The sequence below is a fragment of the Pleurodeles waltl genome, chromosome 3_1 (genome assembly GCF_031143425.1).
Source record: "Pleurodeles waltl isolate 20211129_DDA chromosome 3_1, aPleWal1.hap1.20221129, whole genome shotgun sequence".
Classification (NCBI taxonomy): Eukaryota; Metazoa; Chordata; class Amphibia; order Caudata; family Salamandridae; genus Pleurodeles; species Pleurodeles waltl.
In genome coordinates this window covers 1,930,349,787-1,931,503,219 of record NC_090440.1, presented here as the reverse complement: position 1 = coordinate 1,931,503,219, position 1,153,433 = coordinate 1,930,349,787, and the positions used below count along the sequence as shown (strand labels likewise).

Genomic DNA, 1,153,433 nt, shown 5'->3' with positions numbered 1-1,153,433 from the left:
TTGGGGGCCAGGCCTGGGCAAATCAGGATCTTGTGAACAACAGAGACTTCCCTTTGAAGTTTACCTACTTCAAAAGCCAGAACTGGTATAACGCTTCTAGATCAAGAGAAACCTCTGCCAAGGAGAAGAGCTCGAGGAGGAGTTCTGCCCCTTTGCTGTGTGTGCTTTGCTGGGTTGGCTTGCAGTTACTGCTTCTGCCTTAAAGAGGACAAAGACTGGACTTCGCTGTGTATCCTGCTTGTGAAGTTCCTCCAAGGGCTTGCAGTAGAGCTTGCCTCCTGTTGGAAGTATAAGGAATATCAAAGACTTCAGATTTATCTGCCTACAGCACTCAGAACTGTGTGTCTTTTGCTGCAACAGAAGAAAAACCACTGCAATGCCATCCACGGCGCCGCTGACTGCACCGTGACATGACTATGCCACACAGAGCTGTGCCCCATGTAGCCCGTAACCGAAGCCGCTGCTTGCACCGTGACCTGTGAGCCCCGCACTCCTCATACTGCAGCCTTGGCATCCCCAACGACGACATCCCACACTGACACCACTGCCTGCACCGTGGCCTGAGGACACGGCTCATGAGGTACAGAGAGCACCGTCCTGCCCCGCACCGCTGCCCCGGTCCATCAACTCCAGTGTCGTCAGCAGACGCCCCTGTCTGCACCGCGACCCATGGGTGCCACACGGAGCCCACGCCACACTACTGCCTTGGGCCTACCAACGACCGTGCTTCAGCAATGACGACGACGCTGCCTGCACTGTGACCTGGGGACACGGCACATCGCACCGCCCTGTTTCACACCACAGCCCTGGTTTTACGGACGCTGTCATAGAGCTGCTGCCTGCACCGTGACCTGTGGGCACTGCACGTTGCATCGTCCTGCTTGACACTGCTGCCCCAACGCCATCCACGCCAGCGCTCCTGACTTCGTAATCAGCCCGGAGTTTGATCTGCAACGCATGTGACTTCAAGGGCCCGACAACCCCTGTACCGACCTCCGGAACCGACGTTTGTGACACCGCACTCCATGTCTCATCGCAAGTATAGGAAAGTACCCTCTTTTTGGCATGGTTACCCCTACTTTCTGCCTGCTGTCAGTATGCTTTGACTGTTTTCACTGGGATCCTGCTAACCAGGACCCCAGTGATTGTGCTCCCTCCCTCTAAATTTGGTTACCTAGGGCATTGTACTCCCCACAATTGGCATGCTAGTGCCCCCATGTAAGTCCCTAGTATATGGTACTTAGGCACTAGGGTTTCCCCATGAGCTGCAGCATGTATTATGCCACCCATGGCAACTCATGCAAAATGTGTCTGCAGGCCTGCCATTGCAGCCTGCGTGAAAAGGTGCATCAACTCTTTAACTACAGGTCACTGTACCAGGTCATTGTAAGTCATCGCTATGGTAGGCCCTCCTAGCCCAGATGGCAGGGTGAAGGTCCTTGTGTGTGAGGGCACCCTTGCATGAGCATAGGTGCCCCTACGCACTCCAGCTCCATTACACTGGACTTCGTAAGTGCGAGGAAGCCATTGTACCTGTGTACTGCTTTGTCCAGCTACATAATGCTAACTCTGAACATGGGCATGTTTGGTATCAAACCTGTCGGAATCATACCCCAATAATGTTGCCAGTATTGGTTGTATGATTCCATGTACTCTGTGGGCTTCTTGGAGGACCCCCAGAATTGCTCCTACCTTTCGTCCGGGGTTTTCTGGGCAGCCCGCACTTCTGCCACCCCTCAGATAGGTTTCTGCCCTCCTTCCTTCATGGGCTATTTAGGGTCTTCCTCTTGGCTGGGTCCTCAGATTGTATGTGCAAGATTCCAGCAGGCCTCCTCGCCATTGGTTTTTTTCATCTTCTGGCCACTGGGACTGCAACTGGACCTTCCAGGAACCAATAATCTGCAACATTGTTTCTCCGGATCCTTCAGCAACTGCAACATTTCCCCGGCTGTGCATCCTCTGAGGGAAGTGAGTCTTCAGCCTCCACAAGAAGTAAGAAGGAGTCTCCCTTGGAGTGAAGGAGTCACTCCCTTGCATCTGCAGGCACCAGCTGCAACGGTGAATGGATGCGTGGATCTTCTCGCCTCCTGAGCTGCGTGGATCATGCATCACAGGTGGTGGTCTGGGGTCGTCCCCTTGGTCCTCTCTGCCAGCTGTCCAACTTGGGAGACAGTAAGCGCTTGCCTCTCCTTGCAGGACATGACCCCTGTCCACCTAGACTCTTGCAGCTACCAAGGATTGTTTGGAGGCTGAACAATGGATCTTCAGGCTCCATGTAGCTCCGCCCCCCAGCACTCCTTCCTGTAAAGCACAGTCTCCTGCCTGCTGCTCCAGCTACGTAGAACTCCTCTTCCGGTGTGCTGAGTGGGCCTCACTGTGACTCTAGTGCCTGCTGCCAGTGGGGCTGCCTCCTCTTCTTTTGACTCTCCCAGCTGCTGAGGGTCATCCCGGATTCTCCTCCTTGGGTCGAGTCCCCTGGACCTTGCTGGTTGTCTTAATCCATGCAAACCTTCTTCTCCGTCTCTTGTATTTGACAAGGCTTGTTGGTGGTTTTCCAAAACCACTAACCGACTCCATCTTGACTGCCGACGTGGGACCACACTTGCATCATTTCTGGGACTTCTCTTCATCTCCTGTGCTGCACTGCTGACCTTCTCGTTCACCGTCGGTCTGGTCCTGCATCCACAGAAGAGTGGGTAGTGGCTCCTGCAACAACCGCACACTCCAACACAAACTGGACTTGGTCCTCTTCCCCTGTCAGGATACACTTTTGGATTCTTCCGGTCTTGGTTGGGTCTTTCATAATCCTTTTCTAAAGGCCTCCTGTTGGTTTTGGGGAAAACCAGGTACTTACTTCTGGTCGCTGGGGGTCACTCTGGTACTCACCTCTTGGTGTTCCTAGTTCCGCCAGCTCCCGTTACTGATTCCACTTCTTTGGGTGGGGGACTGTTTTTCACATTCAACTTTTGTAGTACATGGTTTAGCCCTCCCCTAGGGTCCTCCTTGTTTACCTATACTTTTGCCAATGCTTATTGCTTTCTATGCTCTTTACTGATATCTAATATGTATATAATAGTGTGTTTACTTATCTCCAGTCGAGGGGACTGCCTAACAGTATTCTAGGGTTTATGTTACCATAATAAAGTACCTTTATCTTTGTAACACCGTGTGGTTCTTTCATGTGTGATAGTGCTGTATGACTGTAGTGGTATTGCATGTCTCCTAGATAAGTCTTGGCCTCTCATCCACAGCTATCTCTAGAGAGCCCGAGCTTCCTACATACTGCCTACACTACATTAATAGGGGATACCAGGACCTGGTATAAGGTGATAACACCAGAGGTGCTCACCACAACCAAGCTAGCTTCCTACAGCGAGGATCACAACAGTGTACATTTCCAAGGTAATGTTTGGGGGTCTTCCCGATACCGTAGGTGGCCCACAACGCCACTGCCGGCATGCACTGTTAGATTTGTTGTTCACAACGACGTGATAGCCGCAGACGGAGCTATCAACTTCAAAGAACTGTATTTTTGAGTTAATTTTTGCAAAATTCATATCTTTATTGTTGTATGTTGAATTTGGCTCATTGTGATCTTGTTTTCTACATATAAATATTGGCTATGTTTCTAAAACTGGTGTGGTGTCCTTTTGTAGCGTTTTCACTGTATTACTGTGTGTTATGTGCAAATGTTTTTACACATTACTTCTAATATAATCCTGACTGCTCATGCCAAGCTACCACGGGGTTAAGCAGGACTGGGTATCTCCCTTATCCTGACTAGAGCGAGGGTCCCTACTTGGATAGGGTGCAAACCGACTGCCAAATAGAGACCCAATTTCAAACAACCCCAAATCAGGTTGCACAACCAGACAGATGTCTCAATTCAAGTGTGGAGGGAGGAAGACCTGAAAAAGTACTCTGGGTAGGGCCTCTGCAACAATTATTACAACCCTGAAGAAACTGTTGAGACAGTGCATCTGCCAGGAGCTGACTATGTAGGTGAGAGGCTGAAGAGAAGTAAAGCTTCTCTCTTCGCGTTCAAATCACCTGCGCCAGTACAGGGGCAATCAAAATGGCAATGTGCGCATGCGCGCAAAGTCCTCTTTTAGAGCAATGAAAAGGGACAGTGCGGCTGCTGCTGCATAGTCGCAGTTCCCTTTCTCGGCTCCACAGAAGCAAGCGCGGGCAGCACGCCACCCCGCTGTGAGGAAGAGCACTCCCCAAACACCGTAAAGCAAATGCTGTGGGTACAAAGACCAAAAAAACAGGCTCTCTCCGGAGAGCCAAAGCACACTTTAATGGGCCTGGATCGCAGTCAGAGCACTCTGCTTTCTGGACACACTACCCTGCAGTACCAGGATTAGAACTTTGAACCTACAGGGTGACAGCTCATGCCAGGGGCGTAGGAGACAATACATTTCTGGGGGGGGACAGGGACAGCCTTGGGGACTTTCAATCAACCCTATACAAATCACTCGTTGTTTACGAACTGCAGGCTCCGATAAATATACACAATCATATATATTGAAAGTAAAATAGGGAGAAAGGAAGGCATGTTTACACAGTCTGAAAGTATCTTTTATTGTTATTTATATTCACAAAATAATTAGCTCAAATGTGAAAATAACATGTTGATTAACCTTGCATCTTCATGCACCAAGCAAATCAAGGTAGGAGGGTAAAAAGGAAGAACATTCCCTTTGCGCCCCACACCCATCATGCCCTTCGCCTCATGCCAATTGGAACCGCACTGGAGAGATCAAAAGCGATTAGGTACAATAGTTGTAAACTGTGCTCGAAAACCAGAGTTCTAATAACACTTCTACTCCTGTGTGTGATTTTGGGAAGCTCAGTTCCACATCAGTCATAACTAGAAGCATTTCAACTGAAGAAACTCTTGGAGTTACAGTCTATATAAACATGGATTCTCTAATCTCTGTATAAACTGTAGTCACTAATTTCTTTAGAAACGTCTGTTTGTGATGCACCAAGTCACCGCGTGTAAAGAAAAGACATTCACTGATTATAAATAAAAGACATCAGAAAATGACTATGATAGGGTTATTACAGTCGAGTTCTGACATTACAATGCCTTCTGTCAGAGCTAGCAGCCAAAGTAAAAGGCAGATCAGGTCAAGGAGCATATTTAATAAAGCTGTTTAAAGCAAAAAATGTAATGTTGCTTTTCTTTCTTCTGCTTTACTTTAATAGCTTGGAATGACAGAACCTATGCACTAAGGTTTTAAGTGGTTTGTGGGAAAGTTGGTGGTGTGACCATGTATTATATGGGGTAAAATACCCCCTGTGTACATAAGGATATTGCAAGTCACCTTAAAGTTCATACCTTATAAACAAGCAGTGGCAAAGCCAATAGGTCTCGCCTATGTACATTCTATTGCCTTTGCCAATGTGTTTTAGCCATGCTGTACACTAGTGAGACTACTATTCAGCATGGCTCAAAGTTAATGGCATAAAGGAGATTGATGTGTCATCGAGTGGTGTGGCATAGTATCATGGAGTAAGTAGAGTGTCCTAGAATGGAGCAGTAAACTTAACTTTGAAGGAACAGGGGTCCCTGGGAAAAAAATGCAACACCACTGCTATAAACAATGATATTAAAGTAGTATGCAAATTGAATGTTTTATGCATTTATTCAATCAAAATATAAAAGATCAAATTTAGTGGGAAAACATCAACAGGGGAAATCGAAAGACTGGTATTCGGGCATTACACAAGTTATGTGGATGACCCAATGTCACCAATTACAAGAATATTTTTTAAAGTAACCTATATAGTACAGTGGTTTGGAGGAGGCTGGCCTGGTTTGGAGTGGGTACCTATGGTACTTACACCTTATACCACATCCAGTTATCCCTTATTAGTGAAATGTAGGCAGTGCCTAGACGCCAGGCTCTCTAGGGTTGGCTGTAGCCAAGGCTCATATAGGAGACATGCAAAGCTCATGCAATACCAGTGTAGTCACACAGTACTCACACACATGAAAGAAAATACTCAGTTTTACAAAAATAAAGGTACTTTATTTTAGTGACACAAGTGCCAAAAATACCATAGAGACTATACTCCCTTAGGATGTAAGTAATACACCAATTATATACACTAGTATGCAGCAATAGCAATAAAAAGTTAGAAAGCAGTGCAATTAGTGAAAATCACAATGGTTAGAAATGGGCCTAGGGGAAACACAAACTATGTACTAAGAAAGTGGAATGCGAATGTCGGTTTCCCACCTAGGCAAGTGTGGTCTGTAGAGGGGCGCCAGGAGTATTAGAAAATACCAAAGGTAAGTAATAGAACCCACCTCAGAGCCCAGGAAAGCAGGAGTAAATCACAATAACTTTCCCAGAACACACAAGAACACAAGAAAGAAGATAATGCAAGAACCAGAAGATACTTCAAGACACAAAGGGTGGATTCCTGGACCTAATGACCTGTGGAAGAATGGGACTAAGTCCAAGAAGCACAGAAGAGTCCAGGGAGGACAGGAGCCACCGCTAACCTGAATCAAGGTGCAAAAGAAGAACCACTGGTGAAGAACAGCAGTCAGTACTGCACCCAAGAAGATGGATGCTGGTTGGTGCAGATGATATCCCACACCGGATGGATGATTGCAGTCTGGTTTGCATCGCTGGATTCCACCAACAAGCCTTGGCACAGGCAAAGCTCATGGTTAGTGGGAAATGGCACTGCCCGGGACCAGGAGGGACCTGGTGGACTCTACCCAGGAGGAGGAGGAGTAGTCAGAGGGGGCTCTCAGCAACTCAGAGAGCCCACAGAATACCAGCCAGCACACACAGGAGTCCCCCAGCACGGGGACAAAGTAGTTCCAAAAGGAGGCTCACGCAGCACAAAAACAAAGGATCCAACGCCGCCAGACAACCACTCAGGAAGCTGTGCATCTCAGGAAGGAGTGCTGGGGGCCGGAGCTACATTGTGCACAAAGAATTTCATAGAAGAATGCCACACGCCTTGGCAACTGAAAAACACGTGGTACTGTCTTGCGTGAGAAGGCAAGCTCTTACCTCCACCAAAGTTGGACGTCAGGACCATCGGGACCACTTCAGTCTACCACCCGAGATGCAGGATCCATGCAACTCGTCAGGAGAGGGGACCCATGCAGATGGTCATCATTGCAAAGAGGTGCCTGCTGAAGCAAGGGAGTGACTCCTTCACTCCAAGGGAGATTTGTTCATTCTTCTGGTGCAGGCTGAAGACAGGCTGTCCTCTGAGGATGCACGACCGTGAAACAGCTGCAGTTGCTGGCAGGAGCTGAAGTTACAATGTTGCAGAAGTCGTCTTTGCTTCGTTGTTGCAGTTTAGTTCCTGGAGGGTCCAGATGCAGTTTCTTCGGTGGGAAGGTGAAGTAAAGGATGCAGAGGATTCCTGCTGGAGTCTTGCAATCTGAATTTGAAGATCCTCCCAAAGGAGAGACCCTAAATAGCCCTGAAAGGGGGATTGGTCAGCTAAACAGGTAAGCACCTATCGGGGACGGCTCTGACACCACCTGCTGGCACTGGCCACTCAGATGCTTCCAGAGTTCGCTGCCAAATTGGAATCCAAGATGGCAAAACCCAGGGACCCTCTGGAGGAGCCCTGAGCACCACACCTGGGTTGGTGATGGACAGGGGAGTGGTCACTCCCCTTTCCTTTGTCCAGTTTCGTGCCAGAGCAGGGACTGGGGGTACCTGAACTGGTGTAGACTGGATTATGTAAGAAGGGCACCAAATGTGCCCTTCAAATCATTTCCAGTGCCCTGGGGAAGGAAGCTACCCCTTCCAAACATATTTCCAAAGGGAGAGGGTGTTACACCATTCCCCCAAAGGAAATCCTGTGTTCTACCTTCCTGGGCTTGAGCTTCTCAAGCAACAGGAGGGCAGAAACCTGTCTGAGAGGTGGCAGCAGCTGGGGCTGCCTGGAAAACCTCAGAAGGCTGGAATGGCAATACTGGGGGTCCTCTAAGGAGCCCCCAGAGTGCATGAAATCATACAACCAATGCTTGCAAAAGCCTTGGGGTATGATTCCAACATGTTTGATACCAAACATACCTATGTTCGGAGTTACCATTATGTAGCTGGGAATAGGGAGTGACCTATTTCCAGTACACGTGTAAAATGGCATCCCCACACTCCTGAAGTCTGGGAAAAATGGTACTGGAGGTCGTGGGGGCACCTCTGCTAGTGCAGGGGTGCCCTCACACACAGGTACTCTGCACCCTGCCCTCAGGGATGGAGGCCTGCTATAGGGGTGACTTATAAGTTACTTAGTGCAGTGTAACTGGCAGTGAAAGGGTGTATGCACCTTTTCACGCAGGCTGCAATGGCAGTCCTGCAGAAGAATTTGCATGGGCACCCTATGGCAAAAGAAATGCTGCAGCTCATAGGGATCTCCTGAAACCCCAATGCTCTGGGTACCCAAGTACCATATAATAGGGACTTATAAGGGGGCACCAGTATGCCAATCTTGGGTGAAATACTGAGTTACCAGTATGCAACAACCATAATTTAAGGGAGAGAGCATAACTGTTAGGGTCCTGATTAGCAGGATCCCAGTAGACACACTCAAACACACTGGCAAACAGGCCAAATGTGGGGGTAACCAAGCTAGAAAGAGGCTACTTTCCTACAAGGTAAGCATCCACAATAATGATTTACAAGCTTTTATACACCCACTTTTACATGAATGACTCAAATAGTGAATCAAGAAGTCATTAGCTCATAGTACCTATGCCTATGCCAACTTATGTACAATATCACAAATTCAAGTCAAGGTTTTTTGGCCGACGATATTTTGATCCCCTAGACAAGCATCAGGATCATCCGAAGCCTTCGTTAAGCTTGAGTTAAAAGGGTTACTGAGTGCTTGTAACCAAAACGGCCAAGATAAATCTGACTCACGTCTCATATGAGTGACAAGGCAATGAATGGAGATCTGAATCTATAATCAAGCGCCAATGCCATAAAGTAATAGTAGAGTGGAGTAGTGTCACAGTGTAATAGAGTGTCATAGAGTGGAGTGGCAGAGTGTCGTAGAGTGGAAAGGCATAAATATGAGTGAACTGGAGTAGAGTGAAGTAAAGTAACGTGAACTTGCATAGAGAAAGTTGGGTAGAGTGCTGTTGAGCATAGTACATTGTTGTATAGTGGAGTGGCATAGAGGGTTGTGCAGTGGCGTTGAGTAGAGTATCGTAGATTGAAGTGGCATAGAGTGGAGTAAAGTGTAATGGAGTGACGTATAGGGAGTTTAAGAGTGGAGAAAGTGTTAGAGTTTAATGGAATAGAGTGTCAGAGTCTAGTATCATGGAGTGTAATGTCTAAGTGAAGTGTCATAGAGTGGAGTTGGGTGGTCTAGAGTGAAGTGGCATAGAGTACAGTGGTGCAAAGTAGATTGGTGTAGAGTGTGGTGGTATAGAGTGCGTTGGTTGTGAGTAAAGTGGTGTAGAGTGCATTGACGAAGACTGCACTGGTTTAGCGTACAGTGCAGTAGAGTGGTGAAGAGTAGAGGGGAGCAGAGTGGAGTGGCTCAGCATAGATTGCAGTGGTTCAGAGTGATGTGTCATAGAGTGATGCAGTGCATGGTAGAGTGGAGTGGTGCAAGGTAGAGTAGACTGGTGCAGAGTGCAGTGATGCAGAGTAGAGTGGCATAGAGTGTAGTGGCATATAGTACATTGGTGTAGAGTGCAGTAGAGTGGCATATAGTTGAGTGGAGCAGAGTAGAGTGCCGTGGTGCAGAGTAGAGAGGAGTATAGTTCAGTGGCAGAGTGCAGTGTTGCAGAGCAGAGAGTCATAAAGGGCAGTGGTGTAGAGTAGAGTGGCATAGAATGCATTGGTGTAGAGTGCAGTGATGTAGAGTAATGCTGAGTAGAGAAGAGTGGCTTAGAGTACAGTGGTGCAGAGTAGAATAGAGTTGCATAGAGTGCTGTGGCATAGAGTAGATTGCTGCAGAGTACAGTATAGTGGTGAAGAGTAGATTGTTGCAGAGTGGAGCATAGTGATGTAGAGTGCAGTAGCATAGAGCAGTGCAGAGCAGATTGGAGTGGCGCAGGGTACATTGTAGTGGTGCAGGGTAGATTAGACTGGCATAGCAAAGAGTGGAATTGCGTAGATTGCAGTGGCATAGAGGAGATGATTACAAAGTAGAGTGAAGTGCCTACAGTGTAGTGGTGTAGAGTAGATTAGAGTGCCGTGGTGCAGAAAAGAGTACATTGGGACAGAGTACAGTGGCATTGAATGCAGTGGTGCAGAGTAGAGTGGCGTGGAGTTCAGTGGCAGAGTGTAATGTTTCAGATTAGAGGGTTGCAGAGTACAGTGGTGTATTGTAGAGTGGCATAGAGTGCAGTCGCCTAGAGTGCTGTGGCGCAGAGTACAGTGGCATTGAAAGCAGAGGAATAGAGTGCTGTGGTGCAGAGTAGATTGGCATAGAGTGCATTGGTTTTGAGTAAAGTGGTAAAGAGTGCACTGGCAGAGTGCAGGGGTGTAGTGTAAAATGGTTAGAGTAGAATAGCATAGATTGCAGTGGCGTAGTGTAGTGTGCTGCAGAGTAGAGTGATGTAGAGTGGAGTGGTACAGCATAGATTGCAGTGGTGTAGAGTAGCACAGAGTGAAGAAATGTTGTATAGGGTGCAGTGGCATAGGGTAGATTGTTTCAGAGTAGAGTGAAGAAAAGATAAAGAAAAGATAATATACTTCAATATGCTTAAGTATGTAATGATAACAACAACATAAACAATAACACTAGGCATAACGGCCCAAAATGAAATATGGCTTCTCCCTGTTAGCCACGCTATAATCAAGCCCTTCATTACCTAGATAAAAAAGCATTAAGCATAAATCTTAGAAAAATATACCCTTCTAAAACCTAAATTGTTGCGGGAAAGGGTAAAATCTGGGCCCAATTTCGACTTCACTGTTTCACCGACTGGTGTGATCTTAGGCAAATACAAATACTGTGTTTCACAGTCTCCTTTCTAGCCTGCAGGCACCAGGCTGAGTGGGACTCTGTTTCCTCTTTAGATCTTCCTCATTGTCTTGCAGCTCCTCTTGAAGGCCTGTAGCTCTCCTCTTCAAGGCGGCAGCAGGTGATGCAGACAGTAATCATCCGAAACTCTTCTCCTCCTTGTGCCCTTTGTTCTTATGAGCACCCTTAATGCCCACAGCTGTGAACAGGACAAACTAAATGGCAGAGGGCCTCCTGACTCACCTTCATTCTGTTACCATCAGATTGGAAGTTGGTCCCTACAGGGCTATTATAAGTAGCGCTTTTGTGCGCTAATGGCCCTCTGAATAATAGATGTAAAAGGGGAAATTATTTTGTCCCCTTGTCCGCCACCCTCCAAAATCTGGGGGGGATACGTCCCCCACACTTCCTACGCCCATGCGCTTTACCAGCAGGCTACCAGTGATTCCAGGTTTAACGCTGAACCACTCTGGCCGCGCCTAAGGCGAAGGGGATTAATCGACACGTTGGCTGTCAACCGCGATAGCAAAACCAGCAGACTGAGCACATTGCTTACCTGGCTAATAAGGCAACGAGCGCGCACTGCAAGTATTTAACTCATACTGAACGAAGCTTAGCATGCAAGATTTATCTAGGGTATGTCATATGAAAATTACATATGGAAGGCACAATCATCATATCACTCCTTCAAAGTAATAACATTCCCTGAGTGAAGGAACAATCATCATATCACTCCTTCAAAGTAATAACATTCCCTGAGTGAAAACGATTATACTTAACTGAAAGTGAAGCAGCAAAGAGAGACGAGTTGTTATTACAGTATGAGGAGTATATAGGGCTTGGGCTCTATGGTTGGACATGTGACTATGGGGTATTCAAGGGATATACAGTGTTTTAATCAAGTTTTGTTTCATAGGTTGCTGAAAATAAACATTGAAGAAAGAGGAGCATATTCAGAGACTCGATTCCTGACATAAAATTGTGTGTCCATCAGGAGTTTCTCCGTCCAAGCTACTAATCACCAGTAAGCAATTTATTCACTATAGCGCACTTCAGGCAGAAGGGACGCACCAACCTACCCCATAAAAATCATCCTTTAAAATGTTGTTATTCCAAAAACCAAACCTCACGCTGAACTTGAGTACACCGGTCCTTGTTGCCTGGGGATCCTTGCCAACACTCCCCTTTAGCGTAGCTCTCAGGTAGGCAGGGATGATTTCTCTAAACCCGGCAGAGAAACATATAATCCCCGCAATGAAGGAACTCAATGAAAAGCAAGGACTTCAGCATTCCCTTTCTGTGTCCGAAGGACAGAAAGAAAAAACAAACCCGAAAGTCCTGGAGGAAGGTTACTCTGTTGTAGTACCCAGTTCATGGTGGGTACCTCATAGGTAAGGACTCGGTCGAGGACAATGAACGTAGAGGTAATGCCTGGCTTGATGCCTGTATTCCCCAGGATTTCTGCAGAGGACACTTGAGAAGTACCCTGTTGTTGAGTTCTTAATTAGACTATGTAACGTTGATAGATTGTGATGTTTAACATGTAAGCAAAACGCATGTAGATTGACTAAAGAGAAATTTGATTCCGTTTCTTCCCTGCATGCTTGCTGTGAGTATGTGTTGAGCGAGTCATTTGAAACGTTGCCTGGGAACAGCCTCAGTCTGGTTGTCCTGTCTGTCGGAGGAACACAGATGTGTGACACTTAGGGGTGGGGTTGCTGTTTGGTTTCTTATCTCATGTGCCCTTCGTGTAATCTGCTTGCCTTTATCTAGCATTATGTGTCCGGTTGTACAATTTCGATGAACTCTTCATTTTTTTATGTTAGTCCCATCTGCGTGAGTCAGGTAAGAAGAAAGTGGTTAGACCATCCTGAGCCCCTTGCCAAGTTGAGATTTTGGTTGTGTTTTCCTTCCATGTAAGTTTTCCTTTTCTGGGTGTACCGCATCAGTCCTTTGTAGGACTGTTGTCGTTTCTCGCTAGGATTTACTGCTCGAGAACATCATACACTGCTAGGTTCTTGTCTGTGGACCACAGCATTCTATTTTACTAGTAAGTTTAGAGGAAAAGGACAGTCTTGATTCTCCCACGCAGTGGGGTAGTTATATATGTCACATTTGTTGTGCTTAGTAACCCATCGCTAGAGTGTTCCTTTGTAACAATGAACATATGTCCTAGCTCACTACTAGCTTTCTGCAGGTTTGAGGGGCAAGATTCTTAACTAGTGCTTGAAGAGTGGGACATTCTGGATCTGAATTAGGCCAGCCCCAGTGAACTGTGCTGACTGTGCCCAGCTAAAATTTGCCAACACCGGGGCACCCGCTACAGCACCCACATTTTATGTGGTTTGTATTCAAAGCAGCAACTTACATTAGGTGAAGGAAGTCTCTTATTTTCAATTCCAGCTGAGCCCAACAAAATGCCTCACTTACAACTTGGTATCAACGCATTGGAGGAAACAACTCAGCTTATTCTTACTTCACAAGTGCTTTAAAGACAAACTATGATTTGGAGACCAATTTTGGGCTTTTCCAATCTGTGTGTGAGAGATATGCATGCATTGGTAGAAGGTTTAATATATCTGTTTATGGAAATAATAACTCTAATACCGTTTATATAGCACTAACTAAAAAGGTTTTATTACTATCCAAATTAACACTTATTTTATTCAGCCTCACAATAATGAAAAATTGAGGAGAAAAGAAGTCGGTGAGTTTCTAAACTTCTGCCTAGCAGCTTTTCATGCAGCTCATTGATAATGGCTCATAACTCACTAAGCTGTTTTACGGAGAACTGTAGCTTGTGAACTGCAGGTAACACAATGTACTTTGAAACAACTCTTCATGATTCTCTTATTAGCCCTATCTCCTTGCTGAGATGTGCATAGACCCATGTGACCTTTCACTGAATCAAAAAGCACCTGTTGAACTGTACAGGAAAAGCCTGGCTCTTCCCTCTCCAGAGTGTGTCCACCCAGCTTATTGGGAATGCAGTAATACACAAATCTGTCTGCGCGGATTTCTCAATCTCTTCTCCATGTTTCACCATGCAGGCCGGGGTCTCAGAAAATGGAACCCATGGCTCTGCATGTATTGTATCATCCACAGGCACACATGCACCCTCTGCATGTGTTCAACTTACACACACTGCACATCACTGTATCCTTTATGTTTTGTACCTCTCATAGGCACACATACACCCAGCATATACATTTAATATGCACGCACTGCACAGCCCTACATCCTCCATGTACTGTACCACTAATAGGCACACTTACACCCAGCGCATGCACTCACCATGCACACACTGTTCAGTGCAGCATTATCCCTGTTTTGCATCCTTCCCCGGCACACATATAGCCAGTGCAGGTATACCACTCCTGCACTGCACAGCACTTTACAACAAACTGATGTAGGCCAAGGATGACTTAAGCACACAACAGCAGAATTAAAAAAAAATAGTGAGTCTGAAGGCATCGTTCGAGTGACACAGGTTGAAAATGGTACTTGATATGTTGCCACCACTGCAGTCATGCTGCTTAACTCCTGGTGAAGGCATTAGCATCTCACCACCGTGAGGGTAGCGATTTGGACGTCCCTCCCATTCCAACAAGATTGCAATCCTTGAGACAGGCCTATGTCATAGCCCACACACATGATAAGTGTTTGCCTATGACAACAAAAATCATCATTTGGGATCAAGACATCAGTGCAGTTGGGCACTCAGAGCAGGGGTGCACATCCACTACCATGAGGAGTCATCAGTCCCAACAAACACCGTATATGTATACTGGAATAATACCTTTCAGATACAGGCAGCAACATTCACATAACTGTTTTAACAGTTTGTCTGGATTCAAAGAAGGCACTAGATAGAGCTAAACTATTTCTGAACTTTTATTCAATGATTTACGATTCCATATTACAAAAAAGTGTGTTTTTCCAATGTAAGTTATTTACTATGTGCAAATGCCTTAAATATTTTTCATCATACAAATTGACATCTGAAGTAGATTCAGGTAGCTGCTCATATATGTAGCTTTATAATTATGCAGATTTAGAGTCAAGTGCATTGTTGGAAACTGGACTCCTATGTATTTTAAAAATCCTCGAGCTTACTTTGGGGGTCATTCTGACTCCCGCCGGGTGCGGTCACCGTGCGCCCGGCGGGAGCCGCCAAAATACCATACCGCGGTCGGAAGACCGCAGCGGGTATTTTGAGTTTTCCCCTGGGCTGGCGGGCGGCCTTCAAAAGGCCGCCCGCCAGCCCAGGGGAAAACGACCTTCCCACCATGAAGCCGGCTCGCAATCGAGCCGGCGGAGTGGGAAGGTGCGACGGGTGCTACTGCACCCGTCGCGTATTTCACTGTCTGCTATGCAGACAGTGAAATACAAGCGGGCCCTCTTACGGGGGCCCCTGCAGTGCCCATGCCATTGGCATGGGCACTGCAGGGGCCCCCAGGGGCCCCGCGACACCCCCTACCGCCATCCTGTTCCTGGCGGGCGAACCGCCAGGAACAGGATGGCGGTAGGGGGTGTCAGAATCCCCAAGGCGGCGCAGCAAGCTGCGCCGCCTTGGAGGATTCTGACGGGCAGCGGAAAACCGGCGGGAGACCGCCGGTTTTCCTGCACTGACCGCGGCCAAAGCGCCGCGGTCAGAATGCCCTGCGGGGCACCGCCGGTCTGTCGGCGGTGCTCCCGCCGACCCTGGCCCCGGCGGTCTGAGACCGCCGGGGTCAGAATGACCCCCTTTGTCTCTTCAGTGAAATGCAGACTCATTAAGGTCTCGTATGTTTTCGGTTCCCGTTAAATTGTGGACCTTGTAATTATATATTTAACACTTCATCTATAAATCAGAAGTACATGCAGTTTATTTGCTTGGTAGGCCATATTCTTAAGTATCCATGCAGTATGGTAATTGTGGTTATTGAAGTGATAATATATGTCCTCACATTTTGATTTGAATGCCAAGTTTGATATTATGTGACTGGTGGTGGAAGAGAGAACGTACTGCACAAAAGTAGGCCAGCACTTTTCTTGATCTGTTTTTGAGTGGTGTGCACGGGGCACCAGTGAGAATCCGAACCTACCCAGGCATGCGTGGGAGCTTTTCTTGGGCTCTTTTGAGCCCCGGAGTAGGTAGGCCACCCAAGACCACTCCCTGTGGCACATGGGGGCGGGCATCAGCTCTCCTGGCCATTCAGTCTGATTTTCCACGTTAATCAGAAAATAGAGATTACTTTTGTATGGCCTCTTCACCCCAGGAAGTTTACAGCAAATGACAAAAATGTGTATATATATAATTATGGTACTCCACCAGACTGAATGAAAACGCAAAGTACCCTTCAGATTACTATCAACATATGCCAGTAGAAGATGGTGTAATTTCGATTTTGACAATTTAAATTTAAAATCTAGAATAGTAGTAGTGTACATTGTTTTCGAAGAATAATTTTGTATAGGAAAACAAATGTTAAACAAAACACAATTTCCAAGCATCACATTTCTCACATCAATAATATCCCAATTCATCTAGATAAAAACAGCACAAAGCTCATGTTATATCAATAGCATCTTAAACATTAATCATCTCATTTCCAAACATCATAAAACAGTTTTAATGTTTCAACCTCATATCAAGAATCTGACCAGTAGCAAGTAAACTTCACACATTTATCTGGTACAAAAATTTCAAGACCTGGTACGACAATTTCAAGACTGTGTTAAAACACCCTTCTTTATAAGAGCTGAGTATCTCTTGCAATTCCAATCTCAAATTACTTTATTTGCAATTAAGTGGCTTAGACATCATTTTGTGCTCTTCTTCCATACTACCTTAAGACAGGACTCTGTATCCTTTTACTTTCATACAAAATCAAAGTGTAATCTCAAAAATATAAAATGGATTACAGAATATTATTGTTCAACTCACAAAAACAGCACCCATTGTTTTCCAGAGCTCTTTTTCTGTGACCGGAAATTGTCCAGCCCTTGAAGATGGAAAATAATATCGCTTATCTGGGACCTGGGACACATATATAAAAGTCTTGTGTCTACCCAGTTAAATGGGCGAATGAGTGTTTCTATGCAACTTTCGAACGATCCCTGACCCCTTCACGAAAGACTCTCCAACATACAATGATACTAAATCCTCTGTCTCAAAGATGACCGATCCTAAGTGTACGCCTTTACCTGCAGACTTATTTGGTGAGAAAAATCATTTAAGGATGAAATTATATCCAGCAACATTAAACAAGAAAGATTCTCTGTCATTACATCCATTGATTCTCTAGGAAATTAAAGTTTCTCTTTGTCATTACATCTCTTGATTCTGTAAAGAAATGTTAAGATGCATGAGTTAGCGAGCAGATTCCAAGGATCTAAGGATAACTCAAGCCTTATTGCCTGTATCATTGAACTCCTTGGGAGACCTAGGCGAGTCTTTAAACATAGTCTTTGCTGTGTATTTCATTTAACACACCAGCCCAATGCAGCAAGCTCTGCACCATATATTGCTTGTGGGATTAACTTCCTTGCTACTGCCTTCATTAGAGGATCAAGAGATAGGCTCCCAAAGAGACCTAAGTATTCATAAACAATGACCTGCTCTAGAGGAATATTGTTTCAAAAAGCAAGTTTAAAGAATCAAAGTCTTTTCTTTTTTTGGGCACCATTGTTGTTAGGCAGTTTTTCTCACAGTCGGAGTGAAGGGCTTGTTTGCGTCGCAGCCCTATAGGAGTGTAATGCAATAAACTATATTGCCTGCTAAATGAGGCAATGTGTGAGGACTCCTTTTTTTAGTTGTAGAAAAATTGCTGTATCCTAAAGCAGCCAGGAGGTCAGAAATAAAAAATAGTAGGGGCCCCTATCCTAATCCGTTGTCGAAAGGATTTTTATCAGATAGAATGCCTGACCGATTCGAATCTGCCTGAACCTAGTTGTTGCCCTGCAGTTGTTGAATTATGAACAACAAATATTTTGCCATATTTCACCTAACAATTTTTCCCCACAGAATGCCACAGTCAAACGCTGCCTGGAAGTCAACAAAACAGCAGCAGAGTTTGCCCGTTGTTATTGATGGCCGCTTAGCAGTGCCCCAGAGTACAATGCAGTGGTCACCTTGTAATGCTTTTGTCTAAAACCTCCCTGCTCTTTTGGAATTATCCTGGACCCAAATGCCCAAACCTCAAGGGATATTAGTAGGGTTGGAGTATAAATTTTAGATGATATACCCAACAAGGAGATTAGCCAGTGATTGGCTGGATCATTGGGGAACGTTAAAAAAAAAAAAAAAAAGTGTTATTAGTGCCCCTTGCCAAGACTCTTGGATAACCCCAGTACACAAGACCCATTTGGGCTAAGGACACCTGCCCACTAAAGCGGATTAGTTTTATATAGTACTTCAGTCAATCCATCAAGGCCCCCAGCCCGTGATGACTTTAAATTACAGATTACTGCCAATATTATTCCAGATTTTTGTACTTGCATTCTCTGGGTCCACTCAATTTCAGAGACACTGCAATCATTTACAGCTGTAGCACCAGGCTTTATTTAAGTTCAGATATGAACACAGCTCATTGAGATTCTTAGACCTGACCTTCAAGACTTGAAGGGAAGACTTACAGTACACGGTTTGCTAAGTGCCAGAAATGTTTTGCATTATTTTGCATGATGACATCCTGCATTTTATTCCGGTTTGCATTTATAAAAGCTTTTCTTTTTAGGTTTGATGTGTAATGGCATACCATTCATGACAAGATTATCTCAACATGTATACAGAATACATCTATACATTAAGGGGCAAAATCCCATCTCCGTTGCAACCAATGCTTACTTCTTACGCCATTCACATTAAGTGAATGACGACGTTTTGCCTGCCCACATGTGACTCCATACGGCAAAGGGGACTCTATATACTATTCTCTTCTGCTTACACAATTGACTGTACTGCAAGTCTGCACCATAACATGTTGCTGCAGTCTAAGCGCTTTCAGTTAACATAACGCACAACGATGATCATTTGTCAATATTTCTCCCGTATGTGAGCAGCACTAATCTGGGTATACTCTATTGAGCTGTATTTCCTCTGTGCAGGCTCGTCTCATGTGCCTCATTAAGAATTCTCCTTTGAGCAGTTACTTTTCTGCCTTATGGCCCCTCGAGTAGTGCCTCCAAAGTCTACCCTTCATTAAGCAACGGCTCAACAGTACCCCCTACTGTTATGGTCGAATCTTTCCACTTTAAGATGAACAAAGGCACATAAGTTCTTCTGCCCATGAAGGAGGAAGTTTGTGTCTTCTTAGTGAGGGGATGTCTGTGCTGTTCCAGTTGGCTAGCCACGAGTGAGTTCTGCTTGTAAATGTAAACCTTGTCAGGCTTCATATTTTGATGATCACCTGGCATGGAGGCAAATTCAGGACAGGACTGTAAAAAATTCAGGACAAAGGGTCAAAATTCAGAACAAAGGGTCAATTTTACAGACCCATCCGAGGTGCAGCCATACCCCACTACTTTATCAATGCATTTATTTACTATTTTTTAAATTGCACTTATTTACTATCTTTATGCACTGTACGATATGATTGGTTATAGGTATGCAACATTCAGATGGTGCATAACGTCCTTGTTCAACAGTAAATTCATATCCCTTAGCATGGTGTCAAGGGCATCAACCCTACCCAAATCTTCCCACTCTTTCTTGGAAAGAAAGGAGGAGCAACAATTTGATTATGTTTCTAAACATTTCAATACACGTGGAAAACATTTTGGGAAACATTAAGGTTAGTGACACTTTTGCCATCTCAAGAGGTTTTGTGTAAGCTACTCTTGGAATGTAAATCAGGTTCCCCTATGGATCCCTGCCCCCCTGCCACCCTCCAATTAGTACCAGAGCTAGCGGTATCTATGCTGGCCCCTATTATTCAGGAAGTTCTCACAACGGGCTTGTATCCTAGGGCATGGAAAGAAACTACTATTATTCCACTAAAAAAGAAGGCAGCTGGCAAACCTGATGACCTGACGAATCTACGCCCAATAGCCCTTCTCCCCTATGCGGCCAAAATCCTGGAAAAACATCTTAATAAAGAATTGGTTGATTTCCTGTCTGCCTCTAAGGGCTTAGACAGCTCGCAACATGGTTTTCGGAAATCCCACAGCACTGAATCAGCTCTCATTGCATCATCTGACACCATACGCAGATTGGTGGATAAGGGGCAGGGGGTCTTTCTGGTGCTATTGGACCTGTCGGCAGCATTTGACACCATTGCTCCTCACATCCTGCTAGACCGTCTTCATCAGGTAGGCATTAGAGACCAGGCTCGTAAGCTGATTGAATCTTTTCTATCAGACAGGTGGGTCACAGTTAGCAGTGGCGACTTTAGATCCCCTGCCTACCTCTTGCCGTGTGGGGTCCCTCAGGGCTCTTCTCTCAGCCCTACGCTGTTTAATGTGTATGTGGCACCACTGGCAGAGCTGGTTCGCTCCTTCGGCTTTATTCCTACTTCGTATGCAGACGATACTCAGATTATTATTCCTATTAATAAAGATCTGGAGGAAGTGGCCATCCGCTTCAACGCCTGTATGACAGCAGTGAATAACTGGATGAAGACCAACTGGTTGAAACTCAATTGTGAAAAAACTGAGATTCTGTGCTTTGGAATTGGAAGGGAACATTGGTCTTCTAGCTGGTGGCCTGAAGAATGTGGAACTCTTCCTGTACCACGGTCTACCTCAAGAAACTTAGGATTACTGTTTGACGATCAATTGTCATTCAAACCTCAGGTCAATCAGATAATCAAGACCTGTATGTGGACTATGAAGAACTTAAAAAAAATATTTCCTTTTATTCCACAACCTTGCAGAACTACTGCCATTTTGGCTTTAGTCATTTCCAGATTGGACTATGGGAATGCGCTTTTGCTCAACCTGGATAAAGAATCACTGAACAAGCTACAGTTGATGCAGAATACTGCTGCTAGGCTTTTATTAAAATTGCTTCGCGGGGCCTCTGCTAAGAGGTGCCTTAGAGATCTACACTGGCTTCCGGTAATCCAGCGGCTCTCTTTTAAGGCTCTCTGCATCACCCATAAGGCTGTCCATGGGATTGGGCCTAAGGCTTTAACCACCAAGCTGCAATGGTACAGGCCTAATCGGCTGTTGCGTTCGGCCTGTGCCTATCAAATTCAAACATCTCGCACTAAGAAAGTGAAGTGGGGAGATAGAGCATTTACCATCACGGCTGCTAAAATCTGGAACTCTTTACCATTGGACATAAGGCAAGAACATAATTATCTAATATTCAGGAGACTGGTCAAAACTTGGCTTTTTCCGCAATAAGTCTGGTAGTCCCCTTGTCAAGTCGACTCGCCTCACCCAGTTAGCACTTCGATGCCCTTGGGCCGGAATGCGCTTTATAAATACTCAATACATACATACATACATACATACATACATACTTTCACATTCTGCTCACCTCCCCTCCACTAGACATCAAACCTAAAATGTGAATGAGGCAGAGCAGATGGTGTGGGTGACAGTGTCACACCTAATGGCAGGATGTGAGGTACCCACCACCTTTCTGTATTCTCACAACACCAAGAAGACCCAACTGATACATTAGAGTGTGCGTCAGGTACTCTACATTTATCTCCGAACTGGGAGCCAAATCACCAGACAGAATTAAAAAAGCAGAATGAAATCAAGATCAGGTGGGAGACCCATAGCAACTGATTCAAAGGGTCATTGCTAAGAACTGGACAACTAGGGAGAGAACAGGTTGAGACAATTCTTTAAATCATATGGGCCCTCCCTGAGTAGCGGAATGTATTGCATGGAGAGTAGTCTCAGCAAAGTGGCCATAAACAGAAGAAAGACTATCAAGTGGTAGAATAAGCAGCACCCACCCATCCTCGCATATGCTGCCTATACGATGGTCCATTGGTGACGCTTCTGGAGGGCGGGCAGAGGGCTGGGCTTTTCAGAAAGTTGGACCATGAGCAATTGTCCACTCTGTCCATGTCTTGAAATGGCTCTGCAGTTGATCCAACCCCGAACCAATGGCCTGCTTCATCCCCAAGTGCTAAGAACATGTAGCATCTTCAGAATAATTTGGATGCCTATTGCACAACAACAAAATATAAGAACATGATAAAGACTTTAAAATGTTGAAAGTGTTTCTTTAACACATGGAAGTTTAGTATATTAGATCACAATATTCCACTGATAATTATTTGAAGCGGAAGTTTCTAAACATGAACTTTGAAACATTTATTAACCCTTCTTTCTGACAAAGCCATGAGTGGACAAAATTAACCAATTGTCTGGTGTTCCCTATATCATGAGCAATAATATTTTTATGGCTAGTGGAACAGTACAGACTATTAAAGAATGTACAAGTGAGATTTTTGTATAGGATCCATCTTGAACGGAATTACTTGAAAGTGCTCTCAAATGAAGTAAGTTGATTTTACTTAAATCCCACAGTTTAGTCATGTGGGTGAGCTGGGATTTGAACCCAAGTTTCCTGGTCACACATAGTGTATTTAAGCAACTGACTAGATTATTTTCTTTCTCAATCCCCTGTAGCACCAGAGGGCAGTGGTTTTGTACAATTCTGTCAGATGAACATTAGATTAAGTTAATAGAGATCGCAGGTTAATTTGACACACTATCTAAAAAAGGTACATAGTGAAAGTGAGGGATTATGGTAAACCATATGCTAACAACACTGGCTTTCTCAGACTTAACATAGCTAGTCAACGCAGCAGTTTAAGTGCATTAAAAAAATGTATGGATCCTAAGTGACGGGGTCGGTGAGCGTGGAAGCCGAATTATAAGTGACGCTAAAAAGAATAAAATATTCTGTGACTATTTTGCTGATCTTTCACCATCTGGTAATTGCATACAAAATAATTCACACCTTAAATGAAAAATAAATGCAAGTTAATCTAACCAGTGGGAAATACACTGTTTTATATAATGAAATCTCTGTTTATTAATGTGATCACTGCAGATGTATATGTGGACAACAAGGGGCACATGGAATTGAATCTTGTTGGTTAGCAGGGAATGCCCGGTTACCTACTGGTAATCTTCATTACTTCGAGTCCTGGTTTTCCCATTCAGTTCCTTACACATGAGCAGTTCTCCTGCTCCACAGAAGCCAGTTAGCGAGCTGAGGTCAAAAACCTCCCCCCACTAAGGTTCCAAGCCACCCAAAATGCACAAAGGGGGAAGTACATCATGGAGATATCATGAGAATACCATTGCTACAAACATAAGAAAAGAAACAACCACCTGAAACATGAAGTGGCGGGAGGGACAGGCTCAGGAATGGAATGAGAAGACCTGGACTCAGGTTAATGAAGATTACCGGTAAGTAACTGGCATTACCCGCTCAGCAGTCTTTCCTCTCCATTCATTACACATGAGCCCATAACCAAGCTCATGGTGATTGGTTCAAACACAAGAACATAACACCAATCATAAATCATGTACAGCTGATAAAATACAGGAACAAAAATAAATGATGCAGCCATTCCCAACTGAAGCCGGTAATGAGAGACAGATGTGTTAGGGGAAGCCCATGTAGCTGCAGTACAAATGTTTTGGAGAGGAGCACCCTTAAACATTGCCCATATTGAGGACATGCTTCGTGAAGAAGGACCCTGGATAAAATGGTGAGCAGCCTCATAAGAATGAAGGATAGCCTATTTCACCCAATGAGACAAAGCAGACAAAGAGGGATTAAGACCCCTGCCGGAGAGACCATCGGTGACGAACAGGGAACCCACCTGCTGAAAAGAACTAGTACAGTCTAGGTTGATCCTAAGGGCTCTGAGAACATCCAGAAGATGAAGCTGTTCCTCTTCGGGAGATTCATTATTATTTGGTAGGGATGTGTGAATGACAAGGTGTAATGTAATCATCATAAAAGCTCAATAAAATTTGTAAAATAAATAAATAATAATGATCAATAGTTGGGAACCCTGCCATACTTGAAGAGGCAGCTGACTCCATTACCACCAACAAATCAACACAGGTGCTTCCTGCATCTGTTTCTTTCTATAGGAATAAAATCATGCGGCACCTGAACTCTTGCAGTAGTTGCCCTGAAAATGCAGGAAGTGCTTGCGTTGAAAAGGACACTGCAAATGTGTGGCGGTTCCTAAAGTAAAAGCGAGTGCCATGGAGCAGGGAGAAAACCCTTCCAAGTCCATTGAAAGAAAACCGCCTGTCGGCGGCGGCCACAGGATGCACAGAGTGAAGAAAATGGAGATCCTCAAACCTGTGGCGGTTCCGAAGCAGGTGAAAGGGCACTGTGCACCGCAGCTTCAGAGATGACCAATGCCTGCTGCACTGGGCGGCCAGGTAAGGTAAACGGGCAGACTGCTATAGCAAGTCGTAAGGTAAATACACTGAAGTACAGAAATACAAAAAAAAAGCATGAACACTTAACTGACCGTTCTAGGCAATATACTTCTGCAGTGCAGAAAGAAAGGAACAGGATGTCTCCATGACTTACTTCCCCCTTTATGCATCTCGGGTGGCTTTGCGCCATATTGAGAGAAGTTTTTTTTACCTCGGCTAGGTAATTGGTTTCTGTGAGCAGGAGAACTGCTTTTGTGTAAGGAATGGAATGGCAAGACGGTGATAGTGACTAGTGTATTTTTAGTACTAAGAAGTCCCTGTCCCTCACAGAAACCACTGTGAATGTGTAAGTCAATATTTTAAATTTGCATTACACACAGTATAAGATTGGTTGCCACAAAATGTGGAAATACATTTAGGTTAAAGACAAAAAAGTGATTTCAAAGTGTAGAGTTTTACAGATTGCATCTCGTGCAAACACTTCTACGACTATCCATTAAAAGCACACACTTAACAGCTCAGCTTGGACACCTCAACAATACAAATCTTTAGGGTCAGGCAGCATAAAGTGAACTCTATCAATTAACACCTGTAGGGGCATTCAAGCACCCTTCACATACTCAGATTAACCAGTTGCACACATTTACATTTGTTTGAGGCAGCCAGCACCCTGGCAAGAAGGCTGGTTTCTAGTTTAGCTGCCTGCCCCTCCCTCTGGATCACTGCATAGGAAGCCCCCCTCCTTTCTACTTCAGCTGAGTTTAATTACAAATGCCGTCCATGGAAACTTTCTTCGCGGACAATGGACATTTAAGTAAATTCATGGAGTCAGTGAAAATTATGGAAAGTTGGTCACCTTAGTTCATATTGCAAAACTATTTATCACAATCTTTTGGCACTAAACATTATTTACTGGTGATCCTTTGTGGTATTCATGTGGTGATCCTTGGAGACTTGACCGTATTTTACAAATAATTTAGCAGTTATTTATTATGACATATAACATTTTATTTGCTCTGCTAGTATAATTACACCAATCAAGTTTGTTTACAGTTATCTTGAAATGACGTTGGAATTACTGCCTCCATTCGATGGCCGTCACTCTTTTCAAGGGCATAGCTACCAGTGGTTGCAGCAGGTACAGTGTCACCAGGACCAAGAGGCTTTAGGGTCCTACTGAACCCTGCTTATTGTTGTATTTTAGTAGCAATAAGGAGTCCCATTCGTCCTTGCTTGTACCTGGGTCAAGGCACCCTTTCCCAAGCCATTGTTTTACATCCTTGATTCTGAATAGGCTGGATCTTTCTTTTACTGTGGTTTTACGGCCCTAGGCCGCTGTGGCCCACTTTTACCCGCCATCTCTTTACCGCCTCCACGTCAAGTGCTGAACCCCCTCTTCCATTCATATCGCTCTGCTCTGGTTGTCACTGACTGACAGGCTGCAATTGGGCAGGCCACCCACACATGTTTACTTGCATGATAAGGATAAAGTAAATAAAAGGTCACTGTCCTTTAATGCTTTGCCATTTTCTTGTCATGGTGTAAACCGACACAGTGGACCGTTCACCTGAATATATGATCTTCTATTGCAAGGTGTTGATGTGTTCACCTAGAATCTGCACCGCACTCCAACGCCCACAGCTAGAAATTGGGGATCACTTCAGCTCTGCCTTGGCACATTGTTTTTGAATTACAGAAATGTTTCAGTCCGACCACGCTTTAGTCTTCAGATTGCACCACTTTCTTTATTTCATTGCTTGCTGTGTGCAGAATTGCCTCAGATTAACCTTTCATCGCCTTAATAAAGAGCCACACTGTATTATTTGTATGTTCAATGTAAACACGGGAAGCTTATCCTAGAAAGGTTTCCTGGAGTACATTTTCGACACTTTCGGGAGATGCTTCTTTGATACCTAAGTAAAGCCACTGTAATATGTAAAGACTGTTTTCAGTGGGAAGTAAAAGACGCATAGCTAACTTGATACTTTTCAGTTGCTGTGAATAATGTTTCAGAAGTGTGCACCGGAAAATGTTTGTGTAAACTCCACCCACTGCATTTTTATACATCTCCTAAGATTGTTTCTTGTTTCACTGAATGTCTGACAGTGCTCTGCTGGTCTTGTCAGTAACCTCGAAAGCTTCTTCTATATAATTAATAACCAAATGATTCAAACTCTCTAAATAGTGTGCCTTCCAATGTGGCTCATTAATGCTTTGGGCCATTGGGGTTCAATACTGTACTCAATGCTTGTTGTTTGTGTGCATGGGTGCTGGTACATCTGGGTGCGTACATATCTATGTTTGCATATGTGTGTGGTTGTATAATATATGTGAATCTCTGACTGGATGGTGTGTGGTCGTATGCATATTTTCCTGCAAATGTCATCCAAACATCAAACCAACTGGCTTTGCTAATACTTGTTTTGTGTTAGGATTGGTTGGTAAACCTTTTTCTGCTTCTAAATTCTTGCATATCATTTTTACCATCATAGGAAGATGTTCTAAGCTTCAGGCTACTTAAGTCCGTTCGCAGGCCCTGAAATTCAAACCAGCTGATACAGATCACCCTTCACTCCGACCAACAATTCTTTTGGGAGTAAATATCTTTCTTAAGAACATTAAGACTTGATTAATCAACCTGGTATACCATTCAATGGTATTTTCTCCAGTGTATGTGCGGTACTTATAAACATTCATCTTTGATAACTCACAGAAAGTGTCATCTGTAATTGAGACCCTTATTCTGTGTTTATAGATGAGTGGTAGAACTAATTTTGGTTCCCAGTTGGGATTGAATTTTTACTTAAACACCAATTCCATTGATAGATGATCACTTACCCCTTAATCCCTCAGCTTAAAGTTTTCAACTATTACAAAGTGTCCTGATCTGATCTGGTGGAAAAAAGATGTAATATAGAGGGGCTTGTTTTCTTTCATGTCTGAACATAGAAGCATCAGAGCTATCGCTTAAATGCGACCACTAAGTTGATGAAATTATGCCTGGCCAAAAATGATATAAACTGATTGTCTCTCCAAGACTCCCACAATCCATGCAATTGAAAAACGGCGATGTGGATAGATTAAATAAGCCCCGTCCCAGGTTTACCAACTCGTCTTTAAAATAGATACTTTTAAGAGGTTGTATACATTCCAACAGATTAAAATCTAGAATATGTTCAGTTGATTTGAGTTGTAAGAAGTTACATTTGAAGTTTTCAAAAATAGGATGTGCTTTCATATACATATAATTTTTCAAAAATAGCAATAACCTTCTGAACCCATACCTGATTTTTATAATTAGTTTGTAGGGCAGATATATGAACGTGTGTTCGAGAGTCTGAATTTATAAATGCATTTTCTGAGGCGAAGTGCTTTTGAAGGACTTCTCCCCAGAGAAAGACGTTGGCGAATTGCCTCGATCTACCAAGATGTTAACACTGTGGGTAGGATACAAGGATGTGTCCCTGCTTGAATAGAATCTTCTCCAGCAGTTTCCTAAGAAAGAAGATTGTGGTTTACAAAAAGAGAATTTTACCCAAAGATGCTTTTTAGGCTCGAGCTAGCAAGCGCTCTGGCCTGTTGTAATCTCTCTGTGGGCTTTTAACCACGCCCACTTTTACTATTCATTCTTTGTTGTGTTTGTTTAAAATGCTTCATTTTTATTGGTGTATTTTGTGAAATGTCCAACATTTTTATTGGCCATCACACTACATCACGCTCCCTCCTGTTGCAGCGTGTGCTGTCCCCTCCTCCGGTTTCGCTTTGCCTTTCATCCCAGCCACAATCCTTTTTAGACATTCACGCAAGGAGCCAATAACTCTCACGCTCCTGGCGGCTGTGGCACTTTGAATTGACTTGCTTATGTCAACTGTTTTACTTTTAATTTTCAATTTTTGTGGCAAGAAAAGTCACACATTGCTGAAGTGAATGCCCAGCACCATTTTTGTCACAGTTCCAGGGGAAAGCTCACATTATTCTCCTGCCTCCCTTGCCTACAGGTTCTATACCCTCATACCTTAAGTTCAGCACGTTGAAGATTGCGCTCAGATGCCATTTGCATTTAAATCAAGTAGGTGAGCCATAGTGTTCAGATGTTACTTGGGTTAAGAACCCCTGGTTGATTTGCCCCTGGGTCTTTCTGGGAAATTTCATGTCACTTGTCTGACACCTTAGGAACTGAACTGTGACACACCCTGCATAGAACCGTGAGAGTCTGCAGCGGAGTAAACTAGCTTTCACTTTACAGCGTCACATTTATTTTAGCCTATGCTCTCGATTTTTCTCCCATTGATTCCAGCCTGCTTGAGGGGTCATATCGGGAACTATTGTCTCCTCAAGCCTGTCCAAAAAACTGTATCATAATCGGTAGTGAGGAATTTTCATATTAAACCTTCTCTTGTTGATAATGCCAGTTCTTCAAAGTCTCTTCTTGGCAGTGTTCTCCTCACGCAGTATTAAGTCGGTTACCAAGACGTGGAGCTAGTCTCTGTGATTGGAGAAGGGGGCAATTTCTCTCTTTCTCTTCTTCGCCATTCCGACTCTCGCACATACTTTGTTTTTGTCATTTAGAATTTCAGTTTGTTTTTGTCATTTAGAATTTCAGTCTTTGTATGTGACCGTGCATACTGTTTCAGGATACAATGGGCGTAGGCCACTTGATTATAAAAAAAATGCAAAATAAAACCATGTAATATTGAAAACAAAAAATACATATATAAATTATTTTTAGAGGGCACATTTGCCACTATTGAAAGGATAGTAAATGCACAATTGAAATATGTTTACCTTTCATTTGGATATAAGCATGTGGTTCCTATTTCTTTCACTTCTTCACAGATAGGCATATTTTAATGTTTGAGTAAAATGCTTGTTTTCTATGTTCTTTGTGCTTGGGAGCTGGAGTTGCTTTGGTGTGATGCCTAGTCAGGTTGCTTTCTGACAAATGCAGTTGGAAGGTTTGTATTCTGTTCGCTGTGTGGCATTGATTTCCATTCCATGGGAAACCAAATATATTATGATATAAATAATCTATATCTCTTACTTTTCAATTAGGATTTAGAAGTACTACAGAGACCAGAAATATTTAAAGTTTAGACTGGCTGGCCACTGGGGGGATATCCAGTTGAAATGTCTAAGGCTAGTGTAGGAAGTTGGCTCTGTGCATGCTATTTCTCACTTTGAAATAGTACATACAGAGTCCAAGGGTTCCCCTTAGAGGTAAGATAGTGGCAAAAAGAGAGAATTCTAATGCTCTATTTTGTGGTAGTGTGGTCGAGCAGTAGGCTTATCAGAGGGTAGTGTTAAGCATTTGTTGTACACACACAAGGAATAAATGAGGAACACACAGGCAATAAATGAGGAACACACACTCAGAGACAATTCCAGGCCAATAGGTTTTTGTATAGAAAAATATATTTTCTTAGTTTATTTTAAGAACCACAGGTTCAAGATTTACAAGTAATACTTCAAATGAATGGTATTTCATGTAGGAACTTTAGGAACTTTGAATTAGCAAAATAGCATATACAGTTTTCACATAAATGACATATAACTATTTTAAAACTAGACACAGTGCAATTTTCAACAGTTCCTGGGGGAGGTAAGTGTTTGTTAGTTTTTGCAGGTAAGTAAACCACCTACGGGGTTCAAGCTTGGGTCTAAGGTATCCCACCGTTGGGGGTTCAGAGCAACCCCAAAGTTACCACACCAGCAGCTCAGGGCCGGTTAGGTGCAGAGGTCAAAGTGGTGCCCAAAACGCATAGGCTTCAATGGAGAAGGGGGTGCCCCGGTTCCAGTCTGCCAGCAGGTAAGTACCCGCGTCTTCGGAGGGCAGACCAGGGGGGTTTTGTAGGTCACCGGGGGGGGACACAAGTCAGCACAGAAAGTACACCCTCAGCGGCACGGGGGCGGTCGGGTGCAGTGTGCCAACAAGCGTTGGGTTCGCAATAGGATTCAATGGGAGACCAAGGGGTCTCTTCAGCGATGCAGGCAAGGGGGGGGCTCCTCGGGGTAGCCGCCACCTGGGCAGGGGAGAGGGCCACCTGGGGGTCGCTCCTGCACTGGAGGTCGGATCCTTCAGGTCCTGGGGGCTGCGGGTGCAGAGTCTTTACCAGGCGTCGGGTCTTTGAAGCAGGCAGTCGCGGTCAGGGGGAGCCTCAGGATTCCCTCTGCAGGCGTCGCTGTGGGGGCTCAGGGGGGTCAACTCTGACTACTCACGGTCTTGTAGTCGCCGGGGAGTCCTCCCTGTGGTGTTTGTTCTCCACAAGTCAAGCCAGGGGCGTCGGGAGCAGAGTGCAAAGTCTCACGCTTCCGGCGGGAAACGTGTGTTGTTTCAAAGTTGCTTCTTATTTGCAAAGTTGCAGTCTTTGTGGAACAGAGCCGCTGTCCTTGGGAGTTCTTGGTAGTTCTTGGTCCTTCTAGATGCAGGGTAGTCCTCTGAGCCTTCAGAGGTTGCTGGACCCTGGGAACGCGTCGCTGGAGCAGTGTCTTTAGAAGTGGGGAGACAAGCCAGTAGAGCTGGGGCCAAAGCAGTTGGTGTCTCCGTCTTCTCTGCAGGTTTTTCAGTTCAGCAGTCCTCTTCTTCTTAGGTTGCAGGAATCTGCGTTCCTAGGTTCTGGGGAGCCCCTAAATACTGAATTTAGGGGTGTGTTTAGGTCTGGGGGGTTAGTAGCCAATGGCTACTAGCCCTGAGGGTGGCTACACCCTCTTTGTGCCTCCTCCCTGAGGGGAGGGGGGCACATTCCTATCCCTATTGGGGGATTTCTAAAAGTCAGAGTCACCTCAGCTCAGGACACCTTAGGGGCTGTCCTGACTGGCCAGTGACTCCTCCTTGTTTTTCTCATTATCTCCTCCGGCCTTGCCGCCAAAAGTGGGGCCGTGGCCGCAGGGGCCGGGCAACTCCACTAGCTGGAGTGCCCTGGGGTGCTGTAACAAAGGGGGTGAGCCTTTGAGGCTCACCGCCAGGTGTTACAGTTCCTTCAAGGGGGAGGTGTGAAGCACCTCCACCCAGTACAGGCTTTGTTACTAGCCACAGAGTGACAAAGGCACTCTCCCCATGTGGCCAGCAACATGTCTGGTGTGTGGCAGGCTGCTAAAACCAGTCAGCCTACACGGGTAGTCGGTTAAGGTTTCAGGGGGCACCTCTAAGGTGCCCTCTGGGGTGTATGTTGCAATAAAATGTACACTGGCATCAGTGTGCATCTATTGTGCTGAGAAGTTTGATACCAAACTTCACAGTTTTCAGTGTAGCCATTATGGTGCTGTGGAGTTCGTGTATGACAGACTCCCAGACCATATACTCTTATGGCTACCCTGCACTTACAATGTCTAAGGTTTTGCTTAGGCACTGTAGGGGCATAGTGCTCATGCACTTATGCCCTCACCTATGGTATAGTGCACCCTGCCTTAGGGCTGTAAGGCCTGCTAGAGGGGTGACTTATCTATACCTGTAGGCAGTGTGAGGTTGACATGGCACCCTGAGGGGAGTGCTATGTCGACTTAGTCTTTTTATCCCCACTAGCACACACAAGCTGGCAAGCAGTGTGTCTGTGCTGAGTGAGGGGTCCCCAGGGTGGCATAAGACATGCTGCAGCCCTTAGAGACCTTCCCTGGGCCCTTGGTACCAGGGGTACCAGTTACAAGGGACTACCTGGATGCCAGGGTGTGCCAATTGTGGAAACAAAAGTACAGGTCAGGGAAAGAACACTTGGTGCTGGGGGCTGGTTAGCAGGCCTCAGCACACTTTCAAATCATAACTTGGCATCAGCAAAGGCAAAAAGTCAGGGGGTAACCATGCCAAGGAGGCATTTCCTTACAGCTAGCAATAGCAGGCTTCTGCGTTATGATTTATATTTGATACTAACTATGCACTGGGGTACATGGGGTGGCAGTGTGCGAACAACAACAGGTTATGTTATTTTGCTGATTTTTCAATGTACAACTGTTACTATGAAAAATTAATTAATAAAGATGTTTAGAAAGATTTTAGACTGGCAGATAGCTAAATTTCTGTAAGGACCTTGAATAGAGATAGCAGAATTAGAGCAAACTACATAAGTCACCACCGTTTTGCCTCTGCAAGTACATGCACATGAAGATAGCCTGGAAGCGTGGCCATGTTTATTTGCTGCTTTTCCAGGCTTTCTTCATTTACAGGCAGTCCTCAAAGTGCATTAAAAAGTATGGGCACTGTTGATCTGAAGTACCGTGATGGGAGGGGAAGGTGAAAAGTCAGTGAGTGGGGCGGCAGGGTCAGAGAGGTGGCTAAAAAGAAAAGGACGAAGTATTTTGTTTTTTCACAGTCGGATAACTGCATATAAAATAATAAGACAGCTTAATTAAAAATCAATGCAATTTAAACTAACCAACGGTAAATGTACTCTTTAAGGTTATAAAACCTTAGTTGGAAAATACAATCACTGTCTGTGTGTGTGAAATCTGAGAGAGACACAATCGAAGGCGCACTAGGGAATAATGACTTTTGTATTTATAGTGCTACGCGTTCTCAGCATGTGACGACGGAAAGCACTGTGAATGTGTAAATCATTATTTTGAAATAGTATTAGACACAGTCCTAGCTAGGCAAGGCTGCAAATTCATGCAGTGTTTGAGATCAAAAAACGTGCTTACAAAATATAGTTTTTTTAGCAATAAGTAATCAGATTGTACCTAGCGCAAACATTTTCATGTGTCTCTCGAAAATAATTAATCTTTGCCACTATGAAGCTTTAAGCAGGGCCACTGGAATGACGCTGCAGGAGAGGACCAAATTGTGCATCGGGATTGACTAAATTATGCTGCACAAAAAAGTAAATTATGCAGCGTAATCGGGCACATTTTGTAGTTAGTAGTATTTCATTATTTTGTCATTTTTATTCATGGTTAGACTGTCAGAGGAACGACTTCACCTTACTGCTAACAACTTAAAACCCAAATACAGCAATAAGCAACTGAAAGATGATCAATCAAACTTTGTGATGGATCTTCCACTGCTCAGGAACGCGTCGCCAAATGGTTAGTAACTTTTTAGCTGTTTGAACTAGAAACATCCTTTTTTTGTTAACATCTGGCAGATTATGCAGCAGATAACAGATTGTGTAGCAAAAGCAGCGAACTCGTTATAATGCGGAAAATGCTGCTGCAGGATCTGTTAATTCCAGTAGCCCTGGCTTTAAGTGACTCAATCAGTTAGCAGCTTGTAAGAAGGTTGGTTTCTTTAACTCTCTGCACTAGTACTCTGTTGTCGCTTTCAGGAGGAGGCACCTAACCATTCAGGGGCAGTTTTTTTTATTTTTATATAAAGTGAGTTCACTGGGTGGCAGGGAGCAGGCTACCAGGGTTGTATTCAGATTGAGATGCAGATCCCTGATCCTCTCAGCCCCTGGGGGAAACGCCCAGAACAATGACTCCGGAACAAATTACGTTGACAATGCAGCCATAACCACGCTTGCATGAACAGCGACTCCCTTTTTCTCTGCCTTAACCACGCATGTGCTGAACAACGGATATGTGTGGTTAAGACAGAGAAAAAAGAGAGTGCATCGGTTTGGTTTTTAGGGGTGAGGTGGGGGGGGTTTCAGGATAGATTTGTTTTGTTTGCTTTTTTTAAGGGGTGGGGTTGGGGTAATGTTGTTTTTAGGGTGGGAAGGGGGCACAGTAGTTTGGTTTTTAGGAGTGGGGGGTCGTGGTAATTTTGTTTTTAGGGGCAGGGTGGAGGGGGTGGGATAGTTTTATTTTTTGGGGTGGAAGTCGGTTGTTTTTAAGGTGGGTGTGGGGCCGGGGAAGATTTTAGGGCTCAAGGTGGGTGGGGGTATCGGGGTGATTGTGTTTAGGGGTGGGGGTAGGGAGGTCGGGGTAGTTTTGTTTTTAGGGGCGGGGGTTGGGTAGTTTTGTTTTTAGGGAAGGGGTGGGGGGTTGGGGTAGTTTTGTTTTTTGGGAAGGAGAGGAGGGTGGGGGAGTTCGGTTTTTAGGGAAGGGGTGGAGGACGGGTAGTTTGGTTTTTAGGGATGGGGTGGAGGGTGGGATAGTTTTGTTTTTTAGGGGTGGGGCGGGATAGTTTTGTTTTTAGGGGTGGAGGTGGGGGATTGGGGTAGTTTTGTTTTTAGGGGTGGGGAGGTCAGGGTAGTTTTGTTTGTAGGGGCAGGGGTGGGTAGCCGGGTAGTTTTGATTTTAAGGCGATTGGGGGGTGGTTGTTTTTAGGGCCGGTGAGGGTCGGGGAAGGTTTTAGTGCTCATGGTCGGTGGCGGGTGCTGGGGTACTTTTTTTTAGGGGCAGGGGTTGAGGGGTTAGGGTCGTACTATTTTTAGGGCTGGGGTTGGGGTAGTTATGTTTTGAGTGCGGCGTGCGGGCGGTGACATGCTAGATCCACACATGCCGTTCCCACACATGCCTTTACTAAGCATGCTTTTACAATGAAAAATCGTTGTAAAGGCTTGCGTGGTAAAGGCATTTGTGGTAACAACGCTGTCATTGTTTCGACTGCATTGTTCAGGCATGCGTGGTTCTCACATAAGTTTGTTCCATCATATAATCGGATTGTGGGAGAACTGAGTGTAATTCCGCACCGTGTGACAACTGTTGGCCTAACCCTTCTGGCCAGCTAGCAGTACCTCACTAGTACCCAAGAGTAGAGATGAATGTGGCAGCCATGCGCATGACATTCTGATTTCTCAAGGAAATGGTGGTGGAACAGGTATCATCCTTTTCTCTCAGTTAGATTTGTCTCACTTATGGAAAGACAAACGGAAGCAGAACTTTGTTCAATGTCTTTTATTGAATCAATTGCATTCCAGATAAAATGGCATGTACTGCAATGATTAGGATAATGAAACATAATAATAGCAGAGCGGTGACCGAGAAAGTGAAACATAAGAAAAGTCCCACCATGGCGTAAGAATGCTAAGTATTACAATTCCTACCTACACCACTAAGGTTCTAAAATAGAGCACAGCAGTTTTAGCCCTAATCCGCCCTTCAGGACCCCTGGGAAGACACCATACCTGAATGTGGTAGTAGTGAAGAGGGATTTTGGTCTACCGAGAGTCCTCTCACATGTAGGTGGAAAAGACGTCAAGTATCAGCAGACAGCTGCAATGAAGCTACAGCATGCGGTGGCAGTTTCTGGCTGGAACTTCCCTCTAACATATACAGAACAGAGAGATGTTTTATAATAAAACAGCTAGTGTTCTAAGAAAACTGCCCTAACGTAAGAACAGGTACGTTTCCATGAGGGAATGTTATATTCTACTATGTACTGACAACAAGATTGTGCACAGCCTTGAGCAAGCACAGGATGAAGATGTGCTAAGAAATTAAAATAATTCCCAGGCAGAGTGAACAACAGATAAAGAAATAAAAACATCACCGCAAAATTATGTATCTGGTAAAATAATAAAATGAATTATTACACAGCTAGAGGGCACAAGCTGCAGGCCTATGGCTAAAATAACGTGCCCATAAAATGACACTAAAATAACCTCATGACAGAGGAAAGGACAGAGATTCATGAATATTGCAAAAAAAGTTGCTAAGAAGAGGGAGCACTGCATGGGGGCTCATTTTTCATTTACAAAATGGCCAGAGACAGCTTCCTGAGAGAGATACCTCAAGGAATAGAACAATAGGACTTTAAAAAAATAAAATAAAAAATAAAGGCCATCCCATAGAGCAGCAAGTACTGCTGCCAAGTGTGTACGTGGCCCCTGCTGCTTAATTATCGTGCCTTACCATCAAAAAGTGGAGTGAGGGCCCATTTTCCTTGCTAGCATTGGAGCCTACGTCACCCTTGCTCCCTTTTAACAAAAGGGCAGAAAGTATCATTGGTGCTGCAGGTACAGTGGTGCCAGGGCCCAGCGGTATGAGGAGCCAACTAAATCCCAGTTATGGCTATTTTACTATCTTTCCTTGCTTGCATTGGAGCCCACTGCACACTTGCTGTGCCAGTGATGATTTGTGCCTCAGAGCAATAGCCCACAGGAGGGGAAAATTAAAGCAAAGGAGAGACCTTTGTTTGATCTCGGAGAAATGGCAGAGACGGGATGTGACAAGATGGAAGTCTGTTTTTAACAAAGGGCAGAGAGAACTGCCCCCTTTGCAAGGCAGTAGCTTTTATTGGTAAAGCAGGTGCAGCAGCAATTGAGACCAGGGGTCTGAGGGGCCCATTACATCACAGTTATGACTGTCTCATTTTAAAAAATGGACGTGGAAGCTTATTTCCCTTTATAGCTTTATGATAGAGGGCACTTTTGCAGATAAAAAGGAGATGACGTGGGACAGAGGGCCTATTTTAAGATTGCAGGGATGATCAGGCATAGTGGGGACAGGGCGAAGGAGGCAGTGGAGATAGGCTGCTACTCATGACTGCAGTTATCATTAGTGTAGCAGGTGCAATTGCATTAGGGTCCAGGAGCGCAAGGGACTCACAGCACCCCAACTATGGGCAGCAGTATTTTTTGTCCAATAACTGTTTTTGCTTGATGCATTTGCTGTTTTCTGTCTCACATGTAATGTGGTTTATGAACTATAGAAAAAGTACTCCTGAAATGATCTCATAAGCCCACCCCCTGCGCTCACTCCTGCCTCTCCCGTCCTCTAATCCTTGCCATAAAGTTTTGCAAACTGACATGACTTAAAACATTTTGCGTAGAGGTGCTCAGAGCAAAAATGTTTGAAGCCTACTGCTCTAGAATAAGGTAAAGGTGTTCCCTGCCCTTGTGATTCTAGAAGAGCAGTGCACCTAATAAATTTAGTTTGCCACAATAAGAATAAAGGTGGCCCAGAGTCCACCACCATTTTGCAATTAGTAAACCACTAACGGCCATGACATTCATTAGCACCACCCTATATGTACTAGTCGTCGTCGTGGTAGGATGTGGTTATTATGGCACTTAAGTTAGACACGTACTGTTACCCTTTGCAATGTTTCTCCCAAAAAAATCAGTAATACTGAACACTTCGTAAATATGTAACCAATATCCACATCGAAATACCCACCACGATAACAAGCTGCTGAAGTCCTTTGTCCATGCAGCCATGTAGGTTTACAATATATATTGTTAATGTGTGGTGATTTGAAATCCCGAAATTGGCGGGTCGCAAATACCGAACAAAAACAAAGCTTAGGTTTGCATTTTGCTCTCTCCAGGCAGCGGGCAGCAGTCGGTTACCGGAGTGACCTCAGTGGATGACGGCAACAGTTACTGGAGAATCCGAGGGAAGATGGACACTGTGTGCGAGAGAGGAACAGCCATCCGATGCGGACAGGTCATCCGAATCACGCACGTCAACACGGGGCGGAACCTACACAGTCACCATTTCACTTCACCGCTCTCTGGCAACCAGGTGAGCAGGGTGCCCGTGGCCTGTAAACGGGGCAAGCAGAACGCTGTCCTGTAAAGAAGAAACATTCTGCTCATTCTCTTGGACCATAGTAGCTTTTAACGCGCATCTTAACATATTCAGCTGCGTTGTCTCAGCTCAAAAAAACAATGCCAGGGCCAATATCGGGGGTACGACAAACGACTGAGAAAAACCACCCTGTTAGTATTATTATTACATTTGTAAGCAATGCACGGTGTATCATATTTCCGGATATTTCTGTATGTGGGAGATGGGACATTCGCAAGAAACCCCTTAACATTCTTTTAGAGCTATTTGCAGACCGTTACCGGCTGCAGAATTTCTGTTTAGGATGGAGACTTTGCATGCGGCATTCTGCTTTAACTAGTTGTCTGTCATATCGCCTTTTTCCATATAGCAAGTGTAAGTTGCAATTTATTAGCATTTTTGTGAGTGGAGAGGAGACAGGACTCACGAGAAGAGGCGCCTTTCAGGCCTATAATATGTGAAATAAATGGCATGTTACTCTCAGAACTGCATATGTAGTTTAAGCCATTTTTTAAAAACAATTCAAGGAGCCATATTTACGTGAAATAAAACCTAATTAAAAAAGCATTTTGCCTGTAATCCAGATGTAACAGGCAATATATGAAAAAATGATATTCCAGTAAATTAGGCGGTACTGAAATAATAACAATACATATACCTTTGCACTGTGTACATATATGGCTGCAGGGTACAAATAAAATGTTTTTGAGGCATATTTATTTTCACTGGCTTCTAAAACACAGTTAATGTGCAGTTATGGTTATAAATTTAAAATTGAAAAACTATTGAAATTTGCAAGTTATGCTTGAGTCCACAATACATCGCTCTCACACAGGACCTGCACACCACAACTTACACACCAAAAGCATTGCTTATGACCTCACCCTTGATGTGGCAGATGCTATTACAAATATTGTAAATAAGCTTCTTACAGGTGAGATTACGTATTGCATTGCCTGTGACTCTATGAAAGAGATGCCTATTAATCTAATATTATTTATTGTTTTCAGTATTTTGTTCTTTTTGAATTACTTTGCACTTGTAGGTATTTTTATTATTGGTATAAATATTATGAAATCAAAACATTGCATTTCTTGTGCAAGTTATGAATTGCCAACCTAACCATACATAACTTGGGAATCTCCACTTGTCATGGATTTCCAGACCCTTCACCGTGGTTAGCTTGTCATGGATTTTCATAGGTTATAAATGCAAGTACTCCCAGTTCAGAGAGATAAGATGTGGTCAAAATCAGGATCCGTATCCACATCAGACTGATGCTGCCATAGCTCACTATGTGAGCCGACAGCCACCTAGGATTTTTCTTTGGGGACGAAGGGAGTTTCAGTGGTCAGGAGAGCTTGAGTAGACAATGGAATGAATGAGAATATATTATCGTACACCAACGCATCTAGGCATTCTAGTTTCGTGGAATGAGTTTTTAGCAAAAGGAGCATTCAGACTATTAAGTCCACCAAGGACAGAGTCTCCTGTTGAAACTAACCATCTTCTGCAGCCAAACGTATGCTGGACCAAGAGACACAATCCAGCCATGCTGAGTACAATGAACCACACAGCAAGTATATTCTACCCAGTAGGCAAGGAACACCCATTATGTAGAAGTAGTATTTAACTGGCCTCTGGAGAGGAGAGTAAGAAGGCAACCTGCAAATAAAAAGGCCTACACTGCATAACTGGGATCACTGCCGGTCACCATATAGCCAGGGGCAAGTGAATACTATCCATCCTCCTCCTGTATGTAGTCTACTTTGAGTTAACCAGTGTCAGAACCTGCTGAGGAGGCTACAGGGAAGATTGGGACGATTAGGCCCCAGCCGTGGTGATTGAGGCAATTTCCCCATGATATCCTGGACTCCCTCCTATTATGGCTGTGCAAACTGGGCCAAATGAACCCCTTTCTGTACGTTACTGTTAGGTTAGCGAGGAGCAGCAGTCAAAGTCTTATCAAAGAAGTAGTGTGCCTGTGCAAGAGCTCAGAACTCAGTAGTCAACCAACAGGCACAATAATTGTCTCGTCTAGCCTAATCCTTATCTTAGAAAAAACAGAGTACTTTATTAGTACTGCATACTATAATACCACACAATTGAATAGGGCTCAGATGCAACCACATTTGCACCACCTATAAAAGCGCCCCTCCCTCCCCCACCAAGGCACCCACTCTTAGTGCCAGGAGTTCTTATTGTGTCCTTAGCTCTTTCATTCTAATTAGGTGCAGCTTTGTAGGTTTCCAGTCACTTTGAGCACTTCGCAGTTTACTTCAAAAATTTGTACCTAGATTAAATAGATAGTTTTGGAAACAATCGCTGTTTCTATTACAATACGTGATCTGCATGTCTATTGTAGTCTCTCCTGTAAGGCCCTATTACCTGTTTACATTGTCGCGTCGCAGTCAATCGGTGCTGGTGGGTTCGTTTTCCTTTGCTCCTGCCTGCACTTGACCGCGGCAGCACTTTCACTTGAGACTAGAGATACAGTGAGAAGCAGCACAACAGGGCTGTCAGTGAGTGCCCGTTCTGGCAGATGCAGCCTCTAGGCCGAGCTACGTCAGGTGCTCATTTTGTAGTGTGGCCTCCTGGGCTGGTCCAAACAAGGGTTGTCTTTTATTGGTTAATTGCGGCATCCAAGCAGGGAACTGCTCTGGCACTGACAACTCTGGGGTTCAGGCAGCAGCAGCAGCAGCAAGCCTTCGGGAGCCGAACAACAGAGGATGACTTATTGGCTCAATTTCTGACACAGGTTAGCTCTGACTTCGCTCTAAAGGGGCATTTAGCAACTTTTTGCTGTTCCTAACGTCGGGAACACAGCTGGCTTCTAATGGACAGCATCTACTGCAGGATCAGCACTCCTTCCATCTCAGAGCCGACAGGCAGACTTCTAGGTGTTAAGCAGACTAACTTCTCCAACAAGTTGTGCCGATTTAAGGTGATGTCCTGTCATGTTTAGACTTGGAGACTGGTTGTCAAGCAAACACCACCATGGTTGCTCAAAAGATTTTCAAGTACTCTGCAGAGCACGCACTTCCTTCGCCAAGAAAAACTTGAAACTGGAGCAAAATGGGAAGGTGTGTCTCCCACTTCAATAAACATTTTTCAGACCAGTAATCGTGGTTCCACTGTATAGAGCTTCAGAAGCAGTTTGGGTTGACTCGAATTAAAATGTTACTTTCTTTCTGCTCTTCAGACACCACCAGTGTGCAGGCGATGGCTCTGACAGTTCTTTGCAATGGGACTGGCTACAAGCAGGAGTATTCAGAACAGGGGTACAATGAAGTGCGAGCTCTCTGCTCCTGGTTGTCATTAGACATCCTGAAACAGTAATTAGAAACAGATACAAGAGGAAGGACTGGCTAGAAGCTTCCTCGCCTTATAGAACATAAACAGCAGAGCCCACCCACTTTCACCCTTCCATAAACAGAACGGCAGTGCTCCGGAAGAAATATTCAGAAACCCTGTCTCCATCCAGGCGCAAAGGAGCGATGGCTCCATGTCATAACAGGGTCTGGACCTCACATGACCAAGAACAAGGAGGGGCAGGGGCAGGGGCAGAGGCAGAGGCAGGGGCAGGGGCAGGGGCAGGGGCAGAGGAAGATGGATAGGGAGAGAGACACATCCCAAAATAAAAGGCAGGATACCAGTGTCCTATGCAGTTTGGCACTACGGAAAGGGGCAAAACCACTTTGGCCATGCGTGGCAGATTCCTATCTCAACAGACGGTCCTTCTGGGCAGACTACCTGAAACTTTAGGCCAGCGTTTGTCGAATCAGCTAAACAGACGGGTAAGTTGAACTGGAGAGTCATGATTCATTCCACTTTGTGCTCCACCAAGAATTCTAGGCCTGGTAACAAGAAAGACCATCTCAGCAACTTTGGATTGTCACCCTTCATTGCTAACATCCACATGAGTGATTTGTGATCTGTCTGACCTGCAAAGTACTACCAAACAAGTATGGCCAGAACCTCTTCGTAGCCCATTCTATTGATCTGTTCGCTACGGCTGATAAAGGCCACTGGATGCTCTCTACATTAAAGTCAGCCAGTATTGATCCATATCCTTTATCTGAGGTGCCCATCTGTACAATGAAGGGTTGACCTTAGTAAGGAGACTTCAACACAGATCCATTATATAGTGCTGCCTTCAGATCCTGAAAGGTCTTCTGTCCATACACAGTCCAAATCACTCTGTTTGACTGCTTCTTGAATGTCAGGACCATCAAGAGTGCAACTTTTGTCCCCCTCATTGGCTACCATTTAAAAAATGTTTTTATTATATTCCACTACAGCAAACAAGTAGCAAACAAGTAGTACAATGCGCATATAACTAAATGCAATGCCTCTATCTTGCAAGTCGATGTTTAAATTCGATAACAGGAGAGGGCACAGTATTAACATTGATCAAATACACATTTCAATTGTCGTCGGATCGTCAGATGTTCCATTGTGGATGCTAATAAGACTACCAGTATTTTCCATTAATTCACTCTACAAAAGGATGATCAATCACAATGCGCTTAAGTGAGCAAAATCCAATAGACTAAGCATCAGTCACAAATACACTGAAAAATTACCTAATGTGTCCATGGGTACAATAAATCAAAAAAGCATGCCTATGGGCACGGTATGTAGTCCAATAGATGTTGATGTAAGCTAACAAGAACATTACAAAACAAATGGAAATAATCCTAGCTGAGAGGCTGGGGACTGTCAAACGTTGAAAGACTTTATTACGGGTATCTCCATTAAGTCCTCTGAGCAAAGCAAGGCTGATTACCACCTCCCTAAAACAGCTAAACTGTCAGTTGCAGCATTGGGCTCTACATCCTCCATTTATCCAGGTGCGATGACACCCTACACCCCCATTGAAAAGCTGTTGAGGGCGCATGATGGCTCCTGGGGCTTATATCTAACATATACTGTATGCTGCAGCACTCTACACCCCTTGTACACATTCATATCAAACAACATGACAGTCTACCCCTACTGAGGGCATTTCCCCTAAGCAATTGGATACCCTTTGGCGGGATATACCCAAAACCTTTTGTAGTCTGTCTCTTCGGGCGACGGCATATAAGCTCATGTTCCAATGGTTTTATATGCCAGCCCGCCGTGCCACCATATTCCCCTCTACATCTGCCCTCTGCTGATGCTGCAATCAGATGGTAGGGGACGTCTGTCACATATGGTGGTCCCGTACCCTCTCTCACACAGAGGACAAGGAACGCGGTCAAACTCCCTGTAACATCGGAGTAGATCACCGAATAACAGGCACAAAACAGTTGTTAAAAATTGCCCTCACCCACTAATCGTGGCATGCTTCATCATCGAGCTACTGTTTCCACATCCCTACGTTACCAGCAATAGGGACGGAGCAATAATGGAGGGGAAACAAAACGAGACAATACAAAACCAAAGAACAAACTGGGATCTAAACTGCAGAAAATCACTAAAACTGTCTCATGGGAGTCAACTCCAAATCTTTATTACAGGACTCACTGGGCAAGATTAAAAGGATAGGCTCATGTTGGTGATCTTGGGCTACAATCACCCATTCACCCCAAGTCTCTGCTATCAAGTCAACATGTTTCGGCCGTTTCCTTTGCCCACACAGGCCAATCGGCCTTCATCAAGACTCTTGATCTCCTATAGGTTTACTCCCCTACCTGTTGTGATACAAGCCTTTCAATCAAGAGGAGTGCTTGGGCTCAACTGTCCCCAATTGCCTGTGACAATATTTTTATATTTGTGTGTTTGAATTATCTACAAAGAAAAACAGACAGAATCTGTGTACCGATTGGGGACAGTTGAGCCCAAGCACTCCTGTTACCATACAATGACACACACTGATAAATTGATTAGTCATTTGCTGCATGCGGTGAGGCAGCTTGTTGCGCCGACTTGGAAAAAGCCTACTGCCCCTTCCCTTGCCCAGGGGTTCACTCACCTGTGGAACGTGATGGTGATGGAACAACTTTCTTACAAACACCGAACACAAGCTCCAAAAGGTTTGGTGCCCTTTGATCCAGTACTGGTCGCGGATGGAGTTTACATGTTTCAGCCTGCCAAGACTGCAAGCATTACAGTTATTTGAAAGAACCCCTCTGAGACCCTGCCCTTGGTAGCTAGCCCCTCCTTTACCTTTTTGACAGGCATCACAATATCTGCACTAGTGTGTGACATTGTCTAACTTTTCCAATTGTGTCCAAATACTTAAACCAGGAATTGTTGAATTTTGTTATACTCCTGTTTCTCTTTTATACTTTGTTATATGACATATTGTGGCTGGCCCCTTATTGGTGTTATCTGACGCATGTGTGATTCTCTGTTTCCTTGGAATCTATTATTGATCCTATGCTATGAGATATTACTGTATATCGAATGGTCTCCTGTTACGCTATGCTGGCATATGGCGTTCATGTCATCATGTACTATTTTTGGAAAAATAAATTCAATAAAAAGATTATGAGAAAAAAAAGAAAGAAATGGAAGGAAAACCAGAAACAAAAATTAAAAAGGGGAACAATGCAAACTACAAAATGTGTGATTAACCTAGGGGTTTCAATCTACAGGAGTTTAAACTAATGTGTATAGTTATCTCCTACCACAGAACGCGCAGGCCCAGTTAGGTTCCCTCCACCCCACCAACCAATGGCATCCACATGAGGTATCGGAAGAGTAAAGTTACTTCGGGGTTCATTCACCTCATCCATTGTGGATACATGGGCTCATCCTCCTAGAACGAATTCTCCAAGGATCTTGGGTCACAGAGAACTGAAGCTTGGATGAGTTTGGGAAGGCGGTCAGAACCCAGGCCAATTTTACCCTGGATTTTCATAAATGTACAGAATGGTGCCCATATTTTCTCAAACTTGGGGTCTTTGTCCCTTACAACAGCTGTCAATTGTTTCATAGAATATGGAGACCACACTGTGAGCCTCCATATTTGGATCATGGAGGGCACCTGAGCTTTCCACTGGCAGCCGATTATTTTTTGTGGGGCAAGGAGGACCTGAGGAAGACATCATGCCCCGTCCAAGGGTTGTTAGTGGGTAGTAGGACTGTTTGCCTGTGTCACCTAATGCTAAAGTTGTATGGTCCATATGTAGAGTAATATTTGTTATGGCCTTAATCAGTTGTAGCACATCTTTCCAGTACAATTGAACTCTGGTGCAAAACCACTACATGTGCACCATTGTACCTCGATTGGTCTTAAAGTGCCAACATTCTGGGTTAAAGCATTGGATAGCTGCCAACCGAACTGGTGTGAGATACCATCTCAAGAGAATCTTTTTACTGTTTTCTTCACAAGTGGAATAACTAGAAGAGGTTGTGGCCCATGCTAAAATATGTAACTATGAGGTATCGTCTAACGTGATTCCCAGTTCCTCTTCCCATTTAAGGGCATTCCAAGGTTTACTGGCTGAAGACTGAGTAACAGCTGGTCTACTAACTAGTCCGTTTTTTAAATTGGTTGTGCATCTGTCATGGTCACCTCGCTGATTGCCAGGTAGCCCTCACAAAACACAAATCTGTGGCTCTTTGCTTAGGCACCTGTACCACTGGACTGGCCAAAGGTCTAAAGGCTTGCACAATCACTCCCAGGTCTAACATCATTGCAGCTTCTGTCTTGATGGATTGTGAGTTTTGGTCTGACATTATATAATCCATGCTGTTGTCACACAGACAGGTGTCAACCCTGGAGAGAGTAAAAAGAGTTGGGAAATTAAAACAGATTCTTTATACTCTCTCTCTGCTAATCTGAAGTCAGTTCTTAGACAAGTTGGAACTGTCTATCTCATCACTGTAACATAGATCAGAAAGTTGCTCACTATCTTCCTAAACCTCCCCTATCAGTGCCATGATTTTCATTGTAAAATCTATCCGGAGGCAAGGCTGAAGCCAGTTCTCAAGAAACACCTCTTTGGCCCCCATGTGGCACCTTTGTCCACCAAGTAGTTTGCCTCAGATACCTTCTGCATTACCCTGTGTGGCCCAGACCACTTATCCTCCATAGCACTTGTGTGCATGCACTTTAGCACCAACCTCTACTTATCCTTCTGGTACCTGATTAGTGTCACTTTCTGATCATACCACTCCGACACCAGCTGTTATCTTGCCTGAAGGTTAATCTTCACCTGACGTCTGTATTGCACCATCAACTTCCTCAGGCCAATCAAATAGTCCACCATTTCTTTTTGCAGTAACTCTGAAGTTCCTTCCCACCCTCCTCTAACTAAAGCGAGTGGGCCACACACTGGTGCCCAAAAAGAAGTTTAAAGGGGCTAAACCCAATTGCTTTCTGTGGAACACACCTGGCAGGAGAAGATTGCGCCTCCTCCTGAGGTCCCCTGGCAGAGTTCACAATATGCTCTTAAAGAGTATTGTTAGAATTTTCCACCAAGTCATGGGTTTGAAGGTGCTATGCCAGGGAGACCCGGTAGGTCACACCAGCCTTCTCCCACATTTCTCACAAAGTTTGTTCCCCCATCAGAAATCTCTGTCTAGGAAATCCAACCCTAGAAATTATACCTATGCGTGACCTAGCTACTATCTTCACAGTCGTGCTCTGCATTGCAAAGGGACTGTCTCTGGATACGCGGTGCCTAACTTACCACTCTTTTGAATATAGGACCGGTTATACAGGATCTCTTTTCATCTGGACAGGACTGTGTGGAGACAGAGAGTCCAACCTGTCCTGAGTCTTTTTATGCCCAATTATCTTGCAAGGACACCTCATGAGCTAGTGACAACAAGAAATGCCTGTGTGTTAAGGAAACCAGTAGCCTCTGGCTAGCTCTGGGTTCAGGATTCATGGGCTCATTATGTAGCAGTCCATCATAATGCCCTCCAACCAGTTTGGTGCTGATCTGAACTTGAACAATTCTTTTGAAGTCCCACAAGTACAGGGCACTCAGCTGCGCATGGTAGAATTGTTCCCCAGGTAGGTCCCCCCTGATAGGTCCTCCAGCAGCTTGCAAGCCTTGTAGCTCTGGCAGTGACCCAGTTTCCAATGCCTGGTCTCCTTCAAGTATCTCTTTTTTCTCTCCGTCTGGAGATCAGCATGCTACTGTTCTCTGTTCCTTCCAAATCTATTATGGTCCTAGTCTCCTGTGACATGCAGCTTCTGCTCAACACAGCTGACTTGGTCCAAAACAAGTAGGTTTTTGTTCCTGGTACTAAATCAGGGGCATTCAAATATTATCCCAAGAGACATCTAGCTCATTGTTTTTTTTCTCCCACCTCTACATTGAGCGTAGCTGACTTGCCATCAATTTGTACCTCAACTCTGGCAACCATGTACTCCATGTTGGCCCTAGGGAGAATCTCATAGTGTTTGAGATTCTTCTCCTCCACTATAGTCTGGTAAGCACTTGCATGCCTTGATGCAGGAACCTTCCTCCTATTGATACTGGCTTTCTCCACAAACATGGTACTTGGGTTGCTCAAGGGTATCTGTTTCCCTTTCCCACTTTTTCATTTCTACTAGGTTGAGCACCAGAAGGCTCTTCGCCCATTGTCAATGTGGAAAAGTTGGTACAGGGATTTTCCCCTGGAAGTCCATTTTGTAATGCCCCTTCTTGAGACAAATATAACAAGTAAACATTTTGAACTTGCAAGAATCTTCCTGTCCTCACTTCTCCTTGTGTTCCTGACTTTAAACTCAAGTATCTTTTTGCCTGTGTCCTCCCCTTATTCCAAAGGAATTGCCATAGTGCATATTCTCCGGTTTGGAAGCTGTCAGCTGAACATTTTTTCCTTTGGCATAGACCTATGACTCTCCAGCCCTTGGTGATCCCTGTTAGCTAACTGCATATCAGCTAACATAGCAACCTTCCCTAGATCCTTTTCTGTCAAGTAGGGCAGGTATCACCTAACTGGGGGTATAGCCCTCCTCCATGAGCTGCACTCTCACACGTAACTGGTCAAGGACCTTCTCCTCCATTCCTCTCACCCACTCATTCCGTTCTCACCAAAAAACATGAATCCATGTTTTAAAAGAAACGCCATCTGCTGCCTTGCTTCTTTTGAATCTGTGAAGGCTCTGAGCAGTCTTCTTCAGGCTGAACCAACTGGTTAGAACTTTGTTTATTCGCTCATAGTTCATTTAATCCACCATAGGCATTCTCCCAATTATTGCTATTCCTTCTAGGAGCAAGTGACTATCTTAAACCCATCATTAAAAGCCTGCACACTATAAATGATATAAAAAAACTCACAACAAAGCATTCAAAAATATCCAGGCCTTCCATAACCATGCGCACACGCTATTTTGGAAACTTGGTAGGTACTCCTGCAAAGTTGGAGGTGGAATTACCTCTCCCAGACGTAGCTGTGACTGCTGGCATCCTGAGCTTTTACCAAATTAAGGCAGTCCTCTCTCCAGTTCTTTTTCTCTTTTACCCTTTCTTGCCTTTCCCTTTTTTTTGTCATCTCGGGCCCAATTTACTGGTGTCTTCCACCTCCTTTTCTCTTGTTCCTGGTGACCACTGAAAAAGAAGCCAGGCAGAGATGTGAATGAACTGAAAATCTCCAGCCCATCTCTTTATGATCAGCTCCAGATAAAATATTAGAAAAACTTTTCAAGAAAGAATTAGCCCTTTTTCTAAACAATAATAAGTGCTTAGCCTAATCACAGCATGGCTCTAGGGACAATCCTAGTACGGATACTGCGCTTCATTCAGCCTCCAACTATATCAGACGCCAGGTAGATCAGGACAATGGTGTCATTCTTGTCATGCTAAACCTGTCTGCAGCCTTTGACACCATTTCACCATCTTTAGTGGTGAGTAGACTGCAACATGCTGGCATTCAAGATAGGGCGCTATAACCGCTAGACTCCTTCCTTAGGGATAGGACTAATAGTCCGCTGTGGAGACTTTAGAGCTGCCCCTTTTCAGCTGCTGCGCGGTGTCCCTTAGAGATCATCCCTTAGCCCAACACTGTTTAACCTGTATGTTGCACCATTAGCACTCTTGATAAAGTCTTATGGTTTCTAGGTGACTTCATACTCTGATGATACTCAAATCATGGTGCCACTGGGGAAAGATTAGACAGTGGTGGCAGAGAGATTTAGGGCCTGTATGGCGGAGATCAGTGGTTGGATGAAGAGGAATTGTGCCAAAACAGAAAGTTTGTTTTTTGGGGATAACACTGATATGAATATCAGTTGGTGGCCTAAGGTGTGTGGCTCTTTACCTACCCCAGTAAAGGAAGCAAAAGCTCTTGGGGTGATTTTCAATGTAGGATTGACCTCTGAGAGGCAGGTCAGCAGTACTGTGAAGACGTGCCTCAAAGATTCTAAAAATTCTCAGGAAAATCTTGGAGTATATGTCGCTGGTGTTGAGGGTGCCAGTGGTCCTGGCGCTCATCACCTCACTATTGTAATTCTCTGTATCTAAACGCGGCCAACTACTCCCTTAATAAGGTCCATATGATCCAAAATGGGGCAGCTAGGTTGGTTCTTGGGCTCCCGAAAAGGAACTTGGTAAGGGAGGGACTGAGGTCACTACATTGACTTCCAATCAGAAAGATAATACAATTTAAGGCAGTTTGCGTGGTTCATAAAACACTGCAGCAATCTGGATCAGGACATCTGAGAGATGCATTTTCTTGGTATGTCCCCAGAAGATACCTGAGATCTTAAAGGAGCATGAAGGTTTCTTCCCTCAAATTTTGTAAGACCAGATGGGGGTTGAGAGCCTTCTCAGTGGTATATGCTGCCGCCAGAGGTCAGAAAGATGGGCTGTCTCCTGAAATTCCATAAGGCTGTTAAAACTTGGCTTTTCAGGACTGATTAAGTTAGTCAGGGCTGGTCTTGGTTTTTGGTTTGTCCGGTTGTGATAGGTTTGTACTCACCTAGCACTTAAATACCCCTGGAGTTGCATGTGCTTTACAAATGCTATCATAACATAAGCTGATCTCACTCCTTCCTTTTGAATAATTCTTCTCTTGATTATCTGGTTTCTGGAAAGCCAAGTTCAGAGTCTGTCACAATTAAGCCACCCAAGGGAATGATTGCTGGAGTCTCTGACAGTGGGACCTTTGACATTGGAGTTAGGAGCCATTGTGCAAATGTGGAGACGCAATCAGGGTGTGTCTGGGAAAAACCTTTTTTAATGGGCTAAGAGAGCCTGACACCATAATACTCCCTCAACACATTCCTAACACGGTGCCCTTTGTAGAGTCTTTCACAGATTTTTTTCTTATCATCCAGTTTCTCCAACTGGTCTTTAACAAACCATACAAGTATTTCCCTATCCTTGTTTCTGGGTGCCCTCCACCCTCTCTAAGCACAGGTCTCTTAACTGATATAAGGACATAGTATCACGGTCTACTCTCACCTGCTGTAGTACTGTGTAGGTAATGTGTTTTAAGCTGAACTTACTGTCCTGGTCAAGGTATATCTAAATGCTAAAGCTAAATGTCCGACCCCGTTCAGGTAGCCACAGACTGAACTGAGACAACTTGTCCCTCACCTTGGTGGCTGAGCTAATTTGCCACTGGTGCTCTGGGTACCTCCTGCTGTGGTTCTGCAAACTGGACCAGGTACACTCCTTTCACATCGGACTGTCAAGGTAGCGACTAGCAAGGCCTCTTGGGGATGTAGGATGGGCTGCACAATTTCAGATCTCAACAATCAACCAACAGACACAATAATTCGTTTGTCAAGACCAGTGCTTATCTTAGTAAACCTAAAGTGCTTTATTTCACTGCAGAATGTAATGCAACACAAATTAGTGTGAATCAGTTGCAAATTAGAAAAGCATCCCACCTACTATGGGGCCCATTACCTGTTCTAGCAGTTTTGATAAAGTATGTAACTCTTGTTGTACTCTAATCATTGGAATTGATAAGGCACAGGTGCTGTTCATTAGGTCTCCCCTCACTAAAAGCTGTTTGCAGTTCAGTTCAAGAATTAATATCCAACATAAATTAATCTTTTAGGCAACAGGTACTGTACCTGCTGTAAAATGCAGCCTGCATGTCTGATTTAGTCAGCTATTTCCGCACGTGGTCGGCCTGTGCTGCTGAGTACTGCTTGGGCTGGTGTTGTCAGCGGCGTCTCCACTGACCTGCTCAAACCTGACTGGACTGCTCTGTGGGCACATTCTGGCAGATGCAGCCTCCATATCAAAATCTGTTTGGTGCTCACTGTGTGATTGCAGCCTCCAGGCTGTGTTCAAATGGGGTTGTGGCTTCCAGGCTGGGGTCAGCTTCTGCTTTGGTGGTGACGTCTGCTTCTTCTCACAATTCATTGACCACAGATGTGCTGAACAGAATTGGATGACTTCTCAATTTGATTATTGGGTGCTGTGCACTGCATGTGTTGCAATAGGAGCCCAGGAAATCGCTCATGACACAGGTCCCTTCTGGCTTTGCTCCCGAGAGCAGTCAGCAACATCTGATTCTTCATACTGGGAACACAGCTGCCCCCCAACCCCTTTTTGATCACACAGCATGATTCTAGGTGTTAGGAAGACTGACATCTTCTCCAGCAAGTTATGAAGACTATAGGTGATGTCCCTTAACCTCACTGATACTGGCTGTCACGCAGATACCAGCCTTTGTCACACAACCCTGGTTACACAGCAGCTCTTCGAGTACTCTGCTGGGCACTCCTATTTATTGGTCACGAAGAGCTTAACACTAAAATAAAGTGGTGGGATCCTACTTATCCATACAGAGCCTGTTTGGGTTGGTTCTCTTTCAAATGTCATTTTCTGTTTGCCCCTCAGACACCATCCTTTTGCTAGGTGATTGGTCTTATAGCAAGTAGCAGTGGGGCGGGCTCCAACAAAGCCACAATGTAGTGAGAGATCTCTGCACCTGTTTGTCATCTGCCTTCTTGAATCGGTTTTTAGTGTCAGAAAAAGGGTAGGACCTTCCTAACAACTTGATGACCTCGAACAACTGAATTTGCAGTCCCTTCCCACCTCTCCTATGTAAGTGGTGCTTACAGAGAACTAATCAGCACTTTGCTAACAAGGTACTAATTGAATTTCCAAGACAAGACCTGTCTCCATTCTCCCTCACGTCAGTGTCTGGGTCTCTTGCCACACAAAGGCAGGCAGTGCACTTCAACTGTCTGAGGAAGCTGGCCTCATCTGCCATCTTGTTCCATGCTACGTCATGATCATCAAAATGGGTCCCAATGGCTCTGGTACTCAGACCCGCACTACACAAGCTCAATTCTTTTACTGTACATGTGTTACACACTTGCAGCATGCAGATATACTTGTTACACACGGAATCTCATTGCAAGTTTCTGGGTCTCATAATAGCAGAACATCATATGAGATGGGCCAGTTGGCTCTCTTCTCCTTTACAGAGAGAAAAAGGTATGGTAGTACTACTGATCCAAAAAAACATAGTACACTGCCACCACCTCTTTAAAGCATGGACACTAGCCCAAATCCCCTTATTACAGCAGGGTTGGTACACCCTTCCGGGTCACAGAACAGGTTCTAGATCTCATATTAGCAGGAACAGGCCTAGGTCTCTGCGCACATGCCAGGTGAGAGTGACCCTATGTTTAAAATAAAAGTCAGGATACTAGTTTCATACACAGATCCTCAGGGCAGGGATACATGCACGTTGACCATTCAGGGGACATTTGCATTCCAACGACCACCATGCTTATCTCTACTGACAGAAAAAATCGAATAATAATGTTACCTTATGTTTCACCTCTAGGGGACTTGCACACATAGTTTTGCTGAAAGAATGCCATAGATTGGCTAGAAGAGGATAGCACAACATCAGAGTCATGCAGAGGACGTTTTTCCCAATGGGTGTGAAACTCCCATGCCAGTAGCACCAACCCTAAGACACTTCTAAACCTATGAAACTGTGATAAAGCTCTTAGAGGCTTTCCTTTTATTGTAATAACTACTGCAAACGTTGCTTGCCTGAGTCTGATTTCCCTATGATGACCAGAGAAGATTGCTACACTCGACAATTGCTTCTATTGCAGCTATGGCGCTTTACTCAGAATAACTGTTCCAAAGGTTTGGGACATTTTAGGCCCTAGAGGATGGGAAATGTCAACTTTCATGTAAGAAGGGCCAGTGGAAGTAAAAAAAAAATACAATGATGATGAAAATAATAATACTAATGTCTCTTACACATCATTACATTATGTGCCTATCTTAAAGTTGCATGGGGTTTTCATAGTGGGAACTACTTTTACCCATCCATATCTGAGAACGATTGGAAATAGAATACGAAAGGGCATACTCAGAAATATATCTGCAGTTAGAAGGGATAAGAGCTTCTAAAAATGTAAGTCCTGCTCTTCATATTCGTGAGAGATCATTGCTTTTGTGGGCAAATTGTGTCAGGGATTGACTGTTTTTACTCTCCTTCCTTCCAGGAAGTCAGTGCTTTTGGAGATGGGGGAGAAGGCGATTACCTGGATGACTGGACAGTGCTATGTAATGAAGACTACTGGGAGAGGGACAGCGAAGTTCGCTTTCGACACACTGCCACAGACGTCTACCTTTCCGTCACTGGCGAGCAGTATGGACGCCCCATCAACGGCCAAAGAGAAGTAAATGGCATGGTTTCCTCCAGCCAGAACAACTACTGGAAAGCCATGGAGGGCATCTTCATGAAACCCAGTGACACGCAGAGGACAGACTTCAATCACTCAGAGCTCTAACAAGTCCAACAGGACTTGATATCCCCAAGACTCTCCCTTTCACATTACCACACAGTATTCGACACACCCCTGTATATGAGACTCGAAGTTTTTGTATGAAACCATATTCCCACACCAGAAGAGTTTGAGACAGTGTTTCTAGTATATTTTGTATTCCCTGGCTCACGGCTGGTGACCGCTAAAAACAAGGTTACGTGAAATACTTTATCCCCTGCTATTCGAAACATGTGCCCTTCTCAACAATGTTTTAGCACCCAACATAGTTGATTTGATTGTAGGACATCCTATATTTGGTACCTCTTTTTGGTATCCGAACATGCTCCTTCCTATGGAAGTTATTCACGCTTGAGCATCTTTGCCTTACAAGGGGAAAAACACATTTTTCTATGAGTGGCTTGAAGTGCATAGATTGGCTTACAACCTATTGATTTTCCTACTTCCTGAGTTGTCTTTCTCTGCATATTACCCTTTATCGAACCAATTGATTGCTATAGAGTATATTAATTTCTTTACACGATTTGACTCGAGGTCCAAAATTTCATCCAAAATGATCTTGTTTCAGGAAAAGGATAAAGTACACTTTATGTTGAACTTCCAAGTTGAAATCAAGTATGGCATTATATGTGGATGCCACATGCATTTCTTCGCGAAAGGTGTCCTACAGATCGGTCACAGTCGGTCTGACTTGTCTTCCCCCAACCCTCCATTTTTCACATAGAGTGCTCTTGGCCCCCACCCTCGGGCAATAGCCTGGACTTGAAAATCTGGCTTTTTATTATTGTATTTGCTTTTAAAAAAATGATCATGTTTATACTTTTCAGAAGAGCATCTTCTCTTGTTTCTGCTATTCCTACAGAGCCAAGTGCAATGAGATTACAGTTCCTCCTTCTGTACTAACAGTGCATAAAGAAGATACTCTCATTCACTCTTGTTAAATGCCTGATCCTGGTGCATACTGGTCTGGGTTCCTCATTATGTACTGTGATATCGTAAGTGCCTGGAGAGTAATGTGACACCTGCCTTGTTGGCACAATTTATTCTCAAATGTGCATCTTCAACAGCATCTCATCCTCCGTTTCTCCTCATCATTTATGAACAATATCAAATTGTGAACAGCCAACAGTCCTTCCAATGCAGACTGGGGAAGATGGGCAGCTCCTTCAACTGACAGCTGATTGTGCGATTTAAAATATTGTATGGGTAGTTTGTGTGGGTGTGTCTCCCAAAAGAGCTGTTTGAATAAAAGTGGTTTGTAAGAGGAAGGGCGCTCTTTTGAATTCCTGTGTTCAAGGGGTTGTTTGTTCACAGAGGATGTTGTAGAAGGGAGCCTACTTCTGAACCTTAGAAGCAGTCCGTCCCGATGTGGTAAGCAGCCCACAAGGGAAGAGCAATCATTCCGGTTAACACAAGTTAATGGTTTTTAAGCCTGGTTACGCTTTGAACTCTTAGAGTGCATCCAAGCAGCGTTACAGTGCACTAAGTTCTAATGTCCTGGTCTAGAAAACGGTGATACAGGTTAGAATGCATTGACACAGGGGTTAGAGTAACGGTGTAAGATATATGCACTGATACAGACTTTAGCAATTAACAACATAAAATCACAAATAAATGATGCAGATTAGAGCACATAGATGCCATGATTTAGAAATCTTACATGCAGGATAAGAAAATACACCCCTCGCCTGCAGTCCTTATTTTTACTCCTCAGTATTTGCTTGTATTGGGGGGGGAAACCGTACCCAACTTTTCCTTTTGACTATAACCGTCTCTTATGCTATATGGGCGCCTTAACTTAAACGTGCTGTTTTTTCCTGATTGCATTTCTGTAATTTATTTTTATTACCACAGTATTTGTCTACTGATGTTGTTTACATATTACAGTGATGACACACAGAAAATATGAAACAGTAATACATGGATGAAAAAAAGTTTACTGTTCGTAATTGCAACTCTTTATAGTTAGTCCTTGATATATTGACATGGCAACACAGGGTAGGCAGAAGGGCAAGCAAACATTGTGCTGACCTGTTGTCATGGTATCATTAAAATGTGTTGCCAGTACAACTGGAGCTACCATCAGTAATAGCAGGACCAGCCTGTGAGCTGAAAATATCGAGAGACAATCATGTTGAAAATCAACAGCATTTACTTCAAGATAAGCGTATACCAGAAGAAGCAACAGAGGGTTGAGAGTACAGGTGAGTTAAATCCAAGAAAGGAGCAGAAGGCTTAAGCAGGACATTTTGTATTTGTGTGCAGAATAGATCCTGTTGGCTGAATGCTGTTAACTTGGGGTCTGATTTAGATATTGGCGGAGGAGTTAACTGTCAAAACAGTGACGGATATCCTGTCCACCGAAAATGAAATCCATTTATAGCCTATGGGATTTACATTTCAGCGAACTGAATATCTTTCACCCCTTTGCCAATATCAGGTCCTTAGGCTGGGACTTATAGTGGTTCAGCCACTATGAGAGTTCTGCGAACCTCACTGAGTCGTGAACAGAGATTTCCTAAATGCAAGTGGTCAGTGGAATCTCTTGACTCAACAGGCACAATTGTGCATATCCTCTCATTGCGCCCTGGGTATGAACTGTCATTAGAACATTGGAATGTTGGGGGTTTCATTGCAGACAGTGGAGTGCTCTGGGCTTTTACCTGCTGGTAAAAGCCCGGAGCGTCAACATTCCAATGTTCTTTGCTCACAGCATCAGCTGTGAACAAATCCTCACGGAGCCAGAGGGGATTTTAATCCCCTCGGGCTTCCTGAAGAATTTGTTTTATTTGATAGAACATTCTGCCCTCTAGTGACAGAATGTTCTAATAGCCTTAGAACCCGCCGTAGCGGGCTCTACCGACCATTAAAGGCCATTTCCCTTTGGCTCGGCCATTTATCGTGGGAGCCGGCCTTTAATGGCCGGCAGAGCACGCTACAGCGTGTTCTAAGGCTATATTTTGTCACAGGCAACCTAATCGCTTTTTTCTTGTGTGATTGAGAATAACCTAGGTAAACAATGTAGCCAGAGACTATAGGATTGTAGGAGTACCACAGAAGGGAAGAAAACAAGTTACTTACCTGTAACTACAGTTATCCAGTATTGGTAGCTTTCATAAATTCACATGCTTGTATCATCCCCGTCGTTGAAGTGGGAGTCCCACGGTATATTATAAAAGCAGTAAGTAAAAATTTCCATAAGCTAAAATGCTAGCAAACTCACACATACAGCTTATCCATCTCCTTTTGTAAAAAGAACCAAACTTGAGTCATGACCAATCAGGCTTCAGCACCCTCTAGAACAGAAGTCTTCAAACTGGGGGGCCCCAAGTGATCCCAGGGGGGGCCCCAGACTCTGGCCAAAATGAATATTATACAGATAACAGGCCTTTGTTTTAAGCAGAAGCATGTTATTGCAGTTTAAAAAAGGTAACAGTACTTAACTGCAATGTTTAAATAGGTTTAGACAATTTAAACATTGCCATGTTTATAAAATAATTGTGAAAAATTCTGAGGGGGGGCCCAATGATTTTTATTTTTCAACTGGGGGGCCGCGGCATTAAAAAGTTTGGAGACCTCTGCTCTAGAATATTCCCCAAAGAGGCTCATTCCCTCAGATTTTCTAGCACTAGAGTGAAGAGTATGTAATGGAAAGGAAATGCGAGCCTCAAAGGGGAGGAGGGTGGGTCGCATGTGAATTTATGAAAGATACCAATACTGGATAACTGTAGTTACAGGTAAGTAACTTGTTTTCTTATCCAGTATTGAATCTTTCACAAATTCACATGCTTGAATCTGAATAGCCAGCAGTACTCATAATAACCGTTATGCATGCATTGGATGGTGGGTGCGAGCATTGTAATCCTTCTAAATATAAAATTATATAACATATCTATATCAATATATAAATATATATCTAGGCATATAAAGTAAAACAAGTCAAACAATAATTGCATAAGAATTATAAACTTACTGTATATAGAATAAGGCATACTCATTCAAGGAAAAATCTCACCTCAATGAAAAAGATGATGTAGGACCGCCTGACCAACAAGAGAATCAGCTCTTTGTGTTTATTCCAGACAGTAATGCTGCGCGAAAAAGTGCATAGTCTTCCACGTTGCAGCCTTACATATCTTGTCCAAGGCGATCCCTTGAAATAGAGCAGCCGATGTGGAAATCACCCTTGTAGAATATGATTTCGGGCGGTTAGTTAATGGTTTTCCCACCTTTGCGTGGCTGGATGGTGGATGCAATCCAACGAGCTATCGTAGCCTTAGTGACTCCTGTACCTTGACAGCCTTTGGCATACAAGACTAAGAGCTGGTCTGTCTTCTGGAGTTGTTTAGTACTCTGAAGGTAGAACTTCAAGCATCTTTTGATATCCAATGTGTGGAGAGTCCTCTCCGCCACCGTTGATGGATTCGGGAAGAAGGTTCTTAATATCACTGGTTTATTCAAATGAAAAGCTGAAGGCAGCTTAGGGATGCATCTCGGGTTTGTTTGAAGAAGGACAAAGTCATCTGAAAACATAAGATAGGGCTCTTTAATGGTAAAGGCCTGTATATCACTGACTCTTCTCGTGGACGTCAGAGCCAGTAGAGTCGCTACCTTCCATGTCATGTATTTCAGCTCTAGTCTGTGGATAGGTTCAAACGGGGCTTTCATTAATTGTGAAAGAACTACATTTAAATGCTATTGGGGCGGAGGTAGTCGCACACCGGAAGGAAAGTGCAAAACAGACCCTTCATAAACTGTTAAATTAGTCTGGATGAACCAAGAGAGGGCGTATCCGCAGAGCGTCTACAAGATGATACAGCAGCCAAATGGACTTTTAACAGATGCATGACAAAGCCCAGCCTTTGACAGAGTGAGAAGGTATGATATATAATTTGCTTTGGCAAAACTTGTAACTGATGCAATTTGTTTTGATGGCACCAGATACAAAACCTCTTCCATTTGAGCCTGTAAGTCCCGTTTGTACTGTCAGCTCGTGCCCTAGACAAAATTACTTACCATTCTTCATCGATGCTCATGCCCTGAAATTCATGGAATTCAGGAGCCATGCGTGCAAGTGGTGAGATGCTTGATCCGGATGGAATATCTGACCTTGAGTCTTCGTTAGAAGGTCGTGCTTGCTGGGAAGACGTAGGGGATTGGCCACTGATAGAAGAAGGAGTTCCGTGTACCAATATTGTCTGGGCCACTTGAGTGCTATGAGTATGAGCTTGCAACCCTCTGATTTAATATTCTTCAGAAGCTTGGGAATCAATGGGAAGGGGGGAAAAGTGTATTCAAAGATCCCAGACCATCGCATTGAAAGGGCGTTCCCCCACGACCCTGGGAGCGGATACCGACTGGCATAAAATTGGCATTTGGTGTTTTGATTGGTGGCAAAGAGATCCAGGGTTGGCAGTCTCCAGCACAGAAAGATGTTGTCTAGCTCCCTCTGATTGAGTTCCCACTTGTGGCAGTTGTCGTCCGTCCTGCTGAGAGAGTCCGCTAGGGCGTTGTTGACACCTGGCAGGTGTTCCACTCTCAGACAAATCTTGTGAAGCGTGAGCCATTCCCACAGAGATTGAGCTGCTCTTGAGAGGGAAAGAGATCTTGGGCCAGATGTAGGTACTTTGCAAATTGCGACTTGCGAGTCGCTATGGGGTTGCAAAGACCCACCTCATTAATATTAATGAGGTGGGTCGCAAATTGCGGCCCCATAGCGACTATGGGCACTCACTGACATGGAGGCCTGCTGTAGTCAGCAGACCTCCATGTCCGTGACTGCTTGTTAATAAAGCAGTTTTTTTTTTTCCAAGTGTAGCCCGTTTTCCTTAAAGGAAAACGAGCTGCACTTAAAAAAAAAATCCGAAACCTTTTGTTTCGGAATTTTTTCAGGGCAGGTAGTGGTCCCTTGGACCACTACCTGCCCTGAAAAAATATTTTGGGGTCCATTCACAAAGGGGAAGGGGTCCCATGGGGACCCCTTCCAATTTGCGAGTGGGTTACCATCCACTTCAAGTGGATGGTAACTGCGACTCCATTTGCAAATGGAATTGCATACCACTGCGAGACGCAAATAGGAAGGGAACACCCCTTCCTATTTGCGAGTCGGAAATGTATTTTGCGAGTCGGTCCCGACTCGCAAAATGCATTTCTGCATAGCAAACTCCGGTTTGCGACTCGCAAACGGCAATTTTTGCCGTTTGCGAGTCGCAAACTGGTTGCTACATCTGGCCCCTTGTTCCTCCCTGTTTGTTGACGTAGAACATGCTTGTAGTGTTGTCTGTGCAGACCAACACAGAGGATCCTGCAATACGCGGAAGGAACGCTTTGAGTGTAAGAAAAATAGCTTTTAATTCTAGCAGATTTATATGCAATTTTCTCTGCGCAATCGACCATTTCCCTTGAATGCACATGTCTTGCAGATGACCTTCCCAGCCCTCCAATGAAGTGTCCGTTGTGATAATGAAATCTGTCATTGGAGTCAGAAAGGTCAATCCCTGAGAGAGATGGCCGATCTGAGACCACTACTGCAGAGTCTCCACCGGCCTTGGTGTAATATTTATTGAATCTTCGAAGGATCCTTGAGATTGAATCCATTGTTGCTGCAATTCCTCCTGTAATGGTCTCATATTCAACCTTGCTAGGTAGACTAGGGTGATCGGTGAGGAAATCATGCCTAGGAGTGACTTGAACTTCCAAACTGAAACAGACCTTTTTGAGACCTTGATAGCCATGTTGGCCAGTTTTTGTTGTTGCGCCCTTGAGAGATAAGCCTTGCTCTTGATGGTGTAGAGTGCCGCACCTTAAAAGACTATTTGCATGTAGGTAGAGTGAATGATTTTTGGAAGTTTACTGTTAGACCTAGATTGTGAAATCGTCCTAGGCAGGCGATGGTAGCTTTGGACGCCAGCTGTGACATAGGAGCTTTTATTAGCCAGTCGTCTAGATATGGGAAGACTTGAAAACCCTTGTTGTGGAGGAAAGCTGCTATCGGAGCGAGATATTTTGTGAAGATTCTTGGTGCTGACTTTAAGCCGAATGGGAGGACTTTGAATTGGTAATGGGCACCGGCTACAGTGAAGCGGAGATATTTGCGATGCTTTACATGTATCTGTATGTGGAAATAGCCATCCTGGAAATCTAATGATGTCATGTAATCTCCAGTGTTCAGAAGGTGCAGTATATCTGACAGTGTGATCATACGAAAGGATTGTTTCTTTAGAAACCTGTTACATTTTCTGAGGTCTAGGATTGGTCTCCATTCCCACGACTTTTTCCTTATTAGAAAGAACTGGGAATGGAATCCGAATCCCCTGTGGTGCATAGGCACCTCCTCTATCGCCCCTTTGGAGAGCATTAGGAAAACCTCTTGCTGCAGCAAGTGAAGATGAAGTGGATGCGATTTTACTGGCAGATGGTGTGGTGGTTTTTGTATAAATTCTAGTGTATGACCTTGAGCCACTATATCCAGCACCCATTTGTCTGATGTTATATTTTTCCAATTCTGAAAGTTGTTTGAGATGTTCGCTCCCACCTGATGGAATTGTGGAAAATGTGGAAGCGTAGCCGGTGCCCGACAAGGATCATTGTTTGCGGGGTTGATCCTGGGTTTGACAGCTTTGTTTCCTTCTCCCACCTTGTCTGGTGTAGGAGGCCGTAGATGGTTGTCTGTAAGTCTGTTGATGGGCCGGTCTATATTGGGGCTGCTGGTCTGCCTCTGGTAGGAGCCACGCAAACGTAGAGAGACCTCAACCTCTTGCTACCTGAAAGGGCTGTTTCCTGTACTGCAAGGTACCCAGAGAACAAGCAGTGTCTGTGTCAGTTTTGATGGCCTGTAGGGCCTCATCTATATGCTTGCCGAAGAGAGACTCTCCGTCATAGGGCATATTTAATATCCTGGACTGGACTTCTGGCCTAAAAGATGTTGCTTTCAACCATCCCTGGCTGCGCAGTACCACTGCTCCTGCCAGCTGACGAAAGCCTGTGGAGGCTATGTCCAGAGCGCAGTCAATGATCTCTTCTGAGATACGTTCTCCTTCCTGAAGAATTTTTCGTGCCTAAGGTTGCTGGTTCTCAGGAATGAGCTCTAAGAAAACGTTCATGTCAGGCCACATCTGGCTATCATAGCGACCCAAAATCGCGAAAGAGTTGGCTGCACGGACAGTTATAGCTGACATGGCAGAGAATCTCTTGCCCACAATGTCTTGGCACCTGCCTTCCTTATCTGGAGGAGTTGATATAGTCGTCGACGGATTCTTAGAACGCCGTTGGGCGGCTTGGGAAATGACTGAATCTGATTTAGGATGCCCTGTTAAACACACTGGAGAGTCCTGTGTAGCCTTGTATTTCTTATCCAACTTTTGTGGAACCAGTGGAACAGTAGCTGGATTCTCCATCATCTTAATACCTTCACTCCAAATAAAGCCTACGATTGGAATTGCCCTCACCGACTTTCTTGCCTGTTTTTTGAAGTCATGGAGGAAGCACTCCGACTGCGAGACAAAGGTTGGTAAATGAAACTGTGTGGCTGCCCTATCCGTAAAGTTATGAAAACCTCCTATATCCTCCGGTGGAGAATCTGATGGACGGAGGAGGTGGTGGTGATGAAGTAGGAGCTAACTAATCATCCCATTCATCGTTAGGATGCTGGGGTGTTGCAATTTTTCCTTCTTCTCTTTCATCCTCTGAAGAGGAGATGTCATCTCTGGGAGGGGCGGCTATTATAGACTGTGGTGTAAGTCTGGGAGTTGCTGGAAGTGGAGGTATACTCCTTGGAGTAGAAGGAGAGGAAGAGAGAGGCGGCTGCGTCTCAGCTGCGGTTGGGAACCTCATCTTATAGTCCTGCAACATAGACTGCAAATCTTGAATCAGAGAAGCAGGCATTTGGACAGTGTCTGTCGGCTGCCGTAAAGGCTAATAATATCGTCTCTGATGAGAATAATAAGATTGGTACTGTTGCTCGTACTCATCCTCATCATACTCTTCCTGATACTTGACATGTAACTGGGATGGACTGTGCGCATCACCAAAGGGCCCTTCATCTGACACTTCCCAGTCTAACAGATGACTAGGATGTAAGGTTGTTACCGTACTAGGCGATGTATCTGCCGGATAAACAGTAGATGTAGACATCGTGGTAATTTTCACTGTGGCGTGAAGGTCGGGAGATCCAGAGGAAATGGGGATCATGCTACCCTGATTCATAGGAACAAGTGGCATCGTCAACGATTTTTCCATCGGCAACGGTCTCGTCGACTGTACTCTCGTCAACGACGATGCTCTTGTCGATGATGATGTAGACGACGGTGCCCTTGCCGTTGATGTTCTCGTCGACGTACCTTTCAACGAGGAGATCTTTTCTAGAGCCGCTTTCGTCGACCTCTCCAATGACGGATGCGACTTATCCGTGACTCTAATACAAGGAATCAGAGCCTTTATAACAGACATCGACGTGGTCGCAGTCGACAATGGTCTTGTCGATGAGAAGGTGGAAACGGTAGCTGTGGAAACCGTCATTGTCGTTGACGGTAGTGTCGTCGTCGGCTTGAATTTTAAGAGAAACCTTTCTAGAAGTGGAAGGCTCTGATGAAGGAGAACAGTGACGGGACTCCTTTTTGCGATGAGGAGAGGATGGCTCAGATGGAATTGAGCTTTGAATGTCCTTGGCAGCCTCCTTATGGTGCTTCTTGTGGTGTTTTCTGGACCTTTTATGAGGCCTTTCAGAATCACTCTCCTCGCCAGAAGTACAGGATTTAGCCTGTAACCAGATTAACAGTCTTCCTTCTCTGGCTCTAAGGGTCTTAGCAGAGAAGGTGTGGCATATCTTACAATCTTTTACCTGTTGCACAGGATGTAAGCAATATAAACAGTCCTTATGTGGATCATCCACATGCAACCTTTTCTTGCCACAGGTCTTACAAGGGCGGAAAAGGCTTTTTCTGGAAGAATCAGACATTTTTCTGAAGAAAAATCTTTCTTGAGAGGAAAAAACTGAGCAGAGCTCAGAGAGACTCCCTTCACACGATGTGCAGTAGAAAATCTGAGGCAATGAGCCACTTTGGGTAATATTCTAGAGGGTGCTGGAGCCTGATTGGTCATGAGTCAAGTTTGGTTCTTTTTACAAAAGGAGATGGATATGGTATATGTGTGAGTTTGCTAGCAATATAGCCTATGGACATTTTTTCTTACTGCTTTTATAGTATACCGTGGGACTCCCACTTCGACAACGGGGATGATTCAAGCATGTGAATTCAAGCATGTCAATTTATGAAAGATCCAATACTGGATAACTCCTTTTTTTCTTAAGGATCACTAGTCTAATAAAAGCATATGCAGCTACTTAGAAGATTGTGGGTAGGTACACTGAGCAGGAGTGGGGCAAGCTCTTTTTTTTTTATAGGCAGTACCTGGAACATGGATGAGATCATGACTCGTAAACAAAAATTAGAAAAATCCCAAAGTAACATTTAACCATAAAGTGACATGAGGAGGCCATAAAATACAAAACGAACAGATGATGGACGGAATGCTGAACAAATCAAACATTGACTTCCAATCAGAAAATCTGGGTTAAATCCATCGTTCTTTTTGCTCACCATGCTAATCCAGTTAGGACCCAGCCATATGCAAATCCGTCTTGACCCTCCACCCCATGGGATCAGTCCATCTGAACTGCCAGGCAAGGACCTCCGTGGACTGGAAACACACATCCTGGGACTGGTTTTGGTTTATCACCCCTCATCAGCCAGGCTAGCTTGAATACAGTGGCATAGCTAGCACGGGACCCGTGTCTGGGCATACCCTTCCCACTTGGGATGACAAATGCAAAAAGAACAGATGATGGTCTGAATTCTGAACAAATCAAACATTCAGCCCCAGTCACACGGCCAAGAATGTCAGGTTAGATAGTATAAAGATACATTACAAATACTGAAATATCAGATTAGTCATATGAAATATGAAATTGGAGCATACTCCGGAACTGCACCTACACCACTGGTTCCTGGTTCCCCACCCCCCACCCCCCGGTTACCAAAGATTTTGACTATGTCAAGATGATGTAGATATGCTGCTCATACCTCCCTCAGTGAATGGAAATAGTTTCCCAGTAGGTACACAAGCAGGTGGGGCACCACAGTCGGGTGGAGCACAAGTAGATGGAGCACAAGCAGGTTCAGTTAGCATGAAGTCTGCTTGTTCAGGGACGTAACAAGAAACAAACACTATGACACCTCTTTTACCATCTCATGCTAAGGCGTGGTCAGTACATCTCCACAATGAAAATAGCGATTAGAGTGGATAGGCAGCTAGCCTTACTGTTACACATGATGGTCTTAGAAAGAAAATAAAAGAAAGCTATAATGAGGTTACAGAGACATAGGGTTTGTTAAGAGGGATCCTTCCACAAGCTAGAAGGACAAAGAGGCTTCCCCACATAAAATCACAAACCTGCAGCCCTTATAGAAGTACATTGGTGTGAGGAATGTGAGGAAGTTCAGTTTACGGAAGAACCCCAGACTATCTGACATAGAAGGCCTTTTGGTAACGAGACTCCTAAGGATGACAGTCCTTTAAAGGGAGCTAGAGACATTTTTGTCGATGCAGTAATATGAATATGCCCAACAGAAACTGGAAAATTGATAGTAAACAAAATGAATTGGAATTCCCATCTGATTATGTAGACCAGTTAAAAAACCTAATTGACAATCAGGCCTCCGAAATGCTCCTGAGTCTGGGGGCTGCTTTTGTGTAGAGACCACTCACTTAAGTACAAGAGCAGATGTGTAAAATGTGCGCGAGTTGTCCAAATTAGTTACAACAGTTAACTATTAGTTGGCAACACATGAGAAATCCATCGACCAATGTGAGACTCAGTTTCTCCTGCCTAGTGCCTGGATACCATCACAGGTGATATGTCGCACCCTCAAATGCATTGACGGAACATTCCATCTAGACTAACCCTAGTTGGGTGATCCTTCTAATGAACCAAACATAAATTAGACCAAAGACTCATAATTCTGAAAAGTATGGAAGTCAGATGTGTGTGTAGGTCTTCCATGTTCAACCACTCTGGGGATTTGGTATTAGGTTCTATAAAGTAATGTGGCTTAACATACGCTGTTTCTCCCCATCCTTACCTCTTTAATTTCTAGGCACAGAATCCATTGCTAAATACCCAAGTTCTCTGTTAGTTTAGTGAACTTCCTCAGAATGACAGACTGCAGGATAACTTTTCTACTTATTCTTTTCAGTGTTCTTGCATGATGAATATCTTTTTATGTACTTGTAGAATTGGACGCCCCACATATTACTTCTTAAAAAGGCAGATAAAAATATTTATCACATACTCGCTCACAGTTATATGCTCCTTTGATCTTTCAAAGGGACATATTAAAAGGTGAAATATACTCTGGTTTGTTCAATCCTCTTGATGTATCTTTTTTTAAAGGTTACAGGGTCTTATTTGGGTCTTTTTTTTAGTATTGTGGGATCAAGTTTTATCAGGTGCCCGTACTTTTGCATTATTTTTCAGATTAGTATGTAGTGACCAATCTGAAGTGGTATTTACCCCCATTTGTGGTTACCCTTTTGCGTTTTTAAATATATTAAACAGTAGGCTCTCCCTATTTCCTTAAGTGTCTTTATTTGTGGGTTTTTACACCGTATGCCCCGAGTAACCCCTCTCTTCAAACCTTCTTGTCATATCTTCTTGTGCTTGATGGCTTGCTCTTTCTTGCTACATTTGTGTCTCTTGTCTCAATCTCTTACCATATGGTATACTGCTTTTTAGCTTCTTATTGTGCAAATTACTGATGTTTAGTGTGGTGTTGCCTGCAATTGGCTTCCTATATTTCTTAGTTTCTAATCTATTCTCTTTTGAATAAACGGTCAAAGAAGTTTACTTCACTCTTATTGTGCTCATGAAGTGTAGATCTAACGTGTTAGCATTTAATTTCCCCACAAAACTAGCAGCATTCTCAACCAAGCCTCTACATATAAAGAAGAGATTGCCAGTGAATCTTGTCCAAAGGACAACATGCTTCTGACACTCATACATAAACTGAAGTTGGGATACCTACTACTCCCACCAGCCCAAATGCCAATTTGGATAGCTGGGAAGATAGCAGATGCCCATTGCTGACCCCCTTATCTGTTTGTAATATTCTTGATTGAACATAAGGCAATTATTTTACAAGCACCAATCTTTCATAGATAACCACATTTGTGTATGCTTTCATAACTTCAGTGGTCTTGAATTCAGAAAATGATCCACTGCTTTCAAACCATCTTGGAGATTTATGCTAGTAAGTGACATGTAATCGTTCTCCGAAGGTATATCAAAGAATTGTTTTAAAAAGTCACCAGTGTCCTGTATCTACAAAGGTAACTCTTGTACATAGTCTCGCTGAGAAAATAGTTTAGACATTTATATGTATTTAAAACAATGCTGCCTGCAGCTGCAATTATCATTAAATAGATAATTTTTGTGTAACCTGTTTTATTACCCAGGTGTTTATTGGCTTCCACCTACTAGCACCTTAACAACCAGAGGATAATATTGCCTCCTTTGTCCGAATTTCTTATTGCACAGGTTTATCTTTCCTCTAATTTATTCAATCAAAGTATTCCTTCTTCTGATTTGTTGATATTTTTTGGCTTTTATGACTGGTTTGCAATTAAAGATATTTTTATGTCTTGTGTAACCAAGTCTGAATAGATGTCTATTACATTTCTTTGCATCATGAGAAAGAATTTGAGTAGGTGTTTGAAGCTAGTGGGAGCTCTTCCATAGACTTTCAAACCCATTTTCTTCTATTATTTCCTCTTCTGTTACTGGGTCGTGACACTCCAAGTTTCATTCTTCACTTCTTGCCATTCCCAAATCAACCTTTAATCCGCGACCAAAAGACTGTTCTCATAATCATTGAATGTGTTTGTGATTTTTATACTTTGATTTGTTCTTGTTGCATTAAACTTTCATCATTTTGAGCTTTCTATCAAATCCAAACAGCTCTATTCTCTTTTGAGTATAATTTGTAGATCTTGCGTGACAAAGATAGATCTGCTGATAAAAGCCTTTTCTGTTTGTTTTTTTGTTAGATTCACTGTTAACTTGGTGGTGTGTTTTATTACTACTTCTTCTATCTCATTTGTTTCCCTCTATGGTAATCTTTTCTTCCTGTATCTCCTTATCCTTTGACTTCTCCTCTTTTTAGATTTCCTTGATTCGTTTGCCACCTTGATCTCAGGTTTATTGGCCTGCCCAATCTTAAAAAACATAATTCATCCACCACTGATTGGATTGATTCTTTTTCAGTTTTATTTGCTTTATTAGCTCCTCCCTCCCTGTCCGTATCTTTTTCTTAAGTGACATCAGAATAAAAAAAACTCTAGCTTAGGCAATAAGAATTTTCAATTCTATTAATGACACAAGGCGAGGATTATGGGTGTCTCTTTACTGTAAACAAATCAGCAGCCAATCACAATACAATTAAGAAAAAACGACATTACCCAAGTAAAAATGTCAACCATATCACGTGCCCCAATCACATAAGAGAGGCCATATAAGTACAGAAAAGTCCATTTTGTCTCCTCTTTCTTTGCAGAATGAAGTCATAACATCTAACTGAACAAAATGGATAATTCAACTAGAAAAAAAAATAAGCGACATCAGGAATCCACATCCAAAGGGGATGAAGAAGGAAGACCTTCAAGGATCCGTTTGAGACTCCAGTAACCGAAGAGGTCAAACATGTCGTCAGAAAAAGACCATCTCTGTGACGTTTCTGGTTGTTGCTTGGAAAATCAGAGAAAATAAGCCCTACTGTTTACTATATCCCCCCTACTGTTTACTATATTTATCAACGAAGTAGTAAAGGCTGTGTCCACAGGCCAGAATGATGCCCCTTCCCTGAATACACAAAAAATCCCTATCCTGCTCTTTGCCGATGATTCACTCCTCATTTCTAAGACACCAATGGGGTTGCAGACCCTTGTTGACCGGTTTAACCAATTCTGTAGCGATTATGGGCTGGAGGTTAACATTAACAAAACAAAATTGATGGTCTTATCCAAGGGACCTAGGAAAAGATGTTCCATCCACATTGAGGGAGTACCGCTGAAGGAAGTAAGCTCTATAGATTACTTGGGAGTTAGGTTAACCAGTAAACTACTATGGGAAGAGCAGATTACGAAAAGTGCAGGGCTCCTTCAACATAGAGCCTCATCCATATTGCGTTTTTATCAAAGCTCCTTTACAAAGGTTGTTTCCCCAGCAATAAAAATTTACACGGCTAAGGCTCAAAGTGCAGCCCTGTACGGAGCGGAGGTATGGGGTTACGCTAACTGCAATAAGATCAGTGTGGGGGAAAACAACTTTGCAAGGGCTTTAATTGCATGTCCACGCACTACACCCTTGCTTCCATTATTTCTAGATCTGGGGTTAAGCCGAGTAGCAGATCTAGCTACTCTAAGACCTCTCCTTTATTGGATTAGATTATGGACAACCCCCGAACTAGATATATATAAGACCGCATTACTCGATTTACTGAAATGCCAAAATGCTAATACTCTTCCCTGGATTCGCCATGTGGCCCATTGGCTTAGGCTTTTGGGCTTGGGCGACTATTGGGAAAATCCCCACAAATTAGAGAGACGGCACAAAAATGTTTTAAAGTTAACCTATTGGTCTTATGTTAAGGACAACTACATAATCCATAAATCCCATGGTCGCTTAACTAATTCCTTTACTGATATTAAATGGTCCCCAAAGTTTGAATCCTATTTGGATGTGATACCGGACTTGCAAGGCAAGAGCTTATACGCAAGGTTTCGTTTTGGCTCACTGCCCCTGATGTCATTGATTCATAGGTGGGGGTCGATTAATCTTCCCGATACATGCCCTGCCTGTGGCAGTATTTTTGAAACCATTGAGCATTTTATGTTCTTCTGCCCAGCCTATGCGATTCCGCGAACAAAATGGATCCGCAAGATTTGCAGGGACATGGGATTCAAGAATTGCTCCTTGGCTCTACGGGTTCTAAAAAGCCATAATTCAGCTGACGTAATTCTTTCAGTAAGTAAGTATTTAGCAACAGCTTGGCGCATACGTTGCCATCTTCAAAAAGTTATTTAAGGTCTTATCTCTATATAGGTAAGATTTAGAGCCATATGTGCAAATCAAGTTATTGTTTTAATATTTTACACCTATTTACAGACATGTATTTATTTATTTACTTAAGAATTATTATATTCTGTTTTATGTGCTTTTATGGTCATTGATGAACTAAATTGATGATGAAGATGATCTGGATGAAGTGGGTTGGATAGGGCTTGGAATAGATTTTTCAGACATTATGTAGGTAATCATTATGTGTTTCTGCCATTTTAACACTAGTTTTAGCCATAAAGAGCTATTTTTTATGCATCTGTCTGGTACTCGTGCCATTTTAACATGAATCCGATAACCATTTTAAGTTAATATATAAGCTTTTTATCACACTGTGCTTGTGTCTTAACGACTTGACAGTGCTTAAATTTGCCAAATGATTGTGCCGGTAGTAGGCTCTTTTTGTTAAAGTATGCCATCTAAATTATTAAGGAATTATATTATTATGTAACATCAAATCAGCACTTTACATTTTTACATCTTGGGTCGGATAGTTTGTATTTATCTTGATGATGATACCATCTGGGAAATATGTATTTTGAAATCACCCCATATTGTTTTAAGAGTTTTAAATATTTGTACTATTTTAACGTTATGAAGCAATTGTCTCAGAAACCCTGGTATCTAAATGTTAAGTTATGTATCGGGATCAATGGTGGATTATAGTAGGCCATTGCCTACAGAAGCTTTTCCTATTCTCAACCTTACTATTTTCAGCCAGTTTAAAAGTATAATGAAGAAAACGTACCTTTTTTGTACAATTTAATATGTAACTTTTATGACCTATGGTCGAATAAAGTATATGATGATGATGAAGCCATAATATATATATATATATATATATATATACACACACACACACACACACACACACACACACACACACACACACACACACACACACACACACACACACACACACACACACACACACACACACACACACACACACACACACACACACACACACACACACACACACACACACACACACACACACACACACACACACACACACACACACACACCCTCCCCCCCGTACCATTTGACAAATAATAAGAAAGTATATACTTAGCCCATGCGCAGATAAAATATTGCTACATCTTCGGAATAATCCTCTGTGTCCTTAAGAGAACTGAAAGTTCTTATCGCCTAATTTTTATTCTTTGTCAGTACCAGAGGCTCTGATTATGCTTTTTGCAAAACTGAGTTACCACCACTGAAGCTGTGTCCACAATCGGTTTGTAGTAAAAGGACTTGAATGTCGATTCTGATGACCTGCCCACTGCTCTCAAAATATCCTCTAATTTTCAGCTCAAAGAGAAAGATTTTTGTTAGCCATAGATCCTCGGGCAGAAAGAGCTCAGAAAATGGAAAAATATTTTCCAGCTTCGGTCATTAACCAATGTATCTATCTAGCCAAAGTAGCAGCTGCAACTGGTTTAAACGGCTTTTAAAACACAATGAGAACGTGACCTTGAGGATCTCTTCTAAATTCGCTCATGATGACTTCATAAGCTTTAAGGCAATGAACCACACACAATTTAGTGTTAGAAGGAAACACTGGATCTAATATTGTCCTAGTGTTAATTTTAGACTGCCTGAAAATGGAAAAAGAAACTCAGTTTGGGAAAATATTCTGCAAGACAGATCCAGAGCCCTGACACCAGAGACTCATTGAGATGATATTAAGCAAAGTCAACTTGGCAGTTAGTTGCTTGCTGGAAAGATACTATTCTCTGTGCATTTTTCTAAGAATGATAAAACCACATTAACATCCGAAAGGGAAGAGTGTCTGGGTTGAGACAGTTTACAAAAATGTATGCCCCTCATAAGTTTATACACTATGAGGTGTTCTCCCACTGGTTTTCCTGAAATAGGGGGATGTCCATCTGAGATGGCCAACCTATAATTGTAAATCGACCTATAAGCAAGGCTGGAGGCTGCCAAAGAAGCAAGGAAATTAATCACCAAATTAACATCTTACTTAAAGGGATCTGAATCCCGTTCTTCACATCAATGCACCCATCTGCGCCATGCTGAAGTATAACATTTGTGGGTGCCAGACGCTCATGCTTGGTTGACGTGGAAGGAATCTTGTGGAGAAATGTCTGGCATTTGCCAAAGACTCCAGAAGCTCTCCAGGCTACCAAGCGAGGATGACCCAAAAGCATCAACAGATGAGCAGTCCCTTCCGGGTCCAGCAGCAGATTGTGTCGAGCAGGATTCAAGGTTGGGGTGTCACACAACAACTCCAGAGCTATTGTGAGCCAGGGCTGTGCTCTCCAGAGCGGAGTCACTAACACTCTCCGCTTTCTGATGATACACCTGAGCCAGAACTTGCAGGATTATACTGAATGGGGGAAATGCATTCCCCTGATGGAGAGACCAATCCTGCAGGAAGGCATCCGTTGCTGAAGCCTCCGGATCCAGACTCCAGCTGAAAAACAGTGGGAGATGAGGCAAAGAGGTCCACTTAATAAGGGCCCCACTTGCGATTGAGAAATTAAAACACATTCTGGTGGAGCCTTGAATCGCTGAAGTACCAAAGAAATCGGTAATGCCAACCCGCAACTGAGTTCCTTTCCCCTGGAAGCTATTCCGCTATCACTGAGATCTTTTGCCGAAGGCAGAAGTGCCATAAGTCCTTGGCAATCTCTGCTAGGAATCCCAATCTTGTACTGCCCAACTTGTTGATACATCTGACTGCTGAGATGTTGTACATCCACAGCATAATGCAACAATCTGTCCGATGAGGGGAAAGATTCTTGATTGCAAAACAGCCTTCCAGAAGCTCCAGACAGTTTATGTGGAGAAGAAGCTCTATCTCTGACAAATGACCTCCCGTGGTCACTGACCCACACCGGGCTCCCCAACCCCACCCCATCTGCTGGACTGCGACTCCAGGATAACATCCGGGTAGCTGCTTATATCGCCTTGCTGTTCCAGGCATCCATGTGGTCAAGCCACCACGTCACCTCCGTCCTGGCCTCCTCGCAAAGGAGAATCTGAGCTGAACAGGACAGGCCCTTCTGCAGATGTAATATCTTGAGCCCTTGGAGGGCTCTGTAGTGAAGGGGGTCCTGATATATTGCCAGGATGGAAGAATCCAAGAGAAAGAGCATCCAGCAAATCATGCCACTCCTGGGCCTGGGGGACACTATTGCCGTTATCGTCTCTGACTGTCACTGACAATTTTTCAAAGGCCTCTGTATGGGGCCACTTTTGGGCCTTACCTTCCTCTTAGAACATTTGCCCAGAGCAGTTTGTGGGTCATCCGAAGGTGTAAGAGGAGAAAGCCAGCCCTTTTGACGGGCAAAACTTTTAAAGTATTGGGTAAGGGGACCCAGAGCCTTTGCCAGGACTTTATTAACTGACATTTGGACAATATTGTCCAAGGCACCCACCACACTCTCTTCCAATGAAGGTTAAGCCTCCTCCTGATAGAATTCATTGTTGTTGAAGGCTTCAAATTGAGCCATGGTCTCCCAACTTAGTAATAACTCACTCAACAAGGTGCTTCAATCAGGGTAGCTGAGAGCTACAATCAAGGGAAGTGCACAACCCCGGCAGGCGATATAACTGCAGAGTTATTAATTTTATAGAGCGTGGAGGGAGTCACCTTCAGCACTCTAGGCAGCGGATATGTAGTACCCTAGGTGCACCAGGGTGTAGGGGGAGCATACTAGTTTCCTTGCGTCAGCAAGCTTTGAGAATCAGCAGTGGGAGACACACACTGCAGTTTCACCTGGTATTCAGCAGTGGAAGAAACGCGCTGCTAAAATTAATTAGGTAAAGCAGTAGGATGAGAAGGAAGGCACAACCGCTCTCGCCTTACTGAGTGCTCAAGGGCCTGCAGGGCTGTCTGCTACCGCTCCCATTCCACAAAACTGAGCGTGTGGGTGGGATGCACGCTCGGGAGGCCGTAGCGCTCCCTCTGCAATCGAAAAATTAGCCAAAAACAGTATGCGTCAACCTGTCTAACAAGCGCCGCTATGGCAGAGCAATATAGCACACTTTAAAAATACTGCAGCAATCGCTAAATGAATCGGGAAGCACACAGAACAATGAATACATGCAATATCAAAATCGTAATTAGGCCTGGGTGAAAAACCCTGCTGCCGGAGTTTGCCGAATTCGGCAACTCCGCATTCTGTGAAGAATGTGGAGTTACCAACAGACTTCGCACTCCGCAACGGAGTGGAGTCGTGAGACTTCTGGTCACTCGCAAGCACAAATTAGATTTTTTTTTACCCGCCCACGAGATTTAGCGCCTCGCCAGCGACTTCCTGCGCATCTTTTGTGACATAGGCAAGTGGGAGTGAGCTCAATTGACCGCGGCTGCAATCTGGCAAAGCTCAAGCAGCTAAAATCTCCTCAAAAAGACAACTTTGAGTTAAAAATATTCTCTGATGGACTGTTCAAGTTGATTTTTTCTTGTGCAAGGAGTACTCTTACATTTTTTTCAACAACAGGAAGTGTCCCAGAGACTCCAACGTCCTGTTCCTGTCCAGCAGGCTCCTCCCATTGATTTGTCCATCTCCTGGTCACTTTTCATTTGGATTTTGAGCTGGAAGGATCACTTTTTTGTTTCCTGGATGTTATCATTGGATTTAAGGACTTTGTTTGTATTTGAGATTTTACCAGTAAGTTCAAAAACCCTTGTATAAGGGTGTTGTACAACTTGTTTGTTTGATGGAGGGCATGCAACAGGATGTAGCTGTACTTTTATTCTATTTTTTAAAATTTATTGTAGTTGGTGGCCTGCATTTGGGGCGTTGTTATAGTTTTACTTGTAATTTTTCTTCTATAAAGAATAAATGTTTTACAATTCACTACATTTTCTCCATGCTTTGTTTTTTAAATTTGCAATATTAATTTAATTCACTATGTTAATGTTAAGTGGCCTTGTCTGCTTCTGGAATACTTGATGCCTTTTCATGATGTGTGTTGTTATTGTAAAATGTTTAGCCCCTTTAATTTTCAATTTTGGAATTACTGACTTACTTCGGTAACACTTTTTCTGGTGGATACAGTAGCTACCCGTGGATTCCTCACCTTATGGATTCTCCTAATGCGCCAGCATTCAATGGAAACTTTCTTCCCAGCTCTTCATGTCGACGAGGACATCACAATTGCACGGCTCCGCACGCAACTCTGTCTGACGTCATCGTGGCAATAAGAGGTCCTCGCTGACGTCAGTGTCACCATTTTTCACCTGCCTTTGAGGCGAACAAGTGAAAACCGACCCCACAAAAACAACATATATATACCAATCTGAATACAATATAAACACAATATTTATATAAAAACACCAAAAACGTATATACATATATACATATCTAGCAAAAGAAGTCTTGGTATGACCAGACAGGCAACGGAGAGGCAGGTGGGACTGTGAGGAATCCACAGGTAGCTACTGTCGCCACCAGAAAAAGTGATACCAAAGGTAAGTAACTTGTTCTTCTGATGGATACAAACACCTGTGGATTCCTCACCTTATGAATATAATCCGCAATCACACCAAGAAATCCTGCAACACAAAACGTGCAAAATGGCCGTCCCTCCTAACTTCCGAATTGGAGCAATAATGCTTTGCAAAAGTGTGGAGGGAAGCCCAAGTTACTGCCTTACAAATAGCCACAACTGGTACACCTCTAGCCAAGGCCGAAGTGGCAGACTTAGCTATGATGGAATGGGCTCTAATACCCTCTGGAGGAACCCCCTTTGCCAGTGAATAACAAATCTTTATGCAAAGAATGACCCACCTGGATATGGTTATCTTGTGGACGGCTTTGCGCTTCATCTTGCCCACATATCCAACCAAGAGTTGGTCATCAACAGGAAAGTCTTTTGTCCTTTCAATATAAAAACTCAGAGCTCTTCTCTGGTCTAGGCAATGAAGTCTTTCTTCCTCCTTTGAAGGTTGAGGAGGAGGGTAGAAGGATGAAAGAGTTATAGACTGCCCCAAATGGAAGGGAGAGACAACCTTAAGAAGGAAAGCCGCACTGGTTCTCAACACCACCTCGTCAGTATGAAAGGATGTAAAGGGAGGTTTGACACTAAGAGCCTGGAGGTCACTCACACGCCTAGAAGACATGATAGCTATGAGGAAGACTGTTTTCATAACTAACTGCCTCAATGAACAAGAATGCATAGGCTCAAACGGTGAACCCATTAAAAAAAAGTAAGAACCAAATTCAGATCCCACTGAGGCATGAGAAACGGAGTGGGAGGAAAATTGTTTGTCAGGCCTCTCAAGAACCTGACAACTATAGGAGATTTAAACAAGGAAGGTTGATCAGGAAGGCACAGAAAGTCCGACAGCGCCGATAAGTAACCCTTCACAGTCGCAACTGCACAACCGTTCTGTGCTAAAGAAAGGGCAAAAAGCAAAACATCAGATAAGTGGGTCCCAAAGGGATCAATGTGCCTCTCTCCACACCAAGTAACAAATTTCGCCCATCTGTTGGAATAGACAGTTTTGGTGGAGTGTCGCCTGGCCGATAAAATAACATCCACCACTTCTGGAGGGAGAGAAAAAGAACTCCGATTTCCCCATTCAATCTCCAGGCATGAACATGCAGGCTCTGTAGGTGGGGGTGTAGGACCTGTCCCTGAGACTGCGAGAGGAGGTCTACCCTGTGAGGAAGACGGAGCAGAGGGAACAATGTGAGTTGGAGAAGGTCTGAGTACGACACCATTCTTGGCCAATCCGGAGCTATTAAAATGACCTGAGCCCGGTCTTGGCGAATCTTCCTCAGAACCTGAGGAATCAAGGGTATGGGGGGAAACCTGTAAAGTAACTGGCCGCACCAAGACATCTGAAACACGCCCCCCAATGCTCCTTGCACCTAATACTGGAGGCTGCAGAACGACGGGCAGCGCGCGTTCTCCTGAGTGGCAAACAGGTCTATCTGAGGAAAACCCCACATCTGGAAGATGTGAATGACCAGGTCTGAATGGAGACGCCACTCGTGATCGGCCGAGAAATTCTGACCAAGACTGTCCGCACGTATGTTGAGAACCCCGGCCAGATGGTTTGCTACTAAGCAAATCTGATGGTCCTGAACCCAGGACCAGAGCCGCAGAGCCTCTCTGCAGAGAATGTACCACCCTACTTCCCCTTGCTTTTTGATGTACCACATCGCGGTAGTGTTATCCGTCAAGACTTGAACTGACTGACCGCGAAGGGACGGGAGGAAGGCCTTGAGAGCAGATGTATTGCCCGCAGTTCTAACAGATTGATGTGAAACATCTGTTCCACTGGAGACCAATGACCTTTGATCTCCAGGTCCCCCAGATGAGCTCCGCACCCTAGAGTGCAAGCATCCGTTATGACCGTGGCCACTGGAGGTGGTAAACAAAATGGCCTTCCTTAGGAAAGGTTGCCATCCACAGCCCACCATCATAGATCCGTTGCAGGGTCTCTAGAGATCGTTATCGACTCTTCGAGATCCCCTTTGTGTTGAAACCACTGCTTGCGGAGGCACCATTGGAGAGCCCTCATGTGCCAATGTGCATGAGTGACCAACAGAATGCAAGAAGCGAACAGACCGAGCAGACGTAGAACCTTGAGGACCGTCACAACCACTCCATTTTGAAACACTGGAATCAACGCCTGAAAGCCCTGAATCCACTGAGGCGGAGGATAGGCCAGATTCAATGTGGTATCCAGTACTGCCCCTACAAACAGGAGACGTTGAGAGGGCCTCAGGTGAGAGTTCGGCACGTTCACCGAAAAGCCCAGGTTGAACATCAACCTTGTTGTCATTTGCAAGTGATGCAGCACAAGCTCTGGGGACTTGGCGTTTATCAGCCAATCGTCCAGGTAAGGGAATACAGATATTCCCTTCCTTCTGATGTCTGCTGCAACCACCGCCATCACCTTCGAGAAGACCAAAGATGCAGAAGTAAGATCAAAAGGAAGGAACGCAAACTGATAGTGTTGTGACCCCACCACGAACCGGTGATACTTCCTGTGCAGCTTCAGAATGGGAATATGAAAATAAGCATCCTGCAAGTCGACAGACACCATCCAGTCGTCCTTGTTCAACGCCAGAAGCACCTGTGCTAGAGTCAGCATCTTGAATTTCTCCTATTTGAGGAACCAATTCAAAATCCTCAGGTCCAGGATAGGTCTCAGTCGACCATCCTTCTTGGGAATCAGGAAATATCTTGAATAGCATCCCTGACCCCTTTCCTGCTCTGGAACCAACTCCACTGCACCTTTTGATAAAAGGACTCAAACCTCCTGTTTCAGCAACAGGAGATGATCTTCTGAACAAAACAAATGACGGGGAGGGATGGAACGGGGAAACTCCCGAAAAGCAAGGGCATAACCTTTCCCCACAATACTTAGTACCCGAGAGTCTGATGTGACTAACTCCCACTCATGGAGAAAATGAAATATCCTGCCGCCTACGGGAAGATGGAAGGAAAACTAGGGCTGCTTTCCTTGTTGTGTTCCCCAGAGGAAGAGGATGAGGTAGGGTGTTGCTGGGTGGCTCCTTGTGTCCTAACCCTCCCCTGCCCTCTAAAAGATCTATAGAGAGGGTTGGCAGGCTGTTGAGTGCTAGACTGAGGCCTTCCTCTATAACCCGATCTACGGCCAAACCCCCTAAATCTCTGAAAGGATCTGAAGGGAGTAGATGCAGAAGCCTGTAGCCCCAAAGATCTTGCAGTGGCCCTGCTGTCTTTGAAACATTCTAAAGCAGAGTCCGCCTTGGACCCAACAACTTTTCGCCGTCAAACGGGAGGTCCAATAAAGTTGCTTGAATGTCTGTTGAAAATCCAGAAGACCTTAGCCCCGCAAGCCTCCTGGTGGCTGTATCCACTGTATCCAGACCAGACTGGATGATCTGCTTGGCCACCGCTTAGGTGTCCAAAAGGAGCTCATCAAACTGCCCCTGCATATTCTGAGGCACGTTAGGCACCACAGCTCTAGCCGTGTCCATCAGGGCATGAACATACCTACCCGGCACACAGGTAGAACTGACTGATTTTAGGGCCATACTACAAGAGGAGAAACTCTTCTTGGCTGCTTGCTCCATTCTCTTGGACTCCCTGTCCGATGGAGTAGCATGAAAGGAGCCAGGTGCAGAACGTGCAGAACAAGAAGCCTGGACCACCAAGCTCTCAGGAGTTGGATGTTGGGATAAAAATCCAGGATCCCCCGGAGCAACCCTGTACCTCCTTGCTACAGTCCTAGACATCGCTGGAGATGCAACAGGCTTTCTCTAAGTGTCCAAAATAGGCTCAGTAAGAGCATCATTGAAAGGGAGCAGGAGCTCCGCAGAAGTGGAGGAAGGATGGAATACCTCCGTCAAAATTTTTGTCTTTACATCCGATGATGGCAATGGAAGCTCCAAAAATTCTGCAGCCTTCCTTATGACAGTGTGATACAATGCTGCCTCCTCTGTAAATTCACCCAAGGATGAAAGATTCCACTCAGGGGAGGTATCCAGTCCACTAGCTGAGTCCAGACCCTGAAACTCTCCCAAAGGCTCAGAAATCTCTCCTTCCTCTAATAATTGTTGCTGGTATTCTTGCTCTTCCAAGAGCCTCAATGCTCTCCTCCTCGATCTCAGTCTGGCCTCCAATCTTGGCATCGACAGAGAGTTAGCTGACGACGCCAGCTTCAAGACAGATGGACGTGACATAGGAGATGATGGAGATACACTACATCCCGACCAGGACCCATCCAGAGCCGGTATTGACTCCATCGGGGCCGTCGGCATCATTTGAGGCGACTGTGTCATCAGCGCCGAACCAGCACCCTCAGCCTGATAGAAAGGCACAAACGGAGCCGACTTGTATGCAGCCAGCAAACCCAATGAGAATGCTAATGGACCAGTGGGACCAGCTGGTACACCAGCAGGGGCCATAGCTTTATTAAAAAGGCTGAACATAGCATATAGAAAAGCCGCCGGATCCGAGTCCGAAAGGCAGGAAACCTCTGTTCGTCTTGTGGCGCTTGGGTCGGATCCGAAACCTGCACAACCGGCTCCTAAACCAACACATGGGAAAAGTGAGTCGGAGGACTCGCCGGGACTCGACCACCCCGCTCAGTGATGGCGCCGGAGAAGCCTGAGGACTCTGAGGTTGGTGAGTAACAGTCGGACTGACCTCCCACGCCATACAACATCATCTTGAAGGGGGCCAAGATCGAGACTGATCTCTAGAAGAACGGAGTTGAGAATCGTGCCGGCACAGCTTCTTGTGTGATCTCGACGACTTATGAGATGAAGAGTCCCTTGTCTTAGATCTCCGATGACTCTTGTGTCCTCTCTTAGCTTTTGCTAAGAAAACTTTAGCCTCTCTTTCTTTTAATGCTTTTGGATTAATCCTCTGGCAAGACACGCACCCTTCCACGTCGTGGTCCGAACTCAGACACCACTAACAGTCTTCGAGAGAGTCCTTGACTGACATATGACCCCCGCACTCACGACAGGGCTTGAAACCTGATTTCTTAGGCGGAGAGATTGTAACAAGTACAAGAAGACACCTTTGAAACAGTAGCTGATCGAGAGCTAGGAAAAAAATGTTAGTGTCGAAGGCACGGAAAAAAGGGAACTGACATCAGCACACCAGTGAGGACCTCTTACTGCCAGGATGACGTCAGATGGAGTCGCTTGCAAAGCCATCCAATTGTGACGTCCTTGTCAACGTAAAGAGCTGGGAAGAAAGTTTCAGTCGAATGCTGGCGCATTGGGAGAATTCATAAGGTAAGGAATCCACAGGTAGTTGTATCCATCAGAAAATGTTTTTTTTGCTCGTATACCAATGCCTTCTTTGTCTGGCCATTGCATGAGAATGTTTGCCATAGGCCACCAATTGTCTTGCTTCCCCATGCCATGTGGCCAGGAACCATTTTTGTATAGTCAAGAATAGTCCTATACCTACATGTGTTTTTTGTTTTCTTTTTTTCCTGGTTGTTGTTTGACCATGTGGCTGGTGACAATTTTGTGTTGGAGGCAAGTGTTCTTTTAGGCCTGCATGTGTTCTTCTTTGTTGTAGTGGCCATGCTTTCTTGCGGGTCGTTATTTGACCATGTGGCTGGCGGCCATTTTGTGTAGGCAGCCAGTGTGCTTTTAGGCCTGCATGTGTTCTGTGTTATAGCCATGCCTCCTTGCTGGTTGTTGTTTGACCATGTGGCTGACGGCCAATTTGTGTGTTATGCTTGAGGCCTAGTAGATCAATGCTTATTACTAAATGTAGTGTATGAACAGTGTTTTATATTTTATTGTATACTTTTTTGCATTTTTCACCTGCACCGCTCCTTGCCTTCAAAATCCCTGTGGTTTTCATGGTAGTCCCCTTCCCTTAGTACATCAGCAATTGAACTGTATTCTTTTAAATGTTATTCTTTTTTTAAATAATTTGTTTCACAAACTTGATTTTATTTAGTTTTATTATAATAATAATTAATAATTCTTTAAAACAATCTTTTTTGTTGATTTTAGATTAAAAATGGTTTTTTTACAATTTTGTATGTCATATATTTATTATTTTTCCATTTTCCCCATTAGCCCCATGTCTGCCATAGGTGTACAGCTTCACTACATTACATTATTCAAGGATTATTCAATTTGTCACCAGCCCCTCCCTGAGTGCTACATGCCAACTTGATGCACATAAAGCTAACAGTTACATTCTGTATGTTGTAGTTGTTGCTCTTTCTTATCCTTCCTGGGTGTACATGATAATGAAAGTTAATGTTGGTGTGGTTTTACGAATGGAACCACTGTATTATTTCATAAATATTTATAATTTAAGTAACCACTAAATTATATTGTTTCTACTACTAATGCAACAGCAACAATGCCACGTTTCACTGATATCATTCTTGCATGTTGCTTTTAGGTGCACGAAGAGAAAGAGACATCACCCACAGTACTGCCAGACAGAAGGCCTGTGCACGACATGACGCATGACCACACTCACAAGAACATCTCTTCAGCTTGTGAAGTTAAGTGTACCTGTCAACTGACAGCTTCAAGATGCCCTCAAAGAAAGGTGCTACCAAGAAAGTGGCCAGTGATAAAAAGGAGCTTCCCACCATTGGTATGTTGCCCCAGACCTTTTTTGGGCAAAAACGTGTGCTTGCCGCACCGGCCTCTGGGGAGCAAGCTAGGAGCAGCACTCCTGCATCATCAGCCCCACTCCAAACTAGGCGCAAGCTCATTTCTGCCACAGAGGCAGCCTCTCTAATCACAGCAACGCCGACGAGCAGTGACGTTGAATTGAACTTATCTCTTTCTCGAAGTAGTACCCAATCATTGCCAGAAACTCAGGCTAGTGGACACAACAGCCACAGCCAGCAATTGCAGTTCTCTCAAAATAGAGGCACATCAGGATGTTGAGCTTCATGCTGAGGAAACTGAAGAAGCCCCTTTTTCACAAGATCCACTGTCTACCAGATCTCCGCCATCTTCTTCAAGCCCCCCTTCTGATGATCAAGTCTCCACTTGGATGCCATCTCATTCTGTGACACGCCAGGAGAGACAAGGAGTGAAAAGGAAGGTTCCTGAAAGTCTTGGAGTTATGGATGAAAAAGAAAAGGATGACGAGTCTGATGATGAGCCAATCAACATGGATGTTAGCCCAATTCCAGTGGAGTCTGACATTACCCCATCTTCTCAACCTGCTCCGAGGGATGTGGCACAGATACCACCACCTCCACCAGCTTCCATTTTTACAAGGCCCCAGCAGCGACCTACATCCACAGCCAGCTCAGTAGAAGTAGGCGCTTCAGAGAGGCAAACATCATCAAAACAACACCCACCTACCACCACTTCACCTGACATTGGCAGTAGCACCAGTGTTAGAAAGCTGACTTCCCCAGTTTTGGACTTCTTTACTGTTAGTGAAAAGGAACCAAACATTGTCATATGCTCCATTTGCTGAGCAAGTGTTAGTCGGGCTAAGCTTGGCAGAAACTATGGAACCGGAGGCCAAACAACCCGTTTAAGAAAAAGGCCACGCAATCCTCTGGGAGGCACACCTTAGCGGCCAAAATCCAGGCTACTATTACTGCCATGTTTAGGCAGGAGGGGCAGTATGAATGCAACCATCCAGCGACATGTTTGTACAACGGGAAGCCGGCTAAAATTTTAGCGTTGGACCTCCTCCTTTTTTCTTTTGTGGAAGGAGTGGGTTTTCTAGAATTTGTGGTGGCCATCTGCCCGAAATGGAAGGTTCCCAGCCAGACCTATTTCACCAGAGTTGCTGTTCCAGCACTACATCACGATGTGCTGGAATTGCTTGGACAAGCTTTGCAGCAGAGTGCTGGCCACACAATCCACCCGACGACAGACATGTGGACCAGTTGTTGATTACATGTGCATCACTACACACTGGATCTCTTTTGTGGGGGCGCTTGGGTTGGATCCGAAACCTGCACCACCGGCTCCTGAACCAACAGATGTGAAAAGTGAGTCGGAGAACACGCCGGAGCCTCGACCACCTCGATCAGTGATGGTGCCAGAGAAGCCTGAGGACTCTGAGGTTGGGGAGTAATGGTCGGACCGACCTCCCATGCCATACAACGTCATCTTGAAGGGGACCAAGATCGATGCTGATCTCTGGAAAGAATGACGTTGAGAATCGTGCCGGTGCAGCTTCTTGTGTGATCTCAACGACTTATGAGATGAAGAGTACCTTGTCTTAGATCTCCGATGACTCTTGTGTCCTCTCTTAGCTTTTGCTAAGAAAACTTTAGCCTCTCTTTCTTTTAACGCCTTTGGATTAATCCTCTGGCAAGACATGCACCCTTCCATGTCGTGGTCCGAACTCAGACACCACAAACAGTCTTCATGAGGGTCTTTGACTGAGATACAACCCCGCACTCACAACAAGGCTTGAAACCTGATTTCTTAGGCGGAGAGATTGTAACAAGTACAAGAAGACACCTTTGATACAGTAGCTGTTCGAGAGCTAGGAAAAAAAACGTTAGTGTCGAAGGCACGGAAAAATGGGAACTGACGTCAGCATGCCGGTGAGGACCTCTTACTGCCACGATGACGTCAGATGGAGTCGCGTGCGGAGCCATGCGATTGTGACGTCCTTGTCGACGTGAAGAGCTGGGAAGAAAGTTTCTGTTGAATGCTGGTGCATTGGGAGAATTCATAAGGTGAGGAATCCACAGGTAGTTGTATCCATCAGAAAATGTTTTTTTTGCTCGTATACCAATGCTAGAATTTGTGGTGGCCATCTGCCCAAAATGGAAGGTTCCCAGCCAGACCTATTTCGCCAGAGTTGCTGTTCCAGTGCTACATCACGATGTGCTGAAATTGCTTGGACAAACTTTGCAGCAGAGTGCTGTCCACACAATCCACCTGACAGACATGTGGACCAGTTGCCAAGCCACTGATTACATGTGCATCAGTGCAAATTGGATCTCTTTTGTGGGGGTTAGAGAAATTATATCTGCAGGTGTTGAAACTGCTGAAATGTTTTATGTTGCTCTGAAGCATGCAGCAGTAGCTATGTTCGCCATGGAGAAATCCCATAAAGCTGCAAACATCTTGGATCACTTTAACAACAAGGTCTTTGAATGGCTGCGCCCAAGCGGGCTTAACATTGGATTTGTTGCCACGGACAATGGCAGTAATATAGTTAAGGCCATGTCAGATGAAGGGTCCTATGTTTGGCACACTGCATAAACATCATTGCACATGACTTTCTCAAAAAAGAACCCTGAGTCAGCAACTTACTATCCACATGCAGAAGAATCTGCACTCATTTAAGCCACAAGCTGCTGAGGATTATCCAGTATGATAATAGAATGTCAGTTAAATCCCTCAAACAGGAGGCGCCAACACGGAATTCAACTTATTACATGTTGCAACATCTGTTTGAGCAGTACAGACCGATCAGTGAATGTCATGCAAACAGGGGATGCCACTGTGAAAGGAATGATGATTGAGATGGACCAATGGGGCCTGGTCAAATGCCTGACAACGATGCTGATTTTTTTCTTAATTTTCACGCAGGAAGACAGCAAGGAGGACTGTACCATGGGCCAAGCTAACCCAATGGTGTATATGCTGCAGAAAAAGCTAAAGGAGGTGCCTGAAACTTACACAGGTGTGGATGAAAAAACAGATGCGCAGGAGTTAGCGGACAGCTTAATCCTTCCCTTATCTGTTAATGCAAGGTTGCAAAGAGACATTTTGTCATTCAAACATTACATCTGTGCCACAATTCTTGACCCACGGTGCAAACAATTACTGGCCACTTTCATTCTTTGTTCAGATGGGGATGTTACAACCTACGAGATGTGTACTGCTGAGCAAGCAGAGTCCTAGGAAAAGAACGGCTGGGAATTAGAGGCCCACTCACAGGCAGAAGTTCTGGGGTTCAGCCTACAACTTCCATAGAGCCTGCGGACAGTGCTGTTGACTCATAGCAGTCAAAACCAACACCAGCAACAGGAACAAAAGCAGCGGCCCACAAAATCTACATTTGATTGGTTTCTAAAGGCAGGGCTTATGGCCACTGCAGAGGCGAAGGCAAAAGAGGTTTAGCAAGGTGGAGCACCAATGACTATTGAAAGGATGGTCCAGGCATACCTAGATGACCCAACGGAGGTCTATCTGGATCAAAACCCATTGGTGTATTGGTATGGGAAGAGGCACCAATGGTCAGTGCTGAGCAGGCTGGCAATAAAGTATCTGGCTTGCCCTGAAGCGAGTGGGTCTATGTGTTCAATGCAGCTGGTGCAGTTGTCACAGTGAGAAGGACCAGTCTCTCACCCCAAAACATCAAGAGATTGACCATGATCAAAATGAATCAGCACTTGATACCCTGAATACAGCATACCTGAAGTACAGGTAGGTGAGGGTGATTGGTCAGACTCAGGTCATGGTAGTGTGTTAGCTGACCAACGTCTGGGTGAACCACCTGAGTCTGAGGACGAACTCTACTCTACTTCCCTGACTAGACCTGGGGCACCATAGAACAAGGATATTGCTAGCTGGGGGAACATTATTATTTCACATTGTTTGTTTCTGTCTCAATGACTAATGAACTGCAGCCATTTTAGGCACATGTATGGCCGTATTGGAGTTGGACCAGTGTGCAGTGAAGAAGCCCCCCCCCCCTCAAAATCACTTCAAAGGGTTAGAGCGACAATGCCTGCCTCCATTCTATGCCTAGCCTTCCTTTTTGTCCCCTAGCAGGACTGCCCCAGATATTTGATTTACAACTTACTGGCCAATGTGTGTTTTGTTTTGTGAATCAAAGAGGATCAGCAATGTACCACTATGCTTGACTGGAACAGTTAAGTAATGCTATATGCCCCTACGACCGATATGAGAGATTCTTGTTTCAATGTTAAGATGGTTCATGTAACTCATGTTTAGTGGTGGCAGATAGTTAAAGTGGGTGTTTATTGCTTAACTATAATTATTACGCTTGCTTGTGTTTGTGTTGTGGTTGATGTGCAATACTGGTGGCCTAATAATGGATGATAATTTTTTCCTGAAGGTGATTTTGTTTCCTTCCCCTTTGACACTTAGCGACATTTGTTTGCTGGCGGTTTCACACTGCTTTGTTTTCTGGTGCTTTTTTGCTGGTTCACATTTGTCAAAGAAGACCTGACCAGTCCATTTAGCTAACAAACACAAATCTAGTCTACACAAAATAACCACTCAATATTTCTGTTGTTGTTAAACACAGCAATTCACTACAGGTTACTCTATCTCAATTGGGTCGAGGGAGTGTGACTCTCAGGAGCAGTTGGTATGGAGTTGGACATAATCTTTAATCAGAGTCTGGAGGATGATGGAAGGAGTCAGCATGAATTGACAACTTAAACAACTGCCAGAAGAAGGAAGTTATCAACATCATGGAAATGAACATGAATGATGATGAGTCTAAGAGGCCTACTCCAATCTGTGGACTGGAGATGAGAGATGCGCAGATTACTTGATTTGGGATGTGCAACGTGTGTGTGTGTAATGGCTGGCTCAACTTTGAAACTGTGGCTGGGTGGGGGGCCCTGTTATAGGTAACTGGAGAGGGCAGAAGTGACGGATGATGTCACGTTATGCACGTGCTCTAGGCTAAATGTTATGATCATGACAGTTACGAGTTTGATCATCCCGATACATGCAGCCACTTGTCTGTGATTGTTGGTTGTTATAATTGCTCTCACTTAATTGATCGCAAATCAATTGTAAAATTAACGATTGCAAAGGACTTTGCCACCTCTGAGTCTTCTTGGTATACTAATCCTAATGAAGCTTACCTTCCATTACTTGATGATTCAACAATATCATGATAATCATTTCTGTTTTACAATCTGCAGGTCTTCTCATCTCCTGCCCCTTAACACTCATGCTTACCTTATCGGACCGCTTCAGGCAGGCACCCAAGAAGATTGACGGGGCAATCCAAGATGGACCACCCAATTTGGCAATACAGACTAGTATAATTTTTCTTTCAATAATCTTTTTTTAGAATTATGGGGGTCATTCTGACCCCGGCGGTCTAAGACCGCCGGGGCCAGGGTCGGCGGGAGGACCGCCGACAGGCCGGCGGTGCCCCGCAGGGCATTCTGACCGCGGCGGTTCGGCCGCGGTCAGAAGAGGCAAACCGGCGGTCTCCCGCCGGTTTACCGCTGCCCTTAGAATCCCCCATGGCGGCGCAGCTTGCTGCGCCGCCATGGGGGATTCTGACACCCCCTACCGCCATCCTGTTCCTGGCGGTTCGCCCGCCAGGAACAGGATGGCGGTAGGGGGTGCCGCGGGGCCCCTGGGGGCCCCTGCCGTGCCCATGCCAATGGCATGGGCACGGCAGGGGCCCCCGTAAGAGGGCCCCGAAAAGTATTTCAGTGTCTGCTAAGCAGACACTGAAATACGCGACGGGTGCAACTGCACCCGTCGCACCCCTGCAACTACGCCGGCTCAATTCTGAGCCGGCGTCCTCGTTGCAGGGGCATTTCCTCTGGGCCGGCGGGCGCTCTTTTGGAGAGCGCCCGCCGGCCCAGAGGAAATGTCTGAATGGCCGCCGCGGTCTTTTGACCGCGGTGCGGTCATTCAGCGGCGGTACCCTGGCGGACGCCCTCCGCCGTCCGCCAGGGTCAGAATGAGGCCCTATGTGTGTTAGCTTCACCCCAACATTACTTATATTTACTATTTTGCAAACGTAGGTGACCGAACATTTTAGATATATAACACCTTGGGTCTTACTGGGGCTGACAATGTAAAGTTAACTGTGTCATATATACTCATTCATTCTATTCCTCCCACAATAGACTGCTGATCATTTCACAGATGAATATTGGTTTTGTGTAGTGTTAGTCTTTTTGTCACACCTTTCTCTAAATCCCTTTCCCATCCATTCATCAAATCCCTAACCCTTTCCCCCGGGCTGTGTGATTTATTGAGGTGTTACTTAATAATTTACACCATTGATTAATCACACACTTGGTGGGGAGGATATGGTGGAAGCAATGCCAACTCTGTGTGCAGGGTCTTCATTTGAGTTCACTTAGGTGGAGTGAGACCTCTCTTCCGATGCCTTCACTTTTAGTGCGCTAGCATGCTACTATTACACCACCAGGGTACCTTGAGAAACCATGCAGCCCTCGTTTCATCTATTCAGTAAGAGGACTATGAAGCGTTGTACTTTTAGTGTAGGCAATATAATTGGAAATGTTAAATCTCTCCGCCCCACTCTTTATGGGTCAAATATGTCTGCAGAATGCACTGCTGAGACTAGGAGAGTAGTAGAACAAGGGTACTTAACCGCATAATTAATTGTTATACACTGTCAGCAGATTTTAAAACATGCAGCTCTAAATGGAATACACTATCAGCAGATTTGAAAAATCACTAAAAGGCAGCAGTGCGAAGTAAAACACCCCCAAAAAGATTTTAGGCATAAACAACTATAAATAAATATTTATTAACACATGTTCCTAACAAAAAGAATAGAAACCCACCTTCTACTCACAACTGGCCCACCCCTATCCCTAAACAAATCTCTCTTTCCACAACCAATGTCCAAAAAACCTGTCCAATTGGCCATTATAAAAGAAAACAAAGTGGAAAAGTCCTAATCCCAAAAACCCATTCCCATCCTCTCCACCCTCAACAAGTCCCACCCACCCACATATAAGGTTAAAAAAGGGTCAGATGAGGGCACTAAAGGCGGGCCAGGACTTGTTTGAGGAGCCCTCTGTGCATGCCTGCCTGGTTTCTATTTACGCCAGCCTTCTAAGGATGTAGCATTGGAAAGCTGTGTGCGTGGGTGGCCCTAGTGATGGTATGGTGGTGGGCAGCTGCCCTGGAACTGCAGCACTGGGGTTGAGCATGGACTGGACAGTGGGGGATGGTTGGGGCCCTGAGCATTGACAGCCACTGCTGCTTGCGCCTCCTCAAGAACCACAAACTGCTGATACTCTGCCCTGATAGCCTCCAGCTTTTGCCACCACAGCTGGGCTGCTATTTCCTGCCATGATGTTGGACCAGCAGGAATAGCTATATCAAGGACGAAGAAAGAGAAATTGTAAACAATGCTCTGAGCAAGGCACTTGTTTAAAATCATGTAGTGGCACAGTAGCAGTACATTAGCTGGTCACCTCAGGCCATTCGATTTTAAGGTGATTAGAGTCACAGCCATTATGAACTATGCAGTACAAGTATTATTCTCTCACCTGCCTTGCTAAATTAATGGTGGCATGCCAGCTCAGATGGTCCTAGTCATACCCATTACTGTCTGCAGCTGTATTAGAAAATTCTTGTATTTCAATGGCCCTGCTCTTCTCCCAAATAAGTGCCTTTCAATTGTACCCGGACTACAAGGCTGATGAACACTCAGAATGAAATACGCCATGTAGTATAATAAAATCAATCATGCAGACATCCTCTCTGCCATAAGTAGATGGTGGAAAAAGCGATGTACTGCAGTACAGGGAAAGGATTAAGGAATGGGATATATATAGACTGTATTTGGCACATTCGTCACAGACTATCCCATCCATGAAAATCAAGGCACTTACTTAGTACTACTTTACTCACTGTCCTCATCACCCTCCTCCACCACACTTTGTAATAATTATTTTTTACATTTGTGTTGCAGTAAGGAAAGGAATCTTCTTAACTGACTCAACTGCAGGGTAAGGTACAGAGGATTAGGCTGGGTAGTTAGAGTACACACTTTACTGATCAATTCCTGTTGAAAGGGAAACATTTGAACAGAAGTAAATCTGTTTTGGAAGCCATAATTAATTCTATTTATAATTATATAATATATCACTTGGCTCAATAAAATGTGATGCAAGCAAAGAATAGATTTTTCAAATTATTCAGAAGGCTGGGACAGAACTTAAGAAAGATTAAATGAGTGAAGTAATAGGAAGTGACTGAGCGGGCACTGGGAGGTAAGGGAAACAACTTATTTTTGCATTGCCTTGAAAACTGTTTGACACATCAACTTAACTTAAGCAGACAGACGCACATTGCACAGCCAACATTGCCATGCCGATTCTGACAAATTGAACCATGCCGCTGTTAGGTAATTATGGGTGGCCCTAGCGAGGGAGGGAGGTGATAGTTTATGGATGCTGGGATACATATTACTTGCCTTACTTGAAAAATACTGTGAGTCAAGGGAATAGTCCAAAATATCACCCAACCCTTTGAAACAAACCTTTGATAAAAAACATTCCAAGCAAGTAAAGTAGGTGAGAAGAATGCCCCTATCCAGAAGTGCTTCCTTATTTCTTCATTCCAAGAATTTATCTATTCATCATTGCACATTTGTTCTTCTAGTACTCTTCTTCTTCACCCTTGGCTTTGATACACACCATTTAAGCTCTGCATTCTCTCATCCAGTCCTTCGTCATTTTAAAACATCCAAATTACAAACATGGCTCTCAACTAACCTTTCACTAACATCCATTTACCCAATACCCAGCCATGCATCCTTTCACCCATTCACCCATCCAAGAGATCCAACCCACCGAGGATTCTGTTCACCAATCCAGGAAGGCATCCTTTCGCCCATACCCTTTCACCCACCTGGGCAGGGATCTTTTCACCCATATACCCTTTCATCCATTCTTCACGCACCTATATGATTATTATGCACCCTTTCGCCCACACATCCTTTTACCCATCCTTTTTCCTTCCATCCTTCTTTCAATTTTGCAAAACACATCCTAGTTCATTCTATAAACCTTAATTTGTTGAGTTGCAGATAGAAGAGGCCATTAATACTTAACTCCTGCTGTATCAGCTAAAGCAAGGTGTTGTTGAGTGAGTCAACAACACTAGTACACCCTTGAAGTGACTATATTACTAAGTGTCAATAAGTAAGCAATATGACTAACCACCACCTGCCACTGCCGAGACTTGCCCCTCATCTGATGCTGTATCTGTGCTGTTGCTGTAGCTGCTGCCCTCGTCACCGGTGGTTGGTGCAGCTAGAAAAAACATTACACATTTTAGACACCAGATATGCCTCCCCTTATGGTTTTTTTAAATAGCAAAATACAACCGCACTACATCACTATATTTCGGTTACAGACTTATCTTCCATCAAAATATCAGGTAGGCATTCTGTTGGTTGGCAATTTTTTTAAAGCCAGGTAGTCAAGCCAAACAAAAACTTTCTGTAATGGAAGGGCGGAACTAGCTATTGATGAATGTGAGTTTTTCAAGAGAAATAAAAGGGTGCAAGAATTGGTCAAAGAAGGACATATGATCTTGGTTGGCTAATGTAATGGGGTCATCCTCCTCATACTCCCAACAATGGAGCACGGTCATCAACTGCTACTATACTGTAATAATACATACACAACATTGAAGGGTACAAACAATTACATGACCGTGTTCTAAAACACTTTTTCTTTTTTCCTTTTTTTAAATTACTGTACTGGAGCAAGAAAAATAAAGCCTTCTCACGAAACATGCATAGAATACCTTACATGGGAATGCAATCTTCAGTACATGGGTTCTCTGAACCTTACTACCAGTCCACAAGATATATAAGGGGAGAGGGAAAGCTCATTGACAAAGCAGAAGAAAGAAAGTTACAGACAGACTAGTACAGCCAGCCAGTTTGAAGTAAAGAAACTTGAAATAAGAAAATAAGTAAATAGGATAATGCAGTGATAAGAAGAATTTACGAAACAGATAAATCGAAGTGGAGTAGGAAAAAAATTAGGAGACAGGCACAGTAAAAAGGTAAAAAAGAATTCTAAATGTGGAGCGGTAAAAGTTAGGGAAATTGATATTAACAACAACAGGAGGACTTACTGGGGCCAGTAGAGTCATCTGCCCCAATACTTATGGAGGGGTCACCTTGAGCTCCCTCACCAGCCTCTTCTTGGCCCTGGATGCTGGATGATGTAAGGAAAAAAGAGTAGAAAAAAAATGTGGTACCGTTAATAAATAATCTCTCCAAGAATATTATGTTTTTTGTAAAGGAAAAGGCAAATGCAGTAACATTTCTACATCAGAGGCCTGTAATAATACTAGTATCATGGACCATCCTATTCTAAATTTCCTAACTCTTTTCCAAATTTCCTAGACTACATTTTGGAATTACTAATAAATTGCAGTGAATGATTTCCACAGTTCTTATCTCATTCAGTCTCTCAATGCATAGATTGATGCATGCATGCAAAAGTACATATCACTTGGAAATTGCTTGGCAGTTGCCACTGCACGAGCTACAGAATATAAAGGCACAGAAAAGTGAGAGAACATAGCATCTCACTAATACTAATGTTAACTATCACTATCTTTGACAGGACATGAAAGGAGTCCATGCATTACTTATTAATCAGCCCAAGTAAACCCCAAAATCCAGTAAAATTAGGTGGCGCCGAGCACCTGCCTAGATGATGAGACAATCGATCACATAAAATTATATTTGTAACATAAAGTTAACTTACCTGTGTGTAAGCAGCATGCTTGCTATTTGGGAAGAAACTATTAGCATTGAACACAACTAATAATTAATTATTTACTCACCGAGCCCTTCAACCTCTACGCCTAGCAGGTCTGTTTCAAGGTCCAGGATATCAGCCCACCGGTGTATTAGCTGTTGCTGGGTGCGCCAGACCCCAGAGCTGTGGCGCAAAGCCCGCGGCACCCTCTACCAGCATTGCCAGCACTCCTGGAGGATGTACCCAGACCCAGGCCTGCCTCCTGCTGCCAAGGAGGAGGGAAGGTGGTGCTGAACATACAACACCAATGCTGCCACCTCCACCTCCGAAAAAATGGTGCAGGGCTACACCCCTTCATGGCAGCGCTGCCCGCAAAGAAGGTGACTGCCGGTGGTGGATGGGGGCCTGGCACTGCCGCTCCCCTGGTCTGACATTGTGCTGGAGACTTCGGGGGAAGAGATAAGAAAGGAAACAAAGGAAAAAAAAGAAAGTAAAGCAAAAATTTTAAAAAGTAAAAAGTCACAAAGAATTATAAAAAAGTAGGAAGAAGGTTAAAATATAAAAACATAAAGACAAAATGTAATATAATAAGCAAAAATTATGGGAAAATTAGTTTTAAAAGTATGGATGGGACAGATAAAAAAGGGATAAAAGTAGGCCCCAGCACCATAACAAATCAAAAAAACAAGATGGCCGTGCCCATGCGAAGTGTGTGGTGCCGTTTGCTCGAGAATTCCAGCGCAATGGCAAACTTCACATTGCCAGTGACGTTAAACGTCACACGAACGGGCACAGCAAGAAACTCTGCCCACTAGCGGACTCCACGTAGCGCGATAGAGTTTTTTACAACTTTGCGTAGTTCCACATAGCGCGGCTACACAAACTCCACCCAGTCCTAAGGGACTTGACTGGCTGCAAAGCATCAAAGAAAAAGGACACAAAATTGACTCCTCTGTACTTATATGGACTGCTCTTATGTGATTGGGGCATGTAATATGGGTAACATATTGTTACATGGGTAATGTAGTTTTTTGCAATAAGTATATGTTGAGATATCACTGTAAAAGTGATATAAAGTGTCTTTAGTCTTTTAAGAGCAATAATTGTCTCTTTGAAGCACAAAGTACCTGGTTCACGGTCAAAATCTCCACAAAGAACCTCAGAGGAGGAGATGCGTGGAAAACAAGGGGATGTGCGTTGATTTCTCGGGCCACACGGCGATGCGTCGTTTAGTTTTCACGCAGGGATGGCTGTGCGTGGATTTCTGGCACTCGTCGTGGATCCTCTTCGGGTTGTGGGGTTTTCGGAAGCCCCGGGGACGATGCATGGATTTACGGCACTGACAGGGCGAAGTCACAGGGGCTGCGTCGATCCGGTGGGTGTTACATGGAAATTTCTACTGCACGGCAGGTGCTGCGTAGATTCCTCTCTGGAAGTCAGGCTGCGTCGTTCCCGCTCGGCTGTGCGTTGATCCGGTGGGCCGTGCGTCGAATTTCCGGTCGCTACGCTGGCCCTGCGTCGATCTTTCCATTGTGAAGTCAGGCTGCGTCGTTCCAGTTCAGCGTGCGGTGAATTTGTCACTCCGATGCTGGCTGTGCGTCGTTGCTGGCAGGCTGTGTGTCAATTTTTGCTGCACAAGGAGTCCTTCTTGTAGAGATTAAATATTTTTAGTCCTGAGACTTCAGGGAACAGGAGGCAAGCTCTATCCAAGCCCTTGGAGAGCACTTCTCAGCACAGCCAGAGAGCAGCAACGCAGCAGGGCAACAGCAAGGCAGCAGTCCTTCACAGAAAGCAGTCAGGTGAGTCCTTTGGGCAGCCAGGCAGTTCTTCCTGGCAGGTTACAGGTTCTGGTTCAGGTTCTCTTTTCTAGGAAGTGTCTGAGTTGGTAGGGGCAGAGGCCCTGTTTAAATACCCAAATGTGCCTTTGAAGTGGGGGAGACTTCAAAAAGTGGCTTAGAAGTGCACAAGGTCCCCTTTCAGTTCAATCCTGTCTGCCAGGGTCCCAGTAGGGGATGTGGCAGTCCTTTTTGTGAGGGCAGGCTACTGTTTTTTTACATGCAAGTGTCAGGCCCTCCACCCTCTCAGGCCAGGAAGACCTATTCAAAATGAAGATGTGTGTAAGTGAGGCTGAGTATCCTATGTTTGGGGTGTGTCTTGTGAATGCACAAGGGAGCTGTCAACTGAACCCTGCCAGATGTGGATTGTAAGGCACAGAAGGATTTAAGTGCAGAGAAATGCTCACTTTCTAAAAGTAAAAAAAAAAAATTATAATAATACTATATGGTCACTCCAAGGGGGAAGTAATCCTAAACTTCCGCAGTAAATCGACTATAAACAATTGAGTTCATCCAATCTTTGTTCAATTACTTTTAGATATTTTATTTCTTTTATTAACTTATTCAATTCCTTCAAAAAATTATTCAACATTCAATGCACAGTATTAAAAACAGGTATAGAGTTATTTATAATTATAGGTGCTCCTAAATATTGAAACACAGTGAAAGTGAATATTGTGAAAAAAAGTGGTAGTGTTATCTACAATATATACAAGACGTGGTTAAAAACAATGTGAACTCCTAAAGGCTCTGTCAATCTAGGAAGCCTTGAAATCACTACATAACTACGTAAGCCAAGGAAATGTCATCACAGACAGTCTCCTCTCCGGTCCGACTAAACACGTCATCGGAAATAGCCAATCCGCATGTATTACAAAATCGGCAAGCACGTCCTATCCAAATCCATTATTTAGAGTCATATGGAACAACATGCGTGAATGAGCAGTCATCTACAATTGGGGCTTACATAACGTCACTAGATCTGAGCCTCCATATAAATATGTATTGTAATAGATTAGGGGACAACATCTCTAATCGATTCTGTGTATAGTTAATTGGTGTTATATTCATTCCACAGACAGAAAAATGTGTATAACTACATTAGTCATCAACCGGATTATGTTCTTATCAAGCTATTTAGAAAACTGTCATGAGAGACAAAAGTTCTATCAATGTAGTGTTATCATGATAGTCCCCCCGGGCTGTCACCGATGATGTCTCCAGCCCATATTTAACAAGTTATTTTAATTAGACCAAAACATATTAACTATATCTACAACTGATTACTATAGCATCATTAAACACCAAATCCCTGGTTAAGTAATCAGAGATTATATAGATAGTGTGTAACTATAAGGAGGCATGACGCCAATCTTCTAGAGTATTCAATCCAGCACTTATGGTACCACATTTTTCCATCCAGAACAATTCTCGCTTAGTAAGGACATAGTCCTTGTCTCCTCCCCTCGGACCCAGCGTGATTTGTTCAATAATTTGGCATTTTATGTCTTCACAGTTATGCTGAAGTTTTTCAGAATGTTCCACTAAGGGAGCTCCCACTATTTTCTATTTAATTCTACTTTTGTGTTGCAAAATCCTACATTTTGCCTTCTGTGTCGTTTTTCCAATGTATAGGAGCTTACACAGACACCAGATTGCATAAACAACATCCTGTGTATTGCAATTAGTAAAAGTGAATAGAGAAATTACATTCTCTTTATGGCAAAATTCCGTTGTATTGAGATTAAAACTAAATTTGCATGCCTCACAGTTACCACATTTATAATGTCCCACAACTGCTGGCAAACCCCATAGTGTGTTCTCCTTCCTTTTAGGTATCTGGGGTAAAAGTGCACGTGTAAGAGTATCTTTCAAATTCCTCCCTCTCTTAAAAGAGAAGAGCGGGGGGTCCTGTGTATGGAGATGTTCTCTGATTACCCAATGGTGTAGAATTATCTTTTTGATGTTGTTGCTGGCCAGGTTGTATGTAGTCACCCATGCTAGTCTCTTGTCGTCCTCTTTTAATGGTTTAGGTTCTAAGAGAACTTCTCCATGATTATACCAGGCTTGTTTTCTTGGTCTTTTGACTAATCTTTTAGGATATCCCCTCTCTAAAAGTCTCTGTTGTTGTGAGGTTATTTTAGCGTTTTAATGCAGGCACATTTATTTTAGCTTGGGTCTGAGACCTGTGCCCTCTCAGCTAGTCGATTGCCATCTTATTCATATTATTATTTTAGCCAAGTTTCATTTTAGTGGCAATGTTTTATATTTTTATATCAGTTGCCCTTCCACGCAGAATTGTTATTCATTTCTTTGCACAACATTTCATCCTGTGATTACTCAAGGGCTATCCATGATAGTTTACCGGGTATTGCTGGTCGAGAGTGCAATGTCTACCTTACACAGAGAAGATGCATTATCATGTCTAGGCAGTTCTCAGAATACCAAAATGTTTTATTATAAAACAACAGGCTGTCAGAAGAAAAGGCAGAGGGTGCATTCCAGCCAGCTTGCCATCTCCTGCTGCACATCATTGCAGTTTCTGCTGAAACCTCATACTTCCTCTTTGTCTATGTGAGAGGACTGCCAGCAGACTAACAGACCTCTTTGTAACCTCTAACACAGGTATGGTGATTGGACTGCTTTCCTGAGACTAGATGGGTGGATTAGGGATACCACTGCTATTGCTCTCATATAGAAACTTAGTAGTGTATTTAGGGATATTAGGGACACTATTGTGACAATATGGTGGGACTCTTCCTGTGTTTCAGTTTCCTGGTCACTGCTGTAATGGTGTTGTGTTTCATTATCCTCATATTTGTATATCATGCCTTTTTAGGTAGAATGCAGTTGATTCAATAAAATATATAATGAACCAAGATCCTGCTTCCATTTGTCTTTGCATGTATGAGACTTGTATGTCTGAGAGAAAGGGGTATGATCTGTTCTACCATGACTTTCCTGAGGAGTACCGTTTGGTATTGGTGAGGTGCTGGGACTAGCCAGAAGGGTTAGGGTGGCAGTTATCACACAGTGTGCTTGGTGGTGCTGCCGCCCAAAATACAGCAGTCTTGTTACTACAGTGGAGTCTACGACAAGCACTTATTTTACGGATCACCCAAGTATCTCTGTCACATTTCATGCAAAGGCACCCTAACTACCTTATATAGACAAGCTGATAGTATTAGGGAATATCCTCCACAGCTAGATAGGTAGTACCTATTTGATGCTGTAGGTTGTTTAAGCTTGAACTCTTAAAAGGATGACCCAGTTGGTGTTTCTATCTCTGAACAATTAATTTCCATTTTAAAAAATGGTGGACGAAAACAGGGTCATCATTACAGCAAACATTAGACTCACTCTCACAACACATTAATTAAATAATGGCCTCACAGATGAGGGAGGAGCAGTTACATTTGTCATTGAGGCTAATGACAAGTACAGAACAGAACATTTTTACTCTTGGGTCACATTTCGAGTAGCAGATGGGAACACACATTTCATCACTACTCTCCAGCGCACGCACCTGCACAATGCAGATCCTATGCATATTTAGAAATGCTGCTATCTTATCAAGAGCACAAAAATTGGCTTGAAGTTGCCCTACCCCACGTTCCACAAGATGTTAGATGAGGTCCTTTAAGTAATGAAGGAACCTACATGGCCAGAATTGGCAACCTATACACCAGACCCTAATGCAGGTGCAATGCTTGTAGCGGAAGTACGCCACCTATACACTAAATTAGTAAAAGAATATTGATGATTAATACAATTTGTAATGTGGATTTTGAATACTGCCCCAGCAAGGGCTGCTTCAATGCAACCACATGTGGCCACAGAGGGCATTAACCCTGCTACTGTGCAGTACAATATGGGTAAAGTACCCGCCAAGCGTGAAGAGATACCGTTTTGGTTAGCACAAAAAATTAGTGCTCTGGAAGCAGTGTTTCTCCATACGGCACCCCAAGATAAACACAGGATTCTCAAAATGTGCTTGCCATTCAGGATGGTTCCCTGACTGGACAACTGCGCCACTTGGGAAACAGTGTTTGCTGCACTCTACCGTACCGCACACATTAAATCAACACTTGCAAATCTTCCAGAAGCGCTAAAATAAATACAAGATGAATATCGGGCTGTCCCACCCCTAGATTTGGGGATGCAATTGATGGGCAATTGTCCCACAGTATCCTCAATAATATTAAGTAACCTTAAAGGGGAAGCTGTAGCATTGCCAGTACGCCAACTGCTCTGGGATGTTTCTGTACAGCATCAAGAACGTGAACTGCCAAAGATTATCTCCAAAACTTATAGCAGTATAGGTCACGATAGTCTGGTAACAAGACCAGGTAAACCACAATTATAAGTTCAATCCAACAAGGATTCTGCCAAGCAAGCAGCTGAGGGTTCTAACAAATGCTGGGATAAAAAAACAGAATAAGGATAATGTAAAACAAAGAGGAGAATCTCGGCAATCAGAGACCTCAGAGAAACAATACAATTTAAGAAACAGAGATAGTTTATTGACAGATGCCAATCTCATTCCATTGAGAACTTGCCGGCAGTCAGAGTGGAGGGCACTCTGAACAACGAAACGAGTTTGAGTATGTGAAACCAAGAAAAGACTCACAATGCTCATTTGAACTTTCCTTAGAAAAGGAAGAGAAACGTCCCCAACAGAAATCACAGTTTAAAAAGAAAAAAAGTGATAGCAAATTCAGGATGTGATAGCAACTAATGACTTTTTAGAAATCGAAACTCTGGACATGCACATTTCCCCCCTCCACCCCCAGATAGGGTATATAAAATGGAAATACTACTTGAGGGAGACATTGAGCGCACAATTAAGGTTATATTCTGGGAAAAACTATAATTGTGTTATAACATCTTTTTGTTAGAAAGGGATTGGCTACCAGAGTTTGTCCGTGATCTCTCACTAGGGGAAGATGTCATTGAGCACTCTTTCTCAGTCCCTGCCCTGGAAGAATTAAGACAGGCTTATGCAGTAGATTGGGCATTGGCACAAGCCCTGGCACGGTATTGCAACCATGTAGGATGGTTTAAAGACACATAATACCAGTAAGATTGACACCATTACCTCAACTACAATACCCCATTAAACATGAAGCTGAAACAACAGTGAGAGAAATACACAACTTGAGTACCGAGTGTAATAGAACCCTGGGCATCCCCAATGAACAACCCTTAGTTCCCCGTAGCTAAGACGGACTATTCATATAAAATAGTCTTAAACAGACACTTAAACAGCCACACAAGCACGTTTGCTATACAAAATGCACACAGCACAGATCTTATCAACTATTTAGTGCACAAATAATACAAAATCACCTTGGATATTTTCAATGTTTTTTTATGCCAAAATATAGTGCCTGAAAGTGGGGATTTGCCCGCCTTCAGCACATTAGGATCACCCAGGACATTTTGTCAACTCCCACAAGGGTTTAAGAACAATCTTGGACTATTCTCAGCATGTGCAACACCCATACTACACAACAGTGACCCTGAGATGTCCTTTGAAGATGACAACTTTCGGACAGATGACAACCTGGTCACACACCTAAGACAGGTGGACCGCATTGTGGTGGGTTTTGCTGAAATAGGCTACAAATTTGACTTCAAGAGAACAAAGATTACCTTTTTCAGTGTCATGTTTTTGGGATAAGAGTTAACAGATGAAAGAAAGAGCCTGGCGCCTCACTTTCTGGAAAATTGTGTGCAATTACAACCACCAAACACCATAAAAAAGATACAGGGGGTCATTCTGACCTCCGCGGGCGGCGGAAGCCGCCCGCCTGGCGGGAACCGCCAGAAGACCGTACCGCGGTCGAAAGACCGTGGCGGTCATTCTGAGTTTCCCGCTGGGCTGGCGGGCGACCGCCAGAAGGCCGCCGCCAGCCCAGCGGGAAACCCCCTTCCATGGGGATGCCGGCTCCGAATGGAGCCGGCGGAGTGGAAGGGGTACGACGGGTGCAGTTGCACCCGTCACGATTTTCAGTGTCTGCTTTGCAGACACTGAAAATCTTGGTGGGGCCCTGTTAGGGGGCCCCACGACACCCGTTACCGCCAGCCAGGTTCTGGCGGTCAAAACCACCAGAGCCAGGCTGGCGGTAAGGGGGTCGGAATCCCCATGGCGGCGCTGCCTGCAGCGCTGCCATGGAGGATTCCCCAGGGCAGCGGGAAACCGGAGGGACAACGCCGGTTTCCCGTTTCTGACCGCGGCTGTACTGCCGCGGTCAGAATGCCCATGGGAGCACCGCCAGCCTGTTGGCGGTGCTCCCGCGGTCGTTGGCCCTGGCGGTCCATGACCGCCAGGGTCAGAATGACGCCCACAGTCTTTATTGGGCTTTTTCTATTTTGGCAGAACTTACTCTCCAGCTCATGCACAATTCATAAAACCACTTTATGATTTGATACGTCCAGACTTTTCAATTACATATTGTACAGTTGAACATATGCATTCTCAGAGCATTACAGCAGAACATGCTTGAAGCAAAACATTTGCACACATGTGACAACGAAACAAACTTGGTCATCAGAGTAGCTGGTGCCATCGGATTCACCTATGTAACATTCAGTGACGGTGATACAGTTCGAATAGCAAATAAATCACATTTATATCCCATGGCTGAACAATGCTTTTCTCCCACTGAGGAAATTCTGACTGCTGTTCAGATGGCTTTCATAAAAGAGAGACCTCTGGCCCAGCGGAAACGCACTGTTGTTGTGACCCCAATCCTAGCCTTAGAGGCTGTCACAAAAGCCAGTGTTCCAAATGCAAAAGCATTACATCCACATTGGATTTAATGGACAACATCTCTGATGGCCACTGATGTTGATTATGTTTTTGACACAGTACTCCAGACCCAAGAATTCCTTCAATATGAAGATGAATATCCAACACCTACAAACATTTTGTCTATTGATCAATACCAAATTATCATTTAAACTGATGGTTCAGCGCGACCTGCAGTTAGCACCAAACAACAATACTCCTCTGCTTGTGCAGCTATGAGTGGATGCATGAGGGTTGGCAAGTGCCATCCTCAGAATACATACATGGAGACACTACGTGACTGCATGACAAAATTGGCAGAGCTTAAGAGTCTAATATTGGCACTGGAATATGCAGATCCTGAACTTTTAATAATCATTGTGTGTGATTTGTATTATTGTGTTCAGTCCTTTAATGAATACCTGCATTACTAGTGCCAGAATGGGTTCAAAGATTCAAAAGGGAACACCATAAAACACAGACTTCTGTGGGAGGAAGTAGCAGCTCTAAAGGAGAGGCTACCAAATACCGATGTAGTACATACAACAGGCCATCAACATGTAGGAATACACGTTGCAGGAAACACATGGGCATCCAAGTCAATAGTAGGCATGGCTTCTGTTGCTGCCCTTACTTGTCCTAGGACTAGGTTGGATGATGAAACACTGGCTGCTGTGAAAGCTTTGTCTGACAGCAAGCCCTTACCAAAGGCACCCGCGCCAAATAGTCCTACCATCGAAGTGCCCAAAATGTTGCATTCATGACAGTACCAGGGGTGGGTGATCTTATGATCTCCAACCATGACCAGAGATTAGATCTAATAAAAGCAGCACATGAAGGGGCTGCTTCTGCTCATGCAAGTGTGGCGGTTACAGTTGCGTTATTGCAGAAATGCTATTGGGGACCAGGTCTATACAAACACAGCAGACACTATGGCCTTCATTATGACATTGGCAGTGAGTCCTGCTTACCGCCATGCTGACTGCCGCCAACATATCGCGACTGCGGCGGTTTACTGCTACGCGTATTATGACCCACCCATAGAAATCCGCCACTATACAGACACACACACAAGTCCGCCACACCAAAGGTCAGTAATAAACTGGCGGTAACAAAACCCACACCATTACGCCAACAGAACTACGCCCACAGCATTATGACCCACGAATCACTGTGGCGGACATTCAACCGTGGTAAACCATTGGCGGTGCATACCGCCACGTTCAAAATACACACACACTAACAAAACAACACCACATTGGTCAATTTGAAGAACACACACCTGACACACTTACACACACCACACCCACACCACTATAAAAAACACACCCACATTACCCACAACCCTTTACCACAACAAACAATTTACAACAGAGAGAGAGACACGCCAGAAGCACCCACAGAACCAGAGCCACAGAACACCATCACCCATACACCATCCACGCACCTCACAGCACACGCCCCAACACATCACCCCACACACACTCACACACACCGCACACACTACACCCATGGCACCACAAAGACACCCCAGATTCTCTGAGGAGGAGCTAAGGGTCATGGTGGAGGAAATCATCCGGGTAGAGCCGCAGCTATTTGGATCACAGGTGCAGCAGACATCTATTGCAAAGATGATGGAGCTATGGCGGAGAGTCGTGGACAGGGTCAACGCTGTGGGACAGCACCCAAGAACAAGGGATGACATCAGGAAGAGGTGGAATGACCTACGGGGACGGTACATTCCGTGGTTGCAAGACACCAGTTAGCAGTACAGAGGACTGGCGGTGGACCCCCACCTCCTCCTCCACAACTAACAACATGGGAGGAGCAAGTCTTGGCAATAATGCATTGTGAGGGCCTGGCAGGAGCAGCAGGAGGACTGGACTCAGGTAAGTCAAATCTTTACTACTTTCACCCCCCTACCTGCATGCCATAACATTCCCCCACCCTCACCCTCACCCTCACTCCCATCACTCCACCACCTCTCCCACACCCCACCATCACAACCCACCCCTCCCACAACCAAGCCCTGCATGCAACACCAATGCATGGACACCCATCACAGACCTGCATGGACACCCATCACCAAAGCATGCACAGTAGTGACAATTACTTAGCCAACCAAATTACAACTCACACAAGCCAAAGCTGCCTTGGTAATAACAACCATAGAGGGAAACACACCCATGCACCATATGTCACACGCAGAAACAATAACACTGCATTTACATACCCACAGGACCCCCATACAACGTCACCGGAGAGGAGGTGCCAGCAACATCCAGTCCACCCCCAGAAGAGACCCACTGTGATGACAGCAGCTCTGCACGCCTGGATATGGATGAACAACCTGGCCCATCTGGGATCTCTGGATAGTCGGTTACCCAGCCACAGTCCCATACCAGCACAGAGCCTCCCCCCTCAGGAAACACCTGCACAGCACCCACCCAGCGGGCCCATACCACTGTACCCAGGACACGTCAATCAGCAGTGTGTCCACCACCTCAGGGACCCCAGGCAACCTGACAAACACAGGACGACCAGAGACCTGGGGTCAGTGGCAGTGGGAACACGGTTCAGGGGACAGAGGCACAGGACAACAGGGAAGCTGGGAGGACTGCTGTGCGACAGGGGGAGGACATGCCAAGGGAACCGACCCTCCACGAGGCACTTGCAGGGATCCTGGGAGCATACCACCATTCCCAGGAGACCATAGGCCAGATACTGGCCAAGTTGCAGGAGACCCAGTGGCTGCAGGAGGGACAGTACCTGGGGATCAGGGAGGACCTCATGGACATCCACACCACCCCGTTCACCATTGCAGGGGTGCTGGCAGACATGGCCAACACCATGAGTCCGGTAGTGGCACACTGACGGGCCCCTGACACTAGCCACACCGATGAACATCCCTCCACCTCTGCCAATGCTAGTGGACAGGAGGCCCGCCAAAGGAACAACAGGCCACCAGCACCCCACCCCCTGCAGAAGGAGAACCACCCCGCAAACGGTCCCTGCGATCCAGGCAGAAGCCAGAGAACACTGCCAAGACCCCTGCCAGAAAATAAGACTCTCCTGATTGTCACTCTTCTGTCCCACCCTGTCACCCTGTCCACCTTGAACCGCCATTGCTCCACTTCCTATGCTCCCTTGGACAATGCACCTGTGATACCAATAGACTGTACCCTATCCTGGACTCTCCTCCACAATCACCCAAGCCCATTGCACATCCCCATTTACTTCTCAGCACTGAAATAAACACCCTTGGAAAAAACATGTATGGAGTATGTCAAATAATTTAAGGATGTAGTTGTTTAACAATCTGTAGACATTGCAAGTACAGTGATGTAAACATAGTTATGACCTGTAATGTGCTGCAGTCAATACACCAGGAGCCACTGGAGGGCACAAATATCTGCAAATAGACATGTTAAAGGGTACAATAAGTGGGCTGTGTAGTGGGAACAGCAGCCAGCCAGAAAATATTCACGTCACAAAACAGCAGTGGAAGGTGAAGTTACAGTGTCTTACCTTTGTGTCACTGGAAGTACTGTTGTATTATAGTTGTTCTGTTGTCCACATCCTCTTCCTCTGCCTCCTCTTTGTCACTGTTCACAGGCTCCACAGCTGCCACACGACCATCTCCAGCCTCATCCTCCTGCAGAAAAGGCACCTGGCACCAGGTTGTGCAGCATGAAACATGCAACGATGATCTGGCAGACCTTCTTGGGTGAGTAGCACTGTGATCCACCTGTCACATGGAGGCACCTGAACCTGGCCTTCAGGAGGGCAAAGGTGCGCTCAATGATCCTCCTTGTTTGCCCATGTGCCTCATTGTAACGTTCCTCTGCCCTTGTCCTGGTATTCCTCATTGGGGTCAGTAGCCATGAGAGGTTGGGGTAACCAGAGTCACCTGCAAATACCGAGGGATACCAGTTAGCCAGACACTCACCCTTAGGGCCAACCCCACACCCATATACCAACATGCACTGGGTGGGGACCATGCTCTCACCTATTAGCCACACCCGGTGCCTCTGGAGTTGAGCCATCACATATGGGATGCTACTATTCCTCAGGATATAGGCATCATGCACAGACCCAGGATACTTTGCATTCACATGGGAGATGTACTGGTCTGCCAGGCACACTGCACATCCATAGAGTGAAAGCTCTTTCGATTTCTGAACACCTGTTCATTTCTCCGGAGGGGGCAACGGCAATATTTGTACCATCAATAGCACCAATGATGTTGGGGATATGTCCCAGTGCATAGAAATCAGCCTTCACTGTGGCCAAATCCTCCACCTGGGGGAATAAGACGTAGCTGCGCATGTGTTTCATCAGGGCAAACAACACTCTGGTCAGCACGTTTGAGAATGTAGGCTGTGACATTCCTGCTTCCATGACCACTGTCTCTTGGAAGGAGCCACTTGCCAAGAAATGGAGCACTGATGGAACTTGCACAAGAGGGGGGATCCCAGTGGGGTGACAGTTAGCTGAGATCAGGTCTGGCTCCAATTGGGCACACAGCTCTTGGATTGTGGCCCTATCAAGTCTGTAGGTGAGGATAATGTGCCTGTCCTCCTTTGTTGCCAGGTCCACCAGGGTTCTGTACACGGGGGTATGTCTCCATCTCCTATTCATCTGCAACTGTTGAACTCTAGGGTGAAAAACGGTGAGCAGATGGTCATATTCAAACATATGTAAAATGCCTTGCATGTTGTGACAGAAACAGTATGTAAATGTGTAGTTCCGTAAATGTGCCTATGTGTGCTGTGATGCAGTTAGGTGCCATAGCCTGTTCCCCCATGAAATGGCGGCTGCCTGATCTGTGCGAAGGGAAAAGTGGAAATTAGGTAATTCCGCTGACGTGCGTCGTTGCAGGAGGCGGTGGATGACCACTGTGCAACACCTCATTGGTTATCATTGGGCCCTCTGGGTTCCAGTAGCCAATGATGATGTACGCCGGCGGTGACGGTACGCACCACCACGGACGTCACCGCCATTTTCTATCTGTTCACTCACTTGCTACCTGACCTTCAACAGGAGAGGACCTACACTGCATGTGCTGCTGTGACCTGTGTCTGGAACCGACCATGGCTCGTGATACTGGGGAGTTGGATGGGGTCCTACCCCACTACAGTTTACTTTATGGTCCTCCAGACCAACAGGTGAGTACACTGTGAGCACGATGAACGGGGTATAAATGCATGGAGTGTTGTATGTATAAGCCTCGTGTAAGGAGGGGGTGGCTAAGGGGTCCTGGGCAGAGTGCTGCATGTCTGGTGGTCAATGTCTGTGAGTAAGAGGATGGGTGGGCCATGAGTGTAGTAGGCTGGATGGTATGACTAATACCTTTTTCTATGTATCTTTTTATGCTGGTCAGCGCCCATCAGAAAAAGGGTATTTGGTGTGCCATCGCCAAGGATGTGCGGATCCTGGGGGTCTTTGACAGGCGGAGCACCCACTGTCACAAACGGTGGGAGGACTTGCACCGCTGGGCAAGGAAGACGGGGGAGGCACAGCTGGGGATGGCCTCCCAACGAGGAAGAGGTGCCCGTCGTACCCTGGCCCCTCTGATGTTCCGCATTCTGGCGGTGGTCTATCCGGAGTTGGATGGGCGATTGAAGGCATCACAGCAGCCACAAGGGGGTGAGTACAGTTTCAGATTCAGAACAGTGCGTGTGTTGTGCTGTTATCTGGGTGGGGAATGTGGGTCTGTGGGTGTCCCTAGGCCAGTACGAACATGCAGGGTAGGTTCCATGATGGGCAGGGTCTGATGCACTCCAACCCCAAATATGCTAGTAGGCATCTCCTACTGGGCAGGGTCCTGTGGGTTTCAGCTGTGCTGCTATTGGCGTTAGGCATTGTACTCCATGGCCTAGGGACTAGCATTGTAACTGGTAGTGCATGGCCTACTGCACAGGGCTGTTCCCTGTGTGTTGTGTACACCAACGGTGTTGTTGCTGGCATTGACCAAGTGTATCCCCTTTCCCTTCCTCCCTCTTTTTGTTTTGTCACCCTGTCCTTGTGTGCATTAGCATCATCTGGCGGAGGAGCAGAGGCACAGGCGACGGAGGGAGCTACATCCTACATGGCCCCTGAGGCCGAATCCACGGACGTGAGGGCACCAGTGGGACAGAGGGCAAGGGGAGCACCACGGCGGAGACTGGAGGGGACAGTTCTGACAGAGACACCTCCTCCGATGGAAGCTCCCTGGCAGTGGCAGACACCTCTGTGGCCACCCCAACTACAGGTGCAGCCGCCACCCCCTGTACCAGCACCGCCCTCCCAGCAGCCCTTCAGCATGTTTCCCGTGCCCGCTTACCCAGGACGGTGGGCATCTCCTTCGCCCCAGGCACCTCAGGCCCTGCCCCAGTTAGAACTGCTGCCCTCAGTGAGGAGTCTATTGACCTCCTGCAATCCATCGCTGTTGGGCAGTCAACCATAGTGAATGCCATCCAGGGTCTGGCAGGGCATTTGCAACAAACAAATGCATTCCTGGAGGGCATTCACTCTGGCGTGACGGCCCAACAGAGATCATTCCAGGCTCTGGCCAACTCTCTGATGGCAGCCATTGTCCCTGTCTCTAGCCTCCTCCTCCAACTTCCTCTACCCCATCCCATTCCCCTCAACACCAGCCTATCCCAAGCACACCTTCAGACCAGTATGCACCCAAATCAACACACAGAAGTGGCTCAGGCAAACACAAGCACCACACTTCATCTCACAGGCACTCACGCAAGCACCATCCAGATGCAGACACAGCAACATCCACTGCCTCCACTGTGTCCCCTTCCTTCTCGTTGTCCACCTTCCTCCCAGTAGCGTCTCCACTCACACCTGCATGCACTACATCCTCATCCACAACCCCCATCACCATCACGCCTATCACTACACGCCCCTCACTGGCAGTCACCATCCCTACGTCCATGCACACGTCCCCTGTGTCCTCTCCCACTGTGTCTATGCCCCCTCCTCCCAAGGTACACACACGCAATCACTCAGACACCCAACAGCCATCCACCTCACGACAGCATCCAGCCCATGCACCTGCACCCAAACACAGCAGACAGACACCTCCTACCACCACTTCCTCTTCCTCCACTCCCAAACCTTCACCCTTTTCCAGCTCTGGTGTCCCTAAAAAGCTTTTCCTCTCCACCCTTGACCTATTCCCAGCCCCTTCCCCCGTCCTTCACTTCGGGCCAGGGTGGTCAGGACCCAGACTAGCACCTCAGCCACCCAGTCCACGGCCACTGTAGTTTCTGCAGCCACTGCAGTTTTGAGAGGCACCGTGAAGACACCCGACCACACAGCCAGTGTGCCTGCACCAGCTGCCAAGGGCAAAAAGGGAGCACCAGCTGGCAAACGCAAGGAGGCACCACCAGCTGGCAAACGCAAGGAGGCACCACCAGCTGGCAAACGCAAGGAGGCACCACCAGCTGGCAGAAGCTAGGAGGCACCACCAGCTGGCAGAAGCAAGGAGGCACCACCAGCTGGCAAACGCAAGGAGGCACCACCAGCTGGCAAACGAAAGGAGGCACCACCAGCTGGCAGAAGCAAGGAGGCAACACCAGCTGGCAAACGCAAGGAGGCACCATCAGCTGGCAAGGGCAGTAAGGGAACACCAGCTGCCAAGGACAGGAAGGGAACACCAGCTGCCAAGGACAATGAGAAGGCACAGACGCCACAAGCATAATGGATATGGAGCCTGGTGCTGGAGCAGCATCTGGGCACACAACACCAGCCATGGCATTTCAGCCGTCCAAGGCTGTGGGAGAAGGGCTGGAGCCTCCCCGCACCGCCACCAGCACCACTGCCACGACCACTGCCAGCAGCAGCAGCCCCAGTGGGCAGCCGTCCGAGGCTGCGGTGGAAGGGCTGGAGCCTCCCCCCACCACAGGCAGCCCAGCCGAGAGCACCACCACCAGCACCACTGCCACAACCACTGCCAGCAGCAGCAGCCCCAGTGGGCAGCGGTCTGTGGCTGGGGGGGAAGGGCTGGAGCCTCCCCCACCACAGGCAGCACCGCCGCCAGTCCTGCCACTGCCATCACTATGCAGCCGTGACCGCTGGTGGGCAGTGTGTAGTCGTGCCTCCATGGGCTGTAGTGTGTCCTGGCCCGTGCAACAACTGTAGGTGTGACACCCAGGTGAGAGACTGTGACCTTGCACCCTCCAAGATCTGCATCACAGGGCACAAAGCCCCCTCCAGAACCAGTGGAAGAAGGCTTCCACTCACTCCCTCCTTGCCAGGATAAAGCACACTGGGCACAAAGCCCCCTCCAGGACCAGTGGGCAAACCACCCACTTGAGAGACTGTAGCTTTGTACTCCCCAGGACCAAGCAGTGGGCAAACCACCCGCTAGAGAGACTGTGGCTTGGCACTCCCCAGGACCAAGCATTTGGCAAACCACCCACTAGAGAGACTGTGGCTTTGCACTCCCCAGGAGCAAGCAGTGGGCAAACCACCCACTTGAGAGACTGTGGCTTTGCACTCCCCAGGACCAAGCAGTGGGTAAACCACCCACTAGAGAGACTGTGACTTTGCACTCCCCAGGACCAAGCAGTGGGCAAACCACCCACTTAAGAGACTGTGGTTTTGCACTCCCCAGGAGCAAGCAGTGGCCAAACCACCCACTTGAGAGACTGTGGCTTTGCACTCCCCAGGACCAATCAGTGGGCATGTAGCCCCCTCCAGGACCAGTGGCGTTATACCATCTTCCGGCTGAGGTGCCCCACCCTTTCCCCTTCCCCCTGAGGGTGGATGTGATGTATTTTTGACCTGATGCCCCATCAGTGTTCTCTCTGTATTGAGGCAGGAGTCAAGTAGGGCCTTGGCCTATGTAGACTGGGCAGTGTCCCTACATTTGTATATATTGTAGATACTTTCTTTTGCTTTGAGGATGTATTTCTTGCAATTGATATTATTACAGTGACTTTACTTACTTCCTTTTGTCCTTGCGTTACTCCTGAGGGTTACGGGGTGGATATGTAATATTGTTGCATCTATTTTTGTGTATGGTGTTGGGGGTGTTGCGTGTGTGTGTGTCACTCTCTTTTTCCTCCCCCCTTCCTTGTGTGCTAGGTGCGGCACTGACTGTGGTCGTCTACACCGCTGTTCATGTTCCTGGTGGAGGAGGAGGTATACCATCATGGGTAACACCTGTAGTTCGGGCTCCATGGCATCATGGTTCTTCCTTGAGTGTCCAGAGGTGAGTTGTTTCCCTTCTGTGTACTGTTTCCGCCGTGCTTTTGATGGCGTTCGTACTGCCCCGAAAAAGCTGGCGGATTGGCTTGTTGTAATAGGGTGGGCGGTACATTGTCTTCCACCTGGCTATTGGCGGGTACCACCGTGGTGCTTGGTGCTACCGCCGTAGCGGTCGGAGTGTTAAAGTGGCTGTCTGTGTTGGCAGTTTCCACCGTGGTCAAAATTTTTTTTTTTTTACTGCTGGCCTGTTAGCGGTATTACCGCCGCTTTATCACCGACCACCAGGGGTGTAATGAGGGCATATGTCCTTTGTTGTGACATCTGCCCACAAATAAGAGAGTCCACCGTGAAGCACCCACAGCAGACACCCCTCCTAATTTCCAACAAACCACTGCAATGTGTATACCTGGACCACTGTGGTCCTCTAACAACTGATGGTGCATACAAATACATCATAGTCGCTGTCAATCCTTTCTCCAGATTTCTATGGGTGTGTCCACAATGATCCGCTGGCGCCCAAACTATTATTAAAGATTTGCAAGTCTTCATTGGGACATATGCAGTTGCGGCATTCGCTTCAGACCAGGGCCCTGCCTTTGCCTCCAGGGCATTCAGGGACATCATGACAACGACGGGTATCTAACTCCATTTCTCTTCTCCCTATTAACCTGAGGGAAACACAGTGGTGAAGTGGAAAAAACTAGACTTAAAGCAATCCTTAACAGCAAGGGTACTAGATACAGGTCATAGCTGGCTTAGCCACCTGTATGGAGTCCTGAGAGCACTCAATAATGTGCCCGGAATGTCCTTGAAAGGGCACATCCCATATGAGGTCCTGTTTGGCATACCTATGTATGTCCCAGATCTTGATGGTCCTGGCGCAGTGGCAGCAAATACACCTTTTCACATAAATGAACATGTTCTTGTCTTGCAGGAATTACAACAGTTCTGTGATGAAAACTGATCTGCATGTGCCGCAACCTTGGGAATGAGAGATTTACCAACAACATCAACCGGCTGGATTTCAAAAGTTGGGGATCAGGTGCGCAAAAAGATTGCTGTAAAAAAAGAATTTGGCACTGCATATCAAGCACCGGTTCCAGTCCTGTACACGGTACCATAACTGTCATCCTACTACCACTGCCTTGTACTAAAGAAAACCGCTTTGTATCAATCGACAATATCAAGTTACAGCATGTGGCCAGTCCTGCACAGTAGACCAGGGCTAAAAAAATCTACTCAACCACTCAATATGGCGAGTTTTATTTTATGACATCGAGCTATTTTTAGATTCCACTCGACCCTTCTGGCCATTGGACAAAGAACAGGTGTTCTGTTCAGTTAGAAAGTGAATTTGCAATTAAGATGCCTTTAAATCATATTCTTGTCACATTTGCTCTGTGTTCAGAGTCAGAGGTCAAAAGTCAGTTTGTCTTCTTGCAATGCATATACTTTTCCTTGTGTCTGCAGAGTTCCAGGATTTTGTAGGGTGAACTGTCTGATCTATGTGAAATGAAAGGCTTTTGGTATCAGGTTTTTCCTAACACACAACATTTATATAAATAAGTCAACTTTACAAACATTTCAAAATACATTTCAGTAGCTGTGAAAGATAATTTTTTGTACTTCTGTGTGATGGAAAAAATATTTTAATAGGATGAAAAAAGTCAGAACACTTTACTTGATGATGTGCAAATAATAAATGTTTTCTGAAACCCAATTTTCACAGATTACTGTTAATACACTATGGGAGTCATTACGACCCCGGCGGTCGGTGGTATAGTGGAGGTATTACCCCAACAGGCTGGAGGTACCTACCTCCACTGACCGCCACAGCATTAACGACCGCCGGCCTGGAGACTTCAGTCTCCAGCCTGGCGGCCGTCACTAGGCTGCCCATGGCATTATGACCCCACCCACCACCATGGTTTCAGTGGTTTTGGTACCGCCACTGAAACCATGGCGGTAGGCACTATCAGTGCCAGGAAATCCCTTCCCTGGCACTGATAGGGGTCTCCCCCGACCCCTCCCCAGAATCCTCCCACACCCTCCTTCTCCCTCTCCCGACCCCCGCACATTTACACACATATATGCACATACATACACACACACATACACACATTCACCCACGCATTCATACATTCATACACACTCACAGCAACACTCACAAACATACATCCAGGCACAGACACAATCTCACAACACAACATGCACGTACACTCACACCCACTCATGCACACATGCATTACACACACATGCATGCATTCACACACAGTCACACACACCCCCACTCACGCACACAACACCCCACATCCCCCTCTCCTGTCAGAGAACCCGACTTATCAGCTTGCAGGGTGTCCTCCGGCAGGAGACGGGATGCGGCGCTGCTGCCAACAAAACACTGCCATGCCGTATCATGGAACATGATACGGTAGGCAGTATTTTGCTGGTGTGACCTTAGCGCCGTCATGACCGTAGACGGAATACCGCCAGCCTTCTGGTGGTATTCCGTCTACGGTCACAATGCCATGAACGGTCGGTAGCCAAGGCGACGGTATATTGGTGGCCGTCGCCGTGGCGGTAGGTGGCATTTGCCACCAAGGTCCTAATGAGGGCCTGTATAGTTTTATCAGTAAAGTTGCAAGTTAGTGGGAAGGTTTTTGGACATTTCTTGGAAATGTACTATCTGTAAATGACAGTGCGCTACCACATCATGCTTTAGTAATATATATATTTAAAGTGAGTGTTTAAACATAAACTGAGAAACACTCCTGCCCTAATGGCAAAGCTATCAGTAAACTAAGAGGCAAGTCATGCATGGATCATGTGTACCCCTTATGTGGGCTAGATTTATATTATACATGGAGCAAACGTTTAATGTATTTAATCAAACAAAATAGGATTTTTTTACAGCAGAAATGCTGAACTCACATATTTGAAGGTGCACTCATTTGTGAAAATGATGAAAAAGGTGACTGTAAAATACAATATTTGCCTAGGATCACAAAATTTGAGACTCGTTTCCAGGTCAAGTACATTACAGTTAGGTTAAGTAGATTATTCAAGCTACGGGACCTGCAGGTCTAGTAACATTTTAATTATTTTTTTAGGCCTGTAGACCACGAGGACGCCTAGGCAGTACCCAAAACCCTTTCACTGCCAGCCAGAATGTGGCTCTTCAAAACTTACCAAACAGTGATGAGACGTCACCGAACATGGGGAGGGTGGAAAATGACCTTTCATTAGTACCTGTCTCTACATCATCGACCAGAGATGTCCAAAGTTCTGAGTTGTCTTTCTCCAATTCTACTCAAACGGATGGAATCATTTACTATGAACTACCACTGGATACATCTGCCAGTTCTCCCTCTCCAACGCCGGCTCCAGTCTGTGCATGCACTGCCTCTGGATATTTTGCTGCATCTTAATGTGCACCTGTATCAAGAAAATTTAAGCTGTTCAACTGGCTTAAAAATAACTATCTGATTCATCCATGGAACTATTTATGGGTCCTGTTAATTGTGCTTGCCTTCTATCTTTGGATTGGTTTTGTCATTGTTTTCTTTCTGCTGATACATGATCACTATCTTCCTGAACGCTCTGCTAATGAACTTGTGGATGAGGTTTTGAAACCTTACCTATCCTCACTTAAGGTCTGAAGGGACTTGTCCCTAATGAACTTTTCAGCTATTCCGATTCCTGATAGGATTGTTTGGGATAAAGTTTGATTTGATATATTCGGGCCAACGGAAATGATTCAAATTAAATATGTATTTGAAGTTCCAATGAATGATGTAATAACACCTGGGTTGTTTCTAATGATTGGAATGTTAAAAAAGTCGATTCTATGCTTTCTGAGCTTGAATACTATACTGTGTTTGAAAGTGAAGATGTTTACCAAACAACAGCAAACTATGGGGAAATGTTCTCTTACCATCATTTCGGGCATTGTTTTATACATAAAGCCAGCATCCTGAGAACTGTTTACAAAGACGCACAATGGGAACTTTGTCCAGCTCCGCCAGTGGGGAGTTGTAAAACATATGTAGAAAAGCTACCATATTTTACAGGGCATGATGTTAGAAATGCTGAGTCTTATTATTTTTTACAACCTCCTATGAAATCGACAAACGTCTTGTGAACCAACACAATATTAATTTCTTTTGAGTCTTTTGTTTCCTAGTTGGCTATTGAAGGCTGTGAGTTTTGGTTGAAGTCAATTGACTTAAAGAGTGTTTGGGGAACTAGAAATTGGCAAATACAGGGACAAGAAGCTTTATTTAGAACATGTTTTATTCCATTGAAAATGATATTTTTAAATGACACAGTACTACAAACAAGTTGTTTAGGCTTAGCAAAGATTAAGGAATTGAATGCACACAGTGTACCATCACCTGCTAGATTTGACAAATCGCAAATGACTTTAAATGTCACTGAAGAACAGCTTTACATTTAACTCAACACTTTCTAGTCCGAAAGGGTGGTTATTGTAGCCAGTGGACACAAATGGTTGTCATGCACATTATGTAAACTCCCAATGGGGTTTTAGAATAAATAGACCTAACCCTCGTTATATCTCAAAACAACACTTCGACATCATTACCACATATAGCGTGGGCAAACTATGTCAACAATGGTTTAAATCTTCCACACTAGCAGCCTGTGGTGGGTTATACCCTGAATGAATGGGTAACCAGACGGGTTTAGGGTTAATGATGGGTGTTTTTATTTTTATTTTCTCTTTTGAATGTCCCATAAATGTCCTGATTATCCTCGTCTATGTCCACTCCGGAATACATATAGTAATTTTCTCTTTTTCGCTTATCTCTTTAGGCTGGAAGATGTAGTCTGCGGTCCTCGTTTTACTCCCGCCAGTCCACCTCAGAGGAAGAGTGAGAGATAACAAAGAGCCTGGTTCAGGTAAGTGCTTCAAGGCTTAGGATATGGGTGGGAAACAGGGAAGTGCTTGTGAGGGGCAGGTGGGGGTCTTCAACTCCCTGTGCGGTGACTAATTGTGCGGTTCCATAGTGCCTGCGTAACTTAGATGGGTGCCCTCCACCGGAACCCAAATTGCCACCCTTAAGGTCGGGTCTCCCCCCTTTTCTCTTAACCAGCCTCCCCTGCCCGGTTTATAGTCATGTCTCTGTGCCAAAAAGCCCGTACCTTGTCCAGCCACACTCCTCCAGGGACGTGGAGTGGTTGTCGGGTCAAAAATCCTCCTCCGTCGCCTGTCCAGCCTGGCTCACACACACTGTTACCCCTGCGTCCCCGTGGTTGGTCTTGTTACGTTCGTCTTCTTCCTCCGTATTGGGTCCCGCGTCTTCTCTTTTGCGCATCCCTGATTCTGCTGGTTCGAGTCCCCGTCTTCTTTGCTGGGCATCCTTGGTCCTGCTGCCTCTGGTCCTGGGTCTTCTTTTTCATCTCACTGACCACCTTCGATGACCTCCTCTTCCTCGATCTGCTCCTTTTCTTGACTGTGTCGATTCCGGAAGCAGTTCTCGTTTCTGGAGGTTCAGCTCTCCAAGGTTCCCCGGGGCACCAAGAGGGGTTATTGCCAAACCACGCTGGAGCTGCACCTGGAAACCCGTCACACACCTGTTAAAGAACACCTTAGTACCCTATCAGAAAATACAGACTTACAAGATTTCTTGTTAGGTCCTAGAAAACCACTCACAAAGCGCTTCGTATATGCCGTATATAATGAAATATGGAAACTTTCACAAAAAGAAGCTGCCGCCTGGTTGAGACAAATAGATCAGGAAAACCTCCAGAAAGCTCTACCCATTGTAGATAATGGTATGAACACTTTGTTCAACAGCATTTACACCTTAAACAATATAATTTCATCTGCAATTGAAATCTTAAAAATGAATTGTACTTTTTTACACCATGGGCAGAGTCAGTTTAGATCCATTGTGCAGTTAGGTTGGAGGTAACAGATACTGATATGTTACAGATACTGGCAGCACGTCAGCTTCAGGGCCTTTTTTCTGCGTTTAATTTGACGTGAAAGCAACAAATAATGGTTAAGGAAGAAGCAACGTATATTATGTTAAACACTGAAAAGTTTGAAAAGTTGCCTTTCATTGTGTTGGAAATACGATCTGCAGTTTGGGTAATACAGGGTTATTAATCTTCCCATTTCAACACTTCAGTTCACCTCGTGTTTAAAGCACATTCCTGTGGGCAGATTTGAAAAACTAGGAGATAGTTATGTCCATGAGGTGTGGGAGCTACCCTTTATGTATAAATGTTTCAATTACATGAAAGAGGTATTTTTTAGAGGTAGCAAATGCAAGACTTCTGTGAGCTATTCAATGATTTGTACAGAGCATGTAATGCTTCACCTGCAAATTTAGCCAGTTATCTGAAGGGTGTTTCTATCCCTTTGATTTGTCTAGTGTTCCAGGTGCTCTTGAATGGGAGTTATTTGATGCTGAATGGAGAAAGCTGTTGTGGAATGCAAGCCAGAATTGCCTAATTATAATTGTCAAATTATAACATGTTACAGAAACGTGCTTTTTCCCACCACAAGAGAGATAAAAGTAGCACAAATATCGCTTCATATTGCCACTTCAAATGTAAATTTTGACAAGGTAAACAGACTGAAAGCTCTTTTGTTTCAAAATCATGTGGCGTTTACGTCTGCCTACAAAACCTATGCTCTCCAAGTAGCGAGGCCATCCGCAAAGACACAGGCGGTCATTCCGACCCTGGCGGTCATGGACCGCCAGGGCCGGGGACCGCGGGAGCACCGCCAACAGGCTGGCAGTGCTCCCAAGGGCATTCTGACCGCGGCGGTACAGCCGCGGTGAGGAACGGAAAACCGGCGGTGTACCGCCGGTTTTCCGCTGCCCTGGGGAATCCTGCGCCGCCATGGGGATTCCGACCCCCATACCGCCATCCTGTTCCTGGTGGTTTTGGCCGCCAGGAACAGGATGGCGGTATGGGGTGTCGTGGGGCCCCTGGGGGCCCCTGCAGTGCCCATGCCAATGGCATGGGCACTGCAGGGGCCCCCGTAACAGGGCCCCACCATGATTTTCAGTGTCTGCCATGCAGACACTGAAAATCGCGACGGGTGCAACTGCACCCGTCGCACCCCTTCCATTCCGCCGGCTCCATTCGGAGCTGGCATCCTTGTGGAAGGGTGTTTCCCGCTGGGCTGCCGGGCGGCCTTCTGGCGGTCGCCCGCCAGCCCAGCGGGAAACCCAGAATACCTGCGGCGGTCTTGTGACCGCGCAGCGGTATTCTGGCGGCTCCCGCCGGCCCTGCGGATACCGCGGCCGGCGGGAGTCAGAATGACCCCCACAGTCCTTTTTAAATACTAGCTTTCTAAATAGTGCTTCTACCAGCTCAACTGGGTTGTGAACGCATGATGCTGCCACCTTGGCCAGAGCTTTGATTGAGGCAACGAAACATGAGTGCTCCCTCACTTTGCTTGTCTACAACTTGATTACTTTTTTACACAGATTTTATTGTTTCTCAAAGATACATACATGGTGGGCATCCCAGCTTTCCAATCAACTTACAAAACACCAAAAAGAACCAGCACTGTCCCAACTCCCCTACCCCAGGACAAGTAGGTCTACCTCCCTCATCCAAACACAGTTACCTCAAGCTGAAAAAGAACAAGAAAAAAGCGTACCCACTAAATATTCAAGTGAGGGAGTCTATGGTCAGCTGGCCATGGCCTGCCCGGTTATCCCCACCTGCTTATGATTATGAACATAAGACGCTAACACAGGAAAATCTTGAGGCTCCTAGCCTTGGTAGTGGTGAGAACTGGGCCACCCCTCTGGGGCTAAATAAATCTGAACAGAGACATCTTTGTGCCGTCCCACAAACGCAGAACATTTGGTCAAGTGGGATAGCTCAACTTACTTCTCTAGAAGACGTTGTCTGTTGTTCGTGGTGTAATCACAGGCAGCGCCTCATCTGACATCTCTGAGGCGCTGTCTATACTGAAGTAGTTCGAGCCCTTATCCTCCTCTGCCTCTACGGATGTAGGTGTGCCTGCTCCTCCTCCTCTCATGGCCGGAACCGCTGCTACTGCTTGGCACTGATCGATGTGGGCTTCCACATCTGAGGGAGTTCGACTGCCAAGGGCGCGCCTCCGCTTATTCCTTTGTTGCCCCGCCAGTTACCCCCTCAAAGGAGCTCCTGCCTATGGCGGTCTTGCGTGTCTAACCAGTCCCAAATCTCCCAGGGGGTCTGAATGATCAGTGCACCTCCCGGAGTCATTACCCGCAGCTTTGCAGGGAATAGCATGGCATACTGCAGTCCCATCCAACGTAATCTTTTCTTAACATCAATGAACATTGCCTGTTGTTTAGGTAGTGATCTATGTCCAGTACACGCATAAGATGGCGTCCCCGCACTCACAAATCCAGGAAAATGGGCCTAGAGTTTGTGGGGGCACATCTGGTAGTGCAGGGGTTCCCTCCCACACAGGTACCTGCACCCTGCCCACTGGGCTGAGAGGGCCTACCACAGGGGTGACTTATAGTGACCTGGTGCAGTGATCTGTAGCGAAAAACGGTGCATGTACCTGTTTCACGCAGACTGCAATGGCAGGCCTGAAGAACCCTTTGCATGGGCTTCCTATGGGTGGCAGAATAACTGCTACAGCGCATAGGGATCCCCTGATATCCCAATGCCTGGCTATCTAGGTACCATATACTAGGGACTTACATGGGGGCACCAGTATGCCAAATGTGGGCTGAAAAAGGTTCCAGTAACCAAGTTTAAAGGAGAGAGCATAATTACTGGGGTCCTAGTTAGGAGGATCCCAGTGAACACAGTCAAACACACTGAGAAACAGGCCAGAAAGTGGGGGTAACCATGCTAGAAAGAGGATACTTTCCTACAGTGTTGTGTTTCATAATCGCAATTCATGCCTTTTTATGTAGAACACTTGCTTCAATAAAATATATATTGAACCAAGATCCTGCTTCCATTTGTCTCTGCATGTATGAGACTTGTATATCTGAGTGAGGAGTCTGAGTGTCATGCGATAGGCTGCCACAACTCACTTCTACCTTTGGTATTGATGAGATGCTGCTAGCTAGCTGGAAGGGCGAGGCTGGCAGTTGTCACACAGTGTTGGATCAGACTCAGTCCCCCATACTCAGTGGTGCTGCCGCCCAAAATTCAGCAGTCTCGTTACTACAACGGGAGTCTACGACACAACAGGTTAACTGAACTTGAATTGCATATTACAAATTGATGGTAATTTTCACGGGAACCTATTTTACAGGGAACTTCAACCAAAACTGGATTTGTACTCTGCTTAATTGATATAACTTCAATTTGGACTTTCTTACCCCAAGAGGGGAAAGTTAGGGTCCTCTACTGTTCTCACAGTCTACCTCTATAACTGTGCCATTGCGGGATTCCAGTCAAAGGGACTATCAAAAACTGGAAATTGTTGGAGATTGTCAGCAATTATGAAAGGGTTTTGCTGAATCTTGGCGTTTGGGTTTAAACTGTATCTTCTGTTTGTCATGTTTTGTTGCATCATTTGGGTTTGGGGCACATTAACAATTCATGACCTTAGAATGTGCATATGCAACATTGCCATTGCAGTCATATTTGGCATTTGAGCATTATTTTGCACTACATCTGGATTCCACTTGCATTCTCTTTCTTATGGCCAACCAGGTTACAAATATGACAAGCAGTAGTTTTCTTCAACATGTTTGTGTACACCCCTACATTCGAGTCGGCAGCCATCCCTCGGACTCTGTCTTGCAAACTAATATTCTGTTCCTGCATCAGCTGGGCACCACCATGCAACCCAACTCCTGTACTGACACCAGAAACAGAATTTAATCCTGACTTCCGTCACAAAAGAACCATTCTGACATACTTTCTAGTCAAACTTAGTGTGTGCTAACCTAAATTTCCCTTTATTCTTCTGCTTTGCTTCCTGATTCTCACTGCAATATTTTGCCTACCTAATTCCATTTAAGGACTTTGAGTACCAACAAATAACATTCAAATAACCTCCACTGAACTGATACAAATCGATCCAGAATGCAGCCGCCAGACTGATCCTCAACCTACCCAAGAGAGCCCACATCCCCCAGCACCTGAAAGATCTCCACTGGCTCGCGGTCCAGGAGAGGTGCCAATTCAAGCTCCTGACCCAGGCCTACAAAGCCTCCCATGACAAGGGACCTGCCTACTTGAACCACTGGATACACTTCCACCACCCTTCTAGGAACTTCCACTCCACACACATTGCCCTTGCACAGATCCCCCACTCATGCCATTGCCGCACCGGAGGACGCTCCTTCTCCCATCTTGCCGCGAAAGCCTGAAACACCCACCACCTCCACAACTTGCCCTCGCTGACCAACTTCAGAAAGGGGTAAAGCCCTGGCTTTTCAAATAAGACCCACAGCAAAGTGCATAGATACCTTTGCGGGTGATAAGCCGCACTATATAAATACAACTTGATCGATTGATGCTGCTGTATCTGAGAGCTAATCTATGGACGCAAATAGAGTATGAAATGAGATTCTGTATTTTCAACATCACTATGCTGTCTGAAAACTTCCATCAACCTCTCATAACAAGCATGTATAGACTCTTTAGTCTCTTGGGTGGTTCTTTGTTATTTAAGCTAAGCCACCACTTTCTACGGAACCTGTGTTTTGTAATTGACTATCACATTGGTATACTTGTCTACGGCAGTAGGGGAAGGGTCAGTTGTGTGGGCCTTCTTCGACTGCTCATCAACGGGCCAACACACAATCACTTTGCATTCTTTCCCCAAAAACTATATTCAAGTCTACCCAAAGCACTTTTGAGCTTGTCACAATTCTTTCTTTATCAGTGTACCATTTGTCAGGATTCTCGCTGAGCTTTGGAAACTGATTTGTGAATGGGAAAGATCAGAGTAACTTTAGGGCACATGCATCCCGCTGCTCCTCTTGCAGCAGGAACTGGCCAGCCTATCAGTCACTCACTCTAGCTCACCCTTTTACTCTTCCTGTGCCCTCCTTCTTTTTCTTTTCATTTCCTTCATGCTTAGCCCATCAGTCCATAAACCTTTGTAATTTTCCCCACTTCTTAGTACAGTTCACAAACTCCTTAACATGCACATTTTCAAACTTCGATGGTCTAATTTATTTTTAAATTCAGCATCCTTCATCACCATCCTGGAATTCTTTTGCAAGTTCTTATTTTCACTTACACTAATCCTAAACTCGTCAGCCAATTCTTCCAACTTGGCACGTGCCTCGCAGGCGTATTTTGGGGTCTCTCTATTCAGAATCTCAAGCTCAGCCTCATTGTATGCATTTATATACTGTAGATGAAGATACCTCTTTACAAGCTCCTCAAATTCTGCATTTAATTGTACTATATTCATCTCTTTGACAGAAGCCTCTTCTGATTGTGAATCTGAAACTAACGCTGTAGGGATGACAGATGTATGAGGGACTTCCAGAGATGGACCCGAAGTGGCAGGATGTAAACTTCCCACTGGGGGCCTTGTGTAAGAGATTCACTCACTCTGTCTGCTAAGTCAGATTCCCTCCTCCTGCCCCCAATTGTAGTGGCGGTCTCACTACACGTTGTAGGACAATATTATATGGAGGTCGGGAATTCAGCAGATTATCCAAGAACTCATCTTCACTACCACTGTAAATCTGTGGCTCTCGCTTGTCATACCCACCTCCCTTTTGTGATTTTTTAGCCTCTGTCTCCTTCTTTACAATTGCAGGGAAAACACCTACCCCCTCAAGCATACTCTCTTGCCACCCTTTTGGTCTCACATTTTATTTTGACTTCATCCTCCTATAGATTTTATTTCTTGTGTTTATAATTCAGTTTTTTTCTTTTTGTGTGTCGCGTGCTCCTGTACATTTAACCCTTCAAATTGAACAGGCCTAGATTGAGGATTCATCTCATATGTCACTTTGTTTCTGAATTTTCAGTCTTTCTAACATTGAAAGTGCCATATAGAGGAATCTGCAAACACCTATCTTTCGCTGTGATTGTATACCATTGTATGACCCAAGCACATGTGTGAAGTCTTATGATCACTCGTGTGAGCATGCCCTCTGAAGGAACTTCCTCACTCTGACAAAAAGGTGCAAAAGTGTATTTCGACATAGCTACTCTCTTCTTAAAGAACATCATCTCACAATTCATGAAAAATAAATAGAATTTGTTAATTCCAAAATAAATGACTAACAATTTCCAGCAAATCACAATGGAGTACTCAGTGACCAAAACACCCAATCCTGGTGTAACTCTACAAAACCAACTACTTGTAGTGTATCACCAAACAATGTAACAACACATCCCAGAGTGGCACACAAAATTGAAAAAAACAATTTCAGGGCAACACCTAATAACTTAGCTCTCAACACAGCATACAGCGATTCTCACTTCACTTTAATCTACTTAACATAAGCAAAATAACAAAAAAGTATGACAATCCTTGTCTGCGTTGCATAAAGAAAAATGGAATCGGCAAACGCTCTAAGGGAACTAGGGGATAGTACCCTGCCCAGTACTACCAAACATACAAAGGCGGTCATTCTGACTTTGGCGGGCGGCGGAGGCCGCCCGCCAAAGTCCCGCCGTCAGAATACCGCTGCGCGGTCAGAAGACCGCCGCGGTAATTCTGAGTTTCCCGCTGGGCTGGCGGGCGACCGCCAGAAGGCCGCCCGCCAGCCCAGCGGGAAACCCCCTTCCATGAGGATGCCGGCTCCGAATGGAGCCGGCGGAGTGGAAGGGGTGCGACGGGTGCAGTTGCACCCGTCGCGATTTTCAGTGTCTGCTTGGCAGACACTGAAAATCTTGGTGGGGCCCTGTTAGGGGGCCCCTGCAGTGCCCATGCTATTGGCATGGGCACTGCAGGGGCCCCCAGGGGCCCCATGACACCCGTTACCGCCAGCCAGGTTCTGGCGGTCAAAACCGCCAGAACCAGGCTGGGGGTAAGGGGGTCGGAATCCCCATGGCGGTGCTGCTTGCAGCGTCGCCATGGAGGATTCTCTTGGGCAGCGGGAAACCGGCGGGACACCCGTTTCCCGTTTCTGACCGCGGCTGTACTGCAGCGGTCAGAATGCCCATGGGAGCACCGCCAGCCTGGCGGTGCTCCTGCGGTCGTTGGCCCTGGCGGTCCATGACCGCCAGGGTCAGAATGACCCCCAAAGTGAGCTCTTGATCGGAGGGAACCCACCCAGACTAGGGCGGTCCGGTCTTGTGCACAAAGGAACAACTGAACACCAATATCAGTTATTACAACCTCAGAATTGAAGTTTAGTAAGTCTTTATCTTTGGTGTGGCTTTGGTGCCTCACAGTCAAACGCAGCAATTCAAAAATAAAAAAAGTCATTAAAAAAACAGAAAACTATTGACAACTTACAATCAAAACCGCATAACTATTGACACACCGCCCTACTTATACTCACACTCCTAGGATACCACAATTGCTTTCTGGAACGCTGGCCCGCTGTCAATAATCCAAATGGGACAGTGGGCAATCTGCAAGCTTCAGGAGTGAATGTTAAGCCATCCAGGAATACTTAGTATGCATCCTCTGCTACCAGATTCATTAGCTCTTTTTATGGTGATAAACCAATAAAGGGTTTCTCCCAATTGACTGAGAGGTGGGGTTAATGCCTAAGGAGTTTAGTGCGCCACACCTGAGGTTTAATTTATAGGAAATCAGTTAATTTTTTTTTTTTTTATAAACTGAATGTTATTGATTTTAAAACATACAACAATTCACAACATTTGCACAGGCCAGAGTGTGGAGTAAAACCACAGAGCGTACACCAACACACTACTTAAGAACATACAGATCAAAGCATCCCATGATATGCCACCCACTTTCCACAGACCTTTGCATGTTTTTAGGGGCATCACCTAGCCATATGCACATCTGTCTCCTGCATGGCACACCAATCCATCACCTGTTTCCTGGAAGCTATTGGAGGGGAACATGCAAACAACCTCCAATTAACAATATCTTTCTTCACCAATTCCACTTCAGTCCCTGCCAAAGTCTTGTCCCCAACTGCTTTACACACCTCCTCCAGGACTCCAAACTGAACAAGTACTGGGGAGCTCTAGATAGGCTTTCAAAGCACCTTGGACATGGTGTCAAGTGTCCTACCCCAATACCCCCTGATCACTCCCTCACCTAAGTTAACAGGTGTTCCTGAGCAGCGCCAGTGACTCCAGAACGCCCGTGGGCCAAAGCTGTTCACACCTCATGTAGGTCATGTATAGGTAGTTGAACATTGGTGCCATACAGGCATTCCTCATGTCAGAATCAGCCAGGGGCCCCACACACTGTTCCCTTCAGGCCTTAAGGGGCGTAAATAAATGTGGAGAATTAACTATGAGGGATTTATAAATCTGCGAAATCCCCTTCTCCTCAATGGTTCCCATATCTACTTGGGACCCCTGGGGGCTGCTCTCAGGAACCTTACCCAGGAAACTGCGGTGTTGCTCCACTGCATGCTGCAATTTCAGGTATCTAAAAAACTAAGACATATGCAAGCCATACTCTTCCTGCAAAACTGATAGGACTTAAAGTGTGTCCCCACCACACATCGCCCACCTAGAAGATTCTTATCCAAATCCCAGCCCCTAAATCCCACTAAGGAGGAGGCCTGATGCAACCAACCACCCATTCAGAGGGGGCCGCAAGCATAACCCGCTGATCCCAGCCAGTCCATCGCAGTGCCATATGCCAAGTGCCACGATCCACCCTTGCAAGCTTGGGGAGATGGGATGGGATAGGATTGCCATACAGCAGCTCCTCAGTCTTTTCTAGGCCATTCCTAGCCACCTCCAGCTGAAACACTGGATCTCCCCACCCCCTACTCATCCAATCATTAAACACCAGCAGCTGAGCCATCCAGTAGTAGTACAAGAGCACATCCACCATCCCCGTCCCCTGTCCAAGGTTGACTGGGTATTTTTCCCATAAGCTATTTGAGGAGTCCGATTAAGCCATTAAAAGGCCTGGAATTTGGCCTGCAGCTGATGCCACCAAAGGTCTATCAAAAGCAGGGGATAATTTTGCAATGTGTATAATAAGCGGGGGAGGGCAATCATCTTAAACAGTGCAGTACAGCCACTGATATTAAGAGGCAACTTAGCCCACCAAGTGAGGTCTGTCATTAAGCTGGACAATAAGGGTCGGATATTCTAGCTTCAGGTCATACACGGTTCCAGAGCTATGTACATTCCAAGTAATGAAAACTCAGTCTGTGCACCATAAGCCGTGACAACCATTCTGTGTCAATCAGCGGCCCTTTTAAGGGGACCAAGGGGGTCATTCTGACCTCTGGCCTCGTACACAAGTTTCTCCCGCTGCGCACACCAATCCACTCCCCGTCTCCACTTAGCCAGGGCCGGAGCCACCCTGGCCTTCCAATCTGCCATTATGTCCCTTTTGGCCACTAGACACGCCACCCCTAAGAAGGACCGATCTGCTCTTCGTAGCTCTGTATCTCCCATGACCCCGAGAAGGAGGGGCAGTGGTGACCTCTTTACCTCCTCCTGTAGGACCTCAGATATCTCTTGCACCACCTTTTCCCAATAGGCCATTATAATCGGGCATGTCCATACCATGTGGTAGAAATCCGCTGTATGATACCTGCAGCGGGGGCATTCCGCTGTGGGGCGGAGGCCTGCTTTATGTAACATGGCGGGTGTGAGGTATGCGGCATGTAGGAAATAGGATTGTATTAAACGGAAGCGTGTGGCCATTGTTAGGGAGCGTGGGGCCATTAGTGCTTCTGTCCAGTCCGCTTCCTCCATGGATCCCACCCAACTCTCCCACCTTTGGCGAAGCTCTCTTAGGGGTCCCCCAGTGGCGGTGATTAAGGTGCGATAAATCTGAGAAACCCCTCCCCTTCCCAGGTCTCCCATCAGTGCCTTGGCTTCCATGGTGCTGTTCTCGGGTATGGTGTCTCCTGTCTGCAGGTGAACTAGTAGGGCATGGCGTAATTGGAGATATCGGTGGAACTGTGTTTTGTTTAAGGAATATTGTTTCTGGAGGTCTTGAAAAGATCGTATATGTGTCCCTCTCCAAACATCTCCCAGCGTGGAGATCCCTATGGTGTCCCATTTCTGGAAGCCCTCCAGACCTGCCACATGTATCAGCTGCTTCCCATGCCATAGCGGGGTTTGTTGGGTTAGACGTCCCCACCACCCCGTCGCTTTCTGGGCTGTACGCCATCCCAGTAGTACCACTTTGGTCACATCTGGAGTATCCCGGGGTATCGGGCTCCCGTAGAGTATGTCAAGGATCCGTGGGTAGCCCATTGTCTGTAATTCTAGTTGGTGTGCGGGATCTGTCCATCCACCTCCCATCCAGTCATTGATTACAAGTGTGTGCATCGCTAGATAATAGTATTGAATTTTCGACATGCCCAGTCCACCCTCATATACATCCCTCTGATAGGTTTTTAGCGACAATCTTGTACGTGACCCACTCCATATGAATTGGCCTCTAAGCCACAATTATTGCAATATTTTACTACTAAACAGGCACTCACAAGTGCAGTTATCTTGCTGACACCAGGGTCATGATTTGAATGGTGCAGTAGGTGTAGTGGCACCGGAGCCAAAAGTTGTCATAACTCCTCTAAGAACCAAATATTGCAATATTTTACTACTTAAGAGGCAGTCACAAGTGCATTTATCTTATAGGCACTAGGGTCATGATTTGAATGGTGCAACAGGTGCAGTAGCACCAGGCCCAAATGTTGTCACAAATCTTGTAATCACCAAATATTGCTATGTTTTAGTACTAAACCGCCAGTCACAAGTGCAGTTACCCTGCAAGCACAAGGGTCATGATTTTAGTGGTGCAGCAGGTGCAGTGAGACCGAGGCCAAAAGCTCTAGGACCCCTCTAAACACCAAATGTTGCCATATTTTACTACTAAACAGGCAACCACAAGTTACAGGCAATAGGGTCATGATTTGAATGATGGAACAGGTGCAGCGGCACCAGAAACAAAAGCGGTCATAACTCCTCTAAGCACCAAATATTGCAATATTTCACTACTAAACAGGCATTCACAAGTGTAGGAACCTCACTAAACATAAATTGTTACAAAATGTCACTTCTAAACAGGCACAAGTGCAGTTAGTTTGCAGTTAGGTTGTCATACCTCCTCTAAACACCAAAGATTGCTATATTTTACTACTAAACAGGCAGTCACAATTGCGGTTAGCTTGCAGTCAAAAGGGGCATGATTTGAATGGTGCAGCTGGTGCAGTAGCACTTCACTAACTACACATTACTATACTCTAATACAATGCCATATTAAATAATGTGCAAATTATGTGTTTGGAACCCTGGTATATTAATTCAACATATATCGCAAAATAAACAACTATTAATAGTTTATCAAATTTAAAACAAACATTATTATACTCTTTTTCTAATATTTATAATCCAGTTACTAAGACAGAATGCAAAATAAAAAACTACGGTGAAAACTACTGTCTTTGCCAATGCTTGTTTCAAGTGCAGCTTTGCCTCTTCGCACCATAACAGGTGTGAGTATATCCAAATGAATGTCCTCATTTTAACTAATGTCTAAGGGTAAAAGGCTGTATATCCGGCACAGGTACACGTGTTACCGAACTTTCTTAGTAGCTTAATTTTTACTGTAACTAACAATGATGCAGGCCCATCCATGCACTCACTGCCTGCAGCAGGCCTTCATGGCAAGACTCCTCTTGGCAGTACAGTGGGTTTACATGTTTCTGCAAACAGGTTTGAGAATTAAGGCATTAGTCATGTCCTTTTCTCATAGCCTTTTTTGTTTCATAGAGCTCGAAGTCCACCTGAAGGTACTGGAGCGCTTTGCATGATCACGAGTTCAAGTTGGCAGTTACATTATACAAGGGCATTTTTTTTAAGTGCTAGAAGATTATGTGATTTTCCCAGGATCACGGGATGTTGAGCCGATGTCGAGACTCGAACCTGGCTACATCCTCTACCCATCTGCTTTGCATTTTTTCACATGAAAAGAAGGTAAAAGAACATTGCCCTCCATAACATTAGAATGTGCGCGGGACTTACAGAATTCACTCTGTCGACTATCCTTTGCCACAATTCCATTTTCCTGGCGATAGTAGTGTTTTGGACATGGTCTCCAAATAAATGTGGCTCTACTCTTATGATTTTATCCACCATGACTCTTAACTCATCTTCAGTGAAACAGGGATTTTTCTAGGGTGACATGGTATTGATAAAAAATAAGGAGCAAGTTAACAGGTGACGGTGAGTTTATGAATTTGGGAAGTGCAAATGGTTGTGATAGAAAATAGAAGTGTGTTGAGGGTGTGGATATGTGCTTAGGGGAAGTTGGAGGGGTGCCTATTCTTCAGTTTAAGATTGTTTGAATGCCCTCTAGCTTCTGTATTTGGAGATGCAAAGTATTGTGGTGTGTGAAGGGGTGTGTTTTATAGTGTGCTTTGCAGGTCTGTCGAGTGTGGCAATGTGTGTCAGCTATGTTGTTTTAAAATCCATCCAGGTGATGTTGTGTATTACTTTGGTAGTCGCGTACCGCCGTGGTTCGGACCGCCATTGGCAGATCGTCATGGCTGACCGCCACTGCAACTTTTCACCTGTAATACGGTCGGTGGTTACTCAATGGGCTGTCAGTGATGGTGGTCGGACCGCCTATTTTCCACCCTCAATGGTACTGGCGGGCTGGCATTTTTGGCTGGAATTTGGCAGTCCTTCCTGTGTAACCTGTAATAGGGTGGTCTGTAAGACCTCCAATATGGCGGTATTTTGCCGACCACCACTATGGCGGTCTGGCGGTCCGACCGCCAAACATGCAATGAGACCCAATGTCTCTACATATAGCACTAGCATGTCTATGTGTTAATGTTGTGTAAATGCAAACATTTTTAATATATAAAAACAAATATTATTTGGTAGAAATTGTTGGGACAAATGGAAAGGCCTTTTAAAACTGGAACTGTTCCCGCAAATACTTGGTTAGACTACTCATGGCCCGAGGAGGTTACTTGAGGCTTGAGTTTCATTTTCTCCCCTGATTCTTTCTCATTGATGTGTGTTGCAGTTAACATAAGGGAATACGCAAGCGGACAGTGATCCAGCAGATACTTGGTAAATTACATTTGGCCATTGGCTTACATTGGGTCTTCCAGCCATGCACTACATCGCTCACTCATCCATCCATGCACTCACTCCACGCAGCTCCTAAATTTCCCATGCCCATGAGTGAGAAGCTCATACAGCTCACATATTTGCTTTGCATTCTCAGACTAGGGTTGCCACCTGCCTGAATTTAGACAGGAAGGGCCGTATTTACAGTGCTGACTTGGGTCACCCAAGTTTCAGCTGTTTTGTCTAGATTGTAGGCCATGCGTAGGAACTTCAAAAGTTTTTACTGTAACTTTTGTGTTGCAACAGCAGTGATACTTGAACAAGAAGAAGGGGGATTCATAGCCCAATTTTTTTATGAATTAATTGATAGACAACTAGAGATGCCTTTTGTCAAGAGGTGTCAGGACAACAATGCCCCTCACTATGCCTCCAAACTCAATAGGCCTTTAGGCAATATCTCTAACTTACCAAGAAACAATTCACTATGAAAGCTTTGAACTCTCTTTAAAAATTGCAAAGGATTGCAAAAGAAAATACATGTGATCATAGTGATCATACTGTAACTACAAGGGTAGACGGCAAAATTTGATTTCTGCAAGATATGCAGCATCCTGCCTCCCTAAAAAAATGTACATGCCTATTTGATACATTCAGTGTAATGCTATGTAGCATCTGCATGGGTGTGGTAGTGCATAATTATACTAATAACATCAATTTGTATAGCACAAAACATAGCCAACAGGATAGCTCAGTGACCTGATCACCAAGTGGTATGCAAGTATGTATATTACAAGTGTGAGTCCTAGTAAGGCCAACTTAACCTTCCTAGATTGCTAAATTGTGTACTAATAAACTGGATAATACAACCACCTAATATTTATAGTGCTTAGAAATTGCAGTAGTGTGGTATGATATGCTATATGCCACAATTAACACATAATTGAATTACTTTAGCACATAACATTAGATGTGAATTACTGGTCAGCCCAATAACATTTATTTTATTTGCCTCAATATAACCGCTGCAAGGTTTCAAAAGCATGCCTTGCTGGTTAAAAGCAGATTATTGCAGCAGGTACATATCCACAATAGGAACCTGTGGAATGCCGGTTGCATAAAGATGTTGATGGATTAGGAATGAGCCCAGCATGGGATACGGGCAAGTATCTCTGACCTAAGTGACCCAACTGCATGTGAAACTGCTATTTTCACTTTTTTTCCGGCCCAGCTAACATGCTAATATAGTTTGTGTGCTGAGACCTAGACCTGTCCTTGGTCATTCCAAGGTCCCGAATTGGTTCTGTGACCTGTAGAGGCGCATCAAGCATGCCTTTTTAGTTGACATGAGACTACTGTCCATGTCCTGGGTTGTTGACTTGAAATGTGGTGGCAGCATATGATTTTTGCAATTGAATAGCCCTCACCATACCACTGTCTTGTGTCAAAAAGGAGTGCAGCCTACTAAATCCACTCAGGTAAAAGGTCTGCTTCAGTGTGCTACACAGGCCCTTTCTGACATTCATAGTGTCTGCCAAGTACTTGTGTATATTATGGAAGTGTGGCCAATATGTGACGAGTCTCTGTTTTTCAGCATGAATATGTTTTTTGTCAAGTACCTGGTGGTGTAGGAGGAGAGACTATTCAAAAGGAAAAACACAGTCATGGTCCTAGTGTGGGATACCCAGAAGAAGCCGATTGCTAAGTGGGAGCATCGCCAGGGGCGACCTGTGAACTGCATAAAGAAATTTTGAGCCACACAACAGTGAGCCCTCTCAGCCAGATGGACTGCCATTTCTGACATCTGGTGCAATCTCTAAGGAGTCATTACTGCCATCGAACCAGGAAATCTTCCCCACCCAGAGGACACAACTGCCGAACTTGAAGATCCGCCAGTCCGGCCTGCCATGCTGATATCTTCGGTTTTCGAGATACAGGAGCAAAGTTGCCATCATAGTCTAGCAACACCAAGGAATATATGACAGAGTAAGATGACACATGCGAAGCTTAAACTCCACTGAGCACGTAATGTGAGACTCTGCCATTATAGACTGAAAGAATTTCACGCTTTTGCACAATGATAAACCTGCAGTAAGAAGTTGTCCATTCATTTGGCTAAGAACTGTTCAAACTGACCTACTAGTTGCTGGTGGAGGGACAGCTTAGAGAAGTGCTCCTGTGGCTAGTCTTGCATACAACTGACTTGCATGATCATCACCACAAACCTTGGGGGACACATTAGAGCAGTGAGGATGGCACCATAGAGGATGTGAAGCTTCTTTAACCTTATAGTATTGCCCCTATCTAATTGTGTAGTATTCCATTCTGAAGAGGGGCAGCACTTGGGGGTTAGGACTCATACCAGGAGAGAGAACCTAGCAGCAGGGTACAGCACAGCTCAAGTTGAAACTAGCCAGCTGGGCAGTTGCAGGGAGAGAGGAGCTCCAAAAGCTTATTGTGCCCCTGTCGCTCAAACAGTATGTCAACAAACTGACACTTGGAGTCACTTCTGGGATCTTGGGTTCAAAGCAAGCAGGGCCAGTCTTTCTTCGGCTTCTTCAGACAGTAGGACACTTCTGATCCACACAGGTCCACCAGTGTTCTGAAAGGAGGTCTGTGAGGCCCACCTCTAGGCCTAGTGCCAGCCTCTGGGTGGAGGGCAATTCTTTCGCTTCCCTATAAACCAGTTCAGGTCACATTTGGTGCCAGCTTTACTAGAGAGACAAAGGACAGACAGGCCCAGATGTGAGCATCTGCCAGTACCAGAACCTCCTTTGAAGCCAGAAAGGGGTTAGTATAGCACCCAGACCATCCTTCGACGCTCAAGCAAGGAATGGGTACAACCCACTAGGCCATCCTGTTCAGGAGAAGAACACGCCTCTCCACACCCCAAGGCCCTTTGACCTCTGCCTGGAAGCAATACACATAACACTCCAGGGAAGCTTTCAGGGATCTGGCGACACTGGCAGAAAGGCACATTTGTCTTAGGCAGGAAAATGACAACATTCTAGAAGTGTAATTTCCAAGATCGTAATATAAAATCTGAGTTTCCGATTCAGTTGGATTTTACATTCATATTCAAATGGGTCTTTAATCATGTTTCTAGCTGCAGTTAAATGTTATAAATTGTTATAATGTAACTCAGTGGTTTCCAACCTGTGGCCTGCGGACCACCAAGGGTCCGGGACACATTCCCCGGGGATCCGCAGGCCTGGGCCAGGAGGAAGGCACATCTCCAGCTGGGGCCTCAGACAAACATGTGCATGTTTTTGTATTTATTACTTCCTTTGTGCAGCAGCTTTAGAAGCACTGCAAAGTTCCTTGTGTATCAGCTTTCAGGTATAAATAAAAGAGTCAAAATAACTTTAGTGATTAATGTAGCTGCTGGAGAGTGATGGGAGTTTTGTTTAGTAGCAGTTTTGACTCAAAGGTAGCTCACATGGTTAATATGCCTGCTGCAAAGAACATGTATTATGCAAAGAACAGTATTTTATGTGCATAACACAGTTATGCACATAAAATACACGGTTACTGCTTTTGTCACTGAGATTCTTTTGTTACTGTGCAGTTCATAAGTTACAATCGTAATCTAGCACAGTGAGCTATGAACTGCCATTAAAGAGCTGTATGCAAACTGCATGGCACAAATTAGAAAGTTTTTTTTCCTCAAGTCTTTTATTTTCCTTATGCTGCTACAAAGGGTTTGCTTGAGTAGAAATACATTCTTATTATTAAAGTCAACGCTAACCACTGTGTTGTGTTCTGAATCCTGAGTTTGTGCTACTCCAGACCACACACTCTTAGAAAATGCCTACCAGTGTGAGTGACATGTGAATCCTACACCTTGTAGTTCCCTGTAAAGTGCTCCGATACCCCTACACTGATACGAGAGGTGCTGTAAAACAAATGAATTACACATGAAGAGAGGCTATGCAGAGATGAGAGGCCCTTATGGTTTTACTTCCTTTCCCCACCACATATTTATGTGAAAAAGCTTTCTCAGATCTTATGTACCTAAAAAATAAAAACAGAAATTGCTTGGGAAATGTAGAATCTGACCTTAGGATTCAACTTTCCTAAATAAAACCAAACATTGACAGGTAGTCACCAACCTCCCCATTAAAATGTTTAGATTTTTGCATATTTTTTCAATATTAAATAATTATAGTTTTAGCAATTCGAGTATTTGTAAGGTGTGCACGTTTGTGTATTTTTTTGCAAATTACTGTTCTAGTGTTTAAAATTTAAATAATACAAATTGCTTGGGGGTCCCCGGCTTTCAGTAATGATTCAGTGGGGAATCCCAGGAATCAAAAAGATGGGAAGCACTGATGTAACCCATTGTTTTTCTATTCAAAAGTCAGCCTTGCCACAGTTAAATACGACCTTGTAGGTTTTTCACTGCCAGGACATATAAAACCTCAATTATGCTTGTCCTACATTTTACATACCTCGGACTGGGCCCCAGGGGCATTTAGGGCCTTCCTGAGTGGTGAATTATAAGCATTAGAAATGAAGGTTTAGATCTTGAAAAACTGCATACACTGGCTGTAACGTCAATCCTGGGGACATGCTTTACAGTGCTACTTTAGTGGGTGGCACAATGAGTGCTGCAGTACAAGTGTAACATTTCACTTACAGGTCCTAGGTAGATGTAGTACCATCTACTAGGGACTTATAAGTACATTACATTTGCCAATAAGATGTATGACAATGTTATATGTAAAAAGCGGAGCACAATCAGTTTACCACTTGTTAGCAGGAGTAAAGTTTGCTGAGTTCTATGGCCAACAAAAACAAATTCAGCTAAAAAAGGCAAAAAATCTGGGAGAATGCTACGCAAATGATGGTAATGTACAACAAAGACCCTTAAGAGCATGATGGGAAGTCTATAAGACAATCTCAAAAGGAAGTGGGGTCTTCTCTTGCCATGTGTCTTATTCATCTGCAAAGAAATTCCACAGAAATCAGTTGGTTTCAGTCCCATTAAAGTTGTTTGGGCACCTAGTTTTTGGCTCACTCAACTTAATCAGAGAAGCATGGAAATTAACTTCTGATTCACCCTGGGATGGTGTGGTGGACTACTGACTGGCCAGAGAAAGGTGGTAGTGCAGTGCATGTGTCAAGTAAAGAAAATCCTTTAGGCAAGACAAGAGCTAATGAAGGAGTGAGATTACCAGAAAGCCTTAAGATTGGGTACCAGGAAGGTCTGGAGATCTTAGCTCTAAAACCCGTTTATCCCAAAGCTTTGGGGGAAAAGTGGTGTGGGCCGTACAAAATACTACAGGCTTTTTCTAAGGTGAACTGTCAGGGTTTAAGAGTAAGATGTAATCCCCAGGAGGAATATAGGTGACAATTCCAACCCTTCACCAGTTCCAAACAAGGTACTCAATAATAATGTGTAATTTAGGCGCCTGTAGAAAAATGGGGGAAGGGAAATGACACTAATTAACACTAGTTACAAATGGTTCCCACAGCAACCGAGTCTGTCTCAGAACCACTGCTCGGACATCTTGAATAAAAGAAACACAAACTACAATGTAAGACTTATGCAGTACAAAACATACACAGGACTATTTACAAAGATAAGTTACACATGTGAGTAATTTACAGATGTAACTTTACTCTTTCACGTTTGAGTCATTTTACTACTTTTGGCAATTAATAAATATGAGACTCATGTCTCCACAACCAAAAATGGAGGGGAGGCCATCTTAGACTTGTAAATTACTACTAAAAAACAACAACCAGATGTACTGTAACACCCTCCCATAGAAAGTAATGGAGACAGGGACATAAATGTGAACCTCCTAGGAAATAATATTAATTTAAATTAAATTACTTAAAACTATGAGTACACATAATTTAATGTAAAATATAACATATATACATACATATATATATATATATATATATATACATATACATAAAGTGTACACATTTTATACAAATATAACATGCATTAATAATCTTTTGTATTTTACAATTAATGTAAAAATAAATTTATTGAAATATGACTAAATTACTTGAAATTAATTCTATACATCACTTTTAAGAATTATTAATGCAGAATAAAAAATGACATTGTTTACTTTCGTTTGGAATTTCGTCTTTAATTTAAACTTGAAAAAATAATGTTCATGTAATTTAATATATTGAAAGTAATTACAAAATTATTTATTAGTGTTGTAGAATTTTGTTTTAGTTGTACTTTTAAAATAAGCATATAAAATTCATGTACATTAATATTTAACATGAAAAGTTTTTAGTTTCCACTATACTTTACTATGCATATATCCTTGCTAAAGGTGGGCAGATCTCCCTATATTAAACTGTAGGGAAATTTGTCCCTATACTTTATGAGATCTCAGCCCCACCTGTGGAATTCTCCCTATTCTCCCTGTCCTAAAGACCTGGCTGTTCGAGCTGCGATAACCACCCCCTTTGTCCCTAGCGCCTTGAGACCCGCACGGGTGAGTAGCGCGCTTTATAAATGCTAATGATTTGATTTGATTTAGAGAATATACTTTAGCATCTGGAGATCTCTGCCCTGTCTACAAAGTCTACCAATGGTAAAGCATAGGGAAAAGTAAATAATTGTATTAAACTTGAAAAAAGTTTGTAAAAATATTTTTATGATAAATATCAATATAGCTTAATTAGATATATTTATTTGAAGTTAAGAACTACATAAAACAATTATACAACACTATTAAATGACTGTAAAATTAAATCTTAAGTTAATGTAAGTATATTAAATGTAAAAATAAATTCAAACCTAAAGTAAAAAAAAATATTATGCATCAATAAATGTTAAAAGTGCTGTCTAGATTTACTTTTGTGTGACTGAAGTATATTTCATAAAATGACTTGTTAAGTTAAATTTTAATGTAAAAAATATTTTATAATTAAATTATTAACGTGTACCATACTATTTTTATACATGTTTTTCAACAATAAATTATAATTATTTTTACTTTCAGCTTTTTAAAATAAATTAATTTATTTAATTTTATTTCCTCTGGTGTTTTATTTTGAGTCTCTAACTGTTTTGATTTGTCTGGGAGGGTGTTGCAGTACCAGCGGTTGGTGATGTGTAGTACTTGACTTACTTCAGTTCCGACTCAGAGTCCTTTACTACCAATTTGGGTCCCTTTTAAGACGTTTTAACTTAAGAAGTGCAGTTTGAAAACAGAAATGGGCTTACTCTTTTGTGGGTAGGTAAGTCCCCTCCCTAAATACCTCCCTGAACCTCCCTTAAATCCTTCTTACTCCACCCTATTCCCTTCCCCTTAAGTATTAAGTATTGTTAATTTTCCAGCCTCTCCCCCTTGCTCTTTCCATATTTACTCCTAAAACGTATGTGTTTGGAGACTAGGGGTAGAGATCCCATACAGAAAAAGATGGAAATGGAGGCGTAAACTTCCCACATAGGTTTGTGTGTAGCATTTTCTAGTAATATACTACAAAATACAGTTTATTAATAGGGCCCACAATCTGTAACGTATGCAGTACCAATGTGATCATAAGACTTACCATTAACTTAGTTAGGAAATACCATGACTAGCCCCAGCCATAAGCGGAATGGGGCCTAGAGATAGGTAGCCAACGAGAGGCTACGGGGCCGCTGAGATAGAGGAAGGTGATTCACTAGAGGGGCAAGCAAGTGTGTCAAGTAGTTACTGAAATATATAACATCCATTGAAGAGGCTGCCAGGAAGGTGAGTGGCAGTACTTGTAGAAGAGCAGTGAACACAAGAAGAGTGTAGTAGGAAAAGAAAGGATACAGAAAGTGAGCTGGAGGAAAGGCAAAGGGGTTTGACAGTAAAAGAACTAGAGGGATCAAAACAACAAAGGTGAAGGTACACAATTCTAAGTGACAAGCTGAAAGAACTGGGAGATGTTGCGAGGCACTGACCCTGTATCTGCACTGAGGTTATATAGTCAGTGTCTCACACAAGCCCCGCTCACAACTTTGAAGTGTCCATCAAGCTAGTCGCAAGGGTCCTGTTCTCCATATACTTTAATCCTGACCTATTCTAAACTTAGATGACGGCTAGAAGCCTGAATATCTGAATAGCTGGCCTTCATTACCAAACTTTTTCCCTCTAACTACTTGGTAGGTCCGCTGAAACCCAGAAGAATAGTCCATGTGACCCAGCTGAAGACATACCTCAGGAGAAAGTTTACTGTGAACATCCTGGTAGTGATAAAGGAGACATCTACTCCTCAACCTATTGCACAGTGATGAGAAGGATGGTTTTGTAAAAGGGGTACAACTTGCCCTTGAGTTCAGTCATAAAGAGAAAGAGGAAGAAGAGTGTAGAGAGGTACCGGGATGATTTTCCCATGTCTTTTTGCTGAGCACAGGTTGACACCTGTCTGTGTGCATGACATAGCTGAAGGGGACAACTTACCAGTGAAAAGCAAGGTCTATGGAATATCAGACTAGGTTTAACAGTGTCTTAAAGCAGCGGTTGCTATGATGTTGGTCCTAGGACTGATTCAGGGTTACTATAATCATGGGGCCAGTCCAGTTTTGTTGGCACCCGAGCAAAGGTTCATAGACCTGCACCTTTGTGTGGACTTCTGGGTCCTTAATGAGGTGACCAAGACTGATACACACCTAATTCCCTTAGCCGATAATCTGGTGAACCGTCTGGGTACTGGCTGTTCCCTGAGCACCTTTGATCTGGCATTGGCTACTGACAGTTCACATTGGAGCCTAGTTCTAAGGTGAAGAACACATTCTTAATAGCAGAAGGCATGTACCAGTTTATGGTTATGCCTTTTGGCATTGAGAATGGTCCTACCACTTTTTTGTGATTGGTGAACTATGGTCTATCTGTTTGAAGAGCTCTGTGTTGCCTACCATGATAAATTTGCCATCTTTAGTAATTTGTGGGAGGACCACCTGTGGCACCTAGAACAGGTACTGCTATGAACTTTATTTTATTGGTTTTCAGAGCAAATGAAAAACATGCATTCCATGTTGCAAAAACATGTGTAACCAAACTAGACAGTGTCATGGAGTAATACCACCTTCTAAGGAGAGGCAAAAGGTAAATCAAGACAATCAAGCTGCAGGGATTGTCATACATTTGGAATGTCAACTCAGAGATCAATGCAATTGTTCGGAAGTGGGAGATCCATCCATCAACCCATAGACCACGCCATCTAGCCAAAAACGTGTCTCTTGCTACCCCCAAAGAGTCCAATACACATATGGTCGTCACAATAGGCATTCATATAATCCGCCATTCCAGATTTCACTCTTGCTCCTCAACCAGGAAATCGGAACTGGAACCCTCCCATTCCGAAAATCGATCAAGTAGCTGTCCCCAGGCCAGTATTTCAGCTGGTGCTTTCACCTCTGTGCACGCTAAGTGCATGTATTGTTCCTCCGTAGCCCCCCACTCTATGAGGTCCTTCAACCATTGATGCACTAGTGGTCTCTGGGTATCCATTGTAGAAAAGTACCCCATTTTTGCCTGTTGTCAATGTGTTTTGCCTGTGTTCACTGGGATCCTGCTAACCAGGACCCCAGTGACTGCTCTCTTCCTCAAAATTTGGTTGCTTAGGACTTAGCACACCCCACAATTGGCCACAAATGCTCCCATATAAGTCCCTAGTATATGGTACTTAGGTACCCAGGGCATTGGGGCACCAGAGTTCCCCATGGGCTGCACCATGTACTGTGCCATCCATGGGAGCCCATGCAAAATGTGTCTGCAGGCCTGCCATTGCAGCCTGCGTGAAAAGGTGCATGCACCCTTTCACTATAGGCCACTGCACCAGGTCTCTGTAAGTCACCCCTATGGTAGGCACTCCTAGCCCAGAGGACAGGGTGCAGGTACCTGTGTGTGAAGGCACCGCTGCATGAGCAGAGGTCCCTCTATGAACTCCAGCTCCATTACACTGGACACTTACTACCTATGTCTAGCTACATAATCGTAACTCCGAACCTGGGCATGTTTGGTATCAAACATGTTGGAATGCTCTGCAACATTGTTTCTCTGGCTCTTTCCAGCAATTTCAACATTTCCCTGGCTGTGCATCCTCTGAGGGTGACTAATCTTCAGCCTACACAAGAAGTAAGAAGGAATTTCCCTCGGAGTGAAGGAGTCACTCCCCTGCATCTGCAGGCACCAACTGCAACGGTGACCGGCTGCGTGGATCTTCTCTCTACCGGAACTGCGTAGATCCTGCATCACAGGTGGTAGTCTGGATTAGTCCCATTGGTCCTCTCTACCAGCTGTGCAACTTGGGAGATGGTAAGCCCTTGCCTGTCCTTGCAGGAAAGAACCTCTGTGCACAGCAACTCTTGCAGCTACCAAGGCTTGTTTGCTCCTTCTCCAAGGGATCTTCAGGCTCTGTGTAGCCCCGGTCCCCAGCACTCTTTCCTGCAAATCACAGTCTCCTGTCTGCTGCTCCAGTGACGTGGGACTCCTCTTAAGGTGTGCTGAGTGGGTCTCACTGCAACTCCTGTGCTGGCTGCCCATGGGTTGCCTTTGGGGGCTGCCTCCTCTTCTTGCAACTCTACCAGCTGCTGAGGGTCACCTTGGACTCCCCTCCTTGGGTCGAGTCCCTTTGGCCTTGATGGTCCTCTTCAGCCTTGCAAAATCCTCTTTTTCGACTCTTGCATTTGCCAAGGCTTGTTAATGTTTTTTCAACACCACTGACTGACTGCATCATGACCACTGACGTGGGTAATCACTTGCACCACTTCTAGAACTCCTCTTCAGCTCCTGTGCTGCACTGCTGATTTTCTTCATCCACTGTCGACCTGGTCCTGAAGCCACAGAAGGGTGGGTAGTGGCTCCTTCCACAGCCGGACGCTCCAACTCAAACTAGACTTGGTCCCCTTCTTTTGCGTTTTTTCTTCTGTCAGGATCTACCTTTGGTTTCTTCCAGTCTTGTCTGGGTCTTGCACAGTCCTTTTCCAGAGTTCCCCTGTAGGTTTGGGGAAAACCAGGTACTTAACTCTTCTCTCCTGGTCGCTGGGAGGGGCACCCTGTTCTTACCTTTTGGGGTTCCTAATTCCTCCAGCTCCCATCTACTGATTCCACTTCCTTGGGCAGGGGACTGCCTTTCACATTCCACTTACTTGGTATATAGTTTGGTCTCTCCCTAGGGCCTTCACTATTTGCTATTGTTTTTATTATTTGCTTTTGCTTTCTATGCTAATCACTGACTTCTAATGTGTATATAAGAGTGTGTTTACTTACCTCCAGTTGGGGTATTGCCTATACAGTATTTTAGTATTTGTGTTACCATAATAAAGTACTTTTATTTTTGCAATACTGTGGGGTTCTTCAATGTGTGTAAGTGCTGTGTGACTATAGTGGTATTGCATAAGCTTTGCATATAAGTGTAGATAAGTCTTGGCTGCTCATCCACAACTACCTCTAGAGAGCCCTGACTTCCTAGAGACTGTCTACACCTCACTCATAGAGGCTACCTGGAGCTGGTATAAGGTGATAACACCATAGGTGCTCACCACACACCAGGCCAGCTTCCTGAACCCATCCACCCTTATCACAACCCTTGACTTAGCCTGCAACAAGGCTAGCTGGGCTACCTTAAATGGAACCTTCCCTCCCTTGGGTTTGGTAATTATTCACAACATGTAAGTTTTCCGGTTATGTGCGAGAGTCAACTCTGTAGCCGCCGATATTTTTGATACCACCTCCCTAGAACAGGTATTGTTGATGATACAGAGCACAAAACTGGCCATCAGTGCAATCAAGTATATGGTGGAACAGTCTTCTGTCACCATGCGGGCAACAAGAAGACCCACCGATTAGGTGCTAAGATACATTCTGTTTTTCAATGGGAAGCATTACTACCCAGAGGGGAGCCTGTTTATGACTCATATGATAGTACAGGTATTTTGTGACCAACAATGGGTCCGCCGCTGTGCCCTTGGCAGCCCTGACAGCAATGAAAAAGTCTGAGAAAGTGATAAGGACTGTGGAGTGTTATAAGGTCTTCGATGGCCTGCGAGCAGCACTGTGTAATTCTCCTGTGATGAGGGCCCCTGACAACCGTCGGTACTTTACTGAACTGACCAAAGCTTCTGACAAAGGAGTCAAAGTGGAGCTGGCTCAACTTGATGGCAATGTTAGTGAGTGATCCATGGCATTTGTCAGTAACAGACAGCTTCCAAGGGAAAAGAACTAAGCTGACATTGAGAAGTAATCATTTGCAATAGAGTGGGGCCTATGGAGGTTCTAGTCTTACTTATTTGACACCAGGTTCGTTGTCCAAACAGATCACAATCCACTCAGTTCACAATAAGGTGCAGGAATGCCAAGTTGCTAGGATTTGCTATCTCATTTTAACACCCGGATTTGACTGTAGAGCATAAAGCCAGCATGGAAATGCAGATGGACTTTCCTACTGATTTTGCCAATCTGATGACTGAATTTTTCCAGTAGTAGAGTAAGACGTCAGGTAGTATGATTTGGACTGGGAATATCTCCTGAATAGTAAATGGGTGTGTATCCTTGTCATGACTGACCCAACTGCATGTGAAACTGGTATCCTGACTTTTTTTCTGGCCCAGCAAACATGCTAATCTATCATGTGCGCTGAGGCCTAGGCCTATCCATGGTACTGCCCAGATCTAGAGATGGTTCTGTAATCTGGAAGGGTGCGCCAAGCATGCCATCTTTTGTCAATATGAGACTGCTGACAATGTCCTTGGCTGTATGAGGGCTTTTTAGCAAGGGATTACTAGTTAGATTTTTCTGAACACTACCATTTGGTGGATGGTAGGGGGGAGAGGGTTAGTCAGCAGATTTTGTTGTTCAAGGTGGGGAAGCTTCTATGCTGAGCCTCCCCTTCTGTCTGTCCCTAATTGTTATTTCAGAATTGCTGCTGTCAGTCTGGTGAAGATATTATGTCTATCTTTTGGATAGTTCTGCTTGGAGCTAGCATCATTACTTCCTTGCTGTAAGAGCCATCACTTTGCACAAATATGATGTCTCCACTATATATAGAAATTGACATTTGAACCAGAGCTACCACACACTGGTACGAGGACCTTTGAAAGTGGGTCTAGAAAATTAGCATAAAGGAATAACTCAAACCACTCAACTTTGTTCTATTTCACTTTCTCATTGACCAAGAAAGGGAGTGCTCTACAGAGTATTTCGAATAGCTGCCCTGAGCCCAGGATTGGTGTCTGCTTGACAGCCAGTCTTCCAGAGATGAGGATTTGAAATGTGTGCAATCTGCTGGAGAAGCTGTGGGTCTGCCTAACACCTAGAAGCTTGTCTGCCTGCCTTTTCAGAAAGAGAAAAGTGTTGGCCCTGTAGGAAGAGATAATTGACTATCAGGAGAAAACCAGCCATTTTGGCAGTGTTTGTGGTACCCAGAAGCAAGAATACGGCCAAGTGGGAACATCACCGGAACCAACTGTGCCGTGTAGGTCATTCAGTCTCCCGTAGTATGGTTCTTGTCATGAATGGTGTAAAGAAATTTTAAAACATGCCCCACATGATACCTGGCATCCCTGTAAACTTAAGGCCTTATTACAACATTGGAACGCCAATGTCGCAGTGGTGGTCAGACCACGGCACTCCAGCATTACAACCCTGGCGGTCGGTTCACCAGGGGATCACCGTCCCTGCCAGGAACATGATTCCCGACGGGCTGACGGTGCCACCACTCTGCTGAGAATGAGTCACCTTTCTGCCAGCCTTTCCATGGCAGTTTAACTGCCATGGAAAGGCTGGCAGAAATTCTGTGCTGGGAGCCACAGTAGGGCCCCTGCACTGCCCAGACCCATGTCGTGGGCAGTGCAAGGGCCCCCCTGACAACACCCTCAGAATGAGGGCTGTCTGCTTTGCAGACAGTGCTCATCCCGAGGGTGCCGTAGTGCTATGGTATTGGCCTTGGCTATCTTATGGGTGCCGAGACCTATACCGTAGCACTGTTCTCGCTGGGCTGACCAGTGGGGACGTCATAATACAATGTTTCCACCAATCAGCCCAGTGGGAACATCGTAATATGAGTGGGGCGGGGGGTGCAGCGGGTATGACGGCTGCCTTCAACCCGCTGCTTTGGCGATCGGGTAATTCCGACCGCCAAAGTGTAATGAGGCCAGAAGTACTGGTGATATAGCTGTTGACGTGTGTAGCAGTCTCTTAGGAGCCAACGCTGCCACCAAAGCAGGAGATCTGTCGAAGCTCAGAGGCTGCAGCTACCGAACATGAGTGGCAGCCAGTCTGGAATGCTATATTGATACTATCAGTAGTTCAAGAGAAAGGACTGAGACTGCTGTTGCGGTCAAGCAATCAGGGCCGTAGCCAGGAGTATATATTTTGGTGGACACTGCTCCCAGCAAAGTCAAAGGAGTGCATGTGGAGAGGAGAGGAAGGCTGGACACAAAGGCATTTCAAATGGTGCTGTATCGACAGTGATAATCTAAAACACACAATGATTATAAAATAATTATAAAATGATTTTTTTATGCTGTTCTTCCTTGTCAGAAGTGAAAATGGATGACAAATGACACATTTTCAAGCATGTTAGTCACAAATGAACATGGTTCAAAAACATCCATAAAGAAGAGGTAGAAAGTACCCTCATGGAACAGGTGAGTACGTAGAGTCGAGTGCTACACATTATAGCACCTTGGGCCAGTACACCTGGCCAGAACTTGATAAGAGTTAACTGTAAGAATGTTTGGAGTTTCTCCTGCAATGGACTCTTATCATGAATAAAATGGAATCAATCACATTAGTCAAAATGAGACCCAATTTTAATACAGTTTTATAGAGGATTTGCTGATTCTCTCCTCAGGGGTAGTTTGAGAAAATTGTTGCCAATGACACATTTTGAAGTACAATTGTGAGTACATTAATAATAATGAAAACTGAGTAGTATTAACAAAACCTTCATAGGTAAGGTTTGGAGTTAGTACTTTAAGGAATCAAAGAGGTGATGTATAGTAATGTTGGACAAAATCATCATGTCCCCTTCAATATGGTTTAGAATAAATGGAACTAAGATTGATAGGCTCAAATGTTTGGAATTGATGCTCAGTAGTGCAGACCCCAACTGAGGGCTCCAATGTATTATGACCTAGTCAGCGATTATGTACTCCTACACAAATTGACACATCTGTGCCAATACCCTTTACCAACCTCTGTTATTTTTCTGAAGAAGGACGCACTTAACAATACATTACAGGTCCATATTTCCCCACATTGGCACAGAATAGCTCCACCATTGGTGGAAATATGCAAACGCAAGGCTTGAGGCCTGTTCCAAAATGTGCACAAACCTTGCGGAGGTTTCACATTTTAGTTCTCCTCACAGATCTTCCCCAATCTGACCACAATGATCTGTGTATCCTGAACTACTAAATAAACTCCTACAGTGCACCAGACATAACAAGCTTCTAGACAAGATAGAATGAAGATTTAACAGAGGCTTATAGGTGAATACCAATAAAAACAGTGGCAGCTGCTGATGTTCCAAACTATTGTGGTGTAAATACTCTTGCCTCAGACACCTCAGAGCGAGTGGGGATACCCAACTCTCCCTCCTCCGTCGTCCCATCCCAGTAGGACCAAATAGTGCATTTTATAAATGTTTTACAAGTATATTGGATTCAAAGAAATAGGTACTGAAGGAGCACTAAAGAAATATTCCAGTTCGTTCATGGTGTGCTGAACACGTCTGTCCCACCACCTCGGTTTTTGCAGTTTACTTGCACCAAAAAGCATAGAGGAAATGCAGGGAAAAACATGCATTTTCCTGTCCAGTTGACATAACAAAGGTCAACAAACGCTGTGAGGGGGGGATGCATTTTAGAAACTGCAAATTCAAAGGGCATATTCATTGTTAAAACATTTTGCTTTACTTCTGTTTTTCACTTACTTGCCGCTTTCAAATCTACTACACAAATCTCACAATCTCAGGCTGTAGAAAGCAGAGCTGCACATGTTACAGACTCATAAAACAGAGTTGTATGTTTTGCACACCTACATAATTTACAGACCCAAAGAACCACACAACAGAACTATTGCTTAGTTTACAGAGCCTTACAGTGAGGCCAGTACACGTATTCCACCAATCATACAAGCTACAGTCTCGAAAAGCAGCCACAATTATAAATCTAATGTAAGTTGTAAATATATATTTAGATAATAATAAAACTGATATTGAGGCACAGTATTTTGGGTTCGCACCTAAAACCAATGAATGCGAAAATCAGATAGTGATGCATAATGTCTCATTAAAGCCAAAAGTGTACTGTAACACATTAGATTCATAGATAAGGGTCTGCATTCTGCAAGTGATGCAACAAAAAACATGAATGGCATTGGGAGCTAGAGATATATAGTCACTGTAAGAAGAGATGAGAAATTGACAGAAGGCCTGAGATATTGGGGGTAACTAAAAACTAAACCTACAAATAGTGAGGATGTGTCACAATGTTCAATAGCTAATGATTTATGATTAGCTTGAGTTTAAGTTATGTATTAAGGAATTTATAAAAATGTTTAAATATATATATATTTATTTTATTTTACGGAAAAAAAGTTACGTTAGGTTGTTGTTTTACCCATACAAAACCATAGAAATTCAGCAGTTATATTTAGAGTTATACTTATGTTAAGAAACTATAACTTGTTGCCCAAATTTACTTTCCAGCATGAGTTATAGTTTCTTCATATAAGTATAACTATAACTGCTGAATTTCTGTGGTTCTATATGGGGAAAACACCAAACTACCTATAAAGTTCTCGTAACCTTTGGATTTTTCAGTTAATTTTTATGTTTTTTTTTTATGTGCATGTTAATATTCCTTTCAGGTTGAGGCCAGTCAATCAGGGCCTTGTTTTACCTCTGGATCTGAGGAGGATCCGAGGATCCGCTAATCGGCCCAAAAAACATTGGTCAATTTTTTTTCCCATGGGTCTCTTCTATGTGTCCTATGGGGTCAGGATACCTGTATCCAGACCCCTTATATGTTTTTTACACAGTTTTTTCACGCCTTCCAGCCAGTGTGGGAAACAAAATGACTGCTGCAACTTTCTGTCAGGTTGCAGCCAGCCAATCGGGGCCTTGCTTTTCCTTCAGATGCGAGAAGGATCCACGCCTCCAATATACTAATTTCTTTTCCCTTTAATAAAGTCAAAGCTACTGAACAGATTTACACCAAATAACATAAAGAATGCTTTCTGGACCAAAAGCTACCTTTCTCCCAAATTTGGTGGAATTCTGTCCAGCAGTTCGGGCTGTTGTCATGTTAAAAATTCTTATGGAAAGTAAAATGGGAAATGCACTTTTTTGACCCCCCCCAGTCCCCGCTTGACGGACCACCCGAAACTTTCCATGTACAACAGGATCCATGGGCACACTTTTTTTGAAAATTTCTTAAAGATTCATCAAACGGCACCAAAGATATAGGCAAGTCAAAAAAATGCTTTTTCAATGGAAACTAGGTCCTAGCTATAACTACATACCGACGACCGGCTGTAAGTAAAATGTGTGTGTATATATATATATATATATATTCAGTGAAAAAACAAAATTACAGGGACATTGCAGTTAGGAAATAGAATCAAAAAAATAAATAATTGAAATTCACCTAAAAAAAATAAAGGTTACAGGGATGTTAATATTTAGGTTCTGCATTTACTCACACAAAACCAGAGAAATTCAGCAGTTAAAGTTATTTCAAGTAACTATAACTTGCGGCCTAAGTTAATTATAACTTGTGCCCCCGCCATGCAGTTTTGTCTTCAATAATTTGACTTCTAATGTTTTATTGATATTTTTATTGACGTTATAAAAGTTGTCATGAGTGCTGTAAAATCTTGGGTGATTAGCAGTGCATGGTGAGGGCACTAGTTACAGTTACCTTAGCTGCCCTCCCCCAGCCAATTTCTGCCCGGACCCCCACCCCCGGGGCCCACCTCAATTCAATGGGGGCAGGGACCACGTGGCTCCCCCTCCCTCGGCCTATTTCAGCCACCAGGACTCCATCCCCGTGGCCTACCTCTATTAAATGGACATCCACAGGTCGATTTTGGCCCCAAAAACCCCATCTCCTGGGGCCCAATTATCTTTCCTGGGTGACCTGCAGGGCACACAGTGTGAAATGTAATCTTCTGATTGTCCCTTCGCCTTTTTTCTTTTAAAATTTCTTTCAAATTACCCATTCTTTCCCTTTCATTCTTTACATTCCCCCTCTCTCTGAACACACAGTACTCTGTCACATGCATGCTTGCCTTATTCTCTATTATTAATGTATGTCTGCAAATTGCCCACAAATCATTTACAAGATCACAATATCTCCTCCTTTCGCTGGAAGTCATACCTTTGCAGTCTGATCAACAAATGTCAAGGCACTCGTGAATCAATAAAAGTCAGAAGTCCATATCCATGTACAGTAGAATCCTCTTCCAAACAATCAAGTACAGCGTGGACCGAGAGGTGTTCAGCATGAATCCAGTTTATTGTTGAAGTCTGATAACAGAAAACAGCCAACACATGTTTCGTCTTAAGAGAAGATACTCTCTATGACTTCCTCAGGGCTCGATGAACTGTTGAAAACGTAGCAAATATAAAGACGCTCAGAATTCTTTCTTTATTTCCCTTAAATATCAATTCCTAAGTATCTGATATCGAGGTCTGCAAATATAAATCCTCATTGAGACGCTAGGGGTGTGTGTAAATACCCCTCCACATTTTATTGCATTGAAGGTGTATGTATAAACACCTCCATATCTCACAAATAGTCAGAGTACACGGAGTAACGTTTCCGCAAAGTCAAGTCGAGCTGTCCGGTCGGCGAAAAGCATGTTGACATCACAGACATCCCACTATCCCAAGCCCTCTGTGACAACCTCACCACCTTCTTCCACCACAAGATCTCCAACATCTATGACACCTTCCCAATACAGGACCCACCAGCCACACCCGCAACCACCGTACCAAAGGTTCCAGATCCCAGCTGACCCTGGCCAATAGGACCACCCTCTCCACTGAGGACACCCTACATATCATGAGGACTGTCCACTCCGGAGCCCCCCATACCCTTGTAGCCACAACCATATCTTCAACCTAACCAGCGACACCATCGCCCTGAGCTCTGTCGCACCATCAACTGGTCCATTGAGACCGCCACCTTCCCTGAAGACTGGAAACACGCAGAGATCAACCCCCTGCTGAAGAAACCCTCCGCAGACCCAAAGGACCTCAAGAACTACAGACCCATCTCTCTGCTCCCTTTCCTGGCCAAAGTCATTGATAAAGCCATCAACACCCAGCTCACCAAATTCATTGAGACCAACCACATCCTGGACCCTTCTCAATCCGGCTTCAGAAGCAACCACAGCACTGAGAGTGCTCTACTTGCTGCAACAGATGACATCCAGAATCTCCTCGACTGAGGAAAAACTGCAGCCCTCATTCTCCTTGACCTCTCGGCTGCCTTCGACACCATCTCCCACCACACTCTGCACAAGACTTCATGACGCTGGCATCCATGGCAAAGCCCTGGAATGGAACCTCTCCTTCCTCACTGGCTGAACGTAGAGAGTCAGGCTCTCACCGTTCACACATGAACCTACCGAGATCAGCTGTGGCACCCTTTTCAACATCTACATGGCCCGCTAGCAGACATGATCAGAAACCACAGATTCAATATTGTCTTGTGCGCTGAAGACAGTCAGCTGATCCTCTCCCTCACCAACGACCCTACAGCCGCAAAGAACAACTTCCACAATGAGATGAAGGTAGTTACTGCCTGGATGAAAGACAACTGCCTCACGCTCAACTACAATAAGACAGAAGTCCTCATTTTGGTCACCACCCTCTCCACCTGGTATGACTCCTGGTGCATCTTCTCTCGCGCATGTTTCTGTGAGACCCCCAGGTGGGCCAGCTCCCAGGGGCATTAACATTTTTAATGCAGTGGGCCCTCCAGCCTCTCCAGCCCCAGGGACCGCCACCTCCCTGGGGAATTGCTCAGATTGTGTGCAGGGGCCACGCGCCTTCCCCCTGCAGCTCTGGGACTGCCACCTCCTCAGGTCATTTTCAAAATTAAGTGCAGGCAACCGTGATGCCCCGTAGCTGCCCGGGGACCACCACCTCCCCAAGGCAAATATAAAAATTAGAAAGGAGGGCAGTTTCAGACCCACGCAGCCCGGGGACCACCATTTCCCCTGGGCTCTTTTTGTGGGAGCGGGGGCCTGCTATGTCTCAGGGTGCCCATGCCCGGGACATAGCTGTTTGTTGTGGCTTGGTGGCAGCTTTGATAACTATAAAATAATTAGGCCGCGCCCCTGGGGATGGGGTTCCCAGGGCCAAGATCAAATTACCCATTCTTTCCCTTTCATTCTTTACATGCCCCCTCTCTCTGAACACACAGTACTCTGTCACATGCATGCTTGCCTTATTCTCTATTATTAATGTATGTCTGCAAATTGCCCACAAATCATTTACAAGATCACAATATCTCCTCCTTTCGCTGGAAGTCATACCTTTGCAGTCTGATCAACAAATGTCAAGGCACTCGTGAATCAATAAAAGTCAGAAGTCCATATCCATGTACAGAAGAATCCTCTTCCAAACAATCAAGTACAGCGTGGACCGAGAGGTGTTCAGCATGAATCCAGTTTATTGTTGAAGTCTGATAACAGAAAACAGCCAACACATGTTTCGTCTTAAGAGAAGATACTCTCTATGACTTCCTCAGGGCTCGATGAACTGTTGAAAACGTAGCAAATATAAAGACGCTCAGAATTCTTTCTTTATTTCCCTTAAATATCAATTCCTAAGTATCCGATATCGAGGACTGCAAATATAAATCCTCATTGAGACGCTAGGGGTGTGTGTAAATACCCCACCACATTTTATTGCATTGAAGGTGTATGTATAAACACCTCCATATCTCACAAATAGTCAGAGTACACGGAGTAACGTGTCCGCAAAGTCAAGTTGAGCTCTCCGGTCGGCGAAAAGCATGTTGACATCACAGACATCCCACTATCCCAAGCCCTCTGCGACAACCTCACCACCTTCTTCCACCAAAAGATCTCCAACATCTATGACACCTTCCCAATACAGGACCCACCAGCCACACTCGCAACCACCATACCAAAGGTTCCAGATCCCAGCTGACCCTGGCCAACAGGACCACCCTTACCACTGAGGACACCCTACAGATCATGAGGACTGTCCACTCCGGAGCCCCCCATACCCTTGTAGCCACAACCATATCTTCAACCTAACCAGCGACACCATCGCCCCGAGCTCTGTCGCACCATCAACTGGTCCATTGAGACCGCCACCTTCCCTGAAGACTGGAAACACGCAGAGATCAACCCCCTGCTGAAGAAACCCTCCGCAGACCCAAAGGACCTCAAGAACTACAGACCCATCTCTCTGCTCCCTTTCCTGGCCAAAGTCATTGATAAAGCCATCAACACCCAGCTCACCAAATTCATTGAGACCAACCACATCCTGGACCCATCTCAATCCGGCTTCAGAAGCAACCACAGCACTGAGAGTGCTCTACTTGCTGCAACAGATGACATCCAGATTCTCCTCGACTGAGGAAAAACTGCAGCCCTCATTCTCCTTGACCTCTCGGCTGCCTTCGACACCATCTCCCACCACACTCTGCACAAGACTTCATGACGCTGGCATCCATGGCAAAGCCCTGGAATGGAACCTCTCCTTCCTCACTGGCTGAACGTAGAGAGTCAGGCTCTCACCGTTCACACATGAACCTACCGAGATCAGCTGTGGCACCCTTTTCAACATCTACATGGCCCGCTAGCAGACATGATCAGAAACCACAGATTCAATATTGTCTTGTGCGCTGAAGACAGTCAGCTGATCCTCTCCCTCACCAACGACCCTACAGCCGCAAAGAACAACTTCCACAATGGGATGAAGGTAGTTACTGCCTGGATGAAAGACAACTGCCTCACGCTCAACTACAATAAGACAGAAGTCCTCATTTTGGGCACCACCCTCTCCACCTGGTATGACTCCTGGTGCATCTTCTCTCGTGCATGTTTCGGTGAGCCCCCCAGGTGGGCCAGCTCCCAGGGGCATTTAAATTTTTAATGCGGTGGGCCCTCCAGCCTCTCCAGCCCCAGGGACCGCCACCTCCCTGGGGAATTGCTCAGATTGTGTGCAGGGGCCACGCGCCTTCCCCCTGCAGCTCTGGGACTGCCACCTCCTCAGGTCATTTTCAAAATTGGGTGCAGGCAACCGTGATGCCCCGTAGCTGCCCGGGGACCACCACCTCCCCAAGGCAAATATAAAAATTAGAAAGGAGGGCAGTTTCAGACCCACGCAGCCCGGGGACCACCATCTCCCCTGGGCTCTTTTTGTGGGAGCGGGGGCCTGCTATGTCTCAGGGTGCCCATGCCCGGGACATAGCTGTTTGTTGTGGCTTGGTGGCAGCTTTGACAACTATAAAATAATTAGGCCGCGCCCCTGGGGATGGGGTTCCCAGGGCCAAGATCAAATTACCCATTCTTTCCCTTTCATTCTTTACATGCCCCCTCTCTCTGAACACACAGTACTCTGTCACATGCATGCTTGCCTTATTCTCTATTATTAATGTATGTCTGCAAATTGCCCACAAATCATTTACAAGATCACAATATCTCCTCCTTTCGCTGGAAGTCATACCTTTGCAGTCTGATCAACAAATGTCAAGGCACTTGTGAATCAATAAAAGTCAGAAGTCCATATCCATGTACAGTAGAATCCTCTTCCAAACAATCAAGTACAGCGTGGACCGAGAGGTGTTCAGCATGAATCCAGTTTATTGTTGAAGTCTGATAACAGAAAACAGCCAACACATGTTTCGTCTTAAGAGAAGATACTCTCTATGACTTCCTCAGGGCTCGATGAACTGTTGAAAACGTAGCAAATATAAAGACGCTCAGAATTCTTTCTTTATTTCCCTTAAATATCAATTCCTAAGTATCCGATATCGAGGACTGCAATTATAAATCCTCATTGAGACGCTAGGGGTGTGTGTAAATACCCCTCCACATTTTATTGCATTGAGGGTGTATGTATAAACACCTCCATATCTCACAAATAGTCAGAGTACACGGAGTAACGTGTCCGCAAAGTCAAGTCGAGCTCACCGGTCGGCGAAAAGCATGTTGACATCACAGACATCCCACTATCCCAAGCCCTCTGCAACAACCTCACCACCTTCTTCCACCACAAGATCTCCAACATCTATGACACCTTCCCAATACAGGACCCACCAGCCACACCCGCAACCACCGTACCAAAGGTTCCAGATCCCAGCTGACCCTGGCCAACAGGACCACCCTCACCACTGAGGACACCCTACAGATCATGAGGACTGTCCACTCCGGAGCCCCCCATACCCTTGTAGCCACAACCATATCTTCAACCTAACCAGCGACACCATCGCCCCGAGCTCTGTCGCACCATCAACTGGTCCATTGAGACCGCCACCTTCCCTGAAGACTGGAAACACGCAGAGATCAACCCCCTGCTGAAGAAACCCTCCGCAGACCCAAAGGACCTCAAGAACTACAGACCCATCTCTCTGCTCCCTTTCCTGGCCAAAGTCATTGATAAAGCCATCAACACCCAGCTCACCAAATTCATTGAGACCAACCACATCCTGGACCCATCTCAATCCGGCTTCAGAAGCAACCACAGCACTGAGAGTGCTCTACTTGCTGCAACAGATGACATCCAGATTCTCCTCGACTGAGGAAAAACTGCAGCCCTCATTCTCCTTGACCTCTCGGCTGCCTTCGACACCATCTCCCACCACACTCTGCACAAGACTTCATGACGCTGGCATCCATGGCAAAGCCCTGGAATGGAACCTCTCCTTCCTCACTGGCTGAACGTAGAGAGTCAGGCTCTCACCGTTCACACATGAACCTACCGAGATCAGCTGTGGCACCCTTTTCAACATCTACATGGCCCGCTAGCAGACATGATCAGAAACCACAGATTCAATATTGTCTTGTGCGCTGAAGACAGTCAGCTGATCCTCTCCCTCACCAACGACCCTACAGCCGCAAAGAACAACTTCCACAATGGGATGAAGGTAGTTACTGCCTGGATGAAAGACAACTGCCTCACGCTCAACTACAATAAGACAGAAGTCCTCATTTTGGGCACCACCCTCTCCACCTGGTATGACTCCTGGTGCATCTTCTCTCGTGCATGTTTCGGTGAGCCCCCCAGGTGGGCCAGCTCCCAGGGGCATTTAAATTTTTAATGCGGTGGGCCCTCCAGCCTCTCCAGCCCCAGGGACCGCCACCTCCCTGGGGAATTGCTCAGATTGTGTGCAGGGGCCACGCGCCTTCCCCCTGCAGCTCTGGGACTGCCACCTCCTCAGGTCATTTTCAAAATTGGGTGCAGGCAACCGTGATGCCCCGTAGCTGCCCGGGGACCACCACCTCCCCAAGGCAAATATAAAAATTAGAAAGGAGGGCAGTTTCAGACCCACGCAGCCCGGGGACCACCATCTCCCCTGGGCTCTTTTTGTGGGAGCGGGGGCCTGCTATGTCTCAGGGTGCCCATGCCCGGGACATAGCTGTTTGTTGTGGCTTGGTGGCAGCTTTGACAACTATAAAATAATTAGGCCGCGCCCCTGGGGATGGGGTTCCCAGGGCCAAGATCAAATTACCCATTCTTTCCCTTTCATTCTTTACATGCCCCCTCTCTCTGAACACACAGTACTCTGTCACATGCATGCTTGCCTTATTCTCTATTATTAATGTATGTCTGCAAATTGCCCACAAATCATTTACAAGATCACAATATCTCCTCCTTTCGCTGGAAGTCATACCTTTGCAGTCTGATCAACAAATGTCAAGGCACTTGTGAATCAATAAAAGTCAGAAGTCCATATCCATGTACAGTAGAATCCTCTTCCAAACAATCAAGTACAGCGTGGACCGAGAGGTGTTCAGCATGAATCCAGTTTATTGTTGAAGTCTGATAACAGAAAACAGCCAACACATGTTTCGTCTTAAGAGAAGATACTCTCTATGACTTCCTCAGGGCTCGATGAACTGTTGAAAACGTAGCAAATATAAAGACGCTCAGAATTCTTTCTTTATTTCCCTTAAATATCAATTCCTAAGTATCCGATATCGAGGACTGCAATTATAAATCCTCATTGAGACGCTAGGGGTGTGTGTAAATACCCCTCCACATTTTATTGCATTGAGGGTGTATGTATAAACACCTCCATATCTCACAAATAGTCAGAGTACACGGAGTAACGTGTCCGCAAAGTCAAGTCGAGCTCACCGGTCGGCGAAAAGCATGTTGACATCACAGACATCCCACTATCCCAAGCCCTCTGCAACAACCTCACCACCTTCTTCCACCACAAGATCTCCAACATCTATGACACCTTCCCAATACAGGACCCACCAGCCACACCCGCAACCACCGTACCAAAGGTTCCAGATCCCAGCTGACCCTGGCCAACAGGACCACCCTCACCACTGAGGACACCCTACAGATCATGAGGACTGTCCACTCCGGAGCCCCCCATACTCTTGTAGCCACAACCATATCTTCAACCTAACCAGCGACACCATCGCCCCGAGCTCTGTCGCACCATCAACTGGTCCATTGAGACCGCCACCTTCCCTGAAGACTGGAAACACGCAGAGATCAACCCCCTGCTGAAGAAACCCTCCGCAGACCCAAAGGACCTCAAGAACTACAGACCCATCTCTCTGCTCCCTTTCCTGGCCAAAGTCATTGATAAAGCCATCAACACCCAGCTCACCAAATTCATTGAGACCAACCAAATCCTGGACCCCTCTAAATCCGGCTTCAGAAGCAACCACAGCACTGAGAGTGCTCTACTTGCTGCAACAGATGACATCCAGAATCTCCTCGACTGAGGAAAAACTGCAGCCCTCATTCTCCTTGACCTCTCGGCTGCCTTCGACACCATCTCCCACCACACTCTGCACAAGACTTCATGACGCTGGCATCCATGGCAAAGCCCTGGAATGGAACCTCTCCTTCCTCACTGGCTGAACGTAGAGAGTCAGGCTCTCACCGTTCACACATGAACCTACCGAGATCAGCTGTGGCACCCTTTTCAACATCTACATGGCCCGCTAGCAGACATGATCAGAAACCACAGATTCAATATTGCCTTGTGCGCTGAAGACAGTCAGCTGATCCTCTCCCTCACCAACGACCCTACAGCCGCAAAGAACAACTTCCACAATGGGATGAAGGTAGTTACTGCCTGGATGAAAGACAACTGCCTCACGCTCAACTACAATAAGACAGAAGTCCTCATTTTGGGCACCACCCTCTCCACCTGGTATGACTCCTGGTGCATCTTCTCTCGCGCATGTTTCTGTGAGACCCCCAGGTGGGCCAGCTCCCAGGGGCATTTACATTTTTAATGCAGTGGGCCCTCCAGCCTCTCCAGCCCCAGGGACCGCCACCTCCCTGGGGAATTGCTCAGATTGTGTGCAGGGGCCACGCTCCTTCCCCCTGCAGCTCTGAGACTGCCACCTCCTCAGGTCATTTTCAAAATTGGGTGCAGGCAACCGTGATGCCCCGTAGCTGCCCGGGGACCACCACCTCCCCAAGGCAAATATAAAAATTAGAAAGGAGGGCAGTTTCAGACCCACGCAGCCCGGGGACCACCATCTCCCCTGGGCTATTTTTGTGGGAGCGGGGGCCTGCTATGTCTCAGGGTGCCCATCCCTGGGACATAGCTGTTTGTTGTGGCTTGGTGGCAGCTTTGACAACTATAAAATAATTAGGCCGCGCCCCTGGGGATGGGGTTCCCAGGGCCAAGATCGGCCTGAGGTGTGACCCCCTCTCCCACAACGTAAATTAAATGTTTAGTCCAGAGCCTGGGGGATGGGATCCCCGGGGTGGAGATCACCCTGAGGAGAGGAGGAGGCCCTCCCTCCCCAATAAAATATTTAGGTCGGGCCCTGGGGGATGGGGTCCCTGGGACCAAGATCAGCCTGGGGAGTGGGGGTCATGTGGGATTGGGTTGTTATAGGCATTGGCTGCAGGGCCTGGCCGCATGCCAAGCCCTGCAGCCACTCCCGCTGTGCATGGCCGAAGGCTGTGTGCATTACAAGAATGGGTGGTTATAGGGGTTGAGTGCAGGCCCAGCGGCCATCCCCCTCCAGTGTGGGGTTGGGTTGTTATAGGTGTTGGTTATAGGGCCTGGCCGCAGGTCAGACTCTGTGGCTAACCGCCGCTGCTTACGGCCAAAGGCCGTGCGCAGTGGTGGTTTTATTAACATCTAGTAATGAAAATTAATTTACGTTATAAAAACCATAGGAAACTGAGCGTCACTTTATTTGTTTTCCTTCTTTGTTCTTTTTTTTTTTTTTGTAGCTAATGTGGTATATTCTAATTTTCAATTATTGTTCACCTGTGGTGCATCGATTCTGTCAATATATTGCGATAAGTATAGAATTACCTCCCTCAGGTGATGTAACCTGAGACACTAATCTGATAGCATACTGTACTCACTGTATAAGATTTGATAATCATAATAAACAGATTAATAAATAAATAAAATAAAAAAAACATCGGAATTCATTGAAAAAAACAAAGGTTATAGGGACTTTATAGTTAGGAAATAGAATTGAAAAAAACTTAGAAATTCACTTAAAAAAACAAAGGATAAAGGGACGATATAGTTAGGTTCTGAATTTACTTGTACAAAACTATAGAAATTCAGTAGATATAGTTAGAGTTTTTTCGAGTAACTATAACTCGTGCCCTAAGGTAACTATAACTCATGCCCCTCATGCCCTCGCCATGCTCTGCTCATTACCCCATATATTACAGCAGTCATGACAACTTCTACAATGTTCTTAAAACTATAAATAAAACATTAGCAGTCAAAAGATTGAAGAAAAGTCTTTTGCCATTTGTACAGCAAAATCTTTAAGCATAGGATTGGCCCAGTGCCATCCTTACCGAGATGTAAAACGACAAAAGCCTTTCACCACTCCAGGCAGAGCATTACAGTTTGGGACTGGTATGATAATAACAACCTCGCATTTGGGACATTTATAAATATTCAGCCATGAGGCACATTAAACTTTTATCAGACATAAACTGTGTTTGTGCATTCCTTTATACACTTGGCATTTGACTGTAATGGTCCGAATGGCTCCTACAGAGTACCACCTTACAAATAGCATTCAGAAAAAAAATTGTCATGTAACCGCTTAGTCAGCTCCTAGAGGGCATAATCACATGAAAAAAGAATGCCAAAGACCATTGCAGTGTAACCATATAATCAGCCCGTTGAGGGCATAGTATATTACACATTTTCAGGCCTAGCAGGCCTTTTAAATATTTAACTATGGAGTCAGTGACACAGGGGTGCAGTGCCATAGGTCGTTACTATATGTCCCTGTAGAGTCAATATCAGAAGGTGCAGTACCACTGGTGGTGGCTAGATGTTTCTGAAGAGTCAACAGCAGAAGGTGCAGTACCCCTGGCTGTGGCTAGATGTCCCTGTAGAGTCAACAGTAGAAGGTGCAGTACCACTGGTCATGGCTATATGTCTCTGTGGAGCCAAAAGCACTTAGAGTACAGTGTTACAGAACACTGCCAGAACTTCTTCTGACATCAGAAGCTCAGAATATCCCCCAAACCCAGAAACAGCTTGAGAAGTACCGGGTTCTCAGTGAAACGGCTGAAATATTGAGCCATGCCTGAGAAGTACCATGGTCTCAGTGAAATGGCTGAAATATTTAGCCATGCCGCTCATTAATCCTTTATCAGAAATATACTGTGTTTGTGCATTAGCAGAAGGTGCAATACCACTAGTCGTGGCTAGATGTCCCTGTAGAGTCAACAGCAGAAGGGCCAGTACTACTGGTCATGGCTGGATGTCCCTGTAGAGCCTACTGACTCAGTAGTGCCTTGGGGCAACTATCCTTCAGCCCTTGGAGAGCATAGTGCATTATACATTTGTAGGCCAAGCAAGGTTATCAGAATAATATTACAAACAAGGTCCTTATAACACAAACTCCTCTCAGCTATAAAAAACAAAAGTTTCAGCTACGAGAGAGTTTAAATATACATTGAATGGTGGAAGAGGTTATGATTTTTGGGCCCCCTCTAATCTTATGGGTTTTGGGACCCACAAGATGACCTGGACAGAAGGAGCGCATAATTCTGAATGTTTTGGCGGTGGCTCCATTGCCCTAGGAACACAACAGGTTGAGTTATGGCCAAAAATGTGTTGTAAAAGGAATGCCTGCAAAGCATTATGGGCTGAGTTTCCCCGAGTGCAGTGAATATTGTAGTATCGGCTCTCCCACCTGTGAGGGGAAAGCCGTTGTTGAGGATTCAATACCTGGGTCGATTTCATGCTATATAAAGCCACAGAAAAAATGTACAAAACACACACATAAGGCACAACTGCATGTATTTACTGATTATGTAAAGTAAGGACCAAGTGAAGGGTAAACGCGGAAAACGAACGGCGTGCATGAACACGAGTGTTTACTGACAAACACGAGAGGCAGGAAATAAAAAAACAGTCTGTCCAAACAACATAAAAACAATGCAGGTGTAATGAAACTGTACATGGCTGGTGCGCCTCAGCCAAGTACAGGAAGTGACATATCAGCTACCAAACTAGTTAGGAGGCAGCAAAACAGCTACACTGCCTTCAACCTATGGTAAGTGGCAGGCAGCGGCGGGCGGGATCAAAGTCCTATACTCCTTTCAACAGGTCTTGCAGACAGCGCATCCGCAATGCATAGGCTCAACCTAAAAGTATCATGTATCATGGATTTCCATATGCCTCATTACCCGATGCAGCGATTTTCTTAAGAATCCCAACTATCTTAATACGGGGTGCCTTGAGAAGAAAGTCATCCTATCTCGCCGTTCCTGCAGTTTACATTATTTTAACATTCTTTTTCTGCAGGTGATTTTTATTTTACTCATTGTTCCTCTGTATTCCTCATGAGTCTCTAGAGGAAAGTACTTAGGGACATAATACAATAAATATACTTGAATTTTGATGTGTGCTTGCTGATAGTGCTGGTTGTTGGAACTTATATTTTTCCCAGAACGTAGAATTTTAAGTGCCATAACATACTTTACTGCTTGTTACAATGCCCTCAGGCAATGTTTGGAATATTTCACCCCCTCACCCATTTTTATCAGCTTCTGGAGAATCTTTGGGCAAAGAGGGGAGTCTTTTCTTCAGGAGATGATAGATATTGTCAAGATGGCAGAGCTGACTTGTAGATATGCAAAAGCTGTGCTGTCTGCAAGGAAAACAAAGGAGAACAATTCTGTGTTTGCCAAAATAGGAAATCCTAAAATCTCTTCCTCTGGATCTGTTGGGAAAAGATTTCAGGATAGGTTACACAATGAGAGGAAACAAACCCCTGCAACTGTTAGAAAATGCTGTAGATGTGGAAGTGCCAATCACCTGGCTAATGATAAAAGATGCCAAGCATGCAAGCAGAAATATTCTAAGTTGTGGTATTGTGGTACATTATTTCAAGGTTTGCTAGAGGAAATCTGGGAACTCTGTTAAGAGTGTAGATCCTGATGTTGAGTTTCAGTTCAGTTTGTCGGATGATACTGAACTAAACATGTTGAATAAAGATGCTTCTATTCTGTGTGTGGATGGAAAGACTGTGGTGTGACTGTAACTGTGATGTACCTAATGGATTCATGGGTACATCACAGAGAATATCTGCAACCAGGCAACAAGGGGAGTTGGAAAAAAGGAGCAGGAGCAGGCTCTGTTGTGGTTCTGTTGTGGTGGCTATTTCTGACAAACTTGAAGTTTACTAAAAATGCCTGGAACATGAACTGAGCATTGTGCTGTTTTTCTTAAAAGAAGCCTATGTGTGAAATGTCCATTCGGGGTGTGGACATTTCCATAGTGGCTGACTCAGGTTCACTATACACAAATTTAAATAAAAACGTATTATATGACAGATTTGTTCTGGTGCTCCGGTGCTAAGAGAGAATCTAAAAAAACAGATATTGCACCTACGACATTCACGGGTGAGCCAATTGACAGAGTTGGATACAGAAAGTTGTTATTTAAATTTAAGAACCGAGAAACGTATGGCCAATTGTATGTTTCCACCACTGGTCCATCAGTACTGGGTTGGATGGATCAAGGGGGCTGAGCATAACATCTGATTCTAATAGCCCACAAATGGTGTTGCTATTACACCCTGTGGATGAATTTAGTATAAATAGTTCTAAGGAATTTCCTAAGTGTTTTTCAGGAAGAATAGGAAAACTTAAGTGTTTCCAACATAAAATACAGTTGAAACCTGGCGCTGAACTGTGTATACATAAAGTCAGGAATATTCCTTTTTCTGTAAAGGGAGATGTAAAGAAAGAACTAAAGAAATTACAAGAAGCTGGTCTTATCGAACAAGCTGTTTCAATGGAATGTGTGGCACCCTTTATGGTAGCCAGACGAGTGAAAGGCAAATTGAGATTATGCATATATTGTTTTAACGGCTGCATACACTCAGGTTCCTTTGCATTCCGATAGCAAAAACCTTACTACTTTTGTAACTCCATTCAGCTGCTTTAGGTTTAAAAAAAGTACCTTTTAGCCTCTGCAGCAGCCATGTTCCAGAGACTTATGTATATCATTTTCAAAGATGTCAAGAACTTGTTATTTTTCCAAGATAATATTCTGGTAATGGGTAGAACCAGAAGACAACAGGATCGCAAGTTCATGCTTTCTAGAAAAAAAGGTTTAACAGCAGTATTCGGTAAGTGCAGGTTTGCGAAAGAACAAGTCACTTACCTAGGACATGACGTCACTAGGAAGGGCATCAGACCTAAAAGAGAATTGTTAGAGGCTATCAGAAAAGTACCAGTACCTATATACAAAGTTAACGTATCAGCATTTTTAGGGTTAGTGAAATATGTATGAGTTGAGACAACTACTTAAATTGAAAAATAAATTTGAGTCATCTGAACAATGTGAGGAATCATTCTTGTCCATTAAATTAGACATTTGTAATGCTTTGTCCTTCCAGCGTTTTGACCCTGCCATGCACAGAGTGTCATCACTGATGCCAATGGCAGAGGCATTGGGGTTGTCCTAACGCAGCGGGATGTAGGGAGTGTAGAAAGAACGATTGCATTTGCAAAGGAGGGAGATGTGTTGTGATGTTGCTTGATAGTGGTGTTCCATCTAGGCCACCCTACAGTAATGTCAACTTTATATTGTGAGGTTGACATCCTCTGATATGAAATCTGGGGAGTTTGAGATTCTAGAATGGGGAGGTGTAGTTAGCCTTTAAGAAACGATGTTGCTGCTGTGTCTGGAAAATGTGTCAGAGCTTTACATTGAATAAAGGACACATTCTTCAAAGGACTGCGGCCAGGAATTCTTTACACTGTCTCCCACACTGCTTCGTCCATCACACTATGCTGGAAGCTGACTCTTTATATAGTGGACCAAAAAGAGGTACAATGTGTAAAGAGTCCAAGCATCTCCCAAAGGAATTACATAGGCACAAGTTGTAGTGTGTGGGCGAGCAGTTAGGCATATCAGAGGGTAGTGCTAAGCATCCGTTGCAATTGCACACACAATAGGCATTAAGTGAGTCACACACTCAATAAAGAAATCCAACACCAATTTATAAAAATAACACATACTTTTATATAAATGTTGATACCAAGCTCATCGGAATCAGGTGAGTACTTTTCAAGTTATGAATTTGTACAGTTTTCAAAAGTTGACTGCAATTTTTGGAGCAGTAATCCTATCCTATAGGGTGAAAACATATATTGCGTACTAATACTTAACAGTGACATACAGGACCAATCTTCTGGAGTTAAGGTAAGTATGGGGCAAGGTCCAAAGCAGCACCAACAGGTCTCTTCGGGAAGCACTGGGGCATCCGGGTGCAGAGATGCTTTTCAGCGACGGGTGCCCTAATGTTGTCCTATGGGAAAAGAAAAATATACTGCATTCGGGCACTTAGCGTCGACCTACAGGACTTTTCTTCTGGAGTTAAGATAAGCATGGGCAAAGGTCCAAAGCAGCACCAACAGTTCACTACGGAAGGCACTGAGGGGTCCCAGTGCAGTGCAGAGGTGCTTCTCAACTTTAGGTGCCCGAATGTTATCTTATGGGAAAGAAACAGAGTACATACAGATACTTAGCAACTACTTATAGGACTAGTCTTCTGGACTTGAGGTGAGTATGGGTCAAGGTCCAAGGCCACACCAACAGTTCACCTCGGGAGGCTCTGGGGCATCCAGGTGCAGAGTTGTGTTATGGCGTTGGGTGTACCATTCACTTCAATGGAGATAGGTCCAGTCAGAAAAAGGCTTCATGCAGGGACTGGGGGGGGGACAATCCGGGGGAATCTACAGGGGGGCTGTAGGGCTCGGGTGCAGTGTTATCTTTTGGTGTCAGGTTCCAGTGCAGGGGATACTTGCAGTTAGAGGGGGCCTGCAGAAAAGAGGCTGCAGGAGGTGTCGGAAAGTCCACAGGAGGTAAACTCAAGGTGGACTTTGTCTCTGGAAGGCCTGGGAACCACGCTGACAACTTTGCCCCACTTTAGCTGCTGCTGGGAGCTTCAGATGCAATGGTGATGTCTGGCGTCGGGTTTTGAGGTTCCTGGGTCCTCAAAGTTCTTCTTTAGTTGCCTGCATGTGCAGGTAAGCAGCTCCTCTGCTCCAAGGGAGTTCTTCTTGGTGATTTACGAAGCACTGGCAGCTCTCCTGGTTGCAATGGCAGGACAGGCAGTTGCTCACCAAGGGTCAGGTGCAGCAGGCAGGCTAGCAGGTTTGGCGACAAGTAAGTTGTGCTCCTCAGTTCTCGGTCAGCAGTCTTGTTGTCCTCTACTTCTTTTGTATCCAGCAAAGATCTAAAGTCCTTGGACCAGGGGGTCCCGTAAATACTCAGTTTAGGGGGAATTAAGGGGAGTGAAGGGTAGTAGCCAATGGGCTACTTACCCTTGGGTCACTACAACCCCTAAAAAAACACTTCCTATGAGGGTGGGCATCACCCTGTCCTGGAAAACCTAATTACACCATATACAAGATGGTGGAATTCTGAGGCTGTCTCTATGGGTCACCCTAGGTGTGTGTTCAGCCTGTAAATGTAACACACCTCTTGTATAGCTAATTTTCCCACCTGTTCAGGTGCTAGATGGGCCTTGGGATATGGGTGTCAACATCTCCCTCTGAGGAAGGCATGTTCTGCAGACCAAAGGCTTCTTTGAAGCTTCCTGCCTTGGAATGCAAATTTGCAGGTCATCCCTGTTTGGAGGGGTGTGATAACACCTCTCCCAGAGCAGGCTTCCAGAACAAAAAGGCTCTCACCCTTGGGGGTCAGATTCTCATCTGTTGGTGGCAGACTGGTTGGAACTAGTCAATGAACTCACCAGCAGTTGGTAGGTTTTCAGGGGGCTCCTCTGAGGTGCCCTCTGGGTGCATGCATTAATAAATCCATCACTGGAATCAGTGAGGGTTTATTAATATGAGATGGTTGATACCAACGTTCCTCTTTTCAGTGAAGCTATCATGTAGTTGGGGAAGTAGTATTGACCAGTGTCCAGCACATTTACTTAAAATGACTTCCCGGTTCAATTACTATGTCTAATGTAAGGAAATGCCTCCTTTGCATGGTTACCCCCTGACTTTTTGCCTTTGCTGATGCCAAGTTATGATTTGAAAGTGTGCTGAGGCCTGCTAACCAGGCCCCAGCACCAGTGTCGTTCCCTAACCTGTACCTTTGTCTCCACAATTGGCACACCCTGGCATCCAGGTAAGTCCCTTGTAACTGGTACCCCTGGTACCAAGGGCCCTGATGCCAGGGAAGGTCTCTAAGGGCTGCAGCATGTTTTATGCCACCCTGGGGACCCCTCACTCAGCACAGACACACTGCTTGCCAGCTTGTGTGTGCTGGTGGGGAGAAAATGACTAAGTCGACATGGCACTCCCCTCAGGGTGCCATGCCAACCTCACACTGCCTATGGCATAGATAAGTCGCCCCTCTAGCAGGCCTTACAGCCCTAAGGCAGGGTGCACTATACCACAGGTGAGGGCATAGGTGCATGAGCACTATGCCCCTACAGTGTCTAAGCAAAACCTTAGACATTGTAAGTGCAGGGTAGCCATAAGAGTATATGGTCTGGGAGTCTGTCAAACACGAACTCCACAGCACCATAATGGCTACACTGAAAACTGGGAAGTTTGGTATCAAACTTCTCAGCACAATAAATGCACACTGATACCAGTGTACATTTTATTGTGAAATACACCCCAGAGGGCATCTTAGAGATGCCCCCTGAAAACATACCCGACTTCCAGTGTGGGCTGACTAGTTTTACCAGCCTGCCACAAACCAGACATGTTGCTGGCCACATGGGGAGAGTGCCTTTGTCACTCTGTGGCTAGTAACAAAGCCTGTACTGGGTGGAGGTGCTTCTCACCTCCCCCTGCAGGAACTGTAACACCTGGCGGTGAGCCTCAAAGGCTCACCCCCTTTGTTACAGCACCCCAGGGCACTCCAGCTAGTGGAGATGCCTGCCCCCTCCAGCCACGGCCCCACTTTTGGCGGCAAGGCCGGAGGAGATAATGAGAAAAACAAGGAGGAGTCACTGGCCAGTCAGGACAGCCCCTAAGGTGTCCTGAGCTGAGGTGACTCTGACTTTTAGAAATCCTCCATCTTGCAGATGGAGGATTCCCCCAATAGGATTAGGGATGTGCCCCCCTCCCCTCAGGGAGGAGGCACAAAGAGGGTGTAGCCACCCTCAGGGCTAGTAGCCATTGGCTTCTAACCCCCCAGACCTAAACACACCCCTAAATTGAGTATTTAGGGGCTCCCAGAACCTAGCAAGATAGATTCCTGCAACCTGAAGACGAAGAAGGACTGCTGACCTGAAAACCCTGCAGAGAAGACGGAGACACCAACTGCTTTGGCCCCAGCCCTACCGGCCTGTCTCCCCACTTCGAGAAAAACTGCAACAGCGACGTGTTCCACAGGGTCCAGCGACCTCTGAAGCCTCAGAGGACTACCCTGCATCTAAAAGGACCAAGAACTCCTGAGGACAGCAGCTCTGCTCCAAAGAAGAAACAACTTTGCAACAAAGAAGCAACTTTTAAAGACCACACGTTTCCCGCCGGAATCGTGAGACTTTCCACTCTGCACCCGATGCTCCCGGCTCGACCTGCGGAGAACCAACACTACAGGGAGGACTCCCCGGCAACTGCGACCCAGTGAGTAGCCAGAGTTGACCCCCCTGACCTCTCCAGCGATGCCTGCAGAGGGAATCCAGAGGCTCCCCCTGACCGTGACTGCCTGTTTCTAAGAACCCAACGCCTGGTAAAGACACTGCACCCGCAGCCCCCAGGACCTGAAGGATCCGACCTCCACTGCAGAAGCGACCCCCAGGTGGCCCTCTCCGTTGCTCAGGTGGTGGCTACCCCGAGGAGCCCCCCCCCTTGCCTGCCTGCTTCGCTGAAGAGACCCCTGGGTCTCCCATTGAACTCCATTGCAAACCCGACGCCTGTTTGCACTCTGCACCCGGCCGCCCCCGTGCCGCTGAGGGTGTACTTTTTGTGCTGACTTGTGTCCCCCCCGGTGCCCTACAAAACCCCCCTGGTCTGCCCTCCGAAGACGCGGGTACTTACCTGCTGGCAGACTGGAACCGGGGCACCCCCTTCTCCATTGAAGCCTATGCGTTTTGGGCACCACTTTGACCGCTGCACCTGACCGGCCCTGAGCTGCTGGTGTGGTAACTTTGAGGTTGCCCTGAACCCCCAACGGTGGGCTACCTTGGACCCAACTTTGACCCCGTAGGTGGTTTACTTACCTGCAAAACTAACAAACACTTACCTCCCCCAGGAACTGTTGAAAATTGCACTGTGTCTAGTTTTAAAATAGCTTATTGCCATTTTTGTGAAAACTGTACATGCTATTTTGCTGATTCAAAGTTCCTAAGTTACCTAAGTGAAATACCTTTCATTTGAAGTATTACTTGTAAATCTTGAACCTGTGGTTCTTAAAATAAACTAAGAAAATATATTTTTCTATACAAAAACCTATTGGCCTGGAATTGTCTTTGAGTGTGTGTTCCTCATTTATTGCCTGTGTGTGTACAACAAATGCTTAACACTACCCTCTGATAAGCCTACTGCTCGGCCACACTACCACAAAATAGAGCATTAGAATTTTCTCTTTTTGCCACTATCCTACCTCTAAGGGGAACCCTTGGACTCTGTGCATGCTATTTCTTACTTTGAAATAGTACATACAGAGCCAACTTCCTACATCTAAGAATCGACAAAGACATAATAGGAGGATATCTGCTCTTGCAGATACGTCCACACACGTAATATAATGGACCCTGCCTTAGAGATGTAAGGACTGCAGTAGGGGTAACTTATAAATATTACATGCAGTGTTTAGGGGACATGGCACACAGGCTGTGTGCCATGTTGTGTTTTCAATTTTGGGAACACCTTGTAACGAAGCCTGCAAAAGCAGTCTGCATGAGGTTGGTGATGGGTCACTTAGTGTGCCACAGGTTATGCTGCAGATCTTAGGGACCATCATTAGTACCTAGGACCTAGATACCAAAGGTGCCATTTACTATGGACTTACAGAGTTGGTAAAGGGCCTGGCCACTTGGGGATCAAGTGACCAGGTGTCTTATTTTGGGGAAGGAACACTGGCACTGGGAACGTGGTTAGCAGGAACCCAATGCACTTCAGTCAAAGTACATCAAAAACCAGGCAAAATGTGGGGGGGCTACTGCAACCAGAACCCAGCTTCCTACACTCCCCGCCCCCGATCCAACAGGCCAGGAGACTCATCCACAACCTGGGAGAGCTTCCCTTAGTCTGTCAGGCAAGGAAGAGTAAGGAAGCAGGCTGGATGGTTGCAGGGCCTACTCTGCCTTACATCCTCCTGTCCAGGTAATTTCCATTGGAAGCTGAACTACCGTGTGAGGACCCCAGTTAAAATGCTCCTTGTCTGTTTTTTTTCAGTTTCCTCACCCATTCTCCTTTCTTTGGGATGAGAGGTTTCCACCTCTGCCAATCCTATCTTAGCCAGGGAAACCCCTAGCTTACCCAAAGAAGTTACCCACAACTTGAGTAACCCCACCATGACCAACAGGGTCAGGGGGCCTAGCTTGCTGTGTGATATAGTGTTGTAAAGTCTCCTTTTTGAATGGTCACCTCCCATTTTTGCCGCCTGATGCTGTTGCTTTTGACTAGGCCTTGGCAGCGTTCACTTCACTATGCAGAGCTACACGAAGTAGAAAAAAAAACGAGTGGGGGGAGTTTCTTTTGGTTCCCATTTAAGTGACATTTAACGTCACTGCCTAAACGAAGTGCGTCCTCGTGCTGGAAATCTCTTGAGAACGGCACCACGCGGTTCCCATGGGCGCGGCCATCTTGATTTTTGCTTTGTAATGATGGTGGGTCCTACTTGTTTCCCTTTTTAATCCCTTTAATCCTACACTTTTTTTAATTCATTTTCCCCTAATTTTTATTAATAATCTTACCTTTTCCTTTTGTGTTTTTATAGTTAGTTTTTTTCTTATTTTGTTGTGTCTTTTTGTGTTTTTTGAACTTTTTAAGTTTTTTGCTTTACTGTCTTATTTTTTTCCCTTCCTTCCTTTTTCCTATCTTCCACCCAAGTGCCCAGTGCCATGGCAGATCAGGGGAGCGGCAGTGCCAGACGCCCCTAACGTTTAGCGCCACCTCCCCTTCACCCTGGCAGCAGGCGGCAGGCCCGGGAGTGGGTACTGCCGCCGGAAGCATAGCCAGCGATGGGAGGGAGTGCACTGCAGCTCTGGGGTTGGGAGTACCCAGAACAGCTTACGCACCTGTGGGCAGACTTCCTGGATCAGGAGACGGATCTGCTGGATCTGCTAGGTGTGGAGGTTGCAGGGCTTGGCGAGTAAAATATTAATTATTAGTTGTGTTTTACGCTAATATTTTTTCCCAAATACCAAGCATGCTACCAGTGCTCACACGCAGGTAAGTTAACTTTGTTACAAATATTATGTGATAGTCATCTAGACAGGTAGTCGCGCTACCTAATCGTACTTGTTGTTGGCGATCGCTTGGGCTGATTATTAAGGAAATAATGCAGAGACTCCTCCTGTGTCCACTCCTGTCACTAACTAAGTGAACTAAGGTAGTGATAGTTATTAGTATTAATGAGTTGGCAGGTTCTCTCATTTCTCTATGCCTTTATTTTTTGTAGCTCCTACAGTGCCAAGCAATTTCCCAGTGATGTTCAGTTATGCATGCAAGCATCCATCTATGCATTAAAAAATGCAGACTGAGCTGGCCCATCAAAGGGTGTTGAGCAATTGACAATGAAATGAGAAGCAAAAAAACATTAATCACAATTTATTAACAATTCCAAAATGTAGTTTAGGAAATTTGGAATAGGATTAGGAAATTTGGAATAGGATGGTCCACGATACTAGTATTATACAAGCGTTCTGAGTTTGAAAAGTTTAATGTTACTGCGTTTGTTCCTTTCAAAAAATATTTTTGGAGAGATTTTTATTATGAACTGTACCACTAATCTGTTTAAAGCTTTTTCCTTCCTTCTTACATCATTCAGCATCTAGGGGCAAGAAGAGGGCTGGTCAGATGGGTGAGAGAGCTGGAGGTGCCCCCTCGGCTCAGCTGGCCCCAGTAAGTCCTTCTGTTGTTAATATTAATATTGATTTCCCTAACTTTTACTGCTCCACAGTTTATTTTCTACCTTTATACTGTACTTGTATCCTGATTTTTTTCCAACTCCTCTTCGATTTATGTTTCCTAAATTCTTCTTATCCCTGCCTTATCCTATTTATTTATTTTCTAAATTTCAAGCTTCTGTATTTTACTTCAAACTGTCTGTACTAGTCTGTCTATACTAGCTTCCTTTCTTCTGCTTTGTCAGTAAACTTTCCTGCTCCCCTTATATTTTTTGTGGACTGGTGGTACTAAAAGGCTCAGAGAACTCATGTACTCTACTGTGAAGAATCAAGATTGCACCCCCAAGTAAGGAATTCTATGCATGTTTGTTGAGATGGCTTTCTTTTTGTTGCTCTAGCTCAATCAATAAAAAAAGAGTGTTTGGACATGGTCATGTAATTGGTGGAACCTCCAAAGTTGCGTATGTATCATATTATTATGGTATACCAGCAGTTGATGACCGTGCACCATGGTTAGAAGCATGAGGAGGACAGCCCCATTGCATTTGCCAACCAAGACCATATGTCCTTCATCGACCAATTCTTGAACCCTTTTATTTCTCTTTAAAAACTCAGATTCATCAATAGCTCTGCCCCTCCGTTTTTGTTTGGATTGAATACCTGTAGGAGGCTAGCCTGGTTTGTAGTGGGTACCTTGGGTACTTACACCTTATTCCAGGTCCAGTTATCCCTTATTAGTGAAATGTAGTAGAGTTCTAGCAGCTTAGGCTGATAGAGGTAGCTATAGCAGAGCAGCTTAGGCTGAACCAGGAGACCTGCAAAGCTCCTGCAATACCACTTATAGTTACACAGTACTTATACACAAGTAAAGACAATACTCAGTGTTACCAAAAATAAAGGTGTTTATTTGGGTAACACAGTACCAAAAATATCTTAGAGACAATACTCCTTCTGGAGGTAAGTATTATACACAATATATACACTAGATAACAAAATTAGACAAGTAAATAGTCATAGAACAATGCAAACAATAGGAAATGCTATAGAATACAATGGGGAAAAAATAGGTCTAGGGGCAACACAAACCATTTACTAAGAAAGTTGAATGCGAATTACAAATTCCCCCCTAGACAAGTGTAGTGTGTGCAGAATCGCTGGGAGAGTAAGAATACAGTAAAGGTAAGTAAATTACCCCACCCCAGAGCCCAGAAAAGCAGGATTAAAGTACTGCAAGTTTCCTTAGGACACACTACACCTCGTGATTGGGATTTTGCAGCATCCAACCAAGTCTGCAAAGAACAACTGCTGGATTCCTGGACCTGAAGACCTGCAAAGGAAGGGGACCAAATCCAGAAGTCGAAAAAAGTTCCAGGAAGGACAGGAGCCTCTGCAAACCCAGAAGAGGGTGCAAAAGAAGAGTCCACGGTTAGTCGAAGACTGCAGAAATGCACCCTAGGAATATGCCAGCGGGTTCCTGCATGATGCAAAGGATGTCCCATGACATGAAGATCGTTGCAGATGTGATTTCGTGTTGGAAGTCAACAACAAGCCTTGGCTATGACAAAAGAGCATTTTGTGTCAAAATGGTGCTGGATGGACCCAGGAGGGACCTGGGGGTCTCAACTCCCTGTGAGGAGGAAGAGGGACCTCTCAGCACTTTAGAGAGCCCTCAGAAAGCCAGCCAGCACCCCCGGAGGTCCCAGGACACGGGGACAAAGGAGGTGCAAAATGCAGTTGATGCAGCACAACAAAGGAAGGTCCCACGCCAGCGAGTTGAGCGTCGCAGGATGGAGTGCTGGGGACCTGGGCCAGGCTGCGCCTGAAGGAATTTAGCAAATAGTGCACAGAGGCCTCAGGAGGTAAAGAAGACGCAGTACAAAGGGGAACCGTCGCTCTCTGGGAAGGCCAGGTCTTACCTCCTCCAAATTGCATCAGCAGGACCTCAGGGCAGTCTATGTCCACCCTCTGTGTCCTTAGGAGCACGCTCGTCACTGTGAGAGGAGTCCAAGGGTACCGGTCATCGTCTTGAAAGGTGCCTGCTGGAGCAGGGGTGTGCCTCTGTCACCCCATGGGAGATTTCTTCAGTCCTTCTGGTGCAGGATGACGACAAGGAGTCTTCAGAGCGTGCACACTGTGGAAACTGTTGCAGTTGCTGACTTGGAGCTGAGGTTGCTGAAGAAAAGTATCTCTGGTGGATACTTTGTTGCAGTTACAGCATTTCTTGGGGCAGGCTGCGGTTGATCCAAGGTCAGAGGAAGCTGAAGTTGTTGTAGAGGATCCCTGAAGGAAACTTGCAAGCAGAATCTGAAGAGAACCCACAGGAGAGACCCTAACTAGCGCTGAGAGGGGGATTGGCTACCTTATCAGGTATGGACCTATCAGGAGGGGTCTCTGACGTCACCTGCTGGCACTGGCCACTCAGAGGCCTCCAGAGTGCCCCCACACCTTGCAAAGCAAGATGGCTGAAGTCTGGGACACAGTGGAGGAGCTCTGGGCACCACCCCTAAGGTGGTGATGGACAGGGGAGTGGTCACTCTCCTTTCCTTTGTCCAGTTTCGCACCAGAGCAGGGAACAAGGGGTCCCTGAACCGGTGTAGACTGGCTTATGCAAGGAGGGCACAGATCCCTTCAAAGCATTTCCAGAGGCTGGGAGAGGCTACCCCTCTCCAGCCTGTAACACCTATTTCCAAGGGGAGAGGGTGTAACACCCTGCTCTCAGAGGAAATGCTTTGTTCTGCCTTCCTGGGACTGGGCAGGCCAGACCCCAGGAGGGAAGAACCCTGTCTGTGAGGTGGCGGCAGCTGTAGCTGCAGTGGAAGCCTCAGAGAGCTGGTTTGGCAGAACTGGGGGTCCATGGTGGAGCCCCCAGGATGCATGGAATTGGCTCCCCAATACCAGATTTGGAATGGGGAGTCAATTCCATGATCTTAGACATGTTACATGGCCATATTCGGAATTACCATGTGAAGCTACATATAGGTATTGACCTATATGTAGTGCACATGTGTAATGGTGTCCCTGCACTCACAAATCTGGGGAAATGGCCCTGAACTATGTGGGGCACCTTTGTTAGTGCAAGGGTGCCCTCACACTTAGCAACTTTGCACCTAACCTTCAGCAAGTGAAGGTTAGACATATAGGTGACTTATAAAACACTTAAGTGCAGTGAAAATGGATGTGAAATAACGTGTGCGTTATTTCACGCTGGCTGCAATGGCAGGCCTGCGCAAGGGTTTGCCTGAGCTCCCTACGGTTGGTAAAAGAAATGCTGCAGCCCATATGGATCTCCTGGAACCCCAATGCCCTGGGTACCTAGTTACCATATACTAGGGACTTATAAGGGGGGCCCAGTGTGCCAATTGAAATTGGTAAATTAAGTCACTAGCCTACAGTGACAAATTTAAAAGCAGAGAGAGCATAAGCACTGAGGTTCTAATTAGCAGAGCCTCAGTGACACAGTTAAGCACTACACAGACACACACATTAGGCCATAAACTATGAGCACTGGGGTCCTGACAAGCAGGATCCCAGTGAGACAGGCAAAAACAAACTGACATACAGGTAAAAATGGGGGTAACATGCCAAGGAAGATGGTACTTTCCTACATTACCATGCTTTTCAAAAAAATTGCCAACCAACAAAATGGCCACCTAATATTTTGATATAAGATAAGTTTGTAACTGAATTGTAGTGATGTATTGTAGATGTATTTTTGCTATAAAAAATAAACAATAGGGGGAGGCGTATTGGGCATCTAAAATGTGTACTGTTTTTCTCTAGCCGCATCGACCACCAGTGCCGGGGCCAGCAGCGAGAGCGCCAGCACAGGTGCGTCAGCATTTGAAGGGGGAGTCTCAGTGGCGGCAGTGACGGGTGATGGTAAGTCATATTGCTTGCTTATTGACAATTAGTAATATACTCACTGCAAAGGTATAATGGACTGGTGTTGTTGTTGACTCACTGGTGAACACTCTGCTTTAGCAGATACAGCAGGAATTAACTATTAATGGCCTCTTCTATCTGCAACTCAGCAGACAAAGGTTCATAATGAACTTTACCTATGATGGGTTTATGGAAAACTGAAAGAAGAATGGAAAGATAAAGGAAGGGTGAAATATGTGAGTGAAAGATTGTGTGGGTAAAAGGATGCATAATAATCATATAGGTGGGAGATAGGATGCATGAGTGGGTGAGAAGGATGACTGAAAGGGTATGCGGGTGAAAGGATGCCTGCCCAGGTGAGTGAAAAGGTGTGGGTAAAAGAATGCCTGCCTGGATGGGTGAAAGGAATCCTTGGATGGGTTGGCTCTTGGATGGGTGAAAGGATGCATGGATGTGTATTGGGTAAATGGATGCTGGTCAAGGGTCCATGTTTGGAATTTGGATGGTTTTCAATGGTGAAAGACTGGATGAGAGAATGTAAAGCTTAAATGGCATGTGTCATATCCAAGGGTGAAGAATCAATCAATCAATCAGTGTTTTTAAAAGCGCAGCTACTCACCGGTTAGGATCTCAAGGCGCTGGGGGGAGGGTGGGAAAGTGTAGCATATACCAGTGAGGTGGATTAAAAAAGCCATGTCTTCAGTTCCTTCGAAAAGCTGAGGAGGGAGGTGGTTTGTCTGATGTGGATCAGTAGGGCGTTCCAGGTGGTGGCTGCGAGGTAGGAGAAGGAGCGTCCTCCTGTTCTGGTTTTCCTGATGCAGGCTACTTCTGTGAGAGAGAGCTGGGCTGAGCGTAGGACCCTGTGGGGTACTTGGAAGTTGAGTCGCTAGTTCAGGTGGGCTGGTCATGTGTTGTGGAGGGCTTTGTGTGCATGGGTGAGGATCTTTAAAGGGATTCTTTTCTCTATGGGGAGCCAGTGCAGTGTACATAGGTGTTGCAAGATATGGCAGTGTCGGGGTTGGTCAAAAACCTGTCTGGCAGCGGCGTTTTGGATGTTCTGCAATTTGCAGGTGAGTTTTTTGTTGATTCCGGCATACAGTGCATTGCCGTAGTCCACTCTGCTGGTGATGAGGGCGTGTGTGACGGTCTTTCTATGTTCGAGGGGGATCCATTTGAAGGTCTTGCGTAGGAGGTGGAGGGTGTGGAAGCAGGTGGAGGTAACTGAGTTGGTTTGATGATTCATGCTGAGGTTGGGGTCCAGGATGATTATGAGGTTGCGGTCTTGGCTGGCGGGGGTGGGCGTGTTTCCGAGGGTGGGTAGCCACCAGGAGTTGCTCCATGCATTGCACTGAGGGTCCATGATGAGTACTTCTGTCTTGTTTGTGTTGAGTTGAAGGCAGCTGTTTCTCATCCAGTTGGCAACTGCTTTCATGCCTTCGTGGAAGTTGTGTCTCGCCTTGTTGGGTTCACTTGAGAGGGAGAGGATGAGTTGGGTGTCATCTGCGTAGGAGATTATGTTTATTCCATAGCTTCTGATGAGGGTGGCTAGCGGGGCCATGTAGACCCTAACTTACCCTGCAATAGAATAAGTTAAGTTTCCTTCCCTTGCTGCCAAGCAAATGTATTTTGTTGGAAAAAGGTAATTATTATTAGAAAGTGTAGTGGAGGAGAGTGATGAGGAGAGGACAGGGAGTACAGTGGGACTAAGTAAGTGACTTGATGTTTGCGGATGGGATAGTCTGTGACGAACGTGCCAAAAACAATCCATATATCCTGTTCCTTAATCCGATTCCTTTAACTGTATTCCAGTACCTTACTTGTCCCACCATCTACTTACGGCATACAGGATGGCTGCATGATTGACTTTATTATAGTATGTGGTGTGTATCATTCTTAGTATTCATCTACCTTGTAGTTAGGATAAAATTGAACAGGGCCAATGGAGTAAAATAATTGTCTACTACAGCTGCCCCAGCTAGACAGTAATGAGTACGATTATGGCCGCAGATGCCAGCTGAGCTAGCATCCCTCCATTAATTTAGCACACCAGGAGAGAGAAGAATACTTGTACTCCATAGTGCATAATAGCTGTGACTCTAATCACATCAAAATCGAATGGCCTGCAAATGTACTACTGCTGTGCCACAGAGCGTTGTTGTCACGGTTTTCAATGGGCTTACCGTCGAAGTTGAAAAGCGTAGGGGAACGGCCCCGGTTCCGGCAGGTTCTGCTCTGTCCGAGGTAGGGGCGACCCCTTCCGGTAGCCGCAGTGCTGTTTGGCAAGAGCAAACCACTACAGTCCGTGCCCTCCAGAAGGAGTCCCAGAGGAAAAACCCCAGTAGGGTAAAAAACCTCCACAGGAACTCCCTGAAACGAAAGGAGGACACCAAGGCGTTAGGACTGAAGATCAGGAAGACTGGAGAACAAAGACAGGTTAGGAAACACTGGATTCGCAGGAAGAAATCAATCAGAGCGTGAATACCACCAAGGAGTGTTGCAACGCAATGAACAAGCAGCTGAATTCCCCTTATATACCCCTAGGCAGGAAGTAGGAAACAGGAAGTAGAAATACCACCATCTTGGATTGGGGAAAAGAAAGCCATAGTGAATCAGGTACATGCACCTAAAAAAGAGGAAACAAAGCATGCTGGGAAGAGAGGAAGTGGTCAGCATTCTGGGAAAGGAAAAGGCAGGTACAAAAATACCACCATGTGCAAGGGTTCGGCTTTTGACTGGGGACATTGGTAAGTGGTGAGCAGATGTGAACGCAGAATGCAGGGAGATAGATGTAAACGCGCATAATGCGCTACACGCGGCCAGGCCTGAAACCCACTCGGGGTATCAAGCCCTGCCGCGTCTGCCTTTATGGCAGAACTTAAAGAAAGGGGCGCGGCGCGGGCCGCGACCCCTAACCAGGCTCCTTGAGGCACCCGCAGCCTGCGCGCCGGCCGCGGCGTCCCCCGCGGCCTGCGCGCCAGCTGCGGCGTCCCCCGCGGTCCGCGCGCCAGCCGCGGTATGTATGGAGTGCCGCGCCGCGGCGACCTGAGCCTGCAGCCGCTGCAAGAGCCGCGGCCGCCGCGGCATGACAGTATGCCCCCCCGAGGCCCCAGGTTTGTGAGGGAAGAGTCGAAAAAAGCGACGGACCAAAAGAGGGGCATGAACTGAAGAGGCATCCTCCCAAGAACACTCACTCATAGGGTATCCTTTCCAATGAATAAGATATTGGAGGCGCCCATGGAAAAACCGAGAGTCACAGATTTCCTGGACCTCGTACTCAGGCACATTATTAACCAACAGAGGAGGTGGACAGGGTAAGTGCCTATGAAAAGGATCAGGACGGTAAGGTTTCAGTTGAGAGACGTGAAATACAGGGTGGATCTTCCACGTCCGGGGCAGGCGAAGACGCACAGACACTGGGTTGATCTTTTTGAGAATTAGGAAGGGACCATAAAAGCGAGGTTTGAATTTGTTCTGAGTGAGTCGGAGAGGTAGGAATCTAGAGGAGAGCCAGACCTTATCATGAACCCGATATTGAGGAGCCGCACAGCGTCTCCTATCTGCTATCTTTTTCATGCGGGACTTAGTGGCCACAAGGTTGGAATGGATAACTCGTTGTATACCCCGTAGCTGTCGAACATAGGAGGAGATGGCAGGAAGATTGGAATTATCTCTCAGGGGAGTTGGAAAGGCCTTGGGATGGAAACCGTAGGAGCCATAGAAAGGAGAGACCTTCGAGGCACTGTGTAGGGAGTTGTTATAGGAGAATTCTGCAAGCGGTAAATAGGTAGCCCAATTACTCTGTGTAGCATTGCAGAAGCTACGTAAATACTGTTCGAGACCTTGATTGAGTCGTTCCGTCTGTCCGTTGGTTTGAGGGTGGAACCCAGATGATAAGGCCACCTTGATTCCCAAGGTCTTACAAAATTGATTCCAGAATCGGGAGATATATTAAGGACCCCTATCCGATATAATGACCTGAGGTAACCCATGAAGTCGAAAGATTTCTTGAGTAAAGATTTGACCCAATTCTTTTGTTGTTGGTAACTTTCTTAAGGCCGAGAAGTGAGCCATCTTGGTGAAGGAGTCCACGGTTACCATTATTACGTGGTTTCCCATTGAGGAAGGTAATGCGCACATAAAATCTGTGGAGATAGTGTGCCATGGGCCTGGGGGAACTGGTAATGGGCGGAGTAATCCTACTGGTCTGGTACGGGGTGTCTTGGCTTGAGCACATATAGGACAAGATGACACATATGCCTCAGTATCAGCCTTGAGAGTTGGCCACCAGAAGGAGCGAAGCAAAAGTTATTGGGTAGCTTTCATTCCTCGATGACCTGCGATAGGGGAATCATGGCACATATGTAAAGCTTCAGTTTGTACTACTTTAGTGGGTAGAAACAGGGCCTTGTCATGATAATAATAGCCATGATCTGTATGCAGTTGCGGACGCAACTTATTCAGCTCTGTTTTGTCTAGACGGGCATATTCGGACTTGACTTGGTCTAAAAAAGTTTGTGCTACCCCAATGATCTTGTTGTTGTCAAATAAGTTCTGAACAGTAGAATCTCTGCACTCAGGATAACGTCGGGACAAGGCATCCGCCAGGATGTTCTGAGAACCAGGGATGTAAGTGATATAGAAGTCATATTGGCTGAAAAAGAAAGCCCATCGAGCCTGCCGGCTATTTTGACACTGAAAGTTTCTTAAGCATTGTAGATTTCTGTGATCTGTCCGGACTTCAAAAGGTTCCTTTGATCCCATCAAAAAGTGTCTCCATTCTGTGCACGCGGTTTTTAAGGCGAGTAATTCACGTTCTAACACGGAATAGTTCCGCTCGGAATCAGATAAAATGTGTGATAGGTAAAATACAGGGTGTTCTAAATCATCATCGTCTTGTCTTTGCAATAGGGCAGCTCCGATGGCCCTATCTGAGGCGTCTGCGACAACAATGAATTGTTTGCTGGTGTCTGGGTGTCGTAGGATAGGGGCTTGAATAAAGGCTTTCTTTAATTCCTGGAAGGCTATCTCTGCGTCTTGTGTCCAACAAAAACCCTTCTTTAGATTTTCCTTTTTAAGGGTTTAAGTAATATAGCTGGTTCTCTGGGCAAAGTCTGCTATGAACTGTCGATAGAAGTTGGCTAGTCCCAAAAAACACTGAGTCTCCTTGATGGAAGAAGGAGATGGCCGATTCAATATAGCCTGCACCTTGTCTGAATCCATGGCGACTCCGGTCTGGTTTATGCAATATCCCAAGTATTTTACTTCCGTCTGATCAAATTCACATTTTTCAGGTTTGCAGAACAAATGGTGTTGTCGGAGTCTCTCTAAGACTTGGCGAACATGCTTGGAATGTTCCTCTGGATGAACAGAAAAGATTAGAATATTGTCAAGATACACCACCACTGTTTGTTGCAAAAGATCAGAAAAGATAGAATCCATGAACCTTTGAAAAATGGAAGGGGCATTAGTGAGCCCGAATGGCATTACTCTATATTCGTAGTGACCAAAAGGTGTTCTAAAGGCGGTCTTCCACTCATCACCTTCTCTTATTCTTAGAAGATGGTAGGCTCCTCGGAGATCCAGCTTGGTGAATCTCTTTGCTCCTCTGACTGCTTCTAAGATGTCCTTTATGAGGGGTAACGGATACCGATCTTTAATAGTGATCTTGTTTAACCCTCTGAAATCGATACAAGGACGCAAGTCTTTAGTTTTCTTTGGTACAAAGAAAAGAGGAGCCCCGGCGGGTGAAGAAGAGGGAGTAATCAACCCGCTTTGTAGGTTCTCATCAAGGTACTCCTTCAGAATCTGTTTCTCCGGTTCTGTGAGAGAGTACATCCGCCCAAAAGGAACCACTGTATCTGGTTCTAAAGGAATGGTACAGTCGTATTCTCTGTGGGGTGGCAGTTCAGGTTTTTCTGGCTTCTGGAATACATCGGCATATTCCTGATAATGCCTGGGAACTCCCTGTAGGACGTTAATGGAGCATCCCACCTTAGGAGGTGCTGCTGAGAGACCTTTTGGGGACCAATAATCCCCGGCGTGATAGCAGTGGTGTTGGCAAAAGTGAGAGGACAAGGAAATAGTTGTGCCGTGTGAGCCATGGAATTCCCAGGATCATGACGTGGTGTGGTGATGAAATTAAATCAAACGAAAGATTTTCTTGGTGTTTTCCAAACTGTAGACAGCAGGTAGGGGTGGTATATTGTACAGGTCCAGAGGCCAAGAGTGATCCATCCACGGTGTGTACCTGTTCTGGTACTTCCTTAGGTATTCGTGCTATCTGTCGTTCTTTGGCCCAGGCTTCATCTAAATAGATGCCACTGGCTCCGCAGTCCAATAAGGCCAAGGTTCTTTCTTCCCGGCCATCAGTTAGATGAAGGATAACTGGTAAGAGAAAAAGAGCAGTTCCTTCCTCCCTGGAAGAGCAAATAGAAGGTATGTCACGATATCCCGTCCTCACCCTTCTTACTGAGGACGGGAGTTGGCGTTTCCCAAGGGCTTGGTTGGACGAATGGGGCAAGTGCGAATTAGGTGACCAGCTGCACCACAATATAGACAAAGCCCCTTCCTTCGTCTATGTTCTCTTTCACTGGCTGATAAAGGTCCTCGAGCCGTGTCAATCTGCATTGGTTCTTCCTCGGTACTCCCCTTAGGTTCAGGACGGACTTCCTCGGTACGATGAGAGAAGGAACGAGACGATACTGAGTGAGATGGCAAACTACTCTTCTTTTTCTCCATTCTTCATTCATTCAACCGATATTCTATCGTCAGAGCTTGGTCCATCAATCCTTTAAGGTTCTCTATTCTAGCAGAGTGCACCAGTTCATCTTTAATGTCCTCTCTGAGACCTCTACGGAACAGTGTCACCAAGGTACGTTCCACCCAGGTTGTTTCAGCTGCTAATTGTCTGAAACGGATGATGTATTGTAATACATCTTGATTCCCTTGTTGGACTTCGCAAAGAGCTTCTTCTGCTGACGCCTCGAGTCCAGGGCGTTCAAACATCTGTTTAAAAGTAGTGATAAAGGTGGAATAATTAGATAGGCAGGGATCGTTTCTGATTACTAGAGGAGTGGCCCAAGCCAAGGCTGGCCCCGATAAGGCACTAATCAAATACCCCACCTTGGTCTTGTCTTGTACAAATTGCGAGGGGCGAAAGGCAAAGTAAACCGTCAAGGCATCCAGGAATTCTTTTAATTTGTTAGGATCCTCGGAAAAACGAGGTGTTGTGGCAGCTACTGAGGGGACATCTGTGGTCCTGGATGCAAAGGCTTGTCGATAGACGGTATTTTCAGTATGTAACTGTTGGAGTTCTTGAGCCTGTTGTTGTATCGTCATAAGCAGGGTCTGGCTTGTAGGTTCCGTGTTTGCCACTGGATTATCCATGATACCGGACTGCAACTGGAGTTTTTGGCGTTGCAATCTGTCACAGTTTTCAATGGGCTTACCGTCGAAGTTGAAAAGCGTAGGGGAATGGCCCCGGTTCCGGCAGGTTCTGCTCTGTCCGAGGTAGGGGCGACCCCTTCCGGTAGCCACGGTGCTGTTTGGCAAGAGCAAACCACTACAGTCCGTGCCCTCCAGAAGGAGTCCCAGAGGAAAAACCCCAGTAGGGTAAAAAACCTCCACAGGAACTCCCTGAAACGAAAGGAGGATACCAAGGCGTTAGGACTGAAGATCAGGAAGACTGGAGAACAAAGACAGGTCAGGAAACACTGGATTCGCAGGAAGAAATCAATCAGAGCGTGACTACCACCAAGGAGTGTTGCAACGCAATGAACAAGCAGCTGAATTCCCCTTATATACCCATAGGCAGGAAGTAGGAAACAGGAAGTAGAAATACCACCATCTTGGATTGGGGAAAAGAAAGCCATAGTGAATCAGGTACATGCACCTAAAAAAGAGGAAACAAAGCATGCTGGGAAGAGAGGAAGTGGTCAGCATTCTGGGAAAGGAAAAGGCAGGTACAAAAATACCACCATGTGCAAGGGTTCGGCTTTTGACTGGGGACATTGGTAAGTGGTGAGCAGATGTGAACGCAGAATGCAGGGAGATAGATGTAAACGCACATAATGCGCTACACGCGGCCAGGCCTGAAACCCACTCGGGGTATCAAGCCCTGCCGCGTCTGCCTTCATGGCAGAACTTAAAGAAAGGGGCGCGGCGCGGGCAGCGACCCCTAACCAGGCTCCTTGAGGCACCCGCAGCCTGCGCGCCGGCCGCGGCGTCCCCCGCGGTCCGCGCGCCAGCCGCGGTATGTATGGAGTGCCGCGGCGACCTGAGCCTGCGGCCGCGGCCACTGCAAGAGCCGCGGCCGCCGCGGCATGACAGTTGTTTACAATTTCTCTTTTTTCTTTCTTGATATAGCTATTCCTGCTGGTCCACCATCATGGCAGGAAATAGAAGCCCAGCTGTAGCAGCAGAAGCTGGAGGCCATTAGGGGTGAATATCGGATGCTGGTAGTCCTGGAAGAGGAGGAGGCAGCGGCTGCCAATAACCAGGCCTCCAGCCAGCCCCCAGCACCTCCTGCCTCTCAACACCGGCACAGCAGTTCGCTGGCAGCCGTCCACCACCATTCCATCACTGCTGCCCAACCCCCCCAGACACAATTTTTCAATGCTGCGTCCTTAAAAGGCTGCGCAAACGGAAGTCAGACAGGAACGCATCGAGGGGCTCCTCAAACAACTCCTGGCCCGCCGTTAGAGCCCTCGTCTGCCCTTTTTTAAACATTTGTTTTGGTGGGTGGGACTTGTGGATGGAGAGCGTGGGAATGGGTTTTTGGGACTGGGTTGTTGAACTTTGCTATTTTTTCTTCATGGGAAATAGAGGGTTTTTTTGGACATTGGTTGGGGACAGGGAGATTTGTTTGGGGAGAGGGGTGGGACAGGTGCAGGAAGAATTGGTGGGTTTATACCTTTTATTCTTCTTGTTAGGGTGAATAAATATTTATATAATGGTATTTATATCTAAAATATTTTTGGGGTGTTTGTTTTACTTCGCACTGCTCCATTTTAGCACAGCATGTTTTTAAAATCTGCTGATAATGTATAACAATTAGATATGTGGTTAGGTACCCATGTCCTACAACACCCCTAGTCTACTCACTGTAGTCTGCAACTATATTTGACCCATAAGGAGTGGGGGGGGAGATTTGCTATTGTTTATTATACTGCCTAAGGCTAAAAGTAAAACAATGCTCCATAGTTCTCTTACCTGAATATATGAAGTGAGGGCTGCATGGTTTCCCAAGGTGCCATGGTGGTGGTGGTAGAAGATCCTGCACATTGAGTTAGTGTTGCTTCCACCACATCCACCCCACCAAGTGTGTGATCAATAATGGTGTAAATTATTAAGTCATACCTCAAATCACACAGCCCGGGGGAAGAGGGTTAGGGATTAGATGAATGGATGGGAAAGGGGATTTAGGGAAAGGTGTGACAAAAAGACAAACACTTGGCAAATACAATGTTCATTTGGGCAATGATCAGCAGTCTGTGGTGGGAGGAATAGAAATGACTGAGTATGATACAGTTAACTTAAATGGATTGCAAACATCATGTCAGCCCCAGAAAGACCCAAGTTATTATAATATATCTAAATTTTCTGTCACCTAGGTTTGCAAAATAGTAAATACAAATAATGTTGAAGTGAAGCTAACACACACATTTAAAAAAAAAGATTATTAAACGAAAAAAATTATACTAGTCTGCATTGCCAAATTGGGTGGTGCATCTGCATTTTTCTTGGATTTCTCTATCAGTCTTGAGTGCCTGCCTGGCTGAAGCGGTCTGACAAGGTAAGCATGAGTGCTATGGCGCTTTTGCCTTTTGTGCAGAAGAAGGGAAGGCCTGCAGATTTTAAAAGTAAACAGAAATGATTATATTGTAGAATCAAGAAGGATAGAATGGAAGGTAAGCTTCATGAGGAGTAGTTTACCAAGAAGACTCAGAGGAGGCAGAGCAAGAGCATAGACCTTTGTAATCATTCATTTTATGACTGATGTGCGATCAATTAAGTGAAAGCAATTACAACAACCAACAATCACAGACAAGTGGCTGCATGTATATTGGGATGATCAAACTTGCAACTGTCATGATCATCATCATCACCATCATCATAACATTTAGCCTAGAGCACGTGCATAATGTGATGATGCATGTGACATCACATCATCCATCACATGTCTGTCTCCTCCAGTTACCTACAACAGACCTCCCACCCAACCACATAGTTTCAAATTTGAGCCAGCCAGCACACACATGCAGCAGCATTGCATTTCCCAAATCAAGTAATCAACGCGCCTCTCACCAGTCCACATAGTTGAGTATACCTCTCAGACTTGTCATCATCAATGTTGCTTTCCATGAAGTTGATACATTTCTTCTTCTGGCAGTTGTTGATGTTGTCCATTCACGCTCTGAGTCCTCCTACCATCCTCCTGACTCTGATTGAAAACTATGTCCAACTCCGTACCAACTCCTCCAGAGAGTCCCAGTCTCCCGATCTAATTGATATTGAGATAGAGCGACCTGTAGCACATAGCTGTGTAGGCTAGATTTGTGTGTGTTAGCTAAATGGACTGGTCGGGTCTTTGAGGAATGTGAACCAGAAAGCAGGCAGTGTGAAACCGGCAGACAAATCTCCCTAAGTATCAAAGGGCAAGGAAAAAAATAAAAATCATCTTCAGGAAAAAAAAATATCCATCAACAAAGTAAATCAATCACAAACACAAGCAAGAGTAATAATTATAGTTAAACAATAAACACCCACTCTCACTATCTGCCACCACATGACATGAACCATTGCAACATTGAAACAAGAATCACTCATTGGGGCATAGCATTACTTACTTGTTGCAATCAAGCATGTTGGTACACTTCTGATCCGCTTTGATTCACAAAACAAAACACACATTGGCCAATATGTTGTAAATCAAATATCTGGGGCATTCCTGCTAGGGGATAAAAGAAAGGATAGGCACGGGATGGAGGCAGGCATTGTCTCCCCAGTGTCCTTGAAGGGATTTGGGGAGTAGGGAGGTTTCTTCACTGCACACTGGTCCAACTCCAATCTGCCCATACATGTGTCTAAAACTGTGGCGCTTCATTAGTTAGTGAGACGCAAACAAACAAAATAATAATGGTCCCTCAGCTAGCTATAGCCTTTTTTTTTTTTTTTCCTCAAAGCAGTTCATCGATAGAAAGAAGAAAGCTCTATGGTGGCCCAGGTCTACTCAGTAGTCGGGGAAGTAGAGCTTGTCCTCAAACTCAGGTAGTTCGCCCAGAAGTTGGTCAGCTAACACACTACCGTGACCTGATTCTGACCAATCATCCTCATCCTTCTCCTGCTGTACTTCAGGTAGGCTGTAATTCAGGGGTATAAAGAATAAAGATTCATTTTGATCATGGTCAACCCCTCAACATGTTGAGGCGAGAGACTGGTCCTTCTCAGTGTGACAACTGCACCAGCTGCAATGAACACATGCTCAGAAGACACACTGTCTACAGGGCAAGCCAGATACTTTATCGCCAGAATGCTGAGAACTGACCATTGATGCCTCTTTCCATACCAATACACCAGTGGGTTTTGATTCAGATAGACCTTCGTTTGGGTCATCCAGGTAGGCCTGCACCATCCTTGCAATAGTCATTGGTGCTCCATCTTCCTCAACCTTTTTTGCCTTAGCCTGTGCAGTGGACTTAAGCCCTGTCTTTAGAAATCAATCAAATGCAGATTTTGGGGCTGCTGCTCCTGTTCTTGTTGTTGTTGCTGGTGTTGGTTTGGGCTGCTGTGAGCCAACAGCACTGTCCGCAGGCTCTATGGAAGTTGCAGGCTGCACCCCAGAACTTCTGAGCGGGCCTCTAATCCCAGCCGTTCATTTTCAAGATCGCTGGCTTGCTCAGCAGTCCATGTCTTGTAGGTTGAAACAACCCAGTCTGAAAAAGGAATGAAAGTGGCCAGTAATTGTTTGTACTGTGGGTCAAGAACTGTGGCACAGATGTAATGTTTGGATGCCACTATGGGACTCATTACAAGTGTGGCGGTCTACAGACCTCCACACTCTCGCTGGCGGTCTGACCACCACATTACCGCCAGCTCCAACAGGATACATGATCCCGGTGGCCTGGCAGTGATGGAAATCATAATCCGCCAGGGCAGTGCTGCATGCAGCCCTTCGGATAGTGACCTTGTTCTCCCCCAGCCTTTTCATGACGGTTACACCACCAAGAAAATGCTGGAGGAGAACAGGTGCAGGGGGCCACAGGGGCACCCCTGCCCAGCACCATCGCAATGTTCACTGTCTGCTTTGCAGACAGTGAATATTGCGATGATGCAGGAGCACCCTGCTGGCTACAGCATTGCTGCCTGCTGGATTATGAGCTGGAGACAATGCTGTAGCCTGTTTCTGGGGTTTCCACCCGTCCATCTAGCGGGAAACTCATAATAAATCTGGCAGGGAGGTCACCACGAAGGCGGCAGCCACCCTTTCAGGAGTTTGGTGGATAGGCTTTCCCGTCTGCCAAACTCGATATGAGGCCGTATGTTTCTTTGCAGCTCTGTATTAACAGATAAGCAAAGGATTAAGCTCTCCGTCAACTCCTGGGCTTCTGTTTTTTCATCCACACCAGCGTACATTTCAGACACCTCCTTAAGCTGTTTCTGCAGCATCTGCAACAATGGGATAGCTTGGGACATGGTACAATCCTCTGTCTTCTTGTGTGAAAATTTCAAAAGGAAGCAATTTCTCTGTTAGGCATTTGACCAGGCCCCATTGGTCCACCTCAATGATCAGAGAAACGTCCTCAACCACGTGTTGTAAACAACGCAGACGTTTCCCATGCAAGCGTAACCACGACTGTCTAAACAAGGCATTGCTGTTTCTGTGCCTTAAGCACACATTTGCTGAACTACGCATATGCGTGGTTAAGGCACAGAAACAGCCATACTTTGTTCAGTTGAGGACATGGTGAGGTAAGTGGGCTGGAACAGCGGTGGGGGGTGGATTAAGGGATTGGGGAGGGTGGGGGGTATTTGGCTGCAGGCTATTTTTTTATTAAGGGGTGGGGGTTTGGATATTTGTTTTAAGGAATTTCGGTGGGGTTGGGGTAGGGGTGGGAGTGACGTGCTGAAGTAAATGGGGTTGGGGCAGGGGTACGGTGTGGATTAAGGGATTGGGGTGGGTGGTATACTGAGGCTGGCCTTTTTTTTTTTTAAAGGGGGGTTAGGGGTTTGGGTATTTTTTAAGGAATTAGGGTAGGGGGTTTGGGCTAGGGGTCAGAGTGACGCGGTGAAGTAAGTGGGGCTGGGGTGTGGATTAAGGGATTCTGAGGCAGGCCATTTTTTTTAAGGGGCCAGTGTGGAGGGTTTGGGTATTTTTTTTTTAAGGGCTTAGGGTGGGGGCTGGTTTATTTGACTTTTTAAGGGGTGGGAGTGGCAGGTTTGGGAATTTATTTATTTATGGTGGGGGCGGGGTAGTTTATTTCTAAAGGGGTGGGGGAAGGCTTAAGGGAGAGAGGAGGGAGGAAAGAAGAGCAGGAAGGATCAGGAGAGGACACGGTGAGGTAAGTGTGGTTGGAACAGGGTTGGTGGGTAGTTTTTAGTGGTGGGGTAGATTTAGGGCTTAGGGTGGGTGGGGGGGTCGGGTAGTTTATTTTTAGGGGTGGGTGAGTCTGGATAGTTTTTATTTAGGGCTCAGGACAGGTGGGATGTCAGGGTAGTTTATTTTTAGGAGTGGGGGAGTCGGGATCTTTTTTTTAGGGCTCAGGGTGGGTGGGGGGTGTTGGATAGTTTATTTTTATGGGGTGGGGTTGGAATAGTTTTTTTTTAGGTTTAAGGCGGGTGTGGGGGTGTTGGGATAGCTTTTTTTTTTTTTAGGGTGGGGGTAAGGGTAGTTTAGGTATTAGGGGTGGGGGTAGTTTTGGGCCACAGGGCAGGTGGTGGGTGGTATGATCGAACCACGCATGCCGTTTTGCATGCTGTAGCCACACATGCCTTTACTAGGCATACTTTTACAATGAAAATTCGTTGTAAAGGCATGCGTGGTAAAGGTATGCGTGGAAACAACGCAATTGTTGTTCTGACCGCGTTGTTAAGGCATGCGTGGTTCCAGCATTGCTGGTTCCATCATACAACCCAATGATCATGCCTTTCCCAGTTGCATCCCCTAAATGCATGACATATTCATTGATCGGTCTGTACTGCTCAAACAAACATTGCTGTGAGAAAATAGCCTCTTTCAGCATGGTTACCTCAATTTATGGTCTGTTTGTCAGTGTTCATCAGTGTGTTTTTACTGTCTTATTTGGATCCTGCTAGTCAGAACCCCAGTGCTCATAGTTTGTGGCCTACATGTCAGTATATTTTACTTTTTCGTAAGAATGCTTGACTGTGTCACTGGAGTCCTACCAATCAGAACTCCAGTGCTTTGCTCTCTCTGTTTTCAAATGTGTCACTATAGCCTAGTGACTTCATATTTCACTCCAGATTGGCATACTGGACCCCCATTATAAGTCCCTAGTATGTAGTAAATGGTACCTAGGTACCCAGGGCATTGGGGTTCCAGGAGATCCTTCATTGGTGCTTGAAGTCTTGCTTGGTTTTTGCATAATTCTTTATCACGACTTCTAGTGTGTTCTGAGGAAACTTGCTGTACTTTACTCCTGTTTTCCTGGGCTCTGGGGTGGGGTACTGTAGTGAAAATAATTATGTTTGACCACTGACTTTGTGTTTCACCACTGTGCATATATTAGTTGTTCAATGTTCATCAGTAGCACATTACATTTTGTATTCAGTTTAGCTGCCTATTGGCTTTATCGTGGCATTAGACATTGCAGTTGAGACATTGCAGATGAGCTGTGTTTTTCCACATGGTAAACTAAGCTTGTGTTTTTGATATTTTCTCTTATCGAACACGATAGCATGATAAGGAAGCGCATATTTTGTGTTTTTCGGCCTTGGGAGAGACAGCCTTGAGAACTTGGCCAACTTTCGACGTTGTTTCTTCCAACTCTGACCTACAGTAGCCAGCATGTTTTGAATATTATAAAATGTGTCCCTGGGCAGCAGTGAAGGGGAATTTTCCGAGACTTCTGTCATGATTGGACGTCAACTGCCTGACCTGTCCTGTGAGGGTGGAAAATCTCTTTCTCGCAGTTGAACAGGGGTCATCAACTTGCTGGCATGAGAAAGATGACGAGCAGTGATAGGCCCTACGGTGATTAATTTTGACTTTTATTCTTTGCTTGACAGTTATGCTATAATATAATCATATATATTTGCTGTGTACATTGCCGTTGAGAACCACTTTGATATATTTTCCTTTCATTGCTGTGACTATTTTTAAACGTGTGCATCCAACCTACTAATCTCCTCTCTCAGGAACCTCGTGGTGAAGTAATAATAAATGTCTTCTTTAAACTAAGGAGTGCATTCCAGAGATTTTTGTCATCTCGGTCATTAGTAAAAGCATAACAGGTACTTTACTTACCTTTGGTGTTTTCTTACACTCCCAGTGCCCCTCTATACACTACTCTTGCCTAGGTGGGGAATCGACTCTTGCATTCCACTATTTTAGTATATGGTTTGTGTTGCCCCTAGGCCCATTCTAGCCTATGTTGATTTTCACTATTTGCACAATTGTATGACTGTGTACTTCCCTGATTTTAGTTGCTAGGGTATATTTTGTGTATAATAGTTACCTCCTAAGGGAGTATAGCCTCTAAGATATTTTTGGCCTTGTGTCACTAAAATAAAGTACCTTTATTTTTGGTAACACTGAGTATTGTCTTTCTTGTGTGTGAGTACTCTGTGACTATAGTGGTATTGCAAGAGCTTTGCTTCTCTCCTAGTCCAGCCTTGGCTTCTCTGCCTACAGCTACCTCTAGAAAGCCTAGCTTCTAGACACTGACTACATTTCACTAATAAGGGATAACTGGACCTGGTATAAGGTGTAAGCACCTTTTGGTACCCACTACAAATCAGGTTCGCCTCCTACAGTTGCCACATGTAATAGGTTCAATTCCAACGTTCTGACCTGACACCTCCTATATGAGTGCTTTAACTGGCATTCTATCATCACACTGGAAATCCTCAACAGCTTCCAGGCTTTAAAAGAATGGCTGAAATGAGTGCAGATTCTTCTGCATGTGAACAGTAAGTTACTGACTGAGGGTTCTTTTTTGAGTAATTCCTGTGCAATGATGTTGATGCAGTGCGACAAACACAGGACCCTGAAATAGCAACCATCTGACATGGCCTTAACTATATTTCTGCGATTGTCCGTGCAACGAATCCAATGTCAAGCCCTCTGAGGCTCAGCCATTCAAAAACTTTGTTGTTAAAGTCATCCAAGATGTTTGCAGCTGTATGTGATTTCTTCATGGTGAACATAGCTACTGTTGCATGCTTCCAAGCACCATTAAAAATTTCAGCAGTATCAACACCTGCAGACATAAATTCTCTAACCCCCACAAAAGAGATCCAGTGTGCAGTGATGCACATGTAGTCAGTGGCTTGGCAACTGGTCCACATATCTGTTGTCAGATGGATTGTGTATACAGCACTCTGCTGCAAAGCTTGTCTAACCAATTCCAGCACATTGTGATGTAGCACTGGAAAAACAACTCTGGCAAAATAGGTTTGGCTGGGAACCTTCCATTTCCGGCAAATGGCTGCCACAAATTCTAGAAAACCCATCCCTTCCACAAAAGAAAAAAAGAGGAGGTCCAGTGCTAATATTTTAGCCAGCTGCCTGTTGGGTGGTTGCGTTCGTACTGCCCCTACTCCCTAGACAAGCCAGTAATAGTAGCCTGGATTTTTTTCCTTACTGGTGCCACTGATGCAGGTGACTTCTTGAGAGCAGAAGGTGGTGTTAGGCTCAATGTGTGTCTCAGTGATGGAGCCACTGTATGTTCTTGCCTTGGTGTCTCAAACTGACTCTGAGTCGTCTTGTGCCATTGTGATGTTGCTGATGTGGATGACGATACCACTGCACTGCTGGGGACAGGGCTGATTTGTATAACGGAAATGTCACCCACTTCTTCACCTTCCACCATGATTGGATCAGATTCCCTGCTCTTACCAATTGCACCAACACCATTCAAAGGTTTTTGGCCGCTAAGGTGCACCTCCCAGCGGATTGCGTGGTTGTTTCTCATATGGGTTGTTTGGTCTCTGGTACCATAGTTTGTACGAAGCTTACCACAACTAACACTTGCTCAGCAAATGGAGCATATGGTAATGTTCGGCTCCTTTTCACTAACCGTAGAGAAGACTCAAACTGGGGAGGTCAACTTTCTAACACTAGTGCCAATGTCGGAAGAAGTGGTGGTAGGTGGGTGTTTTGATCACATTTGCCTCTCTGCAGTGCCTACTTCTACTAAGGTAGCTGTGGATGTAGGTCGCAGGTCGCAGACAGAGCCTTGTTTTAAATATGGAAGCTGCTGGTGGTGGTGGTGGTATCAGTGTGACATCCCTCAAAGCAGGTTGAGAAGATGGGATGATGTAGGGCTCCACTGGATCTGGGCTAACATCCATGATGGCTGGCTTGTCGTCAGACTTGTCATCCTCTTCTTCTTCATCCATAACTCTAAGGCTTTCAGGAACCTTCCCTTTTACTCCTTGCCTCTCCTGGGGTGTATCAGACTGAGGTGGCATCCAAGTGGAATCTTGATCATCAGAAGGGGAGCTTGAAGAAGATGGCGGTGATCTGGAAGACAGTGGATCTTGTGAAAGAGGGGCTTCTTCAACTTCCTCAGCATGAAGTTCAATATCCGCCTGATGTGCTCCTACTTCGGGAAGAACTACTAGAGCTGGCTGCTGCTGTTGTTGTCCATCGAGCTGAGTTTTCCCAATGATTAGGTACTATTTTGAGAAAGAGATTAGTCCAATTCAATATCACTGCTTGTCGGCGTTGCCGTGATTAGAGAGGCTGCCTCTGTGCCAGACATGGATTTGGGCCTAGTTTGGAGTAGGGGCCGCTGATGCAGGAGTACCGCTCCCAAGGGCCGATGCAGCAGCCACACGTTTTTTGCCCGAAAGAGGTCTGGGGCGACATACTAGAGGTGGGAAGCTCCTTCTTATCACTGGCAGCTTCTTCATAGCACCTTTCTTTGGGGTCATCTTGAAGCTGTCAGTTGGCAGTAGCACTTAGCTTCACAAGCTGAAGAGATGTCTGTGTCATGAGTGTGGTCATGCGTCACATCGTTCACAGGCCTTCTGTCTGGCAGTACTGTGGGTGATGTCTCTTTCCCTTCATGCACCTGGAAGCAAACCTGCAAGAAGAACATCAGTGAAACGTGGATTTGTTGCAGTTGAATTAGTAGCAGAAACAGTATCATTTAGTGGTTATTTTAATTAAAAATCATTAACAATACAGTGTATCCATTTGTAAAACCACACTAACATGAACTTTCACCATCATGTACACTCAGGAAGGATTAGAAAAAGCAACAACTACAACAAGTAGCTGTTAGCTTTATGAGCATCAAGGTGGCATGTGGCATTTAGGGAGGTGCTGGTGTCAAATGGAATAATCTTTGAATAATGCTGTGCAGCTGTGCACCTATGGAAGACATGGGGCTGATGGCAAAAATTGAAAAAAATTAAACATAATTTTAAGAAACTTTAAATTAAAAAATAGAAAAAAATGAAATGAATTTTCTTTTAAATATTCTAAAATAAACAAAATAAATCAATAAATCAAACAACAACAACCAGCGAGGTGCCATGGCCACCACAACAGAGAAGAAAACATACAGGCCCACTAGCTGCCTACACAAAATGGCCACCAGCTACATGGTCAAACAGCAGCAAGCAGAAAGGAGACATGGCCACCACAACAAAGAAGAACACATTGCAGGCTCACTGACTGCTTACACAAAATGTTCGTCAGTCACATGGTCAAAGAACAACAACCAGCAAGGAGATATGGCCACCACAACAAAGAACACATGCAGACCCACTGGCTCGCTACACAAAATGGCCGCCAGCTACATGGTCCAGCAACAACCAGCAAGGAGGCAGGGCCACCACAACAAAGAAGAACACATGCAGGCCCACTGGCTGCCTACACAAAATGGCCACCATCCACATAGTCAAACAACAAGAACCAGAAAGAAGGCATGGCCACCACAACAAAGAAGAACACATTCAGGCCCACTGGCTGCCTACACAAAATGGCCGCCAGCCACATGGTCCAGCAGCAACCAGCAAAGAGGCACAGCCACAACAAAAACACATGCAGGCCTAAAAGCACACTGGCTGCCTACACAAAATCGCCACCAGCCACATGGTTAAACAGCAACAGCCAGCAAGGAGGCATGGCCACAACAAAGAACACATGCCAGCCTAAAAACACACTGGCTGCCTACACAAAAATGCCCACGAGGCACATGGTCCAACAACAAGCAGGATGAATAGAAGAAAACAAAAAACACATATTGGACTATAATTTATCATACAAAAATGGACCCTGGCCACTTGGCATGGGGAAGAAAGGCAAAATGTGGCCGATGGCAAACACTCTCACTCACTGGCCAGACAAAGGAGGCATTGGTACAGGAGAAAAAAAACAGCATGAAGTCAGCAATTTAAAAAAAAATGGGCTAAAAAAGTACATTTTACAACAACAAGACACATCGTACAAAGGCAACAAATCCCCCACCATGCACTGTTTGCAGAAATAAAAACATGAAATCCGGCCAAAATACATTTTGTAATTATTTAATCTAATGCCACCCATGGTCTAAATGATGTTTCGGTCCAACAGACACCACAAACAGTTGTTTCATCATGCACTTATGACTAGTACTGGCCTGGGCCTACAGCTGGAAGTTCTATTCCATTAGCAGACTAGGCCACATAACATAGTGAATTAAATAAATATTGCAAATTAACAGAACATGGAGAAAATGTACAAAACTGTGAAACATTTTTCCTTTAAAGAAGAAAAAATACAAGTAAAACAATAACTACTAGGCCCCTACTGATACTGCAGGCCACCCACCACAATAAAATCTAAAACAGAATTAAAGTACAGATAAATCCTGGTGCATGCCCTCTATCAAACAAACAAGTTGTATGACACCCTTGTAGAAAGTGCCTTATGAAATCTCAAATACAACAAAGTCCTTAAATACAATGATACATCCAGGAGACAAAAAAGTGATCCTTCCAGCTCGCAATCTAAGTGAAACGTCACCAGGAGATGGACAAAGCACTAGGAGGTGCCTGCTGGACAGGAACAGGAAGTTGGAGTCTCTAGGGCACTTTCTGTCATTGAAAGAAAAGTTTAAAAAACTCAACGTGTGCGGTCCATTAGAGAAGGTTTTTAACTCAAAATTGTATTTTTGAGGAGATTTTAGCTGTTTGAGCTCCGCCAGGTTGCAGGCGTGGTCGATCGCGCTCGGCTACGACACAAAAAGACTCTGGGGGTCATTCTGACCCTGGCGGTAAAAACCGCCAGGGCCAACGACTGCGGGAGCACCGCCAACAGGCTGGCGGTGCTCCCATGGGCATTCTGTACCGCCGCGGTCAGAAACGGAAAACCGGCAGTGTACCGCTGGTTTCCCGCTGCCCTGGGGAATCCTCCATGGCGGCGCAGCTTGCTGCGCCGCCATGGGGATTCCGAGCCCCATACCGCCATCCTGTTCCTGGCGGTTTTGGCTGCCAGGAAGAGAATGGCAGTATGGGGTGTCGTGGGGCCCCTGGGGGCCCCTGCAGTGCCCATGCCAATGGCATGGGCACTGCAGGGGCCCCCGTAACAGGGCCCCACAAAGATTTGCACCCTGCCTTAGGGCTGAAAGGCCTTCTAGAGGGGTGACTTATCCATAACATATGCAGTGTATTGTGGACAGGGCACACAGAGAGTGTGCCATGTCAGGTTTATCCTTTTAAGGTTGCCCCAGTACACTCAGCCTACAATGGCAATGCTGGGTGCATCTGGGTGCAGGGCCCTTGGGGGTGGCACAATCAGTGCTGCTGCCCCCAGGGGCCTACTCTTAATATATCTTGCCCTGGGTACTGGGGTACCCATTTACTAGGGACTTACAGGAGTTTTTAAGAGTGTAACCAATTGTGTCAAGCATCACAACAGTTTTAGGGAAAGAGATCTAACCCAGGGAACCTGTTTAGCAGGGGCCCTGGGCACTACCAACTTCTAGAACATATCAGCATCAGGCAAAAAGTGGGAGAGGCCTCCCCTCACACCTGCACCAATGCACACACCTGTGCATTCCACCCCCCTCCCACAGTGAAAAACTGCACAACGGGTCAATATTGTGCCAACAGGACTGCTGGGCACTAAAAGTTACTCCAACTGGATTAAAATGAAATGTACAAACAAGACCATAGGCCAATCCATGTGTATAAGCCCCGGAAGGGCAAATATAGGCTACACTTGCCTCCTATGATGGCAAAGGAAACTCCACTGAGAAGTGGCATCTATGGGGCAGCCAGGCACCTCAGGGATCAGGGGCAGGGGGTAGTGAGTCAGGTTTTGAAGGGGGGGTCTTGGGCTTAGGTTTAGAAGGTAGAGGTGGAAAGGGTTTGGGCTTGCCCTTGGAAGGAGGGGGAGTGGACCTGGACCAGGGGTGGCAGAGGGACCATGTGCAACATGGGGCTTCTTCCTCCCTGGGGAAGGTGCATGGGAATGGGAAGGGGGGACTGGTGAGAACTTTGAAGAGGAAGGAGTGGACTTTACGAGAGCATGGGAACGTTTACGGACAAGACAGGGTGGGCCAGTGGGTTTAAACAGGTCTACACAGGAGAGGAAAAGCTTCTTAGGTGCAGTTGGAGGGGTTTTGGAGCAACGTCTGGAAGTGGAGGTTGAGGGAGTGGTGGTATGAGTTGTAGGTGTACTGGACGCGGATGCTTATTTATGGTTTAGTCTGCTTATGTATGGTGGATGTGTGTTGTGTGTATGAGTGTGAGTGTTTGAGTGTTTTGGGAGGAGAGGGGGGGTGGACACCGTGGGAGAAGACATACTGCCAGTGTATATGAATGTTGTGTGGGTGTCTGCAGGTCTGGTGAGTGTGCTGCAAGTGTCTGTGAATGTAGTCGTGGTGAGTGCAGGTGTGGTGTCTGGGGTGCATGACTGGATGTCAGCTGTTGTGGTGACTGCAAGAATGGGGGCAGCAGCAGTGACTGAGGGTGCACTGCATGTGGGTGTGCATGGTGAGGTGACAGACAGGGAGGTGGGGGAGGTTGACACAGTGGAAGAGGTGAATGTTGTAGTGTCTGCTTTGGTATGTGGTGTGTGTGCCTGCATGTGGTGTGAAGTGTGGTGCCTGTGTTTCTCTGTGTGCTTCTTGTGTGTTGATCTGTATGCATGGCTGTCTGTATGTGTGATTGGGATGGGTGAAGGGAGTGGGGTGCTGGAAGGGGTAGGAGTAGTGGGAGGGACGATGGAAAGACCAAGGGACACTTGCTGCCGTCAAAGAGGAGGCCAGAGCCTGAAAAGATCTCTGTAGGCCAGACATGGCACAGTGAATGCCTTCCAGGTATGCATTGCACTGCTGCATCAGGGATGCTAGCCCCTGGATGGCATTCACAATGGTTGTCTGCCCTAAAGAGATGGTTCTCAGGAGGTCAATAGCCTCCTCCACGAGGGAAGCAGGGCTGACTGGGGCAGGAGACGGGCTGATTGGGGCAGGAGATGAGGTGCCTGGGGCGAAGGAGATGCCCTCCCTCCTGGGTGAGCGGGCAACTCGGTGGGGAGCTACTGGGAAGGCGGTGATGGTATGGGGGGTAGCGGATGATGGCAGAGAATGGGTGTGCCCAGTAGGGTCCGCCACCACTAGGGAGTTGACATTGGAGGAGGTATCGTGGTACTCCCCTCGCCCGCCAACCCACTGGTCACCTTGGCATCAGTGAGCTTTGCCAGATGGGTCCCGTGGGCTGCAGCATCCCCACTCACCGGTGCCTCATCTCCCTCGCCAGATGTTGCAAAAGTACACAAGGACACAAGGGCACGGGGGGAACAAAACAAGAAAGATGTCAATTCCAGGAAATATGTACAAATTAGGGCACATACACTCCCACCCAGCTCAGGCACTAACCCTCAGCAGACAACACATGTTATGAATGTGCCCCTGACTGGTAGGCATGACCTCACAGTACACTACATTCCCATCCTGCCCCACTACTCTGATACACTTTGCAAAGTGAACTAATGAGAGACGATGCCAAGACAACACATCTGCAAGTCCATGAGGCTACATTGCATACAATGGCCCAAAAAGGGGACCCCCTCACAGGCCTAGAGACCCAGCCAAAACTACCTAGGACACTAACCCACAGACGTGGAGGGGGGCAGGACTGCAGGGATACACGTGTCTATGTGCCTGGCACTACTATGCACCTAACTACACTCATCATAGTGGCATCACAACAGTGATGGTACTCACCCCCTTATGGCTGCTGTGCTGCCTTCAAGCTCCCATCCAAATCCGGATAGGCCACCGCCAGAATGCGGGCCATTAGGGACGGTCAGGGTCATTGTGAGGCCTTCCCCAGCTGGGCCTCTCCGGTCTTCCTGGCCCAGTGTCTCCGGTCCTCCCACCACTTCCTGCAGTGGGTGCTCTGCCGGTTGTAGACCCCCAGGGTCCGGGCTTCCTTGTCGATGGCTTACCACAGTCCCCTCTTCTGATGGGCGCTGACCTCCATGGGACACATAGAGTAAAGAAAAAGATGTCAGTGTGAGTACCCCATACACAAATGCCATGCCCGTTCAACATGATATGGCACATGAAGACATACATATGGACAATTTCCAAGCAAAAACTGCCAGACACACTACGGGTGAGCATTCACACAGCCAACGAAAACGCATACAGGCATCCGCCACATTCACACACATCTAAGGAGGACAAATAGGAACTCACCTGCTCCTCTGGTACCCCATACAGCTTGGCATACAGGGGTAGGACCCCGTCCACCAACTACTCCAGCTCCTCTGCGGTGAAGGCCGGGGCCTGTTCCCCTGTAACACGTGCCATCTCAGGGACCAGAGTCAGGATATGGCAGCTCACGCAGTGGAGTTCTTCCCTTCTCGTAGCGAAGGAGCCAAGGGCATGTCAAAATGGCGGTAGATACCACGGCGGTCTGCACCGTCACCGCCGGCGGGGATCATGATTGGCCTTGCTTCCCCATTGACAACCATGTTATCCAATGATCAGGTGCACGGCGGTGAACACCGCCTACCGCCATGACGAGTAATGCCAGAGGAATTAAGTCATTTCCACACTACACTGCCTGTATGGCAGGAGGCTGCCATTTTGCATCCACCACGCCTCCATAGCCTGGTCGGGGGTCTCATCCATGGCTCCATTCCTTCTCCCCTTCGTTGAGTACTGACATGAGTACTGGTCCTCCACATGGAATCATGGTGGAAAATGTGTCTACCCTGTGATGCCATTATGACTGAGACACCCCACCACACATTAGCCTGACAGGATTACTTACTTCTTTGTGTCTGTGTGAGGTACCTTTGTGTCGCATGTAAAACATGAATTCTGTCACCATGTGAGGCAAGTGTATGTCCCAACTCAATGTGTCTTCCTTTCTCCCCCATAGGTACAGACCCATGTGGTGAGGGAGAGCCCCATCTGTGTACAGACCTCTGGTAGATCTGGCCACCATGGAGGAACGTCACATCATGATAACTTACTGCCTGAATAGAGCTACAATCCTGGAACTCTGTGCAGAAATGGAGCCTGTTCTGATGCCAGCTAATAGGAATCCCCATGCCATACCTACAACTGTGCAGGTACTATCTGCGCTATATTTTTTGACCACAGGCTCATTCCAAGTGACAGTGGACATGGCTGCAGGGGTATCTCAGCCAATGTTCAGCCACATACTGTCTAATTTCCTAAATGCATTTGTGCGACACCTGCAAAGTTATGTCTAGTTTCCCCAAAGGACTGATCTCACCACCATCAAATCTAGATTCTATGCTTTTGCAAACATCCCCCATGTGATAGGTGCCCTCATACCCCCAACAGTAAATGAACAGATGTTTCGGAATCGTAAAAACTATCACTCAATGAATGTCCAATTGGTGTTTACTGCTGATCAGTACATTTCCAACGTCAGTGCAAAGTTCCCTGGTTCTGTCCATGACTCATTTGTCCTGAGAAACGGCAGTGTGCCACACATGATGGGACAACTACAGGGGGACAGAGTTTGGCTCATAGGTGAGTGTGTATGACACTGGATCAGTTACATAGCTGACAGGCAGGCTGTTTTGCAAGTAGATCGTTGTGTTTTAACCCTCTTTCACCCACTTTTGCAGGGGATTCTGGCTACCCAAACATGCAATGGCTCCTGACACCTGTGGGAAATCCCAGGACAGATGCAGAAAGGTGTGATAATGAGGCACATGGTCAAACTAGGAGGGTGATTGAGCTGACCATAGGACTCCTGAAGGCAAGATTTTGTTGCCTGCATCTCTCTGGAGGATCCCTGTGCTATGTCCCTGACAAGGTATGTCAGATAGTGGTGGCCTGCTGCATGCTGCACAACTAGGCTCTGGGGAAAGCTATCCCACTTCTGGAAGAGGAGGATGCTGTCCAACCAGCCCTGACACCTCAGAGGAGAGATGAGAGTGATGGTGAAGAAGACGGGGAAGACATCAACTCCAGGACCCAGCTAATCCAGTTATACTTCCAGTGACTCTCGGGTGCCACCTTGCCTAACCAGAATAAGAGTAAACTTGCAGAGCTTGCCTGCTCGAGTTCAACTCTGACTACACCAAGTGTAGGCAGAGTCCGTTCACTGCCATAGCACAGGTCAGTCACCCTTAAGGCAGGCCTCCTATATCCCAGCAGGCAGGGTGCACTGTGTTATGAGTGTGGCCATATATGCACAAGCATAAATGACTCTGTGATAGCATTTAAAGCTTAATGCTATCACAAATGACCAGGGGTCCATAGGATAACATGAGCTGGCACCGGGCAGTCCCCAGATGTCCAGCTCTATGATGGCCCAGCTTGGTATTAAACACTGTGCATTTTACCTCTGAGCATGGTTCTTGTGCCCAGGGTTAGTTGGCGTGTAGCCTGGTGGCATGCTTAGAGGATACCCACCAAGATACCAGATTTCTCCTGTCTTGGCGGGCTCTCCTGAGCCATTTGCTGCCAAGACAAGAGTCTGCCCTCCTGCTGGTCGTGCTAACGTTCCCCCAGGATGGAGACAAAGGACCTGGTCAGGAAGCAGGTCACACCTCCTCCCTCCCAGGAAGGCTAGTGTTTACAGTAATCAAGGTGCTGAGCCTCAAAGGCTTCACCGCCCTTGATGTGTAATCTCTTGTGCCCCATTCGAGGACAAAGTCCTTTTCTCCCTGGCCAAGCTGGTAGGTTCAGGAGGCATACACCCCACAAAGACTTGCCACACCTTTAGGGTGGGCTAGTAGGTTTTCACAGCCGAAGAAGGGTTCTGCCAGATTGGCAAACCTTAGGATTAGTGGGTTCTGAGTAGAAAAGTGACGTACTCCCAATTTTTTTGATTGTTTTCAAAATCAAGTTTAATTGAAATTGCTAGGACCCTGTGTTACATCCCCAATCAGATAGGTTTCAAAAAGCTTTATACAATTCAAAAAGTATCTCGGTAGTTAGGTAAAAGTATTTTAAACAGTTTTAAAAAGTACCCAACTCTATATATAATCAGTGCACCATGAAGAGTATCCTGAACGTCGATCAGCCAATCCTCTCCATCCTCAAGATCAAGGATCTGAGGGCTTTGTGCAAAAGTAGAGGCATTAGCTTCAGGGCTACTGTCAAAAGAGAGGACCTTATAGAGGCCCTCATCTCATTTGACAAAAACAGAGCTAGGGAAGAGGCATCTTCCTCAGAAGAAAAACACATAGGGTTGGGAGTAGGAGCCCTGGCCCCAGTAAGTGAAGAGGAAAGAGATGAGGACCATGGTTCTCCATCTTTCTCCAGACCACCTTCACCAGTGGGAAGTGTCTAGAGTCACTCTAGCAACCCCCTCATTGGAAGGACGGGTAGGACTCTTGAGAACAGGCTTCAGAAGCTCTCCCTGGAGGAGAGGTGACTTGAGCTCGAAGAGAGAAGCCTAGCCTTGGAAGAGAGAAGGACTAGATTGGGACTACTTCCCAAGGATGGTGGAAGAAAAATCAAGAGGGAAAGGGAGGGTTCTTGTGACTCTAAGGTCCCCAAAGGGATTGCCCCCATGTACAATGCAAAAGATGAGTTTGATAAATGGTTTGCAGCCTTTGAGAGGTGATGCAGAATGAGGATGGTATGTCCACAGCACTGGGGCTCTATACTTTGGGAGTTATTCACAGCTAAGGGCAGAGGTAAACTTCTGACCCTTCCTGAGGAAGAGTCCTATCCCCACATGAAAGAGATCCTCATAGAATGGTTTGGACCCACAACAGAGGAGTGCAGAGTCAAGTTTAGGGTTCCCCAAAAAAGTTCAGACCAAACTTGGGTAGACTTTGTTGACTTCTCAGTCAAGGCACTAGAAGGCCAGATAAAAGTCAATAATGTTGGCACAAATGAAGGGCTGTATAATCTTTTGATGAAAGAGCAAATCTTAAACAGTTGCTATACAGAGAAATTGCAACAGCATCTAGTGGATTCTGAGTTGTTTTCTTCCAGAGAGCTCTGAAAGATAGCTGACAAATGGGTCAGGTCCAGGGTTACCCAGAACAAGGCCAATAGTGGAGGTGACTCAAAGAAGTGTGCTCAGACTTCTTAACAGGGGAAGGGGAATAGCACCGACAAGGGTGAAAAGAAATAGTCCTCTTTATGCCCCCAAAAGAAATCTAAGGGGGGTGGGACTCAAGACTCTTCCTAGTCCAAAGGAAAGGGGTATCAGCGACAAAACTGGGATCCCAAGAAGCCTGGATCATGTTTTGAATGTCAGCAACCAAGGCACAAGAAGGGTGATGCAGTTTGCTCCAGAAAGTCCCCCACTAAGGGGCAGTCCAAGGGTGCTGTTAGTATTTGGATGGGAGTAAATGTGTATTCTGGAGAGGCCAGAGGTCACACTGAGGCTATTTTGGTTTCCCTGGGAGGGGTGGACATTGAAACCTTGGCAGTCTTCTCTCCAAGTCCAGAGAAGTACAGACAAAGGCCAAAAATCAATGCCAGTGTCACCATAGTGATAGCCAAACTGGTTTCCCTGGACCAAACATTCCCTGGTGCCAGTCACCTGATAACCAATTTTGAAAACGAGACTAAGCTCAGATCAATCAATCAACAAGCATTTATAAAGCGCGGCTTATCACCAATAGGGTCTCAAGGCGCTATCTAGTGGATGCGGGTCAGTCGAAGAGCCAGGGCTTGAGGTCCTTCCTGAACTGAGCCAGTGATGGGGACTGCCTGAGATAGAGCGGCATCGTATTCCAGGTCTGTGCGGCGAAGTAGGAGAAGGAACTTCCTCAAGCCGTGTTCTTCCAGATCCTGAGGTTGGTAGTGAGGGCCAGTTGTGCTAAGCGGAGTTGCCTGGAGGGGGTGTAGAAGGAGAGGCGGTAGTTGAGGTAGGCAGGTCCGATGTTGTGGAGGCCTTGTTTGAGTGGGTCAGGAGTTTGAAGGTGATGTATTTGTTGACGGGGAGCCAGTGTAGGTCTCTCAGGTGGGTTGAGATGTGGCTGTGGTGGGGGATGTCCAGGATCAGTCTAGCCACGGCGTTCTGTACTTTCTGGAGCCCACCTTGGAGTTTTTTGTGGATTCCGGCATGAATTGTATTGCTGTAGTCGAGTTTACTGCTGAAGAGTGCCTAGATGACTGTTCTCCTTGCGTCAATGGGGATCCACTTGAAGATCTTCCGGAGCAGGTGAGGGTGTGGAAGCATTCTGAGGAGACGGAGTTGACTTGGCAGGCTACGGACAGTGATGAGTCGAGAATAATGCCGAGGTTGCGGATGTAGTCGGTCGAAGGTGGGGCCGTTCCGAGGCTACTGGGCCACAAGGAGTAGTCCGCGGTCAAAGTGACATGCCCCATAATGAGGATCTCTGTCTTGTCTGAGTTGAGTTTGAGGCAGCTGTCCCTCATTCAGTTGGCGTCTGCCTTCATTCCGTTGTGAAAGTTATTTTTGGCTGTTGATGGTCCGTCGGTGAGGGAGAGAATGAGCTGTGTGTCTTCGGCGTATGAGATGATGTTGAGACCGTGGCCTCTGACAAACTCAGCGAGCGGGGTCATGTAGATGTTGAAGAGGGTGGGGCTCAGGGAGGAGCTCTGGGGAACTCTGCATCTGGTTTCCGTCTGCTTTGAGGTTAAAGGTAGGAGCCTGACTCTCTGGATTTGGCTAGTGAGAAAGGAGCGGATCCACTCCAGGGCTTTGCTGCGGATGCTGGTGTTGTGTGGTCTGGTGCAAAAAGGGGCGTGGAAGACGGTGTCAAAGGTGGCAGAGAGGTCGAGGAGGATGAGGGCAGCTGTCTCACCACAGTCCAGTAGGGTGCGGATGTCGTCTGTGGCTACCAAGAGTTCAGTTTCAGTGCTGTGGTTGCTCCTGACTCCGGATCGGGAGGGGTCGAGGATGTGGTTGATTTCAATGAACTCGGTGAGCTGTGGTTTAATCGCTTATTCGATTACCTTGGCTAGAAAAGGGAGCAGTGAGATAGGTCAGCAGTTTTTCCACACCATTGGGTCTGCAGGACGTTTCTTCAGGAGGGGCTTTATCTCTGAATGTTTCCAGGCATCTGGGAAGGTGGCGGTTTTTATGGAGCAATTGATGGTGCTGGCTTGATTAAAGATGTGGTGGGGGCATGGGTCCAAAGGTGCCCCAGAGTGGGTGATATTCATGAGCTTGAGTGTGTCTTCTGGGGTGAGGAGGGTCCAATGCTTCACAATTGGCTGGTGATAAGTGTCCGTGGAGGTGCTGGTGGGCGGGGGCGGTCCTTTCCTTGTGAATCCTTTGTAGATGTTCTAAATCTGCCAGTAGAAGAAGGTGGCGAGGCTGTTGAAGAGGTCTCGGGACGGTGGGATGTCTATGGTGTCCATGCCGGGTTTTGTCGGGTTTCACTATGGTGAAAAGTTCCTTGCTGTTGTGCCTGTTGGTGTTGAGTCTCTCCCAGATGGCTGATTTCCTAGTCGATCTGATGAACCGGTGGTGTGGTGTGATGGCATCTTTGACAGCTTTGTGGTGTGTTGCGCTATCACTGTTTCTCCACTTTCTCTCGAGTTGTCTGCATGTGCTCTTGGATTCTTGGAGGTTGCGGGATGACCAGCTCGGTCTCCTGTGGTGATGATTGCCAGTGGGTTTCCTTAGGGGGCTAGGGTGTTGGCGCAGTCGGTGATCCATTGGTGGAGGCTGTGGACCGAAGCATTGGCGTCCACAGTGTCTGGGGGTGGGGAGTGATGGAGCGAGGTGGTGAGCTGGGCTTTTGTGACTTTGGTCCAGTTCCTGTACGGGGGCGGTGGGCTTGGTGCTGTTCAACCGTCTTTGTGTTCCAGGTCTGCGCGGCAAGGTGAATGAGAAGAGGACACAGGGGTGACGGGTCCAGTGGGGTTCGGAGGTGTGTGAGAAGGAAATGTGGTTTCCGGTGGAGAAGACAGGGTCGGAGGTATGTACTGCTGAGTGCGTGGGGAGGTTGACCAGTTGCTTTAATCCAAGTATGGTGAGGATCTCCATGAAGGTAGAGGTGTTCGGGTCGCTGTGGTTGTCGAGGTGAAAGTTAAGGTCGCCAAGGGGTATGTAGTCCGTTGAGGTGAGGGAATTGGGGGATGAAGTCTGCCATTACTGTGGATGGGGTCCCGAGGGTCTGTAGATGATTGTTCTGCAGAGGGTGGTGTTAGGATTAGTCTGGATTTGAAAGTGAGGGAGTGTTCAGTGACAGGAGTCTGAATATCAATTCTGGTTGTGAGGCAGAGTGATTTTTTGTGAGCGATGGTGACACCTCCTCCAGGTAGGTTGATGCGGTCTTAAGGTCTGATCTTGTAGCTGTCGAGGATGGCAGCAGCGATGTCCGGAGATGAGGAGATGGTGATCCAGGTCTCCATGAAGAAAGTGATATTGGGGTGATGGAGTCAAGGAGGTCCCAAACTGCTATTGCATGCTTGATGAGGGAGCGAGTATTGAGTAGCATACATCTGAGGTATCCGGGAGGTCCATCAGAGGTGGGATTTAGGGTCAGAGGACAGGTGAAGGTGCAAATGCAGAAGGAGAATGGGCCTTGGGTGTACTTTGGTGAGGCACGGTGGCAAGAGATTGAGGCTCTGGTGTTGAGGGTGTGTAGGGTCCTGGCATTGTATCAGTGGATGGAGTGGGAGCCAGGGTCTGTGATGCTGGGCGTGGTCCAGGCGCAGACGGGCACAGACAGGCTTGCCTTTGGCATGCCTTTGGCCCACCAGCAGTACAGCCATGCAGCGGCAGCCATTAAGAAGGGTAGGGAGATAGGAGGGGTCACTAAGCTGGGAGGCAGAAGGGCGGGAAACACGGCTTTAGGGGGAGGGTGGGGCCACTGGGGCAGCAGCGGCAGAGGAAGCATGGGGACCAAAGAACAGAAAAAAAAGACAAAAGGAGACAAAAAAACAGAAAGAAAGGCAACAGAGCAAAAAAGGGCACAGAAAAGGCAGAAGACAGCAGAGAGAGAGAGAGACAGAAGGCAACCACTAGGCCACCCGGGATGAGATGCAGGCAGGAGCCTGCAGTTGGAGGACGGCCTCGAACACAACGAGCCAGGCAGGCTCAAAGAGTGAAAGGCAGCAGCAAGAGGTGGTGCTGCACCGGGGAAGCGATGCTAGCACTGACCAATGGCTTTGGAAAACTTAAAGTGGGGAGGACTTACTGGCCCAAAGAAGGTGAGGCCCTGCTGCCTGAGGAGAGAGCTGCAACCGAAGAAGCCTGGTCTGACCTGGCACAACATCTCAGTGCAGGAGGACCTTCCAGAAATGAACTTTTCCAGGAGCAAACAAGATGCTCTAGTCCTGAGAGCCTCAGGCAGCAAGCTGCCAGGCAAGAAGAGGGAGGTGTCAGTGGCACTCACTGGGTTTACTGGGAGGATGGATTACTGTAAACTGAGGCCTGGGACACCCAAACCAGCTGCAGCTAGGAGAGTGGTGGTCCCCCAAGTGTACAAGGAGTTCTTCCTAACTTTGGCCCATGACATTCCCCCTTGCTGGACACCTGGGACAGTCCAAAACCCGTGATCAATTAGTGGCGCATTCCTATGGGCCCCAGATGTCTGAGAGAGAGAAGGGGTTTGTCACTCCTATGTCACTTGTCAGGCCAGTGGCAAGACAGGAACACAACCAATGTCTCCCTTAATTCTACTACCTGTGGTTGGGACTCCCCTTAGAGGGTAGGGATCGACATAGTGGATCCCCTTGACCCACCTACTGCATCTGGGAACCGATTTATCCTAGTAATAGTGGAAGAAATCGTACTGACCGTACTGGTGGGGGTATAGCTTTAATCTTCAAAACTGACTATGTATGTAAATGGGTAGACCTGGATTTTATAAATTGTGAAGCCGGGTTTTTTAAACTTCACTTATCACCTAATTTTACTCTTTCCGGGGCCCTTATGTACCGTCCTCCTGGCCCTGCGGGTCTTTGGGCATCGACCCTTCCTGACCTGATTGCTCCTCTTCTATTAGAAACCACTAATTTTTTGTTTTTAGGTGACCTGAACTTACATCTCAATGACACATTTTGCACTACGAGCTCTACTCTTATAGCTAACTTAGCGGCATTAAATGTTCTCTTACATAACTCAGGCCCCACGCATAAGGCAGGACACTTATTAGACCCCATTTTTACCAATCTTGATACCATTTCATGTAAACAAGCCACTCCTATTCCATGGTCGGATCATTTTTTGGTGGAATTTACGATTGCACAATCACGGGGTCCTACTCCCTCCGTATCCCTTGCCAAATCCAGTACCTATAGAAACTGGAAAAATGTAGATATTAAGACCCTGAATTTAATGTTGGAAAAAACCCTACCATCGATTACGAGTATAAGAGATGACGGGGTTATCCGTGATTGGCTAACCTCTGCAATTGATGAATGTCTTCCTCTATCTAATAAAAAGAATAAACAGGGCTACCAGCATCCCCCCGCCCCCTGGTTCTCAGAAATACTCAAAACAGAAAAAACAAAGTGCAAGAACTTGGAAAGGAAATGGCGTAAAAACTATGATCCTGACCGGAAATCCACTTACAAACTAGCCCTTCTTAACTATCACCGACTATGTAACATCGCGCGTGCCGAACATGCCACCGAGATTATTTTACAATCTCAGAATTGCCCCAAAGTGCTGTTTGAAGTAGTTAAGGAACTTTCTGGTGACTCCCGTTTATCTAAGCCCCCTGATCTTGACCCTAAAAAATGCAACGATCTGGCAAATTTCTTTGCGGATAAAATTGACAAAATTTATTCTGAATTCCACAACGACTCTAACAATCCCAGCACTAGCACTAAACCTCAATCCAACCACCTTTTTCTTTCTTCTATCACTCAAGAAATGACTCAAGTTAATAATATTAATTTACTTAATGATTGGCTCCCCATGGATACTGCCTCCTTTTCTAAGATTCTTACAAGCATCAAGTCTGGCTCCCCGCATGATCCTATCCCCATTACGGTTCTTCAAAAGCTAGACCCTTCCATACTTACTTCCATTATGCAGTTTCTTAACATGTCACTTATGGAAACTTATGTTCCTGCTTTGTGGAAGCACGCAATGGTCCTTCCTTTATTAAAGAAAAATAACTCTGATCCGGAAATTTTCTCCAATTTTCGCCCAATTTCTCTCCTTCCTCTTTTTTCCAAAATTCTGGAAAAACATGTTAATTTTCAATTGACCCAGTTTGTAGAAACCAGTAATATCCTCCATCCTTCTCAATCTGGTTTTCGTGCCGGCTATTCAACGGAGGCAACTTTACTGGGTGTGACTGAAAATATCCGTCAACAAATTGATAAAGGTGAAACAGTAGCTCTCATCCTATTGGATTTAAGCGCAGCTTTTGATACTGTATCTCACTCTTCTCTTTTAAAAACTCTTAATATCAAGGGTATTGGCGGCAAAGCCCTCTTGTGGCTGTCCAGCTTTTTATCCAATAGGACTTTTCAGGTTTTTTCTCACACAGCTTCCTCTCTGATTCATGCATCTCCTTACGGAGTCCCTCAGGGCTCCATTCTTAGTCCACTACTTTTTAATATATATGTCAGTCCTTTGGCAAGCATAGCAGAACAAGCTGGTCTAACTATCTATTCTTATGCTGATGATACTCAACTTATTTTTTCACTTTCTCCCAAAGAAACCTCTAACTCTTCCTCTTTGCAAATAGGACTATCTAAGATAGCCAATTGGATGCATTTTAATAAACTCAAACTTAATGGAGGAAAGACAGAACTCCTCATTTTTGGAAACAAAAAATCACTCTGGGGCCCCCAACATTGGCCCTCTGAGATGGGTGCCCCCCCAATCCCTTCTCTTTCTGCATGTAACCTGGGCATCATTATTGATGACCAGTTGACTATGAAACAGCAGGTGACCAAAGTAGCTTCTACCTGCTTTGCTATCCTGAAGTGGCTTCGTAAAATTCTCTGGATGCTTCCTGTGGCTGCTCAAAGAACCGTGGTCCAAGCGCTGGTTATTTCTAGACTGGACTACGGTAACGTGCTCTATTTGGGTGCAAATAAAGAAGTATTACACAAACTTCAAGTTGTTCAGAATTCTGCGGCCAGGCTTCTTTGTCAACTTCCCAGAATTGCTCCCACTTCTGGTGCACTTCGTGAACTACATTGGCTGAAAATTGAGAATCGCATCAAATTCAAAGCTCTATGCTATTTGCATAGAATTACTATGGGCCTAGCTCCCAACTATCTTAAAACTTTGGTCCAACTCTATCGGCCCTCTCGTTCTCTTCGATCCTCTAATCAACATAAATTCCAGGTGCCCAGATTCAGACGTACCAAAATGGGGGGACGTTCTTTTGCCTTCTTAGCTCACTCTCTTTGGAACTCTCTTCCTCTTCATTTACGGCATGAAAGGGTGTTCATTAGATTCCGTAAGGAGCTTAAGACATGGCTTTTTAACCAGTAATCGCCCAAGTTGATCTCCTGACTCTGCCTTTTGTCTTGCATTGTCTTGGCGCCGGGAAACCTCCGGGTAGCTGTGCGCTATACAAATCCAATAAATAAATAAATAAATAAATAAATAGTGGACCATGCTACTAGTTACCCAGAGGCAATCCCTCTTAAGCCTGCAACAGCTCCTGCAGTAGCAAAGGGCCTCCTTGAGGTATTTACCAGAGTGGGGTTTCACAAGGAAGTGGTTTGTGATAGAGGTACACATTTCATGTCTGCATACCTGAAGGCTATGGGGGATGAATGAGGTGTGACTTACAAGTTCACCACCCTCTATTACACCCAGACTAATGGCTTGGTGGAGAGATTCAACAAGACCATTAAGGGCATAATCATGGGACTCCCAGACAAACTCAGGAAGAGATTGGATGTCCTACTGCCATGCCTCCTGTTTTCATACAGGGAGGTCCCTCAGACGGGGTTGGCTTCAGCCCCTTTGAACTTCTGTTTGGGCACCCTATAATAGGTCCCCTTTGTCTAGTGAGGGAAGGATGGGGGAAGCATCTCAAACAACCCAACCAGGGCATAGTGGACTATGTGCTTGGCCTACGCTTACTTGTGGTTGAGTGCATGAAGAAGGCAAACAAGAATTTGCAGGCCATCCAGGAACTTGTCACGCACTATTATGAACAGATGACAGCCTTGGCTGAGTAGCAACCAGGTCAATTGGTGTGGGTGTTGGAGCCTTTGGCTCCCAGGGCCCTACAGGACAAGAGGACTGGGCCCTAGCCCATTGTGGAAAGAAAGGGGGAAGTCACCTATTTGACTGACCTAGGCACCCCCAAGAATCCTCACAGAGTGAATCATGTGAACCGCCTAAGAACACACCAGGACAGGGCTGACATGACCATGCTCATGGTCATAGATGGAGGGCAGGAGAAAGAGAATGAGCCTCTCCCTGATCTTCCGTCAACCAATCCCAAAGATGGTACAGTGGAGGGTGCTGAGCTTTCTGACACCCTCACTCCACAGCAGGCTGACTTCAGAAAGGTCCTCAATCAGTTTAAATGCCTCTTTTCTATGACCCCTGGTAGGACAACTTGGTGTACCCATGATGTGGACACTGGTGACAGCCTCCCTGACAAAAGCAAACTGTATAGACTGTCTGATCAAGTTAAAGAATGCATTAAGACTGAAGTCAAGAAGATGCTAGTGTTAGGGGTGATTGAACCCTCTGACAGTCCCTGGGCCAGCCCAGTGGAACTGCGCCCCAAACCTTACTCAAAAGGTGGGAAACCTGAGATGAGATATTGTGTGGATTAAAGGGGGTTGAATGCAGTCACTGAGGCAGATGCACACCCCATCCCCAGAGCAGATGAGCTTATTAATAAACTAGGGGCAACCCAGTTCATCAGCACCTTCCATTTGACATCAGTGTATTGGCAAGTTGGTCTGACCCAGGGAGCCAAGGAGAGATCTGCATTGTCCACCTCAGAGCGCCACTTTCAGTTTAGGGTGATGCCCTTTGGACCAAAGAATACACCTGCCAATTTTCAAAGGTTGGTGGATAGACTCCTGTCAGGCTTGGAAGATTTCAGTACAGCATATCTGGATGATATAGCTACCTTTTGCTCCACCTGTGATCACCTGTTCCACCTGAGAGACGTAATGCAGGCCCTGCAGCAGCCAGGCCTCACTATCAAGGCTGGTAAGTGCACATAGTGCAGAGTATTGTAGTTTACTTGGGCCACCTAGTAGGTGGATGCTAAGTGAAACCTCTTCAAGCCAAAACACAGACCATTCTGGATTTGGAGCCTCACATGACACAGACCCAAGTTAGGGCCTTTCTTGGCTTGAAAGGGTACTAGAAGAGGTTTGTGAAAATGTATGGTACTATTGTGGCTCCTATGACTGAATTAACCTCAAAGAAGCAGCAAAGGAAGTTCATTTGGGCAGAAGCTTTTCAAAATGCCTTTGATACCTTAAAAGCAGCCAGGTGCTCAGCACCTGTCCTTGAAGCACTATACTTTTGGGAAACAGTTAATTGCCCAGACAGACGCTGCTAAACATGGGGTTGAGGCAGTGTTGTCACCAACCAACGATGGGGGTCAGGATCAGCCAGTTACTTATATTAGCAGGCGACTTCTCCCCAGAGAGCAGCATTGGAGTGCCATTGAGAGGGGAGCCTTTGCTGTGGTTTGGTCCCTAAAGAAGCTAAGACCCTACCTGTTTAGGACTCACTTCATGGTTCAAACCAACCACAGCTGTCTCAGGTGGTTGATGCAGATGAGATGAAAGAACCCCAAATTGTTGAGGTGGTCCATTTCCCTACAGGGGATCGACTTTGTAGTGGAACACAGACCAGGGACTGACCATGCCAATGCAGATGGTCTTTCCAGGTGCTTCCTCTTAAAAGATGAGGACTACCAGAAGGAAGGTTAGTGCTCATCCTCTTTCATCTAGAGGGACAGGGGGGTCATGTTGTAAAGTCCCCTTTTTGGATGGTCACCCCCCACTTTTTGCTGCTTGATGCTGCTGATTTTGACCTGAAAGTGTACTGAGGCCCGCTAGTCAAACCTCAGTACCAGTGCTCTCATCCCTAAATTACTCTGAGGTGTCCTCTAGGTGCATGCATTAATAAACCCATCAATGGAATCAGTGACAGTTTCTTAATACGAGATGTTTGATACCAAACATCCCTATTTTCAGTGAAGCCATCAGGTAGGTGGGGAACTCTTATTGACCAGTATTCAGCACATTTACTTGAAATGGCTTCCCTGTTCACTTACTATGTCTAAGAATCAACAAAGACATAGTAGGGCATATCTACTCGTGTAGATATCTCCACTCATGTTATATAATGCACCCTGCCTTAGGGCTGTAAGGCCTGCTGTAGGGGTGACTTACAAATATTACATGCAGTGTTTAGGGGACATGGCACACAGGCTGTGTGTCATGTTGTGTGTTCACTTTTGGGAACACCTTGTCACACAGCCTGGAAAGGCAGTATGCATGAGGTTGGTGCTGGGTCCCTTAGAGTGGCACAAGTTATGCTGTAGCTCTTAGGGACCCTCTGTAGTACCTAGGCCGTAGGTAAGGTACCACAGGTACCATTTAATAGGGACTTACAGAGGAGCTAAAGGGCCTGGCCACTTGGAAATCGCTATTTAGAAATGCAATATCCTACAAAGGAGGAATCGCTATTACGAAATCGCAAATAATCAATCCCATGCCGTTTGTGACAATGAGCCGGTTTTGCATTTTCCAAATAGGAAATCTCTATTTGATAAATGCGAAACCAAGGATGGTCATGGGAAAAAGGTCCCCCGAAATGCACCCCAAAAATAATGGTGCACATATATGGTCAAGGGGCATATGTGTGCCCTACCGCAATTTGGGGTGCTTTTTTTTTTAAATGCACATGGTTACCATTGACTTGAAGTTGATGGTAATTGCATTTTCTACATGCCCAATTTGCATCTAGGAAATGCGTTGTACATCGGAATAGGATTCGCAAATAGGTAATCCCTATTTGTGATTTCCTATTCAGAGGATCGCACTGGTAGAAATCACAATTTGTGATTCCCTAAAGAGCTTTTTACATAAGAAAAACCCATTTTGCGTTTCTTTATGGCCTGAAATAGCAAACTGGCTTTGTACATCTGGCCCCAGGCATCTTATTTTGGGGAAGGAACACTTGCACTGGGGACCTGGTTAGCAGGAACCCAGTGCTCTTCAGTCACAGTTGCAACAAAAACAAGGCAAAAAGTGTGTGGGGGGGGTATAGCAACTAGGGCTCAGCTTCCGACACACTCCTAAATGCTGCATCCCATAACACAAGAACACCATCTCAGTGGCCCCTACAAGTGACATGGAATCCTTTCCAACACAGAATCAAAGTACAGACAATACATTTCGAACCACACACCCTTCAAGGTGTAGTGCACTACCTATGTAGGGTTAGTAAGGGGTTGCAAGTGCTATATAAGTATTGTAACACAATACAGTACAGTGTGTAACAATAACCCCTGTCAATATTGCTACTAAACTGCAAGACTTTGGCAAAGAGTAGTATGTTAAGACTGACGTAAATGTGTATATATGTGTTAACACGTTTTTCATCCTTCACAGGAATCAAACACCTCACCGAGGTTGACTGATCTTTTGACCCAGAAAGAGTGTGGTGAACCATACACAAATCTTGCATTAACACCACCCAAACAATTTAAACATTATGACCAATGTGGACATGGAAGAAGACTACAATCAATGCAAAGTTTCAAAGCTTTATTTTATAACCACAATGTCAATGTTAGAAAACTGCACAATATCAAATTATAAAGATAAATCAACACCATTGGCTGCCCAAAGCGGTGAACAAAATGTAATCTAATTAGCATCAAAACAATTAAGCATTCAAGAAGAAGACTACCTATCATTAAGGAAATAAATTGTATCACAGAAACAAATCTCAAATTGGACTGTATCAACATGGGTCAAGATCAATTAAACAGAATATGCAAATTTGAGTTGGGCATAGGTTTGTCCCTACAGCTAACCAAATCAGGACAAGCATTTGTGGGGCGGTTAACACATGCGGGCAAAATGCAAAAGAAGATCAAAATAATGTGGAAAGAATGTATATATATATATTTAGGGCTACAGATTACTAACTAGAAAAAATAAAAGAGTGAGTGCCAGCATGCTAGCCTCTATTCTATAAAAAGGAAAATATGTCAAGGGAAATGACAATCAGCAGGGAGATATATTTCTCCTAGGGTGAGCATCCAAGGATTCTTCATCAGCAAAGCATTAGATCAACAGCAAAGTCCATTAGAAGCACCATCACGGAAGTGCAGAACATGAGCTGCACAGAGAACAGCAGGGTCAAGAGCCAAGGAAAGACTTGACAGAGTGAACACAAAGAAAAAGGCATTTCTTCCTGAAACTTATGAAGTCTAATCCCTAAATCAAAAGGAATAATACTTTCTGATTCGCCAGTTCAGTGTTCCTACATCCGTAAAATCCAATTAAATACATTTGCAAGTAAGTATCCAACATATATATCAATACCACTTTGTTTAGAATTGTCAAGGTATACGGTTTTCGAATAAATAGCAATTATCTGTTGAAAAGGTTGACTGCAATTTTCAGAAACAGTTCTAGGGGGGAAGAAATGTTAGAAAAGTTTCAAGCTAATTACAAGACTTACAGTTCCATTCTCCGGGGGTTAGGAAGTCCACTGGTTGGGGTTCAAGTTAACCCCAAGCACCCAGCAACACAGTGCTGGCTGGGTGCAGAGGTCAAAGATTAGGCAAATTTAACATGGGCTCCTATGGAGACTAGGGGCACTTGGAATCAGGCTTGCTTGCAGGTAAGTAACCGCGTCTTAGGTAGGGCAGACCTAGATTGTTTAGAGGAGCACTGGGGGTACCACAGGTCAGCACCAAACACACACCCTCAGCAGCGCAGGGGTAGCTAGGTGCAGGGTGAAAACACAGCGTCGGGCTTCTAATGCTTTCCTATAGGGGAACCCGGGGGGGCACGTAGATGCTGCAGGCTCGGTCCAGGGCATCAGTTCTGGAAAACCACAGGCTGGACAAGAAGGAGGGGCGCCTGCTGGACGTTGCAGCACCGGAGTTCGGATTCCCCAAGGCCAAGGGGCTGCGGGTGCAGGGTACCTTTTGGCGACTGGTAGCTTCGTCCGGTTCTGTTTGTCAGGGGGTCCTCCGGATTCAGGCTGCAGGTGTTGTTGTGTTGGACAGGAGGGGCTAACCCAGGGTGGCACTTGCTCAGAATTGTCTGGGGACTATCTCTAGTTGGTTTGGCTACCTGGACTTGGGCCGTGGGCGTTGGGTGCAAAGTGGGCAGGACTCGCGGATCCGGGGCGGTTCTGGAGTCCTTGTATGAAGTTTCTTCTTGGACAGGGCCACTATCTATGGGGGTTCTTGGTCCTGTGTGATGGAGGCAGTCCTCTGGAGGCTTTTCAGAGATCGCTGGTCCTGCAGTATGTGTTGCTTTCTTCTTGCAGGGCTTTTGAAGCTGGAGACAGGCTGGTAGGGCTGGGGCCAAGTCAGTTTGCGTCTTCAGTCTTCTCTGCTGGGGTTCAGCTTGGCAGTCCGTCTTTATTTTTGTGAGGTCATCAGGAATCTGACGAGCTAGGTTCAGGGGAGCCCTTAAACCCTGGATTTAGAGGTGTTACAGGGGTTAGAGGACAGTAGCCAATGGCTACTGTCCCTGAGGGTGGGTACACCCTTCTTGTGTCCACTCCCTTTGGGGAGAGGGGCACAGACCTAATCCTATTGGTCCCTGTCCTCCAAACTAAGATGGAGGATTTTGCAAGGAGGGGCTCACCTCAGCTCTGGACACCTTAGGGGTGGTCCCAGCTGAGGTGGTCACTCCTCCTTGTTTTCCTTAATTTTCCCACCGGATTTGCCCTGGGGCACTGTGACAAGAGGCCGTAGCATTTGAGGCTCACCACCAGGTGTTACAGTTCCTGCAGGGGGATGTGTGAAGCACCTCCACCCAGTGCAGGCTTTGTTTCTGGCCACAGAGAGCACAAAGGCTCTCATCCCATGTAGTCAGAAACTCGTCTGGAAGTGGCAGGTTGGCACAGACTAGTCAGTCCTGCACTAGCAGTTTGGCTAACATACAGAGGGGATCTCTTAGATGCCATCTGGGTGCATTTTTCAATACATCCAACACCAGCATCAGTGCAGGTTTATTGTGCTGAGAAGTGTGATACCAAACTTCTCAGTATTCACTGAAGCCATTATGGAGCTGTGGAGACAAACTCCCATGCCATATACTCAGTATGGCCACATTGCACTTACAATGTCTGAGAATGGACTTAGACACTGTAGGGGCATATTGCTCATGCAGCGATGCCCTCACCTGTGGTATAGTGCACCTCGCCTTAGGGCTGTAAGGCCTGCTAGAGGGGTGACTCACCTATGCCACAGGCAGTGGTTTGTGGGCATGGCACCCTGGGAGGAGTGCCATGTGGACTTTGTCTTTTCCTCCTCATTAGCACACACAAGCTGCAATGGCAGTGTTCATGTGCTTGGTAAGGGGTCCCCCAGAGTGGCATAATACAAAATGCAGCCCTTAGGGACCTTCCCTGGCCACAGGGCCATTGGTAACATGGATACCTTTTATAAGGGACTTAACTGTGTGCCAGAGGTGTGCCAATTGTGGGAGCGATGGTACAGTTTTTGCAAAAGAACACTCATGCTGGGGCCTGGTTAGTAGGATCCCAGCACACTCTCAGTCAAGTTGGCATCATTATTAGGAAAAACGTGTGTGTGTGTGGGGGGGTAAACATGCCAACAAGGGCACTTTCCTACACGTTTCTTACCCAGATGTACAATGGACTTGTCTCAGTCCCATGTGAATCTGTGTTAGTTGAAACAATTTATTTCACGTTATGTCCACAGGTCTAAATGTTCCAAAACCAAGGCCATTGAACTACAAGTCTCTGTATATTTGAACAAAAGAGTCTTTTACTTCTGGCAGAGCGTTTCATGAGAACAGAATATAGAGGAAAATTTCATTCAAGAATAATGATTCATCCCTTTTAAATGACTGTAAACACAAGCTCCTCAGGCCTAGCTATGCTAACACAAGAAATATAGGCGGTCATTCTGACCCTGGCGGTAAAAAGCGCCAGGGCCGTGGTCCGCGGGAGCCCCGCCAACAGGCTGGCGGCGCTCCTTTGGGCATTCTGACGGCGGCGGTACAGCCGCGGCCAGAAACGGAAAGTCGGCGGTGTACCGCCGGCTTTCCGCTGCCCAGGGGAATCCTCCATGGTGGCGCAGCTTGCTGCGCCGCCATGGGGATTCCGACCCCCATACCGCCATCCTGTTCCTGGCGGTTTCGGCCGCCAGGAACAGGATGGCGGTATGGGGTGTCGTGGGGCCCCCGTAAGAGGGCCCCACTTAGAATTTCAGTGTCTGCTTAGCAGACACTGAAATTCGCGACGGGTGCTACTGCACCCGTCGCACCCCTTCCACTCCGCCGGCTCCATTCGGAGCCGGCTTCCTCGTGGAAGGGTGTTTCCCGCTGGGCTGGCGGGCGGCCTTTTGGCGGTCGCCCGCCAGCCCAGTGGGAAACCCAGAATGACCGCTGCGGTATTTTGACCGCGGTACGGTCTTCTGGCGGCTCCCGCCGCCCGCCAAGCTTGGAATCACCCCCATAATGCTTTAATATATTTGTTAATAAAACACATAATATGCGACCTTATAAATTCAGCATTAAAAACATATCATCAGAAAGAATAAAACATTTCAATAAGAATTGCAAACTTGTTAAGGCATCACGTTAAATATGACAGAGAAGTGCATTTATTTTTATTCACACATCTATGTAAACTCATATACCACACATTAAACATTAGAGAACAAAAAATGTGTTTCAATACGAGCAAATAATCTAGAGTCTAAAATATACTTTGACATCAATCAAATCTTATTAGCACATTGTTAAATCCAGTAGGCACAACGGTGATACAGATGTAAACTTGACCACTTTACAAATATGTGTCAGTGCAGCTTTTCTATGTAAAACTGTTAATCATGAAACCTTCTGCTGATGACAGGGCCACTACTAAAATTTACGCTCCAACAGTCCCTCCTCTGACAGCAATCTATGCCTTCACAAAAGGGCACATGCTCATTTCAATGAGACAACTCAAAAGTTCAATGTCTTTTTCTGGTGAGATCTGCTGTAATTCTCAATATTTTTTAGATTTGCATAATAAACGCTTCTCATCTTCTCCATTTATATCTCTTCCCTCCTCTGTTTACTTTTTGCTCTTTTCTCATTCCATAATTTGTACAGTTTGTATAATGCAAGTGCAACTAAGGCACACAAAGCCACAATCAACACAGATATCAAGATCATTCCTACTACTTCCTTTCCCAAGTTTCCAAACCACTTTCCAATGATTGAAAAACCATTACCTATTACTTCCCAGGCACCGGTGACTGTCAATCCTTTCAGATCATTTTTCAGATTAGTGATGTTAGAGATAAACTTTCTTATTTCCTTACAGTTATCTGGTATGTAAGTGCAGCAATGTTGCACATGCAAAAGTTTACAGATTCTGCTCTCCTTCCCCAATATTATGTCTAACACAAGATGATTTTGCAAAACCATTGATCTCACAGCAACCATCTCTGTATCCATTAAAAGCATAGCTCCAGCATAATCAGTAGACATTATATCCACTATGGTTGAAAACTTTCTAATCTGTATATAATTTGAGATCACTGATGGAATGATGGCACCAAATATATCACATGTAATCTCTGCTGCACTAGCTCCTCTCTTAAATCTAGAATTCGGTTTCTCTTTCCAGATTGGGTGGTCAAAATTGTCCACATGATACATTTTCAGAAATACCACTCCCAGGTAACATGCACCATACCAACCTTTTGGCAGTTTGTAATAGGCATTTTTCTCACAAATTAAATAAACAACTAGTATGGTGGGATCTTGTCCATTCAACATAAAAGTCCAAACACTTTTGAACAATAATACGTGTCTACATTCACTAGTACCTACATAATGTGTGTCTGTCTTTGACTTATGTCTATATATACATAAGTCCCCTAAGTGTTGCCAATCTAAAGCTAATTGTCCTTGTGTATCACTGCCTGTAATGTGTGCAGCATCTTTCTGTCAATCCTGTAAAACGACTCCTTTTTAGGGTCGAGCCTGCGAGTGCATGCGCTAGTGCATGTGTCTCGCTTGCGAGGCTTTGTTGTGTACAGTAAAGGGCTTGGAGCCTGTCTGTCGCTCACCACTTGTTGGTTTGCCTGCACTCTTCTTTACAGCCTCGTAATTTGTCGCTGCACGTCTGACATCATTTCCGTTCCTCTCTGTGGAGCAGGGATCAAGCACTGATTGATTTCATTTAACCAGTGCCCGTCCGCTGCTCTCGACGTGATTGAGGTATTATTTTGTTCTTTTTAACTTCTAGTGCCCTGCTGCACAGCATGCAACAGGAGCCCTAGTTAGTTATTCCTGACTGGCATTGCCGCTGTATGGAGTCAACCACAGGTAACATAACAATGTGTTTTTTGTACTACATGGCCTCTTCCTGCTAATCACATGCATGGGGTGGCAGATTTATAGTGTGGCACTGGCAGAGAAGTGTGCCCATGTTCGAGGTGGCAGGTTTTTTAGCTGTCACAACCAATGCCCATCGTTACCTGCAACTTTCAGCTATAACCTTTTTCAAGCCACACGCAAAATGCTATTTTTTTGTTTTTCAGTCAAATGCAGCTAGCTAGGAGTACTGCGTGATGCTTTCAGTCGACAGCAGCATAAATGGCAGTTTCTTGTTTTAGTTCATTTTTTAATTTTCTTATTAAAAAATCTAATTCATTGGAATATCGATCTTTGAAAGACATTCATTCCTGATGTTTATTTTTATGAAACCTCTGCTTACAGTGCTTCGAAGCACTTGTATGATAATCACTGCACATGCTCGACCCTGTTAGAGGCAAAATATTATAGCAGGCAATTACTTTTCTGTAATCTCGGACATCTCTAGTTATCAAACGACATTTATCGTTTAGTGAATTTTACCACCTTATTTCTACAGATCGTAACCAAAAAGGTTTAAAGAATGTATTTTAGATTCAATTAATTATTTCAACATTATGTATTAGGAAGTTTTCTTTTACATTACAGACTTATCAATATAAAGTTCGTCATATTTAGTGTCTTTGTGAGTGTTTTGTAGAGAAAGAGGCTATTTGCTCAGCAAGCTTCTGTGAATTTGAAACTTGCAACTGATCTCAGTGTGCAGCCTGCAAGACACAGCTTTGGATCCTATCAGTACCACCTCAACCGTTCTTCGATCCAAGGTCGATAAATTAATTGGTGTCGAGGTTAGTGGTAAAAAAATGAACAATCGTGAAAACAGCATCGAGCACCGAAACAACTTGTACATAAACTGTAGTTATTAAGGCTTATCTAAAAAGTAATCCCTCTTGTGAATGCGGACCTTTTCCAGTGCAGACAGCAAACGCACTTTTTGGAATGTATGTTCGAAAGACACAGTTAATGAAGTTTAGATTTTTTTTCATGATAAAAGGACTTCATAGACACTTTTTAAATTAATGTTTAAGGTGTAGTTTATATGGTGTACATTTTAAGGAAACCTGACTTTTAGATATGTACTGTCTGACTACATTTTGTGTGTGTGCTCCTGGTGAGAAAAATACTGAGGTGTCTTCATGCCTTAAGTAAAAAGTAAGTAATACTTTTGCCCAAACAGAGCAGTTAAATGAGAGGGTCATAGCTTCCAGTAAGGAACAGAAAAAAAAGAACTACTTTCCTTGTTCATGGTGAGATTTACAAGCTAGACAACCGGGGATTTCCCTGCGAGGCCGGGAACTGCCCGTGGCCCTCATAGGTTTTTAAGAGGTCCCCTGCTCAAGAAGATCACCATGTAGGTTTCGGTGAACTGTCCTCTGGGGCAGATGTCAGCACCTCTCTGCTCACCGGGCAGTACAGCTTTCCAGGTCACAGCAGCGTAGTGTCCTCCAGAGTCCTAGGCATATTGTCTGTCAGCTGTGCCAATTAAAAAAAATGTCAAATTCAAGAGTTATGTTCCTGGCACAGGAGAGGTACTCCAGAACTCCAGACAAATAAAGCTTTTCAACTTGGGGAAGTATTCATCTTAATGTGGGCTCATTGTCCGAAAACCAGGGCCAATCATTAAGATGTCATTAATTACATAAACAGAAAAATCTGGCAGCGCTGAAAGAGCGGCTCACAAATCAGATTTCTATGATGATTTTTGGGTACTTTGTGGGCCTGTTTGATGATTGGGTGGGCTGGTTTTTACTTTTGATTTCCTTGATACTACTACAAACATTGCCTGCATCAATGCAATCAGTATTGCATATCTTGCAAAACACTTATACAGGTTGTCTACAAGTTTAAAATTACCCTGATTTAATGTCGGACACATTTTTTGGTATATGATTTGCTAATGGGGACCACATTTTATTTGGTGGTCGGAGCTATTTTTTGCCTCAGCCCAACCCTTCACAGGCTTCTTTTCTGGGCTTTTCATAGGAAAAGCAAGCATGGATTGACGAAAGAAAGGTTTGTCTACGGGGACTGTGTGGACTCCCTGATTGTGGTCTCTGATTTGCATGCCCTCGTCGAAAGAAGGAAAAAAAGGATGGAGGGGTGCAGCTGCTTGCCACAGGATGTGGATTCAGTCTCAGTATGGTACCTTATCTTCAACTAGTTCGTGTTAGTGTTTGTGTGCAGGCAGGGCTCTTGACTGAATTTGTATTGCAATTCAAAACCAGATGAAGATTAAAATGTTGTGTGGTCTCTGAAGTGTCTACTTCTGCTTCAAGGCAGAACATTCCTACCCGGCTCATGAAAAAATGATCTTGATCTGTAAAGTGACCATACAGAGGGCACCATTCTTACTGTATGTGATACCCATGCAGACCATAAGTGAACCTAAACACACAACACTAGTAACAGGCAGGGGCACTAAACGGATTTCACTTAGTGAAGTCAGATTGTATACAGGAAAACTGGCCTCAGCTGCCACCAACCATCAGTCTCCCCATATCCTAATTCAAGGTGTCAAGAGCCACACTTTACTTTGAGTACAGCTACTCCCTGGGATGAGTTGCACCTTGTGCTGGGAATTATGGTCTGGTGGTGGAATATAAAAATTCATGGTGCATTCTCTAAGGCGGAGGACTGGCTGCTTTTCTGATAAATGGAGGAAAGTAACCAAGGCAGACCAGAAAAAGTCCAATATTGTCAGGATGGCATGGCTTCAGTTGTTAATGCACTGATTTGTGTCCCAGCACTGTATTACTCTACAGATCATCATGATGTACCTGTATGATATGGAATCCAGAATTGTAGTCCAATTACAAAGAGCCAGGGCTACAACTCCCAGAAAACTCTGGGATGTAAAGTAAAAATCCACACTTTAATGTTCACACACTTTTACACAGAATGTCTCTATTAAAATTCATCACGTCATTCCCTATTTCATGTGTCTTGATTAACACGCTCGTTGGATGAAAAGCAAGACGGTCCAATGAAGTGTTGCATATTTCTGCATGCTCTAACCACAGCACTTCATTGTTTACAAAACGTTCAGAAACATAAATGAAGAGTAATATGAGAGGAAGCATTTTATATAAGCCACTGGGATGGAACAAGAGTTAAGTGTGAATGATAACGTTTATATTTCTTGTATTCCATTTCATTTATTGATGTCAGGTAAGATATGCAATTTTTTTCTTAGAATGTTATGCTGCATGCATTTTTGCACCCCTTGAAATTAAAATACGGAAACAGGAAAAAGGATCTAGGTGTTGAAAGGTAGCCTTAAACATAAGCTTCCCAAAGACAGGAGCTCAGCATCTACACTGTATATTAGTGTCATTTTTTGTGAGCACAACGGATTCCAAATAGTGGCCTAATGGCAATGCCAAGAGAAAAAAGGTTAATATCTTTACTTGCTGATGCTAACAGGCACACATTTGCCAGAGCAGTGGCATTAGCTATCACATTTCTTATCCCACTTTTCCATGTAAATAAATATCATATTAGATGCACAAAGATCTACTTTCTGCTCATCTAGAATTATTTTTTACACTTCCCAACATTTTGTAAAGGATGGCCTATTTAGCAGTTTAATAGTAACAAAGCATATTGTTTCTATCACTCCTCTACACCTGCTGTGATCGTCAGCAGAAGAGTATTCCAAAGTTGGTTCACTTTACAGAAAAGAGTTGTTCATATTTTCTGATTTCTGAACCTGACGTGTTAAGCTTGCATGAACTAGTGGAACATAGTGCTCTTACCGGCCACTAGTAACAGTACTTAATATTTTTTACATTGTCTCTTGTCTCAGCCCCGTCTCCAGCCTTAAGTGCTTGTTAATCCTGCCCTTAAAGGGGAGGGCACAGATCTCCATGTGTGCACGCTTTGTCAGTCTTAATTACTAGAAGTGTTGAGGGACATGTTGAGCTGCTGGCTTGAAGCGCTATAAAGAAATAAGCCATGTTCTAGCCGTGTGAAACCCCTCCCAGGCATGGTTTGGTCCATGTTTCTTTGATCCAGCCCGGTCAGCTCACTCCCACTTCCCATGACGGGCGAGAAGGGTTCCGGGTTGGGCACCAGCTGTGCCCACCAGTATTCACTCCCTTGCTCAGTCTTAGCCCTCAGAGATTGTACTGCCTTAAAAGCACATGTTCTGCAGACAGGTGTGTGAAGCAAACCTTTTCACAAGGTTGCCCTAAATACTTATATATTTCTTTAATTGGTTAGTTATGGGTGGGAAATTCACAACAATCTTTTGAATGTTTCACAATGTTGGATTCTATGAACTGCTACCTTCTCGGGCTACGCACTGGCCCCCTCTACCCCCCTCTAGGAGACCCTCCCATTCATGCCTCTCTCTCTCACTCTCGTGGCATCTCTTAACCCTCTCCCTTGCTCTTTCACACACTCTTCCTGCCTTTCTCATGTGGTTTACTTCAGGTGTTCGAGCACAGTTTCTTTCCTGTACCTTTTCAAGGTTTCACTCCCTCAAACCCACCCTATCCTCCTCTTCTTAGGGTGTTCGCTGTGTACAGAGGTGCCCCTCTTTATGCGTCTGTGGCCTGTTCTTCCCTTCTTTCTCTCTTTCTCACACTTTCTGCTCCTCTCTCTGGAGTTCATTTACTACTTCATGCACAAACTACCTGTTCCTCTCTACAGTCGTGGCTCCTGGGATGGAAAAGGGGCATGGTGGCATGTGGCGGGGGCGAAAAAAAACACGAAGAAAAAAAAAAAACGTACCTTTCTTGCTGCTCCGCTCGGATCTACTCCGGTCCTCCACTGCAGGCACAGGCTCCCAGCCTGCCCTGCCTCCAATGGCAGCATGAAAGCAGCGTTAGGATTGGACAGAGTGGCCAGCCAGGGTGCTCTGACGCAGAGTGAGAGCCTAGTGCATGTGTAAGATTGGCTGACCCGAGACGGCCGGCCATACATACATGTGCACTGAGGGGGAGTTCTGCGCAGTCCCCCTCTGTCCCTATCACATTCCATGGCCCCACCCCTTTTACAGTAAAACCATAATAAGCGTAGTTTATTATGGTTTTACTGTAATTATTATGGTGTTACTGTAAATGTTTAGCAGCTCCTGCTGCTGCTGCTGGCAGGGGGGCGGGCCTCCCCTGCCTCTCTATCTTCCTTTCTAACTCTTCTGTGCAGCTCTCGCCCCTATCTATTTACCATGCTACATAATTCCAGGACACAAATATACTGCACACCACACAGTCCACCACACACAATTCCACAGCTAACAATTCCAATTCAACACACATAATTCCACTCCACACCACTTACATGCACTCCAAACCAAAATACATAGGTAAAAGACATTGTAATTTACAACACCAATAGCTCTAACTCCCACAAATGTGAGACCTATTGTACTGCAAATGCTTGTTCTATTTTCGTCTTCATTGCTTCCTTCTGTCACCTGAACTGGTTTTGTGTGCATATGCAGTTCAAAAAGTCAGGATTGGTTCAAAGAAACCTCCCACAATCTCAATGTTTTTCGCTTTAGCAAGACTACTCAGATGCTGATTTATAGGCACAAAAGAAAACACAAGGTCATAGTTTGAATAGAAGTATTGTATATACTCCTGGTTATACAACCGGGCTAGTAACAGACTGCAAGACATTCCGTATGTTAGTGGCAAGCTGTGATATGTGATTCCATCCTGAACTGATGAAGGGATCTGTGTACAAACAACACAGTAATGCACCTCCATAGTCTCAATGTATTCATACAATTACCTAAAATATACATTAGAAGACAGATTTCCCTTAGAGTTGTCAATGTGTCACAAACTCTCATCCTCATACAGGGGATCTTGTTCTGTATGTGGGTCTTCTAACATTGGTGTAATTGTGCTTTCAACCTCTTCATTCACTGGCAGACTCAATCCAACTAGCCATAAATTGCTCACAGCCATACACATATTTGCATTTACTTATTTTACATTGGTCGGTTTTCATGGCTTGCCTAGACTCAGACCAAAAACATAAAATTCAAAAATAAAAAAAATAAAAAAAAATGAAAATGCAAAATCGGCTCTCAATTAATTTACAGCGTCTTTTCTTTTTCTTTTGTGAGCAAAGCAAAACCAATTTTTTTCTCAAACTCGTTGCATTAATTTACAAAGTTCTCGAACTTCTAGAAAGTTCATCAAGATTGCCTCTACTTGCAAATGTTCAAAGGTCGCTACTAAAAGTTGAAACGTCTCCAAAACCATCAGGTAATCACTGATTAGTACTTCCAGCAAAGTCTCGGTTCATCAAGCGGCAATGAGATTTCAAAGTTCAGTTCTGAAGCAATTTTAAGTTCCAAAATGTTCAGCTGGATTTGAATTGTCAGTGCAAAAGGCAACAAACTCCCTCTCCCAATCATCAGCTGCATATTAGCTCCTTTCAGGAACTGAATATTTTTGACTGGGCACTCATTTGACTTCCTTGCTGCACGACTTTCAATATCACTGTCACTTTGCTCTGATTCTTCAGTCACTTCAGCAATAGCAAGAGGTGGTTCTGGACTTTTTGCAGGCCACTGGTCTCCAACTACATTTCATTTCCAAGGCGCAACTGGGACTTCAGCGATTTCGAGCTAGCAGGAGTCAATTGACTCTGACTCGACCCTCCTGCACCTTCAATTGCTTTTGACGCACTCAGACTTTCACCAGACTCTGCGATAGCCACTTGTCCAGTCCTTACAGTTTGGCTAACCTGAACCTCTTCTCTCACTGTATCCGACCCTACAGGAACAGGCACCGTATCTTTAAGAGGACTTGGACCTTTGTGCGTGTGGCTCGCATGAACCCAGTTCGGTAGACCAGCACACTTCACAGCAGTTGTTGTCACCAAGACAACCTGGGAAGACCCTTTCCAGTGGTGCTCTAAGCATGACTTTCTGACATGCTCATTCACCAGAACCCATCTTCCAGGACTCAGGTTGTGGCACAGTTCTTGTTGTGGTTGAGCAGTTGCTTCTTCAACCTAGCGAGACAAAGAGTGAATCCCATCAGCTACACCTTTGCAATAATCTAGCACCTAGTCATCTGTAATGTTCACAAAGTGCATTTAAGGGCACACTTGGCAACCTCACAGCACACCCCATAAATATTTCACGAGGGGACATTCCTGTCTTTCTGTCTGGTGTGCTGCGTATGCTCATTCGGACAAGAGGCAATGCATCCAGCTATTTCAATGTTGTAGATACATACACTTTTGCCTGTTGAGACTTCAGCATTCCATTCATTTGCTTGACTAGTCCTGAGGCTTCTGGCCTGTAACTGCAATGTCATCTTTACTCAATTTGTAAAGCAGCACACAACAATTTTATGATTTCATATGGAAATGAGTTCTTTGGTCTGATTCCAGAAAAGTTAGAAATTCAAATTGAGGTATCAATTCCTTCAAAAACAGCTTTGCAACTGTAAGGCTATCATTCATGTGAGCTTGGTACGTCTCAACCCAGTGTGAAAAAACACAAACCACCAATAAAACATACTTAATCAATTGCACACAGGCATTTCAATAAAATCAAGTTGCATTCTGTTGAAAGGCGGCCCTAATCTACCAATGTGGCTTAGGTTAAACACAGTGTGTTTCCCTACATTCATTTGTTGACATGTCATGCATCTGTGATACACTGCTTCTGCAACCAATCTGAATCGTGGGTTGTACCATGTTTGACTGAAAGTGCTAATCATTGCATCTCTGCCAATATGAACCTGTCTATGCTAATACCTTGCCATCAAAGACAAGAAACTATTGGGAAAAACTGCTTTTCCCTTACTGGAAACCCAAACAACATCTTCATCTCTTTGAACACAACCTGCTCTACTCCAGACCCTTCATTCTTCTTCTGGTACTTCTTCCTGCAATCTTTTGACTTCTTCCCAAGTATCAATTACTGTCATAAATACATTTTTATTTGTCTCACTGGTGCTGCTTCCATCGCTCTATTCCTCATTAAAGGATGTGCCATTGAAAGTCCAATAGTGTGCCACTTGGTCAGTTAAGGCATTGCCTAATGAGATGTAATCATTTGACTTTCGATGTGCTGCACATTTAACTGCAATTTTCACAGTTAACTGTAATGCTTTCAATAATTGGTAAAACTGTCACTGTTTTGTATAGGTGATCCAGAAGAGGTCAAAAACCCTCTCTGGGACCATAACTGTCTGGAGTCATCAACGACACCAAAATCATACTGTCAGTGAAAATGGTCACTTTAAGCTGTTCAGAAGCATAGCATGCTCTAGTAAGAGCAACCAATTAGGCTAATTGAAGCCATGAGGCTTCTATCACTCCTGAGACTGTGCAAACTGCATAACCAGATCTCAGAGTTCCACCATTGTCTCTTAAACAGGAGACAACAACAAACATGACAGTCATTTTTATCTAATAGAGTATCTTGAATATTAGGTCTGGGTTTGGTGCACAGGTCAGTCACATCGAGACAGTCATGCTGCACCTCATCTTCACGATCATTAAAGTTTTCATTTACATTGTCTGCAGTGACTGGTTAAAGTAAAAGTAGTACACCTTTTAGTATTTATATTTGGGTATCCCAAAATAAGTTGTTCATAACGGGTCAAACAAGCATTACTTAAGTACCGGGTCTTCGTTCAGGTCAAAAGAACTTCAAAAGAATGGGGCACAAAAACATTCAGTGGGTGACTCATGACAAAGCTTTCGCACTGACTGATAGTGACACTCACGGCTGACATGGATTTCAAACAGCCAGGCAATGCAGCAGCTACAGGATCAAGTATGGCTGAATAATATGCCACAGGCCTGTTGGCACCTCTGTGTAACTGGGTCAAAACAGAAAGCGCACAACCATCTCTTTCTCAACAAAACAAAGAAAAACATTTGTTGTAATCAAGCTTTCCCAGAGCTGGGGCTCGGCACAGGCTTCCTCTCAGCTCAGAAAAGACTTTCATGCATGTGCCATCAAATGATCGCAGATCAGACACCTTTTTGTGTGTCAACATCAGTAAAGGCTTGGGCAAAAGGGAAAAGTTAGGAAGTCAACCATTCCCAAAAACATTCTGACATATCTCTGCGTCACTGGTGGGTTCATCTGCATGATTACTGAAATTCTCTCTTAGGACACCTTCCTTGCACCTTTCTCTATGTGATGACCTAAGTATTTAATTTCTTTTTGACAATACTGCAACTCTGCTGGGGAAACATTGGGGGTCATTACAACCCTGGCGAATGGCGGAGAAACGTCGGTAAGACCGCCAACAGGCTGGCGGTCTTACCTTGGTGTATTATGACCATGGCGGTTACCGCCATGGTCAACCGCCGGTTCTCCGTCCTGCCCGCCAGGGCGGAGACGACCGCCGGGCTGGAGATCTGGGTCTCCAGCCCGGCGGCCGTCAGTATACCGCCAGCGGTATTTGGACCCGGCTTACCGCCGTGGATTTCCACCGGTTTCAACCGCCATGAAATCCATGGCAGTAAGCACTATCAGTGCCAGGGAATTACTTCCCTGGCACTCATAGGGGTCTCCCCCACCCCCCACCCCCACCCGACTCCCTCCCCTACACCCCCCACCACCCCTGCCACCCCCCAAAGGTGGCAGGGCCCCCCTCCCCACCCCGACCCCCAACATAACATTACTCACACACACCCGACACGCATGCAGGCACCACCAACACACACACGCACACACCATGACATACATGCCTACATCCACACACACAGTCAGACACGCACACCCACATTCAAACATACACGCACACATCCATACAGACATACCCACAGCCATACACGCACTCATTCCCATACACACAACACCCCCGCAAGCATACACGCACTCACACACCCCCTCTATATACACACACCCCCATGCATGCACACAACACACAACACCCCCCACCCCCCCCCCCCTAATGGACGATCGACTTACCTGGTCCGTCGATCCTCCGGGAGGGGACGGGAGCCATGGGGCAGCTCCGCCGACACCACACCGCCAACAGAACACCTCCACTTCCCCGCCGCACGCAAGTATGGCTGTTGGCGGCTCTCTGTCGGAAAAACGACGGAGAGCAGCCAACAGTCATAATCTGCCGAGCAGCAAACCGCCTGCACAGGTGGTCTTCCGCACAGCGGTCCCTCAGCGGTCTTGCAAAAAGACCGCCGAGGTCGTAATGACCCCCCATTATGTCTGTTCTCTCCTAAACGGTTTAACAAGGGAATTGTATTGCTCCTACAGACTTGGGGAGTCATTACGACCCTGGCGGAAGGCGGAGAACCGGCGGTAAGACCGCCAACAGGCTGGCGGTCTCCCCTCATGGAATTATGACCATGGCGCTTACCGCCATGGTCATCCACCGGTTCTCCGTTCCGCCTGCCGGGCTGGAGACCTGGATCTCCAGCCCGGCGGCCGTCACTATACCGCCGGCGGTATTTGGACCCGGCTTACAGCCGTGGATTTCCAGCGGTTTGAACCGCCATGAAATCCATGGCGGTAAGCACTATAAGTGCCAGGGAATTCCTTCCCTGGCACTGATAGGGGTCTCCCCCACCCCTCACCCCCACACCGACTCCCTCCCCTACACCACCCACCACCCCTGCCACCCCCCAAAGGTGGCAAGGACCCCCTCTCCAAACCGACCCCCAACATCACATAACTCACACAGACCCGACACGCATGCAGGCACCACCAACACACACACGCACACACCCCGACATACATGCCAACATCCACACACAGTCAGACACGCACACCCACATTCAAACATAAACGCACACATCCATACAGACATACCCACAGACATACACGCACTCATTCCCAAACACGCATCACCCCCACAAGCATACATGCACTCACACACCCCCTCTACATACACACACGCACACACACACACACCCATGCACCCACACAACACCAAACACCCCCCCCAGCCCCCTCCCCTAACGGACGATCGACTTACCTGTTCTGTTGATCCTCCGGGAGGGGACGGGAGCCATGGGGGCAGCTCCGCCGACACCACACCGCCAACAGAACACCGCCACGGTGAATCACAGGACGTGATTCGCTGGGCGGTGTTCTGTTGGCGTGGCGGTGGAGGTGGAGCAACCTCCACTTCCTCGCCTCCCGCCAGTATGGCAGTTGGCGGCTCTCCGTCCGTAAAGGGACGGAGAGCTGCTAACGGTCATAATAGGCCGAGCGGCAAACCGCCTGCACAGGTGGTCTTCCGCATGGCGGCCCCTCGGCGGTCTTGAAAAAGGACCGCCGAGGTCGTAATGACCCCCTTGATGTCTATTTGATGTAACCATCAAATCATCAATGTACTGCACCAAAACTGAATGAAAAGACATTTTAAAGGACTCTAAATTATTTTTCAAAATCTATTTAAAAATTGATGGTGACTCCTTACATGGACTTCCCAGGATCTCTTTTGGAACCCCTTGTTCAAAGAAGTTTTCAATTACAGGAGTTGTTCCTACAATTATTTCTGGAGGCATGTTATAATACGGCATCCTAAGATAATCTGCATTTGGCTAAACTGTGATTTTAACTGGCTCAACTTCTGTTATGAGACCTACCTCCTTTCCTGAAAAATCCCAAACTTTTGCCATAACTATCCCTTGCAACTCCTTGGGTATATCATTAACTGTCATCATTGGGGATACTGAAATCAGAGGGTACAATTCTTAAATTTCACAGGGCATTTCTTCATTACTATTTTTCTGAATTGCTATTCCCTTGTGTGTGCAGCTAATAGAAAAATTAAGGTTACACAATAGATCACGACCTAACAAGCTCACAGGACTTGAACTGCAATCCACAAATTGGTGCTGGTCCTCAAATGACCCTATTTTGACTGGAATATGTTCTGCAATTGGGTCAGTTAACTGCTGATTTGCTACTCCTATCACCTGAATTATTTTTCCCAACACGGGTCCATTTGGCACCTCTGCGGTTCTGACAGTGGACTGTGTAGCTTCAGTGTCAACCAGGAATGAAGCATCATGTCCTATAAAGCTGGCATTTACATAGGGACCACGTTGATCTACCTCTAAGGATGCTGCTAGCACGCAGTCCTCATTATGAGAGCTGTCACTGTTTAATGTTTCTGAAAAATCCTCATCGCTCATATCAATAAAAAAATTGTGTCACCAACTGATTTACATTTGCATTTGCTCTCCGATTCATGTTTTGCTGATGAACAATCACTTGGTGGTGTGTCATTGGGGCTTGTGGAATCTGCATTTGCTGCAGGACTTGAATCTGTTGTGGAACCTGCATCTGCTGCAGGGCCTGCATGTGCTGTAATCCTGTAGGAACCTCTCCATTATGTACACAGAGGACCTCATTACGACATTGGCAGTGAGTGAAAAAGTGGTGGTAATACCGCCAACAGGCTGGTGGTAATTACTGCCAAATTATGACCATGGTGGTGATAACTCCCATAGCCAGCCAATGTACCACATCAAGCGCCAGGGCATTAACACCACTGTCCATGGTGGTTGACGTCAACAGCCAGGCAGAAGACAAAGTACCACCCACCATATCATGACCCAGGAAACCGCCACGATTTCCGTGGCGGTGCCAACGCCATCAAAAGCCTGGTGGAAACAGAACACAGAAGGCCAAAGACCCACCATTGGAGCACAGGGAAGAACAATGCGCCATGGAACTGGAACTGCAAGTCTTACCGATGGTCATCTATGCCATGCTCCACCTGGAACATCAACGCTGATGAAGACGACAACGGTGAGTACAGTCGCCTAGCACACAAGGGAGAGAGGGAGGAAAACGAAAGTGACACACACACACATGCAAGACACACACCCGACATACACTCACCATACATACAACCAGCTGCAGATGAAAAACAATGGCACACGACACATGGCATAGTAATGCAAGGACAACAAGAATGCAGTAATGAGAATGTATTGATTGTGAACAGCTACCAAAATTACCAATTGTACGAAAAACAGATATGCACAAATGTACACAAAGGGCCAATGCCCAGTCCAAAGTACTAAGGGCCCACATGGCCATAGGGCACAATCCAAGGCCCAACTCAAATCCTTACTTTATCCGGATAGAACTCTGCAGGGGCATCAGTTTGCAAGTGGGCAGGCACCTCAGGGGGTTGGGGGCACCTCAGCTGAATACGGTAACAAGCTCCCTGCCCATTTCTCTGCGCTGGGGAGTGCAAGGCCACAGTCTCTCGAGTGGGTGACTTTCCCACTGGTTCTGGAGGGGACTCCATGCCCATTTCTCTCTGCTGGGGAGTACAAGGCCACAGTTTCTCAGGTGGGGAACGTGCCCACTGCTTCTGGAGGGGGGCCCTTGTACAGCAGTCCCTGGAGGGTGGCCTGCATGGCTTCTGCTGGTGGTGAGGGCTGCACTGTGTCATCTGGAGATGAGGGAGCACTGTGTCAGCAGGTGAAGGTGCCTCCTGGGAAATCTCTGCTGGAGGGGAGGGCTGCACTGTCTCAGCAGGTGAAGGTGCCTCCTGGGCAGCCTCTGCATGAGGAGTAGGCTGTACTTCCTAAGCTGGCGGTGGGGGCCCCGTGACCACTGGTTGGTGGTGTCACCCTCACAGCCTCTGCTGGAGGTGAGGGCTGTACTGTCTCAGCAGGTGAAGGTGCCTCCTGGGCAGCCTTTGCAGGAGGAGTAGGCTGCACTTCCTCAGCTGGCGGTAAGGGCCCCGTGACCACTGGTGGTGGTGGTGTCACCCTGACAGCCTCTGCTGGAGTTGAGGGGTTCTTCCCTTTCATGGCAGGAGGTGTTGGATCCTTACACTTCCTGGCAGGGGTTGAGGGCTTCTTCCCCTCCATGGCAGGATGTGTGGGCTGCTTTACCTTCCTGGCAGGATTCAAGGGCTTCTTCCCCTTCATGGCAGGAGGTGTGGGATCCTTAACTTTCCTGGCTGGTGGAGTGGGATCCTTCACTGACCTACCACCACGACAAGGTGGTGCCACCACTGTCCGTGTGGATTGTTTGGCTGAGGTGCTGGGCTGGGTTGTTGGGATCCTGCTCTTATGGGCAGGACAGGAGGGTGGGGGAGGGAAGAGGTCAAGTCAGGCAAGGAAAAGCTTCTTAGGGACGGTGGGGCAGGAATGAGGGAGGAAGGATGGGAGGGGAGGTTGAGGGAGTGGTTGCTAGAGGTGTATGTCTGATGGACTTGGGTGCTGGTGCATGGGCAGTGTGCTGATGTGAGGTGGATGGCTGTTGGGTGTCTGAGTGCTTGCGTTTGGGTCCTTTGCTGGGCAGACAGGGTGGGAGAGCACAAAGGGGACGCATGGATGGATGTAGTGGAGGTCTCTGCTAGTGAGGTGTGTGTGCTGCTTGGTGTGGTGATGCTGGTGGTGGATGTTGATGCAGTGCATGCAGGTGTGAGGGTGGTGCCTTTGTTTGTCTGTGCCACTCTTGTGTGTTGTCTTGTGTGTGTGCATGCTCGTCTGTATGTGTGCATGGGATGGGATGGGGTGGGGTTGAGGAGACTGGGAAGTGCTAGTTGGAGGGGGACGGTAGGAACAGGGACAATGGCTGTCATCAGAGAGGAGGCCAGATCCTGAATCGATCTCTGTTGGTCCGCCAATCCACCATGGATGCCCTCCAGGAATGCATTGCATTGCTCCATCTGGGATGCCAGCCCTGGATGGCATTTACAATGGTTGACTGACCAACAGAGATGGATCTCAGGAGGTCAATAGCCTCCTCACTCAGGGCAGCAGGGCTCAGTGGGGCAGGGCCTGAGGTGCCTGGGGCAAAGGAGATGCCCACCATCCTGGGTGAGCGGGCAGAGGCAACTAGCTGAGTGGCTAGTGGGAGGGCAGTGCTGGTACACGGGGTGGCGACTGTACCTGCAGCTGGGGTGCTCACAGAGGTGTTTGCCACCACCAGGGAGTTTCCATAGGAGGTATCTGAGTCTGTTTTTTCGCCTCCTGTCTCGCTGTGGTGCTCCCTTTGCCCTCCGTCCCACTGGTTACCTCGGCGTCGGTAGACTCTGCCGCCAGGGTCCTGTGTGATGTTGCTCCCTCCCCTACTCCTCTGCCAGAAGATGCTAATGCACACATGGACAGGAAGACAGAAGATAAAAAAGGGGGGAAGAGAGAAAGGAAACACTGGGTCAATTACTGCACCAACACCACAGTTGGCATACACAGCACTGTCACACACAGGGATCAGGATTGAGCACTATGCATTGCACTGCCAGTGATTTGGCTAGATGCCATGGCAAGATCAGGGCCACTTACCGCCAACTGCACCCCTCCTGGTACCCACAAAGCCCTGACTGACATGGAATGCTAACAAGCTGGGTTACCTGCATTTGCCGTGCACCCATTACCCTTGAGCTGGTTCACGCTGCAATGTCTAACCTGGCATTAAGGGGCACCCACCAACTCACACCCACCACCTCGATCCCATGCCACCTACCAATTATTGTAGTAACGCCCACTGTACTCACCCCCTTTTTGGTAGCTGTGATGCCCTCACGTGCCCATCCAGCTCTGGGTAGGCCACCGCCAGTATGCGGGCCTTCATGGGGGTCAGGTTCTGACGGGCACCCCTTCCTCGTTGGGAGGCCATCCCCAGCTGGCCCTCCGTGGTCTTCCGTGCCCAGTGTCTCAGGTCCTCCCACTGTTTCCGACAGTGGGTGCTCTGCCTGCCATAGACCCCCAGGGTCCACATGTCCTTGGCGATGGCACGCCATAATCCCTTCTTTTGATGGGCGCTGACCTGCAGAGGTAATACTGACAGGAGGACACCATTACACATACAATCCAGCCTGTCACACATATAGCCCAACAGTCCTGTTTCCATCACCAGTGGCACACACATCGCCCAGCGCACACCATGTACACCACCACAAGACATCCCCCCCGATGACACGATGCTTACACAAACATCTCCATGTATCCTTCACACATGCATTGTGTCCAAGGTGTACTCACCTGTTTGTCTGGAGGCCCATACAGCAGTCCGTATTGGGGTAGGACCCCATACACTAAATGCTCTAACTCCTCCACAGTGAAGGCAGGGGCCCTTTCCCCAATCACACGGGCCATGGTAGGTTCCAGACACAGGTCACAGCAGCACACGCAGTGTAGGTGTTCTCCTGTTGAAGGTCAGGAAACACGTGAGGAATCTGATGGAAAATGGCGGTCACGTCTGCGGCGGTGTACACCGTCACCACCGGCGCTGATCCCCATTGGCCACTGTAATCCACAGAGCCCCATATTATCCCATGAGGAATTGCACGGTGGTGCAAGACTGCCTTCCGCCATGACGCCCAACATCGGCGGAGTTACCTCACTTCCACCTGTTCCTACATACAGGACAGGGGGTCACCATTTCATGGTGGTGGACAACGATCATATCAACCTTAACTGCATCACGGCCTAGATTAGCACATACCTCACCATTCTCACTGTCCCATCACATAAATACACTATGTACACTGAGGTTGTGGTTCCATTGTTCAAATTGTGACAGCCTACTCACTCCTGTGTCCCTTAGATACCTACCGCTGCGGATGAATAGGAGGAGGAGACAAACTCCTGTGTACAGACCCCTTGTGGACTTGGCTACACTGGAGGGTAGGGACATTATACTCACCTATAGACTGGACAGGGCCACAATCACAGAGCTGTGTGCCCAATTGCAGCCTGACCTGATATCTGCTATCCGTCATCCGACTGGGATCCCCCTCTTGTGCAAGTGCTATCAGTGCTCCATTTCCTGGCAACTGGTTCTTTCCAAGTGACAATGGGCTTGGCAGCAGGAATGTCGCAGCCAATGTTTTCGATCGTGCTGGCAAGAGTTTTGTTTGCCCTGGTGAAACACATGTGCAGCTACATAGCTTTCCGTCAGGTGGAAGATCTGGCCAATGTAAAGGCTGGATTCTATGCAATGGGACATATACTCAATATTGTTGGGGCGATTGATGGGACACATATTTCGTTAGTCCCCCCACCCTTCAGAATGAACAGGTGTTCAGGAATCAGAAGAGTTTCCACTAACTGAATGTGAAAATGGTGTGCCTAGCGGACCAGTACATCTCCCACGTCACTGCTAAGTATCCTGGGTCGGTGCATGACGCCTTTGTCCTGAGGAATAGCAGCATCCCAAATGTGATGGCCCAACTACAGAGGCACAGGGTGTGGCTAATAGGTGAGCCATGGTCCCCACCCACTGTATGTTAGTGTATGCCTTCAGGTGTCATCCCCATTGCATTGTGTGAGGTTAAATGTTGTCCCTCAATACTTGCAGGTTACTCTGGCTACCCAAACCTATCATGGCTGCTGACCTCTGTGAGAAATGCCAGGACAGGAGCTGAGGAACGTTATAATGAGGCACATGGGCAAACCAGTAGGATCATCGAGAGGACCTTTGGGCTCCTGAAGGCCAGGTTCAGGTGCCTCCATCTGACAGGTGGATCCCTGTGCTACTCACCCAGGAAGATCTGCCAGATAGTAGTGGCATGCTGCATGTTGCACAACCTGGCCCTCAGACGGCATATACCTTTTCTGCAGGAGGAGAAGACTGGAGATGTCCCTGTGGCAGCAGTGGACCCAGAGGACAGTGAGGATGAGGAGGCAGAAGATTAAGATGAGGACAACCGAACATCAGTTATACGTCAATACTTCCAGTGACACACAGGTGAGACAGTGCAACTGACCATTCCTCTGACTATTGATGTTTTCTGTGTGGCTGTAGCATGATGGCATTAACTTCCATTGCATGTCAACTTACTGTCACCTATGGCTTGTCATTTTACAGATGTTGGTGAGATAACAACTGTGTACTGATGTGATGACTACAGACAGCTACAGGTCATTATTTCTATGCTTTCATAGTGTTCAGATCATTGGCACTAGATGTGACTGTTTCCATAAATGCACATTTTCAACACATAAAATACTAGTAGTCAAGTTGTGTTTGAGGGTGTTTATTGTAGTGCTAAGAAATTGAGGGGAAAGTGCAATGGAATGGGGTGATGATGGAGGAGAGTCCAGGGTACTGTTCCAGTCTGTTTGTAGCACCGGTCCAGTGTACAAGGGGCCATAGGACGGGGAGCAAAGGCAGTTCAAAGTGGACAAGGTGACAGTGTGGGACACAAGGGGGACAATCAGGAGAGTCTCATTTCCTAGTGGTGGTCTTGGCAAGTGTCTCTGGCTTCTGTCTGGGCCGCAGGGAACGTTTGCGGGGCGGTTCACCTTCTGCAGGGGGAGGGGTGCTGGTGGCCTGTGGGTCCTGTGGCAGGGCCTCCTGCCCACTAGCTGCAGCGGAAGTAGAGGGCTGGGCAATGGACTGGCTAGTGGTAGGGGCCTGCTGGTGTGCTGTTGCTTCCCTCATGATGTTGGCTATGTCTGCCAACATCCCTGCTATGGAGATCAAGGTGGTGTTGATGGCCTGCAAATCCTCCCTGATCCCCTGATACTGTTCCGCCTGTTCTCCTGCATGTTGTCAAGGATCTGGCCCATCGTGTCCTGGGAATGTTGGTAGACTCCCAGGATCTCGGTGATTGCCTCTTGGAGAGTCGCTTCCCTGGGCCTGTCCCCCACCTGGCGCACAGCGGTCCTCCCAGTGTCCCTGTTGCCCTGTGCCTCTGTCCCCTGAACGGTGTGCCCACTGCCCTGATTGTCTTGGGGGCGAGGTGTCGACTGGGGTCCCTGTACAGGTGAGCACACTGCTGATTGATGAGTCCTGGGACAGAGGTGTGGGTCCGCTGGGTGGGTGCTGTGGTGTTGGATACTGATGGCGGAGGCTCTGTGGTGGACTGTGAGTGGGCTGGGGTGACCAACTGTCCAGTGGTCCCTAATGGGCCAGGTTGTTGGTCCAGATCCTGAAGTCCAGAGTTACTGTCATCACTGGGGGCATCTTCTGTTGGGGGACTGGATAGTCGTGGCACCTTATCTCCGCTGGGATTGGCTGGGGCACCTGTGAGGATGTAAGTGATGTATTATGCTTCAAGTCTGTGACATATTGTACAACCCTGGCTTCCCCTCTATCGTTGCTGTTGCCCTGCCACCTTTGTTTGTGTAAGGTGATGTATTGTGGGATTGTTAGTTTCCCTATGCTGTGCATGCTTTAGTGATTGGTGTCCATGCAGGGCTGGAAGGGCTGTCCATTCATTGGTATGGCATGCAGGATTTGGCATTGGGGTTAGTCATATGTATAGGTGCAGTGTATGGGATGGAGTGGAGTGATAGGAGTGAGGGTGAGGGGGTGTGATGGCATGCAGGTATGGGGGGGTGATAAGTAGTAAATATTGACTCACCAGTGTCCAGTCCTCCAGCTAATCCAGCGAGTCACTAAGGATGCAGTAATGCCAAGGCTAGCTCCTCCCATGCTGTGAGCTGTGGGGGATGAGGTGGAGTTCCACCGCCAGTCCTCTGTATGGCGAGCTGGTGCCTTGCTGCCACGGAACGTACCTTCCCCCGTAGGTTGTCCCACTTCTTCCTGATGGCATCCCTTGTCCTTGGACGCTGTCCCACGGAGTTCACCCTGCACACAATTTTGTTTGTAGGCGACTAGGCCACTCCTACAACAAGTCATAACTGTCGGCTCAACCCTCCCCCCAGCTCACAAGCAGTACCTCACCAAGAACCCAAACAGTAAAAAGTGATTTCTGCCAGTCTTACGCATGGACTCTAGTGTGCGACATATCAGGGGAGTCGTGGTAGAACAGAAGTTATCCTTTTCTCACGTTAGCAATAAGTCTCAGCCACACACAGGCAATGAAGAAGATGCAGGAGAGTCTTCAATATATTTATTGAAAAGGCTGAAATCTACAATAAAATGCATGAGCTGCAATGATTAGGATAAGGCATAATAAAAGAAGCATGATTGTAAAGATGAGAGTTGTGAATACAAAGATCCCCACCGTCTTACAATAAACATGAAAAATAAAATCCCTAGCAGAACCTAATCCCTAACCTAATGTAAACTAAGTGTGATGACCCTAATCTGCCAGAACCATGTCCATGAGAAGCATCCCCCAACCCTTATTACCTCGCAATGAGGTCTAGATCAGACTCCGTGGTGACACAAAGGCTGAGTCTCAAGCAAGGTGACGTGCAGCATAGATGGCGCAATAGCATCTGGTAGGAATCCCTCTGATAACCTTGTCTGTGTGGGATGTATTTATACAGAACTTGTAGGACTCCTGGTGCAGGTATGTTCCCAAACAATAGATAAGGGGGAGGCTTGTGGAGCAATTATGTGAACAATTCCCACCAAAAGTACATTATGTTCCCGTCACATGTAAGTGGGAAGGGGACATTATGTGAATACCCACGTACATCACTTACTTTTGACGCTGATAGTGACACCTTCACAGAGTGCAACTGATAACGTAAATCAAAACATTGTTCTAACCATAAACAAAGGCAGCCATCGTAAAATAAATGATAAAATAAATAGGCTAAGTAGGTTAAAAGTTACTAGGTGACGGGGGCACAGGCCTGCAAGCCAGAAGGCTAAGCTAAACTCCTGAGACCTATTAAAACTAAACAGGGTCCACTACAGTAGTACCTTGTCAATTGGTTGGTTCTGACAACTAATCAAATGCTCCTGAATCATGGTACTGAGCTCAGGTTTCAATCCTTGCAAAAATCTAAACCCAAAATGACTCATGTCTTTCAGCTAAATGGTTTCAGAACCATTGTGCTGTTTGAAAGTTTGAAACAATCTCTCATAATAAGCATGAATCGACTCCTTTGTTTCCTGTGTTGTTCTGTCAATATTCTGCCAATCACCATCTTTTGGGGAACCTTTGTTCTTCAGAAATTCAGTCACTTTATAATACCCTTCCATCACCTCTTCAGACGGCGCACCTGTTATTGGATCTCTCTGCGGTTTCCAATCTGGCCAATCAACCAACAAACCAACTGGAACCACAATGTCAAACAAGGTGTTCAAATCTTCCCACAGGTATTTTGAAAGCTTCACAATTACCCCTATCTGCTTTTACCACTCTACTTGTTTATCTCACAATCTTGGATAATCATTTGTGAATGACAAGATTTCACTTCTGCTCCATGGGACTTGTACATAACCTCCAGCTGGAATTTCCCTCATTGGGAACATTCTTACATTATCATCAGCTTGATTTGCTCCAGCCAGAGACAAATTCTGCTCTGCTTTCCTTTGATCTCTTTTCTTTGCCCATCTGCCTTCTCATTTATCTAATGCACACCATGTTTGAATGTATGTAATCAATTCCTTTATATGCTTTATCATTCCGGGTGATCTCATGTTTGCTATGCCTTTGGTACTGAACTCTAATATGTAACTTCTTAAATGTTTTGCTTTTCCTAAATCTACTTCATATTTCTCAGACAATTCTGCAAACTTGTCATAAGCCAGTCCTGCATGCTGTGTAACATCTTTGCACATGAAATCACAATTTGTCCTCTGTGTATGTTTCCAATCGCTCCGTCTCAAGCGTTACCATAATTCATTCACTTATTCTAATTTTTATCTGCACACATTCACTGTTCTGTCCTTTTCTGGTGTGTCTTCTGTTCTAACGCTACCATTTGTTATAACTGTTGCCCCTTTGAGCTCAAATTGTCTAACCACTCACTTAACTGCTGGACTGAATAACCTTGCAAATTAGTGTTATCTCCCTATGACATATTTTGCAGGGTACTTTAATGTATACTCGTAATCTAATCTGGTGTGGGCAGGTAAGGAAGTAAAGTTCCCTGAAGACATCTTGCATCAAAAACTGGTCCTGCATGATTTAACATCTAGTTTGGTTCTGCAATTCGTGTAGGGGTCAAAGTTGGGACAAAAGAAGCTATTCTCTCCATCTCAGAATAGTTTGAATATACTGATCTATGCTTACCAATTGGTGATATTCCTGCAGATACTGGGAATTCGTGAACTGCTGAAACATTCATAGACTGGGCATTACTTCCAGGGTTGCCTGATGAAAACAATGGAATAACTCGATCTATAGTCATGGGAACCAACAAAAACCGTGTACAATTTTTGAGCACAAAGTGCCACAATCACTTTGAGAATGACGACTCCGCAAAACACTTCACAACATCACACTTCACCGCAATCTTCAAGTAAAAAGCATCTAAAGTGCAAATCCCTACTTATACTTACACAACACGACACAACGCTGGAATTTCATCAACCTCTCAAACTCATCATAAAACGAACTACAGGGCAGGCAAATTTTGAACTGGTCAATAGAATGCCTAATACTAGACAAAAATATGGTTACCCCTTTTATGGGATGCCACCGTCACCCTGTTATCAAAACTGTGAATCCTAATTCCCTAACATTTACCTAAAATGTTGTTCCCCCTCTATTGGGAGAAAACCATCACTCTGCCACCAAAACTGCTAACACGTTTTTCATCCTTCATAGGAATCAAACGCTTCACTGAGGTTGACGGACCTTTCGACCCAGAAAGAGTGTAGTCAACCATACACAAAAATTACATTAACACCACCCAAACAAGTTAAACATCATGACCAATGAGGCCACGGAAGAAAACTCTGATCAATGAAAAGTTTCAAAGCTTTATTTTATAATCATAAAGCCAATGTCATGAAGACTGTGTGGTAAATCAAATTACAGAGATAAATCAACTCCATTGGCTGCCCAAAGTGGTGAATCAAATTGAATCTAGTTAGCATCAACACAATTAAGCACTCAAGAAGAAGAATACATATCATTAATGAAATAATTTGTATCACAGAAACATATCTCATATCAGATGGTATCATCATTGGTCAAGCTCAAATAAACAGAGTATGCAAATTTGGGTTGGGCAAAGGTTGTCCCTACAGCTAACCAAATTAGGACAAGCATGTGTGGGGACAGGCTAACACATGCGGGCAAAATGCAAAAGAAGACAAAAATAATTAGGGCTATAGATTGCTAACTAGAAAAATAGTGTGTGTCATCATGCTAGCTTCTATTCTAGAAAAAGTAAAACATGTCAAGGGAAATGACAATCAGCAGGGAGATATACCTCACCTAGGATGAGCATTCAAGGATTCTTCATCAGCAAAGCATCAGATCAGCAGCAAAGTCCATTAGAAGCACCATCAAGGAAGTGCAGAACACAAGCTGCAGAGAGAACAGCAGGGTCAAGAGCCAAGGAAAGACTTGACAGAAACTTATGATGTCCAATCCCTAAATCAAAAGGAATCATTGTTTCTGATTCACCAGTTCAGTGGTACCACATCACGTAAAAGAGGCATCATCCAATCAAATGTCAATAAATTGTCAGGTTGCAACAATCCAATATTTTCTCAGGTTTGGGCTGTACTCGTCTCCTCTTTCCAAACCGTTTGGGAACAATTTTGTTTGCTTGTAACAATCCAGTTTCTTCTCAGGGTGTACAACGGACCTGTCTTAGTCCCATGGGAGTCTCTGTTAGTTGAAACAACTTATTTCACGTTATGTCTACAGGCATGAATGTTTCCGAAACCAAAGACATTTAACTACAAGGCTCTGTATAATTGAACAAAAGAGTTTCTTACTACTGGTAAAGCATTTTATGAGAACAGAACCTAGAGGAAAATTTCACGTTAGAAAGAACAACGATTTATCACTTTTACGTGACTGCAAATACAAGCTCTGAAGGTCTAATGATGCTAACACAAGAAATATAGGTGGTCATTACAACCCTGGCGGTCGGTGTTAAAGCGGCGGTGAGACCGCCAACAGGCCGGCGGTGCAAATTTTGCAATTACGACCGTGGCGGAAACCGCCAACATAGACAGCCACTTTAACACTCCAACCGCCATGGCGGTAGAAACAAACAGCTTGGCGGGCACCGCCAACAGACAGGTGGAAGACAAAGTACTGCCCACAGTATCACAACAGGCCAATCCGCCACCTTTTCCGGGGCGGATTCACCGCGGATAAAAACATGGCGGAAACAGGATTCCGAAGGGAAAACGCTCACCTCTACACACCCCACGAGGAACTAGGACACCATGGAGCCGGAACTCCAAATTCTCCTTGCGATAGTCTTCCTGCTCCTCTACCAGGAGCACAAATGCCGGCGGCGAAGACCACGGTGAGTACTGCACCTACGACACAGGGGAAGGGGGAGGGAAAAAACAGGGACACACACATGCAACACCCCCCACCCCCACCCCCACCCTCACCCACCACAACACACACACTAATCCATATTGATACATCACAGTTACACCCCCCAATCCCCCCGGAAGAATGCAAAGACAAAAGGAAATGAGTGTAACCATTGTAATATATTAAAATCAAGTAGGCAAAAATATATATATATACACCATTAACAAAATATACACCACGCATAGTAGTCCAGGTAGTGCTCCAATTAAGTCAGTGGAACACTGGGCCCACACGGTATGGGCGAGGCCCACACAAGATCCCCGACCATGATGGAGAGAACACTGCAGGGGCATCAGATAGCAAGAAAACAGGCATCTCAGGGGGAGGGAAAGGGGGGGCACCTCAGCCGGTTGAGTGCACGATGCCAAATCCACGAGGGGGCCACATGCCCACTGCTCAATCCTGGGGAGTGCAAAGCCACAGTCTCTCAAGTCTCACAAGTGGGTGGGTTGCCCACTGTTCAATCCTGGGGAGTGCAAAGCCACAGTCTCTCAAGTCTCTACAGTGGGTGGGTTGCCCACTGCTATATCCTGGGGAGTGCAAAGCCACAGTCTCTCTAGTGGATGACAGTCTCCACTGGTTCTGGAGGGGGCATGGTGCCCAGAGTGCTTCATCCTGCTAAGGACAGAGGTAGTGGAGGACAGTCTCCACTGGTTCTGGAGGGGGCATGGTGCCCAGAGTGCTTCATCCTGCTAAGGACTGAGGTAGTGGATGGATCTCTCCACTGGTTCTGGAGGGGGCATGGTGCCCAGAGTGCTTCATCCTGCTAAGGACAGAGGTAGTGGATGGATCTCTCAACTGGTTCTGGAGGGGGCATGGGGCCCAGAGTGCTTCATCCTGCTAAGGACAGAGGTAGTGGATGGATCTCTCCACTGGTTCTGGAGGGGGCATGGTGCCAGAGTGATTCATTCTGCCCGTGACGGACTCAGTAGCGTCAGTGCCCTTGGTGATCGTGGCCCAGCGGTGCTTGAGACGGCGGTGCCCTGTTCAGCGGTGCTTGAGATGGCGGTGCCCTGTTCAGCGGTGCTTGAGACGGCGATGCCCTGTTCAGCGGTGCTTGAGACGGCGGTCTCCTTTGCAGTGACTCAGCTGCTGGCGGTCCTTCATGGCCCAGCAGGGCTTGTGCTGGCGGTCCTCTCTGTCCCAGCGGGGATGACGGCTGTGGCCTCCTGGGCAGCAGGGCTGGTACTGGCGGTGGCCTCCTGGGCAGCTGGGCTGGTGCTGACCTCCTGGGCAGCTGGGCTGGTGCTGGTGGTGGCCTCCTGGGCAGCAGGGCTGGTGCTGGCGGTGGCCTCCTGGGCAGCTGGGCTGGTGCTGGCGGTGGCCTCCTAGGAAACTTGGCTGGTGATGGGGGTGGCCTCCTGCGCAGCAGGGCTGGTGGCGGTGGCCTCCTGGGCAGCGGGGATGATGGCGGTCTTCTCCGCCATGCTGCTCTTCCCAGACTTGCTGATTTTCTTGTGCCCCTTCCCCACCTTGGAAGGTGTCGCAGCTGACTCCACACTCCCACCTGTACCCCTGGGAGCGGCTTTGGTGGCTGGAGTCTTCCCCCTCTCCCGCCGGGCACTGGCCAACTTCTGATGCTTCACAGGTGGGGGAATGTCTGTGCTGTGGCTCCATGCCACACTGGCTGCCCTGGTGGCCGGTGCACTCCAGATTCCGGTGACTACAGGCATCACTGGTTCCGGAGATGTTGTGGCTGAGGTGCTAGTTCGGGACCTAGGAGATGGACGGGGTGGGGGAGGGGTGGGAAAGAGGTCAAGGTTGGACAGGAAAAGTTTCTTGGAGACACTGGGACGGGTAGCTGGAGGGGGTTTGGGAGTGGAGGAAGAGGTTGTGGTTGTAGTAGGTGTTAGTTTGCTGACTTTGGGTGAAGGTGCATGCGCTGGAGGCTGTCGTGAGGTGGATGGCTGTTGGGTGGGTGTGTGCCTTTGTTTGTGTATCTTGGGAGGGGGCGTCACAGACACACGGGGAGAGGACAAAGGGGACGTGTGAATGGTAGTGGGGGTGGTGACTGCACGTGAGCGGGGTGTGGTGGTGGGTGTGCTGGTGATGATAGTAGTGACTGTAGAGGTAGTGCATGCAGGTGTGAGTGTAGACGAGACTGGGAGGGAGGAGGGAGACGACGAGGAGGGGGACACAGTGGAGGCAGTGGATGTTGGTGTGTCTGCATGTGTGTGATGCTTGCATGAGTGCCTGTGGGATGTGTGGTGCTTATGTTTGCCTGAGCTTCCCTTGTGTGTTGACGTGTGTGCATGCTGGTCTAGAGGTGTGCTTGGGATAGGCTGGGGTACAGGGGATTGGGTCTGGGTGGAGGAAGTTGGAGGGGGGAGACTAGAGACAGGGACAATGGCTGCCATCAGTGCTGAGGCCAGAGTCTGAAAAGCTCGCTGAAGGGCCGCCTGACCAGAATGAATGCCCTCCAGGAATGCATTTGTTTGTTGCAACTGCCTTTCTACACCCTGGATGGCATTCAAAATGGTAGACTGCCCAACAGTGAGGGACCTGAGGAGGTCAATGGCCTCCTCACTGAGGGCAGCAGGGGTGACTGGAGCAGGGCCTGAGGTGCCTGGGGTGAAGGTGATGCCCACCCTCCCGGGTGAGCGGGCACGGGGCAAAGGCTGAGGGGCTGCTGGGAGGGCGGTGCTGGAAGGGGGGGTGGCGGCTGTACCTGTAGATGGGGGGGCACAGATGTTGCCGCCACCACAAGGAAGCTCCCATCAGAGGACGAGTCCGTGTCACTAGTCTCAGCTCCTGTCCCCTCCGTGGAGCTCCCCTCGCCCTCCGTCCCACTGGTGAAGTCCGATTCTGTAGTGTGGCCCTCCATGGCCATGTGGGATGCAGCCCCCTCGTGCTCCGGTGCCACTGCTCCTCCGCCTGATGATGCTAATGCACACAAGAACAGGGAGACCACAACAAGGGGGGGACGACAGAAGAAAGACATGTTGAGTGCATGCATTACCGCTACCGTTGGCGGACACAACAGACACAGAAGCCCCCTGCACTATGCAGCGCTCTTGGCTCCACTGTTCAATTCCAGGGAAATGTCCTACTAGGCTATGGACGATATCTGCACACATGGATGACACAGCGGCATGACTAGGTGTAGTTGGCACTCTACAGAGATGCAGTGGGGTGCCACATGGCCTGCCTTACGGAGGGACCTTGCCTACGGAACTCGCCCTGGCCTAGGGAAACCCACAGCCCACCTTCCCCACCCAGACCCCTCCACTGCGCGCAAAATCAGCAGAATGAGAGTGTACTCACCCCCTTGTGGCTGCTGTGATGCCCTCAAGCACCCATCCAACTCCTGGTACGCCACCGCCAGGATCCTGAACATCAGGGGGGTCATGGTGCGACGGGCACCCCTCCCACGTTGGGAGGCCATCCCCAGCTGAGCCTCCGCCATCTTCTTGCTCCAGCGGCGAATGTTCTCCCATCTTTTCCGGCAGTGGGTGCTCCGTCTGTGGTAGACCCCCAGGGTCCGGACGTCCTTGGTGATGGCATGCCAAATATATTTTTTCTGGTGGGCGCTGACCTACATGATTTGTACAGGGGGAAGAGAAACTTATTACCAACTGCACTGTCACAGTCATTGGCCCCCATCCCTACCCTTGGCATGTGGCACATGCACTCACCGTCGTTTCATGCACGCCGCACTCTCCCCCCTTCCTTCTTACATCCACCCCTCTCCACACAGGCATAGCCCATACAGCATGCTCCCAGTGTACTTACCTGTTTGTCTGGAGGACCGTAGAGTAGCGTGTACTGGGGGAGGACCCCATCCACGAGTTTCTCCAACTCCTCCGATGTGAAGGCAGGGGCCCTTTCCCCAGACACTCGAGCCATTGTCTCTTCCAGACCGAGGTCACAGCAGCACTTGTAGTGTAGGTCCTCTCCTGTCGAAGATCAGGTATCGAGTCATTGAACAGATAGAAAATGGCGGTCACGTCCACGGCGGTGTGCACCGTCACCGCCGGCGTACATCGTCATTGGCTCTTGGGACCCATAGGGTCCAATGTTAACCAATGCAGCATTGCGCCGCGGTCTTCAACCGCCTACCGCGACGGTGTACAACGCCAGCACAGTTACCTCACATCCCACTGTCCCACTTTACAGGTCAGGCAGCCGCCATTTCAGGGGCCCACATGGCTTCATTTTCAACTGCGTCACACATACCTAGGCCTAGACTCAACACACATACAGGCCACTTTTTAGATTATGATTGGTGTTCTGTGTAAGCTGGGGGTACGTACCTCTGAGTAGTTTGACTCTGTGCTTGCTGTTGTCCTTCATAGGCACCGTCCGCTGGGACATGTAGGAGATGGCGGCATCCTCCGGTTTACCGACCGTTGGTGGACCTGTCGACAATGGAGGAAAGACATGTGATCATCACATACAAGCTTGACCGTGCCACAATCCAGCAACTGTGTACCCAGTTGTAGCCAGACCTGATGTCAGCTATCCCCAATCCCACAGGAATCCCCCCTCGAGTGCAGGTGCTGTCAGCACTCCATTTCCTTGCAAGTGGGTAATTTCAAACAACAGTGGCCATAGCATCAGGGATGTCACAGCCTATGTTTTCCAACGTGTTGTCCAGAGTGTTGTCTGCCCAGCTGAAACACATGCGGAGCTACATCGTTTTCCCTCAGGTGGAGGATTTGCCTACAGTGAAAGGTGATTTCTATGCCCTGGGACATATCCCCAACATCATAGGTGCCACTGATGGGACACATGTGGCTTTGGTCCCCCCCCCCACAGGAGTGAACAGGTGTACAGAAACCAGAAGAGTTATCATTCGATGAATGTACAGATGGTATGTTTGGCCGACCAGTACATCTCCCATGTAAATGCCAAGTTCCCTGGCTCAGTGCATGACGCCTACATCCTGCGGAATAGCAGCATCCCTTATGTGGTGGATCAACTCCAGAGGCACAGTGTGTGGCTATTAGGTGAGCACCTGGAAGCTAGTCAGTGGAAATGGTTGTCTGGGAATATCCCTCCAGGTTAGTGTGTGTCTAACAGTTGTCCCTCGCCATTTGCAGGTGACTCTGGTTACCCCAACCTGTCATGGCTACTGACCCCAGTGAGGAATCCCAGGACAAGGGCAGAGGAACGCCTCCATATGACAAGTGGATCCCTATTCTACTCACCAAAGAAGGTGTGCCAGATCATCGTGGCCTGCTGTATGCTTCACAACTTGGCTTTGCGACGACAGGTGCCTTTTCTGCAGGAGGATGGTCCAGATGGCGGTGTTGTTGCAGCTGTGAGGCCTGTGGACAGTGAAGACTAGGAAGCAGAAGAAGAAGACATGGACAACAGGGACTCAGTGATCCAGCAATATTTCCAGTGAGACACAGGTAAGAATACAAACCTGCCTACTACATGTACTTAAACACTACTACCTCTCTACTGTCTGTCGTTTTCACCCAGTGTATGGTCACTGAGTTGTCACTTTCCCTTACGATTTCACAGATGTGGGTCCCACTGTGTGACATCTGCTTTGATTCCTCATGGACTAGAACTGTGTGACATAGGTATGTTGACATTACAATTGAAAGAGCATTTTGCCACAGTAATTGCTAATACAGTATTCCGAAATCACAGACTGACTCCAGATTGTTTTGTGCTTTAAGGGTGTTTATTTTAGTGCTCAAAATTGGAAGGGGTAGCAAAATGGTGAGGGGTGATGGCGGAGGAATGTCTATGGCAGAGTCCAGTCTATTAGTCTCACAGGTGCATTGCCCAAATGGGGATTGGAAGTGGAGCTGGGGCAGGGTGACAAAGCGGGACAGTAGGATGACAATCAGGGTGGTCTCATTTTTGGCGGGGGTCTTGGCATCGTTCTCTGTCTTTGTCCTGGATCTCAGGGACCGCTTGCGGGTGGTTCTCCCTCTGGTGTGGTGGTCCTGTGGCGGTGCCTCCTGTCCACTAGCGCCGGCGGAGGTGGTGGGCAGTTCATCGTCCAGGCTAGTGCCAGGGGCCCCTTGTAGTGCCACAGTGTCCCTCCTGGTGTTGAGTACTTCCTTCAGAACCCCCCCACGATGGTGCCCAGGGTGGAATTGATGGATCTGAGTTCCTCCCTGAAGCCCAAATACTGTTCCTCCTGCAGGCGCTGGGTCTCCTGAAACTTGGCCAGTACCGTTGCCATCGTCTCCTGGGAGTGGTGGTATGCTCCCATGATGTTGGAGAGGGCCTCGTGGAGAGTGGGTTCCAAGGGCCTGTCCGCCCCCTGTCGCACAGCAGCCCTCCCAGTTCCCCTGTGTTCCTGGGCCTCCGTCCCCTGGACCGTGTTCCCACTACCACTGCCCCCAGGTCCCTGTTGTTGTTGGGGTGGTGGGTTAGCCTGGGTTCCCTGTAGTGGTGGGCACACAGCTGATTGACGTGTCCTGGGTACAGAGGTATGGGCCCACTGGATGGGTGCTGTGCTGGTGTTTCCAGAGGGGGGAAGCTCTGTGGTGGCCTGTGACTGGGTGAGGGGAACCGACTGTCCCGAGGTCCCCGGTGGGCCGGGCTGGTCATCTAGATCCAGTTGGGCAGAGCTGCTGTCATCACTGTGGGCCTCTTCTGTTGGTGGTGTGGACATGTGTGGACCCTCCTGTCCGGTGACATTGGGTAGGGGTCCTGCAGGGGTATAAAAGGATATTTATTACATCTGTGTGTGCCATGGTGTGCAATGGGTGGGTGACCGTGTACCCCAGTGCTTGCATTCCTGTGTGGGACCTTGTGTGATGATGGTTTAGGAGGGTGTATGGGTATGTGCAGTGGCCATGCTTTAGTGATGGGTGTCCATGCTTTGTTGTTGCATGCAGGGCTTGGGGTTAGGATGTGTGGTTTGTGATATTGGGACATTTGTGAGGAGTTGGAGTGATGGGGGTGAGGGTGAGGGTGGGGGTATGTGCTGGTATGCAGGTAGGGTGGGGAATGTAATAGTTCAGATTTGACTTACCAGAGTCCATTTCTCCACCTACTCCTGCAAGGCCCTCAGCATGCAGAATCGCCAAGACCTGTTCCTCCCATGTTGTTAGTTGTGGGGGAGGAGGTGGGGGTCCGCCGCCAGTCCGCTGAACTGCCAGGTGATGTCTTGAGACCACGGAACGTACCTTCCCCCGTAGGTCGTTCCACCTCTTCCTGATGTTATCCCGATTTCTTGGGTGCTGTCCCACTGCGTTGACCCTGTCCACTATTCTTCGCCATAGCTCCATCTTCCTTGCAATTGAGGTGTGCTGCACCTGTGATCCAAATAGCTGTGGCTCTACCCGGACGATTTCCTCCACCATAACCCTGAGCTCCTCCTCCGAGAACCTGGGGTGTCTTTGCCGTGCCATGGGGTGGTGTAATTGATGTGTGGGGTGATAAGTGTGCTGATATGTAGTGGTGTGTAGTGTGAGGTGCGTGGAAGTTATGTGGGTGATGGTGTTGTGTGCCTGTGGATGCTGGTATTGTTAATGGTGGTGTCTCTCTCTGGCCTTCGTTTGTGATTTTTGGTCGTAGGGGTTTGTGGGTGATGTGGGTGTGTGTTTTATATTGTATTGGGTGTGTGGGAGTGGTGTGTGTATGTGTATCAGGTGTGTGTATTTCGAATTGTCCAATGTGGCTGTGTTTTGTAAATGTGTGTGTATTTTGAGCTCAGCGGTATGTACTGCCAATGGAATACCGTGGTTGAAAGACCGCCGCGTGGATTCATGGGTCGTGATAGTGTGGGCGTATTTCTGTTGGCGTGACGGTGGAGGTTTTGTTTTCGCCAGTTTATCACTGACCTTTGGTGTGGCGGGCTTGTGTGGGTGTCTGAATTTTGGCGGATTCCGTACTGTGGGTCATGATAGCTGTGGCGGTTTTCCGCGGCGGTGTGTTGGCGGTCTTCTGCACGGCGGTATGCGGCTTTTACCGCCAATGTTGTAATGACCGCCATAATGCATTACCATATTTGTTAATAAAACACACATAATATGCAAACTTATAAATTCATCAGAAAGAAAAAACATTTCATTAAGAATTGCAAACGTGTTAAGACATCACATTAAATGTGACAGAGAAGTGCATTTATTTTTATGTGTACGTCTTTTTAAAATCATAAATCCCACATTAAACATTAGAGAAGAAAACATTTGTTTCCATACTAGCAATTAATCTAGAGTCTAAAATATACTTTGGCATCATTCAGATCTTATTAGCACATTGTTAAATCCGGTAGGCATAATGGTGACCAACACAAATGAAAACATGAGCACTTTTAAAATACGTGGCAGTGCAGCTTTTCTACGTTGCATTGTTAATCATGAAACCTTCTGCTGATGTCTGGGTCACTAAAAGCATTACTAAAATGTACGTTCCATCATATGCATCCTCTTTTGTAGTAAAATAAATAAATAAAACAACATATGGAATAAAAATTAAGAGGGTTTACAAAGAACTGTGTCACATTTATGTGGGTGGAGCTTAAACTCTAGATTGTGTTTGTATTAAAGTCTGAGGTCCCATCTCGGTCGTGTAGCTCTATTTGCCACATTATAAATCAATCATTGGCAATGCCAATAGGTCTCGCATTTGCGAGAGTTAGAGATATTGGCGTTGTAAATGACAATGGGCCTCATTACAACCCTGGCGGTCAGAGACCGCCAGGGCTGTTTTAGAGGTTGCACCTCCAACAGGCTGGCAGGGCAAACTTACTGCGGTCGCACCACCGGTTTTCCGCCACGCTGGTCCCGGCGGTTTTAATCCACCAGGGCAGTGCTGCTTGCAGCGCTGCCCAGGGGATTACGAGTCCCCTTCCCGCCAGCCTTTTCATGGTGGTAGGAACCGCCATGGAAAGGCTGGCGGGAAGGGGAGTCGTGGGGCCCCCTGGCACAGCCCCACAGAGCTTTTCACTGTCTGCACAGCAGAAAGTAAAAAGCGTGACAGGTGCAACTGCACCCGTCGCACGGCCGCAACACCGCCGGCTCCATTTGGAGCCAGCTCCCATGTTGCTCCCGACATCACCGCTGGGCGGAAACTCTGTTTCAGCCAGCCGGCCCAGCGGGGATGTCATAATGGCCACCGCGGGAGTGCGGCTGCATTGGCGGCCGTACGGCGGTTACAAGTTCCACCCGACAAAGTTGTAATGAGAGCCAATTTCTTTTATCTATGTGTCTTGGTTTGGAGAGGAGTGAATGTATGTGGTTTGACCTGGAATTATGTGGGTTGAATTAGAATTCTTAGTTGTGGAATTGTGTGGGGAGGAATTGTGTGGTGTGTAGTGGAATTATGTGACAGGGTGAATAGATAGGGGTGAGCCTAGCACAGAATAGATATTGAGAAAGATAGAGGGGGATAGGTAGTTTGAGCATGAAGTAGTGAATGAATTCTAGATAGAGGAGCAGAAAGAGTGTGTGAGAAAGAAGGGGAGAGAAGGCCACAGATGCATTAAAAGGGAGCACCTGTGTACACAGAAGAGACCCTAAGAAGAGGAGGAGAGCATGTGCTTGAGGGACGGAAATGTTGAGAAGGCAGGGGGAAAGAAATTGTGCTTCAAGACCTGAAGTTAACTAATATATGAGTGGCAGGAACAGTGTGTGAGAAAGCAAGAGATAGGTGTGAGAGAGAGTATGAGAGAGAGGGACGACTAGGAGTGGCACCCAGAGGGTGGGGGGAAGGTGAGAGGTGGACTTTTGCCAAGCACAGAGTGGTACAGGAAGGTAGCATGTGTGAGCAGGCAGTACAGAGAGGAGAAGGGGGTGTGAGAGAGGGATGAGAGGTGTATTGGAAATGTGAGATGAGAGGGGGTTCACTCAGTACCCCCTAATGTCATCCAGTCGCTGCCCTTTTATAACCCAGCAATCCGTACAAAGGTTCACCGCCCTTAGTTACCACGGGATTTGTACCTATTTATCAATATTGGATTCGTGGCTATACGCAACATGCAGTATTCTGCAGTTTGTATCCTTCAGTGCTAATAAACAATATTGAAGCAGTACTTTTCAGTACCAATTTGTACCCTGCTGAAAAATATTTACAATACCAATCCTTTGGAGCCTACGATTCGATACTCAAAACAGTCAGTAGTATTAACACACCCGAAAATCATAAATCCTCATCCAACGAGCAGCTGAGCCTTTTCAGAGAATTTTTTTATTGCAATATGTACATCTCAGTACCTGGGATGGTCAAGAGATGAGGAGGCTGGTCGGGTTTAAGAAAGCATTGTGTCACGGATGGGAACATTTATTTGGGGCAATACAGCTACCTTTTCCATAATTACATATTATGTCAGAGAAGGAGAGAGAGCGATTTGCTGCAAATCACACTTTTTTGTTCAAATGTCGCCGCTAGGACTGGAATCCAGATATCCACACCCTGAGTTAAGCAAATCTGCGAGGTCCACCAATTGAGGAGAACTAGAGTACTCTGCCGTGAGTATTGTGTAAGATAGACCAGGTGGTGAGTACTCACACACACCACATTCAGTGCCCTGCAGTCGTTCCCTGCTCACAGCAAGGTTCTAGAGCTCCGCTATTGGTAGATTATCTACACCTATTTCACACGCTGAGAGGCCAAACTTAAAAACAGTGGTATAGCTTCTCTGTGTGTCAACAGCAGGATGGGCCTAGGGGAGCATAGCTGACGTCAACATCTTTGCAATCTAATCATTTGTGGGGCTTGTATTCCCAGCTCCCAACTGGCAATGCCCAACTCATACAAACAGGCAGTGCCCACTTACCCTTGAGTCCAGGACACCAGCTAGAAGGAAGGACGCTTCTGCATTCTGAAGGCAATCACTTCCCAACAAGGGCAAGCAGCAAAGGGCTTTTTTTATCCTAAATGCTGCCAGACAACTAAATAAATGCCATGCGGGCAGGAGATTTCATGCCGTCCTTATGGGCAGAAAGAAACAAGTGGCACAAATAGATATTTTCTGTACACTGCTGAAAACATTTTTTAAAAACACCCCAGTTCTACATTTCTGCATGAACGAGTTTGCGTATCCTATGAAGGACCACTCCAGTCCAGAGGCATGTCCGCCATTTACATTGTAAAATCACCTCCGTTTTGTTTCATTTCCTAGAATATTGAAACTGGCAGTGGAAAAAGCATACCATCAAGGTCAAAAAAGAAGCTGCAGGCTAAAGCTTAAAATCTAGCACTTCCCTCACTGCTACATTCCTTTTCAGGTATTTCTCTCGGAGTGCGGCTCTGCTTACAAGTCAGTGTACAACAGTGCCAGGCGCGCTCACCGAGTGCCTGTTTGCAGCTAGATGCCAGTGGAATACGGCTGCATGAGCTCAGAATTGCACTGCTAAATACGAAATTTCCTAGCTATCGTGAAGGAAAGTTTCAATTCTATTAAGGACACGGAGGCGAGGATTATGCAGATCTTTCTTCACTTTTAATTAAACAGCAAGTTCAAAGTAAAACAAAACATGAACAAAAAAACTACAAGTTCCATGAGCCCGCCGCCATGGTAACGAGTATCCAATGAGGTGCACTCCTTCACGTTGGTATAAGTATCCCGAAATGCGTCACACTTCCTCGACTTCACTGCGGAAGGAATCCTGGTAGAGTCAATTGGTCGTAGTCTCGGAACCTACCAAAAAAGGTATAATTAGATGCAAATCCGATAAAACACAGATACATACTGACTGCAATAAAGTCATGAACCTTAAAATACCTCTAAATAGAGTGTGATCACATCTGAATCAAATACTACATGATGTATTTAGAACATGATCAGCATGACAACAAACAAAAAATGTACAAACTCAAGTATACTACCTTGTTACGTAGGTAGATGTAATCGGGAGGGGACATACCAGCGTAATGTATGTGGGTGGGATAATCCTCGCCTCCGTGTCCTTAATAGAATTGAAACTTTCCTTCACGATAGCTAGGAAATTTCGTATTCTATCACAGGACCGGAGGCGAGGATTATGCAAGTTTAAAGCTTACTCATCACAAGTGCGGCTGCTTCATGAATTGGTTTAAAGTAAAACTTTTTAAAAGTAGACTCTGAAGACCAATCAGCAGCATGCATGCTGTCCTCCAATCTGCCCCCCACTTGTATGGCTTTGGAAGCCATAGCTCCCCGAGTAGAATGGGCGCCGAAAACTTGAACATCTACTCCTGCCTCAGAGAGAATCCATCGAATCCATCTGGCAACGGAAGGGGAAGAAACCGCCTTAAACGGTTTCGTTATAGAAATCAATAATTGCTTGACTCCTGGAGGTCTACAAGAACTGGTTACTTCCTCATAGACTTTGAGACATCGAACCACACATAGCTTCGGGGAATCAGGAAAAGCGGGATAGGATACCGACCTGGTATTAGACTGTGTCCTCCTTGCAATAGTAAACGTGACCCCCTCTGGAGTAAAGATACGAGCGGAAATATCCAATGCTCTGACATCGGACACTCGCTTACAGGAAATGAGGCAGAGAAGCATGGCCAATTTGGCTGACAATTCCTTTAGTGACAAATATTGGTTGTCCCGCCAAGAGGACAAGAGACTAAGAACCAAGTTCACGTCCCAGAGTTCCGAATATCTGGGTTGCGGAGGTCTGGAGAGTCTAATACCCTTAAGAAGTTTACAAATCCAGGGATGCTCCCCGACCGGGAGATTGTTAAGGGGCGGGTGGCCCGCCGAGATGGGCGAACGAAAAGAATTGATAGTGCGATACGCTAAGCCAGATTCCCCTAATTCTGCAAGGAAATTGATGATGTCGGTAATACTGGCCCCCATGGGATCGCAGTGTTTGCCCACACACCAACGAGACCATCTGTTCCATGCAGATCTATATCGTTTGCATGTACCCGGGGCCCAGGCCTGTGCGATGAAGTTATTAGCCACCTGCGAAAGTCGGTTGTCTTGCCAACGATGCCGGAAATCTTCCAAGCTATGAGGGAAAGATGACCTTGAAGGACCAGAGGGTGATAGGAACCCAACGGATCCAGGAGTATTGAGGGAAAATGCGGGAGGCGAAGAGGACACTCGCACGAGAGTTCCAACAGGGTCGGGAACCACGGCTGTGACCTCCACCAGGGGGTTATCAGAACCACCGTCGCCTCTTGGCGGCGAACCTGAGCCGCAACCCGCGGAATAAGGAGAAACGGGGGAAAAGCATAACCCTGAAGGGTACCCCAATGCTGGAGAAACGCATCTACTGCCGCCGCTCCCGGATCCGGTCGCCAGCTGAAGTATAGGGGAAGTTGAGCATTCCAACGAGACGCAAAGAGATCCACTGAACAGGGACCCCAGCGATCCATGATCGGCTGAAAAACCGAGCGATGTAGACGCCAATCGCTGGGATCCTGGAGAAACCGAGAATTCCAGTCTGCCCCTACATTCTGGGTTCCCGGAAGATACTCCGCCGTGACTGAGATTTGGCGTTGAAGGCAAAAATGCCAAAAATTCTTCGCCAGTTCCGCTAGGGCTCTTGATCTTGTTCCCCCTAAGCGATTTATGTATTGTATCGCTGATACGCTGTTCATCCGTAGTAGAACAACACATGAGACTTTGTCTCTCGTGAGAGATCAGATCGCAAAAGATCCCGCCAGGAGTTCCAGGCAGTTGATATGCATGGTTAGTTCCTGCGGGGTCCAGCGTCCCCCGAACGATATGTCTCCGCAACGGGCCCCCCATCCCTGGCGACTGGCGTCTGATTCGATCACCAGATCCGGGGCTGCACCAAAAATGGCCCTGCCATTCCATGCCTCCATGTGGCCCAGCCACCAAAACAGCTCCGTCCTTGCCTCTGGAGACAGGGAGATCAACTCGGAGTACGTGACCCCTCGGCGAAGGTGAAACGCTTTCAAGCGCTGCAGGGCTCTGTAGTGTAGGGGACCCGGAAAAATGGCCTGAATCGAAGAGGAAAGCAGGCCGATCACCCTGGCTAATTGACGTAGTGAAATGTGGTCTCGTCGAAGGACTTTCCTCAGTTCCTTCTTTATCTTGGAGATCTTCGGCGTCGGGAGACTGAGAGACGCCGATCGGGAATCCACTAGAAACCCTAGAAAGACTAACGATTGAGTCGGAGTAAGTTGCGACTTCTGTTGGTTGATCACGAAACCAAGGTCCTGGAAAAGCGCAATAGTTGTGTTCAGATTGAACATCAACTGAGACTTGGACTGGTCCATCAAAAGGAGGTCGTCCAGATAAATTATGAGGCGTATGCCTAGCAACCTCAGTTTTCCCACTATTGGTTTGAGAAGCTTTGTGAAGCACCATGGTGCCGATGACAGGCCGAAGGGGAGTGTGGTGAATTCGAACATCTGGCCGTTCCATATGAACTGCAGGAATCTGCGATGGGGCGGAAAAATGGGGACTGTGAGGTATGCGTCTTTGAGATCCAGACGAACCATCCAGTCCCCTTGTAAGAGGAGGTCGCGGAGCATGTGAGGGGACCAAGGACATCAAGAAGTTTATCTTGACATGCTCGCCAGGAGCGGTCAATCCCTTTTTTGGGATCCCTGGTATACTTTGCAAAAAACGTACACATTTCAGGGTCAATATCAGGTGTAAAAGCGACCTTATCCGATAAAGACGGGCGTGGGCACTCCGCCCGTAGCCGGGCCCGCACCTCCTTGTCCAGAGGTTGCCTAATTTTGCTGGCGACATACTCAGCCACCTTGTGGTCTGGGCGCCACTCCGAAGAACGTGGATGGTAGATACCCTCCGGTTCAAACATATCGGAGTCAGAATCAGCGCGATCCGAAGGATCTGGTAGGGTAGCCCCAGGGCGCCAAGGGCGACCTGAGTCGTCATCCAAAGATGATGAGTCCTCATCTGAACCTCCCATGAAGCCTTTGGGGGATTCCAAAATCAGGGTTCCATAGGTGGTGAAGCTTGTCACCCATTACCCCGGGCAAACAGCCCTCCCGGGAGGGTAAGCGCGTATGCGCGCGCGCACTCTTGGGAGGGGAAAAAAAACTCGCCCTCCTCCAGGTGCCCCGCGTCGCGCTTGCGCAGTTTCCTGGGAGCCGAAAGGGTAGAGGAATCACCCTCCGCTCCCGTCACACCAAACATGCCCGTACCTCTGGACACCTGTTCAGTAAGTTTAGCTACACTATCCCTAAGAGGGGCTAAAGCGTGGGAAATAGCCTGTGAAAACAAAGTGTCCACCCCGGGGGGGAGGGTACGGCGAGAGGAACCCTCACCTGGGGACATGTTGGGAAAAGGTTCATTTTCTTGAGAGGAGTGCATAATGAGGACTGGACAGAGTGCACACCCAAAAAAAAAAATATGATATATAGGGTAAAATCCCTACCCACTCTGTCACTGTAAGTGCAAGAAAAATAATATCTTCCCTAATGGGGTAAACCTTACCCAAATGGGTGTCACAGGTAGGGACAAAACTGTACCGAAGGTACAAACGTGTTATTGAGGGCAAAAAACCCTCAATTTGGAAAAAAGAAAACAAACGCGAGGCGCGAGCGCCGAGCGCTGAGAGCTACATGCTCTCCGAACAAAAACAGCGTGCGCGCGCCCTCTAGTGGGCCCGACGTGTATTTAAACACGCCGGAGGTTTTAAGAAAACAAAAAGAACGCTTGAGCGGAACGTTCGTTCCGGCGAACGAAAGACAGAAAATACAATGTAGCAGAGACGCGCCAAAGCAAACAGAAAACCCCCGAACCGGAGGCAGAAAGGCACTTATCTGGCTCACAGCAGTGAAGAAAGAGGAAGTGTGACGCATTTCGGGATACTTATACCAACGTGAAGGAGTGCACCTCATTGGATACTCGTTACCATGGCGGCGGGCTCATGGAACTTGTAGTTTTTTTGTTCATGTTTTGTTTTACTTTGAACTTGCTGTTTAATTAAAAGTGAAGAAAGATCTGCATAATCCTCGCCTCCGGTCCTGTGATAGAATTAACAAGCTATGCAGTGCAGAACAACAGAAAGGCAGGTGTCCACCATATTTAAAGATAAAGAGCGGTGTGCCCGCTGATCAAGGGATAAAGCGCGCTAATCAAGGGCTGCAGGCTGCGCTTTCTCCCTAATCAAACACTAATCAAGGGAAAGCAATCACAAAAGTTCACACACAGGCCTTACACTATTCTATAATAACACAAGGATGCTACTGCTGGTAGCGTGATCACTAAGATTTCAACATTCTGATTCTGGAAAATACTGGACGCAACTAAGTAAGTTCTGTAAACTAACTCATAAAGGGGATACATCGCAAAAAGGTTAACATTTTCTTTCAGTTTACAAAAATAGTTTGTTTACCTGATTGCGAGAATGGGGATAATATCAGGAACGGCAGCTTCACCATGTAAACCACACTTGAAGTTACTGTGGAAAACAAGACAAAGAGAGGAGGGCAGTTTCAAGGGTCCTGGGTAAAGAGGCAATGCCAGTCATATCCTTGTGGGGCCCAGAGCTGCCTTCACAGTGTTTCTGTTTATGTTTTTGTGCCTATTTCTCGTTTTTCACAGAAAATATTTGCCTAAATAAACTGGGAGTTGCATTTTCTCTGTTATTTTTAAATGCAGGCTAAAAATAATTCTAGCATTCGCGCTAAGAATTTTTCAATTCTATTAAGGACATGGAGGCGAGGATTATGCTTCTCTTTCCATGCTTTATTTTAACAGCAGCCAATGAAAATCATGGAAAGTAAAAAACTACATGACCCAACATGAGTCATATCACGTGCTAAACCATAGAGGAGGAAGCCTATAAAGTGTTGCATCACACCCAGCCACTCCTCTTTCTTTGTCCAAAATTCGCAACAGAAAAGTCAAAGTCTTAACATAAACTTGTAAACGAAAATCCTGAAAACAGAAGAACTGGCATCCCACTTGACTGGAAGAAGAACGATATCGCGGCATTCCGCACTACTTCTCGTCATTTCCTAGGAAAAATGAAAAAATCCAGACCATAAAAACTGAATAACATAAGAAATACTTATATCAACTATTCAATAGGGAGGGATAGCACTGCAGTACAGTAACTTGCACAAAATCAATAAAATAACATGAAACTCTACAATCATATGTATGTATACAGTGCGGTGGGATAATCCTCGCCTCCGTGTCCTTAATAGAATTGAAAAATTCTTAGCGCGAATGCTAGAAAATGTTTTATTCTATGTCAGGACCGGAGGCTCAGATTATGCTTGTTGAAAGCTGATTCACCACTACAGACGCTATATCAACAAAAGGTTTATAATAAAACGTTTTAAAAGTTGAAGGTGAAGACCAATCTGCTGCCTTTAAAATGTCCTCCAAGCGAGAACCCAAATCTAAAGACTTCGATGCCATAGCCCCTCTGGCCAAATGCGCACCAAACTTAGAAACATCAATACCTGCTTCACTCAGCAACCAACGCATCCATCTAGCGAGTGTGGCTGAGGAAATAGGATGATATGGCTTAACTAAGGAAATTAGTAATTGACCCCCCATATCAGAACGAAATTCTTCTGTACTCACCTCGTAATCTTTAAGACATTGCACCACACAAAGCTTGGGATTGTCTACAAAACAGGGGTAAGACACTGACTTCAGATTGCATTTAGTTCTACGCGAAATGGAGAAAGAGACTCCTTCAGGAGAAAACACTCTCCCAGCCAAATCAAGGGCTCTAACATCTGAAACTCTCTCACAAGATATCAAACACAACAACATGGTGAGTTTAGCTGATAACTGTTTCCTAGACAAAAATCTATTAGCAGGCCAGGATTCTAAAAATCGAAGGACAACATTAACATCCCAAAGGGATGAATAACGGGGACGAGGGGGATTAGCTAACCTGATACCCCTCATTAATTTACACACAATAGGAGACTCACCGATGGGTTCACCCTCCACTGGTAAATGGCCTGCTGAAATGGCGGATCTATAATTATTAATAGAACGGTAAGCTAGACCTGACGCTGCTAGGGAGGAAAGGAAATTCAAGACCAGACAGCTACCTGCTGAAGAAGGATTTTCACTCCTAGAACTACACCAAGCACTCCATCGCTTCCACGCCGAAGCGTATCTCTTGTGAGTACTGGAGGACCAGGAACCCGCAATGAAGTCGGAAGACTCTTGCGAAAGTCCTGGGATGACCCATCTTTCCCTGAAAGACGCCATGCCATCAGGGATAGCTTGCCTGACAGGATCAGCGGATGCAACAAGCCCCGAGGGTCCTGGAGAAGATTCTCCTGGAAGGGAAGAAGGATCGGATAATCGCAACTCAGTTCCATTGCTACCGGAAACCAAGCTTGAGATCTCCAAAGGGGCGTCACCAGAACTAACTCCCCTTGCTGACGTCTGACCTGGGCCAAAACCCTGGGAATCATTAGGGAGGGAGGAAATGCATAACTCAGTTCCTGAGACCAGTCCTGAAGAAACGCATCCGTCCTTGAGGCCTCTGGATCTGGCCTCCAACTGAAAAAACGTTTCATCTGCCGATTGAGGCGAGATGCAAACAGATCGATCGAGAAGGGTCCCCACTTCGCAGAGAGAGTTTGGAAAACTCTGGGATGCAACCTCCAATCGCTGAAGTCTCTCAGGTGACGAGAGTTCCAATCGGCCACTAAGTTGCTGGCCCCGGGAAGGTATTTCGCCACCACTGAAATCCTGTGCTGAAGGCAAAAGTGCCAGAATTCCTTGGCTATCTCCGCCAGAATGCGGGAACGAGTTCCCCCCAACTTGTTGACATATCTCACTGCCGAGATATTGTCCATGCGAAGTAGAATACAACAATTCGTTTTGATGGGAGAAAGACTCTTGTTTGCAAAAGAGCCTGCTAGGAGTTCCAAACAATTTATGTAGAGACTCAACTCCGAGTTGGACCATCTGCCTCCCGTGGACACTGATCCGCACCGGGCTCCCCAGCCCCACCGACTGGCGTCGGACTCTATCACTACATCCGGGAGAGAGCTAAATATGGCTCTGCCGTTCCAGGCTTCCATATGATCGAGCCACCAATGCATCTCTGCACGGGCCTCCTCTGACAGGGGAATTTGATCTGCATAACGAAGTCCCTTCTGAAGATGAGAAATCTTCAAACGCTGAAGGGCTCGGTAATGCAAGGGACCCGGGAAGATCGCCAGAATCGAAGAAGAAAGCAGGCCCATCATGCGAGCAATCGCTCTCAAGGAAACAGTCTGTTTGGATAATAGACACTTCAATTCTCTCTTGATTGAACGGATCTTCCCGGAAGGAAGAATCAGAAGAGACTGCAATGAGTCTATCTGGAATCCCAGAAAATCTATCCGATGTGAAGGGGCTAGAACAGATTTTTGGGCATTGATTATGAAACCCAGAATCTGGAGCAGAGACACTGACCATTCGAGATGATTTAACAGAAGGTCCCGGTCTTGGGCCATGATTAAGATGTCGTCTAGGTATACAATTAACCTGACCCCTTGGGATCGAAGGAATTCCACTACTGGACGCATAACTTTTGTGAAACACCAAGGGGCGGAGGACAGACCAAAGGGGAGCACCTTGTACTCGTAATATTCGGTCTCCCAACAAAACTGAAGGAACCTCCGATGTGGAGGAAAAATAGGAATGGTCAAGTAAGCATCCTTTAGATCTAAGCGGACTAACCAGTCTCCCTCTTGGAGAACATCTCTCAGTAAATGGATACCTTCCATTTTGAAATGACGATATAGCAAAAAAACGTTGAAGTCTTTTAAGTTTAGAACTAGGCGCAAGCCGCCACCCTTCTTGTCGACCAGAAATACTGGGCTGACAAAACCTGACGGATGATGGGGAGCTCTGATAATGGCGCCCTTCTTGAGCAGAGCTGAAATTTCTGTGGATATAAGACTGTGTTCTTGAAGGGAAAAATATCCCTGCCTGGGAAGGCATGTCTGATAAGGGGACTCGTAAAACTCTAGCTTGAACCCCTGCACGGTCTCTAGGTACCAAGCATCTGAAGAAATTAGACACCAATTCTCCAAAAACTTCTGAGTTCTGCCCCCCAAAATCACTTCTGAACTCAAGACCAAGCTCACCTGTGGCTCCCAACTCTTGGGAGAAAGATTGTTGTCCCTTGGATCTCCCTCTGCGGAATCTGCCTCGACCGTACCTAGGTCTTGAAGGGTAGAAGGTAGATGAGGAGGAGTCGTAGCTCTGATAACCCCCTCTTCCTTGTTGGAAGGATCCACGATGGGGGCCTTGTTGATTGAAACGGCCGAAGGCACGCCCTCTGTAGCGTCCGGCCCCTCGAAAAAGTGGACGTAGCACTCTCTGGATGGATCCTTGTGCCTTGTCCAGACTGGCGTAGGTGGATACGAACTTAGAAAGTTCCTTCATGAAGGGCGAGCCAAAAAGTAAACCCTGGGCCACGGGGCCTGATTCTGATGCAGCGAGGTCCGCCAGTTTGGGATCTAGCTTCTTCAAAACCGATCTGCGTCGCTCAGATGAGATGGCGCAATTAGCATTGCCTAAGAAACATAGAGCTCTCTGAGCACAGCCTACCAGAATATCTGGGTTAATAGGATCACCAGATTCCTTGGCTTGAAAGGCTAATTCGAGGATCTTAGTTAGAGGTCCGGAAATGTCTAAAGGTTTATCTTGGCATCCACGCCAGGCGCGATCGATACCCTTCTTCGGATCCTTAGCGGATGTTTGGAGGAAAGTTACTAGGGTAGGATCCAACTCTGGAGTCTCGGTAAACTTGGATGGAAAATCAGGTCTAGGGCACTCAGACCTTAATCTAGAACGAATATCTTTATCAAATCCATGTCTAATATGGGCTTCTACATAATTCGCCACCTCAGGGGGCGGTACCCACAGAGAAGATCTGGGGTGCACGATGTCCTCTGGTTCGAAAGTCAACACCTTAGGGGTAGGAACCTCCTGGTGGTGAGCTTTCTTCTTGCATTTATGAGGAGGCGCGCCCTCTTGGTCGGAGGAAGGCTCAGAGGAAGAAGAAGAAGAGGCTGGAACATCCACACCCTTCTTTTGTGATCCTGCATTGTAATCATGCTCTCTTGCCATATTCCTTATAAGGGATTAGAAATCCGCAGCATGCGGGTTAGAAAGTTGTTTCTCAGGCTGCGGGATTGCCGCAAAGGAAGGATCTCCCATGGAAGAGGCGCTCACTGGAGCTGCCCAAGCCTGTTGATCGACCAAGCCCAAGAGATGATGCTTGATGGGCTGAATGGCCTGAGCCAAGGCCTGATTAACTGAGTGACGCACCCCTGCATCTAGAGCATACACTAAGTCCTGGTCAAACGAGCCAGCAGTATCATCCATATAGTACAATTCTTCGGCCTGCTCATCATAGCCAGCCATACTGAGATCCAGCAGAGGTGAGCTCCAGGAGAGCAGTAAAACTAATAAAATAATAAATCAGGGCAGTAATCACAAAATTAAATTTTTTAAGATGTGGAGGGAGCTGCCCTTGAAGGGTTAATACCCTTAAGCCAGGCCCAGCCTGAATCAGAATTATTTCAACCCCAGTGTCCAAGCACTGGGGCGTAGATGGGAGCTGAGCCGGTGGAGGAAAAATTCAATGAGGGTCTTAAAAGCATTGAAAAACGCTTTGATTTCAAGAGGCAGAGCCTCTAACAAGTCCCCGTGACGAGGAGGTTAATGGCGCAGGAGCGCTTGATTCACACGAGGCAGCGCCCCAATAAACGCCCTTGTGAAGAAAAAAGAAATTTCTAAGATGCGCTCCGGTACGAGCGCTTGATTCTGGCCCCCCGGGGAGAAATAAACAATAGAAGGAGCGCTCCGAGGGAGCGCGAAGACACACCAAGTTGGAACGCTCCGACCGAGTGTTAACAAATAATCGTCCCGGGAGGGAAAAGCGAAATGCGGCCAGGGAGGAAGGCTTCACACGCGCGTCTGAATGCACACGCGGTGAAGCAGGGAGAAAGATACCAGCGTAGACCCAAAAAACGCGCTCACGCTGAGCGCGGGTCATAAAACCTGAGAGAAGAGAAAGGAAAGAAAAACCTCACCGGCATAGAAAAAGACTGCGCGGAGAGCGCGAGTCCTCGCTCCCTTGCTCCCACTCCACTTGATGGCAAAGCGTTCCAAAGGACGCTTATAAGGAGGGGAAAAGCCCGCTCCAACACATTTAAGTATATCCACAGTAAGCAAAAATAAATCACACTTATCTAGCTGCGAAGCAGCAAAGAAAGAGGAGTGGCTGGGTGTGATGCAACACTTTATAGGCTTCCTCCTCTATGGTTTAGTACGTGATATGACTCATGTTGGGTCATGTAGTTTTTTACTTTCCATGATTTTCATTGGTTGCTGTTAAAATAAAGCATGGAAAGAGAAGCATAATCTGAGCCTCCGGTCCTGACATAGAATTGTAGGATCATGCTGATACAAACATCGTACGTGCAAGTCACTAAGCAGCAGAGCACCCCCGTCTGTGTAGCTCCAGCAGATGGTCTTTTCCGGCTACCGACGGGACGAGGAAATTAAAGGGGGCAGAGTTAAAGCCACAATAATTAATTGCTCTCCATTGCAAGCGGAGCCTGGGAGCTGCCTTCAGGATGAATACAAAATAATTTAAGCCATATGGGAGGAACAAAAGCTGCAATAAAGTGGAAGCAGCTACGGGCCTGAGCACCCTCAGTGTAACACAGGCTGGAAAAAATGAAAAAATAGTCCCCCCATGAACAGATGACCTCAACAAAGTGTAATGATACCGTACTTAGTCAAGCTCTGTGGGAGGACCAAAGGGAACAAGCATTGGCAAAGCCCATAGGTCTCACTTATACATGAACTATTGGCTTTTTTTGCCATGTTGTACACCAGTGTGGCTCTTGTTCAGCATGGCAAAAGGTTAGTGGCGTGGAGTGTCAGAGTGGAGTGGGAGAATGGAGTGTTGTAGAGTGGATTTGTCTGAATGTTGTGTAGTGGAGTAAGAGGATTAGAGTGTCGTAGAGTTGAGTAGAAGGGAGTAAGATACAGTGGCAGAGAGTGTTGTGGAGTAGGGTGGAATAGGGTGGCATAGGTTGGAGTGGGTTGAGGAAGTGGGGTGGATTGTAATGGAGTAGAATGGGGTGGATTGGAATGGGGTGGCTTGGGTGGAGTGGGATGGATTTAATTGGAGTGGGATGGATTGAAATGGGGTGAGGTGGATGGGATTGAGGTAGAATGGAGTGGGGTGGATTAGATTGGATTGGGTGGGTAGTTTGAATTGGAATGATGGGATGGGATTGATTGGATTTGCGTGGGGTGGGGTGGATTGGATTGGGGTAGGGTTTGTTGGATTGGATTGCTGTGGTTTGGATTGGGGTGAATGGAGTGGAGTGGACTGCATGGAGGTGGGTGGACTGGAATGCGGTGGGGTGCATGGATTGGATTGTAGTGGGGTGGACTGAACTGGATTGGGTGGGGTGGATTGGACAGGGCTGGGGTTGATTGTAATGGGTGGATTGTGTTAAAGTGGGGTGAATTGGAGTGGGGTAGGCTGGATGGATTGGACTGGAGTGTGGTGGACTGAACTGGGATGAGGAGGGATGGACTGGGGAACAGTGTGGTGGATTAGAGTGGAGTGAGATGGATTGGACTGGGGTAGATTGGAGTGGGGTGGAATGGATTGGGGTTGGGTGGGTTGGGGTGAAGTGGACTGGAGGAGGTGGATTGAAGTGGGGTGGGGTGTACTGGGATGGATTGGACTGGGGTTGCAATGAGGTGAGGTAGATTGAATTGGCATGAGCTGAATTAGACTGCAGTGGGGTGTACTGGAGTGGGGTGTATCGGATTGGAGTGAAGTGGAGTGAGGTGGATTAGGGTGGGATGGGGTGGATTGTATTGATTATGGTGGATTGATTTGGGGTGGATTGGATAGGGGTGAGGTTGACTGAATTGGGGTGGGTGGAGTGGATTCGATTGGGTTGGGGTGGATTGGAGTGGAGTGGATTGTGGTAAATTGGATTGGATTATATTGAAGTGGGGTGGATTGGATTGCTGTGGGATGGATTGATTGGAGAGTGGTGTACTTGATTGAAATGGGGTAGATTAAGGTGGTTTGGGATGGGGTGGATTCAACTGTAGGGTGGATTAATGTGGACTGAATTGCACTGAGTGGGGTAGATTAAAGTGGAGTGTATTGGAGTGGGGTGAATTGTATTGGAGTGAGGTGAACTGTATTGGAGTGAGGTGGATTGTATAGTGATGGACTTGATTGAAGTGGGATGGATTAGATTGGAGTGGGGTGGGTTGGATTGGATTAGGGTGGGTTGGGTTGGATAGGGGTGGGATGATTGAGTGGGTGGGAAGGCTGGAGTAGGGTGGGTTGTATGGGAATGGGCTGGGGTGGGTTGGAGTAGGATGGGTTGGATTGAAGTAGGGTGGATCAGACTCCAGTGGGTGGATTTAACTGGAGTGGGGTGAACTGGAGTGGGGTGGACTGGACTGGAGTGGGTTGGGGTGAGGTGTATTAGATTTGAGTGGGGTAGATTAGACTGGGATAGATTGCACTGATGTGGGGTGGATTGGATTGTGTGGGCTGGACTGGGTTGTAGTGGGGTGAATAGTGGTGGATTGGAGTGGGGTGAATTGGGATGGAGCGGGTTGGATTGGGGTGAGGTGGATTGGATTGGAGTGGGGCAGATTGTTTTGACATTGTAGTGGGGCAAATTGGAGTGGGGAGGATTGCTTTGGATTAAGAGTGGACAGACTGGAGTGGGGCTGATTTAAATGAATTTGAGTAGGGCAGATTGTTTTGGAATGACATGGGGCAGATTGAGGTGGGGCAGATTGTTTTGGATTGGAATGGGGAAGATTCTAGTTGCCCAGATTGGAGCAGATTATTTTGGATTGTTATGGGCAGATTGATTTGCATTGGCATGGGGCAGATTGTATTAAGGTGTATTGGAGTGGAGTGGATTGGGTTGGCGTGGGGTTGATTGGTGGGAGTGGAGTAGACTGGAGTGGGGTCGATTGGAGTGGGATGGGGTGGATTGGATTGGAGTGGGGCATATTGTTTTGGATTGGAATGGGGCAGATTGGAGTGGGGCGAACTGTTTTTGATTGGAGTGGGGCAGACTGGAGTATTGGAGTGGAGTGGATTGGGATGGTGTGGGGTTGATTGGCGGGAGTGGAGTAGACTGGATTGGGGTGAATAGGGATGGAGTGGGGTTGATTGGAGTGGGATGGGGTGGATTGGAGTGGGGCATATTGTTTTGGATTGGAATGGGGCAGATTGGAGTGGGGCAGATTGTTTTGGATTGGAGTGGGGCAGATTGGAATGAGGTGAATTGGAGTGGGACTGATTGTTTTGGATTGCAGTGAGGCAGACTGGATGAAACAGGGCAGATTATTTTGGACTGGAGTGCAGCAGATTGCAGTGGGGCAGATTGTTTTGGACTGGGGCAGATTGGAATGGGGCATATAGTTCTGAGCTGGAGTGGGCCATGTTGTTTTGGATTTGAGTGGGACATATTGTTTTGTATTAGAGTGCGGCAGATTGTTTTGATTGGAGTGGAGCAGATTGCTTTGGAGTGGTGCAGACTGATTTTGATTAGAGGTGAAGAATTGGAGTGGGGCAGATTACACTGGGGTGGGTTCGGAGGATTGAAGTGGGGTAGGTTGGAGTGGATTGGGGTGGACTGATGTGGTGTAAAGTGGGTTGGATTGAGGTGGATCGTAGTGGGGCGGAATTAATGGGGTGGATTGGGGTATACTGCTGTGTGTTAAAGCATCATTTCAGAGATTGCACATAATAAAGAAACATGGTCACTTTGCAATATTTCAAACAAGTTAATTGTCATCTTTTGACAACAGCACCCACGAGCAAAAACAAAAGAGAAATGAGTTTAAACTGAGAAAGACGACTTGACAAAATAAAAGAAAGTTCGCTATAAAAATAAATCTGTTCAATTTTGTTAGTGGTGCTGGGGACATTTTTGCCAGTCACAAGCCTTCTGTTTGGGGGCACTAGAAGTTAACCCCTTCGCTGCCAGGCCTTTTCCCCCTCCTGTGCCAGGCCTTTTTTTGCCTATTTGGGGCAGTTCGCGCATAGGCCCTCATAACTTTTTGTCCACATAAGCTACCCAAGCCAAATTTGCGTTCTTTTTTTCCAACATCCTAGGGATTCTAGAGGTACCCAGACTTTGTGGGTTCCCCTGAAGGAGGCCAAGAAATTAGCCAAAATACAGGGAAAATTTCGTTTTTTTCAAAAAAATTGGAAAAAGTGGCTGCAGAAGAAGGCTTGTGGTTTTTCCCCTGAAAATGGCATCAACAAAGGGTTTGCAGTGCTAAACTCAGCAGCTTCCCAGCTTTCAGGAACAGGCAGACTTGAATCAGAAAACCAAATTTTTCAACACAATTTTAGCATTTTACTGGGACATACCCCATTTTTGCAATTTTTTGTGCTTTCAGCCTCCTTCCAGTCAGTGACAGAAATGGGCATGAAACCAATGCTGGATCCTAGACACCTAAACATTTCTGAAAAGTAGACAAAATTCTGAATTCAGCAAGGGGTCATTTGTGTAGATCCTACAAGGGTTTCCTACAGAAAATAACAACTGAAAAAGAAAAATATTGAAATTGAGGTGAAAAAAACATAAATGTTTCTCTACGTTTTACTCTGTAACTTTTCCCTGCAATGTCAGATTATCGAAAGCAATATACCGTTACGTCTGCTGGACTCCTCTGGTTGCGGGGACATATAGGGCTTGTAGGTTCATCAAGAACCCAAGGAACGCAGAGCCAATAAATGAGCTGCACCCTGCAGTGCGTTTTCATTCTATACCGGGTATACAGCAATTCATTTGCTGAAATATAAAGAGTAAGAAATTGCTATCAAGAAAACCTTTGTATTTCCAAAAAGGGCACAAGATAAGGTGTTGAGGAGCAGTGGTTATTTGCACATCTCTGAATTCCGGGGTGACCATACTAGCATGTGAATTATAGGGCATTTCTCAAATAGATGTCTTTTTTACACACTCTCCTATATTTGGAAGGAAAAAATGTAGAGAAAGACAAGGGGCAATAACACTTGTTTTGCTAATCTATGTTCCCCCAAGTCTCCCGATAAAAATGATACCTCACTTGTGTGGGTAGGCCTAGCGCCCGCGACAGGAAACGCCCCAAAGCGCAACGTGGACACATCCAATTTTTTAAAAGAAAACAGAGATGTTTTTTGCGAAGTGCCTACCTGTAGATTTTGGCCTCTAGCTCAGCCGGCACCTAGGGAAACCTACCAAACCTGTGCATTTCTGAAAACTAGAGACCTAGGGGAATCCAAGGAGGGGTGACTTGCAGGGCTCGGACCAGGTTCTGTTACCCAGAATCCTTTGCAAACCTCAAAATTTGGCTGAAAAAAACACATGTTCCTCACATTTCTGTGGCAGAAAGTTCTGGAATCTGAGAGGAGCCACAAATTTACTTCCTCCCAGCGTTCCCCCAATTCTCCCGATAAAAATTATACCTCACTTGTGTGGGTAGGCCTAGCGCCCGCGACAGGAAACGCCCCAAAGCGCAACGTGGACACATCCAAATTTTTGGAAGAAAACAGGTGTTTTTTGAGAAGTGCCTACCTGTAGATTTTGGCCTATAGCTCAGCCGGCAACTAGGGAAACCTACCAAATCTGTGCATTTCTGAAAACGAGAGACCTAGGGGAATCCAAGGAGGGGTGACTTGCGGGGCTCGGACCAGGTTCTGTTACCCAGAATCCTTTGCAAACCTCAAAATTTGGCTAAAAAAACACATGTTCCTCACATTTCTGTGGGAGAAAGTTCTGGAATCTGAGAGGAGCCACAAATTTCCTTCCACCCAGCATTCCCCCAAGTCTCCCGATAAAAATGATACCTCACTTGTGTGGGTAGGCCTAGCGCCCGCGACAGGAAACGCCCCAAAGCGCAACGTGGACACATCCAAATTTTTGGAAGAAAACAGAGGTGTTTTTTGCAAAGTGCCTACCTGTAGATTTTGGCCTCTAGCTCAGCCGGCACCTAGGGAAACCTACCGAACCTGTACATTTCTGAAAACTAGAGACCTAGGGGAATCCAAGGAGGGGTGACTTGCGGGGCTCGGACCAGGTTATGTTACCCAGAATCCTTTGCAAACCTCAAAATTTGTCTAAAAAAACACATGTTCCTCACATTTCTGTGGCAGAAAGTTCTGGAATCTGAGAGGAGCCACAAATGTCCTTCCACCCAGCGTTCCCCCAAGTCTCCCGATAAAAATGATACCTCACTTGTGTGGGTAGGCCTAGCGCCCGCGACAGGAAACGCCCCAAAGCGCAACGTGGACACATCCAAGTTTTTGGAAGAAAACAGAGGTGTTTTTTGCGAAGTGCCTACCTGTAGATTTTGGCCTCTAGCTCAGCCGGCACCTAGGGAAACCTACCAAACCTGTGCATTTCTGACAACTAGAGACCTAGGGGAATCCAAGATGGGGTGACTTGCGGGGCTCGGACCAGGTTCTGTTACCCAGAATCCTTTGAAAACCTCAAAATTTGGCTAAAAAAACACATGTTCCTCACATTTCTGTGGCAGAAAGTTCTGGAATCTGAGAGGAGCCACAAATTTCCTTCCACCCAGCGTTCCCCCAAGTCTCCCGATAAAAATGATACCTAACTTGTGTGGGTAGGACTAGGGCCCGCGACAGGAAACGCCCCAAAGCGCAACGTGGACACATCCAAATTTTTGAAAGAAAACAGAGGTGTTTTTTGCGAAGTGCCTACCTGTAGATTTTGGCCTCTAGCTCAGCCGGCACCTAGGGAAATGTACCAAACCTGTGCATTTCTGAAAACTATAGACCTGGGGGAATCCAAGGAGGGGTGACTTGCGGGGCTCGGACCAGGTTCTGTTACCCAGAATCCTTTGCAAACCTCAAAATTTGGCTAAAAAAACACATGTTCCTCACATTTCTGTGGCAGAAAGTTCTGGAATCTGAGAGGAGCCACAAATTTCCTTCCACCCAGCGTTCCTCCAAGTCTCCCGATAAAAATGATACCTCACTTGTGTGGGTAGGCCTAGCGCCCGCGACAGGAAACGCCCCAAAGCGCAACGTGGACACATCCAAATTTTTGGAAGAAAACAGAGGTGTTTTTTGCGAAGTGCCTACCTGTAGATTTTGACCTCTAGCTCAGCCGGCACCTAGGGAAACCTACCAAACCTGTGCATTTCTGAAAACTAGAGACCTAGGGGAATCCAAGGAGGGGCGACTTGCGGGGCTCGGACCAGGTTCTGTTACCCAGAATCCTTTGCAAACCTCAAAATTTGGCTAAAAAAACACATGTTCCTCACATTTCTGTGGCAGAAAGTTCTGGAATCTGAGAGGAGCCACAAATTTCCTTCCACCCAGCGTTCCCCCAAGTCTCCCGATAAAAATGATACCTCACTTGTGTGGGTAGGACTAGCGCCCACGAAAGGAAAGGGCCCAAAACACAACGTGGACACATCACATTTTTTTATAAAAAGCAGTGCCTACCTGTGGATTTTGGCCTGTAGCTCAGCCGGCACCTGGGGAAACCTAGCAAACCAGTGCATTTTTGAAAACTAGAAACCCAGGGGAATCCAAGATGGGGTGACTTGCGGGGCTCTGACCAGGTTATGTTACCCAGAATCCTTTGCAAACATCACAATTTGGCCAAAAAAACACTTTTTCCTCTCATTTCGGTGACAGAAAGTTCTGGAATCTGAGAGGAGCCACATATTTCCTTTCACCCAGCGTTCCCCTAAGTCTCTCGATAAAAATGGTACCTCACTTCTGTGGGTAGGCCTAGCGCCCACGAAAGGAAATGGCCCAAAACACAACGTGGACACAACATATTTTTTCACAGAAAACAGAGGTGTTTTTTGCAAGGTGCCTACCTGTGGAGTTTGGCCTGTAGCTCAGCCGGCCCCAGGGGGGGGGGCAGAGATGTCCTAAAATAAATTTGCCCCCCTAACACCCACCTCCCTCCCCCCGGAGCGACCCTTGCCTACGGGGTCGCTCCCCCTGCGTGACATTGGCGCCAAAAAACAAATCCCAGGTGCCTAGTTGTTTCTGCCCCCTTGGGGGCAGATTGACCTAAACTCGGCCAATCTGCCCCCAAGGGCAAGCAATCCGGCTTTTGAAACCCTCAGAGAGACTTCAAAGGGAAGGAAATACTTTTCCTTCCCTTTGAAGCCCCTCCGGGCCTCCCCCAGTGATTGAAAGAGAAATGCTTTTGCATTTCTCTTTCAATCGCGCTGGAAGCTCCAGCGCGATTGGGGAGGCCCCTGTGACAAATCAGCGCGCGCTCGCGCGCTGACGTCACAGGGGGGGGGGGGGCGGGGGTGGAAGGGGAAGGTGTTCCCCTTCCATCCCCGCCTTGGGGGGGAGGGGGTGCACGGGTGGAGCGCTAGTGCTCCCCCAAGTTCCCCTGTGCCTTGGACGAGATGATCTCATCCAAGGCACAGGGGAACTGTAGCCTTGAACGAGATCATCTCGTCCAAGGCATAGAAGCGGTTAAGATTAACAAATATTACCTCAATCATGTCGGGAGCAGTGGACGGGCATAATTAAGTTGAATCAATTAGTGCTTGAACCCTGCTCCACACAGAGGAACAGAAATTATGCCAGGCATGCCTTGGCAAATTACAAGACTGTAAAGAAGAATGCCACACAAACCAACAAATGGTGAGAGACAGGTGGGCTCCAAGCCCTTTACTGAACACATCAGCCTCTCAAAAACAAGACGCATGTGCTACCTATGCACTTGAATATTAGACCCTAAAAAGGAGGGACAAAAAGGCAGGACTGACCACTAGCAAGCAAGGATTTTTTAGTTACACTGAATCAAACAAATGAGAAGAAGGGTGTGGCTTCAATTCCACAGATATGTATACTAAAGTATCCTTGAGGTCTTACGCCTATGCTCGAGTAAAAAGGGGGATACATGCCCTAGATAGCATAGGAAAAAATCTGGATTAAATGCGCTGAATCACGCATGGACCTGGCAAACTTGAAAGGTCTGAAATCACGTTAACTAAATCTCACTTTAGAATACTGGGGATAATTTGCACAGAAAAGTCCCCTTTCGCGCTTTACAAGGTCGAATGATCATCGTAGGTGTTGGCTGCCACTTTGGCACTAGATGCAGTTTACTTTTTAAAATGGCCGCTTTTGCGCTCACTTGGTAGTTTCGTCATGCCTGCAATCTTTGTAACTCACTTGTCCCTTTCTATGCTTCAGTTGCGGTTCCAGGCAGGTTCCTTATTGGTCACTATGCCTAGAACTCTGGTTCGTGGTTGGTCAGTATGCTTAGAACTCGGAGACCCTCTAATTGGTGAGTTTCTGTGTCGTGGGCTCCAAGCTCGCTCAGGATTGGTGTACTACATTAAGCCGGTTTTGATTGGCTAGACGCTGCGGGTCGTTGGCAGGTTGTGCGGTACCCGAATGTGTATCTGCTGCTTCCGCGCGGTTAGCTGACAGCCCTTCCCGGGCTCCCCCCCTTTCACCCTGGGCAGAAATGTCGGCGCTGGCCGCCGGGTTCCTAGCGCTGCTGCTGGCGGTTCTGAGCGCGCTGCTTATTGGAAGGTGAGGAAGGAGTGTGGTCTGAAAAGGAAGAGAGATAGGACAGTATGGGTTTGCAGGAAAAAATCATGTGAGACCCTTAATAATCCAGCACTAATTCCTTTTGGGTTCCAGAGTAGCGTGCTACTCGCCGAAAAGAGCTTAGACGCCTCGTCAGGGGTAGTAAGCGCTATATAAATACTATTACAATTACAATTAATCATAGTGTTTGTGGGCAAGGGGAGTTATGCACTCTCAGTGTAAGTCATAGTGTAAGGGACCATGGAACATTTCGTCTGTAGTGTGGTCTTTCACAATGCATGCTAATGCAACTGCATTTTCCTGTATGTACAGTTATTTTGTCAGGCTGATTAAAACTTTTTGTTAGCTTTGGGTTGACAGCGCAGATATCTGTTGCCAGTCCTTTAAACTATACATAGAATGGGCTTTGACTTCATCCAGACGAGTAACACTTCTTCGTTGTATGGTGTTGGTTGTTTGATGTCCGTCTCATATAGAGTGCTTGCATTATCATGCACGAGGGACCATTTTACTTCTCAAATGTGCACCTAATCGTTACGCATTGCAATTATTAACTCATAGATTCACTGTATAAGTATAGCAATAGTCACTTTAGTTTTTTTTTTCCCCCACACTGCTGTAGGCTTTTAAGTGTGTAGAGATGCATGCCAGACCTGTTGACTTTGCCAGTGCTGTTTTAAAGTGCAGTTACTTGATCAATATTTGGCGACTTATAGTAAGAACCATGTTCTGTTGGGTTTAGATTTGTGTGGGTTACGAGTCTGTGTGGATGACACAGTTGCGTGCATTCACTTTACAGAAAGTTTAAGAATATTTGTTAGTCTTATGGGATTAGCTCCTACACTAATAATTCTGAGGGTCAGAATAGCAATTTAAATGTATTAACTGTTGAGGGGAGGAAGAAGGTAACTGTGTAGGTATGTTAGCTTTAACATGAATACATGTGTAATCCAATGTAAGAGGACTGTACTCGATACGCGAGAATTATGTACATACTGTTGCTCCACTGCCAGAACACAATTCCCTTTAGCGACTGACAGTTTTAGTTAGCATACCAGCGACGGCAACAATGTCTGTGGGGTTAAAAAAAAAACGACTTATTCATGCAGATAACGAGATGCAGGCCTGGCTGCAGCATTCGGAATCCCGGCGTAGGGAACATACAAGGTATGTGAATGTTCGTCGACCATCAACACAGGCATGGGAGCCATGTTCACGAAATATTGTTTGGGCCCAGGTCATATGACCTAATTTTCAATTTTGGGAACGGGAAGAATTGCAGGTAGAATGGGAATGCCGTGTGTTTATTCGCTTGTAAAATTCAATTTTACGATTAGACTGAGCTATTGATTTCATCATCATCATCATCAAATATGTGATCCTTCTTTAGGCAAACTGCTTCCTCTGTTATTAGACTGCCCTTTTTGGTCCCTGTGACATTTGATCACTTGGTGGTTGTTGATCTTTGAAAGTAGTGGGACTTATAGTTCCAGTGAGCAAATGAGTTAGACGTGTCCCTGGAGTGTTTGTGGGGTTCTTCCCAAGAACATCTTCCAAAAGATGGCTGTTATGTGGTTCACCTTGGGAGCATTCTGTTGACTCAAAGGAATTCTGTGTGACACCCATTTTCTCTGATAGAAAGTTAATGAGCGTGGGCTCTAGTCATAGACCGTTGCCTGCTGACCCGTTAAGAGAGCACCACAATGTGAGTCTTTCTGTTTTTTCACAAACTTGGAAAATTATATTTGAGGAGAACGGTCTATTTACCACATTTTTGGCGACAAGTACCGGTACAGCAAGCGGATACAACAATAGAAGATTTTTTTTCGCTACGTAGATGCACAGAACCCATGCGTAGATTCGAGTAAGACCAAGACTTACAAGTGGAAAGTGTTTGTTTACAAGGACGTGAATATATTAATTAGATATCACTGCAGATTTATTCGGCTTTGTGAAGATATGTATAGAACAAACACATCTCAGTGCTATGACTATTAAAAAGGTGAATGAATGTCGCCGTTCTGTGGATTTATTCTGTGTTATAAGGATTCATATGATGCAGACGAATCAAAATACAAGGATACTATCTATAAAATAGCGCGTACTAGCCTGATATGCTATTCTTTCATGTGGAGCATTGTTATTGTCCTAAAATGAGGCCTGCCCTTTAACGACATTCATCTCACCTGCACATTTTTCGAAGTAGACTCGAGCGCAGCGCTCCTTGGGAAGTATGCTCGAGCGCTGTATATGATGATTCACAGAGGCGCGTGGAATGTTACCCAGCGTCTCAGTTGTCTTTTGAACTCATTACTCAGTACGTTCTGCTCTCTACGCTCATCTCTATAATAACCAGAATCTCGTTACAGGGGAAAAGTAAGTTCTTGTAAAGAACTCACGCCATCTGCTGAACAATTTCCTTATGGCTAAATCCATATCCATAAAGTAAAAAGTTATGAGCTCTGGAGAAGTAGCATTGGTGGAAGGCGCATTTGCATGGTTGTCTAAAGGGTTACGTGAAAATACCACCAAACCGACTAGGACACCTTATAATGGGATCAAAACTGTTCATAAAAGTTGCAGTAGGTGTGACAGTAGTTTTCACTCATCAGACTATAAAAAAAAATTACACTATTGGGAAGGAGTGTAGAAAGTGTGGGCAAAAGGTCCATTTTGCTAGAATGTGCAAAGAAAAGGAATATAACAAAGGGAAGGTAGCTATGTTGATGGAGGAAACGTCAGGGATGTACAGCGACGATTGTGTGATGTTGGTAAAATACATGAAGCAACCGATAGGTCACAGAGACCAAAGGCTGCGTTCATCATTAGCAATAGAGTTGTAGAACCTATAGTAGATTCTGGTTCATTATATAGCATCATACCCAAAGGATTGTTTCTGTAAAAATGGACGTCCATACGGCTGTTACCCAAAGACATCAGTCCTGGGGAGCACCAAGGTGTACACATTGATATAATTGGCTATATGCTCACAGATATAAAGTTCACAGATAGGTGCACGAGAGGCAAAGTGTGGCTGAAAATCGGCCTCCCATTTTGGGGTGGTATAACCAGTATGATCTCCCCATAATAATAAATCCACATGCCACTAATCAAGTAATGTTGGTAGAAGAAACAACCTTGGGAGACCTTTTGCAAAGAAAGTGTCCAGAAAAGATATGGGCAATTTAAAAGGCTAAATTCACAAGATAAAATTGAAGCAAGAGGCTATACCAGTTCAGCATAAGGTCTGGTAAAATAAGATATAATCCTGGCAAGAGACAAAAGTCCCCCATGACCTGTATTGCTTCTAATGTGGTTCAAACGATGCGGTCGGTTCTGATTCCCCCAATGGGTAATAATGTCCTAAACAAATTTATTCAAATAAATGAATTTATTTTTCTTAGTTAGACACACTACATTAAAACAATTAAAAAAAATTTAAAAACAGATTTGAATCTCACATTGGTACATAATATTACAACTTATCAATTGATCCCATTTAACCCCTTGATCAACTTACACCCATAGCATATAATTATAAAGGTTGTAGAACACAGTTCAGTCAAGATGAAGTACAGTTAGGTCTGATAAGTCAAGCATAATATTAAAATCTCAAGACTGCTCCTGTTTAACCACAAAATTGTCTCTTAACATTATCCCCTCCCCCCCCCCCCCCCAAACATATTAAGGACACAGTGGTTATATACTCTTCTCTTCATACTGTTCAATGTGACAAGCAGTCGGTGTAAATAACTTCGCCCAGTGGGACTCTATGGATCCACCCTTGATAGCGACCCATGTGCACTATGACATGCTTCCTACCCCACTCCCCCAGCTTCGGTGTCTACAGCATCAGGGGTGTAGCTAACAAGCCCAAGTTTGTGAGCCTGGCGTGTAAGCGGTCTCACCCACTCTCTGTCTCATTGTCGGTAACCGCTTTGAAAGATTCCAAAAGAGTGTCCCATTCTAGCGCTATTGGGCATTGCCGCATCCCTCTGTACTTCTCCAGATGAAGGGCTGTGCCTTCAGCCAGTCCCCATTCACCGTTCTCTGCCCTCCACTGTGCCTCAAAGGGTGCCGTGGCTGCTTTCCAACGCCTAGTAAGTAAGTGCTTCACCAGTATTAAGGCTAAATCAGCAAATCATGATGTCACCTTACTAATTTTAGTGTGTGATAAAAGGCCTGAAAGGCAAGACTCTGGCGTTCACCATTCAACTCTCCCCGTTACCACCTCAAGTATCGTTCCAATGTGGGACCAGTAATGAGTTATACTAGGGCAATTCCAGAGCATGTGGATTAGCATTGCCTCTTCTGCCTTACACCTCGGACATGATGATACTGCTTTATCCAGAATGTCCTTACCCACATCCCCCTCTTCCCCCCCCCCCCCCCCATTAGGCTCTCAGGGGCGTTGTGATGCTATTAATTGTGTTTGACCAATGACTTTGTGTTTCACCACTGCGCATATTAGTTGCTCAATGTTCACCAGTAGCACATTATATGTTTTGTATTCAGCTCAGCTGCCTATTGGCTTTGACATGGCGTTAGCCATTACATTCTGTATTCAGTTTAGTTGCCTATTTGCTTTGACATGACATTAGCCATTACATTCTGTATTCAGTTTAGCTGCCTATTGGCTTTGACATGACATTAGACATTACATTTGATATTTAGGTTAGCTGCCTATTGGCTTTAACGTGGTGTTAGACATTGCAGATGAGCTGTTTTTCCAAGCTGTGTTTTTCCACAAGATGGACCAAGCTGTTCTCTTCACACCAGACCTTAGCTGATAAGAGCACGTAGATTTTGTGTTTACTTCGCAATCCAGTATGAGAACGAGGAGCTCAGGAGAATTGGCCCCTCTCCAAGGTTCTTCAGCTCTCACACTGAGTTTGCTTTTAAGGATGTCTCTGGGCTGCAGGGAGTTAGATTTGAATCTGCTTGACTTCAGACGGGAACTAGACGTCAGTTGCCCGTCTCCCGGTTGGGTAGAGAATCTCTCTTTCTCGCAGTTGACCGGAGTCATCAACTTGCAGACCCCAGAAAGATGAAGCTGAATATAGGCCCTACTTGCCCATACAGTGATAAATTTTGACTTTTATGCTTTGCTTTGAAGTTATGCTATAAATGTCTTCACCTATATTTGCTGTGTACATTGCAACTGAGAAGTACTTTGAAATATTTTGCTTTCATTGCTGCGACTACTTTTGAACGTGTGCTTCCAATCTACTAATTTCGTCTCTCAGTAACTTGTCGGTGGGGAATTAACAACAATAAATGTCTTCTTTAAACTCAGAAGTGCATTCCAGAGAGGTTCTGTAAGCTCGGTTATGAGATAAGAGGGAAAGCAGAACAGGTGTCAGGGGCAGCAACAAGTGTGCTCTTAGACCTTTATAAAACTATCTTATTAGGTGTTTCCTGTGCCCCATGGTATAAATTGCTTTAATAAATTAATGCGTCCGGGGTTCGGTTCCATCTGGTGCCCAGTAGTCTTTGTTATAATGTAATATATTAGTGTGTAACAGAAATAGTAAGGTGGGCAAGTTGTGTTCATGGGCGGAGTCTGTGTGCGTGAGCAGTGTTGGGTCCCAGAATACCGATCCAATAGTCTCCGCTCCCTCTGTGTCCATAATTGTATCCTAGCTTGGGCCAAAATTCCAAGGTTTGTGGGAAGCCCAAGTATTGGAATATTTGGTGCATAGGGCTTTATGGCAGAGGAATACAGGGTGAACTTCCAGTGTTGGAGGGCTACTTGCAGCAGGAGCAGTAGATTATCCAGAGGGTGAGACCCAGGGCAGATCAGATAATGATGCCGGCCCCTGCATAGCATGGAATGCGTAAACTCAATTTCCTTTAGATTCCGTCCAGCCAACCAATATGCTAGCCACTGCAGCTGTCCTGCTATGCAATATGCCTTAAAATCCTGCGCTCCCATTCCCCCCTGTTCTGTTTGCATCTGGAATTTGGCAAAACTGATCTGCTGCCTATCGGTCCCCCCAAATTAAGTCAATCAGGAGAGAGTGCAGTGATTTAAAATGAGTAGTGGGAACCATTACAGGCAAGTTTACAAAATAGTTCATTAGACATGGTAACATTACCGTCTTTGTCAGTGCCATCCGACCGGCAATGGACAGCTGTAGTGTTATCCAAAACAGGATCTGTGATCTGAGTGAAGTTATCATTCACTGTAAGTTACCTTCTAGGAGAGTGTCTCTATCGGAAAGTGTCAGCTGCGACTTGTAAGGTCTTTCTACCAAAGTCAATAGAGTTTCCTATGTCAGTCCTCCAGAATGAGAATGCGATTGATTTACTATAGTTTATTTCAAGTCCAGATAACAGCGCAAAGTCTGTAAATAACTGAGCTGCTGCCTTTAGGTTTTGCCCCAGGTCATGTGCATAATACACAATGTCATCCGCGTATAAGAATACGGAGTGCGTTGTAGTTCCCACTGCAATACCTCATCTCATGGCACAATGCCGAAGTCGCTGTGCCATTGGTTCCAATGCTAAGACAAACAGCAGTGGGGGAAAGTGGGCATCCCTGCAGAGTGCCACGGAATATGGGATAGGAATCCGATATACACTGTCCAGTACATGCCCTTGCCGTGAGAAAGGCATAAAGTAACCACACCCAACATATGTAGGCTAGGGGGAGCCCACATTGCTCAAGAACCGCGAACATGTAGTCCCAGTTCAGTGCCGGCTTGGGGATATCTTTTATCCACATAATCTATAATGTGGTATAAGCGGCATATATTACGAGACGTGTTTTGATTTGGCACAAATCCACACTGATCTGTATGTATCAATTTGTGTAGTAGTGGGGGAGTCTTTGCGCCAAGACATTGACCAGTATTTTGTACTTAGTATTTAATAATGACAATGGTCTATATGAGGACGTATCTGTTTCGGGCTTTCCAGGTTTTAATAACGAGGTCACTAATGCCTGCTTTTGTAGTACAGGGAAGGCGACTGGAAATTAGCGAGTCTTTACATAGCTTTTCCAGTTGGGGGACTAGTTTCATAATGTAAGTGGAGTAAAACTCTGCCGGGAGACCATCAGTCCCCAGAGATTTATTACAAGCTAGATTTTTTTTTCATAGCCTCTCGTATTTCACCCTGCCTAATCTGTGCCGCCAAGGCCTGTCTCTCACTGTCATCAAGCACTGGCAGGGTAGTAGTGGGGGGAGTAGAATACAGGTCTGTGTAAAAATCATGGAATGCCGTATTGATATCTATCCGAGTGTCGACACGTCAGTCGAAGGTTAAGTATTTGCAGGATGGGAGAGGGAGAGGGCACATCTTTTACCATTTGTGCCAATAAAGTGCCTGCTTTATCTCCTTCACTATCTGTTTGCTGCTTGTATGATCTGTATTCCACAATGCGCATTCCCTCAAAGTTTCGCATACTCAGCCCAGGCCGCCTGCAACGTCCGGCCCTGTGGGGCATTGAGCACAGCATCTGTTTCTAGCTGGCCTAAACTTTCTTCTATGCATAAATCCTTTGCTATCATTGCTCGAGCGCCCACAGTAGCTCCCATTGTTGCCCCTCAAATCACCACCTTAAATGACTCTCACTCCACTAATGAGGAAGAAGCTGTCCCAGCATTTTCTGTGAAGTAGTTAGCTGTTACTGTGGCTAATTCGTCTGTAAGCACAGCATCTTCCAAGAGCTGTAGTTGTAACTGCCACGTAGGGATTGGAGCGGGCATCTACCCCAGTACAGCATCAATTCTAGTGGGTTATGATCAGACAGTGTTTTCCCCATGTAATTGGCATGGGTTATGTAGATGTGTAGTGTATTAGTGCATTAAGTCTGACATGCAAGTCATGTGCAACAGAGTAAAATGAATATTCACACATTGCTTTGTTCCTAGCTTACCATATATCAGTTAGTGTCCAGCCCTGCATCCAACCCCGTAGCGCCTCAGCCTTCCTATGTGCATTGGTGCCTGGCAATGGGAGAGTTGAGCGGTCGAGGGATGTGTATAGAACTGTGTTATAATTGCCCCTCCCCCCCAGCAACCAGGGAGGTGTGCCCAGTTTGCCAGGGCAGTAGACAGTGTGCTAGGAAGGAATCTTGTTCTGTATTAGGGGCACAGAGACTTCCTAGCACCACAGGCTCTCCATCGAAGTTGTCCTTGAGCAGCTCATACCTGCCATCATTATCTATTTTAGTTTCTGTCACTTCGAAGGGGACTCTGGAGCGCAGCCATATGCCACTCAACGGTCAAATCCAGAATAGAATAGAATGTGTGGAACAATTGGCCTCTCCACTTTCTGTGTAATTTAGCGACCTCATGTGTAGTCAGGTGCGTATCTTGTAAGTACACTATATGTTTAATTGAGCGAGTATTCTGTGTCGCTTATGAATAGAGACCATTCCATGCACATTCCAGGTGATATTATAGTTTTGTCTGGACGTCATCGTAGCTCCCTAATGTGCAAGAACTGGCAGCGACATATATATCCCAGCTGTGTGTGGTGTACCAAGTATATGATAAATGTGAAGATGTCCAATGAGTAACATAGTAAACATTTCTCCCAACTAATTTGAATTCTAGGCTAAGCATAAACTCACTTAGCCAAACTGGTAATAAACAGGAAACCCTTAAATCACAAGGTAAAACAAGCATTCGCTAGTGGGGTAATAGGCTTGGAAGCGTTAGGCTCCACAGTAATAATAAATAATTAGTTCAACGTGATATTCTATTCGTAGGACCTGTCCAGGCCCGCCAGTCAATTGTGAGAATGCACACTCCATGGAGGGTAGGGACAGGGTGACCAATGGAGGGGCCATCTACTCATTGTTGACAGCAATGTTTCATGATAAAAGCAGGCTCTTGCTGTACCAGTATATAACATAATACCGTAGGAGATCAAGGCTCCGTGTACCGTCACATGCCCCCTACAGCTCGAGATGATTCAGGCAGGCACCTGCTGTCGGTGCAGCACCCATCCCGGCCCCTCCAGCATCTCACAGTGACTCCCATGTCATAGCTCCTTCAGGGGCATAAACCATGGGCTGTCTGGGGTGTCATAGATGGGAACATGGCGACACCCCCTTCGGAGTCAGAAACTACAGTACTATCCGCAGAGGAAGCAATGCTAGGAGGGGGAGAATGGGCTCTCTGTATGGAGTATGCCGATTGTATTGCTGCTTTCTGACTCTCCAAGGCCTGTATAAGTGTGGGCCCAGTACTTCCCGGGGTCGGTGGCGTAGGGACCGACGTTCTTTTTTCACTGCAGCCAGCGTCTTTGCTGTATGGAGCTGGAGGACTCTTGGTGATTCAAGTGAGGGAAGGTCTGGTCTAGTCAGTCCCCCACCATCGCAGGTGTGTCAAGGAAGAGTTTTTACATTTTTTTTTATTATACGTGATCCTTAACCGGGCTGGAAAGAGCAGCGCATATTGAAGGCCCTCCACCTGAAGTTGTTACTTTATAATCTGAAAGGAGGCTCTCCGCCTCTGGACTGTGAGTGTGCAATCTGGATCCAGAGATATACGAGCATTGTCAATGAGAGGGTCTGCCCCCCACGCCATATGCAGGAGAGCGTTGTGGCCCTGTAGTTCAGTATATGAGCGGCCATTGAGTGGGGTGGAGCCCCCAGTGGAGGCCTCCTAGTTGGGACTCAATGTGCTCTCTCCATTGTGAAGAATGCAATAGTCTAGTAGTTGCTATGTTCTGCAGCCATGTCTCCACATACTGTGTGGCGTCCAACCCCTCCATGCCCTCCTATAGGCCAATTATGCAGATATTGTTGCGGCGTGATCTCTCCTCTGCATCTTCCACCCTCTCCTGTAGGGTCTCCTGCTTCCATAGTTGATTAATTGTGCCCTCATTGTCTCCTGTCCGGGTACAAGGGCAGCAATGTCCATCCCTGTGGTTTTAATCCTGTCCACCAATTTTCCATGTTCATCCTTGAGGAGACCAAGTTCATTAGTGATGGATCCCAGTCTGTGCTCTATTGCCAAACGTGACTCTCGGATTTCTTTCAGGATGACATCCAGCTTATCCATGGGGGGGGGTCGGCGAGCGTGGGCGGTATGTAGTCTTCGGACATGAATATCCTGGAGTTCTCCAAATGTGTTAATTGCTGGCCATGCTTTTTAGGGTCCATGTGCTTCCCTTTTGTGCGACCCATAGCTAAATGCGTGTTTGGCTGCCGAGCAATGTGGTCTTGATACAGGGTGTGTACTCTAGGTGAGAGAGAACTGTATAGTCCCACAGTCCTCTGGCCATCACCAAACTTCAAGCCAGTATAGTAGACCTTTGAGACTGCAGAAGTCCATGAGGAAGGAAACCAGACCAGTAATGGGATGTTGTACAGGAACCCCCAGATATTCGATAATTGGAGGGAGGAAGGGCCACAGCCAGGGCATGCAGTGCAGTTTCCGGTGCCAAATCAGTCCTCTTCACTGTTAGGGCTGTTTTGCTTCACTAATGATCGAGCTGAAACACTCATGCACTGACAAAAATCTCTGAAATGCACTTCTTAGTCTAAAGAAGACTTTTATTAGTTCACTTCGCAAGGATCGTCAAAGGAGATTAGCATGCTGAAAGCACAGGTTTAAAATGGTCACAGCAATGAAATGAAAACATGTACAAATGATTCTCCTACAATATACATATCAAATATATGTATCTATGTGTGTGTGTATGTATGTCAAATCAGAACACTTTATTTGGTTTAAAAATTATCTACCATAAAAACAGATAAATAAACAACACTATCAGAATTACAGTGGAACAACTATTCTTCCCAATAAATACTTTTAAACAGAGTTTAAAAAAGAAGTGCATTAAACCACCAAATTTATCACCTCACGGAGTGCTAGTAATTTTAACACATTTAAAAATTACATTAAACATTTCATTACTCAATAAATCAGTAAAAGTGTATAAAAAAAAATATGATTAACACTGTTTCACCAGGTTATAGCTCCCTTTAAAAAAGATCCTACCACCGCCACACCTGCACATCAGAGACAATATGCAACCACAAAAAAGCTGGGCGATATTGCACAAAACCTCTAGACCTCATCAAGGGAAGTAAATAACGTTGCCTAAAGGGAGCAAAATCACAGAACAGAGTAAAATGAATTAGGGTCTGTAAGGACACACCATCACAGGGGCACCGTTTTTTATAGATTTTTGTTCAAATTGGCCTAACGGAAAACCCAAATTACTTCTATTTACCTCCAAACGGGATCGCAAAATGAGTCCTTTCCCTTACATTTCTTTTCTCCAAGAGGTACGCCTCTGGGACCACCCCCATCTTTAACATTATAAAATCCCTTACTGATTATTATTTTTTTTTTTTTCCTTAATTCCTCCTCCTCCTCCTCCTCCCTCTTGGCCCCTGAGGTTTTAAAGAAATTCTTCTTTGCCCAACGTTTGTCAGAGCTGGTTAAACCCTCTGGTGCATCAAACATATCTAAACGCCCAAGTGCAGTGGCTACTTTTCTTATATATACCAACCAGGGAATATCTTTTGCTTGATTACGTAGCATGCAATCCTGCAGGATTTCTCGGTTTAAAGAAGCAAACTCATTAGTCTAAATAGAAATCCACAACAAGAAAGGAACAATCTTGATGGCATCGTCTATAAAAAATCTAAATCCAATTCAGCATGCAAACAAAAACCAGATGTGTTTTGGCCAACTCGTGTGTGTGTGTGTGTGTGTGTGTGTGTGTGTGTGTATGTATGTATGTATGTATGTATGTGTGTATATATATATATATATATATATATATATCACAATGCAAAGCAGATAACTAGAATTAAAAAGTATGCATCACCATAAGGCAAGGTCAGATCTGCTTCATCTCCCTCCTATCAGCCTCAGATCGCAAGATCCCAGAATCGATTGTGGAGAGAGAGACCAGTTATCCTCACGGGAAGGATGCCCCATCTCAGCGTCCTGAGCATGTCTGAGATATGCATCACACCCCGGTCTATATGGTCTTGGCCTCTTCTACTTTGAACAAACAAGAGAGGAAAATTCTAGAAACTCCCTCTCACTGCAGAAGTATATTTAAAAAAAAACAAAAAAATGCGGATTACTTTAGGCCTGCTTTGAAAAGAACACGTCGGGACTCGGCCAAAATCCCAAGGTGCCCCATCAAAACAAAACCGTTCCCTGCCGTCCTAGTACAGTCTTATCAGCCTAAGCCCTTGGTGGGAGAGAACACGAAAACATGCAGAATAAAAACATGACAACATGGAAAACTACTTGCAGCTTTTAACGTGGCGGTGGTGAATGCTAAAATAAAGTCAAAAGGGCAAAATTAAGTTGGTGGTCACTAATGTGACGGTGTGCTGCTAGGCTAAGTGCAAAGTGGAGTCAGTGGTCAAAACACAAATATCATTACAAGGCCACAGTCCGGTTCGTCTCACATTGGCATCACACGGGGGCTTGCCCGACTGTAGGGTCAACTGCAGGCCCCACTTTCCTGCTCCAGCAACCTCCGGAACCCCAGCCAGGGAGCTTCAACTTAAGATGGGCCACCAGTACTCCTGGAGCCCCCTCCTTCATTGTGTTTTCTCTTGCTCTCTCTCTTGTCATACTGTAGAGTCCTCCCGGGTGACTTCCGGACTGACAGCGTGACCAAAGCAGGTCGCTATATGCTCCCCCAGCCTCTCCGCCTCACCGCCTTCCTCCATTACAATGCTGCAGGCTGCTGCACTTTGGTATCGTGGGTAGACGCCAGGGATTGCCACAGCCAGACGGGCCCATCCTGTTGTGCTACATTTGTCCCCTTCTGCAGGACACAGCTGGTTCTGGTCCCTGCTGCCAGTAGCCTGTCCGGGCAGCGCTTGTGGAGTGTCCCTCTATGGTGTGGATGGCCCCTTGATATGCTGGATAATGTGTGACTGGCGAGCCGGAACGGGAGCACTGCGGTTAAATGTCCAACATCTTCAGCGGTTACCCATGTACCTCTGCCCCTGGTTTGGCACACTACATGAAGAACTTTTTCGGGACCAGTATATAATGCACACAAATTATAGTATTTTGCAAGAGAGATTATGAGTGAGTGGTAACTCGCCTTTAAAGCATGTCATAGTAATCATAAAAAAAAAGCAGAGTTGTCTAAAAGATGTGCCAGAGCAGCTACCACTACAACCACTACTAGGGGCAATGATAAGGATGTGGTAGGTAAAATTACTAATGGAAAAGAAGAAGGAAATTAACAAAGCACAGGGAACTGTGAATTCGGACAGCAAAAGTAAAAACGTGCATATTTCAGGTGTGGTAGCAAGGAACGTTTGGCATGGGATAGATCTTGTCCTGTGGTTAAAGCTAAATGCTTCTTTCGTGGGGTTGTGGACCATTTTGCCAAAGTTTCTAGAAGGAAAAATAGAAAATCTAATCAGGTTGTTAAGTTCTTAACTCAAAAAATTGAATCAGATCAATCTGATAACAGTGAAGAAAGTGATGATGATGATGACGGGGTTTTATGTATCGAGTGTCATATATTAAACTTGGAGAATGTATCTCCTAACAAACCCAAATGTGACATGTTGATTGGGGGAATGGTTATGGATTCAGGATCTCTGTTCACTATAGTAAACCAGGAGGTATGGTCTGATAAGTTTGAAAATGAGTGAGGCAGTGGTTTGGTAGATTTCACCCGGTGACTTTTGTGGGAGAAAAAACTCTTATGTTAGGGTACAAGGTTTTCAAATTTGAGTTCAAAGAACGAACCATATGGTGCATGTTGTATGTGTTGGAAGAAGGACCTGCAGTGGTGGGTTGGAAAGATCAAAAGGAATTGGGAATCATTTTGGAGTCTAATAGCAAGGATCAGGTAGTACTATTAGAAACATCTGAACTGAATGGAAAAAAATATGGAAGAATGAATTCCTGGAAGTTTCTCCAGGAGCTATCTGGAAACTTAAAGGATTTGTACATAAAATTGTGCTCAAGGAAGGTGCCACACCTGTGAGTCATGAAGTGAGGAACATTCCCCTGAGAGTAAAAAATGAAGTGGCAAATGAGCGGAGTAAGTTCAGGGGTGTGGAGTTCCTATAGCCCAACGCCCAAGACATATTGTTTCGGATCAAGGACAACAAGTTTTCGTGTTTTTGTCCTTGGGACAAGTAGGCACAACCCCTTGCAGCAAAAAACCCATTGGCTGCCAGTTAACAGAACATTATGGATCAGGGAAGGGCATTGTCTGTGTGTCCTTACGTTACTGCTGTTCAAACCTGTTTTCATGATTTATTAATGCAAAGCCTTTGCTATTAGGGCGTGCGCAATAAGGAAATAATGTAAGTTCGGACCGCTCTACTGACAGTGGTTCCAGTATAAAAATGCGTTTACATGTTTGCACATTTTAACAATATGAAACTGTGTATAATGCTGCTAGAACAGTCTCTTTTTAGATGCAAATATGTAGATAAGCTTGAAATCAAGACTGATAATTTGTTGCTTTCAAAGTAAAATGTTCTGATAAAAAGCAACTCGAAAAAAAAATATTTTTGCTAAACTACTGTGAACTTTTAGGTAATATTTCTTTGAAGCATCATTTAATAAAAGGTGTTGATACATGAAAATAAACGAGCACTGGCAAAGCCAATAGTCGACATTGGTGATCAGCATTTTGTTTTGTCAATGCTTGTCTTTTTTTGACATGGTTTTGGTAAAATATTTGTATTGTAAGAGCTGCTGTGCCCTAACAACCATAACAAATATTTATGTTTACTCTTGCTTTCAACTACCGCCAGCCCCAGTATGTAGATCAGCTAAAAGGTGGCAAAATAAGGGAATTGCTAGTATTCAAACCTACTATAGTATGAGCCCTTGCATAATCATAGGGCTATTAGAGCTCCTAAATAATGAAATTGCTGCCATAATTTGTTGCCGCACTACATGGCACCATAGGGACAAGTGGGTGTTTTTTTATTATAGGACAAGTAGATTTATGAAGCAACCTGTCCCATGGACATGTAGGTATTTTATTACTTTCTACACCCCTGAAGCTGAAAACAAAGGCATCATTGAACAAGTTGAGTATGCAGAGTGGATGTCTCCTTTGGTAATTGCAAGAAAAGCTAAAGGATGAGTAAGATTGTGCATAAATTTGGGTGATCTTAATACAATATTGTGGTAGAGCAGTTTTCTTTACCGGAGACCAAAGGAGTAAAATGGTTTCCTCGATAGACTTATCTTCATCAAATTGCTCTTCATTATACCAGTAGAAATTTCACAGCATTTATTTTGCTCTTTGGATGTTAAAGGTTTGTACGCATGCCATTTGGTCTGGCCTCAGCGGCTGTGTCTTCCACAACTTAATGCTATTAAATGATAATGGTCCACAAGTTGTGGCAGAAAAGTTAAACTCTTTCCTTTCTAGAAAAGGAGTTCAGGTGGTGCACATAGCTTTATATCATCAGAAGGAAAGGATGGTTGGAGATATTTAATAGAGTAATAATGAGTAGTGTGCAAACTGCAATTAATTTGGAAAGGATTTGGGGAAAAAGAAATGATAAAATTAATATGGGCTTATAGAATAACAACTTTGGTGATGGGGTTATTGTCCATTTAAAGTTTTGAGAGGTCCTGATCCATTTACCAAGGATAATAATGCTTAGATGTCGTTGGAAATGGGAAGAAAATGATCACCAGTGGTGATCAAGGAGACCCTCCATGTCGGCTCAAAGTAGAAACAAGGTAAATTACGATATAAAAAAAAAAAAAAAAAAAAAAAAAGGGTGAATGAAGTCAAGTTACAAAAGAATGAATAGCTTTGTATCAGAGTGGACCGTAAGGTTAAGAAAAGTTTGTAATCAGTTTTCACAGCTTCTTCGAGTTATGGAAGTGTATGGTTTCCGGCTAAATTGTCAGATGGAAAAATTTGGCATTAAAATAAATTGTTTCAGTGTAATGAGGCAGTATCTGGCAGTAAAGGAGCTGGAGCGGTAACAAATAAGAAGGGCAACAATAGCTGGTTATGGAAGGATTTGAAAGGAGGGGAAACAACATGTCCAGAGGTTTTGGAGAGTGTTGATGTTGTTAAAGAAGAAAGTGGTGAGATAGTGTTGTACAACACCATTGTGAGTTGCCATGAGGCAATTAAAGTAAGTAGTTGTGGGAGTGAGAGGGTACCTAGACAGAAAAAGGTTTCCAATGGGAGGATGGTCTCTCTCTTCCCAAGAAGTTTAAGGATTTTGTTTTGGGATATTTGTTACTTGGAAACATTGTTATATACTTGAATGCTATATACAAATTGCTATTTACTTTTCAGTTGTGTTATTATAAAAGAAATGTATATTGTATGATCAGTTATTGAGCTGCAATTCTCTGCATATATTAATAGCATCATAATTAGTATCTCTTGTTTAGAAATGTATTTGCACAAGGTTTTTTGTTATTGTTAAAGGAGAAAGATGTATGGTATTTGTGTATTCTGACATAGCTGGGTGCTATAGGAACTGTTGCTATGGTTGTAGTTGTTCTAGAATTGTGGAGAACGTTGGTTGCAGATATTGGTTAAGCGCAGACGCTGTAGCTTGCTGTCCTGGAATAAACTCCTGGAAATTACTTCTGACTCCTGTCATCCGTGAAGAAATATGAGTGAATTCCCCCCCACTATGGCTAGTGCCAGTTACATAGTTTTGACATGGATGCTCCCATATGCCCAGATCATCTTCTGAATAGAAGTGCTGCATTTTTCCATATATGCCCAATACCGTTGGTACTCTCTCAGTATTTTGCCAGGGTTGCCTTCATATACCATGAATTACCTCTAGTATACTAGGGACTGCTTTTTGCTAAGAGTAATGGCTCCCCCTACATATGCCGTGAGTACCCTGCCCTCACCAATAAGCCAAGATTTACATCCAGTATGGCTGTAACTCTCACATGCACTCACACACTTTATGGCTCACACTTGCGTATGCTCTTTCACAACTGTAGGAGACTGGCCTGGCTTATAGTGGGTACCCTGTGGTACTTACACCCTGTGCCAGGCCCAGTTATCCCTTATTAGTAGAATAGAGGTGTTTCTAGCAGTTTAGGCTGATAGAAGGTAGCTATGGCAAAGCAGCTTAGGCTGAACTAGGAGACATGCAAAGCTCCTACTATACCACTTATATCATATGCATAATATCATAAGAAAATACAATACTCAGAGTAACTAAAAATAATGGTACTTTATTTTTATGACAATATGCCACAAATATCTCAGTGAGTACCCTCAATAAGAAGGTAAGTAATACACACAAGTTATATGTACACAAACCCAAAACAGGTAAGTAAGAGTCAGAAAAGTAATGCAAACAGTTTAGAATTGCAATAAGCAGACATAGGTCTAGGGGCAACACAAACTATATACTCCAAAAGTGGAATGCGAATCACGAATGGACCCCAGACCTACTGGAGATTGTAGAGGGTTGCTGGGACTGTGAGAAAACAGTAAGGGTGTCCAAAACACCCCACCCCAAGACTCTGAAAAGTAGGAGTAAAGTTACCCAACTACCCCAGAAAGACACAATAGTCGTGATGGGGGATTCTGCAAGAACATTAAACACCAGCAAGGCACTGAAGGTAGATTCCTGGACCTGAGGACCTGCAAGGCAAGGGGACCAAGTCCAAGAGTCGCGATAGTGTCCAGGGTTGGGGGGGGGAGGAGCCCAGAAAACCCCGGATGAAGGTGCAAGGAAGCTGCCTCCGGGTGGAAGAAGCTTGGAGTTCTGCAACAACGAAGAGGACTAGGAACTTCTCCTTTGGATGGAAGATGTCCCACGTCGCAATGAAGGTTGCAGAAGTGTTCCCACGCAGAAATACCGCAAATAAGCCTTGCTAGCTGCAAGGGTCGCGGTAGAGGTTTTTGGGTGCTGCTGGGGACCAGGAAGGACCAGAATGTCGCCCCTTGGAGGAGACAGAGGGGGCGTTCAGCAACTCAGAGAGCACCCACAGAAGCAGGCAGCACCCGCAGAAGTACCCGAACAGGTACTTAGAAGATCTGTGAACCGGAGCTGGCTCAGAGTCACAAAGGACGGTCCCACGACGCCGGAGGCCAACTCAGAGGGTTGAGCACTGCAGGACGGAGTGCTGGGGACCCAGGCTAGGCCGTGCACGAAGGAAATCCTGGAAGAGTGCACAGGAGCCGGAGCAGCTGAAAATCACGCAGTACACAGGTTTGCAGTCTAGCGTGGGGAGGCAAGGACTTACCTCCACCAAACCTGGACTGAAGGATCACTGGGCTGTGGGAGTCACTTGGATAGAGTTCCTGTGTTCCAGGGACCACGCTCGTCCGGATGAGAGGGGACCCAGAGGACCGGTGATGCAGTCTTTTGGTGCCTGCGTTAGCAGGGGGAAGATTCCGTCAACCCACTGGAGATTTCTTCTTGGCTTCCAGTGCAGAGTGAAGGCAGATGACCCCCAGAGCATGCACCACCAGGAAACAGTCGAAAAAGCCAGCAGGGTGAGGTGCTACAATGTTGCTGGTAGTATTGCTACTTTGTTGCGGTTTTGCAGGCGTCCTGGAGCAGTCAGCGGTCGATCCTTGGCAGAAGTCGAAGAGGGAGATGCAGAGGAACTCTGGTGAACTCTTGCATTCGTTATCTGAAGAATTCCCCAGAGGAGAGACCCTAAGGGCCTGATTCTAACTTTGGAGGACGGTGTTAAACCGTCCCAAAAGTGGCGGATATACCACCTACCGTATTACGAGTTCCATAGGATATAATGGACTCGTAATACGGTAGGTGGTATATCCGCCACTTTTGGGACGGTTTAACACCGTCCTCCAAAGTTAGAATCAGGCCCTAAATAGCCAGAAAAGGAGGTTTGGCTACCAAGAAAGGAGGATTGGCTACCAAGAGAGGTAAGAGCCTATCAGAGGGGGTCTCTGACGTCACCTGCTGGCACTGGCCACTCAGAGCAGTCCAGTGTGCCCCCAACACCTCTGAATCCAAGATGGCAGAGGTCTGGGACACACTGGAGGAGCTCTGGGCACCTCCCCTGGGAGGTACTGGTCAGGGGAGTGGTCACTCCCCTTTCCTTTGTCCAGTTTCACGCCAGAGCAGGACTGGGGGTTCCCTGAACCGGTGTAGACTGGCTTATGCAGAGATGGGCACCATCTGTGTCCATCAAAGTATTTCCAGAGGCTGGGGGAGGCTACTCCTCCCTAGCCCTTCACACCTATTTCCAAAGGGAGAAGGTGTAACACCCTCTCTCAGAGGAAATCCTTTGTTCTGCCTTCCTGGGCCAGGGCTGCCTGGACCCCAGGAGGGCAGAAACCTGAGGAGTTGGCAACAGCTGCTGTTGAAACCCCGGAAAGGCAGTTTTGCAGTACCCGGGTACTGTGCTAGAGACCCGGGGGATCATGGAATTGCCCCCCCCAATGCCAGAATGGTATTGGGGTGACAATTCCATGATCTTAGACATGTTACATGGCCATGTTCGGAGTTACCATTGTGACGCTATACATAGGTAGTGACCTATGTATAGTGCACGCGTGTAATGGTGTCCCCGCACTCACAAAGTCCGGGGAATTTGCCCTGAACAATGTGGGGGCGCCTTGGCTAGTGCCAGGGTGCCCACACAATAAGAAATTTGGCACCCAACCTTCACCAGGTGAAGGTTAAACATATAGGTGACTTATAAGTTACTTATGTGCAGTGAAAAATGGCTGTGAAATAACGTGGACGTTATTTCACTCAGGCTGCAGTGGCCGGCCTGTGTAAGAATTGTCTGAGCTCCCTATGGGTGGCAAAAGAAATGCTGCAGCCCATAGGGATGTCCTGGAACCCCAATACCCTGGGTACCCAAGTACCATATACAAGGTAATTATATGGGTGTACCAGTGTGCCAATGAGAATTGGTAAATTTAGTCACTAGCCTGCAGTGACAAATTTAGAAAGGAGAGAGAGCATAAACACTGAGGTTCTGGTTAGCAGAGCCTCAGTGATACAGTTAGGCATCACACAGGGAATACATACAGGGCACATACTATGAGTACTGGGGTCCTGCCTAGCAGGATCCCAGTGACACAGGGGCTAAAACATACATACATACATACAGTGAAAATGAGGGTAACATGCCAGGCAAGATGGTACTTTCCTACAACAACCTCTAACCCTTTTGCATACATCCAAACTCATGAACACTGTCATAGACAGTCACACTCACTCAGAAACATTCTCCCACATGCACTTGTACACTTACTCTCACTGTCTCACACATACTTACATCCACACATCATACTTTCCCTCAGAGAATTACTTTCACCCAATCACATATAGGCTCACACATTTTCACTCATACTCTTATTTTTTCCATCTGCTTGTGTAGTATTAGAAAGCTTGCACTGCTGCTGCTCCTGTAAATAGGAAATTGCAAATACATATTGTTCTAATGTCATGCCTAGCTCCTTCAGGCAGTTCTGGGTTTTTAGCTAGCAACATTTTGCGTGTTATGATTTTTATCCCTTGGTTATGTTAAACAAAAAATAAAAATCCCAGAATACAACATTTTGCCGCCTGAAATTCATGGACTTGCCTTTAATTGAAACAGCTGTAAGCCTGTATTGTTTACCATCGAGTTAGCTTCAGTTGAATTGTTTGCAAAACTGATAGATATATAAAAATTCCTGTGCACTGGGGCCATACATTATTCCTGATCGTAATTTCAAGCCTGTCTTTTTTTAGGGGCAAACATTTTAAAGCTATTTTTTTTCCCTTTGTGTGATGTTCACCCAGAATCCTGGAAAGGTAGTGACAGTACCCTGCTTCCTGAAAAAGGCACTAGATATGACACTTTCAATTATCACTCAGTTGCTTTGCTTGATGCTGGGGAAAAGTATTTGTGAAATTAATTTTGCTATTATTTGAAAATTGAGTGACAGGAATTGATCTGTTTTATCAATAAGATGTTATGGTTGGAGTTATTGTGTGAAGAAAATGAAATTATGGATTGCTTATGTTACTTTTAGCAGACCAGTTGATAGTTATAAAAACTGAATATTCTCAACCAATTTTTACAAGCTCCAATTACCCTGCACTCAGACACTTGATTCTGTGTTCTAATGGGAACAAATGATGAGTGTTCAACACATGTTCAAGTGCAAACGGATTGAAGCATGGCTGTATTGTTGCATCTTTATTATTGTCACTATACATATCTGACTTGCCAAATTTTACAAAATCTTTCAGTCCATTTTTTTTTTCTGAAACTGGGCAATTAAGAAATACATTTCATAATGTATGGTAACGATGTAGTGCTGATTCATTTAACCGCTGTTGGGTTTGATCACTAATTAAATTAGATGAATTAGTAGAAAACCACTCTACATCTTTTTATAAACAGTTTTTTTTTAAATTGTTTTACATAATAGGTGTGTGTATGTGTATATGTATATACGTGTGTGTGTGTGTATCTATCTATCTATCTATCTATCTTATGGCAATTCAATCACAGTTGGAGGCTAATAAGCCTATCCCAAATAAATTGTGTGTGTGTTTTTACCTCCTCCACTCATCACCCATAGTCAACTTCATTTTGGACTGGCTGATCATAATTGGAATTCCAAGTACTTGTTTTAAGGCTGTACCTATTCTGTGTATTATCCTTGAAGTTGACAATATTGCCAAATTCTGGGACAATCTTGCAATGTAAGCCTCGTATTGAGGACAGGCAGAGGAAGTGAGTGACCCCATTTCATGTAACATAGAAAGAGAGTAGTAGCATCCATCTAAATAGTTAAGCTGAGCATGGCATATCTAAGCCAATATGGACAGGTGCCATGCACTGATTTGGGTAATTCTTCACCTTCATTGAACATAGACAAACATAGCAACTAGACATCTGGCTAATTGAAGTGCCAAGGTCCATTAACTGTAGGGGAATGGTAAATACCTGAATATACCATTCTTCCCTAAATGATTCCATTGTCAGCTAGCCTCTATCAAGATAGTGGACAACTCGGTTTTGGTCTTTAAGGCATCGCATAATTGTAGAACTGAGAAAAATTGAGGTTGAATTTGTTTGCAAGTGTTTTAAAGGAATTATGCCGGGTAGTCAGTTGCCCAAATATTAACTTAGGGAATGCTGATAAAATCCCATTGCCTGAAACCTTGAAACATGGATACTTGCTAGAGTCCAATATCCTGCTTTAGGGAGGAACTTCCTGTGTTATTACGTTGTATACTCCTCCTGTGTTATCACGTTGTATACTCCAATCCACTTAAATACCTTCTGCCATCTGAGGACAAGTTAAGTAGGTTCTGGCAAGGAACTGGGGATTTTAGTTATGTATAAACTTGACCTCAGAGTTGTACCAGCAAGCATAGATAGCTCACTGTGGGTTGATGTGTTACCTCAGCCAAAAATCCATTAATTTTATCATCAGGAGGCTAGAGGCCCTGTAGTAGAAGCACGTTAGCCATGCCAAACCTGCCATCATCCATACATTGAATGCACTTGCCCATGTAGGGCCCTACACATTTTAATTGTAAATAAAACTAAAACCAATATTTTGGGGCTTGCCCTTAAATGGGCCGATTAATAATTGGCTTTGAACTAGTGACAAATCATAATTATAGAAGTTATATCTTGACCTGCTACATAACGACATCAATTGAGATTAAGATGGGGGTTGGATATGACAACAGTGGTGTTGCACAAGTGGTACACTATTCATTTTATTTGTCTAAAGTTCTACCTTATGTAATGTAAAACACTATTTGGAGCAAGCTCGCTAATGATGCAGAGGAACTCCTGCCTAGTGCATATTGAAGTAAGTGTGACAACCCCTCCTCCCATAGTGTGTGGTGCGCAGGCTGTTGTAGATCCTGCAGAAGCAGTCAGCGCATGCCTGTGACCAGTGGCTTTCCCAACGGCTCCCAGCTCTGGTTCCTGCAGCGCTTGCTTCTCTCCATTTTCTACCTAGCGCCCCAGCTGTGATGGCGCCTTGGACCCCAACAGGCCTCTCCGTCCCCACTTGATATGAAGGTTTGGCAATGAGTATGACAGGGAGTGTTGGAAAATGGCCCTTCCTGCAGGATCATCCCCAGACGTTTTGCCTTCCTCCTGTTTTTCTGACCTCGGTTTTGCTGGCTTTTGGCTCTGAGCGCTTTGCCACTGCTAACCAGTGCTAAAGTGCTTGTGCTCTCGTCCCTAAACATGGAAACATCGACTTATCCGCAAGTGGCATATTTAATTTAATTGTAATCCCTAGTAAAGTTCCCTGGGCTCGTAAATTAAGCGTAGGCCCGGGTGCAGTGTTTTTAAAAAGTAGGACATGTACTGTACAGAGGTGTGGAATTTAATAAAAGATCTACTTGTCCATGGGACAGATTGCTTCATAAATCTACTTGCTCTATAAACAAAATATACTTGTCCCTTTGGTGCCATGTGGTGCGGTGACAAATGATGGCAGCAATCTCATTATATAAGAGCTCTGATAGTAACCTGTCTGATTATGCCAGGGCTTTACTATAGTAGGGCTTGAATACTAGCAATTTCCTTATTTTGCCACCTTTCTGCAGATCTACACACTATGGTGGGAGGACGCAGTAAGCAATAGTTTCAGGGTTGGAATGCCTTTGACTCTGTGCAAACCTACTGACTTGCATGTTTTCAGGATTTTCCCAAGCTCTTCTCTAATCTTTTCCCATACTCTGGAACGTCGGAAATCTACTCCTGACTAGGGCAGAATTAGAAGTTCTTCCAGGGATGGAAAACAGTGGTCAGAGGGAAAGTGAACTTGGAAATGTTCAATAGATTTTCGCATAAGCAAATCTACACATGCATATTTGCTCGCACTAAAATACAGTTCACAAATATTTTCTAGGAGTACGATTTCTGGTCTTTGTCTGTAAATTCTTGTGAATTAATGAAAGCCATAATTCTGCATTAATGCAATGACATATACCACAGATGCACTTTTCTGACTTTCTCTAAGAATTAGGCCGTTAACTAGGTTGGGCGTTAATCAAGGACTTTGGTTTTTATTAAAGTTAAATTTTTCTGTCTTTATCCAACTATTAGTTAGCTTTACTGTGAACGATAACATTCTGCTCTTTCCCAAGTAGTGTATTGGCACACAAAGTAGTTTTGTTCAGTGCCAGGAACTACTGTGATGATGTGTGTTTTTTTTTTTTTGGGCCTTTTGCCTATGTTTGTTACAATGGTGAAGGCCTGGCAGCTCCTACAACCAACTTTTACAAAAGTCATGTCAAAACAAGATGCGCATTGACAAAACCAAAAGACTGATCACCAATAGCGAATCGGTTGGCTTTGCCAGTGCTTGTTTGTTTATTTTCCTGTTTCCCATAATCTTGTTGAAACTGGTTACATTGATTCATGGGTGTGGAATTTCTATAGCCCCCCACACAGGACATATTGTTTGGGGTCAAGGACAAGTTTTCATGTTTACTTTGTCCTTGGGACAAGTAGGCCCAACACTGCAGCACAAACTGTTTGGCTGGCTTTGTATAAGGAATTAACCTGTCTGTGGTTGATGTAATATTTTTGACCATAGGTTAATGCAGTTTGAACCTACATTCATGGTTCATTAATGCAAAGCCTTTCTTATTGGGGTATGCACTCTTTTTAAATGTTGTAAGGCCACACACTGCACTACTGACAGTGGTTCCAGTAAAAAAATATGTACACACACGTATGAAAGTTTATCGAAATGAGGCTATGTATAATGCTCCTAGAATGCTCTCTGATTAGATGCAAATGTTTGCAGAAGCTTGTAAGCAAGATTGATGATTCTTTGCTTTCAAAATAAAATGTTCCGAAAAAAAAAGTTTAAAAAAATTTCTGGGAAATTTTGGGTACTATTTCTTTGAAGCATCATTTAGTAAAATGTGTTAATGAATGCTAGTCTTTAAAAAAAAAAAAAAAAAAAAAAAAAAAATTATAATGGGAAATCAGTATGACGATTGTAAACAAGATTATGAGAAACATGAAAATAAACAAGCGCTGGCAAAGCCAACCGATCAGACATTGGCAGTCAGTCTTGGTTTTGTCAATGCGTGTTTTGTTTTGTCATGGCTTTTGTAACACTTTATTGTTGTGGGAGCTGCCAGGCCCTGGCCATTGTAACAAACCTTGGCAAAAACACAAAATATAATGTTGGTGTCAGAAAGCACACTTTGCAACAGTGCTTCCTGGCACTGAACAAAACTACTTTGTGTGCCAACATGCTCCTTGTAGAAGAGCAGAAAGCTACCACTCACAGTAAATCCAGCTGATACATGGATAGAGAGAGAGAAATAGATTTTTAATAAGAACAAAATGTCTTTGTTACAGCCACACCTAAATAGGAGCCCAATTCTTACAGAAAGGCCCAAAAGTGCACCCATCGTGTATGCCTTTACATTAGTTGCTTTCATGATGTGCAACAATTTACAGAAGCAGACCAAGAAATCGTACTCCTAGAAAATATTTTGAACTGTATTTTAGCACAAGCAAATATGCATGTGTAGATTTCCTCATGCGAAAATCTTTTAAGCGTTTACAAGTTCACTTTACCTCCAACCACTTTTTTCCCAAGCCTGGAACTACTTCTAATTAAATTTTCAACCTTTCTCATTATGGGAAAATATTAGAGAAGAGCTGGTGAAAATCCTTAAAACATGCACGTTAGTAGGTCTGCACAGACTCAAAGGCATTCCAGCTCTGGAACTATTGCTTACTGCTTCCTCCAGCCCTAATATGTAGATCTGCAGAAAATTGGCAAGATACAGAAATTGCCATAGAAGGGCTTGAAATTGCTAGTATTTAAGCCCCACTACAGTATTTAGCCCTGCCATAATCAGAGAGGCTATTATCAGAGCTCCTACAAAATGAGATTGCTGTCATAATTAGTCGCTGCACATGTACCAAAGGGACAAGTAGATCTTTTCACAGGACAAGTAAATTTATAAAGCAACCTGTCCAATGGACAGATAGGTGTTTTGTTAAATTCTACACCCTTGTTGATTTTTCCATTATGAATATATTTTTTAAAAAATACTAGCATGCATCAAAACATTTTACTAAATGATACTTCAAACAAATGGTACCTAAAATTTCACAGTAATTTAATGAACCTTTTTTTTCCCTAGCCACATTTTATTTTGAAAGCAAAGAATGCTTTACAAGGTTCTGCAAACATTTTCATCTAATCTGAGAGCATTCTGGGAGCATTAAACATAGCTTCATATTGCTAAAGTTTTCAAACGTGTTTCCATTTTTTTTTTCTTTTTTCTCGTGGAACCACTATCAGTAGTGCAGTCCGAGCTTACAACATTTATTTAGAGAGCTCACCCTAATATTAAAGGTTTTGCATTGATGTACATAAATACAAGTTCAAACATGGACACAAATTTTACCTCTGCTGCAGACAGCTCCCTTTCCTGTAAACTGGCAACCAAAGGGTTTGTGCTGCAGAGGGTTGGGCCTGTTTGTCTCAAGTACAAAATAAATATGAAAACCTGTTGTCTTTGACCCCAAGCAATATGTCCTGGTCGTCGGGCTATAGGAGTTCCACACCCCTGTACTGTAGTTACTAAGTTTTACATGCTCTGGTACTGCAAAACTCCCAAAGTTGTTTCTCACTACTGCAAGGCCTATATCTCTCATAGGATAGCATTTAAAATTACCTTATTACATGTTATAAGTATAATTCACAATCTGGAAGAGATAACCTTTGTGAGGCTAGTGTCTCTGGAATCACAATTTAAAATCAAAACATATGGTGAACTCTGATTTTAAATTGCAATTCTTGAAATGCTACTTTTAGAAAGTTGTCATTTTTCCTACTTTAGAGCCTGCTGCCAGTCTCTGATCACTTGTCTGGGGTGAATGACAGCTGGGCTTTGTGTATTCCCTCTAGACAGCCACACACAATGGGAGCTTAGGTGTAACTTGAAGGGCCATCCTGGCAGAATGAGAATGTGGATATGGGCAGCACTTAAACCTGCGTAGGCTGTGTTTTGTCCCCACTCACAGGGCTGCATAACCCCCTGTAGTGAGTCTGAAACCAGGGTAGGGCCTCTGTGCATTTTAAGGCCCATTTTTGTAGCACCCCCAACTTCTAATTTCCAGTTGGGTGTAAAAACTGGACCTCTGACACCACCAACTCAGTACACTTCTGCACCTGTGACTACTTTGCCATGAAGAAAGACTGCTGGGCTGCTGAAGAATTGCCAGGAAGAAAGCTTGACTCATGCCTTGTTGTGCTGCCTGCTGCTGTCCTGCCTCGGTGGGAAGGACTGGAGCTGCTTCACTTGAACCCAGACTAACTCCAAGGGCCACCTGGTTGGTATGCTGATCTGAAGTCTTGGGGATATAAAATACTTCCATCCATCCTGCTCTTGCACCTTGACTCTGACATCTGTCAGTCTGCCCTGCCAAATGGTGTCACCCCCAGACCTGGACCCTTGAAAATGTATCTAAGCTGTTTGATCCAGATGAACTGACACATCCTCTGCTGCGGGAGCAGAATCACCGCTATTGGAACAGAACCAGTGCATCTCCTTTGGAACCGCCTCTTCAACTCTTTTCCCGGTGTAAGGACCTCACATCCCTGTCAATGGCAGCCTTGACAACAATGCTGAATCTCTGCATCGCAGCCTTCGCACTCATCAGAACAGACACATGGACTTGATTGCACAATACATCCTCAAAACCGGTCTTCACATCAAAAGCCCCGGTGCCTGGATACTCAGTCGACGCAGCAGGAACTCGCACCCTAACTCCACCGCATCTCGTAACCAGTGCATCGCCCCTGCTGCATGGAACTAATAGATTTATCACCTTTACTGTGTGGTTCAGAACAGATGCAACTTTGCAAGCATGTTTTAAGGAAATTTGTTTCAGCAGACCTAACTGGTTCCCTGTAGCCTGCTCATTTTCCATTTCTAACCTCGTGTGAAACCTTTTTGTGTGGTGTGTTCAGTGTTTTACTGTTTTAAGTGTTGCGCAGATACTTCACACATTGCCTCTAAGTTAAGCCTGATTGCTCTGCTGCCAAGCTTCCAGAGGGTGAGCGACTGTTAATGTAGGGTTTGTCTGACACTTACCCTAGCTAAAATTGTGGTTGCTGCTGGACCAGAGATCATACCCCAGTCAACCTCCAACCCAGTTTCTGACAGGGAGCAATTTGCTCAGTGGGGGCAGGCTGTGGGGCTCTTAGTACTGTCTCTGGGTTAGGTGAACCAGTCCATGCAGGTTGAAACCAATGTTGTTGACGGTACCGGTGGCCCTTGCATGGTTTTTAAGTAACTTGAAGGCAGCCTCTGGTGTGTCTTGAAGGTAGCTGTGGGTTGACTTGAGCCAGCTTATTCTCAATTGAGCTACGGTGTTTATCAATATTGTTGAGTGTGAGCCTGTATACCAAATTGTCAGACTTCTTGAGGCTTTAAAACTTGCTTTAACTACTAGCTAGTGGCTTTTCTTTGGGACATGTGCTATCTTTGTTTTGCGCATTTGAACCTTGAGGCATCCTGCGGCCAGAGACTGATTCCAGGCGGATGAGTTGCAACTACTAATCGCTTCTTGAACTTGTACACCTCCCTTTAGGGCAGTGGTTTTGGCACTGTCACGTAGGCTCTCATTATTCTAATGAGACTACTGGATTTGGGCGGCAGAATCGCCTGCGCTGTAGGGGACTGAGTCTAACCCACTACAGGTGACACCTGTCAGTCCAATCCGGGGTTTGCTCCGGCTAACTAGCAGTGCCTCATCTCTAACCAAGAGCAGCTGAACGCATGACGCAGTTCACTCCTCAGGTAAATCATGGTCACTCAGATCACATCCGTTTCTCTCAGTTACATTAGTCTCACATATACAAGGACAAACAGAGGCAGTATATGTTTCAATAAGGTTCTTAATGAAGCAACTGCATCTTAGATACTTAAGCATGAACTGAAATAACCTGGGCGATAAAGCAGGACAGGATTAAAATTGTGACAAGGAGAGTGAAACCTAAAAATAACGCTACCATGTTGTCACCAGAGTCAATAGACTACTTCCTACGTAGGCTGTATTAGAGCACAGCATGTTAAGCTCTATTTCTGCCCCTCCGGTTCCCCTGGGAAGACATCATTCCCTCATCTGAGCAAGAGGCCTAAGGTCTGCATAAGCAGCTGTAGCAAATCGTTCGGCAATCCGCATACAGTCGTGGTCATCTGGCTGGAATCTCCCTCTAACTTGTATGGGACAGGAAAGTGCTTTTAAAATAAAACAGCTGATGTTCAGAGAAAATATCCTTACGTAAGGATGTGTATGTTTCTATGACTACGAGAGACAAAGCATTACCACCTTTACCAGCAACCTATCTTACTGCAGCCTTGAGAGAAGCACAGAGTGAACTAAATGTCTTGTTTAAGAACGCAGTGCTGGCCTAGGCAAAGAATAGCTAGATAGAGAGAGAGAAAAACAAGACCGGAAACGTGGTTATTGTTAAAATAATAAATGAAGCTGAATAAAATATATCTAGGGTAAAGTGCACAGCGTCAGGCCTAGCTGCTAAAATAAAGTGCATGGAGCTATAACTAAAATGGCTACACAACAGCACTTGTCAAGGTCTGAACTGGTTACCTGACTTCCCAGCACTTATTTTTTTGTTTTAAAGTAGAGCAAATGTATCCCAGGAACAGAATGAAAAGTTGGAAGGAAAAGTTGCTTAAGAATACTAGAAAAAAATAGAATCTGCTGCAGCAGTAGCTTTAAAACTCTCAAGACGACCTCTGGCTTAACCCTGATTTATTTTCTACCCAGGAGGACCCAGACATGCCGAATACGGTAACTGCATCTGAGCTTAATTGTGACTCCTAGAGCCCTGCTCAAGACGTAGCATTCAACATGACTTTGTGCCCCAAGCAATTGTCCTTGTTGAAAAATATTTTGAAGGTCGGCCCACTGAGGTTATCTGGGCTGTCAAACACCCACAAGGCAATTTGATGTCCAATCAGAAAACTATGAAAACATGGCTTAGTATTGAGCCAACGTACTTTTCAAAGTCAATAACCAATAACACATCTTCAACGGAAACCACTGGCTGGCCTGGCATAGCGTGCACTCCCAATGATAACTCAGAGCTCTCACTGAAGCATCTGTCAGGATCTTGAGAGCTCTTGTAACTATAGAACACACCTTCCTAATATTGACCTCTCAGGCTTGGAGAGTGAACCCATCCATGCAAATCATCTTTTCGTTCCTCTTACAAAACCAATGCCAGTTAGTCACTGGTGAACCATCAAAACCTGTTGGAGGAGAACAAAATGAGCTTACAAGCTCTCTGGATAATATGGACGGTTGATTGACATTAATTGCATAATTTCAAATTCAATGAATCATTCTTCGTCACCTTTAATAGACAGAAGAGAAAGAACCTGGAGAATGGCCAACCAAAGTTGTTAAGTGACTAAGGATGAAACCATTCCTCCAGGTTATCCAGTATTCTCCCCAGTGAGTATAATTAGCTCACAAAAATGGCTAATCCTCTGGAGGCACAATCAGCTGTCATTAGAACAGTTTACTTTATTTAAGTCCATACATTCAGAAATAGTCACGCTGAATACCTTTAACAGGATCCTAGCCAGGGTGGAAGCAAAAATGTAAACTTTATTTTTCATTTTATTTGAGCATTTAAAGAGAGCAACACTCATCCCTGTGGGATATCACAGAGCTAGAAAGCCCACTCACGTTTCACAGAGAAGTGTCACTGCAAATGCCTGGGCAGAACCCAGGCCTAACCCACAAACAACCACGTTTTAAATTATTTCCTGAATAACAGGTGGTCGTCGGTAAGTCGAAAAAAGAAAGTGTAGAAGGTTCCACTGAGAAGCCGCCAGATTTGAAAATGAGCATCCACCTGCTCTAGATTTCCTATTACGTAAAGTCTTGGCTAGGGCCAGATTGCTGGATCTCTGAGCTCGTGGGGGTGGATCTGTAGAATTTCACTCTTGAGCATAAGATCTCAGGTCCAATGTTGCACAAAGCCTTGTGTGCGTGACACAGAAGTTTGAAACTAGCTTGTTTCTGCCTAGGAAGCCAGTGAAAAGACGACAAACAGGCTGGTGCAGAGCTAAAACTATCTGTGTTACAGATCAGCTTGGCAGTAGCATTTTGGTTCAGCTGCAGTTTAGTAACGGAACCGCCTCCCATTTGTCCAGAATGGATGATCTAACTAACCATTTGCTGTGACGTCTGATGAAAAATCTTCAAATCTAACATCTGAGATCATTTTGAATCTCTCTTCCCACTCTTAGACACCTGCTTGGAGGTCTCAAGGCACAATCCCAGCCCAAAAACATTCTGAGAGGCAATTCTAATTTTACATCCTTGAATGCAGAACCACAGAAGATGCCTACTCCAAATTCCTCTTTGGAATGTCAAGCTTTGGTCACACTGGAACGACATTAGGCCAGTTGATGATCTCAGTCAGACAGCTAACGTAAGTTTGGATCAACATGCAATGAATATAGAGGCAGGTACCATGTTGTTATACGACGAACACACTTGACTCAAATCGGAGTCTTTTAAGACGTAAATTAGCAAACATTGTCTAAAAAAAGATTTTTCTTCTCCGGATTCTATTAATTCACCAGTGGCTCAAGAAACGTATTTGATTTTTAAAAACAGGTTACACGTGCCGTCTGAACCTTCTTTGCAATTTCCAATCACTCCACCCCAGTGGAAATCTCTTATCGAGTATAGTCCGTCCTTATATTGACTCTAATCAAATTCCAAATTGTACTCAAGTGATTGCTGTTAATCTCCCTTCTGGTTCTCAGCCAACGTCAACTCGCCTGTAATCAGTTCAGAGCTGTGCTAGGGCACAACCAGTATTTGAAGCACCATCAGTGTCTATATTAGACAGTCCTCAAATTATTGAAAACTCTGTGACATCAACTCTTACCCCGAAAATGGACTCCCTTACCACTCGGGACAGTGAAGGACCTACTGCATCAAGTCGCTGATGGATGTTTAGTTCTGGTTAACACAGTGTGAACTCAGTCTAAAAACTCACTAACGCCCGAGCAGGAAGGGCATTATCTTCCCCCAAGGCATGTGTTGCACTAGCAACAGGGGCCTCATCCCTCCCCCTTATTCACTTGCCTCATTGAAATCACCCCCCAAATGGCCCTGCTTCTGACATTACCTTGGACCAACAAAAAAATACTGCTGAAAAAACGGCCTTGGGCAGTCATATCCAAATTCTCCCTGGCACCGTCGAGACAATCCATCCTGTTGCCGAAAGTCAATCCTTAGATTTTAAACCACTTAATCGAGAGGGACTCCGAACATATTATATCAGCAGAATCTTCTAAAAATAAGATCTTTTCCTGAATCTTAACTCTGTGTCCTCAGCAGTTCTCTTGACAGTGCACTTCCTATCCGATCAAATTTTTATTCTAAACCTAGTCATCAGAGGGGAGTGTTTCAAAGGTCTGGGCTAGGAAAGAGCTGCTAGGCTAGTAGGGCATTTACGTTTCTCAAGTCGATAAGCCAAAATATCCTATGTTTATCCAAGTCTAAGAATTCTCTCAATTGCAGAGACCTGCCATTTTCAACAAATAATGACAATAGTGAACAGCATTACCTAACAACACGATTGTGTGCATTGAAGCTTGATACTAATTCATGCAGGTGTGCTCTTGGAATATTGCTGGCATTTCTTGTCCCTTGGAAAAATTCGTATCACAGTTTGACGTCTTCTTTTTTTAAATGGTTTCCATTTGGTAGCTCTGCAGGAATCATTGGAAAACGAATGTTTCTCACCAGTTGATTAATTCATATGACTATTTAGTTTCTTTTTAAAAGGGTTTCCACTTGATATGTCTGCAGGAATCATGGGAACGTGAGAATTTTAACTTACCTAATTTCACCATATTTGAGAAAAAAACAATCAAGGCGATGTTTGGCTGCCCATCCAGTGGCTTAATCACGTTAGTAAGCAATCACTTCAATTTTATTTGTAATGGAGTCTCAAAAACCGCTAAACAACTCTAACCAGGTCCTGGCTGTAAAACTGAGCAGTCTGCCTAAAGTATAGCTACTTATTCTTAGCATTGATCTACCATCTTTTTTTTTTTTTTAAATCTGTTTATTAAACACAAATTCCACACAACAATACCAGCTGTACATTCTTTTGCGATATATTTGCATACTTGTATAATTTTACACAGCATTGCCACACCAAAAGGTGTAAGAAGAAAGGAGGAGGGAAATTGGAAGGGGAAAACAAGGGTAGCTGGGAGGGGAGACTTTTACAACTAAACCTAATAATACGTAGGAGTTAAGGGCATAATGAAAGGAGAGTGCGACAACATTTAGCATGCAAGCTCTTGTGATAAACAATTACAGCTTAATAAGATTGGCCAATCATTGCCGATATCCATGATTAATATAGAAAACACTACCAGGCTGTAAAGGGTGTCTGTGGATTTGACAGGTTCAGGGGCAAGAGCATTTTACCTGTTATGGTTGTATGTTTCATGCTTGTATGAACGTGTGGGGAGTAGTTAGGCGCAACTGAGAAATGTCTTTTGAGGAGGAAGAGGGATATTAGCAATGAGTGTATGTGAAGACAGTCAGAGTGAGTGCCGTCCTGCTAAGGTATTAGCAGTATCAGCACAGGCTGTAATGTTCGTGAATTGAGACCCGTTCATGGGGGATACATGTCGTCTCTGGCCTCTATTACCACCACAAATGTATCCCAGACCTCCGGGCCATCTAGGATGAGGCCTCTGTGTTGTAGCAGGTGAAGTGTCTGGGCTTCAGCTTGAGGCCGGCTATGTAAGTCACGTAGCCATGTCTCGGGAGAGGGAACGTGTGGAGCTTTCCAATGTGTTGCTATCAAGCGTTTATACACTACGAATGCCAGGTCAATGAATCTTTGCGTATGTTTGTCTGCTTTAGTGCGACGTCTTATACCAAGTAAGCAGGAGTCAGGAGTGGGCACTAGGGTGTGAGAGGAGATCTCTGCTGTGACCTCCGTCACTCGTTGCCAGGCCGAGTTTATTGAATGGCAACTCCAGACCATATGATAGAAGTCAGCTGCTGGTGTAGCGCATCTAGGGCAGGTTGGTGTTGTATTGGGATAGATTTTTTGAATGCGGGCTGGCGATAGATATGATTGGTGGAGGTAATTAAATTGAGTGTACCGCAGACGAGGATTGCGAGATATTTATTTGATTGTTGCAAGGGCAGTAATCCAAGTCTTCTGTGGTAGTGGGGTAGGGAGGACAGCATCCCATCGAGCCTTTGCGTGTGGCAGTGTTGTGCATATTGCTCCGAGCAATGCTTTATATAATATGGTAATAATGCTCTTTGAGCTGCCAATGGTTAATATAGTGGTGAGCAGCGAGGACTCGGGAGGTTCCGAGTCTCCTGCGCCCCAAATATTATTGAGCAGCAGCTTTATGGCATTAAATGTTAGGAAAGCCCTTTTCTGCATAATACCTTCTGACACCAGTTCGGTAAAGGTGCGCAACTCAGAGCTAGCATATAGGTCGCCCAGTTGGAGCGTGTTCATTTCACGTGTATCATGGTGCATTGACAGGGCTTGAATGCCCGGCAATTAGAGTAGTGGAAACAGAGGCGAGTAGAGGGAAGATGTGGACTTTGTTTGGATATATCTACGCCAGCAAAATCGGGCTACCACTAGCACTATTAGTCTAGGAGATGTGTGGGGGGTGCTGGCTAGTATCGAGAGTAACAGCTTCTGTCGTGCTATATGCGACTGTAACATCTTGCTTTCAGCTGACGGAGTGTCGCATAACCATTTAGACAGCCATGATAATTGGGCTGCTGCATAATATCTTTCGAAGTTAGGCATTCCTAATCCGCCCATCTCCAACGGATGTTGTGTTATTGACAGCGCTACTCTGCGTCTATCTTTACCCCAGAGCAAATCCGTTAGTGCTGATTGCAGCTTATGAAAAAAGGAGCGTGGTAAGCACAACGGAAGTGCTGTAAAGTAATACAGAAACCTTGGAAGGATAAGCATTTTGGCTATTGCCACTCGGCACATTGGAGATAGGGGAAGTGAACTCCAGAAGGGTATTGAGCCACGAACGGACCCAAGGACCCTGTCTATGTTTCCTTCTTTTAGATCCTTGATGGAGTGATAAATCTGCACCCCCAGGTATTTAAAAGTTATGTGTGACCAGGGTAGTTTGTATTGCGGTAGTAACATATGGTGTGCTACCGGGGACGGAGAAATCGGGAATACACTTGATTTGGACCAATTGACGTGTAGACCAGAAGCGACAGCGAAGGAGTCCAGTAGCTGCAAGACCTCAGCCATATAAGCCGAGTGGTCGCGCAGATATATTAAGGCGTCATCCGCATACATAGATATAATGTGGTGGGTGTTAGCTTCCGGGATACCCCATATGTGTGCGTAGCTCCTAAGTTTAATCGCTAGTGGCTCCATAGCAATAGCGAACAGCAGTGGGGATAGTGGGCAGCCTTGTCTGGTGCCTCTACCTATAGGAAATGCTTCAGAGATAATACGTCCATTTTTAACCCGAGCAGTGGGCCTAGAATAAAGCGTTTTAATCCAGTTAGTGAAGCCGGCACCAAAGCCGAATGCTTTGAGTGTGTGTAGAAGGTAGTTCCAGCTGAGTGTGTCGAATGCCTTTTCTGTGTCTAGAGATAGGGCTACTGCTTCCGAGTTTGTATTACTGTATATTATGTGTAAGAGTCTCCTAATATTCAGGAAAGTACTTCTGCCAGGAATGAAGCCTGATTGATCATGGTGTATTAAAGCCGGTAAGTAGGGGAGAAGACGGTTTGCGAGTATTTTCCCTAATAATTTACAGTCTGTATTCAGCAAGGAGAGCGGTCTATATGATTTGACATCTAAAGGGTCGCAGCCCATTTTTGGGAGGACGACTATCAGTGCTTCGCGCATTGAGTCTGGCAATTGTAGTTTATTGTGTGCTTCGTTGAATACTTCTGTGAGTGGGTGTAATAAATGGGCAGCGTGAGAGTTGTAATATTCTATCGGCAGGCCGCCAGAGCCGGGTGTTTTATTACGTGCCATTTGTGATAATGCAAGACGCAATTCTTCAATAGTGATGGGACCGTCTAGTGCAACAATATTATCAAGGATAAGTTGACACTTGGGGACCAGGCTTAGAGTGGTGATAATATGTTGTTCTGGAGGTTGTGGAGGGGACGTATAGAGGGTCCGATAATATGTGGAGAAGGCGTCATTTATGCCTGCCTGGGTATTAACGATCGTATCAGAGTTTAAGCGTATTGCACCAATGGGTGTTGATTGTGGTGATTGTCGAGTCAGCCAAGCTAATAGTCTGCCAGATCTGTCGGCTTCAGCGTGTTGTCTGGTCATATAGTGTCTGTAATCGTGTTTGCACAATCTATTATCTAACTCCTTATGAGAGGCCCTAAGCAAGTGCAGTGTTGCTAATGCAGGTTCACTATTATCATTTGCATTTTCTGCGTTACGAAGCTTTGTTTCTAAAACTTGTAGTTCCTTAATGAGTGCCTTTCTGACCCCAACCGTGGCCGAAAGGCAATGACCCCTTATCACCACTTTATGAGCATCCCATTCTATGGCACGGGATGATGTTGTATTTTTATTTGATAAAAAATAATCGGTTATACTTTTGGAGATATCTTTTTGAAAAGGAGGGTCTAGGAGGACTTCTGGTTGCAGCCGCCATGTTGGTATACGAGTATGTATGTGTCCCCATGCCAATGTCAAACATAATGGGTTGTGGTCTGAGATCGTGCGTGCTAAATATTCAGATAAGCATATTTTGTGATTAACAGTGGCGGATACAAAGAATATATCTATCCTGGTATGCAGTTTATGAACTTGGGAGAAATATGAGTACTCGCGGTGAGTGGGGTGATGCACCCTCCATATATCACTCAGGCCATTGTTTGATGCCCATTGCGCCAAAGATTCTGACGCGCGATTGGCGGGGGCTGCTATGAGTGGGGGGAATGAGCGATCCATTTGAGTGTCCGGAACGCTATTAAAGTCGCCTCCCCATATGCATTCCAATGTAGGGTCGCTAAGATTACCAGTAGTTAACGTGGATAAGAAGTCGCGCTGGTTCGTGTTTGGGGAGTATAATGCGACCAGGGCTAATGAGGTCCCGTCTAAAGCACCTTCCAATATTACATATCTACCGCTCGGGTCACATTGCGTGCGGGAAGGTACAAACGGGACATTGGGTGCTATCCAGATGGCTACTCCGCGAGCAAAGGACGAAAAAGTGGTGCCGTATAGTTGCCCCTTCCATTTTGAACGTGTGGTGTCCAGGATAGATTTGGTGAAATGTGTCTCTTGTAGCAGAGCTATGTTTATTTGATGTCTTGTGAGAAAAGCGTGAACCCTTTGGCGCTTCCGAGGATTTGCCATACCTTTAACGTTCCATGTGAGTGTTTTATATTTTAGGGTACCTGGGTGCTTGTGAGTGGCCATAGTTGTTGTTTATGTGCATTACATAATTGGAATCATAATTATCTGGTGACCCTATGTTAGCATTATTATGGGACTCAGTCGCTGCGATTGGCCAGCTATCAAGAGATAAGCTGCGAGCTGTGTTATTGTTGCTGCAATTGGCGTCGCTTGTGTGTCTGCTACTGCTTTTATGCTTGTCACGCCTACCATAGATCCCTACTCCTAATGGGAAGATGCACACTAAAACGACACAAAACAAATAAACTATTAACATATAAAAAAACAATACCGGAAAGTTCCAGTGTGAGGTAATTGTCCATATGGAGCTGGGGGGTGCCACATAGCGTTGATGCAAAGGTCCGGTCTTACCCTGCCCGGGTTACACATGGTTTAAAAGGCAAAGCGCGACGGGCGGGGGGCAACTGTTGACTGCAGGACAGCGTATAGAAGCCACGAAGAAGCTGTGATGAGGCTTTTAGGCGGTGAGTGAGCCAGTTCGTGCATACATCAGATGTCGTCCGCTGTGCGTGGTGTAAGAAGCTGACCACATGTGGATTTAGTTGAGTCAGAGTTTAGATCTTGTTCCTGTTCAGTTTCCGTTTGCAGAAGTAGAGCGGTAGAGGGAGCATTGACAAAATTAGATGTCGTTCGAAGGAGCCGAGAGCGCTCGGATTTTGCCTGCTCAGGTGAGGGTCTGGCTCCCTGTCTCTTGCGTTGTTTACGGTGCGGCGTGGAGAGGGATCCATTGTCGTTTTGAGTGCTTGCGTCTAACGGGTCCGCCAAGCCCTTGGCGTGTAGCCAGGTCCAGGCATCTTCCGGGGTGGTGAAGAAGAGAGAGCGGGAGTCATCCTGTATCCGAAGTCTGGCTGGGAACATCAGTGCATATTTGATATCGTGTTTGCGAAGGCATATTTTAACTCGGTAAAAGGAGTTGCGTTTTTTTTGCACTTCTGCTGTAAAGTCTGAATAAGCTGTTATCGTAGCATTTTCGTAGCACACTGGGCCTGATTTACGGAATAATTGAAGGATAAGATCTCTGCGCGGTAGTTAAGGAGTCTTATTATCAGAGGGCGTGGTTGCGAACCCGGTGTTGGAGGTCTGCCTGGAATTCTGTGTGCTCGTTCAACTGAGAAGAACTTAGGGATTTTGTTTTTCAGGATTGTATCTATGAGCCATTGTTCAATAAACAGTTCCGCACTTAAGCCCTCTGCGCGTTCAGGGAATCCCACTAGGCGTATGTTGTTGCGGCGAGATCTACCTTCTGCATCTTCTGTTCTACGTTTTAAGAGATCAACTTCTGTTGACAGCTGCGTTAGCTGTAGTTGCATGTCTTTCATGGAGCTGGGTAAGGATGCCGTGTCTTTTTCAAGTTCAGATACTCTATCAGCTAGAGCGTGTTGGTCAGTGCGAAGAATATTGAGTTCTTCTGTTACAGAGCCTATTTTGGCTTCCAAGGTGGTCTTAGTGTCCAGAATAGCTTGCAGGATTTTCTCAAATTGTGAAGTATGTGATTGCAAGGTTAGTTCCAACTTCTGTAATGTTGATTGAGCATTGGGATGATTTTCCGGAGGAGGTGTTGTAGTGTGGTCCATTTTGGTAAGAGGTGCTCGGGTGGTCTTTGGTTTCACCATTTGAGAGATGCGGCAATGTCTGTAAGTTAGTATTACATTGGAAGACACTGCGATAAAAGCTACCAAATCTGATGGTGTGACAAGCCGGTCGAGCGGATCTTGCGTCTGGGGATTAACTGGGGGAGAAGCAGCTAGAAGTGTTAGCCAGCTGTTTAAAGAAGTTGCAGTTAGCGGCGTCAGCCGGATATAGCGGTGCTGAGGAGGCGTATATTTGGCGCTTTCAGGTCATGCAGGGGCTATGTTTGTGCGTATTATAAAGCACCAGCACGGGAAGTATCGCCAGGAGACACTGCTAATGTTTCTATCTGCTCTGCTTGCGTCCCAGAAATGCGTGCACGATTTACACTGCCACTGGCGTAGCGCCGCTGCACCAGCTACATTGGTTTCATTCAGACTGGTTTTCCTAATGCTCTATGAAGGTGCTGTAGGATTTAGGGTAATATCGTTGAGTAAAAGCGGTATTCCTGGGCTACAAGAACACTATCCCAACTAGGTCTGAGGCTCTCAAAATGGCGGCTTCCGTTTTTGCAAGTGTTCGGTTATGGCTTTTACCCGGACTGCCTCCCGGGCCATCAGCAGCGCCTATATTGTAGTTTGAAGATCCCAGCTGTAGGGCAGCGCTGCAGGACGGAGCGCGTGATCTCAGTAGGTACCAGCAGGCAAAAGGAAATCAATCCGATCAGGCGCGCTCCGGCGCACCGTGCAGTGAGGCAGGGCTATGCGCGATAGGACTCGGCCGGCCCCATGCGCGCCAGGCAGCCCCCCGCGGACTAGCGGAAGGCTCCAACGCACGCACCGGGGTCGCGGCGTCGAGCCCTCACCTCGTTGCTGATGACGGGGTCCAGGTAGCGGCTCCAGCGCGTCCAGAGCGCCGCCGCGTTCAGCTGGGCTAGGCGGTCACCGAGGTCTGCGAGGTGAACGCGGATCTCGGCGACGTTTTGTGTGCTTCTCCAGGACCGCGGCGCTCCCGGTCACGATTGTCGATGCCACCCTGCGGGGCCCCCCGAACGGTCTCTCCACCCTGCCCCAGGGGGGGGCAAGGATCGCGATGGCAGGATAATTGTGCGGGCTGGGCGACGGAGCTGGGATTTACACAACTGCTCCGGTCGCCATCTTGGCCACGCCCCCTCCATTGATCTACCATCTTAATCGACTGATTGGACACATTTTACCACAACTTTGGATGCTATGGAATTCCTCATTGAGCTTTGCAGCAACCTCCTTTTGGGGACTAGGGAACTGGGGACTTCAGCGAGGACCTTCTTAAAGTATTCCTTGATCTGAATGTTTGTGATGATGGGCCAGATGAGGCTTCACATATTTTGCCACTAGTGTTTCAAAGATATGCCCAAAGTTGTACACAGAAATCTAAACTTTGGAAAACCTTTTTATCAGAATCGGGTCTTTGTTGCCTCAATGACAGTTCCTTAAACGACCAACTGGTTGAAAATATGTTTTCCACTGCAAATGCATCTTCTACTGTTGATTTTAATTTAATTCCCTTTTCAAAGTTTTTTATTTTTGTGAAATTTACAAACTTTACTTGAGGACAAGAAGGGCACAATCCCCAGGTTACTCAGTTAAATCTCTCTCTCGCTCTCTCGCTCTCTCGCTCTCTCGCTCTCTCGCTCTCTCTCTCTCTCTCTCTCTCTCTCTCCGACCCTTCCCTCTCTCTCCGACCCTTCCCTCTCTCTACGACCCTTCCCTCTCTCTCTCTCTCCCTCTCTCTCTCTACGACCCTTCCCTCCCTCTCTCTCGCTCTCTCTCTCTCTCTCTCTCTCTCTCTCTCTCTCTCGCTCTCTCTCTATCCCTTCCCTCTCTCCGACCCTTCCCTCTATCTACGACCCTTCCCTCTATCTACGACCCTTCCCTCTCTCTCTCTCCCTCTCTCTCTCTCTACGACCCTTCCCTCTCTCTCTCCCTCTCTCTCTCTCTACGACCCTTCCCTCTCTCTCTCCCTCTCTCTCTCTCTACGACCCTTCCCTCTCTCTCTCCCTCTCTCTCTACGACCCTTCCCTCTCTCTCTCTCTCTCTCCCTCTCTCTCTCTACGACCCTTCCCTCTCTCTCTCTCTCTCCCTCTCTCTCTCTCTACGACCCTTCCCTCTCTCTCTCTCTCTCTCTACGACCCTTCCCTCTCTCTCTCTCTCTCTCTCTCTACGACCCTTCCCTCTCTCTCTCTCTACGACCCTTCCCTCTCTCTCTCTCTACGACCCTTCCCTCTCTCTCTCTCTCTCTCTCTCTCTCTACGACCCTTCCCTCTCTCTCTCTCTCTCTCTCTCTACGACCCTTCCCTCTCTCTCTCACTCTACGACCCTTCCCTCTCTCTCTCTCTCTACGACCCTTCCCTCTCTGGCCAATGAATCAGTGGTCTTAAACAATAAGAAAATAGTTTGTAACTGCAAGCCTCATGGGAAATTAGTGGTACTGGCCAATAATCCAAAGCCTAGCAAAGAGCTGAGTGAACTAAGAAAATTTGATCAAAAGCATGGCACATGGATCACATTTTGGGGAATTGTAATACAAATTATATTAAAACCCCATTGGTCACTGACCGGAAGAAACAATCTCCTGTCATGAAGTTACCTGCTCGCCTATGAACCCACTCGTAAAATCTTTAGTTTGAAGAGGAAATACAGAAGATCTTTGCGACAACTACTTAACGCTGTGCGAAGCGTAGAGTGTGTTAGTTCTATCAAGCCTCTTAAATCAGCGCACAGAAATACCATTAAGAGCTTTAAAATCAATGAATCTGACAAAACTTGGCCATACTTTTATAAGGCAATTGTAGCAAAGAAGGAAAACCACTCTGGGACATTCGATTCATGGAAAAACTATTTAAAATCCCATTTCTCAAGTCGCTTATTTCAACGTGTGCCTCCATTGTTTCAACCATTTAAAATTACTATTGTGTGGGTGGATTACTAAACACAGCCCTACATAATTCTACTTATTTAATCCTTAGCATCCAGTTGGTATGTTTGCAGGTGGAGCGAAGTGTACAATCAGTTGAGGTACAACATTTAAAAGTGGATATCAGAGAAATACTGAAACGCATCATTAAAGTGCTTTTGGGGAGAAATTAAAGGGTTGCTTAACACTATTAACTCACCCTGAATAATTTCCTATACACAACATCAATTTATGTGGTGAAGTACCCTCTGCGTTTTTAAGCAGAAGTAGTTTCTGCAGTACAATGATTTTCTTTAAAAGAAACACCCTAGATGTATTCCACGATTGCAGCTTCTTCTCTATTTTGAATTTAAAAACGTGTGATAACTAGTACTATATAGTGCGTACAAAAACAAGTCTCCATATAAGTCAGTTTGGTAATATTAATCTTAGCATTTAACAGAAGCCTTAAAGTCTGAGATGCCTCTGCTCGAATTCATACCAGTGTCTTGTACGTAATACTTCTAAACCTCCTGAAGGCATCCTGGTGGCTCATATATTTGCATTTATTCACATGCATATCTTTTGCATTTTGTAGAATGATGAATAGAACATGCTTTAAGGCTATAAACTGGTGGAATGCACTATGCAACATAATGTTTTATTATTAGTTTCCTTCTAACAGAAATTAGCTTTCCTTACATTGTTTTAGTCTGGAGTGTTAAAACATAAACGGAGTTTTTGTTTGGATGGGGAAATACATAAAAGCAACTTGCCTTCCTGCCAATCATTCACAAACATTAGCGAATAGTGCTGGTTAGCCTGGCTATTGTGCAGGTAAAGTGATTAGGAAGAGTTGGCTGTCGTTATCTAGGGCCCTTGGAGAAAAAGAAAATAATATACTTAGTCCACTGTGAATCGACCTTGGAGGGTACGTCTCCTTTGGAAGGGCTTGCCCTACTTCCTGCAGCTGGCAAGGATGAACTCAACTACTGTATTGTGTATGTGTCATTTTCATTATTTGGAGTCTTAAGACAGATATTTGAGCTTTTTTACGATGAGGACACCATCGGTTAAAAAAAAAAGCTTGGTGATGTAAATTGCTAAAAAGTGTTTATTAGCCTACGATACCAGAATAAGAGTGTGATTAGTTCATACACGCCCCAATTTTCATAGGCTGGCTTTTTTTATTATCTCCGCAACACCTCGCAGACCTTGTAGCCTACCTGGATCTTCAGCCAGCTGTGAAAGGCCCTTAGCTAAACCTAATATTATGCCAAGCTAGATGTTGGCCAACATTGTTAGTCCTCAGCCCCCCCAGACACCATTTGCCACTCCTATGACAATCTCACCAAGCCCTCATTCTTCCAGATGCATTCTGCTATTGCTCAGATGCACTTTGCCTGCGCTCAGTCTATGGTTTCTAATGGGTATCTGTCGTCCCACAAACACTTTTGGATTTCCCTCAGCCCATTATATGTTATGTATGTTTCATAAAGTGATTAATCACAATTAGGTGCTATACGGTGAGTGTCTCTCAGAAGGATAACATGTAGCAATCGTTCAAAACAGATACATGGCACATCTCTACATCAACACTTAATTAGTTGCTGCAAGTGCATGTACAACTTAATATGAACCTCATTTTTTAAGTTATGCCAGTGTTTTGATTTTAACAAGGCTCTGATTTAGCCACCTTTCTGCAAATTTAGGGGCTCGGACGTAAGTGGGAAACTGTAATTCCAGGGTTAGAATGCACAGTGAGTATATGCCTGTTAACACATTTATGGGTATTCAGCAGCTGATCTCCAGTCTATTTCCACAAAGGAATAGTTAGTAAACTTACTCCTGGCAAAGGCCGGAGTAAAACCTTTTCCTTGGTGGAGAGAAAAAAAGGGTAAAGGGAAAGTAAATTTCTACTTTGATTTTTTTTGTTCCGTAAATTTGCTCACATGAAAATGGAGAATAGAAACGTTTGCTAGGACTACTGTTTCATATCTTACTTGGATATACTTGTGTGAATTCCTGTAAACTGTAAATCTGCACCATTGCAAATGCTCTTTTGCCATTAATGTTCCCTATAACGGGGTTACCATAATTCTCCAATAAGCTGATAACACTGCTTGGCCGCTGTGCCTTAGCATAAAAGAATCTTTAATGGGCTGACATGGGCTACGTGCAGGATTAGAACTAGGTAATTGGCAAAAAGAACACAAAGTCTGAAACTGTTTTTAGAAAATCCGATAAGCTCATGGACATTTATATCAGATAAATTAAAGTAGATTGTCTTGAAGGATGCAAGCTAGTAGGTGTATTTTGCTGTGCAGTGGAGAAAGGTTGAATTTGTCTTTTTGGATTTCTTACTCAATGCAGTTCAATTTGTTTTTATTGTATTATCAAGTAAATTCCTTACAGTCATCTTTTAGGTCAAGTAAAAAGTAATCCTTCACAGCATAGTCTATATAAATACATTTCCTACTTAAATACAGGAAAACGACATTCATAAAGTGGTCCATATAACAATGAGGATAAAACCAACTAGTCCTTTACTAATAAACATAATACAAAATACTTCGTTTAGACGTTAAAAAGGGAGAAAAGCAATAGATAAAAGTTAAAAGGCCAAACAGTATAGCTTGCTGGCTAGAAAGCTAATTAGGGTAGAGGCTTAAAGAGAGGGGAAAAAAGCAGGTGTTTCACAGACTATCGCGGACTGTCTCTACTGCAGTTGATATTGGGCAATACTAGTATACCCCAGCGTACAAGACTTATAGGACTTGGATGCCGAATACTCCAAACCAATAAATTACTACTTTTGTGACATGACTCTGGATACTGTATCCATCAGAAGCGCTGCTTGATAAAAGTGCAGAGTTATAAAGTGCCTAGTGTAGTAATCATCAGATTTAACTCTCTGTACTGTCTTCCAACTGGTGTGCCGCTGATATAAAGTGCTAACAATTATGCAGTGCCTAGGGAGTAGACATCAGACTAGGTTAAAATGCAGTTCATACTCTTGCAAAACAGAAAATACTTGTACTGAGTTGTGCTTGCAGCTCATTTTGCTACAGATTGTTTTGTTGATATAAAGCCAATGCATGCCATTCCTTTATAATGTTTCCAGCATGTATCCTAGCTTGCTGCACTGTATCCAAATTAATATCACTCTGGGACCACTATCTAGTGTGGGGTTTTTAAGTGCTTCTGTCAAGTTGTTTGACAACCAGCCAAATACCCCACGAAAAGGCTGATACTCCGTAAAACGTGTCCTCCCTACCTATTGTATTACATAATACAATTTCACCTGTCATACTGCTGATCCCATATGACTCAGAAAGGGGGTGCACCCACCGCGTATTGATGGATATGAATTTTGTATAAAACAGTAGCAGGTGGATTATAGTATCCTCTCTACACAGCAGTTGCATAGCGAGTCGTTCTCTCTTAACCATTGCGTTTTACAAGGTATGACCTTGTTGGGAATATCCCTAGTCTGAACAAATAGTCTAAACATATATATACACCCTCCTTCGTTGGTTAGGCTGTATTTTATTGAAAATTGCTTACACAAATGACGAAAGTGAAGTGTTGGATTTGGAAATTTATTATAACCCTCTTAGATACCTTGTTAGGCCTCTTTGTTGATTCAGCTTTCCATCTAACATCTCTCGATCTTGGCAGGGTGGTAAATGGTAGAAAACGTTATTATCCTAACAAGGCCTACCTTTTGCCATAGTATATAGGAGAGAAGCCTGCACATTTTTTTTTTTTTTATGAAGGGGATGGGATTTTCTCCCAGCAGTGGCAGAATGGGAGGCATTTTTTAAAGAAGCTTAGGTTTAACTTTTTTGAGCATAGACATTCAGCTAGTTTTAACCAGGAATCCACCCACGTATATAGACAATAGTACACATTTGTCAATGCTTGTGTACCTCAGAATAACTGCACCTGTCATTTACTATTAGTACACATCTGTACATGTTAATCTTTGGATAAATAAAGTTTTGTTTCATGACATGACATGACATTCTTTTGTTGTACCAAGTAAATCTATTATTCATGCAGGATATTGTACAATGTGCATAGTTAATATAACTTAAATACTCCATGCTGTTGAGCAAACCTAAATGTTTAGACCAACTGCAATATTTGCAGACTCGGGGCAACCTATCTAGACATCTCAGTATTGAAAATAAAAGCATGTAATGAATCATTACCTATGTTACATAATATTTATTCCTCATCTGTTTTAAAGCAATTTTTAATGGGAGCTTCTGAAGCCTGAATCATCTGGCTTCCTTTGGTCTTTTGTGTGTGTAGGGCATGCCATGACTGCCCCATTTCTTACCTTTCCACCTTGTAACTGTTTTTTATTTCAACCAGTTTTATTGCATTTTTTCAGAAGATACAACAAACACACTGTGCAATGTCCTAAGGGTTGACAGTAGATTTCAACAAATGAATGGACTGCAACAAACGTCGAAACGATAGCCGTATTCAGATCACATAATAGACAACCAAAATAGTAGAAAAGAATCATACTGAGTTCTTGAAATCAATCCCGAAAAATAACAGTGCATAGATGGTAACTCTTTGAAACATATTATGCCCATACAAATAGGTAAATGCACTAAATAATAATAAATAAAGCAAACAGGGAAGGCAAAGAAGCACAAAGTAAAAAACGAAAGGAAAGAAAGAGGAGGGATACATAAAAAGGGATACGCTGGTATAATGAGACAGCAGAGCCAATGATTAGAGCTCATTAAAGATGGCAGAGTACACCAGGGATACCTACTATATGTACAAGCCATAAATTAGCATGTCATTCAGAGGTGTGGTTTTCTGAAGATATACATCGAAGGAGTTCCATAGACCATGAGAACTAGACGTATTCTGTACTTTTTTTGTACATTATATTATTAACAGTTCTGGTGGAGCATAATATTTTCCACCATTTATTGAATAGGGTTTCTGTTGTGGGTTTCCACTCTGACAGACTAGTTTTTGGTCCAAGTGAGAGCATCAGGTCTAGCAACAGCATGTTATTTTCAGGCATTGTTAAGAGGAGTTTGTTAGCCAATAGCCATAGGGTTATCGTGAGAAGTTCGATCTTACGCAGGGTCTTCAAAATGTGTATTATTTTGGTTTGTAGCCTGGTCCAGAAGGGGTGAATCAACTTACGTGTGTTTGAGGGAACCTGTTTCCTTCCCACATTGCCAGCAGGGGGAGGTTTTAGATGGTTCTGATAATTTGTAGAGGCGTGAGGCAGAGTGACCCAATCTCCTAAAATTTACTAAAAAAAAAAAGAGAGATCTGGAGAGTGGGAACAGGGAAGTTTCTGTAAGACTTCTTTTAGTTCTAAGAAATAATAGAATTATATATCAAAGAAGTTATGAGTGGTTCGTAACGTAGAAAACGGTCACCCTCATAGGTCCAAGCATCCCAAAATAACGTCTTCAAGTTGATTCTAATTTTATGATTATGCCACAGGGAGACTAAAAGTGAACCTGAGATAGAGTTGCCGAGGAGCTAATCAACCTCTGATAAAACCACAACTGTGTTTAACATAATAGAACATGAGTGGGTTATATATCAGTTTTTGACATGTTTGATGGTCAATGACAATGGTAAGGGTTGAATTAGTTATGTTTCAATCCACAGCCGTGGGGAGGAGAAGTCCTGTAGATCTCTAAATGGCCATGAGCCCTATGCAGCTAGAAAGGCATGTTGATATCTGGGGAATTCTAGCAAGGTAATGCCACCCTTCTTGTTTAACTTCAGAATGGTAGCCGAAATTCTAGCTCTCTTAACCTTCCACAAATATTCTCAAATCACATGCTGCCAAGGAAATTAATAATTAATGAGGATAGCATAATTTTGGTCATGTCCGTACACACCCACCATGAGACGTGTTTGGGTGACTAGTTAGTTAACACATCTTTGATTTTAGTTAGTGTCTTAACTTAATTTAGTATTACAGAAGTTGGAAAATCCTTACCAAATCATCTGTCCAAGTATTTGAGTGCTTCGTATTGCAATTTTGGGCCAGAGTCACCTAGAATTGCCACTGTGCAATATACATGTAAAGTGAATAACACTTTTTTTGTGAGTACTCAGAGGCCTGGGAGAATCTACTTATTTCAAGCATGATCTCGTGGATGGCGAGGTCAGCATTTTCGGTGAATATTAACACATCGTCTGCGTATGCAGCAACCAACTGTCTGCCAGATTAGTACTATATACATTTGATGTTATCGCTACAGCGGGGGAAAAGATAATAGTGGTTCAGTGACCAACAAGAACAAGAGTGGAGAGAGTGGACATCCCTGACATGTACCCTCAGCTATTGGAAAATAATTCGATAGATGTCCAGTGACCCTAACTTTTGCCACAGGATTAGAATACAGCGCTATTATCATGCAAATGAAATTCTCACCCAAATGATAACATTGCAGGGCAAATTAAAGGAAGATCCAATAAACCCTGTCAAAGGCCTTTTCAGAATTGAGTGCCAACATTCCTGCAGGGAGTCTTTGGCCTTGTCTGGTGTGTGACAGAGTAGTCTAATATTATCCGCCACCAGCCTACCTTTCAGGAAACCTGTCTTGGAGGGTGCAATGAGTTTAATATGTTCTTGTCTAACTAGAACATTGGGATCTTGGCATATATTTTGTAGTCTAAATTGGTTAAGGAGACAGTTCAGTAATTCCTAGCATTCAAATGGTCTTTCCCCTCCTTTAGGATGACTACTATTGTGGCCTGAGTCGCGGACCCAGAACGTGAGCCGAGCCCACGTACTGTTGAAATGCTGAGCCAAGAGGTTCTGCTATCAAGCCCATGAAGATCTTTAAAATATAGCAGTGAGCCATCTGGTCCCGGTTCCTTCCTGGATTTAATGGAGGCTATAGCCCTACGTATGTCTTCCTTATCAATCGGGCATTGAGAAAAGTTTGTTCTTCCTGCAATACTTGTGGGAGAGTGCAAAAAGCAAGATATTCACAGCAAAGCTCAGGTGTAGTCTTGATTTCTGTGTTATGTAAGTCTGCATAGAAACTCCTGAACTCTTTCAGAATGTCGGAAGTTGAAGTTGAAAGAGTACTGGATGACTTTCTGATTGCAGGGATAGCAGATTTGCTTTTAGTATATTTAAGATAGTTTACCAAAGTTTTCCCGCCCTGTTTCTATTCATCATGGTGTTGGCATTGGACGTCTCCATCCATTTGTGGGCCCTCAAACTTAGGATTTTGTTACATTCTTATTTTAGTTTACATAAATTTGGCAAGTCAGAGGACCCCTTAGGATGACTAAAAACATGTGGATAGTTGTTTAATCTCAGATTCCATATCCAATAATTGTTTATTCAGTGCTCAATTAGTTGAGACAGTAATATTTATTAGAGTGCTTTTAAATGTTGCTTTCGTGGCTTCCCAATATATAGCCGCTGAGTTACCTGCGGGGGATTTCTCATTTCTAAATTGAGTAATGACTTTGTTTATGTTTTCAATAATGTTGTCATCTTCCTAGAGGTCATTGTTAAGTCGCCATTGTTTGGGGGAGGAGGAAGTCGAGGCAAAGTCACATCTAAGGTTATACAGGCGTGATCGTAAATCAATATTGGTTCTATAGTCGGATTATGAGCTAAGGGGAGGAGCTGGTTACTGACCAGAAGGAAATCTATTCTAGAAAAAGTGTGGTGTGGTGGGGAATAGAAGGAGTAGACGCTACTTAATGGTTTGCACATTTTTCATACATCAATCAAATTATGGTTTTTGCAGCACATCTTAATTTGTTTGTGAGACGTACAATCTCTGTGTTTGTGGGCTGAGATTCTATCAAGAGTCCCATCTGTTGGCACGTTAAAATCCCCGCCTACGATAAGCTGTAAATCTGCACGGAGTTCATTCCAAAACTTTCCTGAGTTAACGTTTGGCACATAAATATTTACAATGGCAAGGATCTTATCAATCTTTTGGGCTTGCATGATAAGCCATCACCCCTTGTGGTCATGAATGTAGGAGATGATTGTTAGACCACCTTTCTTGGATAGCAGAGTGATAACTCAGTTTTTCTTGTCGATGGCCTGGGAGATTTACCAAACTTGTTTCTGTGGTCTGCAATTTTCTGACACTTCACAGGGTGATTTAGACCCCTGGTGTTTAAGGAGAGAATTTTAAGTGATGAGGTCATCATGTGAAATGAGCGCATGTGTCAGTGGTGAGGTTGTGTAATATTTGTATGAAAGAAAATGAAACCGTGTGAGATTATGTTGAAATATCTGTGTGCTCCGAGAGCATGTAGGCAGATCAGACGTATCAAACCTCTGTAGAGTGGTAAGACGCCACCATAAGTGGAGGTAGGATAATTTTCTGTATGATGATGAATGTGGTAGTGCAAGGTTTTTGTAGGCCCTCAACAAATATGGGTAAGAGTTCAGTGGTTTCCTTACAATGGTTAAGGGTCATGTTGTGGGTCTGTCGTGCCTGAAAGCAAAGGGAGCAAGAGGAAGAAGAGGTAGGTGTGGTAGATAGCAAAAGCAAAATGAGGACAACATCAAAGACGAAAACATAACCTCAACCCTCCTGAAAACTCACCCCTGAAATGCAAAAAGGATTCATTTCCCCACCCTATTCTGCTTGGGAAGAGGAAGGCCACGGTAGGAAAAGTCTGAAAATTGTGAAGCCCAAGTCCATCTTGAATACACTGAGGTGTGACAAAGCCTAACCTGCAAAATAAGAGCAACATAGCAATATAGATGCAGCATAGATACATTACAGAGGCAACAAAGTAATCTGTATGGTCATATCTATGATGTTTCCTTATATGAGGGAAAAGTAATTGGGGCCTAAAGCACACCTGGAAACAACATGTAAGATTCATACATATGACTAGAAAGGAGAATCTGCATAAGCATTATGTGGTCGCTGATGAAAAATATGTTCTCTGGAGTTATCTACCTAACAGCAAACAGTGAAACTGTCAATTATACTGTTCATTCTGTTCAAATATTTGAGCCATAACAGTTAGAAGAGCAAAAAAAAATCCAGCTCTGCCTGCCAAGAACACTTTGTCACAGTGTCTGAATGAGTAGCATTGTCTATGAAGACACGAAGATCCGTGGGATTGCAGAACACTATGGGTTTACACAATGGAAAAGGGGATAGAGCTGCTTACATGGTGATTGTCGAAGGGAAAGAAAGCCTTTCCTTGTGGTTACTGTTTCTTTAGAGTAGTCTTGTGCAATGAATATTCTGGCTCCATTCCTTTTAAATTTGCTACAATTCCTGCATGTGGGCAAGAATCATTTCAGTGCGTCAATATCCTAAATGTCAGAATAGCATTGTTCTTGGACGTGTAGAAGAATTTGTCAAATTGATAGGTGGTTTACCAGTGGGGATCCTGTGTGCTCTTTCAGTTTGTGAATTCTTGTTGGAAAAAAAACAAATCCATCAGCTGCGGTATCCAAGATTCCAGGAATTCAGCACAAGTGTTAGCCTCAGATTCTGCATTTTCCGAGAGGCCAGATATGCACAGAATTCCTCTGCAATTAAGATCTTCAAGCTCTGCTCGATCCCTTGCCATAACATGCAGTTTTTGTATTGAGGAGACCAATCCTTCCTGAGTTGATGGAGGTATCTTTGAGAGCGCTGATCCTGGATTCTGCCTCTGTGATCCTACTAGTAAGTCCCTTGCAGTCAGAGCTCAGCGCCTGTATATTCTGTTGCATAGCATCTGTATTCTTGAGCCAGGTCATGTAACGCATCCAGGCATTGAGTGATAGTCTCAATACTTTTTTTTTTTTTAAATCTGTTTATTAAGCATAACATTCACATACCAGTACATTAACTGTTTGCAATTTATCGAATTATTTGCTTGCATATATAATCTTGCATGGTCTCGTTGCATATTAACTGGTATGAAAGAGAGAGAGAAAAATCAAATTATAAACAAACATAAGATATTGCCAACAGAGCAGAAAGAAAGGAAACATACAGCTTAAATACTGTGCGACAACTACTTGCCGAACTACAATGCAGCTAAGCACGACTAATGTCATTGATAATATTTGCTACCTCAAGCCGAGGTAGGGAGGGCTTAGAGGAAGGAATACAGCTGATATATGTAAGTGTGTGTAGAGCGAAAGACAGAGGTGGGGGCAAAGAATATGTTTTGCCGGGTTCAGCGAGATACTGAGCCTAACTGGCATTAATCGAACTGGATTTGACCTGCGTAAAGTCTTGTACGCGGTGGAAACAGCCTGATTTGCTATGTTAATACTTTGAGGATAAGAATGAGAATGTCAGCAATGTCTATAATTGAGATTGAGGCAGTTCAAGTATCCTGCTGAACGTATCCTCCTTGGTGTAAGATTTGTGCATGGTGCACTATTCACGGGGGGCGCAAGTCATCACGCGCTTCTATTGCCACCACAAAGGTATTCCAGACTTCAGGGCCCACTTCAGAGACCCTTGCGTTGCAATAGGTTGAGTGTCTGCGCCTCGGCCTGTGAGCGACTATGTAGGTCGCGCAGCCAAACCGAGTGGGATGGAACATGTGGAGCCTTCCAATGTGTTGCAATCAGACGTTTGAAGACAACAAACGCTAAGTCTATAAATCTGTGTGTCTGTTTATCTCCCTTAGTACGGTGACGTATGCCCAATAAGCAGGACTCTGGTGTGGAGGATAATGCGAGGGATGAGATGTCTGCTGTAGCGTTTGTAACTCGGTGCCAGGCTGAGTTTATTGAGTGACAACTCCAAACCATGTGGTAAAAGTCGGCTGCCGGGGTAGCACATCTTGGGCACGACGGAGTTGTGTTCGGGTATATTCTTAGAATGCGGGCTGGAGATAAATAAGCATGGTGAATATAATTGAATTGGGTGTAGCGTAAGCGAGGATTACGAGATATTGATTGGATCGTTGCAAGAGCTGCGATCCAGGTTTTTTGTGGTAATGGCGTAGGAAGGACCATGTCCCAGCGTGCTTTAGCGTGCGGCAGGATAGTGCAAACTGCTGCTAATAGTATTTTGTATATTTTAGTTATGGTACCTTTTGCGCTACCTATTGTAAGGATAGTGGTGAGCAATGGGGACTCAGGGGGTTCATTATTGCCGAGACCCCAAATCTTGTTTAGCAGCCGTTTAATGGCGCTGTATGTCAAAAAGGCCCCATTGTGCATCACCCCGGCAGACACCAGTTCTGTAAAGGAGTACAGCACGGAATGGGAGTATAGATCGCCTACCTTTAGTGTATTTATGTCCCGTGTGTTATGATGTATTGAAATAATTTGGGTGCCCGGCAATTGAAACAGCGGTAGCAAGGGTGAGTAAGGGGGGGAGGGGGACTTGCCATGGACATATCTATACCAGCAAAAGCGAGCTGCTTCCATCAGTATGTGTTTCGAGGGTAGGGAGTGAGGGGTGGATAACAATGTGAGCAGCAGCCCCTTTGGGGCCATACATGACTGCAGCAGTACGCCCTCAGCGGAAGGGGCATCATGCAGCCATCCAGTCAGCCACGACAATTGAGCGGCCGCGTAGTATCTTTCGAGGTTAGGCATGCCCAGCCCGCCCATTTCCTGCGGATGCTGTGTTATGGTCAACGCTACTCTACGTCTATCTTTGCCCCAGAGTAGGTCGGTTAATATTGAATGTAATTTACTAAAGAAGGAGCGTGGCAGGCACACTGGAAGGGCAGTAAAATAATATAGGAACCTCGGGAGGATAAGCATCTTGGCTATTGCTACCCGGCCCAACGGGGATAATGGGAGTGAGCTCCAGAATGGTATCGAGCTGCGAGTGGATCTCACTACTCTGTCAATGTTGCCCTCTTTTAGATCTATAACAGAGTGGTAAATCTGCACCCCGAGGTACTTAATGGTTGTATATGACCACAGCAGTTTATATTGCGGTAGTGTTGTATGTGCATCAGCCGGGATGGAAATAAGAGGGAAGATACTGGATTTGGACCAGTTGACGTGAAGTCCAGAGGCGAGGGCAAAGGAGTCCAGCAATTTCAGCACCTCTGACATGGAGGTAGAATGATTACGCAGATAAATCAGGGCATCATCTGCATATAGAGATATGATATGATAGGTGTTAGATTCCGGGATGCCCCACATATGCGCGAAGCTACGTAGTTTGATTGCCAGTGGCTCCATAGCAATGGCAAACAGCAAGGGGGACAATGGGCAACCCTGTCTGGTGCCTCTGTTTATGGAAAATGCCTCGGAGATAATGCGACCATTCTTTACACGTGCTGTGGGCTTAGAGTACAGCGTTTTGATCCAGTTTATGAAGCCAGGTCCGAAGCCGAACGCCCTGAGTGTGCAAATAAGATAATTCCAGCTTAGTGTGTCAAACGCTTTTTCAATATCTAGGGAGAGGGCGACCGCGTCGGTGTTTGTGTTGTTATGCATTATATGAAGCAGTCTCCTAATATTTAGGAAGGTGCTCCTACCGGGAATAAAGCTGGACTGGTCTTGATGTATCAGACTCGGTAGGTAGGGGAGGAGCCTATTCGCCAATATTTTCCCTAGTAATTTGCAGTCTGTATTTAGGAGGGAGAGCGGTCTGTATGATTTAACATCAAGGGGGTCACGACCAGGTTTTGGAAGGACCACTATTAAAGCTTCGCGCATAGAGTCTGGCATTTGCAATTTATGGTACGCCTCATTAAACACTTCTATGAGCGGAGACAGGAGATGACTCGCATGAGAGTTAAAATATTCCACCGGAAGTCCATCCGAACCGGGGGTTTTACTGCGCGCCATTTGTGCCAAAGCTGAGCGCAGTTCTTCAATGGTAATGGGGCCGTCCAGAATAGGGGTTTATCGAGGATAAGTTGGTTCTGAGAGACAAGTTGTAGTATATCAGTTAGGTGTGATTCCGGCGGAGGGGGAGGAGACGTATAAAGTGTACGATAATATATGAAAAAGGCTTCATTGATGCCTGACTGAGTGTTAACGATATCGTCGGGGTTTAAGCGTATCGCGCCGATAGGCGTTAGTTGTGAGGGCTGTCGAGTCAGCCAGGCTAATAGTCTACCGGATCTATCTCCTTCAGCGTGCTGTCTTGTTATATAATGTTTGTAGTCATGTTTGCCTAGCCTAGTATCTGCTTCGTTATGGGCGTCCCTGAGCGAATTCAGTGTTGTTAGTATGGACTCGTCTCTGACAACCGCAACCTCTGCATTGCGGATTTTTACCTCCAATGTTTGTAGCTCTTTAGTAAGTACTTTTCTCACCCCTATCGTGGCTGCAAGGCAGTGTCCCCGTATCACCACTTTATGGGCATCCCACTCTATAGAGCGGGATGATGACGAGTTTTTATTTAGCAGGAAATAATCAGCTAATTTGTTAGCTATATCTGTTTGAAAGGAGGGATCTAAAAGAGCTTCCGGCTGTAAACGCCACGTTGGTATGCGAGTGTGCATGGGACCCCAGGCTATCGTTACACATAAAGGATTATGATCTGATATAGTGCCCGCTAAGTATTCAGATCCGCACACCTTCTGAATTACTGTTGCAGATACAAAAACCATATCTATTCTGGTATACAACTTATGTACAGGGGAATAATAAGAGTATTCCCGTTGGATGGGGTGGGTCGTCCTCCATACTTCACTCAGGCCGTTGTTCAAAGCCCAACTTGCTAGTGCTTGAGAGGCACGATTGGAAGGAGCTGAGGTAAGCGGGGGGAACGAGCGGTCTATTTGAGTGTCTAAGACACTGTTAAAGTCGCCTCCCCAAACGCATTCCAACGCAGGGTCGTTAAGGTTGCCGGATGAAAGTGTAGATAGGAAATCACGCTGGTCTGCATTTGGGGAGTACAGTGCAACTAGGGCTAAAGGGGATCCGTCTAGTATGCCCTCAACTATCACGTGACGACCATTTGAGTCACATTGTGTGCGGGACACGGTGAATGGGACCCCGGGGGCGATCCAAATCGCTACCCCACGAGCAAATGATGAGGAAGTTGTGCCATGCAATTGCCCCTTTCATTTTGAGCGTGTGCTTTCTAGTGTAGTTTTAGAGAGATGTGTTTCTTGCAATAGAGCTATATGTATCTGATGTCTCTTGAGAAAGGCATAAACCCTCTGTCGCTTCCGTGCAGTTGCCATGCCTCTAATATTCCATGTGAGCACCTTGTATTTCGCTATACTCTGATGAGTTTGAGTGGCCATGATATTTTTGTGGTTTTCGTATGTCCAAGGGAATGAGTGGCTGCTGACCATGGCATAGAAACATTGTGACGTGCGCACCCTAAGATTGGGTAACTTGTACCTGCGATATTGCGAGCTGTAGTCCTATTACTATAATAATTATGACATGTACATTTGCTGCTGCGTTTGCAATTAACTAACGTGATAAAACCAACGATTAAATAAAAGGGTGCACTCTAAAACAACACACAATAACAACTGAATTGTAAGATAGAAATCAATTCCAGCAATTGCTGGCATGAGAAAATGGTCCATATGGAGCAGGGGGGTGTCGGGAAGCATTGATACAGAGTCTAGGGTTTACCTTGCCCTATTCACTTGTGGTGAAGAGTGTGCCACCCAGGGGCACAATCGAATCACGCGGCGTAGCAGGTAGATGCCGATGGCGCTCAAAAGGAGGTGTAATAGTATTGTGATGCTGTCCACGATTTGTAAGAACCAGTAGGGCCCAACTGCTTAGCAGATATCATCTGCTGTGCGTGGTGTGAGGGTAGGGCCACGTGTGGATTCAGCTGAATCAGAGTTTGCATCTTGTTCCTGCTCAGCGTCCGCTTGTGTAGAGGAGGCAGTTGGTGACGCGTTAACAAATCTGGATGTGGCCCGCAGGAGTCGGGAGCGTTCAGTTTGCGCTTGTTCAGGCGAGGGCTTCGTGCCTTGTTTTTTACGCTGTCTACGACCCGACGTGGAGAAGGGTCTATCGGCTCCCAGAGTATTTGTGTCTAACGGATCGGCTAGACCCTTGGCATGTAGCCAGGTCCAGGCGTCCTCCAGAGAAGTAAAAAAGAGTGTACGGGTGTCATCTTGTACCCGGAGTCTGGCAGGGAACAACAACGCATACTTAATGTTGTGTTTTCGGAGACACGCCTTAACATGGTAGAAAGAGTTGCGTTTCTTCTGTACTTCTGCTGTGAAGTCTGGGTAGGCTGTAATCGCACCATCTTCGAAGCTTACCGGGCCAGATTTGCGGAATAGCTGTAGGATAAGATCTCTGTCACGGTAATTGAGGAGTCTTACTATAAGCGGACGTGGTTGTAAGCCAGGAGGGGAAGGCCTGGCGGGGATCCTGTGTTCCCTTTCGACAGAGAAGAACTTCGGGATGTTATCCTTCAGAATAGTATCGGTAAGCCATTTCTCTATAAATAGTTCAGCACTGAGGCCCTCGGCGCGCTCGGGAAATCCCACCATACGGATATTGTTGCGACGGGATCTACCCTCTGCATCCTCAGTTCTGCGTTTTAAAGAGTCCACCTCTGTCGATAAGTGAACTAGTTGCGATTGGAGATCTTTCACCGAGCGGGGGAGGGTCACAGTATCTCTTTCAAGTTCCGATACCCTATCAGCCAGCGCGTGTTGGTCAGCGCGGAGTATGTTAAGATCTTCTGTTACCGAACCTATTTTAGCTTCTAGGGTAATTTTGGTATCTAGAATGGCCTGTAGTATCTTTTCAAATTGTGATGTGTGTGATTGTAGGGTCAATTCTAGCTTCTGAAGTGCCACTTGTGTTGTGGCATAGGGCTCTGAGGAGGATGAGGTGGCGTGTTCCATCTTGCCCAGCGGTGCTCGTGGGGTTTTTGGTTTGACCATTTGGCTAGTACTGGAGCTCTTAGACGTTAGCGTGCTGAGAAAATGCGAAGCAGTATGTACGACCTAGTCAAGTGTCCTGGCAGTTCGACCTAGGCGTTGAGGAGGAGTAAGGCAAGGATCAAGCGAGACTGTAGATAGATAAAAGCCTGGTACTTTTGCTATCACTTGTAACATTTAATGATGACAGTGCTGGTATGAATTTATAAGACTGGTGGGATAGGGAGCAGCCCGCTGTGCATTGTGACGTAAGTTGCAGCAGCACATGGTAACTAGTGTCCCAAGAGGGATGATTCATGCGTGTGCGCTCTGCCCCACGACTACTGTCATCAATAGGCACTCCACCTATAGACGGCCAGGTCCTTTAAGTGTTTTCCCCTCTCCCAGATAGCTGACTTCCTGATACCTCGATCCTCCAGAGGTGGAGCACGGGCCAGTGCAGGACAAGGATCCGTACAGTAGGGGCTGCGGCTGTGGCCCCCTGTGCTGGTGTAGCAATCCGCATTGAACCAGTGCGTTTAGTTGGCCACAATTAATAATCCAACGTGGCCTGCGACACTGGAGCCGGTTAATTTGCGAGCCTGTTTCCGCGGGCTGCTCCGTGCAGGGAGTAGGGATGCCACAGGTCGATGCCGCCACACAGCAACGTCGCAGAGTGAGTTTTCAGGGTGTGCGCCCTGATGTGATGCACTATTACGCAACGCCACCCACGCGCCAGCGGGCCTTTTATGGCAGAGTTAGGCGCTATTGTTTGCAAAGGCTGCAGTGGTGTTGAGTATTGGCCGCCACTTGTTGGACCTGTTGATGCATAGCTTACGTGGACTAATCAGTAGCCGGAGCGCGGGGCGCCATGTAGCTTTGGGCAAGCGGAGGAAGCCAGGACACGGTCACCCACATCGGCTGCTCACCTCGGTAATTATGGTGCGGAGGGGGCTCACCACGGCAGGTCTCGGCACGCGAGGGGTTTCGTCGCAGTGAATAGATTCCAGCCGGCGCCGCCCTTGCAAGCCGTCCCTCACGGGTCGGCGCGCCACATCGGCGCACAGTTCTGTGTGAAGTTCTTGATGGCGCCTTTCATGCATGCGGCGCGATCCCCGGGCCACACCAACAGGAGGCGTGTCCCGTGCGGTCCGACCTCCAGGTCGGCCGCGGAGCGGTGTGTTGGCACAGATCAACAAGAGAGCCACAGTACAGGGAGCCCCATTCACTGGGTATGAAGCAGGTAAGCCTGCTTCGGCAAGGCTTATCCTGACAAAATGGCGCTGTATCGGAGGTGGCCTGGATGGCACCGCCCCTCCAGAGTACTCGTGGCCAGACGGCGCACCCCAACGCCCCTCACCTCCGGGTAAAATCGATGGTGTTGTGTCGCCTCAGCAGAACGCAAGCCTGTGTTCTGGGAGCGGGTCGCGAGTGGTTCCGTGCTGCGCTCGCCGCGAGCGTGTTGTCCACAGCACGATCACGGCCTCAATCCAGCCGACCGCCAGCCGTGCGTCGGTACCACGTCTCCGGTCGCGATCATCGATGCCGCCCCCGGGCAGCCCTCTTAACGGCAGTCGGTCCCACTCTAGGGGGGGCCCGGGTGCCTCTAGCAGGATGTTTTACCGGGCCAGGGATCGGAGCTGCAGTTTATGCTGCCGCTCCGGTCACCATCTTGGCCACGCCCCCTAGTCTCCATACTTGATGACATATCTTTAGGTTTGACCGGCGTCTGTGGAAGCAGTGGGTCAGCTGTAGGACAGTTCCTGGGAGATTTTGAGTCCTTTGTCTCTTTAGTGTCTCGTGTCTCCCTACCTCTGTGTTCTGCCATGATAAGAGTTTGGTATCTTGGCACTGGTGAGGAAATATTAGATGAGTCTGCAACAGGAGATTGACAAGGCATCGTCACGTTATGTTTAAGCGGATGTAAAATCCACACATAAACATAGTGCTGTGGGCATTGCACTGACATGTGGCAGATAAAGGGAATAGATCAAGACAGTACCCCTTCTGGATGTAATGGAAGGTTATGTCCCCAGCAAGAGCACGTGCAGGGCCCAAAAGGCGTGAAGTGTAAATTCCTATTAAACAGAGAGTTAAGGCTCAAGCTCTACAAGCCAGCTCCATTCAAAACTACAGAGTACTTGTCAACAGAGTGTGGAATCAGTGCTCCAGCATCCAATTCCAAAAATAGCATAATAGAAGGAGTAAAGGAAAATAGCTGGGGATATTAGAAACCACAGATTGAGTTCAGTATAAGCAGAAAGCACAGTACCATCCTTCTCATAACAAATGAAACAGCACTCCAGACAGACAAATGCATTGCCTTTTTACAGGTGCTGCAAAGGCATATCGGGGAAATGCTGCTCATCATTCCTGTATAATGTCGGAAAAGACGGGAAGCAGAGGCACTTATGTTTATCAGGTGGCCCTCAGCGGCTAAACAAATGATTGATATTTCGCCGAGATTCATTAATTCAATACCGCGAAGTCTGGGCTTGCAGGTCGCCCGATGTCATAACCAATTGGATTGTCCTGTGTGGTGTGACCTGCTTTAGTGCAGAGCTAGTTGACATTGAGGTTGGATATGGGGGAGCGTAGCATATCTGTGTGCCATGGTCTACCCCAAGATGAAACGCCAATTGCTCTCTCCGCAGAGGATTTAATGGAGTGAGATCAAGGCGGCCGCCATTTTATGATCACCGTGTATAAGGCTGTCAATGTGATATCCGGTTCGCCAGTGCCTCTCCACACCGCTCAGGGTCCAGAATCCATGCAGGGAGTGCTCTGATGTTAGGGTGGGCCAAATACTCACTATTTGGGCATGCTGGTTAAGCGATGCACACCAATATGTGCTGTCTGATTACAGAGCTCACAGGTCGGGTCACCATTGCGCATGGGCGCAGGCCCCACCCTCACATCTTGTAACTGTTGCTGTTGGCCCAGTAAGCGATAATAGTTCATACTGAGCTTGTACCTGCCAGTAGGGGAAAGACTCCAGGGCATGGCAGCGACAAGGAGGCTATGGCGGATGTGATAATTGCCCAAGGTGTTGTGGTTTTAGGCGACTGAAAGACTGATGAGAAAGCCTACGGGAGGGGGAGAACAGCTTGTGAGGTCAGCTTCCAGTGGCTAAGGTGAGAGCTGTTGACTCACTTTACCTAATGGTGGAAGAAGGAAGCCCAAGTATAAAATCTGCGTATTTGAGAAAGCCTCTAGGCTAGCAGCCTGACAGCAGAGGGCAACTGATGAATGATCCTGCAGACTCGGGGCATCAGATTTGGTGGGGACCTATTTTATGTCTATAGTCTCCTGAACTTCAAGTTCTGGTGCGAGGTGCTCCGTTTGGGAAGAGCAAGAGGCTGTAAAGGTTGGTGGAACTTCAGCATCATATCTCCTACACCATGAAAGACACAAGTTCAGCTTAAATCCTTGACATGTTTTAGCAATCCATGTGCACTGCGCTGGCAACTTTTTTTGTAGTAATAGTCTTTCATTGGCCTTTGTTTTCTAAAGTTGTTATTATGGATAGAATGTTTTTATTCTGCTGCTGCAGTTACTCTTGTCCCCAGACTGGGGAATGCATAGGAGCATATCACCCATTGGCAGGCGTCTGACGTTAATTTGTGCTCCACACTGACTAAACCTTTCTTGTTGATCAAGGAGGAGCATAAGTGAAAGGGAAACCTTACTCTAGTGCCCTTGAAACATTTCTTTAGATTAGAGCTTTGAGTGGGCATCTGTATGTGAGGAGAAGAAGCAGCTCTCTGATTATTTCTTTTTCATCGTGAGGCCTTTTTTGGGGGGCTCTTGTGACTGTCGGGAACTAATGGCAGTACCTGGTGTGAGAACTGTTCATCATTGGCACCTCAGGTCCACCAATACCACTACATCCCAATTGAATAAATCAGGTTACTCTATTTGGGCTCAGGCTTAGTTCTACGAGTTTAGTGCAAGGTAGCTAAGAAGGTTTGCTCTTGTAGATAGTACGTAATAAAAACTCAGCTACTGTATGCCAACGTAAATAATTCTGTCACTATCCAGTCCGTGCTATCATTTTGAAGAATAATTGGACTTTCCTTACATTGTAAATAAGGAGGAAAAAGGTGTAAAAAAAGAATATAGTGTTTATGAAGTTGGCACAAGCCTTTATAATTATTGAACCATACAGCCGTGTTATCTGCGCCTGGCCCTCTGAGTTAAATATTTCTCACTTTGGTGGAATGCTTGCGAACTCTGAGTTGGAGACCTTGTGTAGAGCTGCCACACAAGCAGTTCTAGTAATACGTTTGACTCGGAAGTCCGCAATCCAAACAAAGACCTTATCCAAGTCAAAAGATTACCATTTTCAGGGTGCCAATGGAAGATCAATTTATTGGTATGTGATTTATTGGGGCTGCTCAAGGTCTGGTAGTTGTCTAGTAAGGTCACAGCTTTGAAGACCAATGAAGGTCCCCAATGGTCTTTAAGATTTCAAAAATATTTTCATAGGTGTGAGATATAATAGTTGTCCCAGTCTCTCACTATGAAGTCCCCCAGAGTTACCAAACTTCAGGGGTCTATATTTCAATAAGAGCCACACTCTGTCAACATTTCTGTTGTTATGATCACTGAAAGGGCTAGGAGAACCCACTAGATACAAAGTTATGTCTAGTCCTAATTGTGACTTTAAAATCTAATATGTCTGGGACATGCTAGCAATCAAGGTTTAGGACTGTGTTTGCAGCAAATACAATACAGCTCAGTGGCAGGGATAATAGGAAAGACCTACATATCCCTTTAGAGCTAGAGGGGCATGATACGTCCACTCTCAAAGTATTGGATTGGCTGAGATATTGAAGGCTCACCACAAATGCAGTGACTGCATGTAGTGATGCCTTGCCTTTCTCTTGAGCTTTGGGAAGCTGGGCTGCAAAGAGTTTGTGGTCCTACATTAGCTCGATCTGTTGAGGTGAAGTCCACATAGATCTTCAGTCAGCTGGGCATTACACTGATATTTTTCCCATTGTGTTTAAAGCAGTAGTGTTGTCCAAAGGTAGAGGACATAACCCCAGCCTTAAGCATTTAGCACCCAGCAAGGTCCTGCCCCTGACAGTCACATAGCACTAGGGAGATTTTACTTAAAATCTGGCGGAGAGCATTTTAATGGTTCAACAAATCAGGTTTTTATTGCACTTAGGAGGCAGAGGTGTGAAGCTGTGTAGCTTTATTTAATATTGAAATCCTTCCTCTAGTTGTGAAGAACATAATTGTATCCTTTGTCCTTAATTTGAGGTGCTTTTCTAATCAAGTTGTCACCTCTCAGGCCAAACAGAAATATTAAAGGTAATTTTGTGGATTGAAGCCAAATTGGTCCGACCATAGAGATTTAGTAAGACAGAAGCCAAGCAACATAGGAAACAAGCATTTGCAATGCAATAGGTCTTGCATGTGTGAGAGTTAGAGGTATTGGCATTGTAAATGACATTGTCTTTTACCTATGTGTTTTGGTTTGGAGTGTAGTGGATGTATGCCAGGTGCCCCAGCAACCCTCCCAGGCCTGTTGCTGCAGGAGAGAGGACACAACAAGGCCGCCATCTTGGGAATGTTTTTGCCTCATTCCTACAGACTGGCTGTAATACTCTAGAGATGTAACCCTTTCTAGTGTGTTTACCTAAACCCTTACAGCACCAAAGAACCCACAAGAGGCACTTTTCTGGTGTTTAACCCAGAGAATGAGGGGTCAGAAGAGTTAGAAGCAAGGAAAAGGGGGCAGCCATATATTTGTGTGGTAAGCTTTTAAAGGAATTATTCCTCTACATTGGCAACACCAGCCTAACTTCTAAACATATTCTCTATTCAAAGAGAAAAACAGGAGAGGCAGTTTAACTGTAAATGCATTATAGTGATTTTATTAGGAATGGCACCTGCTTTGCAGCGCTATGAAATGGCAGAACATGTATTGGGGATGTGGAATTCCTGTCGCCTGGGACATATTGTTTGGGGTCAAGAGCAACACGTTTTCATGTTTATTTTGTCCTTGGGACAAGTAGGTCCAACCCCCTGCAGCACAAACCCTTTGGCTGCCAGTTTACATGGAACTGTCTGCAGTTGAGGTAATGTGTGTCCATATGCTAATACTGTTGCAATTTGTATTTATGGTTAATTAATGAAAATCTTTCATTATTAGGGTGAGCACTGTACGTTAACGTTTTAAGGTCACAATGCACTACTGACAGTGGTTCCAGTAAAAAAAAAAAAAAAAGAAAGTGTACATGTTTGAAACGTTTAACAATGACGCTAAGTATAATGCTCCCAGAATGCTCTCTGATTAGATGCCAATATTTGCAGAAGCTTGTAAGCAAGTCATGATTCTTTGCTTTCAAAATAAAATGTTCAGGAAAAAATGCAAGTAGGAAAAAAAAAATGTAATGAAACTTTAGGTGCTATTTCTCTAAAGTGTCATTTAGCAATATGTGTTGATAGATGCTAGTATTTCCCAAATAAATTCCTAATGGAAAATCAGTGTAACCATGTTTGACAAGATTACAGGAAGCATTAAAATAAACAAGCAGTGGCAAAGTCAACCGATCCAACATATTTGTGAGACTTTTGGTTTTGTCAGTGCATGTCTTGTTTTGACATGGCTTTTGTAACACTTTATTGTTGTGGGAGTGGTCAGCCCTCACCATTGTAACAAACACTGGCAAAAAGAAAAAAGCTTTTGTTCTCAAAAAGCACACATTGCCACCAGGGGCGTAACAAAGGCCCTGCAGCCCCCCAACAGGGGGCCCCCTCAGCAAAGCACCTACTCTGAATGAGTCTTGAAGGGGGTCCCCCTCCATATTCTTTGCGGGGGCCCCCTCCATATTCTTTGCAGGGGTGCCCCCTCCAGTTTTGTTACACCACTGATTGCCACAGTAGTTCCTAGCACTGAACAAAACTACTTTGTGTGCCAATATGCTCCTTGTGGAAGAGCAGAATGTGATCATTCACAGTAAAGCCAGCTGATTGATAGAGAGAGAAATAGAAGTTTAATAAAAACAAAATGTCTTAACGCCAGACCTAAATAGGGACTCAAAAAAGTGCACCCATGGTATAGGTCTTTGAATTAGTGGCATTCATGAATGCACAAGAACTTACACAAGTAGACCAGGAAAGTGTACTCATAGAAAATATTTGTTAACTGTATTTTAGCACAAGCAAATATGCATGTGTAGATTTGCTCATGTGAAAATATATTGAGCGTTTACAAGTTCACTTTCCCTCCAACCACTTCTTTCACAACTCTGGAAGAAGCTGTACTTCTGCCACTGTTAGGAGTAAACTTCCAACCTTTCTCATTATGGGAAATGATTAGAGAAGAGCAGGTGAAAATCCTTAAAACATGCATGTTAGTAGGTTTGCAAACTCAAAGGCATTCCAGCCCTGGAACTACTGCTGCTTCCTCCAGCCCCAATATGTAGATCTGCAGAAAGGTGGCAAAATAAGGAAATTGCTATAGTTAGGATTAAAACTGCATGTATTCAAGCCCTACTATAATAGTAGCCCTGGCATAATCAGAGGGGCTATTATCAGAGCGTTTACGTAATGGGATTACTGCCATAATTTGACGCCACACTACATGGCACCAAAGGGAGAAGTAGATTTCTTTTTTTTTTTTTTTTACAGGACACGTAGATTTAAGAAGCAACCTTTCCCATGGACGAGTAGATATTTTATTAAATTCCACACCCCTGCTGTATTAATATTTAAAAAAAAAAAAAAAAAAAAAAAAAAAAATGAGTTACTCCAAGACTGCCCAAACACGCTCCAGACAAAGGACCCCCGGGAAGAGGATGTGGCGTAAGGGCCAGAACTGCTGACTTTGGAGATGGGGAACACGGTTCGATTCTCGGTGCTGACTCAATTCCAGTGATACCTGGAAAATCACTTAATCTGTCCTTGCTAACAACAAAGAATGTGTTCTTGTGTAATGTAACCGGCGCTCATGTAAAGCGCTGTAATACCTTTTTTATGAAGTTTGCGCCAACTAAACTCTATTTGAAGAGGCCCAATTTACATCCAATGGCTAGATGTTTTTGCTGTCAAGCTATCTTCTTCCCTAGAATTGACCTATGTGCTTGGTTGATGACCCTCCAGAGGTTATCAAGAGCATGTGCTATTGCATAGTGTTAAGCTCTACTCAAGTCAGTTGGTTAATACATCCTTTGCAGAGGTCTTGACCGAACGAGAATGTTGTTGATTACAATCCTGAAATGGCTTTATTACCTCTTCATCTCTGCAAGGTCGAAGCAAATGAATTATAGCAATTTTGTTAAAAGTGGCATTTGCTTTGCGGCACTATGAAATGCCAGTACGTGTATTACCAAGTGTTTAAAAAAAAAAAAAAAGTTAGTTATTCCCAAACTGCCCCAATATGCACCAGACAAGAAAACCTATGGGAGAGGATGTGGCGTAAGGGCCAGAGCTGGCGACTTTGGAGCTGGGGAACATGGTTCAAGTCTTGGCGCTGGCTCAACATCCTAGGATTCTGGGCAAATCACTTAATCTCACTTACTACCAAAAATGAATGTGTTCTTGTTTAATTTAACCAGTGCTCATGTAAAGGGCTGTAGTACCTTTGTATCGAGTTTGCGCTACATAAAACTGCAAAAAAAAAACACTCCAGTACCTTCATGTCGAGTTAGCGATACAAAAAACTGCAAAAACAGTAAAAAAAAGACCCCACAGACATAGTAAAGAATAAGCAAGATGCCTGAAACCAAGGAAAACGAAGAAACAACATACTGCATGAGCAAAGCGGTGAGGCAAAAGAAAAAATAGTGCGCCACACTAAGTTACATGGCTGATCGTGCAGTAATCCATGAAACAGGGTGAGTATCCAAGGTGGTAACAAAACTGCCTGAAGGCTGGACAAACAAAAGCATTTACCAATGACACCAATGGATTTTTGAAAGGCCGGCCCAGGAATGAATGAACGAATTAAAGTGATGGGCATGAGAAGGGTGTGGTTGAACCCCACAGGATAGATTACATATTTTGATAAGAGCCATACTTGCGCACTGCTATGCTTGACTGGAAAATGCAGAGGGTTTACTCAGCTCAGGGGACCTATTCTTAAAGTGGGAGGGATAATGGTACATCCATCCATTTCCCCCCCACCTGCCAGGCAACTTCAATATCAAGATGTGGAGCCTTAAACAAAGGGACACATACATTATCACATTTACCACACACAAAAATACAGCTGCAGGGAAAACAACCATCTTCTGAAGCCATACAGAGGGTACCAAACGGGCACCCAGCATGCTTCATACTGTATCAAGTTCATACACAGGTGAAGCACACCTATCCACATGGGAGAGAAAACGTAAAAAACTATTTGTAGGGAATGAGCAGTAGGACACCTCCACATCAGAGCTTCCGTCAAAAAAGGCACGTTTCTCTAAACTATAATTCTTTCTGATTGATTATTCTAACCACAGATTGTTCACCTTAGAGGGCTCCCACATGCCTCACTGGATCTGAAAACTTTACTTCAACAGTGCTCCTGTGAACTATTAGGTGATGCTGTACAGCTCCGTGTTGGCTACATCTAGGCTTAGAAGTGACAGCAGAGCAACATAGAAGTGCCACACCTGAATATTGATGGCTCCTTCCATCGACTTTTAGTTCTGACTTGGAGCTCTGCTGCCAGTGTTTTCTGACAATTTCTAAATCAAATTCCAGTGTACTAGAAAATGATATCTCCCACCTAAAACTACAGGTTTCAAACAATGCTGTGACTGCTGAATCAGATAGGTAACTGATCTGTACAAGAGGTGTCTGGACTGGGGCTGCAACTTGAAGTCGTGTGATAAATGTGCTCTCATGCACCCTATGGTGATCTGGGACTGGGAGGTGACGTATGTCGCAGGACCCCAGAAATCACAACCTTCACACAAGCTTCGCTCGATGGTGTGAACACAGTTCCACTGCCAAGTCTATTCCAGTGAGCAATCAACTTTACGTTCCAAGTCCTCTATTAATCCCAAATCGTAGTTCAAGCATAAAAAAGCAAAGCGAGACAAAATCCCATCTGGCATCCTGCACTAAAAGAGAAGGAAAGAGGGTTATGATGCTAGGAAAATCCCCTCAAGGTATCAGGTTGTGGAGCCAATTTATCAGCTGATTCTAGTGCCCCCAAGTTCCCTGGGCTATCGGCAATGTGTCACGATTCCCACCAGATTCACCACCGTAGGCGTGTTGCAGAAAAAACTCAAATGCCCCTGCTCTCCTACCTTGGTCTACTGCAGTTTACTCAGGATCTAAAAATGAACGAAAGGACAGACCAGAGGGGAAAAGAGAAATATATGCTGGCAGTATTGTAGTTTTTTTTATTTATTTATATATATATATATAACACTTGTATTATTAATGTTTGGTAGCAATACAAAAATCGACGTCAAATCAAATGTAAGTATAAATCATGGTTATAATTGCAAGAGATGGTCACAGGGTGGAGGATACATAAGTATACACATTTTAGAGCAATACTTGGTGGGCACATCTATTCCCCTGTAAAGGGCATTTTCATAATAGATTATCTCTTGGTATATTGGTCCGAGGTTGTCAGCAATAGATAAACACAGCAACTGAGGGACTTGCTGTAGTTGTGAGCACACATTATATACATCTCCCAGTTCAGATGCAGTATGTCAAAGATCAAACTGACTAGTATTGAATTATTCCCAATAGCTCTTTTGACAAACATCATATCAGTAGCGATCAATTTTTGTACCTCCTTTATTTAGAGTGTCTAGTGGGTGTGTAATAAGGTACATGCGCAGGGGATCCCAGATATCTTTGGGCCTGGACTGCAGCAGGAGCATTTCAGCATACACCTCTATTTGAGCATTACAGTATATTAGGTCTGACAGCCATTCTTTGGATTTAGGTGCCCTCCTTCTACCCCACCTGCAAGCAATCCTATGCTTCGCTAACTATAGTGAAAGGGCAACAAATCTAGAACGGGGTTCAACTTGCTCAGTATATCCCAATAGCAAGAGTGGAGTTGTGAGAGTACCGGTGGTCATTTCTCGTAGTGCAGCTTCCACCGCAGTCCAATATGTGTGGATGTGCCCACAGGCCCAGGTGAAATGTAGAAAGTTCACCCTTCCATATTGCAGCACATAAATTTATCATTGTTGTGTAGTCTGTAATGATATAACTGCACTGGGGTATAATACACTCTATGAAGTAACATATATTAGAACATTGGAAGTTGGCAGCTCCATTGAAAACAATGGAGTGCTGCGGGCTTTTACTGGCCGCTAAAAGCCCGCAGTGCCAACATTCCAATGTTCGCTTTGTTCACAGCAGCAGCTGTGAACAAAGCCTTACGGAGCCCGAGGGGATTTTAAACCCCTCGGGCTCCGTGAGCAATTTGTTTTTTCAATTGTTTTTTCAATTGTTAAATGCCCTTGCCTTCGGCTCGGGCATTTAACGCGGGAGCGGACCTTTAATAGCCGGTAGAGCCCGCTACGCCGGGTTCTAAGGCTATAATGTATAATACGTAGCTGACGCTGTGAGTAACTCTCCCCATGTGCGAGTAGCAGTCACCCCACACCTTGTCCATAAGTTTGAGATCTATGTTTGCCAGCTAGCTCGTGTTTGCTCCGTAGTGGGGGCTGTCTCCAGTTGTGCAGTAGTATACAAAAGAAAAATGAATGTCGTGATGCCTCAGGTTCAAGTAGTGTGTGTAGGACATCCAGTCTCGTGGGGCTCCTCAGGAAAAGATGGTATGACTGCTTTTACGTTATGCCTAACTCTGACACAATCCCATATTGGCCCATTGTGGGAAGCAGCATGCACACTTCCTCGGCCTCTTGATAGATCGCTTTTAATATTGGCATTAGCAGGTCTTATATTTTATAAAAGTCCGCAGGTAGACCATCGGCCCCGGGACTTTACCTGATTGAAGTTGCATGATCGTTTCATGCATTTAATCATCACTGATGTCCGCTGTTATAAATTTTCACTGTGCATCACTGATCCAACGTAGTGTTGTCGTGTCCGTGTTGTCCTACAAGTGCTATAGAGATTACGATAGAATTGCACAAAGTTATGGAGTAAGCCCAGCGTATCTCTATGTAAGTGCCCTTCCTGCGTCTTAATCTCTAGGATCTCATTAGCTGAGGGCAGTTTACGAGGCATGGTGGCCTGTGTGACCTTGCCGCTCCCCTACTCCATACACACGGACCTTAGTGTATTTGCCACCATATAGGCACTCTCTCTCTGCTGAGTCCTGAAACTGACAGTGTGGTGCGAATTTTGTGGGGGGTGTTGCGGATTTTGATATGCTTCTGATTGTGACTTATACGGGCCACCTCCCTGACTACCACTTTTGAAGCTGTTACATATACACAAAAGAAGGACAACTTCCTAATAATGATCAGATGAAATATTTCAATTAAAGTGTGCTAGCAATGTAGCCTTGTTTGAATACCTGTCAGAATATATAATTTAGCTCGGCAATGGTTTCTCTGACACCTGATGTCTTTTTAATAATTCTCCTAAAATGTAAGAACTATATATAACACTTTAAGTCTAAAAATCCATTGGTAATCTGTTAAAAACACTGCAGGAGTGGCAGCAGGTGCAAATCAAATTTACAAATGGTAGTTAAGAGTTAATTTCCGACAACCGAAGTCTTTAACAAAAAAAAAAAAAAAAAAGCCATCCAAATAAGAGAAGAAATGTTGGGCAGCTTGCCTCTGAGGCAGTTTATCTCTGTTTAAACAATAGTTGTTACTTCTCCTTGGAAGATGACTCATGTTTTCACAGAGCTCTGCAGAGACCTGAGGATTTGAACTCTGACTTTATTTAGCTCGGAGAGCAATTTAAGGTTTGAAACTAAATTACTATTTTGATGCCTGCCTTGTGCCTCAGCTTGTATGCTGATGCGTTAAATGCTGCAATGCCACCTCGTTTATTCTGTTTAAAGTTATTTTGCAATTTCTATTTCTTCTTGTGTTGCTATGCTTTACAAAATCCTCCTTCCTATCCTCTTCTAATGTGTAACAGAGCAGTGGTGTTAATGTGGCTTTGACCGTGACTGTTGGAAGCTGGGTGCTGGTTGCGGTACCCCGGTCCCCCCAACACAAACACACTTTTTGCCTGGGTTTTGATGCAACTGTTAACCAGGTCCCCAGTGCCATTGTTCCTTCCTCCAAATAAGACACCTGATCACTTGAGCCCCAAGTGGCCACACCCTTTATCACCTCTGTAAGTCCCTAGTAAATAATACTACTGATACGTGGGGCCTAGGTACTAAAGAGGGTCCCTAAGAGCTGCAGCGTAACTTGTGCCACTCTGAGGCCCATCACCAAGCTCATGCGGACTGCCATTGCAGGCTGACTGACGAGGTGTTTACAAAATTGAAAATACAACATGGCACACAGCCTGTGTCATGTCCCCTAAAACACTGCATGTAGTATTCTTAAGTCACCTCTACAGCAGGCCTTACAGCTCTAAGGCAGAGTGCATTATATTATATGTGTGGGAATATCTGCAAGAGCAGATAAGCCCCTACTATGTCTGTCAATTCTTATACCTAGCAAGTGTGCAGGGAAGCCACTTTAAATAAATGTACTGGACAGTGGTCAATACGAGTTTCACAGCTACATGATGGCTTCACTGAAAATATGGGTGTTTGATATCAAACATCTTGTATTAATAAACCCTCATTGATTCCAGCTATGGATTTATTAATACATGCATCCAGAGAGCAACTTAGAGATGCCCCCTGAAAACCTACCAACTGCTGGTAGACTTACTGACTAGTTCTAGCCAGCCTGCCACCAGCAGACGAGATTCTGACCTGCAAGAGTGAGAGCCTTTGCTCTCTGGAGGTCAGAAAGATAGCCTACTCTGGCAAGGGTGCTATACATCACTCCCAACAGAATGACCGGCAAATCTGCATTCCAAGGCAGAAGGCTTCAAAGAAGCCCACCACCTTTGGTTAGCAAATCCGGCCTTACTCAGAGGAAGATGCTGACCCCATGCCTCCGGGCCCAGCAGGCACCTGGACAGGTGGAAAAATTAGCTATGCAGGAGACGTGTTGCCTTTCCAGGTTGGACACACCCCTAAGGTGACCACCCTGAAATGAACACACCCTTAGGAATTTCACCATCTTGTGTGTGGTGGAATTAGGAATTCTGGGACCAGTTGATGTCCGCTTCCCAAAGGAAATGTTCATCTAGGTGTCTCAAGGGTAAGTAGCCCATTGGCTACTACTCTTCATACTTATTAACACCTAAATTGAGTATTTAGAGGATCCCCTAATACCAGGACTTTGGATCTTCGCTGGACAAAAAAAGGAGTGGACAACTAAGCCTGCTTGGTGCCAACCCTGGCCGCCTGCTTGCTGCACCTGACCCTCGTGGAGCAACTGACCTGTCCTGCCACTGTAGCCTTCAAGAAACCAGGAGAGCTGTTAGTGCTTTGCAAATCGCCAAGAATTCTCTTGGAGCAGAGGAGCGGCTTTGCCCCATCTGCAGGCAACCAAAGAACTGTGAGGACCCAGGACTGCCAAAACCTGATGCCAGGCATCACCACTGCACCTGAGCCTCCTAGCCCAACTGAAGTGGGCCAACGGTGTCCGTGTCTCAGGCCCTCCAGAGACAAAGCCCACCTTTAGTGTACCCACTGTAGACTTCCTGACGCCGCTTTGAGCCTCTTTCAGCAGGCCCCTCCAACCGCGACTAACGTCTGCCCTGGAACCTGATGCCAAAAGACACCACTGCACCTGAGCCCCACAGTCAGAGAAGTGGGCCATGTCCCTATGTGCCCGAGGATCACAAGGATTGAGTCCCCCTGTGGGTTCTCCCAGATTGCCCCTCCTCGTCCCTGCTTGCATCCTCTTTCTGACCGGACCAATCTCCATAACACATCTCTGCACCCGGACACTCCAGAGCACCCCCAAGGTGAACTGTTGGTGTGGTCTAGGACCTTGCCCCATGCTTGCCTCAAATCCAGAAGAACAGTCCTTTAAGTTGTTGATAAGTACTCGTATGCAGTGTCTGTTTCTTTCCCATTGGATAACACTAGGGCACCTGAGGCTGAAAGGCACCTCTGGACCCGGACACCTCAGTAGCTCCCGAAGTGACCTGTTGGTGCTGCTTTGGACCTTGCCCCATACTTATCTGAATTCCAGAAGATTGGTCCTGTAAGTCGCTGCCAAGTGCCAGTATGCAGTATATCTATTCTTGCCTCCATAGGATAACATTACTGCTCATAAATTTGCAACATCAACTTTTGAAAACTGTAACAATGTATGATCCTGACATCATAAAGTATTATTTTTATAACTTGATGTTGGATTTCATGGAGTGTGTGTCCCACTTACTGCCTATGTGTGTGCAATTGTAATACATGCACTACCTTCTGCTATGCCTAACTGCTTGCCCACACTACCATGAAAGTGAGCATTTGGGGTGTCATTTGTGCCTCTGTGTATTCTTTTGGGTTTTGCTTGGACTCTACCCAGCGTACCTCTTTTCTGGTCCACCATGTAAAGAGACAGTTTCCTACAGTGACACAGTGCCTCAATCAATCACACAATGAGTTTGTATTTGTAGAGCACACTATTAACCCTGGAGGTATCTGGGAACTGGGGTGTGAGGTCTCAGTCGAAAAAACAGGTCTTGAGTTTCTTCCTGAAGTCCACTAGGGAAAGTGGTGTTCGGAAGTGGAGGGGCAGGTCATTCCAGATCTTAGCAGTGATTTAGGAGAAGGAATGGCCACTGCTGCGGATGGACAGATTATGGGGGTGGGAGGGGAGCGAGGACTAGTGTGGATGAACGTAGGTGTCTGGCGGGTTGGTGAAAGTTCAGTTGGTGGTTGATGTAGGCCAGTCCTTGATAGTGTAAGGCTTTGTAGGTGTGTGAGAGGATCTTAAACTAACATTCTCTTGTGGATGGGGAGCCAGTAGAGGTATCTGAGGGGGCGGGCGTTGCCGTAGTCTAGGTGGCTGGTTACAAGGACCTGGGTGGCGGTTTTCCTGGTGGTGTCTTAGATCAGGGACGGCTTCGCCGCTATGGCGCAGGAACGTCAGTCCCTCCCCCCCTGCAGCAGCTGCCAAGCGTTTACAGTAAAAACATAATAAACTATGTTTATTATGTTTTTACTGCAAAAGGGGCGCACCCACTGGCGTGACAGGGACTTAGGGGGAGTGCTGCGCATGGATGTTTGGCCGGCCATCTCGGGCCGGCCAAACATACATGCGCAGTAGGCTCTGTCCAACCTAGTACCACAGTGCCGGATTGGAGAGAGCAGGCAGAGGATCCCACTCTGCCTCGGAGTTCCCAGCCAAGGCACTCCGTTCAGTCCTACAGCTGCTTTTATGCTGCTGGCAGCATGAAAGCAGCAGTACGATTGGACGCAGGGTAGGCTGGGAGCCTGAGCCTGTCCCTGGGCGCAGTTCAGAGGTGATATTTTTGTTTTGTCCCCCATTCATTTTTCTTCTGTGCTCCCCTGAACACCCCCCTTCCTCCACACACTCATGTGCCATCCTGCCCCTTCTCGCTCCCACGAGCTGCGTCTGACTGAGATCTATATGAAGGTTCTACAGAGCATGCAGAGCGTGTGTAAGCAGGAGGAGGCGACTACATTGATTTGTCTCTTCATGGTCCGTTCCCTGTGGAGGATGATGCAGAGATTGTGTGCGTAGTCTGTTGGCTTGGGAGTGGCTGTGAGGTCTGCTGGCCACCATCTTTGGTCCCCTATGGATTTGTGTCTCCCATAGATCAGTACTTCTCTTTTGTTGGAGTTGAGTTTGAGGCAGTTTGTTCTCATGCAGTTGGCTACGTTGGTCACGGTGTTGCGGATGTTTTTCCTAGTGGTGGAGGGGTCTTCAGTGAGCAAGAGGATGAGCTGTGTATCGTCTGCGTAGGATATGATGTTGAGACCGTGGGATTTGACTGTTGGTGAGTTGGGGGGGGGTCATGAACAGCGTGGGGCGGAGGGATGGTACGCCGCATATGCTGTTAACGGGTTTGGAGTTGAAGAGACGTAGTCTGATGCTCTGAGATATCCTGTCTGGAAGGAGGCGATCAATTTGAGGGCGTACTCTTGTATTCTGATGTGGAATCTGTTGATGAGGGTGTGGTGGGAAACAGTGTTGAAAGCAGGTGAGAGGTCGAGGAGGATCAGGACAGTGTCTCCCTGCGGTCGAGGAGTGTTCCAATGTCATCTGTGGCTGTGATGAGAGCGGGCTCCATGCTGTGGGTGCCATGGAATCCTGATTGGGAGATGTCAAACAGGTTGTTCGGTTCCAGGTATTCGGTGAGCTGTTGATTGCTGGACTACTTGAGTACTTTGACGAGGTAGGGGAACAGAGAAATTGGTCGATAATTTTTGCTGGGTTTGGGGCATGGTTGCTTTAGGAGGGGTCTGATTTCTGCATGTTTCCATTTGTCCAGGAAGATTGCTGGGTTAATGGAGGTGTTGAAGATGCTGATGAGTTCCATGTAGATGTGATCGGTTCCGAGGTTGAATAGGTGGTGGGGGCGTGGGTCTGTCGGTGCTTCGGAGTCGATGGATGACATGATGGCCGAGGTGGATTGCGGTGTCCATGTGCTTACCGTCCGGCTTGTGTTCACTGGTTGGTTGAGGCTGCTGAGGTGGACTACTGTGGGTAGGGGGTTGAAGTTGTAGACTGTGTCGATCTTGCTGTGACAGTAGTAGAGTTTCCCAGAGTTCTTGGGAAGGGTGGCTTGTGCTCTTTGGCTGCCTGGTTGGACTAACCTTAGTCTATTTTGAATAGTTATTTCGTGTGGTTGACTGCTGTGTTTGATGCGGGCTGTGATTGCTGCTCTCTTGGCGTCTTTGATCTGCCAGTGGTAATCCCTGTGGGCAGCTCAGTTGGCAGGGTTTTTGGTGGATTGCCATTGTTTCTCAAGTCGATAATTGGAGCAGGTCCTCATGCCAGCTCCCCAGCTACAGGTCTCCTGTCTTGCTGCAAGAGCCACCAAACTGCTTAAGTTTGCCCTTAATCGTGCATGCCTATCCAATATGAGGCAGGATTCAACACTTCCTCCCACAATGCCAATCCACTGCGCCCTACACATGGGTTTTACAAATCATTCAGCATGGCTGTGCCCTACCTTTTTCTTTTTACCCTGCCAGACATTTTTCCCCCAACATATGACAGAATTTCAGAAGATCACCTGTCCATTCTTCTGCAGGACCTGTAAGCGTTACTTTACAAGGACACTATCAAGTGGGTACTGGATTTGGAAAATTAAGGCTTCTTACTCTTGTTATATGCTTGAGTTGGAAAACGATGGAGGTTTCTGACCTATTTAAAACTTTTGACCACTGAATATCTTTTTGTGGAAGGACAAATTCAGAATGCTCATACTGGTGAAAATCTTGCCTGGCGACTGGATGTTGTGCTTGAATTTGCTGGGTGCATATTTTCATAAGTCCGTCTTGCTGTCTGACAGATGTTATCTGCAGTTCAAGGAAGACCAGGAACATTTTCAGTTTGCTGTGCTCCCTTTCTACTTCACCACCCGCCCTTCTGATATTAACAAAAGTGATGGTGGTGGTCCTGACTCATTTTTGGAAGATGAGAATACCAGTCTTTCCTCTTCTAGGCAACTGGCTGTTGAAGGTGGCCTCACCACAGTCAGTCGTAGAACACCTCTAGACAACAGTGAAGCTCCTGACATTATCTGGATTTGTTATCAACTAGTTGAAGTTGTACCGACCATTTTGCAAAGGCTTCCATTCTTTGGGGCTGTCTTGAACAGAGCTAGACCCTGGCCTTCCTTCTGACACAGTGGGTCAAGGATAACCAGGATATTTGGGCTATGATCAAGATATTTGAGCCTTGGTTGTAGATCAGTGAGAGCAGCTTTGAGGCTTCTTGGCCTCTTAGTCTCCTGCATCCTTCTTCAACGCCAGGTGGCATATGTGTTCTGCAGTGGAAACTGAAGTTCCATTGAGCCCAGGATAAAAGTAATCTGATAAATGTCATTGAGATCTTGATGAACCACTCAGTATGCAGTGGTGGCTGTTCAAACTAAACTGGTCCAGCAGCAGATCCCCCTCCCTTCCTCACCCAGAGCTGACAGCGGTGAGAGATGTATCCCTGCTGTGTTGGAGGGGCCATCTGGGGAGGTGAATATCAGACGACTCTGCTCTCCAACAGACACTCTGCTTCACATCAGTCTGTTGGCACTGTAGTCCATTCGTCTGGCTCTGACGGCCTTCCTGCAATCTTTCCTAATTTGTTATATGATAGCTGAAACAGTTGGACTGTCAGCTGATTTTAATTTATAATAGTGAGAATATGTGAAATCCTTTAATGCCCACATTACGTATTCTAGTATTCATGAAGCTACTGACAGTCTACATCTTACTCCATATTCATTTAGTCAATGAGAGGATCTTTGCAAACATTTTAATAAACCATTGAAGAACAACTGAAACCCTACAATATGTTTGAGTGACTCTCCCATCCACTTTCTCATCTGGATGTATCCACTAATTTTCAGCTCACCATGATATCTGTTGGTGATAGAAGTGTGAGCCACATCCTTACCAAAAGAAAAGGGAAATATTGACAACCTTTGATCACAAATACACTGCCAGTGAAAAATGTTCAAGCTGGGACGGGCATGTCAGGTTGGTAGGCCTTTCGAGAGTTAGCTCACCAGTGGGGCCCACCTCACTTTGAAGTTCAAATGTTCATTTTGAACATTGCAAATCCAGTGTTCCATCGCTACGACATTCCATAATTGGCTAAACCAGTGGAAAATTAATTGCAGATCTTTCTTCTTCGACCAAGGTGCTATCTCTAATTTTGACACCCCCTCAAGCTACTTCAAAGAATCACACACTTCAGTCATGGGTCTTGCAGTCCTAATAAAAAGGCATCTGGGGTAAATGGCAGGGGTTACCTAGCATGTCATGTAATGCAACATTCTTCTGGAAAGGTTGTAAATGCAGACACTTCCACCAGGCATGAAGGTGCCCGTCTGGCCACATTGCCACCAGGATTGCACAATAGATATAGAGAACCTTTTGTGTAGCTTAATAGAATTGAGGTGGCAGTTTCACAGGAGTTTGTTGGAGTTTCCAGTGTTTTTCTTTTTATTTTGATGGAGATTGAGCATGTCTGGCTATCACCCTATAGTTTACCCTGCTCTTTGTGAAGCTCAAGTATATCTAATGCGTGGGCATTTCAACATTGGAGACTCTGAGAAGGGAGATTGTAGACAGAGTAGAGTTTGGAGATTAGGTCTTTCTGCGATGCAAGTGATGCCAGTAGTTTTTCAAATAGTGTTTTATCTTGGTTAGCGGCCAGTTTGCTGTTCTAGTGCAATATCCAGTGTATCCATAATGCAGCTGTTCAGTTTCAGGGAGTTTACAGTCCAATTTGCATTGTAAAGCATTTTTGGGACCCATGACTAAACATGTCCACTTAAGTGCACCGCCTTTGTCGTGACCTATCATAAGCCCTGGGTTCCACTGCTGTATAGAAATCTGGGTTGAGGTAAAATGTCGAGCACACAGAGGGGGAAGTGCTGCAGGCCTCTCTTTTGTAAATCATATTGCCTGCTCTGTGTGGTGTTCACTGGGTGCACAGGTAGGTGTTTTGCGGTCTATAACGTTTGGGAAGCCAGACCAACTCCCTTAACAGGCATGTAACGACTGCTCTATCCATGTGAGGCAATCGAGTCCCTTCTGCTTCCATGGACCACTCTACTGTAATGCATAGCTGGGCTGCATTGTACCCTAATTTAAAAATAAGGGAGAGCTAACACTCCTTGACGTTTACCTTATTGCTGAAATTTCAGTGGGACCCTAGGCTTAAAGCCTCGCCAAATACATTTTTTTATTATGTCTTGTAGGGCAACAAAGAAACTTTTTCTCCTCTTGAGATACAAAACCCAGGGTAAAATACTAATTTTTATTTGAACATTGGAATGCTGGGGGCTCCATTGAAAACAATGGAGTGCTGCGGGCTTTTACTGGCCGGTAAAAGCCTGCAGCGCCAACATTCCAATGTTCGCTTTGTTCACAGCAACAGCTGTGAACAAAGCCTCACGGAGCCCGAGGGGATTTTAATCCCCTCGGGCTCCGTGAACATTTTTTTTTTTTTTTAATAGAACATTCTGCCCTGAGTGGCAGAATGTTCTAATAGCCTTAGAACCCGCCGTAGCGGGCTCTACCGGCTATTAAAGTCCCTCTCCCTTGTTAAATGCCGTCGCCTTCGGCTCGGGCATTTAACGCGGGGAGCGGGACTTTAATAGCCGGTAGAGCCCGCTACGGCGGGTTCTAAGGCTATATTACATTTATGTGCACAATCCAGGAGAGAGAGAGAGATGTGGCCATTTGCGGAGGTCGTGTTTAACTGCAGAAAGCAGCGAGGTGTAGTTAGCCAATACAGATACTGAACGTCCTTTGTAAGATTACCCCCAGGTATTTTATGTGATGAGAGGTCCAGCATACTGCAAACTGATGTCCCAGGATGTCACTTGTGCCCCCTAGGAAGATTAATATTTAAAACCTGATTTGGTTTGTTAATTTATAGTTAGACAGTGCCTCGTACTGCGCCAAGCTGAGGAAGGTTTTTTCTCATTGATGTATTAGGTCCCCCCGGGTAAGCATTAGGTCATCTGCAAATAACGACGTTTATGTGTTTTCATGAAAAACTATATTCCCTCTGCGTTCTTCACAGCTCTGATATGAGAGGCTAATGGTTCCAACAATGAGAGAGAAAAGGAGGGGAGACCAGGGGCACATCTGCTTAGTCCCTCTAGATAGCTGGAGCAGTTGAGATACCAAGCTGTTAAGTGTTATTTTAGTCTGAGTGGGGTGCTAATTAGCCATCAGCTCTCCTTCACCGCCCCCTGCCAGTCTACCTGCTCATTTTCACGCCTCAGGAGACCAGGATTGCAGGAACCTTTTTCTTCCCACACCTTTTCTTTTAGGTGTATAGAGGTCAAAGATAAAGTGTCTGGCTGCCTTTGACAAAGATGACCTAGTCAGGATGGTTAATCCCAGGCATAACGTCCACCAGCCTGCCAAAAGTTTAGAGTACAATTTGTCATCAGTATGACAAATATTGATGTAATTGGTTTGTATTAGCTGCATTGCTTGGGATCCTTGCCTCGTTTTAAAATTAGAGAAATGATCCTCTCTGATCTGGAAGGGGCCATTGAACCTGCTGAGGAGAAGGAGTTAAACAGAGATGCGAGGTGCAGGAGTAACCTATACTGAAAGGTCCTGTAGAAAGCAGCCAGTAAACTCATCAGATCTAAGCACCGTACCTGTTTTTAGCTGCTTTATGCCTACGGACACTTCTCTCTGCGTTGAGGCCTCTAATAGTACCACTCACACACTGGGAATTTTGGTTAAGCTCCCCTTGTAGATATAATTCTGTTGGGTGGAGTGTGAGTGGGTTTTCATCAAAGGTTCAGTATTCATGTATTGTTTTAGAGTCAGACTTCATAACTTGATCCTTCGGATGTGTGGAATTTCTTTATGTAGGAAGTCGCTAGCTTTCCCCTGAGGAGACTAGCTAGGTGGGTTCCCACCTTATTACGGATTTGATATGACTGACAGTTTGAAATTTAGGAGCACTTCTTTAACCATAATGGTTCATTGTTTGCCTCCGGGCATTGCTAATTTAAGCAACAGAGTCAGTGAAGGAGTATTTGACAGGTGTTTTTAATGAAAATCGAGTACAGATGTTCTACCATTGTTGGTTTTAGAATTAGCTAGCCACATACTAGGATTAGATTCAATTTTGTGCTGACCGCATTGATGGTTTGGCCCATAGCTCTCCCTCCATGGAAGCTGGAAAAACGTTTTAATGGCTCTGTGCTTTTGTTGTATCTATTCTGTGTTCTGTAGGTTTATGTCCCACTTTAAATGTCTATAGAAAATAACTCCTAGATAAGAGTATGAGTCTACTTGTTAGATACCTGAGTTGTTAATTTTCCATTTGAATTGTTTGGATATTCTGCTAAGATTTATTATTTTATTTTAATTTTGATGAGATTTACTGTAAGACCTGTTACCCCTGTTGTACTGGTTGAAGCAACTGAATTGATACAGAAGACCATGTTGTGTTTTGGAGATTTTAATAAGGTTGTCAGTGTAGGGTAAATGATTGATTTATTTTGTTGTCCCAATTTGCTGTTGAAAACCCATCCAGGAATGAAGATAGTTTGGTAGGTTGGCTATATAGTAGGAGAATAACATGTTATAATGGGGAAATCAATATACATCCTTGTTTAAGACTGTTTTCTGTTGGAATACTAGGACTTGAACCAAGTCCTTTAGTTAATTTCCCTTGTGCCCAAGTTCCTTTGTGTAGGTCTAATAACAACTCTAGTAAGGTGTTGTCAGTTCCCCTAGGTCTTAAATTTTTTTAACCATAGCCTGTTTTTGTCAATTTGTGTCACAAACTGTCAAATAGTGTGACTCAGACAAAGAAATTATCCTTATTTTGGCTTCTTTTTTTCATGTGTATTGATTGCCTTTATATTCTTGAATGTTGAGCAAGTTTGTTGATTAGATTTTCAGTTTCCCCACATCCACTAGGTTTTGATGTAAAGGTTTTGCAAATATTTTGCCATCAGGATTTAGAAGGGCTATTAATTGATATTTACTTGGATCACTATTGGGACCTTTTTTTGTAGAGCGGTTAGAGCATTTGTCCTTTCTGTGATGTAGCAATGTATCTAGTCATCAATAGGTTTGTGAGCACATGTGCTAAAAGGTTTGCACCAAAATACAGTCTTTTGTTTAAAAACAACTATTGAAATTCCATATGGGTAAGGGGCTCTTGAAGGCCTACTACTCTTATTTGTTAAGTTTATTTCCACAGAGGATACAGAATAATTTTGGATAAATATTGTTTTAATATCAGCAGTCATACTTAGATTTGAAGTGTAACAATTACGTACGAGTAGTGTCCAATTTTAGAAGGAGGTATTATACACACAAGATGTCTTGTATGTCAAAGAACCTTATCCAATTAGCATCCAAAATGTCTTGGTGTCATTTGATTTTATAGCTTTGTGCATCATTGACTAAAAGTCCTCATGTTTGCTTGTATAGTTGAATTGAAAGATCTTTTAAATTCTATCTTGTGAATTATATTCTAGATTAGGAGAATTATGTTTTTCTATAGTAATCTTAATTATTTCATATATTTTTGTCTTTGTTAAAATGTGTACGTTTCTCAGGTTTACACCTTTCGAACTGGAGCATAGTTGCTTGTTATGTTTCCTGCCTTGGAAGATTCATCCTCGTCACACTTTCATTAGCTTGTCACATGAGTGAACTCCAGGCACTTTCAGTGACACTGCCATACACTGCCTTTTTCCATGACAAGTTTGTGCTGAGGACTCAAGTGGGATTCTTACCAAAAGTAATGACTCCCTTCCACAATGGACAGTCTTTCACTTTGCCAGTGTTCCTTGCTTCCCTTCACCTATCAAAGAGAAAGAGAGGCTTTGTGGTCTGGACCCCAGTAGGGCTTTGAGCTTTTTCATTGATCATACCAAGCAATACTTTTTGGACAATCAGCTTTTTGTGGCTTTCTTCAGGTCAAAGAATGGGAATGCTGTGCAGAAGAGGACCCTTGTCCTCTGCATCAAGATATACTGGGCACTGGCCAAGAAGCAATTCACAGAAGGTTTGAGAGCCAGTCCCACTAGGGCTAAGGTTGCTACCACTGTGTTGGCTTGCAGAATGCCTGTCCTTGACATCTACTAGATTTTGACATGGATGTCAGAGCATAGACTCACAAATCACTACTGCTTTGAGTGCTAGATATCATACTTTGCCTGCTTGTTCCTGCAGGACCTTTTTATCTGAGCCAATTCCACTGACCCTCCACCTGGAGTGGCATTCTTTAAATATCTATTCTAAATTAAGGGATCTACGGTTAGAAATGGTTATCAGAATAACAAATTTACTTACCTTCGAGAATGTTGTTTCTAGTGTACATTCTATTTAGCTGCAGAATCAGCACTGCCCTCCAAGAGGCCCCTGTTCTGTGTAGCGGCCTCTTTTTAGTATCTCCAAAGGGTCCTAAATTGGAGATTAGCACACTAGTACCAACAATTGTTCATGTTTCTCGTCTGATGGTGCAGAAAGGTAAATAAGAAACTGATGTCAAGCACAGGTTTGATGTTTCTATGCGACTTTGCGCTGCTGAAGAAAAATATCTGGATTCAAACTGGCGCCTGGGGAGTATTCTATGGTTCAGTCTACAGGTAGAATATGCACCAGAAAGAGCTTTACCAAAAGTAAGTCCTCTTACAGCCTAGTTTTTTTTAATTGATTTTATTGACAGTACCAAAGAGACGTTACACACCCAAATAGAAAGCAAAAAATTAAATACACAGAAGAGCACAGGCTAGAATTATTGAGTACATGCAGCTTAGGTACATCTCCATCATGAGAGCTGCTAAAAAGCATGCAGAGTACAATTGTTATATGTTCTCTGTTGGTTTTTGATACATCCTGTACAGCTTGTCTTTGGCATCAAGTCTCGCTCCTCGCCAGTCTCTGGTTGTCTTAACAGGCGGTATCAATTTCATGTACAATTGCCTGGAACACAGTGCATTATTCGGTAATTGTCAGCAGGAAAGTCTTCAGAAGCTCCAAATATCCGGGGAATTGTCTGACAAGGTGGGTGCTAAGTGGCAGACTTCTACTACCCTCAAGTTTAAATCCCTTGTGGAGAGCCAGCAATCCAGCCTGTACCATGAGTCATGGACATTCGAATAAAATCTACCCTCCCGCCGCTGAGTTGCGATGTCTTCAGTCATCAGCCAGCTCGTGATCATTCATGATGTCACACAGGCGCCATCAGCAAGTGCACCTTCCTTGGTGATTGTAGTGGATCTATCAAGATATTGTAGCAGAGTTCAGTTAACCCCTTCACTGCCAGGCCTTTTCCCCCCCCTCAGGTGGCAGAATTTCTTTGGGCTATTTGGGCAGTTCACGCTTGGGCCCTCATAACATTTTGTCCACATAAGCTACCCATGCCAAATTTGCATCCTTTTTTTCCAACATCCTATGGATTCTAGAGGTACCCAGAGTTTGTGGGTTCCCCTGAAGGAGACCAAGAAATTAGCCAAATTACCGCAAAAATTATTATTTTTTTTCTCAAAAAATGGGGTGGGGAGGGGAACGGCTGCAGAAGGAGGCTTGTTGTTTTTTCCCCTGAAAATGGCATCAACAAAGCGTTTACGGTGCTAAAATCGCCATCTTCCCAGCTTTCAGGGACAGGCAGACTTGAATCAGAAAACCACATATTTCTGCACAATTTTGGCATTTTACTGGGACATTCCCTATTTTTACTGTTTTATTTGTGCATTTAGCCTCCTTCCAGTTAGTGACAGAAATGGGTGTGAAACCAATGCTGGATCCTGGAAAGCTAAACATTTCGTAAAAGAAGCCAAAATTCTGAATTCAGCAAGGGGTCATTTGTGTAGATCCTACATGTTTTTCCTACCGAAAATAACAGCTGAAATGAAAATAATATTGAAATTGAGGTGAAAAAGCAGCCATTTTTCTCCACGTTTTTCTCTGTAACTTTTTCCTACGATGTCAGATTTTTTAAATGTGTTGAGAAGCAGTGTTTATTTACACATATTTGAATTCTGGGGTTCCCATACTAGCATGTGAATTACAAGGCATTTAAAAAATAGACGTCTTTTTTCACACACAGTCTTACATTTGGAAGGAAAAAATGTAGAGTAAGACAAGGGGCAATAACACTTGTTTTTCTATTCTGTGTTCCCCTAAGTCTCCCGATAAAAATGGTACCTCACTTGCGTGGGCAGGCCTAGTACCCGCAACAGGAAATGCCCCAAAACACTATCTGGGCACATCAAAATGATCAAATACAAAACTACCTGTTTTTGCGGGGGGCACCTGCGTTTTTGGTCCTGGGTTCAGCAGCCATCTAGGGACACCTACCAAACCCAAACATTTCTGAAAACTAGACACTGAGGAAATCCAGGGTTGGGTGAGTTGTGTGGATTCCCCAGTGTTTTCTTACCCAGAATCCTCTGCAAAGTTCAAATTTAACAAAAAAAATAAAATTGTTCCCACATTTCTGTGTGGGATCACCGCACCAGGACAAATTTCCTACCACCCAACGTCTCCCGGTAAAAATGATACCTCACTTGTGTAGGTGGGCCAAGTGCCTGTGACCAGACAAGGGACGAGCCAAAAACATGTTGAAATTGAGGGGGAACCAAAGCGGATCCAAAAGGGCAGTTATTAAAAATATTTTTAGGCTGACAAGTGGGGCAGAATGTTTATCAGTATAGTTGCGACAATGCTGGGTGGTAGGAATTTTGGGGATTCCTGCAGATTCCGGAAGGTTCCATCAGAAAAATTTGGGAACAATGTGTGATTTTCAGCAAAATTGGAGGTTTGCAGGGCAAGAAAATGGTGCGGGTGCATGTGACGCACACCACCCTGGACTCACCCAGATGTTTAGTTTTCAGATGTGTCTAGGTCTTGTGGGTTTTTCTACATGGCAGTGTCCCAAAGTCCAAAAAGTGCAGCCCTCCCCATTCCAAGTGGGACGATTTTGAAAGTTAGCCAAGCTCTCATGGCCCAAATGTAAAACCAAAATCCAAAATAATCAAATGTCCTCTTGCTCAGGCGTAGAATGATTAAGAGGTTATGCAGTAGTAAGCTACCCAGCATTTCACAAATATATGAGGCCCGCTCATGGATCAAAATGTGTCTTGCAGTTATGTCATAGATCTGGTGTGTATCCAGAAATCTTACTTCGAGAATTGCCAAGCCCTCTTACATTCTAGGTCAGGCACAAGATAGTGGTGCACTGATTGTTTGACATAGTCATCACAGGGATTTAATTGGTAGGTGTCCACCAACTGGCCTGCATGCCATAGCGCAGATGTGGTGGTGTGTGGCGTGTCTTGCCTACTTCTGCTTATAATTCCTACACTGAAACCTAATATCCCTCCCACTCCAAACCACCAAGCCTGATTACCCAGTTCCATCAGGACAGTTCCCATCTGTGTGCCTGATACAACATAAAACATTTCTCCTTAACTGGCAATACAATTCAAACAGCCACAAAAAAGGATTGCCTACGAGGCAGATTCGTGTGGTACTTGTTGGAAGTCACCAGGGAGGCCAACTAATTCCTCTGCAAAGGTAGTTCACATGTGTTTGGGAGTCACTGGTGCTTGCACAAGTAGAGAATCAAGGTACTACTTACTGACTTCTGAAGGAGGTAATGGAGCCAAGTCTGGAGAACAGCAAAGCCAATGGATTTTTGTAGGGTCCCTGTGTCAGTTGGTGGCTGCGAATATTTGTCCTGGGGATAAAGGCGATCAACATGTCTCCACTCAGATAACAGTCGACATGTCGCTATTCAGAGTCTGTGAGGTATTGCGTCCGGCTCTGCTGCACCTGGTTATATTCTTGAGGAAATCCAGTGCCCTCTTGGAAGTCTTAAAAATGTGTTGCGTGCTGTCACATGTGACCTGCAAGGGGGCCAGACAGAGCTTGGTGTATAGGATATTGGCTTTAACGAGTTGTTTAACTGGTAGGAATTTCCTCCTGGCTTCTTGCATGGCTGTGGTAAAATCAGGGTACAAAGAGATGGTGTACCCATTGATGGTTAGTTTTTTCTACTACCTGGCTAGTCTGAGCACAGTTTCTCGATCACAGAAGTTTTAAAGGTGTACTATGACTGGGCTGGCCGCCAGCCCTGGTGGCGCAGACCTAAAAAATCTACTAGCCCACTCGCTATGGCAACTCTGATGTTTCAGCGCAAGCTATTTTTAGGGCCTACTGGCCCAATCTGGCGCGCAGGCTAAGATTGGGTGTTCTGTTCACTCAAAGTTAATGAACAGTAAAGATGCCTTTAAACATTTTGTTTTTACTTCTATCTTTTTCTTTTTTTCTTTTATGTTGAAACATGTTGTGAGGATCTGTGTCCATTATTATGCTTCAACTTAATTTGATGCACTGAATAGTAAGTTACATCATATTTAGGAGACCGCCTTTAAATCTTGTTTTTATTTTGCCGCATTTGCTCTTTTCAGAGACCGAGGTCAAATACCAGCATATGTCTTTTTACAGTTTACTGTTTATTTAATCCTGGAGGTTGGTGTTTACTTTTCTGTCTCAGACTGCAAAGTTAGAGACTTTTGAAAAGTGAACTGTCTGACAATCGTGCTGTACAAAAAGTGTGAAATGAAAGGTTGTAAGATGTCAGTTTTTTTTTTTTTGAATGCACATCATTTAAATAGTTTGTAAACAAACTTTACAAACATTTCAAAATATATTTCAGTAGTTAGGAAAGAAGCACCTTTTTGCAACTGTGTGGTGAGAAAGATTTTATTAGCATAAAAACAATCCAGAACCCTCTACTTCATGATGTGCATGACTGCCGAAACCCAGTTACCACAGATTATGTAAACGCTATATAGTTCTGTCGGTTAAACTGCATGTTAGTATGAACGTTTTTGACCATTTCCTGGAAAATTTGCTGTTTGGAAGTGACGGTGCGCAATCATATCATGCTTTAATTATATTTATTACAAGTGAGTTTTTTAACATGAACGGAGAAACCTTCTTTTCCTGCCCTGATGTCAATGCTTTCAGTGATGTTAGAGGCAAGGCAGGGGTCATGTGTAACTTAAATGTGGGCTAGATTCCCTTTCTGCATGGAGCAAAGGTTTAGTCTACTAAATCAAACAAAAGAGACAACAGAAATGCTGTACTCACATATTTGAAGGGGTTCTCAAGTGGGATAATGATGAAAAAGACAGCTCTGTAAAATAAAGTATTTGCCAAGGGTCACAAAATGTGACACCAGTTTATGGATCAAGTTCATTAGAGTTAGGCTGAGTAGATTATTCAAGTCTTTAGGCCTGCAGGTCTGGTAATATTTTTATGATTGTTCGAGGCCGTGAGCAGCCTGGCCACCAAAAATCTTGGCGCCTTCTTTACTGCTAGCAGTCTTGAAAGGCATCTAGACTGAACGTTTCTAGAAGTTTTTCCACATATTCCTCTAGTTGCCATGTAAGGCTGATTCTGCTATGCCAAGAATGCCAATATTATGGTGCAGGACCTAGCCTCCAAGTCTACTTTTTTGGTTGCAGTTATATGGAGGACCTTCTCCATGTTGTGAATCTTCTCTCCCTTGTCTGCAATGTTGTCTTCTGCAAGTGATTTTCTGTGTTCTGATTCCCTGAGGCCATCATCGTGCTTGTTCAGTTTTTTTCTTATCAAATCCATGTGGGCGTTGAAGGTGTTCATTTTGGAGTCTATGGCTATCATACTCCCCTGCATCCTTTTAACCTGTGCCTTCATTTCCTTCCTGTCTGACTGAATAATGGGAGTGTCTGCGGGATCACCATGTGTTTTATCCTCTGGTGGCAATCTAGACCTTTTGTCAGTGCTCAAACAGTAGGCGGGAGTGTTTGTTGTCTGTTTTTCTCATTTCCTCAGTCTCCCTGGGCAGTTATCTCCATTATTCGGGGTCAGTGCTGCTCTGCGCTAGGCAGGTTGTGCCATAAAAGTCAGAGCTTCTTTGCCTATAGTTGCTTCTGTTTCGTCTTGCCTCATAGAGGGTGCCTGGAATCTCCAGCAGGTCGATAATGTGTCTCACGAGGGTCTAGGTCTAGGTACATGGAGGTCCTCTAGGAAACCCCAGTGTGATCCTACCTTCTCCCTCGCTTTGTTGTAACCTCACCTGGTGGAGAACAAGCAGATCAAGGCCTCACTGCAGCCCACCAGTGCAGGACAGTCTGCTGCTGTATCCTTTGAGACCCGGCATTGGGCGCCTCCGTCTCCCAAACATTGCAGCCTCTCACTGGGCCCACAGGCCCACTGCGTCGATGCCCGGCCCCCTTGGTTCCAACCTTCCAGTCCTGAGACCCAGCGCTGCCAGTGTTTGTGAACAGGCACACCAACCTGTGTCTAGTGAGGTGCAGCTGATCACGGGGTGTGCCGGTATGGTCTGAAAGAGCGCAGGGAGCCCAGTGTCTTGAGCAGCACCTTCCATCCACTGCTCTGCAAGCAGGCAGTGGCCATGACAGTTCGGCCTGGGAGCACCGTGTCCAAAAGTGGTAGTTAATGCCATGTCACCTTAGTGAGTGGCTGTTTTTTAGCATGGCAAGCAATAGCAATCCATTCCAGACACAGTGACACTAGTTATGGGACGGATGGCAATGAAGTCAGCAAGATAATGATGGGTGTTGCCCCTGACTGTAGGAGTCTCATGATGGTGCGGTCATCTTGTGCGCTGGCTCTCTGGTGCCCCGCCTAACAGCTCAGTTGAAGCGGTAAGTAGCCACCCTCGGTATGGTTGGTGTACAACTTTTCGCCATCTCCTATTTTTAAAAGGAGAAGCACCTAATTTATTCCACAGGAGCATGAGACAAAAAGAGCATAGCACAGGAGTACACAGCTCTCACAAGTTATGCAGACTAACTCCACCACTAAAATAGGGAATCCTTCCCCCCACAAAAAACTCTGTTTCAAACCCTAATTAATTTGTGCTGTCACGTTGCACTTCAGAACACCTTTAAATGGAGTTGGTCCTTCTATATTCTTGTGATGTGAATCAGTTTGGGCGTCTTGGAGGCCCTTAATGTCTATGTGTCACAAATGTTAACTTCTTGGGAATAAGAGCCAGTCAGGCCCAGAGGCAGCAGGGGGTAGATATGACATAATTATTCTGAAGCATTAAGGATGGCTTGTGAGCTCACGTGTAGACAATGGGGAATTTTTACTTTTACAGTAACCTGCAGCAGATGGTCCGTTGATAAACCGAGACTTTAAGTCAGTGCTGGAGCTTTGCCTTAAAGAAGTCTTCTTGGAAGTGAAGGCATTTCTATGCCAGCAAACAATGTAGAGATGATAAACTTACTGCGCTTCTCTCTTTCTGTTGGTGCAATAAGAGAAAGGTTAATTGTCCTGAGAGATGTTTACCAGCAATCAATAAAACATTGCTTTCATCACTTCATGTTGAGGTTTCAGTAACGGTAAAACACTATTAAAAGTATGAGTTTTAAAAGTGCAAATTAATAAATTCATCCTGCAATCCCAAATTGTTGACATCAATCATAGGCATGGGAAATTTCTTAAGTGCTGCCTACCAGAGATTACTAGGCTCCCAATAGGTATGCTTACCAAAAAGGACGATTTGTGCTTGAGTTGGGTTAAGTTTTAACCAGACACCGTTCTGTTGAATGATATCTCAGCTCTGTAAACATTATACATTGTGACTGAATAAGCCTTAATCTGACTAAAATGTAGGCGTTTCAGGCAATGCACGATTGAAGTATCATGTGTGCCTAGCAAGACAGACAGACAGACTAGCAGGAAAGTGCGAATAAACTTAGTGGACTTTCACCAAGTTTAATCATAGGCCAATAACATATTGTGGAATTTCCAAACATAAATAACACCAGGCACTTCTCACATTGTTTTGCCAAGTAGGATTGGGTCCAAAGCAAACGTTGAGCAACAATACCAAACAACCGAAGGATAAGTCACCATGACTTGGCACGTGAATAATATATTGCTATAACCGATCTAAGAAAATCAGTCCATGACACCAACTAAATGTTTTGTGAAGAGCAGGGTTTCTAATTTTGAGAACAGCATAGATACTTATGGACCGTTCCAGTTTATTTTTGAAGCTACATTATCACTTCCCATTCAGTCATTTGCTTTTAAACATGTTTTGAAAAAGGCAGTGTTTTCATTGACTTTGGCAGTGGCTAAAACCACAGGGGACCAACTTGGGTGACATCGCTGGGTAAAACACATAGATATTGGCATTGTTAATCTTTGTTGGATTTCTGTCAGAATTTTTAAACCAACAAAAATACAAAATACAACATAAACGAGGGAAAAAAGTGCAACAAGTTGCAGTTGTTGAGTGTGCTATGTTGTTTTATGTCTGGAAACCTTTACAGGGTTTGAATGAGCCCATAGAATGACCCCCTTCTTGTTAACAAGAATACAAATCAAAACACACATGCAAAATGTCACAAAGTAGCGTTATGAATTTCTGAGAGCAAATAAACTATTTCAGGAAGTCAGTAACTTAATAAATGTCAGCAAAAGTTAGGGGCGACCAGGTAAAGCTGAACTTTAAGTTGGCCCTTTCAGAGCTTAGATAGGGGATGGAGTTGCATACACAAGCCTAGTTGGTGAGTCTTTGTCTTCAGTTCAGAGGCCACTGGTGTTACTGATGAATAAATTATGTTCAGGGGAGGGGATTTGTCTTTGCTTATGGTGTTTGAACTGCTGGTAGACGTTGACACTTTTGACCACTCCGTTAGGATCCAGAGACAAGACCAAGATGTCAGTATGCCAGGTGGTTTGGCACATGTTTAACAGATAGAGGTGTCTTTAGCATTGGTCGGATAATGTTAGCAATCAATATTAGAATGAAGTATTATTAGTGTTAAGCTGAATCATAGCGATTACACGCTTTGTTTTTATTGAACATTTATGTTAAACCATTACATGTCAGCTTGTGTTTTCCAGAGCACTGAGCACACTATTCAAATCTCTTATGTTTTAACAGAGAACTGTGTTAAATACTGTGAAAGGCTCCTGTACTCTCTGGGAGCATGCATGGGTTACAAAGACACGACTGTCTGCTGGTTCACCTCATCTCATTCCTATTCAACCCTGTCTGACCCCAATGGTTGTGGGTCAGAATATGTTTAACAAGAATATCGTCTGACATAAATATTGTGGTGTAAATATAGTGCACAAAAAGCCTGCTCCATTGACTGTATATTAACTCCAGTGATGCAATATTTTGGTAATCAGTTTATCCAGAATATTTACGTCAGGTGATACTTAAGCCAAGATATTCTTGTACCATGCCTCCGACTGGGTCTGTTGTGGTGTTCCCCAGAACTCTGTCCTCAGAGCCATGGTAACTTGTAGAAAGAGACCCTGATGAAGAGATGAACAATGGTTTTCTAAAAGTCTCTGCTGGTCACAAAAAATGACAGAAATGAATTACCCACTTTACATTAGTTGAATGTAGTCAAATTTTCTGACTCAAAACAAATGTATTCTTCTGCGTAGACAGCATTATTCATACTTCAAAAACGCTCAAGTCCCACCCCAAAACTGTCATAGAAAGTAAAATTCCTCTTTTTCTAAGTTTATCAATATTTAACTATATGCACACTATATGCACCTCTTGTTCAAAGAGTGCCCCAATCTCTCTCCACTCAGTAAAAAAGTGAAAACTATGGTTTAATCTTAAGGAGTTCCACTCAGTAGTACAAGCGTTAATGCTGTTGTACTTGGGTTATGATAAACTATTCTGTCTTTCAAATATAAGCATATCACTATCATCCTAAAGGATCTCGACTAGCTCCTGCTAGAAATGAATATCAATTTTAAGACAGTCTGCATCATGTAAAAGCTACTCCACCTCCATCACCCCTCACACCTAACATCATCTCTGAAACTTGTGGTGGTGAAAAAAAACGAATGAATTCGAGATTAGAATCAATTGAATTGAAAGCACACAAGGCTTCATCAGGATTATTTCCTGTGAAACCCTCAGTGACAAACGTCTGGTATCATGACGATCTCTGGAGTCTGGTGGCGAGATGTTTTGGAAAAGAAGGTAGCTTCATATGGTCAGGGTTGGAAGGGAATTTCTGTGTAAACAACTTAAGCACCCTCTCAGACATCTTCCTGGAGTTTATGAGAACTTGGAAAGGTTTAATTATATTTAGTAAGACTTTGAATATGCACTTTTATTGTTGCTCTTTCCCTTCTACATGGAAGTGCTCAGATGCCATGTGTAAATCAATGTTGTAAAAATGTTTGGCTTGACAGGAGTATGTTCTGACAATTTAGGATATTATACTTTCAGAAGTATTATTGACCCCTTATGTTCAAAATGATATGGGAAGTAGCAGTCGTGCACGATAATGATTGTAAAAGGGAAAGTCTTAATTTCCAATAATATACAAAATTGCTTTTCTCTTTGTAAGTATTCCACCGCTAACCAATATTCTTAATTCTACAGCTGATGTGTGATCCTTTCCTTTTTCCCTTTTTGAAATTCAGGTCAGAAAATACAATTAAAAGTTACGACTGAGAGCATTACTTTTGTATGAGGGGTAAAAGAATCCATATTACCTGTAACATTTCCCAGTGAGGACTAGGAAATGTAAACATATATTATAGAAATATTGAATTTGCCCTACCTTTAAAGTTGATAATACATTTCAGTAAGTAAATGAATCGGAGAGTTGCACAATTGTTTGGTTAAAGATGTTGCTCTAATTTATGTTTTGTTGTTGATTTGCACTTAGTTTGGTTACCAAAGAAATCTTACTTTTTAAATAAAGTGAATAAATGAAAACGTCCTGAAAAGGGAAAAGCTTTTATTCATGTGGGCACATTCTGCACCATTTGCCCTAGCCCCTAATTAATGCAAATGCTGAAGACATAGACATGAATGTGAACAGCAACTATTATGAAACTCTGGGCTGTAGAACAGAATGTCTGTCTTTATTTTAATGTATTTATTTATTCAGATTTTGAATAAGCAGACAACAAGAAAGCTTCAGGCAACACAATATAGCACATACATAGTCCCACAGCGTGCGACCCCGAGGCCACTTCAACAGTTCACAAAAGGAAGATATTTAGAGGAGAGTCTCCCTCTCAATTCAAGATCATCAGCACCGTCCGCTGCTCCAAGATGTTAGGCCGTGGGGGAGCAAGTCCAACCGCCAATAGGAAATGCAGATGTCTGAAGGTAGAAAAACAGAACTGAAACTAGCAAAAACAGAAAAAGAAAGCGGGCAGAGGCACAGGCAGCACAGCACTCAAACACCACATATAGCAGCATCACACAGGGTCGGCAACTCAAGCTAAGTCCCAGATGCAGGAGCATACGGAATGAACACACCATTTCTTAGTAAGTGGTCTCCAAAGAGGAGCGCAGTGGCGCCCAAATATCTCTAGGTCTAGAGCCTTCGGGCATCAACTCCCAATACGTCGTCAGTTGTTCCTGACAAAACACATCATCTCGCAGCCACTCAGAAACCTGAGGAGGTTGACCCCTACCCCAACACATCGCAACCCTACGCTTGGCCAGCAGCAGCAACATGCCCACCAGCCTCCACATAGCGACCAGTACTTCATCCACCCATCCAAGCAGTGACAAAATCGGAGAGGGGGCCAACTTCAAGCTGGTGATCTCCTCAATTACATGCAGCACCGCCAGCCAAAAACTACATACCTCCCCACAGTGCCACGCCAGATGGAGAAAATCAGAGTCGGGGCGTGACATCGCTCACAGTTAGCATCTGCACGCAACCCCATGGCACATAAACCTCGAGGCGTATGATAGAGGCAGTGCAAGAACTTAAAATGAATGAGTCGTAACCTGTAATTCGACGGCAATTCTGTTTCCCACTTTGCCTTAGCAGACATGGCACTTTCGTCCGCTGTTCTTGCATACATCCATACAGTTTGGTAATGAGCTTCCTTGGCGACTGTGCACTCCACAAAACCTCTAGCGCCCAGCATACCTGTGGGGTTTCCGGGAGACCAGAATAACGCGCACAAAGCATTGCACACACACGCAGGACATATAACCGATGCAGCGCATTATCAGTCCTCTCACCAAGCGCCACCTCCGGAGAGATGAGCCGCCCCTCCACAAACCAGTCCCCTAATAGCTCGAGCAACAAAGGTAACTGCAGCTGCGAATCTCTGAACATCCGCAACGGCAAGCACCGACATCTATGGCGCAAAAAGCTTGCGTATGGCAGATCGCTTCAATAAGGCCATCCATGCCCCGATGGTGCACGCCACTGCATCAACTCCCCGAGTCCTAGGCCGAGACAAACTCCCCAATATGTGTACCAATCCATCGGCCAGACCGCATCACTCTCGGGAGCAATGTGCAGCATATATCGAACGGGATGAACCCAGTAGCATTCAAAATGAGCTGGCGCACAGTGATAATAGAGCTCCATGTCCGGAGCAGCAAGGCCGCCCAATTCAAACGGCAACGTCAATTTCTCCCATGCAATTCGAGGCTGGCCACCCGCCCAAACCAGCCGAATCATAGCAGAGTAGAGGCGTTTCAAGAAGCCCGCTGTGAGGACGATGATAAGATTTACAAACAAATACAAAAACTTCGGCAGCACAACCATTTTAGCGATAGCAATGCGTCCTATCAAGGACAATGGCAGCGAACGCCACACCTCAACCCTGTCCTTTAGCCAAGACATATCCTTACCATAATTAGCCATCCAGAGAGTCTCCGCATCACAGCTCAACCAGACTCCCAAATACCGTACCGGCCCACTCGATTGGATAGCGGGACGAGAAAACCGCCGTCCCAGAGGAGAGAGGCAGCACAACCGACTTAGACCAGTTAATCACTATGCCAGAAATCGCGCCAAACCGAACAATCTCATCCAATAACGTATCTAAATTCTTCCCCGGTTCACGAACATACAGTGCAATGTCGTCGGCATACATAAAAATCAAGATAGGCCGCTGCCGGAACGGCAACCCCTTGGAATTTGATGTTGCCGCAGAAAGGCCGCCAGGGGCTCCATCGCCACTGCAAATAATAATGGGGATAAAGGGCACCCCTACTGTGTTCCCCAAGCCACCTGGAAGGGAGCTGATACAATACCATTTAACCGCAAGCGAGCGACAGGCTCCATATACATCAGCCGTATCAAATTAACAAAACGCTCACTTATACCCACTCTGCCAAGAAGCGCAAAGAGATATTTCCATGCCAACTAGTCGAAGGCCTTTGTTGCATCCAGAAACACCGCCGCCGCATTCTCTTCCACAGTAATAAAACTGACGACCGCAAAAAACGTCCACAAGTTATGCGCCGTGGACCGCCCCGGCACGAATCCCGACTGGTCCGTCAGCACCAGCTTTGTCATCAACGGCTGCAGCCGTGCCGCGATCATTTTAGCCAAGATCTTGTTGTCTGTGTTAATCATAGAAAGTGGGCGACATGAATCACAACTGTACGGATCCTTACCAGGCTTAAGGATTGTAACAATCAATGCCTCCCGAAGGAAGCGGGGAGAACGCCAGTCTCCATTGCCTCGGCATAGACCTCCAGAAGTTGAGGTGCAAGTATATCGGAGTACTCCTTATAAAAAGCAGGAGTCAGACCATCCAGGCTTGGGGACTTATCCCCAGGCAGGGAACGGATCACAGCCTTTACCTCCTCCACCTAGAAGGGCTCGTCAAAATAGGCTCTATGCGCATCATCAAACCTGAGCAAGCTGATCTCCGCAAAATAGTCCTGAATAGCCTCGGCATTCAGCGCAGCCGGTTCAGAGTGTACAGGTCCGCAAAAAACTTAGTGAACACCTTCATGACTCCGTCTGTGCCCGTCACACGCTCTCCCGCAGAATTGTCTATTTCAGTGACATAGCTACTGGCCGAAGGTTTATGGAGCATGCTCGCCAGCGTGCGCCCGGCTACCTCGCCGTAGCGCCGCGCCTTGGCAGACCTCCCCAAGAAGCAAATTTCCCGCATAGAGGCTTCTTCATAATCCGAAATTGCGCACCGCAGAGCCGCCAGCGTGTCACCAGACCAATCCAGCACCAAACGCACCTCCAGGTCCGCTATCCGCGCCTCCAGATCAGCCAGCTCCCGGCGCAGCGCTCGCACCACTCCATGCTGTTTTGAAATACATATTTAACGGATGACCACTTTAAAGGCCTCCCACAGCGTTCCAGCCGAGCTCACGGACCCGCCGTTCACTTCAAAGTAGTGGGCAATGGCCTCACAGATCTCCCCGCGGAACACCCCATCCTGGAGAGCCCCCTGGGGCAAACGCCACACAAAAGCACGTCCTGGCCCACCAGGCACCGCCAGCTCCAGCATAACCAGGGAGTGGTCTAACAGCGTCCACGCCAAGTGCTCCACTGACTGCGTCCAGAGCATCACGTCCAGAGAGCCCAGCCACCGATCAATACGAGACCAGCTATTATGGACATAGTTAACGCATGTTCCCTCTCTCTCGTCTCCATGCTTCACTCTCCAAAGCCCCATCCATCATAACAGCCTACAGAGCCCTAGCTGCAGCCACTTGCTGCATCCTGGCCACACTCTCCCGATCTCGCTCTGGGTCTAAGATCACATTAAATTCCCCCCCCCCAAAACCACCGCACCTGCCCCCATCGATTCAACCAGCCACTAGACCTCACTAAAGAACTCCGGATCATCCGTATTAGGACCATATACAGCCACGAGTCTGCAAGGCCTGTCCAACAGCAGCCCACTCAGCAGCACATATCGTCCATTGGGGTCCACTATTACCTTTTGGGTTCGCCATTGCAGTCCCTTGCGCAACAAAATCGCTACACCTCTGGCATACCACGAATATACCGCGCCATGACATTCACCAATCCAGCCAGCCACTAAATGAGTCTCCTGCAGCATACATATGTCTATATTCTGTCGCTTAACGTACCCAGACATAAGGCGCACCTTATGCTCATCGTTCAAACCTCGCACATTCCAGGTAAGGCAACTAATCAATGTCACCCTCTCCTGTGTCATCCCCGTAGTCCTACCGGAACTCCGTGCTGCCTCACCGCCCCCACACTCCCGCCACTCACACTCAAACAAAAGAAGATATGAAGTAAAAAGACCAGAAGAATCAAACATTTGACCAACCCCAGCCCCCACCAACGCAGACCCCCCAACCGGGTCAAAGCCAGCAGCCACCCCCCTTTAACTCCAAAAGCCCAACACTTAACACGTGTAATAATAACAGGACTCATCCAAGGGGCGAAGAGCTAACCACCCAACCCTTCATCCAGACCAGGACTGGAAAGGGCGGGCAAAGGGCCCTTAAAGGAACAAGAACATTGAAACGGCAAATAGTGCAGTAAGCACTGTATCAAGACGGCCAGCTAATCCGTCACTGCCCATGGCCATTCAGTCTGCGTCACTGAGAGACGCACGCTCCGCTTCAGGCCCGTTCGAATCCACGGCCGCAGGTCTTTGAGGAATCGTCTTAACGAATTTGGCCGCCACCTTTGGATCAGTGAAGAAATGCAGTTTGCCCCCATACTGCACCTTCAGCTTCGCAGGATATATAAGAGAAAACCTATCATCCGTCTGTCTAAGGGAGTGCTTAATCGGTAGGAAAGCCCGACGCCCCGCCTGCACCCCGGGAGTATAGTCTGGAAAAAAGTTCAGTTCGGAGTTCTTATATATCACCGGGCGTCGATCTCTAGCCAGGCGGAGCACCGCATCCCTGTAATGGTAATTCAACAGGTGGATGATGACAGGCGAGGCGGAGTCCCAGACGGAATCCAAGGTCCCAACGACCTATTCGCTCTCTCCACCACCAATAGACTCGAAAGCTCGCCAGGAAAAAGTTCAGATAGCATAGCTTCAACAAAGTCCTCCATTCTATCCATGTCCGTGGACTCCGGAAGGCCAATCAATCGAATGTTGTTGAGGTGTGAGCGAGCCTCCAGATCCTCATTCTTATTGCGTATAACTTCCAGCACTCTCTCCATACGCAACAACTGCTCATACTCGTCCCGCCGCTGATCTTCCAGTTCAGTAGTTCGCCCCTCCAACTGCTCAAATCGAGAATCATGGTCATCCACTCTAGCCTTGATACGATCCAGTTGTTCAGTTAAGTCGTCGAGCTTAGCGTCAATACCCGTCAGACTGGTCTTCAAGTCTAGAAACATGTCTTTCACCGACATGTCTGATGACCCTTCCGCCGCCAGCACCTCTCCAGACTGGGAGGAGGAGGCTCCACCTTTCTGCCGGCCCCCATCGAAGGAAATCTTTGCCTGCCGCTGGTCTGCTTTCCCCATTCTTGCAGCAGCTGAGTCCCCCCACGGAGTGAACCCCGCCAAATTTATCACAATTCGCAGCCGGCGTACAGTGCCTCCCAGCAGCCGCTCTCCAAGGGCACAAGGCTTCCAGGGCACCCGAGCTCTCCAGAACAGAAAAAGCCCACCTTACAGCTCCACCAAGTCCAGAGCGCCACAAGACCATTAGCTCTCACCCGGACAACCCGCCAGCAGGGAAGCCGGGCCCGCAGTGTGCCATGCCGCTTACAAAGCAGCTCAATTATTCAAAAAATGGCGCCCAAAGTCTCGCACTGGTGCCGCCAGCCAGCTCCTGCAGGCGAGCCAGTATCCACCATCCAGCAGGCCAGCTGCAGAGCCCCCCAGCCCATAGGCGGCAGAGCGGCTACCAGCCCGGCCACAGAGCCGCAGCCAACACCCCCAACCCCCAGGACGCAATAAAGGATGCCCAGTCGCCTCCAGTGCAACCCCCCCGGGCCAACGCCCCGCCCAAGGCCCGGCAGCCGCCACCTGCCAAGAGCCAGGCGAGCCCCCCACAGAGCCCAAAAAAGAAAAAAAATCTCAACCCCGCATGAATCGCCCTCCCCACCAAGATGGCGAGCCGAGGCGCCCCAAGTCTAGGGGGCCAAAAACCGCAGGGAAAAGCAGGGGCCGCGGGCCGACATGACCACCAATCCGGCCCCTGCGGAGAGACCGCGGGAACAGCAGGGGCCTCTGGTGCTGCGGGGGCGCGGTCCGACACGACCACCGATCCGGCCCCCACGGAGAGCTCTCACCTCTTCAGCGGGCGTCGGCGCCTCAGCCAACGTCGACACTCTCGGCCCAAGTCCTCCCAGCCCGACTGAAAGGGCTGCGGCAGCGCGCCTCCGTCTGCCCAGCCGGGCCCTCCTCCTCCTACAGCGATCGGCGCGACTAAGGGCACACCCGTGCCGCCGGGCATAACAGCCGGCTGCACCGACACCTCCAAGAGGCCGCCCCACAAGAAAATCCGGTAAGTGCCACCTCAATAAGGATAAATGTAAAACTGAGGCCCGTTGCCCAGCAGAGCCTCACGAAGTGCCGGCCATCTTGCTGGCAGGCTAGCTCCGCCCCCAGAATGTCTGTCTTTGGTGTATTCATTAAGGCAGCTCATTGTCTCGGATGTCTTGCGAAAGAACTATGAGATTTCTTCAATTGATGACATCGGTGGGGGAAGAGGAATTTGTGAAATTGTGCTCAGTAGCTTTTGTCATGGTATCACAGGAGAAACCGATGACAGCTGCGGTGATGATTCATTGTTGTTAAGAATGAAGGACACAATTGTCAGGTTGGTGTCAAACAGAAATGTGAATCTGAATTACCTGGGATTTGATTAGTGAAAAAGGATTTATCCATAAATGGCAGTGTAATTGTTAGGGGCACAAGATTAGTTATTCCAATGTCATTCCATTGAATGTTATCAGAAATAGCTCTTGAACGGCATTACGGTATCAGCAAAACTAAAATCAGAATTTCTGGTTGTGTATGGATTTACGGATTGAAAGCGTGATCAGATATTGTATGGACTTCAGCGTAAGAGATCAGGTGTGGAAATAAGAACCTCACCGCAGCTGGAGTGATAAAGAATGATCTGGTATATAGATAGAGGATTTGGTCAGATCCCTATGACCACTGCAGGACAGATACTCAGAGGCTACTGTTAGACTAAATTAGGGTCCAGTGGATAGACTGGCTCACCAGATTAAGGTCTGGGTAAAATTACACCCGCCCCCTCTGGCTAGCCAAGAAGCACTTATAAAAAAAATAAAAAAATTGTGGTTGTTAGAAAGAATTAAGAACTGTTCAGAAGCATACTCATCTCTTTAAATAAGACTTTTTGTTTTATTACAGACCCTAAGAACATTGTTCCAGACTCCTCCTGGTGGTTTCTGTAGCAAGTATCAGCTGGGATGTTATAAAAATGACACATCCTTATGAGAGAAGTGGGTTTGGATTCCCTGATCTGGAAATATATTACCTGGTGGCCCAGTGCCATTTCTCCAGACACTGATATTACAGTGATATTACCCAGATGTTGGGCTCTCTTGCCTCGCACCAGAGAGAGAGCAGTCAGCAGGTCCTTTTTCGAGTCCTTGCTGCCACATGCCTCAGGCATAGATAGTTACTGTAGCAACCACTGGTTAGGCATGGGAGGCTGTCAGTCTAAAGATTATTTGAGAGACTCTTGGGTTCTTCAGTCTGTCTTTCCTTACTTCTCAAGGTTACCTAACCCTTTTATGCCCTCTGCAGTACTAAGATTTCAGGTAGCCTTAAACATGGTTTAATTTGTGCAAGTTAGAAAGTTAAGGCTGTGGGCCGAAGAAGTCAATAATAACTGTGGGTTTGGGATGCCTTGTTCCATTGTTCATGTTTTAATTGATTGTATACATCTTTTATCCTTAAGGGATTATTTTTTTAAACCCCTTTTTAGAAAATATGGAACAGTGACATGGGCCTAGGCAAAAAGACTCGTAAATAATTTTTGGGATGTGACGTGCTGTGGTTCGATTTTTATTGGCATTAAGGAGGGGTGGTTTTTTTGTTAATGTGTAAATCCTTTTATGGTTATTTATTGTGGGTACACTATAGATTGATGACCCATTGGTTTAAATAAACTTAATTGTTTACTGCTACTACTTGGTGCCCCAGTGTCATTTAATCAGACATTGGTATCACCCAGATGTTAGCCCTTACTCTAGTGTGAGGTAGGAAAGCCTATCAGCAGATCCTCCCTTAGAATTCTTGCTGCCACATGCATTACCAAGACCTCGGGTAGAGATAGATGCTGTAGCAACCACTTGCTGGACATAGAAGATTCAGTCTAAAGTGCAGTGTGCTTCTGTACTCAACTCTAGCTCACATTCCACTCCTTCCACTCACCAAAGTGTGCATAGTGATACAACCCCTAGCCAATACTAGTTTACCTTTTATGTAGAAGGGGCATTTCTCACAGTGAACCAATACTAGACCAGAATGGACCCCTTTCCTCTGGATATATTTACCTGTTTGAGACTGACATAAGGCAGGGAGATTATTGTGTGGTTTCCTGAAGAAACATTGGAATTCAGGCCATTAACCCAATTTTTGGAATTTCACAAGATGGGTATCTAGGCACTATATCTGCTCTCAAAACAGGTGGTTCTGTTCAGAGCAAACGGTCCTGGCAAATAGATATTGGGGAAGAGCTGACCAATGCAAAATGGAACTCGTTTTGGTCGCAGACGAAGATGGTATTAATTAACTTTAAGCATAAGCTGCTCGATTTCAGGTTCCTCCATAAAGCCCATTTTACACCTGAAAAACAGCAAAGAATACACCTAACTAGACTTCACTGCTGTCTGTATTGGTAGCCAGCTTATGTGGGGTTTCTCCACGCGGTATGGTCCTGCCTCCCTATTTGTGACTACTGGCACAAGATTATCAGCACTACTTCATGCATGATCATAGGATAGTTAAAGCAACAATCTACAATGGCTCTGCTGGGCTGTTAAACTGGCTTTGTGTGGCACCAGATGATTCAAAGAAATAACATAGCTGTTGGCTAAGAGTTGCAGTGAATTGGCATAGGTGTACTGTTCCCAAGAAAGACGACTTGTTAAATGACTTAACTACATGCAGTGACCGAATGGAGAGGTACACACATCCAGGCCCAAAGATCTATTGAACCCATTCCAAATGTATCTGGTGACAGTGGCTATAGTTGACCCGCCCGGTCATTGGAGAATTAGCACTAGAGATATGGGTACTCTTCTGCATGATGCTGAGATTACAGCACCTTAGATAGAGATGCATTTATTTACATATGCTATCATTCAGGCAAAGGAAAAGGAGCTGGAGTGATCACAAGATGGTATACTAAATGCTAGACATTGAGTAGAGCTGTTTGTTACATTTTCACTGTGTTTCTTTGTTTAGGGCACATGAAGGGAAACACTTTGGTAATATATGCAGTATATTATGTGCAACTTATCAATTAATATATGTATTTTGTTTTTAAATGATCTGGTATGTAGAGTATGGACTGAAGGAAGTAAAGACCTATGTGTGAGCCTGATGTTACTCCTCTCCTGTTACGATAAACACCTGACATTTCTTTAACTCTTTCTCCTTAATCTCTGATGTCCTGTAATTCTCTCACTCTCTAGGTGGCTTCTTTACCGCTTGGCCACCAGTTGGTGCCAGCGGAAGCTTGGGGCAGACTTGAAAATTGGCTCTTTGGGCTTCTTGTGGCTCCAGAACATCAGCCTTAAATTTGAAAAGCAGCAGCAAACACTGGTAGGTATCTGTGATTTGACTGAAGTCTTTACTCCGTCATTTCTCTATCCCTTTAGTTGTGTTTTTAGTAGTGATTTACATCTGTCCTGTTTCTGTCTGCAAAATTAAAACTTAGTTTTAGTTATTAGGAAGGGGACAAAACCCTGTTTTGGTGTGGGTTGATTATAAAATAGTGGACACTTCTATGAATGTGGATGAACTGCCTTGCCTTAACTTTAACTGCTAGATTCAGCTGTAAATAGCTGAAATGAGAAGCTTAAAACCGTGTTTTAGATAGTGATACAGCTGCAGAATTCAAACCTCTGCTACTTTTGCGTTCCAACTCATGTGAATGTATACTGGAGACCTGTGTTCTCTACGAAATTTAAAAAATAAGTCAAATGGACAGCCTTGAAATGTAATTTTCAGATATAATTCACCAGGAAATCAATTTCATGATATAATACTGTGTCTTGGTGACCTTCATTGCTCATATTACAGACACTTCAGGATGTGAAGGTAGATTGAGGCCCCTCATAATCTTCTGTAGCAGGTCATAATGTAAAGTGTTTACACTGAAGGACTATTTTTACTCATATATAGATTCACTGAAAAAAACACAAATTACAGGGACGTTATAGTTAGGCTCACATTTTAAACGTACAAAACCATAGAAATTCACCAGTTCTAGTTAGTTACCACAAGTAACTATAACTCATGCTTTTTAAAAAAAATTACTATAAGTTAATCCAAACATCGCCGTGCACGTCCTTTGGCCGTGCGCAGCAGTGGTTGGCAGGCCAGGCCCTGAGGCCAACCCCATGTAAGCACCCAACCTTGCACCGTGCACGGCCCTCACCCGTGCACAGGGTAGGTTGCCCGCAAGACCTGGCCTGCAGCCAGACCCTGCGACCAACAACCCCTAAACACCCAGTCCCATGCTGTGCCTGACCCTTTGACCGTGCGTTGCAGGTGTTGGCCGCAGCATCTTTGGGTGTGATAATAGGTGTGAGAAGGCGTATTTGAGGGTGATAGTGGCTATTAGATTGTCTGTCTGGATGTGACAGCGCGAATGTCAATGCTTTAGTGGGTGTGTCAGTGTGTATGCTGGTCTGTGAGTGGGTGCATGATGGTGTCCGTGGGGGGGGAAGTGGGTGCATGAGTGTCTGAGTGGGTGTGTGAGTAGGTGCGTAAGTGTCTGAGTGGGGGTGGGAGAATTTGAAAGAGAGAAAGTGAGAGAGAGAGTTTTTAGGCTTTCATATCTTGTATACTTAGAATGAGATATTTGTGTTCGATTTAAAATAAAAATATATTTTTAAAAAAAAACTGATATCATTTTTTTTTTTTATTAAAAAAAAAAAAAAAAAAAAAAAGGAAATGAGTCCAGCTGGACTCGAACCCCGAAAGCTCAGTGTGGAGGTCGCAATTTTTTTTTCTTTTCTTTTTTAAATAAAAAGCCCTTATAGGCTAACTGGCACTGAGGGGGGAGCCTTATAGCCTTAAGGCTTCTCTTGCAGTGCCATTGCTTCAACATGGAGCCACTTTGGCAGCAGCTCCCTGCTTGTTGTAGCATTCCATTTCTGTCCCCTGAGATGAAAGCTTTGGATTTTGACAGCGGGAGCTGTTTCTCAGGTCCCCCTCTCAAAACCTGATATGTTTGCTGTGGCTTGGCAAAGCACAGCAAACAGCCCAGCTGTGGGGATGGGTGGTCCCTGGGGCACAGGGGGGCCTTAGGACCCCTACATATTATTTTTTCAACACCCTGGGGGAGGTGGTGGCTCCACAGATCTAACTGTTAAAAAAAAAAAAAAAAAAAAAAAAGTCCTATAACCTTTGCTTTTTTTCCTGTGAATATCTTTTTTTTTTTTTTATTTTTTTTTACGTAAAGTAATTTTCATTTCTATACGTTATTCCAGCCACCATTTAACCCAGCCTTCGGCCATGCGTGGTGGTGGTTGGCCACACGTGCTGCACATGGCCTTTGGCCGTGCGCATTGGGGGTTGCCGCAGGGCCTGGCCTGCAGCCAACCCCTGTACCCACCCAACCTTGCGCTGCGCATGGTTTCGGTCCACGGTGTATGAGTGTGTCAATGGTTATTTGAGTGGGTGTTTGAGTCTCGCTGTGCCTCCTAGTGGGTGCATGTGTGTGTCAGTTGGTCTGTGAGTGGGTGTATGAGTGACTGAGTGGACCTCTGAGTGGGTGTACAAGGGTCTGTGGGTCTGTGAGTCTGTGAGTCTGTAAGTGAGTATCTGAGTGGGTTTGACAGTGCGTGTGTTACTAGATGAGTGAGTGCGTGAATGTATATTTTTTTAAACAATTTCACCAGGGGTCGCGACTCCATGGTGGCTTTAAACAGGAGGCCGCACTGAGCGCCACGATGGAGTCGCAACTCTACGATCGTGACCACAAAAAAGGGTTTGTAACCTTTTTAAACTAATAAGGGGCGCAAGAGACACCCATTAATATTCCTCCCGGGGTCATATGACCTCTGGGCTGACCCCTTCTATAATTTTCAACCTCTAATTCCATCCCCCGGGACTGTGCCCTGGTTCATAAAATGGCGGGCCAACTTTCTGCACAGGTTGCAGCAAAACTGTCGCACTACTGCTTGTTGTGTGGAGCTGCAACACTGCACAGGAATCGCGATGGATCCGCGTCCATATATATATGTGCCTGGAGTAGTAAATGGCTTTTGTAATTTTACAGCTTGGCGAGGTTGACACTGGGTCACACCTATGCTTAAAGACTTTGCTGTACAAATGGCAAAAGACTTTGTCACTCTCTAGCTCGGCGTGGATTGCACTGTGCTGATCCTATGCTTAAGAACTTTGCTAGATAAACAGTGCTCCTTACTGGAGCTGCTCTCCACCTAAACTTGGGAACTACCAGAGTTCTCTATTCTTTTTTTTGTATATATATATATATATATATATATATATATATATATATATATATATATACACACACACACACAAATTTGTTTTCTACTTAATAACTAGAAAATCACTGAACGTAGTCACACCAAATCACAAAAAGGTTGCTTTCTGGACCAGGCCCTAGCTTTCTCCCAAATGTGGTGTAATTCCGTCTAGTGCTATCGCTGTTAAAAATCCTTATGGAAGAATACATTTGGGGAAAAATTGTTTTGGGACACCCTTTTTCTCGGACCCCGCTTGACGTATTACCCTGAAACATTCCAGACAGCAGTTCTCGTGAGCTTCAGATTTTTTGGGAACATTTTGTGGAAATTCGTCAACCAACGCAAGCAAAATAAAAAAAAAACTTTTTCTATATAAACTAGGTCTTAACTATAAAGACCTGGCGGCGACCTCCACTAGGGGGAGGGGGTGGGGGGTGCAGGTGGTGTTTGTGTGTGTGTGTTCGTTTTATACCCATCCTAAAAAACCCATATCCACCCCGAAATCTAAAAATGTCCTTACCACTAAAAAAAAAAACATACTCAACCTAGAAATGCCTTAATCACTCACTCTTAGCCAACCTACAAATGCCCTTACCACCCAAAAAAAACATACCTACCCTTAGCCACCCTAACAAAAACAGTGCCCACCCTAGCCCCTAAAAACCATATATATTTTTTAATATATGTATATGTGTATGCAATACTTAACTGTACTTACCTGTTAAACATTTACCACGCATATACCTTTACCAGTCATGCCTTTACAAAATTAAAAAAAATACTTACCTTTTAAAACCTTTACCACACATACGCCTATACCATGCCTTTGGAACAAAATTAATTGTAAAGACGTGTGGTAAAGGTATATTTGTGGTACAGTCATGCGTGGTAATGACTGCATTGTAATGGCTGTTTCCTGTTAAAGTAAGCACTACATGGAGTGGACACAGATAAAGAGTTTTATGTAGTAAGTGGTATAAGTGTTAGCCACCAATTTCTTAACCAATGTTCTTTCTATTTCTTTCTAGGAAATTGACAGTGTTTGGATCTCCAGTAAACTTCTGAACCATGACCTTCCGTAAGTATCTCTGCCTGTTCTCCTTATAAACTGAGACGGCAATGGCTTGATTATTCTGTGACCCATTTTAGCTTTGACTTATGCAAATGAGTACTAGTTTCTGTTCCCATCCAGGATGAACTCCTCAACTCCCACTCACCCAGTGGCTAGCCAAACCAACCTTCCATGACAAACTAGTGCATATATAATTGTGTTTGAATAATAATAGAGTGTATGAATATTTAAGTTTTCTGGCTCATCCATTAATAAAATCTGTTAGTTATGAAGTAACAAGCATTGCCAAAGCCAGTAGGTCTCACCTATGTGGGATCCATTGGCTTTGTCAGTGGTTAGTCCCATTTTACAGCAGCGCAGCATGGCTGAAAAAAAGAGGTATGATGTGGCCAGGCGTTGTTTTCAACAAGCTGCACAGCACCTGTACAACATGGCAAAGAAAACATTGACAAAGCCAAAAATGGCCAGAACCCCCATTTCAAAATAGTTACCGCACTGATGCTTGTAAATGACACAAGTCTAAGAAAACTGAACATATGGAAGACACGGCTTTTCCAGGCTGAAAGTGAGCGTGTTGAATCCACAGTGTTATTGCCTCAAATTATGTGGCAGGGGAGGCAACATTATGTGGCAGGGTTGAGTAAATCATATGGCAAGAAAAGGCACATTTTGCAGTGTACTGTGGCACATTTTCTGATAGTAATTATTGTTACACTTGTTAAAACTTCTGGGCATTGGTTAAACCTTATTAGTACAAGTGTAACTCCCAAGTTAAAGTTTATTTACGTTTTGACAGAAGTCTTCAAAACAGTGGTTTTAAAACTTTTTAATGCCGTGCCTCCCCCAGGGGAAAAAAAAATCAGAGCCCCCTCAGAATGTTTCACAATTTTTCTATTAAGTTGTCTATGTTTAAATATGCCTATGCTTATTCAAACATTGCAGTTAAGTTCTGTTATCTTTTTAAAAATGCAACGAAATACATGTTTGCCAAACACACTTGTTTGGTCAGGCAGGCCTTACTATTGTTTAAAAGTATCTAGAGTATGACTATTAAAAGTGAGGGTGGGGATTTTGAGGAATATTTGGAGTCCGTACCCTTTTGACACCAACACCTAGCCAGGATATAAATGATAAATAAAAGATGTTAGTAATGGCCCATTACAGAGTGGTTTATTGTTGCTCATTTTTCTCCACTTAAAACACAGCACTGTTATCAGAATAATGCTTCTGTTGGCCATAGCTGGAGCGCCCCTGGGATCACTTGAGGCCCTCCCAGGGGGTCACACCCCCCAGTTTCAAACTGTTTTGAAACAATAAAAAATAAATTCCTGGACAAATACTAATAGACCTCCATCCCTCTCCACCCCGTCCAGTCCAAACCCTCTCCACTCCAAACCCCACGCCACTACCGTAAAAAAAATATAAATCTGAACTGCCCAGCCTGCAAATCATCCTGGTAACTCTATGTAGTGTTTCTAACACCAGTACATTGTATACAACTTTAAACCATGTTTCGTGGTCACAATATTTCTAATCCAAGCATGCTTCTAAGACCTTTGAGAGGGCACATGTAACATCCCAAAACTCCATATTCATCAAAAGTGCAAGTGCTTCAGTCCGATGGGAGATGTTCTACTTTATTTTTTTTTTAAACTGTTTTAAAAACACACAGCAAGTCCTATAAAAGTGCAGACAACCTAATGAAAGATGAACATTAACATTTTTGAAACCTAAACCACATGACTAGTTACTCTCAGCGTTCAACAGTGCATTGAACTTCACTGGTCTTTAACATCGCATATTCAGCGCCGCACAGAATTTTAAAAACCATAAGCTTAACTTAGGCAAGGCAGGTATATATGGAAATACTCTCCGATCATCCCATGATTCCTTCATATTACTTGCTGAGGGTTTACTCTTCACATAACCAAGGTCAGACCTCCTCAACTGTCTTTTGCAGGCCCTTTTCATTTCCCCTTTAGAGGTTGGATGCCTATGCCAGACAAGAATTTTCCAATTGTAAGGACGAAGCAATTGTTTTTTAGTCTAGTCCTACCCTGCACTGCCCATCTTAACTCAAACTCTTCACAATTGTTTTTGCACATAACAACGATGCTTTGTGCGCCTCCGAGTTGGTGGACTTATAGGCCAGGAAATTCCATGCCTGCAAGTCCCCCTCCAGTCTTATTGCTGGGCCCTTCGCACTTTGGGGCAGACCAAACCACTTTTCAAGCATTTGCCCTCCCCTTCTCCCAGCTTTTCTCAGAACTTAAGGCCGAATCTCCACTGCTTTTTATGGAGAGCCCAGTTCTGTTTTTTTATTAAATACCATTCCTAAATATTTTTATAAAGTGACCTCCTCTACCCTCCTGTTACTTAATAGCCAGTTATACGGTTTAATGTTTTTCCCAAAAGGTTATTCGACTCACAATAGATAGTAAATCTATGCAATTTCCTTTAAAGGCCCACTTAGGTCAAATCCAGAATGGCCAAATCATCTGCGTGGAGGAGGCATGGCATGAAATGTTCTGCGCCCCCGTTTTCGGTGAGAAGGAATTGGTGTTAACGAGGATGCTAGGGAGATCTGCAAGGAAAACAGTACACAACATAGGGGCCAGGGCACATCCCTGCCTCAGCCCATTACCTAAGAGGATTTTCTTCGAAAATGGCCCATTTAGATCAAACTCCACTTGGGTCTATTTCTGCAAATGCAGTTCCTGAAGTATTGCTAATAAGCAAGAGGGAATAGAAAGTTCCCGCAGAGTCTCCCACAGAATACTACGATCCTCTAAATCAAACGCAGAGTTAAGATAAACAAAACAGCAGTACAAATTCCCTTTTGATTCAATTAAACCTTTTCTCCAGGGCCCACAAGCTAAAACAGTAATCAAGCGTTGAATGCCCTTGCTTGAAGCCTCCCTGGTCCATGGGGACAATATCATTACCCTCAATCTAGTTCTTTAAGAAGATAAGCATGACCTTTGAGTGCAGTTTTTCACCAAGGAGGCTTATCAAGCAGAAATTAGCCGGATCGTTTGTCTCTCTTTTTGTGTATTAGTTTAATGGTGGCCCCTTTCCAGCTTGACGGGAAAACCCCTCTCTTTGTTTTAGATATAAAGACTTTTGAGTAAAAGGACACCCACCAAACAGGATTAGACTTTATTACAGTTGCCAGTAGGTTATCGAGGCTGCCTGCGTTCGTAAATGTTATGGAGGCTATGACTTTGACTAAGTTTTGAACTGAGAAGGTCTCCAAGGATCTTTCCCCTTATGGGGGCCATGTTTCTTTTGTGATTGCCTCTTTCTTTATTTATAGATATTACTTAGGTAAGTGAACCATGTATTTTCTGGAACCATGCACCTCACCAGGGGTTCCAACCTTGTGCACCCTCTCTGGACTAGCTGCCAACATTTTTCATGCCTTTATTTTGGAGTGCAAATCGTTTGCTCCCTATTAGACTGATAAAAGCCTACTTCTTAGCCTTAGTCAGCACGTCTTACTCCTTTTGTTATTTTTTAAGGTCTGACCCCCCACCCCCTGTACTTCCACCTGAAAAGCCTTTTACCTTTCATGCTTTCCCAAACTTGTTTCTGATTGTTACTCACTCATTATCAAACCAGGGCTGCTTTGCCCCACTAAACTTTACCTTTTTCACCCCATAATTACAAAGATTAACTTGGGGTGTCAGCCGTTTGACTGCCTGTGAGAGGATTACAGAATACCAGGTAAGTATGTTCGGGCTAATTCCACAACAGCTCCTGTGTCATCGGTAACTTGGTAATGCAAGAGGAGGGACATTTATCTTTCATAAATTTTTGTTGACCGGTGTTTAGGAAAGGATACTTCCATCAGGATCACCCTCTCTCTGAAATCTGGGACTACATGAGACGTCCTTTTTAAGGCCCAGTGATCGCTGCCCCTCATTCTTTGCACATCAAAGCTCGAGCAGATGTTCAATCCATGCATGTATGAACATGTAATGTATTGGGCATCTCTGGTTGCCATACACATACATTTGTGCTGCTGGGATATCCCCGGAAAACCGCCCATTTAGGGTGACAAAGCCTATCTCAGGGAGAAATTTGGCTAGATGTAAATCATACTTGGTTTGAGTACAATAACTCTCAAGCATGTCTATCACCTGCCACCACCTGGGCAGGGGCTAGCCGATGATTAAAATCCTCTACTATGAGGATCGGAGGGGCCCCCGGGAGCTCTGTCAAGGTCAGCAAATTCGACTAGAAGGCCTCCCACATTTCCTTCCGGGACTTTTGTACATAAACATTAACGGCTAGCAAACTATTGATTAGGTAGCAGTCATCATACAAGTCTAAAAGATGAGCCAAAAGCCAGTCGCTAGCTATTACTCTTGCTCCTTTACTGCATTTAGTAGATACCAAGGCCCTCAGCCCAACTTTTAAGCACACTGGCCCCCTCTATAGTTCCCCTTTTTACAAATTGCATAAACCCACATAGGTTGGATAGACTACCTGCCAACCAGGTCTCCCGAAAGCAAATTACCACATTCTCCTCCCAGATCCTTGATAGATCAGTTGTTTTATGAAGATTATCCAACTCGTATATTCCATGAAAAAACTCCAAGGTTGGCAGGTGATGCAACTGCCTAACCTACCTGCCCCTCCAGCAGGAGACACTCTCCCTATCCATGCTTAGACTCTTGACTCTATTGGACAGGGGGATAGAGTCATTTTGTGAGTGGGCAGTGACGACAAACGTGTGGAGGAGGAGGAGGAGGAGGAGGAATTGTCAGTTTAACTCCCAAATATAGCACTAAGTAATAGCAATCTGTCTAGTCAACCTTTGCCAGCTTTCCACTGCACAGCAACACATGCTGCTGTAATTTTAGTAAATTTTGAACCGTTTGAGCTATAAATAATATTTTTGTTAAAATCAGCATGGGGCAGATGATGGATTATGCAGCAAATTTATAATCCTGCAAAAAATGCAGCGGCCACAACAATCACATTATTCTAGTGGCCCTGGTTATGTGTAGGTCTTATCACAAGACAAAGATGCGACTGGGAAGCAGTGTTCTTTCAACCAGATCAGGGAAAAGACAATAACTTAACCAGTCTGGGCTAGAATGTAATTTGCTATCTTTACAATAAGAACTCATTTTTAGTTACTGCTGTGTACTTTTGAGTTGCAAATCACCACATGTTTCAGTGGTGAGCATTTAACTCAGTGGGTCACCCTGTTAGCTTAGAGATTGACAGAGCCTCAGTGCTAAAGATTGTAAAAGATGAATAGGCTTCTTTGATGTGTATGACAGCTGTAGGGAGTTGGCTCTGTATGTGCTATTTCAAAGTAAGAAATAACATGCACAGAGTCCAAGGGTTCCCCTTAGAGGTAAGATAGTGGCAAAAAGAATTCTAATGCTCTATTTTGTGGTAGTGTGGTCGAGCAGTAGGCTTATCAGAGGAGTAGTGTTAAGCATTTGTTGTACACACAAAGGCAATAAATGAGGAACACACACTCCAAGACTTAACTCCAGGCCAATAGGTTTTTGTATAGAAAAATATATTTTCTTAGTTTATTTTAAGAACCACAGGTTCAAGATTTACAAGTAATACTTCAAATGAAAGGTATTTCATGTAGGAACTTTAGGAACTTTGAATTAGCAAAATAGCATATACAGTTTTCACATAAATGACATATAGCTATTTTAAAACTAGACACAGTGCAATTTTCAACAGTTCCTGGGGGAGGTAAGTGTTTGTTAGTTTTTGCAGGTAAGTAAACCACCTACGGGGTTCAAGTTTGGGTCCAAGGTAGCCCACCGTTGGGGGTTCAGAGCAACCCCAAAGTTACCACACCAGCAGCTCAGGGCCGGTCAGGTGCAGAGGTCAAAGTGGTGCCCAAAACACATAGGCTTGAATGGAGAAGGGGGTGCCCCGGTTCCAGTCTGCCAGCAGGTAAGTACCCGTGTCTTTGGAGGGCAGACCAGGGGGGTTTTGTAGGGCACGGGGGGGACACAAGTCCACACAAAAAGTACACCCTCAACAGCACGGGGGCGGCCGGGTGCAGTGTGTAAACAGGCGTCGGGTTCGCAATAGAAATCAATGGGAGACCAAGGGGTCTCTTCAGCGATGCAGGCAAGGGGGGGGGGGGGAGGCTCCTCGGGGTAGCCACCACCTGGGCAAGGGAGAGGGCCACCTGGGGGTTGCTCCTGCACTGGAGGTCGGATCCTTCAGGTCCTGGGGGCTGCGGGTGCAGTGTCTTTACCAGGCGTCGGGTCTTTGAAGCAGGCAGTCGCTGCTGTGGGGGCACAGGGGGGTCAACTCTGGCTACTCACGGTCTCGTAGTAATCGGGGAGTCCTCCCTGTGGTGTTTGTTCTCCACAAGTCGAGCCAGGGGCGTCGGGTGCAGAGTGCAAAGTCTCACGCTTCCGGCGGGAAACGTGTGTTGTTTCAAAGTTGCTTCTTTGTTGCAAAGTTGCAGTCTTTGGGGAACAGAGCCGCTGTCCTCAGGAGTTCTTGGTCCTTCTAGATGCAGGGCAGTCCTCTGAGGCTTCAGAGGTCGCTGGTCCCTGTGGAACGTGTAGCTGGAGCAGTGTCTTTAGAAGTGGGGAGACAGGCCGGTAGAGCTGGGGCCAAAGCAGTTGGTGTCTCCGTCTTCTCTGCAGGTTTTTCAGTTTAGCAGTCCTCTTCTTCTTAAGTTGCAGGAATCTGAGTTCCTTGGTTCTGGGGAGCCCCTAAATACTGAATTTAGGCGTGTGTTTAGTTCTGGGGGGTGAGTAGCCAATGGCTACTAGCCCTGAGGGTGGCTACACCGTCTTTGTGCCTCCTCCCTGAGGGGAGGGGGGCACATCCCTAATCCTATTAGGGGAATCCTCTATCTGCAAAATGGAGGATTTCTAAAAGTCAGAGTCACCTCAGCTCAGGACACCTTAGGGGCTGTCCTGACTGGCCAGTGACTCCTCCTTGTTTTTCTCATTATCTCCTCTGGCCTTGCTGCCAAAAGTGGGGTCATGGCCGGAGGGGACGGGCAACTCCACTAGCTGGAGTGCCCTGGGGTGCTGTAACAAAGGGGGTGAGCCTTTGAGGCTCACTGCCAGGTGTTACAGTTCCTGCAGGGGGAGGTGATAACCATCTCCACCCAGTACAGGCTTTGTTACTAGCCACAGAGTGACAAAGGCACTCTCCCCATGTGGCCAGCAACATGTCTGGTGTGTGGCAGGCTGCTAAAACTAGTCAGCCTACACGGATAGTTGGTTAAGGTTTCAGGGGGCACCTCTAAGGTGCCCTCTGGGGTGTATGTTACAATAAAATGTACACTGGCATCAGTGTGCATTTATTGTGCTGAGAAGTTTGATACCAAACTTCACAGTTTTCAGTGTAGCCATTATGGTGCTGTGGAGTTCGTGCATGACAGACTCCCAGACCATATATTCTTATGGCTACCCTGCACTTACAATGTCTAAGGTTTTGCTTAGACACTGTAGGGGCATAGTTCTCATGCACTTATGCCCTCACCTATGGTATAGTGCACCCTGCCTTAGGGCTGTAAGGCCTGCTAGAGGGGTGACTTATCTATACCTATAGGCAGTGTGAGGTTGGCATGGCACCCTGAGGGGAGTGCCATGTCGACTTATTCATTTTATCCCCACTAGCACACACAAGCTGTCAAGCAGTGTGTCTGTACTGAGTGAGGGGTCCCCATGGTGGCATAAGACATGCTGCAGCCCTTAGAGACCTTCCCTGGCATCAGGGCCCTTGGTACCAGAGGTACCAGTTACAAGGGACTTACCTGGATGCCAGAGTGTGCCAATTGTGGAAACAAAGGTACAGGTTAGGGAAAGAACTCTGGTGCTGGGGCCTGGTTAGCAGACCTCAGCACACTTTCAAATCATAACTTGGCATCAGCAAAGGCAAAAAGTCAGGGTGTAACCATGCCAAGGAGGCATTTCCTTACAACAGCTCAGTGGAAGTACTTAGAACATCATTCTCTATGGTGTCTCACAAAATGAGCTGGGTTGGAGAGCTGCATGTGGCCAGTGGGGTCAGGTGGTGAATGTCCATGCTTTTAGTGATAGAAACAGAAAAAAGTAAAAAAAAAAAAAAAAAAAAAAAAAAAATTAACTCCAAAGCTTTGCATGCCAGAGCTGCTAAAAGGACCTCCATCTCCGTATCAGCTTTCTGAAAAGCGGCAGTTAACCAAAGCTTTGCCCAGCTGTTGACACATCGGCTAGAACACCTGGAGGTTTGATTGAACTGGGAGCAGGGATGGCTGCCATTTGGTGCGAGCCTGTCCTGGCCTGTCCTGGCCGAGAAAGACCCACGGTTTACTCTCAGCTAAGTGACATGTCGTATTTCATTCTTTCACATAACTGCTAGCAGTCTCAAGGATTGAAATAGGCCGAACCTTGGCCACCAATATGTGTTATTTAAGACACTGTCTCAGTAGCTCTACTATAGGCTATTTATTGTAATATTTAAAACACTGCAGCCAAATCCATCATGTTCTATGGTGCATAGTCACAGATCAATAGGATCAGGAGAGTGGAGCGGAGTGTAGTCATTGATTAATTGGATTTTGGCCAAGTGACTTGACTATAAGAAAAAAAGAAAATGAAAGTCAACTTGTGTAATCTAACTGGTGATAACGTAAAGCGATTAAATAATTCAAATCCTACCATGTGCTGCAACGAATTTGGGTTACTCTGAGGCGTTGCATGGCTATTTCTGCATCACTATGCAGTACTCACAGATGTCAAGGTTTTAACGGAAGGGTTTGAAAATGGGGGCATCCAACCACGTAATGTAGATATTGCAACATATAGCGAGTCACTGAGTTCCAAAGAGCAAGGTCTGCTTAAGAAAAGAATCACTTGAATCTCTATATGAGCAGCAACACTACTTGTCATGACCATGATGAGATGTTATGACCCAGGAACGATAACCAAGAAGACTACAGGGAGCAAATGCTGTAAAAGGAACCTCAGAGACTGGCTAAAATAACATTTGCAAGAATAAATAAGTTAGATGACGGATAAAAGCGATTTTCCCAGGACCATGAGTTCTTATCTAATGAGAAAACCAATGGGAAGTCAGCCGAAAGCAAAGTAAACACCAAAGACCCAGTTTGAAATTTGATGCTGTCTTTTAATGCAGAGCAAATGTGAGGAGGTAAGAACATGATTTACAAGGCTGTTTACAGAAAGGGCGCCCTAGCAAAGATAATGTAAATAAGGTTTGGACATGGGAGGGCGGAAATTAACCTAGAGACCCTCAGCCAGCAAATGAAAAGCAAGAAAGCTTGAATTACAAATCACAAAGCCAGTGACAAGCAGTGGGCAGAAAACATTCCCAGGTCAACTTTCTGAAACTCCCAGGATGTCTTTCGAATACCTAGACAGCTGCACTGTCTGGTAGGCTGCGACTTAAAAAGTGAACCAGACACATGGCTTGTTCAACAGTGCATAGCTGATGTCTTGATTGCAAGTTTTCTTGGACCATCAAATTTAAGAGAAATTCTTCTCTTGAAGAGCCTGTGCTATGTATTCCTGAGGTGTTTTGACAAAATATTGGTTTTAAAGTATCGGGAGGAAGAAATTTTTGAAAATTAATATTGTGATACACAAATATTGTGCTGCACAAATATTGTTGCCAATATTGTTTTTCATGGTAAGTAATATTTAAATAATTTAAATGTTAAAAAGGTTTTCAATAATATAGTGGTAAAAAATATTGTTTCTAATTATTTTAATGTGTTTTAGTTCATATATTTGTAGGTGTTATTGATTAAAGGTTAGTGTTTTTAAAATTTAGATTGTAAGTTTAAGTGATGTAGAATGGTTTATTTATTTCATAGTAATTTATATGATTGTAGTAGGTTGTAGGGTTGTATGAGGGTAGGGGAAAATTAGTTAATAACCGTTATGAAGTTAGTACATTTTATTTAATTAATATATTATATAAATTCTGTAGTATTGATTTTTATGTTATTTGGGGACTTTTAGCTTTGCAGTGATACAGGGTTGGAAGTTAATTAAGCAATAATGAAATGAATAATTGGCAATCATTTAATTGATTTTTAATTATGTAAATTCTGGATTTCTTATTTTACTTATATTTTAGTTGCAGATTACTAGTTAATTAATTCAATAATAATTTTTAATTTATTATTTTAGTCATTTTGATTAAGTAACATATGAAATAATGATTTATTTCACTGATATTTTAATTGAGATGCAATTGTGTAGGGCGATAAGGTGGGAAGTTAATAAACCAGTAATTATTCATTGTAAATTAATTATTTAATAGAATTTTATTTTGAACATATAAATTATGGAATATTTATTTATTTTAATTATATCTTAGTTGTGGGCTGTTAGGTAGGGGTCTAGGCTGGGAATTTAAGCAAATAACAATTATCATTTGTTAATTTATTTATTATATAATTGAATTTAAGTGTGTATATTGTGAGATTTTTTTATTTTAAAGTTATATACTGGTTACACATTTGTAGGGGTTTAGGGTGAGAAGTTAAATAATAATTATTGCTAATTATTTTATTGAATGATTATTGAAGTTGATATTTTTTATTTTATTACTTATGCATATGTAAATTTTTATATTGAGTTTATTATTTTTTCTACCTTTATGATGTTACTTATATAGTAATGTGTTGGAAGTAAAGTACCTACTCTTGTTTTAAACTGCAGTAGGAATAGTAGAATTAATCTCTTAGCAGTTCAACACTTTCCCTACTGCTGCACTGTTTGAGGTTGACATGGATTGGCATTAGTACATTTTAGCGCTCCAAAGTCCAACATGCCCCTATTGTTGCGCTGACTGGAGTTGGAATCGTAAATTTTACCCCTCCAAAATCCAACGCTTTACCGACTGTTGCACAGCTTGGCGTGGGAATAGTAAATATTACTCCTTTCAAATGTGATGCTTTCCCTACTGTTGCCCTGTTTGGTTTGAGAATAGTAAATGTAACTCCTCTGAAGTTTAGCAATTTCCCTACTGTTGTGTAGTTTGAAGTGGTAATAGCAAATGTCACCCCTCCGAATTCCACTGCTTTCCCTGCTGTTGCACAGGTTGGAATGGGAATAATAAATTTAACCCCTCCTCAACCAACACTTCCCCTGTAGTTGCGCTCTTTGGAGTGGCAACAGTGAATTCTGTAACTCTAAAATCCAATGTTTTCCCTACTGTTGCGCAGACTGGAGTGGGAATAGTAAATTATACCCCTTTGAAGTCCAACACTTTCCCTATCGTTGCATAAACTAGAGTAGGAATAGTATATTAAATATTCTTAGGCTCAAATAGTTTTCATAATGTTAGTTAAACAAAGTTTATAGCATTAACTGTTTTTTTATTTTATATTTTGCATCATTTTTTTATTTATTTTTTTTATTTATTTTGATGGATATATTATCTTTTTTTGTGTTTTGTTTATAAATGTGTGTTGGATTTTCAAAATTTTAATGTTTTATTTATTGTCTACATTAGTTAATATATTTTTTCTTATTCTATTTGTGTTTTTATTGTGTGTGTATGTATATATGCACAAACAAAATGGTCTTCCTTATTGCGCGCTGTTTCATGCTGGTGCAGTCTTGAGGAATGGACCTTTCCTCCTAATAATTCCAAAACAAACAGTTAATAACAACTGCATCACTGCACTCCTGGAGAAAAATTGACTCTCTTCTTTATTTGCAGTCAAAAAAGTCACCACCCATCACCACCGATGCGTTTCGACCTACTGGTCTTGTTCACAGTACTGTTCTATCACCTCTTTTAGTTGATAGGACTCTGTCAGCCACAAAACAAATCTCAACAATCACGTCCGTGTTGTGGATTATCGAAAAATGGCTGGCATCTAGATATGGTTTGTCAACACGTTTAATGGCCCTCAAATGTTACAGTATCCACATTGTCACTAGATGTGTAGTACTCACCACTTAACTGTTTACACACACTCACACACACAGACACACACACACACACACACACATCAAAGACACACACACACACATCAAAGACACACACACACCAAATACACACACACATCAAAGACACACACGCACACCAAAGACACACACACACACACACACACATCAAAGACACAAATGAGTTGCTGATTTGTGCTTTTCTATTCCTGACAAGGGAGATAAGTATTTGATAACATTCGGGCTGTTTCTACATGCTTTGCATTTCATGCAAATACAAAGCCCCTCAACATGATTACCAAAGGTGACTGAGGCTTTCACAGTGTCATTGTTACTTAATTTATCTTTCAGGGTCCCTTTGGGAATGTAATCCTAAAGTAGTTGTCTACAAACCCTGCCAGACTGTTTTCCACCAGTAATATACGGCGGTGTTCAGACGTTTTCTAAGTTCATCTGCCCTATGATTGAAAGAAGGAATTAATCTATTCTCGGCTGTTGACTGACTGTCCTAGCTTACCTTTTGGAACAAAAAGTTCTTCCCTCTGTACTTTTCGCACCCTTTGCAAAGCTGTCTAATGTAGCTTGTCCTTGAATCTGTTCACCTAATTTCTTGTTGAAAGGCCTCCTTCGTGCTGCAATTTCTATGAACTCTAGGAAGTTCCCCAAAAGGGACACTCTTTATTAGAACTTAGGGTAAGAACTTTGTGCATACAACAGGGTGTTACCTGCTGTGGCCTTCCTATGTAATCTATAGGTCAGCTTGTTGTCCGTTACCTCCACTTTGATGTCTAGAAATTCAGTTTCTTTAATACTTAAGTGATATGTGATCCCTAAATTAAATTGTCACTTAGCTTGCTAATTAATTCCAGTGCTGCTTCAGTTTTGCCTTTCCAGGTCAAAAACAGATCATCAGTATATCAGATCCACATGACCACCTTGGTGTTGAATTCTTCCAAGGCTCCAACCACCTATTCCTCCCACCATCACATAAAGATATTGGAGCAAAACAAGTGCCCATTGTCAGCCTTTGGACCTGTTTATAAAACTTGTCATCATACAGAAATAAATTGTTTTCTAAACCAAACTAAATCATGTCCAAGACCATTTCAGTGTGGATAAATAGCAATTTTGATCTTGCTCGGGGAAAATGTCTGCCCACATTGATATGCTTAATACTCTTATGTAGACTATTCATATCTAGTATTATGGATAAGAAATCTTCCTCCCAAACTACATCCTTAATCCTATTGAAAACGATCTGCTGCACTGACTATATGACGGTAATGCTGTTAAAAAAGGGCATAGAAAGCATACAAGCAACAATAATTGGCACCCTCTCCATGCACTGCTAATTATCCCTTATATTACAGCACTCATGACAATTGCTATAGCACCATTAAAAATATAATTGAAACGTCACGTAAATTATTGAAGAAGAAACTGTGCATGACGGAGGCACAAGTTATGGTTACCTTGGGGCACAAGTTAACTAGTTACAGTTGCTTGAAAGAATTCTAACAGCTGAATTGTGATGGTTTTGTTTGAGTACATCCAGAACCTATCTATAAAGTCCCTGTACTTTGTTTTTTTCAGTGAATATATAAATAGATAGATTTAATTGAAAATATTCCTCAATAAAACTGATTGTTTTTGTCTAGAACATTCTGGCCCTCATTACAGCCCTGGCGGTCGGTGTAAAAGCGGCGGTAATACCGCCAGCAGGCCGGCGGGAAAAAAAATGGAATCACAACCATGGCAGAAACCGCCAACATAGACTGCCACTTTAACACTCTGACCGCCACGGCGAAACAAAGACCGTGGCGGTAACCGCCAACAGACAGGCGGAGGACAAAGTACCGCCCACTGTATTTCAACATGCCTATCCGCCACCTTTTCCAGGGCGGAACCAACGCTATCAAAAGCATGGCGGAAACAGTACACAGAAGGGAAAATACTCACCTCTCGACACCCAACGAGGAACCAGGATGCCATGGAGCCAGAACTACAGGTGTTACCAATGCTGCTCTTCCTCCTGCTCTATCAGGAGCAGGATAGACGCCGTTGGCGACCACGGTGAGTACTGCACCTACAACATAGGGGAGGGGGGGAAGGAAAAGAGTGACACACACACTCAACACCCTCACCCACAACACCATAATCACAAATACATGCAGCAACATTACATATACACCCCATCACCCCCTGGAAGAACGCAAGGTCAAAATTAAATTATTGTAACGATTGTAATCATGAAAAATCTGATAGTCAAATCAAAATTCAGTATATACAAATAGGTACACCAACTACACAAGTCCGGATGGTGTACCAATCATTGTCTGTGGACCACTGGTCCCAAAATGCATGGGCGCAGCCCACACAAGATACCTGACAGGAAATGGAGAGAACACTGCTGGGGCATCAGATCGAAAATAAACAGGCACCTCAGGGGGGGAGGAGGGCACCTCAGCCAGATGAACGCACAATGCCACTGCTGCACGAGGGGGCTCCATGCCCATTGCTGTATCCTGGGGAGTGCAAAGCCTCAGTCTCTCAAGTCTCTCAAGTGGGTGGTTTTCCCACTGCTTTATCCTGGGGAGTGCAAAGCCACAGTCTCTCAAGTGGATGTCATTCACCACTGGTTCTGGAGGGGGCCTTTGTGCCCAGAGTGCATCATCCTGCCATGGACTGAGGTGTAGTGGATGTCATTCTCCACTGGTTCTGGAGGGGGCCTGGTGCCCAGAGTGCTTCATCCTGCCAAGGACTGAGGTAATGGATGTATTTCTCCACTGGTTCTGGAGGGGGCCTGGTGCCCAGAGTGCTTCATCCTGCCAAGGACTGAGGTAGTGGATGTATTTCTCCACTGGTTCTGGTGGGGGCCTGGTGCCCAGAGTGCTTCATCCTGCCAAGGACTGAGGTAGTGGATGTTATTCACCACTGGTTCTGGAGGGGGCCTGGTGCCCAGAGTGCTCCACGTGCAGTGTGGCCGGTACCATTCCCTCACCTGGGTGTGTGTGCCACGAGATTTCCGAGGAACAGGTAGCATGATACGCCATGGAGGTGCAAACAGTGACGGAAGTCATGCCTCATGGAAGCCGGCCAAGGTCCAGGAACTCTCCTCCAGCCTCGGACAACAGACCACTGGGGATGGTAGCCATGTCAGCGGTGGTGCCACTGTCCGAGCACGTCGCAGGGCTGGTGGCGGTGCTGGCAGTGGTTCATGGGTCAGCACCTGCTGAGGGAAAACAGCAGGATGTCTCCTGCAGCCTCAGATGGCTGCCCACTGGGGAAGATGATGGGGACTGCCGCTGAGGCTGTAGACGTGCCAATGCCTTTGCCGGTGGCGGTGCAGCTTGCGGTGTTCGCGGACAGAAGGGGTGACACTGGTCCCTCAGTCGGTGCCACCGTGCCCTGTCCTGACCTGCTCTTCTGCTTTTGTCCCTTCCCCACCTTTGATGGTGCTGCAGGTGTCTTGCCACTATTTCCTTTTGGTTTTGCAGAGCCCTTGGTGGCTGGTAGGTGCAGCTTCTCCCTCCGGGATGTGGGCACCTTCTTCACTGTGGCAGGTGGTGGAATGTCCTTGCCCTCTCTATGTGATGGGTGGTGCACTCGATGACCCAGCAGTTGCTGGCACCACTGTGCCTGGGGATTTGGTGGCTGAGGTGCTGGGCTGGGACCTGGAAAGCTTGGCCCTAGGGGAAGGACGGGGGGGAGGTGAAGGGAAGAGGTCAAGGGTTGCCAGGAAAAGTTTTTTTTAGACACACTGGAACGGGAAGATGGAGTGGGTTTGGGAGTGTAGGAAGAGGTAGTGGTTGTAGGAGGTGTACGTCTGCTGAATTTAGGTGAAGGTGCATGGGCCAGAGGCTGTTGTGAGGCGGATGGCTATTGGGTGGGTGTGTGCCTACGTTTGTGTACTTTGGGAGGAGGGCTCACAGACACACTGGGAGAGGACACAGGGGATATGTATGGTAGTGGGGTGGTGATTGAACGTGAGCGGTGTGTGGTGATGGGCGTGCTGGTGATGGAGTTAGTGGCTGAGGTGTGAGTGGAGACGAGACAGGGAGGAGGAGTACTTGGAGGAGGGGGACACAGTGGAGGCAGTGGATGTTGGTGTGTCTGTATGAGGATGGTGCTTGTGTGAGTGCCTGTGGGATGTGTGGTGCTTATGTTTTCCTGAGCCAGTTTTGTGTGTTGACGTGTGTGCATGCTGGTCAGATGCGTGCTTGGGATAGGCTGAGGTAGAGGGGATTGGGTCTGGGTAGTGGAAGTTGGAGGGGGTAGACTGGACACCGGGACAATGGCTGCCATCAGTGCTGAGGCCAGAGCCTGAAATGCTCTCTGTTGGGTCACCTGCCCAGAATGAATGCCCTCCAGGTATGCATTTGTTCGTTGCAAATGCCTCTCAACACCCTGGATGGCATTCAAAATGGTAGATTGCCCAACAGTGAGGGATCTCAGGAGGTCAGTAGCCTCCTCACTGAGGGCAGCAGGGCTCACTGGTGCAGGGCCTGAGGTGCCCGGGGCGAATGAGATGCCCACCCTCCTGGGTGAGCGGGCACAGGACACATGCTGAGGGGCTGCTGGAAGGGCAGTGCTGGTGGGGGGGTGGCAGCTGTACCTGTTAATGCGATGGGCACAGAGGTGCCCCCCACCGCAAGGGAGCTCCCACCAGAGGGGGAGTCGCTGTCATAGGTGTATGCTCCTGTCCCCGTCGTGGAGCTCCCCTCGCCCTCCATCCCACTGGTGGCTTCAGACTCTGTTGCTTCACCCTCCAGGGCCAAGTGGGTTGCAGCTCCCTCCTGCTCCGGTGCCACTGCTCCTCCACCTGATGATGCTATTGCACACAAGGACAGGGAGACAACAAAAAGGGGGGGATGGAGACAGAAGAAAAACATGTTCAGTGCATGCAACACCACTACCGTTGGCGGACACAACACACAGGGAGCAGCCCTCAGCACTACGCCATGCACTAACAGTGCCTAGAAAATTCACATGCCCATGGGGTACGAGGCCTAAGCCCAATTGCTGCACACCTGGAAGTCACAGGAGCCTGACTAGGTGTAGATGGCTCTTACCACTAGTGGGGTTGGGGTGCCACATAGCCGCCTCACAAGGGACCTTGCCTACCAAGTTCGCCCTGGCCTAGGGGAACACACTGCCCACCTCCCCCACCCAGACACCTCGTAATGCACACAGAGTCAGCTGAATGAGAGTGTACTCACCCCCTTGTGGCTGCTGTGATGCCTTCAAGCGCCCATCCAACTCCGGATAGGCCACCGCCAGGATCTGGTGCATCAGGGGGGTTATGGTGCGACGGGCACCCCTTCCATGTTGGGAGGCCATCCCCAGCTGGGCCTCCACTGTCTTCTTGCTCCAGCAGCGCAGGTCCTCCCATCTTTTACAGCAGTGGGTGCTCCGTCTGTGGTAGAACCCCAGGGTCTGGATTTCCTTGGTGATGGCATGCCAAATACCCTTCTTCTGGTGGGCGCTGACCTAGAGGAATGGTACAGGAGGTAAGGAAATTACTCACCTGTCCGGACCGTCCTACTCATTGCCCACCAGTTCCCACCCATGCTCTGACGCACATACACTCACCATCTGCACATGCTGGCCTCAGCCCCCCAACCCCCATGTATCTTCCATCCACACCACTCAAAACAGGCATTTCCCATGCAGCATGCTCACAGTGTACTCACCTGTTTGTCTGGATGACCATACAGTTGCGTGTACTGGGGGAGGACCCCATCCACTAGTTTCTCCAACTTCTCCGAAATGAAGGCAGGGGCCCTTTCCCCAGAAACTGTAGCCATTGTCGCTTCCAGACACAGGTCACAGCAGTACTTGCAGTGTAGGTCCTCTCCTGTTGAAGATCAGGTATCAAGTGAGTGAGCAGACAGAAAATGGCCGTCATGTCCGCGGTGGTGCGTACCGTCACCGCCAGCATACATCGTTATTGGCTCCTGGGACCCATAGGGCCCAATGTTAACCAATGCAGAATTGCGCCGCTGTCTTTGACCGCCCACCGCGACGGTATACAATGCCAGCGCAGTTACATCATTTCCCCTTGTCCCACCTTACAGGTCAGGCAGCCGCCATTTCAGGGGGCCACATGGGATGGATAAAAACTGTGTCACACCTATCTAGGCCGGGAATACAGACAGATACCGGCACATTGCGGATTACAAACGTTTCTGCAAATAACACATTGTGATACCTCAGTGTTGGATGACACTCTGCTCGCTGTTCTCCTCCATAGGGCACGTCTGCTGGGGCAGGTGATGAGATGGCGGCATCCTCCGGTGTACAGACCCCTGGTGGACCTGTCGACAATGGAAGAGAGACACATCATAATCACATTCAGACTTGATCATGCAACAATCCTGGAACTGTGTGCCCAGTTGGAGCCAGACCTGATGTCAGCTATCCACCATCCCACAGGAATACCCCCTCTAGTGCAGGTCCTGTCTGGACTCCATTTCCTGGCCAGTGGGTCTTTTCAAACAACAGTGGCCATGGCATCAGGGATGTCCCAGCCAATGTTCTCTAACGTGTTGTCCAGAGTGTTATCTGCCCTGCTGAAACACATGCGCAGCTACATTGTTTTCCCTCAGGTGGAGGATTTGCCCACAGTGAAAGGTGACTTCTATGCCCTGGGACATATCCCCAACATCATTGGTGCCATTGATGGTACACATGTGGCATTTGTTCCCCCCTGCAGGAAGGAACAGGTGTACAGAAACTGGAAAAGCTACCATTCACTGAATGCGCAGATGGTGTGTTTGGCAGACCAGTACATCTCCCATGTGAATGCCAAGTATCCTGGCTCTGTGCATGACACTTACATTTTGAGGAATAGCAGCATCTCTTATGTGATGGGGCAACTCCTGCGGCACCGTGTGTGGCTAATAGGTGAGGCCAAGGTTCCCATACAGTTGACATAGGTGTCTGGGTATGGGGTTGTCCCTAAGGGTTAGTATGTGTCTAACAGTTGTCACTCGACATTTACAGGTGACTCTGGTTACCCCAACCTGTCATGGCTACTGACCCCAGTGAGGAATCCCAGGACAAGGGTAGAGGAACAATACAATGAGGGACATGGGCAAACTAGGAGGATAATAGAACGCACCTTCGGCCTCCTGAAGGCCAGATTCCGATGCCTCCATCAGGTGGTTCTCTATACTACTCACCGAAGAAGGTGTGCCAGATAATCGTGGCCTGCTGTATGCTGCACAACCTGGCTTTGCGACGGCAAGTGCCTTTTCTGCAGGAGCATGGGCCAGATGGTGGTCTTGTGGCAGCTGTGGAGCCTGTGGACAGTGAAGAAGAGGAGGCAGAAGAAGAGGATATCGACAACCGAAACAACATCATCATGCAATACTTCCAGTGAGACACAGGTAAGAAGATGTAACTGCTTCCCACATCTCATACTATTGTTGGAGCTAGCATAAGTCTGTCATTTTCACTCAGTGTATGGACACTGACTTGTCACTTTGACTTTCCATTTCACAGATCTGGGTCCCACTTTGTGCCCTCTGCTATGCTTACTGCTGGCCTAAAGCTGTGTTACATTGGTATGTGAACAATTAAATTGACATTGCTATATTCCATAGATATTGAAATACACATTTGTGAAAGCACAGACTGACTCCAGATTGTTTTGTGATTGAAGTGTGTTTATTTCTGTGCAAATAACTGGACGGGTTGTAAAATGGGCTGGGGTGATGGTGGAGGTATGTCCATGGCAGAGTCCGGTCTATTTGTTCCACAGGTGCATTGTCCAAAGGGGCATAGGAAGTGGAGCAATGGCAGTTTAAGGTGGACAGGGTGACATTCAGTGGGGGTGGGTATTATTTCCTGCCGGGGTTCTTGGCAGTGTTCTCTGTCTTGTTCCTGGATCTCAGGGACCGTTTGCGGGGTGGTTCTCCATCTGCAGGGGGTTGGGTGCTGGTGGCCTGTTGTTCCTGTGGCGGTGCCTCCTGTCCACTAGCAGAGGTGGAGGGCTGTTCATCGTCCAGGCTAGTGTAAGGGGCCCGTTGGTGTGCCACTGTGTCCCTCATGGTGTTGACAAGGTCTGCCAGCACCCCTGCAATGGTGACCAGGGTTGTGTTGATGGACTTCAAGTCCTCCCTGATCCCCAGGTAGTGTTCCTCCAGCAGCTGCTGGGTCTCCTGAAACTTGGCCAGTACCGTGCCCATGGTCTCCTGGGAATGGTGGTAAGCTCCCATGATGTTGGAGAGTGCCTTGTGGAGAGTGGGTTCCCTGGGCCTGTCCTCCCCCTGTCGCACAGCAGTCCTCCCAGCTTCCCTGTTATCCTGTGCCTCTGTCCCCTGAACAGTGTGCCCACTGCCACTGCCCCCAGGTCCCTGATCGTCCTGTGTTGGTGGGGTTGCCTGGGTTCCCTGCAGTGGTGGACACACTGCTGATTGACGTGTCCTGGGGACAGAGGGATGGGCCCGCTGGGTGGCTGCTGTGGTAGTGTTTCCTGAGGGGGAGGTTCAGTGGTGGTTTGTGACTGTGTCAGGGGAACCGACTGTCCCGCGGTCCCAGATGGGCCAGGCTGATCATCTTGATCCAGGCGTGCAGAGCTGCTGTCGTCACTGTGGGCCTCTTCTGTGGGGGGACTGGATATGTCTGGCACCTCCTGTCCGGTGACGTTGGGTAGGGGTCCTGTTGGGGTGTAAATGCATAGTTATTGTATCTGATTCAAAAGGCCAGGGCACTCGTATGAAATAAGTTAAGAGTCTGTACAGTTAGGTTCTTGGTATTCGGAAAATCAATATATAATCCAAACAGAGTTAAAGTTCAGTGTCTTTATTCTTGTGCGAGGTTTTCATACATGTTCATCACATCCTAAATATTTCATATGTGATCATCACAACAACAGCCAACACATGTTTTGTCTCTGAGAAATTAATCTCATTGACTTCCTCAGGGCAAAATATAAGTAAGGTGTTAACATGAATAGATGGCTTATCCTAATCAAGTAAAGCTCTTCAAGATAATGTACGATCAATAGAGAAAGAGTAGTGGGAATCACGTGACTGGGGCAAAACACTATTATCCCCGAGTCTTCGTGAGGGAGTACTCATAAGTCGGCACGTATGGATCCAAAATATTTTACGGTGCGATCTAGAGGTATAAGGTATAGAAGAGACACAGAGTAAGGTCTCAGGAGTGTGTGTGAAACTCCTCTGCATCTATCTGTTGTTAAAGAAATGTTTTGGTGATATTCTGTTAGCGCCTATCACATAGTTCACATCTTGTGCAATGAGTGAGTGACCCTCTACTCCTGTGCTTGCATTATTGCCGTGGCCTGTGTGTGATTGGTGATTTTGGGACATGAGTGCTGGACATGCTTTGGTGATGGGCGTCCATGCATTGGTGTTACATGCAGGGCTTGATTTTGGAATGTGTGGGTTGTGTTAGTGGGGTATCTGTGGGTTGTTGGGTTGATGGGTGTGAGGGTAAGGGTGGCAGTATGTTTTGGCATGCAGGTGGGGTGGGCGGGATAAAGTAGTAATGATTTGCCTTACCAGAGTCCAGTCCTCCTGCTACTCCTGCGAGGCCCTCAGAATGCATGATCGCCAAGACTTGCTCCTCCCATGTTGATAGTTGTGGGGGAGGAGGTCCACCGCCAGTCCTCTGTACAGCAATCTGGTGTCTGGATACCACGGAACGTACCTTCCCCCGTAGGCCGTTCCACCTCTTCCTGATGTGTGAGGGGATGTGTTGGTGTGTGTTGTTTGAGGAGCGTGGATGTTGTGTAAGTGATGGTATTGTGTGTCTGTGGATGCTAGTGTTATTTGGGTAGTCTCTCTCTCTGGCCTTCTTTCAAATTTTTGGTTGTAAGGGTTTGTGGGTGTGTGCCTTATATTGGATTGGGTGTGGGTGTGTGGGCGTGGTGTGTATGTGTATCAGGTGTGTGTATTTCGAATTGTCCAATGTGGTTGTGTTTTATTAGTGTGTGTGTATTTTGAGCGTGGCGGTGTGTACCGCCAATGGTTTACCGTGGTTGAATGACCGCTTCGTTGATTCGTGGGTCGTGATAGTGTGGGTGTATTCCTGTTGGCGTGACTGTGTCGGTTTTGGTATCACCAGTTTATCACTGACCTTTGGTGTGGCGAACTTGTGTGGGTGTTTGTATTGTGGCGGATTCCGAGCTGTGGGTCGTAATACCTGTAGCGGAATTCCGTGGCCGCAGTGGTATGTTGGTGGTCTTCTGCGTGGCGGAAAGCGAGCTGTAATGAGGTCTTCTGTGTTCTACCTATTTATGAACTTTTGTTTTTTACTTTCCCTAACCAAAAGCATCAAAGCTGCCTATTCCAATAATTGAAATTGCTCGCGGGCATGCCCTATCCTCCAAGAGGTGAGCACTGATAAACCGCTGCCAGTAAGCCCTCGTTGGTATAGTGGTCAGTGTCCCCGTCTCTCACGCAGAAGACCAGGGTTCAATGCCCCGAAGGGGAGAAGGTTCTTTTAAGTTGCACAATTTAATAAAAAAGATCCACTTAATCCTGTGGTATAATATGGTTCTCATTATACCTGCTTTTCCCAGTTGAGATCAGGGTTGAATTCATTGATGGTCATAATGCTTACTGATGTGTTAACTGAAACTCTGAAGGTTCTCTGTAAATTTCCATCTGAACTTACTGTTCTTTAAAAAAAATATATATATATATATCTCTAAAAACTGTTGGAAAATGGCATGAAGCAGAAGTAAAACATGGGCTGCCTATAAACTCTGTGGGCCAGGGATAAACAACAAATGAGTGCTTTTTCTTAGTATTGAACACACACACACACACTCACTCACTCACTCACTCACACACCCACTCACACACCCACTCACACACCCATTCTTTATAGTTAGGTTGGCATTTTACCCATACGAAACCCATAGAAATTCAGCAGTGATAGTTATACTTATAGCTATACTTATATTAGGAAACTATAACTCATGGCCTTAAGTAATTTTCCGGCACTAGTTATAGTTTCTCCAGATAAGTATAACTATAACTGTTGAATTTCTATGGTTTTGCATAGGTAAAACGTCAACCTAACTGTAACGTCCCTGTAACCTTTCTATTTTTCAGTGAATTTCTGTGGATTTTTTAATGAACACATTAATATTTGTGGCAAGTTGCAGCAGGTCAGTCGGGGCCCTGCTTTCCCCCAGGATCTGAGTAAGAACCCCGAATCAGTGTTTTGGGGGATTTGTTTGCCCCTGAGGGGTCCCTAAAGGACCCTTCCATGTGTCCTATGCGGTTAGGATACCTGGATTCTGACCCCTTATATTTTTACACTGTTTTTCGATTACGAGCTAGCAGTCTGACCCACCGCGAGGAAGTGTAGGCTAGTCACGAGTAGCAAGGATCTCATTTACAGTACCTTGGAAAACAATGAGGAAACAAAGATGTTGCACGGTGCTGGGAGGGGTGAGGCGGCGCTGGAGCCGGAGCAGCATTGGTTCCTTACTGCTGTCGGGAAGGTGAGGTGTTAGTTACTTACTGCTAGGCAGAAAAGGTGAGGCATCAGTACCTTATGGTTGCAGGGGAGGTAATGTGGCACCAGTTACGAGGCATCGTTTTTTTACAACAAGGCAGGGTCGATGAATCCAGCAGATCAAAAAGTGAGGCATCGACCTTGCGGTGTAGCAATCACACCTCGGGCCACAGGTGCTGTGGCGGAGTCGGGTGTCACAGATGTCAGTGACGCGGCACTCTGGACTCACGCTGGGGTGGGACTTCGGAGGCGCTGCGGCGTCGACGGGCCTGTGTCGCAGGTTGAGGTCATTGTAGGCAGCGGTGCAGAGTCTGACAGCGGCACCTGTTCCAAAGTCATTCTATAGTCTACATGCTTTGTTTCTTCTTGGTTACTCCAAAGCTCACTTCCTAGGGCCCAAGAACTGGATCTTCCAAGGTCCCAGGAACTGGATTTGACACCAATTGGCAAGTCAGGACTCTCAGCAAGAGAGCCCAGGCACTGACAGTGAACCCGTTGATGGCCCTGAAACTTCTTAACAGGAGGCAAGGTCAGTTCAAGCCCTTGGAGAACCTTAGAAAGCCAAGTCCAGTCCTTTCACTCCCAGGACAGAAGCAGCAAGTAGCAGGCCAGCACAGCCAAGCTGCAGGCAGAGTGTCAGTCCCTCCTACAGCATCCAGCTCTTCTTCCTGGCAGAATGTCCTCAGTCCAGAAGTGTTCTAATTATGTGGTGCCAAAGGTCTAGTACATATACCCATTTATGTCTTTGAAGTAGGCAAACTCCCAAGAGTAGGCTTTGTAGTGCACAGGACCCTGCCTTTCCCTGCCCTGGCCCAGACACAATCCAGGGGGTTGGAGACTGCTTTGTGCAAGGTACAAGTATTGGCTTCTCCCACCATTCTAACTCAAGAAGATCCGTCAGCCTGGTGATGGACCATCATGATATGCATGGCACTCCTAAGCGTCCTTTGTGTGACTGTCTAGAGTCACACAAACAACCCCAACTGTCATCCTTACCCAGATGTGTATTCAGCAGGCAGGCAGAGGCACAAAATGATTAAGCAAGAAAATGCCCACTTTCTAAAAGTGGCATTTTCAAACTTGCAGTTCAAAAACCAACTTCACCAAAAGATGTGAGTTCAGAGACCCCAAACTCCTTATCTCTGTTTGCTCCCAATGGGAAACTACACTTGAAAGACATGCCAAAGTAATTCCCATATTACTCTATGGGAAAGATAGTCCTTGCAACAGTGAAAAATGAAATTAGCAGTGTTTCAGGACAAGTAAAAACACACCAGTACATGGCCTATCTTTTAAATACTTTGCACCCTGCCCATGGGGCTGTGTTGGCCCTTCCTTAGTGGTGACTTACAGGTAAATAAAAGAGAAGGTTTGTGTCTGGCAAATGGGTGCCCTTGCCAGGTTGACATGGCAGTTTAAAACTGCACACAGGCGTTGCAGTTGCAGGTCTGAGACATGTTTACAGGGTTACTTATGTGGGTGGCACAATCTGTGCTGCAGGCCCACTAGTAGCATTTGGTTTACAGGCCCTCGGGCACACATGGTGCACCTTGCTAGTAAATCAAATATGCCAATCACGGATAAACCAATCATCAATACAATTTAGACATGGAGCACTTGCACTTTAGCGCTGGTCAGAAATGGTAAAGTGCCCAGAGTCCTAAAGCCAACAAAAACGGGTCACAAAAAGTAGGAGGAAGAAAGCATAAGTCTAGAGAGAACCCTGCAAAAAGGGCCAGGTCCAACACACACTCTGATATTTGAGAGAATGGAAGGAGGAGAGAATAGTCTTCAGGAATAACATCAGCATAAAAGGAATTAACCTAGATAGCCCTTACTCAGACTTAGAAACTGTTAAATGGACTTTTTTGACATATTCTACTGGCAGGAGAGAAAACAGAAATCAAGTTCAACCGACACACATTAAGTGTGTCGTAGGACTCTAGTTGCAGTCACCTGGGAGTCCTTCCATGTAGATGAAGAGAAGATGCAGAGTTTCAGCGGAAACTGCAACAGCAACGTGCAGGATAAGATGGCTGGCTGGCTGGAACGTCCCCTCTGATGTGGTGGGGACAGTGTGGTGTTTTATAATAAAAAGGTTGGTGTTCCAAGAACTGCTCTGATGTGACAACACATATTTTTCTGTGTAGGGTGGACATCGTACTCTTTGTACCAGTAATATCCGGTATACTGCTGTGTGCAGACTTGGGTTAAGCACAGCAGGAAAATGTTGTGCAAAGAAATGAGTAGCAGTTACTGCATGGAGGGGCAACTGATCAAAATAATAAAACATCTCCACTAAACTAAAGTTTTGCTAAAATAATACGAGGAATAAAAATGACTTGTAACTAGGTGAAAGGGCACAGGCAGCAGGCCCAGAGCTAAAATAATGTGCCCTTGTAAATGCTGAAATAACCTCACAACACTTTCTCTGCCTACCAAATATGGCAATAAATGTCCACAGGTGTACTGACCAGGGTATACTCCTTCAAACTGAAAGAAAGAATCCTATTGAGAGCAGGGGGTAGGACCTGGGACCACCCAGGTAAGGATTGAGCTTACCCTTGGTATTCCCACATGGGAAAACTGATCACATTTTTATATTGGTGGCTAAGCTAACTTTTGTTTAGTGTGGGAAGCAAACCACTCTGCCCCTAATTAGTGTTGCGCACATCTACTCCATGGACAACTGACCAAGATTGTAACAAAATATAATGTACAGTTTTAAAACCACATGGAAACCTTTCAGAACGTACATTAAAAGGGGATGGGGAGGCTGGCAAATGATGATGCAGGTCTCTGACCTGGAATATCAGGCTCAACTGAAGACACCAGTACAAATGCCGAAGTATCTGGGTAGACTTGAAACACATTGATGATGCTGAGCATTGCAGCCCACTTCAGCCAAGTGGCAGGCCACAGGATATGCCTGTGTTCCTCCTGCCCCCCTCCTAGTCTGGGACGTTCTCTGTGTTCGATGCCTTCTGTATCTGTTTACAGCAAAGTCCACTTCACTCCTCTCCTTCCATTTGGATTGTTTCACTCTCCCAAAGGACTGTGTCTCATTTACTTAGTTACATTTGATCTGGTCATAAGTACCTTCTGCTTTATTACCCTGTACCAAAAACAAATTTTACGTATGTTAGAATTTGGGTTCTGTAAGTATGCATACATTAATGAATATTTTTGTTATGTTTCACAGTTAGACTTGGAGGGTCCCTTTTACATATTTGAGTGTAATTAATATAATTAATTTTATGATGTTACATATTCATTTTTAAGAAATAGTAATACAAATAAATTATTTAAAAACTTATGAGTTTGGGGTATGGGTGTTAGGGATTAGGGTACAACTGTGGGTTGATTGTATGTTTCGGTGTTGTGGGTTGATATATTTGTTTTCTTCAGAAATGTTTGTTAAATATTACATTAATATAAGGTAGACAAAATATTGCAAATACTATCAGAAAATTCTATAAATAAATAAACATTACTTGTAATATTATACAATGAGACTAAATCCAATATATTGCCTTCTAAATGTAATACAAAGTAATCACCACTTTGTCAAATAATGAACCTCAGAAGGGCAGGAAAACATAATGGTAATTATAATAAATAGCCTTGATGGAAATCAAATCATACTTAACTTGCCTCAACAATAATGTATCAAAGAGAATAAATATCAACTGTAATTCATGTTCTTTACAGTGGCGAACATTAATGGCAATAGATATTTGTATTCCTTGGGGATTCAGGTACATATGGATTTTTTTTTTTTTTTTTTTTTTTAAACTGGATCCAATGAAAAGGAATGAATAGACTATTGAGTGTCCCTTTAAATGTCTTAGAACTACACTTCTTTGTTTGAAAAACCAGGCCAAATTCCACCATTTATGAACAGAGAATTTTAAGGAGGAATTAATGGCCAACATATATGTCAAATGGATTTTGAGAATGGCGTTCCGTATTTCAGATAAAAATGACGAGGTAAAAGAGTGCTAAAATGCTTGGGATAACTTTTACAAGTTGTCATTGCTAATAAACGTAATATCAGAATTTCCCTATGTTGTCAATACTCCTTTAATAATTTAAAAATAAATGATTTTAATTCACCAAATACATCTTAAAATATTCAAAATTCCAGTCTTCATCCCAGCTGACCAGTAGATAAATTTGCCATTTTCTACTGTCTGAGATAATTGTAACTAATGATGTTGAACTGTTGGTAGAAATAAAATGCTTATCCATTTGAAATGTAGAATGATTGGAGCTAGCATAAAAAGGTAATCTTAATTAATATTAGGAAAATTTCTAATTGGTAACCAATCAGAGTATGCATGTTTAATAATGGCTCTAAGATATAAAACCCCTGAGAATTGTATTAGTAAGCTCTTGCCTTGATACACAATCCCCCTGAACCACAAACAAATGTAAAACATGATGAAGCCACCTCAAACTTTCAGGTGAGCTTTAAGTTTTCCTTAATTTTATTGCTACGTGTTTTATCTTTGAAATTACGTTTGCAAAAAGTCATTTAGAACCTCAAAAAGTATTTCAGAATTAAGTAGGAGAAGCATTAATCTACACAACAAGGAAGGATTCAATTCTACTGAGCACATCGAACAGACAAGGGACCATTTAATCATGTAGGTATTTATATTTGCAATCATTGTATAGATGTGTAAGGTAATGGTTGTTGTAGTGATCACAATAACTAGTGACGTAAACTTGTTATTGGACCAGTTATTCTGTGAGTTTCCTAAAACAATAGGTAAATATAAAGCATTTAGTGGAAATAATTATTTTCTGAGCTACATGATTTTAAAATGAGAGACTCCTGAATAACAATAATATTAATCATAGATGGGCTCAATTCTGCCAAGTCTGTCAGTGACAAAATTACATCACCTGCATTAGAAAGAGTTTGTCTTCAGCATTCTTACTACTACTTAGACTGTAGAAAAATAATAGGTTTCCTAAAAACATTGTAAATGCTCTGTAGCGAATGCAAATACAACCGGAAACAAGCTTGACTAATTCATCTAAATAGGGAAAAATAAGAAATAGTGCTTGTTGGACCCTGTTCCGGAGACCGTGAAGCAAGCTGGACATCAGCTGGATATGGAGGGGTGTCTGGCGCTGGTGTGCTGGGGTCCATCCTCCTACAACTCTGCAGCAAACTATTCAGCTCCACAATAACTGATTGTCCAATCCAGAGCTTTACTTTATAAAAGAAAAGTACTTCATTAAACACAAAAAATAGGTACTACACAAATAATAGCATTCAGTTCACTAAGTGGCTGTTCACTGAGGTTACTGTGATTTACCTGCTATATCCTTCTCCTAGTCAAGTTGCATGAGATTAACTCCAGTGCACTAGGCGGATCTTCCCCCTACGTAAGAATATCTGTTAGCATTAATCATTGTTTAAGTGCTGAAAACTACCCTCTAGTAAATTTAATTTGCACAGTTTCCTATAGCTTTAATTAGTCTTTAGTGTCTCACTATGATGTTGGTCTCTAAAGCACAGGACTGATGCTGCAGTCAGCCAGCACCAGATTGGCATCTGCTGCTTCGGGGAGAAAGTTTCTTAATCAGAAACCGCCCCATTTTGCTCTGGTGAGGTCACATTGCAGGGGTGTGGTAGGAAGAGGAAATAACATCAAAGACCCTTCAGCAAGAAATTTCAGGTAGCCTGGAGTCACTGGGAGGGTTCACCCTCCTGTTCACTTCTGGGCAGGTTGTGAAGGCTGAAGTGAGCAGTACCAGTCTCTGTGTCACTGCGGCACAGGATAAGCCACTTATCTGCACTTGTTTGGTCACTGCACCATGGGATGAACTGCTTTCACACTTCTCTGGTCACTGCTGCTTTTCCTGGACAGTCAGACTTCCTTCATGGTTGGCAGGCTCCTTTCTTTTTTCAGCAGGTAGGTTGGCTTCTAGGCACCTAGTGTAAGATGAACAGCTTCTTCAAGCAAGGCCAGAATTTAGGGGATGTCCCTTCACCTCTGGAATCTGGCTGTCAGGCAGAAGCTAGCTCTGGTTGCATAGAATTCCTGTGAGCTCTCACAAGAGCACTCCCTTACTATGTCATAGAAAACTCGAAACTGGAACAACAAATAGCTTATTGGCCCAACTTTTATATAATAGCAGACAGGAGATGTGAATCCACTTGCAGAACCAGTTTCGGGTGATAATCCTTTTCAGTGTCCTTTCAAGGTTGCTCTCAAGGAACAGGCTTTGTGTAGAGTAACGCTTCTCACAGTAGGGTAGTCTCCAGCCTGAAGTACCCCCAACTGAGGCACAAAAAGGTGTGTGAACTTTCTGTTATCAACCACACTAAGCAGCAATCAAAGAATGAGAAGACTGGCCTCACCTAAGAGTCCTTTCACCTTGAACAACAGAGACTGCAGTTCTACACTTCACCCCCTCCACCTGCTAAATTGCAGGGCTACAGGAAGTGTAATGAGCAGCTCCCCTCAGCAAAATACCTAATTGAATTTCTAAAGAAGGCTTATATTTGTAGCATGTGTTGGCCTTAGATTCATATGCTTAGCATACTCCTGCCATCTATTGTTGGCTTCGGATGGTTGCAACTTGTTTTTTTTCGACGAAGTCTTTTGAGTCATGAGGTGTTGTGACTCCTCCTATAGTTTGTATTGCGTATTTTCAACTCCCTTGTTAGATTGTTTTTCTCCACCATTGGGTTCGGATGTTTATCTCGGAGCTCAGGGACCGAAGCCTTGATTCTTACCTCAAGACCTTACCAGTGCGCCAATCAATAAAACTTCGACAGAAGATACGACAATGAAACAAACCACTGGTTTCCTTCACATACTTCGATCTGCCCACCTGGGGCCTAGTTCGACCTCTGCTTCTAACTCTGCTGTCATCTTCTTTCACTTGAAGACAGAGCTTCATGGAAAAGACTCCTGGCAGTCTCTGCCCCAAGTGCCATGTCAGGAACTCCAGGGCAGGGTGAACACTAGGTCTGTAACCTCTGCCTGTCCCCAGAACACAACGCAGCGTTGTATGAAGGTTGCCTGGCCTTCCAGTCTAAAAAGACTCTTCTACAATGAAGAGAACGCCACTGGACCCATTCCACCATGCAGGCACACCAAGCCGAAGATGTGCGCAATATCTTCGGCAAGCAGACACCTGAGCTCCAACCGGAACAGGAATTTGAGGATGCTGAGGCACAAAATGTGCTTATGGACATCCCCATACTACTCACCAGCACAGGGATGGTTCCTACTTCAAACACGACCTGTCAGCATCCAAAGGGCACTTGAGTACTCTGGCGAAGTCTTGAAGATCCCAACTAAACCATCCACAATGACTCACGGAATCCCACCACCCTTGGGCCATGGGGGTATAAAAAAAAAAGGCAAAGTCCCTCTACCTAAACAGGCACTAAAAGGCTTTGAAAAGCCCAAGGCACTGACCATGTTAAAGGCAATGCCAACTTCGGTGCAAGTGTCAAAAACAGAAGATTCGATTCACGAAAAGCACCACAAGACATCAGACCCGAAAATAACACCTTCAGAACAGAAAACACTCTCTGTGCCGAAGACTACTGCCCAGCCCAAGACCTTGTTGACACCGAAAATAACTTACATGGCTAAACTGTTGACGCCGAAAGTATCCTCTGCACCGAAAACAGCAAAAACTGAGCCAGAGCCGAAATAGTGATCCGTTGAGCCAGTACTTTCAAAACTCCACATCAAACAAAAAACTTTGTTCATCCATCCGGACGCTTCAAGGGTTTTTGCAAAACCACTTCTCCCACCAGAAAACATGCTTCCTAAATCGAAAAACACTTTTGAAGAGGGGATAATGGGGCCAGAACCACCCAAAGCCCCACAGAAGAAACGTAAAGACAAAGGCACTAGCCTCATACTGTTGCCTCGGCATCCACCTCCTCCACTTGCTACTAAACCACTACCTCTACTTATTTGTCCACCACCTATCACTTCCATGCTACCAGCATCTGTTGCACCACCAGTTCATCCACCATCACCTGAACACTCCCCCTCACTACCAACTGTGGGCATCCCACTACACCATCATGTATAGGGGACCTTAGCACATGTGATAACATTGACCCCTCTGAGGCACCATACTTCCCTAATCCACAGGGCAATTCAGACAGTGTCGATGACGCCTGGGAACATTATGGCATAGACATTACGACATAGACTCGATGACACTAATCAAACAAGTAACCCTCTAAACCCACACTGCCAGACAACATAACAACCTACCCTGAGGTTCCGAGTAGAGCTGCACACTACCGTAAAGGAGATAATCACACACTAGAGAAAGAGGATAACTTTTTACTGGAAACATTAAGCAGGTCTCAATGAGCTGTACAGTTTTTGCCCAAGGTATGCTTAAGCTCACAGCAGCACTCTTTAAACCACTGGTAAAATCCAGAGTCATAACCCCAAGGTTAGACAAGCAGTATAAGTCCTCCCTTTCTGACCCAATATACATCAAAAGGCTATGTTCCACTAGTTCCTGTGATGGTACATACTGCCAGAAAACGAGCCAATTCACAAGGGACTGGAAATGCTGTCCTACTAGTAAGGAGAGCAAACATTTAGGCTGCAGGAAAATGTGCAGCCACAGAAGCAGCCAACTATCTCAGAATAGCAATATCAAAGTCTGTAGACCTCCTCTCAAATTCCAACAGAGCCCGATCGGATGAGATGCAGGCACTACTTCAGCATTTCCCAGACCAATACCGCCAAAGAGAGACAGAGCTAATGGAGGAAGGCAAACGTATTTCGAATGCGACCATCCAGCGTGCATTCGAAGCAGCAGATACAGGTGCATGGGAGGTTAATACTAGTGTCATCGGACGCCATGCATGGTTTAGAGTCTCTGGTTTTAAGCCTGATCTCTAACTGCATCTACTCAGCCTACCATTTGATGGTGAACATTTCTTCAGACCACAAGTACATGAGATGGTTGAAAAATAAAGAAAGAAACTGATAGCGCCAAGGCCATGGGTGCACTACAAACCTACTAACAGGTTTTTTTTTCATATATGACACTAAAACAAGCACCTCCACAAACACAGCCACCGTGCAGAAGTAGCAAGGTTCCCGTAAGTCCAAATACACCAGCAGGACATACTCTAGAACACAATACAAGAACAATAGAGGATGAGGTTGTGGAACTGCCCCCAAAAGGCCCACTTGCACTAAGCAGTGACTCTACGCTTCCACACTTAACCCCAGTAAGGGGACAGCTACAGCACTACCACAAAGACTGGGCACAAATTACAACAGACCAGTGGCTCCTTTCCATCATAAAGATGGGTACTGTCTAGAACTTACAGCTACCCCATCCACTATACCACCACGTACTCAAACTATATCACCAGAAAAACTATTGCTTGTACAAAAGGAGATCCAAGCTTTGCTTCAAAAAGGGGCCATAGAGCAGGTCCAAAAATAAAATCAAGGACACTGTGTGTACTCCCTTTACTTCCTCATTCCAAAAAAGGATGGAACTTTGAGCCCTATATTAGAACTCAGGACACTCAACAAGTACATCATGACATAGCATTTTAATACAGTATCACTCCAATAAGTAATACTACTGCTACAGCAAGGAGACTTTGGTAGCCATAGAACTCAAAGATGCCTACGTCCACATTCCACTATATCTAGCCCTACCTCCGATTTCAATTAACTGGCCAACATTACCAGTTCAAGGTGCTGCGATCCGGAGTAACTAAAACACTGAGAATCCACAAAATGCCTCACACGAGTAGCAGCTCATCTCAGAAGGGTGGGGGTGCACACATATTCCCATATCTAGACAACTGGCTGATCAAAAGTACAAGCAAACAACCATGCCTGCAGGATGCTCAAAAAGTCATCATTCTTTTACACAAATTAAGTTTCACGCTCAATACTCCAAAACCTCACCATCAACCCTTGCAAGTATAGCTGTTCTTGGTGCAACCCTATAATCCATTGCAGCCAAAGCCTATCCTAGTCCTGCTATAGTTCAAAAGTTTGTTAGCATTACCTCTTTTTGAGCCACAACGTCAAGTTACAGTAAAAACAGTGATGAGTTTTCTCAGAATGATGGCATCATGTATCTCCATAGTTTCACACACAGGGTTGCACATGCGCTCCCCCTTTCAATGCTGTCTTCGGTCAGAGTGATCTCAAGCAGAGGGGCAGTTACAAGTTTTCGGGTCAGATTTAGAGTTTGCCAGATTAGGTTACTCCATCACAAAAGTGACGTATACACCGTCCACCATGTTATGATGCCATTATATCCTATGGCCATCGTACTACGGCGGACGGGATATCAGGCCTTGTGTGTTGGTAGGGCCAGCAACCCATTGCTCTCTTCAGTGGTGGAAAAGCAACAATCTGTTTCAGGCTTGGCCCTTCAGAGTCTCGTAAGTGACCGTTACGATAGATGCATCCCTACAGGGTTAGGGGGCACATATTGCAGGATCTCACAGTATGTGGCCCATGGTCTCCAACTCAGAAACACTTACACGTCAATCGCCTAGAGCTTCTTGTGATTGGTAGCTTTTCAGCAACATTCTCACAACAAAGTAGTTCTACTCTGTACTGACAACATGACCGCAATGTACTACATTAACAAACAAGGAGACATACTCTCCATACAGCCCTCATGTGTAGCAGAGCAGATATGCACTGTGCCATACATCACAAAATCCACCTCCAAGCAGAATATCTACCATGGTTAGACAATAACTTTGCAGATATGTTCAGCAGAATGCATCAGCAAGTACACGAGTGAAAGATCGACACAACTCTGCTCCACTCATATTTCCAATGATGGGGAAACCCGGAGACAGACCTCTTCGCAACACAACAGAACGCAAAATTCCAAAGCTTCTCCTCCTAGTTTCCTCACCCACAATCCAAAGGCAATGCCCTATGGATCAGCTGGTTAGGGATATTTCATTATGTTCCCCCCCCTCTACGACTCATTCCTTATCTGGTTTAGAAGCTCACACAAACATCCCTCACTCTAATCCTAATAGCCCCAACATGGGGGTGACAAGCATGGTTCACCACCCTACTACAACTATCAGCTGTGCCAAATGAGAAACTGCCACTTTAGCCACGTTGTCTGACTCTGGAAGAGAGAAAGGTCATTCATCCAAATCCCAGACAGCTGAATGTAGCAATCTGGCTCCTCAAGTCTTCGAATTTGGATACCTCAATCTCCCACAAGCATGCAAGTTTGCAGGCCAACCACACGAGCCTGCTACACAGCCAAATGGAAGATGTCCATTTCTGCCTATCCAAACAAGTCCAACCACTTTCTCCAACAGTGCCAGACCTTGTTTGTTATCTATTACATTACAACAATCAGGCCTGGCATATACCTCTATACCTCTATTGGACTATACTTAGCAGCACTTGCTGCATTCATGCAAAACAGGCAACATATGTCGCTGTTCAAAATTCCAGTAATCAAAGCATCTGATAGAGACTTCTAGCTGCAGGTTTCATACCTTAGAATTTCCTGGCATCGGCTTGGAATCTGTAACTTTTGCTGAGCAATACCCTTGCGCGCGCCATCAGGTAGCACCATTCAGGTGCGCGTGCCGTTGTTGGAGGAGTCTGTGATGCCACAGTCGCCTATAAAGGCACCACCCAGGCACACGTATGTCAGTTCTTTTCCTTCTGCGCTGGTTAAAGCGCAGATCCGTAATCAAGCTACCTTCTGTCTTTTTTTTTTTTAAACAGGCCTTTATCGACCCTTTTGTTGAAGATATTTTTTTGTCTGTGCGTGTGTAGGAAAGTGCCACTCTTGGCATGGTTCTCTCAACCCCCCAACACACACTTTTTGCCTAGTGTTTATGCCAACTTTGATTGGAAGTGTGCTGGGACCCTCCTAACTAGGTCCCAGCACCAGTGTTCTTTCCCTAAAACAGTACTTTTGTTTCCACAATTGGCACAGACCTGGCACACAGTAAAGTCCCTTGCAAAAGGTGGCCATGGTACCAAGGGCTCTGTGGCCAGGGAAGGTCTCTAAGGGCTGCAGCATGTATTATGCCACCCTATGGGACCCCTCACTCAGCACATGCACACTGCCATTGCAGAGTGTGTGTGTGTTGGTGGGGAGGAAAAGGCAAAGTCGACATGGCATCCCCCTCAGGGTGCCTTGCCCACAAACCACTGCCTGTGGCATAGGTAAGTCACCCCTCTAGCAGGCTTTACAGCCCTAAGGCAGGGTGCATTTTACCACAGGTGATGGCATAGCTCCTTGAGGAATAAGGCCCCTACAGTGTCTAAGTCTATTCTTAGACATTGTAAGCGCAGTGTAGCCATATTGAGTATATTGTCTGGGAGTTTGTCATTACGAACTCCACAGCTCCATAATGGCTTCAGTGAATACTGGGAAGTTTGGTATCAAACTTCTCAGCACAATAAATCCACACTGATGCCAGTGTGTGATTTATTGAAAATGCACACAGAGGGCATCTTAGAGAGGCCCCCGTATGTTAGCTAAACTGCTAGTGTAGGACTCACCAGTCTGAGCCAGCCTGCCACTTTCAGACAAGTTTCTGACCACATCGGGTGAGTGCCTTTGTGCACTCTGTGGTCAGAAACAAAGCCTGTCCTGGGTGGAGGTGGTTAACACCTTCCCCACTACAGGAACTGTAACATCTGGCAGTGAGCCTCAAAAGCTCAAGCCTCGGATTACAGTGCCCCAGGGCACTCAAGCTAGTGGGGATGCCTTCCCCCCAGGCAAAGCCCCACTTTTGGCGACAAGTCCAGCGGGAAAATTAGGAAAACACAGAGGAGTGACCACCTCAGCTAGGACTACAACTAAGGTGTCCAGAGCTGAGGTGACCCCCTCCCTGCAGAATTCTCCATCTTTGTTTGGAGGACAGGGACCAATAGGGATCAAAATGTGCCCCCCTCCCCAAAGGGAGTGGGCACAAGGAGGTTGTAGCCACCCTTCGGGACAGTAGCCATTGGCTACTGCCCTCTGACCCCTAAAACGCCCCTATAATCTAGGATTTAAGGGCCTTCCTGAACCCAGCTCACCAGATTCCTGGTGACCTAACAAGGACTGCTAAGCTGAAACTCCCAGCAGAGAAGAAGGAAGACCACTGCTTTGGACCCAGCCCTACCGGCCTGTCTCCTGCTTCAAAGAACCTGCAAAAGACCACTGACGCATCCAGCGGGACCAGCGACCTCTGCCCAACTCCATAGGACCAAAAGGACCAAGAACTCCAGAGGACAGCGGTTCTGTCTGAAGAAACCTACAACCAACGACTTCCAACTCACTCTGGATGCGTGAGTCTTGAGCCTTGTGCACCTGATGCCCACGGCCCATGTCCAGGTGGTCTACCCAGCAAGAGAGGGTCTGCAGGCGATTGCGAGCAAGTGCCCACCCTGGGTTGGCCTCTCCACTACGACTCCTACAGAAGGAATCCCGAGGACCCCCTGACCACGAAGCTCCGGACGAAGATATTCAACGCCTAAAGGCACACTGCACCCGCAGCTCCCAGGCCTCGGAGAACCCGACTCCCGGTGCTTCAACGTTCAGCAAGCGGCCCTCCTTCCTGTCCCACCGGTGGTGTGCCGAGACACTCCCCTGTACCTCGCCTGCAGCCTCTGAGTGACCCCGGGGTCTCCTCATAGACCAGCATTGAAAACCCAACGTCCTGCTTGCATCCTGCACCCGCCGTCCCTGTGCTGCTGAGGGTGTGTTTGGTACCTATTTGTGGCCCCTTCAGTGCTTTTCTGTTCCCCCCCTGGTCTGCCCTCCGAGCCGTGGGTACTTACCCTCAGGCAGGCATGATTCCGAGTACCCCCCTGTCTCCATAGGAGGCACGTAACATTTGCTCAACTTTGACCTCTGCACCCGGCTGGCCCCATGTTGCTGGTGGTGGGTGTTTGGGGTTAACTTGAACCCCAACTGGTGGACTTCCTAAAACCCGGAGACTCAAACTGTAAGTGTTGTACTTACCTGTAAAACAATCGAACATTTCTTCCCCCAGGAACTGTTTCTGAAAATTGAACTGTGTACATTTTTAAAACGGATAATTGCCAGTAATTCAAAAACTGTAGTACTTACCTATTTCAAACAAAGTACTGTTGATACCTGTGTGACATATGAAACCTTTAACGTACTCATCTGCAACTTGAATCTTGTGGTTCTAAAAATAAATTAAGAAAATATATTTTTGATACATAAAAACGATTGGTCTGGAGTTAAGTCATTGAGTGTGTGCTTCTTCTATTTTCTGTGTGTGTACAACAAACGCTTTGCACTACCCTCTGATAAGCCTAACTGCTCGACCACACTACCACAAAAGAGAGCATTAGTATTATCTACTTTAGCCACAGTTATACTCTGGGGAACCCCTGGACTCTGTGCACACTATATCACTCTTTGATGTAGTATATACAGAGCCAGTTTCCTACAGCGAGTATGACATCTAGGAACATGGGGTTCAAGCTGTACGGCGCCTGTCACCGTGTCATGTTTGTGACTGACCCCCTCAAGATATGTCTATGGTGCTTAGACTAAGACTTGAAGTCATGTTCCGATTGCCACGAAAGCTTTGAGGGAGCGGTCCCTGAAGCTCAAGGCGGCCTGGCATTCAGCAGGAGGTTCTGGTCGAGGAGGAGGAGGTTGCGGGACTGCTTCAGGAGCCCCAAGTCCACTTCTTCCCATTCAAGGTCCTCTGGGCACATGGAAGAGGTATAAGAAGAAATCCAAGCGGACTTCACCTCGCCTGTCAACTGACGAGGCGAGTCGGGAACATCAACGTTCCATGCATGGTTCTACAGAACTGTTGCCAAGGCCAACTCCCAGCTGCCTCTTTCCAGGAGCCGGAGCAACCCCCGCTCAACTCAAGGCGTTTTACGAGGCTGTGTCTCGTATTTGGGCGGGCCGGCCCCGTCAGCTGCCTCCGGGGTCAGCAGAGGCCCCATCAGGTTCCACGCCGGCGGCTTTGGTGCCGATAGTCTTCTGCATCAGATATTGGATCCAAAACGATGCCAAGTCCACACAGTCAACCTCCTCCGGTGTTGTTCCTGATGTCGATGCTTCTAGCACGAGCCCCAGTCTAGTGACCGATGAGCCGGAATGGCATTGCACAATGCCAGTTCCAGTGCCAACAGGTTCCCAGATGATTGCCTGAGCTCTTCTACGATCAGCCAGGGACTTGTGAGGAATGGGAGGGGTCTGAGGACCCTCTGAAGTGTCAGTTGGAGCAAACGGACTGGTATGAGGAGTTGGGAGAGGCTAGTGGACTGGATACCTATCCAGATACTGGCATGCTCTCACCTCCTATGGTGGCTATGAAGGAGTGAATATTGTATGCAATGGTGGTGCATAGGGCAGCTGAGGTCTTGGACCTAGATCTGCCTACGGTGTCGGTCACGACTAACCTCCTGACTGAGGTGCTTCTGCCAGAGGTTTCCACATCGGAACCGTTGTTACCCTTTAATGAAGCCCTCACAGATATCCTGCAGGGGAAGGTGGTCCAAGCCCAGCACAGGGGGCTCTTGTAAATAGGACAGTTGGCCACTGCTATTACCCATCTCCAGGTGATCCTAACTTCCTCATACAACACCCCACCCCAGAGAGCTTGGTGGTCCAAGCCTACACTTCCCATGATGCCTTACCTTCCGCTCCCATGGATAGGAATCCAGGAGGCTGGACCAGCTTGGGAAGATGTTTTCTTACTCCAGCCTGGCACTGAGGTTGGTAAACACCTCATGCCTATTTGGCCATTTTTCCTATACTTTATGGGATACAGTGGCACAGTTGCTGCCTCAGGTCCCGGAGGACGTGTGGGCCACTCTCTCATAGGCAGTCAAAGATGGTAGAGATGCAGCCAAGTTTACCATCAGGTGTGGATTGGACATGACTGATTCTCTGGTTAGAGCAATTTTGTTGACGGTGGCCCTTTGACGCCACACCTGGCTTTGTACATCTGGCTCACAAAGATGTCCAGGCAAACCTCATGGACGTGCCATTTGATGGGTCCCGCCTATTTTGTGAAAAGGCAGACTCCGCGGCGAAGTGCTTCAAGGACTCCCAGGCTACGGCCAAGTTCTTGGGCCTCTTGGTGACCCCTTGCCAAAAGTCTGTCTTTCGCCCCTGTAGGAAAGTACCCTCTTTCTTGGCATGGTTACCCCCATTTTCTGCTTTTTGTCAATATGTTTGACTGTGTTCACTGTGATCCTGCTAACCAGGACCCCAGTGATTTTGCGCTCTCTTTTCAAACTTGGTTACTTGAACCATTTACACCCCACCTTTGCCATACTGGTGCCCCCATGTAAGTCCCTAGCATATGGTACCCAGGGCATTGGGATACCAGGGGATCCCCATGGGCTGCAGCATGTATTATGCCACCAATGGGAAGCCCATGCAAAGTGTATCTGCAGGTCAGCCATTGCAGCCTGTGTGAAAGGGTGCATGCACCCTTTTCACTACAGGCCACTGCAAATCACCCCTATGGTAGGCCGTCCTAGCATAGAGGGCAGGGTGCAAGTACCTGTGTGTGAGGGCACCCCTGCACTAGCACCGGTCCCCCTACAACTCCAGTTCCATTTTCATGGACTTCATGAGTGTGGGGACGCCATTTTATGTGTGTAATGGACATAGGTCACTACCTATAGCCAGCTACATAATGATACCTCCGAACCTAGGCATGTTTGGAATCAAACATGTCGGAATCATACCCCAATACTATTGCCAGTGCTGGAAGTATGATCCATGCTCTCTGTGGGCTCCTTAAAGGACCCCCCAGCATTGCTTCTACCAGCCTTCTGGGGTTTTCCGGGTACCCCAAGCTGCTGCCACCCCTCAGACGGGTTTCTGCCCTCTTGATGCTTGATCAGCTCAAGCCCAGGAAGACAGAACAAAGGATTTCCTTTGGAAGAGGGGTAGCATCCTCTCCCTTTGGAAATAGGTGCTACATGGTTTGGGAGGGTAGCCTCCCCAAGCCACTGGTATGCTTTGACGGCTCAGCGCATAAATCAGTCTACACCGGTTCAGGGACCCCCAGTCCCTGCTCTGGCACGAAACTGGACAATGGAAAGGAGTGTGACCACTCCCCTGACCATCACCACCCCAAAGGTGGTGCCCAGAGCTCCTCCAGAGGGTCCCCTGATTATGCCATCTTGAATCCAAGGAGGGCAGAGGCCTCTGGGAGCATCTGAGTGTCCAGGTCAGGCAAGTGATGTCAGAGCCCCCTCCTGATAGGTGGTCACCTGGCTAGGTGACCAATCCCCCTTTCAGGGCTATTTAGGGTCTCTCTCTTTGGAGGGTCCTCGGATTCGGCTTGCAAGATTCCAGCAGGAGTCCTCTGCAACCTCTACTTCGACTTCTGGCCACTGGAGCCAGGACTGGACCCTCCAGGAACTGACACTCTGCATCCATGACGAAGACTCTGCTTGCACCATTGTTCCCACGACTCCTTCCAGCTTCTGCAACATTTGCCCGGCTCTGCATCCTCTGAGGGTGACAAGTCTTCAGTCTGCACGAGAAGGAAGAAGGCATCTACCTTGGAGTGAAGGAGTCACTCCCCTGCATTTGCAGGCACCAACTGCAACGACGACTGGCTACGTGGATCACCTCTCATCCTGAGCTGTGTGGATCCTGCATCACGGGGGTGGTCCGAAGTAACCCTCTTGGTCCTCTCTGCCAGCTCTCCAACTTTGGTGGAGTTAAGCCATTGCCTTCCCGTGCAGGACATTACCCCCGAGCAACACGTCTCTTGCAGCTACCAACGCTTGTTGGCATCTCCTCCATGGGATCACCAGGCTCTGTGTAGCCCCAGCCCCCATCAGTCCTTCCTATAGAGGACAGTCCTCTGCGTGCTTCTCCTGCAGCGTGGGACCCTTCTCCAGTTGTGCTGCTTGGGCTTCTCTGCGACTCCTGGTGCCTATTCCAGTGGGTCTCCTATGGGGGCTGCCTTGTCTTATGTGGACTCTCTGCCTTGCAGAGGGCCCCCCTAGGAGTCCTACAGTGTGTTGAGTCCTCCTGGACCTTGCTGGTCCTCAGCAGCTCCACTTCTGCTACACTGCGACTTCTGCCTTTGCCAAGTCTTGTTGGTGGTTTTTCCACACCACTGACCGATTTCAATCATCCAGCGTGGGGCGTTGATGGCATCCTCCAGGAACTCTTCACCTGCTCCACGGCTGCATTCCTGACTGTCTTCGACCTACCGTTGACCAACTCCTGCAACCACATTTTGGTGGGTAGTGGCTCCTGCCCCCACTGGACTCCTCTTCTGTGACTTCTGTACTTGGTCCCCTTCTTCCAAAGGTCTTCCTCTTCAGGAATCCACCGCTGGTTTCTTGCAGTCTTGCCTGGGTGTTGCATTTTCTTATTTTTTTTCCTTTTGGGTGGTTTGGTAAAATCCAGTAACTTAGTCCTTCCTTACTGGTCGCTGGGGGGCACTGTGGTACTTACCTTTGGGGTTTCATAGTACCCCCATCCCCCCTCTACACATTCCACTTACCTAGGTTGGGGTCCTACATTCTCATTCCATTTTTTTAGTATATGGTTTGGGCTCACCCTAGAGTCACTATTGCCTATTTGCCATGGCACTGTTTTCTGTTGCTACTTATGCCTATTTCTGACTAGTGTACCTATCTAGTGTGTTACTTCCTATTGGAGGGTTGCCTCTCTAATACTTTTTGGTAATTGTGTCACTAAAATAAAGTACCTTTATTTTGTAACACTGAGTGTGTTTTTTCATATGTGTAAATGTTGTGTGACTACAGTGGTATTGCATGAGCTTTGCATGTCTCCTAGATAAGCCTTGGCTGCTTAGCCACAGACGCCTCTAGAGAGCCTGGGTTCTAGACACTGCCTACACTACACTAATAAGGGATACCTGGTATAAGGTGTAAGTACCTTAGGTACCCACCACACACCAGGCCAGCTTCCTACAGCCCCTTTGAAGGCTTCAGAAGTGGCGGGTTACCAAAACACCCACCAACCAGCCACTGTCCTCCGTCAGGCCAACATCTTGTGCAGGGATGTGGCTGTGGTGCCTTCAGTCCCAGAGGGTCTGGCCAGGAGTTGTCCACCACCCATTCCCCCACCTCCACAATGTCCAAGCCCTCCTAGTGTGATTCTGCAAGACCATGTACGTCCAATTGGAGGGAGGATTCAATTTCATCTTCCTCACAGGCAGTCAATAACATTGGACAGATGGGTCTTGCAGATCATACAGAAGGGCTATTCCCTCCCCTTCCTGCCCTTCCCCTCCCCATATGCCTCCGCCAAAAGAATGGCTGGCGGAGGATCACTTAGTTTTGCTCTGCACGGAAGTTACTCCTCTCTTGGCCAAGGGAGCCATAGAGAGGGTCCCGATATCAGAAGTAGGAAGTAGTTGTTATTCCCGCTACTTTCTGATACTCAAAAAGAACAAGGGTCTTCGCACAATTCTAGATTTGTGGGACGTCAGTCTCTTCCCCAAAAAGGAGAAACTCAAAATGCTCACTCTGGCTCAGGTCTTGTCTGCCCTAGAGTAAGGAGACTGGATGGTAACGTTGGACTTGCAGGATGTGTATTTTCACATCCCCATCCTGCCTGCCCACAGGCATTACTTGCGGTTCAAGGTGGGCTTAGAGCACTTTCAGCTTACTGTGCCCCCCTTCAGTCTTACCAGTGCCCCTCGGGTGTTCACCAAAGTGATGGCGGTAAGAGCAGCTCATCTGTGCAGGTTAGGGGTTTCAGGCTTCCCCTACCTCGACGACTGGCTGTTGAAGGCGCCTTAGCCCCAGGCTGTCGTCACCCACCTTCAGACTACGGCAAACCATCTTCATTCGCTGACGTTCAATATAAACACTCCCTCTCAGACGCTCCCTTTCATCAGAGCTGTTCTGGGCACACTCAAGTTTTGGGCCTCACCTCCCAAGCAGTTATGATTCTGATATTTCGGCCTCTATCCTGGATTTCGGGGAGAGACTCTGAGGCTGTTGGGCCTCATGGCCTGCTGCATCCTATTAGTCAAACATGCCAGGTGGCATATGAGGGTTCTGCAGTGGGACCAGAAGTTCCAGTGGGCACAGCATCAGGGAAATCTCACTGACACAATTCAGATCTGGGAGGGAACTGCAAAAGATCTGCATGGTGGTTAATGAACTGCGATTGGGTCAGAGGTAGACTCCTCTCCCTTCCCCAACCAGAGTTTACAGTAGTGACAGATGTGTCACTTCCAGGATGAGGAAGCTATCTGGGAGAAGTGGTGATAAGAGGCCTCTGGTCTCTGTCGGAATCTGGACTCCATATCAACTTACTGGAGCTCCGGGTGATCTGACTGGCATTGAAAGCATTTCTTCCTGTTGTAAAAGGGAAGATGGTGCAGGTGTTCACAGACAACACCACCGCAGAGTAGTACTGCAACAAGCATGGCAGTGTGGGATTGTGGATCCTTTGTCAAGAGGCCCTGCATCCCTGGACATGGCTGGAACAGCAATGCATAACCCTGGTGGTTCAACAACTGGCAGGTTTTCTGAACGCCAGGGCAGACAAACTCAGCCATCGATGCCTTGCGGATCACGAGTGGTGTCTCCACCTGGAGGTGGCACAAGGACTCTTTCGGCAGTGGGAAGAGTCTTAGTCAGATCTGGTTGCCTCTGCAGAGAACACACAATGTCAGCAGTATTGCGCGTTGGAGATTCCATGGTGGCACTCGCTTGGTAACGCTTTTCATCATAAGTGGAGCGCAGGCCTCCTGTACAGCTTTCCGCCCATACAACTTCCACTCAGAGTTCTCAAAAAGATAAAAAAACAACCAGTCTCAAGTAATCCTGATGGCTCCGGACTGGGCGTGGAGAGATCCCTGGACTGGTGCATACAAGTTTATGCGAGGAGGGCACCAAATGTGCCCTTCAAAGCATACCAGTGGCTTGCGGAGGCTTCCCCTCCCAAACCATGAAACACCTATTTCCACAGGAAATCCATTGTTCTGCCCTCTTGTCTGTAGGATGGCAGCACTGCGGGCTGCCTGTGAAAACCCTGAAAACTGGTAGGACCCAAGCTGGGGGTCCTCAAAGGAGCCCTCAGAATGCATGTAATCATATGACCAATACTGGTAACAGTATTGTGTCTTTATTCCGACATGTTTGATACCAAACATGCCTAGGTTCGGAGTTACCGTTATGTAGCTGGACCTGGGTAAGCGACCTGTGTCCAGTACATGGGTAAAATGCTTTCCCTCACTCATAAAGTCCAGGAAAATGGCACTGGAGTTCGGGGAAGCACCTCTACTCATGCAGGGGTGCCCTCACACACAGGTACTTGCACCCTGCCCTCTGGGCTAGGAGGGCCTGTCATAGGGGTGACTTACAGTGACCTGTAGTAAAAGGATGCATGCACCTTTTTATGCAGGGTGCAATGGCAGGCCTGCAGACATATTTTACATGGGCTCCCATATGTGGCATAATACATGCTGCAACCCATGGGGAACCCCAGGTGCCCCAATGCCCTGGGTACCATTTACTAAGGACTTATATGGGGGCACCAGTATGCCAAATGTGGGGTGTGTGAAGTCCCAGCAACCAAACTTGGAGGTAGAGAACACAGTCACTGGGGTCCTGGTTAGCAGGATCCCAGTGAACACACTAAAAACACACTGATAGCAGGCACAACGTGGGGGTAAACATGCAAAGAGAGGGGACTTTCCTACAGTGACCCTACTTCTCCTGGGTCATAACATCACCCTGCCCACTTTCTTTGCTCCCCAGCATCCGTGTAAAGAAGAGGAGTGACTCCATTGACTGGACCCAAAAAGAGTGTTCTACCTTGAAAACAAAAGAGTTCCAGGTGGATGACCAACTCTTTGTAGGGTACGTAGGAGCAAAGAAAGGTCGGGCAGTGCAGAAACAAACTAGTTCACGCTGGATTGTTCTCTGAATTAAGATCTGCTACGCACTGGCCGAGAAGCAGCTTCCTGGGGTCTTGAGCTCATTCCACAAGGGACAAGGCTGCTACCCCCGCACTAGCACGAGGTGTTCCAGTCCTGGATATCTGTCAGGCAGCAACATCAGCGTCCTTACACACGTTCGCGAGACATTATTGCCTGGACAATCAGGTGCGTAGAGACAGACACTTTTGCTTGTTGGGTTCTACAGGACTTTCTAGTGTAAGGAGGTCTGTCCACAGCCCACCGCCTGGAGGTTATGACTTGGGTATCTATTCTAAGGTAAGGAATCTACAGCTAAAAGGCTCTATCAGATGAACAAGTTACTAATTTTTGGTAACACATTATCTGGTAGAGACTCTATCTAGCTGCAGATACCTTACAGCCCCCAACCATGTCTCGTGCTCTGCAGACATGTCCAATAGGGTAAGGGATTGTCCCTTTCAAGGCCCTAGGTTTTTTCACTGACAAGCTGTTCTTTCCATGGTTCTGCGCTTCTAGCGTGGAAGTTAGTGGAAGAGGAATTGACGTATGTACGTCTGGGTGGTGCCTTTATAGGCGACCATGATGTCACAGAGAGCATCAACAACGCAGCCAACGCCACGCAGATCTGAACAATGCCACCCAATGGCGCTCACAAGGGTATTGCTCAGCAAACGTTCGGATTCCAAGCTGACGCCAGGAAATTCTAAGGTAAGGAATCTGCAGCTAGATATAGTCTATACCAGATAATGCGTTACCAAACGTAAGTAACTTGTTCATTTATGGAATGACTAAAAAAAATTCATTCCACCCTCCATTCCACCAGCACCAGTCTGATCCTCAATATTGTTGTTACCAGACTCATGGGTCTTGTAGGGTAGGGTTTTTAACCACTATTCATGTAATGTGCAGTTCCTGACAATTAAAGTAGCATTCTGAGCAGCTATCACATGTCTTAGAGGAATAAGCAAACTTAAAGTGCTGACTCAAGAAGAACCTTTCTTCCATATCTATCCAGATAAATCAGTACTTAGAACAATCCCTGAATTTGCCCCTAAAGTTGTTTTCTGTATTCCACACAAATCAAACAATTGAGCTACCAGTATTCTTTCCTAGAACAGAGTTGGTAGCAGGAAGAGCTCTAAACGCCCTCAGTGTTAAATAAGTATTAATGTACTACATTGAGAGAACAAAACCATTTAATAAAACTCAACTTTTCATTGCCTTTTCAAACCCACAAAAAGGTTCCCCTATTCCCAAAGCTGTAATCGCAAGATGGTTAGTAAGATGTATTTAAACTTGCTACTGGAAAGCTAAGTGATTGCTACCTGTAACCCCACAAGCTCATGCTAAAAAAAGCCCCCATTGCTTTTCTAGGAAAGATTTGCTAGTCAACAAGCTTGAGTGAGGAAGCTGTATTCCAAACACTTTTTCAAACATCTACACTAGCCACTAGCTAATAACCGCTTTTGGGGATCACTGCTTTACATTTGATGCTAAGCATATGCATCTAGGGCCGAGGTGCTGCAAATGGAATATGTTACCCTGTAAGCATTGATTCATAGAGTGTAGTGGCATAGCTTCATATGCAAACACCCTCCTCTCCTGAAGCTACTGGCTGATGTACACACCTCCCTATTAAAACACTCAACCTTATCTTGACTTTACCCGCATGCTCATCTTTTCTGTCACTGTACTGTTACACCTGATGAGCCAAAAAACAATGTTACAAAGGAGCCGATGCACATGTGCAATACAGACACTAGGAGTAGTCACAATACCTTGCGACTCTAAAGACTTATTCGAACAAAAACAAGTTGAAAACATCCGAGCCCGACACTGGATGGTAAGAATATGCTAAGCATATGAATCTACAGCACTACACGCTATGAATAGATGCTTACAGGGTAATTAAGATATTCCTTCCTCTCGCCCCACTTCCTTTTCTAGGTTTCCTTCCAGCAGCTTTAAGAATGTCAGTTATACGCTTCAAGTCTCAGAGTAAACAACCACACCTCCATCTTGCGCATAAGGGCAAGCCAGGAGCATCAAAACTAAATCTCAGTGGCTTCTATTACTCTCTCTCTCGCTCTCTCTCTCTCTCTCTCTCTCTTTCACTCACTCACGCACGTAGTTCACATACTATACACGATACATACATTACCATGCATAACATACACTTAGGATATTAGCTGTAGGATCCTGGTAAGCCTGAGAAGCAGGACTTGACACAAGTGAGCAATTAGGCCTCCACTAAAGTGTTACATATAAAAAGGTCTGGCCACAACTATGAATTCTCGAAACATGGTACTTTGCCACCCCTGCTCTATGCACTAAAGGTAGGATGGTATAGGTGTCCACTGTCATTGCAATGAAAGGTATGCTTGATGCACCTCTCCAGGTCACTTGACAGGTCCAGGTTCTAACGTATGTCAAAGGTTAAACTTCTGCCTCTGTGCACATACTAAATTAGTGTGAGACTAGGACAAAAATAAAAAAACAGGTTATCTCATACTTACAGTTCGGCAGTCAGGTCAGTGGAACATGACTGTACTCCATGTTGGGGCCTTCTCTTCCCAAAAACAATGAGATGTTTAGGAGTATCAAAAAATCAGTGTGAGAGATGATCTAACAAACCAAATCCATATTGACCACAGATGATAATCCATGGATGACATCTGCTTTATCTAGATGGATAATTGTTTTAATTATACTGACCAATCTCTGTGCTAAGACTTGCACATAAACGTTAGTCTTGGTTAAGAAGTGAAATTTGTCTTTAATTTCACAAGTGTCTAACATTCTCACCGGATCTAAACATAACTTTAATAAGGACTTTGGATCAGTCATCTGAAAGTAATTTTCAATTTGTTTTAAGTGGTGATAATTTTAATGTTTGTGATAGGGAGTCGAAGTAATGTAATGTTAGGTTACAGTGCAGAAATGTAATTGTCAAATAATGACCTAGTGTCATATATGAAGCCTTTTTTAAGTCATCTGACATATGCATGACCTTTGCTGACTACTCACAAGCCCTTTCCATTGATGCAATAACAACAGAGGCCTTTGGTATATCTAGCTACATAACTAATCTGTCGGTTGTGTGTGTTTTCTTTTGTTTTGTTTTTTTGTTTTTTATATCCACTTTTTTTTCAGGCCAATAATGTACAGAATGTTTTATTCTAAGTGCACTCATTGTGAACTTTAATTGTGGTCAGTAATTCTCCCTAAGTAAATTAATCCTACATCAGTCAACTGAAGTCATCAACTTTCTCACATCTTTTCTTTTTATTTTCTTTCTGCATATGTTCTGTTTTTTCACCTTCCTGTAGTCACTACTTTGCACTTTGCTTTGGCGAGATTCGAATCCGTATGGATCTGCAAAGTGGAATTGGTCAAATGTCACAACCATTGGATCCTCCTGCAGAGGATACGGGGCAGAGCAGAAGCAAAAAGGAGGTCAGCCCATCACTTCTGAGGTTTTTCTCTCAGGTGAGTGCCTACTAATTCCAGCCTGTAGGTCTGTTTTCATTGTTGTTCTGTTGGAATAATAATTCGTATTTGTGTTCCTCTTATCTCCAGCTACTCTCTGTTCATGTTGAATCCATTAATGTCATGGTTTTGAACGTGGCTGCATCGGAGTCTCTTTGGCACTTGACCATCTCCAAAACCCATGTGTTGCTGGACAGTGACGATAAAAGGTTAGTACCTTCATCACATTCTCACCTGAAAGACGATTGTATTAAAAAAATATACAAGATTGAAGCATGAGTATATCTTTTTAGAAAACTGGCAGATTCATATGTTCTGTATCCAGTAGTTTATTGCCACAAATGACTTTCCAGTGACTGGCTCTGTAGCATCTTCTAATAGTGGCCTTCAATAAACTGGAATGGTCGTTACAGGGAGTGCAAAAGTTATCACAACATTGCTGAGCCATTCTTTGCAGAAAGCATCTTTTTGCCATATCTACAGTGAACATAAGTCTTTTAATTGTTTTAGATATGACACTCCATCACAAAATACGGCTTTCACAGATTACTACACAAAACTTGGTAAAATACTGTTTCTAAAATGTTAAAGCAGAATGGTAAGACTGAGTTCGGAGGATTCAAAGGGTGATCTTATAGGCACAACTGAAACACAACATTGGCTGGATAATTTGATGCATACAGTATTGGGGAAATCCCCTTCTGTAAACCCCTTCAATAGTTGGTGGCACGTCTTCGAATGCTAGTAGACTGTATGGAGTTGCCAGGGATGGACTTTCATTGATTTTGTTTTGAGGAGGCCTTCTATGAGGTTAACTCGGAAGTCCATTGGCACTGTCGTGTACCAGTGGTCTACCAGGACATCAGATACTATTGCACCTAATTGGATAACCCCTTTTATATACTTCACTTTCCAAGGATTACTGGAATATGCAGTGAATGCATACTCGTAACCGTGATTGTTAGATTGGATCCAAAACAAGGTAATTACACTCGGTAAACTCAGTGTCCTGTCAGAGGTATGTCTTTTAATGAGATTAGATTTATCTTTTTTTTTTAGGAAATATAGTTAGTTTGAATAATGAATGCAATAAAAAAATTAGAAGGACCTTCTGTCTTCTGGGTCAGAGCACGACCACAAACATGTTGAAAGCTCTTGCACATTGTCGCAATAGTGCAATTAACATTTGGTTCAAAGGACTGTGTAAAATATGTAAGGTCCAGAGAATACAAGTCCTCACCAGTCTCTAGAAACCTTTGACCCTAGCTCTTCTACTTTGAGCATTGTTTGTCAGCTACTAAAGCTGCCATGCACATTGTTACAAATGTATCCTCTAGACTGTAATATTTCTTTCCTTTGTCTCCCTTTCTTTGCATCTTTGGTCAAAGTAGCTGCAACTCAAATAGTTTGAGGCCATGTTACTGAGATTCTTTCACAAATATCACTTGCAAAAAGCACAAACACCACCCAAATTCAACGGTTATTGTCACATTATAAAAACAAGAATGCAAAGAAACTGGTCCCAGTGTCTGTGTTTCAATCTCAATAGTGTGGCCACTGGACACAACCAGGTACTGTTCAGGGGAGTCCAGTTACAGTGTCAACTGGCTTTTAAAGTCTTGGTTTAAATGGGGAGACTGGTGGTGTTGGAGAATGGCCTTTGTCCCTAAATAAAGACCATTTCCAAGATCACTGCATACTACCAAACCTCATTGTTATACTATGTTGTAAGTCATTAGTGGTGGTCCAGGTTTTCTAGTGGCAAGGGCACTTTTTGGAATTTAGGCACCATCTGGACTCAATAGTTTCCTCCCTGGAAGTGGAGTTTAGGATGGCGCCTACATATTAGTCAATAGCTCCGAAATCACAGCATCCAAACTCAGCTAATAAACCCTCACCAAAGGTAAAAGATGCATTATCCTTTTTATGCCTGAAACAGTGAAATGAGTTCCCACCATTTAAGATGAGATAATGGGGCATTTCTGGCTCATTATCGGATGCATTCTTGGTCTAAACACTTCCTTGACTCTAGGTAAAGCTGATGTCACCAGGCTGAGTCACAGCAAATAGGTAGCAGACTCTTGCTTCCATAATAGGTTCAGTTTCTTGAGATGTATGTCTCTGCACAAGCTATAGCAGCTGGCCTTGTAATTGTTCCCATGGTCAGGCAGCTTTAATTGAAAACAGCTTTCTGGTCAGTTCAATGGTGCTTATTGTGTTCTAGGTCAACTGGCTAAAACTTCCAACAAGTATTGACTCTTGTTGAAACCTCAAGAGCTAATTGCTATTCTGTGCTCACTGACTGGCAATAACCTCTGTTATCCCACTGTAGTCTAGATCTTGCCGTTTTCTCCCTGTATGTTACACTGTCTTCTCTGCTATCGTTTGCAGTGCCAGGACACCCTATGAGGTAGTAGTTATGCTTTATAAAATTGTTAACATAACCTTTGACTTTGATTGACTTGTAAGGCATTGAGATGAGGAGCAGTCAATGCTTACTCTTTTTTTTAAACACATTTTATAGAATTTTGAGACTGTAACATCAAGGCACAACATATCAACAGTGCATCAAAGGTGGTGTGTTTCCTGGCCGGCCCCACCCCTCTTCAACCCCACCTCCTGGATTTTACTTGTAAAGCAGTGCCCTGGTCATGAGTCACAGACCCCCAAAAACATATGTTCGGATTTCATCAACTAAATTCATGGTGCAAGGACCTCTTGGAGTGATGGTGATCCATCTGTAGTCTGCCCATGTTTCCCATATTTTGATATATTTCTGGGGGCTACCTCTAGCCTCATAAACTGTTTGTTGGCTATTCATGCAACAGTTGAGTCCAGTCCTCTTTTCCACTCTGCAGTCAAACGGAGAGCATCCACTTTCCATTGTTGTGCAATGTCCCTTTCAGCCATAGTTAAGACCAGCCAGAGCAATGCCAGTTTATAACGATCCACTTTGAAGTCAGGGGTGATACGGAAGAGGATCAATTTGTGGTAATGTGTTGTGGTCTACCCCAGCACCTGACCCAGATAGGAGAGTACTTGCTCCCAGTAGGGGTGAAGCTTTGTGCATCCTCATTAGGTGTGTAAGACATCCCCTTTCTAAGTATTGCATTGCAGAAAGAGGGAAGAAGCAACTACCCCCATCCTCCAAAGCCTATGTCTCGTAAGGTATGATCTATGGTAATATTGCAGCTGTAGAAAGCAAAGCCATATCAGTATCAATGAGTGCCTTGAGGATGCTCCAGAGTAGCAAGGTGGCAATATTATATAGTATGACTGGAGAGTCTTACCATATAATACTAACACGTTACCGAAAAGTGGACCTCGGATTCAAACTAGTAAACTTTTTAGCTCAGTTCTGGTAGTGTGGCAAAGAGCAGTCAGGCTACTTAGAGGAACATGTGCAAAGTATTTTACAACACCCACATTGAAGATTAGTAAATGACACGACTTGAAAGAAATCTGACACCAATTTAGAAAAATAAAGCAGATTTTATCTTAATTTAGACACCAAAACACACTTTGTAACTTGCAGACAACCGGAGTTGTGAAATTTTAGAGCATTGAAGAATAGAGTACTTTTAATGGTCAGTCGAGTACTGTTGAACTCAGTGGGGGAAAATCACAGTGTGCAATCTGTGACTTGTGGGGTATCCTCCAGGAAACCCACTTGGAGTTAAGGTGTTGCAGGTCCCTCGACCAAGCCTCCACAGTCAGTTCCTAGTTACCTTTCCCAGGGAGTCCAGATGCAGGGGTGCAATGTCCTTGGTGCTGATGCGATCCGTGGGTCGAGTCAAAATGCAGCATTTGACAAACGCACTATCCTGGTGGACTCACACTCTACCCTTGGAAAGAAGAGGCCTTTGGGGTCCCAGGTCCTGGATTCCACAGCTGGAACTTAGCCAGAACGTCTGGCGGCTTTGGGTGCAGAAGTGGCCTTGAAGCTGTCAATCATGGGGAGTAGTCATGCCAAAGATGCTTTGATGCTCCCCTTGAAGTCGCCTCCTTCAGGATGAAGATTCTCAGGAGTGGTGTCATTTCCGACATCTGTCACTATGCTGTGGGACTGCTCTGGAGTCTGACGTCCGAGAAGCTGTCAATTACCGGCTGGCAACAGACAAGCCTTGGCAGTGGCAGAAGTAGTCCACGGTTACTTAGTCAGCTGGAGATCATCTGGAAGGGGCCAGCGGTTCAAAACTTGGTGAGAGCCTCGATACCACTCCTAGGGTGCAGGTCCCCGACTTGCTTTGGGGGTCACTGAAGAGGGGCCCAAAGGGTTGCACTTCTTATGAGGCAGCATGATGATTCTTCTGCAAGTTGAGGGTGACTGGTACCAACAGTCAGGGGAGTCTGCTTTACTTTCTGGCATCCGCTGGAGTCCCTCTTGCTGGGAACCATGAGTTTTCACCAAGGGCACACGTCGATCTCACAGTTCCCGTATATGGTCTCCTCAGGGTTCTTAATTGTCCTCTCTGTGCACTACAGCAGAGTCCGAAGTCCTGTTGGTGATGACTGGGTGGTCGATGTGCCTCTTCTTGATTCCAAAGTCAGAACTGAGGTTCTGGTGCCACTGGAGCTCCTTAAATCCTAGTTTAGGGGGCGTTAAGGGTGTGGGGGACAGTGGCCAATGAGGTACTAATCCTTGCGGCTAGCCTGCCCCTGAAATGACGACTTTCTGTGGGAATACATCCTTTTTTACGCGGAACGCACTATTCCTAGGGTTTGCCAAATTGGCAGAACCCTTCTTCGGCTGTACAGACCTCCTAGCCCACTCTAAAGGTGTGGCTAGTCTTTGGGGGGAGTAGCCCTTCTGAATATCTAATTGTCCATCCTTCCAGCTTGTTCAGGGTGGGAAGGGCTTTGTCCTCGAGTGGGGGACAAGAGATTACACATCAAGGGTGGTGAAGCTTTTGAGGCTCACCGCTTTGATTACTGTTAACACTAGCCTTCCTGGGAGGGAAATGTGACCTCCTACCTGCCCAGGTTCTTTGCCTCCATCCTGCTGGAAGTGATAGCACGACCAACAGGAGGGCGGACCCTTGTCTTGGCGGCAAATGGCTCAGGAGAGCCCAACAAGACATGGCAAAGCTGGTATCTAGGTGGGCATCCTCTAAGGATGCTACCAGAGTACATGTTAGCTTATAAAACATAGTGTTTGATAGCAAACACAGGGAAATTCGCCAGGGCCATCATGGAGCTGGTTATCTGGGGACTGCCCGGGTGCCAGCCCACGTTATCCTATGGACTGCTGGTCACTTGTGATAGCATTACGTTTTAAATGATATCACATGGTCATATATGTTTGTGCATATATGTCCACACTCCTAACAGTGCACCCTGGCTCCTGAACTATAGGGGACCAGCTTTAGGGGGTGACTGACCTGTGCTATGGCAGTGAATGGACTCTATCTACACTTGGTGTGTGCAGAGTCTAACTTGAGCAGGCAAGCTGCTTGTGCATCCTGACATGGCCACTCTGTAGATTTTACTTTTACTTGGGTCAGGCAGGGTGACACAATCAGTGCTGCAGAACTGGTGACCCCCTTTACCATCCCTGCACCGGGTATCACTGGTACCATTTTACAGGATTGGCAAAGTAATTGCCAATTGGGTTTGCAAATGTCTCATTACAATTTAAGGGAAAAAGCACTATTACTGGTGTCTGGTTAGCTAGCAGCGCTTAATACACTTTCAGGTCAAAATCAAAATCAAGAGTATCAAAGCTGCAAATGGGGGCAAAAAGTGGTGGAGGGGCATCTGCTTAGAAGCCCGATTTGCTACATCTAGCTTCCACCCATTCTTTGTCAATGAGGGTGACCAGGTCTAACTCTTAGGTGGTTTGTACCACCTCAGAGGTGTCTGGCATATGGGCTATCAGGCAGACTTGGAGCCTGTGCAGGCTTTCTCAAGCACGACAACTGTGTTGCCCGGGTGTAGGAAGTTGGCTCTGTATGTGCTATTTCAAAGTAAGGAATAGCATGCACAGAGTCCAAGGGTTCCCCTTAGAGGTAAAATAGTGGTAAAAAATAGATAATACTAATGCTCTATTTTGTGGTAGTGTGGTCGAGCAGTAGGCTTATCCAAGGAGTAGTGTTAAGCATTTGTTGTACATACACATAGACAATAAATGAGGTACACACACTCAGAGACATATCCAGCCAATAGGTTTTGTTATAGAAAAATATCTTTTCTTAGTTTATTTTAAGAACCACAGGTTCAAATTTAACATGTAATAGCTTGTTTGAAAGGTATTGCAGGTAAGTACATTAGGAACTTTGAATCATTTCAATTGCATGTATACTTTTCAAGTTATTCACAAATAGCTACTTTAAAAGTGGACACTTAGTGCAATTTTCACAGTTCCTGGGGAAGTAAGTTTTTGTTAGTTTTACCAGGTAAGTAAGACACTTACAGGGTTCAGTTCTTGGTCCAAGGTAGCCCACCGTTGGGGGTTCAGAGCAACCCCAAAGTCACCACACCAGCAGCTCAGGGCCGGTCAGGTGCAGAGTTCAAAGTGGTGCCCAAAACGCATAGGCTATAATGGAGAGAAGGGGGTGCCCCGGTTCCGGTCTGCTTGCAGGTAAGTACCCGCGTCTTCGGAGGGCAGACCAGGGGGGTTTTGTAGGGCACCGGGGGGGACACAAGCCCACACAGAAATTTCACCCTCAGCAGCGCGGGGGCGGCCGGGTGCAGTGTAGAAACAAGCGTCGGGTTTGCAATGTTAGTCAATGAGAGATCAAGGGATCTCTTCAGCGCTGCAGGCAGGCAAGGGGGGGCTTCCTCGGGGAAACCTCCACTTGGGCAAGGGAGAGGGACTCCTGGGGGTCACTTCTGCAGTGAAAGTCCGGTCCTTCAGGTCCTGGGGGCTGCGGGTGCAGGGTCTTTTCCAGGCGTCGGGACTTAGGTTTCAGAGAGTCGCGGTCAGGGGAAGCCTCGGGATTCCCTCTGCAGGCGGCGCTGTGGGGGCTCAGGGGGGACAGGTTTTGGTACTCACAGTCGTAGAGTAGTCCGGGGGTCCTCCCTGAGGTGTTGGTTCTCCACCAGCCGAGTCGGGGTCGCCGGGTGCAGTGTTGCAAGTCTCACGCTTCTTGCGGGGAGTTGCAGGGTTCTTTAAAGCTGCTTCTTGAAACAAAGTTGCAGTCTTTTTGGAGCAGGTCCGCTGTCCTCGGGAGTTTCTTGTCGTCGTCGAAGCAGGGCAGTCCTCAGAGGATTCAGAGGTCGCTGGTCCCTTTGGAAGGCGTCGCTGGAGCAGAGTTCTTTGGAAGGCAGGAGACAGGCCGGTGAGTTTCTGGAGCCAAGGCAGTTGTTGTCTTCTGGTCTTCCTCTGCAGGGGTTTTCAGCTAGGCAGTCCTTCTTCTTGTTGTTGCAGGAATCTAATTTTCTAGGGTTCAGGGTAGCCCTTAAATACTAAATTTAAGGGCGTGTTTAGGTCTGGGGGGTTAGTAGCCAATGGCTACTAGCCCTGAGGGTGGGTACACCCTCTTTGTGCCTCCTCCCAAGGGGAGGGGGTCACAATCCTAACCCTATTGGGGGAATCCTCCATCTGCAAGATGGAGGATTTCTAAAAGTCAGAGTCACCTCAGCTCAGGACACCTTAGGGGCTGTCCTGACTGGCCAGTGACTCCTCCTTGTTGCTTTCTTTGTTCCCTCCAGCCTTGCCGCCAAAAGTGGGGGCCGTGGCCGGAGGGGGCGGGCAACTCCACTAAGCTGGAGTGCCCTGCTGGGCTGTGACAAAGGGGTGAGCCTTTGAGGCTCACCGCCAGGTGTCACAGCTCCTGCCTGGGGGAGGTGTTAGCATCTCCACCCAGTGCAGGCTTTGTTACTGGCCTCAGAGTGACAAAGGCACTCTCCCCATGGGGCCAGCAACATGTCTCTGGTGTGGCAGGCTGCTGGAACTAGTCAGCCTACACAGACAGTCGGTTAAGTTTCAGGGGGCACCTCTAAGGTGCCCTCTGTGGTGTATTTTACAATAAAATGTACACTGGCATCAGTGTGCATTTATTGTGCTGAGAAGTTTGATACCAAACTTCCCAGTTTTCAGTGTAGCCATTATGGTGCTGTGGAGTTCGTGTTTGACAGACTCCCAGACCATATACTCTTATGGCTACCCTGCACTTACAATGTCTAAGGTTTTGTTTAGACACTGTAGGGGTACCATGCTCATGCACTGGTACCCTCACCTATGGTATAGTGCACCCTGCCTTAGGGCTGGAAGGCCTGCTAGAGGGGTGTCTTACCTATACTGCATAGGCAGTGAGAGGCTGGCATGGCACCCTGAGGGGAGTGCCATGTCGACTTACTCGTTTTGTCCTCACTAGCACACACAAGCTGGCAAGCAGTGTGTCTGTGCTGAGTGAGAGGTCTCCAGGGTGGCATAAGACATGCTGCATCCCTTAGAGACCTTCCTTGGCATCAGGGCCCTTGGTACTAGAAGTACCAGTTACAAGGGACTTATCTGGATGCCAGGGTCTGTCAATTGTGGATACAAAAGTACAGGTTAGGGAAAGAACACTGGTGCTGGGGCCTGGTTAGCAGGCCTCAGCACACTTTCAATTGTAAACATAGCATCAGCAAAGGCAAAAAGTCAGGGGGCAACCATGCCAAGGAGGCATTTCCTTACACCGGGCTTGAGAGCATACTGCGCATGTGTGTCTGGCCAGCCCGAGACGGCTGGCCAAACATACATGTGCAGTGAGCACACTGCTTTTCACCCCTGTGGCCCCACCCCTCTAAAAGAAAAGAATATTAAAGTTTATTATCCTTTTCTTTTAAAGGTTTTTCAGCTGCCATTGCTGGCAAGGTAGGGAGGTGGGAGGGGTGTACGGCAGGGGGGCAGGGAGGCAGGGAGCAACGCTCCTCCATCCTAATGGAGGAGCCGACTCTGGTGTCTCTACCTGATGTACAGTGGAGCCATCCCATGGCAGTGTCTGTGCCATAGGTATTTTATCCTATCCAATTGCTCTTTAGGCAGTTCTCCATAACTGGATCACTGCTGTGTCACTGGAGGGAGCAGTAATGCACTTTCCCTCCATACAGTATGTGTTGTTTTGTAGTGCCCATTTCTCAGAGGCGTAGGCCAAGTTTCCTTGAGCATCAATTACCACCAATCTTCAATGACCACTAGCTGAGAGGCCTTAACATGTGACTCAGTGTCATCCACTACAATGCCGCCTTCATATGTAGATTCAATGCATTTGCTTAGCGCAATGCATGGGAAGCCCTGATAACATAGAAAGTTGCGAAGTACTGATTGTATTTTCAAGAAAAAGGATTGTGGTAATATGTACGGGTAGTTTTACTGCTTATACAAGAAACAAGCCATGAGACCATTTTTAAAATGGCTGAATGACCCATAAGAGATAGGAAAGTGTGGACCATAACTTGATGTCAGACATCAGTTGGTCTAACAACGGTTTGAAACTCATTGCCCATGCTGTTGTGGCTTTTGGAGTCATGTATATTTACAAGTATTTGAAGACTTGCAAGACTTAGAAGCCCATCTTAGATTCTGAGAGTAGAAAGGGACTGGGAAAATGGATGACTTATTCAGATTAATTGAGAAGCCAGACAGTTCTTCAAAGATTCAGAGAATCCGGGGTGCCCACCGGGCCTGAGCTTTCAGGATCAGTCCAGAAGGCATTTTCTTGGAGGTGAGCTCAGTGAGGGCTGTCACAATGGATCCATATCCCTTCACAAACCTCCTGTAGTACCCAGTCAAGCCAAGGAATGCCCTGACTTGAGTCTGGGTTTTTGGAGCTACCCAGTCCAGAATGGTCTGGATCTTGGGTTGGAGTGGCTGAACTTGGCCTCCACCTACAAGGTGGCCCAAGTAAACCACAGTTCCCTGCCCTATCTGGCATTTGGATGCCTTGATAGAGAGGCCTGCAGATTGCAGAGCCTTCAAAACCTTCTTCAGGTGGACCAGGTGATCCTGCCAGGTGGAGCTAAAGACAGCAATATCATCAAGATAAGCTGTGCTAAAGGACTCCAAGCCAGCAAGGACTTGATTCACCAACCTTTGGAAGGTGGCAGGGGCATTCTTTAAACCAAAGGGCATAACAGTAAACTGATAATGCCCATCAGGTGTGGAGAATGCTGTCTTTTCTTTTGCTCCAGGTGCCATTTTTATTTGCCAGTACCCTGCTGTCAAGTCAAAGGTACTTAGAAATTTGGCAGCACCTAACTTATCAATGAGCTCATCAGCTCTTGGAATTGGATGGGCATCTGTCTTGGTGACAGAGTTGAGCCCTCTGTAGTCCACACAAAACCTCATCTCTTTCTTTCCATCTTTGGTGTGAGGTTTGGGGACTAAGACCACTGGGCTAGCCCAGGGGCTGTCAGAGCGCTCAATCACTCCCAATTCCAGCATCTTGTGGACTTCCATCTTGATGCTTTCCTTAACATGGTCAGACTGTCTGAAGATTTTGTTCTTGACAGGCATGCTGTCTCCTGTGTCCACATCATGGGTACACAGGTGTGTCTGACCAGGGGTTAGGGAGAAAAGCTCAGGAAACTGTTGTAGGACTCTCCTACAATCAGCCTGCTGTTGGCCAGAGAGGGTGTCTGAGTAGATCACTCCATCTACTGTGCCATCTTTTGGGTCTGATGACAGAAGATCAGGGAGAGGTTCACTCTCTGCCTCCTGATCCTCATCTGTTACCATTAACAGATTCACATCAGCCCTGTCATGGAAGAGCTTAAGGCGGTTCACATGGATCACCCTCTTGGGGCTCCTGCTTGTGCCCAGGTCCACCAGGTAGGTGACCTGACTCTTCCTCTCTAGCACTGGGTAAGGGCCACTCCATTTGTCCTGGAGTGCCCTGGGAGCCACAGGCTCCAGAACCCAGACTTTCTGCCCTGGTTGGAACTCAACCAGTGCAGCCTTTTGGTCATACCAAAACTTCTGGAGTTGTTGGCTGGCCTCAAGGTTTTTGGTTGCCTTTTCCATGTACTCTGCCATTCTAGAGCGAAGGCCAAGTACATAGTCCACTATGTCCTGTTTAGGCTCATGGAGAGGTCTCTCCCAGCCTTCTTTAACAAGGGCAAGTGGTCCCCTTACAGGATGACCAAACAGAAGTTCAAAGGGTGAGAACCCTACTCCCTTCTGTGGTACCTCCCTGTAAGCGAAAAGCAGACATGGCAGGAGGACATCCCATCTCCTTTTGAGTTTTTCTGGGAGCCCCATGATCATGCCCTTTAATGTCTTGTTGAATCTCTCAACTAAGCCATTAGTTTGTGGATGGTAAGGTGTAGTGAATTTATAAGTCACTCCACACTCATTCCACATGTGCTTTAGGTATGCTGACATGAAGTTGGTACCTCTGTCAGACACCACCTCCTTAGGGAAACCCACTCTGGTAAAGATACCAATGAGGGCCTTGGCTACTGCAGGGGCAGTAGTCGACCTAAGGGGAATAGCTTCAGGATACCTGGTAGCATGATCCACTACTACCAGGATATACATATTTCCTGAGGCTGTGGGAGGTTCCAGTGGACCAACTATGTCCACACCCACTCTTTCAAAGGGCACCCCCACCACAGGAAGTGGAATGAGGGGGGCCTTTGGATGCCCACCTGTCTTACCACTGGCTTGACAGGTGGGGTAGGAGAGGCAAAACTCCTTAACCATGTTGGACATATTGGGCCAGTAGAAGTGGTTGACTAACCTCTCCCACGTCTTGGTTTGTCCCAAATGTCCAGCAAGGGGAATGTCATGGGCCAATGTTAGGATGAACTCTCTGAACAGCTGAGGCACTACCACTCTCCTAGTGGCACCAGGTTTGGGGTCTCTGGCCTCAGTGTACAGGAGCCCATCTTCCCAATAGACCCTATGTGTTCCATTTTTCTTGCCTTTGGACTCTTCAGCAGCTTGCTGCCTAAGGCCTTCAAGAGAGGGACAGGTTTCTTGTCCCTTACACAGCTCCTCCCTTGAGGGTCCCCCTGGGCCTAAGAGCTCAACCTGATAAGGTTCAAGCTCCAAAGGCTCAGTTCCCTCCGAGGGCAGAACTTCTTCCTGAGAAGAGAGGTTCCCTTTCTTTTGCTGTGTTGCAGTTGGTTTCCCAACTGACTTTCCTGTTCTCTTGGTAGGCTGGGCCATTTTTCCAGACTCCAGCTCTACTTTTTCACCCTGTGCCTTGCATTGTGCTCTTGTTTTCACACACACCAGTTCAGGGATACCCAGCATTGCTGCATGGGTTTTTAGCTCTACCTCAGCCCATGCTGAGGACTCCAGGTCATTTCCAAGCAGACAGTCCACTGGGATATTTGAGGAGACCACCACCTGTTTCAGGCCATTGACCCCTCCCCATTCTAAAGTAACCATTGCCATGGGATGTACTTTTCTCTGATTGTCAGCGTTGGTGACTGTGTAAGTTTTTCCAGTCAGGTATTGGCCAGGGGAAACCAGTTTCTCTGTCACCATGGTGACACTGGCACCTGTATCCCTCAGGCCCTCTATTCTAGTTCCATTAATTAAGAGTTGCTGTCTGTATTTTTGCATGTTAGGCGGCCAGACAGCTAGTGTGGCTAAATCCACCCCACCCTCAGAAACTAGAGTAGCTTCAGTGTGAACCCTGATTTGCTCTGGGCACACTGTTGATCCCACTTGGAGACTAGCCATACCAGTGTTACCTGGATGGGAGGTTGGAGTGGAACCTTTCTTGGGACAGGCCTTGTCTCCAGTTTGGTGTCCATGCTGTTTACAGCTATGACACCAGGCCTTTTTGGGATCAAAGTTTTTACCCTTGTACCCATTGTTTTGTGAAGAGGCTCTGGGCCCACCCTCCTGTGCAGGTTTTTGGGGGCCTGTAGAAGACTCTTTACTATTTTTAGTTTTGGTTGTCTCATCACCCTTCTGCTGGGGAGTCTTTGTGACCCCTTTCTTTTGGTCACCCCCTGTTGAAGTCTTGGACACCCTTGTCTTGACCCAATGGTCCGCCTTCTTTCCCAATTCTTGGGGAGAAATTGGTCCTAGGTCTACCAGATGCTGATGCAGTTTATCATTGAAACAATTACTTAACAGGTGTTCCTTCACAAATAAATTGTACAGCCCATCATAATTACTTACACCACTGCCTTGAATCCAACCATCTAGTGTTTTCACTGAGTAGTCAACAAAGTCAACCCAGGTCTGGCTCGAGGATTTTTGAGCCCCCCTGAACCTAATCCTGTACTCCTCAGTGGAGAATCCAAAGCCCTCAATCAGGGTACCCTTCATGAGGTCATAAGATTCTGCATCTTGTCCAGAGAGTGTGAGGAGTCTATCCCTACACTTTCCTGTGAACATTTCCCAAAGGAGAGCACCCCAGTGAGATCTGTTCACTTTTCTGGTTACACAAGCCCTCTCAAAAGCTGTGAACCATTTGGTGATGTCATCACCATCTTCATATTTAGTTACAATCCCTTTGGGGATTTTCAACATGTCAGGAGAATCTCTGACCCTATTTATGTTGCTGCCACCATTGATGGGTCCTAGGCCCATCTCTTGTCTTTCCCTCTCTATGGCTAGGATCTGTCTTTCCAAAGCCAATCTTTTGGCCATCCTGGCTAACTGGATGTCCTCTTCACTGGAGTTATCCTCAGTGATTTCAGAGTTGTTGGTCCCTCCTGTGAGGGAACCAGCATCTCTGACTATTATTTGTGGAGTCAGGGCTTGAGAAGCCCTGCTCTCCCTAAGTAGGACTGGAGGGGGGGAATTTCCCTCCAAGTCACTATCTTCATCCTCTGAGTTGCCATCCTCAGAGGGGTTGGCCTTTTCAAACTCTGCCAAAAGCTCCTGGAGCTGTACTTTGGTAGGTTTGGGGCCCATTGCTATTTTCTTTAGTTTACAGAGTGACCTTAGCTCTCTCATCTGTAGATGGAGGTAAGGTGTGGTGTCGAGTTCCACCACATTCACATCTGTGCTAGACATTATGCTTCTAAAAGTTGGAATACTTTTTAAGAAACTAAAACTGGTTCTAGAATCTAATTCAAACTTTTAACAAACTTTTAAACTCTAAAAGAAATGCTAAACAGGATCTAACACAAGGCCCTAGCAGGTCTTTTAAGAATTTAGAAAACTTTTCAAATTGCAAAAATCAATTTCTAATGACAATTTTGGAATTTGTCGTGTGATCAGGTATTGGCTGAGTAGTCCAGCAAATGCAAAGTCTTGTACCCCACCGCTGATCCACCAATGTAGGAAGTTGGCTCTGTATGTGCTATTTCAAAGTAAGGAATAGCATGCACAGAGTCCAAGGGTTCCCCTTAGAGGTAAAATAGTGGTAAAAAATAGATAATACTAATGCTCTATTTTGTGGTAGTGTGGTCGAGCAGTAGGCTTATCCAAGGAGTAGTGTTAAGCATTTGTTGTACATACACATAGACAATAAATGAGGTACACACACTCAGAGACATATCCAGCCAATAGGTTTTGTTATAGAAAAATATCTTTTCTTAGTTTATTTTAAGAACCACAGGTTCAAATTTAACATGTAATAGCTTGTTTGAAAGGTATTGCAGGTAAGTACATTAGGAACTTTGAATCATTTCAATTGCATGTATACTTTTCAAGTTATTCACAAATAGCTACTTTAAAAGTGGACACTTAGTGCAATTTTCACAGTTCCTGGGGAAGTAAGTTTTTGTTAGTTTTACCAGGTAAGTAAGACACTTACAGGGTTCAGTTCTTGGTCCAAGGTAGCCCACCGTTGGGGGTTCAGAGCAACCCCAAAGTCACCACACCAGCAGCTCAGGGCCGGTCAGGTGCAGAGTTCAAAGTGGTGCCCAAAACGCATAGGCTATAATGGAGAGAAGGGGGTGCCCCGGTTCCGGTCTGCTTGCAGGTAAGTACCCGCGTCTTCGGAGGGCAGACCAGGGGGGTTTTGTAGGGCACCGGGGGGGACACAAGCCCACACAGAAATTTCACCCTCAGCAGCGCGGGGGCGGCCGGGTGCAGTGTAGAAACAAGCGTCGGGTTTGCAATGTTAGTCAATGAGAGATCAAGGGATCTCTTCAGCGCTGCAGGCAGGCAAGGGGGGGCTTCCTCGGGGAAACCTCCACTTGGGCAAGGGAGAGGGACTCCTGGGGGTCACTTCTGCAGTGAAAGTCCGGTCCTTCAGGTCCTGGGGGCTGCGGGTGCAGGGTCTTTTCCAGGCGTCGGGACTTAGGTTTCAGAGAGTCGCGGTCAGGGGAAGCCTCGGGATTCCCTCTGCAGGCGGCGCTGTGGGGGCTCAGGGGGGACAGGTTTTGGTACTCACAGTCGTAGAGTAGTCCGGGGGTCCTCCCTGAGGTGTTGGTTCTCCACCAGCCGAGTCGGGGTCGCCGGGTGCAGTGTTGCAAGTCTCACGCTTCTTGCGGGGAGTTGCAGGGTTCTTTAAAGCTGCTTCTTGAAACAAAGTTGCAGTCTTTTTGGAGCAGGTCCGCTGTCCTCGGGAGTTTCTTGTCGTCGTCGAAGCAGGGCAGTCCTCAGAGGATTCAGAGGTCGCTGGTCCCTTTGGAAGGCGTCGCTGGAGCAGAGTTCTTTGGAAGGCAGGAGACAGGCCGGTGAGTTTCTGGAGCCAAGGCAGTTGTTGTCTTCTGGTCTTCCTCTGCAGGGGTTTTCAGCTAGGCAGTCCTTCTTCTTGTTGTTGCAGGAATCTAATTTTCTAGGGTTCAGGGTAGCCCTTAAATACTAAATTTAAGGGCGTGTTTAGGTCTGGGGGGTTAGTAGCCAATGGCTACTAGCCCTGAGGGTGGGTACACCCTCTTTGTGCCTCCTCCCAAGGGGAGGGGGTCACAATCCTAACCCTATTGGGGGAATCCTCCATCTGCAAGATGGAGGATTTCTAAAAGTCAGAGTCACCTCAGCTCAGGACACCTTAGGGGCTGTCCTGACTGGCCAGTGACTCCTCCTTGTTGCTTTCTTTGTTCCCTCCAGCCTTGCCGCCAAAAGTGGGGGCCGTGGCCGGAGGGGGCGGGCAACTCCACTAAGCTGGAGTGCCCTGCTGGGCTGTGACAAAGGGGTGAGCCTTTGAGGCTCACCGCCAGGTGTCACAGCTCCTGCCTGGGGGAGGTGTTAGCATCTCCACCCAGTGCAGGCTTTGTTACTGGCCTCAGAGTGACAAAGGCACTCTCCCCATGGGGCCAGCAACATGTCTCTGGTGTGGCAGGCTGCTGGAACTAGTCAGCCTACACAGACAGTCGGTTAAGTTTCAGGGGGCACCTCTAAGGTGCCCTCTGTGGTGTATTTTACAATAAAATGTACACTGGCATCAGTGTGCATTTATTGTGCTGAGAAGTTTGATACCAAACTTCCCAGTTTTCAGTGTAGCCATTATGGTGCTGTGGAGTTCGTGTTTGACAGACTCCCAGACCATATACTCTTATGGCTACCCTGCACTTACAATGTCTAAGGTTTTGTTTAGACACTGTAGGGGTACCATGCTCATGCACTGGTACCCTCACCTATGGTATAGTGCACCCTGCCTTAGGGCTGGAAGGCCTGCTAGAGGGGTGTCTTACCTATACTGCATAGGCAGTGAGAGGCTGGCATGGCACCCTGAGGGGAGTGCCATGTCGACTTACTCGTTTTGTCCTCACTAGCACACACAAGCTGGCAAGCAGTGTGTCTGTGCTGAGTGAGAGGTCTCCAGGGTGGCATAAGACATGCTGCATCCCTTAGAGACCTTCCTTGGCATCAGGGCCCTTGGTACTAGAAGTACCAGTTACAAGGGACTTATCTGGATGCCAGGGTCTGTCAATTGTGGATACAAAAGTACAGGTTAGGGAAAGAACACTGGTGCTGGGGCCTGGTTAGCAGGCCTCAGCACACTTTCAATTGTAAACATAGCATCAGCAAAGGCAAAAAGTCAGGGGGCAACCATGCCAAGGAGGCATTTCCTTACACAACCCCCCCCCAAACGAAAGAGGATGAGACTAACCTTTCCCAAGAGAGTCTTCATTTTCTAAGTGGAAGAACCTGGAAAGGCCATCTGCATTGGCATGGGCAGTCCCAGGTCTGTGTTCCACTATAAAGTCCATTCCCTGTAGGGAGATGGACCACCTCAACAGTTTAGGATTTTCACCTTTCATTTGCATCAGCCATTTGAGAGGTCTGTGGTCAGTTTGAACTAGGAAGTGAGTCCCAAAGAGGTATGGTCTCAGCTTCTTCAGGGACCAAACCACAGCAAAGGCCTCCCTCTCAATGGCACTCCAACGCTGCTCCCTGGGGAGTAACCTCCTGCTAATGAACGCAACAGGCTGGTCAAGGCCATCATCATTTGTTTGGGACAAAACTGCCCCTATCCCATGTTCAGAGGCATCAGTCTGCACAATGAACTGCTTAGAATAATCTGGAGCTTTGAGAACTGGTGCTGAGCACATTGCTTGTTTCAGGGTGTCAAAGGCCTGTTGGCAGTCCACAGTCCAGTTCACTTTCTTGGGCATTTTCTTGGAGGTGAGCTCAGTGAGGGCTGTCACAATGGATCCATATCCCTTCACAAACCTCCTGTAGTACCCAGTCAAGCCAAGGAATGCCCTGACTTGAGTCTGGGTTTTTGGAGCTACCCAGTCCAGAATGGTCTGGATCTTGGGTTGGAGTGGCTGAACTTGGCCTCCACCTACAAGGTGGCCCAAGTAAACCACAGTTCCCTGCCCTATCTGGCATTTGGATGCCTTGATAGAGAGGCCTGCAGATTGCAGAGCCTTCAAAACCTTCTTCAGGTGGACCAGGTGATCCTGCCAGGTGGAGCTAAAGACAGCAATATCATCAAGATAAGCTGTGCTAAAGGACTCCAAGCCAGCAAGGACTTGATTCACCAACCTTTGGAAGGTGGCAGGGGCATTCTTTAAACCAAAGGGCATAACAGTAAACTGATAATGCCCATCAGGTGTGGAGAATGCTGTCTTTTCTTTTGCTCCAGGTGCCATTTTTATTTGCCAGTACCCTGCTGTCAAGTCAAAGGTACTTAGAAATTTGGCAGCACCTAACTTATCAATGAGCTCATCAGCTCTTGGAATTGGATGGGCATCTGTCTTGGTGACAGAGTTGAGCCCTCTGTAGTCCACACAAAACCTCATCTCTTTCTTTCCATCTTTGGTGTGAGGTTTGGGGACTAAGACCACTGGGCTAGCCCAGGGGCTGTCAGAGCGCTCAATCACTCCCAATTCCAGCATCTTGTGGACTTCCATCTTGATGCTTTCCTTAACATGGTCAGACTGTCTGAAGATTTTGTTCTTGACAGGCATGCTGTCTCCTGTGTCCACATCATGGGTACACAGGTGTGTCTGACCAGGGGTTAGGGAGAAAAGCTCAGGAAACTGTTGTAGGACTCTCCTACAATCAGCCTGCTGTTGGCCAGAGAGGGTGTCTGAGTAGATCACTCCATCTACTGTGCCATCTTTTGGGTCTGATGACAGAAGATCAGGGAGAGGTTCACTCTCTGCCTCCTGATCCTCATCTGTTACCATTAACAGATTCACATCAGCCCTGTCATGGAAGAGCTTAAGGCGGTTCACATGGATCACCCTCTTGGGGCTCCTGCTTGTGCCCAGGTCCACCAGGTAGGTGACCTGACTCTTCCTCTCTAGCACTGGGTAAGGGCCACTCCATTTGTCCTGGAGTGCCCTGGGAGCCACAGGCTCCAGAACCCAGACTTTCTGCCCTGGTTGGAACTCAACCAGTGCAGCCTTTTGGTCATACCAAAACTTCTGGAGTTGTTGGCTGGCCTCAAGGTTTTTGGTTGCCTTTTCCATGTACTCTGCCATTCTAGAGCGAAGGCCAAGTACATAGTCCACTATGTCCTGTTTAGGCTCATGGAGAGGTCTCTCCCAGCCTTCTTTAACAAGGGCAAGTGGTCCCCTTACAGGATGACCAAACAGAAGTTCAAAGGGTGAGAACCCTACTCCCTTCTGTGGTACCTCCCTGTAAGCGAAAAGCAGACATGGCAGGAGGACATCCCATCTCCTTTTGAGTTTTTCTGGGAGCCCCATGATCATGCCCTTTAATGTCTTGTTGAATCTCTCAACTAAGCCATTAGTTTGTGGATGGTAAGGTGTAGTGAATTTATAAGTCACTCCACACTCATTCCACATGTGCTTTAGGTATGCTGACATGAAGTTGGTACCTCTGTCAGACACCACCTCCTTAGGGAAACCCACTCTGGTAAAGATACCAATGAGGGCCTTGGCTACTGCAGGGGCAGTAGTCGACCTAAGGGGAATAGCTTCAGGATACCTGGTAGCATGATCCACTACTACCAGGATATACATATTTCCTGAGGCTGTGGGAGGTTCCAGTGGACCAACTATGTCCACACCCACTCTTTCAAAGGGCACCCCCACCACAGGAAGTGGAATGAGGGGGGCCTTTGGATGCCCACCTGTCTTACCACTGGCTTGACAGGTGGGGTAGGAGAGGCAAAACTCCTTAACCATGTTGGACATATTGGGCCAGTAGAAGTGGTTGACTAACCTCTCCCACGTCTTGGTTTGTCCCAAATGTCCAGCAAGGGGAATGTCATGGGCCAATGTTAGGATGAACTCTCTGAACAGCTGAGGCACTACCACTCTCCTAGTGGCACCAGGTTTGGGGTCTCTGGCCTCAGTGTACAGGAGCCCATCTTCCCAATAGACCCTATGTGTTCCATTTTTCTTGCCTTTGGACTCTTCAGCAGCTTGCTGCCTAAGGCCTTCAAGAGAGGGACAGGTTTCTTGTCCCTTACACAGCTCCTCCCTTGAGGGTCCCCCTGGGCCTAAGAGCTCAACCTGATAAGGTTCAAGCTCCAAAGGCTCAGTTCCCTCCGAGGGCAGAACTTCTTCCTGAGAAGAGAGGTTCCCTTTCTTTTGCTGTGTTGCAGTTGGTTTCCCAACTGACTTTCCTGTTCTCTTGGTAGGCTGGGCCATTTTTCCAGACTCCAGCTCTACTTTTTCACCCTGTGCCTTGCATTGTGCTCTTGTTTTCACACACACCAGTTCAGGGATACCCAGCATTGCTGCATGGGTTTTTAGCTCTACCTCAGCCCATGCTGAGGACTCCAGGTCATTTCCAAGCAGACAGTCCACTGGGATATTTGAGGAGACCACCACCTGTTTCAGGCCATTGACCCCTCCCCATTCTAAAGTAACCATTGCCATGGGATGTACTTTTCTCTGATTGTCAGCGTTGGTGACTGTGTAAGTTTTTCCAGTCAGGTATTGGCCAGGGGAAACCAGTTTCTCTGTCACCATGGTGACACTGGCACCTGTATCCCTCAGGCCCTCTATTCTAGTTCCATTAATTAAGAGTTGCTGTCTGTATTTTTGCATGTTAGGCGGCCAGACAGCTAGTGTGGCTAAATCCACCCCACCCTCAGAAACTAGAGTAGCTTCAGTGTGAACCCTGATTTGCTCTGGGCACACTGTTGATCCCACTTGGAGACTAGCCATACCAGTGTTACCTGGATGGGAGGTTGGAGTGGAACCTTTCTTGGGACAGGCCTTGTCTCCAGTTTGGTGTCCATGCTGTTTACAGCTATGACACCAGGCCTTTTTGGGATCAAAGTTTTTACCCTTGTACCCATTGTTTTGTGAAGAGGCTCTGGGCCCACCCTCCTGTGCAGGTTTTTGGGGGCCTGTAGAAGACTCTTTACTATTTTTAGTTTTGGTTGTCTCATCACCCTTCTGCTGGGGAGTCTTTGTGACCCCTTTCTTTTGGTCACCCCCTGTTGAAGTCTTGGACACCCTTGTCTTGACCCAATGGTCCGCCTTCTTTCCCAATTCTTGGGGAGAAATTGGTCCTAGGTCTACCAGATGCTGATGCAGTTTATCATTGAAACAATTACTTAACAGGTGTTCCTTCACAAATAAATTGTACAGCCCATCATAATTACTTACACCACTGCCTTGAATCCAACCATCTAGTGTTTTCACTGAGTAGTCAACAAAGTCAACCCAGGTCTGGCTCGAGGATTTTTGAGCCCCCCTGAACCTAATCCTGTACTCCTCAGTGGAGAATCCAAAGCCCTCAATCAGGGTACCCTTCATGAGGTCATAAGATTCTGCATCTTGTCCAGAGAGTGTGAGGAGTCTATCCCTACACTTTCCTGTGAACATTTCCCAAAGGAGAGCACCCCAGTGAGATCTGTTCACTTTTCTGGTTACACAAGCCCTCTCAAAAGCTGTGAACCATTTGGTGATGTCATCACCATCTTCATATTTAGTTACAATCCCTTTGGGGATTTTCAACATGTCAGGAGAATCTCTGACCCTATTTATGTTGCTGCCACCATTGATGGGTCCTAGGCCCATCTCTTGTCTTTCCCTCTCTATGGCTAGGATCTGTCTTTCCAAAGCCAATCTTTTGGCCATCCTGGCTAACTGGATGTCCTCTTCACTGGAGTTATCCTCAGTGATTTCAGAGTTGTTGGTCCCTCCTGTGAGGGAACCAGCATCTCTGACTATTATTTGTGGAGTCAGGGCTTGAGAAGCCCTGCTCTCCCTAAGTAGGACTGGAGGGGGGGAATTTCCCTCCAAGTCACTATCTTCATCCTCTGAGTTGCCATCCTCAGAGGGGTTGGCCTTTTCAAACTCTGCCAAAAGCTCCTGGAGCTGTACTTTGGTAGGTTTGGGGCCCATTGCTATTTTCTTTAGTTTACAGAGTGACCTTAGCTCTCTCATCTGTAGATGGAGGTAAGGTGTGGTGTCGAGTTCCACCACATTCACATCTGTGCTAGACATTATGCTTCTAAAAGTTGGAATACTTTTTAAGAAACTAAAACTGGTTCTAGAATCTAATTCAAACTTTTAACAAACTTTTAAACTCTAAAAGAAATGCTAAACAGGATCTAACACAAGGCCCTAGCAGGTCTTTTAAGAATTTAGAAAACTTTTCAAATTGCAAAAATCAATTTCTAATGACAATTTTGGAATTTGTCGTGTGATCAGGTATTGGCTGAGTAGTCCAGCAAATGCAAAGTCTTGTACCCCACCGCTGATCCACCAATGTAGGAAGTTGGCTCTGTATGTGCTATTTCAAAGTAAGGAATAGCATGCACAGAGTCCAAGGGTTCCCCTTAGAGGTAAAATAGTGGTAAAAAATAGATAATACTAATGCTCTATTTTGTGGTAGTGTGGTCGAGCAGTAGGCTTATCCAAGGAGTAGTGTTAAGCATTTGTTGTACATACACATAGACAATAAATGAGGTACACACACTCAGAGACATATCCAGCCAATAGGTTTTGTTATAGAAAAATATCTTTTCTTAGTTTATTTTAAGAACCACAGGTTCAAATTTAACATGTAATAGCTTGTTTGAAAGGTATTGCAGGTAAGTACATTAGGAACTTTGAATCATTTCAATTGCATGTATACTTTTCAAGTTATTCACAAATAGCTACTTTAAAAGTGGACACTTAGTGCAATTTTCACAGTTCCTGGGGAAGTAAGTTTTTGTTAGTTTTACCAGGTAAGTAAGACACTTACAGGGTTCAGTTCTTGGTCCAAGGTAGCCCACCGTTGGGGGTTCAGAGCAACCCCAAAGTCACCACACCAGCAGCTCAGGGCCGGTCAGGTGCAGAGTTCAAAGTGGTGCCCAAAACGCATAGGCTATAATGGAGAGAAGGGGGTGCCCCGGTTCCGGTCTGCTTGCAGGTAAGTACCCGCGTCTTCGGAGGGCAGACCAGGGGGGTTTTGTAGGGCACCGGGGGGGACACAAGCCCACACAGAAATTTCACCCTCAGCAGCGCGGGGGCGGCCGGGTGCAGTGTAGAAACAAGCGTCGGGTTTGCAATGTTAGTCAATGAGAGATCAAGGGATCTCTTCAGCGCTGCAGGCAGGCAAGGGGGGGCTTCCTCGGGGAAACCTCCACTTGGGCAAGGGAGAGGGACTCCTGGGGGTCACTTCTGCAGTGAAAGTCCGGTCCTTCAGGTCCTGGGGGCTGCGGGTGCAGGGTCTTTTCCAGGCGTCGGGACTTAGGTTTCAGAGAGTCGCGGTCAGGGGAAGCCTCGGGATTCCCTCTGCAGGCGGCGCTGTGGGGGCTCAGGGGGGACAGGTTTTGGTACTCACAGTCGTAGAGTAGTCCGGGGGTCCTCCCTGAGGTGTTGGTTCTCCACCAGCCGAGTCGGGGTCGCCGGGTGCAGTGTTGCAAGTCTCACGCTTCTTGCGGGGAGTTGCAGGGTTCTTTAAAGCTGCTTCTTGAAACAAAGTTGCAGTCTTTTTGGAGCAGGTCCGCTGTCCTCGGGAGTTTCTTGTCGTCGTCGAAGCAGGGCAGTCCTCAGAGGATTCAGAGGTCGCTGGTCCCTTTGGAAGGCGTCGCTGGAGCAGAGTTCTTTGGAAGGCAGGAGACAGGCCGGTGAGTTTCTGGAGCCAAGGCAGTTGTTGTCTTCTGGTCTTCCTCTGCAGGGGTTTTCAGCTAGGCAGTCCTTCTTCTTGTTGTTGCAGGAATCTAATTTTCTAGGGTTCAGGGTAGCCCTTAAATACTAAATTTAAGGGCGTGTTTAGGTCTGGGGGGTTAGTAGCCAATGGCTACTAGCCCTGAGGGTGGGTACACCCTCTTTGTGCCTCCTCCCAAGGGGAGGGGGTCACAATCCTAACCCTATTGGGGGAATCCTCCATCTGCAAGATGGAGGATTTCTAAAAGTCAGAGTCACCTCAGCTCAGGACACCTTAGGGGCTGTCCTGACTGGCCAGTGACTCCTCCTTGTTGCTTTCTTTGTTCCCTCCAGCCTTGCCGCCAAAAGTGGGGGCCGTGGCCGGAGGGGGCGGGCAACTCCACTAAGCTGGAGTGCCCTGCTGGGCTGTGACAAAGGGGTGAGCCTTTGAGGCTCACCGCCAGGTGTCACAGCTCCTGCCTGGGGGAGGTGTTAGCATCTCCACCCAGTGCAGGCTTTGTTACTGGCCTCAGAGTGACAAAGGCACTCTCCCCATGGGGCCAGCAACATGTCTCTGGTGTGGCAGGCTGCTGGAACTAGTCAGCCTACACAGACAGTCGGTTAAGTTTCAGGGGGCACCTCTAAGGTGCCCTCTGTGGTGTATTTTACAATAAAATGTACACTGGCATCAGTGTGCATTTATTGTGCTGAGAAGTTTGATACCAAACTTCCCAGTTTTCAGTGTAGCCATTATGGTGCTGTGGAGTTCGTGTTTGACAGACTCCCAGACCATATACTCTTATGGCTACCCTGCACTTACAATGTCTAAGGTTTTGTTTAGACACTGTAGGGGTACCATGCTCATGCACTGGTACCCTCACCTATGGTATAGTGCACCCTGCCTTAGGGCTGGAAGGCCTGCTAGAGGGGTGTCTTACCTATACTGCATAGGCAGTGAGAGGCTGGCATGGCACCCTGAGGGGAGTGCCATGTCGACTTACTCGTTTTGTCCTCACTAGCACACACAAGCTGGCAAGCAGTGTGTCTGTGCTGAGTGAGAGGTCTCCAGGGTGGCATAAGACATGCTGCATCCCTTAGAGACCTTCCTTGGCATCAGGGCCCTTGGTACTAGAAGTACCAGTTACAAGGGACTTATCTGGATGCCAGGGTCTGTCAATTGTGGATACAAAAGTACAGGTTAGGGAAAGAACACTGGTGCTGGGGCCTGGTTAGCAGGCCTCAGCACACTTTCAATTGTAAACATAGCATCAGCAAAGGCAAAAAGTCAGGGGGCAACCATGCCAAGGAGGCATTTCCTTACACCGGGCTTGAGAGCATACTGCGCATGTGTGTCTGGCCAGCCCGAGACGGCTGGCCAAACATACATGTGCAGTGAGCACACTGCTTTTCACCCCTGTGGCCCCACCCCTCTAAAAGAAAAGAATATTAAAGTTTATTATCCTTTTCTTTTAAAGGTTTTTCAGCTGCCATTGCTGGCAAGGTAGGGAGGTGGGAGGGGTGTACGGCAGGGGGGCAGGGAGGCAGGGAGCAACGCTCCTCCATCCTAATGGAGGAGCCGACTCTGGTGTCTCTACCTGATGTACAGTGGAGCCATCCCATGGCAGTGTCTGTGCCATAGGTATTTTATCCTATCCAATTGCTCTTTAGGCAGTTCTCCATAACTGGATCACTGCTGTGTCACTGGAGGGAGCAGTAATGCACTTTCCCTCCATACAGTATGTGTTGTTTTGTAGTGCCCATTTCTCAGAGGCGTAGGCCAAGTTTCCTTGAGCATCAATTACCACCAATCTTCAATGACCACTAGCTGAGAGGCCTTAACATGTGACTCAGTGTCATCCACTACAATGCCGCCTTCATATGTAGATTCAATGCATTTGCTTAGCGCAATGCATGGGAAGCCCTGATAACATAGAAAGTTGCGAAGTACTGATTGTATTTTCAAGAAAAAGGATTGTGGTAATATGTACGGGTAGTTTTACTGCTTATACAAGAAACAAGCCATGAGACCATTTTTAAAATGGCTGAATGACCCATAAGAGATAGGAAAGTGTGGACCATAACTTGATGTCAGACATCAGTTGGTCTAACAACGGTTTGAAACTCATTGCCCATGCTGTTGTGGCTTTTGGAGTCATGTATATTTACAAGTATTTGAAGACTTGCAAGACTTAGAAGCCCATCTTAGATTCTGAGAGTAGAAAGGGACTGGGAAAATGGATGACTTATTCAGATTAATTGAGAAGCCAGACAGTTCTTCAAAGATTCAGAGAATCCGGGGTGCCCACCGGGCCTGAGCTTTCAGGATCAGTCCAGAAGATTACCCTTGTCACCTGCATATAGAGTGATTCTGCCTGAATGCCCTGATCCCAAACCGAATCTTGTTGTCTATGGGTCAATCTGTAGGGATTCTGCCAAGTATTCGATTGTGAATAAAAGCATAGACAACAGGCATCCTTGAAGCGTGTCTCTTCCTATGGGGAAAAATGTGGATACCTCAGTCCCTATCCGGATGTGAGCTGTCAGATCAGTATACAGGAGTCTGACATATGCGATAAATTTAGGCCTAAAGGACGACAGACCGAGGGGACTACATATGTTCAAACCACTGAGTCAAAGGCTTTATCTATGTGGCAGCAATATTTCTGTTGGGCAGTTCAGGCTATTCTCTATGGCTATTACATTATACAGTCATATGATACCGTGTTGAGTGGTTTGTCTGGGCAAAAAACCTGCTTGGTTCGAGCGGATCAGTGTCAAGACTACCCTGAGCACATGGTCTGTCAGTGCCCTGACAATTTTCTTCCCCTCTGCGTTAAGGAAGGAAATAGGATGATAGGAGGAACACCAGTCTCGGGGTCTCCCTGGTTTAAGAATCATCACTGTTTGTGCCCTGGAGAGACTGAGAAGCAGCCAGGTGCTTTTAACTGATTCTTTGGGGTTCACCTAAAATGTGCTTAAACAATTTGAAGAATTCACCAGGAAATCTGTTGGTGTCTGTCATTTCCCCAGATTGTAGCCGGCCCAAGGCTACGGTGAGCTGTCCAGCCAAGAGGTCCTTTTCTAATGACTGCCTATCAATTTCAGAGAGGCAAGTCTGAAAGTAAATGTCTCTGGTAGTTTCGCATCAAGCATATTTGCTTGCACAATCAATCAAAAAAATGTATAGAGCGCGCTACTCACCCGCTAGGGTCTCAAGGCGCTGAGGGAGGGGAGGGGAGTAGGTTGGGGGAGAGGAGGTTACTGTTTAAACAGCCATGTCTTCAGTTTTTTTCTGAAAAGCAGGAGGTTGGTGGGGAGGGAGTTCCAGGCCTTGGGGGCGAGGTAGGAGAAGGATCTGCCTCCTGTGGTGGTGCGTTTGATGCGGGGGACTGTGGCGAGTGCGAGGTCGGCAGATCGGAGGTGGCGGATGGGAGTGTGGAAGTTCACTTTTTGGTTGAGGTAGGTTGAGCCGTCGTTGTGGAGGGATTTGTGCGCTTGGATGAGGATTTTGAAGGTGATCCTCTTGTCGATGGGGAGCCAGTGAAGGGATCTGAGGTGTGGTGAGATGTGTTCATGGCGAGGGAGATCCAGGATGAGGCGTGCGGCTGTGTTCTGGATTCTCTGGAGTTTGCGTTTGAGTTTGAGTGTAATGCCGGCGTAGAGGGCGTTACCGTAGTCTAGCCTGCTGCTGATGAGTGCGTGGGTGACGGTCTTTCTGGTCTCTAAGGGAATCCATTTGAAGGTTTTGTTCAGCGTGCGGAGAGTGTTGAAATAGGAGGAGGTGACGGCATTGATCTGCTGGGTCATGGAGAGGGAGGGGTCTAGGATGATGCCAAGGTTGCGTGCGTGGTTAGCAGGGCGGTGGGCCACCAGGAGTCATCCCATATGGTTTTGTTGGGTCCAAAAATGAGTATTTCGGTTTTGTTGGAGTTGAGCTTGAGGTGGTTGGCTGTCATCCAGGCAGCGGTGTCGAGGTGTGCAGCGTGGAGGTTGGTTATGGCGGTAGTGGGGTTGCGGGTGAGGGAGATGATGAGTTGGGTGTCGTCTGCGAAGGAGAGGATGGTGATTCTGTGCGGTCGGAGGATGTTGGCGAGCGGGGTCATGTAAATGTTGAAGAGAGTGGGGCTGAGGGAGGATCCCTGGGGGACACCGCATATGATTTTGGTGGCGGTGGATTGGAAGGGAGGGAGGCAGACTTTTTGGGTTCTATCAGTGAGGAAGGAGGTGAGCCAGTCTAGGGCTTTGTGTCGAATCCCTCTGTTGTGGAGACGTGTGCGGAGTGTGTGATGGCAGACTGTGTCAAAGGCCGCGGAGAGGTCTAGGAGGATGAGTGCGATGGTCTCACCCTTGTCGACTCTGGTTCTGATGTTGTCAGTGCATGCGATCAGGGCGATTTCCGTGCTGTGGTTGTTGTGAAAGCTGGACTGGGAGGGGTTGAGTGTGTTGTTTTCCTCCAGGAAGTGGGATAGGTGTGTGTTTACTAGTTTTTCCCAGAGGTCATACGGGTCAGCTTTGGGCTTTTTTAGGAGTGCAGTGATTTCTGCGTGCTTCCAGGGGTCTGGGAAGGTGTCGGTGTCGAAAGAGGTGTTGATTATGTCGCGAAGCTTGGGGGCGAAGGTGGGGCTGGCTTTGTTGTAGATGTGGTGGGGGCAGGGGTCGGATGGGGATCCAGAGTGGATGGAGTTCATAGTCGTTTCGGTTTCTTTGTCGGGGGTTGGGTCCCTGGTGGTAAGTAGGCGGGGGAGTGTTTAAGGGGGTCTGTGTTGGATGGGTAGGGGGCGTGTGTGTGTTGTGAAACTATTGTGTATGTCTAGGATTTTGCGGTGGAAGTGGTTTGAGAGGGAGTCACAGAGTTGTGTGTGTGGGCTCTATGTTGCTGGCTTTGGGTTTGGAGAGCTCTTTGATGAGGGTGGGGGTGTTCTGTGCCAGTTGGGAGTTCAGGTGTTCTGAGGGGATCTTGTCCCACAAGCAGTGGGCTTGGTGTGTTGGTGGTGGTGTCCGGGGGGGTTTGGCGAAGGAGAATGGACGCAGTGGTGGTCGGTCCAGTGGAGTTCGGTGGTATGGGTGTAGGTTATGTGATGGCTCGAAGTGAAGATTGCGTCTCGTGTGTGTCCTGCTGAGTGGGTGGGTGCTGTGACCAGTTGTGTGAGTCCAAGGTTGTCTAGGAGGGAAGAGGTGTTGTGGTCTAGGAGGTTCTCCAAGTGAAAGTTGAAATCACCGAGGAGGATGTAGTCTGTCGAGATGAGCGCGTGAGGGTTGATGGTGTCGGCGATGGTGTCGCAGACGGGGGGCGTGGCCCTGGGGGTCTGTATATGAGTGTGCCTCTGAGGGTGGTATTATTGTTCATGTGGATTAGGAAGTGCATGTGTTCTGCGCTGTCGAGGGTGTCGTGTGTGTTGGTGGTGACCTTGATTGTGTCTTTATGCAGGATGGCGATGCCACCTCCTGGTTTGTTTAAGCGGTCTTTGCGTTGGAGTTTGTATCCATCAGGGGTGGCTGTAGCTATGTCGGGATCAGATGAGTGGTTTGTCCAAGTTTCTGTGAGGGAGACGATGTCAGGTGAGTGTGATGTGATGAGGTCCCAGAGTTCTATGGCGTGCTTGTGTAGGGATCAGGTGTTGAGGAGTAGGCAGTTGAGATGGTTGTGGGGGGTGTTGTTGTTGTGTTGTGCGATGGTGTTTGTGTGGATGCCTGTGGTGGTGTTGGTGGGTTTTGTAGGTGTTGTAGTGGAGTGTGTTGGGGTTGTGTTTTTTTTTTTAGGTGTGGCCTGTTGGGATGTGTGGGGGTTGCGCGTGAGTCTGTTGTGTTGAGGTTGTGGTGTTTGGTGTGGGGGTTGCCGGGGGTGGTGTGTGGTGTGTGGCGTGTGGGTGTCGGAGGTGTGAGGGGTGGAGCAGGAAAAGCAGCAGGCGTAGCAGGTGAAGGGTCCTTGTGTGTGTGTATGGGGTTTGTTTGGGAGCATGCAGGGCATGTTCCTGGGTTGAGGGAGTGGAGTGTGTTTGTGGAATAGTGTTGTCTGGGGGTCTCGGCTGGGGGGCCAGGGGGCCTGGCGTTGGGCGCGGTCTGGGCGCAGACGGTCTTGCCTCTGGCGCGCCAGCAGCGTGCCGCCATTAAGAGGGTGGGGTGGGAGGGTGGAGCAGCTGGGAGGAGGGAGGGAGGGCATAGTACAGTATAGTGCTAAGTGGCAGACAATGTTTTTTTTTGTTGCTAGTATTGGCACGTCTGGTCAAGAATAGACAAGATGGGGGTGTGATGTGTAATATTAGAGCAACGATAGTGAAGTAGTTTACTGGCTTTGTCTCCCCATTAGTAGAGGTGTGATAGTGAGGTTAGTCATACAGCCTTGGCTTCTTCAAGCAATGTATGTTGCAGCTTTGCTTGAGTGTGGGTGATCTCTTTGTAGCCTTAGCTCTGGTCTGTCAGTATATATCATTTATCATTTTCAGTCAAATAGCTAATGATGTCTCCTCAGTAGGTTGCCTAGAAGGCTTTACAGAAGGCACCTGGGGAATCTACAGGCTCTTGGTTGGGTATAAAATAGTTATCTAATATTTCTCCCATGTATGAGGTGAATTTGTACATTTATTACTCTGTGTGCCTCTTTCCTAGGAAGGAAGAAATAGTCAAGATGAGACAGAGTGCCATGTGTACTAGAGTGGAAAGTGTAGTCTTTTTTCTGCTGATGGAATAGACACCAGACATCTGAGTGGTCCAGTGCCTCCATGAACGGTCTTGGTAGGGAACGGTTTCTGCCCACTCTGTCCCAGTTCTGAAGTCTGTCTAGTGTCTCATCCACTACCCCGTTCCAGTCTCCCCACAGTATGAGGGGATCACAATGAGAGTTCTCATACAAGTTTTGTGACAACCTGTAGAAAGGATGTGGTTAAGGAAGGGGTGTGGCATAGATGTTTACCAGTGTAAGTGGTAGTAGTGTAGTATTTCAGTAGTTGCTATATATCTGCCTCATTGATTGGAGCATGTTATGTTTTGAAAATGTATAGAGCGCATGGCTACCCAAAGGCCTACCAGCGCTAAACAGAAATCTTCAAAAACACTGCCTTAGGGATGGAGATTAAAATAACCCTGTTTTAAGTAGACGACAAAAGGATCATTCGTGGCTGGTTTGTCATAGGGCTAAAGAGATCTTCCTCCCCTTTTAGTTTTTTTTATTGAGGGGATTACAGCTAAAGCTGCCTATGAAGACCTAAGATGTTGACAGGATTATTGAAGAAGGCCATGGTTCGCAAGAACGACGGGCCTTTGTCATAAAGAGCTCTGTGAATGCAGCATAATGTTTTCAACTTTATCCGTTGCCCCAGTCGGAGCCAATTCAGAGCCGAGAGAGCTGACTTGCCCGATTCATGCCTAGGTACATTGAAGAGAAGGCAGGCAGCAGTTTTCTGCACCACCTACAGTTTCTTTTTAACATATTTTGGAGCACCAAGATACAAGGCATTCCCCTAATTCAGGTGTGAGATGAGTGTCTGTATGATAAGTCTCTTAGCAATAGGGGGAAGTATTTTAAACACCTTTCTAAGGAGTCTGAATATACCAAAACAAATAGAACAGATTTTCTTTGCCTGATGGTCCGTGGTCAGCCATGGGTCGAGCCATACTCCGAAACTTTGATGTCTTGGGCGAGGGCAGATCTCATAGCGAATGCAGAACAGGGGAAATCAGATTTGGTTGAGCGTGATGACCTAAGATCATAACCTCAGTCTTGTCTCCATTCAGCTTGAGTTTACAATCAGACATCCATTTGGATACTGCCCGTAAACAAGGGGCAAGTGACAAGTCAACTGAGTTCTGTTCAGTGGAGAAGGAGACCACCAGCTGGGTGTCATCTCCATATGAAACTAGGGAGAGGCTATATGGCTCCACTACCTTTGCCAGTGGCGACATATAGATATTAAATAACGCGGGGCTAAGAGAGGAGACCTGTGGCACTCTCCAACTATTGAAGCAACTGGAATAAAAGAAAAAAAGAACTATCAAGTACCTGAAATAATCTTGCTTCTAAAAACGAGGTAAACCAACTTCAAGCATTCGCTGTTACTCCAATTTCCCTCATTCTCTGAAGTAAAATGTGATTTACAGTGTCAAAGGCAGCATTGAGGTCAAGAAGCACAGTTTCTGATATCGGTCCCTATCCAGGCACTTCCTGACTTCGCCGTAACTCCAATCAGTGCCGATTCCGTGCTGTGTAAAGGTCTAAAGCCCATCTGAGAAGGATTAAGAATGTTATTATCTTTGAGGAAGGTGGAAAGATGAGGATTTACATGCTTTTCAAGTATCTTGGAGAGGGCTGGCAGCAGGGAGATAGGTCTATAGTTATTGAGTATGGATGAATCTAGGTTGGGTTTCTTAAGCATAGGTTTCGCTATAGCGTGTTTCCACTGAGGAAGGATGGTGCTACTAGACAGTGACCGATTCAACAGGTCAATCAGAGTGGAGACTATTACTGATGACCCTTGTGTTGAAATTGAAGGGATCCAGGGGATACCCAGATTTAAGGGTGATCAGTAGTGTTAAAACAAATTCCGGGGCGAGAGTCTGAATCCGTGAGAGCCTCACTGAGCCATTAGGACATTGCTCACTAAAACCTGGACTGTGGATACCTATCGGGAAGGCCGAATAAATGTCTGAGATTGTTTTCTGGAAGAATAGTGCCAGATCATTACTATGTTTGTAAGAGGCTTCCACTGCTTCAATTTAAGGATGAGGGAGTGCAATTTCTCTTAGTAAATGAAAGATTTCTTTAGGGGTTACAACTCTGTTCTATTTTGGCCGCATAATAAGCACTTTGTGCTACTTTAATTTCCGCATGAAACCGTCTGATGGTCCTCCTATAATCTTCTTCAAGTAAAATGTCATAGGATTTTCTCAATTTTCTTTCCAAACGTTTACAGTCTGTCTTTAATAGACGAAGGTGGGTGGAGAACCAAGGGATGCTTTTTTCCCGATGTCCTCCTGGCCTTGACGTATAAGGGAGAATGATATCTAGGCTTTTGGTGATCCAATTATTGAATATCTCTAGGGAACAGGCCGTATTCCCCTTCAAGGCGGGTTTTAGACTCTCTAAGGTACCAATCCACTCACTGACATTAAGCATATGCCAATGTCTATAGGTTTGGGTTATAATCTGTGAAGATTTACCTGATGCTGGGGTAAGAAGGTTAAAGGAAATTAAAGAATGGTCCGACCAAGCCAGTGGGGTGGAAGGCAAGGCAGTTAGACCGGCTGGATTGCTAAAAACTAGGTTGATGGTGTGACCTTTATTATGTGTAGGGCCTCTGATCAATTGTGTAAGGTCTAATAAATGTATGTCTTCATAACCCCAAAATGGAGATAACTTTTCAGTGCAATGGCCATGTCTCTGCCCCTCCCCCCACCCCCCAATGAACCCAGAGTAGAAAACATGCTGAACCCATATTGAGCGAAGAATGGGACTTTATTCCCCAGCAAATGGGTTTCCTGGAGGAATAGGATATTGGCAGGTAGCTGTCACGGTGTAGGTACTCCTCAGACTCGGTGTGATGCAAACAAGGTCCACCTCCTGACACCACCAAGTCACTGATAAAAAACCACAGTGCATTGGAGTAATCAAGCGAGGGAAGGAAGGGGAAGGATCAGCAGGGACGGGATAACTGTAAAGAAAAATACAAAGTGTTAATTATCACATTGTCTGTCTATTCTCATAAGATCTCACTAAAACCAAAACGACCTGGCCTGCCCATAACTCATAAGGGCAGAACTAGTCCAAAGCCTGACTATGTTCCATCAGTATCACCAATGGATGACCCAAGCCAACTACGGCCACTAATAATCACCTAAGGGTCTCACCGCCCTTCCTCCTAAACAATACTACAGTACGTATAACGAAACAAACATGAGGAGAAAGAATAAGGTGAAGAAAATCTATTTTGTACTTCTTCCTATGATTCAGTTAACCCACTAAGCCTTTCGTTAATGTCACGTATATTTGAAGAAGTAACTCGTTCATATCTCAGTGAAGGTTGACAAGAATTATTTGTCCCGGCTGTTTGGAATCCTGCAAACAGTAAATCTCATTCTGAATTGCCGCCAACAAAAAGCCAAAAAGATTATGTCTCATAAGATCGCCGTTCCTTTATTATGGTACCTCAAAAAGTAAAGTGCTCCAATATATGACAGTCACCCACAACCTGGCCGTAAGGAATGCAGAAGTAAAGAAAGGCGATAGCCTCCGGCAAGTAGCAAGCTTGCCGCTTACCACCTTCTTAGTACTTGGAATTCGAAAGGAGGAGCAGCTAGGAACTCCTTCTGCCGGTAAAAAGTCAGTTTCCAGGAGGGGGCCCTGATGAATCGCATTCCTCTTTTCCGGCCGCCGATGAATTCCCCCCTGGGGAACGCCGTCCGCTCCTACTTCGTTGAGGCTCCGACCTGCCTCATTAGCACAAATAACGCACACCCTTTCCAGGGTGCGCCGACTTTTACGCGATCTCTACCGCGCTGGGCTTCATGGGAGGTGTAGTCCCTAATGACTACAATCTCCCGATCGGCCCTGTAGGCGCCGGCTAGCACCTGACAGTACGCCCACCTCCAAAGCGCCTCCTAGGGCCAGGTTTAGTGGGATGACAAGCATGAAACCGTTGCACCGCCCTAGGGGCATGAACATTGCCTTCCGGCTCCCATGAATCCTCCTCGGCCTCATACCCTTTCCACGACACCAAGTACCATAACTTACCCCCCCGTAGTTTGGAATCCAACACCTTGCGCACCTCATACTCCAGCTGCCCGTCTCTAACCACCGGAGGCACCGCCCGCCGGGTCGCGGACAGAGCTGGCTTCAAAAGGCTGCAATGAAACACCGGATGGATTCTTAAGGAAGCAGGTAAGTTGAGACGGTAAGCCACAGGGTTTATCTTGCGTACCACCTCATAAGGACCAATGTAACGAGGATGAAAGATGCTATGCATCTTAAAACGTATATACTTGGTGGAAAGCCACACTCGGTCCCCTGGCTGATACACCGGCCCCTCACGCCGATGTACATCGCCCCATTTCTTATACTGTTCCTTGGCTTTATCCAAATTAAGTCGTATTTTTTTTTGCATGGATTGTAGGTTCTTAACCATAGCATGGACAGTAGGTTGATCCGTGACATCCCGAGGTATGATTATGGGCAACATCTCCGCGTGGAACCCTGTGTTAGCACGAAAAGGAGACTCCCTTATCGAGCTATGCCAAGCATTGTTGTACGATAGCTCGGCCAGCCATAGCAATGACACCCACGATTCCTGCGCGTCTTTTGCATAGCACCTCAGATATTTCTTCAGGGTTTGGTTGAGACGCTCCGTCTGGCCATCGGTTTGTGGGTGAAAACTGGTGGATAGGGCGGATTCAATGCGCAGAACCTTGCACCACATGCGCCAAAACCTAGCAACGAACTGGGGGCCTCTGTCTGAAATAATGGTTCTTGGTAAACCATGTAACCGCACCACTTGAGACAGAATTAGATGGGCGGTCTGACTTGCTGTAGGTAGGTTTCTACAAGGGAGAAAGTGACCCATCTTGGTAAGACTATCGATTACCACCATGATAGCATTGTACCCCTGATCCATTGGCAATCCCACCACGAAATCCACGCTGATGGTTTGCCATGGTTTTTCCGGAGTGGGCAAAGGCATCAGCTTGCCCTGGCTCTTCGCGTTTTCTCCCTTGGATCGAGCACATATCTCACACCGAACTACCCATGTCGCAACGTCCTTAGCCCAACCTTTCCACCTGAAATGTCGTTGAACTATTTGCGCAGTTTTGGTGTACCCCGGATGACCAGCTGTTACCGCATCATGACACCAATTGAAGGCTTGCATTCGAAGTTCAGGTGTTGGTAAATACAAACGATTACCTTGCAACGGTATTCCATGCTTAAGGGTACGGTCCTGACTTACTTCGGCCCACTCCTTCCACTGAGCAGCAGACTTATGCTTAGAGACCTTTTCTAGGAAGTGAGATATATGAAGGGCACAAAGCACTTTTTCCGGTTGGATGATTGCTTCATCAGGTCTTGAAGTGATGTTCCTCGCGTCCCTTTGTCTAGACAGTGAATCTGCCTTGCGATTGTCGACCCCAGGACGGAAGGTTACTACAAACTCATATTCTGAAAAGAACAGCATCCACCTCATTTGCCGCTGGGTAAGCTGTCTAGCCTCCTTCATATACTGCAGGTTTCGGTGATCAGTATATACCGTGACCGGGTGTTGGGCCCCCCAGAGATAGTGTCTCCATTCTTGAAATGCCTTCTTGATGGCTAGTAGTTCTTTTTCTGCCACCGTATAGTTGAGTTCCGCAGCAGATAGCTTCTTAGATAAAAACGCCACCGGATGAAGCTGTCCCGAGGTCTTGTTTCTTTGGGATAACACAGCCCCAATGGCTATATCCGAGGCATCTGCTTCGACTATAAAAGGTACTTCTGGCTGTGGATGCTGAAGTATAGGCGCTGAGCAGAAGGCCTGTTTTAAGAAGCAGAAGGCCTCCTCTGCCTCCTCTGACCAAACAAAAGACACTCCCTTTCTTAGCAACCTTGTTATAGGTGACACAATGTGGGAAAAATGACAGATGAATCTTCTATAGTAATTGGAAAACCCCAGGAAGCATTGCACGTCTCTCACACTAGTGGGCACTGGCCACTCTTGAACCGCCTGTATTTTTCTTGTCGACATGCAGAACCCTTCCGGGCTTAAATCCACCCCCAAGAACTCAACCTTCTGTACATGGAACTCGCATTTGCTCAGTTTGCAATAAAGATGGTGCTGTTGCAATGCCTGGAGTACTAGGGAAACATGTTCCATGTGCCGCTCTAAGGAGGTAGAATACACCAATATGTCATCTATATAAACGATCACAAAGTGGTCTACGTATTCTTTGAGAACATCGTTCAGAAAGTATTGGAAAGCCGCCGGGGCGTTACACAACCCGAACGGCATTACCAAGTATTCAAACAGGCCATAACGGGTCTTGAATGCCGTCTTCCATTCATCCCCTTCACGGATTCTGACCAGATGGTAAGCCCCCTTCAGATCCAACCTTGTATAGATAGTTGCCTCTTTCACCTGTTCCAATAACACAGGAATGAGGGGAAGAGGGTATCTATTCCTTATCGTGTTCTTGTTCAGCATTCGATAATCGATGCAGGTTCTCAACTCTTTATTTGCTTTAGCTATGAAAAAGAGTGGAGAAGCTGCCGGAGAACAAGATGGTCTAATGAACCCGATTTCCAGGAAACGGTCCAGATATCTTCGCAAATGTTTGGTTTCTGGGTCTGATAGAGCATATACCCTACAAGAAGGAAGGAGTGCTCCCGGAATCAGATCTATCTTGCAATCGTATATACGATGGGGTGGCAATGTCTCCGCCTGACCTTCGTCGAACAAATCCTTGAACTTGGCGTAAACAGAGGGCAATATCACCGCTTTCTCCACCACTGTGGCCAACTGTAACCCTTGAGCCAACGCTAACACGGGGGGGTTATCATATAAGGAACAGACTTTCTCACTCCTCACGGACTGAAAACTAACCGTCTTGGTTTGCCAATCGATAACAGGATTGCTCTTTCTTAGCCAGGGCATTCCCAAAATTATTTCATACTGAGGAGCCTCTATTATATCTAGCCTGATTATTTCTCTGCGTGCCGGAGATACTCCACTGAAAACCAACCCCACATCCTCAGTTTGTTCAGTAAGGGGTCCAGACTTCAGTGGTGTACCGTCAACTGCCAACACAATTTCGGGGTTCTTTCTTGGAATTCTCAGAAGTCCCAGTCTCTTAACCACCCCTTCATCTATGAAATTTCCCGTGGCTCCTGAGTCTATCATTGCCCATACAGGATGGTTTCGATCTTGGGACACCAGCTCTACGGATAACAACAGGTGTGACGCCTTTTCTTCTTGTGGCAAGAGGGTTAAAGAAGTCAACCGGAACCCCGATAGGGGTTCTATAAAGGGCAAATCCTCTTTCTCTGATATCTTCCCTGACGTCACCGCGGCCTTTTGAGTGGGGGAGTAGGAGAACCTTTTTTTTGGTTTTTGGGGACATTCTCTCACATAATGACCCTTCCTGCCGCAATACATGCACAACCCCTGTACCCTCCTACTCTCTTTTTCGGCCTTTGACAGAGGTGCCCTAACGGCTCCCACTTCCATAGGTTCCCCGCATAAATCATGGGAATTAGGAACTGGTCGCCCCTCTCTTTCTGGAATGACCGGCCGCCTATCACCCGCTCTACGCTCTCCCCTTCTCTCTGCTAGCCGATGATTCAATCTCAAGGTAAGATTCACAAGTTCAGTACACGTGGAAGGCTGTGGATCTATTTGGGCTAGGATATCCTTCATGTCGTCTCTTAATCCTTGATAATAGAGAGACATTCTTTTCTCCTCTGGCCACTCTGATTCCGCTACCAGTCTATTGAAGGTGGTAAGATAAGTAACCAGGTCAGACCTCCCCTGTCTCAGTTCCAGCAATTCTCTATCAGCACTAAAGGTGGTTGTTCTGTGATCAAACACCTTCTCAAAGGCCGACCGAAAGGCATTCCAATCCGATAATAATGGGTCATCGTTTCTAACTAACGGCACTGCCCAGTTGGCTGCATCTCCCGAGAGATGAGAAATAGCGAACATTACCCTGGAAAGGTTAGAGGGAAAAGACGCCGGTCTACATGAGAATTGAAGAGACAACTGCGTTAAAAAAGCCTGAACTTTCCTGGGGTCCCCTGAAAACCGTTCCGGACTGGCCAAAGGGATTGGAGGGGAGACGTTCACGGTTATCTGCGGTGTAGATGCTGAGGCATCGAAGGGATTCCTAGTAAGCCTTTCTACCTTGTCCCTTAGTGCCGCTGCCTCCACCCTAGAATCGGCCAACTCTTGCTGCACTAACACTAACGCCTGTAATACATCATCCATAGATGCCATCTTTGCATTACACCGAGCAGGAGGAGTATTATTCGTGGGTGCGTTATTCTGTCACGGTGTAGGTACTCCTCAGACTCGGTGTGATGCAAACAAGGTCCACCTCCTGACACCACCAAGTCACTGATAAAAAACCACAGTGCATTGGAGTAATCAAGCGAGGGAAGGAAGGGGAAGGATCAGCAGGGACGGGATAACTGTAAAGAAAAATACACAGTGTTAATTATCACATTGTCTGTCTATTCTCATAAGATCTCACTAAAACCAAAACGACCTGGCCTGCCCATAACTCATAAGGGCAGAACTAGTCCAAAGCCTGACTATGTTCCATCAGTATCACCAATGGATGACCCAAGCCAACTACGGCCACTAATAATCACCTAAGGGTCTCACCGCCCTTCCTCCTAAACAATACTACAGTACGTATAACGAAACAAACATGAGGAGAAAGAATAAGGTGAAGAAAATCTATTTTGTACTTCTTCCTATGATTCAGTTAACCCACTAAGCCTTTCGTTAATGTCACGTATATTTGAAGAAGTAACTCGTTCATATCTCAGTGAAGGTTGACAAGAATTATTTGTCCCGGCTGTTTGGAATCCTGCAAACAGTAAATCTCATTCTGAATTGCCGCCAACAAAAAGCCAAAAAGATTATGTCTCATAAGATCGCCGTTCCTTTATTATGGTACCTCAAAAAGTAAAGTGCTCCAATATATGACAGTCACCCACAACCTGGCCGTAAGGAATGCAGAAGTAAAGAAAGGCGATAGCCTCCGGCAAGTAGCAAGCTTGCCGCTTACCACCTTCTTAGTACTTGGAATTCGAAAGGAGGAGCAGCTAGGAACTCCTTCTGCCGGTAAAAAGTCAGTTTCCAGGAGGGGGCCCTGATGAATCGCATTCCTCTTTTCCGGCCGCCGATGAATTCCCCCCTGGGGAACGCCGTCCGCTCCTACTTCGTTGAGGCTCCGACCTGCCTCATTAGCACAAATAACGCACACCCTTTCCAGGGTGCGCCGACTTTTACGCGATCTCTACCGCGCTGGGCTTCATGGGAGGTGTAGTCCCTAATGACTACAATCTCCCGATCGGCCCTGTAGGCGCCGGCTAGCACCTGACAGTAGCTGTTTAGCAGTGCAAAGAACAACTCTCCTATTAATTTTGTCCAACAGACAGTTTACATTCCAGGACATTAGGCTGATCTTGTACTCTGGGACTGCTATATCTCTACAGTTATACTTGCCAGAAATAACAGCACCAAAAGTGAAAAACAATTGAAAGAATATCCCCCATACTTCCGAACAGTGAAACATCTGTTGCAGGACATACTGACCTGAGACACCAAAAGTATGTTGGTGCAATGATGTCCTAAATGTTCCCCAACCTTATAAAACTAGTACCAGGTTTGACTATGGGGTGATCCGAGGCTGTGAACCACCATGACCAGTCCTACATGACAGTGCAGCATCCTATAGTTTTCCGTAGTCTCAAGGAAGGGTCGTCCCTCAGGTCCTCCCTGCGCCCGCCCTGGTCTGCAGCCGCCCGCCATTCCTCTTGTGAGTTTCCAGACATCTTGAGTCTTTTGCACCAGGGTGAGTGTGAGTAGGGCCACCCAGCTTCTTTGCCAATGTGGAGAGGTTTGCACCAGCCCTGAGGTGGAGGGGTGGGGGGACCAGTGTCCATGGAGAGTTGTGTGTGTAGTCTGGGATGAATTCTTTCATAACACCATTGAAACACTTCTGTGATGTTGAAAAAGAGGGTCCTGGCATGGTGAATAACTTTACTTTTGGCATGATACAGCAACATATATTGGATGTTCAAGTTGTGTAGTCTCTTTTTTGCAGCAATGATAGATTTCTGTTATAGTACTAATTTGGTTTAGTCTGCTGAAACCATTATTTTATGGGTTTGAAACATTATAGTCTCTGGCGTGCACGCATAACGTAGAATCTCACTTCTGTTCAGGTACTTTAATATGCAGGCCTTCATGAGTCTGGAGGAGCTCCCACCAGCAGGATAGAGCACGACCATTGGTCCAAGAATTTATTGGGCATGGACCCCTCACAGCCCTTGGGGAATGTCACGAAGCGAAGAGTTTTACTGCAGGCTCTCCCCTTCACATCCTCCACAAATGCAGCTAGTTCCTTACATACCTAGGTTTGCATCAAGATTGTGCATTGCATGTCTGCCATTGCATTCTCCACACCAGAGACTTGGATGTCAGCCTCTGCTATTCTGTGTACAGCCCAGCGCAGCTCTTGTCTGATCAAGATAATGTTGGTACCAGCCTTTTTGCGGGAAAATGCAAAAAAGTGCTGCAGAAGAAAGTTCGAATGGCATCCACAAGGTTTGTGGTGCTAAAATCACCATCTTCCCAGCTTTCAGGAACAGGCAGACTTGATTCAGAAAAACAAATTTTCCAACAGTTTTGGCACTTGACTGGGAGATAGCCCCTTTTCCCTATTTTTTGTGCTTTCAACCTCCTTCCAGTTTGTGGTGGAAACGGGTGTGAAGACCATGATGGATCCCAGAAAGCTATACATTTCTGGAAACTAGACAAAATTCTTAATTTAGCAAGGGATCATTTTTGTAGATCCTTCAAGGTTTTCCCAAATAAACCAAGTGTTGAAAAAAAAAAATATTGAAAATTAGTTGGAAAAAAATGGGCATTTGTGACAAAGTTTTCGTTTGTAACTTTTCATCACACTAGCCAATTCACAAAAGCTAAACACCACTACATCTGTTATCACCTTCTGGTTGTGGTGATATATAGGGTTTTTGGGTTTTCTAAGAACTCTAGGTACCCAGAGCCAATAACTAAGCTGCACCTTGCATTGTGGTCCAGGTATAGAGCTATTCATATGATAAAATATAAATTGTGAAAGGTAGGTATCAACGAAATCTATGTATTTCTTAAATGGGCACAAGAAATGGAGTTTAGAATCAGATGTTATGTGCACGTCCCTGAATTTGTTGGTATCCATACTAGCATGTGAATTAGAGGGTATTTCTCAAAATTACTTATTTCTTACACATTGTCTTACATTTGAAAGGTGCACATGCAGAGAAATACATTTGGTAATAACATTTGTTCTCCTATTCTGTCCTCCCCTAACCCTCCCAATACAATTTATACCTCACTTGTATGGGAAGGCCTAGTGCCCGCAACAGGAAACGGCCCAAAATGCAGCATGCATACATACAATTTTTCCATGCAAAACTGACCTGTTTTTGCAAAGTGGGTAACTGTAATTTTTGGGCCCTACCTCAGCCAGCACCTATGGAAACCTAGAAAACTTGTACATTTTTTTAAAACTAGACACCTAGGGTAATTCAGGATGGGGTGATTTGCGTGGTTCTTACCAGGTTGTTTTACCCAGAATGCCTTGCAAACCTCGAACTTTGACTAAAAACACATTTTCCTCACATTACTGTAATGGAAAATTCTGGAGTCTGCACAGAGCCACACACTTCCATCCACCCAGCATTCTTCTGAGTCTTCTGATGAAAATGGTATCTTGCTTGTGTGGGTAGGCCTAGTGCCTATGACAGGAAATGGCCCAAAACGCAACCTGGATACATCAAATATTTCTACGCAAAACTGACCTGTTCTTTTTGCAAAGTGGGTAGCTGTGGTTTTTTAGCCTTACCTCACCTAGGGAAGCCTAGCAAACCTGTATGTTTTTGAAAAACAGACACCTAGGGGAATCCAGGGAGGGGTGACTTGCATGGATCCTGTGAGGTTTTTATTTAAAAATATATATATATATATTTTTACCCACAATGTCTTGCAAACCTCAACTGAAATCATTAATTTTCCTTACATTTCTGTAATGAAAGTTCTGAAATTTGCAGTAATACTGAAAATTCTTATCACCCAGCATTGCCCCACTTGTGTCAATAAAAATGCTGTCATCTGTGTGGCTAGGCCTACTGCCACCACAGGACCAGCTCAAACCAAGGACAATGGGAGCTCCTGCGTGGGGACTCCTATTGACATTGGTTGAATCCGTTCCTGTCACTGGCAGTAGGCCCAAGCACACAAGTGGCACAGCATTTGGGGCAATGCTAGGTGATAGGAATTTTGTGGTTTCCTCCGGATTCCAGAAGTTTACAATCTCAGAAACGTGAGGAAAAATGTGTGTTTCAAATCAGGTTTGCAGGGCATTGTGGGTGAGAAAATGGTGTGGGATGGATGCAAAGCATACGACCGTGTACTCCCCCAGATGTTTAGTTTTTAGAACTGTCTAGGTCTGGTAGGTTTTTATACTTGGCAGCCTACCAAAGCCCAAAAAGTGCAGCTGTTGACCATTGCAAGTGGGATGATACTGGGAGTTGGACAGACTCTCCTGGCCTAATTTGTAAAAACAGCACCCTAAAACAATCAAATATCCTCTTACTTGCCGTTGGGATGAAATGCTTTACTCCACAGGGGAGCAGAAAGACTGTTTCCCCAATTTTGAGAGTATGGAGGCATGCCCATGCCAGCAGCCCTCACGCCTACAAATAAGGTGTTGAGGGCGGAACCGTTTCGACACCGATGGGGTTATATTCCTACCCCTCCCTCCTTCCCCTCCCTTCAGCCACATAGTAAGTTACATTTCAGCACAACTCGGTCATTAAAATTATCTGTGGAGGCACAGTTAGATGTAATAACTTTGTCTTACTTGTGTGGTACCGGCCATCAGGACAAATTTAGAAAGGTCTTGGCTTGTGTGAATCCCCACTTTGTTTTGTAGGGCTCGTGTGCTTGGTGTTCTAGGCGGTTGTGTGTGTTTCAGGTACACCTAGTCAGAGTTCTCAGCAGTAGCTGGGGAGGTGGGGAAATGGATGTTCTGGCATAGCGCAACTAAGTGACACTACAAAAAGGAGGTGTGATGTATGAGCATTTCTTCGTGACATAACTCAGCTTTCCCAGTCTGCAGTTGACCCTCGACGTACTATAGAGACCTACAATAGGGTAAAATTACCTAAGGAAAATGCTGCAAAAGTATCTTGGCAAATCTGTGTCTTGTCTTGCCTCGCTTTCAGTGCGGCAAGAAACAGAAGGTTTTGCCTTTGCTATCCCTTAACAGACCATGATGAGAACTTTTTGGGCCTGGGGTTGGGCTCATGTGCAGGTCTGAGCAGTGCTCTATGCCTTTCACAATGGCCTTTACAGCAACACACCATTAATTTGGTCCTGACTCTGGGTTTTCTGCCCCTGATGTAATCCCTCTTTAGGTGGGCACAGAGCTTCCGCTGATAGACAGAGGACATCGAATCAGCTTGCATTCTGATACAGTATTTGGATTTTGTGGATTCCAATTGTGTCTTGCTGAAAGTACAGGCTGGTCACTTAGAAAAAAACATTGCACCGTGCTTTCAGAGTTGTGTTCATACAGTGATAGCAGACATCCAGTAATTTCGCTATGGTGTTGTGGATTCAACACATATAGTCCAGACCACATCACAAGGGACAGAGAAGGGCGTGAAGTACATATTTTCGTTTTTGTTCATGTGTTGCAGTGGCCATGCTTTTGGCCACCGTGTTTATAAAAGAGAGCTTGGTGAATCAGAAACACACACGATAACCTGCCTACAATGACCTGGGCAGGATGATGGCAACATAATGAGCAGCGTAGACATATCGAAGTGTACAGGGGAGACAGCCGCATCTGTACCTTTGCTGTTTATCACTGTAATCCACTTTTGTGGCGCACAGGTGTACTGGAAGACCCCTTTCCTGGGGTGCCAAACCCTTCATTTATGCCTGCCATGATACATACAACTCGCTTTCTCTTTATTTCTTGTTCTCTCGCTCTGTCTTTCTTTCTCACACTGAGTGTTGCTCATGACACACCACTTAATTATCAGGCAAGGCCAGTAGGCACCATTCATTACTTGGGGTGGTAAAACGGTTCTAGGAGCAGATTGAGGCGCGGATAAGTTAGAGATTGACTTGTGGAGGAGACATAGTGAAAGCAGCCTATGAAGGATAGAGAAGGATGAGTCCAGAGAGAGGGTATAGTAGTATGTGGCATGATGGGCATAGTCAACTTCCATGTTTATGGCAGGAGGTGATAGATGACTATGCATTCCCTCTCAAAATAGTTGCTTTAAGGGTTAAGGTCTTGACCTCTTTCTGTTCCGTTTGAACCCTGAATGAATGTCCATTTATCTGTGAATTTTCAGTAAATCTTCATTTACTTGTATGACTATGAGTGACTTTGTCTTTGTGACAATTATCCCTAAAATCCTTTTCTCACTCAGGATTGGCTGTAAAGTGAATCTGCAGCAACTGAATAGCAAGGTGCTGAAGAGCAGCCAGTTGGTGAGTATTATTTCTTATTTTGGTGGATGGAAGCAAACTTTAGTTTCAGTCTGCAATGGGAGATTGAATGGGTGTTCCCATCTTTTGATACTGAAGTTACGAGGACCTGTTTGCCCAGTGCATAGAGTAGTATTATGACATAACCAAGGGCTGCTATGGGAATGGGACAGAATAATGGCCATTTTCTGCAGGAAGAGGTAGACAGACTTAGAGATAGTCTTCATATCCTCCATAACTTTGTGAACAACTAAAATGTATGCAGAACTTCAGTGGAAACAAATGCAGATCACAATGAATGGAAGTAGTGTGCTCAAAGCAAATGTGGTGTCTCTATTTTGCAGGACACTTATACATTGGATCAGTGCTTCCCAAACTTTATAATCACGACCCACTTTTTATTATGATGAACATTTGCTCCTCAACTAGCACATGATGTGGCAGATTTTTTATGTAATTAAAGCATAATTTGATAGCACCTTATTTGCAGACAGCATGTTTTCCATTGAAAAGGTGACTACGTTTTCACAGACATACAGTGTTACTGATAAAACTATATTGCACACAAATGATATTGTGTGGAGATCAGGCTCAATGAATATCTATCATCTGTGCATCACTAAGTGAAGTGTCTCGATTTTTCTGCTCCTACTACATTTTTTGTTTCTATTGCACAGAATTACAAAATAATGGGCTTAATTTTGCTTTCCATACTTCTGAATGTCTACAGTTAATTTGCTGGTACTTACATTTTGTTGTTATGAAAAAATGGCCTTGTCCAGCTTTCATTCCGTACTTCATGTAGATTAGCAGGATTGTCACATAATTAATTTCACTTTTCTTTCTTTTACTGCAAAGTGAGAGGATTTTGTAAACACAAGTTTCCCTGTTAAAAATAAGCAGGAGAAAACATATCTTGATATTTGACCTATTTTTTTGAAGCACAGAAAATGTGACGGGTAAATACAGAATTTAAAGTCATCTTTATTTATTGTCTGGACTTTGGCAACCCACCAAATATTGCCTTGCAACCCACCAGTGGGTTGCGAGCCACTGTTTAGGAAATACAGTATCAGGTGGTGGTTTTCTATCCCCTGAGTAAAACCTCTCCCTAAAGGACATTTCCATAGTTCAAGGCTAACTCTTGAGCAGTGTTTCCTGGTCCAGGACTGACAGGGTAAAAATCAATCCCTGTGAGCACTGTAGCTATCCCGAGTTATCCCTGCTACTCATTTGTAATACTATGTGATTTTCTTCCAGATTGCAGCTCTGGCTTTTTATAAATATCTACATTTCATTTATGCTTCACTAAGCATCCCACACAGTCTGGTTTGCTTTGATCACTCAAATGGAAGCAAAGGTTGGATTTCACTTTAATTCCTTTTTGACTCATTTAACTATGATATTTAAACTGTAATCACTTAAGAAGTATGTTGTCATTGCTATATAGTGAAACAGAGTATGTCATAGTAACTATTGTCAGTAAGTTATTTTTCCCTGTGTTGACAAAGTATTACAATGATGTCCAGCGGTGTCCACTGATATCACCTACATTGAACTTTTGGGGAAATTAAACCCAAGGGCCAAGTTTACTGTCTTGAAAGACCCAGGAGTGGCAGTCTGTTCAAACTCCGGTAGCTTAGCAGGCCTTACTAACACACTGACCCCTCAGAAAACAGGACTACTAGTAAAACATCTTGATTCATTAGCCAGTCAAGATCACAGTGAAATCCGGAATCAAGTCAGAAGAGAAACCCCACAGCAAGAAATGGAAGGAACAAATAACTCCCCAGAAAGCAACTTGAGTGCTAAAGTCTGACATGAAGGAACTAACTCATATTTAAATTTGATAACGGATGCATTGATCCATGCCACAGACCGTTCCATCAGATATGGTGACACTTAGACTCTAGCTAAGAAGGAAATATTCGTTTGGCCAAAAAACAAATCAGAGGTTAACCACTCTGATAATACACCAGAACTAATAACTCCAATCATAAATCCTCTGGGCTGTACTACAGTCTTCCCCCACCCAACCCCAAGACTCATCCCTAGCATGGATATTATTTAGGGGGGTAACATAATTTTCAAGCAAATCGTGGACATCCAGAACAACTCTTGGTTGTGACCCATTACTATCCCTAGCAATGCAGACCTTTTACAGGCGATGGAAGTAAAAACAATCAACCTGATTGAGGAAGGTAGGGGTTAAGACAACATTCAAGAAAAATAAAAAAATCACACAATAGTGAACAAAATCATATCAACATCATCACCACCAAAAAGGACCCTGCACTACGACAATCTAGGCCCATCAGGTCTCTTCATTTCATTGTTGGACACCCTTCAAGCTTCAGTTGAAGCTCTTAACATGCAATCGGGTGCGCAAGACATTCACATAGAAGTTATGGATCTAAAGGCCTCCCAAATTACAGGAAATTGGAAAAACAAACAGACTAGGGGCCAGATGTAGGAAGCCTTTTGCATGCCGCAAACTGCGAAAAACGCAGTTTGCGGCATGCAAAAGGCCTAACGCGATGCACATCCTCAAATTGCAAGTCGGTACCGACTCGCGATTTGAGGATGCGAGTCACAAATAGGAAGGGGTGTTCCCTTCCTATTTGCGACCGCATCGCCATGCTGAGTTGCTTTGTGACCGCGAATGCGGTCGCAAACCAACTCGCAGTTACCACCAACTTGAAGTGGGTGGTAACCCATTCGCAAAAGGGAAGGGGTCCCCATGGGACCCCTTCCCCTTTGTGAATGCCGGAAAAAATGTTTTTTCAGAGCAGGCAGTGGTCTTATGGACCACTGCCTACTCTGGAAAAAACGAAACCAAATGGTTTCGCAAGTTTTTCTTTTTGCAAATGGTTTTCCTTTAAGGAAAACGGGCTGCAAAAAGAAAAAAAATACTGCTTTATTAAAAAAAGCAGTCACAGACATGGAGGTCTGCTGTCTCCAGCAGGCCACCATCCCTGTGAGTGCAGGGACTCGCTATGAGTTCGCAATTTGCGACCCACCTCATTAATATTCATGAGGTGGGTCTTTGCGACCCCATAGCGAGTCGCATAAGGTGTCTGAGACACCTTTCTGCATGCAATTTTGCGAGTTGCAAATTGCGAGTCGGTATGACTCGCAATTTGCAAGTCGCAAAATTTTACTTACCTACATCTGGCCCTTAGTCACTAGAGTTCAAACAGTCTATTCACCGTCACAGCCAACTTGTGCTTGTGGTCCCATCTTAGACAACTAAGTGCTCTGCCAACAGTTCTGGCAAGCATCATGGATATGCAAAAGCAAAATATAGTTAATAAATTGCCAAATAGGCAGCAATGGTGAGATAATAACAAATATCATCCAAACTTTGAAGTGGACTTGCACAAGTTGCCACCAGCCATTGAGCTTCCAAGGGGTTGTGCCCGAACATACAATAAGACAATAGCCAAAAGTGGCAACATTGACATATAAGCAGCAGCCCCAAATTGAAGAAGTAAGCCTAAATGGCTTTAACGTTGTTAACCGATCAAAGAGGCAGAAAAAACGATCCAGAAAAGCAAGGAATAAAATTATTCAAGGAGCACCTGAGCCAGTATATAGTATGTATTCAATGTTCAGAACAAAACAAGGAAAAAAAAAAAGGGGACACTGTCAGCCCTAAGGAAAGACGCCCTGGTATGCATCTAAAGTTTAGTCCCCTGCAGGAGGAGCGGGATGCCGGTGAATCTAATGCTTTGTTAGAGCTTGATGCAATGATGCTCTGGAAATCCGTCTCCAGGTGCACAGAACTTCCTTGATAAAATGGACCTAACAGAAGATGATTCTTATGCTACATCAAATGAAACAGCACAAAACCTCAGAGACAATCTCACCAAAAGTTCAAATCAAACAGCATAAAATGCCTATAAAAAGAAAAAAAAAGCCCTGCCTCCAAAACGCCTTAAGGTACAAACATCACAGACCGCTTACCTAATGGTCAAGAAGTATCCACAATCGTAGGTGGTCAGGAAACTAACCTGAATCGTGACATTAAAGACCACGGGAGACCATCGGCCAACTTTACCTGGTGAAGTAATCACCCTGTTTGAGCACACCCACTCCAGACATCTAGTGCATCAGACACAGAGGTGCAAAGGAAGCCACCAGCATTGGCCATTACGTCACACCAGCCTGTAGCACCATTAAACATTAAAAGCTCTGGCACTAGGGGAATAACAATACTTTCCAGCAGTCAACAATGTAAAGTAACATCTTCGTTGGCTGAAACGAACATGGATCCAGAACAAGTTAATAAGGAAGCCGGCAGCTTAAGGGTCAACATAACATCTCTAAGCACCACAATACCAACAGAAAGAGTTAATGTCCAGCGATCACATAAGAAAGAACCATGGGCAAACCAGGCAGAAGAGGATACTGCCTCTTTGAGTGACACAACGACCTTGCAAATCTGCCTTTCAAACGAATATGAATCGCAAGGCCCGCATGATATTGTGAACAGAGGTAATATATTGAGACTATTTTCAGATGTGCCAGGTTTAGAAGACTTAGGGCCAGATGTATCAAAGGGTTTTACCCATTCTGTGTCTATGGGAAAATGCGTTGGTACATATGGCCCTTAGTATCTTCAGACCTCATTTCAGTGGAGTTCGTCTCCAAAGAGAAGCAAAAGTCGATGGATCAAATGTTAACTACATTGGCATCAGAAGAAATAGTCCTTCTCATTTGGAGTTTCAAACAACACTTTGAAGCATGGGGCATAAACCTATCAAAATAAAAAGTTGTGTGACTAAACCGCTGTTACCAAAACTATCTGCAAGGTGGTGCCTGAACAGAATCCTGGTCTACTCCATCTTGAAGAGTGCTCGGGGTAGGAGGCAAACTGTGGATAAAGCTGAGTGTGGTCTCAAACAGTGATACAAGTTTGGAGCAATGGAGCTGGCTACCGGTTTATCCTGAAAGCTCCTAAAAATGACTGACCCTGGCCCCGGGCAAGGAGAGTGACTATGGGAGGTGGGGTGGGGCAGGAGGGGATGTGAGCTGAGCATTCTATCATGGAACATTGCAGGGGACAAATCTCTGCTTTAAAAGGGAACACCACTACTGAATTGGGAGATGTGATATCATAGCTCTCCAAGAGAATTGGGCAATGGAAGCATTACCGTTGTATGGCTATACTCATTATGTAAAGGCTGACAAAATTGAGCGATATGGAAGATCTAAAAGCAGACTAGTAATCTATGCATCATTAGCCTGGAATGTTCAAACCGAGCAGTTGACTTCTCCGGATTGCAAATAATTAAGGTCAGCCAATGGTGTAAAAATTAGTTACACCCAGTACTAATGGTAAATACATATGTGCACCCAAACTCGAAAAAAGAAGCAAACGTTCAGTGCCTTGATAATCTCAATGGTAACTGAACTAAGACTTGCCCATCCAGCCTGGGACATAATTCTAACAAGGGGACTTCAACACCAATTTAATCTGTACTCCAGATGAAGCTGAAATACTAACTTCAGAAAACCGCTTTTGGAACGTGAAGCCACACTTTAACCAGCAACCAGGTCGAAAGGACCGCCTAGGCCAAAAATTAGTAATCTCCCTGGAGTACTTCGGTCTGAGGGTAATAAATGGCAGAATGAACGACGATGTACCTCCAAAATTCACTTACTATAGTGGACAATCATGGTCTATACTTTATACAGCAGTATCTCTTTCGTTAATCCCGTACCTAGTGCACTTTTCCATTGAATTTACCACAAATAGTGATCACTGCCAACAACGGATCAAATTCTGGATAAGTCCTGCAAAACATACTACTGCTGCTGATCTTGGTTTCCTACAGTCTGCAAATTTAAAGTGCTTGAGATGGTCCAACAACAACTTACCAGGTTTACACAGCAAGGCAAACTGGTGGAGGCAACTAGATCCGCAGCAAACAATTTGATATATGCCTAAACAAATTGTACAAAAGCTATTATATTACACGCCACACCAGTGACCAACAATGGGCATGCTGCAAGCAATATGTACACAAGATTCTAGCGAAAAAGCCAGCTCTTCAAAAGGGAGTTTAAAACAGGCTGTCAGGAAATTCAAATCTACAGACATCCACCCAGCATTGTGGAAAAAGAAATCAGAATCTAAGGAAAGAATATAAAAACTATTATGGGAAGACAGGAACACAAAGAATAAAGATTGTCACATTTTGGACAAAACTAATCTACAGCACTAAACAGTCTAACTCCAGGACATTCTTGTAGATTGTGAATGGCTTGAAAAAGCTAGGAAGATGGATAAACAACTCAAATGTCCAGGAAGCGGCCTGGGTTGATCACTGGCCATGATGTTTGAAAAGTACCAAATATTTGAACTACTGATCAAACAGATACAAACAACACACCTTTGTAACTGTCGTGGCATCAACAGCTCCCAATATGGGGAAGGTCAAACATCAAATAAAAAAACATGTTCGGAAAATCAAAATCTTTCGTTATACTTGCATGATACAGTTAAAAATATAATAATAATAGACAGAAGAGATGGAACACCAGGGCCCAATGGAATCCCCCAAGCCATCTTCAAATGGGACCCAGACTACTGGGCAGGCCAGCTATGTATCCTATATAGAGTGGTGGAATCAACAGGCAGTATCCCCTCGAGTTGGACTGGTTCAATTATCAACCCTGTCCAGAATGGTGGAGACCTTTCTAATACAGCAATTTATAGGCTAATTGCTTCATTAGATGAGGAAGCAAAATACTACGCATAATTTATACTAGAGGACCTTTTAGAGTGGTTGGACAAAAAAAAAAAAACTAATCCCACTCAACCAGACTGGATTTTGTATAGGGCTTGACACAGTAACAAACATCCTGACCGTCTCCCTACTAGCAGACATATACAAGCGGAAAAATCTAAAATTGTGTCTGTTTTGCAGACCTAAAATCAGGGTGATCATGGTACACTGTGGAGGAAACTAAGAGGCTGGAACTTCCCAGAAAGACTTTGTTGAGGAATCGAACAACTTTACATACAAACCTGGATTCACGTTAAACTGGGGGAGGGCTCCAGTATTTCAAGAAAGATAGCTGCCAATAATCATAATGAAACAGGGGTGTGTGTTTTGCTCCACAGCTCCTCAACTTGTTTGTGGCAGACTTAACAGCACAACTCAAAAAGGTCAACTTGCACCCACTGCATTTGTCCCCCCCAACTGTCTCCTCTCTCCTATGCAGATGACATCCTCTTATTAAGCCTAACAAAAGTAGGCCCACAAAGATCTGTGATTAAGTTAAGGAACTATGGGCCAGATGTATCAAGATTCCAGTTAGTGATTCTCAAATAGTGATTTTTAAGAAATTGCTATTTAAGAAATGCAAAAAGCGATGTATCAAAATTGAAAGTCGCTAATAGTGATTTCTTAAAATTCGCAAATGCAATTTGCGAGATGCAAATACCGAATTGGTAAAACAATTGCGATACAGTAATTGAAAATCGCGAAAAGGGCAAACCGGAACAGCCTGATGACATCACAACCAGGAAGTGAGTCAGCCCATGCTGTTTCCAGGAGCCACACCCACAGGAGCAGGGAGAGAGACATAGCCCAGACCAGGGAGCAAGCATTGTGAGCAAGCCAGACCAAACGGCAACATGGCCAATGCTGGAAATGGGAAGGAGAAGGGAGACAGGAAGAGGAAGCTCAAATTCTGTGAGCACGAATTGGAGGGGCTCACTGAGGAGGTTGTTAGGAACCATGACAGACTATTTGGCAAGAACTCACTCCAAGTACCTGAGAGTGAAAAGCGGAAACCCTGGTCTGACATCCAGACAAAAATATGCGCATTGGGTTTTGTGCAGTGCTCTGTGGAGGAGATACGCAAGCGATGGTACAACTTACGTTCCCATGCTAAAGAGAGGGTGGCCAGCAGGCTAAAGGAGGCAAGGAACACCGGAGGCGGACCATCCACCCAGACACTGTCCACCCCCATGGAAGAACTGGTGGAGTCCACACTGCTTCCAGAAGCTATCTAGAAGCTATCAGTGGCGTTACTGACATTGACACCTCAGGGACACCTAGCCGTTAATTATGTGTATCCCCATATGTGCGTATACAAATGCCCCTTAGGCAATAGATATCCGCTTGATGCACAGCGAAAAGTAGTCCATGTCACATCATACATACAACACAACTATGCCTTATGGGAGTGGTAGTACACAACCCTAAGGTGAATACACCACATAAATAGCAAGATAATGGTCAGCCGTATAGAGTAACACAACAAACGACTTAGTTACACAAATTAATTGTACATTTAAAGCAACAATGCGACAATCTGTGAAAAATGCAAAAACTGACATGCTGCACATTGTCCTTGCAGATGCCCTGGGCCCTGCTGCAGCAGGATCAGAAAAAGTGGGGGAAACAGAAACACAGCCACAGTCTGACTCAAATACCAGTGAGTCCTACAGTATTGCACCTACTAGACGCAGGGCAAGGGTGTTACACTCCCAGAGTATAACCTGGACTCAGATGAGATGCCAAAAGACGAACCCACACCACCACCAGAGGCTAGTTCCACAGGAAGACAGCAGTTCCTGCGTCAGCAACAGTCAACTACCCTCAGGAGGCGCCACTATGTAGGCAGACAGTGCACAGATGAAGGAGAGGGCCCATCAATCTTTGGCGGCCTTGAAGCTTCCATGCTGAAGGTGCAGCACCTGCAATGCAAATACATAAGGTCATTGCACAGACCGCTTGTGTCTCTCAATTACAATATGGGATTACTACATAAGCAGTTGGAGACTCTGATAGAGGGACAGCAAACAGCAGCTAAAAACACCAAGGAGTTGACACACGCCATTGGGGAACTCTGTACTGAGATACGGCAGGAGCGCGTCCGCCAGCACAGGCACCATCACCGATTCTTGGGAAGGTTTGATGGCTTCTGTAGATCCGTCAATCGGCTCGCAAGTTAAACAGCCTTGATATCATGGCGTGCCGTGGCCACACAGGTGGAGATGGCACATTGCAGTCGGGACGTTGCACAGGGATTGGTGCAAATAACCAACGTCCTGGATGCAATGCAAACAGCACACAGTGCCACAACCAGCGAACTGGGTGTTGGAGATAGTGAGGAGTCCTCTAGCCTCAGCAGTCTGACAGTCCCTGTGATTGATCCGAGGCATCGCAGTGCCAGACACAGTACTGCCTGTGAACCTGCTACAAGAGGTACCAGCGAGGGTACTGAGCACTCAAGTGGAGTGAGTGGATGTAAGAAGTGATGTTGAGGGCTACAGGGGACTATCTAACCATGTAGCAATACAGTTATACTATGATGCTAATAGTGTGACACTATTAATCGTTCATGTCTGCCTATTGTGCATAGCTATGTCCTATTGACACATTTGTTACCTGAAGTCAAGGTAATTAAGATGCTAACTACAGAAATACATATTATTGGAGTGGAGTTGTCATTACTGACATAAAAAATGGTTGCGCCTGACGTCAGCATGTCTTTGCCTGCCCTCTGCTGCACTGCTCCTCTCTGCTGGTTGAAGGGGTGGTAAGGGATCATCATCCTCATCTGAGTCCGGCTCCGTGAGTTCCACTGGTATGCCCCTGGTGGTTGCTATGTTGTGCAAGATATCACATGTGGCCACAATTTTGCATGTCCTCTCTCGGCTGTACTGTAGTGCACCTCCACTCTTATGGATGCACCTGAAGCGTCTCTTCAGCAGCCCTAAAGTGCGCTCCACCACATTGTGGGTTGCCCTGTGTGCAGCATTGTACCTCCTCTCTGCTGGAGTTGCAGGGCTCAGGTAGGGCGTCAGCATATAGGTACGCACAGCGTAGGCACTGTCTCCTGAATGCACTGAGAGTAACATGAGTACTTGTGATATCTGACATCACACTTAAATCAATGCAACATTGTAAACTATCAAATTACCTAGTAGATAGTCTTCACCAAACTCCCCAGCTAGCAGTCTTGTGTGAACCCCGATGTGGTGAAACATGTACGAGTCATGTGTGCTCCCTTGGTATCTGGCCACAAGATCGGTAATGATGTAGGAGGCATTGCATATCACCTGTATGTTCATAGAATGATTGTTTTTACGGTTGCAATACACTTGCTGGCCTATGGTGGACAGATTGCTACATGTGTTCCTTCGATGGCACCTAGCACATGTGGGAACTGGGCTATCTGGTAGAAATCTATTTTAGTTTGTTATACTGCCTGTGGGGTGTTGAGGAATCTTATGTACAGTTGTATTCTGATCAGCATGGCATTGAGGAATGCGTTGAAAAATCTAGAGAGGGCACTCTGTGATACCCCTCCAGCTGCTGCTATGACCCCGATAGCTCCCTGAGGCTAGTAGGTGCAGGGAGCATGATACCTGCAAATGGGTGGGTATGCTATTGGTCTTGTGTGTTGTGTGCGCTGCAGCATGGGTTGTAGCTCAGCTATCAGGTCAAGTATCATGGCTGAGCTTAACCTGTACTTCTCATAAATTCCCTCTTCAGTCTGGACAAAAAGGGTTATGCGCACTCTGAAAATGTGCTCCTGTCTCCTCCTCCCACTCCACAAACCTGCCAAGATCCTCATTCTCCTCGCCATGACGTAGAGTGCAGCCATTGTGGAATAGCGGCTGGGGCAGTCTGGGTCTTTTCATATAGGTTATAAAATGGCAAAAGGCCATTCAGCGAATATTCGGAATTTGCGATTTTTGTAAAAAAAAAAATTTTGATGCATCACATTGCGAATCAGATTTTGCGTGTCGCAATCAGCGTATTGCAAATAGCGTCCCGATTTTGCAGATCGCTATCTGCGAATCACTAATCGTTGTCGCAATTTGCGTTTCACAATTAGCTATTCGGTAATTAATGTTGCTATTTGCGATACGCTGTTTGCGACACACAAATTCATGTCTCATTCGCACTGCGAATGCCTTTCATACATCGCAAAAGGCATTTTTAAATTCGCAAATGGCCGTTTTTTGCGTTTCGCACTGTTTGCAAATGCAAAATTGCTTGATACATCTTGCCCCATGTCTCCACCAACAAACACGAAATCAATACAGTAAATGGTTGGTCAGAGTCGTGCTGGGGGGAAGTAAGCAGCTACAAGTATTTCGGCTTATATTGATAATAGGTTTAATCATCAGAAGCAGAGGCAATACATGTTTAAGAAAAAACAGAAAAAAAGGAAATGCCCTGGTGTTTACATTTTGTACCCTTCTTTCAAGCCTCCCCTGGCAGTAATGACAGTACAAATGCTCCTGACAATAGATTATGAAAGTGTCGCAATGCATGGAAAATACGCTAGCCTTTTGAACAAGCTGCAAGTAACAGTGTATAAGCAGGTGTTGCAGCTCCCTCAGAATGCTGCCCCTGCACAGGTGCATCTGGAATTTGGTCTTAATGAGTCACTGGGGAGGATGTTCACGTTTATAAATTAAGCAGAGACCAAGCCCCACTGAATAGTGCATTATGGACGGCACTAGTAAGCCTTGCAGCTATAAGAAAGAGTACTTCACATACCTGGTATGTATATGTCCGTGTCTACATCCAGCCCATGTTAGCCTGTTGTAAAAAAAATAAAAAAAATATTTGATTTATTGCCAGTGGAATCCGCACATGTAGAGCAGCAATAATAAGTCTTAACCGGTCGGATCCCAAACTTAGCACAAAACTGATGAAATACTTATTGTTACATGAACAAGTAATAAGGAAGCATAGTCAAGGGAAACATCACTTACATCGCGGTGAATGCAACAAAATGCATTTATCAAGATGCATTTACAACGCATATGCATTTACCACGCATGGTTTTATCATGCATGCCTTTACCATGAATATACCTTTACCACACATGCCTTTACAGCAGATTTCATTGTAAAGGCACGAATGGTAAAGGTAAATGCGTGGTAAAGGTTTAAAAGGTAAGTACAGGTAAGTATTAAGCGGGTTGAATATATATGGGCATTTTTTAGGTTTCAGGGTGGGTATGGGTTTTGGGGTGGTAAGGGGTGTTTAGGTTTTAGGGTGGGTGTGGGTTTTGGGGTGTTTAGGTTTTAGGGTGGGTACGTGTTTGGGGCTTTAAGTGCATTTTTAGGTTTTGGGGTGGTAAGGGGTGTTTAGGTTTTCGGGTGGGTATGGGTCTTGGGGTGGTAAGGTAATTTTTAGAGTTTAGGGTAGGTAGGGTTTTTGGGTGGAAAGGTGTTTGTGTGTGTGTGTATATATATATATATATATATATATATATATATATATATATATATATATATATGTTATTATACTTACCTCTAGTTTTTACCATACATATGCCTTTACCAACTATGCCTTTGCTATGAACTTTTTGTGGTAAAGACATTCGTGGTAAAAGCATATGTATTGTAAAAACATTTCGTGGTAAGTGCATGTGTGGTGATGAGCATGCATTGTACTTACCGCGTTGTAAAGGCATACGTTGTAAGTGCATGCGTTGTTCCATCATACAACCGTAATCAAGCATTGACGGTGAACCACCCATTGCATTTTCTAGCCAGTAATTTTGTTAAGTTTACTTTGTGATATTGCTCCCTTGAAAATATTTAATAACCGAGGGCAGCAACTTATTAAAACTCAATGGTAAATGAAATGCCAAAAAGATTTTAGTGCCTCCACTGTTTCATCACACCTGAAAGTATTAACTATTGTAGAGGAGAACATCGTTGATGGTTTTATTGATATAATATATTTATACCCAGTATTTTAATGATTAACATTTGTAAGTGTATGAGTAAAATATTTACGTTTTCATTAACCAAACACTAAAGATGATTTGATTACAATGATGTTAGACATGTTTTGTGTCTCATTTTTTTCTGAGATACATATTTAAATCTGTGCCTTTGCAGTGAAAATAAATGAAGCACAATAACACTATTTAGACTAACTGTACTAATAAATGCACATTTATTACCATAGTTAAAGTTCAAATACCAGTTTATTAGTACAGTACAGCAAACTTGACACCACCTCATTGTGATTTCAACTTATTGCACACATTTAACACACATTTGACAATCGGCCTAATAGAACGTCACTACCGCCAGTACGAACTGTTTCCAGCATCACGTCTAGTGACACTGAATTATCCAGCTGCTCTAGCATTACAAGTGAGGAAGCGAGCAACTCTAGACAGGAACAGGGTTTCCTCTCCCACAGTAAATCTACTTTTTTATTAGAGATGGAAAGGTTCCGCAGAGGACAGAGGCACAACAGAAACACACAGGCCACGCACACAAGAGAACCAGAAGGGGTAAGAGAAACAAGGGCGGAACTAACAAACAACAAGACCGGGGTTACCACAAGATCAACAACACGCAGCATGAAAAACTAGACGATTGTACCACTCACAATGATGACCTATGTGTCATCAACTTATCAAACGTGACCTTAGACGAACAACACCTAAGCGTCCTTAAGAAAGGCCTGGGTTTCGTTCCAATGGCATTTCCGGATTTTACGGAGATGCATATTGATCTCTTTCAATTCACACGGAAATGTAAACTAATGAAATATTTCGATCACAAATTCGTAATAAACGTAAGACAAACTGACAACATTACTACCTGCGACTTCTCCATTGGAGATATTAGGGACATACAGACCCTACTCTCCTTAGAAGACAATGACAGTAGCAGAAATGCACCCACCTGCGATGACATTTTAAGAGACCTTGGTCTCAGTAGTTCAACCACCTGCGCCAGTGGTCTTAGACCACGATCCAAATTTACACCTATCTTCTCATCAGACAATGCAATAGATGTGTTCCACAAATTGGTTACTAATGATCTTTACAAATTGGAGAATCTATACTCACTTGGCCATAAATCCCGGCCACGTAATTTAAGCTCAGAGGAGCTCAGGGCCCTACAGTCTCTGAATGATATGAAAGATAAGGTGGCAATATTGTCATCATGAACCGCAATGACTACGTTGGAGAAATAGATAGACAACTCCAAGACAAAATAGCCTACTGCAAACTTCTTACCAACCCCATTGGCAAAATCACCAGTGAGATAGAGACCACACTTAATTTTTGGATGAACAGAGGACTCCTTACTAATTCTGAATGCAAGTATCTCTTCAACCCAACACCCGTGTCTCCATGCATCTACATCCTTCCCAAAGTTCATAAACCAGCACCCTTCCCACCGAGCAGACCCATCATATCCGGCATCAACTCACCCACCGAAAAACTGTCAGAGTATATAGATCTTTTCTTACAACCCTTTGTAAGTAACCTGCCGTCATTCATTAAAGACACGACACACCTTCTCAGTCTCACTGCAGACTATGAATGGACAGATGGCCATTTTTTGGTTACACTAGATGTAACCTCTCTCTACACGTGCATACCTAAAAAGGAAGGTTTGGCTGCCATCCGATTTTTTTCTAGACAAAAGGGAAGCCATGTTTTTTTAACATTCCACTATGCTGATGGATCTTATCAATCTAGTCATGAACAACAACATTTTCTTGCATGAGGGATCCTGGTATAGACAACAGCAAGGGGTGGCAATGGGGGCTAAATTTTCACCCTCCTTTGCTAACCTTTACATGGGCCATTTCGAACATCACCTGTGGACAAACGGTCCACCAGAACTCACGCAGCATATCCTCTACAGGGAGTGCAGAATTATTAGGCAAGTTGTATTTTTGAGGATTAATTTTATTATTGAACAACAACCATGTTCTCAATGAACCCAAAAAACTCATTAATATCAAAGCTGAATATTTTTGGAAGTAGTTTTTAGTTTGTTTTTAGTTTTAGCTATGTTAGGGGGATATCTGTGTGTGCAGGTGACTATTACTGTGCATAATTATTAGGCAACTTAACAAAAAACAAATATATACCCATTTCAATTATTTATTATTGCGAGTGAAACCAATATAACATCTCAACATTCACAAATATACATTTCTGACATTCAAAAACAAATCAGTGACCTATATAGCCACCTTTCTTTGCAAGGACACTCAAAAGCCTGCCATCCATGGATTCTGTCAGTGTTTTGATATGTTCACCATCAACATTGTGTGCAGCAGCAACCACAGCCTCCCAGACACTGTTCAGAGAGGTGTACTGTTTTCCCTCCTTGTAAATCTCACATTTGATGATGGACCACAGGTTCTCAATGGGGTTCAGATCAGGTGAACAAGGAGGCCATGTCATTAGATTTCCTTCTTTTATACCCTTTCTTGCCAGCCACGCTGTGGAGTACTTGGACGCGTGTGATGGAGCATTGTCCTGCATGAAAATCATGTTTTTCTTGAAGGATGCAGACTTCTTCCTGTACCACTGCTTGAAGAAGGTGTCTACCAGGAACTGGGAGTAGGACTGGGAGTTGAGCTTGACTCCATCCTCAACCCGAAAAGGCCCCACAAGCTCATCTTTGATGATACCAGCCCAAACCAGTACTCCACCTTGCTGACGTCTGAGTCGGACTGGAGCTCTCTGCCCTTTACCAATCCAGCCACGGGCCCATCCATCTGGCCCATCAAGACTCCCTCTCATTTCATCAGTCCATAAAACCTTAGAAAATCAGTCTTGAGATATTTCTTGGCCCAGTCTTGACGTTTCAGCTTGTGTGTCTTGTTCAGTGGTGGTCGTCTTTCAGCCTTTCTTACCTTGGCCATGTCTCTGAGTATTGCACACCTTGTGCTTTTGGGCACTCCAGTGATGTTGCAGCTCTGAAATATGGCCAAACTGGTGGCAAGTGGCATCGTGGCAGCTGCACGCTTGACTTTTCTCAGTTCATGGGCAGTTATTTTGCGCCTTGGTTTTTCCACACGCTTCTTGCGACCCTGTTGACTATTTTGAATGAAACGCTTGATTGTTCGATGATCACGCTTCAGAAGCTTTGCAATTTTAAGAGTGCTGCATCCCTCTGCAAGATATCTCACTATTTTTGACTTTTCTGAGCCTGTCAAGTCCTTCTTTTGACCCATTTTGCCAAAGGAAAGGAAGTTGCCTAATAATTATGCACACCTGATATAGGGTGTTGATGTCATTAGACCACACCCCTTCTCATTACAGAGATGCACATCACCTAATATGCTTAATTGGTAGTAGGCTTTCGAGCCTATACAGCTTGGAGTAAGACAACATGCATAAAGAGGATGATGTGGTCAAAATACTCATTTGCCTAATAATTCTGCACTCCCTGTACTGGGGTCGGTACATTGATGATATCCTCCTTTTTTGGTCAGGTGATCGCTTGTCCCTAGATCGGTTTATCCAGCACCTTAATATCAATTCATACAATTTACATTTTACTTGTAACATTAGCTCTGTGAGTGTTGACTTCTTGGATGTGACACTATACACTGTTGACAACCACATCCGCTCTAGGCTATTCAGAAAGGCCACAGCCTCAAACTCCATTCTACACGCTAGGAGTGCCCACCCGCATTCCCAAATTAAAGCCATCCCATATGGGGAAGCGGTAAGGGTGAGACGCAACTGCCAGGAGGATCTGGAATTTTCTAGACAGTTAGATCTACTAGAATATCGTTTTCTGAACAAAGGCTATTCAAAGAAACTAATAAGCAATACACGGGAGAGAATCATGAAGATTAACAGGACTTCCTTATTTCAGAAGAAGAAGAAAAAAACACAGATACAGACGCACCATATAAAAGCACCAGCATTTATAACCACCTACACATGTGCTAGCTCAGAAGTCTTTAAGATTCTCAAGAAAAATTGGCACATTCTACTGTCTGATGAGAGTCTCAGGAAGGGTTTAAAGAACAGACCAGACATGATCCATCGCAGAGGCCGTACCAGGAGGGACAAATTATGCCACAGTTATTTACCAATTGTTACCAATGCCAGCTGGTTACCTTCCCCACCACCTGGGTTCTATAAATGCGGTCATTGTAATGTTTATGAATATGCTTTGGACAAAACTAAGAATTTCTGTCACAACACAAAAATAACGCACACTATAAAACATTTTATGAACTGTAACACCAAGTTCATTGTATATTGTATCATCTGTATATGCAAAAACAATTATGTTGGCAGCACAATTAGACCATTCAAAGAAAGGTTACAAGAACACGTCCGGGCAATTAAAAACAATAACAAGGACTATCCTTTTGCTGTGCACTATAACTCAGCACACCCTCTACATGAGAAACTAGACATACACACACATGGCATTGCCACCCTAGGTAACTGTCCAAGGGGGGGGCAACAAAACTCTTCTCCTGAGACAACTGGAGAGCAGATGGATAGTCAAAATGCGCTCTGTGGAAGCGGGGCTTAACTCTGATAAAGATCTCCATGTGTTTCTATAGACCATCACCTACACCTACACAACACGGGTACTGTCATTTGTTACTTGTTCAACATATCAGCGGCTGACAGAGGCTGGGCTGGGCCACCCCCCTAACATCTATCTCCCAAGAAGGCCATATTGTACTCAGTCCCTTTTGCTAGTTCCTACTCTGTCTCCCCAGTCAGCTGCTCCATTTAATCTGACACCTTATCATTTAACCCTGCACCTACACTAACACCAGATGGGCAAAAGGAAAGCAATAGAGGCAGGGGCCGGGGCAGTACTAAAAGCCAAGCGAAAAAGGCATAAGCATGCTGCTAGCAATTGCGTTATGGATAGAATCGACTCTCTCCTGGGCGAATGCAACGGAATACTAACTAGCCCCCAGGGAAACATTTCTATTGCAACTGGGGAGGGGCCCACTTCAACTAGCAGGAAGGAAGGTTCCATAAAAATCGCTGAGATTTTCATGAAACGTGGGCAACAAGTTACTGACACTACAGGGGCGGGTGAAAGTAGGAACGTTATCACCCATGCGGCCCCCTCCCTAGCAGAAGACCTACCACTTGCCATCAATGATTCCATCCAGCTCAGTAACCGCTTCAATCCCCTAACCAACCTCCCTGAATCACGCGACGACATCAACCCAGACACCCTGGCAGATGGGCCAGCAGCAACCAACACGCACTCTCCTCATGTAACCCCACAGCATATCGAATACATACAAGCTCTAAGGAAGGAAGTCACAGAACTCAAGCATATGGTTAACTCATTACTTGCAATAGTAAAACAGCTAACCCACGCAAATAACACGACCACCAGTAACCTTGCCCAAAATCCAATCCTATCAGGCATCACAACAAACTCGCCCAACTCCTCTGCTTCTAGCCACGCTGGCCCTCACCCTACCAAAGAAAAGACCATGAACTCCCACCAGTCTCCCCTCTTCCACAATTTAGGCATAGGAAATTCACTAGACATCTATCATAATACCCTCAAACCCATGAGCAACACCGCCTCAAAATACTCTACGCAACCTGCCACTGACCAGTCCCATTTAGGTAATATAGTTCTAATGGTTAACGTTCCCAAGTTAACCACATTGGCGCGCAAGGAAGGGGTAGACTCTATCAAAAAACAAGGCAATCCACTGGATTCGCCATGTTAGAGGCTGCCGATCCATAATACGTGAGGACCTAATTACCGTAGTACGACGGCCAGACCCGGGAACTCACTTTGATATCCTAAAACTGACACTCAAGAACAGGACCATGGCGAACAATCTGGTGGCCCTAGACGCAAGAACAAGCCCACCTGCACACTCACGCATCCAGTTTAAACAGCCCAGGTCACCCACGCTCCACGAGGAACGCCCGAGTTACCACCCGGCAGAAAACCTATCCCCTCTTGGTAAACATGATTGACTCACAGCCCCACCTAAAATCTATGCAGGCAAACCTTGCAACCTTCCAACATCCATCACCCCCAGATCCTCCTTTTACCCCACCACTGTCTGTCCATGTATTCACCCCCCTACCCATGATACCGCGACCATTTCCGGCTCACCGAGCAATCATGACAACGATGCTCCACCCATCTTGCAGGCACATTGCCCACCAAACCTAGAGCTGCTGTCTAGGCCCGCAAGCATCTCCTTGATCAGGACCAGGCCTGTTCCAACAGAGGAACATCACCAACCACCACAAACCTCACGGGCAAACATTGGCATCAACCCATCCCTGCTCCCCCAGCCACATCTGCCAAACCAACCCCTGACAGCCAACCTCAAAAACCCCGGGCATTTAGGTAGGACAACTCAGTCACAATCTGGGGTACGACTTGTCTCATGGAACGTGGCAGGTCTGAAATCTATTCTTCCCCTTCCATCCTTCTCCTCATTTATTGACGAACATGACATATGTCTCCTACAGGAAACATGGTCACTCGACCCACTCTTCCGAACAGGCTACTCAAATTTCCACATCCCCGCTGTGGCCAGCACGAGAGGCAGGCCCTCAGGGGGTCTGACCATCTGGATCAAAACATCACTTAGCTGCCATATATCACAGCTACCTACCGCCTCTCCCGACCTGTTAGGCCTTCGTCTATCCTTTGGGCCTGACTCTGTGGTGAACATCTTTAATATCTACGCTCGAGGGGTCAGGGGGGGTCAAGTCTCCAAAACCCTCTGCGCCCTCGTAGCCCTCTTACAAAATTATCCCCGCCATCATAAAACCATTGTGGCTGGGGACTTCAACGTCACATTCGAACCCCTTGACTGGGACGATCTCAGGTCCACCCGCGAGGAAGATCAAGTCTGGTCTATCCCCGCCCTGTCCATTGCACCCATCAAAAGGTGGACGTCGGTTGCGATTCAGGTAAAATCATTGACCATGGAGTTTGGACTCAGGGCGCTAAATGGCAGAACTAATTCAGACACCAACGGTAGTCACACATACAACAAAACGAACCACACCAGCAGAATCGATTATTGCCTATTCGATATAAGATTATGGCCTCTAGTCATCGATATGACAATCATCGAAAGGACCGAAAGTGATCACAACCCTCTTTCTGTCCACACATTAGCCCTAGGTAACCTCCCAGCCACGTCTAACCCCGCAGCAGTAGCACCCGAGGGTATTAACCTGGCCAACAACAAAAGACACCTAAAATGGGTCAATATTGTGGCCCGGCCCTCACTCATCAATGCTGCCAACAACACCCTAAAATCCACACTAAGGGACCTAGAGGCAGGTTCTGCAACACCCCACCAGGAAATTAGCTCAATCCACACCTCCTGCTTTAGGGATATCGCAACCCACTTCTCAGCACCCCCAGCCCACGACGACAAACGACCCAAAGCCAGGCACCGCTGGTTCAACAAAACGTGCCGGTCCCTAAACAAGCGCCTAGTTCAAGCCATTAAATCCAAGGCCCCCATCGCCATCCGCGTAGCTAGGAAGTCCTATAAATCTGCAATATGCATAGCCAAGCGTGATCAAGATAGCAAATGGTGGACATCACTCAGCGACGCTGTGCGCGAGAGAAATTATAGTCTGTTCTGGTCCCTGGCAGCGCGAGGCCCAGAAACCAGTGGTTTGGACATCACAACCAATATTGCCCCAAGAGACTGGATAGCCCACTTTAGTAGTCTGTACTCCCCTGATCATGATAGCCCCACCTCTGTTTGTACGGGCCCCCTCCTATTTCACTCGTTAGCACCAACCACCGCAGCACCCCTGTTGTTCTCCCAAAGTGATATAACTTACTCTCTAAGCACTCTAAAACGCGGCAGGGCCCCTGGTTCAGACTGCGTCCCAGCAGACCTATTCTCAACAGACCTAGCATCCTGGTCAAGATATCTCACCATTCTAGCTAACGCAATAGCATCTGGGGCGCCAATTCCCGACTCTTGGAAAGCGGCCATTGTTATTCCAATCTTTAAAAAGGGCGACAGATCTCTTCCCTGTAACTATAGACCCATTAGTCTAATTGACTGTGTCCAAAAAGTCTTCTGCCTCTGCCTCCTAGGGAAGATAGAAGAATGGATAATTGACCACGATATCCTTAGCCCCCTCCAAGCCGGTTTCCGAAAGAAGATTTCCACCACTGATCAAGCCCTCAGATTCCTATTATTATATTGGAAAACAGTGTTCATCGGTAAAGGCAGCCTTTATGTAGCTTTCGTGGATCTCAAATCTGCTTTTGACCTAGTACCTCGCAACAAACTGTGGGTCACTCTCTCTCGGATGGGAATCCCGGAACACATCCTTGCCATTTTGATACGACTCCACGAGGACAACTACGCACAAGTCAGGTGGGGCAACAAGGGCCAACTAACCGATAGAATCCACGTCTCTAGGGGTGTGCGGCAAGGTTGCGTACTTGCCCCGACCCTCTTTTCCCTGTACATCAACAAAATTGTCCCCTCCCTCCTCAGACTGCAGGCTGACGCACCTTCACTTGGCACACAAAAAATCCCAGTCTTACTCTTTGCCGATGACACTCTCTTGATATCTAAGACCCCTAGTGGTCTAAGGAAACTCCTTGCGTGCTTCGAGCATTTCTGTTCATCCCAGGGACTCGAAATCAACGCAACGAAAACCAAACTAATGACCCTTAATCCCCACAGATCTTTCAAAGGGAAATTTACTCTAGAGGGCTCCTCACTCGAGAAGGTGGGCATTTTCAGCTACCTGGGCATAACACTCACTGACAACATGTCCTGGAAGCCACACATAGGAAAACAAGCCCTTAAATTAAGACAAACAACTGGGGCTCTACTAAAAAACTTCCACCTCTCACACACAAAACCAATTCGCCCAGCATTACAATTATACGAAGCCCAGGCAGTTTCCTCAGCGCTCTACGGGGCTGAACTTTGGGGTTATACCAAGACCTAACCACCGCTGAAAACAACTTCTTAAGAAACCTTGTGTCCCTTCCGCTAAGCACCCCACTGTTCCCTCTTTTCAAGGACCTCGGCATCAAACGCATTGGTCACAAAGCCCGCCTGCGACCTCTGCTGTACTGGCGGCGTCTCTGGACCACTCCGGAACTTGTCATCTTCACCGAAGCTCTACAGGTCATCCTAAAAGCCGACCACCTGCACAGAATCCCCTGGCTACGATCCATCAAGGATTTACTCCACTCTATCGGGCTCGATGATCTCTGGAACTCACCAGCCACGTCAGTCTTTCCCTCGAAAAGCGAACTAAAGAAACTTTACTGGCAAAGGGCCAACAACGAAGACACTCGGGCTGCACTCCACACTACATTATCTTGTGACTTTGCCAACCTAAAAGAGTCATGCAAGTACGAAACTTTTTGGGACCTAATCACGGCCCCAAGGGAAAGGAAACTGTACTTCCAGCTCCGCATTGGAACACTCCCATTAAGACTTTTCACCAGCAGCTGGTCACACAACGAATCCACCGCATGCCCTGCTTGCAAAGCCCCCGTGGAGAATCTCCCTCACCTCCTTTTTGCATGCCCCGCGTATACTGCCCCCCGTAGGAAATGGCTGGCCCCGGCATGCAGACTACTGGGAGCACGCTGCTCTGCGCTAGCTCTGCGAATCCTTAGATCAGACACCAGGCCAACGCTAGTGATCGCTATCGCCAAATTCCTCGGAGCTAGTTGGCTTATTAGAGGGAAAACTCTCCTGGACAAAGACTCAATATAAGACTGTCCCAACATCCTGCAGAGTGCATTTCACTTCATTTAATTTTTTCTAATTTCATTCCATTTTATTCTATCTCATTTTTATTCCATTTTAATTTTTATTTATATTTCATTCCCTTTTATCACCATATTTACCTGCAATTTTATTTTATCATGTGCATTTATTTGTATTTATTACTGCTCGCGCTTTTTTGGCTCTTGTAGCCGCAATAAAGCTTCTTTGAATTGAATTGAATTGATTTATCTGTAATATCCATATGAGAGACTTAATCAATGACATAGATTTTCAACTTGAAATAAGGAGCACTTTCTGTTATGTTATTACAATCATATCTGAGATGTGATTTGTGACTGTATTACATAATCTACATGAACTGTAAGTTTCCATGAACTCTGCTTGTCACGATATGCCTGCTTATTTGCCTTGGCTCAATAGCATATTCTTACGTATTGGCTCTGTGGTTGCTGATTTGTTCATTCACATTTTCTGATATTACTCATGAGATTTTATTGTTTATAATTCTATATCCTCTGTAGTCCTTTTCACTGTTTAATTATTTAATTTTTATACTATATATCTTTTATTCCTAAAACATATTTTTCTTCTAAGTTCGAAACTGTAATATTAGATATGCTCATTACTTTTGTCTTCTGGGTACATACATCCCTGCTCCTAGCATGATGTTTATTGTTTTTCACTTAACACATCAAAGTAGACTACTGCCTTTGATGCATGCTTGCACGTGGTGCGGGTAACTTGCTATATCTCTTTCTAACATAGTTACCATCCACTAATCTATCAGAAATTTTCCCTGTGTTTCAACATGAACACGTGATTTTTTAATCATTTACATTACTCGGACTTCCCCTTGCTCCGTCCAAACATGGCGGCTCAATTTTGGCCCGTATAGTCCCATTTCTATTCACACGCCCAGTCTCGGTTTCCACTATAAACATCCGGTTCCTTGGCTGGCGAACGTCTCTGGGACGACGCCATACACACACGGCTTACACACATCATGGACACCTTGAAGGTAAGAATTGCCTGCTTAGTTCGTTTCCGTCTAATCCGCTTACGAGTTCAACTGGTTTTCACTTCCCCTCCTCCCTAGGGCTCACGTCCCTTAAATTTATGATTTTAGTTTTTCTCCCATTTTTGTTCAACCACCTTGTCTCCGCTCCTAAGGGCGTTCGGACGCTTTGGGAGCCCGCCGCTCGATCGCACTCTGTTTTATTTTCAACAGAGCGCTCCTAAAGGAGATTTCCTTAGTCCTATTCTCATCCCCAATGACATGCAGGTCTTATATTTGTCCCTGTGACCGTTTACCAATATCAATTCTGCACCCCGCCCGATACATTTTCATGTATATTTTTCATTTATTTTTTCTTATAATTTTGTAGTCCACCATGATATAAATTATTGTCAAGTCTTTTTCTCCTCCAAACCCGTGGAAAAGGCTAAAGGGTTCTTTAGAAGTTCTCTAGTCCCCAGATCGCACGTCCACATCGAATATTTTCAATTACATTACTTTTTGTTCGCTATTAATGGGCAGCGGGACGCCAGCAGTTTCCGCCACTCGATCACACCCCCCTTCTCCCTTTTATATTCTACAGACTGTTCGCGATAAGACTTTTTCCAGTTCTATTTCGCCCCTAACGACGTGTGAACACCAAATTTTTGGATTTGTGACCTTATACGATATTGCACTTCGTCTGGCATTTTTCTAGCTCACCGCATTTATATTTTTTCCTCCTTGTTTTCAGACTTACCATGGTCTCGGGCATTGAACTACATTTATATTACAACTTGTACACTATGCTGTACGGTTCAGATTTCTTGGAATTGTATCAAGATTAACCATTTAGTTCGTATACTACAAGGTATGCACTTATATTTTTCCCGCCTAAACATACCATTTCTAGTTGTACATTCTTTATTTTTCTTATATCCACTTTACCGCACTGGTGAAGATCATTAATCATTTGGTACACCACAGATAATAGTGTCTTTTGCAGTCACTAAATGTTTTTTTGCATGGTTTTTCTGTGTCCTGCCACTCTTATCCTTCGCACAAGAGCACTAGTATGCTCTTTCCCGTCCTGCCACCCACTGCTATATTACTAGTCTATCAACACATTGGCTGATGTAGGCATCGTCCTCATTTTTACTCTCAAAATTTTTTGTACACACTATCCTAGGACACTGGGCTTCTCGCTTCTATCCATTACTTCCAATGTTGTTTCACGTCTCCAAAGCAAAAATCCACTCTGATTTCTATGTATTATTAAGCTCTGTGACTGATACATCCTATTTGTATATACTTATAGCCTTTGAAAAGTCAAGGATGACGAAACACGTGTCGGCTGTTTTTTCACAAACATGAAAATTGTACAGTGCTTCCATACTACGTATCCAGTGCATTTCATGATATCAGAGGATTTCCACCCTGATTTAACACCAATGAATAAAATTTTCTCACCTTGATCCTGGGATGTGCCGTGGTGTTTTCTTCTCTCACACATTTAACCCCTTCAATTCTTGTTTTTTGGTTGGGTGGGGGCATTGAAAAGACTAAGCAGTTATTGCTGTCTAGACCTTTAATCCGAGGATAGTCTGCAAAACCAGGTTCCTCAAAAAGACACACAGGTAGAGAAGGACCACTCTTCCAAAGGTTCCTTTTCGAATTGGACACATCATAGTCATCCTACTTCACCAGTTCAGTCTTATCACTTAGTTTCATTTTGAGAAGATGGATCTGTCTGAACAAATACTGTGCAGTAAGTAATCCTATAATCATGCAGCACACCACAAGGCCATACAAACGTCTGAATGCCCTAGACAAATGTTGCTAACATAAGGATTCGCACAGCAATTGAAAGCTTATAAATACATGCATTTCATAGCTGCCGTTGTGATAGTGGGTCAATTGTTTGCATCAAGCGTGAATATTCACACACTAGGGATAAAGACTATAACTCCTTATCTTTGTAGGTGGCCAACGGAAACATTGCAGTACAGCTGTCTTTGTAGAAGGAGTGGGGTGATTTTTAGACACGTTTCTGGACCCACCTCCTATGATGCCCCTGAGACCGACCTTTCTCATCCAAGGCAGGCCATAGACTCTCTCAAACAGCTGGGTCTGTGCTGTGATTGATGAGCTGGAATTCTTTTTCTCCACACCCTGGGGTGTTGAGCTTGAAGCATTTGCAACACTAGAAGGGCTAATCTGTGTCCATTTTGATGTCTTGGCTTCTGCCTAACCTAGGCACAACCTAGTTCCTTTCAAAGTTCTTAAACGACTTCCACTTCAATAACTTTTGTCCTTTGTAGGCTTCAATGCCTTGTTAATGCCCCTTTCTCTCTCTTGATGCCCCTTAAAGTCTCTGATTATGTTGATCCTTTTTCTCCACAGGATGACTCGTGCCTTGCTGAGCTTTCTCTTTCTCTGTCTATGGAGTGCCGACTGAGTGCAGGACAGTTGAGGGGCATCAAATTTGAAGTGCACAATTTCCAAGCCGAGCTTCATGAGGGTCTTTTTCACAGTAAGCTGATCCACAGATGGTTCTCCAATGCAGGACCCAGAACTGGCCAGGAGCAACAGAACACAAAAGAGCAACTGGGGCTCTCAGAAACAGGTCAGAACTTTGGATGCTGTTGTCCTCTTCCCCTGGGTACAGACTGACCCCTCAGGGGGTGTGCCATTATTAAACATCATGATGAACACAATGATTCAAAACTGAACTGTATCACAATCTTGCTTGTTCTAAGTAGCACATAGACGAACACGAAACAATACAGTGGCTTCCATGTAGTTTGAGAAGATGGACTATTTATTTAAAGGGTCTTTGGGCTGCTATTTGTAGTGGTAGTAGTAGGAATAGTAGTACTGGTGTTATGGTTAATGGTAGTTCTACCAGCACAAGTAGTACTGTCTGTAGTATTTGTGACATTAGTAGTACCAATAGCATTTGTAGCAGCAGCACTAGCCACATGCATTAGAGCAATTAGTAGTAAGATCACCTGTAGTTAAGCTAGCATTAGTAGAAATGGGGAAGTATTTTTTTTCAAACCATGAATGACTTTAGTATTTAGACATAAGCCTTGAGAATGTAAATGCACATTTTGTAATGCAGAATAGTCAGTCACTGGTTTGAAATGTAGCTGTTGATCATTCTGCATTGTTTTATTGTGTTATTTTGAATGCTTTGCACTTAATGGAAACCACTGCAGACAGCCCCATTCTTATTTTTAGTTTTGTTATAGGAATTTGGTATAAACCCGCTGTGTGGGAACTATTTTGTATGGAGAACCTCAAGAGCTGTGCTCTGCTGGGACAGATCAATTGGAAGAGAAGCTTGAAGGGATGCCCTTTTTTAAGTTATGATGATTTAAAAATCCCTAGATAATACTGGAGTTTTATGTGCCACTTTCTAAGATGTTTCTTAATGATATTACACTTTTGTTTCAGAGTCATTTATAGCTACACAGAACCATCCCCAAGGACTCCTGCAGCGCATTCCTCAGAAGCTGGAGCTGGTTTTTGAGAACACGAACATTGTCTTATCAATGAACAGCCAGCAAAGGTTATTACTTCACTAAATTAGGCGCATGGGTATAGGAGTGGGGAAGCCGTGGCTGCATTTCCTGCCAGAATTTCTTGTGTATCTGCTTCTGATCTTTGCACTGCATCTGTTGACACTACTCTTCTCAAAGTCTGTGCTCTGCATCTCTTTATGCTGTTGGAACCACATCTCTTCACCGTAGTCTCTATGCTGTGTCTCTTGATGATGGTCTGTTCAACCCCTTCATAACACATCACTCCCTTTGGTTTACGGTTGTTACATTACCTCTCAAGACCCCGGTCAGCCCATCACCTCTTATGATCCTGGTCTGTACATCACACTTAGTTATTATGTTCAGGGAATTGATTATTGGGATAGCTGTCAATGCTTCAACTCTCGAATCCTTAGTGTATGTGCTGCCTCTTGTGTCATATGCTGGTGCTCTGCGTCTCCCTTCCCATGTTGAAGTGTCTCCTCTTACTTCCCAGTGTCCAGATAGTATGCCCCTTTCTCTACCCAAATCAGTGCCTACGTATGTTGATTATAGTGGGTTTGTGTCTCTAGTGTCCCTGATGGGAGCCCCACCTTTCTTGATTCTAGTTATGGTGCTGCCTTTTGGGACCTTGTGCATCACATGCTGCCTTGTGCCTAGCTTTTTCCGCAGCAGAAAGCAAGGAAGGAGCCATTTGGAAAGCTGATGAGTCATTGGTCTATGTACATGATATTGTTTTGGGAAATGAGCTTTAGCAAAGCCATCCTCCTCGCTCCCAACCATATGATATTAGCTTAATTTTTTTTAAATTATTTTCCTACCCCGTCTGTTAATACTATTTTCATGCCTCTCCCCTATACTTTTCTCCTCAGGCATCTGAATTGGACGATGAAACTTTTGCGTCTTCTGCATGTTGGCGAAGAAGAGCAGCTACCTCTGCGCAATTTTACCAGCTCTTCAGACCTGCCCCAGATGACCTTAGAGCTCCTTTTAGAAGGTTGTAGGAGTGTACTTTCTGGAAAGGTGTTTGCTCTGTTGATAGTTATGTGGGACACGAGTGTAAGCAATTGTTGATTTGTTGGCTGAGAGATAGCCGGAAATGTGGGAAAACAGGTGGACATGTGGGATGGCAAGTGGGCTTGGTGTGTGGGAAGTGACTGAGTTGCGGGGGGGAAATGTAAGCTAGTAAGAAATGTTCGAGGAGATGTTTAGTTGGAGTTTGGTATTGAGAAGTGACGTGCCTCCCTAGTGTTGTTTATTTACAATATTAAACAAGAGAACAAAGGAAGTTATTCAATTGTCCCACAAGAAATTTCTTTATCAAACATATTAATATAGCAAAGTACAACAACATTAAAGCAAATTAGAAATAAGCAATCAATACATCAAATGAGAAAAAACACAAAATCACATGCCATATGATTACCATTTTATATTCAGGGAGTAAATGGAAACAATTAGGATAGTCACCAGTGAGAAAGTGCAAACAATAGTGGCAAAGTGGAAAATACATTTTACAAAAATATTCAACTAGAAACACCATTCCAAAAATGTAAGGCAAAAAAAGTACACAGACATGTTTCTATGGATTCTTTGTCTAGTGTTGCTAAGTACACAACAGGGGTAGCTAGAAACATAATGACCATAGTGGGCACTAGTTTACTCCACACAGTTCCAAATAATGCCACGCTGGTCTGATTTCAAGTAGCATCTACTCCTAGGTTGTAATCTTGATGCATTTCAACTGCACAAGCTTTTGGGGTCTCCTCAGGACAAGGATCTAATGGGACTGTTTTGGTGGAAAGCAAGATACAAATCTCTGTGAAGAAATTTTAGTTTAAGTCCCACTTAATACAAAAAATGAAAGAAATCCATCTACGGCAAACCTTGCACACAAAAGGGGAAAATCCCTTAAGAAAACTCAGGGAAACCATTCTAGAATCTGAAGAATTCTGTTGTGAAAAAAGGAATACAGAGAAAATGTACTCAGAAACTGAGAAAGCACCAAACTCAAACATGTAAAGAAAATCTATTGAATCTAGGGACATTAATGTTACCTGCTTTGTTTTCAGATTGGAATTTCTGGGGAGAGTCATCATGGTGCACAAACATCTTAAAGCCTTGGTAGCTTTCTTGACTACCGCTACAGCAAGATGTGCGGAATTCATTTGGGGGCTTCCCGAAACAGGTACACCGCATGCGACACGCCTGTTTCGGGTACCGCTCAATACACTTTTGGAAACCAGGCAGTTGTGTATCTGCCTTTTTTTTCCAGAGTCATGTGGAGCATTGTATGATGAACACATTGATGTCACACAATCAGAAAGGTTTGATGGCGTATGTTGCCTCAGTTCGTTCTGTGTTTTTATGAGGAAGATGAATGGAAAGCATTTTATTTTTACATTGGGACATATTGAAACTTTACTGTAGAAAACTTGAAAACAGTGTTTACAGAAGTGGTTCAAAATCTGATTCTTATCACAGGAGTTGACATTGTGCCTGATTTTGTGGGTGGAGTACCGCAACATCACACATTGTCAGTGACTGGTGGACAGGGGTGTGGAATTTAACAAAATATCTATTTGTCCATCGGACAGGTTGCTTCATAAATCTACTTGTCCTGTGAAAAAATCTACTTGTCCCTTTAGTACCATGTAGTTCAGTGACAAATTATGGCAGCAATCTCATTATGTAGGAGCCCTGATAATAGCCTCTGATTATGTCAGGGCTAATACTGTAGTAGGGCGTGATACTAGCAATTTCAAGCCTTACTATAGCAATTTATTTATCTTGCCACCTTTACACAGATTTACATACTAGGGCTGGAGGAAGCAGTAAACAATAGTTCCAAGGCTGGAATGCCTTTGAATCAGTGCAAACCTCCTAACTTGCATGTTTTAATGATTTTTAACAGCTCGTCTCTAATCTTCCCCCTACTGAGAGAGGTTGGAAATGTATTCCTGGCAAGGGTAGAAGAAGTTGTTCCAGGGTCAGGAAAAAAGTGGTTGGATAGAAAAGTGAATTTGTAAAAGCTCATAAGATTTTCGCATGAGCAATCCTACACATGCATATTTGTTTGTGCCAAAATACAGTTCAAATTATTTTCTAGGAGTAGAATTTCCTGGTCTACTTCTGTAAATTCTGGCACATCATGAAAGCCACTAATGCAAAGACATACACCATTGGTGCACTTTTGTGACTTTCTTTAAGAATTGGGACCCTCATTATGTCTGGCTTTAACCAAGACATGTTGTTTTTATTAAAATTCTATTTCACTCTATCCATACATTACCTGGCTTTACAGTGAGTGATAGCTTTCTGCTCTTCCACAAGGAGCATGTTGGTACGCCAAGTAGTTTTGTTCTGTACCACAAAGCACTGTGGCAATGTGTGCTTTCGTAGACCAATTTTTTGTGCTTTTTGCCAATGTTTGTTACAATGGCCAGGGCCTGGCAGCTCCCACAACAATAAAGTGTTAGAAATGCCATGTCAAAACAAGACAAGCATTGACAAAACCTAAAGACTGACCGCCAATGTCTGATTGGTTGGCTTTGCCAGAGCTTTTTTTTATTTTCATGCTTCCCATAATTTTGTTGAAAACAGTTACAATGATTTTTAATTATAAATATTTTGGGAAAATACTAGCTTGCATTAACATATTTTACTAAATGATGTGTCAAAGAAATGGTACCTAAAATCTCACAGTAATTTAGCAAAACCTTCTTTTCCTACTTGCTTATTTTCCGAACATTTTTTTTCAAAAGCAAGGAATCATCAATCTTGCTTAAAAACTACTGCAAACATTTGCATCTAATAAGAGAGCATTCTGGGAGCATTATAGATAACCTCATTTTGTTAAACTTTCAAACGTGTATGCGTTTTTTTTTTTTTTTTTACTGCAACCACTGTCAGTAGTGCAGTGTGTGACCTCACAACGTCGAAAAAGAGTGTGCACTATAATAATAAAGGCTTTGCATTAATGAGCCATAAATATTAGTTCGAACAGCATAAACCTGTGAACACAAATGTTACCTCAACTGCAGACAGTTTTTTTTCCTTGTAAACTGGCAGCCAAAGGTTTTGTGCTGCCGCTGGTTGAGCCTACTTATCCCAAGGACAAAGTAAACATAAAACTTGTTGTCCTTGACCCCAAACAATATATCCTGTGCATCGGGCCATAGGAATTCGACACATCCTGTGTGGAGCTTGGAGTCCCTGGTGTGGCCATGTGCACTGAGGGCAGATTGAAGGAAGGATAATTTCAACTGTAAATTTGATATGTATTAAAAATTGCAAATGGTAAACTACTTGAAGACTTCCTTAATGAAGGTGATGTTGGTAGCTGTTCACAGAGTTCAATTTATAAAGTATACAACTAGCAATCTTATGTGTAGCATGAGGGAGTGGACGACATGAAAATTCAAACGATAAAAATGTTAAAAAATCTAAGTTGATAAATGGGTCTGGGGTTGGCCACGAAAGGATTAATGTACAGTCAGTGGTAATAAGTGGAGTGTGTAGTGTGAAAGTTAAATACCACACACATTGAGCAGTCCAAATAAGTGTTTATTTTCAGAAGGACCCCACACATGAAAGACACGATCCTCTGAAGATTCAACTGCCACACACACCGGACTCCAGGGAAACTCCAGAATCATCAGGTACATTCCAAAGTAGAACATCACATTACATCACGGCTCAGCATATGATAATCAAACATCCACGTATCAAAATATCACATTAGACCCTTTCCCCCCCGAACAAATAAAAACATGTAATGATATACATATTTTTTACACAAATAAATGAGCACATGAGATATAAATTCAAACACAAGACGTAACAAAGTCTGCAAACTTGTTTGGCAATTGTACGATTTCTGCAAGTTTTTCTACCTACTGAGTCACAGTCAAGATCTTGATTAATACTCTCAGCTGAACTTGCAGTGCCTTAATTTACCTCGGAGTTCATGCCTAGCATTAAGTGAATCTGCCAAATACATTGAACTGGGTGTGGAAAAATCTTTTGAAGAGTTCACTTGTGTCACATAAATTGAAACCTCTGAAGTAGTTCCGACTTCAACATTGATTTCCAAAGCAGACCAGGCCTTGTCCAACCCACTGCAGTCATGAGTGTGCTTAATTATATCTGCCTGGCAATCAGAAATGGGGATAATTTTAATCTTACTCCACCTTTTTCCAGACAAAAGAACAGAAGTTTTGGTAACTCTGACGTTTACAGGTTGCAAGAACTTGGATTCACCTTTCATAGTTCTCGTGGGGTTCTTGACAATAAACCAGTTACCCACATCAAAATCCAAATCCTTACCATTTCTCCTGTTGCCAAAATACACTTTTCTCTTCTTTTGCTTGCCATCGACTACTTATCTTATCTTTTCTTTATGCATAGCTAAATTGCCAGTATTCTGTGAATTACCTGACCTCAACCAGTCCGGAAGAAGAACAGTATTAAAATCCCCGCCCTTCAACAATTTATGAGGATTTTCTTCTGTAGTATTGTGCTGTGATGTCAAGTAAGACCAACCTTTCTCTCTCAAATACTTAATATTCAATCCAGCCGTTTATCCTGTTTGAATCTCCTCTTTTTATAAATAGTTTGCTCTCTCAAGCAGACTGTTTGAATCTGGACTGTACAATGCCACCTGAAATGCTTCATGTGTGGTGAAGCCAAAAGAATTCTGCAGCTCATGTGAGCCAAAATGAGTTCCATTTCCTGTCACAATGTATCTTGGTAAGCCCTCCAACATAAAAACATCCTCCAAAAATGTCAAAGCTTTCTTAGTAGTAGCTGAATCAATAAATAAAAAGTAAATCCATTTTGAATAGTGCTCTATTAATGCTACCAGAAACCTCATCTCTGTGGAAAGCAAATTGAATGGGCCTGAAAATCTAAAAGTACTCTTTCTCCCATGTCTTCTCAGGTAGAGGTGCAGTACATAACTGTATCTCTTGAATTTTTCATAGTTTTTCCGAAATTAAACACTCTGGACACGAATATACCTGTTGCGTACTTCAGCATCCATACCTGGACACCAATAAAATTTACACCATTTTTTACAAGTAGAGCCCCTTCCAAATGTCCAGCATGAGATAATCTCATGAGTCTTGTCTGTAAGGTAACTGGTGGAATAAATGAAGTTTGTCTTAACAAAATGCAAGTCTTACAAGTAAACTTGGAAACTACCTGTGCATGCATTTTGAGGTCATTTGTTGCGTGGCCACGTATTTCTGACAAAGTCATCACTTGTTTTAGAACCTCATCTAATTCAGATGCGTTAATCCAATCAGCATCTAAAATCACATTCTTGCAGCCACTTACTGCATCAGTCGGTGTCACCACACACTCCTTTTTCCTCTCCTTCTCTTTCATCATTACCATTTCCTCTGAACGGCATCATGGACAGATGATCAGCTCTAAAATTTCTTTTAACTTGCACATACTTGATGGATATGTTATATTCTTGAATGTTAGAGTAACCTTACCAAACGAGCCAAGGCTTTACCATGTCCATTGCCATCTATCAAGTACACCAGTGTATACATCAAAACACGTGCCCCAGATATAAGTTTTAAACTCTGTACCGCTCACACGCAAGCTAAAACCTCGGTCTCTATTGTGCTTTAATGTGACTTTGTCTCTGCAGGTTTTTTGAAGTAATTTGTCCCAATACAACCTCTAAACCACACAAGCTGGCATCAGCGCTAATTACACCTGTGTTACCAGACACAAACAGTTGCAAAGCTGGTGTTTTGTTTACTTCTTTGAAAGCATTATTCAGAGAGATTGACCATCCAAATCTTGTCCTCTTTTTCATTAGTGATCTTAAGGGTTCTACCATCAGCCCATATCCAGGCAGAAAACTGGCATAATACGCAAATAATCCAAGAAAATAGTGTAAAGCAACTTTCTCAATTAGTGGAGGAGTTTTCTGTATTGCTTCAAAATTGCAAACTTTAGGACTGATTCCCTCTAACGAGATGGTGTGACCCAAGTAGTCTACTTCTGTGGTGAACAGTTTGCATTTTTCAGGTCTAACGGTCATACCTTTATCTTTGAGAATGTTCAAAACACTTTCAAGCACCAGTAAATGATGTTCAGGATCCTTAGTACACATTAGGATAGCCTGGAGCATCTGTACATTTGATACATTGTTAAGCAATGTATCCTTCATTTTCTGGAACATGCTAGCAGCAGAAGCAAGTCCAAAAGCAACTGTAGGTAATTATATGCTCCAAACAGCATAACAAATATTGTAAAATCATGACATATTTTTAGAAAGTTCAATTTGATGGTGAGCTGAATGTAAGTAAAGTATGGAAAAATATTTTGCATTCTGTAAATTTGCAAGTATTTCCTCAATGCATGGCAAGGTAAAATAAAGGTTTATTGTTTAGTTACTTAAAACCATAACACTGTAGAAATACGCAAACACTTTAAAAAAAAAAAAATTATGTAACTGTAATGCATGGCAGTGGGTGGCAGTCTACCACATCTTTTTGTTTAATCTGCAAAGATCAATACATACGAGCTAATCTCCAGACTGCTTATGCATCAAAACAATAGGTGAAGAATCAGTAGGATCAATTTTATCTTATGCACATAATTCATTCAATACACTTTGAGGTTATTTTTAACACTGAGATATGCTTACGTTTTGCACACTAGGTGTTGCACTAACCTTGAGGTTAAGGTCAGGTACAGATCCTTTAACTTTACCCACTCTATTGTTGAATTCTTCAGAGAATTTGCCAATTATACTTTGAGAACAAACCTCATTGGTCCCGATTGCCTGACCAGATAGCTCACCTAATAGGAAGGTATTAAATTATATCACAGGCTTTAACTGCTACATAAACTTTCAATTGTCCTACCTGAGCATTCAACAGTGTTACAAAGAAACCAAGCATTTCAATGTCTTGGTGTCCAAATGCTTTACGATTAATATTAGTACATTGCAGTTTTTCACTATTAGTTTAAAAAATATTGTATCTGCCAGGATAGTTGTGGGCGCTCCTGAATCAGCCATCAATTTTATTGTTACATCCTCAATACATGCTTCGCACAGTGGACATTTTATTGTCTTGCCAAAAAAGTCCATAATGTTCACATCAGAATCAACCGTTAACACAACACTATTCAATCTGTCGTCACATTGATTCATATCCACACTACAAGCTTTTGTGTAACTTTTGTTAGCTCTACAGACTGGAAATGACCAGTTTCTTTTACAATTCTTAATCTTTTACTTGTAGTTGGGCACATTGGACTATTTCCAACATTGCTTTTAGGACCACATCTGGAGCAACTGCTGCATTGTGTTTCCAATTTAAATATCTGTGTTCTCTTCTTTGAGTTGAAGAGTCACACTGCACCTTCATCATCAATGTAACCTACAAAGGAAAAGGCTTCCCCCCAACTAAAGCTTTGGTTGAAACAATTGATCTTTCAATGCTTTTCGCAATATTAGTTATTTCACTCAAGATAAAATTCCCACATGTGAGAAGGCATTTTTGTGTTTTCTTTAAAAAAACAATTATACACAAACTATTCTCTTACATACATGTCTTCACAGTTTTCAAAATCACATGAAGAGGCTAGAATATTCAAAGCAGCTACATATTCTTCACGACTCATCGCTGCTCAGCTTTCTTCTGAAGAAATTGTGTCTCTCCAAAAGCACACTTAGTTCTTCCGAAAGTTGTTTCCTCATCCTTTCCTTCGCTTCTATATATTCATCCCAAACACCAGATTGTCCTAGAGGCGCTTCTGGCCAACCCTCTGTCCAGCACAATCAAGCTGATTAAAGGTTCAAGGTTGCCCAGTGAGCATCATACTTGATGAAATCAATAACTACTATGTAGTTTTCAAATTTACAAAGCCATTCTTAATATCTGGCTTGCTTGCTTGTTGTAGAGAAGAAGGTGTTTGCGGTGCATTTTGTATGGATGCCACAAAATGAAGATTTGGTATATATCTTCTGATAAAATATTAAATGAGCAAATAACTCCCCAAAGTGTTTGGGCCTTGTTTAGAAATATAACTTGCATTAGACTGTTTTGTCCTATTTTCACAACTAAATCCTCTATCCGTTTGTTCTGAAAACTGCTCCTAAACTAAGGGCCTGATTACAGTCTTGTTGCATGGAATACTTCGGCACAAATGTGATGGATATTCCGTCATCTGTATCACGATTTCCATAGGATATAATGGAGTCAAAATATGGCAGACAAGATATCTGTCACGTTTGTGACAAAGTAACCCTGTCCGCCAAGATTGTAATCAGGCCTTAAAATGGCTGCCACGTATTACATCGTATGTTCTTTTACATTATGGGAGCTGACGGAAATGCTGGGAAGGTTCTGCGCAGTGCGACACTGCCTCAACAAACTCCCAAAGCCAGTACGGTTGTGTGCTGAGAGAGGTTAGAGTGAAATGCTAACTAAATGCAGTTGTGTAAAAGTTTGTCACGTTCTCAAAAAATGTTTTAATTATACCCCCATAAGTGCAAGCTGCATTTGGGTCTAGACAGTCACCTGTGTCGACCCTGGCAGCTGGAGCACAATAAACAGCAGCCCCATCTGATTAAGAGGGCTGATATTCTGACTCAGATAGGTCCTTTTGTGGATTCCTTGACAATGGTAATCGCAAAAATGTGGTGTGGAAGTTAAATATCACACATGTTGAATTCCAAACAATCATTTATTTTCAGAAGGAGCCCACGTATGAAACACATCTGATCATCTAAAGATTCAACTGCCACACACACATGTGCCCAGGGAAACTCCAGAATCATCAGGTATGTTCCAAAGTGGAACATTAACAAGCACAATACATCACAGCTAAGCAAGTTGTAATAAAACATCCACATATCAGAATATCACAAAGTGTCTGTGTTATGGGACAGAAGGCAGTCGTTACTTTACAAAAGTATTTTAGGGTCAAGGCACAGAACTAGTTTTAGTCATACGTAAAGTCTGGTGCAGTGTCAGACTGTATGCTATTTGTATTGATCAGAGTAAGAAAGGAATTATGAGGAGTACCAAGGACAGTGAGTAGAAAAAACTGGTTTAGTGGAAGTGAGAGGTTTGAGACAAATGAACAGACATGGGATTGATAAACTGTATTATTTTCATTTGTTGTTTGCCACAGATGGATTACTCGTGTCCCAAAGTCGGCAGAGAATAATATGCCTGAATTCGTTAAGGAGTAGTATCCAGGTTAGTTACTGTGAGGTACAGTGTAGCTACCTGATGTATGCCCTCTTTTTTTTTTTTTTTTTCTCTCACCATTCTTCACCCTTTAATTATGTCGCTGACCACCTTGCCTCATCTTGCTGTACTTCAATTGGCAGCACCCTTCCTTTAGGCTCCTTTACTGCACCGCTTTTATCTTCCTTAGTAGCCTTTCTGCTGAATTCTTCTCTCCATTTTATAATTCTTTCCTTCCTCTTATGTAGTCTTCTCCCTTTTCCCTGTTTTTGACTCTCTTCACATCCATATTCTGTCACTCTTCTCCTCATCTAATCTCTGCTTTCCCACCTCTTTCCAAACCCATTTTCCTCCTCCCACATACCTTTGCTCTCTTCCATTTTCAATTTTCTCCCTAATCCCAATTACCTCCTTTTTTTTCCTTGCTATTTCTTATTTTCATTTCACAAATGTTTAGTCTCCTTGTCTCCCGCTGTCATGTTTGTCTTGCACACACTACCTTTTTGCCTTCACCCTTTCTGTGCATTTGCGGTCTTCCTGGACAGACTGGCACTGACACATGCTCTTTGTACCAGGTTTCCTCTATGGATGTCTCCGGCTCTGTCACATTGAACACTTGCATCGTTCATTACCGCCACCAAGAGTTCTCCCATTGGCTAAACATGTGGGCACTGGAGCACGAAACCCCAATGATGCCTTCACAGATACCAGTTAGAAAAGCTAGTAGGTGAGTTTATTAGTGATGGGACTTGATAGCCCTGGAAACAAACAAATCCTGAAACCTGTGGGGACAGAGGCAGTGGGATTGTTGGAATACTATGATCGTCATCTGCAATGGGCTTTATCTATCTGTGAGTGAAACATGTTAAGAGAATTTGCTGTGGGTTACACTCTGATGGGGCGGTTGCAAAGGACTTACCCTCTGTGTATAAGCTACGTTTTCTCTAATTTGCAGACTTTTCATAATTTGTTATTGTTTTCTTTTAGTTTTCCCCAGATCATCGCTCCCATCATCCTCCGAACCACCATATCCAGCATCAATGTGTCCGTGCAGCTAGGGGATACACCACCTTTCGCCTTGGGATTCAACTCTCTCTCCTTGGGTAAAGCATCTCCTTTCTGCTCCCCCCCAATTTCCCTGCCAGTCCTGCTTACTATTTTAATTTTCATCATAGTTGTTCCAGCCTGTCCTCTTCCTATTCACATGCATGCACAATCTTTTAATAGTTTGCTCAAATTCAACACCATTCTGTTAACTAGGATCTGCATTTGTCACTTCTGCATCACTCCTCATTCATTGTCACATAGCGTGGGGTTGTTTATCTAAGACAGCTGGGTATGTCATCCTAAGTTTACCCAGACCATTGAAATGTTTATCCTTAGTGGTAGAACACATTATTTACTGTATAGTAAATCACAGCTGCTGACAGAGCTTGGCTTCAGACTGTTTTTTTGGGAACAGTTTTGGGATCACACTTTGCCAGCCAAAAAAGTGTGCCTTGAGGTCAATAAAAATAACGATTCTATACTAGTGATAATTTTTCTTAAACTCTAAAACTATAGCAAAGTTTCCTGGCTCAGGAAGTCGCAGCTTTCAGGACTAAAAGTGGTTTGTGGTCAGACAGTCCTACATATTGAAGATGACAGAAATTCAGTATCCCAACACCTGAAAGCCCTGTACTTTTCCGTGGCAACTGTGGATTTAGTAATTAAGTAAGTTAGGACATTGCCTATTTTCTTTAGAATATCTGTTTCCCAGAAGACCTAGCTGATCTCATTTCTGCAGCATGCATAGATTCTCAGCTTGCCTACCCCCACTTCCCATCTGGTCTCCTGCTAACATTGCTTCCTCTGGTGCCTTGACTGCTTGCTTTCTGCACCAGTTCATGTTTCTGCACACGTTATGCAACTGATGCATTGCTTGAAAAGCCAATTCCTTTCTAGTAACTGTGTGTCTTCAGGCATCATTCCAGTTAGCTGGATGGAGCCTGCCCGTATACTATTGTGTAAAAAAGAAAATAATAATAATAATTAGTACATTTATAGCCTCGCTACTCTTTACACTGCCTCGCTCTTAAACCATGCAGCCTTCCTCCCATAGCCTCTTTCCAATCCTAAAGTGGGTACCTTGATAAAAGCTTCAGTACAAGAAAAAAAACTTTTCTCACTGAAGATAATGTGCCAGAACACTTTTTCTGAGGGTAGGTGGTGGTCCAGGGGATGCTGTTATAATAATGCCTACACCCAGATTCTGTACAATCGGGTACTTTGTCGAGTTCCCACCATCTTTTCTTTAGTGAACTTGACAAGCATTGTTCGATCTTCTGGACATCTTGACCATTGTAACTTCCTTTAAACTATGTTTACCCCCTCCCCCCATGATACCAAGCTATTACAAATTAATTTTCTTTGTTGCATCGCCTACGAAATCTGGTGTACCTCAAAATCATTATTACAATTGTCACCAAATGCAAATCTTCTTGGCCCCTTCTACGGAGGTCAAGGATTATATCTGAAAGTGTATTGGGAGTCATTTTGAAAGCTCACAGTGCTGATTGTCTCCCATTTCATTTGCTGTTAAAGCTGGGCCTGGTGGAAGCTACAGTTGCACCTCACAAAGAAATATAAATAATTACACTTCCATTAAATTTTCGGCAATAATAGAAACTATTTCTTTTGAAATTGCATTATTGTAATTGAGTGTGACAGGATACTGGATGTTTTATTTCTGGTGAATATTTAGGTTAAAGTGTTTGTTCATTTTTTTGATTTGATGTTTATTGTTTATATTTTACTGCATATGACTCTCACAGCCTCCCTGGCAAGGTTTGTGTTATAGAATATCCTATAATAACAATAAATGAATAATCATGCACTGTACAGAATACCCTGCCTTGCCTAAACTGGGTGTGTGTCGTAGGTTGTATATTGTAACTCCTCATTAAAGTTAAGTTATGTAACAAAGTATTGAGTGCTGATCATGAAAAGGTTCAAGGTTTTTCTGGATTGCAAACCTTCAATCCCCCTTTTTGCTCTAATGCTATTAAGTACTTTTCTGTAGTTGCTCCTTCTCTGATATTGATCACCATCAAATAAAACTGTTTTCTAAAACTCCAGTTTGAAACATTTGTCTGGTATCTGGCTCATTTTGCTCACCTGTGTGTGAAGGTGGTTTGATATCCCAACTCGAATGTGCCAAGAGCAGTACTACAGAATAACTGTAGTATAGGTGCATGATATTCCTTTAGGGTCTTTTGACATGATTTACAATACAATACAATATCTTCCTTGTTCAAATCATACTCTTGCATATGTTGTTCTTCTTCCAGACTACCAGCACCTGCGCACACAGAGCCTGCATCAGCGAGCTATTCTGCTTCTCGACCAACTATGCTGGCGAGTTGGAAAAGACTCTCACATCCAGCAGGCGCCCCATCCTCCTGACACACATCTTTGGGGTGAGGCCCTTATTCTCAGCACCTTCAACCTCCAGGTAGGTGGGTATGTCTGTACCACAGGTTCATTGTAAAAGTTTGGGGTAGCCTGATTTATTAAGATTTTGGTTCTAGATTTCGGAAGAGTGTGCTCCCGTAATCGTTCCAGCTGTGATGTAATTGCTTATTGGGTCATTCTTAACTCCTGGACCCTGTGAGAAATTGAAGAATGTGAAATGTCGATTAAATGAAAACGTACACCTATCAAAAATATGATAATCTGGTGGCTTTAAGGAAATCCAAATAGTGTATTTTACTATTTTCTTGATTACTCACATCTGATATGTTGGCCACTCATATTTACCTTCCTATTAATAACCATACCCCCTCTTTTCCTGTTTGTTTCTAGGGCAGTTACAACCAACCACTTGGTGTCTGCAGCACGCAGGCTAACACTCTGTTTATGGATTGCACTATTCAAGGACTGCAACTGGAATCTTCTGACGCTGCCACTGAGTGTCTCTCCCGAATCCTAGCTATAGGATATCTGCAGCCTAGGGATAGTGGAGAGAAGGCTCGGATGCCTTCTTCTGATCCGATGCATCCAGCTGGGGAGCGGAGTCCTAGCCAGGCACTGTTGTGGAAGGTGGACCTGCGAGTAGAAGATGTGAACCTCTTTACATTATCCAGTCTTGTAGGTAAGTAGGAAATGGTGATGATGGTGTGACAGCAGTGACATTCAGCAGAAAACTTGAGATATATTTCTCTGGCATTGCATATTTCATAAATTTACATTCTTGAATCCTTTTCAGTCATTGAGGTGGGAATCCCGGGGTAACTTTACAATAGCGGTTAAAAGGCAGCGCCTGCCTGAAAGCCTTAGAACACTGCCCCTTTAGTAAAACACTCACCTAAATGGAAAAGACCCATACTTTAACCATTTAGGAGTGTCCCTAGCCTCATCCCTTTCAGAGGGCATCTCACCTCAGATTTATGGAAACGTGAAAGATGTAAACATATACCAATATTTTAATCTGAGAGCCACTTTTGTGAAGGAGAGAGGGATACAAGTGAATCTATGAAAGATAGCAATTCTTGAACTACAGTTACAGGTTCTTAACTTTTTTTCTTCTCCAGCTTTGGATCTTTCATTGATTCAAATGCCTGAATCAATTTAGCAAGCAGTATAAACAGTACACCATACATATTTTATAGTGGATGTTCAGAAACAAAAGAAAGGCTTGGCTTATTTGAAAGGATGGCGTTAAACTGCTTATCTCACTCTTGCCTGTATCTCTGTCTGACATAGCTTCCAGACAGTAATGCTGCATGAAGGTGTTTATTTTTCCGAGTTGATGCTTTGCAAGTGTCCACCAGAAGCACCCGAGCAAAAGTGCTGTCTTTGCTGGCACAGCTCTTGTAGAATGGGTTTTAACTGCTCTTTATAATGGCCTGCCTGATATAATGGTATTATTGCAGGAGCAACGCAGTTTTCCATCACAGGTATTTCATATGGAATTATGAAATGTGTTCAAAAATCCCTGCCTGAAAGCTTCAGTACAGTGCCACTTTAGTAAAACACTTAACTCGATCGAAAAGACTCAAACGTCAGCCGATGTGGTGAGAGTGCCCATAGCCCCATCCTTCCTAGAGGCCAGATCACCTTGGATTTCTACTGCATGTCATGTGAAAGGGAGTCCTAGAGCTTTGCTCTCTGAACTTTCTACTTTTGACATATCTTTTGGTGGTTTGTGTCGCCCTTCTCTACCCTTACCTGGATTAAGCATATTATTTGATTTGGACAATGAACAAATCATCCAGAAAGAGCTTCGTCTTAGACGTACCTCACAGGTAACATCTACAGCTTTTTTCAGACCATATTGCAAAGTAAGCATAATTATTGAACATTTTTGTATCCAATACTCTCACTGACGGAGGAATGATGTCTGAGTTAGCTGCAAAAGTCCTCAGTGGCGGAAACACTCTGCTAAATGGATGAATCAGGCTCTTCTCTCTCTTTTTCTTCTTAATATTTTTTTCTATTAAGATTTTAAACACAGTCAGTCTGTATAAATAACACTGTTAAACATTACACCGACATCTCCTGCCTCCCCCTCGCCCGCTGGTATCGCTCATCCAGTGTGCATGTCAAGCCAGTTATTCCCTTGCTTGGATTCCACTCCCTGCTGCAGGTGTTCATTGTACATAGATTACCCCGTTGGTATTCCAATGGTTCTAAACTTTTTCCCGTTTCTGGGGCACCCCCCTACTTACATAGACCACCCACCCGCTCCACAAACAAACACCAGTCCAAATCACATTTCCATGCCTCTATATCTGGTGGCTGAGTGGATCCCAGTGTTCTTGCGACGTTCCTCTTTGCCACCACCAGATCCACTGCCATTTATAGTCTACTTGTCCTCTTGGCATCTCTCTCGCACCAAATTTTTTAAATACATTGCTTGGCTGATATGCTCACACCCTCACCCCCAACCGCCCTCAGGCAATCAGTCACCTCCACCCAGTACTTTTGTATAAGTGGGCAGTCCCAAAGGATGTGGAAGGAAGTGCCTGTCTTCCTGTATCCACATAGACATTGATCATCACCTGTCTTCCCCATCCTTCTTCTAGTATAATAAGAGCGGTTTAAGATCCACATCAGAATTAATTGCAATCTGGAACATATGGTCATCTCTTCAGGGGCCCTCAGGGCCTCTTCCCATTAACCATCATCAAAACCTCCTACATCACTCTCCCACTTCCCCTTTAACTACTGCAAACCATCTAGTTATGCCAGAGAGGAGGCTTTATGAGGCAGATATAGCAGCTTGTCCTCCAGGGGTGAGGATTCTGTCAGGTCTATTCTGTATGGAAGAATTGTCTGTGATGCGTGTCCTACTTGCAAGTATCGGTAAACTTCGGAGAGCACCATTTGGTACATTTATATGCCAGGCCGTTTGTTCCTTGCCGCAATAGAAGGCCTGTGAGTAGCCTTGCTTCCTCAGTACCGCCCAATCCGTACGGAATGCTGGTTCTGACAGTGGAAGAAAGGCCTAGCAGTTTATCATGGTGAGTTGTGCCACCCAGTTTTGGTTGTCAGGCACTGCACTGCCTCGTTGTACCAACCTCTCATTAACTTGGAGTGAGAGATGCATGTCAGGCTTCCATTCCATGGCAATGTTCGCACCTCAACCTCGATCGTCTTGAAATAGGAGTCCTACACCTCATAGGGAGTGTTCTGCAGAGCGTAGAGGAAGGAGGGTATTGGCATCATTTTGAATAGGGCAGCTCTGCCCAGCAGCGAGAGCGGATATTATTTCTGGTGCTTCACGTTGTGACTTAGCCTGTCCAGCACCGGGGTCAGCTCTTTCTCTTTAAAGAGCACAGGGACCGGAGTGACTCCTAAGTACTGGAATTCTGTAGGATCTATTTTTGCAGGGCATTCTGGCGTGCAATTGTGGTACCGGGCTTCTCAGGAACTACAGTATGGATTTGTACCAATTAATAGTAAAGACCGAGTAACTGCAGAAGATTGTGATGCTCTGCATTAGTCTAGCCATGGTTATATTAGGGTGAGTCACATACAGTAGAATATTGTCTGCATATAACAATATTTTGCCCACTGCATGCCCTTCACCAGCGGGTCTTGCCTGGCGCAAACCGCCCATGGCTCCAGGGCCAGAGAAAAGATTATTGGAGATGGAGGGGCAACCCTTGTGGTTGCCCCTCAAAAGTTGGAATTCTCTGGAGTGACGACAGTTCACTTTGATGTGCATCATAGGTTCAGTGTAGAGAAGTTGAACCCCCTACATACATTTATAGCCAAATCGCAGTTTGGCCAGCACTGCAACAATGTACTGCTATTATACTATGTTGAATGCCATCCTGGTATCAAGTGACAGCACTGGTGCCGGGTCTTTCAGGTTAGCTGCTTGGCACAGCACCCTATGAAGGCGCATAAGGTAAAGGGTAGTACTTCCCTGGGGCATAAATCGTGACTGGACCAGAAAGACCAGTGACCAAAATCACCTTGACCAGCCGCCAGATGAACAGTTTTGAAGTATTTTAATCTCCACATTGAGGAGAGCCGTTGGCTTATACAAGGCGCAATCCTTAGGAGGTTTTCCTGCCTTATGAATGACCACGATGGTGGCCAGGCTTTTATCATGTGGCAGCATCCCTTCTCTTACTTTCTTTGTACATAGCCAAGAAATGCGGGACCAGACTAAAGCCCATCTTGTACAATTCTTTCAATATCCCATTAGGCCTAATGGCCTCGCCCGACTGATGGTCTCTCGTAGCCCCCGGGATTTCCTCCTCTGTAATGTCATCCTTGAGGAATGTTATGTCTGTCGCTTACAGACTGAGCATGCATATGTCATGGAAGAAGGCTCGAATATCTTCAGTTGTCGTAGTGATCGCCGGCGAGTAGATGTGGTCATAGAAGGGGATGAGCTAGTGAGGGACCGCAACAGAATATCTTTGCTGGCTACTGTCTTAATCTCAAGAACCCAGTGCCTAGTCTGTTCCCTCTTGTTGAGCCACTCCAAGAGCCTATTGGCTTTGTTTCCCACCTAATAACGGCGGTATTGTGTGCCTTGGTGCAGGGCCTTGGTGGCTTCTGTTGCCACATCATGATATTCCCTTTGCTTCAATGCCAGTGTGTCTAGTTTCAGAGGTATATTGTTTATTGGAAGAAGACGTTCCTAGGCCATCACCCCTTGTTCTAGTTCCTCTAGCTTTCGCATGTGTTTTTTTGTATCCCTCTATCAGAGAGATGGCTTGGCCTTGGACCACTGTCTTGTAAGCCTCCCACAGTGTTTTTAAAAAATAAATGTATTTATTGGTATTTGTTCACTTTCGTTATCTTTTATGATTTAACAATACAACAATAAGATACCAGGGGTTGATCAGTACGACTCCTCCCTCTCCTTCCTTTCCACACATATCTCGCCCACACCTGTGAGTGGTCAGTGATTCCTCTAACTAGGGGTTGGAGTAAAAGTGTGCATTTATTTGTTGCGTGAGGAGGTAGTCTTTCCACAATAGGCTTCCGTTCACCCTTGAGTGGAAGGTGTATTGCTGCTCTTTGGGACTGTAGGTATGACATAGATCGTCCATCCTTAGAGCGTCTAAAATTCCTTAGGCTAAAGAATGTCCTAGGCAGTCTTGAAGGCCATCGTTCTTGCTTGTCATCTAGAGCTAGATTAAAATTGCCCCCCCATGATCGGCATGCCCTCAGGCAGTTGTACTAAAAGTGTGATTAGATCGGACAAGGTGGTTTGGTGCAAGCGCAGCAGCACATACATCAAGTGTCTGACCCTCCCATGTACCAGATAGGGCCACATGCTTCCACTGTGGGTCCACCCAAATGTATTGAATCGGGAATGGAAGTGGTCTCTTATTTAAAATTCCTACTCCCCTTGAGCCAGATGTATAGCCCGTATGTGCCACCAGTTTGAACCCCCACTCTGTGCAGTGCTTTATAGATGACACCTAACAGATGGGTTTCCTGTAGAAGCACCACGTCAGGTGCATGTCATTTGTGATATTGGAGCACCACCCCTTGCTTGATCTTATGACCAAGTCCATTTGCATTCCATGACAGGAACTTTGTCAGTATCACCCATCATCACACCCCTGGCATATCTCTCATTGGGGCCACTACAGTGCCGATCTGATTTCTCCCAAGCTGCGAGGTCTGGCTACAAGGGCTCGGAAGGCTTTGTTTGTCAGTGTGCATAAACAGTGTCATAGTCCTTTAAAACTACATTTTTAACAAAATATTATAAATATTTCATTATTTCTGATTTTGGTAGTCGGTAGTAGAATAGCGTTCCTTAGGCCAGAGCGACAGCTGCCAGATCATTATCATATAGGATATCATTGTGTATGTTCATTACAGACTGTTCGTGGTCTCAGACACAGGTGAATGTCCTCATCTGAGGGCGTTGTTCAAGTCTCCCTCAGCCACTTCCTCAGTCACATCCTGCGAACCCCTTTGACATGGCAAGCTATGATGGCCCTCATCTTCATCCTCAGATGATCATCGATCCATGTCCTTCTGCGCCATTCGTGGCTGCTGGGGCTGTTTGCGTCAGTTTGCTGTTTTTGCAGGTCTCCATCCTTCTATCCAGTTCCACACCTCTTCTGGTGAACCAAGGCACCATGTCTTCCCCTCTGCCACTACTCTGTTTTGTTGGGAACATCATGAAGTACTTTAGCTCCCATTGACACAGTGTTTTATTGACTTAGGCAAAGCTGCATCGAACCCGCTGGACCTTGATCGTGAAATATGGGAAAAGGCTGACAATCGCTCCTTTATGTTTCAAAGCTAGGGTGTTACAGGCAGCTTATAGGATGGCAGTGTGGTCTCTTTAAAGATGTGGGCTATAATGGTCTGCGGTGCTACACCGGGCCTCATCGGGGCCACTGGCACCTTGTGTGCCTGCTCGACTGAGAAGAAGTTTAACAGCCCTTGTGGCTTAAGGATATTTATGATCAGTTCCTCAATAAAAGTCAGCACTGGGGCCTTTGTCTCCTTCTGGTACCCTAATTACTCTTATATTATTTCTTCCTGCATGACCTTCATAATCCTTTACTCTTGCCTCCATTCCCACCTCTTTGGTCTGCAATTCGTCCACTTGTTTTTTCAGGGCCTTTGTCTTGTCCTTGAGAGTTACAATGGCTTTCTCTGTGTCTTTCACTGTGTCTCCCATTTTGAGGAGATCTGCCCGGATCAGCGCGAGTTCTGTGGTGAATGAGTCCATTTTCAGCTCCAGCAATCCACAAACCTCCTGAATGGCTGCCATATGTCCTTCAAAGTGGGGTCTCCACCTTTCATGGCGGGTCATCCCCTGTGTCTCTGGACCTCTCCTTCGCCTGGCCCAACAGCATGTCTTTTGGGAGGGTATACTTGTCCAACTTGGTATGTTGGTCAGACCGGGCCCCTTTACCTCCTGTCATCTCAGTCCCTGTTACTGTGGTCTATCTTTTTTGGTACCAGGAGTGTACTTGCCTCTGCCACCAGCCCGGGTCCATTCTAAACATTGGATCTGTCCAGTGGCCTCTCGGCATGCCCCCACACTCGGCCAATAGCGTGCTGTCACTTGTTAGCTAGGGTCTCGTTGGAGCTGTTTGCTTTTCTGGGCTTCATCCCTGGAATTATTGCTGTGGCAAGCTCCTCAAGGTGTGCCGCAGGAGTCATCACTTCCTCATATCCATCCTAGCTCCCAGACCATGTGTCCTCTAATGATGCACTTGCACTGGGGTGGCATGGTGGGCCAAAACACAATAGGATAAGCCCAGATCTGTGACTGGGTTGAATGTTTGATTTATTTTGCATCTCGTTCATCTGTTCACAATCCTAAGTGGGAAAGGTATGCCCAGACGTGGGTCCCGTGCTCATTGTGCTACTGGAGTCAAGCTAGCCTGGCTAATGAGGGGTGATACCCCGAAACCAGTCCCAGGAGGCTTGTTTCTGATTCAGGGAGGGACCTGCCTTGTAGTTCAGGCTAGACTGGTTCCATGGAGAGCAGGGTCCCGACTGATTTGCATATGGCTAGATCCAAACTGGGGTGGCATGGAGAAAGAAAAAACAATGGTTTAAACCCAGATCTGTGACTTGCTCCGGATTCCGTCCATCATCCGTTATTTTTGCATTTGCATTGCTGGGCTGTCTGGTCTGGTCTGGCCAGCAGACACTGATCATGCCCACTGGCTTTTCCTGTCCCCATCCAATGGCATCCAAAGGGCTGGGTGGGGGTACTACTCTGTCGAGTCTTGCTTGGCTACTGTAGAATTGGGCAACCAACCTGGCACCTTGTGGCTTTCTCTTCCGCTTGCGGGCTCTGGCTGAAGCCGTTGATCTGATTCCACAGCTCCTGTAATCAGCTACGTTCCATGGCCGCATTGTCACTTGATGGGGGGAGAGGGCCTGATGGCAGTCCTCACCCTACCCCCTCCCTACATGCCATTAGCCCCTTTGGCTTGATTCTCTCCTGTTTGCTTGACCGCTGGAATGATTAGATGTGGGGCCCGAGTCGCTGCCCAGCTGCTGCAGGCCTTAGCTTCTCGATTCGCTGTGGCTCGCAGGCACAATGTCGCTCACCGGGAGGAAGGAGGAGGAGGGACCCCTCCCCGATGTCTATGTTCCCCCCACTTACTCTTAAATTCACGCCAGCTCCCTTGAAGTCGCTCTCTGACTCACCCCACCTGTTGGAGTGGCTAGATACGGAGTGCGAATCTACTGCTCCACTCGTGGCATGGCTGCTTTATGCACAGAGGCTGGCTTTTGGGTGGTGTGAGCGGTGCAACGGCACCGGGCGCTGACCTCAGGGGGGCGCTGTGTTTAGCAATTACTTAAGAAACTTGCAATTTAAAAGCACCTGCTGAAAAGTTCCTTATGCGTTTAGCCTTCAAGAAACAATTAAAATGTCAAGATACCACTTGTGATTAATGCTCATGCTAAGGAGAGAGAGATGGGAGCTTTACCTAGTGGCAGTTTTGACTCAACATAAAGTAGCATAGAGGGTTAATATGCCTGCTGCAAAAAATAGAACTATGGGACATATTTAAGAAAAGTGGCGCTGCACACAGTGCAGCGCCACTTTTCTTGCACCCCTTACCGCCAACTAAAGTCATATTTAAAATACGGCGCACCATGGCGGTAGTTAGGGGACTAGTGTCAGAATTTGACGCTAGTCCGGCGCTTTGCAGGATTAGCGTAAAAAAAATTGATGCTAATCCTGCAAATCACCCAGATGCCCATTATATCCATTTAAAGTTCCCCTGGCCCTAATATCCAGATACTGACGATCTCCGAACTTCCCTGCATTCTCATCACTAAGGAGGTCCTTAAATGTCTGTTTAATTATTTCCTCCAAGTAGGTATTCACCAGTGGATAGGAGCTTAAAACAGTATTGTACCAACTCACGAAGAGCACATTTGAACCCATTCATAAAATATATCAAATACCTGTAACTGAAATTTGTGTTGCTCCTGGCTATCATCTCTGCAAGAAGAGTAACCAAATGCAAGATTTACGAGAAAAGAGCCCAGTCTGCACTTTACTTCAGATAATCATAATACATACTAATCCTATATTTATTCCAAAAACACCTTCAGACTTCATATCAATGAGCCAGTAATTCCAAAAACATTCTTTCAGAATCAGTCAGATGGACAGAAACAGTACACATTCCTTAGACATATGGAAATGTCTGTTTTAGCTTGGATAGAATAAAGGATATTAGAAAGTCAAACCAATAACTTGTGTCCGTTTCCATTCTGTGGAAAGGATTCCTAGTGTCAAAGTAGCGGCACAAATAGCTTTCTGTCATTCAAAGGAAGGCAGATCATTATCAGGAGAGGTTAAAGCCCATTTTACAAATTCTGCGGCAGCAAAAACAGCCCTGTGAGCTGGGGTTCTTCTGTTGGACATTTGCAGGGCATCATCTTGGAAAAATACACACGTTTGTGCAGCATTGCTGTCTGGAAGCCACATCAGACAGAGATAAAGGCAGCAGTGAGTTAAGCAGTTCTATGCCATCCTTTCAAGTACGGTCAGCCTTTCTTTTGTTTCCTACTATCCACTATAAAGATTTATGTACTGTTTATACTGCTTGCTATTTTGATTCAAGAATATGAATCTATGAAAGATCCAATGGTGGAGAAGAAATCTGAGGTGAGACGGCCTCTGGGAGGGGTGAGGCAAGGGACACTCAACTCATTAGTTGAAGATTAGGTGTTTTCCACTTACTAAAGTGGTGCTGTTGTGATGCCTTTCAGGCATGCAGTCCCTGGTACTACTGCCTTAATGTTACTGTAGGACTCCCATCTCTAATGAATGAGAAGGAAAGGAATTAAACATGTGATACTATGAAAGATACCAACACTGGGAAGCTGCAGTTACAGTTACCTAATTCTTTTCTTTCTTATGAGTAGCTTTAAGTACATGGGTTAGGGCAGAGTGCTATAATGCGAGAGGAAATAGTAGGACTAAAAGAATAACCCCTGGGCTCTTAGAAAAATAGCCTACATGGAAGGCCATTGGGATTAAAAGAAATGATGTTAAGATTGGAAAATTTGAGGTATTCATAACGTGTTGGCTGTTGATACATATGTTTAGCATACTCATGCCATCTAGTGTTGGTCTCGGACGTTTGCAACTTTTTTTTTCAAAGAAGTCTTTGGAGTCATGAGGTATTGTGACTCCTCCTATTGTCTGTATTGCTTATGTTCATCCGCTCCTTTGTTAGATTGTTTATTTCCACCATCTGGTTTGCACATCGATCTCGGAGCTCTGGGACCAAAGCTTTGATTCCTTCCGTGAGTCCTTGTTCAGCACCCTGATTCATAACCCTTCGACAGAAAACACGACAATCGGCCACTGGTTCTTCTCACATTATTCAATCCTCTTGCGCAGGCTCAGGCCCCGTTCGATTTCAGCTTCCAACTCCGCTGCTGTTTTCTTCCACTCAGTCGACAGAGTGATGGTAAAGACTTCATGACAAAGTGTTGTCTGAAGCTTGCCTGGCCTTCCAATCAAAAAAGACTCTTCGGCAGCAGAGAGAACTCCACTCAGCCCATCCCACCATGCAGGAACATCGAGCTGAAGATGTGCTTGATACCTTTGGCACTCAGCCGCTCTAACTCCAACCTGAAAAGGACTGGTGAGGAGGAGGATAAAACTCAAGCTGTGCCTGTGGAGACCACCTTACTACTCCCTAGCAGCAGGAGAGATCAAAGTTCAAAATCCAAGGGTATGTGAGTACTTTGGTGAAAGCTGTTTAAGCACCTGCAAAACCATCGTCAATGGGTCAATGTACCCCACTGCCCTCAGGACATGGAGGTTTTGGAATAAAGGCAAAGGAGCAGGCAAGCATCCCTCCACCTAAGCAAGTACTGAAAGGTATTGAAAAGCCAAAGGTTTCAACCATCCTGAAGTCAAAAACAGCCTCGATGCTGGTGTCAAAAAGCCAAACTTTGATGCTAGACAAGCCTGTCAAAGCCTCAGAACCGAAAAAAAACACCTTCAGACCTGAAAACACCATCACTGCTGAAGGCATCTCTCTATGCCAAGCAAACCTCTGCACGGAAAACACCCTTGGCATCTAAACTGTCCATGCCAAAAGTAACCTTGATGCCGAAAACAGCAAAATCAGCATTGGCGCTGAACGAACAGCCTGTTGAACCCATACTCCGAAAACTACAGGAAAGGCTTGATGCAAAACAAAATACTTTTCATACCAATCAGGACACTGAAAGGAAAGTTGCAAAACCATCTCTTCGACCAACAGATACTCCTTAAAAGTTAAAATACTTTTGAGGAGGAGATCATAGGGGCCTGAACCACCAAAACCCCCACAGAACAAATGTAAAGACTGAGGCAATAGCTTCCTTAACCTCCTCCTCCTCCACCATTGCCTCTGCCGTCTCCTCCATCAACTGTCTTTACAATTTTGCCAACACCAACTGTGCCACCTGCTCATCCACCATCTCTTCAGCACTTCCCTCACAACCTACCACAGGGGATAATGTAACCCAGACAATATTGATCAGCCATGGAAAAATTACAACATAGACCCAGTAGAAGACACAGATGCGGATCTGTACCACTGTACCTTCACTACCAGATGACACGACAACCTATCATATGAAGTCCTGTGTACAGTTGCACACTACCGTATGGTAGAAATGCACATATTAGAGGATAAAGATGAATGTACGATGGCATGTGTGGTTTCAGATACACATGCTGTGCATAAGCTCGCCATCTAGTGTTGGTTTCAGAGTAGTACAACTTTTTTTTTTTTCTTCAAAGAAGCTTTTCGAGTCACAGGATCGAGTGACTCCCCCTCTCTGTAATACTGCGCATGGGCATTCGAGTCATTTGTTACATTGTTTTTTTTCCTGCTGTTTGGTTCGGACGTGTGTTCCTCTCGCACGGAGTTCTCAGCTCGATACAGTCCAAAACGGTATTCTCGCCATCTCTCTATTGTCGTCTGTATTATTTCGATTGTGTATTCTTCCATACTTTATTTTTCAGGTCGCACTTCTACCCTAAATCGATTTTCAGCCCTCTTGGGCCCACCTCTTCCAAGTGGCATTTACCTATGCAGCCCTAATGGAATGGACTGTATTTCAATTTTGCCCTCAATGCCACTCCAAATCTTCACACACTAACCACCACCAGGTGTGTAATTGTCTTTTCCCCCAACCACAATAAGCAGACCTGTGAAGCGAGCTGTTCCTTTCGATCAAAATAGACACTTAGAGATTGAAGTACTCGTCGGATGGAAATGGCGTCTCGAACTCCAGACAACACAACATAAATCTTCTGCAACAAGCATGCACAAGTAGAGTTGGAGCAGAAAGAGGCCTTCTCTATTCAAGACTCGGACTCCGATCTACAATCTGACATCGAGAGTCAACTTTGCCGTCAGCGCAAACCGTGAGTAAACATTTGCAACTCCTGCATGCAAGCCACTGGTTTATGGAAGGACTGCTTTACAGTCTATACATAGCATGTGTATCTACAGCCACACATGCCATCGAATGGAAAATGTTACTTACCAGTAGACATCTGTTTGTGGCATATAGTGCTGTAGATTCACATGCACCCTCCTGACCCCCCCCCCTTCCCCAGACCCGTGTGGACGTTGCTATTTTAAAAAATGTAACTATTGTATATATTTAGATGCATCTTTTCTATTCTACTCTGTATTTTCACTACTTCACTCTCCCGTCTGCGTGGAAACAATCTAACAAAGGACTCTATGCCTATGTGCAGTATTACACACCAGTGTCTCGAAGAAAAAAAAAATATTTGAAGAAAACCAAGCCATGTTCCACCAGACTCTTCAGTGGTACCATACTGCCAGAAAAGGGTCCGATTTACAGGGCACTGGAGATGCTTCCCACACTGAACAGAGGGCAAGAATTAAGATGCTGCTGGAAAACTCGTGGCTGCACAAGCAGAAAAGTAGGCCTCCTCTCCATGTATAACAGAATCCAGTGGGACAAGATGCAAGACTTAGTGCAGCATGTCCCAGACCAATACAGGCAAAGAGGGGCAGAATTAGTGGAGAAAGGGAGGATTATTTCCCGTGCCACCATTCTGTGTGCACTAGACTCAGAGATAAAAGCGCGAGGGAGGTTAATACTACATTAAGAGTAAGATCTGTTGTAAAATGGGAGTATTGGTTGGTCCCATTTTAAATATTTGTTGGAAGTTGTGGGAGGTTTACACAGTGGATATTGAGATCTCCTGTACGATGGCTGCCACATGGGTGGGTATAAATCACTTGATTTGTTTAGCTAATGTGCTTTGAAATGCGTGACGTCCGGGTGAACCACATGCCCCAGTGGCTTAGAAACAAAAGACAGACCACAGAGTTACACCTATGTCTTCACGGAGCTACGCGTGGCTGAAATAGGAGGCACTGGTCCCATGATAAAGCAAGTTGTGGATCGGGTGGTCGGTGCACGGGTATATGGGTAGGATTATTCCATGTTAAGGATGAAGGTTGGGCACCGGGGAGACTGGGGTGAGGTGAGGCTTGAAATTAAGGCGAGACAAGCAATTAAATGACACGGGTAGAGATGCACTCAGCTTGTTGTTGAATATGGCATTTGATGGATATGCTGGGCAAGGGAGAATTTTTACGAGTGGGGATTCCACTTTGGGGGGGACATGATGCCCACTGATATGAGTAGAACTATCGAGAGGTGACATTCAGGGCATTGATAGTGTACTAATCCTAATAGGGGTACACTAGGTGAATGATATAGCATCCTCATACATGGTGATATAGTGTGCTATTAATCTTTTAACCAGTGTGTAACTACAGGGAGACGCTCCCACTTAGTTCCAGTTTAGGAAACAAAACAATGAAACTCAGTAAGTGAACGTGTATACTAGACATTTCAAGACCTCACTTGCTGGGGTGTACCACTATGGGTAAGAGTATGGATCATGATGGTAATGACGTACACCGTCTATGATGAGTCCCGAACTCTGACTGGCCACATTTTATGTTTTGATTAAATCAGGCTAATGGGATGTGCGAACATATGGGATGTAGAGGCTGTGCCGAGTGATGCCATATGCCCATCATATTTATTTGTCTGTCTTCTTGTCTTTATTGTAGATGATCCAAAGTGTGTGCACTAATAAGGGACGATTATGTCCAAGCTATCCTGTTGATTGAGATCATATGACAACCGGAATTGGGCATGACACAGGGAATCTATTGTCCTGATGAAGGCCGACTGACCATTACAGGCAACAGATGCGGCCAAAACATGGTGACTTAAGAGCAGATGATTTAGGGTTAATGGGTGATTGGGCCCCAGTAATCACCACCACAAGTCTATTTTTAATCGTATCCAGGGGATCCCTGAATGAAGATTAGGAACGGATAACCATGAGATATTTTTAACAGTTGTGTGTCGCTTTCTGCATAATAGATCCCTGTATGTTTTATGTTGTATTGTTTCCACATCTGTATTGCTCCGTCCCTGACGTTGGCTATTGTGTAAGCAAAGCAGGATTATAAAGCATGCCACGGTCAGTGGGTGAAGGCAATTTTTAATAACCTAGTTGTGCCTGATATGTAGGTAGCTTTTATCTGTTTTTTTTGGGGCATCAACAATTTTTCCCTGTCCTTTTTGTAATGATGGTTCATTATATTTGGAGGATGGACAAGGAAACTTTTTCCTCTCACCCATCTCTTGGTGTGTTTATATAGGCTAATATTATCACCATCATCCGGGGCCACGTATGGCTTAGAGTCTCTGTGTTTAAGCCTGATGTCCAGCAACATCTACTATATTTACCATTTGATGGTGAACATCTCTTTGCAACAAAAGTAGATGATATGGTAGAGAAAATAAAGGAAGACTGCAATAGCACAAAGGCTATGAGTGCTTCACAAACCTATCAACCTATGGGCTTCCTTTGCAGAGGACTCAAAGAAGGGCATCAGAAACCGGCAACTCCACAGACACACCCACTCTGCAGAAGCAGCGCAGTTCCTGTAAGTACCAGTTGACCAGAGGGGCATATTATAGGTTACATTACAAGAATAATAGAGGACGGGGTTGTAGATCTGCTTTCAAAAGGACCACTCCCACTAAACAGTGACTCTTTATGCCTCCCCTCTCTGCAATTAACACCGGTAAGGGGACATCTGCAGCACTACTGTGACTGGACATCATTACAACAGATCAGTGGGTGCTTTCCATCATACAAAATGGCTACTGTCTCAAACTCATGGATACCCCACCCAGTATCCCATAACAAACGCAAGAGGATATTGAAGCTCTGATTCAAAAAGGGGCCTTATAGAAGGTCCCTGAACAACATAAAGGGCCTGGGGTGTACTCAATATACTTCCTCATCCCAAAGAAGTATGGAACTTTAAGGCCCATACAAGACCTGAGGCCACTCAACAAATACATCCTGTCACAGCATTTTCATAGGGTAACACGCCAAGCAGTAAAACCAGTGCAGCAGCAAGGAGACTTAATGACAGCCATCGACCTCAAAGACTCTTACTTCCATGTTACAATACATCAAGACCATTGGTGCTACCTCAGTTTTCAAGTCAGTGGCCAACATTACCAGTTCAATATGTTGTCATTCGGAGTAACTACTGCGCCAAGAGTGTTCAGAAAATGTCTTGCAGTAGTAGTAGTTGTAGCAACTCGTCTCAGAAGGTGGGGGCCACACATGTGTTCCCATATCTAGACGACTGGCTGATAAAGAATAAAAGCAAACAGCAATGTATGCAGGACAATCAACATTCTACACAAATTAGGTTTCACAATCAAAACAACAAAATTTCACCTTCAATCCTTGCAAGTGCAGACGTTCTTAAGTGCAACCTTAGACTTTGTTGTAGCCAGAACCTATCTCAGTTCTGCAAAAGTTCAAAAGTTTCTGTTAGCATTGCCTCTTTTTCAGCCGGATTGTCAAGTTACAGTCAAAACAGTGATGAATTTTCTCAGGATGAACACCTGTATCTCTATAGTGCCACACGCAAGGCTGCACATGCACCCCCTTCAATGCTGTCTTCATTCACAATGGTCTCAAGAGAAGGGGCATCTACAAGATCTAGTGTTGTTAGGGCCAGTGACCTATGCTCTCTGCAGGGTCACCCCTCCAAAGCCCTAGTTCCACAAATGACCATTATGACAGATTCATCCCTACAGGTTGGGTGGCACAATTGCATGATCTCACAGTACATGACCTACGGTGTCCAACTAAGAAACACTTGCACATAAGTCACCTAGAGCTTCTTGAAATTCAGTTAGTTCTCAAAGCTTTTCAGCAACATCTTCACCACAAAGTAGTTCTAGTCCGTACAGACAACATAACTTCAGTGTACAAAATCCCAAAATAAGGGGGCACACAGTCCACACAGCTCTCACACATAGAGGAGTAGATATGGCACTCGGACAACAATTGCAAAATCCACCTGCTAGCAGAATACCTACCAAGAGTGGAAAAGACTTTGCAGATATGCTCAGCAGAATGCATCATCAAGCACATAAGTGGGAGATAGACACAACACTGTTCCACTCATATTTCCAGTAGTGGGGAACCCTGGAGGTGGACCTCTTCTCAGCACATCAGAAAGCAAAATGCCAAATCTTCACCTCCAGGTTTCTTCACACATAGTCCAAAGAGCATGTCCTATGGATCAGCTAGTCCGGGATATTTGCAAATGCTTTTCCCCCTCTTCTACTCATTCCTTAAGTGGTTCAGAAGCTCATACAAGCGTCCCTCACTTTAATCTTAATAGCCCCAGCATGGATGCAACAAGCATGTTTTGCAACTCTACTACAACTATCAGTTTGCAACCTGGCAATCTGTCACTTTGGCCACATCTTCTGATTTAGGAACAGGGAAAAGTCATACATCCAAACCCCAAGCAGCTGAATCTAGCGATCTGACTCCTGAAGTCTTAGAATTTGGATACCTCAATCTACCACAAGAATGCAAGATCATTCTAAAACAAGCTTGCAGGCCAACCATGCGAGCCTGACTAACGGCTGAATGGAAGATGTCCATTACTGCCTTGCCTAGCCAGACAAATCCAACCACTTTCTCCAACAGTGCAAGACCTTGTTTATTATCTGTTTCATTGACAACATGCAGGCCTGGCATATACCTCCATTGAACTGCAGTTAGCAGTACTTGTTACATACATGGAAAACCGACAACATACGTCGCTGATCAAAATTCCAGTAATTAAAGCAAACTTCAAGTGCTCACTCTAGAACATGGGTACTCACAAAGTTTTTCTCGGGCCAAACGTATAGTCTGGTTTGTGGCCAAGGGCGCTACTTGATGGACCTGGGGGCGGGGTAAGGTTGGGTGGTGGGGAGGAGTTAGTTGGGTTGGGGCTACTAGAGTTAAAAAACAAGTCAACACCTTTTCAAAGCATTACTAGACAATGCTGTATTTCAAAAGTCTATGTAGCTGCAAAGCTACAAGGAGGGGCTTTTCAAACAGCTGAAGGACCTTTCAGAGAGATGCACACTTCAAAAGACACGTTTTGATAATTATTGTCTGATGATAAAAATGTATTATCTTAAGAGGCATTGCATGGTAATACTCATTAACTGGATATTCAGTACTGGCCCAATGCAGCACAGAGTTCACTCATTCTGAAAAATAGATATTTTAAAGACTGATATATATAGGAACTTATTTTACACTAAATGTCCTGTAATCTGGTGCTATGTCTGAAATGGCAAGCCTGAAGAACTGATCCAGATGCAAGTCTGTAAGTTTATTTCTTCAATACTCCCATTATAGAAAACAAACTTTCTCAAACACATGCTGACCAAAATATACACATTACTTTTGGGCAATTTATCAGAAGGCACAATTTTCTAGAATTCTTCTCGTGCCTGCCCCAAAAAAGATCCTTGGAGAGTTTAATTGCACTGCATACCTATCAGCTCTAGTTCTGCTTGCATCCTTTTCATGTCTAAGTTAACCAACTTCAAGATTTTGTGCACTCACCATCAAGGGGTTTTCAGCTAGCCTGAACAGAGGGGTGAGAGCTCTGAATTGAGAAAACTGCATTTTGATCTCCACTGACGTTTCCTCAAGACATGCACCAAAGTTTAGCATTGACAGCATTTCTTATGAATTTGGAAATCTTTGAGTCACAGCCAACAGTTTTGAAAAGTGGGTGAAGTTTGCATCATCTAGTTGTTCTTTGAATAACACAAGCTTACTTTCAAATGAGTAAATACCATTCATCATGGAGAACAGAAGCTGTGGATTGCCTTGCATTGCCAAATTGAGAGCATTGATGTGTGTGAATAGATCTGAAAGAAAATGAAGTATTATAAGGCAGTTCACACCCTTTAGTTCTGGGAATGATTGTCCTCTACTGATAACAAAGTGTTCGATTTCTGGAAGCAAAGAAATGACCAGCTCTAGAACTTTCCCTTTGCTTAGCCATTGCACTTCAGTGTTCATCAAGAAATCTGTATATTCATTTTTTAAATCCCGCAGCATTGCTTTAAAAAGTCTATAGTTATGGGCTTTGGCACAAATAAAATTAACAAGTTTCACTGCAAGTTGTAGGACATTATACAGTTCTCCTTTCTTTAATTTTGCGCACAGAACTTCTTGATGAATAATGCAGTGGTAGTCTGAAAGTCTACCCGGTGAGATTCTTTTTGAACAGAGATACCAAGCCTTTGTCATGGCAGGAGTCCCATCAGTTGTGATGCCTACAAGATAGATCAATGGTATGTAATGTGTTTCAAAGGAGTTACAGATGCTGTCCAGAATATCTTCTGCGGTTGTGTGTCCTTGCAGTGGTAAAAGGCACAGGAGCTCTTCTTTTGGGTGGATCAGTTGGTCCAAGTACCCCACCCAAACTAATAACTGGACCACATCATCTATATCTGTAGACTTAGCCATGGCAATGCTGAAGAAATGTTACTCTGACTGCTTTGATCAGCTGCTCCTGGACATTTTCACCCATTGCCTCTACTCTTCGTGCACAAGTAGAATCCGAAAACTGTAATGCGCCAATTTGCTTTATAATGCTGGCGTTATTACTGTAGTTTTCAAATAAAATTTCGGTTACCGGAAGGAAATATTTCTTCACCAGCCCTGCCTCTGTGAATGGTTTCTTATGTTTGGCCAGCAAGTAGCATATTTGGAACGATGCTTCGATATTTCTTGATATGACAAAGGAGAGCTTCTGCTGGGAAAGAACAGACTGCATTAGTGATGCAACGAGTGCAGTTTTGAGTTTAGTGGGAAGTCCTCTGTATATCCTGAGTTTCGGTTTTTGTCGTGCTGCTTCAGGTTATATCTGTTAAGAACATTTACTTACTCTTTGCAAAGCAAACAGGTGGCTTTCTCTTTTAGACATTCAACAAAAAGATACTCTTCTTCCCATACTTCCTGGAATGCCCTTTGTTCACTCTGTATGGATCTAGATTGTTTGTGAGGCTTGGTAACTGCACCGTAGGCCATTATGGTGCTCTCCAGCTCGTGTATTACTGTGCAATAAGTAATAAGGATCAGGAATCCGATTTTCTTTCTCACAATCGATGAACCCACACTGCCTCACGATCGATGGACCAACAGCTGTCTTTTGAACTATACGTCTCAGGACGAATGGACTGACACATCTCACGACAGAAGGACCGGTACCTCCGCACACAAAAAAAAGGACCGGTCCCTCCGCTCATGGCAAAAGGACCGACATCTCGGCTCACGATAAATAACAATCTCGGCTGCGGACCTATGTGACCAACATCAAAGCAATGTTATTTATTTAAACATATAAAGTGGTGTGTGACCCATTGATGGTACTGTGAGAAGTTTTCAACTGCACAGTTCTCAATTGTGCCTTGTTATAAACACCTGCTAACAACCTGAATGCAAACTGATATGGAGGCAGCTCTTTTCACACTACAGCACACAAGAGTAATATATTGCATGAAAATAACTACAGAAACGCAACACCAAAAATGAACTACAGGAAATTCAAGAGCAAACTAAATTTGAATAAAAAACAACATGGCTGTTCCCTGGCTGGGAGGCCTATGTCCTTTTTTCATTGACTGCAGTTGGTGGTGAGGCAGGGGGTTGGGGTCAAGGCAATTACTGGTAGTGTTCCACAAGGATGCCTCCTTCCCCAGGGCAATGCCACTAGCATTAAGCCTCTGCAGAGGCCCAAACACAGTAGCGAAGTCACCCTCATTATTGTCAGTAATCCTTTTTATTAGCAGCATCACAATGGGACAAAAATAGACCAGGCATAAAAAAAAAGTGGCCCCCTTTTGTGAGTTAGTTAGGTTTAAAAAAGTGAAACAGTAACAACTGGCCAAGGAGATGAAAAAAAACAAAAAGCGTGCCATGTTTACAAGATAAAAACTGCCGTAAATTGGAAAGACGTGATGTGTACTTTTTGTTGTAAGGTATGGGAGACTGCATGGGATTGAGCTTGCTGCAGACAAAGTTAGCTTTAATATTAGTCAAATCTGCAGTAAAAAAAAAAACTGCCCCAGGCCACTGTAAAACGGGCCAACAAACAACCCAAAAAACAGTCAACACGCTGACCTGAAAGGCCACCTGGCGAGGAGGGCAGGCTAGCTGGCGGCCAGCAGAATGGAAACAAGCTTGTCAGCTAGGAGGGGAGCATGCTGACTCTATCCTTGAGAGGCACCTGCTGCTTGTGGAGTCCCTTTGACGAGAGAGAAGTGCTGAAGTGAGGCAGGCTGCGGGTGGCTAGGACACAGCAAGATGCAGGCGATGTCCTCGGAAAAGGTAGCAGGAAGCTTGCAAAAAGGCTCCTAAAAAGGTCAGTTGTGAATGCGCAACAGCTGACCTTTAAAGGGCCGTTGCTTCCCACCACTGCCACATGTATGACGTCACCCGTAGCAGGCTCCCTGATACCCAATACTTTCAATAACCACAAAAGAGGGCTACTGGAGAACGTGCAGTGAAGTTGCTATTGCACATGCTCCAGCAGCCCTCTTTTGTGGTTATTGAAAGCATTGAGGAGCCCACTGTGGAGCAGCTATGCAGGGCTTGGCCAAGAAGGGGGCCGTTAAAAAGGTCAGCAGGCCACCAAGCAAGGCCTGCTGGGCTGCTTGCAGCCCATGGGCTTTACTCTTTATACCACAGCTCTAGACAAACTTTTCTTCCACGTCTATCCAGATAAATTGCTACTTAGAACAAACCCTAAATTCCTCCTTAATGTGGTTTCTGAATTCTAACCAAATCAAAGAATTGATCTACTAGTATACTTTCCTAATCCAGATTCATTAGCAGAAAGAGCTCTTCACACCCTCAATGTAAAAAATTGTATTTAGACCACTTCTGCCCCCCTTGGGGGCAGATCGGCCGATTTTTGCTATGCTAGAAAGGCAGAAACCACTAGGCCCCGGGTTTTATTTTTTTGTGCCAATGTCACTCAGGGGGAGCAACCCCGTAGGCAAGGGTCGCTCCCTAGGGTTGGGGGGGGAGGGAATTTATTTTAGGCCATTTCTGATCGGCCTATGAGGCCGATCTGCACCCGGGGGGGGGGGGGCAGAAACCACTAGGCACCGGGGAATTTTTTTGGGCGCCAATGTCACGCATGGGGAGCGACCCCGTAGGCAAGGGTCGCTCCGGGGGTTGGGCAAATTTATTTAGACCATTTCTACCCTCCTTGGGGGCAGATTGGCCAATTTTCGGTCAATCTGTCCCCAAGGGGGCAGAAGCTAGAGGCAAAAATCCACAGGTAGACACTTTGCAAAAAACACCTCTGTTTTCTTTGTGTTTTGGGCCATTTCCTTTCGTGGGCGCTAGGCCTACCCACACAAGTGAGGTACCATTTTTATCGGGAGACTTGGGGGAACGCTGGGTGGAAGGAAATTTGTGTCTCCTCTCAGATTCCAGAATTTTCGGTCACCGAAATGTGAGGAAAACGTGTTTTTTTTAGCCAAATTTTGAGGTTTTCAAAGGATTCTGGGTAACAGAACCTGGTCAGAGCTCCACAAGTCAACCCATCTTGGATTCCCCTAGGTCTCTAGTTTTAAAAAATGCACCGGTTTGGTAGGTTTCCCTAGGTGCCGGCTGAGCTAGAGGCCAAAATCTACAGGTAGGCACCTTGCAAAAAACACCTCTGTTTTCTGTCAAAAATTGTGATGTGTCCACGTTGTGTTTAGGGGCATTTCCTGTCGCTAGGCCTACCCACACAAGTGAGGTATCATTTTTATCGGGAGACTTGGGGGAACATAGAATAGCAAAACAAGTGTTATTGCCCCTTGTCTTTCCCTACATTTTTTCCTTCCAAATATAAGAGTGTGTAAAAAAGACATCTATTTGAGAAATGCCCTGTAATTCACATGCTAGTATGGTCACCCCGGAATTCAGAGATGTGCAAATAACCACTGCTCCTCAACACCTTATCTTGTGCCCATTTTGGAAATACAAAAGTTTTCTTGATAGCTATTTTTCACTCTCTATATTTCAGCAAATGAATTGCTGTATACCCAGTATAGAATGAAAACGCACTGCAGGGTGCAGCTCATTTATAGGCTTTGGGTACCTAGGGTTCTTGATGAACCTACAAGCCCTATATATCCCCGCAACCAGAGGAGTCAAGCAGACGTAACGGTATATTGCTTTAAAAAATCTGACATTGCAGGAAAAAGTTAGAGTAAAACGTAGAGAAAAATTGCGGTTTTCAATATTTTTCTTTTTCAGTTGTTATTTTCTGTAGGATCTGATGACCCCAAATGACCCCTTGCTGAATTCAGAATTTTGTCTACTTTTCAGAAATGTTTAGGTTTCTGGGATCCAGCATTGGTTTCACGCCATTTCTGTCACTGACTGGAAGGAGGCTGAAAGCACAAAAAATTGTAAAAATGGGGTATGTCCCAGTAAAATGCCAAATTTGTGTTGAAAAATTGGGTTTTCTGATTCAAGTCTGCCTGTTCCTGAAAGCTGGGAAGCTGGTGATTTTAGCACCGCAAACCCTTTGTTGATGCCATTTTCAGGGGAAAAACCACAAGCCTTCTTCTGCAGCCACTTTTTCCCATTTTTTTTAAAACAACTACATTTTCACTGTATTTTGGCTAATTTCTTGGCCTCCTTCAGGGGAACCCACAAAGTCTGGGTACCTCTACAATCCCTAGGATGTTGGGGAAAAAAGGACGCAAATTTGCCTTGGCTAGCTTATGTGGACAAAAAGTTATGAGGGCCTAACGCGAACTGCCCCAAATAGCCCAAAAAAAGGCCTTGCACAGGAGGGGGAAAAGGCCTGGCAGCGAAGGGGTTAACATAGACATCAGATTCACCTCATAGTAATATTTTATCGTGAATAGGCTTGAAACTCATGGGCACAAACGAAATGAAAGGAAAGGTGCCATTTTGTTTCCCTGAGAATGCCCATGTAAGAAGGAAGATTTTTAACTTTCAAGGGTGCTGAACAGGGCTGCGGGTTGACTTGTAAGCCTTTTATCCCACAGGCTGGAGTCCTGCCACCAAGTGTTCAACTTACCTGCGCATTTACGAAGTATCACCAGACAAGTGACCAGGAAGTGGGGCCAACCACAATGAATGGTCACTTGGGAGGAGCTTCCTTACATTTTGGAGCATTCAATAATCTTGAAGAAGGGTCAGATTTAGAGCCTCTGCTCAGAAATGGCCTCTCCTAATAGGTAGGTGAAATTCATGTGTAAAAACAGATTGTACATAAAATTAGTGCACAAGTAAGTAAGGTGATTTTTTTTTAATGGAGAACATAGTATTCATAGTTGATGACTAAGAGATGGGACAGACTGATTACCGTTTTAGCTTTGAAGCTTAATAGTAGCCAACTGATAGGTAAATTGGCAGGTTCTTTTCACTCTTTCTCAGTTTCTATGTAACCTCTGTCTGGTGAGAATCACCGTAAGGCTGCACTTTCTTTATTGCAGGACTAGGCTATTGTGGAAAATGGTCAACATCATGATGCCTCATTTGTTCTTTTAGGAGCTTCTGAGGGCAGAGTGGATATTTTAACAGCGCTTGGAAGTGCAGAGAGCTTCAAGGTGGGCTTCCAAGGTGTGGCTCTTGCACTGGTGAAATCAATAACTGAGCCTATGCATTTGTGCCTTCATGCCATGAAAATACCTGAGCCCATTATCAGCATGTCCTCTTTGTCGGCGACCTACCACACCAGCATCCGAGCTATTGAGGTACCAGTACATCTGCTGACTCTGCTTCACTTCTTTCTGGTTCTGTGACGTTTTAAATGTAGCTGCCCTTCACTTGAGATTTTACACCACTAATTAACATTAACAAGCACAATACAAGATGCTGGGGATATAAATCTCTTTACATTCCCCCCTATAAAGCTAGGGTACGTTTTCCAAACATGACTCTTCTCACTCTGACTTCTTCTGACCTGTACATGGTGTAAGTTAAAATTTGTCTTTTGCAAATATAAGACATGCAGCTTTCAAGTTCTAAATGAAATGACCACGCACCACAAGACTGTCTCCATAATGGAACACTTTTCCACTTAAGTCATTACTTTTTTTAAAGACTTGAGTTATGGATTCACTAATTCTAATCAAAAAGTCAATTCTCACATCTACCCTCTTTCTGTATTTCCATTGAATGGTTATGATGTATTTCCTAGCACATGTCTGCCTACCTCCCACCCCTCTTTTCTCAACTGCTTCCTTTCCTTTCCTGTATTTACTTTGAATGTAGATTAAGTACCTGTTGGTATCTGCTTGGTTAGCATGCATTACCTTTCTATGCAGTACCACCACTCCTTGCTTTGTGATCCTTTAAAGTGTATGTGCTAGGATGGACCTGTCCTTCCCCAGAAACCCCCAAGATTAGATATCTTTTTCCACCTACCATGATGGCTTATCTACCAGCTACTCAATTGCAACTCACCTGCATGCCCCCTTAACTACTATCTCTTGTCCAACTTTCTCCTTCTCCTTGAATTGCTTACCATTTAATTGTAATCATCTTCTGAATCACCCTCCCATTCAACCATGTGCCACACCTAGGCTGCCAGTTCTCTCATTCTTCTCAGCTGCACGTATCTTGTACGGCTTCATGCCTTGTGGATCAGCTGGTAGTCTTGTTGAGCCCCCATTCTAACCTGCACCTTTTCCACCTGCTGTCTTTTTCCACCAACTCCCACAGTGCCTCTCCCTTACTATACTTATTCGAATTCTCCTATCTCCTCCCCCCACACTTTACACATGTTTATGACTTAAAAGCAAATGTTTATCCCAACCATTTCTAATTTTCCCCTCCACACTTGTAAATCTTTCCCTCATACATTGATGACTGAAGTGATACCTTTCTCTTTTCTCAAGTCTGCATGCAATGGGTTCTCCCCTTGTCCTGGTTCTATATTGAAGCTGTAGAAGAGGTGTTTGTGATCTATTTTGATGTCTTCATTTTTTGTGTTTATTTTCGTATTTTTGTATCAACTGTAGGTATGTACAACAGGTTTGTACTGATGCTTTATGTATAGTGCATTCCTTGTACTTGAAATGTGAGTGTATTTGTTAAAATTATTATATATATATGTATTGTGAGGGTAAAATGCTTTAATGCTCAGCAATATGACAGTTTTTATAGCAGGGCATTTCCCTGCTATACAGTGCGTAAAAATAAAAGCATAAAAAGAAAATTGGGGATCACAAATGTTTGGCAGTTTATAGAGTATAGGTGTTTCTTTATACTGTAATAACTTAACAGAACAAGTTGGTATTAAAATGAACTTCTGAAATTGTATATAACTGAGTCTCTAGGCTCAAGCATTTGTGACTTGTAAATTGAGGGTTTTGTTTGTTTTCTGATCTTTTAGAGCTTTTCAGTATAAATGTTTTTGTAGTGGTGGTGTGTACTATTCATATCTGGCATATGAAAGTATATGTGTAGAATGAATCTGTGTTGTGTGTATTGATTGCTACTGGCAATTCAAATTTGGATATAAAAATAAATGGTACATGAAGACCAATGTAGATCTAACATGTTTTGAGTGACTAACTCCAGTCTGGGTGGCTTGTGGTGGTAATGTAACTTATTGAAGGATAAGCACCTATGGTATGTTAATAATTTTATAGAGTGCTGAATCACCAAGGCTGCTATAAAGGGAGTAATTAAAAATGGAGACAAATTAATTATTTGAAAAGCGGTGTTGTCAACTTTTTGCTAGAACAAATTAGGGCATAAAATGTTCCTAATAGAAATATGCTATGCATTCCAAGGCTTTTCCACTAAATAGGCAAGAAAGTGACCCTTGCATCTAACATCAGTCTTCTGAGGGGAACCACAATCAAGTTGGCCATCAGGGAACACAGAGAATGGGGAGCTTTGTAGATTCCGTATGTATTCCTTAAGTAGAGGGGGCCTAAGTTGAAAACTGAGCTTTCAACCATACACAAGGATTTGTACTGTGTGTGCTTTTTAATGCGTAGCCAATGAAGTTTTCTCAAAGTAGTTGAACGTGAAAAAGTGACAGGAGCAATAAGAAATACATGGGTGGGCAAAGTCCTGTATGGTTGTGTTTACCAACAGTGAATCCTACTGGGGCTTGAAGAAGATATCCTTTAAAGACTAAATCATTTTCCTTTTTGCAGGTGCACGGAGGAGAGATGCTGGAGGTCCATTGGGCTCCCTGGGATCACATGTACATTTATCAGCACATTCTGGACACCATGCAATGTCAGAAGTTGCTGCAGTCCGCCACCTTTCCAAAAGCTGAACTTTCAGAGGCACTGACTAATGAAAGTGAGAACAAGCAGACAGAGTGCGTGTCTGACCCACATGAAGAGATAACAAAGGTTGGCCAAGAACATGCCTTGCACAGGAGGGTCCTTCAGCTGACACTGGAGATGAGATCAGTAAGATTGAGGGCCACATTCTCCTCAGACAGCAACATCTGCCTGGCCACTCCAGGGATTTCAGTAAGCCGCCATGGCAGCACCTTGCGCGTGCAGTCCCCTGAGGTCACAGCCGCTTTTGATGGCAATGATATATTCATCTTGAAGGGGGTTGAAGTTCAGATGATGCCGGAGTTAGAGGAGATGATTCTACACCGCAGCCCATTCTCCACGCTGAAGACCATGCGCAACAGGGTGTGGGCATTCTCTTTTGACAGTGTTGTTGTGGAGTTTCCAAACCAGTATGACTTCTCGAGGACGTTTGAAGAGGGCATTGGTATCCAGAAGTGGCTAAAAGGCCTCCACCGGGTGAAAAGAGCAGGGATGGAACCATTGCCCCCAGATCTGATTATTAAGGTGAAGCAGTTCTCCTGGGTCATATTGGATGACATACTGGAGGTGAAGCTGCGGGATAACTATGAGTTGATGAAGGATGAAAGCAAAGAAAGTGCCAAGCGTTTGCGTCTGCTTGACGCCAAGGTGGCAGCACTACGGAAACAGCATGGGGAACTTCTGCCTGCCCGCAAGATTGAAGAGCTCTATTCCTCACTTGAGAAGAAGAATATTGAGATCTACATTGAGCGTTCCCGCCGTCTCTACTCCAACACTCCCATGCGCAAGGCTCTACTAACATGGACCATGACTGACTTGGAGATTGTAGCACTGGCTGATGAGTCCTTTCATGGGGTGGAGAGGGTGGTGGAGCAGATCAAGGACATAGACAATGTGAGTCCGTATCCACTGGAAGGGCTGGAATTGGTCATTCAGTGGTGTCGCATAGTGAAATGGAGCGTCAAGTTGTTTTTTGGTGAGTCTGCTGTTGCTGGGGTGCAGATTTATTTGTGTCAGGAGTGCTAGAACATGGGGATTGAAAAGTCCAGTCTTTGAGCACCGATGTTTAGGCGGAATCTCTTAAATTGTTTGTGATAGTGCAGATCAGGGTGAGATGCATTGGCAGCGCTGTGCATCCATCCCTACTCTCGATAGAAGGGATACTGCAGAGTTCCTAGCCGTAGTGGTCATGTGGAAACAATACTGTATAGTAGAGATGTACAGGGAGAGTATTTGGACGCAATAACTTGGAACATTTATTCGTTTGTTAGACATTAAGATTAAAGGAAGTATTGCAAGGACTGTGATGGCTTGGCAGTGAGCGTGATGGCCTTGCCTAGAGTGTTACGGCTTGCAAAGAGTGTGATGGCCTAGCAAAGAGTGTGATAATGTGCAAGGAATGCAAGTTATAAGTATTTCTTTCCCTACAGTGCGGATCCGTGACTACCCTCGCTACCTATTGGAAATAAGAGATTGGCAGTTGTCAGGGAGGCTGATTGGAACGGAGCAGAGTGGACAGTCCAGCGCCCGCCGCAAGCAGACTGTGAAGCTGGGGACCCCTTGGGGTGATGCCGTGGTGGAGCGGAACATGCCTCCATTAAAGTTTTATCATGACTTCCACTGTGAGTTATTGAGGGCGTACATTTCTTTGCACTTGGTGTTTTGCACATTATATACAGATCAAGGTAATGTCTTTTGACTTTAAGAAAAAACGTAATTTCTCTGTCTTAAAATATGAAAAACACACAAAGTACATGTGGTCCAAAATTCTGAAGCAATGGCTGTTTTTATTATTCCTCTCTGATGGTATATGCCCCCAGCCCTGAGGAAACTACACTGGCTCCCAGTGGAAGCCACAATAAAATGTGGAACATTGACCATTACTCATAAATATACCTCTGGACCCGTTCTTTAGTATCTTGAAGAAAGTTTACCATTTAACAGTCAGAAATAGAACTAACATTTAGCATCAGATTAGTCATTGCTCCTTGTAGGAGGCTGGCCTGGCTTGTAGTGGGTACCAAGGGGTACTTACACTCTGTACCAGGTCCAATTATCCCTTATTAGTCTAGAAGAGGTGTTTCTAGCAGCTTAGGCTGATAGAAGGTAGCTCTAGCAGAGCAGCTTAGGCTGAACTAGGAGACCTGCAAAGCTCCTACTAAGTAATGCAAGCAATGTAAAGTTACAATGGATTGCAATAGGAGCACATAGGTATAGGGGCAACACAAACCATATACTCCAAAAGTGGAATGCGAACCACGAATGGACCCCAAACCTATGTGAGCTTGTGGAGGGTCGCTGGGACTTGAAGAAAACAGTGAGGGTTAGAAAAATATCCCAACCCAAGACTCTGAAAAGTAGGTGTAAAGTGCACCTATATTCCCCAGAGAGCACAGAAGTCGTGATAGGGGAATTCTGCAAGGAAGACCAACACCAGCAATGCAACCAAAGTGGATTTCCGGACCTGAGTACCTGTGAAACAAGGGGACCAAGTCCAAGAGTCGCGACAATGTCGAGAGAGGGCAGATGCCCAGGAAATGCCATCTGAGGGTGCAAAGAAGCTGCCACCGGATGGTAGAAGCTGTGGATTCTGCAAGAACGAAGAGGACTAGGAATTTCGCCTTGGGAGGATGGATGTACCATGTCGTGAAGAAGCTTGCAGAGGTGTTCCCACGCAGAAAGACCGCAAACAAGCCTTGCTAGCTGCAAGGGTCACGGTTAGGGTTTTTGGATGCTGCTGTGGCCCAGGAGGGACCAGGATGTCGCCACTTGGATGAGGAGACAGAGGAGGTGCCCAGCAAGTCAGGGATCCCTCACAGAAGCAGGCAGCACCCGCAGAAGTACCGGAACAGGCATTTGGAAGAGGAGTGAACCGGAGTCCACCCGAAGACACACGACGTTGGAGGACAACTCAGAAGGTTGTGCACTGCAGGTTAGAATGTCGGGGACCCAGGCTTGGCTGTGCACGAAGGAAATCCTGGAAGAGTGCACAGGAGCTGGAGCAGCTGCAAATCACACTGTACCTAGCAATGCAGTCTAGCGTGGGGAGGCAAGGACTTACCTCCACCAAACTTGGACTGAAAAGTCACTGGACTGTGGGAGTCACTTGGACAGAGTTGCTGAGTTCCAGGGACCACGCTCGTCGTGCTGAGAGGGGACCCAGAGGACCGGTGATGCAGTCTTTTGTGCCTGCGGTTGCAGGGGGAGGATTCAGTCGTCCCACGGGAGATTTCTTTAGAGCTCCTGGTGCAGAGAGGAGGAAGGCGTCCCCCAGAGCATGCACCACCAGGAAACAGTTGATAAGGCGGCAGGAGAAGCGATACAAGGTTGCAGTAGTCGCCTTTGCTACTTTGTTGCGGTTTTGCAGGCGTACTGAGCAGTCAGCGGTTGATCCTTTGGCAGAAGGTGAAGAGAGAGATGCAGAGGAACTCGGATGAGCACTTGCATTCGTTATCTAAAGAATTCCCCAAAGCAGAGACCCTAAATAGCCAGAAAAGGAGGTTTGGCTACCTAGGAAGGAGGAAAGGCTAGTAACACAGGTAAGAGCCTATCAGAAAGAGTCTCTGATGTCACCTGCAGGCACTGGCCTCTCAGAGCAGTCCAGTGTGCCAGCAACACCTCTGTTTCCAAGATGGCAGAGGTCTGGAGCACACTGGAGGAGCTCTGGGCACCTCCCCTGGGAGGTGCAGGTCAGTGGAGTGTCACTCCCCTTTCCTTTGTCCAGTTTCACGCCAGAGCAGGGCTGGGGGATCCCTGAACCGGTGTAGACTGGCTTATGCAGAGATGGGCACCATCTGTGTCCATCAAAGCATTTCCAGAGGCTGGGGGAGGCTACTCCTCCCCAGCCCTGACACCTTTTTCCAAAGGGAGAGGGTGTAACACCATCTCTCTGAGGAAGTCCTTTGTTCTGCCTTCCAGGGCCAAGCCTGGCTGGACCCCAGGAGGGCAGAAACCTATCTGAGGGGTTGGCAGCAGCTGCAGTGAAACCCCAGGAAAGGTAGTTTGGCAGTACCCGGGTCTGTGCTAGAGACTCGGGGGATCGTGGAATTGTCTCCCCAGTGCCAGAATGGCATTGGGGTGACAATTCCATGATCTTAGACATGTTACATGGCCATGTTTGGAGTTACCATTGCGACGCTATACATAGGTAGTGACCTATGTATAGTGCACTTGTGAAATGGTGTCCCTGCACTCACAAAGTCTGGGGAATTTGCCCTAAACGATGTGGGGGCACCTTGGCTAGTGCCAGGGTGCCCACACACTAAGTAACTTAGCACCCAACCTTCACCAGGTGAAGGTTAGACATATAGGTGACTTATAAGTTACTTCAGTGCAGTGGTAAATGGCTGTGAAATAACGTGGACGTTATTTCACTCAGGCTGCAGTGGCAGGCCTGTGTAAGAATTGTCAGAGCTCCCTATGGGTGGCAAAAGAAATGCTGCAGCCCATAGGGATCTCCTGGAACCCCAATACCCTGGGTACCTCAGTACCATATACTAGGGAATTATAAGGGTGTTCCAGTATGCCAATTTGAATTGGTGAAATTGGTCACTAGCCTGTTAGTGACAATTTAGAAAGCAGAGAGAGCATAACCACTGAGGTTCTTGTTGGCAGAGCCTCAGTGAGACAGTTAGTCATCACACAGGGAACACATACAGGGCACACTTATGAGCACTGGGGCCCTGGCTGGCAGGGTCCCAGTGACAACTACACTAAAACAACATATATACAGTGAAATATGGGGGTAACATGCCAGGCAAGATGGTACTTTCCTACACTCCTCCTCTGACTTAACGAACTAGAGCAGGAAGAATGTCCTTCTGCAAACATGCAAACACTTCTCAGAATGAGCTCCCTGATGTGCTGTGATACAAGACAATTACTGCCATTTTGGAATAACTTAAAATGCTTCTTTTTTTAAAAAGGTGGTTTTATTGCATTTTTTAAAACAAGAAACAATACCACTCATTATCTTAATGGCTAAACGGATAGTGTTATCCTCCAGTGCATGGTTCCCAATGTAACCGTACACAATTACCTAATGGAAATAGAAACCAATGAGGTGATGAACCTTGACTTTTGTAATGTTTGCCTCCAGTCCCCTGTTTAATCCTTTTAGCATATATAATCCTTGTGTTATTTCTATATGGTCGCCAATCTTACCCGATTTGGAGTACTGTGTTAATGAACAAAATGTGCAGTTATCCAGTTACCATACATTTATGATGGATTCATCTTTCCCAGAGTCCCACACTTTTTCTTTTTTCCACACAACTCCAGGCGCAACATCACTTCCATTAGTGATGTCACCACAGTTGTTTAGGTGCCCACTAAAATGCTGTCGTCAGTTCCTACTTTTCTGCACCACAAAGACTCAGTCGGAGCTTTCTTTCTCCCTCAGTGCCACACTGAATAATTGTTCAGTTTACAACAATGATTAGGTTACATTTCTCCTTTGATTGCCTCAAGCATCAAACTTTGCAGACCTAGCAGCAAGAACATAGCCCCTTCAGATCCCCAGCTATTTGATATTTTGGGTGGGATCAGGATATAGCACCTCAGTATGCAGCTCTTGAGTCTCCATAGACCCGAAGAACACCAGGGAGTGGGAGGCCAAATAAGTTTTGGCTATGGCCTGCAGAGACCTTCCAGGTAACATTCTCTGAAGAGATCACACAAAAAGAACCACAGAAATGAGAAGTCATCATCTTCCTCGAAGAAGGGGTCCTGTTCCTGGGATAGTTTGGAGTCTTGATGCTGCATGCCAGTGCCACACTCTTCGTTGATTGACACCAAAGCTCCCTAGTCCTTTGGTCATCCCAATGCAAATCAAGGCCTTCCAGCTGACAATCTTGGATCTTTTTAGGAAGGCCCTCCTAATTCTAGGCGGTTTCTTCAGGTTTGGCGATTCCTGCAGCTCTAAACCTGATTCTTCCTGATACTGTGCTACTTTCAAGCTTTGGCCCTTGTACCTAAAGTGAAGTTAATTCCAAATAATTTACTGTCCTTGTTCATTGGAGGCCCTCCTTAATGCCAGCCCTGAAGTCCATGATGGCTATGGAATCGATAAGAGCAAATATCTGTGTGGCAAAAGAGAAAGTCAAGGTTTTCAGTGAAGAGCCATTACCTGAGCACATGCACAGGGCTTAAGGTTTGGCCCGTTGGAGGAAATCTTTGGTTTTTGGTACAGAAGTTTTAGCTATGGATGATAGGTATTTCTGATGCACAAAGGATGATGACTCCAAGGCTGATCACCTCTTGCCTCATATAACGGCACTGGTTTGAATATATCTTAAGAAGGGGACATTTCATACCTCCCTAGTGTCATGGCAGGCATGGAGAAGGTCTTATCTTTTACAACTGTAGTTTGGAATATACCATAGGCTTTGGACTTGACTTTGACTTCTGCGTAAGTGAAGTCTAACATTGTGATGGATGTCTTACAGACTTCCACAGTTACCGGGAAGCTCTTGCTCCCATTTAATTAGGCTCGCCTGGACCATATAATGGCTCCATGGGAGTAACCCTTTTTCGGCCCAGTAATTCATAGTAAGATTGTAAGATGCCTTAGGCCATTTCCTGGTCTTTTGCACTTTTTGTTTTTGCCACAGAGTCTGGCGGTTCAGATGTTGTTCTTAAAACAGAACTCAGAAGCCTTCCCAAAGGTTACCCCAAATAGGAAAAACAAGAAGTTCTGATGGCTTACACTGCAGCTTTTTTGCCTCTGGCAGTTTGTCTCTTTGCCACTGTAATGCCATCTGCCTTTGAGCTAGTGCCTTCATACTTTGAGAACTGGGAAAAGCTCAAATTTTCAGCCTTCCGGAACACATGAAGCCTTTCTCTGACTTAGGGAGTGGTGGTCTGAATGTGAAAGGGTCCTGAAATGTGGCTTTCACTTTGTGGCCGTCATTGGCTGATTTATGGGTACTGCTTCATGCTGCTTAAATGCATTCCACTGGCTTTTCAAGAGACACCCAGGCTATTGACCTGCCATTTGATGGAGAAAAGCTACTTAGATAGAAAGCCAGCTCTTCAAACTCCTCTGCATATGTACTTCTGCTTTCAAGGCAGTGTTGGATCTAAAAGGTGTCACCAGCATCATGAGCTCCATTCTCTACAAGATCCTGTCCATACCATCGTCTGTCTCTGGTGCCTCAAAACTTCTTTGATTCTACCCCGTCTCACTTTTAAAAACAAACGCATTCTGCCAATCGCACAGCTTAATTTTATTACTCATATCTCTAACTTACTTGCATAAATAGAATACTTAAGCCACAAAATGAACAATTGAACATTACAGTTAAAATGTATAGTTCATGTTGTTCCCTTGTTTTCTTTTGAAATACATACATATACAAAATATAACATTTCTTCATAACTGAATAAATTACAATCAAAATATTATTTCAGAGACTAGTACCCTTCCTTATAGACTCACCAACCTACATAAAAATAATTCCATTATCTTTCTCCATCATTCACACCTTATTCAGGCCTCAAGTACTCATTATCACACATGTCAAGAAAAACAGTAGAAAAAAATCATTCTTTGTTTTGATTCTAATACATCTTCTATAGTGACCTTCATTTAATAAATCAAAGTTGTTTCATATAAAAAGAATCAATTATATGTCAACACGTGTTCAGTTTAACACTGTCACAAATTTGTATCTCGTATTTAAATACAGAAGTAACTTCACTTGTTTAGCAGTATTGTGCCTGCTGATGTGTGTTTCGTGTGAGACCACCTGGGTCATACACCTGCCTCAGGGCACTTGGATGAGCTGCGCTTCAGAAAGTCGGTGTGATGGTCTAGGGGGTAAACATAAACATTATGTCAATTAAATAAGTCCAAAATGGATCAATAAGAGAACAGACTCCCAATAAAGAACTCCATAAATGTCTTAATTTTCTCAAGTTCAGTGCCATAAACATGCAGAGTCTCATATTCGTGTCAGAATTAGAATAGTAATCTCTTGCATAAGTTTCCGAAAGATCCAAAGGCACCTTGTAACCAATGACGATGGCAAATATCCGTATTTGAGAAATATATGGTTCATTACAAGGATATCAATGAAGTATATTTGGTGCTTCAGTGAGCTGCAAACACTTATTCTGCAGGAGTCTTTTATTCAAGCTCACAGGGAAAGGGGTGACCTTAAAGATAATTCTAATTTTCTCCCTTCAATTCCCCTCCTCCTCAGTCAGACTTTAGAGTTTCCAGTCTTGTCTCCACAGGCAGACTCAGTAGCATAAAGAGCTCTTCACCATTTTAAAAGCCTTTTCACAATCTTACCTCATTCTTTGTAAGCTTTCCAGAACCTTATAAAGGCCACACAGTCTCTAAGGCAGGCAAGCCCCATTGATAGCCATGTGTATCCAGACCTACTATTGCAAAGCTAAAAGATCTATATCTGCCCCCCTACTCCCTCCACTGTCACTGCACCTGTAAGGAAGAAGCAACCATGGCTTTCCTGGGTGACATCACACTAGCTGACATTTGCAAAGCGGACACCTGGCCAACCCCACACACTTCTACTAACCACAATTGTGTAGACATCTTAGCCTCCCAGCAGGCCGTGGTTGACCAGACAGTCTTGAAAACTGTTTCAGACATCTGCATCATCCACATGCTAGCCATGACTTATGGAGGATACTCCTTTACAATTTGTACAGGGCATATGTATAGGAAGCTGGCTGTCTATGTAGTGTCCCAAAATGAGGTACACTGTAAAGAGTCCAGATGTCCCCAATAGTGTACCAGGGCTTGCTTTAAAAGTCCCAAGATTGTCTATTTGTGGTAGTGTGGTCGAGAAGTGTTGGGCCTATCAAAGGGGAGTGTTGGGCATTTGTTGCACTCACAAAGTTAATAAAAAACACAGGCTCCATAAGAAAATCTGACACCAACTTAAGAAAATAACAGATTTTTCTATTAATTTAGATACCAAAAGCTTCTGGATCAGGTAAGAAGTTTTTAAGTTAGTGATATTCTGAAACACAGAAAACACAGCTGTCAGATTTGAGGCATGCGCCTCAAACGCAGTTATGTTATCCTATGGGCGAAACATACACTGCATAGTGTCACTTGCATCGACTTACAGGACTGTCTGGGTGCAGCGGTACCTCCAGAGATGGTAGCCTTGGATGCCACACGCTAAAGTAAATGGGGAAAAGTACCTATAGGAAAAAGGCTACAAGTGGGACTGGGGGACCAGTCCAGCAGAACCAAATGGGGAGCTCAGCTCTTGAGGATCTCTGGAACAAGGGTTCACTGTCTCTAAGTTTGGACTCAGACCGTAGGGCTCGGTTGCAGAGTTGTTTGTCAGGCGGCTCGATTGCATTGGAGGCTCTCACTTTTTAGGTCGACCTGGAGGTGGGGACAAAATAGGACAACAGGGCCACTCTCGACAATGTCCTATGTAATGCTGATGTCCCACGTTAGTAGGTATGTCTTGGAGGTTTTGGTGTCTATCTGGACACTTAGCAAACCTTGGTTGCTGCAAATACTCTAGTACCAAGGGTATTGGTGCTGGGTGGCTCTTGGAGGTCCTGGCATCTCCAAACTTGGTGGGGAGACGGATCTGACACCCTAGACCGACAAAGTCCTCTTTCTGGAGTGCTGCGTCTTCGGTGAGCCCGATGGCTAGCAACACAGTGGACCGTGTAGATGTTTGTTGATTCCAGCAGCTGAAGAAGGAGGCTCCCCTTGCCCCAAGGGAGATGCTAACTGGTTGTCAAAGTGCTGGGTAGACCTGCAAGCATTGGAGAGGTTGCATAGCTTTTAGACAAGTCAGATCTCTGCAGTTGTCAAGGTTCTTAAGTTAGGCAAGGTTTTGCACCAACTTCGCGGTCCGTCTTCCGTTCTCACGATGACTGCTCTTCATTTGTTCTCTTTAGTTCCTAGGAAGTAAAATTTGAGTTAGTTCCTGGTGTAGGGGGCCACCTAAATACTAACTTTAGGTGAGTTAAGAGGAGTGAGGGGTAGTAGCCAACAGGCTACCTTACCCTGGGGTCACCTCGCCCACTATATGACCATTTGCTGTTGGGAGTGAGCATAACCCTGTCCCAGAGTTCCTAATTCCACCAAAACCACATGGTGAATCCCTTCTTTCGTTGAGCACATCATGCAGCCCACCTTAGGGTTGTGACTAGCCTGGAGGTGCAAAATGCCTACTGCATAGTTAATTCCTCGTCTGTCCTAGTGCCAAATGGGCCGAAAGGGAGGGGTGGAATTCCCCAGATCTGGGGACAGCCAGGGTCGCATGTCAAAGAGGGGAAGCAGCTTTGAAGTCTCCATCCCAGATATGCTGGTTTACTAGCCATCCTGCCTGAGAAGGTGAGAACATCTTCCTCCGGAGTAGGCATTGTTTCTGGCCCCTGAGAGCACAGACTCTCACCTCCAGGGGTCAGAAACTTGTCAGTGGTGGAAGGCTGGTGGATACCAGTCAGCCAGAAGACTAGTAGGTTTCAGGGGGCACCTCAGTAGTGCCCTCTGGGTGCATGTCATAATAAATCCAATCTTGGCATCATTATGGATTTATTTAGATGAGGTGTTTGATACCTAAACACTATAGGTTTAGGTGAAGCCATTATGTAGCTGGGTTACGAGAAATGACCATGGCCCAGTACGTACCTTAAGATGGCTCCCCTGTTCACTTGTAAAATCTAGTAATCGAACCAGACATCACAGGGAAATATCTGCTCATGCAGATTTGTCCTCACATAAAATATAAAGCACCCTGCCTTAGAACTCCAAGGCCTACTGTAGTGGTGATTTACAAACATTCTATGCAGTGACTTTGGCCTGGCACACAATGACTGTGCCATATCGTGCTTTCACACATGGTTTGTACCATGTCACGCAGCCTGCAATGGCAGTCTGCGTGTATTTTAGTGTTGGTCCCTTAGGCTGGCATAATACATGCTGCAGCCCATAGGGACCCTCTTTAGTATCCATGCCCTAGGTACCAGGGCTAATATTTAATAGGGGATTACAGTTGTGCTTAAGTCCTTGCCATTTAGGTTACAATTGAGTATTTCGTTTTTAGAGAACCTACCTCTGGCACTGGAGCCCGGGTAGCAGGTGTCAGTGCACTGTCAGTTGAAAACCAAAATCCAGTTGTTTAAATGGGTGCAAAAAGTGGGGGAACATTTGCAAAGAGAAGTCAAGTTTCCAAACAATGTGTTGCATCTCCAGCCACTTTTGCTACAAGCGGGTATTGTTACTTACCCATTAAGCATCTGTTCAGAGTGTATAGTGCTGCAGATTCACATGTGCCCAACCCCCTCCCCAGAAACCTGCCTTGCTTGTAGATCTTTTCTGTTAATACCTTGTTGCCACTGCACAGTGCACATGGTGCACCAGACTACGTTCACTCGCCACTCATACATACGCTCACCCTCTGTGTGAAAAACAATGCAACGTTGAGTCTGTGCCCATGTGCATTGGCCCCTTGAGGGATGTGCCAGAGTGCATCTTCTGACTAGAAAGACTTGTAAGATAATCAACCTGCCAATGTCTGTGCCCAAAAGTAGATTGGGGTTTGTGGGAGGGTGGTTGGGAGGGAGAGGCAGGAGTATACAGAGCATGTAAATCTGCAGCACTATACACTGAAAACAAATGCTTACATGGTAAGTAACATTTTCCTTCTGGTGGATACCTGATCTCCCTCTAGATTTCTCACTGCTATTTCTACTCACCAATGTGCTTGTGTCTTACTTAATAAGAGGCTGAGGTTTGCAAACGTATTTTGTGCTGCTTGCCACTGTTCCGAAGCTCTGTTTTCTCCCGTTATGCCTTGATATTTGGAACTAACACAAGTACATTTTTGGGTGTCAAATCTTCTTCAGCGACATTGCTGCTGGAGGCACGATTCTCCACCTGGTGGCACTTGAGAGTTATTGCTGGGGAAATATTTGTTTGTGGCATGTGTAGCTGTAGATACACATGCTTTGCATACTCTTGCCATCTAATGTTGGAATCGGAGGAGTACAACTTGTTTTCTTTTAAGAAGTATTTTGAGTCACAAGGTATAGTGCCTCCTCCTATGACTGGTAGTGCTCACAGGCATTGACTCCATTGTTAAGTTCTCTTACACCGTCTGGAACGGATGTGCATAGCCGGGGCTCTGAGTTGCTGCCATAAGGTGTCCTTTGTCAGGGCCCCTCTAGTTTTCTGCTCCCATTAGCTACAGTCAGTTGGTTTTCTTTTTGATCTCTATCTTCCCCATTATGGTGCTTCTGTTGGAGCTGCATCTTGTTCATTGTTGATTCTCAGTTTGGGGCCTTTCCTCTTTTAGGTCTGTTCCATTGGCTTTCTGCCTTGAGAATGCTTAGACCATGATGGAAAACACCCCTCTGTTACTGTTCATAGTGCCACTCCAAGTACTTGTGGAAAGATCAACCCTCCGTCTGCAACCTCTTGTTGTCACTGGAGCATGATGAAACCGCCTGTTCGGCCTGCCTCGCCTTCTGGTCCAAGAAGACCATCCAAAAACTGACGGGACAGATGGGACACTGACCTGGATTTAAACCAGCTAAGGCCTCCCCTCCGGACAACACCACCTCTTACCATTAGGTCACCCATAGGGCAGCTAGCTTCCACAAGGTAGCTCTCCACACAATCTGAGGAGGAAAACTTCCCCTTGGAGATGTTTTCAAACAGTGTTCAGGTCAATACATCCCCATGTTCAGGGGCATGTCAAAATCCACCACAACACCTTTAAAGACCTGTTGAAGGCTAGGGTGCTCACACAACGATGGATAAAAATGACAAGCCCTCACCTTTGGACCCACATAGCATAAGAGACCTGCTTCCACCGGACTCTCTAGTGGTGCATACTGCATGCAGGCAAGCTAAAGTAGACCTGGGGCACCCTGCTGCCAGTTCAAGAGAGTAAGAAGAGTGATGCAGCGAGTAAGAGGTTGGTCATTTAATCTGCCACTTACTGGAGTATTGCCAACTTGGTTGGCTTACTTTCCTGATATGACAAGGCCCAGTAGGATGAGATGGGAGATGTGATCCAAAACCTCCCTGATGAGTATAAGCAGCGGCTACAGGAATTAGTTGCTGAAGGGCAGACTTTTTAACACTACAGTTTGGTGTGCTCTAGATGCAGCAGACATCGCTGCAAGGGGTGTAAATTCCAGGGTCCTCATCCACTGCACTGCCTGGCTTCATGTCTCTGGGTTCAAACCCACGGTCCAGTAGCATCTAATCAACATTTGATGGGGAACACCTCTTTGGGTCTCAAGTTAATCAGATGCTAAGTTAAATCAAGAAGTACGTGGCTCAGACTCCATCACCAACTGGTTTCTTTTGCAGGTACCAGTTTTGCAACAGTGTCAAAACCACCTCCCCGGAGGCTTCCACCTCCCTCCAAAGGCAAGAACAGCAGCAGTAGCAGCAACCCTCTTGTGGTTTCTCCTGGGTGCCTATAGGAAAAATGATTCCCAAGGCAAAGGGAGTGCAGCGCAGGGCACTATGCCCGTCTAGCAGTGAATTCCCCACCACTCCTGTGCAAACACTCTCACTTTACAGACCACTAGTGTCTCCTCCAGGAGGAAGTCCAAGCGATCATAAGCAAAGGCTTCTACTGCCTATACTTTCTAATCTCCAAGAAGGGCAATTCTTTGAGGCCCATACTCTATCTCAGGCCCCTCAACAAGTTCATACTGTTGGAGCATTTCCACATAGTCATGCTCCAAGGCATCTTCCCTCTGTTACAGCAAGGTGACTTCATGACTGCCCTTGATATGAAGGACTCCTTCTTCCACATTCCCAACCATCGGGCAAATCAACTTTAATAAAGGTTTATGGTAAGTAGACAGTACTTTCAGTTCAGAGTTCTGCTTTTCGGGATGACTACTGCCCCTAGAGTTTTCTCAAAGTACCTTGCAGTGTTTGCCGCTCATCTTCAGATTAACATGTTTCCTTACCTTGATGTCTGGATGATCCAGAGCGCAACCCAGCACCATTGCTTGGCACACACCCAGGCCACCATAAACCTGCTTTCATGGTCTAAGGTTTGAATTCACGTCCAGCCCCTACAAATTCAACACTTTTACGAGTAGTCCTCAGCGCTGTGGTAGGGAGAGCCTTCTCTATTCCCACTCTGGTTCAACTTTTCACACATTGCTTCCTCTTTCAGCCAGATCGCCAGATAAAGTTTGGGACAACCATGCATCTCCTCAACATGAAGGCCTCTTGCATTGCCATAGTCCCCCATGCCTTGCTCCACATGCGCCCATTGCAGGAATGCCTGGCAACAAAGTGGTCACAGGCGGAGGATTACTGAGAGGATCTAGTGTTGATCTGGGGCTGTACTCGTCCTTCTCTGCAGTGAAGGAACGCCAACAACGTGTTGCAGGAACAGTGTTTTCTGGACCCATTACTACTAGTGATCATCACCAAAGATGCTTCCCGAGGAGGGAGGAGGGAGGAGGGAGGAGGGAGGAGGGAGGAGGGAGGAGGGAGGAGGGAGGAGGAGGAGGAGGGAGGAGGGAGGAGGGAGGAGGGAGGAGGAGGGAGGAGGGAGGAGGACCTCCTCCACAACCATCACCTTGAGCTATTAGCCATCCTACGAGCTTCATTTGTCACCAGGTAGTTCTTATTCGCATTGACCACATGACAGTCATGTACCACCTACAGGAACCAGGCAGAACACACTCACAACTGTTGGCACTGAGATCTCCACCACAGAGTCCATCTGTTAGCATAGTATCTTCAGGAGTGGGCAACTACTTTGCAGAACTGCATTACAGGATGAAACAAGAAGTCTACAAGTGTGAATTCCACCCCTCCAAGTCCTGCTCCTGTTCTTCCACCGTTGGGGGTACCCCTGTTTAGATCTTTACGCCACTACTGAAAATGCAAAATGCCCAAGCATCCTCTCCAGGTACTCACACCTGCACTCGTTGGGCAATGCTGTCTGCATGGCCTGATCGCAGATACTTACCTATGCTTTTCCACCTCTCCCACTATTATGTGGTTTGGAGGCTATGGCAAACCTCTCTCACCCTCATCCTGAAGGCTCCCACTTGGGCCAGACAACCATGGTTCACAACTCTCTTAGAGTTGTCTCCAGTCTCGCACGAGAAGCGCCAAATCTCCTCACTCAAAGTCAGGGCACAGTTAGGCATCCCAACCCAAAGCAGCTCAACCTTGCACTTTGGATCCTGAAACACATTGATTCACTGAACCCAACAGTACAAGAGATCATTTGTTATCTTTTCCATTTGCAAGGCTCAGGACTGTCTTACACATCCAAACTTTTATGTTTGACTACATTTGCAGCATACCTTCAAAATGGGGACACACTTCACTTTTCAGAGTGCCCTTTATTAAAGCTTTTATGGAAAAACGTAAATGGGTTATTCTCCCCCTCCACCCACGTTAACTCCAGTCCCTTCCTGGAATCCCAGTGTGGTGCTCATTGGGATCATGGTGCCCTTTTTTAAACCCCTCCACTCAATGCCCCTTACAGTTTCTATGTTCAGAAGTGGCGTTTCTCATCGCTGGCACCTCTGTTAGGCGTGTGAGTGATCTCCAGGCTCTCACACTTGAAGAGTCTTTTTGCAGGTTCACACTGACAAGGTAGTTTGTTGAACTAACCCAAGATTCCTACCTAAGAGGCTGATCTCCTTTCCACTTCAATCAAACCATTTAGCTTTCTGTATTCTTTCCACACCGTGAACTGGCAGAGAGAGCTCTTCCTACACCAGATGTAAAGTGGGCCCTCATGTATTACATTCATAGGAGTAAACCATTTTGTATTGGTTTGTCACCCACACTAAAACGCACAAAGTTAAACAATTTCAAAAGCTGGAATAGCAAGGTGGCTGCTCAAGTTCATCCAAACTTGCTACGTCAAAGTCAAACGATGTCTCCCTGCATCTCCCAGGCACACTACATGCAGGAAGGCGGCCTCCATGGCCTTTCTAGGCATTATTCCTTATGGCTAAAATCTGTAGGGCAGCTGCCTGGTTCACCAAACACTACTGTGTGGATCTGCTAGCTCGCCAACAAGTTCAGATAGCCCAGGCTGTTCTACCTGCACTTTTTCAATATTCTACAACATCCTCTGGCTAGCCACTGCTTACTGGAGATCTGCTTTACAATCTATGCAAGGCATGTGTAGGTAAACATGCCACGGAAGGGAAATGTTATTTACCCTGTAAGCATTTGTTCATGTCATGTAGTGCTTTAGATTCACATGCCACCTCTGGTTCTTGCATATGCCTTTGCTTTTACTTTCCTCCTTTAAACATTTATTTGCATAGTCGTCTTCCTGCACATTCCGTGCCCCTTCTTTATTGTCACCCGCCATGCGGAAAAGCCATTTAACAATGGAGCTGATGCCGATAAACATTACCAGTCATAGGAGTCACTATGCCTTGTCGCCTACAAAGAAAAAGTAGTTTTAAGTCCGTGAGCCCAACACTAGATGACAGGAATATGCAAAGCATGTTAATCAGCAACAATACAAGCTACAAACAGATGTTTATAGGGTAAGTAACATTTTCCTTCCAGACAAGTCTGAAGCCTGGAAGTAGTTTTCAGAAGGTGAGTAATATATGGGAAGATTATGTATCCACCTGAAATATTGTTCCCATAGGTACGTAACATAACATTTTATTCTGGCATTAGCACAGGCTAATGCAGAACAGTAATACTGAATCACTCCAAGGAAAGTCCATGATAGGCTACTACCAGCAAAATGCTAGTAGCAACAGTGTGCAAATTAATGTGGAGAATTGTTTGCCCTGAACTCTAAATCCAAGTTGAATTATGTTCCATAACATTATTAATGGTGCTTCTGTCAGATCCGCATCTTGTTTCAGGAATTGCACTTGGATTTTTTGTGATGAAACCTAAATCTGCATGTCCTCACGACTTTTTGAAAATGTCACACATTCCTTTTCCAACAAGTGTTTGGTCCAGACTTTAACTATTTATCTCACCAGCACAGCCACCACCTCCTCTACTCCCTGCTAAAAGTGCCCTAGAAATGCTATTGCTGGGTTCTAAGCACTTTGAAGGATACATTTATTAATGCAACCTAAAAAATACACATTTAAGAGTATTTGATATGATTATCAACACACAGGGCACATGACCCAAAATAATCAAGAAATTCTAATGGGGTGAATAGTGTTAGAAGTGTTTTTTTATTTTTTATTTTTTTTGTTTTATTGTTTTTTCACCTGCACTTCTCCTCCAAGGCAATAAAACATACTTTCTAATGTACATGTTCTATTTCCTGTTCCCCAGCTGGAAGTAACTGTAAAATCTGAAAGGTAATGCTGAATTGACACCTCTCATAGACATGAAATAAGAATGAAAGCCTTGGAAAGAGGCATGATACTGTTAGGAGGATTGTGTAGCCAAGATATCTACAGCTAAAAAGAAAAAGTCTGGTATCTGGTGTAGTGTGAGTGCATAGCATCCGGATATCACAGTATCTCCTTCCTTGCACGATGAAGGCACTTTTGGTAGCGTGTGCTGCCCAAGCAGCACCCTTGAGTAAATTTAGTAGGTAAGACTGGCTCATCAGTCTGGAAATGGGACCAGGAATTGGAGGGCTGTAGAAGTGGCTCACCCATCTGTTCCTTTTTGTCTGAAAAGGTTGAAGTTAGCAAAGATCACTTGCCATTCTTGCTGAAGACTTGCCTGGCCATTTTTCTGAGGGTGATCTGTAGAGGGAAATACTGTTTTAAAATTAAAATACAAAAAGCATCCCCATTTGAAGTTTTATGTTTCGCAGATTGTTGTGTATGGACAGTTTCCTGTTCTTTGGTGATTGTATGTTTATTTAATCAGCAGGCAGTTGGGTGAATAGGGGAAGTAGAGGAAAAGGTGTTAGCAATGGAACCGGGAAACCCCTCATGTGAAAAGCATAGCTTCCCACTCTTGACCGCACTGTGTAAATCACGTTGTGAGACTCTTCCCTAGTCTGTAACACATAGAAACACACAAACAGGTTGGACAACAAAACTGCTGTTGTGAGATGTTTTAGCCACTGTGGGAGTGTTTGAGCAGTTAAGGCCTTCTGTGCACTGTAAAAGAGTACATTGTGTTTTTTTTTTTTGTGTTTTTTTTGTAGCTGAGATCTTCCTTTATACCATTGTTTGGGGCCCATGCTGGGACCCTGCATGGACACTAGTCGGACAGGCTATTGATCTACTATCAAAGCCCTCAGTGGATCCAAGCCCCCTACTGCCATGGTGGGACAAAAGCAGACTGCTTTTTCATGGGCACTGGCACATGGACATCGACCAAGCCAACCTCCACCAGTTAGCAACTGAGGTAAGAACACTTCCAGATTAATAGCTTCTCTCTGTGTAGGTGGACCAAATCTTATTTTGGTTTACAATCCTGATGAAAGAGAGCTAGCCAGTAGACAACTGCACTTACACTCTGTGTTCATTCTAGGATCCCTACAACACCACAGAGAACATGCATTGGGAGTGGAATAAGTTAAGCTTCAAGTGGAACCCTGGGCAGTTTGTCTTTAAGGGGAATCTTGATGTCAACGTCCGAACAGCTTCCAAGTAAGTGTATAACACGAATGGTGAGCCTTGGATGCTTATATTCACTTCACTGGCTTGTCTTACATTGGTGGTCTACCTTATCTACCAACCTTGTCTACTGGGTGTTTTGAGGGCCATTCTGCCTGTACCTGGGCTGGTCCTAAATCCTTCGTCAAAAACAGAATCAGATATGTTACTCTGTTACCGTCCTGGCAATCCTTGTTAGAAGGAGATCCATGTTTAGGTGAAGTGCTCTTGAGTGCATCACCAAACCTATCACGACTAATGTTATAATAAATGGACAAAGTATAATTAATGTTTTATTTAGGTACAGCTTAATCTGCTGTCTTTCAGGACACTTCTAGGGATGCTTGTAATGGGCAGTGCTCTGTGGTATGTGACACCATAGATTTTCTTTTCCTGTAGGTACGACGATTGCTGTTTTCTTCACCTCCCTGACCTGTGCATGACCCTGGACCTACAATGGCTGTGTCATGGTAACCCTCATGATCACCACAGTGTTGTTCTACGATCCCCGGAGTTCATGGCAGAATTTGCCTCCAGCCAGCATCACGACTCATACCGAGCCTTCCGCTCTGAGAACCTCAACCTATCCATAAAGATGGATCTTACTCAGAATACCCTTGGTGAGTTGTGGATTTCTGGGTGAGCAGACTGCTTTAACCTAGTGAGTGTCTCACTATGTTTGGTGCAGATTAGGATTCCTTGTGGAAATGGCTGGAGGGTAAAATATAACCAATGCAAGGTCTGGGATACCGGAAGTACTGCACAGATTAATGTGTTATATCAGAGAAATGTATACATTTTGACAGTGAAAGAAGGAACGTGGCAGGCACAGATGGATAGATGGTTTGTGTCTGTTTCTCTTATCTGTGAAGATGTGGCCCTATTACTGTGATAGATGTCTTCTGAGACTGGAGTGTAGTCCTCCGACAGTTGATGTAATTTGGCTATGTCGTCATGGGGCCACAATACTGTTGCACTGTAACTGGATGGCCAGGTACTCCCCTTTAAAAATGTTCATGGGATTGTGAGATAGAGAAAACAAGACTAACTCACCAAGTAAGTGTGAGGTTAAACCCTCAAACATAATAGGTTATAATTTCAATGTCAAGAAATGTCTAGCTCTGAGTTTAAGGCACAATAGTTTTTGCTTTGAGCCTGTTGATTACTTACTTGTAACTCCTGGGCCACAGCTAATTGCACTTCTCCTGAGACAGATATCAGAGCAACTTCAAAAACAACAGTTAACAGACCTGTAGTTGTGTTTGATGTGATTTGGGTTTGATGAAACTGAAAATGTGCTACCAAATGCACCCCTATCACAGGACCAAAGAAATGATAAAAAAATACCAGTGTTCTCTACAGAACTAAGGAACTGAAAAGCCCACTCTTGACAGTAAGTAAGATTTTCCCTTTTAGAGGTGTCCTTGGTTGGGTGATCCAGTGTGCTGGTATCTGTGAAAACAGTCACTAGACGACAGGGGCTAGAAAAGGTTTCAGGTCTCCCTGTTTGTGTCGATAGGTGTTGTAAGATTGGGGTGCCTGGATCTCAAGATCTACTAGTCATCCAGTAGTATCTCTAGACCTATAAGAGCTAGAAATGAAACTCTAATGATCCCAGAATCCTGAGGACTTCCTCCATGTGATGGAACTCCACAGGATGAATTCAGAGGTAAATACATGTACCCTAGGGTCACAGGGAAGATCTGAAATGGACCAGGCTCTTTGATCTTACTAGCTTTCTTGACTATAGGAGAGGGGATGGAGACATTCCTGGACTGTTGAGTTGTTCATACTTTTGGCAGATGGCTGGAAAGACCTTGTCTTTGGTGCAGGCTCAGGGCACTCCAGCAAGCCGGCAGATCGTCCTTCTTCCACAGATCACGCAGGAATCTTTGAGATAGATTGAGGGCCAAGTCTAGAAGGGAATTGGCCAGGAGTCAGTATTCCCACTTTATCTTCTTTTTCTCCTTTTTGCTGGTGTACATATACCTCTGTGCTGTTGTGTAGAAATGTTGAATAGTGTACTGTTCTAATAGACCAATATTAAACTTCCTCCTATGGTCAACAGTGGTGGTTTGCCATTTTCAAAATCTCACATGCTCCTCCAATTCTGGAGTGACATGATTTTGATATGATCACCTCATGCCGGGTGACATAGCTCCCTCCAAAGGCTAGTAGCTTGCTCAATTTGTGTTTGGACCAGCATCAGACAGACCATATCCAAAGAAATGCTGCTCTATGGTAAAAAGGGAGGTGGGATAGGTTTCAGCCTGGCAGGGGAAATGTAGCTATCTTAAAGGTGCCCATTAGACTACCTCCCATTAACACAAACAACTAGATGTAGGTAGATGTTTCAAGATGAACGCCAGCAGCATCACTCAAAAGGAACAGCACTTGAACACAGAGTCCAGTGTACTCCACCATTTACCTGTCCTCACCATTGTGTATGAGGGGAAAAAATACATGCGCCTTCCGTGCATGTCCTAGAGTACCAGACTTGATGAAGGTAAAAGATCCCTCAGTTACTAGTGACCTCAAAGGTTTTACCCAGTATAGACTAGGCAGTCCCACACTCCCCATAAGCATACATGTAAAAATACCTCAACCTTCATTTAGGATTATCCTATCACTGTTGTCAGTCTACATGTAGCTTAAGTACAGTGGACACTAGTCCCCAGATAAAAGTGGAGTACACTGACATGTTCCCTGTGACATCGGAGCCTAGCTCTGGTGTTTCATATTAGTAAAAATGTGATAATCCTTTGTGGACTCACATTATTTTGGAGTTCACTGAAGGAAAAATGCATGTCTATCCAGAAAAGAGTACAAGGGCAGGACAAAACTGTGTGGTGGACATTCGTCCCAACGTTTCTCACACCAGTTTGCATGAAAACCTGATGATAATTTTATTGAGTATATGTGATGTGTTCCACAGCTGCTTTGTTGTTAAAAGGGCTAGCAAATAGTTTGGTTGAGCAAGCTTTACAGTTCAGTGACTCGTGTCTCAAACCTTACGGTTCGAATACAATCAGCTTAATGTTGTTTGGAAAGTTTTAATTTAATAATTTCAAAACAAATATTTGAGCTGTAATACTAATATTCTGTCCTTCAGTATGCCCCTTTCTGGACTCCCTTTTAATCTAGGTGATAATACAGATAAACTAATGTTGGGATAGATAGCAGTGTAACGGTTGCAACCTTTACAGCTTGGTCAAGCATACTATATTTCAGTTGTATATTGTTATGCAGTTCAGAAAGGATCCTGATTAAAGCTGGTATTGTTGGTCACTCCATTCAGGAATTAAGTAAAATCTCCAGTAGTAGCATATTCTAAACCTTCGTCAGCCACATTTAAGCTTTGGGAACCACATCTTTTCTCCTATAAACGTATCACTGGCATGGTGACCATTAATTAGTTTTACAGCTGGCCCAACTCCCCTTCAATCCATTATTCCTCTTCCCAACCCTCAATATCACAAATTGTCATCTGGCCGTTTAATACCATTAGTAATGTAAGTAATACTTTGCATTTTCTTTCAACACCTCCCAAGGCTCTGGCACCCCCAGATATCCAAGAGGTCCCACGTCCTCCCACAGACCTGCCAGCATCTATTTCTTTTGACTTCATTAATTCCCTTCATCTGCATCAGCATGTAGTATCATCTATACATCAGCTTCTGGATAACCTTTCTATGACACAGAGGGAGGTAATGATTCTTCCATTTAGCATAATCCTTTCCTTTTCAATGTTGCCTCTGTGTGTGTTATCACAGTGGTGTATTATCAACATTTGGACAGTTGAGTAGACATGCAGATGTTTGTACAAGAGAAATATGAAATTCTGCCTAGAGCCTCGGAATTTGAATATGCCAACTTCAAACTTTGTTAAATTCCCAGTAGACCTTGTCCTTATCTCAGAGTTGACCAACCAGTGACTGATTTGGTAATCTCTAATTGCTAATTTTTTCTCACCCTCTGTCCTGCTTACATTGCTCCGTATACTTCATTGTTCCTTTTTCATATATATTCTTGATCATTCTGCAGACCCTTCAGATCTTCTAGCAAAGGTCACTCCTCCTGCTGTTGGAGAGAACAAAGGATTTATATGAATAGGCAGAAAGCGGTTGGGTGTGATGTCAAGAGTTCCTTATGTGTTAGCCAAAAAGTATTTAAGCACACTGTAATGACATAGATAAGGTACAGGGATTTGGTGGTTTTATGCAATTTCGGTAAACCTAACCCAATGTTGATCTTCGCAGTGACTGGTACCCCTTACCATCCTTTAGGAATGTTAACCTTCTTGTGCTCTAGAACCCAACACTATGCATTTTATTGCTTTTCTCATAAATGGTTTATTTGACCTGTTATGGATGACCTTCCCTATTCATGAGGAGGTAGTTACATTGATTTAACCCCTTTAGTCTTCACAAATCTGCCAGAAAATCAACACCTTATGTTTCTTTTTGAAAAACCCTAATTTCACTCCTGAGTTCTTGGGGTCAGACCACAGCCCCATTACATTTATGTCCTTATCACTATACCCTGTCCTCTGATAACTGCTTAACGAATTTCCACATGCCAACACCGCTCTGCTGTTTGAACTCTTTGAATTAAAAACTTTGGCTGATTGAGACCCTCATGCGTGCGATTGCAACAGGGCTTGTACATGAAGCATTGTTGAATCTGTCATTTCGAATTATGCCATCCCATGTCGAGATTAGTCTCACTTGTCACTTATACATGGTCAGAGACAGTGAAGGTACCATACCAGTATCTCCCATAAATCTCTCCTATTGTCTATCCTGATATACGACATATTAGCATAGGTTTAAATGTGTAGTTATGCTTTTCTGAATGGCATGCACTCCTGGCACCCCATTCAAGGCACTTGTTCTGTAATGTGCCATTTATAATATTGTACCCCTGATTGAACCTTGGCATTAGATCTATCCAAATATCCCTTCAGGATGGAGTTAATGTCCCTCCCATTCCCTCAATAACCAAATGTTCATCTGTTAGTTTAACTACTCTCTCAGGGAATTCCATCAGTAACTAATACTGGTTCTAAACACGAGTGTACATAGCTACAGTTGTGATAGTTGTGTTCGTGTGGTTTTAACTATCTCTTTCAAGTTTATTATATTGGATGCTTGTGTACACAGTTTTTTTTAAATGTAAACAGGAACTTTTCTTTCTTGGGGATAACCATCCTGCTGGTTCTGGCATCTTTGAAAGATAACTACTGGGCATGGAATCCTCTGTCTCAGCCTGGCCTAGTCCTCCTATAATAAAACTGTTTTGTTTATGTGATTAAAAGCATTATTTAAGGCATTGAGAAGATTCCAGTCTCCATTTCGTCTTGTTAGGGGTATTCTGGCCTTTTGCATTTAACCTTGCCACATGTATCATCCCGAGTGTTGACATACATTATGCAACTAAACCACTAACCCTTTATGTAAGTGATTATTCCCATTGTCCCCTACTTGGCGGCTTATTCAACCTTCCTCCCCATCTTCCCCGTACTAACTTTGAAAACTGTTGTGGATAGGTCTTTGCTGAAGGCAATGTTTGTGCAGAACTTGAATCCAAGATACCTGTGGGCCAAGGTGTTCTCTACGCTTTCCTCATCAATCAAGCTCTCCTATATTAGCCTTTCCGTTCCCTTCTCAATGCCTTCTCCCCATAGGGCCTTTAAAAAACACACCCCATTTATTTCATTCTCATCAAACCCAAAGTATCCATCTCCCATGAAGGCTGTATCATTGGCCATCATCGTGTTCTGAGTGCATTTTATCGCCCTTTTGCATGGTCCTTTGCCTTCAGTACTCCTTGCTTTCTCTGTGAGTTGTTGATACTTTAGCGTGGATGATATCTCAGTTTTCAAGATTTTCCTTTATTCTTTTGATGTTCTGAGGTGTGATTTGCTCTCCAGTGCAGATTTTTAGCAGTATGTACGATGTCTTGAGTGGCTTTAGATACATATGCTTTGCATAAGCTCGCCATCTAGTGTTGGGTCTGGGTTGGTACAACTTGTTCTTCTTCGAAGAAGCTTTTTGAGTCCCGGGATCGAGTGACTCCTCCTCTCGGTGATACTGCGCATGGGCATTGTGTCCTTTGTTAGATTGTTTTCTCTCCACTGTCGGGTTCGGATGTGTGTTCCTCTTGCTCAGAGTTCTCCGCTCGATCCAGTCCAAAACAGATTTTTCTCTCCATCTTTTTTTCAGCGACAGTATTGTTTTGATTGCGTTTCCTCAGTCTGTGCTTGGTTCAGATTTTCAATTCCGGAACCGACTCTGCCCTTTGGGGGGGGGGGTCCGTGCCCCTCTTCGGGCCCTACATCCTCCACGTGGCATCCCACTAAGCAGACCTTATGGAACAGACTTCATTTCCCTTTTGCCCTCAATGCCATTCAGAATTCTGCCACACCGATCAACATCGGGTGTGCAATTTGTGCCTCTCCCCTGAACATACCAAGCAAAACAGCGACACCTGTCGAGCCTTTTGGTTGAAGACGCTTGGAGACAGAAGAGTTTGTCGACTCAAAATGGCGTCTCAGACTCCAGATAATACACCAGACATCCCCAGGGAGGAGCATGCCCAATAGGAGCCAGTCCATTAAGATGCCTTCTGTATCCAAGACTCCGATTCAGACGTCTAGTCTGACATCAAGAGCTGACCGTTGCAGTTGGCAGACACCGTGAGTGCAAAGGTCCCTGCAGCCCCTACATAGAATGTAAAAACCACATCGAAAGAGGTCGTGAGTTTACCACGGTCTCTCAACCATGGCTGGAACAGAGAAACTGATTTGGATGCCCCGCCCTTCAGCTCGGCTGGTGGCAACGCTTTGGCTTCGGTGCAAACTATTTCGGTACTGACCAAAAAGGTGGCCGCCTCCTGTTTTGGTGCCGACACTGTTGCATCAACCAAAGACTTCGGAGTCAAAAATTTTAAATAAGACTTCCTCCACTCCTTTGGATTCCGGACAGTCTTCCAACACCTCTTCACCAGTGGAGCCAATTCTAGAAGTAATGGACTCTGTGCAGCGCAGACTTCATATCCAGGAGGGAACAGGTCAAATTGTGACATCACCCCCTGTTCCTTTAAAGAGGAAATTAACTTTTCAGGAGGCGCTTAATACCTCTCTGCCTTCAAAGGTGTAAGGCTCCATCGTTGCCCCAGCCTTCTCCTCAATCCTCTCCACCTCCTCCTTCACCTCCAGCTCCTTCTCCTCCACCTCTACCTAATCCTCCACCTCTGTCAGCATTTACACCAGGCAATTCACCCCCACATGGGTCTCATAACTTAGGGGACATATTAGATGACCCAGATCAGTGGGATATATATGATCCAGATCCTACAACACCCAATAATTCAGATCTCTACCCAGCTAGACCATCTCCACCTGAAGATTCCACCTCATAATAAATGTCATAGCCAGGGCACAGCCTTCCATAATGTACCACACTGACGCTATCAAGAGAGACTTTCTATTTGTCACCCTTTCTACAACTCATAAAGAAAGTCAGTTTCTTCCTATGCTCCCAGGCATGCTTCGGCATGCTGATGAGATCTTTAAGGAGCCAGTAAGAGCACGCATTATCACTCCCTGAGTCAATAAAAAAATGTAATAAGCCTGAACCCACAGACCCTTTGGTTTAGAAAGTCTCAGATTCCTCCTGATTCTATTCACATCAACTGCACATAAAAGAGCAAATAGTCAGTCCACAGGAGGCAATTCCCCTCCTGACAAGGAAAGTAAAAAATTTGATGCAGCAGGCAAGTGAACCACTGACGTATTGCTAACGCACAGGCTTTGCTATCACGCTATGACAGGGCTCATTGGGATGCAATGTAAGATCTTCTTCAGTATCTTCCTGAGGAGCATTGTAAAAAGGGTTGTAAAATTATTGCAGAACGACATGCTATTGCAAATAATTCTATTTGTTGCGCACTGGACGCTACTGATACTGACGCACGCAGCATTAATACTAGTGTCATTATAAGAAGACATGCTCGACTCAGGTGTTCAGGGTTTAAGCCAGAGGTACAACAGGCAGTGTAAAACATGCCTTTCAATAAAGGGCACCTTTTTTGCCCACAAGTAGATACCACACTAGAACATTTTAAAAAAGAGGTCCCCTCAGAGTGCCATGCCCACCTCCCAATGCCTGTCGCATAGGTAAGTCACCCCTCTAGCAGGCCTTACAGCCCTAAGGCAGGGGTGCACTGTACCACAGATGAGGGCATATGTGCATGAGCACTATGCCCCTACAGTGTCTAGGCAAAACCTTAGACATTGTAAGTGCAGGGTAGCCATAAGAGTATATGGTCTGGGAGTTTGTCAAACACGAACTCCACAGTTCCATAATGGCTACACTGAAATCTGGGAAATTTGGAATCAAACTTGTCAGCACAATAAATGCACACTGATTCCAGTGTGCATTTTGTTGTATAATGCACCCAGAGGGCATCTTAGAGGTGCCCCCTGAATACCAATCAGACTCCCTGTGTGGGGCTGACCAGTTTCTGCCAGCCTGCCACAACCAGACGAGTTGCTGGCCACATGGGGAGAGTGCCTTTGTCACCCTGTGGCCAGGAACAAAGCCTGTACTGGGTGGAGGTGCTTCTCACCTCCCCCTGCCGGAACTGTAAAACCTGGCGGTGAGCCTCAAAGGCTCACCCCTTTTGTTACAGCGCAACAGGGCATCCCAGCTAGTGGAGATGCCTGCCCCCTGGACAGAGCCCCCACTTTTGGCGGCAAGTCCAGAGGAAATAATGAGAAAAACAAGGAGGAGTCCCCTACCAGTCAGGACAGCCCCTAAGGTGCCCTGAGCTGAGGTGACCCCTGCCTTTAGAAATCCTCCATCTTGGTTTTGGAGGATTCCTCCAATAGGAATAGGGATGTGCCCCCCTCCCCTCAGGGAGGAGGCACAAAGAGGGTGCAGCCACCCTCAAGGACAGTAGCCATTGCTTACTGCCCCTCAGACCTAAACACCCCCCTAAATTTAGTATTTAGGGGCGACCCAGAACACAGGAAATCAGATTCCTGCAAACTACAACAAGGACTGCTGACCTGAAAGCCCTGCAGAGACGACAGAGATGACAACTGACTTGGCCCCAGCCCTACTGGCCTGTCTCCAGACTCGAAGAACCAGCACAGCGACGCATCCGACAGGGACCAGCGACCTCTGAGGACCCAGAGGAGTGCCCTGAACCCGAAGGACCAAGAAACTCCTGAGAATAGCAGCACTGTTCAGCAACATCTTTGCAACAAAGAAGCAACTTTTAAAGAACTTGCTGTTCCTGCCTGAAGCGTGAGACTTCACACTCTGCACCCGATGCCCCCGGCTCGAGCTCCAGAGAACCAACACTACAGGGAGAACTGCCAGATGACTGCGACTCCCACAGCGACGCTTGCAGAGAGGATCCAGAGGCTCCTCCTGACCGCAACTGCCTGGTAACAAGGAACCCGACACCTGGACCAAGCACTGCACCTGCAGCCCCCAGGACTGAGAGGAACCAACCTCCAGTGCAGGAGTGACCAGCAGGCGGCCCTCTCCCTAGCCCACTCGGTGGCTGGCCTGAGAAGCCCCCTTGTGCCCTGCCTGTATTGCCTAAGTGATCCCCGGGTCCCTCTATTGCTTTCTATAACAAACCCGAAACCAACTTTGCACTCTGCACCCGGCCGCCCCTGTGCCATTGAGGGTGTGTTTTGTGTACCTGTTTGTGACCCCCCCGTGCTCTACAAACCCCCCCTGGTCTGCTCCCTGAGGATGCAGGTATTTACCTGCCAGCAGACCGTAACCGGAGCACCCTTGTTCTCCATAGGTGCCTATGTGCTTTGGGCCCTCCTTTGACCTCTGCACCTGACCGGCCCTGTGTTGCTGGTGTGGTGACTTTGGGGTTGCCTTGAACCCCCCAACGGTGGGCTGCCTATGCCCAGGAGACTGACTGTGTAAGTGCTTTACTTACCTTTACTTACCTCAGAAACTTAACCATACTTACCTCCCCAGGAACTGTTGATTTTTGCACTGTTTCCACTTTTAAAATAGCTTATTGCCATATTAACATAAACTGTGTGTATTACGGCTTTAATTCAAAGTTCCCTACTTACCTGTGTGGAGCACCTTGCATTTTATGTATTTACTTCAAATCTTTTGGTTCTAAAATAAATTAAGAAAATATATTTTTCTATATAAAAACTATTGACCTGAAGGTAAGTCTTTGAATGTGTGTTCCTCATTTATTGCCTGTGTATGTACAACAAATGCTTAACCCTACCCTCTGATCAGCCTACTGCTCGACCACACTGCCACAAAATAGAGCATTAGAATTATCTAATTTTGCCACTGTCAACCTCTAAGGGGGAACCCTTGGACTCTGTGCACACTATCTCTCACTTTGAGATAGTATATACAGAGCCAGCTTCCTACAATGATCTTCTGGAGTTGGGGTGCGATGATGGAGCTTGCTTTGTTGAGGATTTGGTAAGGGCAGGGGTCGGATGGAGAGCCGGAGTGGATGGTGTTTATGATTTCAATGGTGTTGTCATTGACGGGGGTCCAGGAGAGCAGGAGGCTGGTCGGTGGTGAGTCTGTGGTGTTTCGGTGGTTGCTGGGAGGGGGTCTGAGTGCTGAAGCTGTTGTGGATGTCTGCAATCTTGCAGTGGAAGTAGGAGTCTAGGGAGTCACAGAAACAACTTTCTGTGGCCTTTTCAATGCCCCATAAAGGAAACCCTGTATCAGAGACTGGTATAGCTAGATAGACAGTCAAGTGTATTCAAACGTCATATGCTAAAGCAAAACAATACTGAACTATGATACCTAGAGCACACTCCACTAGGAGAAAGGATGCTTCAATGGCATTTATAGGTAACATACCTATAGCAGATATTTGTAAAGCAGATAATGGTCTACACCACATTCATTTACAAAACACTATTGTGTAGATGTAGTAGCACTTTAGGAGGACAAAGTTGGACAAGCAGTACTTAGAACACTTTTCCAAACAGTTGCAAAACCCTCACACTAGCCACCTCTTTATGGAGGAACTGCTTCACAGTGTGCTCAAAGCAGGTGTATCTACAGCCAAACATGCCATTGAAAGGAAAATGTTACCTACCAGTAGACATCTGTTCATGGCATGTAGTGCTGTAGATTCACTGGCACCATCCCTCCTCCTCGGACGCCTGCGGCCATTGCAGTTATGTTAACATGTAAATATTGTACATATGTAGATACAATGCATGGACATCTCTTTCTCTCTTCACATTACTTTACTTTCCTGCCTGCGGACAAAACAATCTAACAAAGGACTCTATGCATATGTGCAGTATCACTGAGAGGAGGAGTCCCTCGGTCCGTGACTTGAAAAGCTTCTTCGAAGAAAACAAGGTTGTACCACTCCGGATTCAGCTCTAGGTGGCGAGCTTATGCAAAGCATGTGAATCTACAGCACTGAATACCACAAACAGATGTCTACTGGTAAGTAAAAATATACTTCTCCAGTTGGCCAGCTATGCATTCTTTCAAATTTGATGTTGACAGATGGATGCCCCTTAGGGACTGCTTAAACATACCCCCTCAATGACACCCTTTTCGTCTTTAACATTTTAGTCTGGATATTGTCCCTGCATACGTTTTTTGAATGCCAACGTGTGTTCCAAAACAATTGTGTCCATGCCTGTAAGTGTTGCAGTCCGTTGCTTGTACAAGTTGTGCATCTGTTTAAGTCTTTGGTAACCGTCTCATTGCATGTGTTTCATTCCCCAAATAACTGGACTTCATGCAGGCTATAGCCTGACTCAGGCCCTCTAAATCAGACATGTCACTTTACCTCAGGTACAGTGTCCCATCTTAACTGTGCCCTTCTTCACACTCCAGTATCTCCTTTAGTAGGCCCTATTCCTTTGATCCTCTTTGTGCCATGCTATTGCCTGCTGGGCCCTGAGTTGAGCACATCCAGACGTTTTCCACATCGGGATTGCTTGCATCACTACTATCTCATATCTCATCTCTGACCTTCTCCTGCCACCTCCACCCCCTCCCCCTCAGCCCTCGTAACATACCTCTAGTCTCTGAAAGCTGCCCTTCACATTTTGCATCACTGATCTCCGAAGATGGGGGAGAGAGAGCAATTATTATCCTCACTTCCCTGACCTCTTCCTACCCTTCTCCCTAAACACCATACTACAAAACCTTTGTGCACCACTCCCTCTCTGCTTCACTTTGGTGTAATTGTTTTAGCTGCACTACTCATATCTCCATTGGCAATTTTATAAGTAGTGAAGGGTTCTGGTGCAGCGTTTGTAGCCTCTCCAAACAAGTAAATTTGTAAATAAACTCACCCTTCTCAACCTAAAGGCATAAATCATAAAAAAATCACAGAATCAACTGTAACACATACTCCTCGCTGAGTGGACATCTCTTTGACATGAAATAAAACCCTTCAAGTTTTGCAGATTTGTTATATTTCCTAAAAGTTGTGCTGTTTCTGGGCCACATAGGCTGGGAATAGAGACAGACCTTTGAGGGCGGTTGGTGAGTGCTAAGAGTTGACCTTCACATGTATATAAAGCTGTGGTTTGTGCACAGGGTTAGAGCTTTAAGACTTTCAATGTGTAGCAGTGACACTATCATTAAACCCAATCTGGATACTCTAAACCTCTGAAAGTGTCCGTCTTCATTTGGAAGCTGTGTCTAATGTGGTACACATTATCGTAAGACCCCAACTTGTAGTCCAGTGAGACCTTCCGGACAGCTGACCTCACGCCAAGGATGAACCTACTGGATTTTGATTTTTAGCAGTCCTGTACTGGAAATCCAGAAAAAGTCTCAGAAGAGACCAGGATTGATAGTGGAATGTGCTTCCAACTCTGTATGAGGTACTGTACCATGTTGTAAACCCAGAGAATTTTAAAGCAATCATGGCGCCTAAAGTGATAAGTAGTAAGGGATTCCTGCCTTCACTCTTAGTGCTGCCATTCTCGTTCTCTTCCACTCCGTCACATTTTCGCTTTCCACTCTTCCTACTCTGAACTTCATTTTGGGTTCTGGTTAAGCTCTTTGTATCCTGACTTCACCCAGATAACTTGTTCCACTTCTCAATATTCTCCAGTGTTTGTGGTCTACATGCTTTGTCATTTTTTCATAGCTGCTCTGGTAAAGCACAAGGAAAAGGAGTAACAAATTGGCTAAACACTGCTACTGTGTAACCCACGGTCTGGGTCTTGTAAGTCCAAGGGTCAGATGTGGAACCCATCACAAAGCCTCTCAAAACTAATTTTATTATTTGTTTTACAGAAAATGACAGTAGTTTTAGGTTTTCCTTTCTATGTTGTTTCTTATATTCAACCTTTTATTGGTAAACGTTCCCTACCAGATAAAATGTTTGTGGGGTCGCATGATCCCCTAAACTTGAAACCACTTCCATCCTGTATTACAGAACCTGTTCCAAGCATGAGGCATATGTTAGTAAGTAGAAGGCTTCATACCCAACCTGGCATCAGGACTGAATTGCATAATTTAGAAAATAGATATATTACATCAGGGGACCTATTCCCTGTGAATCCCATATGTTAGGTAGTCAGTGGTGGGTATTGTCATTTACTACTTGTGTCCAAAGTCCACATGTATTGTTGCACTCAAGTTGCATAACCAAGTTAGTCCTTTCACGCACTCGACTTTGCAAGGACTGAGAAGCTGAGCAGTCAAGTCTTATTCTAGGAGGTGGTAGTAGCTTAGCAATTCAGAGACCGATTTCACAGTAAATACAACATCTGGGTGTCCAGTCAAATGTATTCTTTATATAAAGGTAAAGGGAAACAGATCATTCATATTCTGATGCATGCAACACAATTGAGGTGCAAGCTTTTTCTAATGATGGGATACAACCCCAAGCTCTTTTAAAGGATTGATAATGTAGGTGTTAGGGCCACATGGATAAATGTGAGAAGGTGTGCCTTCATTGTTTTGGTCTGTCTTCATGTAACATTGAGTTTACAGTTTTTCCAGCCAATCTGTTGAGCAGAGGCTCCAAATTGAGAAATAAAAATATATAATGCTTGATATAGTCCTCTCCTTTTGCTCTTCTTCCTTGGTGGCCACAGGTACATTACATGACAAAAAAGTGGGTTTGTGGCTGACCTTGCCCACAAGATAAGTCTAAAATGTATACCCTCCATCAAAACTGGAACACTTTAGTCCTCAAAGGTTTAATTCATGGTGACATGGACAAGTTCAATAGTACTGTGTACAAATATAGCACTGTGTACAAATTAACATGACTACCAGAGGTACAGTGGTTGGTGCTCTGGTTGCATTCACTGGACCTGGGCCATCGGTTCGGATCACAACTGGTAAGTGTGGCCAGTATAGGTTCTAGATTACAACTGGTAGCCACAGGTAGGATGGACTCTAGATGTATAGAACCTACAGCAAGGTCCACCGTGGGTACTGAATTCCAGTGCTCCTATCTTAGATTGGCTAATCACAGTTAAGATTTTCAACATCTGATAGAGACTTCTAGCTGCAGATTCCTTACCTTAGAATTCCCTGGTGTCAGCTTAGAATCCGGAATTTGTCTGCTGAGCAGTACCCTGCGCGCGCCGTCAGGTGGCGTCATCCGGATCCGCGTGCGTCCGGCGCTGCATGTTGTTGTTGGAGCAGTCTTTGACGTCACAGTCTTCCATATAAGCACCACCTGGCGCGCGTACGTCCGTTCTTTTCCTTCCGCGCCCTTTAAGCACAGATCCGGAAAGAGCTACCCCTTTTTTCTTCTACGATTGTCAAGGTTTTTTGCTTCATTGTTTGAACATGTCTTCCAGGATTCAAGCCATGTGGTGCATGTCATTGCACCATGTTGGTTACGGATCCGCACCGTGTGTCTTGAAAAGGACCACGATTCGACATTGTTTTCCAACTGTAGGGCAATGGCTCCGAAGGCCTTGAGGGAGAGATCCCTCAAACATCTTGTGGCCCGACAGCCATCTTTGGTCGGCGCAACTCCTAGGAGGTCACAGTCCCGCAGTAGGAGGAGGTCGTGGCACCGCTCCTGGAGCCCTCTTCCTCGCATTCAAGGTCTTCCGAATATTCAAGTAAGAGGCACAAGAAGAAAAAGTCCAAGCAGACTTCGCCTTTGCCACTTCCATCAGCCGACGAGGCATCTAAGGATCATCGACGTTCCGAGCGTGGTTCCGTGGAGCCATCGACAGGGCCGACTTCGCGTCTTCCCCCTTTTCCGGGGACCGGAGCGATCCCCGCTCAAATAAGACTTTTATGCGCCTTGTTTTTGAGCAGGCTGCATCCTTGGGTGGGTCTTCGGGCCCTGGGGATCAGCAGGGGCCCCATCGGATTCGACGTCAGCATCTTCGGCACCGTTGTGGACCCCAGGATCCGTTAGTGGATCCAGACTGACGCCAGTCTCTCACAGTTCACCTCCTCCGGCGCCGGGTCAGACGTCGATGCTTCCTCCACCACTGGCGCCCACTGGTGGTAGCCTTATCCTTATTCTGGCTGATCCGGAGCCGGAACGATGTCATACAACCCTGATTCTGACTTCGACTGCGCCGATTAGGGTCAGATCATTGCCTGAGCCTTATTTTGAACAGCCAGGCACAGGAGAAGAGTTGGAGGGGTCTGAGGACCCTTTACAATGTGGATTGATGCCAGAACAGGACTGGTATGAGGATCTAGGGGAAGCCAGTGGCCTGGACACTTCTCCAGATACTGGCATGCTCTCTCCTCCCAACGTGGCTACGGAGCAGGGTGCTTCTTATGCTATGGTGGTGCGTAGGGCAGCTGAGGTCTTGGACCTAGACTTGCCCACGGTGCCAGTCAGGACGAATCTCCTGACTGAGGTGCTTCAACCAGGGGTGACTACATCCGAGCTGATGTTGCCCTTCAATGAGGCCCTAATGGACGTCCTTCTGGGAACATGGTCCAAACCCAGCACAGGGGCTCCTGTGAATAGGACAGTCGGCAGCCACCATACACCTGCTCCAAGTGACCCTAGTTTCCTCACCCAAGACCCCACCCCGGAGAGCTTGGTGGTCCAAGCCTCCACTTCCCATGGTGCTTTCCCTTCCGCCTCTCCGGATAGGAAATCCCATAGGCTGGATCAACTTGGAAAGAACTTGTTTTCTTCCTCCAGCCTGGCATTGAGGTCAGTAAACGCCTCTTGCCTATTGGGTCGTTTTTCCTGTACTTTATGGGATACGGTGGCACATGTGCTGGCCCAGGTCCCGGAGGGCGTACTGGACACACTCACCCAGCTTCAAAGGATGGAAGAGATGAAGCAAAGTTTACAGTCAGGTGTGGATTAGACACGACCCACTTGTTGGGTTGAGCGATTGCGTTGACAGTGGCCTTACGTCACCACGCCTAGCTTCGTTCTACTGGCTTTTCAGGGGATGTCCAGTCGAGTTTGATGGACATGCCCCTTGATGGCTCTCGCCTTTTTGGTGAGAAGGCAGACTCTGCGCTTGAGAGGTTCAATGATTCTCGAGCTACGGCCAGATCCTTGGGCCTCTCCGTGTCACCTCGCCCGAAGTCTGTCTTCCGTCCCTTACGAGGCTTCTGAAGGGGCGCGGTACCACACCACCATCCTCTGGCTCCAGAGCGTCCCAGGAGAGGACATGGTCGTGGTACTGTCAGACCCAGAGGGTCTGGCCAGAGGTCGGACACCACACAGCCCCCTCCACAGCGCCCAAGCCCTCCTAGTGTGGTTCTGCAAGACACATGTCCGTCCAATTGGAGGGAGGATTCAATTTAATCTCCTTCTCTGGCATTCCATTACAACAGACAAATGGGTCTTGGCGATCATATGGAAGGGCTATTCCCTTCCCGTCTTTCCCTCCTTCTATCCCACCGGTAAAAGAATGACTGATGGAGGGCCATTTGGTTTTGCTCTGCGAGGAAGTTATGGCTCCCTTGACCAAGGTAGCTATTGAAAGGGTCCTGATGTCAGAAGTAGGAAGTGGTTGTTATTCTCGCTACTTTCTGATTCCCAAAGAGAACAAGGGTCTTTGCCCTATCCTGGATCTAAGGGATGTCAATCTCTTCCTCAAAAAGGAGAAATTGAAGATGCTCACTCTCGCTCAGGTCTTGTCTGCTTTAGACCAAGGAGACTGGATGGTAGCGTTGGACTTGCAGGATGTGTATTTTCACATCCCCATCCTTCCCCCCCCCCCCCCCCCCCCCCACAGGTGTTACTTGCAGTTCAAGATGGGCCACAAGCACTTTCAATTTACCATGCTTCCTTTTGGTCTCACCAGTGCCCCTCGGGTGTTCACCAAAGTGATGGCGGTGGTGGCAGCTTATCTGCGCATGTCAGGGGTTTGTCTTCCCCTACCTGGCTGTTGAAGGCTCCGACGTCCCAGGCCCTCGTCACCCACCTCCAGATGACGGCGGACCTCTTGCATTCACTGGGGTTCACTATAAACCTACCGAAGTCACACCTGATTACTTCCCAGAAGCTCCTTTCATTGGAGCTGTTCTGGACACAGTGCAGTATCGGGTCTATCCTCCCAAGCAGCAAGTCCAGGATATTTAGGTTGTGATACCAATGTTTCGGCCTTTATCCTGGATTTCGGTGAGACAGACTCTGAGGCTGTTGGGACTCATAGCTTCCTGCATCCTATTAGTCAAACATGCCAGATGGCATATGAGGGCTATGGAGTGGGACCTGAAGTTCCAATAGGCGCACAGCATCAGGGAAATCTTACCGACATGGTTCGGATCGCGGAGGGAACTGCAAAGGATCTGCAGTGGTGGTTAGTGAACTGCGACTGGGTCAAAGGCAGACTCCTCTCCCTTCCCCAACAAGATCTCACAGTAGTGACAGATGCGTCACTTCTGGGATGGGGCGGCCATCTGAGAGAGGTGGAGATCAGGGGTATGTGGTCTCCGGCGGAATCCAGGCTCCATATCAACTTGTTGGAACTTCGGGCGATCCGACTAGCATTAAAGGCATTTCTTCCTGTTGTGAAAGGGAAGGTAGTGCAAGTGTTCTCGGACAACACCACTGCAATGTGGTACTGCAACAAGCAGGGTGGTGTGGGGTCGTGGACTCTTTGTCAAGAGGCTCTATGTCTCTGGACATGGCTGGAACATCAGGGCATAACCCTGGTGGTTCAACACCTGGCAGGTTCTTTGAACCCCAGAGCGGACAAACTCAGCCGGAGATGCTTAGCGAATCACAAATGGTGTCTCCATTAGGAGGTGGCGCAAGGACTCTTTCTGCAGTGGGGAGAGCCTTGGTTAGATCTGTTCGCCTCCGAAGAGAAAATGCAATGTCCGCAGTATTGCGTGTTGGAGTTTCCAGGTGGCTATCGCTAGGTGATGCTTTTCGTCAGGAGTGAAGCTCCGACCTCCTGCACGCCTTTCCGCTCATACCACTTCTGCCCAGAGTTCTCAAGAAAATCAAGAACGACCAGGCCCAAGTAATCCTAGTGGCTCCGGGTTGGGCACGAAGAGTCTGATATCCAGAGCTTCTCAAAATGAGCATCAGTTCTCCAATCAGGTTGCCTCTTCTGGAGGATCTTCTGTCGCAGCAGCAGGGGAAGGTTCTCCACCCGAACCTGTCAACTCTGCGGCTTCATGTGTGGAGGTTGAGCGGTGACAGTTGATGGTTTATGACCTCCCTCCTGAAGTCTGTGATGTCATTCTGGCAGCCAGGCTCCCTCTATTAAGTCGATTTACGCCTGCCAGTGGAAACGTTTTGTATCATATTGTACAGAGAGGTCTGTTGATCCTCTTTCTTCTTCTCTTTCTAATATCCTTCTTTTAATTCTATCATTTGCCCAACAGGTTTTCTCCTTAGGGACTCTTAAGGGCAATCTCTCTGCCTTATCGGCTTTTCTTCGCTTGCCCGACCAACCATCTTTAAGTCTCCCATTGTGTAGCATCCCTCTAAAGAAGAGGAGCGTCTCCATCGGCTGGACCCCAAAAAAACATTACTGTTCTGCCTTGACCGCACAAAAGAGTTCCGGGTGGACAACCAACTCTTTGTGGGGAACATTGGTGCAAAGACCGGATCCTCTCCTCCAGGACTTGCAAGTGTCTGAAACTACACACACCTGAGACCTCTCCTGTGCAGCCCAGCTTGGAACTGCTTATAAGCAGACATTTCCTCAAGATCCCCGTTGTGCATTGGATTGATTCCTTTGTGTTACAGACCCTTTGTCGGATGGTGTTCCAGGATTGTTCCTGTTCTGTTCCAGCTTGATCCTGTTTCTCTGCCCTGCTCCTGATTGTTCCAGCCAGAGTCTGCTCCCTATCTCTTAGCCTTGTACCTGTTTGTTTCTTCCAGAGCCTGCTCCCTGTTTCTGTGCCCTGCTCCTGCCTTGTTTCAGCCTGAACCTTCTCTCTGTTTCCCAGTCCTGTTTACTGCTCATTTCCTACTCCCTGTATTCCAGTCCTGTCCTTGTCTGTTCCAGCCAAAGCCTGCTCTCAGTTTCCCAGTCCTGTCTCTGTTTGTTCCAGCCAGAAGTTTGCACCCTGTTTTCAAGTCCTAGTCCCGCCTTTGCTTCAGCCTGAGCCTGTTCCTAGCTCTTGCCTCTGCCTCTTAGTTTGTTCCCCTCTGTTTCTGTTTCTTCTTGGTTATTTTGTCTGGTAAGTGCTCTATCAGTCTTCACCAGTGTATACGTGTCCTCCTTTGTTCTGGGGTTGGCTCCTGGTTTCCAGGAGGCAATTCCTGCCCCCATCCTTGTCCAGTGTTATACGTTGTATTTCGTGCCTAACAGTGCCAGTGTGCTATTGCTGTTTTCTCAGGAATCGCCACTGTGTTTCCAGCTGGACCCACAAGATCATGTCTTGTGTATGTAAGTACTTTCCTTGTCTGTGCTCTAGGGTCTAGAGACAGAATCACTTCTGCTGCCTCCTTTCTATGGGGCTGGCAGGGTGACTATCTGTAAGAGCAAACTGCACAGAGGCATTGACATTCCCTGTCACTGTGGGAGGTTCTGCGCCTTACTCTGTGTACAACCCCAGCGTGTTTGTCCACTAGTAATCGGTTTCCTGTTTGTTCACAAGGGTTGCTCTGCTTTTACTTTCCAGTGCCTGTTCATAGCTGTCCTTTCCGTGTATGCCTTTAGCTGCTCTTCTTCCCCAATAAACTACCTCTTTAGGATATTCTGTGACCTCAAGGGGTGTCCCAACCAGAGTCCTGATCAGACCAGCCCGAAACTGTGACAACCCAGGCCTTCCCGCTCCGCAGATATATACATCATGTTTTCATATTTTTCCCTTTGTCAAGGGCATGTCTTTTTCCTCAAACATTCAAGTGTAAAACAAAATACTTGTTGGTTCTACCATGACTCTGCGCTTCTGGCGTGGGAAGTTGTGGAAAAGAACTGACGTACATGCGCCAGGGTGGTGCTTATATGGAAGACTGACATCACAGACGGCTCCAACGACGCTGACGACGCCACACAAAGCCGGACGACGCACGCAGATCCGAATGACACCACCTGACGGTGCGCGCAGGATACTGCTCAGCAGAAAAATTCCAGATTCGAAGCCGACGCCAGGGAATTCTAACGTAAGGAATCTGCAGCTAGATAGTCTCTACCAGATAATTAGTTACCAAAGGTAAGTAACTTGTTCTTCAGGGGATATAGCAGAACATGGGGTACCCACTGTGCTTACCAGTTCAGTCATTTGGACTTGGGATATAGGATCACTGGCTAGCTATGACCTTAACCGTTTGGTACTGCTGAACAGTTGGAGTTAGAGAGGCCTTTTCAGAAATCACTGGACATTAGAGCTGTGCTGAGGAGGAAATAGATCTGCCCTTCTGTGGGGCTAAATCTCCACAGGTGTAGACCCTGTATGATACCCAATGGGTCATTTACCAGTAGGGACACACCACACTCAATCATTTAAAGCAGTTCCTTGTGCTCTGGATCACACAGCCAAGTTGACAGCAATGTCCTCGCTCCAGGTCGGCATTCTGGAGTTGGCCTCCTTGCAGAGCTTCAGTCAGCTGGGCCTGATCATCCTGTTTGTCAAGTGCGTGCTGATGCTGCTCCATTCAGGTTTGTCATGGAAGTTCATAACACTGTGGGTCCTCTCACAAGAAGTCTCTGACCCAGACAGATCTCCTTTTTGGGCAGAAACTCTTCAAAGTCCAGTTGAATTAATCACTGGCCTTTGTGGGTGGGTGGGGGGCAGTATTTTGATTATCCACCTTTGTGTGTATTGGTGGGAAATCGGAGAGCAACCTTCATTCAAGCATGAAACACTCCTCTAATCAGGAGTGAAGGTCTTTTCTCGGATTATACCTTTTTGCTTTCTTTGGTCTGGCAGGTAGTTTAATAAAAATAACTAGTTTTAACTGGTCATGGGGCTTAGTAGATTAGACACATGCAGCCACAGCCAGCTTTCCCTGCACACCTTACAGAATTTGAGGATTCATGTCTAGTTGGTAAAAGCTTGTTTATCGGGGAGGAAGGTTTATCCTTAGCCCACCAGACTGCTACAGTTTTGGTATGGGATCGCAGAGGCAAACTATATGCAGAAAGTTGAGCCTGCAGAGGGTGACGACTACCACCATGAACCAAAATGTTTTGTGCAGATTGACTTAGAATATTAAATACGGATGCCATTCATCTTGCACTCATTCTTCTGTCTCCTATACCAAGCACATGTATCACAGCTCACTGCACCACATGTGCACCATATGAAACTCTGGTTATAGTGAGGCTGTGTGAATTGTAGTCTGAGCAAGCCGGTATGCAGCTTCCCATCCAAGTGCAAAGGTAAGAAGGTGTGTATTCCTGAACTACCACTAAACTACCACTAACCACCAGTCACCTCATAGCCTGTTAAGAGGACAAAAGTTTTCCTTTGACAGTAGGTTGGGGTACACTTTCAGTGCACTCCTAAGCTGCTGAAATCATAAGTCGAATGGACTTACAAACTGTTAAATCATCGGGGGACAAAACATAAACTAGACTAGAAAAGATTTATGCCCAAATTGCCTTCTCGAGTCACACAATTTTACAGTGGCCCAACAGAACAGAGTGTGTTCTAGTTTGTCATATCTCTAATAACTCAGTTTGACATGCTCCCCAATAAAAACAAATACCAATAAAAGAAAACTAATAATTTTACTCCTGTATGCAATAACAAAGCATTCTGACCATTGGGTATTAGTGGATAATACAGTAGCCCTGCCTAAGCTGACTGAGCAGTTCTACTAAATGAAAAATGTACGTCTGAGTTTAATTTTCATTTGTTTGGAAGATATTTGGCTCCTGGGATTTTTGAAAGACCTAAAACTCTGGGATTATGACATTGAACTGCCCTTGAATATACATTTTTGACAGAAGTTTAGAAGATCTTCATGGCTGATGATTAACTAATCACCCCCATGTGAAATTCAGGAAAAAGAAATGCAGCCTTCTTTTATGTCGCTTCTGTGTATTTTTATTTAGTGTTATCTTGAAAAGTGTACACAATTTTCATTTACACATTGGTCTTTTTTAAATAGTCACAGAGAAATCAATATTAAATTTAGGAAATTGAATTGTTGAATACATTTTTAAATTACAAATTAATCAATCTCCATGTAACCTATTTGAGTTGTGTCCATATCTGAAAAGGAAGGCTGCGTTGATAAAAGGAAGATACTTTTTGTGAACATTGATGGGGTCAGTCTGTCTTCCCGTCTTATCATTTGTCACTGAGCAGGAACTTCTCTGATAACATATGGCATTTTTTTCTCAGATATTTCCCAGCCACGCATCTTGCTGTATAGTAGCACTCTCCGCTGGATGCAAAATTTCTGGGCCACCTGGACGAGCGTGACACGTCCAATATGTCGGGGAAAACTCTTCAACAACCTGAAACCTAGCAAAAAAAAACTAGGACAACATTACAAGCAGCTATCATATACAGCAATCTTCCCACAGCTGCAGGTGAGTAGCTTCACACTGTACACACAACACACTTTCAAGAGCTGCTAATATTTGAACACATACTAACACCATCAACTTATGTAAGCCAAGATTTGTACTGTCTGCAATCCTTTCCAAAAGAACAATGGTCTGTATTAACTGCGCTTGTAGCTCAGCAGTGATCTCTTCCTTTACCACAGAGTTTGCATCTTTTTTTGAGACCAGTGCTTTTATTAACGTTACTTGAAGACTAATAGCCCTATGAGTGACCTTTAGAAATGAGATTGCAGATAATATAGAAGAGCCTCTGTGGTGGTCATTGATTCACCATAGTGCCAGGGGCAGCTGGAGTTGAACCAAATTAAACATGTGATCACTGGTTGAATCTCTGTCCCAGGTTTAGTTTTCCAACAGTTTTGTCTTCATTATTACCGTAGATAGTTAAATGGCAGTAAGTGGAAAAATATGGGAAGTAAACTGTATTCTTAGAAGGTGGCTTACTTTATTTTTCAACCGCTGCCTTCATGACCCCTGCAATCAGCTTTGCCCAAAAATAATTAAACTGCTTGGTAACAGTTTGTCATCTCTTCTACATATGAGAAGACGAAACCCGTGTCAAAAGAATGGGCAGGTTATAATGTGAAGACCAGAGCTAAAAAGTAACATCCATTCCCCAGGGAGGCGTGACTGAGTAGAAAGTCCTCGGAGCTCTGCTACCCAACCTGCTTGACCTTTCGTCATAGCTCCACCAATCAACCCTACCGGTCCCACCATGCACCTGAACCTCCATGAATACTGGGGGCAGACACACACTTGCTGTTTGCTAAATGCCACCACACACACTGGCTTACGCAAAGTGGAGCAAGTGAATTGCCAAACCCAAGATGACTGTCTGCCACCAGAACAACATAGAGTTGACCGCTTAACAACAGACTTCAGACCTGGCACCTAGTCCAGGAGGCAAGCAGCAGCCTACAGCCCAGGCTAGCATAACACAAGACAAGAGGAATTTACTGTCCTCCCAAGCAAAGAGTTCCACTGCCCCAGCGCCAACACTGGAAGCCTATTAGAAAAGGGACAGTGTGACGGGAGACCCCCAGTGAAGAATGGGCCTAAGAAAGACCCATATCCAGGGAGCCTCTGACACATGCCTACTGGGAGGGGGCAATCATGTAGCAAACCACAGTTCCTGGGCCCCAACAAACATCACAGAGGAAGAAGCGGTCTCATCCCCTGGACATAGATGATGTGCACATTCCTTTGAATTGCATGGAGAGAGGGTTCAGTCCCTCTCCATTAAGGTGCTGCCTCCTAATGGTCTTTGACCTACTTAGGTTAACTGCACACAAGTTCCCACTCACCCGCCTCCCATTCTCCTGTGTGCCGAGCACTGCACCGGATCCCTGGAGGGACATCCTCGTGCTATGGAGTCTGAGAGACTCACTGCAACATAGCACCTGCTCAAACCGGTAGTGACTAGCACATAATATTGCTATGCAAGTGCCTCGCTTGTGAGGGAACTACCCTAGAGCTATGACCCCCATGAGTCCACAATATCCCCCGAGGAGCATCAGTCAGACCTGCAGGGCTGCCAGGGCTGCACGGAAAAACAAGATTCTGGCTAGCATCTCCTTGAAGGTAAAGTCTTGTCAAAGAAACCAGAAATTCAACAAAACAGGACACCCGCCCAACTGTCTCTAATAAAGAGGCAGCTGCAGGGCCCATAACAGGCCCTTCATGGAGGATCTTTTCTGCAAACCTCAAAAGGATTTTGCAGCCTTAAAAGACAATGAAGCCACTGACTTCAAGGAAATCAAAAAAGTCATAGCAGACCTAGGCCAGATGGTTTCAAGCTTGGAGGACTGAAGTGGTACCAGAGAAGAGAAACTAGAAAACGTTTGTCTTCAGGTTACACGCAGCAGAACACCAACTTGAATTTCACCTTGCAGACCTGAGAACAGATTGCACCACTCCAGCATTAGAATTAAGGGTGTTCTATGTGCTGCAAAGCAGTGCAACATCGAAGGGAATGTGTTAAGACTTTTCAAACATACAGATGGCAAAAAAAGAAGTGAACCTCAACCCAACACACAGGGCTGGTAGACAATCGGTCCTCTCCAATAACACAAAAAACATTTTCACATGTCCATTACTTCAGACAAAAGGAAGATGTCATGACTGCAGCAAGAATCACTGTCCCTATCACCTTTCAGGGCGCCAAAGTAGGACTATACCAAAATGTATGCCCCATCATACTACTAATGTGGCACCTGATGAAACCAGCTAATACATTTTTAAAAGACAAAGGGATAAAATACAAATGTCTCACATTCCCTTGGAACAATGAAACTCGCTCTGTCCACAGCATGGAGGAGGCCTGCTCCATTCTGGGTCTTGTGGACCCTTCAGGAAAACTCCCCTAAATTGCTAAGGAACACAGAGAGGCAACAGACAATATGTACGATAAACCAGGGATTCCAACAGGAGAACTGCTTATAAGCCCACAGCCAAAGAGATCCACTGCAAAAGATCAGCTCTGATTAATCGACTCCAAAGCTAGCTGATCCCATGGGTAATACCTGGTTACCCTCTAAGGGAGATTCCTTAATGCAGTCCTTCTCCAGACACCAGGCCTCAAAGAAAGACTTGGAAACAGGGACCCTAATGTGGTCAGGACTAGTACTTCATTCGCTTATACATTTACCTGGGTCATGATGACCCGGGAGACCTAATCCTGGCCTGACAACACACCAATGACTAGACTAGACCAACTACTACAGTATACATTACCCCCTACCACTGAGTCCAGCTGTAGGCTTGCCAGCATGAGCAAGCCCTTCTAAGAGCATGCAAATAATGCATCTACCTCAATGGATGGTCCTGCTAATCCACCAACCGTCACCTCAACATGATTAAATTATTTTGGGCAAAGCACAGTAGGGTAGTAAGGGTGAAAGGCGCCGCACAATCTAGGCAGTAAAACAGTAATTGCAGAAAAGTGACAAGATCATAGATGAGTCTGGTGCAACCTGGCCCAGTGCCTTACTACCCTGTAGGCACCAAGAATGGGTATCACAGTACCCAAAGACAAAATTGAACAATAATGGCCACAGCACACAGGAAGTATAGTCCAAACAGTATGGCAGGGATAGTTGCCCCTGGTAGTATGATGTTGAAGTACACAATTGCAAGAAGTCTCAAGTCTTATGTGTAGATGGTATCTTTAATTAACAGATACTGGTCATCAAAGTGTCATCAGCGCAATACAGCCAACACGTGTTTCGTCACGACAGTGACTTTATCAAGGCGGGGCCGTCCGGCCAGGAGGGTACGTTGCGCAGGTAAGTTATGAGGGAGAACCCTATACAGTTGTATGGGCTGAGGAACGTCAAAAGTATCTTCTTGTAGTAGAATTGTCAATGATGAAAATGAGTGAGTGGTTAGGAAAAGTATTTGAATGCAAGGTGGGCAGGCCCTGATAACGGTTACTCTCAACACCAACTTGTTGCCGCGCGTCTTGACGACCTTTCCAGGTTCCGGTCACAGGCTTATCAGGGCCTGCCCACCTTGCATTCAAATACTTTTCCTAACCACTCACTCATTTTCATCATTGACAATTCTACTACAAGAAGATACTTTTGACGTTCCTCAGCCCATACAACTGTATAGGGTTCTCCCTCATAACTTACCTGCGCAACGTACCCTCCTGGCCGGACGGCCCCGCCTTGATAAAGTCACTGTCGTGACGAAACACGTGTTGGCTGTATTGCGCTGATGACACTTTGATGACCAGTATCTGTTAATTAAAGATACCATCTACACATAAGACTTGAGACTTCTTGCAATTGTGTACTTCAACATCATACTACCAGGGGCAACTATCCCTGCCATACTGTTTGGACTATACTTCCTGTGTGCTGTGGCCATTATTGTTCAATGATTAAATTATTGATCTGCAGTGCCCTTGCTAAACGACTGGCTATGCCGATGATGTGTTACCGCTCCAAGTATGACACTTGTCTCCTTTAGGAAACACATCTCATTAAGAGGTCCTGGGGCCACTGAGCTCACAAGCATTCTCCAGACAACATTTCTCCTCAGGCCATAACACAAAAGAACAGGGGATACCATCTTGCTAGCAAATAAATTCAGAGGCCTGGTACTAACAATCACAGCTGAGATACCCAGGACATGACTATCCCTGCGGTTCTCTATAAACTGTTTATGACCTCACCTAATCAAGACATTCTAATGGGAGAATTTAACCTAGTCCTGGGCCTCGCTTATGCTAGATCGACCCAGAGATCGGGCCAGTCTGGGGCTCTTTCCCCTGAGGGCTGTAAATGCTTACCAGGTTTGTTGATGTCTGGAGATCCATGAACCAGTCCACAGGACACTATTCATTTTACTTAGATTCTTGACCGGTCGGTGTAAGACTGACTACTACCTAGCCTCTCTCCAAGTCTAGGTATAAGCTTCCAAACAGAAATAGGAGTTTCAACCTTGTCTAACCACTCTCCAGTCATCCTTATGACCTCATTTCCATCTCCCGCACAGACTTAAATTCCTGGCAGTCGGGAGGCTGTACTGAACAGGCAGAATTGCAATAGTCAAGATGATCCTCTTAACCACAATTCTCCATGTTATGGAGAACTGCCCAAACTTACCCAGCTTTTGAAAAAACTGCAACGATTGATTGAAGCTTTCATATGGTGAGGTAGGAACCAACGCATTACAACAAAAAGGGCATATTGACCGGTAGCCCAGGGAGACCTAGGCATTTCTGAGCAACCATAAAAGGGAAATGCATCTGGAAAATACCATGCCTACCTAAAAACACAGACCCTGGGGTGTTTGCTCCTCTTTGATATTCAGAGCTACAATGGGAGCTTGGCACAGAATCTTGATCTCCAGGGAGTTGGCAGGCAGTCAACTGCCAGGTGGATAGCTGGTCTATCCGACCATGACGGGCTGATTGCATTCAAGCAAATTGAAACTAACTAAGTAGTTCCAGAGACGGAGAGGAGGAGATACATCCATATTAGACATTAGATTACCCATGCCATGATCAGACCTCAAGCCAGTAGGCCATTTACCCAGTTTGAGAAATAGGTGGGCTCCAAGAAAGGTAATAAGCAAATGCTATCTGAATTGTTAAAGTTCCTTAATAAGGCCTCCCTTGTCTCCAATATCCCAGCCTAAAGCAGATGAAAGATGGAACTAAAGTGCACTGTCTCAGTTAAAGAATGTCCAGGCATCTTAAATGGAACTCGCACCTCATTCTTTAGTTATAGATGCAAGGAAGTGATGCTAAAGGTTGCCCACTATAGGTACTGCATTCGTGCATGGATGGTTAAATGGAAGACGCTCACTATCGAGGGCTGATGGCGTGTGGTGAACCACCTGGCAAGTTATTTGAATGCTAGGGCAGACAAACTTAGCAACTGACACCTAAAGGGTCACAAGCTGCGGTTGTACCCAGAGGTGTGGCACAAGGTCTGTTCTGCAAATGGGGAGAACTTTGTCTTGGTCAGTTCGCCACCACAGAGAATACACAATGTCTGCATTTCTGAGTGTTGGAGTTTCCCAGGTGTCACACGCTTGGGCACGCGTTCTGCCTAGGATGGGACTCGGAACTCCTTTTATGCTTTCCCGCCGATACCTCTTCTGCCTCGAGTTCTAAAGATCAGTACCGACCAGGCCCAAGTCATCCTAGTAACACCAGAGCTGACTTGGAGAGTATGGTATGCAGAACTCTTGGGTCTGAGCATCTGTCCTCCGATCAGGCTGCGCCACCAGGCAGATCTGCTTTTGCAGCAAAGGTGCAGGTTTCTGCCCCTTCTCAGTCTTCACCTTCTTGCTCACAGATTGAGCAACAACAGCTGAATTATTTTATCCTTCCTTTGTAGGTGATTGATATTATCTTTGCAGGCTGGCATCCTTTGACAGAGACAGTATACACCTGTTGTTGGGACTGATTTGTGGCTTAGTGCAGTATGTCAGAATGACTCCCTCCAGGCAATTTTATCTGATATTTAGTTGTCTGCTTTGCCGCTTGACCGGCAAGGCTTTGCTCTAGGTACAGTTTAGCATGACTCTTTTTGCCTTTTTACGGTTGGCAGACCAGTTCATTATTTACATCACCTTTTGTGAAAGGCCTACAACATTTGTTTCCTCCTTAACCTTTTGTCATGTCACAGAGGTACCATAACTTGGTCCTCACGTTTTTGAAGTGCACTCCCTTTGATCCACTGCACAGTTGTTCCCAACACATTTTGACCCTCCCAACATTGTTACTAATCACCATACCATTGGTGTCGCTAGTGAGTGATTTTCAAGCTCTTTGTCAACCTATTGTACACCATTTTTTATCTCAGACAAACTGATTCTGCGGAGATGAGCATACTTCTTGCAAATCACTGTGTTACTCTTTCACATTGGTCAAAATATCACTTTGCTGGGGCGTGGTCAAGCCACAATGGAGTCGGACGCGTAGTCCAGAGCTCCTGCTTCAGAGTCCCGAACGGAGGGGCAAATAACCTGTATGGGGCACTGACCTGACCCCACAGGAGAGATCCAGGGACCGCGGGGAGCCTGAGGCGCAGCCAGCGATGGGAGCACCAGTGGGCATCGCGGAGGGCCACGCTGAGATGGTCATGGGACCTGGGCTGTGGCTCCCGCTATACTGGAGGAAGAAAAACAGAACTGAACAAACAGTAGTACTTTGCATAGAGACATGGCTGAGTGACGTGGTGTTGGGGGGAGGGGGGGGGGCACCCACTGAAGTCTTCCTGGTGGAACTGCCCACAGGATCCCAGCAACTCCTCCACTACCGGGGGCCTACCTGAAACCGAGAATAGTGAGATTAATGAACTTTAGGGACAGAGATGTGATCCTCCGGGAGACAAGAAAAAGGGGCCCCTGGAAAATTGACGGAAAAGAGATAAACATTTACCCAGACTACACGAATATGGTGCAGAAACAACGGGCAGCATCCGCCGCAGTCAAAAAGGTTCTCCGCCACAATGATACAAAATACGCACTGCTATATCCTGTGAAAATTCGGATCGAACACGAGGAAAAAACACACTTTCTGGCATCGCCTCAAGAGGCTTGGGAATGGATAGAGATGCAGGGTCTTCACCACTGCAATGGAATTGTAAAAGTGGGCACCAAGACTTGGACCACGGGTAAAAAGAAACGCAGAGGGGTCGGGGCCTGGGCGGGACCTGCCACCACGCCGACACAGGAACAAATCAAGGGTGCGCAAATGAAGGCTCTCCGGGACCTCAGGGGGACAACCGAGATTCGCATGAGAGTCAGTTGGAGGGAACTAGCTGTGGACACCGGAGGAAATGATCAGAACAATCAAGTTCGGGAACAGAATCAGAGACTGATCAGCCGCCTCAGGTGACCCAATGACCGCGAACCTGCTGGGCTAACAGATGATTTAAAATACTAATCAATAATACCAAGGTCATGGCTCCGGGCCTCCTTTGCCCTTTCCCTCCCCCCCCTAATCACCCCTCGGATGTGGGACGGCAGATAACAAACAATGAAAGACAAACTATGACAATGGAACTGGTCCACGCCTCAGAAAGACACACAATGGGGAACGAGGGTCTCCAACCGGGGGTTCGGGCTAACGCATACCTTGAATTGAGGGGGTGGTTAGTTCTACAATCACAGCATGGTAAGGTAGGGTGGGGGAGGTAGTTGGTGGGTATGGTTAGCAGTTCAGTTCAATCAAATCGGTGACCGGGAGTTGGATGTCAGTACAAAGGCCATGGGGAGTTTACGGGAGGATAATCCCTTAACTAGAGGGAAACAGCTCACCAGGGGTCAAGGCACTACAAGAAAACAATGACCTTGCACCACAGTAGACTAGCCTATATTGGCAATCAAAACAAATTTTAGGAGATCGAATTTCCCAATGTTTACACCAATGGGCTGGTATAACAGACAAAGGGTCCTACATGACATAACCCGAGGGCACACCCTCAAATTCATCAACAAACACCAAATCTTCCACCCAGAGGACCACACCCTCCATGTCTAAAACTACTGAAGGTGATTTCTCTTATGATAAAGAAGGGGGCAATAGAAAGTTCTGAAGCTTCAAGAAAGAATGGGCTTTTATTCCTGTTTCTTTCTCATCAGAAAAAAATCAGGAGATTGGCGTCCGATATTAGACCTTAGCAAACTAAACAGATATCTTAAAAAAGTAATTTTGAATGGTCACCTTACAAGACATCTTACACTGTCTAAACCATGGATACCATATGACATCTATCGACTTCCAGCATGAATATTTCCACATACATATTCATCCCAATCATCGTCCAGGTAGATGGCACCCACTTCCAGTTCAAAGTGCTCCTCTTTGGTTTGAAATCAGCTCCTCGAATATTCACAAAAATGCTTGCCCCCGTGGTGGCACATCTAAGACAAAAAGTAGTTCAAGTATTCCTATACTTGGATGATTGGTTAATCAAAGTCCCCACAGCTCAGTCACAGAGCATACAACCTTATGTCTCACGTCATTAGAGAAATTGGGTCTCACAACAAATCTTCAGACGTCATCCCTCATTCTGAAAACAAAAATAACCTTCCTCTGTGCAGTTATCAACACCAATAAAGACAAAGCTGCCACCTCAATGGACAGACAGACAAAGATACAACAATTGGCCCACAAATTTATCGAAAGAAAGTCCGTTTCAGTTTGGATATACATATCGTTCCTGGGATATACAAATCGGTCCTGGGAATGCTATCTTATTGCATTCCTCTAATCCGAAACTGAAGACTTCACATGAGGCCACTGCAAGAGGAGATAAACAAGCTGTGGAAGCAATCACCAGGATCTTTCAAAAACGTAATTCAAATCGTTCAGATATTGATGTCTTCCATGCAGTGGTGGACACAGAAAAAGAATGTTGCAGAAGGGCTAATATTTCTACCACTAGTAACTGATTTTGTGATGACAGCAGACGCATCCCTACAAGGACAGGGTGCTCACTTGCAATCGCTCTCCATCAGTGGACAATGGTGCAACTCTGAAAAGAAAATGCACACCAACCATCTCAAACTAAAAGCCATAGCTCTAGCACTCCGCTTGTTCCTTCCCTGAATTGCAAAATCGTCCGTGCTCATCAGAACAGACAGCACCACATGCATGCACTACTTAAACAAGCAAGGAGGTACACAATCAACAGCCCTGTCACACCAAGCGGAGGCGATTTGGAAGTGGGCTATACAAAACAAAATCTCTCTGAGAGTGGAACATTTACCAGGACCATCAAATGTACTGGTAGGCACACTAAGCAGACTGAATTTAACCTGCCATGAGTGGTAGCTCGACCATCAGCTGTTACAGAACATACTCACTCGATGGGGCACACCGAAACTGGACCTGTTTGCGACCAGAAACAACTGCAAATGCCAGTACTACGCAAGTTAGTGTCACCAAAATGGAACGTGGGGAGATGCATTTTTGTTAGGAGGGTTGAAAATATTTGCTTACGCTCCCCACCCTCCCATCCCTTTAACCATACAGATATTTTGAAAAGTAAACAGGGAGCCATGCAGGATCATCCTCATAGCTACCAGATGGGCCAGACAGTTCTGGTACGCAGGACTGCTTCTGCTTTCGGAAAAAACACGCATACAATTAACACCCAGTCAGACAATGCTAACAATGAACAGGGGCCAGATCTTGCATCCCAATCTGATACCTCTACATTTATCGGCCTAGCTCCTTAACAGCATGAATTTGAGGACCTGAACATTTCCTGATTGCAGAGAAATTCTGGCCAAAGCCAGAGCAGTTTCTGCCAACAAATAGTATAAATTAAAATGGAGACGCTTTTGTATTTGGTGCCAACAAAGAAACTTGCACCCGTTTTACTCCACTCCTGAACAGATTTTACCATATCTCTTGCATCTAGCAAAATCTGGACTAACTCATTCATCTATAAAGGTTCACTTAGCAGCAATATCCCAGTTTAGGAAAGTAGACAAAACACCTTCTCTCTGGGCATGAAGAATTATCAAACAATTCATGAAAGGACTCTTCAGGGTTTTACCCCCTGTAAGAAAACAGACTCCTACTTGGCATCATAATATTGTCTTCATCCAGCTGATTAAAGACCCATTTGGACCTGTCCACAAGGCAGACCTAAAATATCTTTCTTGGAAAACTGCACTGCTACTAACACTTACATCTGCTAGACGACTGGGTGAGCACAAGCGTTTACTATAAAGAGCCCTTCAAGCAGTTCAAAAAGGACAATATTCTCCTTAGGACTAACCCTAAATTCATACCTAAAACATTGTCGGATTTTCATTTAAATGAACCCATCATTTTAAGAACATTTGTTCCAAATCCTCACACAAGAGCAGAATCGACACTTCCCACCTTGGATGTTAAAAGGTGTATCAAGTTCTATTTACGTAGAACACAACAATTTCGTAGATCATATCAGTTTTTTGTGACATACGGTAACTTCAAAAAAAGGCTTTTTGGCATCCAAAGCCATAATTGGAAGATGGATTGCAGATACCATTCAATTCTGCCATGCAAAGGCAGGGAAATCATTGACGCATAGAGTGAAAGCCCACTCTACAAGAGCTGTATCAACATCAACAGCTATATTTGCAGGTGTGTCCATCCAGCAAACCTGCAGAGCAGCAACATGGTCCAGCAGAAGCACCTTCACTAAACACTACTGCCTGGATGAGACTGATAAGTCGGAGGAAGCAGCAGGGCAGGTAGTTTTACGGCATCTATTCTGTATATGCCTGTTATTTGTGATTATAAACTAATGACTATTCTGATTCAAGCATGTGAATCTATGAGAGATCCAATACTGGATAAGAAAATATGTTAACTGTAACACTCCAGTATTGGAATCTTTCATAGATTCACATGCGACCCACCCTCCTCCCCATAGAGGCTCCCCTTATTGTGCTTACAGTAATAACTCACCTTTGTGCGCGAAAATCTGAGGAACTGGTGCCGCTGTGGTGAGGGTTCTAGAGGGTGCTGTCGCGTGATTGGTCAGTGGATAACTTTGGTCCTTTCAGAAAAAAAAAAAAAGACATAGATTTGGCAGCCTATTGTTTAAATGCATACTAATAGTTATGATACCGGAGACACCCACTTCGATGACAGGGAATGATTCAAGCATGTGAATCTATTAAAGATTCCAATACTGGCGAACTACTTTTACAGGTAAGTAACTTATTTTCTTCCATGCCATGGGTGTATTTCTGCATCATATACTCTTGCCTTATAAAGAAGTTCATTGTGCAGTCAGGTTTTAAGCCAATTTCAGCGTGTTTTAGGGGCCAGAACACATACGCTGGGCACTGGATAACAGTGCTCCCAGTGTAAAGAGTTCAAGATTACCAGAAGATGTGTACCAAAACAAATGAAAAGCTTGGGGTGACCACTGACAAAAGGAACCACTCTGTAACATGCAGTCATTTTGTTATAAAATATTTGTATTAGTTTTCTTTAACAATGGGACAGCTTATGAAACAATCCAAGTGCACACTGGTGTGAATACGGGCATATAACTAAGCCTAGTGATGGAACAAAATGCTCTTTAAGAAAACCTATCTCAACCCTCCCCCTCCCCCCATGCCATCCAATCACTGAATCTGGTCAATAAGAGCTTGTGAGGTGGCTCAATATTATGTTGAATTGCCACTCAGTTTAAGGAACTGCACGGATATTGTATACTTCCATAAATGGTCAGCAATTCGGAGGGTTACTTTCTGGTTGCCTGTTTACTCAAAGAGCTGTAAGGCTCTAAGATGGTGCGTTTTTCAACCAGAGAACTTCAGCTTAGGGAAATATTGCACCACGAGGTGCTACTGCGATATACAGGATACTTCTAAATAATTTAGCTGTTTCTTTCCACAAATCTCTCCATTTAGACTCCAGGATATCTCCCTCCTGCTGAGTATAACTTTGTTTATGCTTCAGATCAGACCATTTGAGCCCTATAAACTTCATACAAGTTTTTCAAATAGGGTCAAAGACTTAATGTTGGCCATTTTGTTTTTGTAGTGTAGTGCCCGGAGTCAAAGGTGACGGTATTGCAGGCAACTGGATTCAGAAACTTGAAAATCTTTTTTGCAGCCTTGAAAGGATTTTAGCACTATGTTTTCCTCAAATAGGTCATGCAGTGTCCAAAGCCCTACATTCCCCTTTGGTACAGTCTGTACAGGGTTCCCCTTTTATAGCAGGTGTGAAAGCTGGGTTGAATGCCATTGGTGTGCAGAGTGATGGAAATGAGGTGTGGCCAACTTCAGTTGGTAGTCAGTCCCATAACCCCATCACTACTCTTGTTTGGGTGGTTAGGTAGACAGTTCTGGGGTTCAGGATCTACCTACGCTTTCCAGGTCCCACAGTGAGTGCCCTGCAGCTGCTGTACCCATAAATATCATTTTTTTCCTCTGATTGACTATTAAGATACAAACCTCAGGTGAACTGCCCTATATTAGGCAAGCAGGTTTGGGCTATCCAGTATCCCTTTCTGTCTTGGCCCATTACAAATTTTCCAGAGATATGAGACCCCCACCACATACGCTCTGGATTAACTCCATAAAATTTATTTGTAATGCCTTTATTTCATTTGACTGAATGTGTGCTGAGATGAACTGGAGCAAGTACTTCACCCATGGTAGTATATTTTTTTTAATACTTTTATATTGCCCAGCCATGAAATGCACAGGGTCCTCTCAAATGGCCTGTCTAACACCAAGCCAGTTAGACAACATCCCAAGCATCTAGCAGGTTGAGATCCAAATAATTATTGACTGTTCTGCCCAAGTAAAGGAAGTTGCTCACTGTGAGGGCCGACCTCGGTCTGTGGCACTGAGATATTTAGAATAACAAGTTGATGTTTATTTACTTTGAAGTCAGATATTTTTTCAAAGCACTCTAGTTGTGTTAAAGCCACCAGGAATGAGTGAGCTGGCTCAATAAGCATTTGAAGGACCTCATTGGCAATTAGGTAAACCTGTGCTCTGTGCTTCTAAAGGGGATGCTATTTTATCTCTTTACACTCCCTCTCATTGATAGATGAAGATTCATAGATATCCTGCCATTATTAAACTTCCAGCAACCAGGCTTAGTTTGACCAGGAACGATGTTGGGAAGATCCTAAGACCCAGTCGCAGCCTTTCTCTGTCAAGAGAAAACAAGAGAGCCAGGATGTGTTTTTTTTAGATTTCTCAGTTAGGTGTGCTCCCTTCCTAATATTGGCACTACCTTGTCTGTGTTTAATAAACCTCACCTAAAGTCTGTCAGCTGGGACATCGGTGCCTCTAGGTGGTCCGATAAGACAGTGTTTTGCATTGGTGTCCAGTAGTAGGATTGAACTATGTGACCTGCACTGGATCTTTCCCTATTTTTTGAATTAAGGTAATTTCAGCTTTACACAAATGGGGGGTGAGCCTCATAGAGTTGGAAAACACCTTGAATAGGGCTATTAGATGCATACCTATTTGTGGGAGTAAAGACTCCTAGAATGTGATAGAGAATCCATGTGGCTGGGGTCTTTCTCACTGGCAAGGTCTTTAGTGCTCTCCAGATTTTGTCTAGCCTAGTCAGGAATTCAGGTTCTTCCTTTTGAGGTCTTCTGAGGCCAGACATGGTGCTGGACTGAGGATAGTCAAATACATCATGTTCTCCTTGATCCCCTTTGCAGTAGAACTGCTGGAAGTACTCAGTAAGTGTCTCTGTAGTTGCCCAGGTATTATCCGGCCATTTGATTTTGACCGTGTGCACATGCTCAACATTGTCACAAGTGTACCCACCTTGTCCATTGTATTGTAAAACATTTGTTTAATTTTGAGCAGATTGTTTTCTAATATGTATGTTCCTAAGAGTTCGAAGTTGACCTCTGAGGGTTGCTTACGGACTTTATATTCTTAGTTGAGTTAAGTTAATACATTATGAGAATATAGTCTATTTGTAAGAAAGCTGGACAAATGAGGCTCAAAAGAAAGAGAACTGCCATGATTTTAGTTGTTTAACAAAGCTTAACATGGTACACTGACATTTAAGGTGCATAGGTAGCCTTTTCAGAAGTTGTCAGGTGGAGTAAACAAAACTTCTGCCACCCCACGAAGCTTTCTTGATTTTAAGGACAATGAAAGAGTTGGAAGCAGCAGATCACAACAGTCTTTTTGGGGAATGACACCTAAATTTTCTTTTCAGGTACTCTGATCTAATTCAATGCAGTACTTTGTGCCATACAGACAGCCTTAAAGGTGCTCTTGACTGGAAGTCAGTGAAGCTCCGACAAGGCCCACAAAACAGATTTGAACTTTGGTATCAACTTAAGAAGATGCCTGGCTGAGTTCTGCAGTGTCTGAAGCTTATTTAACAAACCTTGTTTAATGCCTAGATAAAAAGCATTACAGTATTCCAATCTGGTTGATTCAAATGCGATGACAGCTGTTTAAATTGAAAGGCATAAAAAGCAGAACCTTCCTCAGCGTTCTCAACATAAAGAAAGACACGGTCAGTTTATTGATCTGCTCCATGAAAGACAGCCTAGCATAAAAAACTACCAGAGGTTCCTAATTTTAGATACTGGCCAAGGTGGGCGCAGGACTGAGGCCACCAGGATTGATTCCAGAAGAAGGTGTTCTTATCAAAAAGGAGAACCTCTGTTTCTTCTGAAATAGCTTCAGGCAATTGCCCGTTCACAGTGCTGACAAATGCGCACATAAATCTGTTGAACCGGTCGGCGACTTTCTCTACATTACATTACATTATGGTGCAAACAATTTTGAAAACACAACATTGCACACACCCTGTGTGCAACGCCCACCCCCATTTTATGTAGTATACGTAAGTCATCCCTACAGCAAGCCTTAGAGCCCTAAGGTAGGGTGCATTATATTACATGTCAGGGCACACCTGCATGAGCAGATTAACCCCTATGTTGCCTAGTTCCACTGTTAGACGTTGCAAGTGTTCCGGAAGCCATTTTGAGGACATGTACTGGGCACTGATCATTACGAGTTACTTAGCAAAATGATGGCTCCACAGAAAATACTGGTGTTTGGTATCAAACACCTCGTATTAAGAAATCTGCATTGATGCCAGTATCAGATTTATTGTGATATGCACACACAGGACACCCTAGAGGTGCTCCCTGAAAACCTATTAGCCCCTTAGTGTGCTTGCGGACTGATATCTTCTAGCCTGCCACCCCAGATGAGTTTCTGACCCCCTGCAGGCGAGAGCCCATGCTCTCAGAGGCCAGAAACAATGCCTGCACTGGCAGAAGTCGACCACACCTCCTCTAGCAGGATGGCTAGTAATTTAGCATATAAAGGCCAGAGGCTTCAAAGCCTCTGCCTTTGAATTAAGAGCACGGCTTCCCCCCAGACCTGGGAAACTCCACCCCCTGTCCTGTGGCCCAATTGGCAACAGAGCAGGATGGAAATCAAATATTTAGAGCGTGTGCTGCACTTCTAGGCTAGTCACACCCCTAACGTGGGCTACCTGAAGTGAACAGCAAAGGAAGGGCTTCCCCATCTTGTATTTGGTAAAAATAGAGATCTCTGGTTCAGGGTTATGCACACTCCCCTACATGAATTATTTTGAGGACCCCTCAACACCAGATTGACAGATTCAACTACCTGGAAACCGAAGACGGACAACGAAGAGCAGTCATCGCCAGAACTTAGGACATACACGGGACTTGGAGCTAAACCTTGCCCTTCTGCTGGTACCTTGACATTTGCACTAACCCGACTCGTCCAAAAGCTGCGCATCCACCCAAGCCCTTGGAGGACCACCTAACACTTTGCAATCCATCTAGCATCTCCGTAGGGGTGGAGGAGCCACCCCCTTTCATCTGAAGGCACCAACCACATCCGTCCAGCAATACTTTGTTGGTCATTGGGCCCACTGAGGGGGTCGTCAGGCCAGGGTAAGGTTTTTGTGGTTCTAGGAGGTCAACCCCTTCTCTCTGCAATGTTTCAAGACGCTAGACCCTCCAGGAGCCTCCCCCGTGCAATACTCTGAGCACTGGAGCACCTGCAGTAACCAAGGCTTGTTTGTCGCCAGTCCACACACCACTGCTGCCAAAACTGGCCTGCCCGATGAGAGACTTCAGGCTTGCGTCGAGAGTAGCCATGCTGTTGTTTTGTTCCCCCTCTGCAGGTCAGACTTAGAACTGTGAGAGCCTCCAACTCAAGTGGCCAGGGGGCCAAACACCTCTGCACCCGAGCCCACTCAACCCCGGTCTCTGACTACTAACTAACCCGTCCAGCACCTCTGCACCTGGATACTCAGGGCAGGTAAACTAAAACTGCGCAGAGGTTCTTTGGACCTTGACCCCCTAGCACCTTAAGTTCCAAACGGCACCCCTGAACTTCCACTACAAGTGTTTTATACTGTATATATCCTTCCTCCCGTAGGGTAACATTACTGCGTTAGAGGCTACTCCCCCAAAGCCGTTATTTGTTATATTATTGATGTTTACTTTCAAAATTCATAATTTCATATGTACTTTATTGATGATCTTGATGTCTAAAAAAATCTATAAAAATATTACATTTATAAATTGCACTCTGATTTCTTTTTCAGTGTATGTGCCATTTATTGACTCTGTGTGTGCATCCCATGCTTAACACTTCCCTCTGATAAGCATGATCTGCTCGACCACACTATCAGTAATAGAGCACTTGGTATTATTAAAGTAAGCCCTATAAACCAAATAGAGGTTGTATGGACTTTTTGCATGGTGTGCCCTTACATTGACACACTACATAAGAAGTCAGCTTCCTACAATTACCACAAGATCGATTCATCATTTTTGTCTATCAGGTGTTTGCTGTCGCTGTTTCAGTGTGCTGTGGTGCCATGTTGAGGCTTACCCGCCATCTCCCCTCCTATGGTTCTCAGCTGCTGTATGACTTCTGCCTTAGATTTCTTGTTGCTGAATGGCATGGTTCTTCCAGTGTGCATTCTATTTCCTAGTCTTCTTGCTTTGCCTGCAGGTTCAGTGTTTTGATTCTTGAGGGCACGGCTTTTGTCCCAGCTACCATGAGTCATTGTGGTCTTCCTTTCTTTCGTCAGTTAGGTGCTCCAATTTATTCACTCTGTCACTTGGTTGTGACACATCAGATGTTTACGTTTAACTGGGGATACCTCTAAGCTTATTTCAGAAAGGAAGTCTGCTAGGTAGTCTTTGTTATTTGAGCCAGGGGCTAAACACTTCCTTTGATTGGTTTGGTTAGTTGCTTTGCTAAGGCTGTCCTCTATCATTAAGTCAAGACTTCCTGGGGGTTACCTGGGACCACAGTTCTGGAATCAAGTGCTCTCTCCAGGTCCGACTCCTTACCATCTTGAGGTCCACCGGGCTGTTGCAGAGTGTGATTACTGATGAAGCTTGAGGGTAGCCCTCCCAAACTCCCTCATGCTGAACTGCTGTACGTAGTGGTTTAGGGTAGTTTGTAGTTCCCAAGAGGTCTGTCTCTCTACTTGGCACTAATAATAAAAACATATTAAATAAACAGGCAAGCCTTTATTTAAATGTTAATTGAAGTTAAAGAAATGAAGCCTGTATGTTGCCCTGCAACCTTAACTTTTGGAACACTTTAATTTTTAGACATCTTGTCAAAAAAGAAAGTGTATAAATATGATAAAATCTCTGCAAAATTCAAAAAGTATATTTAATTAGCATGCAGAACTGTTTCACCTTAGTACATCAAATCATATCAGTGCATTGAGATGTATTTTTTAAAGTTTTTCAAACATGAATTTCGAAGAATTCCCTCTTCTCCACCCTGTCAACAATTCTAATAGTGAACTAAGAGACAAGTCACTTGCTAGGGGCACTGTTTATGTAGCCTGTGTTCCTATTATACAACAGTATACTTTATTTTATCAAATACAGGAGAAGGTTTTATAGCACACACCCTGAAGTCATGTATTTCAGGGTCCTATTGTATGTGATAAAGAAGAAAAAGGCAGGAAAGTGAACTAAAACAATTACCTGGGATCACACAATTTGGTAAAGTAGGGACTCTGAGATTAATCCCAGATTTTCTGGTTTCACATTGTGCAGTTCAATGCTTCGTTTCCCACTCACCCACCTTAGTGTAACCCCACATCCTGATGAAATCTGACTGACATCTCAAAATACATGACTGAAAGCATCTGTACCCAATTATTTATCAGAAAGTGCCCTGCCCCACACCCGAGGCTACTCCCCTGGATGTAATGAGTCATCCTCCAAAGCTCTTCAGTAGAAAGGAGAGAGAGATTACCCTGCCCACAAACGTCTTGGGGTGTGAGGGAAACCCCCAGTCTTTTGCCCCTTTTCCCTTTTTGTTTTCTGTTTTTTAGGCAATAATTGTTCAGTCATCCTTGAAGCCCTTTATAGAGGCATCGTGCACCCCTAGGGTCATCTCCCTCTTTGAAAGAGAGCAGGCCACGCTGCCTTGCTCCTCCTCCCACTGCCCTGCAGCGCAAGTGTGGGAAGGGTCACACTTGCATTGCAGGGCGCCCTTAACCCCAACAACTCACCTGATTATTCAGGGGTCTGTTTCATTACTTGGCCCGATTAGCTATGCCTGGCAGCTGCATATTACATCATCACTTGGGCCCGCACAGAGAACACATAGGCCCTCATTATGACCTTGGCGGTAAATCCCACTTAACGCCATGGTGACTGCCGCCAACATACCGCCGCCGCGGGTTACCGCCACCCATATTATGACCCACACATAGCAATCCGTCACTATACAACCACACACATAAGTCCACCAGCCCAAAGGTCTGTGATAAACTGGCAGTACCAAAACCCACACCGTTACGCCAACAGAACTGCGGCCACAGCATTATGACCCACGAATCACCGCGGTAGACATTCAGTGGCGCTAAACCATTGGTGGTACATACTGCCGCGCTCAAGATACACACACACACAGACACAGACACAGACACACACACACACACAGACACACACACACACACACACACACATTCAAAACACCACCACATTGGACAATTCAAACCACACACATCTGACACACATACACACACCACACCCACACCACTATAAAACACCCACCCACAACCCTTTACCATTAGAAACAAGTGCCACAAGAGAGCTAGCAAGACCACAGACACACACCACCATCACCTATACACCATTCACGCACCCCACATCACACACCCCAACACAGCACCCCACAGACCCTCACCCACACCATTCACAATACACCCATGTCACCGCAGTGACACCCCAGGTTCTCTGAGGAGGAGCTAAGGGTCATGGTGGAGGGAATCATCCAGGTAGAGCCACAGCTGTTCGGATCACAGGTGCAGCAGACGTCCATTGCAAGGTAGGTGGAGCTATGATGGAGAATCGTGGACAGGGTTAATGCCGTGGGACAGCACCCCAGAACAAGGGATGACATCAGGAAGAGGTGGAATGACCTACGGGGGAAGGTACGTTCCACAGCAGCAAGACACCAAATAGCTGTACAGAGGTCTGGCGGTGGACCCCCACTTCATCCCCACAGCTAACAACATGGGAGGAGCAAGTCTTGTCGATCATGCATCCTGAGGGCCTGCCAGGTGTAGGAGGATTACTGGATTCTGGTAAGTCAAATTTCTATTACTGTCACCCTTACCTTCATGCCATGACAAACCCCCACCCCTACCCTCACTCCCATCACTTCACCACTTCCCACATACCCCACCATCCCTACCCACTCATCCCGAAACCAATCCCTGCATGTAACACCAATGCATGGACACCACTCACAGACCTGCATGGACACCTATGGACACCTATCACTAAAGCATGCACATTAGAGAGAATCACCAGCCCACAAAATCACTACTCACACAAGGCAAAGCTGCCAGGGCAATATGAACCATACAGTGCAACACACCAATGCACAAGATGACACACACAGAAACAATAACACTGCATTTACATCCCCACAGGTCCCCCACCCAACGTCACCAGAGAGGAGGTGCCAGCAACTTCCAGTCCACCACCAGAAGAGACCTACCTGGCCCATCAAGGATCTCCGGACAGTCTGTTACCCAGGCACAGTCCCATACCACCACAGAGCCCGCCCATTCCCCATCCCTGGCTGACATGGCCAACACCGTGATGGAGGCAGTGACACACCACCAGGGCCCTGACACTAGCCAAACCGATGTACAGCCCTCCACCTCCGCTGCTGCTAGTGGACAGGAGGCCCCACCACAGGACCAACAGGCCTCCAGCACCCCACACCCTGCAGAAGGAGAACCACCTTGCAAATGGTCCCTGCGATCAAGGCAGAATCCAGAGAATATTGCCAAGACCCCCACCAGGAAGTAAGACTCTCCTGAATGTCACCCTTGTGTCCCACTCTGTCACCCTGTCCACCTTGACCTGCCATTGCTCCCCTTCCCATGCTTCCTTGGACAATGCACCTGTGATACAAATAGTCTGGACTCTATTCTGTACTTTCCTCCATCAACCCAGCACATTGCACATACCCCTTTAATCATTAGCACTTAAATAAACACCATTTGAAAAAATACATGTATGGAGTCTGTCAAATCATTTAACCATGTATTTGTTTAACAAGCTTTAAATACTGCAATATAACTGTACAGTATTGTATACGTGGGAATGGCCTGTAGTTGGCTACAGTCAACACACCAGGAGCAATAGTGGGACCCAAATATCTGAAAATAGAGATGCCAAAGGGTACAGTAAGTGGGCATAGGATTTTGAAAATTAGCCTGCCAGTGACAATGTCAAATACAAAACTGTCAATGTAAAGTGTAATTACGGTGTCTTACCTGTGTGTCATTGGAAGTACTGTATTAAAATAGCACTTCTGTGGTCCTCATCCTCTGCCTCCTCAACTTCACTGTCCACAGGGTCCACTGCTGCCACACGCCCATCTCCAGCCTCATCCTCCTGCAGTAAAGGCACCTGGCAACGTAAGGCAAGGTTGTGCAACATACAGCATGCCACAATGATCTGGCACACCTTCTTGGGTGAGTAATACAGAGATCCACCTGTTAGATGGAGGCAACTAAACCTGGCCTCCAGGAGGCCGAATGTCCTTTCTTGTATTCTTCTTGTTCGCTCATGTGCCTCATTGTAATGTCCTTCTGCCCTTGTCCTGGTATTACTCACAGGGGTCAGTCCCCTTGAGAGATTGGGGTAACCAGAGTTACCTGAAAATATCGAGGGACAACTGTTTTTTTTAATAAAACATCTTAATTGATTTTGTTGCAGAACAAAGAAACAACACAGCACAACCCATCTGGTCACATTTGCTCTTCTTTGATTGAACACTACACAGATATATCATAGTCACAGGACTAATAACCCCCATGAAGTCCTGGGTGCGCACCTTCATTCTCACACTGAGGGGTCACGCCCGTTATCATCCCCCCAGGATCCCATCCATCTCCCTCACACCCGTTCGAGGAACAACTGTTCAGCACACACTAACCCTTAGGGCCCACACACCAACATCCACTGGGTGAGAACCAGAGCTTACCTATTAGCCACACCCTAGGCCTCTGGAGTTGAGCCATCACATATGGGATGCTGCTATTCCTCAGGGTAAAGGTATCAGGTACAGACCCAGAATACTTTGCATTGACATGGGGGATGTAGTGGTCCACCAGGCACACTATCTGCACATTCCTGGAGTGAAAGCTCTTTCGATTTCTGAACACCTGTTCATTTCTCCGGCGGGGGGGGGGGGACAAGTGCAATATGTGTACCATCAATAGCCCCAATAATGTTGGGGATATGTCCCATTGCATAGAAATCAGCTTTCACTGTGGCCAAATCCTCCACCTGGGGGAAAACGATGTAGCTGTGCATGTATTTATTCAGGGCAGACAACACTCTGGTCAGCACTATTGAGAACATTGGCTGAGACATTCCTGCTGCCAAGCCCATTGTCACTTGGAAGGAGCCACTTGCCAGGAAATGGAGCACATATAGAACTTGCACAAAAGGTGGGATCCCAGTGGGCAGACGGATAGGAGATATCAGGTCAGGTTCCAATTGGGCACACAGCTCTGTGATTGTGGCCCTGTCCAGTCTATAGGTGAGGATAATGTGCCTGTCCTCTATTATTGCCAAGTCCACCAGAGGCCTGTACACGTTGGGATGTCTCCATCTCCGATTCATCCACAGCAGTGGCAATCTAGGGGGCAAACTGTGAGTAGCTGGTCAGTATCCCATATTTCAAAACACTACACTGCATTGCATGTTGTGACTGTAACACAGGATTGTTGTATAGGCCCAAATGGTGCATATGTGTACTGTGACGTAGTTAGGTGCCAAGGCCTGCCATCCCCCCTGAAATGGCCTTCGCCTGTCCTGTATGGAGTGACATGTGGAAATGAGGTAATTCCGCTGACGACGTATGCTGTTGCGGGAGCCGGTCGAAAACCGCCGTGCAACTCCGCATTGGATCCCATTGGGCCCTATGGGTTACAGTGGCCAGTGGTGTGATGTACATTGGCGGTGATGGTGCGCACCGCCGCTGATGTGACTTCCATTTTCTATCTGTTCACCCACTTGCTACCTGATCTTCAACAGGAGAGAACCTACACTGCATGTGCTGTTTTGACCTATGTCTGTAACCAACCATGGCTCGTGTGACTGGGGAAAGGGCCCCTGCCTTCACCGCTACAGAGTTGGAGAGACTGGTGGATGGGGTCCTACCCCAGTACCGAATGCTGTATGGACCTTCAGACCAACATGTGAGTACTTTGTTAGTACGATGCATGGGGCATGAATGCATGGAGCGCTGTATGTGAGGGCCTCGTGTAAGGGTGGGCGATTGGTGGAAGGGTCCTGGGCAGCGTGCTGCATGTATGGTGGGCAGTGTCTTGCATAAGGGAATGGGAGGGCTATTGTGGTACATGAGCGTAACAGGCCGGACGGTCTGATTGATACCTTTTTTCTATGTGTATTTTTCTGCAGGTCAGCGCCCATCAGAAAAAGGGCGTGCCATTGCCAAGGACGTGCAGACCCTGGGGGTCTATGACAAGGGGAGCACCCACTGTCGGAAATGGTGGGAGGACCGGAGACACTAGGCAAGGAAGATGGTGGAGGCCCAGCTGGGGATGGCCTCCCAACAAAGAAGGGGTGCCCGTTGAACTCGGGCCTGCATACTGGCGTTGGCCTATCCAGAGCTGGATGGGTGCTTGAGGGCATCGCAGCAGCCACAAGGGGGTGAGTACAGTTTCCAAATATACTACTTGCGCGTGGTGGGGTGGTCTCCGGGCGGGGGATGTGGGCATGTGGGTACCATCAGGCCCGACATTGCAGGGTAGGTCCCATATTGGGCAGGGTATGATGTGAACCACCTCCAACCAAGCTAGTAGGCATCCACTACTGGGCAGGGGTCTGTGGGTCTCTAGTATGCTGTTAGTGGTATTAGGTATTACTGTCCATGGGCTGGTGACTAGCATTGTGACTGGTAGTGCATTGCCTAATGCGTAGGGCTGTTCCCTTTGTGTGTGTGTGTGTGTGTGTGTCGTGTACACCAACGGTGGTGTTGGAGCAGCCATTCACCCAGTGTATCCTTTTTCTCTCTCCCCCCCCCCCTTTTTTAGGGTCGAGCCTGCGTTGCAGGCGCTCGCGCATGCGTATCGCAGCGAGACGCTTTTGTATTTAGAAAAGGGCTCAGAGCCCTGTCAACTTCACGTCAGTGTTTATTGGTTCGTGGGCTTGCCTACTAAAATCTGCTTGATTTCATTAGTTGAAGGCACGCATACGTCATGCCTTTTCCGGTGGCTAGCCCTCCTCGAGCGCAGTGACCAAGTACAGAAAACATGCAAGGCTCGCTGTTTTCCATTGGTCTCGTGGACTTCTTTTTCTCTAATTTACGAGCGCGATCTCGCTTGGCAGAAGTCGAGCGCTTTACATAGTTAATTCCACTTTTTCGGGTTATGTAGATTAATGCACTTTTGCCCGATAGGTGAAAAGTCGGGTTAGGAGTTTACAACGCGATCAGCTCTAACATGAGCAAACGCGAGACCCATTGCATTGTAAATGCTTGTTTGTTTTGTCACCTTGTCCTTCTGTGCATTAGCATCATCTGGCGGAGGAGCAGAGGCACTGGCAACGGAGGGAGCCACATCCCACAGGGCCCAGGAGGCCGAATCCACCGACGGTGAGGGCACCAGTGGGACGGAGGGCGAGGGGAGCACCATGGTGGAGACAGGAGGGGACAGTGATACCTCCTCTGATGGAAGCTCTCTGGTGGTGGCGGACACCTCTGTGGCCACCCCAACTACAGGTACCCCCGTACCAGCACCACCCTCCCAGCAGCTCCATGGCTAGTTTCTTGTGCCCTCTCACCCAGGAGGGTGGTCATATCCTTCGCCCCAGGCCCTGCCCCAGTTAGCCCTGCTGCCCTGAGTGAGGAGCCTGTTGAGCTCCTGCGATCCATCTCTGTTGGTCAGTCAACCAGTGTGAATGCCATCCAGGGGCTGGCAGACCATTTGCAACAAAAAAAGGGCATTCACTGTGGCATGGTGGCCCAACAGAGATCAATCCAGGCTCTGGCCTCCTCTCTGATGGCAGCCAGTGTCCCTGTTTCTAGCCTCCCACCTCCATCTTCCTCTACCCAGTCCCATTCCCCTCAACCCCAACCTATCGCAAGCACACAGGCAGACCAGCATGCACCCAGGACAACACACAGGAGTGGTTCAGGCAAACACAAACACCACATATCATCCCACAGGCACTCACACAAACACCATCCAGATGCAGACATACCTACATCCACTGCCTCCACTGTGTCCCCCTCCACCTCGTCGTCCACCTCCCTCCCAGTAGCATCTCCACCCACACCTGCATGCACTACATCCTCATCCACTACCTCCATCACCAGCATGCCTATTAATACACACCCCTCACTGGCAGTCATCACCCCCTCATCAATGCACACATCCTCTGTGTACACAAACGCAAGCACTCAGACACCCAACAGCCATCCACCTCACAACAGCATCCAGCCCATGCACCTGCACCCAGACACACCAGACAGACACCTCCTACAATCACTTCCTCTTCTCCACTCCCAAACCTTCACCCTCTTCCCGCCCCAATGTCCCTAAGAAGCTTTTCCTCTCCACAGTTGACCTCCCCACCCGTCCTTCATGTCGGACCAGGGTGGTCAGAACCCAGGCGAGCACCTCAGCCACCCAGGCCACAGCCACAGTACTGTTGACAGCTACTGCAGGTGGGAGAGGATCCCGGGAACCAGCCAGCAGTACTGGAAGTGTGCATGCACCAGGTGCATCAAGGAAGGGCAAGGAGGCACCACCAGCTGCGAAAGGGAAGGGCAAGGAGGCACCACCAGCTGCTAAAGGGTAGGGCACTGGGCCAGCACCAGCAGGCAGGAAGGACAGGAGGCCTGGTGCTGGGACTCATTAGGAGCTCCCACCACCAACCATGGTGGTTGAGCCATCCGAGGCTGCAGGGGAAGGGCTGGAGCCTGACACCCCCCGCTAGCCCCACCACCAGCACCACTGTCGGCACCGTCACCAGCACCACTGCCAGCAGCAGCAGCCCCAGTGGACAGCTGTCTGAGCCTGCAGGGGATGGGATGGAGCATACCCTCACCACTGCCAGCCCGACACTAGACCCACCACTGCCACCACTGAGCAGCCGTCACCGCCGGCAGGCAGTGTGTAGCCTTGCCTCCATGGGCTGTAGTGCGTTCTGGGCCCTGCAAATCCTGTAGGTGTGACATCCAGGTGAGAGACTGTGACCTTGCACTCCCCAAGATCTGCATCACAGGGCACAATGCCCCCTCCAGAACCTATGAAGGAAGCCATCCACTCACCCCATCCTTCCCAGGATGAAGCACACTGGGGACAATACCCCCTCCAGAACCAGTGGAGGAACTCATCCGCTCACCCCATCCTTCCTAGGTTGGAACACACTGGGCACAAGGCCCCCTCCAGAGCGAGTGGAGAAGCAATCCTCTAGAGAGACTGTGGCCTTGCACTCCCCAGGACCAAGCAGTGGGCAAACCACCCACTTGCGAGACTGTGGCCTTGCACTCCCCAGGACATCGCACAGGGCATGTAGCCCCTTCAGGACCAGTGGCGTTGTACTATCTTCCCGCTGAGGTGCCACCCCCCCCCATTCCACTTCCCCCTGAGGTGCCTGTGTGTTTTCGACCTGATGACCCTGCAGTGTTCTCTCAGTGTTGTTGCAGAAGTGAGGTGGGGCCTTGGCCTATGTGATATGGCCCTGTGGCCCATGGACATTGAGGACTGGGCAGTGTACCTCCATTTGTAAATACGCATATAAGTTTGTATTTTGATGCACTTCTTCATGTTATTTTATTGTATTACGCTCACTTTCTTCCAATCTTTTTGTCCTTGCATTACTCCTGAGCGGTAGGGGGTGAATATGTAATGTTACTGCATCTGGCTGGTGTATGGTGTATGGTGTTGGGGGTGTTGCGTGTGTGTGTCACTCTCTTTTTTCTCCCCCCTCCCTTGTGTGCTAGGCAGCAGTACTCACTGCGGTCGTCTTTGCCAGCATTGCTGTTTGTAATGGAGGAAGAGGTAGACGAGCATAGGGAAAATGCGCATTTCGGGCTCCTTGGCGTCGTGGTTGTTCCCTGAGTGTCCAGAGGCGAGTCCTTTGACTTCTGTGTTCTGTTTCCGCCGTGCTTTTGATGTCGTCATTGGTACTGCTCCAGAAAAGGTGGTGGATAGGCCTGTCTTAATACAGTGGGCGGTACATTGTCTTCCGCCTGGCTGTTGGCGGTTACCACTTTGGTGCGTGTTACTACCACTGTGGCGGTCGGAGTGTTAAAGTGGCTGTCTGAGCGGTTTCTGCTGTGTTCATAATTCCATTTTATTTTTTACTGCCGGCCTGTTGGCGGTAATACTGCAGCGTTATCACCAACCGCCAGGGTTGTAATGAGGGCCTTAGTCTCTTCACTATTACCCGCATGTACCACTGCTTACCACGTGTGGTGGGGCCAATCAAGGCTGTCTACCTGTGTTTTTGGTAACGCTATAAGTGTTCATTATCTTGAAGAAATGTGGGCATGCATTTGTGATGGTGCCACCACATCCTGAAGGGTGTGGTTTGCCTGTCCAGCAGCTCCTCTATGCCCGCAGGGATCTGCTTGGTGAAGTCTACGGTGTCGTCTTCGACCAATACACGAGTCTCCCACACAACTCTCACAGAGGAATCAGTTAGTGCCCCCGGCAGTGGCTGGCGGTGACTCTCAGTAGTGGAGAGGCGTCTTCTCCAGAGAGAGCACAGGGAATATAATTAGCAAACCCCAGTGACCGGCACTGTAATAAATCACAAATGCCTTCAGGCTCTGTGCCAAAGCTCCCAATCATGGCTCGTTAACAGATTTTTGGTTATACCGTGATGTGACTGAGAGATCTGGAGCTGAGCCAAGTTTCTCCACGTGCCTGTCAGTGGGACAAAAAAAGGAAACAGTAAAATAAATAAAAAAACACTTAACCCCGCTTCCTCATCCTCTGTTCTGTGTTTTCTTCTGGCATGCAGTCAGTGTGAGTCCTCCTTAGCCTCAGCCAACTCCCCTCTATGAATCCAAATGCTACTTTAATGCTGCTGATAACGTTAGCAGCGCAAGAGAAGTGCCAGGATTGTTTGAGCGGGCTGCTTTGACACTCCATCAGGCACTAGTGACCTATGCTGCTCTCCACCCAGCTTTCTAAGATAGCTGAGTGGAGAGATTTAAAATGTGCAAGTCAGGCTGGCCACCACAAGGCACCCGGCCAAAGTGACACGCACAGATTAAACTGAAGCAGCCAGCAACACTGCTCCCTGTTGCCATTCACCAGCTATGGCCCCACCCAGGGCTGCTACTTGGCTGAACTGAAAAATAAAATGGAAATTAAATCTCTTCATTACCATTTTAATTTTCATGCTTGCTGCACTGCCTGTTTGGGGGGTGGGGCAGCGGGAGTTGGGGGAAGGATGCTCCTCCGCCTTAGGGGGAGGAACCGCTGCTGGCCCCCAGCAAGACCGGTCGTGTGGGAGAACCAGTATCCAGGCCTCATCCTAGATAGTAATCACAACCATACATGCCAGCCCTTCCGATTCAGGCAGGAGTCTACATATTTGAAGGCTACTCTCCTGCCTCCCGATTCCTGTGTTCAAAAACCTGCTTTCTCAGATCTAGTGTGTCTCAAAGCAGGCACTGCCAGTAACGTCCTGCAAGCCAGTACACAACAGGTTTGTTATGCTATCTCTGCCTGCCATATCACTTGCTCTGTGCTCCTGGCAGATAAGGCGTTCTCCCTGAAGTCAATTGTACCATTAAGGCAGTTGACTGGGCTGGTGGGTGCTGAATACTGCTGAAGTAGCTTGACTGGAAGGGAGCTGCGGCTCCTCACATCTTACTCCGTGCCCAGCCTAGCCATGCCCCCTCTACAGTCATTTTATAAGCAAATGTGTGAGAAGACCTTGGCAGTATTGGCCCTTTTTAGTATATTTGTACGTTTATTATCTGGTTTACAAAATTATATATTCACATACTCAAGTATTCATAATATTTATTGTAAATGAATCAGAACAGAATTCTGAAGTTCTTTCATATCTTGTATACAATATTCTGATCAATATGGATCAAAACAAAGGGCAGCCAAAACGTTTCACCCTGTGAGGATTTGGGTGTACTGTATGATATGACTGTGGGACCTTATTGTGCAGTACAGGCACAAATACCATCTTGGGTCAAGTTGGGGTTGTTGCTTAACATCAGGCTCAACCCTGCATTGCTGGGGCTGCAAGCAATAGAGCTTAGCATAGGAATTATATGTAACACATGTATCTGTTAAAGACTTCTAGCTGCAGATTCCTTTCCTTAGCCTTATCCCCAGGTGTCAGACTGGACTGTGACTACACGCCTGCCACTGCAGCCAGTGTGAAATGGTGCATGCATCTCTCAACCCAGATATAAGGTTTGCCTTATATCATGGTCACTGAACTCTGACCTAATTAGACCCCCCTATCGTAGGCCCTTCACCCAAGGGCAGGGTATATGGTAAGTGTGAGCGCACCCCTGCATGAGCAGAGGTCCCCTACAAACCCCATACTCCATTTCCTGGGCTCTGTAAGTGCGGCGAAACCATCTTAAAGTATGTAATGGACATTGGTCAACACGAGTTGTCCAACTACATAATGTTTACTCCCCATCAAAACAGCCTTCCTCATGGCTATAACATCTGCCAGACGTGTCGGAGAATTACAGGCCTTATCTTCCAAGCTGCCCTATTTATCTTTTCATCCTGACAGTGGTGCTTCACACAAGGCCTCCTTTCTTCCAGAGGTGGTCAGGCCTTTTTATCTAGGTTATTCCATGACCTTGCCTACTATCGGTGCTCCACCTCACCCTTCCAAGGATTGGGGTGTCTCCATCATCTGGACCCCAAATGAGGGTTGTCGTTCTACCTTCACCTGACCGCACATGAGAGTTCTGGGTGGACGATCAACTCTTCGTGGGTCATGTCGGAGCTAAAAAGGGTTGTGCAGTGCAGAAAAAGACCATCTCGAGAGAGGTCATTCTCTACATTGAAATTGGCTACGTATTGGCCAAAAAGCATTTCCCTGAGGGCTTGCGCGCTCATTCAACCAAAGCCAAACCTGCAACCACTGCGTTCGTATGCAGAGTTCTAGTCCTCAATATTTGTCAGGCAGCAGCGTGGGCCTCTCTGCACACGTTTACTAAGTCGGACAGTCGGGTCTGTTGTAACAGGCATTTTCAGGACTTCCTCGTCTGAAATTGGTCTGTGGACCCATCTCCAGGGATGGTATTGCTTCTATTCTAAGGTAAGGAATCTGCATCTAGAATTCTCCAGTATTGGATCTTTCATAGATTCACATGCTTGAATCATTCCCCGTTGTCAAATTGGAAGTCCTACGGTACCATAATAAAGCAGTATATAACACTATGATAGGCTGTAATGGCAATAAAAAAAGTCAGTTTAATAGCCTATCTGTTCTTTTTTTTTTTTTTTTTAAACGGAACAAACTTGAACTATAACCATTCAGGCAACAGCACCCTCTAGAACACTCCCAACAGAGGCTGATCCTTCAGATTTTCTACCGCACATCGTGTGAAGGGCGTCTCCCTGAGCTCTTCACAGTTTCTTCAGCGATTACTACTTTTGGATCATCCAAGATTATATTTCATGTTTCATTCCTTTGACCCTGGCACTACTATGTCAGAGTAGCAGAAAACAAGGTAAAAGACTACAAAATATGTCTAACCTTTTCCTCAAAAACTCTCAGGTTCTGAGAGAATAGACTATTATTGGGACTACAGAGACAAATCTGTTTCTTATGATGATGACAGTGAGGATTCATTCACCTCACATGAGAGGTCCAAGGGAGAGGTCGTGCAGAGGCTCCCCAGAAGGCACCCAGAAAAGCTATAAAAAAGACTTAGCATGAGTCTTCATAGGCACTTCTCACTGAGAGACAAAATTGGAAAAAACCTTTGCATGAGTAGAAGTGCCCCTACGAACTCCAGTTCCAATTCCCTAGACTTCGTAAGTGTGGGGAAGCCATTTTGTCTATGTACTGGCCACTGGTCGCTACCTGTGGTCCAGCAACATAATAGTAACACCGAACCTGGGCATGTCTGGTATCAAACATGTCACATTCATACCTCACTACTGATCCCAGTATTGGTGGTATGATTCCATGCACTCTGGGGGGGTTCCTTAGAGGCTCCCCCAGTTCTTCTCCTACTGGTCTTCCAGGGACTGGGGGCAGCCCCTGCTTCTGCAGTACCCCAGACATGATTCTGCCCACCTGCTGCTTTACCAGCTCAAGCAGGGGACAGTTGAACATAGAATTTCCTGTAGGAGAGAGGTGCAATCTCCTCTTTTTTTTTTTTTAATTTTTTTTTTTTTGAGTTAAGTGTAACTGGGTTGGGGAGTGGTAGCCTCCCCATGCCACCAGACTGCTTTTAAGGGCAGATTTTGTGCCCTCCTTGCATAATCTGGTTTGCACTGGTCCAGGGACCACTGGTACAAAGGAAAGGGGAATGTCCAATCCCCTGTCCAGCTCCACCCCTAGGGTGGCGCCTAGAGCTTCTCCAGGTGGCCACTTTGTTCTGCCATCTTGGAACCAAGATGGGCAGAGGCCTCTGAGCATTTGACTGGATAGGCCAGGTAGCTGACGGCAGAGGCCCCCTTTGGGTTATTTAGGGACTCCCTTGTGGATGGGTCCCCAGATTTGTCATGCAAGACTCCACCAGGACCTGTTTGCAAAGATATCTTCTGCTCCTGGGCACTGGAACTGTTGCTGGGCTACACAGGAACCAAATAAGACTGCAACACCAAGAAGACTTTGCATTGCAACATTGTTTCTGCGTCTCCTGTCTGCATTCTGCAACATTTCCACAGCTGTGCATCCGCTGGGGTCAGCAAGACTTCAGCTGCATCAAGAAGGAAGAAGGAATCTCCCTTGGAGTGAAGGAGTCACTCACCTGCATCCGCAGGCACCTAAGGCAACGATGTCCAGCTGTTGGGATCTTCAGTCCTCTGGATCTGGAAAGATTCTCCAACACAGGTGGTAGTTCTGAGATCCCCTGGGTCCTCTTTGCCATCTTTCCAACATGGGAGATGGTGGGCACTTATCTTTGCCCTTGCCTCTGCCACTGGGACAGAATCCCTGTGTACAGCGTCTGTTACATGAACCAAGGCTTGTTGACTCCTGCTGTGCCAGCTTCTTACATTCTCTATGAAGGGCTTCATCTGCGGATGGCCTCGTCTACAATGGCATCGTCTACTACGGTCACCCACGATGACTTCATCTGTGATGGTCGTCTATATTGATAGTCTACAATGGTAGTTGACGATGGCTTCGTCATCGATTATTGACAATGGCCTCATCGATGGTCATCCACCACGGCCTCATCGATGGTCATCTACCACAGCCTGATCTGTAATGGTCATCTATGACAGTCGTATATGACATCCTCATCTACGATGGTCGTCTACCACAACCTCATCTACGATGATCTTTGACAACCTTGTCTATGAAGGCCATCTACAAAAACCTAGTCTATGATAACCTAGTCTAGTCTATGATAACCTAGTCTAGTCTATGATAACCTAGTCTAGTCTGTGATAACATTGTCTACGATAACATTGTCTGCGACGGCCTTGTCTGCTCCGCCTCCAACCTCAAAGCATGGGTCAGGTCCATTTAGCTGTATTACTAGGCCTACAGGCCATGTTATACCCAAGACTGCTGGATCCTCCACCAGATGATTTTAGGTGGTTTCCATGCCCTTTGGGACTGAGTGTCTAAATGGTTCCAACTTCCACTGGCAATCAATTTTTATTTCTTTATGATTATAAATAGAAAACTGTTAAATCTATGCTAATTGTTGATATATCCAGCAGGAATGACAATCATGGAAAGCCCGGTCACTCATAACCCCGCCTAACCAGCAAGGAAATGTTCTCAACTATGTTTGGGACTACTATACGGGCTGCCAATTTACTGGGGTAGGTATAACCACCAGATGTGGTCAGACATTGCCACAGACATAAAATTTCTGACGAAAGACAGAACGACAAAACAAGAGATTCTGCGCGGGGGTAAAATCTCCTCCTCAGACAACGTAGATTGCGCTATAGATATAGCTTTAATAGGATTTCCAAACTGGCAGGGTCATTCTTAGATGCCAAGGTTAGCTCAAGGCCACAACATGTAGGATCTGAGGTACAAGTGAATTTTATATTTTTACCTTACCATGCTGACGCTCTGTTTGGCAAGCACGTCAACCGTGCCTTGCAATCAGTCAAGGTTGACTCTGACACCATAAGATCTTTTGGCACTATACGATTTGGAAAGAAACACCCTTTAGTCGAACCTGTGAATGAGACACTAATCCGAATCAAGGAGGAAACTAGAGGCATCAGTCTTATCAACCCTCTCAGTAGGCCTTAGGCTAGCTTACCTACAGTGACAATGTTCTGGTGCTGTTTACACCATCCTGTGGGAGAAATAATTTCAAAGTATCATCTCTGGTGGGAAATAGCATTGGACAAATATGTTTTGGATCTTACCACATAGTCAGACATTAGAGATAACCCAGCCAACTACTCCACCAAAACGAGGGCACACACCTTATCGCCATCTGTTTAGGAAGGGAGTGCTGGCTACGCTAACCAAAGATACCTTTGAGAAAGGCCCACATTCTCAGCAAGGAACACACTACGGTTTTCGTTTTTGTCTCATAGACATGTTAACAGAGGAGTGGCGATCCATCATAGACCTATGGAAATTAAACAAGTATTTCTGGAGTCAGTCCTTTTACATGGTCACCTTTTCCAGCCCCACATGACAGCTCTGAATTTACAGGATTCATACTTCCGCATTCCCACCCATGCATCAAAGTTCTCCCATTTGGCTTCAAATCAACTTTTTCTAGGAAGGACTGTCATCAGGTACTTTCCTACTTTGGCAACTTGTTGATAAAAGCACCAACAACACTTTAACCATCCAATGCCACAGAGGCTTGCCTAAAGTTGGTTCACAAACTAGGTCTTCTTGTGAATTATCAAAGATCCTCAACTCCTCCATCCAAGACGATAATGTTCCTTTGCCGCAACAGTAGATACTGTCCAAGACCAAGATTTTCCATCCCAAGACAAGCAGTGAAGGCTCTAGAAACTGGCTCTAGAATGAGAATTTCTTTTTTTTTTATTCAGTGTGTGTGTTTAATTAGTTTTTTTGTATTATGCCTTCAGTGATCAACATGATACCTTTTGTACACCTGAAAATGAGAGCCTCACAGGAACAGTTTCAAAACCAATAGATTCAAACAAAAGAATCGTTCAAGGACCTGGTGAATTTCACACATGAATGATGGAATCTCTAGCCTGGTGTAGGAAGTTGGCTCTGTATGTGTTATTTCAAAGTAAGAAATAACATGCACAGAGTCCAAGGGTTCCCCTTAGAGGTAAGATAGTGGCAAAAAGAGATAATACTAATGCTCTATTTTGTGGTAGTGTGGTCGAGCAGTAGGCTTATCAAAGGAGTAGTGTTAAGCATTTGTTGTACATACACCCAGGCAATAAATGAGGAACACACACTCGGAGACCAATCCAGCCAATAGGTTTTGTTATAGAAAAATATTTTTTCTTAGTTTATTTTAAGAACCCCAGGTTCAAATTCTACATGTAATATCTCATTTGAAAGGTATTGCAGGTAAGTACTTTAGGAACTTTGAATAATTACAGTAGCATATAAACTTTTCACATAAAACACAAATAGCTGTTTTAAAAGTGGACACAGTGCAATTTTCACAGTTCCTGGGGGAGGTAAAGTATTGTTAGTTTTAGCAGGTAAGTAAATTACCTACAGGGTTCAGTTTTGGGTCCAAGGTAGCCCACCGTTGGGGGTTCAGAGCAACCCCAAAGTTACCACACCAGCAGCTCAGGGCCGGTCAGGTGCAGAGGTCAAAGAGGTGCCCAAAACACATAGGCTTCAACTTTGGTTACTCACGGTCTCATCAGGGCCCTTGGTACAAGGGGTACCAGTTACAAGGGACTTATCTGGATGCCAGGGTGTGCCAGTTGTGGATACAAAAGTACAGGTTAGGGAAAGAACACTGGTGCTGGGGCCTGGTTATCAGGCCTCAGCACACTTTCAATTCAAAACATAGCATCAGCAAAGGCAAAAAGTCAGGAGGCATTTCCTTACGCCTGGTGATCCCAGACCTTCCACCTGTCAGAGGACCTCACATTCTAACCGCAAATACCTCACTTGGTAATGACTAAGTATGACTCCTTAGAGAGCTGCTGCGGTCATCTACAGAACCTGCAAATTCAAGGAAAGGGGTCTCCACATATCAATCGCTTGGAGCTCAAGGTCATCTACTCAGTCTCCAAGCTTCCTTGCCAATGATAGCAGAATCTTTGTTGTTAGTTCGTTCAGACAGTAACACCAGCATGCAATACGTGAATTAACAAAGCGGCGCATGATTACTGGTGCTGTCCAAGGAGGATCAGGAAATTTGGAGCCGGCTAACAGCACACAAAATAACTCTTTGGGCCGAACATGTTCCATCACTAGAAATCTCTTAGCAGACATGCTCAGCTGGAAACAGCCTCTATGAATGGGAGTTTGATCAGTTGGTGCTAAGTATGATCTTCTTGTTCTGGGGCAAAGCAGCTCTAGATTTTACTGCAACAAACGAAAACCGCAAATGCCAGTTCTGTGAAAGTTGGCATCCACAATCAGGATTGTAGAGGAATGCTTTTCAACAGATGGTCCGGCATCTAAGCCTTTCTTTTTCCCTGACACCTTTAATACCAAAGGTTTTCAGCAAGAGAAAAGTGGAGCGGTGTTTCATCCTAATAGCCCCCAGGCACCCCATGCAGCATTGGTTTACGGAGCTTCTCCTGCCATCAGAATACAACCACATTCACCTACCAACATCCTATAAACATTTGACGATGAACTAAGGCCAGGTTTTTCATCCTGACCCGACCTCTCTCTTACGCACATGGCTCCTAAATTCCATGAATTCAAAGATCTCAATATTCCTCAGGACTGCAGGTGTATTCTCTCCAAGTCAGGGCGGAAGCCAAGATAAAGATATATAAATGGTAATGGAAACGTTTCTGCTTCTGGTGCCAGGAATCAAGCCTACATCCTCTACTAGCATAATCTGACAAATAACTACCCTTTCTCCTCTCGCTAGCTAAGTCACAGTTTGTACATGCGTCTGTTAAGGTATGGCTTGTATCAATATCAAGATATAGATGCTCATCACATTTTCTCTCTTTCTGCTCTTGCAGAATCATCACAGTTCACAAAAGAATTATTCACAGTTTTCCCAGTAAAAGCTTCTTCCTCAGACTAACACCTGAACATATTTCTATTTCAACTCATGAAGAGTTCATTCAAACCAATTTATAGAGCACACCTCATATTTCTCACATGGAAGACTGCCTTGTTACTAGTGCTCACTCTGACCAGAAGGGTAGAGCAGATACAGGCTTTCACAACTCAAGAACCTTCTTGCACCTCGCAGGCAATGTAGTACTTCTCAACCAATCAAAAGATTTATTCCCAAGGTTCCTTTGGATTTTGCCTCAATGATCCTATAATATTTCAGACTTTCTTCCTAGGTCCAACTTCACTAGCTGAGAGGCCTATTTTATATGCTTGGTATCAAACAATATCTAAAATTCTACTTACATTGCGCTAAACAACTCATGAGAACTGACCAACTATTGGACTTAGACAGACACACTCGTAAAGGTGCTCCAGTCACAATGGCAACCATGGCTCAATGAATTTCAACTGCAAATACAGTACTGCCACTCAAAGCCTCCCACAGAGAAAACCAGGGTGCGCTCAACTAGGGCAGTTTCCACCTCAGCTTCTGTTTTTTACGGAGGTACCTCTGGAGAAGATATGTTGTGCTGCAACTTGGAAAAGTGTGCATATAATTCAAGCAGCATTATTACCTGGAATTGGCCCAGTGTAGTGATGCAGCAGTTGGACAGGTTTTACTACACCACTTATTTCATTAAGGGGAGCCTCTTTTGGTTCCATGTCTTTATATATTTATGCAAATTTTAATGGATGATATATACGTTTATATATGAATTTATTAAATTGAAAATTAAGGTTATGCATATATTTAATCCCCGCCATCCACTATTTGAGCTAATGCTGTAAAATATGCAGAGACAGTAACTGCTTGCTATTCTGATTCAAGCATGTGAAACTATGAAAGATCCAATACTGGAGAAGAAAATAAGTTACTTATCTATAACTGCAGTTCTCCAGTAGTGGTATCTTTCATATATTCACATGAGATGCACCCTCCTTCCCAGAGAGGCTCCCCTTACAGCTCGGAATTTTTTATTCCCACTTGTGCTTGAAAATCTGAGGTACTCAGCCCCTGTTGGGAGTGTTTTTTTTAAAGGACTTAGGCTATTAAGCTGACTTTTTCATTGCCACTGTAGCCTATGGTAGTGATATATACTGCTTTATTATCATACTGTAGGACTCCCACATCAACAACGGAGAATGATTCAAGCATGCGAATCTATGAAAGATACCAGTACTGGAGATCTGTAGTTATAGGTAAGTAACTTATTTTTGTCTCTATCAGATGAACAAGTTAATTATCTCTGGTAACACCTTATCTGATAAAGACTATATTTAGCTGCAGATCCCTTACCGTCCCTCCCCTCCTCCTTCTAGGGGCAGGTCTCTTCCCTTTCAGAGCCCTAGTTATCCACACCAGTGGTCATTGTACATCATGGCTCTGTGCTTCTGGCATGGAAAGTCTTGCAATGTAACTGGCACATGAAAGAAAAAAAAGACTCCAATTTATAAAAATGTATTACATTGTAATTAATGTTTAAAGAACTTGATGAAAAAAATCCACCGGATGGTTCTAGAGGTACAGATTTTGGAAGGTATTATCACTTTTAAATGCAACCACAAACAAGCATTGGTCAATAAAAACATTGAAAATTTTGAAACAGTTAGTTCGGCCACTCTGGCCCAAGTTGGGCCACCAATTCTGACAGGACAGAGGTCTATGGGGCCAGAGTGAACACTTTGGACAGTTACCTGGCCACCAGAGCATTTTTGAAGCAACATCCAAACTTTAGCTGACAACAGCCATCGACGTCAATGGAGTGGTCCTAATGCTGAGGAATGCAGGCAAAAGATGCTCAAAGGATGCTCCAGTTGTGATGAATTTGACGGGGGTGTCTTTTTAGTTTGAAGGGGGGTATCTTTTTGGGTGCTCCTCTATCCACGGGTGAAGTGGGAGTGGACTTGGCCACAGATTTCAGAGTCCCTCGAAGTCCTGTATGTTGCTATAGCAGGTAGGCTGATGTTGGGCTACTGGTCAGTCTGCACCACAGTTGGGGTAAAATCCTCATTTGGGGGCTAGTGTCCCTTGAGTGCGACAAATCTGTACTTGGATAGCACTCCCGGGTCAGGCAGACTCTGGTGCTCCTTTTGGCTATCTTGTATTTGTCCTCTTGGGTGCCGGGTGACTGTTTGCAGCAAAACATCTGCGGTGGCCACCAGCTTGTCGGTTTGGGCTACTTCAGCTCTTGTGTCCCTGGAGCTAGTTCAGGAGATCAACTGACTGATCCTTGGAGTCACTTCTGTATGTTGAGGCTGGGAATCAACTGGTTCCCAAGCCAGGAGCCACAGACACAGTCCAAACTTAATTAGCCCAAAGTACAGCAGGTGCGGTCTTTCTGATGGTACAGCCTCACTTTATGCGGGTTCAAGGGCAGCTAAGTAGTCCTTTTTCCGTCCTTTCTCTGAAGCCAGCATGATCTGAGGGTCAAGGTGCCAGGGGTGCCATAGTTATCCCAGGAAAGTGCCTGAGGGTACCACGTGGTTACTAGCCAGTGGGCTACTGGGTCCCTTCCTACCTAGTAATTAAGTTCCTGTGATATGTGGCTATCCAGTGTGACACATTCATGCCCCTTTAAAGATGGCACGACCCTTCCTTGGTTGCCAGGAGCTTGGTAGCCTACCTTAGAGGAGTGGCTAACAGAGTGCTACAAGCCCAAAGTAAAATCAGTTTGGGGGGCGAGTTATCCCTGCTTGGTCTGTCTCCACTTTGTCTGCAGGAGCATAAGGGATCCTGCTCAGGGGTATTGCTGCTACTCACCTTACTGCTTCGCATTTGAAGCTCTCCTTCTGGGCTAACTCCCTGATTGGCCATCCTCACTTTGCAGTAACTGCCTTTGCTCCTGGGCCTGCGAGTTGTTCACATATCTTTTCAGGCGGTCAGAAAAGCTCTGTGTGTGCCAGGGACTTTGCGAGGCTGCTGGGCTAACTGGAGTACAGTGTGTCAAATTTACAAAAGTTGCTAAATTTAATTGTGATATTAAATTCGACCTGGGCTTCACGTTGGGTTTAATGCCACAATTAACTTGATATCTTACATGACCCAGTTAAGCAGTCCCATTCAGGAGTTAGCCGGACTGGGGTTCCAACAGGTATCACTAGGTTACCCAGTGGAGCTGCTAACTTTCCTCAGCAAAACATCAATGTTTTGGGATTTCCTGCTAAGACAAATATGAAATTGTATGTCTTGCTTACTAATATACAGTTCCTTGCCATAGGACTTGTTAGCCCTTCCTTAAAGTAGATTTACATATCTATTAAACATGGAGACTTTGGGCCTTATTATGACCCTGGTGGTCACCAGCCCACCAGGGTTATGGTCGGCCCACCGCCAAGGTGGTGATGCGACTGCTACATTACGACCACTGCGAAAGCGCTACGGTCAGACCACCGGCACTGCCAGGTTGCCTCCAGTCGACAACCTGGCGGTCTTGGCAGTTGTAATCCACCGGGGCAGTGCTGCTTGGGATTACTAGTCCCATTTCTGCCAGTCTTTGCATGGCGGTAGCCCTGCCATGCAAAGGCTGGCGGAAAGGGGATGCTGGAGGCCCCATGGGGGCCCCCTGCACTGCGCATGTCAAGTGCATGGGCAATGCAGGGGCCCCCATGGACAGCCCTGTTGCACTTTACACTTCACGAATTATGGGCAGTGGAAAGTGCGAGGGGTGCTGCAGTACCCGCTGCACCGCTACATAGGCGCCGGCTCGATTACGAGCCAGCGTCAATGTTAAGGCTCCCTTCACCAGAGGGCCGGCGGGCAGAAGAGATGTTTCCGCCCGCAGACCCTGCGGTGAACTCCTAATAGGGCCAGTGATGTTGTGGCCGCCGAGGCGGTCTGATGGCAGTACGAGTTTGGCAGGCGGCCTCTGCCCCCCACCAAACTCGTAATGAGGGCCTTTGTCATTAATGGTAATGGCAAAGCCAAACTGACAGTGTGAACTGAAAGCCTTTCCAGTATTCATTGGCAGGCTGGGAGCCATGTTTTCACACAACTTCACACACAGGTTGGGACAACCATTGCTGCAGTCTTGTGTGGACACTCTGCCTTACATGCCCTGGGTAACTGGGTGCCATCTACTTGGAACTTATAAGTAAGCCAGGACTTGCCAATTGGGACTTCCAAGCCTCACCCATGGACATGGCCTTTGATGACTCCTGTCTCTTTGAAGGCAAGGCAGAGTCCGTGTTAGAGTGCTTCAAGGACAGCAGAGCTACAGCCAGGTCCCTGGGCTTTTCCATAGCCCCTTGCCAAACCCAGTCTGCTTTTCGCTCCTTTTGTGTCCACGATAGGGGTTCCTAGCCGCATCTTTACCCACCCAATCACCATGGCCCTGCAGTCTTCCCAGCCCTTGCGTGGCCGAGTTCATGGTACCCACAAACCTCATAGCTCAAGAAGCTAGCGGTCAGGCCAGTCTATCGCCCCCCTCAGCAGCCACAGCCTCCGAGGTTCTATAGTTTGCCCTCTGACCATCATGGGCACCCTGTGGGAGGCAGGATACTTGATCACCTGCACCACTGGAGGTCAATAACCTCTGACAGCTGGGTTATCCAAATTACCCAAAGGCGCTACTCCTTCCCCGTTTGTGACTACACCTCTACCCATGACACACTTGTGAGAGGCTGACAGGGGGCCGCATCTCATTACTCCACTATAAAGTGGTGGCTCTTTTGGCCAAGGAAGCCATGGAGGGGTGGGGGTAGGTCATGTCTGTTATTCCTGCTACTTCCTGGTGTCCTACATCCTATCCTACACCTGAGCCCTCAATTTCATCCTAAAAAGAATAGAAACTCACGCTCGCTCAAGTCCTGTCTGACCTGGTCCTGGGAGACTGGATGGTAGCATTTAAATTGCAAGACATATACTTCTGCATTCACATCCTGCCTGCTCATAGGTGTTACCTGCCGGTCACAGTAGACCACAAGCACTTTCAGTTTTTTGTGCTTCCCTTTGGCCTAATAGCATCCTTCAGGTGATCATCAAAGTTGATTGTATGGTTGCAGCTCATCTGCGGAGATCAAGGGTACCAGTCTTTCCCTATCTCGACGACTGGCTGTTCATGGCAAGCTCACCCCAGGCGGTCACCTCCCACTGCCAGACTATGGTGGATTTCGTGTACTGATTGGTGTTCACTGTAAATGTGCTGAAGTCACACCTGATCCCTTCTCAGATGCTCCATTTCATTTGAGCTCTTCGAGACACAGTGCAGTTTCTGGCTTATCCTCCCACACACCACGAGTCCAGGATATTCAGACTATTATACTGATATTTCAGCGTCTGTCCTGGGTTTGAGTGAGCCTGACTGAGGCTACTGGGCCTCATGGCCTCCGGCATCCTGCTTGTGATGCATGGCAGCTGGCATATGCTGGCTCTGCAGTGGGACCTGAAGTTCCAGTGAGCATAGCATCAGGGAAATATCTCCAGCATGGTCCCGATCTCAGAGGGAACTATAGAAGACCTGCGGTGGTGTGTGACTGACCACGATTAAGTCAGTGACAGACTCTTCTCCTTTCCCCAGCCAGATCGGACGGTAGTGACAAGTGCGTCATTCCTGGGATGGGGTGGACATTTGGAGAGGTAGAGATCAGAGGACTCCGGTCTTTAGTGGAATCCAGACTCCACAACAACCTCTTGGAACTCTGTGTGATCTGATTTACATTGACAGTCTCTTTAGCCTTTTTACCCTCCGTCAAGGGAAGGCTAGTGCAGATGTTCACTTACAACACCACAGGGCGCGGCGTGGTCATGGACCCATTGTCATGAGGCCCTGCCTCTCTGGTCATGGCTGAAATGTCAGGGCATATTCCTAGTGATTCAACACCTTTTGGGCTCTCTGAACACCAGAATGGACAAACTCAGCTGAAGATGCCAAGTGCATCACTAGTGACGTCTCCAGTCACTGGTGGTGCAAGGTGTATTTCAGCAGTGATGAGAGCCTTTGTTATATCTGTTCGCCACCGCCGAGAACACTCAGTCAGCAGTCACTGTGCTCTGGAGTTTCCAAGGCAGCGCTTTTGGTCTCAAGTGGAGCTCCAGCTTCTGTACTCTTGCCCAGAAACCTCAAGAAGATCCTGAACGACCGGCCCAAGTCATCCTTGTGGCTCCAGTCTGGGCTTGAAGAATCTGGTATTCTGAGCTGTTGAGCATGTCCATTGATCCTCTGATCAGGCTGCCCCTCCCAGAGAATCTCCTGTTGCAGCAGCAGGACTGATTTCTCCACCCTCAACGCTCCACCTTCATGCCTGGAGATTGAGCGGCAACAGTTGACAACTTTCAACCTTATGCCCGAAGTCTGTAATGCTTTTTGGCAGCTCTGCATCCTTCCACAAAGACAGTATATACTGACTGGTGGAGAAAGTTTTTGGCATGGTGTACAACCAAATAGGATGACCCTTTCCTGCTCCCCTTTCCCAGGGTCTTTTATCATTACTCTGGCCAGGCAGGGCTCTGCGTTGGGCACGTTGAAAGGTTATTTATCTGCTATCTCTGCCTTTCTGCGGCTGCCAGATCAGTCCTCCCTTTCCATGTCCCCTATTGTAAATAGGTTTCTTAAAGGCCTGCAACATGTGTTTGGTCCACCTCCCTTCATTGTGCTCCTATAAGACCTTAACTTGGTTCTTACCTTTCGAATGTGTGCTTCCTTTGAGACGCTTCTTACCAGCTATTTTAGGCTCCTCACCATCAAGGCAGCCTTTCTAGTGGCAGTTACATCTGCCCGGAGGGTCAGTGAACTGGAGGCACTGTCATCTCAGCCTCAGTAGATAAACTGTTCCTTCTGACTCCAGCATCTTTCCTGACAAAGGTAGTCACTCTGTTCCACAGAGGACAGTCCATAACTTTGCCTACCTTCTACACTCCGCCTCTTCTCTCTTAGGAAGAGGATAGACTCCACCGACTGGACCCAAAAAGAGTGTTGATGTTCTACCTTGATCCCACAACAAACTTTCCAGGTGGAAGATTAACTCTTCGTGGGGTATGTTGGAGCCAAAAAAGAGGAGGCTGTGCAGAAAAGAACCATCTCCCGATTGATTGTGCTCTGCATTAAGATATGCTACGCACTGGCCAAGAAGCAACCTCCAGAGTTTACGTGCTCATTCCATCAGGGCAAAGGCTGCGACCACTATGTTAGCACGCTGAGGCCCGGTCCTGGAAATTTGCCAAGCAACAGCATGGACTTCACTGCACACGTTCACCAAACACTACTGCCTGTACAGTTAGGTCTATCAAGACAGGCAGTTTGCCTGCTCCATTTTACAAGAATTTCTGGTCTAAATTGGGTTTGCAGACCTTCCTCCAGCAAGGTATTGCTGGGTTATTTATTCAAAGGTAAGGAGTCTGCGGCTATAAGTCCCTATCTGATGAACAAATTACTTGCCTTCGGTAGTGCTTTAAACAGTAGAGACTCTGTTTAGCTGCAGATTCCTAAGTGACCCACCCATCTTCCCCACTCTGCGAACAGGTTTCTAGGTTCAGGGTATTCTTTTTTCAGGGCTCTAGTTCCACACACCAATAGTCGGTGTTCTCCGTGGCTCTGCTCTCCTGGTATGGAAAATCTAAAAAAGAAGTAGATGTCAGCAGGCTGGGATGACTTAGGCACCACACACATCGCTAATCAGTGGTTAAATCCTGGACTTAATACATGGTTTGAGCATGGATTTTATCTTATAATTCCCCCCAAAAAACCTGGGTTTGGAGACAAAAGATTGAGCTTTCAGGACACAAAATTAGTCTGCTCTGTCCACATGTTAGCTTTAAACAGCCAACATCTGCACAGCAAGAGGCCATATTAGAATTGCGGTGCCTGCCGTTAAAAATAATAAGCAAAAAGTGAGCACCCGTGAACGTGAGGCATTCAGCTAAAAGATGTAGGCCTCAGAAATAGAGAAACTTAACATAACTAAAATTGAGTCTTTCACAGTGTTCACGACAGCTGCACCTACACCAGCCTGGTGTAATCTGGAAACTTAATTATCCTGTGAGACTTGTCCAGGTCTCCATGCTGCTTGGAGTATTGCATCTCTATCCAAGTAGTTGAGCAAATGCATAGTTATTGAGTGAAAAGCTGGAGGGAAGGGGGCAGATTAGAAGACTGTGCTTAATGGGCTCCTTCAGTGATAAATACAGAAGCGCTTCTGAGTGATCTACGACTTGAACCATTCAGTGAAAAACTGGGTGGGATTTGGGTCTATCATCCCCTTCACTAGGCAGACTGAACTGTTGTTCTTCCTGTTATACCTTCTGTGTCTTCCACACATGCCTCCAATTTCTTAGTTGTCAACAGGAGATGTGCTACACAGTCTTTTAACATTGAATGGTGTCTTCTACTTCTGAAACATGGCCTCCCATTTTGATGACTTGGTGAACTGCATTTCACAGGTCCTTCTGAATTATAGCCGTATCAAGGTTTAAAAAGAAAAAAAAATTATTCTGCCCTCCAGTGAGTTCTGCATTCCCTAATGGCTTGGTGGATGGTCATCCCAGATTGCTGCTCGTCATTAGTGTGCATTGCCATAAGAGTTCGTGGGTTCCAGCAAGTGGGGATTAGTGTACTTGAGGATTTTTGTTTGCGAGAAGGGCATGGAAGCCTTGCATCTATTCATTGCTGCCTCACCATTTGCGCCAGCCAAGGATGATGGGGGTGGGGGACCCTCACTGAACCAACTATTATAAAAATGCTCTTTAGGTCCTCTACAGGGCTGACGGTGATGAGTAGGGTCCCTCCTCCATCCAGGCTTATTATTCACCCTGTCTAGTTGGATACCCTATAAGTCATTGGTCACCCGGCCTGTGTGGCCCTCACTTAGCTGGGTCTCAGTGTCTTCTGTATGTTAGCCCCATGCAGTCCCTCTTCATTGAAAGAGGTTGTTCACTCTGTGCTGCCCTTGTGCAACTAATCACTTCTACGGAGCCCTCATCTCCCCACCCTGCATGACCATCCCTAACGTTTCAGGCCAACATCCCCTGGATATGGTGCAGCTGATGACAGTATATATTGATTCATTAGTCCACAGGCCAGTCTTGACAGCCAGCCAAAGACTAAGGTTAAAAATGCAGGCAGCAGCTTACTGCTACTCTTCCAGCATACTCGTAGATTTGTCAAAAGAAGACAGCCGAGACATCTATTTGACAAATAAGCCCAAAATTCAGTTGGTGAACATGTTGCTTCTTTGCTACCATCCGTGCCACAGGCCTTGGATTCACACTCCTTTGCAGTCCTGTCTTATTTCTGTGGGCTGTCAGCCTGTATGGATCTTCTTGAAGTTAAACACAAGATGGCAGTAGTTGAGCGCTGCTGCTTTGCCCCCATCCCCCACACCCTTTTGATGAACTGAGCGGTGGCTTTGTTGCTGCTGGTCTGTTACGCATAGCGTATATGTTTAGCAACACGGTGTAACCCTTGTGCGCCCCGTTGCTAGGTGTTGCCCGATACACTGTTTGGCCCATGCAGGGCTGAAGAGGATCATCAGGTCTGTCTCTGCCACCTATTTCAGCTGCAGAGATTGTCTACCGCACCTCACATTCTGGCTGCGGCAGATCGGGCATGTGGCGCCAACCCTTTATGGCTTTGGATGGTGGTGGATACCAGGAGCTGTGCTCGGACCCTCAGTGAGTTGTGCCTGCCATCTTGGTGCTCTTGCCATACCCTTGACTAGTTCTTTTTTCGAAAGCTTCAAGATGGTTCCCACTATCTTTTCAGCCATTTGAAGCCTAGTGATAGGTTATGTATTGCTTGTGATTTTATCTAGGCCCGGAAGCAGTCTCAATTACACCAACATTATCTGCATAATGTTTGGCATTTCACATTCTCCATGCTACCATGGCCTACGTCACCCTTTCCACTCCTTCACACTCTCCCATTCCACATCTCCACTACCATATAACAATGCTCACCAAACAGGTTAAAGTTGGAACAAACTGTTATAAGATCATTTACCCACCCAACCTTTCTAAAGCCTCTTTGGAAAAAAATCCCCCAAAATATCACACCCTTGAACATTTTCCTGATGCCCTGTTCATTTATCAGTATCACAGTGGCTGTTAACACAGGCACAGGACAGATCTCATTTTCTTCACTCATAACATCTCATCCTGGCTCTCCATCTTCCACAACTAACTTAAAGTTTCATCCTGTACCACAATCCCACACAGTTGCCAACTAGGTCTCCCCCTTCGCCTGCTTCAATGGATCTATCACTATTTCCTTATATAACAATGGGAAGGTCATGATCCAAACTAAAGACACCTATTTCACTTAGTTTGACCTCCTATTTCCATCCTTGCTCACACCCTTCTACACTCCCAACCCTCCTGTCTCTCCAGCTGACTCCTCCCTCTCTTCACACTTCTCTTTCCCAGTCCTCCTCGGTGCTGGAATACTGTTCTCCCAAGATGTAATGGATTCCACTATAGCTCACCTGCTCCCTCCCACTCTCCTTGCACCCTCTCCTTTCAATATCTCCACTCAACACTCTATCCCTACCATTGACCTGTATTCCCACCTCTTCCCACATGGACCTTAAAGAAACCACCGCCCAAATTTGTTAAATACCCCTTACTGAGTCCTTATTACCAACAATCTGACTATCCAGCTCATATATTAACCTCTCCTCCAGTGATTCTTTCCCCTGACCCACTCCTCCTACCTTCCACTACTCCTTCTCTGAATCTGGTCATCCACCCCACACCACTCCCACCGCTATTCACTCCTCACCCACCTTCCACTGTTCCTTCTCCTCTTACCCTGAATCTATCCACTCTCCACACCACTCCTGCTCAGCCACCCAAACCTATCCTCCCCAATGCTAAGCTCTTCACTCCCCTTTTCTTTCATCCAAAGGATATTTCAGTTTTCCCATCTACCCCTCTGGTCAAATTCTCTTCGTCCACTTCTGGCCCCTCACAATCTTACAAGCAAGCTCAAGTTCGGTCTTCCAACTTCCCTCTCCATTTCTAACTATACATCCCTCTCACCCACCACTTTTTCTCCTACCTCACCCCACCAGCCTACATGCCTCCATCCCATAACTGCTTCCACCCTTCCTCACTCCAACCACTTCATAATACTTTTGCTTCTCCCAACAAATGCCCACAACCTTATAACCAAGCTCAAATTCCATCATCCCACTCCCATCTCTTCACTTCTAACTACTCATCCCTCTCGCCCCATTGTTCTCCCATCTCACCCCTCCAGCCTATATGCCTACGTCCCATTACTGCTTCCACCCTTCATCACCCTAACCACTTCATAATGTTTACTTCTCCCAACGAGTGTCCCAAGTTTCTCGCATACACCTCAACAACTTCCCACATATATCTCCAGTCACCATCACTTGACCCTTCATATTTCACTCAACAATTTAAAACCCCCTCTCATCACCCCACTTCCCTCCCCTCCCCCCCCTGTTTCCCAAGAAGTTCACTCCTCCGATCCCTCTGCCCTTCACGATCACCTTTATGTTCTGCACACTGCTCTTAGGATTCCTCATTTTCTCATTCTCCCAGCTTGAAGCCTCTATTTCCCTCTTAAATTCCAACATTTCCACTGTACCTGACTCCCTACTCCACTCAGCTGGATTACAATACCCCAATCACTCCACCCCGAGGAGTACTCCTCTCCCACGCCCCCAAAGAAATGTGCAAAATCTCTCCAAAAATTATATAATCTTCTTGCTAGTTATAACAACACTACCTCTTCCACCTTCTCCTTTTCTGACAGCACTAAACAACACACTATACCCACCATCTCCTTGTTCGGAACCAAGCACCAGCTATCCACAACCCATACTGTGCCCTACAGGATCATTATACCCATCACCACCAAACACACTGACATCCCCTACACCAAAACTGTCCCCTCTGAGCTGCGTTCCATGATGCAGATCTGCAGTTAAACACAAGTTGGAAGACTCTGATACCATCACTCACTATAACCTTAACCTTCTAATCCTTACTGAGACCTGGTTCACCGACACATCTCAGACTTTACTCGATCTTCTTCTTCCCCAGAATAAACCCATTATCAGGAAAGATATACTAGGCAGAGGTGGGGGAGGCATTGCTGTCATCTTTTGTAAATCCTCTTCAATGCAAGGAGCTACCTAGTAGCTCTTTGTCTACATTTGAATGCCTTACTCTGGAACTTCATGTGAAGCACCTTTCCCTGTTAAATATTAACACCATTTACCACCCACCAGGTGACAACTCCACTATCATCGGGGAATTCATTAACTTTATTAGTGATCAATCTTCACAAAGTGATAATCTGATCTTCCTATGAGACTTTAATCTTCACTGGTGTACCTTGGAAGACTTGCCTGCTAACCAGCTTGCCACTTTTCCCTCCAGATATGATTTTTTTCAACACAACACTAAACCTACAAATCCCAGTTCTAAACATGGAATTCATGCATTTCCAAATAGGGAAGTTACCGGGTAATAAAAGTGGTTACTCAAAAGGAAGGGTAAGCTCGAATGAGAGTTGCAGGTTATGTAGATCTGGAAAGTGGAATTTGATACATCTCCTATGTTTGTGCCCAGCCTTAATGCAATAAAGAAAATGTCTGCTAAAAACAGTTTTCAGTCAATGTGGTATACGAACCTGTAGACAAGCAGTAATAGCATGTTTAAAATCACACTATCCCATCTTGAATTCCCGCATAGTGAAATTTGTTGGGGCGGGGAGAAAAAAAACCAATACTAAGTAAAGTAACAGAATAATAGCAGTATTAGGAGAGAGAGGACAAGAGTCTGTGAAATTTGGAATAACTGACACAAGTCATGTAGAATATGGAGGTTATGTTTTAAGTCTACTTTTAAATGTTATTTTATTTAAGGAAGTTCCAATATTTATGTATTTTAATCAGTGATACTATGATTTTAAAGCTTGTAACGGATTTTGTTACCTATACATTAAAGATTAATTCATACACATTCCAGGGGCTCTATGCTTGACCGTATCATTTTCAAAGCTGACTTGATTACAACAGATGTCCCTATACTAGTAGACTGGTCCGACCATTTCCTTATCCCTTTCTCACTTCACCTCTCGTATGCTGTAACCCTGGGCCAGCCAGAAATGGCAATTACCTAGTTTCGCAACACAAAGAACATTGACCCCAACACTCTTTGAAAGAGCACTAAGAAGTTACTACCAGACCTCGACCGTAATTCCATCATCAACGATCCGACCACTCACTTCTACTCCATTCTGTCAGTCTTGATTGACAATCTAGCTTCAATACAAAGCAAGAAGAAAAGGCCTACGCCCTCTGCTCCTTGGTTCAGTATGTCCCTCTACGATGAAAGAAAAGATCTAATAATATGGGAAAAGAAATAGAGACAGTCACTATCTGTCATCAACCTCTCACCTTGCGAAATCTTGTTACTTCAAACAGATCTATAGCGGAAAATCAAATTACTTTGGATCTCTGCTCGATTCCACCAAGAACAGGCTTAAATAACTCTTTGACCTAATCAAATCCACCAATAACCCTCTGGCATCTTCGACTATCAAAGAAGAAAGCAGAGGATTAGGTACTATTCTTTGATGCAAAAGTTAAATCTCTCGAAGACCATGACTCACATTCTGCCCCGAATGAGGTATGCAAATCTAAAGACTCTTGGTTTGGTTTTGATTTCGACATTGAAGACTTCCTCCTTAAAAACATCCTGAGCACCAAACCTTCTAACCACCCTCTAGACCCTATCCCAAGCAACATTGCAAAAGACTTCTATAACCGCACGCTTCCCTACTAGACAAAACTGGTTAACCACTTTCTCAGCCAATAATCCTTTCCTGATGTCCTCAAATCTGATCAGGTGAACCCACTATTTATGGAACCCTCTGATGATATGGCTGACCTTAACACCTTCTTACCTATCACCAACCTCCCTTTTCTCACCAAAATCACTGAAAGAAATGTAGCAGAGCAACTCAGCATATCAGTGACAACAATCTTCTTGATGAACCTCATTATGGCTTCAGTCAAGGCTGCAGCACCGGAACAGTGCTGCTACAGATTATTGATGATGCCCTTTGAGTCGTAGACTCTGGCAGCTCCTGTCTACTGATCCTTCTTGACGTGTCTGCAGCCTTTGATACTGTCAACCATCACATACTAATTACACTAAAACAAAGAATGGGAATTGAAAGCGTAATATAGTATTAAACTGGTTTGAATCTTACCTCAAAGAGGGGATCTCAGATGGTTGAAATTAAAAACAGTCTCTCAACTATGTCTGTTGACCAAGGTGACCTTTAGGGCTGTATCCTTGCTCCGGCCCTTTTTAAACCTTACATTGAACTGCTAGAAGCCCTTTTAGAAGAAGTTGGATCTTCGATCTCTTGCACGCTGACCACACCGAACTCTACCTGAAGGCATCCTCTGCACACATCTCACTTCTCTCCACTACCTTTAGCTCCATCCAAGAATGGATGACGTCTCATCATTGTAAGCTGAATCCCTCTAAAACTGAATTCCTTCTCATCTCTGCCTCAAACTCCCCACCACCTATTCAAACATGGATGGAGAATGTGAACATTCTTCACAGCAAACCTACCACTGTTAGCCAAATCCCTCAAATCTTAAATCAACACCATTGCCAAGAATGCACAATTTCAACTGCGACTTTTCCGTGGCATCTGACATTTCATTCCTGAGGAACACCTGAAATCTTTTGTCAAATCCTTGGTACTCTCCAGACTTGATTACTGTAACTCTCTTCTTGCTGGCCTCCCAAGACTCTGCTATCTTATCTAAAATCCATCCGCACCTCGGCTGCACGTTTTGTCTATGGGGCCAAAAGAAATTACCATATCACACCTATGTTAACTCTTTCCCGACTTCCTGTTGAAGCGAGTGCCGTATATGACTGCTTGCATCACACATAAAGACATTCACACCTCCACCGCCTGTAACCTAGCAAACAAACTCAAGTTATCTGGTGGCCCCTAAACCCACCTGAAATGCTAAAAATCTGCTGCTCACACCTCTAACTTTCAAAAGGGAAAGACTTATTGTGCAGGCGTTCTCAGGAAAATTAACTAGAATCTGGAGCTCACTGCCCAGGAGCCTTTGCACCACCACTTCCTTCAGAACCTTCAAAACGAACCTCAAAACCTTTCACTTTCAAAGATATTTTTCACAGCAACACCACTCCTCAAGACCCATACTAGGCCTTCACCCCCACCTTTATTGGCATAGCCCTAACTGCTACTTAACTATCTCGAGAGCTATAACTCATAATTAAGTGTCCTATTTTAAGTTTATCCTGTATTTAATTCTGTAAATCTGTAGTATTCTTCTGTATAACCTTTTATCTTTTTTGTAATTTCTCTAAATATGTTTTCTGTAATTAACAGGTATGATGTTAAAAAGTAACTCGTCATGAGTTACCATAGTAGCTATACATCTTGTAACGTTCTTTGTTTTATTGTAAAGCGCTCCAATACTTTAGGGTAAAGTCCACACTATAAATAAGTACACCTTCATGCAAATTTACACCATATGGTGTAATTGGTGGTCACTCGGGTAAAAATCATCTGATGACAGGAGCATCATAACAAAGTGAACAGGTAGAATGCAAGCATCTCTTCCTTTTGGCACTTGTGTTTTTTGCGCAATTTCATTTATCTCGCAGTGCGTCTTTTTGCACTAAAATATATCACAAAATTCTAGGTTTGCATTTTGTGGAATTTCACATAATTTTCAAAATTTTGAATAAATGCATGAAAACATTGTGACATTCACACAGCCGTAAATTTATCTTGCACCATCTTGATATGACCCAGCTTGCCATCTAGCTTAGCTCAGGGACACTGAGTCTCTCATTATGACGCTGGTGGTCCGAAGACCGCCAGGGACGTGGTGGTGGCCTGAAGACCGCCTCACTGAGGGTGGCGAGTTGGCTTCGGCCAACCCACCACATCCCCGCTTATACCGCCACGCTGGAGATTAGCATCTCCGACCCCGGCGGTCCACTGAAGACCGCCGCCGGCATAACAAGTCGGCTTTCCACCAGGGTTTCTGCAGCAGTAGCACTGCCACGAAAACCCTGGCGGAAAGGCTACCAGTGACAGGAAATTTCTTTCCTGACCCCGGCAGATGACTTCCCCAACCCACCCCTGCAATCCCAATACTTCTTCACTCCCCCCTTCCATACCAGAATCCCCCTGTCCCCCCTTCCAGAACAGTGACCTCCCACCCCTTCCCCACATACATGCCCACACACCAACACGCACCCCGCATCATTTACCAACACTTAAATATACGCATTCACACACACGCATCCATACTCGCATTCACACACATGCATCCATACTTGCATTCACACACATGCATCCATACTTGCATTCACACAAACATTCCAACACGTACTCACTTCAACAATCATTCACACGCTCAACACCCATACACATATGCATACACACTTACATTCACACATGCAGACAACACCCACTCACTCATGCACACACACACAACACTCCCCACCTTCGCCCTCCCCCTGTCAGATGATCAACTTACCTTGTCCGGCGAGGAGGTCGTCCTGCAAGGAGCGGGAACAGGCGCTTCCACCGCCAGGAGCGTCCTGCCATCAGGACACTGCCAGGCCATATTACAGGTCGTAATACGGCTGGTGGAGTCCTTTTGGCGGGGTGGGCCTGTGGTGGAACTGCCCATGTGCCTCAGACTGCCAGCACGATTACTGGAGGCTTTCCTCAAAAATGTTGGCAGAAATATTTCAGAACTCATAATATGGTGGTCGGAAGGCCTTCTGGCGCCCGTGGCTTCTGTGGTCTTCTGAGAAGACTGCCGAAGTCATAATGAGGGCCTGAATCTCTGACCCTGTGTACATAATGCATTGATCATCTGCTTGACTTTTGCCTTTACCAGTCTTTTCTTATAGGATTGACATACCTCATCTTGTTGTGCTTTCATCACAGGCCTTTGATGCAGACACCAACTGGGTGATTGCAGGTCTTTAACAAGCTGCTGTGTAGTCAGCATCTCTGCCCGCAAAACAGTCACCAGTACAAACTTTTCAACAGGGGCTGTAGCCCACATTTCCGTAAAGGCGTTAAATGAATTGGACAAAGCCATATTCAGAGGTGCAATCATTTTTTTACAGAAACATTAGAAACAAACACTTCTGCTTCACAATTAGAGATATCCAAAGGCAATATAAGTTTGAATTGAAGTCTGGTGCTAGAGTGGTGGTCTAACAAATCCATCACAGCACAGTCCACCACAGTAGGTCCATCAGGCAGTATTACCTGAACCTACTGTTTTCTTGATTGAAAGGAGGCACTGTTTGGAAGAGGAAAATGGGGACTGTATTAGACCTTTCAGGTGGGTAAGGCCTATTCCCAGTAGCCCTGCACACTAGGAATACTTCTAAAGAGGATAACTCATTTCCCTCTTCATGTGATGCCCTAAAGAAAATTCACAGTTGCATGGCCTCTGCAAATCCCCACCGAAGAGAGCATTCTGCTGGTCTCCATCATATACCAGACAGACAATCCCCAATGCACCAAGCACCTCTAGAGCCTTCACTTTCCCGGATTCATTCTTGAAAACAGATAACCTCGAATCTCCGACCAGTTCCCAGCAAACATTTGATGACATTATGATGCATCAGGAAGTTATAGGGAAGGATGTCCTCTAGCTCAGTGTTCCTTATGGAGTTTTAAAAGGGCATGGCTTGAATAATAATTGAAAGTCTAAAAAAACACAGAGTTCCGATGATGCCTTTCACCCCTTCAGTTACAGTATTCATGGAACACACTAAGAACGTTATAACTCAAGCGGCAACTAAGTCAACAGCACCAAGGATGTTAGTGCAATCCAAAGTGCCAGAGCAAAAATCAACTTTCCAGTACATAGACAATCCTTCTGTTTCCCCAATAGATCGCATTAAAATACTGAAGGGAGCTAAGAGACCTTCCAGCTGGTCATCTATATGTTTGAATACTAGAAGTTTGTATGTGTTGTCAAGAAGAACATCATGCTGAAGAAGACAGTTCTCCATTAGCTCTTACACTTAAGTAGAAGCTAGCTTGCAGTTTGCTTTCCTGAAGCTGCACATATCGATGAGTACCTCGAAGTGCCTAATTTGTGTTGGTGGTGACACATAATGTATGGTTTTGTTTCCTTTCAAACAATTTATCTACAACTGATCGCACTTGTGATGAGACCAGGTAGAGGCTGTTGCAGCCATCATTCAGTGTTTGCTGTCTGTGATATACACAGTTAAGACCTTGTTTGCTGAGGCCTTTCCTGATCAACCCAGACACAACCCAAAACATCTCTCATTGGCTGTTGAAGAAAGTAAGGGGATCCCGTTGTGGACAAGGGTCTGAATATATGACGTGTGCTGTAGTTTTGCTTGAATTAAGATTTACCTGAAAAAACACAAGAGACGAGGTGTCTGACAAAACAGGAAATGGTTTGTTTAATTAAACATTACAGCCGGGAGATCAGTTAGAGCACTGGGATCTGAGGACTGTCTCAGAACATCGAAACGACCCAAGCTTTATACATTTCTCTGAGAGCAATAAGCATACTTTTTCGTGTGAAATATGCAAACTATTGACAAGGTGTCACAGATTAAATTTCCAGATAGGGAATTCAGGTGCACCTTGACCTGGCATGGACACTATATGGGCCAATGAGTATGTGTCCAGATAACCGGTGTGAGGGGTGCGTGGTTGCTGTGTGTGCTGTGTCCTGACTGGCTAAGTGTACCTAGCTACATACCTTTATGGTGTTTTGTCACCAACCTTCACGCCTAGGCTGCAGAGCCTTCCTGACCACCTACCTACGTGCTGGGGTTGACAGAGTTTGACGGGGGAATCCAACAGGGGTGTTGTGACTTTATTCTTGTGTGAAAATGTATTGTTTGTATATAAAGGTGTCTTGTTGTGTGCATCGATTTGTCTTATATTAACAGACAATTCCAATAAGTGAGTAGGGGCCAGATGTAGGAAATTCCTGAATTGCGACTTGCAAATTGCGAGTCAGAGAGACTCGCAACTTGCGACTTGCAATTCAGGATGCAGGGTGGTGTCCCTGACTCTCAAGGGGGTCGCAAAGGCCCACCTCATTAATATTAATGAGGTGGGTCGCAATTTGCGACCCCCTTGAGACTCGTAGCACTCACAGGGATGGTGGCCTGCTGGAGACAGCAGACCACCATGTCTGTGACTGCTTTTAAATAAAGCAGTTTTTTTTTTGTAATGCAGCCCGTTTTCCTTAAAGGAAAACGAGTTCCATTACAAAATGAAAAAATGAAACGTTTTTGTTTCATTTTTTCAGAATGGACCACTGCCTGCTCTGAATTTTTTTTTTCCATGCCATTCACAAAGGAGAAGGGGTCCCCTGGGGACCCCTTCCCTTTTGCGACTGGGTTACCACCAGTGTGACACTGGTGGTAACTGCAATTGCTTTGCGACCGCGTTTGCGGTCACAAAGCAATGCAGCATCGCGCTGCGACTCGCAATTAGGAAGGGGAACACCCCTTCCAAATTGCAACTCGCAGTCCCGTTTTACAAGTCGGTAACCAGGTTACCGACTCGAGAAACTGGAATTGGGCATCGCGATGTGGGTTTTGCACATCGCAAACAGCGAAATTCGCTGTTTGCAACGTGCAAAACCTTTCCTACATCTGGCCCTAAATCCCTTCTGCCCTCAGGGATTGAAGTGTTTTAATGAGTGGTGCAGGAAAAGTCAGTACACTGTATACTGTTACTCCAGTATTGGAACTTTCATAGATTCACATGCTTGAATCATTCCCCGTCATCGAGATGGGAGCCCCCAGTAAATTAAAATAGCAATATAGAAGCAACTACAATGAAAAAAGCCCCAAAGGCTTTCCCCTTAGTAGCCTATCCTTGTCTCTGTGAGCAAAAAGGACCAAAGCAAATCCCAGCCAATCAGGCTTTCCCTCCCTCTAGAACCCTCCTGTGAGAAGCTCCATTTCCTCAGATTTTCTACCTCACGTCATGCTAGGGAGTCTCCACTGAGCTCTGCTCACTCAAATCTCCAAAGATCTTTTTCTGATGCTTTTCTGCAAGAAAAAGAAGATTTCTTTTGCAAGTAAGGCTTCAGATTTTTTCCTGGCCTAAGGGAATTCTATTTTCTTAAAATTCAACATGTCAGACAAGGAAAAGAAAAGCCTTTTTAGAGCCTGCAAAACGTGGAAAATAGAGACTTGATTTTGAAGATCCCCAAACGGACTGCATTTATTGCCTCTATCCTGATCATATAGCCAAGGACTGTCAGGTATGCAGAACTTTTTCTAACAAAACCCTCAAAGACAGGGAGAGTAGGCTACTGATTTGGCTACAGAAATTGAAATTCAGATCAAACCCTGTTTCTGGTTCTGATAGTAAGGAATCCTCCTCTTCGTCAAAGTTAAAAAAATAAAAAAAAATAAAAAGGGCCAGATCTCCTCAGGCTCATCATTCTGAGGATCCACCTAAAAAAGCTCTGAAAAAGACAAAACAAGTGTCTTCTAAAGTTTACAGCCCTTCCAGTTCTCCTCACAGGAGTTCTGCATCATCCAAAAGGGACTCTAAAGAGCGTTCTGTTTCCTCAGAACACAGCAAAAAAGCTTTTGCTGAGCCTTCAACACCACCTCCTGCGGTAAAACACACTTTCAAAAGACCATCTGGAAAAATTACAATGACGACACCGTTGACGGCAGCGTCAGAAGGAGTGTGTACGGCTTCATCATTGACTGCCACAATGTCCACTGTCTCTACAGCAGCTTCTGCTTCAACGATGATCCCCTCAACTTTGTCCTCGTCGACAGGTTTTTCGGTTACATCGTCGACTATTAATGTGCTCATCGCTTCTCCTCTGTTGACGAAACCGTTGGTGAGATAGTCGATAACAACACTATTACCGTCATCGACCGCCTCGTCGACGACACTTTCTCCATCGTCACAGCTGACTCAGTTGACAAAGTCGTTGGCGTTACCGGCGATGATGCTGTTGACGATACCGTAGACGGTAAAAAGATATAAAAAATCTGATTTGCTTTCGCCATTGCTCACATCACTGAGTAATGTATCATCATTGGTACCTGCACATCTTTTAGGGGAGGAGGATTCAGAGGATGGGGGCCCGTTTGGGAATGCACATAGTCCTTCAGAACTGCATGTGAAGTGCCAGGACTTGGAAGAGGATATTCAGCATGATCCCCAATCATTTTATTTGCAGGCACAGCAGTATCCTCATCAAGAGCAAATGGTCCCTTTGTCGGGATCCCTCATAGCGGACTTACAGTTGATGTTGGACGACTACAGAAGGCGATTTCCGCCGGCCTGCTCGGAAGTGCAGCAACCTTCTATACCACCCTCTGTGCCTCTTCCTTCCACTCCTATTTATCTGGGGGTACCACCGTTATATGTACCACCACAGACACCAATTTCAGTTCCGACACAAGACCTGTCTTCATCGGAGGATGACAGAGAGGAGGGAGAATTGCTGGATGCAATAACAAAGTGGGATGATTATCAAATTCCTACTCCATCCTCACCTTCCCCTGTCCCGATAGATTCCCCTCCAGGTCACATCAGAGGTTTTCACAATTTGCTAGAAAGAGCTGCGAAGAGGTTTGAGCTGCCCATGCCAACAAAGCAAATGGACTGTTTCCTTTAGGATTTTAAAGAACCTTTCCAAAAAAGTATAAAATCGATGCTAATAGTGGACCATATATGGGATGAAGGCATCAAGGTGATGAAAAGCCGGGCTACTGTCGCTCCTGTCTTGCCTCGTCTTGACAAGAAATATAAGGCATCGGAAGACTCTCCGGCCTGCCTCATGGGGCACCCCAAATCGGACTCAGTCATTGCCCAGGCTCCCAATGCAGGTCCAGAAACTCTTCAGAGCCAATATCTGCTCCACCAGACAAGGAGGGTAGAAGGCTGGATAATTTAGGGAACTGTTTCTCCTTGATGTCTTCTCTTATGATAAGAGCCTCTAACTCTTTGGCTATCATAGGCAGATACGACAGTCAATTATGGGCAGACATTGCTCCCTACCTAGATCAGCTACCAGAGGAATCAAAGAAAGAAGTGAGGAAAATCTTGCAGGAAGGTGAAAGGTCTTCTGCTGAGGTTATAGACTGTGTGATGGATACCACTACCACAGCGTTTCGACAGCTGGCAAGTGTGGCTGTTCTAAGAAGGCAGGGTTGGCTCCGTGCAACTTCGTTTAGACCAGAGGTTCAAAACAAGATTCTGGACTTGCCTTTTGACGGAGAAGCCCTATTCTGCAAGCACATTGACGATGCACTTCAGTCCATAAAGACCGATACGGATACAGCCAGGTCCTTTGGCACGCTACAGTTTAGAAGGCAGCCCTTTTGGGGTGCTAGAGGTCAGGGGTATTCAGCTTATAGAGGAGGATTCCACCAATACAGATACCCCTCTGTCTCCGCTGCATCTCTGTCCTTTCATTCCCAGTACCAACAGAGGCTGCCTCCACAAGCGGCATATTCGAGAACATCGCAAAGGGGAAAAGCAGGAAGGCAAGCGAAGGACACAGGGCGCAGACAATGACTTTCTAGTGACTCCGGCTACAAACCTTTTCTTGGCTACAAAAATAGGGGTAAGGATTTCCCACTACTTTCGCAATTGGTAAAAGATAACATCAGACCAATGGGTCTTAAACCTCATTAAGTTTGGCCATACTTTGGAATTCCTGCAGTTTCCTCCTGCAAGACCCCCCCCTTCCACGAATGGTGAATCACTTACATCTTCTCAAACAGGAAGTCGAGTCAATGCTCCTCAAGGGAGCTATAGAGAGAGTTCCGCATCAAGACAAAAAGAGGGGATTCTACTCTCAGTTCTTCCTGATTCGAAAGAAATGGAAAAGTTGGCACCCAATAATAGACCTCAGAGATCTCAATACTTATCTCAAGAAGCAGTCATTTTGTATGATTACCTTAACAGACATCCTATCCCTTCTCAATCCAGGAGATTTCATGTCCACCCGCAAGTTGCAGGACGCATATTTCCATATCCCTATACACCCTTCCCACAGGAAATCTCAGATTTGTAGTAGCTGGAGAGCATTTCCAGTTCAAAGTGCTTCCTTTCGGTCTGAAATCGGCCCCAAGAATTTTTACCAAATGTTTAGGTCCAGTCGCAGCCTTCCTCAGAAGGCATAACCATCGGGTCTTTCTGTATTTGGACGATTGGCTGGTCAAGGCCAAGTCCAGATCTCAGGCACTGAGGTCTACATGCGTCTGCGTGGAGCTGTTCACAAATCTGGGCCTAACTGTCAACCGTGACAAATCAGCCTTCTAGCCCTTAAGAAGAACATTTTTGGGGGCAATATTGGTCACATCCACCAACAAGACAACTCATACAGGAGAGAGGCTGAAAAAGCTCATATCCCTGGCTGGGTTCCTGCAAAAAAGAAAGTATGTTTCAGTTCGCCTCTTGAAGTCCCTGTTGGGAATGATGTCCTCCTGCATTCCACTGGTACCATTCTGTCGTCTCCAAGGGGTCTTTCGCCGATATAATCAGGATAACGAAACCCATGATATCATCTCTGGCTTGGTGGACTCAGGAGTCTCAATTGTCGGTGGGGCTTTCTTTTTTCCTCCAATCAGCTCCGTGGGTGATCGCTACCGATGCATCTCTCGGAGGTTGGGGAGTCTTCCTTCAGCACTCACAAGTCAGGGGCAAATGGAAGCCACATCAGAGATCCTTTCACATCAATTATCTTGAATTGAAGGCAGTTCAACTAGTGCTTGGTGCTTTTCTTTCAAAGATAAGAGGCTCATCAGTACTCATTCGGACGGACAACACTATAACTATGCATTATATCAACAAGCAGGGAGGAACAAGATCTCTCCTCTTATCGAGAGAATCTCAGCACATTTGGGAATGGTCTATCAGGCAAAAGGTAGTCCTTCGAGCAGAACACGTCCCGGGTATTCAGAACATCATAGCAGACTCTATGAGCAGGTCTTTATCATCCAACCACGAATGGGAACAGGATCAAGGAGTGTTGAATCGAGTTTTCTCCCTATGCTTATATATATGTATATATATATGTGTATATATATATATATATATATATATATATATATATATATATATATGTATATATATTCGTTTTGGTTGTTGTATTTAGGTTTGGTTGAATTATTTCGGGGAGTATAGTATTTAGTCCTGAAGAAGGTGGTGAAAAGGTCTGGAAGTCCACCGAAACGCGTCAATGCTATATTTTTACTGGACCCACAGGAGGAGGCCGTTATCGAATACGGATTGATGACAGCAATCGATAGGCCTATGCCTACCAGAATTGGGGCAGTTAATTTTAATAGACTATTGTATACGTCTTTTCCATTGTCTCCCTTTTATTACATTTTATCTGGTTTTATTGATGGTTTTGATTGATGGTTTAGTTTTGTGTATATTATGATTTTGGGTTCTTATTTGGGATTATATTAAATATATACCTTAAATTTCTTTGTTTTTAGATTGATCTTTAGAGAGATTCATTGATTTTGTGTGTGTGTGTGTGTATGTGTGTGGGGTGATTGTTTTGTTTTTCCACTGGGGAAATATGATTATTTCACTGTGTCAAGGTGCCCTGTCCCCCTCGGGATATCGGAGATAGGAGGGTCCCCTCTCTATTTTTCTTTGGTACACAGGCTCAGGTACATCCTTTCTATTCATTGCCGGAGCAAATACTGCCTCATCTTCTCCATCTGGCCAGATCAGGTTTGGCTATCTCTTTAATTAGAGTCCACTTAGAAGCAATTTCCCGCTATAGACGTAAGGATAACATACCTCCTTTGTGATCCGCAAGAGTCATAAAGTTGTTTCTTAAAGGCTTGTTCTGATCTTTCCCTCCAGTCAGACCACCTCCACCATCATGGCAGCTTAACCTAGTGTTGTCCCAATTAATAAAGCCTCCGTTTGAGCCAATTCACAAGACAGATTAAAAAAATTTATCCTGGAAAGTCGCTCTCCTTCTCGCTTTTACCTCAACCAGAAGAGTGAGCGAGATCCAAACATTCACGATCCAAGACCCTTTCTTACAGTTCAAGAGAGACAGGATAGTCTTAGGAACGAATAAAAAATGTATACCTAAAGTTCCTTCGGATTTCCATATTAATCAACCAGTGGTACTAAAGTCGTAGTTCCCAATTCCTTCAACATCGGCAGAGCAGGCTCTGCATTCATTGGACGTTCAGAGGTGCCTTAAGTTTTATCTAGCTAGAACTAGGCTTTTAGAAAATCAAATCAACTTTTCATAGCATTTAGTGCTCCTAGAAAAGGCCAGTCATTGTCCAAGCAGGAGGTTGCAAGATGGATAGCCTCTGCTATTAATTATTGTCATGCAGCAGCAGGAAAACCTTTGCAGGAACCAACTCATGCACACTCAACAAGGAAGATGGCCTCATCCACAGCTCTCTTCGCAGGAGTGCCCATTCAGGACATCTGCAGGGCGGCCACCCGGAAGTCAAGTCATACATTTGCGAGGCATTACTGTTTGGAAGAATCACAGCAGGGTGATGTGGCGGTAGGACAAGCGGTATTATGACATCTATTCCAGTAACGGTGAGCTGTTGTATTTTCGTCATTTCTTTTTTCCCGCCGGCCCAGTATGTTTTGCACACATTGTATAGCATTGTTTCTTCCTTTGTTGATGTAGTATTTCTTATTTATCAGGCTCCAGTGATGTTATCTTAGCATATTCATTGCTTATTTAAGATTTCTTCTCTCCTTCATGATCATGTTTTTTTCAGTGATTATGGTTATATGTATTATACAATGTGTTTCACTACTGCTTGCTATTCTGATTCAAGCATGTGAATCTATGAAAGTTCCAATACTGGAGTAAGAAAATTAGTTACTTACCTTTAACTGTAGTTCTCCAGTAATGGAATCTTTCATAGATTCACCTGCGACCCTCCCTCCTCCCCTGGGAAGCTCACCGTTAACTATTCTCTACAGATACTCTGGCATTCGTGCTTTTGAAAATCTGAGGGAATGGAGCTTCTCACAGGAGAGTTCTAGAGGGAGGGAAAGCCTGATTGGTTGGACTTGCTTTAGTCCTTTTCGCTCACAGATACAAGGATAGACTACTAAGGTGAAAGCCTTTTGGGCTTTTTTTCATTGTATTTGCTTCTATATTACTATTTTAATTTACTGGGGGCTCCCATCTCGACGACTGGGAATGATTCAAGCATGTGAATCTATGAAAGATTACAATACTGGAGAACTACAGTTAAAGGTAAGTAACTAATTTTCATACACTGTATCACAGAATGTCTATTCAAAAAGATCACAATCAAGGTTCTAAAAGTACAATGTTAGAATAATCTAAATTAGTGTCCCTCTAATTTCGATTATTACAAAACTGTACTGACTTGTCCTGCACCTCTCCTCAAACCACCCCCTCTTGCCTGACATCTAAACAAGGGTAGTAAGCACTATATCGATTGAATTACACTACGTATTCAGATTGGTGGACTTAGTGCTCATGCGTGTGCATGACCTACACCGCTAACATTGTTTTTCTTCCCACCTGTGCTTTACTGACTGCCTGGTTGTCTTCAGCACCCTGCAAAGGCATGCAGTTGGTTAAAACCAGTGCTGTGCTGTCCAGGCTGCGCCCCTGGAAACAAGGTATTTCCAGCTGGTTGGCAGCAGGCAGGCGAAACACATACTCTGACAGGGCAGGTGACTATCACAGAGTTATGCCGGGACTTGAACACAACACATAGTACATTCTAACTTAGCTTTGCACCTCCTCCCTTTGCCTATAGATCACTCTTGATGGCTGCTGCTTCAGTGTACCAGGCAGTTTCTACAGGGCTATGAGTGTGTGTGTGTGTGTGTGTGTATATATATATATATATATATATATATATATATATATATATATATATATATATATATATATATATGTTCGATGGCATGTGTAGCTGCAGATACACATGCTTTGCACATCCCGCCATCTAGTGTTGGGCTCGGAGTGTTACAAGTTGTTTTTCTTCGAAGAAGTCTTTTTCGAGTCACAAGATCGAGGGACTCCTCCCCTTTCGGCTCCATTGCGCATGGGCGTCGACTCCATCTTAGATTGTTTTTTTTCTGCCATCGGGTTCGGACGTGTTCCTTTTCACACCGTGTTTCGGTTCGGAAAGATAGTATCTCGGAAAAATCGACGGTATTGTTTGCGTTCGGTATCGGGTTAGTTACAACAGATCGACACCGACTTTTGAAGAGCTCCGGTGGCCCTTTGGGGTTTTTTCGATCCCCCGTCGGGGCCTGGTCGGCCCGACCACGTGTCTCTTCAAGGCTGATGGAACGGACCCCATTCCGCTTCTGCCCCAAATGCCACAACAAGTATCCGTATACAGATCAGCACCTGGTCTGTAACTTGTGTTTGTCTCCAGAACACAGAGAAGATACTTGTGAAGCCTGTCGCGCGTTTCGGTCGAGGAAGACACTAAGAGACCGAAGAGCAAGAAGACTGCAAATGGCGTCGGCGCCGACAGGGCAAAGATACTTGGAGGAGGAAGAAGAAACCTTCTCCATCCAGGACTCGGAAGAGCTTGATCCCGAAGAGACACCTAAAACTGTGAGTAAGACGACGACACACAAAACTCACAAGAAGACCACAAAAGCCCAGGGGACGCCACTGCCAGCAGGCCATGGCTTAACCCGAAAAATAGGTGATTGCACCACTGATGCAATCCCCAACTCATACTGGAATGAGTCAGGATGATCCCGACGCATGGGATCTTTATGATGCGCCAGTGTCAAATAACAGCCCAGACTGTTACCCAGCGAGGCCGTCGCCACCTGAGGATGACTTTTTGTTTAATACACTATCCTCCACTCATAGCCAATACCAAAGCTTACCTATGCTACCCGGAATGCTAAAACACTCCAAACAGGTGTTTCAGGAGCCTGTGAAGGGCCGGGCCATAACTCCAAGAGTAGAAAAAAAGTAGCAATAGAAATAGTACCAATTCCACAGAAAGGAACAGGAGTTTATTCTCTGTACTTTCTCATACTCAAAAAAGACAAGACTCTAAGACCCATATTAGATCTCAGAACATTAAATACCTACATCAAATCAGATCACTTTCACTTGTTGACATTACAGGACGTAATCCCACTGCTCAAACAACAAGACTACATGACAACACTAGACCTAAAGGATGCATATTTCCATATACCGATACATTCTTCACACAGAAAGTACTTAAGGTTTGTATTCCAAGGGGTACATTACCAATTCAAAGTGTTGCCATTCGGGATAACAACTGCGCCAAGAGTTTTTACAAAATGCCTGGCAGTAGTAGCTGCTCATATCAGAAGGCAGCAAATACATATGTTCCCATACCTAGACGATTGGTTAATCAAAACCAACACGCAAGAACAGTGTTCATAACACACAAAGTATGTCATAGAAACCCTCCACAAACTAGGTTTCTCACTCAACTACACAAAGTCCCACCTTCAGCCGTGTCAAACACAGCAGTACTTAGGGGCGACAATCAACACAATAAAAGGGATTGCCACTCCAAGTCTGCAAAGGGTACAGGCATTTCACAATGTAATACAGGCCATGTATCCAAAACAAAAGATACAAGTCAAGATGGTGATGAAACTACTAGGCATGATGTCCTCATGCATAGCCATTGTCCCAAACGCAAGATTGCACATGCGACACTTACAACAGTGCCTAGCATCACAATGGCCACAGGCACAGGGTCAACTTGTAGATCTAGTGTTGATAGACCGCCAAACATACACCTCGCTTCAATGGTGGAACAATATAAATTTAAACCAAGGGCGGCCTTTCCAAGACCCAGTGCCTCAATACGTAATAATGACAGATGCCTCCATGATAGGGTGGGGCGCACACCTCAACCAACACAGCATCCAAGGACAATGGGACACTCTACAGAGACAGTTTCACATAAATCACTTAGAACTACTGGCAGTGTTTCTAGCGTTGAAAGCATTTCAACCTATAATAAGACACAAACACATTCTTGTCAAAACAGACAACATGACAACGATGTATTATCTGAACAAACAAGGAGGAACACACTCAACACAGTTGTGTCTCTTGGCACAAAGAATATGGCATTAGGCGATTCACAACCGCATTCGCCTAATAGCACAGTATATTCCAGGGATTCAGAATCAGTTAGCAGACAATCTCTCTTGGGATCACCAACAGATCCACGAATGGGAGATTCACCCCCAAATACTAAACACCTACTTCCAAAGATGGGGAACACCACAAATAGACCTATTTGCAACAAAAGAAAACGCAAAATGCCAAAACTTTGCATCCAGATACCCACAGGATCAGTCTCAGGGCAATGCGTTATGGATGAGTTGGTCAGGGATATTTGCATACGCTTTTCCCCCTCTCCCACTCCTTCCATATCTGGTAAACAAATTGAGTCAAAACAAACTCAAACTCATACTAATAGCACAAACTTGGGTAAGACAACCTTGGTATACAACACTACTAGACCTCTCAGTAGTGCCTCATGTCAAACTACCAAACAGACCAGATCTATTAACCCAACACAAACAACAGATCAGACACCCAAATCCAGCATCGCTGAATCTAGCAATTTGGCTCCTGAAGTCTTAGAATTCAGACATCTGGACCTCACACAGGAATGTATGGAGGTCATAAAACAAGCTAGGAAACCAACCACAAGACATTGCTATGCAAATAAGTGGAAAAGATTTGTTTATTACTGCCATAATAAACAAATACAACCCTTATACGCAGCTACTAAAGATATCGTCAGCTACCTACTGCACTTACAAAAGTCTAAGCTAGCTTTTTCATCTATTAAAATTCATCTCACCGCTATTTCAGCTTATCTGCAAATTACGCATTCAACATCACTATTTAGGATCCCAGTCATAAAGGCTTTTATGGAGGGTCTGAAAAGAATTATCCCACCAAGGACGCCAACAGTTTCTTCGTGGAACCTTAACATTGTCTTAATACGGCTCATGGGTTCTCCGTTTGAACCCATGCACTCATGTGAGATACAATACTTAACATGGAAAGTAGCATTTCTAATTGCCATCACATCTCTAAGAAGAGTAAGTGAGATACAAGCATTTACCATCCAAGAACCCTTTATTCAAATACACAAGCATAAAGTCGTTTTATGAACAAATCCTAAGTTCTGACCAAAAGTCATATCACCGTTCCACTTGAATCAAACAGTAGAAATACCAGTGTTCTTTCCAGAGCCAGATTCTGTAGCTGAAAGAGCACTACATACATTAGACATCAAAAGAGCGTTAATGTACTACATTGACAGAACAATAAAAATTCGAAATACGAAACAATTGTTGGTTGCTTTCCAAAAACCTCATACAGGAAACCCAATATCCAAACAAGGCATTGCTAGATGGATAGTTAAATGCATTCAAACCTGTTATCTCAAAGCAAAAAGAGAACTGCCTATAACACCAAAGGCACACTCAACTAGAAAGAAAGGTGCTACCATGGCCTTTCTAGGAAACATTCCAATGACCTGAAATATGTAAGGCAGCCACATGGTCTACGCCTCATATGTTTACCAAACACTACTGCGTGGATGTGTTAACAGCACAACAAGCCACAGTAGGACAAGCAGTACTACGAACTTTGTTCCAAACAACTTCAACTCCTACAGACTGAACCACCGCTTTTGGGGAGATAACTGCTTACTAGTCTATGCAAAGCATGTGTATCTGCAGCTACACATGCCATCGAACGGAAAATGTCACTTACCCAGTGTACATCTGTTTGTGGCATGAGACGCTGCAGATTCACATGCGCCCGCCCGCCTCCCCGGGAGCCTGTAGCCGTTTGAAGTTGATCTTGAACATTTGTAAATTTGTAAATATATCACTTTAAACCACATTATGTACATACATACTTACTCCATTGCATGAGCACCATTACTATAATACACAACTCCTACCTCACCCTCTGCGGGGAAAACAATCTAAGATGGAGTCGACGCCCATGCGCAATGGAGCCGAAAGGGGAAGAGTCCCTCAATCTCGTGACTCGAAAAAGACTTCTTCGAAGAAAAACAACTTGTAACATTCCGAGCCCAACACTAGATGGCGGGATGTGCAAAGCATGTGAATCTGCAGCGTCTCATGCCACGAACAGATGTACACTGGTTAAGTGACGTTTTCCATATATATGTATGTATATATATATATATATATATATATATTTATATATATGTGTGTGTGTGTGTGTATATGTATGTGTGTGTGTGTGTGTGTGTGTGTGTGTGTGTGTGTATATATATATATATATATATATATGTATGTATATATAAATGTTTCTTTTTTTAACATTCGTATTGAAAGGTGTCTCCTCTACTATTAGTTATCAGAAGGACAACTGGTCCCCCACGAAGGGCGATGGCTCATTCTGGTATAGAAAAAGTGGCAATTGCAACCCATGTTACAAATGTCCATATTTTCAACTTCTACATAACAGGTTCCGAGAGAGCATTCTACACATTTGCAGGGCTTTATTTTCTGTATTCTGATTCCAGACCGAATATCTTAGACTGTTAACCATCACAGTGGAACCATTACAACTGACCATTGTTCCCTAAAAAGGATATATTGCCTCTTATGATTGTCGGTAATGCAACTGTTCTTATCCAGGTGCTAATGCAGTAGTTGTGGCGAACATGAGAAGCGGAGCAGAGGATGAGACATTCTGTTTTGTTCAAATATTAGCAGCAAGAGGGTAGGCTGTTTTCTCCACACAGCACACTCTGTTCCCTTTTTGTTTGTAGAAATGTTGGTTACTGCAGTAATTGTTTCAAAGTAGAATGACAGACTAATTCCATATAAGGACAGTTGTGGCAGAGTTTCATGGTCTGAAATTGTGGTAATGGTGACTGGGATGATTGACTGATTGTTGTGTTGATAATGTTTTTTGTGTCATGTTTAGTAAATTGCTACTTTCTTTCTCTCTCACTTCAGATTCATTATTGGGCTTCCTTTGCACAGCAGCGTGGCATCCAGGTGGAGTGCAGCCAGGGCCACATATTTGCCCGGGGTACACAGAGGCTTATACCACAAGGTGAGAACCTAACACTTGTAGTTTGAGTGTTGGTGTGCAGATGAAAGGAGGTGTGGGACCAGTATTGCATTTGGTGTTTAGATATGGGAGCTCCTCATGCAACATTTTGTACTAGTATTGAACAGAGAACATCCAGGTACGTCTAAGGTGATGATATGGCACAATGTTACGTACATGCACTGCGGTGAGCGGACGTGGCAGATGATGAGTTTTTTAAAATAAATTATCTTAGAAGTTCCTTAGAGAAGGATTCTAATTCACCTAACCATTTGTAATTTATGATCGCAAGGAATAGCCTATTTCAACTGTGCATGCTCTACGTTCGCATATTTTGTTGTTTCATCTGCTCAGAAAGCCTCCCTTCTAAAACAAACTGCAATATCTTTGTCTTTCCACACACATTGGTTCCTCTTTTTCCTGGTCTTTTCCACTTTTATGTTTCACTGCTTCTCTTTTCTTATGTCACTTATCACCTCTTTGCCTCATCCTGATCCTTTCCTGCTCTCAAAGCTTATCTCTCATTTATCCTTTCTTTAACTCTGCTCTCCTCTAATTTACTTTTTCCACCTCCCATTTTCTTTACTTCTGTGTTTCGTTTTTGTTCCTTTCTTGCCCTGTACCTTTTCTTGGCCGTCTCCCTACCACACTTGCAGCTGGAACAGTAATGCGACGCCTGATCTCTGAGTGGAGTGTTCCTCAGATGGTCAGCGACCTCAGCTTGGTGACTGTCCACTTGATGGCATCAACCTGTGATGAGAATGCAGACCACCAGCTGAATCTCCTCGTGAAGAAAACACATCTGCTTAGCCTTTCCTCCTCGACATACCAACGGCACAGTAACCGGACAGAGGAGGTAAGTCTCTCCCATTTGGACTTAGACCATATAACTTTTTCCTCTTCCTGCTTTCTAGTGGAATCTTCATTAGCCACCTGATGATGAAAAGCTAAATGTACCACCAGTAAGACATGTTTGGTCTTTTAGGTTACCAGATGACTCCATATCTGTAAAGACTTCATTCATTCATTCACTTTAGTTAGCATTTTGGGATATTCAGTCTTGGTTGCTTGACTGAATAAATTGGATTACAGTACCTAGTAAAATGGTTTGTAAAAGCTATCTTAAACTTCTTCATTAACATGACTTCACCTTGCAATTCTTTTTAAACCATGATAAGATTTAGACAGTGGATTGTATGTAAGAACACAGAAGGGAACTGATTGAGTTGTGTGCACTAGAACAATTAAGAGGTAAACACAATGATCAAGACTGACTTGGATGGTACTAATTATTATCCAAAAGAGATGGATTCTATCACCTTTCATGAGATAGAACAGATACGAAGTGGACATGAGCAGGCTTTATGCTTCCGGGGTTGTGTCTTGCAGCTGCTGTGCTTAATTTGATGCTGGTATATAGCTGCATTTACTTCCCAAGCTGGAAAGAGCATCCCAAAATTTGTGGCACTCCACACAGTAACTTACATCCTCCTGTACTGTAAACTGAATGTGAAGTTACTTGTTCCTGGCACACCAGATCCATGGTAGAAATAGGTTATATGAACAGTTTCTTAGGCTCTAAAAAACAATTGTGAGTCAGTTGGCATATGTAATACAATTCAATCTGTTGCCTGGCCTCTAAAACACCTGCCCTCGTACTGAAAGATAAAATGTCACTGATCTTCAAGAAATAAGTCACTTGCGGAAGTAAGCAATATTGTGGATGATTTCCTACAGCTGTACACCCTGCCTCCTCCAAGGCTAGTGACATGTTCTTGTGTGTAGAACCACTCTTCCCTTGTCCCTGTATTTGAAGTCAGTTCTTTTCTTACAGGAGCTCTCAGCGATGGAAGGAGAGAGTGCTTTCTACACTCACCGACTGCACTTGGTTGACCTACGGGCATCATGGACTACATTGAACCGCGACATTGCCTTTGGCCTCTATGATGGCTACAAGAAGGCGGCTGTGCTTAAGCGGAACCTCTCCACTGAGGCGCTGAAGGGACTGAAGATTGATACCCAGCTCCAGACCAAGAAGCTGAAGAGGGGCTCCATGCATGGGTTCCCTCCTCCCAAAAAGATCATTACTCCTGTCATCAGCGGTAGAACCGAGCGAACTTCATCAGGAGGTGAGCCAGCAGGAAACAAAATACACTGTGTTCTCCACTCCTGACACTTAGGAACTGTCCACATTTCAGAAAACATACATAAATAAACAGGTTTCTGATGGATACTTCTAATTTCAGATCCCTAACCTTTAAACTATCCTCCAGCGCCAAACGAGATATGGGAATGTTTCTTAGCAGTGCTTCTGTGCAGCAGTAGGCAGCATTGTACAGCTCTGTAGTGACTGTACCTCCTGGAAGTCACAGAGTAGAACCGCATTTAAGCATTATCCTTGATGTCAATACCTTCCTTTTGTGCTTTCTGACACCGATCCAGAGCTCTGCTCCCAATTTTATTTTCTGAAGATTTCATATTTTTCACCATATCCTTAACTGTGCCAAGAATGCATGAAGTAGATTTAGGTCAAGAACCAGCACAAGGTATGTCTAGGGCTCTGACATGATTCCAAGTCGTGCAGTAAGTGTGCCCTTATGCGCCTGAAGGTGTCTAGGATCTGGAGCCAAAGCTTCATGTTTCCGAACGCAAGAAGATGTTGAAGTTGAAACGTAAGCCCCACTGCTACTCCAAGCCGTGGGCAAAGTCCTGGTCCAAAGAGAAGGGGTGAGGGTGTCTAGCATCCCTTCAAAGTCTCAGAATCCAAACCTATTTCACAGTTGGTCCCAGCGTCGCCTGAGTTTCCTAGGCTGACTCCGCAGCAGACACTGACCTTCAAGGAGGCCATGTTACAGATGTTTGGTGCAATTGTGCCTCCCTCAGGCACACCTTTGGACTCTAAGGGTTTCCAAACTGAACACCTCACGAAATGTCGACCTCTGATGTAGGGTTTTCGCTGGAAACTCCATACTGTGCCTGTATCGATTTCGGTGCAGACTTCCACGCTGGCACCAAGGTCCAAGACAACCATGCTGACACTTAGTCCATTGGCACCTTTAGAATACCTACTGCTGATGCTGATCTTGGACTCCAAGGTGAAATTGCCCTGATCTAGACCAGTATCTACAAAATTACTAAAGTGCCTGCCGTTCAGCCTGACTTTAATTTGAGATCTCTGGCTTGATATCACTGACAGCAGAGTCTCCCTCCGTTTTAAATTTGAATTTGATTCTAGGAGGCATATATTGCCCCTCAGGATATTCATGATGCACGCTATGTTGACTTGAAAATGCCAGTGGGCTGAATACATCTCCTGGGACAGAGCTTTGCTCGTCACAGGGAAATCTATCTGTAGAAAGTGCCTTATTTCCAGTAGTGGTTTAGAGGGCAGCTGAGACACTGAAGTTGCAGTTGCCCACTCTTCCAATCAATGAAACCCTACTCTTCATTTCCTCCCCTCCACCATGCCTCCCACATCAAATCAAACTATGGAGGAGCACACTGCAGTCCTGAGAGGTGTTTTTTTTTCTTTTCCAAAGGCCCCATCAGAAAGGTACCAGATTTAAGGGTGGGGAACTCAGGACTGTTCTTGACTTTCTCCTGTTAAATGTTTTTCTACAGAAGGATAATATCAAAACACTCATGCTGGCTTTGTACTCTGGACCCACATGATTGAATGGTGTGCTCGGAGTTGCAGGGCACATACACCAGTCTTGCATTCCCACAGGCTTTACGTGCAGTTCATGGTGGCCCATGAACATTTTAAATTTGCCATGCTCCCTTTCAGCCATAATGCAAGCCTTTCAGTCATTCGAGAATGACCGTGGTTGCTGCCCTCCTTTGGGGGTTGGGGGTTCCTGTACCTTGACAACTGGCAGCTAAAGCCAGGCTTGCTGCAGTCAGTTGTAGACCACCTAAGAACGATGGTCAAACTCATGACATTGTGGGAATTCACTGTCTGTAACCCATAGTCTCACCGAGACTCACATTGATCCCATTCATTGGAGCAATCCTGGACACAGTGGCATTTTAAAGCCATTTATCTGCTGCAGAGAGGCTGTGACTTTTGAGAAATTATTCTGATATTTCAGGATTATACCTTGTTGTAAGTGAGAATGACTCTGAGGCTCAGGAGAGCCCACGATCTGCAGTGGTGGCTGACAGATGCCAGCATGACTTGTGGCAGACCACTCTCCCTCCCCGATTTAAAGTCCATGGTTGTGATAAACATCACTGTTGGGTTGAGGGGGGCCCTGGAAGTGGTGGAGTTCATGGGCCTTTGTTCTGAGATGGAGAACCATCTCCATATCAAGCTGCTCGAGCTCCCAGCCATCTATCTGGCCCTCAAAGCCTTTGTGCCATCCAGCCATCCATCAAACGGGGGCTGGTGCAGGTTGTTGTGGGCAACTTAACTTCAATAAGCAGGGCAAAGTGGGGTCCTTGAGCTTGTTTAGGAGGCCGAACACCTCTGAAGATTGCTGTACCAGCAGAACATCTTCCTGATCACCACCAACCTACCAGCATCCCTGAATGCCGGAGTGGACAAACTAAGCAGGCATCATCTACAAGATCACAAATGGCATCTCTAACCCTATGGAGTGCAGATTTTCTTTGATCCGTGGGGAAGGTCTTGGCTAGATCTATTCGCTGCTATCAAGAATGTTATGTTATTTTATGTTATGCAGACTTTTAGAGTGCACTATCACCTAGGAAGGTGTCCTGGGAATATTTGAGAAGCCAGGACTCAAGCTTCTTATGAAATTTGAGAAGTGAGTAGGAGGCTCATATGTGTCATGGCTAGTTGTTCAAAACTTTAGGAGCAATGTAGAAGGCTTGACCACCGGCTCTGGGTTTTTGTTTGGGGGGGATGTGTGCAAGCAGAAGTCCAGAAGAGCAGGTGTGTCTGGAAATTTTGTGAAAGCAGATGTCATTGTTGAGCTATGCTGGGCCAGTGTTATGTTGTGCCTTGAAAGTGTGGGTGTAGAGTTTGAATTTGGATTGTTTCTGTAAGGGAAGCCAGTGGAACTCCTTCAGGTTTGATGTGATGTGATGTGAGTGTGGCATGGAAGGTAGAGAGCAATTCTGACTGCAGAGTTCTGAATGTTCTGCAGCTTTCTGTGGAGTTTTGTGTTGGTCCTGGTATAGAGGGTGTTCCCATAGTCCAGCTTACTTGTGACTAGAGTGTTTGTTAAAATTTTCCAGGTGCTGATTGAAGATTTGAAAGTGTTCATCAGAATCTTTAGGGTATGGAAGCACAAGATGGTGACTGCGTTGACTTGAGAGTTCATATTGTGTTTGCTATTGATGACTATATTGGCATGGGTTGTGGGAGTGGATGTCAGTCCCAGCTCTGTTGGCCAATAGGTTGAGTCCCAAGTTTCTTGACGATCATATTTTCGTTCTTGTCGGTGTTCCTCTTTAGACAGTTGATCTTTATCCAGTGGGCGATTTCAGTCATGCAGATGTTGAACTTGATTGGGGTGCTGGCCATTTTGTCCAGGAGGGAGAAAATTAGTTGCCTGTCATTGGCGTAGGACAGGACGTTGAGGTCGGGAGAGAGGATGATGCTGGCTAGAGGGATAATGTATGTGTTGAAAAAGGTTGGTCTCAGGGAGGATCCTTGTGGAACCTGCAGATGAGGACGCAGGCGTCCAAGGTATATTGTGCCAGGACTTGACTGAATGGATCCTTCCATTCAGAAAGGAGCAGTTCCATCAAAGTACATGTCCTTAGATTCTGATGTTGATGGGTTGGTGGAGAATGTGGGGTAGACACCATGGTAAATGCTGCCTAGTGGTCCAGGAGGACCAGGGTGGCTGTGTCTACTGTGTCCAGAGGCATGCAGATGTCATCCATGGCAGCGATGATAGCAGTTTCCATTCTTTGGGTGGGTCTGAAACCAGACTGAGTGGTGTTGAGGAGTTGGTGGTCATTTGGTGAGGTCTGTCGGGTATGGTTGCGATTGAAGTTGCTGTAAATGGCAGTGATTGTGTTGTTGAAGAATTGAGAGAGATCGTTGCAGTGGTCCTTCGAAGGGGTGATAAAATTGGAGGCGGCCCCTGGTGAGGTGAAAACTTTCACAATGGTGAAAAGGTATTTGCTTCTGTGCTGGCATCAATGCGGTCTGCCAAAGAGGCGTGTTTATTAGTTGGATCATTTGATGTTAGCATCTCACAATGGATTTGAGGGTGCTCCTGCGTGTATTGTCCTGGCTCATTCTCCATTTGCACTCCAGTTGTTTGCAATGATGTTTCATCAGTCTGAGTTCCTCTTCGTACCAGCTGTTCTAAGGAATAAATTGTGTTGTGTTGCTGTGTTTGAGGGGTCCCAGAGAGTTGGTGCAAGAGGTGATGCAGTTGTAGAAATTCTTGATTGTTTTGGGGAGGCTGTGTTATGGTTGGTGGCTGTTGACAGCAGTGTTCCACTCCTTATCAGTGAAGATGTTCCAGTTTTAATGGGTTGGTCTGGTGGTGATATTTATGCATTGGACTGCGGCGGGATGCAGATCTTGATATGGGTGTGGTCTGTCCAGGAGATTGGTGTGGGCTCTTCAACTTTGATGTTGTCAAAGTTGGTAAAATTAGGGTCTAGCAGGTGTCTGGCTATGTGGTTAAGTCCTGTACTCATTGGGAGAGGCTCAGGCTTCCAAAGACTATAGGGTGCTTTTGAGTTGGGGTTAGTGGGTCTTCCAGATGAAAGTTTAGGTCTCTGAGTAGGCGTAGGATGTATTTGTGTCAAGGGCAATTGGTGTGACGTAATCCATGATGATGTTGGTGAAGTTAGTTCATGGTCCCGGTGGACTGTCGATGAGTGCCGCTTCAGGGTGAAGTTGGCTGTGATATGTGGTTTGAACGACCGGTGTAAAATGTTGGAGGATGATGTGTCAACAGAGGTAGTGCAGCTGATGGTGTTCTTCTGGATAATGATAATTCCACCTACAGGTTTAGGAAGCCTATCTTGCGTGGAATCTTGTAGCTTGGGGAATGGCTTCTGTGATGTCGATGCATGTTTCAGCCAGGTTCTGTGAGGAAAAATATCTCTGGGGCGTTCCCAGGTGACTAACAGGTTGTTTAGGAAGATGCATGCCAGTACTGAGTATTGTCTGGGTGGTTGGAAGACTGAGTGCGAGAGAGTGGGTCATTGGTTGCTGTCGGGGCAGCTGCAGTGAGTGTCAGGAGTGGTTAAGTGCATGAAAACTTGCAGGAAGTGAAGGAGAATGCTCCTTCTGTGTTGTGTGGTACAGCAGTGTCTGCAGTGGTGGCTGGGGGTGAGGTCATGGAGGGTCAGAGTGGGATAGCGGCAGGGGTTCAGGCGCTGGGCTAGACATGAACGAGGACAGATGAGCTTGCCTTTGGTACACCTTTGATGCTTCAGTGGCAAACCTGCTGCGAGCAACCATCATTAAGTAAGTCCTGGGAGGACAGAGGAGTGGAGCCACTTCCTGAGCAGATGGATGATAGGAAATCCAGTTGTGTCACTTGGAAATTAGTCCTCTTGCATGGCTTCTTTTTTTAAAGAAAGTTTTATGCAGTGTCAGCAATTTTATGCACTGATGTTTCCCTTAAGGATTTCTTTAGGAGACATATTGCTGCTTGAATGAAACAAGAGACCCTTGTATGCATTCTGTAGGAAAGTAGCTTCCTTTTAGCATGGCAGTAAAGTCAGTGAGTATGAGGGCTTGTATAATCTGATTTTGAGAGAGCATATTTTGAACAACTGTGTGTCTGACTTGTTGTACCATTACTTGGTTGACTCAGATCTGACCTATCCCCAATAATTGGGAAAGAAGGCAGACAAGTGGGTCAGAGCTAGGGTGAGAAGAAAAGCTCATACAGGGGGTGGCAATAAGAACAAGCATTTGCATTGTAATGGGTCTCACATCTGCTCGACTTAGAGCTATTAGCATTATAAACTCCTAACCCGACTTTTCTTGCCACATAATTTGAAAATTTAAAGTTAAACACTTTCACATAAGGGAGCCGATTCACAGTGCCACGGCCGCCACGAGCATCAGTGTGAAGAGTTACACAAAAGGAAAAGAAGTTTGCTTGCAGTTAAACTTATCGGCAAAAGTGAAATTAGCCATGTAACCGGGACGATGGCCAAGGTGGTAACAAAACTTCCCCAAGGAGGGACAAAGGTAAACCATTTACCAATGTAATCAAAGGATTTTTGAAGGGCAAGCCCAGGAACAAGTAGTAGTGATGGGCGTGAGGTGGGCATTGTTAAAAGCCCAGATATACACCAACTTGTCGGAAAAGCAGTGCATGCGCGCTGCAATGCCTGACCTAAAAAGGAAGCAGGTAATTCACAGGACAGGGTGGGGGGACAAAGATAAAAACAAGAAGTCTTCATCACGCCCAGAAAACCCTTCTGAGGGTGGGTCTAAAACCTCTTCCTCCCATGTCAAAAAGCCTTGGTGCTTTCTTTGTAAAAACAAATGCCATAGGCCAGGGGACTGCTCCTATCCTGGGAAAGGAATTGAGCCTTCCACCAGTACTACCCCCACTTCTGCCCCTAGTTGTAGTACTAGTAGTAGTAGTACTACTACTGGCAGTAGTCAGCCCAAAAGTGTAGTTTGGTTCACCTTTGGGTCTGTAGTGGGATCTAGGGTAGTGATGGAAACCCAAAGACAACTTCTGTCTCTCGGGGTGGCACTGTTCTTTCCAACCTAGCTGCTTGTCCCCTTAACACTGAAAAGTACAAGCAGTACATCCTAGTAAATGGTGCTGAGGCCTACATGGACACAGGTGCCAGTGTCACCATAGTAACTGAAAAGTTAGTGTTACCTAAACACAAGTACCAAGTGACTGATGTGAATAACTTCACTCAGTGCCTTCCCTTAGCTATGGTAGACTTTAGCTGGGGTGGGGTTACTAGCCCTAAACAGGTGGTAGTCTCATCTAACCTACCTGTTGAGTGCCTTCTAGGTAATGACCTACGTAATGACCTAGAGACCTCAGATTGGGCTAAAGTAGAGTTCCTGGCCAATGCAGCCATGCTGGGCACCCCCAAATACCAGCTCCCTTCTACACATTCCACTTACCTAGGTGGGGGTCCTGGGTTCGCATTCCATTTTATTTAGTATATGGTTTGGGCTCCCCCTAGAGTCACTATTGTCTATCTACATTTGCACTGTTTTCTATCACTTTTTACGCCTGTTTCTGATAACTAGTGCACATATTTAGTGTGTTTACTTACCTCCTATTAGAGGGTTGCTATTTAGTGTTTAGGTTCAGTGTTACTGTAATAAAGACCCTTTATTTTTGTAACACTGAGTGTTTTCTTTCATGTGTGTGAGTGATGTGTGACTCCAGTGCTGTTGCATGAGCTTTACATGTCTCCTAGATAAGCCTTGGCTGCTCATCCAAAACTAACTCTAGAGAGTCTGGCTACAAGACACCGCCTTCACTACACTAATGGGGAAACCGGGACCTGGTATAAGGTGATAGTGCCCCAGGTACCCACCACACACCAGGCCAACTTCCTACACATTTCCACCTCAAACTCTCCTGTCTTGATTTCTGAATTTCAGGACAGACTGGGCTCATCTTTTGAATTGCCCTCCATGAGCATCTGCGCTGCAATTGCACTTTAACTTCAGGTGGGCCTTCTGTCTCAACTACAGGCCATGGTCCTGAATCCAGGTTGCCACAACCTACAACCCCCTGAGTAGAGAGTAAATGGTAGTAACTAAATGTATCATTTGCTGACTGAGATGCTTAACGTCTTCCTTGCAGCCAGACACCCTTCCACAGAGACGATATACATGTGGCACTGTTAATAATTTGTTGCCTGTTGTGTTGCCTGAAATATTGACCTCCTTAAAGGCTGAACATTTTGATGTCCTTTGGTTTTTCCTTTATCGCAGCAAGGTCTTGGAGCACTTATCATGGAAGGCGTTTCAGACTTTCTGTGGTTACTGGACCGACTTGTTAAGGTCACTGGTTGTGATGTGTTTCATAAAGGTTGGACCCATCTGTTTACCCTCAAACCATTTGCGGTGCCTACGAGGGACCTCACGCTGGTTTTGAAGTTTTGTTTGTCTACCCCTTTTGAGTCTACGCTCAACTGCTCCTCGGCCAGGGAGACATAGTAGCCCTAATCATCAGTGACCTCTCAGCAGTGTTTGACCCCATTTCCCACCACACCCTTATCATGAGATTCTGACACATTGTGATCCAGAAAGTTGTCCTCATATGGATCGCATCCTTCCTCACAGGACAAACCCAGAGAATCCATCTGCTATCCTTCATGTTGAACAGAAGAGCATCATCTGTGGCGTCCTGCAAGGTTCATCCCTCAGCCCCACCCTGTTCAACACGTACATGATGCCCCTGGTCAACATTGTCAGCAACCATGGCCTCAACATAATTTCCCAAGCAGACGACACCCAGCTCATCCTCTTGCTCTCAGAAGACCCCTCCACCACCAGGTCCAACTTTCACAACTGCATGAAGAGTCACCAAATGGATTAAGACCATTTGCCTGGCGCTCAACATGGACTAGCTCAAAGTGCTGATCTTTGGAAACAATACCTCCCCATGGAACGACACCTGGTGGCCCTCTGAGCTTGCACTCGCACTGACAGAACTTGCTTGCAATCTTGGCATCATCCTGGACAGCAAGTTTATCATGAAACACCAGATCAATGCTGTTGCCTTCGCTACCATAAACCCGTCAGACATCTACACTCTGCCTCCCTCGCCTCACCCCTCCCCCCCCAATCCGTCAAAGCCCCAGCTGAGGGCGCTCCTTCTCCTACCTAACCACCAAAGCCTGGATTTGTTTTTCTCCACTCAATCCCCTGCCTCGGCCCTGGCCATGTGAACCTTACCCGTGTTTCTTACCTCAGGTGTTTGTCTACTCATACCATATACATCTAGACCAGGGGCCAACCCTATGACTCAGAGGACCTGTACCTAGAGGCCCCATACCCATGATCCTGGGAAAGATTACCATGCTGACCCTCATAACGACACTGATTTAGAGCTGTACCTTGTCAGCGTTGCTCCACTTGATGACACCAAAGGGTACCACGTTGTTATTCAGAGGGCAGCAGGCCATCAGAAAGTTAAGCTGCATGTAGATGGAAAGTGTGATTTCTTTGGGGAGACACTCTCCAAAACTAAAAAGTGCACCAAGTATTTACCAGTGCTAACGAGCATGACTAAATGCAGTTCAGAGAACTTTTAAGAACCTAGTGAAAGCATGAGTCATCACACCTAAGTTTGAAAAGAAATACAACCGGCCCTAAATGATCCTTCCTACATCAGGAGGCATTTTCCACCCTACTTGGTTGTGCTGACAGCAAGGGAGGGTGCTCGAGTCCAAGCAACCAGAGACGCAGCTCCTCCAGACAAAGAGTAAGAAGATTGATGGGTAGCTCTAGGGCCTAATTCTCAGTGGAGAATGGGCGTTTTGGTCGAATTGCTCTTGTATTGTGACCAAGACCAATGGGAGGAAATAGAGCAGTTTGTGTTGGTTATGCACCTGCTAAAGGCATACCACAAAAGGGCTAGGAACTATTAGCAGAAAGAAATATATTTTTCAGTGTGAACATTCATTGTGCTCTGCACTCTGCTGACACTGCTTCTTCAGAGGTGAACACCGGTCTGTGCTGCCCCACATAGCCTAGGGTATCTGGATTGTCAGAGGTGCAACATCTCATCAATGTCCCATGTGATGGGAAACATCTGCTCGACAATCAAGTTCAACAATAAGCTTATGAAGATTAAGACCATGAAATCTCCAAAGCCTTGGGAGCTTTGTAGACGCGGACCTCTAACACATTTCATAAGCATCAGAAGTGAGTTGTCGGGCCCTTTTACAATTTAGGGTTATCAGCAGCACCAGTCCTTTCACGAAGGCTATGCATCCAAAGCCTATGGAAGAGGTAGCTACTGTGGTGACTGCAGGTGCAGAGATTGCTTCATCAAGGGGCGCTTCGACTTCCAAGCAGTGACTTGACTCTTATTCCTTCGATCATGCAACACTTGTTTGGAGAGAACATTGTGGTTATCCCTTCCCCAATTGGAGGATATAACCACAGCCAAGTGACTTCTCAGTATGGTGAGACATGGGTACTGCTTTGAGTTCCAAACAACACAGCTAAACACACCACCTTGTCCCTGGCAATGTGTCAAGACCATATGAGGCTGTTGTAGGAGGAAGTACAACCTTTCCTCAGCAAAAGTGCAGTCAAGCCTGTGCCCATACATCATGTGCTTCCTCATCTCCATAAAGGGCGGAACTCTGTGGCCTGTCCTAGACCTCAGGCTTTTTCAACCGCTTTACCTGCCGGAGAACTTAACAATGACAGTCTATAGGAGTCCTAACACTGCTCTGCACAGGAGACACTGTGGGGAATCTGTACCTCAAGGATACCTACATTCACATGCACATCCATCCAGTGCATCAATGCTGCCTGCACTTGTGGTAAGTAGACAGCACTACCAGGTCAGTTTTATTCTGTTGGGTTTAGAACAGACCCTAGGGTTTTCAGAATGTTTAGTGGTGGTGGCAGCAGCACACCAAGCAGTTGCTATACTGTAATTGTTCAGCACAGGGCTTTCCTTCTAGGAAAAAAGTACTTTATTCTACAGAAATGAGCAATACCACCCAAATCACCAAAATGTTCCAGAGATCTGATGTATGGATGCAAGTCCCATATGCCTTAAGATGGGCCCGATATGCACTCTTTCCCTCTTCCCCTTCTCTGTTAGGTCTCACAGTCTTCTTTTTTGAGGCACAAGGCTCCAACTGTGACTTAACAGCTATGAGGCACTTTGCGTGCACAACACCCTAGTCCAATCTGGTATGAAGGTCTATAGCACCCTGACAGCAAAGCAGTGCTTTAGCACAGAGTGCCTCAAGGCTTCTTCTTTCGCAATGACCATTTATTCACCACACCTTTGATCAGTGCCATGCTATCCAGTGGGGTATCCTGGGAAGGGCATCACAGGTTGCAGGCTTCTAAGGGGCTGGCAGAAACTGCTTGGGCACAGGGCAGATAATGCCATGATTGTCCTGGCCTGAATCATGGGCACTCAGAAGGTTATACCAGTTAGATATACCTGGCACATGCTATGTAGATGATAGCGGAGACTGCTTGGACATGCTTCACAAGTACTGTGGGCCCTCTTAGCGGTTCATAGGCTAGCTCCTGCACTAGAACACATCAGTCACACATGCTTTGAGTCTCTGGCAGAATGATCAAAGTATCAGTCAGCTGCTTCTGTCCACTCCAAAAGTCAGCTCTTCCTGAAGGGTTAGCTCGTTTATTCCCTCTTGCTGAAGCAACTCTTGTTATGCTTCCAGAAAAAGACAGGCATTTTTTCCTCTGGATCAGACTCCAGATGATGGTCTGTCACCTCTGGGAAGCTGGCTGTCAGACACCAGCTCGGTTGCTCAGTAGTCCTCTGGGTATTCTGTGGAGCACACCCTCCTTGAACAGAACTGGGTACTGGAGCAACAAGTGGGTTGACAGCTCCACACTTATACAGGGTGGCAGACAGGGAATGTGGATTCTCTGACTGGCGTTTAAGAACCAATTTGGGTCACTTGTCCTTTCATGTTTCCCTCTTGGGTTGTCTTGAGTGATGCTCTTCACTGCAGGTCACCTCCAAGCAGGAGCACCCTGAACAGGGTCACAAAGAGGCATAAACAGTTTATGCCTGACTATCAACCGCCACACCAACATTGATCAGGAAGAAACAAAAAGCTGCCCCCCTTCTGGAAGAGCATTCATACTCTAACAGGACCCGTAGTTGAAGTTCCCTGGCATCCCAAATGGGAGACTAATTAGGTACCATCTCTTTTAGAAAGGACATAATCAGATTTCTAAGGGGAAGTCTTTCTTCTCTGTCCCTCTTTCAGTGTCTGAGTTTGTTCTCTCTTCTCTCTCTCTCTCTCTTCTCTCTCTCTCTCTTCTCTCCCTCTCCCCTCTCCCTTGATTATACACAATGCTTGGGACCTTCTTGTCCCAATAGCCCACTACAGTAGAAACCCATTTGCCCAAGCTACCCATCTGATGGCCTTTTCTGTCAGGTGGTGTAGTATAGTGAGAAGATGGGTTACTAAAGCAACGCTGTGCAGTTTGCAATACAAAGAGTCCACTTTTGGGCTCTCTGATAGAAAAGCTGGAGTATTTTTTTTATTTTTTTCTACTGCCTACATTATATCCTTCCTTTGGACCATTACAGGTATGGTGGCTGTTCCTTGCATTTTCTTTATGCCTTCTGCTACATATGGTCAATGATAGACTTTATGGGCATACTGTGTGTTTGTTTTCTTTTTATTCGTGTATAAAAGTCCATTTCTGTCACTGAAACTGTAGGAAGTTGGCTCTGTATGTGCTATTTCAAAGTAAGGAATAGCATGCACAGAGTCCAAGGGTTCCCCTTAGAGGTAAAATAGTGGTAAAAATAGATAATACTAATGCTCTATTTTGTGGTAGTGTGGTCGAGCAGTAGGCTTATCCAAGGAGTAGTGTTAAGCATTTGTTGTACATACACATAGACAATAAATGAGGTACACACACTCAGAGACAAATCCAGCCAATAGGTTTTTATATAGAAAAATATCTTTTCTTAGTTTATTTTAAGAACCACAGGTTCAAATTCTACATGTAATATCTCATTCGAAAGGTATTGCAGGTAAGTACTTTAGGAACTTCAAATCATCAAAATTGCATGTATACTTTTCAAGTTATTGACAAATAGCTGTTTTAAAAGTGGACACTTAGTGCAATTTTCACAGTTCCTAGGGGAGGTAAGTTTTGATTAGTTTTACCAGGTAAGTAAGACACTTACAGGGTTCAGTTCTTGGTCCAAGGTAGCCCACCGTTGGGGGTTCAGAGCAACCCCAAAGTCACCACACCAGCAGCTCAGGGCCGGTCAGGTGCAGAGTTCAAGGTGGTGCCCCAAACACATAGGCTAGAATGGAGAGAAGGGGGTGCCCCGGTTCCGGTCTGCTTGCAGGTAAGTACCCGCGTCTTCGGAGGGCAGACCAGGGGGGTTTTGTAGGGCACCGGGGGGGACACAAGCCCACACAGGAATTTCACCCTCAGCGGCGCGGGGGCGGCCGGGTGCAGTGTAGAAACAAGCGTCGGGTTCGCAATGTTAGTCTATGAGAGATCTCGGGATCTCTTCAGCGCTGCAGGCAGGCAAGGGGGGGATTCCTCGGGGAAACCTCCACTTGGGCAAGGGAGAGGGACTCCTGGGGGTCGCTTCTCCAGTGAAAGTCCGGTCCTTCAGGTCCTGGGGGCTGCGGGTGCAGGGTCTCTCCCAGGCGTCGGGACTTTAGGTTCAAAGAGTCGCGGTCAGGGGAAGCCTCGGGATTCCCTCTGCAGGCGGCGCTGTGGGGGCTCAGGGGGGACAGGTTGTGGTACTCACAGTATCAGAGTAGTCCTGGGGTCCCTCCTGAGGTGTCGGGTCTCCACCAGCCGAGTCGGGGTCGCCGGGTGCAGTGTTGCGAGTCTCACGCTTCTTGCGGGGAGCTTGCAGGGTTCTTTAAAGCTGCTGGAAACAAAGTTGCAGCTTTTCTTGGAGCAGGTCCGCTGTCCTCGGGAGTTTCTTGTCTTTTCGAAGCAGGGGCAGTCCTCAGAGGATGTCGAGGTCGCTGGTCCCTTCGGAAGGCGTCGCTGGAGCAGGATCTTTGGAAGGCAGGAGACAGGCCGGTGAGTTTCTGGAGCCAAGGCAGTTGTCGTCTTCTGGTCTTCCGCTGCAGGGGTTTTCAGCTGGGCAGTCCTTCTTCTTGTTGCAGGAATCTAATTTTCTAGGGTTCAGGGTAGCCCTTAAATACTAAATTTAAGGGCGTGTTTTAGGTCTGGGGGGTTAGTAGCCAATGGCTACTAGCCCTGAGGGTGGGTACACCCTCTTTGTGCCTCCTCCCAAGGGGAGGGGGTCACAATCCTAACCCTATTGGGGGAATCCTCCATCTGCAAGATGGAGGATTTCTAAAAGTTAGAGTCACCTCAGCTCAGGACACCTTAGGGGCTGTCCTGACTGGCCAGTGACTCCTCCTTGTTATTCTCATTATTTTCTCCGGCCTTGCCGCCAAAAGTGGGGCCTGGCCGGAGGGGGCGGGCAACTCCACTAGCTGGAGTGTCCTGCTGGGTTGGCACAAAGGAGGTGAGCCTTTGAGGCTCACCGCCAGGTGTGACAATTCCTGCCTGGGAGAGGTGTTAGCATCTCCACCCAGTGCAGGCTTTGTTACTGGCCTCAGAGTGACAAAGGCACTCTCCCCATGGGGCCAGCAACATGTCTCGGTTTGTGGCAGGCTGCTAAAACTAGTCAGCCTACACAGATAGTCGGTTAAGTTTCAGGGGGCACCTCTAAGGTGCCCTCTGTGGTGTATTTTACAATAAAATGTACACTGGCATCAGTGTGCATTTATTGTGCTGAGAAGTTTGATACCAAACTTCCCAGTTTTCAGTGTAGCCATTATGGTGCTGTGGAGTTTGTGTTTGACAAACTCCCAGACCATATACTCTTATGGCTACCCTGCACTTACAATGTCTAAGGTGTTGTTTAGACACTGTAGGGGTACCATGCTCATGCACTGGTACCCTCACCTAGGGTATAGTGCACCCTGCCTTAGGGCTGTAAGGCCTGCTAGAGGGGTGGCTTACCTATACTGCATAGGCAGTGAGAGGCTGGCATGGCACCCTGAGGGGAGTGCCATGTCGACTTACTCATTTTGTTCTCACTAGCACACACAAGCTGGCAAGCAGGGTGTCTGTGCTGAGTGAGAGGTCTCCAGGGTGGCATAAGACATGCTGCAGCCCTTAGAGACCTTCCTTGGCATCAGGGCCCTTGGTACTAGAAGTACCAGTTACAAGGGACTTATCTGAATGCCAGGGTGTGCCAATTGTGGATACAATGGTACATTTTAGGTGAAGGAACCCTGGTGCTGGGGCCTGGTTAGCAGGGTCCCAGCACACTTCTCAGTCAAGTCAGCATCAGTATCAGGCAAAAAGTGGGGGGTAACTGCAACAGGGAGCCATTTCTTTACACAAGCCCCCCCCAGCCCACAGGCCAGGAGACTCAGCCAACGCTGGAAGAGTCTTCCTAGTCTGTCAGGCGAGGAAGAGTAGAGGAAATGGCTGGTTTGTTGCAGGGCCTACTCTGCCTTACATCCTCCTGTTCAGGTCATTCCCTCTGGGGAACTGACCCACTTCCACAGTGATAGGACCTAGTCTGAACTGCCTCTTGTCTGTGCTTTTTATGTCTTCACCCATTCTCTCTATTTTGAGGTCAGAGGTATCCACCTCTGCTAATCTTATCTTAGCCAGGGTCACCCCTAGCTTACCCAAAGAGGTTACCCAGAGCTGGAGTAACCCCACCATGACCAACAGGGTCAGGGGGCCTAACTTGTTATTTGGCATGGGGTCAGACCACCAGGCCAAGGATAGTGCAGCCATAAAGGCTAACACCCAGCAGAGGCCACTGACAGCTGTCAGTGCCCAGAACCACACCTTTAGCTCTTCACCTACAAGGGAAGGGGCTAAGTTACAGGCTTCTTTGGGTTCAGGGTGCCTGTCTGCTGTATTAGAGTGGGGGGTCACCACATCTTGTAGTAACCACCCTTCTTCCACTCTTTCTTCTGTTAGCTGAGGAGCCACCCACTCAGGCTTAACAGTTGCCTGACTAGCCAGGACTTCTTGTGGGTCAGGTTGGACTTTATCAGAGCCACTTTTGGAGTTCTCCCCTACTGGAGCAGAATCTCCTTGGCTTGCTGTAACCTTGGCTAAAGGTTGTCCACCCTTCCTACTCTGTTTTCTTTTCTTCTTCTTCTGGGGCCTGCTTGCATTTACTGCAGAGGCAGGACTTCCAGAATCCTTGGGAGAGGACTGGCACTGGTCCAGTTCCTCTCTTGGGCTCTGACTAACCTCTGGGTAGTCATTTCCAAGGAGACAATCAAGGGGGAGGTCTGTACTGACTACTACCCTTCTCCAGCTAAGAGTGCCACCCACTTCTATGGGTACTAAAGCCACAGGCCTCTTAGTGACCCTGTCTAGGCTAACTCTTACCCTGGCAGTCTCACCTGGGATGTACTGGTTTGAGAGCACCAGCCTGTCATGCACAATAGTGTGACTGGCACAAGTGTCTCTCAGGGCAGTGGTTGGGATTCCATTCACCAGTAGGTGGTGGAAGTGTCTACTTCCCTCTGGAATCTCCAACTCACCTGTTGGGCCCTGTTTCCAGTTGAAGGCTATGAAGACCTCCTCATCTGAGGAGTCATCTCCCATGGCTACACTGGTTACCCCTGGAATCTTGTTCTGGGGTTTGTTTTTGGGACAAGAAGTGTCCTTGGTGTGGTGCCCAGACTGTTTACAGTTGTGGCACCATGCCTTAGTGGCATCCCAGTTCTTACCCTGGTACCCACCTTTGTTTTGGGTTGTGTCTTGGGGCCCACCCACCTGTTCTGGTTTTTGGGGGCCTACAGAGGACTCTTTTTCTTTGTTTCTAGTGTCACCCACTTTCTCCTGGGGAGTTTTTGTAACCCCTTTCTTTTGGTCACCCCCAGTGGAAGTTTTGGTTACCCTAGTCTTGACCCAGTGGTCTGCCTTCTTTCCCAATTCTTGGGGAGAAATTGGACCTAGGTCTACCAGATACTGATGCAACTTTTCATTGAAGCAGTTACTTAAAATGTGTTCTTTCATAAACAAATTATAAAGCCCAACATAGTTACACACTTCATTTCCAGTTAACCAACCATCCAGTGTTTTGACTGAGTAGTCTACAAAATCAACCCAGGTCTGGCTCGAGGATTTTTGAGCCCCCCTGAATCTAATTCTATACTCCTCAGTGGAGAATCCAAAGCCCTCAATCAGGGTACCCTTCATGAGGTCATAAGATTCTGCATCTTTTCCAGAGAGTGTGAGGAGTCTATCCCTACACTTTCCAGTGAACATTTCCCAAAGGAGAGCACCCCAGTGAGATCTGTTTACTTTTCTGGTTACACAAGCCCTCTCAAAAGCTGTGAACCATTTGGTGATGTCATCACCATCTTCATATTTTGTTACAATCCCTTTGGGGATTTTTAGGATGTCAGGAGAATCTCTGACCCTATTTAAGTTGCTGCCACCATCGATGGGACCTAGGCCCATCTCTTTTCTTTCCCTTTCTATGGCTAGGAGCTGCTTTTCCAAAGCCAATCTTTTGACCACCCTGGCTAACAAGGGGTCATCTTCACTGGAGTTATCCTCAGTGATTTCAGAGGTGTTGGTCTCTCCTGTGAGGGAACCAGCATCTCTGACTATTATTTTTGGAGTCAGGGTTTGAGGGACCCTGTTCTCCCTAGATAGGACTGGTAGGGGGGAATTTTCCTCCTGGTCACTATCCTCTTCCTCTGAGTTGCCACCCTCAGAGGGGTTGGCCTTTTCAAACTCTGCCAAAAGCTCCTGGAGCTGTATTTTGGTAGGTTTGGGGCCCATTGTTATTTTCTTTATTTTACAGAGTGACCTTAGCTCCCTCATCTTAAGATGGAGGTAAGGTGTGGTGTCGAGTTCCACCACATTCACATCTGTGCTAGACATTATGCTTCTAAAAGTTGGAATACTTTTTAAGAAACTAAAACTGGTTCTAGAATCTAATTCAAACTTTTACAAACTTTTAAACTCTAAAAGAAATGCTAAACAGGATCTAACACAAGGCCCTAGCAGGTCTTTTAAGAATTTAGAAAACTTTTCAAATTGCAAAAATCAATTTCTAATGACAATTTTGGAATTTGTCGTGTGATCAGGTATTGGCTGAGTAGTCCAGCAAATGCAAAGTCTTGTATCCCACCGCTGCCACCAATGTAGGAAGTTGGCTCTGTATGTGCTATTTCAAAGTAAGGAATAGCATGCACAGAGTCCAAGGGTTCCCCTTAGAGGTAAAATAGTGGTAAAAATAGATAATACTAATGCTCTATTTTGTGGTAGTGTGGTCGAGCAGTAGGCTTATCCAAGGAGTAGTGTTAAGCATTTGTTGTACATACACATAGACAATAAATGAGGTACACACACTCAGAGACAAATCCAGCCAATAGGTTTTTATATAGAAAAATATCTTTTCTTAGTTTATTTTAAGAACCACAGGTTCAAATTCTACATGTAATATCTCATTCGAAAGGTATTGCAGGTAAGTACTTTAGGAACTTCAAATCATCAAAATTGCATGTATACTTTTCAAGTTATTGACAAATAGCTGTTTTAAAAGTGGACACTTAGTGCAATTTTCACAGTTCCTAGGGGAGGTAAGTTTTGATTAGTTTTACCAGGTAAGTAAGACACTTACAGGGTTCAGTTCTTGGTCCAAGGTAGCCCACCGTTGGGGGTTCAGAGCAACCCCAAAGTCACCACACCAGCAGCTCAGGGCCGGTCAGGTGCAGAGTTCAAGGTGGTGCCCCAAACACATAGGCTAGAATGGAGAGAAGGGGGTGCCCCGGTTCCGGTCTGCTTGCAGGTAAGTACCCGCGTCTTCGGAGGGCAGACCAGGGGGGTTTTGTAGGGCACCGGGGGGGACACAAGCCCACACAGGAATTTCACCCTCAGCGGCGCGGGGGCGGCCGGGTGCAGTGTAGAAACAAGCGTCGGGTTCGCAATGTTAGTCTATGAGAGATCTCGGGATCTCTTCAGCGCTGCAGGCAGGCAAGGGGGGGATTCCTCGGGGAAACCTCCACTTGGGCAAGGGAGAGGGACTCCTGGGGGTCGCTTCTCCAGTGAAAGTCCGGTCCTTCAGGTCCTGGGGGCTGCGGGTGCAGGGTCTCTCCCAGGCGTCGGGACTTTAGGTTCAAAGAGTCGCGGTCAGGGGAAGCCTCGGGATTCCCTCTGCAGGCGGCGCTGTGGGGGCTCAGGGGGGACAGGTTGTGGTACTCACAGTATCAGAGTAGTCCTGGGGTCCCTCCTGAGGTGTCGGGTCTCCACCAGCCGAGTCGGGGTCGCCGGGTGCAGTGTTGCGAGTCTCACGCTTCTTGCGGGGAGCTTGCAGGGTTCTTTAAAGCTGCTGGAAACAAAGTTGCAGCTTTTCTTGGAGCAGGTCCGCTGTCCTCGGGAGTTTCTTGTCTTTTCGAAGCAGGGGCAGTCCTCAGAGGATGTCGAGGTCGCTGGTCCCTTCGGAAGGCGTCGCTGGAGCAGGATCTTTGGAAGGCAGGAGACAGGCCGGTGAGTTTCTGGAGCCAAGGCAGTTGTCGTCTTCTGGTCTTCCGCTGCAGGGGTTTTCAGCTGGGCAGTCCTTCTTCTTGTTGCAGGAATCTAATTTTCTAGGGTTCAGGGTAGCCCTTAAATACTAAATTTAAGGGCGTGTTTTAGGTCTGGGGGGTTAGTAGCCAATGGCTACTAGCCCTGAGGGTGGGTACACCCTCTTTGTGCCTCCTCCCAAGGGGAGGGGGTCACAATCCTAACCCTATTGGGGGAATCCTCCATCTGCAAGATGGAGGATTTCTAAAAGTTAGAGTCACCTCAGCTCAGGACACCTTAGGGGCTGTCCTGACTGGCCAGTGACTCCTCCTTGTTATTCTCATTATTTTCTCCGGCCTTGCCGCCAAAAGTGGGGCCTGGCCGGAGGGGGCGGGCAACTCCACTAGCTGGAGTGTCCTGCTGGGTTGGCACAAAGGAGGTGAGCCTTTGAGGCTCACCGCCAGGTGTGACAATTCCTGCCTGGGAGAGGTGTTAGCATCTCCACCCAGTGCAGGCTTTGTTACTGGCCTCAGAGTGACAAAGGCACTCTCCCCATGGGGCCAGCAACATGTCTCGGTTTGTGGCAGGCTGCTAAAACTAGTCAGCCTACACAGATAGTCGGTTAAGTTTCAGGGGGCACCTCTAAGGTGCCCTCTGTGGTGTATTTTACAATAAAATGTACACTGGCATCAGTGTGCATTTATTGTGCTGAGAAGTTTGATACCAAACTTCCCAGTTTTCAGTGTAGCCATTATGGTGCTGTGGAGTTTGTGTTTGACAAACTCCCAGACCATATACTCTTATGGCTACCCTGCACTTACAATGTCTAAGGTGTTGTTTAGACACTGTAGGGGTACCATGCTCATGCACTGGTACCCTCACCTAGGGTATAGTGCACCCTGCCTTAGGGCTGTAAGGCCTGCTAGAGGGGTGGCTTACCTATACTGCATAGGCAGTGAGAGGCTGGCATGGCACCCTGAGGGGAGTGCCATGTCGACTTACTCATTTTGTTCTCACTAGCACACACAAGCTGGCAAGCAGGGTGTCTGTGCTGAGTGAGAGGTCTCCAGGGTGGCATAAGACATGCTGCAGCCCTTAGAGACCTTCCTTGGCATCAGGGCCCTTGGTACTAGAAGTACCAGTTACAAGGGACTTATCTGAATGCCAGGGTGTGCCAATTGTGGATACAATGGTACATTTTAGGTGAAGGAACCCTGGTGCTGGGGCCTGGTTAGCAGGGTCCCAGCACACTTCTCAGTCAAGTCAGCATCAGTATCAGGCAAAAAGTGGGGGGTAACTGCAACAGGGAGCCATTTCTTTACAGAAACCAACAGTTGCAATGGTTTTGAAGCTCTCTACACTAAGGAACATACATGGCTAGATCGACAGGCCGAGAATCTGCATATGCCATGTCTATTGATCTGTTAGCAAGATGTAGACATCCCATTCTCAGTTGTGCATTCAGGCAGCCAAACGGCTCACCTTCCTTTCCTGCCTCTGAGTCATCTATGTCCTCAAAGTGAAGTGATCTAAGTTGTGCCTCTGATGGCATTGGTTGTGGCTGAGAAAAGGCCAAGAAAGCAGGTGTTGGTTGTGTCTGTTTTGATACGTATGATTTAGTTGGGCTTTTGGGGCCCTATTGTAATATTCCCTCACTATGCAGTCATTGATTAGGTCATCCAGGACCTGAAATATGTGCCTTCTGGGTGACTTTCGTAAATTTGTTGTACTACCTGTCAAACTGAGCCCCATTACCTTGGTGTAAGACTTTCTCTTGAGAAAAGTGCCTCAGTCCTTATTGCTCATGGGGGCCATGGTCATATCATCTGTTTTTTCCTGATAATTGACATATAGCTGTGTTGTGCTGGTGGCCTGTGGTTCACTACTGCATCTAGGACTTTCGTTGGCAGGTGTAAACCAGCTTTGCTAGAAGACATGTTCTCAGCAAGCAAGACCTCTCTCCTAGCTGAAATTATGGTTGGTTGAGGACATTCTTCAGATTTTGTTGTTGACGGCATTATGGACAAAGGCGTTATCTACTATGTCATTGAAGAGGACCTTCTTGACAGAGGAATCTGTGATGAGGACACCTGTGATAGACGATGAATCATTAACAAAATTCAGTCAACGGAAGATGAGTTGTTGAAAGTAGACCTCTTGTTGGTGATGCAGCAGTAGTACTGCCTTATATGTCGATACAGCACTGGAGACTGTGATGTCCACAGCTTTTTTCTTCAACACTGGTTTTGATGGCCCTTCACAATTTGGAGAAGCCTGGAAATACACTTTAGGAGGCTTTTAGACATCTTGTAGAAATTGTTAGTGGCCTTCTTAGGAGGTTATTCAGAAGTCTAACTTTTGTATGGAAGGAGATATTTTAAACGCCTGATCTCCTTGCATGCTTTTGTACCTCAGGACTGGTGCTTTCTGTGAACTGCTTGTCAGAGAAAGCTGGGTCATCACTGGGCCTTTTCTTTTAGAGCCACCTCAGATGCCAGATTTCACAGTAATTCAGCCTCTGAAAAAAAATTGCAACATATCTTGCAGTCTTTTAGTTTATGGGAGGAGTATAAGTGATAGCTGCAATACTTGTGAGGGTCATCTGAGCATAATCTTATCTTCATTCTCCCAAGGTTGCCATGCCCTGAAAATAGCATTCTTTGATGGTTCAGCCATAACAAAAACACACAACATCTGGGCAACAATCCAAGGGCAACAAATCCCAGAGAGTAAGTGCCCATCTAGTGGAATCCTAGAAAAAAGGTGAAGAACAACCAAAAAATGTAGAACTCTGAGCAGAATTAAGAGGAGACTCCTTTCCACACTACATGTTACAGAAATCTGAATTACGGTGACCTGTGGGGAAGTTGAATCTGCGGAGCTGTCACTCCATTTGCCAAAGTTTCGATATTTTTTAATAAGATGATTGTGCTACTAATGTGAGGATTTCCCTTACCCTTTTTAAAGGAAGCTTCTTTATTACTTATATTTTTAAAGCATTACTATAGACACTCCCTGCTTGACAGCGAGGGATGGCTCAAACATATGACTGCAGATTCGTGAGTGCAGATTACAAAGAATAATTACATTGAGCAGGTCAACTAGAGAAAAGTAGGAAAGATGTGTTCTTTCTTCATTAGGTTTACTATGCTTTAACACACCACACAAGAGTCCAGAAACAACTGTTCTGAACAGTATGTCAGGATTGTACGAGATTATTGCTTGTGCCCCTGTACATGATTCAGTGATTACTCTGTTGCCTTCATTCTAGGAGCCTACATGTTGCAGAAGCTCATTGAAGAGACAGATAAGTTTGTGGTTTTTACGGAAGAGGAACCCGGTGTTAGCGAGCAGCTCTGTGGCATCGCAGCATGCCAGACCAAGGATATCTTCAACCGCAACTGGCTGATTGAGCTTGTGAACTGCCAGGTACAGAGATTGATCTTGCCATGGTACTTGTATTGGTGATATGTCACCAGGTGAGGCAGGCAAAGCACGCTGGTGATCATTTTTATACTGTCCCGTCACATACAGGCTTTAGAATCCCTCAGAAATCAAGTCATTTTATTGTCCCCAACATTGGGTGATATTACATGGACATGAGACCACTGACCCCCTCAGTCAGAGCTCTTAAATCTAGACCCAACACTGTCAAAAGTTTATAGACCAGGAGGTGGGGGTGGAGAAGGGTGCTTCTTGGGCCAGTAACAGATGAGTGTCCTTGGAATCTGGGATGCGGAACGGGTGGGGCTGTGCAGAAAAGCCATGTCTTGGTTTATTACCGCTGAATGTATACTGTGTTGTGAACTCTGCCTCAGTATCTGTTTGGAATATTCTGTGTAATGTGGGCTATGATTGGCCTAGCTGTGTATGTCTGTTGCCCTGCTCATTGCTGCTGATTGTTCTTATTTTTTGTTGCTGTCATGTTTCTTAAAATGACAAAGGTTAAAAACAAAATAACACCCAACAGCTAGCATTCTTGCATTGAGACACAATAGTTGGCTCTTATATACCATCAACCTAAGCCCTCTTTCCTATACTGTTAATAAAAAGTACTACTCCTAAATTATTTCCTGTTGTCAGTTTCTGTCCTTACAGTCCTTTGCGGAGACCACCTTCAAGGGCCTTCACTGCCTGCTCTTCTATACTACTACATTAATCCTAAAATCTTTAACCATCCCTTGAATCCTGTGAGTACTTGTATTTTGCAGGTATATCCAGCACACTCAAAGCTATTTCCCGTCGAGCCCTTTCTTGTGTCTCCGCTGTCCTTGTTAGAGAGTATTTTATTCTGACACCTTTGCTCCTTATGTAGATGGTATTACGTGGGGCAGAGACGGATGGTTGTGTGATCGTATCTGCTGCTAAGGCCCAGCTGTTGCAGTGCCAACACCATCCTTCCTGGTATGGTGACACACTCAAGCAGAAGACCTCCTGGACTTGCCTGCTGGACAGCATGCAGTACTTTGCCACTACAGAGAGCAACCCCACGGAGCGAGAAGATGGCCAGCTGTGGCTCGAGGTCAGTGCTCTGGCAGGTTAGGGACACAGATTTGTTGATTCTCTGCCCACATTTATAACGTCATGTAGGTACATGCGCAATCTGTGGCATCCCTGTACACAATGTGTCATTTTCTTAAAACATCTCATCAGTGATTTCAGAGGGGAAACCTACAGTCATAGTACCAGCCTTTGAAATGGCCAAACTACTGTGAGTCCCGCAGCCAGAAGGCACCATCTGACATCATCCTGGAATACGAGGCTCTATCAAGTGCCCTAGAGCATGACTCTTCTCCACCCCCCCATCCCCCTGCCCTTTTTATCACAGTGTGAGCCATTGTCTGGTTGCTGAAGAAAGCCGGGGAAACAAATTAAGAATTTGGAATGGTGAACATCAAAGGAAAGCTGCCCGCTTTTCAAAAGGGCGGTCTGCAGTGTTGGTTACAATAAATGTGTGCAGAATCAGTGAGTTAGAATATTTATCAGTAGAACAATCATACATGCATACACTAAAGGATAGGTGTCTTGGACAGGTGTGCTTGGATATCTAACACCTAACTAAACATGTTTTTAGAATGTGGGCACATGGGAGAGCCAATGTGAAAATGGCAGCAACATACACACCAATGCATTTATAATGTAATGTTATTGATACCAGTCAATAATGCATTGAGTAAGTGCAGACAGTACATTTATTTGAACAATATCGGAAACCCCTTGCTAGCATTCACAACCAGTATGGCAGAAAGTTGACAGAATGGGTCACACAGCCATATGGAATACTGAGCGTTCAATGTCTCATAGATGTTGAGAAATATAGCCCTTTATAGTTATCAGTTGGCAGTCATTTTCTGGGTCCAAACTTAAATGGTGTCGCTTAGGTCATTATCAGTGATGCATATGTTCATACCATATCCAGGTGTTCTGTCCCTCCAGTAACATTGGTTGACTGATTAGGGAAGGAATCTCTGGCAATGCATTTTGCTTGTTTTTAACTTCTTTGGCAGTGTTTATGCGAACACTAGCTACTCTTTAAAGAGGCTCTTGGGTAAGGCAGCATGATTTTAATTCGAAAACATGCTTTAACTTAACTAATCAACCATCCCATGATGAGATATCTGCACAAATACAACCCTCCTTACTACTGTAAGGAAGTGGAACCCACCAATATTTTTTTAACTGAAAATTGTTTTGCCTCTTCATACTAATTAAGCCATTGAGCTACCAGTGTTCTACAGTAACACACAAAGTAGAGCAGAAAGAACTTTGCAAAATCTAGATGTATACAAAGTTGTAATATTTTATATACATCCGAGACAGTCAGAAAAAAACAATTGTTAGTTGCTTTCTGAGTGGCACATCAAGGGAAAGTTGGTGTTGTCATATTGATTGTTAGATGCATTCAGGTTTTTGTTTGCTGGCAAAGCATATGTTTGTATGGACCTTTAATAAAGTGATGCATGGACTCTATAGATACACCCAAAAACACTTGTGTCTAGGTGTACAAGCTAAACTAAATGTACATGCTGATCAAACTGATTTACAAAACTGTATTTGATACATTCTGCCAGCCACAATTTTAATGGAGTAGGGTAGTAGTACTGTAAAATCTATGTACAGTATGTTATCCACACCAAAATATGCTGCAAGGGGAGTTGTTTCCTACTCGTACTAATCTACTTGCAGTATTGTACATTAATATGACCCCTTACCTCTGACCTGTTGCAAAGAAAGAAGTATATAGAAACAATTTAAATTTTTCTTATATAGAAACCTATTCTAATGGGTAAACCCATGTAGCCTAAGGTGTGGGGAGAGGGGTCTTTGTTCTGATCCATTGCAGGTTTTAGGAAGCATAAAAATTGGACACCAAAGCAAAAAATATTAGATGGCATCAAAGTGCACATCATGCAAATTTACAGCACTATAATCTGAAAAACGATTTTCACAGATAAGTATTTTTTTAGTATCAGAGCAGGGTTGCCGTTTCTCGAAAAGCAACCTAAGACTCGGTTTATAGAGCGAAATTGCAAACGTTCTTGTTAAGTTTGTAGCTCTTAAAGCATGGTAAGGATGTTGCAGAATGGATTTCCTATCAGTTGCTCGCTTGGTATAATTAAAACCTGGAGGGAAGGAGTTTGGGTGCAAAGCCTGGTTCAGAGAGGTTTCAGAGCTCAAGCCTGTGTGCTTGTCTGGTCCAGTGTTGATGGTGGGGGCAGCAGTCGCAGAGTTTGAGGGGTGGTGTAGTATTTGGCGTTCAGGGGAATAATTCAAATTTTCTTGTTCCCCAATAGGTAAAAAATATTGAAGAGCATCGGCAGAGAACTCTGGACTCTGTTCAAGAGTTGATGGAAAGTGGACAGGCTGTAGGAGGAATGGTCAGCACCACCACAGGTCAGTCTCACATTGGTGCCAGCAGCAAATGTTGAAAGTGGTGACTTGAGAAAGGAGCAGTCCTTTTAATGAAAAGTTTCAACTGAAGTCCTCCACTAAATAGAAAACCAAAGCTGTTGGTTTGACTACTTACTTCCAAGTCTGTAACTAATTCTTCACCTAATTTAGTAGCATGACAGATTTTCTCAAATAGGTTTTAAGAACTGGCCATGCACTTCTCTTTCGATTTCTAGATGTAAATTGTAATTATAACCTATACTACAAAGAAACTGAAGCTGATGTCACCACCCTACATTTTACCTTTACTGGGAAGGTTATCGTAGCTTTAACAAAATAGAAGAATATTTATGCATTGATTTTGTTATTGCCACTCTACACAGTATTAGCTGAAGAAAAAAGAAGACTGATCAAATTATTGAAGGGGGGGTACCACATGGGGAGAAAATGTTAATTTCTATGTCTTAATTAAACATGGTTTGTACTGAAATAGGCAGTTTCGAGCAAAGCTGTTCTGGAGACCAATATATATACAAGTCTATCAATAGCACAAGCTGCTGTGCTCTCAACTTGTCTAAAATGAAACACTTGCAGGTTCAATTGAAAACCACTGTAAGATCCTCAAGATACCCTGCAGGCCCGTGCCCAGGAGAAGAACCTGTGAGCAGTAGTGCTCCCCAAGATGAATCAACATTAAAAGAATGGGTATCCATACCCATCTCAACCAACTTAAACCTGTGTTCTATGACGGACTGTGATTTATATGGGCTTTGAAATTTAGCAAAGGGAGAAGTAGCCTGTGTGCTGCAGTGCCCAGCTCATATATTCTTTGATTCACTACTTGATGCAGAGGCAGTTGTTACAATGGACTGATGGACTGGTGGATTAAAAATAGAAGAACAGAGGAACTTGGTGTGTCTCGACAGAGACCTGCATATACCTTCTGTGTAGAAGACTCAAACGAGGGGGTCCAATGCCTAAATGTACAAGATCATGGATATCTTCTTAAGGTAGAGAGCCATTCAAACCTATAATGCTGACAAGCATTGGAAAAGCCAATAGGTGTTGCATATGGGAGAGCTGATGGCTTTGTCAGTTTCTTTTAGCTATGTTATACAGCAGAACAGCTGCTGTGCAGCATGAGTGAAAGTTAGTAGAAAAAGTGCTACGAGAGGCAGTGATTTGTTTTCTTAGTATGAGATTATTCTCCGTCATCACAAAAAAATGATCGATTATGCTTTATCCAAGCTGAAGTTCGCCCTGTTGGCAATGGGTGAAGATAATGCCCAAAAGGCTATACTTTGCTTGGAGCACAGCTCCATCTGCATCTTCGTAGCATTTTGAAACCTGCTGGTGCAATGTTTTGGTCTTTTTTTTCTGGCGATGCAGGAGGGGGCAAGCAGCGTAGGGGAGGGTTTGGGAGGTGTTTGGACCAAGCAAAAACAGGGGCGGGGCAGACCAGACAATCAACAACGTAGGAGTAAGGTTCGAGTGCCGGGCAAGCAGCAGTAGGGGATAGGGTAGAGTGGAAGGGGATGTGAGCGAAAGCGGAAAAAAGTACCTCTGAAAATGGTGAGAAGTAGGAGGACACAGGGCAAAGGAAGAAGTACTTGGGCCATGCTCCAGGTAGCAGCAATCACAAAGAGTAAGGAAATGAGTGATGTTGAGGTTGAACAACTATAAGCAATGGGCGGGCTCGAAGACCCCCTGTAAGTAAACAAAATGTTTTTCAAGCGACAATGCATTCGTATTCTCAAGCGAGACCTCATTGGGGTGGGGGTAGAGGAATGAGGCACAAAATGTCAACGAGCCAAGGGTGCCCACCAAACATACTGACAGGCATAAAACAAGCAACAGTGCCCCCAAAACATTTAGGAGTGCCAGGGTGAAGGCAGAAGAGTGTTTAAGGAAGGAGCGGGATATGTCTTGTCTGAAGGGGGAACAGCCTGCTTGAGGTCTATGTGGCTGTAGATACATATGCTGTGCATACTCCTGCCATGCAGTGTTGGGTCCGGTTATGTGCACGTTGTTTTTGTTTGAAGAAGTCTTCATAGTCTTGAGGTAGACTGACTCCTCCTTTTGGTGATAATGTGCATGGGCATCAACTCCATTGTTAGATTGTTTTCTTTCCGCTGTAGTTTTCGGATGCGTGGTCCAGGTATTCGGGTCAACACCGTTGCAGTGCTCTTTTCAGTTCACTGTACTTTTCTCTTCGTCTGTATAGTTTTCAAATCACATTTTCCTTTTGCCTTGCGTATCAACCTTCTGCTAGATTTCTATGAAGCCAAGTCTCTTATGACCGAGGCCCTCCAGGACCTCGCCCTTCGGGGCACACTCTTGTCTCTATCGCACCTTTCGAGAATACCCCACTGGTGATGGAACAGACACCCTCCCATTACTGTTCTTGCTGCCTTGCAAAGTATACCTGGACTGACTTGCATAAGGTCTGCAACTTTTGCTTGATGCTCTTTCTGCTGCAGGAAAGCTTTTCAAGACAGTTGGGCTTGTCAAGATGTCACAGGAGCATAGAAGAAACAATGGACTTTTTCTGTCTTGGTGACGCTGAGGTAAGACAATGGCCTCAGCCGTTGGCAGCAGAGGTGGAGACTTTCTCCATTGACGGCAGCTCCGGTTTCGACCTGGAGATCGATATGGATGACCTTCCCCGACTCAACAATCTGTGAGTATGGTATCCCCCCCCCCCCCACTCCATCCAGAACAGCCTTCGGCTAAACAACATGCATGCCTTCTGCAAAAGCACACAAAGGCTCTTGGTCCGACACTGCCTTCTAACCATGTTCATCGAACAACTGGTTCGACTGCCCCACCTTGCTCCGGCTTGGTGGCAAAAATACTTTCCAAGCCAGATGCTTCAGCTCCATCCGCTTCTGTATTGGACCACCCCTCGGCATCGAGCTGATCCTCCACGCCAAACCGACCGACCGACCACTTCAACACTGAAACGGAAACAAACTTTAACATTTCAAAGCCATCTTTAATAACAGATTCCGGAGCACCAGTTGAGCCCAGCTGCCATCAACTGCAAGAACAGCTGAATTCCAAATAAAAACATATTGTCATACGTCCTCGTATTTGCTGCATCCTTGCCCGGTCTTCATCTGCTCCTGCTGCACCAACCAAGAGACAGTTGTTATTCCAGGAAGCAGTGAACACTCTAATCCCTGTGAAAACACACAGACAGGCTGATAAGCTACCAGCTCTTTCACCACCACACATACAGCTTCCTTTTCCCTTCTCACTTCAGTCTTCTGAGGGCCCACTTGACATTTCACTACAGGGGTCGCCACACTCTGGCCATGATTTTAGGGAGGACACTTTTGGCATCCCCCCACAGGACGACCCATGGAATAACTATGACTTCGACCTGCCAGAGACATGGACCTTTATCTATAGTCTGCCTGCCCCTCACATCCTGATGACTCTTCATCATGCCAGGAACTTGTTGGTGGGGCCAGTTTGTTCCACCAAGTAGACCTACGTAAGGAGCCCTTGGAGGAGGACTTCCTTTTTTGAACACTTTTATCCACTCACTGCGCCACCTAATACTACCAATGCACCTTTTAAGACCTTATTAAAGCTAAGGTTATAACGTCTAGGGTGGACAAAAAGTATAAGGCCTCTCCAACTGACCTCCTATATATTCGTGGTCAACTTCCAACGGACTCCTTACTCATTATGACTGCCCGTAAGAGTGCAAACTCCCACGCCAGTGGAGACAACCCACTGCCAGATAAGGAAAGCAAACAAATTGATGTAACAGGGGAAAGGGTTGCAGCACAATCTCTGAACCACTGGCATATTACAAACTCCATTAGCGTCCTGGCGAGGTATGACTGTGTCCACTTGGACGAGATGGAGGACCTCCTCCAGTATCTCCCAGAGGTGCACAGTAAACTGGGACAATAACTTGTCTCAGAGGGCATGTTTATATCCAACACATCCATATTATGTGCAGTAGATTCTGCTTACACTGCAGCTAGAGAGGGTCCGCACAAGCATCCTCCTACGGAGGCATGCATGGCTCCTTATTTCTCAGCAAAATGTACTGAGCATGGCATTTGAAGGAGAGAATCTTTTTGGGCCCCATGTGGACCAAACTTTAGAAACATTTAACAAACACCAGCTCCCCTGGCTCCTTTCGCCACCCCTCCTACCTTGTAGGGTTGAAAACAACTCACTCTAACACCCCCACCTGTTATTGGTGTACCCAGTGCCAGCACACCTCTCCCAGGGGATACTTAAGAGAATACTATTGAGGGAATACCTCCAGAGGCAGAGGTAAAGGTAGTTCTCCAAAAGGAGCAACACTCACCACCAAACAGTGACTTACAACCACCCCAACAATATAAGACTCAGTGAGGGAAGTCTACAGGAGTTTCTACCTACATGGAAAAACATGACCAAACACCAGTGGGTTTTGGATAGTATCCAACATGGTTATTGTCTGGAGCTCATTTCCACACCTCCAAGCATTCCACCTCGCATCCACAGGCTATCATTGGAACATCAAACACATCTAAAAGAGGAGATCAAAGCCTTCCTCCTAAAAGGGGCTATAGAACGCGTCCCCAAACATCGGAAATGGACAGGAGTATTCTCACTATACATCCTCATACCCACAAAACCCAGGTCCCTCAGGCCCATTCTGTATCTGAGGCCCCTAAACAAATAAATTCTATTAGAGCATTTTAACCTGGTAACCCTTCAGGATGTCATACCGCTTCTCCAGCAAGGCAACTTTGTCTGCAGTAGACCTAAAAGATACTTAGTTCCACATTACAATACACCAGGCACATTTAAGATATCTCAGGTTTGTAGTAAGTGGAAGATACTACCAATTCAAAGTCCTCCTGTTCAGCATGACTACTGTACCTCGGGTATTCACCAACTGCCTGACAGTGGTAGCTGCTCACCTGCGCAGACTGGGCGTCCACGTATTCCCATACCAGGGCGATTGGCTTATCAATGCTGCCATCCGTCAACAGTGTCAAAACCACAAACAGATCATAATAGATCTTCACCAGCTGGGCTTCACCATTAATGCCAACAAGTCCCACAGCAGATCCAACCTTACCTAGGATCTATTCTCAGTGCAGAATTAGTCCTACCCTATTCCCAACCAAGCAAGGATCCAGTCTCTTCAAACACTCATCCCCTTGTTTCAACCACATCAGCATCTTAGTCAGGACAGTTAAGTATCTCTTAGGCATGATAGCCTCGTGCATTGACACAGTACCTCATGCAAGGCTACACATTCGTCCATTGCAGTAATGCCTAGCTCAACAGTGGTCTCAGACAGAGGGTCATTGGGTTTTAGTGTTGACCAGCTGCTGTACTCATCACACTCTGCAGTGGTGGAACTAAAACAACCTGTCCTCGACCATGTTCCTCACACACACACCATTGTTACAACTTCATTCATGGGCTGGGATGCACACTTACAGGATCTCACAGTCCAGGGCCTGTGGGCAACCAACTACATGGGTCTGTGCATCAACTACTTAGAGGCTCTAGCTATTCACCTAGCATTAAAAGAATTCCTACCTCACCTGATCTGCAAGTTGCAAGTCCTTGTACCAGCTCCCTCCGCAACAGGTCTCCTGTCCGTTCTGTGTATTTGCTCTGGTCTTTATTTTTGTCTTTGGTTTTGCACTTTGCTTTGCCTCTGCTGCCTTTGCTTTTTTCACTCTGCTTTCCCTATGGTTTCACCTTTGATTTTGAACTCTGTTTTGCCTCTTCTGCTTTTACTTTTGCACTCTGCTTCTAATTTCACCTTTACTTTTGCACTCTGCTTTGCCTCTTCTGCTTTTACTTTTGTTGTCTGTTCTGCCTCTAATTTCACTATTGCGTTTTCTCTCTGCCTTGCCTCTACTACTTTTACGTGTGCCTTAATGTCATCTTACTTTTGCACACTGCTAGACCTCTTTTTTTTTTTTTCGACCGCAGCCCGCTTCCCACCTTTTCCATTTTCCCACCACTCAGTGCCCCTACCTACCCACATGAACTACTTAATGAAGGCCATAGCGCAGCCGCATGCAGTGGGTACATCACCGGCATGCCAATGATGTGCCAAAGGCAAGGCCATCTGCACCTGGGCCACGTCCAGTGCCAGGAACCCCAGCCCTCTAGCCACCATTCACTGAGGAACTCCGAGCCCTAGACCCAGGACCCCGCAATATCAACTGCTGCAACTCTTCCCCCAAGCAACCAAAGGACCATTCATTTGCCTACACTGCTGCTTCTCCTGCAAAACAAGACCACCAATTCACACAGGATCCTACACCACCTCTGCCCGGAACAACACACGTGACCCAGAACCGCTCCAGTGCATCCTACTCAATGCCCGATCCCTCTGCAAACACCACATCACCTGACAGCTACAAGATGATTCACAAGACCGCTCGAACAGACATGGCGGAGGCATTGCCATCATCTTCAAGGATACCATCTGATGCATCGCCACCGACAAAGATACCACACCGCTCATGGAACACCTCAGCTTCCATCTACAAACCAATGCCAAGACAACAGTAACGGGCACCCTCTTATTCAGACCCCCAGGACCTCGACCAGCCTTTTGTGACACCATCCCCAACATCATCGCCCCTCTAGCCATCGACTCCAACCACTACGTCCTACTTGGCAACCTCTATTTCAATATCGACATTAGCGTCGCCACTCTCCTGGAGAACATGAGCAACTTTTGCCTTGCCCAACTGGTCACCGAACCCACGCACAAGGTCGGACACACGCGCTCTACCCCATCTTAACCTCCAGCGACAGAGTCAAATTCACAGAACTCGCATGGTCCAACCACACCATTGTTCGCTTCACCATCTTCAGCGCATAGCAGACCATCAGCACGCACCATAGCTCCAACCACCTCAGGACAAGCCACCTGGGACACCCCAGAGCTCATAATGACTAAGTGCAACTGCTATCAACTTGAGAAACAATGGCGATCCACCAGGATCCCTTCCAACAGAGTTGCCTACAAAGCCACCCTTAGCAACTACCACTTGTAAATCAAGGAAGCCAAGAGAGCAGCCTTCACTGTTGCATTGACGCAGCAGCCAACTGCACATGAGAACTATTCAAAATAGTCAAAGAATACTCTAACCTGACATCCAGAGAGAACTCAATTCATCCCTCCCAAGAGCTCTGCGGCACCATCTCAGACTACTTTCACAACAAGATTGCCACAATCTACAACTTCGACTCACACAAACGGTCCCCGACCCCAGCAGCCTTGGCCAATCAGCGCACACTAGCCAGACAATCACCACATGGACACTGCTCACCACTCAATCCAAGTCAGCCATCAAGTCATCCATCTACTCCAGAGCACCCACCGATCCATACCCCCACCACCTCGGAACCAATCACTTCAGCACAGAACTCACCATCTCCATTACCACAGCAGTCTTCCCAGACAAATGGAAACACAAGTCCTTCTGACTAAACCATCAGCCGACCCCTGCAAACTCAAAAATTGACGGATCTCTCTGCTCCCCTACCCTGCCAGAGTATTTGAGAAGGCCATCAATCAACAGCTCACCAAAGACTTGGAACAAAACAACCTGCCTGACATCTCCCATTCAAGAATCCGTGCCAACCACAGAACTGAGACCACACTCATTGCAGCCACAGATGACATCAGAACACTCCTCGATCACAGACAAATGGCTGCTGTGATCCTCCTCGACCTCTCACCAAAGCCTCATCAACAGCCTCCACATCGGCATACAAGAGAATGCCCTCAAATTGATTGCCGCCTTCCTGACAAGACGTACTGAGAGCATTCAGCTGCCTCTCTTCACTTCCAAAACCAAGAGCATAATTTGCGGCATGCCCCAAGGAACATCCCTCAGCCCCACATTGTTCAACACCTACATTGCCACCACCCCCTGCCCACCGTAGCCAACATGTCAACAAAATGCCTCAAACTTAACTCTGACAAAACAGAAGTACTAATCTTCGGGGAAAAATCACATCCATATAGGACCACAGCTGGTGGCCAGCCGAACTCGAGCCCACTCCCACGCAAACAGGCCACGCACACAACCTTGACATCTTCCTCGACAGTGAACTGACCATGAAGCAACAGATCAATGGAGTCCCTCTTCCTGCTCCCACATCCTATGCATAGATTCAAAACCATACAGAACGCGGCAGCTAGACTCCTCCTGGACCCTGCTAAAAGGGCCCACATCACCCCCACCTCAGAAACCTCCACTGGCTCCCCATCCAGAAGAGACGCCAATTTAAGATCCTCACGCATGCCTACAAGGCCTTACACGATCAAGGACTGGACTACATTAACCACCGACTGAACTTCCTCCAACCTGCCAGACACCTGCGCTCCTCCTGGCTGCTTTTTCTCCTACATCACCACCAAGACCTGGACCTGCCCCTCCACCCATGAACAGCACCCTCCCTTGTGGATGTCAGAAAGAAACTCAAGACCTGGCTATTCGACGGAGACCTCGCACCCCGATACCTCTAGGAGTGATACTGCTGCACTCTACAAATACTGATTGAAGGTTGTCCTAGTCCAGATGGACAATATGACTCCCATGCACTACCTACAGAAACATTGAGGGGCCATGCTTTACATAAATACTCGACTATCTCAAGCCTTTGAGCTGTCTGTCACATCATCCACCTGTTAGCAGAGTACCTTCTGTGGATGGAAACAGGTTTTGCTGACCTCACAGCAGGATGTGGCAACAAGTCCCCAAGTGGGAACTCAACCCACAAGCCCTCCTCCATTATATTTTCAAATGGGGATTCCCTCAAATAGATACATTTGCAACCACGGACAACTCAAAATGCCCAACAATCCCCTCCAGATTACCACACCCACAGTCCAGCATCAGTGCACTATGGATGGGTCAGGGACATTTGACCACCCTTTTCCTCCTGTTCTGTTTGTGGTTTGGAGGCTTGGGCAAACATCTCTCATGCTCATCCTGGTAGCTTCCACATGGGCTTGCCAGCCCTGGTTCACAACTCTTCTCGACCTTTCTGTAGTACCCCCCCCCCCCCCCCCCCCCCCCTCTGCTTCTCCCCCCATCCCGAACACACAAGAAGCTTCCCAACAGGTCGGACCTTCTGACACATAACCATGGAGAAATCAGGCACCTGGATCCAAGGACCTTTAGCCTAGCAGTTTGGCTCCTGAGGTCATAGAATTTTGATAACTGAATCTTCCTCCTCTCAAATGGTAGACATTTGTCTGCTATAGTCACTCCAAACAAATAAACCCTCTTAAGGCTACAGTACAAAACTTTGTCTGTTACTTCCTTCATTTACAGATCTCTGGCCTAGCTTTCACTTCTAAATGGTTACATCTGGCTGCAGTAGCTGCCTATCTTCAAAATGAACACCACGTTTCTCTCTTCAGAATACCAGTAACTAAGGTCTTTGTGGAAGGTCTCAAACCAGTGATCCCACCATGGGTCCCACCTGCACCCTCATGAAATCTTAACGTTGTCCTTACACGACTCTTGGGCCCCTCATTTCAGCCCCTTCACACTTGCCTTATTCAATTTTCTCTTGGAATTTGGCATTTCTAATTGCTATTGCTTCACTCAGGTCTGTTACTGAGCTTCAGGCATTAGCCTTGGAAGAACTCTTCTTCCAACTCCATAGAGATAGGGTTGTCATCTGCACTAACCCCAAATTCCTTCGGAAGGTAGTCTCTCCTTTCCTTCTCAACCTATCTATCAACCAACCTGTCTTTTTTTCCACAATGGGGAAAAGAAGCTTAGAAAGCCCAATTACTTTTTGCTGCTTTCTCCCAACCTCATAAAGAAAAGGCTATATCCAAATCTGGAATTACTAGATGGATAGTTAAATGCACTCAAACACTTTATGCTAAAGCTAAAAGAACTTTATCTGCTCCTCTTACAGCACACTCGACTCGAAAAAGTGGAGCTTCTATAGCCTTCCCGGGCAACATCACAATGCATGACTTATGTAAAGCAGCTACCAGGTATTCACCACACGCTTTCACTAAACATTACTGTGTTGATTTTCCAGCACGCCAACAAGCTAACATAGGTTAGGCAGTTCTACATACACATTTTCAAACAACTACAACACACACAGATTAGCCACCGCTTTTGGGAGGACTGCTTTAAAGTCAAATGCACAGCATGTGTATCTACAGCCACACATGCCTCAAACGGAAAATGTTACCATGTAAGCATCAGTTTGTTTTATGTAATGCTGTAGACTCACATATGCCCACTCTCTTCCCCAGACACCTCGGGCTGTCGCAGTTTCTCCTACTATATCTTTTCCTTCTTATGCATGGACATCTCTCTTTTTTTTGTTTTTTATTACATCGTTTCACACTCTATCTTAACTCACCAGGTGGGAAAACTGTTTAACAAGTGAATCTCAGCCCATGCCCATTATCACAAAGAGTGACTCCTCCTCTGCCTCGTGATTGGCAAGACTTCAAAGAAAAACAACTTGCACACATTTGGACCTAACACCAGATGGCACGAGTATGCACAACATGTGAACCCTACAGCACTATATGCCAAAACAGATGGTTACAGGGTAAGTAACATTTTCTTTATCATGCAGGACCATTGTCATAAAGGGATGTACTACCCAGGTAAGTGTTTGTACTTTTTACCACTCAGGTAAGTATTTTTTCTAAATGGCATACCTTTTATGTTATTTTAAAAACAAAAGCGATTTCAGGGTTTAGGACAGGGTTGAGGTAAAAGGAGGCTAGGGTGACTTTAGTGTTTAAGGGTGGGTAGGGTTAAAGTAAGAAGAGAGTGACTTGAGAGTTCAGGGGTGGGTAGCGGTAAAAGGAAGCGTAGGTGTATTTGATGATGAGTAAAACATCCTCTAAATTATAAAAGAGGTAACTAACAAATGTATAAATGTGACATAGTGGCAAACATATAACAGGCGGAGAGGAGCTCAGAAGTAGCCCCCGTGGTGTTGGAAGCCCATGCTTGCAAGCTGATCAAACAGACCTGAGTAATTTCAGGAGTCTGTGAAATCCACCATGCCTTCAAGATCAGACAACTGTGGTCTCCAGTTTGTGATGTTTGCTAGCAGGGCCCATAACAAGAGTCATACCAGACATAGAAGGGCAATTAGAGGACATGAAGAGAAAATGTAGACATGCAGAATAGACCCCTCTTGCAAGCAAGCCTTCGAATCTGACTTATGTTCAGCTGTCAAGTTAGGAAGGTTGTAGCCTGAGAGTTGTAGCTCTAGATCATAAGGTCAGTGCTGAATGGGTCCCACCTGTAAGACTGAGCCTAGAAGATGTACTAAAAGAATAGAGTTGTTCAATTTTCTGAAATGGCATGAAAGGTCTCAGGGCTATCAGTACCTGGCAGATATTGTGCTTGACGGGTTATGTGGCGCTCCAGGCAACAATGCTTTATATCTGTGTTGCTCTGGGAAATGGGTACTGCCAAATTTGTTCAGATAGGAGCCCACTGTCCTTGCAGAACAGGCCAGTTTTTTCTTTTTGGGGCTGAGCTTTTGAGCCTGAAGTTATTCACCAAGAATTTCATGAAATTAACATGGAGTTTTTGTCTCCTCTTTAGTCTAGCATCCTCCAGTGAAACCATCACCACAAACTCTCCAATTTGCAAGCCTAAACTTTGTGCTAGGTAACACCTGTCTTGCTGTTCCACTCCTGCATGTGGTTAAACCACAAGTTGAGCTCTTCAGTTAACTCTGTATCCAACTTGAGTGCACCTGAGTCATCCTGGGCACTCCATAGCCTGAAGTACTCAAAAGATTGGAAGGCACAGTAAATAGTGAGGGCCAAAGAAGATTGCCCTGAAAGAAAGGGCCTTAGTCAAAGGCATCAGCGTGACAGATGGAGTGGCTAGAAACAAGTGAAGTTGGTGGTCAAAGGTTTGTCATCTCTGCATGAAGTTTGAGTTACAAATCTTGTTTCTATGAGAAAGCTCAAAAACTGAGTTTACTTGGAGGATGTAATGGATAATTTCTTGAAGTTCACCACAAACAAACTACTGCCACTACCTAATAACAAGGGAGGTGAGATGGTGTGCCTAGTCCTGGTTCCATTCCATTTCAACGTTGGGTTGTCTTCTAGTGAAGACATTCAGATAGACGATCTAACGGACCCCTCCTGCCCAGAGCCATCTGGCTATGACCCTCAGGACCTTAATGAAAAACCATATGGCACTGGAAATGCACATCTTCAGGTCTTCCAAACCATGTTCTGTCAAACGAAATGGAGACAACCGGAATGAAAGAGAATTAATGGAATGTTAGCCTTTTTCCAGGTCAAGTCTTGTTAGCCAAGTTCGTTTCTAAAGGGTATTTTGTAGAAGATGGGTGCCTTCCATCTTGAATTGTTTGATGGTAACTCGCCTAAGAGACAGGATGCCTTTCTGTTGACATGGAGATGTTTCTAACAGAGCAAAATGAGACAGTTACTTCCAATAGATAAATCTACTTACAGGTTCCTAATCTTTTGTATATTCCAGGCACCAGTCTGGAACTGGCAACTTTTATCTAATAGCACTCACACACCGTTAGGGAGTTCCGGCATCACTTTGATTCTTCATGCAGCATGAATGACATCACTGGAGCCATAAAGCGCCTCCATTGGTGTGCTGACCTTGGGTCCCTTTTTTCTGTCGCATCAACACATTCCGGAATTAATCTCCTCAGCAAACTGTCATTCAACTTTGTTTTTAGTTATTTCTTTCTTTTTGGCTCAGGGCATGTAGACATGTCACAACTGAAAAGATCGGGTTTTAAACAATGTAAAAATTGTAAGGGCTAAATGTCCATCACAGATCCTCACGACATCTACTTACCGGGTTGCCTGCTGACTTTGCAACAAAATGAGCTTTGATTTGCCGAAAGTCTAGAATTGCGGGCCCACCCTCACTATCCTGTTGACATTGAGAGATGAAACCTCCTTGTTGCGTTGGTCTCTGCCACAGCAGTTGGCTTTAGAGTCTGTTAATCTGCTTTGTAAATGTTCTTGTGCCCAAAATCACTACTTTGAATAACTCAGACTTGTCTTTCAAGGCCATCTGAATAGTTGGAAAAGTATTCACCTTGAGAGTTCCTTATTGAACTTATTCCCTTCATTTCCTTCTCATTGCTAGATCCCTCTGCAAGGTTGGTACCGATCTTTGTCTGTAGACCACAGTGGTGCTCAACAGACGGAGATACAGATACTGTCTATTTGACGTACAACCCGTTGAAGTGAGCTGTTGAGCAAATGCAGAAAGGGGGGAACAAATACATGCTTCCTCAGCAATACCTAGGGCATTTAGTAAGGGAGTTAGTGATGTTCAGAAGTTGATTTTGACAGAGACTGATATCTTTAAATAAAGGCTTAGATTTTGGGATCAGTCAGCAAGTTTCACCCTGGCCTCAAAGAAAGAATAAAGTCACTCCCAACACATGCATTCCGATATCTAAGTCAGTGGTTCCCAACCTGTGGTCCGGGGACCCCTGAAGTTCCACGAAGCCTCCTCAGGGGGTCTGTGACTGGTTAGAAAATTAAATAATATTAATAGATTAGGTCCCCAGCTTTTAGTAATGACTTAATGGAGGGTCCCAGGATTCCAACAATGATTCAGTGGGGGTACCTGGGTTCCAGTAATGATAAAGTGGTGGTCCACAGAAGTTAAAAGGTTGGGAACCACTGATCTAAGTGATAGTTTCCCAGCCAGTATTCCAGGGGAAAAGTGATGACAGATTGAGGATGAATTGAACATAAGGTCAAAAGGATTCCTCAAGAAACTGTAGCAGTCGTAGAATGGGTCACATCGCCCTTACCATAGATGATGTGTTATCACTGAAATATTCATTGGTTTTCGTCCCAGAAAAGCTGCTTAGGTGAGATGATTCTGTGTACCTAATTGATCTTCTGGGCCTTATCACCCAGTGATGGGTAAGAGTTAGAGAGTGCTGGTGGGATCAAAGATGACTTATGGATTAACTCTGTTTAAGCTCCAGTTTGATAACTAGGAATGGTGGAGGCAGTTCAAGTAGCTCCCAGGCTTGTCATCCTGAAGCGGTACATAATAAAGAGACAAGACCTCAAAACGGTGGCGAAAACAGCATACCTCGATAAATCATAAGTATTAACTGAGTCACGTCCCAGCACCTCCTGCTTGTGGTAGAGGGGAGGCTGAGCATCCTATAGGTTGCTGATTGCTGGGCTATGGTCCCCTATAGGAAACTGTCTCTTTATATAGTGGACCAAAATGAGGCAAACTGTGCAGAGAGTCCAATCAATCCCCAGAGGTATCACAAAGACACAACTGACATCTCTAATGCTCTCTTTTTGGGTAGTGTGTTCTAGCAGTTAGGCATGTCAGAGGGTAGTGCTAAGCGAGCAAGGCACACACATGCTGTAAGTGAGATACACAATAAATAAATCCGACACCAATTTATAAAAATGACATGTATTTTTATATAACTTTTGATACCAGGATCACAAGAATCAGGTGAGTACTTTTCAAGATAGGAATTTTTAGTTTTCAAAATTTAACACTTACTGCAGTTGTTGGGCATGGGGGACACTGTTGGTCCACTTCTCCTCGTGCTGTGGTGCTTGGGTGCAGTGGTGCCTTTTGGCGTTTGGTCCTGTGCTGGAGTTCTTCGTGGTTGCAGGGGGGCCTGCAGAAACCGTCTGCAGGCATGGGCTGAAGGTCTAGTCTGACCAACCCTACAAGTGAGTTCAGGTCTCACAAGGCTGGGAGACGTGGGGACACCCATGGTTCTCTTCTCAGTCCAGCACTGATGGGTGCAGAGGTGCCCCGAGGTATCGGATTTCTGTCTCCTGGTCACTCACGGTTGCAGGGGGGTCTGCAAAAATAGGCTGCGGACGCAGTCTTAAAGTCCCTAGTGGGCAAACTCAGGGTGGACTTGGTCTCTGGAGCGCATGGCGACCACGCTGACACATTGGCCCTCTTCAGCTCAGGTTAGGTGGCTTGGGTGCAGTGGTGATGTCTGGTGTCGGGTTCCTGGTGGTCCCGATCCTCATTTCTTTCTTGGGTGCCTGGGAATGCAGGGGAGCAGCTGCACTACTCCAGGGGAGTTCTTCCTAGTGATTTGTGAAGCACTGGCAGCTCACTGTTACTTGAAAGCTCTAGCCCACAGGACAGGTCAGTTGCTCCTTAAGGTTCGGGTGCATCAGCCAGACTGGCAGGGTTGGTGCCAAGTCAGGCATGCTCTTTGGTTCTTGTGTTAAGCAGGCTTCTTATCTACACCTTCTTTTGTGTCCATCGAAGATCTAAGGTCCTGGTATCAGGGGGGTCCCCTAAATAGTCAATTTAGGAGGCGTTAAGGCGAGTTAAAGGGAGTGAAGCGTAGTAGCCAAAGGGCCCATTACCCTTGGGGTCACTACTCCCCCTAGATGACCACTTCTGTGGCTAGTGGGCATCACCCTGTCCAGAATTCCTAAATTCCACCACACACAAGATGGATGAATTTCCTAAGTTGTGTCCACTTCAGGCTGGTCACCCTAGGGGTGTTCCCACTCTGGAAATGTGACAGTCGTCCTACATAGCTAATTTCCCCACCTGTCCATGTGCTAGATGGGGTGGGGCTGCATACTAAAGGTGGTGGGCTTCTTTGATGCTCCTTGCCATGGAATGCAGATCACCCTGTGGGGAGGGGTGTTCCACACCCCAGCCCGGACATACTTCTTACTTCCAGAGAGCGATTCTTGTCTGTTGGTGGCAGACTGACCGGAACTGGTCAGTGAGCTTGCCAGCAGTTGTACGTTTTCAGGTTGCATGTACTAATACATCCATCACTGGAATCAGTGAGGGTTTATTAATATGAGATGTTCGATACCAAACATCCCTAGTTTCAGTGAAGCCATCATGTAGCTGTAGGAACTTGTCTTGACCAGTGTCCAGCACATGTATTTAAAATGCTTCCCTGCACACTTACTATGTATAAGAATCGACAGAGACATATCAAGGTCATATTTGCTCATGCATACCAGTCCTCACTTGTAATATAATGCGCTCTGCCATAGGGATGTAAGGCCTGCTGTAGGGGTGACGTACAAATATTACAGGCAGTGTTTTAAGAGACATGGCACACAGTGTGTGTGCCATGTTGTGTTTTCACTTTTAGGGAGCACCTTGTCACACAGCCTGCAATGGCAGTCTGCTGGGGTTTTGTGCTGGGTTCCTTCGAGTGCCACAAGTTGTGCTGCAGCTCTTAGGGACCCTCTTTAGTACCTATGCCCTAGATACCAAGGGCACCATTTACTAAGGACTTACAAAGGTGATAAAGGGTGTGGCTACTTAGAGATCAAGTGACCAGGGGTCTTGTTTTAGGGAAAGAACATTGGCACTTTGGACCTGGTTAGCAGTAACCCAGTGCACTTCAATCAAAGTTGCGTCAGAGAAACAGGCAAAAAGTGGGTGGAGGGTACTGCAACCAGAACCCAATTTCCTACAACCCCTATCAAAGCAGCAGGAAATGTCTGTTGGAAAGTCCAATCAGTAAAGGTTTTCCCCCACTACGACAGACTATTATGCTCTTGTTAGCCTGAAAAAGCAGACTGAAGCTTACTTTCTTGAGGAAGTGACTGGACGATTCTAGGCTGCCTGAAAAGATGGAGCCTCATGACTTGATCCAGGGGCTACCAAGAGGTTACCTGTTCAGCAAGTGTACTGGAATTTCCTGATTCATCTGGCCCACAAGAAGCCTTATGCATCACAATATACAACATAGGCATCAAAAAGCCTAAGCAGAGACTGAAACCTCTCTTTTGCTGGGCCTGAAGGGGACAGTATATAGAGATTTTGAACAACTATTTTTGTGCAAAACCTGCAACCACAAATACTTTCACTAGTAGTGGGAATTTCTTTTTGAGAAGGTAAGGTTGGACATGTTGGTAACTTGTAAACTGCATTTACAACACATACTTACCTTAGTTGGATCATGCCACCAGTTTGCCAAAGGCAGTGCTCGTGATGAGCACTACTGTCATGTTAGTAGCCAAGACACTAAGCATCTTGTCTCATGTGGTTTCCTCAGGATGAAATAACTTTGTGTTCAAACATAAATGTATGGTAGGATGAGTGTGGGATGAATTATGACCGACAAATGGGTTAAAGGAGAGATTTAAGAAAAACTTGAAGGGCACAACTAAGGCTTTTGAAGAACTCTTTTGGAGGAAGCGGAACATTCTAATACCATGTGTAGGAAGTTGGCTCTGTATATACTATCTCAAAGTGCGAGACAGTGTGCACAGAGTCCAAGGGTTCCCCTTTGAGGTTAATAGTGGCAAAATTAGATAATACTAATGCTCTATTTTGTGGTAGTGTGGTCGAGCAGTAGGCTTATCAGAGGGTAGAGTTAAGCAATAAATGACGAACACATACTCAAAGACCTAACTCCAGGCCAATAGTTTTTATGTAGAAAAATATGTTTTCCTAATTTATTTTAGAACCACAAGATTCAGGATTTGAGGTAAGTACATAAAATGCAAGGTACTTCACACAGATAAATATAGATCTTTGATTTAAAACAGTAGTACACACAGTTTAGGTTAAAATGGTAATAAGCTATTTTTGAAGTGGACACAGTGCAAAAATCAACAGTTCATGGGGGAGGTAAGTAAGGTTGAGTTTCTCAGGTAAGTAAAGCACTTAAACAGTCAGTCTCCTGGGCATAGGCAGCCCACCGTTGGGGGTTCAAGGCAACCCCAAAGCCACAGCATCAGCAATACAGGGCCGGTCACGTGCAGAGGTCAGAGGAGGGCCCAAAACACATAGGGGTCTATGAAGAACAGGGGTGCTCCAGTCCTAGTAAGTACCTGCGTCCTCGGGGAGCAGACCAGGGGGGTTTTGGAGAGCACTGGGAGGGGAGGGGGTGTGCGGGGGAATACACAAGCCCACAAAACACACCCTCTGCCGCACAAGGGTGGCCGGGTGTAGTAGGCAAAGTAGGCGTCTGGTTTGCTATTGAAAACAATGGGGGGACCCGGAGGTCACTTAGGCGATGCAGGCAGGGCACAGGGGGGCTTCTCGGCCAGCCACCAACTGGGCTAGGATGAGGGCCGCCTGCTGGTCACTCCTGCACTGGTAGGTGGTTCCTCTCTGTCCTGGGGGCTGCGGGTGCAGTGCTTGGTCCAGGCGTCTGTTCCTTTGTTACCCGGCAGTCGCGGTCAGCGGTCGCCTCTGGATCCTCTCTGCAGGCGTTGCTGTGGGGGTGTAGGGGCCGTCATAGTCACCTGGGAGTCCTCTCTGCGGTGTTTGTTCTCTTGAACTTGAGATGGGGGCGTCGGGTGCAGAGTGTGAAGTCTCACACTTCTGGCGGGAAGAGAGAGTTCTTTGGAAGTTGTTTCTTTGTTGCAAAGTTGTTGCAGGTTTTGAACAGTGCTGCTGTTCTCTGGAGTTTCTTGGTCCTTTAGGTTCAGGGCAGTCCTCTGAGTCCTCAGAGATCACTGGTCCCTGTCTGATTCGTCGCTGTGCAGGTTCTTTGAGTCTGGAGACAGGCCGGTAGGGCTGGGGCCAAGTCAGTTGTCGTCTCTGTCGTCTCTGCAGGGCTTTCAGGTCAGCAGTCCTTCTTGTTGTAGGATGCAGGAATCTGATTTCCTGGGTTCAGGGTCGCCCCTAAATTCTAAATTTAGGGGTGTGTTTAGGTCAGGGAGGCAGTAGCCAATGCTTACTGTCCTTGGGGGTGGCTACACCCTCTTTGTGCCTCCTCCCTAATCCTATTGGGGGAATCCTCCAAACTCAAGATGGAGGATTTCTAAAGGCAGGGGTCACCTCAGCTCAGGACACCTTAGGGGCTGTCCTGACTGGTGGGTGGCTCCTCCTTGTTTTCCTCCAGTGGGGGTAGTGGCCGGAGGGGCAGGATCTCCACTAGCTGGGATGCCCTGGGGTGCTGTAACAAAAGGCTTGAGCCTTTGAGGCTCACCACCAGGTGTTACAGTTCCTGCAGTGGGAGGTGAGAAGCTCCTCCACCCAGTACAGGCTTTGTTCCTGGCCACAGAGTGACAAAGGCACTCACCTCATGTGGTCAAAAACTCGTCTGGTTGTGGCAGGCTGGCAGAAACTGGTTAGCCTAGCATTAGGAGTCGGACTGGTATTCCGGGGGCATCTCTAAGATGCCCTTTGAGTGTATTTTACAATTAATCCCACACTGGCATCAGTGTGCATTTATTGTGCTGAGAAGTTTGATAAGAAAATTCCCAGATTTCAGTATAGCTATTATGGAACTGTGGAGTATGTGTTTGACAAACTCCCAGACCATATACTCTTATGGCTACCCTGCACTTACAATGTCTAAGGTTTTGCTTAGCCACTGTAGGGGCATAGTGCTCATGCACTTATGCTCTCGCCTGTGGTATAGTGCACCCTGCCTTAGGGCTGTAAGGCCTTCTAGAGGCCACAGACAGTGAAATGTGGGCATGGCACCCTGAGGGGAGTGCTATGTCGACATAGTCATTTTCTCCCCACCAGCACACACAAGCTGTGAGGCAGTGTGCATGTGCTGAGTGAGGGGTCCCCAGGGTGGCATAAGATATGCTGCAACCCTTAGGGACCTTCCCTGGCCACAGGTCCCTTGGTACCAGATGTACCATTTACAAGGGACTTATCTATGTGCCAGGGTTTGCCAATTGCAGGAACAAAGGTACAATTAGGAAAGAACACTGGTGCTGGAGCCTGGTTAGCAGGGTCCCAGCACACTTTCAATCAGAACTGGCATCAACAAAAGGCAGAAAGTCAGGGGGTAATCATGCCAAAGAAGGCATTTCCTTACACCATGTCTCCTCTTTACCTATCAGGAGGTGTCTCAGAAAGCAGTATGGTTCAGCACCATTTGCACTGTAGTCTGGACACTCTACCCGTGCTGCCTTGGCAAGAAAGGGTTGAAAGAAACCCACTATTCAGTTATCGATAACATGGTTGAATCTGCCCTGTGACCCATAAAACAATGGTCAGACTATGCATTAGATAAGGGATAACGTGCAAACGAGACCAAAACTGACACTGCTATAGTTTGTCCTGAAGCCCACGTTTCGCCTGTTGCATCACAAAGAAGGGTTCCATCCCAGTCATAAGAGTTTTTGCAATTTTGTTTGATCATGGCAGAGAGGATGGGGTCAGTCCTTTCTCTACTAGAAAGTGGTTGGTGGAAGCTGCATCCTGAATGGAGAGAAGAAATCAGTGCCTTTTGGAGGTTGTGCATGAAAGGTAATGAAACACTCTTATGCATTTTGACCATGCAGGACAGAGTCATGTTAGGAAAGCCATGTTCCCAAATTCTGGCATATTCAGACTTCCAGCCAACGCATCACTGCCTAGTGTCTCCGGGCATACTACTGCCACTCTGTCATTAGTGTTTTTAGGTCTGATGTGTTTGAATGGCATGGGTGGGAGAGATAAATCTGTTGCATCTGATAGAGACTTCTAGTTGCAGATTCCTTACCTTAGAATTTCCCCCAGGCACCAGATTGGATCTAGAGCTTTTTCTTCGAGCAATACCTTGCGCATCAGTAGGTGGCGTCGGTCAGCTCCATGGGTGTTGTTGGCGTCATAGTCGCCGTAATGATGTTGGGAGAAGTACATAGACTCCTACTCAGTGCAGTGACGTCAGTTCTTTTCTTTTTGCACCACACGCTGATCTTGAGAGAGCTACCTGAGTCTCTCTTTGACTGATTTTGACCGTTTTGTTGAGTTTTCTAGTAAGTTTTTGGTGCGCTAAGGATGTCCCTGAAGACCGAGTTTAAGCCGTGCGAGGATTGTCATCGCATGATGTCAGTGATGGATCCACACCGGGTTTGTCTGTGGTGTCTCGAGCACGACCAAAGTCGTGCTCTGAGTGCCGGGCCCTGCTCGAAGGCCTTGAGGGAGCAGTCCCTCAAGCTCATGGCGGCCCGGCCCTTGACTCCGCGTAGGTCCTGGTCTCGCTCGAGGGGAAGGTCTTGAGACCGTTTACTGAGCCATCACCACTTGTCTTCCTCAAAATCTTCGGGTGCAGGTAAAAAGAAGTTGTCGAAGCAGTTTCATCGCACTTCCATTTTGCCCCGTCGCTCGGCTGACGGAAGGCGGGAGGAGCGTCGACGATGAAGACCTCCATCCTCAGAGCCTGCTTCTGGTCTGCTTCGCGCTTCCCCGAGTTTCGGGGAGCAGCACGACCCCCGTCCAGCTTAAGGAATTCTATGATGCTATCCTCCTCATCTTTGGGCTGACTGACCCCGATACGGCGCCTTAGGGCCCAATGGGTTCGGTTGAGGGGCCTTCGGTTTCCTCACCAGCAGCTTCTGCTCCAGCCACTGAGATCCCCTCTGGATCCGCACTGGCACCTTCCCTGGCACTGGGTCAATTGTCGACGCTCCCGACATCGGTAGTGCCCACTATCGATCCAATCCTTATCCCCGAAGACTCGGAGAGGCGTTGGCCTGCTGCCGCCTCTATCTTCGATGGGGCCTACTCACCCCAGGTTTGGACATTTTTTACTATGGGTATGAATTTGGGGAAGGATTGGAGGGGTCCCTGGACCTTTATGAATACTAGGATGACCCATCTTTGGACTGGGCACAGGAATTGAGTTATGCCAGTGGACTGGATACTTCTCCTGACGCTGGCATGCTGTCTCCTCCTAACGTGGCTACGGCGGAGGGAGCGACTTATGGTATGGTGGTCAATATGGCAGCTGAGGTCCTTGGCCTTGAGCTTCCTACCATTGAGGTCAAGTCTAATCTCCTGACGGAGGTGCTTCAGCCTGGGGCTTCCACATCCGAGCCCCTTGTACCTTTCAATGAAGCCCTTACCAATGTCCTTTTGGGTACTTGTTCCAAACCCAACACAGGGGCTCCTGTGAATAGGACTATCACACGCTGCCATCGGCCCACTCCAAATGGCACCAAATTCCTGTCCCAGCACACCACGCCTGAGAGTCTTGTCATCCAGCCTTCCTCTTCCTCAGGCGCATGCCCTTCCGCATCCCCGGATAGGGAATCAAAAAGCCTGGAACAATTTGGGAAGAAGTTGTTTTCTTCCTCCAGTCTTGCGCTGCGGTCGGTGAACACCGCATGCCTTTTGGGCCGTAATACCCACTCTCTATGGGATACGGTTGCGCAAGTCCTGCCCCAGATACCAGAGGAGGCCCATGCTATTGTCTCCCAAGCTGTCAACGATGGGAGAGATGCAGCGATGTTCACAATCCAATGTGGGTTGACACGACCGACTCTCTTGGCAGATCGGTTGCTACAACAGTGGCCTTGAGACGCCACGCCTGTTTGCGTACTTCTGTTTTTTCTAGGGATGTCCAGAAGTCTCTCATGGATATGTCCTTTAATGGCTCCCATCTCTTTGGAGACCAAGCAAACTTGGCTTGAAGAGATTCAAGGATTCCTGGGCTACCGCTTGGTCCTTTGGTCTTTCTGCTGGTCCTCGCCCCCAGCAGTCTGCTTTTTGCCCCTTTCGTGGCCATGGAAGGGGCTCCCTGACGCATCCCCTGGCCAGCCACCGTGCCACCCATGCTGTTCAGCTGCTGCGTTGGCCGGGTGCACGGAATCCAATGTGGACGTGGGACAGGGAACCAATGGTCTGTTCAGTCCACCTCAGCCCCCGTTGCAGCCTCCAAACCCTCCTAGTCCGTCCCCTCACTCCCATCCAGTTGGCGGCAGGATTTGCCATCACCTGCCCAACTGGGAATCCATCACTACGGACATGTGGGTTTTGCAGATCGTTCGAAAGGACTACTCCTTCCCTTTCGAATCTACGCCACCGGCCATGCCTCCATCACTCAGCCAACTCCCAGAGGAACACTTGGCACTTCTCCGCCAGGAAGTCACGGCTTTCTTGGCCAAGGGAGCTGTAGAGAAGGTCCCTGTGCCAGGAGTAGATTGTGGTTGTTATTGCTGCTACTTTCTGGTGCCGAAAAAGGACATGGGTTTACGTCCTATCTTAGACCTTCGGGCCCTCAACTACTTCCTCAAGAAGGAGAAATTCAAAATGCGTCTCCCACCTTCAGGCTACAGCGAGCCTCCTGCACACACTGGGGTTCACTATCAAGGTGCCAAAGTCACACCTCACTCCTTTTCAGGTGCTCCCTTTCATCTGAGCTGTTATGGACACAGTGCAGTTCCGTGCTTATCCTCCCGAAAAGCGAGTCCAAGATATTCAGGCTAAGATTCAGATCTTTCAGCCTTTGTCTTGGGTTTCGGTGAGACTGACTCTGAGGCTGCTGGGCCTCATGGCCTCCTGCATCCTGCTAGTGACACATGCTAGATGGCATATTTGGGCTCTGCAGTGGGACTTGAAGTTCCAGTGGCGCAGCATCAGGGGAATCTCTCCGACATGGTCCAGATTTCGGAGGGGACTGCGAAGACCTGCAGTGGTGGCTTTCGAATCCGAATTGGGTCCACGGCAGATCTCTCTCCCTTACCCAGCCAGATCTATCTATAGTGACCAATGCATTGCTTCTGGGTCATGCGGCCACATGGGAGAGGTGGAGATCAGAGGCCTCTGGTCTCTGGCAGAGTCTGGGCTCCATATCAATCTTCTGGAGCTCTGGGTGATCAGGCTTGCATTAAAAGCATTTCTTCCCTCTCTCAAAGGGAAGGTAGTGCAGGTGTTCACGGACATTACTACCGCCATGTTGACTGCAACAAACAGGGCAGAGTAGGGTCCTGGACCCTTTTTCAAGAGGTACTACGTCCTTGGACATGGCTGGAATATCAGGGCATTACCCTGGTGGTTCAAAATCTGTCGGGTTCTCTCAACGCCAGAGCGGACGAACTCAGCCGTTGATGCACAACTGATCACGAATGGTGTCTCCATCCAGAGGTGGTGCAAGGTCTCCTTCAGCAGTGGGGAGATCCTTGGTTAGATCTGTTCGCCTCCACAGAAAACGCGCAATGTCAGCTGTTTTGCGCGTTGGAGTTTACAAGGCGGCACTCGCTCGGAGACGCTTTTGGTCTCGAGTGGAACTCTGGCCTCCTTTACGCCTATACCACTTCTGCCCAGAGTTTTCAAGAAGATCATGAATGATCGGGCCCAAGTCATCTTGGTGGCTCCGGACTGGGCACAGAGAGTATGGTATCCAGAGCTATTGAGTATGGCCATCGATCCTCCAGTCAGACTGCCTCTTTGGGCGGATCTTCTGTTGCAGCAGCAGGGGACAGTTCTCCACCCAAACCTGTCCAATCTCCTCCTTCATGCGTGGAGATTGAGCAGCGACAGTTGACGACTTTTGATCTTCCACCCAAAGCCTGTGATGTTATCTTGGCAACCAGACGTCCCTCCACCAAAACAGTATATGCCTGTCGTTGGCATAAATTTGTGGCATGGTGCACCAACAAATCTGTTGATCCCCTCTCTGCCCCTCTATCTGAGGTTCTTTTGTTCATTCTTTCTTTGGCCCAGCAGGGCTTTGCTTTAGGCACCCTATAAGGGTTGTTATCTGCCATTTCGGTCTTTCTTAGGTTACATGATCAGCCCTCACTCTTTAAATCTCGTATTGTGAGTAGATGCCGAAAAGGTCTCACCTATTTATTTCCTCCCACTCCATTCATCATGCCTCAGTGGGACTTCAATCTTGTCCTTACTTTTTTTTTTAAAGAGTACTCGCTTGGAGCCGATGCACAATTGTCCCTTACAGCTCCTCACCTCCAAAAATGACTTTCTTGTTGCCATCACTTCTGCTCGCAGGGTGAGTGAGCTTCAAGCTCTTTCGTCCAAAGCTCCATACTTGTCTGTGCACCCTGTGGTGTTGCGCACTAAGGCTTCCTTCCTTCCAAAGGTGGTTACGCCTTTTCATGTAGGCCAGTCCATCACCCTGCCTACTTTCTACGCACTCCCACACCCTTCCCATGAGGAGGAGACACTCCTACGTCTGGACCCAAAAAGAGCGTTGGCGTTCTATCCTAATCGTACTAAAGATTTCTGGGTGGATGATCAACTCTTTGTCTAGTATGTGGGTGCAAAGAAAGGGAAGGCGCTGCAAAAACGTACCATCTCTCGATGGGTACTTCTGTGCATCAAGATGTGCTACGCCTTGGCCAAGAAGCAACCCCCTGAGGGCTTGCGTGCTCATTCCAAAGAACAACTGCTGCTTCCACTGCGTTAGCACGCGGAGTTCCTGTCCTGGATATCTGCCAGGCAGCTATGTGGGCATCCTTACATACGTTCGCCAAGCACTACTGCCTGGACAGTCGGGTCCGTCTGGATGGCTAATTTGGTCATTCGGTCCTGCAGGACTTTTTAGTATGATCTTGGTTCGCAGCCTACCACAGAGGATGGCATTGCTTGGGTATCTATTCTAAGTTAAGGAATCTGCAACTAGAAGTCTATCAGATGTGCAAGTTACTTACCTTCGGTAACTAAATATGTGGTACAGACATATTCTAGTTGGAGATTCCTTACCGACTAAACCCCCCTGACTAGACCCCCCCCCCCATCCTCCCCGCTTGCAAACTGATTTCGAGGGACAGTGATTCCCCCCTTTAGGTCCTTAGCTCTGGAGCACCAATCTCAGTGTTTGTAGCAGCTTTGCGCTTTGGCATGGAAAGTCGTTAAAAGAAACTGACGTCACTGCACTGAGTCTATGTACTACTCCCGACATCATCACGGCGAGAATGACACCAACAACTTGCTCAAAGAAAAATCTCCGGATCCAGTCTGACGCCTGGGGGAAATTCTAAGGTAAGTAATCTGCAACTAGAATATGTCTCTACCAGATAATTCATTACCGAAGGTAAGTAACTTGTACTTTAGGTAGGCTGGCTACTTCATAAGGGCTGCAGTTTGTGGTTTGCTGGAAATTCAGTTCTTTAGCTTGGTTGTCCTCTTGGTCTGGGTGTTTACCAGTCTTGCTGTAGCAAGGATATCTTTTTTTTCTGATTGTGCTTATTTTTCATGAACACTCAAGCTATACTGTGGAGTAGGCTCATTCTGGCCTTATGCTTCAAAACGGTGGCCAGTTTAGTCCACCCGTATGTTACTATAGAACTTATCTAATTGGTTTCTCTGCTTCAAAAACAGAAGTCAGAGCTGAATTTACAGCATTTTCTAGAAGCAAATGTTAGTTCTTGGGTGAAAAAGACATTTTAGGAATTGTGTACATGACCTTAAAACTAATCTTGTTTTCTTTCAAACAGATCAGAAGATTTGGTGCAGGTCACTTTTACAACTGCACCACACACACACACACACACACACACACACACACACACTCACACTCACTCTCACACTCTCACACACACACACTCTCACACACACACACTCTCACACACACACACCATACCCCTACCTTTAGTACATCCCCCTGCATGCCCAACCCCCCTCACACATCACTTTCCTACATGCCGCCTTCCTTTAATGAGCTGACGTTAGAATCATTGTCATAGAACATTAAGAGGGAAAAGAGAAAACAGTCTAAAAGAGCATTTATTTGTAGGTAAAACCAAAATTGAGGTGTGCTGTGTTTGCTTGCACGTGCCCTATTTCTGCAGAGCCATCCACTGAACTCTATGCATAATTTTCTTAGACTGGAATCAACCTGCTGAGGCCCAGCAGACCCAACAGGTGCAGAGGATCATCTCACGCTGCAATTGTCGCATGTATTACATTGGCTACAGCCACGACATTGACCCTGAGGTGGCCACTCAAATAAACCCACCAGACACTACAGAGGTTCCAGAGAAGGAGGACCTACTAAAAAAGCAAGAAGGTACGTTCAAAGGGGCGGGGAACTGATACAGTTATGTTTTCTTTCTCTCCTCCTCTTTTATTGAGATCTGAATGTTTTTGTTTACCTTCTTAGAGACCTGAAGAATTGGTCATTTGAAAGCACTATAACTTTTCCCATTATTGGTTCAGTGGTGTCTGCTTTGTCGATCTTCTGTTTGTCAGATTTCCTTTATCATAGAACATTAAACCAGGAATGATACTGCATTCCTGCAAGACACAACCTACTAAGGCACTTAGAACACAAATGAATACATGAGTGATGGACAGCAAATACCACCCAATTTTAACTCATTTTCTCACAATCTTCACAATACCCACAATTTAAATTAGTTTGTTATTTTCAGGAGTATATTCTGTTTGAGAGACCTACTCCCTCTCCCTTAACTTCCCCTCCATTTTCCCAACTTTGTTTCCACTCTCTTATTCTTATTTCTGTTGCTATCCTCTTACGGTGACTACTGTTGTTGACAACTTTCTGTCCTGTTTCCACTTTTTATTTTTTCATTGCAAATCAAGCAGACAATGCAGTTTTTCAAAGGGCAGTAATCGACAGGGTGCCCCTTAAAAAAGTTTAGCAAGATCCAGTCAGTGCATTTTTAAAAGTCAATTCACTTTATTGTTTCATTTAATTAAAACCATACCAATTTCTAAATAATATTGTCTAGATCAGTACCTCTCCTTCCAACTCGATGTGCAGTAACAGTTCTGTCGTCAGCTCTTGTAGGTTCTGGTCTGTCCGAGGTAAGGGCAACCTTTTCCAAAGGCCTCGTTGCTGCCGACTGAGAACATCAGAGCAGACTGTGCCCTCCAGAAAGAGTCCCAAAGAGGGGGAAAAAAAAAACAGTAAGGAAACACCTCAACTGCAGGCACTAACTCCAGAAGGTCACGGAGAGACCAGAAAATACCAGCAAGGAGGAACCGGAGCAAGAGACGAGAGCTCCAGTCAATACAGAAGACTCCAAAAAAAACTCCAAAAAAAGAACAGAAATCACCAACAAGAAACAAAGATACACCAGCAGGATGCACCAACTGAAGCGAGGACACAACAGCAGAAGCAGAGAGTGTTGCGATGCAAAGAAAAGGAAAGATTTAGCTCCTTATAATACCCCTGGACAGGAAGTGATGCAATAGGAAGTAAAGGCCTCAATCATTGTTAGGGAAACTCTAATGAAAAAGATAGGAACGATCGTCATCTTAGAATGGTGTAGTAAAAACCCTCCCCAGGGCATTCTGGGAACAAGACTGAAGACTAATGGAAGAGGACCTGCCAGAACATGGCCCCCGGGCCTAAGAATCACTTAAATGTTCGTTTGTAGGCCCCAGAGGAATGTTATCATGGAGCTGTGTTTCCAGTACAGGAACTGCGGCACTCCGAATTGCCAAAGACCCTTTTAGGGGCCGCTGCATGCCTCCTTGGCATGGTTACCCCCTAACTGTTTGCCTTTGTTGATGCTAAGTTATGATTTGAAAGTGTGCTGGGACCCTACTAACCAGGCCCCAGCACCAGTGTTATTTCCCTAAACTGTACCTTTGTCTCCACAATTGGCACAGCCCTGGCACTCAGGTAAGTCCCTTGTAACTGGTACCCCTGGTACCAAGGGCCCTGATGCCAGGGAAGGTCTGGAAGGGCTGCAGCATGTCTTATGCCACCCTGGGGACCCCTCACTCAGCACATGCACACTGCCTCACAGCTTGTGTGTGCTGGTGGGAAGAAAATGACTAAGTCGACATGGCACTCCCCTCAGAGTGCCATGCCCACCTCACACTGCCTGTGGCATAGGTAAGTCACCCCTCTAGTAGGCCTTACAGCCCTAAGGCAGGGTGCACTATACCACAGGTGAGGGCATATGTGCATGAGCACTATGCCCCTACAGTGTCTAAGCAAAACCTTAGACATTGTAAGTGCAGGGTAGCCATAAGAGTATATGGTCTGGGAGTTTGTCAAACACAAACTCCACAGTTCCATAATGGCTACACTGAAAACTGGGAAGTTTGGTATCAAACTTCTCAGCACAATAAATGCACACTGATGACCGTGTGCAATTTATTGTAACATATACCCAGAGGGCATCTTAGAGATGCCCCCTGAATACCTACCCGACTTCTAGTGTAGGCTGACCAGTTTCTGCCAGCCTGCCACACACCAGACATGTTGCTGGCCGCATGGGGAGAGTGCCTTTGTCACTCTGTGGCCAGGAACAAAGCCTGTACTGGGTGGAGGTGCTTCTCACCTCCCCCTGCAGGAACTGTAACACCTGGCGGGGTGAGCCTTAAAGGCTCACCCCTTTTGTTACAGCGCCCCAGGGCATCCCAGCTAGTGGAGATGCCCGCCCCTCTGGCCACTGCCCCCACGTTTGGCAGCAAGGCTGGAGGAGATATTGAGAAAAACAAGGAAGAGTCACCCACCAGTCAGGACAGCCCCTAAGGTGTCCTGAGCTGAAGTGACCCCTGCCTTTAGAAATCCTCCACCTTGAGTTTAGAGGATTCCCCCAATAGGATTAGGGATGTGCCCCCCTACCCACAGGGAGGAGGCACAAAGAGGGTGTGGCCACCCTCAAGGACAGTAGCCATTGGCTACTGCCCTCCCAGACCTAAACACACCCCTAAATTCATTATTTAGGTACACCCCAGAACCTAGGAAACCAGATTCCTGCAACCTGAAGAAACAAGGACTGCTGACCTACAAGCCTGCAGAGGAGGAGAAAGACGACAACTGCTTTGGCCCCAGCCCTACCGGCCTGTCTCCAACTTCGAAAACCTGCTCCAGCGACGCATCCGTCAGGGACCAGCGACCTCTGAAGCCTCAGAGGACTGCCCTGGATTAAAGGACCAAGAAACTCCAGTGAACAGCGGCCCTGTTAAAAACCAGCTACTTCTTTGCAACAAAGAAGCAACTTCCAAAGACTGCACGTTTACCGCCGGAAGCGTGAGACTTCTCATTCTGCACCTGACGCCCCAGGCTCGAGATTCAGAGAACAAACACCTCAGGGAGGACTCCCCGGCGACTGCGAGCCCGTGAGTAACCAGAGACGACCCCCCCCCCCCCGAGCCCCAACAGCGACGCCCGCAAAGAGAATCCAGAGGCTCCCCCTGACCGTGACTGCCTGCAACAAGGGACCCGACGCCTGGAACCAACACTGCACCCGCAGCCCTCAGGAGCTGAAGGAACCGAACTTAAATGCAGGAGTGACCCCCAGACGAACCTCTGCCTAGCCCAGGTGGTGGTTGTCCTGAGAAGCCCCCCCTGTGCCTGCCTGTACCGCTAGAGTGACCCCCGGGCCCCTCCATTGTTTCCTACCTAAAACCCAACGCCTGCTTTGCACACTGCACCCGGCTGCCCGTGTGGGTGTGTTTTTTGTTTGCCTACTTGTGTCCCCGCCCCAGTGGTCTACAAAACCCCCCTGGTCTGCCCCCCAAGGATGCAGGTACTTACCTGCTGGCAGACTGGAACCGGAGCACCCCTGTTCTCCATAGGCACCTATGTGTTTTGGGCACCTCTTTGACCTCTGCACCTGACCGGCCCTGAGCTGCTGGTGTGGTAACTTTCGGGTTGCCTTGAACGCCCAACAGTGGGCTGCCTATGCCCCAGAACTGAGACTTGTAAGTGGTTTATTTACGTCCTAATCTAACCTTTACTTACCTCCCCCAGGAACTGTTGATTTTTGCACTGTGTCCACTTTGAAAATAGCTTATTGCCATTTTTACAAAGACTGTTTATGATATTGCTTTTATTCAAAGTTCCTAAAGTATCTAAGCGAAGTACCTTGTATTTAAAGTGTTTACTGCAAATCTTGAACCTGTGGTTCTTAAAATAAACTAAGAAAATATATTTTTCAATATAAAAACCTATTGGCCTGGAGTAAGTATTTGAGTGTGTGTTCCTCATTTATTGCCTGTGTGTGTACAACAAATGCTTAACACCACCCTCTGATAAGCCTACTGCTCGACCACACTACCACAAAATAGAGCATTAGAATTATCAAATTTTGCCACTATCTTACCTCTAAGGGGAACCCTTGGACTCTGTGCACACTATCTTTTACTTTGACATAGTATATACAGAACCAACTTCCTACAGTGCGCAAAACACACCCGTGATGCTGAAAAAACAACTGGCCACCGCTTTAAAGTGCAGCGTGCTCGTAGAGAAGATGGAGGCATCACTGTTCGCACGTGGCCCGCAACCGCCAGGATGGTAGCGCCAGAGGTCGAACCACAGCCCAACAGTAGATCCCCCCCCTTCTGAGGCCCAGGGTTTAGCAGAAAAGAGCTGGAAAAACTGACGGACAAGGATGGGAGCATGATCAGAGTCTGTATCTTCCCAAGACGCCTCTCTGGGAGGGTAACCCTTCCAATGAATCAGGAACTGTAAGCATTCCTTAAGAACTGGGAATCACAGATTTCCTGTACTTCTTACTCGGGAACACTATTGACCAAGACAGGAGGAGGTCAGGAAAAGTCCCTCCTCTAGAGGTCAGTGACAAGGTTTCAGTTGTGAGGTATAGAACACAGGATATACCTTCCAGGTACCTGGCAACTGTAGACAAAAGGACACTGTATTTATCATTTGAGTGACTTTGTAGGGACCATAAAAGTGTGGTTTGAATTTGCTAAGTGGTAGACGATGAGGGTAAAATTTGGAGGAGAGACAAACCTTAACCTGATATGATGGGGACTGACATCGAAGGGCATCAGCAGACTTTTCTGATGGCTTAGAGATGTCTGATGAAAGAAGCTGCTGCTATAACAAAAACAGTTGTGTAAGACTGAAGGAAAATCCCTGGGATGTTCAATGAATGAATCAATCAGTCAGTCATTTGTAGAGTGTGCTACTCACCCGCTATGGTTTCAAGTGCTGAGGGGGAGGGGGGGTGAGGGGGTGAGGTGCTGCTGCTCGAACAGCCAGGTCTTGAGGCGTTTCCTGAAGGTCAGCAGGTCCTGGGTCTGTCGTATGTGGACTGGGAGGGAGTTCCAGGTCTTGGCAGTGAAGTGGGAGAACGATCTGCCGCCGGCTGTAGTTCGGTGGATGTGAAGAACGGTGGCGAGGGCGAGGTTGGCGGAGTGGAGTTGACGGTTGGGAGCGTAGATGGTGAGTCGCTCGTTGAGGTAAGCAGACCCGGCGTTGTGGAGTGCTTTGTGAGCGTGGGTGAGGAGATTGAAGGTGATCCTCTTGTTGACGGGGAGCCAGTGTAGATCTCTCAGGTGGATAAGATGTGGTTGCGGCGTGGGATGTCGAGGATGAGGCGTGCGGAGGTGTTCTGTATACGTTGCTGTTTTTTTCTGGAGCTTGCCCGTGATTCCCGCGTAGAGAGCATTGCCGTAGTCCAGTCTGCTGCTGACGAGGGCCTGGGTGACTGTCCTTCTGGTTTCAGTGGGGATCCACCTGAAGATCTTACGGAGGGTGTTGAAGCAGGAAGATGAGACAACTTTGACTTGCTGGGTGATGGTGAATGTTGAGTCCAGGATGAAACCTAGGTTGCGTGCGTGGTCGGTGGGCATCGGTGCGGCTCCTAGGGTGGCCGGCCACCAGGAGAAGTCCCAGGCGGAGGGTTTGGAGCCGAGGATGAGGATCTCCGTCTTGTCTGAGTTCAGTTTCAGGCGGCTGCTCTCCATCCAATTGGCGGGTCCTTGGTGAGTGAGAGGATCAGCTGGGTATCATCGGCGTAGGAGATGATGTTGAGGTTGTGTGATCAGACGATGTTGGCGAACGGTGCCATGTAGCTATTGAAAAGGGTCGGGCTGAGTGAGGATCCTTGGGGAACGCCGCAGATGGTCTCAGTGACTTCAGAGAGGAAGGGACGGAGGCAGACTCTTTGGGTTTTGCCGGAGAGGAAGGAGGTGATCCAGTCCAGAGCTTTGTGGCAGATCCCTGCGTCATAGAGGCGCGTGCGAAGGGTGTGGTGGCAGACGGTGTCGAAGGCAGCCGAAAGGTCTAGGAGGATGAGGGCCGCAGTTTCGCCTTTGTTGAGCATGGTCCAGATGTTGTCGGTCGCGGCGATGAGGGCGGTCTCGGTGCTGTGGTTGCTACGGAAACCAGATTGAGAACTGTCCAGCTTGTTGTTGTCTTCAAGGAAGTGGGTCAGTTGGCCGTTGACTATTTTCTCGATGAGCTTTGCCGGGAAGGGTAGGAGGGAGATGGGCTGGTAGTTCTTGAGATCTCTTGGGTCTGCTTTGGGTTTCTTTAGCAGGGTGTTGACTTCTTCGTGCCTCCAGCTTCCTGGGAAGGTGGCGGTTTCGAAGGAGCTGTTGACGTTCATTCGGAGTTGGGGGGCGATGATGAAGCTTGCTTTGTTGAAGACATGGTGGGGGCAGGAGTCGGAAGGTGAGCCGGAGTGGATGGTGCTCATGGTTTTGATGGTATCCTCGTCGTTGATGTGGGTCCAGGAGAACAGGAGGTTGGTGTGGCTGGGGTCCGGTGAGTCGGGGTTAGTGGTGACAGTGGCTGTCATGGGGGTCGAGGTGTTGAAGCTTTTGTGGATGTCTGTGATCTTGCGGTCAAAGAAGGAGAGGGAGTCGCAGAGGTCTTGCGAAGGAGGGGTGTCGTTGGAGCAGGACCTGGGGTTGGTGAGTTCCTTAACTATGTTGAAGAGCTCTTTGCTGTTGTGAGCGTTGTTGTCAATGCGTTCCTTGTAGAAGGATCTCTTGGTGGTCCGGATGAGCTGGTGGTGCTTGCGGACGGCGTTCTTGAGGGCGGTGTGGTTGCTCTCTGTTTGTTCGTGGCGCCACTTCTTCTCGAGTTTTCGTCACTCCCGCTTGGAGGCCTGAAGGTCGGTGGTGAACCAGATGACCTTAGTGCTGTTGCGGTTGTTGGAGGGTTTGTTGATCAGGGCAAAGGTGTTGGTGCAGTTGTCTATCCATTGTCTGAAGTTGAGGGCCGCTGTGTTGGGGTCAGTGGTGATGGGTGGCGGTGCTTAGGCGAGGGTGAAGATCAGTTGGACTTCAGTGATCTTGTTCCAGCTGCGGTGGGGGATCTGTTGTGGGGGGTGGTGCGTGGTAGGTTTCTTGAAGGTGAAGTGGATGCAACGGTGGTCGGTCCAGTGGAGTTCGGTGGTGTGGCTGAAGGTGACGTGGCTGCTGGCGGAGAAGACTGGGTCGAGCGTGTGGCCGGTAGAGTGGGTGGATGGGTGTCGTGACGAGTTGTTTGAGACCGAGGTTGGCAAGCAGGGCGGTGGAGTTGCTGTCGTTGGCGTTCCCGAGATGGAAGTTCAGGTCGCCGAGGAGGATGTAGTCTGTAGAAGCAAGGGCGTGAGCGCTGATTACGTCGGCGATGGTGTCACTGAACTGCGGCCGGTGGCCCTGTAGACGAGAGTGCCTCTGAGGGTGGTGTTGGCGTTGATGTGAATCTGGAAATGTAAGTGTTTGGCAGGGTCGAGGGCGTCTTCGGTGATGGTCGAGAGTATGATGTTGTTCTTGTGAACTATGGCGATCCCTCTTCCCGGTCGGTTGGTGTAGTCTCTGCAGGTGATCTTATAGCAGTCCGGGATGGTTATGGCGATGTCTGGTTCAGAGGAGGGGTTCATCCAGGGATGTTGACCTTATAGACAGAAAAAGGGGGTGGCCTTAGACAGTGTTGTTATAGGATAATTCTGCCAATGGTAGGATGACCAATCACTTTGGGTAGAATTGCATAAGAAGCTAAGATATTGTTCCAAACTCTGATTTAAGCGTTTGGTCTGAGCACTGGTCTGCCGGTGGAACCCTGAGGACTAGGCTACCTGTATGTAAAAGGATTTGCAAAATGCTTCCAAAACTGTGATATATACTAAGGGCCTTGGTCAGATAGAATGACCTGTGGTAGACCATGTAGGCGAAAGATCTCTTGTATGAAGATATTTCCTAAATCTTGTGTAGTAAGTAGTTTACTTAAAGCTGTAAAATATGTGATCTTTGAGAATGAGTGTATAGTCACCATAATGACATGGTTTCTTGCAGATGAAGGTAAGGAGATAATGAAATCAGTAGACACCTTATGCCATGGTGCTGGAGGAACAGGCAGAGTTTGAAGCAACCCTACTTGTCAGGTGTGAGGGGGTTTGGCCTGAGCACAGACAGGACAGGAAGATGCATAGGTCTCAGTATCTTCTCTTACTGACGGCCACCAGAAGGAGCGAAGTACCAATTCCAGGGCTTGAAACCACGGTGATCGGCAGTGGGAGAGTCATAGCACACCTCTAAGGCCTATAGCTGTACCTCTTTAGTAGGGAGGTATGACACCTTCTCTTTGTAATAGTGTTTATCCTGTTAATTGAGTTTATTGGTTATATTTTCTCAACCTTCTTTGGTTAAGGAGGTATATCCCAATTGGGCCCTATCGAGAAATGACTGAACGGTGCCAATTATGCGTTGTGGTTCTGTGATGTTTTGTTGTGAAAGGGTATGACTTTCCAGACAACAGCGGGATAGGGTGTCAGCCAGGTTGTTCCAAGATCCTGGTATATAGGTAAATGGTGAAATCATATTGGCTAAAAAGTACACCCAACGGGCCTGGTGACTGTTCTGGCATTGGATGCTGTGAAGACACTGTAGATTCCTATGGTCTGTTCGAATCTCAAATGGTTCCTTCGTACCCATTTAGAACTGCCTCCATTCACAACAGGCTAATTTCATGGCTGACGGTTCATGTTCGAGAACTGAGTAATTCTTCTCGGTATCTGACAAAAAGTGATGTGTAAAAAACAGGTGCTCTAGTCCATCATGTTGTCTCTGGAGGAGGACAGCCCCTACTGCCCTGTTGGAAGCATCCGTTTTTACTTTTTTTGTAGTATCAGGATGGTGTAAAAAGGGGCTGAGTGAATGCCCTTTTCAAGGATTTAAAAGTGTTTTCTGCAGCCTCTGTCCATTTGAACGCCTTCTGGAGATCTTGCTTATTTAGGGATTGGGTAATGTAATTTCTTCAGTGGGCAATATTACCAATAAAGTGGTGATAGAAATTTGACAGTCTCAAAATGCATTGGGTTGCTTTAATAGTTGAAGGCAAAGGTCAATCTAGTATAGCCCTTTACCTTTCGTGGATCCATGGCGATTCCCGTTTTTTTGTTTCAGTAACCCAGAGATTCCACCTCAGACTTGGTGAATTCACAGTTTTCAGGTTTACAACACAAACTGTTCTGATGTAAACTTTCCAGGACTTGAGTGACTTGCGCATGATGTAGCTCTGGAACCACAGAATAGACCAGAATGTCATTGAAATATATCACTACGATCTGATTCAGAAAATCCACTAATACATTATCCATGAATCTTTGGAAAAATAGGAGCATTAGAGTAGGAAAGTATCCTCTTTTTGGCATCGCTACCCCCCACTTTTTGCCTGCTATCAGTGTGCGTAGACTTTTCACTGGGGTCCTGGTAACCAGGACCCCAGTGATTGTGCTGTCTCCCTCTAAATTTGGTTGCCTAGGACTTTTGTACACTCCACAATTAGTATACTGGTGCTCCCTTATAAGTCCCTAGTGTGTGGTACTTAGGGCCCCAGGGTATTGGGGCACAAGGGGTTCCCCATTGTAGAAAGCTGGCCTGGTGTGTGGTGAGCACTTCTGGTGTTATCACTTTATACCAGGTCCAGGTATCTCCTATTAGTGAAGTGTAGGAAGCCAGGGGTCTCTAGCTGTAGCTGTAGATGAGCAGCCAAGACTTATCTAGAAGACATGCAAAGCTTATGCAATACCACTACAGTCACATAGTACTATCATACATGAAATAACCGCACAGTGTTACAAAAATAAAGGTACTTTATTATAGTAACACAAATACTAGAATACTGAATAGGCAATCCCCCAACTGGAGGTAAGTAAACACACTATTATAGCAATCAGTAAATAGCAAAGAAAGCAGTAGGTATTGTTAAAAGCAATAGCAAATAGTGAGAGTAAACACAGAAGCATAGTTAGTAGAAAAAGAGAATTGGAAATTTAATTTGAGGAGCAGATTGAAGGTATTTCAGACTATCCCGTCCTCTCCCTTCTTACAGAGGACAGGATCCAGCATTTCTGGTCAGCCTTGATGGACGAGTAGGACAATTACGAATCGTATGACCAGAAGAACCAGAATATAGACACAATCCTAGTTTTCTGTTTTCTCGTTCAGTTCCGGATAGAGATCCTTGGGTCAGACCTATCTGCATAGGTTCCTCACCAGTCGAAGGAGGCGTTTCGAGTTGAGAGGCAACAGGCTGATGCATATTAGGACGTTTCATTTCTGTATTTGGCAGGACATGCGGCTTACGTCTCTCTAACTGACTTTCATGGAGGCTGGGTTCTATGGACAGTGCTAAATCTCAGAGACCAGCCACGATATCAGCTCGAGGTGAGTGCACCAACTCATCTTTGACTTTGTCTTGCAAACCTCTGCGAAAAAGAGTTACCAGAGTTCGTTCCACCCATGTGTTTTCTGCAGCTAGTTGTCTAAAACAAGTTATTTATTGTAGGACATCCTGATTGCCTTGCTGGATCACACACAAGGCTTCCTAGGCAGAGGTCTACAAGCCAGGTCTTTCAAACATGTGTTTGAAAGCAGCAACAAAGACCGTATAATTGGACAATCAAGCACCCACGCCAGTGCAAGACCAGACAATGCGGTAATCAGATAACCAACCTTGGTTCTAGCTTGGTGTAGGAAGTTGGCTCTGTGTATACTATCTCAAAGTGAGAGATAGTGTGCAGAGTCCAAGGGTTCCCCTTCGAGGTAGATAGTGGCAAAATTAGATAATACTAATGCTCTATTTTGTGTTAGTGTGGCCGAGCAGTAGGCTTATCAGAGGGTAGTGTTAAGCATTTGTTGTACACACACAGGCAATAAATGAGGAACAGACACTCAAAGACTTAACTCCAGGCCAATAGGTTTTATATAGAAAAATATATTTTCTTAATTTATTTTAGAGCCTCAAGATTTGAGGTAAGTACATAAAATGCAAGGTACTTCACACAGGTAAGTTTAGAACTTTGATTTAAAACAGTAGTACACGCAGTTTTGGTAAAATGACAATAAGCTATTTTTAAAGTGGACACTGCAAAAATCAACAATTCCTGGGTGAGGTAAGTTTGGTTAGGTTTCTCAGGTAAGTAAAGCACTTACATAGTCAGTCTCCTGGGCATAGGCAGCAAACCACTGGGGGTTCAAGGCAACCCCAAAGCCACAGCATCAGCAACACAGGACCGGTCAGGTGCAGAGGTCGAAGGAGGGCCCAAAACACATAGGCGCCTATGAAGAACAGTGGTGCTCCGGTCCTAGTCTGCTTACAGGTAAGTACCTGTGTCTTCGGGGAGCAGACCAGGGGGGTTTTGTAGAGCATGGGGGGGACACACACAAGCCTACAAAACACACCCGCAGCGGCACAAGGGCGGCCGGGTGCAGTAGGCAAAGTAGGTGTCGGGTTTGCTATAGAAAGCAATGGGGGGACCAGGCGATGCAGGCAGGGCGCAGGGAGTCTTCTCGGGCCAGCCACTAACTGGGCTAGGATGAGGGCCGCCTGCTTGGACACTCCTGCACTGGTAGGTGGTTCCTCTCGGTCCTGGGGGCTGCAGTTGCAGTGCTTGGTCCAGGCGTTGGATCCTTTGTTGCCAGGCAGTCGCAGTAAGGGGGATCCTCTGGATCCTCTCTGTAGGCGTTGTGGGGGTGCAGAGGGGTCGACTCAGGGTGTCCACCTCGTTGGAGTCGCCTGGGAGTCTTCTCTGCAGTGTTCATTGTCTTGAACTGGAGCTGGGGGCGTCGGGTGCAGAGTGTGAAGACTCATGCTTCTGGTGGGAAGTGAGTCTCGCTTTAAAGTTGTTTCAAAGTTGCAAGTTTGTTGCTGTTTCTGAATAGTGCCGCTGTTCTCAGGAGGTTCTTGGTCCTTTGGGTGCAGGTCAGTCCTCTGAGCCCTCAGAGGGCGCTGGTCCCGTTGGATGTGTCGCTGTTTAGGTTCTTTGAGTCTGGAGACAGGCCGGTAGGGCTGGGGCTATGTCAGTTGGTGTCTCCGTCGTATCTGCAGGGCTTTCAGGTTAGCCGTCCTTCTTTCTTCAGGTTGCAGGAATCTGATTTCCTGGGTTCAGGGTCGTCCCTAAATACTGAATTTAGGGGGTTGTTTAGGTCTGGGGGGCTGTAGCCAATGGCTACTGTCCTTAAGGACACTGTCTCCTCCCTGAGGGGAAGGGGGCACATCCCTATTCCCATTGTGGGAATCCTCCAAAACCCAGATGGAGGACATGTTAAGGGCTGTCCTGACTGTTGGGTGATTCCTCCTTGTTTTTTCTCATTATCTCCTCTGGACATGCTGCCAAAAGTGGGCCCTGTGTCCAGGGTGCTAGCATCTCCAATAGCTGGAGTGCCCTGGGGCATTATAATACGAAGCGTGAGCATTTGAGGCTCACTGCTAGGTGTTACAGTTCCTGCAGGGGGAGGTGTTAAGCACCTCCACCCAGTGCAGGCTTTGTTTCTGGCCTCAGACACAAAGGCTCTCACCCCAGGGGGTCAGAAACTCGTCTCAGTGGCAGGCTGGCACAGACCAGTCTGTCCTGCACTGAAGGATTGGGTGAAATACATGGGGCATCTTCTAAGATGCCCTCTGTGCATTTTTTAATAAATCCAGCACTGGCGTCAGTGTGGGTTTATTATTCTGAGAAGTTGGACACCAAACTATCCAGTATTCAGTGTAGCCATTATGGAGCTGTGGGGTTCGTTTTGACAAACTCCCCGACCATATACTTAATATGGCCACACTGTACTTACAATGTCCAAGAATAAACTTAGACACTGTGGGGGCATATTGCTCAAGCAGCTATGCCCTCACCTGTGGTATAGTGCAGTCTGCATTAAGGCTGTAAGGACTGCTAGAGGGGAGACTTACCTATGCCACAGGCAGTATTTTGTGTGCATGTCATCCTGAGGGGGATGCCATGTTGAATTTGCCTTTTTCTCCCCACTAACACACAATCTGCAATAGCAGTGTGCATGTGTTAGGTGAGGAGTCCCTTAGGGTGGCACAACACATGCTGCAGCCCTTAGGCACCTTCCCTGGTCACAGGGCCCTTGGTACCACTGGTACCTTTTACAAGGGACTTATCGGTGTGCCAGGGATGTGCCAATTGTGGAACAATGGTAAATTTTTAAGTGAAAGAACACTGGTGCTGGGCCTGGTTAGCAGTGTTCCAGCACACATCTCAGTCAAGTCAGCATCAATATCAGGCAAACAGTAGGGGGTAACTGCAACAGGGAGCCATTTCCCTACACTTCTGAAAAATGGGCTGGGCAGAAAGTGGAGAACACTGTTAAAGGTTCCAGGAATTTCTTCAACTTGTTCGAATCACCAGAAAAAGGAGGAGTGGTAGTAGAGACTATCAGCACACCCGACCTCCTGGTTGCTAGAACTAGAAATTTTCAACTCACAGTTGTTGTAGTCTTCGGCTCGTTGTTGAACAGTCTGCACTAAGATTTCTGCTGTCTCTACTGACCCTTCTGAGTTGCAGCTTGAAAAACATCCATAGGGTCATGACCAGAACAGGCTTTTGGGCGTTGCAATCTGTCACAATCAGTACCTCTCCTTCCAACTTTGATGCACTGTGACAGTTCTCGATGTCGGCTCTTGAAGGTTCTGGTCTGTCTGAGGTAAGGGCAACCCTTTCCAATAGCCACAGTGCTGCCGACAGAGAACGTAAGAGAAGACTGTGCCCTCCAGAAGGAGTCCCAAAGAGGAAAAAAAACATAGGGAAAAACCTCTACTGCAGGCAGGAACTCCAGAAGGAAAACGGCCACAAGAAGATGATCAAGGAGTGGCTGAAAGATACCAGTAAGGAGGAACCAGAGCAGGAGAAAGAACTCAAGTCAATAACAGAAGACTTCAAAAGAACAGGAAGCGTCAACAAGAAATGAGGTACACCAGGAAGGAGCAGGATGCACCAATGAGAGTGAGGATACACCAGCAGAAGCACAGAGTTTTGCATTGCAAGGAAACTGAAAGATGTATCCCTTTTATGTACTCCTGGACAGTACGTAATGCAGTAGAAAGTAAAGGCCTCCATCTTTGATAGGGAAACTGTAATGAAAAAGATAGGAAAGATCGCCATCTTAGAATGGTTTAGTGAAAACCCTCCCCTAGGCTTTCTGGGAACAAGACTGAGGAGTATGGGAAGAGGACCTGCCAGAACATGGCTTCCGGGCCTTGGAGTTGGCTGAAAGGTAAGTTTGTAGGCCCCGAGGGATGTTATCATAGAGCTGCGGTTCCAGCATTGGAACCATGGCACTCCGAAATGCCTAAGAACCTTTTACAGGTCGTCATGTGGAGACTTGTGGTACCCAAAACAGAAGCAGGCATCGTGGAACACACCTGCGACACTGAAGCAACAATAACAGGTCGCTGCGTTAAACTACACCATGCCCAGAGAGAATAGGAAAACTTTGCAGTTTGTGCTGCAGCCCGCAGTGGCCAGGATGGTAGCACCAAGGGGTTGAACTGGGGTTTGTGGCTCAACAAAATACAAGTAGTACATTTTAGAACATCATCATAAAATATGCTTATCATTGCTGATTACAAAATGTCTTTAAAGCAGGTTTGTTTTTTTGACAGAGTACAACATTTATGCCTTGCTTGTGAAAAATGCTCAGTACCCAGGTGAAATTGAAGCCGGCTTGCAGCTTCACTTTAATAAGAGAAATGAGCTACATTTGTGCAAATATGCAGTAGCAGAGAGAACATTATGTTCAGGCTGGAATTCTGTTGTCCCACTTAACATAGGTAGAGATTAGTACAGACTTTGTGCTGATGTGTTTGTGCAAACTAATGCCATGTATGTGCAAATACCCTGTATCCAATGCAAGATTGATATGAGCATGTGCCCTGAGTCTGATCATAGCCAGTGCCACTTTGGTTTAAAGATTAATCAACGTAGATCGTCCCCGGGTATGAAAGAAGGGTACCCCTTTATCTTGTGTTGTTAATTGGGACTACTGCAAAAAATGTACAGTTTAACTGCGGGTCCCCTGAGTTGAGGTATGCTATTATTGATTCCCTACATTTTTAAAAGTAGATCATTGAATATAAAGCCTATCTCCATGATGCAAAGGGGAACAAATGCTACTATTGTTGCCTCTTGAAGCCACCATTTTATTATAGGATACACACAAATAGTTATGACCAGAAAATGAGATGCATATGTAGTATAGGCAATTTTTTTTTATTTCACATATCTCTGTGAGAGTCAGGAGAGTGATACAGACACATGTTGAAATTACCTGTTTGATGGCATGTGTGACTATAGATACACATGCTCTGAATACTCCTGCCATTTACAGTTGGGCCCAAAACTGTGCAAGTTGTTTTTCTTCAAAAAGACTTTCGAGTCATGAGGTGTAGTTACTCATCCTCTTGCAGGTAATGTGCATGGCCATCGACTCCATTGTTAGATTGTTTTCTTCTGCGGTTTTCTGGTCGTGTATCACTTTGCTCTGGGTCGAAACCGTTTCTCAGACTATGTCCATTCGGGATCCACACCATCTCGTCGGTATTGTTATCGAAAGCATTTGCCCCCATTTTCCATGTTTTGAGACCCAGAAAACATTGCCCGTCTGATCCATGCTCTCAATCAGAGGCCCTTTGGGACGCGCCCTTCAGGCCGACCATTTCTGTTCCTTCGAACTAAATAATGCCCTGCTGATTCCTTTCTGGTTCTGCCCAAAATACCATGCAAAGTTCCCAGGGTCTGACCAACATCAGGTCTGCAATCTGTTTGTCTCTGACCACAGAGAAGGGGACTACAAGGCCTGGCAGTCGTTAGTCTAAAAACACACTACGGGACTGAAAAGCACATTGCAGCGACATGCAGAGATAGTAGGTCGAAGATGCACTCAATATCTACCAACAACAGGATATCTAAGGAGGAGGAACTCCACGTGGCCTCTGCAGCTGAAGAAGAGGTCTTTTCCATCAAGGGTTCAGACTCGGAGGTAGAGACAGACTTCAAACTGCAGGATCTCTCACCTGGTCAGCATACTGCAAGTACTAATATCCCCATCCTGCCATCTAAAAACATCCAAGTTCCTCTGCAATGACGGCTTCCGGGCCACCACTACCAACAGGCTATGGTCTGCATTAAAAATCTGATTAGGATGCCCCACCCTCGGGCTCAGCACCAAAACAGAAGCCTAAGCTGACCACCTTGGTGCGAAGCTGATCAGCTTCACCTTTAGAACCGATCACGTCTTCTCCACATTCGACATCCAAAGGTGTGCATCGTCTAGCTTCAGCATCGATCGTTTCGGCACCGAAACACAAGATCGCCTTGGCTCTGTGACTCCTTGACCGGCACTGAAATAGAAATTAAGTGCTTCGGTTGAACCAATTCTTCACAGAATGGAGGAGAAGCTTGATGCCAGACAAAAATTGTTTCACATATAGCCTCAAGCTGAATGTATTTTGGCAGACTGTTAACACAAATTCTTCATCCAAATGACAAATTTCTTTTGAAGATGCCAACGATTTGCCAGTGTCTGCTACTAAGGAAAAGAGGACTGATGAGAACTCTATCCCTTTACATCCTCCTGCACCAGCCTCTCTTCCACTTACAACACCACCTCTACCCTCTCCCCCTCATTCACACAATTATCAGCTAGATATCACCCCTCAGGGTTCCCCACACACTCACTGGTGAGCATGGGGCAGGGGATGATACATTTGATGCACCACAACCATCTGATCCTTGGTCAGCTTACGATGTCGACCCACAATCTGACATTGACCTCTAGGCCGTCTCTTCCAAACTACACCACCTCCTTCCAGGAGCTTATTGGTAGGGCAGCTACATTACACCAGTTACCCTTACATAAAGAGCCCATAGAAGATTACTTTTTATTTGAGACCCGTTGCACGTCAAATAGGACAGCACAGTACCTGCCTATGCTCAAAGGAATGTTGAGGCACACAGATGATATCTTTTAAGATCCTGTAAGGGCCCTTATTATCACACCAATGGTAGGATAAAAAATATGAAGCTTCCCCCTCTGACTGTATTTGTATTAGAGAGCAAATCCCACCTGATTCTTTAGTGGTATCCAATGCCTGTAAGAGAGCGAATTCTCAAGCTGCCAGTGATGCTCCACTTCCTGACCAGGACAGCAAGCTTATTGATGTGTCTGACAAGCGTGTTGCAGCAAAGTCCGCCAATAACTGGCTTATAGCTAATACTATGGGGTTGTTAGCTAGGTATGATCTTGCTCATAGGAATGAGATGCAGGGACTCCTCCAATACCTTCAGGAGGAGCATCGGAAAACAGGACAGGAGAGATACTAAAGGACAGCTCATCTCTAATAATTCAATTAGATTTTCCTTAGACTCTGCTAGCACAGCTTCCAGGGGGTTAAACACAATTGTCCTGCTACATTATCATGCTTGGCTACATGTATCAAACTTAAACCCTCTTAAATGTTCCTTTCGATAAGTAACACCTTTTTGGCCCTAAAGTTGACCAAGCAGTCAAATTTTTTTTTTTTTTTTTTTAAAGACACCAATGTTGCAAATTCCATGGGCAAACTTCAAAACACTAGTACCAGTGGTTCCTTTCGTCATCGATCCTACAAGCCAGACTCCAAGACAACATCCTCAGACACCTCGTCCTCTTATCACCGAGGACAAAGTCATCAGCCCTTTCTCAGAGGTTACTACGGAGACACATACAGGGGAAATAACACAAAAGAGAGGGGCAAAAGTGTGTCACCACATGGCACAACGCCTGCCACAAAGCAGTGACTCCCTCTCCATCCCCCCGACTATTTCACACCTGTCTGGGGGACAGTTCATCCGTATCTGGCATAGCAATTCATCGGATCCAACATAGTGACTGTCTGGAGCTCATTTCCACACCTTCAAATATTCCACCTTGCACTTACAAACTTTCCGTGAAACACCTAACCCTGTTCAAACATGAAGTTCAAGCTTTCTTACTCAAATGAGCAATAGAACCCATCCCTACACAACATCTAGGCTCAGGAGTATGCTCCCTATACTTCTAATCCCAAAAAGGACAGTTCTTTACGGCAGTACTACATCTATAGCTATTAAATCGCTACATCGTGTCAGAGCATTTACACATGGACACTCCCCAAAACGTGACTCCACTTCTCCAACAAGGCGATTTCCTTTCAGCACTAGACTTACAGGACACTTATTTTCACATTCCCATGCATCCAGCAGATCACAATACCTCATATTTGTGATTGCAAAAACAACAGTTGATGGACGGAATGCAGAACAAATAAAACATTCACCCCCAGTCACAGATCTGGGTTTAATCCATCCGTTTTTTTGCTCACCATGCCATTCCAATTTGGACCCAGCCATATGCAAATCAGTCTTGACCCTGTTCCCAATGGGAACAGTCCAGCCTGAACTGCCAGACCAGGTCCTCCCTGAACCAGAAACAAGCATCCTGGGACCGGTTTCGGGGTTTTGACCTTTGTCAGTTCAAAGTTCCTCTATTCTGAGTCACTACTGCACCTTGCGTATTCACAAAGTGTCCAGCAGTAGTAGCAGCACATTTGCACAGACAAAACATTCATGTCTTTTCTCAACTAGACGACTGGCTCATCAAAGAAAGGACTCCTCCACTATGTCTATCACACAAACTACCATAGATTTGCTAAATCAACTAGACTTTAGCATCGTTTTCCAAAAATCCCACCTTCAATCTCTGCAGATTAAGCCCTATCTAAGGGCTATTCTAAATATACAGCCTGGATTAGCTTATCCCAATGCAGCATGAATAAAAAATGTTCAAACACAAATATCCTGTTTCCAAGCCAATCAACAAGTCAGTTATGGGACTTTAGTTATGATGGCTTTGTACATTGCCATAGTGCTGAATGCATAACTACACATGCATCCACTACAATGTCTAGCACAACAGTGGTCTCAGTCACATGGTCAGTTGTAGTTTCTAGTGTTGGCAGACAGCTGCACTCATTGATATTTGCAGTGGTGGAACAAAAACAACCTGTTAAAAGGGCAGCCTTTCCTCAACCCTGTTCCTCCAATCATAATGACAACGGCCACATCACAGACTGGTTGGGGTGCCCACCTTCAGGTTCTCACAGTACAAGGTCTCTGAGATACCAAACACCAGGGTCTCCAAATAAATAACCTGGAACTGTTTGCTGTTCACCTAGCATTGAAAGCATTCACTCATCACCTGATTGTCAAGGTTGTCTTGATCCAAATGGACTACTTACAAAAACGGATCGGGAGGGCATTCTCCATAGTTGCCTCGGCTATTGCAGACAATCTGGTGTTGGGCTCTCCAATACAACATATATCTGTTAGCAGAACATCTTCCAGGAACACGCATCAATTTTGCTGACCTTCTCAGCAGGATGCGGCAGCAAGTCCTGGAGTGGGAACTCCACCGACAAGTCCCACTCCCCTACTTTCAAAGGTGGAGGATGCCAGACAGAGACAAAGCAAAATGCCCACATAGAGACAACGCAAAATGCCGGAACTTCACCTCCAGGTTTCCACACCCACAATCAAAGGGCAATGCTGTATGGATGAGCTGGTGAGGGATATTTGCCTACGCTTTTCCACCTCTCACCCTTCTTCCGTATCTGGTTTGGAAGCTCAGGCAAACATCCCTCACACTAATACTAGTGGATCCCACAAGGGCTCGGCAGCCCTGATTCTCGCGCCCCCTCCTCAAACTATCAGTTGTTCCTCATGAGAAACTTTCCCTCAAACCAGACCTTCTCACTCAGAACCATAGAGAAATCATGCACCCAATCGCAAGGAACTAAATCTAGCAATTAGGCTCTTGTAGTCCGAGTTTGGATACCTTAGCTTGCCCCAAGAATGTGTGGACATCCTTGAGGAAGTACACAAACCCACCACTAGAGCATGCTATGCAGCAAAACAAATGTTTTGTTTACTATTGCCATTGAAAACAAATCGACCCTTTTAAAGCTACAGTACGAGACATTGGCCCTCATTATGACCCTGGTGGACGGCGGTATTTTGGAGAAAAGTACTGCCAACAGGCTTGGGGGTACCTTTCCCCAAAATATGAATTTGGCAGTTTGGCTCAAGCCAAACCGCCAATGTACCACTCCATCCGCCAGCGCAGTAACAGCTGCCGGGCTGGAGACTACAACCTCCAGCCAGGCGGCCGTCACTGTCCCACCTGCTGGATTATGACCCTGCCTACCACCATGGTTTTCGTGGCTTCTTTACCCCCACGAAAACCATGGCGGTAGTCAGTATCAGTGACAGGGAATTCCTTCCCTGTCACTGAGAGGGGTCTTTCCTTCCCCCTCCCACTCCCCCTCCAGACCCCCCGACATACTCACATTCATGCACCATCCTACACACACTCATACCCACATTCACCCACGCATGCATACATCCATTCACACACATCTACACACACTGACATACATACAAGCACACATGCATGCACACAATACACACACACACACATCCACACACATACCACACGCAACGCCCACCCACATTCATGCACACACAAACATAAACACACCCACACACAATCCCCCCAACCCCTCCCCTGTTGGAGCTCCCAATTTACCTGATTTCAGGGGGTCCTCTGGCAGGAGACGGGACAGGGCGCTGCTGGCAGCAGCAGTATCCGGCAACAGAACACCGCCAGGCCATATCATGGGTCATAAGGTCTCCAGCGGTCTACTGGCGTGGCGCTGCTGCTGGCAGCAGCGTCACCTTACCGCCATCCGCTGCCATGACCGTAGCCGGAATTCCGCCATCCTTCTGGCAGAATTCCGACTTCGGTCATAATATGGCGGTCCGCTGGTAGTCAAGGCGACGGTCTTTTGGTTGCCGTGGCGGTAGGTGGTTTTTACCACCACTGTCATAATGAGGGCCATTGTCTCCTACCTACTTCACTTGCAGAAGGCAAACTTAGCTTACACTTCTATAGGTTTGCATTTCGCTGCAACAGCTGCTTACCTACAGAATAGGCAAGATCTTTCTTATTTCAAAATTCCAGTTATTAAAGCCTTAATGGAAGGGCTTGAACAGGTGATTCCACCAAGGATGACTCCTGCGTCTTCTTGGAATCTTAATGGAGTACTTACAGGACTCATGGTTCCCCAATTCGAACTCCTACAATTATGCCCTATTCAATTTTCAACTTGGAAAGTGCCATTATTAGTCGCCATCACCTCAGTTAGGTGTGTTAGTGATCTCCAGGCTTTAACCTTAGAAGAACCTTTCTTCCAAATACACAAAGATAAGGTGGTACTTTGTACCAATCCTAAATTCCTACTTAAGGTTGTATCTCAGTTTCATCTCAACCAATCCATTGAATTCCAATTTATTTCCCTCAACCAGACTATCGTAGAAAGACTTTGTGTTGCCTTCTCACCACCACACAAAGGCAACCACATATCTAAATCAGGTATAGTCAGATGGATAGTGAATTGTATCTAGTAGCTTTCCCCAAAAATTATTTGTGGATGTTTTAGTACGTCAACGAGCCAATGTAGGACAGGCAGTGCTATGTGCAATTACTCAAACAACTACAACACCCAAAGGTTAGACACTACCTTTGGAGGGCACTGATTTACAGTCTATGCAGAGCATGTGTATCTAGAGCAGCACATGCCATCACACGGAAAATGTTACTTACCCAGTAAGCATGTGTTTGTGGCATGTAGTGCTGTAGATTCACATGCACCCGTCCTACTCCCAAACACCTGTGGCCGTTGCAGTTTATTTGCCTTTCAGTTACATTTTCATTTGCATGGACACCACTTTATTCTTACTCTACACTCCATTCACACCTGCCTGCTGGAAAATTATCTAACAATGGGGTTGATGACCAGACGTTTTGAAGAAAAACAATTTTCACACTTCCAGACCCAACACTAGATGGCAGGAATATGCAGAGCATGTGAATCTACACTACTACATGCCACAAACAGATGCTTACTGGGTAAGTAACATTTTGCTTGTGCTGAGAATCTGAGAGTAATTTCAGCGGTTAAAATATTTCTGAGGATCCCAGTCGGGGACTGCAATTATACAATGAATCTCAATGAGGGCTCAGAATGTGCTACAGCTGTATATGAATAAGGAGTGCACCAAAGAGTTGGAATGTTCCGGGAACTTTAAATAAGTTGCTGGAAAGCACAAAGAATCTCAGTGGAGCGATGAGGATAAGGATAGAAAGAGCAGCCAAAGGTCTTGCAATGCACAGGGCATCCCGGTAAGTGGGTAAAACAGTGGCATCATTCAGAAAATGTTAGTGATAATATTTTATATGCAATCTTGGTGATGGACTAGAAAGGAATAAGGAAACTGAGAGTGCAGAAGGAATCTTAGTGGCTGGGGATGTACAATGCATCCAGAATCTCAGTGAATGGCATAAATTGCCAAAGTATTGCTATTTAGGGGAGAGGTTGAGACCGCAAAATCAGCAATTTTTGGAAAAGGCTGGAGATGAACAAAGGATATCAGTAAGGGGTGGGCTAAATACACAGGATCTCAGTAAGGGAAAAATCAGTGAATAACTTGGAATGTGGAAATAATATGGTGAATGCCGTGTAGTTGTTTATTGCTGTCGGGTAGGTTCTCATTATCCTAATGAGGCTGCTGGATTTGGGTGGCAGAATCCCCTGAATTATGGGGTACTGAGTACAGTTCCACTCCATGTGAATCCTGTCGGCCTAATCCAGGTTTTCCAGCTAACTAGTAGTGCCTCATCTTCACCCAAGAGCAGGGATAATTGTGGCAACCGGACGCATGGAAAGTAAGACTCCTCAGGGGAATTGCGGTCGATGACATCTCAATCCTTTCTCTGTTACATTAGTCTCACACAGGCAAAGAGAAACAGAGGCAGCATATAGTTCAATAAAGGTGTATTGAAATAACTGCATCTTAGATAAAATAGCATGTATTGCATTAACTAGGATGATAAAACACAGTAGAAGCAAAATTGTGACACGGAGAGTAAAATACAAACTGTCCCACCATACTGTCACTAGGAGTGATAAATATATCTTTCCTACCTAAGCTATGTTAGAGCACAACGTGATAAGCCTAACCTTCCCTTCAGGTTTCTCCCCCTGGGAAGACATGATTCCCCATACCTGAGCAGTAGCCTGTAGTCTAGAGAGGCACCGTCCCCATGTAGGCCATGGGGATCGGCAGTCTAAGCAAACAGCTGTAGCGAAAGCAATCAGCATGCAGTTGTGGTTGTCTGGCTGTATTCTCCCTCGAACGTGTATGGGACAAAAGAGTGTTCTTATAATAAAACTGTTGACATTCTAAGAAAGACGTAGCGTACCACTTTTGCTGGGAACCCTATCTAACTGCAGCCTTGAGGAAAGCACAAAGTGGAATAAATGTTCTGTTAAGAACGTAATGATTTCCTAGGCGAAAGAACAAATAAATGGAGAAAATAAAACACCATCGCAAATGTGGCTAATGCTGAAAAAATAAAGCGATGCTGAATAAAATGTTTCTGGGCCAAAGTGCACAACGGCAGGCCTAATTTGCTAACATAACGTGTCTAAAATAAGGCTAAAATAGCTATGCAACACCCTCCCCATGCCGGTTCAAAGGTGGTTTAAAGCTTAAATTAAAATAAAGCCTAATAAAATCTGTTTATAAAAGCATATAAACATAAATGTCAATAATGACAAATTAAGACACTTGAGCATGGAAGAAAAATGGACAATTAAACTTCCATAGTGGCGCCAATAAAACCAAATTCAAAAGTCAGTGTCATTTTTAAAATCGCCAATTATGTCCGGGACAATTGAAGCCAGGAAATGTTCCACTTTGGCAGGTGATAAAATATCCAAATCATTTCCAAGGAAAACCATAGAGCACTAGTGTTCCAAAGCCTGAGCCCCAGCTGAGGCAGCAGCATTCCGTGTTGTGCCCAATGTTGAGTTAAGAGGCGCATTATCCACAAAGGGCAACTCATAGACAGCTTCCCGTAGCAAACGCACCCTCAACGCGCATGTCTGGTAATGAGCCCTGATCGAGAACATCAACAGATCAGCGTTCATTGAAAGTAAGTGCTGTGTAGAAAATCAAACTATAAGTGCACATTCGAAAAGGCATTGAAACACAGGCTGCACACAATTCAAAACAGGTCAGAATGATAGAGACCTGTCGCACTCCAGTTGTTCCAGGAGTGGTGCTCCTAAATACTGCATCATGCGTTCACGACGCAGTTGCGCTGATGGAAGCTCTTTCAGTCCTCCTTGCTGCGTAAGGGACACCCATTGTGCAGAAAAAATAGCAACAGTAAGATGCCACCTATTATAGCCAAAATAATCTGAGATCCCCCGAAAACACTTGAAAGTATTGAGTGTATTAAGCCAAATATAGAAAAGAAAGTGTGAACGAGACCAGAACGAACAGCCTTAAAAATATGTGCGATTCCAGTAGTACTGGACACGTTGAATATTCATCCTTCAAGTTTACCCAAGTGCCTTTGAAAATGTGTGCTTAAAAGGGACTGAATTTCTGCTGATGACCTTGCAATTTGAAGCTCATAGGTCTTGCTTCAGATGTAAGCACCACATGTTTTTGAAACAATAAAGCCTTGAGTCTGCTCAACTTCTCAAAATTCACATCAGAAGTAGCAATATAAGGCCAAATGTCTGCTACTCCTTGTTGTGTAGGAGGGAAAAGGACATTCCCGCAAAGGGTGACAATTTGGGAGACAGAAACAACATGAGAGATTCTGACTCGCATTCCACTCACTGTTAAGGAGCACATAGCTGCTATTTGAGAGCATCTACAATGCAGGTGTAATCAAGGGGACTGGAAGTCCCTTCAGATAACAAGCCAAGTTTGCAGCTGAGGCGCAAGGGCAGCTGTTTACAAACCATTGAATGGCTCACAGAAGTGTCTTATTCACTACTGCTAAGAAAGACCTCTTTCATGGCATTGAAACATTTGTACGAAAAGGGAAGCTCCTACACCGGGTGTATGTAACTATCGCCCAACCTTTCATATCTGCCTACTGGAATGTATTAGAAGCAAGATGTGAATTGAAGTGTTGAAATAGGTAGATTTATCTCCCAATGTACTAGCCATTCAGCAGATGGTATTTCAGCCACAGTAAAAGTCAACTTTCCTAATTTCTCTATGTATAGCATGAAATAAGTTCTTAGCCATTATTATTTGGTGTTGCGTTAAATTAAATGTTGAAAATATGTCCTTTGCGCTAACTTGTTGCCAGGGAACGCGACCTGGTTTTAGTGTCTGTAGTGTTCAACATAGCTGCATAATGGACCTTATCTGACTTTGTCCATGGTGTAAAGATGACATTTCACTCTGTACTATGCCTATTGCAGACGATACAATGTTATTTAAAGTGTATGTCCTGTCGGGCAAGGTGTTAATCCCTTTTTCTACAACGGCTAATGCTTTATGTAATTTTCCTGATCAATTTGCCTTAACCGGGGAGCCGCTTCTTGTTGGGAAAGTTTCCAAATGTCATTATACACTGCATGTAAGAAGCGTTTTCTGCATTGTCTTCTGGGTCCTAACGGGAAATACTGTAAATCTGTTTTGTTACGCAGGAGACTGAGGAGTTCTTTAACCCCTACGGTGCCCTGGGCGAGGTGATCTCGTCCAGGGCACCGGTTCCCGGGTGCCTTGGATGAGAAAACCTTCCACCCCTCCCACCCCCCGTGACGTCAGCGTGCATCGCGCGCAGACAATCACAGAGGGCCTCCTCCCATCACGCTGGAAGCTCAGCCAGGGCAAATGTTATTTTTGTGTGTTCTTTTTTTTTTTTTTTTTTTTTTTTTTTTAGAGGTGGGGAGCAACCCATTAGGCAAGGGTCGCTCCCCTGGGGGGCAAATTGTATTTAGACCATTTCTGCCCCCCTTGGGGGCAGATCGGACGATTTTAGTTCAATCTGCCCCCAAGGGGGCAGAAACCACTAGGCACCGGGGATTTTTTTTTTTTGAGCCAATGTCACGCAGGGGGAGCGACCCCATAAGCAAGGGTTGCTCCCGGGGGTGTGGGGGGTTGGGGGGCCCCCTGGGGCCGGCTGAGCTAAAGGCCAAAATCCACAGGTAGGCACTTTGCAAAAAACACCGCTGTTTTCTGTGAAAAAATGTGATGTGTCCACGTTGTGTTTTGGGCCATTTCCTTTCGTGGGCGCTAGGCCTACCCACACAAGTGAGGTACCATTTTTATCGGGAGACTTGGGGGAATGCTGGGTGGAAGGAAATTTGTGGCTCCTCTCAGATTCCAGAACTTTCTGTCACCGAAATGAGAGGAAAGTGTTTTCTGGGCCAAATTTTGATGTTTGCAAAGGATTCTGGGTAACAGAACCTGGTCAGAGCCCCACAAGTCACCCCATCTTGGATTCCCCAAGGTCTCTAGTTTTCAAAAATGCACAGGTTTGGTAGGTTTCCCTAGGTGCCGGCTGAGCTAGAGGCCACAATTTACAGGTAGGCACTTTGCAAAAAACACCTCTGTTTTCTTTAAAAAAAATGTGATGTGTCCACGTTGTGTTTTGGGGCATTTCCTGTCGCGGGTGCTAGGCCTACCCACACAAGTGAAGTGAGGTATCATTTTTATCGGGAGACTTGGGGGAACATAGATTAGAAAACCAAGTGTTATTGCCCCTTGTCTTTCCCTACATTTTTTCCTCACAAATATAAGAGTGTGTGTAAAAAAGACGTCTATTTGAGAAATGCCCTGTAATTCACATGCTAGTATGGTCACCCCGGAATTCAGAGATGTGCAAATAACCACTGCTCCTCAACACCTTATCTTGTGCCCATTTTGGAAATACAAAGGTTTTCTTGATAGCTATTTTTCACACTTTATATTTCAGCAAATGAATTGCTGTATACCCGGTATAGAATGAAAACGCACTGCAGGGTGCAGTTAATTTATTGGCTCTGGGTACCTAGGGTTCTTGATGAACCTACAAGCCCTATATATCCCCGCAACCAGAAGAGTCCAGCAGATGTAACGGTATATTGCATTCAAAAATCTGACATTGCAGGAAAAAGTTACAGAGTAAAACGTAGAGAAAAATTGCTGTTTTTTTCACCTCAATTTCAATATTTTTCTTTTTCAGTTGTTATTTTCTGTAGGAAACCCTTGTAGGATCTACACAAATGACCCCTTGCTGAATTCAGAATTTTGTCTACTTTTCAGAAATGTTTAGGTTTCTAGGATCCAGCATTGGTTTCACGCCCATTTCTGTCACTGACTGGAAGGAGGCTGAAAGCACAAAAAATCGTAAAAATGGGGTATGTCCCAGTAAAATGCCAAATTTGTGTTGAAAAATTGGTTTTTCTGATTCAAGTCTGCCCGTTCCTGAAAGCTGGGAAGCTGGTGATTTTAGCACTGCAAACCCTTTGTTGATGCCATTTTCAGGGAAAAAAAACACAAGCCTTCTTCTGCAGCCACTTTTTCCCATTTTTTTAAAAACAAAACAAAATTTTCACTGTATTTTGGCTAATTTCTTGGCCTCATTCAGGGGAACCCACAAAGTCTGGGTACCTCTAGAATCCCAATGATGTTGGAAAACAAGGACGCAAATTTGGCTTGGCTAGCTTATGTGGGCAAAAAGTTATGAGGGCCTAAGCGCGAACTGCCCCAAATAGCCAAAAAAAAAGGCCTGGCACAGGAGGGGGAAAAGGCCTGGCAGCGAAGGGGTTAACAGTATCTAGTGAGGAACTTTTCAACCATTGCTGGCATAATTTACTTACACTATATGTTGTCACTATACCCAAGTGTTCTGAGGACGCATAGCAAGGGACTGGCCTATTTATTCTAAAATCCACGGTGGAATTTACAAAATCTGTAAGGCAACCATTGGTGTCTACAGGCCACAATAACTACCCACCTGGACGTGAAAGTGACGTTAAATGTGCCATTCTGGACCCTGTCATCGAGCTGATTTTCAGATGCATTTATTTACGTTTGCCATTTGTAAAAGTTTGTAGGGGTAGCGATACTGGGCGCATTCAGTTCCTTAAACTTTGCTAAGCCTAAACAACTTGTTTATTGTACAGTTTCATTCAAAAATAAAATTTGAAAAGGTATCATGCATGCTCTAAATAAAGCATCCTTTCCCCTTATTTGCCAATTTTTAATTCCCCGCACACTTTTCAAATCTATCAACTTCAACCAGTAATCATAGACTTGAATAGCCAACCGGGAAACAAAGGAATCAGAATAAATTAATTTTGTATTGGTCAATAAAACATGTTGACTTTCCATCACTGACAATTTAAAATAATATGACTAAGCATTTTTAACATTGTACCAGAGAAATATGCAAACTTTTCAGTATATGTTTTGGAACTCCCCACTAGTGAAGTCAGACAGTGTTCTGACTGTGTATAATTAAAAATAGTCTTTGGGGTACTTGCTCTGTGAATAAAATTATGTCCATAATAATTATAACCAATCATGTCTCCATAATTTTCTTTGGATTGATACCCATCTTCATTTTCAAATACTATATAATGCTGTAAGTCTGACATCATAGAATCAACTGTTTTCACATCCCAATCATCAGAAACCACTCTGGGTGTAATTTACATCGTTTGGAAAGTTTGAATACATATGGAATTTGAATGACCTCCGTCGGGCCATATATATCCAATAATACTTTATCCCAAACAGTCCCATCAGGAATTGAAATAGCGGAAATGTTCACTAGGGACAAGTCTCCATGGACTGTGTGAGAAGAAAAAATTGATTTTAAGACCTCATCCACCAGTTCAACTGTAGATCGTTCAGGAAGGTAATGACCATGTATCAGTAAGAAGAAAGCAGTGACAAAGCCAATCCAAAGGAGGAAAGCAAATACGTTAATAAAAGCCATAGATAGTTCCATAGAAGAATGACCCAAGTTATCAGCTTACGTGCTCTTGACATTTCTGTTGCAGTAGAGGCAGATGAGTCAGTTAATGTGTCGTTGATATTGGCAAAATATACAGAAGCAGTTTGTGCAAAAACTCAATCCTTGTTTAAACGAGGAGAACCTGCAGAAGTCTCCCTCATTTGGTTCATAGTAGACTATGCCATCCGTTTGCGTAGAGTTTGAATAAAATCGATCAATATTGTTATTGTGATTTGCAGTAGAAGTTAGTAGAACCAATGGAAGCTCATTGTCCACCCTCCCCAAGCTCGGAAAGGTGTCAGCGTTGCTGCTGAAAACCTGTAGAGAAACATCCTGGTTTGTAATAAGAGGCATTCGGGTACTACCCAAGAGTCCCCTAGGTCTGTTGTCCAGGATCGGCCATATGGTGTAGCTTGACATTGTCAATGGAGACGAAGCGATTATCTTTAGAACCAGGCAGCGGTGGTAGGGTGACAGTTCTGGTACTGTGTATTCCCAGGACTGGAACCGGTGCACAATAGGAAGGACCAAATTTGTTTTTCACAGCAATCTTTTCAAGCACTAGATCCCCTACTTATGGAATCCAGCCGGTAGATGTTATTGGTACATCCCTTATTCCCAAGGAAGGCAGCACTGGTCGATGCGTTGTCACAGAACTGTTGTAAGTCCTGCAAGACAGTGACACGTTCATTTATGTCAAAAGGTGTATCTGCTGCCTCCGCGCCAGGACCGTCAAGGTCAGAAACATACATTTGTGTTGTGAACAGGCATTCGTATGAAGTACGCCCACTAGGGACCTTCAGGGCAGATTAAGTGCTCTCTGGACTATTGATGGTTGAACTGAACCATCAGTATACAAAATTGTCTGATATTGTTCAATGGGCAATGTGTTTGCTGGAACTGGATATTCAAGTTCATATTGGAAAAAACTCTTGGGTTTGTAATTTTGAATAAAAAATATAGTCAACATCAGTGGCCTTCAGAGACGTTGCCCATTGGATCCAATGCGGATGTAATGCTTTAGCGTTAGGAACGCTAGCTTTGGTAACGGCTGGAAGGGGGGATATAACAATGATGCGTTTCTCCTGGGCCAGTGGTCCCTCTCTGATGACAGCCATCTGTATAGCAGTGAGAATTTTCTCAGTGGGAGCTAAGCGTTGTTCAGCTGCTGAGTACCAATGCGATTTGTATGCAATAGGGACTGTCTCACCCTCATTGAAAGTTACATAGGTGAAACCAATGGCACCAGCAATTACTCTGATAACCAAATGTGTTTTATTGTCCCTCATGTGTAAGTGTTGTGCTGCCAGCATATCTGTTTGCAAAGCTCTGAGAATTCGTGTGTGTGCCACTGTACAGAATTTGCTGGTAAAGTAAGGACGTATTAAGTCATATAATGGTTTAATGCGTTATTCATAATCTGGAATGTATGTTCTACCAAAATTTTAAAACCCCAATTAGGACAGGTTTTTTTTTTTATTGTTTGGTGGTTGTAATTGTGCACATTTTTCTAAAAATTGGGGAGCAAGGCTCTTGCCTTTATCCAACAGTTTGTATCCCAAAAACAGGACACTAAGGAAGGCTCTTTTTTTTTTTTATTGAATTTGTAGGCGAATTCGGCAAATCACACAACAATGCAGGCTACCTGTTTTATATGTTGCATGACATCGTCGTCCGTAAGGTAGATATCATCCACGTATGACGACACCTCTGGGTTACTGTTGTGTAAAATAGATGTAACCCTAACTGAGAAACAGTCCTGGACTGTTTTTGTACCATTGTGGCAGTCGGTAGAATTTGTTCCAAAAGCCTAAAGTGCTGAAACTTGCTAAGTCCCTACTTTGAGGTGCTATATTTTGGCAAAAGAACCCGTTGGAAATATCCAGGCTCATTTTGTATTTTTTGCACACTATATTGTGAAAGAGTTCATTTACGCCCTGGTTTTCTTATTGTTAGAGGATTTCCCTCATGGGTGCTTTAGCTTAATGTTTTATTAGGTTTGAGGTTGGAGCTCAATTGGTACTACATGATAGGGAGAATCTTTATCCCACCCTACGTGGTTGCAGTATAACGCAGGTGCCTGATCAATGGCGTGAATTTCTACAAGCTTTCTGGGAACAAGGGGACAAGAAAGATTTTTCAATAATTTCTTCTCCATAGGGGAGATCACGGACGAATTCTGGTGGCCAATCTTTTTCGGCCAATAATATATCATAAATAGTGACGACGCGGTCCCAAAAGATAGTCGAATGTGCGTTCACTGTCTCCCTCTAACTGTATAGTTAGTTTATACACTCTGTCGGGCATGAAGACATGCATGTCTGCAGACTCAACTTGTAAGAAGTCATCATTTGCTTTCACCTCCAGATGCTCTTGAAGATCCCGGCGAACTACTGTGACCTCTGCTGCACTGTCTAGCATTGCCATTGCCCACTTCCTGTTCTTCAGTAAAGTCCTATTTCTGAGTGGCATGTCATATTGCAACTGCTGCCACCTTTTTCTTTTTGAACCGGGGTTTTTGTTTGGGAAGTTTCTCTTCTTTCTTAACAGAAACTTCAGACTAGCATTGTGAGTCCTTTCTCGGTTTCACGTGCTCTGTTCGCTGATCTAACCACCCACCTCTCTCACTACGTTTTTCCAGTGAGTCCTGAAAGGAACGAGATTGGTGTGTAGCAGTATATTGATATCTGTTATTTTTAAGATTATATCTAGTTTGAGTGGTCTCCGAATGCAGAGATTCTCTCCCTTTCTTTTTTAGGTGTTTGTTGTTTTTTATCCCAGCGCTTTTTGGAACCTTCAGGTGCTTGTTAAGTAGAATCTTTATTTGATCTACCTTGTAATTGTGGTTTAATTGGTCTGGCCCCTAGACTATCTCGACCAATACTAGAGTAGGTCTCAGTGATAATTTTTGGCAGCTTACGTTCTTGATCCTGTACAGGAATGTCCCGGCACCGCATGTGCACTGCAACTGCTTCCCCTTTAAGGTTGCTTAAACTGATTGCCCATTAATTGCATCCCCAAATCCAGGACCAGGGCAGCCCCGTATTCATCTTGAATTTGTTTTAACACCCCCCTGGAAGATTGGCAAGTGTTGGTGTACTGTTTGCCGTAGTATAGAGCGTGGCAAATGCCGTGCCCCATGTGTTGCAGTTTTCAACTGTGCAAACCACCCCAAATGGCAAACACATAGTGAGAATTCTAGGTTTGTCCTGAGGACCCGTATGAGGGAAAGACTGCTTCCGGCGAATTTGTTTTTGAGATAACCAAAACAGAATTTCTTCCTGCTTGACGGATGCTTTACCCATGATCGAATGTACAGTTGTCGGGTCAATGCCTGGTGTAAATTCCCGTGCTGGGTTAGTATTTAGTGTTTGCTTTGCAAACTGTACTAACAGTCTGTATATTCAAGTGAGCTCTGTATATAAGTGGCGAACCTTAACTACTGCTAAGGTTGTTGCATCAGGGTGCGGTATATGTGTGGCCAGTAAAGGCCAAGTCGGGCCATCATTGACCAGATGACCTAACCTAACATGTAATATTGTATGTGGTAGGGTGCCAGCAACCCAATTATTATGGTCTTGATAAGATAAAGGTATTTCTAAATATGCATAAGCGCTGTATTGTGCAGGTATGTTTGCAGGTGTATAGTGATGAAATGTGTTTGTGTTCCCATCTACTGCTGGAAAAGTGACCCTAGAATAAAATGTTTCTCTTCTGTAGGCTAGATGAGCCTCAACAACAAATGTTACTTGTCCCCAGTTGGGCCATTTTCCAATAAGTGTGCAGTAAGGAGCGGTTGCGTATTTACTGCAATTACTACCAGTTCGCCATGTTAATGGTAAAAGTTTGTGTGTTCAGAGATAAGGACACCAACTGGGGATTGATCCTTTTAAGGTTCAAGCTTGAACAACCTGTAACGTTAGATAGGTACTACCTACTTAACTGAGGAGGAAATCCTCAATACCACGGATGTCTCTGTATATAGTATGGAGGTGTCGTTAGCCTTTAGTGAGCTAGAGATACTTAGGAGGATCTGAAGATTAGTGCTTGACCAAACATTGGTGGGGCCATGTCACATAGGTTCTCATTATCCTAATGAGACTATTGGATTTGGGTGGCAGAATCACCTGAATTGTGGGGTACTGAGTACAGTTCCACACCATGTGACACCTGTCGGCCTAATCTGGGTTTTCCAGCTTACTAGCAGCGCCTCATCTCCACCCAAGAGCAGGGATGATTGTGGCAAGAAAGACTTCTCAAGGGAATTGTGGTCGATCAGATCTCGTCCCGTTCTCTGTTACATTAGTCTCATGCAGGCAAAGACAGAGGAAGAATATAGTTCAATAAAGGTTTATTGAAATAACTGCATCCTAGATAAAATGGCATGTATTGCAATAACTAGGATGATAACACAATAGAAGCAAAATTGTGACAAGGAGACTGAAACACAAAAACAGTCCCACCATACTGTCAGTACGAGTAATATATATATCTGTTCGATGGCATGTGTAGCTGCAGATACACATGCTTTGCACATCCCGCCATCTAGTGTTGGGCTCGGAGTGTTACAAGTTGTTTTTCTTCAAAGAAGTATTTTCGAGTCACGAGATCGAGGGACTCCTCCCCTTTCGGCTCCATTGCGCATGGGCGTCGACTCCATCTTAGATTGTTTTCTTTCCGCCATCGGGTTCGGACGTGTTCCTTTTCGCTCCGCGTTTCGGTTCGGAAAGTTAGTGAAAATCTCGGAAAATTTGCAGTTATTGTTTGCGTTCGGTATCGGGTTAGTTACAACAGATCGACACTGAATTTGGAAGAGCTCCGGTGGCCTTTCGGGGTTTTCGATTCCCCGGCAGGGCCTGGTCGGCCCGACCACGTGCGCCTTCAAGGCTAATGGAACGGACCCCATTCTGCTTCTGCCCCGAATGTCACAACAAGTATCCTTATACAGATCAGCATCTGGTCTGTAATTTGTGTTTGTCTCCAGAACACAAGGAGGATACTTGTGAGGCCTGTCGAGCGTTTCGGTCCAGAAAGACCTTAAGGGACCGAAGAGCAAGAAGACTACAGATGGCATCGGTGCCGACAGGACAAAAACAGATGGAAGAAGAAGAGGAAGCCTTCTCCATCGAGGATTCGGACTCGGAAGAGGTCGATCCTGAACAGACGCCGAAAACCGTGAGTAAGACGTCGATACACAAAACTCACGCAAAGACCACAAAAGCCCAGGGGACACCACCGCCGCCAGGCCATGGCTTAACCCGAAAAATAGGTGACCGAGCATCGGCACTGAAAAAGGGCATGCATGTGTCGAAGTCATCCGACTCCGGTCGAGATACCAGCACAGAGCAGACTCGACCCGGAGACACCGGGTCAGAGCAATTTCGGCACCGAGAGCAGCACCGAAGCAAGTCGGCACCGAGAGATAACTACGCCGAAGAGCAAAAAAGTGGCGTCGGAGCCGAAAAACACAGCTGAAAAGGTTTTGCTACCGAAACATCCGGCCTCGGAACCGAAAACAAGTTCCTACACAGAGGAACAAGGCCTGTCCTCACAAATGCAAACACATAGATTTGGACAGGAACTAGAGACAATGGAGCCAGATTACACCGAAAGAAGGCTCCACATCCAAAAAGAAACGGGGAAGATCAGTACTCTCCCTCCGATTCGGATGAAATGGAAAAATTGCCTTCCAAGAGAAAGACAAGCAGCCACAGGCAAAGGTGGCTAAACAAGTAACCCCGCCACCATCTCCACAACGCTCTCCACAGCCATCACCGGTAGCCACTCCACCAATGATGCAATCCCCAACTCATACAGGGATGAGTCAGGATGATCCAGACGCGTGGGATCTTTATGATGCGCCAGTGTCAGATAACAGTCCCCACTGTTATCCAGCCAGACCGTCACCACCTGAGGACCCTACCGCCTACACACAGGTGGTGTCAAGGGCAGCGGCGTTTCATAATGTTAGCCTGCATACAGAGCCAATTGAAGACGACTTTCTATTTAACACACTGTCGTCCACACATAGCCAGTACCAGAGCCTGCCCATGCTACCTGGAATGCTAAAACACTCCAAACAAGTGTTTGAAGAGCCTGTCAAAGGAAGGGCAATAACTCCAAGAGTGGAGAAAAAATATAAACCGCCATCAACAGAGCCTGTGTACATCACACAACAGTTAACACCAGACTCTGTGGTAGTAGGTGCAGCACGCAAGAGGGCGAACTCACACACCTCAGGAGATGCACCACCTCCAGACAAGGAGTCGTAAGTTCGATGCGGCTGGGAAAAGAGTGGCGGCACAAGCAGCCAACCAATGGCGCATTGCCAATTCACAAGCCTTGTTGGCGAGATATGACAGGGCTCATTGGGACGAACTGCAACATTTTATAGAACATTTGCCCAAGGAGTTCCAAAAAAGAGCGCAACAGGTGGTAGAGGAAGGACAGAGTATCTCGAACAATCAGATATGGTCAGCAATGGATGCAGCAGACACAGCTGCTAGGACTGTCAATACAACAGTAACAATACGGAGACATGCATGGCTGCGTACATCTGGATTCAAGCCGGAAATACAACAAGCCGTGCTGAATATGCCATTTAACGGACAGCAGTTGTTTGGGCCGGAGGTGGACACTGCTATCGAAAAACTTAAAAAAGACACTGATACGGCCAAAGCCATGGGCGCACTCTACTCCCCACAGAGCAGAGGCACATTTCAAAGATCACAATTTCGAGGGGGGTTTCGAGGACAAAGCACTGAACCCACAACCTCACAAACAAGGCCCACTTATCAGAGCCAATACCAGCGGGGAACTTTTCGGGGACAATATAGAGGGGGACAATTCCCAAAGAGTAGAGGGAAGTTCCAAAGTCCCAAAACTCCACAAAACAAACAGTGACTTACATGTCACAAATCCCCAACACACAACACCAGTGGGGGGGAGACTAACCAAGTTCTACAAAAACTGGGAGGAAATAACAACAGACACGTGGGTCCTAGCCATTATCCAGCATGGTTATTGCATAGAATTTCTAGAATTCCCTCCAAATGTCCCACCGAAAACACACAACATGTCAAAACAACACATAGATCTTCTACAACTAGAAGTTCAAGCGTTGTTGCAAAAAGATGCAATAGAGTTAGTACCAATTCATCAGAGAGGAAGAGGAGTCTACTCACTGTACTTTCTCATACCCCAAAAAGACAAAACTCTAAGACCTATATTAGATCTCAGAACATTAAATATCTACATCAAATCAGATCACTTTCACATGGTGACACTGCAGGACGTAATCCCACTGCTCAAACAACAAGACTACATGACAACACTAGACCTAAAGGATGCGTACTTCCATATACCGATACATCCTTCACATAGAAAGTACTTAAGGTTTGTATTCCAAGGGGTACATTACCAATTCAAAGTGTTGCCATTCGGGATAACAACTGCGCCAAGAGTTTTTACAAAATGCCTGGCAGTAGTGGCTGCTCATATCAGAAGACAGCAAATACATGTGTTCCCGTACCTAGACGATTGGTTAATAAAAACCAACGTGCAGGAACGGTGCTCACAACACACAAAGTATGTCATAGAAACCCTTCACACACTAGGTTTCTCACTCAACTACAACAAGTCACACCTTCAGCCGTGTCAAGTACAACAATACTTAGGAGCAACAATCAACACAACAAAAGGGATTGCCACTCCAAGTCCACAAAGGGTACAAGCATTTCACAATGTAATACAGGCCATGCACCCAAAACAAAAGGTACAGGTCAAGATAGTGATGAAACTACTAGGCATGATGTCCTCATGCATAGCCATTGTCCCAAACGCAAGATTGCACATGCAGCCCTTACAACAGTGCCTAGCATCACAATGGTCACAGGCACAGGGTCAACTTCAAGATCTAGTGTTGATAGACCGCCAAACATACACCTCGCTTAAATGGTGGAACACTATAAATTTAAACAAAGGGCGGCCTTTCCAAGACCCAGTGCCTCAATACGTAATAACAACGGATGCCTCCATGATTGGGTGGGGAGCACACCTCAACCAACACAGCATCCAAGGACAATGGGACACTCAACAGAGACAGTTTCACATAAATCACTTAGAATTACTGGCAGTATTTCTAGCGTTGAAAGCTTTCCAACCTATAATAACACACAAACACATTCTTGTCAAAACAGACAACATGACAACGATGTATTATCTGAACAAACAGGGAGGAACACACTCAACACAGTTGTGTCTCCTGGCACAGAAAATTTGGCATTGGGCGATTCACAACCACATTCGCCTAATAGCGCAGTTCATTCCAGGAATTCAGAACCAGTTAGCAGACAATCTCTCTTGGGATCACCAACAGATCCACGAATGGGAGATTCAACCCCAAATACTAAACACTTACTTCCAAAGATGGGGAACACCACAAATAGATCTATTTGCAACAAAAGAAAACGCAAAATGCCAAAACTTCGCATCCAGGTACCCACAGGATCAGTCTCAGGGCAATGCATTATGGATGAGTTGGTCAGGGATATTTGCATACGCTTTTCCCCCTCTCCCACTCCTTCCATATCTAGTAAACAAATTGAGTCAAAACAAACTCAAACTCATATTAATAGCACCAACTTGGGCAAGACAACCCTGGTACACAACACTACTAGACCTTTCAGTAGTGCCTCATGTAAAACTGCCAAATAGACCAGATCTGTTAACTCAACACAAACAACAGATCAGACACCCAAATCCAGCATCACTGAATCTAGCAATTTGGCTCCTGAAATCTTAGAATTCGGACATCTAGACCTTTCACATGAATGTATGGAGGTCATAAAACAAGCTAGAAAACCTACAACAAGACATTGCTATGCAAATAAATGGAAACGATTTGTTTATTACTGCCATAGTAATCAAATTCAACCCTTACACGCATCTGCTAAAGACATCGTAAGCTACTTACTGCACTTACAAAAGTCAAAGCTAGCTTTTTCATCCATTAAAATACATTCACTCTGTAGGATCCCAGTCATAAAGGCTTTTATGGAGGGCCTAAAAATAATTCTCCCACCAAGAACACCACCAGTTCCTTCGTGGAACCTCAACATTGTCTTAACACGGCTCATGGGTCCACCGTTTGAACCCATGCACTCATGTGAGATACAATATTTAACATGGAAAGTAGCGTTTCTCATTGCCATCACATCTCTAAGAAGAGTAAGTGAAATACAGGCATTTACCATACAAGAACCCTTTATTCAGATACACAAGCATAAAGTAGTTTTACGAACTAATCCAAAGTTCTTACCAAAAGTCATATCACCGTTTCACTTAAATCAAACAGTAGAACTACCAGTGTTCTTTCCAGAACCAGATTCTGTAGCTGAAAGAGCACAACATACATTAGACATCAAAAGAGCTTTAATGTACTACATTGATAGAACAAAACAAATACGGAAAACAAAACAACTGTTCGTTGCTTTTCAAAAACCTCATACAGGGAATCCAATATCCAAACAAGGCATTGCCAGATGGATAGTTAAATGTATTCAAACCTGTTATCTCAAAACAAAAAGAGAACTGCCTATAACACCAAAGGCACATTCAACTAGGAAGAAAGGTGCTACTATGGCCTTTCTAGGAAACATTCCAATGACTGAAATATGTAAGGCAGCCACATGGTCTATGCCTCATACGTTTACCAAACATTACTGCGTGGATGTGTTAACAACACAACAAGCCACAGTAGGACAAGCAGTACTACAAACTTTATTTCAAACAACTTCAACTCCTACTGGCTGAGCCACCGCTTTTGTGGAGATAACTGCTTACTAGTCTATGCAAAACATGTGTATCTGCAGCTACACATGCCATCGAACGGAAAATGTCACTTACCCAGTGTACATCTGTTCGTGGCATGAGACGCTGCAGATTCACATGCGCCCATCCGCCTCCCCGGGAGCCTGTAGCTGTTTCGAAGTTGATCTTGAACATTTGTAAATTTGTAAATATATCACTTTAAACCACATTATGTACATACATATTTACTCCATTGCATGGGCACTATTACTATAATACACAACTCCTACCTCACCCTCTGCGGGGAAAACAATCTAAGATGGAGTCGACGCCCATGCGCAATGGAGCCGAAAGGGGAGGAGTCCCTCGATCTCGTGACTCGAAAAGACTTCTTCGAAGAAAAACAACTTGTAACACTCCGAGCCCAACACTAGATGGCGGGATGTGCAAAGCATGTGAATCTGCAGCGTCTCATGCCACGAACAGATGTACACTGGGTAAGTGACATTTTCCTTCCTACCTAGGCTGTGCAGTGTGATAAGCCTGATCCATCCTTCAGGTTTTCTCCCCTGGGAAGACATTGTTCCCCAATACCTGAACAGGGAAGCCTGTAGTCTAGAGAGACACCGTCCCTATGTAGGCCAGGGGTTTGGCAGTCTAAGCAAGCAGCTGTAGCGCAGGCAATCAGCATACAGTCTTTTTCACCTGGCTGGAATCTCCCTCTAACGTGTATGGGACCAAAGAGTGTTTTATAATAAAACAGATGACATTCTAAGAAAGAGTCCCATGTAGGAGTGTATCTGTGTTTCTGTGAATGTTGGAGATGCAGCTTACCACTTTTGCCAGAAACCCTATCTAACTGTAGCCTTGAAGTAAGCACAAAGTAAAATTAATGTTTTATTAAGAACATAATGCTTTCCTAGGCGAAAGAACAAATAGAGAAAATAAAACAACACTGCAAATGTGGCTAATTCTAGAAAACAAAAGCAATGCTGAATAAAATGTATCTGGACTCAAGTGAACAATGGCAGGCCTAGTTTGCTAAAATATGGCTAAAATAGCTATACAACAAACAGTGCTTTACCCAGTGAAGAATTATCCAATCCTGTATACCGTTATAGTAACTGTTTAATCACAAATTTAATAGAGCACAATGTTCTTTAACTTTTGATCCCAGGTGCTGCTGACACTTTCACACTTATTCACCATGACCTGGAGATTTCTACAAATCCCGCTCAGTACGCCATGATCCTGGATATTGTGAACAACCTACTGTTGCATGTGGAGCCCAAGCGCAAGGTAAATGGAAAGCACGGAAACTGCATATTTCATACTCCTTCGCTGCAGTGCTGTCTGCTAATTTGCATCAGGCAACTTTGCACTTGGTGCTGCGCAAGTACTATGGCATACAACACACTGGTACGTCATGTCCCCATTTTCTTCACATTAATGGAATTAGCAGCAAGTCTCAGGTTATGGCACCTGAGCCTAGCTTCTAAAACTGATAAAGGTTTGGTAGCTGGGCGCATGTGTTTTAAGAGTTTCACTTCCTTAAGCGTGCACTGGCATGCACATCATCATGGATATGCAGTTCCTATTGTCCAATACAATGGGCATATTGTTTCAGTTCAAGGATTGCCTACTGGCAAGATAAATATCCATATGTGTAAGATGGTCAGAATTGCGTATTTATGGTTCATTAATGCAACGCCTTTACTACTATGACAAATGCTCTAGGAAAACACCAATAATTACTGACAATGGGTCTAATATAACGCATGTACACTTGTTTGAGAAAATATAACAATTTGCGGCTGTTTATAATGATTGCAGAATGCTCCTTGATCAGAAGCTAGTACATACTGAAGAACGTTAGGAGACCTGGAGGGGTAAAAATTTGCAAAGTTAGTCCACCCTAGTTCAGTGGCTATTATCCCAGATGTCCTAAATGGGAAACCTCTAACCCATTAAAATAGTTGTTGTGAGGTTACTTAAGGACAGAGCTGGGTAACTTAATACTCTTTCATGTTCTACTCCAATGTTCCAAAAGAATCTCAATTGACCAAAGCAGGTAATTTATTCCAAGATTATCTTCAACAAAAACAATATCCAAAAGGCAGCCTGCTTTTGTCAATTGATACTCCTCTGGAACATTGATATAGAATATGAAAGGATATTTAGTTAACCAGCACTGTTCTTAAGTATATGCTGAAGAATGGAAACAAGCTTGGTGGCTGATTTCCAAATAAAATGTAACCAAATAATATTTCTATTTTCAAACAAGCATTGGCAAAGTCAACTGCTCTGGCCTTTAGGAGCCTACACATGCATTCTGATCGAGATTTCTGCACACAGATTCCTCACCTTTTAAATATTCCCCAGATATCAGACTGGATTTGGAAACTTTTTCAGCAGTACCTCTCAACAACAGTAGGTGGCACCATTCTGCTCTGCATTGACCCCATTCCGCTCCGGAAATGATATTTGGGGCCCATATAGCACCACTCCCACGTGCTGATGTCATTTTCTTTCTTTCAATGCAACCAGATGATGATACTAGTGACGGAGAGGATTTTATCATTGCAAATGAAGGGAAAATGAAGGTATTAAGTAACCTGCCCAAACCACTGTATTAGTCTGATCTATCCCATTTCCATTTCTTAATAGAAAGGGCTGCAAAGAAATTCAACCTGTGAGTGATATCAGTAGAACATCAAGTCTTTTATGATTTTAAGGAACTGCCGCAAAAGCCTCTAAAACCTGGAGAAAAAGTACAAAGTCGCAGATAAAGCTCCAGATTCTCTTACTAGCCATCCAAAGCTGGATTTAATGATAACTTCGACTGCAGAGAGAAGCAGTAGATGAGTAGACAATGTGGGTCAAAAAATGTTGGTTTAATGGCAGCGACATCTGTTAAGTCACCCAGTACGCTTGATGTTTTGGAACGTTACGACACCAGATGTGTCACAATATTGCACCATTGCCAGACAGCCCCCCCTGACAATAATAATACAAAAAAGAGCATGCTAAATCCGTGATTAAGGAGAGAAAACTTAGTTCAGCATCCATCATGAATGCAGGTTTTTGCCCGCTTGCAGGGAGAGCTGTCTTAAGAAAACAAGGCTAGTTAGGATCCACAGCCTTCTGTCCTGAAGTTCAATCAAAAGTCCTAGACATTTCTTTCAGTGGCCTCACCCTGTTAGGAAAAAGTGTGGATGAGGTTCTGCAAGGTTTCAAACTGGACGCAGATACAGCAAAATCACTAGGTCTTTTACAGTACTGTAGATCTGGGCCATTTAATTTTGTGGCCCACGAAGGTCCCAAAAGTACAGAGAATTCAAACAGTATTGAGGTTAAGGTTGAACATATTATCCTCAAAAGACAATCCGGATACAACCTGTTCTACACTTCCAACTGATATCAAAGACAAGGATATGGAAGATCATCAAGACGTAAGAAGACCTCTCAATCGCACTTCGAGAGCCAAAAAGAGCTCATCTGATAGAGACTTCTAGTTGCAGGTTCCTTACCTGTGAATTTCCCCCAGGCGTCAGCTTGATCCAGAGAATTTTCTGAGCAGTACCCCTGTGTGCTGTTACATGACGTTGATCGGCTCTGCGTCCTTCGTCTGCGCTGGACATGTCACAGGTCTTATATATGCCGTGCTTTGACATCAGTTCTTTTCCTTCAGCGCCTGCTGAGACTGATCCAAAGAGAGCTACCCCTCAGTCACTTTTTGACTGGCATTCGTTCGAAGATTTTTTTAAGTTTCCTACTCCTGGTGCGTCAAGGATGTCATCGAGGAAGGTCGGATTTATACCCTGCAGGTAGTGTCATTGGGCGATGTCAGTAACAAATCAGCACCTCGAGTGCCTGGAGTGCGACCACACCTCAAAGTGATGCTCCAAGTGTCGGACCATGCATCTAAAGGCTTTGAGGGTGCGGTGCCTGAAGCTGATGGCGGCCTGACGCTCAACTCCACCCAAGTCGAGGTCCCGGTCAAGAGGAAGGTCCTGGGAGCGGTTGCTGAGCCCTCCATTGTCATCCAAGTACTTGGAATGACCGGGTAAGTCGAAGCACACGAAGAAGAGCAAGAAGTGTTCTTCGACTTCTCTTCTGTCGGCCGATGTGACGAAGGAGCATCTGCGCTCGAGGCCTCATTCCGCAGAACCTGCGTCTGGCCCGACTCCACACCTCCCAGAGTATCCGGAAGCTGGAGCAACTGTCAACTTCGTGAGTTCTATGAGGCCATGCACCTCATTTTTGGGCAGCCCAACTCTGTTGGAATGCCTTCGGGCCCCACAGATTTCGAAGCAGCTTTGGCCTCCGCACCGAGGGGCACCCATGGATCCTGTCCTGGATTCGGACCTGCGTTGGTCGTCTCACTCTGACCTTCCCCAATGCAGGTCCCCACTCGGACTGCGCTGCCCGCACCCACAGGGGGTGCCATCCCCATTCTCATTGCAAACTCCGTCACAAAGGATACCGGACGCCGGAAGGATCCTTGCCTCTGATGTCAGATCCTGAACCCCTTTCTTATGGGACTAGGTTATGGTGAGCAATGGGAGGGGTTGCTGGACCATTTAGTATACCAGCTGCAAGACCATATGGACTGGCTTACAGACTTGGGTGAGGTCAGCGGACTGGATACGTCTCCGGATACTGGCATGCTTTCTCCCCTACTGTGACTACGGGGGACAGAGCTTCCTATTCCATGGTGGTGAGAAGAGCAGCTGATGTCTTGGACCTAGAGTTGCCTTCTCTGGCAGTCAGGACTAACCTCCTGACACAGGTGCTTCGGCCAGGAGCTTCTGCCTCAGAACTCATACTCTCCTTTAATGAAGCCCTCGTGAATGAACCTTCCCACATTCTACATTCTCCCCTTCATAAATCAACACTACATGTCAATGCAATAAACAAGCATCGGAAATACTTAAACTACAAAGTTGCATACTAGATACCACACTCACTCTGGCTCAGGTTTTATCTGCCCTGGATCTAAGAGACTGGATAGTAGTGTTGGACTTGCAGGACGCTTATTTCCTTATTCCTGTTCTGCTTACTCATGGACGTTACTTGTCGTATACTGTCGGCCCGAGCACTTTCAGTTCACCTTGCTCTTCTTTGGTCTTACCAAGTTCACCAAGGTGATGCCAGTAGTTGCAGCTCATCTCCGCAGATCTGGGGTTTCATTCTTCCCCCTATCTCGACGACTGGCTGTTGACGTTGGGCTCGCCCCAAGCTGTCGTCCCTCGCCTGCAGACTATGACAAACTTATTGTATTTTCTGGGGTTCACTATAAACATGCCAAAGTCACTGTTCTGGACACAGTGCGGTTTTGGGCTTTTCTTCCTGAGTGGTGAGTCCAGGATATTCAGGCTATGTTACAGATGTTTTGGCCTCTATCCTGGATTTCAGTGAGGATGACTCTGAGGCTGCTGGGCCTCTTAGCCTCCTACATCCTGCTGATGACACATTCCAGATGGCGTATGCAGGCTCTGCAGTGGAACGTGAACTTCCAGTGGGCGCAGCCTTAAAGGAATCTCTCCAACAAGGTCCAGATCTCAGAGGGAACTGTGCATGATCTGCAGTGGTGGTTAATGAACTGCAATAGGGTCAGAAGCAGATCCATCTCTCTTCCCCAAAGAAATGTGCCAGTAGTGACAGATTTGTTACTCCTGGTATGTATGGGGTGCAGCCTGGGAGAAGTGGAGATCAGAGGCATCTGATCTCCAGCAGAGTCCGGACTCTACATCAACCTGTTGTAGCTCCGTGTGATCCGGCTAGCAATGAAGTAATTTCTTCCCTCTGTCAACTGCAAGTTGGTGGACAACACCACCGCCAACTGGTCCTGCAGCAAGCATGGTGGGGGTGGGTCATGGACCCTTTTTCAAGAGGCTCTGCGCCTCTGGATGTGGCTGGAGCAGCAGGGCATATCCCTGGTGTTTCAGCATCTGGCAGGCTCTCTGAACGCCAAAGAAGACAAACTCAGCCGAAAATGTTGACCGGTTCACAAATGGCATTTCCATTCAGATGTGGTGCAAGGTCTGTTTCAGCAGTGGGGAGAGCCTTCGTTAGATCTGTTCGCCTCCACAGAGAAGGTGCAGTCTCAGCAGTTTTGCGCGTTGGAATTTCCAAGGTGGTAATTGGTCGGGGAGTCTCTTTTAGTCTCAAGTGAAACTCAGGCCTCCTGTATAATTTTCCGCCTATACCACTTCTGCCCACAGTTCTCAAGAAGATCAAGAATGACCAGGCCCAAGTAATCCTTGTGGCTCTGGACTGGGCACAGAGATTCTGGTATCCCGAGCTGTTGAGCATGTCCATTGATGCTCCGATCAGACTGCCCCTTTGGAAGGATCGTCTGTCACAGCAACAGGGGAGGTTTCTGTACCCAAATCTGTGCACTCTCCGCCTTCTTGCATGAAGATGGAGTGGCAGCAGTTGACAGCATTTGACCTTTCTCCCGAAGGCTGTAACTTAATTTTGGCAGCCAGGCGTCCCTCCACCAAAACGGTATATGCCTGTTGTTGGAAGAAATTAGTGTAATTGTGGACAGGCAAGTCTGTTGACCTCCCTGTATGCCAGTCTCTCTGAGGTTGTGTTTATACTTTCTCCAGCAGAGCTCTGCCATGTGCACTCTCAAAGGGTGTTTGTCTGCAGTTTCTCCTTTTTTAATGTTCCCTGATCAACCTTATTTGATTAAGTCCCCTATTGTAAATAGTTTCCTAAAAGGCTTTACACATATGTTTCCTCCATCCCCATTCATTATGCCTCAATGAGATTTGTAGAAAACTGGCCCCTTGTTTGCAATACCCCCCAACTTTTTGCCTGATATTTGATGCTAACTTGACTGAGTGTTTGCTGGGACCCTGCTAACCAGGTCCCAGCACCGGTGTTCTTTCCCTATACTGTTCCATTGTGTCCCCAATTTGCACCCCCCTGACACAGAGCTAAGTCCTTTGTAAAAGATACCAGTGGTACCAAGGGCTCTGTGACCAGGGAAGGTCCCTAAATGCTGCAGCATGTATTGAGCCACCCTAAGGATCCCCTCACCAAGCACATGCACACTGCCATTGCAGATTGTGTGTGCTGGTGGGAAGGAAAAGGTAAAATCGACATGGTACCCTTTGCAGGGTGCCATGCCCACAAACACACTACCTGTGGCATAGGTAAGTCGCCCCTCTAGCAGGCCTTAGAGCCTTAAGGCAGGGTGCACTATATCACAGGTGAGGGCATAGCTGCATGAGTAATATACCTTAGACTGTCAAAGTCCATTCTTAGACATTGTCAGTGCAGTGTGGCCATACTGAGTTTATGGGATGGGAGTTTGTCATTACGAACCTCACAACTCCATGATGGCTTCACTAAAGACTAAGAAGTTTGGTACCAAACTTCTCAGCACAATAAACCCACACTAGTGCCAGTGTTGGATTTATTGTAAAATGCACACAAGAGCATCTTAGAGATGCCCCCTGCATTTCACCCAACCCTTTATGCAGGTCTGTGCCAGCCTGCCACTAAAAGACAAGTTTGTGTCCCCGTGGGGTGAGAGCCTTTGTGCTCTCTGGGGTCAGAAACAAAGCCTGCTCTGGGGAGAGGTGCTTCACACCTCCCCTCCCTGCTGTAACACCTGGCGGTTAGCTTCAAAGGCTCAGGCCTTCTGTTACAGTGCCCTAGGGCACTCCAACTAGTGGAGATGCCCGCCCAATGGACCATGCCCCACCTTTGGTGGCAGGTCCAGCAAGAAAATTAGGTAAAACAGGGGGGAGTGACTACTGCAGCTAGGACATCCCTAAGCTGTCCAGAGCTGAACTGACCCCCTTCTTGCAGAATCCTCCATCTTGTTGTGGAGGATAGGTGTAGGAAAGTACCCTCTTTCTGGCATGATTACCCACACTTTTTGCCTGTTGTCAGTATGTTTTGTCTGTGTTCACTGGGATCCTGCCAACCAGGACCCTAGTGACTATGCTCTCACCCTTTAAACTTGGTGGTTTGCACAAACACCTCACATTTGGCTTACTGGTGCCCCCTTATAAGTCCCTAGTATATGGCACCCAGGACATTGGGGCACCATGGGTCCCCCATGGGCTGCAGCATGTATTATGCCACCCATGGGGAGCCCATACAAAGTGCATCTGCAGGCCTACTGTTACAGCCTACGTGAAAGGGTGCTTGCACCCTTTTCACTGTAGGTCAATGCACCATGGCACTATGGTAGGCCCTCCTAGCCCACAGGGCAGGGTGCAGGTACCTGTGTGTGAGGGCACCCCTGCATGAGCAGAGGTGCCCCCATGAACTCCAGCTCAATTTTCATGGACTACGTGAGTGCAGGGACACCATTTTATGCGTGTAATGGAATAGGTAGTGACCTAAGTCCAGCTACATTATGGTAACTCCGAACCTGGGCATGTTTGGTATTGAACATGTTGGAATCATACCCCAAAACTGTGGCCAGTATTGTCAAGTATGATTCCAGGCACTCTGAGGGCTCTGCCCTCCTATTGCTTGAACAGCTCAAGCCCAGGAAGGAAGAAAAAAAGATTTCCTTTAGGAGAGGGAGGCAAAACCCTCTCCCTTTGGAAATAGGTGTTACATTGCCTGGAAGGGGTCGCCTCCCCAAGCCACTGGTATGCTTTGTTGGGCACATTTGGTGCCCTCCTTGCATAAACCAGTCTGCACTGGTGCAGTGACCTCCAGTCCCTGCTCTGGTGCAAAACTGGACAATGGAAAGGGGAGTGACCACTCCCCTGTTCATCACCACCCAGATGGCCCCTTGATTCTGCCATCTTGAATCCAAGGTGGGCAGAGGCCTCTGGGAGCATCTGAGTGGCCAGGTCAGGTTTGTGACATCACAGCCCGCTCCTGATAGGTGGTCACCCTGCTAGGTGACCAATCCCCCTTCCTTGACTATTTAGGGTCTCCGTCTTGGGTGGGTCCTCAGATTCTACATGTAAGATTCCAGCAGGACTCCTCTTTATCGTTCACTTCATCTTCTGGCCACTGGGACTGCAACTGGACCCTCCAACAACCAACAATCTGCAACTTCAGTGACGACTCCACTCTGCAAAATTGTTTCTCCGGCTCCTTCCAGCAACTGCAACATTTCCCCAGCAGTGCATCCTCTGAGGACGGCGAGTATTCAGCCTGCACAAGAAGTAAGAAGGAATCTCCTTGGAGTGAAGGAGTCACTCCCCTTGATCTGCAGGCACAAACTGCAACGACGACTGGCTGCGTAGATCTGATCTCCTCCAGAACTGCGTGGATTCTGCATCACAGGTGATGGTCTGAAGTTGTCCCCTTGGTCCTCTCTGCCAGCTGTCCCACTTGGAAGACGGTAAACCTTTGCCTCTCCTTGCAGGACAGTACTCTTGCAGCTACCAAAGCTTGTTTGCTCCTCCTCCAAGGGACCTTAGACTCTGTGTAGACCTGGCCCCCACCTCTCCTTCATGCAAAGCACAGTCTCCTCTGCTGGCTGCCAATGAGTTGCCTGTGGGGGCTGCCTCTTCTTGTGACTCTAATGACTACTGAAGGTCACCCCGGAATTTCCCTTCCTTGGGTCGAGTACTCTGGGCCTTGCTGGTGCTCTTCAGCCTTGCAAAACTTCTTCTCCTTCTCTTGCATTTTCCCAAAGCTTGTTGGTGGTTTTCCAGCACCACTGACCAACTGCACCTCGACCGCTGACATGGGACATCACTTGCATCCCTCCTGGGACTTCTATTAATCTCTGGTGCTGCACTGCTGGCCTTCTTTGTCCACCGTCGGCGTGGTCCTGCATCCACAAAAGAGTGGGTAGTGGCTCCTGCCACAACTGGACACTCCAACATGAATTGGACTTGGTCCAAATCCTTTGCAGGTCCTCTCCTGTCAGGATCCACCTTTGGGTTCCTCCAGTCTTGATTGGGTCTTGCAGAATCCTTTCCCAAATTCCTCCTGTTGGTTTTGGGGAAAACTAGGTACTTACCTATGTTCTCCTGGCCCTTCTACTGATTTCACTTCCTTAGGTGTGAGACTGTCTTTCAAATTCGACTTTTTCAGTATATGGTTTGGCCCTCCCCTAGTGCCCTCACTGTTTACCTATACTTTTGCCAATGCTTTTTGCTTTCTATGTTCTTTGCTGATTGCTAATGTGTATATAATAGTGTGTTTACTTAAATCCAGTTGAGGGCTTACCTAGTTAGCATTCAAGTATTTGTGTTAACATAATAAAGTACCTTATTTTTGTAACACTGTCTGGTTCTTTCATGTGTGATAGTGCTGTGTGACGATAGTGGTATTGCATAAGCTTTGCACGTCCCCTAGATAAGTCTTGGCTGCTCATTCACAGCTACCTCTAGAGAGCCCTGGCTTTCTAGACACTGCCTACACTTCACTAATAGGGGATAACTGGACCTAGTATAAAGTTATAACACCAGACGTGCTCACCACACACCAGGCCAGCTTCCTACTCGAGGCACGCCCTTTCGGTCTCATATCAGCACCTCAGATTTTTACCGTGTCTTTCCCCAGTCACCGTCTACTTCAGGCGAAAGTATCGCCAAATATACCCATACTAAATGAGTAACTCATCAAAGCTCCATCAAAGGAAGAGGCAAGGACTTCAACAACAGCCTGCATTGAATTTTTCAGAAATGGAGGTTCAATCTGAACAACGAGAAATAATTTTGAGAGCCTCACATGAAAATCCAGTTCCTAGGTGCTATATTAGACACCCTATTGGGAAAGGCATTTCCGTCTGTAAAAAGAACAAAGTTCCAACTGAAACAAGCATTGTTGTGGTGGAGAATCTCAGCAAATCTAAAAGCAGTTCTCTTTCTAACCTGTAACACAAATGATTGGGCTGACAAAAGCTGCGTCTATGGATGGTTGGGAAGCTCACCTTCAAGACCTACCAACTAGGGGCCCATGGTCAGGTGCAGAATTTTTTTTATACATTAACATATTAAACCTCCTGGCCATATGATCAGAATTACATGCATACCTTCTTTGGCTAGGCTGCTCAAAATAGTTTTATTGTGTCAAGAATAACAAGGACAAAAATATTTCAAGTTAAGTTATATATCAAGTTAAGTTTCTAGAGTTAAGCAAAGTTTTACCATATATAACTCCACAAATGTAACTTGACAATATATTTATTTTCAGGGTACGTAGATGTGGAGTTAAGAATGGTAAATCTATACTTACCTATTTGCACTTGCCTTTTCGATATTTTGGCCCTCAATATTTTTGATACAGTATTATGTCCACGCAATTTTTTTTGTTTCTGACATTGTCAGTGATCCCTCAAATATTTTCAGTTAGAATCCATTTAACTGCAATATCAAGTTTTAGGAGAACAGATCTACCTTCCTCTTCTCTGTTCCCCTAACGGATCATAAAGCAATTTATGAAAGGGCTTTTCAGAGCATTTCCATCTACATGGCATCCCCCAAGGTACAGTGGGAGCTAAAAACTGTCCTCAGTCTGTTAATATAACCTCCTTTTGAACCAATTCAAAATGCACACTGAACTTGTGTAAGACAGCACTACTTTTGGCACACTGGCTAGTTGAGTAGGGGAAATGCAAGTTTTCACCATCAATGTTCATACAAGGATCATTGCGTTAACTGCAGCATTCTATAGAGGTGTGCCTTTGTGAGATATCTGCCATGCAGCCACCTGGAAGAGCAAGCATCTGTTCACAAAGCACTACTGCCTCGATGTAGATGCATAAGCGATACAGAAGTGTAACAGGGTGTCCTCAGAAATCTGTTTCAAGAAAGGTGGCTCTGCTTCCCGCTTTTAATTATATATTGCAATGTTTATGTACTGCTGACTATTGATTCCGAAGAAAAAGGGGGAGCATGCCGTATTCCCATGGAACAAGGTATTGAAGGCCGAATATACAACAATGTTCCAAAGGTAATCATTTAGAAACATACAATACATTGGCAAGGATTGTCACATTCAAAACCTGCTAGGAAAGCACCTGTCCAAGATGGAACCTGGTATACATTATTAGTCCTATTTCTACTATTATTACGTCCGAAGCACATTCTGCTGCACGAACGCGGAAGCTAACCACGTTGTATTCAAAGTTGTGTTTCATGTACACCGGTATGCTTTGTTTCCGGGTCTTGTCCTGTATGCTGACCAGTTTTAGTTTGTCTGAATTTGGATGGTAACAAAGTGGATTGATAAAGTCCAACATGGTGCCAACCACCGAGTTGGGTGCACTTTATTAGTCCTTCCTCTATCTCCCTACTATAAGTAAGTCTTGAGTGTATTATGTGGTTTGTCAGCAAAGACATACCATGCGGAGTCGGAATATGTGATTGATGCACACGGTATATCGTCACTTTTATAGGACATTTTATTTTAAATCACTTGTATAGGTCTGTATGTGTTTTCTGACTTTGGTCCCGGCTTATGTGTTTGTAGGAATCTGTATGTCTGTATTGTGTATACCACTGGTATGTCTTTTTACTCTGATAGAGACTTCTAGTTGCAGATTCCTTACCTTAGAATTCCCTCCAAGCGTCAGTCTGGATCCAGAGATTTTTCTGGGGCAGTAACCCTGCATGCCGTCAGGTTGCGTCAGTCGGCTCTGCGTCCTTCGTCTGCATTGTGTGTGCCAGATATGATGTCACGGGACCTATATAGGCACCAACCCGGGGTGCTGACGTCAGTTATTTTCTTTCCCCGACAGCCAGCGCAGATCCGAAGAAGAGCTACTCCTCAGTCACTTCTTGATTGGTCTTTTATTTAAACTTTTTGTCGATTCTTTTCTTTTTTTTTTTTTTTTTTTTGTGTTAACACTCCTGGTGCGTTGAGGATGTTGTCACGCAAGACTTGGCTCAAGCCCCGCGGATCCTGTCATTGGGCGATGTCTGTGATTGAGCCACACCTCGAGTGCTTGCGGTGTGGTGTTTGAAGCTTGACTATGACCCTTACTCTGACTGCGGGACCATGAATTATAAAGCTTTGAGGGAGAGTCCCTAAAGCTCATTGCGGCCTGCGGCGTGGCTCTGCGTCGCTCCCAATCTCAGTCAAGGGGAAGGTCCCGAGAACTGTCACGGAACCCCCATTCTTCATCGTCCCACTCCAAGTCTTTGGGATGGTCTAGTAAGTCGAGCTACAAAAAGAAGTCCAAGAAGAACAAGCGTTCTTCATCTTCACTCTATCCATCGGCCAATGCAACAAGGGAAAAGGAGCGTCATTGTTCCATGCCTCCGTCCTTGGAGCCTGTGTCTGTGTCAACTGGGCACCTCCCTGAGTTTTCAGGAGCCACAGCGACCCATTCCCAACTCCATGAGGTTTGAGGCCATGCACTTCATTTCTGGAAAGTCTGACTCCACCGGACCGCCTTCGGTACCAGCGGAGTCTGCAGGGGCCCCCTTGGGGTTCCACGCTGGCGGCTTTGGCATCTGCTCCAGGGGGGAGCACCCATGGATCTGAACCGACACATGCGGCGACCCCATCCTCATTGCCGACACAGAGACGGACCGGCGTCATGTGATGCTGATTCTGACTTCAATAGTGTTAGAAATGGGGTCTCTAGTTGGCAGTCGGTTTGCACCCTGTCCAAGTAGGGACCCTCACTCTAGTCAGGATAAGGGACATACCCACTCAGATAACCCCTGCTCACCCCCTTGGTAGCTTGGTACGAGCAGTCAGGCTTATCTCAGGAGCAATGTGTAAAGCATTTGCACATAACACACAGTACTAAGTGAAAACACTACAAAAGGACACCACACCAGTTTTAGAAAAATAGCCAATATTTATCTATATAAAACAAGACCAAATACAATAAAAAATCCAACAAGATCAACAAACAGTACCTTGGATTCGCAGGGCGTTGCGATCCTCGCGGTGAGCTCCGGAGAGCGTCGTCTCTGGCGTCTGTTCCGGAGTCGGTGCAGGAGTCGTCGGGCCCTTGAAGTCAAGCACCTCGGGGATCAAACTCCGGGCTGATGAAATCAGGTGCGCTGGCGGGGATGGCGTCGGGGCTGCGGTGCAAAGCAGGACGATGCGACGTGCAGTGCCCACAGGTCACGGTGCAGGCAACGGCTCGGTGACTGCGTCTAGCAGCATCGGTGAGACCACGGCTGCGGTGTGAAGCGGGGCGGTGCAATGTGCGGTGTCCACTTGTCACGGTGTAGGCAGTGGCGTCGTAGTTGCGGAAGCGCTGTCGTCTGAAGGCCCAAGCTAGCGGTATGGGACGGTGCTTCGTGACCCTCACGAGCGGTGTCCACAGGCCACGGTGCAGGCAAGGATGCCTGGTGACAACACTGGCGCCGATGGTGCTGGCGTCAGTGGACCGGGGCTGCGGCGCGGGACTGGACTTCGTGCTTCGTGCTCCTCACGAGCGGTGTCCACAGGCCACGATGCAGGCAGAGGCGCCGGTGTCAGCTGGCGCGACGTCGGGGATGCCCAGGCTATGGTGTAAGCAGGTGACGCCGGAGTGCGGGGCCCACAGGTCGCGGTGCGAGCAGCAGCTCGGTGAAGTTGTCCGATGATGGTGTCAGTGAGACCAGGGTCGCGGTGCGAAGCGGGGCAATGCGACTCCATGCGGCGGCGGCAGGTCACGGTGCAGGCCAGCAGCGCCGTTGGCGGCGTCGCAGTGGTTTCTCCTCTTGGACAGCACAAAACACACAGTTTCCAGTGCTGCAGGTCGAGGAAACTGAAGTCTTTGGTATCCCTGAGACTTCCAACAGGAGGCAAGCTCTATTCCAAGCCCTTGGAGAATTTTCCCAAGCAGGACACACAACAAAGTTCACCCTTTGCACTCTGTTCAGGCAGAAGCAACAACTGCAGGCCAGTCCAGCAAAGCAATACAGCAAAGGGACCAGTACTCCTTCTTCAGCTCTTCTCCTGGGCAGAGGTTGCTCTTGATTCCAGAAAGATTCTAAAAGTCTGGGGTTTTGGGTCTGTTTCTTATACCCAGTTCTGCTTTTGAAGTTTGCAAGCTTCAAAGCAAAGTCTCAAGTGTTTGCAAGATCCTTCCTTGTCCAGGCCAGGCCCCAGACACTCACCAGGGGGTCGGAGACAGCATTGCGTGAGGGCAGGCACAGTCCTTTCAGGTGTGAGTGACCACTCCTCCCCTCCCCTCCAGCACAGGTGGCTAATCAAGATATGCAGGCTACACCCCAGCCCCCTTTGTGTCACTGTCTAGAGGAGAGGTGTGAACAGCCCAACTGTCAAATTGACCCAGACAGGGAATCCGCAAACAGGCAGAGTCACAGAATGGATTAAGCAAGAAAATGCCTACTTTCTAAAAGTGGCATTTTCAAACGCACAATCTTAAAATCTACTTTACTAAAAGATGTATTTTTAAATTGTGAGCTCAGAGACCCCAAACTCCACATGTCCATCCGCTCCCAAAGGGAATCTACACTTTAATCAGATTTAAAGGTAGCCCCCATGTTAACCTATGAGAGGGACAGGCCTTGCAACAGTGAAAAACGAATTTAGCAATATTTCACTGTCAGGACATAAAAAACACATTACTATATGTCCTACCTTAACCATACTCTGCACTCTGCCCTTGGCGCTACCTAGGGCCTACCTTAGGGGTGCCTTACATGTAAGAAAAGGGAAGGTTTAGGCCTGGCAAGTGGGTACTCTTGCCAAGTCTACGTTAGTCAAAACTGCACACACAGACACTGCAGTGGCAGGTCTGAGACATGATTACAGAGCTACTTATGTGGGTGGCACAACCAGTGCTGCAGGCCCACTAGTAGCATTTGATTTACAGGCCCTGGGCACCTCTAGTGCACTTTACTAGGGACTTACCAGTAAATCAGATATGCCAATCATAGATAAATCAATCAACAGTACAATTTCTATAGGGAGCAGTTGTACTTGAGCACTGATTAGCAGTGGTAAAGTGCGAAGGGACAATAAACCAGCAAAAACAGAACTGAAAAAATGGGAGGAAGAAGGCAAAAAGTTTGGGGATAACCCTGCAAAAAGGGTCATTTCCAACAGATAGGGACCTTGCTCCTTAGGTCAGATCCTGGCCCTTATTCTCTTGTGTAGGGGTATGGTGAGGATTTGGAGGGGTCGCTGGACCCTTTGGAATACCAGCTAGAAAATCTCAAGAACTGGAGTACGGACCTGTGTGAGGCCAGTGGTCTGAACACATCCCCTGACACTGGCATGCTTTCTCCGCCTACCATGGCTATGGAGGAGGGAAGCGTCCTAGTCAATGGTGTTGCGGAAAGTGGCTGAGCTGGGCCTCAAGCTGCCTTCAGTGGCAGTCGGGACTAACCTTCTGACAGAGGTGCTCCAGCATGGGGCTTCTATTTCGGAGCCCTTTTTGCCCTTTAATGAAGCCCTCACTGATGTCTGGCTGGGGACCTGGTACAAACCCAGCACAGGGGCTCCTGTGAACATGACAATTGCCTGCTGCCATAGACCCGCTCCAAATGACCTGGTGTTCCTAAGCAACACCTGACTCCTGAGAGCTTGGTTATCCAAGTCTCCACATCCCCTGGCGCATTCCCTTCCGCACCCTTGGATAGGGAATCGAAGAGGCTGGATCAGCTTGGGAAGAAGATGTTTTCTTCCTCCAGCCTTGCATTGCGGTCTGTGAACACCGCTTGCATTTTGGACCGCTAGACCCATACTTTATGGGACATGGTTGCTCAGGTGCTGCCACAAGTACTGGAGGGGGCCATTCTCTCCCAGGCTGTTGCTGACGGAAGAGACACAGCGAAGTTCACAATACGATTTTTGGCTGAATACGACTGACTCACTAGGCAGATCTGTTGCATAGACAGTAGCCTTGAGGCACCACACCTGGTTGAGGGTGTCTGACTTTCTGTGGGATGTCCAGTCCACCCTTATGGACATGCCATTTGATGGCACCCGTCTCTTCAGAGACAAAGCAGACTTGGCCCTCGAGCCCTTTGAGTCCCAGGCTACGGCCCGGTCCTTAGGCCTTGCAGCTGTCCCTTCCCCCACCAGCCTGCTTTTCACCCCTTTTGTGGCTACAAAGGGGCGCTCAACCACTGTATCCCTCCAGCGTCCGTGCAGTGCATGCTTCCCAGCCTCTGTGTGGCCCAGGATGTGGTATCCAACCTCTGGATGGATCAAGGAGTCAGCAGTCTAGCCAATCCATCATCTCCCACCTTCCCTGTGCAGCAGCTTCAAAACCTTCCTAGTCTGACACTTCCCCACCAGGGACCAGTTAGAGGCAGGATTCGCCATCACCTGTCCCGCTGGGAATCCATCACATCAGACAGGTGGGTTTTGCAAATAGTCCGAAGGGGCTACTCCCTCCCCTTTAAGAATACCCTTGCCTCCATGCCACCATTCTACAATCGGATGACTTAGGATCACCTCTCACTTCCCATTTAGGAGGATACAGCTTTCTGGGCCAAAGGAGCCATAGAGAGGGTCCCTGTGCCAGAAGTAATTTGTGGTTGTTACTCCCGCTACTTTCTGAAAGAGAAAGGGCCTCCAACCTATCCTATCCTAGACCTTCAGTCCTTCAATCTTTTCTTCAGGAAAGAGAAGTTCAAAATGCTCACTCTGGCTCATGTACTATCTGCCCTGGACCCAGGAGACTGGATAGTAGCGCTGGACTTGCAGGACACCTATTTCCATATTCCTGTCTTGCCTGCCCACAGATTTTTACTAGCGGTTCATGGTAGGCCACAAACATTTTCAGTTTACCATGCTCCCTTTTGGCCTTACCAGCGCCCCTTGGATGTTCACCAAGATGATGCCGGTGGTCGCATCTCATCTGCACAGGATATGGGTTCCAGTCTTCTCCCTGCTTTGATGACTGGCTGTTGAAGGAGGGATCACCCCAGGCTGCCGTCTCCCTCCTCCAGTCTACAACCGACCTCCTGCACTCACTGAGGTTCACTATAAATGTGCCGAAGTCACCCCTTACTCCCTCTCAGACGCTCCCTTTCATCAGAGCTGTTCTGGACACAGTGCAGTTTCGGGCTTATCCTCCTGAGTGGCGAGACCAGGATATTCAGGCTAAGATACCGATGTTTCAGCCTCTTTCCTGGATTTCGGTCAGAATGACCAAGGCTGCTGGGCCTCATGGCCTCGTGCATCCTGCTGGTACACACCGGATGGCATTTGCACGCTCTGCAGTGGGACCTGAAGTTCCAATGAGCACAGCATCAGGGGAATCTCTCCGACATGGTCCAGATCTCAGAGGGAACTGTGCAAGATCTACAGTGGTGGCTTTTGAACTTCAGTTGGGTCAGAGGCAGATCCCTCTCTCTTCCTCAACCAGATCTGACAGTAGTGACAGATGCATCACTCCTGGGATGGTGCGGCCACACAGGAGAGGCCGGGATCAGAGGCGTCTGGTCTCTAGTAGAGTCCGGGCTCCACATCAGTCTTCTGGAGCTCAGGGCAATCAGACTGGCATTGAAAGCATTCCTTCCCTTTCTCAAAGGGAAAGTAGTGCAGATGTTCATGGACAACAACACCGCCATGTGATACTGCAATAAGCAGGAAGGGATGGAATCGTGGACCCTTTGCCAGAAGGCTCTGTGTCTCTGGGCATGGCTGGAAAAGGAGGGCTTTTCCGTAGTGGTTCAACACCTCGCGGGCTCTCTGAATGCCATAGCGGACAAACTCAGCTGACCATTCGTGGGCGATAATGAATAATGTCTCTATCTGGAGGTGGCCCAAGGTCTCTTTCAGCAGTGGGGAGAGCCTTGGTTAGATCTATTCGCCTCTGCAGAGAACGCGCAATGTCCAGTAGTTTTGCATGTTGGTGTTTCCAAGGCTGCACTCGCTCAGCAATGCTTTGTCTCGCAGCTGCCGTTGACAGCCAGGTGTCCCACCATCAAAACGGTATATGCCTATCAATGGAATAATTTTGTGGCATGATGCACAAATAAGTCTGTTGACCCCCCCTCTCTGCCCCTGTTTCCGAGGTCCTCCTCTTTATACTTTCCTTGGCCCAGCAGGGCTCTTTTATGGGCACCCTCAAAAGTTATTTGTCTGCTGTCTCTGCATTTCTGAGATTGCCTGATTTTAGGTCTTAACATTCATAATGCCCCACTGGGATTTGGATTTGGTTCTCACATTCTTGATGTGCTCTCCTTTTGAGCCACTCCATAATTGTCTTGCCAGGCGACTGACGTTTAAAACAGCAATCTTTGTGGTTATTACATCTTTCCACACAGTGAGTGAGCTGCAGGCATTGTCATCTCCATCTATCCTGACAAAGTGGTTCTTCGCACCACGGCTTCCTTTTTACCAAAAGTAGTTAGACCCTTTCATGTAGGCCAATCCATCGCCTTGCCTACTTTTTACACACACCCTCATCCTTCTAAGGAAGAGGCGAGACTCCAACGCCTGGACTCAAAAAGAGCATTGGCGTTCTACCTTCATCGTACCAAAGAGTTCTGGGTGGATGATCAACTCTTTGTTGGGTATGTGGAACCTAAGAAAGGTTGAGCAGTGCAGAAGAGGACCATTTCTAGGCGGGCCGTTCTCTGCATAAAATTATGCGATGCATTGGCTAAAAGGCAATCCCCGGAATGTTTGCAAGCTACCTCTACCAGAGTAACAGCTGTGACCACTGCGTTTGCTCGCAGAGTTCCAGTCCTGGACATCTGTCAGGCAGCAAAGTGGGCTTTACTGCATACGTTCACTGAACACTACTGCCTGGACAGTCCGGTCTGAAGGGACGAGTACTTTGCCCATTCGCTCCTGTAGGACTTTCTAGTATGATCTTGGTTCACAGACCCACCCGCAAAGATGGTATTGCTTGGGTATGTATTCTAAGGTAAGGAATCTGCAACTAGAAGTCTCTATCAGATGAGTACATTTTTTTTTTTTTAACCTTCGGTAATGCCATATCTGTTAGGGACATATTCCAGTTGCAGATTTCGTACCGACCTAGCTTGAATCCAGTGGCATGGGAAGCACGGGACCCACGTCTGGGCATACCCTTCCCACTTAGGGCGACAAAGCAAAAACAACAAGTGATGGACGGAGTGTTCCCATGCCACTGGATTCAAGCTAGCCTGGCTGATGAGGGGTGAAACCCCGAAACCGGCCCCAGGATGCTTGTTTCCAGTCCAGGGAAGACCTGGCCTAGCAGTTCGGGCTGGACTGTTCCCATGGGGAACAGGGTCAAGACTGATTTGCATATGGCTGGGTCCAAACTGGAATGGCATGGGCAGCAAAAAAACGATGGATTTAGGCCCAGATCACTGTACTGGGGGTGAATGTTTGACAATGTTCAGCATTCCGTCCATCACTTGTTGTTTTTGCAACAGACATGGACTGCCTGACGCCACACATGGGTACTACTAGAGAAAAATCTCAGAATCTAGACTAATGACTGGGGGAAAGTCTAAAAATCTGCAACTAGAATACGTCTCTACCAGATAAAGCATTACCAAAGGTAAGTTACTTGTTCTTCACTGCACAGTCACAGATAGCACCTTTCCATGTTTTTGAATTGTCACCTTATTCATACAATGTATGGAATGATTAAATTGAAAAATTCTTTGAAATCATTTGTTGTAATAGCAGGTATTGAATGGGATTATCATTGCTAATATATTGAGTGTATTCTGATTCAGGCATTTAAATATGTAAAAAAAAAAAATCCAACGTTGGAGAATAAATTGGGTATGTACATTTAACCTCAGTGCTCCAACATTTAAATCTTTCATATATTCACATGCATTCCAGCCTCCTCCGAATCAGAGGCTCATTCATTGCATACTCTTTTCACCCCTGTACTTTGAAATCTGAGCTATGGTGGCCTCTAGGGGTAGTAAGAGAGACAACACTTTCACCTCATTGGCTGAAATTTGGGTTGTTTCAAACGAGGTGGATGTGCCACTAATCAAACACTGTTGTCCCGGACTAATGCCATTTTAACACAGTTAACTGCTACCTAAATGTCCCTGAGATTCCCAGTCTGGCGACGGAAAATGAATCAAGGATGTGAATATATGAAAGATTCCAATGTTGGAGAATTGACAACATGACACACTTTGCCTCAGTGCATCTCCACACATCAAAGCACAAAGTAGCGTAGCATAACAGAGCACATCACAGTTCACCACATGGTATTGTAGCACAACATATTACACCACATTAGGGCACATCACAGCTCACAACAGGAAACCATGTCCCATATCTTAGCAGATCACAGTGCACTACATCACACCATGCTCATAAGAGCAAAGAACATACCAGATGACATATCATCATAATACAGCAAAACATGTTACCTGATTTTTCTTCATTATACCAGTGTGGCACATCACAGCACATCACGGCACCTGAAAGCTCAGATCACCATCAGATAATAGCAAGCATATCAGAACACATTATTGAACATCACAGTACAGCACAAAACATAATGACACAATACATTTGATCAGCACTACACATTACACAAGAATGTAGCAAGTCAGAGCAACATATTACAGTGTATAATAGAATGGCTTAGCATATCAGATTACAGCAAACATTCAGTATAGCACAGAGTAGTGTATCAAAATACACAACCGCTTTTGAGAGCTTCATTTGGTATCACAACAAAGCACTCAATCAGATATCACATATTGCTGCACATTGTGGTACCCCTAATATAATTACACAACAGCACAGCACAGCACACCACGTGACATTACAGCACCACTCTTCACAATGCAGTATATAATGTAACACCACAAAGCATAATTTACAAGCAAAATTCCAACACATTACGGCATGGCAAACTTCAAAATAGTGCAGTACATTGCAACACATAAGGGCACAGAACATCAGAGTACAACAGATCACATAACACCAAACACCCCACCACACCACACCACACCACAGTACAGTACAGTACAGCACAGCAGTACATGGAATACCACAGCACAATATATCAGAACAGCACACCACACGAAAGCATAGGACAAACCATCAGATACGCGGCACACATCAGATTATACTCAAGCATTGTACACTGCAGCAAATTGTGGCACCAAACATGGAAACACAAAACTAACATAACAGAATAAGATAACACAACAACAATGCCCCTACATAAAACTACTTGAACCACACACCCCACCATTCTATTTCAAAGAAAAGAGTCAAGCTGTAAAACACTTAACGTTCTTTAACTATAAAGTGTTCTTGGAAAATAAATAAATATACAGGAAATAAAGCAAATTCTGAAGTTAAGCAGCAGATGATCTAGATCTGTAACATATAGCGTAATATTTTGTTGTGTAGGCTCTCATTAGTCTAATGAGACTACTGGATTTGGGTGGCAGAATCACTTGCGCTGTGGGGTACTGAGTCTGACACACTACAGGTGACACCTGTCGGCCTAATCCGGATTTTGCTCCGGCTAACTAGCAGTGCCTCCTCTCTACCCAAGAGCAGGGATGATTGGGCAGCTGAGCGCATGACACAATTGACTCCTCATGGAAATCGTGGTTACTCAGATTGCATCCATTTCTCTCATGTACCTTAGTCTCACATATACAAGGACAATCAGAGGCAGTATATGTTTCAGTAAGGTTTCAATAAAGCAACTGCATCTTAGATACTAAAGCATGTACTGCAATAACCAGGAAGATGACAAGTTTAAAATTGTGACAAGGAGAGTAAAGCATAGAAATAACGCTATCATATTGTCACTAGAGTCATTAAAATAATTCCTACCTAGGCTACATTAGAGCACATCATGTTGAGCTCAAGTTCTGCCCTTCAGGTTCCCCTGGGAAGACATCATGCCTCATACCTGAGCAAGAGGCCTGTAATCTGCATAAGCAGCTATAGCGAAGCAATCAGCATACAGTCATGGTCATCTGGCTGGAATCTCCCTTTAACGTGTATGGGGCAGAGAAGTGTTTTATTATAAAATAGCTGATGTTCTGAGAAAATGTCCCTACGTAAGGATGTGTAGGTTTCTATGAACACTAGAGACAAAGCGTTACCACATTTACCGGCAACCTATCTTACTGCAGCCTTGAGAAAAGCACAGAGTGAAAAAAAAATCTTGTTTTAAGGACTCAGTGCTGACCTAGGCAAGGAACAGCTAGATAGAGAGAAATAAAACAGGACTGCAAATGTGGTTATTGTTAAAATAATAAACAAAACTGAATAAAATATATCTAGGTTAAAGTGCACAGCTGCAGGCCTAGTTTGCTAAAATAAAATATATGGAGCTATAACTAAAATGGGTACACAATAATTTCATTGGTGTGAAATCATGATTTGCACTTTATTTGTATTGCATTTTGTGAACCAAAGAACATGGGATGAAGCCTAATAGCTACTTCAGTGAACAGTTATCAAACGGTGGCTGTACACATGTCAGCAGTTTCTAATATACATAGTAGAATCAAAAACTAAGGAATGATTTTAGGGTACATCGTGTAGTGTTTGATGCACTGATGCACATCATAAAATTCAGTGGTGAAGATTAGAGTGGTCTCTTTAACTGTGGGGAGTGTCCATAGTCTCACAGAAGATAGAGCTGCTAATGTTTTCCAACTGTACGCAAGAGAACATTACTTATTAAATACACATACCCACACATTCTTGGCTGGGTTAAAGTTTCTTGCCAACCCACTTACTACATATGCAAGCACCGAAAACAAAAACGCCACCCAAACCATAAGCAGTGGGCTTGGAAAATAGGACAAGGCAGGAGGCCATCTTTAAGTGGAGACCTTTATGTAACCACTGATGTGAACGTTAACTGCTACATACTAACAGCCGTGCAGCAAAGGAACATAAGAATAGTAATTATTAATACTTGTACAACTCCACAGGCCCAGGAAGACCAAAAGGCTAATGACTGGTTGGTATGGATTCAATAAGACCTCCAAGGCTGGTGAAGGCAGCTATGCTGTGGTAGCTAAGTGTAGGCGCAGGAGCTGGCAATAAGAATCTCAGAAGCAGTTGAGCCTAGAATTATAAAGCTTGCTTCTTGCATAAAGGCACTCCTTAGCATGTTCAGAGTCTGTCCCTTAAGTAGATGCTGACACCTACAGCAGTAGTCATTCAAAATGCCATCATTAACAGTGAGGAAAGAAAATGGCTGAAGTCCCTTTGTCCTACACTATATATGTGGTTGGCAGAAACAAAGTGTGAATGGCTTAACAACAGACCAATGGATGAAGAGGGCTGACTGAAAGTCCCTCTATGTATGTCTTTATATGTGTGCACACTATATCTCATTTTGATATAGTATATACAGAGCCAACTTCCTACAGAGTCCAGGAGTTCCCCAGAGGCTTAACAGTCTAAAGTAGATAATACTATTGCTCTCTTTTGTGGTAGTGTGGTCGAGCAGTTCGGGTTATCAGAGGGTAGTGTTAAGCATTTGTTTTACACACAGGCAATAAAGGGAGCACACACTCAATGACTTAACTCCAGGCCAATGCTTTTTATGTATGCAAAAATATATATATATTTTTTTTTTTCTAGAACCACAAGATTCAGTTTGCAGGTAAGTACATTTGCAATTAAGTAGCAAGCATATGAATGAACACAACTTTGTTTCAATTTGGCAGGTTATATGAGTTTCAACTAAATAGCAATAATCTGTTTTAAAAGTTGACACTGCAATTTTCAAACACAGTTAAGGGGGGGAAGAAAAGTTAGTACAGTTACGAGGTAAGTACAAAACTTACAGTTCCAGTCTCCGGGGGTTAGGATGTCCACAAGTTGGGGTTCAAGTTAACCCCAAACACCCAACACCACCAACACGGGGCCAGCTGGGTGCAGAGGTCAAAGTTGTTGCAGGATTTAAAATGGTCTCCTAGGGAGACCTGCGTCTTCAGAGGGCAGACCTATGGGGTTTAGGAGAGCACCAGTGGGGCCACAGGTCGACACCAAACACACACCCTCAACGGCACAGGGACGGCTGGGTGCAGGGTCAAAAACACATTGTTGGGCTCCCAATGCTTTTTAGTAGGGGGGGTCACAAAGATGCTGCAGGCTAGGTCCAGGTGGTCGGTTCTGGGTAACCATAGGCTGGACAAGGAGGAGGGCCGCCTGCTGAATGTTGCTGGACTGGTGGTCGGATTCCCCAAGGCCACGGGGCTGTGGGAATTTTCGTCTGGTTCTCTCGCAATCAGTGGGATCATCTGGATTTAGGCTGCAGGCATCATCGTGTTGGCCAGGAGGGGTCAACTCAGGGTGGACACCAGGTCGGAATTGCCTGGGGGGGACCTGCTCTGGACCTGTGGGCCACCTGCACACGGGCCATGGGCGTTGGTCAGGTACAGAGTGGGCAGGACTCGTGGATCCAGTGTAGTTTTGGACTAATTTGCTGGAGTTTCTTTCTGGACAGGGTCGTTGTCCACAGGAGATCTTGATCCTCTGGTGTGCAGGCAGTCTTCTTGAGGCTTTTAAGAGGTCGCTGGTCCAGCAGAATGCGTCGCCTTTTTGTGGCAGGGGCTTCAGAAGCTGGAGACAGGCTGGTTGGGTTGGGGCCAAATCAGTTGGTGTATTCAGTCTTCTCTATTGGGGGTCAGCTTAGCAGTCCTTCTTCTTTCTTCTTATCGTCTTCTTGAAGTCGCCTGGAATCTGGTGAGCTAGGTTCAGGAGCTCCCCTAAATACTAGATTTTGGGGTGTAACGGGTCAGAGGGCGAAAGCCAGTGGCTACTGTCCCTGAGGATGGCTACACCCTTCCTGTGCCCACTTCCCTTGGAGAGGGGGGGCACATTCCTAACCCTATTGGTCTCTGTCCTCCAAACCAAGCAGGCTTTGTTTCTGGCCTCAGAGCACATAGGCCCTCACCCCATGGGGTCCAAAATGTGTCTGCTAGTGGCAGGCTGGCACAGACCAGTCAGCCCTACACTAGAAAGTTGGGTAAAATACAGGGGGCATCTCTAGGATGTCCTGTGTGTGCTTTTTACAATAAATCCAACACTGGCATCAGTGTGGGTTTATTCTGCTGATTGAGGGCTTATTGAGATATCAAACTTCCCAGCCTTCAGCGAAGCCATCATGGAGCTGTGGAGTTTGTAATGACAAACTCCCATCCCGTGTACTTAATATGGCCACTCCCCATTTACAGTGTCTAAGAATGGACTTAAAAACTATAGGGGCATACTGCTCCTGTAGCTATGCCCTCACCTGTGGTATAGTGCGCCCTGCCTTAAGGCTGTAAGGCCTGCTAAAGGGTGACTTACCTATGCCACAGCCAGTGTTTTGTGGGCATGGCACCCTGAGAGGGATGCCATGTCGATTTTTCCTTTTTCTCCCCACCAACACACACAATCTGCTATGGCAGTGTGCATGTGTTTGGTGAGGGGGTCCCTTAGGGTGGCACAACACATGCTGCAGCCCTTAGGGACCCTCCCTGTCCTCAGGGCCGTTGGTACCACTGGTACCTTTTAAAAGGGACTCATTGGTGTGCCAGTTGTGGAAACAATGGTACAGTTTTAGGGATAGAACACTGGTGCTGGGGCCTGGTTAGCAGGATCCTAGCACACTCTCCGTCATTTCAGCTTCAATATCAGGCAAAAAGTGTGGTTGCAGTCACCTCCCTCCAGTCATTCCCTCCTCAGTTTCCTATAATATGTATCTATTTTAAAGATTTTTCTTTTTTTTAAAGAAAAGGTCTTGGCTAATGTCAGACCTCAAAAGGATGCAGATAAGAGTAACTTTTTCTAAACTGTTGCTCAACTTCTAAAGTTAACTTTGAATACCATTTATTTTAATAAAAGTGTTGATTTGTGTCAGTGTTTAAAAATATTAAAGATAGAGGGTCAGAGTAAACTCCTTAGGGGCAACAATATAGGCACCATGTAAAGTCACAAAAGGGCACCCACAGTTCTAGAACTTCTCTTTGGGGCAGATTTATGACTTTTTGGAATTCACAACGGTTTACAGAAGTAGTCCTGGAAGCATAATTATAGCAAACCTTTGTGCATTGTATTTTCACACAAGCAAACATAGCATGGCAAATTCTAAGGACAATCATAGGACAGTCTGGCATCCATAGCCCACCCAGAGGGACATTAGGCTGAGCGAATAGTAACAGATAAAAATCCATTTTGAAAGGCGTGTAATAATTTTTAGCTGCCATACAGTATACTGAAATGGAGCATTGCTGTTCCAGAGCATATGCCGGAATCTTCTTCTCTATGCTAAAGAGCTGAATGATGTCTGATTAGGCAGTATGCAGCTGTACCAATTTTATAAAATATGTAGTAACAATGCTGAGTTTGTATAACTTCAGATGGTTTAATTTAGGATCGCTGTGTTCAACGTGATGCTCCCGTCACCAGCCAGCCGCAACTGTCGCTGGCTGAGAACATACGTTCCAACAATCACCAAGGTAACAGAACACATTATAACTTTCAAAATACAAGGAGCCTTGGGACATTAGATCACAACACATCCTCCTCCTTGGAATTCACAACACAAAAGAAACAAAATTACAACAAACAATTATATAAATAAGAAAATAAAAAAAACTAAACTAAATATGCCTAAAAACAATAAAATAACACGAAAATAAAAATCCTATGTGATCAGTATGCAATACTTAACTCATTGCACATAATCTTAGGAATACCTTGGAGGTTTTATCAATCTAATCTTTCTACCAGAAATCTTATTAACAATAGGAGCATAACTTGTATTATGTGATCCTTCATGGTCTTTGCTTTCTGAAAACAAATCACTAACATGTATATCACTTAGATCATTTTCGTACCTTTCTTTGCTCCTCAAAAGATCTTCATTCCTTATCATAAATCCATTACAAACATTCTGGTCAAATGAGCTCCTGTCCCCACCTTCCTTTACATATTTGGCAACTCCTCATATTCCAACATTCACCATTTTTTTAACACATGCCACCTATGGAACCTCCTTTACTTCGAACGGGCCTCTAAATTTTCCCACACCTCTTGATATGCCCATCCTTAACCTTTGCTAGATCACCTGGTTGAATTCTTCAAGTATTGCCAGTCTCAAAACTTTTGTTAGTACCCTGTTTATCACATCTTCCTTACAACAAGCTTTGTATCCATGAAGGATTCAGTTTAGTAGTCTGTGTCCTACCCCTCATTTGTATAAAAGGTACTTCATTAGTTGTTGAATTTACAGTGGTACGATACGCCCATACTAAATCATATGTCAAACTTTCTTCATCCATGCCATTTGTGAATGCAAGTTGCAAATCACCCTTATTCAAATGATTAGCCCGTTCTACAATGCCATTTGCTTGTGGATTATACAACGCAGTGCGAGAATGTTTAATGCCACAAGATAGCAAAAATTCCTGCATCTCATTTGAGGTCAACTGCATACCATTGTCAGTTATTAACACTCTTGGAAAACCTTCCTCCTGAAAAACTTTAAATTTAACTACCAACCACCTCGTATTAACATATAATCCAATACCATAGGAAACCGCTTCCTGTGGTGTAACCAGGACATTGGTCCTATGAATTCCATGCATACACTATGCCAAGGAATACCAGGATCCTGAATATTGCTCACTTCACGTTGAGAACCCACCTTCAATCTTTTCTCACACTCCCTGCACTCAACACACCGGTCGACCCATTCCACAATATCACCATCCATTGCAGGCCACCAATAATCCATCCTCAATCTTTTTTTTTTTTTTTGTTAGTTACAGCCTGTCCTAAGTGCCTTTCATGAGCCACATCAAACCGACCCTTACAAACACCTATGCAGGGAATTATTTTGTATCCACGCATCACAATTCTTCCATTTCTCTCAGACAACTTATCTATTTTACAGAAAGGTCTTACAGAATTTGGTGTAGCACTCTCCTTCCTCACACCATGTCTTATAATTTCTACAACCTGTTTGAGAACCTCAGACTTCAACATAGCTGTAGATCATTCTGCTTCACTTATGGTACCATATTTCCCTGACAACGCCTCCTCACACTGGCTACAGCATCTTCATGTTCTCTCCCAGTGACATTGTTCTCATCCACACTCCTCCAATCAACAGGCATCCGAGATAAACAATCAGCTCGGGAATTCCTCCATCCTGGAATTAATTCAATACGATAATTGTACTCCTGTAAACGTGAAGCCAATCTAGCCAACCTTGCCCAACCTTTTCCTGCTCCCCCAGGAGATAACATTTTCAAAAGTGGTTTGTGATCTGAATTCAAGATGACATTTGTGCCCCAAATATACGTTCTAAAATATTCTAAACCCCAGGCAGCTGCTAATGCTTCCATCTCTATTACTGTGTAATGGTGTTCCGTTGCAGTTAAGTGCGAGAAGCGAAAGCCACCGTTTTTTCTGTGTTCCATGTAATTGAGACAATACTGCCCTAACCCAATCGCACTAGCATCAACCGTCACAGTAGTGTTTTTTAATATCAAACAGGGTTAGAATGTGTGCCTTACATATGTCATTTTTGATCTGACAAAAGCATTCTTCCTTTTCATCATTCCAGACAAATTTCTGACCTTTCAGTAGCAATATTTTTAAATTTTCAGTTTTACTGACAAAGTCTTTCACAAACTTTGAGTAAAATTCAGCTAAACCTAAAAAAGAACGAAGTTCATCTTTATCCGTGGGTTTAGGTGCAGTGCTTATGGCATTCAACAAATCTCTTTTGGGCTTCACTCCTTCAGCTGTTAGGTTATGCCCTAAGTAATCTATTTCCTCCACCAAGAATTTACATTTCTCCTTATGAAAAGTCATACCAGCCTCAGCTATCTTCCTTAACGCAAGATCTATTGTACTGTTGAGTTTTTCCACACTATCTCCAAAGACCAGTAGGTCATCTTGGAAATATACATCATTATCCATGTCCTGAAATAGTTCTTTCATCATCCTTTGAAAGAAACTCGCAGCTGATGACAAACCAAAAGGCAGTCTTAAAAACTGATAGGTGCTCTCCATTGTAATGAATGCTGTCAAAATGCTTAGATTCTTCGTGCAGACGTATATGGTGATATGCATGTTTCAGATTGATTTTAGAGAAAAGACTAGCTCCATTCAATAACCAAATCAGTTCATTAATGTTTGGTACTGGAAAATAATAGTTCGATGGCATCTGTCGCTGTAGATACGCATGTTCTGCAATAGCTCGCCATCTGGTGTTGGGCCGGAGTGTTCCAAGTTGTTTTTCTTCGAAGAAGTCTTTCGAGTCACGGGACCGAGTGACTCCTCCTTTTGTCTCCATTGCGCATGGGCGTCGACTCCATCTTCGATTGTTTTGTTTCCGCCATCGGGTTCGGACGTGTTCCTGTCGCTCCGAGTTTCGGAACGGAAAATTAGCTAATTTCGGAAGATTTTCGTCGGTATTGTTGCGTTCGGGATCGGCGTACTTAGATTCCACACCGCATCGAAGATCGAAGAGCACCGGTGCCCTTCGGGGTAGTTTTTTCGATCCTCCGTCGGGGCCTGGTCGGCCCGACCGCGTGCTGAAGAACGCCGATGGAACGGACCCCGTTCCGTTTCTGCCCCAAATGCCACAATAAATACCCCTACACAGACCAACACTTGGTCTGCAACCTGTGCCTGTCACCTGAGCACAGCGAAGACACCTGCGAGGCCTGTCGTGCGTTCCGGTCCCGAAAAACACTCCGAGACCGTCGAGCCAGAAGACTTCAGATGGCGTCCGCACCGACAGCCCAACGGGAGTTCGAGGAACAGGAAGAGGAAGGTACCTTCTCGATCCAAGACTCAGACTCCGAAGGATTCGACGATACACAAACCGTGAGTAAGACGTCGAAAACCACACAGAGAAACATTTACAAGGCCCAGGGGACGCCACTGCCACCAGGCCATGGCTCGACCCATAAATTCGGTGACCGACCGTCGGCACCGAAAAAGGCCCAAACAGTGCCGAGATCGTCCGACTCCGGTCGAGACACCGGCACGCAGCCTTCTCGGGACCGAGAAAGTGCTGGAGACAAGCCTCGACACCGAGATGCCGGTGTGGACACGGCTCGACGCCGAGACAGCGGCACCGAAACAGATCGACGCCGAGAGGTTTCGGCCCCGAAAAGGAAAAAAGTCACCTCGGAGCCGAAAAAACACGCAGACAAAGTTTCGATGCCGAAACAAACTGCAAGCGACCCAGCTTCAGGCTCTTATACAGAAGAGCACTCGCTAACCTCCCAAATGCAGAAGCATAGGTTTGAGGAAGAGCTACAAGCAACTGATGTGGACCATACGCAAAAGCGTATCTTCATTCAGCAGGGGACAGGAAAAATAAGCACCCTTCCCCCCATTAGGAGAAAGAGAAGGTTGGAGTTCCAGACGGAACAAACACCACAACCAAAAGTGGTGAAAAGAGTTACACCACCACCCTCTCCTCCACCCGTGATTAACGTTTCACCAGCACAAACTCCATCACACTCCCCAGCTCACACCACCATGAGCCAGGGTGACCAAGATCAGGACGCATGGGACCTATACGACGCCCCAGTGTCAGATAACAGTCCGGAGGCATACCCTACAAAGCCATCTCCACCAGAAGACAGCACCGCGTACTCTCAAGTGGTGGCTAGAGCAGCACAATTTCACAACGTAAGCCTCCACTCAGAACAGGTCGAGGATGATTTCTTATTCAACACACTCTCCTCCACCCACAGCTCATACCAAAGCCTGCCTATGCTCCCTGGTATGCTCCGGCACGCAAAACACATCTTTAAGGAGCCGGTCAAAAGTAGGGCAATCACACCAAGGGTGGAAAAAAAGTATAAGCCGCCTCCTACGGACCCGGTTTTCATCACTACACAGCTGCCACCAGACTCTGTTGTTGTAGGAGCAGCTAGGAAAAGGGCCAACTCTCACACATCTGGAGATGCACCACCCCCAGATAAAGAAAGCCGCAAGTTCGATGCAGCTGGTAAAAGAGTCGCAGCACAAGCTGCAAACCAGTGGCGCATCGCGAACTCCCAGGCACTACTTGCGCGCTATGACAGAGCCCACTGGGACGAGATGCAACATCTCATTGAACATCTGCCCAAGGACTTACAAAATAGGGCAAAACAAGTGGTTGAGGAGGGACAGACCATCTCCAACAACCAGATACGCTCCTCCATGGACGCTGCAGATACAGCTGCACGGACAATTAATACATCTGTAACTATCAGAAGGCATGCATGGCTCCGAACGTCTGGATTTAAACCAGAGATTCAACAAGCAGTTCTCAATATGCCTTTTAATGAAAAAGAACTGTTCGGTCCAGAAGTGGACACAGCGATTGAGAAACTCAAAAAAGATACGGACACTGCCAAAGCCATGGGCGCACTCTACTCCCCGCAGAGCAGAGGGAATTACAGCACATTCCGTAAAACGCCCTTTCGAGGGGGGTTTCGGGGTCAAAGCACACAAGCCAGCACCTCACAAGCAACACCGTCCAGTTACCAGTGACAGTATAGAGGAGGTTTTCGGGGACAATATAGAGGAGGGCAATTCCCTAGAAATAGAGGAAGATTTCAGAGCCCCAAAACCCCTACTACTAAACAGTGACTCACATGTCACTCACCCCCTCCACACAACACCAGTGGGGGGAAGAATAGGTCATTATTACAAAGCATGGGAGGAAATCACTACAGACACTTGGGTTCTAGCAATTATCCAACATGGTTATTGCATAGAATTTCTACAATTCCCTCCAAACATACCACCAAAAGCACAAAATTTAACAACACACCATTCCAATCTCCTGGAGATAGAAGTGCAGGCACTATTGCAAAAGAATGCAATTGAATTAGTGCCAAACACACAAACACAGGAGTTTACTCACTGTACTTTCTGATACCAAAGAAGGACAAAACGCTGAGACCAATCCTAGACCTCAGAGTAGTGAACACTTTCATCAAATCAGACCACTTCCACATGGTCACACTACAAGAAGTATTGCCATTGCTAAAACTACACGACTACATGGCAACTTTAGACCTCAAGGATGCTTATTTCCATATACCAATACACCCATCGCACAGGAAATACCTAAGGTTTGTATTCAAAGGAATACATTACCAATTCAAGGTACTGCCTTTCGGATTAACAACCGCACCAAGAGTCTTTACCAAATGTCTAGCGGTAGTCGCTGCACACATAAGAAGGCAGCAAATACATGTGTTCCCATATTTGGACGACTGGCTAATCAAGGCCCATTCGTTCATAGAGTGCTCAAATCACACAAATCAGATCATACAAACCCTCTTCAAACTCGGGTTCACCGTCAACTTTACAAAATCCAACATTCTGCCGCGCAAGGTACAACAATACCTAGGAGCCATAATAGACACATCAAAAGGAGTAGCCACTCCAAGTCCACAAAGAATTCTAAATTTCAACACCATCATACAACGCATGTATCCAACACAAAAGATACAAGCAAAGATGGTATTACAACTCCTAGGCATGATGTCTTCATGCATAGCCATTGTCCCAAACGCAAGACTGCACATGAGGCCCTTACAACAATGCCTAGCATCACAGTGGTCTCAAGCACAGGGTCACCTTCTAGATCTGGTGTTAATAGACCGCCAAACTTACCTCTCGCTTCTGTGGTGGAACAACATAAATTTAAACAAGGGGCGGCCTTTCCAAGACCCAGTGCCACAATACGTAATAACAACAGATGCTTCCATGACAGGGTGGGGAGCACACCTCGATCAACACAGCATACAAGGACAATGGAACGTACATCAAACAAAACTGCATATCAATCACCTAGAACTTCTAGCAGTTTTTCAAGCACTAAAAGCTTTCCAACCAATAATAGTTCACAAATACATTCTCGTCAAAACAGACAACATGACAACAATGTATTATCTAAACAAGCAGGGGGGGACGCACTCCACGCAGTTAAGCCTGCTAGCACAAAAAATTTGGCATTGGGCAATTCACAACCAAATTCGCCTAATAGCACAGTTTATACCAGGGATCCAAAATCAACTCGCAGACAATCTCTCTCGAGATCATCAACAGGTCCACGAATGGGAAATTCACCCCCAAATTCTGAACACTTATTTCAAACTCTGGGGAACACCTCAGATAGACTTGTTTGCGACAAGGGAGAACGCAAAATGCCAAAACTTCGCATCCAGATACCCACACAAACAATCCCAAGGCAATGCCCTATGGATGAACTGGTCAGGGATATTTGCTTACGCTTTTCCTCCTCTCCCTCTCCTTCCTTACCTGGTAAACAAACTCAGTCAAAGCAAACTCAAACTCATATTGATAGCACCAACTTGGGCAAGGCAACCCTGGTACACAACGCTGCTAGACCTATCAGTGGTACCCTGCATCAAATTGCCCAACAGGCCAGATCTGTTGACACAGCACAACCAAAAGATCAGACACCCAGATCCAGCATCGCTGAATCTAGCAATCTGGCTCCTGAAATCCTAGAATTCGGGCACTTACAACTTACCCAAGAATGTATGGAAGTCATAAAACAAGCCAGAAGGCCATCCACCAGGCACTGTTATGCAAGTAAATGGAAGAGGTTTGTTTGCTACTGCCATATTAATCAAATACAACCATTACACACAACTCCAGAACATGTAGTGGGTTACTTGCTTCACTTACAAAAATCTAACCTAGCTTTCTCTTCCATTAAAATACACCTTGCAGCAATATCTGCATACCTGCAGACTACCTATTCAACTTCCCTATATAAGATACCAGTCATTAAAGCATTCATGGAGGGCCTTAGGAGAATAATACCACCAAGAACACTACCTGTTCCTTCATGGAACCTAAATGTTGTCCTAACTAGACTTATGGGTCCACCTTTTGAACCCATGCACTCCTGCGACATACAGTTCCTAACCTGGAAGGTGGCATTTCTCATCGCCATTACTTCCCTAAGAAGAGTAAGCGAGATTCAGGCGTTTACAATACAGGAACCTTTTATACAACTACACAAAAATAAAGTCGTCCTAAGGACCAATCCTAAATTTTTGCCAAAGGTTATTTCACCGTTCCATCTAAATCAAACAGTGGAACTTCCAGTGTTCTTTCCACAGCCAGATACCGTAGCTGAAAGGGCACTACATACATTAGATGTCAAAAGAGCATTGATGTATTACATTGACAGAACAAAAAACATCAGAAAGACTAAACAACTCTTTATTGCATTTCAAAAACCTCATGCAGGAAACCCAATTTCAAAACAAGGTATAGCCAGATGGATAGTTAAATGCATCCAAATCTGCTACCTTAAAGCTAAACGACAGCTGCCCATTACACCAAGGGCACACTCAACCAGAAAGAAAGGTGCTACCATGGCCTTTCTAGGAAACATCCCAATGCAAGAAATATGTAAGGCAGCCACATGGTCTACGCCTCACACATTCACCAAGCACTACTGTGTAGACGTGTTATCCGCACAACAAGCCACAGTAGGTCAAGCTGTATTAAGAACATTATTTCAGACTACTTCCACTCCTACAGGCTGATCCACCGCTTTTGGGGAAATAACTGCTTACTAGTCTATGCAGAACATGCGTATCTACAGCGACAGATGCCATCGAACTGAAAATGTCACTTACCCAGTGTACATCTGTTCGTGGCATCAGTCGCAGTAGATTCGCATGTGCCCACCCGCCTCCCCGGGAGCCTGTAGCAGTTTGGAAGTTACCTTCAATTATTTATATATGTGTCATCTCAACCTTAAATAGGTGCATACTTAGTCACTCCATTGCATGGGCACTATTACTACAATTCAACTCCTACCTCACCCTCTGCGGGGAAAAACAATCGAAGATGGAGTCGACGCCCATGCGCAATGGAGACAAAAGGAGGAGTCACTCGGTCCCGTGACTCGAAAGACTTCTTCGAAGAAAAACAACTTGTAACACTCCGGCCCAACACCAGATGGCGAGCTATTGCAGAACATGCGAATCTACTGCGACTGATGCCACGAACAGATGTACACTGGGTAAGTGACATTTTCATTCTGATTTAAATTCCTTAAGTCCACACAGACCTCAAACTTCCGTCGCCTTTTTTAGTGATCTCAACTGGGGAGATCCATTCCGACGTTTCCACAGGCTCAATTACTCCATAATGCAGCATTTCTTTAAGAAAACTTTTCACTTCTTCTCTCACTGCTGTAGGAACCCTCCTCATTTTATGCTGGACAGGAATTGACCCTTTCTTCAATTCAATTTTGTGTATGTAACTCTTCAACTCTCCCATTTCTTCCCTGAAGACTCTTTGTTGCGCATGTAAAATATCATCATATGACTTATTCTCCACCACCATTATTTGTTGAGGTGCTCGAAGGCTTATAACAATGTTCAAATCATACTGATGAAACCAGCCTAAAATTGGAGGACCCGTTTTTGCAACATCGATTCTTCCTTTTATTTGCCTGTACTTAAACTTTATATCTGTTGACATCTATCCAATTATGTCGATCTTTTTGCCTTGATAACCACCAGGATTGATATCTTTAGGCAACAGACGTACATGTTGCCACACAGAGGTAAAGAGATCCTTTGGAATTATAGTATACACTGACCCTGAATCGATCCTCAATTCTACGTTCTTTCCTTTAATTGTGAGATGAGCTTTTGGTCTATTTTTCCTTCCAAGCACTTCAGTTTGCTCACTAACACATAAAACTCTTCCCACAGCCAAACCTGATGCGTCAGTGACGTCTTCCGATAATGTTGCTACTTTTCCTTTCTTAACCCCCCTATCTTTACACATCCTGGCAAAATGGCCTTTGCGACCACAAATTCTGCACTCCTTGCCTGTGGTGAAACAATTACTAGACTCGGTTGGTTTACAGACTCCCACATTTGCTGCAAACTTTGTAAAAGGACTTAGCAGGAGTACCATATTTCAAAGTTTTATAAGTGCATTTACTGGTGAGACTTGATGTTTTTCCCTTGCCTCTTTTTTATTAATCTCACGCATGCAGTAGTCCGATTCTTCGATAACTTTACCTACTTCAATTGCATCATTTAAAGACGGATCTCTCATTGCCCAAAGTCTCTCCTGAATTTTCTTATTTATACACTGCACAACCAATTGGTCTCTAATCATTTCATTCATCATTGCACCAAATTTGCATTTTATAGATAACTCTCTTAAGCGTATCATGAAATAATCAATGGATTCCCCTTCCCTTTGAGGCTGAAGATAGAACTTATAGCGTCTCATAACTATATTCGTACTTTTAGAGAACCTAATTTCAAGTCTTCTTTTTGCTTCCACAAATTCGTTTTCAATAGCTTGACCAACCTCAATATGTTGGCCCTCTTTTACTAATGAGTTCAATAATATAGCTTTTTTTCTCCTAGGGCTAAACTCTTGACCAGCCAGAGCTTCCAAATAGTTATCAAAAATATCAGTCCACTCTTCCCATTCTATCGACGGTACTCCAGGATGAGTTAAAAATTGTGGCGGTGGCAGAATTAAAGAGGTATCCATGGGCAATACACAAAAAGAAATAAGCAACTTGCCCTAAATTAATTAATTATATTAAGTGTCCACATTGTATTTATGAGCAATGTATTAATATCTTTCCCAGTATATTGGTTAGCTATCCAATTTATAGTAGTAGAAATACTTTATTTCAGCAGTTTGCCCTAAAAGCATACATCTAATAAATTATACAGTACAATAATAAATATAGGTTTAAATATTATTTACATAAAATCGGTATGAACAAAGTCTCGTCAGACTTAGAGATCCTTAAAAGCCTTAAAACCTTTTCAACAATAAGAAAAATAAAAGAAAGACACCAAATAAAACAATTTTACCCCACCTGCACTACAACCAAAGCTCATTCAGAACATGTCAAGTGAGCTTATTACCTCATAAAGTGACAGAACAATCATTGATCCTATCAGGGTCCTTACTTTTCTTGGGTCCTTTCACTTACTATGGAGTAACTCCCCCAGTACCCTCCCGGGCCAAAGCCCTATCTCTTCTGATCCATACGCCCAGAAGACAACGACTCATAGGGTTGACTAGAGTCTTGTCTAAACTTGACCTAAACAGGCACAGCGCCACTCGATTATCCCCAGGGATTGGCAGACTGGCCTGAGCCACCGCCGTTTTGAGGTTCGATGCCCTGGACAGAAAATAACAATATGATTGATCGTCTCGGGCAATGATTTACACAGGGGGCATAAGGCAGATGGCCCATTTCTTCGCCACATACTACAAAAGGGTTCACAGGCAGGCAGCTGTGTCTAAAACGCAGATACAGACTCTTTGCTCTTGGTGGAGTGATATAATCCAAAAAGTCTTCAAATTTAGGCACACCTTTAAGCTCCAGAAATGTTTCTGTTAGATGTCCCAAATCAGCCCTATGCTGTTGACGCTCCCTAGTGTACTGCTGATATGCCACCTTAAGTACCTGTCTATCTTCTCTACAAATTTGGTCCGGCTGTTCCCAAAGTGCCTCAAACTTCAGTTTTTTAAGCCATGTGGAAACAAAGCACAACCAGGGGATCTCCGAGCTAAGTCTAACCTAACCAGGTAGCTGAGGCCTGCTCTATACGTAGCCAGCTCGGGGGTAGACCAGACACGTATCCAATAGAGTAGGAGTTTTAACAGTATTAGACCAGTGACCAGATTAATGTCCATATCATATGTGTAGGAAAATGCCCCTAACTTTTTGCCTTTTGTTGATGCTAGTTATGATTGAAAGTGTGCTGGGATCCTGCTAACCAGGCCCCAGCACCAGTGTTCTTTCCCTAAACTGTATCTTTGTTCCCACAATTGGCAGAGCCCTGGCATACAGAAAAGTCCTTTGTAACTGGTACCCCTGCTACCAAGGGCCCTGTGGCCAGGGAAGGTTTCTAAGGGCTGCAGCATGTATTATGCCACCCTGGGGACCCCTCACTCAGCACATGCACACTGCTGCACAGCTTGTGTGTGCTGGTGGGGAGAAAATGACTAAGCTGACATGGCACTCCCCTCAGGGTGCCATGCCCACATCCCACTGCCTGTGGCATAGGTAAGTCACCCCTGTAGTAAGCATTACAGCCCTCAGGCAGGGTGCACTATACCACAGGTGAGGGCATAGTTGCATGAGCACTATGCTCCTACAGTGTCTAAGCCAAATCTCAGACATTCTAAGTGCGGGTAGCCATAAAGAGTATATGGTCTGGGAGTCCGTCAGTTACGAACTCCACAGTTCCATAATGGCTACACTGAAATCTGGGAAGTTTGGTATCAAACTTCTCAGTACAATAAATGCACACTGATGCCAGTGTGGTACTTATTGAAAAATGCACACAGAGGGCATCTTAGAGATGCCCCCTGTGTACCTACCCAATTCCTAGTGTTAGGCTGACCAGTTCCTGCCAGCCTGTTACAAGCAGACGGGTTTCTAGCCACATGGGGTGAGTGCCTTTGTCACTCTGTGGCCAGGAACAAAGCCTGCACTGGATGGAGGTGCTTCTCACCTCCCCCTGCAGGAACTGTAACGCCTGGTGGTGAGCCTCAAAGGCTCATGCCTGTTGTTACAGTGCCCTAGGGCATTCCAGCTAGTGGAGATGCCCGCCCCTCTGGACACCTCCCCCCCACTTTTGGCAGCAAGTCCGGAGGAGATAATGAGAAAAACAAGGAGGAGTCACCCACCAGTCAGGACAGCCCCTAAGGTGTCCTGAGCTGAGGTGACCCCTGCCTTAAATCCTCCATCTTGTTTTGGAGGATTCCCCCAAAAGGAATAGGGATGTATCCCCCCCCCCCCCCCAGGGAGGAGGCACAAAGAGGGTGTAGCTTCCCTCCAGGACAGTAGACCTAAACACACACCTAAATTGAGTATTTAGGGGCGACCCTGAACCCAGGAAATCAGATTCCTGCAACCTGAAGAAAGAAGGACTGCTGACCTGAAAGGACTGCAGAGACGATGGAGACAACAACTGACTTGGCCCCAGTCCTACCGGTCTGTCTCCAGACTCAAAGAACCTGCGCAGCGATGCATCCAGCGGGACCAGCGACCTCTGAGGACTCAGAGGACTGACCTGCACCTAAAGGACCAAGAACCTCCCGAGGACAGCGGCTCTGACCAGAAACAACAGCAAAGACAGCAACTTTAAAGAGACTCCAACTTCCCGCCAGAAGCGTGAGTCTTCACGCTCTGCACCCGATGCCCCCAGCTCGAGTTCAGGACAACCAACACTGCAGAGAGGACTCCCAGGCGACTCCAACTACGTGGACACCCTGTGTCGATCTCCTTGCTCCCCCACAGTGACGCCTGCAGAGAGGATCCAGAGGCTCCCCTGACCGCGACTGCCTGGTAACAAAGGAACCCGACGCCTTGACCAAGCAGTGCACCTGCAGCCCCCAGGACCGAGAGAAACCACCTATCAGTGCAGGAGTGATCAGGAGGCGGCCCTCATCCTAGCCCAGTCGGTGGCTGGCCCGAGAAGCCCCTCTGTGCCCTGCCTGCATTGCCAGAGTGACCCCCAGATCCCTCGATTGTTTTCAGTGACAAACCCGACACCTACTTTGCACACTGCACCCGGCCGCCCCTGTGCCGCTGAGGGTGTATTTTGTGTCCCTCTGTGTGTCACCACCCCCGTGCTCTATAAAACCCCACTGGTCGCTCCCCGAAGACACAGGTACTTACCTGCTAGTAGACTGGAACCGGAGCACCCCTGTTCTCGATAGGCGCCTATGTTATTTGGGCCCTACTTTGACCTCTGCACTTGACCGGCCCTGTGTTGTTGGTTCTGAGGGTTTGGGGTTGCCTTGAACCCCCAACTGTGGGCTGCCTATGCCCAGGAGACTGAACTTGTAAGTGCTTTACGTACCTGAGAAACTAACCAATACTTACCTCCCCCAGGAATTATTGATTTTTGCACTTTGTCCACTTTTAAAATAGCTTATTGCCATTTTTACCTAAACTGTGTGCACTACTGTTTTAAATCAAAGTTCTATACTTACCTGTGTGAAGTACCTTACAATTTATGTATTTACCTAAATTCTGAATCTTGTGGTTCTAAAATAAGTTAAGAAAATAATATTTTTCTATATAAAAACCTTTTGGCCTGGAGTTAAGTCTTTGAGTGTGTGTTCTTAATTATTGCCTGTGGGTGTACAACAAATGCTTAACACTACCCTCTGATAAGCCTACTGCTCGACCACACTACCACAAAATAGAGCATTAGTATTATTTAATTTTGCCACTATCAACCTCTAAGGGAAACCCTTGGACTTTGTGCACACTATCTCTCACTGTGCGATAGTATATACTGAGCCAAATTCCTACAATATCTCAAGGGTACAAGGGGGGAACTGATTGGTATGGCCGCTAAAGCCCTAATAAAAATGTTTTTGGCAACCTCTATCCTATGTGTATTAGCATACCCGCATAATTCTGCGCCATAGGTTGCTGCATTAAGGGCCTTGGCTCGATAAGCCTTAAGGGCTTGTGAAATAGAGTGAGAGCTTGTAGCTTGAAAGAAATGGAGGATGGTATTAGATCTATGAGCTAGTGTTAGGGAACTTTTTACTACTTGAGAGTCCCATTTTAGTTTTGAAGACAAGGTAATACCTAGGTAATCAAATTCTGACACCCTTTCAAGATTGGAATTGCCCACTTTTATGCTCCACGTTCTTACTGTAGAGTTTTCAGAGATCATATACTTGGTCTTTGAGCAATTTATCTCCAACCCCCTTTCTTTGCAGAAAGACCCAAATTTTAACACCATATTTTGCAATCCCATTGGTGACTTGGAAATTAGCAGTGAGTCATCTGCAAACAGAAGGATAGGGATTTTCTCGCCGTTAATAGTGGGAGAATCATTTATACACTGACCGAGGTGTTCAGTAACATCGTTCATGTATAAGGAGAAGAGTATAGGGGTGAACACACAGCCTTGCCGTACCCCCGGGCGTACTGGGAATCTTGATGTCATCTCTCCTTGCACACCCCAGCGGACCTGGGCATAATTCCCACTATGTAGTCTAATCAAGAAATCCAGTAGGCTGGTGGGGGCTCCCATCTTTCTTAGAACTTGCCACATATTACCTCGTAGAATTAGGTCAAAAGCAGCTCACACATCAACAAAGGCTACATATAGCCTCTGCCATTGGAGAAGGACCTACTTCCAATACAGTACTGAATACCTAAATACCTGATCAATGGTAATAGTCTTGGGTCAAAATCCAGCCTGCAGATGTGAGAATATCTCTGCATTAGCCACCCAATCCAGCAGTTTTTTAAGCACCTGCCTAGCAAATATTTTTTGAAGATTATCCAGTAGGCTAATCGGGCGATCGATAGCAGGGCAGCTCGCGTCGCCTTTTTTAAACACAGGAATGATTTCAGCCCCTTTCCAAGTATTCGGCATTCTGCCCTCATTTGCTATTACGTTGGACAAGAGATTTATATACCCAGCCCACACACATGAGGTTCAGACTTGTACAGGTCACCAGGAATTCTATCCAATCACGGAGCCTTGTGAGGTTTCAGGCTATCTATAGCTGCCAGCATGTCATTGAGAACAAAATTAAAGGGCTAACTGCCTCATCTGCCTCACCCCCAGCTAAGTATGAATTCTCCGCCCTTGCACCTATATTAGGATCTTCTAGGATGCTCTCAGTATTAGAGAATGGGGGTCAACCAATAGCCTCCCCCTTATTATTTTCACTTGCTGAATATAGAGTGCCAAAGTGTTCCTCCTACTTATCTGGTGCAATATTACATTGCCTCAAAGTACCCCGCTCACCGGTTCCATCTGTTATTATGGCCCAGATGGCACGATTATCTTTTAGCTTCAATGCCTTAAGTAGCTTTTGCTAATTATCTTCATCTCTCTCTTTCCTTCCCACCCCTTGGGCCTTTTTATACTTCGCTCGTGCACACTTGATGGCTGCTTGGTTACATTCCCTTATAGCGGTTCCAGCGCCCGCTTAGCCATCCTACAATCCTGATTAATCCAGTGTGGATGTTTTTCTCCCGACCCTTGGCTACCTCGGTGTTTTCTACATAAAATCAGTTTAAGTTTGGCAAACCGTGAACTATGAGTTTGCAAAAAAATATTGGGATCAACATGCTGGTCTTCATATTCCTCTAAAAGCTGTGCAAACCACTGATAGATTTCAGCATGTGCTTCCTGATCGGCCAAGACTTTTGACCATGTTACTCGTCACTGGTTGTTAGAAATACTAGGTTCCGGCATGGCTAATAGTCCCCAATTGAAAGACCTAACAAGATTCTCTCCGTTAAGTGCTACTGTTAATGGGCAATAGTCCCTCTCAGTGGTGTCACATACCTCCATATCTACCAGATCCGGCCATAATCGCACATCCAACAGAATATAATCAATAACACTCCTCTGGTGGCCCCTTCTGAATGTAGGCCCTCGCGCTTGGTCCGAGTTTGTGCTGCTGTTGCAGGCACGCAGACCATGCGCCGCCACCATGGACACAGTCTCAAGGGCCAATTGAGAAAGATGACATGTTGGCCTACATACCAACTGTGGGACACCCCACTTCTCGTCCTCTTCTCTAATTGCCATATTAAGAGCAAGGCATGGTTCGAATGAAGTATTAAAATCGCCAGCCACTATTAATCTAGACTTTCTTTTGTGAGTTTCCACTAACGACCTAAGCGTTACCAAAACCGAGGACTCTCTATTATCTGGTAATGAGCGTGCGTAACCATTTATTATCACCAAGGATAATCCACTTGGGAATCGTAAACTGATACCCATTAAATCGAGAGAGTCTATCCTCAATATTTCATGCCTGCAGGCTATGTAGTTTCTGACCAAAATCATAAGCCCAGCCCATTTTCCTTGGTGGCAGGGCCTCCACGCTATAAGTGGTAAATCCTCTAACGAAGACTTTGGAACACCCAAACATCGTATTTCCCTATAAAGGAATCCCACTCTTTATCAGCCACCTTAGGGGGTCACCCCCGCCACATTCCAGGAGATTGATGATAAATTTGTCCTGTGTTCAGTCACCATTTCCAGAGGGGCTCCATATTGTTTGTCTCCCACCAGTTTTGATTCTTTTCGGGATCTGGTCGTGACCTCTTCACTCTAGTTACCAGCTCTTCACCTGTGCTATATGTGGAGACTAAATCTAAGGCTCCATAATCTAGAGGATCGTGTTCCTGCCTCAGAGCCTGATCTAGCTCGTCCACCCCCAGGTCCCAATTGCCAAGAGGTCATTGCAGGCCACCACCTTGCTACTACCTCCCCTCCCAGCCTGCTGTGCAATGTCTATAGCGCCTAATAGTGAGGCCCCCAGTTCCCCCAGGGGAGGAGAACGTGAGGAGGATACGGAGAGCTGGCGTTCTGCCAGCTCAATTTCCTTATCAATTATCCCCACAGCCCTTACTATGAACTTATCCATACTGGACTTGCAGGAGCCTGCTGGACCCACAGAATTTGTGGTTCCTAGGGCAGCCTTATTGGTTGTCTTGCGACACTATGTCTTGCTCTAGGCATGTTTCAAGAGTAAGATAAAAGGCCCCAAAAACACTAACCAAGGGCTCGAACTCTAATCTCCCAGCAGTTCCCACTACTCGTGTGATAAGACAAATAAAAAGTCAAATACGTGGGCCCAGCCCGGCCTCTTCCAGGTGATGACGGGCTCTGTGGGATGCAAAGTTCGTTGCTGCCTGGTCTGCTGGGGAATGTAGTGCGGGCCCCCGTTGATCTGTCTAGTTCCCCGCACTGCGGGATGCAGAATTCATTATGTGCGCCTCCGGTCGCCGGGAGAGGCCTGTGCGGCTTCCCCTGCCGCCTGGTCTGCTGGGGAATGTAGTGCGGGCCCCTGTCGATCTCCTTTGATCTCAGTGTTGAATGTTCCCCGGATCCATGCGTGATTAGTTCATCCAATTTATAGAAATAAGTTGTATTTATATATATATATATATATATATATATATATATATATATATATATATATATATATATATATAGTATTTTTAAAGTTCAATGTCTGCTTGAAAGCTTTGTTACATTGTAAACGATCGTGAAATCAACAGCTCTGCAATCGCTGGCTTGAAAGCTTTGCTACATTGAAAACGATCATGAAATCGACAACTCTGCAATCACAGACCAGGTTGTCATGGAGACGGTGTGCAAACACCTTAGTCCTTTGTCATTGTTCTTAGAAGAGACAAGTGAAGACGTGAGAAGTTGCTTCCGCCTACACGTGCTGAACCCTTGCTCACTTGCTCGTGCAAAGCCCTCGCGCATTAACGATTTTATCCTCGTGAGGTGTCACATCAGCAATAGACACAAGCAATAACAGCTCACGCGTACTAAAATAGTCTTGTTGTGGTAACTATTCCTGCCGCTTTTACCAGCAACGACTAGGAAGATGAAATTAAAAATAAACTCATAAGAGTGCCGAGGTATGCGGGCGTGCGAGATTAACACCGGGTAAATCCATGTTGAATAGAGTCGATGACGAATGTCTGTGCTGGTGCTGTGCAGTCACCAAAATATATAGTAACAATGCTGAGTTTGTATAACTTCAAATGGTTTAATGTAGGATTGCTCTGTTCAACATGATGCACCCATCACTAGCCAGCCGCAACTGTCTCTGGCTGAGAACATACGTTCCAACAATCACCAAGGTAACAGAACACATTATAACATTCTAAATACAAGGAGCCTTGGGACATGGGATCACAACACAAGGCTAGCACCACTGTTGAAGTTTTACACACATTGAAATAATGTCACCTAAGAAACAAATATAGTAAGTTATAAACGCAAATGAAGCATTAATTCACTACTAGACATATGAACTTAAATTGACTAAGACTCTACCTTAACCTATATGCAAAATTGGGTGATATAGTTAACAACAATTAATAAGGCTCGGACAAAGGACAAAACATATACGTAAATCTGTAGTGAAAGAATCGTAAAATAAAAGCCTATTAAAAAAAACACCTAAGGGATTAATGGAAAAGTACATCAGATTTGGGTATAGAAAAGAATGAATGTGTTTTTGAAAGCTTCCAGCACATACAGCGATAGACCACCTTTGAACAGAAAGAAAGAAATGTTGTATAAGCGGCCAGGAAAACCAGATACAAAAAGCAGATTACCCATATGTAAATGTACAGTATCGTGCAGTAAGGACAGAAGTCTGTTCATGCATTTAAAATTCAGTACCCCTGCTCCTGTGGGCGTCCTTTAACCTGCAGTATGTTGTCTGGTGCTGTGGCAGAATCTACATAACTCCTTGTGAAACAAATTAGCACCCGACACACTGCTCACTTTTGTATGGTTTTGGGAGTTACCTTCCAGGGAAAGGGCAGTCAGTAAATCATCTTTACAAGTTCAGATCAGCCTTTCAATCAAGAGCCCAGGAACTGAAGGAAAAGCCCGGAAGTGAACTTTATATTGATTGGTGGAGTACTAAAATGTCTTCTGAGATGGTGATTTCTATGGCTCAATCATGTCTTATGTAGGGGGTAGATCCTGGAGCTGAGTCAAAGCCTTGGTGCCACCTTTCACTGTTTGGGAACCATTTAAAATTTCTGGATCCCATTTGGTTCCTGGAGGATATTCAGGTGAGGAATCTGCCGTTCAGTAGAGCATCGACTAGAAAGATTGTGACTGAAAGTAAGTAATTTGTTCTTTTGCATCAAGCTGACCTTTTGATTAGCTTTTATCAACAGTTGATGCTTTTGAACTGGGACGGGGAAATGCAATTTTGCTGGACTTTAAGAAGGAGCCCTGCCTGCAAAAGCAAAGAGAGGTACTTTTTAGTGATAGGGCCCTGTATGGTCTAAGAATCAGTGTTGCCCTCTGCTGATACCCAGAAGAAATCTGAGCAGAGATTAGGTGCTATCCTCTTGACCATTAAGCCATCCACAAGCCCCAGCAGATTGAAGCCCTGTAAAGGACTCCTTGAGGAATTGGGCCACTAAGGAAGCCCTTCGCTCTTTCTGTCCCACTAGTTAGAACTCAGAATCAAGAACCAGGTAGGTAGAGGAGCTTTCCAGGCTTGTGGATGTGGTGAGCTGTTTCACATTCAGCTTTTGAGGTCCCTGCTTTTTTACATTACTATTCACAGGAGGACCCAGAGTACCACAAGTTTGGACCTGGAGTCTGTTGGCTAGAGCTAGTCTAGAGTCATAAGCTGCATCTCACCAGTTCTTACTGTTCTTGCCATATTGTTGTATCTGGGAAATCCCAGTTTCCCAGCACAAAATATTTAACGTTTAAGTCCATGTGGGTAACTGGAGATTGTGGTTGCTCCCCAGTGAAAGTTTTATGACTGCAGCCAGCTATTCGTTGGGATTCACTGGGGCTACCCCAATTTTGGCACAGCTAAACTTCTTGTGAAAACCATTGACTCTGAGGCCATTATAGAGCCTTATTAGTCCAGGTGAACAAGATCCTGTCCCTATTGATACCAAAACAACCTGTCCTCAGTTGCCCTATTAACTGAACGCTCAGAGCTTTGTGTGAGTTATTAGATTGTTGCTGGCATCCTAGCCACGGGGCTGTTCAGTCTTGCTTCCAAGAGCCACCAAAAGGGCAGGCATGCCATAGCAAACCTTGATACATTGTTTGTTTTCTGACACCTCAGACCTTTTTTACTGGCTTATATTAAACTGAATATTAACAAAAACTATAGGGCTCAAGGTTTAAAAAAAAAAAAATTGCATTATTGTTTCCAAGGTACTAGAAAACTTATCCCCATCCAGCTCAGTGTTCGAGAGACTTTGACGCTTGGTATATAAACATAATAAAAGGGTGTTTGGATTGTACCCAAGCCCTGAAGGCCTTTTGCTTTTTTTGTATATCCCTATGTTATCAGTACTTTTGCTGTCCCTCGAGTGCCTGAAGGGAGCAACTTGGTTATTCTCTTGGAGTGTTGCAGTATCTGAGACAAGTGGCAAATGACAGTGCCCACTACGGATACTGCGCTGTGACCTCTCAGTGCCTCAGGTCCAAAGAATTGAAGGGTTATCCAGCAGGAGAAGAATAAGGCAGGCAGGTATTGGCAAAGGACACAGCCAGCAGGAAATTCTGGGATTGGGCGTTGAGTAATAACTTGAAGTTCATTGAATCCATGAAGAAGGTAACAGGGAGGTTTAGACCAGCAAACCCAGAGACTCCAGATGGAAGCTGTGACCGCAATCTGAGAGAATAGGTACAATCAGAGTGATGAGATTAAACTTCCATGAGCCATTGAGAAGCCAACAGTGATCCCCACTCAAGAGTGAATCCTGCCATCTATTGGAAATACATTTCTTGCAGCCTTTGCAATAATCAAGACCTGTTTATGGCAAAAAGATGATTCAGAAGGCTGAAAGGAAGCATAAAGTTAAAAAGCATGCAAAATAAGCATAAGTCACTCAAAGAACCTGTCTCCGAGGCGGGTGACACATTGCATCCCGTTCCTTAAGGGGCAGCGAAAGGGCTAGGGAAGGAACTTGGAATAGGGGCAAGGCCTGCAAATGGGTGTATAGGCTCTGCCTGTTCTTGAGTCTGAGTCTCTCTTTTTCTCCTTTGGCAGATAGTGCAGTCATTTCCCTTATGAAGAAGGATGTTTTAGTTGTATGATGTAAGTAGAGTTGAAGGACTATGAGTCAGTGCAAAGGTTACAAAAATAACTTGTCCTTTCCATCACATAATTTAGGCTGGTCCCACTCCATTTCCTTATTTTTTTTAATTAGCATTTTGTGCACTATGCATTTAAAGTACAAACAACAAAGTAAAACAGTGCTGCATATAACAGACGGAGCATGCAATCTGTGTTTCAGGTACATCACCAAATCACCCACTTGAACAGTATGATCCAGTGGAATTACGCGCATTCACACTCCACACACCTAGGAAAGCTTTGGGATAGTCAGGCAAGTAAGCGGTATGGGGACCCCATATGTCCTTAGGTTTTGAAGACATCGGCAGTTCTTTAGTATATAAATTCAATTGCTCTTTGCAGTATACCATATCTGATAGCCATTGCCATTTAGTAGGCACCACACTTTTGCCTCAGTGTATCACAACTCACCTCTTAGCCAGTAGTAGTGCCACTGTTATGAGTCTGCAGTTCTCTTGACACAGATCTTTAACTAAACCAAACAGGCACAGGTGCAGGCGACACGCCACAGGCTCCAGCACCATATCAGGCAAGGCCTCCGTGACCTGCATCCAAAAGCACTGGGTGGGGTGGTAGGACCATGCCCGATGCAAGAAGTCGGCATCCCGCATCTCAAACAGCTAGCCTAATCTCTCAGCCCAAATTTATGTAACTTCGCCATGTATAATACATTTGGTGGAGGTACTTGAAATGAATGAAAGGTAGATTACAGTTAGGGGTAAGAATGTGAGTTTATACACAACAGAGCACCCAATTAGTCGGCTCCAATAACTGGTCAAGCACCGTATTCCATTTCTCCAGCGCTGAGCCGGGCCTATGGGCTTATCATTTTGTATAAAGACGTATAACTTAGTAATAAGTCCCTTGCATTTGGTGCTAGTCAGTAAGGCATACACTACCCTGAGTGTAGGGGGTTCTTCTGGGAAATTAGGGTATAACACTTGTATGACGGCATAGAGACAGAGGTATATGAAAGTCAGCATTAGGGTATCATCATGCATGTATGAGATGTCTTCTAAAGCGATAAAGATCTCCCCGAATTAGACATCTCCCATGATTTTCAAACCTGCCTTGCAAGGATCTCTAGAGCTCGTGGTTCCTGCATGACCAGTATAACCTGGTGGTATAGGAGAGGGAGTGTTGGAGAGTATAGGGGCTCCTTGCGGTTGCCCGCTCCAAGTAGATGCCACACTTTCGTGATACAGTGAATGGTGTTGAATTCGGTCCTAGCAACATGCGTGCATTTGTGCGGCAGGATAGCATTCAACTCGAGTAGGCTGTCATCATCATGTTCAATTGCTAGGCGTGGAATTCACTCATGGGGAGGTACTAATAATGTGCAAAATAGGCTTGTGCACATACATTATAAGAGTTCCAAGTCTGGTGCTCCAAAGCCCTCCTGCATGTATGGTAAAGTGAGCATGTCCCAACAAATCATGGGCTATTTTCCCGCCTACGTCAGTGTTATCATGTGCGTTCTGAGAGTTTTGAAAACGTGTTGTGAGAGCATGATAGGGATGTTCGTTAACAGATAAAGGAACTTTGGTAGGATCGCCATCTTTATGACAGCAACTCTGTCTGCCATGGACAGCGGCAACCTAGACCATCTGTGAACCTGGTACTCAAGCTGTGACATTGCCCTACTGTAATTGTATTGAAGCACCAGATCTGGATATTTTTGGATACAGATCCCCAAATATTTCACAGGGTCAGTGCTCCACAGTAAGGGTAATTCCAACAGATGAGGTTCGAGGGTCGAAGTCAAGGGAAAAATAATGGATTTGGACCAGTTAATACTCTGGCCTGAGTAATGACCAAAGCAAATGTATTCACTTAATATGGGCGCCAAATGAGTAGGGTAATCTTTCATGTACAACACCATATCGTCCGCATATAGTGAAATACTTAACGGCCTGCAGCATAAATCATAATGCGGAGGCTGCATGTCTTTGGCAGAGGACGCATGCTAGTGGTTCCAGAACAATCACAAATAGTAATGGGGATAAAGGGCATTCCTGCCTAATGCCCCTATGGATGTGGACCATCTCAGACGTAGTCCCGTTGATCTGTATCCCAGCGACCGGGTTAATGTATAACAAGCAAATCCATTGCAGGAAGGTTAATGGGATCCCCATGTGACTCAGGATTGCAAGCCTATATTTCCATTCAATTGAATCAAAGGCTTTAGCGACATCCAGAAGTACCGCTGCCGCCTCTTGAGAGGGGTTCAATTGATGCAATAATGCAAAAATTGTGCACAAATTGTGTGATGGATCAGGCTGGGACAAATAGACTGGGCCGGCAACACCAAGCTAGGGAGAAGTGGCTGCAGCCGGGTCGCCAGTATTTCAACAAAGATCTTTACATCTGTATTGATTAGAGAGAGTGGTTGATAGGACTCGCAGTGCTGTGGTGCCTTATCGGGTTTTAGTAGTGCAATAATTAGTGCCTCCCTAAGGGATGGCTAATTGCATGCTTCTCCATATAATGGATCGAGATGTGGGGCAAGGATAGTGGCGCAAACTATTTATAGAATTCCCTCATCAGATGATCAAGGCCTGGTGCTTTACTATTGGGTGGTGTGCAAATAGCATCTTTTATATCATCTTTTCTAATAGGTTGAGCAAAATATGCTCGCTAGCTTGCAGATAGCCACGCCAAAGCGACATCATCTAGATAGTCAGCGATGTACCCTGCCAAAGCAGATTTTTTTTTTTGCGCTATACAAGCGCACATAGAAGATAGTGAAGTTCACCAGGATAGCAGGTGTGTCATAGTGATCTGTACCCTCAGCAGAAGTATTCTTAAAGATGTGGGGCCAGGGCACCTTCAGCTTAACAGCCAAATCTGCATCCCTCCCTCTCCATATGTCCTTGCCATGGAGCACCTACAAAAGTAATGTAGTTACTGCACAGCTGTGTTATTGAAGTTAGTAGCCTTCTCGCAAATAGCAGCCAGAATGCTGAGGTTGGGATGAGATTCATAGTCCTGCTCGAGGGCCTGCAGTGTTTGCTCTGTAGTGTGCAGTATGCCGACTTGCCTGCGGATGCAGACTCCCCTAACTGTGACATTGAAAGCATCCCATAGTGTGTCTGCCCCCTCCACGGAGCCAACATTATCCATAAAGTATGCGCTGATGGCTAAGCACAACTCCTCCAAGACCGTCACATTAACTGTGTGGGGGTGCAAGTAGGGCCCACCAACGTGAGGCGTACCGGTGCATGATCCGATAATGTTTGGATACATCTGATATCCAAGCGCTGACATACCGGGTAGCCAACCAGTAGTCCATGCGGGTCCCGGCCCGTGGACAGAAGTGAACATGCCCTCTTAACCGAGTGGGAGTCTCCAGAGGTCCAACGGTCCCATGCTCCTCCATCCCATCTTGGAGAAGTTAGGTCGATTGTTTACCATGCCAATCTGTTGCTGCTGACCAATCAAGCACAGAGTCCAGGTAGGTGTTCAGGTCCTCTCCCCATAGAATGGTGGTCGTTGTTAGTTGGAGGAGTTGGTGCCATAGTGCAGTGTAAAAATTGGGGTCATTTACGTTTGGTCTATATGTAGTCAACAGAATGACCGGGGTGCCACAGAGGATTCCCTGTACTATTGTGTTTTGGCCCTGATCATCTGTTAAGGTATGAATAATAGAAAAGGAAACCCCCTTTTTACCAGTTTCATGACACCACACGAATAGGAATAGTAGGAGGAAGCTATCTTGTGCACCTCCCAAAGTGTGCCAAGCCTGTCTTGCCAAATGTGTTTCTTGCAGAAGCGCCATGGATATTGTGGTGATCTAAATAAGCCAGTACCTTTTGTGTTTTTCGTGGGTTGTTAGGCCCTGCACATTCCATGGTAGGAGTGACATATGATTCTGGGGTGGAACTGTTATGTTATCATAGTGAAGGAGCAGAAAATGAAGTGCGGCATTTGTGATATACAATCTACAGGTTTGTTACAACAGTTGGCAGCGTTATAATTAGAACAAAAACCCATCTCACCCTCCACCAACATTAGCAGCCCAATCACGCCAGCGACTTTCCCACTACCCACAAATAAGAACAGAAAAGAATATATGGGACTATATGCAACTACAAATTCCCCAAAAATAAAAAACGTTCAGGTGGTCCCGCAGGTGGGCCACCGGTAGCTCAGCTCAGCCTCTAGAATCCGGAGGTGGCTGGGAGAACACAGTATGGCTCTGGCAATAGTGACTGAATGAGAAGGCAAAGAAGGGATGGGCGTTATAAACCAGGCTTTGCAGTGCCCCATACCAGGGCCTGCACCGCAGTGGACTCAGTCTGTGTTACGGAAGGAAGCACAAAGGTACAATGTTAGTCATCCTCCATAGCAGATTCCGGTGGTGTAAGCAAATTAAGATGTTCAATTGCTACCTTGGGAGTCGCATATATCTTCTGGTGCCCACTGTGGGCAATCTGGGTGTGTGCTAGGTAGAGCATAGCATAGGCTATTCCTGCTTTTTTCAGTTGACTCTTGATGGGTAGAAATTCTCTGTGGGCTGCCTGTACCACTGCTGTGAAGTCCAGAAAGAAGGCAGTATTTTTGCCCTGATAGGTGAGATCCCCCTCATGGGCAAGCCAGAAGACCCCGTCATTGTCCCTATAATTCAGCAGCTTCTCTGTGACAGGATGCTGAGGGGCCCTCCATTCGGGTGCATCACAAGAGAGCGGTGGGCCCTCTCCACTACCAGCAAGTGTCAGATGTTTTCAGAGCTGGAAAGAGAGGTCAGCATAGCCTCCACTTATTGTTCCACCTTGCTGCTGATAGTCGATTCGGAAATGCTGGTGATTTGCAGGTTGCTGCAGCAAGATCGCGCCTCTAAGTCTTCAATCTTGGCTTGGATAACTGCAAATATTTTTTCTATATTCAACTATTTATTGAATACCACTTAAGTTGTCTTCTGTTGCATTTGTGGTGTTCAGCTGTTGTAACACAGGCTGTTTGTTTATTTAGTTTCGCAGCCATATGATCAGTTTGCAGGCTTAGTGTGTCAATTTTTCCATAAATAGATGTCTGCCTCTGTTTCATGGCCTGTAGCATCAACTTGAGCTTGGTCACACCCGGGTGCGCAGGGTCCTGCTCCGGGTCCGTCGACTCGTCATGTGGGGGCTTAGTCGCTCGCTTGGCATCAAATGCTAGGCAGGGTTGGCCCCTGTCTGCCTTACCCATGATGCCCCAGACCACTGACCAATCGTAATATATAGCAAGCAATCACTGGTGCTTGCTGTATGCATCCAGGCCTGGGCCATCCCAGTGGTTAGATGAAGTGGTCACAGGCGTCCAGTGGGCAATTTCAGTGATTCTGAGGGCGGGGGCAGCGTGGTAAAGTCCACCCTCCGGGCCTGAGGTAAAGACCACGTACCCCTCCCCAACCATCACAGTTACTTTGTGGGGCGGGCCACCGAAGGTTAGGGTTGCAGCTAATCCCCTACTGCACACCCAGCCCCCACCACAGTAGTCTTAACTGGGAGGCCAGGCAAAGTCCGCTGACTCACTGCAGGGGCAGGGTTTACGATGTATAGGTCCCCACCACACCAGTTTCACTAATGCAGGCCCCTTGTAGCCCATTCGATGTTCCATATAAGACCCCCAAAGGGGCATGGCAACACACTCAGCTGGTCTGTGACTCAGATCGTTCCGATGGCACAAGAATCAATGTCAGCAGGCCGATCACTTCTCTTTCAGAGTATGGGGCTTGCGTGGCTCGCCGCATACCACTGCGTAGACCCAGGTTGGCACCACAGCCCGTTTCAGAGCCCCGGGCGCACTTCCCGATCAGTCGATATCCTCCCCCTGGTTCCCAGCACTGGTCAGTCAGCAGGGAGGACAGGCATCCCTCTGACCCCGCCCTCCAGTCAGTGGCCTATGCTACAGGGCAGTCCCAGGCTTCAGACTTCACAAAAGCCGTATAAAAACCCAGAAATGTTGGGGTATCTGGACCTCCCCCCTCACACGATACCTCCGAGAGGTAGGGTGCAGTTAGGCTGGATGGCAGCATAATTGGCGGATATCAGTTCCCGGCCAGCAGAGCAGCACTAAAATGCGTCCATCTTGCCGTGGGCTCTTTTTGACCCTCACCCGAGCCCCACTCCATTTCTAAAGCAGATTTCCTCATAACATGCATAATCTAAAATTGCATGCTAAATTCTTATCTGTTTCATGGTCACCGCAAACTGTCTGAAGCCATCACCTGGTTGCTGCAGCACAGCACTATCACACTATGCTGCGCATTGTACCCTGAATTTCACACACTGCTGCTTATATGGTAGGATCTTCAGACTGTTGTTCCAATGGTTCACTATTTCACGACACATGTAAGCATCCCCCTGCGGTAACACCAGATTGCTATAGGACTCTTCCTTCACACTTTACACAGTTACAAGTAGATGATGGGAGTGAGAGATTATTGTTTTTAAATGGGGATGGCTAAGTTTAGATGGAGAATGGTTTACAAAGGTAGACCTTGAAAAATGGGCATGAGTTCAAAAGCCAACGTACGGATTTTATAGAACCCCTCATGCAGTTTGCTTCCTGCTTCAAATTGGACTTCTTGGTTAAGAATGCTCTATTGCCTGAGAAGACCATCTTACAAGATAATGTTGGTAGCTGCAGTCTAGGGAAGCACTCCTCATCTGGATAGGGCACAGGGTTGGCGGTGCCAAGATATTGACTCCATAAATGGGGGAAGGATACTCCTTTCAAATCACCTCATTGTTTAGTTTATTTAGTTTATGCTAGCAATAAACCGAAACAAATGAGCAGGACCTCCACATGCTCTTGGAACCTCAGATCCAACAAGCAAAAGTGCTTCACAGTCCTTTCAACCCAATTAGTAACCCCAGTTATCAGTGCCAACAGTTGCTGCAGAGCACAATAGCACAAAGAGGGATTCATTGCCGTTCTTATCCAGATGTTATGTTATGTGAATGGTTCTTTTGAATCACAAACTCAAAAAGAGCACCCTGGTGATTAAGAAGCAACACTGCACACACTAATACTCCAGCTTATTAGTAAGGCAAGGTTTTTAGAGCCTTTCTAAAAGAGAAGTGCAGAGGTTTCTCCTCTAAACTTAGGGTTAAAGAATTCCATTGTTTAGCTGCTAAACAGTAGAAAGCTCGACCTCCCATTTTAGATTTCTTAATCTTGGGGAGCAAAAGATTATGATCACTGGCCAAGTGGAGTAGCCTCTTGCGATTGAGTGCATGATGAACCAGCCATGAACACTTAAATAAGATCCTTTTCTCAATAGGGAGGCAGTGTAATCTTCCTCTGACAATGGACACATGCTTCTGTCTCCTCCGTCCAAATTTCAAGCGGACAGCTGACTTCTAATAGATTGGAAAGCTCAGCATTTGACTTAGCAAGATTGAGCCTGCAATAATCTATTTTTGACAGAATGAGTGCAGCCAACATTTAAGATGATCTGTCAATTCGAGAGCTACTTGAAACAACAGCTGCAGTTTTTATGCCATCTCATTCAACATGTTTTTGTTCTGATAATTCAGTATCTTCCACATAGATAAGTCTAAAACAGATATAATTGTGATGAAAATATAATTATGTTGAGCGGAAAAATAAGTGTATGCTCGTGTAGCAGCAAGCTCCCTTTTGGTGTGGACTTCTCATTCGTAATGTGTGATTGCAAGGTAAGTGTGGCTCCAGATTTGTTTTAAGATTTGGGCCGAAGAGGAGTTGAAGGTCTATCACTCTTTTCAGGAAAGGAGGCATGGGAACACCCCACATTCACAGCCACTTAGAAGTGACAGGGATGCTGCCTACGGGAAATGGGAGTGTGAGATTGGCAACTATATTTTGGAGAGTGGGAGTGTGCATGGGGGGGGGGGGGAGACAAATAGTGGAAATGGAGCACCTCCAGGGAGGGAGAAGGTCTGTTGAAGTATATGCAAAATGCGCCTTGCTTTCACCTGAAAGAAGCCTACGAGGGATCTAGATTCCAGGAGAGAATAGCTACCACTTGAGACAGAAGATGTCATGTATCCCTTTAATTTTGTCTCCCTCTGCAGGCACACAGTGAAAAGAAGCAGCGGGTGCGCTTTCAGCTGGAGATCTCAAGTAACCCAGAGGAGCAGCGCAGTAGCATCCTGCACCTGCAGGAGGCAGTGCGCCAGCACGTATTGCAGATCCGGCAACTGGAGAAGCAGATTTATTCTATTATGAAGGTGAGGATGTGACCAGGTTGTCAAGTTTGGGGGGAAAGGGTGTATGAAATATATAATTCCGCACAACTCTAAACAAAAATTCTCTAACATTCCAAAGTTTCAAAACAGTCCAACAAAAAATAGCCTCAGATTGTTGTTATAATGAAGTAGCACAGTAGTTCCTCGAGACTGAAATCACACTCATAAATGGCAGTCGTCACTTTGCCTGCCTCTACTCGAGAATCATTAAACTGTAGAGGCAACATCAGGAGTGCTTTAGCATCACAAGTTATTTTATTTTTTTAAATAAATGTGTGTTTATATATATTCACTGAAAAAAACAAATGTTAAAGTTGATGTTATAGTTGTTGAAATCAAAGCAGATAGTCCTAAGAGAGAGCTGGCAGTTGGAACAGAATGGAGAGATGACCTGGATGGACAGCTAGCAGATAGTAACTGGCAACTATCCTGTGAATTAATAAAAAGCGCTTCTCGTACTGTAAGGTTCAAATTGATGCATTTCAGTGATGTGCATTGTACCTATCTTACCATGCTCAAATTGAACAGAATTTACCCATGTGGTTCTGCGGATAGTCCTTAGTGTGGTCGGGGTGCGAGCTACCTTAATACATTTGGCATGGTCTTGTGACAAAGTTATGATCCACTGGTGGGAAGTAGTGATGGGATTGTATGGCGCAACAGGGTTTGTCCTCAACCGCTTCCCTTGAAATTGCCTGCTAGTTATAATGACTAACAAAAAAAAATAAAAAAATACAGAATACATATCTTCACCTACCACTCTGTATAGCCATGGGTTGGGACCAGAGGAGACCTGAGGTGGGGACCTAGGTGAGAGACACAGTTGAATAGGCACTGACAGAGGAGATACATATTAGATTGTTTAGAAAAGATAAGAATATGAATGAGAATCGGGAGACATGAGGAGCCACACTGCCAGCATTTGGGGAGGCAGGGAGACAGGCTCCACCTCATGCAGCAATAGGAGGCATCTACAACTATTAGTGCTATCTAAGAATTGGGGGTTCAAGTGAGCGAAAACGTGCAGGAGGATGGTGTATCCACAGGCAATGGAAAACATTTGTGTTATATTGAATAAAAGGGGTAGGTTGTAGGAATGATGCATTCAATGATTAGTAAAGGGCCACACAACAAAATGCATGCTGGAAAACTCACTAACATGATGCACAGAGGTTAGGGTGCTATGTGACAGTCGATTTACTTTTTGTGTTATGTTACTGTTTCCTATTGACATCATGATAACAAAACATGGAATAAATATATTTTTTAAATAGTTAGGTGTTGCAATGAGACCAGAACGTGCGTAAAAAAAAACCCTCTGAAATACACCAATTATACTTTTATCAACAAACCATAACTTGATGACTTGAGTCCCCATCATGCACTGCTTATGACCTCACATATTACAACCCTCACAGCATGCGTACACAACTCTCTTCGTGCTCTCATTCACATGCCCATTGCGTTTTTCCCTTTAAATGTGTTTTGGGGAGCACAGTCCTCATTAGTAATTTGAACAATCAATGATGTCATTTAGAATGTCATGAGCAATATATTTGAACTTGTACCTGTGGTTCCATACAAATGTCTTCAGAGAAGCTTTCATGGTAACCCAATGCCATAGAGTAGATGCTTGTACCGTTTTTCTGGCAAAAGTACTGCCGTATCCCATGGGAGTGCTGTGCTGGAGCCCACAAGAGGACCAGTGTACGTCTAGACCGGATTTTTTATTTTTATTTTAATCACTTTTGCGGAACCTCAGGCTCACCACTCTCAAGTGCCTGAAGGTCAGTGTGTCACTACCTGCCCCCTAATGCCTTTTTCCAAAAACATTTTCAGGACATTTGGATTGAGCCCCCAAGTCCTGTAATGGCCTTTGCAACATTTTCTTGAGTTGCTACTAGCCAATCAAGACAAGCGGTTCTGCAGTATCCATTGGCAGATGGGGGAAAACACTGTCACCTAATGTGATTTGAGTTTAAAAAAAAAAAAAGTCAGTACTGCCAAAGTCCTGTGGTACATAACGGTAAAGATATCACTAACTTTTCAAGAAGATGAAGCCCTTCATGATCACCCCAAAACGTTCCAGCGATGGAGTTGGATGAACTTTTTTTTGTAAGGTTTTGTGAAGGAAGTTATTTTCAAAACAAAAAAACATTCCTACTACGGAAACTCTGACCTAACTATAACTACACAATGACGACTGCCACTGTGTAATATATCTCGCTCTACAAACATGTGTATACGTGTGTGTGTGTGTACGTTTGAATAATTAAAGGTAAAGTGTGTTTAAGATTTGTTATTCCTTATCTGCAAAGTAACAACTCATGATGTAAATGTAGTCAGTTACTTTCAACATAAGGACTCCAGATATGCTGCATTAGATGTTGTAACACCACAAAAGTAAAGGTAAATCACCAAGTAAACAATTGATGCAACATTCTCCTCTTTTTTCCTCTTCCATTAACTGGTAGCTGGTAGAGTAAACCTGGTTACTCCTCACACGAGAGTTGCACAGCTGCTGAGGAGTTTACTAAAACATTTGAACTATGTACTTTAAATTATATTTCAGGAATCGCACGAAGAAAGGAAGCTTCTTGATTGGTTTTGAGTTTCCTTGGGAAGGGTGATTGATTCCACTTTTATTGTTTACCCTGCACAAGTCGGTCGATACGTACAATACCAACTACCAATGTTTACCCTCCCAAGCAACACGGCCAGTACACCTCCGTTACGACTAAAGGCCCACCTGTACTCACTCATCCTAGCCTGCAGCACCCAATCATGTGGTTTAACCCCTGCCCAGCATTGCCTTTACGTATTCATTCTGATTTACAGCTCACCTTTCTTTCTCATTATAGTCGGTGGCTTTGCCATTGTATCTATTCTTGACTTGAAGCATCCTCTGCTCTCCCAGTTGTAGTAGTATTTCCACATACATATCTTTCACGTCCTGCAGCATCTTGTGCTGTTTAAGTGTTAAAACATCCATCCACTTTGCTTTGCAAGTGCACCTGAGTATTGTCCTGCAGTACCTTGCTAGTTCAGCAACAAAAACACATGCAGCCCGTGTTATGCACTTTATTCCTGTGCATGTGCATTTGTGTGTAGGCTTGGTCTTTGGCCTTACTTAAGTTCTAGCTAGGTGCATTATGGTTTTAGAGTAACTACATGCATGCCCACTGAAATGAAGGAGTGTTCTCTCAGTCTCTGCAGGATGAAAGCAAGAATGATACCCTTCAAGATATACATCAGAAACTGCAGGCCCAGCTGAGCCAGGAGAAAGCAGACATGCAGCAAAAGAGCGAGGAGCTGAACATCCTTATCCGGTAATAAGCTGTGATGGAGAGGTGAAAAAGTGTAAACGGAGATGTGCACATAGCATAGACATACTAATAGATGGGGGCATTTGAACAAGTCTCAGCATTTACTGTTTTCTCGCGTCAGACATCAAGGGCTTTAGGCCTTAGCATCCAGAGGCTCTCTTCATCTTGAGATCTGCCTCTTAAGCACTGTTAACTGGGCATACATAGAAACTGTGTTCACGATAGGATTATTCTGGTATTCTTAACGGTAAATGTGAATTAAGAATGTGAAGGCTGAGTCTCAGCATATCTTCATTGAAATCGCTTAGTGAATGATTTGTCTACACTGTTGTTGTTTATGCATTGTACTTGTGTGGTTTGGATCACTGTTTCGCTACCTGCCTATACACTCGGTTATTGTTGTTAAACAGAGCTTTAAATTTGCCTCCTTAATTTAGCTCTGCCCTGAAATTAGTCTGTGAGCATGTCTAAACTTCTACATTACTACTTTATTTGACTTCTGAGATCTGCATTGTAAAAGTTGACACCTGAAGGATCCCCAAGCCAACACACCTACCAGTCTGTTTAAATCTTCATCCCTTGTCTCCTTCCTTCTGCATCAAATGTTGGTTATTTTCATTAAGTCAGATTTTAATTATGTATTCTTTAAAAGGCAGAAACATAATTGTTATCAATTTGCTGTTTTCTCAAATAGTGATTTCTTCAAAAGAAAAACATAACAGGAAAGAAAAAAAGCTAATAAGAAACAGATAGGGAGCCTCATTGTAAAGCTGTGAGTGTAACACTGCACCTTTAAGAGAAATAGGACCTTTTGTGTCTCACACTGCCATGTACTAGTAGCTGATCTCTCACTTTTCCAGTTCCTTTGAACCTGGATCCTGATGCACTGGGCTGTACTCTCACTGTTTTGTTTAACAGAAAATGTTCTTCCATTTCATTCATTCACATCCGTGTTCACTCAGTGCCTTTTATAAGAGAATGTTGTTGCCAATTAAAATTGCCTGGTGTTCAACCTCTCATTTCAAATGCATTACTATGAAGGATGTGCTCACGCCTTAGTTTGTCATCTAGTAATAGGACCAAGTCTGTTGAAGAGCCTCAGGGACAGAGTGTGGTGTGTTTGCCTGAATCTCACACAAAAGATGACAGCCCAATTCATCAAGAAATGTCAGAGTACACCATAAAGGAATTTAAGACAATAGGATGATGGGAAGAAGGAGAAGTTGCTTACCTATAATCCTTGTTTACTTTCAAGTGAATCTCCATTGAAATCCGGACCATTATATAAAATTAAAATACATACTTTTCTCCAGAAAAGCCAGATTTTATTCTTAAAAGTAAAATAACTGCAACAGCCTATATTCACAACTTTTGTTTATTTTTCTTTAAATAAAAAGAAGCCAGTTTTAATTTATAAAAATCACTAAAGGAAAATAGTAGCAGTAAAATCTCTTTCACCAACATTTTTAAAAGGAAATTGAAAGAAAGGGAGGACTATGTAGCTGCACCCCAAATAGACTGGGAAGCCAACACTTCTCCTTTACGGAAACATGGTCCACCAGTATCCTTTTGTGCCCTGTCAGTGACAATTGGTTCAATTGTTGTTCACCAGACACTTAAAATCCTATTCTTTATGCAATCACTGTTTCTAGTTTATAGCTTGTGCTGCTGTAGATCACATTCTGTGTGCAATCATGCAATCCTTTGTTGGGTGCAGATGTTGCAAGTTGTATTTGTTCAAAGGAGAGGTTTCGGTTTTGATGGGACTTGTGATACTTTCCCTGAAACTTCCAATGCACAGCGCATCATCTCTACTTTAGATTATATTTTCCTTTATCAGGTTCAGATATATGCCAGACATCCGTTGATAGAAGAAATATACAGACTTAATGTAGGAGGCTGGCCTGGCTTGTAGTGAGTACCAAGGGATACTTACACCTTGCACCAGGTCCAGTTATCCCTTATTAGTGTAGAGAGGGGTGTCTAGCAGCTTAGGCTGATAGAAAATGGTAGCTTAGCAGAGCAGCTTAGGCTGAACTAGGAGACGAGTGAAGCTCCTACAGTACCACTAGTGTCATATGCACAATATCATATGAAAACACAATACACAGATATACTAAAAATAAAGTTACTTTATTTTTATGACAATATGCCAAAGTATCTCAGTGAGTACCCTCAGTATGAGGATAGCAAATATACACAAGATATATGTACACAATACCAAACTATGCAGTAATAGCAATAGAAAACAGTGCAAACAATGTATAGTCACAATAGAATGCAATGGGAGCACATAGGGATAGGGGCAACACAAACCATATACTCTATAAGTGGAATGCAAACCACGAATGGACCCCAAACCTATGTGAGCTCGTAGAGGGTCGCTGGGACTGTAAGAAAACAGTGAGGGTTAGAAAAATAGCCCACCCCAAGACCCTGAAAAGTGGGTGCAAAGTGCACCTAAGTTCCCCAGGGAGCACAGAAGTCGTGATAGGGGAATTCTGCAAGAAAGACCAACACCAGCAATGCAACAACGATGGATTTCCAGACGAGAGTACCTGTGGAACAAGGGGACTGTAGGAGGCTGGACTGGCTTGTAGTGAGTACCTAGGGGTACTTGCACCTTGCACCAGGCCCAGTTATCCCTTATTAGTGTATAGGGTGTCTAGCAGTATAGGCTGATAGATAATGGTAGCTTAGCAGAGCAGCTTAGGCTGAACTAGGAGACGAGTGAAGCTCCTACAGTACCACTTAGTGTCATATGCACAATATCATAAGAAAACACAATACACAGATATACTAAAAATAAAGGTACTTTATTTTTATGACAATATGCCAAAAGTATCTCAGTGAGTACCCTCAGTATGAGGATAGCAAATATACACAAGATATATGTACACAATACCAAAATATGCAGTAATAGTCTTAGAAAACAGTGCAAACAATGTATAGTTACAATAGGATGCAATGGGGACACATAGGGATAGGGGCAACACAAACCATATACTCCAAAAGTGGAATGCGAACCACGAATGGACCCCAAACCTATGTGACCTTGTAGAGGGTCGCTGGGACTATTAGAAAATAGTAAGGGTTAGAAAAATAGCCCACCCCAAGACCCTGAAAAGTGAGTGCAAAGTGCACTAAAGTTCCCCAAAGGACATAGAAGTCGTGATAGGGGAATTCTGCAGGAAAGACACAAACCAACAATGCAACACCGATGGATTTCCAGTCGAGGGTACCTGTGGAACAAGGGGACCAAGTCCAAAAGTCACAAGCAAGTCGGAGATGGGCAGATGCCCAGGAAATGCCAGCTGTGGGTGCAAAGATGCTGCTACTGGACAGTAGAAGCGTAGGTTTCTGCAAGAACGACAAGGGCTAGAGACTTCCCCTTTGGAGGACGGATCCCTCACGCCGTGGAGAGTCGTGCAGAAGTGTTTTCCCGCCGAAAGACCGCCAACAAGCCTTGCTAGCTGCAAATCGTGCGGTTAGTGTTTTTGGATGCTGCTGTGGCCCAGGAGGGACCAGGATGTTGAAATTGCTTTAGGGGACAGAGGGGGCGTCGAGCAAGACAAGGAGCCCTCTCAGCAGCAAGCAGCACCCGCAGAAGTGCCAGAAACAGGCACTACGAGGATGCGTGAAACGGTGCTCACCCGAAGTCGCACAAAGGAGTCCCACGTCGCCGGAGGACAACTTAGGAGGTCGTGCAATGCAGGTTAGAGTGCCGTGGACCCAGGCTGGACTGTGCACAAAGGATTTCCGCCGGAAGTGCACGGAGGCCGGAGTAGCTGCAAAAGTCGCAGTTCCCAGCAATGCAGTCTGGCGTGGAGAGGCAAGGACTTACCTCCACCAAACTTGGACTGAAGAGTCACTGGACTGTGGGAGTCACTTGGACAGAGTTGCTGGATTCAAGGGACCTCGCTCGTCGTGCTGAGAGGAGACCCAAGGTACCGGTGATGCAGTTCTTTGGTGCCTGCGGTTGCAGGGGGACGATTCCGTTGACCCACGGGAGATTTCTTCTGAGCTTCTAGTGCAGAGAGGAGGCAGACTACCCCCACAGCATGCACCACCAGAAAAACAGTTGAGAAGGCGGCAGGATCAGCGTTACAGAGTTGCAGTAGTCGTCTTTGCTACTATGTTGCAGTTTTGCAGGCTTCCAGCGCGGTCAGCAGTCGATTCCTTGGCAGAAGGTGAAGAGAGAGATGCAGAGGAACTCGGATGAGCTCTTGCATTCGTTATCTAAGGAATCACAAGAGACAGAGACCCTAAATAGCCAGAAAAGAGGGTTTGGCTACCTAGGAGAGAGGATAGGCTAGCAAAACCTGAAGGAGCCTATCAGAAGGAGTCTCTGACGTCACCTGATGGCACTGGCCACTCAGAGCAGTCCAGTGTGCCAGCAGCACCTCTGTTTCCAAGATGGCAGAGGTCTGGAGCACACTGGAGGAGCTCTGGGCACCTCCCAGGGGAGGTGCAGGTCAGGGGAGTGGTCACTCCCCTTCCCTTTGTCCAGTTTCGTGCCAGAGCAGGGCTAAGGGGTCCCTGAACCGGTGTAGACTGGCTTATGCAGAAATGGGCACCATGTGTGCCCATGAAAGCATTTCCAGAGGCTGGGGGAGGCTACTCCTCCCCTGCCTTCACACCATTTTCCAAAGGGAGAGGGTGTAACACCCTCTCTCTGAGGAAGTCCTTTGTTCTGCCATCCTGGGCCAGGCCTGGCTGGACCCCAGGAGGGCAGATGCCTGTCTGAGGGGTTGGCAGCAGCAGCTGCAGTGAAACCCCGGGAAAGGCAGTTTGGCAGTACCAGGGTCTATGCTACAGACCACTGGGATCATGGGATTGTGCCAACTATGCCAGGATGGTATAGAGGGGGCAATCCATGATCATAGACATGTTACATGGCCATATTCGGAGTTACCATTGTGAAGCTACATATAGGTAGTGACCTATATGTAGTGCACGCGTGTAATGGTGTCCCCGCACTCACAAAGTCCGGGGAATTGGCCCTGAAGAATGTGGGGGCACCTTGGCTAGTGCCAGGGTGCCCACACACTAAGTAACTTAGCACCCAACCTTTACCAGGTAAAGGTTAGACATATAGGTGACTTATAAGTTACTTAAGTGCAGTGTAAAATGGCTGTGAAATAACGTGGACGTTATTTCACTCAGGCTGCAGTGGCAGGCCTGTGTAAGAATTGTCAGAGCTCCCTATGGGTAGCAAAAGAAATGCTGCAGCCCATAGGGATCTCCTGGAACCCCAATACCCTGGGTACCTCAGTACCATATACTAGGGAATTATAAGGGTGTTCCAGTAAGCCAATGTGAATTGGTAAAATTGGTCGCTAGCCTGTTAGTGACAATTTGAAAGAAATGAGAGAGCATAACCACTGAGGTTCTGATTAGCAGAGCCTCAGTGAGACAGTTAGTCACTACACAGGTAACACATTCAGGCACACTTATGAGCACTGGGGCCCTGACTAGCAGGGTCCCAGTGACACATACAACTAAAACAACATATATACAGTGAAAAATGGGGGTAACATGCCAGGCAAGATGGTACTTTCCTACAGGGACCAAGTCCAAAAGTCACGATCAAGTCGGGAGTGGGCAGATGCCCAGGAAATGCCAGCTGTGGGTGCAAAGAAGCTGCCACCGGATGGTAGAAGCTGAGGATTCTGCAAGAACGAAGAGGGCTAGAAACTTCCCCTTTGGAGGATGGATGTCCCACGTCGTGAAGAAGCTTGCAGAGGTGTTTTCGTGCAGAAAGACTGCAAACAAGCCTTGCTAGCTGCAAGGGTCGCAGTTAGGGTTTTTGGATGCTGCTGTGGCCCAGGAGGGACCAGGATGTCGCCAATTGCGTGAGGAGACAGAGGGGGCGTCCAGCAAGACAAGGAGCCCACTCAGAAGCAAGCAGCACCCGCAGAAGTGCCGGAACAGGCACTACGAAGTGGAGTGAACCGGAGCTCACCCGAAGTCACAAAGGAAGGTCCCACGACGCCGGAGGACAACTCAGGAGGTCGTGCACTGCAGGTTAGAGTGCCGGGGACCCAGGCTTGGCTGTGCACAAAGGAAATCCTGGAAGATTCTACAGGAGCCGGAGCAGCTGCAAATCACGCGGTTCCCAGCAATGCAGTCTAGCGTGGGGAGGCAAGGACTTACCTCCACCAAACTTGGACTGAAGAGTCACTGGACTGTGGGAGTCACTTGGACAGAGTTGCTGAGTTCAAGGGACCTCGCTCGTCGTGCTGAGAGGAGACCCAGAGGACCGGTGAAGCAGTTCTTTGGTGCCTGCGGTTGCAGGGGGAAGATTCCGTCGACCCACGGGAGATTTCTTCGGAGCTTCTAGTGCAGAGAGGAGGCAGACTACCCCCACAGCATGCACCACCAGGAAAACAGTCGAGAAGGCGGCAGGATCAGCGTTACAAGGTCGCAGTAGTCGTCTTTGCTACTTTGTTGCAGTTTTGCAGGCTTCCAGCGCAGTCAGCAGTCGATTCCTTAGCAGAAGGTGAAGAGAGATTTGCAGAGGAACTCTGATGAGCTCTTGCATTCGTTATCTGAAGAATTCCCCAAAGCAGAGACCCTAAATAGCCAGAAAAGGAGGTTTGGCTACCTAGGAGAAAGGATAGGCTAGCAACACCTGGAGGAGCCTATCAGAAGGAGTCTCTGACGTCACCTGCTGGCCCTGGCCACTCAGAGCAGTCCAGTGTGCCAGCAGCACCTCTGTTTCCAAGATGGCAGAGGTCTGGAGCACACTGGAGGAGCTCTGGGCACCTCCCAGGGGAGGTGCAGGTCAGGGGAGTGGTCACTCCCCTTTCCTTTGTCCAGTTTCGCGCCAGAGCAGGGCTGGGGGATCCCTGAACCGGTGTAGACTGGCTTATGCAGAGATGGGCTCCATCTGTGCCCATCAAAGCATTTCCAGAGGCCGGGGGAGGCTACTCCTCCCCAGCCCTGACACCTTTTTCCAAAGGGAGAGGGTGTAACACCCTCTCTCTGAGGAAGTCCTTTGTTCTGCCTTCCTGGGCCAAGCCTGGCTGGACCCCAGGAGGGCAGAAACCTGTCTGAGGGGTTGGCAGCAGCAGCAGCTGCAGTGAAACCCCAGGAAAGGCAGTTTGGCAGTACCCGGGTCTGTGCTAGAGACCCGGGGGATCATGGGATTGTCTCCCCAATACCAGGATGGCATTGGGGGGGGGGGGCAATTCCATGATCTTAGACATGTTACATGGCCATGTTCGGAGTTACCATTGTGAAGCTATACATAGTTAGTGACCTATGTATAGTGCACGCGTGTAATGGTGTCCCCGCACTCACAAAGTCCGGGGAATTTGCCCTGAACAATGTGGGGGCACCTTGGCTAGTGCCAGGGTGCCCACACACTAAGTAACTTATCACCCAACCTTTACCAGGTAAAGGTTAGACATATAGGTGACTTATAAGTTACTTAAGTGCAGTGGTAAATGGCTGTGAAATAACCTGGACGTTATTTCACTCAGGCTGCAGTGGCAGGCCTGTGTAAGAATTGTCAGAGCTCTCTATGGGTGGCAAAAGAAATGCTGCAGCCCATAGGGATCTCCTGGAACCCCAATACCCTGGGTACCTCAGTACCATATACTAGGGAATTATAAGGGTGTTCCAGTAAGCCAATGTGAATTGGTAAAATTGGTCGCTAGCCTGTTAGTGACAATTTGAAAGAAATGAGAGAGCATAACCACTGAGGTTCTGATTAGCAGAGCCTCAGTGAGACAGTTAGTCACTACACAGGTAACACATTCAGGCACACTTATGAGCACTGGGGCCCTGACTAGCAGGGTCCCAGTGACACATACAACTAAAACAACATATATACAGTGAAAAATGGGGGTAACATGCCAGGCAAGATGGTACTTTCCTACAGGGACCAAGTCCAAAAGTCACGATCAAGTCGGGAGTGGGCAGATGCCCAGGAAATGCCAGCTGTGGGTGCAAAGAAGCTGCCACCGGATGGTAGAAGCTGAGGATTCTGCAAGAACGAAGAGGGCTAGAAACTTCCCCTTTGGAGGATGGATGTCCCACGTCGTGAAGAAGCTTGCAGAGGTGTTTTCGTGCAGAAAGACTGCAAACAAGCCTTGCTAGCTGCAAGGGTCGCAGTTAGGGTTTTTGGATGCTGCTGTGGCCCAGGAGGGACCAGGATGTCGCCAATTGCGTGAGGAGACAGAGGGGGCGTCCAGCAAGACAAGGAGCCCACTCAGAAGCAAGCAGCACCCGCAGAAGTGCCGGAACAGGCACTACGAAGTGGAGTGAACCGGAGCTCACCCGAAGTCACAAAGGAAGGTCCCACGACGCCGGAGGACAACTCAGGAGGTCGTGCACTGCAGGTTAGAGTGCCGGGGACCCAGGCTTGGCTGTGCACAAAGGAAATCCTGGAAGATTCTACAGGAGCCGGAGCAGCTGCAAATCACGCGGTTCCCAGCAATGCAGTCTAGCGTGGGGAGGCAAGGACTTACCTCCACCAAACTTGGACTGAAGAGTCACTGGACTGTGGGAGTCACTTGGACAGAGTTGCTGAGTTCAAGGGACCTCGCTCGTCGTGCTGAGAGGAGACCCAGAGGACCGGTGAAGCAGTTCTTTGGTGCCTGCGGTTGCAGGGGGAAGATTCCGTCGACCCACGGGAGATTTCTTCGGAGCTTCTAGTGCAGAGAGGAGGCAGACTACCCCCACAGCATGCACCACCAGGAAAACAGTCGAGAAGGCGGCAGGATCAGCGTTACAAGGTCGCAGTAGTCGTCTTTGCTACTTTGTTGCAGTTTTGCAGGCTTCCAGCGCAGTCAGCAGTCGATTCCTTAGCAGAAGGTGAAGAGAGATTTGCAGAGGAACTCTGATGAGCTCTTGCATTCGTTATCTGAAGAATTCCCCAAAGCAGAGACCCTAAATAGCCAGAAAAGGAGGTTTGGCTACCTAGGAGAAAGGATAGGCTAGCAACACCTGGAGGAGCCTATCAGAAGGAGTCTCTGACGTCACCTGCTGGCCCTGGCCACTCAGAGCAGTCCAGTGTGCCAGCAGCACCTCTGTTTCCAAGATGGCAGAGGTCTGGAGCACACTGGAGGAGCTCTGGGCACCTCCCAGGGGAGGTGCAGGTCAGGGGAGTGGTCACTCCCCTTTCCTTTGTCCAGTTTCGCGCCAGAGCAGGGCTGGGGGATCCCTGAACCGGTGTAGACTGGCTTATGCAGAGATGGGCTCCATCTGTGCCCATCAAAGCATTTCCAGAGGCCGGGGGAGGCTACTCCTCCCCAGCCCTGACACCTTTTTCCAAAGGGAGAGGGTGTAACACCCTCTCTCTGAGGAAGTCCTTTGTTCTGCCTTCCTGGGCCAAGCCTGGCTGGACCCCAGGAGGGCAGAAACCTGTCTGAGGGGTTGGCAGCAGCAGCAGCTGCAGTGAAACCCCAGGAAAGGCAGTTTGGCAGTACCCGGGTCTGTGCTAGAGACCCGGGGGATCATGGGATTGTCTCCCCAATACCAGGATGGCATTGGGGGGGGGGGCAATTCCATGATCTTAGACATGTTACATGGCCATGTTCGGAGTTACCATTGTGAAGCTATACATAGTTAGTGACCTATGTATAGTGCACGCGTGTAATGGTGTCCCCGCACTCACAAAGTCCGGGGAATTTGCCCTGAACAATGTGGGGGCACCTTGGCTAGTGCCAGGGTGCCCACACACTAAGTAACTTATCACCCAACCTTTACCAGGTAAAGGTTAGACATATAGGTGACTTATAAGTTACTTAAGTGCAGTGGTAAATGGCTGTGAAATAACCTGGACGTTATTTCACTCAGGCTGCAGTGGCAGGCCTGTGTAAGAATTGTCAGAGCTCTCTATGGGTGGCAAAAGAAATGCTGCAGCCCATAGGGATCTCCTGGAACCCCAATACCCTGGGTACCTCAGTACCATATACTAGGGAATTATAAGGGTGTTCCAGTAAGCCAATGTGAATTGGTAAAATTGGTCGCTAGCCTGTTAGTGACAATTTGAAAGAAATGAGAGAGCATAACCACTGAGGTTCTGATTAGCAGAGCCTCAGTGAGACAGTTAGTCACTACACAGGTAACACATTCAGGCACACTTATGAGCACTGGGGCCCTGACTAGCAGGGTCCCAGTGACACATACAACTAAAACAACATATATACAGTGAAAAATGGGGGTAACATGCCAGGCAAGATGGTACTTTCCTACAGGGACCAAGTCCAAAAGTCACGATCAAGTCGGGAGTGGGCAGATGCCCAGGAAATGCCAGCTGTGGGTGCAAAGAAGCTGCCACCGGATGGTAGAAGCTGAGGATTCTGCAAGAACGAAGAGGGCTAGAAACTTCCCCTTTGGAGGATGGATGTCCCACGTCGTGAAGAAGCTTGCAGAGGTGTTTTCGTGCAGAAAGACTGCAAACAAGCCTTGCTAGCTGCAAGGGTCGCAGTTAGGGTTTTTGGATGCTGCTGTGGCCCAGGAGGGACCAGGATGTCGCCAATTGCGTGAGGAGACAGAGGGGGCGTCCAGCAAGACAAGGAGCCCACTCAGAAGCAAGCAGCACCCGCAGAAGTGCCGGAACAGGCACTACGAAGTGGAGTGAACCGGAGCTCACCCGAAGTCACAAAGGAAGGTCCCACGACGCCGGAGGACAACTCAGGAGGTCGTGCACTGCAGGTTAGAGTGCCGGGGACCCAGGCTTGGCTGTGCACAAAGGAAATCCTGGAAGATTCTACAGGAGCCGGAGCAGCTGCAAATCACGCGGTTCCCAGCAATGCAGTCTAGCGTGGGGAGGCAAGGACTTACCTCCACCAAACTTGGACTGAAGAGTCACTGGACTGTGGGAGTCACTTGGACAGAGTTGCTGAGTTCAAGGGACCTCGCTCGTCGTGCTGAGAGGAGACCCAGAGGACCGGTGAAGCAGTTCTTTGGTGCCTGCGGTTGCAGGGGGAAGATTCCGTCGACCCACGGGAGATTTCTTCGGAGCTTCTAGTGCAGAGAGGAGGCAGACTACCCCCACAGCATGCACCACCAGGAAAACAGTCGAGAAGGCGGCAGGATCAGCGTTACAAGGTCGCAGTAGTCGTCTTTGCTACTTTGTTGCAGTTTTGCAGGCTTCCAGCGCAGTCAGCAGTCGATTCCTTAGCAGAAGGTGAAGAGAGATTTGCAGAGGAACTCTGATGAGCTCTTGCATTCGTTATCTGAAGAATTCCCCAAAGCAGAGACCCTAAATAGCCAGAAAAGGAGGTTTGGCTACCTAGGAGAAAGGATAGGCTAGCAACACCTGGAGGAGCCTATCAGAAGGAGTCTCTGACGTCACCTGCTGGCCCTGGCCACTCAGAGCAGTCCAGTGTGCCAGCAGCACCTCTGTTTCCAAGATGGCAGAGGTCTGGAGCACACTGGAGGAGCTCTGGGCACCTCCCAGGGGAGGTGCAGGTCAGGGGAGTGGTCACTCCCCTTTCCTTTGTCCAGTTTCGCGCCAGAGCAGGGCTGGGGGATCCCTGAACCGGTGTAGACTGGCTTATGCAGAGATGGGCTCCATCTGTGCCCATCAAAGCATTTCCAGAGGCCGGGGGAGGCTACTCCTCCCCAGCCCTGACACCTTTTTCCAAAGGGAGAGGGTGTAACACCCTCTCTCTGAGGAAGTCCTTTGTTCTGCCTTCCTGGGCCAAGCCTGGCTGGACCCCAGGAGGGCAGAAACCTGTCTGAGGGGTTGGCAGCAGCAGCAGCTGCAGTGAAACCCCAGGAAAGGCAGTTTGGCAGTACCCGGGTCTGTGCTAGAGACCCGGGGGATCATGGGATTGTCTCCCCAATACCAGGATGGCATTGGGGGGGGGGCAATTCCATGATCTTAGACATGTTACATGGCCATGTTCGGAGTTACCATTGTGAAGCTATACATAGTTAGTGACCTATGTATAGTGCACGCGTGTAATGGTGTCCCCGCACTCACAAAGTCCGGGGAATTTGCCCTGAACAATGTGGGGGCACCTTGGCTAGTGCCAGGGTGCCCACACACTAAGTAACTTATCACCCAACCTTTACCAGGTAAAGGTTAGACATATAGGTGACTTATAAGTTACTTAAGTGCAGTGGTAAATGGCTGTGAAATAACCTGGACGTTATTTCACTCAGGCTGCAGTGGCAGGCCTGTGTAAGAATTGTCAGAGCTCTCTATGGGTGGCAAAAGAAATGCTGCAGCCAATAGGGTTCTCCTGGAACCCCAATACCCTGGGTACCTCAGTACCATATACTAGGGAATTATAAGGGTGTTCCAGTATGCCAATGTGAATTGGTGAAATTGGTTACTAGCCTGTTAGTGACACTTTGTACAGAGAGAGCATAACCACTGAGGTTCTGGTTAGCAGAGCCTCAGTGAGACAGTTAGGCATCACACAGGGAACACATACATATAGGTCACAAACTTATGAGCACTGGGGTCCTGGCTAGCAGGGTCCCAGTGACACATAACAAACATACTGAAAACATAGGGTTTTCACTATGGGCACTGGGCCCTGGCTAGCAGGATCCCAGTGAGACAGTGAAAACCCCTGACATATACTCACAAACAGGCCAAAAGTGGGGTTAACAAGGCTAGAAAGAGGCTACTTTCTCACACTTAACCAAAGATATTCCTCAAAGAAGCTTGCCCTATCTCTAGAATCTGACTGGACAATAGTGACTTGTTAATGTTTGAACTAAGTACAATGTGGATGCCTTTCAAAGTTCCGCTATGGGAATGTTTCTCAACAAGGGTGTGGTCACAGTTTTACCTTCAGTAGTAGAACGGGTTTACCCAGCAAGGGCATATTTTCTTTCCGATAACAATAATACACAAAAGACAATCCATTTGTAAAGGACTGCTTTGATGGGGACAAAACTGTATGAACATGCCCATAGTTTACTAATCGTGTAATGCCTTTTGTCTTATAAAGATAAAACTGAACAATCCTCCAACCATTTAGAGTGCATAAAGACCTTTCAGCTGGAGTGGAAGGATTCTTAAAAATTGTGGGAAGAGAAACATTCTGATTAATGTGAAAATCAGAGACTTACTTTAGAAGAAAACATGGGTATGTCTTCATGCCTATGTTGTCATTATGGAAGACTGTATAAGGTTTGTGTGAACATAAAGCCTGGATTTCACTAGCCTTTCATGCATATGTGATCACTACTAAGAAAACAACCTTCTGTGAATTATGCTAAATTGTGGCCCTATAATTATTTTCAAAATGGTGACCCATTAGGTTTTTCTTAAAAAAACATATTCTTTTTCCAAGGGCAAGTGAATCCTTTGACTGGTGGGAAAATGTTTTATTGCCTTCCAGAAAGTCTTTAATAACGGGGACGAAGAAGAAAGAGGTTTGTGAAGGACATTTCCTAAAAGCTTTAATAGTACAATGATGTTAATTTCATTAAGCGTACTCCAAGCTTGATCTGATAACATGTTGAAGATAAGGAAGAACTACTTTTTCCTGAACATTTGTTTGGTCGATGTTTTACAGAATACATCAAATGCAGCATCTCTTTCATTTGAAATCATAGGAAACCCTAGTAGATTGGCATTTTGGTTCCCTTAGAATTTCCCATAGAGTCATATGGAAATTTAGCTGCCCATATTAAATGAGCTTGGAAGCCATGCCACCAAATTCAAGGATGGCAAGCTGGAGGTATAGGATCTGGCCCCTGAACATGTGGAGAAACACAAGCCTTGTGTGGTGATTCTGAATGATTAAGAAGGTTTGTGAACCAATAGTGATGTGGCCATTCCGGCACTATGAAGATCTGCCTTGCTCTGGAGTAAGTCAGTATGATAACTACTGATTGAATCAGGTATTCTGCAGAAATGGGTTCAGAAACTTCCCTTACTTGCCCATTCATTCAGAAGGTCAACCGTCTTCACTAATTGTTTTTAGAACCTGAATGCACAGTCTGGGCATTTTTTGTCTTCTGCTTTTGGGAGCAGATATAAGTTTGACATTGTTAAGTGTTGTAGATTCTGTGTAGCATATTGTCCGTTATGACCCACATTTTTTATACATTTGGATAACCCTACTGAGTGAGTGTGCCTCTTAAAACCTTGACGGTGAACCACTGAGATTTGCAATACCATGACTGAGACGTTTCCAAGTTGCTTATGCTTCTAGATACAGCAGTGTGGATGTGGTCCCTCCCTGCATGTCCAGATAATGCAGAGCCATTTGAACAAACAAGCATTTGGTCTTTTTATGTTGAAGAAAAGATCTGAAAGCCAGGTGGAGTACTGTCAACTCAGTCAATATAAATGATGCAGACTATCTTTGTGGTTCCATGTCCTATTTGTTATTTACAGGTGATTCGTATAGTCCCCTAACCCATTAAGGAGGCATCTTTTATAGTTGTTAGAGATTGACTTTCCTTATGAAAAAGAACTCCTTTGAGATTTTCCATCTTGCTCCACCATGGGTTAAGAATGTATTGCTGCTGGAGTCAGAGATAGTTTGTGAAGTAACGTGGGCTTGTATAAGTAAGTCCAAGAGCAGTAGATGATAACAGGAAGATAGGTTTATTGTACACAAAGAAGTCTCATCCACTCTCCAACCGTCTCCCAGCCTCTCTCCTATCTCTCTTCTACATTCTCTTCTGACTCTGTTACATTCTACATTGGAACTCATTTGCCACAATGTACCTACCCTTGACAATACCATTACTGCATATATAAACCTAAGATACTACACCCCCCCCTCCGTTATATAAAACATAGTTAAAAGGAATACAATAACATATTATACAATAATGAATTAAACTTTAAATAAAACAAATGTTATACATTAAACTATTACTATTATTTTTTCCAAAACACAAATTTCTAAGACAATGTTACAGTACTCATGTTACATATTCCTGTAAGTATTTTGGAGTTATAATTCTCCTTTCAGATTTCCTAACCCCAGTTATTGAATCTTTTTTGACAGGTTCTTTCCCAATAACATCCCCCTTGATTACAATTACTCTGAGATTCCAAATCCTGGAGTCCTCCGTCTTAACAGCATTGGTGAATAATTTTACTACTCTCACTGGTTTAGGGCTACCTGCATATCCTCCTTTCCTTGCAGGTTTTCTAATCAATACCCAATCTCCCACTCGAACTTTTGTTTCTCGTGCTGATTTTCTTGCATCAAAATTGTCTTTACGAGCCTTTATTTTCCTTTCTTCTCTTACTCTCCAACTAGTGTCTGATACCACCTTCCCTGTTCTAAGTTCCATATCATTCACCCAATTAGGTGCTACCAGAATGTTTGGTTGTCTCCCTTTAAACAGCTCAAAAGGAGTCTTTCCAGTCACAGAATGAGGAGAAACTCTGTATGCCTCAATTCTTTTTTCCACTTACTTTTTCCAATTTAGTCCACTTTCTTTGGCCATAGCTATGGTTTCTTTGAGCACCCTATTAAAGCGTTCCACCATACCATTGGTTTCCGGATGATATAGTGGACACTTCTTGTGTTGAATAGCAAGATTCTCCAAAAACATTTCCATCACTTTAGAGACCAATTGCACCCCATTATCCGTGAGTATTGTTTTGGGAACACCCTCTCTGCCAAATATTTCTTTTAGAAAAGATATCACATGCTTTGTTTCAATTCCCCTGGTAAATGCTACCTCTGGCCACCTTGAATATAAATCATCCAGGACTAAGAGATATGTATCACATCCATCCCCATGAATTGGGCCTAAAACATCCAGGGCAATCTCTTCCCAAGGATGAGTAGGACGATCCCTAATCTTCATGGTTTGAACCTTGGGTTGACAGATTTCTCACTGAACACACATTGCATACATTCCCTCGCAGCTCTTTCCACTTGACAATCCATACCTGGCCACCAGTATGGCAACCATATCCTTTCTTTGGGTTTTGAAATGCCCTGATGACCAGAATGTGCAAGGGTAATTAGATAGTGCCTAAGACCAAAAGGTGGAACTATACTTGTCCCACAGAACAACAAACCTTCTCTCTCAGACAATTCATCATTAACGTGACAGTATTTTTGAGATTCCAAACTCCCCTCATTTCTATTCTTCTAACCTCCCTTTTATTAATGTTAATACCTCTGGCATTACCTTGTCAGATTTACATTCATCTCGCCACTTTACTTCAGTTATGGTACCATAGTCAACCTCATAAACCATCTCATCATCTTGCCCTTCACCTTCATATTCCCCTTCCTGGTTTCCATCACTTATCTGCACCAACCTTGATAGTGTGTCAGCAACAGTGTTCTGTGCTCCAGGTATGTACTTCACTTCAAATTCATAATCCTGCAGGGCTATCACTCACTTGGTGATTCTGCTCGAAATGGCATCAATGCCTTTTTTTGAAAAAATTGCACAGAGAGGTTTATGATCAGTCCAATTTCCTCAACTTCTTAATGGCCCACTGAACAGCAAGGGCCTCCCTCGCAATCACCGAATAATTCAACTCGGCACCTTTTAAAGCCTGTGACAAAAACAATACTACCCTTTCAGAATTGTCCTCCTCTTGCTGTAAAACAGCAACTAAACCCTTCATACTGGCATCAGTAATCAATACAGACTTGCAATTGGTCAAAGTTTTTCAACTCAGGGGCCTTCCCTAACTTTTCTTTAATTTTCCTGACCTCCATCTCACATTCCTCATCCCAAACAAATTCTTTACCTTTCCGGAGTAACTTCCTCATGTTCACGCACATTTCAGCAAACCCCTTCATGAATTTGCTATAATACTCTGCCATGCCAATGAATCTCATCAACTCCTCTTTGTTAGAATGCGACTCCAGATTTATTATAGCATTCACTAATTCCCTTTTTGGAGTAATCCCTTCACCTGTGACAGTGTGACCTAAGTACTCTATTGAATTCCTCCTGAACTTGCATTTCTCTAGTTTGTCAGCCCAAATTCTCTGAGTCTCCCCAATAAACTTCGTAATCTCTCGTCATGCTCACAGTTGTCTTTTCCAAACACTAGAACATCATCCTGATATATTCTTATTCCCTTGAGATTTCTTAACACCCTCTCCAAAGCTCTTTTAAAGACTGAAGCTGCAGAGATCAATCCAAATGGCAACCTGACATACCTGAATGTGCCAAAAGGCGTGACAAAAGCAATGAGACCTTTTGAGTCATCCTCTAAGCTTATCTGATGATAAGCTGATGTTAAGTCTATCGTGGAAAACACTTTTGCTCCATGAAGTAACATCAACATGTCTGAGATGTTGGGCAAAGGATATCTGTCCACTACCACATTCTTATTGAGTTCTCTAAAATCTATGCACAGACGAAGACTGCCTTTGGCCTTCCTGGCAGCAACCACTGGTGCGAGCCATTCAGTTCCTTCTACTTCCTCAATTATACCTCTTAAGTTTTTCCAACTCTAACCTCATTTCCTCACACACTGCCACCGGAACACCACAAACCTTGCTGCACACATGTTTTGCTCCTTCCACCAAACTAATATATTGAGTGTACTGTCGGAGACACCCTAACTGTTTTTTTAATAACTCAGGAAATTTCACTTTTAGATTTTCTATATGAACATCTGCTTCCACAACACCACATTTCTCATTCACTCCACCCTGCTCACACACTGCATTGACAAAAAACTCTTCTCTCCGTTTTACGGGCGGGTCGCTATTGGGATCTAAGATTGCACCTAAATCCTTTTGGTGAAACCAGCTCAAAATGCTGTCACCCTTCTTTGAAACATAAACTTTTGCATTGGTATACTTATTTTTTAATTTAAGTAAACCCCAAAAGTATCCATATAACTTAATGGGCTCACCTCAGTATGCATATGGACTGATATCTGGTTTCTAATGTTGTCCTTGAGTTTCTCAAGATAAAACTCTTTTGATACAATGGTTATCTTTGCTCCAGAGTCAAATAAAACTTGTGTCCTCTCACCACCCACTGTTATTTCATCCAGAGGGATTTTCCTTTTCCCTCCTTCAATTTGAAGAACTATTTGACCACAATCAAAGTCTGTGTCACATCCCTCTTCAGATGTCAGCTTGTCCATCACTTCATATACTGTACCCTTGCCACCTCTTCCTCTGCACACAGCAGCAAAAATAACCTTTTTTTTTTTGACAAAGGCTACAGACCATTTTTATCACTGTCCAACTTTTGTCATTAGCCATATGGCCTGGTTTTCCACAGCGAAAGCACTTCCCTTGGAGCACATTTTTCTCTTTTCTCTTGTAGTTGTTTCCCCCTAATGTTTCAAGTTTAACTTTAGAATTTTTAACTACTTGTATGCTATCACCTTTCCCCTCTTCCTTAATGATAGGCTACACATTGCAAAGAGTGTTCAATTTTTTTTTAGCAATTACTAACACTTAATCCAAAGAAGGATCGTCTTTCTGCCAAATTTCTTCCCTTATTTGTTCTATATTACACCCTAGCATAAATTGATCTCTAATACGTTCTTCTAACAACATGCCAAATTTGCATGAGGAAGCCAATTTTCTTAGTACAGTTGTATAATTTTCTACACTTTCACCTTCTTTTTGACTCCTTCTGCCAAAGTGATACCTCTCCAAACAGTGCTAACTTTTGGTAAATAATGTCTATCTAATTTTTCTATACACTTCTCATACTTATTTAAATTTTCATCATTTACATCTGGCAGATTATCAAACACTTCTTGTCCTTCTGACCCTAAGCAGTGTAAGAGTAGTGCAGTTTTCCTCTCTGCACTCAAAGATGTTCCGCATACCTTCGCATATCTATCAGACTTTCTTCCATTTCTGCCACTTTATGGGTGGGTCACCTGGAAAAGCTAAAAAGAAAGGTGGTGCAGTAACATACTGCATAGTTCCTACAATTTCAAAACCTGAACTCTCTACCAAACACTATAATTTCATGGTATATAAACAAAACCAAAAACAACTCAATATACATATGAGCAACCCATTATGTCACCTACTGTTTTTTTTAAACAAATTAAATAAACCAGAAGGTTCACCGTCCAAAATAACTTAATGATTACATACTGCGGTGTTGCTGCAGGTAAATGCAGAAGATTTTCTTTCCTTTAAAAAAAAAAAAAAAACAAGCTAGAGACCAAAAAAACAACTAGTGAGCAAACACATTTCTGTGTGCTCCGATAAGTTTAGAGTCACTTCCTGCAGTGTCTCCATCCACTTCCTGTTGCGAGTCCAATCGCTTCCTTGGATGTCCGTCGTCATAGAAAGATGTCTGCTCACCCACATACGTCGACGTCCTCAGAGGCTGGCGTCTTACACGCGAGCACCTCGACGAAGCCTGTGCAACCAGGACGTCAGAGTACTTGCACGAGGGCACTCTCCAAGCAGCCAAGGAAACTGTGAGCCTTGTTATTTTTCAAAATCTCACCGTTAGTTATGTTGTAGGCCTTCTCGCAACCGGCTCCTCCACACTACTGTCCAACGTCGTGAGGCAATGTTTGAACGCTGCTGCGTCCTCGCAAGCGGCTCACTCACAAACAAATGCCCCTTCATAATCCAGATTTTGTTCACGCCGCGAGCCAAGGCGTGAGTCCTTCACTGTATTTTATAAAATGAAATGACTTTGTCATCAAAAGACGCCTTCTCTGAGGCAATCCCAAAACGAGGAGCTTCTCATCTCCAAAATGGCACCACATCTAGTGTTGAGACTTCTGTGACAAAAGCAGGAAGAGAGCAAAAAAAAGAAATGCTCACTGAAGCCCTCCAGTTGACAATCTTGAATTTCCAAATCCCACCTCGTCGCCAGTGAAGTAACGTGGGCTTGTATAAATAAGTCCAAGAGCAGAAGATCACAGGAAGATAGGTTTATTGTACACAAAGAAGTCTCATCCACTCTCCAACCGTCTTCCAGCCTCTCTCCTATCTATCTTCTACATTTTCTTCTGACTCTGTTACATTCTACATTGGAACTCATTTGCCACATTCTACCTACCCTTGACAATAACGTTTCTGCATATATAAACCTAAGATACTACAGCTTGCTTTCCCACCTCTCAGAGAAATGACATCACTGATCGCTCAAACACTGTCTTACAGGTTTCATCTGGAGACGAGTTCGAGCATGGAAAAAATGTTCAGTGCCTTACACCTAAGTAGCACAGAGATCTGTTGAGTCATTAGTTGGGCTGTTTTCAGATGATTTTTGCACATCAGTCTGTGGGACTATAGTCTGTCCGAAGATAAATAAACTTTGGCCACCTACGTGTCTAGCAAGTCGTGAACAGACTGAACTGCCATTGAAATGGAATTTGTTTGGTTGACTCATTGCCCAAGCGTACTGAGAATGTCTAGAGCTCCTTGGAAATGTGAGAAGACATCTTGAAAAGCTGCATGAGTACCCGGGAGTGTGGGGGGGGACAAGGGGGAGGGGCAGGAGAATGTGAACGGGTTTAGCTTTGGAAAGTTGATATGACTAGCTTTCCATTATGCCATGGAAAGACTGGGGGCAGGAGGTGGGGGGTGGGGAGGGGATCTTTCTTGATACTGAACATGCATTCTATATATGTATTCTGTCCTCATAACGATCTGTGGTACTATTTTGTCTTGATGATGTACAATTGCCAATAAAAAAACCTATACTTAAAAAAAAAAAGACATCTTGAGAAGCTGACAAGTTTATCAGCCAGGCTAAGTAAGGGTAGATGAAACTTCTTTGTCTCAGATGGACAGCTACTAATACCAGGCAATTAGAATTGTCTATGAGGGGGATTTGAGGTCTAATGGAAGGCTTTGGTATTGGTAGTGTTGATTTCTGGCAACAAACTTCAGAAACTGAGGATTCTGTATTGAAAATTGAAGTAAGAATACTGATGCTCCATCGCTCACCTCATGTTCCCTTGCTAGATTTGAGAGTAGGTTTGATGGAAGGCCCGCATCTGGCATTTTTCACTCCTTATCCATTTGTTGTTTATCTTCAAGTTGAGAATGTGTCTGAAATGTGTCTCTGGTCTCTTCTTTCAAACCAGAAAGTAACAGAAATAAATCTTCTTTAGTTTTTGGGAAGCTGGGACCAGTTCCATAGGTGGTCTCTCCAGAAAGGTGCTTAGCTCTTAGTGAGTTTCTCCAACTGGAATTGGAAAAACTTCTTTGGAGGAATACCTTCATCAGATACTGTGAACCACCAAGAATAGACATGTTGTACAATATTCAGCACCCAGCTTTCTTTCTGATGCTTTGCTGTTCTTGTATGTGCTTAATGATGCTTCCGCACCACCAGAGTGACCTTCATAAGAGGGAGAAGGGAGGAATCACTGCTTATCTGCTGCAGGATATTTTTATGTTGGCCACCTCATCTCTGCCTCAAAATGATTTTATTTTTGATGGTAAGATTTTTGTTTGTTCCCTTAGGTGGTCATAATGAGACCTCTGGATTTGAACCTTCTCAGTGAAGTATTAGTGATCTTAAAACCTGTATTCCATTAACTTTTCCAGACCTATGGCCTTCAAGGTTTCTATCTCTCTCTTCTTCCACTGCCTCACCTCGTCAGTGTAAGGACCAAAATATGTGCTACCAGAATAACACAAATGAAAAATGTGTTGCTGCACTTCAGTTTGTAGGTTTTGTGAATCATGGTCATGATGATTGTCGCTTGTCTGGATGTTGAGAGCCAGTATAGGATAACTGACAATCCCAAGAGAGGAATGGCAGAACAAGTATTTAAAGATTTTAGCCCACAGTCAAGTGCCTAGTAACATATTGTGTAGTTGGATGGCTTCTCCACTTGCCATTAGTTCATCACCCTGCTTTCCATTCCTCCTTTTCTGCTACCTCTCTGTTTATGTGCTTATCTGTGCTGATTGTTGCACCATCAAGCCTCTGGTTTACCGCTCTTTGGTATCTTTGAGTTCTCCACCAGCTGTGTGTGAAGACGCATCATAGCATCATCAGCCTTTTTTTCATATGCTATTTATAAAGCACGTGGCTACCCTAAGGGCTCCCAGCGCTAGGTGAGGGATTTAACCAGCTACAATGCACTCCAATCTGACCATGTATTGAATGTAGCTTAAGTAGAGGGTTGCGGAAAGAGCCATGTTATACTTCCTAAATCTTAATTCCTTGCCTATTGATCTGATCTGTATCAGTAGAGCATTTCAAAGTTGCGGGCCTGATATGCAAAAGACCTTCTAGCCCATTTAGATCTCCTAATTCTTGGGACCTTCAGGAGATGTCAGTGAGCTATCGTATTATGTCAGTACACCTCTTAATTTCTGTGTGCCTTTATCATGGATCGCTTTATGAGTTACTCATATTTCTTGCTTCAATTGGCAACCAATGTAGCATTGGCAATGCCTTCTTTGTTGAATGTGTCTTAGGGATTTTTGGTAGTGTTGTGGCTGCTGTTTGTACTACTTGCAGCTTTTCTATAACATGTTTCAGAGGGCTTAGGTAAAGAGTTAACATTATCTAGGCGTGAGATTATTTCAGCCTGTATCACAGTTTTTCTTAAGTTTTCTGGAAGTAACTTGATAATTTTCAGAGTAGTCCTCAGTGCGCCAAAGCAACTGTCAGCCAATTTTGTTGCCTCGGCTTCCATTGTAAGGGCATTATCCAGCCACATACCAAGATTCTTTATGAGCGATTTAGGGGTGGGAGAGTTACTTAGATAATCTGGCCATCCTAAATCAATATTTGCATGTAGTTCATTTCCTAGGAACATCACCTCGGTTTTTTCACCGTTGAGTTTTGAGCAGCAATTTGCCAACCACTTGGACACGTCTTCCAGGCATAGGGATAGCTGTAGGCTGTTCAGTTCCTTCCCTTTTGCAGTTGATACCACCAATTGTGTTTCGTTTGCAGAGGATATGACTGATAGACCATGGTTAATCACAATATTTGATAAAGGTCTTACATATATATTTAAAAAAGGTGGGGCTAAGGGAGGAACCTTGAGGTACTCCGTATTTAAAGGCCCTTGTTTATGAATAACATGCGTTTTACATTACATGGAAAATTATCTTCAATAAAGGATAGGATCCAGTTCAGGGCCTTATCTTTCACCCCTATCTCTGCTAATCTCTGGATCAGAATCTTATCGTCCACTGTATCAAACGCCACACTTAATCTAGCAAAATAATAGCCTTGGGGTTTGAAAAGTTTCTTAGCTTGCCATTACTTTGATCTTCCTTTTGCCTTTCTGTGCTGCATCTGATTCCAAAGCCTCTGTGCCAGAACACCTTGTAGCTAAACAAGTTCATGCTGACGTTCAGCTTCTACATCTCTGTTCTTTCCCTCTTCTCTTACTTGTATCTTTATAGTTAAGCTATTGCTGTGGCAGCTGCTTTTTAGAAAATGTGTGGGACAATTTGGACTCTCAGCAGTTCAGTCTCCTTCAGTCTAACCTAAGTAACCATGAGCCACTGGGTCGGAGTAGCTGGACTAATGATTTAGTAGAAGACTATTCCTTCTGTCAATACCTTCTGAAAATCGTCTCTGCCTTTGCGACAGAACCTAAAAGAGAAAAGCTGTATTGAGTCCCGAAGGGACCGGTCATGTTGTTAGCATGTGTGGTTATAGAGACACATGCTCTGGATAGTCTTACCATCTCGTGTTGGTCTCAGAAGTCTTTCAGATCACATGATGTACTGGGACTCCTTCTTTAGAGGACAATGTGCATGACCACCAATCTACATTTCACTACTTCAATTGTGTTCTTCAGACACCTTCTGGCAACTGCCAGCCAGCGCTCTAGTCCTATAGGCCCCCATGTTCTTCAGGGACTGCTAGCTCCCCCATTGAGCTTCAACACCAGAGGACTGATGAAATGGGCACCCTTCCAATACTACCCCTGGTGCTACGCCAAGTCTGCTAAATCAGACCATCACAATGTCTGCAACGTGTGCCTTTCTCTGGACCATGATGAAGGCTCCTGCAAGTCCTGCCTCACCTTCTGCTCCAAGAAAACCTTATGGTTTTGAAGGAAGAGACTTTGGGCACATCACAGCCGGCGTCAGGCACCACCAATTTCTTCACCAAACTGATTTCTTCGGCACTGCCGAAAGAGAAGTAGTCAGCCCCTCCAGAATCCCTGCTGCCCAAGCCACACCCTCTCCTGACTCAGTCTCAAGTGCATCTGAAGACGAGAAGTAAGAGGACATTGAGCTGGCACCAAGTCCAGTGACCCTTTATGAAACTACACCCAGGGTTCTGAGTATGCCACTCGTCTGTGATACTCACTCATGGCCGGGAGTCTGTCATCAAGCCTTGCACAAAAGAGAATGCTGCTTCCATGGCCTCCGCCTCCTTCAGGCTCCAGAAGGCACCAGAGAAGGCTTTGAAAACAAAGATGCTTTGACTCTTACCAACTGTCAAGCCCTACATGGCCCAAAGGTTTCAAACAGCCTATCCTGCACCCGCAGCCAGTCCAAAGCCCTCGTAGATGCCCACAGTACCATTGGCACCTAAGAGCCCGTGGATGCCAAATGCACCATCAGCAATAAGATCCGAGGAGTCTGAGTTGTCTGTCCTGCAGCGGCTGCAAGAAAAGCTTGGCACCAGGCAGAAGCACCTATTCATTCATCCCATCACCAGGAAAATCTTGTGAACCCACCTCTGCCAAAGCTTGCAGTGTCGGCACTAGAGCAGGTGATCTGGCACTAGGCCATCTGCCACCAAATGCACCTAGTGGAGCATCTACCAGGGGTGGACATAAACTTTGCAAACCTGTTCAGCAGGATGCATCAAGTCCTGGAGTGGGAACCCTACTGTTCTATGCAGCTACTCCCAGCAGTGGGGCACCCCACAGATAGATCGGTTTGCCACCCCAAAAAGGCAAAATGTTCAGGCCACTACTCCAGGTAGCCACAGTCCTTGGGCAATGCGCTGTGGATGAATTGTTCAAGGATCTTTCCTTGATTACTTATTTATTTATTTTTTGGGTTTTTTTTTTACTCTCATACTTCTGCTTCTTTTGTACATAAGAAAGATGAGGCAAACATTCCTCACACTCATCCTGGTGGCCCCCACTTGAGCTAAACACCCTTGCAACTTGATGTTGTCCGGGATGTCTATCAGCTCCCAGAAAAAGCTCTCATGCAAAGCTAATGCCAGATCAGACGGCCAGACCCTAGACAGCTCAACCTAGCGGGTCTGGCTTCTGAGGTCTTGGCTGTCTTGATCTCCCACAGGAATGGATAACGATCCTCCCGAAGCATGGAGGCTTACCATACAGCCCCTACTGCATTTCTAAGCAGCGTCTAATGCCTAGTGTCAAACACATCTACCTCTTGCATCTGTAGAAATCTTGCCTCACCTACACTTCTATATGGTCAAACTAAGCTGACTTGGCGGCCTGCGCAGGCATAACCCTAAAATAAGTTCAGCCTGCTTAATGTCATAGGTGATGTTGAATGTCAATGTCAAGACTTCCTTTGATATCTATAGACTTTGTGGCTTCAGTGTTCGATTCCTCCTCCTGTACTTTGATGTGAAGTGCCTCAACACCAGTCATACTCTCAACAGCAAACAGTTGCCAGCTGTGCCTGTCCTTGACATGCACTAGGAATCAAAACATTTTCAGTGCTTGGGCTTTTCTGTGGATTTCCCTCTGGAGGAATCCTGAGAGAAGGAAAAGCAAGCTACAGCATGCACCTCAGACCTTCCTGACAATTTTTTTCCTGTAGCAACACTCTTGAAGTCCATGGAATCTTCTTCCTGCCCCGAGAGTCCTCCTTGATAACTTTTGACAGCGGAGACTCCTCCAAACGTTTGGAGTCGGAAAGATGCATCATCACGATCAGTCTGTGTCTTCTTCCTACAAAATAGCACATTTCATGGATTGTTTCGCCAAGATTCAGAAGATCATCTGTGGTAACTTACTCGCATGGAGTGGGATTCCCTTAATGGAGCGGTGTCAGTCTCCTAGTATCAGACTGGCTGCAGTCCATTTACCTACATTGCCATCTTTTCCCTCTCACTTTTCTTTTTAAAGCGTTTTTGAAAGAGGTGTTCATGTACTATTCTTCTGTAGTGATTTTTCTAAATTAAAATTGGATTTTGTTTAAAGAAAAAAATTCATATTTGCAAATATAGCCATCGTTATGCTATAAAATAGATTTTCATTTTAAGAAAAATAGGCTTTTCAGGAGGAAAGTATATATATTTACTTTGTGAATTGCTGTGAGATTTATCTGTCCGTAAAATCATCAGTGGAAATCACCTGAAGGAGAATTGCAAGTTATTTTTGAAAAAGACTCTAGGAACCCTAAAGGCTCCTTGAGAAGGTCACAAAGGGGATGAAGCTGCAGAGTAGAAGGTGGTCCAAAAACGTCTTGAACACCGTCAATCCTACAATTACTTTTGTTGAAGCTTTCAGAATCATGACCTGTTTCACCAGCTACACTCTTTCGTTTGAGAACAGTAAAGACATAGAAGCCTTTCTCTAATTCACAGTCATTAACATCACCTGCATCATCAATGTTAACCACTAAATCAACATTTAACCTGTTGAGGATGTTTAAACTCTGACATCAAAGTTGGAATTACACCACAGATTATTATTGAGATTTAACTACCAAAAGAAAAATCAAAACTTCAGTGCATATCTTTAACTGCCATGCCACTTTTAAAAGGCATGAACCTGAGTCAACAAATATGACCAATAAAGAATGTTTCTGAAACACTGACACCTTTTAGAGCTTCACCGTCACAGCATATCTGATCAACGCATATTCATGTTCTAAAACTACAATAAAAGTATGGCAGTCAATGTCGCCACAACAGAACCGATAGGACCGGATGAAACCAACACAGGAAAGATCTCTGACTCTGCCATTCTCGTTCAATGAGACACACTCATACACTGGACATAGACATCACAACTGATGCCCAGTGGCAGCGTACTTCACCTACACTCAATCGTACAGTATCATCTGTTGATGGAATGGGTACTTTTCAGACCCAGATATCAGTCATTATTTAAATCACACAAATTCACACTCCTGAGCTGCTTTTCCCACTAGTGCAGTTGGTTGGGTAATGATAGGCAGTTTTCTGACAGATCTCTTCTTTTCAAATTATTAAGTAATGTAAACTCCAGCGCAAGACCCTTTCTTTTTGTGGTGGAGAACCATACTCCAGACTTAAAACTTGGAGCCACTGCATGTCTCTTTCATATGGTCCAAAGGATCACTACGACATCTCTTGACAGAGGGAGCAAATATTTTGACATGTAGGCTGTTTCTGTGAAGGTGGCACACTTTATTTTTAGACCTGGGGGGTGGATTCCTCCCAAAAGGAGTTCAAAGATGGTACACCAGTCATGATAACTACATAGGGACAGCATGCGGGTGTGGTTTATTTAAGCCTGACTGGTTAGTGATGGACTGCAATGAGCTTCAATATCCTGTCCTGGCAAAACATTTGTGACTTTGACCTCCCTGTGGCCCCCCTTCCCTCACTATAAAACACCAAAATGCCCCAGACTTGTGAGATGGGCGACTGAGCATCAGTAGGGACTACATCACCATTAGATGTATGTGTGACCAAACTGGGGGTGATGGCAGCAGTAGTCGTACCCAAAGACCTCTCTAAACTAGGCGAAAAAGATTGAACAGAGGCAAAGGAAAACTTCTGATTAGTATGCAGCTTAGTTAGTTCCAAGACGGCACCCTCCAGACTTCGCAACCTCTCCACCAATGGAGTGACACAAGTAACAACAATAGATTATATTTGTCCAAAATATGATCCAAGTCAATATTTACAACTTTGTTGACAGGAGGTTGTGACAAACCAGACTGCTGCATGGTGTTCATAATATTTTTGCTTGGGCTCCTTTGCGCATGAGTTCTGGGTTTATCGACTGTCTTTGGTTTGTGCTTTCTTTTGGCCTAGGGCCCACAATCACTACCAATAGAGGTAACAGTCATTATGTTTTCCAGTGGCTAGCGATTGAGCTAGTAATTAATGTGCATTAGGTGGTGAACTACATAAAGCAAGAGAGTCACCCTTCCTCATACATGATTGATGACCCATCAGACCCAGCAGAGGACAGTTAAGGCCCTCCCCAATATCTAAAGATAGGCATCCCCTGCAAGGTCTATTTCTTTAGAAATCACCCTGACAGCATGAGCCAAGAAAGAATCAAACGTGGTGCCCTGTGATGGTTTGGTATTGGCATTGTCTCTGCCCCTTGGTAGCTTACGTGTTACCACATTTCAACTGGCTAAGCCTCAACAAGTTTTTAAGGTTAGCGTTAAAGAAACCCCACTTAATGATTACTAAAAGTCAAAGTATGCCCGGATAATGGAGACTCACCATAAGTGAAGATGAAACCCGGAAGCCAAGAGGGATGGCCAGCCCGGCTCCTTCTGGCCAATGACAGGCGAAGAAGGGCCCGGTCTTGGCTTAAGCGCATCCCACGCTGTGAGTAAAAAAAAAGCACTTAAGAGTGCAGACTGGTAGGAAGCCCTTCCTTCTGAGCTGAGCAGGCGCTGCTAGGCAACATCGTCCCACTCCAGCTGCAATATCCTCCAAATGCGTGTCCCATGCTGCGGGTTCAAGAAAGCTCTTAAGAGCTCGAACTGACAGGAACCCTTTCCTCCAGTGCGTAGCTGAGAAGGGGCTGCTAGGGGGTGTAGTCCCACCCCAGCAGCAATAGCTTACAAATGTCTTGAATTCCAATACTCCTTCAGCCATTTAAGTCAGAGTCTTGCATTTCTCATCTCCAGCAACTGCAGAAAGATTTGAATTGGTTCATGTGAAATCAAGCAGCGGAATAATTTCATTATCTCACAATATAAACAGGATTTACCTTCGTATTTTCTGTTTTGAAAGAAAGGTCTGAAGCAGGAAATCTGATCTATTCTAGTTATCAAGAAAGTAAAAAAAGGGGTCAAAGATCTTCCCCCAACTTCAACAGTGTGATTGGATGTGCGCCAACAGTTGACAAGACACATACTTTCACATCATATATGTACAAAAACATCCAGTGTTTCTGTGCCTTGTGGTAGGAAATACCATCAAAACAAACTCCTTACAATCATTGTCAAGTCTTCCCCACCCACCTTTTCAATGCGCATCGCAATACATTTTAGAGAACAAAACATTGTCACCTAATCCTGCTCTTATAAGAGCTTCTTTGCAACTAAATGCTCAGCAAGACTTTTAACAGCCTAATTCTCTGATTTCTCTGTGTAGGAGGCTGGCTCAGTTTATGGTGTACACCTATGGTGTGGCACCTTATACTGCGTCCCGTCAACCCTCAGTGATAGTGAATAGGTGTCCAGATAGCAGAAGCTTTCTAGGGCTAGCTGAGGCAAGCAGCTAAAGCTTATAGATGAGAAATATAAAGCACTTGCAATACCACAGTAGTCAGACATTAACTCACTCACAAGAAAGAACCACACAAGTGTTGTAAAAATAAAGGATACTTTATTACAGCACTACTAAACTGACATTGTTATATCGCCCTTTGGAGATATTACACACAATATGTACATAGAATAACCATCAAAATAGCATAAGAATACACAGGGCCCTACGGGAGGACCAACCATATACTATAAAAGTGGAATGTGAAACTGACTCCAGCCAAGGTAAGTGTGGTAGTTAGCTTGGGGCTGGGGCAGTTAGGAACACCAGAGTTAAGTACAGTAATTGACCCCAACAACCAGGAGTAAGGTAGATACCCACCCAGTTTTCTGATAGACTAACACGGAGAATAGTGGTTGGAGTTTGTAGAATTAAAGACCCTTCCCAGTGGACCCCAAGGAAACCAGCAGGCAAGAGGATGGAAGGAGAGTGCCCCCAGTCCAAGATGCCCAGAAGACAGGAGTACCTACACCAGGGACCCAGATTCAGAGGGAAGAAGGGTTTCTCTATGAAGACTGTGGATGCCTCGGATTGTCCAGCTGCTGTCAGGACCTGTGGACCAGGCCAATGGAACCCAGGGACAGATTTTGGACATAGAGGGCTTGCAAAGGAAGGGGACAGAGTCCAGCACCGTTGGAGGTGTCCAGGTGGTGCAGGTGGCAATGCCCACCCTCCTGAAGATGAAGTTCCTGCAAGTTGGGGGAAGTAGTCCAGGAGCTGTAGAAGATCTCAGGAGTCGCCTGTGAGCTGTCCCTCAATGGTCACCTGATTGCAGTAGGGTTAGTGACCAGCCAGGTCACCAACAATCACTGGCAAATGCAAACAGGAGTTGTAGAAGAGTTTGCAAAGTTTTGGGGGATCAGCAAGGCCCAGGAGACTCTACCCAGGAGGGGGAGTAAGAGCGGGCCCTCAGCACACAGGAAGGCCAACAGAAGTCGTGGCACCCTCACTAGTGGCCCACAGGTGCTGTATACTGGGAGTTACAAGGAGGCCTTAACAGCCCATCAAAAATGAAGTCCTACGTCGCAGGAGTTGCAGGACAGGAGCTGATCTTCAGTTTGTAGAGTGCTGGAGGCCAGGGCTTCTTGAAGCATGAAGATTTCCCTTTGGAAGAGTCAACAAGCCTTGGCAAGTGCAACAGTCCCGGTGCACGGGGTGCCAGTCCAGTAGCACGAGCAGGGGCCCACAGTCTCCCAACTTGGATAGAAGATGAGCAGGACCTAGAGGAGGCCACAGACTCACCACTTATGTTGCAGGATATTCAGGTGTCCATGGGCAGCAGATCCCACCAGACGGTCGACATTGTCTTGAGGTGCCTGCAGTTTCAGGGGAGTGACTCCTTCACTCCAAGGGAGATTCCTTCGTGCTTCCAGGTGCAAACAGAGCCCTTATGGCCCTAGAGGATGCACAGCCTTGGATGTTGCAAGACCTGGGGAAACAATGTTGCAATGGGAGCCTTCCCACCAGAAGCAAACTTGTTCGGTTCCAACGAAGACCAGCACCTGTTCCAGAGGCGAGGAGCAGAAGATGTCTGCAGAGAGTTCCTTGTAGAGTCTTGCTTGACGAATCTGAGGACCAACCCATGAGGGACCCCTTGAGTAAAATTAAAAGGGGTTGATCACTCTCTGCAGTACCCACCTAACCGGGGGGTCAGGGACATCATCTACCTGGCCTAACTAGTCAAATGCTCTCAGGGACCTCTGCGCATCCTATTTCCAAGATGGTAGAATCAAGTGGCCATCTGGCAGAGCTCTGTGCACTTCCCTAGGAGAGGAGCTGGACAGGGGGTGGTCATTCCCATGTCCATTGTGTAGTATTGCGCCAGAGCAGGAACTGGTGCAAACCAGATTATGCAAGGAGGGCACCAAATGTGCCCTTCAAAGCAGTCTGGTGGCACTGAGAGGCCACCCCAGCCATTAGACACCAAAGACACAAAGAGAGGTGGTCACACTTCTCCCTTGCAGGAATCCTTTGTTCTGATCCTCTGGCCTGAGCTTGGCTCACCAGCAGGAGGGCAGAACAGTGTCTGGGATCAGCAGCAGCGTCGGCTGGCAGCTGGACCCCATAAGGCTGCACAGGAAGAACTGGGGGATCCTCTAAAGAACTATTGAGTATATAGTATCATGCAACTAACACTGGAGTGTAGTTGCATGATTGCAACATGTTTGATACCAAACATGTGAAGGTTTGGAGTAGCCATTATGTAGTTGGACCACTCATGTTGACTAGTGTCCACTATGTACCTTAAGATGGCTTCCCCGCACTTAGAACCCAGGAATTGGCCTGGGGTCTGTAGGGGTACCCTGCTCATGCAGGGGAACCCCCACACTTAGAGACATGACCCTGCCCTTGGCCTGAAGGGCCTACCAAAGGGATGAGTTATAATGTCTAAGTACATTGGTCAGGTTTGGCAGTGAAAGGGTGCGTGCACCCTTTCACGGAGGCTGCAAGGGCAGGCCTTCAGTCGCAGTCTGCATGGGCTACCATGGGTAGCATAATACATGCTGCTGCCAGTGGGGGACCCCCTGGTGTACTAATGCCCTTGGTACCTAAGTACCATATACCAGGGACTTACATGGGTTCACCAGCATGCCAATTGTGGGTGTGGAAGGTAACCAATAACTACATTTAGGGTAAAGAGCAGTGTCACTAGGGTCCTGGTTAGCAGGATTTCCGTGAACCACAGTCCAAACACAAATCCATATTGACCCCAGTATAAAAGGAAAAACTAGTCCCTCTATACAGAAAAAGGGCCTATTCATTAAATTATGGAAAAGCCTTTACCGCACAGCAGATGCCTTTACCGAATTAAACGTATTTTTACTAGTTTTTCACTATAAGGACAAGTAAGATGTAGAAGTGTATGTTCAACATTTTAGATCCACTGCGCCTTGCCCTAACAGCCCTAACGGCTCTTTAGGACCTACCTTAGGAGTGATCTATATGTCTTAAAAAGGAAGGTTTGGGCCTGGCAAAGGTGTCATGTTTCAAAGGCAAATTGGTAGTTTAAAACTACACAAAGGATGTGATGGCAGGTCTGAGACGTGTTTTAAAATGTTACTTTTACTGGGTGGCACAATAAGTGCTGGAGGCCCACTAATGGCATTTCATTTACAGGTCCTCTGTGTGTGTATATATAGCACCTCTTTATTAGGGACCTATAGGTAAAATTAAGTTTGTCAATTGGGTGTAAGCCAATTTTACCAAGTTTACAAGAGTGACCACAAACACATTAGCACTGATTAGCAGTGGTAAAGTTCAGAGTCCTAAGGCCAACAAAAATGAATTTGGGGTGTGAAGGCAAATAGTTTGGGGAAAGACCACCCTAAGACTGGCCGGTCTAACAGTAATGGTGAAAGGTGATAAGGGTAATTTTAGAGTTATGGGTAGGTAGTGGTATAGGAAGAGTAGGGCTACATTAAAAAGGGAATTGTGGAGTTTCCCCCAAAAAAGAAAACAAATATATATATATATATATATTCAATGGCATGTGTAGCTGCAGATACACATGCTGTGCATATCCCGCCATCTAGTGTTGGGCTCGGAGTGTTACAAGTTGTTTCTCTTCGAAGAATTCTTTTCGAGTCACAAGATCGAGGGACTCCTCCCATTTCGGCTCCATTGGGCATGGGTGTCGACTCCATCTTAGATTGTTTTCTTTCCGCCATCGGGTTCGGACGTGTTCCTCTTCGCTCCGTGTTTCAGTTTGGAAAGTTAGTTAGATATCGGAAAAATTAGACGGTATTGTTTGGGTTTGGTATCGGGTTAGTTAACGCAGATCGAGACCGAATTTTGAAGAGCTTCGGTGGCCCTTTGGGGTTTCGATTCCCCGGCAGGGCCTGGTTGTCCCGACCACATGCGTCTACAAGACTAATGGAACGGACCCCATTCCGCTTCTGCCCCGAATGCCACAATAAGTACCCTTACACAGATCAACATTTGGTCTGTAATTTGTGTTTGTCTCCTGAACACAAAGAGGATACCAGTGAGGCCTGTCGAGCGTTTCGGTCGAGGAAAACGCTGAGGGACCGGAGCGAGAAGGCTTCAAATGGCGTTGGCGCCGTCAGGACACCACGACTTGGAGGAAGAAGAAACCTTCTCCATTGCTGACTCGGACGTGGCCGAAACAGAACAGACGTCGAAAACCGTGAGTAAAACAGCCCCGGCCAAAACTCACGTAAAAATCATCAAAGCCCAGGGGACGCCACCGCCGGCAGGCCATGGCTTAACCCAAAAAATCGGTGACCGTCCATCGGCACTGAAAAAGGGCACACATGTGTCGAAGTCATCCGACTCTGGTCGAGATACCGGCACAGAAAAGACTCGGCCCGAGACACTGGGTCAGAACAATCTCGACATCGAGATACCGGCACCGAGATGAGTCGGCACCGAGAGATCGGAACACCGAAACTCAAAAAAGTGGCTTCGGAGCAGAAAAAGACGGTTGAAAAGGTTTCGATACCGAAACATCCAGCTTTGCAGCCGAAAATAAGTTCATACACCGAGGAACAAGGGCTTTCCACACAAATGCAAAGCTATAAATTCGGGCAAGAGCTAGAAGCAGGGGAGCCAGATTATACACAGAGAAGGCTCCATATCCAAAAGGAGACAGGGAAGACAAGAACTCTCCCTCCTATAAGGATGAAAAGGAAACTGGCTTTCCAAGAGAAGGATAAACAACCACAAACAAAGGTGGCAAAGCAAGTAACTCCGCCACCATCACCACAACGCTCACCGCAATCATCACCAATTGCTAGCCCACCTATGGTGCAGTCTCCAACGCACACAGGCATGAGCCAAGATGACCCAGATGCATGGGATCTTTATGATGCGCCTGTGTCAGATAACAGTCCCGACTGTTACCCAGCAAGACCATCACCACCTGAAGACAGTACTGCTTACACACAGGTGGTGTCCAGAGCAGCTGCTTTTCACAACGTGACACTGCACGCTGAACCTATCGAAGATGACTTTTTATTTAATACTCTGTCGTCCACACATAGGGGGTGATTCTAAGTCTGGCGGGCGGCGGAGGCCGCCCGCCAGACTTCCCCCTCCAAAATACCGCTCCGCGGTCAAAAGACCGCTGAGGGTATTTTGGGTTTTGCACTGGGCTGGCGGGCGACCGCCAAAAGGCCGCCCGCCAGCCCAGTGCAAAACACCCTTCCCACGAGGACGCCGGCTCAGAATTGAGCCGGCGGAGTGGGAAGATGCGACGGGTGCAGTTGCACCCATCGCGAATTTCAGTGTCTGCAAAGCAGACACTGAAATTCTTTTTGGGGCCCTCTTACGGGGGCCCCTGCAGTGCCCATGCCACTGGCATGGGCACTGCAGGGGCCCCGTGACACCCTATACCGCCATCCTGTTCCTGACGGGAGAACCGCCAGGAACAGGATGGCGGTATGGGGTGTCAGAATCCTCCATGGCGGCGCAGCTTGCTGCGCCGCCATGGAGGATTCATTTGGGCAGCGGAAAACCGGCGGGAGACCGCCGGTTTTCCACTTCTGACCGCGGCCGAACCGCCGCGGTCAGAATGCCCAGCGGGGCACCGCCAGCCTGTTGGCGGTGCCCCTGTCATTTTAGCCCTGGCGGTCTTGGACCGCCAGGGTTAGAATGACCCCCATAGTCAGTACCAGAGTCTTCCAATGCTACCGGGAATGTTGAAACACGCAAAGCAAGTATTTCAAGAACCCGTAAAAGGCAGGGCCATTACTCCTAGGTTGGAGAAAAAGTACAAGCCTCCACCAACAGACCCTATGTACATCACGCAGCAACTGACACCGGACTCAGTAGTAGTAGGCACAGCACGCAAAAGGGCGAATTCACACACCTCCGGAGATGCACCACCACCCGACAAAGAAAGTCGCAAGTTCGACGCAGCGGGATAAAGAGTGGCAGCACAAGCAGCCAATCAATGGCGCATTGCAAATTCACAGGCTTTGCTGTCAAGATAGGACAGAGCCCACTGGGATGAAATGAAACACTTTATTGAACATCTGCCCAAAGAATTCCAAAAACGTGCACAACAAGTGGTAGAAGAGGGCCAAAGTATCTCAAATAACCAGATACGTTCAGCAATGGACGCAGCAGACACAGCTGCAAGAACTGTAAATCCAGCTGTCACAATTCGGCGACACGCATGGCTGCGCACCTCAGGATTCAAGCCCGAAATACAACAGGCTGTGCTTAATATGCCTTTTAATGGACAGCAGTTGTTTGGGCCGGAAGTGGACACAGCTATCGAGAAGCTGAAAAAAGATAGATACGGCCAAGGCCATGGGCGCGCTCTACTCCCCACAGAGCAGAGGCACTTTTAGGAAGACATAATTTAGAGGGGGGTTTCGGGGCCAAACCACAGAACCCTCAACCTCACAAACCAGCCCACATACCACAGCCAGTATCAGAGAAGAGGCTTTCGGGGACAATACAGAGGTGGACAGTTCCCTAAGACTAGAGGGAAGTTCCAAAGTACAAAGACCCCTCAAAACAAACAGTGACTTCAGTGTCACAAATCCCCAACACATAACACCAGTGGGGGGGAGACTAACAAATTTTTACCAAAATTGGGAGGAAATAACAACGGACTCGTGGGTCCTAGCCATCATCCAACATGGCTATAGCATAGAATTCCTACAATTACCACCAAATGTGCCTCCAAAAACACACAACATGTCCAAACAACACATGGATCTATTACAGATAGAAGTCCAAGCGTTGTTACAAAAAGATGCAATAGAACTAGTACCCAATCACCAGAAAGGAACAGGGGTTTACTCCCTGTACTTTCTCATACCCAAAAAAGGCAAAACTCTAAGACCCATATTAGATCTCAGAACACTAAATCTTTACATCAAATCAGATAATTTTCACATGGTGACACTTCAAGACGTAATCCCCTTGCTCAAAAACAAGACTACATGACCACATTAGATCTCAAAGATGCGTACTTCCATATACCCATACATCCTTCACACAGGAAATACTTACGGTTTGTAATCCAGGGAGTACATTACCAGTCCAAAGTGTTACCATTCGGAATAACATATCAGAAGACAGCACGTACACGTGTTCCCGTATCTAGACGATTGGTTAATCAAAACCAACACACAAGAACAGTGTTTTCAACACACAAAAAACGTCATAGAAACCCTTCACAAACTAGGTTTCTCACTAAACTACCAAAAATCACACCTACAGCTGTGTCAAATACAACAATACTTAGGAGCAACAATCAACACAAAAAAAGGGATTGCCACTCCAAGTCCACAAAGGGTACAAGCATTCCAAAACATAATACAAAGCATGCACCCAAACCAGAAGTATCAGGTCAAATTAGTGATGAAACTACTAGGCATGATGTCCTCATGCATAGCCATTGTCCCAAACGCAAAATTACACATGCGGCCCTTACAACAGTGCCTAGGAACACAATGGACACAAGCACAAGGTCAACTACAAGATCTAGTGTTGACAGACTGCCAAACACACACCTCGCTACAATGGTGGAATCATATAAATTTAAATCAAGGGCGGCTTTTCCAGGACCCAGTGCCTCAATACGTGATCACAACAGATGCTTCTATGGTAGGGTGGGGAGCACACCTCAACCAACACAGCATCCAGGGACAATGGGACACTCAGCAGAAACAACTTCACATAAATCAGCTAGAACTACTAGCAGTGTTTCTAGCGTTGAAAGCATTTCAACCGCTAATAGCCCATAAACATATTCTTGTCAAAACAGACAACATGACAACAATGTATTACATAAACAAACAGGGAGGCACACACTCATCACAACTGTGTCTCTTGGCACAAAAAATTTGGCATTGGGCGAATCACAATCACATTCACCTAAAAGCGCAATACATCCCAGGAATTCAAAACCAGTGGCAGACAATCTCAGTCGAGATCACCAACAGATCCACGAATGGGAGATTCATCCCCAGATACTACAAACCTACTTCAAAAACTGGGGAACACCGCAAATAGACCTATTCGCAACAAGAGAAAACGCAAAATGCCAAAACTTCGCATCCAGGTACCCACAGCCTCACTCCAAGGGCAATGCGTTATGGATGAGTTTCAGGGATATTTGCTTACGCTTTTCCCCCTCTCCCACTCATTCCGTATCTAGTAAATAAACTGAGTCAAAACAAACTCAAACTAATACTAATAGCACCTACTTGGGCACGACAACCTTGGTACACAACACTACTAGACCTGTCAGTAGTGCCTCATATCAAACTACCAAACAGACCAGATCTGTTAACTCAACACAAACAGCAGATCAGACACCTGAATCCAGCATTGCTCAATCTAGCAATTTGGCTCCTGAAGTCTTAGAATTCGGACATCTAAACCTCACACAGGAATGTATGGAGGTCATCAAACAGGCTAGAAAACCTACTACAAGACATTGCTACGCAAATAAATGGAAACTATTTGTTTATTACTGTCATAATTATCAAATTCAACCTTTACACACGTCCGCTACACACATTGTAAGCTACTTACTCCACTTACAAAAATCTTTTTCATCCATTAAAATACATCTCACAGCAATTTCAGCTTATCTGCAAATTACACACTCAACGTCGCTATTTAAAATCCCAGTCATAAAAGCTTTTACGGAGGGTCTAAAAAGGATCATTCCACCGAGAACACCACCAGTTCCTTCGTGGAACCTCAATATTGTATTAACGAGACTCATGGTTCCACCATTCGAACCCATGCACTCTTGTGAAATGCAATACTTAACTTGGAAAGTAGCCTTCCTAATAGCTATCACATCTCTCAGAAGAGTAAGTGAAATACAAGCCTTTACCACACAGGAACCCTTTATACAAATACACAAACATAAAGTGGTTCTACGTACAAATCCCAAATATTTGCCAAAAGTTATATCACCGTTCCACTTAAACCAAACTGTGGAACTCCCAGTGTTTTTTCCACAACCAGACTCTGTAGCTGAAAGAGCATTACATACATTAGACATCAAAAGAGCTCTAATGTACTACATTGATAGGACCAAACAGTTTCGCAAAACAAAACAATTGTTTGTAGCTTACCAAAAACCTCATACAGGGAATCCAATATCCAAACAAGGCATTGCTAGATGGATAATGAAATGTATTCAAACCTGTTATGTTAAAGCTAAGAGAGAACTGCCTATTACACCAAAAGCACACTCCACTAGAAAGAAAGGCGCCACAATGGCCTTTCTAGGAAATATACCAATGACAGAAATCTGTAAGGCGGCCACATGGTCTACACCTCATACATTCACTAAACATTACTGCGTGGATGTGTTAACAACACAACAAGCCACAGTAGGACAAGCAGTACTAAGAACTTTATTTCAAACAACTTCAACTCCTACAGGCTAAACCACCGCTTTTGGGGAGATAACTGCTTACTAGTCTATGCACAGCATGTGTATCTGCAGCTACACATGCCATTGAACGGAAAATGTCACTTACCCAGTGTACATCTGTTCGTGGCATGAGACGCTGCAGATTCACATGCGCCCTCCCACCTCCCCGGGAGCCTGTAGCCGGTGTAAGTTGATCAAAATTAAACTTGTACATTTGTAAATTTGTAAATATAATACTTTTAGTCACATTATGTGAACATACTTACGCCATTGCATGGGCATTATTACTATATACACAACTCCTACCTCACCCTCTGCGGGGAAAACAATCTAAGATGGAGTCGACGCCCATGCGCAATGGAGCCGAAATGGGAGGAGTCCCTCGATCTCGTGACTCGAAAAGACTTCTTCGAAGAAAAACAACTTGTAACACTCCGAGCCCAACACTAGATGGCGGGATATGCACAGCATGTGAATCTGCAGCGTCTCATGCCACGAACAGATGTACACTGGGTAAGTGACATTTTCCATATATCGGTTTTGCTTACCTTCATTATTTAAAGTCATATAACCATCATACCATTGTTTGGCATGTTTTATCTCATCGATAGTAGAGCTCCAGATGCTGCCTCTTGAAATGTACATTCACAATCTCATGTCTCAAAAGAGGGGGTGGGGCTGGAAGGACAAGCTGCAATTAATGCAATAGCCAATTTAATAACTCTAGTTGTGGCGTTCCTAGAAGAATAGACTTGGCGACATTGGAATGCTTCAGAACCTGCCATCTCCAGCAATAGTAACCAATGTATCCCTGATTGTCTAAATAGAACCCATCAGCTCCAAAGCGCATGGTCTTTGAAGGAGAAGGCACACCACAACAATCTTATGCAGGTCAGGAAATCCCGCTCTAAAATGTTTTAAAAGTCTTTTCACAGATATCATCTTTTTGATTTATGCAGGCAGCACAACATTTAAACTAGGAATAGGGTACAAGCTTGGGGGCTCTATTCTTTGAAGCCCAGACCATCTGTCACTGGCTATCAGACAGAAATCTGACTATCTCAGTAATTTCTTAGTGGGCAAAATGGTGAGACAGGTGCATTCAGCAGAATGCTGCAGGAAAATCACAAATGGTTCCTACATGATGTCATTCTGTTTGGCATTTTTCAAGATATGTTTTTTCCCAAATCAACTACATCGCAAGTGCATGGAACAAAATGTGCACACACTTTACTTACAGATTTCCTGGATATTGATTCAGGAATAACACTCTTTTGATTAATGTAGGAAGCAGTCTGGTGTGTGGTGGGTACCCAGGGTACTTACACCTAATACCAGGTCCAGGTATCCCTTCTTAGTGAAGTGTAGGCAGTGTCTAGAAGCCAGGCTCTCTAGAGGTAGCTGTGGATGAGCAACCACGGCTTATCTAGGAGACATGCAAACCTCATGCAATACAACTGTGGTCACACAATACTTAAACACACATGAAAGAAAACACTCAGTTGTACAAAAATAAAGTTGCTTTATTTTTGGAACACAGTACCACAAAATACTAGAAGGGCAACTCTCCAATAGTATGTAAATAATACACTAAATATATACGCTAGCAATAAGAAATAGGCATAGAAAAGGTTAGAGAACAGTGCAAACAGCAATAACCAATAGTGACCCTAGGGGGAGCCCAAACCATATACTAAAAAAATGGATTGCGAACACAGGGCCCCCCTGTGGAATGTGTAGAGGGGAGCTGGTGGTACTAGAAAACCACAGATGTAAGTAATGAAACACCCCCCAGCGACCAGGAAAGCAGGAGTAAATCACTGGATTTTCCCCAAACAACCCCAAAGGAGGAAAAGAAGAAAAAGACACCCAGACAAAACTGCAAGAAAACCAGCTTTGGATTCTGGAAGAAAGAAGACCTGTGGCAAGAGGAGACCAAGTCCAAGAGTCACCGTGGGGTCGAAGAGGAGGAGGAGGAGAAGGAGGAGGAGGAGGATTAGGAGCTACTACTCACCCAACTGTACTTGCAGGAGTTGGTTGACGTTGAGGGAGAACAGGTCACCACTGCAGCTGTGGAGACGAAGAAGAGTTCCTGATTGATGCAGAAGATGTCCCATGCTGGAGTGAAGATTGCAGATGGGTGTCGGTACAGGAATTCCACCAACAAGCATTGGCAAACACAAACTCACGGTTAGTGGAAAAGTGGTGCTGCCGGGGACCAGCAAAGTCCAGGAGGACTCAACCCCTGAAGTGGAGTCAGAGGGGGGCCCTCAGCTTTGCAGAGAGTCCACAGGAGCTGAGGATGCACTCACAGTAGTCGCACAGGACGGGGGCACAGAAGTCACAGGAGGATCTCACGCAGCACTACAAAACAGGATCCCATGCCGCCGGAGAACCACGCAGGGGGCTTAGCGTTGCAGGGAGGAGTGCTGGGGACTGGAGCTGCACGTTGCCTGAAGATCCCTTGGAGGAGATGCCAACAAGCCTTGGTAGGAAGCAGTGCACTGGGGTGCTGTCCTGCTTGGGAAGACAAAGGCTTACCTCCACCAACGTTGGACAGCTGGCAGAGAAGACCAAGAGGACTACCCCGGACCACCACACGTAATGCAGGATCCACGCAGCTCAAGATGAAAGGAGATACACGTAGCTGGTTGTTTGCTGTAGGTGCCAGTGGTTGCCGGGGAGTGACTCCTTCACTCCAAGGGAGATTCCTTCTTCTTCTTGTGCAGGCTGAAGAGTTGCTCTCTTCTGAGGATGCATGGCCGTGGAAATGTTGCAAAGCTGGCAGGAGTTGTGGAAACAAAGTTGCAGAAGAGTCTTCTTCGTTGTTTGCAGCGTTGTCGGTTCCTGGAGGGTCCAGTCGCAGTTCCAGTGACCAGAAGTCAAAGTAGAGGTTGCAGAGGAATCCTGCTGGAGTCTTACAAGCCAAATCTGAGGACCCATCCAAGAGAGAGACCCTAGATAGCCCTGAAAGGGGGATTGGTCACCTAACCAGGTAAGCACCTATCAGGAGGGGGCTCCGATGTCACCTCCCAGGACTGGCCACTCAGATGCTCCCAGAGTTCCTTGGAAACAAGATGGCAGATCCCAGGGACGCTCTGGAGGAGCTCTGAGCACAGCCCCTGGGGTGGTGATGGACAGGAGAGTGATCACTTCTCTTTCCATTGTTCAGTTTCGTGCCAGAGCAGGGACTGGGGTCCCTGAGCTGGTGTGGACTGGTTTATGCACAGAGGGCACCAAATGTGCCCTTCCAAGCATACCAGTGGCTTTTAGAGGCTACCCCTCTCAAGCCAGTCACACCTATTTCCAAAGGGAGAAGTTGTTATCTCCCTCTCCCAAAGGAAATCCTTTGTTCTGCCTTCCTGGGCATTATCAGATCAAGCAGCAGAAGGGCAGAAACCTGTCTGAGGGGTGGCAGCAGCTTGGGCTGCCCAGAAAACCCTATACTACTGGTGGTAGCAGTGCTGGGGGTCCTCTAAGGAGCCCCCAGAGTGTATGGGATCATACTTCCAATACGTGCAACAGTATTGGGGTATGATTGACATGCTTGATACCAAACATGCCCAGGTTCGTAGTTACCATTATGTAGCTGGACATAGGTAGTGACCTATGTCCAGTCCACGTGTTAAAGGCCGTCCCCGCACTCAAGAAGACCAGGAAAATTGAACTTGAGTTCCTGGGGGCACCTCTGCTAGTGCAGGGGTGCCCTTACACACAGGTGCCTGCACCCTGTTCTCCGGGATGTAAGGGCCTACCATAGGGGTGACTTGCAGTGACCAGCTGCAGTGATCGGTTGTGAAAACGGATGCATGCACCTGTTTAACTCAGACTGCAGTGGCAGGCCTGCAGAACCTTTTGCATGAGCTCTCTATGGCGGTAGAATAACGGCTGCAGCCCATAGGGATCCCCTGGTACTCCAATGCCCTGGGTACCATATACTAGAGACTTGCTTGGGGGGGGGGCCAGTATGCCAAATGTGGGAAGAAAAAGGTACAGTTACCAACATTTACAGGAGAAAGCATAACCACTGTGGTCCTGGTTAGCAGGACCCCAGTGGACACTGTCAAACACACTGACAACAGGCAGAAAATGGGGGTAACCATGCTAGAAAGAGGCTACTTTCCTACAATTAACTAGTTGAAGAAATGTTTCTATGCTTTCCATACATTTTATTGCTGTATTTCTCATAGATCCCATAGACGTCAGTAATCAACACGTTTAGGAAGTGTAATGCCAGAATGATACACATCTCTCGAAATTTGCACTTTCCTTGGTGGTACCTAGAACTATTTCAGATTTCTAGAAAACCTTCAAAGGAGATTTACATGAAGACAAGGTCCTTGCCTGCCATTGTTTCAGATTGCCTCTTGAGGGAACTCCAGATAGCCATTTTCCATGGCCTATGGAGCTGTACTGCCTCAGAGGTCTTGACAAATGACCATCTTAAGTTTCGGCAGCACTGTGCAGAAATATAAAAAATAAAAAGTCTAAACTCCGTTTCATCAGAGGGCCTTAATCTTTCAAGTGGAAAAGATTATTTGCATGGTGTTTATAAAAATCAGTTGATCTGATTAGTAGCCAGGCTAAAGCTGTTGCCATATCAGCTGCAGTGAGCACAGTTTGGCCTACAGCACTCTGTTAATTACTTTTAATTGCTATGCAAGCCTACAAAAAGAGACCTTTGCGTGCTGCTTTTTCTATCCTACTAAGGGTGAAGGATTCCTAGAATGTGTTCAAGTCTCTTCCATGAGAGCGTTATATTCTTATTTCTAAATTGATGTAAAATCCTTTTGAGTATCTCTTCCTTTCGTGGAAATCTGCAAAAGTGCCTGGTGAACCTTTAAAGTTGTGGTGCAGTGAGGGTTTTTTTACAATGCAATGAGAAACACAAGAATAGTCGCACAAACACCCACCCACCCATTCAGGACACCTGTCTACAGTAACGTGCACATACTCGGTCATGGATTCAATACAAATTCACACACAGACATTCAGTTAAACACTTCTCTGGTGCGCCGTGGCAATGAGGGCTCTGGACTTAAGGCAAAACCAGCAGGTGGCGGGAGGGCAGAACTGCTGGCCCTGGAAGCAAGACAACCAAAGTACACTGTTCCATGAAAAGAGAAAGAAACTAGGGTGACCTGAGATATCAGGAGCAAGGACCCTCAAGCATCACAATGGATGACTGGCATCATCATTGGGTAATGCTCCTCGCCAGGCCGGCAGTGCAACGCCTGACGGGCTCCCCACACGGAGGAGCACTGAACCGTATTGTTCTGATAGTTACTGGTGAGTACTAACTATCTAAACGGGCATGCCTACATTCAAGCACCAGTACACAAAGGAGAGAACAAAAAGAAATGAGGGTAAAATTGGTTAATCATCACTGCATATATCATCATTTTAATCAATAGTCAGGGATGAAACCAAGATTAAAAACAAGAGAAAGTAATATATTGAGTGTCAATGCTCAATTACTTTCAATGAGCAATAAACTCGGAGGAATAACACCCTAGGAATCACTCGCATGCAGTTTCACGTCCCGGAGGGTAGGTCCACAGTTCGGACCGGCGCCTCTCGCACTGATAGCCGAGTCTTTGGGACGTGCTTACCAAGGAGCCTGTTCCCGACTTGGGGGTGGGCGACCTGACTGTGACTTAGCCTAGTATTCCTCAATGTAAGTGACCGGCTTATGTAGTTCTGGATTGTGATATTATTAATTTTTGTTTAATTGGAGAAGAGCTTATTAACATTTTGGTCCTGATGAAGCGTCATTGGATCCGTGGTGACCACACAACGCGAAACATGTTGACCCTGGTTAAGGAGGATTCCTAGGGTGTTATTCCTCTGAGTTTATTGCTCATTGAAAGTAATTGAGCATTGACACTCAATATATTACTTTCTCTTGTTTTTAATCTTGGTTTCATCCCTGACTATTGATTAAAATGATGATATATGCAGTGATGATTAACCAATTTTACCCTTATTTCTTTTTGTTCTCTCCTTTGTGTACTGGTGCTTGAATGTAGGCATGCCCGTTTAGATAGTTAGTACTCACCAGTACCTATCAGAACAATACGGTTCAGTGCTCCTCCGTGTGGGGAGCCCGTCAGGCGTTGCACTGCCGGCCTGGCGAGGAGCATTACCCAATGATGATGCCAGTCATCCATTGTGATGCTTGAGGGTCCTTGCTCCTGATATCTCAGGTCACCCTAGTTTCTTTCTCTTTTCATGGAACAGTGTACTTTGGTTGTTTTGTACTATTGTAGGGAGAGTGTACACTGGACCAATCAATCTCCCGGTCCCTTCCCCCTTCTTTCATTATACCTGGAAGCAAGACAGCACAGAGGAAGCTGGACACTGACAAGGAGCAGGACACCGAAGATCTCTCTGCCCCCTCATTAGCTGACCTTGTAAATAGCAAGCCAACAAGAAGGGGACCTTTCCTAGCTCCTCCTAGGGAGAGCTGGTGTGAGTGAGACTTGATAGACCAGTGGTCTTCAAACTTTTTAATGCCGCACCCCCCCCAGTTGAAAAATAAAAATCATTGGGCCCCCCTCAGAATTTTTCAAAATTATTTTAGAAAGATGGCAATGTTTAAATATGTCTAAACCTATTTAAACATTGCAGTTAAGTACTGTTACCTTTTTAAAACTGCAATGACATGCTTCTGCTTAAAACAAAGGCATGCTATCTGTATAACATTTCTTTTGGCCAGAGTTTGGCGCCCCCCCTAGGATCACTTAAGGCCCCCTAAGGGGGGCCCGCCCCCCAGTTTGAAGACATCTGTGCTAGACACACCTGCTGTGTGACACGTTGGGAAAGGTGGGTGTGAGGTTCCTAGATTGTCGATATGGGCACTTAAGTCCTCGAGCCTAAAGCGCACAGGGCTGACTTTATCAGTCACACTGGCACGCATCATTAGAAGGAAGCTCTTCACAGTGCTATGCTGGGCTGATAATGTCACTGCAGTTATATCTGTGAGCCAGCAAGCCTCGGCTGGGTAGCACATGGACATCAACACATGGAAAGTACCTGGCTAACTGACATTGACCTTGACTGTCTGACAGACTCGACGTGCACGGGGGGGAAAAAAGGGGGAGTGCAGAGGCCCAACTCCCGCAGTAACGAGCTCTTGCTGGAAAGCAGTGTTCTTGTTGGCAATGGTATCAGTATACAGAGTAAAGAGGATTCAACTTTTGTGCTTAAAAGAACCCTACAAAATGTTTCACATTAATAGGGTAATTATGAGACTTCCACATTTTTATTTTTGCCAAAAAAGTCACACAAACATCAGAAGTTTTTGTTTGCATTAGATGTGAGAGGCTTGTTACTATCTGTAAAGAACTATAGAAATTAGAAAAATCAAACAAATGTTTGTCATATATTGCCCTGTCAGAGGGGAATTACCCCCAACCAAGCAGTTGCTAACAAAATGAATTATTTGATGTATAATTGTATGCTTTTGAAAGAGGCAAGCAAGTCCCTTTTTGGGATAACTGTATCCCTAAAAGTAAAGCCCACCACTACAGTTACCCAAATGACATATTTTTGCCAAGTGGCCACATGAATATCTGTTCACACATTTACTAGCCATGGCTTTCTACATTTATATACCCAGAAAGATACTTAAGTGAGTCAGACGTGTGCAGAGCCTCTTTGACTTATGCATTGGTTCCTTTTTCAGTGGATTGTTTCTCACTAATACTGCAGCTGCAGTTGTTGGGATGACAATGGTATTCCATTGAATATTTTTGCCTATAAGTGACTAAGAGCCTGGTTTAGATATTGGTGGACAGCTCACTCCGTCTGCCTAAACCTAAATCCCATTATTTTCTATGGGATTTAGATTTTGGCAGACTGGGTATCCGTCATTTTTGTTACAGGGTAACTAATCTATCAATATCTAAATCAGGCCCTAAGGGAAGATTCCAAGATATACCAGAAACATTTTCAACTTGTAATCTGAATTCTCCATTAGTCTTCATTATTAAAATCATAACTAGCTCTCTCACCTCACAAGCAGTGTTAATGTGACATCTTATTTGAGACGATGCAGGATCCTTGTGTGCTGTAGAAAAGAACTTAGATGTTATTTGACAGAAAAGGACATTGGGGAACACATAATTGGGGCCACACTGAAAGTGCAGTGTCCCACTTTCAGCTTTACAAAGCTGCTGGCAATGTTTCTCCATTTAGCTTCACTCCAGTTATAGTTACCTTTTAAGTGATCACCGTTTGGGAGATTCCAGAGTACATTTTTATTTTAATTGGGTTCGTTTAAACAAGAAATGCAAACAAAAATGTGTTGCTGTAGGCTATCAATAAGCACATAAAAAGACTGAAACAGATAGTTATATCGCTTCTTTAAAGGCACAAGAATGACGCACGTGTGGGATGATTCAAGTGTTTATGATCGCATTACGATGCACATGATGAAGTACTAGAATTGCAAGAAACTTTTCATTATTATTCTGTCCTCCTAGTTGCCAAGTGTCTGTGTTCTTTATAGCCAAAACGTTAAAAGAGGCAGATTTACTTGGCCCTGCTGTTGCTTCAGATGTTGCTCCAATCATTTACACCCCATTGATGCAGTAATTGTTTTATTGTTTTATAATTGTTTTAAATGCAGATGCTTCAAAGATTTTCAGCTCCAGAGAGCTAATAAGATGGAGCCGCGCAAGCAGCAGGAGGATGTGAGTGTGGCTCGGCGCACTGAATTCTACTTTGCTCAGGCCCGATGGCGACTCACAGAGCAGGACGGGCAGCTGGGCATCGCCGAGTTGGAGTTACAGCGCTTCCTGTATAGTAAGGTGAGTCAGTCCTAAGAAGCGAGCCTTCTGGCAAGGAGTTGATTTTGATGGTAAGATTAATTGGTAGCATTGAGAGTTGACAATACCTTTAGCAGTTGATCATTCATTGATTCACATGCTCAACCATTCCACCTCGTCTGGCTGGAAGTTCTTTGGTAATCTTCAGTCACCAGTGTTCCTCGAATAAAGCTCAAAAGCCATTTTACTAGGCTGTCAACTTCAGCCACTCAAAAGGAGCCCCTGTGTACCAAACACCCTCTATAGCTCATCATGACTCGGGTTTCTACAGCACATAATTTGGAAAAGAACCGGTTTCAGTTTCCTTAGATTTTATCATCTGTATAAACAGTCCATTTTAAATCATAAAGCATATACAGAAGCTTGAAAACCTTAAACAGCTAATTTAAGTACAATTTTAAAACAAATTATATTTGTATATTATTACATTAACTAGTTAATATTCCCAATTATTTATATAACTGCATTAAAAACGTGTTTTCTTAATAAAATTAATAACATTTGGTTAACAAAAAAATTATCCCGTTATTGTTATATTACAGATATTAAGCATTAAATATTTAATTTCAAAGAAGGCAGGGCCAAGATATTGTGGCTTGCACATGTGAGCCCATGCACAGTTGGTAGTTGATGTTTTTGATATTAAAAACAGTTTTCTAGTTGCCATCACTGTGGCTTGCCAAGTCAGCAAGTTGCCGTCCTACCACCGTTTACATGTTTCTCCCCAGCCAAGTTAGTATTGAGAATCAAAACTGCTTTCCTCCCTAAAATGTTCTCTCACCATGTGGGAAATCCATGACCCTACTGTCCTTTTTCCTTCCACTACATCCCACCAAAGAGGAGTTACAGGCATCACAGATTCTACCTGAAAGGTGCAGTAATCCTCTACATCAGCTGCATGAAAGAATTTTGCTCAATCTGATAGAGAATTCTAGTTGCAGATTCCTTAATTTTGAATTTTCTCCAGGTGCCAGACTGGATCCAGAGATTTTTCCTGAGCAGTATCCCTGTGCACTATTAGGTAGTGTTGATCGTCTCCGCGTCCATCGTCAGCTCTGGATATTATGTTACAGTTCTTATATAGGCATCACACCAGCTCACTGACGTAGATTCTTTTATTTCCATGCCAGATAGTGCTGATCCGAAGAGAGCTACCCCTCTGTAATTTTTTACTGCCTTTTTTCGACTTTTTGTTTGATATTTTCGAGTTTTCAACTCATGGTGCATCAAGGTTGTCATCCAGGAAGGCCGGGATAAAGCCTTCCGGTTCTTGTCATCGGGCGATGTCTGTGACGGATCCGCACCTCGTGTGTCTTTGGTGCCCGGTGTGCGACCACAACCCGAAGTTGTGCTCCAAGTGCCGGGCTATGCATCCAAAGGCTTTGAGGGAGCAGTCCCTGAAGTGGATGGTGGCCCGATGCTCGAGTGTGCTAGTTGAGATCTCAGTTGAGAGGTAGGAGCTGGGATCAGTCGCGGAGTCCTCCATAATAGTCATCCCACTCCAAGTCCTCGGGGTGATAGGGTAAGTCAAGACACAAGAAGAAAATGTAAGACGTCGAAGCGTTCATCAACTTCTCCTCATCCGTCGAGATGAGGGACTGTCGCCATTCTAGGTCTCGCCCTGCAGAGCCTATGCCTAAGCCAACTGTGCACCTCCCTGAGTTTCTGGGGCCACCATGGGGACCCCTGCCCAACTTGGAGTTTTAGGAGGCCATGCGCCCCATTTTTGGCCAGCACAAAACTGCTGGAGCACTTTCAGGCCCGCAGCGTCAGAAGGGGCCCATTTGGGTTCCACACCAGCGGCTTTGGCCTCTGCTCTGAGGGGATCCCATGGATCCAGTCCTGCATCCGGACTGACGTCTGTCGTACCACTCCGACCTTCCCTGATGCTCCCGGGCATGCCCATGAGCAACACCATCCCAAATTCTAATCCCCAAATCTGACATGGAGCTGGATGGGCATTGTACAACGCAGAGTCCGATGCCGGCAGGACTCATATGTCTGATCCTGAACCCCTTTCGTATGTGCTAGGTTATGGTGATGAATTAGAGAGTTCTCTGGACACTTTAGAATATCAGCTCAAGGAAGAACTATTTATGGACTGGCATACAGACTTGAGTGAAGCCAGCGGACTGGATACTTCTCTGGTTACAGGCATGCTTTCTCCCCCTACCATGGCTATGAAGGCGGGAGCTTCCTATTCTATGGTGGTGAGAAAAGCAGCTGAGGTCCTGGACCTTGAGTTGCCTTAAGTGGCCGTCAGGACGAACCTCTTGACATAGGTGCTTCAACGAGGAGCTTCCTCCTCAGAACCCATGCGCCCATTTGATTAGGCCCTCGCGGATGTCCTACTGGGTACGTGGTCCAAACCCAGCACAGTGGCTCCTGTGAACAGGACAGTTGGCCGGCGCCATCGCCCCTCTCTAGGGCACCCAGGTTTTCTGACGCAACACGCCACCCCTGAGAGCCTGGTTAGCCAAGTCTCTACTTCCCAGGGCGCGTTCCCTTCCACACCCCTGGATAGGGGATCAAAAAAGCTGGACACTCTTGAGAAGAATAATTTTTCTTCCACCAGCCTTGCATTGCGGTCTGTGAACACTGCATGCCGTTTGGGCCATGATTCCCACATATGGTGGGATATGGTTGTGTAAGTGCTTCCACAGTTCCCGGAGGAGGCCTGGGCTGTACTCTCTCAGGAGGGATGCAGCAAAGTTCACCATCCATTGCGGACTAGACACAACTGACTTGTTTGACAGAGAAGTTTCGTCGACAGTGGTCCTGAGACGCCACTCCTGGTGGACTACATGTGGATTTTCGGGGGATGTCCAAACTGCGTTGATGGACATGCCCTTTGATGGCACCTGTCCCTTCAGAGACCAGGCAGACTTGGTGTTTGAGTGCTTCAAGGATTCTCGTGCTAAGGCCAGGTCCTTGGGCCTCGTGCGGGACCCTTGTCCCCCCCAATCTGCTTTTTGCCACTTTGGTGGCTACGGAAGGGGCCTCAAACCGAGCCATTCCTGGCCAGCCATCGTGCACCGAATTCTGCCCAGCTCTGTGTGGCCGAGGGTGTGGGTTCTACTGACCTCGTGGATCAGGGAGCCAGAAGTCTGGACAGTCCACCACCCCCAATCTGCAGCAGCCTCCAAGTCTTCCTAGTCTCTCACCCCCACCTAGGGCCAGTTGAAGGCAGGGTACACCATCACCTGCTCCGCTGGCAATCCATCACGTCAGACAGGTGGGTTTTTCAGAAATTTCGAAGGGTGTACTCTCTCCCCTTCGAGAGCGCCCTTCCATCCATACCACCATCATATGATCGGATGACGGAGGATCACTTGTCCTATTTCTGTGAGGAAATTACTGCTTTCTTGGCCAGGGGAGCCATAGAGTGGGTTCCTGTGCCAGAAGTAGGTCATGGTTGCTATTCTCGCTACTTTCTGTTACCCAAACAGGACAAGGGCCTCTGCCCTATCCTAGACCTTCGGTCCCTCAATCTCTACCTCAAGAAGAAGTTCAAGTTGCTCACTCTGGCTCCGGTTCAGTCTACCCTGACCCAGGAGACTGGATGGCAGTGTTGGACTTGCAAGACACCTATTTTCACATTCCTGTCCTGCCTGCCTACAGACGTTACTTGCGTTTCACTGTAGGCCACGGGCATTTTCAGTTCATCGTGCTTCCCTTTGGCCTTTTCAGCTCCCCACCGGCGTTCACATAGGTGATGACGGTGGTCGCAGCTCATCTGTGCAGATCAGGGGTTCCAGTCTTCCCCCATCTCGAAGACTGGATGTTGAAGGCAGGCTCGCCCCAGGCTGTCTTCACCCATCTCCAGATTATGGCAGACCTCCTGCATTCACTGAGGTTCACTATAAACATGCCAAAGTCGCACCAGACGACTCCTTCTGAGATGCTCCCTTTCATTGGAGCTGTTCTGGACACAGTGCAGTTTCAGGCTTATCCTCTCAAGCCGCAAGTCCAGAATATTCAGACTGATACAGATGTTTCAGTCTCTGTCATGTATTTCGGTGAGAATGCCTCTGAGGCTGCTAGACCTTTTGGCCTCCTGCATTCTGCAGGTGACATATGTGGGCTCTGCAGTGGAACATGAAGCTCCTGTGGGCACAGCATCGGGGGAATCTGTCAAGGTCCAGATCTCAGAGGGAACTGCAAACGATCTGCAGGGATGATTAACGAACAGCGATAATATCTGACAATAGTGACAGATGCGTCCATCCTAGGATGGGCGCCATCTGAGAGAGTTGGAGATCAGAGGCACATGGTCTCTGGCCGAATCCGAACTCCACATCAACCTTTTGGAGCTCCGTGTGATCAGGCTACCATTAAAGGCATTTCTTCCCTCTATCAAAGGAAGTATAGTGCAGGTGTTCCAGGCAACACCATCACCATGTGCTACTGCATCAAGCAGGGTGGGGTAGGGTTGTGGACCCTTTACCAGGAGGCTCTGTGCTACAGGACGTGGCTGGAACAGCAGGGCATATCCCTGGTGGTTCAACCTCTTTCAGGCTCTCTGAATGCTAGAGCAGGCGAACTCTGCTGAAAATGTCTAGCGGATCATGAATGGCTTCTTGATCCGGAGGTGGCACAAGATCTTTCAGTAGTGGGGAGAGCCTTGGTTAGATCTGTTTGCCTCTGCAGAGAACGTGCAATGTCAGCAGTTTTTCACATTGGAGTTTTCAAGGCGGCAATCTCTCTGAGATGCTCTTAATCTCTAGTGGAACTCAGGCCTCCTGTACGCCTTTCCACCCATTCCACTTCTGCCCAGAGTTCTCAAGAAGATCAAGAATGACTGGGCCCAAGAGATCCTTGTGACTCTGGATTGGGCATGGAGAATCTGGTATCTTGCGCTGAGCATTACCATCGATCTTCCAATCATACTTGCCCCCTTGGGAGGATCTTCTGCACCCAAACCTATCCACTATCCGCCTTCTTGCGTGGAGATTGAGCGGCGACAGTTGCCGGCTTTTGACCTTCCACCTGTAGTCTGTAATGAAATCTTGGCAGCCAGGTGTCCCTCCACCAAAACGGTATATGCCTATAGTTGGAAGTAATTTGTGGCATGGTACACAGACAAGTCTGTTGACCCCCTTTATGCCCCTCTCTCTGAGGTCCTGTTAATCCTTTCCCTGGCCAATCCTTGCTACTTCTGCTTTTTTGAGGTTGCCTGGTCAACCTTCTGAGTTTAAGTCCCCAACTCCTCAGAGATCTTTCACATCTTTTTCATCCATCCCCATTCATTATGCCCTAATGAGATCTGAATTTGGTTTTGACATTACTAATGTGCACTTCTTTTCGAGCCTCTCCACAATTGTCCTCTCAGGCTTCTCACTTTGAAAAAAACCTTCCTTGTGCCCATTACATCTGCCCGCAGGGTGAGTGAGCTACATGCATTGTCATCTAAGCCACCCTACCTTTCCATCTATCCTGACAAAGTGTTGCTTCACATTATAGCACCCTTTTAGCCAAAAGAGGTTATGTCCTTTCCTGTAGGCCGGTCCATCACTTTGCCTACTTTTTTCGCACCCCCAACATCCTTCTGAGGAAGAGGAGAGATCGCCTGGACCCAAAAGGAGCTTTGGAGTTCTACCTTGATCGTACAAAAGAGTCCCAAGTGGATGAACTGTTTGTCAGTTATGTGGGTGTGACGAAAGGTTGGGTAGTGCAGCAGCGGACCATCTGCAGATAGTTTGTGCTCTGCATTAAGATCTGTTACGCATTGACCAAAATGCACCCCCTGAAGGTGTGCATGCTCATTCTACCCAATTTATAGCTTCAACCACTGTGTTAGCACACGCAGTTCGAGTCCTTGACATCTGTCAAGCGGCAACGTGGGCATCTCTGCACACATTTACCAAACACTGTTGGCTGGACAGTCTGGTCTGTAGGGACACGTACTTTTCCTTTTCGATCCTGCAGGATTTTCTAGTATGATCTTTGTTCGCAGACCCACTTACAGGGAATGGTATTGCTTGGGTATCTATTCAAAGGTAAGGAATCTGCAACTAGAAGTCTCTATTAGATGAACAAGTTACTTACCTTTGGTAACGCCTAGAGGAGACAATATCTAGTTGCAGATTCTTTACTGACCATCCTCTCCGCTCTGCAAACTAATTTCTAGGGGCAGGGATTTCCCCTTTCAGGACCTTAGTTTTGACACACCAGTAGTCTTTTTCATGGCTCTGCGCTTCTGCAGGGAAAGTGGTGAAAAAAAATCGACATCAGCTCACCAGGGTGGTGCCTGTAAAGGAACCGCAACGCCATATCTGGCACAGATGACGAGCCAATTGATGCCAATTAATGGCACGCAGGATTACTGCTCACGAAAAATCTCCGGATCGAGACTGATGCCAGGGGAAAATTCAAAAGGTAACAAATCTACAATTAGATATTGTCTCTATCAGATAAGGCGTTACAGAAGGTAAGTAGCTGGTTCGACGACCAGGTCTTTGTTTGCTACACTGAATGTAAAGGCAGTGCAAACATGAACTCTATTTCACTTTATCATTGCTCTGACAAAGAAAGAGCTTTCTCAAGGAATCAGGGCTCATTCCTCAAGGCCAAGATCCTTCACTTCAGATCTGGCTAGAGGGGCACTAGTGGATGATACCTGCAAAGGGCAACATAGTCCTCTGTCCATACTTTTGCCAAACATTATTGCTGGGATACGGAAGTGAAGTGAAAGGGTCACTTTGTCCAGTCTTTCCTTCATAACTTTCTGATTTAGATCTCCACTCACCACTCCCCACCCACCCCAAGAAGAGTATTGCTTGGGAGTTTGTTTAAAGGTGAGAAATCTGCCGGTGGAATTTTCCATCAGAAGAAAAAGTTAATTATCTTTGGTAATGATCTTTGTGATGGATATTCCATCTACCTGCAGATTTCACACTGACCCTCCCTCCTCCCCTTTTTTGAGAAACCTTATTGCCTTTCCTAATACAATGCCAAGTTAGTATTGTGATATAGGACTGCTTGGTTGTTAGCCATCTTGATAACGCTTGGGAGGTTGCAGCGAGAACAGTACTGAACTGACGTGTGGGTGCCAGTCGTGGCCTGATAGGGTCCCAAATGATGTAATTATGACTCAGGCCTTCATTACAACCCTGGCGGTCAGTGTTAAAGCGGCGGTAATACCGCCAACAGGCCGGCGGTACAAAAAATGGGATCACGACCACGGTGCAAACGGCCATCATAGACAGCCACTTTAACACCCTGACCGCCACAGCGGTAGCAACCAACACTGTGGCGGTCACCGCCAACAGACAGGCGGAAGACAATGTACTGCCCACCGCATTACAACCCGCCAATCTGCCAGCTTTTCAGGGGAGGTACCAACACCATCAAAAGCACGGCGGAAACAGTCTTAGGTAGGGAAACCACTCACCTCTTGGCACTCAACGAAGAACCTGGATGCCATGGAGCCCGAGTTACAGGTCCTCCCCATGCTGGTGTACCTCCTCATACTCCAGGAATATCAAAGGCTGCAGCGACAACCACGGTGAGTACTGCACCGAGCACAAAAGGGGGGGGGGGCGAGGAAAAAGAGAGTGACACACTTACGCAACACCCCCACCCACAACACCATACACAGACACATGCAGCAGCATTACATATACACCCCGTAAACCCCTGGAAGAACACATGGACAAAAGGAATTAAGTTAAACAGTGATATTTTAGAAATAGTCAGATATACATAACGACTTAAAAAACAGTATTTACAAAAATATACAATATGTACATAAGGTCGTACATTGTCCTTTGCAAATGTCCGTGGGCCACAGGGCCAAAAATCATGGGAGAAGCCCACACTTGACTCCTGCCTCAATACGGACTGAACACTGCTGGGGCATCAGGTCGAAAACACACAGGCACCTCAGGAGGATAGGGAAGGCGGAGGGGGGGGGAGGGGGCAACTCAGCCAGAAGATGGAATACCGCAACTGCTCCTTGAGGGGGCTCCATGCCCACTGCTTGGTTCTGGGGAGTGCAAAGCCACCGTCTCTCAAGCGGGTGGTTTGCCCACTGCTTGGTCCTGGGGCGTGCAAGGCCACAGTCTCGCAAGTCTCCCAAGTGGGTGGTTTGCCCACTGCTTGGTCCTGGGGAGTGTAAAGCCAGTCTCTCAAGTGGGTGGTTTGCCCACTGCTTGGTCCTGGGGAGTGCAAGGCCACAGCCCTCAAGTGGATGCCTTTCTCCACAGGTTCTGAAGGGGGCTTGGTGCCCAGTCTGCTTTATCCTGCCAAGGATTGGGTGAGTGGATGCCTTTCTCCTTTGGTTCTGAAGGGGTCTTGGTGCCCAGTCTGCCTCATCCTGCCAAGGATTGGGTGAGTGGATGCCTTTCTCCACAGGTTCTGAAGGGGGCTTGGTGCCCTGTCTGCTTCATCCTGCCACGGATTGGGTGAGTGGATGCCTTTCTCCACTGGTTCTGGAGGGGGCTTGGTGCCCAGTCTGCTTCATCATGCTAAGGATTGGGTGAGTGGATGCCTTTCTCCACTGGTTCTGAAGAGGCGTGGTGCCCAGTCTGCTTCATCCTGCCAAGGATTGGATGAGTGGATGCCTTTCTCCACTGGTTCTGAAGGGGGATTGTTGCCCAGTCTCGTTCATCCTGCCAAGGATTGGGTGAGTGGATGCCTTTCGCCACGGGTTCTGAAGGGGGCTTGGTGCCCAGTCTGCTTCATCATGCCAAGGATTGGGTGAGTGGATGCCTTTCTCCACTGGTTCTGAAGAGGCGTGGTGCCCAGTCTGCTTCATCCTGCCAAGGATTGGATGAGTGGATACCTTTCTCCACTGGTTCTGAAGGAGGATTGTTGCCCAGTCTCGTTCATCCTGCCAAGGATTGGGTGAGTGGATGCCTTTCGCCACGGGTTCTGAAGGGGGCTTGGTGCCCAGTCTGCTTTATCCTGCCAAGGATTGGATGCCTTTCTCCACGGGTTCTGGAGGGGGCTTGGTGCCCAGTCAGCTTCATCATTCCACGGATTGGGTGAGTGGATGCCTTTCTCCACTGGTTCTGAAGGGGGCTTGGTGCCCAGTCTGCTTCATCCTGCCAAGGATTGGGTGAGTGGATGCCTTTCTCCACTGGTTCTGAAGGGGGCTTGGTGCCCAGTCTGCTTCATCCTGCCAAGTATTGGGTGAGTGGATGCCTTTCTCCACTGGTTCTGGAGGGGGCTTGGTGCCCAGTGATGCAGCACATGGGGTGTGGCAGTTCACATTCCCTCATCTGGGTGTCTGAGGCACGAGATTTGCAGGAGACAGGTAGCAGGAAAGTCCATGGAGACAGGGCCAGACTCCATCCTGCGGCGACTAAGGTGCTGCCAGTGGTGGCGGGAGGCTCCAGCCTGTCTCCTGCAGCCCCTGACGGACGCACACTGGGGGGGGCTGCTGCTGTTAGTTGGTCCTACTGTCAGCGGTGCAGTGCTTGCTGCGGGGATGCTGGCGGTGCTGGACGTGGTGCAGGGGCTGGTGCTGCCAGTGATGGAGGGAGTCACCAGCCTTTCTCCTGCAGCCTCGGACGGCTGGCCACTGGGGATGCTGACAGTAGTGATGGCAGCGGCGGTGCAGGTGGCGGTGCTTACGGCGGGGATGCTGGCGGTGCTGCCTGCGGTGCAGATGGCGGGACTGTCCGTTCTGATGGTGGCCACCAGGCCCCCACCTGCAGGCTCCGACGCCTGAGGTGCCTTGCCTTGGCTTTTTCTGCCCCTTCTTCACCTTGGCAGCTGCTGTTGGGACCTTGGCTCTGGCAGCTGCAGTTTTGGAGGAGGCCTTGCTGGGTGGGTCGTGCTCCTTGCCCTTGGTGCATGCTGTCCCCTTCTTCACCTTGGCAGGTGGCGGAATGGTATGGTCGTTTGCAGGGGTCGGTGGCACACTGGCTGGCCTGACTGGTGCCCCCTTGAAGCCTCTGGGAGTTGCAGGTGCCACAGCGGACGCCGACTTGGTGGCTGAGGTGCTGGCCTGGGTTCTGGACACCCTTGCCCCAGGGGAAGGACGGGGGGATTGGGCGGGGGGTAGGGAACAGGTCAATGTTTGCCAGGAAACGTTTTTTAGACACACTGGGGCGGGAAGATGGAGAGGGTTTGGGAGTGGAGGAAGAGGGAGTGGTTGTAGGAGGTGTCTTTCTGCTGAGTTTGAGTGAAGGTGCATGGGCTGGATGCTGTTGTGAGGTGGATGGCTGTTGGGTGGGTGGGTGCTTGTGTTTGGTTACTTTGGGAGGAGGGGTCACAGACACACTGGGAGAGGACACAGGGGACGTGTGCATGGTTGTCGGGGTTGTGACTGCCAGTGAGGGGTGTGTTGTGATGGGCGTGCTGGTGATGGAGGTAGTGGTTGAGGATGTAGTGCATGCAGGTGTGAGTGGAGATGATACTGGGAGGGAGTTGGACGAAGAGGAGGAGGGGGTCAGAGTTGAGGCAGTGGATGTTGGTGTGTGTGCATGGGTATGGTGTTTGTGTGAGTGCTTGTGAGATGAAGTGTGGTGCACATGTTAGCCTGAGCCACCTTTGTGTATTGATTGGGGTGAATGCTGGTCTGAAGGTGTGCCTGGGATAGGCTGCGGTTGATGGGATTGGGTCTGGGTAGTGGAAGTTGGAGGGAGGAGACTAGAGACAGGGACAATGGCTGCCATCAGTGCTGAGGCCAGAGCCTGAAATGCTCTCTGTAGGGCCGCCACGCCAGAGTGAATGCCCTCCAGGTATGCATTTGTTTGTTGCAAAAGCCCTGCTACACCCTGGATGGCATTCAGTATGGTTGACTGCCCAACAGAGAGGGATCTCAGGAGATCAATAGCCTCCTTACTGGGAGATGCTCACCCTCCTGGGTGAGCGGGCACGGGAAACATGCTGAAGGGCTGCTGGGAGGGCAGTACTAGTAGGGGAGGTGGCAACTGTACCTGTTGTTGGGGTAGGCACAGAGGTGTCCGCCACCGCCAGGGAGCTTCCATCGGAGGAGGAGTCTCTGTCTGTGGTCTCCCCTCCTGTCCCCGTCGTGGTGCTCCTCTCGCCTCCATCCCACTGGTGCCCTCAGTCTCGATGGATTTGGCCTCATGGGCCATGTGGGATGCAGCTCCCTCCGTCGCCGGTGCCTCTGCTCCTCCACCAGATGATGCTCATGCACACAAGGACAGGGTGAGAAAACAAAGGGGGGGGAAAGACAGAGGACACACATGGTCAATGCCAGCAACACCACTAACGTTGGCATACACAACACACAGGGAGCAGCCCTATGCATTAGGCCATAGCCAACCATTTACTAAGACAATCACCAGCCCATGAGGTTCAATGCCTAACGCCATTTGCTGCACACCTGAAACCCACAGGACCCTGCCCAGGAGTAGATGGCCGCCAACACTATTTGGGTAGGAGTGATTCTGAGCCTGCCCAACAAGGGACCTACCCTGTCATGTTCACACTGGCCTAGGGGCACCCACATCCCCCACCCCCCCCCCACCCAGGTACCTCCTAATGTACGTAAAGTCAGGTTTCCGATTCTGTACTCACTCCCTCGTGGCTGCTGTGATGCCCTCAAGCGCCCATCCAACTCCGGATAGGTCACAGCCAGGATGCGGAACATCAGGGGGGTCATGGTGCAACGGGCGCCCCTTCCTCGTTGGGAGGCCAGCCCCTGCTGGGCCTCCGCCATCTTCTTTGCCCAGCGGCGCAGGTCCTCCCACCTCATGCGGCAGTGGGTGCTCCGCCTGTCAAAGACCCCCAGGGTCCACACCTCCTTGGCGATGGCACGCCAAATACCCTTTTTCTGGTGGGCTCTGACCTGCAGGGAAAAACCAGCAGAAAATGGGAATTATTCACCCGTCCGGACCGTCATACTCATTGCCCACCAGATCCCACACTTCCCCTGACGCACACACATTGACCACCTTACATGCTGCACTCTGGCCAGGACCCCTCTGCCCCCCCTACATGTGGCTTACACAAACAGCAGTCCATACATTCATGGCCCACACATCATGCTCACAGTGTACTCACCTGTTTGTCTGGAGAACCGTAGAGTAACGTGTATTGGGGTAGGACCCCATCCACCAGTTTCTCCAACTCCTCTGCAGTGAGGGCAGGGGCCCTTTCCCCAGACACATGAGCCATTGTCGCTTCCAGACACAGGTCACAGCAGCACTTGCAGTGTAGGTCCTCTCCTGTTGAAGGCCAGGTAGCAAGTGAGTGATTAGATAGAAAATGGCGGTGACGTCCGCGGAGTTGCGTACCGTCACCGTGGGTGTACATTGCCATTGGCTCCTGGAGCCCATAGTGCCCAATGATAACCAATGTAAATTTGTACGGCAGTAATCGACCGCCTACTGCGACGGTGCACAACGCCAGCGCAATTACCTTATTTCCTCTTGTACCTCCTCACAGGTCAGGCAGCCGCCATTTCAGGGGGGCACAGGGCATGGCACCTAACTGCGTCATAGCAGACATTGGCACATCAACGGACTCTTGTTAGGGTCGAGCCTTCGTTGCATGCGCTTGTGCATGCGTATCGCTCGTGAGACGCTTTAGGTATTAGAAAAGGGCTCGGAACCCTGTCGTTGCCACGTCAGTGTTTTTCATTGGTTCGTGGGCTTGCCTATTAAAATCTGCTTGCTTTCATTAGTCAAAGGCATGTTTAAGTCATGCCTTTTCCGGTGGCTAGCCCTCCTCGAGCGCATCGACCAAGTACAGAAAACATGCGAGGCTCGCTGTTTTCTGTCCGGCTCGTGGACTACTTTTTCTCTACTTTCCTAGCGCGATTTCGCTTGGCAGAAGTCGAGCGCTTTACACAGTTAATTGCACTTTTTCGGGTTACGTACATAAATGCACTTTTGCCGATAGCTGAAAAGTCGGGTTAGGAGTTTACAACGCTATCAGCTCTAACACGAGCAAACGCGAGACCCGTTGCATTGCAAATGCTTGTGTTCACATACTGTTTCTGTAAAGTCAACAATTCATCATTGGTGCATTATAAGTGTGACTATGACCCTCTGCTCACAGTTCTCTTCCATAGGCTTCAACTACTGAGGCAGAATATGATATGGCGGCATCCTCCGGTGTACAGACCCCTGGCGGACCTAGCGACAATGGAGGACAGGCACTTTATCATTACTTACATACTTGATCTTACCACAATCCAAGAACTGTGTGCCCAATTGGAGGCAGACCTGTAGTCTGCTATCCGACAACCCACAGGTATCCCCCCTCTAGTGCAGGTCTTGTCAGTGCTCCATTTCCTGGCAAGTAGTTCTTTCCAAACAACAGTGGCCATGGCATGAGAGATGTCTCAGCCAATGCTCTCTAACGTATCGACCAGAGTGTTGTCTACCCTGCTGAAACACATGCACAGCTACATCGTGTTCCCCACCAGGTGGAGGATTTGGCCACAGTGGAACCTGACTTTTATGCCCTGGGACATATCCCCAACATCATTGGTGCCATTTATGGTACACATGTGGCATTTGTCTACCCCCCCCCGCCCCTCCCTAACGGGAAGAGCTATTGCATTGTTAGATGCAAGCAAGGCCTTCGACTCAGTAGAATAGCCATACCATTTTGGGATACTGGCCAAAATATGTTCAGTGGGTCAAACATTTATATGATCGCTTCATAGCTAGAGTTAGTCAATGGACAGTCGTCAAGGGAAATCTGCATTCGTAGAGGCGGGGGTGCCCACTCTCCCTGATGTTTGCGCATGCCATTGAGGTGCTTGCAGCCTGGGTGCGAGTGGATCCGCTGGTGTGGGGATGGCCTGGTTGAGGGGACGGGGAGGAACATTTCTCCTTATATGCAGATGACATTGTATTATATCTGTCTAACCTGCCCCAATCCACAGCCAGGCTGAAAGCAACCTTTAGAATATTTGGCAAATACTCAGGCAATAAACTGAGCTAAATCGCTGCTGTTCCCACTGGAAACGGGGACATGGCACTGCGATCCAAGACTCCCGTTGAGGGTGCAGAAGCTGCAGTTTAAGTACTTATACTTGTTAATCATGCGGGACCCAGCCATGTTTTACAAAGCTAATCCCAAATAAAAGGATTAGAACAGGAGGTGGGACACTGGCAGACACTCCTGCTCATTATTAGGTAAAGCTGCAATGTTTAAGATGGTGGCGCTACTGCGCCTTCTGTACGTCCAGCAAAATAAGCCCATATTGGATACCAGAACATTTCTTTGGCTAGGTGGACTCTGCTTCGAACCCTACTCTGGGGAGGGGGACCACCCAAGATCGCCCTGAGAGTACTACAGAGATCCAAATATGAGGAAGTCATAACCCTGCCGAACATTAAAAAACAAAATATACTATGAGGCGGCACTTCTTGGTGTGGTAAACAAATGGGCACATGCCCGTGAGCGCGTTACTCGGCTGTCAGTGTTGATGTGGGGAAACCTTTTACATTTTTAATATATACTAATTTTATTAGCGTGGGGACATTGCTTTTGGGGATTAGATTTTACTGTCTTTCTAATCTTTGTTTTGATCTCCTTTTGGTGCAAGGTGCCGTTTTCGCACCTCACATCGGAAGTGAGGGTCTGTTAGAGCCCTCCTTCCGGCCATCAGTAACTTTTACCGCTCACTTAGCGGTCCAGCTGATGTAGGGCTCTCGGCCCGGCGTCCTAAATGACTGCAGTTGAGCAGCCGTGCCGCTGGCGCACCGAACGGGCCCAGGGGCCAGAGATGCTGCCCTTTTTTTCAAACGTGCGGCCCCTCTGGGGTCTAGCTGCAAAGCTAAGAGTATGCCTTGCAAGCATAAGATGCCATTTGACCACAGCTCCGCCTCGACCTGTAAGGAATGTAATTGGGCAGTTCAAGCCCCATTAACCCTGAAGGAGGCCAGGGTTCAGCATAGGAGGCCTCTGTTGTCTGGAATATCAGCTCATGAGAATACGGCAGTCCATGGTCAGCCGTTCCGGTATGCTTTGGTAAATGCCCGCTCACTCCCCAAGCATAAACTGGAAATTTACGAGCTGATTGACACCTGGCACATTGACTGTCTGTTCATAACAGAAACCTGGGGTAAAATTGAATCAGACCCCGACTTTGTTGCAGCATCCCACCCAGGGTATACCCATTACAGACTAGATAGACCTCAAAGCAGGGGCAGAGGTTTGGCCATTGTCTGCAGGGCTACTCTCATGTGTGTCTGGTCCGGCCCCGCCGCTGAAACGTGCGAGACAATGGTATTTAAGAACTCTCACAGCAATGGTATACTGTTGGAGGGCATACTGATTTATCGACCACCGGGCCCTCTCACAAACTTTGTCCAAACTTGGGTTAATCTGATAGAACCCATGGTTTTGTCTCCCAAGACAATTATCTTAGGAGATTGTAATATCCACTTCGATGAGACCTGCAATCCAGTGGTTAGGGAGTTCTTAGATCTCATGCAGGCCCTGGATTGGACCCTCAGAGTCTCAGCAGCCACCCATAGTGCAGGACATATATCAGATGGGGTTTTGCTCACACTTCCCTACAGCTGGTTTTAACTAATACCCAGTTAAGTTGGACTGATCATCACATGTTAAGCTTTAAAACTGATATCACTCACTTTTCTGCTTCGTATGAATTGGAGAATAAAGTTTTTAGGCCATGGAAGCAGATTAAAGTGGAAGAGCTAGCTCCTGCCTTAGAGTGTTGGGACAAGGCCAAGAAGTTGGCGATGCCCTTGCTTGACAGCTTCTATCAAGGCATTGAAACGGCCATGGCTCAATTTGCTCCTCCTAAGATTTCGGGGCCCTGTAGCCGGAAGAAGCTTAGCCAACCTTGGTTCACGAGCAAACTTAAATCTTTTCAGAGGAATTACCGGCAACAGGAGCGCCGGTGGAAATTAAACCCAGTCCCAGAGGAAAGGGTTGCATTAAAGTCCGCCCTCAAAGCCTACAAAGCAGCGCGTTTTAAGGCTAAATCTAATTTTTATACTGTGAAAGTTAAGGAGGCATTAAATGTCCCTAGAGAACTTTTTAAAGTGATAAAAACATTATCCACGCCCTTTAGGCCATCTGATCTGGAAAACTCCCAGGAGTTCTGCAATAAGGTTGCTAGGCACTTTGAGAACAAAATCCTTCAAATACATGCTAATTTTGTTCCTCATGAGGTTTTTAGGGAACTCCCCTCTGTGGTGTTCCCAGACTTTAAAGCTAGTTGTAAAGTCCTATCTGACTTTCCCGTTCCCACTCATGACAGTATTAGAAAGTTGATTTTAGAAATAAAGTCAGGTTCTCCCTCGAATCTGTGCCCCCCTTCCATTTTTAAATTGGCCCCTGACCATATGGCTCGGGCTTTAGCTCCTATTTTTCAGGAGGTCCTAGTTTCTGGGACATAATCACTCTTTATGGAAGGAGACTATAGTTGTCCCCTTAAAGAAGAAGCCAGATGGCGACAGCCAAGATCTAAATAACTTACGGCCTATAGTGCTCCTCCCCTTTTTGGCAAAATCTTTAGTGAAAATTCTGCACAAGGAACTGGTAGCATTCCTAGTGGAAGTGGGAGGCCTTGACTCTTCTCAACGTGGCTTTAGAAAGGCGCACAGTACGGAAACTACCCTGATTTCATCCTCTGATGCTATTCGGAAATTGGCAGATGAAGGTCAAGGAGCCATCCTAGTATTATTAGATCTATCGGCGGCGTTTGATACCATCTTTCCTCATCTATTGAGGTCCCGCCTTTGTCAAGTAGGGATCAGAGAGCGAGCCCTTAAGCTTCTGGAATCTATTTTGATCAACAGATGGACCACTGTAAGTTGTGGCGATTTTAGATCCTCGCCCTATCTTCTACCCTGCGGGATCCCACAGGGATCTTCTTTGAGTCCTACGCTGTTTAATGTGTATGTTGCCCCGCTGGCAAGTCTTATTCAATCCTTTGGATTGAACCCGATCTCCTATGCAGATGACACTCAGCTCTTCATCCCCATTAAAAAACCTTGGGAGGAGGTTGCGGATCGGTTTAATGATTGTATGCAAGCAGTCAGTAATTGGATGAAGACTAACTGGCTTAAAATGAATGCCGCCAAAACCGAAATCCTCTGTTTTGGGTCGGGAAAAGAGTTGTGAAATCCACGCTGGTGGCCCTCAGACTGTGGTATCCTTTCTGTTCCCACCACTATTGGTAGGAATCTGGGCATTCTCTTTGACGATCATTTATCCTTTAAAAGTCAGGTAAATCATACCTTAAAGACTTGCCTCTGGCTTATTAAAATGCTTAGGAAAATGTTTCCTTATCTCCAGCATGAATGGAGAGTCTCTGCTATTTTAGCATTGGTTATGTCCAAAGTAGATTATTGTAATGCCTTATTCCTTAATCTGGGCAAGGATTCGATTAACAAGTTACAATTGGTCCAGAATTCAGCTGCTAGAGCGGTTCTTAACCTCTCTCGGTGGGCATCAGTCAGTGGGAGCCTCAAACAACTACACTGGCTCCCGGTGAATCAGCGTATCATTTTCAAATCGCTCTGTCTGACTCATAATGCAACTCACAGGATTGGTCCTCGCTACCTTACCACCAGGCTCTGTTGGCATGTCCCTAAGAGAAATCTGAGGTCTTCTAAAGCCTTCAAAATCCAGGTCCCCGTACCTATAAAGCCAAATGGGGCGATAAAGCGTTTACAGTGGCTGCTGCAAAATGCTGGATCTCGCTACCTCTGAACATCAGGCAAGAACCCGCTTACCCAAGGTTTAGGAAACTGCTTAAAACATGGCTCTTCCCCCGATTGCCTCTGCTCGGTTTCCGGTTTGCTCCCCCAAGAATTTTTTTTACTTTCTACTGTCTGTTTTTCTGGGTGGTTTCTTCGGCTTGTTTTCCCTTTTCTCTCACCTTCTACACCAGTGCTTCGATGCTCTTTGTGAGTCGGAATGCCCTCTATAAATACAATATACATACATTCATACATGCGGAGTGGGATGACCCGGCATATAAACAGGATAGGATGGCGCTTGGGTAAAACAGTTATATGTATGCACTCTGTGGTGGTAAATTACCACCGAACATTTGCCCGGCAAACAAAATAGTAGTAACAATATGGCAGAGACTAACAACGTAAATGGGCTGGAAATGTAGGCTTACCCCCAAAGTGCCATTGTGGGAAGGCTCCAGACTAAAGCCAGTTGTGACACTAAAGGGCTTCTCAGGTTGGAATGCCATAGGACTATCCAGTTTGGCGGACGTTTGTGACACAAATGGAGTGGTGCCCTTTGCACATGTAAGACTAACTTACGAGATGCCAGAAACACAGTGATTTACAATATGCTACATTCCGTCATGCACTTAGGGCGTGCATATCACCAGACACTGAAACACAGTAAGAATCCCCTTTAGAAACTAGACTCCTTAATGGGAGAGTAAGCGAGAAATTTATCTCGCTGATGTATGGCACCCTCCTGAGGAACACAAAAAATTATCTTCTGCCCTTTCAAGCCAAAGGAGAACAGGACCTGGGGCAAATGGATGAGGAGGACTGGCAAGAAGCAGTGGCGCGCAACCTGCTGGGGTGGCCATTAAAGCTAGCTTCTGACTGATCCAACTTAAAGGTCTCCATAGAGTATACTATACTTGTACCCTACACCATAGGATATGCAAAATAGTCGAAGCACTTTGCCTTAGAGGCTGTGGCATGCAGGGCACCTCCTGCATACACTGTGAACCTGCCCCTATACCCGTCCCTTTTGGGAGGGAATGGGAAGATCTCTGGAGAAACCCACAGGCCACACACTGGACTTAACACCAAAAACAACTCTGCTGGGAGTGTGGGAGAAAACAGATCACGCACAATATCAAAAACACCTGGGTAATCTGGGATGTACTGTAGCAAAACAAGATTGCACAGAAATGGGGATCAGGTACTCCCCCGACACGGAGTGGGAGACAGGAATGAAATACTGCAGAGTGCTTGAAAAAGAGGTATATAAGAAATGAGGGTGTGGAAATAAATTTGAGAAAATATGGGAAAATTGAGGAATATAGGGTGGATAAGCAGTAGACCCTGACGATAAGTGCTCCATATGTGAACACTCCCCCCTCCCCCCCATGGGACTGCAACTGTGGATACAAGAACTTTATGGCCAAAGGGAACTAGAAGGCGATACACTGGAAAACTATGGAATGTGAAGTGGGCAGAATGTCGGGATGGGACAGGTAGTGATCGGTTACTGTTGTTCTTATTAGTTATATGAATGACTGTTATTAATATTGGTGCTATAACTGTGGTAAACTAATAAAAAGACAATAATAAAACAAAAAAACGATAGCAAATAATTTAAAAGTGCTTTGTAGCTATTTGAGAACTCAGAAAATATGTCTTCATTTTATTTTTTATAGCACTAACCATATTTCTATGGTAATAAGTCCCTCTCATTGTTGTAATTTCTAAAGGAAATGCTTTAGATGTTACAGTTTTGATTAAATCAAGATGACGTCGGGCATGCAACACTTTTGTAATAAATATGGAATGTTAGCAGTCTGGTTGTTTATTGGAATTCAGTTGGGAGGCAGATGTCAGGGGCACAGACTTGTTTAATTGAGGGCAGCGAGGAGTATGCAGAGGCAACAGGTTGACCATGCTGGGGAGGAGGGATGGGCAGTGGCAGCACAAGTCACCATGGAGGACAGGGGAAAGGGTGGCAGGGACAACAATCCAACCATGCAGGACAGGCAAAAGAGGCTGTGGCAACATAGCAGACCATTGAGGGCAGAAGGAAGAGGCAGTGACAGTACAACCATACATGCCAACAGACCCGATTCAGGCAGGAGACTCACGTTGTTTTTAAGCAAAAATGGCTTTAATTTATCTGTATCCTGCCTAAAATCTCCTCTTTTTCAATGTTTGTCAACGGGGAAAATCAATTCCCCAGGGTTTTTCCCCCCCCCAAAGTCTCCCGCTTACTAAGTTCAAAATGTTGACAGGTATGGTACATTGGATCAGAGGGTAGGAGCAATGAGTAGAGACATGGACTCTGAGAGCAGAGGGCAGGAGAGAGATGAGCAGGGGCACCAAACTGACCCTACTGGGCCGGCGTCAGAGGTTGCAGCAGCACAGTACACCACACAAGGAAGGCGGGATGGCAATGCAGCACAATGGACTATGGAAAGCAATAGAGAGGGGACAGGGCCATGCACATGGACAACAGAGAGCAGAGGGGAAAGAGGTAAAGAATGCAAGCTGACCATACCGGACAGACAGTAGGGACAGTTGCAGCATAACAGACCATGAAGGGCAGGAGGGAGGGGGCAGGGGCACACCAACGAACCAGACCAGACAAGGCAGGAGCGAGATAGGGGCTTGCACATGGTAAAAGGAGGGCAGGGGGCAAGGCAGCAGGGCTGTAGCAGCAAGCTGACCATGGAGGGCAGACGAGATGGGCAGTGAAAGCACAACACAACATGGAGGGCAACAGTGAGACTATAATGGCATATACAATGGAAGGAAGGCAGGTGGGGGGTCAGTGTCACAGGGCACGTGGGAGGGACGGTGCTAGCACAGAAGGCCATGCATGGCAAGCAGGAGGGTTAGTGGCAGGACACCGGCCCTGTCGGGCAAGAGGGAGGGCGTAGGGATATGCATGAGGTAGCATGGAGGACAGAAGGGATGGGTAGGGTCTGGACACAGGCCAGAGAAGGCAGGGAAGGAGCTTCAGAGCAGACCACGCAGAGTAGGCAGGAGGAGAAGTTGCAGCACAACAGAGCATGGAGGTAACAAGGGAGTGGCAGTAAAATGGAACATGGAGGACAGAAAGGAGGGGCTAGAGGCATGTAACTCGGACAGGCAGGGTGGAGGTGGCAGCGACAGGCAGCAGTCTGACCCTGCTAGGGGCAGTGGCAGCTCAACAGAACACTCAGTAGATAGGAGGGGCAATGGCAGGCCGAGTCCCTTAAAGGATAAACAAAAATACAAAATGGCCAGAGTTCAAACACCCTGACCCATTAGCTCTGGTGCTGGGGTCCCAAATGCCTGCCCCCAACTCCCACCCACAGGGCTAAAAAGCGTTTTTTTTTGTTGTTTAATTTTTACAGTGGAATTGCGACTGGGTTGCTAACCTGCACACCACCTCCCTTGGGCGAATAATAATTGAACGGGGGGGGCCCACGAATGCCCCCACACCCTGGGGACCACCACCTCTGTCCGGGCTATAATGAATTATGAGTGGGAGGTCCATGCGGTTCCCCGGGGACCACCACCCCCAAGGGCAAAATGGTTTTTTTTCCCCCAAAGGCCTCCCCCACAGCCCTGGGGACCACCACCTCCTGGGGGCATTTGTCATCTTCTGTGTGGGGGAGAACCCCGGGGATCACTACCTCCCTGGGGCACTTGTCATTTTCAGGTCAGAGCCCTCATGCCTCAGAGACCATGATCCCTGGGGGCAAAAATGCTTTTATTATGTGAGGGCAGAAATGTTTTTCATATGTGGGGATGTCCGATGGCCTCCCCCACAGCCCACGGGACCACCACCTCCCCTGATCAGTTGTAATCTTTTGTGGGGGGGGGGGGGTCTGCGCGGCCCACCCGCAGCCCTGAGGATCACTGCCTCCCAGGGGCATTTGTCACCTTCAGCTGCGGGGATCACCACTTCCCCTTGGCTATGCCTACGTTGGAGGGGGGAGTCGCGCAGCCGCCTTTGAGGAGCCACTGATGGCCCTGGGGACCATAACCCCCGGGGCCTGCTCCTGTTATCTCCCCTGGTGCCCGCACCCGGGACATAGCTGTCTGCTTGGCTTGGATGCGGCTTTGAAGCTGTAGCCAAGTCACAGCAAACAAAGTCCAGTGTTTGACAGCGGGACCTGCCAAGCAGGTCCCGTTGTCAAAGAGCAGACTTTCCATCTCAAGGGGAACAGAGATGAAGCTTTCTTGAGCAACGAGGCAGCTGCTGTTAAAAGCAGCTGCCTGCATGCTGGAGCAATGGGACCTCAGAGGAGGCCTTGTGGCTCTCCCCACAGTCTCAGCTAGCCATTAAGGGCATATTACAAAATCATTAAAAAAAAATGGTGAGGGACTGAGGGGGAGGCCTTGAGGCTTCCCCGTGGTCCCTGATAGCCCGTAAGGGCCTATTACAAAATCATTGTAAAAATTGGGGAGGGACCGTGGGGGAGGCTTCCCCCGCGGTCCCTGATAGCCCGTAGAGATAAAAAAAGGGAAAAAAATATATAGCTCAAATGTAAAGGTCGCAGACCTTTACACTGAGCGTTGAGGGTTTGAATCCAGGAGGGTCCCTGGTCGTTTCCTTTTTTTAATTTAATTCAAATGTTTAAGCCTCTTACTGAGAGGTGATCTTATTCTATTTAGTTGACAAATACATTTGCCTTTTCAATTTGTGCAGAAATATCTCATTCTAAGTCTATCATCCATCAAAGCCTAAACGTCTCATTCTCCCTCTTTCTCTCTTTCAATCTTTCTTCCACTCACACATCCACTCATACACTTAAACGCACCCACTCACAGACCCACTGACACCCTCATGCACCCACTCACAGACCCGCACAAACACTGGCGCACCCACTAAAACACTGATGAGTGCACTCTCACACCCAGAGAGAGACACTTACAGCCACTTTCATTCCCAGATTCAAGCTCTTGCACCTATTTTCACACCCAGAGAGGCTGCGGCCAACCCCCGCCACGCTAATGGGCCGTCCATAGCGTGGGGTTGAGTGGCTAGGTAGGTTGGCTGCAGAGTCTGGCTACCGGCTGGGTCTTGCGGGTAGCCTTTGCTGCGCATTGGTTAGGGCTGTGCACAGTGCTTGGTTGGGTGCTTATAAGAGGTTGGCTTCAGGGCCTGGCTTTCGGTTGTGTGCGGCGGTGGTTGGATTAAGATATAGTAACGAAAATTACTGTGTTAAAAAAAAAAAAATAGAAATTCACTGAAAAAAGCATAGGTTACAGGGGTGTTATAGTTAGGCTCACATTTTAAACATACAAAAGCGTAGAAATTCACCAGTTCTAGTTAGTTACATCAAGTAACCATAGCTCTTGCTGTAAGGTAACTATTTCTCACGCCCTCGCCATGCACTGCTCATTACCCCACAAATTACGGCACTCATGATATCTTTGATAACATCATTGACAAATTCACTGTAACATATGGAGTAAAATTATTGATCCCATACATGTACGTGGCGGGGGCAAGCGCTATAGTTACTTGAGGAAACTCCAACTATAACTGGTGAATTTCTTTGCTTTTGTGCGTTTGAAATGTGAGCTTAACTAAAACATCCCCTTAACCTTCATTTTTGTTAAGTGAATATGAATATATATAAATATATATATGTATATGTATGTTTGATGGCATGTGTAGCTGCAGATACACATGCTGTGCATATATCACCATCTAGTGTTGGGCTTGGAGTGTTACTAGTTGTTTTTCTTCAAAGAAGCTTTTTTCGAGTCACAAGATCAAGTGACTCCTCCTCTCGGTGATAGTGCGTATCGGCATCGAGTCATTTGTTAGATTGTTTTCTTTCTGCCATCTGGGTTCGGGCGTGCCCCCTCTTGCTCCGGGACTTTCGGTACGGTACTATCTGAACTTCTCTTTCCTTTTCCTTAACGTTGGTATCGTTTTCGAGCACATTTCTGACTACCCTTGATCCGATTGTAGCGTCTGGATCGATTAAACGCCCTTTTGGGCGCCCGCACTCTTCTCGGGCCTACTATGTCACAGGCTTATGGATCGGACTCCATTTCGATTGTGTCATCGGTGCCAGGCGAAGAGTCCCTACAACGACCAGCATTCGATGTGCAACCTCTGCTTTTCTCCCAACCTCAAGGAAGAGATCTGCGAGGTGTGTCGCTCCTTTCGATCAAAGAAGACCTTAAGGGATCGAAGAGCAAGGTAGTTAGAGATGGCGTTGAAGTCCATAGAAAAAACGCCCAACATCTTTGGTAAGGAACAGGCACAGACTGCAGTCTCAATCCGAGACTCTGACTCCGACCGAGATTCAGATGAGGACAGCCACATACTCCCTGCGACGCAATACATGAGTACACCAGCCCCTTCCCATCAGAAACAAGCTAAAACATCACAGAAGGCCTTGGGTCTACCACTGCTTGATAGCCATGCTTCGACCTGAAAACAACAAATCGTTGACCGACCCTCGGGTTGGGCGCTGAAAAAGGCCAAGACTCACCCCCCATGAACAGACTGTCACGCCTGTTTCAGTGTCGAGTCGAAAGACTGCTTCACACCACATCGGAACCGAAACATCCATGCTTCTCTTTGGAGTCGAAACATCAAAGCCCTTCTTCAGAGCTGAAAAAACGTTCCCCTACCGATCAGACCACTTTGGCCCGTATGAAGCATGCCACCAAGCTTTCAGAGCATTTATTAGTGGGCAGCAAACAGGTTTCATCTTCAGAACAGGAGGCAGATGAAACAGACATTAGACCCATTCTTGAGGTCATGGACCAAAAACAGAGGAGGATTCAAATCCAGAAAGAGAATGGAAATATTATTGCCGCTCCTTCTCCAATTACAAAGAGGAAACTAGCATTCCAATAAAGTTTGGATACTGGCTCTTCACAGGCAAAGATCTTTAAATAGAAAGAGAAGCCAAAGACTGTACAGCTTTCTCCACCGCATTCTCCTTATCTTCCCTCTTCTCCACCACCTCATACTCCACCACCACTAACTTCATCCACACAATCTCATGCTTCTTCACATGGGGACTAAATGGGTGATAGTATTTACAACATGGATCAATGGGATATGTATGACTCTGACCCAATCCCATCCAATGATCCTGATTTGTATCCCACAAGACTGTCTCCACCTGAGGATACCACAACCTATAATCAGGTCATTTCCAGAGCAGCCACCTGTCACAAAGTGCAGATGCATTCTGAGCCAATAGAAGAGGATTTTCTATTTAACACTATTTCCTAAACTCACAAACAATATCAATGTTTGCCAGTGTTACCGGGTATGTTAAAATATGCCCTTGACATTTTCAAAGAACCAGTAAAGGCAGGGTATTGATACCTAGAATAGACAAAAAACATAAAGCGGCACCAACTGATCCGGTCTTTATTTCACAGCAGTTACATCCAGATTTCATCGTGGTCACTGCAGCCACAGTACGGGCAAATAGCCAGTCCATAGGGGATGCTCCTCCCCATGATAAAGAAAGCTGCAAATTTGATGCAGCAGGCAAAAGAGTAGCAACTCGGGCTGCAAATCAGTGGAGAATTGCTAACTCCCAAGCTCTTTTAGCCGGGTATTTTAGGCCACATTGGGATTAGATGCAGGAGTTCCTTCTATACCTCCCAAAGGAACACCAGAAAAGAGCACAACATGTAGTGGAAGAAGGACATGCCATTGCTAATAATTAGATCTGATCAGCACTGGACACAGCTGATACAGCAGCTAGGGGAACAAACCCTAGCGTCACAATTAAGGCATGCTTGGTTGAGGTGCTCAGGCTTTAAGCCTGAAGTACAACAGTGGTCCTCAACATGCCTTTTGATAAGCAGCAGCTTTTTGCACCAGAGGTGGATACAACCATTGACAAATTAAAAAAGGACTCTGAAACACAAAGGCCATGGGAGCCCTTTAGCTAACACCTTTTCAGGGCTCATTTCGTAAACCTCAGTTTAGAGGAGGGTTTAAGCCACAAACTTCAGAGGCCTCTATGTCACAACAAAAACAGGGACAACAATATTATCCCAAGGGATCTTTTAGGGGCTCTTTTAGAGGACACAATTTTAGATCTAGAGGCAAATCCCTTGCCGCAAGAGGTGCCTCCACCTTGTCAAAGCAGTGACTTTATCTGCATCCCCACACAGCATACATCTCCTGTGGGAGGAAGACTGCAATATTTCCATCCTCACCGGCAACAAATTACAACAGATCAATGGGTACTGTCAATTATCCGCAATGGTTATTGCCTAGACCTTATCTCCATTCCACCAAACATTCCTCTCCATTCACAAAGGCTTTCTCTCGAACACATAGCTGTGTTAAAACAAGAGGTAGAATCTCTTCTACTGAAAGATGCAATAGAAATGGTTCCCATCAGCCAACAAGGGACAGGGGTATATTTTCTATACTTCCTCATACCAAAAAAGGATGGCACTCTCAGACCAGTTCTCGATCTCAGACCTCTAAATCAATATATCCTGTCAGAGCATTTCCACATGGTCACTCTACAGGATGTCATTCCCTTGTTGCAAAAACAAGACTACATGACAGCATTAGATCTAAAGGACGCTTACTTCCACATTCCTATACATCCAGCACACCGCAAGTTAAAGTTTGAGATAGCGGGCAAGCACTATATACCCTTTGGAGTAACAGCAGCAACAAGGGATTTCACAAAATGTCTAGCAGTAGTTGCGGCATACCTCAGAAGACAGTACATACATGTCTTCCCATAAAAGCCAGCACCATTCGAAACTGTCAACAGCACACACAATACACAATAGATACCCTACACAAATTAGGGTTCACAATCAATTATCAGAATTCTCACCTTCAGCCAGCACAAATTCAACCTTATCTAGGAGCAATTCTGAACACTCAGCATTAGCCTACCCAAATCCACGAATCCAAGCATTTCACACTCTTACATCCCAATTACAAGTCAATCAAACTTACAAAGTAAAGTTTGTCACGAGGCTATTGGGAATGATGGCATCATGCATAGCAATAGTGCTCAATGCACGTCTAAACATGAGACCACTGCAACAGTGTCTCAGGCACAGGGTCAGCTATAGGATATAGTGTTGTTGGACTGCCAAGCTTACAAATCTCTGCAATGGTGGAATTAAACCAACGTATCAAAAGGGCGGCCATTTCAGGACCCTATGCCACACACCATAATCACCACAGATGCATCAATGACAGGTTGGGAAGCCCATCTCAACAATCTTACAATACAGGGGGAATGGGACTCAATCCAGCAAACTTACCACATAAACCACTTGGAATTGCTGGCAGTGTTCTTAGCAATCAAAGCATTCCAGCCACAGATCATATACAAAACAGTCGTAATAAGGACAGACAACATGACAACAACGTATTATCTGCAAAAACAGGGGGACACACTCATCCCAATTGTCAGTTCTAGCACAAACAATTTGGAAATGGGCACTTCACAATCACATTCACCTGCTAGCGGAATACATCCCAGGGATACACAACCAGCTAGCGGACCTCTTAAGCAGGATGCAGCAACAAATACACGAATAGGAGATTTCACCCACAAGTAATACAATATTACTTTCACATGTGGGGAACACCAAACCTAGACCTTTTTGCAACAAGTGAAAACGCAAAATGCCAAAACTTTTGCATCCAGATACCCACACCCTCAATCCAAGGGCAATGCTCTATGGATCAACTGGTCAGGGATATTTGCTAATGCTTTTCCCTCTCTCCCGTTAATTCTATTTCCGGTCAACAAGATCCGTCACACTTCCCTTAATATGATACTCATAGCTCCCACATGAGCACGTCAATACTGGTGCACAACACTATTAGATCTGTCGGTAGTACCACATCACAAGCTCCCAAACAGACCAGACCTATTGACTCAAATCAAGGGTCAGATCTGGCATCCCAATCCCAGTATACTCAACCTGGCGATTTGGCTCCTGAGGTCATAGAATTTGGATACCTACTGCTTCCATCGGAATGTACTGTCATTCTAAAACAAGCATGTAAACCTACAACCGGGCCATGCTACGCAAATAAAGGGAAACATTTTGTACATTACTGCCAACCTAAAAACATTGATCCACTTAAAGCATCAGTACAGGATATTGTATGTTATTTGCTTTATTTACAGAAAGCAAATCTTGCATATTCATCAATTAAAATTCATTTGACAGCAATATCAGCCTATCTTCAAAACAGACAACATACCTCTCTGTTCAGAATTCCTGTCATAAAAGCTTTTATGGAAGGACTTGAGACTTATTCCACCTACAGCTCCACCAGCTCCTGCATGGAATCTTAACATTGTACTCACAAGGCTTATGGATCCACCATTTGAACCCATGCACTCTTGCGCTCTTCAATTTCTATCATGGAAGGTTGATTTCCTGGTAGCAATTACTTCTTTACGAAGAGTAAGTGAAATCCAAGCGTTCACTTTAGAGGAACCATTATTCCAAGTACACAAACACAAAATAGTACTTAGAACAAATCCAAACTTTTTACCCAAAGTGGTTTCACCGCTTCACATTAGTCAGTCAGTGGAATTGCCAGTCTTCTTTCCACATCCAGATTCAGTTGCTGAAAGAGCTCTCCACACTCTTGATCTCAAAAGAGCTCTCATGTGTTATATAGACAGAACAAAAGACTTTAGAAAATCAAAACAACGTTTTGTGGCTTACCTACAGCCTCATAAGGGTAACCCTATTTCTCTTCCAGGGGATCCTCATCAATAGTCATAAACATTTAATATTCCCGCCCTTGTGCGGGGACCCCGGAGCAAATATAAAATACACACATATAAAGTATGAAATATGCACGAAAAATATATATAGCATTTTTAGTAGACAAATTTTCATACTAAACTCATATATACATGTGTAAAACAGCAATGCAGGCAATAATCATAAACAGGCTAAAATGGTTTATTTCTATAGATTTGTTTTCTTTTTTTTTAAACTTTTCAAAATTACGATAAGAGAAAAAAAATATCTACCAAAGCCCCACAACTGGGCCTAGGGAAATAAGCAGTAGTAATCATCAGAGAAAAAAGAAAAGAAACTACATTGAAAAACAATGGAGCATTCTTAGCCAATAGGCTGCATGCAGTTTAACACAGGAGAACCATAAAAACTTTGGCACCGTGCCTTTAAGACCCTGAGCACCTCCAGTATCCTACCATGCCTGAGGGGTGAAGGAGAGGTGACAGTTGGTTCACAGTTAGGTCAGTTCTATTTTCCGGCTTCTTCTGAGAGGATCCTGGAGCATTGAGCTCTCAGTTTTTCTGAGTTTTTCTCAGAAAAATACTTTTCCACCTTTACTCGACATCTAACATCATTGTCGGAGTCTGGAAGTTTTTTCCTGACTGAAAAATGCCTTCACTTTTTGTGAAATGCCCTTCCTGTGGGAAGAAGAAGGCCCAGTCAGATCCACACACTCTCTGCATTGTGTGCTTGCCTCAGAGTCACTGCCCTGACACTTGCAAACACTGCAAGAACATGTCAAAGAGGACTCTGAAGGACAGGGAGAAGATCAGGCTTCATGGGCTTCATGAGAGGCAGAAAACATCACCCTCTTCGCTTCCCAGACAGCCAACAAGCCATTCTCAGGAGATACAGGCTAGATCGACGTCAGCAGGTAGGAAGATACCTGTTTGTTCCCCGTCGACGCTGCCACCATCGCTGCCACCATCTCACCATCATAGATCGCCTTCGACGGCGAAGGATACGATGTCAAAGGAACATGGCCACCACAGGGGCAGATCTCAGTCGACGGCAACCCACCGATCGACGTCGAGCCATCAACGGTGTGCCCATTCGTCGCGAAGGCCTCGCACCCCTCGACGTCAAGAAAGGCGACGTCGAAATCGCCTCAGTGGCGAGAACGAGGACATCCGCGGACGGCGGCCCACCTCTCGATGGCGAGGTGCACGACGGTGAGCAGGTTGCGGTCCAGAGACCGTCGGTCGACGTCGAGGCACTCAACGTCGAGACAGGAGCAACCAGCAGCGCTCCCTTTGAAGTCATTACAGCTGTCGACACAGGTTTTACCTGTCTTGCAGGGAGCAGAGCATCGGCTTCCGCCACCAGATAAGACCACTCCATCTCCGGTGGTCTCCATAAAAAGTGGTTTGTCTCGGTCGAGAGCTGCATCGTCGGGGCATGTCTCAACCATCAGTTTGTCACCGAGGTGGTTGGAGAGCCTTAACAAACCAACGGCTTCCTCGGACTCGCAGTATTCGAGGATATACTCTCTTACTGCCTCTCTCCCGAGAACATCATCACCAACAGCGCGGGCAGGACGGGCTCGTTCTGCTTCTCACCAGCCGACCACGAGGCCTGGGCGCTCTGCTATAGCATCTCGCAGCAGGTCACGCTCCCAGCGACGATCTAGGTCACGATCAAGACACAGAAGGTCGCCCTCTTGGTCATCGTCAGGGTCATCCGTCAGACGATACTCCCCCACCTTAATGGATTCTCCACCAGCTAGGGTTTCACCGGTGGACGACATCACTACCTTTAATGAGGTGCTTATCAGGGGAGCACAGAAGCTAAACATAGAGGTTCCAGAACCGTCAAACTCCTCATCTGTCATTTTTGAGACTCTACAGCATAGAGCGGTTTCGAAAAAGCTGCTGCCGCTAGTGCCTGGTCTGTTGCAACCAACCATGGACACCTTTTTAGCGCCAGCCACCCTCAAATCAGCTCCTGCTAGGATCTTGAAAAAATACAAAGCGCCTGAACAAGATCCTTTATTTCTCAGGACGGATCCGCCGCCGGACTCAGTCATATTGGCCGCAGCCCGAAAAACTCCCTCAGTAGCATCATCCTCCACGGCTCCACCGGACAAGGAGAGCAGACATCTAGACTCTCTGGGGAGAAAAATGTGCGGCACGGCGGCATCTATGATGAAGGTCTGCAGCGCTTCTGCACTCTTAGGCAGATATGACCGTTCACTGTGGGACTCTCTGAACAGGTTCACAGACAAATTACCTAGGGAGGACAGGCAGGACTTCCAGGAGATCCTTCAAGAGGGATGTCTGGTCTCCAACCAGGTCATCAGCGCAGCGGCAGATGGGGCAGACTTAGCTGCACATGGATACGCACATGGGATTTGTGCAAGAAGGTCTTCCTGGTTGAGACTGACTGGATTAAAACAGGAAGCACAACAGCGTATCCTAAATCTTCAGTTCAACGGAAACTTACTGTTTGGTACCCATACGGACGAAGAAATGGTGCGCATGAAGACGGAAGTGGACACCATGAGGGCAGTAGGCCTGGAGAGAAAAAAGGACTTCAGGCGAAGGTATAGGCCTTATGACAGGCGCCCTTTCCAGCAGAGGGTTCAGACCCCTCATTGGTCCCAGAGGCCACAGCAGAGGCAAGGACGCCTGCTTTTTCAGTCTCGTAAGGCCACGAGGGAACGAGGATCAAGTAGACCACAGCAGTCCACACCCAAAGCGCCGGCCAAACAATGAGAACTTGCTTCCCTTAAAACTGTGCACCACTCCGGTGGGGGGAAGTATTACAGACTTTATTCACGAGTGGCGTGGTATAACAAAAGACAAATGGGTGCTCAACATTGTCGAGAATGGGTACTCTCTTCTTTTCAGGCTACCTCCACCGCACTTGCCACCAGCCAAATGCAATCCGTCTCACGTCAGCCTATTGCGCAAAGAGGCTCACGCCCTTTTACGAAAGAAAGCAATAGAAAAAGTTCCACTCGCGCACAGAGGGAAGGGGGTTTACTCCCGTTATTTTCTGGTAGCGAAAAAAGGCCGAGAGGGTGTTTTCAGACCGATTCTGGACTTTCGACTACTGAACAAGTACATAAAAAAGCAAAAGTTCAGGATGCTGGCTCTTCACCAGATTTTCCCTCAGCTACATCAGGGGGACTGGATGTGCTCCATCGACCTGCAGGATGCGTACTTTCACATCCCGATAGTTCCCAAGCATCGGAAATTCCTGCGCTTCCGGATAGCCTCACAGCACTATCAGTTCAAGGTGCTACCATTCGGCCTGAAATCTGCCCCCGCGTTTTCTCGAAATGCGTAGCAGTGGTAGCGGCACATCTACGAAAGCAAAAAATCTTCATTTACCCATACCTAGACGACTGGCTACTGAAAGCCTCCTCTCCGGAACAGGCGAGAAGCCATCGGGACATTGTGCTCAAGGTTTTCGAGTCTCGAGGTCTTCAAGTCAACTACCAAAAGTCCACCTTGATTCCAACGCAGAACCTCCACTACCTGGGAGCAATACTAGACACAGAGCTCGAAAGAGTGTATCCTTCGGAGGAACGACTATTATCAATAAAGAAAAAGTGTCAAGACCTGTTGAAATCCGACGCACCTACGGCCCGTCAGGTGACATCTCTACTGGGCTCCATGGCATCATGCATCTTTATTGTCCCGAATGCCAGGCTACATATGAGGCCCCTCCAAGAGGCGTTGGAAAACAACTGGAACCAAAGGACAGGCCGCTGGGAGGACAGAGTGCGGCTGCCGATAGCAGCACGAAAGTCATTACAATGGTGGATGCACAGACCTCACCTGTCAGTAGGAGCTCCGATTTACCAGGTACTTCCATCCGACACTCTGGTAACGGATGCGTCTCTTCAGGGATGGGGGGCTCATCTAGGTCCCCTTCAAGCTCAGGGCCTGTGGTCCGACAACGAAAGGAAGTACCACATCAATCTGCTGGAGCTCAGAGCGGTCCATCTGGCTCTTAAGTCTTTTGCTCCATCAATTCAGGGGAAATCTCTCCTAATACAAACGGACAATACGACCACAATGTATTATTTGAACAGACAAGGGGGAATGAGATCCCTACCCCTATCCCGGGAGTCTCAAACAATCTGGCATTGGCTCCTGGCGAGAGGAATGTCGCTTACAGCGGTTCACCTACCAGGTCAACAAAACGTGGAAGCAGATTTCCTGAGCAGACACCTCGAGGATGCCCACGATTGGGTCCTGCACAACGAAGTTGTCGAAGACATCTTCGCTCAATGGGGTCGGCCTCAATTGGATCTCTTCGCAGACGAGGTAAACAGGAAATGCCCAGACTTTGCGTCCAGGTTCTACCGTCCGGGATCTCGAGGGAATGCCCTGTTGATCGACTGGTCAGGGATATTTCTCTTTTCCACCGATTCCCCCTCATACTGGCAGTGATCAACAAACTTTACAGATCCAGCACCAGAATGATTCTCATAGCTCCGCAATGGCCCCGTCAGTTCTGGTGCACAGATCTCCTCAACCTATCGGAACAACCTCACAGGAGGCTGCTGTGCAGACCGGATCTTCTGTGCAGGATGGAGGGCAGGGTACTTCACCCCAACCTACCCTCTCTGAGCTTGACAGCATGGCTCCTGAATTCTTACAGTATGGGCACCTAGGGCTCTCGCAGGAGTGCATGAACATCTTGAAGGAGTCCAGACGACCTTCCACACGGCGTTCTTACGCGTTCAAGTGGAAGAGGTTCTACATATGGTGCTGTCAGCAAGGTCAGAATCCCATACGGGCTCAGGAGGAGGTCATACTGTCGTACTTACTCCATTTGGCAAAATCTGGTATACAGGTATCATCTATTAAGGTACATTTATCTGCCATTACAGCCTATCGTAAGTCACCTTCTCAGGAATCCTTCTTTACGAAACCAGTAGTCAAGGATTTCTAAGAAGGTTTGAAAAACGTTTTTCCGCCCATTCGGAAACCCTGGGAGCTGAACATAGTACTATCAAAATTTATGGGCCCTCCTTTCGAACCTATACACAAAGGCTCTTTGCAACACCTTACGTGGAAGACGGCTTTTTTGGTAGCCATTACTTCCGCAAGGAGGGTCAGTGAAATTCAAGCTTTATCCTCCAAAGAACCGTACACAGTCTTCCACGAGAATAGAGTGGTTCTACGAACTCACCCATCATTCCTACCGAAGGTGGTGTCAGAATTTCACATCAATCAGACTATTTCTCTACCAACTTTTTTCCCCAATCCGGAGACTCCGGCGGAGAAAGCTTTGCACTCCCTAGATCTGAAAAGAGTGCTAACATTTTATTTGGATAAAACCAAGCTGATTAGACATTCCAACCACTTGTTAATAAATTATGGTCATTTGAGAACAGGGGAGGCAGCTTCAAAACGAACCATATCTAGATGGATAGTTTCTTGTATTGTTAATGCATACCAGTTGGCTAACAAACAACTACTTGCTAGACCTAAAGCACATTCCACAAGAGGAAAGGCGGCTACTGCTGCCCTCCTTAATAATGTTCCAATCTCTGAAATTTGTGAGGCTGCTACATGGAAGTCTGTACATACATTTACTAGACATTACTGTTTGGACTCCGATACAAGAGCAGACGCCCAAGTTGGGCATGCTTCTCTGAGGAATTTGTTTGCATGATACATATCTATACCTGCACTTCTATTGGACAGTCCACAGAGTCAAGGGATGGGCTTGCTAATCTATTCAATGTTTATGACTATTGATGAGGATCCCCTGGAAGAGAAGGATAAGTTACTTACCTGTAAATCCTAGTTCTCTTCCAGGGGTATCCTCATCAAAGTCATAAACAACCCACCCTCCTCCCCGGACGCACGTCTCCTAGAAGTGCAGGACAGACTATCTTTCGAATCGGCTACACAGCTTGTCACCATAAAAAAGTACTGACCTAACTGTGAACCAACTGTCACCTCTCCTTCACCCCTCAGGCATGGTGGGATACTAGAGGTGATAAGGGTCTTAAAGGCACGGTGCCAAAGTTTTTATGGTTCTCCTGTGTTAAACTGCATGCAGCCTATTGGCTAAGAATGCTCCATTGTTTTTCAATGTAGTTTTTTCTCTTTTTTCTCTGATGATTACTACTGCTTATTTCCCTAGGCCCAGTTGTGGGGCTTTGGTAGATATTTTTTTTCTCTTATCGTAATTTTGAAAAGATAAAAAAAAAAAAGAAAAAAAATCCATAGAAATAAACCATTTTAGCCTGTTTATGATTATTGCCTGCATTGCTGTTTTACACATGTATATATGAGTTTAGTATGAAAATGTGTCTACTAAAAATGCTATATATATTTTTCGTGCATATTTCATACTTTATATGTGTGTATTTTATATATGCTCCGGGGTCCCCGCACAAGGGCGGGAATATTAAATGTTTATGACTATTGATGAGGATCCCCTGGAAGAGAAATAGGGTTACCCTTATGAGGCTGTAGGAAAGCCACAAAACGTTGTTTTGATTTTCTAAAGTCTTTTGTTCTGTCTATACAATACATGAGAGCTCTTTTGAGATCAAGAGTGTGGAGAGCTCTTTCAGCAACTGAATCTGGATGTGGAAAGAAGACTGGCAATTCCACTGACTGACTAATGTGAAGCGGTGAAACCACTTTGGGTAAAAAGTTTGGATTTGTTCTAAGTACTATTTTGTGTTTGTGTACTTGGAATAATGGTTCCTCTAAAGTGAACGCTTGGATTTCACTTACTCTTCGTAAAGAAGTAATTGCTACCAGGAAATCAACCTTCCATGAGAGAAATTGAAGAGCGCAAGAGTGCATGGGTTCAAATGGTGGATCCATAAGCCTTGTGAGTACAATGTTAAGATTCCATGCAGGATCTGGTGGAGCTGTAGGTGGAATAAGTCTCAAGTCCTTCCATAAAAGCTTTTATGACAGGAATTCTGAACAGAGAGGTATGTTGTCTGTTTTGAAGATAGGCTGATATTGCTGTCAAATGAATTTTAATAGATGAATATGCAAGATTTGCTTTCTGTAAATAAAGCAAATAACATACAATATCCTGTACTGATGCTTTAAGTGGATCAATGGTTTTAGGTTGGCAGTAATGTACAAAATGTTTCCCTTTATTTGAGTAGCATGGCCCGGTTGTAGGTTTACATGCTTGTTTTAGAATGACAGTACATTCCGATGGAAGCAGTAGGTATCCAAATTCTATGACCTCAGGAGCCAAATCGCCAGGTTGAGTATACTGGGATTGGGATGCCAGATCTGACCCTTGTTTTGAGTCAATAGGTCTGGTCTGTTTGGGAGCTTGTGATGTGGTACTACCGACAGATCTAATAGTGTTGTGTACCAGTATTGACATGCTCATGTGGGAGCTATGAGTATCATATTAAGGGAAGTGTGACGGATCTTGTTGACCGAAAATAGAATTAACGGGAGAGAGGGAAAAGCATTAGCAAATATCCCTGACCAGTTGATCCATAGAGCATTGCCCTTGGATTGAGGGTGTGGGTATCTGGATGCAAAAGTTTTGGCATTTTGCGTTTTCGCTTGTTGCAAAAAGGTCTAGGTTTGGTGTTCCCCACATGTGAAAGTAATATTGTATTACTTGTGGGTGAAATCTCCTATTCGTGTATTTGTTGCTGCATCCTGCTTAAGAGGTCCGCTAGCTGGTTGTGTATCCCTGGGATGTATTCCGCTAGCAGGTGACCTACAGAAGGCCAGTGGGGACTGGATATTTCCCCTGACATAAGATTTAGATTCCATCACCCCCTCCACTCCCCCAGCCAGCTCATCACCCTTCAGCTTCCTTTACTTTGGTAATTACGAGGGCAGCTGGAATTTTAGCTATACAACTGCCTTCAGTCTACGTAACGACTGATGTTGTCACAGTGGTTATGCAACCCTGACAATCCTCATCAGACCCTCATCTGCCTTTTAACAAGGCCCTCTCTGACAATTTATTGGACACTTGGTCAAAACGTTGCTTTTGTCCGCCAGTGAATAGACAAGCGGCACATCTCCATGTCTCGGTCACCCTGCATTTCACATGCAGTATTCTGCTGCTGAGAGCCTGGTGATACAGAGACCCACTAGCAGAATTAACCCTAATTCTATCCCTGCTGCCCTACGCGACAGGGAAAAGAATGGTGCATTCTGGAAAGAGGACGTTTTCCTCTGCTAGCCTCGCCTTCAGGCCAGTCAATGCCAGCTGCTCCTTGATATTCCCACACACAAGGAGATTCTTTTGCTGAATTTTTACCTGCAGTCCAGACGAATTTGGAGCCAATTTGGCACAGACCTTCCACAATGGTCAGGATGCAATTGTGCGTCAACCGATCAGGACTTGACACAACAGACTGTTTGGGCAGAGCGGTTGGCCCTGGCATTGTGCTTTGGTGCTACGTGTAAGTGAGGTCCACTGGCAGCTTTTTGGGTAATGTCCAGGCATCTTTCTTGGTTTTGTCTTTCAAAATGTGTTCCTAGTTTCTGAGAAGGCTGACGCTGCCCTCAAGTGCTTTCAAGAAAGCAGAACAGCTACATGATCCCTCTGCCTTTCCAGAACCGGAAGGCAGCATCTACAAAAATGTCACCCCTTCCGAGGCAAGGCTAGAGGTTTTTTCTTCAGACAGCGTCAGGGCCCATCACCCCAAACAGCAGGTGTCCTAGCTCTTTTGGAGCTGGAATAGTGCATGTGGAATGCAGTCCTCAGGCCAACAGTGGCAAAAGAACTTCCCAATCCCCAGCTCCTGAGCCTCCAGGCTGCTTTAGATTATCCTTAGCGGCACACAACCACCTAGTGGGAGGCAGAATCACTCATTTTCATCACAGGTGTCAAGATATAACAAGTGGATCCTTAAGCTAGTCCAAAGAGGCTACACCCGTACCATTGATATCCACCACACCACCGATTCCAACATCAGAGTAGTTTTAGAGAACCATTTGTCCATTTTGCAGAAAAGAGCCATAGCTAGCGTTGTGGTCTCGCAAATCGGAACTGGGTATTCGTCCTGCTATTTCCTAGTGTGGAAGAAGGGACGAGGCCTGTATCCTATTTTAGATCTTTGACTCTTTAACTTCATTCTGCGGAAAGACAAATTAAAGATGTTTGCACTGACCCTGGTTCTCTCTGCCTTGGAGGCTGGATAGTGATGTTGCACCTGCAGGGTGCTGTTGCCATTTCCCCATTCTGCAGGCCCTTAGACGCTACCTGGGTTCAATTTGGGCCACAACCATTTTCGGTTTGCTGTGCTCCCCTTGTGGCCTTGCCAGTGCCCTTTGGGTGTTCACGAAGGTGATGGAGGTGGTTGCAGTCTTCAGCCTACCTGGACTGCTGGCAGCTGGAGGTGGCTTACCTCAGTTATAGGCCACCTCCAGACGACAGCAAACCTCCTTACATCATTGGGATTCACACCGGACTCCTTCACAGATGCTCCCTTTCATCTGAGTAATCATAGATTTTTAAAGCCTTCACTCTGGAACAATGTGTCTAGGACATTAAAACAACAATCCTGGTGTTTCAGCCCCTGTCTTGTGTCCTAGTGAAGATGACTCCTAGGCTTGTTGGTCTGTTGGTCTTCTTGTATCCTGCTCTTCAGTCATGCTTGCTGGAATATGCAAACCCTGTAGTGGGATCTGAAATATCAGTGGGCTTAGCACCAAGGGAAACTGCCAAACTCTATCAAGGCTTCCAAGGAGAATGCAAAGGATCTGCAGTGGTGGCTGTACCGCAGTTGAACCAGCAGCAGACCCCTATTCCTGTCTTATCCAGAGCTGATGGTGATTTCACAAGCATCCTTGCTGAGTTGGAGTGGTCTTTTTGGAGGGATGGAAATCAGAGGAATCTGGCCTCCTGCAGAGATCAGCCCTCACATGAACTTGCTGGATTCGTGGGCTATTTGCTTGCCATCAAAAGCCTTCCTGCCCTCCATCATGGGGAGTCCTCATGTACTATTGCACCAAACAGGGCAGACTGGTCCACAAGACTGTGCCAAGAGGCCCTACAATTTTGGAACTGGGTAAATTGTCAGAGCTTCTTCCCAATTAGATATACACCACCTGACAAAATCTAGTGAATATTAAACAGCAGTTGCACCCAGAGGTGGCGCAGCATGCCTTCCAACATAGGAGAGCGCTCTGGCTCGATCTCTTTGCCACTGCTGACAACACGTAATGTGAACACTTTTGCCCATTGAGTTTCCCAATAACGCTCTCTCTCAGAAACCCATTTGACTAGAACGGAGCTCAGGACTTTTCTATGCCTTCCTTCAAGGGCACAGCTCGAGAGTACACACAGGTAGATAGTGTGGATGCCATGGATGCCGTCTACCCTGCCAAGAAGTTAAGCCTCACAGAAATATGCTGAACTTGTCCTGGTGTAATTTCAGGCACCAGAACACATTAAGCAGCACCTGTAAGTTGCCTGCTTTTGTTCCATGCAGGAACATGTAGGCGAGGGGGCTTTTTTATTTTAAATTCCAGCTGGGCCCAAAACAGAGGCAAAAGTTAAGGGCCATCAGGCCTCCCATTTGTTGGAGTATCCTGACTGGGAGCTATCTGGAAACGCACACCTAGATGCACATGCAGTGAAGAGGAAACAAAGGCACACAGCTTGTTATCACTTCTCAAGTACTTGAGAGAGGCTTGCTTTTGACTTCTTTCAGTCCCTGTATATAAGAGATATGCATACACTGTAAAAATGTCGGATGTGTTGGCCTGTTCCAGTATTTACACAAATACAAATTTAAATGGCATTAATATATATATATTTTTTTTTATATAGCATTAGTTATCCCAATGCAGGGTGTCAGAGTGCTTTGCATCACACATAGACATTATATATTAATGATTAATGATCAATTATAAATGTCTAAATCAGTGTACAGGATGTGTTGCATAAGACAATGAGGATTACAAGGTGTAGGAGTCACATGTCCTTCACAGCTCGCTGTGCTATATAGCAGAAGGATTACAGTTTATGAACTGCAAGTAACAAAATGATCTATGTGTTAAAAGGAGTATCCCACTTTCTCATCTACATAAAATAAAAATCTGTCATCTATGTGTTACGTGATGTGCTTTGCAGGAGACCTATTAACCCTCTATGCTACTTTGATCCAAAACTGGGACTAGACAAAACATAGATCTCTGCAAGAAATATGTTAACCCCCAGAGTCATCTTACCATTATTATTATTCTGTTAGATTTACTGGGGACACAAATTTATTTGCAATAGTTGCCTTAACCACATAAGATATTTCAAAACGCAAAATTTGCAGCTGGTTAAACAGAACAAATTTGCTGCCACATTTTTCCTTGTTGCCAATTTCTTTGTGGCAGAGTTTTAAAAATAAGTGTATAAGTTGATCCCCAGTTTTTGCGTCTGAGTTGCGTCACGTTTTTGGCCTAACACCAGCGCAAAGTCTCATCTGTTAAATATTGTCATGCACTCAGAAGTACTCATGACAGACTTGCTAAACATATGTATGAGGTCTTAGGATCTGATTCCACTTCTTGTGAGGTCATGGGCTGTGATGCCTCTTCCTGTGATGCTAAGTGTGATGTCACTTGCATACTGCCTGCCTTGGTTAGTCCCCCCCCCACTTCTTTATTTTTAAGACTTGTGCCCTGCTTCATACCAGCTCCTCTCCTGCCCATAGTTCTGAAGATCAAGAACGACTGGGACAAAGTTATCTTAGCACCCCCCCCCCCCCCATCTCATTGGGCCAGGAGAGTGTGGTACCCAGACCTGCGCATCTGTCCCCCAATACAGCTGCTGCTTTGAGAAGATGGTCTGTTGTAGCAGTAGGACAGAGTATTGCATCTGAGCCTGCCAAATCTACAACAGATTGAATGATGGCCATTGTCTGCATTCGGTCTCCACCCAAAGAAATGGATGTTTTTCTAGAAGCAAGGCGTTCATCTACAAAATCTGTTTATGCTGGATTGTGGCACCAGTAAAACTGGCCTGTAGCAAACAGAATTGTTGGATGTGTTGCTGTTTGGGCTGTCTTTGGCCTGGCAAGGACTTCAATGTGTACTGTTAAGTCACTTGTTAGCTTCTTCGGCATTTTAGTTTTTACCAGATCAACTGTGCTTGTTTCAGTCACCTTTTGTGATGTGTTTTCTCAAAGGTTTGGTCCATATGTTCCCCCCCAAAGCCTATTATAATGCCACAGTTGAATCTTAACATGAAACTTGGCCCTTACATTTCTTATGTGCAGTCCCCACAGCTGTCCGCAAGTCAGCTGGTCCTAAAGAACATTTTCCTCATTGCAAGAACATCAGCACATTTTATGAGCGAACTTAAAGCTCTCTCAGTACATCTGCCTTATACCACCTTTTTGCCCCCGACACACTGGTGCTGGGATCGAGAGCAGCTTTTATCCAGAAAGTTGCGACATTTTTTCCATGTCGGACAATCCATCACTCTTCCGTACTTCACACCCCTCGAAAGAGGTGAGACTCGGTTATTAAAACCCCAGACGTTTGCTCCGTCTTTACCTTGATTTTACCAAGGACCATTAGGTGAAAAATCATCATGACAATGACAGGCATGGTTGTGCAGAAGTGGACCATATCCAGATGGATGGTCCTCTGCATCAAGATCTGTTGTGTGATGGAGAAGAAGTAACTTCCAGAAGGGGTCAGGGCCTGTTACACCACGGCCAAAGCTGCAATGTGTTGGCACAAGTAGCTGTCCTGAATACCTTTCAGGTGAAAACTTGGTCATCAGTGCACACATTCACAGAACACTACTGCCTTGACATATACATCCAATAGGATTGGCATTTTGTCTGTTTTGTCTTGCAGTACTTTTTGTTGTGAGACACCACCTGGGGAGGAATTGCTTTGGTATCTATCCTAAAGGTGAGGAATCTACAGTTAGAAATATTCATCAGAAGAATAGGTTACTTACAGCAATGCTCTTTCTGATGACTGCTGTAACCGCAGCTTCATCACTACCCCCCTCCTCCCTGTGAAATGAATACTTTCACAGGGAGGAGGCCACATTACAGATCTGCTCACTATCATGATTGATTACTTTTAGCCTCATCATCTGAGGGCACGGACAGTGTCTAGAAAGAAATTGATGTCAGCGTGCTTCAGTAGTGTCTATGTTTGGCTCCAGTAATCACTTCCGACACGAAGCTGCATGACACTACTCATTGCAGGGCTATGCTGTTAAAATCTTCTTGATCCAGTCGTGCATCTACAAATATTTTAAAGGTGAAGAATCTGTGGTATCAATCTGAAAGAATGTAATCAAAAGTAAGTATTTGGGGGGGCATGGCCTGGATGCCGAAAATTGTGGCCTCGTATATCACACTCTGCATGGCCTCAGTCCGGCACCATCCTGCCTTTCATCTCCCTCAGCGCGAATGAAGTAACTCTGGTGCACTGGTCCAGTGACACCGGTGCTCCAAGGGTTCCTTGGTGACAGGTGAGTCCCAGCAACAGAGCAGCTGAGTTGAGCTGCTGGACACTCACCTGTGGGAATGTGGGGGTAAAGTACTCGGGAGCTTCACATGGTAGGACTGAAGCTCAGTAAGTTCCCCACCCACAATTGCTGTTACAGATTCTGACTGCTAATATTATTAATATATTGAATATACATGCAAAGGCATGGTCTGTGAAGCTGACACCTATGGTGATGTTATAAAAGTAACTCAAAGGTAATGCTCACAGTGTACAAGAAACACCTCTTAGGTAGTCACCTGAGCCCACCGATCCTGGCAATCAAACAGGTACAAACACAGGGTAACAGCTAGGGTTTAGAACTAAATACACAATTGCGATCAACAAGGAGATAGCAAGGAGGATTCTTTAATAGGAAAGAAGGGAAAACAAGAGCACACCTGGCAGAAAGCAAGTAACAAACATACAAGAAAACTAGAAGCAATACAACAGGAAGACCGCTAACTAGGAACTGGAACAAGAACAGTGGGGTATATAAGCAGGGACTGGGAAAAGATAAATACAGAAGGAGAGGCTTCAAGGGAACACAGGAATTGCTGGTTCAGGAATCAAGGAAACAAGGTAATAGTTCAAGGAATAGCTGAGGCTCAGGAGTCAAAGTAGCACTGCAGGGCTTGCTAGTTTAGGAACAAGGATTTGCTAAGGCTCAGGAGTCAAGGTAGTACTACTAGGAATGATAATTCAGGAACAAGGAATAGCTACAACTCAGGAACAAGTAATAACTGTAGCTCATAAACTCAGGAAAGAAGAATAGCAAAAGCTCAGGAAACCAGGGAGAAATAAATAAGGCTTTGGACCAGGAACAAGGAATAACTATGCCTCAGAAATGTCAGGAACCAAGCGTCCGTCTCACCGCTACAATGACCAACACTAGACTGAATGGAGCTGAGGCTTAAAATAGCTACAGAAATCACATGCATCAGGTGTAAGCAGGCTAGCAGCAGCCAGTCATAGGTGTGCTGAATTCCTCCACCCATCCTTGGCCTGCTGGGGTAGAGACAAGGCAGTAAGCAGGCGATTCTAGGTAATAGAGTGCCAAGCATGAGCAGACTGACTTCCACAAAACCTGGCAAGGATTGGAAATGGATGGCAATTTACAAATAGCGTCCAAATTACTGGAAGTCATGATATGCATGCAGGGGAAGGTCCAGAAGCATATTAGATCATTGGAAAGTTCCACAATTCAGCCCCCTGGTGGTGGGCACGAGAGCGCCGGGAGCGAATCGTGCCAAAACCCCTGGGCCTGTGCAGCTTTGTGCTCTGTGAGCACCTGATTGACAGCCTGGAGACGGGCGGTCCCAGCACCCACTCATGGGGTCATTGAGCCACGGGATTTCAGTGCTCCCGACCCTGGCACAAGGACATAGGGAGGCAACCTAGGCTGCCTGACACGTGGTTGGATGGCTGGAGGGAGTGGCGGCTAGTTGGAATGGGCTTTCTCCTCCCACATAGTGCTCCTGAAAACGTTGCACCTGTGTTAAGGCCTGCTATCTGTCGACCATCATCCAGGGCCTAGATTGCAGAGCGCATTCCTACAGACACTGTTTATTCAGGGAGGGACTGGCGAAGACCTGCAGCAACTGACACCTAGTGGGTGCACTGAACCCCACAATGCCCGGACAAGCTGGTAGGAAGCTCGTACTGCCCTGAAGATTTCCATGGGAGGCATGTAGGTCTTCCTGGAATGGGACCAAGCTCCAGGCCTGTCTGGCTACTGCGCGCCCCCACTTGCTGCTCCTGTTGTCTCTGTGCCCGATATCTGGGCATCAGATTTGGGAAACCCAGTATAACATGGTTCAACATCTGTGGGGCAATGTCTAAAACCTAATCTGTGGGAACCCTGCCAACAGTCATTATGTGCACTAGCAGCAGTTCACAGATATCAACGGTCTCCCGCAGTAAGTGGACAGTTCAGCACCTGCCAGATTCAGAGGGTCGTTCAAGGAAAGATGTTGGACTGCTCAGGCCACCCTGCAAATCCCCATGGGGGATTAGCAGATCCATCTGGAATGGAGGTTGGCCCCTAGATACACAGTAATCTGGTGACCGCCCATCTGGACTGTGGCAAATGAAGGTCCCCCCAACCCCAGGGACTGAAGATGATTGAGATTCCCGTATTACTAGCCCTAAAACCACTATGATCCTAGCAGCTATAAACCAATCATGAGATGCCCTAGGAGAGAAGCTAGGCGCAGTGGGCTCCGATGTGATGCTTGTTGCACCAGGACCTGGGCAAGCCAGTCGACAGGATCACTGAGGCAGAGGCTAGGGTCTCCACTGTGGAAGACACAATATCTGAGACGCAACATAAGCTCTTGCAATTATTCTCCATTTCCAGAGGCCTAGCCGCGGTGGTGAAAGATGCAGCGGAGAGGTCAGGCCAACACAATTAGTTTCATATGATTCCCAGAAGATTGTGAAGGAATGTTCCTAGATCAAAGGATTCCCTCTATTATGCCCACCACGTCCTTATGCCTCTGCATGGTAAGCAAAAGGCACACAGAGCTCTAACCCAGAGACCGCCGCCAGCAGCCCCCACCGTATGATTGCACACATACTCTGTTACCTGGTCAGAGAAGCCATACTCTGTCATGTTCGATCTCGAGACTCGCTACAGTTACAATACCAGAAAATAATGATTTTTCATGACTTCTCCAAACTAGTCCAAGATTAATGCAGATTGTTCATCAAAATTCAATACGCTCTTGTTCTCCAGCAAACTTAGTGATTTTCTAATCCCAGACCTTCTTTGCCGAAACTCCAGAGGCAGTATTCGGATGGATCAACAAGCTGTGCCAACCTTGGCCGCACACCCGCCTCCTCTGCTTGAAGCTCTCTCTGGTGTGGGTGTCTGAGGGTGTGTGTACTGCCTGGCCCTCCCCATTGCACACAAGTAACAGGAACTGCTCTGTTTCCTCCTGGTGCAGGAAAACAGACATCTCGGCTGAAGCGCAGTCCTCGTAGTGAACTGACTAGGAGGCATTTGGGTGCACCTAGACATGGAAATGACGCAGCCTGCCTTGCTCCTTAAGTAACAGCCTGATGGGCCTAAGGCAGGCTCATACCAGAAACTCCTCCAGGATGAGTCTTGTGAGCTATGCTTTCTGCGCCAAAGGTGGCTAAGGTTGAGTACATATAGGCAAAACTTAATTTGTTTTACAACTATTTTTGGTATCTCACAGCACAGGATGCTAGACAGGGTGTTAGCCTTGGCACTAAAGGGCCTACACCGGTATTAGTTTAGTAGGGGTGGGATTCATTGGGACATGGTGGCACTGTTGTCCTGTTGGCGCCGTAGACTGTCCTGTCCCACAATAGTTACATCATGTTCTAGGAGTATAGGGTCGGTGGGTCAGGATGATTAGGGTTAATGTGTTAGTTACTGTTATTGTTTAATGTTTTTCGTTGAGTTGAAGGTGCGCCCACCACACCAGACAGCTACTGTCTATCATGATCTTTCCACCTCCAAATCAAGATGGGCGACGAAAGCCCAACCCGACTTGATCGAGTATAGCTAATGTCCTGGAAGGTTAATGGCCTGTTAGCCAAAATCAAAAGGACAGCGGCCCTCTGAGTTGCTAAAAGGCTACATGCCAACTTCCTGTTTCTGCCAGAGCACACTTGCTGGGCAGTAGAGTTCCCTTCCTGACACGTTATAGCTATACTCCATGTTTTCACTCAAGCTTCACAAGGGTTCCAGGGGAGTTGCAATTCTAATCGGAGAGCACCTCTACGTAGTACATCTAACCTGGATCAACCAATGGGGCAGATACGTACCCATCACTTGATATCTATTTGAGGAGCCCTTGACACTAGTGGCATGGGTTTCATCGGGGCGACAGAGGGAGCACAATCTATTCGAGGGGACACAACACATTCTCCCGGCTGGACTACTTCCTCCTGAAGACTAAACTACATCATGAGATGAAGGCACAAATCCTTCCTCAAGGGCTCTTAGATCATTCCCCGATAACATTTCACTGCACACAGCACACTCATTACAGTCATTCTGTTGGCGTATGACCCTGTGGTCCCTTCGAGACACATCCCTCACCTCCCACTTGGGAGAAACAGTTTACACCTACTTAGCCCAAAACCAACACTCCGTGCAATCCCCAGGCATTCTGTGGGAGGCTCTTAAACCAACACTACAGGGGAAGGTCATAAGTTACCTGATTGGGAAGAAGCATAAAAAATGGCAAACAGTTCAGGATCTAAGAATGCAAATCCAAATGTTAGAAGTGGCTACACACTCAGCCCCGACCCCAGGCTGCTTAGGGACAAACTTTATGCTGGATCCCAGTTGTGCCACCTGCTCCTTGATAAGGCCAAGACAATATGGCTTGCTTCATAGTCCCAGATCTGTCTATGGGATAAAGCCAGAAAACTACAATATTACCTCTACTCCAATATCAGACACCATACTCTGATCCTGTACTTGCTAGACTCCACAGACTCGTGTATCCCTGTGGATGATGCCATGACACAACAGTTCGCTCACTTTTACGTGGAGCTGTATGTGTCACGTGACCACCTATCAGACACACAGATCATCCGGTTTGTATCAGAACTGCCCCTCAAATCCTTCTCATCGGCCGATAGAGCAGTGGTAGACGAAGACCTCACTTCTAAGGAACTAACAACTGTCCTAGGTGACCAGAAGTCTGGCAAGACACCTGGCACTTATGGGTTAAATTATTTATGAACAAGCTCAGAGACCCCCTGGTGGCAGTCCTGAAAGAGGCAATCGGAACAGGGCTGCTCCCACCTGACTTACGCAGAGCAGAGAAAGTATTGATCCCAAAGTCGGGGAAAATGCTCCTCCTACCGCCCAATCGCTCTCATAAACACAGAGGCCAAGATCTTGGCCAAAGCTCTGGCCAGTCCCCTGCTTCATGTCATGCTCTCCCTGATCCACCATGACCAGGTAGGCCTCATGCCCAGGCGTGCTACCAGACACAGCATTTGTAGAGTACAATACAATCGCGCTTGCTGACTGCCTAAGTGTGCCAGCTGCGTTATTGCTGGCGGACATAGAAAAAACGCTTGACTTGGTGGATTGGAGATATTTATTCACACTTCTCCAAGGGCTCCACTCTGGACCGAAGTTTCTAAAACAAGTCCAGCTCCTCTACACAGATCTAAGTGCATATGTCTGAGTGGGAACTGCAGTCTTCTGACCAGTCCATATCCGCTAGTACAAGCATCAGTGGTGTCCCCTATCTACACTGATTTTTGTGATAGCCATAGAGCCCCTGGCCAAGTGGCTTCATATTGACACACAGGGTCGGAGTATTTGAGTGGGGGAGGGGCCATGGATAGAAACTCACTTTATGTGGATGACACCCAGATCTTCTTGACCAAGCTGGAAACCCCTGGTCCCGAGTGCTCCAAATCCTCTGAATCTTTGGTGAGATATCAGCCCTCTCCATCAACATGGCCAAGTCTACCTTCTATCCAGTTCCCCTTCACCATCTGGGCCTTGGATGGGCTACCAGCTTAAAAATTGGCAAACACAACTTTAAATATTTGAGAGTACATATTGCCTCTAACCCCTCTGTGGCATGGGAGTTGAACATTCATCCACTTTTATAGGCACGGACAAAAAGAAGAGATGATGGATGGAATGCTTAAGAAATCAAACATTCACCCCCAGTAACAGATCTGGGTTTAATCTATCATGTTTTTTGCTCCTCACGCCACTCCAGTTTGGATCCAGCCATATCATGGGAACAGTCCAGCCTGAACTGCCATGCCAGATCCTTCCTGGACTGGAAATGGCATCCTGGGACCGGTTTCGGAGTATCACCCCTCATCAGTCAGGCTAGCTTAAATCCTGTGGCACAGTGAGCACGGGACCCATGTCTGGGCATACCCTTCCTACTTAGGACAGCAAAAGCAAAAAAAAACAGATGTTGAACAGAACATTCACCACCAGTCCCAGTGATAAGTTAGTAAATCTGCCCTGTAGTATCCTTTCCAGATTGATCAGCTTCTGGCATTCTATGCCAAGCTACCTTAATGAGGTGTGAAGTGGCCTGGGCTGAAACAAAGGAAACATCTTGTGGGTTCTGGTGGATGGAGATCTGCATCAGCGGATGGTAGAGCAGGAAGGGGGCTGGGTGGCCAAACTGACCTTCAGAGGAGGGAAAGACACTTGGGACCGATACCAGACCTCTCCCATTTCCTGCACCCCGAGCCAGATGGGAAACCCTGTAATTGAATTACCAGAGGGGGTGGAAGGGGAGTGTTAGGGAAATGTAGCCACACCCAACCCACCACAAGAGATTTTCTCCATTCTGGATTTTGTGAACTAGTGCATTCTGGGATTGAAAAAAGCCACGCTTCAAAGTTAGTGGTCACCACAGAGGGTGGCGCCCAGCACCCCATTGGTCAGGGGTTCCCACCTGTTTGCCAGCCCAGGAGCATGGAAAAATGTGGAAGAGCTGCCCAGCCTTTTAAGGATTTTGACCAGGTGCATTCTGGGAATTGTAGTCCTAACTCCCAAGGAGCAACTCAAAGCTTCTGGAACCTTAGACCAAGTTGGTGGACCCTGCAAGACCCCAGACTGACTTCTGGAAGAACTTTGAAAAAAAGGTATATAAGGTGACCGACCTGTCGACGAGAGTCAAGCCGGCGATGTTGAACCGCGACCCACCCTGAATTTCAGGTTCATCCCGCTGAAGCTCTGGAGCTTTTCTGACGAGACTTCCAGGAGCTGACTTGACTGGGGCCCATGAACGTCATTTAAGGGCAGCAGCTGCGACCCCCAGCTTGACATTTGCGACCCCTGGCCTCAGAGGTGGCAAAATCAGTGCCAGCAACACAGGGAAAGCTCGTCCTTATGGAGGTTGCTTGGGGCTCCACTTCCTTGTTATCAATCAGTTTTTTATTACAGTACTAGTAAATAATATAGTATTCACTATTGGTGTAATAAAAAATGGAGTACAGTTAGCTGGAATGTAAACCTCTGTGGTAGCTGAGGTAAGTAAAAAAAAAAAAAAAAAAAAACACTTGCAAATGTATGTTGTGTGCATGCTTGTGAATGGGAGTGTGTTTATGTGAGAAAGTTATGTGAGAGTGTGTATGTATGAATGTGTGTGTATGTGTGAGCATGTGTGTGTGAAAGCAAAGATGGAATGTTGTGTGATGTCTCTTCCGCTACCCCTGGCATTTTGGTGAATTGACGTCCATGCCGGGACCTCGTGCGGAGCCAAACCGACGACGACGCATTGCAAGCCGGCCTGAAGAGGAGCTGAAGCCGAAGAGAAAAAGCTCCAAAAAAAAGACTAAGTCCGAAGCGAAAAATTTGACTCCGACTTGGGCTCCATTGTGGTCGGCCTCAAGCTTTGACTTTGCCCTAGTCTAGTGTGACCAGATGACTGTGGTTGGTGCTTTTAGGCACTAGAAAGACCATTTTTACATTTAATCCTTAAAAAATCATATCACTGGTTCCCTAAATCCGATTTTTGTAGTTCAGATGACATTTTAAAGATAAAAATATTTCCTACTTTTATAAATTGGTTTTTGATTTTTATTGTGTGCTGTGTTTTACTTATTTACAGTATTGTTGATATTAACTACTTTACACACTTGTCTCCTAAGATAAGTCTAACTGCTCATGGGCCAAGCTACCAAGAGTTGAGCATGGATACATTTATTGAGACCTTGACTGGACCTTTTGTGAGATTGTTGTCTGTTACTAAGTGAAGGTACCTACCTGCCCTTAATAATAAAACACTTTACAACAAATGGACTCTAATTATTTTGACTGAAAGCGGCAAGTCTTTGACTCCTGTTTCACTTTATTACCATGTGACTGTGAAATACTGACATATATTATTTTACTTCAGTGGGTGTCAGTAATTGATAGTTACAAGTCCAAACGGCACAAGCACATTTTGTTGTTTGGGCAAACACGTTGGTATTATAAACACAGAAGTGCAGTATGGAACAAGTGCCATATACTTAATTAAATGAGCTAACATCTAACCCACTGTACTAATGAGTACTCTTGCATACCACATACTCTACATGCACAATCCATCCTATGTCCTCGCTCTGGCTCATTTAGGATTTGATTGACTCGTGTTAGCTCATATACACGTTTATAACACAGTAAAGCTTATGCATTCTTTGCCATTCAGTAAGAGCATCCAGTCTTGAAGAATTGGAACATTGGTAGGACAGGGTTGCAGACTATTCTGGAGGTGGTGATCTGTTAAACAAGATGTCTTGGCTTTTTGATTACACAGATATTCTTAGACATCCGTTCTGTTGAGGGGTTGTAACCTCTTGGTTCCTCTGTTGCAGATCAATAAGTCAGATGATACAGCGGAACATCTCCTGGAGCTTGGATGGTTCACAATGAATAACCTCCTCCCTAATGCTATCTACAAGGTGAGTGACCAAGGTCTTCTGCAAGACCTATAACTGGGGAGTAGAGGAGAGAAAATCACAGGCTACAAAGACATATAAGGCTACAGGTAGAAAAAGAGCAGGATGTTTTTTTTTTTAAAAGAGTTGAGATTTTCTGCTCTGTGATAGGCAAGGGTGTGGTGTGCAACATGGTCACAGAGCAATGCTATCTTGCATCGTGGCTTTGAATAAAAGGAAGTCGTTCCACTAGAGAGTGAATGTAGCTCATTGATAACATCTGTATTTCCTCCAGGTTGTGCTACGGCCTCAGAGTCCTGGGCAGTCTGGACGTCAGTTGGCCCTTCGAATCTTCAGCAAAGTTCGGCCTCCAGTTGGTGGAATCTCTGTTAAGGAGCATCTTGAGGTGAGACAACTCAGCTCAATGCATTTGTCTACAGAAGGGTATCTTCACCTGTGTAAACATATGCTAGATATGCATATCCTAATGAAGAATTGTAAGCCATGGGGAGTGATGAAATTGGAGACACTTGCCTAAGACTTGTCGTAAGTGTAGACCTCCATTTCTAGTACTTACTGGCAATCTGGAAGTGCTTTTCACAACTAATGTACTGTTATTTAAAACCTAGAAATGAATAACTTAAAATGGAGCAGAAGAAACATGAAAAGATTCTTCTAAATTGGGAAGTTTGCAGAGAGGGAAGTAGAGTTTCATTTAAAGGTACTTAATAATGAATTTAGGATCAGCTGTCAAGTGTCGCAAACGCACTGCTTTGGCTTTTGAACACATTAAAATGCCTTTTACAGTGTACTAATCGCATTTTAGAAGTCAGAAAAGTGGGAGAAATTGAATTTTGCGTGGATCCCTATTCAGTATCTGGAAGGGGCGGCTGTTGTAGGCTTTTCTTCCAAATACTGAATCCGTATTTTATGTATTCATGTTTTGCTACCAACATCCGGTGGCAAAACATTGAAAATCAATAGCAGGCATAATGGCCAGCTGATCCTTGTAGGTCGTCATCCCTGTGATTGTGGCCAATTGGATTGAGTTGTAATTTGCGACCAAATTATTAATTAAGTAGGTCAGATTGCTGCTCAATCAAATTCAGTTTTTTACGAACCGACCTAATGGTACTTAGGTTGGTTTGTAAAAATATGTTGATACCATGTTTTGAGGTAGGTACACATGCCTCTCATGCTCCTGTCTTCTAGTGTTGGGCTCAGATGTTTGCAAGTTGGTTTTCTACGAAGAAAGTCTTTTGAGTCACAAGATGCAGCGTGGTTCTTCCCAGTGCTCGCAATGTGCATGGGCACCAACTCCATAGTGAAGTGTTTCTTTCCGCCATTGGGTTCATGTGCATGCAACTGAGGCTCTGAATTTGGACGTGTTCTCCATGCTTCTGCTCACGCCCAGATTGTGCAAGTCAATACCGATCCTTGGGAAAAGTTCTTGTCACCCTCGTTCCTCTCTGCAACAACCTCCAGAGGCTCACTTATCCATCAACTCTTGGATGTTAGGGTCTAGTGCCATCCTTGGGGTGGTCACTCCTCATCTTCAGTGATCTTGCCACAAAGAATGCACTCGGGGTGATGAAGTAGATGCCATCCCAGTGCTGTCCCGAGTGCCACGCCAAATATCCATGGTCTGATCACCACAAGTTGTGTAATCTCTCTCTCCCCCTGACAACACTGCTTGTCAGAGCTCTCTTACCTTCCACTCAGAAAAGACCCTCCGGTATCGACGAGAGAAGATAGGACCATTAGAAGATGCAGCAGCAAGCCTCCAACGACAACCCCAACCTCTTCAAAGAACAGGCCTCGTTGGATGTTGTGGAAGGTGAGGAGGCTGAACCTCTGGGCATCTCCTCTATCAACCATCGCCCAGTCTAGAGGTGGCTGTTTCCTCCGATTCAGACCAGAGGAAGAAAAGCAAGATGTTCTCTTCACCCCAACAACTTCTGCAAGGGTTTTAAGTATGGCAGCACTAAAACGCAAGCCATGCCTCCCAAGAGACTCATGCAGAGGCAGAACACCACCACCTTCGGGCTCCAGTTGGCTCCAACCAAAGGCTTCAGAGCGCATGCCTCTTCAAGGTCCAGGCACTGACCTTCTTTGACCGTCAAGACCTAGGATCCTTTATAAACCTTTGAGGACCTGCAAAGCCAAAGACACCTTCAATGCTGGCACTGAGGCCACCGTCCACTTCAAAGCTGTCAATGGCACCGAGGATTCCATTGATGGCAGACTCCAGCGATTAAGAACAACCTGTCCTCCTGCAGGCCTACCACATGAGCATGGTCTCAGCAAAGTAGACAGATTTGCCCATTATTGCATTCCCAAACACTTGGATCCCATAAAACCTGCAGCCTTGACATTATCTGCTACTTGCTTGACCACGAAAAGTCAAGTCTCGCCTACACATAAATATACCTTCAGTTAGCAGCCATACCTGCTTACATGTAAAAAATAAAATTAAAATAAAAACCTTCATGTTTTTGCACACAACTAGTTAAAGCCTTTATGGACAGCCTCAATCATCCCTCCCAGAGGTCCCCCTGCACCAGTCTGAAACGTCAAAATAGTACTCAGTAGAATCATGAGACCCCTCCTTTTAAGCCCTTGCATTCTTTCCCTCTCTAGTACCTTTCCTGGAAGGTGTCTTTTTTGTGGCCATAACATCTCTTAGCTGTATTAGTGAGCTGCAAGCCTTCACGCTACTAAAGTCCTTTTTTCAGGTTTATAAAGGTAGAGTGGTACTCACAACTAATCTAGGATGGTTTCCCCTTTTCTCAGCAATCAAACCATAGAGCTCCCAATCTTTATCCTTCAACCAGAAACCCTGGCAGAAAGAGCCCTTTACACTTTAAATGTCAAACTGGCTATCATGTACTGCATTGACATAGCAAAGCCTTTTTACAAAGCTGACCAGTTCACAATTTTTGCTAAACCAGCCATCTCAAAACGGGCATATACAGCTGGATAGTTATGTGTACCAAACTTGCTATCAGAAAGCTAAAAGAGCTCTCCCTTTTACCCCCAAGGCACACTCTACATGCAAAAAGGCAACAACTTTGGCTTTTCTGTGCAATGTTCTGTTTGCTGACATATGAAAAGCAGCTGCTTGGTCAACCCCACTCACCTTTACATTATTATTTGGATATGTTAGACTGACAACAGGCAATGATTAGCCAAACGGTCCTGTGTATACTCTGTCATCTGCATCATCCACACACTAGCCACTTCTTGTAGAAGGGCAGTGGTTCACAGTCAATGCAGAGCATGTGTATCTACAGAAGCACATGATATGTACAAAACATGTTACCCTGTAAGCATCTGTTCGTAGTGTGTAGTGCTCTAGATTCACTCGTGCCCACTCATCACCAAAAATGTGTGAGAATGATGACAGATCTTGTCCTTTATTAAATAACTTCCTTTCATAGTACATATGCGCACCATACGGTTTACTCACCACTCATACCACTTTCACCCACTGTGTGAAAAACAACCGAATATGAAGTTTGTGCCCATGTGCACTGGCAATTAAGGAAGGAGTCACACTGCATCTTGTGCCTCCGAACAATTTCTTTAAAGAAAAATAACTTGCAACCATCTTAGCCCAACATTAGATGACCAGAGTATGCAGAGCATGAAGCACCACACAATATGAACAAATGCGTACAGGATAAGTAAACATTTTTGCACTAGTTGCAAAAATACTGGTCACAAATTGCAACAGGTATTTTATAAGCAATAAGTAGTAAATTTGCCCAAAGTAGTTCACAGTTGCACAAAGCTGATGAGTCAGTCTGTTGGAACAGCTGTCAGCTATCCAGACTCAAGCAGTTAGGGAGGTGACAGTAAATGTCAACTCTGAAGTCAAAAATACTTTGCTTTCTGGACTCTACATGTGCAATGAAAGAGTAGTAGCAAGGCTCTGCAGGTCTGCCCTGATTAAGGCAAAGCTGTCACATATGGGTACATCAGTATATACAGGACGGGTCTCTCAGGTTAGAAAGATAGCACCCAGCACATCTGCATCTGTTAGACAACTACACATTGGTTTCTTGCCTTTACATACATCCTCCTAGAAAGAAAGTTGACTTTTACTTCATTCAAAAGGAGTCTAAAGATGTATTATCCCGAGTATGTGAAGTGTTTAATTTTAATAGGCATTGTGTAGAGTGACAGGAAAAGCAAAGATACACACTTTCATTGTCTCGATACTTCATTACTTGCAATTGACAACCTTAGTTCAAAGTAGACTCATTGTTTACCCTGCCTTTTTTTTGTATTTCTGTAAACTGTGAACGACTTTCTCTATAAAAATAAATACAATAACAAACAACAGGGATGCAGAATTTTATATACCTAATCTAAGCAACTTAACAAAGCAAACAGTAAGAATAAATATACATAAACATATGTTTGCGGAACAAGTAAGGAAGAGGGGGAAAGCAAAACAAATAAATAATATGACAGCATTATAAAAGAAGCAATTGGAAAGGAAAACACTATCATCATGGATAAGAGCAAAACCTGGTGATGTCAACAGTGAATTTATCCTAGACAGTGGAAGAACACTTCTTTGTCTTAATAAAAAGCTTTTGCCATACTAACCTGCATGATTGTTCAGGCAAGAATTCACCAGTGCCGCAGCCTAGTTTTTGTTTAGAACTAAACCATTGCATTTTTCGAAATTGCTAATGCACAAAAGACAAATTAGTGTTACTGGCGGTATAATGGTGTAAAAGCCTCACACAGGTATAGCAAGATCTAGCAAATCTCAAATGTATGAATACCTCCTTACAGAATTCAGTGACTTGGTCACAAAATCATGTTGTGACAGATTTAGATGGCTTACTCGTGTCCCAGCTCACAGCCCTTGAAGTGTTTTTTTATCATTCTGCGTAATGAAAAGACTATCCCACAAAGTAGTGTCATTTAGACCTGTGTATTCTTCTGTTCTTGCAGTAATGAGTAAGAAGTGCTATATAAAAATAGATTCACATTGTTTACATTGAAATGGAACTTAATACTGGGAACAGAGACTACACATGATTATCTAGTGTAATTCAGCTGGATTTGTCTTTACTATGAGCCACCCCCAGAGATAGTTAATGTAAAATGAAGTCTCACTAATACAGTGAGATCTGAGAAGCCAAAGCCATTTTTATTTGGCATTCCATTTCAAACAAATCCAGTTAAGTTTAGATTATATCCCAAGTCCTATATGAAGTCACTTAAGAATTTACATACATCAGACATCGTTCCTCCTTACTCGATAAGCTGATCAAGAAAGAATGATAAGCTGATCAAGAGAGAATGTACCAGAACTTTGGAAGGGTACACTTTTTAATTATGTTATCCTACCCCCAATTCTTGTATCAACTTTAGTCTACATTTCACAATAATCTCTTTTATCTTTGCCAGAACCCCTTTAAAATTTAGCTGGGACTTATTATGTAGAGCATGAACTATGTTCATACCTTATTAACTAATATCACCTCCTGATATTTGCAGTGTGTCCTTTCATTCTGCTTTGTGGCAAAAGAAAAGTTCTGTGTTTTATTTTTACTTTGTAACAAGACAGATGTCCAACTATCTGAATTAAGCTCAAGGAAACACCTGGATTGGACACAATCAATAAAACATGACTTGCATACAAGTCAATCTTAATCACCACAATTTATTTATTCTCACCAAGAAATGGCGAATGACACCTATAGAGTGTCAAACAAAATGGGAAAAAGAGAACAACCCTGTCCCTCTCTGTAGAAAATGCGTCTCTGATAGTATACCTTTGTTTGGACACACAAAGAAGCCCCTCAATAAGGGCCCTATTTAGGACTTGTGAACATGTTACTCCATCACAACAGTGGGTCCCTTGCTCACTGTGCCACTGGATTCAAGCTAGCCTGGCTGTTGAAGGGTGATACCCTGAAACTGGTCCCAAGATGCTTGTTTTCGGTCCAGGGAGCACCTGGCCTGGCAGTTCAGGCTGGACTGTTCCCAAGAGGAACAGGGTCAAGACTGATTTGCATATGGCTGGGTCCAAACTGGGGTGGCATGGTGAGCAAAAGAACGATGGATTAAACCCAGATCTGTGACTGGGGGTGAGTGTTTGCATTGTTCAGCACTCCGTCCATCATCCTTTTGTGTTGCTAAAGTTGCCCTAAGTGGGAAGGGTATGCCCAGACGTGGGTCCCTTGCTCACTGTGCCACTGGATTCAAGCTAGCCTGGCTGTTGAAGGGTGATACCCTGAAACTGGTCCCAGGATGCTTGTTCCAGGGAGGACCTGGCCTGGCAGTTTGGGCTGGACTGTTCCCAAAAGGAACAGGGTCAAGACTGATTTGCGTATGGCTGGGTCCAAACTGGAGTGGCATGGTGAGCAAAAGAACGGTGGTTTAAACCCAGATGTGTCACTGGGGGTGAGTGTTTGCATTGTTCAGCACTCCGTCCATCATCCTTTTGTGTTGCAAAAGTTGCCCTAAGTGGGAAAGGTATGCCCAGACGTGGGTCCCTTGCTCACTGTGCCACTGGATTCAAGCTAGCCTGGCTGATGAAAGGTGATACCCTGAAACTGGTCCCAGGATGCCTGTTTCCAGTCCAGGGAGCACCTGGCCTGACAGTTCGGACTGGACTGTTCCCAAGAGGAACAGGGTCAAGACTGATTTGCGTATGGCTGGGTCCACACTGGGGTGGCATGGTGAGCAAAAGAACAATGGATTAAACCCCGATCTGTGACTTGGGGTGAGTGTTTGCATTGTTCAGCTCTCCGTCCTTCATTCTTTTGTGTTGCTAAAGTGACGGATATAATAGGGTTTAGATTTTGACAGATGGGACATCCAATGGGATTTCGATTTTGGTGGGCGGGACATCCGTCACCATTGTGACAGAGTAACCTGTCCACCATGTTCTAAATCAGGCCCCAAGTGTTAGAACTTAACTCAGTAAAAGAGAGTGGAAAGACAAACCTTTCTAGGGTCTGTCTTAATAATGACCAAATTACAGTATCAAAAGCCATCGCCTTATTAAACCAAACTGTGATCAGAGGTGTTTCATGTGACCCTTTAAGATTTATAAGATCCAGAAGAGTTTTGGCGTTGAAGTGACAAAACCTCCTCTCTAGGATACATGTTTTTGATTGGTGTATTACTCTGGTTTCTCTTCAAAATAAATACATCTTTCACCTTTGACTGCTCGCTTTTTAAACTTCTGCACCTTAGCCTCTTCTCATCTGATTTCTCAAGGAAGGAACTCTAACAACTAGTAGAAATATACATTCTCAGGTGTATGAAAAAACACCTTAGAGTACCTTAATACCAGTGTAAATAGGTTGAGGGATTATTATTGGTGTTGCTTCCAAAGATAAACAAGGTATAAGCCTGGGACTTTGTGAAGGTTGGCAGCTGTAAGATGGGTACAGAGTTCTTTTTATTGTTGTATTTATTGAGTTTTCAGATAATCAAGTATATGTCAAACAGAACAGAGAAAAATAAAATATAATAAAAGAAATCCTAAAAAATACTCCCCAAGAAAGTGCATTGCATCACATTACCAAGTTTAAGCCTGGTAGGTCTTGTACAGTGCCTACAATAATGTCCATTCAACCTACTGCAGCTGTATGCTATTTTGTGAGACAAGGCCATTACCACTCCAATGTGTACTCTATTTGATGAAAGAATAATCACCCATCTTGAAGTGCCACCCTATCAAGGCTACCAACATGTTCCTATTTACGCCAGGAAGGGAGTGGAGGCTAGGGTAGTCTGAAGGAAAAATGGGTGATCTACAAATCTTTACTCCGAGCCCGGCCTATTCCACTCTTCGCTTGCAAATACTGCTGCAAAGGAGCCCAAATATCCTTCAGCCTACACATTGATGTAAACAAGAGGTAATATATAGTCATCTGTTTTGGGCAATATGTTAGGTCATGAATCCACTTTTGCACTGAGGGTGGAGATACTTTTCCCCAAAGGCTTGCCACCTGCCTTAAATAAGACAATAGTTACATATTGTCTGATTTCACATTCAAACTCAAGTGCATGGTCTATCAATGCCATCTTTGGTGATGGAGGCAGGGATTTCCCCACCATCTCTGAAAAGGCCTGATAATCCTCTATGCCCAATAGGCAGCTATTGATAAGACAGCACCAAGAAAATAAGATGGGTACAGATGGTGACTGTTAGCAAGGAGGAGATGGACATACTTTTTATCTTAGTTACTGCTGGTACAGGTGAAATGGCTACAGCACAGAGTCTCCGTCGCCATTGGTACTAGTGAATTAGACCTTGATCTTTGAGTGTAGTCGGGTACCAGATGGGTACAGTAGTTGATCGTTGTTACCACTGCCAGAGGGATCTGTAGATCTTTCAACGTGGCAGAGGTGAAATGAGTACATAACTGAAATCTGACAAGATGGGGTTAGTGTTTTAATACCTTCATGGGCAGCAGTGGGGTGGTAGTTACAGATCTGGTGATTTTTTTGTCAGGCTGTACCTGTTTTGGGTTGGACTGAGTTGATCATTAGTTGAGTACTGAAATAATACGGAACACTGACATACCATAATAAGTGCCTCTTCATATACTACAGGTGAATGTGGTACCTCTGACAATCCAGCTCACGCTGCAGTTCTTCCACAGAATGATGGGCTTCTTCTTCCCAGGCCGAAACGTTGAAGAGGAGGATGTTGGGGATGAAGAAGATAAATCTAAGCTTGTAACAACTGGTAGGCAAAAAGACTTTGATAGTTATCACTGTACCACTGTAGGTCAACTTGTGTGAGAGGGCTCCAAAGGGAATCTTTTCAAACAGATCTGGCAAATGTGATCAGAATGGCAATGTGATCAAAGTGATTCTGTGGAAATGGACTGGAGAGTTAATGTGCTTCAGTTAACCTGTGTGAGTAGTTAGGTGGCAATATGCTGGTAAGTCACTTTGCTCCAGGCAATGGCATGCAAGTGGGTGGAAAGAGGAACAGCAGCAAGTGACCCATCGTGAACTCTGTATTTCATATGCGGACAATAAATGGAGCTAGTATGTTCACTGCACCTGGTGCTTGTGTATTGCACGAGGGATCTTGACCATGTGTATGTCTGTGGCGGTCTTTGAGATATACTGATGTGTTCTGCGTCTGCTGGTGTCACAGAGGAGTTCTGATACTGTAGGTTGTCTCCTCAGAGTCTATGTAAATGCACTCTCCTGTCATCTAGTGTTGGGTTTGGAATATTACACTAATTATTTCCTTTGGTTTTGTCAAAGCATGACCTGTGATTGTAAGAAATTGGGTTGCTGGTTGAGGCGGGTAAAACCCTACTCAAGCAGAAACCTCAGTCCTTGTCACAAGCAAAAACCCTAAATGGACCTTTACTCAACCCTCGGGTAGCTTGGCAAAGAGCAGTCAGATTTAATTTGGAGGCAGTGTGTAAAGTATTTGTGCAACACTTCAAACAGTAACACAGTGAAAACACACCACAAAAGGATTCCACAACTGTTTAGCAACATAGAGAAATGTTAAATAAATAAAACAAGACCAAAACAACAAAAATCCAATCTGTAGAACCAGAGATATTCAACTTTAAATATGACAGTGAAAATAGTGCCAAAAGGCACAAAGCTCCCACTGTGGATATCAGGTCACACACCTTGACAGTCTCATAGGTTCAGCAGACTGTGATGGAGTACGGACCGGCTACTGGGAACCAGTTACGCCAAGTAGACGAGCATACCTTCAATCGGAGGAGTTGCGAAGCTGTCATACGAGGTACCATCTCATTGTTCCGGATCCCATCGACGAGGGTTTGCAATGCGAAGTCCAATGATACATTGTGCAATCAAGGCAATGCGTAGGTGCAGAAGAGCTATAAGGATGTGATGTGAAAACCTGCATTGCCGTCCAGAGATTTACAATGCGACTGCCTGCATCACTGAAGCTTCACACAACAGCAGTTCTGATGTGGGCTGTGAGGTCGAGGCAGACTACTTGTGCTTAGAGAAACCTCACATCAGAGATGATGCTTCGGTTCTGCCCGTGATAGCGCCGTAAAGTAAGAGATGTCAGTTCTGCTGGATCTACAGATGGGCTGGCAGAGTACCTTCTGACCCGCTTCCAAGGGTCCAGGACTGAGGTGGCACCACTTGGCAAGATAGAACTCACAGATGTCAAAGTCAAGGTACTCAGTTTAAGGTTGTTGGAGCCTTCTGTCCCTGAGGCTCTAGTCAGGAGGCTGGCCAACTAGCTCTTTGATTTATTTTGGAGTCAGCAGGTCAGCACAGCAAAGCAGCAGGTCGGCAAAGCAATAGTCAAGCAGGCCAGCATTCCAGCAGAGTGGCAGTCTTTCTTTCTGGCAGAGTATCCACAGGTCCATAAGCGTACTGAATAGTTGGTGTCTGAGGTCCAATATTTATACTAGGATGGGTGGTGAGCTCCACTCCACTGGCAGAGCTAACAAAGTTTTTGGCACTCAGTTTGACCTAAAACTCGGCTAGCTCCTCCAGTGAAGTGAAGCTCACCGCGTGCGCACTACAGCCCAGGTGTGGGCCACACAGTGCAAGCACAGACAGTCTGCGCTTGCGCTGTGTGGCCCATGACTGGGCTGAAGTTTACACTCTCGGCCAGACATCGGCGGCATGGAGCTGCTGCCACGCCAACTCTGGATCCAGGCCTTCCTCCGCCAGCAGCCCAGGAGCAGGGGGCAGAGGGAGGCAGAGAGCCATGCCGCTGGGAACTAGGACCCCCTGGAAGGACCTAGGTAAGTCCTTGTTTTTTTTTTCTTCTGTGCACACTTGGTGCACAAGAGGCCTGAAGCGGCCATGGGCTGAATTCAGGCCAGGGCACACGGGGCAGGTCGGTGCACAAGAGGCCTAAAATGACCCTGTCCTGAATGCCCCTGATCTCGGAAGTGCTAAGCGGGTTCAGGCCTGGCTAACGAGGCTTGACCCTGCTTAGCGCTTCCAAGATCGGGGGCATTCAGTACAGGGTGCCACTAGGGCAGGCGGCAGTGGCACTCCACAGCTCACGGAACTCTGCCTCAGTGGAATTCCACAGAGTTTTAAATCAAATCCATGGAATACCACAGAGTGGAACTCCGTGAGCTCTGCTCACCCCTGATCTATACCCAGTTCTACTTTTGAAGTGAGAGAAGGTACTAGAGGTTTTCCTTTGAAGTCCACAGGCATCCAGCCTTCCCTGTCCTGGCCCCTATCCAACTACAGGTGGTATGCAGCCCTTTGTCAGCAAGGCAGCAGGTCGGCAAGGCAATAGTCACGCAGGCCAGCATTCCAGCAGAGTTGCAGTCTTTCTTTCTGGCAGAGTATCCACAGGTCCATAAGTGTACTGAATAGTTGGTGTCTGAGGAGCAATATCTATACTAGGGTTGGGCGGTGAGCTCCGCTCCACGGGCGGATCTAACGGAGTTTTTAGCACTCTACGGTCTGCATGGAGCACGGAGTTCAACGAAAAACTCCGCTAGCCTCACCAGTGAAGTGGAGCTCACCGCATGCGCACTGCAGCCCAGTTATGGGGCCACACAGCTCATTGTGTGGCCCATAACTGGGCTGCAATGTGCACTCTTGGCCACACATTGGCTGCATGAAGCTGCTGCCAGCGCCAACTCCGGATCCAGGCCTTCCTCCACCAGCGCCCGGGAGAATGGGGCAGAGGGAGGCAGAGAGCCAGGCCACTGGGAATGAGGACCTCATGGGAGGACCCAGGTAAGTCCTCGTGTTTTTTTCTGCTGTGCACACTGGTGCAAAAGAGGCCTGAAACATCAGTCAGGGCCTAAGTCCCTGGCTGAATTCAGGCCAGGGCCGTAGGCAGGCCAGTGCACAAGAGCCTGAAATGACAGCTTTCGCTGCCTACAGCCCTGCCCTGATTGCACCCAATCTCGGAAGGGCTAAGCAGGGTAAGGCCTGACCCTGCTTGGCCCTTCTGAGATCTGGTGCATTCAGGACAGGGTGCGACCAGGGCAGATGGCAGTGGCACGCCACCGCTCACGGAACTCCGCCTCTGCGGAATTCCACAGAGTTTTAAATCAACTTCACAGAATTTCATGGAGTGGAACCATGTGAGCTCTGTCCCCCCCCCCCTGATTTATACCCAGTTCTGCCCTTCACGTGGGAGAAGCTTCTAGAGGATTTCCTTTGAAGTCCACAGGCATCCAGCCTGCCCTGTCCAGGCTCCTAACTAACTACAGGGGATATACAGCCCTTTGTCTGGAGGCACAACACACCCTATTCAAGTGTAAATAGTGTTGTGCCCAGATCCGCCCTCCCATCCTGCCAGTTATGGCCCATCCAGGCACACCTAAGCTCTGTATTGTTTGTGGCTTTCTTGGAGGAAAACACAAAGCCCAATGTCCTCCACACCCAGTCATGTGGTTCAGGGAAATGCTACAGACACTAAATGGCTAAGGCAGGAAAATGCCAACTTTCCAAAAGTGCCATTTTCAAAATTGTAAATTAAAAATCCAACTTTACCATTTGTATTTTGCCAGGTCGAAATGGCATTTTAAAATGCCCTCACAGGTTGCAGTGGCAGGCTTGAGTCATGTTTGAAAAGGCTTCTCAAGTGGGAGGCAGAATCAGTGCTGCAGGCCAACTAATAGCATTTAATATACTGGTACATGTAGTACCACTTTACTAGGGACGTATATAAGTAAATTAAATATGCCAATTGGATACAAGCCAGTGTTGCCATTTTTAAAGAAATGAGCACATGCACTTTAGCACTGGTTAGCAGTGCTAAAGTGTGCAGGATCCTAAGGCCAGCAAAAACAAGATCTGCAAAAATGGAGGAGGAAGTCAAAAGGTTTTGGGGAAGACCACCCTAAGGCTGACAGGTATAACCTTCCTCGCCCTCATCCAACTGAAAAGGGGGACAACTGTCCAATGTCTTGTGAGCTCTAATCTCGAAGGCAGAAAAACCTGGATAGACCATCAACATTGGTGTGGTCAGACCCAGGGCTGTGTTCCACCATAAAGTCCATTCCCTGTAGGGTGAAGGACCAGTTCAACAGTTTGGGATTTTTACTCCTCATTTGGGTGAGCCATCTGAGGGTTGTGTGGTCTATCTGAACCGAGAAGTAAAGTAAGTCCCAAACGGGTATAGTCTCAGATTCTTCAGAACCCAGACAACCACAAAATGTTGTTCATTAGAATACTAAGAGGTCAGGGGCACAGACTCAGATAATTGAGGTCAGGGAGGAGGGTGCCGAGGCAACAGGTTGACCACACTGGGCACAACGCACCATAGATGTCAGGAGTTAGGGGTAGGGGCAACAAACAAACCATGCAGGACAGGCAGGAGAGGCTGTGGCAATATAACAAACCATTGAGGGCATAAGGAAGAGTCAGTGGTAGTTCAGCCATACATGCCAACATACCCAATTGAGATAGGAGACTCCTGATGTTTTTAAGCCCAAAAGAGTTTCATTTTATCTGTCTCCTGTCTAAAATCTCCTATTTTTCAATCTGTCAATGTGGAAAATCAATTCCCCAAGTTTTTTTTTTCAAACCCTCCCTCTTACTAAGTTCAAAATGTTGGTAAGTATGGTACGTTGGATCACTGAGCGCAGGAGGAATGAGCTAGGGACATGGACTTTGATAAGAGGGCAGAAGGGAGCTAGCAGGGGCACCAAAGTGACTTTACAGGGCAGGCATCAGGAGTCGCAGCAGCACAATACACCACACAGGGCAAGCGGGACGGCAGTGCAGCACAACGGACCACGGAATGCAATAGGGGGGTTGAGGGTCAGGGCAGTGCACATGTACAACAGAGGGCAGAGGGGAAAGAGGCAAGTTCAGCAAGCTGACTGTTCCAGATAGACAGAAGGGATAGTTGCAGCATACCAGAATGTGAAGAGCAGAAGGGAGGATGCAGGGATATTACAACGGACCACACAAGACAGGAGTGAGTGGATAGGGGCCTACACATTTAAAACAGAGGGCAGCAGGGCAGGAGCAGCAACCTCACCATGGAGGGCTGGCGGTATGGGCAATGGAAGCACAACACACCATGGAGGGCAACAAGGAGAATATAATGGCATACACACAGACAACAGAGGAAAGGTGGGGCAGTGGGGGGGTCAAGGGCAGCAAGCTGACTACACACAGCAGGCGGTAAGGGCTGTGGCAGCACAGTAGGCCATGCATAGTAAGTGGGAGGGTTAGTGGCAGCACAGTGGCCGTGGTGGGCAACAGGGAGGGGGATTGGGCATATGCGGAGAGCCAAGGAGGATAGAAGGGAGGGGTAGGGGCTAGACACAGACAAGCGAGGGTAGGGGAAGGGACTTCATAACAAACCACGCAGGGAAAGCATGAGGGGCAGTTGCAGCACAACAGAGCATGGAAGGCAGATTGAGTGGCAGCAAAATGGGCCATGGAGGACAGGAGAGAGGGGATAGGGGCATGGAATTCGGACAGGCAGAGTTGAGGTAGCGGGGACAGGCGGTACAATTTGCAGCAAAATTATTGATGAGAAAACGGCATGAGTTATAGTTACCTTAGGATACGAGTTATAGTTACTTGAAATAATTCTGTGACAGCTGAAATTGTATTGTGTTGTGCGTGTGAAATCTGAACCGAACTATAACATACCTATAATCTTTGTTTTTTTCCAGTGGAAATATATTTGTTTATGCAGCACATTTTTCGTCAAAGATTTTACTGCATATATTGCATTGATATCAATAATGTTATCAAAGATTTAATGAGTGTCATAATTTGTGGGGTAATTAGCAGTGCCTGGGGCACGAGTTATAGTTACCGTAGGGCACGATTTATAACGCTGACTAGAACTGGTGAATTTCTATGGTTTTGTATGCTAAAAATGTGAGCCTAACTATAACATCCTGTAACCTTTGTTTTTTTTTTTTCTGTGAATTTGTGTGGTTTTTCTAACTTGAAATAATTTTCATTACTTTACAATAATCTAACCACTGCCGCCCAACCATGCGCCTTTGGCTATGTGCAGCAGGGCTTGGCCACAGAGCCTGTCTCTGTCACTGGATCTGTGAGTGGGTGTGTGAGTGTCTGAGTGGGTCTGAAAGTGAGCTGTTAGTGTCTATCAGTGGGTCTGAGTGGGTGCAAGAGTGTCTGAGTGGGTGTGTGAGTGGGCGCATGAGTGCATGTATGAATGATTGAATTAGTGTATGAATGAGTGATTTTTTTTTTTGATTTTTTTTTTTTGCATAGTTCCGCAAATATCATGCCTCGTAAAGAAAAATAATTTTAAACCCATAATTTGACCCTCTAACACCCCTATATCACACCCCCTACGGTCAGGGTACCTCCACCCTGACCCCTTATGCCACGTATTTCTATTTTCAACCCCGGGGAACCTCTCCAATAACATAAAATATCAGCCGCAACTTTCTTGTCAGTTTGTGGTCAGCCAATTACAGCGCTTCTGTTCGCGTGCGCATTTGCAAATATTCACAAATTATTAGCAACCTCAGATATAGAAATTTGGATTTTCCTCAATTTCTTTCTTTCTTGATTTCCACCAGATATCCAAAAGCGTAATCTGCGTAGCGAAAGCTACCTTTCTGCCAGATATGGTGTAATTCCGTCCAGCGGTTCGGGCTGTAGTCTTCAAAACTCCTATGGGAATTAACATGGGAAAAGTGTGTTTGACCGTGTTCACTGGGATCCTGTTAACCAGGACCCCAGTGACTGTGTTCTCTCCTCTAAATTTGGTTGATGCTAACTTTTTATCCCCACAATTGACATACTGGTGCCCCCATGTAAGTCCCTAGTATATAGTACCTAGGTACCCAGGGCATTGGGGTTCCAAGGGGTTCCTATGGGCTGTAGCAGTGATTCTGCCACCCATAGGGAGTCCATGCAAAGGGTTCTGCAGGCCTGCCATTGCACCCTACGTGAAACGGGTGCATGCACCTGTTTTCACTACAAGTCACCACATGTCACCACTATGGTAGGCCCTCTCAGCCCAGAGGGCAGGGTGCAGGTACCTGTGTGTGAGGGCACCCCTGCACTACTAGAGGTGCCCCCACGAACTCCAGCCCCATTTTACTGGACTTCGTGAGTGCGGGAATGCCATTTTATATATGTACTGGACATAGGTCACTAACTATGTCTAGCTAGATAATGGTAACTCAGAACCTGGGCATGTTTGGTATCAAACATGTTGGAATCATACCCCAATGATGTTGCAAGTATTGGAAGTATGATTCCGTGCACACTGGGGGCTCCTTAGCGGACCCCCAGCATTGCTACCACCAGCTTCCCCGGGCAGCCCAGCTGCTGCCACCCCTCAGACAGGTTTCTGCCCTCCTGCTGCTTGATCTGATCAAGCCCAGGAAGGCAGAACATAGGATTTTCTTTGGGAGAGGGAGGTAACACCCTCTCCCTTTGGAATTAGGTGTGACTGGCTTAGGAGGGATAACCTCTCCAAGCCACTGGTTTTGCTTTGAAAGGCACATTTGGTGCCCTCGGTGCATAAACCAGTCCACACCGGTTCAGGGACCCCCAGTCCCTGCTCTGGCGCGAAACTGGAAAATGGAAAGGGGAGTTACCACTCCTCTGAGCGTCACCGCCCCAGGGGTGGTGCCCAGAGCTCGTCCAGAGGGCCCAGGGTTCTGCCATCTTTATTCCAATGTTGGGAGGGAACTGTGGGAGCATCTGAGTGGCCAGGCCAGCCAGGTGACACCAGAGGCACCCTACGATAGGTAGTTACCTGGTTAGGTGACCAAGCCCCCTCTTTGGGCTATATAAGGTGTTCCTATGGGTTGGGTCCTCAGATTCGACTTGTAAGATTCCAGCAGGACTCCTCTGCAACCTCTGCTTCGACATCTGGCCTCCAGAACCACAACCGGACCCTCCAGGAACCTACAAGCTGCAGATCCGCGAGGAAGATTCTTCTGCAACATTGTTTGCGGAACTCCTGCCAGCTTTGCAACATTTCCCTGGCTGTGCATCCTAAGAAGACTCAACTCTTTCGTCTGCACAAGAAGAAGGAATCTCCCTTGGGGTGAAGGCATTACTCCCCTGCAACTACAGGTACCTAGCTGCATCGACAACCGGCTGCGTGGATCTCCCCTCATCCTGAGTGGCGTGGGTCCTGCATCATGGGTGGTGATCCGGAGAGTCTCCCTTGGTCCACTCTATCAGCTGTTGTACTTTAGTGGTGGTAAGTCCTTTCCACTCCACGCAAGACTGCACCCCCATGCACAGCGTCCTTTGCAGCTGCCAAGGCTTGTTGCTTCACCTTCTTGGGGAACTTCATTCGACTTGTAGCTCCATCCCCCAGCACTCCCTCCTGCAACTTCTGGTCCTCTGCGTGGTCCTCAGGCGACATAGGAGCAACTTCTGTGGTGCTGCGTGGGCTCCTTCAGCAACTTCTGTGTCCCTATCCAGTGGGACATCTGTGGGTGCTGCCTCTGCTCCTGTGGGCCTCCTGCAATGGGGCGTGTCCCCTATGAATCCCCCTCCTGGGTAGAGACCTCCTGGATTTTGCTGGTCCCCGGCAGCACCCCTTTTCCTCCAGCCGCCAAGGCTTCCTGCGTGGGACACCTTTTGCACGCATCAGGAACTCTTCTCCGGTCTCTCTGCTGCCGTGCTGACCTGTCTTCCTTCTTTGTCGACAAACTCCAAAATGTAGGTCTGGGTGGGCAGTATCTCCTACTCCTCCTGGACTCCTCAGACACTTCTGGACTTGGTCCCCTCTCTCCGCAGGTCTCCATCTTCGGTTTTCCTCTGCTGCTTCCTTGCAGGATGTTCTAGGTGTTTTCATTTTCTTCTTTTCATCCTTTGGGGTGGTGTTGGGGAAATCCAGTTTTTTACTCCTGCATTCCTGGTCGCTGGGGGGTACTGCCTTACTTACCTGTGTGGTTTCCTAGTACTCCCAGCTCCCCTCTACACGATTCACTTAGGTGGGGGCCCTATATTCGCATTCCACTAAGTACTTTTATTTTTGTACAACCAAGTGTTTTCTTTCTTGTGTGTAGTTACTGTGTGACTGTAGTGGTATTGCATGAGCTTTGCATGTCTCCTAGATAAGCCTTGGCTGCTCATCCACAGCTACCTCTAGAGAGCTTGGCTTTGAGACGCTGCCTACACTTCACTGAGAAGGGGATACCTTGACCTGATATAAGGTGAAAGTACCATAGGTACCCACCACACACCAGGCTGTGTTTCCACCTATAGTCGAACTGATAGTACAGTCAAAAACCAAATTTCGCCCTTCTGGGCGCAAGCGCCCAACTCTGGCTTGTTCGGGCTTCCACGTCGAAGCCTGATGGATTGGACTCCATTTCGATTCTGTCCCCGATGCAGCGCAAAATTTCCATACACAGACCAACACCTCGTATGTATTCTGTGTCGCCCTCCCAATCACCGAGGTATATCGACACCCTGGAGGAAGAACAGGCGCAGACGGCAGTTTCCATCCAGGACACAGACTCCGAAGAAGACCCGGAGGAAGATAGACTCGTCACTGCCAGTCAGCACGTGAGTACGACTGCCTCTACGCCCACTCCTAAAACATCATCGAAGGCGTTGGGTGCAGTACTGCCATGGTTCGACCCGCAAGAAAATTCTCAGCGACCAACCTTCAGGTTCGGCGCTAAAAAAGGCTGCACCTCCTTCAGTACCGGAGTCGAGAAAGTCCACCGAAAGCGTCCACACTCTTAGGAGTCGAAGCCTCGACATCCTGTCTCGGAGACGAAACAACTAGCTGTATTTTCGGGCCCAAGAAGTCTTCTTATTCCGAAGAAGAAGGACTTTCGAGCCACCTAAAACAGAGCTCAAAAACATATGATGAACAATACTCAAAATCATCGAAACCATCAGAATACATTTCAGAGGACACTGACATTCAATCAATTTTAGAAATCATGGATGAAAAACAATCAAGGATCCATATCCATAAAGAGACTGGGAGGGTCATTACTACACCTCCTCCACAGACTAAAAGAAACATCTTTTCAGAAACATCTCGATACTGCTCCACCACCAGCAAAGATTTTTAAACGAAAGGAGAAGCCATTACCTTTGCATACTTCTCCTCCACACCCACCACAACTTTCTTTTTTCATCACCACCCATTAGCCCAACACCATTGCCTTCACCAACTCACTCACAGACTTATTATCCTGGTGATACGGTTGATCCTTGGGATCTGTATGATCTAGATCCCATACCAGCTAATGACCCAGACTTATATCCTCCTAAACCTTCCCCACCAGAAGATACAACTGCATACACGCAGGTCACATCTAGGGCAGCTGCTTATCACGGGGTACTCATGCACAGTGAGCCTCTAGAAGAGGATTCCCTTTTTTAATACCTTGTCCTCCATGCACTCACGTTACCAGTGCCTCCCAATGCTACCTGGCATGATCAAGCATGCAGATGAGATATTTAACGACCCTGTTAAAGCTAGGGTTTTAACACCATGCATAGACAAGAAATGTAAGCCTGCACCTACAGGCCCTGCTTACATTCCACATCAGGTACCTCCAGACTCAGTAGTTGTCAGTGCCACCAGAAAAGGGCTAATAGCCAATCGTCCGGAGATGCCCCTCCCCCTGGCACAGAAAGCAGAAAATTTGATGCTGCTGGCAAGAAGTAGCTACACAGGCAGCTAACCAATGGCGCATTGCAAATTCACAAGCCTTGTTAGCAAGGTATGACAGAGCTCACTGGGACGAGATGCAGGAAATATTACAACACCTGCCAAAGGAATATCAAAAAAGGGCTCAACAAATTGTTAAAGAGGGTCAGGCAATTAGTAATAATCAAATAAGGTCTGCCCTTGATGCTGCAGATACAGCATCTAGAAGTGTGAATACTGCTGTAACCATACGCAGACATGCATGGTTATGTTCTTCTGGATTCAAACCAGAAATACAGCCGGCAGTCCTAAATATGCCTTTCGATAAGAAACACCTGTTTGGTCCTGAGGTTGACACCACAATAGAAAAACTCAGGAAGGACTCAGACACTGCTTAAGCAATCTGAGCCTAATATGCAATACCTAACAGAGGCTCCTTTCATAGGCAGCAATTTAGAGGAGGATTCAAGCCACAATCTACAGAGGCTTCTACCTCCCAGCCTAAACAAGGTCAATAACAGCAGTATCAGAGAAGGGGATTTAGAGACTCTTATAGGGGCCAACACTTTAAAGCCAGAGGCAAATTCCAGGCCTCAAAACATGTCACTACCCCTTCAAAACAGTGACTTACTAAGCATGCCACAACCCCACCCATCTGCTGTGGGGGTCAGACTGCAGCAATTCCACTCCCAATGGCAAAAAAACACCACAGACCAATGGGTACTTTCAATTATCCGCAATGGTTATTGCCTAGAATTGATTTCTACCCCTCCAAACATTCCTCCACGTTATCACAGGTTGTCCCCAGAACATAATGTTCTATTACAAGAAGAAGTACAATCACTACTACTAAAAGAGGCAAAAGAATTGGTCCCAAAATCTCAACAAGGAACAGGGGTATACTCACTATACTTCCTCTATCCCAAAAAGGATGGCACTGTCAGACCCATTCTAGATCTCAGACCACTAAATCTATATATCCTGTCAGAACACTTTCACATGGTAACTCTACAGGACGTCATTCCACTACTACAAAAAACAAGATTACATGACTGCATTAGACCTCAAAGACACGTATTTCCATATACCCATCCATCCAGCTCACAGAAAATACCTAAGGTTTGTGATAGCAGGAAAACATTACCAATTCAAAGTTCTGCCATCCGGCATAACAACAGCTCCAATAGTATTCACAAAATGTCCAGCGGTAGTAGCAGCTTACCTAAGAAGACAACACATACATGTCTTTCCTTATCTAGACGATTGGCTAATAAAATCAAGCAATTTTATACAATATCAACAGCACACTCAATACACAATAGAAACCCTACATAAAGTAGGGTTCACTCTCAATTACCAAAAATCCCATCTTCAGCCAGCACAGGTGCAAGCTTACCTAGGTGCTATTCTCAATTCGCAAAAAGCCTTAGCCTATCCAAATACACAAAGGATACAAGCATTCCAAAATCTCATACCCCAAATGCAGCCACATCAACAATACACTGTAAGATTTATCATGAAACTATTGGGAATGATGGCATTGTGCATAGCAATAGTTCTGCATGCAAGACCAAACATGAGAACACTACAACAGTGCCTCTCACAGCAATGGTCTCAAGCACAGGATCAATTGCAAGATCTAGTGTTGTTACACTTCCAAACGCACAGGTCCCTTCAATGGTGGAATCTCAACAATTTAATGAAGGGGCGGTCATTTCAAGACTCTGGGCCTCAGACCACAATAACAGATGCATCGATGGCAGATTGGGGAGCTCATCTCAACAACCTTACCATTCAAGGGGAATGGGATTCAAAACAGCTAAATTATCACATAATAGCGGTGTTCCTTGCCCTAAAAGCGTTTCAGCCACTTCTCAAACACAAGACTGTCTTGATAAAAACAGACAATATGAGGACCATGTATTACCTAAAGAAACAAGGCGGGACACATTCATCTCAACTGTCCCTTCTAGCCCAAACAATATGGAAATGGGCAATTCACAATAACATTCATTTACCAGTAGAATACATCCCCGGAATACACAATTAGCTAGTGGATCTCCTAAGTAGAACACACCAACAGATACACGAATGGGAGATTCACTCTCAGGTACTTCATCAGTACTTTCAAATGTGGGGGACACCAGCAATAGACATATTTGCAACAAGCGAAAACGCAAAATGCCAAAACTTCGCATCCAGACACCCACACCCTCTGTCCAAGGGCAATGCTCTATGGATCAACTGGTCAGGGATTTTTGCTTAAGCTTTTCCCCCTCTCCCACTACTTCCATTTCTGGTCAACAAACTGCGTCAGACCTCTCTCACCATGATACTCATGGCCCCCACATGGGCACGACAACATTGGTACACAACACTCCTAGACCTGTCAGTAGTACTTCACTACAAACTTCCAAACAGACCGGATTTGCTAACACAAAACAAAGGACAAATCAGACATCCAAATCCCAGTGCTCTCAACTAAGTGGTTTGGCTCCTAAAGTCATAGAATTTGGATACTTGCAACTTCCATTAGAATGCATGGAAGTTCTCAAACAAGCATGCAAGCCTACAACTAGACAATGCTATGCTAACAAATGGAAACAATGTGTTTATTAATGTCAATCTAAAAATACTGACCCACTTACAGCATCAATACAAGATATTGTATGCTACCTACTTCATTTACTGAAGTCAAATTTAGCTTTCTCATCTATTAAAATTCATCCTACTGCCTTAACAGCATATTTGCAGACTATACAACATACCTCTCTCTTTAGAGTTCCAGTTATCAAAGCCTTCATGGAAGGACTAAAACCTATTACACCACCAGTTCCTGCTTGGAATCTCAATATTGTACTCATACAACTAATGGGCCCACCATTTGAATTCCTGTGGGATTAAATTTCTAACCTGGAAAGTTGCTTTCCTAGTAGCAATTACTTCATTCAAAAGAGTTAGTGAAATACAGGCATTCACTCTTGAGGACCCTTTTTTCCAAGTACACAAACATAAAGTTGTACTTAGAACTAATCCAAAATTTCTGCCAAAGGTTGTGTCACCTTTTCATATAAACCAAACAGTGGAATTGCCAGTCTTCTTCCCACAGCCAGATTCTTCTGCAGAAAGAGCTCTTCACACTCTTGACCTTAAAAGAGCTCTAATGTATTATGTGGATAGAACAAAAGAATTTAGAAAAACTAAACAGCTTTCCGTTGCCTTTCAACAGCCACATATAGTTAATCCTATCTCTAAATAAACAAGGATTAGCTAGATGGATTGTTAAATATATTCAAACATGTTACATTAGGCAAAACGACAACTTTTTAATCACACCTAAAGCTCATTCCACTAGGAAAAAAGGTGCCTCTATGGCATTTTTAGGAAACATACCAATGGCAGACATATGCAAAGCTGCCACATGCTCTACACCAGATACATTTACAAAGCATTACTATGTAGATGTATTTTCAAAGTAACAGGCCATTGTTGGTCAAGCTGTCTTAAGAACATTATTTCAAACTACTCCTACAGGCAAGCCACTGCATTTTTGGGGAGAGCAACTGCTTTTCAATCTATGCACGGCATGTGTATCTGCAGCTACACAGGCCATCAAACGGAAAATGTCGCTTACCCAGTGTACATCTGTTCGTGGCATATAGTGCTGCCAAAATAAGAGGGTGGGGGTATGGCTATACCCCTACCACAAATAAATGGAGCCAAAGTTCTTCTGCCCACCAGTGGGCAGATGGGACAATTACCCCTGATCCACACCCCGGGGGGGCAGAAAGTCTACTATATGTCAGGGAATTAAAAAAAAAAATATATATATATAGTAGGGTGGTGGCTATCAACCAGTATGGGCCTGGTTATGCCCCCACCCCAACTGAAGGAGCTAACAGTCTTTCAGCTCTCCCCCCCCCCACACTAAAACATCTTATCCCACTGCAAGCAAGAGGACATTTGATTATTTTGGGTTTTGGTTTTACATTTGGGCCATGAGAGCTTGGCTAACTGTGAAAATCGTCTCACTTGGGATGGTGAGGGCTGCACTTTATGGACTTTGGGACGCTGCCATGTAGAAAAAATCCACAAGGCCTAGACACATCTGAAAACTAAACATCTGGGTGATTCCAGGGTGGTGTGTTTCACATGCACCCCGCACCATTTTCTTACCCACAATGCCCTGCAAACCTCCAACTTTGCTGGAAATCAAAAAAAATTCCCACATTTTTGTGATGGAACCTTCCGGAATCTGCAGGAATCCACAAAATTCCTACTACCCAACATTGTCTCATCTATACCGATAAAAACTCTGCTGCACTTGTCAGCCTAAAAATGTTTTTTTTCAAACTGCACTTTTGGACCTGCTTTGGTTCCCCCTCAATTTCGAAATGTTTTTGGCTCTTCCCTGTCCACAAGCACTTGGCCCACCTACACAAATGAGGTATCATTTTTACTGCGAGACTGAGGGGAACGTTGGGTGGTATGAAATTTGTCCCGATGCGATGATCCCACACAGAAATGTGGGAAAAATGTGTTTGTTTTTTTAGCTAAATTTGAGATTTGCTGAGGATTCTGGGTAAGAAAACATTGGGGGATCCACGCAAGTCGCACCTCCCTGGACTCCCTCGGGTGTCTAGTTTTCAGAAATGTCTGGGTTTGGTAGGTTTCCCTAGATCGCTAGGTGCTACTGCTTTCTGTCAACGAAATGAGAGGAAAAAGTGTTTTTTGGGCCAAATTTGGAGGTTTGCATAGGATTCTGGGTAACACAGCCTGGTCAGAGCCCCACAAGTCACCCCATCTTGGATTCCCCTAGGTGTCTAGTTTTCAAAACTGCGAAGGTTTGCTAGGTTTCCCTAGGTGCCGGCTGAGCTACAGGCCAAAATCCACAGCACTTTGCAAAAAAAAAACAGCTTTGTTTTCTTTGGGAAAATGTGATGTGTCCACGTTGTGTTTTGGGGCATTGCTTGTCACGGGCGCTAGGCCTACCCACACAAGTGAGGTACCATTTTTATCGGGAGACTTGGTGGAACGCTGGGTGGAAGGAAATTTGTGCCTCCTCTCTGATTCCAGAACTTTCTGTCACCAAAATGAGGAAAAAGTGTTTTTTTGGCCACATTTTGAGGTTTGCAAAGGATTCTGGATTCCTCTAGGTGTCTAGTTTTCAAAACTGCGCAGGTTTGCTAGGTTGCCCTAGGTGCCGGCTGAGCTGGAGGCCAAAATCTACAGCTAGGCACTTTGCAAAGAACATGTAATATTTCAATGTAAAAATGTGATGTGTCCATTTTGTGTTTCCGGTCGCAAGCATTAGGCCTACCCGCGCAAGTGAGGTACCATTTTTATCGGGAGAATTGGCGGAATGCAGAATAGAAAAACAAGTGTTATTTCCCCTTGTCTTTCTCTACATTTTTTCCTTCCAAATGTAAGAGTGTGTAAAAAAGACGTCTATTTGAGAAATGAGCTGTAATTCACATGTTAGTATGGGCACACCAGAATTCAGAGATGTGCAAATAACCACTGCTTTTCAACACCTTATCTTGTGGCCATTTTGGAAATACAAAGGTTTTCTTGATACCTATTTTTCACTTTTTATATTTCAGCAAATTAATTGCTGTATACCCGGTATAGAATGAAAACCCATTGCAAGGTGCAGCTCATTTATAGGTTTATTGGTTCTTGATGAACCTACAAGCCCTATATATCCCTGCAAACAAAAGAGTCCAGCAGACGTAACAGTATATTGCTTTAAAAAATCTGACATCGCAGGAAAAAGTTAGTTAAACGTGGAGAAAAATGGCTGGTTTTTTTTTTCACCTCAATTTCAATATTCTTTTATTTATGCTGTTATTTTCTGTAGAAAACACTTGTAGGATCTACACAAATGACCCCTTGCTGAATTCAGAATTTTGTCTACTTTTCAGAAATGTTTAGCTGTCTGGGATCCAGCATTAGTTTCTCACCTATTTCTGTCACTAACTGGAAGGAGGCTGAAAGCACAAAAAATAGAAAAAATGGAGTATGTCCCAGTAAAATGTCAAAATTGGGTAGAAAAATTGGGTTTTCTAATTCAAGTCTGCCTGTTCCTGAAAGCTGGGACGATGGTGATTTTACCACCACAAACTCTTTGTCGATGGCATTTTCAGGAGGGAAAAAACACAAGCCTTCTTCTGCAGCCCTTTTTTCCCCTTTGTTTGGGGAAAAAAAACGAACTTTTTACTGTATTTTGGCTAATTTCTTGGTCTCCTTCAGGGGAACCCACAGTCTGGGTACCTCTAGAATCCCTAGGATGTTGGAAAAAAGGATGCAAATTTGGCATGGGTAGCTCATGTGGAGCAAAAGTTATGAGGGCCTAAGTGCGAACTGCCTCAAATAGCCAAAAAAAGGCTTGGCACAGGAGGGGAAAAGGCCTGGCAGTTAAGGGGTTAAATGCCAAGTCGAAGTGGCAGTGAAACTGCACACACAGGCCTTTCAATGGCAGGCCTGAGACATAGTTAAGGAGCTACATGTGTGGGTGGCACAACAGTGCTGCAGGTCCACTAGTAGCATTTACATTTAATCTACAGGCTTTGGGCACCTCTAGTGCGCTTTACTAGGGACTTAGTGGTAAATTAAATATGCCAGTCTGGTAGGAGCCAATGTTACCATTTTTAAGGGGGAGAGCACATGCACTTTAGCACTGGTCAGCAGTGGTAAAGTGCACAGAGTCATAAAACCAGCAAAAACAGGATTGGAAAAATGGAGGGAGGCAGGCAAAAGGTGGGGTATGACCACCCTAAGACTGTTATGGTCTAACAATCCTCAATTCTTGATTTCAACAAGAAACTGAAGACCTGGCTCTTCTCCGAGCCCCAACCCTGGCTCAGCGTATACAGCTCCTGCTTCAGCGCCAATTTACTCTCTCAGGTGAGTTGTGCACTATGCAAATATACATGCAACAACAACGTGGTGGATGGAATACTTAAATTAATCTCAGCCACTGGCAGTTGCTCGGGGTCACATCTCAATCCATCGTTTTTTGCCCACTGTGACACCTCCGTTTGGACCCAGCCATATGCTCCTCACGGGAACAGTCCAGCCTGAACTACCAAGCCAGGTCCTCCCTGAACCAGAATACAAGCATCCTAGGACTGGTTTTGCTGGAGAGCCCATTGGAATGGTGAAACCGATCCTGGATTGCTTGTATTCCGAGAGCTGGGTCGACATAAAAAAAGAGACATTAGATGACGAGGCTTTGAAGGTCGACGTCGAAACACCATGACATCAAGGCGAAAGAGTTTCAACATTGAGAAGTCTGTTGATATCAAGACGTAGAAGACAGTCGCCCTCTCACCTCCCCGTTCTTTGGAATGGCCTCCTTTTCCATCTAAAAATGTCCCAATTTTAGGAATCTGCACACTGGTCCTTCCTTCCAGTGTGCTGATAATAAGTTCTGCATCTGAAGGGGCAGATAAAGTAGTGAAAGAAACTGACACACACTAATTGTTGGCCCTTATATATTGCTCTGCTTATCTAGTCTGCAGTTGCAGATTCCATACCTTAGAATTTCCTCCAGGCATCAGTCTGGATCCAGAGATTTTTCTTTGAGCCAGTACCCTTGCGCACTGTTAAGTGACATCGGTCGACTCTGCATCCATCGTTGGTCTTCTGGTAGACGGATATGATGTCGCAGGTCTTTATATAGGCACCATTCTGGCGCACTGACATCAGTTATTTTCTTTCTTCGCCAGCCTACGCACAGAGAAGTTACCCTTACGGTCACTTTTTGACTGGTCTTCGACTTTTTGTTGACGTTTTTTTTTACTTCTGATGCTTCAAGATGTCACTTGTAAGACTGGCTTCAAGCCCTACGACTACTGCCAGCATATGATGTCAGTGACGGATCCACAACTAGTGTGTTTGTGGTGCTTGGAGCATGACCACGACCCGAAGTTGTGCTCCGACTGCTGGGCTGTGAACCCGAAGTTTTTGAGGGAGCGGTCCCTGAAGCTGCTTGTGGCCCTGCATCCGGTTCCTCATCTTTCCCGGTTGAGAGGAAAGTCCTGTGATCGCTCGCGGAGCCATCACTTCTCCTCCTCATCCTACTCCAAATCGTCTGGTCATTCAGGTAAGCACAAGAAGAAGTCAAAGAAGCACAAGCGTTCTTCGATTTCACCCCGTTGGTCGGATGATGCGACGCAGGAGGAGGACGTCATCACTCTAGGCCTCCGACTTCAGAGCCTGTTTCTAGGTCGGCTCCATGCCTCCCCGAGTTTCCGAGAGCCAGAGTCATCCCTGACCAATTAAAGGAATTTTTCGAGGCCATGCACTTTATTTTTGGGCAGTCCAGCCCTTATGGGGAGCCTTAGGGGTCCGCAGGGTTGGACGGGGCACCTTTGAGTTCTGCACCGCCAGCTTCAGCCTCAGCCCGAGGGGCACCCAGGAATTTGTTTCGGAACCGGCGTTGGTCATACCCTTGTGTCCTTCCCCGACAAGGATTCCCGCGTCAATGCTCTTGACGTCGCCTGGGCCTGTGGGCGGCGTCGATCCTATAGTCATCGCTGACTCTGACACACAGCTGGAGCGTGTCGCTCGATGCCGATTCCGACTTCGTCAGGGACCTCGGTGCCTAGTTCGGATCCTGACCCTTATTTTTATGGGTACAAATTTATTGAGATTACGCAGGGATCTCTGGACCCTTTAGAATTCCAGCTTGAAGACCCCATGGACTGGACTCAGGAACTGGGTGAAGCCCTCAGTCTGGATACCTCCCCTGATGCTTTCTCACCCTACCATGGCTACAGAGGAGGTGGCATCCCACTCCATGGTGGTGTGGAGAGTGGCAGAGGTCTTGGTCCTCGAGCTGCCTTCGGTTGCTGTCCAGACCAATCTGATGACTGAGGTGCTTCATCCTGCGGCTTCCACATCAGAACCCCTTTTGTCCTTTAATGAGGCCCTCACAGGTGTCTTGCTGGGGACTTCGTCCAAACCCAGCACAGGGTCTTCTGTTAATAGGACAATAGCCTGCCGCCATAGGCCTGTGTCTAACGCCACAGCTAACCTGACCCAGCATACCACCCTGAGATCTTGGCCATCCAAGGCTCCCCGTCCCATGGCGCATTCCCTTCCGCTATTCCGGATAGGTAATCAAAGAGGCTAGATCACCTTGGGGAGAAGTTGTTTTCTTCCTCCAGCCTGCATTTTCTTCCTCCAGCCTGCATTGTGGTCTATGAACACTGCATGCCTTTCGGACCCTTACACCCATACTTTATGGGACACGGTCACACAAGTGCTGCCACAGGTCCTGAGGAGGCCCAGGCCATACTCTCCCAACCTATTGCTGATGGGAAAGGTGCAGCCAAGTTCACAATTGGATGTGGGCTGGATACAACTGACTCTCTGGGCTGATTGGTTGCTAAACGGTGACCCTGAGGCTCCACGCCTGGGTACCGACATGTGGCTTTTCAGGGGATGTCCAATCTACTCTGACATGCCCTTTGATGACACCCGTCTCTTCTGGGTTTAAGCAGACTCTGTGCTTAAGCACTTTAAGGAGAACTGGGCTACAATCCGGTCCTTGGCCCCGCTGCTGCCATTCCCCCCTGTTCAGTCTTTTCGCCCCTTTCATGGCTATGGAAGGGGCACCCAACCACATCCGTTCCCTGCCAGCCACTACTCCGTGCATGCTACACAGCCTCTGCGTGGCTGGAGACATAGGATCCAATGTCTGTGTGAATCAGGGAGCCAGTCTGCCACCCCTCCCTCAGTTGCAACCTTCCTAGTCTGGCGTTTCACCACCAGATATCAGTCAGGGGCAGGATTCGCCATCACCCGTCCCGCTGGAACACCATCCTGTGAGTTTTGCAAATAATCCAAAGGGGCTACTCCCTCCCCTTCAAGGCTACCCCTCCTGCCATGCCACCATCCTACGACAGGATGACCGAGGATCACCTGGCACTTCTCCGTGAGGAGGTTACGGCTCTCTTTGCCAAGGGAGCCATAGAGAGAGGGTCCCTGTGACAGAAGTAGGTTGCGGTTGTTGTTCTCGCTTTTTTTCTGGTGCCCAAAAAGAACAAGGGCCTACGCCCTATTCTCGACCTCTGGTCCCTCAATCTCTTCCTCAGAAAGGAGAAGTTCAAAATGTTCACTCTAGTTCACGTCCTATCTGCCCTGGGCCTAGGAGACTGGATGGTAGCATTGGACTTGCAAGATGCTCATTCTCATATTCCCATCATTTCTGCCCACAGATGTTACTTGAGGTTTGTGGTAGGTCACGAGCATTTTCAATTCACTGTGCTCCCTTTTGGCCTTGCCAGTGCCCCATGGGTGTTCACCAAGGTGATGGTGGTGGTCGCAGCTCATCTGTGTAGGTTAGGGGTTTCTGTCTTCACCTACCTCGACGACTGGCTGTTGAAGGCAGACTGGCCCCAGGCTGTCGTCTCCCACCTCCAGACTACGGCAGACATCCCACATTCACTGAGGTTCACTACACACACCACCGCCATGTGGTACTGCAACTAACAGGAAGGGGTGGCGTTGCGGACCCTTTGTCAGGAGGCTCGCCACCTCTGGACATGGCTGGAACATCAGGTCATAGCCCTGGTGGTTCAACATCTGGTGGACTCTCTGAACGTCAGAGCGGACAAACTCAGCTGTCAATGCCTGGTTGATCATGAATAGCGTCTCCATCTGGAGGTGGCGCAAGGTCTCTTTCAGTAGTGGGGAGAGCCTTAGTTAGGTCTGTTCACCTCCACAGAGAACACGCAATGTCAGCTGTTTTGTTTGTTGGAGTTTCCAAGATGGCACTTGCTCGGTAACGCTTTTCATCTCGGGTGGAACTCAGGCCTCCTTTATGCCAAAACCACTTCTGCCCAGTGTTCTGAAGAAGATCAAGAACAACTGGGCCCAGGTCATTCTTGTGGCTCGAGACGGCACAAAGAGTATTGTGTCCTGAGCTCTTGAACATGGCAGTTGATCCTTCAATCAGACTGGCCCTTTGGGAGGATATTCTGTTGCAGCAGTGAGGGAGGGTTGTCCATCAGAATCTGTCCAGTATCTGCCTTCTTGTGTGGAGCTTGAGCGGTGGCATTTGACAGCTTTTGACATTCCGCCTGAAGTCTGTAATGTTATCTTTGCAGCCAGGCAACCCTCCACCAAAACAGTGTACTCCTGTTGGAACAAATTTGTGGCATTCTGTACCAACTAGTCTGTTGACCCCCCTTTCTTGCCCCTCTTTCTGAGGTTCTTTTGTTTATTTCTTTGGCCCAGCAGGGCTCTGCCCTGGGCACCCCAAAGGGTTGTCTGCCATCTCAGCTTTCCTCTGATTACCGGACCAACCCTCCCTGGTTAAATCTCCCATTGTTGGATGATTTCTTAAGGTCCTTACCCATCTCTTTCCCTCTGCTTTGTTCATAATACCCCAGTGGAATTTGAACTTAGATCTTACCTATCTAATGTGCGCTCCCTTTGAGCCACTTCACAAACAGTCTTCCTCATAGCGATCACCTCTGCCTGCAGAATGAGTTAGCTGCAGGCTTTCGAAGCTACCTTTTCATGTCCATCCACCCTGGCAAGGTGGTGCTTCGTACTAGGGCTTCTTTTCTGCCTAAAGTGGTCACGCTATTTCATGTAGGCCAATCAATCGCCTTGCCTACTTTTTAGGTACCTCCACATCCTTCTAAAGCAGAGGAGAGACACCATTGTCTGGACCCGAAAAGGACGTTGGCATTCTATATCGATCCTGCAAAAGAGTTCCGGGTGGATGATCAACTTTGTGGGTTATGTGGGTGCGAAGAAAGGCCAGAGAGTACAGAAGAGAACCATCTCTAGATAGGTTTTTCTCTGTACTAAAGTGCGTTACGCATTGGCTAAGAAGCAACCCCTTGAGGGCTTGCATGCTCATTCTGCCAGAGCAACAGCTGCAACCACTGCGTTAGTACATGGACTTCCAGTCCTGGGCATCTGCCAGGCAGCAACGTGGGTGTCTTTGCACATATTTACTAAACACTACTGCCTAAATAGTTATTCCAAAGGGACGGGTACTTTGCCCGTTCGGTCCTGCAGGACTTCCTAAAATGATCTTGGTTCGCAGAGGGTATTGCTTGGATATCTATTCTAAGGTAAGGAATCTGCAACTAGAAGTCTCTATTAGATGAACAAGTTACTTGCCTTCAGTAACAAATTACCTGGTAGAGACATGTTCTAGTTGCAGATTCCTTACCAAACCACTCATCCTCTGCGCTCTGCAAACTGATTTCTAGGGACAGGGACTTCCCTTTCAGGGCCCTAGTTCTCACGCACCAGTCAATGTTCTTCATGTCTCAGCGTTTCTGGCATGGAAACCGATATCAGCGCACCGGGGTGGCACCTATATACGACCCACAACGTCATATCCAGGGACCACAACACCAACAACTGATGCAGAAACGGCCAACACCACCTAACCGTGTGCAAGGGTACTGCTCAAAGAAAAAAGCTCTGCATCCAGACTGATGCCTGGGGGAAATCCCACAGTGACCTCACTTGCTAAATCCGACATGGAGAAATCCTTGAGTAGAGCCTGTGCACCACGCACAGTGTGGTCAGGTTAATGAGTGGCCCCTCCTCTGTGGTCAATCCAAATCTTTTCTGGGGCAGCTTTACCTCACTGGGTTTGGTGCCTACCTGATTGGGAGGACAAATGACATAGCCTGTTAAGGTGTCATCTGATATCTGCTTGTGACAAGGAATGCCATTTCAAAGTAAACTATGCTCCAGGGCACATCCCAGCTGGTCTCATCAGGGCCAAGCACTCACTGGACTGCTATTAAAGACCTAATGCAAATTTGCCTGTAGGAGCTTCATACAAGGATAATATAACCTTCTAAAAGTCACTTTTCTTAATATGTATTAAAACATCAGCTTTTACCATTTAGTGAAACTTTTACCAAATGTTAAAAGTAGTGGCTTAATCAGATTTCTCGCTCATCTCAATCCACATATAATAGAATTAATATTTAACATAGCTTACCAGTGTTTCACCATAGGCTAGCCAGCCTTTCTACATTGCAGGTGATAGTCACTATAAGAACACGTTAACATAAAATTTCTAAATATCCTTATTTAACCCATTACCTGTTGGGCCTTACCCCACCACCCCCACCCAGTGCTGACCCCTTTTTTGGCTATTTGGGTAGTTCGTGCTTAGGTCCCCATAACTTTTTGTCCACATAAGGTTTCCACTCCAAATTTGTGTCCTTTTTGCCAACATTCTGGGGATTGTAAAGGCACCCAGAGTTTGTGAGTTCTCCTGGAGGAGAGCAAGAAATTAGCCAAAATACAGCAAACATTTGGATTCTTTTGGGAAAAATGGGGGAAAAAGTGCTGTAGAAGAAAGCATCTTTTTTTCCCTGCAAATGGCATTAACAAAGGGTTTGTGGTGCTAAAATCACCATCTTCCTAGCTTTCAGGAACAGGCAGACTTGAATCAGAAAACCAAATTTTTCAACACAGTTTTGGCATATTACTGGGACATACCCCATTTTTACTATTTTTATGTGCTTTCAGCCTCCTTCCAGTTAGTGACAGAAATGGGTGTGAAACCAATGGTGGATCTCGGACAGCTAAACATTTTTGAAAATTAGACAACATTCTGAACTCCGCAAAGGGTAATTTGTGTAGATCCTTCTAGATTTTCCTACAGACAGTAACATTGAAATTGAGTTGAAAAAAAGAATCAATTTCGGTCTACTTTTTTTGGTAATTTTTTTCCAGCAGTGGTAGATTTTTGAAAGCAGTATACTGCTGGTCCCTTCTGGTTGCGGGGCTATATAGGTAGTGTAGGTTCATCAAGAACCCAAGGTATCCAGAGCCAATAAATGAGCTGCACCTTGCAATGGGTTTTCATTTTATAATGGGTATACAGCAATTCATTTGGTAAAATATAAAGAGTGAAAAATGTGTGTCAAGAAAACCTATCTATTTCCACAATGGGTACAAAATAAGTTTAGAAGCAGTGGTTTTTTGCACATCTCTGAATTCGGGGGTCCCCATACTGGCGTCTGAATTACCGGACATTTCTCAAAATGACTTCTTTCTTACACACTGTCTTACATTTGAAAGTCAAAAATATAGAGAAAGACAAGTGGCAATAACACTTGTTCTTCTATTCTGTGTTCCCCCAAGTCTCCCGATAGAAAATGGTACCTCACTTGTCTGGATAAGCCTAGTGGCCGCGACAGGAAACACCCCAAAATGCAACATGGACACATTACGTTTTCCATTGAAAACTGACGTGTTTTCTGCAAAGTGCCTAGCTGTGGATTTTGGGCTGTAGCTCAGTCAGCACCTAGGGAAACCTACCAAGCCTGTACATTATTTTTAAAGTAGACACCTGGGTGAATCCAGGATGAAGTGACTTGTGGGGCTCTCACTGGGATGTCACCCAGAATCCTTTGCAAACTTCAAAATTGGGCTAAAAAAACACTCTCTCCTTTTCGGTGCTGCAAATTTCTGGAATCTGAGGGAAGCCACAAACGTCCTTCCATCCAGCAATTCCCCCCCCCCCCCCCCCTGCACCCCCCTCCACCCCACCGTCTCCTGTTAAAAATGGTACCTCACTTGTGTGGGTAAGCCTAGTGCTCGCAACAGTAAATGCCCCAAAACACAATCCATGTTTCACCTTTACAGGGTATTCTGGGTAAGAACACTTTGTGGAATGCCCTAGGTGTCCAGCTTTCAGAAATGTCTGGGTTTGATAGGTTTACCCATATGGCCACCAAGCCCAGGACCAAAGACACAGGTTTGTTGTCTCCACAATACCTTGTGGGCACTTCCCTGTCGTGGTCACATGCCCACCCACACAAGTGAGCAAGTGAGGCAATGTTTTTCTCTGGAGACTTAAGGCAATGCTGGGTGGTAGAAAATTTGTGGCTACCTGCAGATTCCAGGACTTTGCCTTACAGTAATGCAAGGAAAATGTGTTTTTTAAGCAAAGTTTGTGATTTCAATGGTATTGTGGGCAAAGGAAAACTGGTGAGAGCCACACAAGTCCTTCACCCTTGTACTCCCCTGGTACCGGTATGTTAGTTAATCCACCACTGGTTGGTTTTAGCACCTCCGGAAATTATGGTTTCAAAGCATGAATACTTATCAAAGTATCTGAATATTGAAACAAGCCTTCTGAGGATGAGCCCTAAAGCCACTTCACGGCACCAACCGGTTTATGGTCCATTCATACACCATTCACGCCCAACACTTTCATGCCACTGGCCTGATCCAACCAATCACTGCACTCATCAACTTTCTGCTGCCAGAAAAGGGTCTATCACATTCATACGCCACAGGACGGAATAAGTTTGAAAACATTTTACAACCTGTCAAGTAACCGCCTCCTTCCTGAACATTACCGAAAGCATGCGTAAGAAACCTTTACTAATGACTCCCATGACCGCCACATGAGGCTCAGGAAGACATGATTTTCATGCGCCTTTAGCACACTCACTGTGATAAATCCAACTCCTTCCAATTTGTGGATGCAAGCAGGGGGTGTGCGAAAAATGCTTTGTGAGGCCTATTCTTTGAACGGAGTGATCATATGTACCATTGAAACTAAGGCAGACATGCTGGGGAATTTTTGCAAAGTTTCTTAAAGAGAACGTCGTTAACTATGAAGAAGGGTAGTGTTTGGCACACAGGGTAGTCCGTGAGAACGTAGCATATGCCCCAGCCACCGTTATGTGCAGTGCTGTGACTGTAATGCACCTACCATACCGCAAATTGAGAATCTAATAAGTTCTGACAGAGGATGAAAATGGCAAGCAGGTCAAACTCTGACCCATAAGTGAAATTGTCCTTCAGTGCGAGCTTGGCACTAATGGGTTTGAATCTATAGGTGTAGATGATGTGCCACATTACACAAGGGAGAGCGGATGGGAGCAAGGGGAAAAACCAAACCGTACTCGACTCCCACAAGAACACAATCACAAAAAAAAAAAAAAGGGGAGTACGGGGTTGTTTATAAAGTAGGGGGGTCAGTAGTGTACTAATTGTGACGCTAGACCACTCGTAGTCCTCAACTAGAGGTGAAAATAGGGTGGGCTGTGTAGTGATGTTCGGTCTGGGGGGAAGGGAAGGAGCTGGGGAAAAAACAAGGAAAGGAAAGTTTCCTTTACGGACTAGGTGGTCTTACACACTATATAGTGTCATGCTTCATCATATGACGACCTAGCCCCACCCAGGTAGGACAGTGCCACCTGGGCGGACTCGACCTCACTGTTAAAAGAACAGGAGGGAGTGCGTAAATTAATCTTATTCCTGGAAATAGGGATCCAGCTATACTAGGGAAATAAAAACACCTACTCAGGTACCCGGGTAACTTTAATGGGGGTCCTGTGTGGTGTGGTTAAAAAGGATGGGGAACCAGTGTGAGAGCAATGACTCACAAGGTCACCTGTCTAAAATGGGGTAGCCGACATGTTTCTGCCCTTATGGTGGAGCTATGGAGAGTCTCTGGGCATTCATCAGGGCATTGGATCCCTGTAGAGATTCCTACTTAAACACTGCGAAAATAATCACATAGGGAAGGGAGGGCCTACCTTAACCAAGAAAATATCTGGGGAGGACCTAAAGAAAAAGGGATGAAAACAGACCAAAACATAGTGAATAATAAAACACAGCACACCACTCCACACGTGTCAAAATTCATGCATGCCGCAGAAGTGCTGGTTGCAAAATTTAAATCGCAATAGCATCGAGGTAGGTAATGCACGGTACGCATTAGGAGGGGAAGACAATTTCTTACCCTCACAGTTGAGGCTACTAGCCTCTGGTATCCTGGAGAGGGAGCGTCCCCTTATAGTAAGACTCTAAGGTTCCAGGGGAAAAAAAGAGAAAGAACAGAGGAAAAACCGATAATCATAAAGGTAATTAAAGGAATGCAGGGGAGGGGAAGAGAAGAGGAGAGTGAGAGGAAGGGAAAAAAGGGGGAAGGAGTAGAGAGAGAGGGGATCCAATGACAGAGGAAAAGAGAGGAAAAAAATGGAAATTAGAGGCAAAGATTATAGATCAAGATGGAGAGGAGGAGATAAAAAGGAGAAAGAACAAGAAGAAAAAAGAAAAAAGAAAGAAGAAAGAAGAAAAAGAAAAAAAGGAAAATAGGAAAAAGGCAGAGAGGAAAAAGGGAAGGGAAAGGGAAGTGGGAAGATAAAATAAGAAAAATAAATTAAAAAATTAAAAAGGGAACAGAGATGTCTTATCTGTGTCTCCCACGCTGTCTGACTCACTGCATCAAAGGTGGGCGCTCTCTGTGCGCCTATACGACCTCTCGTTCAGGACCGCTTGGATACAATGGTCTGGTGGTGAGGGGTAGATATAGTGGCCTTAATTAGGACAAATAGCAGCTGATGTGAATCACCGTCGCGGCCCAGGGGGGCGGGGCCGGAAGTCCGGAGTGATCCATCCAAATATGGTAATAGCCCGAAGTGGCCCTTAATGGCTTTTAGAGTGCCGGGGGCCGGAACCTATGAAAATCCACTAGGACGTGCGCCGGGGGGAAAAAACATTGTCCCCGTAGGAGGAAATGCCGGTATGGGAGCGAGGACGCGTCAGCCAGAACACTGTTACTGGCGATGACGCTCGCCCTGCGAGTGCTGTAGGGAAATGTAGTTTCCCAACAGCACCCGCGGCTCACCAGCTGCGTGAGCCGCCGGGAAACAGAGCTTTCGGGCGGCTCAGTGCGCTTAGGGAGCGCAAACTGAAAAGAGGGGGGGGGGGGAGAAGGGGGGGGGGAAGAAGAGGAAAGGGGTGGGGGGGTGGAAAGGAAGGGGAAGGGGAAGGGAGGAAGGGGAGGGGGAACGGGGAGGTAACAAGGGCAGGGGGGAGAGGATGGAAATGAAAAAAGAATTAAGAATGAAGATGAAAATAAAAGTAAAAATAATAATAATAAAAAAATATAAAGGATAAAAAATAATAATAAAATATATATATAATTTTTTTTTTTTTATATATAATAAAAAAATAACAAAAATGCAACTGAAAATAAGAAGGGGAGGGAGGTGGGGAACAGAAGAAAGGATGGGGGAGGGAACAGAAAAAGGGGAGGAGAAAGGAACACACAAGAGATGAGAAAGAGAAAGAGAGAAAGAAGAGAGAAGAGAAGAGAAAGTCCGTGGGCAGAAAATTCTGGGCAGAAAAAATTCAAGTGGGTTCTAGGGTTGCAGAGAGAACCACGGTATCTCATCATTTAATCCAACCGTGTCTGTGTGCAACCTCCAAATCCAGCGTTGCTCAGCCCTAAAAAGTTTTTCAGACATGTTGGTGGTCGAGGGGGAAAATTGTTCCAGGACTGTCCATGACATGTCGTCTGGGGAATGATTTTTTTGTAAGAAATGGCTGGTAAGTTTAGTAGCATCTCGTTTGCACCTGATCGTGCTCCTGTGCTCACAGATTCTGATGCTAACTTACTCGTAGTCCTCAACTAGAGGTGAGCTACGTTTAAGACGAAACTGCTCTTCAGTGATTGACTATCGCAAACATGCAGACAAATTAACTGTGAAGTTACACACCAAAGACTATCCCCCACACCTAGTGAGCAGGGCTTTAAAAAGAGCGCGCAATAATAATAGAGACCAGCTGCTACAGCCCCACGCACCGAAGTCAAATTTGGACAAGATCGTTTGTGTGACCACATTTAATCCTTTATCTAATGAAATTCAAAAGATCATAAAAGACAATTGGAAAATCCTGACTTCAGGTGGCTTACCCTTTGATCCACCACTACACGCGTATAAGAGAGCAAGTAATATACGTGATATGGTGGTCCATACCAGACCAAAGGAGAAACGGCGACCCGCACAGACCACACTCTGGCAATTGGCCCCCCCTGCTGGTCACCACCCATGCGGCAACTGTAGTGTTTGCCCCTTTACCCAAAAATCCACCACCATCAACCTCAACCTTAGAACCCCTTGGGTGCAAAAATCATTTACCAATTGTAACAGCAAAAACGTAATCTACTTAATCAAATGCCCTTGCCCACTTCAGTACGTGGGGATGACCACAAGAAAAGTTAGCATCAGAATCTGTGAGCACAGGAGCACGATCAGGTGCAAACGAGATGCTACTAAACTTACCAGCCATTTCTTACAAAAAAATCATTCCCCAGACGACATGTCATGGACAGTCCTGGAACAATTTTCCCCCTCGACCACCAACATGTCTGAAAAACTTTTTAGGGCTGAGCAACGCTGGATTTGGAGGTTGCACACAGACACGGTTGGATTAAATGATGAGATACCGTGGTTCTCTCTGCAACCCTAGAACCCACTTGAATTTTTTCTGCCCAGAATTTTCTGCCCACGGACTTTCTCTTCTCTTCTCTCTTCTTTCTCTCTTTCTCTTTCTCATCTCTTGTGTGTTCCTTTCTCCTCCCCTTTTTCTGTTCCCTCCCCCATCCTTTCTTCTGTTCCCCACCTCCCTCCCCTTCTTATTTTCAGTTGCATTTTTGTTATTTTTTTTATTATATATAAAAAAAAAATGTTTATATATATATTTTATTATTATTTTTTATCCTTTATATTTTTTTATTATTATTTTTACTTTTATTTTCATCTTCATTCTTAATTCTTTTTTCATTTCCATCCTCTCCCCCCTGCCCTTGTTACCTCCCCGTTCCCCCTCCCCTTCCTCCCTTCCCCTTCCCCTTTTTTTTCCCCCCCCACCCCTTTCCTCTTCTTCCCCCCCCCCCCTTCTTCCCCCCCCCCCTCTTTTCAGTTTGCGCTCCCTAAGCGCACTGAGCCGCCCGAAAGCTCTGTTTCCCGGCGGCTCACGCAGCTGGTGAGCCGCGGGTGCTGTTGGGAAACTACATTTCCCTACAGCACTCGTGGGGCGAGCGTCATCGCCAGTAACAGTGTTCTGGCTGACGCGTCCTCGCCCCCATACCGGCATTTCCTCCTACGGGGACAATGTTTTTTCCCCCCGGCGCACGTCCTAGTGGATTTTCATAGGTTCCGGCCCCCGGCACTCTAAAAGCCATTAAGGGCCACTTCGGGCTATTACCATATTTGGATGGATCACTCCGGACTTCCGGCCCCGCCCCCCTGGGCCGCGACGGTGATTCACATCAGCTGCTATTTGTCCTAATTAAGGCCACTATATCTACCCCTCACCACCAGACCATTGTATCCAAGCGGTCCTGAACGAGAGGTCGGTATAGGCGCACAGAGAGCGCCCACCTTTGATGCAGTGAGTCAGACAGCGTGGGAGACACAGATAAGACATCTCTGTTCCCTTTTTAATTTTTTTATTTATTTTTCTTATTTTATCTTCCCACTTCCCTTTCCCTTTTTCCTCTCTGCCTTTTTCCTATTTTCCTTTTTTTCTTTTTCTTCTTTCTTCTTTCTTTTTTCTTTTTTCTTCTTGTTCTTTCTCCTTTTTATCTCCTCCTCTCCATCTTGATCTATAATCTTTGCCTCTAATTTCCATTTTTTTCCTCTCTTTTCCTCTGTCATTGGATCCCCTCTCTCTCTACTCCTTCCCCCTTTTTTCCCTTCCTCTCACTCTCCTCTTCTCTTCCCCTCCCCTGCATTCCTTTAATTACCTTTATGATTATCGGTTTTTCCTCTGTTCTTTCTCTTTTTTTCCCCTGGAACCTTAGAGTCTTACTATAAGGGGACGCTCCCTCTCCAGGATACCAGAGGCTAGTAGCCTCAACTGTGAGGGTAAGAAATTGTCTTCCCCTCCTAATGCGTACCGTGCATTACCTACCTCGATGCTATTGCGATTTAAATTTTGCAACCAGCACTTCTGCGGCATGCATGAATTTTGACACGTGTGGAGTGGTGTGCTGTGTTTTATTATTCACTATGTTTTGGTCTGTTTTCATCCCTTTTTCTTTAGGTCCTCCCCAGATATTTTCTTGGTTAAGGTAGGCCCTCCCTTCCCTATGTGATTATTTTCGCAGTGTTTAAGTAGGAATCTCTACAGGGATCCAATGCCCTGATGAATGCCCAGAGACTCTCCATAGCTCCACCATAAGGGCAGAAACATGTCGGCTACCCCATTTTAGACAGGTGACCTTGTGAGTCATTGCTCTCACACTGGTTCCCCATCCTTTTTAACCACACCACACAGGACCCCCATTAAAGTTACCCGGGTACCTGAGTAGGTGTTTTTATTTCCCTAGTATAGCTGGATCCCTATTTCCAGGAATAAGATTAATTTACGCACTCCCTCCTGTTCTTTTAACAGTGAGGTCGAGTCCGCCCAGGTGGCACTGTCCTACCTGGGTGGGGCTAGGTGGTCATATGATGAAGCATGACACTATATAGTGTGTGAGACCACCTAGTCCGTAAAGGAAACTTTCCTTTCCTTGTTTTTTCCCCAGCTCCTTCCCTTCCCCCCAGACCGAACATCACTACACAGCCCACCCTATTTTCACCTCTAGTTGAGGACTACGAGTGGTCTAGCGTCACAATTAGTACACTACTGACCCCCCTACTTTATAAACAACCCCGTACTCCCCTTTTTTTTTTTTTTTCTTTTTTGTGATTGTGTAGATGATGTGCCACCTTTACTTTCTGCCTGTGCAATATCCCTTGGAAAGCACACCTGCCATAAACTTTTCTTATCAGTTCATGTCTCTGTCCTCATCTGAGTCCTGACTAATCCTGTATAATTGCCAAGTGAACATATACTAATGCCTTACGCCGTTAGCTATTTGAAGCTCAAGAAAACAGGTCTTTCATGCACCATCAACACACTTACTGTGCTAAATCCAACTCCTTCCAGTTTGTGGATGCAAGTTGGGGGTGTCCAAGTGTGCCTTGTGAGCCCTTGTCCTCCAACTGAGCGAGCATATCTACTGTTGAAACTAAGGCAGACATGATGGTGAATACTACAAAAGGTCTCTAAAGTAAAAAGTCAAACCGTTATCCCGTGGAGCTCATTCATCAACACTTGTACTTCTGCTTTGAAATTGAAGCTACAAATTGAGTTTGCACACTTTCAAACAAGTAGAAATGTTGGTGAATATGTCTCACTGGACATTTGTTTGACTTATTACACTTACTCTTGTTCTCGTTGGCAATCATGGTGGTCCTTGTGTAGCATACAAAAGTTCCCTATCAAGCACTTCAACATTCAGTCACACCTTTAACATTTTGCCACACAGGCTGCTCCCTGCCAATGTAGCATATGTTCTATCTACTAGTGTGTGCAGTGTAGGGACTATAATGCACACTAATCAGACAGAACACTTACCACATTCTGATGGCGGATAAAGGTGTTGAGCAGGCCGTAAGGAAGTCCATGATTTCATGACGTAGATGAAGTAGAATTCTGTGGCTGCTTGCCTAATGAAGCAGTGGCCCATGGACATTAGGTATTCATGCACAGCCACTGAAAGGTTTCCCAACGGCAGCTCCACCTCAGTCAATTTCCCAGTACTTTGCTTTAGTATGATACAACGTAAAGCAAGTAGGGACACAGAGGCCTGGCTGAGATGGGCACTGGGGACAGTTAATAACGACTCTCCTGCCGCTTTACATTCTTCAAGCACACTTTATAGCGACAACATGGACAATCCTTTTTGTGTGTTTTAAGAATGCGATCAGCAAAGTGCAGCCTTGCCACATCCTCCAGAACATATGAAGTTGAGGCTGCTGCTTCTGTAACAGCAGTGAGGCTTTCAATTAGAGACAGCTAGAAGTCAAGGAAAGTCATGAGTCTTCCTGTGGTTGTGATGATGAACAACATAAGCATTGTATGTTGCCAACTGGATCAGGTGGGCAAACAGTTTCTTGTACCAAGTGCGAGTTTTCTGACACGCATTGTATTGTTGAAGAACCTGGCCATTCTTGTCCACTCCGTCCATGTTCTTATTGTATTCAGGTATACAGGTGGGCTTGTGGACTTCAGCCATCTGACCCCAAACCGTGATAGGGAAGTGCTCTTATCATGAATTGTAGTGAGCACGTATACATCACGCCTCTCCAAGAACTTGACTGCGAGCAGTTCGTTTGAACGCAACACAATTTCTGGAGCTTCTTGCAAACAAGCTCCTGTGGGAATCCTCTGCGGTTACAACAAACTGTGCCGCAGTCTACAGTGCCAGCTTTGTAGAGCTCACTGAACAGCTCTACTCCTGTATAGAAATTGTCCACATAAAGGTTATAACCTTTGTGAAGGAGTGACCTGACAATCTCCCATACAATCTTCCCTATGACCCCTAACGTGGGAAGGCAACCTACAGGGTTTAGGGTGGAGTTTTTCCCTTTATACACTCTCAAGCTGTACACATAGAAAAACTCTCACACACCATGTACAGCTTGATTCCATAGTGAGCTATTTTGCTCGCAATGTACTGTCTGAGCAGCAGCCGCCCTTTGTACAGGATCAAGTACTCATCAACTACATTCTTTCCAGGAGTGTAGATCTCTGGAAACATGGCAGACAAATGTTCCACGACAGGCCGAATTTTTAACAACCTTTCATGGTATGGATGGTACCGGGGCAATGCAGCAGAATTATGTATGGTGCAAAGATGGGCATCACCCAAACCGTTTGAGTCATCCAGTAGGACTGCAAGGTGAGTTTCCGCACTAACCCCATCTTGAGTGTAAGGCCTAGAAATATCTTCAACTCTGCCAGTGAAGTGGGAGTCCACTGGGGTGCCCTAGAACGTGGCTCTAGAGTGTCTCCATGCTCCCTCAGAAATTGTTCTGCACGCAATTTGTTAACATCCAAAAAGAGATGGACTTAGTCCACTGGCAAAAAGTTGGCCAAATCGACTTTACATCCAGCGTCATCAGTAAAAAGTGAAATTTGGGGCTGAACTAAATCGGGGGGCTGCCAAGAGAGCACTCTATGTGCTTGCCGCCGCACACGCCTGCTCTCTGGGTTGGGCTTACCCTGCTGTTGTCCTGCTGCACAGACTGTACTTGTGAAGGGACAGCACAACTGTCCGCATCATCTCCCTCAGTATCACTGGAAGAGATGTCATTGGATTGGACTCCGCCGACTGAAAAATCACTACCAAATTCTACCCGATTGTCCTCTCCCTCAGATGCCGTCTCTGTATCTGCTCTCTCTGATCCTGGCTCAGAGCTGTCTGCCATAACCCGAGTTATGGCTTCAGCAGCAGTCATCCAACAAGAGGCCATGTCTGCTACTGGCTAAACTGTTTAGCTTATGTAGAAAGCAGATAGGATCACAAAATTGCTTGTGGGATGATGGGGTGTAACAATAAATGTCAGTCACCTTACCTTTTTTTCTTCTCTGAATCAGCAGATTCTCAGAAGACACTGAAAAAAATAAAAAAGACACACTATTACTTCACCATACCACATATCCATCAACACAGCCTTTAGCGCTGGTGGCACCCAGTGCGAGAATCATTTTGATCCTCCCATGACCTCCTCCTCTAATTCCCTCACAACCACCCAGCAAAACTGACTCTTTTAGCCCCCTTCGCACATGTATTTCATTTGTTTTTAAAGCGCAGGTAACGCCTGGCTTTACTAATCCACACAGCTAAATACATATTTATCCTTTGCAGCAGGAATATAAACCAGCTGCGCTACTTTATGGCGTCAAAACTGCCACTAGACAAAAGTCAGATCTCTTGCTATATAGAGAATCTATCTCTAGAATAAATATATATATATATGTTCGATGGCATTTGTAGCTGCAGATACACATGCTGTGCACATCCAGCCATCTGGTGTTGGGCTCGGAGTGTTACAAGTTGTTTTTCTTCGAAGAAGTATTTTTTCGAGTCACGAGACCAAGGGACTCCTCCCATTTCGACTCCATTGCGCATGGGCGTCGACTCCATCTTAGATTGTTTTTTTTCCGCCATCGGGTTCGGACGTGTTCCTTTTCGCTCCGTGTTTCGGGTCGGAAAGTTAGTTAGAATCTCGGAAAAATCGACGGTATTGTTTGCGTTCGGTATCGGGTTAGTTACAACAGATCGACACCGAATTAAGAAGAGCTCCGGTGGCCCTTCGGGTTTTTTTTCCATCCCTGTCGGGGCCTGGTCGGCCCGGCCACGTGTCACTTCAAGGCTGATGGAACAGACCCCATTCCGCTTCTGTCCAAAATGCCATAACATGTATCCATATACAGATCAACATCTGGTCTGTAACTTGTGTTTGTCACCAGAACACAAGGAGGATACTTGTGAGGCCTGTCGAGCGTTTCGGTCCAGGAAGACACTCAGGGACCGAAGAGCAAGAAGACTGCAAATGGCGTCGGCGCCGACAGGACAAGAGCGTTTCGAGGAGGAGGAAGAAACATTCTCCACCCAGGATTCGGACTCTGAGGAGATTGATCCCGAGGAAACGCCGAAAACCGTGAGTAAGACGTCGAAACCAAGAACTCACGAGAAAAGCGCTAAAGCCCAGGGGACGCCACCGCCAACAGGCCATGGTTTATCCCGAAAAATAGGTGACCGTTCATCGGCACCGAAAAAGGGCGAGCTGGTGTCGAAGTCATCCTGTCGAGATACCGGCACACAGCAATCTCGGGCCCGAGATAGTGGCTCAGCGAAGACTCGGCACCGAGACAGCGGCACCGAAACGGGTCGGCACCGAGAGAGCACGACGCCGAAAGTAAAGAAGGTTTCGTCGGAGATGAAAAAAGCAGCCGAAAAGGTTTCGGTACCGAAATATCAGGCCTCGGAACCGAAAACAAGTTCCTACACTGAGGAACAAGGACTGTCCACACAAATGAAGACACATAGATTTGGACAGGAATTACAGGCAATAGAGCCAGATCACACACAAAGACGGCTCTTTATTCAAAAAGATACAGGGAAGATCAGCACTCTTCCTCCAGTCAAAATGAAACGCAAGCTTGCCTTCCAAGACAAGGACAAACAGCCACACGCAAAGGTGGCTAAACAAGTAACACCACCACCATCCCCACATCACTCTCCGCAACCATCACCGGTAGCCACTCCACCAATGATGCAATCCCCAACTCATACAGGAATGAGTCAAGATGACCCTGACGCATGGGACCTTTATGACGCACCAGTGTCAGATAATAGTCCAGAATGCTATCCAGCTATACCATCGCCACCAGAGGATAGTACAAGCTACGCACAGGTGGTGTCAAGAGCAGCGGCATTTCATAATGTCAGCCTTCATTCAGAGCCCATTGAAGACGACTTTCTTTTTAATACACTGTCGTCCACACACAGCCAATATCAGAGTCTTCCTATGCTACCCGGAATGCTAAAACACTCCAAACAAGTGTTTGAGGAGCCTGTTAAAGGGAGAGCCATTACTCCAAGAGTAGATAAAAAAATATAAACCGCCACCAACAGACCCAGTGTACATTACACAACAGCTAACACCAGACTCTGTTGTAGTGGGAGCAGCGCGCAAAAGAGCCAACTCTCATACTTCAGAAGATGCACCACCTCCAGATAAAGAAAGTCGAAAATTCGATGCTGCAGGCAAAAGGGTGGCGGCACAGGCAGCAAACCAGTGGCGTATTGCAAATTCGCAAGCTTTGCTAGCCAGATATGATAGGGCCCATTGGGATGAGATGCAACACCTTATTGAACATTTACCCAAGGAGTTCCAAAAAAGAGCGCAGCAAGTAGTAGAAGAAGGACAGAGTATCTCCAATAATCAGATACGGTCAGCAATGGATGCTGCAGACACAGCTGCTAGAACTGTCAACACAGCAGTAACAATAAGGAGACATGCATGGCTGCGTACATCAGGATTTAAACCAGAGATACAGCAAGCTGTGCTGAATATGCCATTCAACGGACAGCAGTTGTTCGGGCCGGAGGTGGACACTGCGATCGAAAAACTTAAGAAAGACACTGACACGGCCAAAGCCATGGCCCCACAGAGCAGAGGCACATTTCGAAAGACACAATTTCGAGGGGGGTTTCGAGGGCAAACCACAGAAGCCACAACCTCACAAACAAAGCCCACTTACCAGAGCCAGTATCAGCGGGGAGGTTTTCAGGGACAATATAGAGGGGGACATTTTCAAAGGAATAGAGGAAAGTTCCAAAGTCCCAAAACTCCTCCAAACAAGCAGTGACTTCAAGGTCACAAATCCCCAACATATAATACCTGTGGGGGGGAGACTAATCAAGTTTTACAAACATTGGGAGGAAATAACAACAGACACTTGGGTCTTAGCAATTATCCAGCATGGTTATTGCATAGAATTTCTCAAATTCCCTCCAGACGTCCCACCGAAAACACACAATATGTCAAAACAACATATAGATCTTCTATGACTAGAAGTTCAGGCATTGCTACAGAAAGAAGCAATAGAGTTAGTACCAAAACAACAAATAAACACAGGAGTTTACTCCCTGTACTTTCTGATACCCAAAAAAGACAAGAGTCTGAGACCTATACTAGATCTCAGAACATTAAATACCTACATCAAATCAGATTACTTTCACATGGTTACATTACAAGACGTAATCACACTGCTCAAACAACAAGACTACATGACAACACTAGACCTAAAGGATGCATATTTCCATATACCAATACATCCTTCACACAGAAAGTACCTAAGGTTTGTATTCCAAGGGATACATTACCAATTCAAAGTGTTGCCATTCGGAATAACAACTGCACCAAGAGTTTTTACAAAATGCCTAGCAGTAGTAGCTGCACATATCAGAAGGCAGCAAATACATGTGTTCCCGTACCTAGACGATTGGTTAATCAAAACCAACACGCTAAGACGATGTTCACAACACACAAAATATGTCATAGAAATCCTCCACAAACTAGGTTTCTCAATCAACTACACAAAGTCACACCTTCTGCCGTGTCAAACACAGCAATACTTAGGAGCAACAATCAACACAGCAAAAGGGATTGCCACTCCAAGTCCACAAAGAGTTCACACATTTCACAATGTAATACAGACCATGTATCCAAATCAAAAGATACAAGTCAAACTGGTGATGAAACTACTAGGCATGATGTCTTCATGCATAGCCATTGTCCCAAACGCAAGGTTGCACATGCGGCCCTTACAACAATGCCTAGCATCACAATGGTCACAAGCACAGGGTCAGCTTCTACAGGGAGTGCAGAATTATTAGGCAAATGAGTATTTTGACCACATCATCCTCTTTATGCATGTTGTCTTACTCCAAGCTGTATAGGCTCGAAAGCCTACTACCAATTAAGCATATTAGGTGATGTGCATCTCTGTAATGAGAAGGGGTGTGGTCTAATGACATCAACACCCTATATCAGGTGTGCATAATTATTAGGCAACTTCCTTTCCTTTGGCAAAATGGGTCAAAAGAAGGACTTGACAGGCTCAGAAAAGTCAAAAATAGTGAGATATCTTGCAGAGGGATGCAGCACTCTTAAAATTGCAAAGCTTCTGAAGCGTGATCATCGAACAATCAAGCGTTTCATTCAAAATAGTCAACAGGGTCGCAAGAAGCGTGTGGAAAAACCAAGGCGCAAAATAACTGCCCATGAACTGAGAAAAGTCAAGCGTGCAGCTGCCACGATGCCACTTGCCACCAGTTTGGCCATATTTCAGAGCTGCAACATCACTGGAGTGCCCAAAGGCACAAGGTGTGCAATACTCAGAGACATGGCCAAGGTAAGAAAGGCTGAAAGACGACCACCACTGAACAAGACACACAAGCTGAAACGTCAAGACTGGGCCAAGAAATATCTCAAGACTGATTTTTCTAAGGTTTTATGGACTGATGAAATGAGAGTGAGTCTTGATGGGCCAGATGGATGGGCCCGTGGCTGGATTGGTAAAGGGCAGAGAGCTCCAGTCCGACTCAGACGCCAGCAAGGTGGAGGTGGAGTACTGGTTTGGGCTGGTATCATCAAAGATGAGCTTATGGGGCCTTTTCGGGTTGAGGATGGAGTCAAGCTCAACTCCCAGTCCTACTGCCAGTTCCTGGAAGACACCTTCTTCAAGCAGTGGTACAGGAAGAAGTCTGCATCCTTCAAGAAAAACATGATTTTCATGCAGGACAATGCTCCATCACACGCGTCCAAGTACTCCACAGCGTGGCTGGCAAGAAAGGGTATAAAAGAAGGAAATCTAATGACATGGCCTCCTTGTTCACCTGATCTGAACCCCATTGAGAACCTGTGGCCCATCATCAAATGTGAGATTTACAAGGAGGGAAAACAGTACACCTCTCTAAACAGTGTCTGGGAGGCTGTGGTTGCTGCTGCACGCAATGTTGATGGTGAACAGATCAAAACACTGACAGAATCCATGGATGGCAGGCTTTTGAGTGTCCTTGCAAAGAAAGGTGGCTATATTGGTCACTGATTTGTTTTTGTTTTGTTTTTGAATGTCAGAAATGTATATTTGTGAATGTTGAGATGTTATATTGGTTTCACTGGTAATAATAAATAATTGAAATGGGTATATATTTTTTTTTGTTAAGTTGCCTAATAATTATGCACAGTAATAGTCACCTGCACACACAGATATCCCCCTAACATAGCTAAAACTAAAAACAAACTAAAAACTACTTCCAAATATATTCAGCTTTGATATTAATGAGTTTTTTGGGTTCATTGAGAACATGGTTGTTGTTCAATAATAAAATTAATCCTCAAAAATACAACTTGCCTAATAATTCTGCACTCCCTGTAGATCTGGTGTTGATAGACCGCCAAACATACATCTCGCTTCAATGGTGGAACAGTATAAATTTAAACCAAGGGCGGCCTTTCCAAGACCCAGTGCCACAATACGTAATAACAACAGATGCCTCCATGATAGGGTGGGGAGCACACCTCAATCAACACAGCATCCAAGGACAATGGGACATACAGCAAAAACAGTTTCACATAAATCACTTAGAACTGTTAGCGGTATTTCTAGCGCTCAAAGCATTTCAACCCATAATAAGCCACAAACACATTCTTGTCAAAACAGACAACATGACAACAATGTATTACCTAAACAAACAGGGAGGCACACACTCGACACAGTTGTGTCTCCTAACACAGAAAATATGGCATTGGGCGATTCACAACCACATTCGCCTAATAGCACAATTTATTCCAGGAATTCAGAACCAGTTAGCAGACAATCTCTCTCGGGATCACCAACAGATCCACGAATGGGAGATTCACCCCCAAATACTAAACACTTACTTCCAAATGTGGGGAACACCACAAATAGATCTATTTGCAACAAAGGAAAACTCAAAATGCCAAAACTTCGCATCCAGGTACCCACAAGATCAGTCTCAGGGCAATGCGTTATGGATGAGCTGGTCAGGGATATTTGCTTACGCTTTTCCCCCTCTCCCACTCCTTCCATATCTAGTAAACAAATTGAGTCAAAACAAACTCAAACTCACACTAATAGCACTGACATGCGCAAGACAACCTTGGTACACAACACTACTAGACCTCTCAGTAGTACCTCATGTCAAACTACCAAACAGACCAGATCTGTTAACACAACACAAACTACAGATCAGACATCCAAATCCAGCATCGCTGAATCTAGCAATTTGGCTCCTGAAATCCTAGAATTCGGACACTTGGACCTCACACAAGAATGTATGGAGGTCATAAGACAAGCTAGGAAACCTACCACTAGACACTGCTATGCAAATAAGTGGAAAAGATTTGTTTATTACTGCCATAATAATCAAATTCAACCCTTACACGCATCTGCCAAAGATATAGTAGGATACTTACTACAATTGCAAAAGTCAAAGCTAGCTTTCTCTTCAATAAAAATACATCTTACCGCAATTTCAGCCTACCTGCAAATTACGCACTCAACTTCATTATTTAGGATACCAGTCATAAAAGCATTTATGGAAGGCCTAAAGAGAATTATACCACCACGAACACCACCAGTTCCTTCATGGAACCTCAACATTGTCTTAACACGACTCATGGGTCCACCTTTTGAGCCCATGCACTCTTGTGAAATGCAATACTTAACATGGAAAGTTGCATTTTTGATTGCCATCACATCTCTAAGAAGAATGAGTGAAATTCAAGCATTTACCATACAAGAACCATTTATTCAAATACACAAGCATAAAGTAGTTCTACGGACAAATCCAAAAGTTTTACCAAAATTGATCTCACCGTTCCACTTGAATCAAACGGTAGAATTACCAGTGTTCTTCCCACAGCCAGATTCTGTAGCTGAAAGAGCACTGCATACATTAGACATCAAAAGAGCACTAATGTACTACATTGACAGAACAAAACTAATTCGAAAAACAAAACAACTATTTATTGCTTTCCAAAAACCTCATACAGGGAATCCAATTTCTAAACAAGGCATTGCTAGATGGATAGTTAAGTGTATTCAAACCTGCTATCTTAAAGCAAAGAGAGAGCTGCCTATTACACCAAAGGCACACTCAACCAGAAAAAAAGGTGCTACCATGGCCTTTCTAGGAAATATTCCAATGAACGAAATATGTAAGGCAGCAACATGGTCTACGCCTCATACATTTACCAAACACTACTGTGTAGATGTGTTAACTGCACAACAGGCCACAGTAGGTCAAGCTGTACTACGCACATTATTTCAAACAACTTCAACTCCTACAGGCTGAACCACCGCTTTTGGGGAGATAACTGCTTACTAGTCTATGCACAGCATGTGTATCTGCAGCTACACATGCCATCGAACGGAAAATGTCACTTACCCAGTGTACATCTGTTCGTGGCATTAGTCGCTGCAGATTCACATGCGCCCACCCGCCTCCCCGGGAGCCTGTAGCCGTTTAGAAGTTGATCTTGAACATTTGTAAATTTGTAAATATATTACTTTAAACTTCATTATGTACATACGTATTCACTCCATTGCATGGGCACTATTACTAGCATACACAACTCCTACCTCACCCTCTGCGGGGAAAACAATCTAAGATGGAGTCGACGCCCATGCGCAATGGAGTCGAAATGGGAGGAGTCCCTCGGTCTCGTGACTCGGAAAAAGACTTCTTCGAAGAAAAACAACTTGTAACACTCCGAGCCCAACACCAGATGGCGGGATGTGCACAGCATGTGAATCTGCAGCGACTAATGCCACGAACAGATGTACACTGGGTAAGTGACATTTTCCATATATATATATCACTTTTTTTTAATCTATGTGTGGCTGACCTGGGGACCAATCATAGATAGATAGAATCTCTCTGTATCACTTTTTTTTAAATACATATGGGATTTCCCTGGGCCGACTGTGACCCAAGGCAAACCATGCATGTATAAACCCAATACTAGATGGAATAAAGTGCGCAGCATGTGAATATAAAATACTTATAACAGTAGTGTAACAGATAAAGTTAAGTAATGTTTTCCTTTCAGTCTTTAATTACTAGTGATGAAATCCTCTGAGAGAAGCCTATTTGCACTTGCAAACCTGACAAACATTTGGCTTGAGAATAGGGGGAAGCCCATATTGTTGCTGAGTTAGCAGGTCACTGTCCTCAGAGGGTGATGTATGCATGGAGAAGAAGCAGAGTTTAATTTAACCCTGAAAAGCTCAGGGCATAATAAACAGAAATTACTGTAAGAAACGTGTTGAATGTTTGCCATACTGATGACTTCTTTCAGGTCGAGTTCAAGAAATATCTGACTTGGGTTTGTGTTTTGCTGCTCTGTTCCTTCTTGATTGAAGTTTTGTGCTGGTTGTGTGTCTTACTAACCCCTTCTTTGCCACATCATCCAAAAGGTGGCCTTCCTTAGACCCCAGGCCAGTTTAGGTAATAATCCCTTCCTCTACCCCTAGGCATGCCTGTAGTGAAGTCTCGTCAGCTGATTGTGGCTGACGATACAGTTTCACTGAGTTCAGCGAAAGGAGTCACTCAAGGTCTGAACCGCACAACTGGGGTCAGAAGATCCTTCCGCAAAGCTCCAGAGGTAAGAAAATTGTGCTCCTTCCAAGTGTTTTTGTAAGCAAATTCTAATGCAATTTAGTTAATTTTGTCACAAAAGGGTTCGCCACTGGTGGTGTTCATTGGGCAAACAATGGTACCCATTGTTAGTACCTAATCATGTGTAGTGGATAAACCATGTTCCTGACGATGCATTTTACTAATGTGTGTACATTGCCTCATATATATGCTCCTTACGTCTCTTTAATATACAGTGCTGCATATATCTTGTACATGTGATATGGGGCACTGCTACTCTGAAATGCAGTGCTTTGCAGGTCACTGTATGAGGGGCTGAACTCCATTGAGATCTGCTGACTGTATTTTGTTTCATATTGGATAGCAATAGATCTGTTTACTGTATATAAAATCTGCACTTGATGATTGTGGCCACTGGCTGGCAGCAGTCTCAGGTGATTGTATCTTGGGTTTCGCTGAATGGCAGTGGGCTCTGATGACTGTATATTGTGCTGTTCTCAAAGGCTTATATGACTTTATGCTATGCAGCACTGGATGTCGATCAATGCTTGCAGTTGTTTATTGTGTTGCTATAGGTGATTCTGTTTTATACCACATGGTGAGGCATTGACTGTATATTGGGTCTCTCTCTGGGCAATTCTGCACTCACTGCTAGTAGCTGCTCTGGACAACAGTGGGCTCTAGTGACTACATTGTGTGGTACTTGATGTTTATAAGTAATAGTAATTGTAAAAGCTCCTTTGTTTCTTTCCCACAGTATCCTGTGGATGACCTCGATAAGATGAAGGAGCGAGCTGCCATGAATAATTCCTTCATCTACATCAAGATTCCGCAGGTGCCTCTCTGTGTCAGCTACAAGGTTTGTTCCCGGAGAGTGGCTCGCATGACAGTACTTTAGGATACCAACAGATCTGCCCTTGGTAACATGAAAGAATTGCTTAAATATAGAAATAGAGTTCTTTATATGCCTTGACTTTCTAAAAATTACAACATCTATTATTCAGAAGCTACGTATAGGAAGCTGGCTCTGCATATACTATATCAACATGCGATTTAGTGTGCATGGATCCAGGGGTTCCCCAGAGGCTAAAGTAGATAATACTAATGTTACCTTTTATGGTAGTGTAGGCGAGCAGTTGGGCTTATCAGAGGGTAGTGCAATGCATTTGTTGTACACACAGGCAATAAATGAGGCACACACCCAATGACTAACTCCAGGGCAACTTATTTGTATTAGAAAAATATACTTTACTTTATTTCTAGAACCAAAAGGATCTTGTTTAGGGTAAGTCCATTTGTAAGTGTCAAGCAATATGAAGCGAAGACACTTTGTTTAGATTTGGTAAATAAAACAGTTTACAGTCAAGTAACACTTCAATTTCAAAAGTGGACAGTGCAATTTTCAGAACAGTCCTGGGGGGAAAGGTGTTAGTGCAGTTTTGAGATAAGTTCTCGACTTACAGTTCCAGTCTCCAAGGGTTAGGATGTCCACTGGTCACGGTTCAAGATGACCCCAAACTTAACCCCTTCGCTGACAGGCCTTTTCCCCCTCCTGTGCCAGGCCTTTTTTTGCCTATTTGGGGCAGTTCGCGCTTAGGCCCTCATAACGTTTTGTCCACATAAGCTAACCAAGCCAAATTTGTGTCCTTTTTTTCCAACATCCTAGGGATTCTAGAGGTACCCAGACTTTGTGGGTTCCCCTGAAGGAGGCCAAAAAATTTGCCAAAATACAGTGAAAATTTCGTTTTTTTCAAAATAAATAGGAAAAAGTGGCTTCAGAAGAAGGCTTGTGATTTTTCCCCTGAAAATGGCATAAACAAAGGGTTTGCGGTGCTAAACTCACCAGCTTCCCAGCTTTCAGGAACAGGCAGACTTGAATCAGAAAACCCAATTTTTCAACACAAATTTGGCATTTTACTGGGACATACCCCATTTTTACACTTTTTTGTGCTTTCAGCCTCCTTCCAGTCAGTGACAGAAATGGGCATGAAACCAATGTTGGATCCCAGAAACCTAAATATTTCTGAAAAGTAGACAGAATTCTGAATTCAGCAAGGGGTCATTGTGTAGATCCTACAAGGGTTTCCTACAGAAAATAACAACTGAAAAAGAAAAATATTGAAATCGAAGTGAAAAAAACATCAATTTTTCTCTACGTTTTACTCTGTAACGTTTTCCTGCAATGTCAGATGTTCAAAAGCAATATACCGTTTCGTCTGCTGGACTCCTCTGGTTGCGGGGATATATAGGGCTTGTAGGTTCATCAAGAACCCTAGGTACCCAGAGCCAATAAATGAGCTGCACCCTGCAGTGCGTTTTCATTCTATACCGGGTATACAGCAATTCATTTGCTGAAATATAAAGAGTAAAAAATAGCTATCAAGAAAACCTTTGTATTTCCAAAAAGGGCACAAGATAAGGTGTTGAGGAGGAGTGGTTACACATCTCTGAATTTCAGGGTGACCATACTAGCATGTGAATTACAGGGTTATTTCTCAAATAGATGTCTTTTTTTACACACTCTCCTATATTTGGAAGGAAAAAATGTAGAGAAAGACAAGGGGCAATAACACTTGTTTTGCTAATCTATGTTCCCCCAAGTCTCCCGATAAGAATGATACCTCACTTGTGTGGGTAGGCCTAGCGCCCGCGACAGGACATGCCCCAAAACGCAACGTGCGCTTATCACATTTTTTGAAAGAAAACAGAGGTGTTTTTTGCAAAGTGCCTACCTGTAGATTTTGGCCTCTAGCTCAGCCGGCACCTAGCGAAACCTACCAAACCTTTGCATTTCTGAAAACTAGAGACCTAGGGGAATCCAAGATGGGGTGACTTGTGGGGCTCTGACCAGGTTCTGTTACCCAGAATCCTATGCAGACCTCAAAATTTGGCTAAAAAAAACACATTTTCCTCACATTTTGGTGACAGAAAGTTCTGGAATCAGAGAGGAGCCACAAATTTCCTTCCACCTAGCGTTCCCCCAAGTCTCCCGATTAAAAATGATACCTCACTTGTGTGGGTAGGACTAGCGCCCACGAAAGGAAATGGCCCAAAACTCAACGTGGACACATCACATTTTTTCATAGAAAACACTGCCTACCTGTGGATTTTGGCCTGTAGCTCAGCCGGCACCTGGGGAAACCTAGCAAACCAGCGCATTTTTGAAAACTAGAATCCCAGGGGAATCCAAGATGGGGTGACTTGCGGGGCTCTGACCAGGGGGCAGAAATGGCCTAAAATAAATTTGACCCCTCACCCCGGGAGCGACCCTTGCCTACGGGGTCGCTCCCCCTGCGTGACATTGGCGCCAAAAAAAATCCCCGGTGCCTAGTGGTTTCTGCCCCCTTGGGGGCAGATTGACCTAAAATCGGCCAATCTGCCCCCAACGGTGGCAGAAATGGTCTAAATACAATTTGACCCCTAGGGGAGCCACCCTTGCCTAATGGGTCGCTCCCCATCTCTAAAAAAAAAAAAAAAAAAAAAACACACAAAAAAAATTGCCCTGGCGCCTAGAGGTTTCTGACCCCCCTGGGGGCAGAAATGGCCTAAATACAATTTGACCCCCAGGGGAGCCACCCTTGCCTAATGGGTCGCTCCCCATCTCTAAAAAAACAAACAAAAACACAAAAAAAAAATTGCCCTGGCGCCTTGAGGTTTCTGACCCCCCTGGGGGCAGAAATGGCCTAAAATAAATTTGCCCCCCCAACCCCCACCTCCCCGCCCCCCTCCCCCCCCAGGAGCGACCCTTGCCTTCGGGGTCGCTCCCCCTGCGTGACATTGGCGCCAAAAATAAAATCCCCGCGCCTAGTGGTTTCTGCCCCCCTTGGGGGCAGATTGGCGTAGCAAAAAACGGCCGATCTGCCCCCAAAGGGGGCAGAAATGGCCTAAATACAATTTTCCCCTCCAGGGGAGCGACCCTTGTCCAAGGTGCCGCTCTCCATCTGTAAAACAAAAAAAACAAAAAAAAATCCCCGGTGCCTAGTGGTTTCATCGGCCTAATCAAAATAGGCTGATCTACCCCCCAGGGGGGCAGAAATGGCCTAAAATAATTCCCTCCCCCCCGCCCCCCAGGGGAGCGACCCTTGCCTAAAAAACTCCCTGGTGTCTAGTGGTTTCTGCCCCCCTTGGGGGCAGATTGGCCTCATCAAAATAGGCAGAAACGGCCTAAATATAATTTGCCTAAGGGGTCGCTCCCCACCTAAAAAAAACAAAAACAAAAAAATAGAAGAAAAAAAAAATTATCCCTGGTGCCCTAGAGGTTTCTGCCCCCCTGGGGGCAGATCGGCCTAATAATAAGGCCTTCCCAAAAAAATGCCCCCCCTGGGAGCGACCCTTGCCCAAGGGGTCGCTCCCTTATGTCTATTTCAAAGAAGAAGAAAAAATCCCTGATGTCTAGTGGTTTCTGCCCCCCTTGGGGGCAGATTGACCTAAAATCGGCCAATCTGCCCCCAAGGGGGGCAGAAATGGTCTAAATACAATTTGACCCCCAGGGGAGCCACCCTTGCCTAATGGGTCGCTCCCCATCTCTAAAAAAACAAACAAAAACACCAAAAATAAATTGCCCTGGCGCCTAGAGGTTTCTGACCCCCCTGGGGGCAGAAATGGCCTAAAATAAATTTGCCCCCCCAACCCCCACCTCCACCCCCCTCCCCCCCCCCAGGAGCGACCCTTGCCTACGGGGTCGCTCCCCCTGCGTGACATTGGCACCAAAAATAAAATCCCCGGCGCCTAGTGGTTTCTGCCCCCCTTGGGGGCAGATTGGCGTAGCAAAAAACGGCCGATGGCCTAAATACAATTTTCCCCTCCAGGGGAGCGACCCTTGTCCAAGGTGCCGCTCTCCATCTGTAAAACAAAAAAAATCCCCGGTGCCTAGTGGTTTTTGCCCCCCTTGGGGGCAGATCGGCCTAATCAAAATAGGCTGATCTACCCCCCAGGGGGGGCAGAAATGGCCTAAAATAATTCCCCCCCCCCCCCAGGGGAGCGACCCTTGCCTAAGGGGTCGCTCCCCTTGCGTGAAATTCACGTGAAATTGCGCTGACGTCACAGAGGGGGGTGGGGGGGGTCGGGGTGGAAGGGGAAGGGCTTCCCCTTCCATCCCCGCCTTGGGGGGGTGGGTGGGGTGCACAGGGGGGGCGCGCTAGCGCTCCCCCTAGTTCCCGTGCCTTGGACGAGGTGACCTCGTCCAAGGCACACGGGAACTGTAGCCTTGGACGAGGTGACCTCGTCCAAGGCACAGAACGGGTTAAACCACTAGCAACACAGGGCCGGCCGGGTGTAGAGGTCAAAGTTGAAGGTAGATTTAGAGTGGGATCATATGGAGACTGGGGGGCACTCACAAACCGATCTGCTGGCAGGTAAGTACCCACAACTTCAGAAGGCAGACCAGGGGGGTTTAGGTGAGCACTGGGGGAGGGGAGGCACAGGGGCAGCCGGGTGCAGGTTGCAAACACAGCATCCTGCTCCCACTGCTTTTCAATAGGGGGAGCCCGGGGGTCACAAAGATGCTGCAGGCTGGGTCCAGGGAGTCAGTTCTGGGAAACCACAAGGTGGAAAAAGAAGGTGGGCCACCTGCTGAATGTTGCTGGACCGGTGGTCGTATTCCCCAAAGGCCAGGGAGCTGCTGGTGCAGGGGTACCTTTAGGCGTTGGTAATCTTTGTCCGGTTCTATCGCGGTCAAAGGGGTTCTCTGGATTTAGGCTGCAGACATTGTCATATTTGCCAGGAGAGGTCAACCCAGGGTGGACACAAGGTCAGAATCGCCTGGGGGCCTGCTCTGTACCAGTGGGCCACCCGGGCTCGTGCATTGGGCGTCGGGTGCAGAGTGGCCAGAACTCTCGGATCCGGGGAAATTCTGGAGTCCTTCTTGTTGTTTCTTGTGGATAGGGCCGCTGCCCTCAGGAGTTTTTGGTCCTCTAGTGGGCAGGCAGTCCTCTGGGGGTTTTGGAGAGGTCACGGGTCCTGCAGGATGCATGGCCTTTTTGTAGCAGGGCTTCTGTAGCGGCAGACAGGCCAGTAGGGCTGGGGCCCAGTCAATTGGTGTCTGAAGTCTTCTCTGCTGGGGTCGGCTTAGCAGTCCTTCTTTTTGCTTCTTTCTTCATTTCTTCTTGAGGTTTCTTCTTGAGGTAGCTGGTAAGCTAGGTTCAGGGATGCCCTTAAATCCTAGATTTAGGGATGTTATAGAGGTCAGAGGGCAATAGCCAATGGCTACTGTCCCTGAGGGTGGCTACACCTTTTCTGTGCCCACTCCCTTTGGGGAGTCAGGCACATTTCTAAACCTATTGGTCCCTGCCCTCCAAATCAAGATGGAGGATTCTGCAGGGAGGGGATCAATTCAGCTCTGGACACCTTGAGGGTGGTCCTAACTGTAGTGGTCACTCCTCCCTGTTTTTTCTAATTTTCCCACCATGGCTGCCTCCAAAAGTGGTGCTTGGTCCGAGGGGCGGGCATTATCTCTAGCTGGAGTGCCCTGGGGCATTGTAACAGGAGGACTGAGCCTTTGAGGCAGAGTGTTGCAGTTCCTGCAGGGGAACGGGGGTGAAGCACCTCCACCCAGAGCAGGCTTTGTTCCTGTCCCCAGAGAGCACAAAGGCTCTCACCCCATGGGGTCAGAAACCTGTCTACTAGTGGCAGGCTGGCACTAGAGGGTACAATATAGGTGGCATTTCTAAGATGCCCTCTGTGTGCTTTTTACAATGAATCCAACACTGGCATCGGTCTGGGCTTATTGTGCTAAGAAGTTTGATACCAAGCTTCCTAGCCTTCACTGAAGCCATCATGGAGCTGTGGAGTTAGTAATGACAAACTCTCAGCCTGTGTACTTGATATGGCCACTCTGCATTTACAGTGTCTACGAATGGACTTAAAAACTGTAGGGCCATACTGCTCATGCAGCTGTGCCCTCACCTGTGGTATAGTGCACCCTGCTTAGGGCTGTAAAGCCTGGTAAAGGGGTGACTTATCTATGCCACAAGCAGTGTTTTGTGAGAGGGATGCCATGTCGACTTTGCCTTTTTCTCCCCACCATCTCACGCAGTCTGCAATGGCAGTGTGCATATGTTTGGTGATGGGGTCTCTTAGGGTGACACAACACATGCTGCAGCCCTTAGGGACCCTGGCTGGTCACAAGGCGCATGGTACCACTGGTACCTTTTACAAGAAACTTATCTGTGTGCCAGAGGTGTGCCAATTGTGGAAACAATGGTACAGTATTAGGAAAATAACACTGGTGCTGGGGCCTGGTTAGCAGGATCCCAGCACACTCTCAGTTAAGTTAGCAGCAGATATCAGGCAAACGTGGAGGGTACTGCAAACGGGGCCAGTTGCCTACACTGTGTATCGCACTCTTTTACACTTTTAAAAAAAATGTTGATACGCATTTGCAACTCCAAGGATCTCTCATATAATGGACATGTAGCAGTCATCTATTCCTAGGCACAGAAAATTGGCATGTTCAAATGCCCACCAGGTGTTAAAGATGCACTGAGAGAATGACTTTTCACATGTAGTGTTTTCTGTATTTTATTGTGTTGAGCACTGTGGTCCAGATCACTCTGTACATCTCCCTTTAATCCGTGCGTGCCACACCTCCTGTGGATCCAGTACCCACCCTTCTGCAGTAGAACCTTTGCCTGGTAGATTCTTCTAAGACTCCCACCCTTTATGTACTCCCTGTTGGTACATGGCCTGCACCTTTCCAACACAACCTGCTGATTCATAGGCTGCTACACTTAACACAGCTTTTGCTGAGCACCCTGCCAATTCTACCTCACCAGCTGAGCATGCTGTAGAATCTGCTGTTCCCTAACCAACCATATGTCCTGCAAATCCCTGGTCCACTCCATGCCTGTGTGAAATCTGGCATGCCAAATGCTCTGCTTGAACCCCCTGCCCGCCCTACTAAATACTGTTCTGCATGGCTTTGTGAACAATCAGCCATTTGAAACAAGTCCAGTCCATTCCCTAATGATCGTTACCTCATGCCCAAAAAAATCCCTAGCCCACTCCATACCCAGTCAGACCCAACCCACTATTAGCCAAACTGTTGTCAATTTCTGGCCTACACATCAGTGCTTAATTTGAGCCGGTTTGCAGATGGGGCTCATAGGCAGTCATTCTTGGGGACAAGAACATATTTGTCCTCATCAAGCTTTGAGCAAGAGGGAGAAAAACAATTAAGGGTGGAAGGAGGAAGAGAGACTGGAAAACATGACAAAGAAAGCAGGGGTGAAAAAGAATTTGCAAGAGTGAGAAAAAGGGGAAGGGAGGCCTTGGCATTGGATGGAAGAGGTATGAAGTGGAATAAATACTATGCTGCCTTTTTTATTTGACACTCCTGACATTTGATAGGTGCCGGCCGCTTGATTGTGAGCAAAACTTTGGAACCTGACACATACACGCATTCCTTTACAAATTAAGCACTGGATCACATACACTGCTGGGCACCAAGTTTTTGCATGCCATGTCAATTCCTGACCCACAACATCCCCTTCTTTATCCTTGCCCACTTGATTCCATTCTTACACAACCCACTAACATATGTTCATGGTTAACCACTTAACTCTGATGATTCCTAACCAGATATAAGACATATCAACCCCTGTCTGTACTCTTGTGTGATTTTCCTGAAATCATGCTGTCTGCTGTCACCCCATGAAGCATCTGAAGCTTGTGATGTTCATTCGATTTAATATAATTTATTCATTTTACAGCACCGTTGACTGACCTTATGTAAGAAGGTGCATAAAACCAGAAAAATGAAGACCCTCTGCTCTGGCCAGGAGGCTTCTTTACACTGCACATTATATACACTTGATATCTTTTGAAGAGGTTATTTCATTAGTTGTGTTTCTGTACCAAAACTTTAAACTTTCTGCTTATTCTACAGGGTGAGAAGAACAGTGTGGACTGGGGAGACCTCAATCTGGTGCTACCTTGTCTAGAGTACCACAACAACACATGGACATGGCTGGACTTCGCTATGGCTGTCAAACGTGACAGCCGCAAGGCCTTGGTGGCTCAGGTATGCAACTGGAGTTTTCTCCACTTCTTACATAAAGCCTTTGTTTCTGATGAACAGCACGGAAGGAGGAAGCTTGCACCTGGGGAGGACTTAGTTCTCCTGCACTCTTAAATTCAAAATTAGCCATAAAACTCACTCGTCACTAAAGCAATGCAAAATGTGACTCAGTTTTCCAAAGTGTCCTTTCCTGGTTTGAAGAAACAAATTAACACAGTTTTTTAAACTAATTAATCCAGAATTGTTTAAGTGTTTCACCTTTAGCTACACCAATATTAATCTAGGCTAGTGATTGGTATGAAGAAAATGTGAAATGAGAGTAATATTGTCATTCCAGGTCCTAGTGGGTGTGCTTTTATAACCTGAGCATTAGAATTCCCTTTTCCTAACACCTTAAGAACACATCCTTAAATTTAATTTTAACACAGAGTTTCCACGCAAGTAGATTCATGAGCTGTGAAGCATAGAAAACCAGGTGCTAGTGGCAGAGCCCTTGGTATGATGTGCATTACCCCTAAAGGAAATATATACTCTTAGATCTGACAGCCTTAGTGCGGTCTTCCCCCAAACGTTTGCCTCATTTTTGCTGATCTGTTTTGTTGGACTTAGGACTCTGGGCACTTTCCCACTCCTGATCAGTGCTAAAGTGCATGTGGTCTCTCCTTTAAAACATGGATACATTGGTGTATTCACAATTGGCATATTTAATTTACTTATAAGTCCCTTAGTAAATTGTACTGTATGTGTCCAGGACCTGTAAATTAAATGTTACTGATGGGCCTGCAGCACTGATTGCGCCACCCACTATAGTAGCCCTTTAAAAATGTCCCATGCCTGCCACTGCAGAGCCTGCCACTTTAAGTTGGCTCTGCACAATTTCCATCAATGATATGATCTTCCACTATTGTATGCAAAATGTCTTTCTCATTGTAGCCACTCTAGAATCAAGAAAACATTTGTTGCCAATGGTTCCAATCCATATATGAATGCCTTAGTGTGTATGCGTCTATTGACTAGGGTTTTCCCTAGCAACTTGGTCCTGGAGAAAGCCATTGTGACTCATACAACGCTAAGATTTGGCAGAAACTTGTTGACCTAGCACTAGGATGTGAGAGCTCATTAATTTCTCACTGCACATCCACCATCGCTGTTTTTAACCCTACCCAAGGGATCCATGATTAAAATTTCCCAAGGGACGGATTCCCTGAAGGTGTTTTTAACTTGCTCACAAACTTACCGTGTCACAAAAGAAACCAGCTCCTCTGTAATCAGGCGTCGTAGCACATTAGTCATCTTAGGTGGGAACCCAGTGATGAAGCATGCCACCAACTAGGTTGGTGGGGAGGGTTCTTTTAAAGGAACCTAATGGTATATCTGAGACGTGAGTAAAAGATATTTGTGACAGCACATTGGGATGGTGACAAGCTTTTTCTTATGTGTGTGACATATTGATAAGGGGAAAAAGAATGAGATCCTCTTCTTTTCACTTTTTGTTTTTTTTTTTACACCTTTGACATTAATTAGAAGGTCTGCTCCAGCCATAAGTAGGATTGTTTCTGAAGCAAAGCTACAGACATCTCACCTTTTGCATATTCCCCAGCCATCAGACCTGGGAACGTTTCAGCAGTACCTCTGCGTGCCGTTAGTTGATGCCACGTGGCTCCACACTGAAGCCACTCTGCCCCACAAATGTTGTGCTGAACCTATATAGGTGCCACTCAGTCGTGGTGACATAAATCAGTTCCTTTCTTTCTGGGCCACCAGATGCGGATCCAAGCTACTTCTCATCTTTTTGAGACACCTCCATCTGGGGAAAGAAAGATTTTTCACTGTTCAAGGAGCATGTCACCTCCCAACACAACTGTTGCAAACAAATATGACAGATCTGCTACATAAAAAGAGGGGAAGAAAGGGTTTCAGGTCCAGCACACATCCTCCCTAACAATGCATATACATAAATTGGGAGTCCGGGACCCCTGTGATGAATAGGCAAATCTCAGGGACTTAATTTTGGTCGAATGGATACTTTAGACGTTCTCTTCCCATGGGTTCCCAATGGACCTCACTATTTAAGGATTTCAGTCATAAATGTCAGTAGAACTTTATCTCCTATATTGGGGAGTAAATGGATACCATTACAACAGATTTGTACAATAGGACACTATTTTTAGGTCAATTTAGGTAGGCTTCAATTACCTTCCTACTAAATTAACCCCCTTATGTAGATTAGGCATTTCTTTTTAATCCAGACAAATTGCTATTGATCTTGTAGAGGGCAAAGTAGGCGAAAAGCTTATTGACCATTTTTCATTGCACTCCTGGAATATTATCTTCCTATGAGTCCTCACTCATTTTCGTTTTAACAAATGGCCCATTTAATATAAAGGAACTTTGGGTGCTTTTAGTAAATTAATATTTTTAATTTATTTTGGCCAATTTACCCTTCATAGATTTCCATTTTTTCTACAAAAACTCTGAGGGTTTGGGTCTGGGAATCGACTTCAAAACAAAGAAAAATATCTTGTTCAAAGAGGTCTCTTGTGGGTCTTGTCTGGTATTGCCTTCTCAGCCCTGCGAGGAGCACAGCCCAGTGATGAAGCATGCCACCTTTTGGTTGATAAAGGCTTGTGCTTCTTTTAAAGGACACTCCTGGCAACTTCTGTTGGTCCTATTACCAAAATTGGATAAATTGGACCACCACTACTTTACACCCATTTATTTATGAATATGGGCACATCCTCACCAAATTTGCCTGTGGTTCCTGTGGGTGACTGCTTGTCGATTAACCTGATGGCCAAACAAGACTGAAAGTCAAAACTCTGGGGGTGATTCTGACCCCGGCGGTCTTAGACCGCCGGGGCCAGGGTCGGCGGGAGCACTGCCGACAGGCCGGCGGTGCCCCGCAGGGCATTCTGACCGCGGCGCTTTGGCCGCGGTCAGTGCAGGAAAACCGGCGGTCTCCCGCCGGTTTTCCGCTGCCCGTCAGAATCCTACAAGGCGGCGCAGCATGCTGCGCCGCCTTGGGGTGTCGCGGGGGCCCCTGCAGTGCCCATGCCCATGGCATGGGCACTGCAGGGGCCCCCGTAAGAGGGCCCCGCAAAGTATTTCAGTGTCTGCAAAGCAGACACTGAAATACGCGACGGGTGCAACTGCACCCGTCGCACCTTCCCACTACGCCGGCTCCATTCGGAGCCGGCGTCCTCGTGGGAAGGTCGATTTGCCCTGGGCTGGCGAGCGGCCTTTTGGCGGCCGCCCGCCAGCCCAGGGCAAATCCCAAAATACCCTCAGCGGTCTTTTGACTGCGGAGCGGTATTTTGGAGGGGGAACATTGGCGGGCGGCCTCCGCCGCCCGCCAATGTTAGAATCACCCCCTCTGTGTCTCCAAGTACCGGAAGTATCCAAGTCAGAGGTTTGGCCCTAGTCCCGTTTGAGATTTTGAAGCCGCTGAAGCCATTGCAGGGATTGTTCTCTATTCAAATTTCAGGTGATTTGAAGAAAAAACACTGGAAATCTAAGTGGGACTCGGTCCCTTCCTACTACTCAGAGTCCCCTGAGAAGACACAAGGGCAGCACCATACATCCCAATTTTGCTCTTGAAATCATTGAAACATATTGCTGATCTCGCAACTTATTGCAGAACAGCCTGAGTTTCTGGGGCCGTCCGCCACTTTGCAGCATATCGAAGAGTTCCACAAGGCCATGTTCCGATTCTTCGGAGCCTTACCGCGACTCCCTCCAGTGTGCCTGTGGGCTCCATCAAGCCGACAGGTTACTGACCTGGATTACCGATGGTCGGTTTATCCTCAGCACCAGCTGGACCCAAAGAGCCAATACCGGGGACTCTCCAATCCACCTTCAGTACCACAGTCTACACTAGTTACCAGTGCATCAATGCCAATGCGATTCAGTCGACACCAGAAAAAGAAGCCACAATTGTCTGCTCTGATTTAGAATCTGCGCCAGTTCGACCTCGTTCAAAGTCATTCCTGTCTGCCGCTGGAGCTCCTGTTCCTTCACCTCCTTTGCCTCCACACCATCAACGGCACACTCGTCATTAACTGCTCAGGTTGCATTCAGATAATAATTATAATGCGGATTATGAGATTGGCCACCCTTATCAAGAGCACAATTGGTATGATGATCTGCAGGAAGCTAGTGTAGGAAGCTAGCTCTGTATATACTATATCAAAATGAGATATAGTGTGCATAGAATCCAGGGGTTCCCCAGAGGCTTGACAGAGGCAATAATAGATGATGCTAATGCTGTAATTGTGGTATTGTGGTCGAGCAGTTAGGCCTATCAGAGGGTAGTGTTAAGCATTTGTTGAACACCCACAAGCAATAGAAGACACACACACTCAATGACAACTCCAGACCAATAGGTTTTTATATAGAAAAATAGATTTTGTTACTTTATTACTAGAACCACACAGTTCAGTTCAGAAGTAGATAGAAAAGTTCCTGGGGGAAGAAAATAAAGTACAGTTTTAGAGTTAAGTACACGACTTACAGTTCCAGTATCCGGGTTATTGGTAGTCCACCATTGGGGGTTCAAGGTAACCCCAAACACCTACCACCAGCAACACGGGGCCAGCCGGGGGCAGAGGTCAAAGTTGAGCAATATTTACGTGGGCTGCTATGGAGACGGGGCACTCAGAATTCGGTCTACCAGCAGGTAAGTAACCGTTGCTCGGAGGGCAGACCAAGGGGGTTCAAGAGAGCACTGGAGAAGCCCCAAGTAGGCACCCAACATGCGCCCTCAACGGTACTAGGGCAGCCGGGTGCAGGGTGCAAACGGGGCATTGGGTTTTCAATGCAACTCTATGAGGGGACCCCAAGGGTCACTCTGAGGCTGCAGACGAGGTCCAAGGGGGCTTCTCGTGCAAACCACCGGCTGGATAGGGAAGGGGGCCGCCTGCTGGTCGAGGCTGCACCGGAGGTCAGGTTCTCCAAAGCCTGGGGGCTGCGGGTGCAATGTGTCCTTTAGGCGTCTGATATCTTTGTCCGTAGTTTGCGGTCAGGGGGGTCCTCTGGATTCTCTCTTCAGGCATCATCGTGGAGATTTGGAGGGGTCAACCCAGGGTGGGCTCTTGCTCCAAATCGCCTGGGGACCCTTTTTTTCTTGGTGCACCACCTGGACACGGGCCGTGGGCTTCAGGTGCACAGGGGTCAGGACTCAGACATCTGGAGTGAGGTGGGAGTCCTTAGAAGAGGTTTCTTCTTCTTTTCTTCTTTTGACAGGGCCACTGTCCACTGGAGTTCTTGATCCTCTGTGCTGCAGGCAGTCCTGTGGAGGTTTTTCAGAGGTCGCTGGACCTGCAGGACGCGTCACTTTTCTTCTGCAGGTCCTTTGAAGCAGGAGAAAGGCCGATAAGGCTGGGGCCAAGTCAGTTGTTGTCTCCTTTCCTTCTCTGCTGGGGTTTCAGCTAAGCAGTCCTTCTTGTGAGGTCATCAGGAATCTGACTAGCTTGGTTCAGGGAGCCCGTAAATACAAGTTTAGGGGTGTTTTAGGGGTCAGAGGGCAGTAGCCAATGGCTACTGTCCCTGAGGGTGGCTACACCATCCTTGTGCTCACTCCCTTTGGGGAGGGGAGCTCATTCCTATCCCTATTGGCCCTGATCCTCCAAACCAAGATGGAGGATTCTGCAAGGAGAGGGTCACTTTAGCTCTGGACACCTTAGGGCTGGTCCTGGCTGAGGTGGCGGCGACTCCTTGTTTTTTCCTGATTATCCCTATGGACTTGCCACCAAAAATGGGAACTTTGTCCCGGGGCTGGGCATCTCCACTAGCTGGAGAGCCCTGGGGCATTGTAACACAAAGCCTGAGCCTTTGAGGCTCACTGCTAGGTGTTAGTTATTGCAAGGGGGAGGTGTGAAGCACCTCCACCCAGTGCAGGCTTAGTTTCTGGCCTCAGAGCACAAAGGCTCTCACCCTGGGGATCAGAAACTCGTCTGACCAGTCAGTCCTACACTAGAGGATTGGGTAAAATACAGGGGGCATCTCGAAGATGCCCTCTGTGTGAATTTTGTAATACATCCAACACCGGCATCAGTGTGGGGTTATTATTCTGAGAAGGTTGATACCAAACCTCCCAGTATTCAATGTAGCCATTATGGAACTGTGGAGTTCGTTTTGACAAACTCCCAGACCATATACTTAATATGGCCACACTCTACTTACAATGTCGAATAATGTACTTAGACACTGTAGGGGCATATTGCTCATGCATCTATGCCCTCAGCTGTGGTATAGTGGACCCTGCCTTAGGGCTTTAAGGCCTGTTACAGGGATGACTTGCCTATCCCACAGGCTGTGTTTTGTGTGCATGGCACCCTGAGGGGGATGCCATGTCGACTTTGCCTTTTTCTCCCCACCAACACACACACACTCACTCTGCAATGGCAGTGTGCATGTGTTAGGTGAGGGGTCCCTTAGGGTGGCACAACACATGCTGCATCCCCTACGGACCTTCCCTGGTCACAGGGCCCTTGGTACCACTGGTACCCTTTACAAGGGGCTTATCTGTGTGCCAGGGGTGTGCCAGTTGTGGAAACAATGGTACATTTGTAGTGAAAGAACACTGGTGCTGAGGCCTGGTTAGCAGGGTCTCAGCACACTGTCAAGTCAGCATCAATATCAGTCAAAAAGTGGGGGGGTAACTGCAACAAGGGCCATTTACCTACAGCTGGGGACTTTGATACCTCCCCTTTAGTCTGGTCTCCTCTCCACCTGGCCCTGCCACTGAGGAGATCACTTCATACACTACATGCATAGGGCAGCCAGACTCCTTGACTTCCACCTCCCCGTTATGGAGGTCAATACCAATGTTCTAATGGAGGTTCTTCAGCCAGGGCAGACATCTACTAAGACACTCGTACCATTTAATGAGGCCCTTATGGACCCTGGCCCTGACCAACCGCCAAATTGTACAATGCAACCGCCCTTCTCCGGGTGACCCAGCATTTTTATCACAGCACCGCTCCCCTGAAAGCTTAATGGTGCAAGCATCTGCCAGCAAGACTAATCCCAACACATACAACTCCCCGACAGAGAATCAAAACAGGTGGAGACATTCAGGAAGAAGGTTTTCTCATCCACCATCTTGGCGATCAGGCCCATGAATGCCTGCTGGGGCACTATTGTGTAGGAAAGTACTCTTTTTGGCATGGTTACCCCCACTTTTGCCTGCTATAGGTATGTTTTGACTGTTTTCACTGGGATCCTGCTAACCAGGGCCCCAAGTGATTGTGCTCTCTCCCTCTAAATTTGGTTTCCTAGGACTTTGCACACCCCACAATTGTCATACTGGTGCCCCCTTAAAAGACCCTCATATATGGTACTTAGATACCCAGGGCATTGGGGCACCAGGGGTTCCCCATGGGCTGCAGCATGTATTGTGCCATGCAGGGGAGCCCATGCAAAATGCGTCTGCAGTCAGGCCATTGCGGCCTGCGTGAAATGTTACATGCACCTTCTCACCACAGGTCACTGCACCAGATCATTGTCACCCCTGTGGAAGGCCCTCCTTGCCTAGAGAGCAGGGTGCAGGTCCCTGTGGGTGAGGGCACCCCTGCATAAGCAGAGATGTCCCTACAAACGCCAGCTCCATCTTGCCCATGTATGGGACACCAGGACTCCTCTGCACCTGTGTCCAGCTACATAATAGTAACTCCGAACCTGGGCATGTTTAGTATCAAACATGTTGGAATCATTCCCTAATACTGTTGATTGTAATAGTTGTATGATTCCATGCACTCTGGGGGCTCCTTAGAGGACCCCCAGTATTGCTCCTACTAGTCTTATGAGGTTTTCCGGCAGCCTGTGCTGCTGCCAACCCTCAGACAGGTTTCTGCCCTCTTGCTGCTTGAACAGCTCAGGAAGGGGAAGGCAGAACAAAGGATTTCCTGTTGGAGAGGGAGGTAACCCCCTCTCCCTTGGAAATAGGTGTCATAAGGGTTGGAAGGGGTAACCTCTCCAAACCACTGGTTTGCTTTGAAGGGCACATTTGGTGCCCTCCTTGCGTAAACGGGTTTGCACCAGTCCAGGGATCTCCAGTCCCTGCTCTGGCACGAAACTAGAGAAAGGACCCAGGAAAAGAGTGACCACTCCCCTGTCCATCACCACCACAGGGGTGGTGCCCAGAGCTCCTGCAAGTAGCCACTTGATTCCGCCATCTCGAAACTAAGATGTGCAGAGGCCCCTGGGAGCATCTGAGTGGCCAGGTCAGGCAGGTAATGTCACATACCCCTCCTGTGAGGTGGTCACCTTACCAGGTGACCAAACTGCCTTTTAGGGATTTTTAGGGACTACCTTGAGGGTGGGTCCCCAGATTCGATGTGCAAGATTCCACCAGGACTCCTCTGCTTCATTTACTTCATCTTCTGGTCACTGGAACCACAACTGGACTCTTCAAGAACTGACAATCTGCAACTTCAGCAACAACTCTGCTTTGCAAAAATAATTTCCTCCAGTAACTGCAACATTTCCCCGGCTGCCGATCCTCTTAGGTCGACGAGACTTCAGCCTGCACCAAGATGCAAGAAGGAATCTCCCTTGGAGTGAAGGAGTCACTCCCCTGCATCTGACCGGCTGCGTGGATCTTCTCTCCTCTTGAATCGTGTGGATCCTACATCACAGATGGTGGTCTAGAGTGGTCACCTTGGTCTCTCTGCCAGCTGTCCAACTTGGGAGATGGTAAGCCCTTGCCCCTCTTTGCAGGAAAGTACCCACCTTTGGGTTCTTCCTGTCTGGTCCTGTTCTCATACTTTTCTTTTTCTAAGTCCTCCTGTTAGTCCTTGGGAATACCTGGTACTTAACTCTGCTCTCCTGGTTGCTGGGGGTCACTCTGGTACTCGCATCCTGGGGTTCCTAATTCCTCCAGCTCCCTTCTAACAACTCCACATCCTTGGGTTGGGGGACTGTATCTCGCATTTCACTTTCTTAGTAAACGGTTTGACCCTCCCCTAGGGCCCTTGCTATTTTTACTAGGTATTGCCAATGCTTGTTGTTTTGATGCTATCTACTGATTGCTAATGTGTATATAATTAGTGTGTACTTACCTCCAGTTGGAGGGATCTGCCTATAAGAATTCTAGTGTTGTGTTAATATAATAAAGTTCATTTATTTTTGTGACACTGTGGTTCTTTCATGTGTGATAAGTTGCTGTGTGACTATGGTGGTATTGCATAGGCTTTGCATGTCCCCTAGATAAGTCTTGGCTGCTCATCCACAGCTATCTCTAGAGAGCCCAGGCTTCGTAGACACTGCCTATACTTCACTAATAGAGGATCGCTAGACCTGGTATAAGGTGATAACACCATAGGTGCTCACCACACATCAGGCCAGCTTCCTACACTATTCTCAGGCGTTTTGGGACTCTGTTGCTGAAGTCCTCCCAGATGTTCCCGTAGATCTCTGCCCGGTCCTTGCCCAGGCCACACAGGAAGGTTGTGACGCAGCCAATTTCACATTTAGTTGTGGTTTGGACACACCATTCCATCGGGCAGGACACTAGCACCAGTGTCACCATTTGCTGCCACACCTGGCTACGGTCCACCAGCTTTTCAGGCGATTCCAGTCATCCTTCTTGTACACTGCCGTTCGACTAAAGAGATTATTGAGAGGGTGCCAGGGCCATGGTTATTTCCTCTATCTTCTGGTGCCCAGGAAGGACAGAGGCCTTGGTCCGTTTTACCTCTCAGCGCCTTCCTCCTGAAGGAGAAATTCATAATGCTCACCCTGGGCAAGGTCTTGCTTGCCCTCGGCCCTGAAGACTGGATGGTGATGTGTGACCTGCAGGATATCTATTTCCATATTCTGATCCTGTAGAACCATCAGCGCTATCTGTAATTCATGGTGGGACAGGAGCATTTTCAGTTAGCTGTCTTCCCCTTTGGTCTCACCAGTGTCCTTTGAGTGTTCACAAAAGTGATGGTGCTGGCAGCAGCACACCTTTGGTGTTCATGGGTCCCAGTCTTGCTCTCCCTCCACAACTGCCTGTTGAAGGTGGGATCAGGTGGGATCAGTCATCTCCAGACTACAACGAACCTCCTGTCATCTTTGGGGTTCACTAGCAACATGCTGAAGTCACACCTGATTCCTTTTCAGATGCTCCCCTTCATCAGAACCATTCTGAACATGGTACAGTTTCCCCTGAGAAAGACAGTCCAGGACGTTTAGGCTATGATACCAATCTTTCAGCCTCTGCCCTGGATTTCAGTGAGGTTGACTATGAGGCTGCTGGGACTGATGGCCTCCTGCATCCTGCATCCTGCATCCTGCTGGTCGACTGTGCCAGGTGGGATATGCAGGCTCTGCAGTAGGATTTGAAGTCTCACTGGGACCAACATCAAGGTGCCCTATCAGTTCAGATTTTGGTGGAAACTGCAAAAAATCTGTTTTAGTGGTTGCTGCTGGACTGTTACTGGGTCAGCGGCAGACCACTCTCCCTTCCCCACCAAGAGCTGACAGTGGTGACAGATGATTGCTTCTGGCTCCATATCGATCTTCTGAATCGATCTTGTGAGCCATCTGCTTGTCATTGAAAGCCTTCCTTCAATTCACCGAAACAAGGCTGCCAAAGGTGCACACGGACTGGTCCCAGGATGTTTGTTTCCTGTCCAGGGAGGACCTGCTCTGGCAGTTCGGGCTGGACTGTTCCCATGGGGAACAGGGTCAAGACTGATTTGAATATGGCTGGGTCCGAAACTGGGGTGACGTGGCAAGCAAAATAACGATGGATTAAACCCAGATCTGTGACTGGGGGTGAGTGAGTGAAAAGTTTCAACACTCCGTCCATCATTTTATTTTGTTTGTTATGTTGCTTTGTGCGCACACGGACAACAACACCGTCAGGTGGTACCACAACAAACAGGGCGGGGTGGGGTCACGGACCCTGTGGTAGGCAGTCTTGTGCCTCTGGGATTTTCCTGGTGGTGACCCTCCTGGTGGGCTCTCTGAATGAGAGGGTGGACAGGCTCATCCATCAGCACCTAGCACATCATGAGTGACAATTACCCTTGGAGGTGGTGCAAGGTCTCTTCCACAAATGGGGAGAACCTTAGCTCGATATGTTTGCCACTGCAGAGAACGCACAATATTAGCATCCTTGCTCGCTGGAGTTTCTCTCTCAGTGGCGCATTCCGCCTCAGGTAGATCTTGAGATTCCTGTATGCCTTTCCTCCAATTCCACTCCTGCCCCAAGTGCTCAAGAAGATCAGGACTGACCAAGCCCATTTCATCCTAGTAGCTCCAGATTTAGCACGGTACCCATAGCTTCTACACCTGAAGATCTATCTTCTGACCTGCTGGGAGGATCTGCTGTTGTGGCAGCGGAGCAGGATTCTTCACCCAGGCTTTTGCAATCTACATTGTCATACTTGGAGATTGAGCAGTGAAAGCTGAACACTTTTGGCCTTCCTCTGGCGGTGGTTGATGTCATAATGGCAGTGAGGTGTCTCTCAACAAAAACTGTATACTCCTGTTGTTGGGACAGGTTTATGGTTTAGTGCAGTACACAGGAGATAGGCCTCTTCCAGGCAAAGCTGTTTGATGTTTTGTTGTTTTTGTCCCTTCTCCAGCAAGGCTTTGCCCTGGGTATATTTAAAGGGTACTTTTCAGCTCTTTCACCCTTTTACAGTTGCTGGATCAGCCTTCACTGTTTAAATCTCCAGTTGTTATCCACATTTCAAAGATTTCAACATTTGTTTCCTCCATCTCCCTTTGTCAAAGTAGGACATTAATTTGTTCCTCGCGTATTTGCTGTGTACTCCCTTCGAGCCTTTTCACAGCTTTCCCTTGCAACATCTCACCCTCAAGACAGTGTTGCTCATCTCTATTACATCGGATTAGCGGTGAGTGAGCGAGGGTCAACCCTCTGGGTCAACCCACCATACACCACCACCTTCCCAGACAGCTGGTATTGCAGACACAGGCGTCTTTCTTGTTCCTAATTGTAAAGTCCATTCCATGTCAGTCAAACCAACGTGGAGGAGAGACTCCATTGCTTGGACCCCAAGAGATCTCTGACCTTCTATATTGATCGCAACAAAGAACCCCAGGTGAACAATCAGCTCTTTGTGGTGTTCTCTGGAGCAAAAAAAGGCAAGGCTGTGCAGAAGATAATATTCTCCCACTGAAACCTGATCTGCTATGCACTGTCCAAAAAGCAGCCTCCATGAGGACTGCATGCTTTTTCTACCATGGCCAAAGCTGATAACAGTGCGTTGGCACGTGGTAATTCTGTCCTGGACATTTGCCAGGCGTCTTCGTGGTCATCCCTCCATACGTTGACGGAGCACCATTGTCTTGACAATCAGGTTCGCATTACGCCTGCTTCCTCCTGCAGTACTTTCTGGTTTGATTTAATTCACAGACCCCTTCTAAATATGTACGGATTTGGTATCCATTCAAAAAGTGAAGAATCTGTTATTAAAAGTCTCTAACAAAAGAACTAGTTAACTACCTTCTGCAAAGGCCCTTTCTGGTAGAGAGACTATCTAACTGCAGATTCTACTTGATCCTTTCATCCTTTCAGTTCTGTGAACAGCACTCCAACCATTAATAAGATCCCAATTCTAGGAATCTACATGCTGGTCAAAGCAAATTTGCTGTTATTTTGAGACTGGGGACGCAGACAGCCCTGAAATCAACTGTCATCAGCCTACTGGGATGGTGCCTATCTGGGCCCTCCACGTCAGGAACAGAGTCAGAGCTGAGCTTCACGATACTACCTACCGCTGAGCAGAGGTACTGCTCGAATGTTTCCAGATCCGTCTGACGCCTGGGGAATATTCAAAATATGAGGAATCTGCAGTCAAAAACAGAAACAGTATTACTGAAGGTAAGTAACTTGTTCATTGTTACCTGAAGGAGTCACTGATATATAGCACTGTCCTGAATGTTGAGAAACTGATTTATCAACTCAAGAACCCCAGAGCCGGTGTCCGCTTTCTGACATTACGATCACATAACAAATCATGCTGTGCTGCTGAGGCAGCCTGGGCCAACTTACATAAGGGATTGACCACCAGAATGTCAGAATAAATTGAGCAGAATGCTTGACATCAGACCTGGAGGATGACTCCAATACGACTACTTAGAAATGATTGATAATCGAGAAACTGGTAAGTGCCATCCCTGCCAAGAACAAAGATTTGAAAGCACAATCTCAGTGAAGTAACATAAGAACCAAAGGCATAGCTGCGCCTCCAAACGTGGGATGTCCAGACTCCTTTGTTGAAACACTGCTATCTGAACTGAACCTCTAGGACATTCTTGGTTGAGTGAGCGCACCGCTTCCTTTGCCTTAGACCGTCACCACAGATCACAATACAGCCATCTGGCTCACAAGATAAGAGTCGCTCCAATACGAGAACACAACACTGGCCATATGTCCAAACTTTATGGCAGCAGTTCGGAGGCTAGAGGCAAGTTTGTAGGAGTGAAACTAATACTCCGGACCAAAGACGTTAAATACACAATGCAATAGCCTGCTAAACTGCAGATCGGAATAAATGTGAAAACACACACCTTTGCAAATGCTGCTGACACAAATAGATTCTGCATACATGTAAAGGGGCTGCAGCTTCCTGATCAGTTGATCACCTTGGGCGGAGGATCTCAACCCGCGGATGGAACAAGCAATGTGAAATGGGCAGGACTGTAACAATCAATGTAAGCAGGAACTCCACACACTAACCGTTCTTTTTCTGAAGGAACAGAGACAGCATTCCAGTGTTTCCCTGACTCGCTGCACCATTTGCAAGAGAAACTATAAGCATTGTAAAGGCAATTCAAAGATTTCAGTAAAACCTCAGTGTGTTTTCCTGTCTGCAGGCAGAGCGGTATAAACATTCTTCACGGTGTGTGGAGGTTGGCAGGCACACCACTCTGTTATGTTGTACCACCCCTACAATACCTAAATGGTTGGGTGTACTGTTTGTTTGGGATGTTTGGCACTGATAGTTGGAGTAATCTGTGTTGGAGTGAGGGGAGACTATAGATGAGACTAACACGATCCACATACAGTTAATCACACCAAAACATACAGACCATAAGACAGCATAAGACCGTATGACAAAAAAAAAAAGGGAATATCTTTGTTTTCCCTGAACATTAGGCACCTCAATAATCCTTAGACAGCCAGAGTAGTACTGACATACGTAAAGAGACATAAGATCAACTTAGCCTTGCTTCGTGAGACACTTAAACCCAGAGCGACCTGCTTACTTTGCTAGATGGGGAGAGCATATATACTTCTTGTCCTAAAGAACTTCATCCAGGGTAGTGTCTTGATGTGCAAATCCATTGATTTCAAACTGACCCAATGGGGAGGAGGGAGGTTGGGGAGTCCCTTGATAACAGGTTTGTACCAGTTTATACATATGCCCGAATGTAGACACTCCGACGTTTAGAAGAAATGGTGGTATGGGCTGAAGGCTTTCATTTAGCATGGGACCTGGAGCCTGATAGATCTCGGGAAAAGGTACTCAAAACATAGTTTGCAGAAACAATAGATTATACTTTGAAGTTACAGAGAGGGAGGTTTCTTCCCTCATGGTTGTTCAAAACAACACTGCAAAATAAGGAATTCTTGGTGGAAATATTTTCATTTGGCTATCTCTTGAACAAATTATGGTGATCATGGGTGGTTGTCAATTGGGAATGCTATTAGGTCTCAGATACTAATTTATTTATATACATATATGTTTGTGGTCTGTGTCTAGAAAGTCAATAAAAGTTTTATAAAAAAAGAATAAAGTAAGACATACAACCTTCATCTTAACATTCCTGAGACTATTGAGGGTGAGGTATAAACTAAGGCTCTCAAGGAATCCCAACTGTGTCTACACTCTTTCCTTACGGCTGATAATCCGGTCTCCTCCCCTCCCAGTTTCAATTTAAAGTGTTAGATTTGGAATTTGAAAGAAATTAGAGGAGGTGAAAGAGAGCTAGTGTCATGGACCGCCTTGGTCACACCTCTAGCGAGATGATTTTGTCACAGGAAACTCACCTACTTGAAGCCAAACCTAACATTTCTATTAGTCAAAGGCTTTAGACTTGTTTGATGCTCTTCTCAGTCATAACATATGAAAAAGAATACTGTTTTATTTAAAGACTGGATCTGGTATGAATCCTGAGTACAAGAGCTAGTGACTCTGGGAGATGGTCACCATGTCTTACCCATATGTTTTCTCTGTTTTATGGGCCTGACTTTAGTGACATTTCCCCTTTTCAGGATTTTATCTAACCTCCTTTCAACCTCACTATGTCATAGGGGGAATTTTAACATTCTCTTAAACGAGAAGTGAGATAAGCCATTCACTCACACTTGCATAACTTGCATACTAAATCAAGGGACTTTCCGCAAAGAACATGGCTGTGTCTAGTAGACTTTTGGATAATTTTTGCTTGGATGGATACTCTCTATGGACTATAGTTATTACTCCTGTTTATACTGCTTCTTTGTAGATCAGACGACTAAAGGCATAAATAGTATAATAAATCATGTACCCATCCATAAATAGATAATTATGTGTCTGTTTCTCAATATCATTGGCATGTTAAATGACAATGAAATAGCTAAATGTGGGAATATCCATTTTACTTTCACTACACAGCACGCTATGTTGTTGATTCCACATTAGACAAAGCCTTGGGTCACAAAGGATTACATATCTTCAACGGGCTCTTTAAGACCACTCACCTCTTAAGTTGGCACTCTCCATCTCTGTTCCAAGGTAAGTCGTCCTAGCAGGGGATTCCCTGCTGAGTCCCTCCTAGACCAGGTGTTCTGTGAGAAATTACACACTAATTATAGGCTTTTCCCTCCTAAACGCTATCTCAGTAGCAGACTATGCAATGCAGTTGGAGGGCTTTAAGGTCCATGTTGAGGGGTGCGGGGCATAATAGTTGCTAAGCATACAAGGATACTGAAATGTATACAAACACATACGTAGTATTCAGTATGCAATACTAAGGCATTGGAAAAAGGGGCCTTTATAATGGCATAAGTTGTCTATCTCAGGAACATTAATATCACAAGCTGGCTGACAGGGAAGTGGCATTCCTGGGGTGATTTGCAGTGGCCAGACAATATGGCAAGAGTAAAAGACCAGGCAAAATATAAGCCTGGCTGTTAGAGAGGTAGGCACCACCGTCTTATACTAGAAATTGAAGAAGTCGCGAGGGTAGACATTAACGTGTAGCAAGGAAATCATTGGGGAATTAATTAAACATTATGAGCGATTGTATACCTCACAGATAGCTGAGACCTCTGATCACACTAAGAAATATCTTGAGACTGCATTGGTTTGGTTGGAAGAGTGCCATAGACAGTTTCTGGGTGAAACAATATCTAGAGATAAAGGCCGCAATGGGCGCAATTGAGAGCCTATCTGGAAGTAAAGCACCAGGTTCTGAAGGCCTCTCTTCTGAGTTCTAAAAAGCCTATAAATCAGTCAATCAATCAGAGTTTTTTAAAGCGGAGATACTCGCCCGTTAGGGTCTCAAGGCGCTCGGGGTGGGGGGGTGTTGTGAGTACTGGAGGTGGATTAAAAAAAAACATGTCTTCAGTTCCTTCGTGAAGCTTGGGAGAGAGGTGGTTTGTATGATGTGGATGGGTAGGGCGTTCCGGGTGGTGGCAGCGAGGTAGGAGAAGGAGCGTCCTCATGTTCTGGTTTTCCAGATGCGGGGTACTTCTGCGGGAGAGAGCTGGGCTGAGCGTAGCGTCCTGTGGGGTACGTGGAAGTTGAGTCGCTGGTTAAGGTAGGAAGGTCTGGTGTTGCGGAGGGCTTTGTGTGCGTAGGTGAGGATTTTGAAAGTGATTATTTTATTGAAGGGATTCAGTGCAGTGTGCGTAGGTGTTGTGAGATGTGGCAGCGTCAGGGTAGGTCAAGGATCAATCTGGCGGCAGCGTTCTGGATGTTTTGCAATTTGCGGGTGAGTTTTTTGTTGATTCTAGCGTAGAGTATGTTGCTGTAGTCCACTCTGCTGGTGATGAGGGGATGTGTGACGGTCTTTCTATGCTCGAGAGGGATCCATTTGAATGTCTTGCTGAGGAGGCAGAAGCAGGTGGAGATGACTGAGTTGATCTGATGGTTCATGCTGAGGTCGGGGTCCAGGATGATTCCAGGGTTGCGGGCTTGGCTGGCTGGGTGGGTGGGTGGGCATTTCCGAGGGTGGGTGGCCCCCAGGATTCGCTCCATGTGTTGGGTTGAGGGCCCAGGATTAGTACCTCGGTCTTGTTCGTGGTGAGTTGAAGGCAGGTATCTTTCATCCAGTTGACAACTGCTTTCATGCCCTCGTGGAAGTTGTCTGACCATGTCTTTTTCGTTGGAGAGGATGAGCTGGGTGTCGGAGTGGGAGATGTTTATTCCGTAGCTTTGGACGATGGTGGCTAGCGGGGCCATGTAGACGTTGAACAGTGTGGGGCTGAGGGAGGATCCTTGGGGCACTCCGCAGGTGGTGGGTGTAGGTTCTGCGAGGAAGGGGCGAGTCTCACTTGTTGCGTTCTGCCGGAGAGGAAGGATTGGATCCAGTCGAGAGCCTAGTCTCTAATGCCGGCTTCGTGGAGTCTTCTTATCAGGGTGTGATGGAGACTGTTGAATGCTGCCTGGATATCAAGTAGGATGAGTGCCGCTGTCTCTCCCTTGCCCAGTAGGGAGTGGATGTCGTCTGTTGCGGACAGGAGGGCCGTTTCGGTGCTGTGATTTGACCTGAATCCGGATTGGGAGATGTTGTGGCTTTCTAAAAACGTGGTGAGTTGACTGTTGATTGCTTTTTCTATGAGTTTCACAGGACATGGAAGTAAGGAGATGGGCCTGAAGTTTTTGAGATCGGTGGGGTCAGCCAAGGGTTTCTTGAGGAGGGGGTTGATCTCAGCATGTTTCCAGTCATCGGGGAAGGTGGCGGCAGCTAGTGAGCAGTTGATGGTGAGGCGGAACTTGGGGGCGATGGTGACTGCAGCTCGATACAAATGAGTCCCACATTTGCTAGAAGTCTATACTGATGCTGTGAAAGATGGCGTACTACCCCCTCGCTACAGAGGCTATTATTACGGTTTTTCTGAAACCTCTATAAAGACCCTAATTTTAATATATATATATATCTCTTTATTGAATTTATATTTCAAAGATGACATATTACAGTATAAAAGCAGTGTGATCCACGTGTTTGCATTTAACTTCAGTGCACAACCATGAACATATGAGAAGGGAAAGGAGCAGGCAAAACATGTCCATGTACTTACATTGCATAATTAGTATAGCTGTTACCCAACTCATACTTGCTTAGCAAGTTGTCCCCGCACCTTCATTCTACGTGACTTTCATCTGACGCATCTGTCTCCAGGTTGGAGGGGGTGCCTATCTGTTCTGCCCGGTGTGTGTACCGGTATGTGACATGCTAGATCATATGCATACTCTCACAGTTATGCATCGTTTACAGCAGGGGGATCAGAATTGAGCGGTGCAGGCACCAATAGAGTGCATAGGTCCATTAACATTAGTTCCTATTGTGACACAAGGGGATACTTGCATAGCCCCAACACATCTTCATGTCGAAGAGCAGTCCACTCTGCTTCCACCCAGACAGTTGGCGATCTTACCCATGTTTCATATGCTGGCGGTTCGGGAGACTGCCATTTACAGGTTATAAGGCGTTTGTCCACTAAAAATCCTAGATCCAAAAAACTGGATGAGGCTCTCAGTTTTTTACACCTACGGAACAATTCCAGAATGCATGCCTCCCATGTTTGTGGTAAGTGTTGGTCTACACAGTGCATTAAGCTCGCTAGCATCGAAGACCAGTAGTGGCTCAGAGTGGGGCAAGACCACATCATGTGTAGGAAGTCCGTCCCCAGGTTACATAATATTGTATGAGGCAAAATGGCATCTTGCGTGGGACATACATGGGCGTTTCTAATATGGTTGCCCATTCCTTGTCCATGAAAGGTCCCCTGCCCGCCCCCCCCCCCCTTCCCCGTCACCCTCCTATCGCCTTCGAAGGGCCACAAGTGGGCCGGATGTATGTGTATGCAGAGGGTCTGCTATCCACTGTATTAAATGTCTCCCCTCTCCAAATACATGCAGATACTGTAGTGTGTGATGTATCTGGGGGTTCCCTCGTGAGGTCACCTCATGCACGTTGCAAGGTATGTTTAAGGGATCTATAAAAGAGAAAGGTACCTGAGTGCAGTCCAGTGGCAGTGTGTTATGAGTGTTAAGGGTGCCATCTCCCCAGGGTGTATATTCCTGCATTGTGCCAGGTAGCTAGTTCTGCAGAAGTTGTGGTACATGTGCCATGTGGTGTCCCTAATAGTGGCATGGCCGGTGCATAGGGTGTGATGTCCCTGGTAAGGTAACAGCATCTACGGTAGCAGCGGTATGTTAGGTTCAGTAACAAGGGCACTGGTGCGGTAGATGTAGCACAGGGGTGGAATAAACTAAGCAATTTACGTGACCATGCTGGGAGGTCAGTGGCTGTGTCCACCAGTTTTCTTGGCAAGAACAAACAGGCCACCCATTGTAGCTGTGCAGCCAAATAGTAGTGCTCCAAATTTGGCAGCAACAAACCTCCCAGATTCAGTGGGCGATCTGGTCTAGAGAGAGCTACCCTATGGCGGGAGGTGTTCCAAATTAAATTATGCACTTCTCGCTCTATAGATCAGAAAAAGGAAGCCTGGATGTATAAAGTCAGATTCACAAAATAATATAGTAGCAGGCAGTACTATCATCTTAACAAGGGTGACCCTGCCCATGATAGTCAGTGGCAACGTCTTCCAGAATGTCATCCGACAACGCAAGTTCGACACAGCACACGTCAGATTTCCATCAAACAGATAAGAGTCCGTGTGATATACCTGTATGCCAGGGTATCTGAATGTGCTGGATTGCCACGTTAGGCCAGAGGCTATAGATGTGAGACCTAGATCGGACACAGTAGGCGACAATGGAAAAACACAAGACTTGGCCCAGTTAACTCGCAAGCCAGAGACCTTTGCATGTGTGTTGAATAAAGTTATTATATGACTGGGGAAATCCGCTAGATCTCTAATGTACACTAGAAGGTCATCCACATATAAAGAGACTGTATGGTTTCCATCACCCAGTGGTATGCCCCTGTCGCGTAGGCTCTCATTATCCTAATGAGACTACTGGATTTTTGGGCTGCAAGATCGTTCGCAGTGTGGGGGGACTAAGTCTAACCCACGGCAGAGGACCCTTGTCACCTCAAATCCAGGTTGAGCTCCGGCTAACTAGCAGTGCCTTATCTCTCCCAAAGGGAAGAGACAATTGGGCAGCCGAGCGCATGACATCTTAGTGCTTCCCAGGGAAGTTGTGGTCACTCAGATCCCAACCAGTTCTCTCATACACAGTGTGGTCTCATATATAAATGACAAAGGCAGTTTGAGTTTTAGAGATTGGCTTAATAAAATGACTGCATTTTAGATAACAAGGCGTGAGCTGCAATAACCAGAACCATACAGCACAGTAGGATTGAAATAGTAACGAGGAGAGTGAAACATAATAATAACGCTATCATAATGCAACTAGATTACTTTCTCTCTCCTAAGTTCTATTTTGAGCACAGCATGTTAAGCTCTAAGCCTGCCTTTCAGGTTCCCCCGGGAGGACATCGACCCTCATACCTGAGCAAAGGCCTGTGATCGGGATCAGCATCTGCAACAGGGCAGTCAGCGTCTAGTTGTGGGTTCCTGTTCGGAATCTCCCTCTTACTTGTACCAGGACTAGGAAGTGTTTTTATAACTAACACGCCGGTGTTCTAAGAAACGTCCCTACGCAAGAATGTGTACTTTCTACGAACCCTAAAGACTAAACTTCTACCACGTCTATCGGCAATGTACCAGACTGTATCCTTGACTGAAGCACAGAGCGAGCAAGAATGTATTGTTTGAGAACTTCAGTGCTGAAGTAAGCTAAACAGTGTGATAGAAGGAAATAAAACTAGACCGTGAAACTGGTTATTGTAAAATAACAGTGCAAGGCTAAATAAAATGCATCTAGGGCAAAGTGCACAGAGGCCTAATACGTTAAGCAAACGCGCAGAAAGCTACATTAAAAATGGCTACACTACACCCCAGGAGCGCCCGCCTTGCGAAGCACAACTGCCAGTGGCTCCACTGCCAGAACGAAGAACAGAGGAGATAAAGGACACCCCTGCCGTGTGCCTCTCCGGATACAAATGAAGGGTGACATGAGGCGCCCCATTTTGGTTCGGGCTGATGGGGAGAGTATATAGTAATTTCACCAGTTGTATAAAAAGCGGTCCAAAGCCATATTTTGGCAAAACTGCAAAGAGGTAAGGCCATTCCAGGGAGTCAAATGCTTTCTTTAGGTCTACCACTAGACAGCTTGCTCATGGCCAGTGACTGGGCATAGCGTAGCGTACGAAAAAATCTTTGCGGGTTGAGGGATGTCATGCGGCCTGGCACAGATCTGTTCTAATTCTCATGCATCAATGCAGGCACCAGTGGGGCCAGTCACATTGCAACAAGTTTGGCTAGTATTTTATAATCTGTGTTTAGGAGTGCCAACGGTCTGTAGTAATGTAGAATGGTGGGGTCCTTATGTGGCTTTAGCAGGGAGACCAGTGTGGCCTCTCTTAACATAGGGGGTAAGCGCGTTTGTGCCAAGGCCTCCTCGTATAGAGTATTTAATTTAGGTGCTAGCTGAGCTGAATATGCCTTATAGAATTCAGCTGGTAGCTTGTCTGGGCCGGGTGCTTTGCCATTGGCGAGAGAGCGGATGGCTTCCTGCCCCTCAGATAGCAATGGAGAGTCTTCTAGTTCTGAACATTGCTCGCCCATGACCCGGGGTAGGGGCAGCTGTGTGAGGAATAGATCAGTATTATTTAGGAGAGGATGAGAGACAGTGCTATATAGGGACTCACAGTTTATGTGAAAGGCTGCATGGATTGAATCCTGCGTGTACAACAAGTCACCTGACTGTGCCCGGATAAAGATTACCGTACTCGGAAGATTCTCTTGACGTATCAGTCGGGCAAGTAGCGCTGCGACTCTATCTGCCCTTGCATGCGTATTGGCTGAGTGCGCTGCATAGTTAAGGAATCTCAAGCGTTCAAGGAGTTCTGAGTGGGTTTTAAGTAAGGCTTGCAGTTCAGGTAGACTATCGGGATTCCGTACCACTTCTGATTCATGCTGCAATAGCTGCCACTCCACAGCGGACACCTCCTGGTCTAGCTGCCGGCGCATACCAAAACTGAGCCCCATGCAGTGGCCCCGCAGCGCAGCCTTAAACGCGTCCCATTCTACTGAACAAGACAAGGCCATGTCTGCATTGAGTTCAAAGTAACTAGTGCTCTTTTGGCCAGTCGACCCGCAGAATGCCGGGTCTTCCAACGTCACAGGCTGTAGCCTCCACGTAGGGGCAGAAGACTGGGTGGTCTCACCCCAGCCGAGCTAAACGTATTGAGGGTTGTGATCGGAGTGAGTACGACACAGATAATCAGTCTGCACAACCGCTGGGACCAGGTTGGCCATGTAGATTAGCCTGTCAAGTCTGACATGTAAATCACGAGGGGCCGAGTTAAAGGAGTATACTCTGGCCACAGGCTTATAATGGCGCCAGACGTCCGTCAATTGCCAATGGTGCAACCAGGTGACTAAAGAGCGGGCATTAGAGGTAGCAGTAGTGCATTCCAACGGTGGAAAGGACCTGTCCAGATGCGTATCTATTACTCAATTAAAGTCCCCTCCAATCAGCCAAGAAACATCGCTCCATCTTGCCATCATCGATTGAGTGCGCTTAAAAATTAAGCCTGGTCTACATTGGGATCATATATATTACCAAGGTGGATGTGGCGACCACTTAGCTGGCCTCAAGCGAACACATACGAACTGTATACGTCTGTGACCTGTTCTATCAGATCAAACGGGTTCCCCGGCCTAATCCATATTAACACCCCCGCGCAGAAGACAAGTAGTTTGTGGAATATACCTGGCCTCACCATTTTCTTCTAAGCGCGTCTACCTCTGAGCTCGTTAGGTGAGACTCTTGTAACATAGATATGAGCATTTCGGTGCTTCAAATAGGAGTATTTAGCGTAGCGATGCGCTGGAGTTTGCATGCCGCAAATATTCCATGTCATTACGTTAATGTGCGCCATCATATGTAAGACTAACAATTGGAGGTACTGCGCATATTTGCCACAAAGCTGATAGCGTCATTAGTGTGGGTGAGGGAGCAGAGCGATGTGTGGTAAGTAACTTCATGAATTGCCTAGTGATGAGTAGGTTATTGGGCGGGTAACAACGATCAACATATTATAACAATAACATAGAGAGTACCAAAAGAGTAGCACACTAGAACAACTAAGACAAACAATAGTTGGTCTTACTGCAGGGGTGACTGGATGATGGCCCACAGTATGCAACAACAGAGGGACTGTGCACCACCTAACTGATAGTCCAATATTTATAACCATATAAGGAGCATTAAACATTGATAATAGTTGCGCTTGCACGGATTGAAACTGAGTTTAAATGATTTTGTCTGATGTCTTTGGGGTTATATCTGGAGGAACGTGAGCTTTGCACAGACGGCCATGTGACAACAGAACTCCATCAGAAGAGGGGGAGTCCAGGACAAACGGACTGGAGCAACGTCCCGCACTTGAGAGTGCAACTGCTTGCTGTAAGGCACTAAGCTGCTCCTGGATTCTCTGCTCCAAATCTGGAACTGCGGGAAGGTCCCTGTCCATTCGTGCCTTCATCCGACGTTGCGGTTCCGCTGGATACTGTCTTCCTTTGTTGGTTCTGATTGCACCGATTGAGTAGCACCGTTATCGGAGCTCTCCAGCCACTGTCATGCCTCCTCAGGAGTTGTGAAGAAGTGTGTGGTTTCAGCGGCTACCACCTGGAGCCTAGCTAGGAAGAGGAGAGAATAAGCAACTCCCATTTCACTAAGATGTTGCTTCACTGCCAGGAAGTTATTACGCTGCTTCTGCATGGCAACATGTAGTCTGGGAAGAACATCACTTTGGCGTTGCCCACCCGCACCTCCGCCATTAAGCGGGTTTCCTTTAACACTATGTCGCTGTCTCGGTAATGAAGGAATCGTATCATCATCGGTCACTGGTTAGCACCCTCTGGGGGTCGTCGGGCCAGGACCCTGTGTGCTAGTTCAATGGAGAAAAAATGAGTACGTGTATTTGGGGGGAGAGCTGTGTGCAGCCAGCCTTCGATGTACCGCACAGGATCGTGCCCCTCGGTGCCCTCCGGCAGGCCCACCAGGTGAACATTGTTTCTACGGGATCTGTCCTCCGTATCTTCCGCCCGCTGATCCAGCATTCGTACTCTGTCTGTTAGTTCCTTGAGGGAAGTTTCCAGATTGGTCGTTCTGAGCGATTAGGCCATGACAGTTTGCCCCACCAGTGCCACCCTGTTCGCTAGCTTTCCATGGTCCACATGGAGGAGACTCCGATTCGAGGAGACCGTGTCTATGTTGGACTCTGATGAGGTCCGCGTCGCGTCTTGTCAATAGCCAACAATACAGCATCTAGCTTGCCTTCTAAGGCACTGGGGCGTTCCGCATTCACAATAGCAATTGTTGGTTGCAGTGGGGTCCTTTGGCGCTGAGGCGTTGGTGGCTGTCCACCAGTTCGCTGACAACCCATAGCTTGCAGCGCAGTGTCGTGTGAGAAGCGATGAAGTGGTACAGTGTGCCCTGCGCCCGTCTGTTAGTACCTCATACTGTAGCGTATACTCCTTATGAGTTGCTGATGTGTTACTCTGGCTAGAGATGGAGGCGCAATGGTGTTATCAGCAGGTTACACCCCCAGAATCCATTGCACAACTCATCTTCCCTAGCCCCGTGCCTCCAGACCATCACACTCGTTACGTTGAGAGGGCCTGGGATATGTTGCTAGCAGGGCCAGCTGGGTTTAACGCGCATAGCTGCTGCAAGTTGTACCTGCTTGACAGGAACGTCCGACAGACACCTCAGGATGTCCAGCCTCCCACTCCCTGCCGCTACAGCAGAGCATCTCCCGCAGTCCCAGCGTGCTCTAATATATCATGTGACCTTACTTTTTCATTTTTTTTTAAAAGGGGGAATTGTCACAAGCGCCGCACAAGTATGTCCTCCGACCCAGTGCACTCCTTCATCCCAGTGCTCGGGGCACCGTCGCCTCTCATTGCTGGCCCCGGCACTCATCTGGTCTCCACAAGGCGCTCCGGTGCTGGGCAGCCCCAATTCCACTGATAGCCAGCCCAGTGCTTCGCACGCCATTTTGTTCCAGGGCTGTGCTGCCGCCGTGGGTCGGCTCGACCGCCGACTGTCTCTGAGGATGAGGAGAGCTGGCGCTCATTTCTACAGCTCCTCAGCGTTCGGTGCGTGCTGCCGTTTGCCTGCACCTCCCCTGCTGCGGAGCTCCTCAAGCTAGCGTCCGCCATGTTGGCTCCTGAAGCCATGCCCCTCTATAAAGACTCTAATAAATGCATGACATATCACCCTTTGTCATTCCTCACACTGGTTAGTAAGAGCCTAACAAAGGTGAGTGTAGATCGTTTATCCTTACTGACAGATAATATTGTCTTCCCGGTCTGATCAGGTTTCATACCACACAGATCCACTGCATCCAATCTTTGTACTGTATATGTGGTACTACATCCACTAAATCCAGAACTAAAGTTTACAGAGGTCTTTTTCGACACAGAGAAAGCCTCTGATTACCTAGAGTGACATTTCTAATGGCCACACTCTGAAGGTGTGGCCTGGGGGTTGTTAATCCTATAGCTAATAATGCTGTTATATTCAATGTATGCCAAGCCAGTGGCCAGAGTTTGTGTAATTGATTTAACCTCAGATATGTTTCGATTGGCCAGGAGAACAGGCATGGTAGTCTTTTGTCACTCATGCCGTTTGTACTTACCATTGATCAATTAACCTTCCAACTGTGGGAATGTCATTTCCTGAGAGGCATTAACTTGTGCTCAGGTTGCCTACAGCTTTCTGTGTACGCAGATGATATTCTGATTTTTGATAGGCAACTGGGGGATAACCTTATCCCCCAGTAAGGGAGATTTTTAGATTCAGACTCTCTGGCATACTTATTGAAATAAAACTGAACTATTTATGCTCACTGATAACACAATAAAAACTGAGTTGGAATTCTCAATCAGATAAATAGATGTGTCTGTTATGTACTTGCCAGATGATGGACAGTGATACACAGGCCGTTGTTGGACTGAACTGTGGTCTGCCAGTTGATTGATTTACCCACTAGATATATGTCTGGCAGTGCTCCCCAAACTTCTGTATTTGTTAATGAATATACCCATTCCCTTGAAAAGATTTTTTTCTAGACCCTTAAGACATTTTTGATCAGGCTGCTTTGGGAAGATAGACTGTCACAGGTCACTTGGTTTGTTATGGTGCGCCCTTATATAAGAGGTGGATTTGATGTTTCAGATCTGGAAATGTAACATTTTGGAGCCAATTAAAGTTTTTCCATATAATGGTATCCTTTGCACAACAGTCTTCATAATCTTACACCAGAGAAATAGCAAACTGATGATAGTCTCTTTGCTGCCACTCATATCGATGCAACCATGGGTGGAGCTGGTCGCAGTAACACCCACTTGCGGGGCATTGAAGATTTTAATATTAAAAGCTGATAGAGACTTCTAGTTGCAGATTCCTTACCTTAGAATTTCCCCAGGCGTCAGACTGGATCCAGAGATTTTTCTTTAAATAGTACCCTTGCGTCCCGTCAAGTGGCATCAGTTAACTCTGTGTGCGCCGTTGGGTTGTGTTCGCCGTGATGATGTTGCAGTGGTATATAGGTTCCACCCCGGCAGGCCGACGTCTGTACTTTCTTTCCGCGTCAGCCTACGTGCAGATCTGGAGAGAGCTACCTTCAGTTGTTTTTTGACTGACTTCAACCGTTTTGTCAAGTTTTTTTTTTTTAACACTTTTTTTGGTGCGTCAAGGATGTCACGTAAGACCGCTTTCAAGCCGCGTGACTCCTGTCACCGCAAGATGTTGGTGACGGAGCCGCACCTCATGTGCTTGTGGTGCCTGGAGCGCAAACATGACCCGAAGTTGTGCTCCGAATGCCTGGCCATGAACCCGAAGGCTTTGAGGGAGCGGTCCCTAAAGCTCCTGGCGGGTAGGCGCTCAGTTCTGCATCGCTCCCGTTCGAGAGGAAGGTCATGAGACCACTCGCGGAGCCATCACCACTCTTCTTCGTCCCACTCTAAGTCCTCGGGCATTTGAATCTCAAACAGAAGTCAAAGAAGAACAAACGTTCTTCAGCTTCACCCTGTCGCTCAGACAATGCGACGTGAGAAGAGCGTCAGCGCTCTAGACCTCTGTCCTCAGAGCCTGCTTCTGGGTCGGCTCCGTGCCTCCATGAGTGTCCGGGAGCTGGAGCCACCGCAGCCCACCTCAAGGAGTTTAATGAGGCCATGCGCCTCGTTTTCAGGCAGACAGACTCTCCTGCCAAGCCTTCTGGCTCATTAGGGCAAGAGGGGGTCCCCTTGGGTTCCAAACCAGCGACCCAGGCTCCTCAGAAGCCGTTATCTGATCCATGCCCACGCCACCTTCCCCAGTGCGGGCAAAGACGTTGCCGCTTCTGATGTCCGTCTGGCCCATGATCGACTACATACCTATACCCAACTCCGACCCGGAGATGGACCGACATTACTCAACACCGGTTCCGTCTTAGATGAGGCCTACATTCCCTAGGTTGGATCCTGACCCTTATTCTTATGGGTACGTATATGGGGAAAGTGTGGAGGGGTCACTAAACCCTTTAGCTTTCCAGCTGGAAGACGCAGAGGATTGGGCACAGGAACTGGGCGAAACTACCAGTCTGGATACCTCTCCTGACGCTGGCATGCTTTCTCCTCCTACCATGGCTACGGAGTGTTCCATGGCGGTGAGAGGGATGGCTGAGATTCTCAGCCTTGTGCTACCTTCTTTAGGCAGTCAGAACTAACCTCCTGACTGAGGTGCTACAGCCTGGGGCTTCCACCTCAGAACCCCTTTTACCATTTAATGTAGCCCTCCCTAATGTCCTACTGGGTACCTGGTCCAGACCCAGCACAGGCGCTCCTGTGAACAGGACAATCGCCCGCTGCCATTGGCCTGCATCGAACGACCCTAAATTCCTGACCCAACACCCTACGCCTGAGAGTCTTGTCATCCAGACTTCTTCAGTGGGCGCATTCCCATCTGCACCCCCAAGAGGAAATAAAAGAGACTGGATCAAATTGAGAAGAAATTGTTTTCTTCCTCTAGTGTGGCATTGACGTCTGTGAACACCGCATGCCTTTTGGGCCACTATTCCCATCAACCTTCTTTGTTTAAGTCTCCTCTTGTACGTAGGTATCCTCAAAGGTGTTGCACATCGTTTTCCTCCATCCCCATTCGTTATGCCCTAATGAGATTTGAATTTGGTTTTGACCTTTCTGATGTATGCTGTTTTTGAGCCTCTCCACAAATGTCCAAACTGCCTTCCTTGTGGCGATCACATTTGCCTGCAGGGTGAGTTAGCTGCAAGCATTATCTAAGCCGCCCCTCCTTTCAATCTATCCTGACGCAGTAGTGCTTTGCTCTAGGGTCTCTTTTCTGCCAAAAATGGTCACACCGTTTCATGTAGGCCAATCCATGCCCTTACCTACTTTTTACGCACCCTCACATCCTTCTATGGAAGAGGAGAGACTCCACTGCCTGGACCCAAAAAGGGCTTTGGCGTTCTACCTTGACCATACCAAAGAGTGCCATGTGTGTGCGAAGAAAGGTTGGGCAGTGCAGGAGCAGACCATCTTCAGGTGGATCATACTCTGCATTAAGATCTGCTATGTACTGGTCAAAAGATTAGCCCCCTGAGGGTTTGCATGCTTATTCTACCCAAGCTAGCACATGGAGTTCCAGTCCTTGACATCTGTCAGGAGGCAACGTGGGCATCTCTTTACGCGTTTACCAAACACTACTGCCTCGCCATTCTGACCTGCAGGACTTTCTAGTCTGAGCTTGGTTCGCAGACCCACCTCCGAAGATGGTATTCCTTGAGTGTCCATTCAAAGGTAAAGAATCTGCAGCTAGAAGTCTCTATCAGATGGGCAAGTTACTTACCTTTGGTATTGCATGGTAGAGACTTTATCTAGTTGCACATTCCTTACCAACCTTCCCATCCTCCCCGCTCTGCAAATCGATATCTTGGGCCAGGGTCTCCCCTTTCAGTGTTTCAGTTTGGATACACCAGTAGTCAGTGTACTTCATGGCTCTGCGCTTCTGGTGTGGACAGTTGTGAAAAGAAACTGAGTATATAGGACCTAAGACGTCATATCCAGGTTCGAATGATGCCAGTGATGGATGAAGAGCCAATCGGCGCTGCCTACTGGGGCACTGGAGTACTGCTGATGAAAACCTTCCAGATCCAGTCTTACGCCTGGGGAGAATTCAAAGGTAAGGAATCTGCAGCTAGATATATGGCGTGATTTAGATCTCGGTGGAGGGGAGTACTTTGTCACAAACGTGACGGATATCCTGTCCACCGTTTTATAATCCCATTATATCCTATGGATATCATAATACGATCAATGTGATATCTGTCACGTTTGTGACGGAGTATTCCCTCCGCCGAGATATAATCAGGCCCATAGTCTATACCAAATAAGGCATTCCCGAAGGTTAGGTAACTTGCCCTTCGATTAAGCCCTTCCACATAGGGCTATACGTTATCGTGTAGGCTTTCTACGCTCCCCCCTCACCCATTCAATGAGGGGGAGCATAGAAAGCCTACATCAGCATGATCCTTAGAAGGCCCTCAGTTTTTACATCAATCGGACCAGAACCCGTTGAATTGATGACAAACCTTTTTGTAAAATAAAAAAAAGGGGGGGGGGGGGAACAATCTCCGATGGTTTATATTATGTATGAAGATCTGCTTTGGTAAGCTACAGAACAACCCCCAGAAGACTTGCACACTACCAGAGCAAAGGCTCCTACCACTGCACTGGAGCACAGACTACCAGTCTCAGACATCTGCCAGGCTGCTATGCGGGCGTCCTTCCACATGTTTACAAAACACTACTGCCTTATTTGCTACTTTGTCTATCTGTCCTGCTGGATTTTCTGGTCTGAGTCATTTCACAGATCCACCACCTGTGGAGGTACTACGTTGGCATCAATTCACAACGAGAGGAATCTGCAGTGATGTAAAGTTCATAAGGCCAAACTCATCTTGAGCAGGCCGAGACTCCCATGTTCTCTATTTTTGCCTAATCATCATGTCTGCTTTTGATGCAGATGCCATTTGCCCTCATCTTTCCAAGAACCTGTGAAAGTGTCAGGTCACTCAAACAGTGACATTGATGAGAACACCTAATGTAACATCAGACTGGGACAAGTGCCTTGTTACCACTATTTCAAGGTCAGATAATAGTAACAACATAAAGAGTGTAGTCTATTGACATTTTTACCTTATTTGCTTATAAGAATGTATCTAAAGACTAGTATATTGGTGCACGTAGTTTGTTAGACATTCCTTAGGTTATGTAAGAAATTCCCATCTTGGATAAGATACAATATAAAGGGCCTGCTAATCCACCACTTGTCAGGAGAGGTCTTTCACCCCAAATTGCCATGCAAGATCATGCAAGATACTGCCAGAGACGATCTCAACAGAGACTGTAAAACTGCTGTGATGCTACAGTCTCCAGTTCTGCACTGAAAGCTGATAGCGAGCCAAGTTCAGGAGGAGATGAGCTAATGCTACGCTTGTTTTCCTTTTGAGGGAACTCTTCCTCCCAACTGTTGATAACTGCAGCCTTTTGCTGTAAAGTGGTATGCAGCTGCAGTGTGTTGATTCTCCCTAAGAAACTCGAGATGCAAGTTACGTTAGTCCATGCTCTCATAGTATGCTGGTTAGAAGTAGGTTTTTAGGTGTTAGATTGTTAGATGCCATTTCAACTATGGTAGAAATGTCCATTTTATTATTGTTGTTTGCAACATGAACTTGTCCTGTTTTAATAAGATTCTGTGTAGTTATTTCAGATGTGCTAAACAACAAGATGAGACTGAAATAAACCATTTTTAGTTAAAGTGTCTTTTCCTAGAGCAGTTCTTGTGTGTGATTTTATAAAGAATGACATTGGGCTTCTAAATTACCACTGCATCCCTATATCTTTCTTAGTCACCTAGAAATCAGACACCACTTCAACTATGTATTGAGTGGGTTGTGTAGGGCTACAACAACCTGCTTATTCACATTCAATTGCTGGTGCATTGAACTGAGTTAACTCGTCACACCTGTGGGTCTGAAGGCACACCTTGGAGACCTACGCCAGATTCTGTAGCCAAAGAACAAGTTACTTACCTTCAGTAATGCATTTTCGGGTAGAAGTCTATCTAACTGTAGATCCCTCACCCTTCTCCCCTGTCTTTGGAATGGATACATGCGGTCCATTAATAAGATCCCAATCTAGAGATCTACACATTGGCATATTCTTAATTATATGTACTCAAAGTTCGATGCCCTGCCAGAGATCAGAAAGAAACTGATATAAGCAAGTGGAAGTGGCACAGATATTGTGGCCGTCAATGCCACATTCGAGGCAGGACAGATCCAACATGGAACCACATTACACCACCTACCAGAATGCAAGGAAATTGCTGTCAAAATTCTCTGGATCCAGTCTGGCACCAGGGGTTATTTGCAAGGTAAGGATTCTGTGGTTGGATATAATGTTCACCTGAAAAGGCTTTGCCACATGTAAGTAACTTGTTCATTTTGATGATATGGAGGGAACAGGCTGTATATACATTGATGGCATATACAGCCATGTGAGTGTCCTCTTTAATGTGATGGCGCTGTGGATTTATGTTGGCTATTATGGCTAAGGCATCTTGATTTCATGGCGTAACCAGCTATCAATCTGTCCTGCAGGTCATTAAGGAGAAGTTGCGCCTGAAGCCAGCGGCTGGCGTTGATGCCAAGGGAAAAGCAGAGGGGAAAGCTGACTCCACCCGGCATGAGCAACATGAAGAAGATGAGAAAGCCCGTCTGCTTATAGGACTGGGTGTGGGAGACAAGAACCCTGGCAAGAAATCAATCTTCAGTAGGCGGAAATAGGAGCATTTCACCAAAATAGCACTGTGCCATGGATTGCAGTATCACTGCGTTAAAAGGGCACCAGTATCTGCCAACATCGAGGACACGCTGATATTGTCCCCCAAGTGATGCAAGGCCTAGTCAGACAAAGGAATATACTGGCAATATTTCACATGGAAATTAGGCCTTAACCAGTCCTGGGGGCAGGTGAGCTGTAATTACAAGCGTGCCCTGGCTGACCAGCCTTGGGACAGGCTCGTAGTCTGTGTCCTATACAACGATCAAGACTTACTAACCTGGAGATGGACCAGCAGTATCTTAACTAAGTTAATTAATCTTGGGGAATTCTATGTTACAATGGTTCCTAGATCAACTGGTTTCTGGGTAAATTAACATTATTTTACAGAAAGTATAGAGACTAACTGAATTTGGGACAGATTTGTTGGTTTCCAAAAGGGTAGCAACTTGAGCTAAATCTGGGATACACTCTGTCTTGAAGGGGCACCAAGGCTAACCAGCATGGTGTGTCTGGGTTGCTGTGTCTTGCTAGGATGCAGAGGCGAACCAACCTCAGTAAGAAATGACACTATTTTATAACAGTTTAGAAACTTCATAGATTTAGAAGGCTATTGAGTAAAACCATCCACATCTTACTAACTTTTCAAGACAAGCTACTCTTGACTGTAGTCCAGTACAGTCCACTTGTTAAGATGAGCCATTTACTTTACTCTAGGATCAATGCGAGTAGGATGGAGACATCAGGTAGGGTTTTTTTGAGGTGAAGGTTTTGTGAGGTGAAGATGTCTGCTGTAGTAGGAGCATGTGATGCTGGAATTAATGCAATTTCTTTAGGTATTACTGGAGTAGAGTGAGATCCTGCTATTAAGGGATGTGGGCAAAGGGACAGTTATCATGGAAGAGTAAGGGATGCAGATGTTAATTGGAGGCAGTTTGGGGTATAGGTATTGGGGAGATGGGCATTAACTTCTGTATTGGTTAAGAGGACATGAATTTATGCAAAAATTATCTCTAAAGCAATAACTATTGGGAATTGAGAGAAATTATAGAATTTGATCTCTATTGCCACCAGTTCCAAGTGGGTGGGACATTTAAAGTGTTGAAAGGGTGACATGGGGATCCGAAATGGACATGAGGTTCCCCATAGCAGGATGTCCACAGTTCACAGGAGTTTAGTACAACTTCTGCCCACTTATGTTAAAGAATGATGGTGAGAGCTGCTGGTGATAAACACCAGGACATTCCGATGCAGGGGAGGCTTTGCATCAGTATCTTGAGAGGCCTTGGAAAGGCTGAGAAGCACCACCGCAAAACCAGGTAAACGATAGCACTACTTTAGGCATATAGGTTTAGAAGTCAAGCCTAATACACAGTGCAGGCAGTACTGTACTTGCATGTCAAAAACAAAAAGCCCATCCCATGTGATCAAGCATAACTGACCTGGAGGAAGTTCATATAGCACTTTAAAATCCCACGCCTACCTGCGCTCATTTCCTCCTTCAATAGTGTCATGCTCTGCTGATACCACTATATTTATGTGGAGTGTCTTCCACATGGCTCATTAAAACAGTCACGATTTCTGAATATCTAGCTATCCTTTTGCAAGAAGTGTTTTAACAACGTGGAATTCTTGGAAGTAAGTTCTTTGGGGAGTTTTTATTAGGCTGAAACATGTCTCGAATCCTCCTCCCGTCTCAACTCCATATGTGTTTAGCTACCCCGTCAGAGAGGAATCCATGAATCGTGATGTGTTTAGAAGGAAAACGTTATTTTTAGTTCGACATCGCAACTATTCATGTTTTTTAGTCATTTTTTTATCCCAGAGTACTTTGATTCCTTGTTACATTTTTATTAGTACGCTTTTTATTCCCATTCCCTTGGTGTGTTTGGTCTTCAGTTTACAAGACCTCATTCTTTGATGCCTGCTTGGTTGTTATCATTTGCGTTGTGTCTCCAGTAACTATTAGGTCAGCTCCCAGACCGCGCATGTTAGAGTCTCCTGCTTGTTACTGGTCTTCCAACTTGCCCTCGAGTTGTGATACCTCTGGTATTAAAACCGGAAACTCTCAGAAAATGCAACAAGTGCGCAGCTTCCAGCCTCGGCCAAATCGTATTCCATCTGAATACAAGGTGCTGGGGCGTAGAGGAAGGCCTCAAGACGAAAGCAAGGCACTTTGTACAATTTCCATGTTTTTCAATGCAGCCTTTATCCCTTGTGTTTGGGGAAGACTGACTCCAGTCCTCCCAGAACGTCCATCTATGAAGAGCCCATCTGGCACTGAACTCTCAGTGCTTCTGTGCACATTTCTTCTGATTGTCATCTGGCGTATTTCGCTTGAAAACTCCTACAAACCAAGTCACCTTCAAACTTCACCATTTAAAATGAATTCAGAGCAAAGACAGGCTTGAGCTCTAATTCAAATGCTGCAGTCCCAAAGTCCTTTGCTCCGAAATTCATGCTTTTCTTCCCCTTCCAGCTCACAGCGCTTCAGTAGGAAAAGTGTTCTCAGATTGTTGTCTGGAAATAAATATCTGTTTGATAAGCGGGTGTAGGAGATGTTAAATAACAGCCTTTCATTCACTAGGAAACCTTCAAAATATTTACCCATTGTAATTTACCCCTGTGGATTAACACCCGCAATGTCTGTAAGAAGATTCTGATTTCCTTTTTGAAGAGGCAACAGTAGAACCTCCCACCTTCCTTAAGTTTCCTTTAGTTCAAGTCTGGATATTTATTTGTTCCCTTAGTGGGCAATAATGGAAGCGATGAGAATTTAACATTCAACCTGACCTGAGCACCATCAAGCAGTGAGACTGTCATAAAGGAGCTTTCCCGACTGGTAACAAAGCAGTAACATGGTAAACCAAACCCAGTAGAAAAAATAAAGTGCAAAACACCAACTCAAACCCATTGTATCCTGTGAAAAAATCCCAAAGCTATATCAGTTGCAGAAATGGAAGCTCCGCACAGAGAATAGAACACTGCTACAGGGAATGCACAATGTTATTCTGGTGAATTTTAGATTCGTGAAAGAGTCGAATTACTGTAATAAATCAGAATAGGCAGCTTGGAAACACTAACCTCGAAGCAGGGGAGGACATACTTTTGTCCGCCCATAATTGGTTAGCCGATTACAGCTCCAATCTAACATTTAGACTAGTAGCCACAATTGTGAAAAATGAAACTACTCTTCAACTTGAGGCTTCCTTTAAACACAATAAAGGTTAATAATAGCTGTGGCATATGCGAAGGCTCCACGTTTTGCCAAGGAGAATCAGGATGAATTTGGATATCCTCTGTGCTCTTTCTGAACACCTGAAGCACTTTCTAACGCAGAAGGCTTGCTGTAGCCTCTTTCCCATCCTGCCAAGTGACCATGATATTCAGCTTCGACTCTTTTTGCACCTGAAAGCCTGCCATGCTTGGTAGCCAGTACTGCATTGTTTGTTTCGGGTTCTTCATTTATAGGCACATATTATTTACTCATTCCAAAATTTGCTTTCTGAGCAGTTCTCAAAAGCTATCCTATATCAAAATAGTTTAGCGGTCAGGGAAGGTATGTCACTTCATGCCGACACTTAAGTCCTTACCTTGTTACTCTCCTTGTATCTGGCTGGCAAGAAATGTGTTCCCAGTAGTGAGGTTTTTTTATGACTGCATTGACACGTGCTCCCCATGAGTATGAGCTGACCTGTCTGTCCTCTTGACTGGTTTATTGTGGCCAAGAGTGGACTTACTTAATGACCTTCTGAAATCGTCATTTTAAAAGGCTGTCTCCAGAATGTATGCTATTGGCTAGGTTTCTTCCTTCATCACAAATCAATTCGAGTTTTTTGTTCTCCATAAGCAGCTGCCCAGTTGATCTTGACTTTTACGCACAGGAATATTTAATGCATGAAAATAATGATGGTCTATAATCCACCGAGTGTACCATTTTTATGGAGTTGTAGCATTTTTCCTCCAGTGAACCGGTCTAAGAAGCAGTGGGTATTCCCTTCATGGGCAAGCCTACATTTGTTGAAAGAACTCAACGGGATTATCAAAAAACAGCGTTTGATGGTGTTTTATTTAGCTCAGAAGGCTTCTGCATCTCCAGAGCACACCACCATTGATATCAGTAGGTTCAGCACCGACGACAAGAATATTGGAGTGATGCCTCAGAACGCTGAGAGTATCAATGGCTAACTTGTTATTTATTATGCACACACCACATACTGAGTGCCAACTGGGCACTGTGGAGCATAACACGCCACCATTCATGTGTGGCCTTGGCTGATCAGGTAAAAAAGGGTGGTTGTTATTCTAGACTATAGTTTTTTTTTTTTTTTTTTAAGTCCTACTTAGTACGATCATGACTACACTTCTGTAAAATTCACCTCCGAGATGGAACACTGTAGTCGCTCTTGGTTTCCCACAGTAAAAAGCGCTCACGTCATTAAAAAATATATATATGCATTTTTATAAATTCTTGGGTTTGTTGTAAAATAATTGACGTTGGCCAAGATTCTGAGAGTGTCGAAGGTGTAGGTGCTTTTTTACCGCACTCGATAAAATCCGACTCCGTGTGGTTCGGAAAATATCGGGTGCAATAAAAAGCACCTATTCTGTGTTTTTTGGGGAATAACGTGTATTTTTGGAGCATAGCGCTCCAAGATATGCATGTTTCGGTACATACCTGCGTTGTTTTTCCCTATTAAATTCCGTCGAAATTTAACGAAGGGGGAGAGATGTTTGAATGGACCAACTCGAAGTTCCGACCCTGACATACTGATTTGTGCAGGGTCTTGGAAAACATCGACCATCTCGGAATCGGGGCCAGTGGGTCAGTTTTCATTTATGGGAGGTAGAGTGGAACCCAGAAAACAGTAACTTTCGGTATGTTTTTTTTAAAGATGTTTGTTCTTCCAGAAGTTTTAACCACAAGTGACCTCACTGGCCGAACAATGGAACCTGGTGTGCAGAATATTTCCTAACTGCCTCAGCACCAGGCTCCCAAAACTGTGTTTAAGTAATGGTGGAGAAGATCTCTACATCTCTTTCCAGCTCACTTCTGCCTTTCAGTTGACTTTGACTTGAGAAAATCGATGGAGTAAAACGAGAGTTGGACTATCGGGCAGTGGAGGGGTTTTGATAATGCTGTGTTGCGGGCATGCGGGGAGGGGGTGTGAGGAATGGGGCTGTCAGATGTTGGCTATAAGCCGACTAAAAATATATATATATCTTAAAGCACTTTCCCACTCTTAGGAGAGTGTTCTACTGGATGATATTCGGTGTAAAATTGCGTACAGCTGGTGTTGAAATATTTTTAATAAAGTTATATATAATATTTATACATATTGTCAGCACTTTGCTCCGTGCTGCTGTATAGGTGTATAAAGTCTCATTCTCTTACAAACATTTTTTGCACTTTTCTGTAACGAATCACCTCACTGTATAAAGCACAGACAAGCTTTACAAATTTACTTAAAATAATAAAGCGATGACTAAAGTTTTTCTGTGTGGCTGTGGCTCAATTGGTAGACGTCATGTACCATATTCCTACAGTGGGGAAGGCGAAACTTAAGTGGATTTGTGGCAATGTGCGAAGCTTAAGTGGATTTGTGGCTCTGTCCAGAAAAGCGTGACAGAACTGGCGGGTATTTCACGGGTCTGCAAGGTTGCACGTTAACGTGGAAACCATGGACTGCAGTGGATCACAATGAGGAGAGGCGCCATGGCCATACCTCCTCCCAGTTTTTCTCCTAGGTGGGATCGGATAACAAAGAGCAGTGAAAACGTCATACTTCAGTGTAGGAAGGCAGGAAGCGGTGAGCCAGTGCAGTGCCTGCCTCCGATGGGATAGGCCCGAACAGCGGAAGTGCAGACTGCAGTGTAGAAGGGATGAGCTCTCTGGGTGCAACATCTCCCAACAGAAAACACTGTATGGGGGAAGTATGTAGGGTAGAGCAATGTATGCAAATTGCATTTTGCAGGACGTGGTGAACTAAGGCAGTCCGAGCCACGAACGCAGGCCCGGTTCTAGCAGGGAGGGCGGCTGGGCTACGGCCACCCAAACATGACCTTTGGCCCTCCCAGTCTCAGCAGAAGAAGCCATGGAGAACGCACCGTTTAAGTGCTTGCCCATGTCGATGGCGGAATGTTATGATTACTTTCAGTTTGTTTACTTTCATTATTATTAGGGCTCATTAAGGAACATTTGGAACTACTTTTAAAGTGCATTGTATTTTAAGTATGTACTACTAAGGGGAAAAATACTGACGATGTGATTTTCCCTATTTTTGTAGCAGCTCTGACATTAAAATAATGATCATGATGGTAAAAAAAGGCCAGGGTGCAACCCTATCTCTGCCTCAAGCAAACTGCTGTTGGATGGTGTATGTTGGGGCACTGGGGACAGTGGCTTACTGCCAGTGATGCAGCAGGTGCAGTGACACCAGGGTTCATAGCTGTGAACAACCTTTTGCACCTCAGTAATGGCTGTTTGTGTGGGTTCTGAGAATGTTTATGTATTTTAGTCTGTGTACAATATGCACAGCAATATACCGTAGCATGGATTATACAAGTAAGATAGTTGCAGTGAATGCCTCTTTGGATGAGCTGCCACAAGGGAATCATAAATAACTTCCAATTATCTAAGAATTAGGGCCTGAGTTATAGTTCAGCAGACAGGCTACCCCAACACATTTTTGACAGAGTACCCTGTCTGCTGAACTGTAAATCAGCGCCCTAATTCTTAGGCAATATCCTGCCCGCTCCATTACAATTGCCACTAGATATAATACAATTGTAATACAGTGGACGGGATATTCGTCACATTTATGACGGAGTAACCCATCCCCAGAACTCTAAATCAGTCCCTTTATGTGGAGTTACAAGGCCTTCCTGTGTATGTTTGCCTGTATGTGCTCTGTCGGATGCTTTTGTAAAGTAAATAACCAGGTTATCACAAGTAAGTTATTGTGCTGGGCTGAATTTGTTCTCACCAGTAGGGCAGGGTGACACATGTGAGCATATTGTATTCTGATATCTTGTTACTGTACATTGCACATTCCTAGGTTATAGTCAGGGGCCCTGATATTATGCACTTTTGCGGTCATGGGATTTTCTGCATAGTATGTATTTGCTACATAATCAATCATCTGCTGAATAGTTGCAGATTAATAAAAATAAATGTTGTCTCTAGCTCAAATGGATCAAAAGTTACTAAAATGCTTGATCTCCAGGCCCAAAGCTGCATCACATGCACCTTCAGAAGAAAGGTTGTTTGCTCTCCTCAAATACATTGCGTCATTTTATCAGTCATTTTGCAAACCCATCTAGTGTTTAATGAACACAAAACACACCCCGTACAGACACCCACTATATGCGTAAACACCATTGTAATGCCCAAGCAACTCACAGCAGGCTCAAATGAACGCTGCACCCACACCAGAATGGCCATACCACACACATACATGCACAAAACACCAACTGAACATGTGCATATGTAGATCCTTTAGGAAGCTGGCCTGGTGTGTGGTGGGTACCTAAGGTACTTACACCTTATACCAAGTCCAGTTTCCCCTGTCAGTGTAGTGTAGGAGTCTAGAAGCCAGACTCTCTAGAGGTAGCTGCGGCTGAGCAGCCAATGCTTATCTAGAAGACATGCAGAGCCCATGCAGTATCACTGTAGTCACACAGCACTTACATGAAAGAAAACACTTGGTGTTACAAAAATAAAGGTACTTTATTTTAGTGACACAATTACCAAAAAGTACTGAAAGCAACCCTCCAATAGGAGGTAAGTAACACATTAGATATGTACACTAGTAATCAGAAACAGGTATAAATAGCAGTAGAAAACAGTGCAATGGCAATAGACAATAGTGACCCTAGGGGAGCCAAAACCATATACTAAAAAATGGAATGCGAATGCAGGTCTCCCACCTAGGTAACTGGCATGTGAAGGGGGAGCTGAGGGAACTACGAAACCTCAAAGGTAAGTATCAGAGTGCCCCCCAACGACCAGGAAGAAAGAAGTACGTTACTGGATTTTCCCCAAACCAACCAACAGGACTAAAAAGAAGATAATGCAACATCCAGAAAAGACTGCAAGAAAGCAGTGGAGGACGACCTGTTGAAGAAGGGGACCAAGTCCAGAAGTCGCAGGAGTGTCCAGTGGTTACAGGAGCCACTACCCACTGTCTGTGGTTGCAAGAGTTGGTCGATGGTAGGACAAAGACGGTCGACAAGCCAGAGAAGAGTTCCTGAAGCCAGAGAAGTGTTCCTGGAGGATGCAGTCAACATCCCACGCCGGGTGGAAGATTGCAGTTGGTCAGTGGCGTGGAAAAGCCACCAAGAATCCTTGGCAAAGGCAGAAGTTGCGATGAAGCAAAAGTGGAGCTGCCAGGGACCAGCAAGGTCCAGGAGGACTCAATCCACAGGGGGTGTCCTGGGGGAACCCTCAGCAAGGCAGGGAGTCCACAGAAGAAAAGGCAGCCCCCACAGGAGACGTACTGGAAGAGGAACCAGGAGTCACAGAGGAGCCCACGCAGCACAAATGGAGAAGGGTCCCACGCCGCAGAAGAAGCATGCAGAGGGCTGTGTGTGGCAGGGAAGAGTGCATGGGGCTGGGGCTTACACAGAGCCTGAAGATCCCTTGGAGGAGATGCCAACAAGCCTTGGTAGCTGCAAGAGATGCAGTGCATGGTGGTACTGTCCTGCGTGTGACGGCAAGGCCTTACCACCACCAAAGTTGGACAGCTGGCACAGAGAAGCAAGAGGACTACTCCGGACCACTACCTGTGATGCAGGATCCATGCAGCTCAGGATGAGAAGAAATCCACGCAGCGGGTCGTCGTTGCTGTTGGTGCCTGCAGATGCAGGGAAGTGACTCCTTCACTCCAAGGGAGATTCCTTCTTCCTTCTCATGCAGGCTGAAGACTTGCCGCCCTTTAAGGATGCACAGCCAGGGAAATGTTGCAGAAGCTGGAAGGAGCTGTGGAAACAATATTGCAAGCAGAGTCTTTATCGTGGATGCAGATTGTCTGTTCCTGGAGGGTCCAGTTGCAGTTCCAGTGGCTAGAAGTCAAATTAGAGGTTGTAGAGGAGTCCTGTTGGAATCTTGCCAGCCGAATCTGAGGACCCATGCAAGAGGGAGACCCTAAATAGCCCTGAAAGGGGGACTGATCACCTAGCCAGGTGACCACCTATCAGGAGGGGGCTCTGACGTCACCTGCCTGACCTGGCCACTCAGATGCTCCCAGAGGCCCCTGCCCACCTTGGATTCAAGATGGCAGAATCAAGGGACCCTCTGGAGGGGCTCTGGGCACCACCCCTAGGGTGGTGATGGACAGGGCAGTGGTCACTCCCCTTTTCATTGTCCATTTTCGCACCACAGCAGGGACTGAACTGGTGCAGAGAGGTTTATGCAAAGAGGGCACCAAAGTTGCTTGGGGAGGCTACCCCAACCCAAGCCATGCAACACCTATTTCCAAAGGAGAGTGTGTTACCCCCTCTCCCAAAGCAAGTCCTTTGTTCTGACTTCCTGGGCTTGAGCTGATCAAGCAGCTGGAGGGCAGAAACCTGTCTGAGGGGTGGCAGTGGCAGTGGCTTGGGCTGTCTGAAAACCCCAGAAGGCTGGTAGGAGCAATGCTAGTGGTCCTCTAAGGAGCCCCCAGAGTGCATGGAATCATACTTCCAAAACTGGCAACAGTATTGTGGTATGACTCTGACCTGTTTGATTCCAAACATGCCTAGGTTCGGAGTTAACATTATGTAGCTGGACATAGGTAGTGACCTATGTCCAGTACACACGTAAAATGGTGTCCCCGCACTCAGGAAGTCCATAAAAATGGAGTTTGAGTTTGTGGGGGCATCTCTGCTCATGCAGGGGTGCCCTCACACACAGGTACTTGCACCCCGCCCTCTGGGGCAGGAGAGCCTACCATGGGAGTGATTCACAGTGACCTGGTGCTGTGACCTGTAGTGATAATGGTGCATGCAACTTTTCAAACAGGCTGCAATGGCAGGCCTGCTGATACCCTTTGCATGGGCTTCCCCATAGGTTGCATAGTACGTGCTGCAGCCCATGGGAACCCCTGTTGCCACAGTGCCCTGGGTACCGTATACTAGGGACTACCAGTATGCCAAATGTGGTGTGTGTGGTCCAAGCAACCAAATTTAAAGGGAGAGAGCGCAGTTACTGTGGTCCTAGTTAGCAGAATCCCAGTGAATACAGTCAAACACTGACAACAGGCAAAAAGTGGTGGTAACCATGCCAAAAAGAGGGTACTTTCATAAGCAACCCCACCCCTCCCCATAACAAAGGACAACAAGGCTAACCTTGCCCAGATGAGTCTTCATTGTCTAACTGGAAGTATCTGGAGAGTCCATCTGCATTGGAGTGTTTACTCTCAGGTCTATGTTCCTCTGTATAGTCCATTCCCTATAGGGATAAGGACTACCTCAATAGTTTTGGATTTTCACCTTTCATCTGTTCTAACCACAGAAGGGGCATGTGGTCCATCTGAACAAGGAAGTGAGTGACAAACAAGTATGGCCTCAGCTTCTTCAAAGCTCAAACCACAGCAAAGGCTTTCCTTTCTATGACTGATCTCAACCTTCTGCTTATAAAAGCTGCAGGTTGGTCCTGGCCCTCTGTATTAAGTTTTGACAAAACTGTCCTAACACCTACCTCAGAAGCATCTGTCTTAACTGCTTGGAGTAGTCGGGGCTTCTTAAAATAATTTCATGTGGCCTGTTTGAGATCTTCAAAAGCTTTTTGACAGCTAGCTGTCCATAAAACTTTCTTGGGCATTTTCTTTGAGGTGAGGTCATTAAGAGGGGCTAAAATGGAGCCATATTTCTTAATGAACCTTCTGTAATATCCAGTGAGGCCTATAAAGGCTCTGACCTGAGTCTGAGTAGTAGTGGGGGAGGCCAATCCAAAATGGGTTGAATCTTCCCCTGCAGTGGTTGAATCTGGTATCCACCTACCAGGTGGCCCAGATATACAACTTTCCCCTGCCCTATCTAGCACTTTGAGGCCTTGATAGTGAGGCCTGCTTTCTGCAGAGCCTCAAAACATTCCACAGGTGGAACAGATGATCCTCCCAGGTGGAGCTAAAGACAGCTATATTATCTAGATATACAATAGGAAGTTAGTAACACACTAGATATGTACACTAGTAATCATAAACAGGCATAGAAATTGATAGAAAACAGTGCAATAGCAAATAGGCAATAGTGACCTTAGGGGAAGCTAAACCATATACTAAAAAAATAGAATGCGAATGCAGAACCCCCCACCTAGGAAGAAAGGAGTAAATACTGGGTTTTCCCCAAACCACCCAAAAGGATGAAAAAGAAGATAATGCAACACCCAAAAGTGCAAGAAACCAGCAGTGGATTCCTGAAGAGGAAGACCTGTGGAAGAAGGGGACTAAGTCACAGAAGTGGCCAGTGGGGTCAGGAGCCACTACCCTCATCTGTGGTTGCAGGAGTTAGTCAACGGTAGGACGAAGACAGTCTGGAATGCAGCCCTGGAGTTGGTGAAGAGTTCCTGGGGGATGCAGTCAACGTCCCACACCAGATGGATGATTGCAGTGGCTGAGTGGAGTGGAGTGGAGTGGAAAAGGCACCAGAAGCCTTGGCAAAGGCAGAAGTCACAGTGAAGCAGCAGTGAAGCTTTTGGGGGCTGTGACGTCACCTACCTGACATGGCTACACAGATGCTTCTAGGAGCCCCTGCCCTCCTTGGATTCAAGATGACAGAACCCAGGGACCCTCTGGAGGAGCTCTGGGAACCTCCCGGGGGGGGGAGGGGGGCAGGGCAGGGGAGTAGTCACTCCCATTTCCATTTTCCAGTTTCACGCCAGAGCAGGGACTGGGGGTCCCTGAAACAGTGTAAACTGGTTTATGCACAGAGGGCACCAAAGGTGCTCTTCAAAGCATACCAGTGGCTTGGGGAGGCTACCCCTTCCAAGCCATGTAACACCTATTTCCAAAGGTGGAGGGTGTTACCTCCCTCTCCCAAAGGAAATCCTTTGTTCTGCCTTCCTGGGCTTGAGCTGTTCAAGCAGCAGGAGGGCATAAATCTGTCTGAGGGGTGGCAGCAGCTTGGGCTGCCTGGAGAACCCTGGATGACTGGTAGGAGCAACACTGGGGGTCCTCTAAGGATCCCCCAGAGTACATAAAATCATACTTCCAATACTGGCAACAGTATTGGGGTATGATTCTGACATGTTTGATGCCAAACATGCCCAGGTTCGGACTTACCATTATGGTGCTGGATATAGGTAGTGACCTAGGTCTAGTACATGCACAAAATGGCGTCCCCGTACTCCTAAAGTCCAGGAAAATGGGACTGGAGTTCATAGGGCCACCTCTGCTAGTGCAGTATACCAAGTGTGGGTTGTATGTGGTTCAAGTAGCCAAGTTTTAAGGGAGAGAGACTAATCACTGGGGTCCTGGTTAGAAGGATCCCATTGAACACAGTCAAACACACTGACAACAGGCAGAAAATGGGGGTAACCATGCCAAGAAATAGGGTACTTTCCTACAAGTGCTATTAGATTTTACATCAAAACCATGAAAGAGCACCAGGTGGATCTTGGTTTGCAGATGCTAGAATGGGAAAGCTGGTCCAGAAAAAAACCTTATCCAGGTGAATCCTCCTATGTGAAAAAAAAATGCTATGCCCAGACAAAAAACTAACCTGAGGGCCCATTCCACCAAAACCAAGGTTGCCACGACTGCATTGACAAGGGTTCTGCAGTGTTGAACATCTGCTAGGTTTCTACATTGGGTTGGTACACTTCTTCAACTGTCATTATTGTCTTGATAATCAAGCCTGCCTGGAGGGCCATTTTGCCTTTTGAGCTGTGCAGGATTTCCTGGTGCAAGCTGCCTACTCAGACACTCCACCTTTTGGGCAGTACTGCTTTGGTATCTATTGAAAAGGTGATACATCTACAAGTAGACATAGTATCCACCAAAAAAGTGTTACCAAAAGTAATGTGTTAGTCCTGCTTACTGAACCCCTCTCCAGAACACGTGATTTTTCATGATAGTGCTGTTTCCTAGCATTTGATCTTCCATAAATTCACAAGATTTTGAACTCTAACCTATTGTCAGGATTAACATCTTCTTAACTGTAACTTTTTTATATAGGTTTTTTTTTGCACTTTTACAGTATTCATACACGATAATGGCATTCTGATAGGGTATTTTCAGGACATCATTTCAGATTACAAGTACAATCAATAGCTCCCCTTAATCCTGAAATAACCCATTCCCGTCCCCTCTTGCATTGTCCATCAATAAGCAGTGTGTATACAGAGCCCTGACAGCGGGATCAAGTTATATTCCCCACATAATTCCCCATCATACAGGCTGACTCTGATTTCTTCCCTGTCTGATTAACTGCGTTCTCCCATCCCTTTCTCATTTAGGCTCAGGGAGGCTGGGCATCCGGGGGGGGTCCAACAGTTTGGAGAGCTTTGCTGCTTAGGCCTACAGGTCAGCTAGTTTATTGTCCCTACGTGTTTTTTGCATATGACATTCCTCCACATTCCCCCATTCAACCACATCTCTAAACCACTCTGCAATCTTTGGAGCAGACAGGGGCTGTCACAATATAGCTACTCTGCTCTTGGCCAGCGTGAGTCCCATTATGAGGAACTTTCTGTTTAGTTTCCTTTTTTGCCTTGCAGGGTTCCAGCCTAGCAAACACTGTCCTATGTCTCTGGGCATGGTCCAACCAGTGGTCGCATTCAGGGATTTAAGTACTGTTTTCCCAATTTTTGTCCAACCGGTGGCACCCCAACCCCATGTATAAGGTCTGCATCGATCTGGATGCAGCCGGGGCAGGATAGATGGTGTGTAAGGTGCATGGGGTGAGGTAAACCTGCTGTATAATATTAAATTGGATTACCTTAAATATAGCGTTAGAGGACGTGGCCTTCATCCCCTCATGTATCCCTTCCCTCTCTGACCGGGAGTGGCGCCCCCAGTGTACAATGCCACTTTGCATGCACTGAGGGCTCTGTCTACAGTAGAGCTTCACCCAGTGCCCTATAAAGGTGTGATACCAGTCTGCGACCTCCTGCTAGATTCATTATGGCCACCAGAATCTGTGACTCTGGAGGGCATCCGGAAATGAGGGCCATATTCCACAAGCTGTTGCCACTATTTTGGCGTATTGAAGGAATTGCCCGCTCCCCAGTCTGAATGTTTCTGTGGCGTTGGCAAGCGTGATAAAGCATTTGTCTCGGTATAGGTTCCTCAGAGTATCCCAGCTCCCTTCCCGCCATTTATCTATTGACACCCAGTGTGCAATCGTCGAAAAAGAGTGAAGTGCCCAAATGGGCATATCAGGGGCACATGGGCCTCTCTTTAAAACCAATCAGACTGTTCTTTCCCATGTTCTGCAGACCAGCCTGGCTATAAGGGGGATGGTGGGCGGGACCCTAGCGCCCATCATTAATAGGTCCAACAGAGGAGCACCACTACAGTTGCCTTTCAGCAATTGGGATTCCCAATGTTAACAATCCTATAGCCAGTGTACCACATGTTGCAGTTGGGCTGTGAGATAATATAATTCCAGGTGTGGTAATTCGAGGCCTCCCCTGCTCCAAATGCATTTACGAGTAGACAGGTCAACCTGTTTCCTCCCAGAGGCCCACAGAAGTTCGACTGTCAGTTTATCTTGTTCTGCAAAATCCTTACTCGCTTTTTCATAAAGGGTCAACTGAAAGATGTACGGGCATCAGGCCAGGATAATCATTTTAACTAGCGTCCGTTTCCCCATCATTGATCATGATCGGGACAGATTACATGGCTGACGTAGATAGAGCAAAGCATTGTCAGCATACAGGAAGACCTGAGCGTATTTCCCCCTTACTTGTACACCTCAGCATTAGAAAATCATCACGTAGCCGGCATGCCAGCCTCACCATCTCTAGGGCGAAAAGCGAAGGGGACGGAGGGCAACCCTGTTTGGTCCCACAGTGTAAAGAGAATTGAAGCAACACCATCCCTCCCATACACATTCTTGCCGTTGAGTCCCCATAAAGCAGCTCCACCAACTTCAGGAAGCGCTCGCCTAAGCCCACCTTCCACAGCACCCTCCACAAGTTCTCCCATGACAGTGAGTCAAATGTTTGTTCAATGTCTAGAAGGGCCACCGCATACCGCCCTCCTGTAGGGCGAATGCATCCAAGACCAGCAAAAGCCTTCTCAGGTTTCAGAAGGTATTCCTCTGCAGTAGAAATCTGCATTGATCCTCATTTACCAACCAGGGCATATGCGCCAAAAGCAGTGTCACCAGAATTTCCTCAGGAATTTCATGTCAATGATTAGACAGGACGATAAGATGTTACCTCAGTAACATCCTTATCTGGTTTTGGCAGCATGGCTATGAGCGCCTCCCTCATTGAGGCTGGAAGTAGCCCCTCCTCATTTGCCTTGTTGTAAACTTCCAGTAGTTTGTCTCCTGTTTACCCCACACTGCCATGATAAAATTCTATCTGCACGCCATCTCTCAGGGCTTTAGAAGTCTTCAGTGCCCGTATCGTCCCCATTATTTCTGCGCTCGCTAGGAGAGCATCTAAGCTATCTCCCTCCTCCCTTGACAAGATCATCTTAAAGCCATCCAAATGTGTACTCCTCCCTCCTGAAAGACATAGGTCCTCATTACAACCCTGGCGGTCAAAGACCGCCAGGGCTGTTTTGGAGTTTGCACTGCCAACAGGCTGGCGGTGCAAACTCACGTATTACGACCGCGGCGGAAGTGCTGCGGTCGCACTGCCGGGACCGGCGGTTTACCGCCACGTTGGTCCTGGCGGATTTAATCCTCCAGGGCAGCATTGCTTGCAGCGCTGCCCAGGGTATTAAGAGTCCCCCTCCCTCCAGCCTTTTCATGGCGGTAGGAACTGCCATGAAAAGGCTGGCGGAAAGAGGAGTTGCGGGGCCCCCTGCCACAGCCCCATGGAGCTTTTCACTGTCTGCATAGCAGACAGTGAAAAGCGCAATGGGTGCAACTGCACCCATCGCAACACCGCCGGCTCCATTTGGAGCCGGCTCCCGTGTTGCGCCTGACATCCCCGCTTGGCCAGCGGGCGGAAACTCGGTTTCCGCCTGTGTTGTGGCCCAGTGGGGATGTTGTGATGGCCACCGCGGAAGTGCGGCTGCCTTGGCGGCGCGTGGCGGTTACAACTTGGCAAGTTGTAATGAGGGCCATAGTGAGGCGCTGATGCGTACATCCCCTGTAGGTGTGTAGTGAAGTCTTCAGTAATGCCTTGCTGTGTGCATATCATCTTCCCCTCCCCTCCCCCCACCTATCCCAAACCCTAAAGACTTTGTGTTTCGTTACGAAGGAGAGTAGAAATTAACCTACTGGCTTTATCGCTCACCATGTGGAGCTGCTACCTATAGCTTTCATGGACAAATTTGCCGGATGATCCCATGTCTCCAGCAACTCTTGCTTACATTCCTTCCATTGAGGCAGTTTCTGAGGCTCATTATTCATACTGTTCTCCAGGTCTCTGAGCCTCTTTGCTAGGATACCTAGGGCCCTGGAAAGTTGCTGTTTCCCCCCATTATACACCTTCAAGCATTCTCCACACAACACCACTTTTATGGCATCCCATTCTACATACCTCACTGTCACGGATCCCCAGTTCTCTGCGAAGTAATGTTGTAGGACCTCCGTTACTGCACTGGCGAATATCTGGTCCGACAGCACCTCTGCCCACATCCTTGTCGGGGCCACACTGGGGGCCTCTCTGGATATCCCGAATTACATCAATAAGGGTGAATGATCCTACAGACATTGTGCCAAGTAGGAGACGTCCTCCACAAAGTGTGGCAGGGCACCAGATAAGAAACAATAGGCAAGTCGACTGTGCGTCCACATGGCAGGCACAAAGCAGGAATATACTTTACTCCTCAGGAATCGTACCCTTCAAATGTCCTATAAGCCCAAGCTAGCCATAGTCCCTTTAAGAGCACTTATCATTGCAGACTTTATATCCATCTTAGGGGAGGCGACCCATTTCACCATCCAACACACAATTCAGGTTCCCTGACAGAAGGACCTCAGAGCCCAAATGTTCTGCAGCTGCTCCTGTTCCTGAACCAAAGAAATTTGCATCATCCACATTGAGCACATACACATTGACCAAACATATGACTCTGGCATCCAGTGTTCCCACGACAATGGGAAACCTGCCCTGAGAATCCAGCCTAACTCCTGTGGCCACAAAGGGACCCCCGGGGCCACCCAGATCTGGGCCCCCTGGAATAGCTGGTATAAGATGTCGCAAAGGCCTGTCCCTGCCACCGTCATCTCAGGTGTCTAATGCAGTCCACCCAGGTGTGCATCTCTTGCAAAAATATCACTGTCACTCCATAACACCTGAGATAGGAGTACACCCTTCATCTATTTTCAGACTGGCTCAGTACCCGCACGTTCCAGGTCAAGAATTTCGAGGTGGTAGCCATGAATCCCATACAACACACATTCTCTCATCCCACCGCGCATCATTCAGCTCTCATCTCCATCCTCTCTCTGTACCAAGTTTAGAACACAATCACAGTACAGCCAATTCCTACATAGCACTCAAACAATAACACCCAACAATAACAAGGAACAATTTCCCCCACCCACAGGCAGTGACCCCGGACAACTGAGGCTCCTGAACCACTCAGTCCCCGCCTGCCAGCATCCTCACCATGAGGCTAAGGCCTCAACTCTACATAATGCTTTGTGCTGTGAGCATTTGATCACGCCAGGGTGGCAAGGCCAAAGGTGCTCAGACCACCCTCAGTGGGACCACAGCCCACCAGAGCCCCCGCCATCACCAACTCATCGCCCCCTTTCTCTAACATTCTTAATAAATGCTGAAAAAAACACATCACCTGGAGTTGCCCCCCACCAAAGTGTACATCTACAGATTTATTGTATCAACAGTCCCTGTTACTAGACCCGCCTTTAAAAGCTACATATCTGCAATGGAAGTTGCCCCCCACCAATACATTAAGTTACTGATGTTGTCATATTGTGTAACTCCACCATTACTCCCTCCAGCGGTGTCACTCCAGCTCCTAGTCGCTGCCATCACTACGATAGTCTTTGCCTCCCTTTTGTGTCTGAAATGATTTCTGAGTATTCAGCACAAATTTCGAGTCCTTCAGAGTTCTGTCCATACACACAAGAATTTTCCCTGTTTGGCAGATACCCAAGCTTTGACCAGAGTCCGCCAAGTGTCTGCACGATCTTGTGATCATCCGGAAGGTTTTACTCCCACTCGTCCTGCCGCTGGGCGGTTTGCATGGAGTACTGCCCAGTGTGTCAAGCCAGTCATTGGCTTCCTCGGGGGTGGCAAAGAAGAGCACCTTTCCCTCATCATGCTATACCCTAAGCTTCGCAGGGAACATGAGACTGTAGCAGATGTCATGATCTTGCACATGTTTCTTGTTCAGCATGTAGTCCCTGCAGATGTCCTGGACCCTATGGGTATAGTCCGGAAAGATCATGATGTTCCTGTTCTTGTACCTGGGAGGGGCAGGACCAAACCCTCACTTTTTGTAGTATTCCGTCTCTGTCTCAAAAATTGCACAGACAGGCTATTAATGCACGAAGCGGCGACCCCGTTTAGGTGCCAGTGCACGGTGGGCCCATTCAATGGTGAAACAAATTAGAGGCACCAGGGCTTCTAGGCTGTCCTGAGCCAGCCTTTGAGGAATGGTTCTGCACACTTCTCTTGTGCCTTCTCAGAGGAGCCTACAAATCGAAGGTTATTCCTCCTGGAACCGCCTTCGGTGTCTTCTATCCTATCGTCCAGGCGAGCCATAAGCGCCTGGAGTACAGACTGTTTTCTTCAGGGTTTCAAGTTGTTATTGGCACTCTGTGACCTGCCCTTCTTCCTCAGTGATTCTCTCTGAGATTTTTCTGAAGTTGACACGCAGCAGGCTCACCTCAATTTCCACTGTGTCAATCTTGACTAGTGTGACCTCTCAGAACCCCTTTATTTCCGCCATGATGTCTGCCAACATAGGGGGCTTTGGGTCCTCTGGATAGGCTTGTTTGATGCATGGCCCCTGTGAATCATCTGGCTGCCGCTCGCCATGGATCCCCCAGGGCTCCAACCCCCCTGCCCAGTATATCATAGCCGAGGTAGTTCCAGGTATGCCTCTTCCTCTGGGCACATCTCTGGGCATCACCAACTGAGGCCCCATTTCAGTTATCTGCTGTGTTACCCGCCGTGTTACCCGCTACCCCTGGACACTACTGTATGTTCCCACCAAGTGTCTCTCAGAGTTGTGGGGGCCAATTCAGTTCCTCTGTGTGCATGCCCCAATGCTGGTTATAAACTGTGGCCGCCTAGGCTCAATGGAGCCCAGCTACTCCCCAACGGAAGGGTATTGTGCACAGGGCCTGCTCTCCCTCTTTCATCTGCTCATTCCCCATGCCACTGTCTAAAGTCGCAACTCTCCACCAAACTTGAGGGGCTATGTGGGTCCGTCAGCCCCCGGGGCAACTTCTCAAATACTGCAGCCCTCTAATATTAGTGAACTCCGCTTCAGAGTTCCTTGTTGCGTCCCCTGTTGTTAGGAGCTACTACCGCGGTCCTGCAGCGCAAAAGTATTTTTTGTCAAAGGGCCCATAAGGTGACTTCTCTGTTCAACATTGCTGGGCCTGCCCAGCCCCCTGGTCCACAGGTGCCACGTTGAGGAGGTGAAGAATCAATTCCCCAGGGCTTGACTCCAGGGCTCTGCACCTGTCCTGCTGCCTCCTAGGTCAATTTGGACTGAACAAACCTTCAAGGTCTGCTGCCGCGGCCACCACCACAGATCCTCGCAGCCACAACTGGGTCCAGGAGTCTGCTAGGCCGCCTTTGGGCAGCGCTGCACTACGAGCTACCACGAGGCCCCTATGTCACGTTGGTATGCAGCATCCCTCTCTCGACACTGGCATCAAGCCCCAGTGGTTCCGCAATTACAGGCTTAAGGTCCACCCACAATGTTGGGTCCCCTTATTCGATCCCGCCAGCCCGGTGACCTGGGTCAGGTCAAAATGTGAAGGGACCATGAACAGCCTTTTTCTTGGTGGCTGGTGGGGAGGCTCAGTTTGAGGGAAAGGGGGGGGGGGGGACAGTGGTGACAAGAGGCCAATTTTTTAAGCAGATTAAGGACGAATTGATGCCGGATCTGTGTAATGCTGGGCAGAGCTCCGGGAAATCGCTACCCAGGATGCCAACTTCACACACCAGGCCTTCCGAACTTTAACTTAGCGTTTAAAAGACCCTAATTTGAAACACTAGTCAAGAGTTGCTTAAGCAGTCCATCCAAGCCCAGGCCTTTTTAGTCACAAATTATCTTCAAGGACCATTAACTCAGAAAATGCGGCTTTGATGCTGTGGTTTCTCCACTGCTGCTGCTGTTGTTGCCTAGTTCATTTGCTCTGCTAATGATGTAAAAAGTGTTTCTGATGAATACTAACCTCAAATTACTCACCGTTTGACTATTACCCAGGTGTCCGACTGAATCTGGAAATTTTCAAACAGTACGCCTCCGTGCTCATAGGTGGTGTTGTGCGGCTCCGTACCAATTTCATTCTGCTCCGAAAGTGATGTATAGAGCCGCATATAAGCACCACCCATGCGCAATGATGTAATTTCCATTCTTTCCATGCCACCAGACATGAACCTGGAATTACCATTTGTTTCTTCACAAGACCGTTCTCATCTAATTAATACAAAAAAACAGTTTGCAAGGGAAATGTCACCCCCTAAAATTACAGGGTCCAAACCTAGTAGGGACTTTTGCAACCAAATGTCTGACAGATCCCCATCAGGTTTGCCCATGGGTGCTTTTAATCAGAGCACGACTCCAAGGACTGTAGTGAATGCATCCAGATTAATCCGAAGACCACCCCAGACAGTGAGGTGAAGTTGGAACACTCCACAACTTCATCGACCGAGGTCGAGAGGATGGTCTTGTTCCTTCTCCCGAAGTCATTCCTGTGACTGGACTTCGACTGCGACAAAGATCTTCCTGCGGCAGATCTTTGTGCGGCAGGTCTTAGTCACAGTTGAAGTCATCAGGTAAGCCAAAAAGAAGTCAAGAAGTCCAAGTGGGACGCTTCCCCTTCCTGCCATTCTCAAACTCCAGAGAAGGTGCCAGAGTGTCAACCTGCCTCTTGGTCTAGCCCCCAAACTTGATCTCCTTCGGAACAGATTCTGTAACTTGTCCCAATTCACCTGCATTTCTGTGTCTGTCAGAGATGCTCTAGCAAATCCACAAATTTTGTGGAGCCATGCTACAGCATTTTTGCATGCTACCATTTACCTCTGGCATGTCTCCAGGCACCAAGTTAGTGCAAAGTCCTCCACCTGAAACCACACTGCGGGTTCATCCTCAGCACCACCTGCTACCTCTGGACACTATAGGAGCCCAAACCGCCTTCGGTGCCAACTTCAATAGAAATGCCACAACCTGCATCAGACCCTCGATCCTCAATGTTGTTGACTCTGGATAGTGAAGCACAATTGATAGTGCCCTCTGACACCGAGCCAACTTCGGGCAAGGCCGTACTCAGATTTCCACTGGGCTGCAGCCTCCCGCTGACCTTCAGACTCCGACACATTTCCCTTGCCTCAAAGAAGGGCTCAGGTCCTCCACAACACATTTATTACTGTGAGAAATCGGGCTGTTGGTTGGAGGGGGTCCCCCTATTCAAGTAACAATCATAATCTCTGTGAGGGTGAACCACCAAAAGTCCTAAATTTAACCTCTGCTTAACTCTCTTGTAGCTTGGCACACAAGCAGTCAAGCTTAACTTAAGATGCAATGTGTAAAGTAGTAATGCAGCACACAAATAGTAATAAAGTTAAAACACATTACAAGAAAAGTCTCACAGCAATTTAGAAAAAGAGTAAATGTTAATATATTACTTGACACCAAAATGACCAAAATCCAGTCAGTAGAGCAGAAGTTATACATTTTTAAATTAAGTGAAATCGAGCATTTAAAATATCAAAGCACCAACTACGGGTATCTGGTTGTGTGACACTGGGTCAAAGTTGAAAAATATGGCCAACTATGATGGAGTGCAGGCTGGATACTACAAGTGGAATGGGCCCAACCAGTGCTTACCTTTGTGCTTAGAAGAAATTGTGATGAAAAAGTTCTGAGAAGGTAAAAGCTAAGCAGGGCAAGGCTGCAGGCTGTGTCTGAGGTGGGAGTGTTGTCATCGGGGTGCTGCTGGATAAAGTTGCGATGAACATTTCTACATTTGTACCTTTTTTGAAGTCGAAAATCTCCAGTGGGAGGAGGCAGGAGACTGTAGCCAATGAGAGTTTCAGAAGCCCAGACAACCCTTTGGCGGAGGACTGATGAACAGGATTTTCTGCTGCAAGGAAGAATGTAGGGGGAGTAGACTTGAAGTCAGGCTAACTGGCGATGCACCTTGGGCAGATCAAAGAGCAGTGTGGTCCCGGTATTCCCCTGGTTTTCAGATCAGTTTTTAGCCAAAGCTTTTCTAAGTCCAAAGTTTTGAATCATGGCTATCTGGGCACCTTTAGTAATAAGGGGCCAGGACTGGAGAAGCACCACTTGGAGGGGTTAGCACTCACTCAGGCCTGAATCCAGGAGCAGTTCAAGATGGCTGGGAGCATTACCCCAGCACGCTCACATCAGTTCTTTCTCCGCCATTCATCGAATAGCTGGAGAGAGCTGACTTTTATGACTATTTGTCATAATCTTTTTGAGATTTTTCTCCTAGTGTGGCAACTAGAAAGGCCAGCTTCAAGCCCTGTAGTGCCTGTCACCGGCAGAGGTCGATGACTGACCTGCCCCTTGTTTGCCTCTGCTCCCTTACGCGTGACCATGACGTGTTGCCTGCTGCATCATGCACCCCAAGACCTCGAAGAAACCCTCCGTCCAGCTCCCTGCCATTTCACATGTGATGTCGCAATGGTCCTGATCTCAGTTGAGAGGAAGGTCCTGAGATCGATCGCAAGCTCAAGATCCTCGTCACACTCAAAGTTGTCTTTGGTAAGTCCCACAAGCTCAAGAAAAGTAAGAAGTTGAAAAGGTCCTCAACTTCACGCTGTCCGTCTAAGTCATCCGACAAGACAAGGGAATGTTTTCATTCAAGGCCTGGATCCGCAGATGAACCTGCGTCTGGGTCAGCTCCCCACCTCCCAGAGTTTTGAGGAGCCAGAGCAATCCCACCCAACTTTGTGAGTTCTGTGAGGCGATGCACCTCCTATTTGGATGGCCTGTTCCCGCTGGTGCGCCTTCAGGCCCCGTAGGTTCAGTAGGGGCCCACACTGGTTCTCCGCCGGTGTTTCTATCCCCAGCACCATACAAGCCCATTAGATCCACAGATGGATCTGGACTGGCACTGGTCATAACACCTTGACCTTCCCTGGCACCGGTTACGATGCCAACGCTTCCAGTGCCACCTGCGCCCTCCAGCGGCGCCATCCCAATACTCATCTTCGACACAGAGCCAGAGGAGTGTCACCGGTCACTGACTGGAACCATACCTTCTAGGCCAGAGACTGAGTCCTAGTCTTATGTGCTGGGACTCTGGGAGAACTGAGAAGGGTCGCTGGATCTTGAAGCATACCACCCCCTAGACCCCAACATGGAGTGGTGTGAGGAATTGGCGAACGCCAGTGGACTGGACACCTCTCTAGATACTGGCATGCCCTCCTTCTGTGACTACAGAGGAGGGATCCTCTTTTGTTATGGTGGTGAGAAAGGGTCAGCCGAGGTCCTGGACCTTAGCCTAATCTCAGTGGCAGTCAAGACTAATGTCTTGACAGAGGTGCTTCAGCTGGGAGTGAACCTCCCAGAATCGTTTCTCCCATTTAATGAAGCCCTTGCAGATGTCCCGCTTGGGACTTGGTCAGAGAGCTTGATGACATAAGCCTCCACCTCATGTGTAAATCCTTGTGCATTATCTACCACTCCACCGGATGGGGAATTCAAGAGGCTGGATACCTTAGGAAAGAAAATGTTTTATTTCACCAGCCTGGCACTGCAGTCCATGCATACCATGTGGCTTTTTGGGCCACTACTTCCATGTCCTGTGGGATTCAGTTGGGCAGGTGCTGCCCATTGACCTGGAGGAGGCACGGGCCAAACTCTCCCATGTCCCACATGAGAGATTCAGCTAAGTTCACGATTCGATGGGCGCTGGACACGACCAGCTCACTGAACAAAGTGGTTTCTTCGTCAATGGCCTTATGGCGCTAAGCCTGACTGAGAGCAACTGACTTTTCCGGAGATGTCCAAGCATTCCTTATGGACATGATCTTTGATGGCTCCAGTCTTTTCAGAGTCAAGGCAGACTCAGCACTGGAGCGCTTTAAGGATAGCAGAGCTACGGGCAGGTCCTTGGGCCTTTCCATTGCCCCTCGTCAACCCCAGTTTGACTTTTGCTTCTTTCATGGCCAGACTCCATTTATGGAGATTGAGCAGCAACAGTTGACTGCTTTCGACCTTCTGCCCGTAGTTTGCAATGTGATCTTGGCATCCTTCTACAGTGTACTCCTGCATATGCTATGTTTGTGGCACAGTGTGCAGAGAAACAGGTTGACCCTCTTTATTCTACTCTCTCTCAGGTCCTTCTCTTTATTTTTTCTTGCCCAACAGGCCTCTGATCTGGGCACCCTAAAGGGCTATCTTTGTGTCATCTCAACATTTCTGCAGTTGCCAGATCAGCCATCCCTCTTCAAATCCCCTTTTGTAAATAAGTTCTTAGAGGGTTTGCAACTCAAGTTTCTACCATCTCCCTTCATCATGCCTCAGTGTATGGTAATAGTATTTATATAGCTCTTACTATCCCTGACAAGGTGTCAAAGCGCTTTTTGGCGAGTAGCACGCTACTCCAGAACCCCAGAGGAATTAGTGGTGGATAGTATAGGGAAACATGAGTAAAATTTTAGTATTATTATGAGTTTATTTGAGCAGAGAATATGTGAGTTTGTTAGTTGGATTGATTAGAGTAATGGAGGGATAGAGGAGTGAAGAATCCAGATGTGTTAATTGGGAGTTTATAGTAAGAGGATGAAGCTTGGGATGCGCAACGGAGAGATGGAGGAGGGAAGAGTCTGTGGAAAGGGTTAGGGAGATCATAGTAGCAGGAGGGGTTTTGGATGAGTCAAAGGTGAGATAAATGGGGGAGAATTTAGTAGGGTTGTTTGGGAGATCATGGTAGTAAAATGACGTTTGGGTGAGCTGAATGTAGAAGAGGAGGGAAGAGCTTAGGCAGGGTTATTTTGGAGATGAAAGTAGTAGAATGGGTTTGGAATGAGTCAGTGGGGATGAAGGATAGTTTGATAGAGACATGACATGTGGTGATAGGTAGACAAAGTAAAGCTTACAAGAGTACATTTATATTATTTTTATTTATTTATAAATGTATTTAAATATATACTTTTTTAATCATTTTAATTTTTATTACATTTATTTATTCATTATTCTTTTTTATTTCATTTACTTATTTATATTTGAATTTTATTTATTTTTATTTAATTTTCCTCTAGTACAGTAGGGCTAAAGTAATAAATATGTAAATACATAGTAAGGGAATATATGTTCAAGGAAACTAATAATGGGTATCAAAATATGAGAAGAAAAGATTTGTAATATTTGAAGTTAATTAATGAGTGTACTTTTCTAACATTTCTTTCCTCAATTTTTGAATAGTGAAATGCTTATGATAATAAAACATTTAATCAGTGTGATATAAAAATGAGAGCAGGGATTCATAAGTATCTAATATAACAACTTATCTAGGAGCTATGCAATGACCTATGAACATGTTAAGCATAGAATAACATACACATATGTATATACACATACGTACACACTTGCATACACACACACATATACACATACATATACACATCTATATACATATATATACACATCTATATACATATATATACACATCCACATACATAATCGTGAGTAAATATACATTTGTTAAACAGGTTTAAAGAGTATGTGTAATTTATTGTTATGACATAGTAGAAATACATATTTCCTAAAGAACTATACATATCTAGAATATACACATAATCAGATTAAAAATATATATCAACACGGGCATATGCAGTCCATTGCTGTTTGACTATGGTGGTTATGAAGGAAAGAGCCAACTCTTGGGTAGTCTTCTGAAGACAAGATAGTTATCCGTGGATCTTATATTTAGGGTAATGAATTCCATAGTTTGGCTGCTTGAACGGAGAAGGATGTACACCTATAGTCTTTTTCTTGTATGGTGGTGTTTTAAGGAGGGATGCCAATCTTGAGCGGAGGCTTCTTTGTTGAATGTATTTGGTTATTTTGTTTCTGATAAAATGCAGTTCTGTTCTGTGTATAGCTTTGTGGATGATACAAAGCAGCTTGAAGGTGGATCTTCTGTCAATGGATAACCAGTGTAGTGCTCTCAAGGCAGGGGAGATGTGGGCTTGTGGCTTTACATGTAACAGTATCCTGGCAGCGGAGTTCTGAATATGTTTTAGTTATTTTTTTTTTATAGATAGAGATGATCCATGGTAGAGGCCATTGGCATAATCCAGTTTGGATAGTACAAGAGAGAGGGTAGCCTGCACCTTGTGTGGAAATCGGAAGTGGGGGGGTGTAGGAAAGTACCATCTTGCCTGGCATGTTACCCCCATATTTCACTGTATGTATGTTGTTTTAGTCCATGTGTCACTGGGACCCTGCCAGGCAGGGCCCCAGTGCTCATAGTATGTGCCCTGTATGTGTTCTCTGTGTGATGCCTAACTGTCTCACTGAGGCTGTGCTAACCAGAACCTCAGTGGTTATGCTCTCTCTGCTTTCCAAATTTGTCACTAACAGGCTAGTGACTAAATTTACCAATTCACATTGGCATACTGGTACACCCATATAATTCCCTTGTATATGGTACTGAGGTACCCAGGGTATTGGGGTTCCAGGAGATCCCTATGGGCTGCAGCATTTCTTTTGCCACCCATAGGGAGCTCTGACAATTCTTACACAGGCCTGCCACTGCAGCCTGCGTGAAATAAAGTCCTCGTCATTTCACAGCCATTTACCACTGCACATAATTAACTTAGAAGTCACCTATATGTCTAACCTTCACCTGGTGAAGGTTGGGTGCAAAGTTACTTAGTCTGTGGGCACCCTGGCACTAGCCAAGGTGCCCCCACACCGTTCAGGGCAAATTCCCCGGACTTTGTGAGTGCGGGGACACCATTACACGCGTGCACTCTACATAGGTCACTACCTATGTATAGCGTCACAATGGTAATTCCGAACATGGCCATGTAACATGTCTAAGATCATGGAATTGTCCCCCCAATACCATTCTGGTATTGGGGGGACAATTCCATGACCCCCCAGGTCTCTAGCACAGAACCCGGGAACTGCCAAACTGCCTTTCCGGGGTCTCCGCTGCTGCTGCCGCCAACCCCTCAGACAGGTTTCTGTCCTCCTGGGGTCCAGGCAGGCAGAACAAAGGATTTCCTCTGAGGGAGAGGGTGTAACCCTCTCCCTTTGGAAATAGATGTGAAGGGCTGCGGAGGAGTTGCCTCCCCCAGCCTCTGGAAATGCTTTGATGGGCACAGATGGTGCCCATCTCTGCATAAGTCAGTCTACACCGGTTCAGGGATCCCCCAGCCCTGCTCTGGCGTGAAACTGGACAAAGGAAAGGGGAGTGACCACTCCCCTGACCAGTACCTCCCAGAGGAGGTGCCCAGAGCTCCTCCAGTGTGTCCCAGACCTCTGCCATCTTGGAAACAGAGGTGTTGGGGGCACACTGGACTGCTCTGAGTGGCCAACACCAGCAGGTGACGTCAGAGGCTCCTTCTGATAGGCTCTTACCTCTCTTGTCAGCCAATCCTCCTAACTTGGTAGCCAAACCTCCTTTTCTGGCTATTTAGGGTCTCTGCTTTGGGGAATTCTTCAGATAACGAATGCAAGAGCTCACCAGAGTTCCTCTGCATCTCCCTCTTCACCTTCTACCAAAGGATCGACCGCTGACTGCTCCAGGACGCCTGCAAAACCGCAACAAAGTAGCAAGACGACTACCAGCAACATTGTAGCGCCTAATCCTGCCGGCTTTCTCTACTGTTTCTAGGTGGTGCATGCTCTGAGGGTAGCCTGCCTTCACCCTGCACCAGAAGCTCCGAAGAAATCTCACGTGTGTCGACGGAATCTTCCCCCTGCTAACGCAGGCACCAAAAGACTGCATTACTGGTCCTCTGGGTCCCCTCTCATCCTGTCGAGCCTGGTCCCTGGAACACAGCAACTCTGTCCAAGTGACTCCCACAGTCCAGTGACTCTTCAGTCCCAGTTTGGTGGAGGTAATTCCTTGCCTCCCCACGCTAGACTGCAAAGCTGTGTACCGTGTGATTTGCAGCTGCTACAGCTTCTGTGCACTCTTCCAGGATTTCCTTTGTGAACAGCCCAGCCTGGGTCCCCAGCACTCGGTCCTGCAGTGCACAACCTTCTGAGTTGTCCTCTGACTTCGTGGGACCCCCTTTTGTAACTTTGCGTGGACTCCGGTTCACTCTTCTTCCAAGTGCATGTTGGGGTACTTGTGTGGGTGATGCCTGCTTCTGTGAGGGCTCTCTGAGTTGCTGAGCGCCCCCTCTGTCTCCTCCTCCAAAAAGCGACATCCTGGTCCTTCCTGGTCCTCAGCAGCACCCAAAAACCTCTACTGCGACCATTGCAGCTAGGAAGGCTTGTTTGCAGTATTTCTGTGTGGGAACACCTCTGCAAGCTTCATCGCGACATGGGATATCCGTCTTCCAAAGGAGAAGTTCCTAGTCCTCTTCTTTCTTGCAGAACTCCACGCTTCTTCCAACCAGAGACCGCTTCCTTGCACCTTCATGCGGGGTTTCCTGGGCTCCTGCCCCCCCTGGACACTGTCGCGACTATTGGACTTGGTCCCCTTGCCTTGCAGGTCCTCAGGTCTGGAAATCCGTTCTCAGTGCACTGTTGGTGTTTGTTCTTCCTGCAGAATCCCCCTATCACGACTATTGTGCTCTCTGGGGGTAGTAGGTGCACTTTACTCCTACTTTTCAGGGTCTTTGGGTGGGGTATTTTGGTAACCCTCACTGTTTTCTTACAGTCCCAGCGACCCTCTACAAGCTCACATAGGTCTGGGGTCCAATCGTTATTCGCATTCCACTTTTGGAGTATATGGTTTGTGTTGCCCCTATACCTATGCTTGCCTATTGCAACCTATTGTAATTCTACACTGTTTGCATTACTTTTCTTACTCACCTAATTTTGGTTTGTGTACATATAACTTGTGTATATTACTTACCTTCTTACGGAGGGTACTCACTGAGATACTTGTGACATATTGTCATAAAAATAAAGTACCTTTATTTTTAGTAACTCTGTGTATTGTGTTTTCTTATAATATTGTGCATATGATATAAGTGGTATAGTAGGAGCTTTGCATGTCTCCTAGTTCAGCCTAAGCTGCTTTGCCATAACTACCTTCTATCAGTCTAAGCTGCTAGAAACACCTCTATTCTACTAATAAGGGATAACTGGACCTGGCAGAAGGTGTAAGTACCTTTGGTACCCGCTACAAGCCAGGCCAGCCCCCTACAGGGGGGAGATGTGTCACAGGGCAAGGTGATGAAGCTTGTTCATGCTAATTTGTCCACTTGGGCATTCATTGTTGACTTGGAGTCAATGGTAATTCCAAGGTTTTTTACTTCCTCGGATAATTGAGGAGGTGGTCCGAAATAGTCAGGCACACAGTGGGTCATACGTTTTCCAGTCACCACATATGAGTATTTTCTTTTTGGAGGCATTTAGTTTGAGATGGCTCCAAGTCATCCACTGATCAACGGCTCTGGGGCAACTGAAGATTTGTGAGTTTTCAATGTCTTGGGTCATTCCAATTTAAGTAGTATTTGTGTGTCATCTGCATAGTTGCAGCATGTGAGTTGAAAATCATTGATCAGTTCTGGTAAAGATATCATGTAGATGTTGAAAAGCAAAGGTGAGATGATTGATCCTTGGGGGACCCCTGCTTTTGTGAGGTACTGTTTGGATGAGAAGGGGGGAGATTAGATAATATTAGTTCTGTTTTGAAGGTAGGATGTAATCCAGTCGAGAGCAGTCCCTTCTATGCCGGCTTCGTGGAGTCTTTGGATTAGGGTGTCATGGTCAACCTTATCAAAGGCAGCTGAGAGTTCCAAGGGAAGTAGTGCAGCAACTCCATTGTGGTCGACTATGTTTTTAAGATCATCCCAGATTGCTATGAGTGTCAATTCAGTGCCTCTTCCTGGACGGAATCCAGTTCGATAGTCTGAAAGTATGGAATTGTCTTCAATGAATTGTGACTTCTGGGCGAATGCTGCACTTTCTATCAGTTAGCCCAGGAAAGGTCCATTTGTGGTTGGTCTATAGTTGTTGGGGTCCTGCGGGTCTAGGTTTGTTTCCTTTAATACTGGACGTATGTATGCCTTTTTCAGGTCTTCAGGAAAGGTTACTGTAGTTAGAGCTGTGGCAGCAGAAGTAGATAAAAGAATGTTCTTGAAGATGTGCGGTGGGCAAGGGTTAAAAGGGCAACCGGAAGCCCTGCTTGCTTTGACCAGATCCATTAATTCACATTGTGATAATTGAAGGAGTGTAGAGGCTGAGTTGGTTTATTCTTAGAGGGGATTTTAGGAAAGGGGCTGGTTTTGAGGGTTTCCTTCTGTTTAAAATAGGAGTCCAATGTGTCTGCCTTGGTTGTGTAATGAGTTGCCAGTTTGTTTGTGAAATCTTGAGTAGTGGGATGATTTCCTTCCATGGATTTAGGTTTTCAAAATTAGTTGAGAATTTTATAAAATTCTTTGGTTACAGATTTAACATTTTGGATTCTGTCTGAGTAGTACCTTTTTTAAAGCTTTTTTGATCGATGACTTGTATATTCTGTTAAGTTTGTGTAGCTGGAGTTTGTCTTGAATGTTGTTTGTTTTGAGCCAGCTCTGCTACAACCTTCTGATTTGTTGCTTTATCTTTTTAAGCTCTGTTTCTCTAATGTTTTTCTTTTGTCCTGTTTAGTTTTTCTGAGTGATATTAGGATATCAAAAGCTTACTGTAGCCACTCATAAAGTTTTCAAACAGAATTAATTGTATCTCAATCTATGTTGGCTGTTAGTTGTGTTTCTAGGTAATCAAAATTTAGTTTGCTCCATGGTCGATAGGTGCATGTATTTAAATAGTTGTGGGGTGTGTTGATTTGTGGTGTTTTATGTTGGAAAGTTATCAGATGGTGGTCTGACCATGTGATTGGCGTAATGCTATGAACGGTAACTAGTTCAGGCTTAGCAAAAATGACTTCTAGGATGTGTCCAGCGATGTGTGTGGGATTGTGTACAATCTGATGTAGGTTCAATGCAACTAGACCAGTGGTGATAGCTTTAGGATGGGGCATATTGGGTTTGTCAAACCAAATATTTAGGTCCCCAAGAATGCATAGGTTTGAGTATAATGTATTAAGGTTTGAGACTGTATCTAGAAAAGTGTCTGGGAATGTTGAGTTGTAAGGGGGAGGTATAAAAAGGAGGAGAAAGTTACAGGAGGAAGTTGGAGTAGGGTGGCATCTGGTGAGGAGGGCTTCACAACCTTGTATGGAAATGTTGTCGGTTTTACTGAGATTTATTGCTTGTTTGAATATAATAGCTAGTACACCTCCTCTCTCGCCTATACGGTTTTGTGTGATGGTTTGATAGCCCGGAGGAACGGCTTCATGCAGCACTGGGGCCATGTCATCTCCTAACCATGATTCTGTTATGAATAATAAGTCAGGTTGTGGGTCCGTGAGCAGGTCGTAGATGTGGTGCTTGTTTTTTGAGTGATTGAGCATTTATGAGCTGGCAGTTTAGAAAAAGTGTGTTAATGGCGGTGTTTTGTTTAGGAGAAGGGTGAGCAGTATATTTTGAGCTTGTAGCAGGTATGTTGTTAGTTGTGATAACTGTGTGAGGGCCACAATAGTCCTGTTTTTTAATATAGTGTTCCTCTTCCAGCAGGCTTAAGAGGCATTTTGCTGGGTCTGTGTGTGTCGGTGGTGTACTTTTTTTGTAGGGTAGCTATATTATTTAATAGACAAGGGGATGCGAAGTTGTTAAGAGTGGCATGTTTATTTTGTTTGCGTCCATTTAGTGTGGAAGGAGTATGGATTAGTGATGGTGGAGGAGCATGTGGATCATAATGGAAGGCTCTAAATTGTGCAATGGATGAAAGGCGGGTGAATGAATGGTGCTGTGTTGTGGTGCTTGTAGTAGATGTTTGTGAATAGTGAGAATGTAGGGGTAAAGGTTGGTCCGGATTTGTATTCTTTGTGTAGTCATGTGGGTTAAGGAGGGTGTGACAGAAAAGTATGATTAAAGTTTGTTATTTTGATATGCTGATGTGTGTGGTCTGTATTGTTTTTGTGTAATAGTGGGAGGGGATATTGATGTAGTGGTTTTCTGGGAAGGATTTGTATGCGAGTTAGTGCTGGTGAGTGGTATTCGAGTATTGCAGGGGGTGTTAATGCGTTTTGGAGATGAGTGTATGATGTGTGTAAGAGGGGATGGATGTGTGTCAGGGGAGTTTGTGTTTGTTGTGATGACTGAAAGAGGTAATATGTGTGGTGAAATGTGAGGATTGTATGGTTGTGTGTAGTTGGTGAAGAGAGGGAAAGGGTGTTTGTTGATGGTGGGTTGGAAGGCTGGCTTTAGGTATTGTCATGATAAAAGGGGGTCTGGTAGAAGCAAATAGAGGATAGTGTTGTTGGTTTGTATGAACAGGGAGTGTGTATCTGGATGGCTGAAAGTAATGTACAATGTGGTTTTGTCTTGTGTGGGCGATGGCAGGTTGTGTTAGTGGGAATGAACAGAGTTGTGTTTGCTGTGAGAATGAAGGTGTCTTACTGTTGTAGTTGTGGTGGATATGTATAAAGGTGTGGTATATGGGGTTTTGTGTTGGTTGATGAGGCATTGCAATCTGTATGAGGTCAATTTGTGATGCAGGAGTTGGATGTCTTTGTTGATAATGTGCTTGCATGTTGGATGTGTAGAGAGTAAGTTCCTTTCTGCCAAATAGAAAATTGGGCAGCATTTCTGCCCTTCCATCCCGAACAGGCCCAAACAGGCAACTGCCCTTGTCCTCTCTGCCCTTAGCCTCGATGCCAGGGCTGAGACACCCTGAGCCCTAGGCTTAAATAGCCCTACCGGCCAATAGCAACCTTGTCCTAACCCTAAGCAATCAGATTTTTAAACCTAAATCTCACAACCAATGGGAGACCCAACCCTATTCACCAATCATACCCCTAATCATAACAACCAATCACACCTTCAACCCTAAAATCAGGAACCAATAGGAATCTCGACCCTAGTACCAATCACCAACCCAACCATAAAAACCAGGAGCCAATAGGAATCTCAACCCTAGCACCTAAGCCAATAGAAAGACCAACCCCAACAACCTATCACAACACCATGTGCAACAACCAATAGAAACCTATATAAGGGAAAAGGCTGGGCTCACACAATGGAGGTGGCTGTCTTGGGGTTCCCTCCACAAACGTAAGGGGCCAGGGCAGGTGTGGGAGGAAGGCTGAGGTTGCCTGGGACACAGAGCCAATCAGCAAGGCCCAGCCTCTGTGGGAAGGGAGGAGGGAGTTGCTGCTCTATTCAGATTCTCCTTGGATACAGACAGGCTGAATCCACACTTCCAAGCTAGCAGAATCTACTTTCCAGGTTGTTGAAAAACTCTGAAATACTGCTTGTCATGCACTCAGAAATGTGGCTTTTTCAAGGCAAAAACAGGTGATGCAGACAGTTTCTAAACACAATTTAAATCACAGACACAGATTAAGCAGTCTCCTAAACACACTCTGGTTAGCAACTGAGGTGTATGTAGCCTTTTTACTTAGAGAAGAAGGAGGGGGGGTTATGTAGTCTTTTGCCACAAACTAGGAGGGAAATTTCAAACAGTCACGGCTAAAAGAAAACAGCACTTTAAAAGGCCAAGCTGCCTGAAACACAGAGTCTACAGTAAACAGGCACTGGTAGCAATAGAAAACACTTTAAAACAAATAGTAAGATTTCCCAGAAAAGTCTGGGGCTCCTTACCTGGGGCTCCTTACCTAGGTCTCCTAGGAATCCTTGATCACTGGTCTGTGTTAGGGCGCAGGGAAAAAGCTGGGCTCACAAAATGGAGGCAACCTTAATCTGATTTTATCTTTTCTGATATGCACTCCTTTTGAGACATTGCACAATTGTCCTCTCAGGCTCCTTACCATCAAGATGGCTTTCCTGGTGACTATAACATCTGCCTGGAGGGTCAGTGAGCTTCAGGCTTTGTCATCCAAGCCTCTGTACCTGAGCATCTACCCAGACAAGCTGGTTCTTTGTACTAGAACTTCCTCTCTGCTGAAAGTTGTAAATCCCATTCATATAGGGCAATCTATCACCATGCCAAATATTTTACACTTCGCCACACCCCTCCATGGAAGAGGAGCAGCTTCACTGTCTGGACCATAAAAGAGCGTTGTCGGTATACCTTGACCTCACAAAAGGGATCCGGGTGGATGACCAAATCTTCGTGGGGTGTATTGGAGCGAAGAAGGGAAAGGCCGTGCTGAAACGGACCATCTGCTGATGGATCGTGCTCTGCAATCAAATATGCTATGCATTGGCCAAGAAGCAACCCCCAGAGAATTTGCATGCTCATTCCACCAGAGCCCAGGCTGCGACCAGTGCGTTAGCACGCAGAGTCCCAGTCCCGGACATCTGCCAGGTAGGAACATGGGCGCGTCTGCACACATAAACCAAGCACTACTGCCTGGACAATGATCATTATGAAGAGGGAGGTGAAGTAGTACCCCAATACACAGATGACAACTGAGGAGCTACAGGATTCCAGTAGCCTGGATGCTTCTCCAGACACTTGTATAGTCTCCCACCTGATACTGCTACTGAGGACAGTGCCTCCTTGTGGTGCAGGAGGCAGTTAAGTTACTTAACCTTCAGTTGCCCACCATGAAGCTTAAAACCATTGTCCACACTGAGGTCCACCAGCCTAGACAGACAAATACAAATCCTCTTCTGCCTTCTTATGAGGTCTTGATGGATATCCTACTTTGTGAATGGGCAAAGCCATACTCCAGGCCCCCGATGAACAGACACATAGATCGGTGACATCGCCCAGCTCTAGGTGACCATTATTCCTGAAACAATACCTGAAACTGGAAAACCCGGTGGTTCAGGCAAGCACCAGCGAAGTAATTCTTAATACTTTCCCTACTATTCCACTGGACCGTGAATCTTAGTACATTGAACCATTTGGCAAATGTGTTTTCCTCCACTTGCCTTGCACTCGGTCAACGCCACTTGTTTCCTCTGCTGTTACTCCCACCACTTCGGGACACCACTGGCCAGGTTTTACTTGATGTACCCAAGGACTTACATTCCTGTCCTCACACTGGTCATTCAAGATCTGGTGAAATTCACCATCAGATGCGGTCTGGAACCCACACCCTGTATAGAGCGGGTGATTGACACTAGCGTGGCACTGAAACATCACGCTCGGATGAGGTCCATGGGCTATTCCGGGGTTGTCCACTGTTGAACATCCTCACTAATGGACAAAGCTCTGCCCTCAAGCTTTTTTAAGAGAGCAGAGCCAAAGCTCACTCTTTAGGCCTATCTGCCTATATACAACAGTTCCGACATAATTTTCGCCCCCTTTGTGACTCGCTTGAGGATTCCAATTCTATAGCAACAACCAATGCTGCCAGTCCAGCAAACACCACAGCCATTTTGTGGCCAATACCATGAATCCCAAAGACAATGTGTACAGCATGAGCAGTGTGCAGTACAGTGTTCCACTCCTACAGCTGACACAGGCACAAAACCCCTTTAACATGTCCTTCGAGGCACACAGCCGCCTTGTTTACGCAGGAACTGGAATTTTCTTCAAGAGTAGCAAGCAATCACTTTGGATAAGTAGGTCCTGCAAATTGTCTGGCATGGCTACACCTTTCCATTGCTTTCTGCTGCTTTGCATCTTCCACCTCTCTCAGAGCGTCTGATGCAGAATGACCTCTCACTTTTACAGCAGGAAGTGCAGCCCTTTTGGCCAAAGTGGCCAGGGAGAGGGTGCCGCCATCAGAAGTGGGAATTGTTTGGTACTTTGTCTTATCTTAGACCATCACCCTCTCAATGCCTTCCTGCAGAAGGACACATTCAAGATGCTCACCATAGCCCAGGTCTTGTTTGTCCTCAACATTGGAAACTGGGTGGTAGCATTGGACCTGCAGGATGCTAATTTCCACTTCCCCGTCCTGCAGGGCCACAAGCGCTATCTATGGATCACTGTGGAGCACAAATACTTTCAGTTCACAGTGCTCGTCTTTGGCCATATCAGTGCTCTTCAGGTGTTCACAAAAGTGATGCAGGTGGTTGCTGTACACCTTTGGAGTTTCCAGTCTTCCCCTATCTCGCTGGCTTGATGTTGTAGGCAAGTTTGTCCCAGGCAGTTGTAACACACCTACGCGCTAGGGCGAACCTCCTAACATCGTTGGATTCACTATCAACATGCCAGTTTCACACCTGACTCCGTCACAGATGCTTCCTTTCTTTTGAGCTGTTCTGCACAAGGCACAGTTTCATGCCTTCCTCCCAGAGAAGAGAGTCCAGGACATTCAGGCTATGCTCCCAATGTTTCAAGATCTGTCCTGGATCTCAGTAAGGATGATTCTGTGGCAATTAGTATTGCTTAGCCAGCAGGGGTACTGCATCCTGCTGGCTAAGCATTCTAGATGTCATAGGTACGCTTTACAGTGGGACCTGAAGTCCCAGTGACACAGTTTAGGAAAGTACCCTCTTTCTTGGCATGGTTACCCCCTGTTCTGCCTGTTGAATGTGTGTTTGACTGTGTCTACTGGGATCCTGCTAACCTAAATCTCCTCTAAATTGTACCTTTTTCTTCCCACAATTGGCATACTGGTCCCCCCATGTTAGTCCCTAGTATATGGTACCTAGGTACCCAGGGGATTTGTGGTTCCAGGGGATCCCTATGGGCTGCAGCAGTTATACTGCCATCCATATGGAGCCCATGCATAGCGTTCTGCAGGCCTGCCATTACAGCCCGCATGAAACTACAGGTCACTACACCAGGTCACTTTAAGTTCCCTCCCCCCCCATGGTAGGCCCTCTTAGACCAGAGGGCATGGTGCAGGTACCTGTGTGTGAGGGCATTCCTGCACTAGCAGAGGTGTCCCCACAAGCTCCAGATCAATTTTCCTGGACTTTGTGAGTGCAGGAAAGCCTTTTTATGCGTATACTGGACATAGGTCGCTACCTGTGTCCAGCCACATAATGGTATTTCAGAACCTGGGCATCTTTGGTATCAAACGTGTTGGAATCCTATCCCAAAACTGTTGCAAGTATTGGAAGTATGATTCAATGCACTCTGGGGGCTCCTTAGAGGACCAGAGCATTGCTACCACCAGTCTTACAGGGTTTTCCGGGCAGCCCTGCTGCTGCCACCCCTCCAACAGGTTTCTGCCCTCCTGCTGCTTGATCTGATCAAGCACAGGAAGGCAGAACAAAGGATTTCCTTTGGGAGAGGGAGGTAACACCCTTTCCCTTTGGAAGTAGGTGTGACTGGTATGGGAGGGGTAGCCTCCCCAAGCCACTGGTTTGATTTGAAGGGCAAAAGTGGCACCTTCCATGCATAAACCAGTCCACACCGGTTCAGGGACCCCCAGACCCTGCTCTGGCGCGAAACTGGACAAAAAGGGGAGTGACCACTCAACTGTCCATAACCACCCCAGGGGTGGTGCCCAGAGCTCCTCCAGAGGGTCCCTGGGTTCTGCCATCTTGTTTCCAAGGTTGGTAGGGAACTCTGTGAGCATCTGAGCGGCCAGGCCAGGCAGGTGACGTCAGAGTGCCCTCCTGACAGGTGCTTACCTGGTTAGGTGACCAATCCCCCTCTCAGGGCTATTTAGGGTCTCTCTCTTGGGTGGGACCTCAGATTCGGCTTGCAAGATTCCAGCAGGATTCCTCTGCAACATCCACTTCGACTTCTAGCCATTGGAACCAGGACTGGACTCTCCAGGAACTGACAAACGCTGCTACAACGAAGAAGACTCTTCTGCAACTTTGTTCCCACATCACCTGCCAACTGTGCAACATTTCCCTGGCCGTGGATCCTCAGAAGACTGCAACTCTTCCGCCTGCACAAGAAGAAGGAGGAATCTCCCTTAGAGTGAAGGAGTCACTCCCCTGCAAACGCAGGCACCTACAACAAGCAACAACTGGCTGCGTGGATCTCACCTCATCTTGGGCTGCGTGGATCTTGCATTACGGGTGGTGGTCCTGAGCAGTCCTCTTGGTCCTCTCTGCCAGCTGTCCAACTTTGGTGGAGGTAAGCTTTTGCCTCCCCACGCAGGATAGTATCCCCATGCACTGCGTCTTTTACAGCTGCCAAGGCTTGTTTGCATCTCCTCCAAGGGATCTTCAGATGACATGTAGCTCTAGCGCCCAGTACTCCATCCTGCAAAGCACAGCCTCCTGCATGGTTCTCCTGCGCCGTGGGATCCTCTTTTGTAGTGCTGTGTGGGATTCTTATGCGATTCCTGTCCCGGTCCTGTGGGACTCCGGTGGGTGCTGCCTCTGCTCCTGTGGACTCTCTGCGACGCCGAGTGTCCCCTGTGACTCCCCCTCCTAGGTTGAGTCCTCCTGGGCCTTGTTGCTCCCTGGCAGCACCACTTTTCCACTATCGCGAGTTTCTTTGTCAAGGCTTGTTGGTGGAATTCCTGCACTGACACCCGTCTGCAATCATCCTTCCAGCGTGGTACATCATCTGCATCCATCAGGATCTCTTCTCCGGCTCCAGGGCTGCAGTGCCAACCTGTTCTTCATCACCGTCGACCAACTCCTGCAACTACAGCTGGGTGGGTAGGAGCTCCTACTCCTCCTGGGCTCCACTATGGCTCTTGGACTTGGTTCCCTCTCTCCACAGGTCTTCTTACTTCAGGAATCCACCACTGTTTTTTTTGCAGTCTTGTCTGGGTGTCTTCTTTTTCATCTTTTCCTCCTTTTGGGTGGTTTGGGGAAAATCCAGTGATTTACTCCTGCATTCCTGGTCGCTGGTGGGGTACTGTGTTACTTACCTCTGTGGTTTTCCAGTACTCCAGCACTCCTCTACACATTTTACTTACCTAGGTGGGGGTACCTTGTTTGCATTCCTGTTTTTTTTTAGTATATGGTTTGTGCTTCCCTTAGGGTCACTATTGGTTATTGCTATTTGCACTGTTTTCTAACCTTTTCTATGCCTATTTCTGATTGCTAATGTATACATTTAGTATATTATTTACCTCCTAATGGTGGGTTACCCTTCCAGTATTTAGTGGTGATTTGTTAAAAATATAAAGTACCTTCATTTTTGTACAACTGAGTGTTTTCTTTCATGTGTGTAAGTGCTGTGTGACTACAGTGGTATGGTATGCGCTTTGCATGTCCCCTAGATAAGCTTTGGCTGCTTATGCACAGCTACCTCTAGAGAGCCTGGCTTCTAGACACTGTCTACACTTCACTTAGAGGGGATAGCTGGACCTGTTATAAGGTGTAAGTACCATAGGTACCCACCACACAGATTCCTACACACGGCATCAGGGGAATATATCTGGCTATGTCCAGATTTTGAGCCAGACTGCAAAAGGCCTGCAGTAGTGGATGCTGGACTGCTGGATTGGATTAGCAGCATACCCCTCTTCTTACCTCACCGAGAGCTAACTTTGTTGACGTACACCGAGCTCATCTAGGAGAGTTGATGATCAGAGGCTTCTGGTGTCCGGCAGAGGCGAAGCTACACATCAACCTGTTGGAACTGTGGGCCATCCATCTGGGTGAAAGCCCCCTCCTATTCTTCAAAGGGAGGTTGATACAAGTGCTCACTTAAAACACCACCACCATGTGTTACTGCAGCAAACAGAGCACAGTTGGACCTCCGGAAGTGGCTGGCTCATGAGGGGTCTTTTTGGTGGCACACCACCTCATAGGATCTTTAAACACCAGGGTGGACAAACTCAGCTGCCAACACCTAGCAGATCATGAATGGAAGTTACATTCGAAAGTGACATGGAGTATCTTGCACAAATGGGGAGGACTTTGGCTTGATCCATTTGTCACCACTGAGACTGCGCATCATCTGCACTTTTGGGTGTTGGGGTTACCAAGACGGCTGTCTTGGAGGTGTATTCCACCTAGAGTTAAACTCTGTAGTGATGTTTTTTCTTTGTAAAGGTTTTTCAGCAAGGGTTTCCACCCACACCTTTCATCACCTTTCATCATGCCTTAGTGGGACCTGAACTTAGTCCTAATGTTTACTCTGTTTGAAACACTGCACAGTGGTCCATGGCAACTCCTCATTCTAAAGACAGTTTTTCTCATTGGCTCAGAAGGTGAGTGAGCTACAAGCCCTCTCTGTCAAACCGCCATACACAATGGTCTTTCCAGAGAAGCTTGTGTTAAGAACCTGGGCCTCCTTTCTCCCGAAAGTGGCAACTCCTTTTCACGTTAAGCAAAACATCACCCACGTTGCATTCTTCGCTCCACCTCACCCTTGTAAGGAGAACAGACTCCATTGACTGGATCCCAGAAGAACTCTCAACTTGTACATTGTTTGTACCAGCCAACATTATGTGGATTAACAGCTTTTTGTTGGAGTAACTAGAGTGAAGAAGGTCAGTGAAGTGCAGAAAAGGATAATTTCCTGCTGGATTGCACTTTGCATCAAAATCTGCTGTGCAGTGGTTCAGAAGCACTCCTCTGAAGGCTTGGGGACTAATGGCACCAGAGCCAAGGCTGCTACCACTGTGTTGGCACACATAGTGCCTGTTGTGGACATTTGCTCAGCTGTTGTGTTTCATACATATAGAAATCACTAGTTTCTGGACAGCCAAATTTTGCATGCTCAGTCCTGCACAACATTTTGGTCTGAGCCACTTCAGAGACACCATCTGGGAGGTACTACTTTGGTACCTATCCAAAAGGTGTGGTATCTGTGGTTAGAAGTATCCATCAGAACAACGAGTTACTTACCTTTGGCATCACTTTTTCTGGTGGATACTCCATCTGACTACAGATTCTTCACTAACCCTCCCATCCCTCATGTTCTGTGTACTGAAATGCTATTCTATCTTATAAGGTGGCAAGTCTAGAGTTTTGCACATTGATTAAAGCTAATCTGCGACTGGCTTTGCCCCTGAAGGCGCGGACAGTCTAGTAACACATATGCAGCTCTGTAGGACACTTCTGGAACATAGCAACATCAGTGCAGAGCCACACAATGCCACCAACGACGTGCCGAGGTACAGCTTGAAAATTTCCAGGGGCAGTCTGACTCCTGAGGTTTATTCAAAAGGTAAGGAATCTGCAGCTAGAGTATCCACCAGAAAGAATGTTATAGAAGGTTCTGCTCTTGAGAAAGGCCTGCTGATAGACAAGTAATGGCAACTATTTTGAAATGGTGGCTGAAAAGCAGTGGGGAGAACAGAGCTGGTGATGTCTCTGATTGAAGATGTCTGAGGCTTCAGACAAAGAACCCCAAGGCTACAAGCTCTGCATCAGACACCAAATCATGGGCTAGGACAGTCTCTATAACACATGCATGACCCAGGGTTGCCAGCGTCTGACAACTGCTAGGACGACCTAACTGGCATCCAGGCAAGCAGCCCTGTACACCACATGAGCATAGAAGAATGTATTACCTGCAAGCATTCACCTGTATTGCAGCACATCCGTCATGTGGCCGACACCAACCATGCTACAGCTGCCTCAGTCTCACCATCCAATTCATTTTCAATGTTTTCAGGCACTTGTGTTGCAAGGTGTTGTAATTCCTGAGTATACAATCATATGAAGACACTCTTGGACACTCAATTGAGATTATAATCTTTATCATGGTCTTAAATCTAAGACCTTAAGTGCTCTCTGCGCATGACCTGAACTTTTTTCCTCATTGCAGTTATTGATTAGTTTATACAAGCAATCATTAAGGGGACGGCCTGCACCTAATTAAACCAGTGAAGACACTTCATGCTCTTGCAATCTAATGTGACATTGCCTAGTCAATGTCTCTTGACTAGAAGTTTATGCATATCTAATTCTTTGGTATATAGTGGTATCATCGACCTTCACCTTGAAAAGGTGAGATTTTGACCTAGAAAACACTTCTCTTTGTGTTGAAAATGTTGATGTTTGTGGGAACAATTTTCACATTAAAGAAATCATTATTATGAGGGATACTTCTACCCGCTGATTCCTCATCTTTAGAATTTCTATAGAGGCGCTACACTGGATCAGTAGGAGTTTAATAATTGCTCCTGTGTTTCAGGTGGTGGCGTGTGGTCTCCGCCAACTTTGTTCTACTCTGGAATTGATGAATGGACGTACACATAATCACCACCCTGGCAAGCAGACGTCAATCCCTTTCATTCTGCACCTTTATATGTGAATCTGGAACTCCATCTCAACTTTTACTGATTCAGACATAACTATGCCTCTGTCTCAGAGCTGCACCCCAGCTCTCCATCAACCTTTTAACCAGCCAGCCTTTGGGAATGAGAATGATGAAATGGGGGAGTATTTTCCCAAACATAATGAGGATCACAATTTGTATCTGCACTTTCAAAATGGCAGTGGGTTGAACACTTCACCAGACTCTGGGATGCAGCAGAGGATTTGAACTTTCAATTGCCCACTATGTAAGTTAAAATCAATGTTCTAACAAAGGTTTTACATACTGATATACTTACACACTTCATCAGATACTTGATTCCCATTTAACGAGGCTCTGACTGATACCCTTATCAGCACCTTGTCCACAGAACAGCATTGGCCAACTCTGCTTTTTGAGACAGCACCTTACACCAGAGAGATTGGTGGTTTAAGCTTTCACCAGTAGGGTGAACCTTAATTTTTACCCTGTGACTTCTCGTGGCAGAGTCAAAACGCCGTTAGACCATTGGGAAGCAGATGGTTTCCTCAGTCAGACTTGCCAGCTGGTCAGTCTGTCGGCTGCTTGCAGGGGAGATATGCCTATGCTTTATGGGACATGGGTGGTGAGATCTTGTCAGCAGTTCCCAAGGACTTTGGGACATTTTGGCTCAAACCACCCAGTAAGTCCAGAAAGCCACAAAGTAAATTATCCACTCTGGGCGGAACACTACAGACTGCTTGGACAGAGCAGGTGGCACTAGCGTGGTGAGTCAGCAGCATGGTTGGGTGCTATCCACAGGCTTTTCTGGAGCCATTCAAAACTCTTAAATGGACAAGCCACTTGATGGTCTCATCTATTTAATGAGAAATCTAATTTGGCATTGGAACTCATAAAAGAAAGCCAGGCCACAGCACATTTTCTAGGCCTTTCTAGGCCTTTCTACCGCCATGAGATAGTATCCCTATCATTTTCTCCACTTTTGAGGCTGCATCACAGGACTGGCATATTAGCCACACCAAAGCCCATCACACCTGCAACAGGCACCCCATACCATTGGTGGCTAGGGATCAAGCAACAAGTGCTCATGCCAACAAGGGCAGCGATCCCCTGCCCCTCTGGAATCCACCTCCCAGCTTATTCATTTCCCCTTAGCGGCACCCAACTGTCCTGTGGGAGGCAGGATCAGATACTTCCTCCAGCCAGGGATGGCAGAATATAACATCTGACAGATGGGTCCCTCTAGATCGTCCAACAAAGCTATATCCTGCCATTCATTTGTGATCCACTGCACCTCCCACCCATATCCAAACATCTCTCAGAAGAACACTTGTCGATCTTTTATCAAAAGGTGCCATAGAGAGGGTTTCAGCCCAGGGACTGGCTATTACTCTTGTTATTTTCTTGTGCCACAGAAGGCAGGAGGCCGTCATTCTCATATTAGGTCTCTGCCTTTTTATGGAATGAAAAATTCAAGATGCTCACACTCACTCATGTCGTGTCTGCCCTCAATCAGGGTGACTGGATAGTGGCTTTGGACCTGCAACACGCTTATTTTAATGCACCCGTCCTGTAGTCCAATAGAGGCTAATTGCATTTCATTGTAGGCCAGTAGCATTTTCAAAATGCTGGGCTCCCCTTCGACCTCACCACTGCCCCTCATGTGATGGCGGTAGTCGCAGCATACATTCAGAGATTGGGGATGCCAGTTTTCTCCTATCTTGATGACTGGCTGTTAAAAGGCTCACCAGAGGCTGTCATTGACCAACCCCGACTACGGCGAACCTCCTGACATCATTGTCGAAGTCACACCTGATTCCTTCACAAATGCTCACCTTCATTGGAACCATTCTGGATATGGTGCCATTTTAGGCCTTCCCTTAACGTCACAAGTCCAGGACATTCAGCCTCCGTCTTAGTGAGAGTGCCACTGAGGCTTCTGGACATCTTGGCAACCTAAGTCCTTCTACTCAACTATGCCAAAGTGTCATATATGGGCACTGCTGTGGAACCTGGAGTCTGTGTGGGCCCAGCACCAGGGGAACTGGTCTGATTTCATTCAATTCCAGAGGAAAGTGCAAATGATCTGCAGTGGTTTTTCAACCACAATTGGACCAGCTGGAGACACCACTACTTGACCCACCCTGGGCTGACATGGTGAAAGATGTGTCACTGCTAGGATGCGGAGGCTATTTAATAGAGGTGGAAATTGGAGGACTCTGGTTTCCAGTGGAGACGCATCCCCACATCAGCCTGTTGGAGTTGTCGGCCATTTCCCTGGCACTGAAGGCTTTCTTTCCAGCCATCAAAGAGAGACTGGTTCAGGTTCACACAGGCAACACCACTACCTTGTGGTACTGCAACATGCAGGACTAGATGGAATCTTGGTGTGCCAGGAAGTGCTTTGCCTCTGGATTTGCCTGGAGCAATAGAGAATTTCTGTTTGTAAACCATCTGGCGGGATCTTTGAAAGCCAAGATGGACAAGTTCTTTCAGCAGGGTCTAGCAGATCGTGAACACCAATAACATTAAGGGGTGGCACAGGGCATAATCCTGCAATGGGGAGAACCCTGGCTAGATGACAGAGAACGTGCAATGTCAAAACATTTGCACGCTGATGTTTTAAAAATGTCTGTGTTTCGGAAAGGCATTCCAGATAGGGTGGAGCATGGAACTCATGTTTGGCTTTCTGCCACCACCTCTCCTGTCTCAAGTTCTGAAGAAGATCAGGAACACCCGGACCTAAGTCATCCTAATGACTCTGGGTTGAGAAAAGAGAGTTTGATACCCAGATCTCCTGGACATGATTATCTGTCCTCTCATCAGGCTACTCATTCAGAGGGAAATCCTGTCACAGCAGCAGGACATGGTTCTGCACCCAAATCTGCAAAATGTGCACCCCCATGTGTGAAGTTTGAACGGTGGCAGTTGATTGTATTTGATCTTCCTCCTGAAGTTGTGGATGCCATCATGGCTGAGGTGTCCTTTTACCAAGTCTGTCGATACCGGTGCTGGGACAAGTTTGTAGTCTGGTGTGTGTGACTTGCATTAGGCACCATTAAAGGTTACTTGTTGGGCCCTTTTTAATTTTCACGTTTACCAGACCAGCCTTCCCTGTTCAAATAACCTGTTGTGATGAGATTTTTGAAAGGTCTGAGATTTTTGGCAAGTAGTTTTAAATGCCAAATCGAAGTGGCAGTGAAACTACACACACAGGCCTTGCAACTGCAGACACGAACATGGTTAAGGGGCTACTTATGTGGGTGGCACAATCTGTGCTGAAGGTTCACTAGTATAACTTCATTTACACGCCCAGGCCACCTCTAGTGCACTTTACTAGGGACTTACAAGTAAATTAAATATACCTATTGGGTAGGAGCCAGTGTTACTATGTTTAAGGGAGAGAGCACATGCACTTTAGTACTGCTCAGCAGTGGTAAAATGTGCAGAGTCCTAAAACCAGCAAAAAGAGGGTCAGAAAAATGGAGGGAGGCAAGCAAAAATATGGGGGATGACCACCCTAAGGATGTCAGGTCTAACAAGTGTCCCTCCCAGCTGAAAGTGGGGAGAGCTACCAAACCCCTTGGGAGCTCTCATAACTAAGACGGAAGAATCTGGAGAGACCATCAGCATTGGCGTGGTCAGTCCCGGGCGATGCTCCACTGTAAAGTCCATTCCCTGTAGGGAGATGGATCACCTCAAGAGTTTAGAATTTTCACCCCTCATCTATATGAGCCATCTGAGGGGCCTGTGGTCTGTCTGAACCTGGAAGTGAATCCCAAACAGGTATAGTCTCACCTTCTTCAGTGCCCAGACCATAGCAAATGCTTTTCTTTCAATGGCACTCCACTTCTGTTGCTGTGGGAGTAACATCCTGCTAATGAAGGCTACTGGTTGGTCTTGGCCTTCCCCATTCAGCTGTGCTAAGACTGCCCATATGCCATGCTATGAAGCATTCAAAGGCTTTCTGGCAAGCCTCTGTCCAGTTCACCAATCTGGGCTGTTTCTTAAAAGTCAGCTCAGTTAAGGGGGCAACAATGGTGCCATTTCCCTTACCAAATCAGGCATGAGACATGGTTAAGGGGCTACTTATGTGGGTGGCACAATCAGTGCTGTAGGCCCACTAGTAGCATTTAATTTACAGGCCCTGGGCAGCTCTAGTACACTTTACTAGGGACTTTCAAGTAAATCAAATATGCCAATTGGGTAGGAGCCAATGTTACCATGTTTAGGGGCGAGGGCACATGCACTTTAGCACTGGTCAGCAGTGGTAAACTGTGCAGAGTCCTATAACCAGCAAAAACAGGGTCAGAAAAATGGAGGAAGTTGGGGGATGACCACCCTAAGGCTGTCAGGTCTAACTACAGGTCATTCTATAAATATCCTTGATCAACAGGGGCAATGAGTCAGAATGATTGAGTCTGGTGTATCTGTTTTCTCACGTTGTCCCCTCCCCATTTCCATCATTTTCCTGTGTATGTGGTTACAGGTGGAAGCGCGAAATATGGACGAGTGCATCTCTACTACTGGATTCTGCACACAGGGTTAGTGCATCCTGACATCTTAGGTATAAAAAGCAGCACATCTTCTTGGAAAACACACATTCAAGGGCGTAGTGAACCACCAGCTATACCAGCTGAGACGGGGTGATTATGGAGCAGATTAAATTGTTTTATGTTCCTTCTTTCATCCTTGTCCACAGGTCATCACACACTAGACAGAGTAACTAAAAAAATTCTGCAAGAATAAACTACAATAATAACACAGCGGTGGGAGGAGGACCAAAAGATAACCTAAAAGTGGTCTAGAAGGGTTGCAGAAAGAAAGATAAGTAATTAAAAAGGCAGAGAAAATATAAGTTAGAGGCAAATGGAGGAAGACAGCACAAAGGAACAGAAGTAAAATGAAAATAATGAAAGAGGAAGCATGAAGGAAAGAGGGTACAAAAGAACACGAGAAAATGTGTAAAAAGATGACATTTAGTAAGAAGGAAGAAAATAAAGAACGAAGGGTGGAAAGAAAAAAGAATAAGCAAAGAAAAGAAAAATGGAAGTTGAAAAAGATGGAAAGCAGGAAAATATAATGAAATATCAAAGAAGAAATGTAAGTTAAAAAGGTGGGCGAGTGAAGGAAAGAAAAAGAAAGAATTAACAAATGGCAGGAATGCAAAAAGAAACCATGCAGACGGTGCAAAGGAATGACACATAAAAAAAAGAAAGATGATGGAAGAAAAGAAGCATACTCATGCTTTAATTGTTTCATATGGGTAAATGTGGGAGGGAGTATTTCTTTTTCTTTCTACTTCCTTACACACATTACCTACAGTTCAGGAAGCAATTCTTTGGAGAAAAAAAAACGTATGCATGAGGAACAGGGTCAAGACTGATTTGCATATAGCTGGGTTCAAACTGGGGTGGCATGGTGAGCAAAAAAATGGATGGATTAAACCCAGATCTGTGACTGGGGGTGAATGTTTGATTGGTTCTGCATTCCGTCCATCCAGTTACGCTATCCCACAGCGTTTGTGTTTTGCCTTGCTTTTGCCGCCCTAAGTGCGCCCGGTATGCCCAGACGTGGGTCCTGGGCTCACTGTGCCACTGGATTCAAGCTAGCCTGGCTGATGAGGGGTGAAACCCCGAAACCGGTCCCAGCATGCTTGTTTCCGGTCCAGGGAGAACCTGGCCTGGCAGTTCAGGCTGGACTGTTCCCATGAGGAACAGGGTCAAGACTGATTTGCATATGGCTGGATTCAAACTGGGGTGGCATGGTGAGCAAAAAAATGGATGGATTAAACCCAGATCTGTGACTGGGGGTGAATGTTTGATTGGTTCTGCATTCCGTCCATCCAGTTACGCTATCCCACAGCGTTTGTGTTTTGCCGTGCTTTAACCAAATGGAATGCAGTTAAGTTGTCTATAACAGCTTTGAGCTTCTTGGAATTTCTGTGGAAACTGATTTAATGATATGCCACTATCATGTTTAGGATTGTGAGCACTTGCCTTTCCGAACATTCCCATCTCCTGAATTACTGATAATGGTTGGCAGTAATCCACCATGTGACAATTCAGCTGCCATAGGTCAATGCACAATGTGATTTTTCCTAGCCTCCTTCTTGCTTTCACTAGTGGTGACAACCACTGTAAAGCATTTCTCAGTTCTATTATTCTTGCAGCACACCCCTTGTCTAGGACTTTATTGGTGACAATGGAACTTTTTTTCTCTCACTTTTTTAATTTGAGCAATTGTGCCCCTTCTTTTAGGATTATACAATGTAAAACAACCTTTTATTAAACTAAGTCCCAGCCTGAAAACGTACTTGTAACCCTGTAAAATTGTATCAAAGTCAATGTTATGGATGTTTACATACATGCTTTGACTTGCAAGGTTGTACCATTTCAAGAGTGGCTTTCATAGGGGGGTGTGGCTTGCAGGCAATTGAGTAGGCAACAGCGGAGAAAAGCTCCACGACCCTTGTCCCCATCCAGCCCCATCCTATTGCCCAAACCCCAAAACCATGGGAGGGGAATAGTATTCCCAAAACCCCCAGAGGCGACATATGCAAGCGGACAGTGCTGTTCGAGGCCAGAGAAGATGCGGCACGAGCTGACAACAACTGAGAGTTCCTGTGGTTCAACCTAAGATGCTGGACTAGCGCTCGGTCTCCCGACCTCACCTGATACACCCTGCTGGCACCGCTGGAGCCCAGAAGCCAGGGGCTGGACCTTCTCTCGTGGTTCTGGAGGGTGAGATATTGCAGACAAGTGCGTCACTCATAACCTCGGGCGGTGATTCATGGACACCCAGGAGAGGAAATCTGGCATGGCGGGCGGCCCGGGATGCCTGGAGAAGACACGGACTGTGCCACGCATGTATCAGCACTGGCAGTAAGAGTGCGGCCTGGAAGGAGAAGTGGGCGTCTGCAGTGCGACACTACTGTGACTGGGCGCGGCCCTAGCGGAAGATGCTTATGAACGAGGGGCTCGGGCCCAACTAGATTTCACCCGCAGGGAGCTCTTGGCACCAAGTGAGGAATAGAGGACTACTCTGGATGCGGGCGGCTGCACTGAAAGATGGTCAGCACCCGGGATGGAGGTCCTACAACTCGGGCAGCCACACGCTACTGCCATACCCATACTGGCCCGCAGGTAGGCCCAAATTAGGCCGCACGGTGCAGTGGAACTCCGGCCTACAGGAGAATTGAACTGTGCAACCCGCCTCCCCCTAGATAGCACCGGTGACGCAGTCTTCAGATCACTGAGGCTACATTCATCTACCTGGGGGGTGGTCCTAATTGCACCACAGGAATCTGCATGTCAGCCCTGGCGGAACACACCTGTACCAGGCGGTGAAGGGATGTTCAAGAGGGGGCTTCAGAAGGGCTGGCATACCCCCCAGGAGAGTGACACCTCTCGTTCATGAAGCGGACCATATGCAGGCTGGTAAGGCCTGATGGGCGAAAGGCACTGGTAGCCCCCCCCCACTTCTCTCCAGGCCACTGCAAGTATACAAGAACAGGGCAGTGTCCGCTGTGGGGCTGTCCCACGCACCCATACATGGTGACATTTCGCTGTGGGACACTACCGTCCCCATGGCGCTACTGAGAATGTCCTGTTGCACCACAGCAAACAATGCCCACATTGCCAAATTAGACAAAGCCATCTATCATGGGCATAGTGGGGAAGAAGCGGGATAAGGAGGCTGCAAGTAACACAGCTGTTAGTTCAAGGGGTAACTCCTTGGAGGGACTGGATTGATACGCCTGCTCTGGGGCCAGCCTGTGCCCACTCGGGCATCCAACGCTCCATGACATTTTCCAAGCCATAACAGCTACTCCTGAAATCCTTGAAAACAAAATGTACTCACTAGGGGTGGGGGTGGATTTGAGCCTACTCAGGGTGATCATTGCTGGCTGGCAGAAAGGGTCCACCACTAGGGGGAGGGGATTAACAGACATTTCTCATGCCTTAGCTGCCATGAATGGAAAACGTACCACAATGGAATCCAAGATCCGCACACCAGAGCTACAAGCAAAGGATGTGGAAAACAGATCCTGCTGGAACAATATCCGTGTGGTGGGACTACCAGAATGAATTGAAGGCACCGACATGATTAGTTACCTGGATAACTGGATCAAGACGCAGCTGCATGCGGAAGGCCTCTCTCCATTCTTTGCTCTTGAACGAGCCCACAGGGTACTGGTGCAAGCGCCAGCCGCAGGAGCACCCACGACTGGTGATAGCTAGAGTACTTTTCTATAAAGACAGGGACTACATCCTGGGCCAAACACGCAAGAAACGGGCCCTCTTGGTGAACAACAGCGAGGTGCACATTTACCCTGACTTCATCCGCAAAGTACAGCGCAGACGTGCTAAGTTCCAAGGGATCAAACAGAAACTGCGCCAATTGAGGCTTCAATATGGTATGCTCTTCCTAGCAATGCTGCGGGTGGTCACTGCCGAGGGCACCTGCTTTTTCCACTTGCCACAAAAGGTCTGGGAATGGCTTGACTGCCACTCTCATCTGGGCCCGGGTGGTAAACGCAATCTGCCAAAAAATTGCAGAACCAAGAGAGATTGCAGCAAGAAATTTACCATTTTAGCTACCCCAACCCAAGAAGAAGCCCAACTATAATGAAGACGAGTGATTGAGGCAGCTGCATCTCTCAGTGGCTCTGGCACAGCCCCATCATCCCCACTGGCTGATGGGCCTGCAGTAGGCTCTGACTTTGAAAGTCTTCCTAGCGACTCCGAAACTTCCAGCCTGCAACTACCCCACGTTATACCTGGGACATCAGATGATGTTATCTAACTGATATGGGGAGAGGCGGGGGATTCCAGAAGGAGATATAGTTCTGGCATGATAACCACTGAGCATGGGGGGGGGGTACATAAGGAAGTGGAGGATACCCTGTGGTGACTGGGTTACCAGCTTCATTGAAAGGGCTGGGTGGGAGGCCCAAGGGCAAAGATTCTCACATCACCTTAACTTGCCACCAACGTTGTAATACTCTGTAGGACACCTACAGAAGATGTTTATTTCTTTTGATGTTTGATTGAGGTGGCGAACTGTGCTTGTCCTGGGGAATGGGTGTTGGCTTATAGTGAGGATCAGTTATAGTGGGGATCCAGAGAATCGCAGCCAATTAATTATCACACACATAGTCCTCTCTAGGCACCCTACCCGATATGAAGACGTGAATGGGAGGGGGCCACTAACAGAATAGATTCCTCTAGTGGAACATTAGAGGAATGCATAGTATGTCTAAAAGGTATAAAGTCCGAGTCTACCTTAATAGGTGACGCATACAATTGGCACTTCTTCAGAAGCAGGAGAAGAATGCACCCATGTGATAAAGGATACTTTTTTTTTTCCTCTGGGCTTCACGGGCTACTTGTTAGACTGAACACTTTCCTGATACCCCGTGTGTGCAAAGACAGGTCTCACACTTTGAATATCTGGCATGCACCATCTCTGACCATAATCCTATTCTTCTGAACTTGACCAGGTATCGGCCCCTAGCCAGGACTCCCATGTGGAGGTTAAAACCAGAGTCCCTGGAGGACCTGGCCTTTAGAGAGGGAAGCTGGACACAGAAAGTGCAGTATTTTGCGAAAAACACAGGGACCGCTTCCTCCCTACAACTAGAATTAAGACTGTGATATGGGGACACTGCATGACCTCCTCAATGGAAACTAGACAGACCTTATTCACTGAAATCCTGACAACAGAATTGGATCTACGAGACCCGCCGCCCCAATCATCCTGATCTGCACCCGTCTCTACTGGCGCAGAGAAAGAAGTTGGTAGTCTGAGTAAAGAGACTGCGCTGCTTTCATTAACGGGGCTATATGGAGTGCGCACATGCCGAGTGGGATCGCACAGGCTCACTATTGGCCTAGCTGGCAAATCCAACAAAGCGTGGAACTCTCATACTGGAGATAGCCAGGATGGAGTCAACAACTGCCTTTACCAATATTACTCATGGCTATATAGAAGCACTGTACAACATGACCCGCTGCGGGTCCAGGCCTTCCTATCCAGTTTATCATTATCAAGCTTATCCCCAGAGGAGGCAGATGAGCTGGGGGAGAGGTTGGGGGGGGGGAGGGTGTAGATCACCATACAGGAGATCAAAGGGGCTATTAAAGCACTAGCGAGGGGGTAAGACCCTGGGGATGGATTGTCTCCTGGCTAAACTCTATGCCACCTTCTCAAATGAATTAGCCCCAAAGCTGGAGACCTTGTACAATGCTGCAAGGACTTCAGAAGCCCTTCCACTCTCAACAACGGAGATAGTGATCATCCCCTTGCTGAAGCCTGGGAAGCCAGAACATGATTGGGCAGCATATCGCCCCACTGTCCATGTTGAATGTGAACAACAAAATTCTAAGTAAGATCTTGGCAACCAAGCTTTTCCAACACATGCTGATCTAGCTGGCTTCATTCCTGGGTGCAACCCAGCCCTTAATATAAGGCGATTGCGGACTCTCATGGAAATAGGTGAGTATGAGCCAACAACAGCAACAGTGTTTGCGATTGACATCGAGAAGGCCTTTGACAGCCTGGAGTGGGGGTATCTTTATGAAGTTCTGTACCATATGAAGTTTGGGTAGAGTTTTCTGATGTGGATCAAATTGCTCTATACCAACCCCAGGGCACCTTCCGGACAGGCCACACGATCTCTGACAGCCATGTGGTGGCAAGGGCACCCGGCAGGGATGGCCATTGTCCCCCTTGCTTTTTGCCTCGGCCATGGAGCCACTGGCAGCTGAGGCACGCATGAGGGCACATTATTGGGCATCAGGACTGACGAGCACTGGCACAGAATCTCCCTTTATGCAGATGACCTCCTGGTGTTTTTTCATAAGACACAGGAGGATCTGGACGGGGCTAGGGTGATGCTGGAGTGCTTTGGCTCCCTGTCAGGCTTCTGAGTAAATTGGCAGGGTCACCCTTCTGGGCCTACTGACTTGGGGGATCCGATAGGCGAGAGTAAATGAAACAAGTAAGTGCATAAAACCCCCAAAAAAGTGTCAAGGAACGCATGTTTCAAACATGAACCTTTATATATTACACTGTGTATCTAACCCCTGAGCACATCTGTATGTATTTTCAGGTAGCTTACACAGCCTGTCGACATGGAGATTTTCACAGGGACTTGTTACAGATGGTGTGGACACACCCGAAGCTTACCAAGTTTTGGAGGAAAGTTACTGTGGTTACTGTGGTGCTTATGGCCATATTAAAAACAGAGATACTTTGTAACCCAGGCCACTGTCTTCTGGGCTGTTTTCCCACACTTCTAAGACTAAAACCACCAGTAAGTTTCAGAACCTGTTGTTCATTCTGGCTAAAAGAGAAATCACCCATGTTGGAAATCCCCCAGAGGTCCTGGAATAAATACTTGGCGTAGAGAAGTAGAAAAATGGGTGAGTTGTGGGGGTAAGCTCCTTAGGCATGAGGCTGACCATGCCATTGGGAAAAGGGACGCAGCACAGGCATGGGAGTCCTTATTAGACAAAGTACATGATACAAATGGCCTCTCAGTTACTTCTTGCCAGTAGGGGATACCCTGAGTAGGCTGCTCCCCGGCCTGGTGTTGATCAGGCCTAGCATCATCAAAGACATTAGTTGCTAGATAGGCACCCACCCTTTGAACCGGCACTACTCGGACGTATGACGGGATGCTCCAGAGAGGAGGGACACCATGGTTATTGGCTCATTGGCTTGGGTTCCAAGGAGAGGGAAGGGGGGGATGGGATGGGTGAATTAGACCCAAGTAATTTAAGTACTGTTTCACTTTGAACCCCAAGCAGTTGGGCTCCTGTTACCAAATGATTTAAGACATTATCATTTTTGCAATGTGCGAAAGTATGAAGTAACTGCTTATGTTTCATAAAACTCAAATTGTTTAAAAAAATTAAAAAAAATTTCAAGGAGTGCAAGGCATGGCCAACCATCATGGCTGACTGGTCGTAATCCATTGAGGCTCCTCTCGCTGACCCGGTAAATCCTCCCCATCGGGGTCCTTTAGACTCACGGATGATGCAGAAATCTTGAGCTAAGAAGGTTGAACGGGCGGAGGTGCTACCGGTCACTGTCCCAACAGAACTGTAGCTTGTATAAAGCGTATGGCGATACTCCCCTGGGTGGACCAAGAAAAGATGCCTGCCATGTCGCAGAGCGATCCAGAGCTAGGCGGCTGAGGCAGGGGCCGGCGAGGAGGTGGACCCGCTCTGCTTCGTTGCCCTCCGGTTTCATGTGAGGCACCAAAGGGGAACCGAGAAGGGAGCTTCGGGATCTTCTGAGAACCAGGGGCTGATATGACGGTAGGCCCGCTCTGCACCCGTGAGGGTGTTTGCAGCCGCTCTGCCATCCTGTGGGCCACTGCCTCTGTCCCCTCGCGTTATAAAGCCTGACGAGAAGGGGGTGCAGTGTGATGAGGGGGCGTAGGGACCCCTGGCGGCCCATGCCGGTTAGACATCTGACTCAAGATGGCAGCTGCACAAGGAGAGAGCGGAGGAGAACAGATTCTTTGCTGGGGGCTTGTATTATTTTTGTGAATAGCGCACTCCTGTTCAATTATCTTTCCACGATATATAGCTCCAGCGTGGAGGGTGGTGCCCCCAAATACTGAAGATGACCATTAGATGGAGATGTGAGGCTGGTCTGGCCTCTGGAGGGCCTATGTGTTATTGCTGGTGCTTTGATCTACAATATGCTCTGGTGAAGCTTTTGTGGCACCTGGGCCTGAGGGACAGTAGAGGTGGCCCGGAGACTGGGGCCCCACGATAAGAGTAGAAAGGGGGCCCTGAACCATACAGTTGTTTCTCTACGCGGCCACTAACTGGCAGGGGCACTTAACTGGACCGTCTTTATGCTTCCCAAAAAGTCCCAGGCCAACAGAGTTTCCAATTACTTTTCTCTGGCTCCTGATCAGCTCTCAGCTGGGAGGCACGCCCTCAGCAGATACAATATCCTAGGGACCATATCCTTTCCTCTCTTCGTACTTTTAAAACAGAGTTGAGAGAGGAACTCAAAGCAGATATAACAGCTTCCTTGGAAGCCCTCAAATCAGAATTTAATTCACGCCTGATTTCTCTCCAAACGGATTTGGACTCAGTGGGCACAAGAATGCTAGACCTTGAAACTAAACATATGGAGAAGGAGCATTGTTTGGCCCCCATGACAGTGACAACGGAACATTTACAGTCACAATTACAATCAGCCATCTAGAAATGCGAAGAACTGGAAAACAGGTCTAGAAGGGACAATATTCGCATAAGAGTTCTGGCAGGGGGTAAGGAGGGCCCGACCTGGAGGCCTTTATTCAAGGTCTTTTTTTCAGAAATACTGGGAGTCAACAGCAAGACATCTGCAAGTGCATTGAATGGGCCCTCCACATAAAGGATACAGCAAGAGACCCGGAAACATACTTGCAAAAATGCACTCTTTCAAGACTGAGGAACAGATTCTCTTGGCAGCTCAGAAACTGGACCAGATCTCCTTCCAGGGAGGGAAGTGCACCCTCTATCAAGATATTGCCCCAGCTACACTAGAGCACAGACTACGGTTCAGGTCCATGATTGAGGCTCTAAGTAAGATCCAGATTAGATATAGATGGACTTATCCGTTTGGAATTGCTTTTGAATTTTGCAGCAAGACTCACCACTGTAAGACAATAAAAGATGCAGCCACCATTTTTAACATACCAATACTAGAAACAAGGGATTCCGAGGAGTCGGAGGAGATATTCTCTGGAGCCTCCAGTCAATCATAGGGAGGATGCTTGGCAATTTCCCAGGAAAAATAGGCGAGATAGAAAGAAAGAAATGAAGATGCCTCCGTTGCTCTCTGCACTTCAGCTGCCCAAGTGGGGAACTGGACTCTAGGGGATAGACTGAAGTACCCAAATTGGCACGATAGGGGGCGATGGTCTGGGAAAAGTCATTCACAGCCACGGGTGAATAGAGTATTGTACTGAAATCTCCCTCCGGTTCATTCTCTTTGCCCACTCTGGGAAGAACCTGACCTGCAACGTTTTGCAAACTCTTGATCTCCCGATGGGGGTAGGTTGGGAGTGCGAGTGGGTGCCTGTTCCACGAACCGAGTCACACTATGGTGTCCATCACATGTGAAATGTTCATATATTGTTCCTTTTGGTTATGTTTTATTTTAAAATTTGATCGGGTGGGATTACAGAGGTGGAGGCTTTTCACATCGGGGAGGTGAGTTGCTCTGTGGGGAAATCAATGTCCTAGCTGTGTGACTGGTTATAAAATGACACTCTTACGTTAATGGGCACCATAGGTATTTTTTTTTTTGGTCCAAGTAATGATCCATGGTCCCTACTGCACTTTCAAGGAATGTTAAGGGTCTTAATTCCCCTCATAAAAGTCAACACATCTGGAAATACATTTTGGACCAGCGCATAGATATCTTAACTCTTCAAGAAACCCATTTGAAACAGTCTGATGATCTTACATTACACCATAGGAGCTACCTCCTACGATTCACCTCCACCGCTGCCACAAACACAATAGAGTAGCTCTCTTTTTTCACTTATTTCTGCACTTCCAATTTAGGAGCAGTAAACATGATGGAGACAGTCGATATATGATGTTCAAGGACACTCTATTCACAGCCGTCATTGTACCATAGCACCTATCTATGCTCCTAATACAAACCAGACCTTTTTCCTTAAGGTACTCCTCACAGAGCTGGGGTTTTGCAGAGGGAGACATTATTATAATGTGGAACTTCAACCTTATATGGGTCTCTACTCTGGACTGCACCCGTGTATATCAGACACAAGCAGGCACATTTTCCAAGGCCACAAAATCCTTTATATGCCAATTGGGGCTAATTGATGCCTGATGAACGATAAATCCCTGTGTTTGTGATTACACCTTTTTTCTCATTCCCATCGAACATATTCTAGGATTGATCACACACTTATTAGCCAGGCTCTGTGTCAGGCTATCCAAAGCACTACTATACATCCCATTGCTCATTCAGACCACGCACTGGTGGAGGTAGTGTTAGATTTGCCTTACACCTAAGACAGGCCATCGTAGATGGTACTTTCTCACAGTGGTAATAAGAGACCCATCAGCTAGGACTGAAATACTTAAAACGATAAAGGAATTCTTTATCCTCAATAAGCCACAAGACACGCCATATGCTGCAAATTGGGATGCCTTTAGGGCGGTTCTGAGGAGGAAATGCATTATTACTATCCACACTGACCCTACACAAAACAAAGGAACGGCAATTGTTAGAAGCTGAACTCACTACCGCTGAAAAGGCTCATAAGGCAATTCCCAATCTCTCTCTTCAGTGCAGTGTGACATCATTGAGGGACAAGCCTAGGCCCATTTATGCCAATAGGGGCGTGCTAACACACTTACCCCTTAAAAGGTCAACCTATGAGCAAGGCAATTAGGTGGGATCCCACTTAGCACGCCAGTTACATGCTAAACAAGAAAAGGACTATGGGGATCATTACAACATTGGCGGTAAAAGCCGCTTACCGCCGTGCAGAAGACCGCCAACACACGGCCGCGATAAACCGCCACGGTCATTATGACCCACAACTCGGAAACCGCCAAAATACAGACACCCACAGAAGTCCGCCACACCAAAGGCCAGCGATAAACTGGCGATAACCAAACCGACACCGTCACGCCAACAGAAATACGCCCACACTATCACGACACACGAATCCACGCGGCGGTCATTCAACCGCGGTATTCCATTGGCGGTACACACCGCCGCGCTCAAAATACACACACTCCTACAAAACACAGCCACATTGGACAAATCCAAATACACACACCTGATACACATACAAACACCACTCCCACACACCCAATACAATATAAAACACACATCCACATCACCCACAAACCCCCACCACAAAAAAATCGGGACGACGCACAGAGAGAGAGACCATATAGAAGAATCGAGCACCCAGACGCACATATTACCATCACCCACACAAATACCACGCACTTCACACAACACACCAATACACATCACCACACTTATCACCACACATTCCACCCCACACATCACCAACACCAGCCCATGGCACCGCAAAGACACCCCAGGTTTTCGGAGGAGGAACTCAGGGTCATGGTAGAGGAAATCATCCGGGTAGAGCCACAGCTATTCGGAGCACAGGTGCAGCAGACGTCCATTGCAAGGAAGATGGAGCTATGGAGCAGAATAGTCGACAGGGTCAACGCAGTGGGACAGCACCCAAGAAATCGGGATGACATCAGGAAGAGGTGGAACGACCTACGGGGGAAGGTGCGTTCTGTGGTATCCAGACACCTGATTGCAGTGCAGAAGACTGGCGGCGGACCCCCACCTCCTCCCCCAGAATTTGCGACATGGGAGGAGCAGGTCTTGGCGATCCTGCATCCTGAGGGCCTCGGCGCAGTATCTGGAGGAATTGACTCTGGTAAGTCACATCTTCACTACTTCATCCCCCCCACCCCACCTGCATGCCAAAACATACCCTCACCCTCAGCCTCACCCCCATCACTCCTACTCCTTGCAAATGTCCCACCATCACAACCCACCCATCCCAACACCAAGCCCTGCATGCGACCACAAAGCTTAGACACCCATCACCACCCATCACCTGCACATACCCATACCCCCCCAAACCACCGACACAAAAGCCCCCACACAGGAATGCAAATACTGGGGGACACGGGCACCCACCCATTGCACACCATTCCACACACACATGCAATAATCATGCTTTTATACTCCTGCAGGACCCCTACGCAACGTCACCACACAGGAGGGTCCACAAATGTCCGCCCCCCCCCCCCCAGAAGAGGCCCACAGTGATGACTGCAGCTCTGTCGACCTGGATCTAGATGACCAGCCCGGCCCATCGGGGACCTCTGGACAGTCGGTTCCCCTCACACAGCCACAGGCCACTGCAGACCTACCCCCCTCTGGAAACACCAGCACAGCACCCACCCAGCGGGCCCACACCTCTGTCTCCAGGACACGTCAAGCAGCAGTGTGTTCACCACTACAGGACACCCAGGTTAACCCACCACCCCAACAACAACAGGGACCTGGGGGCAGTGGCAGTGGGCACACAGTCCAGGGGACAGAGACCCAGGGAAACAGGGGAACTGGGAGGGCTGCTGTGCGACAGGGTGGGGACAGGCCCAGGGAACCCACTCTCCACGAGGCCCTCTCTCCATCATGGGAGCATACCACCACTCCCAGGAGACGATGGCTACGGTACTGGCCAAGTTTCAGGAGACCCAGCGCATGCAGGAGGAACTGTATTTGGGCTTCAGGGAGGAACTCAGAACCATCAGCTCCGCCCTGGGCACCATCGTAGGGGTGCTGAATCTGGTAGTGACCACTTTGAGGGGCACTGTGGCACCACAAAGGGCCCCTGACACTAGCATGGACCAAGAACTGCACACCACCTCCGCCGGCGCTAGTGGACAGGAGGCACCGACACAGGACCAGCAGGCCACCAGCACTCCACCCCCTGCAGAAGGAGAACCACCCCGCAAGCGGTCCCAGAGATCCAGGAAGAGGACAGAGTAAGATGCCAAGACCCCCGCCAAGAAAGGATACCACCCTGATAGTCATCCCACTGTCCCACTTTGTCACCCTGTCCATCCTTAAACTGCCCCAGCTCCACTTCCCAGACCCATTTGGACAATGCACCTGTGAGACTAATAGACTGGACTCTGCCATGGACATTCCTCCACCATCACCCCTCACCAATTTACAACCCCCCTCCAATAATTTGCACCTTTAATAAACACCGTTATTGCACAAAACAATCAGGAGTCTGTCTGTGAATGTGAATATATTTATCTGTAATTACAGTGCCAAAATGCTTATGAGATGCCAACATACCAATGTCACACAGCTGTAGTCCATGGGGAAACAAAGCAGATGTCACACTGTGGGACCCAGATCTCTGAAATCATAAGGGAAAGTGACAACTCAGTTACCATACACTGGGTGAAAAGGACAGACAGTACAGAGGTAGTAGTGTTTAAGTACATGTAATAGGCCGGTTTGTATTCTTACCTCTGTTCATTGGAAATATTGCAGTATCACCGTGTTCCTGTTGTCTATGTCGTCTTCTTCGTCTTCCTCCTCTTCACCCTCTTCACTCTCCACAGGCTCCACAGCTGCTACAACACCACCATCTGGACCATCCTCCTGCAGAAAAGGCACCTGGCGACGCAAAGCCAGGTTGTGAAGCATACAGCAGGCCACGATGATCTGGCACACCTTCTTTGGTGAGTAGAATAGGGATCCACCTGTCATATGGAGGCACCTGAACCTGGCCTTCAGGAGGCCGAAGGTCCGCTCAGTCACCCTCCTAGTTCGCCCATGGGCCTCATTGTAGCGTTCCTCTGCCCTAGTCCTGGGATTCCTCACTGGGGTCAGTAGCCATGACAGGTTGGGGTAACCAGAGTCACCAATTAGCCACACACAGTGCCTCTGGAGCTGACCCATCACATAAGGGATGCTGCTATTCTGCAGGATGTAGGCGTCATGCACTGAGCCAGGGAACATGGCATTCACATGGCAGATGTACTGGTCTGCCAAACATACCATCTGGACATTCATGGAATGATAATTCTTCCGGTTTCTGTACACCTGTTCACTCCTGTGTGGGGGGGACCAAAGCCACATGGGTCCCATCAATGGCACCTATGATGTTGGGGATATGTCCAAGGGCATAGAAGTCACCTTTCACTGTAGCCAAATCCTCCACCTCAGGGAAAACGATGTAGCTCCGCATGTGTTTCAGCAGGGCAGACAACACTCTGGACAACACGTTGGAAAACATAGGCTGGGACATCCCTGATGCTATGGCCACTCTTGTTTGAAATGACCCACTTGCTAGGAAATGGAGTACTGACAGCACCTGCACTTGAGGGGGGATTCCTGTGGGATGGCGGATAGGTGACATCAGGTCTGGCTCCAGCTGGGCACACAGTTCCAGAATAGTGGCACGGTCAAGCCTGTATGTCAGGATGAGATGTCTCTCCTCCATTGTCGACAGGTCCACCAGCGGTCTGTACACCGGAGGATGCCGCCATCTCCTCACATGTCCCAGCGGACGGTGCCTATGAAGGACAACAGCGAGCACAGAGTCAAACATCCCAGAGGTACGTAACCCCAGCTTTAAAAAAACACGGATCTTAACCCATCGAATGGCTTGTATGAGTGTGGATGCAAGACCTAGGTATGTGTGATGCACTACAAAAAGTAAGGCATGTGGGCCCCTGAAATGGCTGCTGCCTGACCTGTAAAGTGTGACAATGGGATGTGAGGTAACTGCGCTGGCGTTGCACACTGTGGCGGTAGGCGGTCGAAGACCGCGGCACAATGCTGCATTGGCTAACATTGGACCCTATGGGTCTCAGGAGCCAATGACGATGTGCGCCGGCGGTCGCGGTACTCACCGCCGCAGACGTGACCGCCATTTTCTCTCTGTTAATTCACTCGATACCTGATCTTCGACAGGAGAGGACCTACACTGCAAGTGCTGCTGTGACTTCGGTCTGGAAGGAACAATGGCTCATGCGACTGGGGAAAGGGCCCCTGCCTTCACATCGGAGGAGTTGGAGAAGCTTGTGGATGGGGTCCTCCCCCAGTACGCGCTACTCTACAGTCCTCCAGAAAAACAGGTAAATACACTGTGAGCATGCTGTATGGGCTATGCCTGTGTTCCTGTGTTGAGTGGGGTGGATGAAAGATGGGGGGGGGGGAGAGATTGAGGCATGCTTGAAATGACGGTGAGTGCATGTGCCACATGGCAAGGGTAGGGATGGGGGACCACTCATATTGATGGTGCAGAAGGTAATTACTTTTCTTCTCCCCCTGTACATTTCATATAGGTCAGCGCCCACCAGAAGACGGATATATGGCGTGCCATCGCGAAGGATGTCCCGACCCTGGGGGTCCACCGCAGACGGGGCACCCACTGCCTGAAGAGATGGGAGGACATTCGCCGCTGGAGCAGGAAGACTGCGGAGGCTCAGCTGGGGATGGCCTCCCAATGTGGGGGGGTGCCCGTCGGACCTTGACCCCCCTGATGTTCCGGATCCTGGCAGTGGCCTACCCCGAGTTGGATGGGCGCGTGAGGGCTTCACAGCAGACACAAGGGGGTGAGTACACTCACATTCTGCTAACTTTGCGTGCTGTGGAGTTGTCTGGGTGGGGGAGGAGGGCTGTGGGTATCCCTAGGCCAGGGCGAGTTCCGTAGGCTAGGCCCCTCCGTAAGGCATGGCCCTGTGCCCCCGCTCCCCACCTCTGTAGGGTGCCAAATACAGCCATTCATGGCCCTGTGTCACCTATGTGTGCAGATGTCGTCCATAGCCTTGTAGGCCATGTCCCAGGGATTGCAAAGTGGACCCCAAGTGCACGGCGTAGTGCATTGGGCTTCTGTGTCTGTGCTGTCCGCCAACGGTAGCGGGAATGCATGCACTCAACATGTCTTTCTTCTGTTCCCCCCGCCCCCTTTTTGTGGTCTTTCTGTTCATGTGTGCATTAGCATCATCAGGCGGAGGAGCAGTGGCACTGGAGCACGAGGGAGCTGCATCCCATATGGCCATGGAGGGCCACACTACCGACTCTGAATTCGCCAGTGGGACGGAGGGCGAGGGGAGCTCCACGGTGGGGACACGAGCGGACATTAGTGGATCGGACTCGTCCTCTGATGGGAGCTCCCTTGTGGTGGTGGCAACATCTCTGCCCCCGGAACAACAGGTACAGCTGCCACCCCCCCGCACCAGCACCTCCCTCCCAGCAGCCCCTCAGCGTTTGCCCCTTGCCCGCTCACGCAGGAAGGTGGGCATCTCCTCGTCCTAGGTACCTCAGGCCCTGCCCCAGTCACCCCTGCTGCCCTCAGTGAGGAGGTCATTGACCTCCTCAGGTCGCTCACTGTTGGGCAGTCTACCATTTTGAATTCCATCCAGGGTGTAGAAAGGGAAGTGCACCAAAGTAATGCATACCTGGAGGGCATTCATTCTGGTCAGGCTGCCCTTCATCGAACCCTGCAATCTCTGGCCTCAGCACTGATGGCAGCCATTGTCCCTGTGTCTAGCCTCCCCCCTCCAACTTCCCACACCCAGACCCAATCCCCTGTACCTCTGCCTATCCCAAGCACACCATCAGACCAGCCTGCACACACCTCAACACCCAAGGGCAGTTCACGCAGACATAAGCACCACACATCCCACAGGCAGTCACACAAGCAACATCCACATACAGACATACCAACATCCACTGCCTCCACTGTGTCCCCCTCCTCCACGTCTCCCTCCTCCCTGCCAGTCTTGTCTCCACTCACACTTGCATGCACAGCATCTTCAGCCACTACGTCCCTCAGCAGCACACACACCAGAACACCCCGCACACGTGCACTCACCATCCCCACTGCCATTTACACATCCCCTGTGTCCTCTCCCAGTGTGTCAGTGCCGCCCCCTCCCAAGATACACAAACGCAGGCAGCCACCCACCCAACAGCCATCCACGTCACGACAGCCTACAGCCAAGGCACCTGCACCCAAAGCCACCCCACTTACACCTCCTACAACCACAACCTCTTCCTCCACTCCCATACCCACTACACCTACCCGTCCCACTGCTCCCCAAAAAATGTTCCTCTCAAAACTTAACCTCTTTCCCTCAACTCCCCCACCCCGTCCATGTCATAGGCCCAATGCTAGCACCTCAGCCACTACATCACCGGGCCCGGTGGTGCATGTCGTACATGGTCACTGGAGTGCACCGCCCACCAGGGCAGCCAGTCTGGTACGGAGCCACAGCACAGCCAGCGTCCCCCCCCCCCACCCCCTCCCCAGAAACATCCAAAAATTGACAGTGCACGGCGGCAGAGGGTCAAGACACCAGGGACAAAAACCCCTACCAGGGCTCCCGGCGGGAGTGTCGAGGCAGCTGGGACACCGGCCAAGGTGGGGAAGGGCCACAGGAGAGCAGGAAAGGCTGGGAAGGGCAGCACGCCCGACAACACCGCCATCAGCCCAGCTGGCCAGGAGGGCCCCGCAAGCCCCAGCACAGCTGCCCAGGAGGCCACTAAAAGCCCCAGCACAGCTGCCCAGGAGGGCCCCGGCACCCACAGGACAGATGGGCAGGAAGGCCCCGCCAGGCCCAGGCCAGATGCCACATGAGCACCCCGGCATGGCCAGCAACGCTGGACAGGGGACCGCCATCTGAAGCACCGCTGAACAGGGCATGGCTATCCCAAGCACCGCTGAACAGGGGACCGCCATCTGAAGCACCGCTGAACAGGGCACGGCTATCCCAAGCACCGCTGAACAGGGGAACGCCATCTGAAGCACCGCTGAACAGGGCACGGCTATCCCAAGCACTGCTGAACAGGGGACCGCCATCTCACGCAGCGCTGGCCCATGAGCGGCAGGGGCAGTGCCGCATCTGTGTCGGACAGGGCTGCACGATGCACTCTGGGCACCAGGCCCCCTCCAGAACCAGTGGAGACATGCATCCACTACCTCATTCCTGCACAGGAAGAAGCACTCTGGCCAACAGGCACCCTCCAGAACCAGTGGAGACTGTTATCCACTTGAGAGACTGTGGCTTTGCACTCCCCAGGATGGAACAGTGGGCAACCCACCCACTGTAGAGAATTGAGAGACTGTGGCTTTGCACTCCCCAGGATGGAACAGTGGGCAACCTACCCACTGTAGAGACTTGAGAGACTGTGGCTTTGCACTCCCCAGGATGGAACAGTGGGGACCCCACCCACTGTAGAGACTTGTGAGACTGTGGTTTTGCACTCCCCAGGATGGAACAGTGGGAAACCCACCCACTGTAGAGAATTGAGAGACTGTAGCTTTGCACTCCCCAGGATGAACAGTGGGAAACCCACCCACTGTAGAGACTTGTGAGACTGTGGCTTTGCACTCCCCAGGATGGAACAGTGGGCAACCCACCCACTGTAGAGACTTGAGAGACTGTGGCTTTGCACTCCCCAGGATGGAACAGTGGGCAACCCACCCACTGTAGAGACTTGTGAGACTGTGCCTTTGCACTCCCCAGGATGTAACAGTGGGAAACCCACCCACTGTAGAGACTTGAGAGACTGTGGCTTTGCACTCCCCAGGATGGAACAGTGGGCATGGAGCCCCCTCGTCGATCTGGCGTCGTGCACTCATCCGGCTGAGGTGCCCCCCCTTCCCTTCCCCCTGAGGTGCCTGTAGTTTTGCTATCTGATGCCCCTGCAGTGTTCTCTCCGTTTTGGTCAGGAATCCGGTGTGGGCTTTGCCCATGTTTTTTGGGCCCAGTCAGTGGCGTAGCGTGGGGGGTGCAGGGGGGGCCGGCCTTGGAAGAGACTCGAGTGCTAAAATCCACGGGTTAGGGGGCGCAAATTACTTGCCTTGCCCCGGGTTAGGGGGCGCAAATTACTTGCCTTGCCCCGGGTGCTGACAACCCACGCTACGCCACTGGGCCCAGTGGTCCACGGACAATGCCTGGTACAATGCCTGGACTTGTGAATTTGGTGTATATAATAGTTTTTAGTGTGTATATATTTTTGATTGCTGTATTTCAATATATTTCAATGGTTACAGTCATTTCCTTTTGTCTTTGCATTCTTCCAGGGGTTCTGGGGGGTGTAACTGTGATGTATAGATATGTATTAGTGTGTCTGTTGTAGTGGGTGAGGGTGGGGGTGGGGGTGTTGCATGTGTGTGTCACTGTTTTTTCCCTACCCCCTTCCCTGTGTCGTAGGTGCAGTACTCACCGTTGTCTTCTGCGCCGGCGTACGTGCTCCTGGTAGAGGAGCAGGAAGACTATGGCTGGGAGGATTTGGAGTTCCGGGTCCATGGTGTCCTCGTTCCTCGTGGAGTATGTAGAGGTGAGCGTTTTCCCTTCGAAATGCCTGTTTCCGCCGTGTTTTTATCAACTGTGAATCCACCCCGGAAAAGGTGGCGGATTGGACTGTTGTGATACTGTGGGCGGTACTTTGACTCCCGCCTGTCTGTTGGTGGTGACCGCCGCGCTGTTTGTTTGTACCCCCGTGGCGGTCGGAGTGTTAAAGTGGCTGTCTTTGCTGGCGGTTTCCGCCACGGTCGTGATTCCATTTTTTTTCCCACCGGCCTGTTGGCGGTTTTACCACCGCTTTAGCACTGACCGCCAGGGTTGTAATGACCACCTATATTCCCTCAATACACGGATGGAACGGTACACTCCCCGTAGCTGAGGCAGGCAAAGCAGCTCAATTCCGCGACTTCTATACACAACTCTACTTGGCTGACAGTACTCAGGTGGAAGCCCAGATCGAATACCTCAATGGAATTTCACTCCCTCAGTTGCCCTCAGATACTAGGGAGGCTCTTACACCTATTACTAGGGAGGGGATTCTAGCATCGATCTCTGCACTTAAACCTCGAAATGCCCCTGGTCCACATGGGCTGACTGCAATTGTTTTATACCTCAAAATTCCCCTGATCCAGATGGGCTGGACTCAATATTTTTACAAAACTTTTCATACTGATTTAATCCCACACCTAATATCGCTGTTTCACCCTATAGCTGATACACAAACAGTCACTGACTCCATGAGCAAGGCCCTGGTAACTCTCCTTCCCAAGCCAGGCAAGGATCTTCATAAATGCTTCTCCTATTGGCTGATTGCTTTGTTAAACCTGAATGTTAAGCTTTACACTAAGATACTAGCCGCTAGGTTGGAGTACGTTATGCCCGATTTGATCCATTCAGATTAGTCGGGCTTTATAAAGGGCCACCAAACCCACGACAATCTTCACTGCACAGTACACCTCATCGAAAAAGCGACAAAGAAAAAGATTCCTACCCTATTGTTAGCACTCAATGCCGAAAAGGCTTTTGACAGGGTAGATTGGAAATTCTGTTTCTTACTCTTTGCCGGTTTGGTTTTGGAGATTGTCTCATTTCTATGATAGCTGCAAATTACACTTGCCAGCACTCAAGAGTGTTAGTGAATGGGATGACATCGGAATACTTCGAGCTGACGAGGGGCACAATAGAGGGGTGCCCTTTGTCAGCATTATTATTCGCACTTAGCATAGAATCCTAAGCGGCCCATAACGAAGATCCGCATCCATCTCTGGCCTTAGATTTGGCCAGGAGGAGCACAAAATCTCCCTGTTTGCAGATGATGTCCTCATGAGGGGTTGGCAGCAGCTGCAGTGGAGACTCGGGTACTGTGCTAGAGACCCGGGGGATCATGGAATTGTCCCCCCAATACCGGAATGATATTGGGGTGACAATTCCATGATCTTAGACATGTTACATGGCCATGTTCGGAGTTACCATTGTGATGCTATACATAGGTAGTGACCTATGTATAGTGCACACGTGTAATGGTGTCCCCGCACTCACAGAGTCCGGGGAATTTGCCCTGAACAATGTGGGGGCACCTTGGCTAGTGCCAGGGTGCCCACACACTAAGTAACTTTGCACCCAACCTTCACCAGGTGAAGGTTAGACATATAAGTGACTTATAAGTTACTTAAGTGCAGTGGTAAATGGCTGTGAAATAACGTGGACGTTATTTCATGCAGGCTGCACTGGCAGGCCTGTGTAAGAATTGTCAGAGCTCCCTATGGGTTGCAAAAGAAATGCTGCAGCCCAGCAGGGATAGGGATCTCCTGGAACCCCAATACCCTGGGTACCTCAGTACCATATACTAGGGAATTATATGGGTGTACCAGTATGCCAATGTGAATTGGTGAATTTAGTCACTAGCCTGTTAGTGACAAATTTGGAAAGCAGAGAGAGCATAACCACTGAGGTTCTGGTTAGCAGAGCCTCAGTGAGACAGTTAGGCATCACACAGGGAACACATACAGGGCACATACTTATGAGCACTGGGGCCCTGCCTGGCAGGGTCCCAGTGATACATAGACTAAAACGACATATATACACAGTGAAATATGGGGGTAACATGCCAGGCAAGATGGTACTTTCCTGCAACCTTGGACCTATGTTGGTGGGGATGTCGCCTCAAAGGAGACGTTTGTCACATATGGTTGGATTGTCCAACTATCAAAACATATTGGACTGAAATACTGGCCGAAACAAGAGATACTTGGCAATCTCTGTCCAATACACCTGAATGCATTTTGTTGAGACTCTGTGACCTCACCCTTCACCTCTAAACTTGAGGAGATCGCTACCTCATGTGGTTATGCCTGGGGGTAGCCAAAATGGCATTAGCTGCAATGTGGAAAAAATCAGAGGCACTGTCTCTCATGCAGTGGCAGGCACGACTCTGGCATGTCTTAACTATGGAATGTATGTCCAACTTCCTAGCCAATGATAGAAGGAATTTCGAATACATTTGGTGACCTCTGGGCCAGTACCTCTACTGTGATTTGCCTCTTTTTGCACGCCCCACACGAACCTGAGCACTGCATCTGTTCTAGATGTGAACCACACCTTTCACTGATTAGGAGTGTTAGACCTCATAAATCGAATAGGGATGGGGACCATTTTCACCACCCATCAACCTATCTCTATAGGGCTAACTGATTGCATTACCAAACCCGATCTGTATCTTGGTATCCAATGTTCATGTTTTGTTTTTCATTTTTCTTTTGTGTTTCTTTTGTTACCCTATGAGCTCGCAGAGGTCCACAGTTGGAGAGTTAACGAATAACTGTTAGGATATACCAAGATATATGACTGCATCGTTCCCTTCCCCTCTTGTTACATTTGCGATATCCAGCTGTGGTCCTTTAATTTCCATTTGCTGTTTACTTGTGGCAAAGCTTGACCAAGCACTAATGTTTATCATGATGTATACTTTTATGGTCTCCAATGTATGTCTTGGTTGGGTTGATAAGGTTTTCAAATTGAATCTGTAATGCTTTTATATGTTGGAAAAGTTCAATCAAAAAGAACTGACAAAAGAGATGGCTTTGAAAACCCCTTTTAGCTTTATTTGTTGACCCCCATCTGTGCCTGCTGAATTTTCAATGCTTTTTAAGTGTTCTTTAATCGGTAAGCCTCTGTCTGTTGCTTTTGAATTGGTCGTTATTCTGGAACCAGTGCCAACCAGAACACCAGCGCTTGCTGCCTTTCACTGCATCATGGGTGGATATTCTTACCTTCTTTACCTAGTTTTGCGACAATTTGCACTAAACCTAGCACGTGTGCCTCGATATCGAGTGGGCTTCATCATTTTCCACTGTATATACTGTTTTGGTGTGTTCTGCTCTACAACCTTTTTAAAATAAAAACATGTTTTCTTCACTTTTTACCAACTGCTGTGGAATTCCTGAAAGTAGCTACACAATTGTTAGCCCCACAACTTAACATGAACTTTTCCCTGAGACTTTACCCTATTTTTTGTTAAAGCTATTGTTCCTATTCTTGCCACGTTCCCACATGTACTGGATTTGATTTACCCCACCAGTATGTGTTTCAGGTTTTTCAACATGCACATGGGTTTAGCTAAACGGTTCAGTGTGACTAGTCTATTACTTAACACCAACTCAGTAAAATAGACTCTTTTATCCTTCATCCCGTCCTGATTATCGGAGTGAGAGAAGCATCTCTAGGACAGACTTTTAAAAATACATAATTGTTGTCTTAGTGGTGGCCTCGGTCATCTTTTAGAGGAAAATGAAACCATCTTTAATTGTGTTTGCCTGCATGTAGTAATGGTGTGTATGCATGCTTGGGTTCTCATTGCAAAAAGTGGTATTGTAACACATGCAATTAATGTTGTTTCCTCCTATAGGTTTGCAAACTGACCATGAAAACGTATGATTGTCAGCTCACCTTTTTTTCGGAACATATTTCTCCTTCCTTTCCATCTAATGTATACTTCTGAGCAGGCCCTATTCTAAGCCACGTGCATGTTTTGCCTTAACTCCTATTACTGTATCTGTGCAGAGTATCCAAACCTCATTTCGAAGAGCTCAGCTTCGGCTTTGAAAGCCATACCCCTGCATTCTAACAAGACCTAATTTTCATCAAACGGAAAACCTGTGCATGAATTCACATACTGCACCACCTCACTAAAGACCACAACTAACGCCTATAAATTCGATCAACTACATAGAAACTGGAATAAAAGGGTGGCATTCTTTCCTTACGAGCGTCAGACTAATCCCTAATAAACAAAAATAAACCAAAACCTACTAACCGTGGGAACCAGAGGGTTATAAAGGCCGGTGTAAAGCGCTGCAACACCTTGTATGGGCTTTCAGTATGCAATTACAATATACAATATATAATACAATATGTAACTCCCACTAATAGTAATAACATAACATTCAGAGTTTGAACAGTCATTATAGTTCATCAAGGCCGCATGATAATTTCATTTTACTGCATACTGTTCTTACATTCACATTGGCAAGACTGATGTTCATCTCCCAGTACTGTACCAGTCCATAGCAAAAAAATTAGCCATCAACAATTGAGAATGCCCCTGGCCAACTAAGGATTTTAATTTACTTCACCACTGCAGGTCCCAACTACTAGATACCACGACTGCTTCTTGACAGCTCACAATAATCATATATGAAATGATATTAATCAATCCCATCATTTCTTCCTTTGACCTATGCCTGCTCAGGACTATTAACTTCAAACGAAATATCTTAGAATGGATAAACCACTGCAATAACCAGTTAAAGCAAACAATGACCATAACAAATGCCATAGAGGGACTTGTACAGCTGCTCAAATTTGCCAGCTTACTGAAAACTAAAAACTGAGTCTACCTCTCACTTCTTCATCCATCACGCTGCTAAGTGCTGCGTCCAGTTTCATGATAACCGCACCCCGGTGGTCCTTACACAAGACACTGAAACACTTCCCACATAGGACTCCTTATTCCGGGAAAATTGTACAAAAAAATGATCAAGGTCATCATAGCAGTATCAAAGGAAGAAAGCGTATGTGAAAATATGCTTATCATCCATATTATGGGCACGTTTTTTTCGGGGATGCGCTAGCCAACAATCTGTTGTTGTTTAGCGAAGACTCCTCCGGGACCTCATTCTGGCCTCACCTGGTGCCGCCGATCCTCCACGTTGATAATTTTTTTTGCACAATTTTCCCGGAATAAGGTGGGAAATAGGTTATCGCACTATTGTGTATTACATTAAACTTTCTTCTCTTTTTTTGTGTGTTTTGACTACAGGTATGGTTCAGTTGTAGAAGCCTACTTAGAATTCTTGTGAGTAGAGTCTCACGATCAGGTGTTTTGTTAAAAGTTTTTGTGACTATCGAACATTGTTTCCTTTCTAATTTGTTTAGAAGATTTCACTCAGTCCTGATGAAGTGCCATTAGATCTGTGAGGACATTGGAAGGCACGAAACATGTTGACTCTTAGAGTGGTATAAGAAATATTTTTCTAACCACCCCCTTTTTAGAGTAAAGGATCATTATTTTCCTTAACTCGTTTTTTTTAACCTTGACCAACGCTCTATGATACTAATAAATATAGTTTTTTAAGGGAGTGTTGAGTCAATTTTAATACACTTTTTTCCATCTCTCCTTCTGTTTTTTCACTCTAATTCTTTGCAGAGAATTTTGGCTAAGTGGCCCCTATTATGGTCCCGTCAGACATTGCAGTGCCAGTCTGACGTGGAGCAAGCCCAGTGATGATGCATGAGGGCCCTGGCTTCTGAAGTAAGCCATACCTTAAGACAGCCAGAGATCTTTTGGAATTGTCATATTTGTTTTGGAAGCATGTATTAAAAGGAACTCTCTACGACTGCTAACTACTCCTCTTCACTTCCTCCATTCTCATCCACTCCCTTCTCTGAGGATCACAACATCCTCCGAGTCTGTAGCTCAAATATCATAGATCTAAACCTTTCTCCTCATCCCATTCCCAAAACCCAGGTACACATTTCTTCCCCCATCCCTCCCTAAAACCCTGGATCAACCTTAATTTTTACACCAGATCCCAAGAACTCTTCATCCTAAAATCCATGTCAGCCGCCTTGCCCCTTGTCCCTAAATTTCATCAAACCACTGTTACTGTTGTACCCATAATTCATTATATTACCAAACCTCATTCCCTATCCAGAGCATATATGTATGTGGTATTTGGGTAGCACAAACCTAACTAAAAGGCAGCGGAGTGCTATACAGGAGTCAAGGTAAGTGTGCAGTAAACAATTGACAAGAGAGAGAGATAATTTTTAGGAGGAAAAGTGTACTGTTCCTGGGTTGTGATGTTTTCTTTAAAAGGTGCAACTTCAACTGTTTCCTAAATTGGAGCAGCACTGGGGCAGTCCTGATGGATGCTTAGATGTTGTTTTATTTCCCAGTTACATAGATGCAAAAGGTCTGCTGCCTTATTTTTCTTTTTAACACAATGGTGTCTTGAGTGGGTTTGCAGAGAGCCACCAGAGGTGGTGAGCTTGCCTGCACAATAATCATAGATGCTGGTTGTGATGGTTTTGTAATTGATGCAGCTGCTTTTGAAGATGGTGAGGGTCAGCAAGGGGAGCCAAAGGAGTACAATCAGGATGGGGATAATGTGATCATATTTCTTTATGGCCTCGATGAGGTGTGCTGCAGCATCTAGGATCCCATTAAGGGGTGCCAATGTGGAGTCTGGAAAGTCATGGAGAAGGATATTAACATTATCCAGATACAAGAGTATGAGGGTTAGAACAGCACTCCTGAAGTCAATTATAAAATAAATGGTTTCACTATCTTTAGAAGAGAGAGTTGGGATCAAGCCATCTTCGTGTTTTTTTGCAATGCGTTCTTTGATGACGAGGGTGCTCTCCAGGGTGAATCCAAGTGACCTGACATTTGGTGAAAGTGGGAGTTCAAAGTCATCTAGGTTTATGTCATTGAAGACAGATTTTTACTATTCCTTGCTTGTTGTTTTTGGCAATTAACAGACATTTTGCCTTGGTTGGGTAGAGCTTCAGGTAGGCGCTGGACATCCAGGTGTAGGTGAGGCAATGTTTGAGATATTGGAAGTCTGCACTGGAGGAGACTTTCAATTAGAGTTGTGTATCATCTGCTTATTGGTGAATAATGATGTGGTTATCTTTGAGTACATCTATGTAAAGATTAAGAATGACAGGCCATGTTATGGAATCTGGGGGCCACCACAGGTGATAGGTATTTTTTGGGACATGGAGGTGCTCATGTGAACAAACTGGTGTCGGTTGGAAAGGCAGAAAGACTACCAGTGAATCCCATTTAAGACTCCAAAGTGTGGATGAGGGTGGGATGGTCAGCTCTGTCAAAGGCAGCTGAGAGGTCTACCAGCAGCAGGAGGCAAGGGTCATCTTCATCAGTGATAAGGAGGATGTCCCTACAATGTGTAAGGTAGTGGGCTCCAAACTGCAGTGTCTTCTGTAGCCAGACTGGTAGACATGCAGGAGAAAGTTAGCATTGATGTGATCTTGGAACTGAGCTTAGACCACTTTTTCAATGATCTTGCCAATGAAAGGTAGGTGGGTGATCAGCTAGTAGTTGTCAAGGTTATCTTGGTTAAGTGTATTGTTTTTTTTTAGGATGTGGAAGATATAGCAAAACATAAGATAAGTATTCTGTGAGTTGAGGAAATTCCCATGGGCCTTGTTCCCTCATAGGGATTCTGCTTGCTAGTGACAATATCTGGGACCTCAGAGCACTCCACATATTCGGCTTGGAGGGCGAGCTTTAACTAGTCTTTTTTAAATATTTCACCCAATGCCAAATTGTATTCAGTCTGCATACTAGGAATCGATTCCACCTCTCTCATATTAAGAATGTCTCACAATTTAGGTATGCCAGTTCGATCCCAGTTTTGAGTTTCTCTCATCATTTTTCTTTACCAAAGCGGTGTCTCTTTTGTGATGTTGCTGTGCCATCTTGTATATCTTGTTGCTCTCTTCCAGACCACCTTAATTTTCTGGATGGGCTTGCAATAAGCAAGACTTTCCTTTAACCTTATATAAATAGTTTAAATATGTAGGCTCCGATAGTATCAGCCTCTCCAGTCTAACTGCAGGATCACTCCTCGGCACATAAATCCTGTTACATATTGGTTAAACCTGTTAAGTCCAGTAGTAGGGTCTGACATCAGAGAGAGCAATCTTGCCATTACATGCAGATCTGGACAGTGTCGTCAGTGCTCTTCTTTCAACGCTCCCATACCACAATAGGTCCCTAAGGTCCTAACTTTACCAGGGAAGCACCCCTGGCGCAATATAATATGTATGTTTCTAATAAGCGCGAATGGAGTGTCCTGCACCTACAGACGCCTACCTAGTATTCAGCGAGAATGCTATATACATTCCTTGCTAAGAATACCTCAACCTTTGGAGTCACAAATAGTCCGAGCGATTTAAAGCCCTAATCAGAGATGTAATTCTGAGAGGCCACTCGCCTGCTGAGTCCCATCCATTGTTTTCACACAGGCTAGACTTACTCCAATTAATTTTATATCCCAAACATTTGCCGAATTATATGAACATATGAAACATTTGTCTAGGAGTGAGTCGCATATAGCAGGAAATCGTCTGTATAAAGGTAGATTTTCTCTTCTTTGTGACTTTCGCTTGTTTGGAATCCTTTAATCTCCTCTAGTTATCCGACCCAACATGCCAGAGACACTAACCAGAGGGTAAACAGGAGCGGAGAGAGTGGACACCCCTGCCAGGTGCCCCGACCAGTGGGAATGTATCAGACATCCTTCTGTGAACCCTCAACGCTGCTGTCGGCTCCCTGTACAGGCGGACCCCCCCAGCTACAAAAAATCATCACCAAACCTCCCTAGTGTCAGCAACCAATACGGTCAGTGTATTCAATTACAAGCTTTTCTGCACCTAACCAGACAATAGCTAGGGGGTCTATCATAGAGGGCATCTTTGCCAGACAAATATTTAGGCCCTCATTATGACCCTGGCTATGAGTGATAAATTGACGGTAAGACCGATAACAGGCTGGCCGTAACTACCGTCAAATTATGACCATAGAGCAGTGATAACTCCCATAGACTACCAATATACCACACCAACCGCCAGGGTGGAAACAACACTCACCACTACGGTAGCCAACAACAGCCAGGTGGAAGACAAAGTACTGCCTACCATATTTTGAGCCTGCAATCCGCCACGTTTTCTGGGGCGGTACCAACTTCATCAAAAGCCTGGTGGAAACGCATCACAGAAGAGAAAAGACTCACCTTCGCAGACACAGGAAAGAACAATGCCGCCATGGAACCCGAACTGCAAGTCTTTCCGATGATCTTCTATGTTATGCTCCACCTGGAACACCAACGCCGACGAAGACGACAACCGTGAGTACAGCTGCCTAGCACACCAGGGAGGGAGGGAGGAAAACAAGAGTGACACACACACGCACAAAACACAGCATTCACACACACACCGTACACACAACCAGCTGCACACGAAAAACTATTTGCACCAGATACTTAGCAGAATAATGCAAGGAAAACAGGAATGCACCAAGGTGAATGTATTGATATCAACAGCTAATAAATATTCGAATTGTCCGTGAAACGGATATGTACAAATGTACACAAAGGGACACTGCCCAGTCTAATCTTCAAAGGGGCCACTGGGCACAGTCCAAGGCCCAACTCGAATCCTGACTTCATCTGGATAGAAGTCTGCAGGAGCATCAGTTTGCAAGTGGGCAGGCACCTCAGGGGGATGGGGGTTGGGGCACCTCAGCCAAAGTCGGGAACAAGCCCACTGGTTCTGGAGGGGGCTCCATGCCCATTTCTCTGTCCTGGGGGAGTGCAAGGCCACAGTTTCTCAGGTGGGTGACTTTCCCCACTGGTTCTGGAGGGGGCTCCATGCCCATTTCTCTGTCATGGGGAGTGCAAGGCCACAGTCTCTCAGTTGGGTGACTTGCCCACTGGTTCTGGAGGGGGGCCCTCGTACAGCAGCCCCTGGACGGTGGCGTTCATGGCTTCCGCTGGTGGTGATGGCTGCACTGTGGTGGGAGATGGAGCTGCCTCCTGGGCAGCCTCTGCAGGTGGTGATGGCTGCACTTCCTCAGCTGGCGGTGGGGGCCCCGTGACCACTGGTGGTGGTGGAGGTGTCACCCTGACAGCCTCCACTGGAGTAGAGGGCTTCTTCCTCTCCATGACATAGAGCGTGGAATCCTTACCCTTCCTGGCAGGGGTTGATGGCTTTTTCCCCTTCATGGCAGGTTGTACGTGTTCCTTAGCCTTCCGGACAGGAGTCGAGGGCTCCTTCACCTTCAAAGCAGGAGGTGCAGGCTCCTCCCCCTTCATGGCTGGAGGTGTGGGATCCTTCCCCTTCTTGGCTGGTGGAGTGGGATCCTTCAGTGACTTTCCACCATGACTAGGTGGTGCCACCACTGTCTGCGTGGACTGTTTGACTGAGGTGCTGGGCTGGGTCGTTGGGACCCTGCTCTTTCAGGCAGGACGGGGGGGAGGGAGGGAAGAGGTTAAGTTGGGCAAGGAAAACTTCTTAGGGACGATGGGGTGGGAGGAGGGATGGGAGAGGAGGTTGAGGGAGTGGTTATAGGCGGTGTATGTCTGCTGGATTTGGGTGCAGGTGCATGGGCAGTATGCTGTTGTGAAGTGGATGGCTGTTGGGTGTGTGAGTGCTTGCGTTTGTGTCCTTTAGGAGGGGGGTTGGACAGACAGGGTGGGAGAGGACACAGGGGACGCGTGCATGGATGTTGTGGAGGTGTCTGCTAGTGAGGTGTGTGTGCTTCTTGGTGTGGTGATGTTTGTGGTGGATGTTGGTGCAGTACATGCAGCTGTGAGTGTGGATGTGACTGGGAGGGAGGAGGAGGACTAGGGGGAGAAAGTGGAAGCAGTGGATGTGGTTGTGGTTGTGGTTGTGTTTGCAACAGTCTAGTGTTTGCGTGAGTGCTTGTGGGATGAAGTGTGGTGCTTGTGTTTGCCTGTGCCACTCTTGTGTGCATGCTTGTCCGTATGTGTGCATGGGATGGGTTGGGGGAGAGGAGACTGGGAAGTGGTAGTTGGAGGGGGGACGGTAGAAACATGGACAATCGCTGCCATCAGAGAGGAGGCCAGAGCCTGAATCGATCTCTTTTGGGCCGCCAATCCACTGTGGATGCCCTCCAGGAATGCATTGCATTTCTGCATCTGGGATGCCAGCCCCTGGATGGCATTCACAGAGGTTGATTGCCCTACGGAGATGGATCTCAGGAGTTCAATAGGGCAGCAGGGCCTGAGGTGCCTGGGGCGAAAGAGATGCCCACCCTCCTGGGTGAGTGGGCATGGGCATGGGCAACTCGCCGAGGGGCTACTGGGATGGTGGTGCTGGTACGGGGGTTGGCAGTTGTACCTGCAGCTGGGGTGGTCACAGAGGTCCACCACCATCAGGGAGCTCCCATCGGAGGAGGTATCTAAGTCTGTGTGGTCACCTCCTGTCTCCGCCGTGGTGCTCCCCTCGCCCTCTGTTCCCACTGGTTCCCTTGTCGTCAGTGGACTCTGCCTCCAGGGTCCTGTGGGATGCAGCTCCCTCTGTCGCCGGTGCCCCTGCTCCTCTGCCAGATGATGCTAATGCACACATGGACAGGATGACAGAACAAAAAAGGGGGGAGAGAGAGAATAAGGAAACACTGTGTCAATTACTGCACCAACACCACAGTTGGCATACACAGCACCCTCACACACAGCGATCAGGCTTAAGCACTATGCTTTGCACTGCCAGTGATTTGGCTAGATGCTAAGGCAAGATGAGGGCCACACACTGCCAATTGCGCCCCTCCTGGTACCCACAAAGCCCTGCCTGACATGGAATGCTAACAAGCTAGGTTACCTGCATTTGCCATACACCCATTACCCTAGAGTTGACCCACGCTGCAATGTCTGGCCTGGCCTTAGGGGCACCCACTTACTCACATCCTCCACCCGGATCCCACCCCACCTGCCAAATTGTAGCATAATACCCACTGTACTCACCCCTTTGTGGCTGCTGTGATTCACTCAAGCACCCATCCAGCTCTGGGTAGGCCACCGCCAGTATGCGGGCCCTCAGGGGGTTCATGTTCTGATGGGCACCCCTTCCTCGTTGGGAGGCTATCCTCATCTGGGCCTCCACGGTCTTCCATGCCCAGCGTCTCAGGTCCTTCCACCATTTCCAACAGTGGGTGCTCCGCCTGCCATAGACCCTCAGGGTCCGCACGTCCTTGCCGATACCACGCCATAATTCCTTCTTTTGATGGGCACTGAACTGCAAAGGCAATACAGACAGGAGAACACCATTAAACCAACATATGGCCCACCAATCCCGTCTCCATCACCATTAGCACACACATCGCCTCACGCACTCTATGTACACAAGACATACCCCCCACCCACACCGATGACACGTTGCTTGCACACACATCTCCATGCATCCTTCGCACATGCATTGTGCCCAATGTGTCATCACTGGTTGGTCTGGAGGCCCATACAGCAGTCCGTACTGGGGTAGGACCCCATCCACCAGTCGCTCTAACTCCTCCGAAGTGAAGGCAGGGGCCCTTTCCCCGGTCACACGGGCCATTGTGGGTTCCAGACACAGGTCACCGAAGCACACACAGTGTAGGTGTTCTCCTGTTGAAGGTCAGGAAACAAGTGAGCAATCAGATAGAAAATGGCGGTTGCGTTCACGGCGGTGTACACAGTCACCGCCAGCGCAGATCCCCATTGCCTACTGTACTCCATAGAGCTCCATATTATCCAATGAGGAACTGCACAGCGGTGCAAGACTGCCTTCCGCCACGACGCCCAATGTCAGAAGAATTACCTCACTTCCACCTTCCCTACACACTGGACAGGCGATCACCACTTCAGGGGGGGACAACGGTCATATCGACATTAACTGCATCACAGCCTAGATTAGCACATACCTCGCCATTCCCACTGTCCCATTACGTAAATGCACCATGTACACTGAAGTTGTGGTTCCATTGTTCAACTTGTGACAGCCTACTCACTCTTGTGTCCCTTAGATACCTACTGCTGCGGATGAATAGGAGGTGGAGACGTACCCCCGTGTACAGACCCCTTGTGGACTTGGCTACGCTGGAGGACAGGCACATTATACTCACCTTGAGCTGTGGCCCAATTGAAGCCTGACCTGATGTCTGCTGTCCGTCATCCGACTGGGATCCCCCCTCTTATGCAAGTGCTATCAGTGTGCCTTTTTTTGGCAACTGGTTCTTTCTAATAGACAGTGGGCTTGGCAGCAGGAATGTCACAGCCAAGCTTCTCAATCGTGCTGGCAAGAGTCTTGTCTGCCCTGGTAAAACACATGTGCAGCTACATTTCTTTCCCCCAGGTGGAAGATTTTGCCACTTTGAAGGCCGGACTCTATGCAAGGGGACACATCCCCAATATTATTGGGGCGATTGACAGGACACATATTACGTTTGTCCCACCCCCCTCTGACAGAATGAACAGGTGTTCAGGAATTGTAAGAGTTTCCATTCACTGAGTGTGCAAATGGTGTGCCTGGCGGAACAGTACATTTCCCATGTCAATGCTAAGTATCCTGGGTCGTGCATGATGCCTTTGTTCTCAGGAATAGCAGCATTCCAAATGTGATGGCCCAAATACAGAGGCAGAGGGTGTGGCTAATAGGTGAGCCTATGTTGGTGTATGCCTTCAGGTGTCATCCCCAAATCATTGTGTAAGGCTAAATTTTGTCCCTCAATACTTGCAGGTGACTCTGGCTACCCAAACCTATCGTGGCTGCCTACCCCTGTGAGGAATGCCAGGACAGGGGCAGAGGAACATTATAATGAGGCACATGGGCGAACCAGACGGATCATCGAGAGGACCTTAGGGTTCCTGAAGGCCAGGTTCCGGTGCCTCAATCTGACAGGTGGATCCCTGTGCTACTCACCCGAGAAGGTCTGCTAGATAGTAGTGGCATGCTGCATGTTACACAGCCTGGCCCTCAGACGGCATGTACCCTTTCTGCAGGAGGAGACTGGAGATGCCCATGTGGCAGCAGTAGACCCTGAGGACAGTGAGGATGAATAGGCTGAGGATGAGGACAATAGAACTTCAGTTATCCGTCAATACTTCCAATGACACACAGGTGAGACAGAGCAACTGACCATTCCAATGACTATTGGTGTATTCTGTGTGGCTGTAGCATGATGGCATACACTTCCTTTGCATCTCAACTTACTGTCACCTATGTCTTGTCATTTTACAGATGTTGGTGAGATAACAACTGTGTACTGATGTGCTGACTACAAACAGCTACAGGTCCTTATTTCTATGCTCTCATAGTGTTCAGATCATTTGCATTAGATGTGACTGTTTCCATAAATGCACATTTTCAAAACATAAAACACTAGTAGTCAAGTTGTGCACAAGGGTGTTTAGTTTAGTGATACGAAATTGAGGGGAAAGTGCAATGGAATGAGATGATGATGCAGGAAAGTCCAGGGTATTGCTTCAGTCTGTTTGTAGCACAGGTCCAGTGTCCAAGTGGCCATAGGAAGGGGAGCAAAGTCAGTTCAAAGTGGACAAGGTGACTGTGTGGGACACAAGGCGGACAGTCAGGAGAGTCTCATTTCCTGGTGGTGATCTTGGCAAGTATCTCTGGCTTCTGTCTGGTTCGCAGGGAACGTTTGCAGGGTGGTTCACCTTCTGCAAGGAGAGGGGTGCTGATGGCCTGTGGTTCCTGTGGCGGGGCTGGTCAATGGACTGGCTAGTGGTAGTGGCCTGCTGCTGTGCTGTTGCCCCCTCATGATGTTAGCCATGTCTGCCAGCACCGCTGCTATGGAGATCAGGGTGGTGTTGATGGTCTGCAAGTCCTCCCTGACACCCAGATACTGTCCTTCCTGCAGCTGCCTGTTGTCGTACACATTGTCAAGGATCTGGCCCATCGTGTCCTGGGAATGTTGGTAGGCTCCCAGGATCTCGGAGAGTGCCTTGCGGAGAGTCAGTTTCCTGGTCCTGTCCCCCTTTATCGTTGCCGTTTCCCTACCACCTTTTGCTTGTGTATGAAGATGTACTGTGTGATTTGTTAGTTTCCCTGTGAAGTGCATGCTTTGGTTATGGGTGTACATGCAGGTCTGGGAGGGCTGTCCATGCATTGGTATGGCTTGCAGGGCTTGGCATTGTGGTTAGTTATATGTGTAGGTGCAGTGTGTGGGATGGAGTTGAGTGATGGTAGTGAGGGTGAGGATGTGAGATGACATGCAGGTATGGGGGATAAGTAGTAAATGTTGACTCACCAGTGTCCAGTCCTCCGGCTACTCCACTGAGTCCCTCAGGATGCAGTAATGCCAAGACTTGCTCCTCCCATGCTGTGAGCTGTCGGGGAGGAGGTGGGGGTCCTCCGCCAGTCCTCTGTATGGCGAGCTGGTGCCTTGCTGCTATGGAACATACCTACCTCCATAGGTCATAACACCTCTTCCTGATGTTGTCCCTTGTTCTTGGGTGCTGTCCCACGGCGTTCACCATGTCCACGATTCTCCGCCATAGCTCCATCTTCCTTGCAATAGATATTTGCTGTATCTGTGCTCCAAACAGCTGTGGCTCTACCCTATTTCCTCCAACATGACCCTTAACTCCTCATCAGTGAAACGGGGTGCCTTTGTGGGAACATGGGTGTTGTGTGGTGTGTGTTGGTGAGAGAGTGTTGAGTAATGTGGTGGGGTGTGTGTTTGTGGGGTGCATGAGGGATGTATGGGTGTATGTGGTGTGTGTGTCTAGTTGTCTCTGTGCTGTTCGTGTCAATCTCCTGGCAGTAATTGTTGTTTGCAAAGGGTTGTGGGTACTGTGGGTGTGTGTTTTATAGTGCTGTATGTGGGTGTGGTGTGTGTATGAGTGTCAGGTGTGTGTTTTTAGTATTGGCCAATGTGTTGGTGTTTTGTATGTGGGTGTCCATTCTGGGCGCGGCGGTATGTAACGCCAATGGTTTACCACCTTGGAATGACGGCCGTGGTGATTCGTGGGTCATAATGTGGTGGGCGTTGTTTTGTTGGTGTAACGGTATTGGTGTTTGGACTGCCACTTCATCACTGACCTTTGGGCTGGCAGATTTGTGTATGTGGCTGTATTCTGTCGGATTGGTGTGTGTGTGTGTCATAATATGGCGAACGGATATTCGTCACCCCGGCGATCTGTTGGCGGCCGCCACAGTGGAGGTAAGCGGGATTTACTGCCAATGTCATAATGAGGGCCTGAGTCTTCTCAGGTTAAGCCTGGGAGAGCACCTCAGCAAGAACCCTGATTGGTCCTTCTGGGGAACATTAAGACCCCACCAGGCTGCTTGCCAAGACTCTCACCAAAATCTTAGTTTCTCTTTTAAGCAGCAAATTTGGTCGGTACTAGGCACGGTCATATATGGGGTTCCCCCAAGTGGATTACTGTAAATGGTGCATGTTTAAGCCTGAGAGTAAAGATCCCTTCTTCCTTATCTCTCATGTTTAATTAGTGACGGTGGGGCACCAGCAGTGTCAAAAAGTTTTGTGTAGTTCCACAGGTATCCCATTTGGGACAGGAGTTTTTCCACTTTTCACTTTTTTTAATGGCTTTAGTGACTTCATCAAGTGTAATCCCTCTCTCTCTAACTCCTTTCTGTCCTCTGGATATTTCTAAATTGTGAATAAATTGTTCATTTTCTCCACCTTTATACAGGTTCTCTGCCTTATAAAAATCTTTCTAGCAATTTGTGAATACTTCTGTTAAATCAATATCTGTCTGTTTTTTCTGTCAATAGGCATCTACAATCACTACCACCTACCTGTCTTCATTCTCCCGTTTGCTGAGCCCTGTCAATAGGTGTCCTGCTTTATTGCCTATCTCCTACATTTTGAGTTGTGTTGCTAGTATATGCTGTCTTGCAGAATTTTGTGCCATAGCATAGTAATCTTGTTGCAGTGTTCCTAGTTTACTCAAAGGCAATGCGCTTGGTTGGTAGCTGGTCATCTATTTCAGTTTCAAAAGTCTAGCTTCTATTCCCCTAATCTCCAACAATCTGTGAGTAGTGTTGCGCTCAATTATATTCTGTATTCTATCTTTCAATATTATCTTTTTTGCCTCCAAGGGAGTTACTGGGGAGTGAACCGTTTCATAATTTTCCTTCAGATATACAACAGAGCCCATCCTAATTTCTGCCACAAATGTTGGGTCCCTCAGTTCCCAATGGTTCAATTTACAAATAAACCTTTGCTCACCATTTCGCCCTATTGTCATATCAGATACCTTCCTTGCCAGGAATCCAAGTCCTTTCACCGCTGGAAGGTCATGGGTTGGATATACATATGGTCTAATCTGGAGAATACTTTGTGTTCCCCAACGAAAGTGGGATGACGGCCTTTTGGTGGGATGCTGTGTGGGAGCAAAAACAATACACCAATATATTTGAAATCTCAATGTTATGAACCCAGAAATTTACCTCATAAGGTTCTCCCACTTAAAGGGATTGCAAAAAAAGATACCCTTCGCCGACATCAATTTATCAGAGTAGCAAAAATAAGTAACTGGGACCATTCAATGATTGAGTTCTAAATCAAAGAGTTAAAGGGTTTTCTTACAAAAATCTTGTACTCAAATGGTACAGAATAAATTCCATGAAGGATTGAAATGCAGAGTTATATAGAGTGGTCAAAATAAGAAATATAAGTCAAATGTACAGCAAAATCAAAAAGGAATCGGGCAACATATCATTTGGGAAGGAAAGCCCCAAAATATCTTCTGGCTCACCCCCAAAATCAAGGGGTTCTTATACACAATTTTTGCATAATAAATTATTAAAATAGCAGAATCATCATAGTATGATTGAACATATCTACTCTTCGGCAAATCAGAATATGTAACGTCATTACCTAAACACATGAGCATTATCCCATTTTAAGAAATCAAATCACTCAGCACCTTCCATTGCCATCCGGAGATTGTAGAGGGATAGGCAGAATTAAGGTTTAGGAGGCTTGTCGGATGAATTAATTATAACTATCTTCGGAAAGGTGAAGCCAAAATAACATAGAGGATGTCCAAAGAAGGGTAAAAGACAATCCTTAGAAGTCATGGCAAGGGGAACATTTGTGTTGTAAGGTACAGTAGGGGAAATGGGATGCATTGTAATGGCTCCTCTGTGTTTTTTTTCTTAGGTTCCACTGGATGATGCCTACCAGCGGCGCCCTCGGGAAAGAGAAGAATGCCAGTAAGTCTTATAAAAATTGATTATTGGTTCAATTCTTCCTGACTGATCTAGGTTGTCTTGGGATCCCTGGTTATCACCCATGACCTTGTCCTCCTGTCCTCTTATATAATGAAGCAAAACCAATCCCGTCACCGCTGGACACGTGTTCACTTCTCTATAGTGCCCTTAGACTCAGGGTTGCCCTCTTATCACTGTTAACTGTGTCCTTCCGTCAAGGTCCACGGTGATTACTTACCATCACTGTTCATCATCCTTATGCCTGGGCCAATCTTCAGTCTAGGCATCCTTCTCTTTGCCTTACTTCGTCACCACCTGGGGCCAATCCTCTGGCCTCCTTGCAGTTGGTTTGCCAGATTGATCCTCCTTTACATTTCGCTGTGCTGTGGCTTCTTTCTCCCCTGCTGTTTTGCCGTTCTCCGTGTTCCTCTCCAGGTCTTCTCCACCAGGAGCACTTCCAGCGGAGGTTTCATTACCAGTACCCTGTGCATCCTTTTGATGATGAAACATGAAGAAAAGCTTTCTTGTGGTACAATAGAAAAGAGCCATTATTTCAAAAGTCGATCGTATGTGTCCCCTCTATACCCTCTGGATATCCAATGAAGTGGAGGATAATGCCCCATGACCAGCTCCCTCCATGTTCTATTCTCACTGCCATGCTTTAGGTAGATATTGTTAATACTGTTAGTGTGTATCTTGCATTTCTGCAATACATCCTTCTTCTCTGGTTTTGTTTCAAAGATATTCACAAGGTCTTTCCTAAATAGCAGGTCAGACCTCTTGAATTTTTATGTTCAAGGGCCTCTCTGGATCGCTTAAAGAATTGTTTTTGGTGGTTAAGTCCTCCTTGGGATACCAGTACTTCAGTGTATTTTTCCCCCTTCCCTTGATTCCGAAGTGAAGTTCCTTGCCCTTAGCAATTCATTCTGATGCAGAGGCTTGACCAGGCCAGACATTCATTCTCTGTTGGACCAAGTCCTTGTTGAACTTTTCCATCACCTAGTATCACCCGACACTTTTCACATTTCCTTCCCTCTTACCCCTTTTCACTTTGTTTTTTACACATGGGTGGCACGAGCAGCTGGGTCTGGTACGTTATGTATTCAAACCAAGGCCCAGATTTATAAGAATATGGCACACCAGTACTGATGCTCCAGAATTCTTGCACCCCCCCACCGGCACCTAACAACACCATGGTTGCGCCGTATTTATAATACGGTGCACCATGGCACATATTAGGCCAATACCATCAACATTTTTGACGCTATTGTGGCGCTTTGCTCCACTAGCGTCAAAAATGTTGATGCTAGTGGAGCAAAGTGCAAGGAGACCCAATGACATCAATGGGTGCGTCCTTTTAATGCCTGTATTGAGGAGGCATTAAAAATTATGCCAAAAATAGCGCAATGAAATCTTGTAGATTTAATTGCGCCATTTTTGCGGGCCTCCTAACACCGGAATGCCCCCCCTTGTATACATTATGCCTGGCGCAGTGTGGTTCTAAAAATTCTGGACCCATGTAATTTACTTTGCCACAGCTGTACGATTTTAGTATCAAAAGACCGATAATGACTAGTACACTAAGCATGAGCATTTTCGCTCAATTCCAGCAGTGTTTTCACCTCGAAATCGCCATTTTCGTCCTGCACTCGTGGCTCCCATTTTTAAAAGTTGCCCTCACATAGGCTTATAATACAGTCAGATTTGATTCCAAGGACACGTACACCTTGATTGACTTTTCTCTGACCTGGGCAAGCTGGAACCATTGCCTCAGGCCAAACCTGTTTGGTCAGTCCCTCTCCCAGTGGCCGAATCAGATAGCATCAAGGCACACCATGCCATAAAACCCTTATTATCGCTCACACACCCTGCCTAATCTTGCTCACACCTGCACCTGCTCTTTTCTTCTTCTTACTTTACGAGGGGGAGGTGCCCGTTTTTATTGGGGGTCCACACTTATCTGATGTAAAATACTAGGCCTTGCCGGGTAATTTATTATGGGTTGGATGACATGAAATATGAGGTTTCATCATGACACTGTTTTTTCCTTTGTAGTGAAAACATGTGAATGACCAACCAAAATGTCAAGAATGTTTGCCTGAAGCTTAAAAAACTGTATATAAGGAAACCTGATTTTGCATTGACACACAGTCTCCTGAGAACATACAAACCGTGCTGTTGTACTTCTAGGACGCTTGTTACTTAGTTGCAGCCAATAAATTTGATCTTTGACTTCACCTAGAAGACTCTGAGTTTCTGTGGTCTGAATCAGGAAAGTACCCGAGGTCTTTGGGTGTACCCTGGCACCGCTGGGTTACCGGATCAGTACCGGTTCTGAAAAACCCAGTACCTCAGTTGGCGCCCAACGTGGGGCGATACCAGCGGTACCGGTCCAAGCCTGAGGTCCGTGAGGAGCTTCGTGTGAAAATTCTGGAGGAAGGCCGCCACTTCATCGACCCCTGCATGTCGACGTGGTCCGAAAGTCTTTGCTGCGAGGTTCCCCGCTTCCCGACGGCTACGAAGGACTGCTGCCCTGGCTATCGCCCTGATTTGGACCCTTGATGTTTGGTAGAGCGAAACGATAAGACGAGTCTTCTGGTGACGTCATCGATATTTTCAGTTAAGTATCAGTGGAGCGTCTCCCAGTCCTTAGTTGGACACTTGGTTTGGTCCTTAGTTGGACATTTGGTTTGGTATCCCTTTGGGATCACTTTGATTTGGAACTTGCAAGTACCAAAGCCGAAGGACTCGTGTATTCACGAGACTATCGTAAACGATAATCCTCTGAAGTTTGAAGCTAGACTAGTGAGCGAAGATGCCTGGTCTTAGCAGACTTGGAAATTTGTTTTGTCTTGGTTGTAAAAGGGACTCCCGGTTGGAGGACTCATGTCCGGTTCCTCCGATTGGAACTCCAACCTATGAACTATATGTGAAGCACGGAGTAGGCCCCATCACATATAATGAAGTATGGATCCGTTACACCAGAAAAGATGGTGTTTTAAAATGGCCCCAAAATGGTAGCTTTGACACAGAAATCTTAGATAACCTCGAAGTTAGACTTTTTAAGAAGAAAGCCCGGCCAGCAATGTTTGATTCTTTCCGCTTATGGCGTAAGGAAGCCAAGCAAAAGGAAATTAAATTAGCTAAGAAAAATAAGAGAGAAAAAGGTATTTTGATTATGCAAGCTGCTATACAGTTTAAAGATAACGAAGTAGAACAGTTGAATGAGCAGTTGCATAGGCGACATAAAATGACAGTAGATAAATGCTATCCAGTTTTGCCGCCTCTTCAGCAAGATGCAGCAAAAGACTCTGAAAAAGATCCCCTAATGTCGCATTTGCTAAGTTCGCCACCACCCTATGCGCAGAATGCAACGGCACCTCCGCAACCTCTAGTTGCATAACCAGTGGTTGCATTGCCTCCTGCTCCTCCCCAGCACCCACCAGCTATTCTTCAGTTGGTTCCTATTCCTCCGGTGCAGCCTCCTCAAGGGCCACCGGCTTTGACATCTGCTCTGCCTTTACTTCCTACAACTTTGACTACTATAGCGACTACCACTCCTGGTATTGTTTCTGACACTGCTTCTGTCTCTGCCTTGTCTCATTCTGTTTTTCCTCCTGTTCATTTGTCAACCTCTCCCTCTATCAGTCAGAGAATGACAAACACTGTGACTAGTCTTTTATCCCCTCTCTTTGGGTCATTAGCTACGACCCCAGTTTCAGAGCGTAAACAATTGCGTAGCCAATTGCCTGATGGTATGGAGAAAGAGACACTGAATTATTTGGCGCATAAATGGGTTACTGAACCAGCGAGATATGAACTAGAATCTGTTATGGATGTCTTCCATCAGTGGGAAGAACCGAAACAGAGATACGTTTTTGAGAAAATGTGTACTTTTCTTTCTGAGGATTTAGAGGAAAATGGTTTGGAGCCCAATCCGCCTAAGTTGTGTCGTGTACGGTTCGATTTTGCGACAGGTTTGATTGTGGGTTCAGATGTCGAGAAAGCAGTTGCGATGTTATTGTCGTTTAGGACTGAAGGTGTTTCCAGGTTATTGTTTAAATATGATTCTTCTGCTAAAAAGAAAGGGAAACAGTACCCCATGAGAGAAGTTCCCCCACAGTGGAGGGAAGGGGACCCAAATGCTAATCCACCTGTCCTGCCTCATTTCCAGCGTGTATGGGTACACGTTCCATGGAAGCGAGCTGAAGTTTTAGCCCTTAAGCAGACATTGCCTGATCCCCGTAAGAATCCTACAGGGTATTACAAGGAATTGTCACAGACTGCGGGGTCTTGCATTATGAATTTAGCTGACATAGACATGTTGTTTGGGAATGTTGTTCCACAGCCTTTATGGGGAAAGATTCGCCATACAGACCATGCTCAAGAGTTAGGTGACACATGGGCTAATATTGCTGCTGCAGATGCCCGACAAATTGGTGGTGCTAAACCTGAGCCTTTAGTGACAGAGCTTCCTGGTATGATTATTGATTACATGAAAACTATAATGCCTGCGATGCGTGTAAACTGGGATAAATTGTCTGCATGTAAGCAAAAGAAAGAAGAAACGGTATCAGATTTCTTCACCAGGTTTGAAGAAACGTTTGTGGACCACAGTGGTCAAGATATGAGCACGGAAGGTGGTCAACGTTTGTTCGTCAATAAATTTGTGCATAATCTGCTTCCTGAGTTGTGTAAAAAGTTAAAAGACTCAGAAAGTTCTTGGGCAGTTTCCTCTTCAGCACAGATATTGGCTACTGCACAGTACTACGAAAATAGAGATAAAGATGAGAGAGATAGAGTAGAGAAGAAAACAAAAGAATTGAAAACGAAGGTTCTGTTACAACAAGCGTACCCGCCACGTGGTGGTCAGAATAGTGGTGCACAGAACAACTATCAGAATAACTATCAGCCCCAACCGTTTCAGAGAAACTCGCAAAGAGCCGAGTATGCTCAACCACGTATCCCAGTAGGTCCCAATCAGTGTTCATATTGCAAGGAAGAGGGTAATTTCAAGTATAGTTGCCCTGCTTTGCTACAGCGCGCAAATGGTACTTCTGGTTTAAGAGGTCGAGGTGTTCCACAAGCACCTAGAGGAAGAGGACGTGGATATGTTCCCCAGAGCGCGCGCCCATTCCTCCCTCAAAACTCAATGAACAGATTTGATCAACAGGATAATGCATCTGGTAGGACGGCTCAGTACTATACTGATGATTACTATACAGAGGATGAGCATTTGGACAGTAATGATTGCTAGGACAGCCATAGACAAAGAGAGGGAGTTGTTTCAGTTCCAGTAGATCAGAGTGGGCCTTATGTTAAGGTGATTGCATCAGGTGTGTCAGAACCTTTTCTGTTGGATACTGGTGCTACCAAGATTCTATTATGCACTCAAAACTCCCTGGCGCACCTTTGTCTGGCGAAACAAATGTATCAGTAGGGTTTTCCGGCGCCCCAGTTAGAAATCCGATTTCTAACCCTATATCTCCTTCTGTTGGACCTTGTAAATTTGAAACACCCCTTATTTTGACGACAGGTTGTGGCGAGAACTTGTTAGGATTAGATCTGTTAAAGAGATTGTATGCAACATTGTATTGCTCTCCTTCTGGAGTGCAACTCACATTGGGTAAGAAAGTGGTTTCATCAATGTATTTGTCAAAGGACAGATTTCCACCAGAATTTTCGTCTCTTCCTAATACTCTTTGGGCTACTGGACCTAATGATGTAGGTCTTTTGGAAATTCAGCCATATGTGATAACATTAAAAGCCAATGTTAAAATGCCACGTATTCCCCAATACAAGATCTCTAGTGAAGGGGAAAAAGCGTTGGTGGCAATTATTCGTGCTCTGATTGAGAAGGATGTAATTGAAGAGACAAGAGGCAACGTTTGCAATAGTCCTGTTTTGCCTGTCTTGAAGCATACTGACCCTACTCAGCCACCTGTTTATAGGTTTGTAATTGATCTTAGAGAGGTGAACAAAATAGTTGTGCCACAGTTTCCAGTCATCCCCGATATCACTCCATTGTTGACAATGATTCCAGCTTCAGCCACTTGGTTTTCAGTAATAGACCTGAAAAATGCTTTCTTCAGCATCCCTATTGCAGAAGAGAGCAGGGACATTTTTGGCTTCAATTTGGGAGGACGAAGCTTCAGATTTAAGAGAGCTCCTCAAGGCTATTGTGAAAGTCCATCTATCTATAGTCAGGCTTTGAAAGCACAACTTGACACTCTTATGTTACCTGATGGCGCCACCGTCATTCAATATGTCGATAATTTGCTAGTTGCCGCAGATACTAAGGAGATCTGCAAAGAAGCAACATTGTCATTATTGCGTCATTTGTCTGATTTACACCACAAAGTGTCCCTTTCAAAGTTACAGTATTGTCAAAAAGAAGTGACCTATTTAGGTCATCTCTTTTCGAAGGAGGGAAGGCAACTGACCCCAGAGAGAATCAGGGCTGTTGCAGCAATGAGTGTTCCAAGAACACAAAGAGAAGTGCGTGCTTTCTTGGGTATTACATCATATTGCAGACAATGGATACCTAATTTTTCGCTAATAGCCAAACCCTTGGTGGCATTAACTTGTAAAGATATTCCAAATCCCGTCCCATGGTCTGAAGATTGTCAGAAAAGTTTTGTCGAATTACGTGATGCATTATGTTCAGCTCCTGTGTTGGGTACCCCCAACTACAGCAAGCCTTTTACATTGTATGTCCATGAGAAAGAAGGTTGTGCGTTAGCAGTTTTGACACAACAGTTTGGAGACAGGGAGCGTCCATGCGCCTATTTCTCTTCAACCTTAGACCCAGTAGCTAAGGCACTACCGAGCTGCTTAAGAGCGGCAGCGGCAGCTGTTGTTTCTATCCGACAGTCTGCTGGTTTAGTGATGAATAACACATTAATCGTAATGGTTCCACAAGCAGTGGACACGTTGTTAAACAGAACCAAGACACAGCATTTAACTAGTGCTCGATTGTCAGGTTACGAGTTGACATTGTTAGCAAGCCATGTACATATAAAAAGATGCACTACACTTAACCCAGCTACGTTATTGCCAATTGTGACGGAGTTAGATACTTCTGAACAACATGATTGTCTCCATAGAACAGAAGAAGAAACGAAAGGGAGAATAGACCTTCTGGACACTCCTTTGCAAAGAGTGATGGTACTTTGTGGGTGGATGGTTCATGCTTTAAGCTCCCGAATGGTGACACGACTGCGGCGTATGCTGTGACAACTTTGTGTACGATTGTTGAAGCTGCACGTATCCCACATAATTCAGCCCAAGCAGCTGAGTTAATAGCCCTAACAAGAGCATGTACAGTATCAAAAGGAATGAAAGTGACTATCTATACCGATAGCCAATATGCGTTTGGTGTGGCCCATAGTTTTGGGCGTTTGTGGAAGGAACGTGGGTTCCTGACCTCGCATGGAACTAAAATACAGCATGGTCAGTTGGTAAATGAGCTCCTTGATTCACTTACTTTACCGTTGCAAGTTGCGATTGTGAAGTGTAGCGCACATAAAAAGGTGACTGATGATGTTGGTCGTGGGAATGCATTTGCTAACGAGGTCGCAAAAGAAACGGCAAGGAATGTGATGAGCCGAATGTATGTCGCGGGCCCTGCAAGATGGATTGGTGATGTTGGAATGTGTGAAGACATGATAGAAAGCGTGAAATCGATTCAAGCTGAAGCCACAGAGAGAGAATTGAGTGTGTGGAGAGAAAGTACGGGTAAATTGGATGCGAATGGTTGTTGGGTCGAGTTGTCAGAACATCAAAGATGGTTGCTACCCGATGCGTATGTGCTTGCAGTAGTTACAATGGCTCATGGAATGGCTCACATCAGTGTGAAAGGGATTTGTAAGTTGTTGGCCCCAGTATGGCAAAATGCAGGAATTCCCAAGTGCGCAGAAAATGTGGTTAAAAATTGCATGGTATGCCTGAAACACAACCCTGGTAGAGGAACCCCAACTCCAGCTGGTCATTTTGCACCTCCTACGTATCCGTTTGAGGTTTTGCAGCTAGATTTCATCCACATGGAGAGGTGCAACAACTTAAAATACGTACTTGTTGTTGTTTGTGCCTTTTCAAGATGGGTGGAAGCCTATCCCCTAAAAGACAATACTGCGCTATCCACAGCCAAAGCCCTTGTGAAAGAGTTCTTCCCTAGATTCGGAATGCCGAGAATGATCTGGAGTGACAATGGAAGTGAATTTGTGGGTCAAGTGATGAAGAAAGTATGCGAAGGGCTAGGCATAAACCAAAAGTTTCACGCTGCAAATCACCCCCAATCAGCTGGATTAGTGGAGTGCTATAATGGCACTCTAAAGCTAAAATTGGCCAAGATACAAGCGAGCTCAGGTCTCAAATGGCCTGACGCTCTACCCTTAGCACTCCTATCAACCAGAATGACTGTGCATTCACAAGTGAAACTTAGTCCTTATGAAATAGTCTTCGGCCGCCCGGCCAATATATGGGGAGTGCCTAGGCCCAAGAAGTTTAGCGAGATAGAGCATCCTGTTTTGCTTGACTATCTGTATGAATTGACGGCTAAATTGCGTGTCTTACATCAACAGGTCCACGACACCCTGCCTCCGGTCTCTGAATCTCCAGGTCATCCCATTGAGCCTGGATCCTGGGTTTTAATTAAGAACTTTCAGCGAACCAAAAACGAGCAGCCCAGGTGGACCGGACCGCACCTCGTTCTTCTCTCCACAAGATCAGCTGTTCGAGTAGAAGGGAAGAAACACTGGATCCATGGGACCCATTGCAAAAGGGTACCCCTACCTCTGCCATGTGACCGGTGGGTCCAGGAAGGTGTCGCCGACTCAGAGACTGAAACCGTGCCACGTTTTCTGCCTTTCAGCGATGCACGAATAAAAGGAACACTCACTGAGAAAGAAAGTGATGACATTTTACAATCAGCAGTATCACCGTCAGTTCGATTGGACACTACAGAACCTGAATTCCTTTTTCAGGACCACACAATACCTGGGACTAACCGTTATAATCTACGACCAAGAATAAAGGACAAATAAAACAGTTTACTTTTCTTCCCTTTAGCAAAGTTCTCCAATATGGAAAATTATTTTTGAATGACTTTTTGCTTTTTTGTGTTTTTTGAACCTCCATCCGGGTTCAGCTGTAGGATCGTGGCTGAAAAGACTTAGGGGGGTAGCCTGTGGACACAAGGTCTACAGGTCTGGTTTGTTCTAGGGCGGCCTGGAACATTCAGAACACTCCTAAGTGAAGTAAACCAACCGCCACGAACGGCAACGGTTACAGGATGGAATCTTTCCAAAATGGAGAACATGTTGAAAGACTGAGTTTCAAGAAGAGAATATGTGAAACGATAACCAGGAAACGGTTTTTGCTGCTGTGCATTTTTATGTTATTTAGTATACTTATGTTTTTTATAGGATATATTTTATTCTGTTTTAACGTGATATTGGCACCCACTACCTCGTCTACACCTCCTCCTTCCACTGTTTCCCCACATTCCTTTCAACTCCTCCCTAAACATGAATCTGCTAGGAGACTAGAGTTCATTAATAACTCCTTCATCCAGCTTTTGCACCAACACCAACTAGTGATAAATACAACTAACTGTTGGGTGTGTGGCCTTATGCCTCACACAGCAGATAAAGGTATCCCTTATCTGATCCTGCCTTTCAGCCACAATGGTTCCGTGTGGGCATTCAGAACGATATTCATCTATGCACACTACCCCCTACGTTTTGCGGAAGACAACCCTAAGAAAAATGCTTTAGTTAAAGGTATCATAGACATGATGAAGGACAATATCTTCTACGAGACTATCCCCAGAGATGAGACAATGGCATATATAGGATGGAACTTGACCGGATATGAAGCCACAATGAGTGAGAAACAGCAAGCTAAGATATCTTCCCTGATTTGGGTTGTACCCCATCAGGGTCACCTGTGTCTGCAAGGTACTGGCAAGAATCCCAGAGCTCAGCTAGGGGAAAGCGTCTGCACTGAGACATATGTCTTCGCATCTCAGACCTCCCCTCCGCTCTTGGCAGCTAAGGGTACCTATTTCATCTGCCATGATAGAGCCTTTACATGGTTGCCCCCTGACTTTTCGGGCACATGCTTCGCTTCGTTCCTGTTGCCCCTACCTACACAGCAGCGGCAGATTACCACAAGACAAGGATAGTTAGAGGCGTCTTCAGTGAAGAAGACACTGCAGGACAAGAATTTGGGGACTTCGTAAAGGGTTTTCTGCCGTTCTGGGGACAAATAAGTAACAGCAGGAGCATAAGGCAATTGATAAGAGTGGTTGAATCCACCGTGGCTGAAACCGCTGGTGCCCTTGGTAACTTGACTGCTGAGCTCCAGTCGGATCGTCTTATGACCCTTCAGAACAGGGTCGCATTAGATGTCATACTTGCAGATCGGGGTGGAGTATGTACATTGATCTAATCGAGTTGCTGTGTTTTTGTCCCAGATAACGCTCCAACAGTATACCAGGCCATCTCCAAACTGCATAGAATTTCCGAATCTATTCATTTAGATAAAGGAGATTGGTCATTAATGGGATGGTTCTGGGAACTGATATCAGCATGGGGATGGAAGATTCTGATGGTCATTGGGATGATCTTGGCCATTCTTTTCCTGTTCTGTCTATGCGTGCAGTGTGCTCCTGCGATATGTGGTTTCTGTGTTACATCATGCATAAGGAAACCTGCACCAAGAGACGAGCTAAATACTAGGATGATGTTACAGCAACATCTCAACGACTTTAGAAACATAGACCTGGACTCAGATTAGCATGAGAATAGGTTTATTGCCTATGTAAGGGCAAAAGGAGGGTTTGTGGTTCTAAAAATTCTGGACCCATGTAATTTACTTTGCCACAGCAGTACGATTTTAGTATCAAAAGACCGATAATGACTAGTACACTAAGCATGAGCATTTTCGCTCAATTCCAGCAGCGTTTTCACCTCGAAATCGCCATTTTCGTCCTGCACTCGTGGCTCCCATTTTTAAAAGTTGCCCTCACATAGGCTTATAATACAGTCAGATTTGATTCCAAGGACACGTACACCTTGATTGACTTTTCTCTGACCTGGGCAAGCTGGAACCATTGCCTCAGGCCAAACCTGTTTGGTCAGTCCCTCTCCCAGTGGCCGAATCAGATAGCATCAAGGCACACCATGCCATAAAACCCTTATTATCGCTCACACACCCTGCCTAATCTTGCTCACACCTGCACCTGCTCTTTTCTTCTTCTTACTTTACGAGGGGGAGGTGCCCGTTTTTATTGGGGGTCCACACTTATCTGATGTAAAATACTAGGCCTTGCCGGGTAATTTATTATGGGTTGGATGACATGAAATATGAGGTTTCATCATGACACTGTTTTTTCCTTTGTCGTGAAAGCATGTGAATGACCAACCAAAATGTCAAGAATGTTTGCCTGAAGCTTAAAAAACTGTATATAAGGAAACCTGATTTTGCATTGACACACAGTCTCCTGAGAACATACAAACCGTGCTGTTGTACTTCTAGGACGCTTGTTACTTGGTTGCAGCCAATAAATTCGATCTTTGACTTCACCTAGAAGACTCTGAGTTTCTGTGGTCTGAATCAGGAAAGTACCCGAGGTCTTTGGGTGTACCCTGGCACCGCTGGGTTACCGGATCAGTACCGGTTCTGAAAAACCCAGTACCTCAGCAGGCATAATGTGGCGCAAGGGGTCGCAAAGTGTTTGTAAATATGGCACAGCGATTTTTACCTCCTTGAGCCACATTAGCATAAACAAAATGATACTAATGTGGTGCAAGGAGGCGCCATGGCCTTGTAAATCTGTCTCCAAGTCTTTAGTGGTCCATTCCTGTTAAGAGATTTAGTGCTGCATCAGCATCTCTCCGCAATAGTCTCTCCCTGTTTTCACACACACATGTCCCATTTTGTTGGGACTTAGTGGGGGTGGATAAGTTCTCCTTTCTCCTGGATCTGGATTGGTTAATTTACTCCCCTTCTTCCTTGGAAAAAGAGGTCCTTACAGGCCTGGGGAGATATCAAAATGGATATGCCAATACTAGAAGAGTTATGGGATTGCCAGCTCTCCCTCCCTGCTGTAGAATCTCTTGCTGTCCTCCAACACAGACCTCCACTCCTGACCTGATCTGATGATGTCAGCACTCAGCCCATGTGCTGATGTCATCAGAGCAGGCCGGCGGCACTGGAAGCCCTTTGCCTCCATCGCTGGAGGAATAAGGAGGTAGGTTTTTCCTCCTGGAAGGGGTGGGGGTTTTCAAAGAGGCGCCGGCAGGAAAAGAAAAAGTTTCTCCTTTCCCTCAGTATCTCTCTGAAATGTATTCCTGTTGCACGATCGAGCATAGCGTTGCGATCCTGCAGCAGGAATACACACTAGGCCACCAGGGATTTTTGTGTTGTGTGTGTGCTTTGGCAATTAGGGGGGTGGCCCCTTTGGCAAGGGTTGCTCCTTTTAGGGGACATCTATTTTGGCCTTTTCTAGCCCCCTTGGGGGGAGATCAGTCATTGTTTTAGGCTGATATGCCCCTAAGGAGGGCATAAACCACTAGACACCAGGGATTAAAAATGTTGGCTATTTTGGGGAGCGACCCCTTGAGCAAGAGTCGCTTCCTTTAGGCCATTTGGCCTCTTTTGTTTAGGACCTGTAGTCCTAAACAGGGATTTTACATTTTTGCGAGGAGCCTATTAGTTATCGGTCGCTCCCTTTGGGGGTCACATATTTTGCCGTTTCAGACCCCCTTGGGGGCAGATCAGCCTTTTTTTTTTGTTTTGTTTTTTAAGCCCATCTGCCCCCAGGGGGACGCAGACACCACTAGACACCAGGGATTTAAAATTTTGGTGATTATTTTGGGGAGCGACCCCTTAGACAAGGTCGCTCCCTTTAGGGGGCTATTATTTTGGCTGTTTCTGCCCCACTTGGGGGCGGATTGGCCTTTTTTTTAGGCCCATCTGCCCCCAAGGAGTGCAGAAACCAGTCGACACCAGAGATGTTTTATTCACTATGTTGTTGTAGTGGGGAGCAGCCCCTTGGGCAAGGGTCGCTCCCCTTTAGAGGGTGAATTTTTTGGCCACATTATTAAGCCCATCTCCCCCCAGCTTGGTGTGTGTGGACTAGGGCATTATTTGCATTTGTGATTGTAATGTTTATTTCTCCTTTTAAGCCTAGTGCAAACCTTTTAATTCCTTTGCTGTGACTCCTGCTTGTGGTTTCAGCAGTGTTTTGTAAAAACATATTTTTTGTACTGTTTACCTCAACAAGTACCTTTACCATGCATGAATGAGTTTTTTGCAAATGGTGTATTAATAGCAGCATATTTAGCTCATGTTTTTGTGTGTGTAAATTCTCCTTGGATTTGTGCACTGTGTGTATTGTGTTATCTTAAGTGTAATTTTATTTTGTTTTCCCTTTTTATTGGGCTATCGTTGGTGCTTGCTGTGTCTGTGCAGAGTAGGTGTTGGCGAGTCTAGCTGTCTTTGGCAAGTGAGTGGTATTGTTTTTGAGTATATAGGTCTTTGTGATAAAACCACACTTTGTTTATTACTTATTTTACAAAGTGTTGGTTGTTGTTGAGTTATTCGCCAAGTTACTTTTATTAGTAAGGATTATGGCTAGCCGCAAGATGACCTCTCAGCAGGTTGTTGGTATGCTTTTTTAATCTTCTTCTGACCATGATTATGAGACTGACTCTGCATCTGCAGCAGAGGAAGAAGTGCAAGATTCTGGCAGTGAATTTTCTATCTGAGAGAAATTATCTGTTGATGAAGCCACTCTCACTGTGGATGAAGTGCCTTTTTCAGAGGACGACACTGATGTGCAGCAAGAGGCATCTGGATTGCAGCCTGGGGCTAAAAGGCTTCCCATTGGAAGAGCTGAACTGTGGGTTACCCCAAACATGGTGCAGGCGGCGTTGCCTGCCTTTACTGGTGTCGCAGGGTGTAGAGTGAATACTGGAAACGTTTATGTTTCTTTCAGTTGTTTATGGACGATGTATTTTTGGGTGGAATTCTACAGCAGACTAATTTGAATGCTGATTAGTATTTGAAGGAAAACAGTGCCAAACTTAAACCGCGCTCTAGAGCCACCCGATGGACTCCCACAATTCTGGAAGAGTTGAAGTTCTTAGATTTAACTTGCTTGATAAGGAAACCGTTGCTGTCTTTATATTGGTCTACCAGTAGCTTGATGGCAACAGCTGTATTTCGTGATGGGTATTTGCTTCTGCTCCGGATGCTGCATTTTGTTGATAATTCTCTAGTTTTGCCCCAAGATCACCCTGATTGTGACCATCTTTTTAAGATTTGGCCTGTCCTTGATCACTTTGTAGATCAATTTTCAGAGATCTATGTTCCAGGGAAAGAAATAGCTGTGGATGAGTCTTTGGTCCTGTTCAAGGGCAGTTTGGTTTTTAACCAGTACTTTCCTAGCAAGAGGGCACGTTATAAAATTAAGATGTACATGCTGTCTGAGAGTAGTACAGTATATGTCTATAATTTCTGGGTCTGCACAGGTAGGGATTTCACGACCCCCCTGGTTGTCCATCCACTTTCAGAGTTAGTGAAAAAATTGTGTTGGAACTTGTTAAAGGACTTATTAAGAAAAGTCACCATTTGTACCCAGATAACTTCTACACTGGTGTGCAATTGTTCAGGGAATTGGTAAAAGGTGGACACTGTTGCTTGTGACACAGTCCACTCTAACCCTAAAGGTTATCCAAAGGAGTTTGTTTGTAAACAGCTTGAGAGGGGACAGTGCAGTGCCCTGCATGGTGATGAACTGCTAGCTGTAAAATTTGATATCTACATGCTGACTACCATCCATGATGAAAGTATTTCACTTGTGACTGTTTGGGGTCAGGTTGCTGAAGTGTGCATACCTGTGTGCATTTTAGACTACAATAAGCACATGGTGGTGTAGATAGAGTAGATCAGAGGTTGGAACTTTACACTGCTGTTCATAAGGCTTACGTTTGGTATAAGAAGTTGGCTATCCATCTCTTCCATTTAGCAACCTTTAATGCTTTTTGTTGTGTTTAAGGATTGTTCTCCATAGTCAAAGATTACTTTTGTTCAGTTTCAGGAATCTGTGATAGGCAGCCTTATTGTAGTGGAACTGGCAAGTGTTCTTAGAGTTGCAGTGGTGGAGGATGTGGCTAGACAATCCCTGTAAGCGATGTAGAGTCCGTATGTGAAGAGGCATGTGAAAGGAGAGTTGTATGAACTCCCAGATTGGCCTTTTGAATCTGGGATGTGTGTGCCCGCTTGTTTTAGAATGTACCACCCGAAAACTATTTTTTGGGAGCACCAGTGAGTGTTGCCTGGTCTGTATCATTTTATTTTTTTTGTTCAGTTTTGCGGTTGGCATTAGTGTGATGTATTTAGTTAGAGCTGTTGTGTTTGTAGTTTTGTATTTACTTACAATTGGTTTGTATTTTCTTTTTTGCTAAAATAAAATGTGATGGCAGTGTATGAGGGCTGGCGCTTGGCTGGCTTTGTGCGTAGAGTGGCCCTTGGCTTGGCAGTGTGTGTAGGCTGCTGCTTGGCTGGTGGTATGTGTGAGCTGGCACCTGGCTGGTGGTGTGTGAGAGCTGGCACTTGGCTGGTGGTATGTCAGTGGTGACTTGCTGCTGGTCACTACACACACCACCAACAACAAGTCATCATTGGTTCAGTTTTTTGACCCACCAATTATTAACAGAGCATTTCATTTTGTGAAATCTTGTTGATAAAATTTTATATATTGAACCATCACTCTCCCTGGTGACAAATCCAAACAGTATGTATGTGTAATAACAGTGGGTAGCCACAAGACAATTTTATTGCACTTCTCCTCGGTTGGGAATTAAACTTACGGACAAAAACACTCCACTATGATCAGGTGTCAAAGCACACCTCTGACATGTTAGTTGTCTCAAGTAGGACACCATGATGAAGCATGCCACCATCTACGTTGGTGGGTGAGAGGTCTTTTTAACAAAACCTAACTGCATTTTTTTCACAATTTGAGTGTTCGGGACTTCACAGAAGTAAAGAGACTTAGTAGCGTGCTCGCTTCTTGTCTAGGGAAAATCGACCAACTCTAGATATGTTCGAAAACTAGACACTCAGGGGAGTACAGGGTGGTGTGCCTCTTGTGGATCCCTACAAGTATTCTTACCTACAATGCCCTGCAAATCTCAAAATGTGACTAAAATCACATCACACATTTGCCTTGCATTTCTGTGCCATATTTTTCCAGAAACTGAAAAAAAAACACAAATTTCCTACCAGGCAGCATACCAGTGCCCCAGCTGAGTGGTAGGAATTTAGTGGCTCCCTTCAGATTCCAGGACTTTCCATCACAGACGTGGTGAAAATGTATTTGTTTAGACACATTTTGAGGTTTGAAAGGGATTCTGGATAGGAAATGTGGTAAGAGGCACACAAGTCTCCCCATCTTGGATTCTCCCTGGTGTCTAGTTTTCAAAAATGTACAAGTTTGTTAGCTTTCCCTAGATGGCGACTGTGCTAGGCCCCAAAATTCACAGCTAGGCACATTGCAAAAAACAAGTCAGTTTTCAGTTGATATGTGTGATATGTGATGTGTCCATGTTGTGCTTTGGGGTGTTTCCTGTCGAGGGCCCTAGGCCAACCCACACAAGTGAGGTACCATTTTTATTGGGAGACTTGGAGGAATGCTGGGTGGAAGGAAGTTTGTGGCTCACCTCCGATTCTAGAACCTTGCATTACAGAAATGTGGGGAAAATTAGTTTTTAGCCACATTTTGAGGTTTGCAGGGGATTCTGGGCAGAGCATTTGTGAGAGCCACACAAGTCACCCCATCCTTGATTCCCATAGGTATTTAGTTTTAAAAAATGTACAGGTTTGCTAGGTTTCTCTACATACTGATTGTGCTAGGGCCCAAAATCCACAGCTAGGCACATTGCAAAAAACGAGTACGTTTTCAGTGGGAAAATGTGATGTGTCCACATTGCGTTTTGGGGTGTTTTTTGTTGCGGGCACTAGGCCTACCCACACAACTGAGGTACCATTTTTATCGGGAGACTTGAGGGGTATGCTGGGTGTAAGGAGGTTTGTGGCTCCCCTCAGATTCCAGAACACTGCATCACAGAAATGTGAGGAGAATGTTTTTTTTAGCCAAAGTTTGAGGTTTGCCAGTGATTCTGGGCAGTAAAATGTGGTGAAAGCCATACAAGTCACCCCATCCTGGATTCCTCTAGGTGTCTACTTTTCAAACATATACAAGCTTGCTAGGTTTCCCTATGTGCTAGCTGTTCTAACGACCAAAATCCACAGCTAGGTGCATTGTAAAAAACAAGTCAGTTTGCAGTCGAAAAATGTGATGTGTCCAAGTTCCGTTTTGAGCCATTTCCTGTTGCATGCATTAGACCTTCCCACACAATTGAGGTACCATTTTTATCGGGAGACTTGGGGGAACAGAGAATAGCAAAACAGGTGTTACTACCTATTGTCTTTCTCTGCATTTGCACCTTCCAAATATAAGACAGTGTGTAAGAAAGAAGTCATTTTGCGAAATGCCCTCTAATTCACATGCTAGTATAGGGTACCCCCAAATTCAGAGATTTCAAATAACTGCTGATAGGTTTCCTTGATGCCTTTATTTCACTCAATGAATTGGTTTATACCTGGCACACCATGAAGAACCATTGCAAAGTGCAATTCAGTTATTGACTCTGGGTAGCTTGAGTTCTTGAAGAACCTATAATCCCTATATAACGCTGCAACCAGAAGGGTCAGGCAGATGTAACATTATATCGCTTTTGAAAATCTGCTATACTTTTTACAGATGAAAACGTAGACACAAATGGTTGTTTCTCTCAACTGAATTTCAATATTTATTTTATTTCAAGTTTAACTAAGTGAACACAACAGGTCATTGAGACAATCTGAAAATCACTTATTATGCTTCAAAAGTTAACACGTTTTAATATGTAATGAAAAATGTCTTGTCAAATGCAAAATGTTTGCCATTTTTACCACATTTCCTGTGGGGACACCCCCCAAACCTTCTTGCAGTGGTTTGACTTGCTCTCTTGCTATGGTAGCTCGCTATGTACCTATGGGAACTGGTCTGTCTTATTTTTTATGTTCTCTTGTTTGTGTTCTCTGTAAGAATATGGGTAGGACGTCATTTACTATGCATGAACAGTAACTACATTTCAATATATAATGAAAAATATGCTGTAGAATGCACCATTTTTGCCATTTTTTTTCATATTTTCTTGGTGGAAGACCCCCCAAACCTCTTGTGAAGTGGTCAGGTTCACTTGCTGCACTCGCTCGCTCTGCACCATATGGAGGTTGGTCTGGAAAAATTTGCCAGGGTTGAACTACATTTCCATTCCGGCCCTGGAGAGCAGTGGTTGCACTGCAAGGGTTTTTTCCCATCAGTACCTTGGTAAAATGTCAAACGAGTTTTTTCTGTTGTTGCCCCTCCACCTTTTGCCCCTCATGAAAAGGGCTGTCAAGCTGAACAAAGGTCAGCCTGCCAGACACGCTTCATGTTCAGGTCAGGCAGCCAGGAGCAGACATGCACGATTTGCGCAGACTCCTGGCTGCCTGAGCTGAATTTTGCTGGGCTGAAGAAGTCACAGCTCCTGTGGGCGTGACCTCCTTGACTCAGAAAAGGTGCCTCGAGGCCCTCCCCCTCAGTGATGAGGGGAAGCGTCACCCATTGACTTCGACCTGGGCGCTTCAGGTTTAAGCCCTGAAGTGCCCAGGGTGAGTGTCAATCAGTGACACCTCGTCACAGAGTGGGATGGCGTCAGCAGTCTCACTGACCCCATCCCAATATGTGACGAAGTGGGGACTGCTGCCTTCCCTCGTGGGACCTCTGAGGCTGAAGGTAAGTGTGTGTGTGATACTTTGAAATGAATGTTTGGTGCGTGCATGCATGTTTGAATGTTGATGAGTGTTAATGGATGTGCGTGTGTGTGAAAGAATGAGTGTGAGTGTGCTTCCCGCCCGCCCCCCTCCCTCCTAAAACTGCCGGCCGCCACTGCTGAAGAATATATCCAAAAGATAGCAAGTGGTTCCTCTTTATTGGGACGGAAAGGGGGTGAATTCAAACATATGGATCACCAGAATTAGAAGAGCATGAGAAATTACAAAATAAATTAGTCCATACTAAATTAAATACAAAGTTTTTAGTGGACTGTGTCTAGGCAAATATTATCTCTGTAGATTTATAGGTGAAGAATATTTTGATAATCTATGTAGATGATCCAAAGTTTGTTGGTGACTTTAGTTGTTTTTCATCAAAGTGTAGTAGAAACTGGATTGTGATGAGTATAGGAACGGCTTTTGCCCCTATGAAAAGTATAAAAACTTGAATTAGAAAAAGAAGATCTTATCCCTGGAATCCTTAAAAGATGCAAAAACATTGTTAGGTTAAATAGAACAATTAAAGATTTTCAGAAAATCAGTATTCAAAAGAACACTGGAAATACAGGGAGATAGTTGCTTTTATAGAAAAGAGAAAGTTGTTGGTTATTTGCAAAATAATTTTTACAAAGGAGAAACAGGGAATCGTTCAAATCCGGTTCCAAAAAAAAGGTGTTACCTTCTTGCAGCCCTTAAGTGACTCGGAGTCTGATCACCCAGTTACCCCAAAAGAACTAAGTGCAGATCAGTGTAGTGTCCTCCCCTGCTCGGCAGCATGCAAATAATCATGCCACACACGGAGCTCTGCAGCAGATGTGTTAATTCCTCAGCATATGATCACACACTGCTTAACACATAACTGTTAATAACCACACCTTAACACCACCCAGCAAGTTACGTAATTCCTCTGATGAGTCTGCCTAGAACCGCAAGGGTCCTAGTGCACATTGCCTAACAACACTTCATCTCCCTCTTTGTTAAATAAAAAGTATAAACAACAGTCACATTATAGTTCTTCAATAAGTCATTGAGATGCTCACACTAGTCAGCCAGATCGCGTTGAGTTGCACTGTGGTTGTGCACCAATGGCACTCTTTCTGATGCTTAATCTGGACTGTTAGGCGGGATAGCCTGATTCATAATTGTAGGAGCTGACAAATGTCGAGGAAGGAGCTTAAAATGTGCCGAATCCCGTCTGATGGACTGTCTGGGACGATACCTGAACAAACTGATGCTGGTCGGCATATGTTTTTATTTTGTACTTTTGAGACGTGTCTGTGATGAGAACCTTATCAGCATTCAAAGGTCGGTCCACTGTGGCAGTTTGGTTCCAAATGCTCTCCTAATTATCAAGGTGACAGGGTGCTCACCAGTTGTGGAGTGAGGAGTTCAATGATAAGCATAGAGGTCTTGACAAGGGCCTTGTTTAACTTGATTCCCTCCATCGATGGTCGTTGAATTACCCTTTTCAAGGTACCCCTGAATTGTCCTACAACACCATTGGTTTGTGGCCACATATGTGTGCTCTTTGATGCTTGACATTTAGTCTGATTAGAAATGCATTGAATTATTTTCTATTGAACGGCAGACATTGTCAGATTTGAGATTAGCAGGCATACCCATGCTGCAAAGATGTCGTCCAGTTGCTCAATTATCTTGTCATGGGTTGTTGGTGATAGCTCCTCTACTAAAGGAAAGCGTGACTACTCCTCAATGACTACCTATGAGATTATGTTGGTTTCTTAAGAGCCCAAAGAAATCAACTGCAACTCTTTTCCAAACAGGAAGGCAAAACATTGTCAATGGGTGCTGCGTCACTTTGGAGGAAAGGCATTTGCAAAGATGGAACTCTTTTAGTTCATTCTCAACTCACTTGTCTATGCGTAGGAACCACACTCGGTCTCTTAGTGCTCTTTTGGTCACTGCTATGTCCTTCATTGGCTAGTTCAATGACTTGCTGTCTGAGGATCTCAGGTATGACAATTGTCAAGTGTCTCATTACAACACCTTCCTTGGTTACGGACAGTTCATCTTGTACATTTTTTAAATTCAACATCGTCAGCAAAAGTTCAAGTGCTGCTCCTCCGCCAGGACTGACTTAAAATTATGTCTTTGATTTTCTTCAGCACATCTTTTACTCTGTCACCGGCAAGGTACTTAATGATTTTCTTATCATCTACTTCTTATAAGGCATCTATGAAATCATAGAACGTCTCAATTCATGCAGTGAATCTGGCGCCAATATTTTGCTTATTGGTTGTGGTGGTTTCAGAAATACATCTGCGTTGTGCTTCACTCTCTTTTCTACCGCTGTTGAGAACATATGCTGTTCAGATGACTGCTGCTTTTCACCTGGACAAGTAACCTCTGCAAGCACAAGCCATACACTTGCACTTTGGTTATCTTGGCCGATCTGAGGTCATACATCCTCATCCTCATCTTCTTTCTTGATGGTGAGTAGCAGTTCCTTTTCTTGCACTTGATCATAGTTGCATTTATTTTTTTTGGATCGTACCTGATTGTCACAACTGTTATCGTTTCCCTTTGAATCAATGATGGCTCTATGTTATGTTCTTATCTGCATTAGTAGCAGCAGTAATCAGTTCAAAGGCCAGGGCTGCTGGTGTGCTAGACCTAACAATGAAGTTAATGTACTTCTCAAATGTTTTAAAGGTTGCACTGTGACAATGTGGTGGTACTTGTGAAAAGTATTCAGCAGGTTCTGATCTTTACCTGTCTTGCGCACAACTCCATAGTCGTACTCTTGCAGTTGCAACCCCTACCTATGCTATGTCATTGCAAACTCTCAGGAAGAGCAGCCTTGTTTCTTCTGGGCACGTATCCCCTACTTGTCACCCGTTGGAGAGTCTTCCCTAGCCTGAGAACATGCAAATGAACATGCCACCAAATCTCACAACACTACGTATAAACAAGAATCTTTTTTATACCAAAGTCTCCAACAGGGTCAACTGAGGAGAGGTGGTCAAAGGGCCAGTGAGGTTGGTTCTGAAACTATACACCCCAGGCCATCGTCAAACACAAAGCCAGTTTTACGAATGGTAACCACAATGACACTGCCCATCTCTAATTTATAATCTTATACTTTATGACAGGATGAGCTAAATGCCCTGAGTAAAGGTTTCTTTTTTGTACCTGCATATCGTGATGACCCTTTCCAAACACATTTGGTGCTGTACAAGTTCTTTAGTTCAAGTAGATTGAAGAACGTTTTTGGAAAAAATTGATCTATAACTATCCTTGACATCATAAGACTACATTCACGATCTAACTTCTATCCCCGGAGTCATCAGGTAGGTAAGGAGCTAATCATATTTGAGAATATGGTCCTGACAGAGATAGGTCAGATGTTAACTAATGAAAAATATATAAAGTACAATTTAACAAAGACAGTGATAAAACATTTATGAATCCTGGAAAATGTGATTATCAAACCAGCAGATACAGCTGCAGGATAGGAAGAAATACTTAAATGAGCTTGAATACATGCTCTAATAGAGACTGTCTTTGGACCTTGCTAACAATATCCATAAGGAAATAAAAATAATAACTGACCATGCAAGGGAAAAGTACTGGATTAGTCAAAAGGACTACGCCTTCCTGAATGTTTCAGTGCTTCGCATTCCTACTTTATGGACTGTCTCAAAGATCCATAAAGACATGACCACACCTCCTGGACGCCCTACTGTGTCTGGCTGTCAATCGCTTTTAAAGCCCTTATCAAGGTATACGGATTTGTTCCTCAAATCAATAGTACAATCCACCCAGTCATATGTGTGGGACAACATGACGGCAACTCACGATATTGTGAATTTGGATTACAATCAGGATGGTGACTTTGGATATAATCAGTTTGTACACTAATATCTTCCCGTTTAATTCTTTGAGGATAATTGATGAAACCTTATTGGAAGAGAGGCCCCGCCGACATCGGGTCCCTTCTACATTTCTTGTGGAATGTGCTGAAATAGCGCTTACAAAAACATGTTTTCCTGATTCAGAACAGACTTTACCAACAGGTCAAAGGTACCTGTGCACCTAATACAGCGATTACTTATTTACTGGATTTTGAGGAGTGCTATATTTATGATGATACTATCACCCCTTTTTCACAGATTCCAGTGGTTCCAGTGTATCACTGGTATTCTTATGGTGTGGTGAGGTACCACAGAATTCCTAGCTTTCCTTTCTGCCTAGTTGAATACTCAAAGTGAGGGTTCAAAATTTACTTTAACGTCTAGTGTGCACAAAATTAATTTTCTGGACCTGATGATTAGGGTGGATGATACTAAATTCTACACTAACCTCTCTAAGAAGAAAATAGACAGAAATACATTACTCTATTATAGCAATGCTTAGGACAAATTAACAGCTGGGCAGTTTCTCCATGTGTGGAGTAACTGTAGCAAAGCAGTAGATTATTTCAGGGAGGTGGAGGATTAAGCCAGCAGACTTTGGCTTGGGGCTACCCTTGAAGAAAATTTAGAAGGGCTTTAAAATGTGCATGGTATAGTGATTGAGACAGTCTACTAATGGGGAAAAACAACCAGAACAATCTAGGATTAAAAAGATTGCTAGAAAAAAGATGGCATTTGCGGGCATCAATTTTAATATTTCTCCTCCTCTTTTTGCCTTTTGAAAGGCCTCCAAACCTATGTGACAAGTTGATTAAGGCAATCTTCGAACCGTGCAGTGTCCAACATGTATTTCAGAAAGTTTGCAATTAGGACCATTGCAAGGCTACTTCAGATGTAGGCACTGTTTTGCTTTTGGAACCATTGATAATCTGCAGAGTTTTTCTTTGAAAGACAAGACATGGATTCCTCAGGTTTTTTTTAACCTGTCATACTTCCAGTTTAATCTATTGTATAGGGTGTCCACGTGGTCTTCGCTATATTGGAAAAACTGGACAGCAAGTGAAGGCTAGAATTTTACATTACAACAGCAGTCCAGCCTTAGGTATAACTTTTTGGCGGCACCTGTAGTCGAACATTTCTTGCAGAAGGCACAGACGATTACAGACTTGTTCTGGTTTTTGATGGAAACCATTAAGATCTCTAAACATGGCATGAATATTAAGAAAGTTTTGGTTTTTAATGAAAACCATTGAGACACAATTAAACCAGGCTTGAATAGAGCTTTAGAATGGCATTATGTAATTTGACCTAGATTTTGATTATAGTGGGGTGGCCAAGATGGCGGAGTAGAAGGGCGCGTCTCTCGGAGCTCTGCCGCCCGGGCCCAGAAGCAGCACAGTGGCGGGCCCCGCCCCTCCACAGAAGGCTGGCCCGAGTGAAGGAGGACAAGGGCAGCGCGGGGTGCCCCGAGAATCGGAGGGGCGAGCCCCAGGACCAGGCCTGCCGGGGGCGGCGGCGGCAGGGCCGCGTGCAGTTGGAGGTGGCGGCCCGCCGGGTCCTCGATCGGGCGGACTGCGTGGGGCGGCTGGCTGGACTCCAGCCCGGTGACGGCCCTGACCTGTGGGCCCCAGAGGTGGTGGTGAGTGGGGCCCGCGACACTCAAGGGCGAAGAAAGGGCGCGCACGGCCGGAGCGAGGCCTGGGCCTGCGGCCCGGAGCAGGTGGAGACTGCATGCGGCACTGCTTGTCGGGGCCCTGAGGAGCTGGTGGTGCGGTGGGGGCTACTTGGCCACCCCGCGATGTGGTGAGCAGGTGGCCCCTCGAGCGCGCTGGCCCTATAAGAACTTATTGGCCCACAGGGTGGCGTGGCGCAGAGGTGTGAGAAGGAGTGCTGTGAGGAGGCTGAGGATTGCCGTGTTGTGCGACTGAGACCGGCTGGCCCTGAGTGAGCCCCGGGGGCACAGGGGTGACCGGTGGTGGCCCCTGGGAAGCGAGAAGCGGCAAAGGCCCTCCCGGCTGTGGTGGTAGTAGCTCGCACAGCCCCAGAGGGGGGCAGGAGACGCTGTAGATGGCATTGGAGGATCAGTGGGATGGCTCAGCCCTCATCGGGGGGACGGAGAGCCTGTGGAGAGGACGTACCTGGGGGACATTACCACTGGCCTTGTGGACACTGAGAAGGTGGTGATGGCATCTTCCAAGCTTAAGAGGGACCAAATGGTCCGAGAGATGCTAACCAGATCACACCCGGTACAGAGCCGACCGGCGGAGACCGCGGCTTCGACACGGGGGGGCTGACCAGTTGGGCGACGTGGAGGCAGATGGGGAGGCCCCCGTCACAAAGAGTTTCCTTACCTCTCTGTTCGACTCGCTGCGAGTAGACCTGCAGGAACTTCACAGAGACATCTCCCAGGAAGTGCAAGAACTGCGCTCTGACATTACCTCTCTGGGGGAAAGAGTGTCTAGCATTGAGAATAATGAGGTCCCCAGAGGGGAGAAAGTTGGGCAACTCCAGCAGGAGATACTCCGTCTGCGTGAACATCAGGAGCAGGTGCAACTTATGACTGAAGACTTACAAAATCGCTCTCGGTGACACAACGTACGCATCAGGGGGGTCCCGTAGGGGGCTAAGGGAGATAATATCCAAGAGTTCGTTACGGCTTTGTTCAACTCCCTCTTGTCGACTGAGAGCCCGCCGGAGATCCTTTTGGATCGGGTTCATAGAATGAGCCGAGGGGGGAGTGTCGGGGTGCGCCCTCCCGATATTTTGGCATGCGTCCAGAATTTTCTGGTCAAGGAAGCAATACTCCAGAAGGCACGGAATTTGACACAGATTTAGTTTCGGGGGCATAACCTGCAGCTTTAGCAGGACCTCTCTGTGTTGACGTTGCAGAGGCGCAGGGAGTTTCAGCCTATCACGGACCACCTCCGGGCAGCCTCCACATCCTATACCTGGGGGTCATCCCTTCCGCCTGATGTTCCGATGGGGCGATCAGTTGAGACAGGTAAGAACGCTCCAGGAGGCCCGTCAGGTGCTGGGGCTGGAGGAGACGGAGAAGCGAGATGGGTCCCCCGGAGGGGCCCCTGGGGGGAGCCGACCCGGATGGCGGTGTAAGGAGAAGAAGCGGAGGCTGTTGCGGCCGTCGTCCAGAGAGCGAGCGCCGGAGAGGCAAGCAGTTTTGAACAGCATTGCCGCCGTTGCTGGCCCGTAGGCCTTGATGGCCAGTGCTGGTGAAGAGGGGTGCTGGTGGGCTGCCCGGCAGTAGTGACGTGGATCGGACTGGGGCAGAGCCTGGGTGGCGGGGCTCCTGGGATTATGGAGTGCGCTCGATGGTGTGTCCCCGACTTTGGTTGGAACTCTTCCTTGATGTGGATGTATCACGGAGGACTTGAACACTGGTTGATCTGCACATGTTGTGCCTTTTTGTCTGGTTGTTTTGTACCCCTCTACAGGTCATTTGCTCTTTATTGGGGATTATTTTGGGATTCCCTGTCCGCCCTGGCCCAGGCCACCCCGTGCCTGGCTACATGGTAGTAGCCCGGCAGTTGCTGTTCCTATTCTCTCCCCATGGGTCTAAACTTTAAGTGTCTTGGCTTTAATGTGCGTGGCCTCAACAATCCTTCGAAGAGGCTGGCGATCCTGTCCTTCTTGGAGCGCTCTGGAGGTCAGGTCGGTCTGTTGCAGGAAGCGCATTTATTGACTGCGGACACGCATCGTATGCGCTCTAGGTGGTTTCCTCTGCAGTACTGGTCCTCTGCTTCCATGAAGCAAGGTGGTGTGGTGATCTTGTTTTTAAAGTCCTTTCGTGGGGAGGTGGTTGCTAAGATTCACAAGGTCAGGGGTAGATATCTGGCTCTGAAAATCTGCATAGGCTCCTTTCATTTCACATTAGCTAATATATATGCACCCAACACTCAGCAAGAAAGTTTTATAGAGCAGGTGCTCTCTTCGACATTTATGACCTCGGACGGGGACTTACTAGTAGGTGGGGACTTTAACATCATTCTGGACAATGATTTAGATAGATCGGGGCATAGGTACGGGCAGACTGGAGCTTTAACCCCGGCAGGGCTTCAATGGCTAGCTGATTGTGGTTTGGAGGATATCTGGTGGGCGGCCCACTCAGGTCTGCGAGATTACTCGTTTTACTCGGCAGCGTCTAGAACCTATGCGAACATAGATTATTTCTTAGCCACCTCGGAGTTCCGCGCAAAAGTTCAAGAGACGTCGATTGAGCCGAGAGCCTTGGCAGATCATGCTCCTATCACTGTGATGGCCCGTGTGGAGGCTGGTTCCGTGCGGGGCCCGGGGTGGCGTTTCCGGGATATGATGCTGCAGTCTCGGGAGGTGGTAGACTCATTGCGCCAATCGATTAGTCGCTACCTTGAACAGAATGATGATGGACAGACTAGAATAGGAACATTGTGGGAAGCGCTTCAAGCGGTCTTGCGGGGGGAGGTGATCTTCCTCTCGGCTAAGGAAAACAAGGCCCGGAGGGATAAGCGAGAGGCCCTGGAGCGGAGGGTGGCAGCTCTGGAGCTTTCCCATAAATTTACGGGAGCTCCTAGAGTCTGGAGGGAGCTGGAGAGGACCCGCTTGCAATTGAAGAGATTGGACTGGGATAGGGCGGAGTTTGCTTTAGTGCGCCTTAAGCACAAGTACTATGTTGGGGGCAACAGGAGTGGGAGGCTTCTGGCTCAGAAGTTGAGGGCCCAGAGACATGCCTCTGCAGTACGGATGGTGCGCTCCTCCTCACGAGGGGAGGCCCACATGGACAAACAGACTGTGGAGGCCTTTGCTGATTTCTACCGGGAACTCTATACGGTGGACGCGGCTATTGTTTGCGACCCCTCCCCCTATCTGTCTGACTGCGCCGTCATGCCGTTTAGGGAGCAGGATGCGGCTTTCCTCGACGAGCCTATTCGGCTGGAAGAGGTGTGATATCAGCGATTTCATGCTTGAAGGCTGGGAAATCACCTGGTCCAGACTGTTTTACTCCACTTTTTTATAAAACTTTCTGTACGGAGCTGGCCCCGGTGCTTACCCGATTATTCAACTCTTTCACAGAGACCAAAACACTTGTTCCTAGCATGTTCAATGCTATTATCACAGTTATCCCTAGGCCCGGGAAGAACCCAGAGGACTGTGCCTCTTACCGGTCCATCTCACTCCTTAATACCGATGACAAGCTGTTTAGGGGTGTATTGTCGCAGCGCTTAAACCAGTATATGTCTGGGTCCGTCGACCCGGATCAGGCGGGCTTCATACCCCACCGACAATGTGGGGATAACACTAAGCGGATTTTGCATCTGATTGATAAGATGCATTGGTCCCGTAGAGAGGCCCTCCTCCTTACTATCGACGCGGAAAAGGCATTTGATAGAGTGCATTGGCCGTACCTCTTCCAAGTGTTGGAGCTTTTTAGTATAGGGCCGACATTCTTGACATGAATCAAGTGGGTCTACAGCCGACTCAGTGCGGTGGTGCGTGTCAATGGAACGACTTCACTGCCGTTCCCAATAGGACGAGGAACAAGGCAGGGGTGCACCCATTCCCCGCTTTTGTTTGCTCTCTATATGGAACCCTTGGCACAGAGGCTTCGAGTTGCCCCTCACATCATGGGCATTAAGTTTTGGGGTGACCACCACCTTATTAGCCTGCATGCGAATGATGTGATCCTCACACTCTCGGAACCCAGGTTTTCGCTCCCGGTGCTTGTGGATGCTTTGGATGCATTTGGTGCGATTTCTGGGTTCAGAGTGAATGTGCAGAAGTCGCAGATCTTGAATCTCTCAATATCGTCGGCCCACAAGGCAGAGTTGCGCTCCAGATTTCCCTTTATGTGGGCAGCATCACATATCCCGTATCTGGGAATAGTTCTATGAAAGACGGTGGCAAGGACAGCCCGTTTGAATGATATGGCCCTCTCTAGGGATATACACAGGGATCTAGAGACATGGAGGAAGTTTAAACTATCGTGGTTTGGTAGGATCGCGGCAATTAAAATGACAATCTTACTGCGCATACTCTACCTTTTTCAGGCTCTTCCCCTCACTCCGCCACCTAACACTCTGGCGACGCTTCAGGTGGCGATCATGAAGTTCATATGGGACCGGAGGCCTGCGCGGATGTCCCGTAACACGCTGTTCTGCCCTAAGTCGGAGGTGGGACTGGCGGTGCCCTGCCTGTTAAAATACTACCAGGCGGCACAGCTACGTTTCTTGGTCGAGTGGAGTCGACCGCTGACGGAAAAGCATTGGTGCTTCATGGACCAGGCGGTAGCTGGCTCACATGTCTGGAGAGAGCCTTGGTTGTGGGGTCGGCATAGAGCGACAGGCCTCTACTCCTCTCCTATCACAGGAGCCACTCTTGGGGTGTGGGACGCAGTGGTGCTCCGATGCGGCTTGACGACCTTCCCTTCCCCTATGACACTGATATGTGTGAACCAGAGTTTACGCCCGGCTTGAGTTCTGAGGGCCTTCAGCGTCTGCATGCGAAGGGATGCAGAAGGGTGGGGTGCCTTTTTGACGAGGATGGTATTATTCCCTTTGACCAGCTCCGGGAGACTTATGGCTTAACGGGCACGGATACACTGTCTTACTATCAGGTTCGGCATTGGGTGCTGCAACCAACGATCAAGCCTTTAGCTGCTAGGGCGCTTACACCATTTGAGAAATGGCTGGTAGGGAAGAAAGATGATAAGCGGTTGATGTCAGAAATCTATGCTCTCCTTCTCAGGGCCGTACCCGTTGACAACACGAAAGGGCAGCTGCGCTGGGAGACGGAGCAGGGGAGAGCAGTTTCGGAGAAGGAGTGGGAGGGAATCTACTTTAGGGTGCACCATGCGGCGCACCATATCCCAGGGGTTGAAACGGCCTCCAAGCTTGCTACTTCCTGGTACTATACTCCTGTGAGGATACGTGAATGGGACTCTATTAAACCTGGGCTTTGCTGGAGGGGGTGTGGGAATACGGGTTCGCTCATCCACCTGCTGTGGCACTGCCCGAAGCTGACGAGATATTGGAATGGTATTCTGGATGAGATTGACATAGCGTTTTCCACAGAGATCCCAAGGTTCCCGGCATACACTATTCTGGGTTTATCTAACCCTCTCACCTTTCCCTCCGTTCTTTGCGGGTCGGCAGATTGTCCTTGCCCTCAATGCGGCACACCAGGTGATTCTTGGATTGTGGGGCACGGACGGGGTCCCGAGCTATACCTCTTGGCTTTATAAGCTTTGGTATATTCTGGCCATGGAGAAACTAACTTTAGTGGCTGATCAGAGGGCAGATGAATTATCTGAGCTGTGGAAACCTTTCATTCAGATTCTATCTGCTGAATTTAACAAGCTCACATGCCCTGTATATCTGAGGGTGCTGAGGTTACTTGGAGCTGACTAACTAGGGAGCTGGAAGTAGGGCTTGGGGGGTGTTGGACAGGTGAAGCAGGAGGCCTGAGGGGGATCCGGGTGGGCACAGGGTTGGACCTTAGCCGAGCATTGCTGTGAGGGGTTCTGTTATGTTTCTTGTTATGGTTGTCTGTGACCTTTCTTCTGTTGTTTTTACTTTTAGGATGGGGCTTCGGCACTTGCTAGGTCTTGTTCTAGTTTGGGGTTTTTAAGGTGGGAGGGATGGGTTTGCACTCAGCTGTGGCTGTATAGCCCTTTCATTGGAGCTTCTTCCTGGGGCATGTTGAGAGAAGATGTGAAACGCTGCTGGCCCGTGAGGTTGTAGGCGCATGGCTGTGTAATATGTTACTTGCACCTTAAACTGTTAATAAATAGATTTGATCCATGGATTTTGATTATAATTTGCGACAAAATGGATTAAGTTACATGTAGGATGCTAAATTGGTGTAGGAGAAGAGACAGGTTACCTGATGTGGCATCTTATGCTGTTGTTAGAATTATATGTGTGTGGCCATTTCAGCTTACTGGGATTTTGAAATCTTAAATGGGGCATTTATCTCTGAGTACATCAAAGGGAAATAAAACAGTGCCATTTACCATCAACAATGGGGTGGAAACAATATTGTTTTTGCGTTGTGTTTATGGTGCAACTGAAATGATCAAACCAAGGTCAACAGGAGTCCCCCTGGGAAGCTCCCATTTACCTTGGTTTGAGCCGTTCCTTTAGCGGGCACTAGGTCCAGCCACAAAAGTGGGGCTGTGTTTTTATCAGCACAAGTAGGGTAATGCAGAGTGGTAGGAATTTTGTGGGTTCCTGCGGGTTCTGAAAGTTTCCATCACAGAAAATGAATGAAAATGTATGATGTCAGGTAGAGGTTGAGGTTTGCAGAGAATTGTGGGTAAGGAAACCTTGTGGGAGCCATGCAAGGCACACCACCCTGTACTCCCTGGTTGTCTAGTTTTTAAAAATATCTGCTGTTTGTAGGTGTGCATGGATAGTGCCACAGTACAGCCACAAATATAGCAACTACCCCTAATTGCTTTAGCAATTTTGGGTCTTTTATGTCATTTTGTTTTGGCCCACCCACACAAGTAGGGTAGTGTTCTTACCGAGAGATGCATGGAAACTCAGGGCGGGAATAAAATTGTGACTCCCTGCAAATTCCAGGTCTTTCTGTCACAGAAATGTGAGCAAAGTATGTTTCTTACCAAAGTTTGACTTTTGTAAGGGCTTCTGGATAACATCACCTGGTGACAGCCACACAAGTCATGCATCCCTGGACTCCCCTGGTTGCCTAGTTTTAAAAAATATGCAAGTTTGCCTCGGTGCCAGCTTAGCCAGGGCACAAAATCTACAGCTATCCTCATTGCAAAAAAAAAAAAAACTGTGCTTAGTAAGGGCATACTTACATCATGGCTGACAAAGAAGATTCCATTGCCCTTGCAGACATATGTCTGCCATGCTGAGATTACTGTACTTGCCAAATTTAGAAATGACCCCCAAGTTGGTGGTAAATTCAAAAACATTGACAGGAGCCGCCGTCATGATGGTTCCTGTTGATGTCTTTTTACGCAATACTCCATCAACATGGCGTAGCCGTCCATCAATTTTTGTTTTTAATTTTCAAAAATAAAATCCTGATGCCAGATTTTCATTTTTGAAAAATAAATGCCACCCTACCCTTGAAAGTTGTCTCCCATGGCAAGGGAGGCATTAGAAGGTTATCACTGCCACTTACCACTATGATTTTCCAGGTGATAATGGGCAGTGAAAACTGACCTGTATGTCTGATTATCTCAATTAGGTGGGCTGACACAGAGGTCAGCCACAGATGGCCCTTACTCAGAGCATGGGAGGAGTGTAACCATGCCAGAGATGGAGTAGTCTTTCCCATGGTTACACCAGTGGTCCATCCGCATACATATTGGGCAGCCAGACCATTATGACCACAGCAAGGATGCTCTGTTGCCATTGGACACGGAGTACCCTTACCATCACAAGTATAAATCTGGTATTATACTGCTTACACTGGTTGGTTTTAGTACCTCCAGAAATGCTAGCTTTAAAGGACAATTACTTATCAAAGTACCTGAATATTGAAACTAAGCCTACTGAATGTGAGCCATAAAGTCACGCCAAGGCAGCAACCACTTTATGGTCCATTCACACACCACACAAAGACTTTCATACCAATGGCCACGGGCCCAGCCCAACAGATCAGTGCTTTCACATCAGCACATTGCCGCCATGCAAGGGCCCATCACATTCATACGCCACAGGATGGAATCCCCATTCAAGACAATCTCTCAACCAGTCATTAATCAAGCTGCAAACAAACACATCACAAACAAACCTCTATAAACACATATGCCCAGATATGTTGACAGTTGGTTTATCCACAATCTTCACAAATGAAAACAGTTTTTTTTTTTTTTAATCTCTTTATTATGTCAAATACAACTTGTTCCATTGACAACCGAGTCATTCCTTGCAGTACATATTTAGCGGATCTCTATGCAGTGAGGGAAACAAACAAAAGAAAAGTCACTGACAGGAGGGGGGAAGGATACATAGGTATATATATTACAGCATTATTGACGTTTTCAGACTGCACAAAGCACCAATCCACCCATGGTGAGCATACTAAAATGGAACCACATGAGCATAGTGTGGGACAGGTGGACCCATATATTACCATTGTGCATGATGTACTTGCTGAATTAAATCTGTTTAGGGGGTAGTTGTAACGCAAGTCGCGTCTGCTGGTACCAGATAGTAGCTCAGTCTGTTATGGGCTGCAATGAGGCACGTTATGAGTGATGGTCACCTCCATCCTAGCTAGTCTTTTACTACGGGCCTCCTCTCCGGCTCCGGGATGGAGGTAATGTTCTCCTATATTAACCCCCGGGTGCCTTGTTATGTAAGTCCTCAGCGATTAGGGTACTATGTTCTGATTTATTAGTCACGCATGCATTCTGTGTTTAATCGCTGACTGGACCGTGTCGCTAATAAAGAGTCCCACCCGCCTGGTGTCCTCCCTTGTGGGTTCAGGGGGGTGGGTATCATCTTTGGCTTCAATTGAAATTATAAATTTATCACATATTTCTACTCCTTTTATCTTTACCCCCTGTCTAGGAGTGAGTGTAGAACCTGTGCTTCCGCCCTTGCCCATCTCAACAGGTTGCTCAACCAACATTGCGTGTCTGGTGTATTCGGTGCCTTCTATTGCATTGCCAAAAGGCGTTTAAACAGTACAAACGCCATGTTTATGCACCTATGTAACTGCTTTCCCTTTGCCGACCTCGTTCAAACCCCAAGTAGGCAGGACTCGGGCGTAGGGAATTGAGGATGTTCCACCAGCTCAGCTGTCAAAGAAGTAATAGTGTGCCAAGATCGTAGAACTGGTGGGCAGTCCCACATCATGTGATAAAATGTAGCATCCGGTTCTCCGCACCTAGGGCATTTGTGATTATTGTGGGGGAACATACACTGAAGCCGTGGGGGGATAAGTAAGTTTGGTGTAAGTAGTTAAATTGAGTGTAGGGGAATTGCGGATTACGTGACACCACTTTGATCATGCTAAGCACCATGTTCCATGCCGTTAGTGATAATGGCAATGAGAGATCCCATTCCCATCTAGCCCTGGCTTTAACATGAGCATCCACAGAACTCCCCAACAGAGCACTATACAACTGTGAAATGCTAGAGTGAGGTCCCACACCGCTAGCAAATTATGTAGTAGGGGAGAAATTGTAGGCTCATTGTCCCCATTTTGCCATACTCTGCATGTGAGTTGTTGTAGTGCACAATAGGTTATGAAACGTCCTGACCTGACGTCATGTGCGGCTGCAAGTTCAGAGTATGTCATCAATCTACCCTCCTTGAAAATATCCCCTATTGTTTGTATGCCTAGTGCTGGCCAAGTCTCAAGAGCATGATGTGCATTTAATTTCCACACACCCTAAATGGCCGTCAATGGAATTCTGGGCGAGTAGGGTGGGACCGAAGCCCTATTCAGTATGTAACAGTGCCAGCACTTGCGAGTTACAATCATCAGAATATTTGTGTTCCGTGGAGGACTTGTGTGGTCATGTAACCGTCCCAGTACATTAGAGTGCCCTAGGTTATCATGCACTGATGTTATCTCTATGCTAGGAAGGTTCTGTATCCAGTGTAGCAGCCATTTTAGCTGTGCTGCAACGTAATACAACTCGTAGTTCGGTGTGCCCAGTCCCCTTTGTGTGAGTGGTGTATGTATTACGGCTAGAGCTACTCGGTGGCGGCCGCTGCCCCATATTAGATTCAGTCAGCAAACTATTCAGCATTTTAAAGAAGGAAAGGGGGATAATTATTGGAAGTGCTGTGATGTAGTATAGCAATCTGGGGAGTATAATCATTTTCACAATCGCTACTCTTCCCAATGGTGATAATGATAATGAGTTCCAGAATGTTACGGAGCCCTTGATTGAACTGACCGTACATCCTAAGTTGCCTTCCCTTAAGTCAGCTATATTGTGGTATATCTAAATACAGAGATATCTGAATGTGGAGTAACACCATGGCAGTCTGTGAGTTGGGAAATTAGTTCTTAGGTCCTCTGGGACTAGCATCATTGGGAACAAATAGGATTTCGACCAGTTCACCTGTAAACCAGATATGCAGCCGAAATGCTACAGTAGTTGTAGGAGGTCTGGAAGTGAAGATATGCATTTATGTAGAAATATTAGCATGTCATCAGCATAAAGGGATACTATCTGATGTCTGTCGCTGTCTGGAATACCCCACTGTTGTGCCCGTAATCTGAGCTGGGCTGCTAGGGGTTCTATCGCTAGTGCGAACAGCAGCGGTGATACGGGGCATCCTTGCTTAGTTTCACAGCCGATACGGAAGCTTTCAGAGATAACCCTGCCCATTTTGACCCTAGCTGTGGGGTTTCAATACAAGGTATCGATCCAACCCATGAATACTGGGCTGAATCTCATACTCTTCAGGGCTGCTCTTAAAAAAGGCCAACCAAGGGTATCAAAAGCCTTCTCGCTATCCAAGGAAACTGCAACCCTATCGTGGTCCAATTTCGGAGTGGCTGACATGAGCCACAACAGGCATCTAACGTTGATTTGTCTTTGTTTACCAAGTGCGACATGAACGGGAGCAGTCGATTCGCAAGTGTCTTGCCCAATACTTTACAGTCTAGGTTCAACAATGATAAAGACCTATATGACCATACATCCAGGGGATCCCGGCCTGGTTTGGGCAGGACTACTATCGGTGCTTCACGCTTAGAGTCTGAAAGTTGCCTCTTTATTTGTGCTTCATGAAGCATCTCTAGGTACGGTTTGAGTATCTGTGCAGTGAAAGTATGATAGTATTCCACCGGTAGGCCATCTCCACCCGGTGCCTTATTGCGGACTAATTGTCGCAGCAGTGACTTTATTTCTTCTGCACCTATGGGCCTTTCTAGCTCCAACTGTTGTAGTGGAGAAAGCTGTGGGAGAGGGAGTGATCAAAAGAAGTCTGTTATCCTTGTGTCAGGGGGTCGGGTCTTGCCTCATATAGTTTACTGTAATATTGCTCAAAGGCGTCATTGATTCCTGCCTGCGTATTAACTAATGTCCCGGTGTCGAGCCAAATGGCTCCAATAGGAGTGCGCAGTAGCTCACCCCGAATTAACCAAGCTAGTAATCTGCCTGAGCGATCACCCTCTGACTGTGTCTTGGCGATATAGTGTCAGATTTCCGCAGGCGCATGTCCATCTCGTTCCTATGTGTGAGTGGTTCGAGGAGGGCGTCAGGATTGAGCTTGCCCTATGCCACCGTCCATTCTTTATGGGCATCCCACTCTATTGCGCGATGTGGCCGTTCCCCCATTTAGGGCAAAATATTTAGAGATGTGCTTAGCCATTTCCTGGTGAAACGGAGGGTCCAACAGCATGTCCGACTGCAACCGCCATGTGGGTATGCGAGTACCTGGTCTACCCCGTTGTATAGAGGCTACTAATGGACAATGGTCTGATAGTGTCTTAGCCAAGTAGGATACCTCCTTGAAAGCACTAGCCAGTCCAACTGAACTGAGTAGCAGGTCTATGCAGGTGTGTAAACGATGGACCCGTGAATAGAAGGAGTATTCCCTGTCGAGGGGATGGGTAAGCCACCACACCTCACACAGTCCCCTTTCAGATATCCACGTCATAAGTGCCTTGGATATTTGTCTGCTAGGAGCGCCGACTAACGGTGGATGTGACCTCTCGATATCAATGTCTGGTACACAGTTTAGATCACCTCCCCATGTAATACTGGACGTTGGGTCCCTAAATAGCGTAGGCGTGAGTGGTAGGAGGAATTCACCTTGTTTAATGTTGGGGGCATATATCCCCGCTATGGATAGTGGTTTGCCATCCAGTGAGCCTTCCAGTAAAACATATCGACCATTAGCATCTGCTGTGTAATGCTCCGCCACATATGGAACCTCTGGAGACACCCAAACCAGCACCCCTCTGGTGTATGCCGATGTTGTTGTACCAAATAATTGTCCTTGCCACTTGGTGCCGAGAACATGTAGTTCCGCCACTGTGAGGTGCGTTTCTTGCAATATTGCTATGTGTATCTTGTACCTTTTCAGATAAGTATAAATCCTGGTTCGCTTAGTGAGAGTAGCCATGCCTTTCACATTCCAGGTTAATACATTATTAATGTCAGTGCTCGTATGGTTTCGAAGTTGTGAAGTGATGTATGATCGAATCTTTTCCACCCATGTGTTCATCCCCCCTCCCTGTTGCAGTTGGGTCGGTGCCAAAGAGTATGTCTTAGCATGATAACAATAAACAAGGTACCAACTTACTGGGCAATACCCAGCACGTGATGTGTAAGCACAACAGGTGCAACATACAACAATGGTGTAAACAGTGTCTCTATGGAAACCCATAGGGTGTGGAGGAGCGTAGGTGAAAGAAATAGAGGTGGCGTGGGCCTACGGCCCAATTGACTAGTCTGCTCGCCCGTTCTATCTTATCTGCATAGTCTTTTGTTGCGCCTGTGGTTCGGTGACAGGCTCCAGAGGGAGCACCAGGTGAGCCGATGTGTAATCACGTTAAGGAGAAGATTGCTTCGTCCCCTCAGATCTTCAATCGGTTACTTTGCCTTTCATGTATTGCGTCATCTGCGCAGCCAGGGAGTTTGTAGCCCGAGCCCTGAAGCCAGGGCGAGGCCCCTGGTGCCACGCACTTTGGACAAGGTTAGAGGTCATCTGCTATGCGCGGGGTGAGTTCAGGGCCATATGCTGATGGGGATGTGGAGGCACTTGAATGGCCCTGTGATGAGTTCGAGTCCATGCTTTTGTCCTCGCGGAGGGAAGCATATTGGTTAGATGAGAACTGATTGGCTTCCATCAGGGTTTGTGCTTGACTCTCGGCTACTTGCGCCCTGGATGGGTGTGCTGTGATTCCGGGTATTTTCTTGCCCCGAGTTTGGGGTCTAACCCAGCCTTCTGTTTTGGGTGCATCACTTTGAGATGAAACCAGCCCTTTTGGCGTGCAACCAAGTCCATGCATCCTCAAGGGAAGATGTGAGTTTTCTCTCCCTCTACCACCCGGAGGTGTGCCGGGAACAGTAGAGAGAGTAGGTGATGTTACACTCCCGCAAGAACTGTTTAACCTTCACCAAGGACGCTCGCTTACGTTGTACTTCCATGGTGTAGTCGGGGTATGTGGTAATGATAGTATTGTCGAATTGCCAGAGGCCCTGCGATCTGAAATTCTGAAGAATCTGGTCCTGATCGTGAAAGTTGAGGAGCCGTGCTATCAAAGGGATGGGTCGGAGCCCTCGGGTGCGGCAGCCTGCCCGGGATTCGGTGAGCACGCTCGACTGCAAAGGAAGGTGACATATTATTCGCAAGCACCGTGTCCCTTAACCACTGTTCTAGGAATGCCTCAGCATTGGGCAGCTCAGCTTGCTCCAGGAACCCCACAAAGCGAACGCTGTTTATCCGCGATCTGCCCGCCGTGTCCTCCGCTCTGCGTTTCAGTATTGATACCTCTGTTTGCAAACTGTGCAGCTGATTCTGTACTGCCTTAATTTCGGGTCGAACTGTTATGGGTGAGGTTTCATTTGCAGATACTCTGTCTGCTAATTTACGTTGATCCGCTCTCAGTAGATTCACTTCAAGTGCCACAGAGTCTATTTTACCTCCTAGGGTCACTTTGGTGTCCAAAATGGCCTGTAGTAATTTGTCGAATTGGGAATAGTGGGTCCGTAATGTCTCATTCATTTGCTGAAGGGACAGAGCCTGGTCACTTGCAGCATTTTTGAGGAGTAGCATCTCATCTCCAGTGGACGAAGGTGGTCGCATCTGGGTCAGTTTGACCATAATTGTGGGTGACCGTATCCCTGGTCGCGCGGTTGCACGTGTTCTTTATGGCTGCAATTAACTACGCCCATCCACTGCGTAGCTCACACCTGGTGGCGTGTACAGTTCTGTGCGCAATGTAATAATCTCAGGTGCTGGTGCCGGTATAAAGCTTTGAGGAGCTCACCTCTGCACCCGACACGAAGCAGACGGCTCACCCAGGTCGTGGCCAGAGCGTCCTCCCTTGAGCCTGTTGGGGCACCCTGTAGGAATCAACGACGCTCACTCTAAGCTAAGTATACATACGACACGCGCCCCTCCTGTTTTATGTGGCCTCTCCCGCTCTGAAACCACTCACCAGCACAAGCCTGGCTCCCCCGTGGCGAGAAGATCCGGGTCCCAAGATGGTCTGCACCCTGTTGCTGTTCTGGTGCAGCTGGCCCTCAGTCCATGGGGCGTCCCTCGCAGGACTCTTTGTGTCCGTCCTGGGCACTTCCGATGTAGCATACAGATCACCCGACACAGGGGCGACCCGCAGTTGTGCCGCACCATCACCGCCCTGATGTGTGCAGGCTCGCGAGGTCTCTACCAAAAAGGGCCCAGGTCGGGGACGCGACCGCCCGATGTGTCCTTCTCCCAAGGGCCGCTATCTCCAACTCCAGCTGATGCTGCATTCCGCCAGGCTGCACGGCTCCGCCCCGTCAGCTCCAGCGGCTTACAGAGTGCATCTGCATCGGCTCCAATCCAAGCCCCCGGGGCCTTCACAAACATATTGGGAGGCACCAGGGAGGTCCGGCTGGGATGTAAAGTAGGATTATTTTTGGGCCAAGAGCGGAGCTCACTATTTAGCATCCACTCCGGTTGCCATCTTGGCCACGCCCCAAATGAAAACACAGTTTGACTACATTTTTACCAGCTGTCAAGTAACTGCCTCTATTCTGAACATTACCGAATGCATGCCTAGCAAACCTTTACTGATGGCTCCCATGACAGCCACATGAGGCTCAGTAAGACATTCCTTACATGTGTATTTAGTATTCACTGCATTCAGTGTGGTAAACTAAACTCCTTCCAGTTTGTGGATGCAGGTTGGGAGTGTCCAAGAATGCCTTCCAAGGCCTACATTGCTCATACTGAATATGCATATCGACATTTGAATCTTAGGCACACATGTTGGGGAATACAGCCTAAGTTCCCTAAAGAGAACGTCATAAACTTTGAAGAGCGTTATTTTTTGACACACAGGATAGTCAGTGAGAATGTAGCATATGTCACATCCACTGTTATGTGCAGTGTTGTGACTGTAATGCACTTGTCATACATTAAACTGAACATACACTAAGGACCTAATTTCAACATTGGCGGGCGGCAGAGGCTGCCTGCCAATATTGAACCGCCAGTTGGTCGGCTATGCGGCCTGGAACTTGCTGGTGGAAACAGAATTTCCTGCCCGCCAGCCCAGCGGGGAGCAGGGCCATAACATTGCAGCCATCTCCTAATGGAGCCGGGGGCAATGTGGAGGTGCGGCAGGTGCAGCAGCACCCGTTGCGCATTCCACTGCCCATAATTCAGGCAGTGGAATGCGCGATGGGATTGTGCCTGGGGGCCCCTGCACTGCCCATGCCAAGTGCATGGGCAGTGCAGGGGCCCCAGGGGTACCCTGAGTCCCCTTACCGACAGCCTGTCCATGGTGGTGTCTACCGTCATGGACAGGCTGGCGGTAAGGGGAGTCGAAATCCCATGGGCAGCTCTGCCCTGGCGGATTAAGACCTCCAGGACTGCCATGGCAGTATACCGCCAGTCCCGGCCATGGTCAAAATATGGTGAGTAGTACCGCCAGCCTGTTGGCGGTACTACAGTCACGTTTCCCCTGGCGGTCGGTGAAATGAGGGCCTAAGTTCTGACAAAATCAATCAATAAATTTGTAGAAAGACTTGAAACACACATCAAACACTGTAAGTTCAATTAATTTAATGATGAAGCTATGCGGCTTAGAGTGATCGATGGATGCTTTTCCGTTTCATTCAGACGACGAATGCTGAGAGAAACTCTTAGTCTGGAGCTAATTTTGATGGCTGTCAGAGCTGAGGAAAGTGCTCAAAGGCAAGCTGGAGGCCAGAGGTGCCCAGAATGAGCCAGTCATAAGTTTGAAAAGTAATTCAAAATCAAAAACTGAAGGATACAAAGTGATGTCTACACGCAAACAAATGTGTTTCAGATGCAGATTTGCGTATCCATACAAAGAAAGTGTCCTACCATTGGTCAAATATGGAAAGGCTGTGGCAAAGAGAAACATTTCGTGACTTTTGACGAGTGAAGGAAAAAATAAGTGTGTCGTGGAGTGAAGTCAAAATGGCCGCCAGAACATTTGAGAAGCAACATTCAGCATGCGCCCACAAGACCAAGCGGCAACATCAGTTAGGCAATTAGATACTAAAATAAGTTGATCGTCATCTAAATCACTGTCAAATAGTTAATCAGCCTCAATAATAAGTGAAACTTACAAAAGTGATTGTGCCATGTCATTGCTTGTCTCAGAACAACGTGCACGTCAGACTGGTTGCTTGTAAGGAGAAAAGTCAGTCAAAGAGAAGTTGACATGTGAAAGTAACAAAATCATACAAACACTGTCCAAAGATTACATAAAGAATGAATGGATGTTCAATACCTTTCATTATCGATAGTGGTGCTTCGATAAATATAATGCGTGAAAATAAAGTACAATGAACTGCCTCAGTTACCACAGTTCATGCCATCAAAGACCAAAGTATTGACACTCATGAAGAGTAAAGGTTCATTCATAGTGATAGTGAAACATAAGAAAATGAAAGTCCAATCACCGATCCATGTACTTCAAGGTTCAGCAGCAAGTGCCTCCTTGCTCATTTTTAAAACGGCTGCTGACATGGGACTGCTTTTAGTGAATTACAACATGAATGCTCATCACGAAATAGTAAGTCAATTCCCTTCATTGTTTCATGGTTTAGGAAAGAGAAAGACTATAAAAGTAAAACTGCATATTATTGAGGATGTACGTCCTGTTGCTCAGAGACATAGGGGGTCTTTTTTTACCTCGGCGGTCTTTTTTAAAGACCGCCGAGGGACCGCCGTGCGGAAGACCGCCAGTGCAGGCGGTTTGCCGCTCGGCCTATTATGACCATCGGCAGCTCTCCGTCCCTTTACGGACGGAGAGCCGCCAACAGCCATACTGGCGGGAGGCGGGGAAGTGGAGGTTGCTCCACCTCCACCGCCACACCAACAGAACACCGCCCAGCGAATCACGTCCTGCCCCCATGGCTCCCGTCCCCTCCCGGAGGATCGACGGACCAGGTAAGTCGATCATCCGTTAGGGGAGGGGGGTGAGGGGGTGTTGTGTGTTGTGTGCGTGCATTGGGGTGTGCGTCTGAGTATGTAGAGGGGGTGTGTGAGTGCGTGTATGCTTGTGGGGGTGATGCGTGTTTGGGAATGAGTGCGTGTATGTCTGTGGGTATGTCTGTATGGATGTGTGCGTGTATGTTTGAATGTGGGTGTGCGTGTATGACTGTGTGTGTGGATGTTGGCATGTATGTCGGGGTGTGTGTGTGTGTTGGTGGTGCCTGCATGCGTGTCGGGTGTGTGTGAGTTATGTGATGTTGGGGGTCGGGGTGGGGAGGGGGGCCCTGCCACCTTTGGGGGGTGACAGGGGTGGTGGGGGTTGTAGGGGAGGGAGTTGGGGTGGGGGTGGGGGAGACCCCTATCAGTGCCAGGGAAGGAATTCCCTGGCACTGATAGTGCTTACCGCCATGGATTTCATGGCGGTTCAAACCGCTGGAAATCCACGGCGGTAAGCCGGGCCCAAATACCGCCGGCGGTATAGTGATGGCCGCCTGGCTGGAGACCCAGGTGGGCGGAACGGAGAACCGGCGAATGACCATGGCGGTAACCGCCATGGTCATAATTCCACAAGGTATGACCGCCAACCTGTTGGCGGTCTTACCGCCGGTTCTCCGCCTTCCGCCAGGGTCGTAATGACCCCCACAGACTAGTTGCTTTTCATTTACAAGAAGCTGTTGAAAAAGAACTTGAATCATTACTTAAGCCTGACATTATTGAACATTCCACTGGACCAACGCCATGGGTTTCTCCCATGGTAGTAGTGCCTAAAAAGGACCATGAAGGAGCTGTGCGCATATGCATTGACATGCGCCAAGCGAATAAAATGATTGAAAAAGAGCGACATCCAGGGCCGCACAATGCTGACATGAGCATGCAATTGAATAGTGCCAAAATGTTCTCTCTGCTTGATTTGAATAAAGGCTATCATCCGTTAGAACTACAAGAAAACTGCAGATATATTCTTACCGCAAAGCTGCGTTGACGGCTGACTCAAGAAAATTGTCAAGTCGACGGTGTTCTGCACGCTGTATTTAGATGTTACAGCTCTGTAAGCGGTGGACTAGCGACGGATTGCTGATGGAGGGAGACAGCGGTGGGACCCAATGGACTTTGCACAGTGGCAGGTGCTATGTAATAGAGGTAAGTGACACATATGTGCCCCCCTGCACTACACATAACACCCCACATGCACACCATCATCCATTACAATTGAAACACAACACAACCTGTACATGCTGAAAATGCACATTGACATACATCCATGACACAACACACACACAATTGACACTGCACCCCACACGACACAGCCATAACAATCAACACAACTACACAACCAGCTACACAAACACATTTACACACAAGCACTACTACACACATCACAACAACATCCATCACACAACAACACTCACCTGAATGTGTCACATGTCAACACAACATACATGACAACATCGGTCTCACATGCAAGTGACACACATACAGACACAACTGTTTCACCCACTCCAGCTCCCTCCACCTCAACCAGCCAATCCACACACACACTGACTCACATACACAACAGATAGCACAAACGTACCAGTACAGGTCCCCTTGCAATTCGCACACATGGACACCATTGTCCAGTGTGAGTGTACCATCACTGTAGTGCCAGCATTCATTCAGCAATGAATGATGACACCCCAATGACGTGTATGTGCGCAATATGAGTGTTATGCACGTGTGTCCCCAGCCATGTGTGACACAGTTGAGTCCCTGAAATACGCATGTCACAGTGATTTTAAAACATTACTGTGACATGTATGTGCCTGCAGTGGTCCCGACCTCCCGTGCACTGCCCACTGAATGTACTCTGGCAATGCAGTGTCCCTGCCTTGGGAGTCCAGCGACGGTGGGGGGGGGGTGTTTTCTCAGTGGGACAGTGGAAACCATGATGGCAGGTGTTGTCCAGTTGAAAACGGAGTTGGAATCAGGAAAAAAGGTGAGTTTTCATCACTCCCCTCCCCCCAACTCAGAAGTGGAGATCGGACTGCCACTTTTTGCATGGTTGCAAAGTGCATCCAAAGTTGCACGGCGAGGAGGCTGCGTGGGGTCCCTCCAGCATCCACTATTCCCTATCCCACCGTCAACACAGGCGCTGTTTCTTGGCGGAGATGGAGATGTGAATGCAGGATTTTGGCTATGGGACCGCCAACATCTAAATACAGCTGGCGGACTGTCACAGCAGTGGACTGGATTTCACTTGAAAACTCGATGGCTGGACCGTTACTGCCAACATCTAAATCAGGCCTGACGTTTGGTGTGTCATCGGCTGCAGAACTTTTCCAAGACATCATACAACACATCATACAACCTGTTGTGAATGCATTTAACTATAGTGATGATATACTGTTTTTTGGAGCTACACAGAAGGACCACGATAGAGACATCACACAAGTATGTCTATTACTCCATGATGCAGGTTTGATTTTAATCTCAGAGAAGTGTGAGTTCAATAAGACAAAACTGAAATTCTTTGGCTATATCTTTTCTGATGGAGGTATGATGCAGGATCCTACAAAGTACAAGCTTTGTCAATTGGTAAACCCCCACAACTTGTTTCAATGGTACATTCTTTTCCTGGAATGGCCAGCTACTCTTCCCAATACATAAAGGACTTTGCCACTGTCAGTGCTCCATTACAAGAGTTAACCAAGAAAAATGTTTCTTCTATATGGTCACAAAATGTGAAAAGATTTTCAAGCGAATCAAACAATCCAAAGCTCCATACTGAGATTGTGCTTGAAGCTCGTCCCATTGGGTTAGGCACTATGCGTGCACAGCATAGTGGATGCCCAAATGCAAGATGAGATATTGTGGCCTATGCTAATAGAAGTTTATCTCCAACAGGACATGCTTACTCACAGCCTGAAAAGAAAAGTTTGGCTGTAGTATGGGATTGTGAACATCTCCATGTATTCCTCTACGGAAAGCCTTTTATGCTGGTGACTGATTATAAAGTCTTGCTGACTATTTTCGGCACTTCAAAAGCCAAGATACCATCTCAAATTGAACTATGGAGACTACGATTGCAAGAGTATGATCATACAATTGTCCATTGCCCAGGAAGGATCGAAATCCTGCGGACTACCTTTCCAGAATGCTCATTCAAGGCCATGATACTACATCCAAAACAGCTGAAGCATATATCAATTTCATTGTCATGTAAAACAGCTGCTGTATCTTTAGCACAGATTGGAATTGCTATGAGTCACAAAAGTGACCTGCTCAAGTTAAAAGAAGTATGCCCTCATTATGACATGGGCGGTAAATCCCACTTACCGCAATGCTGACTGCCGCCAACATACCGCCGCTGCTATCCGGTAACCATATGATGACACACACACACACACACACCAATCCGTCACTATACAGACACACACACAAATCTGCCAGTCCAAAGGTTAGTGATAAACTGGTGGTATCAAAACCCACACTGTTACGCCAACAGAACAACGCCCACAACATTATGACCCACGAATCACCATGTCAGACATTCAATGGCGGTAAACCATTGGCAGTACATACAGCCGCGCTCAGAATAGACACACACTAACAAAACAGCACCACATTGGACAATTCAAACTACACACACCTGACACCCATACACCCACTACACCCACACCACTATAAAACACACACCCACATTACCCACAACCCTTTACGAATACCAATAATTGCCAGCAGAGAGAGACAGCAAGAGCACTCACACAACCAGAGCCACATACCACCATCACCTATACACCACCCACGCACCTTACATCACACACCCCAACACATCACCCTACACATCCTCACCCATGGCACCACAACGACACCCCAGATTCTCTGAGGAGGAGCTAAGGATCATGGTGGAGGAAATCATCCGGGTAGAGCCACAGCTATTTGGAGCACAGGTGCAGCAGATATCCATTGCTAGGAAGATGGAGCTATGGCAGAGAATCGTGGACAGGGTCAATGCCGTGGGACAGCACCCCAGAACAAGGGATGACATTAGGAAGAGGTGGAACGACCTACGGGGGAAGGTGTGTTCCATTGCAGCAAGACACCAGCTCACAGTACACAGGACTTGCAGTGGACCCCCACCTCCTCCCCCACAACTAACAACATGGGAGTAGCAAGTCTTGGCAATCATGCATCCTGAGGGCCTGGCAGGAGTAGGAGGAGGACTGGACTCTGGTAAGTCAACTCGCTATTACTATCACCCCCCCCTTACCTGCATGCCATCACATACCCCCACCCTTACCCTCACTCCACCACTTCCCACACACCCCACCATCGCAACCCACTCATCCCAATGCCAAGCCTTGCATGCCATACCAATGCATGGAGACCACTCACAGCCCTGCATGGACACCTATCACTACAGCATGCACACTGGAGACAATCAGCTAGCCCACCAAATAACAACTCACACAAGGCAAGGCTGCCAGGGCAATAAAAACCATAGAGGGCAACCCACCCATGCACAATATGTCACACACAGAAACAATTGTAAAGGACATTGAAACAGGGGTCCCTCATCTAATTTGGAGAGTGATCAAGGGCACTACAAGAAGAGTAAAACACACCACACTCTCACATCCGAATCTCACATATGAATTAATCCAGTATCAATACATATTCTAAACAGAAAAATAATTTTATTGATATACACTAAGAAATCTAGAAAAAATAACAACTATACATATATAAAGAAACAATTCCTCCCACATACCAAAAACTGAAACTCGAAATCATCTGAATTACAATAGAGAACAATAACAAATTCAACTGCAACACAGAGAGACAGACATATAAGACAGAGACAAAAAAGGAAATAAAAATTAGAAACACCGGACAAACAAATTAATGATAGCAATATAAGCAAACAACTACAGACAATAATCTTTGTATGCCATGCTCATAATAATAGATATAATAATATGGCTCCTAATCTGAATACAATCCAATTTAAATAAACAACAGTTTTTCATATAATGAGTTTCCAATACATAGAAAAGCTAATGGTCAAAAAATATATTTACGCAGAATAAAGAGTAATCAGAAAGAATATACAAAAATAACAAAAAATAAATATTGTCCAGTATCAACTTTGTATATTTGTCATAATATCAAAGTTCATGAACATAATCCTCAATTTTCATCCAGGCTACACGTTCTGATTCATCAAGATAATCCTTAATATCAAGGCCTAAAGCTCATTACGGCCAGAATCTTGGAATTCATCAAGGTCATCCTTTATTAACCCCAAAGCCGACACGCATTTCGGTGGACAAACAAAATCTGAAGTTTGGAAGTACAAGCGCCACCTTCATCAGGGCATAGTGGAAGGATGGTTGGTGTTCGTAGTGGAGTAGGACGTAAATCAACATTGGGAAAATATGTGCAGCTCGGGCTCCATGGCGTTGTGGTTCTTCCCTGTGTCTCCACATGTGAGTCCTTTGACTTCTGAGATCTGTTTCTGCCAGGCTTTTGATGTAGTTTGTACCGCCCCGGAAAAGGTGGCGGTTTCCTGTGTCTTAATACAGTGGGCGGAACATTGTCTTCCGCCTGGCTGTAGGCAGTTACCGCCGTGGTGCCTGTTGATTCTGCCCTGGCGGTCAGTGTGTTAAAGTGGCTGTCTGTCTAAGCTGTTTCCGCCATGGTCATAATTTGGTGGTATTTTACCACCAGCCTTTTGGCAGTATTACCGCCACTTTAGCACCAACCGCCAGGGTTGTAAAGAGAGCCATAATTACACATCAATCATGGAGCAAATGCATTCAACCTCTCAGTGATGATGGTGAATACCAAAAGTACAAAAATGTCAAAAATTAATTGTCCATAACTCAGGAAAGAGTAATTCTGCAAGGATCAAGGATCCTGATTCTGAACAGTTTATGGCAAAAGGTGATAAAAATGGCTCACAAAGGACATTGTGGTATTGGTGCTACAGAGAGAGCTCTCAAAGACTGAGTTTGGTTTACATACCTAGAGGAAAGAGTTGAAAGGGAACTCAAGGTTTGTCACATATCCAGTTGAATATAAACTAAAGTTACTCAGCATACTTTGAACATGTCAGAACTCCGTAAACATGCCTAGGAGAGAAAGCCATTGATTTCTTTGGTCCACTTGACAATGAATATCATTTAATGGTGATACTAGGTGAATATTCACACTTTCCTTTGGTTGAAGATCCCTCATCCGCGACACGTGAGCAAGTAATCGAAAAACTTGATGCCATATTTGGGATTTATCCAGCCATTGTGAAGTCTGACAATGGTCTACCCTTTAACAGCAAAGAATGTGAAGAATTTCTGGAACATCTGAACATAAAGCATCAAGTTGGCCAATGGACTTGCTGAGTGTTTTATGAGTATGCTAAAGAAAGTAGTGCAGTGTGCAACTCTTGAGAAGCTCAATCTAAAAACAGTGCAGAACTCTACTTTATGAACTTGTCATTTGACAACTCACTCGACCACAGGTGAAAGTCCTGTAAGTTTGATGTTCAGGAGAGCAATGGCAACCAAGATACCCCAATGGACCAGAGAGAGAGAGATAGTATTGAAAACCTAATTTGTACAAAGGACTTGGTTCAAAAACCGAAAATGAAAGTCTTTGTAGACAAGAGGCCCCTTACAAAGCAGAACCTTTTCAAGTAGTGTTTACAAAAGAACGTATGGTGACTGCCCAAAGACCTGGAAAGGCCCTTACCAGAGACTCTTCTCTCTTCAGGCCTGTGTTTCATCCGTCTTTGACTCGAGATGGTGAAAGAAAGACTGATTGTGCAAACTTAGTGACTGCTGCTGATTCCTTACCATCATTGGCAATTTCACACATTGAAGACAACAGTTTACAGCTTCCAGTAACCAAATCGGGTCGACAGATCAAAGCACATAGAAGATTAGTTGAAGAGATATAGTTGTACATGTTTCTGTATATGTAAATATAGATGTCTGTCTAATCATTTTCTAAAATATGTGCAATTTTTCATTTAACAGAGGGGGAGATGTAGTGTCCTGTATGATTTATAACAGAACCTTTCTGGCTCCTCGAGGACGGGTTGTATGAAAGCTTGCTTTAGAATATTGGTATTCACAGGTACATGTAGAGGAATAAAGACGTGATTTAAAGCTCTGTGTGTGGCCTAGTCATCCAACGGGTACGAGGCTGGGGAAGATGCTACTCTGCCCTCTGTCTCTAGCTTCTTCTAGCTCAATCAAAAATGTCTTTCATATGCCTTCAGTGCACTCACTGTCCTAAATTCATCTCCTTCCAGTTTGTGTATGTAAGTGGGGGGTGTCCGATAATGCCTCCAATGCCTACATTCCTCAAACTGAGTGAGAATATCTACCTTTGTAATATGCCAATAAAATGTCCTGTGGGACTTATTTACCAACTCTTCTAAGTTTGCTATGAAAGTGTGAAAACTCAATTAGTAACTTCTTTTATAACCAATGTTATTGAAAAAGGGTACAGGACACAATGGGGCACATTACGACCCCGGTGGTAAAAAACGCCTACTGCTGAGCGACGGCTGCCAGAAGACCGTCGTCGTGGCTACCAGCCATCTGCCCTGTTATGACCACAGCCAGATTTCCGCCAGAAGGTTGGGGGAAATCCAGCTGTGGCCATGCCGGCGGGTAGCAGTAAGGTGGCGCTGCTGCCAGCAGCAGCTCCACACCAGTAGACCGCCGCAGGCTGTATCATGACCCATGATACGGCCTGGCGGTGTTCTGCTGGCGGACACTGCTGCTGGCAACAGCGCCCCGTCCCATCTCCTGCTGGAGGACCCCTTGACAACAGGTAAGTTGGGTGCTCCGACGGGGGGGTTGTGTATGTGTATGTGTGTGGCTAAGTACTAAGTACAGGTGGAATCATTGACATCCCCTCCCTAAGTTGCTTTCAAGCATATGATGGATCACCAGGAGATACCATGTATGAACAGACAGGATCTATACTTATGTTTGCTTGATATAAAATCATATACAACCTTGGAATCTGTTCACTGTCTTGTTCTATGTTCTATGTTGTTCTATGTTCTTGTATACATATTAGTTCACTATCTGAGCACTGGATCATCTGCACTAATTTTGATACATACTGAATATATTGTCCTGATTTTTAAATTGTGAAAATATTCCTCATGCAAGAAATTGTGTTCTGTATCCTAATTCAATAAAATTGATTATGATACAAATTGCTAATTGAGTTTGCACACTTTCAAAGCAAGTACAAGTGTTGGTTAATGAGTCCCATTGGACACTTGTTTGACTTATTACACTTACTCTGGTTCTTGTGAGCAATCAAGGTGACCTTTGTGTTGTATATATAAGTTCACTAAAAAGCAATTAAAAATCTAGTCACCACTTTACAATTTTGCCATGCAGGGTACTCTGTGATAAAGTGGCTTATGTTCCATCCACCATTATGTGCAGTGTGTGGACTACAATGCACTTGTCAATCAGCTAACGGAACACCTACAACGTTTTGACGGCTGAGAAAGGTGTTGAGCAGGCCATAAGCAAGTCCATGATTTCCTCAAGTGGAGGAACAGAAAATCTTTGGCTGCTTGCCAGTGAAGTACTGGCCCCAGGAAGGTAGTCAAAATGTGAAAAGATTTTCAAGCGAATCAAACAATCCAAAGCTCCATACTGAGATTGTGCTTGAAGCTCGTCCCATTGGGTTAGGCACTATGCGTGCACAGCATAGTGGATGCCCAAATGCAAGATGAGATATTGTGGCCTATGCTAATAGAAGTTTATCTCCAACAGGACATGCTTACTCACAGCCTGAAAAGAAAAGTTTGGCTGTAGTATGGGATTGTGAACATCTCCATGTATTCCTCTACGGAAAGCCTTTTATGCTGGTGACTGATTATAAAGTCTTGCTGATTATTTTCGGCACTTCAAAAGCCAAGATACCATCTCAAATTGAACTATGGAGACTACGATTGCAAGAGTATGATCATACAATTGTCCATTGCCCAGGAAGGATCGAAATCCTGCGGACTACCTTTCCAGAATGCTCATTCAAGGCCATGATACTACATCCAAAACAGCTGAAGCATATATCAATTTCATTGTCATGTAAAACAGCTGCTGTATCTTTAGCACAGATTGGAATTGCTATGAGTCACAAAAGTGACCTGCTCAAGTTAAAAGAAGTATGCCCTCATTATGACATGGGCGGTAAATCCCACTTACCGCAATGCTGACTGCCGCCAACATACCGCCGCTGCTATCCGGTAACCATATGATGACACACACACACACACACCAATCCGTCACTATACAGACACACACACAAATCTGCCAGTCCAAAGGTTAGTGATAAACTGGTGGTATCAAAACCCACACTGTTACGCCAACAGAACAACGCCCACAACATTATGACCCACGAATCACCATGTCAGACATTCAATGGCGGTAAACCATTGGCAGTACATACAGCCGCGCTCAGAATAGACACACACTAACAAAACAGCACCACATTGGACAATTCAAACTACACACACCTGACACCCATACACCCACTACACCCACACCACTATAAAACACACACCCACATTACCCACAACCCTTTACGAATACCAATAATTGCCAGCAGAGAGAGACAGCAAGAGCACTCACACAACCAGAGCCACATACCACCATCACCTATACACCACCCACGCACCTTACATCACACACCCCAACACATCACCCTACACATCCTCACCCATGGCACCACAACGACACCCCAGATTCTCTGAGGAGGAGCTAAGGATCATGGTGGAGGAAATCATCCGGGTAGAGCCACAGCTATTTGGAGCACAGGTGCAGCAGATATCCATTGCTAGGAAGATGGAGCTATGGCAGAGAATCGTGGACAGGGTCAATGCCGTGGGACAGCACCCCAGAACAAGGGATGACATTAGGAAGAGGTGGAACGACCTACGGGGGAAGGTGTGTTCCATTGCAGCAAGACACCAGCTCACAGTACACAGGACTTGCAGTGGACCCCCACCTCCTCCCCCACAACTAACAACATGGGAGGAGCAAGTCTTGGCAATCATGCATCCTGAGGGCCTGGCAGGAGTAGGAGGAGGACTGGACTCTGGTAAGTCAACTCGCTATTACTATCACCCCCCCCTTACCTGCATGCCATCACATACCCCCACCCTTACCCTCACTCCACCACTTCCCACACACCCCACCATCGCAACCCACTCATCCCAATGCCAAGCCTTGCATGCCATACCAATGCATGGAGACCACTCACAGCCCTGCATGGACACCTATCACTACAGCATGCACACTGGAGACAATCAGCTAGCCCACCAAATAACAACTCACACAAGGCAAGGCTGCCAGGGCAATAAAAACCATAGAGGGCAACCCACCCATGCACAATATGTCACACACAGAAACAATTGTAAAGGACATTGAAACAGGGGTCCCTAATCTAATTTGGAGAGTGATCAAGGGCACTACAAGAAGAGTAAAACACACCACACTCTCACATCCGAATCTCACATATGAATTAATCCAGTATCAATACATATTCTAAACAGAAAAATAATTTTATTGATATACACTAAGAAATCTAGAAAAAATAACAACTATACATATATAAAGAAACAATTCCTCCCACATACCAAAAACTGAAACTCGAAATCATCTGAATTACAATAGAGAACAATAACAAATTCAACTGCAACACAGAGAGACAGACATATAAGACAGAGACAAAAAAGGAAATAAAAATTAGAAACACCGGACAAACAAATTAATGATAGCAATATAAGCAAACAACTACAGACAATAATCTTTGTATGCCATGCTCATAATAATAGATATAATAATATGGCTCCTAATCTGAATACAATCCAATTTAAATAAACAACAGTTTTTCATATAATGAGTTTCCAATACATAGAAAAGCTAATGGTCAAAAAATATATTTACGCAGAATAAAGAGTAATCAGAAAGAATATACAAAAATAAAAAAAAAAAAATATTGTCCAGTATCAACTTTGTATATTTGTCATAATATCAAAGTTCATGAACATAATCCTCAATTTTCATCCAGGCTACACGTTCTGATTCATCAAGATAATCCTTAATATCAAGGCCTAAAGCTCATTACGGCCAGAATCTTGGAATTCATCAAGGTCATCCTTTATTAACCTCAAAGCCGACACGCATTTCGGTGGACAAACAAAATCTGAAGTTTGGAAGTACAAGCGCCACCTTCATCAGGGCATAGTGGAAGGATGGTTGGTGTTCGTAGTGGAGTAGGACGTAAATCAACATTGGGAAAATATGTGCAGCTCGGGCTCCATGGCGTTGTGGTTCTTCCCTGTGTCTCCACATGTGAGTCCTTTGACTTCTGAGATCTGTTTCTGCCAGGCTTTTGATGTAGTTTGTACCGCCCCGGAAAAGGTGGCGGTTTCCTGTGTCTTAATACAGTGGGCGGAACATTGTCTTCCGCCTGGCTGTAGGCAGTTACCGCCGTGGTGCCTGTTGATTCTGCCCTGGCGGTCAGTGTGTTAAAGTGGCTGTCTGTCTAAGCTGTTTCCGCCATGGTCATAATTTGGTGGTATTTTACCACCAGCCTTTTGGCAGTATTACCGCCACTTTAGCACCAACCGCCAGGGTTGTAAAGAGAGCCATAATTACACATCAATCATGGAGCAAATGCATTCAACCTCTCAGTGATGATGGTGAATACCAAAAGTACAAAAATGCCAAAAATTAATTGTCCATAACTCAGGAAAGAGTAATTCTGCAAGGATCAAGGATCCTGATTCTGAACAGTTTATGGCAAAAGGTGATAAAAATGGCTCACAAAGGACATTGTGGTATTGGTGCTACAGAGAGAGCTCTCAAAGACTGAGTTTGGTTTACATACCTAGAGGAAAGAGTTGAAAGGGAACTCAAGGTTTGTCACATATCCAGTTGAATATAAACTAAAGTTACTCAGCATACTTTGAACATGTCAGAACTCCGTAAACATGCCTAGGAGAGAAAGCCATTGATTTCTTTGGTCCACTTGACAATGAATATCATTTAATGGTGATACTAGGTGAATATTCACACTTTCCTTTGGTTGAAGATCCCTCATCCGCGACACGTGAGCAAGTAATCGAAAAACTTGATGCCATATTTGGGATTTATCCAGCCATTGTGAAGTCTGACAATGGTCTACCCTTTAACAGCAAAGAATGTGAAGAATTTCTGGAACATCTGAACATAAAGCATCAAGTTGGCCAATGGACTTGCTGAGTGTTTTATGAGTATGCTAAAGAAAGTAGTGCAGTGTGCAACTCTTGAGAAGCTCAATCTAAAAACAGTGCAGAACTCTACTTTATGAACTTGTCATTTGACAACTCACTCGACCACAGGTGAAAGTCCTGTAAGTTTGATGTTCAGGAGAGCAATGGCAACCAAGATACCCCAATGGACCAGAGAGAGAGAGATAGTATTGAAAACCTAATTTGTACAAAGGACTTGGTTCAAAAACCGAAAATGAAAGTCTTTGTAGACAAGAGGCCCCTTACAAAGCAGAACCTTTTCAAGTAGTGTTTACAAAAGAACGTATGGTGACTGCCCAAAGACCTGGAAAGGCCCTTACCAGAGACTCTTCTCTCTTCAGGCCTGTGTTTCATCCGTCTTTGACTCGAGATGGTGAAAGAAAGACTGATTGTGCAAACTTAGTGACTGCTGCTGATTCCTTACCATCATTGGCAATTTCACACATTGAAGACAACAGTTTACAGCTTCCAGTAACCAAATCGGGTCGACAGATCAAAGCACATAGAAGATTAGTTGAAGAGATATAGTTGTACATGTTTCTGTATATGTAAATATAGATGTCTGTCTAATCATTTTCTAAAATATGTGCAATTTTTCATTTAACAGAGGGGGAGATGTAGTGTCCTGTATGATTTATAACAGAACCTTTCTGGCTCCTCGAGGACGGGTTGTATGAAAGCTTGCTTTAGAATACTGGTATTCAAAGGTACATGTAGAGGAATAAAGACGTGATTTAAAGCTCTGTGTGTGGCCTAGTCATCCAACGGGTACGAGGCTGGGGAAGATGCTACTCTGCCCTCTGTCTCTAGCTTCTTCTAGCTCAATCAAAAATGTCTTTCATATGCCTTCAGTGCACTCACTGTCCTAAATTCATCTCCTTCCAGTTTGTGTATGTAAGTGGGGGGTGTCCGATAATGCCTCCAATGCCTACATTCCTCAAACTGAGTGAGAATATCTACCTTTGTAATATGCCAATAAAATGTCCTGTGGGACTTATTTACCAACTCTTCTAAGTTTGCTATGAAAGTGTGAAAACTCAATTAGTAACTTCTTTTATAACCAATGTTATTGAAAAAGGGTACAGGACACAATGGGGCACATTACGACCCCGGTGGTAAAAAACGCCTACTGCTGAGCGACGGCTGCCAGAAGACCGTCGTCGTGGCTACCAGCCATCTGCCCTGTTATGACCACAGCCAGATTTCCGCCAGAAGGTTGGGGGAAATCCAGCTGTGGCCATGCCGGCGGGTAGCAGTAAGGTGGCGCTGCTGCCAGCAGCAGCTCCACACCAGTAGACCGCCGCAGGCTGTATCATGACCCATGATACGGCCTGGCGGTGTTCTGCTGGCGGACACTGCTGCTGGCAACAGCGCCCCGTCCCATCTCCTGCTGGAGGACCCCTTGACAACAGGTAAGTTGGGTGCTCCGACGGGGGGGTTGTGTATGTGTATGTGTGTGGCTAAGTACTAAGTACAGGTGGAATCATTGACATCCCCTCCCTAAGTTGCTTTCAAGCATATGATGGATCACCAGGAGATACCATGTATGAACAGACAGGATCTATACTTATGTTTGCTTGATATAAAATCATATACAACCTTGGAATCTGTTCACTGTCTTGTTCTATGTTCTATGTTGTTCTATGTTCTTGTATACATATTAGTTCACTATCTGAGCACTGGATCATCTGCACTAATTTTGATACATACTGAATATATTGTCCTGATTTTTAAATTGTGAAAATATTCCTCATGCAAGAAATTGTGTTCTGTATCCTAATTCAATAAAATTGATTATGATACAAATTGCTAATTGAGTTTGCACACTTTCAAAGCAAGTACAAGTGTTGGTTAATGAGTCCCATTGGACACTTGTTTGACTTATTACACTTACTCTGGTTCTTGTGAGCAATCAAGGTGACCTTTGTGTTGTATATATAAGTTCACTAAAAAGCAATTAAAAATCTAGTCACCACTTTACAATTTTGCCATGCAGGGTACTCTGTGATAAAGTGGCTTATGTTCCATCCACCATTATGTGCAGTGTGTGGACTACAATGCACTTGTCAATCAGCTAACGGAACACCTACAACGTTTTGACGGCTGAGAAAGGTGTTGAGCAGGCCATAAGCAAGTCCATGATTTCCTCAAGTGGAGGAACAGAAAATCTTTGGCTGCTTGCCAGTGAAGTACTGGCCCCAGGAAGGTAGGTATCCATGCACTGCCATTGAAAGGTTTACCTTATGTCATCTCCACCTCTGTCAATTTCCCAACAATTCACTTTTGTATCGTACAACATAAAGCAAGTAGGAAAACACAGGGCTGGCTGAGATGGGCAGTGGGGACACTAAACCTGTCTCTCCTGCCTCTTACCTTGCTTAGAGCAGACACTACAATGACAACATGGTTGAGTCTTTTTAGCTGTTTCAAGAATGCAATCGGCAAAATACTGATCCTGCATCCTTGCCACATCCTCCAGAGCATATGAAGTGAAGGCTGCTGCTTCTGTAGCAGTAAGACTTTCAATGACGGTCAACTGAAAGTCAAAGAAAGACATGAGCCTTCCTGTGGCGGTCCGATGATAAACAATATATGCATTGTATATGTTGCCATCTGGATCAGGTGGGTAAAGAGTTTCTTATACCAAGTGCACGTTTTATGACTCGCATTGTATGGCTGAAGAACTTGGTTGTTCTTATTCACTCTGCCTATGTACATGTTGTAATTAAGTATATAGGTGGACTTGTGAACTTTGGCCATCTGACCCCAAACTGTGATGGGGAAGAGCTCTCATCATGAATTTCAGTGACCATGTATATATCACGCCTATCAGAGAACTTGACTGCTCTGGGATTTCTGGAACTTCTTACAAAGAAGGTCCTTTGAGAATCCTTTGCGGTGCATAAGAACTGTACTGCATGCCACAGTGCCAGCTTTGTACATTTCAACTCCTGTATAGAAATTGTCCACATAGAGATTATAACCTTTGTGAAGGAGTGGCTGGAGAAACACTCATACAATCTTTCCTATGACTCCTAGCTTGGGAGGATAACCAACAGGGTTCAGAGTGGAGTCCTTCCTTGTATACACTCTCAAGCTGTACACACAGCCAGTAGGGCTAGCACACAGCATGTACAACTTGATGTCATAGCGAGCTTTTTGCTTGCAATATACTGCCTGAACAGCAGCCACCATTTGTACAGGATCAAAGGCTCATCAATGGCTATATTCTTTCCAGGAGTATACATTTCTGGAAACCTGGCCGACAAATGTTCCACAACAGGCCAAATTTTAAACAAGCTGTTATGGTCTGGATAGTCCCAAAGGCCATGCAACAGAATTGTAATTGAAATGCAGCACACACTGCAATAGCAAAAAACAATCTCTGGTCATGTATGGTGCGAAGATGGGGGTTACCAAATGTAAAAGTAGACTAGTAGGACTGCAAACATGGCTTGTGCACAAACCCAATTTTCAGCGTAAGGCCCAAAAATATCTTTAACTCCTCAACTGAAGTGGGAGTCCACTGGTGTGCCCTAGAATGAGGCCCTAGGATGTCTCCATGCTCTCTCAGAAATTGTTTGGCATACAAATGTGTTTGTTGCACAATTTGCTCAAGGAAGCCAACATCCAAAAAGAGATGGACGTAGGCAATTGGCATAAAACTGGCTGTATCAACTTTACATCCAGCGTTACCAGTGAAAGGCGGAATTTGGGGACTACCAACAGAGCACTCCATCTGTGCTTGCTGCTACACCTGCCTGCTTTCTGGGTTGATCTAACATGTTATGTTCACTCTGCTGCATAGACTGTGCTTGTGAAGGGACAGCACAACTGCCATCATCTTGTCCTTCAGAATCACTGGAAGATGAGTTGTCGGATGGATCGCCACTGACTGAAAAATCACGTCCAGAATCTGTTTCATTTTCCTCTAACTCACATGTCGTCTCTGATCCTGCCTCAGACCTGTCCTCCATACCCCGAGATAGGGTCTGGGCACTATCATCCACCAAGACACGGTATCCGCTGACTGGCTAAAACCTTCCTTCTAAAACTCTATCCTACATAGAAGGCAGAAGTATTATTCTGAGCCAGTCGGTGGGTGTGTGCATCTGTGAGATGCTTGCAACAGTAAATTAACAAAAAAACAAATTTTTTGTGAATCTGCAGATTCTCCAAAGGCACTAAAAAAGACTAAAAAAGACCGAGTATTAGTTCACCTTGCCACATACCCAATTCTACAGTATACTTTTGTCATGTCTTATGCAAAACTTTATTATTGGAGGATATGCTGGGCCATTGTCAGTATAAAAGTAAGTTCCTTAAGCTACAAAGTTACCTTTGATCTCAAGATGCACTCATTCACACAGTAGCCCCTGCAATTTTGTGCGTAGGAGTACCCCTTGTGAAAGCTCACATTGCTATCACTAAGGTCACTAGAATTATGCTTAAGAGCAACAAATTATGAGACAGGGTTAAGCGTCAAAATGTTGCACGTTTTGCTATAGTATTATTTCATTATCTTTTTGATTTGTAAACATTGTAATACGTCTGGCTAAACATTTCACCTCATTAGTACCAGTTTAGTAATCAAATGCAGAAGGATGGCCAGTCAGCCTCTGCACAGTCCATTTCACTGCGTGTGAACACATATGTACTGCATATGCTACATAAATCTACCATCTGCTGCACAATCTGCAGATAGTAGACTGGCATAGGCAGAATATGTATATGTTTTTTTTAGAATTGTGAGTTTTCTCCTGGGGGGGTCACTATTTGCCTCCCCCCAGGGGAAAACACCCATTTAAAAATATATATATACTGGCCCGAAGGGGGTCGACCCATATGATGATGGTCTATCCCCTACCTTTCTTATTTTTTTCATTTTTAAATATATGGTTTCACTAGGGAACCACTAATTTTAAAAAATGTTGCGGCCCAAGGAGGTCTGCCTGTTTACAAGGATGACTGACCGCCTGTCAATATCATATTTTTATTAAATGTAAGTTCCCCTGGGGGCATGATTGCCTTGGGGGGAGAAGATAGGACCATTCCCACAAGGGCTAAAACCCTCCCCCCTGCCGCCCCCCCAAACAAACATACCTGGTCATCATCTAGTGGTTTCATGACTGTGACTCCCCTTTCAACCAAGGCCTCCCTGAAACTTGGGGAGGCAGTTCTCGAGCCCCCCCCCTCCCACACCCCCCGGGAGCGGAAGAAAGCACCCCCCACCTTCCCCATCCCCCCGTTTCAGCCAATGGCCCGCACCAAAGGGGTTAACTCTGAGGCATGTTTGGACAGCTTGGTGAAAGTCTTTTGATTATGGTAATTAGTCATTTCTGGGTGAGGCATGTTGCTGATACCCGTTTCTTTAGTCAGCTCCTGCTTTAAATTGGCAGCCTCTCCAGGCACTCTCTTTTCGAGCCTTTGAGCAGTTACTAGGAGAAGGCCTAGTGAACCACAACTCTGAGGTCAAGGTGAGCATTACAGGGGATCCATAAATTTTACCAGGGACACCGTATTTTTGTAATGTGTCTTTAGTTTTAGTCATTTCATTTCAGTTTCTTTCGTTTTTCTGCTGTTTATGGATTTTGGCTAGTGAACAGAGGAATAGGATTCACAGCTGTGATTATTTGTTTGGTATTGATTAGCTGATGGACCTTAGTCTCGCTCACCCCCATCTGGTGTGGGTGTGTTTTTGAGTCTGTTTACTTTTCATGCTGTGGTTTATATCGGCTCAGATGAATTTAGGTGTTTTTACTTTTTTCTGCAGAGGGCATTTTATTCATACGAGGAGCTCTTTGCAGTACAAGTGGGAGACGCCATTATTGACGTGCATTTTGTGAAAGGCATTATCTCATATTTGAAAATGTATGGAACTATTTATTATTAGCTAATGTATTCTTGTTTTTTGTGGGGGGTGAGTTTAGGCATTTTTGCATTTTTTTCTTTTTCTTTTTCTCTTTTCTCTTTTCTCTCTTCTTTTCTTTTAATTTGTCAGTAATTGGAAAGATAGTTTGCTGTTGGATGCCAACCTATATAGTCTTATTACTTAGCACAAAGTCAATCATTAAGATTTCAATTTGTATTTCAATATGTAAATACACATTTGAAAATTCTCCTGTGGATTGTCTTAGAATATGAGAAGTGTTTCTCAATACAATACCAAAGCTGAATTTATATATCAAAGGGTGCAGAGAACTGGTATTAACATGCAGCGTTTAATTTGCATTCATTTATGTATTTATTAGCACTGGGAAGTGCAGACGGATGCAATCTTGAATCAAAAAGACCAAATGGAGACTGTAAGGATTTGGGTGTTTATATTATATGGCTCTGGGACCTTATCATAGAATACACTCACAAAAACTGTCTTGTGTTCAGTCAGGCTGGTTTGTATCACCTTTAGCTCAACCCTGGCAAGCTGTGGCTTTGAGCAGCAAGGCTTAACTAAGGAACTTAGGGCCTCATTCTCACCCTGGCGGTAATTACCGCCAGGGCGGAGGTCGGCGGTAGCACCGCCCAACAGGCTGGCGGTGCTCCGCCGGGCATTCTGACCACGGCGGTACAGCCGCGGCCAGAAGCGGAAAGCCAGCGGGCTACCGCCGACTTTCCGCTGCCCGTCTGAATCCTCCATGGCGGCGGAGCGCGCTCCGCCGCCATGGGGATTCAGACACCCCCTACCGCCATCCTGTTCATGGCGGCTCTCCCGCCATGAACAGGATGGCGGTAGGGGGTGCCGCGGGGCCCCTGGGGGCCCCTGCCGTGCCCATGCCAATGGCATGGGCACGGCAGGGGCCCCCGTAAGAGGGCCCCAAAAAGTATTTCAGTGTCTGCCCAGCAGACACTGAAATACGCGACGGGTGCAACTGCACCCGTCGCACCTTCCCACTCCGCCGGCTCAATTCTGAGCCGGCATCCTAGTGGGAAGGTTGATTTGCCCTGGGCTGGCGGGCGGCCTTTTGGCGGCCGCCCGCCAGCCCAGGGCAAATGTCAGAATCACCGCCGCGGTCTTTTGACCGCGGTGCGGTGTTCTGACGGTGGTACCTTGGCGGGCGGCCTCCGGTGTCCGCCAAGGTCAGAATGACCGCCTTAGTGTAAAGTATTTAACAGTTCCAAGCAACAAAATAAAGTCATACAACAAGAAAGAGACAATATATAAATCTGGAGCATATTTCTATGAATTTTTAGAGCCTTGCACATCAAAATCCTCTGGAGGGTTCTGAAGATATGAACTTTTAAAGCATTTAAAAGCTTTTAATGCAGTGGCAAACAAGCACTGGTCAACAAAAAGTTAGTAAACTTTTGAAACGTTTTTAAAGAGTTTGTTCAGCAACTCTGACCGAGTTGGATGACCATTTCTGACAAGGCAGAGGTCTAGGAGGCCAGTAAGGATACTATGGCCAGTTACCTGGCCACCATAGCATTTTTAAGTCCAGTTCCAAACTTTACAGGACAACCGCCATAGACTTCAATGAAGTGGTCCTGATGCTGAGGATACAGGATGAAAAGATGCTCAAGGATGCAACCTCTGTTCATGCACTTTCCATGACAGCAGTATGTTCCTCCTTCGATTCTTCCTCCAAATCCAACGTATCCAGGCTGCCTGGGGTGCCCATCAGATCCTGGGAAAGAGCCCCAAGGGAACACTTAGGCTTCTAGCCAATGGGCTAGTAGGTCCCCTCTTCTTTGGTGACAAAGTTCAGGTGATGTGTGGCATTTGCCAATCCCAGAGTGCAGTATTCTTGCCACACTCAAGATGTTGGAACCTTTCCTCGACTGTGAGGAGGTTGGTAGCCCACCCTATAGGTATGGCTACCTAATGGCTACACACCAACGGGAAAACCAGTTTGTGAACAGTTTTCCTTTCTCTGGTCCTGTCTCCTGCTAGTCTATGTGAACAAAAGACAGTCTTTTGGGAGTATTATTACCGCCTGCCCTTCAAAGACGGCTTCCCCTTTGAAGTTTGCCTTTTGGGCTAACACCCTGAGTGGCTTCCTGAGTGGGGAAGATAACATCTTGTCCTTGTGGCAGCTACCTTTGTTCTTAATCATGAGGGTCATTCACATGTCTCCCCAGGACAGCAGAAAGCTGTCTGTTGGCCAGGACCTGTGTGAGGCCACTGGACCAGCTGCTTCACAGAGCGGAAACTTTCTAAAACTTGCCTAACTTTAAAAGTGACATTAATTTAGACCATCAAGTTGAATTTAATGCCATGACTGATTTGATACTTTACAGTACCTAGTTAAGTAGTCCCAGGCAGAAGATGGCCAGACTGGGGTGCCAGCCAATAACCCTGTGTTAGCCAATGAGGCTACTAACTTTCCTTACCAAAACAACAACTTTAGGGATTTCACTGCTAGGACATATATGAAACTATGGGCCAGATGTAGGAAGCATTTTGCATGGTGCAAACTGTGAAAATCGCAGTTTGAGCCATGCAAAATGCTAATCGCGATGCTCATTCACAATTTGCGAGTCGGTACCGACTCGCAAATTATGAATGTGACTCGCAAATAGGAAGGGGTGTCCCCTTCCTATTTGCGACTCGCATCGCAATGCTAAATTGCTTTGTGACCGCAAATGCGGTCGCAAAGCAATTCGCAGTTACCACCAGTGTCACACTGGTGGTAACCCATTCGCAAAAGGGAAGGGGTCCCCATGGGACCACTTCCCCTTTGTGAATGTTGCCCAAAATGTTTTTTCAGAGCAGGCAGTGGTCCAATGGACCACTGCCTACTCTGAAAAAACGAAACCAAATGGTTTCGTTATTTTTTTTATTTTGCAACTCATTTTCCTTTAAGGAAAACGGGCTGCAAAATAAAAAAAATAAAAAACTGCTTTATTTAAAAAGCAGTCACAAACATGGAGGTCTACTGTCTTCAGCAGGCCACCATCCCTGTGAGTGCAGGGACTCGCTATGGGGTCGCAAAATGCGACCCACCTCATTAATATTAATGAGGTTGGTCTTTGCGATCCCATAGCGATTTGCAGACGGTGTCTGAGACACCGTTCTGCATCAGGAATTGCGATTTGGAAATTGCGAGTCGCACCGACTCGCAATTTCAGAATTGCAAATTCTGACATTGCTACATCTGGCCCTATATGTCTTGCTTAATAATATACAGCTCCCTGCCATAGGGCTCTATAGGCCTTCCTTAGGGGAGGCGTATATATATATATATATATATATATATATATATATATATATATATTATTAAGGGACTTCAGGGACTTTGTCACTAATGGCAATGGCAAATTTGAACTTGGAGTGTGGCACTGCCTTTCCAGTCTGCAGTTGCAGACTGGGTGCCATGTTTGTACTTAGTCACACACAGGGTGGCACAATCAGTGCTGCAGCCCTGGGTGGACCCTCTGCCTTACATGCCCTTGGTACCCTGGGTATCACATACTAGGGACTTATAAGTAAGTCAGTACTTGCCAATTGGGTATAGCCAATTCGGCATATCTTTGGTAACGGGTCGGAACACTGACTCTGAGGTCTGGTTATCAGGCCTCAGGGCACTCTTAAAGTCAAAAAACATCAGCTAATAGTCCAAATGGGGGGAAAAGGGGGGTAACCTGCAAAAAGCATGTTTCTCTACAGAGACTATGATATATTGTGAATGTAATATAACTGGTGTCTTTGGAATTTTTGTAGGATTATAAAAAAGAAGGAAAAGCAGGTGATGTATACCCTCTTTTAATATAAAATATAGGTTGTTATTTGTGAAATATTAAAAGATTGTGATATATCATACAAAAATGAAATATGTGTCTCCCCCCGGGCTTGTCGGGAGAGTGGAACGGCTGATAAGGAAACAGGACCATGATTGGTGGGTGGGCTCTTGATTGGAACCTTGGGACAATTTAGTTGCTGATGGGGCTCATGGGGGAGGCAGTGTTACCAGATTGGGCTATTTCCTGCACAAATGGGTGACATTTTTCCTACTTGTGCAGGAGAAAAACCCAAGTGGTGGGTGACTTATTTTTGGGCTGGACTAGGCCCTGTGTGAGAGTTTTGTTAAGGTGGGGTGGCACCTCCGTTAATGCCTCTGATTGTATCCAAAGCGCACACATGACTTGCTTTTTGTTCCCCTCCGTTCAGCTGGCTGCTTTCTCTTTCTTTATGACTGCCTGCCTCCAAACCTTTCCCAGGTCAGCCCCCACCCTCAACTATGAGTAAGCAGGCTCACACACAATAATGATACAAGTAGTTACTTTAAGGCACAATGGAATGCCATTATTGTCAGAGCCCCACAGTGGTGTCTTTCTGCAGGGTCGTCAATATATTATAGTGCGTAATGGCCCTGTTTGAAAAGCCAGAAAACTGCTGCTGAAGCTCTGACCTATTTGCTTGAAGTTGTGCCAGGAGAGAAGGGGTGCAGCCTGCCTGCTCCCGCAGCTTGAATTAGGTGATGATGAGGCTGAGACTACAGTACCCCCGCTAGGCTACGATGCCACATGAATGAAACCCAGAAACTAGAGGAAAGGAAGGAAAGGAAGGAAGCCCACTGTTGGAAGGCACAAGGAGGGTTGGGTATAACTGTCATCGCGAAGGACAGAGAGATGTGGACACCTGCCAACGATCACAAACTTCCCGAACGTCCGACCTTACGGACCGACTCTACGATACGGTCTGCGACTGGCTTATCACGGCCCCCTCCTACAACACCCAATCTGATTTATCTGATGCCATAACAACACTATTCTCGGCCACTACGCTACAACTATCCGGAATTCTTTACCTGGATCGCCACTGGTTACCGGTGGACTACATGACTGCTCAGCCTCGCACATGTGAACCATTTTTACCCATTATTTGCGCCTTGAAAACGTCCTTTGGACGAAACACATGTTGGCTGTTTGTGCAATGTACTTGCTTACCAGGAATAAAGGTCACTAATTGGAAAAACAACCTCGTTTGAACTTTAGACTCTCTTTCCTATTTGGTTGTACTGCTCGGACTGCCTTCTGGAGTGCCGTGGTATTTTTCCTCAATGAACTTTCCAGCACAGTTCAAACTTAGTTTTGATCAGTGCACTGGACACCTGTGGTGGTTGGGTATCACACCAGATCGGCACCCAAAGAAATCGCAGTAACTTGGACTTACTAGTCATCCATCTTAATTACGGATGTGCGGACATTTAGCATTTACCACCGTTTTTTGTTTCTATACTGATCACATGGTGGATGACAGGTCAAATCATTTCTTTACTTGGCATTCAAACCACACTCATGCTGTCCTTATCAAGACCCACTGTTCTGTCTACCGTATGACGGATCCCTTTTGACCCAGCCATTTCAACTGCCTTTTTATTGCACTGACCCTGTGCTTGAATTGGAAAACAAATACCCAATGATTCCATAAATTAGGGGCCAATGTGTGGCACAGGAAAAGAGCAGATTTACGGAAGTCGAAGTCATGAAAAGAAAAACAGTCAAGTTGTGCCTTTGTTTTTTAAAATCTGCCTCAAATAAAATGGCAACCTAGAAAAATGTGACAATAAATCTGTTCTGGCTTACTCAATTCTTCATAAAGAGGCTGCTTTCTAAATATCTTAAGGGGAATATGTTATGGGGCTAAGGCACCTGCTGTAGACATCTTTGTGTGCTCAGCAATTTTCAGATTATCATAATAGTAAGATAACTCTGATGGTTAATGCACTTGTTGGACAGTTCTGTGTTTTGTCCATTCACAAAGTAGCATTGAATTTTAATGTGCCTGCTGCAAAGTACATTGTGTAACATGCAGATCACGGATTGGTATTTTATATAGAAAATAACAGATCACAGTGAGCTAAGAATCAGTATCAAAGAACTGCAAGGAAACTACAAGTCATGGGTTTAAATCTTTATGGTTTTTTTTTCAATCTGTTATTATTCCAAGTTTGCACAGAAGGGTCCATTTAGGTAATAATAAAGCCTTGCTAGTACAGACTGCCCCATCCGCCTTATTAATGTTTTAAATCCTGACTTTGTGTTTCTCCTGACCATGCAGTCTTTACATATAATGTTTACAAATCTGGAAGACATGTGCCTCCTGAACCTTAAAATCCTCATGGTTTTATGTAAGATTCCTGTACATTGATTTACAGACTTGCATATTTTATTTCATGTGTGCGTGTGTGATGTAAAGCACATCCTACACTGGGATGAGTAGCGCTATAAAATAATTAAATTAAATAGTATTTAATATGTTATGTAATTACTCATACACATATGCTTAACATTCTTAGAGTACATGCACATCTCTTACATGGGGGGTCAAAAACCTGCCTCCAGCTTATAGTTTCTCTAAAGTACTTGTGAAGTGACAGTGAGCTGTGTGCCTTTGTTTACTTCCATTGCACTAGCACATAGGTGTTAGGCCCTAGATTACTCCCAGCCTGGATGATACTTGAACAAAAAAAGAACTGATGGCCTTTTAAATCAGTCCTTATTTGTGCCCAACTGGAAGTGAAAATATGAAAGTCCCTTCGCCACTCGTTCATTTCTGCTGTGAACTGAAAGCAGACAACGTGTGGGAACTACTGAATTGTGTTGGAAAATTACACCAAACAAATTGCGCATATTGGTTAGCCGCATCCTAGTTCCAGCTCAGTAATAGATGGCAGACAGCGTTCCAGCTGGATCCTCTTCATTTTCTCTATTGCACTTAACTGAAAAGTGCAATTGTTGCTTGTTATCCTCTGCGGCGTCAGTTCCTTAAATATAGAAAGAAGAGTCTGCATGGGAGGCGCACAAGGGATTTACCTGAAGAACAACCAGAGGGGGAGCCCATGGCTCCTATGAAGTTCCCGCCGCTGCAAGCTAAGAAACGTGGAGACAGGAGGCTGTCATGTAGGCGCAGCCTTTCTTTAAGGGAGTGTGTGGAAGAGCTTGGCAGAGACACGCATGTGGGAGGTATGGTGGCAGTCGATGTGCGACGAGGGGCAGAAGTGCTGCTGACGCATGACGCTATTCCTCAGGGATTAGAGTAAAGATCATCCAAAGTGCCAACTATGGTGTCACGCAGTGCAGATTTGCCAGATCCGATAGTAATATTGGATTTGGATGGGGAGAAGTGTGATATAACATTGCCTGGGCAGAATTGACATCAAATTTCAAGTTTACCTGATGTTACCTGATGTTAAACCTTGGAATCTGCTGTTACATAAAGTTGAATGGTGGGAAGGATAGGGAGGTCTCACTGGGAAGTGGTGTATTGAGTCAGGATGATGAATGGGCACTGTTCCTAGAATGATGCCAGCTACAAAGGCTGAGGAGTCAGCACAGTCTTCGGCGACTGAAGGGACCCCTGGGTCGGTCATGATGCCCAAGTTAGGCAGCTTGGGAAGAATGACTTCATCCCGCACAGTTCAACCAGTACGCATAAAGTTTCAGGTCCCTGTAAAGACTAAGGCGACTTTGGGACATAGGCCTGAAGAGAGGGATGGGCCTGGAGAGGATATTGTGACATCAAGGAAGACCAATTCTACTCTACGGATGGGTGATGGTGTGGTGGATGATGGGAAAGTGACAAGTACAAGTGCGGGTGGGGGTTATAAGGAATTGCTGAGTTTGGAAGAGGAATGGTTGGATTATGAAGGGGATTTATCTTTGGAGAAAGGTGAATTTCTGGAGGAAACTGATGTGAGGCAGGGTGTGTGTACGAATAAGTCTGTCAGGGGTAGTGATTCTAACAGAGGTAGGAGGCTTGGTGTATTGCACCCAGAGCAAGATGGCAAAGGAGAACACTGGGGTTCAGCGTTAGAAGGCTATCGGCAACCCATTGTGAAAAAGACACTTGAGGGCAAGTAAAACAATGAAGGCAATACATAAAGCTAAGAATCCCGGGGAAAAACAGGTTTTGCACTTGGCATCAGTTGGTGTTGGGGATTGTGCGGTGGCTGAGATCAGCCCAGAAGGTAAAGACAAAGAAATAGAAAAAAATGATGGGGTGGGTTCTAATGTTGGTGCGGAGGCTACAAGGAGTTAGTTCTAATACTTCTACAGGTAAGCAGAACAAGAAAAATGAATGTGAAATTAATAAGAGTGGCAGTGTAAAGGATAAAATGTTACCCTATATGGGTGTGTCTGTGCCACTGGGGTGCATTTGACACAAGCAACAAAAGAGAAAATTTGGAAACAAGAGTTTGTTGATGTATTTAAGCTTTTACTTAGAGAGGTAGAAGCGAAGAAAAGGTCAGAAGGAGAGGAGTGAGAGTTAGCATGATGCCCGAAGGTTCCTATCAAGCGGATGCGGTAAAGACCAGGATGCCTTTTAGAACTCTGGGAGCTGGGAGAATGAGAGTGCGTAACCTGATTGAGATGTCTGTTGCCAGTACTACGAAGAGAGCATTTAAGCAAGCATCAAACACATTTTTGGTTTCAGGGGAAAGGAGGAGGGGGCCATTGCATTCTGTTTTTTCTTTCAGACCAGAAGATAATGTTCCTTTCCTCATGGGTCAGATTGTGTTGGTCTTTTAGGCTGTTACCTTTGCAGGTAACATGGCAGGAATTTAATTCGATGGTAAGTGTGTTAGGGCTACAATCTATGGAAGGGGATGTGTGTAGGAGGGTAGTAGCTGGATGGCAAGGGAGGGTGGAGTGCGAATGAACAGGAATTGCCCCATCTCAGGTAAGTTGCTATTGTATATTATCAGGCAATTGTATGCTGTTTGTTTTTTGGAGAGGGAAACAGTATTGATTCCTTATGCACGGTGTGGCTTTTTCACAGCACTTTCAGAATTTAGGCTTTGGTGGGAGGGTCCGGGAATAAGAGTCTGTCAAGATCTCAGGTTACGGCTTCAGAAGTTGATGTGAAGATCTGGCTGGTACCATCTAAGACTGATCAGTTGGGTAAGGGGCAGGAAGTGATTTTGCTAAAGGAAGTTTGTCCGATACAAACTTGGTAGAAATGTGTACGTTTTGGAAGTTTGGGACAGTGGCTCTTTGCACATGAAGACAATCCTGCTTGACGTACTTTCAGGTTTTGAGGAAAACGCTATCTATGTTGGAGGTGCAGGCTTATGTCACACATTAATTTCGAATTGGTGCAGCTAAGGAAGCCAGAGTATGAGGTTTGTCGGACATGCAAGTACAGTCTTTGGACAGATTGAGATCAAATCGTTTTAAGCATTATGTTCGCTCTTATATATTATAGTTTTGTGGGAAAGATTAATAATTATTGTTTCTTTTCTAGGTTGTGTTGCTGGGCCCGCCAGTGGTGTTCCAACAGTGTGGACTGTGGAGCATTCCTTTGTTTGTTGGGCAGCGAAGCAGGTGGAAAAGAGATGCTTAGGAAAACAACTGGGTCTGGATGAGGCTCAGATAATGGTTTGATGATGGGTTAAAAGTGGGATGCTCTGGGGAAGTTGTTGTGTTTTTACCTATAAGGGTGACTGGCTACGCATGTCCTGATTTACTGATCATGCATGTAGGTGAAAACGCTTCAGTTAGTTTGGCTGGTACTGGCCTGTTGAAAAGCATGAAGAGGGATCTGTCTCTGATTCAGGAAGGTTAGTTATGTACTCATGTCATATGGACTGAGTTGGTACAAAGATGTGTATGGAGGGGTGCAAGGAATGTACAGGATATTGAGAAAGAGGAAAAACGTAAATAGAGAAATAAGAACTTTTTGCAAAAGCATGGGTATTTCAGTTTTGAAACATACTGACTTATTACAAACAGAAGTTATTGTTCAGGCAAGATGGGGTATATCTTTGTGTTTTAGGGAATGGATACTATTTATTGGCGGCACATTTGGTAGTTGCTGGGGCTTTCGGTGAACATTTGTGGACTTGAAGTGGGTTTTTTAGTATTGTGTTTAAGGTAAGAATTTTCATTAGGGTGGAGCAGGAAAACTCCTTGAGGGTTTTCTTGGTTGGTGGGGACAACAAGCAGGGGCAGCGGGCCCCCCTGGCCATGAGCCAGGGGATGAAAAATAAAACAATAGTTGCACTGTTTTATTTTCCATCGGTTGGCTCAGCCAGCAGTACAGGGAAGGGCGGGGCTGGGCCATGGTAGGTGAGAGGGGGGATGAGGATGAGGAGAGAGTGCACCTAAGTGTGCATGTGTTTGGCCAGCCATCTCAGGACTGTCAAACACACATACGCACTTAGGTTTCGGCTGGAGAAACTGCACAGACCCCAGGGCAGTGTCTAAGCGGCAGTCACTGCTGCTCAGACAAATCCTGATGCTGCTTTCATGCTGGGTTTTGGATGAAAGCAGCGCCAGGATTGCTGGGGAGCCTGTGCTGGTGTCCTAGTGAATGCTGGGATACCAGAAGAGGAGCAAGGCATCAGGAGTTGATGGGAATGGTGAAAAAGGAAATTTGTAAAAAAAAAAAATGTTTTTTTTTTTCCCCGTCCTCGTCTTCCCCCACGTCCCCCTTGACATTTGTTGCAGCTGCTGCTAGCAACAAGACAATCTTCCATTGGATGGCTCAAATGGGGTGAGGGTAACACAGAGCAGGGAGGTCTGGGATATGGTTGAGGAGCATACAGTTGCCTGTGATGAAGGGAACAGGGAAGTGAGTTTTGTGGTGGGATCATTGGGGCAGGATTTGGATCATAGGTTGGGGCAATGAAGGGGCGACTATGGAGGCTTTAATAGGGGTGGGGGTGATTAGGATTTTACACATATTAGTTAGGATTATAGTTTTATATGACTTTTGCCGAGGATGAGTTTGATTTAATGAATTTTATGTGATGCCAGACCTGTTCTATTAAAGCTGCCATTTACTCCGTAAGTTAGTGTTCATTGTTTCTGTTGGTTCTCATCTCTCCCGAAATCCACACTGTGCTGATTCTTCTCCTGCAACAACCCGATAGTATGGAACGCGATCCCACTGCCACATAAAAAACACCCTGTTTTTTCAAAGCTTCAGATCACTTCTAATGACCCTTCTACTTGAGGAACACTTGCTGTTGGCTGTCTAAATTTTACATTCTATCTGAATGTCAGGGGCTCTAGCATGACCTAGCCAGTGGCGGCTCGCTGCCCTCATGCGGGGCGGGCCAGGTGCGGCGTGCGGGGGTAAACTTTAATTTAAAAAATGTTTGAAAACGTACCTGCATGCGGCCGCAGCACTCCGCTGTCTCCTCTGCTGCAGGCAGGCACAGGCTCTGAGCCTGCCCTATGGCCAATCATGACACTGATCAGAGCAGCATCAGGATTGGCTGGGAGCGCCCAGCCAAGGCACTCCCAGGCAGACTGGGAGCCTGTGCCTGCTCTCTCCATCCTGACAACTGTGTTGCTGGGCTGGAGAGAGCCTCCTGCGCATGTGTGTTTGGCCGACCTGAGACGGCCAGCCAAACATACATGCGACATTGAGGGGAGTGCACAGTGCACTCCCCTCATATCCTCGTCATCCCCAATGCCTCGCCCCTTTAACAAACGAAACAATAATAAACCTGGTTTATTATAATTTTGTTTGTTAAAAGATTTGCAGCAGATGCTGCTGGCGGGGGGTGATGCTCCTCTGCCCTAACGGAGAAGCCGCCGCTGGACGTAGCATGAGCGCAGCGCCAGGATTTGTCTGAGCGGCTTGTTCTGCTGCTCAGACAGTGAACTGGAGCCTGTGCAGTTTCTGCAACCCGGCTGTGTAGCACGAAACCTAAGTGCGCATGTGTGTTTGGCCAGCCTGAGACTGCTGGCCCAACACACATGCGCACTTCGATGTGCACAGACTCCACTCCCCCTATCCCCTTCCATGGCCCAGCCTTGCACCTCCCTTCATATGTCTCTGGCTGAGCCAGGAGCTGAAAAATAAAACATAATGACATATTGTTTTATTTTTCAGCTCCTGGCTTAACCAGGGGGTGGCGCTTCTTCGCCATTGCGAAGGAGCTGCCCCTGGTAATTACTACTATTTACCTATTTATAGGTTCATGAATCGTCACTGCCAAACAGTAGGAAAAAAATAGGAAATCCAACCTCTGGAAGTTAGTGGCAGCTAAAATTCGAAGAAACCTATACTCTGAGCACCGACATTCATATAGAAGAGGACTACTGTAACGGAGTCTACTGGGGCAGATATCCAATTCCTACTCACTGTTTGCCGACACGTGGCACTGCCCTAGATCCATAAGATATGAGTGGGCGACCTCCTTTCAAAGCCAGCACAGGCACTTTACTTATTCTGTGTTAATTTGCAATCCAGTTCTTTATTATGCTTAAATCCTGCAGCTGCATCATGCAAACTGCGGCTTTACTCTTTCTACTTATTTCCAGTGAGGTTGTATTACTACTCTCATTATTGCTACTCCAGGTCATGTTCTTTTCACAGTAATATATCCTGTCTCACTTGCTAACCTCTAACCTATTTCATCGGCTCCGTTATGTCCACTAGCTGAGGCACCATTGTCTACTTAATATGTTTTTGGACTATACTCCTCTGTAAAACTCATACAATGCATTGTAACAACTAAATACAAAATTTGCCTACCATTATATGCTGAAGTCCTTTATAACCCCTAGCAAACACTGTACAATTTTATGTTCCAGCCACCACTTTTTTGACTCGCAACTGTTCTCACACCCCTGCGTTTACAACTCTCTGGAACCCTTTTGGGAGAAGTTTACGATGTGTAGGATAACGTATATTCATAAAGCCCATGTTCACCGCTTAGACTAGTATCCTGGCACTGAAAGATGTTTGTTATGCAGTACCCAAACTGATCCTCATTTTATCGACTTAGGGAGGATGAAAGGTTGAGTAGACAGACCAGAATTTGAACGGTTCCTTATGAGGTCTAACATAAATCCTTATAGGGGATGCATTAGCCTGCTCATGTGGCAAAGTCATAATTATTCAGGAAACGTCCCGGACACAGAATCGCAAAACTGCAGTGGCCTGCATACAATCAGTCAACCTAAATGCTATTCTTTTTATTG

General features: G+C 45.9%; 2 protein-coding genes across 3 annotated transcripts in view; both read left to right on the top strand.

Moving 5' to 3' along the window:
* Positions 1–54,660, top strand: part of SDF2 (stromal cell derived factor 2) — a 74,285-nt gene extending 19,625 nt beyond the window's left edge. The window contains exons 2-3 of the mRNA XM_069226187.1: positions 37,481–37,677; positions 53,111–54,660. Coding sequence (XP_069082288.1) covers positions 37,481–37,677; positions 53,111–53,398 — 485 coding nt within the window. The 3' untranslated portion in view covers positions 53,399–54,660. The remainder of the gene's footprint in view (positions 1–37,480; positions 37,678–53,110) is intronic.
* A 218,774-nt stretch (positions 54,661–273,434) lies between these two features.
* BLTP2 (bridge-like lipid transfer protein family member 2) lies at positions 273,435–1,001,145 on the top strand. 2 transcript variants are annotated; one of them, XM_069226186.1, is made up of 39 exons: positions 273,435–273,632; positions 376,400–376,529; positions 380,458–380,507; positions 429,161–429,320; positions 429,411–429,529; positions 473,818–473,878; positions 499,808–500,030; positions 500,864–500,978; positions 501,822–501,946; positions 511,120–511,187; positions 511,754–511,905; positions 512,166–512,281; positions 514,508–514,671; positions 515,022–515,310; positions 538,627–538,685; positions 541,251–542,361; positions 542,816–543,007; positions 559,490–559,692; positions 559,819–559,937; positions 560,343–560,563; positions 582,671–582,861; positions 650,834–650,933; positions 651,587–651,786; positions 652,765–653,059; positions 675,368–675,525; positions 676,412–676,618; positions 678,891–678,990; positions 705,520–705,702; positions 745,540–745,661; positions 800,891–801,046; positions 804,272–804,393; positions 851,697–851,877; positions 902,036–902,122; positions 902,394–902,504; positions 910,694–910,829; positions 954,393–954,523; positions 955,274–955,375; positions 963,401–963,535; positions 995,471–1,001,145. In XM_069226186.1, the coding sequence occupies exons 1-39, from the start codon at positions 273,565–273,567 to the stop codon at positions 995,654–995,656; spliced, it is 6,648 nt and encodes a 2,215-aa protein (XP_069082287.1). In that variant the 5' UTR covers positions 273,435–273,564; the 3' UTR covers positions 995,657–1,001,145. The 2 variants fall into 2 exon arrangements, with proteins under 2 accessions (XP_069082287.1, XP_069082286.1); XM_069226185.1 differs by having other exon boundaries at positions 538,627–538,832.
* Positions 1,001,146–1,153,433: the final 152,288 nt, after the last annotated feature.

What these genes read in the sequence shown, in the direction of transcription:
- BLTP2 (XM_069226185.1), top strand. Translation starts at nt 273,565, where the DNA reads ATGTCGGCGCTGGCCGCCGGGTTCCTAGCGCTGCTGCTGGCGGTTCTG. An exon ending in AACGTCCGAACAGCTTCCAA is followed by an intron (nt 559,938 to 560,342) that starts GTAAGTGTATAA and finishes CTTTTCCTGTAG; the next exon opens with GTACGACGATTGCTGTTTTC. An exon ending in TTGAGCTTGTGAACTGCCAG is followed by an intron (nt 675,526 to 676,411) that starts GTACAGAGATTG and finishes CTCCTTATGTAG; the next exon opens with ATGGTATTACGTGGGGCAGA.